Source organism: Bos taurus, chromosome 13, assembly GCF_002263795.3.
Source record: "Bos taurus isolate L1 Dominette 01449 registration number 42190680 breed Hereford chromosome 13, ARS-UCD2.0, whole genome shotgun sequence".
NCBI classification, from domain to species: domain Eukaryota; kingdom Metazoa; phylum Chordata; class Mammalia; order Artiodactyla; family Bovidae; genus Bos; species Bos taurus.
Genome location: NC_037340.1, coordinates 39310034 through 40454212, shown reverse-complemented (window position 1 = coordinate 40454212; position 1144179 = coordinate 39310034). Strand labels below are relative to the sequence as shown.

The 1144179-nt window shown below is 45.3% G+C and overlaps 8 protein-coding genes, 2 long non-coding RNA genes, 6 other non-coding genes and 2 pseudogenes across 36 annotated transcripts in view; 7 read left to right on the top strand and 11 right to left on the bottom strand.

Moving 5' to 3' along the window:
* The first annotated feature begins 7982 nt into the window (after window positions 1-7982).
* On the top strand, window positions 7983-8117 carry LOC112449451 (small nucleolar RNA SNORA70). Its single transcript, XR_003038016.1, has one exon. It is a non-coding gene; the product is annotated as a small nucleolar RNA SNORA70 (small nucleolar RNA).
* A 94836-nt stretch (window positions 8118-102953) lies between these two features.
* On the bottom strand, window positions 102954-103027 carry TRNAE-CUC (transfer RNA glutamic acid (anticodon CUC)). Its single transcript has one exon. It is a non-coding gene; the product is annotated as a tRNA-Glu (tRNA).
* Window positions 103028-245113: 142086 nt separating this feature from the next.
* LOC104973781 (amyloid-beta A4 precursor protein-binding family A member 1) lies at window positions 245114-248481 on the top strand. Of its 2 annotated transcripts, none has more exons than XM_025001046.2 (2): window positions 245114-245541; window positions 248031-248481. In XM_025001046.2, exon 1 carries the CDS (start codon window positions 245261-245263, stop codon window positions 245504-245506), a length of 246 nt encoding a protein of 81 aa, XP_024856814.1. In that variant the 5' UTR covers window positions 245114-245260; the 3' UTR covers window positions 245507-245541; window positions 248031-248481. The 2 variants fall into 2 exon arrangements, with proteins under 2 accessions (XP_024856814.1, XP_010809576.1); XM_010811274.4 differs by having other exon boundaries at window positions 245117-245541; window positions 248028-248481.
* A 16775-nt stretch (window positions 248482-265256) lies between these two features.
* TRNAG-UCC (transfer RNA glycine (anticodon UCC)) lies at window positions 265257-265329 on the bottom strand. The gene has a single exon. It is a non-coding gene; the product is annotated as a tRNA-Gly (tRNA).
* Window positions 265330-275637: 10308 nt separating this feature from the next.
* On the top strand, window positions 275638-553672 carry RALGAPA2 (Ral GTPase activating protein catalytic subunit alpha 2). Of its 3 annotated transcripts, XM_025001040.2 has the most exons (42): window positions 275638-275856; window positions 302009-302119; window positions 304544-304596; window positions 322474-322531; window positions 327891-327934; window positions 330770-330947; window positions 333607-333722; window positions 337376-337514; window positions 338193-338392; window positions 349420-349650; window positions 354035-354202; window positions 355428-355565; window positions 360320-360468; window positions 365247-365358; window positions 367487-367724; window positions 371104-371274; window positions 375169-375309; window positions 384229-384357; window positions 386047-386144; window positions 391389-391479; window positions 392708-392884; window positions 403831-404024; window positions 405127-405225; window positions 405457-405612; window positions 427002-427130; window positions 432670-432798; window positions 433867-433925; window positions 440035-440143; window positions 442225-442335; window positions 443806-443874; window positions 444133-444270; window positions 447698-447881; window positions 451160-451934; window positions 453049-453120; window positions 457924-458047; window positions 460061-460216; window positions 466472-466630; window positions 478176-478303; window positions 531896-532017; window positions 540774-545101; window positions 547274-547313; window positions 547421-553672. In XM_025001040.2, the coding sequence occupies exons 1-40, from the start codon at window positions 275751-275753 to the stop codon at window positions 540830-540832; spliced, it is 5820 nt and encodes a 1939-aa protein (XP_024856808.1). In that variant the 5' UTR covers window positions 275638-275750; the 3' UTR covers window positions 540833-545101; window positions 547274-547313; window positions 547421-553672. The 3 variants fall into 3 exon arrangements, with proteins under 3 accessions (XP_024856808.1, XP_024856812.1, XP_024856811.1); XM_025001044.2 differs by lacking the exon at window positions 375169-375309 and having other exon boundaries at window positions 451163-451934; XM_025001043.2 differs by lacking the exon at window positions 375169-375309.
* Window positions 553673-569209: 15537 nt separating this feature from the next.
* INSM1 (INSM transcriptional repressor 1) lies at window positions 569210-571502 on the bottom strand. Its single transcript, NM_001101230.1, is given in 2 exon segments — window positions 569210-571183; window positions 571186-571502. Coding segments are annotated over 2 exon segments (1566 nt in total). The 5' UTR covers window positions 571326-571502; the 3' UTR covers window positions 569210-569757.
* Window positions 571503-578710: 7208 nt separating this feature from the next.
* CFAP61 (cilia and flagella associated protein 61) lies at window positions 578711-825237 on the bottom strand. Its single transcript, XM_059892834.1, is given in 27 exon segments — window positions 578711-579171; window positions 583674-583764; window positions 621345-621550; window positions 628397-628488; window positions 629742-630069; window positions 636992-637284; window positions 650611-650785; window positions 658006-658198; window positions 663564-663662; window positions 686221-686348; window positions 723053-723187; window positions 725758-725964; window positions 728596-728673; window positions 734465-734591; window positions 743573-743712; window positions 747687-747726; window positions 749375-749553; window positions 750418-750489; window positions 756159-756250; window positions 777653-777812; window positions 791985-792117; window positions 806946-807072; window positions 807692-807759; window positions 809388-809464; window positions 813145-813295; window positions 818702-818852; window positions 825147-825237. Coding segments are annotated over 26 exon segments (3735 nt in total). The 5' UTR covers window positions 818845-818852; window positions 825147-825237; the 3' UTR covers window positions 578711-578970.
* Window positions 660859-660918, bottom strand: MIR2285AX-1 (microRNA mir-2285ax-1). The gene has a single exon (NR_162244.1). It is a non-coding gene; the product is annotated as a microRNA mir-2285ax-1 (primary transcript).
* A 35-nt stretch (window positions 825238-825272) lies between the features above and the next one.
* On the top strand, window positions 825273-849684 carry CRNKL1 (crooked neck pre-mRNA splicing factor 1). Its single transcript, NM_001206522.2, has 14 exons — window positions 825273-825422; window positions 830197-830349; window positions 831157-831248; window positions 832056-832214; window positions 832929-833095; window positions 837862-838040; window positions 839172-839342; window positions 840941-841132; window positions 844309-844368; window positions 845049-845129; window positions 845868-846107; window positions 847209-847310; window positions 847756-848004; window positions 848905-849684. The coding sequence occupies exons 1-14, from the start codon at window positions 825372-825374 to the stop codon at window positions 849088-849090; spliced, it is 2082 nt and encodes a 693-aa protein (NP_001193451.2). The 5' UTR covers window positions 825273-825371; the 3' UTR covers window positions 849091-849684.
* A 1651-nt stretch (window positions 849685-851335) lies between these two features.
* NAA20 (N-alpha-acetyltransferase 20, NatB catalytic subunit) lies at window positions 851336-869906 on the bottom strand. The gene is made up of 6 exons (NM_001206829.1): window positions 869768-869906; window positions 864441-864465; window positions 856477-856567; window positions 855698-855833; window positions 852336-852481; window positions 851336-851857 (listed from the first exon to the last, which is right to left on the bottom strand). The coding sequence occupies exons 1-6, from the start codon at window positions 869818-869820 to the stop codon at window positions 851772-851774; spliced, it is 537 nt and encodes a 178-aa protein (NP_001193758.1). The 5' UTR covers window positions 869821-869906; the 3' UTR covers window positions 851336-851771.
* A 10786-nt stretch (window positions 869907-880692) lies between these two features.
* Window positions 880693-1088857, bottom strand: RIN2 (Ras and Rab interactor 2). 16 transcript variants are annotated; one of them, XM_025000742.2, is made up of 15 exons: window positions 1088426-1088600; window positions 1056015-1056124; window positions 1046348-1046484; window positions 987411-987504; window positions 944012-944112; window positions 928434-928514; window positions 924116-924308; window positions 920591-920702; window positions 916893-917013; window positions 908778-908869; window positions 904120-905295; window positions 892823-893128; window positions 890327-890458; window positions 885627-885790; window positions 880693-882536 (listed from the first exon to the last, which is right to left on the bottom strand). In XM_025000742.2, the coding sequence occupies exons 4-15, from the start codon at window positions 987465-987467 to the stop codon at window positions 882213-882215; spliced, it is 2859 nt and encodes a 952-aa protein (XP_024856510.1). In that variant the 5' UTR covers window positions 987468-987504; window positions 1046348-1046484; window positions 1056015-1056124; window positions 1088426-1088600; the 3' UTR covers window positions 880693-882212.
* On the top strand, window positions 904765-906938 carry LOC101905046 (uncharacterized). Of its 2 annotated transcripts, XR_001501642.3 has the most exons (3): window positions 904765-904847; window positions 905472-905590; window positions 906219-906938. It is a non-coding gene; the product is annotated as an uncharacterized lncRNA (long non-coding RNA). The 2 variants fall into 2 exon arrangements; XR_009496812.1 differs by lacking the exon at window positions 904765-904847 and having other exon boundaries at window positions 905289-905590.
* On the bottom strand, window positions 915528-915593 carry MIR2305 (microRNA mir-2305). Its single transcript, NR_031117.1, has one exon. It is a non-coding gene; the product is annotated as a microRNA mir-2305 (primary transcript).
* Window positions 1046071-1046143, top strand: TRNAG-UCC (transfer RNA glycine (anticodon UCC)). Its single transcript has one exon. It is a non-coding gene; the product is annotated as a tRNA-Gly (tRNA).
* Window positions 1088858-1089709: 852 nt separating the features above from the next.
* LOC101905154 (uncharacterized) lies at window positions 1089710-1115343 on the top strand. 2 transcript variants are annotated; one of them, XR_001501641.3, is made up of 4 exons: window positions 1089710-1091402; window positions 1098120-1098228; window positions 1108345-1108502; window positions 1114922-1115343. It is a non-coding gene; the product is annotated as an uncharacterized lncRNA (long non-coding RNA). The 2 variants fall into 2 exon arrangements; XR_009496813.1 differs by lacking the exon at window positions 1114922-1115343 and adding an exon at window positions 1110760-1112391.
* LOC530211 (spermatogenesis-associated serine-rich protein 2-like) lies at window positions 1093095-1095565 on the bottom strand (annotated as a pseudogene).
* LOC112449413 (uncharacterized) lies at window positions 1100420-1100505 on the bottom strand (annotated as a pseudogene).
* Window positions 1115344-1117374: 2031 nt separating the features above from the next.
* SLC24A3 (solute carrier family 24 member 3) overlaps window positions 1117375-1144179 on the bottom strand; it is a 445825-nt gene continuing 419020 nt past the window's right edge. The window contains exons 10-18 of the mRNA XM_025001037.2: window positions 1143561-1143694; window positions 1141445-1141605; window positions 1140414-1140678; window positions 1135167-1135333; window positions 1131871-1131985; window positions 1130553-1130669; window positions 1120853-1120866; window positions 1120621-1120668; window positions 1117375-1119152 (exon numbers count right to left, since the gene is read on the bottom strand). Coding sequence (XP_024856805.1) covers window positions 1119003-1119152; window positions 1120621-1120668; window positions 1120853-1120866; window positions 1130553-1130669; window positions 1131871-1131985; window positions 1135167-1135333; window positions 1140414-1140678; window positions 1141445-1141605; window positions 1143561-1143694 — 1171 coding nt within the window. The 3' untranslated portion in view covers window positions 1117375-1119002. The remainder of the gene's footprint in view (window positions 1119153-1120620; window positions 1120669-1120852; window positions 1120867-1130552; window positions 1130670-1131870; window positions 1131986-1135166; window positions 1135334-1140413; window positions 1140679-1141444; window positions 1141606-1143560; window positions 1143695-1144179) is intronic.

The following is a 1144179-nucleotide window of genomic DNA, read 5'->3' as shown; positions in this document are numbered from 1 at the left end:
CATTAAGATTTAAATGTTCTGGCGATAATAGAAGAGCTGGCCTCCCCGGTTCACAAATAGCACTTATGTAAATGTCTTTCAACACCCAGATCTACATTTAATCCACGCCCAGGAAGATAACTGTGTCGGAAAGCGGAACCAAATGCAAGCCTTAGTCTATAAATATCATTCATAAGGAGAGAGAGGAAAACAGTCAAATTGTTTGCCAACATGTCACATCGCATCGCCTGTCAACGCTGGCGAAACGGCACCTCCCTGTTCAAACAATGAAAGGATGCTCGGAAGTCTGCCATAAAACACTCAGAAACCACACTTTTCCTGGTTATTTCTGCTCTGATGTATTTCTTTCCAAATAACATACTATGCTAGCCTTTTATGCGGAAATGACATGAACATTCCCCACCTGAAAGGCAGAATCTCTGCTTGGAGAGTGATTCTGTGTACTTAATGTTGCCACAGAAGCTCAAATCTGGACCTGCTCATGTGTAATATTTAAAAGAAGTTCTTTCGTCCAGTGTTTGTTTCACCTTCTTTTAACATGACTAGATTGTCACAGAGGCTTGGACCAAACGTGACATACTGTGCTGGCGTCCTCGTCCCCAGTCTGCTGAGATAATCTGGACCCTGAGTAGTTGTGGCTGTTTGTGAGAAGAAGGGTTCGTAACCTACACACAGACTTCTGTGGTTTAAGATGCTTTAAAAACTGTGTTTATTAGACATGCCTCCCCCCAGCCCTGCCACCGCAGCCCAATTCTTCCTGTGCAGGTGAAACACCTTCAGGAGAAAATTACAAGCCTGCAGGAGAGGAGAACAAGGCCAGTGGTATTTATCATGGCAGGCCTGAGTGATTCATGAATAACCATCGCTTTGCCCTTTTCTCGTTTCTCTCCACCACCAGAAGTGAGAATTCGCGATTTCGGGCCTTTTTCAATTTAATGGTGACATGCAGGATTCTCGCAAGCAGTCCCTGGTTTGTTAGCAGCATCAAGGATATCAGCACAGCTCAAGAGAAACTGAAGACGGCTGGGGTGTTATTGTCACTTCAGTTTAAAGGTAGCAAACCTATCTTGCAAAGGATCAACACTGAATTACTTCAGCATTTCAAAAATATAGATAAGCAATGCATTTCTAATAGCGTACTTGTGGATCCGGGATAGATCAATGAATATTCAGCAATCCTTTGCATGAAATGTATGAAACAAGAAAAAGGATAAATCTTCAACACACACAGACACACACATGCGCACATGCATGCAGGCACACCCACCCCTCATTGTGACAATGTCACCCCCATTCTGTCATTATGTCTGTGTCTCATGGGGTCTCCCTTGGCATAATGGCTAAAAGAGAGGGAGAAAATTGGGGTTACTACTATGCAATGATGATAACTGCAAAGCTGTCTGTGCTTGGTGCACACATGTGCTGGGAATCCAATGTTTATACAGTTATTTCTGTGTCCAGAGAAGCATTTTTTTGAAAAGCTTTTATGTGTACTTCTTCACTGGACTCTTAACACAAGCCTATGGCACTAAAGTCCATTTTATTAACATGTAAGAAAAGGGAAGAGAGAAATGATGTGATTTTTCTAAGGTCACATAGCAAATCCACTAGTGAAGCCAGAATTGGAACTTTCCATTTCAAACACTTGCTTCATTCTTTTCTAGAAATCTGTGCTCCCCTGTGTAGGTATTCTCAATAAAGAAGGTGATGCAGTGTTAGGCTATTTCTGCTTCTATCCTCACAAGCGCCACATCTTCGGTTGGTGCTATGAGACTGAAATTGTGACTTGGAAGCAGGATGGGCAACTCTGATTGCTCCGAGGAAGAAGAACAAGGGCAAGATTTTTTCAGTCTTTTCTGGTCACTGGTGGTGGCTACTACAGCAAGAGCATCCCTTTCGAGTGGATAAGGAGTGATTCAACATTGTTCGAGGATCAAGAACATAGGTTTGGCTTTGGTTCAAATCCTGGCTCCATCAAGGTCTCAGTAACTGCAGAAAAGCAATGGGACATCTTTTGCTCATGGAACGGGAACTGCAGAAGTGGGTAGTCTAGGGTGGAAGAAAATGGGCTCAGTGATGCTATCAATGTCCCAGGTTCATTTTGTCTTCCTACATCACCTATTTTAGAATGTCATTTCCTTCTCCAGGATGCCTCATGCTCACATTATGACTGCACAGATGCAGCCCTCTCATCTGAAGGAGGAGGAAAGGAAGAGGGCCAGGCAAAGAGCCGGATCAGTATGTCCTTCCAAGGAGCTTTACGGAGGCAGTTCCACCCCCGACTTGCGTTTGTAGCTCTTTGGTAAGAACTTTCACCAGGCTATTTCTACCTACAAAGAAGGTTGGATGGTGCAGTTTTGAAGCTGACATTTCACTGCTCCCTCTATAGCTGGAGTCCTCTTACTTGGGAAGAAGTGAACAGAGATCATGTAATGACTGAAGGAAGACTTTGCTGCCACAAACACTTAGGAGCCATGTGAATTCAAGCTAGTTACTGAACTTCTTTAAGTCTCAGTTTCCTCATCTTGTCACTTGGGAAGAAATAGTGAACTTTTCTTATTAGCGCACCATGAATGGGTTGTGAGACTAAAATGAAATGGTTCACATACGGTGCTGTCCCAGCACAAAAATGTGAGATATGATGACCTAGGAAATGAGGTGTGAAAACATGCTCACCTTACTAGTGATTGGGGAAGTACAACTGAATACTACAACAGGAGGGTGTTGGCACCTTCAGAAACTACCTAGCAGGTAACTGGGACCATGTTTCTGGAGGGCAATCTGGCAATAAGAATCCTTCTTCTTGGAATGCATGCTAGAGAAATACTTGCACAAATGTATAAAGAGACCTTAAGACTGACTGGTTTGATCTCCTTGCTGTCCAAACCTGGGCTCCGCAGGTGGCTCTAAGTGGTAAAGACCCTGCCTGCCCAAGCAGGAGATATGAGAGATGTGGGTTCAATACCTGGGGCAAGAAGGTCCCCTGGAGGAGGGCACAGCAACCCCCTCCAGTGTTCTTGCCTGGAGAATCCTGTAGGCAGAGGAGCCTGGCAGGCTAAAGTCCACAGGGTCGCAAAGAGTCGGACATGGCTGAAGTAACTTAGCACTCACACATGCGTAATGAGATCTGTCTGAAAATGGTCACTGAAGCACTATTTGTAATAGCCAAACAACAATACCAAGAAAACCCCAAACCAAAAGACTTCAAACATAAAATACAACAGAAACTGAACAGTCAAAAGAAGAATGTCTAACTGAACTGTAGACCATCTGTGCCATGGATGGCTATGCAGAAGATTATAAGGAAGAAGATTCATATGTCTGCACTGACAAGAAAGAAGGGGGGGGGACTTCCCTGGTGGTCCAGCAGCTGAGATCCTTACACTCCCAATGCAGAGGGCCCAGGATTGATCCTTGGTCAGGGAACTAGTTCCCATATGCCACAGCTAAAAGATCCCATGTGCCTCAACAGAGACTGAAGATCCTGGGTGCCCCACCTAAGACTGGGACACAGCCAAATAAATACATATTTTTTTAAAAAGAAAGAAGGGGAGATGTATCAAACATTTCTTAAGTGAAAACAGCAAGTTGAAGAATGAGACATAGGCTATGATGTACATGCTGGTGGTGGTGGTTTAGTCACTCAGCTGTGTCGGACTCTTTGCAACCCCATGGACTGTAGCCCAACAGGCTCCTCTGTCCATGGAATTCTTCAGACAAGAATACTAGAGTGGGTTGCCATTCCCTTCTCCAGGGGATCTTCCCAACCCAAGGACTGAACCTACATCTCCTGCATTAGCAGGCAGTTCTTTACCACTGAGCCACCTAGGAAGCCCATGATATCGTACACGTCACTCATAGAGTATTCTTGCTGTTCCCTTCAATCAATACCTTCCCAAAGGTAACACACTTCTATCCTACAGCATGGACTCTTAGTTTTGCCCATATTCTTTTTATGTGCACATGGGACATTCTCTAGGATAGATTATATGTTAGATTACAAAAGAAGTTTCAGCAAGTTTAAGATTAAAAAGATACCGAGTATCTTTTCTGATCACAATGGCATGAAATTAGAGATCAATAACAGGAGGAAAACTGTAAAATTCTCAAATATGTGGATACTAAACAACATACTCTTGAATAACCAATAGGTCAAAGATTTTAAAACAATTTTCTGTCTTCTAGTAATTGCCTTCTGCTTTTGAACTGTGGTGTTGGAGAAGACTCTTGAGAGTCCCTTGGACTGCAAGGAGATCCACCAGTCCATTCTGAAGGAGATCAGCCCTGGGATTTCTTTGGAAGGAATGATGCTAAAGCTGAAACTCCAGTACTTTGGCCACCGCATGCAAAGAGTTGACTCATTGGAAAAGACTCTGATGCTGGGAGGGATTGGGGGCAGGAGGACAAGGAGACAACAGAGGATGAGATGGCTGGATGGCATTACCGACTCGATGGACCTGAGTTTGAGTGAACTCTGGGAGTTGGTGATGGAAAGGGAGGCCTGGTATGCTACAATTCATGGGGTCTCAAAGAGTCGGACACGACTGAGCAACTGAACTGAACTGAGTAATTGCCTTCATAACTAATTAACTTGGCCTCCCAGAGTTCTTGATTTCTTAATCTTCCTACATTTTCTACTGAACTTCTATGTCATATGAGGATTTGATTCATGTATATCCTTTCCTATTTTCCCCTCCTCAGTTTTGGTAGGTTGATTTTTTGTATTTTTCTGCTGATTGTCTTTACCAATTTTTCTTTCCCTTGTGCTTTTTAATTTAAGCCACTATGCTATGCATTGCTTTTCCTACATACGTGAAAAAATGTTTCTTGAGGTACATGAGGCCAGACACTTGTATGTTACTTTTCTGGGTGTAAATATTTTCTCCCTTTTGTATCTGAATGTATTTTTATCTTTGATTCAATCTGCATCACTTCAATTAAAAGACAAAAAATAAAACTCACATGGCAACCCTTGTGTCCATGAAATGGAAGCTTCATCAAATATTAAACCACACACACACACAAAACCAAATTCAGCACCTGCTTCTTCCTTTTATCTGAGTAACAAGGATGGGAAACTCTTTAAATCCTCTTTGAGATCTATGTAAATGACCAAGACAGTTAGGTAGCAAGTGATCTTCAAAGTAGACATCCTTCCAACAAATGATTTCATTATTTCTAAAGGCAGATTGATGCCAAGAAGAAAAAAAAGATAAAGCAAAACCCATCTCTTTTATTACCCCTTGTCCTGTATTTCAGGATGAGGATGTGACATTGGATGGATTCTGTGATCATTTAGCAAATTTTAGACGGTTTTTATTGGGTGTGAGGCATGCAGTGATTGGAGTAAGAAGAAATTGAACCATGGAGTCAGATGTCCAGAAGTTCTGCCTAGAACTTGTTAGTTGTTTTTGACATTTGGTAATTATGTTGCTTAAAATGGGTTCGAGACAACCAACCCAGTTATGTTGACCTCCTATCAAACATTTATTTTGTTTGAATTTTTAGCTTGTAGTTCTTTAACTTTTAATGCTGTGAGATGCAGTGTGTCTCTCCCATACTTCAGATGAAGAAATGAGACTAAGTTTTCAGCTCATGTTAGGCAGAAATAAAGAAAGAATATCAGATGTCTTATCCAAGAATTTCCAGGTAACTGAGGGAGGAGGAGAGAAAAAAAGAGTGAGAGCAATCGGGGGACAAATGAGGTCAAGATGTCCTGGGAAAAAGCCAGAGGCGCCAGGAGAGCAGGACGACCTCACAAGGAAGCATCTTTTCATTATGAAGAAAAGTATTCCTGACTCCTAAATGTAGGTACGATTTAATAGGATTTTAATGTTGAAAATACTATTGAAAGAACTTACAAATATGGCTAGTAATGGGAGATTTAATAATATATTATACAGGAAGAAATGATTGGTTTTGCTTATCTTAATCTTAGTAAAAGAAGACACAAGGGACCTGGAACTTTAATAATTTTGGAAGAAGGAATTAATCTTTTTGTTTACCCAGTGTCTTGTCTTTGGTGAGCAATGAGATTTTGGAGGATGAAAATTTTAACCTGCCTGATAGAAATATAGTGCAAACCAGACACATAATTTAAGATTTTCTTGTGCCCACATTATAAAAAGTAGAAAAGAAACAGGTAAAATTAATTTTTAAAGTTTTAATTTAAACTTTTTCTTCCAGTTTTATTGAAGTATAACTGACATATATGTAAATACATACATATATATATATATATATATATATATCTGAATAGTTTAAGGTGTATAGCATAATGATTAGACTTACATACATCATGAAATTATTATTGCAATAGTTTAATAAACATCCATTGTCTCACATGCATAGAAAATTAAGGAAATAGAAAAAAAATACTTTTCCTTGTGATGAGAACTCTCAGGTTTTATTCTCTTAACGACTTTCATATATGGCATAGAGCAGTGTTAATTATATGTGTCATATTGTACATTATATCCCTAGAACTCATTTATCTTATAACTGGAAATTTGTAACTTTTGACCCCTTTCTTCTGATTCGCCACCCTATACCCACCTTCACTGACCACAAATCTGATCTCTTATTCTGTTTGTTTCTGAAGTATAGTTGACCTTCAACGCTGTTAGTTCCCATTACACAAGACAGGGATTTGATATTTCTATACATTTCAAATGCTTATTTAATTTATATGCAGAGTACATCATGAGAAACGCTGAACTGGAAGAAGCACAAGCTGGAATCAAGATTGCCGGGAGAAATATCAATAACCTCAGATATACAGATGACACCACCCTTAGGGCAGAAAGTGAAGAGGAACTAAAAAGCCTCTTGATGAAAGTGAAAATGGAGAGCGAAAAAGTTGGCTTAAAGCTCAACATTCAGAAAATGAAGATCATGGCATCCGGTCCCACCACTTCATGGCAAATAGATGGGGAAACAGTGGAAACAATGTCAGACTTTATTTTTTCTGGGCTCCAAAATCACTGCAGATGGTGACTGCAGCCATGAAATTAAAAGACGCTTACTCCTTGGAAGGAAAGTTATGACTAACCTAGATAGCATATTCAAAAGCAGAGACATTACTTTGCTAACAAAGGTTCGTCTAGTCAAGGCTGTGATTTTTCCTGTGGTCATGTATGGATGTGAGAGTTGGACTGTGAAGAAGGCTGAGTGCCGAAGAATTGATGCTTTTGAACTGTGGTGTTGGAGAAGACTCCTGAGAGTCCCTTGGACTGCAAGGAGATCCCACCAGTCCATTCTGAAGATCAGCCCTGGGATTTCTTTGGAAGGAATGATACTAAAGTTGAAACTTCAGTACTTTGGCCACCTCATGCGAAGAGTTGACTCATTGGAAAAGACTCTGATGCTGGGAGGGATTGGGGGCACGAGGAGAAGGGGACGACAGAGGATGAGATGGCTGGATGGCATCACTGACTCGATGGATGTGAGTCTGGGTGAACTCTGGGAGTTGGTGATGGACAGGGAGGCCTGGTGTGCTGCGATTCATGGGGTCACAAAGAGTCAGACACGACTGAGCGACTGAACTGAACTGAACTGATAAATTTCAAAATGATCACCAGGGTAAAACTAGTTACAATATGTCAATGTAAAGACATTACCTATTTATTGACTGTATTCCCCACACTGGACAGGTCACCCCCATGATTCATTTATTTTGCAGCTGGAAGTTTGTAGCTCTTAATCTCTCTCACCTATTTCTTTGTTCTCCCAACCTTTCCCCTCTGGCAATGATCTGTTTGTTCTCTGTATCTATACTTGTTTCTGAAACAGGTAAATTAATTTTAATCATGTATTTCATTTAATCCAACATATTGAAAATGTTCATTTCAAACATAATCAACATAAAAATTATTAATGAGATAGTGTACATGTTTTTCATTCTAACTTTTGAATGTCAGTGTATTTTCCTTATTGATTGGGCATCATAATTGAGACACACCATTTTTAATAGTTTAAGTAATTTGCAGGCAATTAAACCGACTGTGCTCTCTTCCCCGTGGGAGCCTGGTGTGCAGTGGCTACAGAAAGCAACCTCCTTGACAATGTATTCAGCCTGTTGCCTGTATGGGTTGCCCTAAGGGACCTTGGAGACAGCCCTTTCCAGTGGACATTCATGACTGGCATGCTGCCCCCAGTCTAGCTCCAGACAGATATGTGTGGTGCTTTTGGAAAGCCCCAGGGCACAGTGGCCAGGGTCCACACTGGCCAAGTCATAATGTCCAAGCTGCAGAACAAAGAGCATGTGATTGAAGCCCTCAATAGGGGGGCCTGGCCTCCAGAAAACCCACATCTCCAAGGAGTGGGTATTTACTAAGTTTAAAGCAGATGAATTTGAAGATATGGTGGCATTTGGCAAAACTAATACAATTATGTAAAGCTTAAAAATAAAATAAAATAAAATAAAAAAATGAAGATATGGTGGCAGAAAAGCAGCTTACCCTGGATGGCTGTGGGGCCAAATACATCCCTAATCATGTTCCCCTGGACGGATGGCGGGTCTTTTGCTCACAAGAGCCTTGACGCCAGCCTCCTTACTCACGACCACCAATAAGTCCTATTTTCTTGTGTTCCCCCAAAATAGTTAAAGTAAAATGGATATCTATCAAAACTATAAAATTGCATTTCACAGGAAAACATGTTTTACACTTCAGTTTGAAGACAAATGATTTAAAATGAAATAAAATGAAGAATTCAGTTCCTCAGTGACATTAGCCCTATTTCAAGCACTGAGCAATCACATGACCACGGGCAGCTGTTCTGGACAGGACAGCTGTCATTAAGGGTTAGCCTCTCACCTAAGGCCAACACAGAGAGGGTTAAAAAATCAGAGAAGTGTATCACCATTTCAGAGGTGCCCTTCCTACTTTGTCACAGGCTTCATGCTTGAATGTCCCACAGACCCTCAGAGTTTGAATCTCTGGAGGGCCTGTCGTTAAGACTTGCCTTCCAATGTAGGGTTCAGGCAATCCGAGCCTGGTGCCCATCTTTCAGCAAGAATTTCTTGGGTTAGCATAGACTTAGTTCATGCACATACTGGCTTCATTGGCTGAATTGTGTGCCCCTGCATTTCTGTGTTGAAACCCTTACTCCGCAGCAACTCAGCATCTGATTGTACATGGAGGCAGGGCCTTTAAAGAGGTAATGATGTTACAGTGAGGTCACTAAAGTGGGCCCTAATCCAGCATGACCCGTGTCCTTATAAGTGAATAAATGTGGGCACAAGGAGAGACCTGAGACCAGCATGCACACAGAGGAAAGGCCGTGTGAGGACTCAGTGAGAAGGTGTTTTCTGTTAACAAGGGAGATGGGCTTCAGAAAAACTACCCCTACAGACAGACTGATCTTGGACTTCCAGATTCCAGAAATATGAGAGAAGAAAACTCTGCTGTTCAAGCAACCCGGGCTGTGCTATTTTGTTATGGGGGCTCGAGCAGCTAATAACGCCTGACATAGACAGGGTTAAAAAAAATCAGAGCAGTTCATCACCATTTCAGAGGTGCTCTTCCCACTGTGTCACAGGCTTCATGCCTGAATGATCCTCGGAGCTTGGATCTCTGGAGGTCCAGTGGTTTAGACTTAAGACTTTGCCTTTCAAGGCAAGGGGTGCAGGTTTGATCCATGGTAGGGGAACTAAGATCTCACATGCCTTGCGGGTGGCCACAAAACCAGAACATAAAACAGAAGCAGTGTTGTGACAAATTCAATAAAAGCCTTTAAAAGTGGTCCATGTAAAAAGAGTCTTTAAAAAAAAAAGAAAAATAAACACGCAAGTGTGTGTGTGTGTGTGTGTGTGTGTGTGTGTTTCTTTAGCTGGCTTTGTTTGCAAGTGTTTTATCAGCTGTTTGGCCAGAATGTTGTGTGTCTTTTCCATTTGGAAGGTGGGGAGTGAATGAGTCACAGTGACAAACCACAAACATGCAGCTTTGAGGTTCAGTATGAAGTGTCGATGGCCATCAAGCCCTCCTCGTGCCTTTGTCCATCACAGCGCAGAAGTGGTGCCTCTTCACCGTCACCCACGTTCATTAACAGCGTCTGTGTCTATGCTAATACAATCAGGAAACGAGGCAGTCCATCTCTCCCTTCCCACAGAGAACAGGGTGATCATCCATTAGTGATTCACACTGATGAGCTGCCACTAATTGCACAGAATGTAATTAGTGATTATATAATATTTGAGCTCTTGCAACTGTCATTAATGTCCACGACTCACCAGAGATGAGCCCTACTGAATGGAGTGTGATTGCCTGGGCTAAATCTAGTTAATCTGGGGTATCTTAATCAACACGGGATGCACTTTAGGCAGCGATTAAAAGCTCTGGTGACCTCAGAAAAAACCCTGCCATCCACCAAAGTCTGAATTGCTTACAATAGAGATCCCTTTCCAAAGAGGAATTTAATAATTAAATGGCCTGGAAAACTTGAGGGCAGAGTTATTGGATGATGTTAACACATTTAGATTTTTCTGTAACAGATATGGTGACCGAAATGTTGTACTGGTGCTGGTATTAATTTATGACACATCTGATATTGACTCGGGGTGTATTATCTGCTGAAGTTACAATGGTTTTTTTGTCATGTGGCTAAGGAGAACAGGATTAAGAAATTGTTCTTTGCAAGAGGAAAAATGACTATTCATAATGGCCTTCTTAGAGCATACTTCTGAAGCATTGTTTCATGGAATAAAATTTTAGAAGTGACAACGTTAGAGTGATATTTTGCTTCCTATAATGAGTAAAAGTTGGGTTCATGAGATATTACATTTCTCTGGGTCCTGAAGTCATGATAGGTTTTCAAGGCATTTGTAGCAGGAGCTCTGGGTATCCGACCCCATGTTCCCTCAATCCATGAGTTCACCTGCAGCCGCATTGGACAGGTCCTGTGTATACTGTGAACTTCCCACCTCAGGCATCTTTATCTCCCTGCTTTTCTTCTCAGAGGCCTTCTTCAGCACCCCATGAGCTTGGTCAACCCACTTGTACGGCAAACTGTGAGTGTCAAGGATTCAACAACTCTGGGGTAAGTCTCAACAAAAGGAGGCTGGGAGCTGGTGAATCAATACCCCAGCTTCCCTCTCTGAAGATGTGTTCTCCAAGGTTTCTTAGAGGGTCTTCCTTAGCCTGCTCATTAATACTATTCCCCTTCTCTCTCTCACTTCCTGACTCCCTTCCTTGTGTTTCCTGCGGTCATCTCCCGTGATGGTTAATTTTATATGTCAGCTTGACTGGCCATGTGGTACCCAGATTAAACATTACTTCTGGGTGATCTGTGAGGGTGGTTCCAGAGACGATTAGCATTTGAACAGATAGACTCAGTAGGCTGCCTTTCCTAGAGTGGGTGGGCATCATCCAATCCAGAGAGGGCCTGGAGAGAACAAAATGCAGAAGAAATGTGCCACCCCCTTTTTTTTTCCTGCCTCACTGTTGAGCTTGGACACTGTCTCATCCTCTCCTGCCTACGTCTCCTGAATCACACCACTGGCCTTCCTGGTCTCCAGGAAGGAGACAGGATCATGGGAATTCTCAGACTCCACAATGGTGGGAACCAGTTCCTCATTATATGTAATTTCCTATTGATACATTTCTCTGGAGATCCTTGAGTAAACCACCTCCCAGATAAACTACATGCACTCAAGTCCTTGCCCAGGATCTGCTTTGTTTGCTTGTTTGAATATTTATTTATTTGACTGCCTTGGGTCTGGCCTGCGGGATCCTTGTTGCATTACTTGGGGTCTTTGGTTGCACCTTGGAGACTCTCTAATTGTGGCACATGGGCTTAGTTGCTCTGTGGCATGTGGGATCTTAGTTCCTGACTAGGGATCAAACCTGTGTCCCCTGTATTGCAAGGTGGATTCCTAATCACTGGACCACAGGGAAATCCCTTGGGTCTGCTTTTGAAGAAACCCAACTAAACTAAATTAAAGGATTCTTACCCCTTGGAAGAAAAGTTATGACCAACCTAGACAGCATATTAAAAAGCAGAGACATTACTTTGCCAACAAAGGTCCATCTAGTCAAGGCTATGGTTTTTTGAGTAGTCATGTCTGGATGTGAGATCTGGACTATAAAGAAAGCTGAGCACCGAGGAATTGATGCTTTTGAACTGTGGTATTGGAGAAGACTCTTGAGAGTCCCTTGGACTGCAAGGAGATCAAACCGGTCCATCCTAGAGGAAATCAATCCTGAATATTCATTGGAAGGGCTGATGCTGAAGCTGAAACTCCAGTACTTTGGCCACTTGATGTGAAAAACTGACTCATTTGAAAAGACCCTGATGCTGGGAAAGATTGAAGGTGGGAGGAGAAGGGGATGACAGAGAATGAGATGGTTGGATGGCATCACAGACTCAATGGACATGAGTTTGAGTAAACTCTAGGAATTGGTGATGGACAGAGGAGCCTGGTGTGCTGCAGTCCATGGGGTTGCAAAGAGTCAGACATGACTGAGTGACTGAACTGAACTGAACTGAACTACTCTTCTCTTCTTACCTTCCTCCCTGGAGAAGGGAATGGCAATCCACTCCTTGCCTGGAGAATTCCATGGACAGAGGAGCTTGATGGGCTACAGTCCTTGGGGTCACAAAGATTCAGACACGACTGAGCAACTAACACTCACCTTCCACTCAGTCCTAATACTTCATCACCCTAAGAAGATGTAACCACCTGGAATAACTTCCAGTGGCCTCACTGTGGGTGTGCAAATCCTCTTGGTGTGAGGATTTTACCAGTGAATTTATGTGAATTAAAATCTTTTTTACCAACCATAATTTGTGATTTAAGTGACAGTACACATAAAGGGCTGTTTCCAAAGTGAAATTTGTACAGATTTACAAATTTCAGAGACCCGAGCAGTTTAATATGGTCCAGTGTTTCATAAAAGAATATGACTATTGTATAGAGGCCGAGGAAAACAGCAACTCATGATTTATGAGACTTTTCTCCCATTTAGGTGTTTTATAAAAATAATAAATACACTGGCGTCTTTGTTTTGTAAGGTGCTTTCTGGTGGTTGCTTAAGGAGCTCAAAGTCTTTCAAATTTTGTTTTAGAAAAGTTCTGCTGAGTCATATATAAGGACAGGAACTTGGAGTGCCACTTACTCTGTGCCAGTCACTGTGCTAAGATTTCTGCTGTAAGAACTATTACTATTATCCCCGGTTACAGGTGAGGAAAAACGTGACTTAAGAAGATTAACTGGGTACTTCCCTAGGAGTCCAGGGGTTAAGAATCCACACTTATACTGTAGAGGGCACGGGTTCAGTCCCTGGTCGGGGAGGTAAGTTTCCATATGACAAAAAAAAAAGAGAGAGAGAGAGAGAGAGAAGAAAGGTTAAGTGATGTCTTGCCTAAAGCCACATGACTTATATATGGTGCAGGCAAGAGCTGGCATAGACTCTCCTTACCTTAGAGCTTCCCAGGTGGTACTCGTCATAAAGAACCTGCCTTCCAATGCAGGAGACATAAGAGATGGAGGTTCAATCCCTGGGTTGGGAAGATCTCCTGGAGGAGGGAAAAGCAACCCTCTCCAATATTCTTGCCTGGAGAATCCCATGGACAGAGACGCCTGGCAGGCTACAGTCCATGGGGCTGCAGAGTTGAACATGACTAAAGAGACTTAACATGTGTGCAAGCCCTGCTTACCTTAAAGCCCATCATTTGTTTTCAGGCTGAAAATCAAAGAGGTTAGAAAGCTCCCTCAGGGTTCCTCTACTCTGATGGTCAGCAGAGGTGGCTGGGACTTCTGACTCCTTGGGAAGAGACGTTATAGATTTATGTCTCCTTGGGTGGCCCATGCAGTGTTAGATGGGAGCAGCATCTTGCCCTCATCAGGACATGTAGAGGAGGTTCTGTACTGTCCCCAACAGCTCCCCTGTGGGACAACAGCAAGGTCCTTTCCCAGGTGATTTGCTAGATGCTGCACCTGGCCTGGCCTCCTTTCCTGTCTGGCTCTCACACTGGTTTTTCCTGGGCTCAGGGCTTAGAAAGCCACGTTCACAGGAATGCTCATCTCAGGGACCACATTTGGAGAACAGAGGCTAAGACAGAACTTATGAAAGAGTCTATCAGTTCTTGAAGCCAACATCATCCAGAAAGGTAAACCTGCAAGACAAATTTGAATTGTGAAGTACGAACAAGGTTTCTCATTATATAAAATAAAATATGATCGGATACAGTTGGAAAAGACTCGAATGTCTATCGATAATGGATGAATTGAATAAATTACAGAATATTCATACAATGGAATAATAGGCAACCATAAAAAAGAATGAAGGGACTTCATTTTAAATAGGAGTTAATTTAGTCTATTGAAAAGAAGGGAAAAAAAGAAAAGAAAATGGACCAAACAGGAAATATAAAATAAGAAGGTAGATGAACTGCTAGTACACCGCATGTGTGTGCTGAGCTGCTAAGTCATGTCCGACTCTTCTGTAGCCACATGGACTGTAGCCTACCTGGCTCCTCTATCCATGGGATTTCCCAGGCAAGAATACTGGATTGGGTTGCTATTCCCTTCTGCAGGGGATCTTCTTGATCCAGGGATTGAACCTGAGTCTCCTGCTTGGCAGGCAGGTTCAGTAGCAGTTTCCCAATAGGTGATCAGAATGCCAGCTGAAATACCAGCTTGGCATCCTGGATAGATTAAATCTTAGCTTTGGGATATGTATTCAAACCACAGACTTGAGAAAATGGTTAACTACTGAGAAACTTGAACATGTTTCTAAGGATATTTATTTAGGATTTTAAATGGACCTTCAAGTATGTTTCTGAGAGGATCTGCAAAACATCCTCCACCTTTTCTACATGGGTACTTGGCTTAGTTTCCTTTCCTCATGCAAAAAAACAGGGGCCATTAGCTCATTCCTAGTTTTCCTGCCTCTCAGATGAGAGACTGTTGATCTCAGCATCTCTGCATGATTTTCTGAGCCAAACTGAATTGGCTCAGCTCATTGACACTCAGGAAGTTTTTTTTGATAAGGACCATTTTTGAAGTTTTTATTGAAGTTGTGACAATATTGCTTCTGTTGTTTATGTTTTGGCTTTTTTGGCCTTGGGTTTTGTAGGATCTTAGCTCCCCAACCAGGGATTGAACTCGCACCCCCTGCATTGGAAGATGAAGTCTTAACCACTGGATGACCAAGGAAGTCACCCATGAGAATTCAGATGCTGTTGGTACCCTGCCCACGCTTGCTCAGCCTACCCTAGAGGTGGCCTGCAGGCTGCTTCTGCATGCACTAAACTTCCTTCCATGCGCAGATCACCAGTGCCAGTGAGTTAACACACCAGGAGCCACCATCGACCAATGAGCAGTAGGAACTAGGGAAAAAACCTTCCAGTGTCTTGGCCCCACTGAAGGCCTTGGGGCGATGGAGGCCTGGGTGATACCTTCCCTGAAGCCTGATTGTCATCACTTCCTCACAGGGCTGATCAGTTCCCAAAACAAACAGTCAGAACCCAAGTCCTTGTTTCAGGCTCTGGAGGGGAACTGCAAACTAAGGCAGATGGCCTGGACCACTGGCCACAGGTCAAGGGCAGGCCTGAGAAGCAGTGGGTAGGAGAGGCAACCTTGTCTGTTACAGCTGCCCAGCTTCTGGGGGTTGTTTACCAGGTCCCGTCCCATTTTAAGATGATTCTTGCCCTTCATTGACACACACCCTGGTCTGAGCAGAACAGTGTCCAGAGGGGTCCCTGAGTGTTGTGGGGCACAGGGCTCCCACTCAGGAGAGGGGCCAGTGGAAGCTGAGTTCTGGGCCTGCCTGGTCTGTTTCCCAACCCTGAGCATTGGCAGGGGGCTGAAGCAGCAGAGAAGGGGGGCCTTTTGCTAATGGGGGCTCCCAGAAGGGACTCCAGTCATCTCCCCATGCGGTGACTTTCCTTATTTGCCCAAAGATGCTCTAAGTCTAGCCACCCTGGCCAACAGAAAATCACCATTTGGGTTGCCAACTGTGGCCTTTCCTCTGGTCCCTGTCTTTTTGTTTTTTTCTTAATTTAAAATTTTGACTTCTTTATCTGTAATTTTAAAAATTTCTATTTCTGATTGCTGATAAAACAGTGTTTTGTTTTATTTATTTTTGGCCACACTCCCCAGCATGCGGGATCATATGTAGTTCCCTGACCAGGGATTGAACCCACACTCCTGCATTGGAAGTCTGGAGTCTTAACTACTGGATTACCAGGGAAGTCCCTCTGCTCCCTGTCTTCTTGAGGAAGATGTTCTGTGCGAACCAGGGAGAGGTCCCAACACAATTGGAGGCCCTGTTCCTGGAGGACCCTGCCTCCCAGAGGTCACTGCCTCCAAGGGAAACACGGACTAAGATCGCCTCCTACCATCCTAACATAAAAACATCCACAGTACTGTACAGCTGCTCACTTGATTTTCACTAAATTGACTGGTATCAACTCATGTTCACAGGTTACTAAAAATTAATAACTTCTGTAAACTATTGGGCAGTTTTTCTATTGAAACTAAACACGTAGATACCAGCAATTTCACTCCCAAGCATAGATTCAAGAGAAGTGATTGGATTGTTTAGAAAACATGTTCAGACTGGCAGTTGTTCATTTCAAAACCATGGAAACCCTTGTTCTTTCAAACATAGAAGTTAAGTCAATGGATCCGGACAACAGGCTCCTCTTTGTTGCCCCTCATGGGGGCTCTCTCGCCTGGTATGTCCCTCACCTTCTCTGAGCCCAGCCTGTAGGTGACATCCATTACATCCCCAGGGCTGGGTGGTGCCAAGTCCTGTACTCACACTGAACACGTGTTTCTGAGCCCCCGTCCACGAGCACTGACTGACCCAAGCCTCATTTGCTCATTTGTGAAATGAAGGAGTCAAGTGTGGCAATTTCTTCTTTTGATATAGCTTTCCTGTTTTGTTTTGTTTTTTTTTGCAAAAAAAATCACATAATTGTTACAAAAAAAAAAGCTAAACAATGCCGGAAGAAAAATAAAATATTTTGCTCTTCAGAGAGGACTGCCAAGAACAATTTGGTAAATCTCCTTTCTCACTCTTCTTTACGTGGGTTGTGCCCTCCTCAAAGCCCATGAGTGATGAACGAGTGATAGTCACTCGGTCGTGCCTGACTCTGTGACCCCATGGACCATAGCCTGTCAGGCTCCTTTGTCTGTGGAATTTTCCAGGCAAGAATACTGGAGTGGGTAGCCATTTCCTTCTCCAGGGGATCTTCCTGACCCAGGATCAAACCTAGGTCTCCTGCATTGCAGGCGGATTCTTTTACCAGCTGGGCCACCAGGGAAGCCTACCATGGCCCACTTTTTAACCCCAGCTGTTGACACTGCCCAGCTGTGCAGGTGTACCCCTTGCAGGTGGAGCCCTCGTGACCATCCTGGTACGGGTGTTCACTGGAGGCAGAAGGGAGTGAAGATCCCACGAGGCAACTCCTGACTGTGCCGTTTGTCCCACCCCAGCCCCCTTGGCGGCTGTGATCCACATCCCACCCCTGGCTCCCGGGGTGCGCACTTCCTAGTCCCCGGGATCTGCTCACCCCCGCCCTCTAGAGGCCGCTCCGCCTGGCGCCCTGGAGTTAGCCTGCTGGTCCTTGGGAAGGATGCTCACAGGTGGTTCTGACCCTGTGTCCCAGATTATCTGCAAAACAGTGAAGGGAGCCTTTGCCTTGCTTTTTCACCTCTGGGCATCCTCGGGTCACTGCTGTTCTCCTCTGACCATCTGCCTACCTGGCCTCGGTTTTCCTCCTACTCCACGCACCCCAGCACATCAGCAGCTCTGAGGGAGTCCCCGGAGAGCCTGTCCCCATCTCCTACCAAGGAGCAGCCTCACCTCCATCCCACCTGTCGGCCTCTCTGAGACAACTGTCTGGTGGGAGGACGGGCAGTGTGCCCACCTCATTCAGCGTTAGGAGACTTCAAGGAGCTGACAGGTGCAAGGTGCCCAGAACACTGCCTGGTCTGTGCAGGGACTTAATATATGCTTGCTCTTACTGGCATAAGGTCACCCAACTGCTTCCCAGATGGGCCCTAGTGGTAAAGAACACGCCTGCAAATGCAGAACAGGTAAGAGAGGTGGGCTCAATCCCTGGGTTGGGAAGATCCTCTGGAGGAGGAAGGCATGGCAGCCCACTCCAGTATTCTTGCCTGGAGAATCCTGTGGAAAGAGGAGCCTGGCAGGCCACAGTCCATAGGGTACCAAAGCATTGGACATGACTGAAGTGACTTATCATACTCATGCGAACCCAATTAGCTTTTCTGTGTCTCATCACATTTCAAAGTAAAGATGGATTTTCTTCATTTGTCCATGTCTGGGTTGAATTAAAAGTGTTTGGCAGCCTTGGTGAGGGCTGGACCAGGTCTGTCTCAGTGCAGATACAGCTGGAAGATAGCAGCTAAGATGCAGCAGAGCTTGAGGCAAAAAGTGGGTTGGGTTTCTGACTAACTTGACTGAAACTTGGCTTTCTCGTAAGTAAAATGGGAAAGCAGTGCCTCCATCACAAGGTCTTTTTGCAGATGAAATGAGGAAGCAGAGCCTGGTGGTTGAGAATGTAGTAGGTTCTAGGGCTAGACTGCTTGGCTGTACATAGTTGTACAATCACCGCCTGTCAGTGTGTAACTGTTTGCAAGCTTCTTCACCTCTTTTTGCCTCATTTTTTTCCATCTATCAGTTCAGTTCAGTCACTCAGTCATGTCTGACTCTTTGTGACCCCATGGACTGCAGCATGCCAGGCTTCCCTGTCCTTCATCAACTCCTGGAGGTTGCTCAAACTCATGTCCATTGAGTTGATGATGTCATCCAACCATCTCATTCTCTGTCATCCCCTTCTCCTCCCGCCTTCAATCTTTCCCAGCATCAGGGTCTTTTCCAAGGAGTCAGTTCTTCACATCAGGTCACCAAAGTACTGGAGTTTCAGCTTCAACATTAGTCCTTCCAATGAATATTCAGGACTGATCTCCTTTAGTATGGACTGGTTGGATCTCTGTGCAGTCCAAGGGACTCTCAAGAATTCTTCGGTGCTCAGCTTTCTCTATGGTCCAACTCACATCCATACATGACTATTGGAAAAACCATAGCTTTGAGTAGATGGACCTTCGGTGGCAAAGTAATGTCTCTGCTTTTTAATATGCTGTCTAGGCTGGTCATAGCTTTTCTTCCAAGGAGCAAGAGCCTTTTAATTTCATGGCTGCAGTCGCCGTCTGCAGTGATTTTGGAGCCCCCCAAAATAAAAGTTTCTCACTGTTTTCATTGTTTCCCCATCTATTTGCCATGAGGTGATGGGAATGATGCCATGATCTTAGTTTTCTGAATGTTGAATATTAAGTCAACTTTTTCACTCACCTCTTTTACTTTCATTAAGAGGCTCTTTAGTTCTTCTTCACTTTCTGCCATAAGGGTGGTGTCATCTGCATATCTGAGGTTATTTATATTTCTCCTGGCAATCTTGATTGCAGCTTGTGCTTCTTCCAGTCTGGTATTTCACATGATGTACTCTGCATACAAGTTTAATAAGCAGGGTGACAATATACAGCCTTGATGTACTCCTTTCTCAATTTGGAAGCAGTCTGTTGTTCCATGTCCAGTTCTAACTGTTGCTTCCTGACCTGCATACAGATTTCTCAAGAGATAGGTCAGGTGGTCTGGTATTCCCATCTCTTGAAGAATTTTCCCACAGTTTGTTGTGATCACACAGTCAGAAGCTTTGGTGTAGTCAATAAAGCAGAAGTAGATGTTTTTCTGGAACTGGCTTTTTTGATGATCCAGTGGAAATTGGTAATTTGATCTCTGGTTCCTCTGCCTTTTCTAAATCCAGCTTGAACTCATGGAAGTTCATGGTTCACGTATTGCTGAAGCCTGGCTTGGAGAATTTTGAGCATTACTTTGCTAATGTGTGAGGTGAGTGCAATTGTATGGTAGTTTGAGCATTCTTTGGCATTACCTTTCTTTGGGATTGGGAGGAAAACTGACTTTTTCCAGTCCTGTGGCCACAGCTGAGTTTTCCAATTTTGCTGACATACTGAGTGCAGCACTTTCACAGCATCATCTTTCAGGATTTGAAATAGCTTAACCGGAATTCTATCACCTCCACCAGCTTTGTTCATAGTGATGCTTCCTAAGGCCCACTTGACTTCGCATTCCAGAATGTCTGGCTCTAGGTGAGTGATCATACCATCGTGGTTATCTGGGTTGTGAAGATCTTTTTTTTATAGTTCTTTTGTGTATTCTTGCCACCTCTTCTTAATATCTTCTGCTTCTGTTAGGTTCATATCATTTCTGTCCTTTATTGTGCCCATCTTTGCATGAAATGTTCCCTTGGTATCTCTAATTTTCTTGAAGAGATCTCTAGTCTTTCCCATTCTACGGTTTTCCTCTATTTCTTTGCATTAGTCACTGAGGATGGCTTTCTTATCTTTCCTGCTGTTCTTTGGAACTCTGCATTCAAATGGGTATATCTTTCCTTTTCTCCTTTGCCTTTCGCTTCTCTTCTTTTCTCAGCTATTTGTAAGGCCTCCCCAGACAGCCATTTGGCCTTTTTGCATTTCTTTTTCTTGGGGATGGTCTTGATCACTGCCTCCTGCACAATGTCACAAACCTTCGTCCATAGTTCTTCAGGCACTCTGTCTATCAGATCTAATCCTTTGACTCTATTTCTCACTTCTACTGTATAATCGTAAGGGATTTGATTTAAGTCATATCTGAACGGTCTACTGTTTTCCCATACTTTCTTCAATTTAAATCTGAATTTTCCAATAAGGAGTTCATGATCTGAGCTACAGTCAGCTCCTGATCTTGTTTTTGCTGACTGTATAGAGCTTCTCCATCTTTGGCTGCAAAGAATATAATCAATCTGATTTCGGTATTTTCCATCTATAAACTGGGATGATAGTAACATCTACTTTGTAGTACGTTAAATGAGTTAACATCTCTGCTAAACACACTATGGTAAACACAATAAATAGGAAGCTCTTTTTAAGTATTATAGAAGAATTATATTACTATTTAAAAAATTTTAGTGGCATATAGTTGATTAACAAAGTTGTGTTAGTTTCAGGTGTTCAGCAAAGTGAATCAGTTATACATATATCCACTCTTTTTAAAAAAAAGATTCTTTTCCCATGTAGATCATTACAAAGTATTGTGCTATACAGCAGGCTATTTATTAGTTGACTATTTTATATATAGTTGTATGCATATGTCAGTCCCAATCTCCCACTTTATCCCTTTCATCCTTCTCCTCTGGCAACCATAAATTTGTTTTCTATATTTCTATTAATATAAATTAGTTATTAGCATAAAATGAAGAGGATGACAACTACTGAGAACACATTTTTATGAGTTTAACTTAGAATATAAAATATTAGTTGTTTTGTATATTTACCCCCAGTTTGAAATAAGGCAAGTCTCCCTGAAATAAAAATTAATCAGAATGGTGTCATTTCAAAGCTGATGGGTTTGGCGGATTGTAGGCTGGTTTAGACTGTTGCCATGTAACTAGTAATCAGAAACACCTCTGTCTTGGGATTAGCATTGAATTATGCAGCTTTGCATCATGCAGTTGCATAATTCATTCATTCATGCATGCTTCATCAGGTGCTAGCACCTTGCAGATACAAAGTCCTTGAAGGCTGTCTGACGTGGAGGAGGCACTTGAATGGAAATTACTGTGGAGGTGTGGTCTTCAGTCAGCTACTGAGTAAAGCACTTGGGCTCCCATGAGCTTAGCTGTGCCCAGTTCCTCTTTCCACCAGCCTGCAGGGACTCCCCGGGAATAGAAGGGTGAGTGATATCACTGCACTGATGTCATTGCCTGGTGTGGAGTTTCCTTCCCCTCCATGCACAATGCCTGCGTTTTTGCTGTGGATTCTTGTCACATGTCTGGCCATATTCCAAGTGCTGTGACTTTGGGGGTGATTTTTCTTTTGCCAGTATTGCATTGGTTGTCAGAGCACTGGGCATACAGTTAATATGCCATACCTTTTAACGACTTAAACATTTCCAAATTTCGATCGGAAAGTGTAAAATCTGTTTTTGATAAAATTGCACACTCAGGACACACGTCTTATTTGTAAATTTGTGTGGATGTTCACATGCACATCTATTGGCTATCTGATATGGAGCGTGAATGTGGACGATCTATTTCCCTTCCTGATCTACTCTCGGAAGGAGCACAGGCACCTCAGGGCTTCATTGGATCTGAAGCAGCAGCTGAAGAGCTGGGGTCTCAGTTGACACCACCCCCTGCAGCCCTTCAGCCTGATTCCCCATCGTCTTTGGCTGGGTTCCCACAGAAGCTGACTCTGAGGTGAGGATTTGTGGGCAAGTGTTTGGTGTGATCCTGTGAAGCACCCGTAGGTGGGGGGGCAGGGGAGTGAGGCAGGTGGGGAAAGGTAGCCTGAAGAGTGATGTCAAGTCCACGGCCACTGTGAGCACCTGGGAGGCTGGGGTAGTATGTGCTTTGGAGTGTTCCCCATCTGAAGGGCAAAGAGTTGGGCCATTTTCCCAGATAACTTCCATTTTCCATTCCTTAGGGCTTCCTTGGAGGTAATTGGGGTTCCCTGGTGGCTCAGACGGTAAAGAATCCACCTGCAATGCAGCAGACCCGGGTTTGATACTTGGGTTGGGAAGATCCCCTGGAGAAGGGAATGGCAACCCACTCTAGTATTCTTGCCTGGAGAATTCCATGGACAGAGTAGGCTACAGATCATAGGGTCACAGAGTCGGACATGACTGAGTGACTAACAGTAGAGAGATAATTCCTTCCTAGTACTTCCCGGTCTGCTCCTTACTGGCCACTGCAGCCAGGAAAGTCCCCAGGCAGAGAGTGATGGTGGCTTTTAATAAGAAGTCGACAGCTGGTGTGGACAGAGTGCCAGTACCGTCTGCTCTGTCCATTCAGGAGAGGAGTGTATATGCAGCAATGTTCTAACTACACTCACAGTCTCAGGATGCCCAGCTCTGGTTGCACACTGCTGGGTAATATGCCAAAATGACTGGCTTAATCTCCAAGTACTGTTTTGTTACCACTCGTAGTTTCTGTGGTCAAGAGTTCAGGAAGGCTTTGCTGGACACATTTTTCATGCAGTTGCCATCAATGGGTGGCTGGAGCAGGCAGAGCTGATAGATGTCTGACGCGGCTGGAAATGGATCAAATCTCCTTTTCTTTCCTGGTGTTCTGTCTGCATGGGCTTGTTGGGGCTTCCCCACAGCATGGCGGCCCCTGAAGGTAAAGGTATGTTACAAGACAGCTCATGATCAAGGGCCAGTGGAGGGACTTTCCCAATGGTCCAGTGGTTAAGACATCATCTTCCAGTGCAAGGGGTGATGCAGGTTCAATCCCTGATTGGGGAGCTAAGATCCTACATGTCTTGCAGCCAAAAAACCAAAACATAATACAGCAGCACTATTGTAACAAATTCAATAGAGACTTTAAAAAATGATCCACATCAAAAAAATCTTTTTTAAAAAACGGAAGGGCCAGTGGATTAGATCCGACTTCCTGATGAGGGAGTGGCAAGGTTCTAGAAGAGCATGTAGGACAGGTAATAGCGAAGTGGCCATTTAGAGAATACAGCTTGCTGTGTGCATGTGTGTGCATGAGTAAATTTCAACATCTATGAAATAAATAGTACCTGTGTGTGCATGCTAAGTCACTTTAGTAGTGTCCAAGCCTCTGTGACCTTGTGGACTGTTAGCCGCCAGGCTCCTCTGTCCTTGGGATTCTCCAGGCAAGAATATTGGAGTGGGTTGCCACGCCCTTCTCTAGGGGATCCTCCCATCCCAGGGATTGAACCCAGGTCTCTTACATGCATTGGCAGGCATGTTCTTTACTACTAGCACCACCAGTACCCAGAGAATAGCAAATGAGCCTGAATCAGCACAAGTGCCTTGACGAATGATCTATGCAGAACCGTCCAAGTTTGGTGTCTGTCTGCAGCAGTACACTCACAGAAGTGTCCTGAGCTGTCAGTGGAGCTGTTACGTTTCGCAGCCAACTGGAGCATGTCTGTTTGTGTGTGTGTGCGTGCGTGCATTCTTAGATGAGACAGTATTGGCTAATGATTATCAGCAACTGTGGAAATGAAGGAAATCGGTGACACAATAAAAACTCTAATTGCTTGGCAACAGCATTTAGGCTTCATTAGATAGATTTGTAACAGCTTCAAGAGAAATAAACTCCTGTGTCATTAGATAACAAGGCAAGAAATAAGTTATTTCCTTTTTGAAAGGTATGAAAGCTTCCAGTTGCCTGATATGTTCACTTAGTAGATTATTTTCTGTCATCTCAGTTAATTGAATTTTATCCCTTGCTCTTAAAATGCTTTCCTTCAAATAAGGTTACAAAGTTCAGAAAAGTCATATTTCAAATCATAGTCATAGAAAGCGGAAATCAACCATATCTAGACTAAGTGCTCCAGGAGGAAATAAAAAACCCCAAACCTTTAGAAGATCATCTTTCCCCCATCTTCCTGGGTGACTTGGCAATCAAATATTACTTTATAGAACACATCTTTGCAATATAACGCCCAATTTAGATTTTAAAAGAAAATCAAGAATTATATATGGTTTCATATATGTTCTTTCTATGGAAATTCCATTAAAGCTTTCCTTGTTGAAAAGTTTTAATTTCAGATAAAAGGGCCAAAAATCAGAACTCAAATTTGGCTCCAAAGTCAATTTGGCTTTCAACAAGTTTGGTAGCAAATGTCACACTTTCAACCTGTCTGTGGGATATTTCAAGCCTGTCTCTTTGTTCTTTGTAAGCTCTCGAATCTTTCTAGATTATATGCACTACACACTTACATACGTATGCACAAATACCCCTTCACACACATGGTCAGGTATAATATGGTACATTAACAGCGTCAGTCATCTTTGCCTTTTCAACCCTCAAAATTGGACCAAATCAATGTAGCAAAAATATTCACAGTGTCTCATGTCTGATTTCTAAGGCTTTACTGTTCTTGACTATACTGTTACCACTTTTATTCTTTCACTCCTGATTTTAAAATCCATTCTCTCTTAGGCAAGAGGCATACAAGAGTTTAACAGTGTCCCTGGTTTGTTTTACTCAAAGCCCCAGCCCTTTAGGCCAAGAAGCAGGCAGAAGTTGGTGTCTTGGAAATTCTCTAGCCCATTCTTTGTGCCAAATAATGTCTCATACAGGGACAGAGGAGGTCTAATATCCTCCCTCTCACGGTGAAAACCTGGAAGGGTCTAGGAGACGAATGTTCTATCCTCAGTGGTCATAATTCCAAGCCCCCCTGGGCCAGAACAATTTTCTTAGCATGGTGCTCCCATAAGAAGAAGCGATTGTCAAGCTTCAGCCAAGATTATCCTTGACTGGAGACACATGTATGAAGCAAACACTGTCATGGTCACCCACGTCCCTTTTCCTTGGCCCTCTGCACTCTGTCTGGGCCTGGGTCAGGTTGAGAGCCTGCACAACCCAGGTGAAACACGAGCCAAACTGCCCAGAAAAGGATGCTACCAGAGGAGCCTTCCACCATGGACAGTTGGGAGTTGGTGGACACAGAGTTCAGCCTCCTTGGTCCCCGGTGGGACAAGTCTGGAGCATGTTCCACACGGCCACTCAGATGTCGCCAGTGCAACTGGGTCCCAGTTGCCCACCGTGATGACTTGCTCAGCTCGGATTGGCTTCCCTGTCTTACTTCCCCATCCCCCCACTATCCTTTCTGGAATCTCTGCCCACATAAGCTACTCACCCCTAGATTCCTGTCTTGGGGTCTGTTTGGGGTACCGCAGCCTAATTCCATCAGCGAGGGCAGTGAAGTCTAACATGAATTCGGTGCTTACAAGGAACACAGGTGAGGCCGGTCCACAAGGCACTGACTGGGGTTGACCACGAGTTTCCTGGTCTTTCACTCCCCATGGTGCACGGAACCCACCTACTTCCTCTGTGTCCGAGAGTCCAGACTCTGAAGGGTGTGTGCTAGCCCCAGCTACCTATTGCCGAGTAACTCATCCTCTCTGGTTCCAGCTTCCTTGTCTAGGACTGGAGATCAAACTAATTCTCATATCAGAGGGTTGTTGTACGGAATGAATGAAGAACATCATCAAGGGTTTGGGGTAGTACCCAGTACACAGAAAATGCTGTGTAACATTTAAAAGAAAATGTTAACTATCAGAGGACTATTCTTGCCGCTACTACTGTTTTTGTTACTATTAGCACATTATTGACCAGGGGATTTTTGCACAAACGTGTGTCTGTGGCCGGCAATCTGTTATGTAACTGATTATTGAAACACTTCCATAATGTTTGGGTAATAAAGGATGTATTAACATATCTCTGGTCAATAAGTTGTTAGGTCTAGTTCACTTTGTAGAGTGTACTTCTGCACGTAGTTTAGAAGTTTATCATCTATGTCTCTGCCTCTGTGTTAAGGTAGAATCCACATGAACCATGACTTTTGATTCAGGATACCTCTGTGACACAGGATGAGATGGTTGGATGGCATCACTGACTCAATGGACATGAGTTTGAGCAAGCTCTGGGAGTTGGTAATGCACAGGGAAGCCTGGCAAGCTGCAGTCCATGGGGTCATAAAGAGTCAGACACGACTAAGCGACTGAACTGAACTGTGGCATAAAATGCCTGAATTCTGGAGCTTGGCATATGCCAATGCTGAGTTGTAGAGTGACAGGCTGTTTAGTGTACCTTAAGAGGAAAAAGCTTTGTCTGATCATCTGTTAGAATTTCTCTCCCTAGTTGCAAGTTCATCTTCTGAAATGTTTCTAACTGTGTTTACAATTTGGTGGGAGCATAATTTGGAAAAATTACCCATTGGAAAGGTGTTCTAACTTAAAAATCTTCTCCAACTACAAGTTTTCTCTTGGCCCATTCCTGTGCTGGTTCTGTAGAAGGAGGAAGCACAGAGAGAGAGAGAGAGAGAGGGATAGAGAGAGAGATGGAATGAGAGACAGACCAGCAAAAGGAAGCAAGAGGATCGGGATCCGCCTTGTGAATGCGGGCTTAGGCCAGTTTCTGGCTGAAAGGGGACCACACAAATAAACATGTCGTAACTGATGTCTTGGAAACTGACCAAGCTTAGTGGGATCCCTCCTTTGTGGGGAGGAAGGGAAGGTGTAAAGCCAGGAGGGATTGGGGTGAAAAATCCCCATCTTTAGAGAGTTCAGTGAATGTAAATTCATGAATTCCCTTTCCCAAGATCATTTGTATTTCTAAGCCTCTGTTAAAGAAATTTCAAGCACCACTGCAGAAGGGAGGAGGAGGAGGAATTTGGGCCCCTTTGGTGGAGACCTTGACTTGGTCCTGGGTATGCAATCCAGCTTGAGTCAGTAAAGGCCGTTTTGGGCTTCCTGAGGGTAAAGCTTGGTTCAGACGGTAAAGAATCTACCTGCAATGCAGGAGGCCTGAGTTCGATCCCTGGGTTGGGAAGATTCCTTGGAGAAGGGGATGGCAACCCACTCCAGTATTCCTGCTTGGGAAATTCTGTGGGCAGAGGAGCCTGGTGGGCTACAGCCGTCGGGGTCACAAAGAGTCAGACACGACTAAAAGAGTTAGAGCGAGTAACATTTTAGCAACTCACGAAGTGGCTGAGACTGGTGTCAGCCTGGAAGTGTCTGGGAGGCTGGAGAGATTAGTGCCTCTTATCTCAGCCTTGAATTGAAGGTCAATACCTTGGATTCTCCTGCAGTAAGCCGGTGTCTAGAGTATAGATTTTCTGCTCTGTGAGCTCAGCTCTCCTTATTGTTGGCCTGTATCAGGCCAATTTCAAACCCATCAAAACATATGATGGAGAAGCCAGCCTTTAACAAAGCCTGCATGAGACATTTCTGGAATTCAGTGCTGGTGTTGGGTGCCACCCACCCTCTCCTCCAGCTCTTGCCCCCTACCTCCTTGTTTATGGAGGAGAGTGGACCCTGATTAGCAGCCACAGGGCAAAGATGCCACACTCTAGAGCAGTTCATGCTGATGGTTTTGTGTTTACCCATTGCGACTTAACAGCAGCAGCAGCATTGCCAAGGCTGTCCTGGAAAATGATGGTTGGTGAATGAGTAATCTCTGTCCTGGGGATTCATCACATGAAATGAGCACTTTAAGAGCACATTGATGGGCATAAAACCAATGTAGGGGCTTCCCTGGTGGTCTCACCCAATGGTTAAAAATCCACCTTGCAATACACCAGTTCAATCTCTGGTTTGGGAGGTTCCCACATGCTGTGAGACAACTAAGGCCATGAGTTGCAACTATTGAGCCAATGTGCTGCAACCACTGAAGCCCTTGTGCCTAGAACCCGTGCTCTGCAACAAGAGAAGTCATTGCTACGAGAAGCCCAGGCACCACAAGGACGAGTAGTCCCCACTCACCAGAGCTAGAGAAAGCCATTGTGCAACAACAAAGACCCAGAACAGCCAAAAATAAATTTTAAAAAGATGTGCTAGTGTTATGTGCCGACTTGACTGGGCCACAGGTATTTGGTAAAAAATTGATCTAAATGTTTCTGTGAGAGTGTTACTTTGGATGAGCTTAACATGGAAGTCGGTAGATTGCATTAAGCAGATGGCCCTTCTCAGGGTGCGTGGGCTTATCCAATCCGTTGAAGGCTTAAATAAAACAAAAAGGCTGACCCTCCTCCGATTAAGAGAGAATTCTTCCTGCCCAACGGCCTTTGAACTGGGACATTAGCTTTTCCTGCCTTTGGACTGAAACGGAAAGCATTGGCTTTTCATGAGTCTCAAGACTTGGGGCCTTTGGGCTGGAACTACACTGCTGAGGTTCCTGGTTCTTAGGACTTTGGACTCAGACTGGAACTAGACCATCGGCTGCCCTGGGCCTCGAGCTTCCTGACTCACCTGCAAGATTTGGGACTTGCCAGCCTCTGTAATTGTATGAGCCAGTTCCTAATTATAAACTTCTTTATACAGACATACCCCAGAGATATTGTGGGTTTAGTTCCAGACTACTGGAAAAAAGCAAATATCATAATAAAGTGAGTCCCGTGATTTTTTTGGTTCCCGAGGCATTTAAAGTTATGGTTATGCTATACTGCAGTCTATTAATTGTGCAACAGCATTCTGTCTGAAAAACCAATATGCATGAAAGTGAAAAGAAGTGAAAGTCGCTCAGTCGTGCTGACTCTTTGCAACCCCATGGACTATACAGTCCATGGAATTCTCCAGGCCAGAATACTGGAGTAGGTAGCCTTTCCCTTTTCCAGGGAATCTTCCCAACCTGGAGATCAAACCCAGGTCTCCCACATTGCAGGCAGATTCTTAACCAGTGGAGCCATACGTTAACCATACCTTAACCAAAAAATACTTTATTGTTGGTACAAATGGAGTTAGTCACAAAACAAAAATAGAGTCAAAGATGTAGGAAGCAAACTTATGGTCATCGGGGGTGGGGGGGTGGGGAGAGGGGTAGACTGGGAGATTGGGATTGACATAGACATACTACTGTGTATAAAACAGATAGCCGAGAAGGACCTATTGTATAATACAGGGAACTCAATACACTGTAATGACCTATATAGGGAAAAAAATCTAGAAAAAGAGTGGATATTGGTATATGTATAACTGATTCATTTTGCTGTGTACCTGAAATTAATACAACATTGTCAATCAACTATACTCTGATAAAAATTATCTTTAAAAGTACCTTATTGCTAAAAATAAGTATTAAAGGCTCAGATGATGTTAACGATTGTCTGAGCCTTTAGCAAGTCCCAGTAGTAGCAACAAAGATCTCTGATTACAGATCATCATAACAAGTGTAATAATAATGGGAAAGTTTCAAATATTGTGAGAATTACCAAAAATACGATACAGAGACATGAAACAAGTGAGAGCTGTTGGAAAACCGGCACTGGTATATTTGCTCAATGCAGGATTGCTACAAACCTTCAATTTGTAAAAGACACAGTTTCTGCAAAGTGCAATAAAATGAGCTATTCCTGTGTATACCGTTGCTTTTCCCTACCTGTAGGTTCTGCATCTGCAGAAACAAAAATATTTGAGAAGAAATCCCAGAAATTTACAAGAAGCAAAATTTGAATTTGCTGTGCATACATAGCATTTGGACATGAGTTTGAGTAAACTCCGGGAGTTAGTGATGGACAGGGAGGCCTGGCATGCTGCAATCCATGGGGTCGCAAAGAGCCGGACATGACTGAGTGACTGAACTGAATGAACTGAAAATAGCATTTACATTATATTTACAATTTACATTGTATTAGTTGTTGTAAGAAATCTAGAGATGATTTAATGTATGTGGAAGGATGTGGGGAATTCCCGGGTAGTCCAGTGGTTAAAACTCTGCTCTTCCACCACAAGGCGCATGGGTTTGACCCTTGCTTGGGGAACTCAGATCCCATAGGCTGCCTGGAACACCCCCCTCCCCATTACCACTCCGCCAAAGTATATGGGAGGATGTGCCTAGCTTACATGCAAATGTTTCACTATTTTAAATGAGATTTGAGCTTCTGGGGATTTTGGTGTCCTCAGGGGTTCCTGGAGCCAATCCCCTACAGATACCAAGGGATTTGTGTATGAAGGGTCTATAGGTTTTGTTTCTCTGGGGAGCTCTGACTAATACAACCAGCCACTGAAAATAGGCATTACATGCTATCTCTTCCAGTGTTTTCATTTGGTTGTCATGCATCCACTCATTTATTTATTTTTCTATTCACTCAACAATTGCTCATTAAGCATTATTAATCACCCACTGTGTAGCCCAGGCTAAGAACCGCAGCTTCCATCCTTCGATGCTCAACGGCTTCTCACCCCCACCGTGCCAGGCCCACCATCTCCTGCCCCAGCCTTGTCTGCTAGGCAGGCGGAGGCCCCTCCGCCTCAGCCCCACCAGCAGCATTTTTGCCTGCTTCCTTTCTTTCTCTAACCCATTCCCACCTGTTCCTGCCTCCTGGAAACGTGTTGAAATCTCACTGGCTGAAAATGCCTCCTTTATCCCATTTGTTTTGCTTTTACTGGGTTTTATATTTTTAAATCCCTTATTACGGTTTCAACAAAATCTCAGAAGGGTGTAGAGATAAAAAGTATGTGCTCAATTCACTATCTTGAACTTCAAAAGCCCAAGATATTTAAAAATATTTTTAATAGATTCTATTTTGTTTTTGTTTTTTAAACTGTCTACATGATAGTAATGAACAGCCATGAGCACGCTTGTACCCATGAGGGAACAATGGATACAATTAATTTTTTTAAACCCCAATTATATTGAGGTATATTTGACATATCAATAACCTTGGATATGCAGATGACACCACCCTCATGGCAGAAAGTGAAGAGAAACTAAAGAGCCTCTTGATGAAGGTGAAAGAGGAGAGTGAAAAAGCTGGCATAAAACTCAACATTCAAAAAACGAATATAATGGCATCCGGTCCCATCACTTCCGGGCAAATAGATGGGGAAACAATGGAAACAGTGACAGACTTTATTTTCCTGGGCTCCAAAATCACTGCAGATGGTGACTGCAGCCATGAAATTAAAAGACACTTGTTCCTTGGAAGAAAAACGATGACAAACCTGGATAGCATATTAAAATGCAGAGACATTACTTTGTCAAAGACATTACATATAGTCAAAGCTATGGTGTTTCTATGGGCTTTCCTGGTGGCTCAGCTGGTAAAAAGAATCCGCTTGCAATGTGGGAGACCTGGGTTCGATCCCTGGGTTGGGAAGATCCCTTGGAGAAGGGAAAGGCTACCCACTCCAGGATTTTGGCCTGGAGAATTCCATGGACTGTACTGGTCCATGGGGTCACAGAGTCGGACACAACTAAGTGACTTTCCCCTTCACTATGGTGTTTCTAGTAGTCATGTATGGATGTGAGAGCTGGACCATGAGGAAGGTTGAGCACCGAAGAATTGATCCTTTTGATCAAGTTGATCAATTGATCAATTTGATCAAGTTGGAGAAGACTTGTGAGAGTCCCTTGGACTGCAAGGAGATCAAACCAGTCAATTCTAAAAGAAACCAATCCTGAATATTCATTCAAAGGACCAGTGCTGAAGCTGAAGCTCCAAGACTCTGGCCATCTGATGTGAAGAGCTGACTCATTAGAGAAGACCTTGATGCTGGCAAAGATTGAAGGCAAGAGGAGAAGGGGATGACAGAGGATGAGATGGTTAGATAGCATCACTGACTCAATGGACATGAGTTTGAGCAAGCTCTGCCAGATGGTGAGGGACAGGGAAGCCTGGGGTGCTACAGTCCACAGGGTCACAAAAAGTTGGACATGACTGAGTGACTGAATAAAAACAATATTTAACATAAACACTGTGTAAGTTTAAGGTGTACAACTTATCTAACTGGCTTCCTTGGTAGCTCAGATGGTAAAGAATCCACCTGCCAATTCAGGAGACACAAGAGATGTAGGTTTGACTCCTGGGTCAGGAAGATTCCCTGGAGACAGGAATGGCTACCTACATCAGTATTCTTGCCTGGAGAATCCCATGGACAGAGGAGCCTGGCAGGCTACGGTCCATAGTGTCACAAAAATTTGGACACTACTGAGCAACTAATACTTCACTTCAAGGTGTATAACACACAGATTTGATATTTGTACATATTGCAAAGTGAGCACCACAATAAGTTAATATCCATCACCTCTCATGGTTACAAATTTTTTTTCTTGTGGTGAGAACTTTCAGGATCTACTCAGCAACTTTCAGATCTACAACACAGGATTGTTAACTCTAGTCATCATGCTGTATATTACATTCCCAGGGCTTAACTACAAGTTTGAGCCTTTTGGTCACATTTACTCTATTCATCCACCTTCTATTCCCTCCTTCTGGCAACTGCCAATCTTACAATGGATTTCTTGAAAAATTTGCTGATGGTACCTGCTATCTACCCAATGGATTAAGTGGTTATTTAATCACAGGGTGCAGTAGTAAGTTAGACTATGGTCTTGGAATCACATAGATGTGGATTCCTTATCTAGTTTTTCCAAGGTTCACTTGCATCCTCTCTAAACTAGAGATAATTACACTTGCCTTGCAGGGCTGGTGTGAGAATTTAATTTTATCTCCCATGTGGATATTCCTGGTACAGTGCCTGATGCAGGTTATTTTCCTTCCTACATTGAAACTGCCCCTGGGATTGTACAAGGGGATCTAGACTTTCTGCTTAAGTCAGATGTCTCCCTATTTTATTCTGTGATGATGCTAGGTATACCATGCAGGAAGCCGTCTGCATCTTTCAAAGGCCTTTAATGGGCAGATGCAAATGTAAGAAGAAGTTGTTATTTCTTCATGGGAGGATCCAAACAGCCCTCTCCTGTTTTAAGGTATGCTTGGTCATGCACCAATTTTGTTAGCAATGTGATTTCTTTCCTTCACGGGCAAACCTGAGCAGATGTTTTTTACCTTCTTGGTTATCTGCGGCATATGTGGCTTCTTCTATTATTTGGTTTTCAGCTATTCTAAAGCATTCTCTCTCCGATCACACATTATTACAAAGAAAAGGCTCGAAGCAAACTTCAGGGGATTTCTAACTGACTTCCATATTGCATGAGGACTCGGCTGCTGCCCCTTGGTGATACATTGATGAGAACAGTGACAGTTTCATGGGAAAAATTAAGGCTGAGATTTCAACCTTAGCAATTTGGCATCTGTCTATTCTTGTAGCAAGGGCTGTCTAGCGGGGACAGTGAGGCAGGGGTCAGGGCTTATGCAGACAGCCCAAACTTTACTTTTCCTACTTTGGTCCCCTCCTTCCTCTTTTTGCTGCCTGGTACCACTGCATAGTGTTTGGGCCCCAAACCTTGGGAGAAACAAATGTTGGTTTTAGTCCGGGCAGGCCCCTCTGGGCTGTGTGCACCTGTGTAGTGTGGTTAATCCCAAACTCCTATTTTATCCCTACCCCCCACATTTCCCCTTTGGTAACCATCATCCTTCTTCTTCTCCTTCTTCTTTTTAAAAATCTATTTATTAACTGAAAAATAATAAAATGAGAAAAAGTAGAAAGCACCCCAGCCACAACCCACAAGGTTAGAAGCTACCTTATGGGTCATACAGGATGAATTAAATGCAGATGTTGTAATAATTGTAACAGGATGCATTTCTCAAACACTCACCGTGTTCCAGGTCTGTGGCTATGGTTTCCCACGGCCTCTCCCCTTTAACCCTCACAATGATCCCACGAAGAAGGCATGATACTGGTGCTTGTTTCGGTTCAGTTCAGTTCAGTCACTTGGTCGTGTCCGACTCGCTGCGACCCCATGGACTATAGTACGCCAGGCCTCCCTGTCCATCACCAACTCCCAGAGTTTACTCAAACAAGCAAAGCGAAGTTCAGAGGTAAGAGCCCCAAGGTGTCACAGTGAGGCAGACACTGCTATGGGGTCACCAACGCCGCCCCCGCCTTTCTCCCTCCTTCGTGTCTAACTAGAATAGATTTCTCAATTGTCCCTGTAGATGGGTGTGGCCATGTGAGTGAGTTCTGACCAATAGATTGCATGTGGACGAGGCCATAAAAATGTACACGATCCTGTGCTGTCTCCTCCCCTATCTGGCAGCTGAGCCCTGAGGACCCAACAGAGGACTCTGAGACCCTGGGTGATGGTGGAGCACAAGCTGGGAGGAAACTGGATTCCTGAATGATCATGTGGGAAGCACCTCCTGACTAGAGCCATGCACTTGGGATTTTGTGTGAGCAAGAAACCAACTCTTACCGTATGAAGATGTGGATCTGTAATAGCAGCACACACTCCCTCACTCCCAAAGACAGCAAGCATCCATGCGGTGGAGCCAGGATGCCCTGTGCAGAGTCTGTGAACTGGCTGCATTGCTGAGCCACCCATACACAGTGAGACACAAGGCAGAACATGACCAAGGTCTTTCTTAAATCTTCTTACTCTCATTCTTGGCACACTTCAGAGATTCACCTGATCTTTATTTTGGTGGAAGAACCATCAGCTGTGGGCATGAACAGATGCAGAAATGGGAAGGGGCATTGGGAATTTGGAGAGAGAAAAGGGGAGCAGACAGGGAACTGAGGTGGACTGTGTGGTCAGGAAAGAAGGAAGGAGCTAAGTGCTGGGGCCATTTGCAGCTCAGCTGGACACCTGGTGGGTCACAGAGCTGAAATGGCTTTATAAAAATAGCTTCCATCTCTTTACTGAGATTTCCCATCTGCTCCTAATTATGGTGAGTTTCCTTTAGATGTCTAAACAGATTTGAAATAGCTGCTTTAAAGTCCTTGCCTGTCGATTCCAACAGTGCTGTCAGCTCTGGGTCTATTTCTTTTGATTGGTTTTTCTTCTGGCGATGGGTCATATTTTCCTACTTTTTTGATCATGTGCTGTTGAGTTCTGGGTTCTATTGAGTGCCAGGTGTTTGGGAGGCAGTCAGCTGACTTGCAGATCTGGTTGGTCCCTTGGAAGCTTATTTGTCAGCTTGGGTAGGTAGATCTAGAGTAGCCTTTATTTTAGAGCCTGCTTGGCTCTACTCACAAGGGTTGGTTTTGCAGGGGTCTTGACCCCTTGCCTGGAACATTCAATTATGATTTTCCACTCTGACTCTTAGAACTCCAATGCCTCCTCATCCTATGCAAACTCCAGAATTCCCACTTAGTTCACAGCCCCCCAGGTCCTGCATGCTCCCAGACCTCGTACGTTCTTGCTCTGCACATGTGCAGCTTAGTATTTGGCCCAAGGCTCAAGGGGAATTTTATGTAGCTTTCTGGACCTCTTTCTCTGCGCAAGCCAGTCTTCTTTGCATCCCGCCTCTATGCTCCAGCCACCTCAGTAGACGCAAACTCTGATCTCTGACCCCTCACCTCTATGGCCTGTTTGGTCTCCAGTTCTCTGTAGTGTGGTCTGGACAGTGCTCCCCAGGAAGACGGCTAGCGCCATCATGGGTCTTCCTTTGCGCATGTTTTCCTTTCTTCCAGAGCCACAGTCTTGTGCCGAATTCCAATGTCTGAAAACAGTTCTTGGCAGTTTCACAGTGATTTATAGGAGGAGGGTTAGTCTGGATCTTAGTACTCCATCGTGATAGGAAGCAGAAGTTATTTTCCTGTCTTTCTGATGCTCTGGGACTCGGAAAGAGTCACCTCTTCACCATCACTCAGCGTTTGTTGTGAAGGCAACAGGGATTCTCAGGGGAGATGCCGTCAGTGGGATCAGGACCTCAGAGAGGCAATGAGGTCATGATGAGATGCTGTGCCCTGACAGCCAGGACAGGGGCTGGCTGCCCAAGACCATTCACTGGGCAGGATGCAGGCTGTCTTAAGTTGGGAGCAGGATGGAGCCAGGAAGAGGAGGAGGAGGTCTGGACAAGCACACCTGTGGACCAGACTACATTCCACCACGTAGAAGCGGTGGATGTTTGACAAACCACGTGGACCCTCTGATTTCCAGTCTCTCATCCGTGAGAGAGAGAAATGGGCACGCTGTCGACAGCACGGGTGAGTTCATGGATGTGAATGTATCGTATAAACAAGGACGCCTCTTACACACCTGAGAAGCTTTTCCCTCTTCAGGAAGGAAGGAGCTGAGGGATGGAGGTGATTTGCCCAGGGCCCCAGCATCCCTTCAGAGAAACCCCAGATTGCTGAAAGAAGCAACGAAGAGAAGGAATCAGGGAAGGACTCTTTTCCCCTCCCTCCCTCCCCCAGTCTACATGGTCCATTTGTCTCTCAGGCAGTGGTAAATGAAGCCTGTCTTCTTGGGGATTGTGGCTGGGGGTTCTGGGTCCAGAAAATCAACAGGAAACGGGAGGGAGGCCTGCAGCTGCCCTGGGGGCCTGCGGGGCTGTCGCCACACTGCAGGACAGCTGATCACCTGGAGCCCCGGCTAGCTGGCTTTGGGGACCCACAGAGGCAGCCCGCCTTGCTCCCTGCAAAGGTCTGACTTCTTCCCCATCGGCCTACTGTGCCCCACACAAGATCAGACACACCAGTACCTGAGAGTCAGGGCTTGATAATCTCCCTGCCCTGGGGCTACACAACAGGGATCACCAGGGAGACGGGCAGTCCTGGCCTCCAGGGCTGACCCCAAAGGCCTTCTTAGCAGGATCAGGCCACATGTCCTTGTTAATCCAACATTTGGGTCACAGGGTGGAGAAGCATGTGGAGCCTGGCAAACCCCAAGGCATCTCTCCCCTCCCAAATTCTAATTCTCAGATCTAGTGGCAGAGGAAATTTAGTTATTGAGAGATGGCTGCAGGGAAGGCAGAAAACAGAGCCGATTTAGGAAAACAAACACATTTCATTTGCACATGGAGTTCTAGAGAGCACAATGAGTTAATTTTTAACACCCTATACCCCTGCCCTCCGCCTTCCAAAGATTAAATTGAAAATAGTGAAGGGGAGTGGGTGGGCAGAGAGAGGAGAAAGTTCTTTAGGGAACTTTAGACTGTGAGGTGGGATTTTGCCACTTTCTCATTAACCTTTCTTAAACCCAAACTCCACATACACCCCACTCCCAGCTGTATTTTTTTTCTTGTTTCAAAAGTGAAACCTCAATTTGTCATCATTAAACATCCTTTCTGATGTTCACAGCACCGCTCTGGGCAGCGGGCACATTCAAGTGATTCTAAAAACATTTATCTGTGCAAATTTAAAAATATCATCAGGAGGACAAATAAAAGGACAAATAAATGAGTGAGAGTTTTCAGATCTCGTCATTTTAATCATGTAGTCACTCTCCACTGTGACATCTTCAAGTTCATCTTGGACTGGGTAAAATTTCTCCTTCCTAGAAAAAGGTACTTTCTTCCCTTGATTTAACAGATACAGGTGAACTGGCCCAAAGCAGTTAGTGTTTTTTACTCCTGGGCACCACTGAGGCATGCAAATACCTGAGTGTAAACACAAGCTGTGTCCTGTATCTGCACTGAAATCACAGGGAAACAAACTTCGAGCTACTTGGGCATCTACCTCTGTTTAAACCCCAGGATTTCCACTTAATTATAACAAACACCCTTCCATTGTGAGAAAGGCAGCATCTCCTTTGTGGCCCAGGAGGCTGTTTTGTGGTCCCCGTAGGCTCCTGCTGGGCCATCAGAGACTCCAGATGGCAGGGGAGCTTCCCTGCTTTTGAAAAGACAAGCTTGATTTTCCGCTTTGGTGACTAAGGATTGTCCACCAGGCACACTGGAATAAGTGGTACAGCAGGTACGACACTGTTACAAAGTTTCCAACAATTGCAGAATAGTATCTTCCCGGGTACTTCTCCCACCCGCATCCGCATCCGGTGGGTGTGGAAAGATGGGGTAGAAAATCCCCCAAAATGCTGCTCGGGCAGTCTGCTGGCTTCACGCTCCCCACAGTGGCTCAAGTTTGTGAGGATAACTTCAGGGCCTGCGTTTCAAGGATGAAAAAGAAAAAGTATTCAGAGGCAGTTGGAGACACCACCACACTGCATGCCAGGTTAGTGGCTGAACAGCAGGAAAAGACAGTTTGACCCTGCATAAGGTTCGCCCAATTAGCGGGGGAAAATGTTAGCCGGTTGCACTGTTAAAACATCATCTCTAAGAACATGTTGGATGCTGGTTCTTCTGTATCTGAAATGTCGGATGGGTGGCTTCCGGTCCTTATTAAAAAATTCTGAGTCACAAAGAAGCTCACAAGCTGGTGTGAACAAACGCCTCAGTTCAAAGAATCATTAGTGGAGCATCCTTAGAACTAAGCTAATGTGCCAAGCATTTCATGAAATAGGATAAGGTGACTTGAGAGGAAGATTTAATTGGAGAAAAACCTGGCTGCCCACCAAACTAGCGTGGGGTGCAGGAGAGGGTCTGTCTCCCTCTGCCCGAGGGTGAACACTGCTTGCCTTCAGACACAAAATGGTCGTTGAAAAAGTTGTGGCATGAAATACAATTTAATTTATTATTTTCTTGCTTTTCTGAGGGTTTACCACGTGGCATAAGGTATCATGGGATACCCAGATTAAGAGCATGGCTTTGGTGATCTGGGCTCATAAGTAAGAATAGAAAATTAATCATTGTCATCACGTATGTGAGCATACTCGGTCGTGTCTGATTCTTTGTGGCGACCCCATGGACAGTAGCCAGCTAGGCTCCTCTGTGCATGGGATTTTCCAGGCAAGGATATTTGAGTGGGTTGCCATTTCCTTCTCCAGGGGATCTTCCCAACTCAGGGATTGAACTTGCGTCTCCTGCGTCTCCTGCACTGGCAGGCAGATTCTTTATCGCTGTGCCACTTCGTCATCACATAGAACAATTATTGATCATTCATAAATGGAGTGTGTTTGAACCACTTCATATGTTTTACTTCAGCTGATTCTCACAGCAAGCCTCTGAGGCAGACACTGTTGCTGATTCCATTTCTGAGATGGGGAAAATGAGGCCTAGAGTGGTGCCTTGCCCAAGGGTACAGAGTAAGCAGGCAGCAGAATTGGAGATGTAAACGCGCGTCCACAAATGCTAGGCAGGCTGTGGCAGAGACTGCTGGATACACATGCATTGAGTACACTGCTGGTTGAGAAGGGAGGTCACACTTGGTGAAGTATCCAGTCAGGCTTCAAGGAAGAGGTGGTGGTTCAGTGAGACTTGGAAAGGTAAGAGGGATTTCATCAGGTGGAGGCCAGGGGCTGGAAAAGGGAGGGCATTCGCTGGAGGGAGACAATTGCTGGGGTGAACATTCAGGCCGGGAGCTGCCTCCTGTAACTGAGGATGTGTCACAACGCTCAGGACTGGAGTTTTGTACTGTATGGCCTTAAGTTACCAAACAGGGATCACCTGACCCAAAAAAGTGGGTTTCTTTTTAAGTATTTATCTATTTGTTTGGCTGTGCTGAGTTGCAGCACTCGGGATCTTTGATCTTACTTTTGGCATGTGGGATCCAGTTCCCTGACCAGGGATGGAACCCAGACCCCTTGCATTGGGAGCTTGGAGTCTTAACTATTGAACCACTAGGAAGGTCCCCAAAGTGGATTTCTGTACCTTAAAAAATGTTCATCAGACAAAGTCTACACAGATGCAATGGTGAGCAGATGTTTCCAGGGATGGCAGGGTTGGGGAAAGGGGAACATATGTTCCCTGTGGGTGAAGAGCTGGCAGTATGGATGGAAAACGAAGAGGGAATGAACCATGCTGGGGCCTGTGGGGCAGACCTACTGTGTGCCAAGAATCTTGACACACCTTACCTCATTTCATCCTAAAATCACCTACAAGATGGATATGAGTATCACCACTTTCCTGGTGAGCACTCTACTATGCTGTGCTTAGTCACTCAGTTGTGTCTGACTCTTTGTGACCCCATGGACTGCGGCCCACCAGGCTCCTCTGTCCATGGGATTCTCCAAGCAAGAATACTGGAGTGGGTTGCCATGCCCTCCTCCAGAGAATCTTCCTGACCCAGGGATCAAACTCAGGTCTCCCACATTTCAGGCAGATTCTTTACTGACTGAGCCACCAGGGAAGCCCACTGGTGAGAACGACCAGTGCCTAAAGAGGAGGTAGCTGACTCCAGACTACATGGTGGGTTCAGTGTGGGCACCAGAACATTTGATATCAAAGCCTGAATTCAGGACTTCCCTGATACTCCACTGGTTAAGATTCTATGCTTCCAGTGCAGGGGATATATGGGTTTGATCCCTGGTCAGGACACTAAGATACTGAATACTGCATAGCATGGCCAAAAAACCCCAAAAAACAGCCTGAACACATTTTGTTGCACCAGAGAAGGCTACAGCCACTCATAGAGGATTTCAAGTGCTTGATAACTCTTATTTTTAGGTGGAACAGTAGTTGCTTTAGAATCTGGCAAAGATGGTGGGACAGACTGAGGAGGTGGGGGAGAGGGGAGTCAGGTGAGACAGGTGGGGGTCAGATGGCAGGAGAAAGAAAAGAAGAGGTCTAACTCTAGACAGAGTTTAAAGAGTAGAACGATAGGTCAGTGGTCTCCAAAGAGTGTTTCCAGGCCAGCGAGCGACATGAGCATCTCCTGGGAACCTGGCCGAAGTATAAATCTACCTACTGAATTAGAAATCCTAGTGGTAGGGCCAAGAAATCTGTGTTAACAAGAACCCTGGGGAATTCTCATGCTCCTTCATGTTTGAAAGACTGTAACAGATCAGCTTGATGGATTGGATCTGAGTGGTTAGGAGGGGAGTCCTGGACACAGACTAGGGGTAGATATATAATCTCTAAATCAGTTATTTTCCTATGGCATTTCCCCCTCCCCGTAGCCCCTGGCACTCACCATCTACTTTCTGTCTCTATGAATCAGACTACTCTAGGGAAAGATTGAAGGTGGGAGGAAAAGGGGACAACAGAGAATGAGATGGTTGGATGGTATCACTCAACGGACATGAGTTTGAGCAAGCTCCGGGAGTTGGTGATGGACAGGGAAGCCTGGCATATTGCAGTCCATGGGGTCACAAAGAGTCGGACATGACTGAGCGATTGAACTGAGGGACCTCATATAAGAAGCATTTCCTTTCTGTCTTCCTTGCCTAGTGACGTGTGAAACAATCACCTTTCAGAGCTTTGCTCATTGTAGTGGCAAATCCGAGTTCTTCTGTCAATGAGGGAACCTACAGGCTGCAAAACAAAATCTTTCGGTATAAGATCATCAGCATTTGGGTGTGGTACGTCACTTACTTGGGTGCCCCCTATATTTACCCTAAAATTGTTTTGATTAAAAAATAACGTATACATTTCAACAAATGTGTGACCAGCAACTTTCAAGAGAAAAGTGTGTGTGTGTGTGCGAAGTTGCTTCAGTCGTGTCCGACTCTGGGTGACCCTATGGACTGCTCACCATGCACCTCTGTCCATGAGATTCTCCAGGCAAAAATACTGGAGTGGGTTGCCATTTCCCTCCTCCAGGGATCCTCCCGACCTAGGAACTGAACCCACATCTCTGTGTTGGCAGGCAGGTTCTTTACTAGTAGAGCCACCTGGGAAGCCCCATTAGAAAAGTGATGCTCCCCAAAGCTCTTTGTGATGCCAGATGCAGAGCCCCAGTGATAACCATCTTTCTTTCATCTCCCTTATTAAGCATGGATATTTTTCAAGTCTCCTCTTGAGGCCTAGCAAGGTTCTGGCAGTTTCTTCATGCTGGGAGCAATCATTTCTAGCTAGTTCCCCTTGTTCCCCCACCCCCAAACCTCAGAATCTCCCTTTTTCCATTTTCTTTCTCTGTGTTGAGCCTAGTCACGTGCCAGCAGTGGAACCTGTGCCCAGGAAGGGTTGACACCCCGCGGGGATCCTCAGCCAACCTCTGTCAGAACCAATTCTGGTGGCCCAGCCTCAGCAGTTAGAAAAATTGGGGGGGGGCGCGTCCAGGCCACCTGCGCCCAGGGATATGGTTACCCCAGTTTTTCTCTGCCTGGAGCAGGACTCCACCTGGTTCTGGAAAGATCACCTGATGTGGGAGCTCTGTCTGTACTGAAGGCCTCACTTGAAAGTCAGCAAAAGCCTTGAAGCCATGAGGCCTCGAGGAACGTGGACAGGATCGCCCTCAGCTGTCCTAGCCGAGCTGCTGGTGGAGACTGCAGCCGTGACAGACAGCTCCTTATTTGTAAGTAGTTAATGTTTCTTAGCAAGCACTTCTGAAAGAAATTGGTATGTAATGACAGCACTCACTGGAAAACAGGCCGATTAGAAAATGCACTAACTTATCTAGTATTCATTTGAAAAGTAAATGGCTGCTCGGCAAGGTGAGAGTTCACTATCAATTCAAATATTTTCCCCGTAACAGGCTCTCGCACTCCTGCTTTAATTCAAGCAGAAACACAAGTATGAATAATCAAACTAGATGACGCTCATCAAGAACCTCTGTGCCTTGCACCATTTCAAATGGTCATTGAAGCTTAATGGCAAAAAATTTACATTCTTCCTTTAATTTGTATTCTATTCCTTCCTTCTGACTGATGCGACTGTGGCTGGCTGCCGCCCGGCGGATTATTTTGATGCAAATGTCTGTTGTGTGCGCTGGGGTCCAATTTCCTGGCTTTTGCCAGGAAGAGGAGTGCCTGCGAGAACAGTTCAAAATCAGGGTGGTTTAAAGAGTTTATAACTACTGCGCCTAATGAGTGAGACAAGACCACTGATGAGCCAGTGTCTGGAAACATCTTGATGGCCCCAGGTGCCTAAATGCCCACAAAGGGAAATAAAAACAGGAAAATCACTGTGTCCTTGTCTCCCTTTCCTCGGCCCGAAAAATGACTTGATTCTGGTTGCCATCTACAAAAGAATTTAAAAAAAAAAATGTAATTCGAGCAAGACTCCCCTTTCTGCGCCAAGCTCGCTGGGGAGGAAGGCTTTAAGGAGACTCAGGGCGTTGCCGGCCAAACCCTGCAAACGTCGGGGGCCCCCGGGGCCGTCCTGGAATGTAATGTATGCACAGACTAATTTATGATGCGATGACTAATTTCCATGTCTTGTGCTTAGAGTAGCCTGGCTAATTACAGGGAAACGTTTTTCTTAACTTTGGTAATTACGTTCTGTGCCTGCGCCCGGCGCTCAGCGAATGAGCGAGGGCGCATCGCGGTCCCGGGAGCCAGCCGAGCCCCGGCGAGCGGGGAGCTGGCGCCCGCGCTGCGGGGCTGGCATCCCTGATCAGAAGCCTCGGCAGCTTTGACCAGCGCCCACAGGCTGCATCGGAAGCATCTGGAGAGATATTTGTTGGAACGCCCCGTAATTAGATGGACTGGCTTAATTAGGAGAACTTTGCGAGCAGAGGGAAGCCGGAGGGTCTGCGCGGGGATCTGAAGGTTGGCAGCCTCCCCCTGGGAGGCCGTAGCACAAAGCTCTGCCCGCTGTGAGCGCCCTCGGGGGGCGTCGGGGCTTCCAAAGCGGCCCTGTGGGCTCTGCGCATTCAGGGCGGTAGTACAGAGACCCGCCCCCACCCCGCTGCAGCAGCCTCGCCTGAACCACCGCAGTCACGCTCGTCTGGTCCCCTCCAGCCCCGCTCCAGCTCTGATAAAGCACACAGGAGGAAAACCTCAGACGTGGTCACCCGGTGGAAACTGGCGCTGGGAGGCATTTCTGGAGACCGGGAGGAGGCTGGGGACGGTGGACCACGCACGGTGTTGCTCTCATTCGAGGGCCCCTCCCCCAGCACATAATTCAAGCATCCCGAGCAAGCACTGAGCTCTGTAGGAACCAAGGTCTTCATTGTTCAATCCTATCAGTCAGAGCTTTCAAGTGAACTTGGAAGCACTGGCCCTGTTCACTAGAATTAGGCTGCCCGGGATGGCAGAGGGATGACAGGAGGCTGGGTCTTGGGACCACACACATCTGGGAGGCACCTCCCCAGCACCAGAGGGAACCTTTCCATCCTCAGGACCACAGAGGGCAGAGGAGAAAGGAGGGGTAACGGTCACCAGGGCGGCACGTGTTTGCTCACTGTCCTCCCCGTTGGGAGACATCTCACCTTTCTCCCACACAGAGGATAAGATGTATGCGAGTGTGTGTGTGTGTGTGTGTGTGTGTGTGTAGTAGCTCAGTGATGTTTGCTTTCTGGGACATTAAGGCTATTTATTTTTTGACATATGATCAGAAAACATGAGAAGATTCCAATAATCTGTTTCCACTTGAAAAAATTAAAAAGGTTCTCTCTGCTTTATAGAGAGAGGAGGTGATTCAAGCATCCAACCATTCAAGATATCGAAAATGATATCTTGAATATATCTAAATATCTCATTAGATATAAACATTTGGTGAAATGTGCCTCACGTCACTCATGATATCAATTTTAAATCCAGCCAAGCAGGTAACTTGACTCAAGACAGGCCAGGCTGAGGGTGTGCAGCTGCTGAATTGTTAATGGACCTTTGAAAAGCTTTAAGGGACTTTATTTTGAAATTCTAAAAATGGATTTCAAAAGCCTTGGAAAAGACCTCCTTGCTGAATGGTGAAATCCACACGGGAGCTACTACTAAATTGCCTTGTAAAGTTTCAGTTCAGTTGTGTCCGACTCTTTTCAACCCCGTGGACTCTTTGCGACCCCATGGACTGCAGCACGCCAGGCTTCCCTGTCCATCACCAACTCCAGCTCCCAGTTAAATAATTAACATTGCAGTGGACATCACCTTTGGTTACATAAAAAGAAATGAGTAAAGAGAACGGTGGAGGTATCACGCTCTTCAGCATAAAATAAGACATTTGGAGACTTCCCTGATGGTCCAGTGGCTAAGACTCCATGCTCCCAATGTATGGGGCCAGGGTCGATCCCTGATCAGGAAACTAGATCCCACACACCGCAACTAAGACTCAGCACAGCCAAATAAATTCTAAAACTAGGACATTTGTGTAGTTAATATTCCTGCCAGTAAGGTTCCCTATCCACTGAGAAAGAAGAGGCACAAACAGATCCCAAACACTGCATAGAATCAGCTCATGCTGAGTTAGGAGGAAGGATCCCTTGCTTGGGTGTGTTTTGCTCTCAGAACAGCCCTCCCAGGGAAGAAAAAAAAAAGTCCTCCTTTCATCCATTCAAGTGAGGCTAATGTACTTGTCCATGTGATGTGGAAGAAAGGAAAGCAACAAGAAATGTAATTATTTTGACACATTCTTTTTAAAAAGGTTATTATTCCTACTTAATGCAAAGTGGTTTATACCACCATTATGAAAGGGAGCCCACGTCCTTGGTCTCTAAACTGTGAACACTTGGAGGATTCAATACCAGGCACAGAGGCCACCATTGACGGTTGCATGACACACCGCAGCGAGGGATCAGCTTGGAGCTGGGAGAAGGCAGACCTTCCCCTCTTCTTTTCAGCATTTCCTCTGAATGCTGAAATCCCTACATTTCATTCCCTTTTACAAGGAAAACCTCATTTTTACCTTATGAGAAGGCGAAAACGATTTTTTGGGGGAGGGCTGTCTCTCATTCATCCATCGTTTTCTCTCCTAAATAATTTAGATTTGTTCTGAAATCCCATGTCTGTGCACATGACCTGGCCTGTATCACCTCTCCACAATGAGTTCTGGAAAATTCTACCTTCGAGTCATCGTCACACCACCCAGCCCCTGGGCGCCTGTTCATCGTTGCTGTGAACAGTTCCTGGTGAGGGGGGGAAGTGTGCCCATGTCTGTCCCTGCTCCATTGTGCCTTAAAGATGGTCTAATGCCAGGAGATGGCAGAACCCCAAACCCTGCTCCCTTTGCATCCCCGCCGCAGTGATGGAGGGGGCCCAGATGTTCCAGCACAAAGTGTCATTTTCTGGAAGATCAAAGCCCCTCTGCCAACTCACGGGCCTTATCATGCTCCTTGTGGCACCCAGGGGAAGGAAAGGATCAAAGTTGTAAATAGAGGCCATATCACTGGAGGAATAATTCACATGCACAGTGGGTGGGAGTGAGTTAATACGTAAAGGTTCCTTTGAAGGGAGAAAACTTGCTGCCTTTCTAGCAAACATTGACTTTGGGAGCAGCCCCTGAGAGGAAACCTTTCCACGGGAGGGCCCAGCTTTGCTTTGACCCTGACCAGGATGCTCTGACAGTCACACGTGTGCACAAGGGCAGACCTTAAAGGCTGCAGAGGTTTTGCAAACACACGTTTTTTCATTCACTGCCTAAGAGGCACAAGGGCTCAAACTTCGCATCGGAGTTAATAACTCCAGCCAGAAGCCTGCCTTGAAAGAATTTCAGCCTGCCCTACCTTTTCTTAACTTGAGAACTGCGTTTCCCTACTGCGTGTGCTCTCATCTCTGATAAAATTATTTGAAATTAAAGACAGACTTAAAACTCCACCAAATCAAGAGACTTGTACCAGGTGTTTTTGTGGAGTAATACTTATATTTGAAAGAAAAGTACTTTTAGGTGTGCGTGTGTATCTGGATTAAATGAGGTGCTGATATTCTACAGATAGAAATGTCCTCTCTCCCTCCAGAATGTAGGCATAAGCATTGGCTTTTGAACAGGGTCAGATTTATGTTTGTGAAAAGAAAGAAATCACAGAAAAAAGAGAGTGCATTTAGCCTTTTATTTAATACCAAGCGTGTGGTTCTCCTAGTCTGTCTGAATTTTAGACGCTGTCGTCCATTCCTATGTTTTAAATGCTTAGCTTAATTGTCATTTCCTTAAAATAATTTTGGCACTCAGCTACAAATAAGACATATTTCTTTCAGAGACCCCCTTCCTTAAATGTGCTCAGTGTACTTTCTGTATCACGCGGGTCAATTTAATTCAGCTCTGCTATATCTGCCCAGCTAAACAATTTTTTTTCAGTGTCTGAAGAGTGTGGTGAATGCAGCCAAGAATACCCATCTAGAGATAGAGAAGGCCTTGGACACTTTTGCTCAGAAAAAGTCTTGACATCTGAAGTCTCACTCTTTATTAATCTCTCGTCAAAGAGTTAGTCAAGATTTTGGAGAAAAGTCAATGTGGTAGAAATCATTATTAATGAGTCAATAATGAGAGAGGTTAAAAATGGAAAAATGAAACATTGAAGGATGGTGACAGGGCATCCAGGTTGTAAGTAGCCCGTTTCCTGATGGTTGTGCCTCTCCACCTGTAGCCTGCTTGTCTCTGCGGCTCTGGACCTGGCGAGCCACCTTTGTAGTTGATGGTTTGAGTGATCCCACACCCCGGTCTGGAGGTCAGTATCTCTCTGTCCACACCTTGATTTCAGGCTTCTCTCTTATGAATGTGGGCCCACCACTTGTTTTCTTTGAAAGGCATGTTTGTTTTCAGTTCCCCAGAAGCAGACCCTCAGAGGAATTATAAGTGCAAGTGGTTCATTTGAGGGGTGACTCCAGGAAGTGCAGGAGGAAAAGGATACAGGTGACATCAGCCTGTTGGCATTAATGAGCAGGTCATGGGTGTGGGCAACAGGGCTTCAGTCCTGCCGGTGACCTCTAGAAGGTGATATGGAGTGCAGCTCAGAGTTGTCCTACCCAAGGGGCAGGGGAGCTGGAGTGTGTATCTGCCAGCTCAGGTTTGGCATTGGTTGAGGAGCCAAGGATACCCATTTGCCTGGTAAAGATCCCCGTGAAGTCACTGACTTGCACGGGAATGGTGATTGCCCAGAAGAGATGGACTGAACACTAGCTGTTTTTTGCTACAAAAGGAGGCTGAAGTCATATGCCATGGTGCTAGTCCAGAGGCTTGGCTCTAAGTCTGATTCTGTCATTAACAGGCTGTGCCTGAAGCCTGAAGCATAAAGCCTCCTGAATTGGGTGAAACTGACCACAGGACTCCTTAGGGACAGCAAAATCCAGTAGGGGCCCATGGTGGTCTCCCTCATCCTTTGTATTGCCCTAAGGACTCCTACCAGAGCTGCCCACCACAGTGATGGTCCCAGGGCTGACTAGTGGGGCAATGTCCTGGACTTCATGTCCATCTTCTACTCTAAAGTATAATTGATTGGGTTAGAGTGGCCACCTGGTCCTAGGCAACCAATCAGAAAACTGCTTAGAAACATTTTGTGGCTTGAATTAAAAAGACAAGCTGGGCCAATAAAAATGCTTCTTTTAAGGATCTGAGCCAAGAAGCGGGGGAAATGTGCTCCTGCCAATGCAGGAGGTGCAGGAGGGTCCCCTGGAGAAGAAAATGGCAACCCGCTCCAGTATTCTTGCCTGGGAAATCCCATGGACAGAGGAGCTTGGCCAGCTTCAGTCCATGGGATTGCAAAGAGTCAGACATGACTGAGGGATGGAGCACACACTAATATGCAGTCCCCGCAACCTTCTTCCATGTGTTTGCCTGTGGTCTGTCCCTGACCGTGTGGGTACCATCCCCAGATGTCTGAGGGCATTTGCTTGATGTATTCTGAAACAGTCACCAGGAACACAGTTACTTATTGACTCTCACCAGAGTCAACTGGTTACTGTAGCTGGTTACTTTCTGCTACAAATCACACTATTGCAAGTCTTAGTGACTCCAAAGAGTGATGATATTTGTTTTGCTTGAAAATCTGCATTTTGAACAGATGTGGCAGGTCTTGTGGGCTGAATGGTGTCTCCCCCAAGTAAATTCATGTTGAAGTCTTACCTCCAGTCCTTCAAATTGGGACTGTATTTGGAGATAGGTTCTTTTCAGTGATGATTAAGTCAAAACAAGGTCATTAGGGTGGGCCCTTGTCTCATATGACTGGTGTTGTTATAAGAAGAGGAAATTTAGATGCAGATATGGACAGAGGAGGGATGATGGGGAGGCCCAGCAGAGAAAACATCATCTTAGGCCATGGGGGGAGGCCTTTCCCTCCAGCCCTCAGAGAGAACCAACCCTGCTGTTGCCTTGATCATGGACCTCCATTCTCCAGAACTAAGAGAAAATGAATCTGTTATTTAAGCTGCCTGGCCTGGGGTACCTTGTTCTGACCACAAAGCAGACAAATAGGGGAGGAGTCACCCATCCATGCTCTAGGTGGTGTTGACTGGTATCTTGAAGCCTGGGGGCTGGATTCACCCAAGGCTCCTCACCCTTACGGCTGATGATTGATGCTGGTTGTTGGCCGGTCAGCTGTGGCTGTGGCTGTGACACTCTCACGCGGCTTCCCTGCCTCCCCAGGCTTTTTCACAACCTGGTGTCTCAGTTCTGAGAGTGCAACCAGCCAGGTGGAGGCTCCACCTTTCATGACCTAGCTCAGATGTCACTCACAGACATGTCTGCTGCATTCTTTCATTAGAAGTGAGTCATGAACCCCAGCTCATATCCACGGAAGAAGATCTAGACTCCCTACCTTTTGGGGAGATGAGAGTCAAAACATTTGCAGACGTATTTTAGATCACATCAGACAAACCTTGTCTGAACATCCTTGTTCAGAAAAGCAACATCCTTGTCTGAACAGGGGCCTCAGCAGACCGAGTCCCCCCAGCTTGGGCTCTGAATTTGTCCTGTTGCATTCACATGAGAACAGTTTGCAGAAATGACACAGTCAAATTGTGTGCGTTGGGGTGTCACTGTATGTGGTCAACAGAATTCATTGAATTGGACATTGCCAGACATTTAAAGCACATACCAACTGCAGAAAACACAAAAACCTCAGCACTGTCCACTCATTGAATAGAAGCTACCCCACCCTGTCCTGTTGTAAGTGTGCATTCCTATGAACTGTGGTGTTGGAGAAGACTCTTGAGAGTCCCTTGGACTGCACAGAGATCCAACCAGTCAATCCTAAAGGAAATCAGTCCTGAATATTCATTGGAAGAACTGATGCTGAAGCTGAAACTCCAATACTTTGGCCACCTGATGCGAAGAACTGACTCATTTGAAAAGACCCTAATGCTGGGAAAGATTGAAGGTGGGAGGAGAAGGGGATGACAAAGGATGAGATGGTTGGATGGCATCACCAACTTGATGGACATGCGTTTGAGCAAGCTCTGGGAGTTGGTGACAGACAGGGAAGCCTGGCGTGCTGCAGTCCATGGGGTCACAGAGATATGGACACGACTGAGCGACTGAACTGAACTTGAACTTAAGGATCATGGGAAATGTAGCCAGAAATTGGCAGTACCCTCACCCCACCCTAGGGGACTGGTTGTTTATTTCTGCTGTCATAGCTTGATAACTAAGTTAGATAGTAGATAATAAGTAGATGTGGCATTTTATATTCAAAATGGATGACTCAGGATATTTTTACTAAGGTTCTATGCACTGAAGAAAAGTTTATGAGTAGGAGACATGTCAGGGGCAGAAGAATGGAAACTGGTTGGGCAAGGAGGCCAACTGAAAATGCCTGGGGTTTGTACAACATGCCACTGGAAGGATATCTGTTTCTGATTTCACAGCAATAGGGAAGCTTCCAGCTGCAGAAGGAAATGGGAGCTCTCTTCTCCCTCACTGGGAGTACGAGCTACGTTCCCATCATTTCTTTAGTTTTGCCCACAAGAATAGCCCAAGTTAGCCACTTGGGCTAATAGTTGAAGATTTCCCTGGGAAGGCTGTGGCTGTTTCCCTCACCAACCCAAATTCTTCTTTTCTGCAACAGGAAGACTAAAAGCTGCTGTTTCCCAAGAGAGGTCTCCTACTTAGTCATCCATCTGGGGCACCTGCTCATGCCTGCAAATCACTGGGACATCCCACTACTCTCAGCTCAGTTTAGTCGCTCAGTTGTGTCCGACTCTTTGCGACCCCATGGCCTGCAGCATGCCAGGCTTCCACTACTCTCAGGAAGCTTAAATATTAACAGGTGTGTGGTCCAGGCACTGAGGGCCACGTGGCACCTACTGTAACAGGGAGGAGACGGTAGCATGACCAGGGAAAGCATCATTAGTGGGGCACATGGTGTGTGCATGAAGCAGCCTCTTCACCATAGAGACAGGTGATTGGAAGGCCAACCTAGAGAGCCAAGAGCATCATAGGCATTCAGCTGGCTTTAGACCCATGATTTGCAGTTGCAGAAATCTCTTTCACCTGGTCCATCTGTGACCCCTCTGATCAACCTGGTACTGCTGTAGAACTGGTAGCATCTTTGTTCTCTCCCTTGTTTCAACTCCATCTAAACTAGCAAAGGGGAAAATAGAAGGAACACAATCCTTTGTCAGTGAAATAGGAAACTGTCACAGCATCACACTGCAAACTATGAAATATTCCTGACTAATGTTAGGAAATCTAGATTGAGATCAGGAAGTGAGCCAGCCGTGGACACTTGCAGCCTCCACCTCTCATAACAGTTTGTGTTTCTTTAAAAGTATCTGTTAACACCAAGAAGAGTACACTCAAGGATTCTTAGAGAGTTGAGATCCATGGGCAGCCCAGGTTGGAAATGCCTTTATTTCTACCGGAAGTTATCCACTGCTTACAGCAAGGTCGGGGTGAAGGGGTAGCTGAAAGATAAATTGATATTCTGGTAGTCTATTTCTGTTGCCTGTGATCTGGAAACCTGATTATATCCAAGGAAAACCCCCAAAGAGAAAGCTGGGGAGGGATGGGGATCGGACAGCCAGAATCTTATCACAACCCGGAGAGCAGATGCCCTAAAGAGCTTGCCTGAGCAATGCCAGCCCAACAACACAGACTTAAGGAAAGATGTGCCTTTAAAGTAAGGAAAGTAAATGTACAGGGAAATATACTAGAAAATAAACAGATAGTATGCTTGACATCACTGCACAAAATGAAATGGAAAAATGAATTCTAAATAATGATTACAAATAAGATGATAGACATGGAGACAAAGGAGACCCACATACTCACAATCACTGTTTCTGAAGAAGAAAATAGGAAAATGAAACAATAGACTCAAGGATATAATAGAAAAAAAAACTTTATTAAGATAAGAAAATGTTAATAGAACAAAATGTCCCAGAATAAAGGATGTGCAGTGATCAACCCAAGATATACCCTGGGGAAGCCACTGACCTCCAAGGTAAAAGAATCATGAAGACATCCAACAATATTGAAATATGTCAATATTCAACATATATTTTGAGAACCCACCATGTGTCAGACACTGTGTTTTGAGGATTCCATGGTGAAAAAGATAATCAAATTTCCCATCCTCATGGATCTTTCCAATCTAGGCTACAGGGTGGGAGGGTTAGAAAATGGAAAATAAATAGGTAAACAAGTAGGATAGTTCATATAATCTTTTCCCCCAAATAAGACCACCTCTCCTATTTTGAATGTTTGAGCTGCATATATGTTTGAAGAGATGTCCAGGATGGTGCATACCGAATGTTGAAAATAGTGATTTCTTGGTAGAAAGGTTTGCTTTTTCTTTCTTTCTTTTTATTATTATAGATGACATGAAAATGAACATGTGCTTAAAAAGTCTAAGTGAAAACCTTATTCTGAAATTAATAAGCAGAAACAGAGTGATGAAGTCAGTTGACCTTCCACTCCCAACCTGCTTTTCCTCCTCTGCTCGTCAAGGTGGCTTGGTGTGGATGGTGGGTAATTTACACGTCTACAGACAGACTGGACTGAACTAGAGGCCAGGAGATGAGACAGGTCATCCAGTGATGTTGTAAGGATGCTGAGAAGAATATGCTTTCTTGACTGCTCTCCCAACTTTTAATTCTTTGGGAAAAAGATCTTTGGGACCCAGTTCTCTGTGCCAAGGATGTGGCTAGCATTCAGGGGTTAAGAATCACAATCCAGTGATATCTCTGAGATCAGAAAACAAGTACTACCTACTTCACACCAGTCAGTAAGAAGGGCTTGAAGAAGACTTTTAATAGTTCCTTAAAAATACCATCATCTTAAATGTGCTAGGAAAACACCAAGTGTCTTGGCTTTGGAACTTGGTTTAAGGAGCCAATTTGTTGAGTGCCTGCTCTGTGACAGGTACGTTATTTCATTTAATTCTCATCAGGAACCTATTGCCTGGGTATACTATTTTATTTGAGGAAATGGAAGTTCAGAGAAGACAAGTAAGTTGCCCAAGATCACACAGCTATTGAGTGGCAGGATCAAGAACCTAAACCGGTCTGTCTGGGAAACTAAAATCTCTTCACTGAAGGGCTTCCAGATAAGAAAGACTCCTGCACACAGAGGTAAGAGTTTGCTAGGCATTCAAGTCCTGCTTTTATGAGTCCAAACAATTTAAGAGCTACAGGAGAGGAAAGGACAAGGACTTTGTTTGGTGTTTCCAGCATCGCTTATAACATCAGAGGACATATCTTGTGACACAGGAGCCAATGATTGAGAGATTTCATCATGGCTTGAATCAGTTTGCTGGGAGCCAGAGGACCATGAGATAGGAAGACAGGGGCTGGCATGGTGTATCCCCAACTGTCTTTCTGCAGATTTCCAGATTCAGATGCTGAGTGGATATCCAGGTAGCATTTGTAATAATAAAAACTAGAAGCAAGACTAAGTGTGCCTTGGAGAGGGAATGGTGAAATAAGCTACAGCCATACCTATGCTGTCAGGGAAAAGAGTGATAGCAGGCCCTAGGTTCTGATGTAGAATGAGCTCTAGGGCATGCGGCTGAGTTGCTCAGTCATGTCTGACTCTTTGTGACCCTGTGGACTGTAGCCTGCCAGGCTCCTATGTCCAAGGGATTCTCCAGACAAGAATACTGGAGTGGGTTGCCTTGCTCTCCTCCAGGGGATTTTCCCGACTCAGGGATCGAACCGGAGTTTCTCATGTCTCCTGCATTGCAGGCAGATTCTTTACCACGAGTACCACCTAGGAAGCCTGATCTCCAGGACACAGGTAAATAAAAAACACCAGGTTTAAGTGGGAGGGGACATGGGTAAACCTATGGCTGATTCATGCTGATATTTGGTAGAAACCAACATAATACTGCAAAGCTATTATCCTTTGATTAAAAATAGATAAATTAAAATAAATACATAAACACACCTAAAAAAACCCAAGATGCAGACCAGTATGTTTTTTATGTTCTCATTTATGTGAAAAAGATGTATTAGATTCAATGATATGATAATTCAATTTTTTGTAGGGGCCTTGTGCTGCTTCTGAGCTCTAGCTGAGCTTCCGTGTTGAATCTGCCCTAAATTGAGAGACCGCATGGGCCCAAGATGACCACTCCCAGCTGAGCCACCTCCCGCCAGGTGGACCCCAGCAGACCCAGCAGTGGACAGCAGACACAGGGCCATGCCCAGACAGTGTTGAGTGCATCCAGTCCGAAGAGGCAGTCATCCGGCTGAACCCAGGCCCTACCACCATTCTTTAGAATAAGAACTAAATAAATGCGTGGTGGTTGTTTTAAGCCACCATATTCTGGGATAGTTTATGGTATAGCAAGTTCCACTAAGAAAAATATTTGATACAAAACATACTAAAAAATTGACTTCTTTTTGTCTTCCCAGAAGTGACGTTTTACTTAATCTAGCCAACTCTTGAATGTCCAAATTGGTAGTAAAGAATCTGTCTGCAAAGCAGGAGACCTGGGTTCAATTTCTGGGTCAGGAAGAGCCCCTGGAGAAGGGAATGGCTACCCACTCCAGTACTCTTGCCTGGAGAATCCCATGGACAGAGGAGCCTGGTAGGTTACAGTCCATGGGGTCGCACAGAGTTGGCCATGACAGAGCAACTAACAGCAACATGATGGAAAAGCCCAACTCACAGACAGCCCCAAGTCCTATTATGTGCTGATGAGGTTCTGCAGACGGTGGTGGGGATGGTTGCACAACCATGTGAATGTACTCAGTGCCACTGAGCTGTACACTTACAAGTGGCTGAAGTGGCAAAGTTTATGTTCTGTGTATTTTACCGCATTTAAAAAACAATGAAAAGAAATGATAGCATCTGTTACTGGTTTCAACTTTGTTCTTCATCCTGGCCAGAATCAAGGGGAAAAAAAAGGGGGCCTCCTGTGGTTCTGATCTCACCCACAGCTCGTCTGCAGCCAGACGCTAATGAGCCCTGAAAGGTAACCAGGCAGGCAGCTGGGGGTGGGGGAGAGACGGGGATCTGGGTAATCAGCTTCTGGTAATGAGTCCGCCGCCCCAGGGGTCTGCGTAGGTGAGCACTTTTCTCTCTGTGCTCTTTTGATCAGCGAGAATCCTAATCAGCAGGGCCTCGCCAAGGCTCCTCAGTGATGCGCTGTCCCCACACTCAAGAGTAATAGGTGACCGACCCTGATGCATGAATCTCTTGTTTGAAAAATAATGCACACTCGGCCTCCTTCTAAAAGAGAATTTGATGTGGTGAAAAGTCTGCTGTGTTTGTATCAGGAGCTGGTAGTTGGGCTGCTGGGAGGCTGCGGTTCTCCTGGCCTGCTGTGGAGGGCTCCTGGTCACAATGCCTGGACCGACCTGTGGCTTCCTGTGGCTCCACAGGGTGGGCAGCTCACAAGTGAGACCCCCCAGGAGTCACCTCCAACCCTGGAGGGGCAGGAGATGGGGGACAAAGACCCAAGTTCCTCGGCCCTTAGTGGGGCAGCTGGTCAAGATTCTACAAGTTCCCTTGGTGGCCCCCAGCTGCCCTTGGTGATAACCAATCCCATTGCCATACTTTCTGTTGGCTTTTCTCCCTTCCCTGTCTCCCTTACGGGGCCTCCTAGGGTCACAAATAAGGCACTGCACCCAATTTGTTGGGCTTCCTGGGTGGTACTAGTGGTTAAAGAACCCATCTGCCAATGCAGGAGACATACAGATGCGGGTTCGACCCCTGAGTTGGGAAGATCCCTTAGAAAAGGGCATGGCAACCCACTCCAGTATTTTTGCCTGGAGAATCCCCATGGACAGAGGAGCCTGGTGGGCTACCGTCCACGGGGTCGCACAGAGTTGGACATGACTGAAGCGACTTAGCACACATGCACCCAGTTCCTTGTTTCAGTATCTGCTTTCTGGAGTGGGAACCCGAATGCAACAGAGTCACCACAGCTAGTATTTGTGAATGAAAAACATGTGTGCCATTAGTAAAAAAAAAAAAAAAAAAAAAAGGATGCTGCAGCCATCAAGCCATCATGTTATAGCCATCCCTGTGGTAAGCCCTGAGGAAACTCAGGATGAGAAAACTCAGGATACTGGCCCCAAGTAGCCGAGGTGCCTATCAAAGGGATAATTTCAGTAAGCCCAGACTCTTGCATCTTCTCATACATAGAAATGTGCTAAATTCCTTAACTTGATATGTTTGATTTTCCTTAATTAACAGTAATCTTTTGATGCCTTGACTAATCCTCTTTGTTGTAAAAACTCCCAGGTATCCTGACTCCTCCCTTGCCTCTTTGGAGAAGTCCCTCAGAGTGATCTGACAGTCCTGTCTCCAGGATTTGAAGTCCTCAGAATGTCTGCTAAATAAAACATAACTCTCAACTTCTGTTGTTGCTGTTCAGTTGCCAAGTCATGTCCGACTCTTTGTGACCCCATGGACTGCAGCGTGCTAGCCTTCCCTGTCCTTTACTATCTTCTGGAGTTTGCTTAAATTCATGTCTGCCCTGCAGTCATCTCACATCTCAACTTTAAGGTTGTACATTTCTTTAGTCAACATAGTCAATACAAATTTTAGCTTCTTAGCGAGTAAGGTTAAGAAAAACAGAAAGCCTACTCCATAACAGAACCAAGTTATCATCACAAGGTATTATAGAGACTGCCTTTTCATCATGTTGATATTGTAGGAACTGCCCACCGCTCCTCCAGGTGACTGTCTGGGAAGCCCTACCTTTCTTCCTGGAGTGAGTCACCCCAGCATTGGCCCCGTCTTGGCTCTGGAGGAGCTTAATAATGGGCATTAAGAATAGAACGGTTGATAAGGGCTCTGAGGGACCAGGTTTCCTAACAAGGATGGTGGGAGAAGTCTTGGGAGGCTCCCTCCCTGGTGGTTCCATAGGGGGATGAACAGAGATACTGTATTTCTTTCGAGTTGTCAGTGGAGCCTGCATGTACCAGGGAGGGTGTTTTAGGCAGTTTGAAAGCATATCTGAAAGTTATTTGAAGCTCTTCCTATCAGAAGGTGGCATCTGTGTCTCCTCCCCTTGAATTAAGGAACCACCTTTGTGACAAAGTAGTGAGTAGAATGTGAGACTGTGTGAGCTACGAGGCTGCATTAGAAAAGGTTTTATTTTTCTCTTAGTTTTTCTTGGAAAATTCTCTATGGGCCTTAGCTTACCATGTAAGAGATTTGACCTGACAACCCTGAGGCCACCAGAGAGAGAGAGATGGAGGGAGAGGGAGGGAGAGAGAAGGGGGGTGATGCTTGGGGAGCCTCAGCTCTGCTAACCCCTAGCTGTTGAGTCTTTGAGCTGAGGGGCCAGATACAGAAGCAAAAATACCTTCAAAATGACCCCAGCCCCAGCCACCATCTGACTGCAGTGTATGAAAGATCACCTCCTCCTTTTCCCAGAACCACCCAGCTGAACCAACAAAACCATCAGATCCGTGAGCCAAATAAATGCTTATTTTTCTTTTAAGTCACAATTTGTGGATGTCTTTGCTATACAACAACAGATCGATGTAGGGGCAAGTAGAAGAATATCCAACTAAAATATGGAACCTCTGGTTCTCACTGACAAGAGGTGTACAGGCAGGTGATTCTGGGGTTCATTCATTCAGGTGCCTGGTGAGGTCAGGGACCAGAGTGAGTTTCTCCGTGAACACTTTGACTTTCTCTGGAGGACAGCAATACTGTGGCTGCAGATCCAGGTAATAGATTCTCACACAAGATCTAAAGGTGGGCAGGAAGGGCATTTTGCCTTCTGTCTTTCTTTTTATTGAAGACCTCTAAAAATTCCTTCTGCAGAATGCCCTTGGGCACCATGTTTGGGACCCAGCTGCCAGGGAGGCTGGGAAAGTCAATTTATCATCCTCGTAGCCTCTAGAGTAGGGAGTGGGCTCCACCACCATGGAAAAGAGGGTTGGGGTGGTCACTGACTAGATTTTTTAATTGTTAAAAGTGTTCTCTAAAAATGAGTTTCCATAGAACTGAAGTTCCTTGCTGGGTAGAAAAGTTTTATTTTAATCATGATGAAAATCGTTCTAAAATATTCCTTATACATTTCCTTCTGGCTTTGTTAACTATGTGGAACTTGCTACATCCTCATTCAGTTTTGGAGCAGTGATTTGTCACCAGCATGGGAAACGCTCCTTGTCCCCCCAAAGCTGTTCTGTGGTCACTGCCATCCATGGGGACCCCTGCTTTTTACCCTGGCCTGGTTCTGGACTCTCCTCTTGGTTTGGTTTGCAATTGTTTGCATTTGGTACCCACCCAAGGGCACAGAACATGCTTTGAATATATGCCTTACGTGTTAGTTGTCTAATGCTGTAACAAATTACTCCCAGACGTAGCAGTTTAAAACAGCAAACACTTACTATCTTGTGCAGTTTCTGAGGGCCAGGGACTCTGGAATGGCTGAGCTGGGTGGTTCTGGCTCAAGGCCTGAGACTGCAGTCCAGATGTTGGCAGGAGCTGCAGCCACGTGACGGCTTGACGGGGATGGGATGTCCTTCCAACAGTTTCCTCACATGGCTTCCCCACAGGGCTACCTGAGTTCTTCAGCATGGCTGCTGGCTTCCCCCAGAGCAGGTGGCCGGAGAGAGAACTCGTGTGTCTTGGGTCACCCAGAGAATCCAGAGGGTCAGAGAGCCTGATGCTCTGTGCTAAAGACATGAGCTGTAGGACAGGAGCTTTTGAAGGGCACGTGCAGAACCCACTCTGCAGAAAGGAGCTATCAAGCTCACTTCAAACCTTTCTCTAGGAGCCTCTTGGCTGCTCCCAAGTCTCTGGAAATGTGATGAGGTCAAAACCACTGCCTCCGAGAATGGCCATGTGTTTGGTTGACGATGGAGGAGACTTGGTTATCTGGCACCTGTTGATATTAAGATTCCAGCTTGTCATCTGAGGCACAAGGTAAGGCTCAGAAGACACACTCCTTAACTCAGAAATGGAGTAGAACCGAGTGCTTTTCCCTCTTCAGATACCTGCAAGTTCTGGCGTTTCTATCGTGACCCTGAGTCATTTGTGAGCTGTGTTAGGAGCAGAGACGTCGTACACGCTGGTCACCAGCCTGACCTGCTGACCCGGCCCCCCGGTTGGTTTACAGCCATTTCTAGTCTTTGAAGATTCGAGTCCTGTGGACTCTGTGGACTTTGTTGCATGTATCTCTTAAGCTTGAGGTTTGTCCTGGGAGTCATATTTTCTCCACTGGACTCTCTAGAACCCCTTTTGGGACCCATTTACAACCCCAAATTGGGGAACATCCCCCAGAAATGAGGTTGCCTGGACCGCATGTCTGGAGGAACAGTCGCCCAGGACCTTGGCATCATTATTTCCAGGGCAGCTCTACTCTGCAAAAGTATTGAGAAGCCTGGAAGCAACAGGCTTGTAGGTAGCCCTGCTGGGGAAACCCCTTTATGCAAACCTACGTACTTTTCTCCTCCCTCAGAACTGACCCTGAACTGTTCTCCCCTCTCTCTTGAATCCCGTTTCCCAGCTTTCACAGTAAATGTCAGGATGCAAGCAATCCTCACGAATGCTTATTTCTTCTGTTTTGATGCTTGGTGACATCTGGAAATTTATTAAGTTCCCAGGCCCAGCATCCATTTACATTGGTTCCATCTCTTTTTTCCCCTAAGATACTGATTATTGCTTAGTATCTTGTTCAAATAGAATCTCTTTGAATTTCACCAAATTAAAGCCTTGTTTTCTTTAGGAGATTCTTAGACCAAGATTTTGCCTGGATCCACAGTTTGTCCATAAAATAAATAAGTTTACAGTCAATTCAGTCAAACCAAGGCATTTTCTGTTCTAATTTTCATTTTTGCCTTTGTCAAGTAAGACAGAATGATCAGACTAGAGTAGGGCTTTCTGAAGATGCTGAAACATTCTCCCTGGATTATTTTGAAATTTAAATGAAAGGCTACCTATCATTGTAGGTATTTTATGATAAATAGGCCAGTAGTTGTGGGCTATAAAGAACAGATTTAAATAAAACAAGTGTCTCTGATGTTGTAGGAATTTCCCTCTCTATGAATCATCTGCATAAGGAGGTGGTAGCTCCATGGCCCCAGCATCAGGGCGCCAGGATGCTATGGGCTTGGCTCTGCTAGAAATCCATCATTTCTACCCATTTAACCAAGATACATATTGATTCAGTAACGAAGGAAATTACACACACACACAAACACACACACACACACACTCACACACACATACACAGTTATTCCAAGGAGGGCTGCAAATTTCAAAAAATCGCACCACAATTTGCCTATTTACATTCACAAACATAAATCATTGTCCTTGGTGACTTACAGCTCAATCAGTGAAGCTGGGGACAGTCTCTGACGAGGAGGAGTAGATGGGCACCTGGTGGAATTGTGATAGTGCATCATAGCCCAAGGGCTTCCCTGGTGGCTCAGACAGTAAAGACTTGGCCTGCAATGCAGGAGACCTGAGTTCAATCCCTGGGTGGGGAAGATCCCCTGGAATAGGAAATGGCAACCCACTCCAGAATTCTTGCCTGGAAAATTCCATGGACAGAGGAGCCTGGGGAACAACAGTCCGTGGGGTCACAGAAAGTCAGACATGACTGAGAGACTAACACTTGCACAGCCAAATGGCTTCGTGCTCTCTTAGTGGGGTATCCTTTTATTGAAAAGGAAGGTGTTCCTCAAGTGGGAGAATGATCATTCACTACTATGGTTCGGGAAAAATGTTCTCACTTAAAGCTGCACCTTGACCCATTTGGACCCTTCTTAATTCAGAAATAAAAGGGAAGCATGATTAATTCAACAAATATCTCTGAATGTCTTCTATGTTCCAGCACCTGGTAGGGGCCATAGGAAAGTCAAAGATGAAGCTGACTTGACCTCTGAATTCTAGGAGGGCACTGCCTTCCAGGAAGAAAGTGCACACATGTACTCATGTACAGAAAACACACACAGAGTACCATACAATGCCTGTTAAGATACAGTTCTGAGGGTCTGAGTGCACACAGAAGGAAGACACAGTAGCAAACCCCTTAGGCTGTTCAGCGGTTCACATGACAAAGGTCTGGATATCCCATCCTGGGTCCTGGTGGGCAGGGCTGTCATCACTCATCAGGGGCCAGGCTGATGGAAGCATGGCGGTTCTGTATCTGCCTTCGCTGGGTCACGTGGCTCCTGAGGCTGCCATGATGGGTGGAGGGGAGGGTTCAAGGGCTGACCTCTTCCTGGGAATGTCCACATCACTCGTGTTCCCACTTCATTATCAGAACAGGTACGTTGCAAGGGAGGCTGAGGAGTGACAAGGATCATGTGGGTGACAGCAGAGTGACAACTGTTGTACCTCCAGACTAAAACCCATGAGGTGCTGCTGTGTGTCTGCCCCCGGGTCCCAGCAAAGTACCTAAGGTTCTACCTAAGGGAGCAAAAGATTAATGAAGGAAAGTGCTTCTTGTCTGTGCCCTGAAAAAATAGTAGGTTCTAAATTGGAAGAAATAAATAAAGAAAAGGGAAGAAATAAATAAAGAAAAGGGAAGAAATAAATAAAGAGAAGGGAAGAAACTCTATCACAGATGCCTGTGATGGAAGGACTGGAAAGAAAGAAAGAACAGAGCAGCAAAAAGTGCAGACGTCCCAGTGATAAGACAGGGCAGTCCTGGGAATGGCTGTACAACATGTGACTATCATTAACTCTACTATATACTGGAGAATTGAAATTTTCTCACAGTACATCTTTATTTTTTCAGTAGATAATAGTAAATACAAAATATAAAATGATCAATGTATTAGACCAAGGTATTTTTCAGTTCCATTATTACGTTTCTTTCCAAATATTTAATCTGTAACAAAAGACAGTTCTGTGGGTGAATATTATGTCTGAAATTATTTATAACAAGATTTGCACAGTATATACATTTTTTATACATTCTTTTTTAAAAGTATTATTTTCCTCAATTAAAAATATTCTTTTTTTATTATGGTTTATCATAGGATATTGAGTATAGTTCCCTGTATTTTCCAGTAGGACTTTGTTGTTTATCCAGTCTAAATTTAATAGTTTGCTCATGGCATATCTTAAAAGTCCTCATCACGAGAAAAAAATTATTTTAACTGTGTGTGGTGATGGATGTGAACTAGATTTATTGTGGTGATCTTTTTGAAAAATATACATAAATATTGAATTATTATGTTATACACCTGAGACAAGAAGGCTGAGCACTGAAGAACTGATGTTTTCGAACTGTGGTGCTGGAGAAGACTCTTGAGAGTCCCTTGGACAGCAAGGAGATCAAACCAGTCAATCCTTCAGGTAATCAACCCTGAATATTCATTGGAAGGACTGATGCTGAAGCTGAAACTTCAATACTTTGGCCACCTGATGTGAAGAACTGACTCATTGGAAAAGACCCTATTGCAGAAAAATTAAGGGCAAGAGGAGAAAGGGGGGCAGCAGAGGATGAGATGGTTAGATAACAATCACTGACTCAATGGACATGAGGTTGAGCAAACTCCTGGAGATAGTGAAGAATAGGGAAGCCTGGCATGCTGCCATCCATGGGGTCACAAAGAGTCGCGCATGACTTAGAGACTGAACAACACCACCACCTGAGACTAATAATGTTATATGTCAATTCAGTTCAGTTCAGTCGCTCAGTCAGGTCCAACTCTGTGACCCCATGGGCTGCAGCACACCAGGCTTCCCTGTCCATCACCAACTCCCAGAGCTTGCTCAAACTCAGTCCATTGAGTCAGTGATGCCATCCAACCATCTTATCCTCCTGCCTTCAATCTTTCCCAGTATCAGGGTCTTTCCCAATGAGTCAGTTATTCTTATCAGGTGGCCAAAGTATTGGAGCTTCAGCTTTAGCATCAGTCCTTCCAGTGAATATTCAGGACTGATTTCCTTTAGGATGGACTGGTTGGATCTCCTTGCAGTCCAAGGGACTCTCAAGAGTCTTCTCCAACACCACAGTTCAAAAGCATCAGTTCTTCGGTGCTCAGCTTTCTTTATAGTCCAACTCTCACATCCATACATGACTACTGGAAAAACCATAGCTTTGATTAGATGGACCTTTGTCAGCCAAGTAATGTCTCTGCTTTTTAATATGCTGTCTAGTTTGGTCATAGCTTTCCTTCCAAGGAGCAAGTGTCTTTTAATTTCATGGCTGCAGTCACCATCTGCAGTGATTTTGGAGCCCCCAACATAAAGTCTGTCACTGTTTCCACTGTTTCCCCATCTATTTGCCATGAAGTGATGGGACCAGATGCCATGATCTTAATTTTTAGAATGTTGAGTTTTAAGCAAACTTATTCAATAAGCCAACTTATTCACTTATGTCTCAGTTAAAGAAAAAATAAAAGAGGCACATAGCCAGTTTTGGAAATGGAGAGGGATTCAATCTATAGAGACATCAGGGCTGAGTAGCAGGTTGGAGTCGGGTTGCAAAGGGCTTCTGATGAGTCAACTGTAGATTTTGTTTTCCAGCAATGGAAGCTTGTTGATCAGCTTTGCTCAAGGAAATAGCATCCTAATCATGGTTGTTATGGGGCATAACACTATCCAGAGTGTGCAATATACTGGGCACCATGTCGAGTGTGTGATCTACATGCACCATCTACATGCATTATCTCATTTGATCCTCATCATAACCTTGCGGAGCAGGTGCTTTTCTGATCCCATATACAAGTGAGGAAAAAGACTTTTCCCAAGGTATCACACTGCAGGTGTTGATCCTTTCTGTGGACCAATGCCGGCTGCAGGTGTCGCAGTTTTCAGTGCATCTCATCAATTTGCTGAGCATACTTCTCAGATGTAATGGTTTTGCTGGGATTCAGAAAGCTGTGGTGGATCAGACAGGCAGCAGACCACCAAGCAGTGACCATGACCTGTTTTTGGTGCAAATTTGGCTTGGAGAAGTGCTTTGGAGCTTCTTCTCAGTCCACTAAGCTAGTTATTGCCTGTTGTGATCTAAAATCCACTTTTAATTTCACACCACAAGCTGATTGAGAAAGGTTTGTTGTGTAAAGTAAGAGAAGATGACACTTTAAAAGGATTTTTTTTTGATTTGCCATCAGCTCACGAGGCACCCACTTATTGGGCTTTTTTACCTTTCCAGTTTGCTTCAAATGCTGAACAACCACAGAATGGTTGATGTTAAGTTCCTTGGCACTTCTCATGTAGTTGTAAGAGGAAGAGTTTTGATGATCCTCTCACTTGGTCATTGTCAACTTTCAATGGCCAGCTACGGCACTTCTCATCTTCAAGGCTCTCCCTTGCACACCTTCTTAAACCACCATTGCACCGTACATTCATTAGCAGTTCCTGGGCCAAATGTGTTGTTAATGCTGTGAATTGTCTCCACTGCTTTACGACCCATTTTGAACTCAAATAAGAAAATTGTTTTTGTCTAACATCATTTCCCTAGTCTAAAAGAAATATAAAATAAACAGCAAGTAATGTCTTTAGAAAAAAACATAAAGTGAGAAATGTTCATTAAAATGAGGTATAACATAACCACATTTATTTAGGAATGTATTCCAGTATCAAATCGCAAAACTCAACAATGCAAAACAGCAATTACTTTTGCACCAACCTAATACTGACCCTTTAAAGTTTTGCTTTCTTTCATTCAGTGTCATGGTTGTGAGATTTATCCATGTAGTTGTAGTTCAGTTGTTGTGATGGCTATGTACTATTCCACTGTAAACCAATTTCCAGCCAGTTTAATCCATTCTACTGTTGATGGGCATTTGATGGTTTTCACCTGGGTACCATTCAGAACGGATGATGTTATGAATGAATGTTCTAGTTCCACATCTTTTGTTAAACACATACCTGTACATCTGTTAAGTATCTACCTAGGGGTAAAATTGCTGGTTTGTATATGTCTGGTCTTCCAAAGTGGTTTTAGAAATTTACACCAGCAGTGATTAAGGATACTGGTTACTTTAGATTTCATTAACACCTGGTATTTTGCAAATTATATCTTTTGGCCCTACAGCAGAATTACTTTCAAAGAGTAAGGCTGTTTGTTCTCTAAGAACAAGGCCTGGGGTAAGAATAATTTGATTTGGCTAATATCCCCAAATGGCATAGTGGTAAAGAATCCACCTGCCAATGCAGGAGATGCTGGAGACATGGGTTCAATCCCTGGGTCAGGAAGATCCCCTGGAGTAGGAAATGGCAACCTGCTCCAGTATTCTTGCCTGGTAAATTTCATGGACAGAGGAGCCTGATAGTCCATGGGGTCGCAAAAAGTCAGACATGACTGAGTGTACACACACACAAGTGTCCTGGAGAAATACTCTACAGCCCATCTTGGCTGCACTGCCCCAGCCCGGCCAGTGATGCTGGCAGTGTGACAATCTTGATTTCTAAGCCCCAGCCATCCTTGCTTCCTTGAACAACACAGAGGGTCTGGGAAATCCTTCTAGAGGCAAATGTGTGCAGATAACTGAGAGATTAGCCAATGGCTATGTTTCTGCCAGAGTGGTCCCACCTCTTCCCCTCCCCACCCTTCTGTCTTGCAAGGCCAGCCCAGAAGGCTCTCAAGGAAGCCGTGACTACTCCTCTCTCCCAGTAACTCAGCATCTCCACTACCTGCCCGACAGCCAGAGCCACTCTCCTGGTGGGCTCTGCACCCTGACTCGCTTGCCAAGGTGGAACACAGCGAAGAGTCCACATAATCATTTCCAAACATTAAAATGGCCCCATTGTCATTACGGCAAGGAGATTGAATTCGTCTCATCAAAGCGGAGTGTGACAGGTGACTCAATAGGACAGTGCCAAGCGCAGAGGCAAGAAGATTAGCAGGGCACTGATATCATTATTTCCGCCTATCACAGATTCGGCAGGGAGGCAATTGTAATTTCTGGGCTTATTAGTCTACATTCGGAGGGAAAAACCAAGTGATAAAACTCACGGTGACAGCCAGGCATTTGTGCGGCAAGTGCTGTCATTGTGACACTTAGAAAATGCCAGTGTGCCCACATCCAAGTAATCCTCACTAATAGAGGTTAAAGCCAGCCACAGAGGCACCTTTATCAGCCATCAGTCCACTAATAACATTTGCATTTTTAAGTTCAATATAGTAAGTAAAGGAGTAAGTCATTCTTTGCCGTTGGGACAATTAATTTCACACTGGAATTAGAAAGCAAAGCCGAAAAATTTCCAGCAGCTTCTATCTCTTCCATCGCTTGCAGGAATCCTCCAAGGAAAGAGACCGTGCTGAGAACAATGTTACTGGCGGTGTCTGTTGCCTATGAAACGATGGATATGTGTGCATCATCAGACTCCTGAAATTAGATATCTGCCCCCTCTTCCAGTCAACAGACAATGCAGCTCAAGGGCTGAGAAACTAACAAATGCAGCGGAAGATATCTTCTCATGCTCAACATTCTCCTGTCTTAATGCTCCCGATTTTGTCATCCGGAGCTATATTAAGTCATTAAGGAGGCTCCAAAGAGCTGGGCAGGTAGACAGTATAACTACTGGTGACTGTGCAGTATCGCCTGTTCTGAGGCTCACTTTCCAGAAAAGTCTTCCTGGTGGTTTAGTTGCTAAGTTGTGTCCAACTCACGCGACCCCATGGACTATGGGGTCAGAGGCTCCTCTGTTCGTGGGATTCTCCAGGCAAGAATACTGGAGTGGGTTGCCATTTCCTTCTCCAGATCCAGGTCTCCTGTACTATAGGCAGATTCTTTACCCACTGAGCTATGAGGGAAGCCCCTAAAGTCCATAAATCTCCTCTAATTAACTCTTTTATGTATCAGCATTTTTCAGGCCTTTGGCAGTGAAAGAGAAAATTAACAGATTCTTTTTGTTGATGAAACCAGAACTTGAGTTTCATGGCTAGTATGTGTTCATGGCTGGAGGATTGAAAACATCTAGCTCGGAGGAAAATATTTGAATTCTAATTTTATTCTGTTGGAAAAAAAATATTACAGGTGGCAAGCCATTCCTTTTTCATATTTAAATAAGTAAGAGACCAATTAAGAAGACTATGTAATTCAATTCTTGAGTGAGTGCCACCGAATTCAATTTGTTTCAGGTCAATGAATATAACGCAAAGGTTATTAACAAAAAGGTCAGGGGCTGCATAGAAAGCGTATACACATGATACGTCAGGGATAATTAGTACACATTTCCAGCGTGCTGTTGTGCTGGCATATGGTGGAGAAAATCTTAACAGGATTAGATGTTAATAAATTTTCAAGTCTGTTTTTCCTCCCTTGCCCTCCTTTAATAAAAAAGTTGTAAATCACTCTGTCTAGCCATCTCTGTCTCTGTTTCTTCATCGAGTCCTGGAGATGAACCATATAGAAGATGGTTTAGGTACCCATCCGTATCAGTGGACAGGGCTAAGTGCCCACTCTGAGAATCCCTCCTTCTCAGAGCGGCATCAAACTCTAAAAATGCAAGTGACCACCTGCTTCCATCCTGAGTTATGGAATCTGATCTCCCAAGTTCACCAGAGGAGGCAAAAGGGAAGACTAGGCTGGGTATCTTTCCTATCTTGTTTTTCTGTAGGAGGAAGGAGAAATGTGGGGAGGAAGAGTTGTAGCCCCAGACTTTCTGGATATGGTTTAAACATCTCTGAGAGGAGAATGCATCTTGCTTTCCCTCCAACATAACTTGGGGGCCACGCAGGAGCCTCCAAGCCTGGCTGTGCTCTCTTGTGCTTCTGGAATCTCCTGTGGCTTTGCAGGCAGATATGGCCAAGTTCTCACAAGTCCTCACCTTGGCCAAAAGCTATCCTGCTTGGCTCTCCACAGGCAGGAAGTTGGAAGCAAGGAAAAAACAGCAGTGATGTAGCTGGTACTTCTAAGAAGTACTACTGTACTTCTCAAGGTACTGTTCAGTTCAGTTCAGTCGCTCAGTCGTGTCCGACTCTGTGACGCCATGAACTGCAGCATGCCAGGCCTCCCTGTCCATCACCAACTCCCGGAGTTCACTCAAACTCACGTGCATTGAATCCGTGATGCCATCAGCCATCTCATCCTCTGTCATCCCCTTTTCCTCCTGCCCCCAATCCCTCCTAGCATCAGAGTCTTTTCCAGTGAGTCAACTCTTCGCATGAGGTAGCCAAAGTACTGGAGTTTCAGCTTTAGCATCATTGCTTCCAAAGAATACCCAGGGCTGATCTCCTTTAGAATAGACTGGTTGTATCTCCTTGCAGTCCAAGGGACTCTCAAGAGTCTTCTCCAACACCACTGTTAAGATTAAAAATGTTTTCTTTATTTTTGTTTGTTTTTTTTTTTAATGTGTTATTTGTGTGAGAAGTATTATAAACCTATTACAGTACTATGTAGTCAATTGTGTTAGTTGAGTACCTAGGCTAACTTTGTAGGTCAAATTGGTCTTGGAATGTGCTCTCATAATGGAACTCGTTCGTAGGTAGGTGACTTACTGTAGTTGGGAATGGCTGCCCAGGAAGGGACTACATTCCCCAACTTTCCTTGCAAACAGATGTGAACAGGTGACTAAGCTCTCACCAATGGGATGTGAGTGGATGTGACACGTGCAACTTCCCCACTAAGGCTGTTAAAGAGACTTTAGCCAAGCCTGGTGGGCCTACCGTGGGCAGGTGGTATCCAGTAGAATCTGATGTTCAGTTTCCCAAGTCACAAATCAACTTCTTCAGGAATAAGGTAACAGAGGAAGCTTCAGAGTCCACCACCACCATCCAGTATGGTGCCTGCCCAGAAAGGGATGAGAAGGTTGACATCACCTTCCATGTCAGGCCAGGTGGACTGAACACACCTGAGATCACCCACAGGCCTCACTTCCTTCGTCCCCCCACAGCCCTGCCTGGCATCAACTCCCACATAATCTCTGGTGCTTGCCTTGTCTTGGGGTTTACTTCTGGGGGAAGCCAAACTGAGTACTGCTGCTGACACATGGCTGAGACATCACTTTAGACAAAAGACTTGCTTTTCATGCTTTTAGAGAATATTGAAGATATCATACAGCTCAAGATCACTTTAAAATTGCTAACTTCTTTATTTTAAAATTTATTTAAAAAATGCATATTTGAAAGTAAATGAAATTGCCTTCTTAAATATTTTTAAGCAGGAAACTTAAAGGTTTGCACAGTGGAAACTAACACAATGTTGTAAATGAATTATATTGCAATTAAAAATAAATATTTTTTTTAAAGTTTGACCTCTTTTTTCCTTCTCTCTGTTTTCAGTCCTTATTGTGGCTTGTTGATGTGTCGTAGTTTAAAGGGTATGTATGTTTTATAGGAGCTTTCCTGGTGGCTCAGATAGTAAAGAATCTGCCTGCAAAGCAGGAGACCTGGGTACAATCACTGGGTCGGGGAGATCCCCTAGGAAAAGAAATGGCTACTCACTCCAGTATTCTTGCCTGGAGAATTTCATGGACAGAAGACCCTGGTGGGCTACAGTCCTTGGGATTGCAAAGAGTCAGACACGACTGAGCAAGTAGCACTGTGTTTATATGTGGTTTATATCCTTTGTAAGTGTGGCAGAGGTAGACCAAAATCATTACTTTCTGCCCATAAGATATTGTTCTAGTTGGGAAGTGGCTGCCCAGGAAGGGACTACATTTCCCAGCTTTCCTTTCGAACAAATGTGAGCAGGTGACTGGCTCTCACCAATGGGGATGTGAGTGGAGGGATATGGGCAAGTTCCTCCACTAAGGCTGTTCAGACAGGGGAATGCTTCCACTATGCTCTCTCTCTCTCTCTCCTGCTGTTGTCTGAGTAAACACAGATGAGGACTCAGGAGATGGTGGGGCCACTGGTGGAAGGAATCTGAGGCTCTAACATATGGCATGGAGTCGAGGTCTCAGTCAATCTTCTCGTGAATGAGAAATAGTCTCCTATTGCATTTCAGTCCTGACATGTTTTTGGAGTGTGTGTGTGCTATAGCAGTTTGGTGTACCCCAACTAAAACAGTAAGGGAAGTTGCTAGGGTAATTAAAATCTGACAGGAGACATGCATGATTACCTGTGGCAGGATTCCTCACCAGGCAACTCATTCGATGTTGTCCTTGGTGTGGTGCCTCTGCCTTTCCCTTCTCCAGGGGATCTTCCCAACCCAGGGGTTGAACCCAGGTCTCCTGCACCGTGGACAGATTCTTTACCATGAGCCACCAGGGAAGCCCTCTGCTTTTTAGAAAACCCCTTTAATAGGATCTGTTTGGGTATATCTCTTCTTCTGTGTTACCCAAGAAACTCCTTATTCCTATAGAACTGTTTCAAGAATCATTTCCCTTAGGAATTTTTTTTTCTGAAACTTCTCCTCCCTTATTTTCAGTATAGTTAACAATTCTCTTCTTCTTTTTTTTTTTTTGCTGATCACTCTATTTTTACATCTTTAATATACTATTACATATAAGTATCAATACTAGCCTACACCTGTTTCTCTAATGACGAGCCATATGTGTATTCCCAACATGTATATATTAAAACTCTAATACCCAGTGTGATGGTATTTGTGGAAGGGGCCCTTGGGAGGTAACTTGGTCATGAAGGTGGATCCCATGTGATGGGATTAGTGTTTTTTTAAGAAGAAACATGAGATTTCTCTCTCTCTCTCTCTCTCGCTCTCCCCAACCCTGCCCTCTTTCCCATGAGAAGGAAGAGGGCTCTAGCGAGAACTTAACTCCTAACTATGCTGGCACCCTCATCTCAAACTTTTAGCCTCCAGAAACTCTGAGAAATAAACATTCATTAGGTAAGGCCCCAAGTCTAGGATATTTTGTCACAACAGCCTGAATTGACTGAGACAAAATGTAAAGAACTGAGGTCCATGAATGTAGAAATGACATAGTATTCAGTTTTATACCACTTCCGTCTGCATGGTGCTGGAGAAGACTCTTGAGAGTCCCTTGGACAGCAACGAGATCAAGCCAGTCAATCCTAAAAGAAGTCAGTCCTGAATATTCATTGGAAGGACTGATGTTGAAGCTGAAACTCCAATACTTTGGCCATCTGATGTGAAGAACTGACTCCTTGGAAAATACCCTGATGCTGGGAAAGATTGAAGGCAGGAGGAGAAGGGGATGACAGAGGATGAGATGGTTGGATGGCAACATCAACTCAATGGACATGAGTTTGAGCAAGCTTCAGGAGTTGGTGATGGACAGGGAGGCCTGGCGTGCTGCAGTCCATGGGGTCACAAAGATTCGGACGTGACTGAGTGACTGAACTGAAATGAACTGAGTCTACATGGTGTCTTGCCCATAGTAGGGTTGTAATAAAGACTTTCAGAATGAATAAATAAATGGATCCAGTGTTTGCTAAAGATTTGTTGATTTTATGATAAAGAGGATAATCCTGCAGTAGTGACCTGGAATTTTAAATACTCTTAATCCCCATGGTTCCCTTCTTGGGAGTACTGGTTTCTGACTCAGAACAGAAGTGACTACAGCTGGCAGGATATTCAGTTGTATCTCAGTGTGCCCAAGTCAAGATATGGAAGGGCTCACAGAACAGAAGGCCCAGGGACAGAGGGGATCTGGCAAGATAGGTAACTGGGGATGCTTCCATCTCCATGACAGCAGGTTCAGCCCATGGCTGGAGCAGATTTCTACCTTTGTTTGGGTAGAATCAATGGGCTCCCTTGAACTGAGAGTCTGTGTAAGTCAAGTAGAGAATGCAAAGTGGGTTACTAATGCTGGAAGGTCCCTTAAGAATCTCTGGGTCCCAGTCCTTGGTAAGAGGCAATTTTTGGTATGGCAACCTTTTATCTTCTTTTTTCTGAAGTCTTTCCGTATACTCACCATGATTATAGAGGGATCTGCCATGTTACTCTGTGATTGGAATCCTAACTACTGATGATTGGTGCAAAGTGAGCCAATCAGAGCCTTTCTCTGGGAATTTTGGCACTGAACAATGTGTTTTCCTCTTGGTGGCTGAGTTTTATGACCTACTGCTTACCGCTTGGACCACAGAACCAGAAGTAACTGTATCTATAGAGAAGAATACTGTGGATGTAGACAGAGGGACATATCTAGGAGATGGAGAGTCTCCTAGGGATGGAGCTATCGCTCCTGAAGCCAGGAGTGTTTCACTCACAGCTCTAGACGAGACCCTTGTTCCTGTAAAATAGACCAGGACCCTTAGGACAGAGGTCCCTCTCTGTTTAAGCTAGTTCAAATTGGATTTTTGTCCCTTGCAAATGAAAAATTTCTAGCAAACAGGCTCCAAGTTTTAAAAAGGAAGAAGATGAGCTGAGGCAGAAGGATACATTTGATCATGTGACGTTGGCTGTAGATTCCATCATGAGAAAGAGAGCATCCTCTAAATTACAAAAGTCTGTACCAGACCATGGTTCATAACATTAATGGCTTCTTCAGAAGGGCTTTACAATAGAAACATTTCCGTCTCTTTTCTTTTTTTGAGGGAGCAGGTGATCATGGGAAACCTGGGCTCACATGGAGGCTTCAACCTCCTTTCTGTCTGCAAATCCTCTGTGGTCATCCCATGGATATAAGAGGAAGTGGTGTGGACCCGTGGCATTGTGTCCACCTCTGTAGAGTCACCAGAAAGCTGACTGATATCCCATGATACATCCATTACTTCCCGAGGTGTGAGCCCAAGTTAGAAAGTGATTATAATTCTCTTCAACATCTTTTGGAAGAAAGCTGTTTCTACTGCATATGGGCCCAAAACGGGAAATGGGGAAAGTTCTTAGGTAGAGCCGAGTGGATTTTCATGTAAGCTTTGAAGTACATTTTATGGCTTTTCCAGTAGTCATGTATGGATGTGAGAGTTGGATCATAAAGAAGGCTGAGTGCCAAAGAATTTGATGCTTTCAAACTGTGATGCTGGAGAAGACTCCTGAAAGTCCCTTGGACAGCAAGGAGATCCAATCAGTCAATCCTAAAGGAAATCAACCCTGAATATTCACTGGAAGAACTGATGCTGAAGCTGAAACTCCAATACTTTGGCCATCTGATGCAAAGAGCCAACTCATTGGAAAAGACCCTGATGTTGGGAAATATTGAGGGCAGGGGAAAAGGGGGTGACAGAGGATGAGACGGTTGGATGACATCACCAACTCAATGGACATGAGTTTGAGCAAACTTCGAGAGATGGTGAAGGACAACAAGCCTGGTGTGCTGCAGTCCATGGGGGTGCAAAGAGTGAAACGACTTAGAGACTGAACAACAATATACAATGCAAGGTGGCTTCTTACCAGCTACAGGAAAGTAGGTACATCCCCTTTTAATATAAAGAGAAATTTGTGGACACGGATTACAGCAGCCTAAGATGCCAAAACACTATGTTTGTAAAATCCAAGTCCTTTAGACACTCTTACAAATCCAAGAACGATGTTCTTGCTTCTGATACCTGTGTTGGACCTGTTAGGGAATGGTTAACATTCCCTAACCCACTCTAGTATTCTTGCCTGGAGAATCCCATAGACAGAGGAGCCATGGGCTACAGTCCATGGGGCCGCAAAGAGTCGGACACAACTGAGCAACTAACACACACATACAGTGACTGTGCATCAGGAAAGGTCATAATGTTAAACGACGTTTGAGGAATTTTTTTCTATCCTTTTACTTCTGAGGTCAGCATCCTCAGAAATAAACAACATGTAACACAGGCAAAATCATTATGGTCTTCTATGAGACCACTGCAGATGGGTAAACTGAAGTTAATGAAAAACAAAACAGAACATTCTTTGGCTTAGCCAAAGAATAATAGAGCACCCTGAAGCTGTAGCATGCTTGAGCCTCTTTTTTTCTTTTTCTGTCCTGAACCACATGCCCTAAGCCTGCCTCTCACTGTAGCTGAATAGGTTTCTCTTACACACATTTCAATGTCCTGCCTCAAGGACCCATCACTTGGCTCTACGTGTCTTGTTGGGTTCTTGGAGCCATGGAAGCTGGCTCAGCCATGGGCACCCCCAAGCAGGCCACAACCAATGCCTCCAAGGGTGACCATCTAACAGTGACTGATAGGAGTTAAAAGATAAATTTCTCAAGTTCTAGTCTTGAGAAAAAGGCAATACAGAGGTACAGTCTGCAGTAACTGAGCCTCAGGTGCCCATAGCAGTAATAATCTTAACACACATTTCACTGGATTTTTCTCTCCTGTGAGACTCCCTCGTATGTATGGCTGATTCAGTTTCCTGTGCAGTAGAAGCTAACGCAACATTGTAAAGCAACTATACTCCAATAAAAATTATTTAATAAAAAAGACTCTCTCCTTTCCCTTCTTGAAATCACCTCTCAAATAAACTCCCAGCACTCAAATCCCTAACTCAGGCTCTGCTTTTGCAGGATCCAAACTAAGGCAATGCATAAGTCTATCTCCTTGTTTTCAATACCATAATGTCTCAGACTAATATCCTGCTCCTTGGTAAAATCTAGCTGCCCCAAAGACAAGGGGTCTTCATTATATGTTGGTGCTCACTGTTCTTCATCATATGCTAGTGCTCACTGTTCTGTCCCAGAGTTTCAGGTGAAAGTGTTCCATTCTCATAAAACTCTCAAAATCCAAGTTGCTAAGATTGTGCCATAAGGATATTCATGGACCCTATGAACCATGAACCACGGCCAATGGGACTTCCCACTGACAACATTAATATTGATAAAAACAGTGACTTATTTAATGACAGCTTGCTCTGTGTCATTCCCTTATGCTCTGTGTATTTCTTTGGAATATTCTCGCAAGGTAGATGTTAACAATCCCACCCCACAGATGGTGTTGAGCCTTACCCAACCCAGAGATGGGTGGATCCAAAGTCCATATCCTTTCTATGCATCTGTAATTTGTTAGTTCCTCCACATTCTTCTGCCAGGTTTTCCTATGCCCTATTTGGTTTTCAGTCAGTTAGACCATATTGGCCACTTGGCATAATAATGTGTGCTAGAGAAAAGGAAATATCCAGAACTTTAGAGAGCTGATTGATAGAGCTATGAGCCAACATGAACATCAAGGGACCTAAAACAGCACTGTGCCCCCAATTGGAGATACAGATCAGGTGATGAATTGAATTTTGCCCCACATCCATCTCACGATGTTTCCAACCAGTCCTCATACCCATCTTAAGGTTACTTTCCCAGCACTTGCATGCATAATCAGGATGGAGGTCCTTAACAGCTGGCAGAATCCTTACACTGAGTCTCTATTTTGTGGATGGAGATATTATGAATGGCTGGACTAAGCCCTGAAATCATACCTCTCTTGTCCTGGCCAGGATAGTGAATCAAAACACACCCTAGAGGAATTACATCAACTCTCAAAGACTTAAGAATGTGGGGGTGGTGGTCCCTCCCCACGAAATCTTTGTCTAATTTACCAGTTAGAGCTTCTGCAAAGACCAGATGGATTATGGAAGATGATAATGAATACGGTGAACTTAACCAAATAATGGCTCTAATCACAGTTGCAGTGCTGAATGTAGTATCTATGGGAACATATAAACATGGCCTTTGGTACTTGGTATGCATTGATTGCACTTGTGAATGTGTTATTTTCAATCCCCATCAAGAAGGGGCTTCAAAAACTGTTCACTTTTACATGGGAAGGACAACAGCACACATTTCCTTGTATCCATCTTACAAACTTACTACCACTGGGACTGGATAAATGTCTTTTGAGAGAATGAATGGAAATACTGAACCAAGGAAATATCCAAACTTCTAAAACTCAGATCAGTGGGCCTGCTCTTATTCTTAGGATCTATTTCCTGGTTCACTAGCACACTTAAAGAGAAACATAGGACTTCTCCCCAGAGTCCTTTCATTACTGAGAAATTATGGTACAGAACATTTTTCTTTCAATTTATTTTGATGTGATTTCAGACTTATAGGAAAGTTTTAAGATTAATGCAAAGAAGCAAAACTGCAATGAGCTACCACGTCACATCTGCCAGGATGGCTGAGATAAAAAGGGTAGAAAATAACTAGTGTTGGTAAGGATGAGGAGAAGTTGGAAGCCTCATACACTATTGGTGGGAATAGGAAATGGTGCAGCCATTTCAGAAGACGGGTCAATAGCACCTCAAAAGGTTAAACACAGAGTTAGCATATGACCCAGCAATTCCACTCCTAGGTAGATATCCAGGAGGAATGAAAGCTTTGTGCATGCCAAAACTTGTGTATGAATGTTCATAGCAGTCATATTAAGTCATAATAGCCAAAAAGTGGAAATAATCCAAATGCCCATCAAATGATGAATGGCTAAACAAAGCATGATCTGTTCATGCAACAGGATAGTGTTTGGCAATAAAAAGAAATGAAGAACTAGTATGTGTTTTAACTCTTGAAAACATGGTGCTAAGGACAGAGGCCAGTCCCAATAGACTACATATTGTGTGATTCCATTTATATCAAATATCCAGAATCAGCAGAGACAAAACTCTACAGAGACAAAAAGCAGATTTATCTTTTATGATAGTAATATTTTTGAAGGATGCAGATGAGCTATTTTGCAAGAAGTCCCTTGCCCATTTTAGGAAATAACACAAACACTTATGCACACCCAGAATAGGGACCCGAAGTTTGACTCCAGCAGAAAGAAAGTTGTTGTCACTGCAATTAAATGCTTCTCGTCTACACTGACCATTATTCAAGGCTTGGATGGTTCTTTAGTCTCTGCGGTTTTCTCACCTTCCCCAGCCCTTTCCCTTTCCCTGGTGAATTCCTCCACTTCCCTCAGCCCTGGCTTAAACGTCATTTCTTTCAGGGTTGACTTACTGGATATTGGGCCCCACTCCAGCTGGATCAGCTCTCGCTGCCCCATCACCTGACTCCTGAATTGTTCCTTTCTCGGTCACGCCCCAACAGTAATAAACTACCATTCAGAGTGATCATTCTGTGGATGGTGAGCTCACTCTCGAGATCTTAGGCTCCAACAGTGAGCCTGGTCTTGCCCACGCTGCAGCCCTTGTGCACAGCACGGTGCCCACGATTCAAGATTGGCCAATGGACAAACATGTGAACAGATGAGTGATTGACAAGCACTTTGCCAGACTGTTCTGCATGTTGTGGAAGCTGAATCACTGCTCCTCTGCTGACGCCTGAGTCTTAATCCCCAAAACCTGTCAGTGTTACTTTCTATGACAAAAGGGACTTTTTTAGATGGGATCAAGTTAAGGATCTTGAGATGGGGAGATTGCATGGATTGCCTGGGTGGGTCCTGTGTATTCCCAAGGATCTTTGTAAGAGGGAGAGAAGGGGACGTAAGGACAGAATCAGAGTGAGGGGAGTGACACAGTCAGGAGCCAAGGATGCCATGGTCACTAAGAAACCTCAAGAGGCACAAGCTGGCTTCTCCCCTGGAGCCTCCAGAAGGAGCCAGCTCAATTCATCCCTTGATTTTATCCCTGAAAAGATTCATTTTGGACTTCTGACCTCTAGAACTGCAAAAAGAAAAATGAATTTGTATCATTTTAAGCCACTAAGTTTGTGGCCATCAGTTATGGCAGCAATAGGAAGCTGATCCACATGTCAAATATAACTGGGCATCTCCCAGGGGTTCACAGATATTGCGATAGATGCTGAAGTTAATGACCCTCACTTGTTTCTTAGAGATGCTCTTAATGGAGGTAAAAAAAATATGTTTGGCATCGTGATGACATATCACATTATTAGAGAAACAATGAGCCCGATAGAATTGCTGGAAAGAGATGACTATCTATTAGTGAGTAATATAGAATTCAAAGAAATATTTTTTTAAAAAAAGAATCCGTTGCAGCTTTAACTCTGCTATTCATGGGGGAGGTAGTTCTAATTTACTAAAAGATAATATCAGGAACTCATAGCTGTATGTTTATTAATACTTCCACACAGGTACAGTGGTCCTGTGACATGAAGTGACACAAAGACTCCTGTGTAGCTGCCAGATCCCTCAGGAGAAGGAAGGGACCCGATGATTCTGCCATGGGCTGGAGTTCCGGAGGAGGACAGCTGTGGGTCCGCAGCCAATATGGTGTGAGCTGTACTCTGTGATTGGATCCATCTGCTCCTTCTGGAATGATTCAGGAGACACAGTTCATCTCGGGGACCCAGAGGAACAGGGGCAGAGAAGTCAGTTCACGAGAACTGTCTGACCTCCAGATATTTTTCAGGGACCTGACTCCTGGGGGGTGACCCTTACGGGACTCGAGGCTCAAGGGTTGCAGTGGCTCGAGAGGCCTGAAGGAGGATTGGATGATAGAAATTTCCATCCCTCCATCCATGAAGAGCTGCTGTGAGGACAGAGTGGATCATGCTGTTGAAAAACACTAGGTAAGTGGGCTGTGAGCTGAGGAGGCACACAGCACATCTGTCTCGTTGTGGGCTTTTTGGGAGGGCCGGGAGGAGATCAATCATCCCATGGAAAGAAGGACTTGAGGAATGAGGCTCTAGTCGGAACTTAGGCAAGGAGATGTGTGTGAGGCCACATTTCAGGAGACATTGCACTGGTCGGTTGTCTGCCTTGGGCCTGAACTCTGGGGCCTAGTGGTGATGCAGAAGGTGAAGAGGCTGGGCTCTGAAGCTGCAGTCTGAGAGACCTCAGGCAAGCTCTTGCTCTTAGGCTTGCCCCTGAGAGCAAGCCATATCAGGGGATCTGGGGAAAGTGAAATGTTAGGAGCTTTAGAACAATATCTGGGGTGTAGCACTGCTCACATCCAGTGAGCTGCAATGACTTGGATGATCATGATCATTCAGAGTTGTTTGAGAGTGTTTTAGACATCAAACCTTTGCCACCAATGAGAGGCAACTAAAACAGGAGAAGACGGCCCCCTCCTCCTCCACCCCACCCGCACATTGTCACTCATGGAGTGTCCTGGGAAAGCGGAGGAGGAAGGCCCTGGGAACCTGGGTGGAAAGAAAGGTCTATCTTTCCATCCTTTTGTTCTACCATTTCCCACGTTTGAAACCGGCTCCCTAACACCTTGTGATTTGCTGGGTTTCCTCCTTGGCCACTGAGGGTTCTCCTTGGCTCTCCTGTCCCGTGTCGTTAGACCTTTCAAAGGCTTTGACTCTAGCCAGTGCTCTAGCCTCCAAGAAGCCAAGTCTCCCGCCAACAGTGGCCACGAAGCCTACGCTTGCGGAGAAGCAGCCAAGAGCTCACAGGCGAACCAGGATGCCAACTCTGCAGGCTCAACAAGTCCTCCCTGTGGACTATTAGGGCCAAAGGATAAATATTGACACATTAGACTATTTCCTCGTTTATTTTCTGTTGATTGTCTGGGCTATCTGATGGGGAAAAATTCCACTTTTCTGATAACTGATTCTTGGCTGATAGAAACAAATAAAGTAAAGGCTTCTGTCCACAGTGGGGCTGGGCAGGCCCATTGTGCAGAACCGCTAATCGGATTAAAGGGACTCTGCTTCCAGCCACCAAACTCCTTGGAATGTCTGCCTGCACCTCTCAAGCCTACCTATGGCGGCTGTCTTGCCTTTGAGATCAAATGTAGAGGATGAAGCAAAGACTCCAAATGGCAGCAGAGCCCGTCTCTAGGCAAATAAAGTGCTGAGCTGAGGAAATATACTTACTTAGGCCATGCAACTGAGAGAGTGGGTCTGGCCAATGAGCAGAAATCACTTTCATTCTCATTAAAAAAACATTGTTTTTCTAATTTTCTTTAAAAAAAAACAAAAAACCAACAGGAAGGAGAGGAGGGAATACAGTCTGTGCATCTACAAGAAAAGAAAAGTCTTGCAAGAGTTGTTCTGATCCCGCCTTCTAGGGGGCAATGCATCTTTCTGATTTTGCCAATTTATCTAGAAAATATTACAATTTAATCTGTGTTAATAAAAGACCAACGGAGTAACAACGCCTGGAGTTTTATGTGTCTGGCTGGCTTCTATTAGCATTTAAATCTGCATCCGTTATGTTAGTCCCTTAAAATAAACACAAACATTTATGCGAGTGACAATTCAAGTTAGCCTTCGTCAGTCTTAAATAATGTCACTCAACACGGCAATTGGACCGAAGCCCGTGAATCATGAGGTATATTTTTGCCTACAGTCTGATAATTTTCAAAGCTATTGGCAACCTGGGAATTTTCCTTCCTTATCACCAGGGCTCAGCTAACTTCACTAAGACTAATCAGGCCAGGAATCATTCATTCAAGGATTGCGTGATCATGTTTTTCTTTAGCTGTGACAGCTGCCTCAGTCGTATTAGCAATGCAGATTAGGCGGTCTAATAGGTTAATGCAGAGCACGCGAAAATTAGGTTTAATCCCCAGTGAAATAATCTAACATTTTCACATTTCTTGATGTTGGGATAGACACATTGCTGGTGACTCAATTAGGTGTAATGTAGATCAAAGCAAATTTACCTTCTGGCTGAACCTTCCCAATAGTTTAGACAGAAGAATGTAGCAAGAGTCCTTTACTAATTGGTGAATAGCCGTAGGGAAAAGTGCACCGGGAACGTGGAGGATGTGAGCTGAAAGCTTCCGGCCTGGGACAGACAACCTGACGTATTTTGCAAGCATCCCGGCACTTATCCCTTTGCCAAGCCTCCGAAGGATGCTGCAGCTCAGTGAAGATGCCAGCTTGGACCAACCAGTCTTCCTTCAGGCATCACTGCTGTACTCGGGACCATGGGCTGTCTCTTAATCTGCACCTTTTTCATGCCTGTCCAGGAATATCACGATTGTATTCTGAATGAGTCTGCATTGTGAGGGGAACAGAAGAGAAGGAGTGTGTCTAATGTTTTCATTCTGGCGCATAGCATATCAAATGCTCATCTCTTTCCATCATAAAGGGAAGGAAACAAAAAATTACATGCCCTCAGTTGCCAAATTATTTTTTTGCCTTGACATCTTAATTCCTAATCCTTGTGTGTGGTCAAATCAGTCTACTATAGGCAACCAATCAAGCAATTATTTCTAAATTATATTTGCCCAACTCACATTGATTGGCCATTCTTTTCTTATTGGGTTAGCTCATTAATTCTGAGCAGCTTGCTTATTATGCCTTCCACATCATTTTCCTCCCGAGCCTATCTGCTCCAACCAGCCCGCTGATGTTTCAAGATGCCATACAGGGGGGAGAAAAAAACCCCAACCAGTGATCTATGCATTGTCTCCTCTAGCAATTACAATTCACATTGCTGATTAACTTTGATGTGAGAACTAATGAGATAAGACAAGTTATCAAGGCGGACCTGATCGTCATTCCATTTACGCGGCATTTGCCACCGGTGAGTGACAAAAAACTAATGAAGACGTTTCTGACAGCAGGCCGAGCCCAGGCAGATTTCAGCTCCCCATCAGCACGAGCTGTGTTCCCTTCTTCTGGTCTATCTGAGACACGTCGGAATTAACTTAATAATGAAAACACTTCATCTACATAGACACATGTTTACATTAAAATAACTCCATGATAAATAGATGGCAGAGATTTTATGCCTTCTTGAGTCTAAACAACAAAGTAAAAATGTGTCCTAGTATTCACTAAATCATTTGGAGGGAAGTTCCATTTCAGTGAGTGAGTGTCCCCCATCTACGGGTAACAAATGTTGCTTTTCAGAGGGTGTTGGGGGGGTTGGCGGGGAGGGATGCGATCTGGGCAGAATCGGATTGATTTACTTTTGTTAAGATGGTAATGGGCCAATAAACAGAAGCACAATATTGGTAAAGCTAATGGACAATGTTCACACAGTAATCGCTAGGTTGAGGAGATCCCACGAATGACATTTCCAGCTGGACATTTTTATACTTTGTCTTCATTTTTCTGAACTGAGACTCCAGAAGTCTCTTCTTTCTGTTTGCATGTAAACAAAGTCCTGATGCTCTCTACATGTAACATGGATGACTTTTAGGAGAATAAATCCAAAGTATTTCTCTGGGTAGGTTTATGTGTTTTTTTCCTAACAGATACAAGAAAAGGCAGATATTCAGCCGGAACTGTTTTTTCTTTGGACAAGGTTTTTTTGGGGGACTGAGCGTTAAGTAGTAAGAAAAAACACACACTTTATTAAATTGGTTAAATAAAGTGGTTATATACCAGCTTCACTCAAATTCAGAAGTATTCATATGGTTAAAAGGATTCTAGTGAATTTTTTTGTCTCTGTAATATTTTGCCTTCTAAGTATGAAAGGAAGTAAAACACGGTTTTTACAGATGATGCAGCTTTTCCAATGAAGGAAAATTTTCATTTTATTATCTTGATAAACCAATTCTAAGACATAGTTTTGTTATGTTTTCAGGAAAATATTCATTTTCTTAAAAAAAAGGCTTCTTCCATATAACATACACCAGTGTATTCTGGTTTTCACACTTAAACACCATGGCACAAGATTCCACACAAATATCATGGGAAAAGCCAGAATAAAAAAACCGAAAATCAAGTGTCATAAATTAACGCGTATTTTTCAAGTATTCTCTTCTAAAAAAATTGGTAGTTTTTTTCTTTAGTCAAATATGATTCAAAATATTTTCAGGTAACTGTTCAAAAATATCTTTTCCAGTTATAATTTTTGGCCTTAAAAAAAGAAGAAACACATTAATGATATTGGCATCTATAATCTAAATTTCTCCCCCCTCCTCAGCCACCATCTCCACCCCCAGTCATCACCACCTCCAGCAACAGCCACAAACAAAACACGACATGAACACAAACCTACATTTCTTGAGGTGCTGTACTAAAAAAAAACCCTACTGAATCTGATGAAAATTAATCGCGAGTACTGTTTTAAGGGCGAAGAAACAAATTAGTGCTCCAGTGAGGGATTAAGTGTAAAAGCTCTTCTCAGAACTGCAGATAAATCCTATATATTAGAAGACACTATAAAAGTACTTTCATAAGAGCTAAAGGCACAAGTGGAAAGTTGACCCCCAAGATGGTTTGATGATGGTGTGCTCAGTTTATAAAATTCACTCGCAATAAAAGCAGCCTATAAGTACAGTGCCCACTAAACACAGAGGCAATTGTCCTAGAAAACGGGTTTCCAATTTTGACTCAAGTGACAAAATTAAACGCATCTGAACAAGGGCTGGCTGGTTTCTTCGCTGGAACCTGCCTCGCTGCCCTCCCCCATACACACTCGCTTCTCTCGTAGCCCCTCTCTGTTCCTCCAATCCTCCCCTGGTTGTGTTTACCACTCGATTCTAATGTTAATTAGAGAGACACACATCCGTATTAGTAACCCTGTTTTCAGCAGCACAGCCCACCCTGCAGAATGAAAGCCTGGGAGTGTGTCTTCGTGGGAGCCAACAATGCGGGGCTGGCTGTATTCTTGAACACGCATATCTGACATTCTTTCTTCCCTGGTGTTAATTTTCCCTTTCTATGTACTCTTATTATGCGATGTCTAACATGGGTGGCGGATTCCTTTTTACCCTATTTCTTTAATCTATTTTAATAAATAATTACAGGCAGCAACAGAATTTATTCATTCCAGAAGGCCACCCCCTTCACATTTTTTTTCACCCCGGAGGTTCAGCTCAAGGAGACGTGGTGATAATCAGGGGGCCCTGGAATCCCTTCTATACAATGTCGCTGGGAGCTCCCATTTAAAACGAAAAATGTATATTACACTTAAAAGCCACACAAGGTAAGCGCCTCTTTCCCGGAGATGCTTAATGACAAGGGACCCTCTGGTTCGGTCCTCAGGAAAGGAACTGAAGGGAAAAAAAAATGAAAGAAATTCAGAAATCACTACAAAATATTTTAAAGCTATGACATAGGCCCCTTCTTGAGGGAAAGAAAAAGACTCACACCCTTTGTTTTTCTTACATTTGGGAATTTTTCACTGGGTCATTTGGGTATGTTGTTCTTAATCTACTTTGTTAGTGTAATGTCTGGGACTTTATTTTTTTCTTTTATTCAAAATAAAAAGAGATATCTCTCTCTTTTTTTTTTTCATAGTTCCTTCCATGTTCCCTAGGATGTATTGATTTAAATGCTCACAAAATAGGATTTCCATCCCAGGGCTGGAGTCCCAGTCATCAGACCCTCATACTATAAACTGGGTTTTATGGTGCTGAGCCCAGAGCTGAAAGCTTTTCTTTATTTCTTCAAACTCTTCCCACAGATGAACACACTGGGTGCCTGTCTCTGATCAACTTCACTTCTTCAAAATCAAGCTTTCCCCCTGTCTTATTCATGAAAACTTAGGAGTGTCTGAAATAGAAAATGAACTTCATCGTTTTGCTACTTAAGTGTCGAGTGGATTTGTAATATTTATCTTCGGAGGACTGAAAATAAAGTCCTTTATTAAGTGCTTATTTCAAGTGTGTGCCTAAATGGTTCCTCCAATATGTATCCTAAAATTTGCTAACTGGACTCCCTGTCCATAAATGATTTGATAATGGGGGAAAGAAAAAAAGACCTGCTTTGAATTTATATATATTTCAGTCCTGACTAATATTTTATTGAAAATTGTTATAGTGCACCTTTTGATTTGCAGTTTAAAGTAAATAATATTTGTACATCTGAAAAATACTCAAGACAAATGAAAAGCCTCGAGATGCTTTTGTGTGAGGTGTTGAAGGGGCTCTACAGACTTAAAAGCACAACCTCAATTAAGCTCATCTTCATTGGGGAAAAAGTCGAAACTGAAAGCTGAATATATTAGATAATACACACTTGCCGAAGAGCATTCTCTTCACGATTAAAAAAATTTTTTTTAAGGAAAAAAAAGAAAAGGAAGAAAGGAGAGAGAGAAATATTCTTGATAACCAACCCAAAGCTGGCCCGAGGGTCGCTACATGCTAATTTTGTTTGAAACTGTTCAACTCACTCTGAATAGAGATCCATATTCAACAAAGACATAATTAATGGCAACGTTTCCTTCAGTCCGAAGACATCATAACAAGCTGCAAAGTAGGAAAAGATTTTTATGGGAACTAATTTAAGGACAAAGGGTTGACCTCTCCCATTTCATTAACTGACTGAGAGAGGAAGGGAGAAAGCAGTGTTCATTTCAAGCAGTCAATTTCAAAATGCAAATCGCAATCTGCAGATGTTGGAGGCTGATATAGATATTTTAAAATATCATTTGTTCAATTTAAGGACATCAGACGTTTGAATTTTAAATAAAAATCAAAACCAATTTTAGGATTCATTTTTAGCTGGGGAATGAATGTATTCATGGTGCATTCAGGGTCTTTAGGTTAGCTATGTTTTCAAGTGTCTAAAACTATTCTTGTAAACCATTAATTTCCTATATTATTTCCAAAACCTTTTAATGGAGAAGTTCCATTAAGCTACACATTATTTCTGATTATTGTACCAAGTGAGAAGTAGTGTATTTTGAGTACAGAGTTGAGAAGGATAAAAGCTGCCGTCCAAATCAGACACTTAATTCATGGATGTATTTAAAAATAAAACCCCCACAACTTTGTGGTCTGGACTGTACAGTTTGGTTTAGGTGGGACCTAAAATAAAATCTGAGGCGTTAGCCTTTATGGGACATTCATTGGACATGAAAAAATGTTAAGTGAGTTACTCTTTTTAGAATTCTGACCTTTCTTAACTGCATTTTGGCTTTAATTTTTTTTTTTTCTACAGCACTTTTCACTATCTGACTTACTATGGGTTTTGCTTGTTTATCTTTTTGTCCATTTTCACTCCACTCACTAGAGTATAAGCATCAAGAAAGCAAGGACTTTGCACTATCCTGTCCATTGCTGACTCTTCAGTGTCTGGACTTGCCTTGTCCAATACAATAGTTACTGGTCACATGCTGCCATTTTTCTTCCAGTCTTATTGAGATATTGATATCACTGACATCCAGCACTGTATAAGTTTAAGGTGTATAACATAATGATTTGACTTATATACATCGTAAATGATGACCACGCTAAGTTTAATGAACATCTATCATCTCATATAGATACAGCATTAAAAATTTTTTTCTTCTGATAGCTCTTAAGATTTACTTAACAATTTTCATATATAATATACATCAGTGTTAATTATACTTATTGTACATTACATCCCCAGCGCCTATAACTGGGAGTTTGTACTTTTTGACCAACTTCATCCATTTCCCCCTTGGTCATTTAAATTTAGTGTGAAATTCACTAGTATTAAACAAAATTAAAATTCAGTTCTCAGTCACACTAGCCACGTTTAACGCACTCAACATTTAATGCATGTTTAACGCAGATATAGAGCATGCCCATTGTTCACAATTCTATTGGACTGTGCTGGTCTAACAGTGCTTGGCATATTGCAGGCACTTATTACATATTTGGTGAAATTGAATCTAAGGTCTAGAAAAGGCTATTTCCAGGGGTAAGGGATGTCTGATACCTTCCCTCCATGGTCATGTGCTTATAATGAGTGAGGAAATTGTCAGCAAGCTCTTCCCATGTTGTCCTGTATAATTCCATATATTCCATCAGTGAAGGGAGATGCCTGCTTCATGACCTCGCTTTGTTTTTTTTAGATTAGGAAGGACCACTCAATTTCCTTTTCCATTTCTTCTTGTAGGGTTTTTAGGGTCAGATTCCATTTTTAGGTGGGATCAAGGGTTCCATGTTAACATCACCCCCTCTGCCCACCAGGAGAAGGTGAGCTTTGTGGGGCCCATGCTTCCTCCAGAGCATCCTTAATTACTGCAGCCTCCACGGAAGTTTGGGGAAGGCCTTTAATGCATGTTTCATGAGTTGAATGAAGCAATAGCATCATAAAAAAAATTAAAATTTGTTTTCCACTGATTCATTATCATCATCACCTCCACCACGTATTAAATTTGACTGTGTGGTGAGCACCATGTGGGGATTTACACATGTTTTTGCATTAATCCTGACAATAGTCCAGTCATATAGATAACGTTTTCCCAGATTTACCCCTGAGGAAGTGGAGACTGTAAGGAGAGAGGAGTGAGATGCAAGGAAGCACCTAGAAGGGCACAGGGACTTGGACCAGGAGGAGTGCCAAGGGTCTGCAGTCAGATTCACTCCAGTTGAGATTTTTCAATCCTCTCACCTTCGGATAATGTCTTGTCTTCCTTTCCGCTCACAGACAGGTCTATGTTAGGGTGTCACCAGTCCTCCTGATGTTGGGTGTGTGGACAGACAAAATAGTCCTTCTGGTGTCAAGATTGGGTGGAGATTTTTAATTCCTTTAAATACAACCTGCCCCAAACCCTCAGTGGACTCACTGTGGCTTGTTTGTCCTGAATGACAGTTCCTCCACTATTGCTGAATAAATTCATTGAAAAAAAAAAAAGAGAAGAGAATGCGTTTTCATCGGGACTCTTCAAGGTCATGAGGGTGGTGTGTGCAGAGTGAGGCTCAGAGCACAGGATTGGGGGGAGGCGGGTAGATGGGAAAGACTGCATCCTCTGGTTTGACCCTGAGTGGGGAGAGCGGCCCTGGCAAAGGGAGGAACGCCTTTGGTTTATACAACCCTGGGCAAAATGTGTTCCCTTTGAGCCAGGCTCAAGCTGCCCACACTGCCTCCTGCAGAAAGGCATTCTTGCAAACTGGATTCCGGCGAGTCTCTGTTTTCTGCACCTTGTCCTCGGTACCCTGCAAGGCAATGGTTATAGGATTCGGGGGCGGGGGAGGTTGCAAAATAGGGTAGGAACCCATGTAGAATTAGGATTCTGAAGTCTTGAGCATCTCAACCCACAATCTTGACCAATGAGCTGGCCTTTTGGAGAGATGTGAACTAAATATATAGCTATGGATAGGTTGTGGAATGAATTGTAGTAGAAGTTACCAAGGATTGCTTTCTATTTGTACTCAAAGGGAAGATTCTATCAGCAAAGGACAAGGGCTTGCAGGAATTCATGATTCTGGGGACTGAGTCTCAGCTCCTGGGGATATTAACCTTTGGGACTGTTTTCAAGTAAGGGAAGTAGGAGCTGGAATATTCTTAAAGACTTGTAAAGAGGACAAGGTATAAATGGACAAGCATATCTCTCTATGGCCACATGTTTTAAGTCCCAAATTAGGACACCTGGTCACACCTGGTCAGCAACCAATTTCTAGGCTGCTTGAGTGACAAGCCGGGAGATGAAGTTTGAATTTCTAGGTTGTGGTAATGTTGTTGGGAGCATAATTTTTAAATCAAGGTGATCCCAAAAATTGTGGATTCATGGATTTTGTAGATCCCATCCATTTGGAGATTTATTTATGCCCTGCTTTAATTCTAATGAACTTGTGACTCATAAATAGAATGATTGACACAGATTTTGGCAAGAAAAAAATATTCAGAAGCAGTATGTATCTGTGCTAAGTTGCTTTAGTCGTTTCAGACTCTTTGCGACCCCATGGACTGTAGCCCATCAGGCTCTTCTGTCCAGGCAAGAATACTGGAGTGGGTTGCCACGCCCCACTCCAGGGGATCTTCCCGACCCAGGGATCGAACCTGCATCTCTTGTATCTCCTGCATCGGCAGGCATGTTCTTTACCACTAGCACCACTTGCGAAGCCCCATAAGCAGTATAGTTAATACAAAGTGTGTAATGACCCAATGGTCAAAATGAAATAATCCTGAAAAAAGAAAAATAAAATTAAAAAGGTGTCACAAGGGGTAGAGTGGAGTCTTGAAGACAGGCGGCCATAAAATGTAACCCAATCAGTGAGAAATAGAAACAAAAGACCCCAGAGTGCAAAGACTCCTTTGGGGATTGACTTGGGTGACGTTCTGAAGTGGAAGGATTCCGCTTTGGTTGAGGGTCCCACCCTTGTCCTTGTCACCTTGTCATACGCTTCTCGATCTCATTCTGCTTTGATCACCATCAGGGCTTCCTCAGCTACACTCTGGCTGAGTGCTGGGTTCTCTGAGGGGGTGGCTTTCACAAAATGGGTCCTAGAGGGTTGAAGAGAGTGGAGGGCACACAGGCAAGTTTCACTCCAAAGTAGATGTGAGGAACTTCTTTGGTGATCCAGTGGTTAAGATGCCGCCTTCCAATGTAGGCATTGCAGGTTCTATCCCTGGCTGGGGAGCTAAGATCCCACATGCTTCGAGGCTAAAAACCCAAACATAAAAGAAGCAATGTTGTAACAAATTCAACAAAGACTTTTAAAAAGTCCACACACAAAAAATCTTTTTTTTTTTTTTTTAATAAAAAGCAAAACAGGGCATCTGTGATGGTCCAGGGGTTAAAAATCTACTTGCCAACGCAGGGAACACAAGTTCAATCCCTGCTCTGGGTAGATTCCACCTGTCATGGGCAACTAAGTCCATGTGGCACAACTACTGAGCCCGTGCTCTGCAACGAGAGAAGCCACGGCAAGGAGAACGCCCTGCACCGCAACTAGAGAAAGCCTGCACAGCAGTGAAGACCCAGCACAGCCTAAACACATAAACAAATCGTAAACAAACAAAGTAGGCCATGGATGCCTGTCTGCTAGAAACAGGGGCATCACTGGACAGCAGTGAAGAGCCACAAAGGCCACGCCTGGCCTATCCCCCAGCTCTTTCATGTGAGGTCCCCTGCCACCGTGTCAAACATGACTCCCCAACCCACTCCTGATCCATTCACTCCTTCTACTTTTCTTTTATTCTTGGCATGTCTTACCCTCTAAGGGACTATGTGGTTTATTTATTTTTGTTTATTGTTTACAGTCTGTCTTCCCTGCTGGGATGGAAGCTCTATGGGGGCAGAGATTGTTTTCTGTTTGGTTCATAGAGACATGCTAAGTGCCTAGAACAGTAGCTGGTGTATCTTAGGCTCTCAGTCACTATCTGTGGAATGAATGGATGAATGGATTCCTTGTAACTCCCTGGTGCGGCTGTGGACAACGGGTCTGTTCCAGAGTTCTCTCTCCACTTCTGGGCTTCACCATTTCTCATCCTGTGGCTTGTCCTTCTCTTCCTTGTGTGATCAGATCAGGGCAACTTTCACCTTCTCTCCCAGAACACAAAAACTCTCGATCTATGCCTCTGAACCATTCTACTGCAGCTCTTCTCTCTCCCTTCCTTCCTCTTACTCAGGAGGTAATATTTATAGACCTAGTTTCTGACTTGGAAAGACATGAGGCTTATCAGAAGCTGGAAAATACCCCTGGGTTTCAAGTAAAAGATTTCATCTATTGATGTTATGGACAGTGCTTGCTTGATAAGTCACTTCAGTCATGTCCAACTCTTAAATCCCATGGACTATAGTCCACCAGGCTCTTCTGTCCATAGAATTCTCCAGGCAAGAATACTAGAGTGGGTAGCCATTCCCTTCTCCAGGGGATCTTCCTGACCCAAGGATTGAACCCAGGTCTCCTGCACTGCAGGCAGATTCTTTACCTTCTTAGCCACCAGGGAAGCCCATAGAAAAAGAACAGTATGGTGGTTCAAGGAGCAAACCTCATGTTCCAGAAAACACTGTTACCTGGAGCTGATTTGCACGACTGCTAAGTCACTTCAGTTGTGTTTGACTCCATGCAACCCCACGGATTGTAGCCCATGATGCTACTCTGTTCATGGGATTCTCTGTGGATTATGATTTCATTGCAGTAGCTTTAGGTCAAGACCTGCTCTTTGCTGTGCAGACCAGGCTCAGAGTCTCGTGCATTGGCCCGCTCAGGCTGCTGCCTTCTCCTGGTTGGTCTCCCTTTATCCCCATTATAATCCTCCTCCACCCACCATCATAATTGCATCCCTACTGCATATTTCAACAGGCCGGTTTCCTGTTCGCCCCCACCCGCCCACCTTGAGCATTCTCGGTAAAAGCCTGAACGGACCTGGCTCTGTTGGGAATGATTTCCAGGCCACACTCTGGTTCTTCCTCCTCAGCCATGCAGACACCTTCCCTGGAACCTCTTCCGGATGGCCTCTGTTGCTATTACACAGGAGGCCGCCCCAGGCTTTGCAATTCTCTTCCCAAGATCCAGCCCTAAGTGACATTCCCACCCTCTGTATTCCTTCCTTCCTTCCTATCAAGCTACTGTCCTGACTAGAGATGACCTCTGAACTCTTAGCAACTCCATCCATTTGGATGCTCAGTAAGACTGCTGGGAAAAGTGCTTTGCTCACACCACCCCCATAAAGTTCTTTAAAAAAATTTTTTTTTTAATTAATTTATTTTGTCTGTGCTGAGTCTTCATCACTATACTGGGCTTTCTCTAGTAGCAGCGAGCAGGTTGTTCTACTCTAAGTTGTGGTGTTCGAGCTTCTCATTGCAGTGGATTCTCTTGTTTCAGAGCGCAGGCTCTAGGGTTCATGGGTTTCAGTTAGTTGCTGTGCGTGGGCTCAGTAGTTGCGACTTGAGGACTCTAGAGCTCGGGCTCAGTAGTTGTGGTGTTGTAGCCACGCGTTCCAGGAAACAAACTCACTCAGAAGGACAATGCCCATAGTGGAGTGCAGTTTATTACACCGGCAGGCCTAAGGCAGAGTCTCCTCTTAGCCACAGATCCCAACCAGTTTTTGTGAAAACTTTATATACCTTAAGTGTACATGCCCAGACCCACCTCCCCAAATTCCCTGAAACTAGTCTGAACAAAGGAAAAGAAAGATACAATCAAAGTTAACCCGTGATTCATATGCCTTAGGCCTAGGTGGAAAATCAGTGGAAAATCAATAAGCCTGTGGTCATACCCCAATAAGCATAATAGAATAGAATGTATGATTCTATTCGGTTACACAGATAATTAGGGTATTCTTTTAGGTGACTAGAGTCTAGGTAGGAGCCATGGGGCTCTTCCTTCCGGGGACCTGGTTTTCCAGTTGGTATGTCGTTTCCATAGATACTGGGCATATAGCTCAAATTCTATAGTCCAGCCCAAGATAGAGTCCTGCTTTCAAGATGGAGCCTGTTCTGTCTGTTTCCTCCTTCAGTGGTTCAGGGGGTTAGTTGCTCGGCAGCAAGAGGATTCTTCCTGGACCTGGGATCAAAACTGTGTCCCCTGCATGAGCAGGTGGATTCTTCATCACTGGACCGCTGGGGAAGTCCCAGCCCCGTAAAGTTCTAAATGGCATCCCAGGTGGTGGGATGCTGCTGGGGGCAGGGGAACTTTCTTGCATCCTTCATTCTGTATTTGGAGCCTCGGTGTCCACTCTCAGAGGAAGAAGCTCCTCTGTTGAAGAAGTTGGCATCACTTACAGCCGCTCTTTGCTTCCCCAAAGCACCTTGCTCCACACTCCTGATCCAATCCCCAGAAGGTGTGCTGGAGGTGGATTCCCAAGGACTTCCGCTGACCAGTGAGTACAAAGGGGTGAGCAGCCTTCACATGGGGTCCATTTAAAACAATACATTTGTCAGGATCTGTACCATATCTACATCCTCGCCTACAAAAGGGCATTGTGTGCTCAGGCCCATTAGGAAGAAATCCCACAGAGAGCTGAGCCAGGCGTTTTCCTTTTAGGTCTCAAAAGGAAGGATTCATTTTAGCAACATAAATTCCTTTTTCCCCCATGAAGGCATTTTAAGACTATTCGACTGGCTCCTTAATTGGTCAACTTGCGCTCAACACCCAGTAAGAAAGCGGGTTCTGCTCTTGCCTCCGACAAAGCCAGGACGTATCTCCCTAGGCTCGCCAGCGCCCCTGCCTCCATCGTATGTCGGCAGCCCCTGCAGCTGTCTGGGGGCAAAATAAATGACTTCCAGATGTGAAGAAAAGAACTAGAAGCATTCATGCAGAAGTGAATGGGGCATTGTGTTGCCCATGTTGGGGTCTCTTGGAAGGTATCAATGAACAACCAATTCATTCTTAATATATCACAGGAAATCTAAAATGGAATGCGTTACCCAGGAAATAAGTTCCTATTTTCCATGCTGAGAAACCCAAACCTAATTTCTTGTGAAGTACTAAGACTTACATTCTCCCGGAAAGCATCTCACTACTTACCCACTAGTCTGATTTAACAGCTCATTATTCCAATTTAAATTTCAAAACAAATGCAAAGGTTGGTGGGAATGGCTTTATATGAATTTCATAAACTCATATCCCGTTTTAGGTCTGCTCTCTTCACAAAGCAAGGTCTGTCACCCTCTTGAAAATACTTTCAAAGTGGAAGCTCAGATACACACCATCTGCTGGTGTCATAAATAGATAATGTAATTTTCAGTGTTTGGGAGAAAAGGAATGACATTTTTTTTCTCCCAGAGTGCTACCATCTCTAAGTTTTCATTTGGAGATGTGTGTGTGTGTGATGATGATCATGGATGTGTATTTTTACAGTAGAAATCAGGAGAGCAACAGTGAGGATGAAACCAGGCCCAAGACAAGGTACCATGACTTTGTACCCAAAACTGTCAGTCCTAAAGGAAATCAATCCTGAATATTCATTGGAAGGACTGATGCTGAAACTGCAGCTTCAATATGTTGGCCACCTGATGTGAAGAGCTGACTCATCGGAAAAGACCCTGATGCTGAGAAAGATGGAGGGGAAGAGGAGAAGGGGGTGACAGAGGATGAGATGGTTGGATGGCATCACCGACTCCATGGACTTGAGTTTGAGTAACTCTGGGAGATAGTGAAGGACAGGGAAGCCTGGCGTGTTGCCGTCCTTGGGGTGAAAAAGAGTCGGACACGACTGAATAGCAACTTAGCTTGGGATCAATTTTCTCCATTGAGAGCAGGATAGCACCAGACTCTCTTACACACACTTCCTCAGGGTGGGGTGATAATTAGATCCTGAAGGGTTTGAATTTCCTGTCTCTAAACCAGGCACCTGAACTTGGCCTTATCTGGGGTCCCCTCCAAAGTCAGAGGTGGTTTGTGTGCCTGTGGGCAGCACTGCTGGATCCTGTCTTCCTCCAGAAAAAGGGCGGGAGGACAGGAAGCGAAGTGAAATAGTGGCTGGAGCACAGCCCTCTCTGTGGTCCTCACCACCAGCTCCTGTTCTGAAATGACCTTGTTCAGCGCTTCTTTATTCTGTGTCCCCACCTTCCATGGGATTAGAAACTGGGGACAGCAAGGTCTTATTTTTCTTAGCTGGAGTGGTTTCTGGCCCACTGCAGGCACTTTTATACCTTTGCAGAATAAATGGATGGGGGCGGGTCTGACCCCTTCCTTGTGGACATCTGGAAAACCCAGCATCGGCTAGTGACTACTTGCTTGGCACAAATGCAACCAAATATTTGGGAATAGTCGCCATAATATATTGGTATGGATGTAGTGCTTTCACTCATATCTATTTAATGGACTGGATAAGAAATTAATGTCTTCTTGCAAAGGACATCCTCAAAAGATAAAGCGGCAGGACCCTAGCATTTGCCAGGTTATTAATATTGGAACACTCACACAAATAATTGTTCTTTAAAACCAACTGGGCCCTTTACAGACAACAACCTCTAACTATGTTCTGCAAATTAATTCCGATCACATCTTGAGGTCCATTTACAGCCCAGCTCAGAGTCCTTCCCTTCCGTCAGCTGTTGACTTTCTAAGTGTCCCAGGCAGCTGCGTGTCTGTCTAGGGCTCCCTGTGATGACTGGCAAACCTCGCTTTCTTGAGTCTGCTGGCTTCTACGGGACACCCTGACAAAGCCTCAGCTCTGTGGACGCCTCCAGACCCCAGTGTCCAGCCAGCCAGCCGCAGGGGTTCGGGGAGTTGCAGAGGCCTCTTTGAAACCACGTCACGCTCGTGTGATCACTGCTCCTCTGTGCTTATTTGAACTGTCCCTCCCAATTAGCAGTAATAAGTGACTCTGTAAAGATGAGCCAACACAGCGGCTTCATTAGTCCGTCCGAGCTCCGAGTGCCCCTCCCAAGCCCACATTCCCTGCCCCATAAAAATCCCCAGAGCATCCCTCCAATAGTGTCTGGAGAAAGCTAAACGCATCTTTCTCTGAGTGATACAAGGACCGGCAAAAGGCAAATTAATGACAACCCATTTGAAGAGTTTGCTTGCAATTATTGTACTCTGCCCATCCACCGAAAAATTGATTACTCCCAGGGTAGGGGGAAGAAATCCAAATCAATAGACTTCAGCAAAATGGTCAAAAGGCATGCGCCAAGCCCATTTATTTTATCTAGTTACCCTTCCTCTCTGCCCCCCTTTCCTGGTCTCCTCCTGGGCATCTGTCTGCTCTGTTTCCATCCACACACATTTTTTAAAGAAATGAGATACAATTTTCGGGGCAGGAGCTGTTTGGCGTTTCCAATACAGCACTAATGGCAATCGAGGGAGAGTTGCGTGGTTGTACATTTCCTGATGGACCGGGGCGTCCCTGAGCTCCCCAGTCCCGACTCTGTAGGGACGAGGGTGTGGGTGATGTGGTCACTTCTTTCAGAGCCAGCCAGAGAGAAGCACGAAAGAGCCTTGGTCTTGGGATTCTGGCAGTATGTGGTGCTGGGTCCTCTCTTCCCCAGCAACCCACCCATCAGGAACAGAGGAGAGGTCCCTTCGTGCCCAAGGGGGTCGGAAGCAGGGACGGCTCCTCCACACTGGTTTTCAAGTGCCCTGTGGTCTTGGGTGTCACTGCTGTCTCTGAATTTCCCCTTCCTTAATGGGAAAACAAGAACCATGGTAATAAATTTGGACTTTGCCCTCCCCCTTCCCCTCTCCTTAAAGAGCAGAGGGTAGATCCCACTCTGCATCAGAATAAAACCCCACCTCCCTGATCATATGTACCCACTGCTATATTTAAATGGATAACCAACAAGGACCTACTGTACCACACAGGGAACCCTGCTCAGTGTTAAGTGGCAGCCTGGATGGGAGGGGAGTTTTGGGGGAGAATGGGTACATGTGATTGCACGGCTGAGCCCCTTTGCTGTCTACCTGAAACCATCACAACATTGTTAATCGGCTATACTCCAATACAAAATAAAAAGTTAAAAAAAGAATGAAACCCCAGCTCCCTTCCCTAGGATTCAAGGCCTTGTCGTGATCCGGTGGCTACAGTCTTCCGCACACTTTCCCCCTTGCTCCAGCATTGCAGGCTGGCCATTCCCTCACCTGGGCTTCTGCTGTGCCCTTGACCTGGCAGGCCCTCACTCCTGTTCCATCTCTCTTAAGATCACCCTAATCTTTTAAGGCCCAACTCGAATACCTCGTCCTTCCTCTTCTCTGATGGGTCCTTGTCATTTTCCTCTGTCCCCGAGTACATGTGTACCTATGTGGAACCAATATAGATGGAAGATGAATCAGCAGCCACTTTTGGAAATGTTGTAGCCAAGCGTTCCAGGAAACAAACTCACTCAGAAGGACAATGCAGATAGTGGAGTGCAGTTTATTACACTGGCAGGCCCAAGGCAGAGTCTCCTCTTAGCCAAGGATCCCGACCAGTTTTTGTGAAAACCTTATATACTCTAAGTGTAAGTGCACAAACCTGCCTCCCCAAATTCCCTGAAACTAGTCTGAACAAAGGAAAAGAAAGATACAATCAAAGTTAACCCGTGATTAATATGCCTTAAGCCTAGGTAGTTAACAGTGGACAATTATCAATAGGCCTGTGGTCATACCCCAATAAGCATAATAGAATATATGATTCTATTCGGTTACACAGATAATTAGGATAGTCTTTTAGGATGGAGAGTCTAGGTATGAGCCCTGGAGCTTTTCCTCCCAGAGACCTGGTTTTCCAGTTGGTATGTCGTTTCCATAGATACTGGGCATATAGCTCAAAGTCCACAGTTCGGATAGAGTTCTGCTTTCAAGATAGAGCCTGTTCTCTTTTCTCCTTCAGAAACACCAAGAGTGCCATTTAATAGTGTCAGATGTATCTCCGCCTGTCCTTGAATCATCCATCAGCACCATCACCTGCTTGCCCCCACGTCTTTGTTATACCTTCCAACCTGCTCCAGCTCTGGACACAACCAAAACGTGTGGTGGTATTTCTGCCCCATCTCCCACCCTCGTCTTGTAGGCTTGGGGACAGTGGGGTCAGGACTACTGCATACCCTGGCCAGAAGCCAGATCACATCTTCCTTTTCATCACTTGGAGTAATGCATAAATCTATTTTATTTAAAATGCTTTTTAAAAAAATCTGGACCATTTAAAAAGTCTTTATTGAATTTGTTACAATATTGTTCCTATTTTACATTTTCGGTTTTTGACTGCGAGGCTTGTGGGATCTTAGCTTCCCAACCTGGGATCGAATCCATACCCCCTGCACTGGAAGGTGAAGTCTTAACCACTGGACTACCAGGAAAGCCCCTGCTTGAACCCATTTTAAAGGGAAACATATCTTGAGGACCCTCAGAATTAGCTTATTGTCATTGCAATAAAACTGCTACTTAAGTATGCACAGATACATATTAATTAACCTTCTTAGATTATAGCTCTTGTGAAACTATTAAATATTTCACAAATTCAAAGCAAAAGAAACCCTGCAAAGCCAAGAACATTCAAACTGTCAAGGCTAATTTCACATCAAGGACTGTTCTGCAGAAATCAAAATTTCCACTCACAGTGTGAGTGGTGTCCTGGTGGCTAGAACATTCCTTCTTCCATTTCCAGCATGGCTGCAATTTCTCCTCCACCCTACACTCTTTCTCAGTGGAACTACTCTCAGGCCTTCATCAGTCCCACATCTTGGTGTCACTTAGGGCAGCAAGGAAGAAGGAAACATTGGAAAATGAAGAATGCAAAGGGACTGTGAAGGAAGCCAGTGATATAGATCAGGTTTCTCAGCTCCATGCTGGTCCTTTCCATCCTGCTCTGATGCTGCGGGCTGGGAATTGCAAATCTAATTTCTCCTGCTCCTGGACTCTGACAATTTAGGGTGCTTGGAGGAGCCTGGAAGGCAAAGAGAAAGTACTTGCTTCTTCCAGGTCCTCACAAGAATAGCATCCTTGCCATACTTGCTGTCTTTCATGCCTGATTACTTCCTGTCCTTTTTCTTTTTTAATTGAAATAGAGTTGATATACAATTTTTTATTAATTTCTGCTGTACAGCAAAATGACTCAGTTATACAAATACACATTCTTTTCTATCTTCTCCCAGGATATTGAATAGAGTTCCCTGGGTAGAAACTTATTTGATTACTTCCTGTTCTTGATAGCATCTCCCAGTCTTGAATCATCCCAGCAGTGATTGCTCACCTTCCACTTGAGCAATTTGCAGCTGATGATGTGACATTTGCAGAGGCAGCTCATTGCTTCTGCTGGGAGACACCAGCTCATGCTGCCCCATGGAGTCCCTTCTCCAAATTCCTAAGTCCAGTAGTTCCAACCTCTTCTCTTGCATCCCTCAGCCCTACAATGGTAGTGATTTCCTGCAGCTTCTACTTCAGAGACATCTTAAAGTGTATTTTTTATCATTTCAGTTAAAGGATTTATAAATATTTCATTTCATTTCTATTAAAATGTTAAGTGAAATTCCTGTCTTCTAATTGTGACTGAAGTCACAGGGGTGGCCTGGGCAGGAGATAGAATTAGCAATGGAAATGGAGGAAAGTGGATAGATTGGAAAGATAAGTAGGGTGCCAATGAATAAAAAGCTCATGGAACTGACTCAAACTCATTCCTTTTTATGGCTGAGTAATATTCCACTGTATATACATACCACATCTTTATCCAGTCATCTGTTGATGAACTTAGAGCCTTTTATATAGAGTGATTAGAGGGCAAAGGAACCAGAGATCAAATTGCCAACATCCGCTGGATCATCGAAAAAGCAAGAGAGTTTCAGAAAAACATCTATTTCTGCTTTCTTGACTATGCCAATGCCTTTGACTGTGTGGATCACAATAAACTGTGGAAAATTCTGAAAGAGATGGGAATACCAGACCACCTGACCTACCTCTTGGGAAACCTATATGCAGGACAGGAAGCAACAGTTAGAACTGGACATGAAACAACAGACTGGTTCCAAATAGTAAAAGGAGTACGTCAAGGCTGTATATTGTCACCCTGCTGATTTAACTTCTATGCAGAGCACATCATGAGAAATGCTGGGCTGGAAGAAACACAAGCTAGAATCAAGATTGCCGGGAGAAATATCAATAACCTCAGATATACAGATGACACCACCCTTATGGCAGAAAGTGAAGAGGAACTAAAAAGCCTCTTGATGAAAGTGAAAGAGGAGAGTGAAAAAGTTGGCTTAAAGCTCAACATTCAGTAAATGAAGATCATGGCATCTGGTTCCATCACTTCATGGGAAATAGATGGGGAAACAGTGGAAACAGTGTCAGACTTAATTTTGGGGGGCTCCAAAATCACTGCAGATGGTGATTGCAGCCATGAAATTAAAAGACGTTTACTCCTTGGAAGGAAAGTTATTACCAACCTAGTTAGCATATTAATAAGCAGAGATATTACTTTGCCAACAAAGGTTCGTCTAGTCAAGGCTATGGTTTTTCCAGTGGTCACGTATGGATGTGAGAGTTGGACTGTGTAGAAAGCTGAGCGCCGAAGAATTGATGCTTTTGAACTGTGGTGTTGGAAAAGACTCTTGAGAGTCCCTTGGACTGCAAGGAGATCCAACCAGTCCATTCTGAAGGAGATCAGCCCTGGAATTTCTTTGGAAGGAATGATACTAAAGCTGAAACTCCAGTACTTTTGGCACCTCATGCGAAGAGTTGACTCATTGGAAAAGACTCTGATGCTGGGAGGGATTGGGGGCAGGAGGAGAAGGGGACGACAGAGGATGAGATGGCTGGATGGCATCACCAACTCGATGGACATGAGTTTGAGTGAACTCTGGGAGTTGGTGATGGACAGGAAGGCCTGGCGTGCTGCGATTCATGGGGTCACAAAGAATCAAAGATACAAAGACTGCAACGTCCCCACTCTTGTGGGTTGACCAGGCTGCTTTGTTTTCAAACAATGGAAACACATCTGAATATAGCAACAAACAGGGATATGCTGGAAGGCCATGGGGCAGCTCCCAGGACCCACACAGGGAAGCACATAGCTCAGTCTTGGAAGGAGGGCGATCCAGGTACTGAGGGAGCTGGGAGGTAAACGCATGTGGACAACACCCTTACACATCCTTGCGTAAATTATTGACTTGAATTTCTCTGTCCTTTCACTTAGTTCAAGAATCAAATTCCCAGGAGAAATGGCCTGATTGACCAAATGTGGGTCACACGCTGACCCCAAGGCATGGTCAAGACACATGGATGTTCTTACGGGGACCACAAGGACGGGGAGGGTGATATTGCTCAGCCCTCTCCCCGATTCAGCCCCCAGTGTGTGCCAGGCACATAGACTCAGTCACTTCACACGCAGCAGCAGACAGGTTCTCTCATTATCCTTATCTCATAGATAAGGCAATCCCAGCTCAGAGAGGGTAAGCAGCTTTGCCAAGACCACTCAGCTGGGAGGTGGTATCATCAGGGCTCAAACACAGAAACTTCATCTCCTAGACTCACAGCCTCTCCCAGTCCTTGTAGCTATAATGTTGCTTGTAGCTTCAATTCCCCAAAGGAAAGTCCAGGGAGGTCCTCACAGCAAAAAGAGAAATGGGTGCTGAGCCGAGAAAAGGGGCCCTGTGGACCCTCACTGCCCACTGAGGAGGAGGAGGAGGAGGAGTTTTGGAGCCAAAGGCTTTGACTGTGCAGTCCATGAGTGTGTTTATTTCACATAAATTTCGTGGGCAATTCCTCATTAAGGGATGCCTGCTCATCTCCGGGCCATCGGCACAAGAACTCTGGCTGGGTTGGTACCCACGGCTGCCTGGAATGCCTCCGGCCTGACTCCCACACCCAGCTGGACGCATCCAGTCCTCCACGCATGTTGCTCGGTCCACATGCCTTTCTTCTTCAGATTCGCACGTCCTAGGCAGCTCAACTACCATTCTCTCAATGGCCTTGAAAACCACTTATTGGTAAATTCCTCCTTCATAGACATTAAAAGCCACGTCCAGCACGCAATTCAGTGAGACACATAACACACGCTCGATGCCTGTTTGTTGTTGGTGATAAAAAGACAAGACGTTGGGGAAAGTCATATTGTGATGGGGGTGTCTCACACCCTCCCCCCAGTCTATACAGTGATTTCATCAAGAAGGGTCCTTCCAGTAGAACTTGCTGCTTGAAGCTAAACCTGTGCCATTCAGCTTAATCACAGTGGGATTCAAGAATTTGTTTCATTTCAAGAATGAAAGAGAATTTTGTTTAAAAAATGATAGCTCACCTCTCTCTGTGCTGGTGGTTCCCCTAACACTGCACACCACCTGCCTGTCCTTGTTCTGAGAGGACCAGACTTGGGACATCCCCATATCTGATGGGTATAAAGCAGCTGTGAGTGATTTTCTGATATTTCAGACAGGGATCTTTTTACCAAACATAAATGAAAACACTCTTAAAACACATTTTTAATTTAATAAGAGGAAAGTTTTAAAGCATTTTAAGTGTATTAAAAAATTCAGTCAACAATGGCTAATGATTGAATCAATTAGAGTTATGGAATGAATCCTCCATAAACCCCCAAAGTTCTGGGTTGATGAACATGTGCTGTTCTGGGAACAGGTGTGCTCAGGGAAGCATGAAATATTCATGCCCTTTCCCCACACCATGCCCCATGCATCTCCTCCATCCAGCTGTTTCTAAGTTTTATCCTTTCATAATAAACAGATCATCTAGTCAGTAAAGTATTATCTCTGAGTTCTGTGAACCACTCTAGTAAATTAATAGAACCCAGGGAGGGGTCATTGGTACTTCCAGTACACAGCCAGTTGGTGGAAGTACAAGTGACCCCCTGGACTTGTGAATGATGTCTGAGGCGGTGGGTTGGGAAGTCTTATAGCCCCGAGACCCCAACCACAGAGATCCGACATCATCTCCAGGTAGACATGGTCAGAATAGAGTTTGATGGAAGGACACCCAGTTAATTTCCCCTCCCAACACACATACATACATATATAGCTCCCCACATACACACATACATATACACACAATACACACCCACATCCACACACACACATATACATACATCCACATCCACACACATATGCACCCACATGCACACACATATATACATACACCCACATCCACACACATATGCATGCACACATGCACACACACACACCACACACGCATACACACACATACATATATATACAGTACACATATACACCCACCCACTCCCACACATACATACACACATACACACACATACATACAAATATACACACACACAGTTTGGAACTGGGCGCAAAATTTCAGGCCCATTTCTAGGTACTCCCTAAGTGAGGCTCCAGTAACCTGAGGGCAGTTCTCTGAAAAGGAGACAAGGGTACAGGCTCTTGTAAGTAAAGGCACATCAAAGCCAGGGACTATCTCCCACCAAATGGTAAAAAGGGATCTGAGGGGGCCTGGGGGATGCACCAGGGTTGCCACCATCCACCCGTTCTCATTGGAGAGTGAGAAGATCATGTGAGGATGTGGGGGGAGATCACCAAAGTGGGGAGTCTTCAGGAAGAGTGTAGGGTGCAGGGGAATCTCCAGGTCTTTGGGTGTTTTCCAGATATCTCATCTCCTGGCAAATTCTCAGTCTCTACCAATCAGATACTTAACCTAGGTCATAGAAAATGTTAATACTGGGAATTTGACCCATGCTGTAGTTCAGAAATGCATACGACATTTTCAGACTTACTCTTCAATGGACCCATCATTGTGTCAGCTCCAGGAGAGAAGGACATTGTTCAGAAGGGTCGCATCATGTTCCCGAACATCTGCCTCCAGCTGCACAACCTGGATACAGAACTCACTCTTCAGTGACTGGCAATACCTCACTGTTGTTTTGAGCACTCCTCTGACAGCTGCAACTCCCTATAGCCTATCCCCAAACCCCAAAAGCCTCACCTGCAAGATAGTCTGAGTCATAAGAAACCGCAAACAGTAGCCTGACGTACCACTGCACGAATAAGTGGCATCTTCCCCTTTCACCCAGCCCCAATTGCCTGTTTCAAACACCCTGCATTTCCTATGAGTGTCTGGCACTAATTCTTTTTTTTTAATCCATTTATTTGGCTGTGCCAGTTCTTGCAGCATGCAAGATCTTTAGTTGCGGCATGTGAAATTTAGTTGAGGCATGTGGGATCTAGTTCCCCAACCAGGGATTGAACCTGGGCCCTCGGCATTGAGAGCACAGAGTCTTAGCCACTGGACCATCAGGGGAAGTCCCAAGGCACTAATTCTTGTCCTAGCAAGTCTCTTTGGTTACAGGGAACAGAGCTTCTCTTGAATGAATTAGGATTAAGGGAATTTACCATAATTGATTATAAAGTTGAACTTGGAATGATACTGAAAGCTGTCAGGGATTCTTGAACTCGCTTGGAATCCCAGCTCCTTTCTTTATCTCTCCTCTGATTTTCTTCTGGTGGTTGTTGCTACTTGTTTATTTTCTCTATATTTTTCTCAATCTCAGTGGTTTCTGTCTGTTCATATTCCACCCAGGTGGAAATAGCTGGAGAGCCACATGGCTGAGCTCAGCTCAGAGCCCCAACCCACAGAGCCAAGAGCTGATACGTGACTCCTGTCTTAAGCCACAAGAATTTGGAGTTACTTGTTAAGCTGCAGGAACAAACTGATATACTAATCAAGTTAATGGATCAAGCCTAGTGTCAGTGGATATAATCCCATTCCAGAAAGGGGAAACTTGTAGTGAAGTGTGTGTCTTTCTTATTTAATAGTCTCATTGCTCTGCCCATCTAGTGTGTGTGATCCCCTAGAGGAGGGCATGGCAGCCCATTCCAGTATTCTTACCTGGAGAATCCATAGACAGAGGAGCCTAGTGGGCTCTAGTCCATAGGGTTGCACAGAGTTAGACGCGACTGAAGCGACTGGGCATACATGCTGGCAGTGTGTGTGAGCAAATGTTGGCAAGTAAATGTCCGACACCTTGAAAAAAAGGACATTCCCTGCCCTCCTGTTTCTTATTGTCTAGAGGAGATAAGACACATTCAAATAACGATCTCAGAGAGCTGAGTATCGATGGTGCTGTGGAAATGCTGCAGGAGACTCGTCATGCCCTCTCACCTCTCTGGAGGGGGCACCCAGCTCTTTCTCCGCTGTGGAAATGCAGGACTCAGAGCAGCAATGACTCTTCGAAATTTCCCTCCTTCCTTCTTAAGAGCCTCCAACTCTTTTATTCCACTTAAACGATTAAGTGAACAATTAAGAGTCACATAACCAGTTCTGACCACTTCTTTTGCAAAACCTACATCACGGTCTTGCAACTCACCTGTAATGCTCACCAACTGTTTTGAGCTGAGACCCACCTGAGTATCTTGGGAGACCCCCATGCTAAAGCTGAGGAGCCAGTGGCAGAGAAGGGTAAGGTAGTTTGTTGAAGATAAGTGGTAGAAGTGGAATTCCAATCTGGAAAGTCTGGTGTCAGAATACAGATGCTAAATTCCTGGGTTGAACTGTCCCGTACACATGGGCAGGGAAAGGACTATTCTAGGCATAAACTCACCAAGATGTTTTAACCAGATCCCCACAAAACCTTGTAACAAGAAGACTAAAAACAGTTTCAAATTACTTGAGTGAGAGAATCAGGGAGTAGCCAAGAATGAAGATTGTTTTTTAAATGCGTGTTCAACAGTTAAATGCAGTAGGCCAAAAATTTGACCTGAGTTTTGTGCTGGCCAATGCAAAGAAAGCATCTGACTTTCAAGGAAAGCATGATTCATGATGTAATACAAACTCATTTTCAGGAGGTTCCAATTGTCCCAGATATTGAAACTTGAAATGATTCCTCACCCCTGGCATTTCATACAGCGCCCCCAACCATGTCCTTACAGCAGATCCAAGCACATCTATCACAAAACTTTAACATGTAATGTCTTCCAAGATGCGTTGGTGGGAGTAATGTCAAAGCACCACTTTGTAGCAACTGCCCTGGGAGAATGAGAACAATTCAGTCTCAGGGCACAGCTTTGCCACCTGGGATAAAAGCAGAGGTAACTTAGAGAACTCCAGCAATGGATGGGTGGCCTAACTTTCTCTGTAAATATTGTCTCTTTTAATCAAGCCTTTGTTAAATATTGAGTGGAGGGAGTTCAAGGTTGCCCGAAATAGTGAGAAGGCAGCTTCTCACTAGCTTGGCTCGATGCAGACTTTAGTAGTAAGTTTAGCTGCGAGTGGGACAGCTATGCTTCTGGCTAGTTTGATGAACTTCACAAGGACACCCGTCTCTAAAGTGGCAACTGATGATCGTTGTCATGGTAGTGCCATGGAAACCGGCATCCCCCAATCCAGTGGCCTAAAGTGGCACTCATTTATCCTCCAAATGTCCCGGGTGGCTGGTTCCCACTGTGGCCAGCTCTGAAAGCAGTTTGGGTCTCACTCTCTCCCCTCCTGAATACATCAGTGGGTCAGCCAAGACATGTTCTTCTGTTGGCAGAAGTGCTTGGAAGGCAAGGCTCAGGGCACAAGGACATTACACACTTTAGCTTCTGTTACATTCATTAACCTCCATTCGTCCATCCAGTTCGCCTGGTGGATGGGCAGGAGTATGTAGTATGGACACTGGGGGAGGGGGGAGTAAGCAATGGTCATCCCAGGCAATAATCCAAACCATCCTCTTCTCCTTGAAAAGCAATTTGTTCACCCTGATGAGAGTGGCCGAAATGACAAAGGCTGATAAAACCACATACTGGCAAGTAAGTAGACATTGGCAAGGTGGTTTATCTGGGAGGTGTGCCCAGGGAGAGTGAGTCGGGGCAGAAGGCCCCCCTGCCCAGAGAGACCACGCTGGAGGTGGCCAGGCCGGATTGCCTCAGGAGCTCTCAGGACACAGAGTTCCTACCAGAACTGTCCAGAAAGGGAGAGCACCTGGGGGTCTCTCCCCAACTCCTGTCTGCGCTGGTTGGAGGGCTCCTCCAGGCTGCACTCATGGATTTGGGCTGAGCTTTTGTGCTGCTTTAGGATCCAAGACCCAAACCAGACCATTAGGGAGCATGTTCTTGGAGGTGAGATGCTGTCGGTTCAAGATGACTCGGAGCTCACACGGGGACAGTCCAGCTTGGCTGCAGCTGACACGGAGGAAGATTGAGTGGATGGGATGTGAGTCACCCAGAGTGTCTGCCACAGTCAGATACTGTGGGGGCTGATTTGCTGCCGGTAAACTTGGGGGCACCCTCTGGTGTATTCGCTTTGTAAAAATTTGCTGAGCCATAAAACTGTAATGTGTACACTTTTCTCCTTATCTGTGAAATCAATTAAAAGTTTCCCTGAAAAGCAAGTGGAATTTCTTTATCTGACTTTTGAACACGCACACATCTTTATATAGCTGTAAAACATGCTGGAAATCATTAAAAAGAATAAAGACTGTAAGTTAATATCTTCTAACCTCATATCTTTCACAATAGAATTACAAATGTGTTATGAAATACACCTGTATTCAAGATTCATCTGTTACATTACACTCTGATTCAGTACCAAGCCTCAGAATAATCTGGTTGACTTTTTTCTCCCAGTAGATGACCTTTGTCTCACTTAAAAATTACTTCCAAAACAGAAGCAGCAGAAAAATCTCCGCCTTTATCATTTAAGAATATTTAGAAAAACTGAACCAGAGTGGAATCACAGATTGACTTTCTTAAGAGTTTGGTATTATCTGATATTATCCTGGAGGTGTATAGAGCAGTACCATAAAATTACCATAAAAGCAAAAGGGAGTTTTATACTCATTCTTTTGATGAGGATTGTGATAGCTGGTGAAGCTGGTGGTGGTGCCAAACTTCTTAATGGGATGTTTGATCCAAAGGGCATTTTTCCTCCCTGTGTTCTTTGGTGTCGTCATGGTCAGAGCTCCTCCCCCAGGGAGCTGACCTTAGCAGAACTTCTAAACCACCTGCACTGATCTCATTCAGCCAGGTGACCTGCCCAGCCAGGACCACGCAGGTAGCTGGCAGCTCAGCAGAGCGTGGAGTGACGTCTAAGGAATGTTCCTTTCACCCTCCTCTGTCACCTTCCACTGTCAATGTCCTTCAACGAGTGGCCCTAAGTTGGTCCCTGGTGAGGAATTGGATTTCTCTTACAAATGGTGCTTGGCCATCCATTCTGAGAGTTTAATCAGACACTTTCTTTGATCACGGTTTCAAAAAATCTTTTTTCTTAGTCAAGGAGAACCTACCTACAGAAAAGAGCACACAGCCCTGTACGGATCTGATGAATCTGTACAAAACGAAGGCTGCCATGAAGGCAGCTTCCAGCTCAAGAAATAAAACCACCCTCTTGTGCCCCCTCGCAGTCATCAGCCCCTGCCCAGGGGAGCCACTGTCCTGAGTTCTGACACCAAAGACAGCACTCCTGTTCTTGACCTTCTGGTGGACAGGTGCAGCACGCACGCTCCCTTCTATCGGCCATCCTTCTCTCCACATCTGATGTGTGGTTCACCCCGGACATGAGTCCAGTTAATCGAGTCTCCTACTGTTGAATATGCCTCTACCTGTTTACTTCCCAGTTGATATGCATGTGGGTGAGTTCCGGTTTGGGACTTATGGAACAGCACTGCTGTTACTGACCATCTGGGGTACGGCTTGCTTCTTTCTGAAAAGCGGGTCCTGAATGTTCCAATCTTGGCTGGCCTGAAATCAAGACTCCTGGGAGACTGAGTTTGGAGTGGTCAAGGATGTAATTTCTGAGCCCAGCTGGTTTCGCTGGACTCCTGATGTGCTGTCTGCTGCCCGAGTGATACTGGCCATTTCACATACCCATCCCATGCCTCCATCTGCATGTCTGTAAGAGGGCATAATAACAACAGCAGCTCATAGGGTTTTGGTGAGTATGGGGTGTCAGTACCAGAGAAAGCTGGACACGTCGTAAGCACCAATTGAGAGTTTTCTAATATTATCCTCATGCTTGAGGATAATACAACTTGACCTCTAATATACCAATGTGGGATTGGCCTGGGCAGGAAGTCATATGAAGTAAGAGGATTGGAAAGGACCCCAGTAGCAAACTTCATCTCAGAACTGGGCCGGGCACCACAGGAGTTCGCCATGTGGGCGCCAGCCTGTGGAAGTCATCCAAGCTCCCTGCTCGCCGCCTGCCTGGGGTTGCATCTGGGACCCTGCAACCTCCCGCTCCCCTCCGCTGCCTGCTGCTGCTGCCTGGTACCCTTCTAATGTTCTCCTAATTCCTTACCCACTGGGGATGTTTCCACTCTGCCTAGAATACAGATTCTTTCCGGCATGACGCCATTAGCAGAAAGCAAGCCAGACCTGTAATAACTGACTGATTAAACCAGCCCAGCTGCCTCCATCAGGGGTCACCACACAGACCAGAGAACAAGGCAGCCGTCTTCTAATATATACTTTTATTTGAATAAGACCAGTCCACATGGGATTAATTAAATACATCCACAGCGAGTGAATGGACTCATGTTGGTGGATTTACTTGTCCGCCTTTCCTATCACGACTCTGGACGGTTTAGCTTCTATTGCTTTTGTCTGCATGGGATTAAGAAGGAAGAGGTTGGACAGGGTTATTAACAGAAAAAAGAGGATGCCTAGTGACCTAATTCCCTTCTGCATCTTTATCGTACCAGGATGTGCAAATCCCCATATGGGACAACAATGCAAATGAGCTTTCCTGGAGAATAAAACATTTGAGACAAAAGAGAAACATGAGTTTGTCATACAATATCACTGCAACTCATAATGCTTAGACTTTTAAAAAATGACATTCTATTATGGAGTTTTATTTCCTGTCCCAGTGGGCAGCCGACCAGGCAGAGTGATTCAGAATTCAAATACTGTACAAGGATATACAGTAACTACGGTTCTCTGAGGATTTGAGCAAATGTCAGAAAACCAAGCCCCAAAGCAAATTTATTAGTTGGTACTGATACCTAACAATTTGACGTAGACGCCGATAAGGCCATCTGGGAATCCTTTTCACTGTTAAATGATTTAGGGGCCTCTACAGAAATTTCCTTGTCTGCTACATTTCATGAAGCCACACAGCCCTCCTCCTGCACTGGCAAACTGAGCTAAGTCAGCAGCTCTAGCTATTGACTCTTTCCAGTGACATATTTTCCTTCTTGTTGTTTGGCAACCTTTATATTAAAGTATGCAACAAACACCTTTTATTACCTTTTTTATAAAATTATTTTTTTAAAAAAGAATAGTGATTGATAGTGCTGATATAAATGAAGATTTCAGAATTATCTATGGGCTTCCCTGGTAGCTCACTTGGTAAAGAATCTCCTTGCAATGCAGGAGACCCAGGTTCGAGTCCTAGGTTGTGCAAATCCCCTGGAGAAGGGAATGGTTACCCACTCCAGTATTGTTACCTGGAGAATTCCATGGACAGAGGAGCCTTGCAAGCTATAGTCCGTGGGGTCGGAAAGAGTCAGACACGACTGAGTGACTAACACTTTCACTTTCATGTTTTATTTATTTGAACTATTTATAAGTACAGAAAATTAGAAGTCAAATACATTTTCTTTTTTGTGATATAGTTTATTCAGGGAAAATGACATTTTTGTATCCCTATTTGAAAATTCATATTATTTTCATTAGTTCCATGCTGTCTTAGTTTGAACACATTTTTCTTTAAATGCTTATTTCTTTAAGACCTACAGATGGAGGGATTTCTCATGAAATCTGTCAGACCCACAGTGAATATAATTTTTAACAGGGCTGAAAAAGAATGGCTTTGTTTCAGACTTACTTTTCTCTCCAGCTCAGGTTTTCTTTGGTCTCTAAGGTTCTTTGGTCTCTAAAGTTCTGGCCAAAAACAAGTTGTTATTAATGGGTGGAGGTTTCTGGTTTCATTTGGACTAAGCTTATCTCTTGAAGGCAGCTTGAAGAAAGGATGAAGGAGAACTGGGTGTTGTTGATCAGGGCTCTAACCTGGATGGACCACTGATAGGTGGATGCACTCGGGCCAGGAACCAATCAGTGCAGGCTTTTCAAGTTCTCAACGTGCAATTAACACCTGGACCAACTGAGCTGTGACATCTCCTTCTGGATTCAAAACAGGATTCCCAACCTGAGGTCCACAGTCCTACCCTACACTCTTGATTTCTCTTCTGCCTCCAGCTGTCATCCCCACCACACCCCTCTTGCTGTCCCCCACCCCAACATAACTGCCAAAGCCTCAAAGCACCCCAGTCATGTCAAGTAAATGACAAGTTGTGAGGTTTTTTCCCTGCTCTACCTGTCTTGTTTACTTCCTGAACTTGGAAATGATCTCAGAACTTAGGAATCACTTTGCAAAGTTGGTTCAACAACCTTTTAATTGACAGGAGGGACAGAGTAGGTTCTGGAATATAAAGCAGACATCTCTGCTTTCAGGAAAGAAGATGGTTGGAGAGAGGGATCAGGAAGTGGGTAGTTTTATGAATCGTGGAGAAAAGCCCCTGAGGAAGGTTCTGCAGCCTCCTTAGGGGTCCCAAGGTGCCTTCTTATCCAAGTTAAGTCTTCAAGGACCAATAGGAACTGATCAAGCGAATGCAAGGAAGGACTGGGCAGGCATGAGTAAAAGAGAAGGATCTTTCATGGAGCTGTAAGTAGGCAGGCACTGCTGGGGTGAACATCACAAGGCCAAGAGTAGTGGGAGAGAATGAACCATCACGGGGGTCTTGGGACTTCCCTAGCAGTTCAGTGGCTGGTCTTCACCTTCTAGTGCAGGGGATGTGAATTTGATTCCTGAGAGGGGAGCTAAGATTCCACATGCCTCACTGCCAAAACACCAAAGTATAAAACAGAAGCAATACTGTAACAAATTGAATAAAGACTTTAAAATGGTCCACATTAAAAAAAAAAGTCTTAAAAAAACAGTCATGGGGATCTCTTATGATGCCAGGGAACTTGACCTTTATTCTGTACTTAACAGGACGTGGGATGGATCAAGAGGTTTAAAGAGCAAAGGAGGTGCCCAATTGGGCTTGCACATCTGTTAGGTGACTATGTTTGGCTGAACAGATTGGTGAGGGATCTGGAGGGATAGAGACCAGGTCAGGAGCTAAAGCCATAATAGCAGAGGTGAGCCCCACAGGATCTGTGTAACAGTCAAGGGCCCACTGGCAGTCATGGCAAACAATCCCCCAAGTTCCAGTGGGTTTTGAACCATGACGGCGTCCTTCTTACTCATGTCACAGCTCAATGGAGGGTGTTTGCATCAGTTAGAAGGTGTTCCAGGTCCTTTCCCTCCTGGAGCTCCATAGACCCGAGAACCTCAGGGAAACAGGAGTTACCTGTCTCAGAGGCATTTCAGAAAGACAAGGACCAAAATTAAATCTGGACTTCAGGAACCTGTTCCCTATTTTGGCAAGAATAGATTTCCTTTCATTCTGCCCAACTCCTCCTGTTCTTTTACTTAAAAAAACAAAACAAAACTTTTTTTTACATAACTTTGTATTTTATTTGGCAGTGAATATCGACTTCATTGTGAGTTTGTAGGAAAATACCCTAAGGGAAGGGTTGAATGAATATTTTGGCTTATTATTAATTCCCAAAGGAACTCACTCTCTCTCACACCTAAGATATTTTATCATCCTGCAAGATAAGGGCTCCTCATTTCAATTAGTGGAAAGCTTACCATTAGCTAACTAATTAATGCTCTTCCCTTACATCTATTTTCTAATTACAGTCTCCACCGAGATTTTTTCACCCAAGTGGCCAGTGATGCTGTGGATTTATTTTACATTTAGTTAGACAATAACAAATACCTAATTAATGTTTATAAATATAATACAATCCCTCCTGACGAGTTGTGGGTATTGCATACACTAGCAACCAGTTTATTAAAACATTAATTGCAGTTGGATTTGTTTTGGGATTCATGCATAATCCATTTAGTACATAGCAGGACTAACTCATTTTGAAGGGATTATGAATGAAATCCTCCACAAACTCTATCGTTTAATTCACATTGTAGCCAAGGAAGGGGAAAGTTTGCCTTCAGCAAATTCCGTGGCTCTTCTGGGACCTTCAGTGTGGTCCTTCTTTCCTACCTCCTTCCCTTCTTCCTTTCTTTTCTTTCCTTCCTACCTACCTTCCTTCCTTCCTCCACTTAGTATTTATCAAGCATCTATTGTGCACATAGCTCTGGTAATGTATCCAATATATGTCCATGCAGTGTACAGATGGAAACCAAAAAGCTCAATCAGTCAAACTTACACTTCTGGCTGCATTAGTGAAGTCATGTACGACTCTTTGCGACTCCATGGACTGTAGCCTACCAGGTTCCTCCGTCCATGGGATTTTCCAGTCAAGATTACTGGAGTGGGTTGCCATTGCCTTCTCCAGGAGATCTTCCCGACCCAGGGATTGAGCCTGGGTCTCCCGCATTGTAGGCAGACGCTTTACCGTCTGAGTCTGGCTGCACTGGAAATTGGCAAACCCATTTTGGAAAACTGAAATCTTTCTCTAAAGCTGAATACACTCCTACCTTATGACAGCATTTTTACTGCTAAGTATACACAGAAACATGCACACATGTTCACCCACAAGACACTTATTAGCATGCTGGTTGCAGCACTATTTGTAATAGCTCCAAACTGGAAACTACCAAAATACCCACCACTGGTAGAATGGGAAAATAAATGATGGCATATTCCCATAAAGGAAGAGTGTACCATATAGCAAGGAGAAGGAGCCATCTACAAAGCTCAGAGACAAGCAGAACTAATGCATGGTACTGGAAGTCAGGAGAGCAGCTGTCCTTGGAGTGGGGAGTAAACGGAGATTTGGGGGTCTGGTAATGTTTCCATCTGGTTCTGGTTAAGTAAGTGTGAAAATCCAGTTTGTGAAAATTCATTGATTATGATGGATGAAGTTTTACACATGTTATGTTTTAATACAATTTATAAAACAAATGAAAAGTCAACTCATTAGCTAGAGACTGGCCTTTGTTTTCTTGTGTTTGTGCTTGTCTCATATAAGTGACTACGTGGTATTTTAAGTCTGATTATTCACTCATTCATTCCACAAGTACTGATGAAATAATTAGTTTGTACTGCTGGTGGGATTACGTGTGAAGAAATAAAAACACATCAATCATGGTCTCTCTCCTCAAGGTTTTTTACAAGGCACTGATGGACAGAATCACCCAATCAAGTATCACAGCACAACATGGTAATGCTAAGGTCACAGGGGAAGGGCGTTTAGTTCAAGCTAGGTAGCTGTAGGTGAGATGTCTCAGAAAGGAGTAGAGGATGTTTCTGCCTTCATCCCCTCACTCTCTTTAGGCAGCAACTGTGAGTTTTATTGTGAACCAATCTATCACCCATTGGTTCAAATGAAGCCAAAGCCCCTGGCTCCAGGGCCAGGGTATAAGACCCAGGCAAAAGGCAACAGCATATTCCTTCTGGCTACATTGACTGGTTCAGAGATGAGCATGTAACCTAAGCTGGTCTGCTAAGACCGAGAATACTGAAGAGAGTATCCTGTCCCTTCTCCAGTGGATCTTCCCAACCCAGGAATCAAACTGGGGTCTCCTGCACTGCAGATGGATTCTTTACCAGCTGAGCTACCAGGGAAGCCCTAGCAAATTGCAGGAACTGTATAAGGGCTGCAGTAAAAAATAAATCTTTCTTCTCTCTTGAAGCTGAAAGAGGGTAGATTAGAGCAGCAGCAGCCACTGTGGCATTATCTGGGGTCTGAGAATGAAGTCACTACATGGAGATAAGCAGGGCTGAATCCAGGGCTGAAGAAGTAATGTTCTGGTGATATCAACTGAGTCTTGATCAAGCTGAGCCTGAAGCCCAAAACTATAGGACTTTGCAGTTTACTTAGTCAAAATTTTCTCTCTTCAAGCCCATTTGAGTTGAGTCTTGTGTGTGTGTGTGTGTGCATGTGTTTTATTACATAACTGAAAAGGGTTTATTAGTAACTGATACCAACAGTTTCCAGTAAGAGGTAATGTTCAAGCTGAAGTTAGAAGGTAATATAGGACTTAGAATGCTGAAAGGAGAAGTCATGTCCCAAGAAAATGCAACACTATGCCTGGAGAAAAGGGAAAAGCCAAGAAATCTGATATGGCTTTGACTGGAGAGAAGCATTAAGAACTGCACACCAGGGCTGGATCACACAGCCTGTGGCTCTCACTGCCCTGCTCAGAGCCCGGGGTGCCTCCGTTGCTGTGCTGGTGACAGCTTCCTCTGACAAGCACCTGCCTCCAGCGTGGTGGGGGCAGCACTGCTTTCACGCAGATGGAGTTCACACCCCGGGGAGCTGCCTTCCACCCAGGACGATGGCTGTGAGTGAATAAACACCTCTCTAGTCAGACCACTCCTGGGCAAGTTCTACCACCTCCCAGAAGCCACCATCTGACTGAGCCCAGGTGCCCAAACAGAATCTGCCCTTCTGTGTACTGGGCACTGAATCCTTCAGCCAGCAACTCCCCGCCCCCAAAACGCCAGGCTTCCGATGACACTAAGGCACCGTGTCTCCCGATTCTGAGCTCAGGAATGTGTGGACTCAGCCGCTGTTTCTGCAGCCCGGTGGGGTTGACCAGGGTCATCACAACTGTGCTCTGCTGGGTGAGAAGGTCCAGGCGGCTTTGTTCCTGCCCTGCTCCTTGAGGCAGCAGCCCCCCGAGTCCTCTCGTCCCTGCAATGCTGCATCGTCAGTGGTCCAACCTGAGCAGTCTTAGAGCTGGGGGGTGAGACTCCCTGGGTGGAGGCAGACGCTGCCAGCCCCCTACACCCTGGGCTTGGAGGGGGGGCATCCCAGGATGGCATTCCTGCCACAGCCAGTGGCCAGTTACAGACCCTGCCAGGTCCAAGTCAGGGGCACAGATCCCACTAGTGAATGGAGCAGTGTGCTGCCCAGGGCAGGGAGCATGGAGGTGGCCATCCTTGGAGATGACACAAAGGCCCCACCACCCCCACTCCTCCACTGGCACTTCTTGAGGCTGCCTCCCCAGTCCACTAAAAACCTTGTCTTGGAGTCTGCTTCTAGGGAGCCCAACCGAAGGCAGCCCAGTATTGGTTTTTGATCTTGTCTTTGTTTTGCATCTTTAACCGCAGCCTTAGAAGTATGCACTTGTATTAAGAACTGATTCTCGCATGATGTCAGATCGCTAATGTGGAGAATTTGCTAGGAACAGTCATACGACTCTACCCACCAGGAGGCTGGCTGGATAACAGGTCACCTCTGGACTCTTGACTATTGACCTACCTGGAATGTCTCTCGAAGGCAGCTCACCTTCCAAGAGCATTTAACAGAGTGAGTCTAACTTCCTGATGGTGGCAATTCATCCTTACTTCTCTTTTTCTTGATTACTTTTGCTAGAGGTTAATGAATTTTATTAGTCTTCAAACAGCCCACTTTTGGCTTTATGGATTTTCTCTACTGTACATTTATTTTCTGTCTCATTCTGTCTCTACTCTTTTATGTCTTTTTCTCTACTTTGTGGTTCTTCTGGCTTCCAGACATGATAGCTTTAAATCATTGACTTTCAAACGCCTTTCTTCTTGTTTAATACATGAATTAAAAGCTTCACCTGCATCCTACAAGTTTGATATTTCTTGGTTTATCTTCAGTTCAGTTCAGTTTAGTCACTCAGTCGTGTCCGACTCTGCAACCCTATGAAATGCAGTACGCCAGGCCTCCCTGTCCATACCAACTCCTGGAGTCCACCCAAACCCATGTCCATTGAGTCGGTGATGCCATCCAACCATCTTATCCTCTGTCGACCCCTTCTCCTCCTGCCCTCAATCTTTCCCAGCATCAGGGTCTTTTCAAATGAGTCAGCTCTTTGCATCAGGTGGCCAAAGTATTGGAGTTTCAGCTTCAACATCAGTCCTTCCAATGAACACCCAGAACTGATCTCCTTTAGGATGGACTGGTTGGATCTCCTTGCAGTCCAAGGGACTCTCAAGAGTCTTCTCCAATACCACAGTTCAAAAGCATCAATTCTTTGGTGCTCAGCTTTCTTTATAGTCCAACTCTCACAGCCATACATGACCACTGGAAAAACCATAGCCTTGACTGGATGGACCTTTGTTGACAAAGTAATGTCTCTGCTTTTTAATATGCTGTCTAGGTTGGTCATAGCTTTCCTTTCAAGGAGTAAGCGTCTTTTAATTTCATGGCTGCAGTCACCATCTGCAGTGATTTTGGAGCCCAGAAAAATAAAGTCGGCCACTGTTTCCACTGTTTCCCCATCTATTTGCCATGAAGTGATGGGACCAGATGCCATGATCTTAGTTTTCTGAATGTTGAGTTTTAAGACAACTTTTTCACTCCCCTCTTTCACTTTCCTCAAGAGGCTCTGGGTCGTGGCCTCATCTCCACCTAGAACTCTTGACTTCCTACCCTGGCAACAATCCAGGTGAAGATACTTGATATGACTGCTCCCTCCGACCACCTTTTCAATATCCTGCCTGGCCTTGCTAGCCCCCCCACAGCCCAGACACTGCAAAGATTCCTATGCTTACAGCAAGACTCAGTTTAACCTGGTCTCGCTAGTTGGTCTCAAAGAATGGCAACCCTATAAAACCAACAGACCAGGAAGGAAAACTCTTTTAAACTTTGTCTTCTAGAGGTAGAGCCTGGGACAGGGTCCCTGGTGCACCTGAGCTGTTGAGGGAGGGCTCTCCGTAAGGGAGGGGGTGAAGCAGAAGAGGAAGGAGGCCCCAGTAATATGGTTCCTTTGTTGTTGTTGTTCAGGAGCTAAGTCATGTCTGATTCTTTTTGACCTCATGAACTGTAGCACACCAGGCTTCTCTTTCTTCTACTATCTCCTGGAGTTTGCTCAAATTCACCTCCATTGAGACAGTGATGCTATCTAACCATGTCTTCCTCTGTCATCCCCTTCTCCTCCTGCCTTCAATCTTTCCCAGCATCAGGGTCTTTGCCAATGAGTTGGCTTTTCACATCAGGTGGCCAAAGTATTGGAGATTCAGGTTTTCCAATGAATATTTGGGGTTGATTTCCTTTAGAATGACTGGTTTGATCTCTTTGATGTGTTCCCAGCTGTGGCCTAATCCATAGGGAGCTTTGAACACTGAGCTAGGCTTTAGAGTTACCTGCCTGCTGAGAAATCAGTATGCAGGTCAAGAAGCAACAGTTAGAACCAGACATGAAACAACAGACTGGTTCCAAATTGGGAAAGGAGTACATCAAGGCTGTATATTGTCACCCTGCTTATTTAACTTATATGCAGAATATTTCATGAGAAATGCCAGACTGGATGAAGCACAGGCTGAAATCAAGATTGCTGGGAGAAATATCAATAACCTCAGATATGCAGATGACACCACCCTTACAGCAGAAAACAAAGAGAAACTGAAGAGCCTCCTGATGAAAATGAAAGAGGAGAGTGAAAAAGCTGGCTTAAAACTCAACATTCAAAAAACTAAGATCATGGCATTTGGTTCCATCACTTCATGGCTAATAGAGGGGGAAGCAATGGAAACAGTGACAGACTATTTTCTTGGGCTCCAAAGTCACTGTAGATGGTGACTCCAGCCATAAAATTAAAAGATGTTTGCTCCTTGAAAGAAAAGCTATGACCAACCTAGACAGCATATTAAAAATCAGAGACATTACTTTGCCAACAAAGGTCCATCTAGTCAAAGCTATGGTTTTTCCAGTAGTCATGTAAGGATGTGAGAGTTGGACCATAAAGAAAGCTGAATGCTGAAGAATTGATACTTTTGAGCTGTGGTGTTGGAGAAGACTCTTGAGAGTCCCTTGGACTGCAAGGAGATCCAACCAGTCCACCCTAAATGAAATCAGTCCTGAATATTCACTGGAAGGACTGATGCTGAAGCTGAAGCCACCTGATGCAAAGAACTGACTCATGGGAAAAGACCCTGATGCTGGGAAAGATTGAAGGTGGGAGGAAAAGGGAACGACAGAAGATGGTTGGATGGCATCACTGACTCAACGGACATGAGTTTGAGTAAGCTCCGGGAGTTGGTGATGGACAGGGAGGCATGGCATGCTGCAGTTCATGGGGTCAAAAAGAATTGGACACAACTGAGCAACTGAACTGAACCGAACTGAATCCCACCTTGGGGGAAATCTAGCCTTTTCTGTGGTGGTCTGCCGTTAGCTGCAGCTGCCTGGGGTGGGCAAAGGGGGCTGTATCTGCCAGGTGAGGCAGACCCATAGCCGAAGGAAGGTCCCAAGAAAAGCAGCAGTTGTGCAATCAGCAGTCCCCACTTCCAATAGCTCTGAGGGTTGCTGGTACTGGAATTTCATCTACCACACAAGCCTGTTTAGCTGACGACAAATCAAAAGCAAGGACTGTTTCGATGGCAAGGTTAGTAACTCCCAGAGTCTGAGACAGGAGCCCTGGCTTCAGATTCATGCTGCATTATGCTGCTCTTCCCACAAGAGCACCACCAGGCTGTGGATCTGTCAGCTGGCCTCACTCATTCTGAAAACACAGCCTCATCCTTCTGCTCGTATGCATTGCCAAGCTAGTTTGGTATTTGTGATGCAAAATGTCACCCTCCATCCATCATTAACTGTAACCCAATGTCCCTGGGTCTCACTGGGCTGAAGGTACAAATGAGATCACACTGACATTAACAGCCAATTAAGGCAGCTTGTTAGGCCCGAGTCTTTAACGGCACTCCTCACCCCTCTCTGCCAGGCTCAGTTGTTTCTGGGGACTCCCAGAGGGGGTCTTACATGTGCTTGTTAAAAACTCCAGCTGTCTCTGTTCACTCTGACTTACGGCCAGTGCCTGACACCACCGCCTTTGGTACCACCATCCACTGTTGTGGATGAAAGTGTTGATAGTTGGGGATAAGCCAAGATGAAAGTGAAGCCACAGAAAGGTGTGCTGGGACTTTGCTCATTCATCAGTGACGTGAGCAACTTCTCTCTGAATCAGACACTAGTTTTTTTGTTTTTGAGGGTTTTTTTGGTGTGGACCACTTTTAAAAAGTATTTATTGAGTTTGTTACAATATTGCTTCTGTTGTTTATGTTTTGGTTTTTTTGATCCTGAGGCATGTGGGATCTCAGCTCCATGACCAGCCAGGGATCAAATTCACACCCCCTGCATTGGAAAGAGAAGTCCTAACCACCGCACCACCAGGGAAGTCCCCAGACACTAGTTTTTGAATGATGGACGAATACAGCCTCAATTTTTTATACAATGTCATGGCCACAGACACAAAACTTTCATCTGTATTATTCACATTTTTTCCACTATTTTTTTAAGTTTAAACTCCGATATGAGCTGCAATTTTTTTTTCCTTTTGACTTGTTTTGTCACACATATGTTTTTCATTTTATCTTTTCCTTTAAAGCGTCTGGATTTTGAGTTGCTATTAGAAACATCTCACCTCTTCCAAGGTTATAAAAAATCCTTCTTTTTTTAAAGTTAAATCCTTAATTTTTTTGAAATTAAAAGATTTTTAAAAAACATTTAAATCTTTGACCCATTTGGAATGGATTCTGTGGTATGCAGGGTAAGGGATGGATCAAGATTTATTTATTTTCAGGTGGCTGATTGAATATCCCAGTTTTTGAATAATCCATTCCTGACTGATCTGAAGTACCTCCCTTATCTGGACTTCCCTGGTGGCTCAGATGATAAAGAATCTGCCTGCAAATAGGAGATCTGGGTTGCATCCTTGGGGTCAGGAAGATCCCCTAGAGAAGGGAATGGCAACCTACTTCAGTATTCTTGCCTGGAGAATCCCATGGACAGAAGAGCCTGGTGGACAACAGTCCATGGGGTCACAAGAGTCAGACTCGATGAGTGACTAAGCATACACACAAGAGACTTATTATATACTGCTCTCTTTTACATTTTTGGGTCGACTACTGGATTTTATATTAGGTTCTATTGGTCTATTGCCAGTGTCACACAACTTTAATTATTGAGGCTTCCTAAAATAGCAGACACATTTGGCTCTAATCCCCCACTAATACAGTACTTTTTAAGACTCTTCCTATTTTGAAACAGTCTTTCCATGTAGACTTAACAATTCACTGGATAATCCAGATTCTAAAACCTGAACATTTTGATTTGTTTTGGGTTAAATTTCTAAATTAATTTCAACAGAAGCAATGTCTTTATAATACTGACATGTTCTGCCCAATAATACAGTGTGTCTTTCTTTAAGTTTTCTACAGTGATATTTTAGAGTTTTCTTCATATGGGCCTTGTACAACTCCTGTGTAAGTGCTTCATCTGTTATAATGTTTTCACAAGCAGCACCTGTTGCTATATCTTCCCTCTGGTTATTGTTTGTATTTATGAAAGTTGCTTTTTCCTATGTATCAATTTTGTATCAGCACTCCTTTGCTGAATTTTTGCATTGTTTATTTTAGTTTTTCAAGTGGTTCTCTTAAGTCCTTTCAGTTCAGTTTAGTCACTCATTTGTGTCCGACTTTTTGCGACCCCATGGACTGCAGCACGCCAGGCCTCCCTGTCCATCCCCAACTCCTGGAGCTTGCTCAGACTCATGTTCATCAAGTTGGTGATGCCATCCAACCATCTTATTCTCTGTCATCCCCTTCTCCTCCTGCCCTCAATCTTTCCCAACATCAGGGTCTTTTCCAATGAGTCAGTTCTTCTCATCAGCTGGCCAAAGTATTGGAGTTTCAGTTTCAGCATCAGTCCTTCCAATGAATATTCAGGACTGATTTTCTTTAGGATTGACTGGTTTGATCTCCTTACGCCCTTTAGGGAAATGGTAATATCATCTGCTAAAGAGTTCTACATAAGAGTAAAAACAAAGCCATCTGGAAGTGGCAGCAGAGAGCTGGGTAAAGCCCAAGCCACCTCCCAGGTCCCAGCCTGGGTATGTGGGGAGAAAACTTGGTGGCAGGTGTTATCTTTGGAAGAGTAGCAATTACCTGTTTAGGCGGGAGGTGGGGGTGGGCTTGGATTGGGAGGCAGAGTTTCTCTGGGAAAGGCTGAAGTTATGGGATAGTTTCCTTAAACCTGAAGGGACACATTAAGTGGTCCAGGGAAGTTGTCAGTGGGCTTAGAAAGCCCAGAGCATCATGGGAATGAGAAATGGGCATTTAGAGAGCTTGTCTTGACTGAGGACACTGTGGATGAAACACCATGATTTAGCTGGCCCATGGTATTGAACAAAATGTTGGCTTGGTGGAATCCTCAGCCTTTTCTTACCTTTTTTGGTTAGTCTATTGTTTGTTTCCACTGTTATCCATCACCCCAGTCAGTTGTGATGTTAGAACATTTGGGAAATACTACCCTTCTCTGCTTTTATCTCAGAGGCCTTTCATCACTGGGAACTCAAGGGAGGTCAAACAAAGACCAGTCTTTGGAGCAGAGCCTTCCAGGGAAACACCAGGACAAATGATGACAGTTATTTGGAACTGAAGCCCATTCTGCTCCTTCTGGTGCCAGGACTACAGACTGGTTTTTCAAGGCTACCACTGAGCTGGAGAGCAGGGAATGGGTCTAAAGTAGATCAAAATGCCACAAGATTTCTGTTCTTACCAAGATTCAGTCATATTTCTAAATGCACCCCAGAATGCTAGAAGCATTTGGTTAAGTTTCAGAGTTCTGAAACAAGTTGATTCTGACTGTTCTGGCCATTTTCCACTGCTTTTATGAAGGGCTGCACTTTCAGAGGTCCTTACTCCCATTTTCACTGATGTCATTCTTCTTCTTCTTTTAATCCATCTTATTTTATCTGGCCAGAATTGCCTTGATAACAAATCCAGCCGAAAACCATACCAGAAGGAAGAGAGGGAGGGAGAGTATAGACCAGTATTCCTCATAAATGCAGATGCAATATTCTCAGCAACATATTATCAACTCATACACCCAGAACTGTACCACTGATGTCATCTTTGTCTCCGCTTCTCATTATACATCTGTCTGCCTTCCTAGTCTATGTACCCACATTACGGTAATAATTTTCTAATTCTTGGGCCAATAGTTCCTTAACTGGACTCTCTGAGTCTCTTAGTTCAATTTCCAATGAGGGAAAATATGATTGGATCCAACGGCCAGCAGAATGATGCTCCCTGCACCAGCCATCTGGGTCTGGACTGGAAGACCAGGTGGCTTAGACATGGCCATGGTTCTTCCCTGAGGTTGTCTTGATCTTTGGGAGCTGTTACACCTTCACTCCCATCTGCTTTGTGTCTTGCCTTGCTCTTTGATTCAGGAGGTCTCCCGACTCTCCAAACGGTTGGTGATTCCTCACGACTTGGCATTATGTCCTAGCTTTTCTAGATATTCTGTCCTGAGAGTAACATCCACTGCTGTTTTCAGGGCCTAAGTCTATCGCTTGACTCATCCAATCTTTCACAATCAAACTGTTATCAGAAGGGCCACATGAGAGGCAAAGTGAACGATTTATCTCAGCATTGGCCATTGGTCTGTGTAGCATGTAACGTCACATCCCCCTGGGCCCACAACTGAAGTCACCTGAATCTTGAATAAATTCTTCCTGTCCAGGCTGAAGGCTCTACCTCAAACATTAGTTTCTGTCTTCCTGAGGACTCTGTCTGGTCATAGGATATTCTTGGCTACCAGACAGATGGTCATCTGGAAGTGCTGGGGAGTGAATCCTCCCGGGAGCAGCCTTCACCAGTGATAGATGGAGGGAGATGAATAAGTGTCCCGGCTTCCTCTGATGGGACCCCTCTGAAGTATGTGTTGGAGACAGTCTCCCAGCAGGACTGAACCCCCATTGTTCACAGCATTAGCCTTCTCATAAACATCCTGAATTGGGGCTTTCCCGCCCCTTCCTTTCTTGATGGTTCACAGTATTTCTTGTCTCAGGGCTGCCTTTTGGAAGAACGCAAACCAAGACAGTTGGACAAATGGCTTCACTCAGAGTCACTGAAGAACTGACGCCTGGTGAGAGAGCCATGGTGGATAAAAGGAGGCTGTGGTTACTCCTTTGTCCAGATACACCTCTGCCAGGGATGTCCCACATTCTAGTAGGAGACTGAGTTGGGGAGACACCATGAAGTTTGGAGAGAACTCAGGGGACCAAGGTTGAACTCTAACTGCCTCCTGATGTCACTAAGATCTTACCAGGAGAGAACTGCATCTCATCAGAGCTTGTCAGGAAGTTTCCACAAGGCATGAACTACAGGCATGTCAGTGTCATGCAAAGACTCTACTGTACAAAGGAAAAATATGTATGTCCTTTTAGGGCAACAGAAGGGACACTGATGTGATCCAACAACCCCTGAGCCAATTATTATTGCAGTCAAGTCAACAGCCACTGAAGAGTCCTCATGTTTTTGTAAGAACTTGAAGTTTGGAAGATGATGATGAGAACAACTCCTACCATCTTGATGAATTGTAAGGCTGGTGGAGGGTGCCCCCTTGAACACAATGGCTGATTATGTAGTTGAAGAGGAAAGAGTATTGTGGGTGTCCATCCAGGTAGTTAATGGGGTTATAACGAGCACCAGCTGCTACAGAGTTAGAGACACTTTGGAGAAAATGATCCAGGTCCTCAGATACAATCTTGGAAGGGCAAATGGGAAGTTACTGATTCGATTATGTACTCAGATCTTTTATATGGTCTTCAAAGGAGAGGTTCTGCAAGTGCCTGCTGGTGTTTATAGAGAAGAAACCATGGGTAGGATTGAAGAGAGGAAAGGCACTGAAGTGCTACCACTCCTGTCCAAGAAATAGAGAAATACATTTGTTGTTGTTCAGTCACTCAGTCATGTCCAATTCTTTGCAACCCCATAGACTGCAGCATGCAAGTCATCCCTGTCTATCACCAATTCCTGGAGTCTACTCAAACTCATGTCTATTGAGTCAGTGATGCCATCCAACCATCTCATCCTCTGTCTTCCCCTTATCCTCCTGCCTTCAATCTTTCCTAGCATCAGGGTGTTTTCAAATGAGTCAGTTCTTCACATCAAGTGGCCAAAGTATTGGAGTATCAGCTTCGGCATCAGTCCTTCCAATGAATATTCAAGACTGATTGATCTCCTTGCTTTCCAAGGGACTCTCAAGAGTCTTCTTCAACACCACAGTTCAAAAGCATCAATTCTTCAGCACCCAGCTTTCTGAGTACAACTCTAACATCTATACATGACTACTGGAAAAACCATAGCTTTGACTAGACAGACCTTTGTTGGCAAAGTAATGTCTCTGCTTTTTAATATGCTGTCTAGGTTGGTCATAACTTTCCTTCCAAGGAGTAAGCGTCTTTTAATTTCATGGCTGCAGTCACCATCTGCAGTGATTTTGGAGCCCCCCAAAATAAAGTCTGTCATTGTTTCCTTTGTTTCCCTATCTATTTGCCATGAAGTGATGGGACCAAATGCCATGATCTTAGTTTTCTTTTTCTTTTTTTTAATTTATTTTATTTTTAAACTTTACATAATTGTATTAGTTTTGCCAAATATCAAAATGAATCCACCACAGGTATACATGTGTTCCCCATCCTGAACCCTCCTCCCTCCCCATACCATCCCTCTGGGTCATCCCAGTGCACTAGCCCCAAGCATCCAGTATTGTGCATCGAACCTGGACTTGTTGAATTTTAAGCCAACCCTTTTATTCTCCTCTTTCACTTTCATCAGGAGGTTCTTCAATTCCTCTTCAGTTTCTGCCATAAGGATAGTGTTATCTGCATTTCTGAGGTTATTGATATTTCTCCCAGCAATCTTGAGTCCAGCTTGTGCTTCTTCCAGCCCGGCATTTCTCATGATGTACTCTGAATATAAGTTAAATAAGAGGATGACAATATACAGCCTTGATGGACTCCTTTCCCAGTTTGGAACCAGTCTGTTGTTCCATGTCCGGTTCTAACTGGTGCTTCTTGACCTGCATACAGGTTTCTCAGGAGGCAGGTCAGGTGGTCTGGGATTCCCATCTCTTTCAGAATTTTCCACAGTTTATTGTGATCCACACAGTCAAAGGCTTTGGCATAGTCAATAAAGCAGAAATAGAAGTTTTTCTGGAACTCTCTTGCTTTTTCAGTGATCCAGCGGATGTTGGCAATTTGATCTCTGGTTCCTCTGCCTTTTGTAAAACCAGCTTGAACATCTGAAAGTTCACGGTTCACATATTGCTGAAGCCTGGCTTGAAGAATTTTGAGCATTACTTTACTAGCGTGTGAGATGAGTGCAATTGTGTGGTAGTTTGAGCATTCTTTGGCATTGCCTTTCTTTGGGATTGGAATGAAAACTGACCTTTTCCAGTCCTGTGGCCACTGCTGAGTGTTCCAAATTTGCTGGCATATTGAGTGCAGCACTTTCACAGCATCATCTTTCAGGATTTGAAATAGCTCAACTGGAATTCCATCACCCCCACTAGCTTTGTTCGTAGTGATGCTAAGGCCCACTTGACTTCACATTCCAGGATGTCTAGGCTCTAGCTGAGTGATCACACCGTCGTGATTATCTGGGTCATGAAGATCTTTTTTGTACAGTTCTTCTGTGTATTCTTGCCACCTCTTCTTAATATCTTCTGCTTCTGTTAGGTCCATACAATTTCTGTCCTTTATCGAGCCCATCTTTGCATGAAATGTTCCCTTGGTATCTCTAATTTTCTTGAAGAGATCTCTAGTCTCTCCCAATCTGTTGTTTTCCTCTGTTTCTTTGCATTGATCACTGAGAAAGGCTTTCTTGTTCCTTGCTATTCTTTGAAACTCTGCATTCAAATAGGTATATCTTTCTTTTTCTCATTGCTTTTAGCTTCTCTTCCTTTCGTGCCTATTTTTAAGGCCTCCTCAGACAACCATTTTGCCATTTTGCATTTCTTATTCTTGGGGGTGGTCTTTATCACTGCCTCCTGTACCATGTCAAGAACCTCTGTCCATAGTTCTTCAGGTACTGATCAGGTCTATCAGATCTAATCCCTTGAATCTATTTGTCACTTCCACTGTATAATCTTAAGGGATTTGATTTAGGTCACATTCAGTCCTTAAGGTGGACTATTATTCCCCAGAGCTTGAAATTTCCTAACACAGCAAGAAGACACGGGCCTGTTAGGGAGAGAGTGACTTCACAGGTGTGCTGCTGCTGCTGGAGGCCAGCCCTGCTCTGCCCTCTCCGGCGCTGAGTCCTTCTGTCAGTTGGGGCTCCTGGTCTCCTTTACAGCTCAACCATCTCACCCAGTTCTGGTTCTGCCTGTGTTCTCAGAACGAAGATTGACCTTCATGCCCTGTTTTACTGCCATCTCCTCTAAAATGATAATTTGGTTATTTTCTAAAGGAGATTTAGAACAAATGGTTTCAATTTGTAGATATGAAAATGGAAAACCTGAATTAATCTTGGTCTTCCTCCCACCTCCGGAGGAGAAGGAACTCCCTTCCTCCAGGTTTTTTGGGGTGTTTTGCCACTATATTTATTTATTTATTTTTAATTAATTTATTTTTTAATTGAAGAATAATTGCCTTACAGAGTTTTGTTGTTTTCTGTCAAACATCAACAAGAATCAGCCATAAGTATACTGGTGTTCCCTCCCTCCCGAACCTCCCTCCCATCTCCCTCCCCATTACCCCTCTAGATTGTCACAGGGACCCTGTTTGAGTTCCCTGGGTCATACAACAGATTCCCATTGGCTGTCTATTTTACATATGGTAAGTAAGTTTCCATGTTATTCTTCCCACCTTCTCCTCCACTCTCCCCATGTCCATAGGTCTGTTCTCTATGTGTGTTTCTCCATTGCTGCCCTGAAAATCATTTCATCACTACCATCTTTCTGGATTCCATACATATGCATTAGTACATGATATTTATATTTCTCTTTCTGACTTACTTCACTGTGTAATAGGCTCTAGGTTCACCCAACTCATTAGAACTGACTCAAATGTGTTCCTTTTATGGCTGAGTAATATTCCATTGTATATATGTACCACATCTTCTTTATCCATTCATCTGTTGATGGGCATCTAGGTTGCTTCCATGTTCTAGCTATTGTAAATAGTACTGCAATGAACACTGGGGTACATGTACCTTTTTCAATTTTGGTTTCCTCAGGGTATATGCCTAGGAGGGGGATTACTGGCTCATATGGTGGTTTTATTCCTGTTTTTTTTTAGGGAATTTCCATACCACCTTCCATAGTGGCTGAATCAACTTACCTTTTCTACCAGCAGTGAAAGAGGGTTCCCTTTTCTCCACACCCTCTCCAGCATTTATTGTTTATAGACTTTTTATAATGGTCATCCTGACTGGTGTGAGATGGTATGTCACCTCAGCCTCAGAAATGAGGTGCATTTCTCTAATACTGAGCTATGTTGAGCATCTTTTCGAGTGTTGTTAGCCATCTGGATGTCTTCTTTGGAGAAATGTCTGTTTAGGTCTTTTCCCCACTTTTTGATTGGGTTGTCTGTTTTTCTGGTTGTATGAGCTGCTTGTGTATTTTGGAAATTAATCCTTTGTCACTTGTTTCCTTTGCTGTTATTTTCTCCCATTCTGAGGGTTGTCTTTTCACCTTGTTTGTAGTTTCCTTTGCTGTGCAAAAGCTTTTAAGTTTAATTAGGTCCCACTTGTTTATTTTTGCTTTTATTTCCATTACTCTAGGAGGTAGGTCATAGAAGATCTTGCTTTGAGTTATGTCATCGAGTGTTCTGCCTGTGTTTTCCTCTAAGAGTCCTCCAGGTTTTTGACTAATTCTGCAACCCACCTTCCACTGTATTATAGAACTGCAAGTATAGAGACTAGACTCCCTAGCTTCCCCAGGCGCCCTTGCAGCTAGGATCCTGGATTCAGGTATTACCAGTCAGATATGTTCATGCAGAATTTGGAGGATGGAAGGGAAGTATAGATCGCCTTTCTGCACAGGCACAGGCAGCCTCCGGTTGGCCCCTGTGTTTGCAGTGATGGGTCTGAGGGCACTGTGCTGGTGGCACTGGTGAGGTCAGAGCTGAAAAGACTCCCTGATCTGCTGCTGCAGTGGTGTCGTCCAGCAGTGGCCCCTGACTCCCATACCTCCAGCTCCTCCTTAGATTTTCTGAGCACCAGGGTCCCTGATTAAATGTACCTGGAGTATTGTCCAGCACAGAAAGTGGCCTAGGGAAGGAGGCAGGGGGTCACAGAATAGTAGATTCCTAATCTCTGTTTGGGTGCTCTTCAGCTCCCCATGGAGTTAATTAGCTTGCTGGTATGATCCAGCCAGTCCATTCTGAAGGAGATCAGCCCTGGGATTTCTTTGGAAGGACTGATGCTAAAGCTGAAACTCCAGTACTTTGGCCACCTCATGCGAAGAGTTGACTCATTGGAAAAGACTCTGATGCTGGGAGGGATTGGGGGCAGGAGGAGAAGGGGACGACAGAGGATGAGATGGCTGGATGGCATCACTGACTCGATGAACGTGAGTCTGGGTGAGCTCCGGGAGTTGGTGATGGACAGGGAGGCCTGGCATGCTGCGATTCATGGGGTCGCAAAGAGTCGGACACGACTGAGCGACTGAACTGAACTGACTGATACCCTCCCCATCCCTCTCCACCCCAGGCTCAGCCCCACCCCTCTCAGCACTTTTAGGAATATCTATTTACTACTCTTCCTGCTGGCCCATTATCCTGGTTGCTATTTCTGTATAACAAACCACCCCCAAACTTAGTGTCATGAAATAATTCAATGATGCCCAGGGTCAAGGCCTAGAGGATGTGTCTTGTCTTTGCTCCACAGTGTTTGGAGTTCCACCTGCGAAGACCTAATGACCAAGGGTGACCTAATAACAGCTGGGGAGGAAATCCCCTCGAGCCTGGTTACCTACAAGTTTGAGAGCTTATGCCGGGTTGGAACGTCAGCTGGAACTATTGATGAACAGTATTTAGGAGACAGGGCAAGAGTCGATAGGCATATCATCTATAAAGCATGGCCGAAGTGAGAGAAGTGGCAGAAATTTGCAAGTGAGAAAGGAATTCAGAATCACCGAGATTGGTGAAGATTCAAAGCGGAGGCCAGCTCCCTAGGTGAGGCTGGAAATAAGTCACAGAACTGTATCCAGAACTCTTGCCAGAGCTGCACTCCAAGTCATCAGGAATTGCTTGTATTGTGATCACTGTACTTTCTTTGAGGAGGAGGAATTTGTGAAATCCATACAGGAAAGTGTTCCCTCAAAAATGTTTTTTTTTTTTTTAATTCAAAAAGTTGGCTCTTTAAGCAGATGGTGAGCTTCTATTATTGTGGAAAAACTCACCCGTGTGGCCCGGCTCCTTTCTGGACAATGGCAGATAAATGAGCCGGAATTGTTTCAGCACCTGCATGATGTATGTCTAGTCTAGGACGCTGTGAGGAGGCATCATTGATGAAGTGGGCGCCTCATTATCTTGGCTGCTGTTCCAGGAATCAAAGCTATTCTCAGCGCCCATGCCTCATCCTGCATAACTCAGCCACAATAAGGGGACAAGTGAGAAAATAGGTGATGGAGTGAATAACACATTGTCAGGATCGCATTTCCTGTGAACCACTGTATTTCTCAGCTGACTCTTTTTATTTTGATATTTTCATTACCAAGGTAATACTTAATCATCTTATTACTGTCAACAGTGAGAAATGTATCAGGTGACAGACCCTCTCCCGTCTCCAGCCCCACTTCTGGGATGAGCCACAATCTCATGGTGTGGAACAGCGGGAGAGATGTACCCAGGTACACTCACGTGTGTAAAGATGAGACGTGTGCATTTGGTTTTGCCTTTGCTACCCTCCCATCTACCCCTGCCCTCTCCCTGTCATCAACATTCTATTCTTTGGATGGTCGCACAGAATTCCATTGTGTGGATGTCTTGTATGTGATCCATTCCCCTTTTGGAGAGTTAGCTTGTACAAATATTTAAACAGTGGACATCTGTGTACATAAGTGTGCATTTATGAGACAATCTCGGCTAGAATGAATTGCTAGAATCAGGATGACCAGGTTCAAGGGCATGCATATTTTTACCTGCCCTCTGAATCAAGCCGAAAAAATGTATTTCATTGTTGTTTTCATTTGCATTTCTTTTAGAATTAATTACAGTTATGGAGAAGGAAATGGCAACCCACTCCAGTATTCTTGCCTGGAGAGTCCCAGGGACGGAGGAGCCTGGTGGGCTGCCGTCTATGGGGTCACACAGAATTGGACATGACTGAAGCGACTTGGCAGCAGCAGTTATAGTTAAGCTCCCCTTACCACCACATCTATTGATCATTTGCATTTTCTCTGTGAATTATGTGGAAATAAACAAAGACTAGCTGAATGAGAACAAGTAAAGGCGACTTATTCAGAGCTTTCAATAGCAAGGGCATCAGCCATCATTATTTGTATTTGGCGGAGACTTGAAGGCAGATAGGTGGGCCGGAAAGCTTTACAGCAGAGAAAAGAGGCAGCTTCAGGTCAGGTGTGCCAAGACCAGGGCTTCTGAACTGGGGAGGCTAGAGGCAGCTGACCAGCCATGAGCATCCCCTGTGGCTGGTCCCAGAGTGTGGCTTCTCTGCTTGGTCCCAAGTTGATTCAGGGGCCTAAGTCAGGGAAGCTGTCAGTGATTGAATACATCTTGGTTTTGGGAAGTGATTGCCACAGAGGGTGTTATTTGGCTCCCTGGACCAGCTGCTGCAGACTGTGGGAGATAGTTGTATTTTTATGGATGGTCGAGCCATAATCCATTAGTATATCCAGTCTCTCAACTGCTTTTTCCTTTTCTTTTGGGCTGTTGATCTTTCTTCCTGGCAGTTTGAGGGTTTGGAGGAGGCACCCTAGTGTGGCTTTTTAGCAATTTCCTGGTGTAATTCACATGAAACTCATTTCTGTTGGGCTTGAGGGAGACATTTCAGGAGGAGGCAGCATGTGTGTACATGTCTCTCCTTCAATGCAGTTTTCCATTACTCAGGAGGAAAAGGCGAATTTCAGTTCTGCAAGATGAAATGCTCTGCAGAAACCAAGCAAAGCTGCCTGGTTCTTGTAGGAGGCATGTATAAGGTTGGGATGGGGTGTGCTGTTCAGGACGGTTTATGGGGGCATCACAAAGTGGGACAGGATGGAATCTCCAGGACACTGTGCATTGTGGTACCTTTGGGGGGAAGATGCCACTCGGCCTTTCTTATCACTGGTGCTGCTGTGCACAAGGCCCACAGTTGGAGGTCTGGGAACCCTCATCCTGCTCTCAGGCTAGAGATGAACATAAATATTTCACATCCATCAATCTTCCATCTTGGGAGAGAGAGCATTGAGTCACTCACTGAAAAGTCTACATGCATCTCTTTCGGGGTGGGGGGGGCATCAGCATGAGGTGAAGAAAGGTTAGATCCATGACATCATCTGCCTTCCACCTGGTGGCCTAGAAAGGCCCCTTTGATGGGCATCTGCAGTTCCCCATCCCTTTAGAGGTGAAGGATATGCAGATATGCAAACCACTGAGCTGCTCCAGGGAACTCTGCCTGACCTCATCCTCTGCCCCTCCACCAGCCTTTGATCTCCCCTGAGGGTCTGCTTCTAGGGAAGCATTGTGTTAGTTGCTCTGCTATGTCCAGTTCCATAGACTATAGCCCACCAGACTCCTCTGTCTATGGAATTCTCCAGGCAAGAGTACTGGAGTGGGTTGCCATTCCCTTCTCCAGGGGATCTTCCTGACCCAGGGACTGAACCTGGGTCTCCTGCATTGCAGGCAGATTCTTTACCATCTGAACCACTGGGGAAGCCCTGAGGAAGTGGGCCTCATATAGCATCCAGATCCCTATATCCATTACAAATTTATTGCCTGGTTTCAGCAAGTCATACACTCTCTCCTGACCTCTGCCCACATCTAGAAAATGAGAGTAAGGATTAAGTTATTTCTAAGGACCTTTAAAGAATTAAAACACCATGATTTCCTTTAAATTGTGTTTCTGTATGATATTTCCTCTAGGGAAAGTCTTAATTCGGGACTCATGCATGACATTCAGGTGGTCAGTGAACCCTTGGAAGTTGTATGCGAAATTGTGGATGTGATTTTTTTTCCCCCCTGGGGAAAGAGTTCACAGTTTTTATTAAATTTCTGAAGACTTGATGCATGTGTGCTCAGTAGCTCAGTCATGTCTGACTTTTTATAACCCCATGAACTGTACCCCATCGGGCTCCTCTGTCCGTGGAATTTTCCAGGCAAGAATACTGAAGTGGGTTGCAATTTCTTCCAGGGGATCTTCCCGACCCAGGGATCAAACCCTTGTGTCTTGCATCTTCTGCACTGGCAGATAGATTCTTTACCACTGAGCCACATGGGAAGCCCAAGGACTTCACACCCCCCCCATCAAAAGTTAGTGACCACGCTCTACAGCTTGTTGTTTATAAACATCAGAGGGGCTGTGGAAAGCGCATGGTCATATTCCCCTAAATATGAATCTGGTGAGATGAATGATTTCAATAAAACCATTTAATACTTATTTTAAAAGGATAGAAAGACATATGTGCTAATTATAGTTTTACAGCTGAGTAAATCCATCTCCTTGCTCAGTCTTCAACAGATTTGTCTCCCAAGCCTAGTCTTTTGTAGGTTCAGGCTCTTTTGACTTTGCAGTCGGGATTTAATATAGACTATTTTTTTTTTTTCAGACAGTGTTGAATCAGCCAGCTGGGCTTTGCTAGAGAAGAAAATATGTTTTGTTTGTGATGAATAAAGACTATGAAGTGCACTTACTTGAGTTTCTCCCCACGTTCCTCTCCTTTCCTCTCTTTTCATTCACAGACAGGTACACATACAATGGTGAGTGTCCAAAAATCTTCCCAGAAGCCTTTCCCAAGTGCAAGATTCAATATCTGGTATCAACAAAAATAGCCTGGGCTGATCACAGCTCAGTCCCACTTGTTACGCACACAGTAGGTCAATAAATTATGAGCCAAACAGCTGCTTCTATTTTCAGAGCCATTAGGTCCCCCGGGTGAAGCACACGGTGGAGGGAGGTGTTGGCAGGCACAGAAGGCTCTTCTTGAGAAATGAAACATTTCCTCTTGTGCATCTGGGTCAGCCATGGACACATCCTCTCATAAAGGATATTTTATGAACCTGAATAATAAGAATTTATATAAATATACATACACAAACTCACACAATGCATATGGAGGTCATAAAGAACTAGTAAGTAATGGGGAATTAAATGCAGTGAAGGGTTCAGCCAGACTTATAAACCAAGAGAGAGGAAGGCTTGAGTATTTGTGATGTCACCTTGATATTGAAGGCTATTTATGTCTTTCAACAAGCTTCTGTGGACATAACGGTTGAAAGCTTTGGAGGGAGGTTGGACCCCCAAACTCTGATGCAGCCCAACTGTGTATGCACCTTCATGGTGTCACTCTCATGAGTTTGTTCATTAATTTACTAAATATGTATTCACTGGATGCCAAGGCTTAACACCTACCGCTGATTCAAGCAGACTTCCCTGGTGGCCCAGTGGTTAAGACTTCAACTTCCAATGCAGGGGGTGCAGGTTCAATCCCTGGTCAGGGAGATAAGATCCCAGAATCCTCATGGCCAAAAAACCGAAATATAAGACAGAAACAATATTGCAACGAATTCAATAAAGACTTTAAAAATGGGGGAAAATGCTGATTCAAATGTTGATTTCTGCCTCATGGGACTTACAGTTTGGAAATGGGGACTGACATAAACTAGTAAACAAACACATGAATATCTAATTACTGATTGTGAAGAGAGTGATTTGTGAGGGGGGTGGTTTCTGAAGAAATCAGGAAAGATGAAAGGAGCAGAGGAGGGAGGTTGAGGGAGCTGCCCCCAGGGCCATCAAAGTCTCGGGGAGGATGGCTGTGTCCAATCCTGCTGGGAACTCTGGAATCAGTTGTGGCTGGGGTTTGTGTTGCCCGAGGAGAGGGGCTGGGCTTTCACAGGCACCTATGGTGATATCAACTCCAGGCATGCTGGCTCTCAGGGGACAAAGTAGCTCCAGTAGTTTGATGGTTATCCTCTGAAGAAGAGTCCAAGGTGTGAGCCGTGGGAGGTAGAGGTCACCCAAGCTGGGGAGGGACAGGGCTGAAGTGGATCTGTTCTGAGTGCTGACTGCATCCACCCCGGGATCTGAAGGTGACGGGAATCAACCAGATGAGGCGATGCTGGAGGCTGGGGGTGGGGGTGGGGTGAGGGCATTTGAGGCTGAGAATAAATCCTGTGAGAGTCCTTGAGGCAGAAGGAGACTCAAGCAACCCAGGAATGGGCAACTGGATGAAGAACAGGCACCGATGGAGGTGAAGAGAGGTTGACAATGCAGGTGAAGCTTCTGCTCAAGTTAGGCACGGATTCCTGGCTTCAGTGATCCCTGCTCTTGGATGTACATGGTGGTGAGGCACAAAGGAGGAAGAAACAAGCCATTGACCAGGCTCAGAAAGGGACCGTCAGAAACAGAAAATAGCACAAGTAGACATCGAGCCTTCAGCTTACTGGACTGCTGCCCCAACAAAGGCAGTGGCGGCTGGGACTCCAGCTACAAGTGGCCCCTGAAAGACCCAGACCTGATGCAGGCTCACTGCTTGAATCAGAGGATTCTATATGCCGAGAAACAAGGGCAGGAACCAAATAAGACAAAACCTGAGTGGTCATGTTGTATACTATGCAGAAATCTACATTACAAACATCTGGCCTCCAAAATGGCAAGTGTTTTGGACAACAGGAAAAGGAAGTTGCTGTTGTCGGTGAGCCTGTGCTACAGGCAGGCACTTTCATTGTTTAATTGTTGCAGAGACCATGTGAAGCAGATTTACATATAAAATCACTGAGCCTTGGAGAATTGAAGTAACTTTCCAGAGGTCAGAAGTCACAGTTAGAATCAGACCTATTGATATTTCCAGAACCCATGATGTTAGTCCCTTTGTGATCTTCAAGCATCCAGACAAGGAGCAAAAGAAGAAGACACAGCACTAACCTCACTGCCTGACCATGCCATGTACCAGGGAGGTTCTACCAAAGGTTGAGGGAATAAGCTGAGATTCAGTCTCATCTTCCTTTATAGGGGAAGTCAAAGAAAAGGACTGTCCATCACATGTGGAAAGATAAGTCCAATGTCCTCTTCTCCAAAGACTGCTTGATAAAAAATGTGTTCTTGGAAACCAAGAGAGAAAAGGAAAGAAGGGAGGGAAGCTGGTGGGTTTGAGCTTTACCTGTGACTATATTCTCAGATTGAAGCAGCTTTCTCCACCAGGTCAATATCAATTACTTACCAACTTTCTTTCTTTCTAGACAACTATCACTTGAGCATGTAAACCGTGACTCAAGAAACCAAATTCTGGTGCTTGGTATCATCTGTGACCCTATTCTCTCTACTGAAACCATCTATTCATTTAACAGATATGTATTTTTTCTGTGGATTATATTGTTAATTTCAGGAATATTATTGAGTACCTTCTCCACTGTGGGTGTTGTGCTAGGTGCTGGAATTTCACCTCTAAGAAGACAAAGTCCCTTAACCTCATAGAAATCACACGCTCATGGGGATGGGTTGACAATAGACACACAAGTACATCAGTCACAAGATTCTTGTTGGTTTCAACAACTTGGTGGCTGGCAGCACCATTTACTAAGACTAAAAAGACCTGGAAATTATCAAATTAAGGAAGTCAGAGATTAAAGTTTCTTGCTGGACATGTTGAGTGGGTAAGGATAGATGTATTTAGAGCTCCAGGAAGAAGGGTCTGTTTGAGCTGGAAACAAAACAGGGGGAGCATCAGCATGTACTTGGTTTTGGGATTCGTGGGTGCTATTCTACTAAAGCTATATTATGTGTCACCATTGACGGAAACAGGGTTAAGAGTCTATGGGATTTGCAACTGATTTTGCAACTGCCTGTGACTCTATAATTATTTCAAAATTAAAAGTTAAAAAAAAAAAATCCACGGGGCCAGATAAGATTCCTTAGGGATAAATAAAGAAGGGATCATGTGATAAAAGACTTCAAATTTACTTCATCCTGGAAAACCCAGAAATGTAGATTCATACTAACTCTGGTCTGTGTGAGCTCAGGCCCTTCAAAAAGTGGATGTCAAGAGGAGATGAGATGGGCAGAGCATTTGGGGAGAACACCTGTGAATGGTGAAGGGAGCCCAGAACGTAGAGAGCGTATTCAGATCCCTAAACAGACTTGACTGGTGAATGAAGGCAAGGGAGGGAGATGATCAAACTGCAAGCAAGCGGCTCAGGAAATGTCAGCCAGGCCCACAGAAAGGCCTTGAGTCAACATTACCCCTTGAACCACTTACCCCTGAAAGGAGCCCCATCTCCACTGGAATGAGCCTGATCAATCAGTCTTTAGGAGTAGCCCTGAGAAGCATGGTGTTTTGGGGACATACCTGAAGCCTTCCTCCCGCACCATGCTCAGGACAACAGGATCCCAGAATTTGCTGTCCATGCAGCCCTGAGTCTGCTTCCAAGGTCTGCACAGGCCCACTGCCCAGGTCTGCCCTGCTGAGGGGACACTGGGCTGTGATATACAACCCAGGCTCCAGAGGTCACCAAAGAACTGCTGTTTGCAGGAGGTGTTGGGAGGGGTTGGGCTGGGGGTGTTTCTAGGTCCACATCTGGGTATTTCTCAGTAAAGAGGGAGCTGGAGGCAGCGGGAAGAGGTGATGGGCCCTGTGCAGGGGATTAGCCCCCCTGCATCCCAGTGTGCCCTGGGGACTCAGAGGGCCCAGGATCCCACAGGAAAACCTGGCCTTTCAGGCCATTTCACAAAGAATATTTTCAGGTAGGAGGATAAACACGTTTCATCAAAAGCTTGATGGATGTTTTAAGTATTTAGACAATGACATGGGGGCCTTCATCTATACCTTGAACTTGGCCATGCCTGTTAGAACCACATAAGGGAAGCCTTGGCTATATTTCCCTGAAAAATCCATATATTGACAGAAGATGACATTCAAAAGACAAAAGAATTTTAAGAACTGGCAAGTAATATAAGTTTATATATACATACATATAATACATATACATCTTTTTAAACTTCTAGATAAGATATATATGCTGTGCTGTGCTTAATTGCTCAATCATGCCTTATCCCATGGACTGTAGCCCCCCAGGTTTCTCTGTCCATGGGGATTCTTCTGGCAAGAATACTGGAGTGGGTTGCCATGCCCTTCTTCAGGGCATCTTCCCAATCCAGAAACTGAACCCAGGTCTCTTGCACTGCAGGCAGATTCTTTACCAGCTAAGCTATCAGTTCAATCAGTTCAGTTCAGTCGCTCAGTCGTGTCCAGCTCTCTGCGACCCCATGAATCACAGCACGCCAGCCCTCCCTGTCCATCACCAACTCCTGGAGTTCACTCAGACTCACGTTCATCGAGTCAGTGATGCCATCCAGCCATCTCATCCTCTGTCGTCCCCTTCTCCTCCTGCCCCCAATCCCTCCCAGCATCAGAGTCTTTTCCAATGAGTCAACTCTTCGCATGAGGTGGCCAAAGTACTGGAGTTTCAGCTTTAGCATCATTCCTTCCAAAGAAATCCCAGGGCTGATCTCCTTCAGAATGGACTGGTTGGATCTCCTTGCAGTCCAAGGGACTCTCAAGAGCCTTCTCCAACACCACAGTTCAAAAGCATCAATTCTTCGGCGCTCAGCCTTCTTCACAGTCCAACACTCACATCCATACATGACCACAGGAAAAACCATAGCTTTGACTAGACGGACTTTTGTTGGCAAAGTAATGTCTCTGCTTTTGAATATGCTATCTAGGTTGGTCATTACTTTCCTTCCAAGGAGCAAGCGTCTTTTAATTTCATGGCTGCAGTCACCATCTGCAGTGATTTTGGAGCCCAGAAAAATAAAGTCTGACACTGTTTCCACTGTTTCCTCATCTATTTGCCATGAAGTGATGGGACCGGATGCCATGATCTTCATTTTTTGAATGTTGAGCTTTAAGCCAACTTTTTCACTCTCCACTTTCACTTTCATCAAGAGGCTTTTGAGTTCCTCTTCACTTTCTGCCATAAGGGTGGTGTCATCTGCATATCTGAGGTTATTGATATTTCTCCCGGCAATCTTGATTCCAGCTTGTGTTTCTTCCAGTCCAGCGTTTCTCATGATGTACTCTGCATAGAAGTTAAATAAGCAGGGTGACAATATACAGCCTTGACAAACTCCTTTTCCTATTTGGAACCAGTCTGTTGTTCCATGTCCAGTTCTAAATGTTGCTTCCTGACCTGCATACAGATTTCTCAAGAGGCAGGTCAGGTAGTCTGGTATTCCCATCTCTTTCAGAATTTTCTACAGTTTATTGTGATCCACACAGTCAAAGGCTTTGGCATAGTCAATAAAGCAGAAATAGATGTTTTTCTGGAACTCTCTTGCTTTCAGGGAAGTCCAAATAAGATACATATATATACACCTTATGTATGAGATATGATTGTATAATATAGTCTATATCTTATAATAAAATTGCTCACCAAGTAATATAATTGTAGTTAATCAAGTCATTCTAATAATTTTTGAATAATTTTGGAAATTGTTAATTTAACTCAGCTGTCACTAACTAAATGATGCCTTGACTTCATGATTTAACACAGAAAGCTCATCAAACTCTCCCTTACTAAGTTGGAAGGTCATTAGGTTCCCAGCTCCTGGGTTGTTTTTTCAGCTACAAGGAACCTTGCATTGTAGCCTACGTATGCATCGTGGCCTACATATGCATCGTGGCCAGGACCTGGAGCCTCAGCTCCTGACGACAAGGCCACGTGTGTGCCTGTCCTGCAGCCTGCTCTGTGGTCCCCTCCATGCTGACCTGCCCCACGGTGATTGACGGGACTGCCTAGGCCCTGTCGCCCCGAAGCTACCTCACCTTGGTCTGGACAGAGCTGGCCGGGACCACCTACTTCTACAACGACCCTGTTCTCAGACCTTACTACCTCTCTCCATGCCCAAGTCTAGCTATGCTTATTTCCAAAACATATTTGGAAATATTTCAGGAGCTGTTAGTCCAGGCAGTGCAGTGCTTAGACAATCTCATCTTGCATTCACACCTGGACTTCACATGATGCCAGATGGTTACTGACCTCTGACTTTCCTAGGATAAAAATCCCAGTAGAAAGAGTCAGGATGGACCTCATTTGTTGAGTTGCCCTGATTCCCACTGCCTGGCATGGGGCTGGTGTTCAACAGGTCTTGACTGATTGACACAACTCTCACCCCATCAATTCAATGGAATCACAAGGATGATTTAGCTACGGGTCTGCCACACCCTCAAGATCATCCGGCTCTGGGAATATAAACAAAAGGCCTTCATACACGAGGCTGCCAATCCTCAGTGGTTTGGATTATACTTCTTTTTTCCCCTTTTGAATCTCTATCCTCCTCTTTAAAAAAAAAAAAAAATCTTGTGTTTGATGGATTAAAACTTTCAAGTTTCAATGAGGGCTCCAGAGATGCAGACTAAAAGAAAGTAATACAGCTCACAATTGTAAGCTCACAATTCAGAAAGGAATGGAGCTGAGATATGGATTTGATACAAATATTTCCTCCCCCTCTCCCCATCAGAGAGCATAATCTTAGAGAACTGCAGGTTAGGAGGGTCTGGGTCTTAGATCATCTCAAATGTAGCCAGTAGCTCCATGAGCTGAATGTTTTTGGTAATTGATCCTACTCACAAATTAGATGCAATAATTTTAAGGTTGGTGGATCAACTAATCAAGCATGAGAATCAGTTCTTAGTTGGACATAAAAAGAGAAAGAGAGTTCATAAGGATGTTTGGAAAGCTCAGGGACAATGAATTCTCAGTGGAGATGTCGAAAGTGTATCTGACATTGGAACTCAAGGAGCCCAAAGCTGGGAGGGGTGGGAGAGCTGAGCGTCCACAATAACAAAGCCCAGAGACCTGTTCCAAATCAAGGCAGACAGATCAGATAGTGCATGGAGGGGGAGAGGAAAGCAGACGACCCTTTCTATTGTCCACATGCTCAGCCTGCATTATTCAAAGACAGACTTAATATGTATCAGCATTCCAGTAAACAGGGTAAGCTTGCTAATAACAGTGCAATTCAGCAATCGCTACCCCAAATAAATACATTAGAAATGTCATTACTCTAATCAGATTAACTGCTGTCCTTCATGTTATGCTTTGAATAATCATTACCGCTATTCTTAGTGAATTTGGTGTGTCTTACCTCGTCTAGAAATGAACTGAAGAAATGCTGTTTCTCTAGTATTTTTGCTCTCTAAATACATTTCTTAAGCATTTTTAAAGGCATTGTTTTTTCTTCCCATGTAGGCGACTTCATTTGGTAAGACCAACAGTGTTCATTTTCACAATTTCTAGCACCAGGATGTAATTTTTATGCTGAATTTTATTATTCATTACAGTGGTTCATGTCTTTTATGAGAACAATTGCTATGATAGGTTAAATGTCATTATTTTCGAAACTACCCTCAGAGATTAGCTGCTACATCACCTTCTGGACACTTGCACTTGAATATCTGAACCATAGCCCATAATTGTATTATTCACTAGGCTGATTCTTCCTGCTAATAATGCCTGTAAATGCTTTTGTCAATAGCCAGGGATCCGCTCCCAGGAAGCAAAATGTCTCTACCCATTTCGGCTTTGGGTGACAGCTGGGATCTTTTGTAAGTAAATTGGGATCTAGTGATGAGTTTATTTTCTATTGTAGTTAATTCATGATGTAAAGGCTATTAAAATTCAGACTTGTGCTATTTGATGTTCAACATTTTTTTTAATTCATGGGATTTAAGAGGGAGAAATACTGCAATCATTTATTAAAGTAGTTTTCCTACCAAAAAGAAAGTGCTCTTTTATGCTAAGAAAATGTTCGGGAGCATTGATATTTAATAAATAGTTATATTGAATTAAGTTCAACAAACATCTAATGAACACATGGATACCCTCTTACAGAGTGGAGGCTGGCATTTGCATGCATATGCTAACAGTCTAAGAGGAGGGCCATGAGTTCTAACTTGATTTTTAATTATCTCGCTTTGTTTCTTTTATTTTATCACTTGAACTTTCTTCCATCACTCTTTTCTAACTTTCTAACATTATTCTTTCTAACTAATATCAAAAGTCATCATCTATCTATATATATGGGGGAAATGGAAGGATATAGTTGGATGTTCAGCCAATGGCAGTTGCCTCAAAGTAGCAGCAGCAGCAGCAGTGATGGAGAAGGCGATGGCACCCCACTCTAGTACTCTTGTCTGGAAAATCCATGGATGGGGGAGTCTGCAGTCCATGGGGTCGAAAAGAGTCGGACATGACTGAGCAACTTCACTTTCACTTTCCACTTTCATGCATTGGAGAAGGAAATGGCAACCCACTCCAGTACTCTTGCCTGGAGAATCCCAGGGATGGGAGAGCCTGGTGGGCTGCCGTCTATGGAGTCACACAGAGTCGGACACGACTGAAGCGACTTAGCAGCAGCAGCAGCAGCAGCAGCGATAGAGACAAATCACCAGTCCTGCTTGTGTCGCCTCTGCCAAGTTCACCTCTCCCCTCTCCCAGGCACTGTCTATTCCTCAGCTTCAGTGGTGCCACGTCTTTGTAACTGGCTTTCTCAGGTACCCTTGCCTCTGATGGTCACACCTGTACCCAATAGGAATCCTTGTTGTACTACAATGTCATGAAGTGCATTGGCTTTTCCAGGATAGGCTTCTCTTTCAAGAGACATTGGTCTGGATTTAGAACCAAAGCCCTTGCCAGATTTCCAAAGTGAGTTGTGAGGAGTGGACCTTGGTCCCCGGAATGAGCTTCTGGCTGTGGAAACGTGCAGAAGTCTTTTCATGAGAATAGACCCGTGTCTTACCTTTCAGCTTGTGTGTATGTGCATGCTTGGTTGCTCAGTTGTGTCTAACTCTTTGCGGCCCCTTGGACTGTAGCCTTCCAGGCTCCTCTGTCCCAGGGATTTCCTACGCAAGACTACTAGAGCCGGTTGCCATTTCCTACTTCAGGGGATCTTTGCTACCCAGGAATAGAACACTTCTCTTGCGTTTCCTGCATTGACAGGCAGATTCTTTACCCCTGTGCTGCCTGGGAAAAACCCCTTTTCCACTTACAGCATTGTAAAAAAGAAACTTCAGAATATTTAAGATTTCTTTGAGTGGATTATCCATGCTTCCAGATTTGCTAAAATAAAAAATTTATAAGTGGGAAGGGAATCTTTAGCTCATCCTGTTCCTTAATTTTGCACACAAAAAAGTGCCAAATGGTTCAGCATTGGGTTCAACCCACATGAAGATATCCGTGAATGCAGTTCCATACGCTTCATGCCGATATCATCTGAGATTTTCTGTTATATGGCCTCCCCTAGTCTCTCTTCCCCTTGAAGTCTGCAAAAGTGTATCCTCATCAAAACCTAATTAATCTAAGTGCTCATCCCACTCGGGTTTCCTATGTGGCTGTGAGCCGCACACAGAGGGCCTGAGCTCCCAGCAGTCCGAGCCACGAGGCTCAAATGGAATTAAAATGGAGGCGAGGGCCACATGGCCACATCTGTGCTTCTCTGGCCCCCTCACAATGAGAGGGTGACAGATCTCTCTCCTCTTCTTCTTCCCCTGCTGAGCCAATCACGTTTTGTTGCTTCTTTTCCTAATTGGAGAGAAGCGGCAGCGTTCGTAGCTTCCCCAAGCTTGTTCTTGGAATGTGGATCTTTCCTTTTCTGGATTGTCTAGTCCAGTGGATTCTTGTAGCTGCCAAAAGCAACTTCTTGGAAAGACTGGCTTCAGGCAACATGTATCTTCAAGGCTAGTATTTCCTGCTCCCAGGTGGTAGCCTCTCACTTTCTCCAAAGCTTCGAGATCTCCCCTTGTCCCCAAGGGGAGCTGATTGATTCTTTCAGGCTCTAAAGCCAGGCTTTGTGCAACTAATCCTCATTCCATGACCTGAGAGCAAAGATGAATCATTGAACCAGAATAGCAACTCTGTCAAACCAGGATGCTCAACTGAATCTTTACTATGTCTGACATATGTTGCTTAAAGATATACTCCACAGGTGAGCTGAACTAGCATATATATGTGTCATTTATACACACACACACACACACACCAAAGTAAAATGGAAAGAGTCCTCTGGTTGAAGTATTCTTATATTCAATGGCAATTTATAGACCATCAATTACTTGGGGCTCTGAGCCACAAGCTAGGGCTGAAGCAGAGAAGACCATGGTCTCTGGCCTCCCAGAGCTCACAGTCTAACAGAAAAGTGGGTATAAACCTCAAGAATCCTGTTGAGTGGAAACTATCCATCCAGAAAAAAAAATTGAAGTTAAAAGTACTTCATTGGTCAAAATGTCAACTGCTCTGAATTCAACGGAAGCCACTCAAAGATGGACTTTCTTGAAGTGTGTTATATTGTCATGAAGAAAATAGAATTAGCATGGGATTCATTTTATTGCTTTGTGTTGAGTTCAAAGACTGCTTATGGGGGGAGTCCAGTGACAAAGTGACAAACAGAACTGTATTTCATCTAAGAGAACAAAGTGGACTCAACATATACAGGAAAACAAAACAGACTTAACATTTATTTGCAACTAATGTTGGGAGATTCTGAGAGCCATCAGAATTACCTACAAGGATCACCTTGCAGGTTTTAACCTTGGACTTTAGTACATGCATTTTGCTGAGGACCCAATATGAGTGTTGCCCTGATGTGCTGTCACCACTGATGTGGCTCTGAAGTCAGTTTGTAATAAATGACATCATGTCACACTTGTGAAAGGCCATCCTGGTGTGATTCCTCTTACGAAGCACAGGGTCCTTTTTGAAAGTAGACCCATAGCCCTGTCTCAGTTAGGGGAGTCTCTCTGCTGCAACAAACCATCCTCGTATTTCAGCAGCTTAATCCAGTGGAGCTTCCAATACCAACCAAAGTAGTAAAATAAGGAACAACTTATATGCCCACGTCCCTCAGCTCCCCAAAGGGGACTCCCTGGTGGCTCAGACGGTGAAGAATTTGCCTGCAGTGTAGGAGCCCTGGGTTCAATCCCTGAGTTGGGAAGATCCCCTGGAGAAGAGAATGACTACTCACTCCAGTATTTTTGCCTGGAGAATTCCATGGACAGAGGAGCCTGGCAGGCTACAGTCCAGAGGGGTCACAAAGAGTCAGACTTGACCAAGTGACTAACACTTTCACTTTTCGATTTCTCAGTTCCCCGAAGCTGGCTAGGAAACACCTTAGATGATCAGGGCCTCATCGTGAAGACTGTCTTCCTAGACGCTTACTGTCTCCTCTAGTTATTTTCCTAGTGTCTATTTTAAAGTTTGAAGTCCTTTTTGCCAACTGTTGTGCCCTTTGGAAATTTGTGTCCTGACGATGCTCTGCTGCTTATTCAGTTTCACCTCTGGTCTTAACCAATGGTTTGCTGAAAAGAACATGGGCATGCAGGTAATGCAACCCTTGAGTGTCTTTCTTTCTGTAGCTCAAAAATAGCCTATAAAGTAGGAGTGCAGTTTTCCTACATTGTAAACCTGATCACTCTTAAGAAACAAGGATTTTTAACAACTCTGCCCTAAAAAACCCGTGGTGGTGGTTTAGTCGCTCAGTCGTGTTCTACTCTTTGTGATCCCATGGACCGTAGCCCCCCAGGCTCCTCTGTCCATGGGATTTGCCAGGCAAGAATACTGGAGTGGGTTGCCATTTCCTTCTCCAGGGGACCTTCCTGACCCAGAGATTGCACCTGGGTCTCTTGCACTGCAGAGAGTGCTGAGCCAACTGAGCCACCTGTGAAGACCAACCCAGTAAATGAGTATGTGATAGGAGGAGGATGGGTGCCCTGTGTCTGAGGATACCAGTCGAGAAGCGCATCTGAGTCAGCTTTTCGTCTCCATCACATATGATGGGAGATGGGCTCCAAGGATCAGAAGTGCTCACCTGGGTCAGCCTTGCTCGTAGATGCTGATAGGAGTAGGAAAGCCCCATCACCAGCGAACTCACAAAACATCAGGAGATCGTGAGGATGACAATCAAGGAAAGGGAAGGAGTCAACAAAAGGGAGGGGCTTTAATGAGCAGGTCCCCATGGTGGCAATGGGACTTCATCCCCCAGGGCCCTGGGGGACAGAGCAGAGCACACAGAACCCCTGACTGGAGGACAGGTAGTTGGCATCCCTCCACCAACATCTCTCAGCCATTACTTGAGGGCTGCTCCCAGAGAAAGGGCACTGGCTCCCCAGTTCTTCTGTTTGTCCCTCACTGTGGGTCAGAGAAAGCCCCAGCAAAGAGGAGAGGTCACAGGGTGGGCAGGTGAGGCATGGAGAATGTGAGGGGTGGGGGAAGATTACGGGCAGTTCAGAATGGTGTGCACCATACTTGTGGATACAAATTCCAAAAAATGCTCCACCTGGGCTGCAGTTCAACCCCATGCTCTTTGTTTCTTTGCTTTTATTTTTTAATGAATGAACTTTTTAATTTTTGGCATCGCTGTGTAACATGCAGGATCTTAGTTCCCCAACCAGGGACTGAACCTGTGCCCCTTCCAATGGAAATTCAGTCTTAACCAATGGCCCATTAGGTCCAGTGCTTTTAAATTAATAGGTTTATTTTTAGGGGCTTCCCTGGTGGCTCAGTGGTAAAGAATCCGCCTGTTAATGCTGGAGACATGGGTTCCATCCCTGATCAGGGAAGATTCCATATGCCAGAAGGCAACTGCTGAAGCCTGAGAGCCTGGAGCCTGTGCTCCGAAACAAGAGAAGCCTGAACAATGCAATATGAGAGTAGTTCTCTGCTCAGTGCAACTAAAAGAAAAACCCACACAGCAATGAAGACTCAGCACAGCCATAAATAAATAAATAAAATTATTCTTAAAATTAATAGATTTAATTTTAAAGAGACTTTTACAGACAGGTTTACAGAATCTTTACAGAAATTTAGCAAGCTTACAGAAAAAAAAAAAAAAATATATATATATATACATATATATACTTCTGAAAGCACAGAGTTCCAGTAGTCCTCTCCCTTCCATCATTTCTCCTATTATTATAACTTGTGTGATGATCCAATGAAAAGTGAAAGTGAAGTTGCTCAGTCGTGTCTGAGTATTTGCAATCCAATGGAGGGCAGACTGTAGCCTACCAGGCTCCTCCGTCCATGGGATTTTCCAGGCAAGAGTACTGGAGTGGGTTGCCATTTCCTTCTCCAATACTATTAACTAAAGTCTGTATTTGCATTAGGGCTCACTCTTTGGGTTGTACATCCTGTGGATTTTAACAAATGTAGAAAAATCCACACCCATCATGACTGTCCCTACAGAGTCCCCAGTGCTTTTCAAAAACCTGCCATTTTTAGCAGTTCATGCAGCAATATCCCCAGCAAATTTGAAAGCCTTATTATACATTCAATTCTGATTTGTCAAAGCAGAAACCAATGAGGCAATTATTTTGATTGAAGAAGAGGAAACTACCCTTAATTCTTCCAGAATTGCCAGGGTATGCCTGCTCCAAACCTATGTTGAAGAAGGTCTGTTACACATGGAACTGTGTCTGTCCCCTCACCCCCACCCTCGGCCCAGATGTATGTATTGAAGCCCTTCCCAGGTGGCGCTAGTGGTAAAGAAACCTCCTGCTAGTGCAGGAGACATAAGAGACACAGGTTCGATCCCTGGGTCAGGGAGATCTCCTGGAGAAGGGTATAGCAACGCTCCAGTATTCTTGCCTGAAGAATCCCATGGACAGAGGAGCCCAGAGGGCTACAGATTAAAGACTCACAAAGCGTTGGACACATCTGAGCTGCCAACCTTGCTGATACTTTGATCTTGGACATCCAGCCTCCAGAGCTGTGAGAAGATTCATTTCTGTTGTTTCACCAGCCCGAGCTTTGGGAAAAAAGAACTCGAAGCAAAACTAGAAGAGATCATCAGTACCATCTTTCTAGATTCCATCAAATCAGATCAGATCAGATCAGTCGCTCAGTTGTGTCTGAATCTTTGCGACCCCATGAATCCCAGCATGCCAGGCCTCCCTGTCCATCACCAACTCCCAGAGTTCACTCAGACTCACGTTCATCGAGTCAGTGATGCCATCCAGCCATCTCATCCTCTGTCGTCCCCTTCTCCTCTTGCCCCCAATCCCTCCCAGCATCAGAGTCTTTTCCAATGAGTCAACTCTTCGCGTGAGGTGGCCAAAGTACTGGAGTTTCAGCTTTAGCATCATTCCTTCCAAAGAAATCCCAGGGCTGATCTCCTTCAGAATGGACTGGTTGGATCTCCTTGCAGTCCAAGGGACTCTCAAGAGCCTTCTCCAACACCACAGTTCAAAAGCATCAATTCTTCAGCACTCAGCCTTCTTCACAGTCCAACACTCACATCCATACATGACCACAGGAAAAACCATAGCCTTGACTAGACGAACCTTTGTTGGCAAAGTAATGTCTCTGCTTTTGAATATGCTATCTAGGTTGGTCATAATTTTCCTTCCAAGGAGTAAGCATCTTTTAATTTCATGGCTGCAGTCACCATCTGCAGTGATTTTGGAGCCCCCCAAAATTAAGTCTGACACTGTTTCCACTGTTTCCCCATCTATTTCCCATGAAGTGATGGGACCGGATGCCATGATTCGTTTTCTGAATGTTGAGCTTTAAGCCAACTTTTTCACTCTCCACTTTCACTTTCATCAAGAGGCTTTTGAGTTCCTCTTCACTTTCTGCCATAAGGGTGGTGTCACCTGCATATCTGAGGTTATTGATATTTCTCCTGGCAATCTTGATTCCAGCTTGTGTTTCTTCCAGCCCAGCGTTTCTCATGATGTACTCCGCATAGAAGTTAAATAAGCAGGGTGACAATATACAGCCTTGATGTACGCCTTTTCCTATTTGGAACCAGTCTGTTGTTCCATGTCCAGTTCTAACTGGTGCTTCCTGACCTACATACGAATTTCTCAAGAGGCAGATCAGGTGGTCTGGTATTCCCATCTCTTTCAGAATTTTCCACAGTTTATTGTGATCCACACAGTCAAAGGCTTTGGCGTAGTCAATAAGGCAGAAATAGATGCTTTTCTGGAACTCTCTTGCTTTTTCCATGATCCAGCGAATGTTGGCAATTTGATCTCTGGTTCCTCTGCCTTTTCTAAAACCAGCTTGAACATCTGGAAGTTCACGGTTCACATATTGCTGAAGCCTGGCTTGGAGAATTTTGAGCATTACTTTACTAGCGTGTGAGATGAGTGCAATTGTGTGGTAGTTTGAGCATTCTTTGGCATTGCCTTTCTTTGGGATTGGAATGAAAACTGACCTTTTCCAGTCCTGTGGCCACTGCTGAGTTTTCCAAATTTGCTGGCATATTGAGTGCAGCACTTTCACAGCATCATCTTTCAGGATTTGGAATAGCTCAACTGGAATTCCATCACCTCCACTACTTTGTTCGTAGTGATGCTTTCTAAGGCCCACTTGACTTCACATTCCAGGATGTCTGGCTCTAGGTGAGTGATCACATCATCGTGATTATCTGGGTCATGAAGATCTTTTTTGTACAGTTCTTCTGTGTATTCTTGCCATCTTTTCTTAATATCTTCTGCTTCTGTTAGGTCCATACCATTTCTGTCCTTTATCAAGCCCATCTTTGCATGAAATGTTCCTTTGGTATCTCTGATTTTCTTGAAGAGATCTAGATTCCATACGCATGCATTAATATACAATACTTGTTTTTCTCTTTCTGACTTACTTCACTTTGTGTAGCAAGCTCTGGGTTCAGACACAAAGAACAGACCAGTGGACACGGGTGGAGAGAGTGGGATGAATTGAGAGAATAGCATGGAAATATATACATTACTATATGCAAAACAGACAGCAAGCGAGAATTTGCTGTGTAAAACAGGGAGCTCAACCCAGTGCTCTGTGATGACCTGGAGGGGCAGGATGGGGTAGGAGATGGGAGGGGTGTTCAGGAGGGAGGGGTCACATGTATACCTGCAGCTGATTCATGCTGATGTGTGGCAGAGGCCAACACAATATTGTAGAGCAACTGTCCTCCAATAATTGTAATCTGTTCTATACTTCTCTGTATTGTACAATTTTAATCTTTGATAAATAATAAAAAAAAAAAACTAGGGGAGAGGGGTGACCCTGCACATTCTGTTTTTCTTTTTGAACCAGAATTCTTGGGGACCCAAAGTAAGACCTGGAGCTAGGTGTTTCTGAAGTGACATGGTGACACTCAGAGCACCGTGGGGCCCCTGGGCTCCTGGCAGCTGCCAGTCTTGGAGGGGGACCATCCACTGTCTGTCAGGACAAATCCCCAGCCGCCATATGAATCACAGAATAAGGCTGTCAGTCATCCTGACTGGATGACATGTGGCCCCGAAAGTACAACATTGGAGACATGTCACTGCATCACGGCCGATAACTCCAGCCAAGCCCCTGCCAAGCCCCCACGCCCCCTCAGGCTCCCCCGTCACCAGCACCGCTCTGGTCTCTGCCAAGGTGTGGGTGCCATTCTTTTAAAGACACATCACATAAGGAACAGTGTGCTTGATAATTGCTCTCTGACCCGCATCTCCTTATCAGAACACGCCCCCCACCTTGCCCAGAGCAGGTCCCTCCCTCTCCACAGTTTCACTGCATACATGCTCTATGAACTCCACACCCATTTTGCAGACTCCTGGGAGGAAATTTGCGGGGCTCTAGGGCTTCCCTGGTAGCTCAGCTGGGAAAGTATCTTCCTGCAATGCAAGAGACCCTGGTTTGATTCCTGGGTTGGGAATTCCCCTGGAGAAGGGATAAGCTACCCACTCCAGTATTCTTGGGCTTCTGAGGTGGCTCAGACAGTAAAGAATTCCCCTACTATGTGGGAGACCTGGTTTTGATCCCTGGGTTGGGAAGACCCCCTGGAGGAGGGCATGGCAACCCACTCCAGTATTCTTGCCTGGAGAATCCCATGGACAGAGAAGCCTGGCGGGTTACAGTCCACGGGGTCGCAAAGGGTCAGACATAACTAAGCACAGCATTTGTAAAGTGGTAAAGACATTTGCCAGAGGAAATTCTGTGGGCTGTCTGGGTCGGAAGCAGCACTACTGATTGTCGCAGTAGTGAAGGGAGGGGTGCTGGGAAGGGGTGTTGAGATTTCTAAACTGATTCAATCGGGGCAAAATTGGCATCGGCTAAACAACAGCTGCACTAGGAGAGGCAGATTCAGAAACACAGCTTACAAGTGGCTGGGAATGCATCCCACCCAGGCAATTCTTGATTTATCTCGTCCTTTCCTTGGGTCTTAGTAAGTCATTAAGTTTGTCCAAATCAAACAAGTCTACCCATTATGATGGCCCCATAGAGCCAACTTCCTGTTGCTCTGAGAATGGTGGACAATGGCCCCATAAAAGGAAGTCTGAATACACGCTGATAAAAATCAGAGTTTCCGAATGCGATGGATATTAAAAATACTAAACTTTTATGATGTTTGAATGTTAAACAGCGTCCACGGAACCAAGGTGACCCTGAGGTATGTGATACAGTGAGAAGAAATACAGGGCAGACGGCCTCACGTCTCTGATATCGAATAATTTCCCCATTCAGCCTCCAACCGCAGTGGTCTCTGAATACAGAGGCCATGGCTGTTTTTCGTAGACATTCCTGAAAGCTGCAGTTTTCCTGGGGCCTCAAGGAACCCAATCAATTCACTGTCTCTGAGCATCCCTAAACACATGGCCAGACCATCTTCCATTTTGGTTTCCTGCCTGATACCATATTAATCTAAATTCCAGAACAAAAGCCTTCATATTTGTTCTGGTACATCAAGGATTACCACCCCTGAAAGGGTTTTCTGTGATCAGCTTGTCACTTTCTTTGCTACTTAATCTCTTTCTTTCTGTAGCTCAATGGCATCTTCTTACTTTCTCTCCTACTGAAGAAATAGGAGGGCTTTTTATTTTTTTTTAATCTCTCTCTTCCCTTTTAAAAACCTAGGAAGTTAAAAGGCCAGCTCATCCTGACCACCTGGCTGGGTGGGAGGTGCCAGCAGCCAGCTGTGATATTGTGGCCGGCCAGCTGTGTGAGGGCCCTGCCTGTGGGTTGTCCTGGCTCTATTGGCGACCAGCTCCCCCCAGCCACATCCATTCCCATGGTCCAGAGAGGCCTGTGTTTAATGTTGTTTTGTGTCTTGTGGGCACTGATGTCTGCTTATCAAGTTCACGGCCCGTGTAAGGCCACACACAGGAGGCTGGGCTTGGGGGACATCACCTGGTAGGGCTGAATGTCTTGGCTATGGTCCTTTCACACACCTAACGGGATCATTGCCCATCACTACATACAAGCCCAGCCTCGTGACCCTCTGCAGAATGACACCCGTGCAGGATACCAGTATCGGCCCTCAGCCCTGCTCCGCTGCCCTCCCACCCCAGAAGCAGGTGGTCAAAGGCCTCTAAACCTGCTTGGCCTCCCTGTCCCCAAGCCTCAGACACCTGAGTCAGAACCCTTCTGCAGCCTCAATTGCTTGGGAAGCTGCTGGGCAGCAGGTTAGGGAACCTGACGGCCACCCATCCATCTCACCTTCTCGCCCTCTGTGAACTTAATCCCACGTCCTTTGAGCATCTCAGGGCCCACACAGGTTCTGATCGTAAGAAAGAGAAGACGTCGGAATTAACCCTGGGGTCTGATAGCTCTGGTCCAGCCTCAAGGAGGAGAACAGCAGAGGGCCCAGCCCTCCCACCTGGGGCATCGGATGGTGGTGGATGGGACCGAGCTCGTCCCCACCCTGCCCAGTCACACTGTCCTCATTTGGATGATCCACCTGGACAGAACCTAAAAGTGAAACCCTTCCGCCCCTGAACTTGTGCAAAAGAGCCTCACTCTCCCAGGTTAGGACAGGGTCTTCTCAGTGGCTCAGACCATGAAATTGGCCTGTTGCCTGGACCTCTTCGCTCTGCTGTGTGGGGTCGCAGGAAGCTTCTCCCAGCAGAGAGCCACCTGTGCTTTACATCATTATTTCATAAGGAAATGTTGAGATTTTCATGAACCAGGAGCAGCCTTCCTGTGACTCAGCAAAGCCACATCCCCCTTCACAGAGCCCTGGTGACTTTAGAACATTAGGTTCGCTTCCCCTTCTTGCCTGACAACTCTGAGGACTCAGCTAAACCCTGACAGATAAGGAGAGGAGTAAAGTTTTTCATTAAATCTCTTTCAACCTTTATCTTAGGAGCAGGAATTTTCTTGAAACACCATTTTCAGGTCCAGGGAGCTGGAATATAATTTGGTTATCTCTGAAGAGCGCGGCTTCACTGTTTGGTGATGATGTACCTGCTCAGTGCTCACTCCTCCGTGTTCATTTTGCTCTGGCCGCACAGCCCTCCTTCCGGTTCTTAAACCCTCCAGGCCTGGTCCTGCCCCAGGACCCTTGTACAGGCTGCTTCCTCAGCCGGCTCTTTTCCTCCCTTCATTGCATGGTGCCTCCTCCTCTGCTAGCTCAGATCTCAACTCAAATGCCTTTTCTTTGAAGAGGACTTCTGACTGTCTTGGTACAAGTAGTTAGTTCCTAACCCACTTTGTGGTCCTAGAGGCATCTTTTCCTCTTTGGATTTATATTATCTGATTGGCTTCTGATTCACTGTCTGCCTGTAGGTGGGTCTTGTCCCTTGTTCTTCTAAAACAAAATGCCTGGTACACAGGAGGCACTCAATACATGTCTGTGGGAGGAATTCTGCTCAGAAGATAAGGGAAAGCCACATGATACTCTAGTGCCCGTTTGGATATTTTTTGCTTCTCTTATGTATTTTTTTTATTTAAACAATTTATTTATTCATTTAATTGAAGTATAGTTGATTTACAATGTTTTAGGGGTATAGCAAAGGGATTCTGCTATACAAATAGATATGCATTCTTTTTCAGATTCTTTTCCATTACAGGTTATTACAAGAAATTGAATATAGTTTCCTGTGTTATATAGTAGGTGCTTGTTATTTATCTATTTCACATGTAGTAGTGTGTATCTGCTAGTCTCCAAGGCCATGCTTGTGCTCAGTCCTGTCTGACCCTTTGTTACCCCATGGACTATAGCCCACCAGGCTCCTCTGTCCATGGAATTCTTCAGGCTAGAATACTGGAGTGGGTAGTCATTCCCTTCTCCAAAGGATCTTCCCAAACCAGAGATAGAACCCAGGTCTCCTGCACTGCAGATAGATTCTTTACCATCTGAGCCACCAGGGATATCATTCACCTTTAGCCACCAAATATCGGCTGTGATCTTTACCCTCATGGTCATTATCCATAAAACTAAATTCATTTCAGATTGCTCCTACATGGAGAACCCACGAAAACATGTGCTACAAGAGCTTTGAAGGATCACTTCAAACATCCATTCTACTGTGTCCCCTCCTCTCCACCAGAGCTCTTTCTACACAGAAGCATCTCCTGGGCTGTGGAGGCTTCTCGAAAAGAATGCAATTCAGGCCACGAGAGGTTTGGACCAACACTTTCCTCCTTCACTGTGGTTACGCTGCTCATGAAATACTGTTAAGTTCACTCATTTCTGTTTATATTTTGATGGGGTCCAGGGCAGGCCACATTGGCATGTTGATTACTTTGAATTAAAGTTACTTATGAAGCAGCTGGTGCGGGAAGGACACACTGAGCCTCCTCTGTCCCTTGAAAGTGGGAAACAGCTCTCCCAGGTGACAGGTTTCCTCCCTGCAGCAGGAGGTGGAGAGACATGCTTATCGCCGGAGATGGGAATGCAGGGGCCAGAGGGCTACAGAAACTAACCTTGATACTGCTTCACTAATTTACTACTCGAACCTGCGCGTCTCTGCCTGGTCAGTTCCTCACAAATGTATTGTTTCTATGTCTGCAAGATATAAAAGCTGCCTTCATGGATCACTTCTTTGAGTCTCTTATTTCTATGGATGCCTGTACATGTGAAATTAACATGACTTTTCTTTGCCTGTTACTCTGTCTTGTGTCAACTTAATCATTAGGCCAAAGAACCTAGAAGGAATGAAGAAACATTTTCCTCCCCTACAATTTCATTTTACAGTTTTTCCATATTGTTCACTTAATTTTTTTTTTTCGAAGTGTGAAAATTAACATGATTCAAGACTTTTGGTTGTCAAGGGGGCCAGGGGTTAGGAGAGGGAAGGAGTAGGAGTTTGGGGTTAGCAGATGCAAACCATTATATACAGGATGGGTAAACAAGGCCCTACTGAAGAGCACAGGGAACCATATTCAATATCCTGGGATAAATCATAATGGAAGAGAATATGAAAACAAATGCATGTATATACACAAACCTGAACACTTTAATGTATAGCAGAAATGCACACATTATAAATCAACTACACTTCAACAAAAATAAATTTTTTTAAAAAGAAAATCCACATGGTTCAAAAGTCAAATCTACACCCAAAGGTGTTCTAGGAAACGTGGTTCTCCCCCCGCCCTGCCCCCATCCTCACCTGTCCAATCTCATCCTACTGTCTCTCCACCCTATTCTAACCTGTTCCCTCTAGTAATTAATCTTGTTAGTTTCTGGTTTACCCTCCCTATGTTTCCTTTTTGTGGGAAAAAAAAGGGGGGGGGCATTTATTTGCCCATAAATGCACATTTTCTTATTTTCTGCTCTTTCTTACACTGAAGGAGTGAGGCTGCAGGCACTCAGGCGCTTTCGTTCCTCATTTCTTCACTTGACAGCATATCCTGGAAATCCCTCCTTGGCAGGTCACAGGCTTCTTCCTCCACATTTTTTATAGCTGCTCCACTGTGCACTCCATGTACATCCTGTATTCAAATACTCTCGTGTGACGGGGGCCCCCAGGAAGGTTTCAGCACTTTGCAATGACAGACAAAGCTGCAATGAATAATCTCATGCACGTGCGTTTTTCCATTGTTCACAGTGTACCTGTAGTGGAAGTCCCTTGAACTGGCGTTGCTGGGTCCAAGGCAGGTGCCTGTGTAGTTCTGTTTGCTGTGGCCACGTTCCCTTTCTCCACAGTGGCAGCGATTTGGATTCTCCCTGGTGTGTCTAAGAGCATCGATTTCCCCCACAGTCTCATTAACAAAGCATGCCATGGAGCTTTTTAATGCTTTCCAATTTCATAGATGAGAAACAGGGTCAGCGTCATTTTAACTTGCGTTTCTCTTTGTATGAATAATGTTGAGCATCTCCTCTCACATTTAAGGGCTGTTTTTATATCCTCTTGTTGTGAGTTGTCTGTTCATGTCTTTTGTCCATTTTTCTATTCAATTTCTGCTCTTTTTCCCTCCATGTGTGAAGAAGCCTCCCTCTATTAGAGATATCAGCCCTTCGTCTGTGATACACGTTGAAAATATTTTCTCCCGGTTTATCACGTGGCTTTTGATTTTGCTTCTGGGGCATTCTGTCAGGCAGAAGGTAAACGTAAGCATTTCCTTTACGCAGTCACACTTGTCAGTCTTTTCCTTTATCACCTTTGGATTATGACCCACAATTAGCCTTTTTAAAATTGCAGGTTAATAGACAGCTAGTGGGAAGCTGCTGTATAGCACAGGGAGTTCAGTTCGGTGCTCTGCGATGACCTGGAGGAATGCAGTGGCAGGGGTGGGCGGTGGAAAGTGGTTCCCTTTGTTGTACAGCAGAAACTAACACAGCATTGTAACGCAATTATACTCCAATAACAAAAGAAATAAAATTGCAGATTATACAGGAATTCACCGAATTTTCTCTGAATGCTTGTATAGCTTTTTTTTTTTTTTTTTACATTCAGATCTCTAATGCTTTGGGATATTTTTCTTGTGCATAGTGCGAAGTATGAATCTAATTTTAATTTTTCCCCAAACTATTCAGTTTTCGGAGCATCACTGATTAAAAGTTTCATCTTGAGAAGGACTCTTTGGAGCCAGGATGGGTAAGAGAAAGGAAGGCAGCGAGGTACAGGGAGACAAAACTTGGCAGCTTTCCTCTGCACCTTCCTCATCGCACACAAACCCAGTGTCCAGCACACCCAGCAAGGCTGTGTCCAATTTCCAAGGGACCTGTGGGCTTGGCCCTCACCACTACGCTGTTCCTACTCAGGCCTGAGCTTAAATCCAGGACCTGGTGGCTAAAAGCCAAGTTCAAGTGTCTAGTTGTTTGTGGGGAGGGGAGGCCTGGCGTGTGGCTCAGAAATGACAGAGTTTCCTGCAGACTCTGTTACGTCCGGTCTGTCAGAGCCTGTACGTCTGATCTGCTGGCCACAGCTGGTCACCACTTTTCCCAACACAGTTGGAAGTGTCAGAAAAGGCCCACTGGCTCCCAGGTTCTGAGGTGGAAGCCTGGGGATGATGACACGGAGCCAGCAAAGAGGTGGTAACAGGCACTGGGCCTCTTGTTATTTCTGGTGTCTCCTCTCTTTTTCTGATCCATTTTGGCGGAGAAGTCTCTGAAAGTCTCTGACAGCGAAGGTTTCCTGAGATGTTATGGTTATCTAGCTTCCCGTTCCAAACTGAACCATCCCCCAGAACAATACAGGCTGAGAGCATCCCCTTGTCCTGAAGACTTGCCCTGGCCTCATTTTTAGATACCACCTCCTAGGTCTTCCCACAAACCTCCAAGGTTAGAGTTATTATTATACCCATGCTGCAGAGGGAGAAACTGAGGCTCGGACAGGTTGCCTTCTTGCTGAGGTCATTCAGTGGCTGGTAAAATTGACAGGGAAGCAGGATTTGAATCTAGCTCCCACCTTTGCAAAGCCCAAGCCTAGTCCCAGGGAGACCAGTTTCTCATCGTCATCGTGTTTAATAAGCACAAAAAATCTCAGGAGTTTAAGATGCTGAATTTTCACTTGCTCATTTCACTATGTGGAAGAAGTCAATTGTGTCCTTTTTAATTTGCATTCCAGTTCTGGGTTGTTACAACCAACCCCAGGGCCCAGCCAGCAGGATAGTCTAAAAGAAATTGACAGGTCGAACTGTCTGAATGACATCTTCAAAATCACTAAGTGTTTTCCAAAGGTGATACAATATTAAGTAGAAAGAATGATTTTCTGGGGACACCAGGTGCCAGTTATAAATTTTAAATGCAAATGATCTGCGCTAGCTACACTTAAAAGTCCTGGGGTATGACCAACTAATGTCAAATACAGAATGTCCTCCCATCCTGGGCATTCATCTGCCGGTCATATTGTCGGTTAAAAGTAGTCATTTTGAAAGCAGTAATTCACTCTCTACGGTCCTTCCTTAACACAATTTCAGCCTGCAATTTAGATGATAGGAAAATTACAACCTCTGTGCACTATATTATGTGGTATAAATGTTATTACAATTAAGCCTGCTATGAACACACACACACACAGACCCCAAAACAACTGGTCCTTGATTTAGTCTATTATAAATAACCATTTCCTATAAGCCAAGGAGTTCCTGTTAGTTCAGTGGGAAATGGGACCCAAACATGTCTCATACCAGTGACCAAATGTACTGGACAAAAGCTAGACTGGAAAGGGACCAAGTGGAAGATGATTTGAGAAGGTCTGAGTTTTGCCTTTATTGGTCAGGAAATGAGTATTGATCTGACCTGACATTGTGAGGTTACCAGCCAGCATGAATGCCAGAACCTTAGGGTGATGCAAGAGCCCTCTCCTTCAGCTTCAAAGCTACTCAGGATTTGGGACTTGAACCTCCCAGATCCCCTGATTCTGCCCTGTCATTTACACCCCAGTCACTTTCTTAGATCAGCACATCACATTGTGTGCTAGGTTATCATGGTTTCTCCCTAACTGTCCTCTTTGCCAATAATATATTTGCTCCTCAGTTTATCCTTAAGATGGTTGTTCAGGGACTTCCCTGGTGGTCCAGCAGTTAAGAATCTGTCTTGCAATGCAGCAGATGCAGGTTCAATCCCTGGTCGGGAACTACGATTCCACATGTCATACTGCTACTGCTAAGTCACTTCAGTCGTGTCTGATTCTGTGTGACCCCATAGACAGCAGCCCAACAGGCTCCCCTGTCCATGGGATTCTCCAGGCAAGAACACTGGAGTGGGTTGCCATTTCCTTCTCCAAGTCATAAGGAGTGGCCAAAAAACAAACAAAACAAAAAAGAACTAGGAAAAAAAAAATCCTCAAAAAAAAAAAAAAAGAATGGCTAAGAGAAGATGATGTAGAATGGCTTCAAATTCTCAGGCTCCTTGATTACATTTTTTCTAGTAAGAGACACCCAGAGCCTCTGTTTTCCAAACAGAATGAGCTTGGATTTCCTTGTTTGGGTTTTGGAAGCAGACCAATCTTGACCTACCAAGGAACATGGCAGCTTGTTTCTCTGGGACATTGTCAGTTTCCTATGCCTAGAGGGCAGAGAACAGGACTTTTCCATACTCAGCTGCTTCTTACCATGGACCCTCAACCCTCCACCAAAACACAGGATGTAAAATACTTAATAAAGGTGATCGAGTTTGAGAGGAGGGACTAGAGACACCAGTGCTGAGCCCCAGGTGACCCAGAACTTCCAGCATAAATACAAGTCTCTAAATTTTTCCAGCATCTCTATATCCAGAGATGTATACATCTTATTCTTGGATACAGATGACATGGTCTCTTCCTACCCCAATTTGCTTATCATATAGTCAGATCTTCGTCGTCGTGTTTGCAAAAATAACAGGTAGCTTGGACGATCTTTTTCTAACTCTTTGAGCTTTACTAATTTCTCTGCCAGATCTTTTAAGGAACACCTTTTTACTGTGACCAAATGTGAAAGTTCAATTCATTTCACTGTATATTCTATATATTACAAAGTAGAACATATTTAAATAGGAAAATGGCAACCAAGGAAAAAATCGTGGCGCTGGAGAAGATTCTACTTTGTGTCTTGTCTTTATTTTCTCCTCCCTACCCAAGAGGCACTTCTGACCTGACTTGAATTTAAGGAGATTTCCAAAGCTGTAAGAAAGGCTATTAATTCAGAAAATCAGTCCTGACTTCCCTGGTTTTTCAATCAGTCCGTAGGAACTGAGCTAATTTGGATTCTGTTCAGACTTGTAAACCTTTTCGCTGCAAACAGAGCCCCAGAGCACCGCTGGAATGACAACCGGGCTGAGGTTCGTTCATCAGCTTGGAGAGGTTTTCTAAGCGAGCATAGGGTGTGAAAAGGCCCAATTTGATAATGGATGTGCCTTTCTGAGCTCTTAATTACGTGTTTAATTGGGCACAAAATTCAGGCTCTCAGATTGAGCACGGGGGCTGGCCAGAATAATCAAAATAGTGGTCAGACGAATGGCATGGCAAAGAACTCCCACCTTTGGTTCAGCAGCACCAAGGAAGCCCTCAAGTGAAGTCTGTGACGTTAAAGTCTGTTTCCAAGGACCAGAAAACCGTGCGAGATTGTCTTGATCGGACTGAGTGCCTCGCTGGCATGAAGAATGTTGGGTGATGAACAAGGAACTTTCCGATGCTGACGCTGGTGATGGCTGTCACATCCCAGGCCACCAAATACGGCTACTAGGGCTTTCCCGGCTGGACCCAGATGAGTAAAACTGCCCAGTGAGCCTCCCTCCCTCTGCCTTTATCTGAGATCCTGACATCATGATAGGTGAGAGGCGGTGTGCCTACAGTGTGGGCTCAGCACAACTTATTTCTGATTGAACAAACTGAAATGCTGTCCATTTGGCAAAAACACACCATTAGTGGTTTGAACATATGTGGGTTTTTTTTTTTTTACTGTAGTATAATTGCTTTTCAACATTGTGTTACTTTCCACTGTACAACGAAGTGAACCAGCTATATGTATATATATACCTGCTTCCTCTTGCACCTCCCCCACCAGCCCACGCCGTCCCAGCCCTCTGGGCCATCACAGAGCACCAAGCTGCACGCCCTGTGCATACAGCAGCTTCCCTGTTTACACAGGGTAGTGTGTATATGTCAATCCAAATCTCCCAGTTCATCCCACCCAACACCCCTTCCCCCGCTGTGCCCACATATCCAGTCTCTATGTCTGCATCTCTGTTCTTGCCCTGGACCTAGGTTCATCTGTACCATTTTCCTAGATCCCACATACAGGCCTGATAGGTGATGTATGTATAGAGTCTGTCATACAGAGTGAAGTAAGTCAGAAAGGGGATATGTGCTTTTAAATAATAATCATTGTAAACCATTGGTCAGAAACCAAAGTTCCCATAGAAAGATGAGTCGTTTTCTGTTTTCTTCTGTTTTATTAACTGTTTCTCCTGAGACTCTTTTCCTTCATGCTGTTCTTTCTCGTACGACTTACGGCTTCCTTCCCCCCACCCCTACTTCCCTTCTTTCCTCCCTTTCATCCCCCTTCCCTCCCTCCTTGCCTTCCTTCCTTCCTTCTTAGCCTATAAACAACCATTTTCTTTCTCACAGTTCTGGAGGCTGGGAAGTCCAAGAGCCAGGCGTCAGCACAGCCGTGCTCTGCTAAGAGCCCTTTACCCAGCGCAGCTGATGGCTTCTGCTGTGTCCTCCCGTGCTTGCACTAACTTCCTCATTTCCCAATCACTGCATTGAAGATTAAAATCTTCTCCTCTGCATAACTTAGCTCTGTCACACATATGTTGATCTATAGTGTTTCAGTCATTTGGCTCTAAATATTTTGGGGCAACTTCCACTGTTGTTCTTTAACCCATGAATTTTTCAGGTGGGTGTTTTCAGTTTCCAAAAAGTAGAAGGGGCTTTGGCTGTCTTTTTAGTTTTTGTTTTTTTTTTTTTTTTTTTAAGAAAAGCAAGTTCTTTATTTAATTTTTTGGCTGCACCCTGCAGCATGTGAGGTCTTGGTTCCCCAGTCAGGGATCAAACCTACACCCCCTGCAAGGGAAGGCAGAGTCTTAACCACAGGACCTCAGGAGAAGTCCCTAATTTCTAATTAAGGTCCATTTTAGTCAGAGAACAAGCTTCTAACCTCTCAATTCTTTGAGGTTTGTTAAGAATTTCTTCATTTAAATATTATGTGTTTTAAACAAGAAAACATATTCCCTGTAAGGTCAAGACTTCTAAGCACATGTCTTAGATTGAGTGGATTGGCACTGTTTGTTTGCATTAATTTTCAGTCTGCTTTAATTTCTCTGCTTCTGAATCTTGGGTTACACTCTCCCATTAAATTTGTAACTTTATTTACCCATGCTTCTTGGTCAGCCTCTGCTTTATACACTTCGAGGTGAAATAGTTAGGTTTATGAATGCTTTATCTTACTTAAGGATATTTCCTTTAAAAAACCTGTCCTGTCTCTTTTCCCGTATTAACACTTTTTACCCTAAATTCTACTATTGTCTGCTCTGAATACAGCTACCAGCTCTCTTTGGCTTAGTACTTATCCGGAATATCTTTTCCAGCCCTTTATTTTCAATCTTTCTGTGTCATTTTGGAGCAATTTGTAAGTACTCTTGGACTTACTTTGTTTTTCAAAAAACACAAAGAGCTTTAAGATCACTCAGTGATAAATCTAGCTTAAGGCTTGGAGATAAAAAGAACTGTCCTCACAATGAGGTTCTTCAAATACTTAAAAACAACTTGAAAATCTATAGGAATTACAGAAACAAAATTAGTTCCCTTCTTTATTTGCCCATCTGGACTCGGGAGTTTTTGAAACCTGAGGCTGCAGGCTTTTTTTTTCTTCTTCTTCTTATCTTTCAGGGAAATCTTGGACAACAGCTCTGGGATGCTGAATCCTAGAGATCATTTCCCCACTAGGAAGGCAATAATGGTGTAACAGCTCTCCACGCCCTTCAGGGAGTGTTCTGTTTAGAAGAGAAAAACATCCCTAAAAGCATTTGTGAGAGATGACTGAGTGTTTTTATCATCAGCGATACGGACTTTTCCCCCATAAATATATGGCATTCAATAACACAATCTCCTTCCCCAGCTCTATGCACTCGTCCTTCAAAGCCACTCTTTCTTCAACCATGTGACCATTCAGCAGAGAAAAATCAGCCCGTTTACATAACAGCTGTTAGTGCGAGAGTTGACATATTACTTCAGGGCCTTCTGCCTATAATGGGTTTTTCAAATGTGTTGCCATGTTCAGTTGATTAGTTGTGGGTGATCTGAAATGTCAAACTATTAGCCTTGACAACTACTGCCAAGGTTACTATCTTCGGAAAATATCTTTTTAATAATATAACTGTTTGTAAGTGGAAAAGGTGATGCTCAAAATACAAAGTCACAATAAGTGTGGATTACCGAACCACTGAAGGCTTCAGTTTTTTCATTCTCCTTGGTGATACATGGTCTGGGGGCTTCTTTTTAATGAGAAAGCACCCCCAATCCAGCCCTGGGTTTCCCAGAGCTGCACAAATGTGGATGGCAGGATGAGAAACCGAACACAGGGAAGAGAGGGAGGGTGGACAGAAGTGAAAATTCTGGATTGAAGAGTTCCACCATCTCCTGCAGGAGTAATGTCTTTTTTTTTTTTTTTTTTTAAACTTTACATAATTGTATTAGTTTTGCCAAATATCAAAATGAATCCATCACAGGTATACATGTGCTCCCCATCCTGAACCCTCCTCCCTCCTCCCTCCCCATACCATCCCTCTGGGTCGTCCCCGTGCACTAACCCCAAGCATCCAGTATCGTGCATTGAACCTGGACTGGCATCTCGTTTCATACATGATATTTTACATGTTTCAATGCCATTCTCCCAAATCTTCCCACCCTCTCCCTCTCCCACAGAGTCCATAAGATTGTTCCATACATCAGTGTCTCTTTTGCTGTCTCGTACACAGGGTTATTGTTATCATCTTTCTAAATTCCATCTATATGCGTTAGTATACTGTATTGGTGTTTTTCCTTCTGGCTTACTTCACTCTGTATGATAGGCTCCAGTTTCATCCACCTCATTAGAACTGATTCAAATGAATTCTTTTTAATGGCTGAGTAATACTCCATTGTGTATATGTACCACAGCTTTCTTATCCATTCATCTGTTGATGGACATCTAGGTTGCTTCCATGTCCTGGCTATTATAAACAGTGCTGCGATGAACATTGGGGTACACGTGTCTCTTTCCCTTCTGGTTTCCTCAGTGTGTATGCCCAGCGGTGGGATTGCTGGATCATAAGGCAGTTCTATTTCCAGTTTTTTAAGGAATCTCCACACTGTTCTCCATAGTGGCTGTACTAGTTTGCATTCCCACCAACAGTGTAAGAGGGTTCCCTTTTCTCCACATCCTCTCTAACATTTATTATTTGTAGACTTTTGGATCACAGCCATTCTGACTGGTGTGAAATGGTACCTCATAGTGGTCTTGATTTGCATTTCTCTGATAATGAGTGATGTTGAGCATCTTTTCATGTGTTTGTTAGCCATCTGTATGTCTTCTTTGGAGAAATGTCTATTTAGTTCTTTGGCCCATTTTTTGATTGGGTCATTTATTTTTCTGGAGTTGAGCTGTAGGAGTTGCTTGTATATTTTTGAGATTAGTTGTTTGTCAGTTGCTTCATTTGCTATTATTTTCTCCCATTCTGAAGGCTGTCTTTTCACCTTGCTGATAGTTTCCTTTGATGTGCAGAAGCTTTTAAGGTTAATTAGGTCCCATTTGTTTATTTTTGCTTTTATTTCCGATATTCTGGGAGGTGGGTCATAGAGGATCCTGCTGTGATGTATGTCAGAGAGTGTTTTGCCTCACTTCCAAGCCTGCTCACAGAAGAAGCTTTGCAAATCTGACTCCAGTATGGAGGGCATCTTAAAATCTGAATTTGTATATTTCAATCATCAAGATGGTCTGGGCTGTCAAGGAACCTGGAAGGGGCTCCAGTTAGTCTTGGCCCCTCCTTTTTGTTTTTTTGTTCTCTGTTCTCAACTGTAGGGCCCCTATCCGAGGGCACCCTGTGTTTTTATCAAGTGTCTTCTAATCAGTGATATTTCTAATTGCAGTCAAGTCTTTCCTGCCCTTTTCTCTGTGTACTCTAAATTTCCATCATTGTCTCCACCTCTTCTTCCCACGCCTAAACTGGCTTGTATGAAGATTATTACCAAGAACTGAACATGACATAGGGACATCAAGGTGGGCTGTGACTGCCAGTCATCCTATCAGTAAGGGGTCAACAAGTGTCCATATAACTGCCCCTCTCAGGAGAGATATTTCCATTATAACCCAGCCCTCCATGTTAGTCCAGGAATCTCTGCTGGGCTAAGAAATGCTGGTAGGAGAAACCAACAGACATCTTCCTTTTATGATCAGAGTGACATCAACGCTCACCCAATAAAAAAGTGGAAATCTGCAAGAAGACTGACAACCACCACCAGGAGTTCATCAGCTGGGCCCTGGATAGACCCACAGGATCAGGGTTTCTGCAAAGGAGGGAAAAAAAAAAAAAAAAACAAACAAACCACACACACATCACAACATCTTCACCTGAAGAAGCACAGAGAAGCTGTGATATTTTCTTTTTCTTGCTCTTCATAACAAGACCAATTGAACTCTTCCACAGGACTATGTCTTACTCAGTGGGTGAAATGGGGAAGGAAGAGAGAAGGGTTGAAGAGGCATTTTATAATCTATGAAAATACGAGAAAGTGCATCTTTCCTGCATCGTTTTTTTTAGAGCAGAGACTCTAAAACCACAATACCCAAACCCACATCCGATTGATAGTGAGGTTTCAGGCACTGTGTCAGTCTGGTGGGGAGGCTACTCAGGGGCAGGGGGTCATTTGCTATTAGTTTAAAGGACTCTAAAGAAGGCTGCTAGGGGACCTCCCTGGCTATCCTGTGGTTAAGAACTGCCTTCGAATGCAGGGGACATGGGTTTGATCCCTAGTCTGGGAACTAAGATCTCACATGTCTCAGGGCAACTAAGCCCACACACTGTAGCTAAGAAATGACACTGCTAAATAAATAAAAATAAAGTAAAATTTAAAAAAAAAATCTTTCCTTAAAAAAAATAAAGAAGACTGCTGGCTCTCCAGGAAGGCAATCACTTGAAGACCAGCACCGGGCAATTCTGCTTAAGCATAGCTCTGTCTTTCACACGTTCCTCCCACCCCAGTTCCCTACTCAGAAGACCTGGAGATGTGGAAAGCTCACCGCGATAAAAGCCTTTTTCTATAAGTTAGATGCAAATGTCAAATGTAGTTTATTTAATCATCACACTACAAAATAGTGGTTAATAAAAATAATAGATACAGATTCTAAAATTTGTTAGAGACGTTAGTTAAAACAGGTACATGGGTAGAACTTGAAGAAATACTGAGTTAAAGTGAAGGAAGTTCAAAGATCACCAAACAAACTGTGTCAAGGGAGTTTTCATTTTGTTTTTATTGTTTACTCTCTACATCATGTCTGACTCTTGCGGTGCCATGGACTGTAGCCCCGCAGGCTCCCCTGTCCATGGCATTCCCCTGACAAGAGTACTGGAGTAGGTTGTCATTTCCTTCTCCAGGGGATCTTCCCGACCCAGGGACTGAACTCATGTCTCCCACATTGCAGGCAGATTCTTTACCACTGAGGCACCTAGGAAGCCCCTGTTATCATTTTAAATGTGTTATTTTTGTTATTAGTTTCTAAAGCTGAGGTCTCGATTGCTTTCTATTGAAAATCATCTCAGAATAACATTTTACATGTATAAAATAAAATTTAGAGGAATACAAAAGGGATCCAATACTTTGAAATACATTTATTAAAATATTAAAACACTAATGTGTGATATGAGCATGCATGAACTTGTTAGTTCATTGCTTCACAGAATCTGGGGTGAGTTGTTATCCCTCTAACTTTAAGGTAGTGATGAGCATACATGGTGGTTTGTTATCTCTGCAACAACTGCAATGTGAGGTGAAAATATCTGATTTCTACTGATGACCAAGTCACAGGTACTGTTAATACTAGAGTGGTTTTTTGACCATATTGATAATGAAAGGAAATGCCAAAGTTCAGCCAGAGATTTGAGAAAATGATAGAATTTTTTTTTTTCTCATTTCTCATTCAGGTTCCCAGATACTCTAAACACCAACCATGGACTTCATGGGGGTCCACAGACTCCAGTGGAGAACCGACATAGTTCACAGAAGTTACATCACATACTGTGTTCAGGGTCTGGTTTTTTATTTACTTATTTGGATCTTAGTTCCCCAACCAAAGATCAAACCTCCACCCCTCTACACTGTGAGCTTATCCACTGGACCTCCAAGGAAGTCCCAGAGGTCTGGCTTTTTTAAGGAAGGCCCCGCCCCTCTCCTGATCCAGCACAAGCCCAAGCCGTGCCCTCGAATACCTGTGGACGTCATTATGGAAACATCACCCTTCCTCATCACGGGCCCGCAGTGTCTGATCTCAGACCCTGAGACTCTTCTTCAGGTCACAGCTGTCTTACCAACTGGAAATCTCAAATGTTTCATCATTTCACTGTAGCTGTGAAGTGAATCCTTGTTCACATCCATAATTCCTTCCGGAATAACTGTTGAACCTGGAAATTCCACAGTTTCCCCACTGTTGATCAGAAAAGACTTCTTGGCTGCTGAGCTTCTGAAAAAAGAAAGGAAGGAATATTTTCTTCCTCAAAATGTCTTTGATTTAAAAATGTTATAGTTAGTAGCATTAATTAAACCATCTAATAACATCCAGCAAATAGCCAATTAAACCCAAGTCAGACTATTCTGAGAGGCAGTGTAACATGGTGATGTGTCTCCAGAGTCAAACTGATCTGGGTTCAAACTCCAGCCAGATGTTTAATAAATATGACCCTGAGTATTTAATCTCCCCCAGCTTCAGTTTCCATAGATGTAAACTGTAGAGAGCCGCACACATCCCAGAGAAGCAGTGGGAGCACGAAAGGAGGTAGTGAGATATGTGCGGGCGCTTAGGACAGAGCCCGAAACCCCGAGGTCCGTAAAGCAAATGTGGTCCCTGCTCTCTGGAAACACAGTCACTCCTTCCACTCCCCTTTCTGTTGCGTGGCTCCTTCTAGGAACGGTATAGATGTCAGTTTCCTCATCAGAAACATGAGGTACTCTACTCTCGAGACTTCTTATGAAAAGGTTAATTGGAGAAACACATTTTTATAGAACATGCCATCTCCCCTATCAGGAATACTTGCTAAGTTTCTGGCACAGAGAAATAATTGCAAATAGAGGGGTGGGAGAGGAATCAGAGCAAGAAATTGTCAAAAAACAGAAGTATCATATGAATAGTCCAACAACAAAACTGCAAGGAGGTAAATTAGGTTCATCATTTGAAAAGACCCTGATGCTGGGAAAGATTGAAGGCGGGAGGAGAAGGGGATGACAGAGGACGAGATGGTTGGATGGCATCACCAACTCAATGGACATGAGTTTGAGTAAACTCTGGGAGTTGGTGATGGACAGGGCGGCCTGGTGTGCTTCAGTCCATGGCGTCACAAAGAGTCAGACACAACTGAGCGACTGAACTGAACTGAACTGAAATTAGGTTCCAAACTTCAGACTAAAAGGTAATGATTCAGTTTTTCATGGGAACAGTGCCATTGATTCAAATCAATAACAAGGATCTTTTTGATTTTTAATCTGGCAAAATCGATTCCTTTAAACATTGCCTCAAATCCATGGGAGGAGTCAATTTGAATGCAATCAGCTATTTTAAGCTCTCTGAGCTCTCTGAATTTTTTAAAATTCGTTTTTTGGTACCTATTTGAGCACATGATTGAAATATAACTTGGGCTTCCCAGATGGCACTAGTGGTTAAAGAACTTCCCTGCGGATGCAGGAGACATGAGACACGGGTTTGATCCCCGGGATGGGACGATCCCCTGAAGGAGGGCATGGCAACCCACTCCAGTATTCTTGCCTGGAGAATCCCATGGATGGAGGAGCCTGGCAGGCTACAGTCCATAGAGTCGCAGAGTCGGACGTGACTGAAGCAAGTGAGTATGCACACACACAAAATATAACCTAAAAGGACTGATGTTGGTTAGAGACAGAAAGAGTCTCACGTCACGTGTTGCTCTTGCTATTTCACAGGTCCATTTAGGAAATTTAGGTTAGACGAATGAGAACTGAAACGTAAGGTGATCATCTATAAAGTAAGCAACAAAAAGCAACCTCCATCGAAGAAGATACTTCTTTCCTCCAACTGTCATTCAGTCTCATACACCTTTAAATCAGTAATAATGACAACAACCAGCATTTCTTGAGCATTCACTAACTACATGCTGGTCACATGAACGACCTCATTTTTCCTCCACACAAAACCCTAGCAGGTAGGTCTCATTAGCATCCCGTTTTACAGATCTGAAGCTGGTTTACGGAGGTGCAGCTAGCGCAGAAGGGAAAGCTAATGTATCCATGCAGGGTGTCCGTGGGCAAGACCATTCAAGACATGCTTATTCTTGCACCGCCAAGTCAGTGTATCACAGCTCTTCTTTAAAGAAACTGCTGCTGCTGCTGCTGCTAAGTCGCTTCAGTGGTGTCTGACTCTGTGTGACCCCATAGATGGCAGCCCACCAGGCTCCCCTGTCCCTGGGATTCTCCAGGCAAGAACACTGGAGTGAGTTGCCATTTTCTTCTCCAATGCATGAAAGTGAAAAGTGAAAGTGAAGCCATTCAGTCGTATCCGACTCTTAGCAACCCCATGGGCTGCAGCCCACCAGCCTCCTCCATCCATGGGATTTTCCAGGCAAGAGTACAGACTCCCTCAAAATGGAGTGATCCATCAGCTGACAATTAGCTGACAATCTTTGCGTGGGAAACTTCAGTCCAAGAACTGGAAGTTCTGCCATCGGAATTTGCCAAACAAACCCAGAAGATGAAGGCTCCATGCTATCCCTGCCCTTCTGAGGTCAGTGGCTACCTAGGGACCAGGGCATGGGGTGGAGGGAAAACCCCAGTGTTAATATTGGACACCTACTCTCTTCCTTAGGAACACTGCTGCTTGGAATTTTCCAGGCGAGAGTACTGGAGTAGGCTGCCATTGCTTTCTCCTAGGAACACTGAGAGGAGGCTAAATCATCTTACTCTTCAAAATGTTTGCTGTGAGTGGTGTGAGCACTGCCACAGAGACTTTTGGAAAAGACACAAAGTAACCAGCATTGTCAGAGAGTTGACTTGAATGGAGTGAGAGTATTTTTTCCAGAGAAGCTGAGTTTCTGGAGCTCTTTACTCTGCCTGCCAGACCACCCCTACCCCGCCCCCGCCCCCCGCCAGCCCCACCCTGACATGTGATCTGGTTCGCAGCTTTCCTTGTAGAAATGCTAGTCTCAAATGAAAAATATAGCTTTGAAATCCTGGCATTCTCAGCATGAGGCAAGGTGCTTGCCCTACAATGCTACCAAATAGAGGTTTCTCCTCTAGATTATTGAGAGTAAGAGTTTTATTGTAAAAATCGTCTCTATTTGCTGAGATGAAGCTTTCAGGACATTTCTTACTGCCCCCACCCCCCTTTGGATTTAATCAGGCTTTGTTTTGTAAGTCAATGAAACTGAAGAGTTTTAAATCAACACTCCACCCCCATTGCCTTCTTTTTCCACTTGGTGATGTTAACCATGAAGAGGGCAAAGTTTAATATTTAATTTACCAAGAATCTTTCCAACCCATCAGGGAAAACTACACATTTTTATTCTACACAGAGTTTCAACCACCTTACTTTACAGAAATGGGCATAAGAATCAATGAAGGAAAGTTGAAGATGGTTAACACCATGAAAGGACCAGTCTATTCAAATGGCTCAGCATGGCTGGCTACCTTCCAAGTTCCTAATGTTTCTACAGGCAGTGAAGAATGAATGAGAAAGGAAATTCCTAGTTACCATTCACTGAGTACTTACTACATGCCAGGCACTGTACTGCTCACCTTGTTTTGCACAGATATTTATTTTATTCTCACCCCTCCTTGGGAAGATAAGCGTAATAATTTCCATTTGAGACATGAGGAAACTTTGCATCAGAGAAGTGAGTGAATTTCCAAGTTTCCACAGCCTGTAAGTGGTTTGAATCCACGCCCTTGACCTCTGGGCCTCCCGTAACTTCTGCCCTGAAGACATATATACGCAGCCTAGGAATAAAACTCACGTGTCCAGACTCAGGCAGAGGTCTGGAGGAAAAGGCGGTCAGCTGACTACAAAATAGGCAGACCTGTTACATGGTTTGCCTTCCAGAACTATCTCAGTAGTATTGTAAACCCCAGTGTCTCACATTCTGCCAAGTCCCCATCAGCGGCAACTTGACATTCACATTAGAAATACACTAATTTATTGGGATGGCTTTTCCCATTTAGATCATAACACATAGGCTGTAAAAAACTCCCAAAGTAATGGTTCTCCTTTTATATTCAGATTGACTTTGAACAATATTCTGGGGTATTAGTAATAACTCTTACAGCATCTTGATGAAAAGATAACAGTATATCCATTGTCTATTTGTGGTGGGGGGGGGGTGGGGATGAAAAATTAAGGTATCTAAGGGATGGCGTCCCACTCCAGTACTCTTGCCTGGAAAATACTATGGACGGGGGAGCCTGGTGGGCTGTAGTCCATGGGGTCGCTACAAGTCGGACACGACTGAGTGACTTCACTTTCACTGTTCATTTTCATGCATTGGAGAAGGAAATGGCAACCCACTCCAGTGTTCTTGCCTGGAGAATCCCAGGGATGGGGGAACCTGGTGGGCTGCTGTCTATGGGGTCGCACAGAGTCGGACACGACTGAAGTGACTTAGCAGCAGCAGCAGCAAGGGGTAATCACATAATCTGAGGTTTAACAGCAAATCAAGTGAAATGACATAGGTGTGAAAGTGTCTGTTGGATGGAGTTGTTGAGTCGCTCAGTCATGTCTGACTCTTTGCGACCCCATGGACTGCAGCATGCCAGGCTTCCCTGTTCTTCACTATCTTCTGGAGTTTGCTCAAACTCATGTCCGTGGATGGAGAACACTGCCAACTATAAGGCGAATATGAAGAAGGCCAGTACTCCCTAATGTGTGGACTGCCACACTCCAGGTGCGTTTTGCTGGCTATAATCTGGGACATCTCCCTGAGTAAGTGAGATTTTCTAACTCATTCACTCCTTGAACACACACTCAAATGCCAGATACCACGCTGGCACGAGGTACCACATTCCTGAACTAGGAACCAGCAGACACCTTGGGGAAAGGAGAGAAGCAGAGACGAGCTTTTTGAAGCACGAGGAAGAATCAGCGTTCAGGCAATTGGAGATTTTATACCAATGATATCCTGAGCTGAGAAATATTGGTTCTATTTGGTATCTCCTGGGCACTCAGTAAAGGGGAACTGATGAACTACGAAGCTGAACCAGAGTCCACAAGGCAAACTGAAAGAGCTAGCTCATTTAAACAGAGGTCAGAGGAAGTTTTGGCCTTAAAATCACTCGTGACATTCTAAATGCAATGCATCAGGAGGTGTAAATGGTTTATTACATAGATTTTTGCCAAATAGTTTCCTCACAACTCTTCCCCCCAGAGCAATGTCAACATCACTGTGGAATCCAGTTTATCCATTCTAGGAATTTGAATGAGTACTCAAAAAAAAAAAGTGATCTTAACAAAAAAGTGATACCCATCATTATCTCATGATACAGCCAACAACACAGGGCCCTTCTATCTTTACTTGGAGACTGAATTTATGGAAAGGCGGGGCTTCTCCTGCTCACAGCCACTGAGCCCATCCAAGCTCCAACATCTCCACCTTCAGGAGACAATGTAAAACTCACCTCAGTACCCAGTTCTTTTTGGATATAGGATCAAGCTGTACACCCTACAGCAACATCATCTGCATTTCTTTTTTTCCTCTTTTCTAATCCCAACCCTCCACCTCTCTCCTCATAAAACACCCTGATTCTTAAGGCTGATCTCAGACATCTGCTTCCCCCTTCCCTCTCATGAGAAGACGGTGGGTGAAACGGAATGTCCCTCCTTCTCCTCGTCTGTACAGCAGGCCTCTTCAAGGGTCCTTTCTGACAACTCAGCAGGCAGTCAATGCCCAAATCAGAGACATTCCTCCAACCATGGTTCTGGAGAAAAAGCAGAACAGAAAAAAAGATCCAAAGATTACACTAGAAAAATGGTACAGATGATCTTATTTGCAAACTGGAAATAGAGACATAAGAACAAACGTGGACACCAATGGGGGACGGGGGGGTGGGATGAACTGGGAGATTAAGATCGATATTTATATATTGTTGATACTATGTTTAAAATAGATAGCTAAGGAGAACATACTGTATCGCTCAGGGAACTCCACTCAATGCTCTGTAGTGACCTAAATGGGAAGGAAATCCAAAAAAGCGAAATACATGTATACATACAGCTGATTCACTTTGCTGGACAGTAGAAACTAACATGACATTGTAAAGTAACTATACTCCAATAAAATAGAAAAAAAGAAAAGATTCAAAGATTCCAGACATTTCTCTGATGGTATAGAAAGTATTGGCTACAGTTTCCAAGAGTTGGGAGGTTACCCACAGAACAATGGAAGAGTGCAGGCCAGCAGAGGTGGTCCAATGACTCATGTTTCTTTCTGTCCCTTAATCAAGGGCTGTTAGCTTCAGCTGGGCCCAGAGGGTGAGTCTCCCCTGACACTAAGGCCCCCCAAGATCAGGAACAACCATCACTTCAGAGATGTCACACTGCTCAAGGGGTCCTGTTCTTCCTCCCAGCAGTTACATCTAGGCCAGTCAGCGCCATCCAAAAGACCTTCCTGCCGTGGTGAAGATGTCCTTTCTTCCTGCTCTGTCCACTTCAGTAGCCATGGATGACGTGGCTCTGGGCACTCTTCAAATGTGGTGAGTGGGACTGAGCAGCCAAATGTGTATGTTTCCTATCATTTTAATTAATTTTAATTTCAATAGCCACCTGTGACCAGCTGTTAGCATCTGGGTTAAAATACTCTATGCCAAGTCTAGAGTTTGTCAGCGTGAAGCTGGAGATGGTTTCTACCAGCTGTGTCTCGAACCCACGCTTTCTCTCTGCTTCCATACATGGGTCCCTTTCTGATTTTCATTTTCCCACATGGCCACATAGCCATCCTTTAAAACCATTCCCTTGCTAATAAAAAAAAAAAGGTCTCAAGCAGAAAAGTGGGCAAACATCCCAGGCAGAATCTTTGGCTTTTCAATTAAAGTTTTGTTTTTATTTTTTTTCTCAGAAGTTACACTTGTTTCCATGCCTTCCAGAGTCTCTAACTAGAGTCAAGCTAGATAAGTACTCTGTGATGTAATTTGTCACGTGGGCCTCTACTTCCAGGCAGAAGGACTTCCAGAGCTGCAGATGCTCCATCCACAGTTGCAGCCCAGAGTCCTTTGGGGGGTGATGTGGTAACAACCTCTTCCTGTGGCTTCCAAACAGCCTGATGGTAGAATTCCCCATAAGCTCCTCCTGGGAATTTTCCAGGGCCCCTCTCAAACCCGAAGAGTCAGACTAGGCAGAGGTGGATCCCCCGCCTTTCAATTTGATGAGCTCTCCAGCACAGAGTAAGCAGACACTAGTACCTGGGCAGCTCTGGGGACGTCATGGCCTGTCCACTCTGGGGAGGAAAGCTTCAATGGCAATGTCCTTTCCATTCCATCCCCCAGTGAGTCCAGTCATGGGAAGAGCAGAAGGGAATTTCAATGGTGTTACACTGAAAATGTTGTGACTTCAGGGAAGAAAACCATGTTCAGCCTAAACTCTTATCAGGAAGCTCTTTCACCCGTAAGGGTATGAGAATTGGAATATAAAGAAAGCTGAGCACTGAAGAATTGATGCTTTTGAACTGTGGTGTTGGAGAAGACGCTTGAGAGTCCCTTGGACTGCAAGGAGATCCAATCAGTCCATCCTAAAGGAAATCAGTACTGAATATTCATTGGAAGCACTGATGCTGAAGCTGAAACTCCAATACTTTGGCCACCTGACGCAAAGAACTGACTCACTAGAAATGACGCTGATGCTGGGAAAGATTGAAGGTGGGAGGAGGAGACAACAGAGGATGAGATGCTTGGATGGCACCACCGACTCAATGGATATGAGTTTGAGTAAACTCTGGGAGTTGGTGATGGACAGGGAGGCCTGTTGCGCTGCAGTCCATGGGATCGAAAAGAGTTGGACATGACTGAGTGACTGAACTGAAGGATTTTGAAATGCTTCTTCTGTGGAAGGGTGGCAACAAATGCTGCAGAGACCACCAGGGAGCACAAGCAGATTCTCACCTGGGGTGGAAGGTGCTGGAAAGCCAGCTGCCACACTGGTCGCCATTCCTAGGGATTTGAATGGAGCAGGGAGCCAGCTGTGCAGAGGAGGCCAAGAACACTGTGGGACAGAAGAGAATCACACAGGCCCATGGAAGACATCAGGGGAAGAAGAATTCCTCCAAGCCTCTACAATCCCTCCAGTCCTCTTATGAGGAGGAAAAAGCTGTATATCAGCATCTTTGAGTTGCTTATATTTGCAGTTTAAGTTCCACGTGGTAAAATGCACATGGCTCAAACATGCTGGGTGTGGATCCAGTGAAGTAGGAGTCCATTTGTCAACTTCACAGAGACTCCAAGCTAATCAGTCTTGCAGAAGCGGGCTAGGTGTGGCCGCCAAGACTGAATGGACCCCGCCCAGGTATTCCAGTCAGGATTCTGGGGTGCAAAAACCTGCCCACACAGACTGGTACCCTCACTGAAGTTTGTTTCTGTGATGAGATTTGCAGACAATATCTTAACATTTTGAGAACTAGATGTTTTCAAAACCTGATGTTTTCGTTTTTCTATTGCCTTTCCCCGCTTCCTTCCTATTCTATTTCTATATCCCAAACTAAAATATCTGGTCAAATTATTGGCTGGCTTCTTCTTCCCCTTCCTCTTGAAGAACTCTCTGGAGGGAGGGGTAAGCTGGGTTTTCCAGCATTTTCTCTCACAGGTGTGGAGAGGGAAGAATGTATGACCCCAACCACATCAGCGGAGGGGGAAGGGCACACACGCTTTGTGGATGAGGTGTTGCTGTAAGCCACACCTATGTGTTGTAGATTTTCTTTGGTCTCTAGGGCTTTCCTTGTGGTTCAGCTGGTAAAGAATCTGCCTGTATTGCAGGAGACCTGGGTTTGAGACCTGGGTTCAATCCCTGGGTTGGGAAAGATCCCCTGGAGAAGGGAAGGGCTACCCACTCCAGTGTTCTGGCCTGGAGAATTCCATGGACTGTATAGTCCATGAAGTCACAAAAAGTTGGACATGACTGAGCAACTTTCACTAGGAATTGAGGCTGCAATTGATAAATGGGTCACTTCCCTTGAACGTGGGTGGATTCTAGGGCCTCAATCTCCACTAAACCTCCCGTTTAGTGCCCTAGAATTCAAAGACATTCTCTTTATGCCTCCACTAGAAATTCCTTGGTTTTTTTCTGGAAGTGGACACTTGAGACCCAAGAGGGTTTATCTCTCACTGGTTGGAACTCTGACCTTTGGAAGTGTTGGCTCCATCGGATATGGAGATGTGGTCAGCCCAGTGCATCCTTTCCCTGCGTGACCACATGCCAACTGCTCATCAAGATGCCCTGGGCTCCTGTTTTCTGCTGCTTAACGTTTCTGTTCTTGCCTGTTACACTTCCATACTTCTGTCATTAGCTGCATCTGCTCAGACTAGCTTGCTTCCATTTATCTTATTTACAGTAATGTCGAGTGCACCATTAGTATTGCTGAGAATTACCCTGGCTCCATGAAGATGCCTTCATTGTTTTGAAGGAAAGCCACCCAAATTACAGTGTGTAGGGGGGAGAGTTCACACCAGTCTATAAATGTGAAGATCTTCAAGCATTGTGCTGCATTTTTTTTGGTTTGTTTTCCCTGGAGTGGGTTAAACCTCTTGAATTAAGATCCATGCTCAGATGCCAACAGGGAATGGAGTGTGTATGGAACCAGATACATCAACTTGAATGTGTTTATTGCTTAAAGTGTCATTTCTGCCTTCATCTCTTACATAGCCTTTTCCAGTGTTCAGAAGGGAATCTGGTGTTTACGATGATTTTTATCATTTCTCCCAAATGTGTGCTCTTTGAGTCTGCTGGGAACCATAGCAAGTTTTTTCATTCATTCTTTTTTTTCCTCCTTTTCTAAGGTTATTGCCCTGTTCAATTTGTAAAACAATCGTTCGGGAAGTTTTAGCTGAACTCTGATTTTTTAAAAAAAACAATTAAGTGGTACTACAGTACTGCCTTCAGTTCCAACAGGAAAAAGAATTTGTATTGCTTTTTAAGATTCTGCTCATCTCTCTAAGTCCAGGTAGAACCTAAGCCCACTATTCTCCTGAATTTGTATCTCGAAGAGATGGGAGAGAATTGTGGCCAAAGGTGGAATTGCAAGGGGAAGGTTTACCTCCACGATGACTGCACTTGTGCGCTCTCTGCTGGCCTAGTTTATGGCAACAGCTGTCGGGGAAACTGGTCTTTGGAAACAGGTGTTTAGGAAGACTGCTTCCCCAGTGGCTCTGCAGTAAAGAATCTGCCTGCCTTGCAGGAGACCCGGGAGACAAGGGCTTGATCCCTGAGTTGGGAAGATCCCATGGAGAAGGAAATGGCAACTCCCCTGAGTATTCTTGCTGGGAAAATCCATGAACAGTGGAGCCTGGCAGGCCCCTGTTTATGGGGTCACAAAGACTTGGACATGACTGAGCACTCACGCATGTTTAGGTAGAAAAGTAGAAGAAAATGAAGATGATTAAAATGTCTTCTACAGACCCTCCCTCAAATGGATAAGAATATTCTTAGAAACTTGCAATGAACTGTCCCTGGAAGTTAACTTCCCATGCTTTTAAAGCAACAGTCCAGAATGATATATTAACGTTTATCATGGTAGGGTCCCAAGCAGGATGCTTGGGGGAGGAAGGTGGTCCAGCTCCAGCATTTCCATAAGCTTCTCCATTAAAAAAAAAAAAAATATATATATATATGTAAATGGGCAGCTGGCATTTCCTCAAACTTATTCATAAGGTGTTACACAAATGTACCTTCAAAGTCCCCCCTTCACTGCTTCCAGGTCCAGCCAGATAACTGCTTCTAGAGACAAAATGCAGGCCGCCACCTTATCTGTCATGTACTGCAATGCATCTGGCAGCTCAACCGGTAAGGAATCCGCCTGCAATGCAGGAGACCCGGTTCATTTTCTGGGTCGGGAAGATCCCCTGGAGAAGGGATAGGCTATCCACTCCTGTATTCAGGCCTGGAGAATCCCATGGACAGAGAAGCCCAGCAGGCTACAGTCCATGGGGTTGCAAAGAGTTAGATACGACTGAGCAATTGAGTGTACACACACAGACACACACACACACACACACACACAATGTATCTGCTCAACTGTCCAGTTATACGTAGTGGAGATTTACCAGATGGTGATTCTGAACTTCTCTTGTGCCCCTGAAACATGGCTTGCTTTCCTTCCCAGTCATTCTTGGGCGACCAACCAAATCCTTGGGTATGGAGGGGCTGTAGTCATGTCTGGATTCCAACTTCCTGGGCACCTCCGGAGGGTGGAGGACTGACCTGGAAGGCACGTGCTGAGATGAGATGCTAGCAGTGGTGCTCGGTGCTCCTTTGGGGCTGAGGCCTCAGGCAACAAAAGCCTAACAACATTATGAAGACAGAAGTTCCTTGGATTGGGACAGAACCAGTGTGGCTTCTGATACATGGCGAACACAGGCTCCAGTGAAGTGCCCACTGCCCCAGCAGGACAGGCCAGGGCTGTGGCGGCCTTCCACCTCTCCACCACGCTCACTCCCCAGTCCCTGCCACCACTGTGTCCGCTGCGCCCTGACAATAGCCTCCCTACTGCTCTTTCCACTTCCACTTGTCTCTCTTGTAACCTGCCACTCCACTCTGAGTCAGAATGCCATTTAAATGTCATGCCAGAGAGTTCATCCCCAAATCCCAAAGTGATCCTTGCACCCTCTGGATTAAAACTTTCCAAAAATTTCCACAGCTTTTTAGGATAAAGACTAAAATCCCAGCTTATGGGACCCCTTATCTAACTTTCCCATCAATCCTGAGTCCAAAAAGCCTCCTTTGTTTGCGTTGTATATTGTAGGAGTACGTCTAATATCAGAGCCTAAGCTCCGTAAGGGTGAGGTGAGAGCCAGGGTTCCAATCAGTCACCGTATCCCAGTGCCCTGCACACGGAGTCTGGTATTCAGCAAGTCATCCGTGATTATAACTATTTGCTGAATAAACCAATGAATACACAATGTACGCGATGGCCTGGGTAGCTTCTTCAGTGCCAAGAATGAGAGTACCAGCCCCTTTGGGAAGAGCTCCCTTGGCAGGAATATTGGTGACAGCCGCCATCCTTCCCACTCTCATGGCTTCACTGGCCACACAGTAATCAACTCCAGACATCGCCAAGAGGGGTCAGAGCAGACAGGAAGGATGATGGCGGGCCCCACACCTTCATGGGGAGAATCTGATGGGGCCCAGAGCTGAGGCACCTTCTGGCCAAGTGCTGGCAAATAAATGTTACAAGGACCAGGGTTCCAGAAACTTCCCCGGCAAGGGCCTGAGCTCTAAGAAATACGCCTTTTCTTCTCATATCACTTGCCAAGATTTCAGGAGTAGGAACATCAAGTTACCCAGCAACAGGTATCTTTCTAGTTCTGGGACCGAAGGAGAGGCATAGAGCCCATTCAAAGAAAGAGCAACCCAGACTCAATGAACTTCAAGGGTTTCAGCCAACCCTGACCCACAGGATTCCACCCCAGAAGCCCATTTTGATCACTGAGATGTTGTCTCATTGATTGCACTTCCTCTGACCATGTATCAGGGACATAAGAAGGCTTACAATTTCAAAATATGATCTAAATGTGTCTCAGCGCGCTTTACAAACTTCTGTTTGTGGCATATGACAGGGTCTTTTAAATGCGTTTTCCTAGAGATCTTGTGTTACTTTACAGTCACGTCGACCCTGGAGGGTGGGGAGGCCTCTGAATTCACTTCACATGTATCGTGGCAGCAACAAGACACTCGTGCCCCTTAGGAACCTTGTGAAAGTCGCGTGTCCACCGTCAAATCCCATGAATCTCACTCAGATTCCCTGGGCTTACTGAGATTCTCTGTGACTCTCTCCCAGATGGTAAAGAGTCTGCCTGCAATGCAGGAGACCTGGGTTCGATCCCTGGGTTGGGAAGATCCCCTAGAGAAGGGAAGGGCTACCCACTCCAGTATTCTTGCCTGGGAAATCCCATGGATAGAGGAGCCTGTTGGGCTACAGTCCACAGGGCTGCAAATACTAGGGACATAACTGAGCGACTAACACACAGGATAGCAACTGTTAGTGGGAGCATGGATACAAAGGAACTTCCAAGCACTGCTGTGCCTGTGTAAGCTAGCTGGTGGTGACACAGTCAGAGACAACAGAAGGAAGGTGATCTGGATTTCTCCAACTGGTTTGCTCCTAACACCACCAGTGCAGACAATGGACCATACCTGGTCTTTGCTCCTAAAACATCCCTGGGTGAACCCCTGGGAACAGGGCCCATTGGGCCCTCATCATCCCCTCCTAGAGACAGTAGCCATCCCTCTTACTCTGCCTCCAACTCCAGACATCTTCTAAATTAGCCCAAGTGTGGTCTGGGCGCCAAAGGTCCAGTTACCTGCCCCTGGAGAAAACTTGAGATGATCATGACAGTCTGGTCTTTTGCAGCAATCCAACTAAACTAAGAAAAACAGAAAGAGAAACAAAAGAGGAACAATTTGAAGGCCCCTCCAGTAGCTGAGGCAGGTACATAAACACATATGTACTTGAAAAGTGAAGAAAGTGTTAGTCGCTCAGTCGTGTGTGACTCTTTGGAATCCCATGGACCACAGCCCACCAGACTCCTCTGTCTGACTTTCTGATCCCCACCCGCTAAACAAGTCTCATACTTCCCATCTGTATCCCCTTCCTCTGCAGTCTCGTCTGCTCTGATGGTGGACATCACAGTATAACTGCAGGCACTATTCTTGAGCACCTCTGTGTACTCCTGCCCAGGAAGTTCTTTCAACTCAGAGAAAGTCATCATTCCTCCGAGTAACCACGTCTCAGCGTGAATTATTCTCTTTGGTTTCCCCCCAACTCCTCCACAGTGCTTTCTGATGGTCTTTGTGTACCTGCCTTAGAGAGGCACCACCTTCAAGCTCGTGTGTGTGTGCTGAGTTGTTCAATCATGTCCGACTCTTTGTGACCCTTTGGACTGTAGCCCACCGGGCTGTTCTGTCCATGGGATTCTCCAGGCAAGATTCCTGGAGTGGACTGCCATTTCCTCCTCCGGGAGATCTTCCCGGCCCAGGGGTCAAACTCACATCTCCTATGTATCCTCCACTGCAGGCAGTTTCTTTACCCACTGAGCCATCATGGAAGCTTTTTAAGATTAGGGGCCACGTTTTCATATATTCCCATGCCTCCCCTGTAGCATCTTACTTGGGAGTCACTCACTGTCTCAATGATCTTTTGCTGAAAGGAAGAATAGTCAGTCAGTGATGCTCTCTGGTTTGAGTGTTCTTCTTTCACCCCTAAAGCAGACACTTCCAAACGGCAATGCCTTCTGCACAAAGGCAGGGAAACAGTTTAATTCACAAATGCCCTCCTGCACTGAACAACAGTTATCTGACCGGAAAATTGAAAAGACATGTTTCTTTTCTTATTTTTTCTCCCATCCAGGAAACTAAGTGACAAAGGCCAAGGATGAGAACAAGTAGTTTTCTAAGCTCCTGAAGAAGAGGTATAGTTTGCCTTGCTCTGAGCCAACAGGAAGCGCAGGTGGGAAGAACACTGACTACCTTCATGTAATAATTATTCCTCCTATTTCAGAAAGTTCTTATTCAAATCCCTTTTGTGGACATTACCTGCTTTTACTTCAGGCAAATACTTGACTTTTATTCTTTTGAGTTAAAAAAAAAATGATGCTAACAAACAACCAGAAACTAGAATTCAGAGCAGATATTTTTGCAGCAGGAAATCTTTTTTCCTGACATAGTTTTCTGGGGAAAATAAAAAAAAAAACCCTCTGTATATATGAGAGCTGTTGCCTTGACTCTCAGTTCCCATTTTTGTTGCCATTAACACTGATTTTCATGAATCCTTTCATCAGTTGGAGACAACTAGCTAGGGTTCAACAGAACTCAATTTTAAATGTGGTGCTTGAATCAACAGCTACTCTTTCTACAGAAAGGCGACTATTCTACCATTATGTCCTACAGGGTTTTAAATACACACCTATGTCAAGAGCCCACTTGGAGGGGGTTCTGATGTGGAAGTCAACCTCCCAGACTCTCCTGATCTGAAGGTTGATGGACATTCAGTTTAAACACAAGGAAATGAATTTTTGTTTTCTCGCCATCCCTTACTTCCTCCTTGGTTTTCCTGCACCAGAAATTTCAACTAAGATTTCCACTAATTTAAAAACTCCTGGGCAAGACGAAAACTCAGGGATTTCTTAGTTCACTCCTTGCCCCTTGGTCCAACCCTCTCAATCCGTCCCACAGCGGTTTCTGTGGGCAGCTTTGAAAGGTCTCCATAGACACCAACTTCGACTTTCCCCTATGGTTTGCTTTGTCTGATTTCTACAGCCTGTTTTGTCCTATTTCTGATCTGAGGCCTTGTGAAACCTTGGTACTTGCTTGTTGGACGTCTTCATCTTCTAGCACTTAAACTCCATGAAAGCAGGACTCTGTTTCAGCCACTGCGCCTAGAAGAATGCCTGGCACACAGCAGGTGCCCGATAAATACTTGCCGGTTGATGGTGGTCAAAGTAAGAAAGCACTCATTTTTTTCCCCCTGATATTTTTATACAAGATGTGGAGCTGAGCAAAATGGTTGAATTAAATTTAAAAGAATAGAGAGGAAGGAGGAAGAAGAATATGAGGGAAGTTGAGACTTACAAATCTGTGCAGCTATGGTGTTAAGCAAAGTTAGTCAGTGTCAAAGAAACCCACCCATCCAGACAAAGCCAGTATTTCTCAAACCAGAATCCCCTGGAACCCTTGCTTGAATGCAGATTCGGACTCAGGAGGTGCCCAGGGGAAGTGCCCCCTATCTGCATTTCCAACAAGGTTGGGGATGCTGTTACTGCTGGTCTGTGGACCACATGTGGACTGGTGATGTAGTAAATAACCAAAGAAAATAAGCGAACTCTATTTTGTCTTGAGGACAGAACACTGACCAGATAAAGGGTTTTTTTTTTTTCTTTTTGTTTTTGTTCTTTTTGCCAGAGACCCTAACTCTAGAAAGTACACACATATATTATCACAACAGAAATTATTCCAAATAGGGAAATAAGCAGCTTGGCAGTTGGCAGGCTACTTAATACACTGGGGAAGAAAAATCAGATTTGAAAAATTACATGGAAGTAGTTTCATTCCCATTAGATATTTTAACTGATTTCTTTATGACCACTGATGTAAAACAAATATACTCAGATGGATCTGGGAGGAATCTTGCTTCTTCACACATGTTATTTCATTGCTATACAGATGATAAAAGAGGAGGAGGAGGAAAGTGATCCATAGACCAAGGGTGACTCTCCAGCAGATCCACTCTGCACAGAGACACTCCAGGTCCTCTGAGGGTGCAGCCCTGGCACCATCATGCCTCTTTGTGGGGATATATAAGACGCCTTCTTCCTTCAAGCTCTCTACTATGGCTCGGATGCTATAAAGCCTTCCAGATGTTTATGAAACAGAGCGCTAAAGAGAGACAGACAAAAGAAGGGTGGACAGAGATGTCAAGGGCTCCATTCATTGGAATAGACCTGCTGCCATCCTGTCCAGCCCAGCGATTTGTGCTAAAGCTCCCTGGCTGCTAGAGGCTGTTTTCCCACTGCTGGGGTGAGGGTACCAGGTAGAAGACATAAGAACTGGAGGGTGTACCCTCCTCTGGTACCCACTGTGGATTCATCTCTCTAGGATGCAGAAACCATACTCCTGAGTCTGCAGTCACTCCAAGCTCTGGCTTGATTCTTGAGGCTGACCCCTTGATGGTCGTGGCCCTGTTTCCTTCCACTGCACAGCCTTGCTTCCTGAAGGATGGGGACCCTCGCTCTCCGAGGGCCTTGAAAACTCGGAAGCCCCAGAAGGATGAAAACAAACACAAAACCTCTTCCGGTTTCCCTCTCTGGAGCATCCTGTTCAGGACGAAGAAAGTTATTTTTGTCAAAGCTCACCTATCAGTTTGCCATCTGGCAGGTGGAAATTAAAGATGGGCAGCGTCTTCTGAGAAAATGAAAGTGGCTTCCAATCCCTCGCTGATAAGCACAGGCCACGGCTACGTGTCACACATGGGGTTATTGCTCCAAAGAGGGACATCCAAGCCGCTCACACACACCTGCAGCCCTGCACACACACCTCCTTTACACTTTTACACACACACTGTGGAATAAGAACCACTTCATGCTTTCAAATCCAATAACGTCCAACTTGGGACCCCAGCACAAAAATGCCCCATCTGGTTCTTCTCGTCTAGGGTCTGCCATTTTCATATTTAGAACCACGCGCTAGGCCCTCCTAGGATGGAAACTTAAGAGGCCCAAGAAAACTCTGAAACAACTCCACAGTTCTGCAACCCTTAAGCTACTCTGGCTTCTGTTTGTCCTCAAGAGTCTTGCGCCCCCTGTAGCCCAAGTTCAGGCCCCAGTTCGCACCCTTGCACCTATACTGCTTCCCCTGTGTCTGCTTCCTTCATGATAACTGTTGAGTCCCAGGGACGCTTCTCATTCTTGCTCTGCCATGGCGCCTGGTCTCTGCAGCTGGCGGAGGCCCCAGTGCCGAACCCTCGCCCCGCCCTGCATCGGGGTCTGAATAGAGCCTGCTGGCCTGGCCTGCCTCGTGTGCATATCAGTCTCGCTCTCAGTCACCCCTAGGTGGATGTCCCCCACCCCCACCAGTTGCCTGGGTGACCCCTGGTTGCCTAGCATTGTATTTTATCAGTCAGATGGGCTTTCTGTCACTGGGGATCTGGGTCTATTACTACCCTTCCACACGTGGTCCACCAGGCTCCGTCTCCCAGACACCTCTACCCCCATTCCAGCATCCATCCAAGTTAGCAGATTAAATTCTTAAAGAGCAATAAAACAATCCATTGTAACAACTGGCTCAGCTATGGATAAAAAACACTGCCATATTATTTGAACCAAGTGACACCACCACTGAGAAATGGGTCACAGAAGGAGCCTCTCGATCTCCTTTTGCAAATTTGTGTTCTTGTCCCTACGTCCACCTACATCAGAGCTCACAGGCCTCAGCCCACCAAGTGGATGTGACACAGGGAGTTTCCTAGGAAATAAAAAGGATTCTGACATGTTAGCTAAGCCAATGAAGAGCATATTTTAACATCAGTCTAGACACTTCCCTGGTGGTCCAATAGTTAAGACTGCGCATGCCAGTCAATGCAGGGGGTACAGGTTCGATCCCTGACTGTGGAGTTAATATTCCATGTGCCTTGTGGCCAAAAAAAAAAACCCCATAAAACAGAAACAGTATAGTAACAGATTTAATAAGGACGTTAAAAATGGTCCACACATACACAAAAAAGTTTTTTAAAAATACAAAATCAAAGAGTGTTCAAGGAAATAACCCTCAGTACCAAAATTATCTCACATCACAAAACAGAAACTAGCCACTAAAAATGAACTTTGACTGGAGGAAAAGCATATGCAAAATAGGTACTTACAAAATAGAAAAACAAAGCTTTCAATAGCTTCTATCAGAAAACACCTGGTTTGTGAGTCTGTGTCTGTGAATTTGAGCTGTTTCCTGAAGTTGATGGTTTGAGGTTTCTACAGAATCCTGGAAATCCACACTTTATCTTCACTATGAAAAGGAGCAGTTTGGGTCCCCAACAAAGATGCATGATTGGGTCACTTGCCTCAGAAAGAAGTGACTTCTTTGGGGAGGAGAAAGGAAGCCAGGTGATGTCGACAGCTGAAGACCTGGAGGAGAGGGAAGAACTGCAGTGGGAAACGGAGAGGAGGAGCCTCTGCCCGTCAGGACACGGGGTGGGGGGGGGGGGTCTCCTGCCTCCACCCGAGGACAGGAGGCCACGGAATACAATGGCCATGAACCAAGGATGTCACCCCCACCAGGGCAGGAGGCTCGAGCTGTCAAGGTATTTTACATTTAAAAAACTATAAATGTACATTCTTATACTGCGCTGAAAGTCATTCAAACTAAAACCTCTGAGTACCTGGGCCCTGGCTGGCAGCTGTTGTCATTCAGTTGCTCAGTTGTGTCTGACTCTGCGAGACCGTGGACTGCAGCAAACCAGGCTTCCCCATCCTTTACTATCTCCCGGCGCTTGCTCAAACTCATGCCCATTGAGTCAGTGATGCCATCCAACTGTCTTTTCCTCTGTTGCCCACTTCTCCTCCAGGCTTCAATCTTTCCCAGCATCAGGGTCTTTTCCAATGAGTCAGCTCTTCACATTCAGTGGCCAAAGTATTGGAGTTTCAGCTTCAGCATCAGTCCTTCCAATAAATAGTCAGGGCTGATTTCCTTGAGGATTGACTGGTTTGATCTCCTTGTAGTCCAAGGGACTCTCAAGAATCTTCTCCAGCAACACAGTTCTAAAGCATCAATTCTTCCTGATCCCCTGATATCAATCATCTTTTACTTACATCTAAGTCAGCAGTTTGCCAAGAACAAGGAGTCAAAGATGAATATTTTTAAAAAACAGTATGACTTTTTTTTTTTTAACCATCCTGGGAAACAAGATTTAGAAACAAATGTTTAAAGAAAAATTATGTAAACTGCTTTTAAATTGAAGAACTTTCCCCCATGGGGTTACAATAAAATTGCCAAAAATCTTTCAGTTGAAACAAAGTATAGCAAAGTTGTCAGGAGGGAGAAGCAGAACCCAGAACAAATTACCTAAGTCCAGTGAAGTTAAGGGCGCTTCACAGGTGGCTCTGTGGTAAAGAACCTGCCTGCCAATGCAGGAGACACAAGAGACTAGGGTTCGATCCCTGCGTCAGGAAGATCCCCTGGGGGAGGAAATGGCAACCAACTCTAGTATTCTTGCCTGGAAAAATCCTACAGACAGAGGAACCTAGCCGACTACAGCCTATGGGGTCGCGAAGAGTTGGATACGACTGAGTGACTGAGCACACACAGTGAAGTTAAGGAACTTGGGGAAACCACTCTGGTGACTCTAGGCCTTCTGGGCAGAGTATTTATTCCCTTGGAGCTGCCGGGCTGGGGAGTCTTTCCAGACGGAAGAGCCTCACATACAACGTGACTCTCTTGGGTCAGAGGCATTCTTCAAGGAGGACTGGAAGATGTTTTACCGCTGTCGGACTCTTTGTAACCCCGTGGACTGCAGCACGCCAGGCCTCCCTGTCCGTCACCAACTCCTGGAGCTTGCTCAAACTCATGTCCATCAAGTCATTGATGCCATCCAACCATCTCATCCTCTGTCATCCCCTTCTCCTCCTGCTCTCAATCTTTCCCAGCATTAGGATCTTTTCCAGTGAGTCAGTTCTTTGCATCAGGTGGCCAAAGTATTGGAGCTTCAGCTTCAGCATCAGTTCTTCCAATTAGTATTCAGGAGTGATTTCCTTTAGGATTGACAGTAGAAGCCTGCTCTGAAAAGACACATTTATTTTCTGGTCCACACTGCCACCTGCTGGTCTAACCATCTCACTATATTAAGCATTTGCTGTTTCCAGTAGATTCAGTATTAATATTTTATTCTAAGATTCATAACATGACTGAGCGACTGAACTGAACTGAACTAAGATTCATATATTTGTGACTTCCCTGGTGGTCCAGTGGCTAAGACTCAGAGCTCCCAATGCTGGGGCCCAGGTTATATCCTTGGTCAGGGATCTAGCTCCCACAAGCCACAACTAAGAGCTCACGTGCTGCAGCTAAGACCTGGCGAAGCCAGACAAATAAAAATAAATAAATATTTTAAAAATTCACATACTTGACATGTGACTTCACTCTATTTCCAACACACTTTAGGGAAACAGTTAATAAACCAACTCATCAAACACAAGTCAACTCATGTTGACTACTACGTGAAGGGAAAGAAGTCAAGAAGCTAAAAGTAACTCAGTGTCTCTGAGCATTCCTGTCTCATTTGGATAATTAGTACCTACGCATGTCAGTGGTTAGATTGCCTGGTAATTACAGCCTATGTTAAACAGGTAAATCTGATAGCCCCACAAAGGCTGTTGATGAAATATCTTGGTATGCAGTTGGAGCCCCATGGCAATTAGTGGGCTGTTATGGGGTTTTTATATATGCAAATAAATATTTAACAGGAAAATGTCTCTAGAAGACAGACAGCAGGTTCAGGGGAAGCGGTGATTTGTTACCAGTGTGGACTACTTTGGAGACTTCAGTGATGCAGTAGGCAGAAAACTGTCAACGTGTATTTTGAACACCATATCAGAGGGGCCTTCGGAACCGGGATGTTCATTTATTAATAGCTGTCACACACATAACAGATTTGCAGACCTTCAAAGGTTAATCACTTTTGTCCTCCCCTATAAGCCTGAATTTTCTTCTCCTCTCATCACCTCTTGTGCATGCTGAGTCACTTCAGTCTTGTCTAACTCTTTTGAGACCCCATGGACTGTAGCCCACCTCTGTCCATGGAGATTCTCCAGGCAAGAACACTGGAGTGGGATCCTCCCGACCCAAGGATGGAACCCACATCTCTTATGACCCCTGCATTGGCAGGCAGGTTCTTTACCACTGGTGCCACCTGGGAGCATCACCTCTCACTGACACATAAATAAAAGGAAAGGAAAATGAGGAAGAAGAGAGAAAAGGGGAGGAAGAAAAACACAAAGAAAGTTCCCAGGGAACTGTTATACATCTGATACATGTAGGTAAAACTGCTACTCCCGCTATAAAAAATTCCAAGACAAAAGGAGAAGCCTGTGTTTGCTCTTCTAACCAAAAGAAAAGCCATAGGAAATAAATAAACAGACAATAAATAGACAGCTGTTTGCAATAAATAGACAGCTTCTGATGTTTTCTTTTTCTAACTTTTAAACATTTTTTCTATTTGGACCATTTCATTTTTAAAGTCTTTATTGAATTTGTTATAATATTGCTTCTGTTCTTTTTATGTTGGAGAGTGGAGACTCTGTTAATATGGGAACACATATGCGAGGCACTGGGAGACTTGGTACTCACAGTTTTGGCCCCGAGGCACATGGGCTACTCACTCCCAGACCAGGGATTGAACCTGCACGCCCTGCATTCGAAGGAAAAATCTTAACTGTTGGATGGCCAAGGAAGTCCCTGGAGCTTCTGATATTTTCTGGTGAATAACATATGTAAAATGAAATGGGGGGTTTTCTAAAGAAGAGATGGGATGGAGATTTGACTGAGTCACAGGCTCTGAAATAGTCAGAAAACAGATCTTAAGGGAGAAAGCTGGTTCTATATGGACTGCCCCAAATGTGATTGCTTCTGGAACTGGAGCCTCCTTTACTTCTATTAAGATGATCAACAGGCCACCCTGAAGTTCTGAAATAAGAGTGACTTCCTCAGTGTAAAACCATCCCCACCTGAAGAAAAACAGGTCAGCAACATGGTATCGCTCTGCTTTTCCCACAGATCAATGAAGTAGACCTCTCTGTATAATCTGAGGGTCCTGAGACTTTTCTCTGTAAATAGAATTCTTGTAAATCCAGTACTTTTCCTAGAGGTTTTTGAAAGGACTCCTTCGTGGCAAATTCTGACAAGCAAGTGGCCCTGCCAGTTTTTCTGGGAGGATATCTGGGTTTCTCCTAGAGACACAGGCATCCTATTTAAGTAAAAGTCCATGAATTTAAAAGAATGGTGGATACGGAACACAGTGTGTGTTCCCGGAGGTTCAAGGGAGCAGGCTTCAGAGAGGAGGCACACAGCATGTGATGGACAGGGTGTGTGCAGGGGACACAGCATGGAGTGTGCATCCCTGGCTGAGACAAAGGTCCTCCCGGCTCAAGGCAGACTGTGACTCAGCTGTCCACTCACTGGGCCCCAGTTCCCATTTCCATACCCCCACTTCCGCAGCACCTAGGATGGGCTGAGTGCCCCACTTTGGGGCATTTCCTGGGGCCCCTCCACTGTGCCCCACTGGGTCACAGCTCTCCAGGGTTTTCTCAAGTCCAGGCTCTCCTCTGTAGGACTCAATCTTCCCTAACAGTCATCCACATTTGTTCTTTACAGGAGGATGTGTAAACCACTTTTACTAGAGGGAAATGCCCATGAACAAGACCACACTCCACGGACCTCCCCTTATCTTGGCACCTGCTGCTTGGAGGGCCTGGACTCATACATTTGGGAGGAGGAATTTGTTAGAAGAACATGCGGCAGCCCACAAGCTGTAAGGAAAACCCCAGTCAGTGTCCAGTAATCTAAGCACTGAAAACTAGTGGATGGTCAGTCAAGGCCCCATCATCAGCATGAACCTGTCCCAGTCTCTTTCTGCCTCAGAACGGGAACTGACTGACCTCACATACGTATGACCTGACGTAGGTCACGAAACCACACTTGTCTGGTTTGCCAGGCCCTCCAAGACTGCCTGTAACAGGAAAGCATAGCCCCCTAAGGAGAAGTGGAAAAGAAGGAACGGCAGTGGGATGAACAAGGATGACCATGCATAGTCCAGGATGTTCTCTGCTGAGTCCTAAAGTGTCACCATAGAGCCGAACTCCACATGTCTGCCGCAGAGTCTGGCAGCGCCCTGCCCAAGTTCCCTCACCGCTCCCCTGCTCTTCTTTGTCTCAAAGCTTTCTCTGGCACACAATTACCTGTCCCTCTGCGGGCCAGGAGAGCCTGGGAACGACCAGCAGCCAATGACTAAAGAGACCCTGGGTCCCTCATCCTTCCTGGGGAATCTCTCCACTGGCTCCCATAGGTACCAGTGGATTTGATTGCCAGTGGCCTATGGTGATAACCTGCTTGATAACACACCCATCACTGGCTACCTGCCTTTCCTGGGCTCATTTGCTCATTCACCCCTCATCTCCCAAATATGTTACTTATACTCAAATCCTTGATTAGGGCCCATGCTGGGAGACTGAATCGTGGTGCACTGATACCATGAGACACCATGTTGCATTGAATCGCGGTGCACTGATACCATGAGACACCATGTTGCATTGATACCATGAGCGGTGCACTGATACCATGAGACACCATGTTGCATTGATACCATGAGACATCATGTTGCAATGAGAATGAATGGTCCACAACTGCATGCCACCATTGGGTGGATCACACACATGTGATACAGAGAGAGTGAGGCCAGATGCAAAGGGACCCTCCCACGGAAGGAAGACCCACTGACAAAAGGAGGAGGCAGAAACGTAAATACATAATAATTCTAAAACAATCAAAACACACACAGAACACAATGAAAGATTCCACTTTCAGCACAAAAGGCCAGTGAAACCATGCTGTCAGTGGTCAGCTTTAGGGGCAGGTAGTGACTCCTGGAGGTACAAGAAAGGCATCTGGAAATGTTCTGCTTGTAGATCTGGGTGCTGTTTACAAAGGTGGGTTTAATTTGAGAAAATCCATCAAGCCTGTGAGTGGGTGCTCAGTCATATCCAACTCTTTGTAACCCGATGGATTGTAGCTCACCATACTTCCCTGTCCATGGAATTTTCACGGCCAGAATAATGGAGTGGGTTGCCATTTCCTTCTCCAGGGGATCATCCCGACCCAGGGATCAAACCCGCATCTTTGGCGTCTTCTGCATTGGCAGGCAGATTCTTCTACCATTAGCGCCCCCTGGGAAGCCCCAATGGTTACTTTTTCACATTTCTGTAGATGAAGACTTAAAATATTTTCAAAAGATACAGTGCGGGGTGGAGGGTGGGGGATATTGTATCATTGGTTTGTTTATCTGTCTATCCTTTCATCCATCAAATAATTAAATCTGAGTTCCCAGGAGGCATGAGTCTCCCTCCCTACCTCAAGAAAATTACTGTCTTGTGAGTGAGAAAGGAAAGTAAAAACTGTAGCAGGGTTCTGTTTTAATGTGGAAATATTTTGTTCAGGGGAAAAGTTTCCATATGTGTAATAATGAGTGAAGATGCTGGAGAATAACACTTCTTTGTCACTTGAGAAGCGAAGTATAAAAATAAATTCTGCATTTGATGGAACATTCTTAACCCCTTCAACTGCAAGAATAAATGTCTTTACCACGCCTTCAGAAAGATTCGACTGGAGAGGCAGATACCCCAAGCAGTGGCAGGAGCTGTAATTGGTGACTAATTTATCATCTGTGACAACTCAACCCTCCAGGCAGGCAGAGCCCAGCACCTGGCTTCCCTTTGCTCTCTTGTCAGTCTGGGTGATTCTTATCTTGTGCCTTTCCTGACTCTACACTGGAGACAGAGTTCCCCTCCCCGACAGATGTCTCCTGACAGCTCACAGCCTGCTTCTTGGGAGGACATGCTGGGCTTTGGAGAGATACCTATAGATTCACTACCAGTTCATTTCAGTTGCTCAGTTGGGTCCGATTCTTTGCAGCCCCATTGACTGCAGCATGCCAGGCTTCCCTGTCCTTCACCATCTCCTGGAGCTTGCTCAAACTCATGTCCATCGAGTCAGTGATGCCATCCAGCCATCTCATCCTCTGTAATCTCCTACTCCTCGTGCCTTACATCTTTCCCAATGTCAGGGTCTTTTCTAAGGAGTCAGTTCTTGGCATCAGGTGGCCAAAGTATTAGGGTTTCAGCTTCAGCATCAGTCCTTCCAATGAACACTCAGGACTGATTTCCTTTAGGATGGACTAGTTGGATCTCCTTGCAGTCCAAGGGAGTCTCAAGAGTCTTCTCTAACACCACAGTTCAGAAGCATCAATTCTTTGGTGCTCAGCTTTCTTTACGGTCCCACTCTCACATCCATACATGACCACGGGAAAAACCATGGCTTTGACTAGACAGACCTTTGTTGGCAAAGTAATGTCTCTGCTTTTTACTACACCGTCTAGGTTGGTCATAGCGTTTCTTCCAAGGAGAACCCCATGAACAGTATGAAAAGATTCACTACCAGGAAAGACCAAAAACTGAAAACTTCCCTGGTAGCTCAGAGCTTAAAGCGTCTGCCTCCAGTGTGGGAGACCTGGGTTCGATCCCTGGGTCTGGAAGATCCCCTGGAGAAGGAAATGGCAACCCACTCCAGTATTCTTGCCTGGAGAATCCCATGGACAGAGGAGCCTGGTAGGCTACAGTCCACGGGGTCACAAAGAGTCGGACACGACTAAGCGACTTCAGTTCTTCACTTATGACATAGCTTCAATAACCAGTTCTATTTATTATCCAGCAGAGGGCACTAGAGAGGAGCTGGCCAAGCCTGAGGAACACTGACCACAGTCACATTTAACAAACAGCCAGTTCAGGAGTTTGGGATTGACATACATGCACTGCTGCTGCTGCTGCTGCTGCTAAGTTGCTTCAGTCGTGTCCGACTCTGTGCGACTCCATAGAGGGCAGCCCACCAGGCTCCCCCATCCCTGGGATTCTCCAGGCAAGAACACTGGAGTGGGTTGCCATTCCCTTCTCCAATGCATGAAAGTGATAAGTGAAAGTGAAGTCGCTCAGTCGTGTCTGACTCTTAGCAACCCCATGGACCGCAGCCTATCAGGCTCCTCCATCCATGGGATTTTCCAGGCAAGAGTACTGGAGTGGGGTGCCATTGCCTTCTCCATATATGCACTACTATATATAAAATAGATAATCCACAAGGACCTACTGTAGAGCACAAGGAACTCCACTCTGTATTCCGTAATATTTGGGAAAAGAATGGATATGTGTATAACTGAATCACTTTGCCATGCGCCTGAAACTAACACAACATTGTAAATCAACTATACTGCAGTATAAAATAAAAATTAACGAAAAAATAGCCCTTCAGTCTGGCCTCCTTAAGGATTCTCTCCACCCACTCACCCCCATTCCCAACTTCCTCTTCAGAATACAGCCACCACCCGGCTCTCAAGCACTTCTGCTGACAGAGCAGGAAACAGACCTTGGGACGTCTTCCTAATCAGAAAAGTGAGAGTTGTTTGCAAGTGATGGTCATTGTCTTGTGGGTAAGATGTCAGGATGCTTGGTGATCCCTGGGGGCACACATTTCTCTGCAGATTTCAGAGGGAGCCTCCTCCTTTACCAATTCAGCCTTTTTTTCTCCTTTGAGGAGAAATAGGGGGTCAAGGAGAGGGTGGTTGTGCAGCACAACCCAAAAGGCAAACACTAGGAGGATTACTCGGACCTTCACTTAATAAACTGAGTTGTTTTGACATCTCCTGCTGCTACTGCTAAGTCACTTCAGTCGTGTCCGACTCTGTGCGACCCCATAGACGGCAGCCCACCAGGCTCCCCCGTCCCTGGGATTCTCCAGGCAAGAACACTGGAGTGGGTTGCCATTTCCTTCTCCAATGCATGAAAGTGAAAAGAGAAAGTGAAGTTGCTCAGTCGTGACCGACTCTTTGCGACCCCATGGACTGCAGCCTACCAGGCTCCTCCGTCCATGGGATTTTCCAGGCAAGAGTACTGGAGTGGGGAGCCATTGCCTTCTCCGCTGACGTCTCCAGATAGCCATTATTACTATTATCTCAAGAAGTCTTATTCTTTGAATGCATTTCTTAACCTAAATGCATTAATATCTGATTGCATAATATCTAAACTTATTGACATCTAAATGATTTAGCAAACATTTACAAAAAGTAGGAATTTTAAAGAAATTAACCACTGTTTTCTAATTTTATTTTTTCTGACCTGTCTTTTTCTCTCTGGAGGCCTGTGGAATCTTCTCTCTGTCCTTGGTGGTTGGAGGGAATATGGGGTGGGGGGGTGCATCACCCAGATCCCCTTTGGGAGCGAAGCACTGGGAGAGTTGGTACTTGCAGGTGAGACCTTCTCTGGAATTGACTTTAACCAAACGGAGTGATCTTGCAGCCATGTGCATCCAACGTCTGGGCAATATGGAGGTACAAGGCTGAGTCCCCTTGGCTCAGTTGAAGACTATGTTAAAGGGACATTCTGGCTCCAGAGCTACCTAGAAGATTAGCTGAGACTCTGGTTTGCCAGACAACACTTGCCCCCCTGCTTCCTGCCTGGCCTCTAGAACAAGAACTAAGGTCGTCACAATATACCCCAGTGAGGGAAGGGCTGGGTCTGCCAGATGAGGACGAGGGCCATCTGGTGATGGAGCTGCAGGGCCCAGCCATCATGTACAATAGGAGCCAGGAGGCTGGTTTCAGGGCTGTGCCCTGAGGGTGCTGGACCAAAGCGTAGAACAAGAAGTTGGATAGTGGAGACGCTATTAATATGGGAACACTCACTCATGATAGGCTTCCCTGGTGGCTCAGACGGTAAAGAATCTGCCTGCAATGCAGGAGACCCAGGTTTGATCTCTGGGTCAGGAAGATCTCCTGGAGAAGGGAATGGCTACCCATTCCAGTATTCTTGCCTGCACAATTCCATGGACAGAGGAGCCTGGTGGGTTACAGTCCACGGGGTCACAAAGAGTAGGACCTGACTGAGTGACTAACACAGTCACTCATGATGGGGGAATTTAGCAAGGATCTCAAAAGGAGGTGCTATCCCCTGGTAGGGTGATTTGGAAGCCTATAAAAAGTGGTGGCCACATTGTTATTCAGTCACTATGTCGTGTCCAATTCTTTGCGACATGGACTGTAGCACACCAGGCTCTCCTGTCCTTCACCATCTTCTGGAGTTTGTTCAAACTCATGTCCATCGAGTTGGTGATGCCATTCCACCATCTCATCCTCTGTCATCCCCTTCTCCTCTTACCCTCAATTTTTCCCAGCAGCAGGGTCTTTTCCAGTGAGTCAGATCTTCATAGCAGGTGGCCAAAGTATTGGTGCTTCTGCTTCAGCATCAGTCCTTCCAATGAATATTCAGAACTGATTTCCTTCAGGATGGACTGGTTTGATCTCCTCACTGTCCAAGGGACTCTCAAGAGTCTTGTGGCCACACTGAGAGCTGTAGAAATGCTGGAACAGGATCAAAGGTTCAAGGTCAAATCATGCTCAATTGTATGTACTATGTAAAGGCAAAAAACCCACTACGTGACTTGGGGCCATGGATCATCCCAGAAGACACTTCGTTGACCAAAGCAAGGAGGAGTGTACAGAGAAGAGAAGGACCCACTGTCTTCGAGAAGTTTAGTGTTGGCTCTTCCCTGTAGGACAGCGCTGGTGGTAGGAAATAGTGTTATAGAGCTGGGATCCTTGCAGCAAAGAGGGTGAAAGGAGCCAGAACTCAGATGGGAGCCCTTGTTAGAAGCCAGGTGGGCACAATTGTTATAATAAGTGGCATGGCTGGAAGGGCAGCCAGTGTCCCCTGACCAATAGAGAGATAAAAGGGTGACCAGTAAAATATGTTGCTCTGAGGGCCAAATGGGTGGTCAGTTGTATCATGGTACACAAACAACCCTTGGTGATTCACTAGGACTTGCAGAACGCGGAAGAGCTGTTGTTCTCATGGTTACAATTTATTGCAGGAAAAAGATACAGCTTAAAATCAGCAAAGGCAAAAGGCACCTGGAAAGAGGGCGGGAGAAACTAGGTGTGAGTGTCCAGCTGTCCTCTCCCAGGGGAGTCACGGGAGGTGCTTCAGTCTCCCAGCAACGGTGTGTGACCACAGGTGGCGTTTTGACAACCAGAGAAGCTTAGCTGAGCCTTCTAGTCTAAGCTTGGGGTTGGTCATATAGACACGAAGTTCTCATATGCCTGACCTTTGTGGCTCAGTCCCCAGCCCCTTCAGGTTTCAAACTGACACAGTGTGGCATAAAGCTCCCCCCATAAGTGACAGTGATAGTGTTACCTATCTGTGTTCCAAGGCCCCAGATACAAAGACACTCTGATCAGTCAGGATATTCTGAGGGCTTAGAGGTTATCTCCTACTAGCCAGTAGAGAGCCAGTTTCTTTGGACCATGCATGGTTTGAACACCCCATCCAATACTGCACATCAGCCAACAGGAATCTTGCTTTTTTTTGTAAAGAAAAGAAATCAAGGATGGATGATCAGGAGTTTGAATGTTGTTCCCTCCAAAAGGGTCCCAATTCCTTGCCCAGTTACAGGACTTGCAGTTCTGAGTCCTGGAGCACCTGGAGGAAAGGAGAGACCCAGCCCCTGAGAAGGAGGACCCTCCCCGCTGTGGCCAAGTGTATGGTGGACACTGGCCCCCAGACCTTCCACTTAGGTCACTGAGCACTGAGGACAAGAGGACACACAAGCTCTTCAGGGACTTTTAAGCACATGCACTGAGCTGACACTGATCCCTGAGGACAAAACATCCTTCTGGCCCCTGGACAGAGAGGGTGCACACGGGACCAGGCAGCTGAGGGTGTCCTGGGTCAGTCCAGCTCCTAGCGAGCCCACAGGGCCATTGACCCAGGTGGTGCTCATTTTCAAGTCTCTGAAAGTATCATTGGAGCACACATTTGATAGTTGCTGGAGTTCTCACAATCCTTCCTTGACCTGCGGGGCAGGAACTACGCTGGGAAGACCAAAAACGAGCCCTGGAAATGCCCCCTTTCAGGCTGCTAAAATATACTTTTAAAAGTCACATTCAACATGCTGCTATATTTAAAATAGATAACCAACAAGGACCTACTGTACAGCACAGGGAACTCTGCTCAATATTCTATAATAATCTAATTGGGAAAAGAATTTGAAAAAGTGTGCTGATGCTAAGTTGCTTCAGACACGTTCGACTCTGTGAGACCCTGCGGACTGTAGCCCACCAGGCTCCTCTGTCCATGGGATTCTTCTAGCAAGAATACTTGAGTGGATTGCCATGCCTTCTGCAAAATACTGGAGTGGGTTGCCACGCCCTCCTTCAGAGGATCTTCCCAACTAAGGGATCAAACCCAGGTCTCCTGCATTGCAGGCAGATTCTTTACCATCTGAGCTACCAGGGAAAAAGTATAGATACAGATACATGTATATGTATAATTGAATTACTTTTATGTACACCTGAAACTAACACAACATTGTTAACACTATTCTAAAATAAAAAAAAAAATTTTCCTGCTCTCTGAAGAACATGGGAAATCTGGATATTCTGTAGAATATCTCCTTTGGGTATAATATTGATGATATTAATCAGACCAAGTGAGCAAGAATGTCAGAGGTATTGGTAATTATGTCCCTTTTATTTAAAAAAAATTTTATAATCCACTTTTTACCTATCACTTTGTTTATCATTGAATTCTTTCTGGATGGACACAGAGAGCCCAAGTATCACTGCATCCTGATACCAGGAACTAAGGCCTGACCCAGGAAGAGGATGGAATGATGACTCTCCCTGACTTCAGTCAACTAAAACTTGGACTCTGTTGACCTTTGCCCCAATTCTTTGCTGAATTCTCCTCTGCTCAAGGCCCCTTATGAGTATGCACGTACTTCTAGGTTAAAATTTCCCAAGTTTGCTGCTCTGAGAGACCCTGGGAAAAGATTCCCCCATCCCTGTTCTCCTTACTGGCTGCAAGTAATCAGTTCTTTTTTCTCCCCCTTCCACAAAAAAAAAAAAAAAAGTCAATCACTCTATTATAACAGTTGTAACATATAACATTGTACACCAACTATACTTCAATTTTATTTTATTTTTAATATAAATTTATTTATTTTAATTGGAGGCTAATTACTTTACAATACAATATTGTATTGGTTTTGCCATACATCAACATGAATCTGCCATGGCTGTACACATGTTCCCCATCCTGAACCCCCCTCCCTCCTCCCTCCCCATCCCATCCCTCTGGGTCAGCCCAGTGCACCAGCCCCAAGCATCCTGTATCATGCATTGAACCTGGACTGGTGATTCATTTCACATACGATAATATACATGTTTCAATGCCATTCTCCCATATGATCGCACCCTCGCCCTCACCCACAGAGTCCAAAATACTGTTCTATACATCTGTGTCTCTTTTGCTGTCTCGCATACAGGGTTATCATTATCATCTTTCTAAATTCCATATATATGCGTTAGTATACTGTATTGGTGTTTTTCTTTCTGGCTTACTTCACTCTGTATAATAGGTTCCAGTTTCATCCACCTCATTAGAACTGATTCAAATGTATTATTTTTAATGGCTGAGTAATACTCCATTGTGTATATATACCACAGCTTTCTTATCCATTCATCTGTTGATGGACATCTAGGTTGCTTCCATGTCCTGACTACTATAAACAGTGCTGCGATGAACACTGGGGTGTCTCTTTCAATTTTGGTTTCCTCAGTGTGAATGCCCAGCAGTGGGATTGCTGGGTCATATGGCAGTTCTATTTCCAGTTTTTTAAGGAATCTCCACACTGTTCTCCATAGTGGCTGTACTAGTTTGCATTCCCACCAACAGTGTAAGAGGGTTCCCTTTTCTCCACACCCTCTCCAGCATTTATTGCTTGTAGATTTTTGGATAGCAGCCATTCTGACTGGCATGAAATGGTACCTCATTATGGTTTTAATTCGCAGTTCTCTGATAATGAGTGATGTGGAGCATCTTTTCATGTGTTAGCCATCTGTATGTCCTCTTTGGAGAAATGTCTATTTAGTTCTTTGGCCCATGTTTTGATTGGGTCATTTATTTTTCTGGAATTGAGCTGCAGGAGTTGCTTGTATATTTTTGAGATTAACTCTTTGTCAGTTGCTTTGTTTGCTATTATTTTCTCCCATTCTGAAGGCTGTCTTTTCACCTTGCTTATAGTTTCCTTTGTTATGCAAAAGCTTTTAATTTTAATTATGTCCCATTTGTTTATTTTTGCTTTTATTTCCAATATTCTGGGAGATGGGTCATAGAGGATCCTGCTGTGATTTATGTCGAGAGTGTTTTGCCTATGTTTTCCTCTAGGAGTTTTATAGTTTCTGGTCTTACGTTTAGATCTTTAATCCATTTTGAGTTTATTTTGTGTATGATGTTAGAAAGTGTTCTAGTTTCATTCTTTTACAAGTGGTTGACCAGTTTTCCCAGCATCACTTGTTAAAGAGATTGTCTTTTCTCCATTGTATATTCTTGCCTCCTTTGTCAAAGATAAGGCGTCCATAGGTATGTAGATTTATCTCTGGGCTTTCTATTTTGTTCCATTGATCTATATTTCTGTCTTTGTGCCAGTACCATACTGTCCTGATGATTGTGGCTTTGTAGTGGAGCCTAAAGTCAGGCAGGTTGATTCCTCCAGTTCCATTCTTCTTTCTCAAGATTGCTTTGGATATTCAAGGTTTTTTTGTATTTCCATACAAACTGTGAAATTTTTTGTCCTAGTTCAGTGAAAAATACCGTTGGTAGCTTGATAGGGATTGCATTCAATCTGTAGATTGCTTTGTGTAGTATACTCATTTTCACTATATTGATTCTTCCGATCCATGAACACAGTATATTTCTCCATCTATTTGTGTCCTCTTTGATTTCTTTCACCACTGTTTTATAGTTTTCTATATATAGGTCTTTTGTTTCTTTCAGATCAGATCAGATCAGTTGCTCAGTCGTGTCTGACTCTTTGCGACCCCATGAATCGAAGCACGCCAGGCCTCCCTGTCCATCACCAACTCCCGGAGTTCACCCAGACTCATGTCCATCGAGTCAGTGATGCCATCCAGCCATCTCATCCTCTGTCGTCCCCTTCTCCTCCTGCCCCCAATCCCTCCCAGCATCAGAGTCTTTTCCAATGAGTCAACTCTTCGCATGAGGTGGCCAAAGTACTGGAGTTTCAGCTTTAGCATCATTCCTTCCAAAGAAATCCCAGGGCTGATCTCCTTCAGAATGGACTTGTTGGATGTCCTTGCAGTCCAAGGGACTCTCAAGAGTCTTCTCCAACACCACAGTTCAAAAGCATCAATTCTTTGGCGCTCAGCCTTCTTCACAGTCCAACTCTCACATCCATACATGATCACAGGAAAAACCATAGCCTTGACTAGACAAACCTTTGTTGGCAAAGTAATGTCTCTGCTTTTGAATATGCTATCTAGGTTGGTCATAACTTTCCTTCCAAGGAGTAAGCGTCTTTTAATTTTATGGCTGCAGTCACCATCTGCAGTGATTTTGGAGCCCAGAAAAGGTAGATATATTCCTAAGTATTTTATTCTTTTCGTTGCAATGGTGAATGGAATTGTTTCCATAATTTATCTTTCTGTTTTCTCATTGTTAGTGTATAGGAATGCAAGGGATTTCTGTGTGTTGATTTTATATCCTGGAACTTTACTATATTCATTGATTAGCTCTAATAATTTTCTGGTAGAGTCTTTAGGGTTTCCTATATAGAGGATCATGTCATCTGCAAACAGTGAGAGTTTTACTTCTTCTTTTCCAATCTGGATTCCTTTTATTTCTTTTTCTGCTGATTGCTGTGGCCAAAACTTCCAAAACTATGTTGAATAGTAGTGGTGAGAGTGGGCACCCTTACTTCAATTTTAGAATGTGACATTAAGGGATAATGGCAGAGACTCATGCCATTCTTAGAGATTAAAAAAGATGCAAAGTTGATGGTCCCAATGACATTCCCATTTAATTCCTTGGTCTGTCCCTTACAAAAGACGACAGGTCTTAGAGGATGACTGTGGAATAACATTGTTGTTGTTCAGTCGCCCAGCCGTGTCTGACTCTTTGCGACCCCTTGGACTGCAGCACACCAGGTCTGCAGGAATAATGTAAAACTAACCAAATAGAGTTCTGTGCCATGTGTAGTACCTTCCTAGAGCAGATTAATCCAGCCTAAGGTGGGAGGTATCCACCTTTGATCTGGGGCATGTTCTTCTTCACTCCTGTTCTTAGAAGGGTCAGAAACTCATTGTATTCCCAGGGGACCCACAATCCTAAACAGTTAACAACCTTGCCCTGGAGCGTTGTATTAATTCTCCTGCTCTACGTCATGACTGTCTTCTGAAGGACATGGGAAATCCAGACAATCTGCAGAATATCCCCTTTGGGTATAATATTGATGATATGAATCAGACCAGTTAAGCAAGAATGTCAGAGGTATTGGTAAGGCAGGCGCACTCCAGGGGGTGGTAGACAAACCATGTGAAGAGTCAGGATCCTAGCACATCAGTAAAACTGTTCACGGCCAGTGGTCTGGGACATGCCTGGACAACCCTCCAAAACAAAAGACGAACTATTACCTCTTACAGCCCCCACCACTAAGATAAAAATCACAATACCCCGTAGGCTTCTTTGGATCCTGGAGGCAGTATATTCCACAACTGGTATCTTTCTCCGATCCGTTTATAGAGGGACATGAAAAGATCCGCCCTTTGCCTGTGACACAGAAGAGGAAGGTCGGTCTGCAAAGCCCACAGCTCTGCAGTGTGGGCCGTACAAACCCACATTGGTGATGAGAAAGATGCTGTGAAATATTCACATGAAAATCCAATAGGATGATCACAATGTAGACCTTAATGTTCTGGAGCAAGGCCGTTTCACCTGCAACAGAGACCCACACACCGTTCAAGTAGAGATCTTTGGTGATCGATGGCCCTGGTTGAAACCTGGGTGACAGGTAGCCTTAGCTCCTTGGTGTGAGCTGGAGTCTGTGGAACCCACTGAATCACAAGGTAGGGTGATTGTGAGGTGGGACCCTCCTATGAGTAGGATGGGGTCATTGCAAACTGTCAAGTGTGGTGCACCAAGCCCACGTCACCCACTGCTGCCACACCAGCCCCTCTCCACCAGCTCATCCTGGATAGAAGAATCCTGGCGGGTTGGTCGGGGGCTAGAGGAGGAAGGTGGGCACAGAAAGATCTGGGGAAGAGACCTGGAGGTAGAGTGCCTCCAAGTGTGAAGATCTTTGCATCACATGTTAACACCCACCAGAGCCCTTCTGGCCCCTCAGTTGTTTGGCATCTTTTCCATGTCAGATGCTGTCTGGAGGAGATGGGTTTTCTCAGTAGACAGGAGCACAGAGAGACCAAGAGGAGGTGGAAGAGCCTCACTCCTAGGTGATTCCTAGAGGAATCACTCTGATCACTGCAGTGTTTGGGGAAGGTCTTCCTCTTTCTGGGAGCTGAGGTCATATCATTAAGTTATCCTGTCTGTAAAATAAAGTTCCTATGTCTAGAAGGAAGCAGACATGTCCACCTCATCCAAGGGCTCCATTACCTAGGCTCAGAGCCTTGGAGTGACTTGCGGGCATCCAGCGGCAGCTGAGGCAAGACCTGGTCTCCCATCTTGGCTCAGTGCCTGTCCACCCTCCACCACCTGGGGTCTGGACTTTGCAGAGTGTTTGAAAAGCCAGCAAATGAAAATCTATTGTTGCTCTCTTGTTTATCTGCTCTTATTTTATGGCAAATTGAGACCTTGAATCTGGGTATTCCAAAGGGCAATCAATTAGCCAGATGCTGGCATTGGACACAAAGGTAGAGTTACTCTTTCCATCCAGGCAGGAGGGAGCCAGCTATTCATTTTAACAGGAAAATTATAGGCTAGCATCTATGACAACATCTGAGTTTATGTTCGCTTAGTTCCTGGATGGTTTTCAGTGCATTCATCACCATATACGCTGTTGGGCTGAAACAAACATTTCTAATGATTAAAATGCTCTTTTTTTCCTCTCCCATCATTCCCAAATCTTAATAAACCACAGCTCACTGCTTTGTGGAAAGGAAACCCCCAGAGGAGAAATGGAGTGTGTCTCCTAAAACTTTTAAACAGAGTCACATTTGTGGAAATGAGGTCATTTTGAGCCTGAATTACTCAGCCCAGACCACTGTCTACCCTCCACATCAGGGTCATGGGATTTCTTTCTTCGCAGTCAGTTTGATAGTTTCATTGCCCAGGATGTCTCAGGTAGTGAGAGGTAGAACCAGACACCGGGACTCCTGAACCTACATCCTTAACTATGCTGACAGCTTGGAAAAGCAATCATTCCTCAATGGCAAATCATCTCTAGGAGTGATATTTTTTGATATTTGTCTTTGTCTGACTTGCTTCACTTACTTTGATCATCTCTAGGTCTGCCCATGTTGTTGCAAACGGCATTGTCATCTTTTCTTTATATGTTAATCCTTTTATTTAACAAATCAATTTACTTTCATTTTTAAAGAGAAATTAGACATTTATTTCTTAAAAAAAAGAGAGAGAGACCCCATCAGGGAATCTATATGTATGAGGGTAATTCTTTGATTTTGAAGTGAATAAATGTTTAGGCCATAAACTTTTTGGGGATACTAACAAGTGCTCTTGATGGTATAGGTAGGTGACTACGTCAGGAAGCATTGTCACCTTTTAATGACCATCGCTTCCTTTAATGATATCAGCGTTGTAAGTCCTAAGTGAAAATGGATCCTGGGTAGTCATAGTGGGTGAGTGGCCATCACAAACCTCAGCAGGTGATTGACTTAGTCCTTGGGCATCATCGGAGGAGTCTGAGGAGTGAGGTGATTGGATTGAGGAGATGAACTCGGCAGAACTGTGGGAGAAACAGAGGGGGTGAGCAGAGGCTTGTGCTGGTGGCGTTTCCCTCAAGGGAAGAGGACACCCCCAAGGACATGTCTGGACATCCCGAGAAACTCAGGCAGCAGTACTGAGCTGCTTTCACACGTGCGGCTCGGGCAACCCTTTAAGGAACCGGCCTGATGGTCCTAAAACTGAATGATGAGAAGTAGAGTCAACTGTCACGTGATTAGTGACTTTATCTCATCTCAAACTGGATGTCACACCTCTCTTTTACTTTTAGAAAGCCACTCCCCAAACATTTTCAATCTATCTTTTGAGCTCATTCTGACATGAATGCCGTGTTTCATGATTGAATAACATTTCAAACCCTGTTCCTTTAGAACTAGGTTCAACTGCCCTTAGAATTTTTGTCCTTGGGAATTTTTATCATCACCTTAGCACCTACTCATCAACTATGTAGTCACAGTTGAATAGGCATTTATATCAGGGGGAGGTTCAAGAGCTTTATGATTCCAAAAACAAAGCACAGATACACAAAACAAACAACAGCAGTTGTAAATACAGAGTCTGGTCTGGTGTGCACAGGTTTTATAATAAATTGTAGTAGAATCCACTATCAATCTGAGGGGACTTTGAATTCAGTCATCGCCATGCTTATGGCCTTCTTTCAATAGTGTACCACCTGAATTGCGAATATTGGGATTACTGAGATTTTCCATGATTTATGGGGACAGAGGGATGAGGTATTCGAAGTTGGAATTGTTCTGTATGTAGCCTTGGCTTCCTGCCTTGGTCTTCCACATGGTGCCTCTTCAAAACAGTAGGGCTTAGGTTTGAACTGCATTTTCTTTGCTAAAGGAACACATGGCAAAACCAATACAATATTGTAAAGTTAAAAAATAAAATAAATAAATAAATAAAATGTAAAAAAAAAAAAAGGAACACATGAATGGCAGGATGTAGTTCACTGTCGTCAGCACTGAAAGTCAAAAGACTGGCGCCAGTGCAAGGAATGGTGTGAAACGCCCAGTTTTCAGGCCACAAAGTTCTTTGAGGACTTTCTGGGACTGAGCTGTGTTAAAAACAAGCATCTCCAGGTCAGCTGCTGGCTGACCGGCAAAAAACAAATCAATCCACTGGGTTTGCTCCAGACTCATTCCCTCACCTTAGTAAGACCTACATGCTTTGAACTTCATAAAGGTACATTTACATTTGTGTTTTAAAACCTAGGTCTCTTGTGAATGAACATGGCGCTGTTTCCAAAATGCAGATGCAGAAGTAGAAATAATTCCATTCGTTACGTCACCAAATTGAGTTCATTGTGCAGGAAAGAGTTCTGGTTTGAGCTGGGCACTTTGACCTCGTGTTTTGGCTAATCAGCAGCATTCAATGTTTATCTTTGATAATGGATTTCTGGCAAAACTTCTGTTTTCATTCAGTGAACTACTGAGAATTATAAATTCCAAAATCTGGGCAGATTGGTCAACGATGTGATAAACACAGCTTCACAACTACACAGATGGAGGCAGGGCCTGCCTCACAGGGTGCAGACCATGGAATTTATCAAAAGTTATTACAGTCAAACAGCATATCTTCAGCTGAGTTCAAGAGTGAGCTATTCTTTCTAACAGAGCTATAACCTGATTTGCCTACAAAAACACATGTATTAATAAGAGCAAAAAAAAAAAGAGCAAAACTAGCAGAGGCCAGGTGAGCTTTTGGTGGCTGAAGGTCCAGGTCTCCTTCTCTGGTTTGCTGCCACTCTCTCATCATGTTCCTGCCGTATGCTACCTGTGGGGTAACCTTGTTCATATAGAACCCGGGACCAACAGATGGTGCCCTTTAGTTCCTAATACCTACCAATCCCTCCACAAAGGCATCCCAAACGCACATAGACGTGGTGTCGAGGTACTTTTGCCACACTGCAGTAGCTCTAATGCAAGCACCCTAACCCCTCTTCCAACCAGACAGCTGCTCCTAAGCCCTGCTGGTATGGACATTTTGGATCAGTCTCTGCTTAGAGGATTTAGCTTATCCCAAGCTGACAAAAGAGGCTTCTCTCTACATCACTGCAAAGCTGGTGAATGAACCTACCTGAGGACCAGCCACCAGCCAGACATCTGTACAGTAGTGAGTCCGCTCATCTTTGGAAACCCAGAGAGATCCAGCCAGCCTTTGAGACCTTCACGATGGGAAGATCAAGAGAGCTGTTGTCTGGAGCGTGAGGCCCTTGCTAACTCTGACACCTGAACTGAAGGATTGTTTCCCCTCCAGGAGTGGGCACAGAGCAGAGGGTTGCCCAACCCAGCCTCTGGACCTCCTTCATCAGCATCCAGAGAGGGACCTAGGCATGCTTGCCATGGGTACCACTGGCCAACCTCCTTTGCCCCCAAGGTCAGCTATTGTCTTGCCTTTGGAGAACGATGGACGTAAAGCCTACAGGGAGAACCTGAATGAGGATGGTGGGATCTGCTCACCTAGTAAATTCCAACTGCACGTCCATCTGGCCCAGGCATCAAGCGAGACGCTGGGGACCCAGCCAGGAGTGGGAACAGTGCCTCTCCCCAGGGAGCACCTCAGCATTTTCTGAAGAAATGAAGAAGAGAGGAGGGTTGACAGAAATGAGCCCGGGTCTTGTGGGAGTCTTAGTGGGGCTCTAAGATGACACCGTAGACCACATCCTTGTGCTTATCTGCAGCTGCGGGCAGTTTCCCAGATCACCGACTTAATCCCACCTCCAGCACACGCCTGCCTCTCTCTCTTCTCTACCTGGGGCTGAGGGCAGTCAGGAGGTGTCACCCCCCTGATGTCCCTAGGGTGACAACAATCAGCTGGGATCCTGGTTTCTCTTCCAAGCCTCCTCCATGGACCTAGGGCAAGGCTGAGACAGACCTCACCCCTCACCCAGGGACCTGCCTCAGAGGGAGCCCCGGTCACCCACAGCTCAGCCCGCACACTGACACAGAACTTTGTCAACTTCCCTGCCTGGACTTCCCCCTCCCTTACAGAGCCTTCTAGGCTACCTCCCAGTTAGCCCCTTGGCTCAAATCTTTGCCTCAGACTCTGCCTTTATGGGGGATACAGGCTAAGGATCTGAAATAACACCTGATACCATTGTGACTCTCCTGTGGAGGAGGGAGGAGGCAGTCAGCCCCAGGTTCACACTCGGTCGGGCAGAGTGGCCCACCTTGAATAAAGTCCCACCTGTTCTTATGACCAAGCAACTTTGTGTGTACACAGTCTGACCAGTTTTATGCAGCCATCCTCCTGAGGTGACTCCAAGAGGGTTTATAAAGGATTTGGAAAGTTAGCACATCTGAAACACTTAAGATGGCTCATCTCTTCCCAGTTCCCCATGTGATGGATACTTTTCAAGTGATGCCCATGAGGTCATGTGTCACCCCTCCCCTTCCCAATGTCCAGGCCTCAGAAAATACAGGCCCTCCTTTTCCTGAGACAGGAAGCACAGGTGCACTGTCTCTCAGGAAAATTTCTCTCAGGAAAAAATGCTTGTTTTAGCATTTGAATGGTTCAGATGCTGGAAGGATAAAACACTACTTATACCATATATGACATCTTACCTCTGGGAGTCTGAGACCACATCTCCTGATCAAACAGTTTAAAATTTCTGCATCTCTGTGTTGAATATGAGTTTACCCCAACCCTACAGAAACTTTTGATTCTCAGAACATTTCAGATTTCAAATTCCAAGCATGAGACGGTGAGGCTGTTTCATATCCTACTCACCCAAGTTCTGTCACCTTGGGGCCTGCCACCTGTCCCTCCTCTTCTGTGACCCCTTCTCTGACTTCTGAAGGACTCTGAGGACCCATAGTCTATAGCATAAAATATAGCTCTTGATACTACCTTAGCTTATATTGTTCTCTCATGGTTTTCATGCATGAATCTTTCATTTCAATTTTAAAAATCCTTGAAGGCAGCAATCATATTTTATGTACCACACTGCATTTAACAGGACTTTTTCGGCTACAGGAAAAATGGATTCATATTCAACTTTTAAAAATTGAATTTGGGGTCTTCTAACTGAAAAGTGCAGGAACAAACCCTGATTCAGGACCAGCTGGATCCAGGGGCTCCATCAGTGCATCAAGGTTCTATGTTAGAGCTCTCTGTGTCTCTGGGTGCTGCTCCTTCTTGACCAGGCTTTCTCTATATGGCAACCCCTAGAGGTTTGAGGTTTATAACTAACTGAGCAGTTTTCAGGGAGGACAGCTTCTCTGTCCTGACGCTTTCACAAAAACTCTCACCAATCACATCCATCGGCCAGCTTGGTCCTGAACCAATCTCTGCAGTCAAGGGCAGCTCTGTTTTTCTTCACCAACATGGGCACTTGTTTCCCCATGAAACAAGTGCTTCCACACATTACTGGTAGAAGATGAAATGGTACAGCTCCCCAGGAGGGGCAATTACATGTACACTGACCCTTTGACCCAGAAATCCCATCTCCAGGAAGCTGTCCCACCAACGCAGTTGGCAAACAAATGTAATATGTGCACACAAACTTATTAACCACAGAGCTATTTGTAATGACAAAAGATCGGAAATAATCAAATGTCCATCAGCAAGAGACTGATTGAATAAAACTAAGGCTCACCCATACAATGGAGCTGTTAAAAGGTGTGAGGAATATTGTGATGGTTCATTTTATGGGTTGACGTTATTGAGCTCTAGGGTGCCTGGATAGTTGGTCAGACACTATTGTGGGTATGTCTGGGAGGATGTTTCTGGGTGAGATTAATGTTTAAATTGGTAGACTGAGCGCTGAAGGAAGCAGATGGTCCTTTCCACTGTGTGTGGGCCACATCCAATCAGTTGAAGGCTTGAAGAGAACAAAAAAGCTGACCCTCATCCGAGTAAGAGAGATGCCTTCCTGTCTGATAGCCTTCGAGTTGGGACATCAGTCTTTTCCTGCCTTTGGACTGGAGTGTTTGACATCACACAGTGCAAGTAAACATCACTTCATGGTTGCTGAACCTCCTGATACTGGTCCCACAGATACACTCAGCAACGCTTCCTGAATAAATGAATATGTCAATCAATTAACCCACACATGAAGGTTGACACTGCAGAGGTTATTCAGTCTGTAAAAACAAGAAAATACACAGGCTGGTATGAAGTTACACAATGGTTATTCAGAGTCTTTTGTGTCTCCATACACATTTATAATTTTTTTCATTCTATTTCTGTGAAAAATGTCATTGATAATCTGATACTGATTCCTTTGAATTTGTAGTTTATCTGGGGTAGTGTAGTCATTTTGACAAGATTGACTTTTAAATCCAAGAATGTGGTCTATCTTTCTGTTTGTGTCTTCTTTGATTTCTTTCATCACCATGTTATAGTTTTCAGAGTACAGGTCTTTTGCCTCCTCAGGTGGGTTTATCCCTAGGTATTTTATTCTTTTTGATGAGATGGTAAATGAATAGTTGAAAATGAAATGAAAAATGAAAAATTGGGAGTTTGGGGTTGACATATACATACTACTGTACTTAAATAACCAACAATGACCTATGGTATAGCACAGGGAACTCTGCTCAATATTCTTTAATGACCTAAATGGGAAAAGAACTTGAAAAAGATTAGATATGTGTGTATGTATGACTAAATCACTTTGCTGTATGCCTGAAACTAACACAACATTGTAAATCAACTATAGTCTAGTATAAAATAAAATTTAAAAAATAAATAATTCTATACATGGATCACAAGCATTGCTGGTTATAGACAGGCGGGGAAACAAAGCAGGAGAAAAGTGGTCTGACTCAACCTTGCCAGATGGTGAAAATATGAAGAGCAGAAAAACATGCAGGTCCAGAATCACTCAGCCAGGGTCAAGGGAAGAATCTGAGGATCTGAAACAAAGACTTGTCACAAAGCACACTTCACTTCCGGAGCAGAACAAGCCCAACAGCCACTATGTGAAAGGTTTGATATCTTCTGAGAAATCGGACCACTGAAAGCTCTTCCTACTGTTAAGCTAGCTTGCCTCCAACTGCTTACATTCCTTTGTGGACTTTCAAATCATGAGCCTGCAAGGGATTACTCTAATGTTCTGCGGTAATCCGTCATTCCATGTAACAAAACATTTCATGATAAATCACTAAAAATATCTGCTGCAGCTTGAAAAGCAGATCTGTTTGGTGATGCAAACACGGGCTGAAGAGGAGGTGGTTTGGGCTGGGCATCCCCCCCTCCCCCACTGACCCACAACAAAGCTGAAACAGGTGCAGCCGCAGCCCTGATTGGCATGACTGAGCCCTTCAGTGCAAGATCCCAGCTCCCTCGGCCCCTCAAAAGTGGCTTCAGGGGATGAAGCCCCTGGGAGAAATGCCCGGGGGATGATGATGATCTTTAGGGGATGATGCCCTGGGAGAAAACAGATAAGACTGACTTCTGGTACTGTCTGAGTCCATCTGTAGTCTGTGCGGGTCCCCGATATGGTGAACAGCGCTTACTTGTTGTGGACTTGAAAAGGGTAAATGGGAACCTAGATGACTGGACTAAACCTAACCTGGGGTTAGCAGTCCCTCTGCAGCGAAGCCTGGAGGTAGAAACCCCAGAGCAAAGACCTTATGTGGGAGGAAGGGGTCTCACCCAGAAGTCACCCAGGGGACCCTTGTATTAGCAAAGGTTCCACTCTTTGTCCCTTGGATGGGGCAACATGAGGTTCGTCCCCAGGTGGACTGTGCCGTTTCCCGTAATGGTGGCCTCATCATAAACACAACCTGTGTTGGCTGCCTCTCTGTCCTTCCCCACTTCTCAACTCCCTGGGATGAGCTGCTAATACAGCAATGTTTTCCTCAAAGCCTGCCTCCTGGGAAACCAAATCAGGACAGCCCCAGAGGCCCACAGACCCCTCTGAGCTCAGCAGAATGTGGAAGAGAATCCAGACTCTTACCAGAGTTGTGTCATAGGCAGTGTTACTGCTGCGAGGAGTTGATCGAGAACCATGGAGATGGAGCAGCAGGGCCAGTGGGAACACAAGGGCCGAATTCTGTAGAGACGACGCAGGCAGAAACTGGGATTCCTTCCCTGTGATATGGGTCTGAGGGTGAGCCCAGCCAAGCTTGGTTTGCATCAGCAGAACTGTCTGCTTCTGAGTAAGATCAAATAGGGATTTTTTTAAATCCTTAATGTTTGGGGTACTTTGTTATGCAGCAATGGTAACTGCTACATGACGTTGAAGTATATAATTGATAAATACATTGTATGTATTTAAAGGGTACAATGTGATTATCTGATATGCAAAGGAAAAAATTGTTCCTGCTGTTACCAAGTAAGGAAGAAAATTACAGGGGATTACCTCCAATGTATTTCCTCCAATGAGGTAGAGAGTAGGGTTGGAGACCATAGCTACTCTGCAATTTTTAACAAGTGACACCACATACTTCCTTCCTTTAAGGTGTTGTTGGTCATACTGGCAGAGACTGAACTATAGGTGTCTCCTCTGTCATCCACCCCAAATATTTGTTCTAGGGGCTGGGGCTCTTCGGATAACTGACACCTACTTTTATGGAGAGGATGAGAAAGTGTGTATAGTAGCCAGGTGATGCTTGGCACTGCATGGTGTGACATATAAAGGCCCTAAGACCCGGGCAGTGAGACTCCACTGAGATGTTTCCATCTCATTGGAGTGGGAAAGAGCCCAAGGCAGGTCAGGAAGGAGAAGCGGCTCCTGAAACACCAGGGATTTCAGAATGAAAGACTCCAGCCTAGGAGCACCCCCTGCCCTTCTCAGCTGTAACCTCTCAGTTCTCAAAATACCTCCACAGAGTGTAAAAATGGGAGAAAATATTTGCAAAACATATATTCAAAAAGGACTTGTGTCTAGAATATATAAACAATTCTTGCAAGTCAATATTAAGACAACTCATTTTTTTTTTTAATGGGCAAAAGATTTAAACAAGTACTTCCACCAAAGGAGATTTTAAAATGTCAAATATATTCATGCAAAGGTGTTTCATGTCATTAGGGAAATGCAAGTTAAAATCTTACTGAGACACCACTACAAATCTACTACAACAGCTAAAATTTAAAACTGACTGGACTTACCTGGTGGTCCAGTGGTTAAGAACCCACCTGTCAATGCAGGGGACATGGGTTCAATCCCTGGTCCTAGAACTAAGATCCCACATGCTGTGGCAAACAAAACCCATGTGCCATAACTACTGGGCCCATGCTCTAGAGCCTGGGAGTTCCAACTTCTAAGCCCACTGCTGAAGCCCCAGCAACCAAGAGGTCATCCTTTGTAACAAGAGAAACCACTGAAATAAGAAGCCAGAGCAGGCAACAAAGAATAGCCCCCTCTCACCACAACTAGAGAAAGCCCACTTGCAGGACAACAAAAAATAAATAAATAAAATTTAAAAATAAATAAAAAACTGACCATACCATGTGTTGAAAAGGATGTGAAGCAATTAGAACCACTCTGCTGACGGATAATAAAATGCTGCACCCTCTTTGGAAAATGACTTGGCAGTTTCTTTAAAAAGTTATGTATATTTCTGACATGAACTAGGTGTTCCATTCCTGGAGAAACGAAAGCAGTTGTCCTGGTAAAGACATGAACATGAATGATCATAGAATCTTTATGTGGAAGAACTGTAAGTTGGGCAAAGCCCAAATGTTCATCAACAAGGGAATATGGACAGAGAGCAGTGCATCCATACAGTGGAGCACTACTCTGCAATCAAAAGGAGCAAACTACTGATCACACAACAGGAATGAATCTGACAATCACTGTGGTGAGTGAAAGAGGCCATACTCTATAGAGTGTGTATTCTGTTTCCACATATATAAAATTCTAGGGGGATACAAAATTAATCTGAAGTCACAGAAGACAGGGGATTTGCTTGGTGGTCCAGTGGCTAAGACTTCCTGATACCAATGCATGGGGCCTGGGTTCCATCCCTGGTCAGGGAACTAGATCCCACAACCCACAGCTAAGACCTGGCACAGTCAAATAAATAAATACATATTTTTAAAAAATAAATAAAGTCACAGAAGGCAGATCTTACCTGGTGTTTGGAGGATTGAGGGGAGAGAGGGACTATAAAGTCTTAAAGGAACTTTTGGGAACAATGTCTGTCCATTGTCATAAGTGTGATATTTTTGAGGGTGTATGCCTATGTCAGAGCTCATTAAATTGTATATGTTAAAAAACATCGAGAAGAAATCTTAAGGCAGACAAAGGCACGTAACACCTGGCACATGTGGTGCTCCCTGCCTGAAAAATGAATAGGCAAAATGGAACAGGGCGTGGTGTCTGCCACATTCTGCAGGGGGCCTGGTCACTTCCGAGCTCAGTCTTCACTTCGCTCTGTCCTCAGCAGACAAGGAATGTGAAACCTGTGTGACTGGTCCAAGGTCATTTATCAAGTCACAGCCAAGCCAGCGGTCTGTCCCCCCACATCCCAGCTGTGAACCTGAGCTCAGGTCACCGGGTCAGCCAGCTTCCCAAGCCCTTGGCAGCCACCCTTTGTGTCTCTGGTCTATGTTTTCTCTCTGAGTGGTGGACCGAGAGCATTTTTCTCCGAAGTTCAGAGTTTTTAAGGGCGCTCTTGGAAACCAGTCTCGGTCTTCAAGCAAAATGACATTTCTCAATCCATTGTGTCCCCAGGTCACAGATAAACAGCTCTTTAGTCCCCCTGGGTGGCTTTGATCATCAGGGCCTTTATCCCTGATCTGCACCCGGCCGGCCTCACCCCTCCAGACCCCGCATGGGCCCAGCCTCCGCCAGGGTAATCTGTGGCCCAGTGCGACATACATATGCTTAGCCAGAGTCATAAATGCCTTCATTATCCGGACCACCCAGCTCATATTTTATCTTCAATATGAATGCCCTGCCCCACAATGGCCCTGTTGTTCCTCACACTCAGGCTGCAGCCAGGCCCCGCCGTAATCTCCCTGTTCAGAAAGGACCCCCCAGGGTTCAGGCTAGCCTTTCTACTTTTGTGAGCACTTGCAAAATCCTTTGGGAAACCAGTGTGGTTGACAGCCGCGTCTCCTGCCACTCGTCTCCCAAGCTCCTCCTGGCCATTCAGGGGGGATTTCCAAGGGCCCCGGGCACCACACACAGAGTGGCCGCCCACCCGCCCTCGCCCACGTGCCAAGACCACTCGGGCTCCACCCAGGGCTGCGTGCCGGCCGGAGAAGGCCTCCTGGTCCCCTCCACCAGGCTCCGGCATTCCCCTTTCAGCCTCTGCCATCACTCCTGAAAGAAGGTTGTGCTCCGTACACACAACAGAGATGCAGGAGGGCACAAGAAAGAAATGCCAGTGGGCAAACAAAACTCATCTCGTCCTACGTCTGTACACCCTGGAGGAGGTGCCTATCCGTGTGGACAAAAACACTTCCTGAGGACTTATTCCAGTGGTAAAAATGACTCTTGGCTGCTTCCAAATGGCGGCTAGAAATCTTTGATTTTAGGTGTTGAGAAAGACTCCCTTTTCCAGGATTGTCTGCTGACACCTGGACTCTCAGCGTGGTCCGTGGACCAGCAGAGCCAGCATCTCCAGGGAACTGTGGGAAATGCTGACTTTCTTCCAGTTTTACTGAATCAGAACCTATACTTTCATGAGATCCCCAGGTCATCAGAATGGAGGAGACCTTCTCCAAAAACCACGGGTGAATGAACATTCTAAAGAGAAAGTTCGTCAGCCCCCTCGATAAAAGATGGAGAAAAGGTGCTTGTTTCCCAGGTCTTTGGGGCAATTTCTAGCAATCGTGAATTCCCCAAAATGTTGATTCCCCAGAGGTGCTGGTGGGAATACTTTTGGAAGAAAATCAAGAACACGGCCCAGGATGGGACATAAAGTATGTATTTGGGGTGAGGTAGTAGGCACAGGGGGCTTCTCTGGTGGCTCAGACAGTAAAGAATCTGCCTGCAATGCAGGAGACCCGGGTTCAATCCCTGAGCTGGCTCAGGAAGAGAATAGCTATGCACTCTAGTATTCATGCTTGGGAAATCCCATGGACAGAGGAGTTTGACAGGCCATAGTCCACGGGGTCTCAAAGAGTCAGACACGACGGAGCGACTTACACACACACATACACACACATATACACACACACACACACACGGGGCACAGAGAAAGCCATGGGAGACATAATCCCACCAGGGCCTTACTTAGCAGCCACTCTGGGTTCACCAGTTCATACAACCCCCACAGGTGACAGCTATTTTTACCAGTCTTCAGAAACCTCCATCACATGCCATGAAAGCGTTTCTATTTCAGTGCTGCCCTTTTGTGGAGGTAATGTCAGTTCCTTCTCTTTTTAGATCCATTTTCCATAACACACACCACACTTGTATCCAAATAAATATGTTTAACCACTGGAAAAATAGAAGGGCAAAAGGTGTCTTTGCTGAACTCAATTGCTGTCCAGGAAAAGTCAAGTTATTGCCACTGCCCTGCAGTTTTCTTTCCTCTGCATCAGCTTGTTTCCTCTGGACTAGGGTTTCTCAGCTGATGGGGATTTTGTCCCCCAGCAGACATTTGGCGATGGTGGGGGACATTTCAGGTTGTCACAGCTAGGGAAGAAGAGGTGCTGTTGGCATCTGGTGGGCAGAGGCCAGGCTCCCAAACATCTCACAGTGGAAGGAACAATCCCATGGTAGAGATGGGCCCGGCCCAAGGTGTTGCCTGCTTCTTGGATAAACCTTGCTCAGGCAGCTCCTGGTCCAACCACATTCCATGGCCACTCTGTGTTGATCCCACCAAGAGTTGTTTCCCTCTGCTCTGCCCAGACAGAGCCATCTTTCTCCTTCCTTATGGAAGACACAAAGGATTTCATAAGAATCTCCCATTATGTTTATTAAATGCTGAATCCATCCCAGGCATCGCTCTAGGTGCTTTCCATCTTCTTTGCAGCAACTCATGCACTTTTTCCAAAAGATTTGAGGGCTACTATTATCATGATGGGCTTCCCTGTTGGCTCAGATGGTAAAGAATCTGCCTGTAGTGCAAGAGACATGGGTTTGATCCCCAGATCAGGAAGATCCCCTGGAGAAGGGAATGGCTACCCAGTTAAGTATTCTTGCCTGGAGAATTCCATGGACAGAGGATCCTGGTGGGCTGCAGCCCATGGGGTCGCAAAGAGTCGGACACAACTGAGCAGCTAATACTTTCACTTTCACTATCATTAAATCATTACCATTATCATCCCCCAGTCAACAGAGGCGGAAGCTGAGACTTGGAGAGGAACACTTTGCCTGAGGCCACCCAGGTGGTCAGTGGCAGAGCCAGCATCTTTACATGAGTGGATTGCTTCCAGAACCTACCTTCTTAACCAGAACACAATTTCTCTGTCAAAGAGCTGAGGGTGATGAACAGAGAACTGTTTCATGCCGGCTGGGACTTCAGAAGACCCAGCCTTTCTCAGAGGAACTTTTTAAATATTTATTTTTGTTTATTTGGCTGTGCCACGTCTTAGTTGAGACATGTGGGATCTTTGATCTTTATAGCAGCATGAGGGATCTTTAGTTATGGCATGCGAACTCTTAGTTGTGGCATGCAAGATCCAGTTCCCTGACTCAGGACTAAACCTGGGCGCCTGACTTAGTGCCACTGGACCACCAGAGAGGTCCCAACATGCTTTCACCTCGGAGCCAGGCTGGAGGGAAAACAGCAGCGCTCATTATGGGAAACCCCAGAAGTGAGGACTTTTACAGTGTCTCTGATGCTAGTAGCCATTATGAAACTTCATCTTGTTTGACACAAAGCCTCAGGACATGAGTCCTGACCTAACTGCTGACCCTATGGATGAAGCAACACAGAGAACAATGAACCATCCTTTCTTGCAAGGTGACTTCCTTGCCTACCACCTAGTTTCTCTAAATGCCTCTTCCTGACAAGCATGTGAGTTCAGCTTTGGGGGGAATGAGAAAGCTGCAGATGGTCTCACATGGAACTCAGTCTGGAGGCCGAGGAGAGTGTCAGGTGGAGGCTGAAGGGTAGAGGAGGTACTGAAGGGAGCTTTGAAGCCTATAGTCACATTGCCCTTGTCCAGAGGCTAGTCACAGAGGTCTTCAACAGAGGCTTGAGTGGTTAGTGCAGGACCTAGACTTCAGATTCTGGGATACAAACTCAGGTGTCTCCAGAAGCAGGCAGGTAATCTCACATGTTAGTAAAGTAATGCTCAAAATTCTCCAAGCCAGGCTTCAGCAATATGTGAACCGTGAACTTCCTGATGTTCAAGCTGGTTTTAGACAAGGCAGAGGATCCAGAGATCAAATTGCCAACATCCGCTGCATCATCGAAAAAGCAAGAGAGTTCCAGAAAAACATGTATTTCTGCTTTATTGACTATGCCAAAGCCTTTGACTGTGTGCATCACAATAAACTGTGGACAATTCTGAAAGAGATGGGAATACCAGACCACCTGACCTGCCTCTTGAGAAATCTGTATGCAGGTCAGGAAGCAACAGTTAGAACTGGACATGGAACAACAGACTGGTTCCAAATAGGAAAAGGAGTTCGTCAAGGCTGTATATCGTCACCCTGATTATTTAACTTATATGCAGAGTACATCATGAGAAACGCTGGACTGGAAGAGACACAAGCTGGAATCAAGATTGCCGGGAGAAATATCAATAACCTCAGATATGCAGATGACACCACCCTTATGGCAGAAAGTGAAGAGGAACTAAAAAGCCTCTTGATGAAAGTGAGACAGTGAAAAAGTTGGCTTAAAACTCAACATTCAGAAAACGAAGATCATGGCATCTGGTCCCATCACTTCATGGGAAATAGATGGGGAAACAGTGGAAACAGTGTCAGACTTTATTTTTCTGGGCTCCAAAATCACTGCAGATGGTGACTGCAGCCATGAAATTAAAAGATGCTTACTCCTTGGAAGGAAAGTTATGACCAACCTAGATAGCATATTGAAAAACAGAGACATTACTTTGCCAACAAAGGTCTGTCTAGTCAAGGCTATGGTTTTTCCTATGGTCATGTATGGATGTGAGAGTTGGACTGTGAAGAAGGCTGAGCGCCAAAGAATTGATGCTTTTGAACTGTGGTGTTGGAGAAGACTCTTGAGAGTCCCTTGGACTGCAAGGAGATCCAACCAGTCCATTCTGAAGGAGATCAGCCCTGGGATTTCTTTGGAAGGAATGATGCTAAAGCTGAAACTCCAATATTTTGGCCACCTCATGAGAAGAGTTGACTCATTGGAAAAGACTCTGATGCTGGGAGGGATTGGGGGCAGGAGGAGAAGGGGATGACAGAGGATGAGATGGCTGGATGGCATCACTGACTCGATGAACATGAGTCTGAGTGAACTCCGGGAGTTGGTGATGGATGGGGAGGCCTGGCGTGCTGTGATTCATGGGGTTGCAAAGAGTCGGACACGACTGAGCTACTGAACTGAACTAAATATCTGGCAGTAAGTGGCCAGATCCATGTATGTCATATTAATTAGGCATGGCCTTTTAATTCTAAAACATTCTTCTAAAAGAATCATGCATTCTTCCATTTTTCTTGAACCACAAGGCTTTCTGTTATCTATCATTTTCCCTCTCTGGGAGAGACATGGGTATAAAAATGATTTTATTTCCCTCTTCCCTGCTTGTGAAATACCAAAGCAAGTCAGCTGATCATTGACTATGTATGTATATTCAGCTTAGATGCACGGGAAGGGGTGAAATTGGGTAGGGGCTGAGATAAAGTGGGGACAGTTTACTACATCTTATCAAAGATAAACACAGCGGGCCGCTGGTTAAAGTGATAAGGACAATTTCTAATCAGTAATAACTACTGTTTCAGGGAAGAGTCCAGTGTGAACTGTGTCCAGCTTTGAATTGAACAGAGGTGACTAGGGGTTTTAAAGGGAGAATGAGGGAATTACGAGAGGGGATGATCAGGGTCCTGGGAGAGCGAGAGGAGTGAAAAGTTATAAAGCAGAGAAAGGAGTGTTGGTCCCTGTGAGATCCATCTGGGTCTGCTCACTGGCACTTATGCAAGTGAGGCTCCTGACCTTCTACAGAGGCTAGGAGATGAGGTAGCCTCAGGCATGGACTGCAACAAGCAGGGAATTCTCCTGGCAGCCTGAGCTTTCTCAGGCAGGCAATTGAAGGGGGTCTTGGGTCATCCTAGGGATGTGGCCTTGAGCTGGTAGGGACTGTTGGTATTTGTTCAAGCCTTTCAAGGTCAAGGTTCAGGCCTAGTAGAGAAGAGGCTCAGAGGAGCCCAGCCAGGATCTGGTAAAGGACAGAGTCTCCATCAGTCTCCACGATGTTTTCACAGCTGTTTCCATGGGTTACAGCCATCTGAGACCCAACATTGCTAAGACTTCCAGTTGCCAAAGAAAAGCCAGCAATGTAGATGTTAGCATGAAATCTCCCAACTTTTAAATTTTGTCACTTTATTCCAATTCATGTATTTTTTAACATAGTGTAGCACAAGCTAACAAAACCTGCCCATGACTGGGCTCTGGCTTACTGGCCAGCAGGGTGTGGCTTCTGGCAGGAGCTCATGGTGGGTAAGTTGACCCTTGACCTTCTTTCTTGCCTCTTAAAAATGTCACTCTTTGGCAAGAGCACTTTCCCAATTCTTCACTTTGTGTTCACTTTGATAAAAATGCTTCTGGACAGATGACCTTTCACTTCCCAGGAAGATAGATAGGAACATTTTTCTTATTTTGTTGCTGATTCTTAGGCTGATGAATCCTTTTCCTTTAAGAACATCCCTTGATTTTGTTCCTTCAGGCAACATGCTACTTTGCTGAGAAAACTTGGCAGGAGATTATATTTTAAAAATTGTAGAGCCAAGCACATTTTCCTATCAGCTGCTCCAAAACCCATGACCCTGAAGGAGCAGGGTCTGCAATCCGCTCTGTCTGCCTGTTCCCCAGAGTACTTGTTGTTAAACACAGAATTGGGTACCTCTGGCTCATATGCCTGAGAGAAGTTTATAATAAGCACAGATTTTAAAGGGTTAACTACTTCCTTCCAATCAGTGGAATTGCCCTGATGTTATTGTTACCTGAAATGCCAGTATTTTAAAAAGAAAGGTTCTTGAGAAGGAAGAGTTCACCACCCGCCCCCTCCTCCACCTCCCCCATCAGGCCAAGAGTTCACTTCTGAAGTCCTTTGCCTGCCTTCACCTCCTTGGGAGCAGACAGCAGGTTTTACAGTTCAACACACTTTATACTTCTAGCTTCAAGGAGAAACTACTTAGATGGGTTAATCTCAAGGAACAGGGGTTGACTCCAAAGAGAGGTGAGAAGCCAGGCCACGGGGATCTTTCTGGAATTCACAGACAATTTTGCAGAGCTGGGGACTCACAGGGACTGAAATTCAGGCTTGTATCAGAAGCCTAGAGGGGTTCCTGATCCCAGGGCTTCAGCTCCATAGATAGGGCACTTGAGCCCCAGCCCATAGGAGGAGTCTGCCAATCCCTCCCCTTTATGGGGTATTACGGATGAAATTGGGTCCCTCCCCAGATTCATATGTGGCAGTCCTATCCCTGAGTACCTCAGAACATGACCTTGTTTAGACAAAGGACTTTAAAGAGGTGAACTAAGTGAACATGAGGTCGTTAGGGTGGGCCTTGATCCAGTAGGACTGATGTCTTTATTAGAACAGGGAGTAGGACATTGACACCCACAAAGGACACAGCCACCTGCAAGCCAAGGAAAGAGCCTTAGAAGAAACCAGCCCACTGACACCTTGATCCTGTTGGTCTTCCAGCTTCCAGAGTGGTGAGGAAACACATTTCTGTTGTTGAAGGCTCCATCCTGTAGTCCACTGTCGTGGACCCATCTGCAGGGGTTGGCTGCTCCGGCCCCTGGGTGCCGTGGCCGCCATCTTACCCCTGAATATCCGAGGCAGTGGCCTGCACTGACCCAAAGCTTCTGCTTCCGGAGCGCTGCTGTGTCCTCGTGGCTCCTCCTCTTGGACACAGCACTTAGACCAGTCCTGCTCTCAGCCTGCTGGGTCACGTTTGCTGCCCACTTCCAACTCTGTGGCTAGGAGATCACTGGTATGCTTGGAAGAGACCTAAGGCTGTCTGCCTTGGTGTGAGGCTGTGGGAAGAGACTGCCCTTAGAAAGGAGTGTGTGTGCATGTGTATATACACGTGTGCATGTGTGTGCCTGTATGTATGTGTATGAAGCATGCTTAGATTTGACCTATGGCTGTGCTCATTTGTTCAAAAGCCAGTTTACTCTAGAAAATGCAATTGAGTCTGCTGTGGCAATGAGATGGGGGCGGGGGCAGGGGCATGGGAGGAATGGGCAGCAGTGAACGAGGAGGAAGAAAATATTTTGATGGTGGTTGTGATGTCGTGAGCACACTTATCTTTCAAAAACTCATTAAATCCTTTGCAATATGGATGCTATTTATTGTATTAAATCAAAACTAAATAATAACTTCCAAAAAAAAAAGTGGTTGTTTTTAAAAGCCATTTTATGAAGTCAGTTTCCAGATATTTGACGCCTTGGAGGGTAACAATGAAGCCTGAAGGCTTAGGCCACGCTTTAGTGACGGCTCTGTGGACACTTCCTTGTGTGACCTGAAAGTGCGAGTCCCACCTTCTCGGACTGGCGGACTGTGAAGCCAGTCGGGAAGGGCTGGGTGCACTGAGAAATGCGTGACTGACTTGCTGATGACAGGAGTTCAGCTTTCACGGTGTTCCCCAAACTTCTGACTCAGGAAGTGCAAGAAAAGACCCTCTGGTCTGAGTCCTGCATTTGTTCACACACCCATTTTGTTCCAGAACCAAGTTTCCTCAGAATTCTAAGTTTCCGCCTTGGCATGCAGCTTTGATATCTGCCCCATCAATATGGATTTATGAGGTGGTGTTGATTTCAGCATAACCTGGAATGAATCCTGTTAGCATCCAGAAGGGATGAGCCCAGATGGTGCCCAGGGCCTGGCTTCATTCACAGTGGCTTCATTTTAAATGATGAGGTCAGCAAGGGTAGATGAAACCAATATATTGCTGCTAAATCAGAAGAGAAGAGTTCAAAGACACAGTCAAAGTTGGAAAAAAAAACATGATTAAAAAGCAGAGAAAGAGATTTTCACCAGCTGCTCCTTCTTACAAACCTTGGATTGAGATCCAGCCCACAAAGTGCACCAATAATAAAGGAACAGCTCCAGGAATTATCACAAATGGCAAATGCCTGGGTTGGCACTGGATCGAGACAGAGAAAATCACCCTCAAATGGAAGGCCCCTCATGCCACCTCCCTGTCTCCTCCTCCCTGTCCCCCAAAGATAACCTCTACCAGGCTTCTAGCAGCATCAAATAGCTTTACCTCATCTTGACTTCATATAAATTGACTCTTATGAGATGAATTCCTTTGTGTTTAGCTATTTGGCTCAAAATTGTGTTTGCAAAACTTACCTGCATTTTTACTCACTGTCATAGATGTTGACTCCCATTTTTGTATATTACTTGTCTCTATGACTACAGCATAATTTATTTATCCATCTATTTTTGTCTGGGCATTTGGATTGTTCCAAATTTGGGGCTAATATGAGTAGTCCTACTATGAATATTTTAGTATATTTCTTTAGATGAGTACATGTTTGGAATTCTGCTGAGTATATATCTAGAAGCTGAATTGTTGCTCTGATGATCAGTTTTAGTAGATGCTACCAAATAATTTTCTTAAACGGCTTCAGTAATGTTTACTTTCACCCTCAGTGTCTGTGGAACAGTTCCTGCGGGTCTTTGTCAACATTGCTTTTTTAAAGTCATCTTTTTCACTATTTCCTTGCCTCCAGAATATACACAAAAACTTCCACAACTCAACAATAAAAAACCAAATAGCCCAATTTTAAAAATGAGCAAGGAGTTTGAATAGATATTTCTCCAAAGAAAATATACAAGTAGCCAATAAATATATGAAAAGATGCTTAACACCTTTAATAATAGAGATAGGCAAATCAAAACCACACTGAGATGCCACTTCATACCCACTAGGATGGCTACACTCAAAAGACCAACAATAGAAAGTGTTCATGAGGGTATGAAAAAATTGGAACCCTCATATTTAGTTGATGGGACTGTACAATGGTGAGCTCACTTTGGAAAGCAGTTTGACAGTTCATTTAAAAGTTAAATAGAGTTACCAGTAATTCTACTCCCAGGAACAATCCCAAGAAAACTTAAACAATAGGTCCACACAAAAACTTGTACATAAATGTTGAGAGCAGCATTATTCATAATAGCCAAAAAGTGGAGACAATCCAAGTGTCTATCAACGGATGAGTGGATAAACAAAATGTGGCACATAGATACAATGGAATATTATTCAGCCAAGTACTGATACGTGCTACAGCTTGAATGAACCTTAAAAACACTATGCTAAGTAAAAGAAGCCAGACACAAAGGTCACGTATTATACAATTCCATTTATATGAAATGACCAGACTAGGCAAATCCACTGAAATATAGGGAAGTGTAGTGAAGTGAGGTGAAGTGAAAGTCGCTCAGTCATGTCCAACTCTTTACGACCCCAAGGACTATACAATCCATAGGATTCTCTAGGCCAGAATACTGGAGTGGGTAGCCTTTTCCCTTCTCCAGGGGATCTTCCCAACCCAGAGATCAAACCCAGGTCTCCCGCATTGCGGGCAGATTCTTTACCAGCTGAGCCACAAGGGAAGCCCAAGAATACTGCACTGTGTAGCCTATCCCTTCTCCAGGGAATCTTCCCGACCCAGGAGTCAAACTGGGTCAATGTCTCCTATCAGTGTCTCAAATCAGTGTCTCCTACATTGCAGGTGGATTCCTTAACAACTGAGGTATGAGGGAAGACCACTGAAACATAAGTAGATTGTGTTTTCCAGGTTTTGGAGACATACAGTGGAGGAGCAAGGACTGATTCATACAGGGTTTCTTTATGGGGTGATAGGAATGTTCTGGAACTAGGTACTGGTGATAGTTGCACAACTTTGTGAATATACTACAAAGCACTGAATCATACATTTCAAAAAGGGTGCCTTTTATGGTATGTGAATTATGTCAATTTAAAAAATATATTTCAACATTGCATCAGGTATGCATGCAAAGTCAGGTTGTGTTGATTAACCATCCCAATGACACTTTCTTTCTCTTTATAAATTCTGGAAAATTCCCATTCTTTCACCTTCTACTTAATCACAGCACTTTAGCTTTGGCACAAAGACATTATTCTATTGGAAGCTGTTTTGTAGCTTAAGAACAAAATAAATTACTGTCACTGTGACTCAGTTTGAATTCACATAAACTGAATTTTTTGCTAAGTAAAATTCTGAGAGATAATTCCTCTTCATCTGTGGTTAATCAAACTTATTAGATATCAAAAGTACCACCTTGGCTGACTGTTCAAACTATGCCACTGGAAAAGGGAATGGCAACCCACTCTGATATTCGTGCCTGGAGAATCCCATGGACAGAGGAGCCTGGTGGGCTATAGTCCATGGGGTTGCAGAGTCAGACACAACTGAGTGACTAACACTACTACTTGATTTAGAAAATACAAATTTGTACGTTTTCTTCAGCATCATTTCCAGTATCCTCTATCGTGCCATGCTCACCATTAGTGAACAAATACAGCCTGCATTCACAAATAGGAGTTTTTCAATAAATCGTTTATTTCTCATTCATGAAAAATATTTTTAAGTTGAAAATTTGGTGAAAGATTGTGTTTTATAGCTTAACCAGACATTTTTAAAAAAAGGAAATGAAAGCAATTATTCCAATCCAGTTTTTATGAAAGTTTTGTCAAACAGTTTCCTGTTTCCAAATGTTTCTCAAACTATGTTATGAGCTGAGCTGCCCACCAGTGCAGCAACTCAAAAGTTATGTTAGAACCTTGACCCTCTGTACCTGAAAATGTCTCCTTATTTGCCAATAGGATCTTTACAGAGGTAATCAAATTAGGATGAGGTCATTAGGGCGGACCCTACTCTATCTGACTGGTGTCCTTGCAGAAGAGGAAAAATCTGGACATGTGGATAGACATTCCCGGAGGGGGTACGGTGTGAAGAGACCCAGGAGAACCCCACATGGAGGCAGAGGCATGATGTGCCTAAAGACAAGCAGAAACGAAACATTCTATAATTTGTTTCATCATCAGACTTTCACTTGTTCACGTGATTTCAGTGTTAACAGAGATTTCTGGGGTTTGTGTCTGACTCTCTGCTCCCCCAGAAGAGACTCTAAGATAATGACGAGGGTGCTGATGTTTATTTTTGAGGTGACTAAAGGAAGTTCTGGTGGGGAGAGGGGGCGGAAGACACGGAGGGGAACCAGACAGCAAGGCCGTGTGGTCGATAGTTTACCAGAGGCTTCCCAGGGGCGCTCCTGCCAGGTAACTTTGGGGCACTTCAGGGGGCCCACCTCAGAGGGATTTGCAAGGTTGCTAGGACCTTTAAAAAATTTTTTTTATGCTTATAACTTTTATGGTTTCTTTTTTTAAAATTAATTCATTTTAATTTGAGGCTAATTACTTTACAATATTGTAGTGGGTTTTTTTTGCCATACATTGACATTAAATTTTTATTTTATATTCACTTACAGTCGATCTACAATGCTGTGTTAGTTTCAGGTGTCCAGCAAAGTGAATTAGTTATGCATACACATATATCCACCCTTTTTCAGATTTTTTCCCATATAGTTATTACACAATACTGAGTAGAGCTCCCTGGGCTGTACCCTAGGTCCTTATTGATTATCTATTTTATATATAGTCCTGTGTATATGTTAACCCCAAACTCCTAATTTATGCCTCCCACCTTTCCCCCTTGGTAACCGTAAATTTTTTTTTTTTTTTTTAAGTCTATGAGTCTATTTCTGCTTTGTAAGCTAAGTTCATTGGTATCTTTTTTTTTAGATTCCACATATAAGTGATATCATCTGATATTCATCTTTATTCAGCAATTCCCACCAGCCATGGGTGGGACCGTTACTCCCGAGGACCAAGGGGCTCCTGAGTCCCAGGAGGTCCTGAGAGCTCATAGCTGGAAGCCGATGGGTGGCATGCTCTCAAATGGGGGATATGGTAGGATGGGGGGTATTGGCTATTGCTTTAGAGACCATCCAACATCTATAAACTGTTGTCTTTAGAAACAGTTTATAAAATCAACATGCGTGTGTGCCTGCATACATGCTAAGTTGCTCCAGCCGTGTCTGACTCTTTGTGACCCCATAGACTATAGTCCCCCAGGCTCCTCTGTCCATAGGATTCTCTAGACGAAAATACTGGAGTGGGTTGCCAGGCCCTCCTCCAGGGGATCTTCCCAACTCAGGGATCAAACCTTTGTCTCTTGCATTTCCTGCATTGGTGGGCAGATTCATTATCACTAGCACCACCTGGGAAGCCCATGAACTCAAAATGCTGCTGCTGCTGCTGCTGCTGCGTCGCTTCAGTCATGTCCGACTCTGTGCGACCCCATGGACTGCAGCCCACCAAGCTCCCCCGTCCCTGGGATTCTCCAGGCAAGAACACTGGAGTGGGTTGCCATTTCCTTCTCCAATGCAAGAAAGTGAAAAGTGAAAGTGAAGTTGCTCAGTCGTGTCCAACTTAGCGACCCCATGGACTGCAGCCTACCAGGTTCCTCCGTCCATGGGGTTTTACAGGCAAGAGTACTGGAGTGGGGTGCCATTGCCTTCTCCATGAACTCCACATATGAAAGATCAAATCCTCGCTTTTGACAAATACCATCACCTTCCAAGAATTTCTTTCCATTGATTTCCATCCTTCCCAACTCTGAGTCTCAGAAAACACAAATGACCAAAGTGGCTGTAACAGCAAAGCCCTGCAGGCAGTGAACGGAAGCCGAGATAGGTTTGCTTTAGGCTGAAATGACTTCATTCTTGATCGATAATACAGAGTTCTATTGGACAGAGGAGCACGGAAGGCTGCAGTCCATGGGGTCGCTAAGAGTTGGACACGAATGAGCAACTTCACTTTCACTTTCACTTTCATGCATTGGAGAAGGAAATGGCAACCCACTCCAGTGTTCTTGCCTGAAGAATCCCAGCGGGAGAGCCTGGTGGGCCGCCGTCTATGGGGTCGCACACAGCCTCCTGTTTTAGTGTCAAACTTTCTAGTTGGGCAATCCTAGTTTCTTGGGCACTAGCTGAAAACTGAAGCCCCCAGAGCAAGGATCACCTGGATCAAAGACAACGTACAGAGGGTGGTTACTCCGTCAGTGGAGGGGTCTGGTCCTGTGTTCACGGGCTTTCTAACTGAGCCCCGTGTGCTCTGCCTTCCCAAGACCATCCATGTGCCTGAAAGGCAGTTGTGCTGTTTCCGGAGGCCACTCTGCCTGGTTCTTAGTGAGCTGAGTCTTCTGCAGACAAGGAGATCACATTTTACTTGTCTGACCCTGTTAATAATGTCTGGATGCTTCCAAGGCCTCTGGATGGCCTGGGATGCCCTCCAGTAAAAATAATCCCCAGCAGTAACATGGGGATTGTGATCACCTTGCTGAGCTGTCATCTCAGAACATGAAAGAGACAGGCGAGGGAAGTAGAGGGGAGAAGAGTGTGGGGATTTAAAGAGCTGGAGAGAAGAAAGAAAATGGAGACAGAGAAAGAAAGAAGCAGATTGAAAGAAAGGAACAAGGACTTCCCTGACGTTCCAGTGGTTAAGACTTTGCCTTCCAATGCAGGGGGTGTGGGTTCAGTCCCTGATTAGGTAGAGCTAAGAGCCCACACGCCTCGTGGCCACAAAACCAAACCATAAAACAGAAACGATATTGTAACAAATTCAATACAGAGTTTATGAATGGTCCCTATTAAAAAAAATTTTTTAAATCTTAAAAAGGAAATAAGTAAAATTAAAGAAGGGTACTGGAGGAGTGAGACATCAGGGAAGGGAACCTGGGCAGAGGCTGCCCATCAATACTGTGATCAAGCCAGCATCTGTGATAAGCCCCAGTGTGGAAGACACCCCCCAAGAGACACCGCAAAGGGAGGAGTTATCACATGTGTACATCAGACTATGGAAGCCATGGTTTGAGGGCTGCTCCCGAGGGATCTCGATTCTCTGGATCTTCCAGCTGGTCACAGGAAGTGCTCGGTGACGACGCAGTGGGTGAGACACCCATGGGCGCAGCAGGAAGGATGAGAGGACAGAGGGCCAGGCAGCCAATGCGGGCCACAGCTTTTTGCCCAGTTTCTGGAAACTTCTCTTATAAACCTCTGTCATTGACATTTCAAAGGAACACAGTGATATTATCTCTGCTTGACTTGAATTTGACTCCAACACTTTGTTTGAATATCCCAGATGGAGGGGACCTGGAGAATCCTCCCCCAGGGACGCTATACCCCCGCCCCCAACCCGCCTCGGGAGAGCAGAGGTGGGAGGGACAACTGCGGACGTCTCCTGACTTCTGGGAAATTAGTCTGCTTCCAATTCTAGAGAAAAGGAAAAACAAAGACATGGACTTTATATATAAAAGTCTTACAGGAAAATTTCTCATTGCTTGAGGTGACTCACAGCAGGCAGTCACAGGTGTCTTAAGCAAATAAGAGAAGAACAGAGAATGAGAGCTTTAGAAAAGTCCTTTTGGATCACAGCCAACAAACTTCCTTTAGTAAAATAATCAGAGTATCTTGTATGGTGTTTTCACTTAAAAGAGGTTTGATGGTGTGGATTTCAAGGGCAGTGTGTTTACTGTGTCTCTAAGTAACACCTGGCTCAATGGGGGTCTCAAAATGATGACCCAAATACTTGTTTAAAATACTTGCTTAACAAATACTTGTTGAGAATCCAGTAAGAGCTGGACTCTGCTCTCTGTGCTGGGAGAACAGTGGTGAACCACACTCACAAAGACCCCTTCCCAGGGGAACTTCTTGCACAAAACAGTCAATGAACAAGTAAACAAAACACAGAGGATGTCAGATGGTGATAAACGCAATGGAAAAGGACAAAGCAAGGCAAAGAGTGTGAGGTGGGGGGAAAGTTGAGAGCTGCAGCCTTAAACAGAGTAGGTGGGCAATACCTGAGCTCAGGGAGGAGGGAGGGAGCCACTGGCACCTCTGGGGAAGGGCCTCCAGGCAGAGGGAACCTCAGGTGTGAAGCCCTGAGCTGGGAGCCTGCCTGATGGGTTAGAGGTGCAGTTAGAAGCTGGGGTGGCCGGGACAGGCCACTGAGGGACAGGGAGTGGTATAGCATGATTCGCTTGGGCAGCTGAAGAGAGAACAAGTAGTAGATGCCGGGAGGGTGGAGGGCGAGGTCAAAGTGGGAACAACTTAAAATCTCCATCCTTGGTGTCAGTGTTTGACCGTGCTCAGTGCTCAGTTTAAGGGTGATACGAAAGGAACTTCTGACAGCTGGCAGAGGAGCAATTTGGAAAGATTCAAGGGCTCCTTTATGCCAGAAACATTTCCCACAAAAAACTCATTTACACTTGGTGATTCTAGTCCACACACGCGGCCAGAGAAAGACACTAACTTTAAAAGGCAGGCTGAACCTGGTTTAAAAATGACTCGAAGACCTTGACAGACAACTTGCCAAAGAAAAGGTATAAATGGCAAATAAGTGTATGAAAAGATGTGCATGCACAGTGGCTTAGTCATGTCGGATTCTTTGCAACCCCATGGATTGCAGCATGCCAGGCTTCCCTGTCCACGATTTCCCGGAGTTTGCTCAAACTCACGTCTGTTAAGTTGATGATGCCATCCAACCATCTCATCCTTTGCATTTGTGTACCTTCTGCTCATCTTTATTGTGACCTTACAACTGCTCTAAATGTGAAAGTCTATAAAATAAATGAATAAAGTGGGCTGATATAAAGTAGTTGCATATAAATTGTTCTCATTAATTAGCATTTGAAGACCTGCCCTGGGGCTGGGCACACATCTGCTGTTTCATTGTCACCAAAGCCCTTCAGGGTGGGATGTAAACCTTAAGATCCTCTATAATTCATTTCTACCAACCCCACCTAGCACTCTCCAGTCCTTGGAGAGTATGGGGCAAGGGGATGTAATTCCAGCTGGTTCCAATGGGAACTTTTCTGTGGACTTTAATTCCAAGAGTTTGGCTGTCTTGAGCCAAGTTCTCTGCTGGAGACCTAGGTAGATAGAAATATATGCCCAAAATGCAGCATGCTGGTATCCACTCAATGGAGGTTTTCACAGCTGTTTAAGATAATGACTCTGAGAACTTTGCGACAATATAAGAAACCTTTGGGGGAAAAGTAAAACAAAATACAAAACTGAATTTGCATCAACATTGCCAGTATACATTTTAAGGAAATTGACAAAAAAAGGGGGGGAACAGGAGGACCATGGATGTGAGCGAAGTCCCACAAGGTCACATGACTAAAACCTCAGAGGCTGTCATCCTTAAGGGTGCAATTTTTTTTTGAAACTGTTTTGAACTCCTTGCTCCCTGATTTTTCCTTTGCTCCCAGAGAAAGTTTGATTTCTGTGAACTGACAGTTTTAAAGAGCCAACTACAGTTTGAATGTCAGACTGTGGACAGCCAACTGGGCCGGGTCTCTCCTCTTCCTGTATCTGGAAACTTAGAGTCAATGTTATCCCAAAGGCTTCTGTGCCCACTTGGGAGGCCAACCTTTTAATCACTCTATATCCCTTTCAGGGTTCGGGAACAATATAACAATTTCCTGGCAGTAATCACTAGTCGTCAGCAAATTAAACGAACAAGGAGACCTGATACTGTCTTTCCTCCTTCCTTCTTTCTTTTCAGAAATTTAGTCCAGCAGGAATTTCCCAGGTCACCTTTCTTGCCATGTGACTTTAAAATCCTTCCAACAACCTCAGACACTTTGCTGCAGTGTTAATGAATGAACAAGCCCTGTTAACAAATGTCAAAGGAGGAAATTCAACTTTGAGCTTTAACTAGAAAGGGGGGCAAACATAGGATTTACAAAGAAGTCTGTTCAGACTAAAATGTTCAGAATAAAAGCTTGAAGATATTAAGTCCACATGTTAATGCCATAGGAAGGCTGCCATTTACTTTTATCAATGTATATTGTGTCTGTGTAAAGCAATTTATAGAATTGCTCAGGAGCTTAATTCTTCCTTATATGGGAAGTTTTTGAAACTTGCTGTCCAAAAGCCCACTGGTTGTACTACATTGATAATCATTGAGTATTTATACAAACCAAGGACTTTTGATCTACAAAACAAGTTGCCACACTGTCCCAAATGCATTTAAAAAGCATTCAATTTATGAAATCTCTACTTTGTAGATTAACATCTAGTATATTGTCACCCTGCTTATTTAACTTATATGCAGAGTACATCATGAGAAACGCTGGACTAGAAGAAACACAAGCTAGAATCAAGATTGCCGGGAGAAATATCAATAACCTCAGATATGCAGATGACACCACCCTTATGGCAGAAAGTGAAGAGGAACTAAAAAGCCTCTTGATGAAAGTGAAAGTGGAGAGTGAAAAAGTTGGCTTAAAGCTCAACATTCATATATATGCGTTAGTATACTGTATTGGTGTTTTTCCTTCTGGCTTACTTCACTCTGTATAATAGGCTCCAGTTTCATCCACCTCATTAGAACTGATTCAAATATATTCTTTTTAATGGCTGAGTAATACTCCATTGTGTATATGTACCACAGCTTTCTTATCCATTCATCTGCTGATGGACATCTAGGTTGCTTCCATGTCCCGGCTATTATAAACAGCACGATACTGGATGCTTGGGGCTAGTGCACTGGGACGACCCAGAGGGATGGTATGGGGAGGGAGGAGGGAGGAGGGTTCAGGATGGGGAACACATGTATACCTGTGGTGGATTCATTTTGATATTTGGCAAAACCAATACAATTATGTAAAGTTTAAAAATAAAATAAAATTTAAAAAAAAAAGAGGAAAAAAAAAAAAAGCTCAACATTCAGAAAATGAAGATCATGGCATCTGGTCCCATCACTTCATGGGAAATAGATGGGGAAACAGTGGAAACAGTGCCAGACTTTATTTTTTGGGGCTCCAAAATCACTGCAGATGGTGATTGCAGCCATGAAATTAAAAGACGCTTACTCCTTGGAAGTTATGTCCAACCTAGATAGCGTATTCAAAAGCAGAGACATCACTTTGCTAACAAAGGTCCGTCTAGTCAAGGCTATGGTTTTTCCTGTGGTCATGTATGGATGTAAGAGTTGGACTGTGAAGAAAGCTGAGTGCCAAAGAACTGATGCTTTTGAACTGTGGTGTTGGAGAAGACTCTTGAGAGTCCCTTGGACTGCAAGGAGATCCAACCAGTCCATTCTGAAGGACATCAGCATCAGCCCTGGATTTCTTTGGAAGGAACCATGCTGAAGCTGAAACTCCAGTACTTTGGCCACCTCATGTGAAGAACTGACTCATTGGAAAAGACTCTGATGCTGGGAGGGATTGGGGGCAGGAGGAGAAGGGGACGACAGAAGATGAGATGGCTGGATGGCATCACCGACTCGACGGACGTGAGTCTGGGTGAACTCCAGGAGTTGGTGATGGACAGGGAGGCCTGGCGTTCATGACCCCCTGCAGTTCATGGGGTCGCAAAGAGTCGGACATGACTGAGCGACTGAACTGAACTGAAGACGCTCCCATGTAACAGTCGTGTATTTTTATAGCTATTTCTTTTTCTTCCCTGCACCCACCCCCTCACCTTTCTTTCCTCCCTCCTCTCCTTTTTGTCACTTGTGCTCCAATGGCTGTATTTCTCATAACCCTTAAATTATTAAGTGTATTTAACTGGTAAACTTTAAAAAAAGTTTTTAGTAGATGAAAATGCAATTAGTGACCCTTGCCGCTGTATTTCCTCATACACTCCTCTCCTGCCTTGCTTTTCTTACTTTGCCTTTGTCCTCTTGCAAATGGGAATGTGAGAAAGCCACATCAAGATTTGGGGGGAAATGTAATGAGGCTCCATCGCTGGTCCATGTGCTAATTAAAGTGGGAGTTGGCAGGGCTCGGCTAATAAACCTCTGCATCGCAACTCCTCAGCTGTGACCTTACTCTTTGATGTAGCCATTGCATGGCTCTGCTTCCAATCTCAGCTGTAAAAAGCAGACCCCAGCATCAGTTGGCACATGTGTGCAGTTGCAATCATCTTCTGGCCTTCCACCAGAAGCTGCATGGTTCCCGTTCTTCTCTGAGCCAAGCTGGCTTGTCTTCCCTCTTTGTTTCCTGGTTCTGTGGTTGGACGTGGCTGGCTTGTAGATGACTGTGATTTGGAGTAAACGTTTCTAAGAGCTGTCTTGGGCAAGTTGTGTCTCAGTGGCTACCCCAGCACCCTGGCTTCCCTGCCTTTTCTCTCAGCTCCAACACTGCTCTCGGACTTCCTCCTGTTAAAGCAATGACTCAGATCTGCTGAAGAAAGTCCAGATATTTACACCCGAACTCTTAACACTTCTTCTAAAAATAGCTCTCTGGGTCCACTTTATATCCAGTAACACAAGTGTGTGTTCAGTCGTGTCTGACTCTTTGCAACCCCATAGACTGTAGCCTACCAGACTTCTCGGTCTATGGGATTTCTAGGCAAGAATACAGGAGTGGGTGGCCATTTCCTCCTCCATTATACATTACTGTGTATACAGTAAGCACAGCAGGAATTCTATAGGCCCAACTAATGACTCCATTGATTCTTGTGGTCAACATTCAGAATTTACACATACTGCACACACGCTATACCTGGATTTGCTCCCAATAGCATACAGGTTCCAGTATAGTCACTTATCTGCAGCAGCGTCTACTACAGGATTTGAAATACCCAGATATTTGTGAGAGAAACAATCTGGTGCCTCTGGTTTTGGGTAGTTTGCCAGCACAGAGAAGTTGCTAGGTCATAGAGTTTGTACATGTCAACCCTATTAGGTGGAGAAGGCAATGGCTCTCCACTCCAGTACTCTTGCCTGGAAAATCCCATGGATGGAGGAGCCTGGTGGGCTGCAGTCCATGGGGTCATGAAGAGTTGGACACAACTGAGCGACTTCACTTTCACTTTTCACTTTCATGCATTGGAGAAGGAAATGGCAACCCACTCCAATGTTCTTGCCTGGAGAATCCCAGGGACGGGGGAGCCTGGTGGGCTGCTATCTATGTGGTCACACAGAGTCGGACATGACTGAAGTGACTTAGCAGCAGCAGCAGCAGCAGCAACCTTCTTAGGGTCCCCAGCTGGGTCTGAGGACTAGATTGACAAAGATGAACAGGAGAAAAGTAGACATGCTTATTTAACATAGGTTTTACATGACATGGAAAACTTCATAAGGAAATGAAGCTCCAAAGAAACAGAGCTCTATATTTTTTTGTGTTTTTAAATATATCTTGGCCCAATTTATTTATTTTTTTTACTTTATGGCCATGCAGCGTGTGAGATCTTATTTCCCTGACCAGTGGACCCATGCACCCTGAAATGAAAGCATGGAGTCTTAATCACTCAACCACCATGGAAGTCCCAGATCTATGTACTTTTGTGCTGGGTTGGATGAAGAATGGACATGCATGGAGGAATATGACAGGTTAAAGTATGTGAGGAATGGTGGAAAATGCAGGAAATTAGCAAGTCCTGTTTGCTAAGGATTCTTTTCAGTGTCCCTTTATTTGTGGAGAAAAAGATGTTGCTTTCCTTTGAATATGGGGGTTCCTCTCACAGGAAGGTTTTGTGTGGGGAGAAGGTCAGAGTGACTTTCTTGGTTTTGCCATTTTCTCAAACTCCTACATCTCAAAATATTCAGTATGTCAAGGTGCCCTATTGTGGAAGGCCTGTCCCAAACCCCATCAAAGCACAGCAATGATTTTTAAAATATCAGTTTTTGACTTGGCATGTTGCTTAAAACTATTTAAGGTGACATCTGCAGGAGCCAAGCAGCATCTCCAGTTAGAACTTGCATGTTAGGTTGATCTAGGTGGTTGCCAGAGTATAGATTTGAAGTGGAAAGAGGGCTTTATTGAAGTATGTGAAAAAGATATGCATATCAAGAGTATATCCTTCAAACTGAACACTCCCCTGTAACCAGGACCCAGATACCCTCCCAGTCCCCAGACCTGACTGTCCAGCCAGGGTAGCCATACCCTGACTTCTAACAGCATAGGTGAATTTTTCTATTTTTGTACTTCTTGAGCATGGCTTCTTTCAGTCCACATCATATGTGTGATATTTCCGTGGTTGCATGTAGTTGTAATTCATTCATTTTTCTTGCATTTCCATGATGTGGGTAAACCACAGTTCATTCCACTGCTGCTGGGCATTTGGTTGTCCAGTTACAGCCATTACAAAGAGCTCTGCTGTAAATGAACATCCTGACATATGTTTTGTGGTGCACTCAGGAGCTCATTTCTAACGAGTACACCAAAGTGACATTGCTGGATCACAGAGCATGGACATGGCAGCTTTATTGGACACTGTCTTCCAGGGTGGTGGTGTGTCAGTTCACACTTTCATCAACAGTATGAGAATGTTCGAGTTATTCCATTCCTCACCCACACTTGCCATTATCTGTGTTCTTCATTTTAGCCACTCTGAGGGTGGCTGTAATTTGCATTTCCCTAATGGCTAATTAAACTGGGCACATCATTGACCGTCCAGATATACCCTGGGGAATAGACTTCTGCTATTTCCAAAGAGGGTTTGCTTGTGCCATACAAAATGAAGTTGAGGAAAAAATAAAAACGCAAAACTAACTTTTCACCCTCACTTAGCCTGTCATCCAGGAATGCAAACACAAGTGGACATCACTTTCCTGGCTGGAAACCATTTAACTTAGATGGGTCACTGAAGAGACTTCCACAGTGGTACAGGCAGGATTCACAGGAGAGCAAAATGCAACCAGGAGCCCACAGAAATGGGAGCCATCAGCACCCCAGACCTAAAGGTGCAAAGGGAAGATCTCAGGAGCATGATGAGAACTGCTCCAGGGAGGAGGATCTCCTGGCAGAAGCCATAGTTGTGAAGGGGCACAGACAGTGCCAGGAAACACTGCCCGGAACAGAGGGGACTAGGGGAAGACATACCTTCATCCATTTTCCCCCTGCTTTCCACTCCCTGGCTCATGCCAACCATTGGTCAAATCCAACTGATGTCCAAGGAACAAGGGAGCCTGGAAGAGGTACCTCAGGGCTCAGAGCAGGGGAACAGGAAGGTGAAACGGCCCTGCAAGGGATGGTAGTGAAGCATAGAGATTAACCAGCACCCGCAGGCGCAGCGGTATAGTAGAAAGACCTCAGTACCTGAAGCTCTGGACTCTTGGAACTCACTGCTGGGTCACTGAGAAAATACACAGTCTTTCAGAGCCTCACTATCCTCAACTGTAAAAGAAAGTTTTATCCAAACAGTTTGTGAAGTTCCTTTATGTCCCCTGATTTTGGTTTTCAAAAATTGGTGAGTCACACTGAGTAGCTATTGCCATCTTCATCAGGATGGACTAGCCAAGTTCCCGAGGTCTCTATCCTTTCCTATGGGCCTATACAGCCCCCACTGGCTTCTGGGTTTACAAACTATGGCCTAAAGTTTCCAGGTGGAATAAGATCTCAGTTAAAATCTGTTCCTGGGAGACTTCTCTGGTGATCCGGTGGTTAAGACTCTGTGTTGCCAATGCAGGAAGTATGGGTTTGATCCCTGGTCAGGGAAATAAGATCCAATATGCCATGTGATGTTGTTAAAGAAAAAAATCAGCTCCTGCATAAATCTTATATTGCCACCTATAAACATTTACCTGCTACATAAGAAATGATCAACTCATCTGGGTATCAGATACTCCATCCTTCTCCAGCAGAGAGGAGCCTAGATGCAGGGCAGTCCCACTGGGGAGGATGACGTGGCATAAAGCACAGGGTGGTGCTAAAGTTACCAGCATAGGGTAAAATAGAGTTGTTGCTGTTCAGTAGCTCAGTTGTATCTGACTCCTTCCAACCCCATGCACTGCAGCATGCCAGGCTTCCCTGTCCTTTACCATCCCCTGGAGCTTGCTCAGACTCATGTCCATCGAGTCAGTGATGCCATCCAACCATCTCATCCTCTGTCATCCCCTTCTCCTTTTGCTTTCTATCTTCCCCAGCATCAGTGTCTCTTCCAGAGTCAGCTTTTCACATCAGGTGGCCAAAGTAGTGGTGCTTCAAGCTTCAGCATCAGTCCTTCCAATGAATATTCAGGATTGATTTCCTTTAGGATTGACTAGTTTGAGCAAACAGGCCCCACGCCATATGCTAACCACACATGAAAGGAGGGAGAACAGAAGCTATCAAAAGCATCCCTGCAAAAGGTACCAATATCTCTTAAAATCTAAAAAATCAAACTCCTTATGTTCCAGCAATTTCACTTCTGGATATCTCCCCTTAGGGCTTCCCTAATAGCTCAGTTGGTAAAGAATCCACCTGCAATGCTGGAGACTCCGGTTTGATTCCTGAGTCCAGAAGATCTGCTGGAAAAGGAATGGGCTACCCACTCCAGTGTTCTTGGGCTTCCCTTGTGGCTCAGCTGGTAAAGAATCCGCCTGCAACACTGGAGACCTGGGCTCAATCCCTGGGCTGGGAAGATCCCCTGGAGAAGGGAAAGGCTACCCCCTCTAGTATTCTGGCCTGGAGAATTCCATGGACTTATATAGTTCATGGGGAGGCAAAGAGTCGGACATGACTGAGCAACTTTGACTTCACTTCACTTATCTCTCCTAAAGACATCTCAAGCATGGTTTAGGCTTCATGTTAATGAACTAACTTGAATTGGGGTTCTATCCCCAAGTCTATATGATCAGAGTGTATTAACTGACTAATAATTTACCTTGACATTGTGTTTGTGGAGGCTGTTCTTTGAACTTCAGTTATAGGCTTGGTTTCTGCCATCTGTGGGAGTGTTTTCATTAAAAGTCATGCCATCCAGAGAAATTCAATGCCAGGAAGTGCTGCCCAACAGATAGAGGGCTGAGGGGAAAGCCAGAGGTCAGCAGCCCCTGCCAGGTGCTCTGCAATTGCTGACTGACCTTGGGTGACCTTGCTCATGGTTCTTCTTCCCTTTATCTGCCCCAACAGGTCTTTGCCTCAGATCTTGAGTTCACTTTCCTTAATCAAGCATCTCATGAAAACTTCAAGTCTTTCTCTGCTTCACAACAAAGAATACCTCTGCCACCGTCTAAGGTAGATGCTTGTCTTTTTTGTCTGTTTGTTTCTTCCTTTTCTGCTGTGCCTCACAGCTTGTGGGATCTTAGTTCCCTGATCAGGGATTGAACCTGGACCCTCAGCACTGAGACCCCTGGACCACCAGGGAATTTCCAGATGCCTGTCAGTTTATCAGGTTTCCCTCGTGGCTCAGTGTTGAAGAATCCACCTGCAATGCAAGAGATACAGAAGACTCAAGTTCGATCCCTGAGTTGGGAAGATCCCCTGGAGGAGGGCATGGCTACCCACTTCAGTATTCTTGCCTGGAGAATTCCATGAACAGAGGAGTCAGGGGGGCTACAGTTCATAGGGTTGCAAAGAGTGAGACACGACTGAAGTGACTGAGCACATCCTTTTATCATCTGCATTTGAGTTGTTGATGTAAAAAATAGCTATTCAGACATCAAGCTGTGGACATCATTTATTAAATGAGACTAAATTTAAATTGGCATTTACAGCCTCAAGAAGTCAGTGAACTTATTCAATGAAAATTTTATCAGCCAGGTTAAATTCATCTGTCTTCTAGTTTAGAAGTAGACATGCCACTGAATTTATTAGTCAATGAATAAAGAACCCTATTGATATTATGAGTCGAATTACTCAAAATTTACGTGGTATTGCAAATCTTTACGTTTCCTCTGATGATGTGAGATGGTGGGATTTTTTGGGTCAATGAAGGTATGGCATTTTAGATTAGTTTCGACTCTTCAGCTTTGTCTGCTACAGAAGATGAGCCTTAATGATCAAGATTTTTTGAGTTAAGAGGAAATTGTATAGTTAAAAAATAAGGAATACAACAATATGGATTTCATGGAAATATTGTTGGGCCAAAGAAATCAAACATAGAAGGCAATATACTATAGGTTTCCACATGTGTGAAGCTCACAAGCAGACCAAACTGGTCCATACTGTCAGAGTCGTGGTTACTTCTGGGACATGAGACTGTCTTCTGAGTGCTCGAAATAGTCTGTATTTTGGTGGTTTCACTGTTATTGACATATGTAAAATTTATCAAGCTGTATCCTTGCTATTTTTGTCCTTTGTTATATATAACTAAAAGATAAATTAATTAAAATAGTTTTTAAAGAACTGAGCAAAAAAAAAAAAAACACATGGAACACAGTGGTAGCTTAAGATGAGTATTTTGCAAATTGTCTGTCTATAGTCTGGGATTATTCTGGTACTATTTTAAGAAACTATGAAAACGAATAAAGACAATCCACCTTTGATCTATATTTAGAAAACAATTGATATAGGTAATTAATAAATCAATTTGTTTTACATGAATCTCTCAGAATGAAGAGGCATCATCTTTACTAAGCCTGATTAATTTCTCAGCAATGTCATGCCCAAGTCATCTGATGCCAACGCACTGGGTCACATAGAATGTTCTATGATATAATATATTTTAGTTCCTTATTGTCCATAATGTTCATATCTAATTACAATGGATTTTCCTATAATACTTGCTTTTATGTATTTGCTCAGATAATATCTTGTGAGGAGCAGGGTGACGAACATTTTTCCTTTAATATGTTTTCAGATTTTTACAGTTTTCTGCAAAACATCAGTTGTGTGGCTAAAAATGAATCTCTCTGTTGTGTTCTGCTGCTAGTTGTTGGATGGAAAATAGTGTTGACAAATTATTAATCTTGAAGTTGTAATTGTTGTCATTTCTTTCACAGTGATCTGTCTGAAAGAAAAGAAGTATCAAGCCCCCAAATTACTAGTGAGCCAAGAACACTTGTTAATCAATCCTGTACACAGAGTGTGCTGGACAGTTTTATGTTTATTTTCAATTGCACAAGGATTGTTTCCAGGTTATTTTTTTAAACTTCTGCCCTAGAGACCTGGCACTCGATAAAGCTCAGACATACAAAAAAAAAAAAAAAAACAAGGAAGTGACTGATAAAAATCATAACATGGAGTCTAGAACTAAACAGTTTATTCTGTCCATAGAGATCATAAAAATTCTTACTTGTGGTCATTTTTGGACGAATTCCACCACAGGAGTTGGAAGTCCCATGTTACTAAGCCACAAAGTTGGGCTCCCAGGGGCTGAAATGACTTATTGCAAACGGACACTGCTGGCACTGCCCATATTTCTTGGCATGCTTCTCACTGTGTTTACATGCAACCTTTCCCAGTCCTCACTGACCCCTTAGACTTCAGTATATTTTTTCTTCTAACAACCTGAGGCATATTCTCTAGCTACCATGTTGCCCAAATGTGCAGATGGCCAGGAGAGCTCGGAAGTTACAGGACTTTGAAAACCCAGCTCCCTTGTCTCAGGTTAGGTCAAATTCTCAGATATAACTTTCCGTCCAGCATTCCTCATGGGGTCAAGTTGAAGTCTGCTTCTACAAGACTCTGCCAGAACTTGCATCCCTGTTTGATGTCCTTCCTTCCTCCTCTGCTCCCCTGACTATGTCCCCACTTCCTTAGCAACTCCCCTTGGGGGTACTTCCTTAATCAGTCACTCTCACATAAATCTTCATCTTAAGGTTTGCTTCTAGGGCACCTGAACTAAGTCATGACCCAGACCCTCATCTGTCATCAGCAACTTGGGTTTCACAAATGCTGCATCATTACTGAGACTGGAAGGGGTTCAGGAGGTGAAGACTGCTCACCATGACTATTTTTTTTCCTCTGCTCTCTTTTTACTCTTGTAAGAATTCAGTTCTCACTCACTTTTTTTGAGCTTCCCAGATGGCACAGTGGTAAAAGAATCTGTCTGCCAGCGTAGGAGACCCAGGAGATGTGGGGTCCATCCCTGGGTCAGGAAGATCCCCTGGAGTAGGAAATGGCAACCCACTCCAGGATTCTTTCTTGAAGAATTCCGTGGATAGAGATACCTGGTGGGCTACAGCCCATGGAATCACAAAGAGCTGGACATGATTGAGCAGCTGAGCACGCACATACCATTCCCTTTTATACATTCAGCACCTTTGGGATGTCAACTCAACGTTACCACCAAACTCTATGCAATGGCAGGGTTGATTGTACATAACTTCTAAACTGCCTTGAGTGCAAAGTTGGAACTATCAGCTACTTTCCTAAATTACCTCTGGTAGATTGGGGGCAAAAACAGAAATCCTTCCAATCAAGGTCTTACAAGTCCAGTGTTATTATGAAGCATTGTTATTACAAAGCAGCATACATAGTTGAAATGTAAGACAAATCCTCATGATTCATGCATGTAAAATATATGGAGGGACTTACCTGGTGTCCAGCAGTTAAGACTCTGTGCTCCCAATGCAGGAGGTCAGGGTTCGATCCTCAGTCAGGGAACTAGATCTTGCATGCTGCAAGGAAAACTTCCCATATGGTAGTGAAGACCCCAGGTGGCACAGCTAAGACCCAACACAGCCAAATAAATAAATAGAAATATTAAGACATATGCAGTAAAGAAATGAACAAGATTGGCTACCCATTTTCCACTCCATATTCATGATTGTAAATGTAATAGTGAAAAATACTTCAACTCTTTGGAAGAACCACAAACAAGAGAGTCAAACATTCTCTCATAAGGACTGATCATGAGTTCCCACATTTCTTACTGGAATACTGACTACCAATTTGTACTTTAGGAAACCCAGGAGACCTTATTCAGTAATCTTGTTTGTGATTTCTAACATCAAATAGAATTCTTCCTTTTCTAGCTACTTTTAAAATCTCCCTGGAATATTAATAATAGAGGGGAGTAATTGGATGTGTTAGTGTAAATAACTCAGTGTCTATTTTTGTCAATATGTTTTAAAATAATCAACCAATCAAGTAATTGTTAAGTCTCTGAAGTGGCAGCAGATGTAGCCTGCCTAAAAATAGGACACAAGAACAGAGCCACTCTTCTTAATATAATACTTTTTTCTCACAACTCAAGGATTAAAATAGCTAGTTAGTTGGGTTATTAATCACTGTTACAAACTTTTTCTGAAGAGTGAGTTCTGAATAATTTAGGGGATAGTTCTTGTCCCCTATTCCCCAACACTGGCCATGAAAAGTAGGGCCACAGTGATGTCAAAGCATGAAAATGATTGACCCAATTTAAGTGGCACCTGGTTCTTAGTCTTTATGGAACTGGGTCTTTACCCAAGACCCTTGGACTCAGGAATTTGGGAACAGCTGTCAGAGCCCCACTGTGGATCTCAAGTTCTTTTTCTTTGTTGTACATGCCTTTTGTGGGAGAGTTTGTGGCTTCTACCAGATTCTTAAATGGGTTCATGTTCATCATGAAATCTGAAAAACCCCTGCAACAGAATGTCCCAGTGTTGCTCACACAGTATACAACTTTGATCTCCCGCCCTGATCTAGCCTCTAGCCACACCAGCCTAAAGATATGAGATGAGGCATGCTATCATTCACCTTGCCACAAGGCATCAGAGGCAGCTTAGGGCCTGGAAAGGTGAGGAAAAACAAGGCAACTGGAACAGTTTTGAAACATATACCACACCATCACGCTTTCCAAGTTGTTCTCGACTAGAAATTTTGGCAGAATGCACATCAGTAACAAAGAGAGAGTTCTAGCATCAAGACAAAGTATTTGCAACAGTGAGAATGGGTGACTTGAAAGAGGAGAGTAGAAGTAAGATTAGAAAGTGGTTAGATCTTGAATGTGTTTTTGAAAGCAAAGCCAACAGAGTCTGCTAATGAGTTAGAGGCTGGTATTACAGAAGAAGGGATGTCAAAAATTGGGTTGAGCGTGATCGTCTGGCAGGATGGAGCTTCTATTGATGGGGGGAATCTACTGGAGGAGCATTGGGTGGAGCAACCTGGGGTTCTGTCTTTGATACATTAGATTTGAGAGGCCAATGAGCCATCTAAGAAGAGTTATCGAGTAGGCAGTTCATGGGCGATGTCCAATCTGGACATACACATTTGAGTCATTAGAATATAGATGACAAGCTTCACTTAGTGTGACAATCTCTAGGTCCATCCATGTTGTTGCAAGTGAAAAGGATTACTTCTTTCCTTTTTATGGCTGAGTGATATTCCATTGTATATATGTACCATACTTTCTTTATCCATTTATCTGTCAATGGCCATCCACGTTGCTTCCATGCCCTGGCTATTGTAAATAGTGCTGCAATGAACATTGGGGTGCATGTACGCATGTATCTTTTTGGATTGTGGTTGTCTCCAGTTATATGCCCAGGAGTGGGATTGCTAAAGCTAGCGCAACATTGTAAATCAACTATACTCCAATAAAAAAAATTTTTTTTAATCTTCATGAATAATAACAACAAAAAGAATATAGGTGACATGGAAAGCCATGAAATGCTTTGAGATCACCAAGAAAGAGAAGAAAATAAAAAATAGAAGAAGTCCAAGGACAGAGTCCTGGGGACCTGAAGTTTGAGGAGTGGAGAAGAGGAATACGTGAAACAGGGGGAGGAAGAGCTGCTGCTGAGACAGGAGAAAGTCCAGGAGAATGTAGGATTCCAGAAGCCAAGTGCGGCAGATTATCATTTCCAAAGATGGTGTCAGCCATAAAGGAGACCACTCAATGGCACTCCACCACTCTCTTCCCCCACTCAGTGGCAGCTCCATCCTGCCAGGTGACCATGCTCAACCCAATCTTTGATGTCGCTTCTCTCATACCCACTTCCAATTCATTAGCCTACTCTGTTGGATTTTATCAAGCCACTCACTCTCTCCCTTGACCACGTGCTGCTAACACTGCTAGGTCAGGAGGTGGGACCTGGGAAACTGACTTCCAGTCTCTTTCTCTCTCTCTCAACACTTGTGAGGCCCAAGGATGTAAGCCATCTGGCTACTCTGATGCAGATGCCACCACGCTGGGGAGATCAGATAGAGGAATAGAAACAAAGAGACGCCCCAGAAGCCCAAGGGCACCAGCCCCTTGTGTCTGAGTCTTTGCAGCCCAGGCATCAGGCATGTGAGTGAACAAATTCCAGCCCTTGGCCTTCAAGTATCGCCAAATGTCCTTGGCTTTCAAGTGTCCACTCTGATACAGAATGAAGCAGAAATGAGTTGCCCCCACCAAGCCCTGTCCAGTTTGCAGATCTCTGAGCAAAATAATTGTGTTCATTGTTTTAAGTTATTAAATTTGGAGATAAATTTTTTATGCTGTCCTAGCAACAGGTACACCAAGTGAAGACAGAGTTTCCGAGAGAAGCAAGTTCTCCCTCGTGTCAAAGGCTGCTGGTGGCAAAATAAGACGATGGCTGAAGGGGACTTCCCTGGTGGTCCAGTGGCTAAGACTCCATGCTCCCCATGCAAAGGGCTTGGGTTTGATCCCCCGTCAGGGAACTAGATCCCACAGGCTGCAACTGAGAGTTTTCCTGCCACAACTAAAGATCCCACATGTTGCAACTAAGACCTGGTGCAGCCAAATAAATAAAAATAAGCCAAAAAAAAAAAAGTGATGCCTGAGAGCTGACCACTGGGTTGATTGTGTAAAAGGCACCGGGAACATGGGGTGGGAGAGGCGGGTAAGGGCAGAGCTGGAATGGAGTGGGTTTAAGAAAGAATTGGAATGAAATTGTAAACAGCTGGTGATGGCAACATTCAAGGGAGTTTTGCTACAAAGTAGATTTGGAGAAGGCAATGGCACCCCACTCCAGTACTCTTGCTTGGAGAATCCCATGGAGGGAGGAGCCTGGTAGGCTGCAGTCCATGGGGTCACAAAGAGTCGGACACGACTGAGCGACTTCACTTTCACTTTTCACTCTCATGCATTGGAGAAGGAAATGGCAACCCACTCCAGTGTTCTTGCCTGGAGAATCCCAGGGATGGGGGAGCCTGGTGGGCTGCCGTCTATGGGGTCGCACAGAGTCGGACACGACTGAAGTGACTTAGCAGCAGCAGCAGCAGCAGATTTGAAAAATGGGGCAGTGGCTGGAGAAAAACATGGGGTGAGGAGAGAGGCTTTGTATAGGAGATACACTGGTACAGTGGGAATCACCCAGTAAAAGGGGGGAAATGAACACTGTAAAAGCAAAAGGAGAACATGGCTGGAGACCATTCCACAAGAGACAAGAAGTCTGGGGGTCAATGATTCTGTGACATAGCTGCAGACGGTGGCATTAACTCGACTGTGGGCAGTTTATTCCTAGTCGCAGAAGGCAAGGATGGAAACATCACTGAGGGAAAGATGAGTCAGTACTTGTCTGCTTACTTCCACTTTCTTAGCGGGAGAGTCAGAGGGCCGAGACAGTGCCTGGGCCCATAGAGCAGCACGATGAGACCCCTCATCGTGAACTGAAAGGGAGGACAGTTAGTGTGGCCGTGATCTTGTCCAGCCACATTCAGTGGCCTGGGTACAAACACAGAGAAGGGGCATCAGACTTAGACAAAACCAGTGAGAAAGGAACAAGGAAGCCAAGGGTCTCTGCAAGGGAGAGATGATATAGACTGGCTGCGGGATTCAAGCTGCGTAAAGAGGAAAGGAGAGCTGCGTGGGGTTGAGGGGCAGCAAAAACGCGGTAGCATCCGTGGACGGCAGGTCGCAGTGGAGTTCAAGGACTGCTTGAACCCAGACATTTTAATTACCCCCGTTCTGAGGATGAAGAGCTTCTTCTTAGAGGGGTGAAATTACCTCACATGTGAAGTGGCCAGAAAGTGGCCAAGCTGGCTTCAAACCCAGACTGTCCGGCTCCTGCGATAGTGAGAACATTTTTCAAACCCCAACTGCTGGTCACAAAGAAAGGAGAGAAAAAAAAGAGCAACCAGTGTTGATGGTCACCAAGGGCTCCAAACACCAGATCTGAAACAGTTTCTGGGAGAGGTCCCTGGGATCCTGGAAGCTTGGCTTTAAGTCCTGAGTGAAATCATGTTATGTGCTTTTGAAAAGATCTGTGCTTTAGGAAACTGCTCAATGTCATGTGCCAGCCTGGATGGGAGGAGACTTTGGGGGAGAATGGATACATGTATACATATGGCTGAGTCCCTTTGTTGTCCACCTGAAACTATCACAGCATTGTTAAATGGCTATAGGAAGTGAAAGTGAAGTCGCTCAGTCGTGTCAGACTCTTGGCAACCCCACGGACTGCAGCCTACCAGGCTCCTCCGTCTGTGGGATTTTCCAGGCAAGAGTACTGGAGTGGGGTGCCATTGACAAAACAGGAACGGCTTCAATGCAGAAACCAAGGGGTTTCCAATGCCCATTGGATAAAGATTTGCCCAAGCAAATTCTAGAGGACATGTACGTAATTTCAAGAAGTGAGCTGCAAATGCAAGAGAGTTTGGGTCCCGTTAATGTGCACCTTAAAAACAGAAGTTTCATAAACATTCTTGAAAAACATCTGACTCGGCTTCTCCCTACAGTCTGAACCACGTAATAGCCCCTCCCCCTTCTTGTTTTTCCAGCCGGGTGGAGCAAAATGAGAGCGCAGTGAGCCGGCCCAGCCTCTCTCCCAGCCGTCCCCGACGCCCACCATGAACCACTTGGAGGGGGCAGCGGAGGTGGAGGTGACGGACGAGGCGGCAGGCGGGGAGGTGAACGAGTCGGTGGAGGCCGACCTGGAGCACCCCGAAGTGGAGGAGGAGCAGCAGCAGCAGCAGCACTATGCGGGTCGCCCCCGGCGCCGCCGCGCCGTCGAGGACCCTCGCGCCCAGCCTGGGCAGCAGCAGCAGCAGCAGGAAGAAGATGAGCATGGGGAGTGCCTGGCGCGCTCGGATTAAAAAAAAAAAGAAAAACATCTGCTTCTCTTTTCCAGGTACTTGCAACCTCAAATAAAGCAGCACAGAAACACAGCACAGGAAGAGTTGGCAGGCAGCTGAGTTTTCTCTGAAAGGATACCTGGACCAGAAAGTCTTGGTTCTACCCTATCAGACAGGGGTCTATAAAACAAAACGTTCGCAATTAAAAAAGATTTGTGCTTATTTTTCATGGAAATCAGTTGTTAATTCCCTTTAGAATGGGAATGCAGCAGAAAAAGTTGGCATGGGGTGTAGAAACTACAAACTCGTCATTTCGGTCTATCTTGTGTGACTGGTGCATGCATCCTTCCCCACTGAGGTATTTCCTGCAGCCCAGGGAAGATTTCATCAGAGGAAGCCTGTGTTGGAATTGCATCACGATCCCGATTGTTTCAAGTCTGTCTTACAACCAATTAATTATAATGAGAACAGGGGGCTCTCCATCTTGTCCCTTGTCCTTTGGCGAGTGGTTATCACACCACGGTTATAAGAGGATGTTTGCAAGAGGAAGTTTTGTAAGAGGAATTTGACAAGGCTCTCATGTGTATTCTGCCCGCCATTGTATTTGCAATAGCATTTCCTATAGTTGATTGTCCTGTAATTCTGGTCTTGCAGCAACTTTGGCGCGGGTAATGTGTTTATTTCCAGAGCGGGTGGTTTGGGTGGGGATCACGAGATGGCAGACAGGTTGTCCTTGTGTGTTTAAAAAGGGCAGGTCAGCCCCAAGGTAATTATCTTCTCTTTCTTTTTGCCTGTAGGGAGAGAGAGAGAGGAAAAAAACAAAATAAAACATGGCTAAGTTCTATGATTTAAAAGATGAGCATATTAAAATAGTTGGAAGAAAATTAGGTCATTTAAAACATGAAGTTTGTAGGGAGGGAAGAATTTTCTCTGCCCATTGCTTGGACCACATTTTTCTCACTTCACCCCAACACCCTTCTCCAATCTTACCCACACTGGGACTTTTGGGACCTCCTGTTACTTTGTAAATAATGACACAAGGCACAGGGGAAAAAAACCCAACACATTAAGTTTTAGCCTTAGAAATACCTGAGTTTTTATCTAAACTCCATCTGTGAATGAGTAGCCTTGAGTTAGATAAAGCTTTTTGAGCCTCAGTTCTGTCCTCTGTAAAGCGGGGATGATAATGTTACTTTGTAAGGTGGTTTGTGAGGCTTAAATGAGACAAAGTATGAAAAAGAAACAAAAAACAAAACAAAAATAACAGGAAGTATGAAAACATTTGGTTGCTCATGACTGGCATGTCTCCTGTCTTCTTCTCCTCGGGCTGTCCTTCAATTCTTCCCGTCATCTAGTCCTGACCAAGGTATACAGAGCTTGAAATGTCGCCTACATCCCAGCAAATATGGTGTTCCCCCTTTCCTTCTTTCACCCGCTCATCCTTCCTTCCTTCCTTTGAGGCCGCCACATTCCAGTTGTCCGATAAAGCCTTTCCAAGTATGAGAAGCCATAGTTTACATATCATGTTTCCCTTGCCCCCGCATGAAAATATCCACGACTCATGTGGCTCACCATGGTATCAGTCGTGTTCATTCATCCCATCATCTGATTTGCAAGCTGGGTCAATGCTTCCTTTCTTGTTTATGCCTCCCGTGTTGATATCATATCTGACATCTTATATTTTTATAGTGTTTCATTCTTTGTTTCCAGCATGTTTTTTCATATATTATCTCAGTTGAGCTTTATAACATCCTGTGAGGCAAGCAAGACAGATATCAATATTATCGATTTTTATGTTGATGAGTTTAGAAACAGGCTGAGCAGAGAAGGTAGCTTGTCTACCACCACCCCCCAAGAGCGGAACTATAGTTTCCAGAAGCTCATTGTTGTTATCTTGATTCAAGGCAGTCACATGACCTTCACAAGCCACCTCCTGCTTGTATGTGTAATCTACAGCATGTGAAATCTTCCCACACCAGGGATCGAACCAATGTCTCTTACGCTGTATGTGACCCTAACTCCATCAGTGGAATTCTCTGGCTGCAGAGCCTCAGGAATAGGGGTGTTTGTGTACTCCAGTCATTTTTTCCAGGTTGCAAAAGTCCTATTTGAAGTGCCTTTAATATTACATATGATCTGGCTTTTTCTTTAATCTGAGATTTTCTTAAGTGCTGAGATAGACTTTGGTTTTGATTTTCTAACAGTTTAGGACCATCAGAAGCAATATCTTCATCCTGATGGTAAGGAGAGAAGATTCCCAACAAAGTATCAGGCTTCAAGATTTGTCACGTATTTGACCAAACAGGTTTAGCCATTCCTAACTATAATTCATAAGTTCAAAAGTATGCTGAGTTTTATTGTTGCAGAACCTGTTTATCGCTTATCTCATAAGCAGTTGCCGTGTGTTTAGATTAAGTCGATGATTGCTCTTTATGTCTCAGTCCTTAGGCTGCCTAGTCGCCATATACATTCCCATAAACCAAAAATCCGAACACGCCCATATTGACAATAGAATAACCTTCTAATTTTATTTTGATTCCAGAAGACGCTGTGTTCCAGGGGACTTGACTTGTGGAATCTCGCTCACCTCATTTGTGTTGTGTTCGGCCCCATTTCAGACTTGAACCCTACCATGAGGCATGTGAGCCAAGGATTTAAACACAATGCTGGGAAATACATTCAATGTTTGGAGTTTTTAAAATGAACGTGCTGGCATTATAAAATGTTTCTGATTCCTTTCTGATCCAGCTTTGGACCCAAATGTCACTGGCAATTACCCATTTTTTACTTTATTTTCTTTCAAATTTATCTTGGCAAATTTTTATTATTTTGAGTATATATCTGTGGTTTTCTGTTTTCCAAGGAAGCTTTATATGATTAAACCATTACACATAAGATGTGAATTAAGGTGGATATTATTTCTTGGTCTCTTGAGCTAGACTTAAAAGGGAATCCTATAGGAATAAAGGAATATTTGGAAATGAATTTTCAATTCAGCAATGTGTATTGTGTGTTTACTTTGCAATAAGCAACAGGGAAGGAAAGAAAAGATTTAAATACGGGTTTGGTTTTGGAGTACATGAGATTAGTCAGTACAAATAATTGGAGAGGACTCCTTAGTGGTCCAGTGGCAAAGCATCCACCTGCCAATGCAGGGGACAAAGGTTTGATTCCTGGTCTGGGAAGACTCCACATGCTGAGGGGCAAATAATCCTGTGTGCCGCAATTTCTAAAGCTGGTGCGCAGCAACGAAGACCCAGCACAGCCAAAAACAAATAAATAAGTTTTTTAAAAATCGGAGAAATAATACAAATAACTTAAAATAAAATGCTAAAATGGAATCTAAACAAAAGATAGATGAGATTATCTGTGCTACACCTGGAAGAAAAGAGAATTATCAAGACGGACCCAAGTCATTAATGAATTGGTTCCCCCAGGCATGCCAGGCACCTTGCCTTCTGGATTCTCAGCGTGTCATGAATGATGGCATGAATGTCATGAATGATGGCTAAGGAAAGTACCCATTAGAAGCCAAGACATTCATTGAGTCTGTTTTGGCTTTATATTGCAGAAAAACACTCCCAAACTTAGAAGCTTAGAAACAGCAATCATTTTTATTATCTTTCCAATTCTGTGGTTTGACTTGGGCCCTATTGGATGTTTTTCTGTTCTGTGTGGTGTCTCCAGTCGACAATGTGGGGGCTTTTCTGAACCAGACATCCCAATGGAGAACTCACGTGGCTGGTTGACTCTGGCTGTTGGCTGGGAGCTGAGCTGGGGCTGAACACTGAGTGTCCGGTTCTCCTCCATGTCCCTTGGGCTCCTTCCAGCATGGCAACTGTGTTCCAAGGAGTGGAAGCTGCCAGGCTTCTTAAGGTTCAGGACAGAAGTTCCATAACATCACATGCCATATAGTCTACTGACCAAAGTAGTCACGAGACCAACCCAGAAGCAAGGAGAGGTGAAATAAATGCCCCTTGTCAATGGCAGAATGACTTCTACGTAAAGGTGAAGGAAAGAATTTCCTTGGAGACTACGCACTATAGAGCTCAAGCAAGCACACAAGATGTTCACGGTGAAGGCCAGAACTTTTCATTGGTCAGCCTGCCAGAATCATCCACTGCCACCAATTCCACCACCAGCCTCCTGCCTTCCTCTTCTTTACACCTTTCTTCCCTTGAGTGAACTGAGTCTGTGACTTCTGAGTGCATTCCAAACGCAGATGCCTGCCCTTTTCTGCGAATTGAAAGTCTTCTTTCATACTTCTGTCATAGACTCACGTCCCAGGATTGACACCACCTCCTGCACCCACAGAACTATCCTTAGTGTGATGGGTTCTCTCTCAGACCTCTGCTTATGGCCCTAATGCCTGATTGTCACCTAGTGGGAGTTCCGTAAACTCTTAGTCTCAGCTTGCCTTGGTCAAATCTGATCTCTTGCTCCCAACATTCTGGTTTTAGTATTGATAGAACATGAGATGTGGATGAAAGGCCATGAAAGATCCCATAGATGTTAACAAGTTAAACAGGTTTTGATTGAACAGAGAATGGAAAGTCTGAGCAAATCTCTATGCTTAGGACTAAGCATAGAGTGTTTACAGAACAGACAGGGTGGAGGAAACTTAGTTTGGAATGGGAAAAAATGTGGGGTGGGTGGGAAAATTGGGGTGTAGGGCCAAATGATGACAGTCAGGAAGAGAAGTTTAAATTTGACATAATAAAGAGCAGTAAGCCACTGTTCATTCTTGAGCAAAGGTGTGGTCTAGGGAAATGATGCTGAAGATTAGTCCAGTGGTGGTATGTAGGGGAGGGTGGAGAAACTGAAGTCAAGAAGGCCAATGGTTACTGGGTTCTTGGGTGATGAGTTATAGAACTAGGAGGCTGCAATGGAAATGATGAAAAAAGATGAATATGAGACAATTTGAAGGAAACAATGTATAGGGCAGTGACTTCTTGGACATGGGAAATTAAACTAAAGATGACCAGGAAGTGACTAAAGAAATGGACAATGGGAGGCTGCTGTGGGGTGGGGGAGGGATTGGAATGATTGACAGCAGCGTGAAGAAAGCAATGAACAGGGAGAGATCAGAGTGAAAGAAAGATTGGTTAAACAGGAATGACTCCTCATCGGGGCTGATGAACACGGGAATGAAGAAGGAATGAGTCAGGAAATGTCAAAGGCAGAAGAGATGTTCTTCAGGCAAAGTTTTAATTGAGAAGAAAAGGAAAAAGGACAGGGTGAGAGTGACCTGTCTGGATGCTGAAAATTTTGGAGCCACTGGCAGAAAGAGGGACATGGTAAAGGAAGTTTAGTTGGGAAGGAAGGTGAATATCCCAAGAGGTTAAGTGGAAGGTAGCACTTGGTACTCTAGTAGCAGTATCTAGAAAGGCCAAGAGGTGGGGTGAGAAGTTAGGTGACATTGAAGAGTAAGTCCCTTGTCTGAAGTTGAGATCCAGTACCAGTGCGGCTGTGGCACCCACCTATATTTCTGGACCACCTTGGGTTTGCCCTTCACCATCATAAGTCAAGGCTAAGATGGCACATAGGAAGGCAGGTGGTACAGGGATGGGACAGGAGCCCCGAGATTCCAGCTCTCGCCTTTAGTTCTCCATTGGGCTCCCCTGCTGCACAACTGACCTCCATCACCCGACATCAGCTGTTCAGCTCACCAGGTCTGAGGAGAGATGCGTGTGTCACCGAGGTGTCCCCCAAGTACTGTTCACGATCCTCAGCAGCAAATGAATTTGAAGCCATGGATCCCGGCCCTAGTAACACGTGGAGGACCAGGCTGACAAACCTCACAACTCCTTATGCAAACACGCTCTGATCGCCCTGGACCTGAGCCCTGAGGTGCCTGTTCATCCTCCTGCTTCCTCTCATCTCACATCTGCCTCCCAAGATGCCTGGGAAGAGTGCGCCCTTTCCCCACCTTCTCTTTTCTGCTTTTGACTTGGAAGGTAGACGCTTCCCCCAGCTTGTCTCTTTCCCTACTTGATGAAATTCCTTTCCTCTTCAGCTGATATCAGGAATTTCCTATATCTTCTCTTTCTCTTCTGCAGGTGAGTTGAATACATCATAGCTTTTCCTCCTAAAGACTCCATTGTATATTATCTAAGAACAGAGGTGTTCTCTCAATGACCAGGGCAATTATCAGCTTCATCTACTGCCTTTGTAAACATAATTTTCAAGTACACATGTCAAGACAGAAATCCACTGATTTCTTTTCAGTGATAGCATTACCAATAAAGTCAAATCTTTAATGCTCTCCATCTCCAACCCTGGCTCCCTCCATCCTCCCAGAGTTCACCATTGTTGTGAGTTTGGTTTCTATCAGCCTGATAAAAAGGCAACACATTTGAACAATATAAAGGAACTACTGATGGACAAATCTCAAATGTATTACACTCAGTGAAAGAACCCAGTCTCAAAAGATTGCATATGGTTTGGTTTCATTCATAAAACATTTTGGAAAAGGCAAAACTATTGGGATAGAAAAGTTACCAGTGCTTGCTAGCTGCTTTTTTTCCCCAACTATTTTAGATCTATCCAGATTGATATGTGAGTGAGTGACTGCGTGAAGTCGCTCAGTCGTGTCCAACTCTGTGCGACCCCATGGACTGTAGCCTACCAGGCTCCTCCCTCCATGGGATTCTCCAGGCAAGAGTACTGGAGTGGGTTGCCATTTCCTTCTCCAGGGGATCTTCCCGACCCAGAGTTCTCATTCATTTCTTTTTAACTGCCATAGAGTTATTCTATCATATAAATACATCATTTTTCATTTATCTATGGACATTTAACAATATGTGGCTAATATAACTAATAGGAATGAATTCCACTGCACACATTTGAATGAGTTTCTCTAGGATGGATATGCAAAAAGTAGCCTTATTGGGTGGTAAAAAGTATGTATTTTTAGTTTCAACAATTACTGTTAAGATGCCCTCTGAGAAAGCCATATAAAGTTGGACTCCCAGCAAAGTGGTATGAAAAGACCCATCTCCCCCAAAACCTTACAACATTTCACATCATCAAACAAACATTCACTCGGCTGCTTTTACTACACCTTCTAACACACTGGCAATGACAAGGCAATGACAAGGGACTGCTGCAGTCCCTTCACTGGAGTAAGACAGAATGGAGACCCAGGCGGGTCTCTATGGATCAGTGTTTGCAGGGAATTGACGATTTTTTTCCCATTAACTTTGGGTGTGGATGAAGTCATTCAGCAGGAAGACAGTGGAAAACTCAGACTGGACCTTGGGAAATACATGCTTCAGTTCAGGGAGTGAAAATAAAAGAGGGCGAGGATCAGAAAGAAGAGATCAAAGACATCCTAAAAAACCAACAGCTGAAAAAGCCCTGGCAAGAGCTGGCCAGCAGCAGTTGGGGCCTGAGCGCTGGTGGCGAAGCAGCCTGTGTTCAGGTCTACTGAGCCTTTATCAAGTGCTGGGTGCTGCACTGCCTTGCATGCATATTCTGTGTCATCTTCACAGTTCGCTTTATGAATTATTAACTCTGAGGCTTGTTCTGCCCTGTTTCTCAGCTTCCCTGGGGGAATTAAACCCCAGTTGTCCACAGTGGCAATGTGCTTAATAATGCAACCTTGGGACTTCCCTGGTGGTCCAGTGTCTAAGACTCCATGCTTCCAATGCAGGGGACCCAGGTCCAATCCCCAGTCAGGGAACCAGATCCCACATGCCACATCTAACAGTTCACATGCCATAACTAAGACCCGGCACAGTCAAATAAAGAAACAAATATATTTTTTAAAATGATGCACGCTTTCTTGGTTTCTCTTTTTCCTGTTTACTTCCTTTCCTCCCTACCAGTGTTTCCCAGTGTCATCTCCCGAATGAGCTATTTGCGCTCACATGCTTATGTCAGGGCTCGGCTGAGTCGCTGTGGGTAACAGGCCTGAGATGAAGCTTTCCCAGGCCTTCGTGGGCTGATGCACTGAGAGCTCTGAGTGCATTCGCTGGGGACCAGTTATGGGGGGGAAGTAACGGGTCTGCAGAAGCCAGGTGGGTGCTCAGCAGCTGGGGGCCTCCGCATGGTTTGAGCATCTGAGTCAGGGACCACGAAGATGATGCTAACCAGCCAGAGGACGATGGCTGTGGGCCTGGGATAGACCCGGAGACCCCCAGTCACACATTTTGTGCCCCAAAGGCCAGTCAGGTGTTCAAGAACCAGGGACACAAATGCCATCCCTCCTGGGAAGGAGCCAGAAGACACCATCCCCCAGGACCCTAAACCTTCCTCCCAAACATCCAAAAAGCCATTTTGCAAAAGACTCTGTGAAAGAAGCAGAAGAGACAGAAATCGGCAAGGCCGAGCTTCGCTTCAGAGGACAGTGAACGGATCAAATGGTCAGAATTAAGAGTCAGCTGTTTTCTCTCCCTCTTTGGTAGGGGAGGATCAGGACCAAGGGCAGACCACAGGAGGAGATCCCTTTTCTCTGCACATCTGAGCAGTGCAGTGTGTTCAAGTGTGTGAGTCCCCTGGTGCAGCTGGTGGGTCCCTGGGGCTGAGCTGGGGGCATCCATGTTGGGAGCCAGTCCCCTCAGGGTTCAAATATCTTGGAGAAATGTCATGTGCCCCCAGTGATGGGCCGTAAGAGCACAGAGTCTCAACCACGGAACCACCAGGAAGTTCCCTTCATCATCTCTTCTGAGCATGTACAGGTATGAATCTGTCCCTTTCAGGGGCCCTTTTTATTAACATTAGAGCCCCTCTCCACCGGGAGTTCTGACCCTCCGGGACGAGGATGTTGTGCAATTAGGCTCCCTTTCCAGAAGGGCATCTCAATGCCCTTCTGGAAAGGCATTGGAAAGGCATGCCCTTCTGGCACTTGTTGGCCCTCTGTTTCGTATTCCATATCCATTGAAGTCGCACCTTCTACTGAGATGGGAGCTGGTCTCCCTTAGCTGTGGGGGACCCACTCCAGCCCCTTCCAGCGAGGGCTAAGGGGGACCATGGACTTCCTGGCGAGACAGACCCTGAACTGCTCCTAACAAAGTGCCCATGAGGGCAAGAGAAACATTGAAGCCTTAAAATTTCTGGCTAAATCACAACACAGATGTGATTATCTCTGGGGGCCGGGAGGCCATGCCCTTTAGAAAAAAACAAGGAGGCTGCTCCGAGGTGTGTACAGGGCGCTTTGTGTTGGCAGGAGTTTAATTATTCCTTCCCAGGCAGCCGATCATAAGCACTCAGCTGACAAAGCTTCCCTGGGACCATTTGAGGAAGCAGTTTGAACCCTCTGGCTTGAGTAAACACACTGTGAGCACTGGTTCCTCTGCCCTGGACAGTATCTGAGAATAGGGCTCCAGGCCATTTCCTTTACTGGCAGAACAGTGACTTTTCAGGAGGACAAACTCCAAATGTAAGGGCCAGAGGCCTGTCTGCAGCTAACATGGGGGGCGGGGCAGGGCGGGGTAACCATAGCAACAGCAAGAGCCACCAATAGGAGCAATTCTGTCTTGAGCCCCTCTGCATCTCAACCACCGGAGGCATCCTCTCTGCTCCAGAGCTACCCTTCTTGGTCACTGTCTCCATGTTACACTTGAGGAAACTGGGGCTCCGAGAAGGAATCTGTCTCAGATTTTAACCCTACAACTGCTAAGTGATGAAGCAACATTGCAATCCAGGTCTAGTCACTAAACTGCCTTTTGCCCGTATGTCATTTTCAGTCTTTGTCTCTATCTCTCTCATCCTTTTTCTTTCTATGAAACTATCTTCAAACCCTTTGGTTTTACAAATCAAACAATGAGATGTATTGTTGGAAATTTTCCCCCTCAAAGGTCAAAAATCAAGTAACTTCACTCAGGACTTTAAAGATAGAAGAGTATTTCAAAATTCTGTGCTGGCTTAGAAAACTGGGAGTTGATCACCTGCCCTGGGTTTGGTTTCCTGCTGGATGCAAGGTAAGCGGGGTGGGTGGCTGAAAGTTTTCACCTTTATGTATGTGACTTTTTTGGTAGAACCTATGCACAGTCCCATGTTCCCCTTGCACTGGCAGAGGAGCACACAACCTTTCCTTGAGGTCTCTGAGAGTCTGAATCTTCCTTCCTAGAACGTTTTGTCTTACCTCTCAGGTCCACACACTGCTGAGAAATGAGGTCGTGAAGGAGTTCTGTTGAGTGCACCTTCTCCTCCACATCCCATCCAAGTTTAGCGAACACTCAATTGTCTGCATCCATTTTAAAACTGTTTAAATTAGCCAGTTCAGATTATACTTCAAACACTACAGATGGTACCTGCCATTTGGGTTCTATCATATCAATTTGTCTCACAGGGCAATCATACTGCAAAGATACACACAGTCTATACCAAGGAGTGAAAAAAATACAAATGACTGCAGCAAGGTTACCCCGTGAGGATGTTTTTCTGAGTCCACCATTCACAAAGGTGACCCACAGCTTGTCTGTGTCACTCCCGTGGCTATAGGACCAGCTCCCCAGACTGGTTCTGGGATGCCAAGTTGATCTTGCGATCATGCAAGGTATGACTTATGTGTTGTGTATTCGGGGGAGCAGAAGGCACAACCTCGTGAGTTTCTGCTGGATTTCTAGCGTAAAAAGACAAAATCACTGTTAGCTGTCTCATAAAAGGTGAAGTTTTAATGATCTCAGTTGGGCTTCTCTTGGTACATTGTGTTGTATCCTATCACTGAGAACCAGAAAAGAAAAAAAAATCTGCAAATGTTCTTTACTTCTTGGAACTGTAGATTCAAATGTTGGGAAATGAATGACCAGAGAAGTGTTTTGGAAGGCTTAAACATTTCTAAAAAACTATGAGGGGGAGATGGAAAGGCTTGTTTGCGTATCAGGAAAGCAGAGCCAATCCAAGCAAAGCTTTGGATTTTCTGAATGAGGGAAAACACTCAGGCAGGCATTCAAATGCTGCTTCTTCAGCTTCCTTTCCGTACAAAGGTCATGTTCAGTTATAATTCTGCCAGCAGGTTAGGGACTGGAGGAAGCCCCTTGTTACCTGACAATTGTCTAATATAGAGGTGTTTGCCCTTCATGGAGTGAAGTGATGATAGATTTGTGTGAACGAGGAAGCACCAGGCACAGTGATCTCATATTTGCTACCTGCAGGTTTTAGATTTAGTTTCAGCAAGAAAATAAAATGAAAAACATTCCTCACACATGCAAGTCCCCACCCACCAAGTTGGAGGTCATTAGCTGTAGCCGGTACGTTTGTCTTCTTGGCATATTGCTGAGTGAGGGGTGACGTTTAGATTATTCATGGATTGCTGGACTCTCCCCATCATTTGTACTAATGCGGTAGTGGCCTCTGTTGGGAGTTTGACTCCCCTTCTACGGCCATTCACCATATGTCACGTGACAATTCCCCATTTTCTCTGGGGAGCTTTCCTCCCTCATTCTCTCCCAGGTAACTTGGCTTTTCCTCCATCCTCCAGCCTCAGTGATAGGCAGGGGGCCCAGGGAGGGCCAATCCAGCCCCCATTCTGCAGCGGCCATCCTGTTATCAGGGAGTGGGGTGGAAAGGAGCCAGACAAAGGGGATGACAGACAGAGCCCCAGTTCCTTGTGAACCTTGAACCCTGAAGCCAACTCCGTGTCTGACATCTCACTTGCATGAAACAACAAATACCCTTGTCTTTCTTCTCTCAGCTTGAGTTGGGCTTCCTCAGAGTTATATCAGAGAAGTCTTCTCTTATATTGTTTCACCATTTTACTCCATATTCTGGCAGTTTTAATTTCTCCTTACAGTTAATCACACAGCTTTTATCTCCCTGTTTCACCTTGGGATGGTCGAGAGAGGGATTTTTTCAGTAACATTTTCTTTTTTTTACATATGACAAAATACAGTTTTGAAATGTCCAGTTCGATAATTCTTGACAAAGGTACCCAACTGTGTAATAACTGTCCCAAACAAAATGAACGCTTTTTCCCGTCTCACCTCAAAGTTCTCTCATTGTCTTTCTAGTCAGTCTCTACATGAAGAAGCCATGTTCTGATTTCTATAACTAGACAATAACTTTGCCTGTTCTAGAATTTTATGTGAGTGGAATAGATGTGTTCTTTTGTGTCTGCATCTGTCACTCATCATGTTTTAGAGATTCACGAATACTGTTGCCTGAACGGGGCTTCCCTTATAGCTCAGGTGGTAAAGAATCTGCCTGCAATGCAGGAGACCCCAGTTCAATTCCTGGGTCAGGAAGACCCTCTGGAGAAGGGATAGGCTACCCACTCCAGTATTCTTGGGCTTCCCTGGTGGCTCAGCTGGTAAAGAATCTGCCTGTAATGCGAGAGACCTGGGTTCAATCCCTGGTTTTGGGAAGATCCCCTGGAGAAGGTAAAGGCTACCCACTCCAACATTCTGGCCTGGAGAATTTCACGGACTATACAGTCCATGGGGTCCCAAAGAGTTGGACACAACTGGTTGCCTGAATCACTGATTCTTTCCTCTTTATTGTTGGGTCATGTTCTGCAGTATCGACAGGTAATTTGTCTAGTTTTTTTTCCCTTTGGATATTTGCATTGTTTCAGAGATCAGTTGTTGTTTCATATTCATGTGATACAAAACTCAGGAGCCCAGTATGGCCTCCAGAATATTACAGACATGAAAACTCACTTGCCAAGATCTGGTTTCTCAACTTGATGTATATCAGAGAGGGTGGATGGGAGAAATATAGGAATTGTCAAGATAATGGCCTTCTCTGCCTGAAACAGGCAGACAGAGTTCATCCACTCAACATACATTTATCAAGTGCTTGTTGTACGCCAGGCACTCCTTTAAAAAAAAATTAAAGTATAGCTCATTAGTGTGTTAGTTACTGGTGTACGGCAGAGTAACTCAGTTTTATATCCATATGTATAACACACATATGTATATAAAAAATATATATATAGAAGAACATATATATTCCTCTATACATACAGAAGAATATGAAAAAGAATACTCATTTTCATATTCTTCTCCATTATGGTTTATCATAGGATATTGAATATAGAACCTGCCTGTAATGTGGGAGACCTGGGTTTTATCCCTAGGTTAGGAAGATTCCCTTGAGAGGGGAATGGCAACCCACTCCAGTATTCTTGCCTGAAGAATCCCATGGACAGAGGAACTGGGTGGGCTAAAGTCCATGGCATCACAAAGAGTCAGACAACCGAGTGACTGAACAGCAACAAATGTATCTGTTGGTCCCAAACTCCTAATTTATTCTTTCCTGACCTCCTTCTCCTTTGGAAACCATAACTTTGATTTTTATGTCTGTGAGTCTCTTTCTGTTTTTTAAATAAATTTGTCTGTATTGTTATTTTAGATTCCACATATAAGTGATACCATATGGTATTTGTATTTGTCTGTCAGGCACTCTTAGGGGCAGTAATAGCAGAATCCTGGCTGGCATGGAGCTCCCATTATAGAGGAAGCTTTCACCATACAGAGCTGTCTGCACACACTTGATCAAGATGATTTCGGATTATGAAAAGTGTCCTGGGGAAAATCAAACCGGTTGATGTCAAGGGTGTGCAGGAGGGATGAGCCTTGCTTTCATCTGGGGTCAGAACAGTAAAGGCCCCCCTGGGGGTGATGTTGGGGTGAGGCCTGGTCAACCGGGCACCATGAGCAGAGATAAAGTCAGTTTCCATCCAAAGCAGACAGCAAGTGTAAAACCAAGAGATGGGAACAGACGAGGGAAAGAGAACCAGAGTGACTGAGAGGGATCATGAAGGAGAGAGCAGGGGAACGGGGGTCTGGGCAGTTAGGGCAGGCCAGATGGGTGAGGCTGTGCAGGCCCACTTGTGGTGCTGCTTGCTTAGAAGCTGGTCATGAGCAGAACACACTGGAGATGTGCAGCCCACTGCTGGTCCCCTCCACTTCCCCTCCTCCCCCTAAGGCATCTTCCATGCAGGCCGATTTGGGGTGAACAGAAGATGCTGGTAAGCCTTGTACTGACGCCCTCACTGGGCATTCAGCTTCTCTCCATTTCCCTTCTCTTTGCTCCTGCTGACCCCAGGCTGAGTACTCAGGGAAACTGCCCTTAGCCTGAACTCAAAGCTCAGACTTGGAACAATTATGCAACCTGGGTTCTGTGCAGGCCAGCACTGCACATCCCTGAGAATGAGGGCCCTGGAATCTCATGGCCCAAGCGTCTCATCCCCAGGCCAGTTTCTTGTTTGTTGCCCCACATTGGATTTTGCCCAGGACTCATCCTTTGCTCTGAATCACACTGGGTCATGTTCAAGAGAGCTGGTGATATTTTTAGAGAAGAAAGAAAATTTGAAAATTTGCGCTTTTATAGCATCTTATTTACAGTATCCTCTCCAGAGCTCCTCACGGAGCTTTTTTTGGGTGTTTGGCTTCCATGGTGGCTCAGTGGTAAAGAATCGCCTGCCAATGCAGGAGACTCAGGTTCGACCCCTGGGTCAGGAAGATCCCCTGGAGAAGGAAATGGCAACCCACTCCAGTATTCTTGCCTGGGAAATCCTATGGACAGAGGAGCCTGGTGGGCTACAGTCCTTGGGGTTGCAAAGAGTCAGACATGACTGAGGGACTAAACAGCAACAACCTCAGCCCCTGCATCTGTACAATGAGGATAGTAGTAATCTCTATCTCATAAAGATACTGTGTGGATAAAGATAGTGTGTGAAGAAAAAACCTGTTACAGAGAACCTACTGTATAGCTTAGGGAACTCTACTCAATGCTCTATGGTGACCTAAATGGGAAGGAAATCCAAAAAAGAGGGGATATATGTGTACGTATAGCTGATTCACTTTGCTGTATAGCAGAGATTAACACAACACTGTAAAACAACTATACTCCAATAAAAACTGATCAAAAACAAAAAAGTTACAGTGTCTCACATGTATCAGGAGCTTTATGAATTTTAGTTACTAATATTTTGAAGTATTATTTCTATTGACTAGTTAAGGTAAGTTCTTGATAGCCTGATCTGCTAACACAGAAGGGCCTTGGAGTCTCATTAATATTTTAAAACACTCCACCCTCTGTAAACTAAAGGGAACACTCAAAATGAGAAAGATTTCATGATCCAGGGTGTCACCTCTAAATAGCAGCAGAGTCGTTGCTGCCTTGATTAGGTAATCAGTGTCTGCAAAACAGCTGAATCACAGCTTCCCTCCCTCCTGATGGAAACTCACATGGTCATAGTACTCATGTTCTATTTCTGAACTATACCTTCATGGATGGAATTTTTGGTGAGGAAGTTAGGGAAAACCTGGGCTATCTAATTTAGAAATCTTGTGGGCAATCACATCAATGTGGTGAAAATAATTTTTTGATTAACTAACTGGAGATGGGGAAGGAAGAATGACCATTTTATCTCATTTCTAGCAAGAATAAAGCGGTGAAGAGGAATGAAAACAGCCAAATCAACCTGCCATTATCTTAATCAAGTAAGCCAGAGCACGCAACTCCTGAGTCACCTTCCTGGCCAACTATTTTTATTGACTTGAAATAACAAAGGCTGAAAGCCTGAAATGACCTACATGGCTTTTATCACTGAGCTGCCCCGCTTCAGAGCCTGATGGATAAAGCTATCCTGGAATTCTCTGAGAGGTGAGGACTGTTTACATAAGTCAATACTCTGAAAATAGATTTTTATAAAGTTGGGGGAAGAAGTTAAGAGTCAGAGAAACGTTTTCTATTAAACACTGATTGAAAAATTCCTTTTCTACATGAGTGTTTTACTAACTTTGCACAGACCTGGTTCTGTTTCTTGAGCACAGGCTTCTTGGAGACATCAGAGCTTGAGAGGAAGTTTTAACAAGGAAAGATAACAAGTTAAAGCCAGAAAAGAGTTGTCTCTGGGTCAGTTCAAAACCAGAGTAACTGTGTATTTTTAAATCATGAGCCCTGTATTTCAGTCAGGAATGATGAGACCAACGCCCATCAAACAATCACATTCCTTCCAAGGGCCACTCTTGCTAAACTCACCACCAGAGGCGACCACTGCTGCAGATTCAGTGTTTTCCACCCGTGTATATAACCTAGCAACCTTGCACGCACCTATACACACATACACACACATAGAGGCACACGTGCACTGGAACATAGACAGGAGTGTTTGTCACAGCACGGGCTGCAATCGTGAAATTTTAGAACAATCTCAATATCCATCTACAGGAGAATGAAGCAATGCATTGTACAGGATTCACGCCCTCAGACTATGATGAAGCAATTAAAATAATAGGATATATATCAGAACTGATAAAAAAAATCTCAGAAATATAATATTGTGCGAGCTGAACAAGTTGCAGGAGGAGCCACAAAGAATGATGCTGTCTTTCTATCAGGCTTCGTGGAGTTTCTGAGTTGGGTGAGAAAGGGTGGAGATGTTTTACAGTTCACCTTACTTTGCCCCAGGCTAAGGTCTAGACTGATCGGTCACGTAGATGGCTGGAGCCATCCTTTCTCTGTCTTGTCTGTCATCCACCTAGAAGCCCTGAGGTTTGTCTTGGTGGACTTTTCATCAACTTAATTCACTTTGATTTAACTTACAACATCAGTTCCTTGTTTGCTGAACTCAATGCTGGCAAAGAAACACTGAAAATCTTATGTACTATTCTGTTAACAACCTCTGCTTATTATTTTGACTGTATTCTCTTGTAAGACTAAGCGCTCTCTAGGGTTGAAACAGATTTGAGAGCAAGTAGTTGATTTGAGAGAGGATCCCAGGAAACACTGGGGCCACGGTGGTGAAGAAGGGAGACAGAGAGGGGAGGGTTCACGATCGAGCAGGTAAGTACGGCATTCCTGAGTTATTCCACTACCAAGATGAAGGAGCTGGGCTCCTTATCCATCACCTGCCTGTCTGGCGTTGGTGAGGGCAGCTTCTGAGAGCAGTGATTCCGATGTATTCACCATGCCCTGTGCATGGACCAAGTATGCTCCCACAAGGAGGAAAAAACCTTTGGACAAGAGTCACAAGTTTTCTTGGCACGTGGCCTCCAGGCCGAGGTGAGGACAGATGACACTGGGTGGAACACCAAGAATGTCTGTTCATTCTTGGACCTTGACCTCAATGGCATTGTGATAAGTGAAGTAAGTCCAGACAGAAAAAGACAAATGTTGTATGATCTCTCTTATATGTGGAACCTAAAGAAGCAAAGAACTCCCATAAAACAAACTTGTAGGAAAAGAGATCCGATTTGTGGTTACCAGAGATGGGACAAATGGGGGGGTGAGCAGGAAGAATTGGATGAAGGTGGTCAAAAAGAACAAACTTCTAGCTATCAGATAAATAAATATCAGAGATATAATATACAATATGACGGCTATAATAAACACTATAGTAAACGTTGCTGTAGGGATATAATACATAACACAATGGCTATAGTATACACTGCTATAGGGATATGATATACAACACGATGGCTATAGTAAATAAATTGCTGTAAGGTATATTTGAAAGTTATGAGAGTATAAGAATTCTCACTACAAAGGGAAAACTGTTTTTCTCTTTCATTCTTTTGTATCTATATGAGATGATGGATATTAACCAAATTTATTGTGATAGTTACTTTACCCTTTAAGTCAATCAATACGCTGTACATCTTAAACTTACATTTGGTGTGTTAATTCAGTTCAGTTCAGTTCAGTCGCTCAGTCGTGTCTGACTCTTTGCGATCCCATGAATCACGGCATACCAGGCCCCCCTGTCCATCACCAACTCCCGGAGTTCACCCAGACTCACGTCCATCAAGTCAGTGATGCCATCCAGCCATTTCATCCTCTGTCGTCCCCTTCTCCTCCTGCCCCCAATCCCTCCCAGCATCAGAGTCTTTTCCAACGAGTCAACTCTTCGCATGAGGTGGCCAAAGTACTGGAGTTTCGGACCTTACATCTCAGTAAAATTGGAAAATATCTGAAAAAAAAAAAAAAAGAATTTCTGCTCAGCTTCTTGGGTGAATGTCAGCAGGGTAAGTTTTACATCTGCCAGTGTTTTCCAATCAAGTTCAACTTATCTTGTGATATACCAGACCCAGTTAAATACGAATTGTTCTTTGCTAGGATTTCACTTTCCAAAGTAAGAGACATATAAACCATATAAACAGTGTATTGAATGCCACACTTTAAAACAAATTCCTTTGTGTCAAGACTCTGAATATACTTCCAAGGGTCAGGGCTTCTAGAAGATGGGGATCTATCATTACAGACTTGCAGGACCTCATGTAGGTCCTGTAGTTAGAGAATTGTCAGCGGGAGGAGAGTGAGTGCTCTCAAGGGCCCCACAAGCTCTGGAGGTCTCGGTAGCATCACCATGAATCCGTGCCTGAAGTCTGGTGATCCAGGTTCAGAAGCTCAGTGTTGTAATACCTGCTCGTGGCTTTTAAGCTCTGAGTGACTAGTCCAGGCCAAACAAGCCAATCCGTAAAAGATTTTATCAAGTCAGGCAGAGTCAAAGCCCTGGTGGGCCGGCAGTTCTTGAACAATACTTCCCGCCTTCCAGCAGTTTCCACTAAAGTTAGCACTGTCTCTCCCCTGGGAGTTCTTGGTAAACACTGGCAAGGTCTTATGACCTAAACTGCCTTCTAATCAATCATCCAAGTCACCTTTCCTGTGTCATCACAAGAGTATAACAATCTGTTGTGTCCTTCTCATTTTAGCAGTTCCTTCCTGAGATTACACCTGGGGCTCTTAACAGACACTGGGAAAGCCCACTAGTATCACAGTGAATGCAGTTCTTGTATTACTGAACCAAACTCAGGTCCACTTGCCCACTTGCAGTAAAGGTAACCTACTGACACTGGGTTGTGGTGAAGGAAAGTTTAGTGTTTACTCTAAGGCGCCATACAAAGAACCTGGGACTTCGAGTGCTCCAAACATGCGAGCTCCCCAGTGGGTTTCAGCAAAGCATTTTTAAAGGCCAGGTGAGGGAGGGGCATCTTGCTCATGCACAATTTCCTGATTGGTTGATGGTGAGGTCACAGGGGTTAACACTATCCATCCTTAGGCTCCAGTAAGCTGGGGCAAGGTGTTCAGGGAAATCTTCCATCCGGCGGTGGTATTAGCATTTGTAAATCAACTCAAGAAGTGTGCATCAGATACTGTTATCTAGGTGCTTCACCGAGGAGCTCAAGCAGGCGATTCGGGGAGGAGTTTGTCCGAGGAAGACCCCATGGACTCCAGCTCCTTTCTATCAGGAGAGCCTCCTTCTCTGGCTCCAAAGTCCAGCAGTCTGTCTGGTGGGGGGTTTTGAAGAACCAAACACAAAAAGATAGTGACACGAATGGCCAGGCAGAAATATGAGCTCCTTCAGCGTGGATAAAAGACTGTGTGTTCCTAGCAGACACAGGATGAAGGGGGAAGTTTCCTTTGTTTCAAGTCTCCAGGGCTAGGAATGTCACCTAACAAACAAAAGGTCCTGGTATATCGGTCCGAAATCTCCCTTTGTCCATTTTCAAGGTTGATTTTTACGAGATCACTTCCCTAACAAATTGATGAATGATCATAATTCTTTTCTTTTTTAGTACTTTAATACTTTATTGCTAAAAGATGCTGGCTATCTGACAACCCAGGGTTGCCACAAACCTTCAATTTGCAAAAATCGCAGTATCTGTGAAACATAATGAAGTAAGATGTTTGCCTGTATGATGTGTGCATGTTAGTGAAAAAGTAACCTAAAGCAAGTGGAATATGGTTCTAGGGGCATTACAACTACCTTTATGTTACTGTTATTCCCCACATAGGTCACAGTATATGGAAGAACTGATCACACTGAAAAATCCTACTATTTTTTTTGGCCGGGCCACAACAGTATATGGGATCCTGGTTCCCTGACCAGGGATGGAATCTGGGCCCCCTGCATTGGAAGTGCAGAGTCTTCACCACTGGACCACCAGGGAGGTCCCTGCTTCTGGTCATTCAGAACCTAAAGTTCACTGTCATTCTTCATTTTCTGTAATATATCTCCAGATGTATATTAGAAATATGTAGACAAACATGAATTGTTTAACAGCAAGCTTAGTGCTCATTAGCTGCACTCTTGCTTCCTCCTCAGTTTAACCTCAGGCCACAGGGATCCTAGGATTCTAGGATCTGGGATTCTAGGGAAATTTGGATTGAGCCCAGCTTCTTCAATTGGGAATGGTCATAATTCTTAATTCCTCTCTCTCTCCATTCATTCCCTTTGCCCTCCTCCCCTGATGCTCAGTTCACCCATGTAAGTTGCTTTAGCCAATAGGATAACAGCAAATATGTCACAATTAGAGGCTCATAAATGCTGTGCAATTGGGCTTGCTCATGCCTGCCCTTGGTCATTATCATGAGAAGCACACTCCCAAGCTGCTCCACTGGTCCCAAGGGGATGAAATATGGACCAGAGCCAGGGTACCCCAGTCCTCCCAACCAAGGCCACTCTGGATCAACCAGTGGCTAGTGGACTGCCAGATATGGAAGCAGTCTCAGCCAAGATGAGCCAAGTTCAACCCAGATCAGGTGAGTCCCACACACCCTGGAGCTGGACAAACACCAGTGTAGCTGCTGAAGTTTGTGGTTGGTCTCTATACAGCATTTTAATGGCAAAGATAATTGATATACCCTTTTCCCAACTCTTCTGGAAATTTCATCTATGTTCTTGTCTGCCCATCCATCTACTTCAAGGAACTAGTTACAAAGCCAGCACATTTTTAAATACTTCCTGTAACACTGGAAGGATCAAGTCAATTTCTATTCCCCTGCTTCTTTCAGGTATGCCTCACGCTTTTCCTATGAATATTCTACTAATTATTTTGCAAATACCCTAATATCCTCTTTGGAGACAAACTTTGGGTTTTTTCCTTGCTGCCAGCACCTAAATTCGTTTTTCTTTTTTGGTGGGTGGGGGTTGGGGGAGGGCATGCTATGCATTATGCAAGATCTTAGTTCCCTCACCGGGGGTTGAACTTGTGCCGCCTGCGTTGGGAGCAAGGGGTCTTATCCACTGGATTGCCAGGGAAGTACCAGCGCTCAAATTCTTGAAGCTGTTTCTTATGTCTGTCTCTCCCTCTGGAAGACTTTTCTTCCTACCTTCTTGCCCCTACATTACTGCTTTCTTTTTGGGAAAAGTAATCCCAGTCAAGTCAGTCACTTTCTGGGAACAAAAATCTAAATTATCATGTGGACACCAGACTAGTCTGAGGTCATGAGATGAGTCAAGCAGAGAGTCATAGACTCTCAAAGAATTTGCAAAACAAGAAGGATACTGGAGATAAGCCATTGGAGATGGTGTCTGGCTTTGTCCAGCAGAGAAGACCAGTCTTTGAGATTTGTAGTTTCAGATCCTTGAGGCCACAACAGATACCCTCTCTGGTTTTTGCTCCATAACAACAATCTCCAAACTCAGTGGCTGAATGCAACCAGCATTTTATTTGCTTATAACCCTGTAGTTTGGGATAGGCTTGACTGGGACAATTCATCTCAGCTCTGATGGAGAGAAGTATCTCTTGGCATCTTTAGGATAAATTATTCAAGTCGAACTTTTTAGTATCAGAGGTGTTACTTTGTCATCTTTATGACTGGTACAGTTTAAGTTATTAATCTCACTTATAATAACCTGAATTATTACTTTAATTTTGTAAAGACCTATAAACCACACTTGGGTTTGGTTTTGTGGCACGCCAGAGAAGTAAATATACCTGGAACAAACTGCTGGGTCACAAATTTAGGTCCATGAGCTTTTGACCAGCATTCTTGATCCAGCATCATTTAAGGTCCAAAAAGATACAGCTATTTCACCTAGTGTGATGGGGGCAGCAATGAAAACATCCCTACTTGCCAAGGGGTACACGTTACAAAAGTGGGTATAAAAGATTTTAGGACATTGCTTGACCTATTGTGACAGTGCTCAGTGTACACTTATGGAAAACTATGGAAAACTACAGCTGTGCGTTCTGCTCTGCTTAATTACTCAGTTGTGTCAGATTCTTTGCGACTCCGTGGACTGTAGTCCACCAGGTTCCTCTGTCACACAGAGTTGGACGTGACTGACGCAACTTAGCAGCAGCAGCAGCAGGCTATAGCCCACCAGGCTTCTCTGTCCATGGGGATTCTCCAGGCAAGAATACTGGAGTGGATTGCCATGCCCTCCTCCAGGGGATCTTCCCAACCCAGGGGTCAAATCCAGGTCTCCCCATTGCAGGCGGATTCTTTATGGTCTGAGCCACCAGGGAGGTCCATATAGCTGTGTAAACTCCTCCTATTAAACACATTTAGAAATCAAGTGTGTACACAAATTGACAGTCTGAGCAAACAAAATTTCCTTGTTTGCATTTTCTAGGAGTGGGAGAGGTGGGAGAAACAAAGTTACATTTATTGAACATTTTGGTACCAGGCATTGTACTCATTCTTTCCATGCTGATTTACTCTTTAGAATAGGGTTTCTCAGGTGATGCTAGCAGTAAAGAACCCACCTGCCAATGCAGGAGACATAATGAGACACAGGTTCAATCTCTGGGTTGGGAAGATCCCCTGAAGGAGGGCATGACAACCCACTCCAGGAATCTTGCCTGGAGAATCCCCATGAACAGAGAAGCCTGGTGGGCTATAGCCTGCTGCTGCTGCTGCTAAGTTGCGTCAGTCACGTCCAACTCTGTGTGACCCCGTAAATGGCAGCCCAACAGGCTCCTCTGTCCCTGGGATTCTCCAGGCAAGAATACTGGAGTGGTCCTCTGCAAAGAGTAGGGCATGACTGGAGCAACTTAGCATCCACCCACTCTTTAGAATAAAGAGCCCAGTGTAAGTTTGTCTCCATTTTCTAGATGTGGAAAACTGAAGCTTGGAGAATTGTCACCCACTTAAGATTACAAAGCTAGTAAGTGGGGAGGACTGAAAGTCAGGGCATTTGCCTTTGCTGTCATCTCAGCCAGCCTCCCACAGATCCATAGGAAGTCCATTTGTCTCCTCTCACTTTGGCATCACCACCCTCACTCTCATTAGGCCCTGCTGTTTTCACAAGGCTACAAGAATACACACTCATTTCTGCAACCCCAGTGGTATGCCAAATACTATCACAGCACAAAGTTCAGGTGCTCAGTCTGAGCTGAGCTCAGTCCAACTCTTTGTGATCCCAGGGAAGAACACCAGGCTTCCTTGTCTATCACCAACTTCCAGAGCTTGTTCAAACTCATGTCCATGGAAGCGGTGATGCCATCCAGTCATCTCATCCTCTGTTGTCCCCTTCTCCTCCCACCTTCAATCTCTCCCATCATGATGGACCTTCAATCTCTCCCAGCATGATGGTCTTTTCCAGTGAGTCAGTTCTTTGCATCAGGTGGCCAAACTATTGGAGTTTCAGCTTCAGCATCAGTCCTTCCAATATTCAGAACTGATTTCACAGCACAAAGCTGGGTAGAACCACACAAAATCAAACTGCTTCTGATATTCTTCACACAGCCCTTTGCATAGCCTTTGCCTCCTAGCCTTGCCTTGGGCGTGTTCATCCTTTCCCAGTTCCAGGTATCACCTCCTCAAGGAAGCCCTTCTCTGAATCCTCTTTTCATTGCCATTCTACAATCTTCCCTGCCATCTTGCGTAATGCGTTGCAGGTATCACTGCTGGGAATTACTACTGCCTAGTTAGGTAGGTGTCTGTCTCCTCCATTAGATGGTGACTTCTAAGGGGGTTGAAGCTTCATCCTCATTGTAACTCTCAGCTGCATCAGCACCTATTTTCGTAATTATTTTCTAAGCCTGTTTTTCCAGTCTCCCATTGATTTTGACAGCCAACATTCTTTAAATCAATTATCTTTTGCTTAAGCAGCCAATGTCTGTTGCTTGCAACTAAGAATCCTATCTGAAATACCAAGTAAAAACTCTATAAACTTAAGACATAGGTCTATGTGTAGATCAGGAAAAAAATTTAAACTGTTGTGTTGTTTTTCCCAAGAAAGGTTATGTTCTCCAATAATTATTTTGAGATTCATTTTTTTCCCTAGAAAATTGCAGGAATCTGCAAGGAAAACAAGCTGTATGATGGTGTTCTCCATTTTGAGTAAATACACTCTGTTGACATTTCATACTCTGCATTCATTTTAAAAAAATTTAACACCCAGTTGAAAATTAAAGTGTGTATCTGATCTAATAGTAAATCTAATGATGACACTTTGTTTATTGGGGACAGAGGTGAAGGTGACGATCAAATTTTTGCAGACGTCTTGTCTTATGTAAATCTGTCTCTCTGGTCTTCATACGTCATCTTTTATTCAATTTTTATTTCCTATTGACATAGTTTTCACTATTCTTGATTTTTTTAAGCATTATCATGCAAAGACTTTTTTTTTTTTACTATATACATTCTCATGTGCTTACTTCTGTGCTTATTTTTTCCACTGTTGATCTAAACCCATGATTTAATACCGAAATGTTATTAATGTTTTGATGATAAAAAAAAGAAAATATGCCCCCAGAAGATGACATCGTGGTTGAAATGCACAGCTGTGAAAACATCTGCTTGAATACATTTAGAAAAACGATTAGGTTTCTTTCCCTTTGGGCATTACTCTGTTATCAGGCATCCATCAGACATATCAAAATGAATAGAACATTTTCAAAAATTTTTTGAGCCTTTTCTGAATTGAAATTCTCATATAAAATGATTTATAGTCAAGTTTAAAGTTAAGTATTAAATCTCCTTTCTTGACAGAGATTTGGAAAGAAAATAAACTAATAGGAAATATTTTTGGAGGAGAAAATAATATATGTTTTTAGGGTATACAGTAATATATCATCTGGAAAACAGAGATTGGGTTTCTTGTTTCTTAAGCATTGGGCATTGCATTTCATTCTTATGAAGGGTTGTCAGCCGTTCTTTTTGGGGAATTTTAGGTGTAGATTCTCAGGAGCACAAGATACGTATTAAATGATATTAAGTCAGCATTTTAGGGTGAAAGCTGATGCAAGAAAAAAAACTTGAATTTAATACGCTGTATCTTTTTTAAGAAGATAAGAGTGCAAGGAGTCCCATGATCAACAAAAAACAGACAACTGGGGGAGGCTCTTTGAAGATCCAGTATGTCTGACCCACTGAATTGTAATCCAGAGGAAAGGTACAATGAATTTATCTGACAGGAATATTTGTGGATAAAAGTTGAATTTTTCCTGATATTAAAATTAACATAACAGTCATGACAATCAGGATTAACATTCAGGCTTGAGGTATTTTAGTCAATCTAAAAAAAAAATTCTTCCAATCTGAAAAATTCTGATGAAAGAAAAATTTGGAAATAAAATACATTAACAAGTTGGTTACCTGGAAACCACAGAGCTGGCAAGTCTAAGTACCTGGAATGATCCCAACTGTGGAAGTTAAGAAGATGAACACAAATTGTCTCTGATAGCCATGAGTCAGTTTAGGGGCAAGATGTGGTCAAAATTAGATACAGAAAGTCTATGGGGGTGTTTCTCCTTTGTTGCTAGTAGCAATGCCAATTTAGGAGGAGATGCAGGGGGCCACAGAGGTGGGGGGGAAATAAATTATGGTTTCAGAAACAATGAATAGTCTGTTTAAGAAGATGGGGATTAATGTACAGCATAGAGAATACAGCCAGTAATACTAGGAATACTATGTCTGATGACAGATGGTGACTAGACTTATTGTGGTGATCATTTTGTAATACATAAAAATATTGACTCACTATGTTGTACACCTGAAACTAATATAATATTGTGTGCTAATTATAACTCAATAACATGGAAGATGGGGAAGCCTGAGGTATATTTTAGAAAGACTTCTGAGAAAAGAAGCCTACAATTTTAAAATATGGGTACATGTTCATTAAAGCAAAACCATCCTACTGAACAACATTCCCTAATTATGCTGAGATATTAACGAATGCGTGAGTGAATGAAAGAAGCAAAGTGAGAACACAGGAAATTTTTTCATTACTTCTTATGGTTGCACGGCACTGCCGTATGTGGATGGACTGGGTTCAGGTGTGTGTGCATGTACAGAAATTAATTTTCACCCAATTCTGGAATCCAGAAATCTGGAATCAAGGTCAGGGTCAGGCTCCTTTCGGAAGACCCCCAGGGAGACTCCTTCCTGGATCCTGGCTTCTGGTGACTGCAGGGGTCACTTGGCTTGTGGTCTCATAACACCAATCTGCCTGTTTCACCTTCTTCTTTGTTTGTGTACTTAACAAAGTCTCCCATGTCTTACAAGGACACTCACCAGACTCAGGGACCACCTATGTAATCCAAGATGATTTTACCTTGAGATCCTTAACCTGACTACCATATGCAGGGATTCTTTTTCCAAAAAGTCACAACCACAGGTTCTGGGGAATTAAGACATGGACATATCTTTTCAATCTACTATATTGATTATTGCAAATAATGCCAAAGGAGTAAACGTCCACAAATGGTTTTATATGTGTGCAGGTATAGACTCTACTTCATAGTAGACTCTTAGAAGTACGATTTTGGTGTCAATGGACAAATTTCTGTAATTTAGCCAAATTCTCCCCTATAGGAATGGTATCATTTTGCACTCCTATCAGTTATGCTTCTCTACAGCTCTGCTGAGCTTCCCCTGTGGCTCAGTGGTAAAGAATCCACCTGCAATGCAGGAGCCCCAGGTTCTATCCCTGCGTCAGGAAGATCCCCTGGAGGAGGACATGGCAACCCACTCCAGTATTCTTGCCTGGAGAGTCTCATGGACAGAGGAACTTGTGGGCTACAGTCTATAGGGTCACAAAGAGTCGGACATGACTGATGGGAATTAGCACTCATGCACGCACAGCTCTACTACCAGAGTATGTTGTCAAATCATGTTTCTATTTTGCTAATCAAAATGGCATTTCAAGGTAGTCTAGTCTTAATTTGCATTGTAAGTGTTTAACTCTTGATTTCATTATCTGTATTTATTGGTGTCAGCAGGCTACTTCTTCAACAGCATTCAAGGGTCTACAAAATACTTGGCACTCTGAATCTCCAGGGATAAACATTAATTGCAAAGCAGGTGATTTGCTCAAGTCTAGCAGGAATTATTTTTCAGTGCAACAGAAAATAAGAAGAATATTTTTATTTATTTGTATTTCACTTGGAATATTCATGGTGGGTGGGTGAAAAGCCCAAAATAATAACTTAATAATTGGCTTTTTAGAGACGACTCAGAGTTCTATATTTTCATCAGTAAGTAAAGGCTAGATATGATGGATCAGATGAACCTACACGCACATGAATGTCTGTTTCTGGTACCACCAAGTTTGAACCTTGTCACGTGTGCGCAGAACACTGTTGTTTGTCTCCTCAGTTTTCTAGTTGCTCTGTCCCTCAACTAAATTGGAAGCTTTCGAGGTCAGGAGGCTGCATCTTATGCAGCTTTTTATCCCCAAGGTTTACACTCATGCCTTGCACACAGCAGGTGCTCAACAACAGTTTGATTTTGATAACAGGTTGCTTTGCGACAGAAAAATTGAATTCCCTAAGGCAAGAGCATCCTATTTTTTCCATCAGTACAATGAAAGGTATCTTCTTAAAGGAATACTGTGGTGAATATTGTGACTTACAATGTGTAGCCAGGGTCAGGCTAAATTTCTGTAGCAAAAGCACCCAGAATGTCTTCACTCAAGAGGGAAGGTTATTTGTCTCTTGTGACAGTCATGGAAGGTTTGTGGTCCTGATGGAGATGACACCGGGGGATCCACTCTGTCATCATCCTGAGTGTGGGGCCTCCATCTCTGAGTCTGAGATTCGTGCTATTGGGTTTATTGGTTGTCTATTTCTTTTTATTCCTAAGTAATATTCCTTTGTATGAAAATATCCCAGTTCTATCAGTGCTATTTGACAACTTGAAAAATAGAGGTTCTAACAACTAGGAGATATTTTTGGCATACCTTGATTAAACATGCAAGACTATTTTAGTTTTTTATCCCATTTTCCTTAATAAGCTTTTATTGAGTACTTTCAGGATCAAATACTGTGTTCAGGAATGAGGATACAAGGCTGTGTAAATCGTTGGCTCTTCCCCCCGGTTAGTTTAGCTGACTGAGGAAAAGACAGTTGTGTTATCCCAACCTGATGGAAACCACGTGATTTTAAACAGCTTAAGTTTGAACAGCTTATGCCTGCTAAAATATTGTCAAAATTTGAAGCATCAAAGGATCCAGATGGCAGTAAATATCCCTACAGATCTGCTAAAAGAAATCTCCAGACCATCTTGCATCTCAAAGTCTTGCCCCAGGTTACAGGCACCTGGCTTTAAAAAGCATCTCAGCCTGAGAGTCAGGTCCCTCAGGTTCTATTTCTGGTTCTGCTACTGTTTTGCTAGGCAGCCTTGCACAACACAGAGAACATGCACTTCCTACAAAGCAAGAGGCGAGAAGTTGAGGAGCCCTCCTGGTGAAGCACTCTCATATTCCAAGTGAGGATGGGTCCCAGGAACCAAAGGCCTCCTCTCCCAGAGTCTAAGCATTCCTTTCCCTACTGCCAAAGCTGTTCATTTTAGTGCATAATTGGAGCTCTGATTTTGATATGGCCAAAGGGTTTGCCACTCCTTCCCTCACTGTGTGTTAGTCACACAGGCAGGTCCAACTCTTTGGGACCCCGTGGACTGTAGCCCACTAGGTTTCTCTGACCATGAGATTCTCCAAGCAAGAATACTGGATTGGATCGCCATGCCCTCCTCCAGGGGATCTTTCCGACCCAGGGACAGAACCCAGGTCTCCTGCATTGCAGGCAGATTTTTTATACTACTGAGCCACAAGTGAAATCTCACTGCTGCTGCTAAGTCGCTTCAGCCGTGTCCGACTCTGTGCGACCCCATAGACGGCAGCCCACCAGGCTCCCCTGTCCCTGGGATTCTGCAGGCAAGAACACTGGAGTGGGTTGCCATTTCTTTCTCCAATGCATGAAAGTGAAAAGTGAAAGTGAAGTTGCTCAGTCGTGTCCGACTCTTAGGGACCCCATGGACTGCAGCCCACTAGGCTCCTCCGCCCATGGGATTTTCCAGGCGAGAGTACTGGAGTGGGTTGCCATGAAATCTCACTACCTGGTGTGAATTCAGAAGTCAAAACTTAGATGGTTTACATTGTAAAAGCTTTGAAAGTTGTCCTACTGTAATGTTTCTGCAGCCATGAAATTAAAAGACGCTTACTCCTTGGAAGGAAAGTTATGACTAACCTAAATAGCATATTCAAAAGCAGAGACATTATTTTGCCAACAAAGGTCCATCTAGTCAAGGCTATGGTTTTTCTAGTGGTCATGTATGGATGTGAGAGTTGCACTGTGAAGAAAGCTGAGCGCCAAAGAATTGATGCTTTTGAACTGTGGTGTTGGAGAAGACTCTTGAGAGTCCCTTGGACTGCAAGGAGATCCAACCAGTCCATTCTAAAGGAGATCAGTCCTGGGTGTTCTTTGGAAGGACTGATGCTAAAACTGAAACTCCAGTACTTTGGCCACCTCATGCGAAGAGCTGACTCATTGGAAAAGACTATGATGCTGGGAGGGATTGGGGGCCGGAGGAGAAGGGGACGACAAAGGATGAGATGGCTGGATGGCATCACCGACTCGATGGACATGAGTCTGAGTGAACTTCGGGCGTTGGTGATGGACAGGGAGGCCTGGCGTGCTGCGATTCATGGGGTCGCAAAGAATCGGACACGACTGAGCGACTGAACTGAACTGAATGTTTCTTGATTCACGTTGCAGTAGAGAGAACTGGGGTGGGCGCACAGGCCGGACTGTAGGTACAGAAACCTGGGCCTCCAGGGGTAGGTAGGGGGTCGGGCAGATGCTGCACCCATCTGGAGAGGCGGTCTCAGGGGCTGGCCTCCTGGAGAACTACATTTCCCAGGAGCACTGGTGGCCTGGCGAGCGAGGCACGTGCCCTGAGCGGGCGCACTGACTCCAATCGCGCGGAAAACACGCCAGCCTGATTGGAGGTCGCTGTCACGGAGCATCCCGGGGCTCGGAGGACAGCGTGCTCGCGGAGGCCACCTTCTTTGTCAGTCGCGGCGCCGCTGGGGCCCGTCCCCCGCCGGACCGCGCGCCCGTGCGCCCCGCCCGTGGCGGGGGCGGGGGGTGGTGGTGGCGGCCAGCACCTCCCGCGGGGGCGGGGCGGCGGGATTCGCGTCGACACCGCCTTCCTGCCCCGCCCCGCGCCGGCCCGGCCCCCGCCCCTCCTTCCTGGAGCAGAGGCTGGAGAGGCGGCGGCGGCGCTGGCGGCTGCTGCCGGGCAGGGGGGGGCGGCGAGCGGCCCGCGCGACACGCGCCGGCCCGACCCTCTGCTGTGACCCGCGCGGCGCAGGCGCCTCCTGCCCCGCCGGCGGGGTCTGGCTCCCCGCGGCGGGATGTTCTCCCGGAGGAGCCACGGGGATGTGAAGAAGTCCACCCAGAAGGTGCTGGACCCCAAGAAGGACGTGCTGACCCGCCTGAAGCACCTGCGGGCGCTGCTGGGTGAGGCGCGGCGCGGCCGAGGGCGCGCTCCTGCGGGGATCGGGCGGGGATCGTCGGGCTGCGATGCCGGGCTGGGGACGCAGACCCTCCGCGTGTTGCCCGGAGGCCCCCTGAGTTGTAAACTTACCCCCTCCCCCGGGTGGCCTCGGAGCCGGACTGCGGCGGGACGGTCCCCTCCCCAGCAAACCCTGGGGGTCGTCGCACGCACCCATCGAACTGTCATCTCCCCTCCTAGTTCTTAATTTTAATGTTTGAGTCCGAGACCCTAAGTGGGGTCCCATCGCAGACTGAATTGAACTGTCATCTCCCCCCACCCCCAGCCCCGCCCCGCCACTTTTAATTTTACTTTATTTTGAGTCTGATCCCCCAGTAGACTGAGCCTCCGAATGGCCTCGGGATACATTTAAGTGTCACTTCTCTTCCCATGGATCTGGCTGACTCGGTTTCTTTGTGTCCGTGGTGTGAGGGGGGCTCCTCGTGTTTGCTGGGAGGGAGGGGTGACTTTCCTGGGTTCCAGGAGGCTGCTTATGCTTTATTGTCAAGATGACTGACAGTTTTGTGGCTTCTTGCGTCTTTGTGAGCCCATTGTGTGGAGGAACTGCAGACCCCAGGTGGGCCTGCACTTGACCTGGGATGAAGCTCACTCCCGTGGGTGTCAAGTGTTCCCAAGGCCTCCGTTTACCTGCCACCTGTGATCTGCAGCCAGTTTGCTCTGCTATTTGTTTTCTCTTCCTACCTCCTTGAGTCTTAATTTTTGTTTAGAATGTAAACACCTTTACTGTCAATATACAGACTTGTCTTTGTGTATTTGGGGGCTATGAAAAAGATACTTTATGTGTCTTCTAGATGTCTTTTTTTCTTCTTGAAAGGAGCAAAATTGCCTGATTTAGGGCACAAAGTCTGCATGTGTCTGTCACTTGAGGAAAGAGGGCATAACAGAATTCATTGTACGTGTGAGAATTTTAAATAAAGCTCTTGTTCATGAGGTTAAAATTTGCAAATGATTTCTATTTATACTGTGAAATACCTCTAAGGAAGAAAAATCCACACACCTAGTTTTGCCAAGTGACGTTTTTCACATTCTCGGATTCCTTGAGATGCCACTGCCGGCTTGGTCAGTTTGGAATGAAATGTAAATTAGGTACTGTTAGAGGGATTAGCTTTCAAGACTTTTGAAAGTGAAATGCAGTCTTCTTGGTAAACTGAGCTTTCTACTTCCTGTACTGAAATACCAGGCTCACACAGGTTGTATTGTGTGGGGCTCTTTAGTGACTGATTAACACCTACTGTAGGGACATTTTTGATAATGGAGGGCAGAGCAGAGAGGTTTTTTAAAGTAGTTGATGCTTGGGGACTTACTCTGTGGTAGAGAACTTGAACTTGTGTTCAGTCCAAGCCTACAGGATTAAGTTGGCTACATTTTGCAAAGGCAGAATCCATTAAACCTAGATGTTGGGTTTCTTAGAGACACATAGTACTTTGTTACCGTTCTGAGCAGTTCTGAGAAAGTAATTAATTTTCAAGGCCCTGTGGTTTACTTGAAAGTGTTTGTCTCATTTTGAGGAACTTTGTTTTGTCCTTTCATTAACACATCTGACCTCAGTTTTGTAGCCTGGAGGGGCTCTTTCATATTCCTTATGTATAGTGTTTTTGTTGTTGTTGTTGTGGATTGGCTCGGTTTACTTCGTTTATTATTGTAGTCTTTATCTGTAGGGACTAGATTTTTGTAAACATGTCTGAGGCATTCTGATTCATACTGTTTAGTGTAAACTCTTGCTTACAACTGTGGGTTTAAAGGCTTTAAAGACAAATAGTACAGCAATGTAGTGGTCCCACCACATCACATACCCTATTGATTTGCTACTTTATGGAAAAGTCTACTTAGAAAAAAAGACCTTCTGATCTAAAAGCTAGGACTTAGCCAAGATCAAGAAACTATTTGAATCAGGATTGACATACACACACCCAGGTGGCTCAGTGGTAAAGAATCTGCCTGCCAATGCCGGAGACACAAGAGATGCAGGTTTGATCCCTGGGTTGTGAAGATCCTCTGGAGCAGGAAATGGCAACCCACTCCAGTATTCTTGCCTGGAAAATCCCATGGATAGAGGACCCTGGCGAGGTACAGTCCGTGGGTTTGCAAAGAGTCAGACACAACTGAGCAGACATGCACGCATGTGTAAGATAGATTAACTAATAAGGACCTACTGTATAGCCCAGGCAACTCTACTCAGTACACAGTAATGTCCTATATGGGAAAAGAATTTTAAAGAGAGTGGATATATGTATATGTATAGCTGATTCAGTTTGCTGTATAGCAGAAACTAACACAACACTGTAAATCAACTATATTCCAATAAAAATTAAAAATTAAAAAAAAAAAATAGAAAAAGAGAAAGAGACCAGATGTGTAGTTACCAGAGGCAGGATGTGGGGGGGTGGGGGGAGATAATTGAATGAATGCAGTCAGAAAGTATGAACTTCCAGTAATAAAATAAATAAATACTAGGAATGTAACATACAATGTGGTAAATGTCGTTAACACTGGTGTATGTTATATATGAAAGTTGTTAAAAGAGTAAGTCTTAAGAATTCTCATCAGAAGAAAGAACATTTTTCCTATTTCATTACTTTTTATCTCTCTGAGATGATGGGTGTTCACTGAACTTTCTGTGATAATCATTTCGTGGTATATGTAAGTCGAATCATTATGTTGTACACTTTAAACTTACACAGTGCTATATGTCAGTTGCTGCTGCTGCTAAGTTGCTTCAGTTGTGTCTGACTCTCTGCGACCCCATAGACAGCAGCCCACCAGGCTCCCCCATCCCTGGGATTCTCTAGGCAGGAATACTGGAGTGAGTCAAAGTGAAGTCGCTCAGTCATGTCCAACTGTTAGTGACCCCATGGACTGTAGCCTACCAGGCTCCTCCGTCAATGGGATTTTCCAGGCAAGAGTACTGGAGTGGGGTGCCATTGCCTTCTCCAGTATGTCAGTTATGTCTCAATAAACTAGCAGGAAACAAAATAGATATATTTGCAAAGAAAAAATCATTAGAAGGAAATGAATCGAAATTATTGTTGTATTTTTATCTGTATATTTAGATAATTCTCTTGCTTTTCACATATTTTCAAGTTATAAGACCACATTAGTTGTTAAATACCAAGTTGATACTGCTGATCTGGATCTGTAGCCTGCGGCTGCACGACCTTGGGCCAGTTTCCCAGCCCATCTGTGAACCTCAGTTTCTTCACTCTGTGAAATGGGTGTGGTAATGTCTGCCTCGTAAAGGTTATTGTGAGTGTACTGTATGAGCTACTTCAGCTCCGAATAGACATTTTACAGTTTCCTCTCTCATCACTTCTTTCCTGTCATTAATAGGCTAGGACGAGCCTTTTGATAGGCTGTCCCTTTTCCTTTCTTGTTTCAGTAATTGTGATCGATCCTTTCCCTCTTCATAAAAAGTAGTCCGTGTTTAAGACGACTGGCTGAGAAAGATACAGTTAGCTGTGAAGAGGAGAGTATTTCTTCGTATCACGGTAATGACTCCAGTTAGAACTTAATGTAGCTACTTTGACTTGGCTGTATATTGTAGATTGGCCTGATATTATTAACTTTATATTAAAGGATGGGGGAGAACTGAGGCCAGGCGGGGCTTGTTGGGGGCCAAACCAGGCACTAAATGTTGTGAATATATTATCTAAGTTGGAGGAAGAACAAAGAGCTCTTCGATTCCCGACTCCCAGGTCTCCTTACGTTGTTGAAATCATCCTCAGGAAAGAAAATAAGTAAACAAAACAAAACTAAAATACTGTGTATTGCTCTATTGCTGCTGCAGAGATTCCATGCCTAATAACAAGTTGAGTGCCTACTATTAAATAGGGTTTAGACATGGCATTGATGTGGCAAGAATAATAGATATAAAATATTTACTAGTAAGCATATAATGTGTTATGTAATTAGATAGTGGCTTATATGGTGGACTCCATTATAGGATTTCAAGGTGCAGAAAAGATCATTAATAACAAAGATAGGGGGACTTCCCTGGTGGTCTAGTGGTGAAGACTCCACATCTCCAATGCAGAGTGTTTGGGTTCGATTCCTGGATGGGGAACTAAGGTCCCATGTGCTGAGTAATGTGGCAAAAAAACCCTCCAAAACGCTAGAAAGACCAAAGATAGGGCGTCTTGAAAGAGGTTTTACTCATACCAGGACCTAAAGAATGACTAAAGATTAGACTCACTTTGTCCAGTAGAAATATATGTGAGCCATAGCTGTAATTTAAACTGCTCTGGTAGCCACATCTAAAAAGGTAAAAAAAGAAAGGTAAGGAACCTCCCTTGTGGTCCAGTGGCTAAGACTCCACACACCCTGTGCAGGGACCCTGGGTTTGATCCCCGGTCAGGGAACTAGATCCCACATGCTGTAACCAAAGACCCAGTGCAGTCAAATAAATAAATGAATAAAATAAATATTAAAAAATAAAAATATTACAGAAAGAAACAGGTGACATTAATTTTAGTAATACCTTTTATTTAACCCGATACATCTGTTTTGTCGACAGGTAGTCCAAGTAAAATCTTCAGTTTTTCCGTTATCTTCACATAGCACGTCTTGGAAGTCGTGCATGTACTGTTCATGTCCAGCATGTCTCCAATCAGACCAGCCACATTTCCAGTGCTGGGGAGCCACTCATGGCCAGCACGGCCTGCTGGGCAGAGCAGGGTTAGATTTGGAGAAAGTCAGGGGTCGAGGAGAAGGCAATCGCAACCTACTCCAGTACTCTCGTCTGGAGAATCCCATGGGCGGAGGACCCTGGTAGGCTGCAGTCCATGGGGACGCTAAGAGTCGGACACGACTGAAGCGACTTAGCAGCAGCAGCAGCAGCAGCAGCAAGGGTGGGGAGGGCTTTTCCAGCCGAGAAGGGGAGGAGCTGGTGGTGGAGATGCACCTGGGAGATGATGCGTGAGAGCAAAGAACCTCGGGCGTGGAGGACTGGGTGCTGAAACCCTGGCCCTGAGGGCGTCTGCAGTGTCAGAGCAGTGGCTGGAGTGGCGTATAGGCCAGGGGTGAGGCAGGATGGGGAGGTGGACTATGAGGTCTTGGAGGAGACGAGGAGGGGTAGCCTGACCGGGTAGAAGCTGAGGCAGTTGGGGCCAGATCTCAAGGGGTTGGAAGCTTTGATTTTATCCTGCAGGTGAGAGGGTGCCCTTGGAGAATTCTTAGCAGGTCAAATGATAAGATTTGAGAACTGCCTCCCTGCCAGCAGGGCCAGGATAGAACTAGGCTGGTGGGAGGGCGGGGAGACCTTGGGAAGGTAGGCAATGGAGGAGCTGACAGGTGACAACTGGAGAGGAGGGTGGAGTCATGAAGGACCAGAAACTAGTGATTCTAGATTCAAGTGTGGTTTGCAGAAGCTGGACGAGGAGTGATGAATCTGAAGGAGAAGAGGTTTGGGGTCAGGGGCCACAGCCCAGTCAACTCTAGTGACCCCAAGATTCAGACCAAATAATTTGGAACCAGAGAGGAGAGAATAGCTGTTCACTGATGCTCTTAATGCCCATAGAACAGAATTGAATATTTTGATGTTTCCTTCTGTGCATCTGTTGCTTTAAGTAGGGACAAGTTCACTTATTCACAAGTTGTAAATATTGCCTTTTAAACTTCCTGTTAGCTTTTACCTATGTTACTTTTATTTTTATTAACGACAGGTATTCGTTGAGACTATCCTCTGGTGATTAAATAGTTTCCTTTCTTCATCGATCCTTTTTTCCTCTTTTTTTTTTTTTAACTCTTTCTTTCTTTATCGGGTGTAAATACTACTACTCTAAACATCTTGGGAAATGGCATTTTGCATTCTTCATTTTGCATTGTTTCCTTAGAATAGATTCACTGAAGTCAGGTTGCTGGGTTGAGTGTGTCTATGCCTTGATTCACTATGCTCTCCTCAGTGGTGTTCATGTGCTCTCTGGCAGCAAGGTGAAACAGTCAAATCCTTTGTAATCTGACCAGCAGTAAACACCTTGTTGGAAGAAGGAAATGGAAACCCACTCCAGTATTCTTGCCTGGAGAATCCGGTGGACAGAGGAGCCTGGCGGGCTGCTGTCCCTAGGGTCGCACAGAGTCGAACTTGACTGAAGTGACTTAGCAGCAGCAGCAGCAGCAGCGAACACCTTGTTAGAATTTGATCATTGATGTTAGGTATATGGGAGAGTGGGGGTGCCATGGATAGAGCCAGAAGGGTTGGGAGGAGACCCGAGCTAATAACAGAGCAAGGTGAGTTTGGTGTGATGTGTGTTGAGTTTGAGATGAGAGGAGGAGATGGTTGGATGGCCTCACTGACACGATGGACATGAGTTTGAGCAAGCTCCGGGAGTTGGTGTGGACAGGGAAGCCTGGCATGTTGCAGTCCATGGGGTCGCAAAGAGTTGGACACGACTGAGTGACTGAACTGAACTGTACTGAGTTTGAGAAAAAGGCGACATCCAAATGGGACCATTGGGGAAATTGTTAGATGTGGGGTCTGGAGCTTAATGAGGGATTAGGAGGCTGTGACATGGTTGTTTATCAGTGTCATGATCTCACTGGGTTGTCCCCCAATTTCTGATGATGGTGGTGTCCCCACACCCAACCTGAAAATGGGGAAACTGAGGCTCCCAGAGGTGGACTCCTGCCCATAAGGAGTAGGGCTGGGAGTCATAGGATTGTTCAGCTCATGTCGTGCTTTTGCTAGTTATCCTGACTCAAAAGCATATTTACATACCAGAGAATATATTTCCCCACAAGAATGAATGTTAACATGTAAACCAAAGGCCCTCAGTTTTCGCATGTCTCCTAGACATGCTGCTTTGAGTTTTGATGCCCTCTTCCTAGTCTGTTTTTACTGTATTGTTCTAGGCAGACCTTGAGGCTGTATTTGATATGAACATGACAGAAGATAAAAAGACTCCTCCTGTGTTTTCGTGTTCGCTGGCCTCTCCGTGTCCTTGGCAGCCATCACAGGTGGTAAAATATTTCTTTGGACATTAGTGCCACACGGACACTCTGCAGCCAGCACGAAGCCGGGGCGTATAACTCCAGGCCCTTCAGGCAGTCTTGGGATGGCTTCTCTCCGGTGACCTCGTTTGAAGCCAAGTGATTTTGCCCTAATGCTCCCTTCCTTCATTTTTCATCAGTTGCTCATATACCTGTAACTTCTGGAGTATAAAGTGAACTTTGAACACAAATATGTCACACAGATACCCCACCCCTGCTCCTCAGGCTGGAGATTCTCTGATGTGAGAAAGATGGACCTAGGATGAAAGTCTGAGAGCTCAGATGTTTTCTTTGAGATAACTGAGAAAGGCTGCCTTTGACCTTTTATTCTGGGAAGAGGGGTAATTGGTAGGTCCAGAGTATTTTGGATAAAACCTTTTATAATTTTTATTTTGCCTTTGACCTTTTATTCTGGGAAGAAGGGTAATTGGTAGGTCCAGAGTATTTTAATGAAAACTTTTATAATTTTTATTTTGCTTGTAAATGCTTTATTTGCTGATGGACATGCATAACTTCTACTAGTTGTTTTAGCGTACTAATCTTTAGTCTCCAAACTAAGTACCAGAGATAAAACTGTAGAGAACTGCTTATTGTCTTTAAAAAATTGACTTTCAAAATAGCAAATCGATTCAATTCAAACTTTAAAATTATCTTTAAAAGAAGCAATATGTTACTTTACTGTAAAATTAAGCATAATTAAAGTATAAATGTAGTAAGCCACTATCTTGTTTTTGGGTTTTTTAAAAAAACTTGGTTTCCCATACTTTTTTTGGGTTTGTGTGTGTGTGTATGTGTGTGTGTGTGTGTGTGTGCGTGTGGATGTGTGTGTGTGTGTGTCTGCTTGGCAGGGCTGTGTCTTCAGAGATTAATAAGGCATAAGCACGGAATTTGCAGTTTGCTAGGGGAGACAGACAAGTAAATGGCTGCATTTCCACGAGGGTGTTGGTGCCTGGGTGGGGTGCATGGAAATGTATGGGGGGCTGCAGGTGGAGAGGAGGCACTTCAGAAAGCCCCTTGGAGAGCCCAGCAGTGCTTCCTGAGGGCAGGCGGGGCTGAGGTGGGTCTGGACTTGTGAATGCAGAAGTTTCCCAGGTGGGCGTGTTGGGGGTGAGGAGACTGCAGAAAAGAGGAGCTGGTGCGGAGGTGACGGCATGGCCACCCTGTGGCTGAGTGCACGGTTTTTCACCCTGTGCTGTGGGTGGATGTTGGGAATCCAGGCAAGAGTTTTAAACAGAGGAGGAGCCAAATCCAGTGTCTTCCCCCGTGAATGGTCCAGGAGCCCCAGTCTCCCTGAGGTTTGAAACATGGATGCCTGGAGGGTGAGAGCTCCTCTCCTTTGAGATTACAATCCAAGAGGATGTAGCCTGTGCTGCCTTGCCCTTAATGGGGGGAGCACCTGCCTTGAATCGAATTCACCGTGAGAAGGAAGCAGAGCGGAGAGATGGAGAGTGAAGAGGGTCCATGGATCCTGTGTGAACCGAGGAGCTCAGCCCCATCTGCACCATCCCCACCCCGAGCTTCTCAGCTGTAGGAGCACAGAACACCCTGGTTTTTCGCTCTAGACAGCTTGAGTCCTATTTCTGGGTTTTGCCATGGGGAGAGCACACATTCATATGCCAGGAAGAGACTGGGAAATCCCAGATCAAGGATGGATGGGTCAGTGTGTGTGTGTAGATATAGTTTTTACATTTTTTAAGACCTGGGAGAATTTGAGTTTCTGTACATGTAGGAGAAGGAAATAATAAAAGAGCAAAATTGAAGAAATAGTAGAGAGAAAGGGGCTAAAATGATGAAAGTTGTGATCTGCTGTGGGATCCAGAGGGTGGGTCAGAACAGGTTTGACACAGGGGCTCCTCTCTGTCTGAAGCCGCTCGGAAGAAGCAGGAACCGGTTGCGGGGTGACAGGGTGGTGCAGGGACCTCTCGGACCATGGCTTCTGCTTTTTCTGTGAAGGTACGGGGGCAAGTCAACTGCTGACTAGTTTTCTCGCTTGTGTAGTGACAGGAACTGAAGGTGTCTTACTCCTTTTTCTCTGCCATGTATCTTCACAAAATAAACACTGTAATCGGAGAGGCTTTGTTTTTGTTCATTGCGGGGGATGGGGATGATCTCATAAATGCAGTTTAACTTATGTAATTAAATGCTTGGCCAGAAGGGGGAAATGTATATGTATGGGTCAGTTCAGTTCAGTCGCTCAGTTGTGTCTGATCCTTTGCGACCCCATGGACCGCAGCATACCAGGCCTCCCCATCCATCACCAACTCCCAGAGTTTACCCAAACTCATGTCCATTGAGTCAGTGATGCCATCCAACCATCTCATCTTCTGTTGTCCCCTTTTCCTCCCGCCTTTAATCTTTCCCAGCATCGGGGTCTTTTCAAATGAGTCAGTTCTTCACATCAGGTGGCCAAAGTCTTGGAGTTTCAGCTTCAACATCAGTCCTTCCAATGAATATTCAGGACTGATTTCCTTTAGGATGGACTATATATATAAATGTATATGTGTAAATATGTATAAATATGATGTGTGTATATATATGTATATATATATAAATAAATAAAATGGGGACAGTTTAAGTGGTACGGATGTTGCCTGCCCTTCCCGAGAGGTGGCGTGAGGAGGATATGGCTGTGTCCCCAGAGGTCCTCTTTCCTTCATGTCCCTCACTGTGGGAGCACCTTCCCTGAGGGGTGTGGCTCCTGTGTTTCAGGGTAATCGGGATTTTTTCCATTTTTATTTTTCAGGTGACTTCACACCACCTGAGACGTCACTTGACTGTATTGATATCTCATATTCGTGTAGCTCTTCACACTTCTGCAAACTATTTTCTCATTTGATCAAATTGCGGCCTCAAGCAACTGGTTTATAAAGGAATTTTCCTTCTAGATCCTTAGTAGAGCCTTTTTTCTTTGTTCTGAATCTTGCTCTGAGGGCTTCAACTTTGATTTTTAGAAAAGAGATGTTTCACAACCACTTTACGTCTTGTATGTTTGTTTCAGAAACTGAGACCACATCTGAAAGACACAGAATGCTATTTTAAAAGTAATTGTCATCTGTACAGTAAATATGTACTTTGATTTTGCTTTTGCAGTTGCAGTTTAGTTAAAAAAAAAAACCCTTTTGAAAAAGATAAGGATATTGTCTTGTGTTTGACTTTCAGCGATGGCACGTATTTGCTGAGGCTCAACCATACTTTCAAGGACACAGGAGGTACCAGGACCTCGGCTTGTGCCAGCCGTGGGAGCCGTGAGAGGCTGTGCTCAGATCAGCTCCACTGCAGGGCCCACTGACTGATGCTTCTGGTGCTGCCCTTGGACCCACCTCCACTGGGTAGCCAGAGCCAGGCTCCTCCTGGGCTTCCTCCAACCAGTTACTGAGCACGTGGGCTGCTCACGTGGTCATTCCTTGGAGACCCAGATGCCTGGGCCAGCAGCTCCTTAGACCCTTGCTGCCTCTCAGCCCCCCCTCCCTCCCCTCCTCTGTGCAGGGCTCAGTCCGCCCTTCTCAGGTCCTCCTCTTCGTCCTTCACAGCATCTCCCTCAATAAACCTCCTGCGTGAACAGTCCTGTTTTAATATCCATTTCCCAGAGAACCCAAACGAATACCCAGTCCCTTCTAGAAGGTGTAGCCCATCCCGCACCGCAGAATTCTTCCAGGAGCCGACAGAGTCACGTCACATTTTCACACAAAGTGCCTTCACCCCTCTTCCCTGAAATGCTCTTTCCTCAGAATTCCCACAGCTCTGTGTGTCTTCCATTGGCATTTGTAGCCTTTGGTTTTATATTCTGCTCCTCTGTGTTCTGCCTGATCTCGCTCACTAAATGATACTGATGCTAAATGACACCAAGAACACCAACAGCTTTTTGTACATCTTGATTCCTTTTGGTGACTTGCTTCCATATTTGTAATAACAAGTAGCATTTAATCGGCATTTTCCCTGTGCCAAGGACCACCAGAAATACTTTACATGTACTTTTAATCCTCTCCCCTGTGCGGTGGGGAATATCATTATCTCTGTCTTCCTGATAAAACCCAGAGAAATTAAGAACATTGCCTAACATTGCCCAGCTAGTGAGTGGTAGCATCAGGATTGAACCCAGGCAGCTGGCTCCAGAATCCCATGTTATTTTTTATCCAGCACCAACCACGTGCCAGGCATTATACTCAGCCCTGGGCATGTCTGAGCTTGCATTCAGAAAAACCAAAAATGCGATTTCCACGTACCTGGATCTGAGTCTGTGGGAGAGGATCAGCCATCTATACGGATGTTCAGAAACATTTCTAAGAGCCTTCCTGCCCCAGACAGAGATTGTTTTCACTAGCCAGAAGTCCCCATCAATAAAGTAATAATTCAAGGGACTGCCCTGGCAGGTGGGTGGTAAAGACTCCATGCTTCCGCTGCAGGGGGCACGGGTTCAGTCCCTGGCCGTGGAACTAAGATCCAGCATACTGTGTGGCATGGCCAAAAAGTGAGTCAAGACCATGAGTAAAGTTCTCCTGAAAGAAACCTCTCTCCTCGTGTGTGTGTGAACAGACCCACTCCTGGGGCCCCAGGGGAGTGTTATTGTTGTTCAGTTGCTCAGTCATGTCTGACTCTGTGGCCCCGTGGATTGTAGCCCACCAGGCTCCTCTGTTCATGGAATTTCCCAGGCAAGAAGACTGGAATAGGTTCCTATTTCCTTCTTCAGGGGATCTTCCCAACCCAGGGATCGACCCACGTCTCCTGCACTGCAGGCAGATTCTTTACCTGGAGGGAGCCATGTCCAGCACATGTGGCCGGTCTTTCTTGCTGTTGCAGTGGGTCATGATGAGGAGACAGGCTGGGACCACCGTGGCCAGTGAGGCAGGAATGCTCGACTGCCCTGGGCCGTGAGATTGGACTACGCATCAGCCCGAGCTTGTGACAGCGTGGAGTGCACTTGCTATATCACCCTGAATTCTTGTAAGAGTCAGAGAGTAGGTACCTTAGGAAGTGCCCCGATGTGGACAAGAAATGGAGACTAGCCAGTGGCTGGAAATGAATGAACACAGGAAAACATCGATGGGTCCATGCAGTGTTAATTTATTCCATGAATGGTAGTGAAAGGCAGCAGATGGACTGGGTTTCATGTACCTGCTAAATTAGGACCCTGTTTGTGCTCTAGATTGTGTTACTTTTTTTATTTAAAGAACTTGAGCCATTAAAAGAAGTTTTGTTTTGGCTATGCTGCATAGCTTGCAGCTATGCAAGGGATGCTAGTTCCCTGAGCAGGGGTCGAACCCAGGCCCACGGGAGCGGAAGCCCACATCTTAACCACTAGGCCACCAGGGAACTCCCTCTAGGTTGTGTTTCTTAGTGGAAAGGCCTGAGGGAGTCTTGGTCTTCAGCTCAGTGATAATTGAAGAGATATGTGGTTTCTACGACCCGGTGTTGCTGCTGAATCGAAGGGGAATTCGGCTCCACAGTTGGTGATGAGCCCTGGATTGACCAAAACTTAACATGTGCTGAGGCTGTCCCATCCAAGTGAATCTGACCGTGATTGGCAATTTCATCACCTTTTTGCATTCAGGGGTGTCACACCATTGTTTGTTCCTGTGCAGTACAAGCTACCAAATGGCTGGACAGAGATCATTTCTTCCTGCCCGACTGTATCATTTTTCTACCCTTTGCGGTGAATGACGATTAGAGAAGCAGCTTTCCCTAAAGACAGCAGAAAAGTCCTCTAGACCTGAATCATCACAAGGCATTTATGTACAAAAAATTTCTCTGTTATTACAGAAGAGGTCTACTCACAATGTTGGGCAGAGCAAGTTTAAATTATTTTCTGTTTTTAGGGCATTTTCGTCCTGGTAAAGATACTACTTTTCTGTATTGCTTGGGTCTTGAATGTTCTTCAAGCTTGAAGAGTCAGACCCATTTGGAGGAAATTATGGTCAATGTCATGTCTGCTGTGCTTTTCTTTTTTACGATAAATAATCAGACATTGAAAGAAAATCTCTGAAACACTCTGGCAGCTTTTTTTTGTTTGTTTCTGAAATGAGTAATAGTTTTGTGGTTTTTTCTGGTTGTAAAATTTTACATACTCATTATAAACACTTGACTTATATGAATGAGCAAAAAATCATTTAAGTGTGAAAAAGCTCTTCACATTCTTCAGTCCCCAGATAACCAGTGTTAAAATTTTGGTAGGCGTGTTTCTGTGCTTGCTGTTGCTGATATGTGATCTCTATGTGTTGTGCATGCACACAGAAACGCAGTTTTACACGAGTAGTCATTATGCACGGCTGACACTCTGTTTCTGATCTGACCTGCCTTGGACGTTTTTCACATCAGTAAGTGAAGACTTACCTGATACTTAAATGGCCCTGTTGTGTCCCATGGGACTCACACAGAAAATTATCCACCACCCATTTCAGGTTGGGAGTCCAGGCGCTCTGCGCTGTCAGCAGACCCAGGCTGGCGGGAGAAGGGTGGCTGCCTTTGGTTTCTTATATGAGGGACGAGACAGTTCGGACAGTGTCCTGGCTGATGATGGGGCAGGGGACGGCGGGGCGAGTTTCTGGAAGTAAAGAGAATCCCTTGCGAAAGGCTGTCTCAGTCTCTGCTGAATTAATTTCACAGAAAGGCCACCCTTTTAACCTGTCTTGGAGTGAAGGTCATTCCCCTTGCAAGCTGGCTCTGGTGTCCTAAATATACCAACTTCTGGGTTCTCTTTGGAGTTTAGTAACGGTTTACTTCCAGGCTTTCTACCAACTCTCTCTTATGTACTTCAAAAAAACGGTGTTTCCAGATGTACTTCCCTGCACTTCCTCCATCATTTTCTGTTAATGTTAGGCTCACTCAGGTAAGCAGTGAGGGAGAGCCGGACTGCTGCCTGGGTTCCAGTCCTGGTGGGCACCTGACCCCGCTGACCCTCCCCTGCCTACTTCCTAGGGCTGTTGGAGGTTTGAGTTAATACATACAAATCCCTTTTGTAAGCCGTTATTATGCTTATTAATAATGATTGTTTGACATAAGTAAGATGCCTCTCTCTGCCCTCAGCACCTCTCTTCTGCTCCTTAGTTGTTAGAAGTGAGAGAGCTGGAGCCGTTCCCATTTAGCTCCTGTTTTATTTATTTTTATCTCTAACTCTTTCCCTCCTGAGTGAATCTGACTGTAATATCAGATCAGATCAGATCAGATCAGATCAGTTGCTCAGTCGTGTCTGACTCTTTGCAACCCCATGAATCGAAGCACGCCAGGCCTCCCCGTCCAGCACCAACTCCCGGAGTTCACTCAGACTCACGTTCATCGAGTCAGTGATGCCATTCAGCCATCTCATCCTCTGTCGTCCCCTTCTCCTCTTGCCCCCAATCCCTCCCAGCATCAGAGTCTTTTCCAATGAGTCAGCTCTTCTCATGAGGTGGCCAAAGTGCTGGAGTTTCAGCTTTAGCATCATTCCTTCCAAAGAAATCCCAGGGCTGATCTCCTTCAGAATGGACTGGTTGGATCTCCTTGCAGTCCAAGGGACTTGCAGGAGTCTTCTCCAACACCACAGTTCAAAAGCATCAATTCTTTGACGCTCAGCCTTCTTCACAGTCCAACTCTCACATCCATACATGACCACAGGAAAAACCATAGCCTTGACTAGACGGATCTTTGTTGGCAAAGTAATGTCTCTGCTTTTGAATATGCTATCTAGGTTGGTCATAACTTTCCTTCCAAGGAGTAAGCGTCTTTTAATTTCATGGCTGCAGTCACCATCTGTAGTGATTTTGGAGCCCAGAAAAATAAAGTCTGACACTGTTTCCACTGTTTCCCCATCTATTTGCCATGAAGTGATGGGACCGGATACCATGATCTTCATTTTCTAAATGTTGAAGTTTAAGCCAACTTTTTCACTCTCCACTTTCACTTTCATCAAAAGGCTTTTTAGTTCCTCTTCACTTTCTGCCATAAGGGTGGTGTCGTCTGCATATCTGAGGTTATTGATATTTCTCCCAGCAATCTTGATTCTAGCTTGTTTCTCTTCCAGTCTAGCATTTCTCACGATGTACTCTGCATATAAGTTAAATAAACAGGGTGACAATGTACAGCCTTGACGTACTCCTTTTCCTATTTGGAAGCAGTCTGTTGTTCCATGTCCAGTTCTAACTGTTGCTTCCTGACCTGCATACAGATTTCTCAAGAGGCAGATCGGGTGGTCTGGTATTCCCATCTCTTGAAGAATTTTCCACAGTTTATTGTGATGCACACAGTCAAAGGCTTTGGCATAGTCAATAAAGCAGAAATACATGTTTTTCTGGAACTCTCTTGCTTTTTCGATGATGCAGCGGATGTTGGCAATTTGTTCTCTGGTTCTTCTGCCTTTTCTAAAACCAGCTTGAACATCAGGAAGTTCACGGTTCACATATTGCTGAAGCCTGGCTTGGAGAATTTTGAGCATTACTTTACTAGCGTGTGAGATGAGTGCAATTGTGTGGTAGTTTGAGCATTCTTTGGCATTGCCTTTCTTTGGGACTGGAATGAAAATTGACCTTTTCCAGTCCTGTGGCCACTGCTGAGTGTTCCAAATTTGCTGGCATATTGAGTGCAGCACTTTCACAGCATCATCTTTCAGGATTTGGAATAGCTCAACTGGAATTCTATCACCTCCACTAGCTTTGCTCGTAGTGATGCTTTCTAAGGCCCACTTGACTTCACATTCCAGGATGTCTGGCTCTAGCTGAGTGATCACACCATCGTGATTATCTGGGTCGTGAAGATCTTTTTTGTACAGTTCTTCTGTGTATTCTTGCCATCTCTTCTTAATATCTTCTGCTTCTGTTAGGTCTGTACCATTTCTGTCCTTTATCGAGCCCATCTTTGCATGAAATGTTCCTTTGGTATCTCTGATTTTCTTGATAGGCCAATTCAGATCAAGAAAAGTGTAGTACATTATTATGTATAAAATAGATAACTAATGAGAACCTACTATATAGTCAGGGAACTCTATTGAATACTCTGTGGTGACCTAAATGGGAAGGAAATGCGAGAAAAAGGGGTTGTATATGTACATATAGCTGATAACACTTTGCTGTACAGCAGAAGTTAACACAACATTGTAAAGAAACTATATTCTGATTTTAAAGAAAGAGAAAGAAAAGTAGAAACAGTTATGCATTGCCTTAAAAAAATCAGATGAAACTTGCTGCCTACAAAAGAAGAGATATATGAAAATGTATAAACTATTATGTATAAATTAAACTAGAAGGATATATTGTACAACATTATACCAATATTTTATACCAAAATATTGGTATAAATATTGGAATGTACCAATATTTTATAATAAACATGAAGTATAATCTTTAAAAATTGTGAATCATTATATTGTACACCTGTAACTTATTGTATATCAACTATACTTCATAAAAAGTGAATGTATATAAAACACATTAGATTTAAACATTATATTTCATTGGTGTATATATTTTGTTTTATTGTGTTGGCACTTGATACCTGTTAATAATAAAGTTTTAGAAGCCTGCATTTGAGAGAGGTGTGTCAGAAATGTTTAAAAATAACTCTACTTTTAAAAACTTTAGCTCTAGGTACATGGAGTATATCTTTATCAGAATCACCTTTACATGGGGACTATCAATCTAGAGTAACAGAGTTTTAACATCTTTTCGACCTCTAGACTTTTACTTTCTTCACCTATCTTACCATATAGGTATAAAGAAATGAAAATAAGACACCTTAGGAAATGAAGTGGGGTGAATATAGTTTTTGCAACCTTTCAGTTGTACTAGGATTTGTTTCTACTGTCAGAATCTGCAAAGATGTTTTTGGATACAGGTAACAGAAAACCCAAGTGTAAGCATAAACAAAGAAGAATTTTTTTTCTCCTTTAAAAATCGGTCCCAAAGCATGTGACCGCAAGCCAGCTGGCACGGCAGCTTAGCGATGTGACCGTCCACAGGCTCCCCCTCCCTGCTCTGCCCTCCCTAGTGTCCTCCTCCATGTGGCAGGTCTGTCCTCTGAGTGGCAAAATGCAGCTCGGGCATCGCGCCCGGACAGAACGTCCAGAGAAGCACTTGCGCTTTGTGCCCCTTTATGAACCGTGACCCTTTCCCAGCATCTCCACCAGAATTCTTCCCAGTGCTCGTAGGGTCACAGTCTTGAGCCTAAACTCATGGTTGTGGGGGGCGGGGGGCTGTTCCCACTGTAATTGATTCCGCAGCATCGGGTCACCCACCCCTGCCCCAAGAGCACACAGTTTTGTGGGGTGGATGGTCCCTGAACAAATGGGTCTGTTAGGAAGACAAGGGTCTGCCATGGGCCTGACTGGGCCCAGAGGGAAAACCAGAGTACCTGCTCCAGGCCACTCTCGCTTTCAGTTTAAATTCTACAGAGAACACCTATGGAAATAGTCCATTATGATACAAATTTGAATATATGTCTGTTTTCAGGGGAAATTTCTTAAAAATTTAAAACAGCCCAACATAGCTATAATAATGTGTAATAATAACAAAACCATCAGCAGAGCGAAAGTGAGGGTTTGAGTTTTCATTTCAATTCCTGCAAACAGGAATATGTAGTTTAGGTCCCTGCATGCTTCCAGAAGTATCAATGTTATGTCAGTGTTCTAGGCTCTTCCTTCTGCTGGGCTTGGCTCGTGGTGCTTGGGCACTGGGTTACTAGCACAACAGCTGTTGGCCCTGAGACATCTGAGAATTGGGTGAGTGGTGTGGAGCCCCTTGCGGGGGGTGCTTGAGTGGGTGCGTGTAAAGTACTCGTTTTGTTATACATGTACAAAGCATTCTTTCACGTATATGCATGTGTGCTAAGTTGCTTCAGTTGTGTCTGACTCTTAGCGACCCCGTGGACTGTAGCCCGCCAGGCGCCTCTGTCCATAGGAGTCTCTAGGCAAGAATACTGGAGTGGGTTGCCATGCCCCTCCTCCAGGGAGGGGGGTTGCCATGCCCCTCCCGACCCAGGGATCAAACCTGAGTATCCTGCCTTGGCAGGTGGATTCTTTACCACTGAGCCACCTGGGAAGCCTTCTTTCACATATGCTGCTGCTGCTGCTGCTAAGTCGTTTCAGTCGTGTCCCACTCTGTGCGATCCCATAGACGGCAGCCCACCAGGCTCCGCCATCCCTGGGATTCTCCAGGCAAGAACACTGGAGTGGGTTGCCATTTCCTTCTCCAGTGCATGAAAGTGAAAAGTGAAAGTGAAGTCGCTCAGTCGTGTCCGACCCTCAGCGATCCCATGGACTGCAGCCCACCAGGCTCCTCTGTCCATGGGATTTTCCAGGCAAGAGTACTAGAGTGAAGTGCCATTGCCTTCTCCGTCTTTCACATATACTCGGCACTTTAAAAAGTATTTGGTATCTGTCACATGGCTGTGCACAAATAAATACTTTCAGTTGAATTAAGGGTGAAACTGAGACTGGGGTTTTATTGAGTGAGTATGATCAGGGAGGGGGGGTGATTAAAAAGATGGACCGTGGATGTTCTGTGATGACCTACATGGGGAGGAAATCTTAAAAAAAAAAAGGGGGGGATATTTGCATACATAGAGCCAACACACTTTGCTGTACAGTGGAAACTAACACAACATTGCAAAGCAACTATACTCCAATTAAAATTTAAAAAGATGGACTGTGGAAGCCAAATTAGATAAACAAAGAAGTGAAGACTTCAGAGGGATTATTGATCAGGGTGGTAGGGTCATTAGCTTCAAGGGCCCAGGAAGGTTGAAGAGTTGTCGGAGTTGGGTTTCCAGAAGGAGTGAGCAGGAGAGGTAAGCAGTGGAGGTTGGAAGGATGCCTGGGTGGCAGAGGGAGTGGAGGACAACCTCCGTGGAGACATGCAAGTGGGGCATCACCTGTGTGTGTGTGGAGATCAGTGCTGAGTGTGGGGGCAAAGACTGAGCCAGACCCTAAAATCTTCCGGAGAGTGTGCGGGGTGGGGGGCGGGCGGTGGAGGGTGGCTTGTGCAGCCCCTGGGACTGGAGCCCTCCACCTGAGTGTCTCTGTGCATACAAAGGTTTTGTATTTGCATATAATCAGTCCAAGGACATTTTTTTAGGTCTGCATATACATAGATGCATTTTCAGATGTGAATTTCTCTTTGATGGTAATGATGATGGGAAAAGTGTTGAGTTACCACTGAAGCACAGTCAGCATGCCTGCTGTCTTATAACTGATTCCCTCTTGAGTCTTGAAAAGGCTTTGTTATGAAGACTTTGCGTCCTCCCCAGATGAGTTCCAGGTTGGTTACCTGCCCTTGGCGTGGTCCTGCACACTCAGGGGGTTCTAAACCCTCCTAGCTGGTGTCAGGAGAGGGCATCCCTGCCTGCCTAGACTGTCCCGACATTCTGGCTAGTGTTGCTGAAACTTCTGTGGAAGATGGTTTGTATCATGGGGGAACCCCTGCTATCTGGACCCATTTTTTCTGCTTTTCCTTACTGGACAAGGAGACGATGTGTTGTCCTTGGAGGCAGCTCTTCATGGGCTCGCCATGGCCTGTGACGCTTCTTGGTGGTGAGTTTCTTTTTCTTTCCCCATCAACATTTCTATAACAAGTAAGACAACCCATCCCAAATCTCAGGTTTACAGAGACCTTACGGCAGCAAGCATCTGTTTTATTCCCTTACCTGTCTGCATTGCTGCATGGTTCTGCCCTGGCTGCAGGTGGCTCTGCTCCATGAGTTTTCTCATTTCTTGTTTAAATATTAATTGGAGTATAGTTGATTTACAATGTGTTAGTTTTGGGTGTACAGCAAAGTGAATCAGTTATACATATATGTCCACTCTTTTTAGATTCTTCCCATGTAGGTCATTAACAGAATATTAAGTAGAGTTCCCCATGCTGTACAGTAGGTCCTTCTTAGTTATCCATTTTATCTATGTGTATATGTTTACCCCAACTTCCCTGGACCAGACACTACCTGAGGCTCTGCAGCCACTGCTGAATCAGGCTCCTAGGAGATGATTGGTGGTTCACAGCAGGTCGGGAGCTCAGTCCAGATCAGTGTGGGTGGGCATTTTCTAAAGGTGTGGATGGAGGGTGGGAATAATTTGTGGCATTTTTTACGGGGAGAGGGAGAGAAGGCAGACACCTAGGCAGCTGTGAAAAGGTTGAAATCAGTAGGCTCTCATTAGCCCTTATGTAAGGGCACATTACTCATGATGTTCATCCCGGTCGGTGTTTCCTGTCTCGTGTCTGACTTAATTTTCCTTGTTCTCATTGTTCCTGAATTATGTTTTATGAAGTCGCCACATCCACCCTGAGTTTTTTTCAACATCCACTCAGTCCCCTTCCCTCTCACCAGCGTGTGATGTTGAGCATCGTATTTGGGTGCCAGCATCTAGGGAATGTGAGTGAATGACACCGTCTGCATCCACACGCTGCCTTGTGGGCAGCTCTGAAGTGGCTCTGAGCCCTGGGGCAGGTGGGGGAGGGAGGGCTGGAGGATCGGGGGTCACTCCCTACTTGGGAGGAGCTGTTCTGAGCCCATCCTTCCTCTTTGACAGTGTCCACCAGGGCCCCTGAGTCTGAGAAGAGTGTTCCCTCTTCCCTTGGTGCTTCTGGGTGTGCTGAAGCTGGTTTTAGTGATCTGGGTTATAGTGATCAGATCCTAAAAGGAGTAAGATTGCTACTGAAAAGGACCATATGTAGGAGGAAGTGGAGGGATAATCCCCCTGGCTTTGGAGCATCTGCTGCTGAACTGGGATGAAGTGCTGTCCCTTACCAAAGTTCTCATTAAGTGGTTGAGTTTCACGAGTCATTGAGTTTTATGACTTCATAGGTGAAGCTGGGTTGTTCTTGGCTGGTTAGGTGGCCTTTGCCTGGAGCTAGGCAATTGTAAGACAACTAACATTTATTTAAATAATGCTGACTCTGCGTTTAGAGGCACCTTACCTGTGTTCATTTTATCACACAGGAACTATTGTTGGCCCCCATTTCTCAGGTGAGGAATTTGAGGAACAGCGTGTTTAAGTAACTTGCCCAGGTCCTGTGGCTTTTGTACTTGAAACCAGGTGGCCTGCCTGCTCCAAAGGTTTTTGCGCTCTAGCTTTGCTACTGTCTTCCAACTAAATATGGGGAAATAATTGTAAGCAGGAGGCTTAGCTGGACAGGGGAGGGTAGCTTTGGTGTGGAATTTAGATTATTTTTCAGATATAATGGGAATATAATAGACACAGTTAATTGGCTGTTGGATGATGGTCAAGGAGAATGAGAAATTAAAGGAGGTTTCTTTACGAATCCCGGAATGACCCCCAGCTCTGTGAAGCTGTCCGCTGGTTGCTCCTCTGTGGTCAGTGTGAATGCACTTGCCTGGGCTTTGTGAGGCCAACAAGGCCACATGCTAGCGTTCGTGTCAGACATACCGGGTCTTCTCCTCTTTCCCGCTTCCTTACTGGCTCCACAAGGCGGTGGGGAGGTTGCTGAGGTCCCTCCCGGGGAGCCAAGCAGTGCCCATTCTCAGGGCCACGCTCTCCCCCCATGTCTTAGGGTCTTCTCTCCCTCCTGCTTCTCTCCATCTGCTCTCCTGTCTATCCCTTCCCCAAGGAGATGACATTTCTCTATGTTCCTGATGCGATTTCTGGGTTTGACTTATTCCCACGTGTCTCCAAGGCCTTTGTGCAGCTCACGTTCCGTCTGGAGCCCCAGAGGGGAGTCTTCCCCACGTTTCTGACTGGCCTGGTACCTTGGGCAGGTTACGGGTGATCCAGAATCTGAAGGTTTTCTTTTTTTTTTTTTTTACTTGACCACGCCTCCCTCATCTCCCTCATGGGGTTGTTGTTGTTCAGTCACTAAGTTGTGTCCCACCCTTTGTGACCCCATGGACTGCAGCATGCCAGGCTTCCCTATCCTTTACCATCTCCTAGGGTTTGCTCAAACTCATGTCCCTTGAGTTGATGATGCCATCCTACCATCTCATCCTGTGTCTCCCTCTTTTCCTCCTGCCCTCAATCTTTCTCAGCATCAGGGCTTTTTTCCAGTGAGTCAATTCTTTGTATCAGGTGGCCAGAGTATTGGAGCTTCAGCTTCAGGATCAGTCCTTCCAATGAATATTCAGGGTTGATTTCCTTTAGGATTGGCTGGTTTGATCTCCTTGCTGTCCAGGGGACTCTCAAGAGTCTTCTCCAGCACCTGCAGTTCAAAAGCATCAATTCTTCGGTGCTCAGCCTTCTTTATGATCTAACTCTTACATCCATATATGACTACTAGAAAAGCCATAGCTTTGATTATATGGACTTTTGTTGGCAAAGTGATGTCTTTGATTTTTATTACGCTGACTAGGTTTGTTGTAGCTTTTCTTCCAAGGAGCAAGTACAGGGTTGTGGTTAGGGTCAAATATAGTAAATCCATGAAAGTGTATTTTAAAGAGTGAATATACAGTATTATTAGTAGTTCCAACCTTCCCAGTTGGCCTTCACTCCCTGCTTTGAGGCCCGGCCTGGACTTTGATCCCGGTGTCATTTCTGCTACTTGATTGTGTCCCTGGCTCTGGGGGGCCCCTGCCCCTTATTCTGTTCAAATTTTCTAGCACTTGACACAGGCCTAGTTTGCAGGGGGAGGGGCCCAGTCGTGTGTGAACAAGCAGGTGAAGAGCATCTTTCTAAAGGAAGTCTATGGTCATTTTTTTTCCCCTGAACAGTCCTCTTATTATAATATCTATGCATCTTGAAGTTAAAAAGCAGACTGTCCTGGTGGTCCAGTGGCTAAGAGTCTGCTCTCCCAGTGCAGGGGACCCGGATTCACTCCCTGGTCATGGAACTGGATCCCATGTGCCACAACTGAGGGTCCTGTGTGCCCCAACTAAGACCTGGTGCAGCCAAATAAATTTTAAAAATTATTAAAAAAAAAAAAAGGCAGCTCTGTGATCTTATCTGTGTGCCCTGCCACCGGGCACTAACTCCCCATACCTGAGGCCACCTTCTCCAAGATCTGTGCTTTCTAAATAGTCATCTCATGAGTCTTGTGTTTTATAAAAAGAATAAGACAGCTAAGGGAATCGTTCTGAATTTTGAAGACTAGAGATTAAAAAAAAATGTGGCATTAATTTTTTTGTTCATTTGACAAATATGTGTTGAGTGCCTGTCGGGCACCCCGCTCTGTTCCTGGGTCTGGGAATACAGTGGTAACCAAATCCCAGGCGGATGGCATTCCTGCCTGTCTGAGGCTTCCATTCTAGTGGAGTGGAATAAGGGTAGAAAGGAATGAATCAGTCTTGACTGATGAGGTGTACCATGGTGAGGGATCATGTGAGGGGGACTCCCAGACCTCCAAGGAGTCCTCACCGGGGTAAAAAAAAGCGCGTAGTTACTGATGTTATGCTCTTGGTTTCGCTGTGTGTGGAGTGACCTTGAGGGCATCACAGTGTCTTGTGAGGACGTCAAGCTCCATCTGGCCGCCCCTCATCAACAGAACAGGCAGGGAGTGGTGGGGAGGAGGTGGCTGGGCTCTGGCTTCTGGAGGGTGTTCCTGTCTGTGTGAGGCCCTCAGCTTTGACAAGGAGCCGCTGTGCTCAGGTCGGTGACCCTGGCGTGTTTCTGAGGGACCAGGGGAACCCAGGGAAGATGGACTCTTGGTGGCCCACAACCTCTCTGTGCGTCTTGCAGCTTCAGTCCACTCATGGCTGGCTGCCCACCAGACTCCATGCTGGAGAAGGCAGGTGACCTGTGGCCCACAGGGACCCCTGAGGTTTCCCTGCAGAGGTTGAGCACGGCCTTAGCGCTGAAGGATAGGAAGGAATGAGCTGGATGAAGATTGGGGGTGGGGAACACGTGTGGGAAGCTCGGGAGATGGAAAGAAGCTGTGGCGGCCAGAGTGCAGGGCAACATGGAGAGTGTGGCGTCGGGTGGACTTGCCCTTGAGCAGAGGAAAGGCTGTGGAGTAGTGGTAAAGGGTTGGGTTTTATTTTCAGTGCTACTGATTTGGTTTATTCTGTTATCCTATTGACTGCAGCATGGAGAGGGGACCACGGAGAGGAAGCAGGGAAGCAGGGACTCCTGGGTGGGGATAGGGGCTCAATGCCTGGCAGGGTGGTGGAGGACCCAACACCCTAGAGGCGGGCTGGGAAGCAGCTGGGAGGACTCAGGATGGGGATTGGGGTTCAGCTCGAGCAGCTGCGGGAAGAGCAGAAGGTGAGGGGAGAAGCCTCCGGACTCTCCCTGGAGCCGGCAGCGGACCATGAGATCTGAGACTGCAGAGCAGGAGGGACCCCCTCCGCAGAGGGGTGACGTTTCATTCCTGATAACCCAAGGGTCAGGCTGCCTCTTTCGTGTCCGCATGAGATTTGATGGCTTACACGTTGTGGTCACTGCCCCGTGATTGTGTATTAGAGGCTGTTTGTCTCATTTAGTGCATTCAAGAAAATATTGAGCTAAATATTTGTGCTCCCTGCAGGGCACATAATGGTGCTGAGACCACCTAGGGGTCTGTGAGGTGGGCAGTGTCTCTAATGGAGGAGATCATTCCATCAGAATTGAGCCCGGGGTTGCACCAGGAAATCGAGCGCAGTGTGACACAGTCTGTGACCAGGAGGAAGAGGATGGTGGGCTGCAGAGCGGAGGCCCTGACCTGGCCTGGGGGCTGGGGAGGTTTCAGAGGCCCTCTGAGCAGTTGTTGTTGGAGTAAATGTTTAACAAAGCCCTTGGAACTGGCACACTCGAGGAAGGCACTGGAGAACTCCACAGCAAGGCTGTGTCACTCATGAGAACGGTAGTGCTTGTGTGGATTAAGGATCCTGGTGTCGTTACCTGCTGGCACGCAGGTAAACTTGTGAGTTATCGGGAACTTGCACTGCTCTGTGCTCCCTGTGATTTTCAGACAAGAAAGGGAATGTGAACTTGGCCGTTCCTATGATCTTTCCAACATCTTAGGGACATTGTTTCAAAGAACCAGTGCAGATTTTTCCATGAAAGGGGCTATGTAGTTACCAGAGGAAAACAGCTCTTTAGATTCATCGGTGTGAATGTTAACTTTATAGAATGCAGACATGGCAGTGGGTATATGTTCTCACATATTCATAGACTTAGGACCCCAAAGCTGATAGGACTCTGTTATAGATTGAATAGCAACATGTTTTTTTTTTTTTCCCCCTTGAGTAATCTTGTCGAATTATAAGAATGCCCAAAGAGCTGACACCTTGTCAGGACACTGCTGGAAGGGCACAAACAACCTTGTTTCCTGAGGAACCTGTGCAGAGGTGTGTTGACAGTGGGTGACTTTTCTGACCTGAGCCGAAAGGGATGCTGGCTGTATTGTTGGCTTGGCCCCTGCAGGGGCCAGGGTGGGGTGGGGGCAACATATTCCTGGGCTGAATTCTCTGCACGTTAAGTCAATCTACCTGCAGCCCTGGTTTATCAACACTAAACACATGGGAGACACACAGCTGGAATGATGCTAGGAACACAGGACCTACTGTGTCCATGCGGGGGCCGGATGGGTCAAGTAGAAACGGAGGGATGCGGTGACCAGTGGCCTGGGTGGATATGGGCAGGTTGGGAGGGCCTGATGTGGTAGCTGGAGGGAGGGAGGAGAGACTGGGCCGTGGGGCACTCCTGGCAGAGTTAGACTCATCCTTCTTTATGTGTGCTAAGTCACTCGGTTGTGTCTGACTCTGCGACCCCATGGACTGTGTAGCCTGCCAGGCTCCTCTGCCCATGGGATTCTCCAGGCAAGAATGCTGGGGTGGGTTGCCATTTCCTACTCTAGGGGATCTTCCTGACCCAAGGATTGACCTGAGTCTCTTAATGTCTCCTGCATTGGCAGGTGGGTTCTTTACCTCTAGTGCCACCTGGAAGCCTCCTGGTCTGGGTCTAAACCATCTCACCTTTTACTTCCCCACCCCAACTGGAAATCATCTTGTCCCTCCCAGGACCCTCACTAACCCTGGCCTTCCAGCTGCTGTATAGCAGTTGTGACCTTGGCTGTGACCTTGAGGTCTGGGGGTTGGGGAGGGGACACGCCCCAGGTCACCTCAGAGCTCCCCTTAAGTGGAGAAAGAAGTGGACGGAAATGTACTTTACTGCGTTGTTTTGTCTTATAAGGAGACATGACTGGTTTTTGCATTCCTTTGTTTCTGAAAAGATTGTTCATGAATGCTGATGATCATGTAAGTTTATGGTTGTAAATGGGAACTTTTTCTTTTCAGACAATGTGGATGCCAGTGATCTTAAGCAGTTTTTTGAGACCAACTATTCTCAGATATATTTCATCTTCTATGAAAATTTTATAACACTGGAAAATAGTTTGAAATTAAAAGGTAAGAATTTCTACAAATTTTTTTTTTGATATACAAAGTTCTGTTTTTTTTTTTAATAAAAATACAGGAAGTTCTTGGAGGTTGTGTGTGTCACGTGCTACAAGTTACATGCCTTTAAGCTTCCTCTCTTTCCAAACACTTAGCAGAGCTGTGAACTCACAGCGGTTGCGTCTTTCCCTTGAACTTTCTCTCGTACAGACGTTAACTGAACAACAAACAGCCAAGGGGAAAATAGAAAGACAAGAGATCCACGGAAGGGGACTTCCCCTGGTTGCCCCAGTGGCTAAGACTCTGCACTCCCAATGCTGGGGGCCTGGATTTGATCCCTGCTCGGGAAGCGACTTAGCAGCAGCAGCAGGGAACCAGAACGCACATGCTGCAACTAAGACTCTGCACATACACACAAATATATATCTATAAAAATAGAAGGAAAACCACAGAAAGTGTGAGTTCCATTCCAGAGGTTGGTGGGGGGCGTTGCGGTGGGCTGAGACAGGGTCACATGGAAAGAAGAGGCCATAGAGAGGAGCATGGAGGCCACACAGCTGCCACTTAGGCCCTTCAGGGGATACTGCTCCAGCCTCTGTTACGTCAGGGCACACGTGGACCTGGGCCCAGAATGCCAGCACCTATTCTTTTTAAATGAATTTCTTAGCTTTTCCCCCTCGTGATTTATAAATTGGTACACATCTTGAACTTAAATTTTTTTTCTGCCAAATTGGTAGATATCTCAAATATGGAATGATGTGATTTTTATCTTGCCCCTAGCTCTGTTCCACTTCATAGTAGTGTGATAATATATTCAATTAAAATAACAAAGAAAAAAAATTAAAACCTGGTATCTAAGAAAACAACATTACAATCTACAAACCTCATTTTTTAATAGGCCCTTCCTCCATCCCTGTTCTCCTTTTCTTCCCTCTATCCTGTAGGAAAATTTGGTGGTTCAAGACTATCAGTCAGTTTGTGCTGCGTAACAAATTGCACAACAAACCATCCCAACACTGAGTGCCGTCAAATAACCACTAGTCATTTAATTTGTGATTTTTCTGAATCTGTTGGGCAGTTCCTCTGGTTTGGGTTGGCTCCTGCCTCTGACTGGCTAGTGGCGAGTAGCCTCATTCACACATGTCCTGATTGTGAAGCTGCTGCCCAGGGCGCCTTAATCGTCCTTCACGTGGGCCCTCTTGCCCAGCTGGCAGGGTTCCTTGGGCTCCTGCACTTGTGGCCTCAGGGCTCCATGACCTGCTGGCGAGTACGGCGTTTTGAGCTCACCTCACGTCTGCTATCGTCACCATGGTTGGAGCAGGTCACGTGACCTCTCGGATTCTGGGGCTGGAGAGAAATAGACCCTTCTTGATGGGGAGAAGACTCGGCCACTCTGTTGCCTTGTATCTCCTGCAGAGTCACGACGAAGGACCGATGAAAAGAGGGAGAGGCTTTACAGTTTCTTGCTTTTAGTACAGTCTGTGTGTTGACTGGAGCCCAGGGGAGGAAGTTACCAAAACAAAAGAAGAAAGGAAAATGCTTGCTAGGAATAACAAAATCATCTTGTGATCCCTTCAGCCCTCCAGTTATTCAGCCAAACCTGCGTTGTTGGTTCTGCCTTCAAAACGTATCCAGAATCGCCAGCCTCTCCCCCCGGCTTCTCCTCCTGACCTCTCCTCCTGGCCTCCTCCCGTTGTCCTCACCTGGGTTACCACAGCCACCTCAGAACTGGCCTCCCTGCCACACCGTCCACGCGACCCCACCCCACCCCCGCCAAAGTCTCTGGGAAAGACCAGCTGGAGGGTTGCTTTGGTACCCTCTGTGTCTGTCGGTCATGAGCTCCACGCTGCAGACCCTCCAGTGGCCTCACGCCCTGCCTGCCCACCCGCCTCATCCCCATGACTCTTCCCCTCGCTCCAGACACAAGGACCTCCTCGTTGTATCCTCCCCATGCAGACCTGCTCCCCAACGGGGACCCTGCACTGTCCAGTCCCTCCACCTGAAACATAGCCACCCCCCCATTTCCATACCCCGGGTCTCCCTGTGGCTGCTCCCTCACCTCTTTGAGGTCTTTGCTCAGGTATCCCCTTATCAGCAGGGTATCCCCAACTTCCCTAGTCAACCCCAAACTGCCCTTTGGGGCATTCCCATCTACTTCTTGGTTTCCTCACTCATTTCTGGAGAGCCTTCTCCTGCCGGCATGTAAGCCTCCCCAGGGCAGGGGTATACACCTGTGAACTCATGGGCCCTCAGATCCCAGAAGAATCCCTGACACGGAGGCCATCCTCGGAGTTTGTTGAGTGAATGAGTGACAGCCGCTTCACAGAGCTGTGGGGGTTCAGATCCAGGGTCAGCAATGTAATTTTAACCTAATTTTTAATATCTTAAAATTGGCACATTGTCATAATAATGAATTCTTTTTTTTATCTATTCCAGGGAATAATAAGTCACAAAGGGAGGAGCTGGACTCCATTCTCTTTCTTTTTGAAGTAAGTTTTTATTAATTCATTTAGCTTTTAAGATTCTCCTCAAAAACAAGGTATTTTAGATCTTTAATGTTACTTGAAGACAAGTAAAAATGATGGGCATGTGTATCCTTTTACAAACAAGATGCTAAGAATGTTCTTGTGATTTTTTTTTTTTCCCTTGTGGGAGAATTTTTCCTCTGTGGGGATCTAGATGGGAAGTTATTAGATGGAAATGTTTGTACATTTTAAACATCGATATTGCCAAATTGCTCTTCAAAAAGGTCGTATAAATCTATATGTAAACTTCCACGTAAGTCTTCTGTAAATTTCCCCAACCAATTTCTGCAGATAATTTTTTTCTTTTTAATATATACGAATTGACATGTAAAAACTCGCAGTTTTTCACATATATTTCCCTGACTGCTTTTGAGGTTGCCACCTATGTGTCTCTGTGTTCACGAGTGTTGATCATATGTTCTCTCCAAAGGTGGAACAATGGCTGTGGCTTTTGATCTATTAAGAGTAAAGTCTTTCTTGTCTAGATGTATTAGACAAGTGATCAGATTACTGATGCCTTGAGAACTACACTGGAACCAGATTATAGGTTCTGAACGTTAATTGTTGGTTGTCTAGAAATGATTCATGCTTTGAAAAGACGTGTGCTGAGCTTGGTGGGAGACCAGCTTCGTGACTGTTGAGGAAAGTCGTATATGTGTTTGCTGCAGAGCTGGCTGAAGGGGTGGCTGGGGGGGAAGGCTGTCTGGGTTCGTGAAATAAAACAGATGCAGAAACCTCCAGCCTGGTACGGGTTCGCGGCTGGCAATCCGTCACTGGTCACCCATCTCTTCTGAGGGCCATGCTCCTTCCTCAGAGTCCCAGACATTGATTCAGGGCATGTTTTGTGGTGTTTCTCTGTGTTTCTTGTGGTTACCCTGCTGTGAATGAAGCTGGCGCAGAGGAGCTGTTTTTAACAGGAGCTTTAATTATGTCTGTCATTTAAACAGGTTTCTACTGACCATTGCCGGTTGAACTCTTCTGTTAGTTTATATTATTTATGTAGAAGGTTAATGCATTTGCTAAAGAACCCACCACACATAGGTAAAGCATGAGGATAAAGCTCACAGGCTTGCCACACCCACCATCGCCACCTGCCCCCGCACCCGCACCCTGCCACTAAGTTTAAGGTCCAGAAACTGCAGTGTACCTCCTCCCTGACCGCATCCCCGCTCTGGTTTGATCTCCTTGCAGATTACTTTATGATTATTCAGATTTTTTGTAAAAAAATTCTGATTTGGTTAATTGCTTATTTTTCTAAGAATTCAAAAAATTTGGTCCTATCCCCAGTTTTAAAACTTATGGCCCAGTCCTTCCTTTAAGGTTCATAATCCCTTCAGTTTTATCTGCTTTGGATTAATCTTCATTATCTCCAAACTGTTGCTTATTATTAGGGGAAGTAGTTGTAGTGTTAAGGTTGGTGCAAAAATAATTGCGGTTTTGAACCCAGAGTTTTAAATCATTATAACTAGGTTCAAACACATCCTTATTAATCAAAATAGGAACCATTACAGTCAACACATTTTTGCCAACAAGCGATAAGTTTGTTTATTCTTGTAGCATAAAAATCTGTGCTTCAGGATTCAACACGCTCTTGGGAAGCATTTTCTGCATCCTGCTGGTTATGGAAGTGTTGTCCCCGCAAAAAATTGTTGAGATGCTTGAAGAAGTGGTGGTTGGTTGGTGAGAGGTCAGGTGAATATGGCAAAACTTTGTAGCCCAATTCGTTCAACTTCTGAAGCGTTGGGCGTTGTCGTGGTGAAGAATTTGGCCCTTTCTGTGGACCGTTGCCCATTACAGGCCTTGCGGTTTTCAGCACATCGGATCGATTTGCTGAGTATACTTCTCAGATGTAATGGTTTCACCGGGATTCAGAAAGCTGTAGTGGATCAGACCATCCAACAGTGACCGTGACCCCTTTTTTGGTGCAATTTTGGCTTTGGGGAGAGCCTTGGAGCTTCTTTTCCATCCAGCTGCTGAGGTGGTTATCAGTTGTTGTTGTATAAAATTCACTGTCACAATCTGACTGAGAAATTGTTCATTGCTGTTGCACAGAATGAGAGATGATGATGCTTCAAAATGACAGTTTTTTTGGATTTGTGGTCAGCTCATGCGCTTTTTCACCGTTTCAGTTTGCTTCAAATACCAAGTGACCATAGAGCAGTCGATGTTGAGTTCCTGGGCATCTCCTCGTATAGTTGTACCAGGATCAGCTTCCATGATGGCTTTCAGTTGGTCCTTGTCAACTTCCAATGGCTGGCCACTATGTTCTTCATCTTCAAGGCTCTTGTCTCCTTTGCAAAACCTCTTGAATCAGCACTGTCCTGTACATCCATTAGCAGTTCCTGGGCCAGTTACGTTGTTGATGTTGCCAGTTGTCTCCATAGCTTTACCAGTTTTGAACTCACTGCACCGTATCCTGGAACTTAACCCAGAGATCAAACCCACGCTGCCTGCATTGGAAGCTCGGAGTCTTAACCAGTGGACCACCAGAGAAGTCCCTCTGTGTGTTTTTGCTTTTTTTTTTCCTTTTCATGTTTTAACTTCTTTTGGTTTGGTATTCCTATGTGGCTGGTTTCATTTGATTGTCTCTTGATCCTTGTTCATTATTAGACATCTTTTACTTTCTGAAACAGAAGATTTGACACTGTATCTGATCATTCTCCTATCTGAAGTCTGTCTTTGGTTGTCAAAAGCTATTGGTTATTTCTTCAAACTCTCAGAGTAGCTTCTTCTCTTGTACATTTTGTGATACCACTTTGAGATCAAAACTCATGGGATGCATATTTAATTTGTTTGAATCCTTTTTTTTTTCCTCAAAGGGTTTGTTTTTGCTTTTGCTTGGGGTCTGAGAGTGTGCTTGTTTGGGGTCCCTTTGGCTCCACTTGAGGGTCCTGGTTCCTTACTGGCATCCTAGGCTCAGTTTCTCACACCCACATTGGAGTGGACTTGAGATCTAGAACTTGAAGATGTCCTTGGGTCCTCCTTGGATTTGGCATTTGCTCCCCTCCTGCTTCCTCTCTGGCTGTGTTTTCAGTCCTTGCTGGTTTCTCTGTGTCCCTGAAGTGTGGAAATGACCTGTCCCACAACAGGAAAGCCCATCAGAGCCTGTAGCCTTGTACCCCTTTGGGGTGGGGGGCTGGTTTCAACACTTCCTCCTTGTGCTCAGAAAGTTTAGATTAAGGAGGGTGTTACTCCCCATACATTACCATCTGTAGGGGGTTTGTTGCTCATGTAAGAGAACAAATATATCTTATTCACAGCTTCATAAAACCTTCATCTGGTGCCATAAACATGAGTGAAAAATGAACCTGCACCACTTCTGTTTTTGTTTATGTTGTCTCTGTCTCCATCCTCAGAAGGTGGGTTATAATTTGCATGGTTTGTTCTGAGGGTTGTGTAACTTCGTCGCCACCGTCTACAAGTTAGTGCCACTTAAAAAGAGGTGGTTTATGAGGATTTGAAGGTAAATACTTATCAAGGTGTAAATAATTGGGAAAGGCTTCCTTCAGAAGAAGTGGAATTATTAAGACGTGTTAAATTGCAGAAGGGCTACTGTGTAAAGATTGTCAATAAATAAGAAATAGGTTGGAAAAAAGCACGGCGGTAAGGGAGTTAAGAAGGCAAGAAAGAGGAGCCTGTTAGGGGAGCTACTGCTTGCTCTGTAAGTCAGGGCTGTCTAGACGGAAACCTTTGAGGAAGGAAGCAGTCATTTTTTTCAATGTAGTGAACCACCAACCACATCACCCTGCTTGATGAAGCAATGGTGTCAGTCCAGGCTGAGTCTCCTTTAGGCAGCCGGCGGACTGTTACATCTGCCTTTATGTTCAGTGGAGGACGGTACCCCTCAGAAGCTGACCTCAGCCACCCTTGCCCTTAGTTTCAAACTTCTGTACCACTTGGAGTTTCTCTTGTTGCTGGTTCACAGGGACGTTTTTCACAACTAATTGAGGTTATGACTCCTTAGTTTTACTCTTCTTCTAAAAACATATTTCATGGCACTTCCCTGGTAGTCCAGTGTTTAGGAATCTGCCTGCCAAGGCAGGGGACACAGGTTCAATTCCTGGTCTGAGGGGGTCTCACATGTGGTGGAGTAACTAAGCCCATGGCCATGAATATTGAAGCCTGAATGCCTAGAGCCAGTGCTCTGCAACAACAGAGGTCACAGCAATGCAAAGCCCAAGCACTGCAACCAGAGTAGCCCACGTGCAGCAACACAGACCCAGTGCAGCCAAAAAAAAAAATCATCTATCATTGCTGTGTGTTTCAAACGGGCGTGTGGAGTTGATGGTGTGGGGCCCCATGCCATGAGTCTCCATTGTGCCTCCTGTTTAATCCTTTCAGGAAATTGGAGGTAGATACAGTCTTTTCAGTTTTTTATGGATGGAAGGATGAGGGCTTCATTGTGTCAGGTGACTTGCCCAAGGTTGCATATCTGTCCAGTGGTAGATAGAGGCTGAACCTCTGGTCTCACTCTGGAACCCATTCCTGAACTCAGCACCGGGCTGTGCACCACTTAGGAGTCTCAATGATCAAGCTGTGCTCCAAGGGCTGTGATACCAGCATACGCCTATTCTTGTGCAGGCCATTCATTCATTAGATGTGTTTATCACATATCTACTATGTGTCAGGCGCCCTTCTAGATGCTGGAGGTACAGCAGTGAGATGGACAGAATCCCTGCCCTTATGGAGCATGTGTTACATTTCGTGGTAAACTGAAGAGTCCCTGGTGAGAACGGGTACGTCAGAGCGCCAGTAACCACCTTCTGAGTCAGGAAATTCTGAACGGCCCTTCTCAGAAGTGACGGTGGCCCTTGAGGTGGCTACCTACATAGGTCAAAGGAGGGTTGATGTGGGAATGTCAGGCACCTGGTGAATGGCTTTCAAGGTCAAATAACTGACTTGACTTTGAGATCCTTCTGGATTCAGCAGTTGAGGTTTTTATCCTGGAATTTGTTTTAATCAGGTGTGGGAAGACTCACAGACCTGAAGATGATTGGCATGAAGGCAGAGGTTGTTACAGTACATACAGTGCCAGAAGCAGGAGGTGTGGGACATCAGGTGGGCCCTGAAGAGAAGCTCCAAGGTGACGAGAGCAGGAGAGAGAGGAATGGAGGTGGCTTCTGTGGGAAGGAAAGGGCCAGGCAAGGTCATGAGCAGGCAGAGCAGATTTAGGGTCAGATAATTTGAATCCTGTCAATGGGCTGTGGGCCATGGGGGTGGTCCCTGGCTGTCCAGGACCTGGTCCCCAGGTGATCTGGGCAGGAGATTGTGTCCCAGGCAGTGAGAACCCAGTAACGGAGGTGGCCGTGTGCGGATTTGGGCTTGACTGGTTTGCATATCGAAGGTGTGCTGGCAGGTACTATCCAGGAATCCGCTAACCCTGGGGAGGGTAGTCTCTGCCAGCCCAGTAGGGCTCCAGGCGTCAGAGCACCAGGAATCGAGAAAACGAGAAGCCACAGTTGTTAAAGAGATGCGTTTCTAGCTATCTGCCACGCTATACATTATCCTTCCTTTAGCAGAGAGACAGGGTGTCTGGATTGTTTGACAGCAAGGTGTTTCCCCAGCCTCCCACTCCCCAATTAAAATGCACATCTGCAGAAGAGGTTTCATATCAAACTTACCTGTATTTTGGCCTCAGATGCTACTTATTCATCTATTTTTCCAATATCACACAGTTAGCAATCACAGATCTACAGGACATTTGATTCCTGGATCTGTTAGTTTTGAATTTATCCAGCTTACCCCAGGAGACTAAATAAACCCTGTGTTTGTCCTCCCCAGAGACTGAATGGGGTCTTTACCTCCTGTGAAGTGTTGTCGGAGCTGGTCTCACACTCGGGATCCCTGGGTCTCCTGTGTAGGCTCCCGTCTGGCTTGGCTGTCGGGGCCACTCTGTGAAAGTGCTGTCACCCCCCTGGGCTTGTCACCTGCCACCCTGCTTCCCACCACCTGCCCCTTCCCCCCGCCACGCCTCCCCACCCAGGCCTCTTTCTGCACAGCTTCCCTCCTGCCTCTTGGTTTACAGAGTTCTCTTTTCAGGGCCTGTCCATTATGCGTCTCTTCATCTGGCCCATTTTTCAGGCTCTGTTCAGACCCCCCCGTTTCTCCTGGCATCTGCAGCTGAAGGTGCCCACTGTCCTCTGTGAGCTCCTAGAATGCACTCCGGCTTGTCCCAGCTGGTTGTTCCTAGTTTTCCCTGCAGGTGGCCCTCTCTTAGCTTCCTAACCAGACAGGAAGCTCCTGGGCTGGCCCTGCTGCCGTGAGAGAGCATCCTTTGGGCCCCCACAGCGCCTCGCACTTGATAATATTTGTTGTTGGATTAAAGCCTCTTAAATTCTCCATTTATCTCCCATGGGATCATGTGGTATTTTTATGCTAAAAAAGTATTTTCTTTCCTCACTTGAAACTCCCTGGACAAAAGAGATAGGAGAAAGGTAGCAGAAGGGCTGGCGAGGTTTGGATCCGGCTTTGGTACAGCGAGCCGCGTGGCCTTGACCAAGGCCCTGAGCCTTCCTTTGTCTTAGAGCCTATGCCTCTGCGGCAGGGGTGGGACCAGCTGAGTTCTGGGGGCACCTCAGTTCTACCAGCTGAGGGTCGCATAAAGTAGTTCTGACCGAAGTCTCCAAACGAGACATCTTCAAAATAAGAAGTTTGCAGAGAAGTCTTTTTTTAGCCTGAAATTTAGCTTCATGCTTCTATTTAGTTTTAATATTTAATCCGTTTACCTCTGGTTAGCCTTTGAGTCTCTAAACATCCCTGTTGCTTTCTTCTCTGGAGCAGCCCTGTTCACCAGAACTTTCTGGGATGATGGGACTGTTCCATATGCAGTTAGGCCACCACTGGGCCACTTTGTGCTTGGAACGTGGCTAGCGTGACTGAGCAACGTAAATTTTAATTGTATGTCGTTTTATTTGATGTAAGTTTTAAACTTAGGTGGCCACACGGGTGTTAGTGGCTGCCATTTGGACTGTGAGGCTATGGCGTGTTCCCGTACAGCCTGGCTGCCTCGTCTGGGAGACTCGTTTCTTCTTCCTCAGGCACCTGGTCAAGTCCTCAGCCTGTGACCCTTCCCTTTCCTCGTGGGGAGCAGACTTCACCACAGGTTTAGGGTTTTGCTGGAAGGAGGCTTTGGCTGAAGGGAACATGCCCCTGCCTCTTGATTGGGGAAGTGGCCTTCTGCAGTGCAGAGTTGAAAAGTCAGAAAACAATTTCATTCTTCTCTTTTCGTGCTTATGTTAAGATGAAATGAACATTCTAAATCAGGGGCTGTCAAACGAGGTCAGATTTCATCTGCCCCCTTCCGTCCATCCCCCTGATAAAGAAAACAGCGTCAGTGTCCTTCCTCCCAGGGTGCTGCCTGGTGTCCTCCCCACCCCTATGTTGGTGGGGGGTTCTGGTGGGAGAAGCCTGGACCTCAGAGCCAGTGGTGAGTCGCCTGGAGAGCACGGATGACCAGAGGCTTCTTCAGGGGCTGACAGAAGAGCAGGGTGTTACTGGGGCCCGTAGGTTTTGTTTTTCCTTCGCTAACGAGGATGACTTTGATGTGGACATCAGCCTCCTCCTTGGCATCTGTGGGGGTGATGCTGGCTCGAAGGGGCCCTTCCTGGGCAGCCTTGCTGGGCACACTGGTGTCTGGGAGTCATAATGACCAGCTGGGAGTCCAGGACCCTAGTGGGCTTTCTCTCTTTACTCTAATGGAATTCAGTCTGGGCTCTCTTGTTTTTCAGTGTTCCATGGGAGCTTATATCGATAGTGGGTTTAGCCTCAAATTCTTTCCTCAAAATAGGGGGAAAGGACTTTCAGTAGGCTTCCAGATGATAATAAGTCAGCTGGACCAATGCAGAGCCCCAGGCTGTGCGGGAGAAGAGGAGACGATGGGCTGGTTTTCGCTCTGTCCAGTTGCTTTCCCTGTGCCGGTTCAGTATTGACTGTATTTACCATACATGCATTTATTTATATATTTTCACACTTAATAGTCCCGTTCTACCTCAGATATTAATAATGAAGACTTGCCTGAAGTGAAACTAGAATCATGGCTATAATAGGATTATAAGCCATTCTGACACGTTTGCCTCCTCTCCACCTCTCTCCCTCACCCCCACCATTCTTCTTTTGGTGGATCTGTGTATCCTTTATAACTCTTTGAAAATGAAGACCAGTTTGAAGCTCCTGCAGAGGTTCAGGGGAAGTGCTTGGGCTGAATCACGACCAGGTCTGTGCATTCAGGGCAGGTGATCGGTAGGATTAAGTCACGGGCCATTGTCTGTTCTGAACAGAAAACACAGAGCAAGGCCACAGAATTGTATTTTCACAGTTAACGAATTTCCACAGCCCCTGGTCTCCTCCGCTTTATTTGTCATTATTTATTCCAGACTGTCCACCATACAGCAGCCCTCCTGGGCGGCTCCCCACTCCACACCGAGGGTATCTCACACTGTTAGTGCTTTTTATTTCTTTTTCCTGTAAGGACCAGTTTCCTGCTATTGAGTGGAGAACGGACAAGAAGAAATAAAATGAACACGAAAAGCAGATTCTTCTTAATTCCTTGAAATCTAAGTTCTTGTTGAGGATTTCAAATATTTGGATGCTTCTATGGATTTTTTTTTGCTTTTTTTTTTCTCTTAAAAGACTGATTCCCACTTTGAGTGTAGCTCCTTGGTCACTGCCATAATTCTAAATGACTGATTGCAGTTGAGAAAAGTCAGGGTCCCCACAGAACAGAGCCAGCAGAAATTCCTCTCCACCCTGCAACCCATCCTGAGTTCTAGTCGGCCAGTGGAGTCAATGCCCCGGATTATCATGACCAGGGTACTGGGTCATTGTTATGACACTGGTGTTTATTGTAACACCAGTTACAATGGTATGTATATTCACTTATTTATTTATTTCAGACTTTAAACTTTTTATTTTGTATCGGGGTATAGCTGATTGACAATGTTGTGGTAGTTTCAGGTGAATAGCGAAGGTACTCAGCCATACATATGCATGTCCACTCTCCTCTAAACCCACTCCCAGCCAGGCTGGCATATAACATTGAGTTGAGTTCTATGTGCTATACAATAGGTCCTTGGTGGTCATCCATCCTGATTATAGCAGTGTGTGCATGACCTTCCCAAACTCTCCAACCATCCCTTCCCCTCAGCAACCATAAGGGTATTATGTATATTTAAAGTAATCATCAGTTCAGTTCAGTTCAGTCGCTCAGTCGTGTCCGACTCTTTGCGACCCCATGAATCGCAACACGCCAGGCCTCCCTGTCCATCACCAACTCCCAGAGTTAACTCAGACTCACGTCCATCGAGTCAGTGATGCCACCCAGCCATCTCATCCTCTGTAATCATAGAGACGTAGAATTGACCTGGTTTTCTTCATAACGTTAGTCATGCTTGCTGTTTTTATTAATGTTGGGCCCTTGTTTGGGGGCAACTGCAGGTGGGCACATGCGTGTCACAACCATGTGTGAGCTGCTCCCCAACACCACTGAGACTTCCTCAAGCGGGGTTACAGGGGAGGCTGGGGTCCAGCTGTGCCCTTTCTCCGTGGTCTCAAGTGTCGGCAGGGGTCGTGAGTCAGCTCAGTGATCGCTCCCTAGCACCGGGCCCTGCACAAGAGGTTGGGGAGATAACGCAACCCGGGGCCGGGTCTTCTGTTTCTGGAGCACGTATCTGCTTCTGATCATGAAATCTTTATGATCTCTGCAGACGGGAAGATGGAAGCAGGGTAAACATCTAATCGCTTCTAGAATTCTAATTGTGGTTATAATTCAGCAATCTTTTTACATATTACTAATAACAATTTGACTTAGATGACAGTGTCTGAGTTGAAAGGAGCCATTTTCACTGGACATTTTAACTTCTAAATTTAATACCAAGACTACAGTTTTCCTTATGCCTTGTGACTTCTAGGTGAGAAACTTGGGACTGACCCAACAGAATATACTAAATTACTCAGTTTACCTGGGAGGAAGGGGATACTGAAGCTGTTAGAGAAGCCTGCGGCCGTGTGAAATTACACTCCAGTGGCCCTCTGCCACAGCTGGGGTGCCGCGGCCCTCTCCCGTGGTGTGCACCATGGCCCTGGGTGGCTGACACCTCCAGGAGTGGGTCCACCGGAGGTAGCACCCACAGATGCTCCCAGGAACCCCGCAAGGGCAGAGGGTAGAGTCTGCGTCAGGACCACATATAAGGAAACGTCACACTAAAACTTGAGCACGTTGTAGTCACTGTTAGAACAGCAGGAGATACACAAAGACCCTTTTCTCTCCCTTTAAACTGATTGGAATGCATAGGTGACCACAGTTTGAACGAGTTGGTTTCTTCATGTATCAGTTTAGGAGACAGTTGTACGTGCGTTTGCTGTCATCCGATGGTCATTTTTCTGTGGCGTGTTTTGCTTGGATGCAGTGTGGTGGCTGCTACACTGACACCCAGTGTGTGAGATGCTCGCCATGCAGGACAGGCTGAAAAGCCTGCTGGCATCAGCTGCTCCTGCAGACCTGGTGTTCCCTGGGTGAACTTGGCAGAGGAGCTCGCCGTGAGCTGACTGCGGTTCTGTGACACGTTCTAACTGTGTGGAAGCGGGTGTTTAAATGCGTTTAAATCCTTGTAGGTTCTAGGGGTACAGGAACCAGGTGCTAGCATCTCCTGGGGGAGTGGTTATTTCTCTGCCTGGAAACTCTCTGGATGTAAAAAATTTTTTTTCTTCTTGTTCTGTGAAAAATGGCACAGAAAAAACAAACAGCTGGTTGTGTTGGTATCAAACTTGAAGAGATCTGAAAAATGCAGTTTCTAGCCAGGAAATAGAAGCTTGAATTGAAGAAGGGGTGGCAAGTTTGGTTGTGACTGAGGTTTCCTGCGTCAGAACCTCGGGTGTAAAGAAGACTCCTCTTGGGGGTGTTCCAGCCAGTGGGTTACTCAGAGCAAAACCACATCTTGTGGGTCGAATTATGTGCTACTATGTCACTTTCTGTATTTCTTGTTGTTTGTCTTTGTGTGTTTGGAAACCAGTTCTGAGTGACTTGGTCTTTGGTAGAGGAATTTAACTTATTTATATTTATTATTTTTGTGTGTAATAATTAGCATTAACTTTTTTTCTTCTACTCTTGTTTTTTTGGGGAGAGGTTACTGACTCTTTATGCTTTGGGATTTGGGAGATATACTTTCGATTTTCTATCATTTCTATCATTGTTTAAAATTAAAAATTGCTATTAAAAATTTCTTTTTATTATCCCTGGTGGCTCAGACGGTAAGGAATCTGTCTGAGGTTCAGGAGGCCCAGGTTTGATCCCTGGATCAGGAAGGTCCCCTGGAGGAGGGCCTGGCAACCCACTCCAGTATTCTTACCTGGAGAATCCCATGGAGAGGTGCCTGGTGGATTGCAGTCCATGGGGTCGCAAAGAGTTGGACACAATTGGGCGACTGAGATAACTGACAACTGATCAAGAATAAAGCAGTGTTTGGCGTTACTTTTACTTTACCCCCATATATCTTTTGTCCATCTTACTTTTTAGCTATTTTAAGCACTTTTTATCCAGATTATTTTATTGTAATATTTTTAACATTTATTTCTCTTATGTTAATGGTTTTGAGGATTTGCTCTATTTTTATGCCCGTATTAATTCCAGTTATATAAATACAGATTGTTGTTCATGCTGTTTATGCACCTGCACCCTTGTTTTTGGATTATTTAAAACTAATTAATCTCTGTATTTGCTGGAATATGAATCATTTAGTATGTTGAGGAGGGTGAGGTATGGGGCTGAAAAATTCCCAGCTCTAGAATACCTTTTTTTAGAAAAACAACAAGAACTTCAGACAAATATAGCTGGCTCTATGCTTTTCAAATAATCTCTTTTTCTCAATACTCTGAATTTTGTTTGCTTTGCAAAAGAGCTGTATTGTACTCTGTGTGTGTGTGTGTGTGTGTGTGTGTGTGTGTGTGTGTGCGTGTGCGTGTGTGTGTGTAGGAGTGCTAAGTCAATTCAGTCATGTTTGACTCTTTGTAACCCCATGGACTGTAGCCTGCCAAGCTCCTCTGTCCATGGGATTCTCCAGGCCAGAATACTGGAGTGGGTTGCCGAGCTCTCTCCTAGGGGTTCTTCCTGATCCAGGGGTCAAACCTGCATCTCTTATGTCTTCTGCATTGGTGGCAGGTTCTTTACCACTAGTGCCACCTTCTCTAGCCATCTGTGTTACACGCCAGATTCACATGCAAGACCTGGCTTGCTGTGGGACATCTGTTCTTCTGTATGTCTCTGTTCTGCTGCCCCTTCTCAGAGTGGCCTGCTGTGAGCAGCTGACCATGCTGCCTTCTGGAGCTTAATATTGCAGAAAGACCGAGGTCAACCTGAGTTTTGTTCCTTTGTGGATAATCCATTTGTTCTTCTCAGATTTTCTGTAGGACTTTTAACTGTATGTTGAATTTGCAGCTTTGAATGTGCTACGTCTGGACCCTTATCTCTCTGTTCAGCTTGATTAGTGCTAGGGAGGTCTCGGGATGCATGAGGTTATGTGGGAAGCTCTGTGGTGACTCTAGATTCATGCTTTCTGGGTTTTCATCTCCATGCAGTATTTTCTGATTTCAAACATTACCTGTGCATCTACTGTTTTTATTTATGCAGATCTTAAAAAAGACTCAGTGTCCTCGTGGGTCTCTTAAGACTGTGAGTGAAAATTGCTTTAAAAAGTACCCTATTCTTTCAGCAAATCTATTTCAGAAGGAAGAATCCATTTCTTTTGAGGATGGTCCCTCCTTTGCTGCATATTCTATGGATATCCTGCTTTCTCAGGAGGGGGCCACAACCCCTACTCCTCTTCACAGGTTCGTCTGTGCTTTAAGCAGTGATTCCTCTGAGTGTTTTGCTCGTAGATGGGATCCTTTACCCTTTCTGAGTTTTCATTGCTTAAAGAGATTTTCCCACATTTTTATATTGATCAGTTTCTAAAATACAGGAGGGAGAAATCAGATTCCATCCTCTTTTTTTTATGCATTCCCTATTTCCTTTAGATGTTTTTGCCTTGTGTTTTAAGTGTTTGGCAATATTTTTTTCTTTTTCTCATTAGCCAAGAAAAGTATTGCCTTTTGAGTGATAATCTAATCAAGTATTAAGATTTACTATAACACTGGGCAGGGGCTTCCCAGGCAGCCCTAGTGGTAAAGAACCCGACTGCCAATGCAGGAGATGTAAGAGAAGCGGGTTCTATTCCTGGGTCAGGAAGATCCCCTGGAGGAGGGCATAGCAACCCACTCCAGTATTCTTGCCTGGAGAATCCCATGGACAGAGGAACCCGGCAGGCTACAGTCCATGGGGTCGCACAGAGTGGGACACGACTGAAGTAACTTAGCATGCATGTACACACATAACGTTGGGAAAGCCAGTTCTATTCTCTTTGTCAAACGCCTGCTGTCAGGGTTCTGAGTTTCTGCGATGTCTGCGTATCAGCACCTACCTTAAACTTGGGCATTTCTTTGTATCTGTTGTATGTGCCTGCGTGCGTGCTAAGTCACTCATAGGGGTCCCTAAGATGGCTCATAGGAGGTCTTCTCTCTAGGAATGCAGCAGCTGCTGGAGGAGTGGCTGGTGCCTGTCATGTTGGGGAGGGATGTGGTGGAGAGGTGGTTGAGGTGAGCCCTTCTCAAGAGGTGATGTTTGAGTTGGGTCTTAAAGACGGAAAAGGCTGTTAGAAGACGGAGCTGTGCTTTCCTGGCTCAGTTAACAGCAGGGTGAGTGACTAGCTAGAAGGGTACACGGATAAGAAGAAAAGCATGACTTTTTAAACTCAAAATATAGGTACCTTATTTTTAAGATTCTGTTGTTCCTAATTTTAGCTCCATTTCTCTTAAATTTCAAAGTCCCAAATGTTGACACCCAAAATTCAATGAGACTATTTTGTCTGCACTGGATAGTCATTTTTAGTGAGAGATGAGCGGTGACCAGGCCCTGAGTGGTTGAACACGGCACTGTCTCCGTAGATCACCCTGGGACTCTCCAGGCCATCTGGCTCCTGCCCATGGGGTCCTGTTGAGACCAAAGCACGTGTGGCGTTCACAGGATATGTCCTATAAAGCCACCTGCTCTGTCTCTTCCTAAGTTTTCTGAACTCAAAAGGCCACGTGACTAAATAAGACTTCTGTTCCTCCACACTGAACTTTGTGTTTTCTGGTCAGTGTTTTCTTCACCTTGCACCCTGGGCCTCGTGGCTGGTTTCAGGGAGAGTGGTTCCCATGTTCTGTTTGTGTGCACAGAGCAGGTTTCACTGGTCATTGTTGACCAGTTAACTGGTCACGTTATTGCATCGGTGATTATGTGACATTTCCTCCTTCTTCACTGACCTCCTTTTCTAAGTGGAATCAAAATTGGGTGTGAATCTACTGGGATACATTGCAATCATCTAGGAATGATTTGAAAGAAAAAAAGGAGTTTCCCATACAAATTAAACGAAGATCAGCAGTTTTAAAGTACACGATAGCATCTTGTATAAACTGCAGCTTCCATTTCACATTATTCCTGGTCATGCAGTAGGTTCTGAAGAAAAAAGAGACTGTGGATAATCACTTAAAAGAATGACAGATTCCCTGAGGTGCCGATCAGTAGTAAGACCTAATTTCTATTTCGAGTGTGCTGTGTTGGATTACCATACAGATGCAGCTGAGCACCAAGCATTAACTACAGCCATGTGCCTTTCAGAAAAGTAATATTTATTCACGCTGTGTGGCTTTCCTGCATTTTTTAAAATTTTACTCTCCAGTGAAACTGCAAACAAGATGTCAATAGCTTCTGTGGCATCCACAGTCGTGGAGCTTAGAATATTGGCTGCAGCAGCAATGCCATGTTGTATTGGCCTCCACAGAGGTAGGCTTCATCTGGGGCTTTCAGAGGGACAGGCTTAGCCTTTAGGCACAGATAGTTGTGTGGGGCTTTGTTTTTATTGACCTTGTAGGCGTCAATGTATAAAAAATGACTCTTGCTATATTTGAGTGCAAAAAGCATCTCTGTGGGTGAGTTCAGCTTTGAGTTGTGTAATATTATGTCTGTTTGGGAATATTCTTAGTAGCTCAGATATTTGGCATGGTATTTCTTATCCAAACCTTACTGAGTTGATTTTTGAGTATCTTTAAAGTCCATCCATTTTGGAAATCTGAAAACTTTTGTCTGGAAGTGGTGACGATGTCAGGCCTGACCTCGGAACAAGTTGGAGGCTACTTGTGGCCCACCAGCAGCATCCTAGCAGTCCTCGCCCACCGTTTTGCTGTAGTCGCTGTCTTTCTTTATATTTTGATGTATGGCAGAAGCCAACACAATATTGAAAGCAATTATCCTCCAATTAAAATTTAAAAACATAAAGGGGAAAAAATAAAGTTAACAGCAGCAGCAAAAATAAAGACATTTTTTTTCTTTGTTGCCTACTAAGAAAGGAAATCTAAATCAAGAAGAGCGATCTATCTGTATTTTGAAAGGTTGAAAAGCACAATTCAGTGCCAGATGGTTTCCCGACAACAGAGAGATCTGAGGAGCCCGTGGGCATGCCACGCATTCGTCTTGTCTGAGATAAGCTCTACCCTGACTCTTGAGACTAATTTTCTCAGCATCTGCTGTATGAAATTTTTAGATTAAGTGGCAAGATGGGACCAGAAGAGAATCCTGGAGGGACTTCCCTGGTGGTCTAGTGGCTAAGACTCGGCACTTCCGGTGAAAGGAGCACGGGTTGGATCCCTGGTCAGGAATGTAGGTGGGATGCCAAATGCCCTTGGAGGAGAAAGCCTGACCCAAGAGGACACCCAGTTGCTGCTGTTCCCTCAGCTGGGGAGAGAGGACTAGATGGGAGGAGGAGACAATGCTGGGCTCCACTGCCTGTGAAGCCTCAGCCAGCTGATGAGAAACAAAGCCAGCAGAAGTAGTAGGGTCATTTCTGTTAGGCCTTCAGCCTCTCGATACGATGAGAATATTCCAAGTAGTCACTGGAAGATGGCTGTAGCAGACAGACAGATGCACAGCTCATGTCCACTCCAGCCTGGCTGCAAGGCTGCCATCCTCAGCTTCCAGCCACCACCACGCTCTTCCCATCATGTCCCCAGCCAGTGACCCACTGAGGTTGCAGTGAGGGGGCCTGGCCGTCCTCAGGCACCCGGGCTCCTCCAACAGGCCATCTGCTCCCGGACTCCTGTGGGGCCATACACTCTGAGTAGGGGTCTGGGGCTCCTCTGTTTCCTCATTTCTCTTTCACAGAGGCTGCTCCCCAGTAAACCACTGGCACTCCTAACTGCATGCAGGGTCTGTTCCCCAGAGAACTCAGCCTACAAGGATCATTATTCATTTGTTATCAAACACATTGAACCTCGCCTCTGTAGATGGAATAGGAAGTGGCAGCCCACTCCAGTGTTCTTGCCTGGAGAATTCCACGGACAGAGGGACCTGGCAGGCTATGGTCCTTGGGGTCGCAAAAAGTCAGACATGACTGAGCACACGTACTGTAGTAAATTTTTCAGTAAAAGAGAAAGTATGAGTTAAAGAATCACAAAAGGCAACAGCACTATTTATAATTCCCAATGTATGGAAGCAACCTAAATGTCCACTGACAGATGGTGGGTAAAGAAGGTATATACACACACACACACACACACACACACACACACACACACACACACCCTCCCATCAAACACAGTGGAATACTACTCAGCCATAAAAAGAATGAACTTGGGGAACATTATGCTAAGTGAAATAAGTCAGACAAGGCACATACTGTGTGACATCACTTATATGTGAAATCTAAAAAATATAATAAGCTAGTGAATGAAAAAAGAAGCAGACTCGTAGATATATTGAACAAATTAGTGGTTGCCAGTGGGGAAAGGGAAGAGGGGAGGTTGCAATATGGGAGTTGAGGTGAGGGGGAAGAGTTATTATGGGATTATGTGAAATCCTGTGTGTGAAACTTTTGAAAATTGTGGGGTACTATAGAATTTAATTAAATCAGAATCAGAAGAAGTAAAGGTTCTTTGTTATATCTACCAGGGATGGTGGGAGGAGAGAGGGTCATAACTACTATCCTAAAACTAATTTTTAGCTCTTAATTTCAAGAAATCCTTGCTGCCAGTTTAATTTCCTTATTCCACGGAGTAAGGTCTCACCCTCTTTGTTCATCTTTCTTCCCAGTTCTGTTTCTTGTCTGGAGACAGGTGATGCTTTTAATGGAAATGGGAAGTAGAAGGGGAAAAAGAGAAAACCTAGAGAATCTGGCATTTGACAGGTTATTTTTGTTCTATTTAAGCAATGGCTGTGATATAATTACAGTGATCCCTTCTGTTATTTTTTTCCCTTTTCTTTCTTTTAGGGAGAATTAAAGTTGGGCTAGTAATCTCTTTAAAACATTCAGGGGAGGAAGCTTGCTTGGGGCAAGTGAAAGAGACTGTTTCATAGGGGTCCAAGATAAAGTGAAATTTATGCTATTGCAAAGTGTTTTTTTTTTTTTCCTTTTCTGAAATACATCTGTATAGAGATGCTGCATGCTTGCCTGCTCAGTCATGTCTGACTCTTTGCAACCCCAGGGACTGTAGCCCGCCAGGCTCCTCTGTCCAAGGCATTTCCCAGGCAAGAATATTGGAGCAGGTTGCCATTTCCTTCTCCAGGGGATCTTTCCGACCCAGAGATCCAACCGACATCACTTGCATCTCCTGCATCACAGATGGATTCTTTACCACTTGAGCTATCAGGGAAGCCCTCTATGTAGAGATATATAGATCTATAGCATGTACTATGGGCTGTCATGAAAATGTGTAACTTCATTCATTTGTTGTTTATTTTCTTTTTGCATCTTATTAATTTTTGTTGTTTTTTTTTAATAGAAAATATTGCAGTTTCTACCTGAACGAATTTTCTTTCGATGGCATTACCAGAGTATAGGTAAGAACAATTACAAAAAATTTTAATTAATGTATATTTCTTCTAGTAAAATCGCCAATAAGTGATTGTGGATTTGTAATTCTACATATATATATATATATATATATGTAGCATATTTTTACACCTCTCTGTACCTCTTGCCCACCATAATGAAGGCCTAGCACAGCCAAAAATAAATAAATATTAAAAAAAATACACTTTGGGCTTTAAAGGTATAGGCTCAATCAGTGAATGTTCACACATGGCCAAAATTTGTGCGGGGATTTTATATATGAGTCGTTAAATCTAGTTTGTTCAACTAGATTTTTCTTGTAGATAGTATAAAAACCAGGTACATAAATAAACTGCAAATCGGCTGATGACTTTTTAAGAGTATCCATGTTGGTCATGCCCCTAGGCTACCCAGTGGCCCCACATTTGCCTGGGATTGGGAACACACCCTCTGAGACTCATCTCTCATAGTTTCTATGGCTCACTCCTCAGGAGTCTGAGTCTGACAAGCCCTCCTGGTTCCCCCAACCCCAGTCAGGTCACCCAGAGCCCACTCTTCCCGAGGGATCAGTAGCTCCCCGTGGACTTCACACCAGGACCCTCTCAGGGTGCATCGCGGCCAGGCTGAGCCAACTCCAGGGACCTGTGTGCGGCCTGCCCGCCAAGGGCTGGCTGGGCCTGATGCCATGTCAGCTCACGCTGTGCCCTCCCAGTGTCTTTCGCCCATCACCCCTCTGTTGTCTGGAAGCCCTCTTCTTGGGTTAAGGAACAGCCCTGCAGTCTCCTACACTGCTGAAACCCAGGTTTTCTCTGACTATTCTCTGTCTCCCTCAGAGGATGGGGATGAGATTGTGGCCTTTTTATTTTCCTGCAAGACCAAGTCCTGACCAAGACCACCACCCCCTCTATGGAAACCTCTGTCTCTTGACGATGCTGTGTTGTCCCTCCTTGTTGCCGGCGTGTCCTCTATCTTTTGCCCACTTGCTTTCTTTTAAATGGCTTCACTCTCTCCCAGTCCTTTTCCTTCCTGGCAAGTTACCCATCAGCCCCATGACCCCTCACCCTCCGTGGCTTCCTGATTCTCCTCCGACCCTTGTCATGACACACATCTCTGTTTAACCACAACCTCCGTCCCGCTGATCTGTCATTCAATCATTTCCAGGCTACCTGCTGGGTTTTATTTTTACTTTTTTAAAGAAAACCTTTTTTTGGACTATCATTGACATACAACAAATTGTACATGCTTAATATATATTATTTGATAAGTTTAATCACAGGTCTACACCTGTGCAGCCATGGATACCATCATGATGATGAATATAGCCATCACTCCCAAGAATTTCCTCCTGACCACCCCTGCCCCCTTCCCCAGCTCACCCCTTAGTCCCCTGATCTGCAAACACCAGTCTGCTTTTTGGCCTTATAGCTTGATTTTTTAGAGTCTTATGGAAATAGAATCATGCAGTATATTCCCGTTTTGTTTGGCTTCTTTCACTCAGTATAATTATTTTGAGGTGCATCTGTGCTGGTGCAGATATTAACAGTTCGTTCTTTTTAACTTCTGAGTTGTACTGTATTCCATTGCATGGAGATACCATAGTTCATCATTTGATGATGGGCCTTTGGGTTGTTTCTATTAATAGTATTTGGCTACAAATAAAGCTACTGTAAACATTTGCATGCAAGTCTTTGTGTGGACACGTGTTTTCCAATCTTTGAGAATGAAGTGGCTGCATCATATAAAGACATATGTTTAACAAAGTGTTTGTACCATTTTACATTCCTGCTAGCAGTGTGAGAGTTCCGGTTACACCACATTCTCATCAACACTTCGTATGATCTGAGTTTTAATTTTAGTGGTAGTGGTATCTCATTGTGGTTGTAATTTGCATTTCTCTAATGACTACGTGATCTTTAGCGTCTTTTCATGTGCCATTTGCCACCTGTATGTCTTGGTGAAGTGTATCTATGAATCTGTTGCCTGTTTTTCAAGTTGAGGATGTTTTTTCATCCTAATACTGAATTCTAAGAGCTCTTCACATATTTTGGTTGTAAGTGTTTTAATCAAACATATGATTTGGAAATATTTTCTTCCCATCTCTGGTTTGTCTTTTCAGTCATAATAGTTTACTTCAGGGAGTAGATGTTATTAATTTTGATGAAGTCCAGGGTATCAATCTTACTTTTATGAATTTTGCTTTTGGTGTCTTGTCTGATGAATCTTTGCCTAACCCAAGATCGCAAAAGATCTGTGTTTTCTCCTAGAGATTGTGTAGTTGTATGTTTCACATTTAGGCCCTTGATTCATTCTGAGAAAATTGTTAATGTCAGTTTCCTCCAGTGGACTGCTGCTCCCCTGTTCTCCGATGTTTCGGTGCCGGGAGGTCCTGTGCCCTTGCTCCACTGGCACTTTCAGCAGAGCTTGTGCACCACCCTTTTGGCATTTCTCCACGTTCTTATCGCTCCTCTGGTGTCATACTGCCATTGCTTATTCATTGGTTTGAGGCATGATGCACACACACACACAGGGAGGGTTTTTTTTTTTTTTTTAATTAAAAATAAAGAAGAATTTTATAATGTCAATGTTAGATTCAAAATGTCTTTGTTATCTTTTAAATATCTTTTAAAGACCTTTAAAGGATTCCATTTCATTGGAAGAGATTTTGAAGTATTGAAAGTCTTGCAGTCGAAAATGAGATAAGCCAAGAAGTAGATTTTTGAAAGCAGTGATTAATTTGCTTCCATTAAAGTCAGGAAAGTAAAATTACAATACATTCTGTGTGATAAACATTTAAGCTAACGTGAGTTTTAATACTTTTTCATCTTTCAATATTGAGCTTTCTAATTTTTAAGTATTTTTCAACTACTTTAGTGTACTTATTTGTTGTTTTTACACGTGTGTCAATCTAGTGGCAATCATTAGGGTTGAAAAGACACATGCAGTGATGGGGTTGGGGATAATTATAGTTTGAATGAGGAGTTTAAACATCCAAATAGGAATGATATGTAGACAGAAACTTTTTGAAGTTAGAATGAAATGGATTTCGTAATGGTAAAGTAAAAGTAGAAATATCTCTGTGAACTTAGGGCCTTTAAGAAATACATAATGTGGGAACTTCCCTGGTAGTCCAGTGGCTGAGACTCTGAACTCCCACTGCAGGGGGCCCAGATTCAATCCCTGGGCAGGGAACTATCCCACAAGCTGCAACTAAGACTTCTAATGATTCAACTATAGTTCCTGCATGCCACAGCTAAGACTGGTGCAGCCAAATAAATAACAAACAAAGAAGTACCTAATGTGGCCAGGGAAGGATCTTGGATCCTCTTCCCCAGTTCTCATGTTGAAACCCTCTGATATGTGCCTGCATTGCACACATTTTTCTTTATAATATTCTTATTTTAAAAGTGTTCTGAGAGTTTCTGAATACAACAGGATGGAATAGATCAAATATATATTAGTTTTCTTTTGGGCTATAACAAATTAACAGGAGGATTTTAAAAAGCAGGGGACTATTGACAGATAATGGAGCAGATTCCCTGCGTCTGTTTGTCAAGTCTGTCCTTTTTATATGTATTTACTCCTCCCTGTGCAGGGAAGAGTGGATACAGGCAATTATGGGTAGGCTGAAAGTTTAAAATAAAAACGCTGGGCTCATTTCAAGATGGGGAAGGACTGACAATCCCTGGTGGTCACACACAGTGACTGGAGAAAGTGTTTTCGAGGATGTGTTGTAAGACGGGGGATTTTTCAGATGTCTTGGAAGAGAGCTGTCTGTGCAGACTACATCTCCAGTCTCCTGGGAGGTGAGGTGTCTGCTGGACCTGGCAAGCATCACCAGGTCCCCCAAGGCATCATGAAACAAAAACTAAACGGGGGCAGAATGGACTTTGTCCAAAAACGGATGAACAGGGAGGCGAGGGATGAGGACCAGTTGGTGGGTGGGTGTGGGAGAGATAGTCCGTTAGCATAGGCACTTGAGCCTCAGCTCTAAGAGCCCCGCCCAGGCAGTGCTGACCCTGAACCCCAAATCACTGGACATGCTTTGGTGATAGGAGTAGAGGGAAGCAGGCACTTCCTCATTTAATCACAAACCATTGGTAATCCAGTGCTGCAGCCTAGTCATGATAGTGGTGAGTTTCCTCTGAGCCCAGCATTAGGTGTAACAGCAGTCATACAAAGTTCCTTCAGAAAACTAGCTGGCTAATGAATTCCTAAAGTGCATGCATTTAGCTGATATTTGTGTATCTGTCCACATAGATGGGGCTTCCCAGGTGGTGCTAGTGATGAAAAACCCACCTGCCAATGCAGGAGATGTAAGAGACGCAGGTTCGATCCCTGGGTCGGGAAGATCTCCCAGAGGACAGCATGGCAACCGACTCCAGTATTCTTTCCTGGAGAATCTCATGGATGGGGGAGCCTGGTGGGCTACAATCCATGGGGTTGCAAAGAGTTGGATACGACCAAAGTGACTTAGTGCACATGCATGTCCACATAGATACAACCTGCAGCAATTGTCAAGGCACTGACTCTGTTTCTTCAAACTACGTTGGTGTTGGAAAGTGATATCCAGTTTTAAAACATTGCACAAAACTCTCCATCAGGAAATCTAAATAATATTTTTTTCTCAAAAAATTGGAAGAAAAGCTTAAGACTTCCAGTATATTCTCATTTTTAAAGATTATATCCTTTGTGAGGTTGAGACCTCATTTAGGGGCCACATGTGATACTGAGGTGGGGTTGCCAAGCCGTCTCCATGCTAAAGGCATGGACACATCCAGAGGGTCACAGGTACACGTCTCCATCCTCCTGAGGAGCCTTCTCACCCCATAGGCTGTACTCCGTGGTTTTGCTCTTGGCTGAAGTAGTTCTGACCAAACTTTTGAGTCCCTCTCCTCGACAGTGACCCAAGTGCTCTGCAAGGTGATTTATAGATGGACTGAAACCATAAATGTGGTTGTCATTGCAAGCAGAGTGGCATGCTGTCCTGAATATTCGTAAAACATTCTTGTAAAAAATGTTTTGTGAGCGGTAGTTTTATATTATGTTTTCCTTTAGAGATTTAAAAAAGTCATTCATTTTGTGCCTGACAGAAACATTTTCGCATAATCAATCCACTGTGGGCATTTAGGTTACCTTACTATAAATCATTTTGACTCTTTTAAAAGAATTTGTAGAAGTTCATACTTAGAATGCTTTTATACTGAAAACATCTCTCCTTCTGTGACATTGCTTTGCTTCTGAAGGTCAGCCTTCTTCCTTTTATGTTTGAAAAGTGGTATAAGCACATTTTTTCTTTCTAAAACTAAAAATAGATCTTAAATATGCATTCATATATTCCATTTCTAATTCATTTTTTTAAACTTTCAGGCTCAACTTTAAAGAAGCTTCTACACACTGGAAATTCTATTAAGGTATTTATTTTAGATGCAAATGTAATGGCTTTTTTCATTACTTTTAAACTTATTCATACCATAAAATGGCAGCATTAAGCCGTTAAAAAAAATTCTTTAAAATCCATTTAACTTAGTTTTAGTTTTTTATTGAGAAATGATATGACAAATACTGTTGGAGTTTTTGTTCTTACATCATAATTTACTGTGATAGACATTTTCAACTTTCTCAGGAGAAAGTGGCTTGGGACTGGGAGTTTGGAATCCTGCGTTCTGATTTTGATTCTGCTATTCAGCTGAGGTGCTGACTGCTTCAGCTTCATTGTTGGAAAGAGAAGGGGTTGACCCAGGTCCTGCCTAAGCCTCAGAGCTAATGTTTCTGATTCTGTACACCCCAGTAATCTTGTTAAAAACTATAGTTGTCTCAGAATCATTTTTTGCTATTTTTGAGAATGCTTGTGGAGAAAAAGGGCAGCAGAACCTTACTCTCGAATGTTTATTATTCTTTTTTTTTTTTTTTGCAGCAGCAGATTGATCTTATAAGTTAGGTTAAAATTGGCTAATTTTAAATGACTGTGCCTTTTAAAATGACAGTCTACTGTTTAATACCGGAATAATACTTATGACCCTGAAACATAAGTAGCAAGAGAAAGCAGGATGTATATTTTATGGAAGATAATTCACTCATAGCTGTTTAATTTACGTGTGTGCCTTTAATAAGCTAATATATTTTGGTGTTTATATTAGCTTAAACAGCCCCTAACCACTCAAACTGTATAGGTTCATGCTCTCTTACTTGTTGGGAAAAAAAAAAGAGACGAACTGTCTATAGTTTCACGATTTTTCTGTATTTTCTCCTTTCTATTTTAATTAATGGTCTTATAGCTAAAACTTACCAGGTTGTTATCTTCTGTTTATTATTGACCTTATTTATATTTAATTATCTTAATAGCTCAGTTGGTAAATAATCCAGCTGCAATGCAGGAGACCCCAGTTCAATTCCTGGATCGGGAAGATCCCCTGGAGAAGGGATAGGCTACCCACTCCAATATTCTTGGGCTTCCCTTGTGGCTTAGCTGGTAAAGAATCCGCCTGCAATGTGGGAGACCTGGATTTGAACCCTGGGTTGGGAAGATCCCCTGGAGGAGGGAATGGCTACCCACTCTGGTATTCTGGCCTGGAGAATTCCATGGACTGTATAGTCCACGGAGTTGCAAAGAGTCAGACACGACTGAGCGACTTTGACTTCACTTCACTTTACTTTAAATACAGTTAACCTAAAAAATTGGAGACTTTATCAAAGTGTCTAGAAACTTTGCTGTTGTTAAATTTGATATAATTTGGTTAGATATACATAGAAAGTGAAAATGAAGTAGCTCAGTCGTGTCTGACTCTTTGCGACCCCATGGACTGTAGCCTATCAGGCTCCTCCGTCCATGGGATTTTCCAGGCAAGAGTCCAGGAGTGGAGTGCCATTTCCTTCTCCAGGGGATCTAGCCCTGATATATATATATATTTTTTGTCTGGCGGTGAATCGCATTATGTATTCAGCAAAGTCACCACTTATCTGCTGGGCAGGTGTGAGCAGGGTAGGGCAGTGGTGAGTCCAGGGCTTGTCTAGAGGGGCTCCCGGGGATCACAGTTGATGGGGTGTCTGTCTTGGTGTATTTGACTTCTCTGGGGAGTCAACCAAGCTTCCCTCCCTCCCCTCCCTCCATCTTCCCCCCCCATCTTCCCCCTCTCTCTTTCTTCCTTCCTCCTTCTGTCCTTCCCACCTTCCTTTCATTCCATCCATCCCCTTTCCCCCTTCCTTCCCTCCTCTCCTTCCCTTCCTCCCTTCTTTCCTTTCTTCCCTCCTCTCCTTCCTTCCCTCCATCTCTCCTCCCCTCTTACTTTCCTGCAGACCCTGGGCCTGGTTTGAACCCTGGCTCTTTAGAAATTAGCACTATTTTGGTGTCACTGAAGAGGCACCAGGCAGCCCCTCAGTTGCCTGCTTTCGGAGCTCACTACATCTTTCAGCTGCGTCTGATTTTTTTTCCCATCTCTTTTGCTTATTTAATCTCTTTTATTGACATCACCTTTCCAGCCATTTAGGGATATAAAAATGGAGTTACCTGTGTTTATGAATTCTAGGAATGGGATGAAGCTGAAAGTTTTAAGTGCAGAGAAGGAAAAAGGTCACATCTACCTGTATTGATGTTTTTCTATGGGTGATGCCGACTATTTGGAGCCAGGGGAGGGCATCAGGAGAACAGGATAGGGAAGCCAGAGGCTGCCTGTCCCCCTCAGCCAGGTCCGTGGGGCCCTTTTAGGTCTAAGTGTTGTGATTTTCAAGAACATGGTACCTGTGTATAATGCAGTGACCTGACAGGTTCTATCCAAAGCACGGTGTAAATCCGGAGCAAGATTCTCTTTGCGTGGTTTTCATGAGTAATCGAGCGTTGATGACACCATTGCTGTAAGGAATAAAATGCAACTACTAGGAAATGCTTAGGTAGCAGTTACTGTGAGCCAGGCAGTTCCAGTCCACTTCACCGTATACGAGCACTTGGTGATAAACTTTGTTATCACCCCTGCTTCACTGCTGGGGAGGTGAGGCACGGAGAAGTTAAGTGGTCCTCCACACTCACAGCTCAGCTAGAAAGTGGCTGAGGCTGCACTGGAGCCCAGCTCCTCCGGCCCTTGTGCTGGGCTGCAGTGTCCTTGCTTCCTGGTCACACAGGGGAGGACTTGGTGCAGGACTTCAGTGATGCTTTGAGCTTCTAGATCTGTCCCTCAGAACCAATGCTGCACTGTAGTACACTCATACAAGTATGACTGCCTGTTTCATTTTGCTGCCTTTCGTTTTGTTTTTAGATAAGATGTGAAGGAATCCGGCTGTTTCTTCTGTGGCTTCAAGCACTTCAGACGAACTGTGCAGAAGAGCAGGTGCTGATTTTTGCTAGCCTGGTGCCAGGATTCCCTGCCATCATGTCGTCCAGGGGGCCCTGTACACTGGACACGCTCATCAACCCTGGCCCCAACATGGCTGATGGTGAGTGATACTGGCCCATCCAACAGGCAGAAACTACCCTCCACGTTGCGATAAGGAATCCCTCATTCTGTCCTTTTCCTAACAGAAACCTCGGTTTCATGGATGGATTCTGAAGAGGAATTGTTGTTGTTCAGTCTCTAAGTCCTGTCCAACTCTTTGCAACCCCAAGGACTACAGCACGCCAGGCTTCCCTGTCCTTCACTATCTCCCTGAGTTTGCCCAAACTCATGTCTGTTGAGTCTATGATGCCATCCAACCGTCTCATCCTCTGTCACCCTCTTTTCTTTCTTCCCTCAATCTTTCCCAGCATCAGGGTCTTTTCCAGTGAGTCAGCTTTTTGAAGTAGGTGGCCAAAGTATTGGAGCTTCAGCTTCAGCATCAGGCCTTCCAGTGAATATTCAGGGTTGATTTCCTTTAGGACTGACTGGTTTGATCTCCTTGATGTCCAAGGGACCCTCAAGTCTTCTCTAGCACCACAGTTCAAAAGCATCAGTTCTTCAGTGCTCACCCTTCTATATGGTCCAACTCTCACAGCCATACATGACCACTGGAAAAACCATAGCTTTAACTATACAGACCTTTGTCAGCGAAGTGATGTCTCTCCTTTTTAATATGCCACCTAGGTTTGTCATAGCTTTTCTTCCAAGGAGCAAGCGTCTTTAATTTTGTGGCGGCAGCCACTCTTCACAGTGATTTTGGAGCCCAAGAAGATAAGCTCTGCCACTGTTTCCATTTTTTCCCCATCTATTTGCCATGAAGTGGTGGGACCGGATTCCAGGATCTTAGTATTTTGAATGTTGAGCTTTAAGCCAGCCTTTTCACTCTCCCTGTTCACCCTCATTAAGAGGCTCTTTAGTTCTTATTCGCTTTCTGCCGTTAGAGTGGTGTCATCTGCATACTCCTGTTTTACAGACATTTGAACTGACAGAACTGGAGCCTGTTTTATATGAAATGATGACAGGAGAGATTTACTGGAGTGGAGGAAACTGGAGGGGAAGGAAGGGGACAGCTGTTGGCAGGAGCAGAGACACATGGTGTGTCTGGCTGGAGCAAGTGCTTTTGTTGCTGCTCATGAGATTTAAATCTGCATCCAAACTGCTGCCTGTTTTCCGTACAGCGATTGTTTTATAAGTGGGTGTTCATTTGTTCCCCTGGCTCTTTTTAAAAAAATATTTATTTATTTGGCTTGTTATTGTTGTTCAATTGATGAAGTCGTGCTCGACTCTGCGACCCCATGGACTGCAGCACGCCAGGCTTCCCTGTCCTTCACTGCCTCCTGGAGTTTGCTCAGACTCATGTCCATCGAGTCAGTGACGCCAGTCAACCGTCTCATCCTCTGTCATCCCCTTCTCCTGCCTTCAATCTTTCCCAGCATCAGGGTCTTTTCCAATGAGTTAGCTCTTCACATCAAGTGGCCAAAGTAATGGGGCTTCAGCTTCAGCATCAGTCCTTCCAATGTGTTCAGGGTTGATTTCCTTTAGGATTGACTGGTTTGATCTCCTTGCAGTCCAAGGGACTCTCAAGAGTCTTCTCCAACACCACAGTTCAAAAGCATCAGTTCCTCAGTGCTTAGCTTTCTTTATGGTCCAGCTGCATAGGATCTTACTTGTGGCGCACGGAATCTCCGTTTTGGCATGCCCTCTCTTCATTGCAGCACTTGGGCTCAGTAGTTGCATTGCTTGGGCTTAGTTGCCTCGTGGCATGTGTGATCTTACCTCCCCAACCAGGGGCTGAACCCATGTTCCCTGCATTGGAAGGCAGATTCTTAACTACCAGACCACCAGGGAAATCCCTGATGCTCCAGGCTCTTTATCACCAGATGTGTATTTTCATGCAGTTTTCATGAAGAGCAGTGGTGGCCTCATGGGACTAGTAATGCCATCTTTTGAGCCCAGGGAGTTTTCAAGGAACTTGCCTAATGGGCAAGTTTTGTCACTGCGGATCACTGTATTGCCCAGTGACAGGTATTTGACCTTGGGCTGGTCAGAGCAGAAGGTGCAAGGGTGAGGAATGGTCCAGTGAGGGAGGTGGCTTTGTGGGCATCTGTCCCCTGGTCATGTGGCCTGACCTGCGGTGTGAGCAGTTCCAGTGCTTGGTACCTGTATTGTATTTGGTTATTTTATGTTGCTTTACCTTTTAAAATTTTTATCAGAGTATAGTTGATTTACAGTGTTGTCCTAGTTTCTGCTATACAGTGAAGTGAGGCACTTTAAAAAAATTATTTAATTGGAGGATAATTGCTTTACAACGTTGTATTGGTTTCTGCCATACAACAATGTGCATCAGCTACAAGTATACATATATCCCCTCCCTTTTGAGCCTCTCTCCCACTCCACCCACCATCCCACCCCTCTTGGTCATGTCAGAGCACCGAGCTGACTCCCTGTGCTTTACAGCAGCATCCCACTACCTGTCTATTTTACACAAGGTAGCATAAATGCGTCAGTCCTGCTCTCTCAGTTGGTCCCACCTTCTCCTTCCCCACGTGTCCACCTGTCCCTTCTCTACATCTGCATCTATTCGGGCCTTGCAAATAGGTTAATCAGTACCATTTGTCTGCAGTCCATATAGGCACATGTATTTTAATAGAGGCCATTTTTAAAGCCCTATTTGAAATTTAACTTTGGTGAAGGAGCTTTCCTTGTTTCCCACTCTGCAGCGAAGATCCATCCGGAAGAAATCACTCCACTGCTGCCAGCCGTATCAGGGGAGAAGATCGCCGAGGACCAAACGTGCTTTTTTCTTCAAGTGCTGTTGAAATACATGGTTACTCAGGTATGAGCGGAACCACGGATGATTCAGTAGTGTTCACATCCTCACTAGGGAAGAGAAAACACGGCCTCTTCTCTTCCTGTTTGTCCGTATTTTTTACTTTTGTTTTTTCTTGGTGATTTTATGTGATATTTCACTAAATGTAGAACGTATGCTAGGATGCTTCAGCAAAGACCAGGCCTGCATGCTACTGTGTGTGTGTGTGTGTGTGTGTGTGTAAAGGAAGCAGTTCCGTCCTCCATCTGCCTCCTTTACTTTCATACAATCTCATATTATTCAGTTCATATATGACACTTCTCACCAAATGCGTGGGCATCTGAATCACCAAGTCATTCTCTGCAATACCAGTGCCACAGTTTCACTCACTTCCAACCCTGCCTCCCCGAGGTGGTCTCAGATCTCACAGGAAAGTTCTCTGGCCTGTATCCCTCCCGCCCCCACTCAGTGCCAGTCACAGGTAGCCGGTCCCCAGGTTGCCCACAGCTTCCATCCAGTTTGGCTACAAATCAAAGGGTCCCATGACTCCCTCCTCAGGTTCAGTGAATTTTAGAGTAGCTCACAGAACTGGGGGAAGCATTGGTTCAGTTGCCCATTTAGGAAAGGGTGTGGCAAAGGACACAGGTGACAGCTGGATGAAGACACACACGGGGTGAGGTCTGTGGTGAGGGGGGTTCTGAGTGCGGGGGCTTCTGTCGCTGTGGATGGGGGTGCGTCACCCTCCCGGAGTGTCCATGTGTTCAACCCGGACACTGCCTGAAACCCGGGGCTGTTGGAATTTTTATGATGGCTTTTTTGCAGGAGAGATGATCAGTTATCAACTCCATTTCCAGCCCCTCTCTCCTCTTGGAACAGTGGTGTAGGCGGCAGGGAGAGAACTGAAAATTCTGAACTTCCAACCATGGCTTGGTCCTGCTGGTGACCAGCCCCATCTGGGAGCCCCTTCAGAGTTGCCCAGAGCTCTGGTCACAAAGAAGTAAGCAGGGAGCTAGGGCCTCTGTGCCAGGAGCTGGGGGCAGAGACCAGTGTAGCAGTTTCTGTTATCTCCCTGTGTCTCTCTTTTTGCCTATTTGCTCTTCCGCTGCCCCATTCTCTGTTCTGAGGAGAATGGATGGGGGAGGAGCAGGCCCCGGGGCTGACAGGGCGGGTCCTGAGTGATGGGCAAAGGGCAGGGGCCTGAAGGAAATCTGTGGAATATCTCTTCCTGTTACTACCACAGCCTCCTTTATGTCAGATGATCCTTTCTCTTAACAAATCTTTCACTTCTGATTTCACCAGGGAATTTGTGTCTCTCGGTCAGTATTTCTGGACGTTGATGTGGCTTGGGAAATGCTACTGTTTCTTTCCTCTCAGTGAACACATCCCTGGTCCCTGAGCTTCTCCAGGGCATATGTTCAGGCTTTGTCCTTCCTCTCACAACCTGGTGTGTTGTTGTTCAGTCACCAAGTTGTGTCCGATTCTTTGTGACCCCATGGACTGCAGCACACCAGGCCTCCCTGTCCATCACCAACTCCCGGAATTTACTCAAACTCACGTCCGTTGAGTTGGTGATGCCATGCAACCATCTCATCCTCTGTCGCCCCCTTCTCTCTAGCCCTCAGTCTTTCCCAGCGTCAGGGTCTTTTCCAGTGAGTCAACTCTTTGCAGCACGTGGCCCAAGTATTGGAGCTTCAGCTTCAGTTGATGTGTAACCTCTGCCCATCCAGTTCCTCACCCACTGGGCCCATGACATCACTGTCACCTGCCTTTTTTTGTCCTGTCACTGTGAAATCGGGGCCCAGGGTGACCAGGGTCTGGTGTGTCAGGTCCAGAGAAGGACACGAGTGTTGGCCATCCTGGACCTCTGGACAACACAGGGACCCCTCCTTCCTCAGGGTCTCTCCTCCTGGGATGACCCCCCACTCCTCCTCTTTTCCAGTTTTCTCTAAAGGCTGTGTTTCCTCTGCCCCCTCTGCCCACCGTGTCCCTCAGGGTGACCCCGTCTGCTCTTCTCTCCCCGGTTCCTCTAGCAGCACCACAAGTTCAGGACTCCTGCATCCTGGGTGCCAACCTGGGTCCTCTCACCTCTGGGAAGCCCTGGGTCTTGGCCGTGTGGGCCCCTGCTGCCCACATCTCAGCCCCATCTGTCCAGGAGTGGTCGGGTCCGGCCTTCTATCCGTTGCAGAAAAACAGCAGAGTAGCCAGAACCCGGGTGGGCTGGGGGACTTGGGTTTCATTCCAGACGTGTCACTAACGAGCTGTGTGACACGCTGATCCCATAACACCCCGGATCCCAGCAGAGGAGGACTGGTAGAGGGTGGTGGTGAGCCCTCTCTGCTGTGTGCAGGGTTGTATGCGGTTTCCACTTGCCCCTCCTTCCCCGGTCTGTCGGGCAGGTGGGTCCTCCGAGCAGAGCTTCCTCCTTGCCTTACCTGGAGGGATTCTGACAGGTGATGGACACTGGGCCCCTCGTCCCTGGACTGCAGGTGCTCCAGGTGGGCTGGTCAGGAGGATGTTGGGATGCTTTGCTCTGGAGCTCGGTGGTCTCACAAGCATGACAGCCACCAGTAGGCACTCTCGAAGGGCCTGTTCACACCGCGTTTCCCTGGGTGGTAGGAGATGGCTCCTACCTGTTTGGATTCCTGACCTGTGCGGGTCGCTCCCTGCAGAGGAAGTGTTTGCAACGTTCCTGCCGGGCCTACACAGAGCTGGCTATTTGACAGGGAAGCAGTGTCTTCACACACGGGAGTTTTAAACTTAATGGCTTATCCCAGCCTGCAGATTGTGTTGTTTTTTTTTAATTGAAAAATAGTTGATTTACAATGTCATGTCAGTTTCCGGTGCATAGAGCAGTGATTCAGTTACACATGTAGCCTTTGGATTGCTTTTTTGTGTGCTTTGCAAGATTCTGTAGCTTTGCCTTTTGATAATGATTTTTTTTTTTTTCATGTAGGTAACATGGTATGAAATTCTTGCAAGAGATTGTTTCTTTAATTCTTGTGTATTATAAATGGCCTCTTTTGCACTGCTGCTGCTGCTGCTGCTAAGTCACTTCAGTCGTGTCCAACTCTGTGCAACCCCATAGACAGCAGCCCAGCAGGCTCCCTTGTCCCTGGGATTCTCCAGGCAAGAACACTGGAGTGGGTTGCCATTTCCTTCTCCAATGCATGAAAGTGAAAAGTGAAAGTGAAGTCACTCAGTCGTGTCCGACTCTTAGCGACCCCATGGACTTCAGCCTTCCAGGCTCCTCTGTCCATGGGATTTTCCAGGCAAGAGTACTGGAGTGGGGTGCCATTGTCTTCTGCATCTTTTGCACTACTTCTGGATAAACATTTTAAGGGCACAAAGAGTGTTAAATCATCATAAGGAACATGGAGAAAGAAATACAGGAATGATGTAGTGGGGCAAGTTTAAAAGATACCATCAGCTTTGATTGTTTTCTTTCTTGAATATCCAGTAAAAATGCTGTTTTTTATGTAGTTACTGTTTTGTTTTGAAGTATTTATTCTTGGAATCATTTGAGTATTAAGATGTTATTACATGATGGTCAATGCTATTTGTCAAGTGTTTCATTTAGGATGGGGGTTTTAACAGTGTATCAGCATTTCAGCTGATATTCATTAATGTGAAGTGTAACTATATGTATGTTCTCCCCCGCCCCCCATGACTATTATCTGAAGGCCGCAAGCTTGGAGTGGAAGCATAAGGAGAATCAGGAGACTGGGTTTAAATTTCTGTTTACGTTGTTTCGAAAGTATTACCTTCCTCATCTGTTTCCCTCGTTTACCAAGTCAACCAACATCTACAAGCCTGTGCTGGGTGAGTACTGATAGCTGTGTGTGCAGTCTCTTACAATGATTAAGTAAAATAATTTTTTTTTCATATTTAATAGTCACTTTGTTGTAAGGGTTTTCCAGTTTCTTAATAAATGATTTGAACTATTTGTACAGACTGAGATTTGCCTGAGTCCTGAGCAATAAAGGCCATCTGTGGGTCCTGTAACTCAGGAGTAATTTGATACGGATCATGGTATATTGATCCCTGAGGTCGGGAAGATCCCCTGGAGGAGGGCATGGCAACCCACTCCAGTATTCTTGCCTGGAGAATCCCCGCAGACAGAGAAGCCTAGTGGACTACAGTCTGTGGGGTCACAAAAGAGGCAGACACGACTCAGCAACTAAATAGCAGCATTTAAGCAACCAGATGTATGTCTATTTAATTAGAAATGGAAACATTCTTAGGGGTTATATGATGTTAAGAGTCATGAACCTGGGGACTTCCCTGTGGTCCAGTGGTTAGGATCTCACCTTCCAAAGCGGAGGGTGCAGGTTCATTCCCTGGTTGGGGAACTGAGATCCCACATGCCTCATGGCTAAAAAACCGAAACATAGAGCAGAAGCAATATTGTAACAGATTCCATAAAGACTTTAGAAATGGTCCACATTTAAAAAAAAAAAAAGATTCGCTAACCTGATCATGTGTTCTCTTGTCCTGCAGACATCCCCCACCTGAGACCAAAGCCTGTGTATGTCACTACCACTCGAGACAATGAGAGCATTTACAGCACAAAGATCCCATACATGGCAGCTCGTGTCGTCTTCATTAAGTGGATGGTGACTTTCTTTTTGGAAAAAAAGTATCTAACTGCAACACAGAACACTAAGAATGGAGTTGATGTATTGCCTAAAATCATTCAGGTATGTCATTCGTCACTTTTTTACCTTTTAATTCTGGTGTCTTAAGCCCTACTAACCCCAAAGTAATGGACTGTCAAGGCTGTTGGCTCTCAGAGGTTGTTGGCTATGGGAACTCGGTTTCACTGGCTCCACCCTCTGTGATGCTGAGGTTTCAGAGGAAGTGTAAGTTAGCACTTGCTGGGTTCTCTTGGCCTTGCCATGACGAGGCAACCTTGTGGCCTTTTGAGCAGGTGGCTGACGTGTGTGCTCCTGGCTCCCTCTTACCTCCCCTCCTTCACTCAGCCCCCAGTGACCTCTGAGCACGAGACAGAGGGCCTCCCTGGCCTTGCTCACTCCAGTCCAGGGAAGGTCCCCAGCAATCATGAGGTGGTCACGGACAGGTCACCTGAGCCTGCCAGGTGCCCCCTGGGCTCTTGGGGAAGGGGTGGGTCAGCACCTCTGGATTTCAGGTGGTCGTTGAGCCATGATGGGGTCCCCGGAACAGAAGGCAGCGCTTTCTGAGGCCTGGGTGAAGCCCTCTTCTCACGTGGGGCCTATGGGGCCTCACTCTCTCCCTGGCCTTGGTCAGATGCATGGGGCTTTCCCGGCAGGTGACGTGTCTTCAGGCTTTTGTGCAGGCAGAGCAGGACACCAGTCAGAGTGGCCGTTGCTTGGAGGAGTCACAGTTTTGTGTGCTCTTATTTATTGGCTCCAAGGACAGAGCCAGGAAGTGTGGTCCACTTAGTGCAGGCTGGCCGATGCCCTGCAGTTCCTAGATGTGTGATGTCCGTCCCAGGCTGGAGGGTGCACCACCCCTGCCCTTGCCGAGGGGTCCTCAGTCCCCTCATGGTGGAGCACCCAGCAGGTCCAGAACACAGGGTCCATAATAAGAGCAACAAAAGACTTGCTAAAAGTTAAAAAAAAAAACAAAACTTTAATTTCTGAATTTACAAATTTAGTAGGTAAACTCAAAATGGTAATAGTCACTGCTGAGGACAAACTTGGTTTTCTGAAGAACTGTCGCACAGCACTGATTAAAAAAAAAAATCAGAGATGGAACTCAGGAACTAATATTAATAGATAAGACCATAGGTGCAGACCTACTTTGCAGACATTGTGAGGGCAGAAGGAAAAAAGAACAGGACATAACTGTTGTAGGAAGGGGGAGGGCCCCCTACAGGGCCCCAAGAGTGGGCTCTTGTCTAACACTCGGAAAAGAATTGTCAGAGGAGACACGTGCTGACAAAGCAAGAGATTTTATTGGGAAGGGCACCCGGGTGGAGAGCAGTAGGGTAAGGGAACTCAGGAGAGCTGCTCTGCCGAGTGGCTCTCAACGTGGTGTTTTATGGTGATAGGATTAGTTTCCAGGTGGTCTTTGGCCAATCGTTCTAATTCAGAGTCTTTCTTGGTGGTGCATGCATTGCTCAGCCAAGATGGATGCTAGCGAGAGGGATTCTGGGAAGTGGATGGACATGCGGTGTCTCCTTTCAACCTTTCCCAAACTCTTCTGGTTGGTGGTGGCTTATTAGTTCCTCCTTATCAGGATCTCCTGTCATAAAACAACTCATGCAAATGGTTACTATGGTGCCTGGCCAGGGTGGATGGTTTCAGTGTGCTTCCCCTAACAACTCGTCCCTGAGAGACTTCATACTAAAGATACTTCTTGGGAATTGGGGCAGAGGTCTCTTTCTTCTGTAACTTCTTCCTGCTCTGCATGGGCATAGGCCTGTCTAGCAGAGCAGAGGTCTCTCTCTACCTGATCTAAGTTGGGATGTTGCACATCTGAAACCAGCTTCCACCCTTGTAGTAACATCAGTTTGGCTTGGAACTGCTGGAGTCTGCTGGAAATAAACTTTGTAAGGAGCTGGAGTATACAGGGGCCAAATAGGAGGCCTAATAAGACAGTTATCACTGGACCCATGAACGGTAGGAGCCAAGAAGGGAGAGAAAGAGAACTGCATGCACTTGTTGAACTCAAATCCTGGATCTTTGTGGCCTGTTCCAAAAGCCCCTTGATATCTTCTTGGACCTGCCCAGACTGGTTGTAATAAAAACAGCATTCTTCCTTTAGATAGAGACAAGTGCCCCCCTGTCCTGCAGTCAGTAAATCTAGGGCCTGACGATTTTGTAGGACCATTGCGGCTAGGGAGTCTAACTGGGATTGTAGGCGTTGGAGGTCCTCGCCGTTTTTTCTATGGATACAGCAGTGTTGGTAGAAAGCTGCTGAAATTTATGTAAAGAAGTTCCCCCCATGGCAACTCCTGTCAAACCAGCAGTCAGTACTAATGCCAGGAAAAGAGGGGTAAGTATTACTGCATGACATATCCTCTGGTTGGTATATACTGGTAAAGGCAAGGAAGTATTACTCCAGGCCAGATCTGTGTGGGGTGTAACATGCCCTAGGGAGCAAGTTCCTGACCAAAAAGGTGGTAGGGATAAATAAGCTTTATCCCCACATATGAAATAGACACCATGACTGGGTTTAAGCTGGGCAGCAAAACGGGTTTACCAAAGAGGAAAAGGATTTCCATCTGCCTTACAACTGGAGCATGGCATAATGGAACAGAAGCAGTCTCTTAGTAGCTGGGAGGAGACCGTCACTCCACTTGCTGCAAAACCAGCAGCAGTGAGGGCATTTAGGAAGGGATGTAAGTGTTGTGAGGCATCCTGGGTTTTGTCCTCGAGGTAGAGAGTATTTTGTTTAGGCTCCCACCATAGGGTTAGGTTTTCAGGGGTGGGTACCCAAGGCAATGGCACCCCACTCCAGTACTCTTGCTTGGAAAATCCCATGGATGGAGGAGCCTTTTAGGCTGCAATCCAGGGGGTCGCTAAGAGTCGGACATGACTGAGTGACTTCACTTTCACTTTTCACTTTCATGCATTGGAGAAGGAAACGGCAGCCCACTCCAGTGTTCTTGCCTGGAGAATCCCAGGGACGGGGGAGCCTGGTGGGCTGCCGTCTATGGGGTTGCACAGAGTCAGACACCACTGAAGCGACTTAGCAGCAGCAGCAGCAGCAGTTTCTTTAAAGAAGAGCTGTGATACACTGACTTGGCGGTGCAAGAATAAGCATGTCTTGAATGGTCTTGCCCACGGACACCCTGCATGGATACATTAGCTTTCCCAGGGTATCAGTGGCCCACCCTTCCAACCGAGCTACATGCTGTTACCCAGTGCACTCCATCTGGTCACAGTATGGCCTTTTGGGAAAAAGGGGAAAAAAACTTCATGCCTCAGTATCAGCAACAACTGTCTATATTTACCCCCTCAATAACATCTGCAATCCCACCTGAGCCCTTATTTTCTCTCTTGACTAACATTCCCCAAGTGACCTTCCCTATCTGTCTAAAAAGCGACTCCCTGACAGGGGTGTCAGTGGGAAATCTAGGCAACTCACAATGTGCAGTGACCTTCACGGTTGAAACTGATGGGAAAAACTGGGACCTAGAAATTTCACTAGGGTATTACGATTTAGCCCAACGTCTAGGAACTAGAGGTTCTGGCAGAACTAATACACTATACCTATCCCCAAACATGAGGCTCTCCTCGGATGCTATTAACCAGTCTCGAAAATCCATGTTCTGTTCTGGACGGCCAAAGAGCCACACCCATTCATCCTGGTTTCTAAATTGGGCAGGCAACTCTGACCCGTTATTCCCTGTAGGGGTATGCTAAGTCACTTCAATCGTTTCCGACTCTGTGCGACCCCATAGACGGCAGCCCACCAGGCTCCCCTGTCCCTGGGATTCTCCAGGCAAGAACACTGGAGTGGGCTGCCATTAATGCAGATCCAGCAGGGACTGGTTAGGTTGAGTCGAGAAGCAGTGTGGTTTGCAGGCATATATGCCTCGTTTAGGGAGAGATTAATAGCCACACAGGGAGACATGATTAGAATGAGGAAGAACATCATAGGATGATTGACTTATTTGATGGGGTTCCGCCTGAACAAGAGTCTGAGATCTTCAGCAGGTTCACAGGAATAGTCGTCCTCTGGTTTTGGAGTCTTAGTCCCTGTCCCCCCCTCCTGTAGGCCATACGGTTTTATTCTAGAATTGTGGACCCAGGCAGATAGACCCCTCACTTTAATAGCAGTTGAAGTTACTAGGACAGCCTGATATGGTCCTGTCCATTTCTTGGACAGCTGGCTTGGACTCCCTTTTTCTTGCCAGGTCTTTACTAGGTCCCCCGGCTCTACCTGGGGATTTTTCAAGTTTTCCTGTGGTCTAGGGAGGATCTGTTCTCCATATCGTTGGAGTTCTTGTTGAAACCTTCCCAGGTCAATTATATGTTTTAAGAGAGTATTGGTGTCCTCATAAGAAAACAAATCCGAAGTTAAGAATGGACATCCATACCTCATTTCATAAGGACTTAATAATAGTGGCTGTTTGGGGGCTGTCCATACCCTCATGAGGGCTATGGGTAACGTATGGATCCACTTATTATGTGTTTCTTGATATAGCTTGGCCAGAGCCCTTTTAAGAGTCTGGTTGGCTCTCTCTACCTTTCCCAAAGCTTGAGACCTCCAGGATGAGTGGAGGCGGTATTTTATGCCTAAGCATGCGGCCAGGTTCTGGGATATCGTGGCTGTAAATGAGGGCCCACCGTCACTCTGAAGTGATCGAGGCAACCCAAACCTAGGTACTATCTCCTTCAGCAGAGCTTTACAGACTTCTGTGGCTCTCTCTATCTTAGTAGGGAATGCTTCAATCCATCCTGTGAACGTGTCGATAAAGTCAATAAAGACTAGCAAATAAGAAAACCGTTGGTCTTTGGCATGGCTGTAAAATCCACCTGCCAGTCCTCTCCTGGGTATGATCCCCGATGTTGGACAGGTTTAATTAGAGATGACAAGGGTCTGGTTTTTGAATTATTTCTTAGACAGGTACCACAATTCTGTGTGACCTAACAACCTTAGCCAACTGGGGATGGTAGAGAATAGGCTTGAGCAAGATTTCCAGATTATCTCTTCCAAAATGGGTACTTTTATGTAAGGAGTTAATAATTTTCCAAACCTGAGAGTCAGGGAGTATTACTTGGGCCTGATCAGTCTGAAACCACCCATGTGACCCAGTCTTCCAGCCCCGCTTAGCATATCGGGAATGTTCCTCTGGGGTATAATCTGGAGACAGGGTTTCCTTGGGGAAAAGGAGGCAGATATCAGTGACAGGGGTAGCCTCCCTAGCAGCTCGTTTTGCCTCCTGATCAGCTTTTCTATTTCCCTGGGCCTCCTCTTCTTGCCCCTTTTGGTGACCTTTACAGTGGATGACAGCTAATTTTGCAGGAAGTTTGACTGCCTCCAGGAGCCTGAGAAAGAGCTCTTTGTGTTTAATAGGAGAGCTTCAAGCACTGAGCATCCCTCTTTCTTTCCAAATTCCGGCATGAATTTACAAATTTAGTAGGTAAACTCAAAATGGTAATAGTCACTGCTGAGGACAAAATTGGTTTCCTGAGGATCTGTTGCACAACACTGATTAAAAAAAAAATCAGAGATGGAACTCAGAAACTAATATTAATAGATAAGACCATAGGTGCAGACCTACTTTGCAGACATTGTGAGGGCAGAAGGAAAAAAGAACAGGACATACAATTAAACCAAGAGTAAGGAAAGCTTACCTGAGCTAAAAAAAAAGTCATGCCTCAGACTGAAAGGGCCTGTGAGCCCCAGGAAGAATTAGCAAAACAGACACCAAACTAAACAGACATTTCACCTTCAGGGGTTAAAGGGAAAATGATACAGACTTCCAAACAGAAACCACAGCTATGTCAAAGGAATGACGCTGAGATTAGCACCGAATACCTAATCTAATCTACAGCCCTGGAAGCCAGAGCAACCTGTCTGTTTGTCCCTTTCTCAAAATCTCACTTCATATCACGTACATCAGCACACAGTCACATTGGTTTAAGGCCTAAGTTGATTTAAAGTCTTAAGTATACAAACAAAGTGATCAAGAATTTAGGAAAAAATCTAGGGGAGACGTATAAACTTGGGAAGTGGTAGACCACCTTCAGAAGAGATGAAACCCACAAACCAAAGACTAAATGAGGTTCGACTTTATTTTGAAAAACAGGAAAAAGATTTATTTATACAGTTGTTAAAGTGTTCATATCTCTGCTGTATGAAGAGCACCTATGAATAGACATGAAGACAAACAAGCTGATTGAAAAATGAACGAAGGAGGTGAAAGACAGGTCAGAGAAGAGGAAATAAGCATGGCCCTGGACCTCCCCAGCAGTCAGGGAAACAGTTCTGAGCAGCTATGAGAGCCCTCTTTTCACCTATCAGGTAGATAATATCAGAAAATTGCAAGTAGACAAAAATTTGTAGGAAACATAAGAAATTCAGTGACACTCTGATAAACTTTTCGTTCATGGCATCTAAAGCAGTTGTTCAGGCAATTCAAAACCAATACAATATTGTAAAGTTAAAAAAAAACAAAAACAAAATACTATCAGAGAAAGGATGTAACCTTTCTCCCCCACCCAGTTTCAAAGTTTCAGAAAACTATCACCTGTGCTTATTGAAAATAAGTTGCTCCTTCTTAAAAAAATACATTTGGATTATGAGAAGTCGCACAACTAGCATATTAACCACCACTTCCAGGTTCTAATTTTTTCCCTGTTGACTCTTCACACTTGTGAGTCATTTCCTTTTACTCTGTAGCTAAAGTGTCACAAGGTTCTGACCTCCAGAATCCGTTAGGAGGGTTTTATCACCCTAACAGAAAAAAAGGTGCCAGAGTTCAAATTGTCTTATCCATAAGAGAAATGTTTCACTCTCCTACAAGAGCAGCTGGAGATGAGGCTGTTACAGCCATGGCTGTGGCCACATGTGCCCTGTTTCTCTCCTCCGCCCTTTCCCTCTGGTTTCTCCCTGATGTTAGCGGCAGCAGCTGGGGCCCTCCTTCCTAGTTCACGTATAGAGACAAGCCAGAAACACAGAGCCCTTCCCTTTTGTGTGAGCGGAACTATTTAGGTTACCTGTGTGCTCTTAGGAAAGAGCAAGGCGCTGACTCAGGTCTGGAGCTGTGAATAGGTCTGGGTGGGGGTGGTAGTGACCAGCTTCCAGGAAGCGGAAGGCTCCCCTGGTGTTAGGGGTGGGTCAGCTTCCTCTGAGGCACGTGCGGCTGCAGACCAGAGTGGAGTGGGGGTGGGGGCAGAGATCTAGAGGTTCCATGAGGGGGAAAGGGATACAGAGCAGGCACCATGCAGGTGTACGGCTCCTGTGCCCTGCACATGGCCATGCCCAGACATGGCCACTGCCGTGGTCCAGGCTGCTCATACACTTCACAGTCAGTTGTTATATCAGTTTCCTGTTGCCGCTGTAGCTAATTTCTACAAATGCATTTTCTTACAACTCAGGAAGTCAGAGGGCCCAAATCGGTCTCAGTGGCTAAAGTCAGGGTGTCGGATGCTCTAGGGGAGGGTCAGTGTCTTCCCTATCTGGCCTCCACAGGCTGCCTGTGTCCCCTGGCCTGTGGCTCCTCATCACATCATTTCTCCATCTATTTCCATCTGTGCATCATCTTCTCTGTGTCTGCTCCTCCTGCCTCCTTGTGGGTCCTGTGGTTACCTTGGGTCTACCCAGGTAATCCAGGGTACCCTCCCCATCTCAACATCCCGAATTTAATCAATCTGCTCAGTCCCTTTTGCCATGGACAGCAGCACAGTCCTGGGTTCCAGGAACTCGGGTGTGGACTTCTTGGGGAGGGTGGTCATTCAGCTTACCTGTCTCCTGTGTCCTCGTCTCTGCCTTACTGCTGTGCTTCCATCTCATCTCTTGTGCGTCTACGATGTGTTCCGCTCCCCATTTACATTATACAGGAGAGAAAGCAGTTTAAACAACCAAACATTAAATTCTGGAAATGGAGTTGAAGGAATAAAAGCACCTATAATTGTATTTATCTCCTAAAAATATTTGTTTGGAATTTCAAATTTCATGTAATTTTACCTATGTAAAGTGAACATCACTGTCTCAGTGAGCTGATCCAGAACCTCTTTTCAAAGAATATACTGCTCTTATCAAATCCCTTTAAAACAGTATTTTAAATTCTGCTTCCAAATAGGGCTCACACTTTCCACTACTACTACATTAAAAGTCATGTATGAGATGTTTTTGTGTGTGTGTGTGTGTGTTTTTCCCCAAAGTGAATTTACTTCCTTTTGATCAGAAACTAATATCCTTGACAGTATTTTTCACTGGAGAGGGAAGAGACTAACTCACTTACCCCTCGGAGAATCTGGTTTGACCAGTGTTCTTGTTTGGTGGCATCATTCATGGGAGAGAGAGAATATGGTTGCCTGGAAGTCCCATGCCACACTGGCAGCCATGACCACTGATCCCCCTTTCAAATTTCAATGTCTTGCTGTGTCACCTCAGCCAGAAGTGTTTCCAGTGAACTATTATTTATTCCTTGGTGTATCATGTTAGTGTGAGATAGAAGTGCTTCAACCTTCTGTCATTAGAGAAAGCAGAGTAGTAATTTTAAAATTACTTAGCACATTAATTAAACATCAAAACATTAAAAGGAGGATTTCCTTGGTGGTACAGTGGATAGAAATCTGCCTGCCAATGCGAGGGACATGGGTTCGATCCCTGGCCCGGGAAGATTCCACATGTCTCGGAGTAATTAAGCCTGTGCACCACCACTACTGAGCCCAGGCTCTAAGTCCAGAAGCCACAGCTACTGAGCCCTCAATTGTTGAACCTCACAGGCCCTAGAGCCCATGCTCTGCAACAAGAGAAGCCCCCACAATGAGAAGCCTGCCTGCCACAACAAAGAGTAGCTCCTGGTCGCCACAACTAGAGAAAGCCAGTGCGTAGCAACAAAGATCTGACACAATCAAAATTAATTAATTAATTAAAATAAACCCAAAGAAGTTTATGAGGGAATGAAGAAAAAAAAAAGTTTGAGATGCTAAGACAGTTGATCATACTTATTTGTATGCTAATTCTTTATCTTTAGTTACACTGTTAAAGTGCCACTTGAATTCTGACCTGGGCCTTCCATAATGATTCATGGGCTGTGGGTTTCCTGAAACTTGTATCTCATGGGGTGAACAGTTAAAAAAATGAATCACACAAATCAACACCCCTGTGGGAGTCCGTGTACCATGCAGACCCAAATGTCTGTTGACGGCCACACGCTGGTGCTCTGTGTTCTTGTTTCTACCAAGGCAGGAGTGGGCTTCCCTCAGCCAGGTGGGCCGACTGTGATGGGGAATTGAGTGGCATCAGTTTTCACCAGCAGGATGGCAGGTGCATCCTCATTTCATACCTGCATTGTGGGTGTCCTCATCTAGTCTGACCCTGAGGGTGAGCAACTCTCAGAATGAACTGTGGGTTGAGAGGAAACTAGGGTGGGGAGGGGAAAGATCGAGTGGCAGCCTGTATCATGCATTTTCCTGAACCCTGGCCGAACAGGCCTGGTCCAGGCAGACCATATGCCTGTTTCACTGGTTAAGCCTTCCATCATATGCCAAAGAAGCAAAAATCATCTTTGCATTTACCACTGGAATCAACTAATATTAAATAATAGCTGAGAATTCCAGCTGGAATTCCAGTGGGCAGAAAATGGACCTCTCTCTCTAGTTAATTTTTATTCATGCTCTTACTGTTGATCTTCATGAAAGAGTCAAGAAATGAATAGCCTTGAAATTACTAGTTTGTTTTCACTCTCATCACTTACTATCATTATAAATGTCTTAACAACATGCAGATTTTGGAAAGCAGCATTTTGCTGGTGTGGGCTAAAGGAGGCTGGGAAAAGCATTGTTTTATCAAGAGAAGTAGTTTTCAGTTAATGGCATAATGGGAAATTCATCTGTGTTATCATTATGTTTTATTTGGATCACGGAGCTCAGTTTTCAAAAACAATTTGGTGCCTTTGAACATAATTCTTTAGTACACTATTTTGTTCTCTAATTGTCATAGAATCTGTTATCTAATGACCTCAAAACGTGTGGCTTCAAAGAACCCTTTCACCATATTATTTATTTCCCTTTTTGGGTCAGGAATTTGGGTGAGATTTGCTTGGACAATTTTGGGGATTCATGTGGCGTTAGCTGAAGTCAGTGGGTGGTGGTCTTCAGCTGGTGGCTGGTTGGTCAGGAGGCTCCAGAATGACTTCAGAGCCTGCTACTCTGGTGGGTGCAGGGGGCAGGTTGGGCTCCGCTGGGTCTCCCTTTCTATATAACCCTTCTTGCAAGGCAGTCGGACTTCTTTCCTGGCCGCTCAGGGCTCTGAGAGCAAATGTTCTCGGAGATGCTACATGGAAGCCCTCAGCCTCCTGGGTCCCCTCCACCCTTCCCCTCTGCTGGCTGACTTAGTCCTCCAGCCCATGGGGATCGAGGGGACACAGCCTTCCCATCTCTGCAGAGGGTGTGTCAGAGAAATTTGTAGCCTGTGGGGGAAATGAAAGTTATTGACCAAAAAGTCACAGGTTATTGATCCATAAGAGACATTAGACTTAATCCAGCCACTATGCTTTACAGATCAAAAATATATGTATATCAGTAAAAATGAGGAAATTTTTATTTTTCTCTGCAAATTTTTATTTTCTATGGGTTGACCCATAAAAAAGATGAAATAATTTCTATAGAGTTGCTTGTTGCACAGTGTGGTAGGGCCTTTGATAAACCACACAAGCTTATTAATAGCCCAGGCATGAAGAGAAAAATTGCTATCAATATAATTATCTACTCATTTTCTCTAGAGATTACTATTTAAATATCCTCTTTGTTTTTAAACTCTCCTTGGTAGTTGCTGAAATAATAATTTTGCACTACTTGTTTTTTGTCACTTCTTGTAAAAAATATTCACAGTTGGTAGAATTTTAGTGGTATTTGGGTTACATATTTTTGACATAAAAGAATAATAGTGTAATTTACTAAAATGAAGCAAAATTTCACGTATGTTGTGTTCGGAGGAGATCTTTAATTCTGGGGAAAATGAGCGCACCATACCCGGAGTTCGCCGAAAACAAGGTGAGTCTTCAGCCTGGCCGGGTGTCTTGGAGGATCGCTCAGGAGAGGGGGGCGTTTTCTTGCAGACCGTCGGGGGAGGCACTGCAGTGCCCGAGCGGGTGCCGGAGCCAGACGCTGGCGGGGCGGCAGAGCAGGACCGAGGCCTCACGGATGGGAGCACCCTGTGCGAGCGCCGGCTCAGCGGCTGCAGCCTGTGCGGCATTGAGGAGGAGCACCGTGCGGTTTACGACATGGTCCAGCGCATCCTGCTGTCCACCCGCGGCTATGTCAACTTCGTGAACGAGGTGTTCCGCCAGGTGAGAGCGTGCGCATGCGTGTGTGTGTGTGTGTATGCGTGCGTTTGTGTGTTTGGGGGAGGGGGTGGGAGTGGGAGGAGTTGTGCAGGGGCAGGTCGCAAAGCTGAAGAGGTTTCTGTCTTTGTTCTGCTACTCATAATACTCCAAGGAATACAATCGCCAAGTTGGGCTGAGTTACACAACTCCATAATGATTTCTTTCATCCCACTTTTAAGGTCTCACATGGAGGGTTGGAATTTGAGCATTTTGTTCATTTTTAATGTTTCCAAGATTTCCAGGAGAAATACCAATAACCTCAGATATGCAGATGACACCACCCTAATGGCAGAAAGTGAAAAGGAACTAAAGAGCCTCTTGATGAAGGTGAAAGATAAGAGTGGAAAAGCTGGCTTAAAGCTCCACATTCAAAAAACTAAGATCCTGGAATCCGGTCCCATCACTTCATGGCAAATAGATGGGGAAACAATGGAAACAGTGACAGATTTTGGGCTCCAAAATCACTGCAGTTGGTGACTGCAGTCATGAAATTAAAAGACACTTGTTCCTTGGAAGAAAAGCTATGACAAACCTAGATCGCATATTATTAGAAGCAGAGACATCACTTTGCCAACAAAGGTCTGTATAGTCGAAGCTATGATTTCTCCAATAGTCACGTACGGATGTGACAGTTGGATCATAAAGAAGGCTGAGTGATGAAGATTAAATGCTTTCAAATTGTGGTGCTGGAGAAGACTCTTGAGAATCCCTTGGACTGCAAGGAGATCCAACCAGTCAATCCTAAAGGAAATCAACCCTGAATTTTCATTGGAAGGACTGATGCTGAATCTCCAATACTTTGCCCACCTGATGTGAAGAGCCGACTCACTGGAAAAGACCCTGATGCTGGGAAAGATTGAAGGCGGGAGGAGAAAGGGATGACAGAGGATGAGATGGTTGGATGGTATCATGGATTCAATGGACATGAGTTTGAGCAAACTCCGAGAGATAGTGAAGGACAGGGAGGCTTGGCGTGGTGCACTCCATGGGGTCACAAAGAGTTGGACACGACTGAACAACAACAATGTTGTTTTCATGATTTGATTTTGGAAAATTCCTACACGGGGTGGAACAATTCTATATTTGAACAAAATCATCGCCTCAAATACCCTGTGTTTCCATAGCAAATTTTAAGCCCAGAGGGAGGCAGCAGGAAAATTGCTTCTGAACCCCTGGCAGCATGTGAGCATACAAGAATTGTTGGGTGGCTGGAGGCACTCAGGCTGCAAGCTCCTGCAGACAGTTGGACTTTGACTGCAAAGGCCTCTTTCAGCACCTCTGATGGGAGTGTTTATGTCGTAAGAGGAAAAAGGAGACTAGGGAGGGGATTAAGAGGAAAGAAAGGAGCAGAGGTCGAGATGTTGAAATAACAGAACTTTGGGGCAAGCTGAATTGACGTGGTTAGTCCCAGAAGGCATATGATTGAGAGCAGAGGTCAGCACATTTTAATAGAGTAAAGGACCAAATAGTAAGCATCTTCGCCTTTGTTGATCACAGCAGCTCTGCTTTGTAGTGAGAAAGCAGCCAGGGATAGCACGGAACAAGCTCGTAGAAGAACAAGCCCGTGTTCCTGTAAAACCTTATTCACAAAAATCAAGTGGCAGAGGGGACTTAGGTAGTGTATCATAGTTCCACAGCTGATCGTGATCTGTAGCAGTGTTTGAAACCCTTGGGTGCAAATACATAATATCAGATATCATCGACAAAGCTTTTAAATATTGCACTAGAGATAAGAGCTAAATTGATGTGGTTTTACCTGTATTGTGTATTTACTTATTTACCATACACATAGTTTCATCCACATCCATTATTGGCATTCCACCCCTGGAAATAGTGTGTTCTAAGTTCTCAATTTAATACAAATCCCAAATTCAGTCTAAATTCACTTTTGAAGTAGCTTGAGTCATTGAGGTTAACTGCAGACTACTTACGGAGAAGGCAATGGCACCCCACTCCAGTACTCTTGCCTGGAAAATCCCATGGACAGAGGAGCCTGGTGGGCTGCAGTCCATGGGATCGCTAAGAGTCGGACATGACTGAGCGACTTCACTTTCACTTTTCACTTTCATGCACTGGAGAAGGAAATGGCAACCCACTCCAGTGTTCTTGCCTGGAGAACCCCAGGGATGGCAGAGCCTGGTGGGCTGCCGTCTATGTGGTCGCACAGAGTCGGACACGACTGAAGCGACTTAGCAGCAGCAGAAGCAGCAGATTACTATGACTAAAATAATGAGACATCTTTGTGTCATGAAACTTAAAAATATTTACATTTTATAATTGTTCTTAAATTTAATTTGGAAACTTCTATGTGAAATTTCAAGTATGGTTATTATGCATTGTTAAAATACTGAAATAGAGACATTTGGGAAAAGGGGCCTGGGTTTTCACTTTGCATTCTGTTGCCCTCTCTTGGTCAGTGATGATTTTTTTTGATTTTTTTTTTTTACACAAGACAAAATGTGACTTCTTTCATAATAATTCCTTTTTCAATTTTAAATTATTTAGAGACTAAGCCTAAACTATTTTAAACTATTAAAGTTTAAAAATGTACATTCATTCAAGAAGTGCACATTCTCAGTATGGAGTTAATATGTATGTGTGTATGTGTGTGTGTTTAACAGAGAACAGTGCAAGGGGTAGGTCAGATGTCCAGACACATGATGTGGAACAGACACCCATGAGGACCACTGTGGGCTGGGTGACTCTTACCTGAAAATGCCTTTGTTTTGCTTTTATTTCTGAAGTACATTTTTATGGGTGTCAAATTCTACTTTAGCAGCTGTTTTCTTTCTGCACATTAAATATTTTGTTCCATTGTTTCTTGGCTTTCATTGTTTCTTTGAGAAGTTATGTCAAGTCATGTGGTTATTCTTTTGGCGGAAATGTGTCTTTTCCCCTCTGGCTCCTTTTAAGATTTTCAGGTTGTCTTTGGTTCTCAGCAGTCTTAGTGCAATATACTTTGAAAGTATCCTGCTTGTGTTTCTTTGTGATTCTTGAATCTGTGAATTGATACGTTTTATCAGTTTTGGCAAAATTCTTAGTAATTCTTTCTTCAAATATTGTTTCTGCCACTTTGTACTACTTCTTTCCTTCTGTATCTCTGGGCATGGAAAAGAACCTTTTCCTTGCGTTTTCTGTCTTACATGTCTTACAGTGGAACCAGTGTGTTTCTTGTCTCAGTGTGCTTCATTCTGGATATTTTCATCTGATTTTTCTTCCAGTTTTCTCTTCAGCTACATCCAGCCTATTGTCAGCCATTTTCACTGGATTTTTAATTTTGCTTATTTTATTTTTCAGTTTCACGTGGATCTTTTTCTGATGCTTTAGCTCTCCTATATGTTTAAATTATTATTTATTTTTATTGTGGTTTTGCTAATGTTGACTTCTTTTTGCATGCTTCTGACTTTTTAATTAATATGCTGCATATCGTATTAACTAGACCATGTGAATAATTTTGGTGGTACTATGATCTATAATTTTGTTTTCCTCCAGAAAGAATTTATATTAATACTTGCTTTCTGGGAGAAAGGTAATGTTGTATAACTTGATATTGAATTTTAGTTACATAGTTGTCTACATTTGGATTCTGATCGCATTAAATCAGGATTCTTATATGCAAATGTGTAAGGGGATTCTTTAATGTTGTTAAGTTCACAGAGGGAATTCCCTGGCCATCCAGTGGTCAGGACTCTACTCTTCCGCTGTAGGGGGCATGGGTTTGATCTTTGGTTGGGGAAATAAAATCCCACAAGTTGTGCCCTGCAGCCAAAAAGAAAAAGTTTGCAAAAGTGTGTACAGTGCTACAGCCAGCCAGTTGGACAACTGACTCTCAAAAAAGGAAGAGAGGGAGAGAGGAAGGAGGGAAGGAAGGAAAAGGGAAAAAGAAAAAGGAAAGAGAAAGCAAAAAAACAAAACAAAACACACAAAGAAAAAAAAAGCCCTGGTTAAAGTTAAATTTGCCAACTTCTGTGGTGTCACTGCTCCCACTGTGGTGGACTCAAGTCACCAAGATGATGTCATTGAATGTGAACTCGGGAAGAGACGTGACAACTGGCTATACTATTATGTGTATTATTGCATCATCTGTTGCTGATTCATTGGTATGCATTTTAGTTATTTTATGCAATAATTGTTCAGAATATAGAAGTTATTTTAACATTGCACTATGTTTTCTGGCCCAGTTATACATTGTCTATTTTCCTCCCCAGTTTGGTGTGCACAAAAACATGTGGCCCTGTGTAATCTGTTTCAGAAGAAAGTCTGAGATTGGTGATAGCCCATGGAAATGTCTGTTGGACTCATTGTTGACCCAAACTTGTGCTAAAGGGAGTTTCTCTTATCATTTTAGGCATTTTTGTTGCCTTCGTGCGACATAGCCGTAACCAGAAAAGTAGTTCAAGTGTACAGAAAGTGGATCCTGCAGGATAAACCTGTGTTCATGGAGGAACCAGACATAAAAGAAGCTGCCCAAGAAGATGCTGAAAAATTAGGATTTTCAGAGACTGATAACAAGCAGGTAATATTTCATCACTTGTGGTCTGAGTTGGCAGCATCTTATTTTAGCAAAATCTTTCTGCTCAGTCAGGGGCCATAGTCAGTGTGACACAGGCAGACTGTTTCTTTGTTGTCAACTCTGATGCGCTCAGGGAGGCTGCTTCCGTGCTGTCTCCAGGGTCCTCTGCCACCACCTAACCTCAGGCTCGGCCACATATCACAGAAGAGTCTTTGAAAAAGCCAGTATACTTTGCATGTCTCTATTGAAGACTAAAAGTGTCACTGCCTTACTACTGACATGCTTAAATAAATAGTATTCACTAAACTGGGCTTCCCAAGTGGTGCTAGTGGTAAAGAACCTACCGGCCAATGGAGGAAGCGTAAGAGACTCGGGTTCGATCCCTGCATTGGGGAGATCCCCTGGAGAAGGGCACGGCAACCCACTCCAGTATTCTTGCCTGGTGAATCCCATGGACAGAGGAGCCTGGAGGGTTACAGTCCATGGGGTTGCAAAGAATCAGACACGACTGAAGTGACTGAGCACTCATGCAGGCATTTGTTAAACTAAATTTAGAACGTTTGGGCAGACTTTCCTTGTGCGGCAGTCCGTACCAGCAGCAGTCTAACACGACACATTTGAAAGGACGAACCCAATGTGCAGCCTCCACCGGGAGCCTTGTTGCAGGGCTAGGTGGTGTCCTTGGACCGGGGTGCTGGCAAGGTGGACCTTTCATTCCACGTTAGATAAAGATACAGATGGGATAAGTCCAAAACGACAGGGTGGGCCCCTGCTTGACGCATGGAAGAAACTTAGGTTGTACATAGATTTCTGGCGTGTTATTTTGACATCCAGTCTGAGATTTATTTCTAAAAGTGAATGTTGTCATGGCAATTGACACCAAACATTAAAAAAATACTTATAACCAAAGGTATATCACTTTTCAATATCTATATTAATTCCACAATTTGATTTTTTTCAATATTGGTGAAATCATTTTAACAACTAGTCATGAGGTCAAAGCAAATCAACAGTCCTGTTCATTGAGTCACTGGACAAGCAGTATCTATTTCTTTAGCACGTACTGAGCACTCAGTACTATTTTAGGTGATGGATGTACAATGGTGAACACAGTGGAAAAGAGGCATGGATGTAAAACCTGTAATCTCATGAATTCTCATGAGCGTAAGGAATTAAATACGTGACCTGTCCTTCTCCCACTCTGCTGACTGACTGTTGTCTTCCAAAGACCTCTTCTGAAGGTTCCAGTCACAAGCGGTCTTCCAGTTGGGGACGGTCTTACTCCTTCACCAGTGCCATGAGCAGAGGGTGTGTGATGGAAGAGGAGAATAAGAACGTGAAGGCTGGGGCCCAGGCAATGCTGCAGGTACACGCAGGCCGCAGATGGGAGGGCCCCCAGCAGATTTCAGTTTGAATGTTTTGTTTATTGGGGTAATGTCATTATAAAGCTTGGTGATCTTCTTAGCTATGCATGAGTAAACAGCCCTTAAATTCTCATCCTTAATTTACTTCCTGATTACCCACCTTCAATTTGTAAAGTTTTTGTTTTTTTTTTAGTCAAAGGAGACATCTGAACTGGTTACAGTTTTCTGAAAGGGGTTGTTATACAGTGAATGCAAAATGACTGAGATTTAAGCTCAATGACAGATTAAAAAAAAAAATGACTGAGATAAAAAAGTAGAGTTACCAGCTGAGCCACAAGGGAAGCCCTACCTTAGAGAAGGGAATGGCGACCCACTCCAGTATTCTTGCCTGGAGAATCCCATGGACAGAGGAGCCTGGCAGGCTATGGTCCATGGGGTTGCAAGGAGTTAGACACAACTGAGCACAGAGTTTCCTGGATTCTAATTTGTAAGAGAAGCTTGGTGATTATGTAATAAGTTATATGCATCTTAAAAATTGCCTGTTTATGAAGAATACTGATTAATGCAGTGATTTTTAAACATTTATCTGAATAAATATATGAAGTAGCACCAATGCTATTTGGGAACATTGGAAAGAGCAACTTTGCCTATCACTCAGTCTCCCCAGACTTGGAGACTTTATCTCAAAAATAGGGATTGGGGCTTTATCTCTCGGGTCCCATCCAGTTTGAAGGTTGTCAGAAGTATAAGTGAAAACACAGGGTCACTCTCTTTCCCCTGCTCCCTGGCCTTCCACCCTCCTTCCCATATCTACATTCAGCTGTCCAGTTAAGCCTCCCACGCAAAGGCCAGGCTTAGGGTCTGGGGAAGGCACTCATGGGTGTGGCGTGCATGGTACCCAGTTTTCAGTGATGCTGTGTTTATCATCTGTCTCTTGAGAGGATTCCTTATCATGGGATCCTTTTGGTTTTCAAGTTAATTAGCAGTTTCATATACTGTAATTATGGGCCTTCCCTGGTAGCTCAGCTGGTAAAGAATCTGCCTGCAGTGCAGTAGACCTGGTTCAGTTCCTGGGTCTGGAAGATCCCCCACAGAAGGGATAAGCTACCTACACCAGTATTCTTGGGCTTCCCTGGTGGCTCAGATGGTAAAGAATCCATCTGCAATGCAGGAGACCTGGGTTCGATCCCTGGGTTGGGAAGATCCCCTGGAGGAGGGCATGGCAACCCACTCCAGTGTTCTTGCCTGGAGAATCCTGTGGACAGAGGAGCCTGGCAGCCTACAGTCCGTGGGGTCACAAAGAGCTGGACACGACTGAGTGACTAAGCACAGCATACAGCACATACTGTAACTAATGAATTTTCTCCTTTTTCATTGAAATTTGGCAAATAATCTGAAATTCGCTTTTAAAAAATCAAGATGATTTTACTTGAATAGCTTCAGAGAACGTTGGCTCAGCTCATCAGCGTCATCTGTGCACCCATTAGAGGACGCTCTCAGGAGTCCCTGTCCTGCCCCTTCCTTCCAGCTCACTGCCCAGTTGCCATGGTTAGCCATCCTGCAGTCAGCCCATAGGGTTGCAAGTGCCTATTTTTACCCTGAGTTCAGGTGAGTTATTTGTTTTCTAGAAGAAGTTATATCTATTTATATGAACCAGGAAAAATATTTCGACTTGATTATATAGCTCTACAGCTTTAAAATTTTTTTCAGTTTGGATTTAAACAGCTGTTTTTGTTCTCATTTCATCAAGTACTTTGGTCCTTGACTTGGTTAATTAGCAAAAAGCAGCCAAATGGAGGTTTGATAAGATGAGACTGTTTTATAGTTGCTTTGACAAGTACAATTTGGATATATTAGTTTTGTTGATTTTTTTTTTTCTAACTGATGCTAACATGGTAATAAATACTCAAGGAGCTGGCATTTTTTTAAAAGACTTTTTTTATGTGGACCATTTTTTAAAAAGTCTTTATTGAATTTGTTATAATATTGCCTCTTTTTAAATATATTTTGTTTTTTTTTACCTCAAGGCATGTGGGATCTTAGCTCCCCAACCAGGGATTGAACCCATACCCCCTGCATTAGAAAGCGAAGTCTTAACTAGTAGACTACCATGGAAGTCCCTAGCTTGCATTTTTTATATTTTTTTAAAAAATAAAATGAAAGAAGTATACTATATGAAGACACCTCACTTTGGAATTTGCAAAGGTTTAAAATTCAATCAAGAAGCCAAGTACATGAATTAAAAAGGATCTGTATTGCAATATACCATCTATGGTACACTTAAAAAAAAAAAAACATTGTCACTCAAACTGCTATAGTTTGTTAGTCTAAAGGTTCTTTGCTTTCTTTTTTCTTAACTTGAAGGCTAGTAAATTCTTCACAATTGCTGCTATCATCTGTTATCAGCTGTTATAGTGCTTATTTTGTGATTCTTCCTAGAAGATTGAGACATGATACATTTTTAATCTCACATAAAATAGTCACAGAGGCTGCCAACATTTTAGTTTGCCCTCTTGACTTTTGAGTGTGTTCATTTCCCCTGGTTAGTTTGTGCATCTGTTTTGAGATGTCGTATTAAATGGATTTCATCCAAAGTGAGCCAGCTCTGCTTGTCCCCAGATCCTTGGTGTTTGTGCTGTTGAACAGAAAGAATCAAGAGGGACTGTAGCTCTAGAAGGGAGAGAGGATCCATCCTCGTCACCGAGTTGACAGCTCAGAATGTCCTGACTCGAGGGTTCAGGGTGTCATCCACGTAAACGATAGCACATTGCTCTGTTGCAGCAGAGCAGTGGCTCCCTACAGGGCAGCCTGGACCCCTGCTTCTCCCAGTTCTCTACTGATGGTTCAGTTCAGTTGCTCAGTTGTGTCTGACTCTTTGAAACCCCACAGACCGCAGTATGCCAAGCCTCCCTGTCCATCACCAACTCCTGGAGCTTGCTCAAACTCATGTCCATTGAGTTGGTGATGCCATTCAACCATCTCATCCTCTGTCATTCCCTTCTCCTCCTGCCTTCAATCTTTCCCAGCATCAGGGTCTTTTCAAATGAGTCAGCTCTTCGCATCACTGTTGGTATAGGACAGGAAACTTGTTTCCTAAAGGTATGAGGCAGAGCACAGGGCGCTTGGTGGACTACCTATATTTTTTTGATGTCTCAGTTTTTATCCTAAGATTCCCTTGAGTTTTGTATTCTGCGGCATTACGTTTTTCTCATATTGGAAATACATGTTTCTGGAAGATGGGCAGTGTTGGCCATGTGCTTTTGCCCACTTGCTGGCTGCCCCTTGGGTGGCACTGGCTGCCTCCTGTCAGCAAGGCCTTCAAGTCAGCAAAGGTGGAGACTCAGCGAGAATCAGGTCATTTTTTCCAGCCACTGTCTGACCACTGTGCCCCTGCCTTCCCTGCCCACCCGCCCCCCTACCCACCCATACTCCACCAGGAATACTTACCCACAGATGATGTTCCTGTCTTCAGTTCAGTTCAGTCGCTCAGTTGTGTCCGACTCTTTGCGACCCCATGAATCGCAGCACGCCAGGCCTCCCTGTCCATCACCAACTCTCAGAGTTCACTCAGACTCACGTCCATCGAGTCAGTGATGCTATCCAGCCATCTCATCCTCTGTCATCCCCTTCTCCTCCTGCCCCCAATCCCTCCCAGCATCAGGGTCTTTTCCAATGAGTCAACTCTTCGCATAAGGTGGCCAAAGTAGTGGAGTTTCAGCTTTAGCATCATTCCTTCCAAAGAAATCCCAGGGCTGATCTTCTTCAGAATGGACTGGTTGGATCTCCTTGCAGTCCGAGGGACTCTCAAGAGTCTTCTCCAACGCCACAGTTCAAAAGCATCAATTCTTCAGTGCTCGGCTTTCTTCACAGTCCAACTCTCACATCCATACATGACCACTGGAAAAACCATAGCCTTGACTAGATGGACCTTTGTTGGCAAAGTAATGTCTCTGCTTTTGAATATGCTATCTAGGTTGGTCATAACTTTCCTTCCAAGGAGTAAGCATCTTTTAGTTTCATGGCTGCAGTCACCATCTGCAGTGATTTTGGAGCCCAAAAAAATAAAGTCTGACACTGTTTCCACTGTTTCCCCATCTATTTCCCATGAAGTGATGGGACCTGTCTTAGAGGATGTCAAAAAGAAATCTCCAGAAGCCTTTCTACCTCAAATGTTTGCAAAGTTGCAATATTAATGTGTGTGTGTGCTTAGTTGTGTACAACTCTTTGTGACCCATGGACTGTAGCCCACCAGGCTCCTCTATCCATGGGATTTCCCAGGCACGAATACTGGAGTGGGTAGCCATTCTCTTCTTCAGGGGAAATTCCACACCCAAGGATCAAACCTGTGTCTCCTGCATTGGCAGGTGGATTCTCTACTGCTGAGCCACCTGGGAAGGCCCTAAGTGATAGCTGTTATTTTTCTGGTCTTTCAGATGTCAGTATTAAATCGATTCTAAGGGGTGAACTGTGTGTTCTAAGGGGTGAACTGAGGCTTTCCGGGTGGCACAGTGGTAAAGAATCCATCCACCTGCCAATGCACTAGATACAAGAGACGTGAGTTTGATCCCTGGGTCAGTAAGATCCCTTAGAGAAAGAAATGACAACCCACGCCAGTGTTCTTACCTGGGAAATTCCATGGACAGAGGAGCCTGGGGGGTTACAGTCCATGGAGTTGCAAGAGTCAGACACTACTGAGCACACACACACCAAAATCTGTTTACTTGTATTTTCTCACATAACGCTTGTTGGTTTTAAGGTATTTCTGACAAATGCTGCAAACGTCTTTTTGCTGGAGCCTTGTGTGGAGGTTCCCATGCTCTTGAAGGAGCAAGTTGATGCCTGCAAAGCTGTTCTGATTATCTTTAGGCGCATGATAATGGAGCTGACAATGAATAAAACGACCTGGTGAGTGTATTTTCAATTAATTAATATCGTAAAACAGATGTTTCTGTTTTCAACGTAATGATTAAAAATGTGAAAGCCTCCACTTATTAAATAGGTTTACAAAGTGAACCATGAGATGATAATCAGTCTTCTGTAACATTTCAGTGAATTATGAAGGTAAGTATCCAGTACTTTGGTTGTTCATTTGTTTTCATTATTGGTTTTTTTTTTAATCTCAAATTAAGAGTAAGCAATCCTATGACATAATAGTAGATTCTTGCATTTTAACCTGTCATCAAGCAAGTTTTGTCCAAAAGCGGTAACTGGTGGTTAATGATATCATAATCCATAATCCCGGGAGCGTTGGCTAATCACTCCAAAACGCTTTTAAGCTGATTTTATTGCTGTAAAGTTGAAGTTCTAAATTCATTTTGGGAAAATGATTGTTTTAAGTGATCCATCGTCAGAGGGCACTGAAATGCAGTGGTGTCGTGAAATGTGCTCACGTGAAGTGTTTCCTTCCTGCTTGCTGGTTTTTTGTTTGGTGTCTTTGTGTTGATGATACCCCAGAGGTAAGCAGTGCATGAGAGTTTCCTGTGATGGGCGTCTGTGCATCCCTCCAGCCCATGGGGTGCTCCCAGGGTTCTCAGTTCAGACAATAGCCTCGGAGCCCATCACCCCTTCCTCTTCCCTCCTGTGTGAGGAGGGTAGCCTCGTAGTAATACTTCTGCTTCTCCAGTCCAGTCCTTGCAAGTCCCTCCCACCCAAGCAGTGCCCCCCCCCCACCTGCCTGGCCGCTGTCAGCATCCTCCCTACAGTCAGACCCTCGGGGGCACCTGCCCCCGAGAAGTGCTCGGGGTCCCCATTTCCAGCCTATGGTCTGGATGGTGGAGCCGGCGCTCAGGGAGCCATGGGAGGGTCTGTCTGGGGAAATCACAGGGATGCAGCAGGACTGAGCCAGCGGGACCTCCGGGGTATCAGGTCTGGCCCTTCTCTTTCTCAGGTGAGGAGGGGGTGGGCCCGGAGGAAGCAGACTGGGCAGAACATTCACAAATTCAGGAACCCCCAGCATCAAAAAAGGATCATTCGAAGCTGTACCTTCTGGGGTCATCTTTCCCAGACTTTTAAACCGAGAAGCCATCATTAAAACATTACAGGGGTGAGCAAGGCGATTTTAACAAGAGTTCACAGCTGTGTCAGTGATGAACGTATGAGCGACGCTGACAGCTTTTGGCTGAAATGCCTGCCCCTTCCACCAACTGTATCAAGTGTTTCTGATGCCTTTCTTTCCTTTGAAAACTCTTATGAGTTCTGTGTACCAGTGTCAGTAATATTTTGGTATTTTTGACCATCTTTTTGAGGGTGAAAATTCTAGAAAATGAAACAACTCTCTGTTTGTTTAATAATTCAGAGATTTCCAGGTAAAAGTATTTAAAAAATCAAAATATTGGTATAGATTAAAATACTCACCAAGAAAAAAGTCCTCAGAGCATAGCCTGGAACGTGATTGATTCCCCCAGCAGCAGACCCTCCTGTGTGTTGAAGCACCAGACAAGCCCTGAATTCCCTCCCTCCCTTCTTTCATCTGATAAATAACTTGGGTGCTTTCTCCTCTGAGGATGGAGGGTGAACTCGACGAACCGGGTCCCTGCCCTTTGAGGGGCCTCGGTCCTCATGGGCCTGAGAGGTGTGAGGAACCCAGGGGCCAGGTCAGGCAGGTCCAGCAGTGGAGCTGGGGTGGGCAGCCTGGAGGCTGGGGAGGCCTCTCTGAGTGGGGCCGGGAAGGAAGAGCATCCCCACGGGGAGGAATTGCAGGTCGCAGGCCTGGTGGATCCGGGCAGGATGAGACGGCAGCCAGTGTGGTGAGGTGGATGCTGGGCAGTGGGTGGGTGGGAGGGAGCAGCCAGTGGCCAGGGCCCTCAGGCTGCAGGGAGGCTCCTGCCACCTCCGCTTGTATGTGAGAATGTGACGCCACCCGATGTACGTGTGTGCCACGGGAAGGAGAGACAGCGCGGGGAGCCCAGCCTCTGTGGCCCAGACCAGGCTGTAGCCTGGGAGGTGCTGAGAAGTGACTCCGAAAGAGGGGACAGCTTGTATGGGGCTGGGCAGGTGTGCAAAGAGATGAGGATGAAGTAGAAAACGAAGAGACAGGAAGAGCTGTCCCCCCACCGCCACCCTCCCCAGCCCACTTCTGCCAGTGTTTCACAAAACACAGAGGAGCAAGCGAAAGTCAGAGCTGTGACCAAAGAATTTGCCAAACCAGAGGTCGTTTTGCACCCGCATTCTCTTCCAGGAGACTCTGTGTGGGAATGTGGTTCCCAAGTTTTCTCAGGTTCAGAGGTTAAACCTGTCCCCTTGTCCGTGTCCCCCTAAGCCTCCGTCAGGACTCTGTTGTTGATAGCAGTGACTGGGACTGGGGTTTTATTGGAAAGTTACCATTTTTCTTGTTCTCAGTTTGCCGGATGGTATGGATGGGGCTCTTTTTCTTTCACTTGAGCATCACAGAAGGCACACAGCCCTCCGGCTGTGACAAGGCCGTGGGGACCCTGGACAGGGTGGGCCACCGGCTGTCCCCAGCCCTGCAGCGTTTCTTCCCTCGTCCTCCTCAAAGTTGCCAGCTGTTCCAGGCATGTGTGCATAGGCCCGCCTGACCCCAGAGCTCTTCTCCCGAGCTTGCAAGATCCCTGGATTAGGGGCCTGGTGGGCAGGCTCAGTGGGGGTGCCTACAGAGACTGGGATGGGAGTCAGACAGGGTCACCCACAGGAGGGCAGGAGACCCTAGAGTAGCAGAATGGGATCCAGCACGGTGTTCATAGAAAACACTGTTTCGACATGCAGGAACGTGAGAGCGGTCTAAAGGAACCGAGATTTGAGATCTCATTATCCGACCTGGACCGATTCTTGGTTTTATTGCTGATGAGCACAAACTTCCAAGGATGAACAAGTGATTCATGCACAAGACCTTGAACAAGTAGTTAAAGGGACCTGGTGATTTCTGTCCCTTATGCAGAAGATAACCTGTTCTCTGTTTCCATGGCATCTGGGGAAACACATGAAGGATGTAACTCAGCTGTAAGAGAAAAACGCCCTCTGGCTGTTGCGAGAGAATTTGTCACCATATCACAGAGTTGAGCCATAAAGAAAGCTGAGTGCCAAAGAATTGATGCTTTTGAACTCTGGTGCTGGAGAAGACTCTTGAGAGTCCCTTGGACTGCAAGGAGATCCAACCAGTAAATCCTGAAGAAAATCAACCCTGAATATTCATTGGAAGGACTGATGCTGAAGCTGAAGCTCCAATACTTTGGCAACCTGATGCGAAGAATTGACTCGTTGGAAAAGACCCTGATGCTGGGAAAGATTGAGGGCAGGAGGAGAAGGGGACGGCAAAGGATGAGATGGTTGGATGGCATCACGGACTCAATGGACGTGAGTTTGAGCAAACTCTGGGAGTTGGTGAAGGACCGGCAAGCCTGGTGTGCTGCAGTCCATGGGGTCGTGAAGACACAAATGAGTGACTGAACAACAACAAAGGGCTCAGGATAAATGACTCCATGATATAGAAAGGAAATATATGGGCTTTCTTCCCTGAAGACTGCTGCCTATGCAGAGTTCTATCTTGGGAAGCCTGGCAGGCTGTAGTCCATGGGATCAGGAAAACACGACTTAGTGACTGAACAACAGCAATCACAATGGGAGGTGTTATTTCCTGTCCCTAGTGTTTTATACTCTTTAAAGACCTTTCACATAAAACCCCTTCTCCATAGAGCGCTGTGATGGAGGTGTGGTGACCTTCAGCAGTAGAGGGGGGCAGCGCTGTGCACAGAGTTGGGGTCTTCGAGGCAGAAAGCTCCATGGCCTGAGCACCTAGTGATGACCCTTCCCAGCCCTCCTTCCTACCTGTGGGAGTGCTGTGGGGCTTGGCCACCTGACACTGCCAGCTGCAGACCTCCCCAGAAAGTCCACATTATTTTCCATCACAATAGTCAGACTTCTCAGGTTAGGTAAAATCATGGATGTGAAAATGTAAGAGTGCTGCTTAAGTTCACCTAAGCACAGCTCTCCGCTGAATGCCTTCAAGGGGCCGATACAGCTGGAGAAACAGCCTCACCCCCGTTTTTACAAGGGGAGGGAGTCAGGCTGGGGTGAGACCCTTGTGGTCCTGTCTGTTGATTTGGGCATAGGAGATATACTTGTTGAACCATGGTAACATAAAGTAGTTTATTTTGATAAGTATGGTGTTCATTCTGTAATTGGCATTCAGATACTTTTGAATTCACTTCAGTTGAGTTCAGTCTCTCAGTCATGTCCAATTCTTTGCGACCCCATGGACTGCATCACGCCAGGCTTCCCTGTCCATCACCAACTCCTGGAGCCTATTCAGACTCATGTCCATTGTGTTGGTGATGCTATCCAACCATCTCATCCTCTGTCATCCCCTTTTCCTCCTGCCTTTAACCTTTCCCAGAATCAGGGTCTTTTCCAATGAGTTGGTTCTTTGCATCAAGTGGCCGAAGTATTGGAGTTTCAGCTTCAGCATCAGTCCTTCCAATGAATATTCAGGACTGATATCATTTAGGATGGACTGGTTGGATCTCCTTGCAGTCCAAGGGACTCTCAAGAGTCTTCTCCAACACCACAATTCAAAAGCATCAATTCTTCAGTGCTCAGCGTTTTTTATACTTTTGAATAACACGTGATTATCCATTTTGCTGAATTCTTACAAGAATTTCTTGTACCTATATGTGTAAGTGCTTTGGAGGTGTGATTAATAACATGAGTTTTTATTTTGGGTGCTCCAGGGAACAGATGTTGCAAATACTGCTCAGGATAACAGAAGCTGTCATGCAGAAGCCAAAGGATAAACAAATCAAGGACTTGTTTGCCCAGAGCTTGGCAGGGTTACTGTTTAGGGTAAGTCTTTTTGTTTTTTTAATTAAAACACTGCAAATGTAAGAAATGAATCGGATTTTTTCAGCAAATCAGTTTTAATCATTGAGAGTTTCAAGAGTAAAATTGGACTGCCTTTAAAAAGTTTCTAGAAATTTAACTAGAAAATTTCCTTCTTGAATGTTCTCTTGAGGGTTGTAATCAGTCTTTATGGTTAGTGCTGGGCCTTTAGGCCTTCCCACCTCTCTGCCATCTGCTTCCTCTTTTGATTTCCTTAAGGTTACTAGAAGTTAGGAAGACAACAAGTGCTGATGGTCTTGGTCTCAGGCCAGGTAGATTTGAAGAGGTGCAGGATGGACAGAGCACGGGTGTGTGGATAGGATGGGAGATGTTAAGATAGGAATGCAGTTGTGAGGGCTGTCGGTGTGCTTAGCGATTGTGTTTAAAGCCTCAGGACTGAGTGGGATCACCTGGGAAGAGGGGATGTGTCAGAGAAAGAAGGCCATCTCCCTGATGGTGGAGATGAAGGATGGTGCCCACAGGACGTGCACGTGGGCCGCCAGGGAGCAGATAGAAAGGTCTGGAAGCCAGCAGAGATGTCTGGGCTAAACAGTGAGCAGATGGCCCTGGAGCCACGAGAATGGGGACCAAGACCCAGGTGGAAGGTGGGCTGGCAGAGGGTGGAGTGAGTGTGGAACATGGATGAGTGTGGAAGATAGATGAGTGCAGACAGTTCTTTTAATAAATTTGCTTCAAAAGGGGAAGAAAGGGCTGTAGCTCAAGGGGGCATCAGGGTTCACAGGATTCAAGGTAACTTTGTGAGGTTTTTGTTTTTTTTTTTTGCGATAAGTAAGGATTGGATCATGTTTCCATGCTTATGGGTAGGAGCTGGGGAAGTTGGATGGGCAGGGGGTCAAGGTAACGTGGGGTTAACAGAAGTACAGAGGTTGAGGAGGAGGCTGGGAGCAGGGTGGGGGGCATGCCTGGTAGAGCAAGGCCCCCTTGGTGCCCGTCCAGCATCCAGGGGAGGAGCTGAGAAGACTGGGGCCTGGTGGGCAGAGGGTCTGCATGAGTCATCTGCTGCAAGTCAGGCAGGAGCTGGGGCAGGTGGAGGTTTACCTGTGGGAGAGGTCCCTGCAGAGATGGGGGCAAGAGTGTCTCAGAAGACAGAACAGGCTCCCCAGGTCCCGCCAGGACCAGCCTCAGATACTAGCATCGTTTTGAATCAGTATCTTTGTTCAAAATGATAACTGATTTCACAGTAGCTCAAGTCTTGATTGCCATTGACCAGATGCATTTTCAGAAATTAAACTCAATACCCAAAACACTTTTTACTTTAAGATTCTACTTCAGTTCAGTTTAGTCGCTCAGTCGTGTCTGACTCTTTGTGACCCCATGAATCGCAGCACGCCAGGCCTCCCTGTCCATCACCAACTCCTGGAGTTTACTCAAACTCATGTCTATCGAGTCGGTGATGCCATCTCATCCTCTGCTGTCCCCTTCTCCTTCTGCCCCCAATCCCTCCCAGCATCAGAGTCTTTTCCAATGAGTCAACTCTTCGCATGAGGTGGCCAAAGTACTGGAGTTTCAGCTTTAGCACTAGTCCTTCCAATGAACACCCAGGACTGATCTCCTTTAGAATGGACTGATTGGATCTCCTTGCAGTCCAAGGGACTCTCAAGAGTCTTCTCCAACACCACAGTTCAAAAGCATCAATTCTTTGGCGCTCGGCTTTCTTCACAGTCCAACTCTCACATCCATACATGACCACTGGAAAAACCATAGCCTTGACTAGATGGACCTTTGTTGGCAAAGTAATGTCTCTGCTTTTTAATATGCTGTCTAGGTTGGTCATAACTTTCCTTCCAAGGAGTAAGCGTCTTTTAATTTCATGGCTGCAGTCACCATCTGCAGTGATTTTGGAACCCAAAATAATAAAGTCTGCCACTGTTTCCACTGTTTCCCCATCTATTTGCCATGAAGTGATGGGACCGGATGCCATGATCTTTGTTTTCTGAATGTTGAGCTTTAAGCCAACTTTTTCACTCTCCTCTTTCACTTTCACCATACTAATAGTAATTTTAAGTATTTTGTCAAAAGCACACTTCTTCCAAGTGACAATTGAATTCTTTCATCGATCCATCGTTTTCAGACGCTCATAGTGGCCTGGATCCGAGCAAACCTCTGTGTGTACGTCTCCCGGGAGCTCTGGGACGACTTTCTCGGGGTGCTCTCCTCCCTCACGGACTGGGAGGAGCTGATCCACGAATGGGCCAGCATCATGGACTCCTTGACGGCTGTGCTGGCCAGGACCGTGTATGGAGTTGAGATGACCAATCTACCTCTGGACAAGTTAAGTGAACAGAAGGAAAAGAAACAGCGAGGCAAAGGTATTCCATCTCTGGCCCCTCTGGTGACCCCAGGTGTCTGAGCTGAGTGTATGCATGCATGCTAAGTCGCTCCAGTCGTGTCCTACTCTTTCCGACCCTATAGACTGTAGCCTGCCAGGCCCCTCTGTCCAAGGGATTCCCCAGGCAAGAATACTGATGTGGGTTGCCATGCCCTCCTCCAGGGGATCTTCCTGACCAAGGGATCGAACCCACGTCTCCATGTCTCCTGCATTGCCAGGCGGGTTCTTTACCACTAGCACCACCTGGGAAGTCTGAGGCTGAGTAGGAGTGTATATTAAACTCCAGGCAGTCATTGCATGGAATTGCATCAGCTGAACCAATGGTGTCTTTTTAACAGTGGCATTCAGTCACATATCCTAGCTCTGTGTCCCCTTCCTAAGGATGATGGATGGATGCAGGGGCTGTGGGGGAAGGAAGAGGGAGGAGGAGGACTGAGAGCTGTAGTGATAGCAGTGGAGGCGGGGACACCTTCTCTGCTGTCACCCTCACAGGAGGCTGTGAAATGCATGCCACTCTCCCCACATCACAGATCAGACACTCAAGAACAGAGTCCATAGTGATCGGCCTGTTTGAGGGATCACACAGCTAAGAAGTGGTAAAGCTGAAAATCAAAGCCAGACAAGTCCCGCTCAAGACACGCCAATATTTGTCATCTTTCTGCTACCTTCATGGGGAAGGTGGAGGATTCAGTGCTTCCCATGGAGTTGTTTAGCTTTGTTCTGTTTCAGGGTGAGAACTATAGTGAGACCTGGAGTCAGATCCAGCTGGGAACATCAGTGATGGTGTCTGTTGAGATGACACTTTGGAAGTCCATCCTTGTTAATGTTTTTTAAGGCTGTGACACAGTCCTTGGGTTAATTCCCTGTCCTCCAGCTTATTATGTAACCATTTTGAGTCTGCTCATAGAAATACACGTAATGCAGTAGATAAAGTATGTAAGGATACTGGGACAGAATGAACAGTGTTGGAGCTGCAGCAGGTGGATAAAATGCAAGGATGCAGGTGAAGAGCCTCGGGGCTGCACGGGGAGGCAGGGAGGGGGCAGATTTGACTCTGATCATCAACAGGGTAGCATCAGAGCATCACTGAGGGCAGAAGGTGTGAACAGCCTACCTGCCTGGCTTTTCCAGGTCCCAGGATCTGAGAGGAGTTTTTCCTCCAAAGACTCCCAAAGGGTATGATATCTGGCGTGGTCAACTGCAACCTCCACAATGGTCTTAGCGCAGGTTGTGTCAGTTAGCTTTGCCATGTGACAAAGAACCCCAAAATATAATGGCTTCAAATAGCGCTGTTTATTTAAATTATGATTTTATGGATTGGCAGTCGGGGTTGGCCTCCCTGGGATGGATCTGCTGGCCTCACAGCTGCACCTGCCATCAGCCGGGCTGTGACCTGCTCACAGCTCTGCTGTCGGGCTGGCCAGCTGTCAACTGCAGTAGTGGAGGTGAAGGGGCTGAACACGCTTCCTCACCCCTGCAGGCTTGCTCAAGCTGTTCACCTAATGGCTTAGGGGTCCAGGAGCAGCGGGAGGGCAAGCCCATTCTCAAGTGCATTTCAGATCTCTGCTTGGCCAGTGTTTGCTGCCAAAGTATGTAATGTGTTGAAGCTCAGAGTCAGTGGGGTAGAGGATGACAGAGGATGTGGGATACAGGAAGTGCGAACCAATTATAATGATTCGTTAGCCGCAGAGACATGTAATTAACATGACTGGTTCCTAGAATGTCTCCACTGCCGTCTGTGAGTAGCTCCCCGGGGCATCAATTAGTAAGAGCAAGTCAGTGAGAAACCAAAACTAGCTAGTTGAGGTCTGGGGCATTCCAGTGAAACTGTCCAATCCCAGTTTAGGTTTAGACTGTCTACTGCAATGATGTCTTTACCTACTTTAGGCAGAAGATCCCTTTTTGTTCCTCCCTCATTGAAGTTATACAGAGCCCCTTCCTTAAAAAAAATATACAAGAGTGGAGATATGGGATGAAGTCAGGGCAGGGAGCCCAGAGCCTGGGCCCTGGGCCTCTGTAGTGACCTCTGTAGCAGCTCTGAGGGTCTCTGTGTAAACCCAGAGTCCAGGAGGGTCAGGATGCTTCCATCCAAGAACTTGGTTTCCTAAGACTGTGGGTCTCAGCCCAGCAGAGTCTACCTGACGAGGATGCCTTTCAGGATAGAGGGAGTGGCTGAGACAAAGTAAGGATCTTCTCAAAACTCAGCACATTCCCCAACTCCTCAAATTCTTATAATCCTCCCTCCCTTTGAACCCCCAGAATATTCTCTTCCCTTCCACCATGTGAACACAGATTCCTAGGCTTGTCAGAGATAAGCTTGTCTTGGGAAAGTAAACAACTTAAAAAAAAATGCTATTTATGGACAGATACAGAACAAATTTGGTTATTTAATGACCATGACAAATATTTCTGATTTATTCATGTTGCTTTATTCCAGAAATGGATATAAATATTTACTGTAGAAATCCTTGCTGTATAAGCAGTAGACTTACGGAAACAAAGTACACTCTCAGAAGAATCTGGGTGTGCAAATGAGCCACAGGTGGCATCCGCCAGCCATGTGCCCAGAACCCTCTAAGTGTCTCTTTCTCTTTTCTTCTGTATCCGTTTGATCCCTGACCACTCACTTGATATATTTGTCTAGAGCAGTATGAGAGGAGAAAAGATGAATCCCAGATCTTCAACATTTTACTGTTTCGGAGCTTCACTTAAAAAGGATTTTTGTATTGTTTGTAGCATTTCATTGACTTTGCTCACTTGACTATAATTAGAGTTTATGGGCGTGCATTTCTCTCAGGGATTTGTGGAGAGGTTTGCGTCTGCAGGACAGAATACTGCTCTAAAATCAGTGATCTCTCGTTTTCTGGTTTATAGAAGCATTTTTTGGAGTGTCCCAGGAGCAGTAGTTGGAGAAGGAAATGGCAACCCACTCCAGTATTCTTGCCTGAAAAATTCCATGGACAGAGAAGCCTGGTGGGCTATAGTCCACGGGATTGAAAAGAGTCAGACACGCCTGAGCGACTAACACACACAGGGAGCAGTGGTATAGTTCATTTGACATTGTTCTTACATTGAGAAAGATGTATTCATGTTTTTGTACACTGGAATGAGTGCTGTGAAGATAGGAGAATTTTCTTGAGGCCACTGAAGGGGCTTGAAAAATACTTTGGCAACAGGAATTTTCAGTTGCCTGATGGATGACTCACCTCCTAAATTGCAGCGTAGGAAGTGGTACCCAGTCTGCTGCAGGAGAACCTGCTGATTATACGTCACTCTATGTAGGGGGTTTGCTGAGCGGCACGGGCTAGGGGAGGAATCATGAAGAAACCAGCCCCTGGATTGTGTTTCTCGTCTCATAGGCTGTGTTCCAGATTCTCAGAAAGGAAGCACCGTGGGGAGGTCCTTTTCTCTGAGCTGGCGGAGCCACCCCGACGTGGCCGTGGCCGAGCCCATGAGATTCAGGAGCGCCACCACGTCCGGGGCGCCAGGGGTCGAGAAAGCCAGAAACGTTGTCCGCCAGAAGGCAACCGGTAAGCGCAAGTCCTAGTATTTCTCCATGGAATGGATGTATAGGAATTATAGGATTTTAATGGATTTATAAGGATTTTTTTTACAGCTTTAAAATTCCACTCAGAACTTAAAGTACGAGGCCTTTTACTGACTGAGATGTCACTACATCTTTTCAGCTTTCTGTCTACTTTTCCAAATCGTGGTTTTTACTATTTATTTCTAAATTCTGCATCATGATAAAGAACTTGAGATGTGAATATTAAGTGAGATGTTTGGTGCAAAAGAGAGAAAATTGGCGTTTTGTTTGAACCTTGAGGAAGATGGATTCTTGGTAATTGCACAGCCGGCTGCGTTGTTGTTCAGTGTTCATCTTAAGACAGCGTGGAAACTTAGTCCACCAAAGAAAAGGAGATTAAGGCTTTAGTTTTCAGGACTGGAGGAAGAATCTACGTTTTCTGCTTCTTAGGAAAATGGCACCTTACATGTTTGTTTACACGACCATACAGTCAGTTAGAATGAATAAGCACTTGAATGGGAACCTCCCGTTAATCACACCGTTGCTACACTTTATTCTTAAAAGAGAGAACTCTTTAGTATGAGCTTGTATACAGTATTTAATAAGAACAAGTAAAGCTGCAAGCCCTCCCAGTGACAGATTCCTGTCTGGGACTTACGTGGCAGTCCAGTGGTTAAGACGTCACCTTCCAGGGCGAGGGATGCAGGTTCAGTCCCTGTGCTAAAGATCCCACGTGCTTCACAGCCAAGAAAAACCAAAATATGAAACAGAAGCAATATTGAAACAAATTCAGTAAAGACTTTAAGAATGGTCCACATCAAAAACAAAGCCAAAGTTAAGACAGATTCATGTAGGTTTGCTTTTCACATCAATAATGCCATGCAATTGAAATTGATATTCAGCATGTTGACTACAGAGAGAAAGTCACAATTTCCTCTGATCATAAACCAAAGATTCATTGACACTCTGCATAATTTCCAGTGCTCAGTCAAGGCTTCCAACAGATGCCTTAGAATCCTGTTGTTTTTATGAAAATATATTACACGTTAACCCTAACTGCCTCATTGTTTTTCCGATAATATTTGTGGGTCATTATCCCTCATTTACTGCTTCCTTTATCCTCTCCCTGAGGAGAGACCCAGTTCCCGGAAACAGGCAGCTTTGGGAAGGCTCACTCACCTATTTCCTTTCTCATCCAAGAGTTTCTTCTCTCTCTTCCACCACTGGGTCCTTGAAAGGGATCAGAATAGGAGTTCATGCCATGCTTGAGCCTCCCACACTGCCTGTTGCCCCTCTCAACCCCTGAATTACAGAGGGGACAAAAGTGCTCATTCAAAGCACTTTTTAAAACACGGGTTGCCATTCCTTCTCCAGGGCATCTTCCCGACCCAGGGGTTGAACCCAGGTCTCCCGAATCGCAGGCAGATTCTTTACTGTCTGAGCCACCAGGGAAGTCCAAGAATACTAGAGTGGGTAAGCCATTCCCTTCTCCCAGGGATTGAACTGGGGTCTCCTGCCTTGCAGGTGGATTCTTTACCGGCTGAGCGTCCAGGGAAACCCTCTCACATGTTAACATAGACAAATGATTCTATGTTGCACGTTCTATATGCCACTACTTGGCCAAAGCACAGCCGTAGGAGAGATTGCACCTTCGTTTTTCAACAGGTATTCTAGACCAACCATACAGTAGAGGTGCTGGTAGGTTTTAGAAAATCCTCTGTGCCTGTTTGGCAGTGTTCTCAATTGCCTGAGAAGCCATGCAAAAACAAGTAAAACCAAGTAAAGGCGCTTGTAGAGTGTGTCACTTCAAAACCATAAACCTGACCTTTGTAGGAGTCATTCAGTCAAAAACACTTAGAACCCTAACCTTTAACAGATAGTGAAGATGAGAGCTATTGAGTTGGACAGATCTATTATCTTCTTGTATCGGGTTGGCCAAAAAGGTTGTTTGGATTTTCCATTGAATCTTACAGAAAAGCACAAATGAACTTTTTTGCCAACCCAATATTTTATACACATGGCAGCCCACTCCAGTATTCTTGCCTGGAAAATCCCATGGACAGAGGAACCTGATGGGCTATATAGCCCATAGGGTAGCAAAGAGTCAGACACAACTAAAGTGACTGAACAACAACAATGAATATATGTGTATTTCCTATTTTATATTTTTAAAATTTTAAAATATTATGACTTTTTTTGTTGCCTGTGAAGACAATGATTTTTGAAGATTTTACTATATCATACTGTTTTATAAAAGTAATCTATCTAGACTACATATTAGAATTTTTACTCACTTCAATTTTTTTTTTACTTATCTTTAGTCTTCTGAGGAGGCCCAGAATATTCTCACGGTAGATTTTGGTTGTGTAGAGGCCCCCTTTTAATGAGGGAACAGCAGCTCATGACATTAGGTTTTGCACTGTTAGCATGAAGATGTTTATTATGGAAGACCTATTTGAAAGTGTCTTTTTTTCTAATCCCAGTAAGAGAATATTATAAGATTATTCTAGTTTGCCCCACAGACTATACTTAGACTGAGAAAATGTCAGTGATAGTGGCGAGAGGGAAATATAAAATCAGCAATTGTGGAGTGAGGAAATGATGATTAATTTAACAGAGAATTAACTCTTTTGCACCTTAAAAGGACAGGCAGGGAGAATCTTAGAGAATTAAAAAGTTGACCTTGTTTTCCTGAGTGTGAATGATGCTAAAACCTTACATGTCTAAAGTGAATGGTTAAAGCAGATTTTCACACAAAATAACCTATATTTTATTATTTCTAAAATATCTAGTGATCAATTTTGGGAAAATGCACAATTATTTGATTTATAAAAGGAAAACTTTTTAAATGAAGCATCCCTGACATTGAGACATGGACACATCTTTCAGGAAATTTGAAGTCAAGTTAGTTTGATGTTTACACAGAAGTTGTCTTCACCTAAATAGTATCTAACATGTTTATGATTATGCATTGCAGACAGTTCTCTAGAGCTGGGAATTCTGGTAGTCAGAGAGTGGGGAAAAGACAGGAAAAGTAAGAAGTTTGCTTTTTGCAAAAGCCTCACTACCATTTGTAGGTCTATTTCATTAATGTTAAATAAAATCATGTGGAAATAATATAATAAGTGAACCTTCCTAGTTGTGTTTTAAAGACTAAACTGGTTTTCCTGATGATGGTTTCATATGTATGAGGCGTATTCTCTCCTTACGTCCATTCATTTCCTCAAATGGTTTTCAGTAGCAATATATAGTATATAGAAAAGTTAAGAACATCCTAAAGTTTGTAGTAAGAAATTATGGACTTAATCAGCATAAAGTGTGATTTCAAAGGCTGTGTTTCATGAAGATTTTAACTTTTTTTCCCAAATGTCAGATCCTTGAGTCTGCAAGTTGACTTTTATGTGTTCTTGAGCTATTAGAATAATTGAAGTGATTTGCTTTTAAATGCAGTCGTCTCTCAGTAAGCCTGATTATTTATGAAACAGTTTTCATCTTAAGTTAGATTCTTCCCTCCCTCACCATGGTCTTTTCGTTTGGGTCCTTTTAGAAGAGAAAACTGGTTATAACGTCTGCCCAAGTAAACAGACGACCCAAACGCAAATCTGATACACAGCAGAAAAAAAAAGGAAAGGCTCAACACAAAAGGCATTCCAAAACGGAGATCGATCATTTGTGAATGGCCCGTTCTCCTCGCCATCAGCATGACTGAAAGTTGGCTGTATTTAGAGACTTATCATTAAATCCTGTGCGTTGTGCCAACTTCCTTTAAAGTCTGAAGTGACCTCCTTTGAATATTTAAAGCGAGCCCAGAAAAATAATAATAATAAGGAAAAGGAAGAAGTGAAAGATCTTGATGTTCTTCTGACACTTGACTCTGTTGCTTTGTCTCTCCTGGAAGCTAAGCGAAGCCAGTCTATCAGCAACTGTGCCCACCTCTCTGAGGCTTTGCCCGCTACTAAAAGCGTCCCACTCCTCCTCCACACCGTGAGCGCTCTCTTCCCTGGTCTCTCTTACTCTTCTTGCTCCCACAGGCTGTCAGGTACTGTAATACTGTCTCTTCTGTCCCACTGTGTCCCTGGGCTGCTCCCGCTTGCTTGCTCGCTCGCCCCTGGGTCTGCCTTCCTTTGTTAATATCCCCGCCTCACGCATGTGTGCCTGGCCATTGCACTTGGCGTTTATTTTCAAAGAATGTCAATTGTTTCTAGGTAGTTAGATGCTCAGTAGCAATTAAATAGTCAAGCAGAATCTCTGCATCTGGGCTTTGCATTCTGAGCTGAGAACCATACTTTTTTTCTTTTTTTATTGGAATATAATTGATTTACAATGTTGTGTTAGTTTCTGCTGTACAATGAAGTGAATCGGCTCTGTATATACATATATCCCCTCCCTATTGGACTTCCTCCTGCCCCCCCATCCCACTGCTCTATGTCATCACAGAGCACCAAGCTGAGTTCCTTATTTTATACAGCAGGTTCCCACTAGCTGTTTTACACACAGTGGTATATATATGTCAATGCTACTCTCTCAATTCATCCCACCCTCCCCTTCTCCCCTTGTGTCCACATGTCCAGAGAACCATAGTTTTAAGAGGGGAAAACAGTGATGCCAGCCTTGTGTGCCTTGTATATGGAGCCTATAGTGGAAGGGAATCTTCGTAAAATTCTACAGTGGTTCTGAGCCTGCCAATGTTAGTGTGTTTGCTGGGCCTCCCTCAGAATGAATGAACTGGAAAAGTTATGCAGGCTAGAGTTCCTTGGAGTGAATAAATCATATTCATGTATAAAATAATGATCAGTTTACACAGATTCATACTGATTATTGAGTATGAAAAATAACAATGAGTAGTAAAAACAATTTGAGTAAAAAAAATAACAATGGTGAAAATTGCTAATTTTCAAAAGAAATGTTATTCCCGGCCTTTAGCCAGTTAAAATTGAGTTCAGCTACATATTGTTTATATAGTTGCCCTTTCTGGTTTATTAAGATGTTGTCGCATCAAAAGTAATTATTAGCATGGACACCTCAACAAAAGGATTTATAGTGAATAATTAGGTCTGTGTCTACTTATTTCTCTGTGATCCCAAAATGAATCTTCTTACTGAAGAGGGAAGTGTTTTCATGTCCTTTTGGTCTCAGAAAGATAGTATTATAGATTAGTATCTATTTAATATTGGAGATAGCTTAATTGTGGCTTTGAGTGGCAATAAATCATGTCATACTCTGGTTTAGCACAGCAACATACCCTTGATGAATACATAAAATGTCATGTTACTTACTTCTAGAATATGATAGAAGAATAAGAACTGCATTTCTTAGAAAGCTCTTTTTGTCTAGTAAATATTGAAGGTGGAAAATAGTAAGAATGGTACATGAGAAGATGGTCACCAGTCAGTTAAATCACTGATGAACATTTAACTGCTTCACAATTTGGTTTAAAAAAAAAAATACTCCAACCTGGAGATGATTAAAAAAGTATTTTAATTAGTTTTGCTTTCTATGTGGCTGATATATGCCCATAAGGTGAAAAGTGTTCCTTTTTCACATCCCATTTTTTCCCCCACTCCATTTTGTTTAAGTTTTTTAAAATAGTTTGCCCAGAATATGTTCTCACAAGAAATCTCTTCCTGTTAGTAATCTCATTTTGGAGGTTTTTTTCCTCAATCATTATTATATGTTAGTTGACTCAGGTTCTCAATTCCCATATGTATGTACACAGTTCCAACAGAAGTTGAATAAGATTTCAAGCAGGGATTCTCACCTGGGGACGATTTGCCCCCCAAGAACATTTAGCAGTGTCTGGTGACTTTGGTAGTCATCAAGCCAGGGTCCTGCTCCCTGTGTCCAGGAAATGGATGCCGCTAACCATCTTACAATGGACAAGGCTGCTGCAGAGAGCCGTCTGACCCAAAATATCAATGGTACTGAGGCTTGAGAGATCTCGATTTAGGGTGGAATGAAGCAGGCCGTGCTTGGTCTATGTTTCTGTGCCTTCACCATCCTCCTCCTGGTTTTAGGGCGAAAAGGACCTAGCGGTACAGTGACTTTGAGGATGATTTGCTGATGTTTCATCTGCAAACCACAGTTTGCAAGCTCTTCCCTCGTCTGATGCCATGTCTGCTGTACTAGTAAAGTGATCCACGGTCCTGGGTGACTGTTGTATTAAAGGCCTGGGCCCAGAAACGACGTGTTTCAGTCCTCAGTAGGAGATTTTATGTCCCCCGTGGGTTGGCCCACGAGAGGATTAAATGTGTGCTCCATTTTAAACTCTGGTGCTGGCTTATCTTGCTAACCTGTTGCTAAATACAGATATAGTCGGCTAGGCATACATCCGTGTGTGCATAATACACAGACACTTTTTTTATGTTTGGCTGTGCTGGGTCTTCATTGCTGTACTCAGGCTTTCTCCTGCAGCGAGCAGGGGCTCCTCTTCACTTGCAGTGTGAGGGCTTCTCATTGGGAGGGCTTCCCTTGTTGTTCCTGTGTTCCCTGCACTGGCAGGCAGATTCCCAACCACTGGACCACCGGGGAAGTCCTACAGACACTTTTAAAGTTGCCCCTCTTTACTATAGATGACAATCGGCTAACTTTGTGTTCTTTTAGGTTAACGTTTCTTGGTTTTGTTTCTTGTCTCACCAACATGTGTTTTAATAATATAACCAGTAGACAATTTCTTACCTTCATCCACTCTGATGTCTTATTCTGATCCCTTTGGGATGCCTTATTTGATCACAGCAGAATTCTGGGACAGTCACGACCACCTGTATCCTGTTAATTCGTATGAATAGCTGCATAAAAGAACACGTTGAGGGTGAAACTGGCAGTTTCATTGACTTCCTTTTTTTATTCTCTTCGATGGAAACAGTTCTTTCCAGCTGTTTTGCACTTTTAACTGCTTTTATGTTCAGACATTTATCAATCTGTAGCACAGGCCATGCAGATGGTAGGCTTTATGTTTCTTTGGAGAATATTATAATGGTTGTAATTAGAGGGTCATGATCTTCTTTTGTTCCAAAGGAGGCTTAATGGGGCCTGATTGAAAGCCTCACTTTGCTGCCCCTGCATCTGGCTTGATGGCTTCCAGGTAGCACCGGGTTGTCGGGACGTGCTTATGAACAGGGTCCCCAGCGTCCTTGTGGGACACGTCAAGATGTTGAATTGATTTATGTCTCTTGTGCTTTTTATAGGGTCAAGTTGTTTTGTGGCCAGTGTTTTAAAAGTTAGGAAACTACATGATTAATTTTGCTTGTGCAACCTCGTATGAGGAGTAAACAGAACCCGAAATTTTGGTAATTGAAGAATGAGTCTCAGTCTGTTTAGTAAGATGGATTAAGGAAGCCTCAAATTAGAGAGTGAATGAAATGTCTTTGAAAAGTAGTCAGACGTTTGGGATAAATTGAAGTTTCTGAAGAGTTTGCACACTTAATTTAATCACACTAACTCTTCTTTCAGTGGGGAAAAATGAAATCAGCCTTTATTTGGTCATTTTTTAGTGCTTTGAATGAGCTTTAGAAAGCAGTGATTTAGTAATGGGCGTTGCGTAATGTAGCCTCTCAAGAAGCTAAAAAGTTGGTGCTTTTAGAGTTTGGGTTACTAGGTTAGCCCTGCTTGAGAGAATGTGCGTAATCTGGTGATTCTGAGATAGGATTCAGTGCTTTGAAGTGATTTGAATGGTGTAATATTCAAAACAGAGACTGCATTAGACCTCCCAGCATTTATAATGTCCTTTTTATGTAACTTAGACTGTCCTATTTCTGTTTTGCACATCAGATAATCCTCTACCTTGATATTTGCCTATCAGTGTTGTTATTTAATGACTAAGTCATGTCCAACTCTTTGCAATCCCATGGACTACAGCTCACCAGGCTTCCTTGTCCTTCACTATCTCTCAAAGTTTGCTCAAACTTCGTATCCATTGAGTCAGTGATGCTGTTTAACCATCTTATCCTCTCCCGCCCCCTTCTCCTCCTATCCTCAATCTTTCCCAGCATCAGGGTTTTTCTAGTGAGTCAGCTCTTCACATCAGGTGGCCAAAGTATTGGAGTTTCAGCTTCAGCATCAGTCCTTCCAGTGAGTATTCAGGGTTGATTTCCTTTAGGATGGACTGGTTTGATATCCTTGCAGTCCAAAGGACTCTCATCTCAAACACCACAGTTCAAAAGCATCAATTCCTCAGTGCTCAGCATACTTTATGGTCCACCTCTCACATCCATACATGACTACTGGGAAAACCATAGCTTTGACTATATGGACCTTTGCTGGCAAAGTGATGTTTCTGCTTTTAAATATGCTGTCTAGATTTGTCATAGCTTTTCTTCTAAGGAGCAAGCATCTTTTACTTTCATGGCTGCAGTCACCATCCACAGTGATTTTGAAGCCCAAGATAATACAATCTGCCACTGTTTCCATTTTTTCTCCTTCTACTTGCCATGAAGTGATGGGATCCGATGCCATGATATTCGTTTTATGAATGTTGAGTTTCAGCAGTAGTAGTAGTGTTAGTTACTCAATCATGTCTGACACTTTGTGACCCCATGGTATCAATGTTCAGTTCAGTTCAGTCACTCAGTCGTGTCCGACTCTTTGCGATCCCATGAATCGCAGCACACCAGGCCTCCTTGTCCATCACCAACTCCTGGAGTTCACTCAAACTCATGTGCATCGAGTTGGTGATGCCATCCAGCCATCTCATCCTCTGTTGTCCCCTCCTCCTCCTGCCCCCAGTCCCTCCCAGTGTCAGGGTCTTTTCCAATGAGTCAACTCTTCACATGAGGTGGCCAGAGTATTGGAGTTTCAGCATCAGTCCTTCCAATGAACACCCAGGACTGATCTCCTTTAGGATGGACTGGTTGGACCTCCTTGCAGTCCAAGGGACTCTCAAGAGTCTTCTCCAACACCACAGTTCAAAAGCATCAATTCTTTGGCACTCAGCTTTCTTCATAGTCCAACTCTCACATCCAAACATGACCACTGGAAAAACCATAGCCTTGACTAGATGGACCTTTGTTGGCAAAGTAATGTCTCTGCTTTTTAATTATGCTGTCTAGGTTGGTCATAACTTTCCTTCCAAGGAGTAAGCGTCTTTTAATTTCATGGCTGCAATCACCATCTGCAGTGATTTTGGAGCCCCCAAAAATAAAGTCTGACACTGTTTCCACTGTTTCCCCATCTATTTGCCGTGAAGTGATGGGACCAGATGCCATGATCTTAGTTTTCGGTATCAATGTTAAATGGTTTTAGTTTGTTAGAAAAGAGCAGTTGCTACATCTGACCCTGGAGAAGAGCGACAGCCTTAACCGAAATAAAAAGCCAGCAGGGGGAGCTCAAGAACTGTTTTAAAAAGAAAGAAAAAAAGTACCAAGAAAATGTTTCTGGTAGTCATTTGTTCATCTGTACAGAACAAATATTAAGTATAGACAATGGCACCCCACTCCAGCACTCTTGCCTGGAAAATCCCATGGACAGAGAAGCCTGGTAGGCTGCAGTCCATGGGGTCGCTAGGAGTAGGACACGACTGAGCGACTTCACTTTCACTGTTCACTTTCATGCATTGGAGAAGGAAATGGCAACCCACTCCAGTGTTCTTGCCTGGAGGATCCCAGAGATGGCGGAGCCTGGTGGGCTGCCGTCTATGGGGTCCCACAGAGTCGGACACGACTGAAGCGACTTAGCTTAGCTTAGCATAGCATAGAACAAAATATGAGAAAAGCCCCGAAAATGTACAGTTCCAAATCGGGAAATTGGGTTTAACTTGCGAGATAAAGAGAATTTGCGTGCTTTTTTTTCCCCTTCACCCTCTTTCATGTGACAGCCGAGTCCAGGAGTCGCTCAGGGCACCCACCCCACAGCCTGGCAGTTCCTGTGACCGGGATTCGCCCTCCACCCTCCCCCTCTTCACAGGTCTCCTATCCCACCTGTTCCCGTGGTTTCTGTATGCTTGGCTGTCCTTCACCTAAGAAGGCTTGATCAGCCTTTTACAAAAGCAGAGCCTTAAAGCCACATCAGGCCAGCCTGTTGGGAAGGCAGAACAGCTGGCCCTGTAGGCTCTTTATCCGTCTGTTGTCTGAGGACCGGTGGGGACACTCGTGTTTGGAAGCTGTAGTCAAGGCTGGGCTTCATCCCACCAGATGGCGATATTCTGTATCCTGAAAAAGATGCTGCCAGCGTTGGCCCAGTCCTTATTTGTTTCTGCTCAGAGCCCAGAAACCAACATCTACCAGCTCTTGGCATCACGTTCAAGGGAATAAAGCCCACTCTTCCCACTGTCTATAAAGACTGGCATGTGCCAATTGTTTCTGATAGAAGCAGGCAGCTCTTGGGCTCCCTCTGCTGACACTGGATTTACAAGTAGGTTCATTAACAAATAGAAGCCCTTCTCAGAAGGTGTCAGTGTCTTGCATAATTAGAACGAACAAGGAAAGAAAACAGTGGGAAGGACAGCTGGTGGTGTCATCTGGCTTCCTCTGCCTGATACTGAGGAGTCTGAGAGCAGAGCTGTAGGGGGCCTGGTCTGTCTCTGGGATGCTGGATGGAGCATGGTGTTTATGGATGTCTCATGTTTCTTGTAGGGAAGTGAACAGCTCTTGGCTCTTCAGGATCAGAGAAGGGCAGAGACAACGTGGAAAGACGAGGCTGTGGTGGATCTGTCTGCTCTTTCTACCCTGCCTTCCTTTGCTTGTTTCCCTGAGTCCAGCTTCTTGACAGTATCTGGATTTAGACCATGGCCCTGCTTCCCTGGTAGCTCAGACAGTAAAGAATCTGCCTGCAGTGCAGGAGACCCGGGTTTAATCCCTGGGTTGGAAAGATTCCCAGAAGAAGGGAATGGCAACCCACTCCAGTTTTCTTGCCTGGAGAATTCCATTGACAGACCATGGGATCGAAAAGTGAGCGACTCACACTTTTACTTTCACACCTGGACTTTGGCTTTGAGGTCTGGTAACTTGTATCCATGTACTTAAAAATAGAGTTTTTGTGTGGATAGTAAAAATAAAGCGACAGCCCTTCAGTGAAATCCTCTATTATATTTAGAATTTGCCTACATACAGCTCTTGGTTGGGGTGAACCAGTCCTTTGGCTTGTGGCTCTGGTTGAAGGTTACACAGAAGAGGACACCTTGGCTGCATTTCAGGGGATGAATCAGGTGACACGTCCAGGGAGGACAGTACAGGCTGAGTTTTGATCACTCCCTTCTTAGAAGGACTGATTGTTGTTGTTCAGTCGCTCAGTCATGTCCAACTCTGTGACCCCGTGGACTGCAGCACACCAGGCTTCCCTGTCCTTCACTGTCTCCCAAAGTTTGCTCAGACTCATGTCCATTGAGTCACCATCTCATCCTCTGCTGCCCTCTTCTCCTCCTGCCCTCAATCTTTCCCAGCATCAGGGGCTTTAACAATGAGTCTTCTCTTCACATCAGGTGGAAGTATTGGAGCTTCAGCTTCAGTATCAGTGCTTCCAATGAACAGTCAGGCTTGATTTCCGTTAGGATACTGGTTTGATCTCCTTGCTGTCCAAGAGACTCTCAAGAGTCTTCTCCGACACCACAGTTTAAAAGCATCAATTCTTTGGCGCTCAGCCTTCTTTATGGTCCAATTCACATCTGTCCATGACTACTGGAAAAACATAGATTTGACTAGTTAGACTTTTGTTGGCAAAGTGATGTCTTTGCTGTCTGGGTTCGTCATAGTTTGTCAGAAGGACTGAAACTGTGACTAATGAAAATTTGGAGAAAACATGATCCTAGGGTTATGGATGTAGAGTTCCGAGGCTGCACAAAGGAGGATGAAGTCTGGAGGGGAAGCAGCGGTGGGGTCACAGGCTGGACCACATGGCAAGTCCTGCAGGAGGGGAGCCTGGGCAGCATGGTGGGGGGTGGAGGTCAACCCAGGGGTGGGGGGAGCAGCAGGATCAGGTGGGCTGGGTCTGCTCGAGACTGAAGAGCACAAGGACTCCTAGTGGGGGTCAAGCCTCTGGGGTGATATCAAGGGGCCCTTGTTCACCGTGAGGAGCGTGAGCTTGAGTGGACAGTGATAGGGGCCTCGGATGTCCACAGCAGGGGTGGTACTGTTAGATCTCAGTTGTAGGGGGGCTTCCTGAGGCCATGGGGAGGAGGGCAGGGAGGAGGCTGATAAGGATAAAGCCGGAGGTCAGGGATTATGTCACCTTGGAGCCTCCATGCTGCAGACAGGAGGTGGGGTGACCCTTCCAGCGCCTTGCGTTGTCTTGGGAGATTAAAATGAACCATGACATTTAGAAATGAGCTAGGAGGGACTTCTCTAGGGGAACATGGTTTATCTTGATCCTAGCTGGGATCACCCAGTGGTCAGTACTCAGCTGTGGTTTTCTATTTTATGATGTACATTTATCGATTCTCTAAAAATACCAGTGGATCGTTTTTGTACCTGAGTGATAAATTCACGCTTGCATTTGGTGATGTCATTAAATAATTGCAGTATTTTACGTTGGACCGTTGTACAGTTATCTGTTAAAAGAAATGATAAAGTTAAAATTCCTGCTTTCTTTCATCTTCCTTCCGGGTGTGGTGTGTGTGTGCGAGTGCGTGCATGTGTGTGTGTATGTGATATTCTGCTCTCTCAAGTGGAAATGCCCTGTCCCTGCATCTCCTGGCTCCCCCTCCCCTGGGCATGCCTGTCCCTAAAGCTCCTATGACTTACAGTTGTCAACCATTCTGCTTGCGCTTTCTGTTTTTTTGTTTTTTGTTTTTTTTTACTTCTTCACTTTGAATTAAAACACTTTGTAGAACTTAGAAGGCAAATGTACCCTTGGAGTGAAGTAGAACTTCTAACAAGCATAGAAAACTTTATTGTGAAAGCCACTAATCCTACTGCACAATTTTTGTGGGGAAAAAGTATCTAAAACGACATTTTGTAGAGTCAGTGAAGTAGTGAATTATTTTAAAATGTTTTGAAATCCATCCCTGTGTGTTCTGTGTTAATGCCCACAGAAGTGGAAGAATACCTGCAGCCAGAAAACACACCTGCCACCGAATCTGGGCCCCTGGGGCAGCAGCCGATGGTTCGGAGCGGCAGCAGCCCTGAGGTCACCGAGCCGCTGTGTCCTGAGCCCCCCCCAGGTATCAGCATTTTACGCACGCGAGACCCTAGCTTCTGGCTGGGGAGAGGCTGCGTGTCGTGGGGCTTTCTACTTTAATCCTAGTTCTGTTTATTTCAAGGGAATTTACTTTAGAGTTTGATTGCAAGGATGTGATTTCTTGAATCACATGAAATATTTTCACTACTTATTTTTATCTAATTATCTGAATTGTGTGTGTGTGTGTGTGTCCTTTTTTCAAGTGTAGCGTGTTTGAGGACTAAAAAGAAATCCAGAGTGGCTGGAGGAGGTGGGAGGAAGAGGATGTTCACCCCAGGCAAGGAACGGCAGCAGGTTAGGGCAGAGGCCAGGAGGAGAGGGGTCATGGGGTGAGGGATGAGAGGTGGATGGCTGACCAGACTTGTGAAGCTTATTAGCAGCATGTAGATCTGCCGAGGTTGAAAAATGATAACTTGTATTATTAGCGTTATGGGCTTCCCTGGTGGCTAAGCGGTAAAGAATCTGCCTGCAATGCAGGAGACCCAGGTTCAATCCCTGGGTGGGGAAGATCCCTTGGAGGAGGAAATGGTGACCCACTCCAGTATTCTTGCCTGGGAAATCCCATGGACAGAGGAGCCTTGCGGGCTACAGTCCATAGGGTTGCAGAGTCGGACACAACTGAGCGACTGAGCAGGCATGCACACCAACTAGCATTAATCCACACAGTTTCTCCAGCAGCTTTCAGCAGCAACCAGGGTGAAAGGTGGCAAGGCAGGTGGTTAGACCTGTGAGCTTTGACAAATGTGTTTTACAGTGAAAATGCATGTTTAAGTGTGTCTGGTGACAGTGAGCATACGTACTTAGTTTCATGAGTTAGGTAATCAACCAAGCCGTCCTGTAGGCCTGTGTCAGGGTCATGCCATCCTCGTCAAATGAGCAGGGTATAGCCCCTCTTAGAAATTCTCTCGGAAGAAAAATAATAAATATAAAATAAAGACAACTTGAGAAATGTGTTACCTGGAAGATTTTCTGTTCTCCTCAAGTCTTTGTGTAAGATTGTTGTGATCTTTTTCCCTTGAATATTTGGTGGAATCCATCAGTTGCCTCGAGTTTTCTTGTCGGAAGATTTTAAAGTACTATTCAGATTTTTAAATCATTCTAAGACTTCATATTTTCCTTTTCTTGTTTTAATTTGCATAAATTTTGTGGTTTTTTTTCCCTAGGAATTTGTTCATTTATTTTTTAAAGAAGATTTATTGGCCCCAGACTACACATAGAATCTGATCTTTTTAATTAACGGTGGCAGGCTCGGTGGAGATATCCCATTCTCTGTTACAGACAGTGGTTGTCAGTTACTTCTTTCACTAGCAATGCTGAGCCACCTCATGCTCCCTTCCCCATTCCCTTCCTCCCTTCCCCAGCCTGGCTGACTCAGGCAGCTCTTGGCTGAGACCCCTTCTCCAAGGCCCCCAGACAGGCCTTATTGCTCCCCCTCCCCTCACCATGTGTAACATTAACACTCGACAGTAAAGTTCTCTGTTCATCAGAGACCAGGTCTGTGGGGCAGTCGTGATCCATAGGCTGCTCACGTGCTGGGCCCTGCACTCTTGTTTTTACATGTCTTAAAATATCTAAATTTAATCATTGCTTGTGTATAAAAATCTTTTCCCAGTTTTACCATCTGAAATATTTCTTTTGTTGATTTCCCCCTTTCCCACCCCCAACTCTCTAGGCCAAAAGCTAGAAAATGCACAGAACGTGAGTTCTTCAGAGCCCAGACTTGCTCAGGAGAGCAAAGGACATGAGAAGAAAGAGCATGAAGGAATAACAGTAAGATCTTTTCAGAATACACACGTGTGTCATTAAAAATAAACGTACTGACCACTGGCACGATACGCACATTTACTAGTGGCCGTGACACTATCTTTTAAAGTTTTTTTCCACTTAGATGTGTTTTAGGGCCAGGTGACCTTGAGACGTTTGAAAGACTTGCTCACTTTCTATGTAAAATTATAGTCACATTACAAAAATAGAACGCAGTAAGCATGAAAACAGAATTTCGCACCTGGTCTGTATGTGCACTTTCTCTTTTTAAGGACATCCTTGCCTGTCAAGCAGATGCTCAGACTCCCTATTCCTGGTATCACTGTAGGTTGTAGCCTTCATCTGACCCGAGTTCACAGATAAATGAGATGTTATGGTTTCTTTCTTTTTAAAAAAACGTAAAATGGCATTTATAGGTTTCTTAAAACACAAATAAAAAGTTTAAAGAAGAAAATTAAAAAGTAGCCCTAACTCATTCATGCAGATAATTCCTATTTATTCATTAAAAAAAAAAAACAAAACGTAGTATCTATGAATAGAACACTCAGACATCCCAGAAAAGTACAAAATACACACAGAAAGTCACTCCCTACTCTTCCCTGCCTGGAAGATATGAGTGTTCCTCGGTTCTTTTTTAACGGGCATATACCAGCTTTATACGTACATTCCATTTGTATGTATATTCTGAGTGTGTATTTCAACAGTCAGATAAACACCCGGAGACTCACCGCCGGCACAGAAACCAGAGCATCTTCATAGCTGTTGCTGTGCCTTGTGGGCGTCGTCTTGGTCCCTCAGAGAACAGCTCTGTGCTGGCTCTGTGTCGATTGTGTCTTTGCTTTCCTTTGTAGTTTTGCTTGAAATGTATGTCCCTCTAAACAATGCATCCTTTAGTTTCCCTCATTTTTAAGCTTTATAAAGGCGGTGTGATTACTTTGTTCACTCATTACCCTGTATTTACATGGTGGCACGCTGCCCTAGCTCATTGCTTTCTCTGCTGTTTGATATTCCACCGTGAGTACACCACAGTTCACTTTTCCACTCTCTTGTTAACGTTTAGCTTGTCCCCCCCCTCTTTTTTTTTTAATGAGAAATGAAGCTGTGCACATTCTTGTATGTGTTTCAAGATCTACCTGTAAGATTTTCTCAACGGTGTTGTCTTAGAGTGGAACTGATGAGTCCCAGGGAAAAAGGACGCTCTTTTTTACAAGAGAATGTGTCTTTCTCCAGAGTGGTTGTACCACTTCTGTTTTGGCCAGCAGTGTGTAAAAAGTTTCTGTTCATCCACATTCCTGCCAACACTTACTGCTGTCAGATTTAAACTCTTGGGAGTCGAGTGGGTGAAATGGGATCTTATTTTGTTTTGCATTTCTCAAGTTGCCGATAAAGTCTTTGCTTATGTTGATTGGCCATATGTGTTTCATCTGTGGAGTGCCTACTGATGTCTTTTCCATTTTCCTGTTGATGTGTCTTTGTTATTTGTACCGATTCTTAATGTAGTCTGAATACGGATCCTGTATTGGTTACATTTCTGGTGAATTTCTTCCAATGTGTGTCTTACATTTTCACATTCTCTATGTTGTCTTTTGATGAATAGAAGCTCTTAATTTTGATATTCTTGATTATCGTTTTTTGTTATTAATTTTATGAAAATTAAAAAAAATTCATTTCTGTGTTTGCTTTTGGCTGTGCTGGATCTTTGTTGTTGTGTAGGCTTTTATCTAGTTATGGTGGGGGGTGGGGGCTACTCTGTACTTGCAGTGCACAGGCTTCTCACTGCGGTGGCTCCTCTTATTCCAGAGGACCGGTTCTAGGGCACATGGACTTAGTAATTATGGTCCATGGGCTTAGTTGCTCTGCAGCATGTTGGATCTTCCTGGTTCAGGGGTCCAACCCATTTCTTCTGCATTAGCAGGCAGATTCTTCATGACTGAGCCACCAGGGAAGCCCTGAAAAATTTAAAATATCAACTTGAAAGGGATAAGAATATTTGCCTTATGTTTATAAATGTTTCAGTTTTGTGCTCTATACATTTAACTCTTTCATCTGCCTGGAGCTGATGTTTATGGGATGGCAGTAGGGATCCAATTTCATTTTTTTCCCTACATGGATAGCCACTTATCCTGGGTCCCCTATACTGAATTCATTTTCCTTTATTGATCTGAAAATGCTACCTATCTCTCATACTCATAGATACTGCATCCCAGATGTTTGAGGCTTTGTTTTGGTGCTTCTTAAGTCATTGGTTACTTTGTCTGTCTTAATTCAGTAGTTCCACTACTTCCTCCTCACCCCCATCTAATGGAAGCTTTTTTTCCTACTATCTTCTGTCTTTTGTTGTTGCTGTTGAGAGGTCTTCTGTCCGTCCTGTTTGTTGTTCCTCACTGTTCTTAATCCTTGTCCTCCAGTTTCACTACAGAATATTTAGGCGCATTTTCTCTTGGTCTGTACAATTTGTCCTATTTTGGATATGCTATATGTGTCAGGCATCTGTGAATAATTGTTCTTCCATTGCTTCTGGAAAATTCTTGGTAATCCGTTCATCAAATATTGCCCGTTCTTTGTTCTCTCACCCTTTCCTTCTGGAGTTATGGGTAGAAATATATTTAGACTTTCTTATTCTGTGTTCTGTATCTCTTAAGCCCTCTTTCATATTTTCCATTCTCCTTGGCTATGTGGGTGCGTTCTGGGTGATTCATCAGATCTTTCATTCAGTTCAATAATTCTCTTCTTATGCATTTATAGTCTGCTGTTTAATGGTCCCATTGAGTTTTTTTGGTTCAACAATTTTATGTTTTGCTTCTGAAAGTTCAGGTTAACATTTTTCAAGTATATCTTGTAATCTCTCATGATCTCTTATAGTTTGTGCATTTTTTTGTGATTCCCACCTTTTATTCCTTTAAACTAGTCACAGATTACAGTTCTGAATTCTTTATCTGATTATCTGAAATCCTTGAGGGGTGGGTGGGGAATCTAAATCTGATGTTTGTTGTTTCTAAGATTTGTGTTTGGTGGGTTTTTAATTTCCTTTGGTGTTTGGTAACTTTTGATTGTGAGTTCCTAGCTGGCTAATCTGAATCTGCAGAAAACCTGGATTTCTGACGTGATGAAGTTTCACAAAACAGGGAGTGCTACTTTAATTTGGGACTCTGGTTCCTTTTGCCACTGGCAGTGGTAATATTAGATTAATGCCCAAGGTAGCCCCATTTCACTGCCCTGATTTCCGTGTGCTTTGGGTGGGAGTGGGAAGAGGGGCTGGGTCCCTTGAAGGTTTGTTTTACTTCCTGTGAGCCCCAGATTTTTATGTAGGTTCTATAGTTGGAGGATATTTCATCTTCCAGAGAGTCAGAAGCAGAAGAGCCTATAATCTGCTTTTCAATTAAGGAGATAGCCTGTGTATATTCCATTATCATATTAGAAATATATGCTTCCCAGGTGGCTCAGTGATAAAGAATCTGCCTACAATGCAGTAGACACAGATTCAGTTCCTGGGTCAGGAAGATCCCTGGAGAAGGGTATGGCAACCCTCTCCAGTATTCTCGCCTGGGAAATCCTATGGATAGAGGAGCCTGGTGGGCAACAGTCCATGGGGTTACAAAAGAGTCAGACACAACTGAGCAACTAAACAACAACAACAATATTAGGTACATATCATCCTTCTTTAAAGCTGAGTAGCATTTTTTTACATACTGTTAATCTTCTAAATATTTCATTCATGACCTACTTATGTGTTTTAGCTTAATGATTATTCTGTCCTTTAATTTTACATCTTAGTCCCTCCTTTTCATGTGTTTGCTTATTTAGTATTCATTCCTTTAGTTGGCTTATTGAATCCTGTGATTTTTGTACACTCTAAGCTGGAGAGCCTTAAATATACTATCTTCATTTCTGGCTCTATTCTCCATCTTGCCAGTCATGGATTTTTGTTGCACACTTATGGTACATTCTCTTTAGATATTCAGCCCAAAAATGGATATTAAAATATCAGAAACTTTCTCAAATTCCTCCGTCCATTGTCCATCCATCTGCCTTTCCTCCCTACCTCCCTTCCTTCTTTTGTCACCGTCTTTCTCATGGTCCCCTAGATTCATATCCTTATGTAATTTAAGTTCCATTCCCATGGACAACACTTATATAAGCTCTTATCTGTCATTCTGCAGCATTTTTAAAATTTGTCTTTTCTTCTCCTTTTCTATCATCAAAAGCCTTATTTGCTCATTCCTGAATTACCATCATAATTCCATAGCAACTTTCTTCTTAACTCTATTCCACAGATAGTAAGTCAACTTAACCATTTTGATTATGTTTTTAATCACAATCAGCTACTGTCTGGAACATATGGTTGCTCATTTTGTCAATACTGGGTTGAAATTCCTAAGCCTGATGTTGGAGGCGCCCTGGCAGGTGTGCTGCTTGTAGAAGGTGGTCATGTTTCCTTCTTAGCGTTTCCCTCTCCACCTGACTGCCCTGCATGGCCTGCTGTAATCGGCTTCTTTTCCTGCACGTAGAACTTGCTGATTTCTCAGTGCTTCCTGCCCTGAGCCCCTTCCTGCCTACTCTCTACCACCTCATGTCTGTAGCCTTGTTGAGCAGCTCTCCTGTCACTGTGAGCCGATCAAGGTAACACTTTCTTCTGCATACCTTTTAGAGAGAGTTGACTTGCATATTTTGCTAATGTACATTGTGATCATTTTGTGTAATTTGTGTATGTTTTGTCTTCCCACACCGGTTATGTAAAATGTAGGGTGCAGATTGCCTCCCAGTGTTCTAGTCCCATATTTAACCCATGGTCCAGTGCTGAGCAGTGCTCAGGGAAGCCTGCTGCACCTGTAACAAGGGAGGCATTGAATGGGTCTGGGTGGGGTTTACGCCCTCCCTGCCAACATGCTGGTGACTTATACCTCCTGGAGGATGATATCCATTATGCATGTGTACCCTAGCAGAGGTACAAATAGAACCTCAACATAAATGATTTCCATGTAACTTAGCATCCCTCCTCCATAGACCATGTTAATTGGATGCCAACTGATAAAGCAGAAGCCTTAAATTTCAGATCTTGGGTAATTTATAACTTGGTCACAGTAATTAGTGAACCCATATCCTTCCAGTGAAGAACGTCATTCAGTTTTTTGTTACTATTCTTACTGTTTGTTTGTTTCTTTTTCTTTAGACATATGGACTAGAAACTTAACAGTCTTGTAAAAATTAAAACTTTTCTGTAACCAGCGCAATCTTTCTTTCTATCTGAAGATCTTAGTTCGAAGAAGCAGCAGCCCCATTGAACTGGATTTGAAAGATGACTCACAGCAGATGCAAGGAAAACGTAGGGAGAGACAGAAGAGTAAGTACCAGGAGATGTGGTCTGTGTTCCTCCAGCATCAACATGGATAGACTTTGTTTCCTTTTGACCTTCTAACTCAAATGATATCATCTGAAGACACGATGTTGCGATACAGAACATTTTTATTCCTGGAATCCCAGGATAGATGGGTGGTTAATACCAGTCAAACATTAAACATTACCCAGTTACCTTCGAGAATTGTCTTTCCAGCCCTGGGTCTCCAGGTGAAAAGCACAATGAAGGCTGATGGCTGGTGAGGAGACAGGCCCAGAAGGAAGAATGGTCTTCCTTTTGGACGTTCCCCCAGGTTCGGAACACAAAGCTTCTGCAGTACCTTAACATCAGTGGTATAAGTATTTAAAATTTGACTGGGATGCTGAGATGTACCATTAGGTACTGTAATATGCAGCCCTAATACTCTGCTTCCCTGAGGTCCTCTGTCATGCCCCCTCCTTCTTGGTCGTTCCTGGTGGAGGGCAGAGCAGGAACTCTCAGGCTCCACCTTCTGGAGTCCCGGGACAGGCGAAGTGAGGGACCTCGCAGGTGACTGGGGCAGTTGTCAGTTCTCTGCATGTGAATACCTGATGGTAGATTACAAGCAGCAGGGCTGGGGGACTGTCAGCGGCTGACACAAAGGGCAGCCAGGAGGGCTACAGGCAGAGAGGGTGGGCACCCCGAGTCTGTGTGCGCCAGACAGGGGACTTAAGGGGCAGGCCGATAGAAGCGGTTCTGTGTCAGACTGAATAGCCAGGTGGGGCTTCATAGCCTTTGACAGCATCACGGTACCATGACATCGGAGCATTTCAGTGCTTAGTGGAGGAGATTCTCTATTGGTGGGATGCCTCATCCCCCAGTGATCCTAGGTGACTCGCCTAGGTTCATGTCTAGACATAGATTCTTCAGCCTGGAAGCATGAACCTGCCTTTGTAGTGGGATCAATTCCCATCCACCTCCTCCAGCCACCTCTGTTTTGTAGTTGAGTAAGTCAGGGTACAAGGTGTGAGGATGTGCTCTTGTGGGTACCAGGGGAACTCAGTTAAGACCTGTGAAGAGTCGGAGCCCATAAAGAGAACTCACATCCACACATGGGAGCTGTGTGTCGTTGACCAGGGGCCCCACGCAGGCCCCTGTCCCCAGGGGCAGCTGCTTAGGTCCTTGTGTGCCAGGACCATGGACATGCTCGTGCCCTGCCCTTGGCCATCTTGGGCTGTGTCTTCCGTCATTCCAGGTGACAGTGTGAGCAGTGACCCCACTCTGGGCTGCAGCACTGAGGCAGAGCTGTCCCTGAGCCACTGGCAGACCTGCGAGGAAGACCCAGATCTGAGCCCGCCTGCAGATACTGTGACCGACGCTGACGCCCGCCACTGGTTACAGCTCCGGCCCACGGATGCTTCAAACCTAACAGGTAAGCACATCCTTAAGACGAGGCAGCGGCATTCACAGGGTTTCCCAGGTGTGAGGACGCTAGGGCATCCTTTGGCACAGTGATGATGGGGGCTGCCCCCTCCCACATGGGCGTGCCCACCCCAGTCCCCCCACCCCCACTGGTCATAATCAGCGGCGGAGTCTCGGTGTCCTGTGTGCAGAGGGTTCTGAAACAGTGGAAGAACGGGGAGGAAGCCCATTATGCCCACACTCGCTGTCCAACACGGGAGGAGGTGGCTGATATTTAGGCCAATGCTTTGCCATTCCTGACCAGATTTGCTTTACTCTGAAAACAGAGAAAAGTGATTTCTCCAACTTACATGTGCCACAAATCCAGGAGAAGTTAAAGAATTTGAATACTTACCTATTGCTGCTTTCTTTAACTTTGGTGTGGAATCTTTGATGCATGCAAGATAAGTTGTGATACATGTTATGGACCGGTGAGCCTGCCCCGAGCGTAAGAAGTAGAATAGCTCCCCCACCAGTGAGACCCCCCAACAGGGGGGCCCCCTTCTCAAGTCCTTTCCTTCTCTTGTCATCTCATGTGAATACTGTGACCCTGTCCACAGTGGTTTTTTTTAAATTAAATTATTTTTTGCAATTATTTAAGTTTTCTTGGGGTTTTTAATAACCATTCCCACTTCTTTATAAAGTGTTAACCACAGTATCTGTCTATTCAAACAACATATCATTTAATTTTGGTTTTAAGCTTTTTAAAAATGTCGTCATATTCTGTATTTTTTTTTTTTTTTTGCAACATTTTTCCCTTGAGTATTTGTAGTTCTAAGATTCATGAATAGGTTACAGAGCCGAACTTTCTGGGATGGCATCCAGGCTCTGCCAAGGAGTTGCTGGGTGGCTTTGAGCCAGGTGGCTTTGACAGAGAGCTGGCTTTGGGCTCTCTGTCCTTCAGTTTCTCTTTACAGTAAAGTGGGGATACTAATAGTCCATGTTATAGAGTTGTTGGAGGAATCAGTGAGTGAGCCTCTACGTCAAGCGCATAGAGCAGATTTAGCTCTTCATATGCACGCACACACGCATGCACGCCCACGCATACACGCATATCATGTGACCCTGGGAAAGTGAGCCTCTTTCACTTCAGGTTCAGTTCCCTGGCCTGTCACACAGAGGGCACCAAGAGAAGCTGGGTTTTTGTTTTGCTTGGTTTTGGTGAGAAATTGCTGGGAGAGGCCAGTGTTCTGAGGAGCTCAGCATGGGAGGTGCCCACCACGGCCACATCCCTCCTGGCCCACCACGTTCCCAGGTCCATAGACATCCTTGATGAGAACCGCAACAGCAAACCACAAAGCGCGTGTTGAGTAAAAAGTGGTATTAAACCACTAAAAATCATTTTAAAATTAGAAGTAAAGGCTAAACTTTTAACTTAGCCTTTTTTTTTTTTAACTAAGCAAATTGGTTTTCATAAATTACAGTATACATTTTAACCAGTCTCTGTGTTTTGGGAAATTTCTAATAAAGTAGCATAACACCTTCATAAAATTTACATAGAAAAATGGTGTTAGATAAAAATCTTTTATCTATGAGATAGAGAAGACCAAGAAGAATGATCTTAATGTGCACTTAATGTTTATCTTTATTAAGACTGGAAAAACAAACCAGTTAACTGTAACAACTGTGAACAATGCATTGCCTTATAATGCTGTATGTGCCATTCTCAACAGATAGTGGACATTTTTGGTCTAAATGTTCACCTCTGCCCATGAAAGAAGCCTTGTAAAGTCAATGAGAAAACAGTTGGCAAAACCAATGTGCTTACTTTTATAACTTATTGGGTAGTAATTGGTGCTTCTCAAATTTGTGATTCTTTCATTATAGAAATGATGAAAATCATTTCTATAATATATATAATGATAATTTCTATAATACATATAATACAAAATCATTATATATAGAAAATAAATATAATAATTGTGAATAATAATATCATAAATTTTCAAAGGTTTTAACAGTTTACAAAGAACTTTCAGACATCCTCTTTGATTTTTATGGTAAGCAGGTCAGGTTATACAAATTCTGTTTGAGGGGTGGAGAAGCTGAGACCCAGAGAAATCATGTCATCTCACTGGAAAGTAGGCCCCAGCATTGGAACTGGCTTCCAGAATGTTTTGACTCCATTTGCAAAGTTAGGCCCACTCCTTTCTTCTACGCTGCTGTTCAAATTACAACTGCCAACCCCATTCAAACTATTTGAGAATTATCGATACACTTATGGAATCAGTGGTTTCTTTGGGTCCAATATTCAGATTATCCAAGGGGAATCATCATCATGGTACTGCCGAAGACTTTAGTACATTTTCAGTAAGCTGAATTTGCCTAAACAAGGACCAGCTTTAATTACTTTTATTGAAGAGAGAGAAAATTGGGTGATTACCTCTTTTGTCTGCCTTCTGGAAGGCTTAGCTCTGATCCCATCTCAGAGTGTGCCTGGTATGCTCGGTCTAATACACTTGTGTGAGGTAATTTCATATGATGCTCTCTCTGCTGTGATTAACTCCTCCAGATACTCAGCTCTTCTTTGAAATCCTAATATTGAGAATCAGTACACTCAGTTCAATAGTTCATCTTGTCATGTGTGAAAAGGACAAACCGTAATATGATAAGGTTTATGGATTATCACCGTTCTGAATTTAACTTTCTGTTCTTAGGAGAAAAACTTCTTTGTTAAATGAACAAAGCAAACTCATGTTACCCTGATCTCTAGGACATGCAAAGCGAGCAATCCAACAATTTGAATGTATCTCCATTTCTCACTGAATAATCCTACCAGTTATTAAATGCTTGGAATAATAAACTGCCTCTAAAATCTTAAATTCCTTTATCATTGGCCAGCTAGCAGTTTAGTTTTGTATTTGTTTTCTTATTTAAATCATTTCATGCTTTCTGGAAATGACAGTTAAATTTATAGTGGACTGCTTCAAAACGTGTCTGGGATTTGTATGGCAAGATATGGAGACATGGAGGTGACTGTCATGAGGAAGAAGATTTTAGAAATAGGCACGGGGACTTCCCTGGTGGTCCAGGGTTTAAGAGTCTGCCTTGCAATGCGGGGGACACAGGTTCGATCCTTGACCTGGGATGATCCCACATGTTGCAGGGCAACTAAGTCTGTGTGCCACAACTACTGAGCCTGTGCTCTGCAACAGTGAAAAGCCGCTGCGATGAGAAGTCTTGTGCACCACAACTAGAGAGGAGCCCCCACTGTGGCTTAACTAGAAAATTTTCATTGTTCCCAATGAAGATCCAGCGCAGCCAAAAATAAATAAGAAATTTTTGAAAAAAGAAATATGGACACAGCATGCCCCATAGGAGGGCACATGGGGGTCGGTCGCCTAGGTTGGTGGGTAAGTAGGAAGAGAGGAAAACATGGGCAACGTCCTTTATCGCCATTTGCACAGGGAAGGGAGGGCAGGGCGGACTAAGCAGACTGGGGGTCAGCTGGTTCAGATCATTTCAGCCGAGTCTGAAGCACAGACACTGGCCCAGGCTGCCAGGTGCCAGACCCTGGAGTGATGAGGGCACCGGGGCATCCCCTTGTTGGTGAGAGCTAGACAGAGGAAGGTGGTCAGGATGCTTGGGTTGGGATTGTGAGGTTTACAGGTGAACGACATACTCCCTGGTGAGTTGTTTGTCATCTCTAGGAATTGTCAACCCTGGAAGTGGCAGCCCCTCCTGGCCAGGGAAGCCCCAGATGCCAGAGTATCAAGAATCCAAAAATAAGAAAGTAGAATTGACTCACATGTAAGTTTTGTTCAGTTGAGCTTATGATTTTCAAGAAGTGGGTATTTATAACTCTATAGAAAAGCTATGACAAACCTAGACAGCGTATTAAAAAGCAGAGATATTACTTTGCCGACAAAGGTCAGTATAATCAAAGCTATGGTTTTTCCAGTGGTCATGTATAAATGTGAGAGTTGGACCATAAAGAAGGCTGAGTGCCGAAGAATTGATGCTTTTGAACTGTGGTCTTGGAGAAGACTCTTGAGAGTCCCTTGGACAGCATGGAGATTTAACCAGTCCATCCTAAAGGAAATCAGTCCTGAATATTCATTGGAAGGACTGATATTGAAGCTGAAGCTCCAATACTTTGGCCATTTGATGTGAAGAGCCAACTCATTGGAAAAGACCCTGATGTTGGGAAAGATTGAGGGCAGGAGGAGAAGGGGACGACAGAGGATGAGATGGTTGGATGGCATCACCAACTCAATGGACATGAGTTTGAACAAACTCCAGGACCTGGTGAAGGACAGGGAGGCCTGGCATGCTGTAGTCCATGGGGTCGCAGAGTCAGACACGACTGAATGAGTGAACAACAATAGCTAAGTATTGATATTGCTGCTGACCTCATCTCTTATTTAGCAAATAAGCTTATAGTCTAGAAATACTGCTTTTGATGCTATAAGAAATAAAAAGATTACTAAGCCATAGGCACAACCAACTGAAGAACTTACTGAGAGGACAGAAAAAATAAGACATTTATCCTGATAAGGACAAATAATGGGATAAGTGTGATGAGACTTATTTAAAGAGAGTTTTAATCACAGAGATAGACATACGGACTAAAAGAATGGAATATAAAACATATACTGGATACATAAGGACATGGAGTCATGGTACATGAAAGAGGTAGCCTTCCAGATCTGACAAGAGAAGGATGGGCTGCCCAGTCAAGCACGCAGAACATTTAGCCAGTGGGCAGAAAAGGGGGCAGGATCCCTACCTCACACCCTGCCTGCAGCTGAGTTCCAATGGATAAATAACTCAAATGTAAAAAGGAAAATTTAAAACTTCTGAAAGAAAATATTTTCTAAAAATCTAAGACCTTGGGGGAGGGAAGACTTTCTTAAAATGAGATGAAACAAATGACTGATCATAAGAAGGTGCTGTCATTAATTCAACTCCAGCATAAATAAAACTTTCTTTTCGTTGTCAGAGAGACTTTTAAGAACTGAGAGTTAGCAGAACCTTGAAGGTTAAGGGCCAGCTTCGGTGCCTCTTCTTTTCCAGGTACCTATTAGATTGAAGATACATTTTTTTTTTTTTTAACATTTTTGGCTGCTCTGGGTCTTCATTGCTGCTCTCAGGCATTCTCTAGTTGCAGCGAGTGAGGGCTACTCTTCGTTGGAGTGTGCAGGTTTCTCATTGCAGTGGCTTCTCTCGTTCTGGAGCACAGGGTCTAGAGTGCAGGCTCAGTAGTTATGGCCCACAGGCTTAGTTGTCCTTGCACACCTGGGATCCTCCCAGACCAGGAATTGAACCTGTGTCTCCTGCATTAGCAGGAGGATTCTCAAGCACTGGAAGTCTAGTGCTACATCTTAAGATTCAGTTAGAAGTTTTCAACACTTCACTTTAGTGGAGGAAGGGTCAGTCGTGTTGCCCCGCTTCAGGGATGGGATTGCCATTGGCGATTGGTTGTTCACAGCTGGTTTTTGACTCCAGGACAGTGCATGACAGGAGAGGATCAGTCAGTAAGTACTTCAGTTAGGGGAAGAATCAGCTTTCAGCTGCAGGCTCTTGTTTGATTTAGCTAAAAACAACACATTTTAACCTTTTTTTGATAGTAAAAAATATGTATGGTTGAGTTTCAAAATCTCTGTTAGTATATTTATCCCAACCCTGCCTCTCAATGTTGTTACTGAAATCCTTTGACCACTTCTGCTTTGAATTATAGCTTCTGCTTTTAATTATCCCTGTTACCTGCCACCAAAACTGTTTTTGCATGAATGGTTTGTCAGCATCTGTCACTGCACACATTTTTGGAATCTCCACCAGGCTTTGATCTGTTTTGAAAGTGTCAAATGTTCTAAAGAAAAATCATGATGATAAGTACCAAGAGATTGGTTGCTCACCTTGGAGATCTTTAAGTGAATGTTACATGTCTGGGAAGCAGATGAGAAAGGCCACAGTGATGGTCAACAGAGTGCCAACCTGCTGTTTCTCCACTTAAAAAAAATTATTTATGTATTTGGCTGTGCCAGGTCTTAGTTGTGGCATGCGGGGTCTAGTTCCCTGACTAGGGATTGAACCTGGGCTCCCTGCATTGGGAGCATGGAGTCCTAGCCACTGGACCACCAGGAAAGTCCCCTGTTTCTCCACTTTTTAATCATCAAAGTCTAGGCCTAATTTTTCTGGTCCCAGAATTAAGGTGTTTCAATTGAGCTTTTGGCTTTGTGCCTTTTCAACTCAAATGGGAAAATCATTTCCAAAGCACTGGCCATGCTTCATCTATACTCCACCAAACCTACACAAAATTGCTGCCATGTGAAGTCGCCATTTGGTTGGCTGCCTTATTTTACCAATCACCGAGACTTATTTCATGACTAAAATCCTTTGTACATTTGCTAAGTTCTAAACTTCAGGTTGCTCCTGTATGTGAGCATTGTGTATTGTGCCTGTATGTGTTTGGGGAAAGATGATATAATTTTGTTTGCAAGACTTCCTACTTTAATAAAAAGTATTTAATGTCTCTGAAACATTTAGTAAGTATGAAATAAAAAGGTGCTCTTAGGCTAGCATACTGGAGAAGGCAATGGGGCACCCAACTCCAGTACTCTTGCCTGGAAAATCCCATGGATGGAGGAGCCTGGTAGGCTGCAGTCCATGGGGTCACTAAGAGTCGGACATGACTGAGCGACTTAACTTTCACTTTTCACTTTCATGCACTGGAGAAGGAAATGGCAACCCACTCCAGTGTTCTTGCCTGGAGAATCCCAGGGACAGAGGAGCCTGGTGGGCTGCCGTCTATGGAGTCCCACAGAGTTGGACATGACTGAAGCGACTTAGCAGCAGCAGCAGCAGGCTAGCATACTAGCTTGCTCATGAAAAAGAAAATGAACTGTTTGGTATTTTTAAGGTGAACGTGAAATTTTCAGAAATCTCTCAAATCCCAATTTTTAATTAAGTGCCGCTTCACTGAGGAACCATCTACATGTGAAATGTCAGCATCTGTTCTGTTGCTTATGCCACAAGTGGAATCATTTTGGGCAAAAACATTTCAACTCATTAAAAATTTTTTTTCACGGTAATGTTGAACATGCAGTCATTTCAAATACCTCGAAAAGACTCCCTGTATTTTTATAATGTGATGGAGGATGTTACCTAGAATTTTATCACTGAGGAATAAATTTTTGGTGCAGAAGGGGGATCTTTCCACAAGAGAGAATAATCGTTGGCAGGTTGCAGGGAGATGCAGGTGGTAAGGTATCTGACCTCTGTTTACTTGGAGCCATCACTCAAGGGAAATCCTGTCATGACTGGAAGGCTGAAGGCTGATCTCCACCTCAGATGGCTGCATTGTGGGGGTGATGCTTGGGGATGGAGCAAAAGTCTAAGTCGTCAAATCTCCTGACTCTTTTTTAACCCCTTAGGGGGTTAAAGACTCATCGCTTTCTTCATGAGAAAACTATATGCCATATGATGCTGTTTGTTCACTTGGGAGCTTAGGTTTATTTGTAAGGTTCGTTGAAGCTTCACCAGACCTTCTCAGACCGACAGATGCTTGATACCGTGCTCATTTGACAGACTAAACATCAGGAGGATGAGCCTGAGGTTTTGTAAAAGTCAACCTGAGAGTCCAGAAGGTCCACAATTTGGCTTTTGCTATCTATACAGGCGCAGTGTGTGGGATTCAAGCACGGATTATATGTGTCTCTTCAGTTCAGTTCAGTCGCTCAGTCGTGTCCAACTCTTTGCGACCCCATGAACCACAGCACGCCAGGCCTCCCTTTCCATCACCAACTCCCGGAGTCCAGCCAAACCCATGTCCATCAAGTCAGTGATGCCATCCAACCATCTCATCTTCTGTTGTCCCCTTCTCCTCCTGCCCTCAATCTTTCCCAGCATCAGGGTCTTTTCCAATGACTCAGCTCTTCGCATCAGGTGGCCAAAGTATTGGAGTTTCAGCTTCAACATCAGTCCTTCCAGTGAACACCCAGGGCTGATCTCCTTTAGGATGGACTGGTTGAATCTCCTTGCTGTCCAAGGGACTCTCAAGAGTCTTCTCCAACACCACAGTTCAAAAGCATCAATTCTTTGGCACTCAGCTTTCTTCACAGTCCAACTCTCACATCCATACATGACCACTGGAAAAACCATAGTCTTGACTAGACGGACCTTTGTTGGCAAAGTAATGTCTCTGCTTTTGAATATGCTGTCTAGGTTGGTCATAACTTTCCTTCCAAGGAGTAAGCGTCTTTTAATTTCATGGCTGCAATCACCATCTGCAGTGATTTTGGAGCCCAGAAAAATAAAGTCAGCCACTGTTTCTACTGTTTCCCCATCTATTTCCCATGAAGTGATGGGATTGGATGCCATGATCTTCGTTTTCTGAATGTTGAGTTTTAAGCCAACTTTTTCACTCTCCTCTTTCACTTTCATCAAGAGGCTCTTTAGTTCTTCTTCACTTTATGCCATAAGGGTGGTATCATCTGCATATCTGAGGTTATTGATATTTCTCCCAGCAATCTTGATTCCAGCTTATGCTTCTTCCAGCCCAGCATTTCTCATGATATACTCTGCATAGAAGTTAAATAAGCAGGGTGACAATATACAGCCTTGATGTACTCCTTTTCCTATTTGGGACCAGTCTGTTGTTCCATGTCCAGTTCTAACTGTTGCTTCCTGACCTGCATACAGGTTTCTCAAGAGGCAGGTCAGGTGGTCTGGTTTTCCCATCTCTTGAAGAATTTTCCACAGTTTATTGTGATCCATACAATCAAAGGCTTTGGCATAGTCAATAAGGCAGAAATAGATGTTTTTCTGGAACTCTCTTGCTTTTTCCATGATCCAGCAAATGTTGGCAATTTGATCTCTGGTTCCTCTGTCTTTTCTAAAACCAGCTTGAACATCTGGAAGTTCACGGTTCATGTATTGCTGAAGCCTGGCTTGGAGTATTTTAAGCATTACTTTACTAGCGTGTGAGATGAGTGCAATTGTGCCATAGTTTGAGCATTCTTTGGCATTGCCTTTCTTAGGGATTGGGATGAAAACTGACCTTTTCCAGTCCTGTGGCCACTGCTGAGTTTTCCAAATTTGCTGGCATATTGAGTGCAGCACTTTCACAGCATCATCTTTCAGGATTTGAAATAGCTCAACTGGAATTCCATCACCTCTACTAGCTTTGTTCGTAGTGATGCTTCCTAAGGCCCACTTGATTTCACATTCCAGGATGTCTGAGTATATTTATGATACTGATGTGGGAAATACTGATGTTTTGCTCTAAGAAGAAACAGTGCTCCTGGTTTTGGGAAGGCCTTTCCATGACACACATACCATCCTTATGAAATCTTGTGCCTCAGGGTCTTGTGCTCTTTGCATAATAAAGATAATAAGCTGTTAGCGGCTCTCTCGGGCACAGTGCAGGAAGCATCTAGAGCTGGCCGCGGATTTGCCCGGGCCTTCCTCCCCTTGAATTCCTCGCATCCGTAGACTGTGCTTCCGTTTCTGTGGTTAGACCTGAAACACCCCAACAGCACATGCACCTGGAATGATGCTCTACGGTGGTGGATGTTTGTTAGTATCTTTTTTTAAATCCGCTTCTGTACATGTACTACAAAGCAATAGAAAAAGCAAAGAGCACTCTTTAAAGACACTAATAAAATAGGCAAATAGGCAAGATTGATCGAGGAAGAAATACTGGGAGTGAAAAAGGGAATGAAGCAATAAAAACAACATAAAAATTAAAAACAATTCAACAGGTTAATTCTAATAGATTTATAAAAGTAGAGGACAATTCCTAGCTTTACTAAAGCTTCAAATAAAAGAGAAGCTGTCTTTTTCAACCTGTTCCAGATATGTTGAAGCTCTCCAGAGTCAATAATTTTTCACACGAATGTTTCAATTATCAGAATTATTTTTGAATCTAAGATTATAAAGGGAACTGTAGGAAAATAAGCAAAGCTTTTCCAACACAGAATTCTATACCCAGCCAAGCTATGAATTTACCAGTCAGGGAACCAAGACTTTCAGACATATGAGGACACACTCCTTTCTCAGGCATTGAGGAACATGCAGTCCACTTAAAGGAGAAGAAATATCACATACCATTTTGTGATTCAGGTGAGAAGGATAAATATATGTTCACACAAAAGCCTGTACACATTTGTAGCTTTAGGCCTAATCAAACCAAAACCAGAAACTATCCAGTGTCCTTCATCAGGTGAATGGATAAACTATGACACCTATGGATACACAACCCCATGGATGAATCTCTCAAATAAATGCCTTATGCTAAGTGAAAGATACCAGATGGAAAAGTTACTTGCTAAAGGACTCCATTTATCTGACATTCTGGAAAAGGCAATGCTGTAAGGATAGGAAATGGCAGTGGTTGTCTGGAACAGAGGTTCGGGGAGGGGACCAACTGCACAGGGGCCCTGGTGGAATGAAGAGCAAGTTTCATGTCAGTTATGGAGGTGGTGTATGTGACAGCTATATGATCGTACACATTTCTTACAGCTCCTTGAATCCAAGAAGGATAAAACTTGTTATAAGCAAATTATACGTCCCACACACCTGAGTTAACAGTGACAAACACCACAGATGTCACTCCTGCCTCGAGGCAGTCCTGGCCACTTTTTCTCATGACCATGCTCCCGCCGCATCCTACTCAAGTTCTCCTTCCTCTCCACTGCTTATGAAGACCTTCTCAGGGTCTCCAGGAACTGTCTCGTCATCTCTGGGTTGTCACCCTTTTAGTTGGAAGAATCAGAGTCATCTGACATTTCCTCATCAATCTCACTTTCCTGTCCTTCCAAGTTGTCAGCCATTTCACACCTCGTCTCAATTCTTTTATTCCGAATTGTTTTACTCTGAATTTGCATACATGTTCAAGCATAGGTCATTTGCATTAAAGATAAAAGGCTGTAACAATGAAAGAAAAATTGTGTTAACACACGTTTTACCTCACAGACAGCAGCGAATGCCTTGCTGATGACTGCAGTATAATTGCTGGGGGGACCCTCACTGGTTGGCACCCAGACTCAGCCGCTGTGTTGTGGCGAAGAATCTTGGGAATCCTTGGAGATGTGAATAATATCCAGTCACCCAAAATCCATGCCAGGGTGTTTGGCTATCTCTATGAACTCTGGTACAAGCTAGCAAAGGTATGTCCTGCTACTGTTACCTTTCATTCTAGTATGGTAACATTGATTTGTCACTTAACCTAAAAACTGTGTTGCATGTAACTTTTGAACACATTCTGGACCAAGAATTTAGATACTGAGACAAAGTATGTTTGGTGATCAAAAAATAAAAAATACTTATAGTTTGGTCATTTTATATATGTCTAAAAGCTATTTAATGCATAAATAAACTATTACTATAGGATATCAAAGAATGGGATATTATACAATAGTTGTAGTTACTCTCTTTATAAAAGCAGTACTGGTCTTATTGTACAGAATTTGAATGTAGAGAAATGCTAAGAAATTTAACCTCACCGTCCACATGGAAAGCCATTATTAGTATATAATCTTATTTCTGAGGATAATTTTTGTAACAGTACAATCTCTTGTCCTTTGTTTGTAAAAGAATACATACAATTTTCATTCTAGGGTTGGTTTTTGTTTACAATATACGTTTTCCCCATGTTAGTACTTTTTTTCTTTTTTCAAAAATGTGATTTGTGTTTATAGAGTATAACTCATGAAACCATTCCTTATCACTTGAAGTTCAGGATGACCTCTGCAAGCATTAAGATTGAAGGAATAACAATGCCCTATGCTAAGTCACTTCAGTCGTGTCCGACTCTGTGTGACCCCAGAGATGGCAGCCCATCAGGCTTCCCTGTCCCTGGGATTCTGCAGGCAAGAACACTGGAGTGGGTTGCCATTTCCTTCTCCAATGCATGAAAGTGAAAAGAGAAAGTGAAGTCGCTCAGTCGTGTCCGACTCTCAGCGACCCCATGGACTGCAGCCCACCAGGCTCCTCCGTCCATGGGATTTTCCAGGCAAGAGTACTGGAGTGGGGTGCCATTGCCTTCTCCGAACAATGCCCTAGTTTTGTATTAGATCTAAAGCCAGCACACAATTCAAAAAGACAGTAGATCTCATGATAAAAGAAATACTTGTAAATGCTGTAGCTTTTCACTCAACTTACAGAAATTTAATTGACAGCAGCTGTTTGACCGTGGAGCATGATATTGACGTGTCATTGGGATAAACCATGTATTATCTTGCCTAAAATTCTCCTCGTTTCGAATCATAGATACGGGATAACCTGGCAATAAGCCTGGATAACCAGTCTTCTCCATCTCCTCCTGCCTTGATCCCACCGCTCAGAATGTTTGCATCATGGCTATTTAAGGCAAGTGAATATGTGTTTATTCCTTTATTGTAATTTCCCCTTCCTTTCTGAAATTGAGTTTAAAAAATGTAATTGCCCAAGACTGCATGTTTTGAAGACAGGCTGGGTCTTACTCAAGCCAGCGCTTCCCACATCTCCATAAACAACTTTGTGGACAACGGAGAAGTAAATGAAAGGACAAAATGCATCTGCATCTGGGGTTGATTAAATCTCTGAACGTCTCCTTGGCAGGCGACGACGATGCCTGACGATTATAAGGAAGGCAAACTGCAAGCCTATAAGCTGATCTGCTCCATGATGACCCGGCGCCAGGACGTCCTGCCCAACTCAGACTTCCTGGTGCATTTTTACCTCGTCATGCACCTGGGACTGACCAGCGAGGACCAGGTATCTGTGAGGCCTCCATTGTACGTGCTGTGTTTCTGCAGGTGAAACTGGGGTTTGTCAGAGTACCCCTGAGGGTTGAAATTCTCCGTAGCTTCGAGTCTTTCACATGCAGCAGCACCAGTGGCCTTTCAGGAATGAGTCCGACATGTCTCATCCAGGCTGCTGCTTCTCCCCACTGACTCTGTATTTCACCAGCCGAATTTGAACTCTGTGGCCTGTCCAGTTCTGTGTGATCTAATCTCTGCCTGTTGTCAGCCTCAGAAATACTCATCTCACTCATCTTTTTGCTGGGGTTCTACATTAGATATTGTTATGAAGAAAATGACTTTGGTCATTTAGAAATGTTTGAAAGCTACTGTTTTAGGAGTTAGGATGTTCTCGAGAATGACCTCACTTTAAATTATGGTTTCTGACATCTCTTGAAGGGGAAGTAATTCCTCTTAAAGAAATGTGATTGGTGGTTAAGTTGAAACAGAAGGGCCAAAGGAGCCACCAGTCACCAGGCTGTAGCCTCTGGCCTTCCTCCTTTTAGAAGCCCCCTGCTTGTGGGCGGAGGACAGGGAAGGGGGTGGGACCACTGACTCTCGACCTACTATCTGAATATCAAGCAGGCAGGTGACGTGATTGATGTGTGAAGCTTGAGATTGTCCTGGACTTTACTTGGAGGATGGGTTTAGAAATGTGACAGTGCTAAGACAGAGTAGGACATTGGGCCTGGCGATTAATGAGGAAGTGATTAAACAAATATAGCTTTGTTTTTGTTTTTTTTTTTAATGGCAAGAACTAAGATGGTAGCATTGGAGGTGGCGAAAAGGAAAGGGAATAGTTTAAGAAATGTGAAGGCATTTAATTTTAGCACCAGGTCCTCTTGACTGATAGCTTGACTGGGCTTTCCTGATGACTCAGTTGATAAAGAATCTGCCTGCAGTGCAGGAGACCCTGGTTCAAGTCCTGGGTCAGGAAGATCTGCTGGAGAAGGGATAGGCTACCCACTCCAGTATTCTGGCCTAGAGAATTCCATGGACTGTATCGTCCATGGGGTTGCAAACAGTCAGACATAACTGAGCGACTTTTACTTCACTTCCTCTTGACTGATTATAGGTTTGGGAATGTTTCAGAATTTACCCTTTAAACTGATAATACTTATCAGTGAACTAGAGTCATTTGTGAACTACCGAGTAGCCATCCTTTCTGTCTTTATGTGATGCTTTGAATATATGATGCAGACACACAAACCTTTTGATACATGTAAGAGGTCCTTCTCCAAATTTGCCAGCCTTGCCTTGGGCCCTGTTTAAAACCCTTGTGAAACATTCCCTGCTAAACTCTTCGAGCTTTAGTCACTAAGCTTCTCCCCCCAAAGTAATAAACAGCCATACTGTCCTACTGTGTTGTCTCTGTCATATTCACTACATTTCCAGCAGCGTGCACTGGACATCTGTAGAGCAGGTTGGACTTAGGTGCACGTAGAAATAGGGATGTGTAAGTAGACTTGTTTGTACTCCTTGCTCAGATATGTTGCAGCCATCATTGCGGATGAAAGCATGTTTTATAGAATGATGCAACTCAGGGCATGTGGAAGATAAAGGGTAAAAATAGGAAAGAAAATTAACTCACAGATATTAATGAGATCCCTCAGTGACAGAACCAAGAGAGCAAGGTGCAGTTAACAACCCTGTACCTTAAAGCCGTATTTTGCTAAGCTTTGCAGGAAAAACATCTACTTGGAAATGATAATCAGCTGTACAATCTCTGTAGAATTCTTTGTAGAATTTAATACAAATAACTTTGAAGTCAGCTGTAAACACTTAGTATTTCTAGAATGAGTTTTCCAGAAAGTCATGTAAATAGGTGTGTTTAGAATCCTTTCTATTTTAAAGCGTGTTGGAGTAAAAATGAAACAGTAAAATGAGATGAGATCTGTATAACATTTGAGAACCCCTAACATTATTTCAAAAATGGGATTTTGCAGGGTAGAAAAAAGAGTTTTCAAAGTTTATATGTAAAATTTTAACACTTTAATATATGCCTTATTTTTGGTCAAGTTTGATCTTTTGTAGTTCATTTTAAAATACATAAATCTTAAATGATGGCCCACTGCTAGTAGTAATCCCACCATCCAGACTTCTAAGAGAGAACAGGGATATCGTAAATCTCTATTTTATAATCAGCCTTTTGTTTCCACCGTTAGAAGCTCATGTTTTTATGTTTCATAGAATTGACTATTTTGCTGTAACCTTAACAATTATTGGTATATGTTTGAGAAGTGATGACTGTCTGCCAAACAGAATTACTCTAAATAAACTTTATTCCTTTGCCAGAAGTACGTTATGCAGAAGGCTTTCTAATGAAGGAAACTTTTCTCATTTAAGTAAGAAATGTCTCTGGTAATTAGTTTAACTTTTGGTCCACATGTCTAAATAGGTCATGGTGGTTGCTCCAGAACTTCTATGACTTCTGGAAACACATGTTATATTAATTATAAAAAGCAAATAAAGCATGTACTATAAAGAATACAGTTAAATTCAATTTCTTAATTGACAAACTGTGCACCTGTGACTTGGACTTTCTGTCTTGTAAGAGTTTTCAAAGTGCTGTGCTTTTATGTAGCCTGGCGCTAGACAGCTTCTTTCTTGCAGAGAGAACCTTGTAAAAAAATATTCCTTAGTTTTTAATGAAATAAGTACTAGCTAATCATTTTTAGATTTTTAGCAGGTTAGTTTTGTCTTCCAAATAAAATCCAAGGTGAATTTCTTCCTCTCACCTCTGGGTGGCACTCTTGTCTGCACGATAGTGGCCAACCAGAGCCTTGGAAGTTTCCTGGGAGACCCAGTTCCCTGGGGAGCTTGGTGCTATGGCCTGGCCCAAGTTACAGATGCTTTCCCATATCGGAGAGTAGCAAAACCATGTCAGTAGTGACAGAAAGTGTGGAATTAGAAATAAGGTCTAAAATGTTAAAAAATCTTTTTTTGTTTCCAAACATAAGAGCACTTACAGAAATGGAAGATTTCTTTTGTTAAAAAAAATTGTAAAATATCTCTCTGATGATGTGCTGTGTTACAGCCATATAAAATAGCAGTTTCATGTAATGTAATAGCAAATTAGTTACATAAACAAATACAGTCATTTCTGTATTCTAAAAAAGTAATTGGAATACATATACCAAACAGCCAGAATTCAAAATGTAGCACATTCCAAACCAACTGCTTTTAATATTGTTTGGACCAGTTACTCAACAGTTACGTAGATAAAACCATGGCCTTGTTGAGTGACATGTCCCACAGTAAGATGTGTGTAGCTGGAGTTTATGGTTTATTGGTGTGATGGAGAAAATGCTTTGAAATAGCTTTGTTTTTCCTTGACTATGAATTTTTTAAGAAAAAATGGATCCTGTTGCTGATTTAGAAAATAATTAAGATGGTAAAGACTTTCAAAAATGACTATACATTAAGAGTAAGATTCAGGGAGGCTCTGGGACTGCCTGGACTGGTTGTGCAGGGGGTCTTCTCGCTGGCTTCCCTCTGGCCTGCTGCTCTGGGCTGAGGGAGGTGGAGGGTCGCCATCTCCGCACCACTGCAGTGCCAGACCCGGGACTGGGAACTCGTGATGTTGTCCATCGATTCTTCTCTGCAGTTCAGTTAGACAAATATCATGACCCACTGTATAAATAGCTAAGGCTCAAAAGATATTGAGGGCATTTGCCCAACGCCACACATAAGAAGGGCTGTGAGAGCTCTCGGGAAGCCTGGCTTATTCAGCAGGGTCTGTCTCTCCCATGGATTCAACGCCGCACACGCTGGGCAAACAAACGGGCCTCGACCACGTCCCTCCTCCTGTCTTGTTTCACCTGGGCTTTGCCCTCAGTCCTGCCTGCCACTCAGAGTCCTCCTCCCTGGGACCCCTACTCCCATCCCTGCCTGCAATACCCTCCCTTGCTCCCACCCGGTCCCTCACCAGCTTCTCTTCCAAAGCTGTTCCCGGTTCTGCTTCGTCTGTCCTAATACTTAAGCAGCTTTTTCACCTCAGTCTCCCCCTCTGAATATGTGGACATGAAAGGAGCTAGGGTTTGGATTTATTAAAAACAGTTCCTATTAATTTCATCATTATTTAAAACAGATGGACAGATCAATATGTGTGAAATGAAAAAGGACAGTTGAGGAAAGGAATGTTATTTTTATGTTTCTAAGAACATATATCAAAGACTGGAAAGTTTTCTTTGCTTAAAATTTAAGTAAACTATTTTTTAACAATGACTTACAGATTGAAGGTCTTAATGCAATTTGTCTGTTAAATACATCAAAGTTAAATTCGCCTTTAAATGTGGAGCTTACATCAGTGCAATTATGGTTGCAAATTTGCATATAGAAATTTTGGGAAATGAGGGTCTTTGTCGTTTTCATCTATGATATTGCGTTACTGTGCATGTGTGCTCAGTCGCTCAGTCGTGTCCGACTCTTTGCAACCCCATGGACTATAGCCCACCAGGCTCCTTTGTCTGTGGGGTTCTCCAGGCAAGAATACTAGAATGGGCCTCCATGCCCTCCTCCAGGGGATATTCCTGAGCCAGGGATCAAACCTGCATTTGCAGGCAGATTCTTTACCACTGAGCCACCAGGGAAGTCGTGTTATCATATTTGGTAACAAACCAAAAAGCACGAGGCCACTCCCAGGTGGGGAAATAGATTTAGCAAAGTCTGCTGCAGCTCTGGGCCCTCGCTATGTGAAGTCAGGATGCAGTATAAGGGGTGACAGTTAGGAGCCTGGGCTCCCAGCCTGTGCTCCAGGCTTGGTGTCCCTCTGAGTAGATAAGTGATCCGACCTCCTTGCACCTTGGCCCCCTAACCTGCATATGATTGTAGCGCCGCCCTGAGGGGGCCCCTGGGAGACTTTGAGGGGGTAGACTGAGGAAGGCACTCAGTTCGAGGCCGCCACTGCACTTGGTGAGCACAGACCCTCGCGGTGACACTAAGGATACCGAGGAGGGCAGGGCAGCCCCTCGGCCAGATGAGCCCATTTTATTTTTCTGATGTGTTAGGGTATTGGGTTGTTTTTTGTTTTTTTTTTTCCCCTTCATCCATATATTCTCTTACTTTGGGACATAACCATTTGACTAAAACCTGTCACTAGGCATCCTGGAATTTCAGAATGTAGTATGGATGTGAGAGTTGGACTATAAATAAAGCTGAGTGCCAAAGAATTGATGCTCTTGAACTGTGGTGTTGGAGAAGACTCTTGCAAGTCACTTGGACTGCAAGGAGATCCAACCAGTCAATCCTAAAGGAAATAAGTCCGGAATATTCATTGGAAGGACTGATGTTGAAGCTGAAACTCCAATACTTTGGCCACCTGATGCGAAGAACTGACTCATTAGAAAAGACCCTGGTGCTGGGAAAGATTGAAGGCAGGAGGAGAAGGGGACAACAGAGAATGAGATGGTTGGATGGCATCACCAACTCAATGGACATGCGTTTGAGTAAGCTCTAGGAGTTATTGATGGACAAGGAGGCCTGGCGTGCTGCAGTCCATGAAGTCGCAAAGATTCGGACATGACTGAGCGACTGAACTGAGAAACAATCACTTCCCCTGCTGTGGGTCAGATATGAGAAATGACGTGTCCACTGACCTTTGTGACCTGGATGTTTCTCATGTGTCCTGGCCATTGGCTCCCTTTCCAGGCACTTCTCACCCCAGGCAGCACGTGCCCGCTGTGGGATCGCTGCTAGAGGGCTGGACACCCTGGCGGCCAGTTGACATCCAGCCATGTTCCAGCCCAGCAGGGGCCCCGTGTGGCTCTAGATGGCAGGTGGGGCAGCCTGCATCGCTCCGGCCCCTCCATCGCTGGCAGCCAGACCCTGCTGGGGCCGCACCCCAGTGGCTGGGTGCCTGGCTGGGCAGAGTTGCCCCCTGGGTCCTCTAGCCAGTCTGTGAGCCCGCTAATGCCCTGATAGAAACCCCTGTTGTCTCAGACTCAGCATAGGAAATCTTTCGTTTGTAAGAACCTGGATCCCCCGGTGAGGTCCTGGGAGGCACCAGTGGTGTGGGATCCACGTGGCTCGGTGTTTCAGGTGCTAAAAGCACTGGAAGCATTTCCTTCTCCCCCACCTTGCCCCCCGCTAATTTGTTTTGTAGCCAAGAGTATTTAACTTGTTTTAGGAACGTTTTTGCTTTCACTCTGCTGTACGTTTTAGTGCATGTTTTCCTTACCAGTGCTAAAGAAAACATAGTTTTAAACATCACGCACAAAGGAATATTCTATCATGGAAGTCACAACAGTTCCTGATTTTCTTAACGGATGTTACAGCCTCCTCTCATGAGATACATGATGGAATAATATAATAATAAACAGTCATTTGTAAGGAGATCCCAAAGGGCCCCTCGGTGAGCATGAGGCTCAGCAGTGAGCCCTGAAAGCAAGGTGCAGGGGTGATATTTGTAAATTGGCCATACCTGCTTCTTCTAATAACCCCAGACAGCCTGTATCATGCAGCGATACGTAATGATTGCATCACCTTTTCTCAGACAAAGAACCGTTCTTCGCTGGAAATTTAGACATAACTAGAACTGTGTATGTGAGCTATACATAAATTTATAAATATATTTACAGCAAAACATCAGTGAATGTTCAGTTTTAGAAAAAGTGAAGAATTAACATGTCAGATTGGAGACCTAACTTATCTCCTATCCAAGGAAATAGTTCTAATACATCTCTAAAGTTCTTATTCTGTACAGGGAGTGATTGTTACCCAGGTTTGAATTTATGGGATTTTAACTTGGTGCCAGCAGGATAAAGTGCATATTTATAAAGTTAAAGGTCCAGCTAATGTTGGGAAGGTTAAATAATAACCTTGATGTGTGTCAGTAGAGGAACTTTAGAAGGCTATCTTAAAAGCTTCATCAAAAGACAATTTTTTTTAAATTGTAGGTTTGTTACAATGAGTGAAATAAGATGAATTGGAGGCCTTCTTCCTAAGGTTTTTAAGAATGGGAAAATGTATATTCCAAGACTCCAGGATTTCAGATGGCTTTAGATTATATTCAGCATTTGACTTTAATGGATACCAAGCCTCATACTGGGAACTCCCAGACCTGGGCTCTAGATTGAGCTCTGTCCCCCACCGGCCATGGGGACCTTGCCCACCACAGGCAGTCAAGTGGATGAGGGGGCCCCAGGACTTCAGAGGCCCTTCCTTGAGCATTACTGGGTCCTCTGATTTATAATTGGGCAGTTTATTATTAGGGCCATGTCGTCCTTTCCTCAATACAGTAAAAGCTTCAATGACCTTTTCCCGTTGAGCACTTTTCCCCACCATAGTAAAGACCAGCGTGGTTCTGAGGGTGTATCTGGTGGTACGAGACCCACAGACAATGAGTGTCTGTAACATCCATCCTCTTATGCAAAGGGCTGCCTGAGCTATGCCCACACTGCAGAGATGGGACCGTGCTGAACACCCCTAGACATCGGCTGGTTTGGAAACAGCTCACGGGGAATGGGCATCCATCAGGACTTCCAAGGATGGTGGGAGGACAAGCAGGATGGGATTTCTCAGGGCATGTTGAAGGAGCAACAGCCAAGGTGGTTTTGATCTAGTGCCCGATGTGTGCGTGGACATGACATGTGGACGTGGCTCCAGGCAGCACTGGAGAGAGCCTTGTTCCAAGCTGAGTTCATCCAACGGATAATGGGGAGCTGAGCACAAGCGTGTTAGGAAGCTTAGGGTTCAGTGGTTGTGTGGGGTGGACCATGGCCAGGAGGGCTGATGACAAGAGGCACAGAAACAGGCGAGGGGATGAGGACCTGGTCAGGATTTATGTGTGTGTGTGAGTTTATTTATATGTGTGTATACATGTATGTGTGTGTATTTATATTGTTTGTTGTTGCTGTTTTAATCACTAAATCATGTCCATCTCTTTTGCAACCCCATGGACCATAGCCTACCAGACTCCTCTGTCCATGGGATTATCCCTATAAGAATACTGACGTGCGTTACCATTTCCTCTCCAGGGGATCTTCCCTTCACAGGGATTGAACCTGTGTCTCCTGCATTGGCAGGCAGATTCTTTACCACTGAGCCACCAGGGGAAGCCCTGTGTATTTATATACTTGTGTGCATGTATGTTCTGTGTTTTGTGTATGGAATATCGCAGCCCAGTGGGGTGTAGGGCTGAATGCTAAGTGCCCCGAGAAGGCAGGATCTCCTGGCACTGTGTTCATTTTTTTTCTCAAAGCAAGCATTGGTTCAGGAAAACAAGGTGATGGATTGAGAAAAAGTGGGAGCAGGGCAGGATGGGACCCCCTCCTCACCATGCACACTGCAGCACCAGGACAGACTCAGCAAATGTGTCAGAGGGTACACCCAGGGGTGTCCCCAAAGAATTCTCACCTGTTGGGAAGTAGAAATGTACGGGAAAGGCTTCCAGGCACATTTTCTCTCCACGTGAGAGAAGGTGTTCTCTAATCCTGTCGGAATTCAAGCAAATTGTAGATTTATTTACAGTTATTAAGCTAGAACTTCTAAAAGTCTCAGTTATTTTATGTTGCCTTAGCCCATTTTGTTAGTGTTTGTTTTTGGAAAGTAATTAGATGCTTAAAAGCAAACTTCTACTTTCCTAAAAATATAATTCCTGTTAGTTTGAATTTACATTAGTCAAATTGAGTGGTATTTTACTGGAAAAAGGGTTTGCTGTAGCAATAAACAAAACCTTCAAGTTGTAGGTTTGACAGAAGAGTAAATATTTACAAGGATAGTTGGTGTGTGTCCGTCGTCTCCTGACGTATATCCTTAAGTTAATAATAATTCCTACTGTGTGTTTGTTGTCCAGACCCCAAATGATGAAATGTCTGTATCACAGAGTCAGTCTTGTATTAGGTGGCATCCACTGGTTCCTGAGTGTTTCCCATAGGGTTTCGTGAGAGTGGACAAGCCATAGATTAGTCAAGTTTCATCAAAGAACATTCTGTTATAACTTGGTTCAGCTTCTCAATGGCCATGGAGACTTAAGATAGATAACTGTACCAAAACAACAGACTGCGGGGCTTTTTCCTTCTCTTTTCAGCTGTAAAAACCAGTAATTATTTTCATTAAGCTGCAGTCCAAGCCCCTTGACACCTAAGGAAAGTAGAGCTATGTGAAAGGTAGCAGATGGTGGAGGCTTCAGTGATGAGGGTGACAAGTGGGCTGCCAATTTGTTCCACGGCTTCAAAAGGTGTAAGGTGATCGCCTAGGGGGTGGTCCTGAGAGGAACGGTCCACCTGAGAGGCCAGCGTTACGCTTTCGTCGGACTTCCCTTCCTGAGCTGAAAATGTCAAGACTTTCAAGTACATGCTACCAGTGAAGGATACTAACTACATCTGTTTAGCCATCAGGGTCTAATAAGCATCTGCATGACATACATTAAATAAAAATGCAATATAGCAACTCAATATATGTGGAAAATTGAAAGCTTGTATTCCTACTGAATATGCTCACCATGCAGTGTATGAGCTGGCCTACAGTTTGCAGCAGAGAAAATGTTCTTTTACCCCGTGGCCTCTCTCTGGAAGGTCCATGGTCTCTGGAAGCCCAGGTCTCCAGAATCTTCTTTAGCAGGCTCTCAGGGGGAGTCGACACTCCCATCAATGTGTCAATTGATAGATTATCAAAGGAATCACAGGAGAGCTCCCTGAACCCACGTGCATCCTGGAGAGGAGCAGGTGACCGTGGCCTCTGAGCTGGACCTTCTGGTTGAGCTTTTGGCTTCGTCAGTTTCAGAGCAGGCATTGACCTTCTTCGGTGGCAAGCTCACCCCCTTTGACGGGAGAACAGGGATTCCTGGGCCGTGGGGGAGCTCCAGGGATGTTGGGCGTGTCTGGAGACGTTCTGGTTGTCACAGTGGGGAGTGGGGCATGCTGGCATCTAGTGAGTAGAGGCCAGGCATGTCACACCCTACAGTGCCTAGGACTCCAGCAAAGACTACAACCCGGAGAGTCAGCAAAGAGAAGCTGTGCAGGGACGCCGGGGCAGGGGAAGGGCCAGGCCCTGTGAATTAATCCATGCATTTTGGCAGCCATCAGAGGATGAAAGGAAGCTCCCAGCTTAACCAAGAACAGGAAAACACGTGAAGGTTTAACCAGGGAGATTGAAGCAGGGGAGGCAGGTGTTTTAGGTGAACTGCATGGAAATTGCCAACATGGGACTGGTTTTCCAAAAAAAGAGGAGGGAGGTACAGTTCCTATGGTTCAGCTTGTAAAGTGAGGGCTTCCCTGGTGGCTCAGTGGTAAAGAATCTGCCTGCCAACAGTTTAATCCCTGGTCCAGGAAGATCCCACCTGCCTTGGAGCAACTATGCCTGTGTGCCACAGCTCCTGAACCTGTGCTCCAGAGCCTGGGAGCCCCAAGTACTGAAGACTGTGCACCTAGAGCCCACGCTCTGCAATAAGAGAAGCCATCACAATGAGAAGCCCTTGTACCACAACCAGAGAGTAGCCCACACAGCCACGAAGACCCAGCACAGCCAATAAATTAAAAAAAAAAAAAATCAATTGAAGAAGTAACACATGAAGTGAACTGATTGATTCAGAATCAACATGAAAAATATCCGAGATGTATCTTGTCTGGAGCCCAATCTGTCTGTGAGGATGCGGCTGTAGGTGTGAGTACAGCGGGGAGGGGCTCAGGGGGGCTCTGTTCCCCCATGCAGGCCACCAGGGGAGCTGACAGGGAGAAGGTGAGCAGAGCACAGCCTGTGTGGTGGCAGGTCAGCCCATGGGCACAGATGGTGGCTTTCATCAGAGGTCCAGAGCCCTGTCTGGTGAGAGATCAGGCTGGGGGACTTCCCAGCCCGGTGTCTGGTTCACACCAGTGTCTGGTTCACACCAGTGTCCAGTTCACACCGGGCACGTGACCAATTTGGGATGTGCAGCCTCTCACACTCTGGGGGTATCTGTCCTAGGCCACCTGGCCTGGCCCCCACACAAGCAGACTAAGGAAAGGGGCATCCACTGTGGGGCTTGAGCCCTGACCTTGCATGTGGATGACCATACGGGCTTGTCTGGCTTCAGGTTCTTGTCCCAAGAAGTAGGGTCCTAGCGGCTGTCTTGGGGGCCTTGGAAAGGTGAGCACAGTGAAACCCCAGTGCCAGATAGCAGAAGGGATTCCCTGTGACCAGAATATCGCCTGTTGACCTATGAGATCCTCTTTAACCATTTAGAACTCGATGAAGATTCTTGGGAAAATTCATGTTTCATTTAGGCAGAGAAGAAATGAGATGGCTTCTCCTGTTTCAAGTCCTAAACAGTTACTTGGGGGAGGAGGCTGCTTCAACTACATTTGGAAGGGAGGGATTTTTTTTTTAATATAAGAGATTTTTAAATCATGATTGTGAGTTATGGTCCATCAAGATTGGCCTTGGATACAGGGAAACAATGTCAAGAAGAGCATTGAAAATGGAAGTTTTGTTTCTAGGAGGAAGTGCTCTCCTTGTGGGGATTAATCTCTTTTTGTGCATTGATTTCTTTTTAACGTGTAACAATAAGTGGCAGGGTGGTAATTGCAGATTGTTCAGCTATTAATGCTATTTACTGGAACACAGTTCAGAGTGAACATTTTCTAAAGAAAGAATAAACAACAGTTTTCTTTTGTTCTTCCTTGGAAAAATATCCTTTGGTAGGTATTTGTGGGCTTGAGAGATGTTAGCAAAAGAGGACCTTTTAGTAACAAGATGTTAAAATAAAATACCTTTTTTTTTTAAACTCTTGGGTGAGCATGTGCAGAATGGTGCTTCTGTGAAGACCCATCACCTGTTGCTTCCTTCCCTGGGTCGCCCTGGAGGGCTGGCTGGTCCCCAGTGGGTCCCTACGCTCTGGGCCTCACTCTCAACTGTATGGAGCTGCCCCCTGCCCCTTAGAGGTCACTGCTTAGAGGAGCCTCCCTCCTGCGATCGCACCTTCATGGGCATCAGGGCTGCATGTCTAGTGTATACATTCCGGAAGCACATTTTTAAGCCACAGCAGCCACTTGTTGACTTCACTTGAAAGTATAGCTTTAAAAATATATTTGCGTTCTTAAGCAGAGTGATCAAGGTGAAAGAATACTTTGCCCTTGAAAGCTAAATGTCGCCCTCAGCGTGGTGTCATATGTTCAAGGCTGTCTGCTCACAGATGTCCAGGGAGTCCCTGTTGATGGTTTCTCTTCTGATGCTCGGATTTGTGTCCACACCTTGGTCTCTTTCTGGCCTTGATTGACCTCTTACTCCCTGTGTATAAAATGGAAAGGTCAAATGATGACCTTTCAGATCTTCCTTCTCTAAGGTTTTGTGGTCCCAAGGAACACTAAATACACTGTCACGCAGACTTAGTGAATCTTCCCCGCAGTGGATTTCGGTACTTCTTTCTGAGACTTAGTGAATCTTCCCCGCAGTGGATTTCGGTACTTTTTTCTGAGACTTAGTGAATCTTCCCCGCAGTGGATTTCGGTACTTTTTTCTGAGACTTAGTGAATCTTCCCCGCAGTGGATTTCGGTACTTCTTTCTGAGACTTAGTGAATCTTCCCCGCAGTGGATTTCGGTACTTCTTTCTGAGACTTAGTGAATCTTCCCCGCAGTGGATTTCGGTACTTCTTTCTGAGACTTAGTGAATCTTCCCCGCAGTGGATTTCGGTACTTCTTTCTGAGAGAACAGGCGTGTGTGTTGGAGCCTAATCTGGGTCTTTGCGTGAGGGTGAGGAACTGTTCTGCTTGGCATCAGTAGTGATGACAGTTATACCTGCCCTGCACATTGGCCATGGCCTTGGGCGGCACCTGAGTGTGTTCAGCTTATGGTTTTCTCTAAGAATTTCTTTTCAGTATCATGTTCAGTTCAGTCACTCAGTTGTGTCCCGCTCTTTGTGACCCCATGGACGGCAGCACGCCAGGCCTCCCTGTCCATCAACAACTCCCAGAGTTTACTCAAACTTATGTCCATTGAGTCAGTGATGCCATCCAACCATCTCATCCTCTGTTGTTCCTTTCTCCTCCCGCCTTCAATCTTCCCCAGCATCAGGGTCTTTTCAAGTGAGTCAGTTCTTTTCATCAAGTGACCAAAGTATTGGAGTTTCAGCTTCAGCATCAGTCCTTCCAATGAATATTCAGACTAATTTCCTTTAGGATGGACTGGTTGGACTGGTTCACTGTCATGAAGAGCGTCTGTTTCTAGCTGAGGTATTGCTGAGACAGGACAAACAGTGAACCTGCAGACAGTGTGACTGGCTGGCTGGTACCTACATATGCGTGCGTGCTTCACTCCCTGGGGCTTCCCTGGCATCTTCAGGCAATAAAGGAGATCCGCCTTCCAATGCAGGAGATACAGGTTCCATCCCTGAGTTGGGAAGATACTCTGGAGAAGGAAATGGCAACCCACTCCAGGATTCCTGCCTACGAAATCCCATAGACAGAAGAGCCCAGTGGGCTACAGGCTGTGGGGTCACAAAGAGTCAGACACAACTGAGTGACTGAACGGAACTGAACTGAACTGAGTGTGTTTCTGATCAGCCTGTTCTCAGTGAGGCTGTGACTCCCCGCTTCTGCTGCAGAACACAGTCAAAGGATGGGGTGGAGGAGAGCATAGAGAGACTTGACTCAGTTCAGCCTCTTCTGCAACAAGCAAGTGGTAGCCGCAGAGAAAGCAGAATTTAGCATCCTCCGACCTACTCCCCCACTCCCTAGGCCCTGGTAGATTCTAGGGATGCACAGATGCCTTTGTGCACAGATCTGACTACCAGGGCAGTCCTCTTCCAGAACGAGGTGTCTGTGACCAGTGAGCTGAGTGCTCAATCTGTACATGCAAGACTGGCGTCAGCCTCCAAGTGAAAGTGAAAGTCGCCTCAATCATGTCCAACTCTTTGCAACTGCATAGACTCTAGCCTACCAGGCTCCTCTGTCCATGGAACCCTCCAGGCAAGGATACTGGAGTGGATTGTCATGCCTTCCTGACCCAGGGATCGAACCTGGGTCTCCCGCATTGCAAGCAGATTCTTTACCATCTGAGCCACTAGGGAAGCCCGACACAGCCTCCGTGCTCCCCTCCCCCCATTTACCAGCAGCAGCTCCTTGAAGCCCTCACTTGCTAAAGTCTCGTCACGAGGGGTTAATCACCGCTCCAAAGCACCTGCATCACCCTCATTAGGCCAGCCTGTTGTGCAAACTGTCATGTTGTGGATTTGAGGCTTATCAGGGTCACGGCTAAGACAGTCCTTACAGAGGCAGACCAAGGCATCTCCAGGGCCAGGGGGCGGGGGTGGGGGCAGCTGGCAAGTCCCTTCTCTCTGTGACTCTCGACAGCGTCCCTCATCTTCTGAAGTCGTAAATGTGCCAGGACTTCCTGGTGGGTTTGCAGCCTCCCTTCTCAGCCTCGCAAGTTAGTGGTGACAGTGCACGATTCCATGAATATATTAAAAACCACTGAGTTGTACTCTCCAAAGCATGAACTTTTATTCTGGGTAAATTATATTTAAAGCTTTTATAGACAACAAACAGAAAAAGAGGCAGGTAAGACAGGCTGGTGACATTGTCAACTCCAGTATCAGAATTCATATAGTGTTTCTTAAAATCAGTTAACCAATCAGTCTCTCCCTTTTCCTGGAGCAATCATCCTATCTTCATCAGTTTAAAGGCGAGCTGAGTGTTTCTTCTCAGATGAGGGATTCATTGTTAAGCAATCATTAAAAAAAAAAAAAAAAAAATCTGAGTCTCTCCTGTAGGGCTTGTGGTTTGCAGTGGCTTTCTCTGCCATCTGCCTTCTAATTCTGTCCCTGGTCCTATGCATATGGTTCAAGCAGCAATGCCTGTGACCCTTAGAAGTTTGTTTTGTGTTTGTAACTCTCTCCTTTGCTGTGTCTTCTCCAAAGCACTTTTCACGGTGAGAAGTAGGAGGTGATTTTATTTCTCCAGTGGCAGAACCCAATTACTCTATCCTGTCATATTTCTCCTGGCCTTGGTAACATAGTTACACCTGGAGAAGTCACATTTGTCCAGCACGCATAAAAATCTCTGCCTTTCCTCCAAACAGATTACACCACACTTGGCCTTTTGAGCAGAGAACGAATTGCTTGTACTGCGTATTCCTTGGCCCAGATCTTGAAAGTAATTTTTAAGCTTTGTCCTCTGTGTTTATTTCCAGTGACTTTCTGTAAGGGCAGTGCTTATGACATGATCTGTTACAACTTTCTTTTTCTTAATATATATTTTTATTCATTTATTTGACTGCACTGGCTCTTAGTTGAGGCATGTAGGATCTAGTTCCCCTACGGGGGACCGAACCCCTGCATTGGGAACTCCGAGTCTTAGCCACTGGGCCACCAGAAGTCCCTGTTATGTTTTCTTTCCTTCTTTTTTTTTTTAGATTAATGAATTTATTTTAATTGGAGGATAATTACTTTACAATATTGTGATGGTTTTTGCCATATATCAACATAAATCGACTTACAGGCCATAGTCATAAAGCCTTCTTAGCAGCAAAAGCCCTTCCTGAACCAGTGTAGAGCCTGGTGGGGCCAGGTCGCAGTTTGTGGTGTGTAGAGGAGTAGAGACTCTGCAGCAGTAGTGAGGGGACCTAGGGATTGAACTTTGGTGGGGGCGGTTCTTCAGAAGCCAAGACTTTTCTGTCACTCAGCATATCAGCCTCACCAATAAGGTGATCATTGATACTTAGAAATTTGTTGTCGAGGCACTTAAGGATTGTGCCTGCCTCTTTAATTGTTAAAGAAAGCTTATATTATGTCCAGGGGTAGTGTTCCAAGTAACCCTCTGCATTCACTTCTTCTGCTAATTAGTAATTCCACGGACGGGATCTGTTAACCAGATTAATGGGATAACCTGGATCCCAACAGTCCACATCTTCCCAAACAGAAGAACTTTCCATAGACTATTATAGAGAAAAGGTGTCTTCTGAAAACTAGTGAGGAAATCATTCAGTGGTTTAGCATTTTCCCTCAGATGTGAAAGGAGGACTCCAGCGACTTCGCACACATGGATTCTATTTCTGAACAATTCCGTTTGGCCTCCTGGAAGGTCTGAGTGACTTTCGGGGGAATAACCGGATCTATTTGCTCCGAGAAGCGGGCGCGAGGCCGCCGAGGAAGCAGGGAGACAGATGGCCAGCTATTGTGTTACCACCATCATCTGCTGGGCCGTGAGCAAATATTAAGTGAATAATATATATGTAATTGGTGTGAAAGTACAGTTGCAACATTTCTAATTCCATGTGAAGGATGGCTGCTTCTTGAATACTTGTATTTCATCGAATGTTATATTGAAATGTTTCTGTTTTCAGGGTTAATCCATTTTAAACTGCTTTATAGTGAACATTTTTCCCCCATTTTTTGACACCACTGTGCAATATTTTGAATTGAAATGGCCTATAATAGCCCTTTTTTATTTTCCATAACAACACGAGCACTAAATTATAGCTGTGCAATTATGTAAACAATAGAAATGCTTCCAGAATGAATCCTTCCTTTTAAATTTTCATTTTGTGTAATTGTTGGAAGGTTTGGAGCCATAATAAACAAAATTATTTTACACATTTATCGTTCTAAAGGTCAATTATAAGAGAACTAAAGAAACAGCACTATGCAAAATGAATAAACCAATTTCTGTTGCTATCACCATATGTTTTTCTTATCACTTATGGTTTTTCCAGTTGCTGTGTACATAGCATTCAATTAAAGCGATTCATTTACTAGGCTGAATGCGGTTCGTGTTTATAGAACTGTGCTTTGGAGGGGAGGAAGCAACACGCCTCTGTTTGAATTACCTGATTTTTTGTAAGATCAGCGATAAGAGACAGATGCTCCTACCAGCTCCTTTCCCATAAACCCGAATCTGTGGATAAGCTGTACATCCATAATTATCATCTTACAATCTAGTTTTCATACTCAGTGTAGCATGTGTGTGGACTTTTAACCAAAAACGAGAGGAAAATACTAGTTTAGGGGTCTGTTCTTCCTCCTACAGCTTTTCGCAGATTGAATTTGATTTCCCTTGAACAAAAGCACATGAAAGAGTTTCATGCTGGTCAGTTTTCAAGAATAATCTTCATTCCTATTTTAGAGTCCATTTTTCATTCAGCTTATTGTTTTGCTTATTATTTTCAGTCCATTTAAAATGTGGAAAAGAAACTAATTTTTGCTATCAGACTCACTTGATTGGGGTAAACTCTAGAACTCCTTAGAAGAGCAGGCTCTAGCAAATCTAAAAAAGAGCTTTTCCCATTTTTATTTCATCATTTGCCCTGTGAATTATATACACTTTGGCTGGTTGCTGTAACGCTTTGCTAAGGATATTATTTAAGAGCATTCATTTGTATTTGTTTTAACTTCTGGGAGAATGTAATCTAAGAGGCTTTGGGGGCCACCTTTGAAATGTTTTAAAAAGCTCTTTCTGAGCATCAGCAAAATAGTAATTCACTGAATTCTACAAAGTAAATTACAGAAAGTCAAAAATCCTTCATAGTCCTTCCCTTATGTTTTTATTCCACTTACTTCTGTGTGACCCTTTCCAGTTTACAAAGGCGTGTGTTCACATCTTTCCTGATACATTCAAGTCCAGGGGAAATCAGCCCCTGCTTGGAAGAGAAACCAGAAGTTCTCAGCACAGTGTGATCTGTCCACGACCACGTGCAGGGGGCCTTGACCCCCAGACCTGGGACTCTTTTTACACTGCCAGAGTCTGACTGCAGAACAGGGCCATTTCCCACAAAGGAGGAGGCACGGAATAGCCCTGAGTTGTACCCTAGGAGCTGTTGTCCCGGCTTTGCCAGCTCTGTGACTGTGATCCAGCAGGCGGCTGGATCAGGGACAGAATTCTCTCTCCACCCAGGATGCAAACTACGCTTTTAACAGGGAGAGCCTACATCTGACTGGAACCTTTAGCAAAAATTCAGTGTCCTTGGTTCACTATAATTGTACTGATTTAAGGATTATTTCCTATCTATGACATAGGCTGGGGTTTCCCATGGATGGCGCAGTGGTAAAGAATCTGCCTGCCAATGCAGGAGTCGCAGGAGACACGGGTTTGATTCCTGGGTCGGGAATATACCTTGGAGTAGGAAATGGCAACCCACTCCACTATTTTGGCCTGGGAAATCCCATGGACAGAGGAGGCTGGTGAGCTCCATGGGGTCTTAAAGAGTCAGACACAACTGAGCAGCTGAGCATGCACACACACACATGCATGACACAGAATACTGGTTTTCCAGAACATTCTTATTTACATGGGGAAAAAAAAGTGAGTTACTTTTTAAAAAATGACAGAGTGTTCCCTTTGGACTTGAATATGACAAAAAAAAACATGAGGGTTGTATGTGTATAATTGGTTTTTGAGAAGCACTGTCCTGTCTGGTCTCTGCAAGGGCCTGCTGACTGAGCGGAAAGTTTCAGTCTCAGGATTTCCATCTTTGCCAAGGCTGCAGCCATGACTGTGCTCGGGATGTGTGGAGAGGAAGGCAAGAGAGGGCTCCTCCCGGAAATGGCCAAGCACTGGGTGGACCCCACTCTTCTGGGAAGGTACAGCTGCTGTCCTTCCAGCACCCCAGTTGTTCCTGATTCCAAAAAATGTCGTCACTAAGATGTAGTCTTCAGGCTGTTCCATTTCAGTGTGGGTAAGCGGAATAAGCCAGCATATGGCCCTAAGTTGGCCAACTGGCCACACAGTCCCCCCCCTTTAACCCCCACGTTAACCCCAGCCCAGCGCTGCTGTATCTGGCGGCTCCGCTTCTCCTGGGGGCCGCCTTCCGTGGGTGGCAGGCAGGCCAGGCCAGCCATCTGTCATCTTGCCCTCTCTTTCCAATCTTCTTGCCCATAGAAACAGGTTCCGTTGAAGAGCCTGGCTGCAGTCCAGGGGGTGGGGAGCCTGGGACTTGATCTTGCTGCCCGCACTTCTGCTGTCTTCAGCACTGGTGGCAACTTAGTTTTTGGAACGCCCCATTTGCAGCTCGTTGCCCTGACACGTGTGAAACTTGTGAAGCAAAAATGGATTTCATGTATAAATTCTGGCTTTAGCTTGTTAAAGGATTTTGTTCCTAATTCCCATAAACTCATCCCAGAAAACCCTTTTTTAAAATTAAACCTCTCAATTCCAGTGATTTTAAAAAAAAATCTGTGATTTAAGTATGTGCTAAAGATGTTAAAAATCCACAGGGATCAAGGCTCAGTTCCTCTTCTCAACAGATGGAATGAAGGCAAACCTAACCAAGTTAACATCATGGTTGTTTGCATTATTAATCTTCCCATGCATGGCATTCTGCTACCTTGCAAGCCAGGTTTGCACGAATCCTTTCGTGGCAGCAGATGTCAACAGAAGAGCACTTCCATCTGCTGCCTGAGACCTTGATGCCTGATACCCCTCGATGAGGCCCAGCGCAGAGTGTACCTCTGTGAGTAATTACAGGTGTGTGGTGAGGAGCCCAGGGCATTAATCAGAGGCTTCATTATGAAAAAGGTGGATCTTTTGTTCCGCTCCTGGAGCGAGAGTTGACCACACACTTTCTAAACTGCAGTGTCCATCTGCTCAGCTCCTAGAATGTTTGCCTTGGCTGATGTGGACACTGAAATGTATCAAAGGACGTGATTACAGCAGGTTTAAACATTAACCCTGGAGAAGCGTGGTTCGGGTTTTTCTTTCCTTTCCTCCTTCCTTCTTCCCTTTTATCTGCTTATTTATCTATTTGATCTCTCTATTTTTCAGTATCGGAAAATGTCTGCTGAAATGCTAAAACCTTGCATTAGTAGTTGTGAAGTAATTTGCCATATAAGAGTTTTAATAGAGTAGGCACTGCGCAGTCATTTTTTAAGGACATAAACATAATGATTTGTAGACACTGAGTGAACCGACTGTGTAAGGAAGAAACCATAGAAAAATGTTTTGTGAACACAGGAAAATTTTCTTTTACAAGTTTTTCACTGAGGTTATTTTTATTATAAAGGACTTAACCTGTTAGGATGTAGCACATTACTACTCCTTTACTCTAATCGAGTTAAATCGGGATTATCTTAAGGATTTTCAAATGGCCACCCTGAAATTTGAGTAAGGTTTGGGGGATGTTTTTTGGTGTGTTTTTCTTCTTACTCCTACTTTTGGGGACTAATTCTAGGTTATGTAACTGCAAGTCACATACCTGTAGCACTTCAGTACATTTGATGAATGCACTTGGCCTAGAACAACATGAAAACAGTTTGTGGTTTTCTTACTAATCCTCTTTGCACACAAACACTCACACAGATGGCTTCAGAGATGTGGCCCAGCCATGGATGGCAGGAATGCCATCCAGAAGGGGAGCGGCGGTCTGCCATGGGCTGGAATGGGGTGTCAGTCTTAGAACAGAGCTGGCAGGCAGGGGCCAGCTGGCCACCCACCAGTGAGAAGCCTGGTGTCCGGGGGAGATCGTCCACTCGCTGTACCGGGCACAGCTGTCTCACCATCCACTTCTACCCAGAGCACTGCCCACCATGTGATCCATCCCAGCAGGCCCTCATACCCGCTCCACTCCCACTGTTTCACTCTTGCAGTCACCCAAGGAGTGAAGTTTCCACCTCTGTCGACTTGAGGAGTTTGTCATAGAATAGTGTGCTTTGACTTTCATGAACTGAAGAAGTTGAGAATTGACAGCTGCTTGCAGGTTTCATATATTTATCTACTTCCACACTCCTCAGATGGTAAAGAGTCCGCCTGCAATGCAGGAGACCCGGGTTCAATCCCTGGGTCAGGAAGATCCCCTGGAGGAGGGCATGGCAATCCACTCTAGTATTCTTGCCTGGTGAATCCCATGGACAGAGAAGACTGGGGGGCTACAGTCCATGGGGTCGCATAGAGTCAGACACGACTGAGCAACTAACACACAGCACACACAAAGACTCCTGTAGCTCGTCCACGGAGCTTGCCTCTGCATGAAAAAGGCAGAAGCGTCTGGTCCTAATGCCACGATTTAGATCTTAGACAAGTCATCCTACGAATGGTTTAGCATCTCCATTCTCTTACCCATAAAGTGAATATAGTAGCTCTGGACTAACTCATCTCCTAGAACCTTTCTCACTGAAAAAGTCCCATGAGTCTGTGTTCTCTTAGATAATCACACAGTAGCCTTATGTACCAGGCTTCCCTTGTGGCTCAGCCGTAAAGACTCCACCTGCAATGCAGAAGTCACAGGAGACACAGATTAAGTCCCTGGGTCACGGAGATCCCCTGGTGGAGGGCAAGGTAGCCCACTCCAGTATTCTTGCTGGAAAAATGCCATGGACAGAGTGGCCTGGCGGGCTGCAGTCCGTAGTGTTGTAAAGGGTCAGACACAACTGAAACTGAGCTGTCATATGTACAGATGAACTGATGACTTTGGAACTGTGGTCTTGAAAGTTACAGTGGTGTTTTCTTCTCTCCCCTTCTAGGATATCCTGAATACCATCATAAGGCACTGCCCGCCCCGCTTCTTCTCCCTGGGCTTGCCTGGCTTCTCCATGCTGGTGGGGGACTTCATCATGGCTGCTGGCAGGGTCCTCAGTGCAGACACGCTGGCGGTGAGTGTGACAATGCTCAACACCCGGCTCCCAGGAGGCTTCCTGGTGGCTAACAAGGTTCAGATTTCTCCACTCCTAACAGGTGTTGACTCATTAGTGCAACGTGAAACCGGGCTCTCGGGTAGATGCCCTGGCAGCTGATGTGTGAAATTGTAGGATAAGATGACACGCTGGTGGTGCAAAGGCGTTTCATCAAAAGGCCAGAGTGTGAGAAATCATATCCTCACTAATATCTCAGCACATTTGCGCGGTGAGAAGCAGGACTCGCCTCCTAGAATCTCATTAGCATTTTTCAGTAAATGGTGGCACCGACATGGACGTCTGTGGTCAAGGGAGAATCTTGAGTATACACACTCAATGAAGCTTTTTTCTGTTATTAAGTCTTAGTTATTATAAATCTAATAGAAAATATGTTCTTAAAATATAAACTTAGAACTGTAAAATATTTAAGCAAAAAAATTGATATTTATCTTTTTATTCATATGGCTTAAAACTTGGGCAGAATTCTTATACTAAAAAATTAGAAGCTAGTGGACTAAATGAGCATTAAGGGCTACAGAAAGAATTTATTTGTAACCTCAATGTTTACCTCCTAATACTGTTATTATTAGGGCAAGGTATTAATGCCTTTGAGTGAACACTCTTATCTGTTTTAAAGGCTTTCACATCTGTACTCTGTACACATCTGTGTTCTGTACGGTTGTTACCTGTCCAGACCCATTTTTCCCCTCTTCAAATGGCTTTCCTGATGGCTCAGGTGGTCAAGTGTCTGCCTGCAATGCGGGAGACCTGAGTTCGATCCCTAGGTCAGGAAGATCCCCTGGAGAAGGAAATGGCAACCCACTCCAGTACCCTTGCCTGGAAAATCCAATGGACAGAGGAGCCCTCTAGGCTACAATCCATGGGGTTGCAGAGTTGGACATGAATTCAGTTCAGATGGTGTAAATAAATTAGTTTTAATGTTTGTCATGAACTGGTATTAAATTCAATGTGAGTATCCAGCTACCTAAGTTTTTTTTTTTTTTTTTTAACACATTGTTACTTTTTCATTCTCCTTATTTCTTTTTCTCAGGGCAAATTCAAACTCCAGCCCTGGATTTTAAATTAAATTGTTTCTTAATACTTTGTATCACTGGTGTTTCATGCTGGCACTTTCATGCAATTTTTCTTATAAGGATAAATTAAAAAGCAAAGGGAAGGGAAGAGAGATGAGAGCAAAAGGGAAGGATGAGTGGAAAATGGAAGGAAAATGTTGAATTTAACTTTTTTTGTAAAGATTCTGACAACTTTTCATACTTATTTCTGAAAAAGATTATAGGGTAATCATTCGCTAAGAATCTCCTAATTTATTTTTAATCATTCAAATCAGCATTGAAAAATCTTTGGAAAAAAATGGAAAAACTTCAGGGAAAAAAAAGCATTGGAAAAAGAGGATAGAGGAAGGAAAATCATACATTACTGAAATTTTATTTACTTGCTCTGAGAGTTTCCTGTGAAAATGCAGGTGCCCTTTCTAGTGATAATTTCATGCATGACGGTCATTCTCAGTGAAAATTTATCTTTTGGCTAGATGAGTTATTAAAGTAGCCTTCCAAAACATTTTTTAATGAGAAAGAGAGAAAATAGGAGAATGTGAATGTAAGAGTTGCATTGCATAAAGAGACAGTACCTCTTCAAATTGCTTTGAATCACTGCAGCTTATTAATAACAGCTAAGATGGTGACTCAGTCGGTAAAGAATCCACATGCAATGCAGGAAACCTCCTGCAATTCAGGAGACGCAAGTTTGATCCCTGGCTTGGGAAGGTGCCCTGAAGAAGGAAATGGCACCCCACTCCAGTATTCTTGCCTGTAAAATCTCATGGACAGAGGAGCCTGGTGGGCTACAGTCCATGGGATAGCAAAGAATTGAACATGACTTAACAGCTAAACCACCACCACCACAGCCTTAGTTTAAACTTGAGGTTTAAAATCATAAGGGAACCAGTGAGAGGGTGTTTGGATGGGGCCACAGCTTCTCAGTCAAAATTTTGAGTTAACACAAGTCAGCTGTTCCCTCTGGAGGGCACAGAGGTGGAATGACACAGTGTCTTGAATTTGCTTTATTGAAAGTAGAACCTTCTTTTAAAGTTTTTTTTTTTATTTTTAAAATGGGCCATTTTTTAAGCCTTTATTGAATTTGTTACAATATTGCTTCTGTTTTGGTATTTTGGGCCACAAGGCATGTGGGGTCTTAGCTCCCTGACCAGGGATCGAACCTGCACCCCCTGATTTGGAAGGCAGATTCCTTCTTTATAATTAATTTATTTATTTCAATGGAGGCTAATTACTTTACAGTATTGTGGTGATTTTTGCCATACATTGACATGAATCAGCCATGGGTGTACATGTGTCCCCTGGTCCCAAACCCCTCTCCCTATCCCATCCCTCTGGGTTGTCCAGTGCACTGGCTTTGAGTGCCCTGTTTCATGCATCGAACTTGGACTGGTCATCTGTTTCACATATGGTAATATACTTGTTTCAATGCTATTCTCTCAAATCATCCCACCGTCACCTTCTCCTACAGAGTCCAAAAGTCTGTTCTTTATATCTGTGTCTCTTTTGCTGTCCCGAATATAGGGTCGTTGTTACCATCTTTCTAAATTCCATATACATGTGTTAATATACTGTATTGGTTTTTTTTCTTTCTGACTTACTTCACTCTGCATAATAGGCTCCAGTTTCATCCACTTAATTAAAACTGACTCAAATGTGTTCTTCTTAATAGCTGAGTAATATTCCATTGTTTATATGTACCACAACTTTCTTATCCATTTGTCTGCCGATGGACATCTAGGTTGTTTCCATGCTCTAGCTATTGTAAACAGTATTGTGATGAACACTGGGGTACATGGGTCTCTTTCAATTCTGGTTTCCTCAGTGTGTATGCCCAGCAGTGGGATTGCTAAGTCATATGGAAGTTCTATTTCCAGTCTTTTAAGGAATCTCCACACTGTTCTCCATAGAGGCTGTACTAGTTTGCATTCCTACCAACAGTGTAAGAGGGTTCCCTTTTCTCCACACCCTCTCCATCATTTATTGTTTGTAGACTTTTGGATCGCAGCCATTCTGACTGCGTGAGATGGTACCTCATTGTGGTTTTGATTTGCATTTCTCTGATAATGAGTGATGTTGAGCATCTTTTCATGTGTTTGTTAGCCATCTGTATGTCTTCTTTGGAGAAATGTCTGTTTAGTTCTTTGGCCCATTTTTTGATTGGGTCGTTTATTTTTCTGATATTAAGCTGCATGAGCTGCTTGTATATTTTTGAGGTTAATTGTTTGTCAGTTGCTTCGTTTGCTATTATTTTCTCCCATTCTGAAGGCTTTCTTTTCACCTTGCTTATAGTTTCCTTCATTGTATCAAAGTTTTTAATTTTAATTGGGTCCCATTTGTTTATTTTTGCTTTTATTTCCATTACTCTGGGAGGTTGGTCATAGAGGATCTTGCTCTGATTTATGTCAGAGTGTTCTGCCTGTGTTTTCCTCTAGGAGTTTTATAGTTTCTGGTCTTACATTTAGATCTTTAATCCATTTTGAGTTTATTTTTGTGTATGGTGTTAGAAAGTGTTCTAGTCTCATTCTTTTACAAGTGGTTGACCAGTTTTCCCAGCACCACTTGTTAAAGAGATTGTCTTTTCTCCATTGTATATTTTTGCCCCCTTTGTCAAAGATAAGGTGTCCATAGGTGCGTGGATTTATCTCTGGGCTTTCTATTTTCTTCCATTGATCCATATTTTTGTCTTTGTGTCAGTACTGTACTATCTTGATGACTGTAGCTTTGTAGTATAGTCTGAGGTCAGGCAGGTTGATTCCTCCAGTTCCATTCTTCTTTCTCAAGATTGTTTTGGCTATTCGAGGTTTTTTTGTGTTTCCATACAAACTGTGAAATTATTTGTTCTAGTTCTATAAAAAATACCATTGGTAGCTTGATAGGGATTGCATTCAATCTATAGATTGCTTTGGGTAGTATACTCATTTTCACTATATTGAATTCTTCTGATACATGAACATGGTATATTTTTCCTTCTATTTGTGTCATCTTTGATATTTTTCATCAATGTTTTATAGTTTTCTATATATAGGTCTTTTGTTTCTTTAGGTAAATTTATTCCTAAGTATTTTATTCTTTTAATTGCAATGGTGGATGGGATTGTCTCCTTAATTTCTCTTTCTGTTTTCTCATTGTTAGTGTATAGGAATGCAAGGGATATCTGTGTATTAATTTTATAACCTGTAACTTTACTATGTTCATTGATTAGCTTTAGTAATTTTCTGGTGGTTTCTTTCAGGTTTTCTATGTAAAGGATCATGTCATCTGCAAACAGTGAGAGTTTTACTTCTTCTTTTCCATCTGGATTCCTTTTATTTCTTTTTCTTCTCTGATTGCTGTGGCTAAAAATTCCAAAATTATGTTGAATAGTAGTGGGGAGAGTGGGCACCCTTGTCTTGTTCCTGACTTTAGGGGAAATGCTTTCCATTTTTCACCATTGAGGATAGTGCTTTCTTTGGATTTATCATAATTTTGGCTTTTATTATGTTGAGGTATGTTCCTTCTATGTGGAAGGCAGATTCTTTACCACTGGACAGCTAGGGAAGTCCCAAAAGTGGAAAGTTTTAAACAAATTTTAAATATTGAAATGGAAAAATGAAAAAGAAATGAATGAGACAAGAGTAGTAACATCTTGAGTCTAGGTGTTGGGTCCATGGATATCACATTTTTTTCCACTTTTGCATTTAGAAATTTTGTTAACATGAAAAAAGAGAAAAGTAAGAGCAGCAGAGGAGAGGGCAGTACTGGAGGCAGGTGGCGTCATGCAGTCACAGGACCCCATGGCGAGGCCGAGCCTGTTGGGGTGAGGTGCCTTCTGGACCCCGAGCAGAGACGGCAGACACGTCGTCGGGTGTACAGATGTGGACTCAGGAAGGAAGCCTGGGCTACAGAGAGGTGGTGGTGGAGAGTTAGCCACATGGAGGAGGCATTTAAAGCCTCAGGTCTGTATGTCCTGGAGAAGTGAGTGTAGATCTAGGAAGGGAGACGGCCAAGAACTGGGCTCAGCACTCCGGAGTCCAGATCCTGAGAAATGAGGGGTTCGAGCACAGGGACTGTCAGGCCCCCTCTGCAATCCACTAAGGTGTCTGAGTGATGGAAGGGCTCTCCGGAGCACGGGAGCTGTTGGCCACATCCCCTGCTGTGAGGGGTCAGGTGACACCAGGCCTGGATGGTGACTGGTGTGGGTCTTGCCTTCTGGAGGTCATGTAACAAGAAGCTGTGAGCTCCCTGACCGACTTCAGCAAATCTGAACATTTTGCTGGTAGTCGTTTAAAATCTTTGTATTTAAAACATGCAGTAAAACAGTAAACATATAGTGACTTCATCCCTGAGACCATTGCCCCAGCAGAGCTGTCTGTAAGTTGTGGAAAAGTAAAACATGTTGTCGCTTATCTAACGTTTCTAACAAAAAGGTCAGTGTGTGTCTCATTCCCCTTTCCTGTGTGCAGGCACCTCGTTCGGAAGCCCTCACCATTCTCGGGTCTCTGGTCTGCTTTCCGAACACCTACCGCGAGATTCCCCTACGGCAGCCGGTACCTGAAGTTGCTGAAGTCGCCATGGGAGCAGAAGATGTCAAGGTACGTGATGCCGTGACGGAATCTCAGGTTAGCGTCTTCTCACTCGAGCTGTGTGGTTCTGTGGTTCCCTCTTCCACTATTAAGCTCTTGCTGCTTATCCCTGAAAGTTTTGTCAGTCCTTTATATGTATCAATAGTTGTTTTTTTTTTTAGAATACTAGTTTTGTGAGATTAAATGAGCTAGATGCAGAGTGTGCTACAGTTGTAACTGAGAGTTAGGTTCTGTGGGTATTTTTTCTTAGATCTGTTTATCATCCCTGTGGATCATAATTTTGTAATGAACCATTCTTTCTAATAATTTTATTAGTTTAATTAGGCTGTATTTGTGCATCAAATGAATTTATAAGAAATAATTGAAATATTCAATCCCATTATTGGCCTGATTAAATACTACTAATATTTGAAGTTCTAAATTATTCCTTGGAGAATAAAGCTGATTTTTTTCCTCAGCTGACTTTGGGGCAATCAAAGATGGCTTTCAAATCAATCAATTTATGTATCTATAGTACACATGAATAATATGTAGTTCAGTGTACAGTATATAATCCAGGTAAAAAGAAAACTGAGATTTTTTTTTTTCCTATGCGTGTGTGCGTGCTCAGTCACTTTAGCCATGTCCAACCTTTTGCGACCCCATGGACTACAGCCCTCGGGGCTCCTCTGTCCATGGGACTCTCCAGGCAAGAATGCTGGAGTGGGTTGCCATGTCCTCCTCCAGGGGATCTTCCTGACCTAGGGATCAAACCTGGATCTCTTGCATTCCAGGCAGAATCTTTACCTCTGAGCCACTGGGGAAGCCCAGAAAGAATCATTTGCTCTGCTCAGTTTTTGTTGTGCACACAGAAACGCTCTTCTTTAGTGGGCTTTAGATCCCGGGGAGCCCCTCCCCGATCTAAGACCACCATGCCGCTTCCCCAGGCCCTCTGTGTCCTTCCCCAGGTTTCCTTGACTGGGGGCTCTGCCCCCCTCAGTCCTTTAATGGCCCCAGACTGCCTTAAAATATGGGCAGAACATGTGGGAAGTCAACTACTAAGCAAGGTTTTTACTTTCCTTCATTTTGTGTTTTTAGCACTGCCTCATAAGTATCTTACTGAAGAATGCCACAGAGGAACCGAGTGAGTGTGCAAGGTAAATGTTGCGGAAAAGACACATTCACGCAAACTCAGTGTTAAAAAATACTATCTTTCCATTTTACTGTTAGACTAAGAAGTACAGTACGAATTATGTGGGGGGATCATTTATTACTTTTTTTAAGAGGTGCCATTATTAAGTGAAAAGTGTAAAGTACAGAAGATTATGCCACCTGCTGTGTAATAAAAAGCAAGATTGTGAATATGTGGGTATATTCCCAGATATTTTTAACATGGAAGAAAATGGTAAAATAAAACCAAAGCTTATAAAAACAATGTATGTATAGGGTAGTGATTCTTACTTGGCAGTGGTTTTGTGTCCCAGGAGACGTTCAGCAACATCATTCACCAACATCATTCACCATCTGCTTGCCGATGATACTGAATTCATTTTCCTGGCTCCTTCTTCTAGCCTCTTATATATTCAGGTTTATGTATGAAACTGCCTGCTTGAACCTCAACTTGGGTGTCCCAATACATCTAAATTGAACACAACCATAACTGAAGCCTTGAGTCTGCTGTCTTCACCAGAGCCTCACTGTCTCAGGCTTCATCTCAGCATTTGTCACCATCATCTGCCCAGAAGCTTGGGAAAATCCTTGATTTCTCCTTTACCTGCTACATTCAAACCTTCAGCAAGTCTTGACAATACCATCTTTCCCTTTTTCCCTTTAGTATAGAAAGGCAAATTTCTGTCAAGCTAAATGTGGAAGAGAAATGTGAATAATATGGTCAGTCTTTCTTCAGTTCAGTTCAGTTGCTCAGTCGTGTCCTACTCTTTGCAACCCCATGGACTACAGCATGCCAGGCTTCCCTGTCCATCACCAACTACCAGAGCTTACTCAAACTCATGTCCATCAAATTGGTAATGCCATCCAACCATCTCATCTTCTATAGTCCTCTTCTCCTCCCGTCTTCAATCTTTCCCAGCATCAGGGTCTTTTCAAATGAGTCAGTTCTTCACATCAGGTGGCCAAAGTATTGGAGCCTTAGCTTCAGCATCAGTCCTTCCAATGAATATTCAGGACTGATTTCCTTTAGGATTGACTGGCTGGATCTCCTTGCAATCCAAGGAACTCTCAAGAGTCTTCTCCAACACCACAGTTCAAAAGCATCAATTCTTCGGCGCGCAGCTTTCTTTATAGTCCAACTCTCACATCCATCCATAACTACTGGAAAAACCATAGCTTTGATTAGATGAACCTTTGTCAGCAAAGTAATGTCTCTGCTTTTTAACATGCTGTATAGGTTGGTCATAGCTTGTCTTCCAAGGAGTAAGCATCTTTTAATTTCATGGCTGCAGTCACCATCTGCAGTGTTTTGGGAGCCCCTAAAAATAAAGTCTCTCACTGTTTCCATTTTTTCCCCATCTATTTGGCATGAAGTGATGGGACTGGCTGACTTCCCTGATGGCTCAGACAGTAAAGCATCTGTCTACAATGTGGGAGACCTGGGTCTGGATGCTGTGATCTTCGTTTTCTGAATGTTGAGTTTTAAGCCAACTTTTTCACTCTCCTCATTCACTTTCATCAAGAGGCTCTTTAGTTCTTCTTCGCTTTCTGCCATGAGGGTATTGTCATCTGCATATCTGAGATTATTGATATTTCTCCTGGCAATCTTGATTCCAGGTTGTGCTTCATCCAGCCCGGCATTTCAATTAATCTACTCTGCATGTAAGTTAAATGAGCAAGATGATAATATACAGCCTTGACGTATGCCTTTCCCAATTTGGAACCAGTCTGTTGTTCCATATCCAGTTCTAACTGTTGCTTCCTGACCTGCATACAGATTTCTCAGGAGGCAGGTCAGGTGGTCTGGTATTCCCATCTCTTGAAGAATTTTCCACAATTTGTTGTGATTCACACATCCAAAGGTTTTGGCTTAGTCAATAAAGCAGAAGTAGATGTTTTTCTGTAACTCTCTTGCTTTTTCGATGATCTGACGGATGTTGGCAATTTGAACTCTGGTTCCTCTGCCTTTTCTAAATCAAGCTTGAACATCTGGAAGTTCACGGTTCTTATACTGCTGAAGCTGGCTTGGAGAATTTTGAACATTGCTTTCTAGCATGTGAGATGAGTGCAATTATGCAGTAGTTTAAACATTCTTTGGCATTGCTTTTCTTTGGGATTGAAATGAAAACTGACCTTTTCCAGTCCTGTGGCCACTGCTGAGTTTTTTCAAATTTGCTGACATATTGAGTGCAGCACTTTCACAGCATCAGCTTTTAGGATTTGAAATAGCTCAACTGGAATTCCTTCACCTCCACTAGCTTTGTTCGTAGTAATGCTTCCTAAGGCCCACTTGACTTCACATTCCAGGATGTCTGGCTCTAGGTGACTGATAACACCATCATGGTTATCTGGGTCATGAAGGTCTTTTTTGTATAGTTCTTCTGTGTATTCTTGCCTCCTCTTCTTAATATCTTCTGCTTCTGTTAGGTCCATATCATTTCTGTGCTTTATTGTGCCCATCTTTGCATGAAATGTTTCCCTGGTATCTCTAATTTTCTTGAAGAGCTCCCTAGTCTTTCCCATTCTGTTGTTTTCCTCTATTTCTTTCACTGAAGAAGGCTTTCTTATCTCTCCTTGCTATTCTCTGGAACTCTGCATTCAAATGGGTATATCTTTCCTTTTCTCCTTTGCCTTTTGCTTCTCTTCTTTTCTCAGCTATTTGTAAGGCCTTCTCAGACAACCATTTTGCCTTTTTGCATTTGTTTTTCTTGGGGATGGTCTTGATTACTGCCTCCTGTACAATGTCATGAATCTCTGTCCATAGTTCTTCAGGCACTCTATCAGATCTCATCCCTTGAATCTATTTCTCACTTCCAGTGTATAATCATAAGGGATTTGATTTAGGTCAAACCTGAATGGTCTAATGGTTTTTCTCTACTTTCTTCAATTTAAGTATGAATTTGGCAATAGGAGTTCATGATCTGAGCCACAGTTGGCTCCCAGTCTTATTTTTGCTGACTGTATAGAGCTTCTCCATCTTTGGCTGCAAAGAATATAATCAATCAATCTGATTTTGGTATTGGCCATCTGGTGATATCCATGTGTAGAGTCTTCTCTTGTGTTGTTGGAAAAGGGTGTTTGCTATGACCAGTGCGTTCTCTTGGCAAAACTCTGTTAGCCTTTGCCCTGCTTCATTTTGTACTCCAGGGCCAAATTTGCCTGTTACTCCAGGTGTTTCTTGACTTACTACTTTTGCATTGTGCTGCTGCTGCTGCTAAGTCGCTTCAGTCGTGTCCAACTCTGTGCGACCGCATAGACGGCAGCCCACCAGGCTCCCCTGTCCCTAGGATTCTCTAGGCAAGAACACTGGAGTGGGTTGCCATTTCCTTCTCCAATGCATGAAAGTGAAAAGTGAAAGTGAAGTCTCTCAGTCATGTCCTACTCTTAGCAACCCCATGGACTGCAGCCTACCAGGCTCCTCTGTCCATGGGATTTTCCAGGCAAGAGTACTGGAGTGGGGTGCTATTGCCTTGTCCAGTTGCATTGTAGTCCCCTATAATGAAAAGGACATCTTTTTTGGGTGTTAGTTCTAGAAGATCTTGTAGGTCTTTATAGAACTATTCAACTTCAGCTTCTTCAGCATTACTGGTTGGGGCATAGACTTGGATTACTCTGATGTTGAACGGTTTACCTTGGAAACGAACAGAGATCATTCTGTCGTTTTTGACATTGCATCCGAGTACTGCATTTTGGACCATTTTGTTGACTATTATGGCTACTCCATTTCTTCTAAGGGATTCTTGCCCACAGTAGTAGATATAATGGTCATCTGAGTTAAATTCACCCATTCCAATCCATTTTAGTTCACTGATTCCTAAAATGTTGATATTCACTCTTGCCATCTCCAGTCTTTCTTAGTTGTGTGTAAAAGGAGTTAGGCAGTGAAATTAGAGCCATATAAGTGTAGAGAAGGAAGCAGACTAAAAATATGAGCAAGATTTCAAATAAATGGAGGAGAATTAAGAGAAAATACAGTTGTAATTGTGGGTGATAGTAATTCAGAAAAGTTAAGAAAAATAGTAAGTTTCATTATATAAATCGGAGTGGGATGAGATGGCATGATAGCAAACAGTATTAAGAGAGTATATTGGAATACAGATTGTGAGTAAGATGATAATGCCGTTAGCTTAAAAAAAGTCTCGGTAGACAAATCTTCACAATCACAAAGGACATCCTCAGGATACAGAGAACATGTGGAGTCACTACGAGTGTAAAAGAACAGGAAGATGCTAAATGGGGATGCTAAATGATGGATCTCAAAGCAAGAAAAGATCAGAAAGAGCTGTTAAAAATGAGTGTGGCTTAAAACTCAAGGCAGGTGAGTGTTGCTTAGGTTATAAAACCATTTTACGGGTCACTATGTTCTCCATGGTGCAAGGCTAATAGTTACAGAGAAATGCAGGTGTTCCTAGAAATGAGAGATCTCTGCTCTTAGCAAATTACATTTAACAAGTAGGTTAATGGGTCATTAAAAAAAAGAATACACACACACACACATATATATGTACACACATGCATGCAAAGGAAAAACAGCTCTTAAAAGGGTAAAAATATGATGTGGGGCATAATTCCAAGTTGTATAGATTGTAGGGAGTTGAACAATCAGAGTCTGAGTTAGGCCAAGGGAAGATAAAGAGGCTTGGGGTAGAATGTAGAATACCTGGGGAAGGCTGCAAAGTGAGATGCAAAGTACAGTTTCCAGACTGAGAATAGGTGTAGGAATTAGGCAGGAGGAGAAAGAGATGTAGACAGTTCTAGATCATCAGGAAAGCATGGAGCTCCTGTCTAATGCTGGCACCTGAGAACCAAGAAAGGCCCAGCACACACCTTGTAACCAACGGAAAAGCACAGCTGTTACGCAGCGGCAGAAGGTGACATGTTTGTCAAGGGATATTTTAATTCATTTGTTCTGAAGCACTTAGTCATTCTGATCGGAAGAGGTGAGAAGCTAGTGAAGTGCAGTGGTTTTAAAACATCAAAATAGATGGATTTTAATTGCTGAATTATTTTGAGCACTCAAGAGCACTCAGTATGCAGGGCCAGGCACTGTGTCGGATTTGATTGGCACTGGGTGTGGCCTCTTACTGCAGAGAGCAGCATACACGCATTCCAGCAAGCTTCTGGTTCCAAGTAGAGGTTTGGAGCCCCTTTTTGTTCAGAAAGTGAGCAGGTTGGGCGGGGGGCGGGGGGCAGGTGTTGGCTCAAGCATTTAAATTTCATATATGTGCCTTCAGGAAACATTAAGAGAAATATGACTTTTTGATCATTGTAAAAGATAGTGAAAATGAAGTCGTGTCCGACTCTGTGACCCCATGACTGTAGCCCACCAGGCTCCTCCGCCCATGGGATTCTCCAGGCAAGAATACTGGAGTGGATTGCCATTTCCTTCTCCAGAACATCTTCCCGACTCAGGGATCGAACCCAGGTCTCCCGCATTGCAGGCAGATGCTTTAACCTCTGAGCCACCAGGGAAGCCCCAAAAGAGTTGTCGGCCTCCTGGGCACCCAAGAGAGTGGCCCATATCAATTCCAAAGAGAATTATTGCCCAGTCTTGTTTATAATTGAGAAAGGTAATTTTTAAAGGACTATGCAACTTAAAGAATATAGTGTCTTAATACATTGTTTAAGAGAAGTAACAGTGAAACTTAACTTTGAAAGTTGTGCTCAGGTATTCTTTACGATGAAATACAGGATTTGTCTCCTGTTTGTGGTAGGTGTTGTGTATTTTATTGTATGGAAAGTAATTATAAACTCAATTTCCAACAGTTTTCTAAGATTCATGTTTTTGATTCTTCCTCAAAAATATTCTGAAACAATAAAATGTGATACAAAAATTAGTTTCAGCAAAAATAAGTGGTAATGTGCTGTGACAATTCAAAGAAAATACACCGTGTATTTCATTAAGTATTTAATTACTAACTGGAAAACCAGTCTGTTGAGGGTACCTTATCTTTTTTTCTCAAGAAGACCTTTTGTTAATGTAGCTACAACTTTTGTGACTTTGTAAACAAGGTTTAAAATATCTTGTCATTGACAAATACCAAGAAAATGCATCTCTTCACAAGGGTTTTCTTCCTTTTTCATCTTTTCCAAAAGGTGCATTGCCATCTGCTCCCTCGGGATCTGGATCTGTGAGGAGCTGGCACAAGGCACTGGCCACCCTCAGCTGCAAGAGGCCGTCAACGTCATTGGTGTCACGTTGAAGGTACTGCCAGTTCATCGTGTGTATTTGACATCGAGTGCCTCAGATAGTCAACCTGTTGTAGGTTGAATTAGCACCATCCCTATTTCCCTCTATGATACAGAGAGTTTTGATGCAAAAATTCTTTCTCTGAAAGCCACGTGGAACATTCTGTGAGGGTCCTGGGCGGGGCTGCCAATGGCTGCTTCCCTCAGGTGGCTGCCTTCTGGCCATCCACCGCCTGAGCTTCGGGTAAACTGGCCCAGGGCTGGGCACCCGTGACCACGTGCTGATGAGAGGGTCAGGGATGCATTTCATCCCCATGTCCCGCCGCCCTCCGCCTACTGGCAATACCATCCCCCTCGAAGGCCCCCATAACCTTAGTGCCTGGCATCCTGGGCCTGCCGCCTGGAAGGAATCTGTCCCGCTTATCCCTGCTCAGCTCAGCAGAGCACCCCTCAGCGGCTTCTCTCTGTTGTCCACCCCCCGTCTCTCACACTTCTTTGCACTCGTAGCTTGTCTTGTCTGCTATGTCCCTCACTTCGCCATCGTCACCTTATCTGTCTCTGGCTGAGATGACAGCCATGCCTGCGTTGTGTTTCTACCGTGTGACTTGCCCAGTGGGAGGCAACAGGGCCGCCCCAGGGCCTACTCTCCCCATGTTCCACTGCGCCCTCAGACCCCGCATGGGGCTGTGTGGCGCATTAGGAATATGATGGAGACCAAGATGCAGGACGATAGACACACAGAAGAACTAGCAAACACACAGAAAGGATTGGCTCTTAGCCCTTAAGGCTGTATAGAAGTTTCTGTGGGGGAGGAAGAGGAAACAGAAGAGCTGGAAGGGGTGGGCTTGGTGGCCTCGTGGGGAGATGACATCTCTGGCTGTGACCTGCAAGACATGGCAGCACCTGCCAAATGCAGACCTGGGGGCCCAGTGTCCTGGACAGAGCAAGGAGCAGGTGCAAAGGCCCTGGGGCAGAAATAAGCCAGAGTATCTGAGGAGTGGACAGAGGCCGTGAGGGTCAGGTGGCGGGAGGCCTGGGTGGCCAGAGGAGGCCATGGAGCCACTTGGGGCCAGGTGCTCTCAACCAAGTTTTCTTGTGCCTGTCAGGAGAGGGCAGTCAGTACCTGTTGTGCAGAAGCTGAGCCGGTCACCTTTCCCTTCTCATCCTGTGCTTTGTCACTGAGGTGCTTGACTTCTCTGGTTATTTCTGTGGCCCTCTGGTCAGCTGATGTCTGCTTTGTGCAGCCGGGCACTCCTGGCCTGGAAGTAGCTGAGAGGCAAATCCAAAGGTCTCTCTGGACAGGACACAGATTTAGTGACGAATCTTTCTGCCCTGGCTCATGGGGTGTGGCTACCGTGCAGCCCAGGGTCTGACCAGGGAAGGAGCAATAGGGGTCCTCATACCTCCCATGCACCCCCAGTCCATGGGCCCTGCGGGAATTGCCCCTTCACTCTGCCATCTCCTGAGAGACTGAGATATCTAGAGAACTGTGAACACCTGCCAGACACAGAAAACAGACTCAATAATTGAATTTGCCATAACTTTGGATTACGTCCTCCTACTTCCACATTTTTCACATTTCTTAGAATGCTATCTGTGCAGGTTAAGCTTAATTTCATAGGACAGAAAGTCTTTTGATCAATCCTTGTTTCTCCAAGTGTAAAATGAAGATAACATCCACCTTACGGAGTTGTTAATGAAGAGTTATCAAGGTGAAAATGAGAAAAATTCTTGTAAGAGGTTCAGCACACCGGGGCTACTCAATAACGTACTACATTTCAATTTCCTCCAGTCGTCAAAACTATCGTTTGTGTGATCTGGATAAGGCAGTTGAATTTATGGTTTTAATTTCCAAATGATTAAACGTTTCTGCAGAGTGTTATGTAGATTAACACAACTCGTGTAGACAGAAGGCAGTTAACAGGGTGGTGACCATGTACAAACTGGTGATAAGATACACTTTTCAGATATTTAATGCAGAACAAGGACATGGATCCCCAGAGGGAACTGAAAAGAAATCCTCGTCGTGTCCTCCTTTAGGAATGCTGCACATGTGAAGTGAGGTTATTTAGTGTGGGGTTTTGTTTCCTTTTCTAGTTTCCTAACAAAATTGTGGCCCAGGTAGCCTGTGACGTGCTTCAGCTGCTAGTCTCCTACTGGGAAAAGCTTCAGATGTTTGAAACCTCCTTGCCTCGGAAAATTGCAGAAGTAAGTCTTTTCTTCCGCCATAATGCTCAAACATCAGCGTTTCCTCTTTTTATTATATTTGATATTTAATGAATTCTAGATACTCCAATAATTGTTGGAGCACCGACTGTTAAACTGCCATGTGAGTCACCCATTTTCAGAGTAAATTACGCTGGCCCTTCTCAGCTGCGATTTCAGGCACCGAGTAAGAAGCCACCAGTGTTCCAGGGCAGGCTCACACTTGGGGAGTTTGAAAGGCAGACACGACCACAACAAAGAGACCTTTTGTCGACTGGGCTTCATTCATCCAGAGTAATTTGGATGGTGCCAACAAGGAGTAGGCAGCTGGTCGTGATGCCCTGTGTGCGGGGGCTGGGGGAGGGGGGCTTTCCCAGAGTGAAGGCCTGGGCTGTGCGTTCTGCCACCAGTGTGATTGCCCAGCTGTAATGAGCTTACCACTGTCGTACCCTTGGGGTGGGATGGGGGGAGTGGGTCACTGGTGGAGGAGAGGGGCAGAAGGAACAGGAAGAATGCCTTCAACAATGTGACCCTGGAGGTCAGTGGCATGAGAGGGTGCTATCTTGCAGGAAGTAGGTACCCTCACCCTGCACGAGCTGGGTGCTAAGGCTCATCCCTTCTTTAAACAAGCCCTTGTTCCATACACACCCGGTGGAGAGAAAGGAAGTAAGGTGATTTACTTTTTCTTAATCCTGAACAAATGTCACCCATGAGGTCACTTTGTTCTCTCAGATACATCAGAAATCAAAGGTGATCTTTGACCTCAGGGGACCCAGAGTGAAACAGAGCTTTGGATTTTAGGAATGTGAGATGCTGCCATATGTAAAGTTGGGCTTTAGAACAACCGTGTAATTTATCACCTAAATGGGGATGCCTTTGAAAATGAAATAGGTGCTACTACCGTGGCTCAGCTGATAAAGAATCTGCCTGCAAGGTGAAAGACCTAGGTTCGATCCCTGGGTTGGGAAGATCCCCTGGAGAAGGGAAGGGCTACCCACTCCAGTATTCTGGCCTGGAGAATCCCATAGACTATACAGTCCATGGGATCACAAAAAGTTGGACACAACTGAGCGACTTTCACTCACTCACCCCAGCAGCGCAGGTCGGTGGAAATCTGGGGTATGTTATAAGAAAAGTAAATGGGCGGATGTTCATAATTACCTTTGGAAGTATTTATTGCTTTCATCACGAGAAGGGTGGAGGCTGATGCTGGAAATCATGTGACCACAGACAGAACCACTCCTTCCTCTGGGCCCTGATCTCCCCGCCAGCAGAGGGGAGACAATTGCAGCCATCACCCTCTCCGGTCTTCAGGTCATGCAGGTCACTGAGGTGACTCTTGACCTGTGTCATCTTCCTCCAGGAGCTGGCCCCTTGGCTGGGTGTGGTGGCAAGGCCATCCCGGACCTCTTACCTGGCGGCTCCCAGGGCCGTACCATGGTCTGTCTGATTGGGAATTTGTCTTCTCTGCAGATCCTTGTGGCCACAATTGCTTTTCTGTTACCAAATGCAGAGTACTCCTCGGTGGAGACAGACAAGAAGGTAAGTGGCCCATCTGCTAGGTTCTCCCCAGAATTTGTTTTTTTAAAGACGTGGCTCAGGTGGCAGATGCTGTCACACGCAGGGCTTTATAACCTCCCCTGTTCGGACTGGCCCTGGCCTCTCTGTGTGAAAGCCTCCTTCACCCCTATGTCCCTGAAGAACGGCCGTGGTGCTGGAAGGTTCTGTTTCCTGTAACGACACACAGTGGTGGAATCTGTGAGGCTGCAGGGTGAGGCTCTGGTTTGCTTCCTCCTCCAGTTCCTCGTGTCCTTGTTGCTCTGCCTCCTGGACTGGTGCATGGCGCTGCCGGCAGGAACCCTCCTCCACCCCGTGTCCACGGCGGCCCTGGACGAACAGGCCCCGGCCCGGGCCCCCTTACTGGATTACATCTACAGGGTGAGTCCCCCCGCCACCCTGGGCCTTGGGGTACAGGGTCTGGACTGGAGACTCAGACAGTCCTCCAAACAGGTTGCTGTTGTTCAGTTGCTCAGTTGTGTCTGACTCTTTGCGACCCCATGGACTGCAGCATGCCAGGCTTCCCTGTCCTTCACCAGCTCCTGGAGTTTGCTCAAACTCGTGTCCATCAAGTTGGTGATGCCATCCTACCATCTCTTCCTCTGTTGTCCCCTTCTCCTCCTGCCTTCAGTCTTTCCCAGCATCAGGGTCTTTTCTAATGAGTTGGCTCTTCTTAGGCATTCCTGTACTTATTTGTGCCCTTTGGACAAGGATTTATGGGGGTTCAACATTTTAAAAGAAATGAATGACTTCAGGAATGTTCACAGAATAATTGTAATTACAGAGAAGCTGTGATTACCTGGGCTTCCCTGGTGGCTCAGACAGTAAAGAATCCGCCTGCAGTGCGGGAGACCTGGATTCGATCCCTGGGTCAGGAAGATCCCCTGGAGGAGGGCATGGCTACTCGCTCTAGTATTCTTGCCTGGAGAATCACATGGACAGAGGAGCCTGGCCAGCTACAGTCCATAGGGTCACAAAGAGTCAGACACGACTGAAACGTCTTGGCAGACAGGCAGTGATTATCCCAGGCACAATGCAGGCATTTTACCTGATTGTCAGCGTTAAACAACTGCAGTTTGCTCAGGCTCCCCCAGTGTTTATGGAACATGGTCCATACCTGCTTCGTTTTGAAAAGAATCTTTATTGTAGGAATATCTACAGCCTTAGTTGGCCAAAATCTATTTATCAGGGGAAGAAAAAGTACAAGGATACCAGTCTTCTCTTTGCTTTCAAAGATCTTCAGAAATAAATTAAGGCAATACAATATATTACATCAAATTAATCAGCATCATCATTTTTATAATACCTAAGACATTGGAATTTCACCCCCTACCACTGACTAGGTGTGGTATTTACTCTGGACCCTTGGTACTCTCCTTCCAAACAGGCCTTACAGCTCTCCCTATGGAAGCCTTATCTATCCATCTGTCTATTATATCCATCCATCTATTACTTGTGTGTCCATTGAATAGGGCTCCGCAGGTGGCGCTAATGGTAAAGAACTCGCCTGCCAGTGCAGGGGACCTAAGAGATACAGGTTCAATCCCTGGGTCAAGAAGATCCCCTGGAGGAGGATATGGCAACCCACTCCAGTATTCTTTGTCTGGAGAATCCCATGGACAGAGGAGCCTGGTGGGCCACAGTCCATGGAATCACAAAGAGCTAGACACGACTGAAATGACTTAGCACACACACACACAATTGAATGATTACTGTGAGGTAGGGGCAATTCCTTTGCTTATTTTTGTAGTAATTAAACTTAAAAATAATTTTAAAAAAATTTCTAGGCATTTCCCTGGCAGTCCAGTGGTTAAGACTTTGCCTCTCAATGCAGAGGGTGCAGGTTCAATCCCTGTTCTGGGCAGCTAAGATGCCTCCTGTCTTAGGGGCCAAAGAAACATACCAACCCATAAAACAGCAATATAACAAATTCAGTAAAGACTTTTTTTAAAAAAGGCCCACATCAAAAAATGAAGAAGATTTCTTAAGTCATTAACAGATTGCTTTGTTGCCTTATTTTAAAATGCATTCAGTTAAAACCAAAAAAGCCACTTAACCATAGTTGAAATTCTGCTAAAAAAGTATTTTGTACTTTTAAATGGTTTCTTGAATGGTCAAAGATTTTAGTAACTATGTTCAGATGAAGTAGATATTTCTGTCATCACTATGACTTATAAACCTAGACGAGGCTTGGCTTAAGGCACTAAAGTAGCTGCAGTCATTTAAATTCATGTTTAGCATTCCTTTTCTTAAACCATCTCTCTCAAAATTGCTTCACCAACATAAAAATCACTTTATAGTTAACGTGATACATACATTTACTGGATAATCCTTTATTTTTTTTTTTAAAGGAAACTTTTTCTGCTAAAGTATCCTATGCATCCAAAAAACTGCATCCATCAATCCTAAGTGAATTTTGGAGTTTCACCAAGTGGGCACACCGGTGAAATGGGCTCCCGATTCTAGAAACGGAACATCCTGGCATTCCAGGAGCCCCCGTGCGTGTAGCCCCCACACAGACCCGGGGGTGACCACTGTCTTGTCACAGCAGACACTTGTTTTTGGCTGTTGGACTTTATAGTGTACAGAATTGCCTAGCGTGTCCTTCTGGTTCTCATATGTATGCCGTTCTGTTGGATGTACACCTAGTGATGGAGTTGCTGGAACGCGTGTGTTGTGCTTAGGAGTGAACACGCAGTAATTTTCCAGGGTGACTGTGCTGAGAACTGCAGCTGCTCTACACCCTGGCTGACACTTTGTCTCTGCTAGGTAGGCAATGGTATCATGTTGTGGTTTTATTAATCATTTGTATTTCATACATTTATGGCATCTGACTAATAGAAATTAGCTCTTCGAATGATAGAAGCTCAAATTTTTTATATTAACGAGGGAGCTACCCTCATTTTCCTGTACTGCTCTTTCGCTAGGAAGAGGGCGTATTCGGATGGGCCTCCCCTGCTGTTCTTGATCCTTTGTAGCCATGGATGAAAGTTGCAGTTACCGCCAGCCTCCTCCAGTCCCCAGGAGGCAACACAGTTGGAAGGAACTGAATCGAGACACATCCAGCCTGACCTCAGAGCTCATCATCTAAAAGCAATCCTTCCTTAGTTTTTAAAAGTATCACCTTCATTTTCTTCAAACTCAGTTTTTTACATTTATGATCTGAAAGGAAACTTTAGTATAGCGATTAGCTCACCTGTACACATTGACATCCTCAAGACGGTTGTGGGCACAGCGTCAGCTTCAGTCAATGGCAGTTTGTAAACAGCCAGTGAGCTTTCAGGAAACTCATCTTAAGAAAGTAAGGATACTTTTAGAATTTGTGTTAGATTTACTTCATCAGTTATACCTTTTAAAAAGCATATCAGATTGGCCCTTCCAAGTCCTCATTCGTGTCATGAGTTACATGAATTCAAATCTGTGAACGTTTATGCACTAGGTCAGCGGTTTCTGCTGATGGCTTTCATTCTGATTGCCACTGTGGGTGGTGGGGCACCCGTGGCCCATCGCGTGCCTCGTCGTCACCTCTCTCGTGCCTTCGTGGATGGGAGCAGCATCAGGCGAGTGCAACCACATAGAGTGCCAAAAAGCCCGCTTGCTGACTTTTGCTTTCCTTTTGCCATCGATACAACAGGAGCGAGATAAGCATGTTCATAGCAAGAAGGTGTTTTAGGACGGAAAGGATTTGATGTTCTCAGGAATTATCAAGCAGGAATCCTGCCTCCCAGGGGCTGCTGTCGTTTGACAGCCCGTCAGGGGGCAGGCGGTGGGTGGCATTCCCAGCACACGCTCCCTCCTGTGCACGCAGGTTCTGCACTGCTGCATCTGTGGCTCAAGCACGTACAGCCAGCAGAGCCGCTACACCTTGACCCTGGCGGACCTGTCGTCCTCGGATTACGACCCCTTCCTGCCGCTGGCGAACGTGAAGAATTCTGAGCCGGTCCAATTTCATTCATCAGCAGAACTGGGCAACCTGCTCACTGTTGAAGAGGGTAAGGCTCTTCAGGCTATTCATTGCTGTGGGCAGCAGAAGGGAAAATGGTAGCCGTTTGTGAGTACTCGCTGTGTTATTTTCTAAGAAGCTAGTGGTTGCAATCTGGGTTTCTGCAGTGCTCTGTGATATCAAGTCCTTCCTTCCTCGTTTCCTCTTTCTCTGTCCTCCCCTTTCTTCTCCCATCGGAGTTGAGTTTTGTATGCTCGAGGACCTGAGAGAGGCACAAATCCCCACACACAGTCCACTTTCTGTCCCCAAGGAGTTTTTCATCACATGCAGAGATAGGAATCAGGCAGAAGGATTCATTGTGTGTGGCCTGGGAGCCCTGTACAAATTTCCCATGGAGAAGTGCCTAAGTCAGACTTGGGAGGAAGGGCAGCCTTTGTGAGGAGCTGGTAGAGAGGGACCAGATGGGAGTCACCAAGACAGATGGAGGCAGGATAGTTCTACTCCCAGCAGAGGGCTTGTCATAGATGTGGGTGAGGTCAAAACGTAGGCTGTGCATGTCCTCCTCTACCACGCTTCTCCCCCAAATGACGGGAGCCCATCTCTATGCTTTGGAATATAGTCAGAATATGGGGGAGTGTCATCTGTATGTGTGATAACATTGCATAGAATCACGTGCGTGCACACATACACACACACAATTGAGTGCCTGTGAAACTAGTAAACTCTGAACAGTGATGCACGGTCTTGGTGACCATGCTGATATTGTCCTGTTGCCGCTCAAGATGTTTACCATTCAGGTGAAGGATGTTTGGAATTTCTCCGTGTTATTTCTTACAAGTAAAGGTGTATCTTCAGTTGTCTCAAAAAGTAAAAGTTAAAAAAAAATGTGGATGTAGAGCGTTAGATCATCCATGATAATTTTATGGACCTTGCAAGTTAAAAACCTAGGGCTGAGAACGAACCTGGAAGGAAAAAACATCCTCCAAGAAAAAAGAGTGAGGGCAGAGTGAGGGAAATGGACGAAGAACCATTCAGTGTCATTAATTCATCATTTATAACCAAACTGTTTCCAGTTAGAAAATGTTTCTGATAAGCAATGTTATATTTTTGTCTATCATTTTAAAATGATTCTTTCATAGACCATTTGATGTAATGACTACTTTCAAACAGAGTTACAAGTGAGAGATCCAGCCACCTTATAGCCTAAGTGGCTGTTGGCTCGGCTCGAAGAGGAGCCATCAGTGGTACAATACCTGCTCACTCTTCTCATCTTTAATACCTAATTGCTTAAAAAGAAGAGACGGGAGGAGCTTTAAAAAAAAAGAAAGAAAGTTAAAGGACAATCTAAAATTACTGCTTTTATATTTCCTCTCTAAGTTTAGAAAAATGAAATAAATATATGGAATATGATTTTACATAGCCTGCAGAAGTCACAAGCTTGTTTCTTCATTAATGGGGTCTAGATTTCCTCTTGATTTTTCAGGGCAGCCCTGGGCAGTTGATGCAGGTGAAGTCTGCCAGGGAGAAACAGTTCTTATTCCACAAATATTCTCTTTCCTTACTTTTCGGTACCAAAAATATTTGGGGTGCATCATTGTTTATGACGAGTAATGTGACTCCAGGTTAATTTCCCCTTGCAGAATTCAAGCATGTTCATTAAAATACAGATCCGTATTTATCTCAGATTATAAGTACAACCTACGTAAGTAAAAGTAGAGAGGGTTGCTTTTCCAGTTGTTTTCTGCTGTGGGCCTGCTTCCAGTCAGACTTTTCTTGTTAGTGTCGAAGCCTGTGCCTCCGTGTCATCGTCATGCAGTGTCTTACATTATGGACTCCTGAGCCCCCAGCTGGCCGCAGCTCTGCTGTAGAGGCATTAACATTTCTGATGGGTTGTGTATTCATATGGGATGATAAGCATGAATAAAAAGCATCTGTAACTTTTGAAAAAGTTAATATGTACACAAAAACAGAGGCATTCATCACTGTGATTCTGAGGGAATGAGTCGAGGTGTTTTAAATTTCTCAGCTGTATGGAAATTGTCCACACGTCAGAGGGTCCGGAAGAAACATTTCATCTCAGGGACACATGCAGATGACCTCCTCTGCTTCTAAGAAACCTGAGGTTTTAAATGAAATTTTATTTTGCATTGTCGGATACAGATAATTTCTTGTCCACCCACCCCCTCTAAAATATTAAGAAGTTCTAAAGAAGTTAGGACGATTTCAGTCATCATGTACAATTTCCTAGATGCTAGGATTTGATTGTTTCTAGAATTTTTACATCATAAAATTGATGTTTTATAAATAAGTCAGTTAGATTTCTAAAGTCTAAGGGGGAGGATGTTTAGCACACAAAAGCATATTTATACTTAGTGATAACTTTTAATATTTGTTTTTTCATGTCGTGAATTTAAAAACCAAGTATTTCTTAAGTATGTATTAAGCCTTTAAGCCCAAATTAGAAAACTTAGTTTATTTAAATATCTAGTAGATTTTTTTTTAATTAAAAGTTTTCATTTTGACCTGTTCTTAGGTTAACACACAGTTCTTTTGTAAACGTGGTGGATTAAGATTTCTGTAACTGCTTTGAGGCTTCAGTAATTGTTTCAGCCCTTACTTGTGGATTTTGCCTGCTTCCCCATCATATCGCAAGCATTTCACACAGCCCCCTTGATTGCTATTGTCAAAGTCCTTCTATACATCTGAAGTCTTAAACATTTTATAAATTAGTTGCTCCTGGGCATTTAATCAACTACAAATTCAGTGAAAGCTTTCTAAGTAATTCCATGAATTATTAATATATCAGATTCTGTTAAATATTTAAAATGCCCTAACAACAAAACATAGTCACAATAATCCTAAAGCAAATTGCTTCAAATATATGTAAGCCATCCCAGACTTGATTCATCCCCTTATCGGTGTCTCCCTTTACCCAACAAAGGGAGCGAGGCCACCTCCCCAGCCCTGGTCCCCAGCCCTCCAAGCTGCCCTGCTCTCCAAGGGCAGATGTCTACCTCCCTGAGCTCTTAGAGCCGTCAGTGCTAAAGGATCTGTCTCTGGTTTATAGCTGTACTGGAACATTTTTAAATGTCCCTTTCAGAATGAGACCTTCCTGTAAATTGGTTCTTTTAGTCATCTATTTAAATTGTGCTTGTAAATTCAAATAGAATCAATGTCCAAAGAAGAAAAACAGGTGGAAAAAAAAAAATCCCCAGACTCAAAAAAAAAAAATAGCTTCCTTCTTGCTGGGGATGGGTCGTGGTCTGGTGGTGGCTGCTTCTCACCTTCCTTCTCCAATGTGTCTCCGTGTCCCCATCTCACTGTCAGCAGAGAGGAGGAGAAGGAGCCTGGGGCTGATCCCGCTGACAGCGCGCATGGTGATGGCGCACCTGGTCAACCACCTGGGCCACTTCCCGCTCTGCGGGGGCCCCGCCGTGCTGCACAGCCTGGTGGGCGAGCACCACGACAACGTGCACGCCGACGCCGCCGAGCTCTCCCCAGACGTGTTCAGGAGCCCCAGCCTGCAGCTGTTTGTGTTCAACGACAGCACCCTCATCTCCTACCTGCAGACGCCTGCGACCGGTCCTGCCAGTGGGTCGCCAGCGGGCGCCCCCTCGGACGTGAGAGTGATCGTGAGGGACATCTCAGGGAAGTACTCGTGGGACGGGAAGGTGCTCTACGGACCCCTGGAAGGCCACTTAGCCCCCAAGGGCAGAAGGCCCTCGTTCCTCATCTCGAGCTGTCAACCCCCAACCCCTGGACCTCAGAGGGCTCCTTCTCAGACTGAGGAGGGAGAGGATGTCCTCGACAAATTACTTGAAAACCTTGGCCACACGAGTCCTGAATGCCTTTTGCCATCCCAGCTCCGTCTGAATGAGCCTTCCCCACCCCCTTGTGGCATGAATTGGGACCAGGAGAAGGAGATCACCAAGGTCCTGCTGCGCCAGAGCACGCAAGAAGACGAGTATGTCCAGAGGTGCAACTCGGATGTGGCCATGAGGGTCGCCAGCCAGGAGCCGCCGTCCCCAGTGGAGCCCCGGGGTGCCTTCTACTTCTGTAGGCTGCTGCTCGATGACTTGGGAATGAATTCTTGGGACAGAAGGTAACAACCCTCTCTAGACCGTCAGTTGTCTTGTTTTGTGTGTGTGCAACTGTTCTTCTCAGTTTGGGGTTTGGGAAAAAGAGAACAGAAAATGGAGATTTTTCTCTGTTTCAGCGTCAATAGCTAGAGGAGGGCATGCCTACCCACTCCAGTATTCTCGCCTGGAGAATCCCATGGACAGAGGAGCCTAGTGGGTTACAGGCCATTGGGTTACAAAGAGTCAGGTATGACTGAAGCAACTTAGCACACACACGTAGCTTATTTTCTGCTGCTAAAAGTGAAAGTCACTCAGTCGTGTCCGACGCTTTGCAACCCCATGGACTGTACTGTCCATGGAATTCTCCAGGCCAGAATACTGCAGTGGGTAGCCTATCCTTTCTCCAGCAGATATTCGCAGCCCAGGAATTGAACCAGGGTCCCCCAAGTTGCAGGCACATTCTTTACCAGCTGAGCTACCAGGGAAGACCCTAAATTAAAACTAAAAACAAAACTAATTTTACTCTACTGATGCACAGATTGAATTCCAAACATCTGTTGTGTATTTTAAGGAGTATCAAGCATTTACTCTGTGTGTGTGTTTTAATTACTGCTCTGCCCATTGTTGCTTCTGCCTTCATGAAAGATGCCAGTGGACTACAGAGACGAGTAAGCCACAGTTTCTCCCTAGGTCTGGTGAGGGAGGAAGACTTGTTATGGCTCTGATAAAAGACAGTGTGCCTCAGGACCTCAGGAAGGACAGCGGGTCCATCGGGAGGTGAGGGGCAGTGGAGGAGACTGCAGATGGGGGGGTTTGAGCTGCAGAGGTGAGAAAAGAGTCTCATGACAGAGGTGACAGTGGTACCAGCAGGATGTGCACACACATCAGTCACACACTCAGTGACCAGCCAGCGTCCCCAGACAGTCACGGGAGGCAAGTGCAATTGTGACGCCTTTGAACATCTTCAGAATGAAGTTCCTTCTCTAGGCTTCAGCTGCAAATCTTTGGTGAATGGAGTGGCTGTGGAGGGGTGGATGGATGGATGGGTGAATGAATCGGTAGGTTTGTGCATTGATTGGGAAGGGCAAAATTGATCTGTGATTACATGACTTTTCTCTTAACCCTTTTTCTGCATAGGAAGAACTTCCATCTGTTGAAGAAAAATTCAAAATTATTGAGAGAGCTAAAAAATCTGGACTCCCGGCAGTGGTAAGTGAAAGTCTCTCAAACCTCCTTGTTCCTGTCTGTCTTTTGTGTGCTGGCGGGGAGGGGTGCCAGATAAGGTGGCAGGAGTGACACCCCTGCAGGGGCCTGGCAGTTTATACCTTTGGTAGTTTGATCCTGAGGAGTAAACTTACATGTTTACTACATGAAGAAGTCCTCTAATCTCTGCCCTTGATTAAGAACCTTTCAGCCAGTGGACGCTGGTTCTCGTCATCTTTCTGCCAAGCCTCTGGTTCTGCTGAGGGGCAGGCGCCAGTCCACATCATGCGGCAGCGTGGTTTGGATCCCATGGGCTAGGTTGAGACCTGGGTGCTGTAATCAGGGGCTCCCTGACCCTGAGCTTCGTTCTCCAAAGCAGGTCAGATCTCAGATGGACCTCTCTTCTGAATGATTTTAGAAGCAGTTCTGAAGATGAGCTCTAACCCGTGTTTAATCTGGGGAAACAAGGGCTTCCAAAAACATCTCAGCCTGGGGCAAGTGTCATGCTGGGCACATAACAGGTGCTTGGAAGTCGTCAATAAACTGCTTCCTTAATCTTGAGTTTTTTAAAACTCACTTAAAAACAGCTTTCTGTTCCTATTGTATTCCCTTCAGAAGCATCACTGGGCATCTCCTTAGAGAGAAAAACCTGCATTTGTTATTCCTCAGACTATCCTTCCCCACATCGTTTCCCAGTTGTCGTTGTGCTGCTTTTTCTCCAGAGGAAGGAAATTCGGGGGCGGGGGCGGAGGGTGGGGTGTTTCCTGAAGGGGCTTGTGGATTCACTGCCCCCTCCCTCCCACTGTCTAGTAGGAAATGAGCAGTCACTTGGGTTCCAGACTCATCTTTTCCAGTGTAGGTTGAGTTATTCCATGCTCCTTCCTATTGAGTGACAACATTGGTGTCTTGTGATTGTGGCCAGTTTGTTGAGTGTTCAGTTCAGTTCAGTCGCTCAGTCGTGTCTGACTCTTTGCAACCCCATGAATCGCAGCACACCAGGCCTCCCTGTCCATCACCAACTCCAGAGTTCACTCAAACTCATGTCCATCGAGTCGGTGATGCCATCCCGCCATCTCATCCTCTGTTGTCCCCTTCTCCTCTTGCCCTCAATCCTTCCCAGCATCAGGGTCTTTTCCAATGAGTCTTTTGCTTTGGGTCTACCCCTTCATTCTTTCTGGAGTTGTTTCTGCACTGATCTCCAGTAGCATATTGGGTACCTACTGACCTGGGGAGTTCTTTCAGTATCCTTTTCATACTGTTCATGGGGTTCTCAAGGCAAGAATACTGAAGTGGTTTGCCATTCCCTTCTCCAGTGGACCCCATTAAATTAATGTACTTTAACTGCATGAGGTACAGTGGAAATAGCTCCCTGGGGAACTGTTCTTGACATCTAAAAAGGTATCCACTTATTTTACAGTAAGGATGTTTTCAGGGTTCTTTAAAAGAACAGAAATAAGCTGGGGGGTTCTTTAGCTTTGAGATCCTGTTATCAATCAGTTAGCAAATAAGAACATATCTTGTCCCTCAACTTCTTATCAGGATGTTTCTATTAATTTCTGGTATCAATTTATCTCCCTGCTATCAAGTCAGGGTTTCTGCTTAACCCGTTCCTAGGAAAAGTATGGCTTCCCAGATGGCGCTAGTGGTAAAGAACCCACCCGCCAATGCAAGAGACATGAGACATGGATTTGATCCCTGGGTCAGAAAGATCCCCTGGAGGAGGGCATGGCAGCCCACTCCAGTGTTGTTGCCTGGAGAATCCCATGGTCAGAGGAGCCTGGTGGGCTACAGTCCTTGGCGTCTCGAAGAGTTGGACACAACTGAGCATACACGCAAGAAAAGTAGAGACCATCTCACAACTAGGATCTATATGCTGTGAAGCTAGCAAAGATGTAAATAGTATAATGAACATATGTACACATTAAAGAAAGCTCCCCCTTTCAATATTAATGCCTCTCCCCACCAAAAGATAAAGTAAAAGTGACAGTCATGTTTCTTTGGCTTTTTAATGTGACAACACAAGGAAACCAAGCTATTCTGGTCTAGTCCTAATAAGGAAAAAAAAACAAAAACAAATTCTAGTGCTGTCCATGTGCTCTGGACTACCTGCTCCTCTGTACACTGGGCCTGCCGCTCCTGGACATGAAGTGCTGTTGATGTTGCTAATTATCATTTCAGAAGCCTGGCTCTAATAAGGCCAGACACAACGTCTGCATCCTCCCAGGCTCTCTGCGGTGCTAACATTTTGGAAGCTGTGAAATTTGATGAGTGTTTACAGCTAAAGGTCACCTGGGCTCACACCTCCATCCGTCATGCAGTCACCCAGCATCTCTCTGCTCCACAAGGAGCTGATGAGGACCCATGACCCTTAAGCAACTACAAAGTAAAAAGCTTGGACTTTAAGGAGAACAAACAAAAACATTTCAGATAAACCTGAGATTGTTTTTTGTACGTCCAGTATATAGAATAGAGAAAAATTAAATGCTGAGGACTTATCAGTATGTAGATGGAGCTGCAGAGAAATGGACTGACTCTCCTTTGCTCTCCATTTGTTGAAAGAGACTGTCTTTTAGTTCGTGGCTTATGACCTCCCTTACCATCCAAGCCCCTACATGATTACAGATCTTAGAATCAACTTGTCTGAGTCCAGACTGCTGGCCAACCCTGCCTGTAGTTCAGGAGGAAATGATGTCACAATTTTGGGCCCCATGTGCTTGAGGACAAGCTTTCCAAGGTCTCTGCTGGAGCACCGCCCACTAGCATTCATCAGCACAGAATCCCCTCTCCACCCCCCACATCCATTCTCTGGAGAGTGGCACCCCCACGAACATGACAGAGCAAGGCTCTATCAGGGTCTTCAGGACACCCACCTCCCCCGCTGGCAGCATGACAGTTCACTTCAAAAGCCTTAAAGTAGGCAATGATCATAGTTCCACATCTATGAATTTATTTTAAGGACTATCAAAGATGATGTGAAAACACCTTTCAAATGGATGTGACCCAGATGTCCAGTAGCAAGGATTTGGGATATGGAATAGTAACATAATGGAATGGAATATTCCACAATCATTATTAATAACTTTGTTACACAAGCATATGGTGTAAAAGTGTTCACACTCCGAGACGGTGTAAATAATGATTTTTATGTTAAGCATATTTTACACAATTTTTTTTAAAGTGTTCACAAATATTTTAAGTGAAAAAAAAAACAGTGGCAAAACACAAATTGATGGCGTCTCATTTTGTAGGCAGAAACGCATCCTGAGATAGTAACCGTTGTGATTTCAACATATATGCAGAGAACATGAGTGGGTTTTTTTTAATTCTTCTCTTTCCTTTCTATATTTTCTAATTTTTCCTCTGAGTATGGTCATTAAATGTAAACTATGGGGGAAGCAGGAGGAGTAAGCTATCAAGACAAATCCCTGGGTCAGGAAGATCCCTCGGAGGAGGGCATGGCAACCCACTTTGGTATTCTTGCCTGGAGAATCCCATGGACAGAGGAGTTTGATGGGCTACAGTCCATCAGAGTCTGATGGGTCGCAAAAAGTCGGACACAACTGAAGTGACTTAGCACACATACAGAAGATCTTGAAGAATGTGTTAAAATACAGAGCCCAGATTCTATCACTATTGAGTCTAATCAGATTATAATTTTGAGGTGTTAAATGATTAGACAACAGAAACATTTCCATGTTGCTTAAATGCTCAGTAGTTTTTCCAACAGATTTTTCCAGAGTATATGGTAGAAATCGGGAGAAAAGTGGAACTTCTTTGGAAATGGTAATCCAAAATCTAAAACATAGGGACTGGAATCCAAGTCTTGGGTGATGGAGCTGTGGTTCTTGGTTAAAGCTCTATTCCAGTGAGAGTGATGTCATCACCTGTCTAAACTGTGCACATATCACTTGTTGTAGATCTAGTGACCTTGACACGTACTCCAGTGTATAATTTATATTAATAGAAATGGCTATCGACATATTCCAGTATATCATTGTTTCTCAGGTCAATTCAACAGAGATTTAGCTGAGCAAATTCTACATGCCAAAGACCATATCAGACGCACAAAAGTTGACCCAGAACTCCTTTCTTCAGAGTGTTGCGTTTACCTGATTCAACAGCAGAGTGCCCCAAATCCATCATGGAGGAAGTGGACAAACAGTTTATACTTCCAAAGAAGTTTCCCTGGACAGCTGTCCAACTTCTCAGGCACCCTCAGATCAGTCAGAGCCCAGGCTGGGTACAGCCCCTCACAAAGATGGTACCTAAATGTGTCCTGCTTCGAAGAAGTAGTTTTCATTTCTCAAGTAGTCTTGGCCTATGTTACAGTCCCAATTAGGGAGCTCCCCAGTTTCCTTATCTAAAGGTGTGGGAAGTGAAATATACATGGTCACATGGATCTGTCCACCACTGATATCTATCTGAAAGGCTCAGTATTTTTTTTTTTTTTTTACCAAAGCTAGAGAGAGTTTGTCAAACTGTGCACTCTTACATGCTGTTCACACACCACACATCTAAGAGGTGGTCTCAGGAGCCAGACTGCCCTGCCTCAGCTCCTGACCTCCCGTTTGCGGTGTCACGTGCTGTGCCTCCTTTCAACCGTCTCTACCAGGAGGTGGTGACAAGACCTGTCTTCTTAGGGCGCCTGCAAGGATAGATGAGATTGTGTGCTGAGCCTTCTTGGAACAGTGCCTGATCCCTTGTAAGTTCTTGGTAAACGTCAGCTGTATAGCAGACATATATGTGGCAGCAATAAAACCAAACTTTATACATAAGAATTCTAACTCCTTCCAACCTAAAAATTCGCAGCCGTGAAACGCACAAAATCGCAGTGTTTTACATTGCCGAAGGTCAAGAAGACAAGTGTTCGATCCTTTCCAATGAAAGGGGAAGCCAAGCGTATGAAGACTTTGTTGCTGGACTTGGATGGGAGGTAATTAATTTCATCTAGGAGGTGTTTGCCCATCAGCACTGTCTAAGGATGTATGTAAGCTAGATGTTGATGGTATGCGTTTTTACATTCATATATAGTGTGGGTAGAGTTCTGGAGTTGAAGGGTGTATAGAATTTGACCTCTTGTGGTAGTCTTTTTTCATACTTTATACATAAACTTTTGTTCCCCCTTAACTTTCCTCTTAATATTGTTTCATTTGCTTTTTATGTCAATTGAATAGTCAGATTGGCTCTCCCAACTGTAGACAGTATGTAGTAAGAGAAGACAGACATGGGCAGGGAAGCAATGACTTTGGTCCCCGTATGGAAATTGGAGAAGAAATCAATGACTTATGGGTGAAAAATGAAGAGTTGGATGGAGTCAAAAGTTGACTTGACAGTAGCTGTGATGGTTTTGCTACCAACTTGTTTCCTTCAGGTAGACCCCAGGGTGGTTGATATTTTAAAATTTTGTTTCTTCTTGGCTAAATGATTTTCTGACGGAAAGATATCCATACATTTATACACACACACACACATACACATATACATCTCCAGAACATATTCTAAAAGAATCCAGAATAGTTAAAATAGAAATTAACATATCTGAAATAATTTTCTTACTTTTCATTACTTTTGTTTTGGTTTCTTGATCGTCTGTGCTGTGGGAAGCTCTCTGGGTACCTAAGTGAGACTTACCTCTGAGAGCTGAGCATTTAGCAAAGGGGCTGATAAGGAGATGAAGACAGGACAAGAGCATATCAAGGTCAAGACCATGTACTTTCTTGTCAAGAAGATTTTAGTCTGAAATAGTTATTACACTTTCAGTAAATTGTTCGTCTTACTAATAAAATGATTTCTGATTTGTCATGGAATATATGTAGTATGTAACTCACATTTCTAAACTAAGCATTTCTTAACTATCATTTTAAGAAAAGACTATAAGATTAATTCAGTGCATATGTTGATTGTCTTTGGCACAGAAGAAATTCTTCTGTTTATTTTTTTTTCAGTTGTGTTACCACAGGTGCTTTTCTGAAGGAATAGAGGTTTATGAAAAGTAAAAACAAAATATTGAAAGATAATCTAAGTACTAAGAAGAGAATATTCATACCTTAGCCTGAAAAAGAATTATGAGTCAGAGACTTTGGGCAGCTGTATAAATTGAACAACCCTTTTTAAAGGCAGTTTAGGAGTGGCTATTAAGTTTGGGAGCATTTGTACCCTTTGACCTGAAAGACTGCTTTGAATGCTCCTTCTAGTTTGACCACACCAGGACTGTTGGAGAAAGCAGAAATGCCACAAATCCATCAACAAGGGAGCTCTGTGCATGTCTCTACATACAGATATATTTATGTGTTGGGGGAATAAAGTTGAAGGAATATGCATCAAACCTTTGCTAGTGGTTTTTTTAAAGTAGGTAGGATTTTGGAGCCCTTTCATCATTAATTTTTTTATCTTTTAAAAGAGAATTGTATTGACGTATACTTGATTTATAACGTTGCGTTAGCTTATATAATGTGTATATATTATATATGTTAGCTTGTATAATGTGTGTACAGCACAGTGAACTAGTGGCTTCTCAAGTGCCGCTGTGCAGGAGACAAGAGACGCGAGTTCGATTCCTGGGTTGGGAAGATCTCTTGGAAAAGGACATGGCAACCCACTCCAGTATTGTTGCCTGGAGAATCCCATGGTCAGAGGAGCCTGGAGGGCTACAGTCCATGGGGTCGCAAAGAGTTGAACATGACTGAAGTGACTTAGCATGCACACATGCACATACACATATCCACTCTTTTTAGATTCTTTTCCCATATAGGTCATTACAGACTATTGAGTTAATGTTTATTTAATCTTTAATTTCATCTAACTTTGTATTACAATTGTTTATGAGCAGAAAGTTATAAAAATGAAAATACTTAGATTAAAAAAAAATTCACAAGCACATTCCCGCTTAGTGAATAAGAACAGCTCCTGTTCGGTCCTCACTCTTTTCCCTTGTGACCTGCATCAGGTGGACCTGTCAACCCACTGTGGGTTCATGGGCGGGCTTCAGCGCAATGGCAGCACGGGCCAGACCGCCCCCTACTACGCTACCTCGACCGTGGAAGTCATCTTCCACGTCTCAACTCGGATGCCGTCAGACTCAGACGACTCGCTCACCAAAAAGGTAAGGAGCCTCCTTGGGGACCACGCTTGGCTGTCCTGGGACAGAGCAAAGTCTGTGATGTGTCACTTGGCTTCCTCTGGACACAGCCCTGGGGTCACTCTCCTCAAGCTACCATTGTCATTAATCTGAAATATCCTGCTTGGCACAAACTAGACAAAGATAACAGGAAAATCGGTCAGTCATATAAGTCTTAAATCCTGGGATGAAGATGAAGGAAGCATCTTCGATGTTGTTAACTTTGGATCTTCTCTCCCGTGACTATTAACTGAGAGAAAGTTATGCTGTTGACCTCTCGGGCTGGCCAAGCTCATCTTACATAAGGACCCTCTACGGCTGGGGTTGGAGAAGGCTGGTGCCCCCCAGGGCTGCCAGAGGGGGTCATTTGGCAGACCATCTGCAAAACGGCTAGTGCAGGTGGGCTACTGCCCACGGCCCCAACTCCTGTTCTCCATCAGCATGGGGCCTGCGGGCAGTTTTCTCTCGAGTTCAGAGGAGACCTCCATCCTCCAGCTGGGAGTCAGCATTCCAGGGCCCCCCCTGCGTTCTAACCTGCAGGCTGAACACCTCAGCTGACCAGCAGGAAGTGAGGGGGCCCCTAAAAGAAGAGGACATTTTACTCTGGGGAGGAAGCCTAGAAATCTAACCCATGTCTGTGTTTCCAGATTAGAACAACTGGGCCTCACATGCTGGTGCCAGGGGCTGAGCCCAGAACCCCCTCTTGACAACCCTCTCTTCCAACAAGGATCCCAGGAACTGAGGCAGCCCCTGGAGGGTGGAAAGCAGACCATTCTGATGCTAAGACTGGCAGTTTGGTGTTGTGTCAGGTGGCAGGGAAGTGTCTATAGCCAGGGTTCCAAGTGTGTAGTCATTCCCTTCGTCAGCCAGTTCCCTCGTTTTTCCCATCTATTAAATGGGATTAAAAACACAGTTCATGTCCCAGGGTTGCTGGGCAGTGGGTGGGCAACGCCTGCAAAATTGCTGAGCACCAAGCTGGTACCCAGCAGCCCTCATCCTTGCCCACTGGTTGGATGGACTCTTCTTCCTGGCCCCTTAGGTGGGTGATTGATACTGGCCTGCGGGCTTCCCTCTACCTGCCTCTTTTCTCTTCTCTGTGGTTTTGCTCTTTCATCACTGCAGCCATGGCCATCCGGACCACATACACAGTAGGTGGCCGTACTCATGGAACCTCAGTGGTAAGGTTAGGGCATGATCGGACTCCTCCCACAGTGACCAGGGGACCTCAGTGGTCAGATCAGGGTATGATCAGACTCCTCCCACAGTGACCAGGGGTCTTGGATGTGCAGAGCATGACTGACTTTCCTTCAGTGGCCACATACTGGCTCCTCAGGGCCTATGGAGCTGCCTCCACATCTTAGGTTTTGGTGGTGGTGGTGTTCTTAGTGGAGGGGACCCTGCCCACAGAGACATGATCTCAGATTACCCAGACCCTAGGCAAGATTCTCAGGCATGCTCAGTCACTAAGTCCAGTCCGACTCTGCAACCCCATGGACTGTAGCCCACCAGGCTTCTCTGTCCATGGGATTCTCTAGGCAGGAATATTGGAATGGGTTGCCATACCCTCCTCCGGGGGATCTTCCTGACCCAGGGATTGAACCCACATCCCCTGCTTGGCAGGCAGATTCTTTACCACTGAGCCACCTGGGAAGCCTCAGGCAAGACCCACACATCATTTTTTTTATTACCATGTAAATTGCTGCTACTCTGCAAGTGCGTCACCATAGTCTATGATTTTCTTATTTATGACTGAAAACTGTTTTGTTACAAGATTGCTTTATATTTTAAACTTTTAAAAGAATTATTTCCTAAGTAGGATTGCCTTTTTTTTTTTTTTTTTTTGAGAAAACACTGTTTTCTTGATAAAAACACCCTGTTATAAATCCTGTTCCGAGGCTTGGCTGGGCTGTAAGGTTCCCTACTGTAATCAGGCAAACACAGCTGATCCCTTTTGCTGCTCCAAGATTTAGCATCGTTAGTGACAAACTCTCTCTATCAGGACGTCTCACAGCTCAACCAGAAATCAGTCACAAGAACAGCGGCCCCACAGTTCCTCGTCTCATTCCGACTGAATTGTCCCTAACAGCTTAAAAATGAGCTGCAGAATTCTAAAGTGATTCATGCTCTCCTCTGCCCCCGTCACGGGGCCACTTTTTCAACCCTGCAATCTGGTGGCAACCCCATACTGAACTCTTGATCCTTCACCGCAGAAATTCGTTAGCTCCAGCCCGATTAGATTTTTCACAGCTAATCTAACTGCTGTAGGGGTTTGCAGAGTGGGGACAGAGCTGTGCTATTGGATTTGTCCAATTCATTTGACTCCAGGACTATAATTGCACTTATGTCTTACAAGGCTTTTATAGCCCGAGGCTGGCCAGCGCATAAAAAACAAATTGGCAGTGATACAGGACGAGTGGAGGGGATGAAAGGCCCACATTATCAGTCTCCAGGCAGCACTGCTCTGGCAGGAAGTTTCCTGGTTAATTTACAAATAAAACTTAGATTTTAGGATGGGCATACTGTCGGCCGAACAATGGGGATGTCAGGGCTGCCTGTTACTTAGTAAAAGTAGCAGCCGGGCCCACTGAGGAGCAGGAATTCTTCAATCAAACAGACGACTCCTTCTGGAGCCAGCTGGCGACGTAATGCAATTAGTCGGAAAAGGAGGTCAGCCCATTAGGTGTGTACCAGGGCCAGTGTCAGCAGTGGGCGCCGCCTGGCAGCAGCGGGCAGAGGGGCCCCGGCAGAGGGTTTGCACAGCCCTGTCAGGGTGAGAAGTGGCAGGACAGGCACTGATTTCTGAAGGCTCAAGCCCCGAGCGTTTGTCGAGCCTCTTGTGCAGTTGAAGCAGTAGCTGGCGTGAAGGATGGCTCGTGCAGACGACACACCACTCCCATCAGCTTGACCCGTGGGCTCGAGTTTCTCCCTGGAGGGCCCGTCATTGGAATTCTCCAAAACTCACATAGTGACGTCTCTGTAATGAAACCCCCTTTAGACGGAGTCGCGCTTTGAAGCTTTTGGGGTACTCCTGGGTGTTCTGACGTGGTTGACAGTCTGGCCGGGTGACTCCTACTTGCACTTCCTTCCCATGTTCTCGTCATGGACGGAAGAGGGTGCGTCCTTGCTCTTCACGCCTGATGTATCTGCAACTGGTTCCATGGCCTCAGCTCTAAATTCTGCGCATTGGCGAATTAACCTATGACTTGTGCAGAGGTCTGAGGCAAGTGACAATGAAGGCAGCTTTCAGGCGGTGAACCTTGTGTCATGACCACTTGCAGTGTCACCACGCCAGAAGTGTGGACCTGGTCCTGTGATCTCATCCTTCTTGGTCCGTCCTGAGGATACAGTTGTAAACAGAATTGGGAGAAAAAAAATCTTTTTTTGATGTGGACCATTTTTAAAGTCTTTATTTGTTACAATATTGCATCTGCTTTTGGTTTGTTTTTTTGGCCGTGGGGTATGTGGGATCTTAGTTCCCCAACCAGGGATCGAACCTGCACCTCCTGCCCTGGAAAGGGGGCGGCTTCACCACTGGACTGTCAGGGAAGTTCCAGGAGACTTCCGTGGGTTATGTGATCAAGTTACCTAATTTAGAAAAGGGAGGCTAACTGCAAAAATCTCAGTCCTCACTGTATTTCCTCACTGTATTACCTCAGAGCTGATGCCTTGTGACTCACGAGTCTGGACAGGGAGCAGCTTCACCACTGGACTGTCAGGGAAGTTCCAGGAGACTTCTGTGGGTTATGTGATCAAGTTACCTAATTTAGAAAAGGGAGGCTAACTGCAAAAATCTCAGTCCTCACTGTATTACCTCAGAGCTGATGCCTTGCGACTCACGAGTCTGGACAGGGAGCTGTTGCAGGTTCTGGGGTGCCGACCTTTGGTGGGACGGCCATGCAGGAAGGCTGTTCAGTGGGTGTGTTGGTCCTGTTCAGAAGCATGTGCCAACCCTGCAGCGAGGGGCACAGAACTACCCAGAAAGTTGTCTCTCTCTATGGGGCGAGCAGGGCAGATGTGTGCCCCCGGGCAGCCCCTGCCCTCAGTTACCTTCTCCTGCTCTAAATTCCTCCCAAAGTTTCCATCTGAAACCACTCCGATTTCCCTCAAAAACATGCCTTTATTGTGCCGCTGGTGAGCACTGCTGCGTTTTGACTCCAAAAGAGTAAATTTTACGAGTGCGTCATGAACTCCTTGCATGTTTTATTGAAAGGGAAAAAGAAAGGAAAATGGATATCTAGAAGTAGAGAGATGCCTAATGTTACTGTGAAAACCCAGGGTCTTTTTTTAAAACTATTTACATAAGGGATCAGCCTCAACTTTTGCCTGCTACCCTTCTAGTCTTTATATGTAAGAGAGGAGGAGAAGGAAAAACTTATGTGCTGGGTTATTTTACATTTAGAAAGTTGTGGATGTCATTGAATTTTTCCACACCCATCACACCTCGTGTTCAGCACTCGCAGTAAAGTGTGTCCCAGAGCCCAGGTTCAGACGCAGCTGAATCAAGTGCCTCACGTGGGGGCCGCCCGAGCTGGAACCTCACCTCACTGTAGGTGCAAAGGTACAGTGGTCCCCAGAGGTATGACAGAGGAAGGAAGAAGCAGGCACTGCAGGAAACCAGCCTCCCTTACGACCTCGTGAAGAGAAGGGAGGCCTGCTGGGATGACCTCGGGTTTTCCCCTTGTGGTCAGAGAGTCTATAAAGAAATTGCATTTATATTAGTGTGTTTTAAATACACGGTATTTGAGAACATCCTTTTTTATACTGTAAGACAAAATGCTTGATTTGATACGACATCTCTATTTTATTAAGAACCTCTAAATTTAGTTCTTCTCAGGGCTCACCTGTTAAATAAGTTCGCAAGCAAGACAGGCTATGTCACGGGCATAGGCGGGTGTGCGGGGGCAAGGATTCACATTCTCAGTAGGCATCCTAGGGTCTCACCAGCCAGTCCCTATGGGTTTAGGACTTCAATTTCAGCCAGCATTTTAGCTTTTATAATGGAGTTTGCTTGACTCACAGCCAGGCCTGTCCCCAAGAACTCACTTGCACTCCTCCAGCCCCAGATGCACAGTCACTGTGCAGGAACTCCGGGGAGGGTGTTCTTGCATTGGACCAAGCTGTTCCCTGATGGATGCGCAGAGGGTCCCTTCCGTGAAGGCACCGGAAGCCCTCCCCAGAAAGGCCAGGAGTCTCTGACTCGTCAGCTTTGGACTGCATGGCCTCTTGTGTATAAATGGGAGGGCTAGGGGAGTTGCGCTGTCACAGAGCTGTTGCCCTGGGGCGCAGCCTAGATGGCCATGGGCAATGGAGGTGCATGGATTACAAGCCCCCGCCCAGCTTCCACGCTGCTTCTGCACCTGTGGTGGGGGGTGGGGCGCTTGCCTTCCTGAGCCCCTCGCCTCCTTGTTAGACTACATAAAGGTGATCTCAGAGCATTAGTGGAAAGATAGAACAAAATGTACGTGTGAACAGACTTTTCTCTGCAGTAAGGCACTCTTTCAAAGCTAGGTACTAGTGCTTCATATTAGTTTCTTATTAAATTTAAGTAACCCTAGTTATTGGAGAAGGAAATGGCAACCCACTCTAGTGTTCTTGCCTGGAGAATCCCAGGGATGGGGGAGCCTGGTGGGCTGCCGTCTATGGGGTCTCACAGAGTCGAACACAGCTGAAGCGACTTAGCAGCAGCAGCAACCCTAGTTTCTTAGACAAAGGTAATATTATATATACTTTTTCTTAAAGGTTTGTCCTAAATCTGGTTTTTATACATTTGGTAATGATTGTGTTATAATGGCTTCTATTCTCTTATATGCATCTTATTTTCTTAATCAGTATCGAATTAAGAGCCTTATGAAGCTCTTTTGTAATATGGAATAAAAGACTCATACTGTCCATTGTGTAGAAACACACTCAGCCACATAAAGCATCAGGCTTTGCTGCAGGAATCAAATTAAATTTTTAACAAATCCTGGAAAAGGTCCTGTCCCCACGCAGCCACATGTACCTGTGATGCTCACATGCCTCTCTTGGTTCCAGTGTGTTTCGTGGAAGGCGAGCTGTGTGTTTTTTTTGTTCATGCATTTGTGCTTTTTTAAAAATCCTCATAGAAGGCATCAGTGTTGTAGCCTTTTTTGGTGGTGAATTATTTTTGCCTCTGAGTATAAGAATTCAATTTGTAAGCCGCGACCCTTCATAAAGTGCTGTGATCACTCTGATTAATAAGGAGCCAATTTGCCCTTGCAGCTCCGTCACTTGGGGAATGACGAAGTCCACATCGTCTGGTCCGAGCACTCCAGGGACTACCGCAGCGGGATCATCCCCACCGCCTTCGGAGACGTTTCAATCATCATCTACCCCATGAAGAATCACATGTTCTTTATCGCGATAACCAAGAAACCCGAGGTATGTTTTCAGCACACTCTCCTTGTGACTTGTACAGTGGTTTGCCATATGATTCCCTGTTACTGAAAAACAGTGTTAATCGATATGTTAAAGGGGCCACTTGACACTTACATGAATTACACGTGCTGTATAGGAATTAAATATGAATTGGGGTTTTTCAAACATTCTTTCATCAGGAGCACAGAATTCTGTATTTTATTGCTGAGATTCTTTGAAAATTATATTGTAAAGACAGTATGGATTTTTAAATGTTTTTCATGTTTAAGACTTTGTAATATAAAGAAATGATTGAAAGTCTGGGGCATCTTGATTAATAATAATAATATCTGAATGAGCCCCATGTCACATCCAGCATTTTATGGGTGACTGTGGGTAGAGGATCCAGCCTTGCCTCTGCCGCTGCTAACGGGGGTCAGTCCTAAAGGATCTTGGAAAAGTCCTAAAAAGCTGGGCCCCCCTGAGGCTCAGTCTATGTCGGGGCTCTAAAGATGGATGCGTCTTCCCACCCGATCGGTTCAGCTGGGTATCCATCATGGGAACGGCCAGAACCGTTCGGTGTCCTGAGCGCAGGACCTAGATTGGCTTCTGTTTCCGCCCTTGTCCTGCCTTTAGTGGTGATTTAACAGCTCTGTGTACAGTGACTTGATTTTGTTTGGGAATTGTTAATCCAAGGTGGGCTTTGTAGTCTTTTCAGTAAACCTCTAGTGTATTGTCTCTCCTCAAGGGAATGACACGTGCCTTGGCTTGATACTAAGTACAACCTTCATTTCCATTCCAAATTGTCCTCCTGCAGGAGCTATAAGTTACTCTTCTAAATATACTCTTTTTCAGCTTTAAAAATAAGAGGCAAAACTTTCCTGGGATTTATAACCTAAAAGTGTTCAAGTTGTGAAGATTAAATGAGCTAAGAAATGAAAGGTGTTTAAATCAGTGCCTGGTCCAGAGGAAAAAGCTACTTAAGAGTTGATAATGATGATAATAATAATAGCTTTTATTATTATTGCTATTATTGTTTTTTGTTATAGTTACTACCATGAAAATAGAATAAATAATGACTGCGGGACAACTCCTAAACTCAGAAAAGTCCCCACTCTGGCTGGTGAGGAGCCTGACATAAAGAGAACCCTCTTTTCTTTTCAAGGAGTGGAGATGCCAAAAGTTTTTCATATTAAATATTTGTGTGATCTTTGGTCCAAGTCTGTGTGTGTGAAGTGTTCAGTTTTGTATAAGAAAATGGTTCTTACTGCTAATAACATTTGCGTGTGTCCAAGGACATTAATTTAAAAAATTAAACTGAAAATTTTTAATATTAGACAACTGATAAATTTAGTATCCTGTGGCTTCCAAACTGGCAAATGTGTTTCTTTAATATTTAGTATGGATTAACTGGCTCTATTAGTTCATTTTCAACATGGCCCTCTAAAATGTCATTTAATGTCTTAAAAATGTCACCTTTATTTTTAGAGCAAATTAAGAATATAAAAGGTATTTCAGTTCACTTTATAGTGTCAAAGTGATTTTTAAAAAGTATGATAGTGCATGAAAACAAATATTATCATACCTTTTAAAATTTCTTTTAAAAAATATGTAAGTTTTATGAATTTGGCCATAAATTCTGACAAGATGAATCGAGCAAATCGCTTTCTTAATATTTCAGTTCAAAAGGCCTAAAGGAAAGAAGAGAATAATGGCCAACTGGAAATTTAGTGCTATCCCCACATTTAAAGGACAAACCATTACAATGTAATAAAATTAATCCAGACATTTCCAGGGCAAGTGTGGCTGACCTTTTGTTCGCCAACCACTGACCTCAGGGTGAATGCGAGAGGCTTGTGGAGGGAAAGTCTGTTTGTTTGGCTTCGGTCCCTGGTATTTAAATTGCATTCCCTAATCAAATGAAAAGGCTGTCCTCTCTATCAGGTTACAGAATCCATGGCAACATTTGGCCTTTTATATCCATAATGTTAGCCTTTTTGTTTGCATCTAAGTAGAGACACCTGGAGCAATGTTAACATTAACCGATTTAGCATTAATAGCTTCATTATATAAGAATTTCTGATCAGATAGCTGTTACTTTTGTTATATTGCTTCAGCTTGTATTGTTGTCATTTTTTATCTCCCTGCTTGGCAACCGGGCAATGATTTGCAAATTTTTTTTGTCTTGATTAATTAAGCAATATAATTATCAGTAACCACGATGCAGTCTTTGCTCAACAAAGCTTCTGAGAGAAAACAATGGTAAGTCTGTTAGTATGAATGCATTCCACGTGTCCCAGATGCATGAGGATATTACGGACAATGAGGGGAAAGGCCGCCTGGGAGCGGGGACAAAGGGTGTCAGGCAGGCCCGACACACTACACATACCGCCAGGGACGCTCTGCGGGCTCCCGGGGACACAGACGCCTCGTTAGATTACAGCTAGTCAGCAGAGATTAATTCTCAGCCATTTGGTGCAATAATTTACCCATTCCTCAGTCTTTTAACCAGCATGCCTTACCACGGAAGGGGAGGCTTTGTGCTCGAAAGGTTTATTTAACCTTGCCCACTTTTAGGGATTGCCACCAAAATCAATATTTTTGCTAAGAAATTGTCATGACGCAGCTGCTCAAAGTTAAGAACAATCCTTCTCTGAAGGACAAGGACGTGTACAACTTTCCACAATGACCACATCGGAGCATCTGTGGAGGACTTGTATCTTTCATCTGAACTTGGTGTGACTGTGTTCTGAGTACGCTATACTGGCCTCCGGGTAGCCATACTTCCCTAAGAATAATTTTAATCCTTTTTGTTTTTTTTAGGAGGGAAAAAGAAAAAAGGAAAAAAAAATCTCATCAGTACACAAAAGTCCTGCTCACTGGACAGAGTCATGCATATTCAAATTGTACTTTCATTCACTGGGCCTCATTAGCGGCCTGTGTAATAACGCGGGGCTGTTTGTAATACAAGCTCACAGACAGCGCTGCTTCCAAGGCCTTTGAAATTGAACATATTTCGCTTTTTCATCCATACACCTCCCTTAAATATACAAATTATGTGCCTGGCAGAACCCGCCTTGCCTTCATAATACAGCCTCTACAAAACAGTAGGTTGCAGGAGCGTAGCTGTGCTCACGGGAGGCAGGGATCTGAGAGGGTCTATTCCCTTCTCGAGCTTTTCATCCAACTTTAAAACTATAAATTTACTGAAAAATCAGTGTGCTTACCAACATATTGGGTTGGCCAAATAGTTCGCTCAGGTTTTCCCATACTGTGGACATCGCCTCTTTAGTCACGGAAAAGAAATACGCTATTGCCAGACTTGTGGTGGTGTTTTTTTTTTTTCTAAGTTGGTGGTCAGGGAAGACGTACACCCAGGGCAGAATGTGAGATTTACAGGGTTTGTTAAAACACTCAATTTGTCCCGCAGGAGAGTGGTTCATAAAACCTCCTGCAGCAGGGGGATACCATGCTACTTTGTTTCTTCAAGTGACTGGAAAAAACAGGGGAACTCAGAACACTGTGGGTGCTCATTTGCTTGTATGAATTTGTGAAGGTACATTTTAGCATTTTTGCTGTTTCTCTCCAGGGACCTTAGTGATTGGCTGGTGACTCTCTGACCAAAGGCTAGATGAGCCAAAGCAGCCTTGACCAGGAGTAGTTTAGGACAAGAGGAGGCTTTGAGGAAGGGTCCTTTTTGTCACCCCAAGCAGATTGTCCATTTTGTAAATGCAAACCACGTTGGTGTTCTCTAGGATCTCCTTACTTGGCCCTGGTAGATACGGGGTTGGGACGAAAATATGACGATTCCATTGTTTCTGAGAAGCACAGGCAGGGGTGGGTAACAGGATAGGAGCTGGGACCCCAAAGTTCCAGTCCTTGTGCTTCCGCCGCAAGGGTGTCCTGGGCAAGTCTCTCAACATCTTTGGACCTTAGCTTCCTCAGTTGTAACACTGAGGTTGGGGAGCATCCATCTTCCATGGATTCTAAGCACCCCTTTAAGAGGAGAGGCCCTTGTTGGAACCTCCTGTTCCTAGATGCCCATCCTTTCCCTAAGTTGCCCTGAGGCTGCTGTTGTAGTTTGTGGCTCTCCTGCAGGCTCAGCAGCTATTGTGTGTGCGTGTGTGTGTGTGTGTGTGTGTGTGTGTGTGTGTTTGTCTCCAGGAAGACAGCTAACCCAGGACCTTCACTGAGAGCAAGTTACGTACTCGGGATGCTGGTTAGGGTCCAGGCACCAGAAGCCACAGGAACATTTGCACATGTGGGATCCTGAGTAACCAGTGCTGGCACCCGTTTTTGGAAGGAAATATTTTCCTAGGGTGACTTTATTGTAAAGGGGATGTGTTTGACTACAACATGGTTGTGTAAATTTCTTCTTGTTTCAAATGTGCAGTTTGAATATTTCAAATATTTCTTAAACATTTCTCTCAACCCCAGCCAAATGTCCTTTTTGAGATTAAGTCATACATTTTCAAATAATTTGGGGACATTCTCAAGGAAGGTGAGTTGCTTATTTTTGAATATGTAAAGAATTATTTGTTTTGAAAAGATAATTAAAGACACTGAACAACTAGAATTCACTAAATATGTTATTAAATGGATAACTGCAATATGTTCTGGTTTGGTAATTTATTATTATTGTTGTTGGGAGGTTTTTAGGTGGAGGAATGACACTGGGAACTTTGTGAAAAGGCAGCTGTCATTTGCAGATGTTACATCAAAATCAGATTTCTTCTCTAGTTCATTGCCACTCCTAATTAGAGGAATTCCCTGGATAGAAGGATCTATATTATTCCTTTTGTCCAGTTTTGAAAGACTGTCTGAGTCACCCAAAAAGTGCTGCCAAAGAATAATAACGAACATTTATTTATTTATAACATAAGCTTCAGTACAGATGGAAAAAAAATCTATGGCCTATTATTAACTCCTAGCTCCTGTTTTATCTTTCACAACAATTTAGCTATTAAGAATTCCCTCTCAATTGATCTTCCCCAAAAGTTGCATTGTTTTCCCTTTTTTCAGCTGGTCTTTGATATTTACATCTTCCCACCTTTGTCTTCTCCTCCTCCTTTGGCGAGAGTCAGCCTGTGTAAATGTGCGAGCAGCCACTGGAAGAGCCTGCTGCGTGTCAGAAAGTGGGCAGTTTTCATCCTCTGCCCCAGCTGACCTCAGCAGGAAGGGCCTTCCTCTCTGACCGCTCAGCATGCACCCAAGTGCCTGCTGAAGCTCCTGCGTGTGGTTGCATGTGCCCTCAGCTAAATCTGGGCAAGGCAGGCCGGGACGCTAGGAGCATAGAGAACATCTCCATGGTCAGGACACAGGCCCACTGCTCCCAGGACTAGACGTGCACTTTCTGTGCTGTACTTGAAGTTCATTAGTTGATTGTTTGTTGTGGTTGGATTTTTATTGTTTAGTTAGCTTCATGATTTTTTTTTTCAATCACGGCTCCATCTCACTGATTACTGGATTCTTTTTAAGGTTAGGGCTGGGACCTTATGACAGATCCGTAGAACACTTCTCCCCCGCACCTCATCACAACATCAGCTGGGCTTTTGTATAGTAATGGGAAGCATCCAAAAGAGCCGCACATCTGAGACCTTATCCGCAAAATCCCTGGGGAAGCCCAGACACAATAGGGAAGTCGGAAACAGAGGCATCCGAGCAAGTTTTAGAGTCTGATGCCTTCATCTATGGCTTCAGCAAACCATAAACACAGCAGTCATCAACACTGGCTAACTACTAGCCAGACAAACATCAAGTCTTACACTAATCATCTATTTATTTCAGTTTCTTTTATCTGGCATATCATGTAAATCAATCTCAACAACAACAAAAAAATCACAAGGCATCCTAAAAGGCAAAAAAAAACCCACCAAAAAACCCGCAGTTTGAAGAGACAGAGCAAGCATCAAAAGCAGATTCAGATATGGCAAAGATTTTGAAATGATCAGATCAGGAATTTAAAAGAATATGCTAAAGGCTCTAAAGATGGACAACATGCAAAAAGAGATGAGTAATGGAAGCAGAGAGATGCAAACTCCAGGAAAGAATTAAAAGGAAATGCTAGAAATCAAAAGCACGGTTGCAGAAATGAAGAATGTCTTTAATGGCTTTATCAGTAAATGGAATTAGTGAAGAAAGGAACGGAGAGCTTGAAAATATGTTAAGTAGAAATATCAAAACTGAAATGCCAAGGGGGAAAAGGATTACAAAAACTGAACAGGGTTCAAGATCTGCAGGATAATTAAAAAGAGTGTGTGCATGCCTAGTTGCTCAGTCGTGTCCAACTCTGCGACTCCCTGGACTGTAGCCCACCAGGCTCCTCTGTCCATGGAATTTTCTAGGCAAGAATACTGGAGTGAGTTGCCATTTCCTATTCCAGGGGATCTTCCCAATCTAGGGATCAATCCCGCATCTCTTGTGTCTCCTGCATTGGCAGGCAGATTCTTTACCGCTGAGCCACCTGGAAAGCCCCAGTTACAAAGGGTAATATACACCTAGTGTGGGAATACCAGAAGAGAAAGAGAAAGGACAGAAGAAATATTTGAAATGATAACATAAATACATTTTTATATTACATGTATTTTAGTGGCTTAGTTAGTAAAGACTCTGTCTGCAATGCAGAAGTCCTGGGTTTGATCCCTGGGTTGGGAAGATCCCCTGGAGAAGGGAATGGCAACCCACTCCAGTATTCTTGCTTAGAGAATTCCATGGGACAGAGAAGCCTGGTGGGCTACAGTCCTGGGGATCACAGAGAATCGAACACGACTGAGTGACTTTCCCTTCACTTACAATATGTGAAAAATTTCCAAATTGAAGACAGATACCAAACCACAGATCCAGGAAGCACAGATAGCACCACGGAGAATAAGTACAAAAGCATCTACACCCAGATGTGTCACATTCAGACTACACGTTGTAGACAGAATGTTTGTGTCCCTCACACCCCAGAATTCATGTTTTGAAATCTAACCACTAGTGTAATGGTATTTAGGGGTAGGGGTAAAGGTGATTAGGTCATAAGAGTGGGGCCCTTGGGAGTGGTATTGGTGGCCTTTTGGAAGAGGACCCGAGAGCTTCCTTACCACGTCTTGCATGTGAGGACACAGAGACAAGACAGCCATCCATTTATTAGCCATCCGATTCAGACTTTCCAGCCTCCAGAATTGTGAGAGTTTATAGGCCACCCAGTCTACGGTTGGAGAAGGAAATGGCAACCCACTCCAGTGTTCTTGCCTGGAGAATCCCTGTCTATGGGGTCACACAGAATCGGACACGACTAAAGCGACTTAGCAGCAGCAGTCTATGGTACTTTGTTAAAGCAGCCCAAACAGACAAAAATTAAAAATAACAGGAAGATCTTAAAAGAAGCCAGAGGACAAAAATAAGTCTAAAGGCTCCAGCCTAGGAATTACATTGAACTTCTAGCCAGAAATCATGCAAGTTAGAAGCAAGTGGAGTAAAATATTTCAAGTGTTGAAAGAAAAAAAAACACCCACCAACATAAAATTCTGTATTCTTCAGAAATGAAAGAAGAAATACTTTCTCAGACAAGTAGATCAGATCAGTCGCTCAGTTGTGTCCGACTCTTTGCGACCCCATGAATCGAAGCACGCCAGGCCTCCCTGTCCAGCACCAACTCCCAGAGTTCACTCAGACTCACGTCCATCGAGTCAGTGATGCCAACCAGCCATCTCATCCTCTGTCGTCCCCTTCTCCTCTTGCCCCCAGTCCCTCCCAGCATCAGGGTCTTTTCCAATGAGTCAACTCTTCCCATGAGGTGGCCAAAGTACTGGAGTTTCAGCTTTAGCATCATTCCTTCCAAAGAAATCCCAGGGCTGATCTCCTTCAGAATGGACTGGTTGGATCTCCTTGCAATCCAAGGGACTCTCAAGAGTCTTCTCCAACACCACAGTTCAAAAGCATCAATTCTTCGGCACTCAGCCTTCTTCACAGTCCGACTCTCACATCCATACATGACCACAGGAAAAATCATAGCCTTGACTAGACGAACCTTTGTTGGCAAAGTAACGTCTCTGCTTTTGAATATGCTATCTAAGTTGGTCATAACTTTCCTTCCAAGGAGTAAGCGTCTTTTAATTTCATGGCTGCAGTCACCATCTGTAGTGATTTTGGAGCCCAGAAAAATAAAGTCTGCCACTGTTTCCACTGTTTCCCCATCTATTTCCCATGAAGTGATGGGACCGGATGCCATGATCTTCGTTTTCTGAATGTTGAGCTTTAAGCCAACTTTTTCACTCTCCTCTTTCACTTTCATCAAGAGGCTTTTGAGTTCCTCTTCACTTTCTGCCATAAGGGTGGTGTCATCTGCATATCTGAGGTTATTGATATTTCTCCCAGCAATCTTGATTCCAGCTTGTGTTTCTTCCAGTCCAGCGTTTCTCATGATGTACTCTGCATAAACGTTAAGTAAGCAAGGTGACAATATACAGCCTTGACGTACTCCTTTTCCTATTTGGAACCAGTCTGTTGTTCCATGTCCAGTTCTAACTGTTGCTTCCTGACCTGCATACAGATTTCTCAAGAGGCAGATCAGGTGGTCTGGTATTCCCATCTCTTTCAGAATTTTCCACAGTTTATTGTGATCCACACAGTCAAAGGCTTTGGCATAGTCAATAAAGCAGAAATAGATGCTTTTCTGGAACTCTCTTGCTTTTTCCATGATCCAGCGGATGTTGGCAATTTGATCTCTGGTTCCTCTGCCTTTTCTAAAACTAGCTTGAACATCAGGAAGTTCACCATTCACATATTGCTGAAGCCTGGCTTGGAGAATTTTGAGCATTACTTTACTAGCGTGTGAGATGAGTGCAATCATGCAGTAGTTTGAGCATTCTTTGGTATAGAAGTCAGGCAATTTGTAACCAGTAGACCTGCCTTATAAGAAATGTTGCAATAAATTCATCAAAAAAGAAGGAAAATTATATGGATCAGAAACACAGATCTAGTTTAGAAAGAAAGAGCTTTAGAGAGGAACAAATGAAATCTTTTATTTTTTATATTTATTGATTGATTGCACTGGGTCTTAGTTACTGCAAACGGGCTTTGTCTAGTTGCAGTGAGTGAGGCATATCCTCTAATAATGGTATTTGGACCTCTGATTGCAGTGGTTTCTCTTGTTGTGGAGCACAGGCTCTAGAGCTCTTTCTCAGTAGTTGTGGCAAACCGGTTTAGTAAGGGAAGCCCTTGCTCATGTGCAGAAGCCCCCGAGAGGGCCCGGCCTGTCTGTGCACCAGCATCCCTGGAGCCTACAGTCCTATGAATAACCACAGAGGTCCCTGCTTTCCCTTTTGACCTCTCGTTTTGGCCCTTGCTTATTTCCAGTCTGGCACTTGATCCTCTCATTGTTCATGATAACTTTTCTTGATAGTTTTAATTGGGGGATGGGTATTCATGAAATGCCCTCAAATACGTCTGTTCTCCTGTTTGTAGGCAGGATTCAGGGTGAAGCCAGTGGTGTTCATCCTGTCCATCAGTGCCGAGGCAGTTCTGACCTCAGGGTAACGAGCCAGCTTCTCGGGGGGAATGTCACGGAAAACCAACTCTCGCTGGTCCCCGATCCCTGATGTCTCCCCACATGCCCTTTCCACCATGCATAGAGGCTTTCTGCTCCTGTCTGTTCTTCCTGATGTCTTGCTGCTGCTGCTGCTAAGTTGCTTCAGTCATGTCCGACTCTGTGTGACCCTAGACATGGCAGCCCACCAGGCTCCCCCGTCCCTGGGATTCTCCAGGCAAGAACACTGGAGTGGGTTGCCATTTCCTTCTCCAATGCATGAAAGTGAAAAGTGAAAGTGAAGTCTCTCAGTCATGTCCGACTCTTCATAACCCCATGGACTGCAGCCTACCAGGCTCCTCCATCCATGGGATTTTCCAGGCAAGAGTACTGGAGTGGGTTGCCATTACCTTCTCCATCCTGACATCTTACTCTAACATTATTTTGTAACTTGACAAAGTTCCTTTCACAGAGACTGTGATCATGGTTGCCATTACTCTTCACAGGCGCCCCCTTTACCCCCATCTTTTTGCAATGCTCTATCCCTGCCCCCACCCCAAGTATACAAACATGCATCCTACCCTGTCTGACTTGGACATTTAGGTTCCTGATCACTTCATTTGCAAAGATCATCTCCAAGTTAGGTCAGCTCCAACCAGACTGAAGCTTCCTCACTGTTGCTGAAACACACTGATTCCGCCCCCCACCCAGGGCATCGTGTGTGCTGCTGCTCTGCCTGGAATGCTCTCGTATCAGCCGTCCTCATACACGGGAAGTCAGCCTGCCCTCCCTCGTCCCTCTGGCCGTGTGACCTCTAACTGAAGGACTCTCCCCTAGAGAGTCCTATTGCTCTTCCCTGCCTTCTGCTTCACCTTAGCACTTTACTACCTGTGTGTGCGTGCTAAGTTGCTTCAGTCATGTGTGACTCTTTGCAACCCCATGGACAGTAGCCCTCCAGGCTCCTCTGTCCATGGGATTCTGCAGGCAAGAATATTGGAGTGGGTTGCCATACCCTCCAGGGGATCTTCCTGACCCGGAATCGAACTCGTGTCTCTTACATCTCCTGCATTGGCAGGTGGGTTCTTTTCCACTAGTGCCACCTGGGAAGCCCACTTTAATGCTTAACATATTACATATTTGATGTCTTTATACTGTTCTTTTCTCCAAAACCTCCAATAAGTTCTAAGCTCAATGAAATCAGGAATTTTTTTCTTTATATTCACTGCTGTGTCCCAAGTCAATAGGACAGTATCTGTCAGATAATAAATATTTTTTGAACAAATAAGTAAGTAAGTGATAAGAATAAATACAGGAGTTATAAGGAAGACCCTATTCTTGACTTCATGGAGCTGACAGTCTCCATAGTAGTGAATTGAGTTGATGAAATTCAAATACGGGAAAAAAAAAAAAGTGAAAGAGAGAAAAAGAAATCCAAAAAAAGACAGGCACCCAAACCCTGGGTGGCACAGGTGTGAAGGAAAGCCAAGTCTCTGTTAAAGAATTAGAAGGAAATGTGAATGATGTGATGTCTCTGAAATAGAGGGAAGAAGGTTCAAGAAGGAGGACCTTGTGGTTGTTAGCCGAGACAGTGTCATCTCCTTTAAGAGTCAACACACATCGGGATCCATGTGAAAATATTGCTAATTCTAAAATCAGTTTCAGAAGGTTGCCAGCCTGGGGGTGTACCCTGAGGCCCGGCTGTGTGCTCTGGAGTGTATCCACACGGTGGAAACGCTCAGAAAGAGTAATATCGCTTCCATAAATGACAGCTCAAGAAAGAAAAGAAGAACATGGTCACAGTCTGTCATGAGAAGTTTAGCTGATAAGTTTGCAGGAGAGGAGCATCGTGGCCCAACCCGGCTTGGCTTGATTCGAAAGCCCTGGACCTGGGTCCCCTACATCCAGCGCCCAGTCTGTGGGTGGCAGTGTGCGTGGTCCTGACAGACTTGAGGTGTATAAGCAGCTGTCCTCATGTCTTTGGTTCACCTTTTACTGTTTGTTTGTTTGTTTTTAACATACTAAGTGTTCTTCTGGTTTTGTTCTGTTTTGCATTGACAGGTTCCATTTTTTGGGCCTCTGTTTGATGGAGCAATCGTGAGTGGGAAGCTACTGCCAAGCCTTATCTGTGCCACCTGCATCAACGCCAGCCGGGCCGTCAAGTGCCTCATCCCCCTCTACCAGAGCTTGTATCTTTTTTAAGTTAAGTGTGTAACGTGTTAACCTGCCCAGCATCCAACTTCAGGCAAAGAGGTAAGTCTTAACAGCTGGGCACAAGAAGGGAGAAAGGATGTTTTTCAGTCTGGGTTGAAGTAAAACATCATACTTTTATATAATATAATTTTGTGCCACATCTAACTTAGGAAGAGTTGATTTTCATCATCAAGCCCCATACGTCTGTGCTGAGAACAGCACCCGTGATGAGATGCTCATTCTCCTGGGGTGTTTCTCCCCAGGTTCATTCTCCTCCCCCCTCCTCCTCGTCTCTGTTTGCTGCAGTCTGTTGCATGTAAGTTGGGGTGCTGAAAAGATGCAGTGGCGTCAGTCCAAGCACCTGCCAGAAGCAACCACGAAGGAAATGATGCTGATAAATCAGAGAACGTGACAGGTGCCACTGGAGAAGCACAAATGGTGTCCCAGGAGGTCAAGGGAAGGGGACATTGTGTCTGGTTGGGAGGATAGGAAGGGCACCCTCAACAGAGTTGTGCTTGAACTCACCAGTGACAGTGGCTAGAAATCCTTTAGTCATTTTCCCAAATCCTGAATACCTCCTTCTCTCATTTCTGATCTTCTTTCTAAAGGCAGAAGAAATTTCATTAGTGTGATCCTTTTTTTTTTCTCCAACATTCGTTGGCCTGCTGTAATCTTCAAATTTAAATCTTAAATCTTTTGGAGCCAAGAACCATGAAAAGCAGCCATTTGATCAGGTTGGTGTTGGAGGTACCGCATATTTAAAGCTTCATTTTACCCTGATGATAAGAAAATTAAGGCGACTTCATAAAATTGCTTCGAAACACATCTGACCTAACACAACTCAGGATCTCTCTGTTTCTAATTAGTATTGATAATGATTATAAGCATATTGTGTTTGACCTCTGTCTCTCTGCTTCTCCCAACCTTGCCATCAGAGACACGCTGCTGGAGGGTGGGGGCGAGGGGTGGGTGAGAAATACCACATGTGAATAGATACAGTTCATGAAAAATACCTTTCATTAAAATCCTGGTCACTTCATTGACTGATATTCTGTCTTTAGATTAAGAAAAAAATACATATGCCATGTGGCAACTCAGAATTATCATAGAAATTAGTAGTAGAAAAGAGCTATTAGATCCCATCTGGTCCCTCCCCGGGGGGCTGGGGGGCATTGTCCCCCTTGGCCTGCCCCCTCCCGATTTGTCCGGCCCGGGGTGGTGTTTCAGAGCAGGCGTTCTGTAACAGGGACCTCCACTGCACTCTGGACTTAATCTCATGGCTGGTGCCGATTCAGCCTTCTGCGGTGGAGTTTTTATTTCACAGGCTGTTAGAGAAAGGTTCTTGGCAGAAATGAGAAGGATCTTTTTAGCAATTGGCTGGTCGGGTTTGCATGATGAGCTGGACACTCATCAGTCAAGGATGTTGGGCCAAGGCAAGAAAAAGTCATTTGCAAACAGGAAGATTCCGTTTGCTAGAGGTCCATTGTGATTTTTGTCACGTCACCTTCTCCACTTATGGAGCTGCTCATTACAAAAGCCACACTTTGTTGTGTTGTTGGACACTGCTTTCTCCAGTCGGAGTTAATGCGGCTTCAGAATAATCAGGTTTAAGGGGAAACACTATTTTTAAAAGTTCAAAGGATAGGATTCAGCATCATTTTAAAAATTCTTCAAGCAGCCACACTGAACTGAAGTGGATGTGGGCTTAGGGCCACTGATGCTCACATGAGTGAGGAAGTGCTCTTTCCCCAAATTGCTCATAAAATAGGTAGGTGGACATCTCAGAGGATGGCTTAGTATGGAAGTTAGCAAAGAGAAAGTAATAAACTTATTATGTTGATCATTATAAAATGTTAAACATTTTTCTTTTGCCTTACACCTTGAGAAGATTTAATTAGTGCAATTCAAATAAATTATTTAAAACACTATCAGTAATCTTTATAGAGATATAATCAACAGGGAAAGCTTTGCAATCACTTAACTACTCTATTCTCTAATTTCTGCCTGCAAAAAAGCTAGTATTCAGGTCAAAAACCAAAGGTATAAGAAGAAGAAAAGTTAAGAAAAGTGGGGGTGTTTGTATTTTTGTTCTTTAAAAAATGACTAATTTTTAGATTTTTTAAATATTTATAGATATCTGCCTAGGCTATTAATAGTGAACTGCTCCTTTAACACTATGTTAAAGCATCCTGGCACTCTCATTCACATGCTTTAACAAAAATCTAACCTAGTTGCTGTCGCCGCTAGTCTGGAATCCACTGCTTCACTGACATAAGCCTTAGGTTTGAAGTTTAAAAAACACCAAATAACCAAACACATCCTAATCGTGGGTGTCTCCTTGCATGGGTGTCTCCAGTCAGTCCCTGTGGGCTCGGAATCTGCCCAGCCCAGAGCTGGGGTTTGGGGTCCAGGGGGGAGCAGGCAGGTGTAGCCCTTGCCCCGTGCTGCCTGGAGGAGACAGGCAAACTAACCAAGTTCGAAGGCAGCCAGGGAGTGGGGCTCAGATGCCAAGGAGAGAGCCGTAGGCTGAGCTGGAGGGTTGTGAGGGGCACTGTCCCCAGGTGGCAGGACCGGGTCCTGGGACAGAGGACACCGGAGCAAACGGAGGGACTCACAGTGTTCTTGAGTGGTCATCTAGGGCTCTTTAGGACTGTATGCATGGTCAAGTCCAGTGGGGTCCTGGTGACAGATACAGGAGTGAGCTTCCAGCAGAGATGGTCTTCTGAGTAGGACCAAGGAGCTGAGGGGATCCTAACTCTCTCACTTCATGGCCACCTTGGAGATTCAGATCCTAGTACAGCATCGGGGTCGCCCGATGCCAGGGCAAGAGGTAGGGGGGAGTTTGTAGGGTCCACCATCCCAGCCCCTCAAACCCTTCCAAGGGCTGAGAAGGTCCTTAATGCCTTGGATATCTCTGAAACCTGGGCTTACTATGTAACCCAGGTCCCAGTGCAGAATGAAAATGTGGGCCCCTTACTTAAAAAGCAGAGTCAGTGCCTTCAAAGAGGCTAAAATATAAAGCATTTTCCATTCTCTGGCAGTTTTTCTCTAACTTGTCATGGTGTTTTTTAATTTGCTATTTAACATCATTTTAGGTAAAGGAATATTAAAAATTTAGATGATTAGCATTACTTTTTCATTCTTTATATTGTGTAATATCAGTTTAGTATGCAAAACATAAAAGCATCTAACTCAGGTATGGAACCACTGGAATTACCCAGTTCATATTTCATAACTTGTACGTAGATGCCAGGACTGGAAACACTGCGCAAAAGAAACTTATCTGGTTTTATTTCACTCTCCCTATGTACTAAACTTAACTTCAGTTTACAGACGAGTCGGGACTGACTAGAAAAGGAACCATGGGCACCATTTTCCCCTTTCCCTCTGTGTCATCATTTTTAGAGGAAATTGTTGCCTAACACAAGGAAGTAACACAACTCAGGACACATAGGGTTCCTTGGTGGTTTGTGTTTGTTAGGACACCATAGGCTTGTTTCTCTCAGAGTGAGTTCTGGTTCAGATGGGGAGCCTGTTTTCCCCAGGGAGTCAGCCCCCACCCCAGCTAGTGACCAGTGCTCAACTCAAATATGTCCACTGGGATTCAGTTCTGGGTGATATTTAACCAGAAGTAGAAATATGGGCAGTTCTGTATCAATTTTGTTCAGTAATATCCGAGAAAAAGGGATTCCCTGGTAGCTTAGCTAGTAAAGAATCCACCTGCAATGCAGGAGACCCCGATTCGATTCTTGGATCAGGAAGATTCCCTGGAGAAGGGATAGGCTACCCACTCCAGTACTCTTGGGCTTCCCTGATGGCTCAGACAGTAAAGAATCCATCTGCAATGCAGAAAACCTGGGTTTGTTCCCTGGGTTGGGAAGATTCCCTGAAGGAGGGCATGTCAACCCACTCCAGTGTTCTTGCCTGGAAAAAGAGAGGAGCCTGGAGGGCTGCGGTCCCTCAGGTCATAAAGAGTCTGACACAACTGAGTGACTAAGCACAGCACAGCATTCAAAAAGACATAACAGTTGTTACTAAACTGAGGACTGGGAGCATTGTTGGAATGAATGTGCCTTTTGGAGATCTTTTCTGAGCAATAAACCCAGCTTAGACTCAACATTAGAGGAGTTCCTGTCTGGGGTACCCTGTTATACGCTAAGCAATCAAACAGTCGCAACTGTGTTGAAGGCTCATAGGAGACTGAAAAATAGCACTGTCTTACAGGATTCCCCCAAAGAATGTGAATTCGTCAGGGATGTGTTTGGCAAAGCACCTTCAGTGATGTCTCATCCTGGCCCCCCCGCCTCCCGGGTTTCTGGTCACTTCCTCCGTGGGCCTTTGTCCTGCAGCCACTGTCCTGCTGAGAGATGTGGGCCAGCTCACCAGTCTTCTGCTTTTCCCATCCCTTGTGGGCCATCAGGGGGCCCAGATCTGTGCCTGGAGGGCTGTGTACAGGACCTGCCACGTGTCTTATTTACAGGTTCTGGGCCAGCTCGAGGTTCCCAAACCAGACTGCAGTTAACTCAGGTTTCTGGAAGCATCAGGCCAGGGCGTCTCTGCTCCTGCTCAGAGAACTCATGTTAGGAGAGGCTGCACACAGCAGGCAGTGAGCCTGCTAGGAGGGGGTCTCCCTGAACCACACAGACTGTGGCCTCTTAAAGTACACATCCCCCTCTGGGAGCATGGTCTCAGTGGCATCCCCCGCTCTCCCCCATGGCTCTGTCAGTGTTGATGGGGACACCTATAATGTTGGCCCTCCTTCACCAGTGAAGTTTAGCATCATTTTCCATCAGCAGGGAGACTTGATGATTTCAGAGCATCTCTTTTTAGACTGCTAACTTCTTCCTATCATTGCTCAGTCGTGTTCTCAATTTATGCACTTTCAGAAATGGGCCCCCTTCCTAAAGCTGTAACCATTCTGTTTCCTTCCCTCACCCTCGGGACCTCTGTTCTCTCCCTCAGAAGACCTTTACCTCCCTCCATTTGTCTTCACACACTTGAGAGTAGCGTAGGAAGAGGAGGCAGACGGTGCCAGGTGGTGCGGGGCCAGTGACACATTTGTCAACATGGTCTGGGTTCTGCCATGCGCCAGGCACTGTCCTAGCTGCTGAGAACAGGAATACGAACAAATATTCCAAGTGAGGGCACAGCATCTGCTTTGGACTGCGCTCCGAGAGAATGCATCGCTTTTGAGGCCCACAGATGCTTCCGTCCAGCAGAGTGCAGGACAGACGGACACACACACGCGCATTCACTTGCACGCACATGCATGCACACACACGTCTGGAAGGACAGAGGTGATAAAGGCATTGCAGGGGTAACAGGAGGGGCTCTGAAAAGACCTGAGGGTCTGGTCTGCGGCAGGGGAAGACGGGGCGCCTCCCGCAGGCAGGTGGCCTGCTAGATGTGAGGGGTGTGGAGGGTGACGGGAAGAGGATCAAGGCCAGACTGCTTGGAGCATCCCTTTGAAGAGTAGATTTGGGAGGAATGGGGGACTGAGAGAGATGGGTGGAGGAAATGGAGAGAGCAGTTTCCCAGGAGAGCAAGGAGGAGGGGAATGAAGGGTCACCTCGGCAGGCGGGCAAGCAGAATCCATATCCCTGAGGGGTTCAGCCTCAGCACCAAGGCCCCAGCCTTCACCTGGAGAACTGGGAGAAACAGGAACCTAGGGCTGAACCGCTTCAGGGAAGAGAAACACATGCCAGATAATACCAGCAGCGCTAGGAGAGGAGACGCTCCTGGCTGGGGTCAGAGTGCCCAGGATGGAGAATGCTTGGGGTGAGGGGTCACAGTCCATCGGTGCGGGGTGGGGGCGAGGAGGTGAGGCATGCACAGTGTTTTTCTAGTCCACCTGCTGAGCTGCCTGAAGGCAAAGTAGAGCTGCAATAGGGACTTCAGCTGCTTGACATCCACTCCAGAGTACATTCTACTAAGGGCAGCAAGCATCTGATAAATTTATTTATGTTTGACCTCACTGGGTCTTCGTGGCTACACAGGCTTTGTCTGGCTGTGGTGCGCTGGCTTCTCATGGCAGTGGCTTCTCTTGTTGCAGAGCATGAGCTCTAGGATGTGTGGGCTTAAAAATAGTTGGGACACATGGGCTTAGCTGCTCAATGGCAGTTGGAATCTTCTCAGACTAGGGATCAAACCCGAGTCCCCTGCATTGGCAGGTGGATTCTTAACCACTGGACTACCAGGGAAGTCCGCATTTGACAAATTGCTGGCCAGCACACCCTCTTTCAGAAGACAGAGGAAGCAGACACTGGGAGCTATATCTTGATGCATTCATTTGCTCAGCATCAGTGAAAGGCTGACTTGGATGTTATAGAAAGTAACGGTTTGTCCCAGAGTTTGTGTAAGAATAACAGAATAAACCACAAGCAAATCTGTGCTCTGATACCCCGGAAGCACATTTCAAAAGGTAGAGATCGGGTGAGGAAATGGCATGTTTCCAGAGATGGCTTGATGCTGTGGAGGGGAAAAGAAATGAGATTTGGTATTTTATTAGAAAATGAAAACTTTCTCTGAGAAAGAAAAAGGGGAGGTGCGGTAGAGGGAGCCCCCATTGTAGCCACATGGCGTGGGGTCTGCAGGGCCTCTGTTCTGAGGGTCGCTCTCCACGGTGCTCATGGGTGGTCTTCACCGTGAACCCCATCCCACCTTCCACCAGCTTTTTCATCTAGGAGCTGGCAAAAGTGTCTTAGTGTATGAATGAAGACTCAAAGCACTGAGAACACAATAAGAAAAAAGAAAGAATTGGCCCCTGCCAGTAAGATCCATCCTCCAAGGCCACATACATCGGGTTGTGGAACAAATTTACAACAGTGATCTCAGAACCAGGAGAATTGTTTTTTCAGAAGTCATGTAAATTGAGGATGCACCCCGAACTGAAAATAGGAAACTATTTTCATTTTCAGATAGGATTAAAGGATGAATTGGGGCATAATGCAGAGTCCCTTGTGCGTGTAAGCCTCCAGAAAAGGATGAGTCCACATAGAATGAAGTAGCCCAAACACATGCATGATATTTGATAAGATTACTCATTTCAGAAGTTAGAGAACGCTTGTAAATATACATCTTAATTTTGGTTAAACACAAGATAAAGAATCATAGCCATCTAGCCAATGGGAGAGGGTTCAGGCCTACAGAAGCTGGGTGACTTTACTGTGGCTAAATATAAATGCAGTCATTTGTGGCCACTGACCAACCAGGGCCTTAGTGTCTGGTCCCATGTGGGCCGAGGCTTTGCTCAAGTCCGCTTCCATCCAGCAATTTTCACAAAGGTCTAGAACACCTGTTTATCAAAGTAAATACCATTTTTAAGGGAAACTGAGAGGGCGGACTAACTTGATCCAAGGCAACATCAGAAATGAGGATCATCTCAACAGATGAGTCTACCAAACTGAAACCATCCAGATGAGACCAAAAGGGGAACCCAAAAAGCCACACCCATGGGCTTAGCCGGGTTCCTAGAGGCCAAGGGTGACTCCGCGTGGCCAAAGGTGGTGTCTGCAACCCGAGTATCGTGACTGAGCACAGATTTAAGATCCAGGACATGAGGGTGAGACCGCATCAGGAGGAACAGGCATGGTCCCTGCGCCCTTACACTCTTGGGTCACATGGCAAATAGGGGTGTCACTCTGGGATCACATCATAAGAGCCCAACCAACCCAGAGCAGGTCCAGAGAAGCCGGTCCATACAGCTCAGGGAGCAAAACCAAGGAGGAATGGTCTCAGGAGCCTGGGGCGTCAAAGAGGAGCAAGGGCTGCAGAACAGGGAGCAGTGAACAGAGGCATCCAGGAAGCGGGTTTTAGATCAATGTTGGAGCAAACATGCAAAACCCAAGAGCCTGAAAACCAGCCACCTGCAACTGAATCCAGCCCCTCAGATGGACTTCGTTTGAACTGTAGTGGCCTCCAGCGTCATGTAAAAATTAAGTTTGTCAGGCAGGTTGAGAAGTTGGGAGATTGTGCATTTTACAAAATCTAGATTTCTGATTTTTGTTGAAGAATCAAAACCTCTGACCCCACAGGGCCTTCTCTGTTATTGGCAGCAATCAGCCTCTTAACCAGCTGCCTGCCTATCCCCCTGTTCACTGCAGACCCCTGGGCCACATCTCCCTGACACTGAGACCCAGAGCCCCATTTGTACCCCTCCTAGGGGAGATGAGATGGTCAGAAGGCCACACAGGTAAAACAGAGCCTGGTCCTAAGTGAGAGCCCAGTAAGTGTCACCATGGTCTTTATCACACTGCGAGCCTGTTTGTTCAGTCACTCAGTCGTGTCTGACTCTGTCACCCCATGGACTGCAGCACGCCAGGCCTCCTTGTCCTTCACCATCTCCCAGGGTTTGCTTAAACTCATGTCCATTGAGTTGATGATGCCATCCAACCACCTCACCCTCTGTTGTCCCCTTCTCCTCCTGCCTTCAGTCTTTCCCAGCATCAGGGTCTTTTCCAATGAGTCAGTTCTTCACATCAAGTGGCCAAAGTATTGGAGCTTTAGCTTCAGCATCAGTCTTTCCAGTGAATATCCAGGGTTGATTTCCTTTAGGATTAACTGGTTTGATCTCTTAGCAGTCCAAGGGACTTAAGAGTCTTCTTCAGCACCACAGTTCAAAAGCATCAATTCTTGGGAACTCAACCTTCCTTATGGTTCAATTCTCACATCAGTACGTGACTGCTGGGAAAACTAGCTTTGACAAGACAGATCTTTGTTGGCAAAGTGATATCTCTGCGTTTTAATACACAGTCTAGGTTTGACATAGCTTTTCTACCAAGGAGCAAGTGTCTTTGAATTTCATGACTGCAGTCACCATCCTCAGTGTGAGCCTGGCCCCATAAATACCAGTGTTTCAGATCTCTGTTGTGAATTGTGGAAGCTCCTGTCCATGGAATCAGGTCTCAGAAGTACTTTTCACCATCGGAGATGCTCAGATGAAGGCTGGAGACCACTCCTCCCTTCTGTGTAGAAGGTCCACCTCCTCTCACCCCCTGTGAAAGCTTGGTACCCAAGAAGGGGGCAGAGACTACCTCCATCCCTGCATACCAACCAGGAACCAAGCCTGTGGGAGGCACATGGTGGTGGCAAGGGGAACCTTCAAGGAGGGAGAAGAAGACACCACTTTGCTGGTTTTGCTGAAGATTCATGACCCATCACGGTTAGACAGAAGCACATCCCTCCACAAAAGGCTAGTGTGACTCTAACAATGTGCACAGAAGCCAGGCTGGCACCTTGCTTCGTGAAATAGCACTAGCAGCGCCCCTTCTCCTCACTTCCCACTTGGATCCATGGCTGGGCCACCCTGTCTCATCCCAACCTTCACAGGGGGTGTTCCTCCTCACTGGGGGTGTGTGGACCCCCACAGGATTCCTCCCAGGTCACGCCCATTCCCCCCACCAGTGGTTGGCTGTCTGCTGTGACCCAGGGGCCTCCCATTCCACAGCTGTCCATGCTACCTGCCAGATCTGCCATCTCTAGCCTCTTCTGTCTCCTAATTGACTAGACACTGTCCATTCCTCCTAGGACTTTATAAACATGCATATGTGTGAAGGGAGAGCCAGAGAGAAGAGATTCATTCAGTTTTTTTAAGAAAACGTTTTGGAAAACAAGACAAAAATGACTCATATTTTATAAAACAGCATTTCTTTTTCAAAATTGAAAATCTTCATTTTCCAAGAAATAGAGCTCTACGAATAGAGTATATATCTCTGTACAGAAAGACACACTTTAAGTCCTTTCCCCATTTTTGAGTGTTTACCTTGCAGCTGAATCCCCCAACATAGTGTTTTGTGCATATTGCTTTTCTGTTGCTTTGTAAATAATAACGCCTGCATCACCACCGCAAAAAGTTATTGAAGGACATTTAGGTGGAAATCTCAACAATTGGAATGGTGACTTTATATCTGATTTTTTTTAATTTTTTAATTTATTTATGTTTTTATGTATTTACTTATTTTTGGCTTTGCTGGGTCTCTGTTGCTGCACATGGGCTTTCTCTAGCTGCTGCAAGTAGGGGCTATTCTTCCTCGCATCACCTGGGCTTCTCATGGTGGTGGCTTCTCTTATTGAGGAGCACAGGCTCTAGGGCATACAGGCTTCGGAAGCTGCAGCTCAAGGGCTCTAAAACATGGGCATAGTAGCATGTCCAATGGGTTTAGTTGCTCCGAGACTTGTGGGATCTTTCCCGATCAGGCATCGTTGAACCCATGTCCCCTGCACTGGCAGACGGATTCTTATCCACTGGTTTTAATTAATAGAAGTGTATCGAGAGCCATGAAAAGTAAGTGATGGCTGTTTAGTCATCCTGTATTCTTAGAGCTGTTAATAGTTAGAGAGATGGATTCGAATGGTGTTCAGGTTACAGAAGAGCAGCCAGTAAGGAGGTAGGGAGGTGAAGCAGTGAAAGCCAGGATCCACAGGAGTGGTGTGGTCCTTCAGTCTGAGACCTCAAGTGACACTGGCCTCAGAGTCTGTTTCTGAGTCCTAGGGATACGGTCGTATAGGGTTGTCATTTTCATTCATAACTGTATGTAAATTTCCTACTGCCAGTAACTCGCCATAGGGAAGTCCTGGCTGCCCAGCTCCTGCCACCGGCCAGTCTGCACGGGCAAGGCTGTCAGCTGAAGTCACTTGTTGGGGAGTTCACAAACTCTGGTTACAGCTGCGCGTGTTGGTAGCCTTAAGGGAAGTGTAATCAGCCGGAGAGATTAATTTGCATCTCAATTAGAAGAGAGTTGAGAGGAAGCTCTGGAGTCTGGTGCTGGAAGGTTGTGGAAGAAATCTCCCCAGGCACAAAAGCCTTCGCCGCCTCCTCCAGCCCAGTGGAGGACACTGTCTGAGGTTGTGTTTCCATAGGGACCAGCAGCCTGCTGGGCCCCGAAAGAATCTCGGTTTGCACTGTAATCGTTTGGTCATGATGACACAAATTCCATTGTTGTTCCCCAATACAGATTGCTGTTAGAAAGATGCTGAAAAAAGTGGAGATGGTCATCCTGTCAAGAGCAGGCAAGAGGGTATTGGCTGACCCTTCCCACCTTTCTCCATAGCGCTGCTAGGATTTCTAGGCATTTAACATCTATGAATGTCGGAATATTCAAAGAGTGAAAGGTCATTCCATAAATGACGCATTTCTTTCTAGTTCAGGTGGTTACTTTGGGAATGGCACAGCTTCACAGGGAGCCATTATTCCTGATTCTACCACACTCTTCAGCAGTAGGCAAACAAGAGTATGAATTTTAAGATGCAGGCAAGGAAGAAATATGGACTCCTGGCCATGGAGCATGGAAAAATTTCTGGCCATTACACACCTTTTTATAATCCTAGCGAAACTATAAAGAGGCATCCCTAACCTTAAGTCTGAAGATCACAAAGTGGTATTGATTTAAAATTTAGTGGTCGTTTTTGCAGGCTTTATACCTTTCAGAGAGCTTCCCAGGTGGTGCTACTGGTAAAGAACACGCCTGCCAATGCAGGAGACATAAGAGATGTGGGTTCAATCCCTGGCTCAGGAAGATCCCCTGGAGGAGGACATGGCAACCCACTCCAGAATTCTTGCCTGGGAAATCCCATGGACAGAGGAGCCTGGCAGGCTATGGTCCATAGGATCTCAAAGAGTTGGACACGACTGAAGTGACGTAGCACGCACACACACACGCATACCTTTCAGAGGAGATCTTCATGGTCTTGGAATTCTGCAGTTGAGCTTGGTGAGAGGCCTGAGCCATCTAACACCCCAGGTCCCTCTGTTAGAACCAGGGGGCTCACCCATAGCGTTTTTGGAGGAGAACTTTTATTTCTAGTTTATTTTGTCCTCTCTCAAATAATTAATTCATTGGCTCTAGCTTCAAAGTGAGAAAACAAAAAAGAGTGAGGAAAAAAACTGAATCCTACATTATGAACTGTTGCACACCAACTGAACTCTCTTTTTAAAAAAAAAAATCAGGCTTTTAAATTTATCCTCTCATCTTGGAGAGGGGAAGACATGAGTTTCCTACGGCTGATCTCTCCCAGTACACACATTGCAGCGAGACATCAGAACCTCTTAATCCAACGTTAATCAAATTTCAGTTTACTAATTATCGGTCCCATTTTAAAAGGAACATGATACCATAAACAGCATCCCAGAGCATTTAGCAGTCTCTGCAATTAGAGTCAATATATTAGAAGGTGAGACTTTCTGTTATTCAGATCTCCAAAAGGGTAATACATGCCTTATGATAATAAGAGATTGGGCAAGGCCGAAGAGGGACAAAGCAGACCAATCCACATGGTGATCCCCTTTGGGCCCGTCCACTTCAGTGTCTGCAGTGGACTCCCAGCGGGTTTTGTACCCGAGTAATCTGCAACACCCCACTCCAGTGTTCTTGCCTGGAGAATCCCAGGGATGGCGTAGCCTGGCGGGCTGCCGTGTATGGGGTCGCACAGAGTCGGACACGACTGAAGCGACTTAGCTGCAGCAGCAATCTGCAACACACACAAGTAAATTTTTTTTTTTTTTTATCAAAGTGGAATGCTTCCTTGGTCATCTGCAGGTGAGAACAATCCACATGCCATCATGTTGGCCTTGAAAGGGTATCCTCTCTAGTTTACTCAGATGCATTTTACCAAACTCTAAAATGAGTACTTTGAAAGTTGTACTTCTAATATGTTTCTGGGTTCTGTGCTTTGAAGGGTCTTCCCTGCTGGCTCAGATGGTAAAGGATCAGCCTGCAGTGCAGGAGACGTGGATGAAAGCATTTGACTTTATACCCTGGGACTTGACAGAGACCCCTGGGGCTGGGGTGGGGGGTGCTGGAAGCTCTGAGGATCAGTGCCAGGGCCCCCATCTACCCTCCCAAGATGCGATCATGTGTCCTGCATGGGAGCCATTCAGGAGTCATGTGGACTTCATGTTGTATTGTGCACATGCCTTTAACTTGAGAAGTACAAGCTGCCTCAGTTTCCAACAGAGCAGCATGTTTCCAAAATGCACACTATTTTAACCTGATGACTCCTGGGACGTTGCTCATTATGACTTAGAAAGCCATGTCTGGTATCACAGGTGTCCAAATGATCTTCTCATTATTTTCATCAGAATCATAAAAAAATGAAACGATACAGTATACAGTGGTTTATGATATTAATAGTTCTCTTCAGTTTATTTCTTCTAATGCTTCTTCATTCCCGTCTCCAACCTTCCTAATTCAGTCCTGGGACATTAAAGAGCACTGAATATGTGTCCCTCCGCTGTGTCCACCCATTTAAACGCTCCACCACAAAGCTTTCGTCCTTAATCCATCAGTGATCCATGAAGGAACTGCCTCCTAAAAAAAAAAAAAATGGGCCCTGCTAGTCATCTTAAGCCAGCCCTTAAGATGCCAAGTCCCTTTGGTCCTGCCTTCATTTGCCTATGAAGTGGGATGTGGGTCTGTGGGCGCATCCCGGCGTGGAGGCAGATGTGAGCCTGGAAGCGCAGGCTCATACCTCCACAAAGGCGAGCAGGCACGCTGATGGGATTCTGAATTTATAAGTAGAGTTCCAGAACTCCCCCAGGGCCTACTTTTCAAAGGCAAATTAGTATGTTTGCAACTTGATCCCTGGGCAACTTTTGACAGTTGTTCTAAGAATAATAAAACAGATGGACAGAATAGATTTTGGGGTCTCCATCCAAACTGCCGTCCTTGGTGGAATTTAAAGAAGGCGCAGCCTCGCAGGGGGGCCTCTATGGCTCACCCCTGTGCTCTGCCCTCAATGCCCCGAGAACCAGAACTTTCTCCCCAAAGATGAAAATTGCCATCACACTGTGTCCTCCCAAGGAGAGGTTAGCTTGGTGGTGAAAAGGAAGTAGGATGTGTGTTTTCTTTACATTTGTAAAATGATATGAACTGAACTGAGATACTTTGAACACTCTCAAGAACTCAATTTTAATACAAGGAAGAGAAGGAAATTAGTTTTACGTTTAAGGAATATTTTCAGAGGATTTTTGACCTGTTTAAATCAAATCTTTTTAATGTCCTGGAAATACTGTCTACTCATTAATTTGGGAAAGCAGAATTGATATCCTCTCTGACAGGATGAAAAACTAAGATCATGGCATCTGGTCCCATCACTTCATGGCAGATAGATGGGGAAACAGTGTCAGACTTTATTTTTCTGGGCTCCAAAATCACTGCAAATGGTGATTGCAGCCATGAAATTAAAAGATGCTTACTCCTTGGAAAGTTATGACCAACCTAGATAGCATATTAAAAAGCAGAGATATTACTTTTCCAACAAAGGTCCATCTAGTCAAGGCTATGGTTTTTCCAGTGGTCATGTATGGATGTGAGAGTTGGACTGTGAAGAAAGCTGAGCACTGAAGAATTGATGCTTTTGAACTGTGGTGTTGGAGAAGACTCTTGAGAGTCCCTTGGACTGCAAGGAGATCCAACCAGTCCATTCTAAAGGAGATCAGTCCTGGGTGTTCTTTGGAAGGAATGATGCTAAAGCTGAAACTCCAGTACTTTGGCCACCTCATGCAGAGTTGACTCATTGGAAAAGACCCTGATGCTGGGAGGGATTGGGGGCAGAAGGAGAAAGGGACGACAGAGGATTAAATGGCTGGATGGCATCACCGACTCGATGGATGTGAGTTTGAGTGAACTCCCGGAGTTGGTGCTGGACAGGGAGGCCTGGCATGCTGCGATTCATGGGGTCGCAAAGAGTCAGACACGGCGGAGCGACTGAACTCAACAGGATGAATGTTCTCTGCACATAACCACCTATGTGCACATTAGAAGTCGTCTTCATCAGAAAACAGCACTTAGGGGCTTCCCTGGGGGTCTACTGGTTAAGACTTCACCTTCCAATGCAGGGAGTGTGGGTTCGATCCCTGGTCAAGGAGCTATCGCACATGGCTTGCAACCAAAAAAACAAAACAAAAAATAGAAGCAGCGTTGTAACAAATTCAATAAAGACGTTAAAAAAATGGTTCACAATTTTTAAATACTTAAAAAAGAAAACAGCATTTAAATGATCTCAGTGAGGAAAACCAATTATTTCTGTGTTTATGTGCTATAAATTCTCCCTCCCAATGCGTATGCATTTGTGCATAAACACCTCACATAAACTGGGCTTCCCAGGTGGCACTAGTGGTAGCAAACCTGCCTGCCAGTGCAGGAGACATAAGAGACGCAGGTTTGATCCTGGAGTCAGGAAGATCCCCTGGAGGAGGGTATGGCAACCCACTGAAATATTCTTGCCTGGAGAAGCCCATGAACAGAGGAGCCTGGCGTGCCACAGTGTGCAGGGTCTCACAGAGTCAGAAATGACCGCAGTGCCTTAGCAGGCGCGCACACCTCACATACACTACCTTCTGTGGAATCTCAGGCTTCTTTAGTTGTTGTTCGATCGCTAAGTCGTGTCCGACTGTTTTTAACCCCATGGACTGCAGCCCGCCAGGTTCCTCTGTCCTCCACTGTCTCCCAGAGTTTGCTCAAATTCCTGTCTGTTGAGTTGGTGATGCTATTCAACCATCTCATCCTCTGTCATCTCCTTCTCCTGCCTTCAATCTTTTCCAGCATCAGCGTCTTTTTCCAGTGAGTCGGCTCTTTACATCAGGTGGCCGAAGTATTGGAGCTGCATCAACAGTCATATTCCAGTGAATATTCGGGGTTGATTTCCTGAGCTAAATGTTGGTTTAAACTCAGGTCAGAATGAGATGTGCTCTCCTTTTAATTTACTGGCTTTCTCTGAGATAAATGTCCATCCTGTTCAAACACTCCTTTTCCTAGATTCATGTGCCCCAATTATCACACTTTGGGCTGTAAAGAGTACACACGTAGGTGGCAGACAAGCTGTGCTTCAGGCTCCCCAAGTTCCCTGAGTGATTGTGAGGTACACGCACTGGGGTCCCTGGTTTCCTTAATGGGTTTATCATTCAACCAGTTATTTAACCAGAGTTCCACTGATGACAACTCAATAGGAAAGCAGATCTTTTTTTTTTTTTTTTTTTTTTTTAGCATAAAAGCAGTTTAAAACCTGTCTCTAGCTCTCATGTTGGGCAATGTCACTGACAGTCACAGTGGACTCTTCTGGTCAAGGCTTGATTCTGTCTAAGAAGCTTCCACCGTCTTCCATCCTTAGCAGCAGTTTTCCTACCAGGGCTGCATGAATTGTCAGATGCGTCACTCTGATGTGGTCCTCAAACTAGCAGGTGATGCCCAAGGGCTGGCCTCACACAGACCTGGGGTTTCAGTTTCCATAAAAAGTTCCTTGGCTTTTATTTTTACGATTTATTTATTTGGCCGTGTCGGGTCTTAGTTGCAGTGCATAGACTTTGTAGTTGTGGCTTGCAGGCTCGGTAGTTGTGGCACATGGGCTTCATGGCCCCATGCATGTGGGATCTTAGTTCTCTGGCCAAGGATCGAACCTACATCCCCTTAATTGCAAGGTGGATTCTTAGCCACTGGACCACCAGGGATCCCTCCTTAGCTTTTTAAAAATATATATGTATATTATTTTATTTATTTATTTATGGCTGTGCTGGGTCTTCGTTGCTTTGCTCTAGTTGTGGCAATCGGGGGCTACTCTCTAGTTGCCGTGCATGGGCTTCTCATTGTGGTGTGCTCTTGTTGTGGAGCACGGGCTCCAGGGCCTGCGGACTTTAGCAGTTGTGGCACATGGACTTAATAGTTGCAGCTCCCAGGCTCTAGAGTCCTGGCTCAGTAGTTGTGGCACACGAGCTTAGTTGCTCTGCAGCATGAGATCTTCCTGGATTGGGGATCGAACCCATGTCTCCTGCATTGGCAGCGAGATTCCTTACCCCGGAGCCACCAGGAAGGCTCCTTCCTTGGTTTTCAACAAGCATCTTTACCTCTATCTGTTTCCTTACCTGTACGATGAGGGTAATAATTCCTCACAGACAGATCATTGTAAGGATGTATGGGAGGAAGAACATATAAAAGGAATCAATCCACAAAACATAACCCACATCCAGCTGCTTCTCACCACCCATCACCCCCGCTCTGGGCTGGATGCCCCATCACTCATCACTCCCTGAGCCTGTCTCCCTGGAAAACTCACCAGCAACCAGAGTTTCTCCTCTAAAGTAGAAATGAGAGCTTGTCCCAGTTCAGAAGCCTCCAGTTACCTCCCCACTCCCTGATGTGACAACTAAGACTGTACAGCTGACCATGGCCTCCCGACTCTGTTTCTGGCTCCTGCCCCATGTCCAGCCCAGTCTACACTCGCTGTAGCAGCCAGAGCCAGCCTGCTAAAATGTGGGTCAGACTTCAGGGCTTACCCAGCCCACCCTCTCCAGAGGGCTCCCCCTCACTGAGAATCAATGCCAGAGTCCTCCTGGGAGGCCTGAGTGCCCGGTGCTCTCAGCCTAAAGCTCTGTTCTCCAGATGTCCACTGGCTCAGCCTCTCAGCACGCCCCCACCAAGCTCCCACACCTGCACACACACCTCTGCCATCTCCTTGCTCACCTGCACTCTATTTACGGTGTAAATTTACCACCTAGTTCATTCACTTGACTCACATCATGCCCCCCGCCCCAGGGCAGGGGTTTCGTCTGTGGGGTTCACTGATGCCTCCAAGAGCAAGAGTTGAAATCGCCAACCTCAGGGATCTCGAGGGCACTAGTGGGGTGCTGGCCAGGGTGCCGCCCACGCTGGCACTCCCCAGGTGAATACCAGCCCTGGGTGTGGCTTCCACACCTGCCACAGAGTCAACACTTTGTTTGGTAAATAGTTGTTGAGCAAATGCATAAATTCAGCCCCTTGTCATCACAGAAAAGGTCATCAAATTGAGAGCATCTGTCTTCCTATTAAAAAAAAAAAAAGAAAGATGAGTCATTTCATCTTTATGTCCACAAGCTTTTATAAGAACTTTCTTGGGAGAGCAAGATCAAGCCCTCACATGGTGCAAAAGCTTTGTGTGTCCTGACCTGCCTCATCCAGTAGACAAGAGGAACAATACTCTATAAGAATAAAATTCAAGATTTCAGCATAGAGCGTCAGGTGGCCCTCGAGACATCCCCATGAGGTGAATGAGAGAGCCAGGCTCAGCCCCACCCCGTCTCATCCTCAGGACTGGTTCTGATCTGGCCAATAGCAGGTGACAAGGCAGAAAGGGTGTCCCACTCAGGCGAGCCTAATTTCCTTCTCAATGGCGTTTGTCTGTTTGGCCGCACCAAGTCTTCGTTGTGGCACGAGGGATCTTTTTGGTAGGGGCATGCAAGCTCTCAGTTGCAGCACGTGGGATCTAGTTCTCTGACCAGAGATCGAACCCGGGCCCCCTGCATTGGAGTGTGGCATCTTAGCCATTGGACCGCCAGGGAAGTCCCTGCTTCTCAATTTTAGATCAAAGTTATTTTAATTTTAACAGAATTTTAGAATCTTACTACAAGTCCTGGCCTTGTCCTCTCACTGCGGGAGGCCTGCGGGTGAGAGTCAAGCCCTCTGCAAAGGCTTGAGAAGGTGGTGGTGGAAGGGGACCTCGTGCGTCCTCAGGGCTGGCAGGGCTCAGCTGGGTGGTTCACATGCAGGTCTGGTGCCTGCCCTGGTGCAGTTGGACCAGCCACGGGCTGGCTAGGCATCCTCACTCCCTGACAACCTTCTCACTTGGAGAGCTGGGGTCCCCTCATAGCAGAATGACCTCCCAGCGACCAGACTGAACACATGGCTGCCTGGAGCTCACATAAACCCAGGCCAAAGGCTCGAGGTTTTTCACTGTCTAACCTTGGAAGTCCTAGAGCTGTTAGCCTAGGCAGGTCCCCAGGCTGGCACACACTCAACCTGCTGAGGACAGCGGCAGCCTGCTGTGAGTGAGGGAAGGTGGGTGACCAGCAGGCACCCCTGCCCGGCTTCCACAGACCATGTGGTCTGACCCCCTGAGCCAGGGCACGTCCTGATGCACCTGCCCACCCCCCACCCCCAGCTGGACAAAGACCACGTCTTCCTTGGCTTCCTCATCTTTTAGTCTCCAGCATCTGACCTGCTAAGAACTCAGGAGGTGTTAGTTCAGTTAAAATCCAAAATGCAAACACTTTAAGGAATTTCCAAGAGCAGAAAGCAGACTCTAGTACCATCTTTTTAATGACACAAGATGTTTTTATGCTGACAAGGAGGAAATGACTTATAATGGGTACCAAAGAGAAATAGATGATTATAAATGATTTCTTAATCCAAAGAATTTAATCATAAAAGCAGTAAAACTGAGTTCACTTGCTTCTGTGTCTACAGAAGCACATATTTAAAGGGTGCATGTTGTCCTCATCTTAATTTCTTTGGGTTTCTTATTTTCATTTTAGTCTGTTCTCTTTAATACTGTAATTTAATTTTATATTGCCTCTGAGAATCATGAATTGTGCACTACTTCATAATTTTACTTGGCTTTTTTAGATGATCTTATGTGTTTATGCCTGTGGATGTTTGTCTTCACAAAAATCTTTTGAAAGCCTTTTATATCATTGAGATGCCCTTAAGGAGGATGTCAGTTAGGGCCAGTTTTTAAATGCTCTGCTTTGAGTGGAGGGAAGGATCAAGTTGGAGTGGGAAATAGTTTTTGTGTTTTCTAATAAGAGCCGTCCTTTTGGCTGGCGAACCCCTCAAATGCTGGAGGGACTTTCTGGAGCAGCATTCTCCACACGCACATGGCTCTCTGGCAGTTCACTGTGTCGCGGTCTGTCTGCCTCAAAGGAATGCACGAATGCACCTTCTAGGCTTCCGTTGCCCTGTTTTTTTGTTTGTTTTTTTTTTGTTTTTTTTTCATATAAAAGCCCAAGGTTTCACTTGGCACCCTTGGCTTCTCTGAGAGGTCCTGTAACCGCCCACACGAAAGGAGATGGTCCCCAGGCTCTGGCATTTGGCCTTGCTCCCCCGCTTCACCATCCCTGGATGCACACATCTCCCCCACTTCCCCCAGGCCCTGCTGTACATGGCACAGGAACCCTTCCAGGTGGCGTGAAGGAGCGCTGACCCTTGTCTGGAAGGTGAGCATCACCCCCCACACCAACCGCAACCAATCAATACTGGAGCTCTCTGCTCTGCCGCTCACCTTCCTTGAGCCCAGGGAGACCCTTCTGCAGGAGCGATCGATAGCTCTAATCAGAGGCGGCCTGCAGCAGGTCATGCGAGGAGGGTGCTCAGGTGACAGTCCTGGGACCACGTAGGCCACAGCTTGCGGCTCAGATTCACAGCCTCCTTCCTAAGGATCACACTCCACGTGGCATGGAAGCTCCTTATCATCTCCCCTGTGGATCTCTGTTTTCCTGAAACTTAACAGGATCGTGGGCTTCTGGGGACCTGTGCTTGTGAATCTCAGATGCATGTTATGCCTCTGGGCATCCTCTGTAAGCAGCAGGGAGTCAGAAAGTACCCCTTTCAACTCTCACTTCCATATCTCTTTATCTTGATTTTGTCTGGAGTTCTGGAAGCTACAGAAATTAAGGACTGGATATAAAGACAGCAGATACACAGGAGATAAATTCAGAGCGCGGTCAGCACCGACCACGATGCCAGCCCGACCTTCAAGGAGCAGCCTCCGCAGCTGGCAGAGCCCAGAGTCCATTGCCACCACCACTCAGGAGAACAGAGCCTTCCTCCACGATCACAGCTTTCCAAAGGAAAACATGCTTGAATTTGTTGATCAACACCTCGCTGTATTTTACACAAAGTTCCTTATCATTGTACTTATGTAAATTCGAGTTTTTAACTCTCTTGGGATATAATCTTTGCATCAGTCTTGACAGCCTCTGACTCTGCAGCAGGTGTTCTCACTGATGTCCACGCCACAGGCAAAGTACCTTTCAGAAAGTACAGACGTCACCTTGGGAGACCCCTGGCCTGTTTGGCTGGTTGAGCTTGCAGGAAGACTCAGGGGAGACCAGGTTTGGCCCGAGTACCAGGCAGTCCCTTCATTGCCTTTACACACCCACAACATGGACAGAAGAGCCTGGAGGGCTACAGTCTATGGAGGTGGTAAGAGTCAGACACGACTGAGCGACTTAGCACACACAGCACAACCACCCTAGGACACAGAGATGAAGTGCACTTCTGGAGCTGGTCTTTCTATCAAATTTTTCCTTCAGTTCAGTTCAGTTCAGTCACTCAGTCGTGTCCGACTCCTTGCGACCCCATGAACAGCAGCACGCCAGGCCTCCCTGTCCAGCACCAACTCCCAGAGTTCACTCAGACTCACGTCCATCGAGTCAGTGATGCCATCCAGCCATCTCATCCTCTGTCATCCCCTTCTCCTCCTGCCCCCAATCCCTCCCAGCATCAGAGTCTTTTCCAATGAGTCAACTCTTCCCATGAGGTGGCCAAAGTACTGGAGTTTCTGCTTTTGCATCATTCCTTCCAAAGAAATCCCAGGGCTGATCTCCTTCAGAATGGACTGGTTGGATCTCCTTGCCATCCAAGTGACTCTCAAGAGTCTTCTCCAACACCACAGTTCAAAAGCATCAATTCTTCGGCGCTCAGCCTTCTTCACAGTCCAACTCTCACATCCATACATGACCATAGGAAAAACCATAGCCTTGACTAGACAGATCTTTGTTGGCAAAGTAATATCTCTGCTTTTGAATATGCTATCTAGGTTGGTCATAACTTTCTTTCCAAGGAGTAAGTGTCTTTTAATTTCATGGCTGCAGTCACCATCTGCAGTGATTTTGGAGCCCAAAAAAATAAAGTCTGGCACTGTTTCTACTGTTTCCCCATCTATTTCCCATGAAGTAATGGGACCAGATGCCATGATCTTCATTTTCTGAATGTTGAGTTTTAAGCCAACTTTTTCACTCTCCTCTTTCACCTTCATCAAGAGGCTTTTGAGTTCCTCTTCACTTTCTGCCATAAGGGTGGTGTCATCTGCATATCTGAGGTTATTGATATTTCTCCCGGCAGTCTTGATTCCAGCTTGTGCTTCTTCCAGTCCAGCGTTTCTCATGATGTACTCTGCATATAAGTTAAATAAGCAGGGTGACAGTATACAGACTTGATGTACTCCTTTTCCTATTTGGAACCAGTCTGTTGTTCCATGTCCAGTTCTAACTGTTGCATCCTGACCTGTGTACAAATTTTTCAAGAGGCAGGTAGGTGGTCTGGTATTCCCATCTCTTTCAGAATTTTCTACAGTTTATTGTGATCCACACAGTCAAAGCCTTTGGCATAGTCAATAAAGCAGAATAGATGTTTTTCTGGAACTCTCTGAGCTTAAAAAAAAAAGAATCTTGCTGAAAAAGTGATCAACAGATTCTAGTTATCTCATTCGCACTTCCAGTCCCCAAGTCTGAGAAGGACAAGTCTAAAAAGCAGTTGTTTTCACTAATTTACTCATTCAACAAAGTATCCACTGGCCATGTCTTATGTGCCAGGAACTATGTGCTTCCTGAAGGTTCCGAGTGGAAAGCAGGGTACCGATAACCATTCTGCCGGCTCTTCGACGAGTGTGGAAAACATCAAGGAAAAGAGGGGTCCACAGAGCTTCTTAGTGGCTGTGACGGAGTTCCAGCCCAGGGAAGGAAGGCGTCTCTAGGAGGGGCTCTGCCCTGGCTGTTGGTAGGTGACTGGGAGTCAGAGGATTTGACCAAAGGAAGGATTAAACTGAGCCTTCAGTAAACCTGGGACCTTCATGGAACTTCATGGTCTGGGGACTCAGATGCCACTGGGAACATACCAGACCAGTCATACCCATCACCGGTCATCACGCCTGGGTCCTCCAGTCTCCATCCCACTGGCCTCATCAAGGCCAACGCAACTTGCCCCGTCCGCCAGTCTCCTTCCCACCCCTTATAATGGAATGTGCAGCTGCGTTAGGCTTCAGGAAAAGCCAGGCCAGAGGGTGAAGCAACTTGCTGCCTTGGGTTCAGGGAGAGCTCCCGCCCACCCTGCTCCGTCCCAGACACTCTGAACATCACATGTACATGCAACCATCTGATGCTTACAGCATACTGTGTGGAAGGTACAGTTATCATCCTGCCTTTATATATTATGCAAACTTAGTCCAGTGTCCCCTATAACACAATCTACCGTGTATCTCATCTTCCCTGAAAACAGAGTAGAGGGCACCATGGTCCAGAGAGATTAAATAACTTGCCTGAGGCCACACAGTTGTCTGAGGGGTGAGCCAGGACCTAGCCCCACTCTCCCATCCCAAGGTCCCTTCTAAAGATGCAGACATTTCAGGGCAACTTTGTAAATAAAGGACGTCGGGCGTGTTGGGTTGGGTTTCTAAGTTGTGACTTAACAACCAATTTTGATCAACTGCAAACAGAGGATTCTGTTTGAAGGAGACTGAAGGCACGAGGGAGCAGCTCGGCTCTGGAGGCAGTTGTGGGGACCTGGGCCACCCCCCTGCCCCTCTCAAGGCCGGCATTGTGGCCGGCTCATTAGCATGTGCGCGCGGCCGGCCGTTGAGCTGGCTAGCTTACCAGCTGTTCCTGCTGCTCTGCACAATGTCGAATGTGTTCAACCCACTGGGTTCCTGTCCCCGCCGCCGGGAGGAGACCGTCCTTCCTCTGGGGATACCCACGTGGCTGCCTGTCAGCGGTGGCACCGAATAAAGTAATAGGCCTTCGCATGGCATATGGTGTCTGGATTCGTACAAGATGCAAAACTCCTCCGCCGTTAATGCATGATGACTCATAGCATTGCTAATTTTTCAGACAAAAGCTGACTTCCACACCCACGCTTTTAACCCCTGCAGCTGAAAAGTCTTCAGTTGCAGAGCTCCAGAAAAGTGGCCTCCGGACCACTATGTAAAATGTGTTACACTTACCGAAAGCATCCAAAGGCTTTGGGTTGAGGTTAATTTTAAATTTCTGAACCTTTTTTTTTTCCCCTTTCCTCCAGAAAAATGGAATTTTGAAGTTTGAACTCTGTTCCTCTCTCACAGTGGAAGAGTCTTAAAGGTTTGGGCAACTGATTTTTTTGTTTGTTTGCTTGTTTATTAGAAAACCATTCAGAGGCTCTATATTTGTTGAAGACTAGAAACTGTTTATAAACTAACTTTCTCATTTAAAAGATCCATAGAAACTACTGTTGATGCTGTATCAGCTCTACATAGAGCATTCCATGTTTAGAATATCTCTAAGTTACAAGAGAATGTTGGTTCTTTTGTCTCTAGCATACTAAATGCATAGCTTATTTAAATCATTGAATTCTACCAAAACAAACTTAGATTATAAATTTACATTGAAATGAACATTTTTTGAAACTATAAATACATGGGGATCTTCTAAAAAATGTCCCTACTAAATTATTTAGGACCAGTTGTGCTAATAGATGTCTAAATGTCATCTGAGATCTTATGCACTGAAATAAGGCAGTTATTTGCATTTATACAATCAGGCCTCCTTTTGAATTGATGATCAAAATATTGGTTCTTTTACAAATAATCCTTTATGGAACATTTTATTTAAACATTTCAGAGTCAAGAATAGCCAACAGGAATGATTAGACAGTTTCTAATTATGGACTGAATCACCGAGTGTTTTGTAGTCAGTCTGGCACATGAGAGCCTTTGCAATCAGAATTTGGCGAATGCATGAATTTTTAAAGCAACTTCACCCTAGGAGGATGATACAGATTTTTTTTTTAATTGATTACTTTTTGCAACCCCCAAAGATTTCTTTGGGGGGAGGGAAATGGAGACTTACTCACCAAATTGATATTTTCTTCTGGTTATATTGTCAAATCCAAAGTTTTTGCTTGCTTTTCTACAGATAGGAATTCAAATGTGCATCTGATTTCTTCTAAGAGGCATTCTGTCTTCAGAAAATTAAACAGAATGTATAAACTTCCTAAATGTGCCTCACTTCCTAGATCTTGGCATTTGATGTTGCTTTTCTAGCATTCTTGCCCTCACCATTGAAAATGAGTCGGTGTGTATTCTGTAAGCCCCAAAATTCGTTAAACACTAAAATTCACCATAACAGTGAAATGAAAACTAAACAGGCACTGAAGTTTTAAAAATATCTTACCTGAGTTTACCATGTTACAGATTTCCAGTTTTGCTTCCGCTCCATGGAATTTGAGAGCTATATTTCTTGTTAGTATGTCCAGCAGTTTAGTATTTTTTCCGATTTCTACTCATGTTTATGAAATGTGGGTAGGTGCAATGTATTGGAATATCCAGAGAATTGCGCAAGGATGGAAGCAGGGACACAGCTGAGACTGAACTCTTGGTTGGTAGTTTGTGTCTGCAAGTGACTAATAAAATGTTCTCCTGTCAGCTGAGGGACCAGGTCTACATGCAGAACCAAAAAGCAGTTTGGGGAGGAGGATATGCAAAAGCTCAGCCCGCTCAAAGGCACGGAGCACGAGGACCCCTGGTCCACGGTTACCGCACTTGGTGACAACCCAGCAAAGTAGGGCCTGTTCTTCCAGCACCACAGATGGAGGGAGTGAGGCTGGAAGATGCAGGGGTCTTGGCCAAGGCCCCACATCCCGGGTAGGGCCAGGATGGGAGCCCAGGCCAGCCTGACTCTCAGGCCTCCCTGTTGTTTCTCAGCGGCCCACACTTTTGAGCTAAGAACAAGAGGCCATCAAAATTACGTAGCTTTGATGCTCAAAAAATTAAAAATAGAGACTCACCCGGCGGTCCAGTTGTTAAGACTCCATGCTTCCACTGCAGGGGGCACGCCTTCGATCCCTGGTTGGGGAACAAATATTGCATATGCTGCTCGGCTAAAAAATTAATATTTTTAATTGTATATTAAAAAAATTAAAGCTAAGACTACTATATCATCTAGCAGTTTCACTTCTGGGAATACATCCAAAGGAAATAAAAACAGTAACTCAAAAAGATACATGCCCTCCTCCTGTTTATTTACAAAAGCTGAGACATGGAAAGATACATGCCCTCCCCCTGTTTATTTACAAAAGCTGAGACATGGAAACAACTAATGTGTCTCTCTCTATATATATTTATATACATACAATGGAATGTTAGCCCTTTAGAAATGAGGAAATCCTGCCATTTATGACAACATGGATGGATTTTGAAAGCATTATGTTGAGTGAAATGGCAGGTAGAGAAAGATAAATACTGTATGAGCCCACTTTCAGATGGAATCTAAAAAAGAAAAAAACTCCTACAGAAAAAAAGGAAATCAGGCTTATTAGCAGAGACAGAGGGTGGGGGAGGGGGGGATTGGAGGAAAATGGTCAAAAGGAACAAACTTCCAGTTTAAGATAAATAAGTGCTGGGGTTGTCACGTACGTGGCTCTGCTAGTAAAGAATCCACCTGCAATGCAGGAGACCTGAGTTCGATCCCTGGGTTGGGAAGATCTCCTGGAGAAAGGAAAGACTACCCACTCCAGTATTCTGGCCTGGAGAATTCCATGGACTGTTTAGTCCATGGGGTCGAAAAGAACTGGACACGACTGAGGGACTTTATCTTCATTTGTCATGTACAGCATGGTGCTGATAGTTAACACCATTGTACAGTATACGAGAAAGTTGTTCAGAGAGTAGCAGTTCTCATCACAAGAAGTAAACTTTTTCCTTTCTTCTTTCTTCTTTTTATCGTATCTGTATGGAAAGATGGATAGTAGCTGTACCTTTGTGGCAGTCATTTCACAAGTACATGTAAATCAAACTGTCACACTGTATGGTTTTAACTTACACAGTGATGTGTACCAATAATTTCTCAGTAAAATGGGGGTAAAGTATATAGCTGTCAAAAAGCAAAGCAATCGCGCTCAGTTTTAGTCTGTTTTATCCTTATTGTTAACAGGAGGATCTTAGCCCTTTAAACCTTGATTTTATGGAATGAAGATGCCAAGAAAATTGTCATAAATTTGAAGAAACCCATTCTGATACCAATATGTGCATCTCTTATACCTAAGTACACGTGGCTTCCAAATTAAAAGGCAAAGAAAACTCTAAGTGTAAATATCCTTAACGACCTATTTCACAACAGAGTCTAGCTCAAAACGGGCACCTGATTGGCATGACTCGTTGTGCTTTTTGCCTTGATGAATGATTGAGAAGACAGTTCTCCCGTGGTGACACTGGGTCTTGCAAGCAAGTCATCTATTTGTACGTGTTGACTCTATGTATATTCTACCTCTTTCAAAAGTAGGTTTTAACTTGCAGGTTGGGAAGATCCCCTGGAGAAGGGAACAGCTCCCCACTCCAGTATTCTGACCTGGAGAATTCCGTGAGCTATACAGTCCATGGGGTGGCAAAGAGTTGGACTCGACTGAACGACTTTCACTTTCTTCCAAAGGTTATGAGTACTGAGAAAGAAAATCAAAGGAAGTCAGGGCTGGCATCAGACACGGGGCATCCCAGTGGGTCCGTGGCAACAGAGCAGTGGTCCCTGTTAACTGCTATGACCTCCACAGCTGCACTACAATGTATAGCTACCCAAGTGTCCTCCGAATACCCTTGTTTCAGAGTTTGCAGTTTCTGTCCTTGAGATTAGATTGTCTACATTGGAAAACATAATGATCATTCTAAAGAAGTATATTCTGAGTTTCAGAATCTTATGTTCCAGACAGTAACATATATTTAGAGCAAATTTTCCACATGAAAATAATTTCTGTTCTACCCGCGTCCAAAAAATATCTTTTGAGTTTATACACAAGTCCATGTGCAGCAAAGGCTAATTAAGACCCGAAAAAAAAAAATAGTTGAGGGTTTGACATAGCAGAAGAAGTAAAGAATTAATTAGTGATATGGGAAAACGTATCATTAAAAAACCATCTTAAGGGCCACATTTTCTGTATGGCGGCTCTTGCTAAGCCTTTTAGTTTAAAAAGCCCAAGCACCTGACATTTTGCATCTCTGTTTTTCTATAAAGATAAAAGGAAACTTGAGTGTCTCATTCTCAATAATGCACTTAATATGTGACAAAAAGGGTTCTGTTCCCTTCATTTCCACAGCCAGGCATTTTCGTATTATTGCCCCCAGTAACTGTCGTTTCGTGCTTAACCCTTTGTGGAGTGGAACGCTTTCCTCAGCCTCCAGGGAGGGACAAGCTGGGCTCCAACGACCTCAGAGGTTTTGTGTGTCAGATACTTGCACTCAGGCTGGTCCTGTCGTTACCATGTTGCAGAACTTGTTGCCTGATATCTAGCGCCTGGGCAGGCTTGTTTACTTGTGATCACTATGTAATCATTCATTTTATGGAGCCTCATTAAGGACGGACCAACCTCTGTCCCAATTTAGCGTCGCTGGAGCGTAGGTAGCATCCATCTGCTCCACCCGCACTGTTTAATTAATGAACTTGGTCATGTGCTCGTTCCCTGTGAAAAGCTCCGTCTTCTCGGGTTGTTGAATGGGACCCACGTTCCAGATTTCTCTGTCAAGATCCTAGAAAGCCCACGTGCTCAGCACTAGCTGTGGACTCACTAACTTCTGTTAGTCTGGACTTGAAAGCACATTTACTTTTTCTTTCATTATTTATTCATAAACCCAAAGTCAGTCGCTTTTTGAGTAAGTAAATTATTAATCATTTTTTATAACTTCTTGCTCTTCGGTGAGAGTGAAAAAATAACCCACATAAAAGCTATAGTTCCTTTCAGTGCAGTGAAAATATACTTGTTATTTTGAGATTTTTCCCTTCTGAGATTAAAGTTACAGAAATGCCCAAATGCCAAAAATATTACTATTTTCCAGTATCTCTGTTTTAGAGAATTACCGAAGAAACTCTGTAGCATAGAGTTAAAAGTAACAATAAAAGTAACAATAAAAATTAAAAGTAACAATAAAAACTGAATCCATTTCTTTTGGGAAAATATTTTTAAAACTTCATTACCTTTTACTTTTAGTGTTTTATAACATTCTGTTTGGATTTAGAGGTGTTTTGTTAGCATCTATTTAAAGACCTGATAAATTTGATACTCTATAACAAAAGGTGTCAGAAACTAATCATGTTCATTTAAAACATCTATTACAAACTAAGGCCTGGGGTTTAATACTGATAAGCCATACCTATGATTCCCGTGCCTTCTCTGTAAGTCTATTTAATATAGAAATTAAACTCTTCTCTACCCTGTCAAGAGCTCTCAGATCCTAGCATTTCTTTCTACCCTGAAATATGGTAAGAGTCCCACATTCATACTGTATTCAGTTTTCTTTATAGGATGAGCTCTTATTCCTGTAATGGCAAAAAACATGTCTGAAAAGTCATTTCTTCAAAAAACATTTTTAGCTGCCTCCATCAGAATTAGAGGGAAAAACTACAGTTGTATTTTTGCTTAGTTGGTGTAAAGCTAATACACTTGAAAATCAACTTTAACGTTGTTTCAAACTAAATACCCATGTGGTGGTATTGCTAAGTCACTTTGTCATGTCTGACTCTCTGCGACCCCATGGAGTACAGCACGCCAGGCTTCCCTGTCCTTCACCATCTCCCAGAGTTTGCTCAAACTCGTGTCCATCGAGTTGGTGATGCCATCCAACCATCTCATTCTCTGCTGTCCCCTTCTCCTGCCTTCAATCTTTCCCAGCATCAGGGTCTTTTCCAATGAGTCGGCTCTTCGCATCAGGTGGCTGATGAGAAGATCCATGAAGTATTGGAGCTTCAGTACATGAGCATAAAAACCAAAGGAATCAAAAGCTGGAAGAGTAAGTGGCGCGATGCTAGGAGATGCTCGAGGGTGAACGAGTGGGATTATCACCTAGAAGGAGGCCCGCCTATTTTTCATTCTGTAACGTTTGTCAAGTGGAATGTGATCAGGGACGTGGCACCCTCAGTGGAGACGTCCTTGATAACGGGTAGGGAATCCCAAGGCCCCATCCAGAACTGTCCCATCTTGTCCCTTCTGAAGGTGCTCAGAAAAATACTTCATGATGAGACAAAGTTAGAGGCAGGTTGCAAGATGAGGCTCCATGCCTTGTTTTTTGTGTGTTTTGTTTGTTTATTGCACCTGGTCTTTGTTTCAGCATGCAGGATCTTTTAATTGCAGCATGTGGGAGCTAGTTCCCTGACCAGGGATTGAACCTGGGCCGCCTGCATTGGGAGGGCAGAGTCTTAGCCACTGTACCACCAGGAAAGTCTCTCCATGCCTGTTTTAAATTGGGTTGGCATTCATGAAATTGCTGACATTTGACAGTGTTTGAACTAGTTAAAAAAAAAAAAGGCATTTTCATATAGTTCAACCTAGTTTTTTGGATTCCCATAATGTGTATTATATATGAACATCAACTCCATAAACTGTGCAGAGAAATCTGTGTGCACGGGGGGAGGGGACTGTGAGGAGGATTGGACCACCTGCCGGGACACCTCCCAGATGGAGCCTAGGGCTGTGTCCGAGAGGCTGCTGGTCCTGGACCCCCTGGCTGTTGAGGTCACTACATCTTGAACCATCTTAGTCTCTCTCTGGGATCCTCTTTTTCCTTTAACCTTCTATTTGTGTGGCTGGTTTCTCTGGGCCCTGTGCCCAACGATTGGCATTTCATTATTGCTTTTGCATGCAGTGCCTCCAGCCCTGTTTTGTGATAAGGGCTTGAAAAATCAGTTAACAAATGAAATACGTCTTTACCTGGGAAAATTTTGCATGGCCTGCTGGGTTAGCAAACTCTTGACACAGACCCCAGCAGCTGACCCCCTTCTGGTGCTGGCCAGTGAATAGTCCTCCTTTACTTACCAACCCATGAAAAGGGAGCTCATACCACTTGTATATTATTGCAATAAAAATTGTAAATGGAAAAAAAAAGTCTCTTTGTTAAAAATATTAAAAATCTACAAGTGAGACCATAGAGTTGCTGCCAGTCGGTTGGGAGAGCAGTTTGGGTGGGTTTTGAATCATGACAAATGGGCCATCGAACCAAAGTCCAGCGGAGCCATGGCAGCCAGAGGACTGCAGGGCAAGATTCGGCCCTGGAGTGTGCATTCAGGCACAACCAGCCCAGCAGATTGGTGACTTGTTCCCACCTTGCCCTGGCCCAAACATTTTCAAGTCACAGGACTTGTAAGTCCAGTCCAATAAGAGATGCTAATGAGTGCAGGTTTCCTTTAGAATTGTTTTTTATTTCCCTAAATAATTTTCACTTCTTTTTAAGTGAAAATGGAGAAATTGAGAGGGGGAAAACAATCCCAAATTTCTATCTTATAACTTTCAGTTTTTAAGTGTGCATTCTTACTAACTGAAAGCGTTATACATTCACTCGACAATCCAGAGTGGTCACAGGTTTGATTTCTGTAAAAAACAGGTAGTTCAGAAAGAATATAAAATGTTGCTGACCACAGCTTCTGTTAGAGTAAGGAGAGAAGGTTATCCAACAGGGGAGGTGATGCTTCTAAGAAGAAAATAGACTATATTTGTAGATTCAGTCATTAGTCTGGTTTTTCAAAACAGGTGGGTATTATTCCATGCTAATGACTATGTTAGCTTTGGCTAGGTCGTGATTTCAGCTTTTCGGGAAAATGCTTACAAGTTTAGATCTTAGAGTGCTTTCTGAGCAATTGCTGGATTTCATCAGTTTTCTTATTAAGAGTATACTTCTTTATAGGCAGGTTCTGAGAAGGGTAAACACACTGGACAATCTGATAAAATCTATTTATAATAAAGATTACATTGAAAGGTGAGTCTTAAGGCCTGCTTGACAGTTCAAGGTAATGTGAGTATTTGGTGCTGGGCAGGGGAGGTACGTTTGAGAGGATCCAGCCAGGTAGCCCTGAGGAAGATGGCCTTGTCTGGGGGGTTTGGGGAAGAGGCAACTGGGCTTTTCTGCTTTTGGTTTGTTTTTAAAACAAGACTTTGCAGGAGCAGTCCTTTCCAGGAGATGCTGGCCATTCAAGGCCCCATGCTGACCCAAAGCCAGGATAAAGATAAAGTTTCCCCCAAGCTTCTGAGCCCAGTGGCTCAGCGAACCTCACTCAGTGGCCCTCATACGCAGAGCCCACCTCAGCCCCATGTATTTGTCCTGACATCTGCCTTCCCCCCCACCCCCCACCCCACCATCTGGACTTCTGCCCTGCAGGTGTAACAGACTTCTCTACCTTTAGGGATCTGATTTCCAGACTCACACACTCCTGGGATGGCCCCATGGTGAGCGAGTCTGGATAGACGCCTAACCTTCCTTTGCAGATCAGCAGGACTAGGTGGTTAATCATTCACAACATCTTTTATTAAAGTAAACATGAGCCATGAATTTGCATTATTTTTAAGATAAGCAGCTTTGCCTGCAGGCCTCTCAGGCCCAGCTTCCAGGCCCCTGGAGGTCCCACCCTCCAGTCTGTGCCCCTTTGCCAGGGGATGACTCAGGAAACCCTTGTGTGTATTGCCTTCAGCCAGGGTTCTCAACCCTACAACCACCTGGGGAACTATCACAGACACTGAGGCCCAGGACCCACTTCCCAGGTTCTGGTTCCCTGGGTTTGGAGTGGGGCATGCTGTGCATGTTAAGCCTCTTCAGGCATGTCCGACTCTTTGCAACCCCATGGACTGTAGTCCACCAGGCTCCTCTGTCCATGAGATTCTCCAGGCAAGAACACTTGAGTGAGTTGCCATGCCCTCCTCCACGGGATCTTCCCACCTCAGGGATCGAACCCGTGTCTCCTGTGTCTCCCGCTTTGCAGGTGGATTAAGGCTTGTGCTGCCCGTGGAAGATGGAGTCAGGAAGCTCCCCGGTTTCTTTCAGAGCTGGGAGTGGTGGCCTGGAGCTCCCATCTCTCTGGGACTCGGGGCTCAGTTTGTGCTGTGTGATATACTCAGCACCTCCTGTGGGACCGCTGCGTTCACTGCTCCCCCACGAGGAGACAGGCCGTCCTCGAGGGCACACAGCTGGAGGAATGGCAAGGGTGGGCCCAGGGCACGTGCAGTGTGACCACAGAGACCCCCATCACGAGAGGATGTCCCACGTAAGACTAGAACTAGCAGCCTAGCTGGAAGACGAAGGTGGGGCCACCAGCATGTTGGCTGAAAACTCTGAAAGGCAAACAGCTCCAGCTGCAGAACTTGGGCCCCTCTTCTGGGGCACCTAGGGCTGAAGAGGGACCCAAATATACAAGGAGAGGAAGGTGGAGGGTGGGAGCCATCCATAGTCCCCCCCTCCCCAAAAATAACAGCCTGGTTGACCTCAGGTCCAATCCAAGGTGTCTGCTCGCTGGAGAACTGCCTCCCATCCCTGCCTGGAGAGGTGCTCTTCTGCAGTCTTCCTCATCCAGGAGCAGCTGCATCTGATCCCCTTCAGATCACATCCCTGGACCACTGTACTTGTGTAAGCCCTTGTGTTATTAGCATCTTACCATCTCAGACCTTTGTTAATTGATCAAAGGGTTAAAGTATAAAAACTATGCAGCTTTAAGGAAAATGTCGATCTTAATGCGTTTCTTTAATCTATAACAATGACTGGTTTTAGTCAGGGAGCTTCAAATGCAGCTTTTGTGGAGTCCCTGCCCTTGTATCAGTGGTTAAGTGTCCCGGCCCATTGAAATAGCTTTAGAAAGTGCAAAGGCTACGCTAGCACGTCTTTGTCTCCTCGTCTTTTAACTGTAAAGAAAAAAATGTCCTTGTATCAAGCCTCAGCATTTATGTGAAAAATGAAATCGGGTTCAGCGTGTGCATAGATTTTTCAGAGAGATTAAAGTGGGCATCACGCAATTTTTCTCTACAAAAGGCCGCCTTTGATGTGCTTTCTGTCTATTCACGCAGAAGTGTCAGCCTTTGTTTCTGAGCCGCAAAAGAGCGTCCGCTTGTCACCAGCGCATCCTCATACCTTTGTGTGGGGGCCTTGTTCCAGGTGGGTCTCGTAATTCAGAGATAATGTCACGAGAGCGTGTACACTGTGACCAGACGGCAGGCTGCCTCGGCAAGATAAATGCCAAGGCAAAGCCCAGAGCGCTTATCAAAAATGATCAGGAAACAAAACTAAAACATTTATTTCTGAGCGTCTGATTGTAATCCCGGGCTCTCGGCATTTCATCAGCCACATAACAGAAAGTTGCTGCTTGGCGCCGGCTTTGTTCTGAGCCTGGGTTCCAGTTGATTCTGCCTTTGAGGTTTTACTGCAGCAGAAACCTGTGAAGTGGTTGCATAACGGGGCCTGGGGGCTGAAGCACATGCTCGCAGCCCAGGTCAGGCCAGGACTGAGGGAGTAAAGTGGAGATGATGGGAGCTGGGCAGTTCCTATAAAGCATCTTCTGGGCACTCACCCTGGGGATAAGGGTCCTAGGGTTGGTGCCTATTCTACTCCAAGGGGATCTCAAGCACAGAGGGAATCCGGGGCACCTGGCTGAGCCTCCGGGCTCTCGGCAGAGAGGAATCTACACTCTTAACCCCTGAGCTCGCCCGCATCTTCAACTTCCTAGCTGCATCATTGCCAGCTGCTAAAAATACTCTCACAAAGGACCCTGAGTTTGTCTTATCAACTAAAACTACGCCTGTCTTTCTAAGTTTGTTCAGACCATCTTCATCTCTGAAAAAAAAAAAGGCAGGGTTTTTCTCCTTAAATGAAAGTGAAATCCAACAGAATTTTTTTTTCTTGGCTTGGCTTTTTGTTCTTTTTGATGGCAAATCGGTGTTTTAGGAGAATCGAACATTTTATTAATGCTACCTCCAAATGCAAAATACATATATATCTTATTTTAAAATGGCCTCCCAAACAGCGAAGACTGCATCCCTAGGACAGCATCATTTAAACGATGGTTTGATCTCTATGCCCCTTGGTTTCCCTTATATTTCCTCCACTTCAATCTTTCTCTGCACATTCAGTCCATGAGGCCAGCCTGGACATCTAACTGTGGGATACCAAGCATTCTCAGGAGGGGAAGAGAGGGCCCCATCGGGGACCCCATGTCAACCCCTGAAGGGGGTAAGTGGAGGAGGAGGAGGGAAGGTGTCTACTTTCTACCGCAGTCCTGCCGTGACCCACCGCCGCCCACTGAGGCCTCTGTGAGCATCTCTGCATTGAGCCGGAGGGGATGTCTAAGTCACCATCAAATTCTGCCCACACTCAGCTCCTCAGAACCACCTCCCACCCAAGCCCTTCCCCAGTTTAGAGATTCTTGACCCTTCACAAGCCCTACTCTTATTTCCTTCTCTTCATTTTCTATCATGAAAGCGGTGGTCCTATGAGACATACCAAAAACAAAAGAAAAGAAAGAAACAGCCTCTGGTGTAAATTCATGCCAATATATTTGAAAGTGCTCCCGCAAAAGAAAATTGGAATGTGAATTCTCAGTTAAAATGAGACTTCATTCTCCGGCCACTCAATTACGTTCTGCTTTTGTTTGTTTTTCATTTGCGTGTGAGCCTTAACCCACATGAAAATGAAGGCAAGGCTATGCTGTTCTGTCCCAAAGAAGCATTTGGCCACTCAGTGAAAAAGAGCCAGGATCCCATGTATAAATTATTCAGAAATTTGGTAAATAAATGGGCAAACTTCTCACTGGGGCTATCGCTATTGCATTATTCAGTCCAATAAAGAGAATTTAATTTAATGGGTTTTCAGCAACATTGTTCAGTGAGCAACAAAAGGCGTAGTGTCCTTTATGAATAACTGATTTTCCCGGGGCGTTCTGAAGAAAGTGAGTCCTTGTTAACCCTAGAATGGCTAGCTCATGTCATTGAAGCTCGACCACCTGGCTGGGAGGTTGCCCGTCAGCTGCCAAGGAAGGGCCGGCCGGGAGGACCAGGTGCTCTGCCCGCTCCGTCTGATTGTTACAGGGGAATAAACAGCGTGATTGCACAGTGTGGCCGGGGGCGAGGGTCCAAGACTGCTGCCAGCCAGGGAGCCTGCTTTCTTCCCGGCTCGGCAACCAGGGCCCCAAGAGCGCCTTTATTGAGAGCAGGTAACGCTGACAAAGCTGCGATTCTGTCTGCTGTAATTAGGACGGGGAAAAAAAAGATCAGACCATTGAGAACGAGGCAGCAGTGAGCCTCAAGTACCTGTCTCTGCATCGTAGGGAGCCTCAGGCTTTCAACGCAGGCTGGCAAGTTTCAGCATCGATGTGTGGGAGAAATTCTAGAAAGAAACCTTCATCCTGAGTGACCCCTGCTTCTTGTCTCACGTTTGGCTTGATGATGCTGCCTGTTTGCAAGCCTCACACCCAGCCGTCACCACACGAGAAGTTTTACTGAGGCCTGAATTCCATGGCAACCCCAAATTCCTGCCTCGTTGATCATCCTTCATAAACTGCTGGCCATTTCTCTTTATCTTCCTTCATAACGCTCCGCAAGTATCAGTGTTTAACCACCTGAAGTCGTCTTCACTCTGTGCTGTCGTTTATTCTCAGTCATTTCTCTAAAGCACTGCTCCCCTGTGCGGAGGTATAAAAGAAAATTAGCCTTATTGGACTTCAAAAAATTTAATTAAGAAATAGGCATTACGACCTTTCTAAGGGGTTTTGAATGTGAAACGGTTCATTAAGTTCATGTTAATAGAAAAGTAAAGAGCGCTTCCCCCAAATGGCAGGGAGAAAAAAAAAAAAAAATCGCTCTCTTAACACATTGATTTATTTCATTCACTAAAGCACAGGAACCATGAAATGGTTCATCCCCGGCAGCACATTAAATATGTGCAGAAGTCAAATTACAGCCTGACAGTGCCTTGTACTTTGTACTCGTGGCGTGCACATTTCAATAGGCTGGGAGGAAAAAAGCAAACTCTGGAAAGATCCTTTTATGAAATTAAATTACCTGTGTTGTATGGCTCTGTGCGGCTGTTGATTCAGAGGGATTTTAACTGTTGCCTGTAGCTTTTCTGTGGGTTAATCCCCCGCCCAGGTCAGTCTCCATCATTAGAAAATAGAAGAAAAATGTTTCCAGTCAGGCATCTAGGCTGTCCAGGGGCACCTAATCATACAGAGTCATCAGGACTGCCTAGAAGGACAGCTGTCAGCTCTTCAGTGTTTTCTGTGTTTTGTAATCCAGGGGAAGTCAGGCCTCTGAGTTATGAACCAGGAGAGGGGCTTGAACCACATCAGGTCACGTGTCCTGGCCTCAGTTGCCACATCTGTGAAAAAGAATGGTCAGTGCAATGGTCGTACAAGCTACCATTGCGGGTCTGCAGTGGACGCTAGCTTCGTAAAAGTAATCCCGTTTCTCCTGCCCACTCATGGGGTGTTTTCTGATGGAAAATGACTCCGTATCATACCTTTCTTCTCAAAGGATGTATTCTCCAGGCCTCACTTTACATAAGTACCCTGCAGGGACAAAGGAAACAGGTATGGATCCAGTTGTTGGAGAATAGCCTTTGTTTAGCAAACATTTCATCAGACCTATTATATTTAACACATGAACTAATGGATGGGTTCTGTTATATACCCATTTCACAGGGAGGACAGGAACTTGCCGTGGTCTGGCACACAACATCAGATCTCGGAGCCCCCCACCCTCACCCCATCAATCAGCCCTTACCTGGGGGTCTGGTACCTGCAGGGCCCTGCCCAGCTCCAGCTGATGCACAGGCTCTGAGGCCGCGGGCTCCTGGCAAGATGGAGGAGGGGCAGAGCCGTCAAGACGGAACTCTGCCCCCTGCCCTCCCAGTACTTGAGCTCAGCATCTCCTCCCCTAGGACCCAATGGCCCTGACGAGGCCAGGGCTTTCTTCCTTCTATTTAGATGGTGGTTCTGCCTCCAGTTTTATGGCAGCAAAGTCCACAATGTCATCCCGTTGTCGCCTTGCAGAGCTATCCCTGTGTCTGCCTCCCTGCCCACACTGTTGTTTCCGTACCTCTTTGCTGGGCTTGACCCTGGCTGCCCAGCAGGGACATGTGCCTCATCGTTCTTTGATTGCTGCAGCATCTTTGTCTACCTCGTCCCTCAGCCACCAGGCTGTTCTTCCATCCTGTTTGGAACTGCTTTGGAAGAAGGAATAAACGACACCTTCTAGCAAGGAAAATGTGGGTCTTATTCAGTCGTTTGGCTTAGCAGGAGGAGTATCTACAAATACACTGACATCTTCTGGGAAAACTCACGTAAATCCTGCCTGTAAAGGCCTTGAATTGAGAGGGCCGAACGGGAAGGCACCACGGGGTTCCAGTGGTTCTGTGGTTCTTTGTAGGGGTCTGTTTGAAGGGCTCTGAGAGCGGTATGTGCTAGAGGCCACCACGGTCCCTAGTGATCGAGTGGCCTGTGGCCTGAAAATGAAGCGGTGGCCACGGATGGGGCCGTGGCCAGGCCGGCTGAGAGGGAGCGTCGAAGGCTGTGGGCTTCCCAAAGTGCTCAGATTCTGAATCAGATTGGACCACAGGGAACTGCCACTTTTGTGGGTCAGAAGCCAGCAGTTTTGCATGATTCAACCCAATGCATTACTCACCCCGTTTTCAGCAGCTACAACATTTCTGGGATCGTTCAATGGAATTTGGAGCAAGGAATCTCCAAAAACGTTCACTGATCCTGTCCAGTCTCAGTCTCGGTCAAGCTAGAACAGTCTTGGAAAGGGAATGGAACACAGCTTCGCTTGGTCCCCACACTGGGTCCCCCATTCCCTAATGGAGAGAACAGGGTCCTCGCATTTCCCCACCTGCATTCCAGGATCATCTCCCACAAGCCCATCACTGGCCCAACTCCTTGGCTGAGAACCATGCCCACCCCTCACCTCCCTGCCCTCCCCATCCCTGCTCTGAGTTGGGGGGCATCCTTGGCCCTGCCCCAGTGACCTTTACAGTCAGAAGACAGCCCTGATTCCCTCTCCTCTCAGATATCATTTAGTGAGCTTGCACTTGACTGCAGAGTATTCTTCACCCTCTTTTTTTGGCTCCTCGTCAGCTGCATCTGTGTGTATTTTATGCTGTGGGAGCCACTGTGAGCCCCTCTTTCCCCTCCACAGCTCAGGGATGACAGAATCTGATAAATTGACAGTCATTCCGACGCCTCTCCATCGTGGAATTAAGTTTCCTATCTCTGCTTGTTTCCTCTCTCCCTCCCACTGCCTCCCCTGGCCGTGCCCTCACCCGGGGCTGAGCTGAGAACTGGGCAAGTCCACCAGCAGGGAGAGCATCTCACAGGTGTGCGGCAGCTGGCGTAGGCAGGCAAGGTGCTGGGCAGGGCCACCTGCATGGACGGGGCCTCGGTGTCTGCTGCTCCTGGTATCAAGTGAGCCCCTTACACCTGGAGTGTTGGGGCACTTTGGATCCTGGGTCCAGTAGGTGGAGACTCCCCAGGGGAGCCACCTCCCTGAGACATCCTGTTGGTTTCAGAGCGTCAGAGTGGAACACCTAAGGATACCTTGTGTAGTTGTTCCTAAGTTCACCTTGTTTTTTTCTTAATTTTTAAAATTGAAGTATAGTTGATTTACAGTGTTTCAAGTGTACAGTAAAGTGATTCAGTTACACATACATGTTTTTCAGATTCTTTTCCATTGTAGGTTATTGTAAAATATTTAATACATTCAATAGGACAGACACACACTACTATGTATACCGACAACTTCCCGTGCTATACCGCAGGTCCTTGTTGTTTATGTTTTATAGACAGTCCTGTGTGTCTGTCCTGAGTTCACTCTGAGTGCCTCTCTCTAGAGGGAATTTAGATACAGTTCTCTTGACTCAAAGGGATGAAAGGTGCTGATGCTTCACTTGAAAATGAGCGTGCCCCAGCGGGGAGAGGTCCTTCCCTTCCCTTGTCTTCACTTCTGAGCATTTGGCAAGAAGCATCCCTTTGTTCCAGCGTTGGGGCATCCTCCACTTGCCCTCTCCAGTTTCAGGGTGCCCCTGGAGCAGAGCCTGCAGAGCTTAGAGGGGCAGAGAGCATCTGTGCTCATGTCAAAGATGCTCTTACCCTTCCCCATCTACTCTGGCTTTGAACCTGCTGCTTTCAGAGCCCAGGTGCCTTAGCTGTCAGTCTCAACACAGCAGCTTCCCCAAAAGCATCACTAAGAGCGGCTGCAGATGCTTCTCCCCCTCAAAGCCCTGGGAAAGGCCAGTGTGCGGGGAAGGAGTGCATGTGTGTGTGTGGTGCGGGGGGAGTGGCTAATCGTGTTGCTATAATTTGCTTTACCTTTTGCTTTTCTTGTGATTATGTACACCTCACTCTTCATTGCCTGATGTGCCAAATGCCTAAGGCTCAGTTCTTCAGGGCTTTCCTTGGACACCAAGTCACAGCCATCCCATGTGTCCCTACTCCTCAGATTCCTCCTCACTTCCTCCCACTGCGGATGCTCCGCGGCTATGTCTCAGATGCTATGGTTAAAACCGAGGGCTTAGGATGGTGCAAAAATGTCATCAAAATCTTTATCTACTTTTCTCTTCGGCTTTTCTTCACTACATGAAATACGCATTACGGAATATTGTATTTCTTGTTTGATCTACATTCTGTTCTGTTCTCGAAAGCGTGAGAATTCCATCACTGGGAACTGCATTTCTAAGCCATCTTAGCCCTTATCAGTGATGCTCTGAAGCCAAGGTTCCCAGCCTGAGGGGGCATGGCAACCCACTCCAGTATTCTTACCTGGAGAATCCTCTTGGACAGAGGAGCCTGGCGGACTACAGTCCATGGGGGTCGCAAAGAGTCGGACATGACTGAGCGACTCTATGAATGTGGTCTGCGTTCTCAAGAAAACATCCCAGGCTGGGAAACCTGACAGGCGACTTCAGTGGTCCTTTAAGTGCGTGATTCCAGCCAGACTGAAGTAAGGACACATTAATGATTAGATTAATTAGGAGAGCTTGCTTTAAAGGAGCTTAGTGGGCTGATGCATGAGTATTCACAATTGAATTCAGTCGCCTGAGTTCCAGCAGGCAGTAAGTGGATCGGCCCACAGGCCCTGAAGCCTGTCCTACCTGGAACTCCTGGCTCTGAGACAGTGGGCTCCACACACCCCAGTCCTGCTTTGCTGGACATCCTGGTAGATTCCACTCGTGAATGTTGCAGGAGCTGAGTGGCCTCGTGGGCAGGTACTCTGCCCACCCCGACTCCATGCACATGGCATGTACTCCTGCAGGTCACCATGAGGCCCCCTCTTCCAGATGAGGGACTGAGATTCCAGGAGGCAGGCTACTTCCTAGGCGACGAGGCCACACTCAGCGGAGCTGCATCCCAGGCAGGGCTGACCTTGACCGTGCTGGCCACCAGGGTGCGGAACACCAGGCTGGCATTTCTCATCTCTCTCTCCCTCAGAGTCATTGCACAGAGGCTTTTACCCTCTGCAGTGTTTTTTTGAGTGACACCAAGTGGGCACATAATTAAAAATAAGGATTTTCCAAGAAGCTTTATGACCCTTGGAAAACAGCAGTTGAAGAAGAGCCATCCATCCTCATTGCCGTTCAGTGTTTTTTTGTTTTTTAATATTTATGTATTTGGTTGTGCCAGTCAATCTCAGCATGCAGGATCTTTAGTTGCGTCAGGAGACCTCCTGGTTGCAGGATGTGAGATCTAGTTCCCTGACCTGGGATCAAACCTGGGGCCACCTGCACTGGGAGCACGGGGTCTTGGCCACTGGACCACCAGGGAAGTCCCTGCTCAGTGTTTCAATTGTGAAGCACCCAGTGGTCAGCTCTGCTGTGTCCAGCACCCTGACCTCATCATCCCTGCCCGACAGTGCTCAGCCATCCTCTCCACAAAAATGTCCACTCCAAATAGTTAATAAAACTTTAGAGTGTTCTATTGTTCAAAATGTGAACAGAAATAAGCACAGTATGATCAATCTGGCTTAAACAGGCTCACTTAAATTTCCCAACCTCTGACACTTAAATGAGAGGATAAATTCATATAGTTTATCACTCTGTATCCTGGCTTCCTAAATCAGTCGTACAGATAATAATTCAGCTAGGAGTCTCCTCTTATGCCAGATTAGCTGTAATACTTGCCAGTTTATTTTGTGCCATTCTTGGTTCTGGAGACAGAGAGAAGGCTCTGATTTGTCTCTTCTCACCTTCCTGTCAGCAGCAAACAACAGTATTTGTGAGTTGACTTAGCATGAGCATTGCAAACTCTTGACTAATATTCATACTAAACTGAAACAATATAAGAGAGAAGCAGAGACCAACACTGGGAATCAGACTGGCCTGGACTTGAGTTCGAGCCATGCTCACTTCTAGCTGGATGGACACAGAAGAAGCATGTCTGCTCTCTGCCTTACCATCTGTGGCTGGAAGTTTCCAGAAGGTCCAGTGGGCTCATGGCTGCAAAAAGGGCAGTGCTATACCAATGCTGGGTAGGCTGTTCTTGTTATGTAAAGATTGTATCTTTTCTTCTGAGAGAGCTGTTATCCCAACAGAACTCAAGCTAATGATGATGTAACCTCACCACGATGTGTTTCAGAATCCCCCCAGAATACTGGAACACTCAGTGTGATGGTCAGGTATTGTTGAAGCCAAGACTTAGAGTTGAGTAGCAAGGAAGTGTTTTTCTTATAGCTGAAGGAAGAATAATGGATACAGAGGAGGCACTCAGTAAATATCAGGTGGATGGACAGACAAATGGGTGGGTGGATGGATAGATGGGTGGATGTATGGGGGGTTGTATGGGTGCATGGGTGGATGAGTGGATGGATGGATGAGTGGGTGGATGGATGGATGGGTGGATGATGCATGAATGGATGGGTTGGTGAGTGGAAGGCATGATAATTGGAAGAAATAAGAAATTGAAGGAAGACAGACCCAGACTCTGTGCTCTGCATGACTGCCTCACAGGGGTTGTGTTGGCCTCCTGGTCCAGGGACCTGAGATACAATCTGCTTCACCTCTGAATTCTGAGGGACAGCTCCTTCTCTCTTTAAATAAAGTATAAAATGGCTCCAAAGGACATTTTCCTCATCTGGGCCATGTCTAATGCCATTAATATAAAACTGCTGGCTTAATGGAGTTGCTTTTGATCTATCAAGAAAAAGACACACCTAATTCAATTTTGTTATTTTTCCAAGAGTAAGTGTCTTAATTTGCAAGAGAATGATTTGATTATAATTTTAAGTGATACTGCAGTTTTATTTTTAGTCACGAAGATGATATTGAGTGACTCTATGAGGCTCAAATGTGGAAAGTCCCAGAGAATTGTGTGAGTTGGGAATTTTATCTTTAACGGCGTTCTGGGGTTGTTTCTGCATGTAACGTGTCGAATGTATTTTAGTCAGAATGAACAGACTCCCTGACAGGGAGTTTTGTGCGTAAAAGTATGAAAGCCGACAGTTTTCGTTTAAAGTATAAAGTGGAATAATCCTAGTGTGTAAAACCACATAACATCAAGATGTAAATACCCATCATTTTTCATCTGCACATCTTTTTAAAGCACGTGTTATTGTTGAGAGATCTGTCTTATTCTGATGTTTGTTCCCACCGGGACAGTCTTGTTTCTTTATTTCCTCCTGCATTACTCTTCAAAAATGGGAAGTTTCTAGGTACTCAAAGGGATCTACTTACATGTAGTGTAGATGTTGACTCTGTTGTCCTTCAGGTCTCTATAAAAACATCACTGAATAGATCGAACCAGGCCTTCTGTTAGCTGTGGCTACTCCAGTCCTTTCCCTTCAGGGGAGAATTCTGATGTGAAGAGGCAGGGCCATGGCTGGAGCTGGGGCCCTAAGTCAGGCTGCTAGGGTTGGGATCCAGACGCTGGGATTAGGGTGAGGTCCTGGCATTTACCATCTCAGGGTCTGGAGCCAGACACTCCCCTCCCTCTGCCAGGTTGCTCCTGTGTGTAAAGAGAGAAACAGTACAGACCATACGTAGAGTCGTGAGGGTGAGTGAGATAGATACAGCTTCTGAAAGGCCTCGCACAGTGCCCAATTCCACAAAGCACTCGATCGTTTCCGCGGTCTCACTGTCTACACAGAGCCTGTTTTGGGGGAACTCACGCTTTCCTTGTGGGGAAATGCCTTTTCCTCCTTTTGTTGGAGGACGCGGTCCACTTCCAGACAAATTGCTTGTAACAGAACTGTGTGTAGGTATTTTTTGTTTATCTGCACAGCCTAGAACTAAGATGAGCAGAGGGCATAGAACCGCATGTCGAGTCCCTGTGAAACCAGAGTCATTCTAGCAGGCCCTGGGAATTCTGTGATCAACCTTGAAAGCAAAACATATCCATTTCCCACTACATTGACTCCATATGCTTCTTGATCATCACTTTGTTTTTAACCTGACGCTGATCCTAATTCTGCTGCTACTGCTGCTAAGTCGCTTCAGTCGTGTCCGACTCTGTGCGACGCCATAGACAGCAGCCCACCAGGCTCCCCTGTCCCTGGGATTCTCCAGGCAAGAACACTGGAGTGGGTTGCCATTTCCTTCTCCAATGCAGGAAAGTGAAAAGTGAAAGTGAAGTCGCTCAGTCGTGTCCTACTCTTAGCGATCCCACGGACTGCAGCCTACCAGGCTCCTCCATCCATGGGATTTTCGAGACAAGAGTAACTGGAGTGGGGTGCCATTGCCTTCTCCAGATCCTAATTCTGAGACAGGTGTAAAAAGAGTAAAGGAGATGCTTTTTGCCCACCAGTTGCTCAAAATCCCTTTCCTGGTCACAGCGCAAAAGACGCTGGAGTTCTCTGGGCTTCTCTGGCCTCTCTGGTTAGCACGGGACCCAGATCTACTGACAGGCCCAGCCGTACCCACAGATGAATCAGGTCTTCAGAGGGCTGTCTGTACCCAGCCTGCCTGGACCCATCGCAGGACAGCTCAACCCTCATGCCCACTCAGTGTGGCCTCTGTGAGCCGTTGGCATCATGCACTGTCTCTAATTGCTGGAACTCAGTCGCTTAAACATTGTGAGGCAAACACAGTTTTGCTGCCTCTGATCACTCATGGAGGAGCTTTGTGTTAGCAGAATTCCCCCAAATTTCCAGTTAGGTTTCGATCACTGGGGCGGTATTTTTTTCACTGACTGATTAGTCTGTGGCTGTCTCAAGTTTCAAGCGCAGGTCAGCAGCCGTGGTCATCAGGTGTGCTCTGAATGACACCCTATCTTACCCCCTAGAACCGGGTCTGGATGGGCCCTGGGGGCCATTTAGTCCCCCTCATAGGGGCAGCTGTCCTAGTCTCCAGGTCACTTGCATCTGGTAAACCCCTAACTTTTCTTGGAGTTTCTTCTTGTCATTTGATAATTTGGTGTTAAGATGAGTATCTTTCTGGAAAACTCAGATGCCATTAAGCTATAATTATTTTATAAAAATTATAGAAATACTATTTTTTGTTTGCAGATACAGTCTTTATTTATCATTTTGAAATACAGCTCAAAGTTTTTAAACATCATAAAAAGGAGTATTTCCCCCAAAATTGTTTTCAGAAATGGAGGGGAAAAGTCAAGAAAATCTGTACAGAGTTTGGTGCAAATACTTAGGACAAATCCTTTTAATTAAAAAAAATATATTAATTTATTTGTGACTGCTCTGGCTCTTCATTGCTCTTTCCATTGCAGGCTTCCTCTGGTTGTGGCAAGCAAGGGCTGCTCTCTAGTTGCGGTGTGCTGGCCTCTCACTTCATTGGCTTCTGTTACTGTGGGGCGTGTCTTGTTGTACAGGCACTCGGGCTTCAGTAGTTGCCGCTCCTGGGGTCCAGAGCACAGGCTCAGTAGCTGTGGCCCACGAGCTTAGTTGTTCCATGGAATGTGGGATCTTCCCCGACCAGGGATCGAACACGTGTCCCCTACATTGGCAGCCATATTCTTAACCACTGGACCACAAGGAAGCGCTAGGACTGGAAAATTTAATTCTTTCTAAGCCCATCCTGACTTCATCTGGGCCCAATGGGTTGGTGAGGAGCAACAGTTGAGAATATTTCAGGAAACTTATAATCAGAACTTCTGCCAAAGAAGACTTTTTTGTCCTTTTTGATTTTGTTCTTTTATCTATCATGTATCATCACAAATCTATTTTATTTTTAGAAGCAACCTGGATAAAAAACTAATCCATAAGTCACATGAATTGCTTTCTTCTCCAAAGCGAGAGTGGTTGGGGACTAAGTATTGGAGGGTTCAGTTCAAATCACGTTGCACTAAAACCTGTCACGTATGTTATTTAATAATAATTTGCCTCTTACAGTCAGCATTTAAAATCCAGGTGCACTGCTATTTAATGGTCGACCCTTTTTTATTCCTTGCCACAAAGAGAATTCAAGACCTTTAGAGACAGTTCCACATTTCTGTGTTTCGTTCAGTTGTAACTTCGTCGATGTTAAACGCCAACAAATTGTCAGCAGTGGTCGTTTCTATAACTGACATTGAGAGCATACTTGTCAGCTCTCTGGAATGAATGAAAACCTGAAAGAGAGACAGTGCTGGTGACCTTGACTCCCTTCCTCCCAGAAACCGAGTTACTGGCAGTCTGTGGTCCACATTGATCCATCACTTCTTGGATTGTTGCATCAGCAAAGTAGCCAGTGGGGTCTCAGCTCACTCACTGGATGTTGTAGCCTCTAGATATGATTTTCTCATCACTTAGGTTTTTACTGATGTGAGGCTCGGAGGGACAGTGTTACGGGGCCCTTTCTTGCCTGGTGATTTACAGAAGGTGAGACGAGGGAGCTGGGGAGGATGGAAATGGAAAGCCCATGATTGAGGGTGTGCTCCTCACACATCAATCCCTGTGAAGAGCCGACGTGAACATTTCCAATCAAACTGTAGATCAGTCCTCAAACCCTCGGAGCGCCTCGGACCCTGAGAGTGAGACTTTCTACTGATGAGAACAGACCTTCTCCTAAAGTCTATAATTTAATAGCCTGAAAAAGAAATCTGTTTTTCCCCCATTTCTATTTACTCTGGTCATTTCCTGTGAATTATTCTCAAACTTGGTTACATGGGTCTTTTCTCCTTTCTTAGCAGTGGTGCACTGGTTCCTCCTCTCCAGGAGTGTACCATTACAGTCTGAAAACTAATCTAATATCTTATATAGTGTTTAATTTCCTTTTCCCAAACATCTATCTCTTTGGTTACATTGTTCAGTGAAGTTGTCCTCTTTATCCGTTTCCAGGCGGTGACATTTACTTTGAATGATTCATTTATTTGGAGTCTTAAACAGTCCTAGAATTTAAATTTGCATTATATTTGAAAGACAAACAAAATCTTTGTAAAAGTGATGCATGGCTTTAGGCTGTTACGAGCATCTGCTCCTGTCTTGATTTATTATGGAATTACATCCATTTATTACGGATTATCAAATGCCAGCCCAGCCCACCTATGGAGCATCCCTCTGGCCCCAGCGGCAGGTACCAACCAGAGAAGAGGTTAAGGAAGCGGACCTGAGACATGAACGGAGGCCCCGCCCTCTAGAAACACATGGTCCAGGGCTTGTCCTGCCCTCTGGCTTCTGCTCTCCCCCTAAAGTGGAGAGGGGGTTGTTCCCAGTGTGCATCCCTTCCAGGTCTCCTCCAGGACCATGTCTCAGCTGGAAACTCAGAGCTGTTCTTCATCTCCCCCCAGAGCTCTGCTGAGTGACAACAGCCGCCTCCTCCCCAGCGCTGCTCCCCTGAGCCCACGCAGGCCCCTCAGGCTCCCTTCGCTTCTCCATCCTCTGCATCAGCTTCTGCAATGCCCTCCAGGCCACCTAAGGCATGACCCTGGGGCCTGACCAGAGCGTGTGCCCCCATGTCCCCCAGGCATCCTGCCCTCCGCAGTCCACTTTCCTGCCCTCCACCTCTGCTCTCTGGAGGCCCGCATCTCCTCCCACTTTCTGACCAGTTTCCCTTCCTTGGGGCCCTTCCACACAGGCCCCTCCTGCCCCCCAACCATGATCTCAGGAGTACAGTGTAGACCTGGCTGTTTTCTGTTTCAGAACCCCCAGTGTAGACCTGGCTGTTTTCTGTTTCAGAACCCCCAGCAGTGGTTCTCCCAGGGGCTGGAGAGACCTTGGGCTCCTCCCACCACCACAGGCCCAAAGATAGCCCCTCTTCCCGCTGGGTCCCTGTGACCTGAATAAGCAAAAAGAGCCTGAATAAGCAAAAAGAATGAAGTCATTGTTATATTTAAGGAATTTATAAAGTCATCAGGGCTTCCCTGGTGACTCAGTGGTAAAGAATCCTCCTGCAAGGAAGGAGACCCGGATTCGATTCTCTGGGCCAGGAATATCCCCTGGAGAAGGAAATGGCAACCCACTCCAGTATTCTTGCCTGGGAAATCCCATGGACAGAGAAGACTGGTGGGCTACAGTCCATGAGGCACAAGAGTTCAGCACAACTTAGCAACTAAACCACCACCATCATAAAGTCATCAAAGTCTGCAGCTTAAACCTGTGTATTCAAATTTCCATTGTAGGTTGACTTTTTATACCCATATATGTTTAAGTCTCATTTAGAGAATAAATAAATCCCAACCTTGCACAAGATCATGAACTTAACCCCATATGTTTCAGAATTTATGATATTAGCTGAAAGTAGTAAAGTTAGAAGACCAGGGTTCTAGTTCCAATTGCACCCCTGAGTAACTGTGACCCAAGAAAACTCCCCTGAACTCTGAGCATCTGTTTCCCTATTAGTAACATGGAAACCACAGGACTCGTCCTAGCTCAGGCGGGTCCAGCATAGAGGAGACTGTTGCCTAAAGCTGGATGCAGAGCACCCCACCGCCTTAGATTATCCACTAGGTTCTTTCTGGAAGACAAGGCCTTACGCCCACAGTGGGGATGAGGAGGGACAGGGAATCCACATTCGTGGTGCTTCTCTTGTGCGCTGGAACCCTGGTCAGTGCTTCCTCCTAGGATTCTGTCTGATCTTCCCACAGCCCCGAGAGCTGACATCACCATCCCCACCGGGCACAGAAGGCAGCCTAGGTTGGGGCCCAGACCGAGGGGAAGAGGGGTGGCTGGAATTCAAATGCAGGCCAGTCTTCCTGAGAAGAGCAAGCTCCTTTCTGATTGTCATGCTGCTTCTGTCACTGCTAAACATCAAATAGTAATCAGAGTAAACCTGGAGGTTTGGGTTTGAATTCTGAAGCTCTTGCAACCCAGCAGAGTTTATCTTGAGGGTTTCAGAAAGTTCTCTTCGAGGTTTTGTTTGTTATTGTTGTTGTTATGAACCATTTTTAAAGTCTTGATTAAATTTGTTACAGTACTGCTTCTATTCTGTGTTTTAGTTTTTTGGCCCCTAGGCATGCGGGACCCTAGCTCCCAGACCAGGGATCGGACCCATGTCTCCCTGCATTCTAAGTTGAAGTCTTAACCGCTGGACTGCCAGGGAAGTCCCTCTTGGAGTTTTTTGAGAAAATGTAACCAGTGAAGACATATATAACCAGTAAACACCCAAGTTTACTCTGATTACTTCTTTATGCAGGTGAAGGAATACTGAGTAGACAGAGTAGTAGGTCAACTAAATGACTCAAAACTAGGCAGAAACCAAGATGAGTTGCTAGTTAGTAATTGAATGTTCTTTGAATTGGGTACTCAAGGGGAAATTTTTTCTTTAAAAACTGCTTTGCCATGTGTGGTATTTAATGAGATAGTAATTCAGGACAGAATGTCAATGTCACGTCAGTGGACTTATTGAGAGCCAGAGGGCAACAGCTGGCATTGAAACAGGTAATGGCTGTGTGACCAGGTGTCTCCGTAGCCACCTGCTTCCTCTGGTCAAAGGTTATTGATCACCCACTGCCTGGAATTACTTCAGCCTTCAGTTCATATCTTAACATGGCTTACACTCTTTGATGTCTAAATTATAAATGCCTTTTTGAATAGAAAGCAGCCAGCATTGAAGTCCTAAGGATGTTAGGTATGAAAATGTCTCAAGACACTGCTCTTAGTTAGTGGCCCTGGCTAGTACTTCTTAACAAATTCAGCAAAGATTCCACAGCTACATTTTCTAAAGCTACTTAAAAAATTAAAAAAGAAGATTCTTGACACATGTGAGCTCCTTCAGTTCAGTTCAGTTCAGTCGCTCAGTCGTGTCCGACTCTTTGTGACCCCATGAACCGCAGCATACCAGGCCTCCCTGTCCATCACCAACTCCTGGAGTTCACCCAAACTCAGTCCATTGAGTTGGTGGTGCCATCCAACCATCTCATCCTCTGTCGTCCCCTTCTCCTCCTGCCCCCAATCCCTCCCAGCATCAGAGTCTTTTCCAATGAGTCAGCTCTTGGCATCAGGTAGCCAAAGTTTTGGAGTTTTAGCTTCAACATCAGTCCTTCCAATGAACATCCAGGACCCATCTCCTTTAGGATGGACTGGTTGGATCTCCTTGCAGTCCAAGGGACTCTCAAGTCTTCTCCACACCACAATTCAAAAGCATCAATTCTTTGGCACTCAGCCTTCTTCACAGTCCAACTCTCACATCCATACCTGACCACTGGAAAAACCATAGCTTTGACTAGATGGACCTTCATTGGCAAAGTAATGTCTCTGCTTTTTAATATGCTGTCTAGGTTGGTCATAACTTTCCTTCCAAGGAGTAAACATCTTTTAATTTCATGGCTCCACTCACCATCTGCAGTGATTCTGGAGCCCCTATTTCCACTGTTTCTCCATCTATTTGCCATGAAGTGATGGGACCAGATGCCATGATCTTCATTTTCTTAATGTTGAGTTTTAAGCCAACTTTTTCACTCTCCTCTTTCACTTTCATCGAGAGGCTCTTTAGTTCTTCTTCACTTTTTGCCATAAGGGTGGTGTCATCTGCATATCTGAGGTTATTGATATTTCTCCCAGCAATCTTGATTCCAGCCTGTGCTTCTTCCAGCCCAGCGTTTCTCATGATGTACTCTGCATAGAAGTTAAATAAGCAGGGTGACAATATACAGCCTTGATGTACTCCTTTTCCTATTTGGAACCAGTCTGTTGTTCCATGTCCAGTTTTAACTGTTGCTTCCTGACCTGCATACAGGTTTCTCAGGAGGCAAGTCAGGTGGTCTGGTATTCCGCTGTTTCTAAACGGTGCCAGGGTTGGGGTGGTGTCTGTCTTCTCTTTGTCATGGTGTGTACATGTCCTGGCTTGGACCTGAAGTGAAAATGTACTTGACAATCTTCTGGTCTCACCACATCCCTGGTAGGTGTTTGTCTGAATGACGGCACCCAGTTCAGCACAGTGTAGCCCAGCCTGGCGTGGGGAGTGTCTACTCTCGTGATAGCAGAGAACCTTCTAGGAAGCAAACCTTCCTGCTCCAGGGCCCCGTGCTGGATGCACCTTTGCGCCCCATCTACTAGAGTGCCTCTGTTGAGGCCTTTGGCATCCCTAGTGGCTCAGATGTGAAGAATCTGCCTGCAGTACAGGAGACCCAGGTTCCATCCCTGGGTCAGGAAGATCCCCTGGAGAAGGGAGTGGTTACCCACTCTGGTATTCTTGCCTGGAGAATCCTATGGACAGAAGAGCCTAGTGGGTCACAGTCCGTGGAGTCACAAAGAGTCGGATATGATTGAGTGACTGTGTTCTATTTATATTATATTTACATTTACTCCATTGTGTTTACTGTACCCAAGAACCTCAAAGCTGGATTATTTCGCTCTGGGAGTCCAGTGTTAGATGGAGGTGCTCTTAGGAGCCCAGATCACTCAGCCTTGACAGAGACAAGCTCATGACAGCGGGAGAGCATCACTCACTCAGGACAAGGCTGCCGGCCACCCGGCGGGTAACCATAGCGGGTGGCATATGCGGCAGCCCTCTGCAGTGACCGGTAAGCTCGCTCAGCATCCGGGCCGCCCCTCTAGGCATGTGGCCTCCACCGTGTCTCTAGCACGGCGTGTCCTCACATCCAAGCCCCGTGTGCAGGGGGTCCGGACGCAGCCCGGGCCTCAGGACCCAGCAGGATGGGCCTGCAGAGGCCGCAAGCAGGGAATGGGCGCCGACGGGGCCCAGGCTCAGGTGGTCGTCAGCCGCAAGTGGAGCTCAGCCCTTTGAGTCATTTGTCACGCCTCGCTCGGCCCCTGCTGGGCCCGCACGTGCCAGCTCAGTGTCACAGTGCCTGTCCGCCAGCCGGCCGCCCAGGCCCAGCATCCTGCTGTTCGCGGCCCAGCGGCTCAGAGGGCCGCGCTCGGTAACAGCCGAGCGCTGTGCCGAAGACGCATGTTCATAATGAGACGTGAACAGCATTAGTGGGTCCCCCAGGCCACAGGGCCTGCACCGCAACGCTTGGCAGCCTGTCCAGGAAGGCAAGTCACCCGGAGTTCAGCCGGAGTGCAGGTTCAGCCGGAGTGCAGACTCACGCGGCCCAGGCCTCAGGCTGCTGCGACGACCGTCCCTGCAAACCGTCATCCGTCATTGTCTTGAAACTCCTGTTCCTTTTGAAAAGTTGCCCAGAGCCAGCCTGAAGGGCGATTCTGGAATGGGCCAGCCCAGGAGAGATTTCCCTGGTGATGGTCCTGTCCCCTGCGTCTGCACAGTCCAGGCTGTGTGTGCTTGAAACACGGCACGTGGGACGCAAGAACCCTTTTTCTTATTTATTCATTTTTTATTTATTTAAACTTCAGTGCAGCTAGGCACTGAGAGTCCATGGTTCTGTGTTGCACAGCCAGCCCCAAAAAGCCTCTGGGCTCCTCGTGGGCTGAAAACCTTTCCCTGAATGTAATTAAAGGAGTAGCAGGACCCCTTGCAGGAAAACTCGTGAGCATCCTTTGCCAGAAGAGAGTAGAAAAAAACTCTTCCTCTTTCAAAACACATGCCTATTGAACAGCTATTTGGAAGGGTATAATTTTCCCCCAACTTGCATTATTAAAAGAGCCCATTTTGAAAAGATAGTTTTAAAATTCAGTGAGAAATGCTAGAATTACTCTGGCCTTTCTGGAGCTGCAGATAATAAACGGGTGGTAACCCACATTCCCCATGTTCCTGAAGAATTAGCACGGTTTTCAAAATGACTGAACCACGTCCCTTAACTTCTGCGTTGATCACGGGGAAGCAGGGGGAAGAGCAAGCATGCCGAGTCCCCCGAGTGCTAACTCATAGAGTCCTCCGTGCGTCGCCTCCATCCGCTGCCGAATTGTCTTGACGTTATCCTGTTATTGGATGGCGTGATTCACCTTCCGAGGAAACAGAAGCCACACACAAAAGGGAAGATTTGCTTTCTGCCCCATGAAAGGCTGCCGCACGCGGGGGTCCTATTGAGACAGCTGGAAAGTTGCTTCAACGTGTTACGCTTGTAAGTTTTATTGGTGACTGGCTTTTGATTACGCATTTGAATGCGTGTGTTCCAGGGCTCCAGTTTTAATTAAAAGCCAATAGTCTTTTTTTTTTAAATATTGTGTTGTGTGCTCCCTGTCTCCCAGTTATTAGTTCTTTCTAATAACTAGTATTATTTAGTTATTTAGAACTAATAACTAATAACTTTCTAATGCTCATGGCCTATTTTAGCCTGAGACTCAGGAGCCCTTCAGAGCAGACCTTTCTAGCCTTCCCTCTTCCCAATGGTCTTACTGAAATTTTCAAGTGTGTATCACCGGTTCTCACTTGGAGTATTGGAGTATCAATTCACGTTATCAGTAGGCTAAGAAAAACATCTCATCCAGGGAGCTTGGAAAGGGCGATCCAGCGTTGTCCCACAGTCATGGATGGGAAGGGATGTGGCCATCATCCACATCTCTCTTTTTGTTTGTTCCTATCAAGTTGATGGCCTTTTGCTCTGATTCTGTGACTATCAGTTTACATATTTTTTCAGCGATACTGGTTTGGGTGCAGTTGAAGTCTAAGAAACGCAGGCCTCTGAAATTGGAATGTTCTCATGAATTATGACTCCTATTTTAATTCTCCGATAGGATGCTTATGCACTTGCAAGGTACCCATTCCCCATCCGAGTGTAAAAGGTGTGTGATTGTGTTTAAAACAAACTCACTGCTCTGTCACTGCTCTGCATTTCGTCCTGCATGGACACTTGTTTCCTTAACTGACGCCTGCAGCTACGAGGAGAGAGCTCTCTATCTGGAAGCAATAATTCAGAACCACCGTGAAGTCATGACATTTGAGGATTTCACAGCCCAGGTCTTCTGTCCATCTCCCAGCTACTCGGTCAGCGGAACTGGTGAGTGGCCACGTTATCCCCCTCAGCTCTGCCCAAGACCCTTCAAATTTTCGAGCCGCAGATGTACACCTGTTTTTCACAGATAAATGCCCGCAAATTTAAGAAGCGCATTCTCCCCCCTGAATGCACTAATGAATAACAAAAGGAGTGATGACATTCATTTTAATTTGTTTTGTATCCGAGCTGTTCGCCTGGTCCTTTCCTCCCACCATCCCGTTAACCTCCGCCTCCAGCGAGGTTAATGAACTTGTTCTCAGCCCTATGCTCTGGTTCATTCGGAAGGGTGAGTTTCTTGCTGAGCTGGGAATACGTTGTTTTAAGAGTGGTACCCGCATCAGGGCCTACTTATCAAGAAAGAGTTCCAGTCGAAGCCGTTGCTGCTAATGCTAAATGGGGATTATGCCGCCGGGATGCTTGGGTCAGGGATTAATGCGGGAGCAACGGGAGGACCGTGTCCCCTGGCCCATGGTGACAGCAGTGTGGCGGGCTGGCTTTCTCTCTGGAGTGGCCCGCGTCCTGGGGACCAGCCGCCGAGAGCAGCACCTGGTGTGGATCTGCTCAGACACTGGCTTCTAAGCACTTCCACTTATGAGGCCAGTGGGAAATCTCAAAAACATTGTTTTTAGGTTTTATTCTTTTTATATTTCCAATTTAGAAAAAAAAAAAAGTGTGCTGGCACTTACCATGATGATACGGTTACTGTGGGGGTTTTCTTCCCCAAAGAATAGAATGATTTGGTAAATTTCTGTATGTAATTACAGATTAATTGCCTTTCAGAAAGCAAGTGGGATATTGAGTCGATGCATGTTGAAATCCTCCATGAGAGGCTTCCTCTTCCTCCGCTGGGGTGGGCACAACTGTTAGGGGGGCCTAATAGATTTCTACCCTGTGTCAGTTGCCTCTGATCACCGCCTGGCTTCTCCCATCCTGACTTGTTAACAAATATCTTACACACAAAGTGAAAAAAATTAAATTCGGTGAAATAAATCACTTACAAATAAAACCAGCCATGCATCACTGTTGAACATCGCTGGCTGCCGGCCTGGCCTCCCTGAGCTTTGTCAGGAGATAAGAGGGAGAGGCTGGCCCCGCACTGGGAGCCAGGAGCAGCAGGCAGAAGGCCTGGGAGATAAGCAGGCCGCCGAGGTGCGGGGAGCTGCGAAATTTACATAATCGCGCCTCTGCTTCCCTGCGAGGCGTCCAGAAATACAGGGATGGCCTCTATTGATCTTTGTTGAACTGGAATACTAAGCAACATGAGAAAAGCTTATAACTTAAAGCTTTGATTAATGTTTCTTACATTAAAAAAGTAGAACAGCTGTGAATTGAATTCTTTTATACACTCTGCCAACATTCAATCTAAAGCCCCCGCGCCCCCAGCCCTACCCCACCACCCTCCCCCCAATCCCCGCAAAAAAAAAATCAGTTTCAAGGGAAATGAAGATTTCAAACCCAGTCTGGCTAGAGATTGAAAATCACCTCTAATTTTTAGGTGAGAGAACACGAAAGATTTATGGCAAAGCTAGTTTTGTAAAGATTTCATTCAGCTTTTTCCCACCCTCATAAAGTCCTGGGATTGAATTTTTTAGTGCAAGGTTTTTTTTTTGTTTGTTAATCTTGAGAAAGCTTTTTGTTTTCTAAAATTAAAAGGAATTAAATCAGAGCTAGATGCTTCCATTTCTTTTTTTTTTTTTCCATTTCTTAACTGTTATGTTCTAAAGGCTCTTAAGATGATACTGAAATAAGTATTGATAAACTTTATTTTCTATGTATATTTTAGCCTCTATGTAAATTAATTTGATCTTTCCCAAAAGTTCCTAATTATTTACACCAGTTCATGTGTAGGTAACTTCTTAAGTGAGCTGCCATGAGTGATGTAGATTTTTTAAGACCCACCATTTGGAGACTGGCTGCTTTAAGAGTGTCACATTGGCCAAAGTCACTGAATTGATAAAGGCTCTGACTGCTCGATAAGACCTGGTATTGGAACGTGCACAAAAAGATGGAGAAACCAAAGATGAGATACCAAGCCAAATGCAGGTCCTTCCTCTTTTCAGTTTATTAACATCAGCATCACGTGCCATAACCCGTAGGCTTCAGGGTGTTCCATGTGGACTGAGAACATTTTTCTACACTCATCACACCAATCCATGGATGTGATTTTAAGTCCAGGCATAATGTTCTCTTTCAATGTTTTGCATATCTGCCCACGACAATCATCAGGAAGAAGCTTGAAATCAACTTGGTTTGCCCGGGAATCTGGGGGTACAGTTCCATCCCATACACAGGCCCTCTGTCAGAACCACATCCTCCTCTCGTTCACAGACCAGTTTTGCTTCTGAGGAATCCCTGTTCCCGTCTGTTAACCACTTTGACGGATGAAAACATTTTTCATCTATCCACAGTGTTTTTTTTGTTTGTTTGTTTTATCCTAGGACAAGTACAGTCAAACCCAGACGAGCCAGGCAGCTTAAACTGAGAAATCGAGGTGAGGGCTGCTCTTCGCAGCGACAAGCCAGCTGGAAAAATTGACCCTGAGCGGCTTAAGCTCCCACAGCGCTCTTAGGATTCGCTCAGACCATCTCTGCAGCGGTGTCGTCAGAGCAGGGCCTCAGGCCCCCTCCCACAGGCTTGCTCGCAGTCCAAGGAACCTGGGGCTCCAATCTCCTTTGTGTTCTTGCCACAGGGCCTTATGGTCAAGCACAGGGACAGTGGCCTGAACCCCACATTAGCCCCACAATGCATTATGCAGCAGGCAGCCCCATCTCTAGAGGGAAGGCCTCCAAGGTCAGCCTTTAAGTCCTAAGTCCTAGGTGTAAGTAAGAGATGTGCCCAGTGGTGGGGGCCTATGCCTAAGGAGGCCGCCCTGGGAAACACTCCCTCCTTGAGGCTCCCAGGCTCCCTGTCCCAGCACTTGTCACCCAGGGCAGCACAGGGGGGCATTTGGACTCACTTTCCAGGACCACAGGTAAAGACATAGTCTTCTGTTATTAGGCTCATAAGTGAGTCCTCAGTTTATTAAAAGAGGTTTAAAACAACTACTTTCTGAGTCAGAAAAAAAATGTTATTTTAAGCCACCCCCTCCCATATCTATTCCACACATTACTCACGTTGCTAATGTCCAGAGCGTGAAAGGTATCTGAGCTGGCCTTCCACTGAGCTCTGTAGTCTACTTCCCTTTAGATTCCTTCTTTACTGACCAGCAAGTTCTATAGGGTGGCCAGGGATTAAATACTGGCTGCAGTGAACACACACGCACATGTTCATATATATGTTTTATGCATGTATTTATATGCGCATTTCACATGTGCGTGTGTGTGCATGCACACACTGGGGTGAGGGACTAATTTTGTGTGTTCAAGACTGTCTCCAGGAAAGGGGGTGTGTGTAGCAGAGAGGCCTTTAAAGGGTTAACTGGAAGGGGAGGGACTGATGTAATCACTGCAGCTCACAGCCAAGTGCATCTGTTCGCCATGAGGTCATTCTTCTGCATGCTAATGATTTGGAAAATCAAGTCTAATGCTTGACATTATCAGAAAGGCTATAAATAGTACAAATCTTTACTTTTTGGAAGCTGTTCTTATTACCTAAGGGAGAGAGAAAGAAAAAAAAAAAACTTTAGCTTGGACTTCAGATTGTTTTTTTTTTTCCAGAACTGCTTTAAAGGTCATGTCTGGACCTTAAAATCTTGGAGGAATCCACTTGTGTCTGTTGATAAATGAATCCCAAAATCATGGTTGCAGTCACAGCTAGCCATCTGAGAGTGGAGGACTGTTGGTATGTGTACTTTGATATCTGACGGGAAGCATTTCCAAGTGCTTTGTTCAGAAGTTGACAAAGGTGGGTTGTTTTCTGAAAGAACACCTCCAACCAGGTTAAACGAGGGGTCCTTGTCCAGAAACGTGAATGGACCAGAGTTTGGAGAAGAAGCCTTTCTGCTTTAATGCTGCCGTCTGGAGCCAGCAGAGGGAGCACGGATCTCTGTCTCTCCTGTTAGCCCTGAATGGACACATCTGATTTCTCCAAGGTCTGTCCAGGAGCGCTTCCTCCTTCATGACAGGCCAGAGGGGAGAGGCTCGGGATTTAGAGCAAGTGGAAGGGAATTCCTTGCCAGGCCCCATCAGACTCCACCGCGTCTCATGTAGGTCATATTTGGAGCTTAAAGCAGATTAATCTGAGTCTGTCTGAGGATGCTTCTGCCACCGCCGCTGCAGCTACCGGCAAAATGGCGAACTTTTATCTGCTTGCCTGGAACAGCATGGGTGCCCTCTCGGAAAGGCTTATGAGGCTCACCTACCTAATAAAAAAATTCGTGTCGTTCTTTTTTACCACAAAATCACTGTTTCAAGTTTGCAGAAGCTATCAGAAGACCCAGCCTGGAGGTCCCTGGGTCATTCTGGCCCTACTGAGACTGCAAGTGTGCTATATTACACCTTGGTCCTTCGCCTGGAGCAGGAAGCTGCCCCCAGCTCTCACTTGCTAAGACCCCTGAGCCCCACTCGGGGTTGCACATACCAGGACACGGCAGCTAATATTCCGCAGTGACCCTGCCACGGACGTTCGCTGGGTGGTTAGCCACTGAGTCAATCCCAGAAACAGCACAAGGTGGAAGTGACTCTAACCGCTCCCCCGCCAGTCCAAAGATGAAAGGTTTTCCCCATTCAATCAGAGTGGTCACTTTAGGGATTCATTCAGTTATGCCTCCGTCTTTCTCACCCTCCCTCCCTATAAATGTGGTCTGAATAAGGTTTTGCTAAACAGCACTTCTTATGTATTCACCTTCCTCATACATTTGCTGAAACCAGCCTAGAGCACTGTAGACCATGGAGGCAGAAGGGGCTTCAGGAGGCCCCCACGTCCAGGTTCTCACATCATCCTGATAAGCTGTGGACCAGCCATGAGGGACACCCCAGGGTGCCAGCCTCAGCCACTCCACCCCCTTCTCCTTGTCACAGTGGGATCAGCTGGACAGCATCCCAGGCTCAGAGTGTGACTGCTGTCCTCTCAGGTAGGCTGTCACCTAACCCTGATTGTTGGTGACCTTGGTCACAGAGCTCCTGATGAGCCAATGAGAAGGGAGTTGTTCTAAACAAACCATCTAGACTCTCTGTCTCAAAGTGTCTCTTTGAACCGAGCCTGCTTGGGAAAACTTGCCCCCCTCACTGTGGTCCTTCAAGAAGTCTTCATGAGATGCCAACTCAGTTGGGGAACAGACCTTGACATGACCAGAAACCCAGACCGAAGGAACCAGGGTTCCTAGCACGGCTGTGTGATGCTGGGGGTTCTACTACCTCCTGTCACGGCAGCAGTCAGTGCATTCGTTGGCCACTACACTCATGGGACTGTGACAGTCTGTGGGGTCATCTGGCAGTTGTAACTGCAGACCCTCCTAGCCAACCATGTGGAACAGATCAGAGAATGAAGCCCAGAGGATGCGCTGGGTCAACAGACAAGCCTCAGATGCTCCCAGGTGCCTGTGTGGGTCAGGCTCCAGGGCTCCATGTGGCCGTGGGGCTCGAGGGGCTTTTAACATTTTCAGGGTGCTAGGAGTACAGCAGGAACCAGGCCCAGAGCCTTAGTGTGGAGGCAGAAGGTGGAGCCGTCACCAAACTTTGGGCCACCCTTCCTGTCCGGGACTTTGTACATTTTCCTCTCTCGGCGCTGAAGACGGATTGGACTGACCTGCCGGGCTCCATCCTCAGATCCTGCTGTCTTCCTGTCCCCCCTCAACCCTGTGCTCAGCACTGGCCAGGACCTTCCAACCAGAGCCGGCCTCCCCAACTGCAGGGGGGACATGTCCCATCAGAGGGCGAGGCTCTGGTGTCCTTTTTGTCTAGCCTGTGGCCTCAGTCAAGTTAGTACCACTCTGCCACCCAGAGTCCAGTTCTGTAAAATGAGTCTAACAGCAGTACCTTCTGAGTTCAGTTCAGTTCAGTCACTCAGTTGTGTCCAACTCTTTGCAACCCCATGGACTGTAGCACACCAGGCCTCCCTGTCCATCACCAACTCCCAGAGCTCACTCAAACTCCTGTCCATAGAGTCGGTGATGCCATCCAACCATCTCATCCTCTGTATCCCCTTCTCCTGCCTTCAATCTTTCCCAGCATCAGGGTCTTTCCCAATGAGTCAGCTCTTCGCATCAGGTGGCCAAAGTATTGGAGTTTCAGCTTCAGCATCAGTCCTTCCAATGAATATTGAGGACTGATTTCCTTCAGGATAGACTGGTTGGATCTCCTTGCAGTCCAAGGAAGTCTCAAGAGTCTTCTCCAACACCACAGTTCAAAAGCATCAATTCTTTGGCGCTCAACTTTCTTTATAGTCCAACTCTCACATCCATACATGACTACTGGAAAAACCATAGCTTTGACTAGATGGACCTTCATTGGCAAAGTAATGTCTCTGCTTTTTAATATGCTGTCTAGGCTGGTCATCACTTTTCCTCCAAGGAGCAAGTGCCTTTTTAATTTCATGGCTGCAGTCACCATCTGCAGTGATTTTGGAGCCCAAGAGAATAAAGTCTGTCACTGTGGCCATTGTTTTCCCATCTATTTGCCATGAAGTGATGGGACTGGATGCCATGATCTTAGTTTTCTGAATGTTGAGCTTTAAGCCAACTTTTTCACTCTCCTCTCTCACTTTCATCAAGAGGCTTTTTAGTTCTTTGCTTTCTGCCATATGGGTGGTGTCATCTGCATATCTGAGGTTATTGATATTTCTCCTGGCAATCTTGATTCCAGCTTGTGCTTCATCCAGCCCAGCATTTTGGCATACCTTCTCAGTAGAGCCCCGATAGTTCCCACTAAAGGGCACTGGTAAAGGCCCAATGAGTCAGTATGTATATGGGGCTGAGGACACTTCTGGAGACCTCCGCAAGTGTTCCTGAGTGCTCTGCTCACCACCCTGCCCGTCTGGGTTTTTTCTCACTTTGCCCTGTGCCTCCCAGTTTCTCCTCTCCTCCTGGAGTCCCTTCTGCATGTGTTGGCCCGTCTCGTGGAAGAGGGGCTGCAAACTGGTCTGCCACCCGTGGGATGCTGGCCGGTTGCCCCGCCTATGAGGACGGTCCCACTCTGCAGGCCAGGATGACAGCCCAGAACTCTGCTCAGGTCATCCACAGTGGCCCCCAAATACAAGTTATCTGAGGTCACCATCCATTCAAGGGCTTGGAGGCACCCACTCTGCCCGCACATGCTCTGGGCTGCATCTGGGTGTCATTGGCAACCGGCCTGAGAACCACTGATCGCCCTGCACCAGCTGTCACCACCCCCCAACCCATACCCAATTCCACCCTCCCTCTAATGTCACCGGTTCAGCCTAACCCCTGTGCATATGACATTTCTTTTAAAAACTCAAAATGTATCCTCTTGGAAGGGCTTCCCAGGTGGTTGAGTGGTAAAGAACCCGCCTGCCAATGCAGGAAACTCAGGTTTCATCCATAGGTCAGGAAGATCCCCTGGAGAAGGAAATGGCAACCCACTCCAGATCCTTGCCTGGGAAATCCCATGGACAGAGGAGCCTGGCAGGCTATAGTCCATGGGGTCATAAAAGAGTAGGACACAACTGAGCAACTAAAGAACAACCACCCACACAACAAACATTTGGAAGGCATCAAAATATAAGCCATATCTAGGGTGTGAAGGGTCGAACACAACTGAGCACGCACACCTCCTCTTGGAAATATGTTAAAGCATTCATAGGAGGTTTTTTGACCCATAATCCATTTGCCAGAACTTGGTGGTGCTGGCTCGGCTGTGCCCTGGGTCACTCCCCAGATGCTGCAAGTCCCTCCACCAAAGACTTGGGGGTTTTTGTCTGTGGTGTGGCCTGGAGATGGGGACTGCCTTTCAAAAAGTAGGCAGTTGCTGAGAACCACTGTGTCTCACAAAGGCGACCTGGTCCAGCTTCCTCTAACTTACCTCCCTTACTCCTTGATTTTTCTCAGCCTATGGAGGGAAAGCTTTGTCCTGTGTGTGTGAGTTTCTTGTACCTATATTTGGCCGTAATTTCTTTAAAGAATGACATAGCACTTTCTTTCTTATACACAACAGGAGTACAATAGCAGTGCAGGCAGGAAGAAGGCTGACTGTTGTTTAAGGGGTCCAGGTGTGTCTCCAGGTCACAGATGTGTGTGGGGCCCGAGGCAAGAGCCAGAACAAACGCCATAATTGGGTCTCATCCTCCCCGGCCCCTCCTGTCCTCCCAGTGAAAGTGGAGCCATGAAGAGCAGCAGGACCCCGGCCAGGTGTAGGGGAGGCGAGGCCGCCGGAGCCCAGTGACAATGCAGGCGGGGAAACTGAGACTTGGTCGGGGGCTTTCCTGAGTGGTATGGAGGGTTTTAAAGAGAATTTTCTGTCACCCTGTTTTGCGCCACCTTTTGTCCCTTGGACTGCAAGGAGATCCAACCAGTCCATCCTAAAGGAAATCAGTCCTGAATATTCATTAGAAGGACTGATGCTGAAGCTGAAACTCCCAATCCTTTGGCCACCTGATGCGAAGAACTGACTCACTGGAAAAGACCCTGATGCTAGGAAAGATTGAAGGCAGGAGGAGAAGGGGACGACAGAGGATAAGATGGTTGGATGGCATCACCGACTCGATGGACATGAGTTTGAGCAAGCTCGGGGAGTTGGTGATGGACAGGGAGGCCTGGCGTGCTGCAGTCCATGGGGTTGCAAAGAGTTGGACACGACTGAGCAACTGAACTGAACTTGCCTCATGTTTATTCACCCCTTTTCCCTCTAAAACTCTTACTCTCACAGTGTCAGCTCTGGAAGAGGGAAGGGATGGATGTGATGAACATCTGCTCCACCTGATCTGATGGAAAATGATGGTGCCGCCTGTCAGATGTCCCATCGCTGCTCCAGCCCCGCCTTCCCTGGGGAGCTGTCCCCGAGCAGGATGTACTGGGGATTTCAGGGGAGGACGAGGGGCTCTGACACCTTGCGTTCTGTCTCTCCTTGTCCCTCTCAGAGCTTCATGTCTCCTTGGGGAGCAGATACTCAGGAATCACCAACGTTGTCTTATTTTTCATAAACCCAGATTAGTCAGCTCCAAACCACAACTACCTGTGAAAAAAGATTTATCAAGGGGCAAAAAAGACATTTAGCCAGCGGTTTGGGTCAGTTGGGTTGTGATTTCCTTGAGCCAGGCCATACCGTTTGCTTCGTGAGCCGGGAAAGGACAGAAACTTGGCCTGATGTGTGGTAGCTGTCCCACTAAGTGTCCTGCCCATCAGTCTGTAATTCTCCCAAGCTGGCTGAGATGGGGACTCTCAGAGGCGTGGATGAGAGGAGATGCAGAGAGGAAGACCCCACACCTCAGAGCCGCCAGCATGGGGACCCTCCTGCCCCAGGCAAATGTGGAGGCTGGTCCCACGTTCCTCAGAAAAGACAGGACCTGAGACTGTACAAAATATTGACATGATGTTTAATCGGTTCCTTTGGAAGAACTCGAAGCTTCTGCTTTTTCTGTGAAATGCTGCTTTAGGTTTGCCCTGGGTTCTCAGTCCTGCAGGGTTTTAAGTGTGAGTGGCATCCTGCCCCTGCCTCCGTGTTAATTATGGCCCCAGGGACACACAGCAGTTGCCAAGACATGGCCCGAAAATACCAAGAATTTTTCTCCCAGACAGTTTTTGGAAGTGACTCTTGAAGCTTATTCAAAATAACCTTGAGAAGTTGTTTTGGGAGAATCCAGAGCCCCTGACTCTTCAGGTTCACATGCTTTGTGAGCTGTGAGTGGAGCCTCATGTCCAGAAGGCTCTAGAAGGTGACACATGGACAGTTTCAGCCACCAGGGTAGGCTCCTGGAAGCCTTGATGGTTTTGCCTGAATTTCTGTTAAGCAGCAACCAAAGCAGAGGCCAAACGGGACCTCTCTTAGTAGCACTGAAGTCTGCGGATGGTGAAAAGAAAGAATATTTTATATTCTCCTTTTCCAGAAGAATATATGAATGATAACCAGGAAATAAACTTCTAAAAAGCTCAGCCACTCAATGGTGCCCAATTCTTTACATCCCTATGGACTGTAGCCCACCAGGCTCCTGTGTCCATGGAATTTTCCAGGGAAGAATACTAGAGTAGGTTGACATTTCCTATATTTGCAAAGCTATGCACCCATCACCACAATCTAATTTTAGAGACTTTTTAAAAATCCCTCCTGAAAAACAAAAACCTAAATTCCACTAGCAGTCCATCCTCTTCCTACCTTCCAGCCCTAAGCAATCACCAATCTCTTCCTGTCTCTCTGGACCTGCCTGTTCTGAACGTTTCGTATAAATGGAGTCAGATGATACGTGATCTTTGCTGACTGGCTTAATGCACTTAGCACTTCTTCAGGGGTCATCTGTATTGTAATCTGTATCTGTATTTCACTTGTTTTTATCGCCAAATAACATTCCATTGTAAGGGCAGACCACGCTTTGTTTCCATTCATCAGGTGGTGGACATTTGGGACTGTTTCTGTCTTTCAGCTATTATGAATATGGCTGCTATAAACATTTCTGTACTGATTTTCTATTTGGAGACATGAATCATTCAGACTGGTAAAATGAACACTCTCTCCATGGCTGGGATATAACTGAGATCGCTGTGTTCATGTCCTGTGAGACAGTAAGCAGGTCTGGAAGCATCTTTCTCCACCACAGCCTAACAAGACATTAATGTTCAATGTTCAGTTTAGCTAAATTCAGTCATAGATCCTTAAGAATACATTATAGTCATGCAAGGGGAAGAGAAAAGTGCTGGACAAGTTGTTTTCGAAACGTTCCACCTGCTGGCCGAGTCCCTGCACAGGTGAATGGACTTACCGGGCATGCCCTCTCTCTGCCCGCCCGTCTTTCAGTCCGGCTGTCCTAGTTTTATGCTTCAGAACCGAAGCTGATGGGCAAGACCAATGACTGAAAAGAGGAAGCCCAGTCCAGAGCCAGGGCTGGGGCCAGGACCCAGCCCCTGCGGCCGGATGGGAAATTCTGGACGCCTTCCTCGGGCCATTTGGAGATGGTAATTAGGCTGGCTAGTGCCCACTGGTCTGGGGTTGCCAGTGTTGAGAGTGTAGGCTCACCCCATCCACTGCTGCACCTGTTCGCATCCTCAGAGCCATTCCAAGGGGTCTGAATAGCCCAGACAGCCCTCCGATCTCCCACTCAGCCCGCCTTCCTGCCTCAAGGATATTTAGCTCTCACCCGAAGCCAGAACGCCAGCCCACTGCTTTCTGTCCCTCAGCATGCCAGCTCTCAGAACCATTCCCTTCCCTAATTATCCTGAACCAGCTAATCGTCTCCCATGCTGACTGCTCAGTAACTAGGACCCAGGGAGAGCAGCCACTCTTCTTGTCCGACCCTGCCCAGCGCATGTCCCAGGGGGCAGTCCTGGACAGCAGCCTTGCCTTGGAGATAAGACGCTCGGTGCAAATCTTTGCTCTTCTGCTCTGCCAGTGAGCGCAGCCAGAGAAAACAGGCCATGGAAAGGCCCACCAGCTCTTGAAAAGCCTCCACGAGGCGCTAACCAAGTTGGTGATCTCCTCATCCCTGGAAGTCCTGGTGGATATTATCCAGGTGTCAGAGGAGTCATACGAGAACTGAGAAGTAGGATGTCCTTCTCTAAAAGCCACCTTGGGGGTGTCTGAGCCACTGAGTGGCCGCACGTTGCCCACTGGTGTTCCGCGTTACCCCCGTGTCCCCTCCAGTTCTCCCCACGGGGGTCTCGCTCAGCTGCTCTCAGGCGTAGTGGGGCCAACTCCCCACTGCCAACACCATTCACCTGTAAGGAAACTCCATACTTAACATGCATATTAACCATACAATCAGTGCTTCTCAACCTTTTATCCTTCTTGCCCCACATTTTTATTTCCTAATTTGTCCTCTCCCCCAAAACACCACAGATACATGGTCTACCTGTATATTTTCCATGCTGACATCGGGGCTTTGTACAAATAGAGAATAAGACACCTTTGTCCCCCAACAGCACACCATTAACTCCTCCCCCAAAACCTCCGAAAGCAGGGGTTTCATCTGTCACCCAGAGCCTAGAACATGTCCTGGGACACACCAGGTGCCCAGCCAGTGAGATAATGACATGGTTAGACTTCATGTCTCCCGTGTCCCTGGGCATCACACAGCTTCGAGCACCGTGGTCTCCTGGTGCTTCCAATATTGCCCAGGTTAGTCGGAATCTCATGCTGACCCCCCCTGGGGAGGCATCAGGAAGCTGACAGCCTGCTGCTCTGCTCCATGCAGGGGGTCCCCGCCCTCCAGGAGCACTGTCTGTGTGTCAGGGCGAGTGACATTTGAGCCCCATCAAATAATTATGGCAGCCCCCAACTGCCGCTGTCTCTGCATCTCCTTAACTCGCCAGTGGATTGGCAGTCCCTGAGACTTTCTGTCCGGTCCAGCACAGCACACCCGGCTGCATGTGGGGACGCACCGGGAGAAGGGCCGCCTGTCCTCATCAGCAATTACAAACAAGCCCTCCATTGTCAGCCGCGCCATCTGTTTGCTCAGTCCCACCAATCGGGTGCCTGTACACCCAGCATTGCCAGCGCCTAGGGGCTACAGGGGAGGGGGCCATGGAGCCCTTCGTGGGGAGACCCTTTGCTCACAGTGGAGAGGATCGACAGCATGGAAGCTGAGCCCCTTGGCTGGAGGAAGACTCATGGAGATGTTCCACAACTGCCACCTTCTGGGAGCTCACAGTGCCTTGCGAGGAAGAGGGGCAGTCTTGATCGTTGCAGTGTTTAGAGGTCCCACAGAAAGCAGAACAGTCCAGCGCCAAGAGTCAACACTGCCCGAGAACTCGCTGTGCCGCTAGAGCTCACTTTCCATGTAAAGACAGCCGTTCACAGTGTCTGGAAATCAAGGAAGACAGACAAGTCTAGTGCATCGTCACTATTGTTCTCTGTCCTGGAGTTCCCAACCCCACGTAACTTTAGGGGGTCTGGGGGAGTGAAATTTCATCGACAGATTAGAAAATACGGCTTCAGAGAAACCCACATTCCTTCCCAAAAGCCCCACCTAAGACCTGGCGCTGGTCCCTCCTCCGGCGGCATCCGTCTTCGAAATTGGCCGTGGTCACTGCACCAGCCTTGCAGGCAAGGTCAGCAGACTGTCCAGATTCACCACAGTGGTCAGGCAGACAGCAGTCCATGTCACTGATAGAAAAGTCCTTTGTCCACATTTGATGGTGGCATGGTTGTTTTTCAATTGATCAGTCGTGTCCAAGTCTTTGCAACCCCATGGACTGCAGCACGCCAGGCTTCCCTGTCCTTCACCATCTCCCAGAGTTTGCTCAAATTCATGTCCATTGAGTTAGTGATATCATCCAACCATCTCATCCTCCGTCACCCCCTTTTTCTCCTGCCTTCAATCTTTCCCAGCATCAGGGTCTTTTCCAATGAGTCGGCTCCTCGCATCAGGGGGCCAAAGTATTGGAGATTCATCTTCAGCATCAGTTCTTCCAGTGAATCTTCAGGTTTGATTTTCTTTAGGATTGACTGGTTTGATCTCCTTGCTGTCCAAGGGACTCTCAAGAGTCTTCTGCAGCACCACAATTTGAAAGCATCAATTCTTTGGCACTTGGCCTTCTTTATGGTCCAAAAAGCCTCTTGATGAAAGTGAAAGAGGAGGGTGAAAAAGTTGGCTTAAAGCTCAACATTCAGAAAACGAAGATCATGGCATCTGGTCCCATCACTTCATGGGAAATAGAGGGGGAAACAGTGGCAGACTTTATTTTTCTGGGCTCCAAAATCACTGTAGATGGTGACTGCAGCCATGAAATTAAAAGACGCTTACTCCTTGGAAGGAAAGTTATGACCAACCTAGATAGCATATTCAAAAGCAGAGACATTACTTTGCCAACAAAGGTTCGTCTAGTCAAGGCTATGGTTTTTCCTGTGGTCATGTATGGATGTGAGAGTTGGACTGTGAAGAAGGCTGAGCGCCGAAGAATTGATGCTTTTGAACTGTGGTGTTGGAGAAGGCTCTTGAGAGTCCCTTGGACTGCAAGGAGATCCAACCAGTCCATTCTGAAGGAGATCAGCCCTGGGATTTCTTTGGAAGGCATGATGCTAAAGCTGAAACTCCAGTACTTTGGCCACCTCATGCGAAGAGTTGACTCATTGGAAAAGACTCTGATGCTGGGAGGGATTGGGGGCAGGAGGAGAAGGGGACGACAGAGGATGAGATGGCTGGATGGCATCACTGACTTGATAGATGTGAGTCTGAGTGAACTCCGGGAGTTGGTGATGGACAGGGAGGCCTGGCGTGCTGCGATTCATGGGGTCGCAAAGAGTCGGACACGACTGAGCGACTGATCTGATCTGATCTGATCTGATGGTCCAACTCTCACATCTGCACGTGACTACTAGAAAAACCATAGCTCAGACTAGACAGACCTTAGTTGGCACAGTGATGGTGGTCTAGTGACACTGAACTAGGAGTGTTGTGGGAGTCGGGGTGAGGAGCTGTCGCCTGACTCAGAAAGAAGTCGTTGCATTTGCAACGTGGCAAACCACGTGGGAAATAGGACGGCCGTGGAGGAGTGAGTGGTTGAGAAAAACCGTCCGTGTGGTGGAGCTCAGAGCGTCTCTGGGTCCGACAGTACTGCTGGGGTCCTGCTGCTCTGTGAGTGAGTGTCCAGTTTTGCCTCTGAAGGGTCCCCTTTGAAGCTGCCCTCTGCACAGTACACCTCACTCTTCCTCCCTGGCAAACGTGACATAGAAGGTGACGCCCGTACCACATTAGCACACTGCGTGCCCCTCAAAAACCTGTAAAATGAAACTTAGAGATGTGTGAACTTATACAGTTAGTGGGTATCAGTTATTTTTTCAGGGCCTCCAGAGAATTCCAAATGCTTGTCGTGAAAACTCTTAGCTTTGACTATACCTAAGACAAAACATTAGGAACCCTCGTGCAGCAGGAACGGGACACTGAGACCCCCCCAAGGCCCCATTAAGGCCAGCAGTCAAAGGCCGACCCGCACGCGCTGGGTCAGAGCTCCCAGCGTCTGCAGGGCTCCCACAGCAACTGTCACACGTCCTGGGAAAGCTAATGTCGCCTTCGTTTCACACCTGTACAGGTGATGACAGCCAGAATTTTGTCCTGCCAAGTGGAATTTCAGGTGAATTTTCAGTTGGTGATGATCTCGGAAGCTGCAGGAACACTCAGGCAGCCCAGGAACAGATGTGTTTTTAGCACCGTGTTCATTATCGAGTTGGGCTGTGCGTGTGCAGGGCCTGTATTCACTCCATTTTATGTTCTTTCCCTTCAGATTAAAATGCATCAAGGTCTCACTGCAGTGTTTGAACAAGGTAAGTTCAAAGAACAAGTGTTTGAACTGACACGTCAGTGGAGTTGCCCAGCGCCCTGCTCTTGGGGGAGTGGGGGAGAGTTCACTCACTGACTCGCCTCCCTCCAGGGCTAGGGGTTCCTGCCGCCTCCCCCTCAGCCCTGAGGGGCTCTGTCCTGCGTGTCTGCACTGCCCGCCTGCCCAGGAAACCCACCCCAGCCTTTCTCCAGCTCCCCGTGCTCCGGGTGGAATCCGACACCAACACCTGCCATCCCAGAAAATGTCTTTGTCGCCCGCCCTTTTGTGTGCGGGGGGGCCTCAGGGAGCCAGTAGGCCCGGGGCCGCCCCCTTTTTTTTGTTGCTACGCCTGGAGGAGTGGGGGTCTTGAGATGGGCCGATAAGATGCAGCACGTTCGGGCCGGCCTTTGACCGCTGGCCTTAATGGGGCCTTGGGGGCCTGGGCTGGGGAGGGCAGGTCGTCCTGGGGCTGCTGAATGGGACAGCTGGGAGAGGAAGAGCAGACAAAAGCTGCGGGGCGCAGAGGGCAGGGAACCCTGGCATCGCTGTGGTTTAGGACCCAGAGGGCAGGCTGGCCACGGCAGGTGTGACCTCCGTGGGCCTCTTTCGGCCTGGGTCTGGGGCCTGGACCCTGCCCAGTACCCTGATGGACAGCGGACACCTCGCAGCAGAGCCTCTCGGGGTGGCCCAGGCTGTACCTCCTCGTGGAGTCATGGGTAGAAGGGAGACCCGATGCTAAGGGTGACCAGGAACCTGAGGGTGATGAGGATTCGGACAGGCGGATCAGGGAGCGAGCTGTCATTTATCAACCACATCACCCAGTGGAGCCGGGGTAACAGACACCCTCCCTTCTGGATCTATGTGAACAGGGAGGTGAGGGTCTGGATTTTTGGGTTTATCCCATGCGCTGCCCTCCTCCCCCCGGCAGGCCTACAGCACAGGGAGCTGACCCTCCAACCCAGCTGCTTTTTCTTGACCCCCAGCCACAGAATTGTCCCAACCTGGGCTCACTGGTGCCAGCCCCCAAGGTGACACGAGCCACAAAGCCCATGTCGGCCAGGCAGAACAGTATACACTCTTCCCTGGTCGTGGGGATTCACACAAAAGCCTTTTTTTTTTTTTTTTTTTGCTGTGACCCTGTATCTCCTAAGGTGGCCAAGTGGGGCTCCAGTGTCCTTTGAACACTGGCTTCTAGCACGAGGAAAGGCCGGGTGGAGGCAGCGGCTGTCAGCGGCCAGGAAAGGGATCACCCCCCTTTGTGGCCAGCCTGCTCTGTCCGTGGTGGCCACCTCCCCATCAGTCATGGGGGGCACAGTGGGAGCCAGCGCAGGCCAGGGACATGCCAAAGGCAAGGTGGGGACTGGAGGTATGCAGGGGACTTGTGGTGCGGTCTCCTGCTCTGGCATGACCTTGCTGGAGCGCCAGTGGTGGGGTCACTGCCCTGAGATGCCTGAAGGCCACTTTGCACTGAGAGTTTCACGCTGGTCCAAGTTGGCATTGCCCTACCCACCTGCCATGCTGCAGTGCAGGACTGTGAGGGCCAGCCCCCTGGGCCTTCCTGGCTGGAGTAGGGGAGTAAATATTTCCCTTCTGATCCAGCAATACTCACACCTGATATCACATCTTTGAGCATCACTTTATCTCCTGCATTTTTACTTGCTTTTTTTTCCCCCATGCTTCCCTCTCCCAATGGATCTGAAATCAGTGTGGGTGGGGTTGGTTCCTAGTTGGTGGTGGTTTAGTCACTAAGGTGTGTCCAACTCCCGTGACCCCATGGACTGTAACCCACCAGGCTTCTCTGTCCATGGGGATTCTCCAGGCAAGAATACTGGAGTGGGTTGCCATTTTCTTCTCCAGGGGGATCTTCCCAACCCAGGGATCGAACCTGGGTCTCTTGCATTGCAGACAGATTCTTTACCGACTGGGCTATGAGGGAAGCCCTGGTTCCTAATTAATGATGTGAAATTTTATACAATTTAAAGTGAAGGTGTTCAAGCTGGAATCGTATCTGGGATTGAGTCAGGGGTGTTCTCCCTGCTGCCCGCCCTGATGAACCACACGCCGACGTCCTCCAGGGGCCTGGGGTGATGTCCGTAACCAGTGCCATCTCCACCTTGGATGACAGTATAGCTATGCTGCTTTTACCAAAAATCAGCCTGTTTTCAAAGACAAAAACAGCAGAAGAGAGACTCACAACTCTCTCTGCCCGACCTTCCTGGGTCTGGAAGGAGGCGACAGAAGAGGCCGGGCTTGGGACATCTTAAGGAGCCATTTGGGGAACAAGCCTGGGGTAGGCAGTCTCCTTGGGTCCAAGCGTGTTCACAGGTGTTGATTCCAGAGGCTTTCCCTAGAAACAAGAAGGTCAGGTCCAAAAATGAAAGGAGATGCTGTCTGTGAATAAGGCCACTTACGTAAATTAATTTCAAAGGCCGGTAATGAGAGAAATGTCAGGCCAAAGCCCGGAAGTGAAGCATGCTGGGAGAAGGCTAGAGAGCCTGCTTTTGAGGAAGCTGGGGCGAAACCCAGCAGGGTTTAAAAATAGGTTATTAGAAGGGTGATGAAATGGTCCTCCCTCGAAGCTGGGCCCAGGGGGACCCACCTCAGCAACAACGGCCGTGTGTTGCAGCAGCGGGCGCCTGGGTTCCTGGAGCAGCCCTGGGGATGGGGCGTGCGCAGGCTTCAGCTTCGTTCCTTTTTCTCTCTGGGACCCAACAGCTGTAGGCACTTCTGGACTCGTTCAATTAGTCCTGACCTTCCGTCTCAGACCCCTTGGGGAATAATCGAGCTGTAAGCCTGGTGTAAAGTATCAACATGTAAATCCATGTAAATAATAACACGATGGAGCCACAAGCCGCCCCTGACTTTTTGTCTTGTTCTTTCACTGATTCTGGGGCAGCTCTGCTCTGTCGCCCTTGCCCCACACCCACAGTGTTAATGGTGCCTTTTCTCTTCCTTCTTTACTTGAGGATTGGATGTAAGGCCCAATAAATTTCAAAAAGATTCACAGCTCCTTTTGCGCTGCAGGAAGGTCTAGAGTAAAGGCTGGGAGGTCTGTGGGTTCATCCAGCAAACGTCCCTGCACACATGTGGGACCAGGCAGGGGTCCAGCCCTCTTCCTGGGGACATGACACATCCTCCCTCCCCTTCCACCCTGTGCCCACAAGGGCCTCCCTCTGCTTCCTTCCAGGGCCCTGGCTGCCGGGCTGAGCTCCCCTCTATGGTGCCTCTTGGGGAGGAGGAGATGGAGGAGACTCCCCCACTTCCCCATCCGAACCCCCAAACCCAGACTCCGGGAACCTCGCTGCTCTGCCTGTGTCCTCGGCAAGTCTCCGTGCTCACGGGCTTCTGAACTTGAGGAGGAATCCCACCAAAATGCTGCGGATCAGACTCTCAAACTAGGCGGTAGCATCTCAGGAACCTTGGACTGTGAAAGAAGAAAAGTCGCCAACAACCAGAGATGCACCCGCCGGTGGGGCTCCCCCAGCAGAGGGAACAGGAGGAGGTTCGGGGCTCCCCGGGAGGGCGGGGGGCAGCTGGCTCTGTCCCCCAGGAGTCTCCTTTGCTTTGTAAACTGTCCGATGTTTCCCTGTCCCGCTCTTGGAGGAAGGCTTCCTGCATTGGTTTTGCTTCTCCTTCTGTTAGGATTCACGGCTAGCCCAAAATTTCATCATCATGGAAATTGGCTTTCCCCTGGGCCTCGAGCCCGGTAGAAGTTGTGCCTCCGTTGCTGTGTTTTCCACCTGGTCCCCAATGCCCGCTAACCAGGGAGAGCGTTCCTGACCCCGACCCTGACCCTATCCTTGCTGGAGGCCCTCTACGTGATGATGGTGAAGCTCCTATCTCAGGGCGCTCGGGTGATTCTAGAAACACAGAGTCTTGTCCCTGCAAAAGCTCCTTCCTGGCCTCACCCTGTGGTAGGCACCCCTGCCTCCTGCTGGGAGGGGCCTTCCACACTTTTCCCGACACACAGAGCTTTAGGGGGACTGAACTCGAGCGAAGGGTGTGATCCCTACTTTGTATCCATTTGGCTGCCCAAGAGGGGCCTCTTGTGTCTTTTTTTTTTTTTTCTTCAGAAAGGGAAGAAGGACAGCCCCTTTCCATTTGTGCTTGCCAGGTGCCCTTGCTGGGGTTGGGGTGTTGGGGGCTGGCCCTCTGCTAGTCACCGAGGCCCTCGGACCATCTCCAGAGTGAGCCCTGAGCCTGGAACAGGGGAGCCACCAGCTAAGGGCCCAGAAAGTTCTCCATGCAGGTGCTTCCCGCCCAGCCTGCTGTCGCCTCTCCACTCCTGCACCCACCCGCGGGTGCCCCAAGCCTACCCCTTGCCCACCTTCCAGCTGGGCCCTCCGAGCCCCTTGCCCAGCAGAGTCACCATCTTCCCTGACCACCCACCGCCCAGTGGGCTGGTGCCTAACAATGGCAGGGGGAGCAGGCAGACCCTGGAGACTGTGAGATGGGATTCAGAAGGGCTTTCCTGTTAGAAAGAGGGGACTTCTGATTCTCCAGGGAGCTTGTTTCTCTGCTTTACAGAGAATGGCGGGTAGGACTTGAGGCCAGGCTCACAGGCAGGGGCGGCTCAAGCACTGCTGGGACCTGAGAGAACCCAGTTCGTCCCAACAGAAGCAGCTCTCCCGGCTGGTCTGTCAATGGTTTGTCCACCGATTGCAGGCTTGATAGCAACGTCAAGGGTGACCGGAAGTGACCGCCTTCTCTGTTGTATCAGCAAATGTCACAACTCTTGTCCTCCCGGGCACTCCCCCCACCGCCCCCCAACCCCAGCTTTGAGTGACTTTGGGTTTCTGCTCGGTGTGGTTTGGCCCACATGGCCCCAGAGTCAGGTTCTGCTCCTTGTGGGTTCCTCGATCCTACAGGCGGGACATCACGTGCTCCTGAGTCCCACATAAGCTCTAGCTTCTGGGAGACCATGTCACCTTCAGGCTCCAGACAACCCCTGTATCAGAATTCTTAAACTTGGTTTCAGGACTCATATTGAAGCCCCCCTCCCTGGACTCCCGCCCCATGATTCCAGCCCTCCTGACCCGGAGTGGGAAAGGTGGTTGTAGGTAGCAAATACATAGACTTTCCTATAATCCCAAAAGATTCTGACCACCCTACGACCCCAGAGGACAGCTAGCAGTGTGATGGCTCTTCTCAGTAACAGCTTTGGTTTAGAAACACAGGGACTCTAGTGACCAGGTTTTTTGCTTGCAATCACGTGCACTTGAATCACTTTTGTTATTTGGGGTGGAAAATTGAAATGATCAAGTTTTTTTCTTTTTTTTTCACTTAGAAAAGCAAATATTGAGCTTCTGTAATAAATGCCTTTCAGCAAAATTTCCAAGGGTCACTTATCTGGTGGGCACCCACCTGAGTCACCGTGCTGACTCATGACATTAGTAAGTAGGTCAGCCATCTGTAAACACAAGTGGCCCTTGCTGGCCCCAAATGGAGAAGACTCGAGGGCTTCCAGGCAGGCCCAGGTCTTCCGCCCACCTCTCTGCACATTGATTTCCATCTGAAGCAAAGATGGTGATCCCTAGTCTCACTGAGTAGGTGTTTGTACTTAAAAAAAAAAAATAGTAATTCCACAAAATGATGACATTTTAAGTAGTAAAACCTTAATTAGACAGCAGTGAGGACTTGTAGCGTGAAGAAGGGACTGTCACGGTGTCTTCCTGTGGTTAAGGAAAGGGCTTCCCAGCTGCCACAGGGAAGGAAGGGGGCTTCAGCCTTGACTCTCAGAGAGGCTGGCTGGTGGGACCCTCATCCTTACCACGAGATCCTTCGGATCCTTAGACAGTGCAGGTCACATGTTCCTGACCTTCCTTGGGAGTGACCACCCACACTTTATCTACTGTCATATCTGCAGATGGGAGGGGTGCTTTTATGATGACTGTGACATCTTAGATGTAACTGTGTAACCCTTATAGCGACTGAAGGGGAATGTCCACACCCAGTGGAAAATTCCACAGGAAACAACCATGTCTTCATTGCACTCAGTACCTATGTATGACATACACGTTAAGTGAATGTTTTCTTGGGTTTTCCAGGTCTACAATATTTAGTCCATGTAAATGATAGAATTTGATAAATATGGTAAATTAAGTTATAAGGTGTCATTTGATTTCTCTTTTGCTGTCTCACGTTATTTAATGTTCCTGATGCTCCATACCTGGTTTGTGCCTACGTTGGTGTAGACCGTGCCTGTGAGCCACTTGGCTGGCACAGTGCCCCTCGGTGAGGGGCGCCCCGCCCCCAAGGAGCACAGGGCTCAGCAATGGCCACTACCTGACTCCCCAGTTTGCCCTCCCTCCTTAATTCTGATTTACTGTGACGACTCAATAAAGTAGAAACACAGCACTCACATGCCATATGTTCCTCGTGTTTTCATTATAGTTGAAAGGAAAATAAAGTTTATCCTGGCATCTAACAAAAGATGGTTTACATTTTTATCAGATGAAGTTGTTCAAAAGCATGTTTTTAAACCAAAATCTTAATAAGTATCCAAAATAGTAGCCAGGATGGATACAGGGAGGTTTGCTGATGTGTTGTGTAAAAAAATGACTTCTTGGTTCATAACCTGGAAGCCAAGATCAAGCGTCATCGCTCTCCTATGTCCCAATGCCCCCCTGCTCCTCCCTTCTGCATCAAGGCCCACAGTGAGCCCTGGCTTTGGAGCCCATCTCTCCAGAGCAGCCCTCTGTACCAGTTACTCTTCCAGGGGTCTGGAGCCCCTGACCCTAATGAGCAAGGGTCCAGCTTGGAGGCTTTGTCTTGTGAAGAAGTGATAGATAGGGTGTAATGATACCCCCTGTGGTGCAGCTGAAGCCCACCTGTGGCCTCACCTCAGGACTCCAGCCATCAACCGTCACATTCAGACAACCTGGCCAGGTGGCCCCTACCAGCATCCTGGGCTACTTCCATACCTTGGACAGCAGGGAACTTCCAGGACATTAGACAATCAAGGTTTGCAAAAAGCATCCATTCGTCCATCTGCAAATATTTGCCGAGTCCCTGTTACTTACAAGACATTTAGTGACCTCCATGGGGAGCTGCTGTCCTGGGAACCAAGTAGAGCCTGAATCCTTTTGGCTTTTTTTTTTTTTTTTTGACTTTTGCTTTTGACTATTAGCAGGATCTCACTTTGAAGGTATACTTCACCTTTAATGCTTGATTCCTCATAAGAGGGAGCTGGGTGATTTTATTTGTTAGGGAGCCTTCATAAGATTCTGAGTCCTACCCAGCCCCCCACCACCTAGATTCTTACCAGTAGGTGTGGTGGGAGCCCATCATCTGTTTTTTTCAACCTCCCCCCTAAGAATTCTTCTCCTTATAGAACAAAGGAGAAATTAGGAATTCTCAGTGGTTAGGACCTCACAGTTTCACTGCCAAGGGTGTGGATTTGATCTATGGCTGGGGAACTAAGATCCCACAAGCCATGCAGCACAGCCAAAAAAAAAATATATATATATAGGAATTCTTAGTAACCTCCCTTCTGGACCATGTCAGACATGAAAAACACTGACTGGATTCATTCAAGCAAACATATTGCTATCACAAATATCAGATGACATTATGTGATCAAAATTCTCTTTAAACATTTTAAAATTTTTATTTATTTTTAGCTATGCTGTGGAGGCTGTAGGATCTTAGTTACTTGACCAGGGATCAAACAAGCACCTCCTGCAGTGGAAGCACAGACTAACCACTGAACCACCAGGGAAGTCTCCCAAATTCTGCCTAAAACGCTAACTTAAGAAATGAAGAATAAATGAATAAATTCTCTCGGGGACAAGAATACGGTTCCCTGTGTGTCTTAGTATAATTTCAGTCTTCCACTTACATATCCCACCTCACCCTCCAGCAAGACGTGTGTCGGGTTGGACAGAGCATCTTTTCTATAAATAGGTCATGCTCTCCAGCTTCCAGATCAACACGGGGTCCTGAGGGCCTGAAAATTGGAGTGTGGCTCTCAGGCGGGCGTGAAGTGGGCAGGGGTTTGCTATTAGAGCTTCTGAAAGGATCTTTCTGACTTCAGAAAATAGTCTGGTGAAGAAAAGCTTTTTTCCGTAAATACTCGCGGACTGCATTCTGCTGTTACAATGGCAGAGGTTAGCACTTTTGATCAATATTCTTCAGAAAAGTCTACCAGGCTAAGTGCAGGCAAAGGGCTGGATGCCTCCCTCCCTCCAAGAGGGCACAGCGCACCCACAACAAAGCTCTTCCTCACCCCACCCCGCCCCCCGCACTTGGAACCAGCGAGGATGGCATGTGAATGGTATCACCTCCCTCTCCCTTTAAAAAGTATCACCTTGTCTTGTCCTCCATGTTGATGGCTGATTATGGGACACTGGAAACAGCTACCAGCATCACTTTCCTGCAGGGAAATCTCAGCATCCTCATTTTCGGTACGGGGAGAAGGAAGGCTTGGCACTGTCCACTCGAAGGGGACGGCAGGGGCCAGGAAGAAAATGCAAAACAGTGGCCTCTTAGGACTTCCCTGGGGGTCCAGTGGTGAAGACCCCACATTTCCACTGCAGGGGGCATGAGTTCGACCCCTGGTCGGGGAACTAAGATTCCACATGTTGAGTGGTAAGGCCAAAACAAAAAAAAACAGTGGCCTCTCTTAAGGAAGATGCTTACCGATCAGCATTGAGACTTTAATGAAATAGCCAAAGTATAGATTTGTACTTTACACTGTGTGTTCTGTACTTTTTCCCTTCTAAAACTAATTATCTGCCCCCCACGTCACACCCCTGATCAATAAACAGATTCTCTGCAGATTAATGCAAACTCATACAAAGACACGAGCTTTCCTTTTCTATAGAAATAGCATCCAACAACACACATCATTCAGTAACTTCCAAAGTTTTGAAAGATGTCATGGGCACCCCTCCCTTAATTAATCCTTCTAATAGGTGCGTATTATTCCTTCATGTAGCCGCAGTTTATTTACTCAACCATCTGTGAACACGCAGCTGGTCTCCAATGTTTGTTATAACAAACGCACCAGTGGTCAACACCATCTCATCTTACAGATTGATATATAGCTCTGCTTTTATATCTGTAAGGTAAATTCCCAAATGTGAAACTACCAAGGCAGAGTATAGATATAATTTCTTTGTGAATTTTATAAAAGTCTTTTACCTTTAGCTTCCTATTCATTTTTAGTGGAGCTCAATCTTTTCTCATGTTTCTTTACTAACTATAGATCTATATTTGTGAATTGTGTGTTTATCTCCTCTGTTAACGATCTTCATATTTTTCTTCTTAATTTTTATGTAATTAAGTTTACAGTGAAACACATCTTTCATAACTCTTAAGGTTCACTATTGTTTTCAAGTAAAAAATGTAAAGTATGCCAAAAATTAAAGAAAGCAGATGTAATTTTAGCCCTAATAGACTATTAGAAATCTATAACATCAGCTTTGGGGGTCTTTAAAAAAACCAAAACTAAGACCAATGTCTTCCTATATTACCCACCGACTTAAGGAAAGGAAGCCTTGGTGTTTTCTCTTTGTCTTTTTTTTTAAAACTGAACTATAGTTGCTATGCCCAATCCAGTATTCTTGCCTGGAGAATCCCCATGAACAGAGAAGCCTGGTGGGCTACAAAGAGTCAGACACAACTGAGCGCCTAAGCACAGCACATAGCTACTATGTAGCATTATATAAGTTACAGGTGTACAGTATAGTGATTCACAATTTTTAAAGATTATATTCCACATATGGTTATTATAAAATATTGGCTATGTTCCCCATTTTGTAGAATACATCCTTGTAGCTTATTTATGTATGTATTGGGATATAATGTATACCTGAAACTAACACGCCATTGTTAATCCATTATACCCCAATAAAATTTTTTAGAAAGGAAACATGGTTTTAAAGGCAGGCACCCAGGTAAAAGGCAGAATTTCAGCCCCAATAAAGTGAGGCCTTTATTAACTGAAGAAAGTAAAGGCCTCCACTTGGCTTACGCACCCAATATTTCCTTCCATGATGGTGCTCCAAGGAACTTCCTAACTTTGAAGGTGTTTCTGAAAATCCTAATATATGCATCAAAATACACCATGAACCACCTTTAATGTAGGTGGAGAGGAACATGAGCTTGGGAGTCAGACAGCACTGCCTTCAGTCTGCAGGCTCCCTGCTCGGCCTCCAGCCCTCGAGTCCCAACCTCTCTGAGTCTTTTTGCCTCACCTGTGAATTAGGGTAACAGTACTGACCATGGTGGCTACCCTTGAAGATGGCCCCAGGGGCCCATCACTCTGGAGCTCACACCTGGTGTGATCCCTCTTGCACTGACTCAGAGAGCACCAGTGGGACCAAGAAAACAGCACAAGTGATGGTGTGAGTCTCTAAGATAGGTCATAAAATACTGAATCTTCCACCTTGGCCCCTTGGATGGCTTACTCTGAAGAAAGGCATAGTGAGATGAGAAAGGCACAGTGCTGGGGAGATCGACAGCTGTGGGACGGAGCCATTCTGGAAATGAACTCTCCAGTCCATCACCCCCTCACTTGACTACAGCCCCAGGTGACACCTAATGGTAACTTTATGAGTGATCCTAAGCCAGAACCACCCAGTCGGGCCACTTCTGAATTCCTGACCCACCAAAAGAATGAAATATAATGAAGGACTATTGTTGTTCTAAGCCACTAGGCTTTGGGGGTGGTCTGTTGTTCCACAGTTGTAGTCAGTGGGACATGAACCCGGTGTTTGGAAGATGCTAAGGTACAGAAGGCATGTACACAGGACACATCCTGATGGTGTTTTAAATAGTTCAGTGGGTGAGATGATGCTAAACACTGTTCCTCTGGGCCCTGACCACATCACTTCATGGGAAGAGCACTGGGTCCTGGAGCCAGACATCCCTCGGGTTCTGGTCTCTCTACATCTCAGGCAACGAGCCTTGTGATGTTGGGCAAGGCATTCAACATTCATAGGCATTTCCCTCATGTCCAGATTAATGAATTTGAATACCTTCCATACAGAGTTGATGTGGAGACAAAATAGAAAAAATCACATTCAAGCATCTAGAAACCAGACGATGCTCTAAAAACGAAAAATGTACACCAGTTATCTGCTCAGTTCAGTTGCTCAGTCATGTCCGACTCTTTGCGACCCCATGGACTGCAGCACATCAAGCCTCCCTGTCCATCAGCAGCTCCCAGAGTTTACTCAAACTCATGTCCATTGAGTCAGTGATGCCATCCATACATCTCACCCTCTGTCGTCCCCTTCTCCTCCTGCCTTCAATCTTTCCTAGCACCAGGGTCTTTTCCAATGAGTCAGTTCTTCGCATCAGGTGGCCGAAGGATTGGAGTTTCAGTTATCTGCTACTAGACAACAAATGTCCCCAAAACTTAGTGACTTAAAACAACCGCCACTTTATTACTCTCTCATGGTTCTGGGGTGATGGGGTCCAGCTGGGGTCTCTCGTGCAAGTATTCCAAGATGGTGGAAGGGCCAGAGTCAGGGGTTACCTCCTTCCTGTGCATCTGGGGTTGATCCTGGCTGTTGGCTGGGATCTCATCTCAGGCCGTCAGCCAAGCACCAATATGTGGCCTCCGTGTGCAGCTTGGGCTTCCCCACAGCATGGCATCTGCGAGTCCCAAGTGAGCCCCAGGGAGAAACTGCTGGCCTTTCCCCATCCTGGTCTCAGAAGTCATGCAGAGTCACTCCCACTCACTTGATTCCAGGAAGCAGTCACAGAGGTTTCAAGGGAGGGGCCCAGAGGCCACCTCTCAGTGGAAAGTGCATCAAAGAGTTTGAAGAAATAGCTTTAAAACCTATATCACTGGGTATGAAAAGTAAATAAAAGTGTAAACCGGTATTCTCTCCCATTCAGTGGATGGAGCTGATGATCAAAGGACTTCAAATAACAATGATCATGAGCGAGTTCTTCCTAGCACTTGACCTGAATAACTCAATCTCCACAGAAGCGTGGGCGGTACTTGGCTGCAGATGGCCGGTTGCACCCTGGCCAGCTGAAGGAAATAAATGATTTTCTCGGGGCTCTTGGCTACCCCCCCAGACTGTGCCAGGGGGCTGCACGATCAGACTTTGGGGCTAAAAGAGCCAGGAACAACACCCAAATCACCCTGCCAGCCAAGTCCCACTGCAGCTCACACCAGGGCACTGGGCCTTCCCTGCGGCCACCCCCAGGAGACAAGGATCAAGGCAGGGGCCTGCCGGGGGGAGTGGACTCTGAGTCTCAGATTTGGGGTTGGAACAGCCCCCCACCCCCAGCCCCGCTTTCCCCAGCCTGGACATCACCCTTGCTTGAGTCTGAGCAGGGATGCCCAGCGGCCTGGGCTCTGAAATTTCTCCTTCTCACACTCTTGCCAGTTGCCATGGTTCTGGGCTGGCCTGTTAACTCGCCTGCAGGTGTGAAACAATAAGTGGTTTCCACAGCCAAGTGCTTTGAGAGCCAGAGTGGAGGCAGAGAGCCGACAGAAGGTGGCGGGGACGTGCCGGCGCTGGGTGCTGTCTTTGATGCGGTGCTGCTTCAAGCTTCATCTTTCACAAGGAGCTCGTCCGTTTCTCCCTCTTACCATCTGCACCTGGAGCACGTGAAAGCAAAGTGAAAATGGTTCAGAATCTGTGGATTCGGTGCTGCGATCATGCCAGCGTGAGAGCCTTCGCTACAGGGCTGCATTAACCTGTTTCTCAGGAATATCAGTTATTGGAGTTTGGAGGTTGGGCAGTGTAGAGTGAAGAAGTTTTCTCCAGTGGACGAGATAGGAGATGACGTGAAATGATGACATGCTTGGCTCCTCTCTCTCTGGCTCACCCGGGTGAAATTTTCAGGCTGTTATTTTGGGGTCAAATTGGCAGAACACAAATCAGTTGTTTTCACGATTTGGAATTAGAAGCATGTGATCTCCTTCTGCTGTCACATCAAACTCCGTGACAAGGTCCCCTCAATAAGGGGACGCAGTCAAGACTCTGCATTTTACTTTCCATTTGAACTCTCCCATACAGACACATCTGCCCACTCCCAACAGTTTAATCTCTATGAACCAATGACCTTCTTGCTCTCAGCTAAATTTCCCCACTTCCTGGTCATGCAACCTCTTCAGGCTCTTCCATTTCCCATCGATACAACCTCACAGAGTTATGTGAGAAATCAGTGAGTAATTTATATCAATAATAAGGGTTTGATGGATTTTCCCTGGTAGCATTGTTCCAAACAAGTCAGTCCATCATTAGTCAGAGTTAGTAGTCTCTGTTAAAACTTCAAGCCATCAAGTCTTCCCAGGCCAAACTTCCTGCCGGGGGCAGCAACTGGTAACACTCTCTGTGTGATGGAGACCCCAAATTCCACCAGCACATGTTAAACACAAGCAGGCCCACAGCCTCACCCCAACCCACCTCCTGGGGATCTTGTGCAAATGCGGATTCTGATCTGGCAGGTCTACAGTGGACCCTGCAGCTCTGCATTTCTAAGCAGCTCCCAGGAATGCAGGTGGTACAGGTCGGTGGCCTACACTTTGAGTGACAAGGCTCTGAAAAATACATGCTAGCAAAGTACAAGTTCTCCACTGTCGTTGCTATAACTGATACCCGTATGACACTGTGTTGGAAGTCTGACCTAGAAAAAATTTCAAGAAGATGTTGGGAACTTCTTTTCCTGATTGTTTTTTAATTGAAGTATAGTTGATTTAGTGTTGTGTTAATTTCTGCTGTACAGCAACGTGAGTCAGTTATATACACATTTTTTAAAAATATTCTTTTCCATTGTGGTTTATCATAGGATATTTAATATCGTGTACATGTGTGCTAAGTTGCTTCAGTTGTGTCCAACTCTTTGCAACCCTATGGACTGTAGCCTGCCAGACTCCTCTATCCTTGGGATTTTCCAGGCAAGAATACTAGAGTGGGTTGCCATTTTCTACTGTAGGGGATCTTCCTGACCCAGGGATGGAACCCGTGTCTCTTATGTCTCCTGCATTGGCAGGTGGGTTCTTTACCACCAGCACCACCTGGGAAGCCCATTTAATATAGATCCCTGTGCTATACACAGTAGGGTCTCTGTTTATACATTCTGTATATAAAAGCCTACCTCTGCTAATCTCAGCCTCCCACTCCATCCTTCCCCCAGCCCCTCCTTTTGGCAAGCACAAGACTCTATGTCCATGAGTCTGTTTCTGTTTCCTACACAGGTTCATCTGTGTCATATTTTAGATTCTACATATAAGTGATGTCATGATATTTGTCTCTCTCTTTATGACTTATTTCACGTAGTGTGATCATGTCTAGGTCGATCCATGTTGCTGCAAGTGGCGTTGTTTTGTCCTTTCTAATGGCTGAGTAACATCCCATTGCATCGCTGGACATGCACACACCTTCTTTATCCACTTATCTGTCGATGGACATCTAGGTTGTTTTCATGTCCTAGCTGTTGTGAATAGTGCTGCTATGAGTATCGGGGTGCATGTATCTTTTCGAATTACAGGGTTTTTTCCCAAATATATGCCCAGGAGTGGGACTGCTGGATCTTATGGTAATTTTATTTTTAGTTTTCTGAGTAACTGCCATACTGTTTTCCACAAGTCACATTTTAGGTTGGAAACTTCTAAACAGAGCTGACTTCTTCCTGTTGGACATTGATCTACATGCCCCCAATGCTCAAATATTTGTACAATTAAGTGAGGTCAGCAATTGTCAGAAAGGTCCTTGTTGCTTTGAATTCACGTTATTTTAAAACTGATCAATGCTGAATTAAAATTATCTTCTTTAATTAAGTTGTTAAGCTAATAGTTACCAGAAGTCCACAAATGGTTGGGTTGAACCATGCAAACTTGTTGATATTAAACTTTTCATTTTACCTATGAAAACAGCAATCTTTTTACTATTCAACTGAAAGGTTGTGATGTCACTTGGTAAATGGCAGCCACTGTTGCAGTGAAGAAAATTATTTTCTGAGTTCCCTTCCCAGGCGGCCCTAGCGGCAAAGAATCCACCTGCCAGTGCAGGAGACAGAAGAGACAGGGGTTCAATCCCTGGGTTGGGAAGATCCCCCAGAGAAGTGGCAACACGCTCAGTATTCTTGCCTGAAGAATCCCATGGACAGAGGAGCCTGCTGGACTACAGTCCATGGGGTCACAAAAGAATTGGACACAACTGAGTGACTGAACATGCATGCATGAGTTATCAATATATTCATGTGAAAACCTTCAAGAAGATATCAAGGAAAATAATACTGTTCAAAGAATCAATAAAGGTCTTCTTTTCTAGAGATGAGTGAAGAAAGTGTGTTCCTTTGTGGTATACAATATTTGATCCGCTCTGACATGATTCTGTTCAGGTTTGGACACCCTGGGATGGTGATTCGTCCATCTCCCTTTATCCCTGGCAGTCCTCAATCACATCATTTTCATGTACCTTGTCCCTATCAGTTTCTGCCCATCCTCTAACAATGACCTCTTTGTAGCTGTATTCTAGAAGACTCATCTTACATAATAGAGCAGGACAGACAGAAGTAGAAAAGGACCTCTAGCCATTGGTGTTACTAAGCTTTTCAACGACACGTGTTTAAGTCCAAGTTCCCCACGCTTTTCTGTTCTTTGTGCTCAGAGGAAATTCTAGCCTATTTTTTTTTTCTTACGTAGAAAGAGCCTCCTGTGAAGCCTTCCATGCCTAAACACCTCTGCCTCCTATCAGATCCCACAGACAAGAGCCTCTTGGCTCACTTTGTACATCCTGTCACCGTCAGGGGTGGCCGTCACCTGGCAGCGGCGTTTGGGAAGGAGCATTGCATCGGGGCTACAGTCCTGGACAACAGAAATGGAGCAGCTGTTGCCTTTACATACAAAGACCTTCTTTGATGAGTGAGGGAGGAGAGGAGTGGATTCAGGCTGATGTTCCCATCATTACTGTTTCCCTGGAGCAGTGCTCAGTCTACTGGTTCAAGCCAAGTAGAGGGGAGACAACACCTGGATTCTGGATGGAGAGAAGGAAGTACAGGTGACTCAGGAAAGCAAACGGTGTGGATGAGCTTTTTATAAATGTTGGTGACACTGCACAGCGTGTGCATGGCACAGGTGAAACACCGTCTGTCAATGATCATGCCCTTGCGGACTTCCCTGGCGGTTAAGAATCCACCTTGCAATGCAGGGGACTTGGTTGGATCCCTTGTTGGGGAACTAAGCTCGCACATATGGAAGAGCAACTAAGCCCACGAACTGCAATCACTGAGCCCTCATGCTCCAGAGCCCTCGTGCCACAACAAAGGATCCTGCGTTTCGCAGCTAAGACCCAAGGCAGCCAAATAAATAAACAATCGAGCTCTTGAATGTGCTCTGGCAGTAAACGTTCTATATGTATCACTTCAAAATGGAGAATATTCCAAGACCAGCTTGTCCCAGTGGTGTGGGCTTTTGTGAAGGGCTAAAGAAAAAGCATCAGTATTGATGCTTTGTGTGGAAATGCCACCAGAAGACCACACAGTCTAGAAATCTTCAAACAAGATGAATATGAACACGTTTACCCTTACAACCCATCTGCTCACCATACATGCTGCCAGAGGAAGCCTGCCTGCGCTCAACGTTCCACTCTCCAGATGCAACAGAACAAGCCCACAATAAAAGTGCCTGGTAGACAATGATGACAGCTGGGGTTTAAGAGATGAAGGAGTGTGTATTTGGGTCAGTGAAAATATGGTAACTGACTTTGAATCAGATACACAAAAATGTGCCGTGATTCTAAGAAGCGTATGAGGCCTCAATGATGCCCCCAAACTATCTAGGAGTGGTTGACATGGAAGCCGAGGCGTCCCTCTAACCCAGCCCTGAGAAATCAGTTCCTCTTCACCAGGAAAGTCCAAAATACCTCCCTCTGGGCTCTGTCACTCCCGAGACCCAGCCTAATTCGTCATAACTTCCCCCACGGTTCCTCCTAACCGACCAGAGAAACAGGACACGTTTGTGTTCACAAAATCCTCTTGACTGGGAAATTGCCTTGATGACACCAAAGCCTGTAGCTGGTTGTTTGTACAAGACAAGGAGATGCTGATGAATCTGTTGGAAATTAGTTGTTTCCTTAGCAACCTCAGAAGGAGGCAGGAGTTCCCTGTTTCTCCTGGTGAGAGAAAGATGTCCCCTTCCTGGAAATCCTTGGGCAGGTAGGTCCTCTCTTCTCTGACCCCTTCCTTCTGTGGACTGAAGGTAGCCGGCCTTGCCACGGAGCCTTGGTTGACCAAGGTGTGAGCAAATGGGAGGAAACACCAGGACTAGGAGCAGGCCTCCAGAGGATGGCCTTATCCTCTGGGTATCTGGGACTAGTTCTTTCTCCAAGGGCCACCAGGCAGGGACATTCTTGGGAACCTGTGACCAGGCCTCACATCTGAACTGCTCTCTGTGATGCTGACAGGCCTGACAGAGCCGGTCACCATGTTACAACACTCACGTTACAATAAGTGTTCCAGCCTTTCCCCATGAGCACGAGTCATCTGATGCTGCAGGTTGCCCGTAAAATCACACCAAGTTTCTTCACTGGGGCTTTCCAGTTGGCGCTAGTGGTCAAGAACCCGCTTGCTAATGCAGGAGATGCAAGAGACCTGGGTTCAATCCCTGGGTCGGAAAGACCCCCTGAAATAGGAAATGGCACCCCACTCCAGTATTCTTGCCTGGAGAATCCCATGGATAGAGGAACCTGGTGGGCTACAGTCCATGGGGCTGCAAAGAGTTCGATACAACTGAGCAAGTTTCTTCACTATGTGAGATATTTATAATTTGAAGATGCATTTGTCTGCTCTCTCTCTCTCCCCAGTGAGATCCTGGGGCTCTTCCTTTCAGGTTATATTGCCACAACATGATTCGGATGTTTCCAGAATTTAGGATCAGAATCGTAAGTGTCTTTGGACCGCCATATTGTACTCCAAGCCCTGGTACCACCTTGGGAGTTAAACGGAACCAACATCCTAGTGAGGTGCTGCTCAGCTGACCCTCTTGCTCTAGAGTGTTCTGCCACCTTTCAGGTCTCTCTCTACAACTTGGTTTCCTGATTGGTCTTCTCTAAACCCCGCAACATGGGCTTTTAACAGGCAAACACACAACTTTCTCTAGCCTAGCCACTAAAAGACTGTTAACTTAACCTGAAACAGGCTATCTGGGTGGTGCACGCGCGCACACGCACACACACACACACTGTGTGTGTAGGTGACCATCTAAGTGGCCCCATACACTAGGGTCGATTTGCCAGAAAAATTTTCCCATAAGACAAAACATCCTTTCTGCAGAAAGACAGCAAGTTTGGGTCAAAGCCTGCTACCACAGGCCAGCAGATTCATAACTAGTCCTAAGGTCACAAGACACACTCCCCGGGCGGAGCTTTTCTCCCGCCTGCTCCCCCTAGGGCCCTTACTGGCCTTCACCTTTCAGCCCACGAAGTCCTCCCCAGTATCTCACTGGGTCTCCCAAAGTCCATTCCCTCCAGTTTAGAGATGAGGACACGGGTCTGTTGGATGCCCTGGAGCCCAAGCCACTTCTCAACCTTTCACATTCACAAGATATTGGGTAGGTGAGGAATTTCTAGGATGTTATAGAGGACTGTCAAAAGATTCTTCTGCTTCCTGTGTCTCAAAGACATGGTGGACAGCTGTGGAATGAAGTCTAAAGGGATGGAGGGGTGGCGGGTTCGGAGTACGGGCTACCCCGGCGAGCCTGCAGCAAAACAATGGTGGTTCACAGAGGACACCTGGCCAGCCGCCTCTGGGTGCTGACACTCTGGTCCACAGGTGCCCAGTGACTATGGGTGCTGGCCCAACCTTGTGCCCCCAGGTGTCTGCAAGGGACCCCACTCTACCCCTAGGTGCCACTGAGGGCCCAGAGTCCACCCGGCCTCCAGCCTTGTACTGCTCTGCGCCATGACGCTGTCATAGGGCGCACCTGTGGAGCCTCTGGCCTGGCTCCACGCGCTTCCAAGTTACCCTGCAGCAGCTGCCTCCGCGAGTGGTATCCAGAGTGAAGCCAGAGGGCCTGGGCATCACCTTCAGGCCAAGGCGCTACAGGGAAGGAACAGCGCCCCCAGCGGCGGCCCGCCTCCTAACCGCCGGCCCCCGCCCGCCTCCCCAGGCTGAACTGTCTTGAGTTCCTTCGCAGCCGGTTTCCACTGGTGGGCGTACAGGCTGGAGCAGACTTCCACACAGAGGATGCCCTCCGGATCCTTTGCACACTTATAAGGAAGATGGGTGCATTTCCACTTGGCATTTTATAATAGGAGCCCTTGGGAACTTATTATCCAGGGAGGAATGAAGAGACAGACAATCTGATTTCCTGCCTGTGGAACATTCTACTAACTCACGTAGCATTACTGTGAAACAAAGTGACCACAGTTTTCTCTCTCTCTGCGCTGTTTAGTCACCTTCAGTGTACTCCCTTTAGTATGCAATTTCACAGAATATCTCACAGAGATGAAATTCACTGTGCGATTTCCTAGCATATTTCAAGGAGATGAAATTTTGGTTTCTGTTTTAGAAAAGGTCTCCTTGATCAGTCAAAATGAATTTCCACAAGGGATGAAGGAGCACATTTGCAAACCACCAAATCAAATTTTTCTGAAGATGGGCCTTAGGGTTTATGCTTTTATGATTATGGACAAGAAAAGCAAGCCAAACAGATGCCAAGATGTCATACCTGCAGGCCAACCACCAGGTTTTTAAGGAAAATTTGTATTGGCATGGAACGTACACTGACCCTCAAGATGCTGGGTCTTTTATTGTGAGGTGTAAATTCAGAGGGAACATTTAAAAAATCTCATATTGTTGCTTCAAGGGAGCAATTATCAGGCCACAAATTTGAAGGTTTCTTTGTTTCATTCCAAATTTTCAGGAGGTTATTAACACAGCTTTGCCCCTATGCTTTCCTGTTGGGCTGCACAGAGCTTTGGTCTTCCAGTATTTTCCAAACTGGTAAAGAATAAAAAGAGGGGCAGTTTGTCCCCGAGGCAACTTACCTGTGCTGGCTGCTCCTTCATTGTTCCTGAGTCTGTTTTAAGACCCTCCCAAAAAGAGGAGTACTCGACGGTCCTGACAGCTGAGACTTTCAGTAAACCTTTCCCTACAAAAAAACTTTAGGCTCAAAATCTGAAAATCGTCTCTTTTGTCACATTTTCCTTCCAAGTTTCTCATGTGTTGCCCTTCCCACCATCATGCCAGCTACACCTTTTGGAAATGGAGCTTCAACTGTATGGATTTCTAAAATCCCTTTGCTGGGCAAAATCTTAGATTTAGTGGGCCACAGGGAATACACAACTGTGATGGCTAGCACAGCTCCATAATCGAGCGTTTCAAAGGTGGAGAAAAACAACTCCAAATATTCACTGGTGAACGTCAGGATTGTTCTTCGAGGGCTTTGTGACACATAATGGAAAACACTGTAATTACCGTTATTAAATTTAATACCCCAAACAGATGGTGCTCCAGTTTTTTTCCCCCCCAAAATGGACTGCTCACCTGATTGGAAAATTATTTCTGAGTCCTTACTTTCAACTCAGTTGCTTAACTTCTGGTACACCCAAACAAGAGTTGGTCTGTGTCCCTTACTTTGGAAATCTAACCATAAAATCATTCCTACTTTCTCCTGATTGATACTTAAGGATCAAAAATTACCCGTCTTTACTTGAGGAATTACTGTTACACTGAGCCCCAAATTGTCAGGAAATGCTGCTGCTGCTATGTCGCTTCAATCATGTCCAACTCTGTGCAACCCCATAGACGGCAGCCCACCAGGCTCCCCAGTCCCTGGGACTCTCCAGGGAAGAACACTGGAGTGGGTTGCCATTTCCTTCTCCAATGCATGAAAGTGAAAAGTGAAAGTGAAGTTGCTTATTCGTGTCTGACTCTTAGCGACCCCATGGACTGCAGCCTACCAGGCTCCTCCATCCATGGGATTTTCCAGGCAAAAGTACTGGACTGGGGTGCCATTGTCAGGAAATGAGGATCTGCTAAATTAAGGTGGTGTTCTAATATCCCCTTGGTTAAAAGGATGGATTCTTGTGGACATTTATCTAGATTTCTCTGAAAAAGATTTGCACAGCCTCCCACCTAACTCTACCTTCCAGTACATTCCTAAGGACCCCTAAAAAGCTTCTGGCTCCAGTCTGTTTTGAGCCTACACCCCAGAACTGCCAGAAGGGCAGAATTCAGCAGCTCAGGTTCAGCTCTAAAAATCCATGATTCCAGTGATGGTAGTGGGATTTTTTTTCTTAATAAACAACAGGCATACATTGAAGAAATCATTGGAAGCTCTGTTTTAAATCCTTGTTGAAACCACATGATGCAGAAATAAGTCCACCTTACTTTGACTTTGAAAATATTTTATTTGAATAGTAAATAGTTATACAGTTGAAACAGTTCTATTGAAGCTTTCTATAAATAGCTAACAATTAAGAAAATAATGTATGTAGAAAAGAGATTGCATTTAAAAGTAAGAGCTGTCGGTTGTACGAGGGCCCCAGGGGGGAGGGGCTCCAAGCAGAATAAAATGGTAGGTTGTCTGTAATTCGCTCAGATAGGTATAAAAGTTAAAACTTTTAACAGATCCCTTTAGAAAAAGGCTCTCTTCTAAAATGCACAGTGAAATGTCAAGAGTGGCAGGGGGAGGGGGGAAGCGCACCAAAAAATATGCAATCAAATAATATCATAATCTTCATAATTAATATAAATAAATAAAGAATAAATAACAATTACTCATAAATCAACATATACATTTAGAGGGAACTCATATAGTCCTACCTCAACAAAGATGATCAAACTGAAAAGACTTTTGTGAAACACTGAGGCAGTTTCTACAGCATCTTCTGAAAATTCCCAACCCTCCCCCCTAAAAACAATCCCAAACAGACAACGTTCAAGGCATTTGTGGCTAGACTAAAGAAAACTCTTTTTTTTTTTTTAAGCAATTCGATTTGTTCACATACAAAAAGGTAAAGCCAGACTCCAGCAGTTCACAAGCCATAATAAAGCTAATCATGTGGGGAGTTCAATTTACAGCCTGTGAAATATAAAGGCATTTATTCCTCAAGATTCACCCAAAACAACCCGTAGGCTACATACATAGAGAGCAGAGATTGGTAGGCGAGAGCAAACCGCATTTCTAGACCATGAACACAGCGAATACTAGCAAGAAAAACATTTCCCCTCCAAGGGGAGGCTTCCAACCACGAGACAAACGCGTACAGCTTTTCTCCCTTGTACAAAAAGAGATTGGCTCCTGTTGCGCCATGGTGCGGGGAAGAAGGGGACACAACGCAAAGTGGGGGGGGGGTGTCCAAAAGGAGTCACAACGAGAGGATGGGGTTACCGTCACGCCACACCGAGAGAAGCGGAGACCACACTTTCACCGGGGGTGGGCGTCCCCGGCGCGGGCGCGGTGTCTGAGCGCGCTCTTTCCGTGGGTCTCCAAGCGAAGGCACGGTTCGGGGGCCCGGGGTGGAGGGCGCGCTCTAGCAGGCCGGACGCACGGGCACCTGCAGGAGGATCACCTGTCTGTTCTCGGACGGGTGGCACTTGTTGATGTGCCTCGTGAGGCCGGGCGAGCTGTAGAAGGTGGCCGGGCAGTACTTGCAGGGGAACACCTGGGCGGCGTGCAGCAGGCGCAGGTGGCGCTCCTGGGCGCCTTTGCTGGGGAACGTCTCCCCGCACACCGGGCACAGGTGGCACTCGGCGGACGCACTCAGGCCCAGCACGCCGGCCGCCTCGCCGTCGCCGGCCGCCTCCTGGGGCACCTTCTCGTCGGGCCCGGGGTACAAGGCCAGTAGGTCCTCGGCCGGGGGCGCCGGCGGCGGCGCGCCCTTGGCCTGCAGCGCCTGGTGGTGCGCCAGCAGGTGCTTGCGCAGATAGGCCTGGCGGCGGAACTTCTTGGCGCAGTGGTGGCACTCGTAGAGCCCGTCCTCGGAGCCCGATTCGGACACGCCGCCCGGGCTCGGCGTGTCGCGGTCGCTGCCACCGCCGCCTGTCGCCTCCCGCGCCTCCGCCCGGGCAGGAGTTTCGGGCTCGCACGCGCGGGCGGCGGCGGGCGCAGGCCGCGGTTTGTGCCAGCGGCGATGCGAGGCCAGGTTGGCCGGGCAGCTGAAGACCTTGGCGCACTCGGGGCAGCGGTACTCCACGCGCACGATCCGCGAGCACTTGTGCTGTGCCAGCGCGAAGGGGTCGGCGTACTCCTCTTTGCAGAGCTGGCAGATGAACTCGCCCAGCGGCCGCGCCGCACCCCCCGCGCGGCCTCGCGGCGCCTCCACCGGACCCTCCTTGATCTTGAGCCCCAGCACGGGCGACGTGGTCACCTCGTCCTCGAAGTGCAGCTTGCGGATGGCTTTGGGCTTCTTGGAACCCGGGGCCTTGGCTACCTTGGCGGGCGGCTCTGCGGCAGCCGCGGCGGAGGCTGGGGGCGAAGGCCGCTTGCCCGGGGGCCGCAAGGCGGCGGCGGGGGGCAGTGGGGGACCAGGCCCCGGGCCGCGGGCCGCCTCGGCTGCCGCCGAGAAAGCCGTGCCCATCTTGAGCTCGGCGGGCGCGAAGAGCAGCGGGTCGCCGCTGCAGGTGCCACCACCTCCGGCGCCGTTGGCCCCGCCGCCGCCGCCGCCGCCGCCGCCACCCACGAGCAGCGCGGCGGGCGTGGGGAAGGACTCGGCCGAGACCGGCGAGCCGAGGTTGAAGCTGCGCTCGAAGTACTTGTGCTTTTCGTGCTCGCGGCTCACGGGCCGCGTGGGGCTGTAGAGCGGCGCCGGGTGCGCGGCCTCAGGGTTGCCGAAGTGCGCGGCCCGCAGCCCTGGCGGGGGTGGCGGCGGGCCCGGCGCGCAGGCGAGCGCGGCGGCGAGCGCCGCATGGGCGCGCTCGGTCGGCGGCGGCGGCTGCAGCGGGCCCGGCCCCGGCCCCGGCCGGGCGCCGGGGGAGAGGCGCGGGCGCCCCCGCAGCCCGGCAAGAGTAGCAGCGCCCGATCGCCGTCCTCGCCGCCGCGGATCCGGTAGGATACCGGCGTGGACTTCTTGCTGCGCTTCACCAGGAAGCCGCGGGGCATGTTGGCGCGGCGCGAGGGTGAGGGCGAGGGGCTGGCTCGGTCCCACCTCCGCGCTCGGCCCCGGCGGCCCTCAGTGTCCCCGGCGCATGGCCCGGGCGCGGCGGCGGCGGCGGCGGGACTCGCGTGGCGCCGGCGGCAGCTCGGCCCGCCTCTGCGTCCTGCACGCGCGTCCCTGTCCCCGGGCCCGGGAGCCGCTCCCTTTTAACTGGGGGAGGGGGCCATTGTTCTCGCCTCCCGCTTCCCCCGGAGCCAATCAGCGCGCCCGCAGCTCCTCCACCCGGTCGGGTGGGAGGGCGACGCGGCGGCCAAAAGGGGCCCGGGACTCGGGGGTCGCCCGGTAGGTGCGGCAGATGTACCTGAGGGCGCAAGGCCCCCGCGCGCGCCTCTCGGCCGCCCCGCCAGGCGCCACAGCCCCGCCCGGCCCCGGCACACGCCCGGCCCCGCCTCCCTTCACGGTCTGCTGCTCCTCTATGCGGAGGCGCACGTGCCTGGGCTTTGTGTCTCTCCTCCGGGGGGCTCGGAGCCGCCAAATGGGCCCGTCCATCAGCACGACAATGCTCGCCCCCCACCCCCGCTTCCCGAGCGGGGATTACCCGCGGGTCGCGAGCAAAATAGCAACAAAGGAGAAGAATGGCCCCAAATATGTCAGGAGGGTTCAATCCGCGAGCCGGAGCGGAGGGGGAAGTTGTGCGCGCTGATTGGGTAGGGGCGGCGGTTGGCAGGGGCGGGGGAGATCCGAGCGCGGCTGCTGGGGCGGGAGAGGGGTTGGGGGAGGCGCTGGAACTCCTCCTGGTATTGGGAAATAATAGGGAATCAAAAATAGCTGCCAAGCAGGAGTCTCCCAGAACCCCGCCCGGGCCTGGGGCTGATGGGCCGCGGGGACCCAGGATCTAAGCGGAAACGGGACCCTGGAGTTTCAAGTTTGGGTGGAGGGTCTGGCCTGCTAGCTGCAGCCGAGGGCGATGTCCGCAGCCGCCTCGCGCCCAAGGGCCTCAGGAAGGTTTCTCTCGAGTTTGAGAAACAGTTGGCACTGCACTTCTTGAATTGCCTGCAGACACAGCGCTGGATGGGGGAAGGAACAGGCTGGGTTCCAAGAAAACCTTGAATTTCTGAACTTTTTTGTTGTTGTTTTAAGTTCCCGGAGGCTCCGGGATTGGCATCGTTGGAATGGTCCAGTCCAGGCCACTCGGAACCTCCGCGTCGCCCAGGGCTGGGTCGATTCGAGTGGCGCTGGCCACAGCCCGAAACGCGCGGCCAGCCGCGTGCGCCCTAGTGAAGTTGGTTTCCGCTCTTCTTGCGCGGCCTCATGCATTTTCATTCGGAGCGGGCATTTTGTCTGCTGGTTGACATCAGATGCTAAATCAAGGGCTCCAATCAAGGCGCAGCGGAATAAAGGGGCCGCCTGTCTGGGCGCGGGGCCCCCCGGAGCCGTGCCCCCTTCACCTTTGTGAAGGAAATTAACCTCCCGCTATTGAGCGCCGGTCTCGGCCAATCTGGACTCAAAAGAGGCGCGTGCTGCCGGCCGGGGGGGAGAGGGGGGCAATCTGTCCTCTGAGGCAGGCTGTGGCCTCGGAGAGGACCGACCGCCTCCGCCCCCCAACAGCCCCCCACCGCCCCCCACCCTTCCAGCCTCCCCCCCCCACCTCCCCCACCCTTCCAACCGAGCCACCAGGAAAAAACAACAGTGAAAATCTACCCCCCACCCCCACCACGCCGTTCCTCCAAGCTCTTCCCAGCCCCAGCCCTAACCCAGCCCCAAGGAAACACAAAAGCAGAAACTCCGGGAGTGGAGGGGTCAGAACCCCAAGAGTGGGTACTGGCCCTGATCGCCCATCACTAGGGAACAAATTGCCAAGCCACATAAAATGTCATATGTTGTGAAGAAAATATCACTTTATTGAAAGAAAAGGAAATGGGCACTTTTCTGCAAAGCTCTGTACACTCAGATTTTGCTGAATTTTGCTTACGTTTGATTCCACTGAAGGTATTTAATTGTTTTGGATTTTCCCTCTGAAAATACCCTGGCGTGGAAATGAAAGATTTTTTTTTTGAGTCCACATGAGTAATAGTTGTAATGGGGACAGTTGTTAGATTTCGTTAATCAAGGGGTTAATCAAGTTGATTAATCAAGGGGAAAATATTTGGTGATTTTGTTTGTGATTTAAAAAAAACTTATACACTGAAAATAGAATATAATGCAATATATTTTGAAAGCTTTCACCCTCATTTTACAAAATGCTAACTACGATGAAAGTAGTCCTGAAAAAAGTTAGAAATTCTAAAATGATTATTTAAAATGTATGTGTTTCAGTCTAAAAGTAACTGATGTTATTTCTTTGCTCTTTTGAGTGCTGATTAATACTGCTGATGAAATTAGAAGTGGGAAAGGGATTCCGGGACAGCTCTGGCCAATTTTATTTTCTAATCACGAATCCCATCTGGATTGTCCAATAATAGGGCGGGGGCCCTGTCCGCCGGCATCCCCTACTGATGGCCGCAGTATTTGGTCTTGCATGTGTAACCCTCCTTTCATTCAACAGATAACAGGGAGAGTTAGTCACCTTGAGAATCCTTTAAAAAATAACAACACCCATAATTGTGAGGAGGGCGGGGGTGTGCGTGTGTGCAAAAACAAAACAAAACCCCTGTCTGAATGCAGCGAATTCAACAGGGCTCTGAATTAAGCTAAGAGAATCTATTGAACACTATTGAAATACTGAGATTCAATGGATCCGTTTCTTTTTCTTTATTTGTGGTTTCTAGTCTTGCCAGAGAAAATGAAATCTGCTTTCAGACAGGTATAGTCAAAACAAATGTAAACTTGAAAGGTCCGAGTATTAGAAACTAATTTCACAACCCAGGGCTGGGAAAGAACCAGGTTTCGCTCACGGCACACACCAGCACCATCCAAGGACATGCACCTCGCACCCGGTCTTGGGTTTCTGTCTTCTTCTGCGTGATTTCATTTCTCAGAATCTGCACGCCCGCGGGCAGGTGGCCAGTGAGGCGAGATATTTGCCTTCCTTTTGGAAGAGGAAAGCTCCACCACGCTGCGCTGAGACGGTGGGCCTCTGCGTACTGCGATTCCGGATAGGGGCTGTGTGGAGCTGAGTTGGGGACCCACTGAGTGCTGACCTGCCCCTTCCAGGGGAGTTCCACGGGGGAAGGCAAGAAGAGGGATCCCAGGCAGGGTACTGTCCTTCCTAAGCCCCAATCGACTCCCTTCCTGTGGGGTCCTGGCCAGTGCTGAGGAAAAACCCCGAGGCCTCTTCGCCTCTCTTCTTGAGGGGGTGAGTGCTTCCTCTGACCGCTGCAGAGCTGGAGGCCACGGCTGCTCCGACTCTCCTGTCCTGGAGCCCTAGGTTGCCGTCGGGGAAGGCGCTGGGATTCACTGTGACCAGGAGTTAGCCCCAGGGAGTTGCTAGAAGCCCAAAGCTTGGAGCCAAGCGCTAAAGCGGGGAATTTCGGCCCAGGAATGGCCCCTTGGGATGTTTCTGGGTTCATGCAGCCCCTAAGAGGCCAGAAAGGAAGTCTGTCTCCGGGGTGTGTTTGGAGACGCCCCGGAGGCGTGAAAGGGAAGCGATCAGCGCCCCCAGCGCCATCCCGGGTCGGCTGCGGACACCTCTGCCTGATTCGCAGAGCCCTCCAGGTCCGCGAGCCACGGCCCGACCTGGATCGCGCCTTCCCGCTGCAGAGCCAGCCGTCAAGTCCCGGAGGGACCAGCGCACCCCCAGTGCGCCGCGCTCGCCGCCCGGAGCCGGAGACTCTTTGTATTTGCAGGAATGAGGGGCAGGCGTGTTGGGCCCCCGGGGCACGCGAGAGCCACGCGCAGCCCGCCGCCGCCCAGCCCAGCCCGCTCCGGCCTCCGGGCACCTTCCGGGGGCCCCCCGCCCGCCGGCCGTCGCCTTTGTTCGGCACATTAGCATAAAGCTGCCACGGATCTCCCGTTTAAATAATTCCACACAAAAGGAGAGCGCATGAAAGAGGGCGGACGAGGGCGAAGCCGCGAGGCTGCGCCGTCCGCCGGGCTCGGGGAGGGACCGCGCTCCAGCAGTTCCCTCCCCTCGAGTTTCAAGTGCCCCCGGCAATCTGCTGCGCGCCCATTATTCGCCCGGGGCCCACGGGGTGGTGGTCGGCCTCCCCTTTCATCCTGCCGAGTGTGCCGTCGGGCCACCGCACGCTCCCTTGAAGTGCCCTCGGGGGCTGTTTGTTTTCGCCTCGGGTGGGACTGTCGCGGCCGGAAGGGAGGGGGGCGGCGGGCCGGACGGGCCCCGGGCTGGGCGACTTGGAAGGGTGATGGTACCCAAGGCGGGCGCAGCGACGCCCAGAAGTGTGGGAAAGTCAGACGGAGAGGATGAGGCCGGGGAGAGCTGGGAGGGCAGCGAGTGCGGGGCGCTCAGGGGCGGCTTCCCCCACCCTCCCCGATGAAGGGCAGCCCGGCTCCCCTGACTCGGACAAGGCGGCGACAAAGCTCCAGCAAAACCGACCAGAAAGGCCTGGCGACTCCGACAGTCCCCTGTCCTCGCCCGCCCCGGGGTGGGGACGAAGGGACAGCCAGGCGCCTGGGGGCTGCAGGGGCGCACCGTCCGTATGGGCTTCGGGGCCCCTGTTTCTGCTTCGGCTCTTGGGTTGGGGGTCCGCGTTCCTCCTCTGCCCTCCTCGGGCCTCCTCCTCTGCCCTCCTCGGGCCTCCTCCTCGCCCCCGCCTCCTTTCCTGGCGCCACCTTCTCTTTCTCCCCAGCCCCTCTCTGCCCACCCCGTCCCACCCCGTCCCACCTCGTCCCACCTCTCCCCTCTTCGCATCTTTCACTCCACCCCACGCCACGCCACCCCATCTCTCTGCTCCGCGGAGTCTCGCCCACCTCTGACCCTCTCCCCCTCGGACAGTCCCTGTCTTTCCTCTTCCTGGTCTCCCTCCCGGCCTCCCCTCCCCTCTCTCTCGGTCCACCCCTCTCTTCGGTGCCCCCCTCTCTCCCCCTCCCTTCCTCTCCTCCAGCTCCTCACCCCCTCTGGCTCTCCACCCCCCACCCCTCCCCGCAGGCCAACGTGTGTTATTTTATTTGTCTAGAGAGAGCCTATTTGTTCAGTGATGTGTGGCCTCCTGGCCGCCTGCTTTAATGGGGGACGCGGAGGCTGGTTTCTGCGAGTATTAGCATACAGCTGCCGCTCCGCCGGGCCGGCGCGCACTGTATCCCAGCCTTATCATCACCTCTTCTCTCAACCAGAAAACAATCAACAGCTCCTCGCACACGGCGACTTTCGAGGCCCTCGCCCTGCTCCTTGGCTAACACTCAGCCGGTGCACCCGTGCTGGCGCGCGTGCACACACACACACACACACACACATCCTTCTTCTGAGGGTAAATATTGATTGCCTGGCTTCACATTTTCTCCTCCGTACAAGGTTCCCTTTCCTCCCCCACATCATCTTCTATTTTTCTTTCTCCTTGGGATATTTGGGTAGCATCTCAGGAGCCACTTTGGGGAAGGAGGTGGCCGCGAGCTAGTAGAAACTGACACGTGTCACAAAATTATTAAAGGCATCGTGAGGCATGGTTGTTCCTTGCGATATGGGGAGAATACAACGTAGGAAGTGTAACTTTGGTGTTTTCTTGTCCATATTCTTTGTCCAAAACTAGAATTACGAGATTGGGTAGGCTTAGAGCTCAAGACAAGCAGCACAAGCTGAACCGTATGGAGACTTCTCGGACAGAATCTCTATGGAAGCTCTGCCAGGGTTAGATTTAGATTTAGAGAATTCTAAAGATTTAGAGAAGTCCAAATACTTGGTGTATCTGGAACCCTTTCTTTTGCCAGGATTTATCATCATTTAAGAATAAATATCTTTATTCTCCTGAAATCCTTAGAGCAGCCAGTTTCAAGTTAAGATCAACAAGTCTTGGGTTCATCTCCTATTCTTAAACAAGCTGTTCCTTAGTCATAAAAATGCTTGTCTGCACACACATGCTAACATTCCTACCTCGATTCAGGAAATTACTTTCTGAATATAGGACAGTGATTAGTAATTTCATCCCATATACTTTGTAGACTAAATTATATTCATTTTCAGACCTGCCATGATACTTATAGGGGCCCAAGATTACTTTTTAAAAGGCAGCAGAGAAAAACTTAACCATAAAATTATGCACGGTTTGACATTAAGGTTGCCACTGTCGTATAGGGTCACTTTTATGTGACTAGAAGCTTTTTAATGGTAATACTTGGTCACAGAAATCATCACCAGTTATCCTCTACTGTTCTGTTCATCTCCACCCAAGGTCCCAGGGCCTGTTACAGAAACTCACTCCAATTTGCTGATGTCTTTGATCCAGGGCCTCTCAGAGGAAGGGGAAGGGGGGGAAAGAGAGAGTTTCTTGAGCTAACTCATTCACAGGCCCTGAAACATGGTTCCATGCGTGTTGGGCTTGCGGTTTGAAGAGGGGACTAGTATTGACTGTTCCCCATATGAATAGCACAGTTTATACCATATGGTGGGCACTGGGCCCCCCACCCCTGCCCTTGTGTAAAACATATTTGTGCAGGAATTAATGGAGTTTGTTGCTTGCTTTTGCCTGCTTTAGAAAAATCAGAGCCTGGTGTTCCACAACCATTTTATTTTTTAAGAGGTATTAGTTTATTAATGGGGGATAATTCTGTAATGACTTACCCTCCAAGTGGCTGTGCCCTCCAAGTAGCTGTGTAGTCATTACAATTGCTCCAACTTTTGCTAAATGTTAACATAAATACAAAAAAAAAAAAAAGAATGAAAACTGAAAGCCAGTTTTAACCTCTGCTGGTCAAAAATTCAGACACAAATGATATCACACTATCTGCTTAAAAGATATCCAAATAAACGAAATGTCTTACCTGTTGTTCCTGAATCCATGTGTTTTCTGGAAGGCATTTAATGTGCTTTATTTACGAGAAAGTGGGCTACTGACCCACATTACAGGTGACGGGTACCAGAGGGCCCCAGTGCCAAGCAACAGCACTGAGAGTCAAAGGAAATGACCCAGATTAACTTCCCACTACCGTTTTTTAATCTAAAACGTGCCCGTGAACCTGGGTTGATCTGCCAGTTTTTTTGGTGCATTTATGCACCTAATCTGCAACAGGAAGTAGAAATGTAATATACAGGTCGTAAGAGCAGGCCCCTCGTTTCAAAACCCCCTGTAAGCTTGTCTATGCAACCAGTCCTGATGTTGGATTATAGAGATAATTTTGCCGCGTCTGTATTCCTAATTTTCCGTCCTGGGTATACAATTTTCTTTTATCACCCACGTGACCAGGAAAACATGTAAAGGACTAACAGCGTTGGTGGCAGGGCTTTTCAGGAAATCAAACAGAAACATGCCCAAGGTTTTATTAAAAAAAAAAAAAAAACAAGTTTTGCACACTAACGGTCTCATTTTATTGCTAATCTGGGTTATTCTGGCCAGGAACACGCCTGGTGTGGGTAAAGCCTCTCCGTGCTCCAGAATCGAGTCGCACCACCGTGCGCCACCTACTGGGACGATAGGGAACTACAGGCATCTGGTGGCGGCAGAAAAGGATGGTGCCCGGCGGTCCAGCCAGGTTTCCTGCTTCTATGGAGCACTTCCCGAAACGACACGCATGGAAACGATCACGTGGAGGCGGTGGCCGCAGCTAAATGATGCCCGGCCACGCGTACATGGGCAGGTGGTAATGATTGTAGTGCAGGTAGTCAAGGATGCTCTTCTCCACCAGAGGCCTGTAGATGGTTTCCTGGAAAACTCTTTTGAGGTAATTCCTGGGCTTCTCTGGCAGGTTGATTTCCTCATCTTCGATCTGACGGGCTAACTCTTCCATAGAAGGAAGGTTTTCGTCCTGGAAAATAGAGTGAGATGGCAGATACTGATATTACTTGGGCTGAGTGCCACAATATTGTTTTTTTTTTTCCCTAGATTAAAAAAAAATTAAACTGTGGCAAAACACACATAGCATAAAATTTACCACTTTATTTTTAAGTGTCCAACTCAGAGGTAAACGGACCTTCATGTCGTCATGCAGCCATCAGCACCGTCCATCTCGGCGTGGTATGTGCGTGTGAAGTGGCTTCAGTTGTGTCCGACTCTGTGTGACCCCATGGCCTGTAGCCCACCAGGCTCCTCTGTCCGTGGGATTCTCCAGGCAAGAATACTGGAGTGGGTTGCCATGCCCTCCTCCAGGGGATATTCCCCGGCTAGAGACTGAACCCATGTCTCATAGTTCCTGCATTGGCAGGCAGGTTTTTTTTGTTTTTGTTTTTTACCACTAGCGCCACCTGGGAAGCCCTAGAATAATCAAGTTAGCTCTAATTTACCAGAGTGGGTAGCCATTCCCTTCTCATTCTCCCCAGTTGTCACTACTAACCATTTACTGCCCATCCCAGGGTCTTTTGTTGAGGCATGCAAACTCTTAGCTGTGGCATGTGGGATCTAGATCCCTGACCAGGGATCAAACCCAGGCCCCCTATGTTGTGAACACGGAGTCTTAGCCACCGGACCACCAAGGAAGTCTCCGCCCTTCTGCTTTCTCTATGATTTGACTTTAGACATTTCATGTAAATGGAATCAAACACTAGTTCTCTTTTTGTGACTGGCTTAGTTCGCATACCATAATGTCTTAGAGTTCAGCAAGCATAGTAATTTTAAGCTCTTAATTTCCAGATAAAAATAATATGTAGATCAGGCTTGTTTTAAAAATAAGAAAGGTGGTGATTAAACATTTTTAGTTGAAGACTCCTAGATGGTTTACTTTACAGCCCCCAACCAATGGGATTTTTAAAACCTATACTAAATTCTTAGTAAAGGCAAATTTCATTGCTATCTTTAAAGGTGTGGGGCTCAGAGAGAATAAAGTTATTTGCACTTGAGAATCACACACTGTGCACATTTATAACATAGAGATTTCCCCAACATTTTATTATAAAAGGATTCAGACATAGAGGCAAGTTGACAGAGTGATGAACTTGGCACTCGGATACACACTATCTGGTTTCTATGGTTACCTTACTTGCTTCATCACCTATCTGCCTATCTATTGTTGAATAAAGCACTTCATTCATAAAATAAAAATAACTTTAAAAGGGACTTCTCTGGCAATTCAGTGGTTAAGACTCAGGGCTTCCAATGCAGGGGGCATGGGTTCGATCCCTGGTGGGGGACTAAGATCCCACATACTGTGTGGGCAGTAAAGCCAAAATAAAAAGCACTTCACTGAGATTTGAGCTGTGTGCTTTCTGAACACTCCAGTAATTGAAAATTACCCTAAAAGAAGATGGACTTTGATGATGTGTTTATTTGACCTTCCAATAATTCTTTTTTATTTTTAACAGCAAAAAAAAAAGTGGATAACTTGCAGAGTTCTATTGGATCATTAATTTATCAATAGTAAGAACTTATAGGTAGAAAAATAGATTCAAACTATACGGAGAAATACAGTAATTATCACTTAGTTATATAAGTGAGACACTGCCAGGTGTGGGGATTATACATATATCACTTGAAAGAACCATCTGTGGGAGGCCAGGACCCCAAATCAGATCAACAAAGATGGGAGAGAGAAAGAATGGCAAGTGACGCCCAGAAGTAAATATTAGAGGCACTGAGACATTTGAGTGCCCAAGCACGTAGAGCTGAGGTTGGCTCTTTTTTCCTTAATTTTCCAGATAGATTGTATCAAATATAACGAATATACAAAAATTAGAGGAGACTTGGGGTGGGGTGAAAAAGTGAAGTCAAGTGAAAGTTGCTCAGTCATGTCCGACTCTTTGCGACCCCATGGACTATAAAGTCCATGGAATTCTCCAGGCCAGAATACTGGAGTGGGTAGCCTTTCCCTTCTCCAGGGCATCTTCCCAACCCAGGAATCGAATGAAGGTCTCCTGAATTGCAGGTGGATTCTTTACCAACTGAGCTACCAGGGAAGCCCAACATTGGGGTAATGGTGTAAAGTCACAAAATAGAACTCTGAAATTTATGGAGGACAAATACTGCTCTAGATTGTAAACTCATTTTTTGTGCATTTGCCTCTCCTGTGTGCCCTGTCTCAGGGTGACTACCTACCCCCCCACCAACATGTTCATCTGTGAGCAGCTCACCTCACAGTGCCCCCCAGACAACACATGATCTCCTGTGTCTGGCTCCTTTCAGTTAACTCAGTGTTTTGAGGTTTATCCACTTGTTAGAATGTATCAGCACTTCATTTCTTTTATGGCAGAGTACGTTCCCTGGTACTGTGAGACCACGTTTGTTTATCCACAGGTCCCGTGATGGACATCTGGGTTCTTTCTTCCATCTTGTAATTCTGAATAGTGATGCCATGAACATTCATATATAAGTATTCATTTGAATACTGATTTTCAGTTCTTTGGGGGTATATACCTAGGAGTGCAATGGCTAGATCATATAGTAATTCTGTTTATAAGTTTTTAGGAGCCATCAAACCATTTTTTTCACAGTAATTGCATAATATTTTTACATTCCCACTAGCAATGTGTGAGAGTTTCAATTTTTCCACATCCTTGCCAACACTCATTATTTCCTCTTTTTTTTTTTTTAAAAGTGTAGCCATCCTAGTAGATGTGAAGTGATATCTCATTGTGACCCTGGTTTTTGTATTTCCCTAATGATTAACAATGTTAACATCTTTTCATGTAAATGGGTTTACTTTGGCTCTTAATTTTACTCCGTTGATCTCTATGTCTATTCTTATATAAGTACCATACTGTCTTGGTTACCACTGATTTATATTAAGTTTTGAAATTGCAAAGTGTGTGTCCATCAACTTTTTAAAAGTTTCTCAAATTTAATTTGGAGTCTTTTGCATTTCCATATGAACTTTAGGATTGGCCTTTCCATTTCTAAAAAAAGAAATGGGGATTTTTATAGGCTTGTACACAATCTGTAGGTTGCTTTGCATACTAGTCCTATCTTAACAATCTTTTTAAACTTTTAAACTTGGCACTTTGGTGTTTAAAATTTTTACTTTATATTGGAGTGTAGTTGATTTACAATGCTGTGTTAGTTTCAGGTGTACAGTAAAGTGAATCAGTTTGAGATATATATTCTTTTTCAGATTCTTTTCTCATTTTGGTTTTTGTTGTTTAGTCGCTAAGTCACGTCCGACTCTTTTGTGACCCCATGGGCTGTAGCCTGCCAGGCTCCTCTGTCCATGGGATTTTCCAGGCAAGAATACTGGAGTGGGTTGCCATTTCCTTCTCCAGGGAGTCTTCCTGACCCAGGGACAGAACTACCGTCTCCTGCATTGGCAGCCTACACCCTGGGGACCCACGAAGAGGTGACACAGAGACACAGGACCTGCTCATTTAGGCAGTCAGACCACTCAGCCAAGCCCCAGCCCTTGTCTGAGTAAACCAACGAAGCATCTAGAATGGATACTTGACCGAACATGTAAATTCCCCACAACTCTGGTAAGGACTACAGGTGTTGAAAAAAAATAAAGTTTCATAAATATTTTACTATTTACATGGCAGAGTCAAATTTCTTGCCAAGTACAGAGTCTGTGCAGTGTGCAGCCTCACCTGCAGTTAATTGTGAATTGCTTGGAGAAAGAAGTTTCAGTTTTAAAAGAAGAGTGTTTAGGGACTTCCCTGACTCTCTTCTGCTGCTGCTGCTGCTGCTGCTAAGTCGCTTCAGTCGTGTCCGACTCTGTGTGACCCCAAGGACTGCAGCCCACCAGGCTTCTCCGTCCCTGGGATTCTCCAGGCAAGAACACTGGAGTGGGTTGCCATTTCCTTCTCCAATGCATGAAAGTGGAAAGTGGTTAAGAGTCTCTGCTTCCACTGCAGAGCGCATGGGTTTGATCCCTGGTCAGGAAACTAACATCCCATAACCACACAACACGGCCAAAGTGAATTTTAAAAAAAGACACCAACATTTGCAAAAAACTAAGTAAGTAAATAAAAAATAAGAGGAGTGCATCTGGACACCTGTTGACTTTCCTTGACACCTTCAGAACAACATGTGCACACAAATAGTTAACAGTCAGCTGGCAGATGTGGACAGAAACCATACGAGCATAGACTTCATGCTCGGGGACCAGGAGGCACAGCCCACTACCTGCTTTCAGCCCTCACTGTCAGCTGATAATGAAAGTACAGGTACTTGTAAAAGAGGAAAAGAAATCTGCCTCGTATCAGAGATTTGAATAACCCACTTTCCCTGAAATATCACCATCTATGTTTACGACTCCATAGTTTAAGTGAAGGACAGTTGGTTTTCAAAGTGAAACCATAAAGTGAGAATGTAGGGAAAAGTCTAAATGATCAACAGCTTGTAACTCCTAATTTGCAAGGAATAACTCACATATCCGTTAATCACACTTACCTCCTTGGAGGATAAGATTTGGTGTAACGCTTTCCGGAGATCAATAAAACGATCGTGAAAGAGGGCCATGCACCACGGCTCCGTGAAGTAGCTGGCGAGGGAAGAAAAAGGTGCAGTTAGTTGGAAACCCTCTCATTACCACTAATAAAGTATTTATCTGCTTTTTTTTTGCCTTTATAAATTACAGTTCTGGCTCTTTTGTAATCGTTTGCTCACGAAATGCCTCGCGGAACAGCATGGCCAATCAATTTTGTAAATGGATGTCCCTGATGTAAGGCCAGCTTCCATAATTACATTTAAAGTTGTTTAGTTCAGAGCTGGGGCAAGACCCAGTGAAGAATCCTGATTTTATCAGAATTTAAAAGCCTGAAGACTTGTAAAGAACGGTGTCTCCATTATCTGCCCCCGTTTGAGAAAAACAGATTGCAGGATTAACTGAACTGCTGCATAAACAAATTAAATTTGGGGAGACAATAACACAAATGTTGTTCATCATTAAGGTTTCTGGATTAATAATGACCAGAAAAACAGGCCACCTCGGTGTTGCGACACGGCCTTCGTGCAACTGCACAGACGCCTAATTGAATCTCTCTTCTGAGAGTGGTTCCGCTGGCGGCCCTCTTTTGCTAACTTGGCCCTGAAAAACTATCTGAACAAATGCTTTCTTGCGTGGGGGACAGCATGGCCATCCTTTATTCACAGGGGATTGTCGCAGGTTTGCTGCGTTCTTTGGAAGAACCAAGAACCTCTATTGGTATTTGAACTCTTCCTCTTCACACTCAGTGTCTCGGAATAGGAAACATCTTCAGTGTCAGGCAGGCCCACTGGGGTGACCTGGGCTCCCCTGGCATTCCTGGGACAGTGAGTGGACGTCAGGTGTGTGCCCAGGGGAAGAGAAACTGGTGCCCACATGCAGATGAGCACTTTCTGTTTTTTTCTGATATTTTAAAAAAAATGTTTATTTGGCTGCATCAGGACTTGGCTGCTGCGTGGGAGAGCTGCATTGCAACACTCGAGAGCTGCATTGCATCATGTGGGATCTTTTGTTGCAGCGCATGGACTCTCACTCTCTAGTTGAGTTTGCCCCACAGCATGTGGGATCTTAGTTCCCCAACCATGGATCGCACCAGCACCCCCTACATTGCAAGGCGGATTTTAAACCATGGAACCATCAGGGTAGTCCCTGTTATCTGCAACTTGACAATAATTCTTGAGAAGGACATAATGAGCCCAGGGACACCATGGCACTAAAGGACCAGGGCAGTGTCAAGCCCGTGTAGGACCAGCCTGGCTCTCAGCTACACTGCTTGGCACCTATCAGCTGTTAGCTTGTCCAGAATATGACCTAATTTCATGCTAACCCACCTACTTTGTGGTTCAGGTCATATATTCATCCCACTATTAATTCCACTAATATTGACTCCATGCCCATTCTGTGCCCAGCACTGTTCTGGGTACTTGGGAAACAGCAGGGACCAACACAAACATCCCTGCCACTGAGGAGCTTACATCCAACCGATAAGTAGGTCCATGTTCAACATGTGAGGGAGAACGGCTTAGGAGGAAACATAAATCAAGTGAGGATGGGAGACGTCAGAGCAAGGCTCGCTCCTAAGACAGTGACTTAGCCAGCAAAGTCCGAGGGATGGGGAGTGAGCCACCTGCGACTCAGGGGAAAGAACCTTCCGGGACCAGCAGGCGCAAAGGCCAGGAGGCAGGTATGTGCCCAGCCCTCAAGGAGGTGGGTGGAGATAAGCAGAATGGGAGGGGGGCAGGAGCTGAGCTTAGGGAGGTGATGGGCAGGAAGGATGCTCCTGGAGGCAGGGGTCCACTCAGCTGTGCTATGTAATTGGTCCACGGCCATCTAGCTCAGTACCTGTGTGCAACAGGCATCTCACAGATGTTCACGGAACAAAGGAAGGAACGATGAATGCAGCCCTGGTGGTTAAGAACCCACCTGCCAATGCAGGTTAGACGTAAGAGATGCAGGTTTGATCCCTGAGTCAGGAAGATCACCTGGAGGACAGCACAGCAACCCACTGCAGTACTCTTGCCGAAAGAATCCCACGGACAGAAGAGCCTGGCAAGCTGGTGGCACAGAGTCCGACATGACTGAAGCAACTTGGCACGCAAGCACGAATTGCACACAGCATGGTATACACTCCACACTGCCTGGCCCTGATGGCTCTTTAATTAATATAAAGTTCTACTCAATAAGTAGGTGGCAAAACTCTGCAAAGTGTCCCAAGATGGGCAGTCGTGCAAAGAAGCGAGCCTCACAGGGACAGGGGGAGAGCTGTGGGTGAGCCCAGGCTCAAAGGGCGGTCAGCCTGAGCCCTGGGGTGTAGAGGGAGGGCCGGGGGTTCCAGAGGGCGCTCGTGCAAACCTGTCAGTGCTGTGACTGACTCAAGACTGCTGAATCCTGAATGAATGGAGTCGATGGAGGTTCTGCCTGGAGTTCTGGACCCCCACAAACTCAGGCCGACATCCAACACCCGTCTGATTCCTGGAACAAAGGCACTGATGTGGAGCCGGCCGCCTGGGCAGGTATCAGCTTAGCCAGGTGATGCTTTGACACATCTCGGATGGTTGCATCATGGACCAAAGCATCAGTGACACCCAAGTGCGTACACTCAAGCACAGCTTTGCCAAGATGGTCCCTCCCTCTTAGGTCTCAGTAGCTTCTAGAAAAGCTTCAGGGAATCGTAAACTTGCAAATCTCAAAACTACTATGCGTGTGTGCTAAGTCATTTCAATTGCGTCTGACTCTGTGACCCCCATGGACTGTAACCCACCAGGCTCCTCTGTCCGTGAGGTTCTGCAGGCAAGAATACTGGAGTGGGTCGCCATGCTCACCTCCAGGGGATCTTCCTGACCCAGGGATCGAGCCCAGGTCTCTTGTGTCTCTTGCATTGGCAGGTGGATTCTTGACCACTGAGCCATCAGGGAAGCCCCTAAAATGCCTGGGTGAGAATTGAATGGGTGCTTTTAAGTTTGTTGCCACCTTTATTGCACAGCTGAGATGCCACCTCCTCACCCCGTATGCGTTTCCATGGCAGCATCAGAGTTCCTAGCCACTTGGTTTCAGGGTTTGCAGCCACAGCCTTCTGCTGCACAGAAGAAGCTACCTTCCTGGTGTCAGCACAGCTCTATTCCAACTGCCCAGGTGCCGCTCAGGTGCGTCCCTATTCAGCACCCTCACCGCCCCAGCCTCTGTGTTACCTCTTGGACTCCTTGTCATTTGCTTCCAAGAGTGGACTCTGGGGAAACCCACTTCTCTTAGAATGAATGCCCCACCCAGGGGCCCATCATCTAACACCCAGGTCTCTATCACTTCCATCCGTGAGGCTGAGCACAGAGGCCTGGGGAGCCTTAACCCTCTGAAAGGGATCAAGCTGGTCTGCATGGAGACTCGGGGGTGGAAGAGGAAGCTGAGGTTCCTGCAGGTTTCCTGCTGCTGCTTTGGAGCTCATGGCCCCTCCAATGGCCTCCAGCAGCAGTGGCACCTGGCAATTCAACGACCGCTATGCTCCTGACAGCCCGGCCAGCGGTTTGCAGACTCAGGAGACCGGAAGTTGCTGTCCTTTCAGTCTCGCACCACTGCCTCCTGGGGTCAAGCACTTGAGGATCTTGTCCAGAAGGTGATAATCTCTGCAACCAGCTGTTGGCCACCCATGTTCCCAGAGTTCGTCTAGTTTAAAACTAAACCAACCAGCTGTCATCGACAGCTCCTTCTCAGTTTGACTGCAGCTTCAGTGGTGCCACTTACAAGGAGGTGACAGAGTGCTAGCGCCCACAATGGGGAGCTGGGCGTCACCACGGAGCGTGTGGGCATGTTGTCTTAACCGTCATGGCAGGCGGCACCCGTCACAGTCACAGGGGAACTAGAGTTCTGGAAAAGCCGCAACGCACTGCCTTTCCCAGCGAACTGTGGGCTGTGGGGCTCCCGGGTATCCTCCCTTCGCCCGGGGTGGGGGCTGCAGCTGTGGGCTGAGGGGTGCTGACCGGAGGTGGCACAGTCAGGGCACCTCCTGGGGGGCCGTGTCCAGTTCAGACTTCTCCCAGCTTCAAAGCTGCGCTCACACTGCCTGCTGCTCCGTCTGCTGTCTTCTCCCTGCGGGGAGGGTCTCAGGCTCCCTCAAGACACTTCCCACCCCGGCCCTCCTGCCTGTGGGCAGCCCCAAGGACCCATATCCACGTCTTCACCTCCTCTGGTGCCATCCACGCTCAAGTCCACACAGACCTCCTCTGTGGAGCTGACTCAGGGCTTGAGGTTTCCACCCACTTCAGTGCATGGAGCACTCCTGACGGTGCAGGGAAGTGCCCCAGGGTGTGTCTTGACCTCTAATGCAATGTGGGCAGTGTGCCCCATGGTGTCCAGCACAGGCTGGCCCTCGGGGGCACTGAAGGAGCAGGTGAGGACACCTGGGACTGCTTCTCCCTTCACCCCCTCCGTGGAGCGCTTCTGCACTAGAGCAGTGACCCTGTTTAGGGTGGGTGAGAGCCGGGCTTTAGAGAGGCACAGACCCCTGTGGAGTCCTCAAAACCAGCCTAGAAATATGGAAGCAGCCTTCGCTCTAAAAATCAGAAAAACTTTGAATTTAACCTCGAAGGATGAGGACATTGAGTCAAACAAAGATCATCTCCTTTTGATATCAGGATGTTAGAAAGAAGTTTTATTTTATGAACTTGTAAATCTAGTTTTCCTACCCAACTGAATGACTTCTGTGCTTCAGTTTCTTTCCTTCTCTGTAGAAAGGAGAGGGGCTTCTGGAATCCTTGCCAAGGCTGGCTGGAGTCGGGGTACCGTCTGCATTAATGACCCCAAGAGCTATGGATGATTGGCATAATTCTAGGCTTTGGGGAAATGTATACTTCCATGAACAATGTGAATTTAAAAAAAATAGAGGGACTTCCCTGATGGTCCACTGGCTAAGACTCCAAGCTCCCAGTGCAGACGGCCCAGGTTTGATTGCTGGTCAGGGAACCAGATGCCACATGCCACAAGTTAACGCTCTCACCTGCCACAACTAAGACCCGGCGCGGCCAAATAAAAGAAACCAGTTTTAAAATTTAAAGAAATAAAATATAGCAACTTCTTTCCCAATTTACAATCAAAAAGGGAAGACTAACAGGACTACTGAGTCACCTTCATAGTTGGTGGCCTCAAAGTCTTCAGGAGACCCAGCTGGGTAAGAGCAGGGCTATACCACGGCTTCTAATTGGCTATGCAGATTGGGGTTCCCACATCACTAAATGCATTTTTAAACATCTGTGAAAAAAAGGTTACACAAATTCTCCAGGGCCCAAACAGAGGACATGACAGTCTCTGTTCATTTTGCAAATGGTTGTCCTGGTTTATTGGGGGGAGACTTAAATTCTCCATTACTTTTGCAAATGATCCACTTTTTCCCAGAAGGCCTAGGAAAGGTCAGCCCGTGGAACTGAATTAACCATTCTGGTCGATGTGGTCCAATCATTAAGGAATTGATCAGACTTCTCCAGAGCTCAACCTCATCTGGTCATTCAACCTCATGGATCGACACAGTCACATCAATGGGGTTGGAACCTGGTAACCAGCCCCGCCACTGGCAAGGGGAAAAGACGGACTCAGCGGACTCAGCCCCAAGGCCAGGGCCCTTCACCAGCAGTAGGGAAGGAGAGTTGCAGAAGAGCAAGGCCCACCTGGAAATGCCAAACTACATACCACTGCGAAAAGGGAGGGAGTGGGCAGAGAAGAAATACACCTCTCTCTCCAAGATCTCCCCCCCCCCTTTTTTTTAATGAAAAGCATTCTAATTTTATCTTAGTGTGATAATAGTCAATTTTTGCTTTGGGACCTGATAAGAGGGTTCCCAGCTGCTACTCACTCACATCCAGAAGTTTATTTGAGCCAGAAACTCGCTTAAGCATTGCCTTTTCTCCTGGGGGGTGGGGGCGCCCGCAGGCCTTCCCGGGAGTGTGATGTTCTCACAGAACATCGCCTGATGTTCTCTAAGGTGCTGTCCCTTTCCTGTGTGGGCAGCACCTTAGACTCAGGGTGGGGACAGATATTCTCCTTCTACAAGGAGGCTGGGGGCGCTGTGGGGAGGGCCTTGGCCCTCTCATAGACACTCCACACACAGAAGGAAGAAAGTGCAGACACCCCGGGGGCCAGGTGTGACCTGGAGAAGGGAAGCAGTGGTCCCTGGCCCCAAAGGGCACACACTGAGGTGGATGTGTGGGGGTGTGGGGGCAGGGGACCGGGGTTGAGGCGGAAGGCCAAGTGAGTCTGCATCCTTCTGGTCACTGCATTTCCACATCCCCTCCTCTTAGGCAAGTGTTTGCCAAACTTCAGCCTCTAGGGAACCCATCAGTTTTCATACAGTCTGAATTATTCATTTTTTCAAAAATGACCCTTGGATTGATTTGCTTTTTTTTTAAAACAGAAAGAATGTCCACTGTCTTGTTCTAAGCAATCACACCTGTGAAAGCGTGGGTCTGATATGAACCTTGCACTTCTTGTCTTATTCTTACTGAAATGATGCCATCTTTAGTCACGTGTGCCTCTACTGCCTAAAGCACCTCGCCTGCTACCGGGGACGATGTTTTTTTCTTACTCGATGGTGGAGGCACCTCATTTGGGGACACAAACTCAAAGACACTGTGCTGAACAGTTCCTGTGCATTATCTCACGTCATTGTGAATCCAGTCCTCTAAAGTGGGGCTTGCTGGCCCATTTTACAGGTGAGAAGATAGATTTGGAGAGGTTAAGTGACCTACTGTCACACAGCTAACAAGTGGCCAAACTGCATCTTAATCATTATTCTGCTTGATCTGACAGTTCCAGCTCTGAACAACTGCACAATCAAACGTCATTTCCTGAGTCTTTCTAGCAACTTTCTGAATCACCCCAGTTTCCCTAGTACCCCCTGCATTAGGCAGATTAAGTTTGTTTGCAGTTATAAAAATATTCAAATTAATCCTGGCTTTAAAAAGGCATAACTGTAATTTTCTCATATAAAGAAAGTCCAGGTGAGGTGTTAGGGGCTGACATGATGTTTCCTTAGAAATCAGATCACAGCAGAAACCATAGGGTCCTTGACCTCATGGAGCAAAATGGCTGCTGAGTTCCAGTCATCACAGACATGTTCTTGGATGGAAAAAAGGAAAACTGAGGGTCCTTTTTCTTTATTTTAGAAAGCATTCCTAGAAATCTCACATAATACTTCTATTTATATCTTACTGCCCAAAGCTTGGTCAAATGGCTTCCTTGGCTGCAGGAGAGCCTGGGAATCATTGTCATCTATTTTAGGTACAATAACACCCTATAAATCAGGATTCTGAAGAGCAAAGAGAGAAAGGATGTCATCTGCTATGATACCCAATAAACTCCATAGCATCTACTTAAAAACCTTGTCTTAACGTTAAATCTATGAAAATTGGGAAAGTGTGTTAAATTGAAGTTCCCAGAATGAGAACATGTCTTTCACTAGATTCAAATCTGTCCCCAAATTAACATTCTGGAAACACACACACACACAAACACAATTTTCTGTATACGACAGTCACCTCCAAGCCCATGGGAGACCCTGGTGTCTTCCACGTCCCCATCTGGCCCAAGTTGGCTTAAATGCAGAGGAGAGAAGAGAACAATTTGTGTTCCCATTGTGAGGGTGCATTCTGGTCGTTTTTATTCTGCCCATAAAAGAAACTGGATTCGTTCATTTCAATACAATTTTCAAAAAAATAAGAATAGGAACAAATAAGCATTTCCAGTTAGCCGTAGGTTTGCTTGGAAATTAAATTCCACGTTTCTGGGGCGGTGGATTTACTCAGGGATACCATGTATTATAGGAGCAGATGCAGCCCATGACACGCTGCGACTAAAACCCCAAACACTGAAATGGAAGTTTGACGTGACTATTTCCTGTGCGACTTGAGTTTGCCAGAATCACTATCAATAGTTCATCTATTGCTTTGAGGCATATTTAGAAAGATAAGATGAAGGATTTTGAAAGCAAAATAAACTAGTTATTTAACGTGTTAGTTGCTCAGTCATGTCCGACTCTTTGTGACTCTGTGGACTATAGCCCACCAGGCTCCTCTGTCCATGGAATTCTCCCGGCATGAAAACTGGAGTGAGTTGCCATTCCCTTCTCCAGGGGATCTTCCCAACCCAGGGATCAAACCCAGGTCTTCTGCATTGCAGGCAGATTCTTTACCGTCTGAGCCACCAGGGAAGCCCAGTTATTTGATAATCAGTTCTGTCAACCTGCCTAAGATCTGTATAACAGAAAACCAAGCTTCCCCTGAATATAGTTTGGTTATTGTCAAAATCTGGAACTGGTATCACCAGGTAATGGATGTTTACTCCTCTAAGGAAATATGCCTCTCAGTGCCCTGGCAGTAAAAGCAAAATTCTGTTCTTCTGAATAGCTGGTAAGCAACCTGTCTCTCCCTGCTGATTGGCTCATGGCTCCACAAAGCGGGTGTTCATCTGGTCACCCAGGTATGCCAGGAACCGGAAGCTGACACTGCCTTTGCCGGGCACCCTGAGAGCTGGGCACGCCAGGCACACCTAGTGGCAGAGGCTCTGGGAGAGAGGCTGCTGTTTGCTGGAGGTGCCGGCACCTGTGTGATGTGTCTCCTGTGAATGGACACACGTTTGGTCCTGAGCCACGCTGCCAGGAGGCCGTGTTCTCTCTCTCAAGCATGAGTCCAAGAGAATGGAGCCCCAGACACACTGGTCCTGGGTCAGGGTGGGTGCCCGGATGGTGCTGAGGATGGAGTGCCGCCTGCTTGCCCCCTCCCCCTATCCCCGCCCCCCAACCATGCCGCCCCCGCCCCGCCTCCGGAGTCTTGGTTTCCAGAAATACTATTCCTACTTGATTCTCTGAAAGACCTGTCTGCTGGCAGTTTGCTCTTTCTGAATCCTGGACACTTAGCCCAGGAAAAACGGCTTCATCTTAGAAAACGGAAAATGTTTCTCTTGGGCATCTTGGCCCTCTCACCACCGATAAACATTTCCCTTCTTGCTTTGTCCTGGAAGAAAGCCCAAGCCAAGTGTGCGCGTTCACTGCTGACACATCTGTGCTGTGGAGGGCGCCGTCTCTCCACCTGGACTCAGCTTTGCATTGCTGACCTGCCTGTACTCACCCATTTACTGCCGACCTTTCTCTTTGTCCCCGCTCTGCCACTTGTTAGCTGATGTCCTCTTGAGCTGGGTTGCTTTAACCTCCCAGCCTCAGTCTTCATAGCTGTAAAATGGGGATACTGATGGTCCTTACTGCAAAGAATGACTATCAGAATTCTCGGAGACCCTGCAGGAAAGAGGTCTGGCTGTGTGCCTGGCTCAGTGTGGGGAGGGCCCCGTGTGTATTGTGTTCTTCTTTTTTAAAATTTTCATTGGAATATAGTTGTTTAATGTTGTGTCAGTTTCTGCTGTACAGCAAAGTGAATCTGCTATACATATACATAAATCCCCTCTTCTTTGAATTTCCTTCTCATTTAGGCCACCACAGACCACTGTGTAACGTGTTCTTCTTGTTGTTATTATTGTTGCGGCTGCTGTTGTTCTTAATTATCCTACTGTATATATTTGTGTAAACAGCCTCAGATCCTTTCTGGTGTGAGTTAGAGACCAAATAAATGATTAAACACTCTTTGTTTGCCGTTCTATTGAAAGTCTGTCTTCGGCGTAACTCTGCAGTTCTTCTTCGGGACTGCTTTTGCTCCACTCCAGGGTTGTCTGCGTGAATTCATTCAGCTGCAGGGTTTTTTTTTTTTTTTTTTTTCAACGATGAGTTTTTATTTTATATTTATTTTTTTACTTATGGTTGGGCTGAGTCTTCGTTGCTGCGTGTGGGCTTTCTCTCTGCGTGACGAGCAGGGGCCACTCTCTAGTCGCGGTGTGCAGGCTTCTCATTTTGGTGGCTCCCCTTGTTGGGAGCACAGGCTGCATAGCACACAGGCTCAGTAGTTGTGCACAGGCTCAGCTCCCCGAGGTATGTGGAATCTTCCCCGACCGGGGATCAAACCCACACCCCCCCACATTGGCAGGTGGACTCTTCGTAACCACTGGGCCACCAGGGAAGTAACTGGCTGCAGTTTTAGAGCAGCAATTCATTTTAGCTGCGATCAAGTTAAAATGGACTTTATGACGAGACTGTGAAGTTGTGTGTGCCCTGGAGAGTCAGGTGGGGATAAATAAACTGTGACCTCGACTGCTTATTTTGGTCTGAGTTGATGGAAGTTCAATCAAAAGTGTTTTGCATGGCATTCCTTTTTTTTTTTTCTGTTTATTATGAAGAGTGAGCCAGTCAGTCCAAACGGTTAACCCAGCTGTTGGTTGGATATGTGCAGAGGCAGAGAGGAAGCCCCGGGGGATAATGATACTGGCCCCCCAGCAAGACTAGGTTTTATTCTGACCTGCTTTTTGTGTCTGACTTGCCAGAGCAAACAGTCTTCTCGTGGAAGCAGCATGATTTTTATATAGCTAAGAATTTTGTTCCTATTTAAGTTGACCTTTATATTCCCACTGAAACTTGGACAGTGCCTGCCCAGACCTTTGGCGGTTGTGGGGAGGGGCCGGGGTGAGAGCCCAGGGAGCTGGCTGACTTGGGGCTCCACGTACCTGCCCTCTAGGTCCATCTGCGGTGTTTCCTACACGTTGCTGGTTGCTTAGGGGCTGCATTAACTGAATCTGGACGAGAAGTCTAGTGCCCTGGAAGCTGTCCAGCTATGTACATTGATTTGTTATATAAATTCAGGACTCGGAGAAGGAGGCGAGGTTAGCATTTAATTCGGCGGAGAAAGGCAGGCTCTTAGCGCTCAGCTCCCCTTCCTGTGCCCCCTCCTCTCATTCTGCATCTCTCTTCATAGAAAGCACAACCATTTTCCTTTAATTAGGCTGCAGAGAGCACAGGCTAGCATTAGGCCACTCAGCCACTCAGCCACGCTCACAGCCATGGCCATTTCCTATCTATTTTCTGTAGGGAAAGGAAAAAAAAGTGTATATATGTACACATACCCCCCAACAAGCCCGAGGAGGGTGGAACAAAGGAACCAGTGGAATCACGCTTTGTGAGACTGAGGCCACAGGAGCCAGGAAACCCCGGAAACAAGGTATTTTGCTGGCTCATGAGTCTTTTGGTTTAACTGCTCTTTAAACTTTAAAGGACTGCTTAGGATAAATATCACTCTCTGGTGCAGAATATATCCAACACATTTAGTCTCGGTTTGCAATAATTGTGATCTGTACATGTTTAAAATGATTCCCTTTCATAACAAAAAAATGTTTTGTAGTGAATACGTTTTTTTAAACTAAAGCTTTTATTGAGATGATGACAAATGACATGCTGTTTCTTCCCTTTCTTTGTCACTTTTATGCTTTCAGGTTTATAGTTCCCAAAAACAAAGAACTAAAATTCAGCTAACATATTCCTAGTTCTTATCTCCCTGTTGTGGTTCGGTCACTAAGTCGCATCTGACTCTTTGCCACCTCATGAACTACAGTATGCCTGGCTGCCCTGTCCTTCACTATCTCCCAGAGTTTGCTCAAACTCATACCCACTGTGTCGATGATGCCATCCAATCATCTTATCTCCCTAAAAGACATTAATGAGAGGAACAGATATGACCATGTTTTGAGAATCCACAAGTGCACACTGAGATAGATAAGTGAATAAATAGAGGAGAAGCGATAACCTTTCCTTAGAGTCGATGGCCAAGTAATACATACAGAATGAATGATGGAGTTGGACAAAAATCAACCTTTGGCAAATAAGACAGTAACAATCCTTTTCAGGCAAGAATTGTTTATGAATGCTAAAGTAACTGGAAAGGAGGATGTTTATGGTCTTAAAGTGTCACTGATCGATGATGAGGGTAAAAATAGAGAAGCCTGCACATTTGTCACTTGACCAGGGACCACAGTTAACACAGGTGAGGACAGATCCTCCTCACGCCCGTCCTGCTGAGATCCCATCCGGTCCCATCACCTCACGGCAGATAGATGGGGAAACAATGGAAACAGTGAGAGACTCTATTTTCTCAGGCTCCAAATCACTGCAGATGGTGACTGCAGCCATGAAATTAAAAGATACTTGCTCCTTGGAAGAAAAGCTATGCCCAACCTAGACAGTATATTAGAAAGCAGAGACATTACTTTGCCAACAAAGGTCTGTCTAGTCAAGGTTATGGTCTTTCCAGTGGTCATGTATGGATGTGAGAGCTGGACTATGAAGAAAGGTGAGTGCCAAAGAATTGATGCTTTTGAATTGTGGTGTTGGAGAGGACTCTTGAGAGTCCCTTGGACTGCAAGGAGATCCAACCAGTCCATCCTAAAGGAAATCAGTCCTGGGTGTTCATTGGAAGGACTGATGCTGAAGCAGAAGCTCCAATACTTTGGCCACCTGATGCGAAGAACCAATTCAGTTGAAAAGACCCTGATGCTGGGAAAGATTGAGGGCAGGAGGAGAAGGGGATGACAGAGGATGAGATGATTGGATGGTATCACTGACTCAATGGACACGAGTTTGAGTAAGCTCCAGGAGTTGGTGACGGACAAGGAAGCCTGGCTTGCTGCAAACCATGGGGTCGCAAAGAGTCAGACATGACTGAGCAACTGAACTGAACAGTGAGAACTCACATGAGTGAGAGAACAAATCTGCCTTGTGTCCCTCCTGCTGAGATGCTTGGAGAGGGATGCAGTATCACCCCTGACATTCCTGCAAGAAGGCATAGCCTGCAGTGAATCAAGAGCCATCAGACAGACCCAAAGGGGCAGGCATTCTACAAAATACCAGTCTGTGTGTTTGATGAGAGAAGGCTCATGACAGCAAAGGGGTGAGGAGCCGTCCCAGGTTGGAAGCGATGATGGAGACACGAGGAAGGGATGGTGAGAGGGTTGATGAGAAGCTGGGGAAACACCAGCATCTCGTGGGGGCTGGCGGGGTAGGGACGTGGAGGGAGGAGGGGGGCAAAGCAGTATCACCAGTGACCCCAAATACAGTAGAGTGAATTGTGGCCTACCAGGCACAGGTCCCGGGGCCCAGGCGGAAAGCAGAGGGCGACTGTGCTGCTGCTGCGGGTGGGGGGTGGGAGGTGTGAAAGCGGGGAGCAGGGCGCCCCGGGGGATCGAGATAAGAGGAGCTGGGAGGGGCTGAGTACCAACCAGCACGTGGGCCTGGGTGGGTGGTTCCGCAAAGGATAGAGGTGAAGGGCAGAGGGCAGAGGTGAAGTGTGGCAGGTCCCCTGTTAGTGGCAGGCAGTTGGACGACAAGATAGTTTCCATCCAGGAGGAGGGAGGATTAACACAGGGCCAGAAGCATCCCGGGGCTTTCTCGGGGTAAAGATCCCCTGGAGAAGGGCGTGGCAACCCACTCCAGGATTCTTACCCGGGAAATCCCATGGACAGAGGAGCCTGGTGGGCTACGGTCCATGGGGTCGCAAAGAGTCAGACACAACTGAAGCAACTGAGCGTGCACGCAGAGCCATCCCTGGTCACTCGTGTCTGTAGCGGAGGGCTGTCCCGTGGTCCTTGTCATGTGTCCCCTCCCTGTCCTGTCTTCGGCCAGGTCACAGGGGGTCCTGCTCTGATCACAGCTGTATCCTGTGAACGCTGGGCATCACGGCCTCGCTGCTGACTTCTGGGACCATTCCATTTTTCACTTTCTCAGAATGGACCCAGGTCACTGGGACGGGGAAGGAGGCTACAGAGGCCATCCCTAGGGAGGAAGCTGTAGGACCCTCCTCTGGAAACACCCTCAGCTGCCTCATCCTCTCAGCCTCCATGCCACCCAGCTCTCTGCCTGCTTCCCTCCTGCACCCGAGGAGCAGAACATAGATGGAAAGAACCCACATGACCTTGCTGCCAGATCGGCTCTCACGCCTGTTCATCCTCAGGATGGAATCTAACGGGCACTCAGTGTTGCCTGGCAATCCAGACACCATGCAAGCGAATTCATGTTTCTGGTCTCTGAGATGACTCTGTCTCTTTCCTTAAACATCCAGTGCCCCTTCCTGCTTTTCTTTGATCTCAGCTGATGACCTCGCTGTATTGAGAAAACAGGAGCAATCAAGAGCTGCCTTGTCCTCTCACCCAAGTCCTGCTTTTCTCCCAGGACCCTGCCCCTGTGGCTGTTAGGATAGAAAGCTGTCCAGCTCTGTCCCTGGCCTCTCTCTTCTGCATCTTGTATTCGCTACAGATAAGACTCACATCCTCCCCTCTTCGACAAACCCCTCCACACTCTGCCTGCTAAGTATTCCCCAGTTCTCTCTCCACTTACAGAAGACTTCTCCAAACTGGTCTCTGTGGCGTCTGCAGTTCTCAGGTCAGAACCTCCCTCCTGAGCTATTTTCACTTCCCATCTGCTCTGAAGCAGCTCTGATCAAAGCCCAATTCAGCCACCAGCTCACCACAGCCCCTCTGTGGAATCAACACAGCTGACCACTGCTCCATTCTGCAAGCACGATCAAACTCCCTTCTGAACCACATCTTCTGGACATGGAAACGTGAAGACTCTCTTGGCCCTTTTCTCTGGGAGCTGAGTGGGAAGAGATCTGAACTGGAGTCTGGGCCTAGTGGGGGCCCTGGGTGTGAAGTGTGGCCCAGGGTTGGCTAGACCTTGAGGCAGGGCTTCAGGAGGCGGTGGGTTCCCCAGGACCAGGCAGAGGGGGAGCTCCTGGGCAAGGTGGCTCCCTGCCATTACCTCAAGGGGGCAGCTTTGAGTCGTTGTTGTTCAGTCGCCAAGCCTGACTCTTTGTGACCCCACGGACGGAAGGTGGTACGCCAGGCTTCCCTGTCCTTCACTATCTCCCATAGCTTGCTCAGACTCATGTCCATTGAGTTGGTGATGTCATTCAACCATCCCATCCTCTGTTGCCTCCTTCTCCCGCACTCAGTCTTTCCCAGCATTGGGGTCTTTTCCAATGAGTGGGCTCTTTGCATTAGGGGGCCAAAGTATTGGAACTTCAGCTTCAGTGTCAGTCCTTCCAATGAATATTCAGGGCTGATTTCCTTTAGGATTGACCTCTTTGTAGCTGTGAGTTCCAAGGCCACATTTACACGGCAGGGGTCGGGGGTGGGGGCGGATGGTGTTAGATAGGGACCCTGGACTGGTAGTGTTGGGGTGGGAGAAGGGGGAAGGGGGGGGCTCCAGCCATGCCCACAACAGAGGTGGGAGATCATAAGTTCTGGTGAGGTAAGTCTGAGAGTTAAGTGGGCAGTTGGGTGTTTCACTGGAGCTTAGAGCACATCTTGCACACCCTGATGCTAAAACATCCCAAATCCAACCACTTGACTCGGCACCCATCTGTCCAACCCACCGTCTCTTGCATGGGAAAACTGGAGGAGCCTCTTCATAGCTGCTACTATCCATTCTCCATGGCAGCTGCAGTAAGCTTTCAAAGCACAATTTGGCAGGTCACTGCCTTTGCTTTGTGGAAAGAGCCACCTCAGCCCAGGCCCAGAGAGAGCCACGTGATGCAGTGGCCCTGACCTCCGCTCACTCTGCTGCAGCTTTGGTTCCTGGACATTCCAAGACGTCTCCGCGTCGAGGACCTCTGTGCCCACTGTGCCCTCCGGCTGGACTCTTCTCCCCCTGCATCTGGCAGGCCTGGCTGTGTCTCAGTGTCGGCCCCGGCCACCTCAACTCCTCTCTGGAGCTGCTTTATCACACTTTGCTCCTTGAAGTTGTTTCCTAGCCCTTCGCACCATTGGAAATGGTCTTATTTCCATATTTATGCAGCCTTACATGCAGCCTGCCCTCCTCTGGAATATAAAATCCAGAAAGGCTGGCTTTTTTCAGTCTTATTCATAACTCTATCTATAGAACACAGCACACAGCAGGCACTTAATACATGTTTATTGAATGAATGCATGCATGTGTGTGTGCTTAGTCACGTCCAACTCTTCATGACCCTGTCTGTGAACTGTAGCCTGTCAGGCTCCTCTGTCCATGGGATTCTCCAGGCAAGAACACTGGAGTAGGTTGCCATTTCCTTCTCCATGGGGATCTTCCCAACCCAGGGATCAAACCCACATCTCCTATGTCTCCTGCATTGGCAGGTGGATTCTTTACCACTGAGCCACCTGGGAAGCCCTTTACTGAATGAAAGAGTAAATGAAAAGCATAGACCAAAACCATGATGGATTTGGCAACTAATTCTAAATCATTAGAATCTTAACTGGGAGGAACTGCAGAGGAAATGAGCTGAGTGTAGTTTACTACTTCAGAAACAGACAGACGGACAGTCACATGTCCATCTGATGTCCGTCCCTACGTGCCAAGCACCATGCCAGGTGCTGAGGATCCACAGGGAAAGATGTGTCTTGTTCAGAGGTGCTCAGACACCAGGAAGACACAGTGGTGTGTGAGCTGGAACACAGCCAGCTCAGGGCCCCAAGGTCAGGGTCACTTCGCCTCCCCTCATGACCACTGTCACCAGATGGCCGTCTTTCAGGCATGGTCAATTTGGAATATTCTTTTGTAACATGGGTTCTATCAACATAAGCCAACTGGCTTTGATTATTCAGCAGGTTTAACCCAGCAAGTTAAAATATCAAGTGACTCTTTAAAGATCAGGTTTTTTAATGGGCTTGCTTGCTTTTCAAAGTGAAGAAGCAGTGAAACCAGTTGGGTCTGCTCGTGAGCCCTGTCTCAGGACAGGTGAGACCTGACCTCACCCCAACGGCTGCTCAGCGACTCATGCTACACAGAGATGTGATCTACCACGAAGAAAGATGGGGAAACCCCAAAGAAGAGGGGGCTGCAGGGGATTCAAACGCTCCTGAATCATCTGCCTTCATCTGAGGATGGAATTTAGTGATTCATTCTTCTAAAAGATATTTGGTCATTTTTCTTCTTCCATTAAATTACCTTCCTATGAAATATTACTCAGCTGAAAAAGGAACAAGACTGGGTCATTTGTAGTGATGTGGATGGACTTAGAGTCTGTCATTCAGAGTGAAGTAAGTCAGCAAGAGAAAAATAAATATCATACATTAACACATAGATGTGGAATCTAGAAAAAAAAGTGGTACAGAAGAACCTATTTGCAGGGCAGGAATAGAGACATAGACCAAGAGAATGAACGTGTGGACACAGTCGGGGGAAGGGGAGGTTGGGATGAACTGGGAGCGGCACTGCCATATAAGCACTGCCATGTGTGAAATAGGCAGCTGGTGGGGAGCTGCTGTTAGCACAGGGAGCCTGGCTTGCTCTGTGTTGACCTCGAGGGGTGAGAGGGAGGCTCAAGAAAGAGGGGATATATACATAGCTGATTCACGTTATTGTACAGCAGAAACCAACACAACACTATAAAGCGATTACACTCCAATTAAAAAAAAAAGTTACCTTCCTAAGCTGGGAGACATAACCCATTTCCTCTTAATGGAAGGTCTTGGTTATAACATAAACTAAAAATGCTTTTTTTTTAACCCAAAGTTTAAGATAATGGCAGTCCAAAGATATAAACGCATGATGTTAGCCATGGGAGAGTCTGCTACAATCAAGATGAGCCCCCACGCCAACCATTTCGGAGACATGTCATTATGTAAAGTGGGGCATATCTATATTCACTGGGGACACTTCAGTTTTATTTTTCTGAGGGAATAGAAATTATAATGAGAAGGTACATCAATGGTATTTGACTCCAGTCTATGGAATATTGAACTAGCCTTCAAAGTCCTTGCTTAGTTTCTCTTGAAAAAAATCACTTGTTCATCATCTCTTCTTCATGAATGTCAAGAGCAGGATAATAGTGACAACTGTCTCCACTATGATTTAATATTATACCAGTGATTCTAGGAAATTCAATAAAACAAGAAAAATAAATAGGAAGTGTAACTACTGGAAAGGAAAGAAAAAAGCAGTTGTTATTTGCAGCTGATAACCATCTGCCTAGAAATATGAGAATAACCTACTAAAATACATTTAAACAAAAAGAATTCAGGATAACAACTTACAAAACCCACTATTTTCCCTATCTACAAATATTTTTAAAATAAGAAAATATAACAAAAGGATACTACTTGCAATAGCAACAAAATGATAAACAATACTAAAATAAGCCTAAAAGTAAATGTGCAAGCTCTGTGAAGAGACCTACCAGAAAAAAACCACTGAACTGAAGACAGCACACAGAGATATAAGTGGTAATGTTCAATTTTATAAATGTTTGAAACTTACCTAAAAGTTCAATTCAAAAATTCAGTTAAACTCCCTAAATGATTTTTTTAATGGAATTAGACATGGTAATTCATTTGGAAAAGTAAAAGAATAGCCAAGAAAAGACAAACTCTAACACCATAGTAATTAAAAGAGTGTGGCAGAATCCGGAAACAGAAAAAAAAAAAAAAAAAAAGGATCAAATAACAGGGTAGCAAGTACAGAAGTGGATTCATCTGTATGAAAGAATTTAGCTTAATATATAATAATGGTAGCATTTCAATGAAATAGCAGAAAAAAAGACTTTTAAAAGTTATTAAGAAAGTTTTTTCTACACTTAGAAAAAGTAAAATTAGTGTCTTTAAAGAATAAACAAGCATGAAAAAAATTCAGGAAGAATTAAAGATGTCAATGTGAAAAAAGCTACAAAAGTGAAATAATAGAGCAGAATATAACTTTCAGTTGAAGGAGATTTTCCTAAAGAGGAGACAAATTTCAGAAGCTCTAAAGAAGATTTGATTAGGTAAAAATTAAAATGTTTATAAGAAAAAAAATTGTAAACAAATGATATAGGAGAAGGAAAAGACTACTCACAGACTTGGAAGAAAATCTTTTCAAAACACAAATCTGATAGAAGACTAATGTCCCAAAAATTCAAAAATCTTAAGACTCAACAGAAAAAGAACAAACAACCCAATTTAAAAAACGGACAAAAGATCTGAACAGACATGTCATCAAAGAAGATATACAGAGAGCAAATAAACATATAAAAAGATGCTCCCAGTCATTTTTCATCAGGGAAATGCAATTTACAACAACAATATGATGCCGCAGCACCCCTATTAGAAAAGCTAAAGTCCCAAACACTGACGCCTAATGGTGGCGAGTATGTGGGGCCACAGTAACTGTCATTCATCGCTGGTGGGAATGCAAAACGGTGTAGTCACTCTGGAAAACAGTTTGGCAGTTTCTTACAGAATTAAACACATTCTTACCAGAGGATTCCAAATTGCACCCTTTGCTTTATACTCAAATGCGTCGAAAACTTGTGCCTACAGAAAAGAAAAAACTGCACACAAATGTTTACAGCAGCTTTACTCTTAATTGCCAGAACATAGAAGCAACGAAGATGTCCTTTAACAGGTGAATGGTCCATCCAGACCACGGAATATCATCAATAAAAAGGAATGAGCTATCAAGATATGAAAGATATAGAGGAACCTACAAGAACTTTGCTAAAGTGAAAGAGCCCAACCCCAAAGGTTTAAATACCGTGTGAGTCCCAGTATATGACACATCTGGAAAAGGCAAAACTATTGAGACAGTAAACTTGTGGGTGGTCTGGAAAGTACACTGGCTCAAACCAGAATCCTCTCCTAGCTGAGGTTTCAACAGTAAGAAGTTGGGTGGCAGACAGTCAACTGGTTTGAGGGGCTGGGCCTTTGGGGGAGGGGCCTCAGTCTGAGACCGTGATCACAGCAGTTACAGGGGCATAATCACATCATTAACTGCCATCTGATACAATCGAAAACAAAATCATTATCATGATCCTTTTAACAATCTCAAGCTTAAAACCACTCATGGTCTAATTCAATAAGTAAGATACTTAAGTACAGAAAGTCACAAGCAAGAACAGATTTTGTGTCATATTAGCAAATCTGATTTTCATTAATGCAAGATGAATGTCTTCTATGAAACACTTTCATATCATATTAATGACATGATAGCAAGCAGCGTTCACCGGTTGCTAGGCAACATGAGGGCCCTCTAATGATGTCCTCAGTACTGAAGATGGAGCGAAAGAAGATGCCAGAGTTCTGAGACTCTTCCCGACTTCTTGGCAACGGTTTCTGCTGGAAAACCACTATGGGGCTGAGAGGGGAGGGAACGAATGATGTCATTTTCTATGTCACCATGTCATATACACCTCTTCACCCTTTCCTCCTTTTCATGGCCTCACTAGTGAGAGAGCAAGAACTGAGAAGCAGGTTCAAAAGGGGCCACTCCGGGTGCTTTCCCTCTCCTAGGTCGGCAACAGACTCCTGGGAGACCAGGACAGGCAACAGAGTGGATGCCTTGAGGGGTGTCTGTCAAGCCATATTTTGTTGGACTCTTCTCTGCTCCTTGCATTACTACCTCTTTGCATGGCACGGGGTGGAGGGTGGGGGTTAGGTCCCCAGCAGTCATGCTGCAACTTCATGGTTCCACGAAGCCAATACAGCATCTGATCCAAGTCTTCTAGTTACAAACTGATATGCAACAACCAGCCCCAAACTTAGTGGCACAGAGTGAAATCCATTGTAATATGCTCACAATGACTCGCTTCTGTTACATGACTGCAGGGGCTTCAGATGGGAAGACAAACGCCTCGGGGCCACTCTGATGTTCAGGGCTAGAATCATCTGAAGTCTTCTCCACCCACATATCTGGCCACCTGTGCTAGGATGACTTGAAAGCTGGGACTCTTGCTCGAGTGTCTACTTGGTCTTTCCAAACAACTTGGGCTTCTTTGCAGCATGGCAGCCTCAGGGTGCCTGGACTTCTTGGCTAACAGGTCTGGACTCTAAGAGCAAATGTTTCAGCAAAGAAGCTGGAACTACATGCGTGGGCTTCTATAACTCAGCCTCAGAAGTCACATGGCCCCACTTCTGCCACAGTCCATTGGTCAAAGCCATCGCAAGCCGGCCCAGATTCAAGGGAAGGGGCACAGACCCCATTTCTCTATGGGAACAGTGCCAAGTGGTTTGAAACTGCTGCCCTAGGCCATGCCAGCCACTCTCCAGGAAATCTGGAACTGGGACTGAGATGTGCCCAGTTATTCTCTGTGGGTTTTGGGGATTGTGACATGGAGGCATGGGGGCTGTGGAGCAACTGAAGAAACAGACCCGCAGAGAGAAAGCAGCGGCCAGGACTCGGCTTCTCCCTGTCCTGAGGCCCAGCCATTTGTATGCCCTGTGTTCCTTTGAAATACAACCATGAATTCTCAGCATGAATTCTCCTTTTTAGCTTAAATCTAGCTTTGGTTAGCGTCTGCTACTTGCAACCAAAGAGTCCTAAGTAGCTCACAGACCGTCAGCTGATTTTTCTAATGATTACTGATGTAAATGTGATAGCTTATATGCATGATACCAATTCTTATTAATTTCAAATATACCTATCAATTCCTTGTTATGGAAAATGAGGGTTTATCTTTTTAATAGTTTTTTAAAAAAATTGATGTCTATTTGTTTTCATTTATTTATTTTTGACTGTGCCATGCAGCATGTAGGATCTTAGTTCCCTTTAACAGGAAATGAACCCAGGCCCCCTGCAATGGGAGTGCAGAGTCTTAACCACTGGACCACGAGGGAAGTCCAGAGGTTTACCTTTTTAAAACAAACCCCTACTGCTCCCTATCCCAAACTTTCCAAACAGTATGACAATTTTTGATAAAATTAGTATCTTTGATTATATTATTTTAACAGTGCAAATACTAACCACATTTCTTTATTATATAACTTTTTTTGCTTTCCTTAGAAATAATAATTGCTCTTTTTTTCCTCTTCGTTTTCAATGCATCTAGCACAGTTCAGTTCAGTTCAGTCACTCAGTCGTGTCCGACTCTTCGCGACCCCACGAATCGCAGTACGCCAAGGCCTCCCTGTCCATCACCAACTCCTGGAGTTCACTCAGACTCACGTCCATCGACTCAGTGATGCCATCCAGCCATCTCATCCTCTGTCCTCCCCTTCTCGTCCTGCCCCCAATCCCTCCCAGCATCACAGTCTTTTCCAATGAGTCAACTCTTCCCATGAGGTGGCCAAAGTACTGGAGTTTCAGCTTTAGCATCATTCCTTCCAAAGAAATCCCAGGGCTGATCTCCTTCAGAATGGACTGGTTGGATCTCCTTGCTGTCCAAGGGACTCTCAAGAGTCTTCTCCAACACCACAATTCAAAAGCATCAATTCTTCGGCGCTCAGCCTTCTTCACAGTCCAACTCTCACATCCATACATGACCACAGGAAAAACCATAGCCTTGACTAGATGGACCTTTGTTGGCAAAGTAATGTCTCTGCTTTTGAATATGCTATCTAGGTTGGTCATAACTGTCCTTCCAAGGAGTAAGCATCTTTTAATTTCATGGCTGCAGTCACCATCTGCAGTGATTTTGGAGCCCCAAAAAATAGTCTGACACTGTTTCCACTGTTTCCCCATCTATTTCCCATGAAGTGATGGGACTGGATGCCATGATCTTCGTTTTCTGAATGTTGAGCTTTAAGCCAACTTTTTCACTCTCCACTTTCACTTTCATCAAGAGGCTTTTTAGTTCAAGTCTTTCCTTTTAATGCTCCAGGAGGTCTGTAAAATCTCCTTCAATATTATTTTCAACATAAACATGTGAAATAATCAAAATAATAATTTTCCTAGGATTCCTCCCTCTTAACGCCCCTGTGCTCCTGTCTGGTCTGACCTGGTTGTCCCCTGGGCTCATGGGGTCTTCTCCACACTGTTCTCCAGTCTTAGATCTCTCAGCTTACAACTGTGGTTGTTTCCCATTTTTTTTTAATGGTTATGTTCTTTTTACATTTCTTTTTAAAAATTTTTATTGAACTATAGTTGATTACAATGTTAGTTTCAGCAAAGTGATTCAGTTATATATATATCCACATACATACATACCTATATGGGCTTCCCTGGTGGCTCAGTCGGTAAAGAATCTGCCTGTAATGTGGGAGATCTGGGTTTGATCCCTGGGTCAGAAAGATCCCCTGGAGAAGGAAATCGCAACCTAGTCCAGTATTCTTGCCTGGGAAATTCCATGAACAGAGATTGGCAGGCTATAGTCCATGGGGTTACAAGAGTCGGACATGACTGAACAACTAAACCATCACCACACACACACACACACACATTCTTTTTTAGATTCTTTTCCATTATAGGTTATTACAAGATACTAAGTATAGTTCCCTGTGCTAAAAGGAAGGTTCTTGGGTTACTTCTTAAAAATAACTCATATTGAGAACAAAATAGTGGTTACCAGTGGGGAGAGGGAAGGAGGGAGAGGTAATATAGGAGCAGGGACATAAGAGGTACAAACTATTAGGTATAAAATAAGCTACAAGGATCTACTGTACGGCACGGGGAATATAGTCAATATTTTATAATAACTATAAATGGAGTATATATTAAAAAATTAAATCTTTATAATACTTTCCTGGTGGTTCAGCTTCCTTGGTGGCTCAGACAGTAAAAAAATCTGCCTGCAATGTGGGAGACATGGGTTTGATCCCTGGGTTGGGACGATCCCCTGGATGAGATCTCAAAATATATGTAACTCCAATACCATTTTCATACTTAAAAATTAATAATTCCTTCACACCATCAAATATCCAGTGTTCAAATTTCCAATAATGTCATAAAGGGCCTTAAGTTTTTTACAGCCCATTTGAATCAGGATTCACATAAGCTGATATGCTTATAAAAATCTATCTTAATCAACAGCCTTCCAATTGCAGTTTATTAGTGGGAGGAGTCAGGCTGTTTTTCTGTAGAGTCTCCCAGGGTCTGGGATGTGTGGACGAAAGCTCTGTGGTTTTAGGGAACGTGCTCCTCTCTCTCCTCTATTTCCCATAAACTGGTGGTAGACCTAAGATCCTGGGCAGATTCAGATCCAGTTTTTATTTCAAGGTGGTGTGTTTTCCTGCCAAGAAGTACAGAGTGTGTGGCTGTGTCTTCTTCTGTGTCAGCAGCCACACCCCCGAGCCCTTTCAATCAGGAGAGTTTCCAAAACGGTGACATTCTAACCGTGCTGTTCCTCCCTCCCGTGTGGGCTGGAACGGTCCTTGGTACCTCCGTCCTTGGCACCTCCTTGGAGGATGGTCATAGAATTACTGCCAGAAATTGCCTCCTTTCAGAAAGTGAGGATGTTACCCATTGTCTGTTTGGTTCTGCGGTTGCTGTTGAGAACCTGGTGCTATTCTGACCCTAGTTCTTTTCTCAGCGACATGCTTTACCCTCCGGACATTTGTAGAAGCTTCTCATTGTCCCTGATGTCTGGAATTTCATCACAGACTCTTGGGCTGTTTGTCACTTATTGTGCATCTTTCTGGAGAAGGCAATGGCACCCCACTCCAGTACTCTTGCCTGGAAAATCCCATGGACAGAGGAGCCTGGTGGGCTGCAGTCTATGGGGTCGCTAAGAGTCGGACACGACTGAGTGACTTCACTCTCACTTTTCACTTTGCTGCATTGGAGAAGGAAATGGCAACCCACTCCAGTGTTCTTGCCTGGAGAATCCCAGGGACGGGGGAGCCTTGTGGGCTGACGTCTATGGGGTCACACAGAGTCGGACACGACTGAAGTGACTTAGCAGCAGCAGCAACAGTCCATCTTTCAATCTGGAGATTGATATCTTCCAGTTCTGGGCTTTTTTTTTTTTTAATCTTCGGCCTGTAAGAGGAGTCTCCCAACCCTGCTCCACTGCATTTTCTTTGCTCTCTCTGGAATCCCTCTTAGACAAAAGGTCTTGTTCTCTTTTTCATGATGCTTTGTCGACTTCATCATCTGATCTCTCTGCTCTGACTATTGCCATGCTGGAAACAGGGCAGCAAAGGGGACCAGGGGCCAGGACCAGCAGAGGGGATCAGCATCGGGACCTTCACCTCACCCCTTCTCCCTTCACACTTTTCCTCTCCTGGGTCTGGTGTCCTCATGTCTGGAGTTCTTTCAGAGAACAAGGCTCCGTCTCTTACAAGGAGGGGAGAAGCAGTTGGGGGGCTGCTTGGCTGTTGCCAGAATGAGAGAGATCAGGTTGGGGGGTTCCGGTGAGTGACATTACAGTCTATTCTGGCGTTTTAGTTCTGTCACTTGCAGAAAGAAGTTCCCGACTAATAGTTATGACCAGGAAGAATATTAACAACAACAAAAATTCCAATCTTTACCCAGAACAACCTGAAATGATCTGTTTTTAAAGAAAACCTGGAAATTAGAAATGATTCCCTGCCCTTGGGTATCCTCCTACTTGGTATGCTGCGGGCTGACCTGGGGCCGTAAAGCCCGGGGGTTAGCACTTTGGTCCAGTGCATAATTGGAGAAATCAGGGTAGGATTATATAAGTTCATATATGTAATCCTTACCAGGTCCCCTGCCTGCGACCTGCATCCAGGAAGATCCACTGCAGGTCAGTCCAGAGGGCAACAACTGACCTGATGGACACCCTTCGGGGTTCCCTGGAGAGGCTTCGATTCGGGGACCCGACAAACCAAGCAGATCCTTTGGTGGCAAGTTGGTGTTAACATCTTGAAGGCGGTGTAGCTTTGTTCAATTATCACGTGAAGAAAGCCTGCGGCTTGCAAGTGCCGCTTGTCAGCTGGGGCTGTTGGTGGCCAGAAGCTGATCGTTAAGCCTGCCGTGGAGCAGCGAGGCCACCTCCCAGCAGCCTTGCGGCCTCCAGCGTGGGGTATATTTTCCTATTTCACTTGGATTTGCTCCTAATGATTGAACTATAGATTATTAATGCTGCGAGCCTCTGGGAGCCCAGCGTGACCGTGCTGGGCTCTATTCTGCCCTCGGAGCCTTCGGCACGTATCCTGGCCTGGCAGACGGTGCTCCGGCAGCTGTCGGAGCTGCTGGGGCCAAGACAGGACCGTGGGATGCAAACAGCGGCTCCTATTAGCAGCTGCGGGCACATCGCTGGTGGCATTTGGTACTCTCTTCTCCCCAGATGACCAGATAGAGGGAATAGTAAGTCACAAAGCCCAGCTCGGAGTTTGCTGGGTGGCTGACAAAAAGAGTCTTTGGAGAGGAGAAGCTTGGGGCTATGCATCTGTCACTCTGCAAGGGGGCCTGGGCAGGTGCCAGTTTGGGGGATGTGCAGGGCCTGCGGCAAAGTGGCCCCAAGGTTGCCACCTGCCCCGCCTGGATCAGAAGGTCAGCAAAGCCCGGGGTTGTGGAATTGGTTCTTCCAGGACAGGCTCTGAGCAAGTGTTCCCTGTAGGTCGTCTCATTTAGTCTTCCCCTAGAAGCTGGGATAAGCCCCTTTTATGGGTAAGAGAAATGAAGCTTACAGGAAGCTTGCCTAAGACAAGCTGCCAGGTGAGGTCCAAGGGACCCCCCTGGGGGTGTGTTCTGAGATGTGCTTGCTCCTTTCCACACCTTATCACCACCGAGGAAGAACCAAGTTCCCAGTGAGGAATAATGTCAGAAGCTGGGGTCAAACCCGGGACTAACTGACATGGAGGTCATTCCCATGGTGGCTGCATACAGAGGGGCCTGGGGAGTACCACATGCCTTTGGCTGCATGGCCAGCAGCTGTTGGAAGCAGCAGGCAGCCTAGGGCATTGTGGGACACAGAGCATCACCAAAATGGGATGTAAATCTGTCCTAGCTCAGACTGACTGGGTGACTTAAATAGTAGGCATCTATTTCTCAAAGTTCTGGAGGCTGCAAGTCCAAGGTCAGGGTGCCAGGATGGTGGGTTTCTGGTGAGGGCTCTCTTCCTGGGGCTGTCTTCTCACTGTGTCCTTAGATTGAGGAGAGAAACAGCGATTCCCCCCTAATCCTATGGGATTAGGGTCCCACCTTTGTGACCTCATTTTATCTTAATTACCTCCTAAAGACTCTATCTCCAGATAGAGACACACTGGGGATTAGTGATTCAACATACAGAATTCTGAGGTCATGGTGGGGTTATCCATAGAGAGAGTAAACCAATAGAGGAATTAAACAGGGCAATGGGATAGAAAATACTCAGAGATGTTTTGGCATAGGGAGAATATGTAATATGAGGGGATGCTATGCCATGTATTAGGCTTGAGATGCTACTTTGAAATATAATATGTAATAAATGTGTTCTCAACTTGAAAAAAAATTCTGTGTTTTAAAGATGTTGTTGTCCAACTGACTTCTCACTTGCATTGTTTCTGATGAGGAATATGTTGTCACCTTTATCTTCATTCCTCTGAAAATAATCTGTTTTCTCTTGTTCCTTCTTCATTTATTCTTTATCACTGGTCAAACTGAGCAATTTGATTATGATATGCCTTGGTGTGATTTTTTTGAAAAAACTGTAGTTTTACAACATTATATGTTACAGATACAATATAGTGGTTCACAATTTTTAAAGGTTAAAATATTGGCTATATCCCTCATGTTGTACAGTTGATCCTTGCAGTGTATTTTATACCTAATAGTTTGTTCCTCTTCCTTCCCCCACCCTCTAGCTTGTCCCTCTTCCTTTCCTCTCCCCAGTGGTAACCACTAGTTTGTTCTCTGTATCTGTGCGTCAGCTTCTTTTTGCTACATTCACTCGTTGGTTGTATTGTTTAGATTCCACATATAAATGATATCAAACAGTATTTTTCTTTCTCTGTCTGACTTATTTCACTTAGCATAATGCCCTCAAAGTCCATCCACCTTGTTATAAACGGCAATATGTAATAAACTTGTTTTTATGGCTGAGTAGTATTCCGTTGTATATATCTATATATCACATCTTCTTTATCCATTCACCTCTTGATGGATTCTCAGTCTGCTTCCATACCTTTGCAATTGTAAATGATATTGCTATGAACATTGGGGTGCCTATATTTTTTGAATTAGTGTTTTTGTTTCTTTCAGATGTACACCCAGGAGTGGAACTGCTGGGTCATATGGTAGTTCTATTTTTAATTTTTTGAGAAACCTCAATACTAATTTCCTCTTCATGTTTTTCATGCTTGACATTCATTCAGCTTCTTGGACTTGTGGGTTTATTTTTATATAAACTTTGGGAAAAAAATTGGTCATTATTTCTTTAGTCCATTTGAAGCTACCCTGTAGCTCACCAAGTCTCTGTTCATTGTTGTAAATTCTTTGTTTCTCTTTGCGCTTCATTTTGGGTGGTTTCAACTGCTGCTGCTGCTAAGTCGCTTCAGTCGTGTCCGACTCTGTGTGACCCCATAGACCGCAGCCCACCAGGCTCCCCCGTCCCTGGGATTCTCCAGGCAAGAACACTAGAGTGGGTTGCCATTTCCTTCTCCAATGCAGGAAAGTGAAAAGTGAAAGGGAAGTCGCTCAGTTGTGTCCGACTCTTTGCGACCCCATAGACTGCAGCCTACCAGGCTCCTCCATCCATGGGATTTTCCAGGCAAGAGTACTGGAGTGGGGTGCCATCGCCTTCTCCGGTTTCAACTGGCATGTCTTCAAATTCACTAATCTTTTCTTCAGCAAGGTCTAATCTTCGATTAATCCCATCCAATGTATTTTTTCATCTCAGACATTGTAGTTTTCATCTCTTACAGTTTTATCTGGGTCTTTCATACATTAATACTTTCTATATGTCTACTCAACTTTTCATTGTGTGGAATACAGTTATAATAACACTTTCAATATGTCAATCTGCTAAGTCTATAACTGTGTCAGCTCTAGGTTTGTTTTGATTGACTGATTTTACTTCACTGTATGGGTTGAATTTTCTTGCTTTTTTGGATGCCTGCTCATTCTTCTCACCACTTTGGGGAGACCACTGTGTCTACTCTGCCCACTGATGAATCTTGAGGTTTTCTAGGTTGCCTGGTAGAAATACACACTGTTCCCAGCCCTGTGTGAGCTCCAGGAACTGTAGCTTCTAGTCCTCGGAGCGATTCTTTCCCAGCCTTGGGTGGTTTCCTCCCTTACATGCACTGATCAGTACTTGACTGAATTTTCAAGGGGAACCTTTGGATAATTTCCAAGCCCCTCTCTCTGGGTGATGGGATTAGGAATGGACTTTGTATTCTACTTGGCTTTAGAAATATTTTTCTAAATTTTCTATAACAATCATGTATTGCTTTCATAATGGAAAATACTAAAGAGTGAAAAAAAAAGTACACAATAATCTTCAAAAGGAAACATACAAAGATCCAGGACTAGTAGGGAGAGAGGACACGGTTGCATGATGCTACTCCCTGCTGCCCAGGTGGCTTCAGAGCATCTTTTTGTTATTTGGCTATAAAAAATGTAAGCAGGAGGCATTTTTTTTTCACAATTCAGTGGACTGAAAACAGGATTTCTGAAATGTATTTCTGTTGACAATTCCAATAACAACAGAACAATCCAGTTTTTTCTTGGAGCTTTGTAAAGAGGTATTTATATTAAAGTAATGTGGTAGCCTTGGAGATAACCATTGGCTCATCAGCTATTATTTTAGACTCATCAATAATACCTTTGACCCATATGCTGCCAGGTGAAAAGGAGGCAGACAATCTATAAAGGGCTTTAGCTCCTGCAGCAAAAGCTTAAAAACATCCTCAGAGGGACAGAAGTCAGTTCTGAACATACCAGTCAGATCTGCTGAGCCCCTGGGGTCTGACAAGGGCTGGAATGTTAGTAACTGGTGAGGAAGTATAGGCTGGTTGGGATGGGGTCAGCTGAATGGTATATGAGCATAAGTGGACAGGAAACCCACAGTGTGACCATGGGCCTCCAAGAGCTTGTCTGCCTCCCCTTCTCCCATGCTGTTCTTGTTCCCCATCTGTCCATCCTGGCGTGTGATCTGAGGAGAATTTCCTTTCCAGGTGACCCCACAAAAGCAGGTACAGAGAGAAGTCACATCCTCCTCCCCTGGGGCCTTCACTGCACATCCATCTCTGATCTACCACATCTAAACGTTGGGGAACTCAACCAATCAGGACTGGGTTAGGGGAGTTGAACTTTCTGTGACAGTGGCCGCCATCCATTCTGTACTGGCTGATATGGCGGCCACTAGCCACACGTGGCTGTTGGGTATGCAACATGTGGTTAGTGTGAGTAAGGAACCGAGCTTTTATTATTTTTTCTTTAAATCCTAATTAAAACTTAAAAGTCACACCTGGCAACTGGCTGTCAGGTTGGACAGTGCAGATCTAAGGTGTCGATGACTCTTTGCAACGCCTGAAGCAATTTTTAAAACTATTCATGATACTAGACTCTAGTGGGAGGGAGGTTCTAGAGGGAGAGGACATATGTATACCTGTGACTGATTCATGTTGACGTATGGCAGATACCAGCACAATATTGTAAAGTGGTTATCCTCCAATAAAATTTTTTTAAAACTATATGATATGAGATTCTAGACATACCCTATAACTCAAACAGCTCATCCATTCTGTGCTATCCAGTATGGTAGCCACTAGCCACATGTGGCTGTGGAGTATGTGAGATGTGGCAAAAAACAAACCTCAATGCAGACCTTTCTGATAAATGCTGAGATAATATGCCAAGCTATAATTTCATGATGAATGAGGCAAATTATTGGAACACACTGGAGAAGCGATGAAAGAGAAAAGCCCTGCAGTGGAAGCAGTGCTCCAGGTTCATTACCTGAACATTCTGCCCGGACCATGTGAACATCTGCGTTTGTTTTTCCTGTACATTATCATCTTGGGATGAGTGTCTGAAGGGACACTCACTGGCTATGAGTTCAAGATGGCTCAAAACAACCTTGTCCTTCATCCCAGGGGAGGTTAATTCCACACAAATGTTACTGAAGGAAAGAGGGAGGTGACATATAAAAAAAAAAAATTGGTCTTTTTTTTTTGACTGTTCTGGGTCATCACTGCTGCATGGGCTTTTCTCTAGTTGCAGGGAGCTGTGTCTACTCTAGTTTTGGTACATGGGCTTCTCATTGCAGTGGTTTCCCCTGATGGGGAGAGCAGGGGCTGTAGGGCATGTGGGCTTCAGTACTTTTGGCTTCTGGGCTCGAAAGCACAGGCTCGATAGTTGTGGCACACGGCCTTAGCGGCTCCACAGCATGTGGGATCTTCCTGAATCCGCGTCTCCTGCATTGGCAGGTGGATTCTTTACCACTGAGCCATCAGGCAAGCCCAACCCTGGTCTTAGCAGAGCAGTATTACAAATAAAAATGGACATAGGTTGTGTTAGATGGAATTTTGCTCCCACACTGATCTATACTCAGAGACCTGAGGTTGACTGCCTCAGTAATTAGGGATGTTCCAAAATATGGGTTCAGCCTCAAAGGCAACGTGGTTGCATGAGAAACACCAGTGGGCAAGGAGATGTTCTTAGAGCAAGGAGGCCAAGGGATGACCAGTGAGGAGCCCAGGTAAAGTGTGCAAATACAGACAAGGGCAGGAAAATAGAGCTAAATGATGGGGAAGGAAAATGAAGAGAGTGGATTTTGATTTTAGCAAATCATTTAACCAGCTTTCTTTATCAGGCTATGGAATGGGATTGGCACTATCCGAAATCAAAGATTGGCAGGAACACTGACCTAAAGGTCTCCAGAAAGGCAAGTATGTGGCCAACACAGAAATTTGCATCTTGGGAGAACTATTACCCAATAAGTAAATTCTTTTTTTATTTTTAAACATTTATTTTTTTTGTTTGGCTGAGATGGGTCTTCGCTGTGGCATGTGAGATCTTTGAACTTTGTTGCAGCATGTGGAGTCTAGTTCCCTGACGATTGAACCTGGGCCCCCTGCATTGGGAGGATGGAGTCTTAGCCACTGGACCACCAGGGAAGTCCACTCAAACAAATTTTAGGTATGCAAAAAATAATTGATGAGGTGGAGTGAGCAGTCATGGTTCACTCAAATTTTGATAGGTCTAGAAAAACGGGCACCTGGAATTTAGTGAAAGTCGCTCAGTCGTGTCCAACTCTTTGTGATCCCACGGACTATACAGTCCATGGAATTCTCCAGGCCAGAATACTAGAGTGAGTAGCCTTTCCCTTCTCCAGGGAATCCTCCCAACCCAGGGATCAAACCCACGTCTCCTGCATTGCAGGCAATTCTTTACCAGCTGAGCCACAGCGTGTGATTTTCTACTGGACACAGCACAAGGTCACCGACCACAGACGAACCAAAAGACACTTAAGTTATGATTAAATTATTCCAGTTGAGTCTAATAGGTGAATGAATTGGGAGGCAACATGGGCTGGCAGCCTCCTGCTTGGCTGCTCTGAAGAGATGGCACACGGCAGCTTTCCTAAGGGAGTCACTCCTTGGGTTTTGCAGATCAAAAATGTAATGGCAGCCTTTTAAAGGGTCTGCTCCTGTCCCATTTATAATATTGTGCCCAGCAGCACTTACTCACTAAAAATAGGCCGTCCGAGCACTTGGGAAGTGCAGAGGGGGACGCGGCACTCACAGGAGGAGAGGGCCGGGCGAGGGCAGCCTTTGAGAGCTGAGCATGTGAAGATGTGAAAAGAGGTGATTTAATCAAGGTTCATGAGTATCTGATGGGCTCACACAAAGAGGCCGGGGCAAGACCTATTCACGCCGTGAGGATAAAGGATGCTACAGACTGTTAATTAAGGCTAAGGGGAAGGGATTCAGGAGGCAAGAGCTTTTCTTCACAGGGCCAACCGCTAAGAGGAGTAAATGAAGATGAGGACAGTTGAAAATGTGGGGAAGGCACAGGATGGGACAGGCCTTACTGGAGCCCCGTGATGGGGACTTTGCAGGGGCCCGCCTCAGCCTCCCTCTCCTCTTCACCCACGGTTCCCATCTCTGCTTCCCTGGTACCCCGAGGAAGCTGCCTCTGCCCTAGTATCTGAGGGCAAAGCAGCACCAGCAGGTGGAGGGAAGGGGCTGCTGTCAAAGTGGGTAGGGGCTGGGGGTATGGAGGTCACGACAGGTGTGTGTAGGTGTGCGTGGGCCACTGCAGGACACAGGCGCTCCTAGGGGAAGATCAGGGAAAAGTTCATTTTCTAGCATATTTGTTACGTGATTTTCAATGCTGGATGGTTCAGAAAGGAACAAATGATTACTTGGACTCCTTTCTTTTCTCAAAGTGATAAATCAGTCAACCCATCAATTTATTTCTCTCTCTTCCACACACATCAGCAGACATACTCCAGCAGACACACTCGCACAGACACACGCAATCACAGGTGCACACACGTGGTCACCAGGGGGGAATTTGTTCTCTTCATCACTGGCAGTTTGCATGGGCGCGCCAAGGGGAAGACAAAAGATAAACCAGAGGTAGATTCCAAGCCAGCCTGGCTCCAGACCCTCAGCTGCACTGCAGTCCTGTGACAGCTGTCGGCTTGGGTATCACTGCTGACTGCTCGGCCACCACCATGTGCCCCAAATGGCTCCAAGCGAGCCTGTGCTCGGGCAGCCAGACCCCCGGCTGGCGAGGCCTTGGCTGCTATGGCGTCTGCCTGCGTGGCTGCCACCATTCCCGCTGTGGCCACCAGCACTGCCTCTGTCCTGGCCCGTGATGGCGTGAGACTAGCCTGAGGGAAGTGGAGAGAAAGGATCCAGAGGGTTTTGCTGAACTCATAGAGGAACTTGACCTTGAGGTCATGTCTGCCTTGCTGGAGACAGAGTGGCTAGTTAATGGTCAGCCCTTGCAGCCTGAAGGAAGGTGCCCCCAGATGCAGCAGATGGAATCATGCCAAAATTTGAACAAGAGAGGTTGCTGGTGCTGCCCAGGTCAGGGAAACAATTGGTAATCATATCTCGGCCAAAATCAGCTAAACCATTCACCCTGCCTGCCGGGAAAGAGCTTTGCCAGCGGGTCTGACAGCAGACAGGGCAAGCAGACAGGGCCAAGAATCAGCACGGGACCTGGCAGCATTTCGTGGCACTTGAAAAGAACGTGGCCACAGCTGTTCGTGCACGCTAACATGCGTCCGGGAGGGATGGGCGGGGCCTGGGGGCATCCTGGGTACCACACTAGGACCTGATCAGCAGTCCCTTCTGCAGTTAACCACTATTCCCCCTGAAACTTTCTTACAGATGTCAATTGGCATGTCCCAATAGCCAGTGCTGTCCCATCTTCAATCCCAAGTATTCACGCCTAGCAAACCAAATTAACTGTTTAAATTATTTCTACCATCAGTTAATAGCTGTGCCCCAACCAGTGGTCTCAAACTCACAAAGTCTGTCTCTTTCAACATACCTTCTTCTCAGGGAAAAAAACCTGACAATGGCTTTTGAATTTGGTCAAATTTTCTTTTCAGAGAAGACTCTTAATACATAGCTCCCACAAAAATCTTCTTTGACAAAGAACTGATACCCCACCAGCTCAAATATTTTGGGTAAAACTGACAGCAATAATAAATCCCTACTTAGATGATAAGGAACAAATGAATTCACTTTCTAAATACTTGAAGTGTTTTATTTTCAGTAAATAATGGAGTCAAGTCTACAGAGATTTAAGGAGAGAAAGTCTATGATTAAAAAGTTTGATACTTAAAGTATAATTTATAATGGGAAACATATAGGAAGACATCCTCATACATAAAATGTTTCAAAAGTTAAGTACTCTTCCTGGAAAAAAAATCCATACATGCTAAAAATGCTTAGCAAGACAGTAATAAAAATAAACTTTCTTATTATGAAAAAATGTATCTACAAAATTATGTATGGCAAATGTCACACGCTTAATATTGAAAGCATTCCCTTTAAAATTAAGAATGAGGCAAGGGTGCCATCCATCACTACTTCTATCCCAACTTCTATCATACATCTTAGCCAGTGCAGTAAGACAAGAAAAAGAAAAAGAGCTACAAAGATTGAAAAAGAAGAAACAAACAAAACAGTCACTATTTGCAGATGATATAATTTTTTGTGTGGACAGTCTAAAAGAATTTACAGGTAAATTATTTGAATGGATGAAGGAGCTTAGCAAATTTGCAGATTACAAGACCATACAAAAAGTTAGCACATTTCCATAAACCATATAGCAGCGATCAGTAAGAAAATGATACTTACAACAGTAATAAAAACATAAGGAACTTTGGATCATGTGCTGTGCTTAGTCACTCAGTCATGTCTGATTCTTTGAGATTCCATGGATTGCAGCTGCCAGGCTTCTTTGTCCGTGGGAATTCTCTAGGCAAGAATACTGGAGTGGGTTGCCATGCCCTCCTCCAGGGGATCTTCCCAACCCAGTGATCGAACTCAGGTCTCCGGGATTGCATGGGGACTCTTTATCAACTGAGCCATCAGGGAAGCCCAAGAATATGGGAGGAGGTAGCCTATCCCTTCTCCAGGGGGATCTTCCTGACCCAGGTATTGAACTGGGGTCTGCTGCATTGCAGGTAGATTCTTTACCAGCTGAGCAGGGAAGCCCACTTTGGATCATATCAAATGAAAATAACACAAGCCATTGATGGAGAAAATAATAAACCTTTATTGAGCTATTTAAAGAGACCCACATAAATCAAGATCTACAGAGCTGACCCTTGAACAGTACTGTGTGGACCCACTTACATGCATATTTTTTCAATAGTAAATGCTATGGTATTACCTAATCCATGCTTGGTTGACCAGAATGCTTGGTTGAATCCACTTTCTTCATAAAAGAAGTGAAAAGACAAGCCTCAAAATAGAAGAAGACGAAGGAAGGAAACAAAACAAACCAAGTTTGTATCCAGAACATATAAATGAATACTGGGAGTTAGTAAGAGATGATATCTTGCCCAAAATGGACAAATGTCATAGACAAGCACTTCCTAGAAACTACCATGAATGGTGACACAAACAAATGAAAACCACTAAACTGCATTAGAAACCAGGGACGAGAACACTACAACGTGGGTCAGACAGCTTCCCACACCACCAGGATGGCCAAATGTTCAAGTTGAATGGTGCAGGGGCCTGCCAGGGTTGTGGAGGGCTCTCACAGCCGGGTGAGCAAGTGGAGCAGGCACCACTACCTTGGGCAGCATCTGGGCATCACCTAGTACACCTGAGAGAAATTCCTGCAAAGAGGTGTGCCCAGGACACCAACTGCGCCAAACTAGAACCATCTGAACACCCATCGACCTGAAAATGGACAGATGAGCTGCAAGACGATTTTGTTATCTTGGGAATATCACACAGCAGGGAAAGCACATGAACTCCAGCTACACACATGGCCACGGACAAGCTCGCAAACAAGAGCCCCAAATGGAGCGTTGACTTTCTTCAGCAGCCACAGAATTGATTCAAAACAGGTAAAATGGATCAGTACATCATTTAGGAAACCAGATACATGGTACACCTTTAAAACAAGGCTTGGCCTGCTGCCTGTTTCAGTACGCAGGTTTACTGGGACACAGCCACGTTCACTGGTTTACGGACACTCCGTGGCGGATTTCACGGCATGGACGCTGACTTGAGTTCTTGGAACAGAAGTCATGTGACCCCTGAAGCCGAAAGTATTTACCACCCTGACCTTTATAGGGAAAGCCGGCTGATCCCTGCTTTCCAAGAAAGAGAGGGAATGATTAACCCAAATCACAGGACAGTGGTGACCACCAAGGAGATGGAGGTGGATGTGATCAGACTGGTGCTTTGAAGTAAGGTTGCATGTGTGCGTGCGTGTTATGTCCTTCAGTCGTGTCTGACTCTTTGTGACCCTATGAACTGTAGCCTGCCAGGCTCCTCTGTCCATGGGATTCTCCAGGCAGGAATACTGGAGTGGGTTGCCATGCCTTTCTCCAGGGGATCTTCCTGACCCAGGGATCGAACCCACATCTCTTATATCTCCTGCACTGGCAGGTAGGTTCTTTACCACTAGCGCCACCCGAGAAGCCTCTAAGTAAGGTTATTATCCTATAAAGTACATACATGCTTTATATACTTTTTGTTTGTTTGTTTCTATGATTATTCTACAACTTAAAAACATTCTTATAAGAGGGAAGAGGGATTGCTTCTGATGTTTCAGACTCCCCCATGGCTACTGAGGACCCCAGAATTCTACATCTCTGTTTGTTGTCATCTTGTTTTGTGGACACACAGAAATTCTCCTAACCTTTCTAAGCAGCAGATTGAGAGTTCTACTCTAAAATTCTAGCCTTCCTAGAGTTATAGGATAAGTTCTCTGAATTGAAAAGATGGGTCTAGATCACCCAGTCTGAGTAACCTGCCAGAGCAGAACTCAACGCCTTAGGCAAATGGTCACCCTCCTCTGTTAGAGCATGTGCCCTGAGAAGGTGGCTGGAGTCACAGACACCCTGCCTGCGTTGGTGGGATTCCCACCAGGACCAGGTGCCTCTGCATCCTGCCTTCAAATTGACTTCTTACGTTTCTGATCACTACTCTTAGCAGCCTGTGTCTCAAGAGAGACTTGAATATCATCTGTGGCATGGAAGCCATGCGGGGATATGTCTGGAACCCAGCCTGCACATGGCCACAGGGCCACATGTGGACACACCAAGAGTCCATGCTCTTCTCCTCTGTGGGCTTCTCCATTCTCTGGCTGATGCTGGTGGTCTCACACCCTTCACTGTTGAGAAGCTCTAACTTCTCCCAGGTTTTCTCTGGTGGCTCAGATGATAAAGAATCCATCTGCAATGCAGGAGACCTGGGTTCGATCCCTGGATTGGGAAGATCCCCTGGAGGAGGGCATGGCAACCACTCGAGTATTCTTGCCTGGAGAATCTGCAGGGACAGATGAGCCTGGTGGGCTATAGTCCATAGGGTTGCAAAGAGTCGGACATGACTGAGCAACTGAGCACAGCATAGCTCTCCCTGGGGTTCCCATCAACTTGCTGGCACATCACAAAATACCTCTCTCATTCACAAGACACTGACTGCCTGTGTTTGCATTTCCAATCAGGAGAGGGCAATGCCCAGCTTACCTGTAGAGATCTGGGACCAGCCCATCTTCATACCGAGCGCACAGGTTGTTGAGGGCCTGCTCGTGCTGACCAAACAAGCGGATGTAGTTGGAGGCGGGGAAAGGCACTTTGGAAAGGCACGTGATGGTTTCCACCATCCTGTACTTGTTGATGTGGATGCGGAAGTAATTCCCATTCTTCACGTTACCCGTTACTATTTCTGAACCCTGGTGGGGGCGGGCATCAGAAAAACCCCATTAGAAACATGTCTGGACTTTGGCAACTTTGTCACAGCAATTTATTTTTCAAATATAACAGGGTATATGTTATTGCTTGTTGCAAATCACAGTGGTAGGTATTGACCAAGATCAACTGAAGGTAAGTGCGTGTCAGAAACCACGCATGTGGTTTAATGACTAAACGCATGTGGACTTAATGACTAAAAGTTCCTAGGGATAGTTCACACTGTGACTACATCACTCCACATTTCTAAATTGGTTGCTAGGTTATGGCCAATTCTCCTTTCTTCAATACCTCACTCAGCTGGTCCGTGGAACTGGGTCTTTTCTCTCCTGTGAGGTGTCCTAAGACTGTTAACTTTCTTAATTTTTCACAGTACCACTTTGAGAAAAGCTCCTAGTCAAAGGTGGTCAAAAGGAACGACAGGTTTTAAAGTTTTACTTGAACAAAGGAAGCAAGGTAGAGGTAAACCTCTGACAGCTGGGTTTGGGGAGGTTTGACTGGGAGGGTGTGTTTCCATGAAGAAGGTTCCAGCTCACGGGAAACAAGCACACACACGATGTGTGGGCTACTTGTTAGCTTATAAATTAGGAGAGGCGGAGGTTCCTGGCTTTATGTCTTCTAGAAACGGACTGAAACCACCACGTGAACCCAGGTGACGAGGAAAGACGCCTCTCTGCTCCAGTCACGACTACTTTTTCTATTTCAGCCCCTGGTGGCCACCAACCAAACAGCTGGAGACATGCTTCCCACTGGCTCCGGCAATGAGCAGAACCTCTGTTTGTCTGTGGACAAACCTGGGTTTGGCTGGTGGTGGCTGAACCTGCACTTTGGCCCTGGACTCTGAACCCAGGACACAATAATGTTCAGTGAATCTCTCTTGAGAGCATATTGATTGAAGCTTTTGCCCTGAACTTGACTGTGACATTTAGAAATCCACCACAAGGTGAACTGCAAGGATCCCAAACATTTACTGAGTCTCGGACATCCCCTGGAGACACTGTCTAAACAAGAACACATGGTTTACCTGGATTTTTAAGTAAATTGAAGCAACTGGTGGGTGTTTGGGTATCTTGTGGCTAAGCTCTGAGGAGGAACCAGTCACTCACAAAGGCACAAGGTGAGACAGAGGGGAGGGTTGACAGGTAAGTCCTGGCCCAGCCCCAAGGATGTGCGTGACAGTAGGGGACAGAACAAACTCAGTTTAGGAAAGAGGTGGAGGATGGCACCCCAAGCGAGGTGCACCAAGTCCATCATCATAGAGATGGATGGATACAGAGAGGGAATCTACCTCCATAGCAAAGGGCTGAAAACAACAGGCAGTGAGGTGTTATCTAACAAAACAATGGTACATCTGCACAATGGGATACAGTGTATCCAATAGAAATTATTGGTAAACTGTATTTCATAACGGAAATATGTTTCCAGTACATTTTATACTGCAGAAGTACAGTCTATCAATTTGTAATTTTTATAACTTGCACAGATTCATTCTATTTTCATAAAAATACATGGGATCATTTATTTGCTTTTGTGTCAACATTTTAACAAAATGTTAATGGGGGGGTTGCTAAGACTAAAACTGCTGGTATCAAACTCATATAGTCTTTAAAGTCTTGTGTTTATCCTTAGAGATGCACATAACAGGAACATTCATCATGCTCTATCTCCGTGTGTATTTAATTCAGAAATAGCTTTGCTATGATGAGCCAGCAAGTAAAGTTGACCCCTGGAGGCCCCTTTGCAGTCAGGGGTGTCTTGGTGAAGGGCATGAACAGCTGGGGGTGGGGCTGCCCCCTGACCTCGCAGGTAGGGTGACTGGGGTCCCGGGAGAGGGGGCACTGGCCATAGCTTGCAATAGTTTTGGTGCCAGGTTTCCCCAGGGCTCAGTGGAGAGCGGATCCCACAAGGCCTTGGACCCTCCTCTTCATCTTTGAAACTTATTTATGCTGAGTGATTACAGAAAAGCACTTGGGTATCCAAGGGGTACGTCTTGAGATCCACCTACATGGCTACTAATATTTTGGGCTCGGCAAAGACTTTCACTGAATATCCCACTCTCACAATGGCTCACAAGCACCAGTACGTGGGGGCTGATTCGGGGGATACGGAGCACCTCGGAGCGAGGTTCACGGTGACCTCATGGGTGGTGTCTTGCCATGTTTCCGTGGGGTCCTGGCAGGTTGCTGGTGGAGAATCTGAGCATCATGGGCCCTCCCTCTGAGGTCATCCCATGCAGGAGGGCTAATGAGTCATCAGCATCATCGTTGGTCTGCTTATTTGGGGTTGAGGCGAGTTGGTCTTATTTTTTAAATAATTTTTATTCCTTTATTTGACTTTTGGCTGTGCTGGGTCTTCTCTGCTGCTCAGGTGTCTCTAGGTGCGGCGAGCAGGGGCCGCTCTTCATTGCGGTGTGCAGGCTTCTCATTGCAGTGGCTTCTCTTGTCGCTGCACACAGGCCCTAGACAGCAGGTTCAGTACTTGCTTACAGGCTCAGTTGCCCCCAAGGCATGTGGAAGCTTCCCAGACCAGAGATAGATCCCTTGTCCCCTGTACTGGCAGGTGGATTCTTCACCACTTGGGCCATCAGGGAGGTCCTTTTTTTTTTTTTTTTAAATTTAAAAGTCGAATTACAATCCGTGGGTTGCCTCTGTGTGTCTCAGCCCTTAAAGAGCTCAGAGAGCAGCCGTGTGGAGGAAGGAAAGGCCCAGTGGTGCAGAGATAGCTTAGCTTAACTCTGGAAGTGACCATGACTATTGTTAATAAGACTTGGCACCGTGATCACATAACTAGGGGGCCATTCTGGGCCTGTGGCATGGAAACAGTTTGCATTGACACGAAAGACAAGTCGCTTACGAGTGGGTTTTTCAGACACAAGTTACCCCATGGGGCTGGGCAGACTGATCTAAATTTCTTAGGTCATTTCTAGTCACAGCAGATGGGAAAATCTGGTGAAGTCCAGAACACTTTCTGCTTATCCTTAAACAAGGACTTTAGGCAGCTTCTAGCCCGGCCACCCCATGAGGGATTCTGGGGTAACAGTGATGATTTCACATGCTTTCCAGTTCTTAGGGATGTAGTGAGTTTCTTCCTTTAAATACATGAGTTAATTGTTAGGATATTCAGGTCTTGAATTTAAAATTTTGACAGAGTAACTGGTTCTGATGTGGGTCTTTTTTTTTTTTTTTTGTCTTCCCATCTTTTCCTGAATATAATTATTCTTTTGAGCTCCTTTATGATTTTGACAAAGATTGGAACATGCCTCTGGAATTCACGCCAAGTGGAAGACCCAGGGGTAATCAGACTCGGCGTGCTAGAAACCCAGGTTTCAGCCCCCACGATGAACACACAGTTTTAAATTTAGTGGTATCCAAGGCAGGGTTTGTTGTGACACATTTCTTTATTCCATGGAGGATAAGCCAACAAAGCATGTGGACTGGAATCTGTAGATCAGTTTATTATGTAGACAACTTGGGGACCCTTTCTTCCTTTTGTCGGGCTACCGAGTGAATTACTCAAGCATCTCTTACTTAAATATCCTAAGGATAGAGTGTTAAAAGACTCTGATGAGGTTCATCTGTACTACAATCATTGTGAGAATAGTAATTTGGTTTCTCGAGTGAAATATTGCTCCAAGGGTTCCATTCTCCACCCACTGGTGATATTTAGGCAACTGCCTGGCCATTTTGGCAACAATTTTACTTAATCAAATTAGTTCCAACCCCCAAAGATTGCCATGGAACCATCCTACATTTTTTTTCTTGGTGAATAAAATGGGGGAAAAATCTGTTTAGATCTTTTATACTAATTAAAAAGGAGGCCCGCCTGGCAAAATGGTTAATTACAGTCAGGGTTCCTGCTCAAATACTGTCACAGTACCAGCCAAAGAAGCTATTCAAGTTCTAGTCTTTTTAAAACTGTCATTAACTAAAACTTCCTTTGGCGCATCCTCTGACTTTATTCCCAGAGAGAGCTGTGGTTCATAAACAAATGATATTGCATGTCAGAAATCACACACTGTCCTTGAAGAATCTTGTTCTGTCCAAAATCAAGTCCAGTATTTCCTAGTTTTTGAAACTACTTGGTTCCAGGTATTTATCTACAAAGACCAAAGTGTCCGTTGGTCACACTCCAAACTCATCATCCGAGTTGCCTCCTGTTTACATGATTGGTGGCAAACTATACTTTCCAAAGATGGCCCCAGTGGTACCCCATCCCACATGCTCTTCTACACTTGACCTTGACTATCTTCCCATTGAGAGATGAACTCTCTGTCCTTTCTCCTTGAATCCCACTGGGCTGTGACTGCTCCAGCAGAGGATGTGGGGGTAGTGACTGCTATTTGACTTTCAAGGCTGAGTCATAAAAGGCAGCGCAGTGTCCAGCTGGCTGGTGGGGACCCTTGCACTTGGGAGTCCTGAGCTTCCACGCAGGCAGTCTCACCACTCAGAGGCCACCAGGCTGTGAGGAAGCCCAGGTGACATGGGCAGCCCAGGTGTGATGCTCTGGCCAGCAATCTCTGTGGCTGAGCTGTGCCAGCCCAGGTCAGTGACAAGCTTTCGGTTAGAGGACCCAATCACTGGGCTACCCCTAGTCTACTAAGTCTTCCCAGCTGAGCAGAGACAAGCTGCTCCCACTGTGTCCTGTCCAAACTCCTAACCAACAGAATCTGAGCACAGTCCAAGGGCTGCTTCATGTTGCTAAGCTTTGTTATAGAGCAATAGAGACTGGAGACCATTGACTATGGTCCTTACTTTAAGCATTTTGCATCAGACCATGGATATGGGACATGCCTAAAAGAATCTTGGAAGGCCCAAGGGAAATAAGTTTTAAACACATGGCATCTGACCTTTCCTCAGCAGAACCAGGTCTCAGTACTTATCTGTAACTATGATTAACAACATTCACCACTGATGGGGCACCTGTTTTATTCCCTGAAGGGAGTGTTACTTTATATGTGATCCCTAATGATCCCAGAAAAGCAGTGGAGTTGATAACTTGCCCAAAGTCCACGGTAAGACAACTGGAACACTGGGATTCTGACTTCCCAAAGTGGGGCCAGAAGCCTGGGAGGTCTGGAGTCTGTTCTCCTGATGGAAATTTCCATCAGTTTCTACTACATCTCACTGGCCAGGACCTGCCATGTGGCTGACCTCATTCTCAAGGAAATCTGGGAAATGTGCTTATTTTAAGTTAGATTGCTAATCTTCCAAAGGAAAAAAAAAAATCAGGATGTGAAAATGGGAATGGAAGCAGGCAACCTCCAGTGGTTGCCTCACTGATGAAACACAAACATGACACAGGGAAGGAAAGCCTCCGCTACAACAGATGCCACTCTGGGGCCAGCTGCCAGACAGTCCTACCTGGGGAGCTCCCAACTGGCCAGCCACCCTGTGTCCTTGCTTCCTCTCTAGCTACCTTGAAGCCAGGGGAACACCGCCCTCCCCGCAATCCCCAAGCACGCACAGCTTCTGCTTCACCTCCACGGTCTTTCCAGTGTCATTCAGAGGAGCAGGAGCACCAGGGGGTCCAGACGGACATCAGACCCTCAGCAATTTGCCTGTTGTCACCACAGAGGTGACATCGAGAATTTTAATTATTGATGGATACATCACGGGCTACCTCAGAACTTTGTGGCTTAATGGCCTTCAGGAGGCAGTTTGATATATAAACTGGTGGTGCATCCAGACAGCAGAATATATATATATATATAAAATTCAGGGCTAAAAGGAAATGGACTCTCAAGCCATGAAAAGACATGGAGGAAACTTAAACGCAAATTGTTAAGTGAAAGAAGCTGATTTGAAAAGGTGACAGACTGCTTCCCACTCTATGATATTCTGAAAAAGGCAAAACTATGAAGACAGTGAAAAAAAAAGGTCACTGGTTGCCAGGAGTTGCAGGGGTGGGCGGGAGGGAAGAACAGGTGGAACCAAAGGGATTTTTTGGGTAGGGACCCTGGTCTGTAGAACACCACTATGGTGGACCCATGTTATCATACATTTGTCCAAACCTGCAGCATGTACAATACCAAGAGTGAATCATCATGTAAATTGTGGGATTCTGGTGATGATGCACCAGTGTTGGTTCATCAGTTGTGACAAACATACCCTGTGGTGGGGATGTTGATAACAGGGGCAGCTATGCGTGAGAGGCTCAGGGGATGTATGGGAAATCTCTGTACCCTTTTCTCAATTTTGCTGTGGACCTAAAACTGCTCTAAAAAAATAAATGGCTTAAAATGACAATCAACTTTTACAACCTTAGTCTTTGGGAGTCACAGAAGTTGGGACTAGCTTAGCTAGGGGATTCTGGCTCATGGTCTCCTGCAAAATTTGTAGTCAAGATATCAGCCAGGGCTGCATCATAAGGTTGGACTGGGGCTGGAGGACCACTCACACAGATGGCTCCTCACATGACTAGCAAATTGTGGAATGTCTGGGGCAGGAATCCTCAATCCCTTTCCATGCGGACCCCACCAAAGGGCCAACCGGGTGACCTGAGGATATGGTAGCAGTGACCCAGGAGGGTGCAAGTTGGAAGCTGTAGGATCTTTCAGGACCTGGCCTCAGAAGGCACACATTATCATTTATGCAATATCCTGCTGGCTACACACCTCAGCCCTGGTCGGTGTGGGTGGGGACCATTCATGGACATGGATACCAAGGGGCAGGAATGAGTAGGGGCCATTTCAGGGGCCAGCTGGCCCATGGCTTTCTGATGCAAGAACCAATACATGACACTAAAAACTGTGGATTAAGAATTTCACCCCCTACTCCCGGAAACAAAGTGCTATATTTGAAAGTAAAATGAAATTCAGGAAGAATACTTACAAAATCAGACTGGGCCCTCTGTACCTCCAAAGGGGTTGGAATGGCGGGCTTGGAGACATGCAAGTAATGGTAAGACCCAGGGAGGATGCCTCCTAGTGAAGAAGGCCAGTTTTAGACATTTTATTTCAGTTGGGTGAACAAATGGGTAGCAAGGCTGACATCTACACCACAAGACCACCAGAGACACCTGCTGTGGTGTGTGCCACTCACTTTCCCACCAAAGTGCCTCTGTTGGCAAGGGACACCCTGGGGCTGATAACATTTAATACAACCAAGGTGAATGTGCCATAATAGCACACAATACAGACACCAATGCTCTAAGAGGTCCAGGCTGACCCTGTGCATCCTGACTTCCCATAACTCACGGCCCTCTAATCCCCACCTACCAAGGCTTTGTAAACATGGCCAAGATGTTCCCTTTCTCTGTCCTCCTCCACTGTGTAACCAACATACTAAAGAAAGTAAATGTTATAAGGAAAGTCAACAAAGTCCTTGTTCAAGGCTTTAGAAAATGTGGATTATGAAATGGTTACTATTTCTAGCTGGCCCCAGAAGCCCAAGCCAGGTCCCACTCAGAGCATCTTCTGACAACCGGGACTTGTCCTTTTCCATGGCCACCGCCCTCCCTAAGGTCTTGTCCAGAGTGAAGAGGCGATCATGACCTCTCGCTGGGCAGACAAACACAAAGACTGGGATGTTGGGTTTCTGCCCCTTTAGACTGATGTTCTGTCTACTGGATTAGGGTTCACAGACCCTCCCCCCAGGAGTCCATGGATGATTATGGGTGTTGGCCCATCAACTCTCTGGAAGTACACATACACAATTCTATAAATATGTGCATTTTTCTGACAGAAGGTCCATCTCCCCAATATAAGGAAATTCTGTGTTACTCATGTGATGACCTCCTTAGGAGCCAATAAAACAGAGGGGATTAGAGTAGACCCATTTTACAGCTGCTACAAGTTGTGCTTATTATTTCAGACAGCAGACTGAAGCATGGGAGGCTCGGAAGCTCCCCTGATCTCTCAACTTTCAGTGAGAATAAAAGTTTGGCAAGATGTCAGGGCATCACACCACACACCAGTGGTGAGGAGCCTCTGGGCAAGTTACTGACCATCCCCTAGTCTCAGTGGCCTTATACATAGAGTGACCATCACAGAACTGACATGGTAGAATCAGGTCCATCATAAACAGTTAAACATGAGAGAGCCCCCCTCCCCACATCTCTTTGCAAAGCCACTGACACACAGCAATGCCTCCTCACCAAGCCTATGGGAAATGGGGCTGGCTGGTCCAGACCCAACCAGCGGCTACAGCAGTGGGATGAGGGTGGCCCCCTACACACCTTTGATCTTGGCTCCCTTGTACATGGGGATGAGTCGGTCAAGGTCGGCCGGTGGTTCGGTCACAGGCTCCAGAGTCGGATCGAAGAGCTTGAGCATTGCTGCTGCCAGTTGGAAGCCGATTTCTTTGGAATTGAAGTTGCTGTGAGTCCACTCATTCGAGTAGTACCTATTGGAGAACTTGGTGAGGGGGCCGGCAGCTCTGATGGCTATGTCGTTGGTGTGAAAGTTGCTGTCGATCACAAGTCGGCCGTCGTAGACCAGGCATGCATCATTGAAGGCTTTGAACGTTTCATAATCCACGTTCTTCTCGAGGAAGCTGAAGAACATCTACAAAGTGAACAGACACATTATCCTTAGTTATCATTCTTCACTGTACCTTCCCAAGAGGTTGGGAATCCTCCATTTTAAATCCATTTTAAATCCTCCAATAAAATCTCCATTTTATTATTTGGGGCACACTAGAAAACCTAAATCTACTAAGAGTATGTCCTAATGGTGTGTGTATCTTTCAGATGAAGAACAAATTAATATCACTCAATGTCACTCTTTTTTTTTAATCGCTTATCTAGGTATCCAGCAATGGATGCCACATAGTGGAACGTCTCCCACGAGAGCACGTTCTCCCCTGTAAGGAGGTTTATGTTCATAGATACCACTTGCCCCTCATTCCAGGACACTCTAAATCACTCCTTCTCAGTCTCCTTCCATTTTCCTCTCTGGTGTCTGACACTCATGTTTCTCCAGGTTCCTTCTTGGGGTCACCTTGTCCACTCTTGAGTCTTCAGACTGCCCCATTTCTGGCCCTTTAAGCCCAGAAAGCCTGTCCTTGCAGGATACCCCGTTCACCTCCATACCCTCCAGGTCTGGGCTCCTGACCTGGGAGGGCAGGTACTGATTCAGTGAATATAGACAGGGTACCTGCATGCCCCACCCCCATATTCTCTGCCCAGATTTTAATACTTTCTCACACTCATCTGGAAATCATCTTCTGTATTGATGTTTCATTAAAGCATCTAGTGAAAGTGAAGGGAAAGTTGTTTAGTCGTGTCCAGATCTTTGTGACCCTTGGACTATACAGTCCATGCAATTCTCCAGGCCAGAATACTGGAGTAGGTAGTCATTCCCTTCTCCAGGGGATCTTCCTGACCCAGAAATCAAACCAGGGTCTCCTGCATTGCAGGCGGATTCTTTACCAGCTGAGCTACCAGGGAAGCCAGGCTAAGTTATTTGTTTTTAGGGCTTCAGTTGTTGTGGAAGAGGCTAAATTGACTCATTTTTATCTTAGTTGTTGCTATTCAGTCACTAAGTCATGTCCCACTCTTGGCAACCCCATGGACTGTAGCACGCCAGGCTCCCCTGTCCCTCACCATGTCCCAGACTTTGCTCAAATTTATGTCCATTGAGCCAGTGATGCTATCTAACTATCTCGTCCTCTGTTGCTCCCTTCTCTTGCTCTTTCCCAGCATCAGGTTCTTCTCCAGTGAGTTGGCTTTTTGCATCAGGTGCCAAAGTATTGAAGTTTCAGCTTCAGCATCAATCCTTTCAATGAATATTCAGGGTTAATTTCCTTTAAGATGGACTGGTTTGATCTCCTTGCAGTCCAAGGAACTCTTAAGTGTCTCCAGCACCACAATTCAAAAGCATCAGTTCTTTAGCACTTGGCCTTCTTTATGGTCCAACTCTCAAATTCATACGTGACTACTGGAAAAACCATAGCTTTAACTATAGGGATGTTTATAGACAAAGTGATGCTTCTGCTTTTTAATACACTATTTAGGTCTGTGATAGTTTTTCTTCCAAGGAGCAAATGTCTTCTAATTTCATGGCTATAGTCACCATCTGCAGTGATTTTGGAGCCTAAGAAAAGAAAATATGTCACTGCTTCCACTTTTCCCCCTTCTTTTTGCCATGAATATTAGGTGTTTTTTTTTGTTTTTTTTTTTTAATGTTGAGTTTCAAGCTAGCTTTTTCACTCTCCTCTTTCACTGTTCTCAAGAGGATCTTTAGTTCCTCTTTACTTTCTGCCATTAAAGTGGTATCATCTACATATCTGAGGCTGTTGATATTTCTCCTGGCAATCTTGATTCCAGTTTGTGATTCATCCAGCTGGGCATGTCACATGATGTACTCTGCATAGAAGTTAAATGAGCAGAGCCATTCCACACCCCTTCTCCACCCAAGAATGGTGCGTGAATGAGAAGTGAGGCAGGAATGAGCCTACAACAGCCACTAATCACAGGTGACTACATACATTTAAATCAAAATTAGTTAGGTACTTCCCTAGTGGTCCAGTTTCCCTGTTGGCTCAGCTGGTAAAGGATCTGCCTGCAATGTGGGAGATTCAGGTTCGATCCCTGGGTAGGGAAGATCCCCTGGAGAAGGGAATGGCAACCCACTTCACTGGGTTCCACTTGCCTGGAAAATTCCATGGACAAAGGAGCCTGGGTCATGGGGTCACAAGGAGTCCATGGGGTCACAGAGAGTCAGACATGACTGAGCGACTAACACTTTCACTTTCCCTGGTGGTCCCGTGGCTACGACTCTGAGCTCCCATTGCTGGCAGACCCAGTTTGATCCCTGGTCAGGGAAACTAGATCCTGCGTGCCACAAATAAAGATCCCACAAGCTGCAAATAAGACCCGGCACAGCCAAATAAATAAATATTTTTAAAATAAATAAATCTAAATTAATTAAAAGTAAGTAAAATTGAAAATCCAGACCCTCAATTGTGGCCTATTTCAAACGCCCCAAAGCTACAGGTGGCAGCGGCTGCCATACTGACTGAACAAGTAAGGACCATTTCTACCATCACGGGAAGTTCCACTCGACAGCACTTGACTCGAGTCCACCATCCCTGTGATATCCTTTCTTCTTCCTGAGGGAACCAGCAAGGACTTTTCCCCTTTACCTGTCTCTGTTCACTTGGACGTCTAATCCTCTCCCAGTTACTCCCATTCAGGTAGCCTCTTTCTCTCTAATCTGTTATAAATTCTTTCTGCTTTTAACCTTACTCAGTGACCACAGGAAAATATATTTCTCTGAGTCCCTCACTCTGAGTCTGTCTCTCTACTCCTCTTTCCTTTTTTGCCTCTATTCCTTTCCCATCTATATAGAAATAGACTTCTCATCCATAGAAAAACACGTAGAAATATTTGAATTGAAATTATATGTGCAAAACAGGACCATTAATGCTCAGAATTCTCCTTCAACATCCCCACAAAGTTCTTCTACCTGCTCAGTTTATCTCCTAGGTAAACCTACCTTTTATTAAAGTGAAAGTGAAAGTGAAGTCGTTCAGTCGTGTCCCACTCTTTGCGACCCCATGGACTGTAGCCCTCCAGGCTCCTCCATCCATTTTCCAGGGAAGAGTACTGGAGTGGGTTGCCATTTCCTTCTTCAGGGGATCTTCCCAACCCAGGGATCGAACCTGGGTCTCCAGCATTGCAGGCAGAGGGTTTTACCATCTGAGACACCAAGGAAGCCTCCACTTTTTATTAAGGGGCACATTAAATATACTAGCCCTTGTTTTCCTGGGTTTGGAAGATTACCAGCACTTCTACTGAAATCGTGTTATTTTATACCATTTTGGCATAGGCATTCAGAACATGGTTACATTGGAGACATACGAGTTGGTGGAATGGACCGATTGCTGAAACAGCAAATCCAGCACTGTCCCCGGGAACACAAGTTATGAGTCACGGATCTCTCATATCTCTCAAACACAATTCATGTGCTCCTATAAGGCCAACTGAATACTACATATTGGCTGAAAATATGGAGTATTAGAAGAAACATCTGCTTTAAATGCCTCTATAAATAATGCCCTAAGGTTCTACCTTAAGGAACTAGGAAAAGAAAGGCATGGTAAAGCCAAAGCAAGCAGAAAAAAAGAAAATAATTGTTAAGAGCAGAAATCAATGAGAGAGAAAACTGACAGACAACAGAGACAATTAACAAACTCAAAAGCTGGTGCTTTGGGTGAAAAAAATCAATACAATCGACAAACATCTAGCTAGACAGAGAACTTTAGACAGGTCTTCGCCTCGTCTTCATTTCTGGCGGTTGCTGCCTATTTGTGCTATTCAGGATCTGATGGCGGCTGCCATCAATCCATCTCTACTTCCGTCAGCACACAGGCTTCTTCCTGTGGGCTTCCTCTCTGCCATCACATCTTTCTCTCCGTATAAGGGCACCAATCATCAGACTTAGGACCCACCCCAATCCAGGAGGACCTTCTCTTTGCTTGACAGCAACCACTAAGATCCTATTTCCAAGTAAGGTCACATTCAGGTCCTGAGGCTTAGGACCATAGCTCTCCAGGGGACATAATTCAAACCATGACCCCACAACCACAGTGGAGATGTGAAGATACTTGTCCCCATCAAAGTCTTGGAGAAGGGAATGGCAACTGACTCCAATATTCTTAGAAAACCCCATGGACAGAAGAGCCTGGAGGGCTATGGTCCACGGGGTTGCATAGAGTCAGACACGACTGAGTGACTCACTTTCACTTTTGTTAAAAGTCTCCTAGTGCCCTGACAGAGACGCTACTCAAAGCTGATCATCAGAGGGATACATACCCTGATCTCTCCCTTCTTTAGGCTTCTAATCCCCAGCTGGTACCTGTGCTATGCTAAGTCACTCAGTCGTGTCTGAGTCTTTGTGACCCCATGGAGCATAGCCCGCCAGGCTCCTCTGTCTATGGGATTCTCCAGGCAAGAAGACTGGAGTGGGCTGCCATGCCCTCCTCCAGGGGATTTTCCTGACCCAGTGATAGAACCTACATCTTTTACATCTCCTGCATTGGTAGGTGGGTTTTTTACCACTAATGCCAACTGGGAATCTCCAGCTGGTACTTACTGTTGGCCAAACACAGATGAGAGTTTCAGGGTGGGGTGGGGTGGGGAGAAACACAGCAGGGGAGCAGGAGACAGGACCCAAGGACAGTGGACCACGGTCTGACTCATTACTTTAGGGGGAAGTCTGGGCAGGAAGGCATGCTGGATCAAGGGGGTTGAAAGTATCTGCAAGGTGTCTTTGCCTTGATTCTAGTTCTGACCTAATAGGAGAGTGAAGGCCTGTGGGGGCTGCTACAGACCCTGTATTCAGTCAGATACTTGGGGAAGGTTTTCTTGTACCTGTGCTCCCTAGGCAGGGTTTGTACTCACCCCCAGAATTCCCCCAGGGTACACTTGGCACACATCTTCTAGGATCATCATTTTCGGAGGAAACTTCCAATGAGAAGATCTTTATTTTTCCTCCTTAAATAGGTATTGTGACATACATATGTAGATATGTAGAAAAGTACATACACTTTTCTATTAAAATACTATGAACTTTTTCTTTTGCACTGCTATATCCCTCATACTTAGGACCGAGCTTGAGACCTAGTAGGCTTTCAATAAATCTCTGCAGAGTGAAGGAAGGAATGAATGTTCTTGAGGAGCAGAATGTAGAATCCCCTGGGTTATCAGAATGAAATGAGAGGTGGTAGGGAAGCTCCTCTGGCATGCAGTCTGCCTTGAGCTCCTCCTGTCTAGGTTCTGGGGGACGAGGGTCATGGCACCCACCTGTAAGAGCACTGGGGCGAGAAGCCCTGACTTAGGCTGACTGGCCCATACTGCCAGGTAATGGACCCCCATGAGCCCTCAGAGGCCTCCTCCAGGTGGTCTTCCCACCACAGGCTGCTGGTATCCTTCATCCCAACCCAAGGGTCAACACACCCTTGACCCCCATAAGTCCAGCCCTCACGCTGACTGCAGCCCCCTCCCTGAGGGGTCTCCTGCTTCTCTGGCACATCAACTGGCCCCTTCCCCTCTTCCTCCTGGCTTCTGCTCGTCTCCTGAACAGGCTGTGAGCTGAGCTATTCTAAGTCCCTGTTCCACAGGGAAAGACCCACTGTAGCTGTTTCCAGAATCTTAGGAGGTCAACACGGTGTACACTTTGAGGCCCTGTTAGCCTGGGTTAGATCTTAAGCTGATGGGGAGTCACCGTGTTCTGTCTGTAAAGTGGGGGTGCTTCCTGTGACAGAGCTGTTGTGAGGAGGGGACAGAATGCACTGCAAGAGGGTAGCACGGCGCCTGGGACTTGCTCACAGTGGGGCTGGTTGTTGTTCAGTCGCTCAGTCGTGTCTGACTCTTTGCAACCCCATGGACTGCAGCATGCCAGGCTTTCCTGTTCATCACCAACTCCCAGAGTTTGCTCAAACTCATGTCCACTGAGTCAGTGATGCCATCCAACCATCTCATTCTCTGTCATCCCCTTCTCCTCCTGCCTTCAATCCTTCCCAGCATCAGGGTCTTTTCTAATAAGTCAGTTCTTCGCATCAGGTGGCCGAAGTATGGGAGCTGGCAGTCCTCAAATCCTGACACTCCATCCACAAATAGAAGGTGGGGGGGTCCAGTTCCCCTTCCTTTGCATGTGGGCTGCCTCGGTGACCTGCCTCCAGGACTCCGAAGGATGCTGCTTGATGTATGAGGTTAGGTCACAGGAGGAGGGATGCTGTCGCTGTCTCTATCATCTCTCGGTCTGTCTCTATCTCTGGCTCTCTGCGTCTGTCTCTATCTCTGTTTCTATCTCTCTGTGTGTATCTCTGGCTCTCTGTTTGTCTGTTTCTGTCTCCATCTGTCTGTTTCTATCTCTGGCTCTCTGGCTCTCTCTGTCTCTATCTCTGTTTCTCTCTGGCTCTATCTCTCTGTTTCTCTCTCTCTCTGTCTCTCTCTATTACTCTGTCTCTTTCCATCTCTCTGTCTCTCTCCATCTCTCTGTCTCTCTCCATCTCTCTTGATCCTCTCTGTCTCTGTCCCAGTGCTTTTGGAACCAGTCACCACGCTGAGGAGAAGCTCAGTCCCATGGAGGGGCCGTCTGTGATTGTTCTGATCAGCATCTCACCTGAGCCTGATCTGACACCAGCAGCCCGACAAGCGGGGGGACACACCTTTTCTATGGCTCCAGCCCCACCCAGTCCCCTTTCATCCTCAGGAAAGACCTCTAGGGATTCCTGCCCAATGAGCTGGCTCCCACGCTAGGACCACAAGAGAGACGCAAGGATGACTACTGTTGGTTTAGGTCACTCGGTTTGGGTGGCTCTTTATGTAGCTACAGAAACTCTGAAAGTTTGCAGGGGCTGGAGAGGGGTGGCAGGGAAACTGCGACTGTAAGCTCATCACCCATCACCTTTCAGACCCCAAGTCCCCCAAAGCTGGTAGCTCTCCCAAGGTGGTGAGTGAGGTTCCGGGGACCTACTTACGGAGCAGGGGAGCTGGAAGGGCTTGGTGGGCGTGGTGAAGCTGGCAGTGTGGATGGGGTCAGGGTACAGCCCATTGTTCCACTGAGCCAGCAGTGCGTCCCGGTACACATTCACCCCTGCAGCCTGGAGTGCGTCCTCTATCGCGCCCTCCACGGCGCAGTCGTTGATGCAGGTGATGATGGATGTGGGTGGGTGCTGTACCAGGTGGATGCAGGAGCCCCTGACCCCCAGGCTCAAGAGGGTCTCCACAGTGGTGTATGTGTCAATTGAGTTCCCATAGATGATGATGTTCCCTAGAAAAGGGGGCAAATTGCTAAGATACATAGCTTAAAAAAAAAAAAAACCCAATAACCTTATTAGTCAAGTGCTAATGATGCTGAATTACTCCCTCCAACCCTCTCATTTTTTTTCAGCTGTGGGAAGCCAGCGGTGTTACCTAGCAACGGCAACCAAGATAATTTAGCAAAGAATGGACACACAACATCCCACAAAGTAGTCAAGTACTTTTAACACACAAGTAGGATATTCGTTTATGTACCTATAATTTGAAAGTTGAAATTATGCTAAATGAAACGGTCAAAAATAAAACCTTTTATCTTGCTTTTGTCCCCTACTTGCTATACTTATTAAGGGGGAAAAATGGCGAAAGTTTGCAATAAATGCAAGTTCTTCTTGAGTCATGAAAAGGACAATGGTTAAAAAAAATAGTCATGTGCATGATGGTAAGGACATTTTAATACTTAATTGTTGAATTGTGTTGATTTCAAGAAAACTTTTTTTTTGAAAACTAAAGACTAGAACATTCTGCTTTGCAACAGATAATTTTATAAAGATTCAAATCCTGAGTTTTACAATTTAATGTGTTAAGACCTAGCGAGAGATTGATGGGTATTCTTTTGGTGAGGAAAAATAAAATCATAAAATAATCTCGAAAGATTTCTACTGTGTGAGAGCACTTTGATGATACAATTTATTTATATTTCTTAAAAATATTACAGAAGTAATTACATATGCTCTTCTGATGATGATATAAATTTTAAGATCAATGATCCTATTATATGAGTGAAATGTATTATGTGCTATTCATATGTTATTTTTGACATGGAATTGGCATTATTACCTCTTCACAAAGAAAGAAACTGCTGTGGACTCACATTTCAGGCAAGCTGTAACAATTTTACCACAAAACTTTACCTCTCTTTTTCCTTCTGTTTGTGAAATGATATGAAGAGGAATTTTAAGAGACAAAATAAATGGCAAGTGTATTTACTCAATTTTGTGGAATAAATTATGCAAAAATCAAACTGAAAGGAGGTATAATGGCTATCTTACTTGCCTAGAAGAAAAGGAACTGGAATCGCTTTCAGGCATTTTTCAGAGCTCCTAGGAAGTCCTCGCCTACTTCCTCTTCTCGAACACGGATGGCCAAGGGGGACAGAAGCCAGGGGCAGGGCCCCTCCTCCCCGCCTTCCCTAGGACATTCTGATCTGGGGGCTCTGATCGCCTCCCCGTTCAGACTCACTAGTGTGACATTCCTGAATAAGCTGCATTTCCCTTGGCTGAAAGAGCCAACATTTTGTTTAAATTATTGAGGTACCCACCTGCTGCAAAACGTGACTCCTGGAGGTTTGACACGACAAAGGAGTAGCCCGCCAGGAGAGCCAAAACTTGAACCTCACATTGTCCAAATTTGAGGTCCTCTGTCCCTTCTTTCAAATATGCATGTGAAAACAGCATTCACTTTCCGTGAAACAGGTTAAGCGTTTAGGCCCCATGCAACTCAGAGTTTCATTATTTTTGCAGTTTCTCCTTCATGTGGGCTTTTAGCAACTATTCTGCTTTTTCATTATAGGCTCACAGGCTATATATAGCAATGCCAGGCTGCTGGGGTCATTAGAGAGCTGTATGTTTAGCCAGGGTTGCCCACAGATTGTAGGCAGTTGGAGAGTCTGAGGACTTCAAAAGATAATACTTTTCATAAAACCTCTCATACTTAAATTAGATGTCTCTCTCTCTCTCTCTCTCTCTCTGTGTATATATATATATATATATATATATATATGCTAACTTCTAAATAGTTATCTTTTGGTTTGTCTTTTAATGTAATTCGAAACACCTCCCCAAACATGAGACTTTGGTTATTGTAACTGTCAGCTATTGTCACAATAATACTGTGTAACAAGCTACCCTCAAACTCAATGCCAGAAAACCAATAAGCTTGTGGTAGGTCAGCTCACAGGTCTGCAGGCTGACAAATGCTGGCTGCTACGGCTCCAAGCTATGGTTGGTGTCAAGTCGGTACCACCATGCCTCTCTCAGCCTCTTTGGACCAACAGCAACCTGAGGCATATTCTCTTTTGGGAGCTGTGCAGGAGGGCAGGCATGACTGCTCAGGCACTTTCCAAGGCTCTCCTGGCAACAGCCACTAACGTTCTCTTGACCAAAGCAAGTCAAGTGGCCACACCCTCGCCCAAGGGGGTGAAGCACGCTCTGTCCACAGCAGGGATGTGTGTGTGTGTGTATTCATTGAATAACATTCCAAAATCATTGTTACTCTGGGCACAGTACTCTGTGTGCCTATGCCTACGTGAGGCCTATGTGATGTCATCCAGAATTTTCATCTAAACATGTTTTACTGATCATTTACTTACATTGTCCCATCCCACAAAACAGTAGAATCCCATTAGAATTTTCTGCTACCTAAATAACAAGTCACAGGTCAAATCACATCCCTCCATGAATATCACAAAACCCGATGTTATGAAGTCAGCCTATTATTCTTTGCCAGTTCAGTCCTTCAGCTTTTAAGCATTCCTACTCCAGGGTGGGAGGCGGGGAGGGGATTATTCTTTCCATTATCTTCGTGCAGTTGTGACTTAGTTCTGCATCATTTCCAACTTTTACTTTGCAAAAAATTTTTAGATTCAATTCCTGTTTATCTCACGACTCTGATATATCAGGCCCAAGGTAGGCATTTTTAATACACAAGCCCTTATTATTATTACTGTCAGTAACAATAACAGAATTGTTATCAATAACATTGGCTTCAGGCAAATGCCTGTAACTTTTTCATAAGCTAAAAGTAAAAATATAAGTATGAAGACAATTCATAGGAGAAGCAAAGTCTTATATTTTGGGGCATCCCCAGGAAAAAAACCCAGAAGATAAAGAGTTTGATTGTTAATGTATTCATTTCAGGACAAATCAGTTTAGGTAAAAAATATGACTGCTTGTATTTATCAGCATAATTTTACTTGCATGGATGAGGTGGAACTAGAACTTTTTTAAAACTACTTATTTCTTTTTCCTTTTTTGGCCATGCCACATGGCATGTAGGCTCTTAGTTCCTGGACAAAGGATTGAACCTATACTCCTTGCAGTGGAAAACTAGGAGTCCCAACACAGGACCACCAGAGAAGTCCTGGAACTAGAGCTCTTAAAGCCCCCCTGGGCTGGGCTGTGGCTGTGATCGTGTCTGGGCCCCAGTAGAGGATCCAGCCTCCAGCCAGGTGAGGCTTCCAAGGATCAAAGATTGTCTCTACCTGCCTTCCTTGCCATCACTTCCCCAGTGATGGGTAAGTGATGGGTGGACTTCAGGCTCACCCTGCCCACCCTGGGGCTTCACACAGAGCCTCTCTACAACAGGTAGGACAATATGCTTCCTAGACAGATGTATGGAAGAATGTTTAGGCTTTATCAGCTTGCTGACCCGAGACTAACTAAGCGTTCCTTTTGGGTCCTCTCAATGTTTACTGCGGGACACCCTCACTCTGGCCAGGTTTTCCTACTATGCGCTTCTACTTGCTGTTCACTACGAAGTTGGCACCACAAGAAAGACTGAACCAGCCAGAAGATGGATTGTACACTTGAGATCTGTAAGACAGAAACATGTTAGATCTGGCTACTGGGTTTCTCTTCCAGCCCACAAAATCCTACCCAGTTCTAAATGTAACCCAAATTGTGTGTGCCTCCAGCACAACAGTATAGGGTAACTCTCCTAGTGTGCTGGTTCTCATTGAAACCCAGGACCAAGGATATTTTCCAGGGAGGTGAGCCCCTCATGTGACTACCGTGCTGCGGACTGTTGGGTGGATCTGGGGCTGAATCAGGGAGGGAAGATGGAGGGGGAAACAACTGGAGAAAGAAAGGGAGGGGGTGGAGTGAAATAGATTGTATCATCTCTGGCTGAGTTAGAAGGAAGAAAGGGTTTAAAAGTAGGTGAATGAGGGACTTGCCTGGAAGTTCAGTGGTTAAGACTCTGCTTATATAGCAGGGAGTGCGGGTTCTATGCCTGGTAGAGGAAATTATGCTGCATGCATGCGTGTGTGCTAAGTCTCTTCTGTCGTGTTCGACTCTTTGTGACCCCGTGGACTCCTCTGTCCATGGGATTCTCCAAGCAAGAATACTGGAGTGGGTTGCCATGCCACCCTCCAGGGGATCTTGTCTTTTACGCCTCCTGCATTGGCAGGCAGGTCCTTTACCACTAGCGCCACCTGGGAAGCCCTCATGCCTCATGGCTCGGCCAAATAAACAAATAAATGTAGGTGAAAGAAAGTGGTTGTGGGGTGGGAGAGGGGCTGGGGAAACTGGGCCATAAATAATAGCAGTGAAAACGACTTTGTAAGGGCTACACTGAGTCTGCCAGTGTGTCCGAGCCTGAGGGGGCCAGGTGGGGTGGCTGGGGTCCCCCTGGTGCAGAACACCCTGATGGCTGTTGGGGTGGTGTGGGAAGCAGCCCCAGGGTATGTGGTACCCGCAGCATCTGTCATCTACAGTGGGCTTCAGAGGTCAGACAACTCCAGGTCATTAAAGATTCATCCAGCTCATGAAGTTCTACCACTTCAGTGCTGTGTAACTCACAGAGTGTTTGCAAATATTTAGAAGGAGATGCATTCGTGTATGTTCTTTGGAAGTGCCCCTGCAGGTACGGAAGAAACAGAGTGGAAAAGCTTAGGATGTCCCCCTGGATATCAGTTGTATGCTAAGAGATCCGTTCATTGTCTTCTTTGCAGCTCAGTTTATTTAATAGATAAGAAACAACCAGTCTCTGCACTTCATTTGATGGCTGACAGAGGAGAAATGGCAGGCGGTCCTACTTGGAAACGGCAAATGGTAACCGACAGTTAGAACAGACTGGGTTGATTTTCAAGGAAGGGTGATGGAATAGAACTGCAGCGGTTTTCATGGGAAGCTGATCTCTGTTGTCCCATTTAGGGGATAAATTATGCATTAGGGAGATTACAGAGCTGAATCAGGAGGCGGGGTAAGGGGGACAGAGGGGTAGTAAAAAAAGAAAAAAAAAGAAGACAACCCTGGAAAGCCCCTGTAATTAAAGTTGGCTGGAAACAGCACCGTCTCTCTCTCATGCCCACCTGCAGTGACCTTTGGGACTGAATGTGCAAGGGAGCTCCCAAAGGTAAGGGGGGCTTCCCGCGGCGGTGACAGCCCAGCTGGGGGGAGGAGGGGACATGGTGACTCCAGCGGCGGTGACAGCCCAGCTGGGGGGAGGAGGGGACATGGTGACTCCAGTCACCACTCCAGTGAGCTGTCACTTCTCCATCTGAGGCTGAAAAAGCACTAAGACCTGCTGTTTGAAATGTTGCCATGAATGGAGAGGTGATGTTTTTGCTACTCTCTTGTTTGACGCTGTAAATGAACACATGAGCAACTCTTATTGTGTGACCAGCAAAACAAGCTAAATACACCCAAGATACAGAGATGGGAGGAAGAAAATCATCCCTTGGAAAGAAGAACAGGGAAGGAATTTCTGATCTGACGTTCTGGCCAGGAAATCACCTCTCAAGAGGACAGGAAATAAATTTAGGAATTATGCACACAAATATTAATAAGAATTTTTCTTTGTAGTAATTGTATTTTTAAGACCAGAGGAAACAAGAGTTACACATTAATTTCTGTACTTGAAATGACTTCTATCCATGTATATTTACATATTCCATTGTATTTTGATGAAGAATTATAGTTCCTTTTCCACATCAAAAGAAACAGAATGATTACGACCAGAACAGACCCAGGAGAAAAGTTTACGCTCTCTAGAAAACTGAGCACAGAGAGGTTAAGTGACAGGCTCCAGGTCACACAGTCGTAGATGGTTCAGCAGGATTCAGACCTGCCAGGTCTGATTTGAGAACCAGGAGGGCATGGCAACCCACTCCAGCATTCTTGCCTGGAGAATCCCATGGACAGAGAAGTCTGGTGGGTTATAGTCTGTGGGGTCGCAAAGAGTCAGCCACAACTGAAGCAAATGAGCACGCATGCATGCTCATACCACTACACTGTATTTGCAGATGGATATAACATTTGAATCAGTTCTAATGAGGTGGATGAAACTGGAGCCTATTATACAGAGTGAAGTAAGCCAGAAGGAAAAACATAAATACAGTATACTAACGCATATATATGGAATTTAGAAAGATGGTAACCATAACCCAGTGTACGAGACAGCAAAAGAGACACTGATGTATAGAACAGTCTTATGGACTCTGTGGGAGAGGGAGAGGGTGGGAAGATTTGGGAGAGTGGCATTGAAACATGTAAAATATCATGTAGGAAACGAGTTGCCAGTCCAGATTCGATGCACGATGCTGGATGCTTGGGGCTGGTGCACTGGGACGGCCCAGAGGGATGGTATGGGGAGGGAGGAGGGAGGAGGGTTCGGGATGGGGAACACATGTATACCTGTGGCGGATTCATTTTGATATTTGGCAAAACTAATACAATTATGTAAAGTTTAAAAATAAAATAAAATTAGAAAAAAAAACTTGTTCTAAATACCTATATTTTAAATATATATATATATATATATATATATATATATATATATATATATATATATATTTGACTACTGTCGTGTTGGAGAAGACTCTTGAGGGTCCCTTGGACTGCAAGGAGATCAAATCAGTCCATCCTGAAAGAAATCAGTCCTGAATATTCACTGGAAGGACTGATGCTGAAGCTGAAACTCCAATACTTTGGCCACCTGATGTGAAGAACTGACTCATTGGAAAAGACCTTGATGCTAGGAAAGACTGAAGATGGGAGGAGAAGGAGACGACAGAAGATGAGATGGTTGGATGGCATCACTAACTCGATGGATATGAGTTTGAGCAAGCTCCTGGAGTTGGTGATGGACAGGGAAACCTGGCATGCTACAGTCCATGGGGTCACAAAGAGTCAGACATGACTGAGCTACTGAACTGAACTGATATAACACATTCCTAAAAAAATCCCTCTAACTGGCATTTTATCTGTATAATTAACTTCTGGAAATAACTAGATAATGAAAGAATTTTCATAGATATCAAAGAATATTTATAAATTATGAAAAAAACACTCACTTAAAAAAACATTTTATATCTGTGAATAGACCAGAGAATACGCTTTTTATTTTTCATAAGTTAAAGCATAAGATTTCCATGACCCAAGCCTGACCTGTCCCATGTTGCTCTGCCAAATGAAAAAGGAAGAATATATTAGATATAGCATAACAAGGGCTTTGTTCGGTGATTCATGCACTGGAATTTTAATGTTATACTTTTCTTACAAACATGCTTTTAATAAGGCAGTAAACTGTATTTAGCTAAAGATGAAAATAATTGATCCATTTCGGGCCATTAAGGCAGTGGATTTTTTTGTACTTTACTTTCATCCTACTTTTCATTTTCATGGAAAGTACAGAGGTAATAGCAGTTGAATTTCAATTAGTTTCAATTAATGCCATAAACTGTTATAATGTATTAGGCTGCTGGGTTCTATCTGAACCCCCGCCCCGCCAGCTAAACCCTCCAGGTTTTGTTTGCTGTTGAAAGCCAGTGATGTCAGCTCTTCGTCAGGATGCTGGAGCAGTTCTAATAGTTTAGGATAATTTACATCTATAAACCCATCCAACTCCAGAGCCCCCAAAACAATTTCCTTCAGACTGGACTCATTCCATCACAGAACAACTGTTTCTCCTTTGGAAGCAGAGGGAGGTATGATAAAACAGAACGGGGGTTGGAGGGGGGAGACTGGTGATACTTTAGGGGAGATGTTTGTGCATTTCCAAAGAGCAGAAATTCAGAGGAAAGTTAACTTCCTCTTAGTTAAAAAAAAAAAAATTCATTGTTTCTGCTACCTAGAATCCATCTGTCCTTCTAGAACAATCTCTCCACCATCCTCAGAACAAGCCCCTCTTCTTGAGTCCCTGGGCTTCAAGTTGGTCCTGGACTGTCCCAGGATTCAGGCTATGATTCTTGGGTGGACATTTGACTCAATCCCCACCCATGAGACACAGGAGATTTTTTTCTCACGGTCTTGGCCGAAGCGCCCTATCCTCGGTGCCCGCCTCCCTCCAACCCCACCCAGAATTACCGAGAAAAAGGAGAATTAGCACGAGGGAGCAAAAGCTAACTCTGATGAAAAACGTCCACATTCTTTCTGGCGTAATTAGGGACCAAGAGCTGACAGGCGGAGTGACGGTAATGGATGCGGGAACAAAACTCTGCTCCTCCATTTCATGGAGTGCCAACTTCTAGTTTCCTGCTTCAAATGCCATCAGCCCATTACTCATGTGGAAATAAGCTAGATGCGGTCTTGTGCCAACAGGACCACCAAATGGATCAAAGGTGGCTGCTTCCAGCCCTTCCCCGCCAGCATGGTGGCCCCCACCTCCAACCCCAATTCACCCTGCCGTGAACACCAGAGATGAGGGTTCTGCAGTGCTGTTGCATGCACAGCATCACCCTTGGGACCCCAACCTCTAAAAAGCAACCAGTTAAACCTGGACCGAGCTGGACACTTAAGTTCCCCCCTCACCCCTCCACTTGCCCATCTCATTGCTGCCCTTCACAGAGTCTGCCCGACCCCAGTTGTTGGGCCATGGGTTTTGGATACAAGTCAGACGTCCCCAGCCTCTCTCTTCCTTTGCTTATCCTGCCCTCCTTTAAGGCTGAGCCAAATCCTCCCTCCTTGGGGAAGCTGTCTCCAAACTTCACATTCTCCTGGGCTCCCATGAAGGCCATGGTGCCCCTCTACAACCAGACAGTTGCCTGGTGTACACGGATCCCTATCTTTTGTGTAGAGACCGTGCTAGACTGCACTATCGGTAGGACGGCAGGGGCTGAGATGTACACCCGGGGAACCTTCGTGCACAGCAACAACCCCATCGCACAGCAGTAGTGGTGGTTATATGACTGAACTCTTACCATGTAAGAGACATGACCCTGAGTTGGACGTGAAATAGCTTATTAATCTCGTTTGCTCCTCACAGCAGCCCATGTGAGGAAGATATCTGGAATGGGACTAATTGAATTCATCTGAATAGGGCTCTAATTATGGAAAAACAACAAAGAGAAAGAGCTTCCTCAAGGCAGGGGGTTAACGTTTTTCTTCCCAACTTCTCTTAGAGTCCTCTGAAAAGGCTCACTAGCCTAAGTTGAATGAACTTGGCTGGATCGGTTTCTCAGATGCCTTCCAGAGCCTGGGCCGGGCCTCTGACTGTTTAGACGACCCACTTGGGAGATGCCCCAGGAGTATTGTTAAGCAATGGACCTGGAAAGCAGCCTACTTTTAAGATAGGAAGCTAATGTCTACCAACTTCCTAACCTGTTCATTCGCAGACAAAAACAGGTATGAATGGGTTTTATGCAATGGCTAATAGGAGACATTCTTAAATCTTGCAAACCCATTTATTTCCCTCTAAGTGGGTACCAGAATGTCACCATCTTTGACCACTAGTTAAGGCAATGCGATAGCATGGATGCTCCTCCCCCATTTGAAAGCTAAGAACTTTTTGCTTTGGAATTTCTAAGTACTCTGCCATAAGCATTCGGAGTTAAGAACTTGCATTATAGAATATTGTACACATTGTACACTCATGAACACAGGCATAGAAATTCTTCTAAATATGTTAGCATTCTGATTCCAGGAATAAGGATATATGAATTTTCATCTCGACCCAGTAAGAATTATTCCAAGATGCAAAGTTAGTTCAGCATTCAAAAATCAATTAAGTTATGGACTCTGTGGGAGAGGGAGAGGGTGGGAAGATTTGGGAGAATGGCATTGAAACATGTAAAATATCATGTATGAAACGAGATGCCAGTCCAGGTTCAGTGCACGATACTGGATGCTTGGGGCTAGTGCACTGGGACGACCCAGAGGGATGGTATGGGGAGGGAGGAGGGAGGAGGGTTCAGGATGGGGAGCACATGTATACCTGTGATGGATTCATTTTGATATTTGGCAAAGCTAATACAATTATGTAAAGTTTAAAAATAAAATAAAATTTAAAAAAAGATACTTTTAAGTGGAAAAAAAATCAATTAAGGTAACTCAGCAAATTAACAGAGAAAGGAGAAAAAATTATTTATCACCTCAATAAATGCAGAAAAAAGCATTTAATAAAATTCAGCATTTATTTGTTGGACTGCAAGGAGATCCAACCAGTCCATTCTGAAGGAGATCAGCCCTGGGATTTCTTTGGAAGGAATGATGCTAAAGCTGAAACTCCAGTACTTTGGCCACCTCATGCAAAGAGTTGACTCATTGGAAAAGACTCTGATGCTGGGAGGGATTGTGGGCAGGAGGAGAAGGGGACGACAGAGGATGAGATGGCTGGATGTCATCACTGACTCGATGGATGTGAGTCTGAGTGAACTCCAGGAATTGGTGATGGACAGGGAGGCCTGGCGTGCTGTGATTCATAGGGTGGCAAAGAGTTGGACACAACTGAGTGACTAAACTGAACTAAAAACTAGAAACATCTAAAAGGCATACTTATAGATGAAAGTGATGTGGAAACTTTTCCACCTAAAATAGGAATGAGACAAGAAAGTCCACAATCACCATTCTTGTTCAACTGGTGGTCACTGACAGGGCAATATGGCCAAAAAGAAGGCTTAATAGGTCTACAGAGTAGAAAGAAACTAAAAAAAACAAAAATAACTTGCATTGCCACATGCAAAGGCCATTTTCTTGGTCAAAAGATTCCTGAATCCTAAACTCTCAAAACAGCCAACAGTTGATTAAAATATTACATTGTAATAGGACTGAGCACATTCCTAAGACATAATCATATTTTGTATTGAACCACTGGTTTTTGTGTTTTCAGCAAGTTTAAGTTACATTTTGAGGTCTGGACTTGATGAAATGGGTCCCTGGTGGCTCAGCTGTTGAAGAATCTGACTGCAGTGCAGGAAACCTGGGTTGATCCCTGGGTCGGAAGATCCCCGGAGAAGGGAATGGCTACCCACTCCAGTATTCTTGCCTAGAGAATCCCCATGGACAGAGGAGCCTGGCAGGCTATAGTCCATGTTGTCGCAAAGAGTTGAATGTGACTGAGCGACTAAACAACAAAGACAACGATGTCACAGATCGTATGGATAAAGGAAGGGTTCTGAAAACTCTGATTCACCTATTTTTGTAAATAAAGTTTTATTGGAACATGACTGTGTTCCAATAAACAGTGTTCCAAAACAGTCATGCTCATTCACTGACACATTGTCAGTGGCTGCTATCTCGCTACAGCAGCAGAGTTGGGTAGTTCGAACAGAGACCATATGCCCTGCAAAGTCTAAAATTTTTACTGTCTGGCCCTTTATGGTAAAAGTCACTGATTCCCTAAGTGTACTTAGGTCATAGGGCAGTGATTAAAGAACAACTAAAATATTGAAACAGGTTTAAATACATACAGATCCAAACTGAAAATAATACCAAGTGTTAATGCAAATATTAAAATACTTCATCAAGTTTTAATCTGGGTTCCCAGTATACAGCTATATATATGTAATTACATATATGTGTGTTGGAGAAGGTGATGGCACCCCACTCCAGTACTCTTGCCTGGAAAATCCCATGAACGGAGGAGCCTGGTGGGCTGCAGTCCATGGGGTTGCTAAGAGTCGGATATGACTGAGCGACTTCACTTTCACTTTTCACTTTCATGCACTGGAGAAGGAAATGGCACTCCACTCCAGTGTTCTTGCCTGGAGAATCCCAGGGATGAGGGAGCCTGGTGGGCTGCCATCTATGGGGTCGCATAGAGTCAGACATGACTGAAGTGACTTAGCAGCATATGTGTGTATATATATGTATCTCCCACACCTGCCCAAAGGTTCCAGACCCCCAGTTGGTTTTATGGGTTATTCCTGTCTAATTTTTAGATGCAAAGTATTTCTGACCCCAGAAAAATGTGGAAAGCTTCCCCAAAACATTTTGTGAGACTGGCATACCCTCAATTCCAAAACTTGACAAGTCGAGCATAAAAGAGAAAACAGGCCAATCTCACGTATAAATTTTGATTCAAATAACCTATAAGTATTAAAAAATTGAATTCAGTAATGTATTGAATGTTCTTTGATATCTATTTCTTTATTTGTAATGAAATAAGTGTAGGAACTTGAGAGTTAACCAAAAAGTTCCACTAAAAATTAGAAGAAAGTATATAATTTAATATATTAATTATAATAACTAACATTGATTATAACAACTAACATTAATTACAATGTGCTGTGCTAAGGTGTTCAGTCGTGTCTGACTCTTTGCGACCCCCATGGACTGTAGCCCATCAGGCTCCTCTGCCCATGGGATTTTCCAGGCAAGAATACTGGAGTGGGTTGCCATGCCCTCCTCCAGGGGATCTTACCGACCCAGGGATCAAACCTGCATCACTTACATCTCCTGCACTGGCAGGTGGGTTCTAATTAGTCATAATAACTAACATTAATTATAATACTAACAAGATGAAATTATATTTAAATAAATACATTACATAGATTAATATATTTGATTGGATATATACTGATTCCCCATACTCCTGTCACTTAGTGATCCTTCTATCCCTGGACTGAGTTGAAGGCTGGATTAGAAGACCAGCCCATTGCAGGTAGTTTATAACCTGACCAAGGCCCTGATCCTCTCTGTGCTTTCAGTAAAATGAGGAGGCTGCAGAAAGTCACCTCTAAAAGTGGACTCCCGGGTTTCAAGACAAACCGGCAGCGAGGCCCTGTTCTGGTTATTCTATTAGTCGAACAATTTCCATGAACCCAAGTGGGAGAGAGGAAGACACTTAAGACGACGCTTCTGAGTGGCAGAGGCATTTGTACAAATGCTTTCCCCTCTCTTTTGGATGCAAAAAGTGGCAGGCGACTCGACTGTGAGCGTCTGTGGGAACGACTGTGCGGGCAACCACGATGGAGAACAATGGGTGGTGAGAGAAAAGAGCCCTTACGACTCAGACCTTTCTTTTTCTTCCGAGGTCTTTTCAGCCTCACAAAAGGAGACATATTTTCCATATAATTGCTAAACATGTTTGCTTATTAAATTATTCTTTAATTAGTTAATGATTTTAGCCATGCTTTGCTCTTCGGATATTCATTTCGTGTAATAAAATAATTATAGATAATTAAACTATCTCCAGCCCTTTTCTTTCCCCCGGCAAACATGCTGGGTATCCAAAAATGACAACAAGTTGTAAATTAATCTGGAAAACAAAGCATGACAGATGAATGATTTGGTTGGAATTAATTAGGCACTAATTATACACTGGAACTAGATGAAGAATAAGACTCATTATGGAAAGAAAACGCTGTTCTGAAAAGATGCACGGGAACCAGCATCCTTACCTTCGGCCGTGATGGAGTTGTTCTTGATCCAGGCCAGGGCCCTCAGGCAATCCTCCTCATCGTTGAGGGTGAAATGATTGCAGGGAATTGGGCCGGTGTACCGCCGCAGGCAGCTGTTTGAAACCTCTCTGTTGGTCGGATGGAGGCTAATATCCACCTCCGTCGGGCATGGGACCTGAGGTGCATTACAGAAAGATGCTTATTTCGGTGGTAACAGGTGAAGCGTTCAAACAGTAATTAATTCATTGACTCACATAAAGAAAGCAATGCCCAGTACAGGTGTGCCTTTTTCCATCTCCAGATAGAATCAGGTTGTAATTTAAAAAACAACAAAACAAAACAAAAACCAGATGGGTGAAGTGGCCACTTGGAGCTAATTCTCAAAAGGAACTGCCCTGGTCATCTTGATGCTGCATAACAAATTATTCCGAAGCTCGGTCATGAGAAACCGTTAGGAGGCTCCCAGGTTCTGGAGGTCAGCCATGCAGACAGGGCCAAGGTGGGGGACAGTAGGTCTTTTCGGAGAGCTCAGCTGGGAAGACCTGAATGCTGAGGGTACAGACTTGACGGCCAGGGGCTGGAATCACCTGGAGATGAATTCAAGCCTTTTTCTTTCCCCAAGAAGATAGGGTGGGTGTTTAAACAGATGACAAATCATTATCAGCCTGTGTCTAGAGGTTGGTCCCAGCTGGGGCAGGGGACATGATGCCACATGAACACCGTGTGGCTTGAGGTCCCTCACGACTGGGTGGCTGGGTTCCAGGGCACACGTCCTGGGAGAGGTCAGCAGTCCAGAGGGCTCACAGTCTTCTTTAACCTGGTCCTGAGGAGTCCAGCAGGGGCTCTCCTGCCAGGTTCAGTCACGGAGCTCATCATGAACAAATCATGGCTCATCATGAAGCTCTGGCCAGGGTCAAGGGAAGGGAAACCAGGATCCACCTGCTCCCATAGGCGGGACGGGGCCATGGAAGAGTCTGTAGAACTGCATTTGATGTGGCCATTTTTGGTAAAAAAACAAAAAACAAACAAAAAAAACCTGCATAGAAGCAACTGTATCAGGGATTGAAAGTCAAGTGCACAGAGGGTTGAGGCGCTAAATGAGGGAAGTGGGCTACCACTTACTTGTGAAAATTATTGGCTTCTCTCTCACTTTTTCAAAGAAGTATTCCTCCCCAGCCTTGCCCCCTCTCTCTCTCCCACTCAGTGCAGAGCCCTTCCAGTATAATTCCTGTTCCCTGACTTTTGACACAGACACGAGTGAAGACGGGTGCTTTCCTCTGCCATAGGGAAAGGAACAGCACCACATGATCACAGATGCTGGCTGGCTCTGGTCCTCATTGTCCAGGATGCTGTGATGAGCTGGATGGCCCGGACCCCAGCCACAGTGTTCAACCTTGACTCAGCTCCATCCAGTCATTGCCAGGGTAGTCGTGGGGTTCTGGTTGGCCAGATACCATCTCTCAAGAAATGCCAGATACTTGGGTCTTTTTTTATGTGGACTCTTGATTTGTTCATTATTTTGGTTCAAATGAAAATCAGACAGGCGCTGTCATGGAAGCCAAGTTAAAGGGCAGAGTGAGATGAGTGTGCCTGGTGGCCCCCTTGCTGCCCTGCTGGGTAGCATTTGGCGGCCAGGTGGAGATTATGGGAGATGATGAGGCTGGAACCCATGGCGAAACACCCAGGCAGCCTGGCTTTTATCAGAGAAGCCAGTGTCCTGCGCGCTTGTGGCCTGAGGCCTAAGGGTATGAGACCAGACTCCTACGGCTACAGAGGGCAAAGTGTTCACTGGCTGCAGAGACCAACATGGGCTTCAAAGAGTCTCTTCATCCCCTGAGGACCACCGGCAACCCCTGGCCATGAGGGGGATGTGAATGCCGGATGGTTGCCTGAGCATGTGGGGCTTCACTAAACCCCAGATGACATCTGGAGAACTTGCTGGTATATCCTTCCTCAAGAGAAATAGTAAAGTCTGACTACACGACTGTGATGTATGTAATTCAATTTCAAGTGGGACTAAAGAACAAAAAAACAGAATCAATTTTTAAACCTGGATGTCTTTTCTCTGTGAGGAGGCTGGCCAGAAACTATGGTCATTTATCACAACTAAAGGGCTTCCCAGGCAATGCTAGTGGTAAAGAACCTACCTGCCAGTGAAGATGTAAGAGATGTGGGTTTGATCCCTGGGTTGGGAAGATCCTCTGGAGAAGGGCATGGCAACCCACTCCGGTATTCTTGCGTGGAGAATCCCCACCGACAGAGGAGTCTGGCGGGCTGCAGTCCACAGTGCCGCAAAGAATCAGACACGACTGAGGCAATTTAGCATGTGCGTATGGAAATGGCAACCCACTCCAGTGTTCTTGCCTGGAGAATCCCAGGGACGGCGGAGCCTGTTGGGCTGCCGTCTATGGGTCACACAGAGTCGGACACGACTGAAGCGACTTAGCAGCATGCATCACAACTAAACTTGTGGTGGCAATCTCTTATTAGCAATATAATTTATTTAGCAATATGACGGTAAAATTCTGGTATTAATCACACTCGCGGCCGGTATAAAGCAATCCACCGGGGGCTTTGGTGAGTGACTTAAAGTGCACAGTGTGGAATACTGTGCCTTAGAGGTTTTAAACTTTATCAGAACTACAACAAGGATTGTATTGATAGTTAAGATAAAATGAAATTGGGGTAGCATATCAGTTTAGTAAATCATGCTTTAACAAATCAGGAAAAATCCTTGGCAGAAAAAGGCAAAGCTGAAGCGCAAACTGAGAGCTGTTCAATTTATAAAAGAACTTATCATTCCAGATAGTGTGTGCTCAGATGAAAGAGAAAAAAAAAACACACACAGAAAAGAGGGGAAAAAGGAATAAGGTCAAAAATGAAAATCAGTTTGCTGCAATCCTGTGATGTAACTGTTGCCTAAAGATTCGTATAATTCTTCTGTGCACGAAGCAGGTGGAGTTGTTTTTGCACATTTCTAAACTATAAAGAATTAGAAATTAAAGGGATAACGTATTTTCATATTTGCACAGTGGCATGTCACAAAACAGGCAAAACTCAAGCTAAGTTTTTTAAGCTTGGAATTTTTAAGTTCCCAAACTAGTTAAGTTGCCCACACAGAGTTTAGCAGAACTCGATACATCAGAAAGGATATATGGGGGAAAATCATATGATGTCGTCAGTGAAAGGAGGGAGTAAAGTTCAATAGGAGGCCATTCAATGTAGAAGCCCATCCGTACCAGCTCCCCAAAGCAGAGGTTCTCTGCCACCACTAACCTGGCACTGAACTGTGACTGGAGAGAAGCAGGGGACTTCCCAACCACTCCAGTGATTCGGGACTGAGCATCACCTGCTGGTGGGAGCCTGTTGGCCACCCTGATCCCAGCAAGTTAATTAACATGGCAGCAGAGGATGCTGCTGGCCTACCCATTATTCTATCTCCCTTTCTTTCTTAGGAATGGATTCCTGGGACATATGCCCAGTTGGAACATTTCCCCACTTATGACCTAAGAAGTCAAGAGAGATAAGCAGGCATCCTTGATGAGGGATGGGGTAGAAGCAGGAGGGAAGAGGGCAGTGGGAAAAGTCATTTTGCCCTAGTCCTTCCTTCTTCCTGCCTCTTGCACATGAAATGGCCGGAACCACAGCAGCCACAACAAGATGCTGAGGATAGAAAAACATTCTAAAGGCAGAATAACAAAAGACAGAGGGTCTGGGTTCCTGATGACACCTGGAAGCCACTTTATCAGAACTGAGTTGCTTTTCTCCAGATATTTTTAATGAAAGAAAAAAACTTTAAACAACAACAACAACAACCTATTTATCTGACTCTAGCTATAAATATTGGAGAAGGCAATGACACCCCACTCCAGTACTCTTGCCTGGAAAATCCCATGGACAGAGGAGCCTGGAAGGCTGCAGTCCATGGTGTCGCTGAGGGTTGGACACGACTGAGCGACTTCACTTTCACTTTTCACTCTCATGCACTGGAGAAGGAAATGGCAACCCACTCCAGTGTTCTTGCCTGGAGAATCCCAGGGATGGGGAGCCTGGTGGGCTGCCGTCCATGGGGTCGCACAGAGTCGGACACGACTGAAGTGACTTAGCAGCAGTAGCAGCTATAAATATTAAGTTCCAGAATTTGTGTGTTGTGAAAACTTTTAAAAGCCATCAAGGGTAACCTCTGCACCACAGCTTTGGGAGAGAGCAGGAAGGAAAGGGGAAGGAGGAAGGAAGGGGAAGGAGACACGGAAAGAGGGAGAGAGGAGAGAGAGAGGCAAGGACAAAGAACTGGAGCCAGACTACCTGGGCTCTAACCTTAGCCCCTAATCTGCCACCCTGCTGTGACTGTGGACAATCTGTCTTGTCTGACCTTGGGCCTCAGCCTCACGGCACCTCAGTTGCCTCATCTGTGAAACGGGGATTCTTGCATTTCTCCAGTTAGTTCTGCTTTGCTGGATGTGACTGCTCCTAACAGCTGTATGAATTTGCCTGACACCTTTTGCTGTTGCCCCTTGTATCTATTTTTTCGCTCTTACCCTCTGGCTGCCCATCTTTGCCCCACCTCCTGGCTTCCCCAGAGTACTGCCTCGTGGGGAGTCCCAGCCACGGTTTTCCCATGGCCACGCTGACTCATCTGACTTCAGGCTGACACTTTTGTCCTTCCTCTTTTTGAGACGACCCACAGCCCGGTGCGGGGGCAGGCCTCTCTTGGTCTGCATGATGTGCCAAGAGCCGTGGAGGGGGCCCGGGGACCCCAGTTGTAAGCTCTTGCACACAGTTTTTTCAGCACCAGTGTGCGCTCAGCAATCAAAATAACCAATCCATACATGGGCTTTGGGGGAGGGGTTAGAGGGGGCTGAATGTGAACCAGAAAAATCTTCATCTTCCAAAATAGAAAGGCCATAGCTCATATGAGAAGTCGACCAATCAAGGGAAAACTACAAACACATTTTTGTGAGTTCTGGGGAGCAACCCATGAAGACTGAATAATGGAAATGCCTTGGAATGGTTGACCCTGGAGACAGGGCTTGAAAGTAGAGACTAGCCCTCCTCATGTGAAACACTGCAGCACAGTGTAGCCTGAGCATGGATTTTCTCATTAAAAGAAAAAAAGTGTGGTGGATCTGGATATCAAAAATATTGCACGATATTTTAGACTGATCCATGCCATTTACAAGTCAGATTAGAGGTTAAGGTTTGCAATTATATTTTATAACAGATATAACATATAGTCTTTTTGCTTACTTTCACCAGTTTGTTAGTATTTTTTTTTAAATCACAGCATTGGGACAAAACCATGAGAGATTGGAAGAGAAGTAAATAGGGAGAGAAATAAGAGCTGGAAGTGCCCAATGAATTCAGCTGCCTTTAAAAAATATCAGCTTATGTACCTTTAATTTTCATGTCCTTCTGGAAAAATTAATTTGGAACACTCTTGATCACGTCTTCATTTCATGTTGCCCGGTGTAAAAAGGGCAAGAGCTTAATGTGCCACAGACGAAAGCCATGGGGCAGCTGGGCACACATGGACAGGCGCCCCAGACTCTGGACAGCTGGCCGGGCCTCCTCTCACATTTTCCCAAGTCCACGGTCACAGGGAGCAGCTGGAGCTCTGAGGTGAGGCGGGGGACAGAGGAGTGCTTGGTGTTTTCTTCTGATTTCATGTTCAAAAAAGAGGAATATTTAAGGACCTCATTTATTTTTATAAATAAAAATCCAGAAAAAAAAAATCCTTTTCTACACTTTGAGAACTGGATTTCTTTAAAAGAAGAAGGAGAAGCAGAAGGGGAGGAGGAGGTAGGAAGAAAAGATATCACTCAGAGGTTGATCCAAGCTGGACCATCAGGGGTTCCCTTGATGGCCTTGGCCTCACCTGGAAACAAGTCAGAACTGAGGTTTCTCAGCCACACCCGTCCCCACCCCACCACCTGCTGGCATCTGCATTTTAACGAGATGCACAGGGGATTTTTGTGCATATGACAGCTGGAGAAGTGCTGCTCTAGAGTAAGATGAGGTTCTAGAATGTTCGAGTCCATAGTTCTCCAACCTAGCCTTAAATCAGTGTAAGTTCAATGCATGAAGCAGGGCACCCAAAGCCGGTGCTCTGGGACAACCCAGAGGGTGGGGAGGGAGGTGGGAGGGGGCTTCAGGGTGGGGGGATACACGTATACCTGTGGCTGACTCATGTTGATGTATGGCAAAAACCATCACATGTTGTAAAGTAATTATCCTCCAATTAAGTTTATTAATTTTTAAAAAAAAGAATCAACTGGGAGCTTCAAAAAAAAAAAAAATACTGATGACTGGGTCCCACTCACCCCAGAATAATTAAAACAAAGCCCCTGGGAGCAGGGCCCAGCCAGGGTTTATTTCAAAAGTGCCCCAGGTGTACTCAACCGGTAACTGCGGCTCAGTGATCGAAGTAAGTGATGCTCAGCATTGCCGGGCTGTCTGTCCTCACCATGACCACCAGCTCAAGCATGAATGAATCCCCATGGTAGCCTGGGACAGGACCAGGAAAATATGACCAGTGTTTGCGTGGGACATGGTGGAGGGGGTGGATAACTCCATATAAACCCAACTTGGAGCCTATCCAGTTCCTCGGGGGAAATGTAGCAAAAAGACTCCATCATCTAAATCTCTTTCCATCAAAGAGATGACCTATTTCTGCACAAAATGCTGCTGCATTGCAGTGAGAACGTTCAAACTCAGCTTCAGTCACATCCTGGAGCATTTTCCTCGAGTAGGGTTTGAGAATTAAACCCAGATGGAGAGCATGGTCACCAGGAAAGCCACCAGCCACACTCCCTAGAGCTTTGTAACCAAGACACACAATAGCACAAGGGTGACAGAAGGTGTGCATGTCTGAAATACTTTCTTGCAAGCCTGGCACCATCACCAAATGTTAAGCTCTTGAAAATGTTAGTTGCTCAGTCGTGTCTGACTCTTTGCAACCCCATGACTGCAGCCCACCCGGCTCCTCTGTCCATGAGATTTTCCAGGCAAGGATACTGGAGTGGGTTGACATTCCCTCCTCCAGGGAATCTTCTGGACCCAGGGATTGGACCCACGTCTCCCGCATTGCAGGTGGATTCTTTACCATCTGAGCCATCAGGGAAACCGTAGGCTGTTGAGGCAAAGTTAATTTCCTGTAGATGCATGACAGGCTGCTTCTGGATTCCGCTCTGGTGAGTGGCAAGTGTTCGACTTTGGGACCACAGCTTCAAGGATGGCATTTCTCCAGTTTGCTGTGGTTTTCACCCTTGGGAAGAATGCTTTCTTGGAATGGGGTTTCCAGGAGGACTCAGTTCTGGTCACGCGTGCAGATGGGAGGCACACTCTTGGCCCTGGGATGTGGGCCCAGCCACCCCGTGACCCATACCCCCGCCCCACTTCCCTCAGCCCTCAAGAGCTTCCCTGGTACTGCCGTCCGGTGCAGAGGATGAGGTGGTCATAGAGCACGACTTTCTCTCTCGAAACGACGACCTGCTTGGCTGCTCGGTCTATGGCGGTCATCTTAGCAACCACCACGTTGACCCAGGAGCACAGCGACATCAATTCATGATCTCTGTCATTATAGCAGTGGCTGCGGAGAGAGAGGCTCCAACAGTGACATTTGAGCAGCTGACAGCAGGCGTTAATTAGACATCTGGCGAGCTGGTTCAGGGCCCCTGGTGGGCCAAGCCCATGCTCTTGCTGAGAACTTACCAGGATCTGGGCAGGCTAGGAGATTTGTCCTTGTGGAACATTTAGTCGCCAATTGACATCTTCCTATTAAAGCTAAATTGTTTTGCTTGGGGTAGGCCGGTCCACGCCAGGGAGGGTGCACGCACACCTGTGTGTGTGTGTGTAATCATTTCTAATACTCTTCCTTCCAATGCATGGCTGGTGTAAATTTACTTTAGCTGTTGAACTGTCACATTGACAACTGTCATCTTGTCATATTGACCACAGACTCGGAGTGAATGAGGATGAAGAAAGTGACACCTGAGGATCCCCAAAGGCAGGGGTTGAGGCCCCACAAGTCTGCGAAGGCTTTTTGATAAATGACTCATATCCAGAATAAGCATATGGATTCATGCCCAAACAACAAAACACATTTTATTTAAAGAAGGTGTCAATTGGGGAATTATGTTTGCATCCAGTACAATCCCTGGGGACTTTGGGGAGTCCCTCCTAATGACTAAGGTGATTTATAGGGAACCTCTGCTTCCATAAGAGCAGGTCCAGGATGGACAGGTTTGCTTCTCTGGGTTCTGTTTGAGGATGAACACAACACTGTAGTGGGAGAAAAGTAGATTTCCTGTGGCTTTGGGTTTATTTAGATTTCTGTAAGGGCTGTTTCCAGAATCTTCTGGATGGTGTGACCCTCAGGTACAGGATGTTTTAATAACCCTGTTCTGAAGACCGAGAGTGCAGAAGAGCAGAACACTGAGAGTTTGTTTAAACCCAGGCTTCCCCGAGCCAGGGTCTGTGTCCCTGCTCTGTTGCCAAGGAGACTGGGTCCCGGGGACTCTGCACCCCTTCTCAGAACCTCACCATCTCCACCTCCGAGCAGGAGGTGATGACCTCTCCTCACCCACCTCAAGGGTTGTGAGGGATGGGCATGAGAATGTAAGAGATGCTGTCCGGTCAAGTGGGATGCATATGTGAGGAGTTATTAGTCCAGATAATGTTAACGATACACAACCCTGTTTACTCTGCTTAGAGGCAAACAGGATTCTGAAGTGGTAATGGGAGAACATTTTTTCTTTTTGATCCATGCGTAGAGTCTGCTCGCACCACACAAAAAGAACCCTGGTAATGGATACACATTAGACCCTGTTACGGGGCCTGTGAAAGAGAAGCGAGTCTGGGCTTTGTATCTCTCCATGCAACAACACTTAAAAAACAAGAAAATTTCTTCTTAATAAGAAAAGAAAATAGGGGGCTGACCTGTCACGGGAAAATAACAGATAGTGAGATGAAATTCTTTTTTAAAAAGCCATGTTGGTAGCTTTATAGGAAAACAGGATGTTTCATTGATTTCGTACATTCACGAAGAGACCCATGAAGGGCTGTTCCTACTTGGGACATCATCCATTCCTAATAGAGTGGTACTGTCAGCCATCCAAGATGGGAAAAAAATTAAATTTCCTTAACGCACAGGGATTTGTCACATGAGGATCTGCTCAAAGATGCAAGTTCTCAGGGGAAATTTGAGAAAGGCTAAGATGAATGTTATTTGTAATGACAGTCGGTCAGCAGTGTTGATAATTTCAGAATTCAGATCTGAAGCTCTGTCCAACAGGCTGGCACTCAGAAACACTGGGGCTTTAGGAAACCTCAAGAAGCATGGAAAATGTGGGATGCTTCCTTTTACAGCCTGTGACCACACAGAATGACATTTCTCAGTTTAGGACATCACTGGGCAGGCGATGCCCATCCGTTTTGGATATTATAAACCATTCTGGATCTCCTTTAATTTACCTATCAGGTAGGTGAAGCTAGATACTGGAGCCTGTAAGTGTTCTGCCTGTAAAATTATTTCCTAAGCAGAGTAAACAAATATTAAGATTCTCACATGGCAGGGACTGTCTCAAGGCTTGGAGACCAGAGAAATATCTCCACTAGGGTTCTCTGGGAGACAGAGAAGAAACCAAAGAAGGGAGGTCAATGAAACTTCATGTTTCTCAAATGAGCTTGACCCTGACACAGAAATAATGTGAAAATTTGTCTTCGTAGAACATTCTGGAGACAGGTAATAAGGAGGAGGGGGAAAAAAAAGTAGAAATGCAGAGTGGCCAGCTGGCTTAAAGTTGCAGTGACCTCAAACCTAGAGATCGGAAGTCTTAGCCTAAGGTCCCAGGTGCAAAATTAGGAGTGAACTCCAGTGGAATATTAATAAATGTAAGTGTGGTGAAGACCTGCATTTCAAGGAATTGGAACCCTACAGGATCGGAAAGGACCTCAGAGGCTTTCAGGAGGGTTTACTGTGACACTCCCGGAAGAAGGAGCATCGAATTACCCTTCAGTGGTTCAGAGCGGATCGTCTAGTTAGCAGCTTTCTCCCTCTGCCTGTTCCCCCTCCCTCCCAGTGCCCTCCTTTCTGTTGCATCCCCGGGTAAGTCATTAGCACTTCCACCAGAGGCTGGACGGTGTGGGAACACGGGCAAGGGAACAAAACATGGCTCTTCAAAAAATAGTAATGGCAATAATAAATCCAAACACTGGTTATGGAAAAGTTCAGAATTTGTATTAGGTTGGCCAAAAGGTTCATTCAAGTTTTTCCAGGAGCTAGTATGGAAAAACCCGATTGAACTTCTTGGCCAACCCAATATTTAGCATGAGGAATTTGAATAATTAGATTTACAGATGTCAGCGCACTTGCTATTTTTTAACTCCATGATCAGAAAGTTTCCTATATTGTGATCTGAGGACCATTTGAAAGGCAGCATCCTGTTGTTTCTGTGTTGTAGCTTCTGTGGGTTAGGACATGCTGGTCCCCATCCAGAAGCATCTTATATGGCTATGTTATCTAGTCCCTATCTACACCCTGGTGGAGGGGACTTTGCTAGGTACTTTTTGAAGGTAACCATTATCCATTTGACATAATTTACTGAGCACCTGCTAAGTGTCGAACATTGTCCCAGACACTGGGACCAATCAGCGAACAAAAAGGCAAAAAATTCTGGCCCTTGCAGAGTTTGCAATATAGCTGAAGGATTCGGAATCAACCATTTTAAAGGCAAATTGTATATTTACAAGGATTTCAGTAATAAGGAAGAGAGCAGAGGAAGAGGACTGGAGTGTCCTGGAGAATTGGTTGCAGACAATTGGGTGGTCAGAATGGGTCTCGTGGAAAAATATAAGTTGCTCAGTGGTGTCCAACTCTGCAACCCCATGGACTGTAGCCCACCAGGCTCCTCTGTCCACAGAATTCTCCAGATAAGAATACTGGAGTGGGTTGCCATGCCCTTCTCTGGGGTTCCTCCCAATCTAGGGATCAAACCTGGGTCTCCTGTAATGCAGGCAGATTCTTTACCATTTGAGCCACCAGGGAGCAAAGACCTCCAAGGTGGGGACTTGCCTCTTGTGTTCAAGAATCATCAAGGAGACTGGTGAGGCTACAGTGGAGAGAACAAGGGCAAACGTAGTGAAAAAGGGGGTTAGAGGTGTCAGCAGAAAAGGACAGGCTTCAGACTGGATGGAGCATCTGGAACTTTCTGTGATGACAGAATCCTTCTGCAGCTGGCCTGTCTGATAGGAGAGCTACGAGTTACACGTGGCTAGTCGGCCACTTGAAAAGTGGCTCAAGTAATTGAAGGGCTGAACTTTAATCCCCCTGAACTGTAATTAATTGAAACTTAAGCAGCCACATGCGGCATGCAGTTGCCACGCTGGACAGAGCAGCTCCTGGCTGCTGAGAGTTGACATGATCTGATTCATGTTTTTGCAGCCTTTTTCTGGCGACTGGGCCGATAGCATGGATGGGGGAGGGCGGGGGGAAGAACAGGGGCTGAGGCACCAGGTGACTGAGTGCTAGCCACACGCAGGTTCCTGCAGAACCAGGCTGGCAGAGTGTCACTATCTATCTCTTCTCTTCTGAAACACACCTGGCCTGGAGACTGACAGAAAACCTTGGACAGGCAGACTGAATTACATTCCTCGTGAGACAATGATTGGGAACACCAGTATTTCCTGGGAATTGTGTCATTTGGAAAAGACAGAAAGTGAGGAAGGGGTGTGCATGGATCGACTGTCCTCGCTCAGCCAGAATTTGGCGTTAGACTGATTTTAACCCAAAACTCCAGTGAGCCTGGTTTAGCCAAGCACAATCCACAGTCAAATCCCTCAAAGCACAGATGAAGTCCCCTTTGTGGTGGGGGCAGAATCTGAACCCCATCGACTTGGCTCCAAACCCAGACCCTTCTGATGGTGCTCTGATGATGTCCTTACCAAAACTCTGAAGTTTATAGTCTGGTTTTAAAAGTACTGGGTCAAAATGAGCCTGGTTCTGCTGGCAAGGTGGCTGCTGTTTTTGTCACTGTTTGACAGCAAAATCAGCCTTTTTAACAGAGGAAAGATGATCTTCACGGATCTAAAATTAACATCCACCCCCGCCCCGCCCCAACTCCCATTGAGAACAATTTCCTCCCTCCTTCCTGGAGAAACAGGCACATTGTTTCTAGAGGTAGGGAGCCTAATCATGCCTGTACCCACGCTTTGCTCAGGAAATTAAAATGAGTGGAAGCTGAGTGATAATGAAATGGCATTTTCTAGAAAGGATGTTGTCAAAGACTGATTCTGCAGGGACAGAAACATTGACGCTTGCCTTGATCGGTTCCAAAGACCTTTGCTTCATCAACCTCGAGTGGTAGAGGGCTGGGTGGGTCTGAGACCCTCACCCCAGGGAGGCACCCAGCCTTTAGCTCCCTCCAGCGGGTTGTCTGTTCTGATACAAATACGGTCACCAAGCTCCCCTGCCCTGGAGAGTCACTCAGAACCTGAGTATAGGTGGTATCTGGGTCAGCAGACTCGTCCCAGATGTCTGGAACAGGCCAGGACCCTCCCAACCCTGCCATTCACTCTGAACTTGCGTTTGCATCTCCTAAAGAGCATCTGAACCCACAAGAAAAGCCCACCACTTCCCTTTTCTACTGTTAGCAGAAAAAGGACAGCACATAAATGAGGGCATTTAGGCTTCAGTATGAAAAAGCAGGGGAAGGATAAACTGGGAGTTTGGGATTAACAGGTACACACTACGATATACAAAATAGATAATCAACAAGGACCTACTGTACAACACAGGGGACTCTACTCAATATTCTGTAGTAACTGTGGGAAAAGAATCTAAAAAAGAATGGATATATGTATAAATGAATCACTGTGCTGTACACCTGAAACTAACGCAACATTGTAAATCATCTTTACGCTCATATAAAATGAATTTTTAAAAATGAAATTCATACTCATTTGCTAAAAACTTCCTTTGTTCATTGCCCAGAAGTTTTTTTCCTGGGAGTCCGTAGGTTGAAATCAAGGTGAGATTACTGAACTTCAGATGAGAGCTAAGGAGAAAGAAGAAAAAAAAAAAAAAGTAAAGCACAATTCTGTGAGAGTTCATTGTAATTCAATTGAACCTTATTTCACATGTCTTCTAATTGTCGCTGCTTTCTTTGACTGTAGCAACTCTTTTTACAAAAACCTTTCAAGAGAACCAACCATTTAAAGGAGAAAGAGGGCATTGGAACAGCTATTGACAGGAACTTCCCAAACTGCCGGCCAGTGAAGGCAGAACATTAATTTTTAAAAATTTGCTTTTCAGAGTAAAACAAAATCAAACTCCAAATTAGGAGGAAGCAGGTGGATTTAGTGTAAGTCACAGTTGGGAAGATCTCCTGGAGAAGGGATAGGCTACCCACTCCAGTATGCTTCCCTCATGGTTCAGATGGTAAAGAATCCACATGTAATGTGGGAGACCTGGGTTCAATCTCTGGGTTGGGAAGATCCCCTGGAGGAGGGCATGGAAACTCACTCCAGTACACTTGCCTGGAGAATCCCCATGAACAGAGGAGCCTGGTGGGCTACAGTCCGTGGGGTTGCAAAGAGTCGGACATGACTGAGCAACTAAGCATGCGCGCGCGCGCGCGCGCACACACACACACACACACACACACACACACACAAGCAAAGTTTGAGTTTCAGATGACTTCTGAGAAATGGCATGGAACCCTAACCACTACAGTGAAAACTTGCTGAGTGCCTACACTCAGGGGTTCTGCGAGGCCCTCCCCAAGTCCTTGAAGCAGTACTATTACTACCCTGACTTTATTGTGTGAAATGGAGGCAAAGTGATTTGCCCAAGACAGTACACCCAGGAAGTCTGGAGGTAGGACGTGAACCACGTTGTTTGGCTCTAGCATCTTCTCATCTGACCTTGGTCTCCACTGCCCTGTAAGACCCCAAACTGTGGACAGGGATGCAAAGGTCATCTAATTCCCACAGTCAACAATAGATTTATGACTTTCAGATGTTTGTAACTACTCAAATCAAGAGGCCACAGCATCACAGAGGAGAGAATGCTGGAGGATTCCTTTCAAGAGCAAAGCTGCCTTATATTTATTCGCATCAGGCTTTCCAGGGCTCAAGGTGCGCTTATGGGTATCGTCATAGAGATTAATCTTCAAAACAATTTCTGCCAGGGGCAGGAGGCAGGTTTGCATTTATCCGTATTTCAGACTGAAGAAAATCAAGGTTGGAAATGGTAGATAATTTCTTCATGGTCAGGAAGGTCAGAAGCAGCTGGACCAGAAATGAAAGCCTTGCCTTCTGACCCCAGGTAGCACCTGTTGGATTCACCCAGGTTTCCCGGAGACCAGCGCCCAGGGGGGTGGTGAGCAGTCCACTCAGCACACACGTTAAGTGGGCACTTCTCTGCGCTCCTTCCCTCTAGGTCTCCCTGAAATATTTACAGCTCTCCTGCTGGGCAGATCTACTCTCCAGCTAGAGTCAGCAACATTTTCTGGGTGAGCTGATCTTCTCCTGGCCTTCAGCAGGACAAGGAAGGTATTTTTTTTTTTCCCTAAAAATCTCTTCTTGGTTCACCCCTCCCCTTACACCAACCACTGCCAAAAAAGAAACCATCTCCAAGTTAGAGAAGAACACCCGCCGTCCTTACCCAGGAGGGAACTGGAAAATTTCCAAACGTGGAAATGCTATCAATTTGCTGACAATCTGTTAAGTACCATTAAAAGCCGGAGCCTTTTGGTGAGGGCACACACGGCCAGCAATGGAATAAACTCAACTGCACCTGACATTTAAAAGTAGCTAAATATTATGAAAGGGTCTGCTCTAAAGTCTCTAGGGATGTGTGTCATTTAAAGGCCGAATATTCTTATTTGATACAAAGAAAACAAAGAACATCTATCCTCTAACAATAATAATTTTGAATCCTTTCAAATAACATAAAGGTTACAATTAACCCCAACTACTTAGGGCTGCCAGTCTGCAAACACACCAATCGTAGGCCTTTGATTTCTTACCATTTAATGGAAAATGCAAATAATAATATGTGTTTATACTCACGTGTAGTCAAAATTTATCTGGGCTTTGGAGGCTAAGTGATCAAAATGTGGTTTATGTTATATAAATAACATCTATATGCAGGCCTCTTTCACATCTCTGTGTGAATAGGAGGCGTAGTGATTATTCAGTGATATCTTTTACAACAAAAACAATCTCTTTGGCACTGAATAATTTGAACTAACAACACGGACCACTTGTAGAATGACTTTAATTTGCCAAATTACTGCCCTGCATTAACTGTATAACTATATTATACAGTTAAAAGTTTCAACAAAAGATTAGAGGAGGGGCATTTTCTTAATTTTTATCTATTCATTCATTTTTATCTATTTTTATTTACTCCTCAGCTTCAGCCTCAGCCAAATTCCTTCTGCATTCTTCCTCGTGGCTTCTATGATTCTTCATCCACTCTTCAGGGTTGCCATTTCACCCTTTCTCATTCTCCTTACTATGCCTTTGCTCATTTTCAACTGAGAACACCTCTCGTGTCATAAAGGAAAACAGAAAAGAGCCCCCCCAGCAGGAGCCCTCCCCCATTTTCCTTTTTGCCACCTCCACATTCTCCAACAACAGCAATCTTCCTTCCCCCTCCGATTCAGAAGACAGAGGTCTCCCATTAATCCTGTCTCCTCTGCAAGCTCCCCTCCTGCCTCTTCCAGCAAACTCCTCTTTTAACTGTACTTAAGAAACCTGAAAGTGACCTGTCTCGTACTGATAAGGTGGAGCCATGCCATCAGCAGACCCCGCTTCTCTGCTTCTCAGTGTGTGCCTTCCGTTCCTAAGGTCACCTCAGGTCCAAGGCGGCTCCTGGAGCTCCTGCCATCACATGCCCCCTACATCCACATTATAGGCGGAAGGGAGGAGGAATGGGTAGAAACGGCTGCTCTTTAAGGAGCTTCCCTGAAAGTCTCACGTGATGTGTCTGCTAACATAGCAGAACTTAGTGACGTGGCCGTATGTAGCAGCAAGGGAGGCTGGGAAATATGGTTTTTCAAAGAGAAACACACTGGGTTTTCCAAGAACCACACTACCCAGGGTTCTGTTATCAAGACAAAGTACAGAATAAATACTGGGCGGCAGCTAGAAGTCTCTATGCACTGACTTAAGGAACAGTGGGTGGGAATGAGGGAAGATCCTCATAGTATCCAGGGTCCAGGCAGGAAGTGGACAGTCGACTCCACAGGGGGTTTGACTGAAGAAAGGCAGAGATGTGTGCAGGCTTCTGGGGCTCACCCATGGACTAGCAATGGTGGGTAAGGTGCCACTGTTGATGGTAATCCTGAGGAGGGAGGGCTGGAGGACACAGGGACGGGTGGGGCCATGGAGGAGGCCCTGTCCAGGAGCTAACATATAGAACTCTCAATCTGAGATGGCACTGCCTTGAGATTCTCCTTGAAGACTGCTTTCTTCACCATCTCCTCCTCCATGGCCCATCTACCCTTTGCCAAGCTTCCCAGGCTCCATGCTCAGCCTGGGATTGACCAGGTGATGGAATTGACCACCATGACTTCATCTTACATCTTTATACTTTTTTTTTTTCTGAGCTGGAAACCTAATTTCCAGACACCCATCAGTCCTAATGTGGCCACTCCACAGGCATACCAAATTCATTATGTGTCCAAACAACGGATCTGTGGCCCCTCCCACTTCTCTTTCAACTTCATCAAAGACATGGTCAACTGACCACCTCTTAAGTTAGGAACCTGGGGCTCCTACCCTCCCTCTCCTTCCCCACAACTGGTCACCATGTCCAGTTATGTTTGTGTTGTCCACGTCTCTTGAACACCCGACACCTGCCATTCCCAGGACACACTGCCTTAGCTCACCTTCTTGCCTAGAGAAAACAGTACCAGGGTTAGTCTCTCTGGCACAAGTATCTCTCCTGTCTATCTTCCTGGGAACTCTTTTTAAATTAAATCCAAGCTCAATTGTTCCTGGCTTAAAGTCCCCATGTCTGCTCAACACTTTGGTGAATGCAGAGCAGGGTGGCTAAGACCATAGGGTCAGGGGTCAGAGGTCAGATTGCCTTACTGGACCCCTGGCTGGAGCACTTTCTAGTTCTTTGGCCTCAGGCTAGTTATTCAGCCTTTCTGTGGCTCAGTTTCTGCCTGTGAAATGAAAATAATAAAGTCTCACTCCTCATATGAGTGATGTGAGGATGAGATTAAATAGCACGTATAAAACGCTGAGAATATTTCCTGCTACACTGAACATTTTCAATGCATGTTAATTATTTTTATGACCAAAACATTAAGTTCAAATTCATGAGCATGGTATCTCAGTTCCTATGTTTGGGGCATACCCTTGCCTCCCCACTCTTCTTTGAAAGTCAATCTTCTTGCTGTTCCATGAAGTTCCTGCCTCTTTCGTGCCTTTATATGAAATTACCACCAGCATTTCCATTTTATCTCCAACCTCATATCTTTCTGTGATAGCTATCTCTGTCAACCTGATTTAGAAACATCCAAATATTTAATTTCTTAAATTTATAACTGAGTATCAGATAATCTTCCAGTCCAGCATTTCTCATGATGTACTCTGCATATAAGTTAAATAAACAGGGTGGCAATATACAACCTCGACGAACTCCTTTTCCTATTTGGAACCAGTCTGTTGTTCCATGTCCAGTTCTAACTGTTGCTTCCTGACCTGCATACAAATTTCTCAAGAGGCAGATCAGGTGGTCTGGTATTCCCATCTCTTTCAGAATTTCCCACAGTTTATTGTGATGCACACAGTCAAAGGCTTTGGCATAGTCAATAAAGCAGAAATAGATGTTTTTCTGGAACTCGCTTGCTTTTTCCATGATCCAGTGGATGTTGGCAATTTGGTCTCTGGTTCCTCTGCCTTTTCTAAAACCAGCTTGAACATCAGGAAGTTCACAGTTCACATATTGCTGAAGCCTGGCTTGGAGAATTTTGAGCATTACTTTACTAGCGTGTGAGATGAGTGCAATTGTGTGGTAGTTTGAGCATTCTTTGGCATTGCCTTTCTTTGAGATTGGAATGAAAACTGACCTTTTCCAGTCCTGTGGCCACTGCTGAGTTTTCCAAATTTGCTGACATATTGACTGCAGCACTTTGACAGCATCATCTTTCAGGATTTGGAACAGCTCAACTGGAATTCCATCACCTCCACTAGCTTTGTTCGTAGTGATGCTTTCTAAGGCCCACTTGACTTCACATTCCAGGATGTCTGGCTCTAGGTCAGTGATCACACCATCGTGATTATCTGGGTCATGAAGATCTTTTTTGTACAGTTGTTCTGTGTATTCTTGCCACCTCTTCTTAATATCTTCTGCTTCTGTTAAGTCCATACCATTTCTGTCCTTTATCGAGCCCATCTTTGCATGAAATGTTCCTTTGGTATCTCTGATTTTCTTGAAGAGATCCCTAGTCTTTCCCATTCTGTTGTTTTCCTCTATTTCTTTGCATTGATCACTGAAGAAGGCTTTCTTATCTCTTCTTGCTATTCTTTGGAACTCTGCATTCAGATGTTTATATCTTTCCTTTTCTCCTTTGCTTTTTGCTTCTCTTCTTTTCACAGCTATTTGTAAGGCCTCCCCAGACAGCCATTTTGCTTTTTTGCATTTCTTTTCCATGGGGATGGTCTAACCTCAGATATGCAGATGACACTACCCTTATGGCAAAGAGTGAAGAGGAACTAAAAAGCCTCTTGATGAAAGTGAAAGTGGAGAGTGAAAAAGTTGGCTTAAAGCTCAACATTCAGAAAACGAAGATCATGACATCAGGTCCCACCACTTCATGGGAAATAGATGGGGAAACAGTGGAAACAGTGTCAGACTTTATTTTTCTGGGCTCCAAAATCACTACAAATGGTGACTGCAGCCATGATATTAAAAGACGCTTACTCCTTGGAAGGAAAGTTATGACCAACCTAGACAGCATATTCAAAAGCAGAGACATTACTTTGCCAACAAAGGTTTGTCTAGTCAAGGCTATGGTTTTTCCTATGGTCATGTATGGATGTGAGAGTTGGACTGTGAAGAAGGCTGAGCGCTGAAGAATTGATGCTTTTGAACTGTGGTGTTGGAGAAGACTCTTGAGAGTCCCTTGGACTGCAAGGAGATCCAACCAGTCCATTCTGAAGGAGATCAGCCCTGGGATTTCTTTGGAAAGAATGATGCTAAAGCTGAAACTCCACTACTTTGGCCACCTCATGCGAAGAGTTGACTCATTGGAAGAGACTCTGATGCTGGGAGGGATTGGGGGCAGGAGGAGAAGGGGATGACAGAGGATGAGATGGCTGGATGGCATCACTGAGTCGATGGACGTGAGTCTGAGTGAACTCCAGGAGTTGGTGATGGACAGGGAGGCCTGGCATGCTTCGATTCATGGGGTCGCAAAGAGTCGGACATGACTGAGCGACTGATCTGATCTGATCTGATCTGATAATCTTATTAGTCATAATACTCTTAGTTATAGTACTCTTAGGTACTCTTAGAATACGCTGAGAGAGTTATAAAATACTCTTAGATATAATATTCTTAGCTAGTTATGGTGGCTCAGGCGGTAAAGAATCCACCAGCAATGTGGGAGACCGGGGTTCGATTCCCATGTTGGGAAGATCCCTTGGAGAAGGAAATGGCAACCCACTCCAGTATTCTTGCCTGAAGAATCCCATGGACAGAAGAGCCTGGCAGGCTACAGTCCCTGGGGTCGCCAAGAGTCAGACACAACTGAGCGACTTTCACAAGAGTATCAGTCCACAATCATTATACTGTTTATCATGTACATATAGACCTTAGCTTTTCTTCAGATGAAATATGGAGGTACCATTTCACACCAGTCAGAATGGCTGCGATCCAAAAGTCTACAAATAATAAATGTTGGAGAGGGTGTGGAGAAAAGGGAACCCTCTTACACTGTTGGTGGGAATGCAAACTAGTACAGCCACTATGGAGAACAGTGTGGAGATTCCTTAAAAAACTGGAAATAGTATTCCCATACGACTCAGCAATCCCACTACTGGGCATACACACCGAGGAAACCAGAATTGAAAGAGACACGTGTACCCCAAGGTTCATACAGCACTGTTTATAATAGCCAGGACATGGAAGCAACCTAGATGTCCATCAGCAGATAAATGGATAAGAAAGCTGTGGTACATATACACAATGGAGTATTACTCAGCCATTAAAAAGAATACATTTGAATCAGTTCTAATGAGGTGGATTAAACTGGAGCCTATTATACAGAGTGAAGTAAGCCAGAAAGAAAAACACCAATACAGTATACTAACGCATATATATGGAATTTAGAAAGATGGTAATGATAACCCTGTATGCGAGACAGCAAAAGAGACACAGATGCACAGAACAGTCTTCTGGACTCTGTGGGAGAGGGAGGGGGGGAATGATTTGGGAGAATGGCATTGAAACATGTGTAATATCATATAAGAAATGAATTGCCAGTCCAGGTTCGATGTAGGATACAGGATGCTTGGGGCTGGTGCACTGGGATGACCCAGAGGGATGGTACAGGAAGGGAGGTGGGAGGGGGGTTCAGGATGGGGAACACGTGTACACCTGTGGCGGATTCATGTTGATGTATGGCAAAAACAATACAATGTTGTAAAGTAATTAACCTCCAATTAAAATAAATAAATTTAAATTAAAAAAAGAAATATGGAGATAAAACATTTAAGGCTTTTATTCTTTCAATATTCAAAATTCAGTATTATTTCAATATTCAATATTCAAAAAGTTCCTGCACACAGAAGAGGGGATCACGGGGGCATTTGGGTATGGACATGCATTAGACGAGATGGCAGAAGCAGTGGCACCTCGGAAAAGGCACTATCTTGGGTCTCACACTATTGGCTTTATGCGTGAAAACAAAATCTAGCATCCCCGTAAGCCCTCCACTCTGAAATCAAAGGTCATCATGTCGTGGAACCAAAAAAAAAAAAGTTCAAGTGAAGTGCTCAGGCCAATGAAAGATTAAACAAGTGCACCTGCATTTTCACAGCAGATAATTCCAGTGGGATTTCATGTTGCTGTGGATACAGAGGGAGGAATGGCTCAAAGACACTTGTGAGGCAGGGAGGGATTAGAGTATCCAGGGAAATAAGTAAAAGGTATTGCGTTTCGTTCCATGCTTTGGAAGGACAGCGACAGAATTAGGTCTAAACGTTCTTATCCTTCACATAAAGAGGGTCACATTGCCAAGTTATGGTGAACACGATAAAAGAAACACAATGCTTCTCAGGTTGCTTACCCTTCTGGGCAGTAGAAACCTGTCAATCTGCCAGTGAATACATATTATTTTTTATTTTTATGTTTTTGCTGATTTCCTTGGGGGGGCACATAATTAGGACAACCAAAGCAAGTAATTTAATTAACTGTTTCCATTAATGGTTTTATTCAAACAAACAGATAATGTGGAGGGAAACCAATTATCCTATATCAACCTAAATGCTACAATTTAATTTACTAAAATCTCTGCTTTCTGAATTGCTCAGGACAATGACAAAAATATTTGCCAACTGAACGGTGAATGTCAGCTCGAGATGGATATTTAACCTAACTGCACATTTGACTAGTCCAAGAACAACTCAGACTTAATCTGGTCTTAATGATACCACGTAATTTCACAAAATGAATAAAATGATGGAATTTCAAAGATAGGAGTTATGTGGACTTCCAATATGAGAGGAAAAATACAGGGAGAAAGCAAATCAACACAAAACCTTTCTTATGAGTAGAGAACCTATTAAGAGAATCTACCTTTTCCTTTGGAAAATGTTTAACTTCCTTCTGCAATATTTTTTTCTGCTTAGATCACAAAAGAGACTTTTGGACAACGTTCTTGGCCACTGACTTCATTTTTGTTGTGTGAGTGAAAATGACACACAGCAGCTGCCTGTGTGGCCACAAAGCTGTTGGTAACGGCACACTCTGACCTCCGGGGAAAACTGGATGGGTAGAAGCCTGTGATCAAGGATCCTGAGCCCTTTGAGAAGGGACGCAGTCAGCCTTCACCGAGTGGATGCCGTCCTGCATGTCTCCCCTGCTCCTGAAAGCCCCTGGAGGAACCAGGAAGGAGCCCAGAGGAAAGGGCCAAGGAAGAAGTGGCTTAAACCTGCCTGCGTCCAGGCTTGTGTGTGGGGTCAAGGATCTCTTATCAACACTGGATCCACAATTAGGCACAACGGCTTGCCTGGCATGACCTTGGTGCTCTGTGGATTCTCCAGGGACCTGGCAGTGGAGGGAGGCTGGTGGTTAGGATAAGGGGAGTTGGGCAGGGGAGATTTAGGGAGCACGATCTCAGAGGAAAAGCTTATGTATCTGTGCATGAAGGTTAAAACATAATCCTTACCAAAAAAAAAAAAAGAAAACGAATGTAATGCTTGAAATGTCCATGGAACAAATGAGAACAAAATTTGGGAGTTCCAACAAAAAGAACAAAATAAAATTGAGTTTTGCTTTATGATTTAGAGTAAATGATTTAAGATGTTTTCCTCTCTACAAACATGAAGTAAAAATGTCATTCCCTTCTCCAGTGGACCATATTTTGTCAGAACTCTCCACCATGACCCGTCCATCTTGGGTGGCCCTACAAGGCATGGCTCATAGTTAGACAAGGCTGTGGTCCATGTAATCAGACTGGTTAGTTTTCTATGATTGTGGTTTTCATTCTGTCTGCCCTCTGATGGAGAAGGATAAGAGGCAAACAAAACATGGTCCACTGGAGAAGGGAATGGCAAACCACGTCAGTATTCTTGTCTTTAGAACCCCATGAACACTATGAAAACGCAAAAAGATAGGACACTGAAAGACGAATTCCCCAGGTCAGCAGGTGCCCAATAAGCTACTGGAGATCAGTGGAGAAATAACTCCAGAAAGAATGAAGAGATGGAGCCAAAGCAAAAACAACACCCAACTGTGGATGTGACTGGTGATGGAAGTAAAGTCTAATGCTGTAAAGAGCAATATCGCATCAGATCAGATCAGTCGCTCAGTCGTGTCCGACTCTTTGCAACCCCATGAACTGCAGCACGCCATGCCTCCCTGTCCATCACCAACTCCCGGAGTTCACTCAGACTCACGTCCATCGAGACAGTGGTGCCATCCAGCCATCTCATCCTCTGTCGTCCCCTTCTCCTCCTGCCCCCAATCCCTCCCAGCATCAGAGTCTTTTCCAATGAGTCAACTCTTCACATGAGGTGGCCAAAGTACTGGAGTTTCAGCTTTAGCATCATTCCTTCCAAAGAAATCCCAGGGCTGATCTCCTTCAGAATGGACTGGTTGGATCTCCTTGCAGTCCAAGGGACTCTCAAGAGTCTTCTCCAACACCACAGTTCAAAAGCATCAATTCTTCGGCGCTCAGCCTTCTTCACAGCCCAACTCTCACATCCATACATGACCACAGGAGAAACCATAGCCTTGACTAGACAGATCTTTGTTGGCAAAATAATGTCTCTGCTTTTGAATATGCTGTCTAGGTTGGTCATAACTTTGCTTCCAAGGAGTAAGCGTCTTTTAATTTCATGGCTGCAGTCACCATCTGTAGTGATTTTGGAGCCCAGAAAAATAAAGTCTGACACTGTTTCCACTGTTTCCCCACCTGTAATGTTAGGTCCATGAATCAAGGCAAATTGGAAGTGGTCAAACAGGAGATGGCAAGAGTGAACATCAACATTTTAGGACTCAGTGAACTAAAATGGACTGGAATGGGTGAATTTAACTCAGAGGACCATTATATTTACTACTGTGGGCAAGAATCCCTTAGAAGAAATGGAGTAGTCATCATAATCAACAAAAGAGTCTGAAATGCAGTACTTGGATACAATCTCAAAAACGAATGATCTCTGTTTGTTTCCAAGGCAAACCGTTCAATATCATGCTAATCCAAGTCTATGCCCTGACCAGTAATGCTGAAGAAGCTGAAGTTGAATGGTTCTATGAAGACCTACAAGACCTTTTAGAACTAATCCCCCCAAAAGATGTCCTTTTCCTCATAGGGGACTGAAATGCAAAAGTAGGAAGTCAAGAAATACCTGGAGTAATAGGCAAATTTGGCCTTGGTGTGCAGAATAAATCAGGGCAAAGGCTAATAGAGGTTTGCCAAGAGAATGTACTGGTCATAGCAAACACCCTCTTCCAACAACACAAGAGAAGACTCTACACATGGACATCACCAGATGGTCAACACTGAAATCAGATTGATTATATTCTTTGCAGCCAAAGATGGAAAAGCTCTATACAGTCAGCAAAAACAAGAATGAGAGCTGACTGTGGCTCAGATCATGAACTCCTTATTGCCCAAGTCAGACTTAAATTGAAGAAAGTAGGGAAAACCACTAGAACATTCAGGTATGACCTAAATCAAATCCCTTATGATTAGACAGTGGAAGTAAGAAATAAATTCAAGGGGTTAAATCTGATAGAGTGCCTGAAGAACTATGGAATGAGGTTTGTGACATTGTACGGGAGGCAGTGATCAAGACCATCCCCAAGAAAAGAAAGGCAAAATGGTTGTCTGAGGAGGCCTTCCAAATAGCTGTGAAAAGAAGAGAAGTGAAAAGCAAAGGGGAAAAGGATATATACATCCACTTGAATGTAGAGTTCCAAAGAATAGCAAGGAGAGATAAGAAAGCCTTCCTCAGCGATCAATGCAAAGAAATAGAGAAAATCAATAGAATGGGAAAGACTAGAGATCTCTTCAAGAAAATTAGAGATACCAAAGGAACATTTCATGCAAAGATGTGCTCAATAAAGGACAGAAATGGTATGGACCTAACAGAAGCAGAAGATATTGAGAAGAGGTGGCAACAATACACAGAAGAACTAAACAAAAAAGATCTTCATGACCCAGATAACCATGATGGTGTGATCACTCACCTAGAGCCAGACATCCTAGAATGTGAAGTCAAGTGGGCCTTAGGAAGCATCACTATGAACAAAGCTAGTGGAAGTGGTGGAATTTCAGTTGAGCTATTTCAAATCCTAAAAGATGATGCTGTGAAAGTACTGTACTCAATATGCCAGCAAATTTGGAAAACTCAGCAGTGGCCACAGGACTGGAAAAGGTCAGTTTTCATTCCAATCCCAAAGAAAGGCAATGCCAAAGAATGCTCAAACTACCGCACAATTGCACTCGTCTCACACGCTAGTAAAGTAATGCTCAAAATGCTCCAAGCCAGGCTTCAGCAGTACATGAACTGTGAACTTCCAGATGTTCAAACTGGATTTAGAAAAGGCAGAGCAAACAGAGATCAAATTGCCAACATCCATTAGATCAAAGAAAAAGCAAGAGAGTTCCAGAAAAACATCTATGTCTGCTTTACTGACTATGCCAAAGCCTTTGACTTTGTGGATCACAACAAACTGCAGAAAATTCTTCAAGAGATGGGAGTACCAGACCACATGACCTGCCTCCTGAGAAATCTGTATGCAGGTCAAGAAGCAACAGTTAGAACTGGACATGGAACAACAGACTGGTTCCAAATCAGGAAAGGAATACACCAAAGCTGTATTTTGTCACCCTGCTTATTTAACTTATATGCAGAGTACATCATGAGAAATGCTGGGCTGGATGAAACACAAGCTGGAATCAAGATTGCTGGGAGAAATATTAATAACCTCAGATATGCAGATGACACCACCCTTATGGTAGAAAGCGAAGAACTAAAGAGCCACTTGATGAAAGTCAATGAGGAGTGAGAAAAAGTTGGCTTAAAACTCAACATTCAGAAAACTAAGATCATGGCATCCAGTCCTATCACGTCATGGCAAACAGATGGGAAAACAATGGAAACAGTGAGAGACTTTATTTTGGGGGGCTCCAAAATCACTGCAGATGGTGACTGCAGCCATTAAATTAAAAGATGCTTGCTCCCTGGAAGAAAAGTTATGACCAACCTAGATGGCATATTAAAAAGCAGAGACATTACTTTGCCACAAAGGTCTGTCTAGTTAAAGCTATGGTTTTTCCAGTAGTCATGTATGGATGTGAGAGCTGGACTATAAAGAAAGCTGAGTGCTGAAGAATTGATGCTTTTCAACTGTGGTGTTGGAGAAGACTCTTGAGAGTCCCTAGGACTGCAAGGACATCCAACCAGTCCATCCTAAAGGAAATCAGTCCTGAATATTCATTGGAAGGAACTGATGCTGAAGCTGAAACTCCAATACTTTGGCCACCTGATGCAAAGAACTGACTCATTGGAAAACACCCTGATGCTGGGAAAGACTGAAGGCAGTAAGAGAATGAGGATGAGATGGTTGGATCCATCACTGACTCAATGGATATGAGTTTGAGCAAGCTCTGGGAGTTAGTGATGGACAGGGAACCCTGGCATGCTTCCTGGGGGTCGCAAAGTCCATGGGGTCGCAAATAGTCAGACACAACTGAGTGACGGAACGGAACTGAAAAATGCCATACATTTATCCTTTGAGCATGTGCAAGGTGTAAATACCAAGATGGCACCTGTAAAAGGCAAACTGGAAATCCTTCACACACGAGAGGTAGCAAAGTACAAGACAGAATCAGAATCATCCCTCAAGACTGGAAAAAACAAGCATTGTGGGAATTCAATAGCAAATGAGAGTTGCCTTCCCTGGTGGTCAAGTGGCTAAGAATCCACCTGCCAATGTAGGAGACACAGGTTCAGTCCCTGGTCTGGGAGGATTCCACATGCCACGGAGCAACTAAAGCTGTGGGCCACAAATACTGAATCCCATGCACCCTAGATAGAGCCTGTGCTCTGCAACAAGAAGCCACCACAGTGAGAAGCCATGTACCGCAACAAAGAGTAACCCCCATTCGCTGCAACTAGAGAAAGACCATGTAGCAACAAAGACCCAGTGCAGCCAAAAATAAAATAAAAAGAAGTAAATAAAAAGACCTGGATAGTTTTAAAAAGCAGGTGAGATCACTTCCGGGCGGGGAGGGTGAGGAGGGTGCTATGCTTTGGGCACATACTGGAGGTTAGGAAAGCTTTATTGACACAGTCAGGGCAGGTTTCCTCATGCTTGGCAGGTATCTTCTTGGGCCTTCATTCTTCATGGTGAATAGCTGAAGCATGAAGCTTTGTGAAATGCTTTCTACTGGGTCCAATTCAACACGTAAATACTATGAACCTGGGGCAATGGCTTCAGCTAGACAATGTTTAATGATATGTTAATAATTATGCCTGGTAAGCCCCAAAGTAACAATGTGACTTAGAAGTTATATGATTTGTTGAGAATCAGAAAATGTGGTTTGGAAGACACAGCCCATAAAAACAGCTCAATTACAATGAGCAATCAGAGGGGGCAAAATAGGTTTCCTTATGGCTAAGACTGCCAAGTTTGAGGAAAAGTCTCCATAAATGGTGATTAAACCTGGCTGTGTGTAAAAATTACCTGGAGAGTCTTAAAAATACACATTCTTTGTGTGCACTGCAACTCTGCTGGATTGTTACCACAGGAACAGGGTCTCAGGAAGTTGTCTTTTTGTAACTACCACCTAGTCACCCTTACCCAGAAAAGTAGCTTTGATTATAGAATTGTAGAGTTTGGAATTTTCGCAAACTGTTGCTTTTATAAAAAGTTGTTGTTTTAGTCACTAAGTTATGTCTGACTCTTTTGCTACCCCATGAACTGTAGCTCACCGGGCTCCTCTGTCCATGGGATTTCCCAGGCAAGAGTACTGGAGTGGGTTGCCATTTCCTTCTCCAGGGGATCTTCCCGACCCAGGAAGCTTCTTGCCCACTTTGTTCCCACTGAGGTTTTGGAGGAGCAGAACGCCTGGGTTCTCTCTAGAGCCTCCAGGATGCCTGGGGACAGAGGTGGCAGATCAGGACAGCCTCCTGACACGGTTTTCTCTTCTTGCCTCTCTTCCCTCTGCCTTTGTCTAGACCCGCCCACTTTGTTAAAGGGCTGCTGCTGCTGTTGCTAAGTCGCTTCGGTCGTGTCTGACTCTGTGTGACCCCGTAGACGGCAGCCCACCAGGCTCCCCCGTCCCTGGGATTCTCCAGGCAAGAACACCGGAGTGGGTTGCCATTTCCTTCTCCAATGCATGAGAGTGAAAAGTGAAAGTGAAGTCGCTCAGTCGTGTCCGACTCCTAGCGACCCCATGGACTGCAGCCCACCAGGCTCCCCCGTCCCTGGGATTCTCCAGGCAAGAGTACTGGAGTAGGGTGCCATCGCCTTCTCCATCGTTAAAGGGCAATGGTGTAAATATTAAGAAAAGAGAATATAGACTTCCCTGGTGGTCCAGTGGCTAAGACTACACGCTCCCAGTGCAGAGGACTGGGTTCCACCCTTGGTCAGGGAACTAGATCCTGCTCGCCACAACTAAGGCTGGGCGCAGCCAAATAAGTATTTTTAAAAACCAAAAGAAAGGAGACCAAACAAAAGAAACCAGGTTAGGAGGGGACCCCCCCTCACACACACACATCTCCTGTAAATGATCCTCCTGCCTCAGTGCTTTCCTGCCTTCTCTGCCCAGGGTCACCCCCTGACTGTGGCAGCTTGAAGAACAGGATGGAAGCATAGCCCAAGAGTGACCAGATGGACAAGAATTGGTGGGTAAATACCTGCTTCCTTGAGCACAGAGGGACAGCTCCCAGATGTGACCCTGCAGGTCCTGGCAGCACTGAGCCTCAGTGTCTACAATGACCCAAAGGCACATGATCTGGGGGATTTGCTGGCTTTCCTGCCTGTCCCATCTCACCTGCTTACTCAGGTAGTTCTCAGAGATCACCTCCAAATAAACTTCTGCTGCTGCTGCTAAGTCACTTCAGTTGTGTCCGACTCTGTGCGACCCCATAGACAGCAGCCCACCAGGCTTTCCGGTCCCTGGGATTCTCCAGGCAAGAACACTGGAGTGGGTTGCCATTTCCTTCTCCAATGCATGAAAGTGAAAAGTGAAAGTGAAGTCGCTCAGTCGTGTCCAAATCTATGCAACCCCTGGACTGCCGCCTACCAGGCTCCTCCGTCCATGGGATTTTCCAGACAAGAGTACTGAAGTGGGGTGCTATTGTCTTCTCCCCAAATAAACTACTGGCACCAAATTCTTTGTTTTCAGCATTTGCATGAATGCAAACCAAGATAGGGGCCAATGTCATCATTTGAAAATGAGCTGATTGCAGGGGCTGGAGGCTGAGCAGGTGACTGTCACTGGTCCACATGTGTGGTTTATGTTTCGTGCCATCATGGAGAAAGTGCTTCCTATTTAACATCTTTCACCCCAGGGGCTCAGAGAACCCACAAAACACGGCAGTTAGCTGATCCCCAAAAAGGCCTGACATTGCTCAGAGAGGCTGCTTTCCTTTATTTCTGGGAGCCTCTAAAATGAGCCACTGGAAATGAGAAAAGATCTCCTGAAGAGAGCAGGAAGGAATGCTGTCAGTAAACGAAGATACTTTCATTTAACCTTAGTCACAGGCCACCTCAGAGATACTGTGGATTTGGTTCCAGACCCACAATAAAGCCAATATCCCTATAAAGTGAGTCACCTGTTTGTTTGTTTGTTTGTTTTGGTTTCCCAGTGCACACAAAAGTTATGTTTGCAAAACACTATAGTCTATTCAGTGCACAATAACATGTGTCTACAAAAACAACATACTAACTAAAAAATAAGTTTTTCCTATAAAATGGTAACCATCATCTGACAACGCAGGGCTTCCACAAACCTTCAATTTGTAAAAACAATGCAGTATCTGCAAAATGCAGGAAAACCCAGGGATGCCTGTGCGCTTCAATACTAGGATCAGGTTCGGAAAGCTGATGGTGATGAGGACGGCTCTGGATCAGTCTTTTCTGGATGCGGGATGCCAGCTCCTTCTGCCTGGGGAGGCACTGTCCCCGCCCCTCACCTTCCATCTCCCCAGGCCATCAGAGGGGCCTCTGTACCAGCCTTCCTCCCCCCGCCGCCCCGCCACCACAGGCCCCATCGTGATGCCAACGCAACAAGATGTGATATGTGACTTGCCCCAGGGATCTCTTGCCTGCTCCACAGCAGGTGCCACGGCCCGGCCGCCACCTCACATTTCCGGGGTACCCAGAGGGCGATCGGAGCCAGCACAGGGCCCTCAATCCCTGGGGCAGAGGCCAGCAGTACACAACAGGACAGCCAGCAACCTGTTCGCTGGGGTTCAGCTCCGAGATCAGCACGTAAGCACTACTTAATGAATCACCTAATTAGTGACAGGCCACACTGACGACCTCAGCTGTCCTCAGACAAAGGTGGAGATAAGAAGCCTCATTAAGTTGTGAGCGCTTGGCTGCAGCCGCCAGATCCACAGTTACGCTGGCACGGCATGGTCCTGTGCCACCTGATAGCGCGTGTTCCGGGCACCTGGCACAACCGCGGCTTCACAAACGTGCCCTGTAGTTCCAGGCTGTTCTTAGTTACCTTGACATGCCCACGGGGATGTGGGATCAGGGGCCGATGAAAACCAGAAATTCCACCCTGGGGTGAGATGACACGGTGGGAATTTTGACACCTCTTCCTGGGGGCAGGAGTGGAAGACGAGGCAGTGGGGGGCCTGGCGCCCACTGGAGCTCCCCGAGAACCAAAGGGCATCTTCCTCCAACCACCCAGAGTTGTGGGGACACCACCCGGGGCTGCTTTCAGTCACTGTCATCTCAGGGTTCATTCATGCGTTTCTCTAGGGCCATTAGAGGCTCCTCGAGAGATTCTTTACATCAGAATTGAATTAGGAAAGATTTTAAAGTAATGGATTAAAAGGGGCTGCTCCATAATTGGGAGTAAATAATATAATACACAAGGCATAGAGACACATGAGCTGAAACAGAATCAAACAGTAACTGCTTCAGCTCAGTGGCTTGATGACAAAGACAGAAGGAAGAAGCTGTTGTGTACAATTCTGGAAGATAAAATGTCTATCTAGGATACTGACGGTGGCAGGGCCTGAGGCTCTGTGTTTCTAATAAGCTCCCAGGTGATGCTTATCTCGCTGGAATACAGACCGAACTTTCGAGTAAAAAGGACATAAGACATAAAATGAGTTCATGGACCTGGTTCTTATCCCACCCCCCTTTTTTGGTAGAGCATGTCCATAATTCTTTTTTAAAGCTGATTTTGGAGTACCGTTGTGGAAAGCCCAACACTGTGAAAGCATTGCATTTGGAGAGTTCTGCAGGAACAAGGAGCTGGTAAAAATATGACTGGCTATGAGGAAAGAGGTCCCTTGCTTTTTGGAAAGAGCTCTCTGACTTCCTTGCAAAGCTCTCCTTTAGGACACAGCATCTCCCTGACAGGTGATGGAAGCTCCCCTCTGGACCTGGCTCTTGATCTGAGAACGGGGACTTAGACTAAACTCTGACAGAGTTGGTGGAGCTCCTGGTGTGACAGCACCTCAGGGTTGGCAGGACTGGGGGTCCCCTGCCATGTCCCTCCCTTAGCAGGGGAACTGATGGCTGAGGCCAAGAGCTTTCTGCCAAAAACCAGTGTTTGGGGTTTTAAGCAGAAGGACCAGGAAGGATAAGACCAAACAACTACAATGCCTAAGACAACACCTTTCTGTCCCAACGGGCCAGGCAGCCAAACAAACACCACCTATCAATCATGAAAACTACAGTTTTAATATAGCTCATGTCCATCACCTGAATGTCTTGGGCACGATGAAAAACACAGCAAAGAGTCTTAAAAATTCCCTTTTCCCTCCACTTTACTGCCCTCTATTCCACAGATGAGTGGGGGTTTTCTACTCTATGCCCCCCACCTCAAGAAAGCTCCCTGGCATGCCTGCTGTCCTCCCCCTGCCCAGCCCCTGGTCCCCACCATGGGGGCACATGTCCCGGCAAGGTGGGTGATGGGGAAGGAGGCCAGGATGTGCCCTCCAGGTGGGGCCTGGGGTTCTGAACACGTTCCCTCCTCTGCCCCTTGCAGAGTTGCTTGGGCACAGTGCCCTCAGAAGACAGATGCACAAGACCTGGGTGTGGGAGATGGGGGACCAGTTAGCTGAGCCTCCCCTCCACCCTGAGTCACCCTCCCCTTTCCCCTTTGTATCAGCCAGGCAGGGCTGGCTCAGGAGGGTTGACAGAGACCGTAGAAAGTCTAAGGCCACTCAACTCAGCACCAGAGGATTCACCAGAACCAGGAGGACATGGACGCACGTGGCAAGTGGTGTGTGTCTCTAGAAATGCCTGCCAGTCATGTCACCGGGCACTGGAAGGCCCAGGAGGCCTTGCCCTCATAAGGACAAGAAGAAGTCACCGAGCAATCCACTAGCCTGATGACCAGACAGGAAGGGTGTCCTCTGAGCAGGCGTGCCTGTGGGTGGGTAGCAGCTGAGGACCAGACAATGTTGTACTAAAATCCAAAACCCCAAACATCCCCTCAACACTCCCTCCCCACGTGGAGCTCACACCCGGGTATCTGTGTTAGTTGGTGAAAGTGAAAGTTGCTCAGCTGTGTCTGACTCTTTGTGATCTTCTTTGCGATTCTCCAGGACAGAATACTGGAGTGGGTAGCCTTTCCCTTCTCCAGGGGATCTTCCCAACCCAGGGATAGAACCCAGGTTTCCCGCATTGCAGGCGGATTCTTTACCAGCTGAGCCATCAGAGAAGCCCAAGAATACTGAAGTGGGTAGCCTATCCCTTCTCCAGTGGAGCTTCCCGACCCAGGAATCGAACTGGGGTCTCCTAGTTGCAGGCAAGCTATGAGGGAAGCCCCCTGATGCGTTAGTTGGTGACTGTGGACAAATCACATCAACATCCTAGTAGCGTCATGGCGCTTGGGGAAAGAAGAACATGACAAGGCCAAGAACTTCTGCAAGGGCTGCTTTTGGTGTCTGAAGAGGAGACCCAAGGTGCTTTGCAGTTTTTCTGCATGTAAACAATGAAAGAACAAAGAGTTGTGTTTGCTTTGTCACCAGATGACAGGGTGACCAGATTTTCTGGAAAAAGAGGTTGTTGTACTGGGCCTCAGATGGATTTTCTGGAAACTACAGGGCCCCACCTGGGTTTAATAACACAGAGCAGGAGCACAGGAAGGCGACTCCTAAATCTTGCCTCCAAAATGTGGATTTAATCCTCACTGGAGGTCAGTGCTTGGTGAAAACTGTGTTTCTTCCATTTCATTCCAACTCGAATCATTTATAAAATCCATTTCAAATGGCAGTTAAACTGTTAAGTAAAATCTACAGCAGGTTACTATGGTGATTGCTGATTTGAAATAATTAGAGAACATAATGAGAGAACTATTTCCTCTCTTCGGGATTAGATATCCGTAAACTGATACTGGTCTATTTTTAGTGGACGTAATCTGTGCAACGATGATAGAGAAGCACGAGTGCTTTAAAATGCTTTAAAAAGGTCTGTCTGATTGAGGAATTTAATCAACCAAGTACTTATATCAAAATTTATACCTGTCTTTATTAAATCTAAGTTGATTCCATAAAAAGAAAATTATATGTGTATGTATCAATGTAATCATTTTTAACAAGACATAATGACTGGATATATAGCTAAATTAAAATTTAAGATCTGTTTATGATAACTTCTTCTCTACTATAATTTCACAACTCCACCCAGATCATTCATCATTCAAAAATGGCTGCACACAACTGCTGTTCAGAATCTTAGGTGAGGCGTCCTGTAAGAACAGGGAAGACTTCAGACTACAGAATGGCACAGGCAGTGAACAGGAAGTTTCCTGAGTGCATCTCATGATTCCTTTCTTGCAATGCAAGAAGATTGCAGTAAACTGACCACAGTATTTAAAGCCTGTGAACTTTGTTCTAATTTCAATAAAGACAGGAGACCTATGGGACTTCCCTGGCTGTCCAGCAGCTAAGACTCCGTGCTCCCAATGCAGGGGGCCCAGGTTCAACCCCTGCTCAGAGAACTAGATCCTGCATGCTGCATCTTACAGTTGGCATGAATGTTGCAACGAAGGTGGAAGATTCTGCGTGCCGCGACCAAGACTCAGCACTACCAAATATATATATTTATTATTATTATTTTTTTAATTAGGACTTTGCTGGTGGTACAGTGGATCTGAATCTGCCTGCCAACGCAGATGACATGGGGTCAATCCCTGGTCCAGGAAGATTCCACGTGCCTCAGAGCAACTAAACCCGCACGCCACAACTACTGAGCCGGCACCCAGAGCCTGTGCTCTTCAGAAGAGAAGCCAGCACACCACAGCAAAGAGTAGCCCCCGCTCGCCACAACTAGAGAAAGCCCATGCCCAGCAATGGTGACCCAGCACAACCAAAAATTAATTAATTAAAAAAAATTAAAGACAGGTGACTTAAATCTGGTTAACTAAGGGTGTGTTCTGAATAACTGAACAAACTGGCTAGGAAGTGAAAAAATCTTCCATTAAATGTGAGGTCAGATGAGTAAACTAATCACCTGGGGTTAGCTCATCCCCCTGTCCACCAGGAACAAATACCTTCTAGGGTTCCTTGCCTCTGCCCCTTTCCTTGTTTAGCCCTCACCACTCAGTTGTGGGGATATCTTTCCCCCTTTGCCCAATCCCCTCTTAGCACCTACAGTTTTGAACGGTAGCCAAAGTTTTCTCATGTGATCCTGAGCAAAAGATTTTGGGAAAGAAATATTCTCTAACTTAGGAGTCTGCATTTCCTCCAAACCAGGGTCTTTGAAAACACGTGGAGACTTTTTATAAAAGTAACCTGGATCTGAGAGAAGTCAGGAACACACTGGCAGTTCCGTGCCGGTGGTGGAGATACCAGGCCACAAACACAAGTTCTTGGACAATAACCTGGGGCTCTTCCTGTTAAAGAGGAACTGAAATTTGGTGAGCAAATAGAAAGCTAGTGGGGGGGAGCTGAGAAGACTCAGGAATCACCTATCAGGACAATGGGCAGAAATTATGCATTGCTTCAAGGATAATAGAAAACAGCTCAAACAGATGCATGAACCTCAATTGTCCTGGGGGAATTGAGGTATTGAGGACAGGTACTCTGTCCCCTGGCACCCAAAATGCAGGGGTCGAAAGAAACATCTTGGCCTGCCTGCCACCTCTGAAGCCTGTTCTTGATGCATAAAGTCAAAACTGGTCCATCCCCACACCTGCTTGATCACATAGAACATCTGTTAAAATACAAGTTCCCAGGGCCCCCCATGGGAACTTTCTCCTTCCATATGTCTACAAGGTCTGGGAATCTACATCTCCAACAAATGCTCTAGGTGATTCTTATAATTCAGCCAAAAAGCGAGCACTAGTACAGAACCGGGCTGAAAAACACCTCGAAAGGGTCAGAGTGACATATACTAGTCACTGCGGGCCACATGGTCCCTGTCACGGCTACTCAAAGTTGCCACTGTAGTGACAAAAGAGAGACGAAGCATAAATAGGTGAGCATTACTGTGTTCCTGTAAAGCTTTATTTTCAAAAGCAGGTGGATCTGCTTTGACCTGAGAGGCTAGAGCTTGCCAACCTCTGGTCTAGAATATTCCTCTGATTCATTCTTTTTATTAATCTACATAGGCAAGGTATGTGAGGTGTTGAAAAAAAATCTTTTCAAGGGACTCTCTCAGGTGTGGGAAGAAAAAGGCCCCTTTAAAAACAAACTAATAAATAAAGTAAAACAACTTACCAAAACACCAACGTTTCTAGGAAGGAAATTCCAACGTTGGATGCGCCAACGACAACAATCTTGGCATTGACAGTTATTTTAGGTTCCAACGATAGTTTTCTGTTTGTATGGTTCAAGGCATAACTCAACTGGAAAAAAGCACAAAGAGGAAATGGACTTGAGGAAAACATAGCTGAGTCTGCATTCCCAAATTGGCAATTGCTTAACCAGAATATTACCAGCACAGCAAACTGAAAAATGCCCCTGCACAGCCCTGAGGAGTTTTACAGGAAGGAATGTCAAATAAATGAATGTAAGAATATGGGAATATATGTAATACCTAGGCTGGTGCACATCAAAATGCTTAATCTAGATCACTTTTTGTCTTATTATTAACAGATGTTTTATATTGAACTGAGGCCATCTATGACTAGATATGATAAGGTGAATAATCCCACAGGAAGACAGGCAAGCTGCACCCTGAGAAATTGTAGTTTCATCAAAGACCTAAATCTTCCCTTCTGTCTAGGGTTTTCTTGAAACTGTGAATGACTGGATTACAGTAGCCGGGTTTTTGATGAAAAGTATTCAGTTCAGTTCAGTTCATCTCAGTCGCTCAGTCGTGTCTGACTCTTTGCAATCCTATGAATCGCAGCATGCCAGGCCTCCCTGTCCATCACCAACTCCCAGAGTTCACTTCGACTCACATCCATCGAGTCGATGATGCCATCCAGCCATCTCATCCTCTGTCGTCCCCTTCTCCTCCTGCCCCCAATCCCTCCCAGCATCACAGTCTTTTCCAATGAGTCAACTCTTCGCATGAGGTGGCCAAAGTACTGGAGTTTCAGCTTTAGCATCATTCCTTCCAAAGAACACCCAGGACCGATCTCCTTTAGAATGGACTGGTTGGATCTCCTTGCTGTCCAAGGGACTCTCAAGAGTCTTCTCCAACACCACAGTTCAAAAGCATCAATTCTTCAGCGCTCAGCTTTCTTCACAGTCCAACTCTCACATCCATACATGACCACAGGAAAAACCATAGCCTTGACTAGATGGACCTTTGTTGGCAAAGTAATGTCTCTGCTTTTCAATATGCTATCTAGGTTGGTCATAACTTTTCTTCAAAGGAATAAGCATCTTTTAATTTCATGGCTGCAGTCACATCTGCAGTGATTTTGGAGCCCAGAAAAATAAAGTCTGACACTGTTTTCACTGTTTCCCCATCTATTTCCCATGAAGTAATGGGACCAGATGCCATGATCTTCGTTTTCAGAATGTTGAGCTTTAAGCCAACTTTTTCACTCTCCTCTTTCACTTTCATCAAGAGGCTTTTTAGTTCCTCTTCACTTTCTGCCATAAGGGTGGAGTCATCTGCATATCTGAGGTTATTGATATTTCTCCCGGCAATCTCGATACCAGCTTGTGCTTCTTCCAGCCCAGTGTTTCTCATGATGTACTCTGCCTATAAGGTAAATAAGCAGGGTGACAATATACAGCCTTGACGTACTCCTTTTCCTCTTTGGAACCAGTCTGTTGTTCCATGTCCAGTTCTAACTGTTGCTTCCTGACCTGCATATAGGTTTCTCAAGAGGTAGGTCAGGTGGTCTGCTATTCCCATCTCTTTCAGAATTTTCCACAGTTTATTGTGATCCACACAGTCAAAGGCTTTGGCATAGTCAATAAAGCAGAAATAGATGTTTTTCTGGAACTCGCTTGCTTTTTCCATGATCCAGCTGATGTTGACAATTTGATCTCTGGTTCCTCTGCCTTTTCTAAAACCAGCTTGAACATCTGGAAGTTCACGGTCCACGTACTGCTGAAGCCTGGCTTGGAGAATTTTGAGCATTCCTTTACTAGTGTGTGAGATGAGTACAATTGTGCAGTAGTTTGAGCATTCTTTGGCATTGCCTTTCTTTGGGATTGGGATGAAAACTGCCCTTTTCCAGTCCTGTGGCCACTGCTGAGTTTTTCAGATTTGCTGGCATATTGAGCGCAGCACTTTCACAGCATCATCTTTCAGGATTTGAAATAGCTCAACTGGAATTCCATCACCTCCACTAGCTTTGTTCGTAGTGATGCTTTCTAAGGCCCACTTGACTTCACATTCCAGGATGTCTGGCTCTAGGTGAGTGGTCATACTATTGTGATTATCTGGGTCATGAAGATCTTTTTTGTACAGTTGTTCTGTGTATTCTTGCCACCTCTTCTTAATATCTTCTGCTTCTGTTAGGTCCATACCATTTCTGTCATTTATCGAGCCCATCTTTGCATGAAATGTTCCTTTGGTATCTCTAATTTTCTTGAAGAGATCTCTAGTCTTTCCCATTCTGTTGTTTTCCTCTATTTCTTTGCATTGGTCACTGAGGAAGGCTTTCTTATCTCTTCTTGCTATTCTTTAGAACTCTGCATTCAGGTGCTTATAGCTTTCCTTTTCTCCTTTGCTTTTCTCTTCTCTTCTTTTCACAGCTATTTGTAAGGCCTCCTCAGACAGCCATTTTGCTTTTTTGCATTTCTTTTCCATGGGGATAGTCTTGATCTCTGTCTCCTGTACAATGTCACGAACCTCATTCCATAGTTCATCAGCCACTCTATCTATCAGATATAGGCCCTTAAATCTATTTCTCACTTCCACTGTATAATCATAAGGGATTTGATTTAGGTCATACTTGAATGGTCTAGTGGTTTTCCCTACTTTTTTCAATTTAAGTCTGAATTTGGCAATAAGGAATTCATGATCTGAGCCACAGTCAGCTCCTGGTCTTGTTTTTCTTGACTGTATAGAGCTTCTCCATCTTCGGCTGCAAAGAATATAATCAATCTGATTTCAGTGTTGACCATCTTGTGATGTCCATGTGTACAGTCTTCTCTTGTGTTGTTGGAAGAGGGTGTTTGCTATGACCAGTGCATTTTCTTGGCAAAATCTATTAGTATTTGCCCTGCTTCATTCTGTATTCCTAGGCCAAATTTGTCTGTTACTCCAGGTGTTTCTTGACTTCCTACTTTGGCATTCCAGTCCCCTATAATGAAAAGGACATCTTTTTGGGGTATTAGTTCTAAAAGGTCTTGTAGGCCTTCATAGAACCATTCAACTTCAGCTTCTTCAGCGTTACTGGTTGGGGCATAGACTTGGATTCTGTGATATTGAATGGTTTGCCTTGGAAACAAACAAAGATCATTCTCTCATTTTTGAGATTGCATCCAAGTACTGCATTTCAGAGTCTTTTGTTGACCATGATGGCTACTCCATTTCTTCTAAGGGATTCCTGCCTGCAGTAGTAGATATAATGGTCATCTGAGTTAAATTCACCCATTCCAGTCCATTTTAGTTTGCTGATTCCTAGAATGTTGACGTTCACTCTTGCCATCTCCTGTTTGACCACTTGCAATTTGCCTTGATTTATGGACCTGACATTCCAGGTTCCTACGCAATATTGCTCTTTATAGCATCGGATCTTGCTTCTATCACCAGTCAGATCCACAACTTCGTATTGTTTTTGCTTTGGCTCTATCCCTTCATTCTTTCTGGAGTTATTTCTCCACTGATCTCCAGTAGCATATTGGGCACCTACTAACCTGGGGAGTTCCTTTTCAGTATCCTACCATTTTGCCTTTTCATACTGTTCGTGGGGTTCTCAAGGTAAGAATACTGAAGTGGTTTGCCATTCCCTTCTCCAGTGGACCACATTCTGTCAGCCCTGTCCCCCATGACCTGCCTGTCTTAGGTGGCCCCACAGGCATGGCTTAGTTTCATTGAGTAAGACAAGGCTGTGGTCCTAGTGTGATTAGATTGACTCGTTTTCTGTGATTATAATTTCAGTGTATCTGGCCTCTGATGCCCTTTTGAAAAGGGGGGAAGTTTATGAAAGTTAATGAAAAAGTATTAACTCTATTCAATTCTGCATCCCTCATAGCATCTGGAGCACAGTAGGTGTTCAGTGATATTTACAGAATGACAAACGTGTTGAATAACTAAAGCATATTGGATAATAAGGCTTGTTCAGTCTTTCAAATAACTGAGGGTCAGGGAGGACTCTTAGAAACACAGAGAGTCACAGATGATTGTTTTAATGCCTGTGTTTGAAAAAATGACCTGGATTGATTTGTTTGGTTCACTTTCCTGCAGAAGCTTCAGTGGGAGCATGAAATGAACAAGGGAAGGTTTTACTAGAAAGAAGCGACGGGATACTCTTGAAAGAATGTCAGACTAGAAAAATCAGAAGACCTTGCTTCCCGTTTTTAATTCATAAATTCAACAAACATTTTAATCTGATGCTTCCTGTGTGTCCAGACAATAACAGGGTTTGCAGCTGACTTCTCATCAGAAGCAATGGAGGCCAAGAGTCGGTGGAGTGATGTCCACAACAAAGCATGTCTCTTGTTCAAGTTCTTATTACATTAGCATTAACTCATCCTCTAGGTTAGAGACCTTCAAATCTAGTAGACCAAACCAGTTTTTAATTTTCCCAAAATCCTGAGACATCACGAGTTGGAAGTTTAACAGTGAAACCCTGTGGAAAGCTAAGCTCCCACTTACTTTTTAGTGCCTAAGGCAGCATGGGGGCGTGGGTTGCATGCTTTGCAATTCACCCAGGAACATATGTGATCTAGAGGATAAATCCTCTCTCTCCAGCTCAAGCTAGCCCAGCAATACGAGGTAGGAAAATGTCTTGAGAAAAATAAAGTATTAATAGAAATCCAAAACAATGTTCCAAGATTTTAGACTCTCCCCATAATTAACATTGATGGTGTCTCCCAGCATCTATTTCACTCTCTCCCACATCTAATGAGGCAAACCATGGATTATGGGAAAAGACAATCCACTCCCATCTGGTTGATACAAACCAGGTTGTATAATCCCACCCTCCTTGCTCAACAATGACCCGGAATAGACATGTGACCTCTGCTGGCATAATCAGAGTGAAGCTCAGGACTTCTGTGTGATGATTTAAGAAGAAAAGCCTCTTGCCTTCCAGATGGCTTGGGGTATGTAAAGCCTGAAACAGTACAGTCATCATGTCACCAAAAGGGAAATGATTCTGGGATGAAGCTCCAAGTGAATAACAAAGAAATAGAACAAGAATTCCTTTCAAATCCTACCTGAACCCCATGCTATCTTTGGGCTCTTCAGTTACAGGAGCAGTAAGTATTAGTCAGCTATTGCCAAACAGTGTTACATAACAAACTGCCCCAAAGTGCAGTGGTTTAAAACACCGCCATCTATTTTGACTCAGGTAACTCTGAGTCATCAGGAAGAAGGTTGATGTCAGTGGGATTCATCAGGGTTTGGCTTCACTCTGCAGTTTTCAGTTTGGCCTCACATGGCTCTCCTTTTTTAATTTATCTATTATTGAGGTAGAGTTAATGTAAAATATAAGTTTCAGGCGTACAACTGAGTGAATCATGATTTTTAAAGGTTACACTCCATTTATAGTTATTATAAAATATTGGCTATATTCCCTGTGCTGTACAATATATTCTCATAGATTATTTTACTTTTTTTTTTTTTACTAAAATTCTTATTTCATATTGGAGTATAGCCAATTAATAATGTTTTGATAATTTCAGGTGGACAGCAAAGAGACTCAGCCACACATATATATGTGTCCATTCTCCTACCTATCTTATCTTTTTTGGTGACAGAGAGCTGGGTCTGTCCTTCTCATGGCAACACGAAAGTGCAAGAAGGGTGAGTGAAAATAAGAAATATCTTTGCAACCCCATGGACTGTAGCCCATCAGGCTCCTCTGTCCATGGAATTTATCAGGCAAGAATACTGGAGTGGGTTGCCATTTCCTCCTCCAGGGCATCTTCTCAACCCAAGGACTGAACCCGCATTTCCTGTTTCTTCTGCATTGCAGGCAGATTCTTCACCTGCTGAACCATCAAGGATGCCCACTTATTTCTCAATAAGGTATTAAAAAAATATTGTGCATGGCCAAAGCAAGCCACAAGGCTGAGCCCAACACCCAAGAGATGGGGAAGCAGACTCCCCTGGAGTGGGAAGAATGTCAAACTCACACACAAGGGTGCAGCCCAGGGAAGGAGGAAGTGCTGGGGAGAAAGATGCAACCCGTCCTGTTTCCTTGATGGTTAGGCCAGTTTGTTTCTTTTACATGCAACTAAAAACCTCCTAATGGAGAAGGCAATGGCACCCCACTCCAGTACTCTTGCCTGGAAAATCCCATGGACAGAGGAGCCTGGTGGGCTGCAGTCCATGGGGTCGCTAGGAGTCGGACACGACTGAGCAACTTCACTTTCACTTTTCACTTTCATGCATTGGAGAAGGAAATGGCAACCCACTCCAGTGTTCTTGCCTGGAGAATCCCAGGGACAGGAGAGCCTGGTGGGCTGCCGTCTCTGGGGTCGCACAGAGTTGGACACGACTGAAGTGACTTAGCAGCAACAGCAGCAAAAACCTCCTAAACTAGATAGACTTTCTGAATGACAATAATGAATATACCATTTAGGTGAAAGAGTATCTAGTTAACCCTGGTACATCTGGCTGCCAAAGTGGACTGTGTTCTGATTAACTTGCAGGACAAGCCTTGGCAGCAGCAGAGTCTGGTAGTTAGAGGGAAGAAAACAGAAAGCATAGCCCGTGGTATGATGGCATCTAATCGAAGATCCAATTAACAGACTTAAGATGCAAGCATCTTCACAGAGGTCAGAACCCAAGATTCCTTCCATAGGAGGTGTGTTCAGACATTCCCCTCTGCTGTCAGGAAGTGTACGCGGACACTGCAACACGGGCAGTCATGAAATTCCCTGGTAAAGAATGATACCTCATTTATGAAACAGCTCCTGAATCAAAGATACAAAGGCGTCTAGGGAACAGAGCAGAATGGCTTTTGTTTCCCTCACAATAGCTTTAACACCAACAGCTGCCAGGCCTCAGAAATCACCTTTCTAACCGCTGAATACACACAGTGGCCTCAGGTGTCAGCAGTTAGCATCAGTACCCACAAGGGTGGGTGTCTCGGGAGAGCAATCAGGCCTCACAATGGTTCTCGGGAAACCCAATTTTGTGCCCAGGCTTTAATTAAAAACATATTCATCATTGGGTATGAAGAAGTAACCTGAAGAAGCTACATTTTCCTTTTGTTAGGATAGGCGATTTTTAAATACCTTGAAAAATAAAACATTCTTTCCAGCCTGGAAATGTCTTTCAGTGACAACTGCAAATGAAGACGGCTTTCAAAGGGTTTGTTTTGCCTGTAAGCTGGAAGCTCGAGGCATTTTTGGAAGAAAGCACAATGTGTCCTTCCTTTATGTTCCTTCAAACTACAGATTTTCACAGCGAAGAAAAACAGGTATGTAAGACCCTCTGAGCCAAGCCAGGTTTTCCTTTTCTTGGTCTGAACATCTACTAAAGATGTGCTGTGCCCTGGAGATCCTGCTTTAGATGCTTGTTTCTGTTTTTATTTCCTTAATAGCAAAGTAAAAACACAAGCTCTATCTATTGACTCATACCTTATAGACAGAAATTAAATGTATTTTGGAATAGTAACGTATCAAAGATGAAACAGAGGAGTGTCTATAGGCCGTCCCACTATGTACTGTACCAGTCATAATATGGGTGAGAGGTCAGAATCTTACCTCCATGTTCTTTTGAGACATTTATGATTCTGTTTTCCTAATGGCATTAAATGAGCATTTTTAGACAAAGGGATGATTTTAAATAGAGAGATGAATAGGTGCCCCAGCAAGATGGGCTTCCCTGATAGCTTGGTGGGTAAAGAATCCGCCTGCAATGCAGGAGACCCGGGTTCGATTCCTGGGTCAGGAAGATCTGCTGGAGAAGGGATAGGCTACCCACTCCAGTATTCTTGGGCTTCCCTTGTGACTCAGGTGGTAAAGAATCCACCTGCAATGCGGGAGGACCTGGGTTCAACCCCTGCATTGGGAAGATCCCCTGGAGAAGGGGAAAGGTTACCTACTCCAGTATTCTGGCCTGGAGAATTCCATGGACTATACAATCCATGGGTCACGAAGACTTGGGCACGACTGAGTGAGTTTCACTTTCAGCAAGAAAGAATAAACCATACAGCATGTATAAGTTGAACTTTTAAGGCTAAAAGACAAGTCCCTTAAAATAGATTAGGACTCTCGTAATGAGTTTAAAACACAAGCCTTAAGTTCCATCCCTGAGAAGGGAGAAGAAAGAATGGATAATATGGGAAATTCTCTCGGTTTGGAAATTCTAGAGCCGGGGTGAGGTGGGGAGGGGAGAGAGTATGAAGGTTTCTGAGAGAAGTGATGATAAAGGTCATGTGGCGGGCTGTTGAGATGAGAAAATAGGGAATAGAAATGAGCATGTGCTTAAATTTTAAGCTATTTATCTGCAATCGCCTATAAACTTCTGAATCAGAACACCTTGTACAAGTGAGAGCGTGACTCATAGAGGGCTTTCGTCCTTCTATTAATTCATCTGGTTGGTCTGCTGCCCTAGATTATTTGCTTCCTGGAGTCAGAAGCTACATCTTTGTTTTCTGAGGCCTTGTTCAGTTTTAGTTTAGCTTTTGTTTTATCTGAACAATTCCTGCCACATATATTTGGACATTTGATCAATGATGAAAGGACGGATAGGCTGATTTTTCATGAGCCCTTCTTAAAGGGTGTTGATATAATTTCCACTGATTCAAAATATTTCCTTTGGTGTTTTCCAGCTGCTTAAATGGCCAAACCAATGATTTAGATATAATTAGAGCTTTGCTGTTGTTTAGTCACTAAATCGTGTCTGATTCTTTTGCGACCCCATGGACAGTATGTAGCCTGCCAGGCTTCTCTGTCCATGGGATTTCCCAGGCAAGAACACTGGAGTGCGCTGCCATTTCCTTCTCCAGGGAATCTTCTGGACCCAGAGGTTGAATTCACATCTCCTGCACTGGCAGGCAGATTCTTTACCAGTGAGCCACCAGGGATGCCCCATAATAAGAACTACTCAGGATAAAATTTGTCTGTTTAGTAAAAACGATACTGATATACAAGCTCAAGTGCGTTTATGCCATGATTCACATACATTTGTCAAGAGATCTTAAAGACATGGTTTTGAATTGTATGCATATGCATTAATTGTTCTGTGTGTTCAAAAAAACTAGTCAAAATATAACTTAGTCTGTTATATACAGACCTGAGTTCTGTGTTTTCATAACTGGTTAAGTTTCTCTTTTGCACTTAGAATGAGTTAGAATCACAACAAAATCATGACTGAAACTCAATTTCAATAACAGATCCAAAATCAGAAGTTAATAAAATTATAAACAGGCCATTAAACTAGAAAGCAGTGACAATAAATACAAATGGTCCTATAAAATAAACCAAATTCTTACTAAAATGCGACATGACAACATCTATGGTGAATTTTTTCCGATGACACCATTTCATTTGGGGGTGACGTTCAAACTCCAGGATCACTGGACTAGGCATCATTAGCCTGGAGGCAAGGTTTGGGCTTGTTTTCTTAACTCTGCTACTGGTTGAAATTCTGAGCCTCTTTTCCTTAAAAATCAGTTTCCTCAGGTGTAAAATGGAAGTAAATTACACAAGCCTCTGCCTTCCTCAGCAGGCAAACATGGAAACTATTCATTAAAAAACATCGACAAATACTTGGAGCTTTTCAGGCAAAGATGTTACACAAGGTAAAATTGCATATCCTCTCTTCCATCTGCAATATGAAAGGCAAATCTTCGAAAACACATTTTAAAAGGGCGAAACAAGGAGCTCCATTTTCAGCTCCACACCCATGTGTATCTATTTTTTCTTACAGAAAGCGTCCAAAGACTTCAAAGGGAGCTCTGTCCAGGCAAGAAAATGGAAGATGGAGAGATTCAAAGCCATTAGAAATAGAGTTTCTGAAATTCTTAATAAGCCTATTTTTGCCTTACAAATGTAATTTTTTTCCTCCTTACACTTTTCCATTCTCTCTCTTCTTTTTGAGAACGCCCCCCAACTTTCCCCCAATTTGATCAAGACGAATAATGACAGGTTGACAGTGCTATAAATATCGGTGTCTGTTTCAGAGTTCAAAGTTCACAAACTGGCCTCTTGGGGGCAAAGTATTGCAACATTTACCAAATAAACAAAGAGTAAGGAGATTCAATGAATGAATGAACAAGATTCAATAAGTGGGACATCTCTTCCACAGATTAACAATGTGATTTTGAAAAGTCATTAAAAGGCTCAGAAGCAAGGTAGGAATGCCATCACCTGTCCCAGCACAGCCTGAGGGGGCTGTCAGGACAACGCCATGGTTTTCAGCCTTGTTTTCTGAAGGATTCCCTAACCTTCCTTTCTCTTAGAAAATGGGCACCTCTACCACTTCCTGCAGCTCCAGCACTTAGGGAGAATGCACACTGTTATGTCTCTGGCGTGTGCTGAGAGGGATGACTCTGGGACCCCTTCTGACTTGCTTTCCTAACACGGGGATGAGTGTACTCAGAACCGTGCAAAGTGGGGCAAGGGGTGAGCTGGGGTTCCTACAGGATCCCCACTGTTGCCCCAGGTACACGGTAAAGTCAGCAAAGTGAATGAGGCCCTAATTTGGCCTTTCAAAATTATTCATAACTCTACCCATGATCCCAATATCCATTGGAAGGACTAATGCTGAAGCTGAAACTCCAATACTTTGGCCACCTGATGTGAAGAACTGACTCATTAGAAAAGACCCTGATGCTGGGAAAGATTGAAGGCATGAGGAGAAGGGGACGACAAAGGATGAGATGGTTGGATGGCATCACTGACTCAATGGACATGAGTTTGAGTAAACTCTGGGAGTTGGTGATAGAGAAGCCTGGTATGCTGGAGTCCAAGGGGTTGCAAAGAGTCAGACACGACTGAACAACTGAACTGAACTGAACTACCCATGAAGAATTCTTATTTCTTTAAAGAATAATCATGCCTTTAACTCCTTTACATTCTTCACATTATCCTAGGCAAACAGTGGAAGCTTGAGCCCTAGCTAAAGAAGAGGGTTCCTGGACTTCCCTGGTGGTCCAGAGGTTAAGAATTCTGCCAATGCAGGGGACACCATTTGATCCCTGGCCCAGAAAGATCCCACACGATTCAGGGCAACTAAACCCATGCACCACAACTACTGAGCCCACCTGCCCTACAGCCCGTGCTCTACAACAAGAGAAGCCACTGCAATAATAAGCCCACAAACCACAGTTAGCCCTCACTAGCCTCAACTCGAGAAAATCCAAGCACAGCATGGAAGACTCAGTAAGGGATAAACAAATAAATTTTGTAAAAATTAGTAAAAAACAAAATTTTTTTTAAAAGAAGAGGGTTTCTGTCTCAGTTAGGGTTGGACTTGGCTGCATACAACAGAAAATGCAGCTTAAACACAAAACAGTACCTTTAATAGGATAGAAAATAATTTCTCTCTTTATGAAGAAGAAATCTGGAAACACATAGTCCAAGGCTATTGAGGCAGAGTCAGACTTCTACCTGCCTAATTCCCCATCCTAGTGCATGGCTTCTATCCTCAAGGATGGCCCAGCATGGCTGCCAGAGATCCAGACAGCATGTCCTCATTCCAGGAAGCAGGAAGGAGAAGGGAGGGAAAAAGGGCCTTCCTTCCAGTAAGCCACAGCCTTTAACCAACCTTTTCAGACACCTTTTCAGCAGTTCCAACTACTACTTCTATCCCAGTGGCCAAAACTAAGTCATATGGTCATGCCTAATGCAGGGGCTCTAAGAAACACATTCTCTTTGTTGGGGCATTGCTGCCTGTAACAAAATTGAGATCTTATTACTAAGGCAAAGCGGGAGAAAGGATAGTGGGGCTGACTTGTAGTCTTTGCTGTAATTCTTTGCCACCGTGTGTGCTCACTCAGTCGTGTCCCACTCTTTGCGGCTCCATGAACTATAGTCTGCCAGGTTCCTCTGTCCATGGGATTCTCTAGGCAAGAATACTGGACTGGGTTGCCATTTCCTACTCCAGGGGATCTTCCCAACCCAGGGATCAAACCCACGTCTCTTGTGTGTCTGCACTGGCAAGCAGCTTCTTTACCATTAGCGCCACCTGGGAAGCCTGGCTATAATTTAGTAAGCTTCTATTCAATGGGTGAGTTTCTTTAACTTGCATTTTTAAAATACTTTATCCATATTACACCTGGAATATTTAAAATATTCCATCTCTCCTACAGTCATACCCTCCACCTGTTCATTATCACTATTTGCAAACGTTTTAAAAATTCAAATTATTGCCACCCCATGACATTCACTGGCAACCATTCTTACACATTTATATCTGGGGTGTGGGGAAAGTGTTTTGGAAGTTGAGTGACTTTAATGGATTTCACCAGTTCTAGGGTGCACATTTTTTCCACATTAGCATCCCTGAAAACAGCATCATGGTCAAGGTCATCTTAGCTGTTGAGGTCAGCCAGGTAGCTGCAGTGACACAGTGTGCAGTGCTGGGCACAGGTGACTTGATCAAGGCTATTCACTGTCGTCATTTCCAGAGAGTCATATGCATTATGTGACAACATGGGATGAGTTTAACTGCTGCTGACAACACCTTCAAAAAGATTACAGCATGATTTGGCATCGAAATGAACACTTATTATGTTCCCATGAAGGCCTGGAAACCACACAGCAGGGTGCAAATTTGATATTAGTGAAGCAAATATTAGTCATTGGAGAGAATGGCTATAATTCCATATTTTCTTGCAATGCAACAATCGAGTGCTTTATGGGAGCAAATCAGGGATGATAGATGCCTACAAGTAGACAACACTGTGTCATATTTTCTTACTGAGACACATGCAAAAGTTTTTTTCTTTTCGCATCCCACAGCAAACAATGCAATTGAAGGGAACATAAATTGGCTCTCCTCTCTGAATAGATGAAAGAAATTTCAAAGCAATAAGACTTGTATGATCGATTTGTATGCTGTTCAGGGCTCTCATTAAGACACTGTGTCATAGTTTGGCCATGTTTTTTTCTTAATAGTACATAAAGTAAGAGTTTATCTTATAATAATGACATCTCATGTATATGCTAAGTTGTTTCAGTCATGTCCGACTCTTTGCGACCCTGTGGACTGTAGCCCACCAGGATCCTCTTGTCAGTGGGATTCTCCAGGCAAGAATACTGGAGTGGGCTGCCGTGTCCTTCTCCAGGGGATCTTCATGACCCAGGAATCAAACCCGTGTATCTTATGTCACCTGCATTGGCAGGCAGGTTCTTTACCACTAGCACCATGTGGGAGGCCCATAATAATGGCATCTTAGATTTGATAAAGGTGATTAAATTGACTTGTTTTTAATTAAATAACATCTTGAACCAGTAGCTCATATTATAACCACGGAAAATATGGTTGCTTTGATGCAATACTCCAACAGAGGCAAAGGGAGACCCACATTTGGCTTTTCAGAGACCCAGAGACTCACTGATTCCCCAACTTGAGGATGCACATCCTCAAGGGAGGGATGCACATCCCTCCCTTCCCATCTGAAGAGGTGCTGAGTGTTTAGAAATGTCTTCTGCACTCCTCATCACACCCAGCAACTCCTGTCTGTTAAGGTTCAGCCACTTGACACTAGAGTTATCATCATACAATGTCAGCCAGAAACTGGAGAAATGACATCTCTGGGGTGAACAGACAGCAAAAGGTAGGCCAAAAGCAAATCCATGTCAGAGAAATGGTTTGTAGAATCAATGACCTGACCTGTATTGCTCTAAAAGCACAAATCACTATTATATCCATGTCTCTTGAAAAAAACTCATTGACTTAATGTCTTAGCTGCCTAACCACTCTCCACCTCTAGAGCCACATGAGAGACCCATTTGTCATGGAATAAAATGAAGGCTTGGCCTCAAAGGTTTTGAAAATACTCAAATTCAAAAGCAATGAAAGGCATTGTTCCTGTCAAAGAATGCCCTTCTGAAAATTATGACATTTTACTACAAGTATCCAAGGATAAAAATGGTCCTCTCCATTTTTGAATGGGCTCCCCACGTGGTGCTAGTGGTAAAGAACCCACTTGCCAATGCAGGACATATAAGAGACACAGGTTTGATCGCTGTGTTAGGAAGATTTCCCTGGAGGAGGCCATGGCAACTCACTCTAGTATTCTTGCCTGGAAAACTCCATGGACATAGGAGCCTGGTGGGCTACAACCCATATGGTTGCAAAGAGTTGGACATGACTGAAGTGATTCAGCATGTATGCATACATATACTGAACACAAATGAATATATGTATGTTTATAACATAGAATTTGAATGTCTTAATAATTAGGTGAGGAATCAGAGAAATATATGAGTGATAAGTTTATTCTCTTGGGGTTCTCAATGCAAGAATACTGAAGAGGTTTGCCATTCCCTGGAGATCAGTGGAAAAATAACTCCAGAAAGAATGAAGGGATGGAGCCAAAGCAAAAACAATACCCAGCTGTGGATGTGACTGGTGATAGAAGCAAGGTCTGATGCTGTAAAGAGCAATATTGCCTAGGAACCTGGAATGTTAGGTCCATGAATCAAGGCAAATTGGAAGTGGTCAAACAGGAGATGGCAAGAGTGAATGTTGACATTCTAGGAATCAGCGAACTAAAATGGACTGGAATGGGTGAATTTAACTCAGATGACTATTATATCTACTACTGCAGGCAGGAATCCCTTAGAAGAAATGGAGTAGCCATCATGGTCAACAAAAGAGTCTGAAATGCAGTACTTGGATGCAATCTCAAAAACGACAGAATGATCTCTGTTCGTTTCCAAGGCAAACCATTCACTATCATAGTAATCCAAGTCTATGCCCCAACCAGTAATGCTGAAGAAGCTGAAGTTGAACAGTTTTATGAAGACCTACAAGACCTTTTAGAACTAATACCCCAAAAAGATGTCCTTTTCATTATAGGGGACTGAAATGCAAAAGTAGGAAGTCAAGAAACACCTGGAGTAACAGGCAAATTTGGCCTAGGAATACAGAATGAAGCAGGGCAAAGACTAATAGAGTTTTGCCAAGAGAACACACTGGTCATAGCAAACACCCTCTTCCAACAACACAAGAGAAGACTCTACACATGGACATCACCAGATGGTCAACACTGAAATCAGATTGATTATATTCTTTGCAGCCAAAGATGGAGAAGCTCTATACAGTCAGCAAAAACAAGACTGGGAGCTGACTGTAGCTCAGATCATGAATTCCTTATTGCCAAATTCAGACTTAAATTGAAGAAAGTAGGGAAGACCACTAGACCATTAGGGTATGACTTAAATCAAATCCCTTATGATTATACAGAAATAGATTTAAGGGATTAGATCTGATAGACAGAGTGCCAGATGAACTATGGACAGAGGTTCGTGACATTGTACAGGAGACAGGGATCAAGACCATCCCCATGGAAAAGAAATGCAAAAAAGCAAAATGGCTGTCTGAGGAGGCCTTACAAATAGCTGTGAAAAGAAGAGAAGCAAAAAGCAAAGGAGAAAAGGAAAGATATTCCATTTGAATGTAGAGTTCCAAAGAATAGCAAGAAGAGATAAGAAAGCCTTCCTCAGTGACCAATGCAAAGAAATAGAGGAAAACAACAGAATGGGAAAGACTTAGAGATCTCTTCAAAAAAATTCGAGATACCAAGGGAACATTTCATGCAAAGATGGGCTCGATAAAGGACAGAAATGGTATGGACCTAACAGAAGCAGAAGATATTAAGAAGAGGTGGCAAGAATACACAGAACAACTGTACAAAAAAGATCTTCATGACCCAGATAACCACGATGGTGTGATCACTGACCTAGAGCCAGACATCCTGGAATGTGAAGTCAAGTGGGCCTTAGAAAGCATCACTACGAACAAAGCTAGTGGAGGTGATGGAATTCCAGTTGAGCTATTTCAAATCCTGAAAGATGATGCTGTGAAAGTGCTGCACTCAATATGCCAGCAAATTTGGAAAACTCAGCAGTGGCCTCAGGACTGGAAAAGGTCAGTTTTCGTTCTGATCCCAAAGAAAGGCAATGCCAAAGAATGCTCAAACTACCACACAATTGCACTCATCTCACATGCTAGTAAAGTAATGCTCAAAATTCTCCAAGCCAGGCTTCAGCAGTACGTGGACCGTGAACTTCCTGATGTTCAAGCTGGTTTTAGAAAAGGCAGAGGAACCAGAGATCAAATTGCCAACATCTGCTGGATCATCGAAAAAGCAAGAGGATTCCAGAAAAACATCTATTTCTGCTTCATTGACAATGCCAAAGCCTTTGACTGTGTGGATCACAATAAACGTGGAAAATTCTGAAAGAGATGGGAATACCAGACCACCTGACCTACCTCTTGAGAAACCTATATGCAGGTCAGGAAGCAACAGTTAGAACTGGACATGGAACAACAGACTGGGTCCAAATAGGAAAAGGAGTACATCAAGGCTGTATATTGTCACCCTGCTTATTTAACTTATATGCAGAGTACATCATGAGAAACGCTGGGCTGAAGGAAGCACAAGCTGGAATGGAGACTGCCGGGAGAAATATCAATAACCTCAGATATGCAGATGACTCCACCCTTATGGCAGAAAGTGAAGAGGAACTAAAAAGCCTCTTGATGAAAGTGAAAGTGGAGAGTGAAAAAGTTGGCTTAAAGCTCAACATTCAGAAAACAAAGATCATGGCATCTGGTCCCATCACTTCATGGGAAATAAACGGGGAAACAATGGAAACAGTGTCAGACTTTATTTTTTTGGGCTCCAAAATCACTGCACATGTGATTGCAGCCATGAAATTAAAATACACTTACTCCTTGGAAGAAAAGTTATGACCAACCTAGATAGCATATTGAAAAGCAGAGACATTACTTTGCCAACAAAGGTCCATCTAGTCAAGGCTATGGTTTTTCCTGTGGTCATGTATGGATGTGAGAGTTGGACTGTGAAGAAAGTTGAGCGCTGAAGAATTGACGCTTTTGAACTGTGGTGTTGGAGAAGACTCTTGAGAGTCCCTTGGACTGCAAGGAGATCCAACCAGTCCATTCTAAAGGAGATCAGTCCTGGGTGTTCTTTGGAAGGAATGATGCTAAAGCTGAAACTCCAGTACTTTGGCCACCTCATGCGAAGAGTTGACTCATTGGAAAAGACTCCGATGCTGGGAGGGATTGGGGGCAGGAGGAGAAGAGGGCGACAGAGGATGAGATGGCTGGATGGGATCACCAACTCGATGGACATGGGTTTGAGTGAACTTCGGGAGTTGGTGATGGACAGGGAGGCCTGGTGTGCTGCAATTCATGGAGTTGTAAAGAGTCGGACACAACTGAGCGACTAAACTGAAGTTTATTCTCTTGAGAATTTTGTTAAATGAAAAAGTTGTATAGTTATTTGTTTGCACTTCCTAAAAAAATGATTTATAGAAAATATGTCAGGTATCATCTGTCTGAATGTTATTTGATTAAAGAAAGAGGACTTCAGGCTTAAAAACATTTGGTTTAAAACATTAGGTTTAAAAACATTTGCATTTAATATCCCAGAAGCAGACTGGAATCTACCCTTATTCTCATAGAAGCAACTTACAAATATTCAGCAAAGAGTTTCTATGACATAGAGTAATTTCCCCAGTGAGGAAAGCAACTCTGGGAAAAAACTGTCTGTATGAAGTCAATGTTCTAGCAAGAAGGCAAGTCTGACTTGTTGGTGGAGAAGGCAGTTGGATTCATGGAGTGATTCTGGGGATAGCAGGATAATCCATCCAGAATCCTGATGCCTGAAATTCTGCCATCAAAAATTTGATATAGACCTTAAGTCAACAATTTCAATCCAACAGACACATATTGAGCATCTCCCATGTGCCAAGCACTGGCCCCAGTGCTGGGGTAAGAGTGAGGCACGGCTCCTGTCATGAAGGAATTCTCATTAAGTCAGGAGACATGAGTAAACTAAGAAAACGCGGCATGTGTGATTAAAGGCAGTGTACCAGGAAGCTATGGCTGTGTAACAAACCAGTCCAAGATTGAGAGGATTAAAACAAGTGTTCATTGAACTCATGATAGGAGGGAAGTCAGGATGGTCTTCTTCGAGGAAATGACACTGAGCTTGATTTAGAAGGATCTTTCCCAGGTGATAGGCAAGAGAAAAAACAACTTTCCAGATGGGATGGCAGGGGGAGCCAGTGCAAGAATCTGGAAGAGTGAGGTATCCCACTGAAAAACAGATTAGGCTCTACAGATGCATTTGCAGATGACGTCCTGAGAAGGGAGAGTGGACAAGGTAGGCAGACGCAGAGGGGACACACAGGGAGGAGCAGGGTCAGGAGAGCCTTTGGGCATTTCTGGGCACAGAGCACAAAGGGAAATTTCTGTTTCCCTGGGAATAAGCTATTTGCTTAGGTCAGGTCCCTGGCTATTTGCACTGCTGGTTCAGGTCTCCGGTTCATTTGCCAGGAAAATGGCAGCAGTGGGGAAAGCACTCATTTTCCTGAGAACTCCTGTCCAAGCGAGGGCTATTCTACAGATACAACTTTTCAATCTAGCTGTGTCCCCGCCATTTCTTTATTTTCATTCCTGGGTCTTTTCACACACTCCTGAAAGCAAACTAAAACTCAGGGCTCTGCTGTGCATGTCTGAGGTGTGCCTTCATGCACACATGTAGCCTTTCAATCAGGCTCTGTACTTCGAATACTGACATTCGACAGTATTCCAGAGCTGCTCTGAAGAAATTAAGAACATTCTCTTTCATCTCGATGCAGACAATGGTGTGTATTCTTTTGCACGACTTGACATTTCTGTGCACTGAAATGAAAGGTTCACTCAACTTCTGAGAGCAACAAACAAGGGCTGTTGTGAAAAAATAAGCCTTTCTGAAAATTCCTATGGAGAACGCTAAGGCTAAAAATAAAGTTCAAAGGACCTTGATCAGAATCTATGGGCCAGCTTTTTGGTTCCAGGGAAGGATGTACAGTGGGGAATAAAACAAACTCTTTTTTTTTTTTTTTTTTTTGGACTACACTGTGAGGCATGTAGAATCTTAGTTTCCCCATCAGGGATTGAACCCGCACCCTTGGCAGTGCAAGTGTGGAGTCCTAATCACTGAATCACCAGGGAAGTCTCAAACCCAGCTTATTTTTAAATTGAAATTAAAAGAGATCTGGATAGAGAGTGAAGCAGAAACTGCAACAGCAGGGAAGCTGGGCCACCATTAATGGGAATGGCCGGTGCTGAACAAAGATGCGAACACGTTAATAAAACGCGGAGGCTAACGTCAGTCATGCAGACATTTCACATCCGATCAGGGAAAGCAACAATGTTTGCTGTTCATTCCTGTGAAAAGAAGAGCTCACTGCACAGAAGACACTGGTACGGGAGATTTCTACTTCTTTGTTTCTCCTCACTCTTTGAATCCATGCCTGATGGTTTTGACAGTACTTTTGAGAGACACTAATTCCATGCTCTCGATGGAAATTTGTCCATCATAGTAAGATAGTAAGTATTCAAAATATCTGATGACAATACATACATACACAGACACACAGTAATAACAATCCTGCTGTAATTAATTAGCACAAAAGGCCAGGCCAGGCCTGGAGGGCTTAGAAGGGGAGCTGGCTTGCCACTCCTGTGGGAACCACCCTTGGGAAGGCAGGTGTCCCTGGCAGCACGTTTGAAGCTCCACAGATCAAATCAAGCAGGAGTCCTGGGGAAAATGTCCCCTTTTTCTCACTCTGCTGTGTATTCAGACACAAACTATAACCACCACCACCACCACAGCTAAAATTTCTCTTGGTGGGGTAGAGGGCAGAGGCCAGGGGATGCCGCTGTCATTACACCTGTGTGTGGCTCACATCACGCTTCAGTGCAGAGACAGGCCCAGAACTTTTCATCTGTCACGTGCACGTCAGCGGTAAACAGCCCCGGCGTTCGTGTTAATGACACCATCTGGCGGCTCCCATAACTGTGGAGCATTCAGCTTCCAAACAAGATGTAATGGCAGCAACACATGAAACCCACTGACATTTACAGTAAGGAAATTTATTATCCGCCGTCGGTTTGTATAAATGTGTTTGCATGACTGCTGGGGCTATAAAATCATCACCTTTGCCAGGCAAGGGAAGGTGCAATAAATAATGGATTGTAAGCCATGCATGTACTACCAAATCATGAAACATTTATCACTCAGGCACAATAGCGTCTTAAGCAACAGTTACCACTTGAAAAATTAATGCCACTTTGGCGGGTTAAATGAAAACCATTTAGTCTAAGCTTTCATGATTTTTAATATGGTTTGTTATAGGATACAGGGATTTTTTTCTTAATTTTTATTTTTTAGTTGAGTATGATATATGCATGTAAATAACTCTTTTATAATAATTTTCTCTTGAGAAACAATCTGTCTAGGCTCTTTTGTTAAAAAAAATGCTTAAATATATAAACTGAAATGTTTTCTTGAAAAAGAAATTATTGTTAAAACCTTTTCAAAACTAGAAACAACAAAAGAGAGGTTCAGATGGCATTCTTCCCTTTCAAATCCTTAATGGATTGGACAGTTATGGCTGCAATTAAATCATTTTAACTTTGAATTAAGGAAACAAGTAAATATAAAGTCAAAACCAGCCAAATCCCACGAGGAGTCGAGCCACATTTGTCCCCATTACTTAGCCCTTTAAAATACTCTCCCCACAGGGTGCCCCGTAATTTTCTCCTTTTTGCTTATTCTAAGGGTATCCACAGCTTTAAAAAAAAAAATCCATGGAAATAACAATTCAAAATACAGATAGACTGGGCGATGGTGACTGGCTTTATGGAGGATTCATCAAAGACTACCATTGAATTCAAAGGAACAAAGAGAGACGTAGGTGGGACAAGTTACTTGTTTTCTTCCTGGACATGGGGTGGTGAGTGTGGGGAGCCCATGCCTGCCCTGACACAAGCCTCAGGCTGGGATGGAGGGCGGGAAATCTAGCCTGGACCAAGGCTCTGTCACGGGATGCTCCTAGGAAGATGGATTCTTGAAACATCATCATCTTGACATGTAAAAAGGAACACTTATCAGGAGGAAACAGAGAAAGTGCTGTTTTAAAAAAAAAAAAATTTAGGCAGATGTCAAGAAATGATGGAAGTAGAGATTTCTAGCTCAGTTTGTGAGTCAGGTTTAACTCCCTGGTGAGAGCTGTTGAGTAGTTTTAGGGTCTCAGATCCTCAGATTTGTCCTTCATTCTCCCCTGCCCCTCCAGGCACAGTGCCTGCCCAGGCAGGGGGAACATTTTGGTGGGGTTGGGGGTGGATGGAGGGTTCTCTGGAAGGCTCATCCCTGTAGGGGAGATGATGGGCTGCAAAGAGTCAGGAGGCACCGGGGGAGTGCCCCATCACTGGATCAGTGGAAGGACAAGGATTTTCACACCTTCATCCCCAGGCTGACTGTCACCTCAATGGCTCCCGGAGCTGCCCCTCTGTGTGGCTTAGGACCAAAATCCCAGGTTTTGTCAAGATGAGTCATTGAGGATGGTTCCATCGACTGCCTGGGAGAACCACCCGCCCTTTGGAGGACTTCAGAGCCCGGCCTGGGCAGACAGAGGGGGAGGGGGGCGGGGGACCGCTCGCCGTCCACTGCTGTCCTACGTGTCAGGAGAGGTGACTGTGTGTGTGAGGAAGCTGTCCACGTCCATCCACATGCCCGCGAGTCTCCACCGCACGACGGAACCTCTGCAGTTCGAGCCTATGGACACGAACCCCAGCCCCCCGGGACTGTATCCTACTATGACGTAACATGTATTGCTTGAATCTTGGCATTCAGACAAAAGCACCAAGTCGGGGGTTCTTCTCGAGTGGAATCTGTATGCAGTAACCTGTGTGAACACCACATGCTCACCTGTCCTTCCATCTGTCAGTTGTTAATGTAAATATTTCCCAGAGTTCTGACTCTTACAGGATGTGTTCTGGAAAGAACTCTCCGGGCTCTCCCAGAGGCAGAGGATGGAGGGTCAAGGCCAACACGGCCTTGCTCTTTCCTTTCAAAGTGGTATCAGTGCCTCTAGGACCTGACTAATCGCTCTGCCTCTGCACACGTGTGTGTACATGCATGTGTGTGCATGTACATGTGTGTGTGTGAGGCAGTGTGTAGCATGGCAGAAACAGCTCTCCTGAGGGTATGACACAGGCTGACAGCCTGAATGCAACTGTGAAATGAAGGGAAAAAAAAACAGCTAACAATAAAGAAAGAGAAACAAAAAGGAATTCAACAGATGCATGTCATTTTTCCTCTTCAGTGAGGATCAGTTTTTCTTGTTAATTATATCACCTATTCTTTCCTTATATTGATAATTACATAATTACATGAAACAGATGGGTGACAGAATGCTCCCAGATGGTGAGAACGTAAACAGGCTTACCAATCGCTTATTCTTGAGCATATTATAAAGAATTATTTAATAATACATAGATTTCTATACACATCTGTTAAATAGAGCCTTCAAAATAGCAGTGACTTTGTCATTCTTTTCTTACCCAGATAACAACACCCTCCAAGGAAGTTCAGGGGAGGCCAACTGCCATCCAGGTAAAATATTTAACCTTTTCCAAACATTTGGGCACATGAAATCCTGAATTCTTATCTGAGTCTATGGGTTTCCCCTGCCCCTTTTAAAAACACAAATAATCGTTTGAAGGGGAATTGCAATCCCATATAGCTCTAGTTCTGCTTTGAGCAAGCCGTGGAAGATTGCAAAGAAATGGGAGGGGAGGGGTTGTGTTTTAAGAATATAATTGGAAACATTTCCATTGTATCTGATGGACTTCTCGAATGAAATTCTTTTAAAATAACCATGAACTAGAAGTCAAAGCAACCCACTCCAGTACTCTTGCCTGGAAAATCCCATGGGCAGAGGAGCCTGGTAGGCTGCAGTCCATAGGGTCACTAAGAGTCAGACACAACTGAGCTACTTCACTTTCACTTTGCACTTTCATGCATTGGAGAAGGAAATGGCAACCCGCTCCAGTGCTCTTGCCTGGAGAATCCCAGGGACAGGGGAGCCTGGTGGTCTGCTGTCTATGGGGTCGCACAGAGTCGGACACGACTGAAGTGACTTAGCAGCAGTAGCAGAAGTCAAAGCATCAGTGCTGTGTCATCAGGAGTGTGTGCCCATGGGAAGGCTGGTTCTCACGGGGCCAAGGGCAGGCTCAGTGCCGTGTTGCATTCTGGTGGGTGAAAAGGAAGAAGGGAAACCTTCCGGACCCTCACACCACCGCTCTGGCCCATCAGATAAGGCGTGCATAGGATCCTGTCCACAAAGGGGCAGGGCTGACTCTGGGAAAGGTGTGTCCACATTGTGGTGTGCATCAGATTCAGGACGAAAAACACACCACCGCAGCATGTGATGGGTACAGAAGTGGGCTCAGGGTCTGTGCAGCTCCTGGGGAGAACCTGGACAGGGGAGGCGGGTGAAGAACAGAACTCAGAATCGAGCTGCAGTCACAAACTGTGCTGCTGGAGTTGACAGGGTGTAGACATGCTTGGAATTTGTGCACTTCTCTAGGGATGGTGATTGTAGCATGTGTTTGTGTGCGTGTGAGAGAGAGAGAGATGGGGGATGGCAGAGGGATTGGTTGGTTCCTAAGCAGAATCCGAGAAAACGAGTTTGAAAGCGAACTATATGCTTCACCAATAAGAAGAGTTTCTAGACCATGGGTGTGTGTAGGGATTAATGTACTAATTCTTACAAGGAATTTAGAACAGTACCTTTCATACATAAAGTGTGACAAATGTTAACTATTATCACATTTCTCCTGACTTTACTTGGTTGTTCTTACTTTTAGCATATTCTTTGTTTTGAAAAGAAATAGAATGAGACTAATTGAAAAGTCTCATTCAATTACACAGGGCTTTGTTAAGTTTTCTTTTGCAAAGACAATAATATCCAGAAAAAAAATTTTCATCCCCTCTCCCACTAGCACTAAACACAACTAGTTTTGTTTGTATATATTTCCTGTTTTTGTCCTATGTATACACATTTCTTTAAAGTTGAAATAAACCCATAAATAACGCAGACACACACACACACACACACGCGCACACACACACACACACGCACAAAGATGCATTTGATTACTCAGGGCCTGGAGATTCTTTTGGAATCTGGGCTTGGCAGGAGGTATTCCCCATCTGCTCTCCAGTGGGGGCAAGTCCCCAGAGGGAAGGCCAGCTGGGAGAGAGAAGCCAGGCCATCTCTCCTGGAGCTCCAGGGAACTGGGTCTCAGCGTGGCTGCCCTGAGCACAGCCAAGAGCTCTGGGGCTCCAGGCAGCAAGCCGCAGAGCAGACAGCCCTCAGGGAGCAGGACATAGTGAGAGGGGAGGCGGTGGGGCACCCCCACCAGCAGTAAGGCACCTCCACCTGAGAGGGCAAGGGGGTGGAGCACCAAGGACAGGGGCAGGTTCAAGCCCCGCCACCCAAACTCCTTCCACCTCTGGCACTTGCTCCCACCTTTGGGGTGAGTCAGATCACTGGGGGTGTGAATTTGTCTGTGTGTCTGTCTGTAGCCTCCGACCTACCAACCCAGAGTGACCAGTGGGTGGGGAAGGAGGTTGTCTAGTACCAGGTTGTCAACAGTACATAATTCCATGGGACACTCTCAGACCATCTCTGTGACCTGCTCACAAACTGTCACTTGTGAAAGATAATAATACCTGGCTCACTTTTTAAAATCAGCCATCATCTTGGGTTTCACAGAGGTACCACCCCAAGGTGATATCGAAGTGCTTTCGGCCAGCAGAGCTTCACTATGGTGACCAGAAAGTGTTGCCTGAGGCTGGCACCTTTCGATTAAATACAAAAACTACCATAAAACCCTCAATTATAACAACTGCCATGGTGATCGTTTCAATGCACTGAACTATATTTTAAAACAAAACAAAACAAACAGAACCTGGGACATGATTGAAGAGTGCCAGGCAGGACAAGGGGGTGGCGTGCAATTCTTGGTTGCCGCCTTGGGTCCCCAGCGCCTGGATGGCGGGAGCCAGCAACACACTGGCTGAGACGTGTTTGATATCTGCAACAAGACCGCCATAAAAAACCTTTATGGCTCCTACACTTCTACCATACCTTATTTATTCTTTTATTTTCCTGTTTTTCAGGCATGCTTTCTGTTTTCTTCTTGCCTGTTAAGTTGGTTTCTATGGAGATCATGACATCAGTAATCCTGACTACGCTTAGTGGTCTTGGGGCAACATACGGAGTAAAGGTTTTTATTCTTCCTGAAAGAGGGTCAGCCCCAGACGACAGCAGCAGCCTGAGGTCTGAGGACTCCAAGCTGCTTCTCTGACGGGGTGGGGGGCGGGGGGAGGAGAGCACATGGTGGGGATGGCAGACCAGCCCCCCCCAACCCCCCACTCCACCCCCAGGCCACCAGAGCCAGGCCTCCAGACACAGGCACTTCAGTTTCCAAGGCTCATTTAATCCTTTGCCTCCGTGCACACAAATGCCATTTTCCCCTCAGATTCAGTGAGTGTGTAAATAATGATGAATAAACTCAGAAGGCTTTATGAAAATCACTAAAATGTGGAAGACTTTTAATCCACCTGAGCTCAGTTTGAATGTAAAACCTCTCTAGGTCCTCAGTCTGTTTGTTTTTTTTTCCCCCTAGCCTCTCACATCTTCAAGAGAGCATATCCTACTTTTTTATCAACCAGAATTGATTAACAAGATGTACCATCCCAAAGCTCTCACATAAGACTAAAAGTTAGACTTCTGATACTTTCTAGTACCGACATCTATTGACATAAAATGACTTCATAACAAATGGTGTTGTGTTTTTATCATTACTCCGGGGGCCAGAGGGAGCGGCCAGCCCCGCGAGGCCTGCTGGGTCTGCAGGCCAAGTGCACATCACTGTCATCGTCGTAGTCGGCACTGTTTTATATTAACAGATGCGATTCATTCCTGCCAAGTCCCCGTTGACTCCTGGCCCTCCCGACCCCTCAGGCAGCAGCCAGGGACACCAGCCGTTGGGCAGACATGCCTTTTCATTTCCAGGCAGAGAGCAGGTAGAGAGGCTTTTGAGTCTCACAAGAGCCTGACTTTTGAGTCCCCCCAAAATCAGAGTTGATGTTTCAAACAACAGATTTCAGAAGAACACGTCGTGATGGCAGTCTGCTGTCTCAGAGAAGGTAAGTTGGAGGGACAGAGGGAGAGAAACGCAGCCCAGCCTCTCCTCCCCCCGGGTAGGGCCATAAAGCCGAGGGACCAAGCAGGATTCATCCCCACAGGGTTCTGGAAAGCATAGGGGTAGGCAGGCCTGTGCCTCACAGGGTTGCCCAGCCCCCTGGGCTGAGAAGGTGGAGTGGTTGAGGGTGGCACCAGGGCAGGAAAGAGGATGAGGCTGTCCAGGAGCTTCCCAAAGCACAGGATGGCGAGGGGGAGGGACTGTCAGAGATAAAACATGAGAGAGGGCAGAGAGAGAGGGCTCATGTTCCAGCAAACTTGAGGCCTGATCCGAAGAGATCTTGAGGCTGTGAAGAGGGCCCCCACCTTGAGCCCTGAGGGCTGCTTGGGAGCCTGGGTACCAAAAGAGGGATGGCTGAAGGAAGGCTGAATCTCTGAAAAATGAGCAGATGCCTGTGAGGATGGAACATTTCACAATGGGCTCCATTTAAATGTTAAATGGCTAAATGTGCCTGGAGTTGGTGGAGGTTCCTTGTCCTCCTAGCAGGTGGAATGAAGGCTCCAAGCAGAGATTCAGCTGAGTTAGAGGCTAATGGGGAAATGGAAGGCTGCTGGCTATTTGCAGACCTGATTATCTGCTTAAGAATCTACATCTCACTGCGGTACATATATATAACAGAATATTACTCAGCCATAAAAAAGAATAAAATAATGCCATACGCAGCTATGTGGATGGACTCAAGAGACTGTCATACTAAGCAAAGTCAGTCAGACAGAGAAAGACAAATCAGTTCAGTTCAGTGGCTCAGTCGTGTCCAACTCTTTGTGACCCCATGGAATGCAGCATGCCGGGCTTCCCTGTCCATCACCAACTCTCGGAGCTTGCTCAAACTCATGTCCATCAAGTCAGTGATGCCATCCAACCATCTCATCCTCTGTTGCCCTCTTGTCCGTCTGCCTTCAGTCTTTCCCAGCATCTGCATCTTTTCCAATGAGTTGGCTCTTCACATTAGGTGGTCAAAGTATTGGAGCTTCAGTTTCAGCATCAGTCCTTCCAATGAATATTCAGGACTGATTTCTTTCAGGATTGACTGGTTTGATCTCCTTGCTGTCCAAGGAACTCTCAAGAGTCTTCTCCAACACCACAGTTCAAAAGCATAAATTCTTTGGCACTTAGCTTTCTTTATAGTCCAACTCTCGTCCATACATGACTACTGGAAAAACCATAGCTTTGACTAGATGGACCTTTGTCAGTAAAGTCAGAGGAAGACAGATAACATATGACATCACCTATGTGTGGAAATGAAAATATGGGAAAAATGAACCTACCTATGAAACAGAAACAGACGCACATGCACGGAGAACAGCCGAGAGGGAAGGGTTGGGGAGGGATGAAGTAGGAGTTTGGGATTAGCAGCTAACAAACAATTATGTGGAGAATGGATAAACAACAAGGGCCTACTGTACAGCACAGGGAACTATACTCACTATCCTGTGATAAACCATAATGGAAAAGAAAAAAATTTTAAAATCTACATCTTACAATAAAAGAGAGAGTCCCTCACGCCAGCAGTTTACACACTGCAAGGAGAAATCATCTTTTAAAGTAGGGAATCGCAAGCTTGCTTTCTCAGATCCTAAATCGGCTTGCTTTTTGTTCAAAGACATAGTAGCTTTACCTTTGACCTAGAGAATCATTGCTAGGAATTTATGGAAATAAAATCACGATGAATGTACTCAGAAATAACAAGGATGGGCGTGGTGGCCTTGTTTATAATGACAGACATTTGGAGAGGACATTAGGGACCTAGCTATACGCAGCAGTGCTGGCTCCCGGGTCTGGCATCCCTGCGTCCCAGCACCTAACCTGGCAGCTGCCCGGCCTGGAGAAGTGGATGTCACAAAGGACACGTGAGGCGGGAAGACAAAGGCTGCTGCGTTCCACCGGAGCTGCACTCGTGGAAATGTGGAAGCAGGTGGGCAAGCACTGGTTAAGTGACTTTTAAACCCCTCATTCACAACCAAGACACAAAAGCATCGGAAGAATGGAGAGAAGGGGATTTTTCTGGAAATTTCCTCAATGAGAACTGTTGATGTGCTCTGGGGCGCACGCCACTCCAGCCCCAGGAGGAGGGGCAGGGGTGCCTCATCCTTTAAGTTACAAGACAAGGGTTTGGGAGCCTCAGGCTCTCGAGTGAGTCCCCACGGCTAGTGGACATGGTGCAGTGGTGTGTGGTTCCCACCCAAGGATGCTGATGACATCAACAGGCCGGCCAGTGACTGGGCGACCGAGAGGGAAGGTGCTGGCCACATGTGCTGACCAGACAGCCTGAGCTCTTATCAGAGGTCCTTGCCGTAGGACCATCTCCAGGGCAACCCCGACTCGGGCTGCAGAGTTGGAGGGTGTGTCCCTGAATTATGGGATGCAGTCCCGAGCAGAGGGACAGGGATCTCTGAAGAATTGGACCCTTGAGAAGAGGTGTCAGGCACACAGGGCAGGAGTTACCTTCTGACACACACCTATTGCCCTAACTGTTCCTCCCCACCTTGGTCCCCATTCCAGAAGGACTGGAAACATAGCTAAATAAGAATAAGAAATGAATAGGCTTTTTTTCCCCCCCAAAAAGCTAAATACTAATAAACTAAATAGATGCTCAGTCACTGGAGGGCATGGTGACTTAGAAGGAGCGAGGAGGCTCCCAACCCTCCTTCACCAGTTACAGGTTTCAGTGGAGGGGTGGAGTGGGAGGACGCAGAGGAAGGAAGGAATAAACTCTAATCTTTGGATGAAAATGGAATTTGAGTTTTGATTATTACCTAACCCTAACCCTAACCCTAACCCTAACCCTAACCCTGAAGCTTAGATTGGCAGCATACCACCAAGCACATGTATGGCACTTTCCCAAAGCAGTGGGGACACTCCGCTCCTGCAACTGAAGGAACAGTCAAGGTCATGGCCTATCCATGGCCTTGAGCTGGCCAGCAGCTCACCACTTATGAGTAGGGGTGCTGGGTCTGATCTAAGAATGAGAGAACAGGGACTTCCCTGATGGTCCAATGGCTAAGACTCTGCACTCCTAATGTGGGGACCCGTGTTTGATCCCTGGTTAGGGAACTAGATCCCACATGCTGCAACTAAGACCGAGTGCTAAATAAATAAAAATAAATATTTTTTTAAAAATCTAAAAAAAAAAAAAGAATGAGAGTGCAAAATGGTGCCATTACTTGGGAAAACAGTTTGGAAGTTCCTCAAAATGTTAATGGCAACCCACTCCAATACTCTTGCCTGGCAAATCCCATGGACAGAGGAGCCTGGTAGGCTTCAGTCCATGGGGTCACTAGGTGTCGGACACGACTGAGCGACTTCACTTTCACTTTTCACTTTCATGCATTGGAGAAGGAAATGGCAACCCACTCCAGTGTTCTTGCTTGGAGAATCCCAGGGACGGGGGAGCCTGGTGGGCTGCCGTCTATGGGGTCACACAGAGTCGGACACGACTGAAGTGACTTAGCAGCAGCAGCAGCAGCAAAATGTTAAATCTAGGGTTACCATGTGACCAAGCAATTCTAATCCTAGGTGCAACACCCAAGAGAAATGAAACACACATCCACATAGAAACCTGTGTGCAAATGTTCATAGTGTCATTACTCATAGTAGCCAAACAGTGGCGATGACTCAAATGTCCATCATTTGGTGAATGGACAGACAAAACGGAGTATGTCCACGTAACAGAATATTACTCAGCTATAAAAATGATTTGAATATCGATACATACTGCAAAACCATTGAACCTTGAGAAGATGCTCAATGAAAAAAAGACAGACACAAATGCCACATATTGTGTAATTCTGTTAAATGAAGTGCCCAGAAAAGGCAGATTCATAGAAACAAGAAAGTAAAATAGTAGCTGCCGAGGGCTGGGGGGTGGGGATATAGGGAGTGACTACTAATGGGTTACTTTTTGCAGGGGGAGGTGAAAAAAATATTCTAAAATTAGATGGTGATGGTTGCCCAACTCTGTCAATGTACCAAGAACCAATAACTTGCTGTTTTAATGGACGAATTGTATGGCAGGTGATTCATATCTCGATAAAGCTATTAGAAAGACGGGAGAGGGGGAAAGAGGAGAGGAAGGGAGAGAGAGGTCGACTCTCTTACAATATCTATCCTAGAAAATGATAAGATATACTCCCTGACAATACTGAGAGATGGAGAAGTAACTTTACTTTTCACCTTTTCTCATCACACTGTGAAGCCTCCTTCTGCTTCTACTGCAGCCCAGTTTCTACAGGCAGGCCCATCAGTGCTCACCCTGTCCAAGCCCCACCTCCCGAGGGAACCTCCAGTGCTCATCCTGGGCATTACCTGAGCACTTTCTAATGAAGCCAAACACAGAAAGGAAGTGAATCTTGAAAAATGGATACTGTGACCCATGTACAGGATTATTTTTTTTTCACCTTTCCTGTGGCTGCCACTATAATTTTGAAAGGTTTATAACAACAAATTGGACACAACAGAGAGAGATGTGCAGATAGCCAGGATCAGCTGCTGTCCAAAAACTGACCCCTGGGCTCTAACCTGGACCCCTGCATCTGCTCCCAGCCCAGCCAGGGTCTGGCTGGCACAGGATCAAACGTGAGGCTGGATGGCTCAGCCAAGAGGAAAATCCAGCTGTTCTGGGGAAAGCCAATTATCTGTGAGTCACCTTTTGATTACAAGACTAGTGCCAAAGATCTGGGAGACTCCAAAAGGTTTCTTATCAAGCCATCTTCCTTTTCTGTGGTTTGCTTTTCCGACAATAAACCATGACATCAGTACTTTAATGTTTAGCTAAGAGAGAATACATAATGGTCTGAGTTTTTGGTATCTAACTGCCTGGGCATGAAGCCCTGTCAATGAATTAGCCTTTGGACAAGTCACTAGCTCTCTGTTCTGCGGGCCTGTTTTTCTTTAAATACCTTGAGAATGACAGTAGCAATAACTATTCACAAGTGCTGCTCATATGAGGATTCAATGAGAAAATTCATGGGAAGTCTCAGAAACAGCATGCTAGTAATGGCAGTAGGAGCTGTAGTTTATTACTCTGTAACCTTTCTAACAGGGAGGAATTTGATAACAAGGAGAATAAACCACTGATTTATGTCATTTTGATAGATACATACATACTATGCACAATCCTAAAGTAGATAGTGTTTAGAGAATTGGAAAGAAATGACCACAGAACTTGTATTCTTTGTTCAGGAGGGGAAAAAAAGAGCCCATGAAGGCATTTATGTAAATTATTCTAAGAATGTCGGAGAAAAGAGTTTGCCATAAATAAAAGGAAATGCATTTCCCACAGGTTGGGTAACTGTAGGAAATGGCTGGGAAGTGGCTTGAAAAAGCAAACTGGATTCACAGCGATAATTTAAAGTGGGTTAATTTCATTTCAGGAGAATATCACAACGGTACCATTAATAATGATCAGTGCATGTATGATGCTGAAAAATATGGGTTTGCGTTTTTAGAAACAAGGAGATACTAAAGGGTCAATTTAAACACACACACACAGGCACACACGTACAACCAAAAGAAGCCTAATGCAGGCAGTGAAAGTTTCCAAGTTTAAGGAAGGGTTGGGGAAACAATTAAGCTGGGAAAATCTAGCAGGTGCTGGGAGAATAATGCAATTTCCTAGGGCAGCAGATGCGCAAAGGAAACAGTATCCAGCAGCAGTCCATCAGATGGTAATTACAGCTGAACTGGGGAAGAGCAGCCAGATGAAAGGGCGATTCAAAGGGTAACCGAATGCCAGAGCGGACATCTTCCTGAGAGCTCACACACCAGGAAAGGCGGGCCAGCACTTTGCTCTGAGAAGGGGGGTTAAACAAACCGTCGTACTTACTTTGTAGAAGGACAAAGGGAAAACGGGGGCTTCAAAGAATTCATTAGTCCAGATTTAAACAGACCGTCACGAATAAACAACCACACACACACACACACACACACACACACACAAACAAGCATTGATTAGTCTAAACGTCTGATTCCTGAGATGGTTCTTTTATATGAAAGATGATGGATTGATCTGGTCCAAAAAGTTTTGGGGAAGAAAAAAAAAAGGAGATGGATTGACACTCTCATTCATTTAGAATACTCTAAATCAACACAGAGAACCAAAGTGATTGAAGTGAATGACAGGGAGCATCTCTTGGTACCGAAGCAAAGGGAGGAGCTTTTTAAGTTCAAAGCAGATTTTCTGGTGTTTATTATCACAAGTAAGAGTCATTTAAAACCCCGGTCTTTGAAAGGAAAGCATGCCTCGGACACATCTGCCCCTCCCGAGGGATTCCACAGAACAGGTCCAACCCCAGCAGGGCTGTTCTTCTCTTGCTCCCTGGGGCTGGTGCCCCCTCCCCCATCCCTGGTTTAACTAACCCCAAGAAGATCCCCTGGAGGAGGGCATGGCAACCCACTCCAGTATTTTTGCCTGGAGAATCCCCCTGGACAGAGGAGCCTGGCAGGCTACAGTTCATGGGGTTGCAAAGAGTTGGACACGACTGACTGAGCACAAACACGAAGCAGTCCCACGAAGCGTCCCAATACTGACGCTGGACTGTAAGCTCCCTGAGGGCAGGGACCCTGTCATGGTCATCTCTGAATCCCTAAGGGGGAGGCCGGAAGGAAAGCAAGTCAGCTTGCACAGAGAACCACCCCAGAGTAAGTCAAATTGCTCCATAGTTTGTAATTAATATAGTTATTCATTCAACCAAATTTTGAGTATTTCCCTGATCACGGTTCTCATGCAAGTGGGCTACACTGATTCATTTCATTAACAATTTCCATCAGAACAATTCTCAGAATGCAAATGCACAGGCCAAGACAGCCAATTCAAGATGAGAAGCGAGCTTCTCAGTCCGCGCCATGTGGATTACGGTCAGGAAAAAGCCTTCCCTTATCCACGAATCTACTGGTTGACTGGCAACATGATGAATCTTCCGGGCCCAGCCCTGTGATGTGTGATGCAAATCATTCACGAGTTTTCCAGGTCCCTTCCTGTGACCTGACATGGGTGGGCTGTCAATTGATACGAACCACAGGGCAGGTCTGGTGGCAGGGACACGATTCATCTAGACCAGGCCGCAGCAACCTGGCCTCGGGGTGGGAGGGGGCGTGTTTCTCTGCCATGCAATGATGAATTTCAATCACTGCTGGCTTGTGCCAGCGTCAAATTGGCAACCCACCGAGATGAAACGCTTTCTATCCCATTACTCATGCCTGGGGTGATCTGTTCCCTTGAAGACTGGCTTCCCAGGTGAAAGCTAGGGAACGGATGGTCAGTCTGAGATGGCTTAAATGGGATAAAATGTATGAGAGGCCAGTGCCCAGAGAGAGAAACCTCTGTGAGGAAGCTGAGTCCCCAATGAAGCTCCAGGTGCACAGGGGAGCATAGATCTTAAAGGGACAGAAAGGACTTGATTTAGTAAGGCCATCTGTCAGCTTCAGCAGCTGCAATACTATTTGCTCTGCTAAGAAATCAGTGTGCTTAGGACCCTGTAAGACATTCCTTCTAGGGGCTTCCTTCTGGCAGTTCAATGGTAAAGAATCTGCCTGCCAGTGCAGGAGACACGGGCTTGATCCCTGGTCTGGGAAGATCCCACATGCCGCGAAGCAACTAGCTCCGTGAGCCACAACTACTGAGCCTGTGCTCTAGAGCCTATGCTCTGCAGCAAGAGAAGCCACCACAAAGAGAAGCCCATGTGCAGCAACAAAGACCCAGCACAGCCAAAAATAAACAAATAAAACCATCTTATAAAAGAAATTCCTCCCAAAAAACTTCCATCTGGCTCACCTTGTCTCAGATAAACAGCCTAAAACATTAAACCCACCTACAATCTTTTTTAAATTTAATTTAACATAATAGCATTTTAATGTTTGAGCATCCAAGCTCATTCCATGTGGATGATGCTCTCAATAATCCCTTGGTCATACTTCAAGATTTCTACATTTTGACTAAATCTAGGTCTTTACTAAAGCCTTCTTGAGAATGAGTACAGCAGCAAGCAGCAGTAAAGTACTTCTTAAAAAAAAATCAGAATTCACTGTATACCTATGGCTGATTCATCTTGATGTTTGACAGAAACCACAACAATACTGTAAAGCCATTATCTTTCAATTAAAGATAAATAATTTTTTTTTTAAAAAGGAAAAAAATCAGAATTCATTAACACAATAAACCACACAGCACAAAGCAGCAGATACCGAGCACCAGCCACACCATGGCTGACTTTCTGGAGTAGGGATTCAACAATCCATCCTGTGCTATTTCTTGAACTAAGCCAAGGGTCTAGGGCAGGGCAGGGGGGTGGTGCACAGCACACACAAAGATAACCACAGAAAAGCTTATTAAATGTGAGCAAGGATTTCAACTCGTAGAAACCTGGAAAGTTATGATAGGGTTGTTGTTAATGAAACAGAATGTGTTCTTTGGCTTTTTTTTCCCCACCTGGAGTCTAGCTCATCTCAAAGTCATCCAGTTCTGGAGATTCCTAGGGGTGGGAGACGCTGGAGGTTCAGGAACGCTGCCCTCGACACCAAGTCAGCAGCCCTGAACTGTTCCCTGTCCCTCCAGCCACACACTCGTGCCCCCCAGGGACCAGCTGAAACTCCTGGCCTGGCCGTGTAGTCTACCCAAACTCGAGTGCATCTCAGCAGTGGGTGCATATGTGCAGCACCTCTCACACAGAAGCATCTCTGTACCTTGCGCCTGTGGATCCTTCTCCTGGGATCACACGACGTCAGACAAGCCGTGATTCAGTGATGGGTAGAGATGGAGCCACTCTCCCTGACCCCAACACACTCTCTTGGATCTCATTATGAAAGTCCTTTCCCCCTGTCTCCCCACCCTACAGGCCACCTGGTGGCCGAGCCAGTGGTCCTGCAGATGGGCTTAGGCCCTTTCCTCTCTAGCGTGTGATGCTGGGGCCCTGCTACCTAAAGACACACCTGTGGTCCTGGGTGAAGTGCTATGTACCTGCTACAAAATGATAAAGGAGGAAGGGGAATTGGGTGGGGATGCAGTAAGTTCAAAACTGGCCAAGAGTTGAAACTTGTTGCAGCTGAGGGCAGAGGATCCGGGACTTTCAGTGAAGCTCATAGAGTGGGCTGAGACAGGGGCCCCTCTGCCTTCAGAAGCTTTTAGAGCAAGGTTGCCTGTGTGCTCACTCATGTCCGACTCTTTCTGACCCCATGGACTGTAGCCCGCCAGGCTCCTCTGTCCACGGAATTTCCCAGTTAAGAATACTGGAGTGAATGACCATTTCCTCCTCCAGGGGGTCTTCCCGACCCAGGGAGCGATCCCACGTCTCCAGCGTTGGCAGATGGATTCTTTACCACTGTGCCACCTGGGAAGCCCTTTAGAGCAAGAGGACAGAGTAATTCAGGGTCTGTGGAATCTAGTAACAAAATAATAAGACTTGAATCTGGCCTCTGTCTTTCACCTCGTTCTTTCAGGAAACCATGCTTCATAAAACTACCAGCCTATGAGGGATTGTACACTAAAAAAAAAGGAGACCAGGTCTCTTGGTTTAGTCCGGAGAATCTCTTCTCTGTCACAGGATTCGCTCTGCTCCTTGTGGATGCTTCCTGTTTTCCGTGATGAACACTGGGAGAGGGCAAAAGGATTGCTATTTGTTTTCAGTCTCTGCTCAAAAACAAATTTAGAACTTATCAGAAAATGAATAAAAATTTTCTGTTTAATTTTACAATTTAGAGATAAATGTAGGACTTACAGCAGCCTGGGTCACAGTCGGCAGTTGCCTCTAAGATGGTCTTGGTGGAGTGGCCCCCTCACCCCCAGAAAGTAAAGCAGGAGCTGGGGACAGTGTGGTGATGCACTCTGGGCAGCACCAGGCTTCTCTCCAGTTGGTTTGAGCACCACATGCAGCTCTGATGAGCAGCTCCTTGGCTAAAGGTTTGGAGAATTTCAGCTTTGCACTTTTTTTCTCTCCCACGGAGGACAAACGTCATTTACGTTCTGCGTAAATGTCTTTCTCATTTACGCAGAAGTGGGGTGGAGAAGCCCGGGGACGGGGGAGCCTGGTGGGCTGCCGTCTATGGGGTCGCACAGAGTCGGACACGACTGAAGCGACTTAGCAGCAGCAGCAGCAGCAGTGCACAAACAGAACAGGCTCACACGTGAGTCAGCCTAAGTCACAGCCAAGTTCCTGAACATGGGTGGCCCTGTGTGTATGGCTGTTTACACGTACACTTCCACTGAAAGCGAAATCTAGGCTCTGTGTGGTTCCTTCTCTTGTTCTGCTAGTAAGGGCGGCCCAGGGCTGTCATTTTAACGTTCCCCCCCCTCCCCCATCCCCCACACCGCGGCCCCCCAGGGCAGCGCTGACTCCCCGCAAAAGAGTGAACAAAACCCAGCTCGGACTCAGCCCCGAAGTCCTAATGCAGCAAGATACCGGGTCTCAAATCGTGCAACGAAAGCATGAGGGAAGGGGCGTTTGCTTTGCAGCAAGGCGGCTATGCCCACAACGATTCTGGGAGGCTGACGCCAGACCCACTGGTCCTGAGATGCAGGGGGCGCGTCACAAGGACCCCTCGGCGCCCTGCTCCGGGCTCTCCGCGGACGCACCACCCGAGGGCAGGGGCCGCGGGCAGCCCGGGCTCGGGGATGAAGGAGCCGCCACCGGCCCCCTTTTCGCGCGCAGCGCCGCCCCATCTGCCACGCCCCGCCGCGCTGGCACCGCGCCCCGCCTGCTGCCGCCGGCTACCCACCGCGTCCTTGGAGACCTCTTTTGATGGAGCGTTGATGCCAAGCTTTTCCAGGGGATAGACAATCTGTCGTCGGGGCCGCACGGGAACCAAGTAGTGGAGGGCGGATGTCAGCGAGTGGGCCCTGGGGCTCTGGACCTGGGAGACAGCAACCTCTATTTTAGCGGGGAGGGCGTGGGAGCCCGAGCGCACAGATGCCAGACTTGACAACCAGAGGGCAGGTGGGGGGAAGAGGGGGAGACCGGCAAATAAACAAACGTACTCTTAGAGCAGAGGAATGAATTGTAGATAATGCCTGACACTAATGAAGATAATTATGGGAGTAATTGCATTACTATCTCTGTGGGAATGACAGATAAACAAGTGGTTTGGTTTATGGGATTTTTCAGCACAAGTATTTTCCCCAGGAGGATATTCTTCTCCACAGTGATCATGAATCAGCTTGATTTGACCCCATTAATAAGCTGTGTTATCTGCATCCTGGTAACCTTTGTGTCTTTGGCACAAGCTGCTTTAAGAAGGCATGTAGATATGTTATCTGAGGGGCAACAGGGCAGGGATGCGAACACCCTCATGTTTGTGAAAGTCACTGCTACTTCAACTGGACCTTTCTGGATCAAATGAGTGCTTTAAAATCAAAGGATGAAACTGGAGAGGTGAGGGCGAGGTAGGGGCTGGATTAGATTATTTTGATTTATATTCATCCTAAATTGTGAGCTGGATTTACGCTTACTGAAATGGGCTACAGTAAATCATGCTTTAGGTGGTTGCTTTAGATAGTAATGTTACCCAACTTAGGAGCTTCTAGAAGGGATTTTTAAATCCTTCACCATTGAACTTCACCGCCTGATATTACACACAGAAAAGAAGAACCTTGGGGTCTCCAGCCAAAGCTCTGTTTTTAAGCCTGGACAAGCTTTCAGTGCATGTTCTGGCAGGAGGTTGTGGAGAAAACTGTCTTCGCTGTGTCAGTCAAGAGTTCACTTATATTGCTGTCAACTGGGGATTTATAGCAGAATTTGGAGAGTCTCATTTGCACTATTTGGAATTGCTTCTTGCACTTGTTTAAATGGATGTGTATAAATCAACCAGAGGTGTAGACAGAGAGGAAATCTCTTTCCAAGTGTGTTTCTACATTATATACACAATGGTGCATAACATGGTGCTAATTCTACACCATGAGGGGAATATGTGAACATCCATCGAGTTCAGTTCAAGGTACCGTTTTTTTTTTAGCATGGACGCAAAAAGACTCTACCAACCTGGCACATGCAGGCACCACTATGAATAAAAACTGAGAATTTAATGTCACATCCTGAAGGTCACCAAGCTGGCACTTGGCCAAATGGGAAGTGTAAAGCAATTGCGCAGGGCCATGCCTCTCAGGCAAAGCTGTTACACTTTCCATTTCGTGAGTTCAAATCTGGGGCATTCATGTTACTGTTGTGCTGTGTTTTCATCAGAAAAAAAAAAATCATCTTTCAAGCGTATTCTCCATTCGCTACCAATCTTTCCCATGTTTTTCCTTCTTTCTCCCCCATTTCTTCTGTTCTTCCAAAAGGCATTTGTCAAATAAGATACGTTGGTAAAATTACTGTTATGTGCATGTACCCATATACCTTAGATTGTTTTCGGTTGAATAATTCAGAACATTAAAAAAAATCTGTTAGCTCACCGTGATAACTAAAAGGAAAAGTGACATGTGTCAGACCCCAGGCAGAGCCACAAACGGATTATGGGGCAATTTCAACCTAGTCTGGGGGTTCGCCTCGCAACGGCCCTCAAGTCTGCCTCGACATTCTCAGTGGCAGAGGGACCATCTCGCAGGAAAGAATGGCTTGGGAGTCCAGCTCTGAGAAGCCCTTGCCTGCGAGCAAGCAGGACAGTGAGTGTGTGTGAGCACAGGTGGGACTCGTCTAGGCATTGGAGGTCGAGCTCTGAACAGGAAAAAAGCTCCAGCTTCACGGCACAAGACAGAATGTGAGCTAGTGAGAAGTGCAATGATGGAGACCGAAGCAGGAAGAACAGAAGCAAGAGCTTCTGTGTGTACACATAACAAGTGCTATGCAGACATAGAGGTGCTTCACCACATAAAGGCTGCATCAGTATCACTTATCTCCACTTTTTGTCCATCACTTTTATGGGATGTTATAGTGCTAATTTGGAATGTCATGATAGCACACCAGTATTCAGGATTGAACTGATTTATCCTATGAGTTCACTACTGGAATATTCTTTGCCTGAAGAACATGGTGGGACGTTTCGGCATTCACTAATGTATGTGACAGATAATTTGATTCTCACGTCCCTTAGGACACTTTTCCATAGCTTGCAGTCTTTGGTTGATATGGAAAAGCAAACAAATTGTTCTATTAATTGTGTGGGTTGTGACGGTTTCAGAAATTCAAAGTCTTCTGGGTTTTCCCTAGAGTGTGTGAAAAGGACCAAACTCAGTATGGCCATTTGAAATTCAGAGTCAAAATCCATATATAGTCAAACATATATATCACATATATGTATCATATATGTATAGTATATGTATATATGCATACACATGTGTATATATATGATGCATATATCATATATATATATACACACATATATAATCAAAATCCATGGAATGAGGAAGAAATAAAATATTGGCATGCAACACGAATGACACCGTGGACGCTGGTCTGCAGGAGAGGTGGCTGAGGACACGCTCTTACCTTGCCTTCCTTGACTTGTGGGTAAACAGGGTAGTAGAGACAAGATTTGTATCCTAAACGGAGGATCTCCTTGAGAAAAAACTTGGTGTAGTGCCGGAAAATGGGATTCAGGACAAAGTGATACAGGTGTCCGTGCTCTTCGCGCTGGTGGTGATTGAAGTAGATGAAATCTTCAATGTTGTAGTGGGATCGGATATACTCTATATCCTAAAAAAAAAAAAAAGGTGAGAAAGGACATCTAAGAGGGTTTTAAACAAATGGCATGCATCTTCTGAGAAACATCATTTAAAAATAACTTTAAGGGCATGCCTTTCCCTTCTCTTCCTAAGGAGCCAGGGTAGAGACTGAGCTACGCCTGGTGGGGACTAAGAAGAGATCTACCCCAGTGTCTGCTCTCAATGGCATTCATCCTCGGGGAGAAAAGTTGAATACACACGCCCAGAGATACACACACAAGGATGTTTACCACAGTGAGGTTTCGAGTTGTGAAAACGGGGACTCAGTCCTGTGCTGGATGCTGCCCGGACGCCCTTTATCAGTGACTAACAGCTCACAACGGCCACCTCGGCAGAGAACTGCTCTGATGATGGTCATGCTTAGGTCAGTCTTCAAGAAGTTTCCCTGGAGGGACCTGGAGCCTGAGCTAATGATTCTCTCCTGCATTATCATGTTCCAGCATGTGGCCAGAGGAGTGGCTATGTAGCTGATCCCCTCTGGATGGACATCTAACTTGTTTCTAGGGCTTTGCTATGAGGAAACACATTGCCCTGTGCACCAGATCCAGGGCTTCTCTGAGAAAAATGCCCAGTGAAAGAAAAGAGACTTTAGGTACAGTAATGAGAGATGAGTTATTTTCTCCTATTACTTACTAATCTCATTTTCATGGTTAATTTTTGAAAAGCTAAAAGCTTGTTTCCCCAAAGCCACTTGCTTTGATGGCTTACTTCTGGAGGGTGGCTCAGAGCTTTGGAATTTGTTTCTCACAACTGTGCTAACAACCCAGACAGCCTTGTGTCCCAGCTTGTAGGCAGCCTCCCAGTGGCCAGAGCAATGTCATGGAGAAGCGGATAAACACACTGTCAAGGAGACCATGCCAGCCATTCGCATTGGTCATTTAATCTCTCATTCATGACATTGACAGACTTTTGAGGAAAACTGAGAAATGCAAAAGATCAGATAGAGAAACATACCACTCACTCCAAAGGAAACAGAGGTTATCTAGCAAACAGAAGATAATTAAAAAAAAAATTCTACAAAATGTCCTCAGAGATACCAAAAAGGATCTCACATAAAACATAACAAGCTGCTACAAAAAATAAAGAACAATAAGAGAACAAGGAAGGGACTTGGAAGTTAAATACATGAACTCTGAAATTAAAATTCCAGTAGAAGGTCTGAATAGACATGGATGAACAGTGCATTAGGGATCTGGAAGACAAAAATCAAGGAAATCTCCTAGAATGAAGAGTAAGAAGTACAATGGATTAAAAAGTACAGGAAGAAAGATATGAGACAGCAAAGGGTCAATTCCATTTAAAAAGGAATTTAAGACAAGGAGAATACAGAAAATGAAAGAGAAGAAATAATGAAATCATGGAAGAAAGAGGTTCACAAGCTCAAAAGAGGCATAAGGTACTTAATAAGAATTTCAGGAATAAAAAGGAAAAGGGAATTCTCAAGAGAGAAAGCAAACAAACATACACTTATTTACATCAGATTGTGTTTTATCTGTGACATTGGCTACTGGAAGATGATGAGAATAAATACAACACTCTGATGAGGAATCATTTGCATAGGAACTCTATACACAGCTGAATTCAGGTGTATGGACAGATGAAAACTTGTATGTGTGTGGACTCAGAGACCTGACCCTCTTCCACCCTCTCTCCAAAAATTCTTAAAGATATATTGAATCAAAAGAATCTAAGAACAAGGATAGTTTGAATACATTGAAGAAATAAAGTCACATGAGCATATCAATAAATGCCAAAACACATTTAATAAAATTCAATATGCATGCACAATAAAAGCTTTTAGTGAACTAGAAATAGGAGAGAAGTTCCTTGATATCTTCCAGAAGCTATGTTCCCAGCTGCGAAGTCTCAATATTACATTTATCAGTTCTGCCTAAATTGTTGTGTAAAATCTACATAGGCACAAATAAATTCATAGTAAGTGTTACAAGGTTTATCCAGAAAGGAAAACACTCAAGTAAAACCAAGAAATTTTAGGCAAAGGAAACAAACAAGAGAAGACTTCCATACCAGATACCAAAACACATGATAATGCAATAGCTATCAACAAATAAATCTATGGAATGGAATAGAGAGTAAAAATAGACACAGACACATGGAAATTTAATAACGCAAAGGCAGCATTTTAAATCAGCAGGGAAAGAATGGACTGCTCAGTAATAAATACTTTGGAATAATTGGCTGTGCATTGGGACAAAATAAAATTAGATGTCCACTTAACAACAAACACACACGATGCATGTTATTAAGTGCAAGAAAGGATGTTGGAAGGGATAAATGCATAACTCTCAATAGAGTAATTCTTTAGGGAAAGAGCTGGGACTTTTTTTGGTGTTGGGAGGTTATTTGAATTTTTAGAATGTGAATGTTTTCATGTATTCTTTGTAACATTTTAAACATTTTGAACTGAAAAAAAAAAAGTGTCTGCCAAGTAGGATGCAAGCAGATCTATAGCCTTCGGGAAAAGGAGACATTCGTATTAAATAAGAGTTTAAATTAATTAAACTTAGAAAGAGACATCATGCGTTGATTCAGGAGAGGAAAAGGCGCAGTCAAGGGAAGTCATATCCACTTCCCAGCTTACCATTTCATTTCTGATCACTGCAATGCCGACTACCTGTTCTGCAACTTCAGCTACAAATACCTGAAGTGGTGTTCCATCCTGGAAAGAGAAGAAGATGCCTTAGGACCTTTCAAAATATTGCTATTAATGTTTCTGCAAGCTGTCCTTAAAGGGTTTCAACCGTGATCATAGAACAACAATGATGAAGCCACCATCCTATCACCTTCTGGGCCAGGTAATAAGTTCAATGCCCTCCTTGACTGCATTTAACCCTCACTCCAACCCTATGAGGTAAATATTACCATTATGTCTCTACTTTATTTATGAGAAAACAAAGCTTGAGAGTCCACCTTGACAAGATCTCCAACTACTGTGGAATGGGTCTATTGATTCCAACCAATTGCTTTTGACTGGGAATCTGTATTCCTGCCAGGATAATCTCATGGACAGAGGAGCTTGGCAGGCTACAGTCCCTGGGGTCGCAGAAAGTCAGACATGACTTAGCGACTGAACAGCAACTGTTTTCTTTAGCACATCAGTGATTGTCACTGTCAGCCCAGGAGCCCTGTGTCCTGAGGATGCCAAAGAGCTTTGGTTCATGTCTGCTACTACTTTCTGTATTAGAAATTAAAATTGAGAAAAGTTTGGATTCTTCTATGAATTTTTGTTGAATTTACTCATTAAAGCAAATTTTTTAATTTGACAAAAATATTTAGAGAAATATTTAGATGACACCACCTTTATGGCAGAAAGCGAAGAAGAACTAAAGAGCCTCTTGATGAAAGTGAAAGAGGAGAGTAAAAAATCTGGCTTAAAACTCAACTAAGATCATGGCATCTGGTCCCATCACTTCATGGCAAATAGATGGGGAAACAGTGGAAACAGTGAGAGACTTTATTTTTTTAGGCTCCAAAATCATTACAGATGGTGACTGCAGCCATGAAATTAAAAGACACTTGCTCCTTGGAAGAAAAGCTATGACTGACCTAGACATCATATTAAAAAGCAGAGACATTACTTTGCTGACAAAGGTCCATCTAGTAAAAGCTATGGTTTTTCCAGTAGTCATGTATGGATGTGAGAGTTGGACTATAAAGAAAGCTGAGCGCTGAAGAATTGATGCTTTTTAACTGTGGTGTTGGAGAAGACTCTTGAGAGTCCCTTGGACTACAAGGAGATCCAACCAGTCCATCCTAAAGGAAATCATTCCTGAATATTCATTGGAAGGACTGATGCTGAAGCTGAAACTCCAATACTTTGGCCACCTGATGAGAAGAACTGACTAATTGGAAAAGACCCTGATGCTGGGGAAGATTGAAGGCAGGAGGAGAAGGGGATGGCAGAGGATGAGGTGGTTGGATGGCATCACTGACTTGATGGACATGAGTTCAAGTAAGCTCTGGGCATTGGTGACGGACAGGGAAGCCTGGTGTGCTGCAGTCCATGGGGTTGCAAAGAGTCGGACGTGACCGAGTGAGTGAACTGAACTGATGGATTTAGAGAAAAGAGTAGCATTGTTTCAGATTTTTGCAGATCTCAAATGTGTGGCTTAATGGAAGACAGCTAGATTCTCACATCTGCTTCTGTATTCAATCTGTTGTAATATATTAGTTTGGTTGAAATGAATGCAAAAAAAAATCTGTCTTCATAAGGATAGTAGTTGGAAAAAGGAGATGTATTTAAATAATTTTTTCAGATAATTATGGATATTCTTCTTTGATGCTCCACCAAAAAGTAACATGTCGTACATACTGTATTAAAGATTTGTTGCAATGTGGATCTGAAATCTATCAGTGAATGACCTACTACATTGAAATTCACTGGTCTCTTCTTCACTTTGAATCTTTTACCTCTGCACGATTTTGTAATATCATGGCTTGTCTATCTGGAAAATATTGGTTCACCAAGCTTATGCAGATTTTCCAAATGTTGACCTATTTTTAATCGCAAAATATCAAAACACTGCATTTGGTAATATCACCACCAGCTTCATCAGAAAACCTGTTTTTAAGTTTTTGGGGAGCTGTCAAGCTTATGATGGCAGATACTGATTTTCTAAAAGTCTAAGTTTTTCTTTAAAGCTTGGTCTTCATCATAGAGGATACATGCTGTCAGTTGTCTTCGTGGAGTGACCCTCTCACCTCGTTCACTTTTAAGAAAAAGTCTGCGGGCTCCCCAGGACTAAATAACCATATTTTGTCTGCCAGCTGCTCTGTGACAGCAGTGCTGCAATTCAAACAACCGCAGAAACGTTTTCCTTCAAACCACCACCACGTTTCAGTCTGCAGCCCAAGAGTGGTATGGCCGTATCTCGTTTTGCTACACAGAATATGGCAAATACATATACTCAAGGACTGAGGCTTAGTAAGTGAATAATGTTTACGGCTTCAAGGGAAACTGGCTCGCCTCTTTTTTTTTTTTTTTTTTTGGAATTTTAATTAAAATGTCTATGGAGATAGCTGCAGATGCACCAGCAGTTGTAAAAAACAATACAGAGAGATTCCTTGTACATTTTGTCCAGTATCCTATAATGGTCACTTTCTGCAGAACACTAGTATGATATGACAAGCAGGGAAAGCACACTGATGTGATTGTGTGTGTGTGTGTGTGTATGTGTGTGTGTATTCAGGTCTGTGCGACTTTAGCCCCTGTGTGGGCTCATGTGCCCACCATTGCAGTCAAGATACTAGACAGTCCACCACAAGGATCTCTTGGCTTGCCTATTGTACCACACCTGTCTTCCCTCTGCCCCGCTCCCATCCTTAACCATGGCAACAAGTGATCTGTTCTCCAGCTCTAAAGTGTTATCATTTACAAAATGTCATACAAGCAAAATCATACAATATATAACCTCTAGGGATTGGCTTATTTTTCCATTTAGCATAATTCTCTGAATATTTTCTAGTGGTAAAGAATCCGCCTGCCAATGCAGGAGATGCAAGAGACGTGGGTTAGATCCCTGGGTCAGGAGGATCCCCTGGAATAGGAAATGGCACCCTACTCTAATATTCTTGCCTGGAAAACTCCATGGGCAGAGGAGCCTGGTGGGTGACAGTCCATGGGGCCGCAAAGAGTTGCACATGACTGAGCAACCGATCACACACACACACACACACACACACTGGACATTCACCCAAGTTGATGCATGATATCAACAGTGCATCCCTTAACAGTACAGGGGTCCTTATAAAGCTAAAAATAGAACAACCATATGATCCAGCAATTCCACTTCTGAGCATATACCTGGAAAAGATGAAAACCCTAATTTGAAGAGAGACATGCACCCCAATGATCACTGCAACATTACTGACAATAGCCATGACATGGAAGCAACATAAATATCCATCAACAGAGGAATGGAGAAATAAGATGTGACACTTATATACAATGGAATGTTACTCATCTGTAAAGAACAATGAAATTTGCCATTTGCAGCAACATGGATGGACCCAGAGATGATCTTATTAACTGAAGTAAATCAGACGGAAAAAATAAATAAATAAATCTCAGGTAATATCACTTATTTGTGGAATCTAACAAAAAATGATACAAATGAGCTTATTTACAAAACAGAAATAGACTCACAGACATGGAAAACAATCACAGTTACCAAAGGAGAAAGGGATGATGGGAGAGATAAATTGGGAGCTTGAAATTAACTGATATACTGACTGGCCGGCTCAGTCACTCAGTCGTGTCCGATTCTTTGCAATCCTAAGGACGGTAGCCCACCAGGTTCCACTGTCCGTGGGATTTTTTTCAGGCAGGCATACTGGAGTGGGTTGCCATTTCCTCCTCCAGGGGATCTTCGTGACCTAGTGAATGAACCCACATCTCCTTCGGCTCCTGCATTGCAGGAGAATTCTTTACCACTGAGCTACTCGGGAAGCCCAACTGATATACATTACTATATATAAAACAGATAAATAACAAGGACTTACTGTATAGATATACATATATTTACCTGAATCACTCTGTGGTACACCTGAAACTAATACAACATTATAACTCAACTATGCTTAAACAAACAAAAAAACAGTACATCGTTTGCTACTGCTGAGCACTATTCAATGGCATGGAGGTAACATAGCTTATCCACCTATTGAAGGACACCTGGTCTGACTCCAGCTGCTATGAACACTTGTATTCAAATCTTCCTTTTTCTGGGATAAATGGTCAGGAGTGTAATCACCAGGTCACATGACTGTTGTATTTATTTGTCTGTTTTTTTAAGGGATAGCCAAAATGTTCTCCAGAGGGGGGGATAGCATTTCACATCCCACCAGCAACAGAGGAGTGACCCAATTTCCCAGCATCCTTGCCAGCACCGAGGAGCATCCCTCTTTTTAGTTTTGGCCATTCTGCTGGTGCACAGTGATCTGCTGTCATGGGCTTTCTGCTCCTGTCGCTCCTGTGAGAGCAGAGCAGCAAACTCAGTGACCACTGGCAAGTTTGCTGCCCCACCCCCGATCCACACCGAGGTCCCTGAGGTTTTTCCCACCATTGCTTTTGCACCATCAGTGCGAATATCAATTTGGCAGAAAAGAAAAATAATTTCTTACTCTTCTTAGGAGGATAGTTTTAATCTCACAGACTCCCTGAATGTCTTGGGGACCCCTAGAGTTCCTTAGAACCCGCTTTAAGAACTGGGCCACTACATCATACTGTGTCAGCCAGCCACGAGGGAAGGAACAAAAAAAATATATAAACCAAGACCAAAAGAGATCAAGACAAACCAAAACAGAAAAACATGTGCGGAAGGGAAGTTTTCTTTTCATTCAATGCCTTTATATTTATTAAAACTCTCACCATGTTTGTGTTTGTTGGCTCCCTCTTGATGAGTTTTAGATTGACTGAAAGGGTTATTCAAAAGAGCCCATAACTGGGAACTCGCCAGATGGCCTGAGAGGTGGAATGAATAAACTGGGGTATGTTCAAGCAATGAAGTACTTTGTACACCACACTGTGGCTGAATCTCACAGTTGTCGCTGAGCAAAAGATGCTTGGTGTCAGAAAACATAGTGTCTGATCCCTTTAAATAAAGCTCAAAAGCCAGGTATTTATGATCTTAGAAGGTAGTACTAACCCGGGCGGAGGGAGGAGTCACTAAATGAGAACTTGAAAGGGACTTCCAGTGGGCTGGGATTAGTCTGTTTCCTGTTTATTCCATGGTGTATTCAAATTGTGAAATCTATCAAACATTTTTTATTGGTTATGCTTCAGTGAAATTTTTTTAAATAAAATTCATCAAAACAGTAATGAAGCATTTTCCTAACCGCATGCATTCTTCCACATCTGGAGGAAGGTAACTGGCATGGTCCTTAAGAAGGCAGCAATGACATAAGGACCACTGCTAGCTTGCCCTTTGTTATGCCAAATGTATCATATACTTACTGTACTAGAAAGAGAGCCCCAAATTTGTCACACAGGATCTTCCCAGCCAATCTGATCTTTGAGGATGCAGCCAGGTCACCAAAAGGGTATGGACCAACCCATCATCCAGAGGGTGAGATGGGTGCTGCTGGGGTAGGCACCAGGGACCCAAGGATCCTCTAACCTGACTCAGATGTGCCTATTCCAAGCACTGGGGTCTCATTTTCTTACATGTTGCCTAGATTAAGTTCAAATTTTCTATGCCCGAGATAAGGATTTAGGGCATATCTGATCAACCCCCATGGGGTCACTAGTGAGAAAACAGCCCCAAACTTCTTTAAACCTCAGTTTCCTTTTTCTTTTTTTCTCCCTCCCCTCTCCCAACCCCACCTCTGTTGCTCCCCACCACCCAATTGTCCAACAAGGTCCAAGAAAACTTCAGGATAGAACCTACCCGGTACTCATAAGTACCAAAGCATGGGGAAAGGAAGCCAGTCTGGAAGTGGCAGGTACTTACAGGGTCCCTGCGAGCCTCGTTGTACTGCTTCAAATCCTCCAATATGCTTTTACACGGCATGAGGGTGCTGACGAGCTTTTCAACACCAGGAGTGTCCAAGAGGGTAGCTAATCTTATTTTAATGGTCCTGGGAAAGAAGAGACACATTTTCTTTTTCCGCTTAAAGTACTAAAATACATATTCTCCCTGTCCCCCAAATGGAGACAAGATTGTAACAGATCACACTTATGTAAAATAATATCCAGCAAAATATTTTTATATAACATTGGGATTTAATTAAAAAGTAACTCTTCATTCTAGAAAACATGGAAAACATTCATTTAAAAAGTGAGAACAATAAGGTTAGAAGAAAAAGAAAACAGCAACACTGATTGTAACCATTAACCAAACAATATAAAGTCAAATTTTAAACTTATTTCATTTAAAATGTTCAGCACTATGCTTTATGTCACATTGCTTCATACATAAAGCCAAACTCTGTCAAATTTATAAAGTATGTTAAGAGGTTAAAAACTTACACTGAACCCAGGCTGGCTTCACGAGTCTTAAATTTCTTAATAATTTTATCTCTGATTTCGTGATTTTACGTGAAGTCTAGGAGGACAATGGAGCACGTCCGGGGCTTGATGCCTTGGCTCACAGGTGGTACCCACCTCATCCAGCTCCCATGATGGTTTCTCCCCGATCTGTGCCCTTCCTTTGGCACCTCCCCAATCTCTGCCCTGTGATGGCTTCCATCCTCTGCCAGGGTGACAACTGGGTGCATCAGTGGGGGAGCCCCACTTTGAGCAATCCTGCCCCACCCTCGCTGGGGTCCTGGACATGGACCTGGGGAGGATCGGCATCAAACTGTGCCCCTGGAGTCTCTAATCAGAGCAAGGTGGTGGCTGTCCGCACCCAGGGCAGGCAGTGCCACAGTGTGTTAGGCTGGCAACTCAGTGTAGAGCGCCAGCCCACCCCATACCTAGGTATGCAGGGCATCTGAGTGCCTGTTTGCCACGGGATGGAGCTGTGGACCCATGCGAAGGGGAAGTGATGATGTCTCCACCTTAGCCTGGAGGCTGGGCCCTGCATACGATGTAGAGTTCATACAAGGCACACTCTCCAGTCATTATAGGGTTATTAGTGTTATTATCAAATAGGACAAGGCTACTCCTCCTACTATTAATAAAGTGAAATACTCTAACCTACTTTGCTTCCAACTGTAGTGAATATTTGTGCTTATGTTTTAATGTCCGCTTCCGTTCTATGTGCAAAGCAGCACATTTGTAAAGAGCAATCTACATATATAGTTAAGTGATATAAAAATGATCAATTACTTTGTCTCTTAGTCACGTCCAACTCTTTGTGACCCCAGGGACTGTAGCCCACCAGCCTCTTCTGTCCATGGAGTTTTCCAGGCAAGAACACTAGAGTGGGTTGCCATTTCTTTCTCCAGGGGATCTTCCTGACCCAAGGATCAAACCCACATCCCCTGCATCTCCTGCACTGGCAGGCAGATTCTTTACTGCTGAGCCACCAGGGAAGCCCCAATCAATTGCTATCACCTGAATAACAGAATAATAATAAAATTGGAAAAAGAGTACATCAAGGCTGTATATTGTCACCCTGCTTATTTAACTGATACGCAGAGCACATCATGAAAAATGCTGGGCTGGATGAAGCACAAGCTGGAATCAAGATTACCAGGAGAAATATCAATAACCTCAGATATGCAGATGACACCCTTATGGCAGAAAGTGAAGAAGAACTAAAGAGCCTCTTGATGAAAGTGAAAGAGGAGAGTGAAAAAGTTGGCTTAAAACTCAACATTCAGAAAACGAAGATCATGGCATCTGGTCCCATCACTTCATGGCAAATAGATGGGAAAACAATGGAAACAGTGACAAACTTTATTTTCTTGGGCTCCAAAATCACTGCAGATGGTGACGGCAGCCCTAAAATTAAAAGACACTTGCTCCTTGGAAGAAAAGTTATGACTGACCTAGACAGCATATTAAAAAGTAGAGCCATTACTTTGCCACCAAAGTCTATCTAGCCAAAGCTATGGTTTTTCCAGTAGTCATGTATGGATGTAAGAGTTGAACCATAAAGAAAGCTGAGTGCAAAGAATTGATGCTTTTGAACTGTGGTGTTGGAGAAGACTTTTGAGAGTCCCTTGGACTACAAAGAGATCCAACCAGTCCATCCTAAAGGAAATCAGTCCTGAATATGAATTGGAAGGACTGATGCTGAAGCTGAAACTCCAATACTTTGGCCACCTGATGTGAAGAACTGACTCATTGGAAAAGACCCTGATGCTGGGAAAGAATGAAGGTGGGGGGAGAAGGGGATGACAGAGGATGAGATGGTTGGATGGCATCACTGATTCGATGGACATGAGTTTGAGTAAGCTCCAGGAGTTGGTGATGGACAGAGAAGCCTGGTGTGCTACAGCTCATGAGGTTGCAAAGAGTCAGACACAACTGAGCAACAGAACTGAACTGAACTGAACTGAATAATAGAAACAGCATGAGCAATTTTTAAGTGAAAGATAAGAACATGGTTCTGACATGGCCACCTTGTGCCAAAATCTAGTTCAGATGTTCCTACTTGTATCTCTCCACAAGTTTGGAATGAGGAGTTTTGGATCATCATTCTTTCATTATCAGCTCTGTGCTGGGTCCCTTCCTCTTCCCCACAACCAGGTACAGAGCCGGGAAAGAGACCATGCCCACCAGCTCTTCTGCCGGTTACCGTGCACAACCTTCCCAGAAGTGAACACATGCTCAGGCCAAGACGGTTTAGGCATTTTCTCCTCAAGGGCTCACACGTGGTTCTAGGGCTGCTTTGAATCAGAGGAGCTTAGCCATGGTTGTCCACCCATCCATGGGGCTTCCTCCAGCCATAGAAGAAGCAAGTTCTCCCAAGGGGGTCCTACATGGGCCCCCCTGGTTTCCTAACCCTTCCCCGTGGCCCTTCACCTCCCCAGGTCACTCCACCTTCACATGTCCCTCCTTTGCTGAACTTGGATGTTCAGGAAATGTCACCTCTCCACGAAGAAGTGATGTCATCCTCGCCCACTGGTCCCTTCTTGGATCTGGAAAGTTTTGTTTCACAAGAGATTTTGTTCTCCTGCTTTTGGCGGATTCTGGCCTCAAAGGTCAGATTTTATAGCATTTAATCAGACTGCATACATAACAAAATAGAAAATCATACATAAAAGTAGAACGAAAACGATTTAACAGTTAATTTTTCAACTTCAGGTTGAATGAATGAATGGTTATAGACACCTAGCAGTCAATGTGTATGTCATCACTCAGTCCTGCAGAATATAGGGTGGTTTTTTGATGCCAGTGAATTAAAACTAAATGATGGAAAGAAGAAAAAGTAATTTGAATCTTTCTGCATTTCAAAGGAGTGATCTATGTAATAGAAACATAAAATAATTCGACAGCTTTGGCATTTCAGTTTAAACCAAAACAAAATGATAACCACAAAATAAAGTTTCTCTTGGCTTCTATTCAAGGAAGCTGGTTAAAAGCACCAGAAAGACTGATAGCCCTAAACCACTCTCAGTGACAACATGGGCCTGAAACAGGTAGAATGGCGCCATGCTAGAAAAAGATGACTACCAGGCATCAGTGAGCCACCCATGGAGAAGCATATAAAGCAAAAACACTGAGGGAAGGAGCCATTTAAAAGCCAACTCCTAAGGGCATTTTTATTTGCTGAGCAAAGTTGACAATAAGTAGTATGATTCAACTTAGAGGTCAATGTTTATTCATAGAAAATCATTTCTGGCACCAAAAAAAAATATATATATATATATATATCAGCTGGATGAGTAAGTTTGAAACCTAATCTCCCAAATTAAAAAAAAAAAATGCCAAATTTCAGAAAAATATGCTTTGGAAGGGCAGGAAGATGGAATGACCAGTTGGTTCATCCAAACGTGTCCTCTGGTCATGAATAAAGAATAAAAGCCCATGGAATGGTGGCTCAGATGGTAAAAAATCCACCTGCAATACGGGAGACCTGGGTTCGATCCCTGGGTCTGGGATGCCCTGGAGAATGGAACGGCTGGCTACCCACTCCAGAATTCTCCAATTCTCTGGCCTGGAGAATTCCATGGACAGAGAAGCCTGGCGGGCTACAGTCCATGGGGTTGCAAAGTCAGACACGACTGAGAGACTTTCACACACATAACGGTGAAGGACAGGCAGGCGGAGGAAAGGAACAGGGGTCCTCATACCACACACCCCCCTCAGGTTATATAAGCAGGCACCCCTGAGATCACTCGGTGAAGGAGAGTGTTAAAAAGCGTTCAGTTATGCACATTCCAAATGAAAGCTAACATAAATGCTGGAAAATGTCCTCTCAAAGACCAGTAGCCACAAATGAAATGAGAGGGGCCCCCTCGTGGAATCTGTTGACAGAGAGGTAACACCGCTAACAACCAAGCAATTTGTCCCTGTGCTCAGCAGCATGGCCAGAGGGCAGGTGACAGACATAAATATAATTTCCCAAGGGAAGAGGAAGGCGATCCAGTGGGAGCCGAGGACAGGAGGTCATGAAATTTAGAGTAACCAAACTTAAGGGCAAGAACAATCCATCCCAGATGTCAAGAGAAGTGAAGCAAAAAATGGAAGAACACGGATGTATTTAAAGCCACAGCTCAAAAAGCGGGGCAGCGGAGGGCTGTGCCCACATGGCTGCTCCACTGCCTCCTGCCCTCTGCCCCCACGTGTCTCATGCCCTCACATTCGCCCTCATCACTACCTGGTCTGTATCTTCTCACTCCCCTTCCTTTGCATCTTTCTCCTCTACCTGGAATGCAGGTAGAATTTAAAGAATTAAAGATCTAGGTTTGCTCTAGAGAAAAATGACCCATTGCCATGGCCACAAGAGAGATATCCCCTGTTGGTGACACACACATGGGTTTTGAGGGACATCCCCCCCTACACGCAAGCAGATTCCAAGCAGCAAGGCGTCAGGAACAAGAGTAAAAGTGCAAAGGAGCCACAAGACTGGACACACTGAGAACTCGGTGAGCGGTGGTGGGATGGGTTGTCAATGAAACTCAGAGCAACAAAGGAAAGCTCCCAAAGAGGGCTCAGAGGGGAACAGTGACAAAGACCATGACTTTCTAAGGACCCAGAAACTATTTCTGCTTGAGAGTTTAACTTTTCAGAAAAGAACCCAGGTGCACACAATCTGCACCTTTATATGTAAGTGATTAGAACAAAGCAAACATGAAGCTGACATTGCAAATGGTTACAAAGAATAGCGAGGGCCCTGCTGCCACCAGGATTAATTTCCAGATGCATGTTGAAAGTCTCATTGTTTTGAAAAATTAAACTTAATTTTTAATAAAAGAAATATGTGTTCATAGTAAGAAAAGGAAGTGTACAAGAAAGGAACATGACTATGAATTAAATAATTAAGCAACTAAGAGCAAGGTCATGACCACAGGCAGACCCGGGGCCCAGTCCTGACCGAATGTCATCTGGCTGCTGTCGTCAGTGTGTTTATTCATGAGTAGCATTGGAAGTCATGAGAAAATGTCACCAATATGCTCTATTCAAGAATGCAGAGAGTGTAAAGAGCACCTAATAAAAGTTTTACTTGAGTCATAGTAAAATTTAAACTCTCAGTGATACAAAATTAACTTCATTTTCTGTTATGGACATAATGCATGCCTATAATTAAAAAAAAAATCACACAGAAATAAACAACCCACTCTTAAAAAGGGCAGAAGATATGAACAGACATCTCACCAAAGTAGATACACAGATTGCAGACAGCAAATGAAAAGATGCTCAACATCATAAATCAGTATGGAAATGCAAATTAAAGCAAGATACCACAATACAACTATTAGAATGGAAAAAATTCAGAACACTGACAAATGCCGGTGAGGATGTGAAGAAGCCTTCATTGCCGGCAGGAACGCAAAATGGTGGAGGACTTTGGAAGACAAGGGGGTAGTTTCTTACAAAACTCAATATTCTTACCATACAATCTATGGTTGTGCTCCTTGGTTTATACCCAAATGAGTCAAAAACTTACGTCCACACAAAAACCTGCACACGAATGTTTGTATTTGCCTTTGTAGTCTGCCTTATTCATAGTTGCCAAAACTTGGAAGCAACCAAGCGGTCTTTCAGTAGGTGAGAGGATAAATAAACTGCGGTCCATCCAGACAAAGGAATACCATTCAGGGTTAAAATGAATTCAGCCATCAAGCCTTGAAAATACTAATTACTAAATGAAAGAGGCTAATCTGTAAAGGCCAGACACTGTATGATTCCAGCTATGACATTCTGTGTGTGTGTTAGTTGCTCAGTCGTGTCCAACTCTTTGTGACCCCACAAACTGTAGCCCGCCAGGCTTCTCTGTCCATGGAATTCTCCAGGCAAGAATACTGGAGTGGATTGCCATTCCCTTCTCTAGGGGATCTTCCCGACCCAGGGATCAAACCCTGGTCTCCTGCATTGCAGGCAGATTCTTTACAGTTTGAACTATAGGGAACAAAACTACGGAAATGGTGATAAGGCCAGTGGCTGAAAGAGATGGTGGGGAAGGAGAGAGAGATGAACAGGTGGAGTACACAGGAGTTTTAGAAACTACTATATGGCAAAACCAATACAATATTGTAAAAAAAAAAAAGAAAAGAAACTACTCTATATGAAATTATAATGGAGGACACATCATTACACATTTGACCAGACCCATCAGCAGTGGCTACAGGACTGGAAAAGGTCATTTTTCATTTCAAGCCCAAAGAATGTTCAAACTACCACACAACTGCACTCATCTCACATGCTAGCAACGTAATGCTCAAAATTCTCCAACCAGGCTTCAACAGTATGTGAACTGCGAACTTCCAGATGTTCAAGCTGGATTTAGAAAAGGCAGAGGAACCAGAGATCAGATTTCCAACATCTGTTGGATCAAAGAAAAAGCAAGAGAATTTCAGAAAAATATCTACTTTTGTTTCATTGACTATGCTAAAGTCTTTCACTGTGTGGATCAAAATAAACTGAAAAATTATTAAAAAGATGGGAATACCAGACCACCTTACCTGTCTCCTGAGAAATCTGTATGAAGGTCAAGAAGCAACAGCTAGAACTGGACATGGAAAATGGACTGGTTCCAAATTGGGAAAGGAGTATGTCAAGGCTGTATATTGTCACCCTGCTTATTTAACTTATGTGCAGAGTACATCATGTGAAATGCTGGGCTGGATGAAGCACAAGCTGGAATCAAGATTGCCAGGAGAAATATTAATAACCTTAGATATGCAGATGACACCACCCTTATGGAAGAAATCGAAGAGGAACTGAAGAGCCTCTTGATGAAAGTGAAAAGCTGGCTTGAAACCCAACATTCAGAAAACAAAGATCATGGCATCTGGTACCATCACTTCATGGCAAATAGATGGGAAAACAATGGAAACAGTGAGACTTTATTCTTCTGGGCTCCAAAATCACTGCAGATGGTGACTGCAGCCATGAAATTAAAAGATGCTTGCTCCTTGGAAGGAAAGCTATGACCAACCTAGACTGCATATTAAAAAGCAGAGACATTACTTTGCCAACAAAGGTCTGTCTAGTCAAAGCTATGGTTTTTCCAATAGTTATGTATGGATATGAGAGTTGGACCATAAAGAAAGCTGAGTGCCAAAGAACTGATGCTTTTGAACTGTGGTGTTGGAGAAGACTCTTAAGAGTCCCTAGGACTGCAAGGAGATCCAATCAGTCCATTCTAAAAGAAATCAGTCCTGAATATTCATTGGAAGGGCTGATGCTAAAGCTGAAGCTCCAATAATTTGGCCGCTTAATGCAAAGGACTTGGGAAATACTCTAATGTCAGGAAAGACTGAAGGCAGGAGAAGAAGGGGACGACAGGATGAGGTGGTTGGACGGCATCACCGACTTGATGGACATGAGTTTGAGCAAACTCTGGGAGTTGGTGATGGACAGAGAAACCTGGAGTGCTGCAGTCCATGAGGTCACAAAGAGTTAGGCATGACAGAGTGACTGAACTGAATTGAACTGATAGAAGGTGTAACCGATGAGCAAGCCTTCATGTAAACTGTGGACTCTGGTTGATGATGGTGCATCCCTATAGGTTCATCGATGGTACAAATGGTGCTGTGAGCCTAAAACTGCTCTAGAAAATAAAATTTATTAATGAAAAAAATTAAACAGAGCCCACAGATATAAAGCAAAGAATACATTGCCATGTACACCCCCACATCTTTATCTTGCTTCCCAAAGGCACATAAGGTTAATAAAGTCCTATGGACTTTTCTAGAATGTCTCTTATGTATATAAGATTAAAAACAAATCTTGATTTTTTTTCTTGCATGTTCTAAAAAGACCGTCTCCGTCCTGAGAGATGGTAAGGATCAGTCTGCACTCACACTCCCCATGGGCTTCCTCTGACTGGGTTTATTTTTGCAGTGACACGTCTCCGTGGTCCCACAGACCCACGGCTGGTATCCCCATCACAGCTGCAGGTTACTTTTACTTGAGTGTTTATGAGCTTTGAAAGGACCGGGGAAACATCAGTAGGTTGCTCACTGCTGTATTCTCAGAACCTTGCCTGGAACTAGCACTGTAGACACAGTTTCTAATTTGGACCTATTGCAATATTTACACTGAACTCTTCGATCATGTGGGAATTTATTTTACTGGAGAATATGAAGAATATTTCTGTTCTTGTTTTTACCCCATCACTTACAGAATAATTCTTTCTTTTCCCATCATTGTGACACAAATGCCATCACATAATTCATCTATATGCCTTTAAACACACACACATTCAATTTTTACTCTCTTGGGGTCTTTCTTGTGTTACCTTGCTCTACCCATAGAAATGGTCAAATGACATTGTTTTGATTATCTTAGAGTTGGATTATGCTTTAATATCGGACTGGACTAGTAATTTGTCACTGTGATTCTTTCCCTAAATAGATTGGTAAAAATCACTTAATGAAGCCCTCCACCAAGAAGATGATTTTAAAAATAAGTTATTAAATTAAAATGGCAGGGAGTTCCTTTTCCGTTCTCCTTTTGTAACTTCATGGATTGTCTTTTCGCCCTCCGAGCATCTGCTTACTTGAGCAACCCTGCCCGATGGAAGACGTACAGGTCCTGCTCTAGGGTGCAGTTGTTGAACGGAACCACCTTCACGAAGCTCTGGATGAGGACAAACTCAGGGGTGAGATGCGGCACAGAAACGATGCAGAAGTCCTTGTCCTGATGTGATTGGAAACCAGAAATCATTAATCACCAAACAAATTTCTGCTGTAAAACACTAAAGAGGAGTAAAATGTGTGAAGGAGACGGTACTCAAGTTAAACATTCCTATCATTTGGAAAATAATCAGAAAATTCAGGGAGATAAACAACTGTAAGAATATGGGGAAAATGTCTGGTCTTTGACTGAAACCTACATAAAAGAATACTGTGAACAATGGAAGCCATTTGGCACAGCTGTGTTTTTGGAAGTAGAGTTTTAAAGTAAGGACGTTTCCATTTGCAAACTCACTTGTATCCAGGAGTGAATGAAGCAGTGCACTGCCATGGCAAAGGCCTGGGTTTACCCAGTGCTGCTGTGCCAGTCGTGGTCCCTGCCTCCGTGAGGAGAGAGGGTGGTGCTTCAGGCCTTTTCAGCTCCAAAGTCCTGTGATTACTCAGGCATGGATGTCTGTGTATTTTGTCACGATGTGATCTTCCCTGGGTGATGAGATCTAAGGGCAGGTTAACCTGGGCAGTGATATTTGCGTGTCCTGACCTGAAACATGCTAGCCAGGAGCTGCTTCTGGCCACCAAGCGTTTGGAACCTGGCTAGTGTGACAGGGGAATCCAATTGTTACTTTTATTTCATTTTGATTAATCTAAATTTAAATTTCAAAACTGATACTTGGGAACCCTCCTACATTGTTGGTGGGAATATACACTGAGGCAGCCACTATGGAGAGCAGGATGAAGGTTCCTCAAAAAATTAAAAACAGAACTACCATATGACCCAGCAATCCCACTCCTGGAGAAAACTACACCTCAAAAAGGTACACGCACCCAGGACATGGAAGCAACCTAAATGTCCATCGACAGATGAATGGAAAAGATGTGTGTATATATGTATACACACACATACACACATGATGGAATATTACTCGGCCATAAAAAAAGAATGAAATAATGCCATTTGCAGCTACATGGATGGACCTAGATATTATCATACTAAGTGAAGTAATTCAGACAGAGAAAGGCAAATACCATATAATCACATACATGTGGAATCTAAAAAAAAAATACAAATGAACTTATTTATAAAAAGAAACAGACTCACAGACATAGAAAACAAGCTTATGGTTGCAAAGAGGAGGGGGAGTAGGGGAGGTGTGGAGTAGGAGCTCCGGGTCAGTAGACACAAACTGCTGCTGCTGCTGCTAAGTCGCGTCAGTCGTGTCCGACTCTGTGCGACCCCATAGACGGCAGCCCACCAGGCTCCCCCGTCCCTGGGATTCTCCAGGCAAGAACACTGGAGTGGGTTGCCATTTCCTTCTCCAGTGCATGAAAGTGAAAAGTGAAAGTGAAGTCTCTCAGTCATGTCCGACTCTTAGCAACCTCATGGACTGCAGCCCACCAGGCTCCTCTGTCCATGGGATTTTCCAGGCAAGAGTACTGGAGTGGGGTGCCATTGCCTTCTCTGAAACACAAACTATTACGTATCAAATAGATAAGCAACAAGGTCTCACAGTATAGCAGAGGGAACTACATTCCATATCCTTCAGTAAATCATAATGGTAAAGAAAAAATAATAAAATAAAAACTCAGTTGTTATTGGAAAAGTTGCATGTCTGTTTAGAACAAGTGGGTATATGAATCTATTCATTCAACTACAACTCGTAGGAAATCTAAAAGCAGATCAAGGAGTTCTGATGACAAGTATAAATTTTAGGAAATCTAAAACCAGATCAAGGATTTCAGATGACAAGTTAGCGCTTGTTCTACAATGTACCCTAAGTGTAAAATACACACCGGATTTTAAAAACTGAGACAAGGGGTATTCAAGATCTCCTTAATAATCTTTCATACTTTTGGACATAGTACATTGAGTAAAATTCATTATTAAAGTTGATGTCACCTGTGTCTCTTTAGTTTTTTTTTTTCTTAATAATGTGTCTGCTGTACATAGAGGTCAGACTTGAGGACACAGCAAGGGAAGGAGAGGGTGGGATGAATTGAGAGACTAGTGTTGAAACATATACATTACTGTATGTAAAATTAGATAGCCAGTGGAAATTTGTTGTATGACTCAGGGAGCTCAAATCCGGTGCTCTGTGACAACGCAGAGCAGGGGGCTGGAGTGGGAGGGGGTAGGGAGGTTCATGAGGGAGGGGCATACATATAGCCATTGCTGATTCATGTGGATGTATGGCAGAAACCAACACAATACGGTAAAGCAATTATCCTCCAATCAAAAATAAATAAATTTAAATTAAAAAAAAAAATGTATCTGCTGGAACATTTGGAACTTGGTGTCTGTGGGACAGTGCTGCTGTGGACTGTCTCTGCTCCGCACGTCCCCCAAGAACCTCTGCCAGGCGCCTGCAGAGCAGCTTGCTCTTCCCAGAGCTAATTTGTCCCTGTGGGATCTCGCCTCCTGCTGAACCCTGTGAAGGCATTGCCTGAGCTAATCCAAAACCCTGGGGACACTCGTGCAACTCAAAGGAGTGAGTCACTCTCTGACCTTATCCTCCTTCTAGCAAAATAACAGCTCCTTCTGGGGAACTTGTGAGTCAAGTTGTCGAAATACTCTAGCTGAAAAAAAGGACTGAGTGCCACGTCCCAGGGGCTTCCTCTGGGAGGAGGAGACATTAATGAATTGCTTTATGGTGGATGGGAAGGATTAAGGATGAAGTAATGATGATATTTTGCTCCTGTCTCCCAGATCCTGAAATAATTAAAAAGTAAACACGTCAGAGTTCTCTGGCTATCCAGTGGTCAAGATCCCATAGGGGTCCACTGTAGTGGGTGTGGGTTTGATTCCTGGCGAGGGAACTAAGATCCCATATGCCACCTGGAAGAGCCAAAAAATAAATAAATAAAAAGTAAACATGTCTTTTATGGTTTTAAAGCCATTTTGTCATAATACCGAAGACCTGTCTTTGCATGGACTTTAAAATAGCAATGAAGTGAACTTAGTGAATTTACTTTGGGGCATCTCTGAGGGAAGCCAGCTTTGCAAATCCTCTCTCAGGGTCACTACAGAGGTTTCCGAGTTTCAAAATGCCTTAAAATTAATTTAAAAAAAATTATGATGGAGAACATCAGCACCAAGGCTTCATGATCTTAACAAAATGAGGAGATACAATCTATGATCACATAGCTTTCATGCAACAGAATTAAAGCCTCTTTGGTTTTTTAGCCTCAGTATAAAGAGCATCAAGGAAAAATAAAACAATAGACATCTTGCCTATATTAGCTGACTGAAGAAGTGTGGTTGTTGACCTGACTTAACTGACAGGCCAGCCTCGAAAAAAGCCATAAAAATCCAGTGGAGGAAACTAAATTGTCTTCCTTCCCTACTCTCTTCCCTCCAATAAGGTAACAAGAGGTTGGTCAGAATTTCTATCCCTTGACAACCGTGAAGCAAAAATGGAAGTGGCAGCCCAGACACCCTGAGACAGAGAATCTTGTTTGCACTTGGGCGTCTGCTTGGGGTCATCACCAACCAACAGTAGAGGGTCAAGTGACTCCCACGTGTCAGGTGATGCCAACCAGAAGCCCGACCTCAAGTTCCCACCTTCTTACCCTCAGAAACGCAGTATACTGGTGTCGGAAATCTTTTAGCCAACACACACTATACAGAAATACAAAAGACTAACTTCACTGTAACTCCTGACATTTTCAGATGCTACCAGCATTCTGTCCATGATTTGGTTCTATTGATAGTAAAATACCAGCGAAATACTCTCTAAAAGAAGTTATGCATTGAAAGAATGTTAAAACAGCATGACTGAAAAATTATTGAGAATGACAATTTTTCCTACTTTGAAAAGTTCATGATGTATTATTCGCCCTTTTTTTTTCAGAACAGAGAAGCGGTCCCACCTCAATATTCATATCAGATATGTTTGGATAATGAGTATGGTATCTTACTTCTCTATAACTTTTCTAGCTTATAAAACCAATTATATTACTCAAAATTCAACATGTACTTACATGGAAAAGATGGAAAACAAAATTCATAAAGTCCAGTGACCTGTAAACAGACAATAAGAACTGTCACTGACCTCCAAGCAAATGCAGCATCCGTGTACCTTCCAAGAGATGTATGGCTCTCACCCCCTTAGGCAAGGATTAGCCAGTCACTACTCAGAATGTGTGTCGAGCTGACAGTAATCAACTGCAGAAGTCAGAAGCTTCAAATGTCAGTAATAAAGCATTTGCCTATATTCAAGATACTATTATGGCAATTAATAGTCTCTACACATTCAAAAAGCAAGACAGTCCTTTTGTGAACAGGATCCCTCCCTTCCTTTCTGGAGGAGCTGTGGGGAGACATGGGTATATTCTAAGCTACTCTGATCTTTTTCTTTTTTATATGCAAAAGATTTTCTGACCAGCGGCAGATGCCTATTTGTAGGCGAACCATAATGGGTCATCGAATTTCTGTTTGAAAATTCAAAAAGCATATTTCTTATCTTATCATGAGCAAGGGAAAATAAATATACGCAACAGATCTAGAAGGGTTTTTTACAGGCTTTTTAGATGTCTGTAATATAATTAGAATAAAAAGGTTTCCCCTTTTAATCTTTCAGTTGAATTGCAATTTCAAAGAAATTGAAAACCCAAGAGGAAAAAAAGTCCAAGTTAAAGCACGGTTCTAAGCAAGGCTGGGAGAATGGGATGTAATTAAACACACCCTCTAAGAAGGGAGTAGCCAGTGGCAATCTTGGTCATCTCAAAGATACTCCAGAACCTTCCAGTCTATGAAAATGTGCTAATCGTTCCTTCTTCAACACTGTTCTATGGACAGAATGTGGAGTGGGCGGGCACCCCAAAGGGGCTATGGACTCTCAGGAATGGAAGGCAGGGGTCCACATCCAGACTTCAGGGGGCAGCAAGCAGTGGACACGGGATTGTCTGCCCAGCACCGGGCCTCCTCCTTCCAGCAGCCAGCCTGGATTGTTGTTTGGTGTCCCATTAACCCCATCTCAGATTGAGACTCCAGCCCCGAGTCAGTGGGGAGCATGAGGAAAGTGACAAAGCTGTCCTCACGTATTGGCCCCAGCCATCAGCTTAGGAAAGAGCACACAGTCCAACCAGGCCCAATGGAGCTTCGAGAGGGGGCCCAAACCACACTGTCCTCCTCACTGGCTGTAGTGCAACGCTGAGGCCACGTCTTGTGGCCCCAGGTGGGGACACTCCTCTGAAGATGGGACTGGCAGAGCCAAAGGGTAGAGAGAAGCTTGGTCTGTGACTGAGTTATCCAAATCCCAGGTCAAGCCACACCGAAAATCAGTCCCTCCAATGGATTATGCTTTCTTCTATGTGGCAGTTTTTGTTCATGTTTCCAAAGCCAGTTTCAGTTGGATTTTCTGTCACTTGCAACTAAAAGATTCTAGACAAACTAAACCCGAAGTCTCCCCAGAATGCAAACTCTAGAGAATGAGGAGTAGCACGTGGCTTGGGAAGGTATGATCTCACAGAGCCTGGGCAGCCTGGAATTTCACGGGCTGGAGTCCGGAAATGGGGACTAGGAATCTGTAGTTTTAAAAAAAAACTCCCCAGAAATGAGGACGGGAAGCCAGGCTTGGAAACCCCTGACTCTGTGAGATGAAAGTATTGGGCGAGCAAGGCCAGAAGAAGCTCTCTCCACGGCAGACAAGCTGGGGACCGGGACTTGCCTTGCTTCGTACTTCTCGTCTATAAAAAACAGCTGGATGCAGAAGGCAGTGGAGGCGCCCTTGTAGATGGGGCGGAAACTGCTGGTGTCCTCAGGCAGAGAGACGGACAATGAGCTCCTATGGCTGATGTAGTAACCCATGTAAACCATACTGCTCACTTGACTGAGTTTTTCTGAGTCCTGCAACAAGGAGAGAGGACAAACCCAACTGGGAAACCCATTCATTCTCTGCAACTTAATGGCTAGTGGTTGCCTTGTCTGTACATGACACTGTTCCTGGGACAGATGTGACTGCCTCACCTGAGATGAACCATCCCGAGCCAGGCCTGGCTTTAAGGAGATGTTCATAATGAGATTTCAAAACTCGTAAGGCTGGGAACCAGTTTTCCTGGGAAGGTCAGAAAATGAATGGTCTCGGCTGGCCTTTGATACAGGCTCCATGTTTTAACTGCATCATTGAGGAAATGTTGAAAGTGAAAGTGTCAGTCACTAAGTCACATCCAACTCTTTGTGACCCTATGGACTGTAGTCCACCTGGATTCATGGAATTCTTCAGGAATTCTCCATTCCTTTCTCCAGGGGATCTTCCCAACCCAGGGACTGAACCTGGGTCTCCTGTGTGGCAGGCAGATTCTTTTAACATCTGAGCTACCAGCGAAGCCCCTTGTGTGTATAGTATAATAAAAGTTAAAATCATTATTAGCACTAAAAACTTATAAAGAAAATCAGGAGCCTCTTCTCTAGACAATGGGAAGAGGAAAAAGATTCTATCTACTGAAATGGTTGCAAATTATCAAAGTAGAAAGTATAACTTCTAGGACCAAGCTGTTTGAGGGAGACAGAATAAGAGGCCTAATCTCAGTGGAATAAGGGTCATCAAGGGTGACCTGCAGAGCAGGTCCTAAGGAAGGAGGCAGCTCTGAACTGGGAGAGGGAGGTGGGAGGCCGGGGGAAGGACAGGGCATAGGGGTGCAGGTGGAGAAGAGTGAGCTGCATGGGGGTGGGGGGTAGCACAAACCACTCCAGTGGCCTCGAAAGCCTTACCTCCACTTCACCAGTGTTCTCACTTGTGACTGGTGACAAAGCTTCCTCCACTGCAGCTTCTGTGCCTTTTCTCTGCAAATGACAAAGGCAAGACATGAGAATTAATCAATACCTGCAGTGGTTCAGAGCCTGAGTTCTGGTCAAATCCTGGCCTCGCTGCTTACCAGCCATGTGACTTTCACAAAGTAAGCCTCATCTGATTGTCTGAGGATACAGTCAGGACACGTGGATGGAGAGATGCTCAGTTACCTCCCAACTCTCTGCAGATGTTATTAATATTTATCCTTCCTTCACTCTCATTTTTCTATATAATTTGAAAGCTGCACTAGGGTTTTTAACTGCTCTGTATGCTCAGTCACTTCAGTCGTGTCTGACTTTGCAACACTATGGACTGTAGCCTGCCAGGCTCCTCTGTCCATGGGATGTTTCAGGCAAGAATACTGGAATGGGTTGCCATTTCCTCCTCCAGGGGATTTTCCCAAAGCAGGCATTGAACCCGTGTTTCCTGTGTATCCTGCATTGCAGGCGGATTTCTTTACCCACTGAGCCACTGGGGAAGCCTATATAGGTGCCCATAAAAATATCGTCACAGTAAAAAGTGGTATGTTTCCACATGCCTCTCCCCACAACCCGGGGCCACTCTGCCAACCATAGGAAAACAATGATCTGCTTCGTCAGTGTAGATCGTATGCTGAGTCTACTTCTGGATTATCTGTTCTGTTTGATCCATCTATTATTAACCTTGACATCATTACCACACTAACTCAGTTACAAGAACCTTATAATAAATCTTGAAATCAGCAGCATTAGTCCTACAGCTTGTTCCCTTCCCATAGTTGCTTTGGCTGTGCTAGGTCCTTCTCAATTTCATCTGAATTTTGAAATTAGTTTTCATTTCACTTGGGCTTCAAAATCAAAGGCATTGACTGCAACCATGAAATTAAAAGATGCTTGCTCCTTTGAAGGAAAGCTATGACAAACCTAGATAGCATATTAAAAAGCAGAGACATCACTTTGCCAACAAAGATCCATACAGTCAAAGCTATGGTTTTTCCAACAGTCATGTATGGATGTAAGAGTTGGACCACAAAGAAGGCTGAGTGCTAAAGAATTGATGCTTTCGAATTGTGCTGAAGAAGACTCTTCAGAGTCCCTTGGACTGCAAGGAGATCAAACTAGTCAATCCTAAAGGAATTGACTAGTTTGAATATTCACTAGAAGGACTGATGCTGAAGCACCAATACTTTGGCCACCTGATGCAAACTACCAACTCATTGGAAAAGACCCTGAGGCTGGGAAAGATTGAGGGCAAGAGGAGAAAGGGACAACAGAGGATGAGATGGTTGGGTGGCATTACCGACTCAATGGACATGAATCTGAACAAACTCTAGGAGATAGTGAAGGACAGGGAAGCCTGGTGTGCTACAGTACATGGGGTCACAAAGAGTCAAACACAACTTAGTGACTGAACAACAACAACAACAAAAATTAGTTTTGGCTTGAGATTTCATTGATCAACTGACATCTTGAAAATACCGAGTCCTCAAAATTATGTATGGGAGATATTTCTCCACCTATTTAGGTCTTATTTCATTTCTCTCATAAATGTTTTGTAGTTTTTAGTATACAGGTTTTAAACATCTTTTGTCAGATTCATGTGTTTTGTGTATTTGTACTACTGTAAGGGCTTCCAGGTAGTGCAGTGGCAATGAATTTGCCTGCGGATGCAGGAGACCCAAGAGGCACAGGTCCAATCCCTGGGTCAGGAAGATCTCCTGGAGAAGGAAATAGCAACCCACTCCAGTATTCTTGCCTAGAAAATTCCATGGACAGAGGAGCTTGGCCGGGTACAGTCCATGGGGCTACAAAGAGTCAGATGCGACTGAGCATGCTATATTATAAATAGTATTTATTTAAATTCCTCATTGTTCATTACTCTTATGCATAGATAAAACTGAACTTTGCCTATTAGTTTTGTATATATTTAGCAGTTTATTAAATTACTTATTAGTTCTACAGCTGTTTTATAGATTCTAGATGACAATGCTGCTGCTGCTGCTGCTAAGTTGCTCCAGTCATGTTCAACTCTGTGCGACTCCATAGACGGCAGCCCACCAGGCTCCCCTGTCCCTGGGATTCTCCAGGCAAGAACACTGGAGTGGGTTGCCATTTCCTTCTCCAATGCATGAAAGTGAAAAAAGTGAAGTCGCTCAGTCGTGTTTGACTCTTAGCGACCCCATGGACTGCAGCCCACCAGGCTCCTCCATCTGTGGGATTTTCCAGGCAAGAGTCCTGGGGTGGGGTGCCATCACCTTCTCCGCTAGATGACTATGTTATCCGCAAATTGAAGACAGTTTTAATCCTTCCTTTCCAATCTAGATGCTTTTAAAGTATTTTCTTGTCTTTTTTCACCAGCTTGAACCTCCAGAATAATTATGAATAGAAGTGGTGAGAACACACATTCTTGTTCCTGACCTTGGTGGAAAAGGTCATCCTTTTACCATTAAGGATGATGCTAGCCACATGCTTTTCAAAAATAACCTCTATCAAATTGAAGAACTTCTATTCCTAGTTTTCTGAGAGTTTTATGAGGAATGAATGTGAATTTTCAAATACCTTTCCAATATTTAAGAGATAATCATACAGGTAATCCTTTTTAGAATGTTAATATGGTGAATTACTTTCATTGATCTTCTTATAATTGTATTTCTAACCTTGTAACCCAGAATAAACCCTGCTTGGTCATGATGTATTGTCCTTTTAATACACAGATTCAATACAAGATTTCTATTTGAATTTTTCCATCAATGTTCATGAGAGCTATTGATCTGGTTTTATTTTCCTGTAATGTTGTCTGTTGAGAAAGATCATACTTTAGATGACTTGAATCCTTTAATTATCTTGAGACTTATTTTCTAGCTTGGAATATGATCTAACTTGGGAAATATTCCACATGTATGTGGGAAGATGTATCTACTGGGTCGTGTGCTCTATTAAGTGCGAATTGGGTCAAATTGGGTAGAGTGTTCTATTAAGTGCAAATCAGGTCTTATTGTCAATAGCGCTCTTAAAATCTTCCACACTCCTATCAATTTTCTGTCTACTTGTTCTATCTGTGATCAAGGGAGGGACGCTGAGGTCATCAAATATAGTTGCTTATTTATTCATTTGTCTTTGCAGTTCTATCAGTTTGTGTTTTGTGAAGTTCTACAATTAGGTACATAAATATTTGACTGTTATGTCCTCTTGACTTTCGTTGTCCCTGGTAATATTCCCTCCTCTGAAATCCACTTGGTCTGAAATGAATGAAGCTTCTCTAGCTTTCTTTTGATCAGTGTTACCATGGTGTGTCTACATGCATGCTTTTCATTTGAACCTATTCTGTCCACTCAAAGTGCATGTTTGTGACCCACATATAACTGTCTTGCTTTTTAATTGAATCTATATCTGCTTTACGTGTTCTTTAATTGGGATATGTACAACAACACAAAGACCATTTTACATTTCATGCAATTATTAATGTGTGTAGGATTAAGTCCGTCATCTTGCTGTTTGTTTTCTATTTGTCCTATCTGTTCTTTATTCCCTCTTTCCTTTTTTAAAAAAATTTCTTTGCTGTCTCTTGGATTAATTGTATATTTTTATAATTCCACTTTACCTCTTTGTAGGCTTATTAGATATAACTTTCTGAATTTGATTTGTAACTTTTTTTTTTAATTTAGAGAAGCCTGGCAGGCTGCAGTCCATAGGGTCACAAAGAGTTGGACACGGCTGAAGTGACTCAGCACGCACGCACACCTACGTTCCTCCTGCCCTGTGCTATGGCCAGGAACTCTCTCAAGGCAGGAGGCCAGCACAGTCAGAGGGCTCAACAGAGTTGTTTCCCACCTCTTAAGCATCACTCTCCTTTGTTATCTGATGAGCAGAGTCTTAAAACTTACTTCATATACGTTGGCAATGTTTTTCAGGCAGGGAAGTAAATCTAGTCTCTATCTCCATCTTTGCCGGAAGCAGAAATACCTCTTACTGAGTTCTTTTTATCACTTCCATTCATCAGCTTCCTCTCCCACACTCTAGTCCATGGCATACAACCTTCTTTAAAAGCTTCAGAGGTCCTTCAGGGCCCTCTCCTGCATGGTTTTCCACCCTCATTTCCATATCCTGAACTAGTAGGCCTTCCTCTTCCCATGGAGTACCATCTCCCGAAGGCTGAGGTTGTGTTTTAGCCCCATGAGCACCCTTAGTCCCTAACAGAGAGTTCAGCAGTTATGTGTGTTCAACCTCTGTGCAGAGACAAAATCAGTCTTCAAAACACAACACCACCCAGCTACAGGTTGGGTCCTATTGTGGTCTGTGGTACAGGAAGGCACTCTTCATAGAGGCAATGAAGGCAGGGTGAGCCAGGTGGCCCAGCAGTGAGATAAAGGTCCTCCCTACCTCCTTTTCTTCCCATGATCTTCTTCGCATGAGCTGATGGGCAGGGGGAACGTTATTTTGTACAAGACTGGAAAGGAGAAAAAAGTGGGGGTAAGGGGGCGGTTGGGGGCTGGAGGCCGGGAAGCAATGACACTGCCCCAGCCCCTATTCTGGTTTCACATAGATGGAAGAGTCAGGAGGACCAGAAGCAGAAGGGCCCAGGCCATGAAACACGTGCTGGGACCCTGGCCACACGCAGTGCTGATGCAGGGCTGGGCTGCTCATGGTAGCCAGAGGTAAGCCTGTTCATTCTCCCCACCTCTTTGGTGAGGCTTGTTTCAGAGGACACAGGGACTTGCCCCGAGGTCTTGCAGGAGTAGATGAGGACCCAGAGCCCAATCTATATGGGCGTTTCTATTTCTAGGAATAATCAGTGGTCAGAGGGTGGCAGAGCTAGAATGATGGCTGGATCCCCAGCCCATCCCCCCAAATCCTATGTCCTGTATGATAGGGCTGATTGTGCCTCCTTCAGTGTGGGGTTTGCTTCCCTGTAGACTCTAGAGAGTCCCTTGGACTGCAAGGAGATCAAGCCAGTCAATCTTAAAGGAAATCAAGCCTGAATACTCATTGGAAGGACTGATGTGGAAACTGAAGCTCCAAAACTTTGGCCACCTGATGCAAAGAGCTGACTCATTGGAAAAGACCCTGATGCTGGGAAGGGGCAGAAGGAGAAGAGGGTGACAGAGGATGAAATGGTTGGATGGCATCACCGATGCAATGGACATGAACTTGGGCAAACTCCAGGAGATGGTGAGGGACAGGGAAGTCTGGCATGCTGCAGTCCATGGAGCCACGAGGAGTCAGACAGGACTTTGCGACTGAACAAATGGTCAGGGCAGCAGCACTAGCAGAGCAGGAGGTGAGGGTGGGGTGGAGAGGGATCCTGCTGAAGGCAGGCCAGGGAGCTGTGGCAGGTGCTTCTACAGCCTGAGGGGCCCAGTCAGGCAGGGAGAAGACGCTGCCTCACTGGAGTCTGTGGACAAGGTGTGTTTTCTACTGGCTTTATCCATATCAGCCTCCTGAAACCAGGAAAGAGTGAGGAGGCAGGGGGAGAAGGGGTGGAATTCCACCCTGAGCTGAACTCTTGAAGGTGTTGCAATATTCTGATGTCCTACGAACATACAGCCGAATCGCCCCTGCCCTGGTCCCCAGCTCTGAGTGCCAGGGAGGCCTTTCCCCGCTCAGGAGTCACTCCAGCACCAGGAGCATGCCTGACCTGACGGTGCAGCAGCCCCAGGCCCGGCTGGGCGGATCATCTCCTTTACCTGGATGCTCTCCCTGGTCTCCAGTGACACAGCTTCCTGCGGCTCCTTGACTATTTTCTGGGATTCCTCGCTGCTGTTCTCGAGCTGGGAGTCTTTGGGAGAAAAAGTGACACAAGGACAGAAAAGATATGATCGACGTCCACAGAGCACAGGACACTGGTGGCAGCGTGGTCGTGTGTTTCTAAACTGCAGCATATCTGAAGGATCCAATCACTGGGGGCAGCACTGCGAGGAGGTGGGGAGGAACAGGTCTGTGCAGCCCACCTGGACTCTGAGTTCTCTGTGCCACGTTCACACGATGGGATCCAGTGGTAACCAGCCCTGCAGGAGCTTCGGGGATAAACTGAGGCCAGGGTGGGCCTGGTGGGCTGCCAGTGACTAAGCTCTGAGACTCTTTCATGGGAGCCCCTTTGAGGTTTGTAAGCAACTGGTTATCACCCTCTTGGATGGCAGGCTTTCAAGTGATTTTAAGATGGAATGGGGAATTAGACCGCAGTCGGCTGTGTCTGTGCCCTCAGGACACAAATGAGCCCAGGGCTGCTTTCTCTCTACGTGGAAATACTGTGAACAGGCATCTGAAAGCAGCCATGAAACTCACATTTATACTTTCTAAGCAAGAACCAGAGCTGAGCTTACATTATCACTTTAATATGTTGTGGAAAGTCAATAATCAGGGTGGTGTTCATATATGCAGTGTTCACCAAAAAATAGAGCAGAAAAGAAGTTTTCCCATGTGTCTAAAAAGCTATTCCCCTCCTTTCCTTCCTCTTCCTTCTGCTCTTTCCTTTATTCCTGTCTCTCTTCCTGTCTTTCTCTCCCCAACCCCAGCCCTTCACCCCCTGCATCTCTCCTCTTCCACCATCTCTCCCCCTTTCCCCGCTCCCCACCCCATCCTCTCTTGCTCCCTCTGTGTCTGCTCCACGGAGGCACTCAGCCCTAACCCCTGCTCGCAGCCTCTGGGCCTCAGCTCCTTCCAGCCTGGGGGCTGCCCCTCCCAAGAACTGTCCACACAGACACAGGAGGGACCTTAGGCCTGCAGGAGGCCCCAGACACTGGGCTGCCGGTGTGCCCTGCTGCCCCATCTTCCCGTTTCTAAGCATCACAGCAGACGGGATGGGGCCAGAGGCTGCGACCCTCTCTGTGCCCCCCTCTCACACTGCATCTGGTTCCTCCAGCAGCAGCCAGCGTCAACGGGTCCTGCAGATTACCTCTAGACCCCGCATACGCACTGGCTCACACCCTACACACTGCTTCGGGCAAAGACGCAGACGAATGAAATAGAATGAAATTCTAAGTAAGAGAAAAGTCAGATGCCCAGAGAGGTGGAAGGGGAGAGATGAAGAGGTACATGATGTTGAAGTTACCAAGAGAGAATGTCACCCCAGCAGAGTGAGAAGCTCTTCTACGTGGAGAGCAAGTGACAGGAGAGAGGACAAGGGACTCAGAATCCCTGCTGTGAAGAAAGATGCTTTGGGGACAATGAACCCTAGCGTGTCCCTAGCACCTGGAAACACCCTGCTCCTTGCAGAACTTTCCAGTCATCTGTACAGCATTTCCAGTGTTCTCAGGCTGGCAAGAATAGAGGGCTATTTAGGTGAATTTAGCTTGTTGGGGTGATACAACTTGTGTGCAGTAGAGTCCACATGAATCTCTATATGTATCGATTCCCATGTAACAATCACTTAAATGAATACTAAGATTTCCAGAGCCCAGAGATTTCCCTCACCTGCTGCCCAGCCAATACACCCCTTAAAAGTAGCGGCTGGAGCTACCCACTCCAGTATTCTTGCCTAGAGAATTCCATGGACTATACGGTCCATGGGGTTGCAAAGAATCAGACATGACTGAGCAACTTTCACTTTCACTTCACACACACACACACACACACACACACACACATATATATTGTTTGTTGTTGTTTAGTCACTCGGTTGTGTCTGACTCTTTGCAACCTGATGGACTGTAGCCCACCAAGCTCCCCTGTCATGGGATTCTCCAGGCAAAAATACTGGAGTGGGCTGCCATTCCCTTCTCCAGGGTATCTTCCCCACCCACAAATCGAACCTGGATCTCCTGCATTGCGGGAGGACTCTTTACTACCTGAGCCACCAAGGAAGCCCATTTTAATTAGGACAAAATTACTAAAAAGCCAGAAATTTCAGGGACTGGATTAGATCTGCAGTCAACAATTAATCCTGGAGCTCTCACTGTCTGACAGGCTAATGCTCACAAGACAATTGCCAATGACAACGACTAATTGTCTGGGCTCAAGTGTCATGGGTGCTGCCGCTTTTTCCGAAGCAGCTGCCGTGCTCGTCCCCAGAGGTGGCTGCATTTTAGAACTGGGCGAGGTGAGGCCACGTCTCTCCTTCCCGTGTCTCTGGGGTTTTGTGGGGTTTAATTAGTTAATGTGCTTAATGTGCCCTGAGATCCTCAGACGTGAGGTGCTGTCCCGGGGAAAGTCAGGCAGTGGTTTTATATGACACGCAGCTAGAAACACAACTGAGGCTGCAAATTTAATTGTTATTCTATTTGCTTACATCACCTAAGTAGCTTGGAAGTCACGAACCAGGGCTTTATTCTAGGGGGAGGGAAGGTACCGTTTGCTGGCACTTTCTCTCTGAGTGGGACTGAGAAGGGGCTATCTGAAGAGGGCTTACCATGATATGAATAAAACATCACATTATCATCCCGAGGGACAGTACCCACTATTGCATTCCTAACTTTGTATTCTTTTTCTTAAAGAGACTTCCCAAACTGTATAAACCCGAGGTCCCACCAGACCTGGTTCTGCCCTGCTCTTTAACTAACAGGAAAAATACGTGAAAGTAACTCCATTGTGTCCGACTCTTTGCGACCCCATGGATTATACAGTCCATAGAATTCTCCAGGCCAGAATACTAGAGTGGGTAGCCTTTCCCTTCTCCAGGGTATCTTCCCAACCCAGGGATTGAACCCAGGCCTCCTGCACTGCAGGTGGAGTCTTTACCAGCTGAGCCCCAAGGGAAGCCCAAGAATACTGGAGTGGATAGCCTATCACTTCTCCAGTGGATCTTCCTGACTCAGGAATCGAATTGGGGTCTCCTGAATTGTAGGTGGATTCTTTACCAACTGAGCTATCAGGGAAGTCCTTTATTTAACAGGAAAAATACATAGGGAAAGTTAAATAATACATTTTGAAGGCTTTGGGAAAAAGTAACAGTATACAATTTGGTGGTTTTTAACTTAAAAAAAAATAATAATCAAAAATCCTACAAGATTTTTCTCTTTGTGAAATGAAATAAAGTGATTCTAAAAGAGTAATGGAAGAGAGTTAGTCAACAAAATTTTAAGGAATAAGAAAAAAGAGTTGAAATTTTCTAACGAATATTAAGACATATTATAAAGCCATAGTTATTAAAACAGCAGGTTATTGGGTGCAGGAACAGAACAGAACGGAATCCAAAAAAGAGCCTAAACGTTCATACACAGTAAAGGTAGCATTGGTGGGGAAGAATAAACAATACAATAAACAGTGCTAATCAAATGGGAAAAGAATTAATTTGGGTCCCTATTTCATATAATACACAAAGATCGTTCACAGATACATTAACAGCTTAAAGTTTTTTGTAATACTTTTAAATTATGAGAAGAAAATATAAGAGAATCTATTATTTTAGGGATGGACAAATCTTTCCTTTTAAATGTAGAAGTCAGAAGTCATAAAAGAAAAATATTGACATACTTGACCCCATCACAATTTAAAAGTTTTATCAAAAGAACCCTAAAGTGTTTCTTAAATAAGTAGATACACAGAGTAAATATTTGCAACACACATAATACACCAAGAACTGAAGTCTAGGGGAAGAGAAAAAACCAATAGGCAAAGAAAATGAATGGACAGGAGATGCAAATGACCAATAAACACATAAAACGTGTCCAACCTCAATAACAGTCAGAGAAATGAAGTTTAAACAATGATATCTCCTTTCACAGCTATCATACTGGCAAAAGTTAAACGTGCCAACAAATCCTGGAGAACTAGGAGAGGCTCGGGAGGAAGGCCACTGTTGTGGCCATGCTTGGTATATTTCCAAGCCGGCGAGAGCAATTCTGGGAACACAGCCTGTAAAAACGCTCGCAAGGGGCCCAAGACGACGTGTGCGAGAATACTTACTGCAGCATGGTTTGCAATATGAAATAGTGGAAACAATTTGCGTCCATCTGAGGACAAGTGTGGCACATTTCATAGAGTGAAATCCTATTCAAAAGATAAAAGGAGCGTCCCAGACCTAAGCTTATCGACATTATTAGATCTCAAAGAGCTGAGTGAAGAAGCAAATTTCAGAACTTCGCAAACCCAAAAGGTGCCATTTATGTAAAAAAAACACTGCCACGAAATGGTAGAATTTTTTCCGATGAACACAAGGACTTCATATGAAAGTATAAAAAGAAGTCTGGATGGATGCCTACTAACGTTATAACAATGGCCATTTCTGGGAATTGAGAGGGAGAACCAGGCTGGGACATTGATCCAAGGGAATTCAACTCTAACTGCATTATCCTAACTTTTTAAAGGAGGAGAGTTTCATGCATTAACTCAATTAAGATCTTCCCAAAAATGTCTAATTATAAGGGTAATTTCATTTCAGAATATTACAAAACGGTTATTTTGTTTAGTATTTTAATATTATGGCTGATTTCAGAAAAGACTGACAAATGAATTTAAGCCCTCACCTTTAAGAAGAGGAAAACTTAAAGGTTCAAGTTAAAACATTCATTCAACTGAAGTTGAGTGGAGAACGAAGAGTTGCAGTCACATGAGGTACCCAGCAGTACGCAAAATCCAGACAGAGGTAGTCCTCACTCTAAGAGGCTCACAAGTGATCAGGTAGGTGGGTGTGCGTGCACACACTCATAACCCCCCCACATACACTCCCAACTACCTTGCAGTATGCAAGTTGCTAAAGCAGAGGTATGAACAAAGCATATTGTTCACTTATTTATTCATTCATTCATTTAAAATTTTATATTTTATACCTACCACCTGGTGCACATTAACAAACTAGGCGTTGAAGATTCAGCAGCGAATGAGACTAACTTGCCCTTCCAAATAAAGTCAGTAAGAGAAGAAGAAATACTAAGATGTGCTAGATGGTGTGTAGAAAACAAGGGCCTGGGAGCTGCTTCAGTTTGAGCAATGTCCTATTGTGTACGTAAAGTGAAAGAGAAAGTGTTAGTGTCTCAGCTGTGTCCGACTTTTTGTGACCCCATGGACTGGTAGTCCACCACGCTCCTCTATCCGTGGGATTCTCCAGGCAAGAATACTGGAGTGGGTTGCAATTCCCTTCTCCGGGGGATCTTCCCAATCCAGGAATCGAACCCAGGTCTCCTGCATTGCAGGTGGACTCTTTACTATCTGAGCCATCAGGGAAGCCCATTGGACGTGTAAACTGAGATCTAAAGGATAATAAGCAGCCTCAAGACAGTAAGAAGATGGAGACGAGCAGACAATGCGTTCGCGGACTGCTGAAGAATGAGGGTGTCCTTACTTCCTGACCTGTTTCCTTCCTTGCTTTGCTTCCAGCCCTTTGGTCTTCTTTATAATTGTGTTAGTTTCCTGTGGCTACTGTGACAAATGTCCACTCACATGGTGGCTTAAAACAACAGAAATGTATTCTTCCAGAGTTCTGGAAGCCAGAAATCCAAAATCAGTATCTCTGGGCAGAAGTCAAGGTGTTAGCAGGGCCAGGCTCCCTCTTTCAGGATAAATCTCATCTCCAGATCCTTCATCACATTGAGGAAGACCTTTTGCCAAAATGAAGGTAGCATTTACTCATTCCAGGGGTTAGGGTGAGAACGTCCTTTGGGAGGTCACCTTTCCATCCAACCTCAGAAGCACCTGTTGCTGCCTGGATGCTCTGTATCCACTCAAGGGCTTTCCAGGAAGGTCAGACTGAACTTGTCCAAATCAGAATTCACAGCGTCTCCAGCAAATGATTCATTCACGCTTTTTATTTCTATCTGGCAAGATGGTTCCACCATCCACCTGGATTCTGAACACACCCTTGAGGCTTCCCTCTTCCACAACCCTCCTTCCCCATATGCAGTAAAATATCAGGTTCCATTAATTCTCCAAAATATCTCCCAAGTTCATTTGCAGTCAACGGCTCTGGTTCAGCCCTTCTCATCTCTTTGCTGCACACTCTAGTGGCCCCTGGGGAACGCTTCCTGATAACTAGAAGTTGATGGTGTGTCCCTTTCTAGTTCAACATTCCCAGGCTGCTCATCAGATATGCCATGATTAAGAAGAATCTAGATTCTTTGCTTCACCTCCCTCTGTCTCCTGTCCTACTTCCTCCGTCCTGCTGCCCCCTCCCTTCCTGCTCCAACAGCACTGAGCAGGTGCTCTTCCCCTCACATGCCCTGGTCTCTAACACCTCCTTGTTTTTGCCCATACACAATGTCTTTCCTCCATCGAAAATCTTTCTGCTTCTTCATCTACAAAGCTCCAATTTGTTTTTGAAGTTCTGATTCAAAAGCTTTCTTTCTATGAAGTCCTATATTGATGTTCCCAAGATGACTTAGGTGTAATTCTGCTGGGATCTCAACACAATTTTCTCTCCTTCAAAACAATTCTCTGGTTGTAAATTCATTTGTCTTGCATGTTTATCCTACCATTAGGCCATGTGGGGCTCACCACATACTGGATCCGGCTCCCAAAGACTAGTATATGGGATATACTCCGTATTGGCTGAGTGACTGGCAGGAAGCTGAGGATAGAGTCCATACAAAGGAAAACACTCGGCAAACCACATGAGAGCAGGACAAAGAGCTTTTCCATATTTTTCAAGGACACTCTTCCTTTCTGGACTGCAGGGCAGCCTCCAAGCCATATAGCATGATGAACTTGAGCTCACTGTCTTGATATGAGACTATAGGTTTTAGCCTCACACAGGCTAAATTGGAGTTTGTGTCTCTGGAGGACAGGAGAAAGAAGGTCATGACAAAAATCACCAGCCTTATCTTCTTCTGTGAGCATGGGCTGTAGTCATGATGCTCATTTTTCATCCTTACTCTGTTCAGGCCCTTTGTCATGTAGTGTCCTCCACTCTGATTCTGAGCTCAGCCTGGGATCTGCTTTGGATAAGTGACATGTGTTAGTGCAATGCCCAGACCTCAAGAGGCTTTGTGTGTTTCCACTTGATCTCTGGTGCCTCTGCCATTACCATGATAACATGTCCTATCCAGCCTGCGAGAGGCACACGGAGTGGACCCAAGGCCAGCCTAGATCTGCCAACAGGCAACCAACCCCAAGACAGGTGGGAAGACCCAGCCACAGTCAGTAGAGCTGTGTAGCTGACCCCAGCTGTGTGAGTGTAGGACACTGCTGTGCTTCTGTAGTTGTTTGTTAGGAGCATTCTTGTGGTAATGGCCTATTGATAACAGTCATAAAACATAATACAGAGAATCAACTCAATCTTGAACCTGGTTCTTTGAAAAATAAAATTGACACTGGTGAGATTAAGAAAGGAAAAGACATACAAGAAAAATACCAGGAATAAAACATAGAAACATGGGGAACATCTATAAAGTACGACAGTAGATATAAACGCATAAGAAAATAAAGTGAACTAAATACTAAAACTAAAAGACAGCAGCTGTTACACTAGATAAAAACAACAACCAAATTTATGCTGTTTACAAAAGACACACCTAACATGTAAGAAAACAGGAAGAATGAAGATAAAATAATGCAAAGAGATATGGCATGCCTATATGAGCTAAAGAAAGCAAGCGTGGCCACATTAAAATCAGAAAAAGTAGACTTTAAGGCAAAAACCTTTCACCAGAGATAAAGAAGGACACTTCATAACTGATGTTTTTAAGTTCAAGGAAGACATGACTTAAAAATCATGTACCTAATAGCATAGACTCAAAATACACAGTGAAACAATGATCAGATCAGATCAGTCACTCAGTCGTGGCTGACTCTTTGAGACCTCATGAATCGCAGCAGGCCAGGCCTCCCTATACATCACCAACTCCCAGAGTTTACTGAGACTCACGTCCATCGAGTCAGTGATGCCATCCAGCCATCTCATCCTCTGTCGTCCCCTTCTCCTCCTGCCCCCAATCCCTCCCAGCATCAGAGTGTTTTCCAATGAGTCAACTCTTCGCATGAGGTGGCCAAAGTACTGGAGTTTCAACTTTAGCATCATTCCTTCCAAAGAAATCCCAGGGCTGATCTCCTTCAGAATGGACTGGTTGGATCTCCTTGCAGTCCAAGGGACTCTCAAGAGTCTTCTCCAACACCACAGTTCAAAAGCATCAATTCTTCGGCACTCAGCCTTCTTCACAGTCCAACTCTCACATCCATACATGACCACAGGAAAAACCATAGCCTTGACTAGACAAACCTTTGTTGGCAAAGTAATGTCTCTGCTTTTGAATATGCTGTCTAGGTTGGTCATAACTTTCCTTCCAAGGAGTAAGCGTCTTTTAATTTCATGGCTACAGTCACCATCGGCAGTGATTTTGGAGCCCAGAAAAATAAAGTCTGACACTGTTTCCCCTGTTTCCCCATCTATTTCCCATGAAGTGGTGGGACCGGATGCCATGATCTTCGTTTTCTGAATGTTAAGCTTTAAGCCAACTTTTTCACTCTCTACTTTCACCTTCATCAAGAGGCTTTTGAGTTCCTCTTCACTTTCTGCCATAAGGGTGGTGTCATCTGCATATCTGAGGTTATTTTTTTTTTTTGAGGTTATTGATATTTCTCCCGGCAATCTTGATTCCTGTTTCTGTTTCTTCCAGTCCAGCATTTCTCATGATGTACTCTGCATATAAGTTAAATAAACAGGGTGACAATATACAGCCTTGACGAACTCCTTTTCCTATTTGGAACCAGTCTGTTGTTCCATGTCCAGTTCTAACTGTTGCTTCCTGACCTGCATACAAATTTCTCAGGAGGCAGATCAGGTGGTCTGGTATTCTCATCTCTTTCAGAATTTTCCACAGTTTATTGTGATCCACACAGTCAAAGGCTTTGGCATAGTCAGTAAAGCAGAAATAGATGTTTTTCTGGAACTCTCTTGCTTTTTCGATGATCCAGCAGATGTTGGCAATTTGATCTCTGGTTCCTCTGCCTTTTCTAAAACCAGCTTGAACATCAGGAAGTTCATGGTTCACATATTGCTGAAGCCTGGCTTGGAGAATTTTGAACATTACTTTACTAGCGTGTGAGATGAGTGCAATTGTGCGGTAGTTTGAGCATTCTTTGGCATTGCCTTTCTTTGGGATTGGAATGAAAACTGACCTTTTCCAGCCCTGTGGCCACTGCTGAGTTTTCCAAATTTGCTGGTATATTGACTGCAGCACTTTGACAGCATCATCTTTCAAGATTTGGAATAGCTCAACTGGAATTCCATCACCTCCACTAGCTTTGTTCGTAGTGATGCTTTCTAAGGCCCACTTGACTTCACATTCCAGGATGTCTGGCTCTAGGTCAGTTATCACACCATCATGATTATCTGGGTCATGAAGATCTTTTTTGTACAGTTTTTCTGTGTATTCTTGCCATCTCTTCTTAATATCTTCTGCTTCTGTTAGGTCCATACCATTTCTGTCCTTTATCGAGCTCATCTTTGCATGAAATGTTCCTTTGGTATCTCTGATTTTCTTGAAGAGATCCCTAGTCTTTCCCATTCTGTTGTTTTCCTCTATTTCTTTGCATTGATCGCTGAAGGAGGCTTTTTTATCTCTTCTTGCTATTCTTTGAAACAATGATAGATAGATAGGAGTAAAAACCTATATATCTACAATCAAAGCAGAAGATTTTAACAGGCCTCACATGAATTGATCAAACAATTGATGAGGTCAAATGGATAAAATATTTGACATTATTATCAAACATAATCCTAAATATAGAGAACCCTGTACCTAACAACTACAGATTATACACTTTTTTCATGGACTCAAGGAATATTTACCAAAATTGACCATAAGCTCAACAAAATTTAAAGGATTAAAATCACACAGGGGAGGTTCTCTGACTAATAAATAACTTTCTAGGGCCAAGATGGAGCTGCTCCTGCCTGCTGGGGGGCAGGTCAGAAAACTGAAACTTGGGTAACTTTCATGTTCCTATAAATGCTACACTCAACCAGAAATGTAGTCGATCCTGTCAGCCAATCCTCAAATGCCAACTCAACCCTGGGCCTTCTTACCGCAAACCAGGGTGACTGTGAGACCTGGCCAACCAGATATTTTCTCTTTTTCTCTTCCTTATTCTTTATCCTATAAAAGCCCCATGCCTTTCTGTCACTTTGCAGTTCTCTGAAAACAGACCACCCACTTCATGAAGTATTAAAGTTTATTTATATCACCTAAATTGTCTTCTTTAATCATTTTGTGTGCGTGTTAGTCGCTCAGTCGTGTCCAACTCTTTGCCACCCCATGGGTTGTAGCCTGCCAGGCTCCTCTGTTCATGGAATTCTCCAGGCAAGAATACTGGGGTGGGTTGCCATTCCCTTCTCCAGGGGATTTTCCAGTATATGTGTGTGTTTGTGTGTGTGTGTGTGTGTGTGTGTGTATACACACTGGAGCTATATATATCTATATATGTATATATACCAGCAATTGTACTCTAATCATTTTTAAACCTTCATATACTAAACAATGTTTTTCTAGAAAAATCTAATTTCCTAAAGTTGATTTGAAAGAAACAGAAAATCTGAATATGTTAATAACCTTGAGGGGAAAAAGAACATTGTCAGTCATGCACCTGGAGTCAGAAGCAGGCTTCCAAGGAGACTGTCCCTGGTCTTCCACCGGGCGAGCCCATGTGTTCCTGAAAGTCTGAAAATGCCCAGAGCCAGAGCCACGTGCAGTGAAGAACAGGCTTGCAACCTGCAGCAAAATAACTGGCTTCGTGTTGGGCTTAGAATGAATACATCTTCCTTTGCTTGCTTCCATGAGCAAAGACTGTGATTTTTAGCAACTGCCTCCTTAGCTGCTTGCTCGCTCGGATTAAATTTGCTCTGTGATATTTTAAGAGTTGTCGAAAGCCCTGTGTAAACAGACACGGAACTCTTGGTGACCCCCGTGCAATGGGTGCAGCCCACCGCCAGCCAATTCAATCAAGGGAGAATTCAGAGTATTCATCGTAAGCAATTGATTTTCAAGAGAAAAGTCAGCAGGATCAAACAGCCTGTTGGGATGAAAACCTTCTGAATCACCCCTATCACCGTGTTTTCTAGCAACTACCTCCTGACTCCATATAGCGTAATGGCCAAATTACTATAATTATCCCGCAACACAAGTGCCATATCAACATTATTTTAAACATGGATTTTTTGCATAATCTTTCATTATTATCATTCAGCCTCCCATTTGGAAATGGAAAACAACAACAAACTGTGATCTACCCCCAAAAGAAGAAAGGTCACCGGAGAGAACAAATAAAAGGGCTATTTACATGTGAATGTGGTAAGAGAGATGTGTTTTACAGTCAAACACACTCTTGAAATTCATTAAATGCCTTCTCCCCTGCTTCATAAATATGGGCAAAAGACATGTTGCCTACTGAGAAAATAATCCCAGTACATAATGATCATAACGAATATAAATAAAACCGCTTTTCTTTCAAAGACCTCAAGGCCCTATGTACAAATACATTTGTATTTCAACCACTGAGAAACGGATCTGACTGGTGAATGCAGCGGAGTCATCACTTAGCTAGTGGCTCCCAGAGCTGATTAGGGGGGTAGGACCCTTCCTCCCAGCCATCCAGCTCCCTGAAGAATTGGGGAGACTTCAGAGGATGCCCTCATTTGTCGCTGCTGTTTTTAAAGGCATCCAAAAGGGCTTAGAAACCAGCAGCTGAATGAAGACAGATAAGTAATCAAAAGACTTTCTGGGGCAATGACTGTAACAATACTGGTTTCCAGGCATGACTGCCTCCTTCCTGGTATGTTACCAGCCCAAGCCTGGAAAACCCATGCAAGCATTTATAGTGTTAATGAAGTTAAAATCTGTATTCTAAGGCAAGTCAAGGAAAATCTAAACATAAACATTTTTCTATGTCCCTTGTTATCCTCTCTCTCCTCTTCTGTGTTATACATGGACCAAACTCCTCATTAGTAGAAACACCTGGTCAACTATATAGAGCAACATTCTCTCAGTATCCACAGAACAACTCCTTATGGTACATATACACAATGGAGTATTACTCAGCCATTAAAAAGAATACAGTTCTAATGAGGTGGATGAAACTGGAGCCTATTATACAGAGTGAAGTAAGCCAGAAAGAAAAACACCAATATAGTATACTAACACATATATATGGAATTTAGAAAGATGGTAACAATAACCCTGTATACGAGACAGCAAAAGAGACACTGATGTATAGAATAGTATTTTGGACTCTGTGGGAGAGGGAGAGGGTGGGATGATTTGGGAGAATGGCATTGAAATATGTATAATATCATATATGAAATGAGTTGCCAGTCCAGGTTCAATGCATGATACTGGATGCTTGGGGCTGGTGCAATGGGACGACCCAGAGGGATGGTGTGGAGAGGGAGGAGGGAGGAGGGTTCAGGATGGGGAACACATGTGTACCTGTGGCAGATTCATTTCGATATATGGCAAAACCAATACAATATTGTAAAGTTAAAAAATTAAAAAAATAAAAACAAAAAACAAACAAAAAATATTTCTGGGATTCCCTTGTGGCCCACTGGTTAGGACTCCACACTTCCAATGTGGGGGGCTCACATTCAATCCTTGGTTGAGGAACTAAGATCCTTCAAGGCATGCGATACTACCAGAAAAATAAAGATAATATTCATTCTTGATCTGGTAAGGGTTTATGATGAGTCACCACTTTGTACTATGATACTGAATGGTTTGCCTTGGAAACAGAGATCATTCCATCATTTTTGAGATTGCATCCAAGTACTGCATTTTGGACTCTTTTGTTGACTATGATGGCTACTCCATTTCTTCTAAGGGATTACTGCCCACAGTAGTAGATATTGGTCATCTGAGTTAAATTCACCCATTCCAGTCCATTTTAATTTGCCGATTCCTAAAATGTCGATGTTCACTCTTGCCATCTCCTGTTTGGCCACTTCTAATTTGCCTTGATTCGTGACCTAACATTCCAGGTTCCTATGCCATACTGCTCTTTACAGCATCAGACTTTACTTCCATCACCAGTCATATCCACAACTCAGTGTTGTTTTTGCTGGAAAGGGTCAGTTTTTATTCAGATCCGAAAGAAAGGCAAAGCCAAAGAATGCTCAAACTACCGTACAATTGTACTCATCTCACACACTAGCAAAGGAATGCTCAAAATTCTCCAAGCCAGGCTTCAATAGGCTTCAACAGGCTTCAAATGAACCATGAACTTCCAGATGTTCAAGGTGGATTTCAAAAAGGCAGTGGAAACAGAGATCAAATTGTCAACATCCGCTGGATCATTGAAAAAGCAAGAGAGTTTCAGAAAAACATCTACTTCTGCTTTATTGACTATGCCAAAGCTTTTGACTGTGTGGATCACAACAAACTGTGGAAAATTATTCAAGAAATGGGGATACCAGACCACCAGACTGGACTCCTGAGAAATCTGTATGTAGGTCAAGAAGCAACAGTTAGAACGGGACATGGAACAACAAGACTGGTTCCAAATAGGGAAAGGAGTACATCAAGGCTGTGTATTGTCACCCTGTTTATTTAACTTATATGCAGAGTACATCATAAGAAATGCTGGACTGGATGAAGCACAAGCTGGAATCAAGATTGCTGGGAGAAATATCAATAACTTCAGATATGCAGATAACACCACCCTTATGGCAGAAAGCAAAGAAGAACTAAAAAGCCTCTTGATGAAAGTGAAAGAGGAGAGTGAAAAAGTTGGCTTAAAGCTCAACATTCAGAAAACTAAGATCATGGCATCTGGTCCCATCACTTCATGGTAAGTAGATGGGGAAACAGTGGAAACTGTGAGAGACTTTATTTTGGGGGGCTCCAAAATCACTGCAGATGGTGACTGCAGCCATGAAATTAAAAGATGCTTGCTCCTTGGAAGAAAAGTTATAATCAATCTAGACAGCTTATTAAAAAGCAGAGACCTTACTTTGCCAACAAAGGTCTGTCTAGTCAAAGGTATGGTTTTTCCAGTAGTCATGTATGGATGTGAGAGTTGGACTATAAAGAAAGTTGAGCGCCAAAGAATTGATGCTTTTGAACTGTGGTGTTGGAGAAGACTCTTGAGAGTCCCTAGGATTGCAAGGAGATCCAACCAGTCCATCCTAAAGGAAATCAGTCCTGAATATTCATTGGAAGGACTGATGCTGAAGCTGAAACTCCAATACTTTGGCCACCTGATACGAAGAACTGACTTATCTGAAAAGACCCTGATGCTGGGAAAGACTGAAGGCGGGGGGAGAAGGGGACGACAGAGGATGAGGTGGTTGGATGGCATCATCGACTTGATGGACATGAGTTTGAGTAAATTCTGGGAGTTGGTGATGGACAGGGAGGCCTGGCGTGCTGCAGTCCACGGGGTCGCAGAGTTGGACACGACTGAGCAACTGAACTGAACTGAACCACTTTGTACTTAATCTGGATTGTGAAAACTATCTACATCATTGACCGTACAGCCCTCTGCCTCAAAAACCTATGCAACTGTGCTTTGACCTCTAACGGGTACAACCATTTTCGGAGCTGTCTGAGAGGTTGTTCCTGGGTTAAAAACCTCAATCAGGCTCGAATAAAATTTCCCATTTCTTTCTTAGATTGACCAATTAATTTTTCATCAACACTGTCACTGTGGAGATAATCATGTCAGCCTGGGCATAAGCCTGGAAGTATTTATTTGTTTTGTCAACTTCTTTAACACATCATTAGAACTCACATAGTTCTGGAAAACTAGAGCTGGCAAGAGTGGCTAAAGTTTCAGAAGAATACAATTTTCTTACCTCTGTATACCAAAAAGACATTTGTTGTTTTTTTAAAAAAAAAAAAGATGAAATTCAAGTTGTGACAAATACGAGTCAGTATATTAGACTTTGAGCATCAGGCAGAGGGGACATTACTGCCATGTCTTGCAGCCTTGGCAACAGGGCTCCAGAGAACCACTGACACAGGATCCTAGGTGTCACTGAATGTTGAGTCATGTTCCCATAAACTTCATGCTTTAAGTCCTAACCCCTTAATACCTCAGAATGTGACCATCTGGAGAAAGGGCCTTTAGTTTATTTTTCAGATTTTTTAATGTCAACCACTTAAAAAGTCCTTATTGAATGTGTCACAATATTGCATCTGTTTTATGTTTTGGTTTTTTGGCCACAAGGCATGTGGGGTCTTAGCTCCCCATCCAGGAAGGAACCTGCACCCCCTGCATTGGAAAACAAAGTCTTAACCACTAGACCACCAGGGAAGTCCCAAGAAAGGGCCTTGAAAGAGACAGAGTAATATGAGGTCAGATGGGTGGGCCCTTGAGCCACTGTGTGTCCTCATAAGAAAAGGGGATTAGGACACAGACAGGAACAGAAGGGAGAACCACATGAAGACACAAGGAAAAGACGGTCATCCACAAGCCAAAGAGGGAGGCCTCAGAAGAAACCACCCTGCCGACACCTTGACCTCAGACTTCTCATCTCCAGAACTGTGAGAAAATGATTTTCTGTTGTTTAAGCCCCGTGTTCTGTGGGACCCTTCTATGACAGCCCAAACAAATCCATACAGAGCCCAAGAGGGTCACTACTTCAGCAGTTGTAGACCATCCTAGCTGGTATTAATAAATACATGGTCTGAGATGCAATATCCAAATATCTTGGTGGAAATATTGCTAGGCTCTGTAGATGAGTGCTCCATCCACATTTGGAATCCACGCTAAAAGAAGAATAAAGTATAAAACAGAAAGCAACACAGACATATAAAATAGAACCTTAGGAAGAGAGGCTAGACGACCTGGACTACTTGATTAAATAAGACTTGATTTAGCTGCTGTTTCTTAACCCTCCATATTCCTTCTCCCTGCAGAGGAGAGACTGAGGGTAAGAAGCAAATGTAAGTGCAATAAAAGAATTTAAATAAGACATAAAGGAACATTTCCTGACAATGAGCGATTTTCTTTCATTTAAAAGGCAACATTGCTATGTGGAGATGTTGTGAAAATTATATTTTGAAGGGCCTTTTAAATGTAGAGTAAGCAGTACTTTTCCTGGGTGGGCTGGTTATAAGAGGCTGCGTTGGTTATTCTAAGGGACACCCACGATTCTGTTGTGTGAAATTGTATCTCTCCCGGCCAAGGGCACATCAAGGTCCTTGGAGCCTATGTGTGCTAGCCCCTGGGCATGTATTGAGATTCACTTCGCAGGACTCTTTCAAAACCAAGATGCTCACTCCCCAGGTCACACCAGCCTGCATGACAAACAAAAGTTTCGTCTTTCGCTTGTTTTTATTTTAACTGGTAAATGTGTTGATGCCAGGGCAGCTGTGGAAATGCAGGCTGTGCCCTATTTTGCCTTATGCATCATCAAGAAAATTGCCAGCTCACTTCTGGTTCCAAAGTCTTCACTGTAATGATGCAGGGAACAAAAGACACAGCTTGATTTGCAATCGCTGGGCCAGGCCAGCGGTGGAGCCAACTGGAAAAAATACATATTGTTTTGAGCCATTTCATTGTCACTGAAGGAAAATATTCATAAACTGCCAGCATATGGAGGGAGCATCCTGATGCTTGTTCCCTCAGCTTTCAGGCTCCTGGCATTTGAGGGATCTTGGGTCTCATTCAGTATAACCTCCCATACAAGTAGAAAGCCCTTTCCTGAGACTTATGACTATTCATGAATTTTTCCAATGTCTGGGGAACTTGGCCACTTCTAAACGAGGTACTCCACTTAATAAAAAATAAACTTTTACTAGATTTTCCTTAAACTGGGACAAAATCTGCATCCTCAGACTTTGTTCCCATTGGTCCTAATTTAGTCTCAAGGTTTAGTAGCTATAAACTCAAATTTACAAGTGTGTGTAATAATTTATAAATGAAGAACCTGTGGCTAAAAGAATGGGATCATACACAAATTATCCAAGTCAAATGCAAAGTGAATGTGCATGGTTACACTTTTCAGATCCAAAGGAAACTTCGGACACAGCTGAAATGATGAGATGGCAGCTGATCACAATATTTACAGTAGCTAAAGAATGAGGAACTTGATAACTAAATTCCATATAGGTTAAATGGATTCTGTATTCAGAAATACAGTTAATCATGTAACTTTGATATTGTTAAATCATTAGAAATAATCAGCATCATATTAGAAAGATTTAAATATTTTAAGATCTTTACCTAAAGAAGCTAGCAAACTGCATTTTTGTTTCTTTGCTTAATTAATCATTTGGTTGGAAAAAATAAAGAATGGGGACCACTGTACAAGCTCTGGAATGTTGAGTCATGATGTTGTCACTCTGCTTGGAGGGGTGAAAGTTTGCATGAAATTGTGAGTTTCACAGCTGGTGGGAACAGACCCTACCTTGATCAAGGACCTGAGAACAAGTAGTTTATTTGGGAGGTGATTCAGGAAGCATGGTAGGGAGGTTAGGAAGAGAGAAGGGAAAGGAAGGCAGCTAATGAAACATATGTCATCACGCGGATCACTAGCTGTAACTTCATCTCCTGGAGGAGTTCTGAAAAACAACGCAAAACTCAAGTCTCAAAGCTATCCCACCGAGGGGTGAGGGAGCTGAGGTATTTATATCTCAACTCCTTTCAGCTGTAGTAAGTAAATGTTTTCACAGCTGGTGGGGAAAGACTAGGCCAGCAGTGTGTTGGGGTGGGTTCTCTCAGAAGCAGACCCTGAGTCAAGGATTCGAGCACAATTGTCTACCTGGGAGCTGATGGAGAAGATACCAGCAGGGGAGCAGGGACAAGGAACAGGGAAGCTGGGGCACTTTCCTAGCGGTCCAGTGGTTAAGAACACACCTTCCAGTGCAGGGTACTCAGGTTCAATCCCTGGTCAAGGTACGAAGATCCCACATGCTATAGGGCAACTAAGCAATGAAAGATTCCACGTGCTACAACTAAGACCCTGACATAGCCAAATAAATAAATCAATATTTTTTAAAGAAGAAATGGAGAATCAGAGGCTGCTCCTGGGGTCTCAGTGTCCTGGTACTTCCTGCCCACCTCTGGCACAGGACAGATTGGCTGTGCACAGTCCTGGCAAATCCCACAGACACAAGAGGTGAAGAGTCCAGAAGATGGGAGTTGTCCAAAGCACAAACACACACACACACACGCAGACACACACACACACGTCACTGAGAGCTCCTAAAAGTGGTAACTCATTCAATAATTCATTGAAGTGAAAACAATTGATCATGTATTTGTATAGTAGACACACCACTGGAGTTTTTGATCACAGCCACCCTAGACAAAAAGTCAAGTGGAAGGATAAGCTGGGTGCTGGGTCAGTCCCTGCTGAGCTGTAACACCTTTTGTGAATTTGGGCAGCAGGGGTCACCTTTCCCAGGCAGTGCTAGTGGTGAAGAACCCACCTGCCAAGGCAGGAGACCCAGGAGATGTGGTTTCAATCTCTGAGTTAGAAAGATTCCCCTGGAGGAGGGCGTGGCAACCCACTCCAGTATTCTTGCCTGGAGAATCCTATGGACAGAGGAGCCTGGCAGGCTGCAGTCCCTGGGGTCGCAAACAGCCAGACATGACTGAAGCAACATAGCACACACACAGGCACCTTTCTTAGCTCTCGTACATCAAATCATGAGGATAAAATGAGACAATATATATGAAAATCCTTTGAAAGGTAAAAAGCATAAACAGAATTGAAAGCATAAGGCACAATGGTGTGTGCCCACTGAAACAAGAATTTTGGCTCGTATTTTAGGGAAATTATATTTCCTTTAACTTGAGACTTTCGTTAGATAAAAAAGGACAGGATCATAACACATTTCCAGTTTTCTCTGGAGCCTCATTCTTTGTCGCTGTTGATGTGAAGGGGAAAGCAAAACGTGCCAATGACTCTTTTCTGGAATATAATGGGCTGTAGATTCGTGAATCCATCCCTGAGTTATTTGGAAGTCTACAATAGTGTTTCCCGGTAACGAAACTTCATAATCACCATTTTATTAGTGGAGCTGGATTTTCAAAAATAAATAAGACACAAAAAATGACAAGAGAAATTTTCCTATTTCCTTTAGCTACCATCCTGTCCTAGATCAACTAATTTTAGGTAAAAATATTAAAAGTGGGAGACAGAATAGTAAGACTTCTTCCAGTTTCCATATCTCTGGGGCTTTTGCTAAACAGACACACTTTGGCTAAACAGATTATGTGTTTTTAAGTCCAGGATTTGATCTAAATTTTGAATTGTGTTCCTGCCCATGAAGTTTCTAAGATAGGAACATCCCAGTCATTCTATGTAATTCAGAGCTACTCAGAAACACCCTGAAAGGGAACCATATCTTTTCAACATTTTTCTAAAGATTTATTTTTATGTGGACCATTTTAAAAGTCTTTATTGAATATTTTACAGTACTGCTTTCGTATGTTATAGTTTTTTGGCTGAGAGGTATGTGGGATCTTAGTTCCCTGATCAGAGATCAAACCCATACCCCCTGCTCCGGGAGGTGAAGTCTTAACCACTGGACTACCAGGGAAGTCCCTCAACTTGTTTTTAATAACGACAACAATCAAGGGGAGAGGAAAAACAACCTTAATTTTTTCAGAACTTACTCCATACTTGGCAAAAAGCTAAGGTCGTCATGTAGATTCTAACATTTAACCATCCCAACAACTTTCTGGTTTTGATACTATTTTTATCTCCATTTTAGGCATGAGAAAACTAAGCCATAAAACCTATTGACTTCTGCCTTCAAGAAGAATTTATACATTCAAAAGTGACAATGATAACATATTATTCAAGACTGTCTCATGCTGAAGGTTCCTTCAGAACACTCCTGTATGTCTTAGCTGAGAAGCAAGGGCAAGCCAGCCTTCACCATGAAACAATAAAGACCTCAAAGCTCTTATTAATACAGAAGGGATATCCCTCTCCAGCTACAGCTCCAAAAGGTCTTTGCGACCTGTGTGAACGTTCCGACCAGCTCCATGCGCTTGGTTTCCTGTCCAGCCAATAAGATCTGCCAAACCAACACCTGCTGTTGTTTAGATTAACAAGTCCTCTGCTTGTCAGTCTTGCTTCCAACATGCTCCTCTTCCTACTTTTGAGCAATCTTTTTTTTGACATCTAGAAGCATTTATTTTATGCAAAAAACTTAAATATGAATATATGTACGCAGAAAGTGCACACATTACCTACGCTGAACAATGCCAAGTAACAGTATATTGATGCAACAGCTGTCTTCAAAAATAAACATAAAAATGGAGCCCAGACTGGCAGACAAGAGCAAAATTGTGATATAGTCTTTCAGACACGAGAAAGCAGAGCAATTCAAGATGCCCTGATGTTAACCTGGGAAGACTCATGTAAGTGAAAGACCAACGACAAAGTGATGGATAATGACCGCTCAAAATGAGGATCCATGCTGATGGCGCACTAAGTTTGATGTAGATGCTGAATAAAGCCCTGGACCTGAGTGATCTCAGTCAGACCCCACGACGCCCCTTTGTGGGAGGTGTTACTACTCTTCCTATTTCACAAATGAGGAAACCTAGGTTTGGAGAACTAGATTTACACACCCTGCTGCATCTCCCTGATTTAAGAAACAAAACACTTAACCTCAAAGATGCTCATGGATGCAGGGAGACTTTGTTAAATTAAGATACCAAATTTGAGATGACCCAATTTCACTTGGTGAAAATCCTAATACAGACATGATTTTAAAATCAGTTCTAATATTGTAGATGGCTAAAAATAAGCAAGTTTAAAATGACTACTTGCAATAGACCTGTATTACATAATAAGTTGTCGATGACATAAACACAGAAGCGCTAATTGTTGGGGTTAAAACTTAAAGGCATATATACATATATCTGAATATATTTGTATAAATGAATCACTTTATACCTGAAACTAACATAACATTATAAATCAACTATACTTCAATTAAAAAAAAATAAAAAACTTAAGGACATACAGAATTTCTCTAGTTCTTGACTTAAAAGACTCACTTATCATATTCAGGTTCTGGGTTCTATGTGTGTGCACAAATAAAATCCTGAAACACTATCAATTATTTCACCACAACTTACCTCGACTCTAACAATGAACTTCTGAAGGTAGACATTCTGAATTCAGGAGACCTTTGGCAACAAGGCTGTGGTGTCTACCCAGGGCCGTGCCCCTTGACCCTCTGTGCTCACAGATACAAGCACAAGGTTGCGAGGCACCAGGAACCACCCCTGAAAGGGGACTGGGTACAGAGCTGCCCAGCAGCTGCCACCACCCAGCTCCAGCACAGAGTCAATAGCACAGCATAGCGCACAAAGCTCCATCCCCAGCATGCTCCTACGACAGCCACTGTACCTGAACTTTCGTGGATGCTGAACTCCTGGGGTGGTTCTAGGATGTCGTCCTGATGCGGGATGCAGAGTCCATGGAAGGGTGCCAGGTCAAAGCACTTGTGCAGGAGCTCCAGGTTCACTTGTGAGCACACGCTCATGAACCCGACAGCCACACCTTCCACCTGAAATGTCCAAGACATCTCATGACCATCCAACCTCAGGTGAATGGGCACCATGAAAGCCCCTGCCCGTGGGCACCTGGAGCTGTATGAGGGAGGGAGCACCCTATGGTCAGGCGCAGTGCACAGCACACATGACAGGCTCAAAAAATGATGTCACAGATGACCACCTTGGATGGACAACAAAATTATCATGAATGACAATCCTAGAGATGGGTCTGGAACTTAGGGAGGCTGTCATGGTGTTCTTGAGGGGAAATTTTGCCCAAACAATACCCCTGCCTGCCCTAAATCCTTTCATTTCCCTACTGCAAGCCCAACTCTCCTGTCTACTTTCCTCCCCTCCACCATGCAGTTCCAAGGAGGACCATTATTTCCAGTGGCCATCTGGTTGACCCCAATTTAGAACAAGATAATAATTTGCTCCTCATCAGGTAGGTACTCTTCAATTTGTGTGTGTGTGTGTGTTGTGTGTGTGTGCATGTGCTCAATTGTGCCCAACTCTTTGTGACTCCATGGACTGTAGACTGCCAGATTCCTCTGTCCACAGGATTTCCCAGACAAGAATACTGGAGTGGGTCACCATTTCCTTCTCCAGGGGATCTTCCCAATGCTGGGATAGAACCTGTGTCTCTTGAGGCTTCTCCATTGGCAGGTAGATTCTTTACAACTAGTGCCACGTGGGAAGACTTATTTCTTTCATTTTCTTGAACATATATTTGACTAGATGGTCTCATGGGGAGGAGATGAGAGGAAGGAGGTTCAGTGGAAAGTTCTGAGGAAATAAACTCACTGCACCTGTTCACAGGTGAGTCTGATCTACAACATAACCACCTCCCAGCATCCTGTGCTGTGCTGTGTCGCTAAGTCGTGTCTGACTCTTTGCAACCCCACAGACTGTAGCCTGCCAGGCTCCTCTATCCATGGGGATTCTCCAGGCAAGAATACTGGAGTGGGTTGCTATGTCCTCCTCCAGGGGGGTCTTCCCAACCCAGGGATCAAACCCAGGTCTCCCACATTGCAGGCAGATTCTTTACCGTCTGAGCCACCAGAGAAGCCCTCTCAGCATCCCACCTGATTCTAAACCTCCTACAATGGCCCTCATCATTTTAGGCCTTTGATGAGGAATACATCAGTGGGAAGACGAGGGTGACAGTGAGATATAATAAAAAATATTTGGTCTTCATCCCTCATTCCTGGCTCAAAGTTCATAAAACACTTATAATCTCCTGAGAGTCTTTTATTGTTCATAATAAGCCCCTTTCAATGGTACGTGAGTTTATGCTAATAAGGCCACTTTCAGAGGATGGGAACTGGTTACCAGAGGAATCAGCCATGTGATTAGAGGGTTGGAGCTTTCAGCCATGTTCCCTCGGCCTCAGGGGCTTCCCTGGTGGCTCAGACAGTAAAGAATCGGCCTGAAATGTGAGAGGCATGGGTTCAATCCCTGGGTCAGGAAGATTCCCTGGAGGAGGAAATGGCATCCCACTCCAGTATTCTTGCCTGGAGAATCCCCATGGACAGAGCCTGGTGGGCTGCAGTTCATGGGGTTGCTAAGACTTGGACACAACTGAGCGACTAAGCACACAGCACCTCGACCTCTGAGAAGGGGAGAGGAGCTGGAGAGTGAGTGCAGCCACCACAGCCCAAGATTTAATCAACTGTTAATGGAAAACCAGAAAAACACCTAAACAATGGGGTTCCCAAGCCTCCCTGCTGGTGAACACACGAAATGCCAGGCAGTCGGGGGCCCAGAGAGGGCATGAAGCTCCCCCCGCCCTCCCTACCTCACCCAATGCGTCTGTTCCGTTTCCTGTTCCTGAGCTGTATCCTTTACAGTGAACCCATGATGGCAAGTAAAGAGTCGCCTGAGCTCTGTGACCCTTCCAGCAGGTTCTCAAACATGACCGAGGGGGTCATGGGAACCCGTGAGTTATCGCTGGTCAGTTAAAAGCACAGGGGACAATCTGGGGCTTGTGAATGGCACCTGATGTGGGCAATTTTGTGGGCCTGAGCTCTAAATCTGTGGGGTCTGCACTAAGGCTGAGCAGTATCAGAAAGTGAATTAGACTGCAGGACACCCAGCTGGTGACTAGAAGCTGGAGAGCTGGCTGGTGTGGGAAAGATGCAACACATTTGGGATCATAAGTGTTCTGAGTAGAGGAAACAACATATCTTTTCATGAGTGACTAGCTGATCTAGGCCTATTACTGGTACTGACATATTATAAATTAACGACAATTTTTAATTCTATCAAAGTTTAATGCCCTATTGACTGATGACTGTGATTGAAATTCTTTACTATGCTCCTTTAGTAATTCTGGATTTCACTCTTCTCTGCAAGGAAAGCATTTAAAATTTTAAAAGAGGCAAGAAGGAATACAGCATTCTTGGGTTAACTATTCTCACTCATGGTGATTATGTTACAATATGCACATACATCAAAATATTAGGTTGGACACCTTAAACTTATACAATGTTACATATCAATTCTAGCTCAATAAAATTGGAAAGAAGAAAAATAAACACATTTTGCATAAATAATTCCTTTGATCTTTATGTGGGTTCTAAGCAAATTCTGGTAACTGATTTGACTCTGACAGCTCTTATAAGAAAACAGCATTTACTGGGTGGGTTCTAGCCCTCCAGAGTTCAGATTTTATTTCTTGAGACAACCATTCAGCCAGAAGAGCTCAACAATTGTCAGAATTCCCAGATCCTAAGAATGCGACATCATCCCATAAATACCAAGTTGGATAAAATGGTTAATACTCCCTAGAGTGGAGCAAGAACCTACAACACTCTTTTAAACATCAGAGGGAAAAAAAGTTAGCTATTAAGCTATTCGTTCTCAAATGTATCTTCTGGCTTAAAACTGTTCATCCTCCAAGATGTGTTTGAAAAGTAAATACGAGATTCCCTGTAATTCTTCTAAATGCTAGGATACAAGAGGAATTTTTTTTAATGAATTTTTTTCCCATGCATATTCTTTTCTTTACAGGCGCCCCCCCACCAATTACTAGCTGCAAAAGGCTGGATTCACACAGCTGTTTTACAAATCCATCGACACTTCAATAAAAGTCCAAAATAAACATTTTAATTTTTTTCCCAAATAACAAGTGATTGTTTGTCTTGTTTGCACGCGTGAACAAAGGCTGCGTAGCCGCAGTTGCCTGGCTTCTCTGTGATTTTAGGCCTGAGACTCAGCAGACGCTGATTAACCAATCCATCTGCCATATGTGTGGGGAGAGATGGCCAGCCTCCCTCTCGGCAGGGAAAATTGGCATCCATCTTGGTTCACATGGAGATGTCCTTCTCATCTACAGCCACGCTGGCGCAGTGCAACTTCCATGGCCTGAAATACCTTTTGCTGGCTTCGCGGCGAGCTGCGTGTGCACGATAAGAATGTATTATTTATAAGACCGCTGTTAGTAATGAGCTATTACACTAATGGCTCGTCGTGTTTGGAATTTGATTTCAAATGGCATGGATCACACATTCTGATGAAAATGAGAAAAACATGTTGTGCCATTAGGAACAAAAGATTTCACGTTCTCCAATTCTGCAACCTGTTATATTCTCGTCATTCATGCTGCGGCTGTGACAATTCACAAAGTTAAGGATGATGGACCCAACACAGCGAGGATATATTGTGGACGTGCCTGCTTTTTTCCTTTGGGTTCCTTTGTGATTACCGTTCTGACGTGAAAAACACTGCTCTTAAATATGAATTTGTGGGAGTATTCAAATGCATCTTTGTGTGAGTATGTGTTTTCCAGAAAAAAAAAAAAAAAGTTGATTTGATGGATGTTTTCTTTTTTACTTGTACAGTGAAAAGGTAATGATTGCAGGCTCCTGTCTGTCTTCCAGGTAACAAGTACTTTCCACTCCAAGGGTGGCTTTCATTATTTCACAGTGAGCAAAACTGAGTTTGCTGCTGTGCTTGTTTTTCCTATGAGGATCCATACGACAATGCATAAGGCTAAGATCATCATAACCACACATTCGGTAGCCAAGTCTTCATAAGCAGGTCCATCAATAGGCCCGTGTGCAACGTGTCATTCACACTTCCATCTAAAAAGCCCTGTATCACCCACCTTTCTGGGTGACCATACTCCACAGTGAGGTTGCCCTCATTGTAACAACTGTCAGCTCTGATCCTTCCTGCCTGATGCCAGAGGCACGGCTGGGCAGGCAGGCTCTGCCCACCCGCAGGTCAGTGGTGCCTCCTTGGACTGCTGCTGCCCATGCTGTGGATGCTGCCAAGGCAGACACTCTGTCCATCTGTCTCCAGGAGCTGCCCTTGGCCTCCAACCGCCCTGCCCTGAAATCTCAGTTTGTGTAAACACCAGATGTCAAGGTAAGCCAGGATGAAGTTATAAAAAGGAACTTTGCTAACTCAGAACTCCTCCAAAGTGTCGATGAAGTCAAAGAAAGCACTCTCAGTTAAAACCCTTTACTCCACAGCTTGCACAGTGCAGATACAGTTCTCAGGCCTTCCACACATGTGGCCTGTGACTGCCGTGGATGGGTCTGGAAGGGGCAGGCTTGCTGGACTGTGCCCTGTTCTCTCTGCTCACCCAAAAGTGCAGTGTAACTCCTAAGCGGCAGTTACAAATATGCGGGAAAAGCTTATTCCTAACTGTTGCCAATTTCTGTGGTGTAAATACTCCTGTTGCAGCCTTTCGTGAGTTCCTGGTATGATGTCACTGAGAGGAAAACTGGGAAAAGATGCCCAGTAGCCATAATTACAGTAATTCTTCTGCACAGAGACTACAAATATAAGTGACTTCAAGAGGGCAGATAATAGTAAAATAATGACAAAGTTATGGTCTTTGAGCCCATCTTTGCATGGGCTCAATAAAAGACAGAAATGGTATGGACCTAACAGAAGTAGAAGATATTAAGAAGAGGTGGCAACAATACACAGAAGAACTGTACAAAAAAAGATCTTCACGACCCAGATGATCACAATGGTGTGATCACTCACCTAGAGCCAGACATCCTGGAATGTGAAGTCAAGTAGGCCTTAGGAAGCATCACTACAAACAAAGCTAATGGAGGTGATGGAATTCCAGTTGAGCTATTTCAAATCCTGAAAGATGATGCTGTGAAAGTGCTGCACCCAATATGTCAGCAAATTTGGAAAACTCAGCAGTGACCACAGGACTGGAAAAAGTCAGTTTTCATTCCAATCCCAAAGAAAGCCAATGCCAAAGAATGTTCAAACTACCGCACAATTGCACCCATCTCACACGCTAGTAAAGTAATGCTCAAAATTCTCCAACCCAGGCTTCAGTAGAATGTGAACCATGAACTTCCAGATATTCAAGCTGGTTTTAGAAAAGGCAAAGGAACCAGAGATCAAATTGCCAACATCCGCTGGATCATCAAAAAAGCATAGAGTTCCAGAAAAACATTTATTTCTGCTTTATTGACTGTGCCAACACCTTTGACTATGTGGATCATAACAAACTGTGGAAAATTCTGAAAGAGATGGGAATACCAGACCACCTGACCTGCCTCTTGAGAAATCTGTATGCAGGTCAGGAAGCAACAGTTAGAACTGGACATGGAACAACAGACTTGTTCCAAATAGGAAAAGGAGTACATCAAGGCTGTATATTGTCACCCTGCTTATTTAACTTATATGCAGAGTACATCATGAGAAACGCTAGGCTGGATGAAGGACAAGCTGGAATTAAGAAGTGGCAGACTTTATTTTTTTGAGCTCCAAAATCACTGCAGATGGTGACTGAAGCCATGAAATTAAAAGACACTTACTCCTTGGAAGGAAAGTTATGACCAACCTAGACAGCATATTAAAAAGCAGAAAGCTTGCCAACAAAGGTCCGCCTAGTTAAGGCTAATAGTTTTTCCAGTAGTCAAGTATGGATGTGAGAATTGGACTATAAAGAAAGCTGAGCACCAAAGAACTGATGCTTTTTAACTATGGTGTTGGAGAAGACTCTTGAGAGCCCCTTGGACTGCAAGGAGATCCAACCAGTCCATTGTACAGGAGGTCAGTCCTGAGTGTTCACTGGAAGGACTGATGTTGAAGCTGAAACTCCAATACTTTGGCCACCTGATGTGAAGAACTGACTCATCTGAAAAGACCCTGATGCTGGAAAAGATGGAAGGTGGGATGAGAAGGGGACAACAGAGGATGAGGTGATTGGATGGCATCATCAACTCAATGGACATGAGTTTGGGTAGACTCCAGGAGTTGGTGATGGATAGGCAGGCCTGGCGTGCTGCAGTCCATGGGGGTCACAAAGAGTCGGACATGACTGAGCAACTGAACTGAACTGAACTGATTTTTGAGGATTTATTGATTTTGCTTTTAGTATAATTTATTATACTGTTAGTTGATATCACTTAATTTTTGACAATGGCTATGCTTAACAATCAGTTTGCCAAGTTCCTGAAGATTTAACAACTGGCTCCCATGAGCCAGGGCGAGTGCACCCCCCTCCCCCTCACCCCAGAACACTTCTGCCGAACGGCCAGCCTGAGTAAGCCTACAGGGGTTGGAAAGAGGGTCCTGGGAGGTCAGTGGGAGGGTGGTGACTGCACTGCTCTTGAACCCAAAACAGGCTGAGATACCTAATATGGCTTGGTGAAGACCAGAGACTCACTCCCAGATCCTAGGTCAGCTTGCTCGCCATGGACACGTCCTGTTCTCGACCGTCCACGTAAGACTGAGGCCTGTGGTAACATCTCCACCGAACACACAGAGATCACACTGGACTCCGTTTGTGTCTTTAGAGATACCAAAGGATCCCTGCAGGGATGGGACTGCAGTTCTCAGCCGGAGATGTTGCTTTGATGTTCTCACACACTGAAAGCTTGTAACACGTGACAGGAGAGGGAAGGAAATGAGTGAGGAGGCTGCTATAGCTGCTTCTCACAAGCACTAAAACTCAAGAGACTTGGGTTCTAACTTGCATCATGAAACCAAATAATTAAAGGCCTTCTCCAGAGTGATATCAGTATCATAGTGATAAGACATCCCTTGGTTTTGTCTCCTGCTCAGCAGCAGATATTTGGCTTCCATGCACGAACAAAAGTGCATGTGAGGGAGCTGTGGGATCCAGCACCATCCACCAAGGGGCCTGGGGGGAGTCTCACCTGCCTGTGAACTGGGAAATAGGCAGACAGACCTCAGTCGTGGTTGTGGACCCTGCAGAGGCCCATGAAGTGACTCTAGCGCCTCTGAGCCTCGGTCCAGGAGCTCCTGAGAACAGTGCCTGAGACAATCACTCATGGATGCGACAGCCTTTGATCAAGTTCAGACTTCCAGAGGAGAAGATTCTGATCCATTTGGAGCAAAATACAAAAACAAAAACCAGTTTGGATATCCTAGACTGGGGTAAGACAGTCTGCCTTTCCCCACAACATCCATCCTCCAAGGCAGTACAGCTTAGGCCAAGATTTATTCCCATAATTTGTCCCATGGGGGTAAGGGAGTGCCTGGCTTCCCTAGCTATGCAGGATGCTGCCAGAGGGACTCATTTCTCTCTTGCCAGGCTTAGAGTACTAAATTAGGAGCTCATGACTGGGTTGGAGGGTCGGGGAGGAAGGAATCTGAGACAGCAGCAGGTAGGGCGCTCAGAGGACATTAACAGGCATCACGGATTCCATCAAGAAGCCCACCCATGAGCTGCTGGGAATATCCCACCCATGGATCCTACCAACTGGCCCAGGAATGTCCCACATGCCTTATCCCCACACCCGCCCACCTTGTGGCAGCTCTCATGTACACTCCTAGGAGTGGTGTGAGCAGACCTGGCAGATGGCTAAGGAGCATAATGAGAAAATCGGCCTAATCTGTGGTCCAGGAAGATTCTACAAACTTGAGCTTTAGTGCCATCTTTGGGAAGACAAAACACTCAACCTGGTGCTTTGGAGGGCCCATAGAAAATAAACAACTTAAAAATTCTGCCAAAAGAGAGAGCAAGAGGCACAGAGGAGGTGTACCCATAAAAGGACACCTCAGAATCTCTAGCAGGGCTGAGAGAAGGTATTTCTCACCCAAAGACCAGAGGAAATGATTGCTATTCAAACGTGAAGTCAGCAATGCAAAACTCCAGGACCGTGAAATATCAAGGAAATATGACACCACCAAAAGGTCACAATAGTCTTCTGATAACTGAACCCAAAGACAAGGACAAATGGTTAACTCTCCAATGCACTAGACAAATAATTCAAAAAAGCTGTTTTCAGGAGACAGTGAACTACAAGAAAACACAGACAGTTCAACAAAATCAGGAAAACAATACACAAATAAAATAAGAAGTTTAGCAAAAGAGAATCCATAAGAATCAACCATATATTCTGGAGCCAAAGAATCAATGAATGACATGAAAATACAACACAAAGCATCTAACAGTGGACCTGATCAATCAGAAGAAAGAATAGTGAGACTGAAGACAGGAACTTTGAAAATATCAAGTCAAAGGAGAACAAAGTAAAAAGAATGAAAAGGTTGAAGAAAGTCTATGTGATCTATAAGATACGATCCTAAGGACCAATTTGTGAATCACCAGAGTTCCAAGACAAGCAGAGAGGGAAAAGGGGGCAGAGAGCTTATTTAAAGAAATAATGGCCAAGAACATCCCAAAGCTGGGGAGAGATATAGATACCCAAGTTCATGAAACCCATAGGTCACCAAACAAAATCAACTTAAAAGATCCTTCCCAAGACACATTATAATAAAACTCAAAAATCAAAGGTAAGAGGAGAATCTTAAAAGCAGCAGAAGAAAAAAATCTTGTGACTTCCAAGGGAACCCCCCCAATAAGACTGTCAGCAGATTTCTCAGCAGAAACCCTCCAGGCCAGGAATTAGCAGGATAATATACTCAAAGTGCTGAAAGATAAAAACTGCCAATAAAGAATACTTCACTCAGCAAAGCTGTCCTTAAAAAATGAAAGACTTTCCTAGACAAAAAAAAGCTAATAAAATTCTTCACCACTAGACCTGCCCTATAAGAAATGCTGAAAGGAGTTCTTCAAGATGAAATGAAAGGATGCTAATAACACAAAAATATATAAAAATATACAACACAATAGTAAAACCAAGTATACAGTCAAGTTCAGGATACTATAAAACTTTAATATGGCAAAGCATTAACCACTTAACTCTAGTGTAAAGATTAAAGGATGACAATTTAATATTTAAATAGCTATAGGTACAATAATTTGTTAGTAAATATGGGATATAAAAAGGGGTAAATTGTGATATTAAAAACACAGGGAAGTAAAAGGGTAAACCTTTTGTGTGCAATTGAATTAAGTCTTTAGTGTAAAATAGACTGTTATGTCTGTAAGCTGTTTTATGTAAGTTTCATGGTAACCATGCAATAAAGATCTACAGTAGATTCACAAAAGATAAAGAAAAAGGAATCAAACCATTTCACAGCAGAAAATCATCAACTCATAAAGGAAGGCAGGAAGAAAGGAACAAGGTACTACAAACAGCCAGAAAATAGTAAGATGGCATTTGTAAGTCCTTACCTGTAATTACTCTAAGTGTAAATGAATTGTATTCTCCAAACAAAAGACACAGAGTGGCTAGATGGATAAAAAAACAAGACCTACCAATTTGCTGCCTATAAGAAATTCACTTCCTTTAAGGATACACATCATTTTCAAGTGAAGAGATGGAAGAATATATTCCATGATGGTGAAAACCAAAAGAGAGCATGGGTAGCTATGCTTATACCAGACAAAACAGACTGTAAGCCCCCCAGAAAGAGACAAGGAAGGTTATTAAATAATGATAAAGGGGTCAATTCATCGAGAAGATATCATAGGACTTCACGGGTGGTGCAGTGGGTAAGACTCCGACTGCCAATACACAGGACATAGGTTCATTGCCTGGTGCGGGGAGATCCCACGTGCCACAGAGCAACCAAGCCCATGTGCTACAACCACTGAGTCCAAGTGCTGCAACCACTGACGCCTGTGCGCCTAGCTCCTGTGCTCCGAGCCAAGTGAGGGCACCACAGTGAGAAGCTTGTGCACTGCAAGAAGGAGTAGCCCCCACTCACTGCCGTAAAGAAAGCCCACGCAAAGCAATGAAGACCCAGCACAGCCAAAAATAAATGAATAAATCATTTTTTTAAAAAAGAAAATAAACGACCCAATCAAAAAATGGGCCAAAGAACTAAACAGACATTTCTCCAAAGAAGACATACAGACGGCTAACAAACACATGAAAAGATGCTCAGCATCACTCTTTATCAGAGAAATGCAAATCAAAACCACTATGAGGTACCATTTCACGCCAGTCAGAATGGCTGTGATCTAAGTCTACAAGCAATAAATGCTGGAGAGGGTGTGGAGAAAAGGGAACCCTCTTACACTGTTGGTGGGAATGCAAACTAGTACAGCCACTATGGAGAACAGTGTGGAGATTCCTTTAAAAAACTGGAAATAGAACTGCCTTATGACCCAGCAATCCCACTGCTGGGCATACACACTGAGGAAACCAGAATTGAAAGAGACACATGTACCCCAATGTTCATCGCAGCACTGTTTATAATAGCCAGGACATGGAAGCAACCTAGATGTCCATCAGCAGACAAATAGATAAGAAAGCCATGGTACATATACACAATGGAGTATCACTCAGCCATTAAAAAGAATACATTTGAATCAGTTCTAATGAGGTGGATGAAACTAGAGCCTATTATACAGAGTGAAGTAAGCCAGAAAGAAAAACACCAATATAGTATACTAATGCATATATATGGAATTTAGAAAGATGGTAACGATAACCCTGTATGCAAGACAGCCAAAGAGACACAGATGTATAGAACAGTCTTTTGGACTCTGTGGGAGAGGGAGAGGGCGGGATGATTCGGGAGAATGGCATTGAAACACGTATAATATCATATATGAAACGAATCGCCAGTCCAGGTTCGATGCAGGATACAGGATGCTTGGGGCTGGTGCACTGGGATGACCCAGAGGGATGGTACGGGGAGGGAGGTGGGAGGGGGGTTCAGGATGGGGAACACGTGTATACCCATGGCGGATTCATGTTGATGTATGGCAAAACCAATACAATATTGTAAAGTAATTAGCCTCCAATTAAAATAAATAAATGTATATTTAAAAAATAAAATAAAAATATAAAAAAAGAAGATATAACAATCACAAATATATTAATATATATCCTCAACATCAGAGCACCTAACTATGATAAGCAAATACTAACAGATCTGAAGGGAGAGATAGACAACAATACAATACTAGCAGGGGACTTCAATAGCTAACTTTCGACAATGGATAGACATCCAGAGAGGAAATCAACCAGGAAACATTAGGCTCGATGCACACGTTAGATAAAACTGACCTAACAAATGTGTACAGAACATCCCATCCAACAGCAGTAGAATACACATCATTCTCAAGAACACATGGAACATTGTCCATGATACAGAATATGATAGATCACAAAATGAGTCTTAGCACATTCAGTCAGTTCAGTTTAGTCGCTCAGTCGTGTCCGACTCTTTGCGATCCCATGAACTGCAGCGTGCCAGGCCTCCCCGTCCATCACCAACTCCTGGAGTTCACTCAGACTCACGTCCATCGAGTCAGTGATGCCATCCAGCCATCTCATCCTCTGTTGTCCCCTTCTCCTCCTGCCCCCAATCCCTCCCAGCATCAGAGCCTTTTCCAATGAGTCAACTCTTTGCATGAGGTGGCCAAAGTACTGGAGTTTCAGCTTCAGCATCATTCCTTCCAAAGAACACCCAGGACTGATCTCGTTTAGAATGGACTGGTTGGATCTCCTTGCAGTCCAAGGGACTCTCAAGAGTCTTCATTAAAAAGATTTAAATCACACCTAGTATCTTTCCCAACTACAGTGGTATTACCCTAGAAATTAATAGGAGGAAAGCTGAAAATTCACAAGTATATGAAAATTTAATATACTCCTGAACAACTAAGAGGTCAAAGAAGAAATCAAAAGGGAAATTAAAAAAAACCTTGAAACAAACAAAAGTGGAAATACAATAAACCAAAATTTACAGGATACTGCAAAAAGCAGTTCTAAGAAGTAAGTTTATAGTAGTAAATGCCTACATTAACAAAAAAAAAGGAAGATTTCAAATAAACAACCTAACTTTACAACCTTTAGAAAAAGACCAAATTAAGAAGCCCAAAATTAGCAGAAGGAAGAAATTAACAAAGAGCAGAGCAGAAATAAATGAAATAGAGACCAGAAAAGTAATCAAAAAGATCTGCAAAACTTAGAGCTGTATTTTTAGACAATAAACAAAATTGACAACCTGTTAGCTAGACTAAGAAAAAGAGAGAACACTCAAAATCTGAAATGGAAGAGTAGGTGTTAAAACTGATTTCATGGATACAAAGGATAAGAGATTACTATGATTAATTATACACCAACAAATTGGATAACCTAAAAGAAACAGACAAATTCCCAGAAACAGATAAGCTACCCAGACTGAATCAGGAGTTGTTAATCAAGGGATACAAATTTCAGGTATAAGATGAATAAGTTCTGGGCATCTACTGTACAGCATGATGATTACAGCTAATAACACTGTATTATATACCTAGGAGTGGTTAAGAGGTAGATCTTAAATGTTTTCACCACAAAAGAAAACGGTATTAATAATTTTGTAACATAATGGAGGTGCTGGCTCACGCTAAGGTGGTGATCATTTTGCAAGATAAGTACATCAGACTAACACACTGTATACCTTAATCTTACACAATGTCATATGTCAATTACATCTCAATAAAGCTGGAAAAATAAATACATAAATAAATGCCTTCTCTAAAAAACAAAGAACTGACTTAACTGGATGGGTACAGTGGGATCATTAAAAGCTTATTTGGGTCTGTATGAATCATTTTAACTATCAGGGCTTCTCAGGTGGTAAATGTCTTGAGTCTTCTCAGGAGACTCAAGAGATGGGGGTTCGATCCCAGGGCTGGGAAGATCCCCTGGAGTAGGAAACGGCAACCCACTCTCTTATTCTTGCCTGGAAAATTCCACGGCCAGAGGAACCTGGAGGGCTACAGTCCGTGTGGCTGCAGAGTCGGACGCGACTCAGCACATACGCACACACACACACACACACACACACAGAGTTTTTGACTCATCGTGTAAGACGTGGTTTTTCAAAATGGTGCTGCTGGGCCCAAATGCTTCCTGATCCTTCCTTCTGTCACTAGCCCGGAGCCAAAGGTCAAATGACAATATTTGAACAAACGTCCTTAAAAGACAACACATAAACCTAAATATGACAAAAAAAAAAAAAATGAAGTCTTTCAATGCAGAAGAAACAACTATCATGCACTAGTACATCTGAATCTAATTTTTAAGGCTGGTTCTCACCTGAAACTAAACCTCTATGAACATCTAAACTCATCTTATTCTTTTTTTTAAGATGTTAATTTTTTTTTTTTAAATGTGGACCATTTTTAGTCTTTATTGAATTTGTTACAATACTGCTTGTTTTATGTTTTGGTTTTTTGGCCACAAGACATATGGGATCTTAAGTCCCCAACTAGGGATTGAATCTGCATCTCCTGTACTGGAAGGTGAAGCCTTAACCACTGGACCACCAGGGAAAGCCCCCATCCTGGCCTTCTTCCGATGTGTCTTCTTCCATCATATAGATCAATGTTTCACCACCTGGACTGCATAAGGGAAGTATACGGGGAGCGTTTTCAAGATACTGACGTGCTCTACCCCCAAAAGATTGATTTCATTGTTCTGACTGCAACCTGGAATCAGGAATTTTTTCTGAGATAGAATTCACGTTCTGAAACTGAGGGTAATAATCCATTAAATCCATCACACCCGGGGCGTGGCATCACTGATTAAGCTTGCCTTAACTGTTGCTATCTATACAAATGACTTGCACATCCGCCAAGAGGCACATAGCCCAAATGATAAGATGTTTGCCCAAGTTGTTTTCCAGGAACTTGGAGTCAGCTGTGTCTAGTTCAGGCTTGAACCTGTTAAGACTGAGCATCTGGGAGGGCCTCGTAAAACCTGAAAAACCTAGAGCGGGAACCCTGGGGAAGCGGGTGACGTCATGGCTCCAAGGATGTTCCTCGAACCAGGACCAGGGCTGCCCTCCTCTCACCCCTCTCCCGGGTGGGCCCCAGGTGAGTTATCATGCACCTCACACACGACAGCGTGATTCTCCTCGTCTTGGGCCTCGATGAGCTCAGCCAGGAAGTACTCGCCATATGTCTCCTTCAGGATGGTGTCATGGTGTAGGAATATTGGCATGAGGTCATCGTGATCTTCCACCCTGTCAAAGGAAAGGCCTAAATCAGTGTTGGTTCCTCCATCTGCTCCTTTGACCCTGTCTTAAATGCCAGGGATAGAGCAACACACCCAAGAAATGGACTTACATCATAATGGGGGGAATAGACAAGAATGTAACAAACAAGTCTCCTGGAACATTTCAAAGTGCGACCAATTGCTTTGGGATGGAGAGTGAGGGGGCCAAGGGGTCAGGGATAGGACACCTGAGTGAGACCCGAATGGAGAGATGGGGAGGAAGCTATGTCGAGACCTGGAGGTGGACTGTACCAGGCAGAAGGGACACGCTCACTGGCTGGGTGCAGACTGCAGGCGCAGCATCACTCGTGAGCCAAAGGACAGGAAGATGGGCGCAGCACCTCCCATGTGTGTTTCAAGGAGTACCGTTTCTACAACAATGCTCCCAGCACCCCCTTCCTCCCTTAGAAGAAAACCATAATCTAAAAACACTTTTCTGCCATAGGGTCCCTCATGGATTATCACAGGTAAGACGTAAAGGTTCTGGGAATGACTATGATAAAGACTATTTCCTTCAAGGGGCCCATGGTGCCCTTTGCTCCTGAGATGCCTACTTCCATGGAGGAGGAGATGCTGGTTTGCAGGTAACGAAGCTCTGCTCCCTACCCTGGGCACAACTACCTCAAGCCTCCTTCCCACGACTGCCTGTCATGACCTTGACCCGCAGTGTGGGCAGGGATGGGAGATCCAAGAACCAAGTTTATGGCAGCACAGTGGTGCTGGCCCTTGGCTTTCATTTTGCTGCCATATTACATGTTTGTTTCTTCTTTGTAGCAGATTCTTGATTATGCTATTATATATATATATATATATATATAGAAGAGAGAGAGAGAGAGAGAGGAGATTAACGCTATTCTAGTTTTCCTGTCTAGGGTGTTCTTATACATTTTCCTGGTCCTTTTCTTTTAAAAATGTTCCATATTTGTATTGCTTTTCTCATATAACTGATTTGGCTACCAGCCTTTATCCCCCCTCTTCTTTCATTACTCTGCCATCTCATGGGGCTTCTCAGGTGACACTAGTGGTAAAGAATCCACCTGCCAATGTAAGAGACATAAGAGATGCAGGTTTGATCCCTGGGTTGGGATGATATCCCACTCTAACTTCTAGTATGTTCTTTTTGATGTTACTAGCAGCTCCATCTAATGAATGGCAAAGACTCTCCCCTTGACCAGACTCTGACCCGGGACACTTGAAGTCTCTTCTTGACTAATTCTGAGCCCTGGCCTGAATATCTGAACAAATACTAGCAGTTACTTAGGACAGCTCAAGGCCACATCCCTAGGATGATGTGAGACTGCCTTAAAGTGCCTGCCTGAGCAAGCTCAGGTTGCCAGGAGAATTTCCAGCTTGTTCCAGCCCACACCTGTGGTTACCCTGTCTCCCAACATCTGCAGGAGGGCAGGAGCCTGGCTTCTACACTCAGACGAGTCTCATAGAGGCTCTCTCATTTTCACTCTCTCATTTTCTCTTTTTTAAAAATTTTTGATAAAGCCCACTTTATTTCATTAAACTACAGATTGATATTAATGAGCATATATCCTTTTGCCTGGAATGACTTCTATTTGCTTCTATAGGTTAATTGATGTTCATTAGATATGATCACAAGCATACTACACAGTATTTTATGTTTCAACAGATTTTAAATTACATTGTAGCTAATATATATCTATTATTGTATGTAACGTATTATTTCTACTACCTTAAAGTTCATAGCATATAATTGCTTTGTTTTAGTCAAATATCTAATACAGCAGAATAGTTCACTTGCTGACAACACCAGATAATAATTTTCTCAGTCATAATTGCTATTCCCATGGACGGAGGAGCCTGGTAGGCTGCAGTTCATGGGGTCGATAGAGTCCGACACGACTGAGCAACTTCACTTTCACTTTTCACTTTCATGAATTACAGAAGGAAATGGCAACCCACTCCAGTGTTCTTGCCTGGAGAATCCCAGGGAGGGGAAGCCTGGTTGGCTGCCGTCTATGGGGTCGCACAGAGTCGGACACAACTGAAGCGACGCAGCAGCAGCAGCAGCAGCATTACAAGAAAATACCAATATATTGATTCTAAATAAGAACTTAAAGAATAAGATCACTGCCTGAATTTAAATTTCAGTCTTTTTTCCTTTGGGTCTTCTATGCAGTTTCTTCTTCTCTTAGATACTGCATAATTTGTCATTATAAAAAAATCTTTTTAAAATAAAAACATTTCTATGAGAAACAATCATCATAACATTAAGTTGCTTTTTTTTACTCCAACTATTAGCTATAATGCAATTTTAAAATATAATTTTTCTTGATCTGTATCTCTATGAAGTATCTCTACAATACCCTCAGAATTCAAATTATTACAGTTTGAATTTAAAAGATGATGCAGATTTCAGTTTTCTTGTGAGATTTTGATAATGTTACTTGATTCTTTCTTTTATTCTCCATTGTTGATATCAGCAGACTGTCTGCCCGTTCTGTAGATCACAATATATAATCGAAAGAATAACTCTTGGATCCAATGCTTTAAATTCCTGCAGGATAAACTAATCACATAAATTCCAGATTTTTTTCTCCCTCCCTTCCTTCCCTCTTTTCCTCCCTTCCTTCGTGTAGTATTTTCACTTCAGAAGGCCCAGTCACCTCTGTACAAATGAAAGCTGAGTTTGGTCCACCCTGGACCACACTCCCAATGGAGTTCCCTCCCAGTGGTTATTTAGGATTAAAATCTGTCCTTACCAGAGTCCTGCTTTGTTTGACCTTTGATGTCTGCACACCCTGGAGCCCATAGCCCAGGGGCAACAGTGACAGCCAACGTGGAAGGGACTCCCCCCACCACAGGCACTGACTGCCCCGGGGGTGCCATCGCTAGGCCTGTTTGCCAGGAGTGGCTATGTGGTCCGACGGGGGCCCTCTGGGGAGTGAACCCGCCCCAGCCCTCCAGCCTGCCTCTGACTCCTCTGCTGAGACTACTGCCCAGATCTCCTCACTGTGTGGCCTTGGGGGTCTCACCTACAAGACGGTAGAGACGAGGAGAATCAGGGGGTACAGTGTCCAGACACAGGGAAGCCCTCAAGGTTACTCTCTCGCAGGCATTCAGCCCCCGGCAGCATCTGCTATGGTGCTATTCACATGCCATCCACCACCACCCCCTACCATCCGACACACTCTGAAACCCCTGCCGGCAACCTCCATCTGAGTGCCCAAGCCCTCTGCTGGGAGAGCCAAGAAGGCCCCACTGCATTCAGGACACCCCTCCCTTCCCCACACCACAGCCTGCAGAAGGGCGCTGCTAACAGAGGTGGCTTTTCTCTGTAAACAGAGTCCTCAGTGATAGTACTTAAAAAAAAAGATTCTAGGCTAGAATAGACAACCAATCCATTTTCAAATATCTTGCCAAAAATTAAAGCCCCCACCAATATTTTTTTAAGAATTTAAAAAATATTGATTTATTATTTAGACTGTGCCGGGTCTTAGTTGCAGCATGTGAACTCTTAGTTGCGGCATGTGGGATCTAGTTCCCTGACCAGGGATTGAACCCGGGTCCCCCCGCACTGGAACTGCAAAATCTTTAATGCCTGGACCACCAGGGAAGTCCCAATATTAGTTCAGTTCAATTCAGTCACTCAGTTGTGTCTGACTCTTTGTGACCCCATGGACTGCAAGATGCCAGGCTTCCCTGTCCATCACCATCTCCTGGAGCTTGCTCAAACTCATGTCCATTAAGTCAGTGATGCCATCCAACCATCTCATCCTCTGTCATCCCCTTCTACTCCTGCCTTCCACTTTCCCAGCATCAAGGTCTTTTCCAATGAGTCAGTTCTTCGCATAAGATGGCCCAAGTATTGGAGTTTCAGCTTCAACATCAGTCCTTCCAATGAATGTTCAGGATTGATTTCCTTTAGGATGGACTGGTTGGATCTCCTTGAAGTCCAAGGGACTCTCAAGAGTCTTCTCCAACACCACAGTTCAAAAGTATCAATTCTTCAGTGCTCAGCTTTCTTTATAGTCCAACTCTCACATCCATACATGACTATTGGAAAAACCATAGCTTTGACTAGATGGACTTTTGTCAGCAAAGTAATGTCTCTGCTTTTTAATATGCTGTCTAGGTTGGTCATAGCTTTTCTTCAAGAGGTAATTATTTTAAATTATGTGAAAGTAATTCAATATCCTAATCATTTTAAGAGAACAGAGACAGCTATCACTCAGAGAACTCCAAAATCAACTGTGTACCATGGGTTTTTATCCATATGATGGACACAAAAACACTACTTCGTGGTATAAAAATCAAGGATAAAGGCTCAGAGAGACCCAGGGCCGAATGCCTAATCATGAGCCCTCGGCAGCCTGTGAACAAAGTGATTCATAATCACACCTCAGTACTTATTCTTCTGGGAAAAAGAAGAAAAAAAATCCAAGCTGTGGAGCTCCGAAGAGTCTCTCCCTTAAGCCCGTCCCCAAAATGTATAAAGAGGAACCTGCTCTGCAAGCATGTTCCTTGGGGTAATCGATGGTTTATGCTCTTGCATCAGCCCCGGTGCTAATGATAAGGTATGACATCAGCCTCTCGTAGTCTCAAATGGCATGTGACAAAGACTAACCCCTTGGAAATAAGACACCCCAGCTACCGAAAACAACTCATTCAGGAAAGTGTTTCAATTTGTGCACTGCCTGCTCAGAAGGTAAAGACTCTGCCTGCAATGCAGGAGACCAGAGTTCGATCCCTGTGTTGAGAAGATCCTCTGGAGAAAGAAATGGTAACCTACTCCAGCAGTCTTGCCTGGAGAATTCCATGGACAGAGGAGCCTGGGAGGTTACAGTCCATGGGGTTGCAAAGAGTCAGACACAACTGAGCAACTTTCACTTTCACTTTGCCACTCAGATAGGAGGAAAGCCACTTCTCCTGGAGCCGTTGGGCACAGCAGGGCCACGTGGCCAGCACCTCCATGACCCCCAGTGTTTAGGTGGTGATGACTCAGAAGGTTACAGTTGATCAACACAAAGTATTGACACACGGGGAAGACGCTGCTGAGTAAGCAGTAACCTTCCTTTACATCTTGCAGCCGTTATGAGGCTTGGAGTGGACGACAACCCCCATGCTATGGAACTAGTTACAGACTATTTTATTTTAACCTGTTTGGAGGAAACAAAAGGCCCTTCCCATAGAAACTGGTTTGATCCCTCAGGCCCCTAAATGCCCATCAGACTCTGAGAACCATGCCAGATGAAAGCAGGCTGGAATCCAAAGCTGAAGAAAATCAACAGCCTCTCAGGACACCTGGCTTGGGGTCCGGTGTCCCGGAAGCCCTGGAGAAGGCAAGGTGAAGGAGGACAGGGACCTGTGGGCTCTTGCTGGCTTCCTGGGAGGTGGGGAGGAGGAAGAACAGGTTCACTCCCCACCTCCTCCGTGTTAGCGAGGAGGGCTTTCAAGGAACAGCGTGATGCCAGACCCCAGGGCACTTGCCCAGCTGCTGGCATGGTCCCTTGGTGGCAGGTGGCTCCCTCATCATCCTGACCCCTCTTCTGCAGCATCAAGTGTGGAAGAGAGCCCTCAGGAGGCTTCCCTGGACAGGGAGGTGCACGTTGTTTCCTTGCCAGCAAAGAAGCCGTTGCAAACGCACAGATGGAAAGCTCATGCTCACGGGCTGTAAACGACGGCTGCAGCCCACCTTTGTGTTCGGGATACTGGCACAGCTTCCTCTCTGCTGCCTGAAGGCATCTGCCACAGCCGGAGAGGATCTGCATGATTAGCGAGACTTGAGAATGTGCCATTGGAAAAGGGATTCTGATGTCACTTTAAACGCCATAAATATTGTATTTCTTCAAGTCTGAGAGTGCGTGCATATATGTGTGTATGCGGAGGGGGTGTCCCTGGTGGCTCAGCGGGAAAGAACCCACCTGACAATGCAGGAGATGCACTTTTGATCCCCTGGAGGAGGAAATTGCAACCCACTCCAGTATTCTTGCCTGGAAATGCCATTCTTGCCGGGAAATCCCATGGACAGAGGAGCCTGGAGGGCTACAGTCCGTGGGGTCACAAACATTTGGACAAGACTGAGTGACCAAACAATATTCTTTAAGAAATCAGTGAAGACAGAAAAATTCAGAGAATCCAGTTTAGTGGTCGTGCTAAAGAATGCCGCGTATTTGCTTAAACCAACCCCTAACACAACTGGTTTTAATTTGGAGTTGGAGAACCTACAGTAGCTGCCAACTTGGCACCCAGATTTTTCTTTTTATTCAGACGTGTGAAACAAAGCACCTTTTTCTTTCCAAGATCTCTTGTGACCTCTAGTGGTCTTCTCTCGGAGAATCATATCCATCATTTCTAAACTGTATGTTCCATTCAAAACTTTAAAATGGGTTTTGGAACCCTTTAGCCTCTGCTCATTGGAAAATGTCATGATTTTAACAAGTTGTGGAGGACTTCGGGATAACTTCAAAGCACATTAGGGCCAGCTAGAGGCTCCTGAACTTCCACCACTGCGATCTGATCTACATTGGCACATCTCTGCTCCAGTTGGACTGTGAACCAAATTCTATCTGCTGGGTCACTTATCAGGACCCAGGAAGACCAGTGGGGAAATTCCGAACTGCCCCACATATTCTTTTTGAATCCTTTAGTATATTTATCACTCAAACATCAGAATGTTTATTTACATGAAATTGCTTAGAAGTCAAGCTTAAGTGGATTCCTAAAAAATCATGAGACTATCAAACGCTTAATAAAAATAACTGCTTTAAAAGGTGAAAAGTTAGCATTTTAAAAACACCAATCTTAAAAGTCCTAATTTTTTCATCTATTTTAAATAGCAATAATGCTGACCTAACTTAATTTCTGTTATTAGCAAAAAAAGCAGTATTATATTAAGGAAACTTTAAGTTACTTTCAGTTCAGTTCAATTCAGTCACTCAGTCATGTCCGACTCTTTGCGACCCCATGAATCGCAGCACGCCAGGCCTCCCTGTCCATCACCAACTCCTGGAGTTCACCCAAACTCATGTCCATCAAGTCGGTGATGCCATCCAGCCATCTCATCCTCTGTTGCCCCCTTCTCCTCCTGCCCCCAATCCCTCCCAGTAGTGATTTCATGTAGCATATTTGGCATCTATCGACCTGGGGAGTTCCTCTTTCAGTATCCTATCATTTTGCCTTTTCATACTGTTCATGGGGTTCTCAAGGCAAGAATACTGAAGTGGTTTGCCATTCCCTTCTCCGGTGGACCACATTCTGTCAGACCTCTCCACCATGACCTATCCGTCTTGGGTGTAAGTTTCTTTACAACCCTGATTGACGGCACGATTATAATCCTTACCTTGGTAAGTACTCTCCCAACCCCGTGAGGACTTGAAAAAGGTAGGTTTCTTCCCAGAAAGCCCATTTCAATAGTTTCTACATCTGAGAACATCTCAAATCCACCAGCAGTGATGAATCAAGTCCATGATAGGTAATAAAGGTGTGTCTAGAAGCAGCTGTGCTTTCCTTCATATTTCATACAAAATACAGAACAGTAACTGTGATCATTAGTTTCTAAGTAGAAGGGGACACTACAGCACAATACAGATGAGTCAAAGAAATGGGACTGGGGATGATCACATCAGTATGCTGGCTCTGAATATGTTGCTAGGTAAACAGCAGAAGTATAATCATATCCCCAAACCCTTCACTGGTTTGTTGTCTTAAGGATTGTGTTCTTCACTATTAATTATCAGTGCAAGTAACAACAGATGATACAGATGTCAGAAAATAAATGTAGGGGAAACGAGAAATGAGGCAGCCTAAGTGGATGCATGGCCGCACCCATCTAACTCCAAAATGGTTTTTTCCTGCATCATTAAGGAGGGAGCTTGTCCACATGAGTGCTGTTTCCATATATCTGAAGAACTACGCCTGCAGGTGTCAAAACTCGAATTGGGACACTGTGGAGGGAGGACCTCCTAAGCTGTGCCACCACCCCCACCTGCAAGCAAAAACACTAATTCTAACGACACCATAACTGCCTCTACATTTCAGTGCTACCCCCCAAATTCTCTTCTTATAAGCATCCCTCCCTCTCTACAAAGAACCCCCTGTCATCTCTTGGCCACCAGGACCACGTTCCTCTCGTGAACTACTTTTGGCAGATTTTCTGGACAGCTCACTCTCAGAGGGAGGCTAAATAAGCAAGACCTCAGGGAAAAGGGGAAATGGGAGGTTTAGTTCAGGCTGAGGGGAAGGTTGGCGTTCGTAACATTCAAGTTTGCAAGAGTAAAAGGAAGAAAGGAAGGAGGAGGTGGGAAGACGAGAACTGGGGAGACCAGCTCCTGACCCCCAGTTCCCGTGTGCTCCTAGGAGCCAGCGCTGGGCGGGGCACACCCTACAGTGGGCTTCTCGAGCCACCTGCGTCCTGAAGTGGCAGAAGCCGCATCACTGAGTTAGCCAAGATGCCACTTACTTTTTACACAATGGAAGAAACAGGTGATTTTTCTCCCCCATAATTCATTTATTTTGTAACTGGATGTTTTTACCTCTTAATCTCCCTCGCTTACTCCACTCATTCCCCACCCCCCCAAACAAACACCAGAAACAGGGGATTTTGAGATAGGCAGCTTCCGTACATGTCAACGTCAGCATTAGATTTATCTATAATTTTCCATTATAATAACGTCTTGATGAATATCTATGTCAAAAAAACATAAGCTTTAAAATTCCCCAAGGAAATAACAATTTGCACAATCCAAATTCCATATACTTTTCGTATACATTTTAAGAGAATTCAGAGTGTGGAGGTTTGGGGAGACTGGAAGAGGCATGGAAGCCCTGAGCCCTTCCCCATATCCTGCCTTGTGCATTTCGTCCATCAGCTGACATTTCTTTAATGGATATAGAATTATTCAATTATTACCATCTTTACAATGAGTGTAGGTAGTTTGTGTTTTTCAGGGAATAGGAAACATTTTAGATGATTATATTTATCTAAACAATTCAGATAAGCATTTTATCTAAATTGTTGAATTTATAGAATTGAATCTTTTCAGTGTCTGTAAAATGAAGTTTACAGTGAAAAGTTAAAGTTACTCAGTTGTGTCTGACTCTTTGCTACCCCACGGACTCTACAGTCCATGGAATTCTCTAGGCCAGAATACTGGTGTGGGTGGCCTCTCCCTTCTCCAGGGGATCTTCCCAACCCAGGGATCGAACCCAGGTCTCCTGCATTGCAGGCAGATTCTTTACCAACTGAGCTATCAGGGAAGCCCCTCAATGTCTGTAGGATCTGTACTAATATCACTTCTTTCAATCCTGCTATTGGTAGTAAGTCTACTCTCCTTTTCTTTTTGCTTGATAAGTTTGGCTAGGAGTTCATCAGTTTTATTCATCTCATCTGTGTCTTTTAAAATGCCAAATCCAACGGTCTCTTTTTTGTAATCAAATTATTTGATCTCCCTACAAATTATTTGATTTGCCACTTTAAGAGTCTTTGACTTCTGTGACTCTCTTCCAATTTTCTTTATTATTGTTAAGAGTTTCATCTTTCAAAATTCTGCTCTAATTCTCTGCTTTTTACTTTAAAATACCCCCCTAAACTAGACCATCTCTTTTGTTCTCACGATCTCCTCAAACTCTCTCCTCTACATATAGCACTGTTATTTTTACCTTTGGTTAATGAATCCACCATTCCCCAGTTCAGATCAGTTGCTCAGTCGAGTCTGACTCTTTGAAAACCCATGGACTGCAGCACACTAGGCCTCCCTGTCCATCACCAACTCCCAGAGTATACTCAAACTAACGTCCATTGAATCGGTGATGCCATCCAACCATCTCATTCTCTGTCGTCCCCTTCTCCTCCTGCCTTCAATCTTTCCCAGCATCAGGGTCTTCTAAAATGAGTCAGTTCTTCACATCAGGTGGCCAAAGTATTGGTTTCAGCTTCAACATCAGTCCTTTCAATGAATATTCAGGACTGATTTTCTTTAGGATGGACTGGTTGGATCTCCTTGCAGTCCAAGGGACTCACAAGAGTCTTTTCCAACGCCACAGTTCAAAAGTACCAATTCTTCAGTGCTCAGCTTTGTTTATGGTCCAACTCTCACATCCATACATGACTACTGGAAAAACCAAAGCTTTGACTAGATGGACCTTCGTTGCAAATAATGTCTCTGCTTTTTAATATGCTGTCTAGGTTGGTCATAACTTTTCTTCCAAGGAGCAAGTGACTTTTAATTTCATGGCTGCAGTCACCATCTGCAGTGATTTTGGAGCCCCCCAAAATAAAGTCTGTCACTGTTTCCATTGTTTTCCCATCTATTTGCCATGAAGTGATGGGACCAGATGCCATGATCTTAGTTTTCTGAATGTTGAGTTTTAAGCCAACTTTTTCACTCTCCTCTTTCACTTTCATCAAGAGGCTCTTTAGTTCTTCGCTTTCTGCCATAAGGGTGGTTTCATCTGCATATTGAGGTTATTGATATTTCTCCTGGCAATCTTGATTCCAGCTTGTGCTTCTTCCAGCCCAGCATTTCTCATGATGTACTCTGCATATAAGTTAAATAAGCAGGGTGACAATACCAGTCTGTTGTTCCATGTCCAGTTCTAAGTGTTGCTTCCTGACCTGCATACAGATTTCTCAGGAGGCAGGTAAGGTGGTCTGGTAGTCCCATCTCTTTCAGAATTTCCCACAGTTTGTTGTGATCCACACAGTCAAAGGCTTTAGCATAGTCAATAAAGCAGAAATAGATGTTTTTCTGGAACTCTCTTGCTTTTTCGATGATCCAGTGGATGTTGGCAGTTTGATCTCTGTTTCTACTGCCTTTTCTAAATTCAGCTTGAACATCTGTAAGTTCATGGTTCACGTACTGTTGAAGCCTGGCTTGGAGAATTTTGAGCACTACTTTGCTAGCACGTGAGATGAGTGCAATTGTGTGGTAGTTTGAGCATTCTGTGGCATTGCCTTTCTTTGAGATTGGAATGAAAACTGACCTTTCCAGTCCTGTGGTCACTGCTAAGTTTTCCAAATTTGCTGGCATATTGAGTGCAGCACTTTCACAGCATCATCTTTTAGGATTTGGAATAGTTCAACTGGAATTCCATCACCTCCACTAGCTTTGTTAGTAGTGAAGCTTCCCAAGGCCTACTTAACTTTGAATTCCAGGATGTCTGGCTCTAGGTAAGTGATCACACCATCGTGATTATCTGGGTCATGAAGATCTTTTTTGTATAGTTCTTCTGTGTATTCTTGCCACCTCTTCTTAATATCTTCTGCTTCTGTTAGGTCCATAACATTTCTGTCTGGTCATAGCAAACACCCTCTTCCAACAATACAAGAGAAGACTCTATACATGGACATCACCAGATGGTCAATACCAAAATCAGATTGATTATATTCTTTGCATGCAAAGATGGAGAAGCTCTATACAGTCAGCAAAAACAAGACTAGGAGCTGACTGTGGCTCAGATCATGAACTCCTCATTGCCAAATTCCTACTTAAATCGATGAAATTAGGGAAAACCACTAGACCATTCAGGTATAACCTAAATCAAATCCTGTAGGATTATACAGTGGAAGTGACAAATAGATTCAAGGGATTCGATCTGATAGAGTGCCTGAAGAACTATGGACAGAGGTTCATGACATCGTATAGGAGGCAGGGATCAAGACCATCCCCAAGAAAAGGAAATGCAAAAAGGCAAAATGATTGTCTGAGGAGGCCTTACAAATAGCTGTGAAAAGAAGAGAAATGAAAGGCAAAGGAGAAAAGGAAAGATATACCTATCTGAATGGAGAGTTCCAAAGAATATAAAGGAGAGTTAAGAAAGCCTTCCTCGGTGACCAATGCAAAGAAATTGAGGAAAACAGTAGAATGGGGAAGACCAGAGGTCTCCTCAAGAAAATTAGAGATATCAAGGGAACATTTCATGCAAAGATGGGGACAATAAAGGACAGAAATGGTATGGACCTAACAGAAGCAAAAGATATTAAGAAAAGGTGGCAAGAATACACCAGCCCCCACTAACCTTGAAAATCCTGCATCACCATCAACTCGTTCTCATTCTTCAACTTCTCTATACAACTGGCAACCAAACTGCACCCTCCATCTCAATCATTTCTTTGCATCTATGCAACTGCCTTGGTCCATTCCGCGACCTGGACCTCTGACTGGTCACTGCCTGAATTCTAGCCGGCATCACTCTTGGCCAGACTGTTCTGTGCTACTCCCCTGCAAGTCACTGACCACAGGAAAACCAGTTATTCTTTGACATACAGTCCACACCACGTCTTTCTTCAGTGCTCCCTGCTGGTTCCGAGTTGAAGTCTGCGCATTTCGGTTGCGTGCTTCCTCATAACTGCCCACCTGCCTAATGCTCTCTTGCCTTCATGCCTTTGCCCATCCTGTCCATCTGGCTGAACTCTGACTCATCTCCCCTGACTAGAGTCAGAGGCCACCTTCTCTGTGAAGCCTTTTTTTCATTTACATTTCCCCCACTGAGGTATAATAACATAGTGTAAAATGCACAGGTATTAAAAGTTGATGACTTCTGTCAGCCGCATGCACCCTAATCAATCCACAGAGCATGGTCTCCCCATCCTGTCCCTCCACCATACTCTTGTCTCTGCCAGAGGCATCTGTTGATCTGGCTTCTGCCATTTTGTACATCATACAAACAGCATACAGTCTTTGTTTCCATGTCTGTATTCTTTCACTCAGCATAAACTTTCTGAGCCTGGTCCATGCTACTGTGTATGCGTATGTGCTCAGTCACTTCAGTCCTGTCTGCCTCTTTGTGACCCCAAGAACTGTGCTCCACCAGGCCCCTCTGTCCATGGAATTCTCCAGGCAAGAATACTGGAGTGGGTTGCCATACCCTCCTCCAGAGGATCTTCCCAACCAAGGGATTGAACCTACATCACCTGTGTCTCTTGCATTGCAGGTGGATTCTTTACACACTGACCCACCAACCCACCTGGGAAGCCCACTACTGTGTATATCTGTAGTTTATTCCATTTCATTGCTGAGTAGTATCCATTGCACAGAGGGACTGCAGTTTGGTGGACATTTAGATTTCGGAGAGTCTAGGGGTGGTATGAAGCTGTCTTGATCCCTCTCTGTCCTTCCCTCCTCCAAGCTATGAAGCATTACAGCTTGTAAGTGGATTTGTCTCCCCCACTTAACTCTAACAATATTAGTAACAATGTTTAATTTCCTTGGGCACCTACATGTGATGGGCAGTGTGCTGAGTGCTTGATTTCTGTCAGTTCATCCCATCACTACAACAGTCCCATGTTGCATACAATATCTTCACATCCACTGACAGAGATGAAATCAAGGCCTGCAGAGGCCCGGTTCCTTGTTTAAGTTAACTCATCTGGAGAGGAGTAAAACCAAGATCAAGATCTACCTCTACCTGATGTCATTATTACAAATTCATGATACTACAAGCCTGGTAAATAGTAGGCTCTCCCTGAATGTTCAGCGCTGATTTTCTTTAGGATTGACTGGTTTGATCTCCTTGTAGTCCAAGAGACTCTTGCTTTTTAAAAATTGAGATTTTATACTTTCTAAAGAAACCGAGTACTTATCCAATATGGCAATGATGGGAATTCTCTAGCAATATAGTAGTTAGGACTCTATCCATCCACTGCAAGGGGCATGGACTCAATTCCTGGTTGGGGAACTGAGAGCCCGCAAGCTACATGGTGTGGCCAAACCCCACCCCCCCAAAAAAAACAGGAACTTTCCTGGTAAGTGGTTAGGACTTCATGCTTCCAATGCAGGGGGTGAGGGTTTGATCCTTGAAGCCTCTTTGTGGCTCAGACGGTAAAGAGTCTGCCTGCAATTCAGGAGACCCGGGTTCAATCCCTGGGTTGGGAAGATCCCCTGGAGAAGGGAATGGCAACCCACTCCAGTAATCTTGCCTGGAAAATCCCATGGATGGAGGAGCCTGGAAGGTACAGTCCATGGGGTCGCAAAGAGTCAGACATGACTGAGCGACTTCACTTTCACTTTATTTCTGGGGAACTAAGATCCCATATACAGTTGGGCAACACCAGAAACAAACAAAGCACATGAAAAAACACAACGAACAAACACAACCCATGAATATGGTGGGATTCCCCTAGCAGTCCTGTGGATGGGACTTGGCCTTCCAATGCAGGGGGCGCAGGTTTGATCCCTGGTCGGGGATCTAAGATCCCACATGCCTCCAGGCCAAAAGACCAAAACAAAAAGCAGAAGCAATATTGCAACAAATTCAATAAAAACTTTTAAAAAGCTCCACATCAAAACAAAAAGTCAAATATGGGGTCTGTCTTTAGAAACCTTTAAGAAGTAAAATCACAGCTTTGCTGACCACATGGCACCAAATGACTCTCAATCATGCATGCAATGACTCTCAAACATGCAATCCTATTATGTCATCAAGGGGAACTATAATCACCTCCAAATGAATGCAAGTTCCTGGGTATTCTAAAGCAATTTCATTCGAGCTATAATTACTTACAGTAAGAACTGGCGATTTTTAAACTCTCTGTAAGGTAACTGTTGGGCTTCCCAGCTGGCACTAGTGGTAAAGAACTCACCTGCCAATTCGGGAGACATAAGAGACTCGGGTTCAATTATTGGGTCAGGAAGATACCCTGGAGGAGGGCATGGCAACCCACTCCAGTATTCTTGCCTGGAGAATCCCATGAACAATGGAGTCTGACAGGCTACGGTCCATGAGGTCGCACAGAGTTGGACATGACTGAAGCTACTGAGCACGCATGCGTGAAGGTAACTGTCAGGGTAAAGGCTTAGGTAACAGGGGGCCTGGCACCAGTCTTACCTGGCTTTGCGGACGTGCAGCTGAGGGTAGTGGTTGTGCCTGTGACACACGTGCACGGCAAAGTCCTCATCATTCGTCAGGCTGGGGACATACCCCACTTGGCTGAACACGGTTATGAGAGTGGAGCCTGAATCCCAGAGACAAAGAAATGAGGCCTGGATTTACCAAGAAGTAACTTCACTTCTTGAGTGAAGTTTAAAACTTAGAGTGAAGTTTTCACTCTAAATGTGTTATTTTTTTTTTTATTGAAGAATAATTGCTTTACAGAATTTTGTTGTTTTCTGTCAAACCTCAATATGAATCCGCCATAGGTATACATATGTCCCCTTCCTTTTGAACCTCCCTCCTGTCTCCCTCCCCATCCCACTCCTCTAGGTTGATACAGAGCCCCTGTTTGAGTTTCCTGAGCCACACAGCAAATTCCCGTTGGCTATCTATTTTACATGTGATAATGTAAGTTTCCAGGTTACTCTTTCCATACATCTCACCCTCTCCTCCCCTTTCCCCACGTCCATAAGTTGATTCTCTATGTCTGTTTCTCCACTGCTGCCCTGTAAAAAAGGTCTTCAGTACCATTTTTCTAGATTCTGTATATATGTAACATGTTTTAATTGTCACAATCAGATGGGCATGTTATGTCTCAAGGACCTGGAGACCATTCTTATGTCCCATCCTCGATGCCCCATTTTAAGCATGAAATTCCTGCCTCAGCTCCTGGAGCTAGGACGTGGTGGAGGAGGCCTTACCGAGGCTCATGCAGGATGGCACGATGAGGAAGACAAAGTGCAGGTCCAGCACCGCCTTGAATACGGTCCTAATGAGGGTAAGAGAGGGTCGGGGTGTCAGCAAGGTGACCTCGTGAGCCACTGAGGTAGGAGACAGATGGGCCTTGGGGCCAGACAGCTGGTGTTTGTCAAGGGGAGTAAAATTCAAGCTGTGTCCCCACCCAGAACTCCAAGGACAAAGTTAGTGGCAGAATTCTGAGCTCTGCTCAAGTAGAGAGATAAGATGACCACTCCCGAGGTCAAGGAAAACTTCCCTGTTCCCACATGTGCAGGAAGCCTTCTAAAAGGGGGTCAAAAAGGGAACATGCACCCCAGGCCTCTACAGTGGAAGCTATTTTAGAAAAAAGCTGCACAGGCATCTTGGGGAGGGTCCTAGGACCAATCAGGAATGAGGAAAGAAACAAGGTAATTGGCCAATTGTAAACAAAGATCTGGAAGGACTGCCCATTACAAGTGCTTCAAAGCACCTCTTTACTGCTCTCATTTAGGACACCTCTCCGGGTACACCCCTGCCTTGTTTCTGCCTTCAATAAACCAACTGTTTCTCTGTGTGCTCTCCCACATGCTATGCTGCCCTCTTTAGTAACAAACTTTGTGCCTGTCTTTACAGCTTTTGCCTCCTTGAAACATTCCTGCTTTCACACGGGGTAAGAGCCCGGGTGACTTTGATTCTTAGCCTCCAGCCCCTGGGGGTCTGGCGGCTAGGATTCCTGGTTTTCATCCAGGCTATCCAGGTTCAGTTCCTGGGCAGAGAATGAAGTAAGATCTCTCCTCAGGACCACTGACTGCTGTGTCTCTGAGATCAGCACCTGAGTGAGGTACACGCCTTCACTACAAAAATGAGACATTCATAGATGCACCCGGGTGCCCTGCTCCCCACCAGCAAAGGGAGCCTACAATTCCTTTCTCTTCTCTGCTTTCCTCTGGATTCCAAAAGGCCCACTTTTGTATCTGTTCCATGGAGGTGGCAAGAACCAAGGCACCACGTCCATGCAGTATGCCAGATTTCTGCTGAGATTAACCTTTGCCCTGGCATCTGGAGGTTCTGGTGTGACATTACAGAGGCCACCACCCCCAAATGTCATGGATCCACCTCGGGAACTCAGCGGGTCATGTTTCCCCATGACCTGTTACTGACGATGTTCTGCCGGTTGTCCTGTTAATAACGTGTCTCAGGATAAGACTGGGGACAGCTATTTTTACAAACATCCAAGCCTGTGACCTTTTTCTTTCCTTTCTTCCCCCAAATCCATGTTTTCCCAAAGGACGGTCCAACCTGTTTGCCTCCAGTGGCAGCAGTTAAAGGCATCCATTTAAAGGAAGGATTGTTTTCTTTCAGAAATTACACTGCTCTTCAGAGGAAATGCTTTACTAGAGCCGGAAAGCAAACTGAACACCCACAAAGAATTAGGACCTTTAAAAATATTTTTAAACTATCTATCATGTATGTGTATGGCAAGTCTGCCACAACATTGTTTATCGGCTATACCCCCAACACAAAATAAAAAGTTTTTTAAAAAGCAACCTAAACTTTAGTTCAAAAAAATATCTCTGAACTATCCAGATACTTAAAGACATGATAGAGACAGGAGCAAGTCTTGTCTGTGATCTGCTACCAGCGCTCCACGTCACTGTCTGCCATGCTATGGCCACTCACCGAATAATCTCTTTGCAACAGCCGACAGAATACTCATCCACAGCCACAAAGAGGTGCATGAACAGTGTGTTCAGAGGCTGCAGAAGGAAACAGGACACGGTTAGAGGCTGAGTCAGAGCAAGGGGAAGGTGGGAGGTAGGGTGGGGGGAGGGTCTGGAGGTGGGCACAGCCCAGAGCTGCCAGGTGCTGGTGGATGGAACTTTGTGTCTAAAATGAGGAGACACCCAGGCAGGGTTCAAGCCACTTTCTGTCCTCCTAGCTTGGACTTGTTCACGGACATGGAGAGCCTCCGTTCGGCCCTTCCTCCTGCCTCATTGCCAGCTATGTGGCAGGGGCGCGCCTACAGGGGCGTGAAACCGACTGAGAACTGAGAACTCCGTGGTCTTGTCCTGGGCACCACTGCCTAGTGAAAGACAATGCTGGGGCTCCCGGGTCAGCAGCTGCTGCTCTATTCAAGTGACACCCGAGGGAAAGAGTCTCTCCCGAATTTCCAGGGTGGAAGGCAAATGCCCCAGTTATGAATCCGATGGCTTGTTTCGTTCCACATTCCCAGAGTCAGAATCTAACCCTACTCTCAGGATCCAGAGAACCTGAGAGGGAAAACAAAGCAGCAAAGATTCTTCTATGACTCTCAGGATAAGATTTTAGGGTTTTTAAAGAGCTCTGCCCCATAGCTTAAAAAAAAAAATTCTATCAAAGTGTATGGTTCGTTTGGGGGCATCCCTCATGGCTCAATGGTAAAGAATCCGACAGCAATGCAGGGGACACAGGACACTCAGGTTCAATCCATGGGTTGGGAAGATCCCCTGGAGGAAGAAATGGCAACACACTCCAGTATTCGTGCTTGGAAAATACCGTGGACAGAGGAGCCTGGTGGGTTACAGTCCACACAGAGTCAGACACAACTGAGCCACTGAGCATGTAGTTGATTTACAATGCTGCATCAATTTCTCCTGTACAGCACAGTTGTATTGAAGGCTTCTGAACTGTTCTGTGCATCCCCACACTGGCCTGTTCGACTCTGTACCCCTGTGCTTACTGGCAAACCCTCAAATTCTGGAGATGATGCAAATGGGAGGTAGCTGAGTGGTGAAGGGAAGGCAGTGCCTGCACCTCAGTCCAGACACAGCAGCACTTCTGTGTCTCCTGTTTCCTGAGCAATTTCATAGGTGGGCCTTGGGTGGCCGCCGGCATGTCTGTGCCTTGGTCTCCCCTCCTGTTGGGTGGCACGTGCCCTCAGAACACTCGGAAGGAGCTTATCAGGCATAAAATGGTGAGAGAAGAATCATGAGTTTAGTTCATGAGCTTGAAAATTCCCCAAAGGTAAACAACACAAACTCCAGAATTCAGATATCACCAGGGACAGTGAGTGACAACGTAACGTCACAATGCGAGCACTTTCCGTGCACAGACTGGCCTAACCCCATGGCATCTTTTATATTCTGAACAGGACTTGGCTTATGGTACATGGCTTATCACTTGGCTGGTGTATTTCCCAAATTCTTTCTTCCATCAAGAATATTACAGTTCAATATTTATTCCTCAGCTTTAAGATAAAAATCATTATTTCATTTGCAGATACCCCTGGGGTAGATAATACATTAAGCCATAAGGGTCTATACCTATGCTAAACAATAGGAAGATAATTCAAGCCACAAATGCTAGGTACATAAGTAATTTTCAATTTTCTATTAAATATATTTTTAAAAAAGGAGTAAACAGGTTAAACTAATTTTAATATGTTTTATTCAATCTATTTAAATTATTACCCTTTTAAGAAGCAGTCAGTATAAAACTTCTCAACAAGATATTTTACACTCTTCTTTTTCCTACTGAGAGTGCTGATGCCCAGAGTATGTTTTATACACATCAGTTCAGTTCAGTTCAGTTGCTCAGTTGTGCCTGACTCTTTGCGACCCCATGGACTGCAGCATGCCAGGCCTCCCTGTCCATCACCATCTCCTGGAGTTTGCTCAAACTCATGTCCATTGAGTCGGTGATACCATCCAACCATCTCATTCTCTGTCGTCCCCTTCTCCTGCCTTCAATCTTTCCCAGCATCAGGGTCTTTTCTAATGAGTCAGTTCTTCACATCAGGTGGCCAAAGTATTGGAGTTTCAGCTTCAGCATCAGTCCTTCCAATGAATATTCAGGACTGATTTCCTTTAGGATGGATTGGTTGGATCTCCTTGCAGTACAAGGGACTCTCAAGAGTCTTCTCCAACACCACAGTTCAAAAGCATCAATTCTTCAGTGCTCAGCTTTCTTTATAGTCCAACTCTCACATCCATACATAACTACTGGAAAAACCATAGCCTTGACTAGATGGACCTTTGGCATCTAGTTGGCAAAGTAATGTCTCTGCTTTTTAATATGCTGTTTATACACATAGCTCATCTCAATTCAAACTAGCCACATTTCAGGTTCCCAGTAGCTGCACGTGGCTAGTGTACCATACAGGAAAACTCAGCTCCGACACTATTGAAGGAAGTAGTTGAAAAAGAAAACAATCTTAAAAGAACAAGAAGAGGAATAGAAGGGGAAAGAATTTATGAAGAATCGTGCTAATTTATAATTTTTGAGAAGGTAAAATCATGACCCTAATGCAAAGACAAAGTGCAAGTGTCAGAGATTGATTCAATGCATCAATTCAGGAGGCAACCAGCGAGATGGTTAAAAACAAAAACAACAACAACAAAAAATGATTCATTGCACTTGAGAAGCTGTCTTCTGGCAGTTTAATGAGGAAATTGTTAGAAGATTGCCTGGCTAGATACAAAGAGTTCCTGTCCTGCAGGGTCAGAAATGGTGACCTTTGAGGTTATCTCTTCCACCAGACAGAAGTGACTTACATCTCAAATGGACCCAAATCTACAAGCTAATCACTGCTCCTGCAGAACTGGAAAACAGCTCAGTCAATAGAAAATCAATCAAAGGTACAATCCCTGACCGAGCAGATCTTTTTGGCCTATTTCCAAGTTTGAGATCACTTTCCTGACAGTGGGGACCAGGACAGCACAGGGTGGTGGGCAGAGGGGACCACAGGGGATGAGGCGGAGGTGGACTCTGGATGGACAGATGCTGGGTAGCCAACGTGCTGGCTGGGTGTGTTTGTGTGTATGCTCCAATCCACCCCTGCACGCGACTGCCGTTCCCCAGGGCTCTGGGGACACACTCTTGAACTCCATGGTCGCAGCTTCTGACTCTCCCCAGCAGCTGGGACCGGACGTGGGCCTGGCTCTGGAAGCCGAGGCAGGGTCAACTCAGGCTGGGCACCCCTCCCAAAGCCCCACTTTCCTGGGACCCCCCGACCGGGCTCCCGTGGGTTCACAGGGTGTCCTGCATCTGCAACTGAAAGACATCAAATGAGCTAGAGCCCACAAGGGCGCTTTAAAAATTAAAGAGCATGACTTGAACCTGAGACTCTGTTGCCAGTATTTCAGGAGCAGATGGAGTAAATGGCAGGTGCCTATCAGGCAGGTCCGAGACTTGGGAGCAGAGCGTGGAGACATGGGAAGCAGAGTTCTGCTGCTCCGCTAATTCCTTGCTCCCCCAGGTCCTCCTCAGAGGCCTTTTGCTCCCAGACTCCCCTTCCCTCTCCACCACCTATGTTTATGTCTGTCTATCATGATGTCACATACATTCTGTCATGACCTTTAAACTGCTCAGTCTGAAAACTGAGGCGATCCACAGGGAAACACAGGACTTCCCTCGGAAATTCAGGCTGTTCTCACAAATGACATGCGTGGTCACTCACTGTGCATGGTATGTCACTGTCCAGCTCCCGGAACACGGACACCCAATCATCCTGCGTGGCAATATTCCAGTTGGGGTAATCCAGGAAGGTGGCCTGGGCCATGATCTCCTCTTGGTCATTGTGGAGGGTGATGGCAAGGTTTGCTTTCTCCCTGTGGAAATGGTTTGAATTGCACACATGAAGAAGGTACCAACCGTGAAAGGAAGAGGTGTCATTTTCTCCTACCTTGGGCTCCTGGAGTTCAGCACCCGCTGAGTCAGGTGTGACCACCTTTCCAAGAGGTGGCAGCAATGAGGCAGCATCTGCGGAACATCTTTCAGGACACCTGGCGCTATCAACCACATCTCTACAGAAAGTTACACTGCCTGAGAAAGGTGCTACATCTATGATATGAGATGCCCAGGATCTCCCTTGGAGACGGGTGGGGGAAACATCAACTGCAGACTTCTGCACACTCTCCATGTTGCCAGCTTCATCGTGCTGGCCAAAACACACGTTTAGGATGGTCAACTGACCCCTGTGAGTCTCTCACTCACATGCACCTCCTACACATCATTATTATCTTTAAGCCAGTTAATTTTTGGCTACAATGAGTCTATTTCAATAACAAGTTTTACATTACTATCATAAAAGGAAAACCAGTATCCCTTCCTATAAGTAGAAGCTATCTATAAAAATGAAGATAGAACATTTAACACAAAAATTGCTCTACATAATTGGAGTCAAATCACTTGAGTCAAATCTGGTACCACCAGAGCTGTGGGCACCTTAAGTAGCCACTGCACTTGGGACATCAATCTCAGCACCTCTAGCCACCATCCCCTCTCACAGGAAGTCACAACATTTAGCCACAGGGGACTCCCAGCAGGGTGCCCTTGGCCCAAGCTCTGCAGCTGGCTGCCCTCAGGTATTGAGAACACGGGATCCACACAGGACGTTCATTAGCAGGAGGGGCAGCCCCCTAGATTCTCTCATCTAATTCACTGAAGCCTCTGCCCCTCATTCTACTTCTGCAGGTCTCCCTCCAGCTCCTGTCCTCTGGGCTCCCCTGCTCCGGGTTCCCAGAGCCATGACCTATGACTTCATACTGAGTCTCGTCCTCACTCTAACCAGGATGAGAATGGTCAAAGGTGCAGGACCATTGACCTTGACCTTGATCAGGACCTTGATCACTGAGCATCAGTGATGGCAGTGATGAAGGTGGTAGAGGAGGAAGTGGGCAAGACCTGGAGCCGGGCAGCTACCATCCCTTCAGTGAAGGAAAGGAAAGGTGTTCCTGGAATCCCAATTAGAACCTGAAATTCACTTATCCATGGGAACCTAGGGTGGTGGTGGTGCTCTGCAGCACAATTAGCACAGTGCTATACCGCACACACAGTATAGATTAAATAGGCTTTTCTGGGATGGCCTGGGAAGCCAGCCACCAATAACTTTATTTCAATGGGAAAATGCACTGCAGTTTCCAAAGAGCCTGTTTGCAAAAAGTAACTTTGGCAGCAAATCATTTTATATATACAATTTCCACTTATTACTGCTTAGCGAATAGGTCCTCTATAGGACAGATAAAAATCATTGTGGGAGTGAAAGCAGGAAAGGAGGGATAAGGTAGAGGGAGGTGTGTGCCTTTAAAGCTCGTTTAAAATTATCCTTTGTAATAAGCCAAATCCAAGCCAAAGGAGCCCTTAAAAAATACACAGACACACACACACACACACACATGTGTGCACACTTATGTATTTCATCAAAACATATTAAAGTTCAAAGATGTTACCAGCAATAGAAATCAGAGTTCTTTCCATTAGAGCAGTGCTTCATTTATTCAATAGGTTTCAGGAATTTAAGTTCAGCCAGTACTCGTTTTACTTAACTGTATTTGGTGAAAATCTGGTTGGAAAAGGGTTCCCATTTTCTGCCTCGTTAAGTAGTGAAACAAGGCTTCATGTCCCTTTGTCCCCCCAATACTTCAACTTTAAATCCCTCTGTGATTTTTTATATCTTAGGTATGTCTCATATGTAAAACATGACTGCTCTTCGTTTCATTCTGTTTTCAGCCAATCTACTCATCTTTATATTTTAACTGAAGAATTTTGTTCAGATACATTTATTTTGATTACCGATATACAGAATTTTTTTCAATCTTCCTATTATTTGTGATTTTAATGTGTTCTATGCTTTCTGTTTCTTTTTTCTTCCTCTTTTCTTGCTTTTAGATTCTGGTTTCTTATTAATTTCCTGTTCAATTTTCCCCTCTATAGATCAGCAGTTATAATCTCTACGCCTATCCTTTAATGATTATACTAGCCCAAGTTAACATGTATTTCTAACAAAGTCTTTACCCTCTGTTCCAGTTATCAACTGACATGTACCAAACCAGCCCTAGGCTCCAAACAGCGATTTTATATCATCTCTCATGGTTCTGTGGGCTAGCTGGTTTTGACTGAGCAGTTTTTGGTGGAGGTCTCTCAGGTGATGGCAGTCAAGTGGTGCTAATAGCTGGAGTCCGCTGAATATCCAACGTCTAGAACGGTTCCACTCACACTGTTAGCAGTTGGTGCTGGTTATTGGCTAAGAGCTCAGCCAAGGCTGTCAGGAGAGACACCTGCATGTAGCCCTGTGACTTGAGCCTTTAACAGTGTGGCATCTGGGTTCCAAGAGGGAGCATTTCAGAGAGCAGGGGGAGCTGTAGACTTCTTACAGTCTAGACTTGAAGTCATAGAGCATCCTGTTGCTGATTTCTATACACAGGGCCAGCCCTTACTCAGGACAAGAAGAGACTTGAAAAGGACTTGATGGGAGGGTGTGTGGTTAGTGGGAGGGAGGGGGAACACCTCTGAATACTAGCTACCACACCCTCCTCCTCAACAAATCCTTAAAACTACTTTCTATTTAATCACATGACGCCCAATTTATCAGCTATTTTTGTCCTGCATTTTATCTCATTATTTATATTTTATAATTTACCATTTATAGTTAGTATCTATATTAGATTAGTCATTGTTAATGTTACTGTTTCATACAAGCTAGATTTTTAAAAATATTTATACATATTTTTGTTTACTTTCCTTCTTTTATATTGGGTTTTTCCAGCAGAGATATTTTTCCTTCTGCTTAGAGTATGTTCTGAGGAATTTCCTTAATTCAGAGTCTACCAGTAAAGTAACTGATAAACTAGTTTTTGTTTATCTAAAAAATTCATTCATTTTTTCCCCTAAGTATTGAAACATTGTTTTACTAGGTATAAATTCTAGTTTGATGTTATTTGCTCTCCAACATTTCACTGTCTTCTGGGTACCATTGTTGCTAGTAAGAATTATCATTAGACTAATTTTTAGTTGTTTGCAGGCAACTTCTTTTTTCTCTACAGGTATTTTTCAGATCTTCTCTTTAGCTTTGGTGTTTTGCTGTTTCATTATGATGTGGTTAGTTGTAGAATTCTCTGTGCATTTTTCCTATTTGGAATTCATTGAGTTTTCTGTAAGAATGTGTGCTTTTCAACAATTCTGGAAAGTTCTCAGCCATTATCTCTTCAAATACTGACTCTTCCACTTTCTATTATGTCCTTCTAGATGTCTGATCATACCTAATTGTTAAGTATCCCATTTTTATGTTTTGTCTCTGTCTCTTTGTACTGAATTCCAGGTAATCTATTTTTATTGATCTTCCAGTTCACTACATCTGTCTTTACCTGTGTCTATTATGATGCTTAATTCATCTACCGAGCTTTTAATTTTAACTCTATTTCTTTCTAGATGGTCTACTAGACTTTTTCAATACTCATTTTTCATTTTATGGTCTTTTAAAACATACCTTTTCACTTTAGACATAGTATAGTTATTTTATATTCTGTGACTTAATATCTGAAGTCTTTGAGTCTGATTCTTCTGTATAGTTTTTGTCTTTGATTTTCACTAATGGTGACTGTCTCCTTGTGTATTTGTGTTGTGATTTTTAGCTGCGAGTTTATGTTCCTTGGAACCTTATCTGTGAGTATTATTTGAAGTCTAAGCTGAAGCTCCACCCTTTCAGACCTGATCTGCATTTATTTTAGCAGTCTCCTAGATACAGTACTAACCTGTAACCACTTTTAATCAAATTTTCCACTGCCTTTACTTTATTCAGTCTATGGGCAAATTAACTTAGTTTTGTTTGTCTGAAAATGCATCCATTAATTAGGAAGTTTTGAAGCTTTTGCAGGGGAGCTTTATCCCTCCCCCCAACCCTTTCATTCATGCTGAGGTTGAAATGGCCAAGTTTCCTTACTTTTATGCAGTGGGTTTATATCTCCTTCATCCCTACAAATAATATAATTTTATACAAAGAAGTCTAACACTTCCCTCCTTAAGTGTAGGGAGTATTTAACTTCTGTTCCTTGCAAACCTGTCAAAACAGAAGTGTGAGGTTTCTAGAATGTAGCAAAAAATTCTCAAGGAGAAAGTGGCATGGGTTCCTGCTATTGTCCTAAAGTTTCTGATTTCATTCTGACAACTTGTGTGTGCGTGTGTGTGTGTGTGTGTGTGTGTGTGCATATCAACATGTTTCCATCCAGAGGACATCATTAAGGTGTTTAATCCACAACAAGGCCCAAAAAAAGAAATAATTTCATTGGTATACGTATTTTTAAAGCTTTTATATATATTGCCCTACTACTCTCCAACAAAACTATGCCAAATTTACATTACATTCGTCAGTGTGGTGATCAGAAACTGTAAATTTTAATGTCTTAGGCTGGCCTAGTTTAAACTCTTCAATTACATTTAATCTGAAGCTTTATGAGATCCAAAATACTGAGCTATCTCTTAACATGCTCAATCAAAATAACAAGGAGCTGATTATAGGATATTTGTATGTGTTAGTCACTCAGTCGTGTCCAACTCTTTGCAACCCGATGAACTGTACCCCACTAGGCTCCTCTGTCCACTGATTTTCCAGGCAAGAACACTGAAGTGGGTAGCCATTCCCTTCTCAACCCAGGGATCAAACCCGGGTCTCCTGAATTGCAAGTGGATTCTTTATCATCTGAGCCACCAGGAAAGCCCTATATTCATATTATAGTGCCCCAAAACAAAACAAAACAGGGAGAAAAAAAGACATTTTCTTAAAAAAAAAAACTATGCCTAATTCAAAGTTTAGAAGAACAGATCAACAGAAGTGGCTGAGAGCACATTCAGGCTTTGTCACTTACTAATTGCTGGACCTTGAGTGGGCCTCCACTTTCTCATTTGTAAAAATGGGCATGATGGTGGCTACCTCAGAATTAAACAAGACAATGTTGGCAAAGCATGGAGTCTGAAGGAAAATAAATTCTCAATATTTGTAGCTAATATTATTAACTTGCTTTCAAGAGACTCTACTGGTAGGTGAGGCAGCCGAGATTTGAACACAAGTTTGCCTGAATCCAAAAGCTGTGAGAAATCTTTCCAGTTTTTATGTTTGTTATAGGACTTAGTGATGGTTGTTCCCAGAGACCTGCTCAGGAGGGCAGACTTTCCTGCTGTCTGTTTCCTTGCCATAAGCCCCGTGAGGACAAAGGAGTGGAGCCCCTTGGCTACATACTTACAGAAGATAGATGATATTAAGATTTCCAAAGAGCTTCTGGGTAAATTTTCTAATGAGGTTTTTGATACAATAAATATCCTGTGTCTCTGTTCTTCGGCAATGTACCACTTCAACTTTTCCTCTTGGAGAAGTAAGTACTGACATTTTTGATCCTGTCCCCAAAAGAGAGAAAAACAGCCCACTGTTAACCTGAGATGATGAGCCAGTCTAGCTACGTATTTACAAAAATGGGACATTCCTTCAGTCTTCGTGTGGTCAGGGTGAGCACAGTTGGTGGGATACATCTCCCCTGGGAATAGGCTATGACAACTGTCCCCCAAAACTAGCTGACACGTGTCTCTCCAGGAAAATGAGATTTCTGAGAACTGGCCTGGTTAGAAGTGACTGCAACGATATTTTTTGTTTTCCACAAAGCTGCTTTAAAAATATTCAAGCAATAGGACTGAAGAACATTGAAAGGAATTTACTGATTCAGGGTCCTCATATTTGATCAGTCACTGTGGTCAAGAGTTAGAGGGGAAATACAGACACCGCCCCCTGTACAAACAGAGCTCCCCCAAACCAGAGCCCAAAGGGCGGCAGTCCTGGGGGATATTTTGAGGTTGAAAGAGTTGCTGTTAGTCAGTTAAGTTGGACTCTTTGCAACTCCATAGACTGTAGCCCACCAGGCTCCTCTGTCTATGGGATTTCCCAGGCAAGAATACTGAGCCACTTCCTTTTCCAGGGGATTTTTCCAACCCAGGGATCAAACCCACATCTCCTGCTTGGCAGGCAGATTCTTTACCACTGAGCCACCTGGGAAGTCCTAAGGTGAGAAGAGGTCTGTGGCCAAATAAGTGTAAGAGATGTGGCTGGCAAGGAGCTTCCGCCCACGAAAGTCTCTGGGAAGCTCCAGGATAAAGTTGCAGCTTTCTCTGTAGACCGAGCCTTCCCCACAGCCATTCTGAGAAGAATCTCTAATGACAGCAATGGCGGAGAGTCTCACGTTGGGAAAGACACGCGGGAGATGCTACTGACAGAACAGCAGGCCCAAGACGAGCTCCATCTGTCTCGATGTCTAGGGGCCTCAATGTGTATGTGTCTCTTCCTCCCTCTCTTTCCTTTCCTCCCTCCTTCCTTCCCTTCCTTTTTCTTTTTTTCCTGTTTCCTAAGGGGAAATACCTTATTATGGTCTAAGCCAGTAAGCTGGAAAACAGGGAAGTTAATTTTCACCATCGCATTGACTCTAAGAGCAGTGCGGAGCATTCCCAGCACCCCGGAAGGTGGCCCCATCCACAGGTAGTCACCATTCTGACTTCTATCTCATAGTGCCCTTGGCCATTTTTTGAACACTATATAAATGGAATTACACAGTGTGCACTGCATTCTTTCAAAACACAGATTGTATCATTTGACTTTTTGCTGTTGGCACCCCACTCCAGTACTTTTGCCTAGAAAATCCCATGGATGGAGGAGCCTGGTAGGCTGCAGTCCATGAGGTTGCGAAGAGTCGGACACGACTGAGCAACTTCACTTTCACTTTTCACTTTCATGCACTTGAGAAGGAAATGGCAACCCACTCCAGTGTTCTTGCCTGGAGAATCCCAGGGACGGGGGAGCCTGGTGGGCTGCCATCTATGGGGTTGCACAGAGTCGGACATGACTGAAGTGACTTAGCAGCAGCAGGAGATATATTCTTGCACAAATTACATGATGACTGTATTCCAATAAAATTTTACTTATGAACACTGATGTTTGACTTTCACATAGTTGAGTGTATCCTGAAATGTTCTTTTGGTCTTTTATTCAGTTGTTTAAACATGTTTTTGTTTTTTTTTTAATTCTTAGCTTGTGGGCCACATAGAAAATAGTTAATGTGTTGAATGTGGCCTGTAGACTACTGTTTCCCAACTACCATAACAAGTATTTCAAAAATACAGAGGCAAAAATAATCACTAAGTGAGAGTTCTATATCTAGCTGAATAATTGTTTAAAAATCAAGGTGATATAAGACAATTTATTACAAAGAAATTACCATTCAAAGAACCCTGTTGAAAGAACTAGGACAAGATGTATATCAGGAAGAAGAAAATTAAAATCAGAAAGGAATAGAATACAGGATGAAATGTTGAGGAGAGAAAAGTAAATGAGAAGATATATCTATATAGGCATTGACGGTCAGGAAAAAAAGTAATAATGATGATAAATCTTGTTTTAGAAACAACAGCTGGATTGAATTACCACACAATAAAAACTTGTGAGATGGAAGGATGACAATCAGAAATGAAACATTCTAAGGTTTGAGAGGCAGCTATAAATGATTAAACTTTGTCAAATCAATTGCATATAGTTACAGATTTAAGGGAATTCACCTAAGGTAAATATCTTTTTTTATTTTAATAGCTATTTATTTATTTCCATAGGTGACTTCTCTTTATGGCGGTTATATAAAATCTCATTCATCTAGAATTTGAAAAGTAAAGTAAAATAAATAAATGAAAGAAAAAAAAAGAAAAGTGAGACAACTTTTAAATGTTTAAATAATAAAATGGTGATACAGAACTATGGCAACTGTTTTTATATTGGTTACGAATGACTTCCATTTGAGAAATCAGCATAAAAAGCTTTTTGAAAAAACTATCTGCAGAGGTAGATGTGATAGTTCTACATACTGCTGCTGCTGCTGCTAAGTCGCTTCAGTCATGTCTGACTCTGTGCGACCCCATAGACGGCAGTGTTTTGAATGAAAGAGACATATATGTGAGCCACATACACAATTTACAAGATTTTTCTACTTTTTGAAGTAGTGTTTTTAGTTCAGAAAAAGTAAAATATGATATTGCTTATATGCGGAATCTTAAAAAACGGTACTGCTGCTGCTAAGTCACTTCAGTTGTGTCCGACTCTGTGCGACCCCAGAGACGGCAGCCCACCAGGCTCCCCCGTCCCTGGGATTCTCCAGGCAAGAATACTGGAGTGGGTTGCCATTTCCTTCTCCAATGCATGAAAGTGAAAAGTGGAAGTGAAGTCGCTCAGTGTCCCACCCTCAGCGACCCCATGGACTGCAGCCTTCCAGGCTCCTCCGTCCATGGGGTTTTCCAGGCAAGAGTACTGGAGTGGGGTGCCATGGCCTTCTCCGAGTTCTACATACATAAATACATAAACAAGAGACTTGGCAGCTGTCAAAAATCTCTTAACCAATGAACTAACAAGCCATGTAAAGACATGGAGAAATCTTAAATGCATGTTACTAAGTGAAAGAAGCCAGTCTTCAAAGGCTATACACTGTATCATTCTAATGATATGATATTCTGAAAAAGACTGCTGATAGTCTGAAAAAAAAAAAGTAAGTGGCTTCCAGAAGAAAATGGGTAGGGAAGGATGAACAGGTGAAGCAGAGAGGATTTTTAGGGCAGTTAAACTGTTCTTTCCCCTGGAGGAGGGCATGGCAACCCACTCCAGTATTGTTGCATGGAGAATCCCACGGACAGGGGAGCCCGGCAGGCTACGGTCCTTAGGGTCACAAAGTGTCAGACATGACTGACACAACTTAGCACCAACTGTTCTTTACCATTCTGTAATGATGGATACATGACATTGTATTTTTTGTCAAATCCTATACACTGTACAACATCACAAATAAACTCTTACATTGGATGATAATGACGTGTGATGTGACAATGTAGGTTCATGGACTGTAACAAATGCAGTACTCTGGTGGTGGATATTAATCATGGGGCAGCAAGGGGTGGACGGGGCAGCAGAAATAGAAATTTTTTGTACCTTTCATTCAATTTTCCTGTGAATCTAAAACTGCTCTAAAAAATCAAGTTTATTTTTAAAATTTCTCTTAACCATTTGTGTGCACATAATTTTTCTGCTTCTGAAGACAGATTAGGTATTTACGGAGCACTTTACATAGATTATTTAACTTATATGCAGAGTACATCATGAGAAACACTGGGCTGGAAGAAGCACAAGCTGGAATCAAGATTGCTGGGAGAAATATCAATAACCTCAGATATGCAGATGACACCGCCCTTATGGCAGAAAGTGAAGAGGAACTAAAAAGCCTCTTGATGAAAGTGAAAGTGGAGAGTGAAAAAGTTGGCTTAAAGCTCAACATTCAGAAAATGAAGATCATGGCATCCGGTCCCATCACTTCATGGGAAATAGATGGGGAAACAGTGTCAGACTTTATTTTGGGGGGCTCCAAAATCACTGCAGATGGTGACTGCAGCCATGAAATTAAAAGACACTTACTCCTTGGAAGAAAAGTTATGACCAACCTAGATAGCATATTGAAAAGCAGAGACATTACTTTGCCAACAAAGGTCTGTCTAGTCAAGGCTATGGTTTTTCCTGTGGTCATGTATGGATGTGAGAGTTGGACTGTGAAGAAAGCCGAGCACCGAAGAATTGATGCTTTTGAACTGTGGTGTTGGAGAAGACTCTTGAGAGTCCCTTGGACTGCAAGGAGATCCAACCAGTCCATTCTGAAGGAGATCAGCCCTGGGATTTCTTTGGAAGGAATGAAATAGTTGGGCTGAAATAGTTTCAGCTAAAGCTGAAACTCCAGTACTTTGGCCACCTCATGGGAAGAGTCGACTCATTTGAAAAGACTCTGATGCTGGGAGGGATTGGGGGAAGGAGGAAAAGGGGACGACAGAGGATGAGATGGCTGGATGGCATCACCGACTTGATGGACGTGAGTTTGAGTGAACTCCGGGAGATGGTGATGGACAGGGAGGCCTGTCGTGCTGCAATTCATGGGGTCGCAAAGAGTCGGACATGACTGAGCAACTGAAATGAACTTAAATAGATTTTTTCTTTAATCCTGGTGAAATAGATATTATTTGTCATATAGTTAAGGACTAAAGACTTTGATTGTGTGGATCACAACAGATTGTGGAAAATTCTTAAAGAGATGGGAGTATCAGCCCACTGTACCTGTCTCCTGAGAAACCTGTATGTGGGTCAAGAAGCTTACTGGACATGAAACAACTAACTGGTTCAAAATTGGGAAAGGAGTATGATAACACTGTGTATTTTCACTCTGCTTATTTAACTTCTATGCAGAGCATATCATGTGAAATTCTGGGCTGGATGAATCACAAGCTGAAATTAAGATTTCCAGGAGAAATATCAGTACCCTCAGATAAACAAATGATACCACTCTAATGGCAGAAAGTGAAGATGAACTAAAGAGCCTCTTGATGAGGATGAATGAGGAGAGTGAAAAAGCTGGCTTGAATCTCAACATTAAAAAAACATGGCATCCAGTCCCATCACTGTGTGGCAAATAGAAGGGGAAAACGTGGAGGCAGTGACAGATTTTTTTTTTCCCCTTGGGCTCCAAAATCACTGCAGGATGATAACTGCAGCCATGAAATTAAAAGATTCTTGCTCCTTGAAAGGAAAGCTATGACAAACCTAGACAGTATATTAAAAAGCAGAGGTATCACTTTACCAATAAATGTCTGTATGGTCAAAGCTATGGTTTTCTCCATAGTCATGCACAGATTTGAGAGCTGGACCATAAGGAAGGTTGAGCACCGGAGAATTTATGCTTTCTAGTTGTGGTGCTGGACAAGCCTCTTGAGAGTCACTTGGACTGCATGGAGATCAAACCAGTCAATCCTAAAGGAAATCAACCCTGAATGTTCATTGGAAGGACTGAAGCTGAAGCTCCAATACTTTGGCCACTAGATGCAAAGAGCCAAGTCAGTGGAAAAGACCTGATGCTGAGAAAGACTGAAGGCAAAAGGAAAAGGGGGTGGCAGAGGGTGAGATGGTTAAATGGAATCACTGACTCAATGGACATAACTTTCAGCAAATTACAGGAGATAGTGGAGGGCAGAGAAGCCTGGGGTGCTACAGTCCATGAGGTCGCAAAGAGTGGGACCTGAATTCGCGACTTAATAACAACAAAAGTTAGGCGCACTGGCGCTAAGAAAATTGACATTAAGACACAATGACAGAAAATTCTAAATATCTGTTTATCTGATACTATTTAAGATTGATATATTGTTTATCTGATATTATAAGGCTGGATTATTTGCTAGTACTCTGATTATTTATTTTCACTTTTTTCTGTGTATCTGGCTTTAAAATTCCCTCAGTTACTTTCAGTTATAAGCCATAGAATTATTTGGTCACACTGTCCAGAAACCAAGGGGCAGTTGACCATTCTGGACTACACAGCCCAGAACGCACCCCAGCTCAGGGCGGCCGAGCAGCTCAGCAGCTTGCCGCTAGGCATGCCAGGAATGGTAGTTTTCTACCCGACCCCCGGCCTCGAGCATCCGCACGGGAGCCGGGTTCCTGTCCCCTTGCGGGATACCCCGGCTTCACGGATCCACCCGTCCTCGCACGGTCATCCCAATCCCAGAGGCGACCTGATGATGAGCCCCTGACGCCCCGGATTCTGCCCGCCTTAGGCCGGCAGCCAGCACTCCTCACCTCACCTGCAACTCCAGAGAGTCCCGGGCTCCGAAGAGGACGCGCAGCCCGGTTACCACAGAAACGACGTTGACTCCGTCACGGCGCGGGAGAGAGGTCAAAAGTCGCTCCAGCCAGTTCCGCTTCCGGTTCCGGGATCCCGCTTGTTGTCAGAAAGTTGCGCGGTGTGGGCGAGCCCTTGGGGAAGGTGTTCTGTGGTCCCGGGCTCGCCCGCTGTCGCCGCTGCAGCCATGGCGGCCTCCACCGCGGCCGGGAAGCAGAGGATCCCCAAAGTGGCCAAGGTGAGCGGCTCGGGGCCTTGTGGGAGGAGGCCGGGGACGGGGTTGGCCCGGCCTCGGTGGTGCCCGGGGCGGGAGGCGTGTGGTCCCGGGGAGCTGGTCGTCCCTCCCTGAGTGGGGGCCGCGGGCGGGAAGGGCCAGCCGGGCGTGGGGGGCTCTCCCGCGTCCGTGTGGTCGTCGTGTTAGAAGGTGTTTATCTGGGGGAGGAGAGACGTCCTTCAGCACAGACCCGCTGAACCAAACACTCGTTAGGCGCTTGGTCTCCGGGTAGAGCGGGCTAAGAGCTGCCCTCCGTAAGGGTAGAATTGCAGCCTTGCAAAGACTCCTGAGTCCCAGAGGAATATGCCGTGGCTTCCTGGGCTCGTGTGAGGGGTCTCCAGCGCAAACTTTGCCGAGGAAGTGATGGTTAAACTGTGCTGAAGGCGGTAATAGGAGTCAACCCCGGGTGAGAGTGGAAGGAGTGAAAAGAGATGACAAGGGCTGTGTTTTGGCTGATCTGACTTTTTTCGTCGGCGGTTAATACTTAGCGAATGCTTAATATGTGACAGCATTTGTCCTAAACGTTTGCACATACTCTTCCCTCCCGTCTTTCTCCAGCTCAGATGACTTTCTAGAGCCTGTCTTTTAGGTACCCGTTTGGATAAGTCCGGGAGAGAGTGCATAGAAAGCACTCAACACAGTTTCTGGCACTTAATGTTCATTAGATAGGCACCCTCAGCATCCTCACTGCACACATGGCATTAAATACTTAGTATTTCTTATAGTTCAGTTCCATAAACTTTTATTGGGCTCCACAGGCCCCATAAAAATTTAATGTGAGCCACATAGATAATTTTAAGTTTTCTCATAGCTACAGTAAAAACAAAAAGTCAAAGCAGGTGACATGAATTTTAATTATACATTTTATTTAACCAGTGTATCCAAGATAGTGTCATTCCATTATGTCATGAATACAAAAAGTTTGATTGGATAATTTATTCTTTTTTTTCCCCCCCATACTAAGTCTTCAAAACCCCTTGTGTGTTTTACACTTGCAGCCCGATTTGGACTCACCAAATGTGATTCAAGGCCGCTGTGTTGGACAGCACAGCTCTAAGACCTCAAGAAGCTTACAGTCTAATGATAGGAACTTACTGAATATGTCTTTGACTTGAAATGCCATGAAAGATCAAAGACGGTTATCCACCTGGGGCCAAGGCAGAAATTGAAGGATTCTGTAAATAGAGGTTGAAATGCCAGTTAAGGCATGGCGCACATCTAGATAAGACCTCTAGTTATAGAGTTTTACCTCAGTTCAGTTCAGTCACTCAGTTGTGGCCGACTCTTTGCGACCCCATGAATCGCAGCACGCCAGGCCTCCCTGTCCATCACCAACTCCCGGAGCTCACTCAGACTCACATCCATCGAGTCAGTGATGCCATCCAGCCATCTCATCCTCTGTCGTTCCCTTCTCCTCCTGCCCCCAATCCCTTCCAGCATCGGAGTCTTTTCCAATGAGTCAACTCTTCCCATGAGGTGACCAAAATACTGGTTCATTCCTTCCAAAGAAATCCCAGGGCTGATCTTCAGAATGGACTGGTTGGATCTCCTTGCAGTCCAAGGGACTCTCAAGAGTTTTATCCAACACCACAGTTCAAAAGCATCAATTCTTTGGTGCTCGGCTTTCTTCACAGTCCAACTCTCACATCCATACATGACCACAGGAAAAACCATAGCCTTGACTAGACGGACCTTTGTTGGCAAAGTAATGTCTCTGCTTTTCAATATGCTATCTAGGTTGGTCATAACTTTCCTTCCAAGGAGTAAGTGTCTTTTAATTTCATGGCTGCAGTCACCATCTGCAGTGATTTTGGAGCCCCCAAAAATAAATTCTGACATTGTTTCCACTGTTTCCCCATCTATTTCCCATGAAGTGATGGGACCAGATGCCATAATCTTCATATTCTGAATGTTGAGCTTTAAGCCAACTTTTTCACTCTCCACTTTCACTTTTCATCAAGAGGTTTTTAGTTCCTCTTCACTTTCTGCCATAAGGGTGGTGTCATCTGCATATCTGAGGTTATTGATATTTCTCCCGGCAATCTTGATTCCAGCCTGTGTTTCTTCCAGCCCAGCGTTTCTCATGATGTACTCTGCATAGAAGTTAAATAAGCAGGGTGACAATATACAGCCTCGACGTACTCCTTTTCCTATTTGGAACCCGTCTGTTGTTCCATGTCCAGTTCTAACTGTTGCTTCCTGACCTGCATATAGGTTTCTCAAGAGGCAGATCAGGTGGTCTGGTATTCCCATCTCTTTCAGAATTTTCCAGTTTCTTGTGATCCACACAGTCAAAGGCTTTGGCATAGTCAATAAAGCAGAAATAGATGTTTTTCTGGAACTCTCTTGCTTTTTCGATGATGCAGTAGATGTTGGCAATTTGATCTCTGGTTCCTCTGCCTTTTCTAAAACCAGCTTGAACATCAGGAAGTTCACGGTTCACATATTGCTGAAGCCTGGCTTGGAGAATTTTGAGCATTACTTTACTAGCGTGTGAGATGAGTGCAATTGTGCAGTAGTTTGAGCATTCTTTGGCATTGCCTTTCTTTGGGATTGGAATGAAACTGACCTTTTCCAGTCCTGTGGCCACTGCTGAGTTTTCCAAATTTGCTGGCATATTGAGTGCAGCACTTTCACAGCATCATCTTTCAGGATTTGGAATAGTTCAACTGGAATTCCATCCCCTTCACTAGCTTTGTTCGTAGTGGTCTTCCTAAGGCCCACTTGACTTCACATTCCAGGATGTCTGGCTCTAGGTGAGTGATCACACCATCGTGATTATCTTGGTCGTGAAGATCTTTTTTGTACAGTTCTTCTGTGTATTCCTGCCATCTCTTCTTAATATCTTCTGCTTCTGTTAGGTCCATACCATTTCTGTCCTTTATCGAGCCCATCTTTGCATGAAATGTTCCTTTGGTATCTCTCATTTTCTTGAAGAGATCTCTAGTCTTTCCCATTCTGTTGTTTTCCTCTATTTCTTTGCATTGGTCGCTGAGGAAGGCTTTCTTATCTCTTCTTGCTATTCTTTGGAACTCTGCATTCACATGTTTATATCTTTCCTTTTCTCCTTTGCTTTTCGCTTCTCTTCTTTTCACAGCTATTTGTAAGGCCTCCTCAGACAGCCATTTTGCTTTTTTGCATTTCTTTTCCATGGGGATGGTCTTGATCCCTGTCTCCTGTACAATGTCACGAACCTCTGTCCATAGTTCATCAGGCACTCTTATCTATCAGATCTAGGCCCTTAAATCTATTTCTACTTCCACTGTATAATCATAAGGGATTTGATTTAGGTCATACCTGAACAGTCTAGTGGTTTTCCCTACTTTCTTCAATTTAAGTCTGAATTTGACAATAAGGAGTTCATGATCTGAGCCACAGTTAGCTCCTGGTCTTGTTTTTGTTGACTTTATAGAGCTTCTCCATCTTTGGCTGCAAAGAATATAATCAGTCTGATTCTGATGTTGACCATCTAGTGATGTCCATGTGTAGAGTCTTCTCTTGTGTTGTTGGAAAAGAGTGTTTGCTACGACCTGTGCATTCTCTTGGCAAAACTCTATTAGTCTTTGCCCTGCTCCATTCTGTATTCCCAGGCCAAATTTGCCTGTTACTCCAGGTGTTTCTTGACTTCCTACTTTTGCATTCCAGTCCCCTATAATGAAAAGGACATCTTTTTTGGGTATTAGTTCTAAAAGGTCTTGTAGGTCTTCATAGAACCGTACAACTTCAGGTTCTCCCGCGTTACTGGTCGGGGCATAGACTTGGATTACTATTGAATGGTTTGCCTTGGAAATGAACAGAGATCATTCTGTCGTTTTTGAGATTGCATCCAAGTACTGCATTTCAGACTCTTTTGTTGACCATGATGGCTACTCCATTTCTTCTAAGGGATTCCTGCCCACAGTAGTAGATATAATTGTCATCTGAGTTAAATTCACCCATTCCAGTCCATTTTAGTTCACTGATTCCTAGAATGTTGACATTCACTCTTGCCATCTCCTGTTTGACCACTTCGAATTTGCCTTGATTCGTGGACCTGACATTCCAGGTTCCTATGCAATATTGCTCTTTACAGCATCAGACCTTGCTTCTATCACCAGTCACATCCACAACTGGGTATTGTTTTTGCTTTGACTTCATCCCTTCATTCTTTCTGGAGTTATTTCTCTACTGATCTCCAGTAACATATTGGGCACCTACTGACCTGGGGAGTTCCTCTTTCAGTATCCTATCATTTTGCCTTTTCATACTGTTCTTGGGGTTCTCAAGGCAAGAATACTGAAGTGGTTTGCCATTCCCTTCTCCAGTGGACCACATTCTGTCAGACCTCTCCACCGTGACCCGCCTGTCTTGGGTGGCCCCACAGGCATGGCTTAGTTTCATTGAGTTAGACAAGGCTGTGGTCCTAGTGTGATTAGATTGACTAGTTTTCTGTGATTATGGTTTCAGTTTTACCTAGGCATCCTCAAAATTTATTATACTATTCTAAAAGAGAAATGTTGTTTTTGCTACCTTTCCTCTTGAGACTTTTATCAATGGCTTTGTGATAAATACCTTGCATGAAATTAAAAAGTTTGTGGGGTTTTTTTTTTAGTTTCATAGAGAAATGCGAGCAGGTCATGCAAAGGGGGCATCTTGTAATAGTGTTTATAAAGTTCACATTCTAAAAAAAGTTCATTTGTTTCTTATACTTTGTGTGAAAAGCATCTGCTAAAAATGGAAATGTCTCCTGTGTTAAAAGGTGAAAAACAAAGCCCCAGCTGAAGTTCAGATCACTGCGGAGCAACTGCTAAGAGAAGCTAAGGAGAGAGAACTTGAGCTTCTTCCACCTCCCCCTCAACAGAAGATCACAGATGAAGAAGAGTTAAATGATTACAAACTACGGAAGAGGAAGGTTGGTCTGTGTGGTCTGGTTTAGTCTGTCAATATCATTAAGAATTTATAGGTCAGAGTTTGAAAAGTTGCTCACTGATTAGAGAGACTATAAACTAAGAAGAGTTTAGTGTTTCTGGCCACCTGCGTAATGTGACTTCTGCTCACCAAGCGGTTGCATTATCGCTAAACTTCATAAAATACACCACGAGTTGTCTGTCTTACGTTAAATCCACCACGGACAGAATTTTTAGTGCTGAATCAAACTCAGGTGGGAGTTTACCAGGCAGAACAACTGACAGCTGAGGAGGGGTGGGAGTAGTGAGTTTGCGCCATGGTCTTCTGTCTGTAGCGCCTTCTGTGCTGAGAGGTAAGACCTGGGGATCTGATCCGACCTGCCCCACCCCAGGATGTGGGATTATTATTTTTTTTAAATCCTGTTGCTCATCCTGTTGTATCTACATATTTAGTTATCCTCAGTAATGTCTGAGACGTTACTGAGAGGACTTAAACAGTCAGAAACGCTTTCTCATTAGTAACACGTGTAGAGTATATTAAAGTACCAGTTGTTAACGGGCAATAAGAGAAAATGTCAGCAATTCTACTAATAGTTTTTATCTAAAGTTTTCTCTTTGTTTGCCTGTAAGATTTTAAAGAAACACTTGTGACTTTAACCTTCTTCAGTGGGTTTCTTATCTCTCAAGGATTCCAGGATGTAATTTATCTTAAATAAGAGCAAAATGAATAAATTTCTTAGTACAAGGGTTAATAGACAAATGTCATCTTTAGTTACTTTCCCTTTAATTTGACCCTTTTTGCCTTTTGCCAGACTTTCGAAGATAACATAAGAAAAAACAGGACTGTGATTAGTAACTGGATAAAATATGCACAATGGGAAGAGAGTCTAAAGGAGATTCAGAGGTAAAGTCACTGAGCATGTAACTCTGTAAATAGAAATTCTTAAGTTACCAGATACAAAAACATAGAAGTTAAAGCACGTGTAAAACTGTGTGCCTCTGATAATAATAAAATAAAAATTTTCAGAGTTTGTTCCCTTGGGACCCTAGGCTTCCTTTGAGGGGCCTCAGGAATGCTGTGGTGGGCTGGTCCAAGGGAGGAACAGTGGAGGAGGCTCTCCAGGTGATTCTCGTCACCAGCACACACTCTGCAGCCAGAGAAATGCAGTTCTATCCATTTTCTCCATATTGGGAAATTTTTTTTTTTTTTTTAAGAATTATTGTTCCGCTCAAAACCAGTGGCCAACAAAATGAAATCATGACCTGACCCTTCCTGTTGTCCCACCTTCCTGTGTTCTCCCAGTATTCCCCCTGCTCTGGCCAGGCCCAGAACCTACCGCATCTCCTCATCCCTGAGGAGTGGCAGGGACCCCCACCCCTCCCCCAGCCCCCTGCCACTCACCTCAGTCTTGGGAACTTTTCCCAAGTTCTCACCTACCGCTTAACTAACTTTTCCACTTGACATTTTTCTTTCTTTCCCCTCTGCTTCCTTGTGCAGACCTTCACTGTAACATCATATTGCATTGCAGTTACACGCATGTCAGTCTTTCTCTACAACTTGTAAGGCTCCTGAGGACATGGTATCTTGTCACCTTTTTATGCCCGGAACCTTGCTCACAGTAAACACCTGACAGAATAGCGAGCCGTGGAGGTGGTTGCCGGGTGTGTTGCATGTGCTGTAACTGATACCTTCCAAATCTGGCTTCTCAAGGGCTCGATCCATATACGAACGTGCCTTGGATGTGGACTACCGAAATATTACGCTATGGCTGAAATATGCCGAGATGGAAATGAAGAATCGCCAGGTCAACCACGCCCGGAATATCTGGGACCGAGCCATAACGACTTTGCCTCGAGTCAACCAGTTCTGGTAAGTTCCTGATCTGATGAAATGGCTTTTTGTAGACTAAATTTCCACATTTTTGTGTGTACATGTGTTTATTTTATATTCGTTTGTTTATTTGGCTGCGTCGACTCTTAGTTGCAGTATGTGGGGTCTTTGTTATGATGTGTGGGCTATTCTCTAGTTGTGGTTCCTGGGCTCCAGAGCGCACAGGCTCAGTAGTTGTGGCTCATGGGCTTAGTTGCCCAAGCAGGGATCAAACCCGTGTCTCCTACATTGGAAGGTGTTCTTAACCACTGGACCATAAGGGAATCCCTGTGTAATTATTTTATTTATAGTTGTAATCATATGTATTAAGTCTTGCATCCTACTTTTTCTTTAAACGTACACTCATTACTGTTTAATGTCCTCTGGTCTATTAAGTCATAATCCCAATATATAATAGCTGTGTAATCAAAACTGAAGTTTTGGTTACAGTCTTTTATACAAAAGAATCTTTTTGTTGAACTAAGCAACATTTGAGGAGAAAAATCCTTTTTTTCCAATGTCTGATCCTTTTCAGAATGTCTGATCCTTTTCAGATTTCTATTTTAATAGGAAAACATGTTTGACTTCACCTTTTGGGAAGATAAAGCCCTGACTCTCATGTGTTAACAAAGTTAGAGCCAGAGATTGCCAAAGACCGTTTTTTTCTGAAGTCATTTTGACCGTGACTGATAAGTTCAGATGGTTCTATTGAAGGTACAAGTACACGTACATGGAGGAGATGCTCGGGAACATCGCTGGTGCCCGGCAGGTGTTCGAGCGCTGGATGGAGTGGCGGCCGGAGGAGCAGGCCTGGCATTCGTACATCAACTTCGAGCTGAGATACAAGGAGGTGGACCGGGCCCGCACCATCTATGAGCGCTATATCCTTTGGACGGGTCTGCCTGCTGCACTGCCAGGGCGCTGTGGTCTGGCTGGGCCACGTAGTCACTGATGTTGGCCCAGAAGTCAACTTCTGCTTCATAAGTTGCGTTTATATTTTCTAGGGACATAGTATTCAGAACAAAAGTTTGTGGTCTGGATAATTGTGTCTTTTCCAAGGAGACTTGGGTTTGTTTATACTTTGGCATTAACACTGGTTCCTTGTGGAAGTTAATACCGTAAGGCCCTGTTTGCTCTGGGGTGTATGTTGGTCATGGGCACCGGTACTGGAGTTGGTCCAGAGGTTTATTGTTTACTAGCCGTGTGATCTCAATGCGTCAGATCACTCCTTGGAGCCTAGGTGTCCTCATCTTTATTTTTTCAATTATTTACTTATTATTTTTGGCTCTGCGGGCTTTTCTCTCGTTGTAGCGGGTGGGGGTTACTCTAGTTGAGATGTGCAGGCTTCTCTCATTGCAGAGCACCGGCTCTAGGCACGCAGGCCTCAATAGGTGCGGCTCCTGGGCTCTAGAGCACAAGCTCAGCAGTCGTGCCCCATGGCCTTAGTTGCTCCATGGCGTGTGGGATCTTTCTGGACCAGGGATCAAACCGGTGTCTGCTATGTTGGCAGGCAGATTCCTTACCACTGAGCCACCAGGGAAGCTCCCTCATCTTTAGAAGGGAGGTAAAAGTCCCTGCTGTGGGCAGATTGTGAGGAGGAAGGAGATGGTGACGGGAAAGCACCCTCAGCAGTGCTTGATTCGTGTTTCACTGTTCTTGTGCTGGTTTATCTCCTACTTGCTAGCGTTTATTCATAAATCCACAATCAGTATTTGTGGCACTTTGGCAGTCGTTTGCAGATAAGCCCCAGAGTGATGAAAAATGTGCATCACCCGAGGCACTTGGTCCCAGTGGAGGACAAACAAAACGGCCGTCTGCCTTCCTGTCTCTGCTCTCCTGCAGGGTTGACCGGGGCAGGGAGCGGGAGGGGCAGTGCAGGGGAGGGAGACACCCGGCTCTGGGCCAGCTGAACAGGACAGAAATCCTTCTCTGGCACCGGTTAGTGGGCAGCTTTAGGCATGTCACTTAACACTTCTGAGACTTGTTTTCTCTTTTCTAAAATAAAAGAATTTGCCAATGATAGTTATTTTTAGGATTGAAAATCACAGTCTATGTGAGATACGTGTGTGTATTCATATGTATAGATATAGTATATATGTGTGCGTGTATCATGCGTACATATTTCCTCTGGGAGTAGCGATTTGGTATTCTCCAAGCAGAGTGACTTCATAGAGCATAAGTACCGTGAGATACAAGACTCAACTGTATTATGTAATTTTAGCATCTTAACTGTGACTACTCATTTTGGTATCACTAGTTTAACCAAAGCATGTATCGCACCTGCTCTGTGCCATGCATTATTCTAAGCGCCTTACAGATACTGTTGTTTAATCCCTGTGACAGCCCTCGATTCAGGAGCTGCTTCCTTCTGCAGATGAGGAATCTGAGGCAGGATAGCACCTTTCAGGTGCTGGTGAGGCTGGGATTTGAGCCAGTCAGCTTCAGAGCTGGTGCTCTTTAATCATTGCCCTAACGGAACGTGTTCAGTTCATTCGCCAGTCATGTCCGACTCTTTGCGGCCCCATGGACTGCGTACTCTTTAATCATTGCCCATTGGAATGTGTTACTACTTTGAAATTTAATTGATTTCTTCAAGGAAAGTAGATGAAAAACACATCCTATGAAAAAATAAAATTGTAATCAAAAATGTCTCTGTTGGCTCTGATTAGTAGTTTTCTTTTCATGACATGTTTTTTCTTTCTTCCTTTTTTTTTTTGATTTTCTGGCCATGCCACACACCTGGTAGGATATTTGTTCTCCCAACCAGGGATTAAATCTGGGCCATGGTAGTGAAAGCACTGAGTCCTAACCACTGGACCACCAGGAACTTCTTTTTTTCCCTTAAATCTTGATTGGAGTACAGTTGATTTACAATGTTGTGTTATATAGCAAACTAAGTCAGTTTTATATATATATGTATGTATATACATATATGCATTCTTTTTCAGAATCTTTTCCAATATAATTGACCACGGAAGTGTTTCCTGTGCTGTACAGTAGGTCCCTGTTATCTATCTTATATTTAGCAGTGTGTGTGTTAGTCACTCAGTTGTGTCCGACTCTTTGTGGCCCCATGGACTGCAGTCCACCAGGCTCCTCTGTCTATGACATTCTCCAGGCGAGAGCACTGGAGTGGACTGCCATTCCCTCCTCCAGGGGATCTTCCTGAGCCAGGGATCGGACCCAGGTGTCCTGCAGTGCAGCTGGCTGCTTTACTGCCTGGGCCACCAGGGAAGCCCAGTAGTGCATGTATGTTAATTCCTGTGTCCCAGTCCATCACTCCCCCACGTTTCCCCTTCCGCAACCATAAATTTGATTTTGGGATCTGTGAGTCTGTTTCTCTCTGCCACACAGTTCATTTGTGCCATTTTTGTTGTTGTTGTTAAATTTCACCTGTAAGTGATAAATGGTATTTGTCTTCCTCTGACTTACTTCAGTTAGTATGACTGACTTCATTTCTTCTTTGGAGAAAAGTCTACTTAGATCTTTTGTCCATTTTTTGATTGGGTGGTTTGTTTTTTTTTGATACTCTAGGTTTATTCATGTTGATGCAAATGACATTATTTTGTTCATTCTTATGGCTGAGTAATATTCCATTGTATGTGTGCACCACATCATCTTTATCCATTCTTCTGTTGATGGACATTTAGGTTGCTTCCATGTCTTGGCTATTGTAAATAGTGCTGCAAATTAAAATAGTGAACACTGGGGTGCATATGTCTTTTTGAATTAGGGTTTTCTCCAGATATATGCCTAGGAGTTGGATTGCTGGATCATATGGTAATTCTGTTTCTAGTTTTTTAAAGAACTTCCATAATGTTCTCCATAATTATATTCAAATATACCAAATGTACCAAATTATATCCCCATCAACAGAGTAGGAGGGTTCTCTTTTCTCTGTGTCTGCTCCAACATTTATTATTCACAGTTTTGATGATGGCCATTCTGACCAGTGTGAGGTGGTATTTATAGTTTTGATGTGCATTTCTCTAATAATTAGTTATGCTGAGCATCTTTTCCTATGATTTTTCCCCATCTGTCTGTCTTTGGAGAAATGTCTATTTAGATCTTCTGTCCATTTTTTGTTTTTTTTTTTTTTTATAGAGAGCTGCATGAACTGTTGGTGTATTTTGGAAATTAATCCTTTGTTGGTTGCTTTATTTGCAAGTATTTTCTCCCATTCTATGGGTTGCCTTTGCATTTTCTTAATGGTTTCCTTTGATGTGCAAAAGCTGTTATGTTTAATTAAGTCCTGTTTGTTTGTTTTTTGTTTTTATTTTTGTTACTCTAAGAGGGGGATTCAAAAAGATACTGCTGTGATTTATGTCAGAGAGTGTTCTGTTTTCTTCTAAGAGTATCTGGCCTTACATTTAGGTCTTTAGTAATCTATTTTGAGTTTATTTTTGTGTATGGTATTAGGTAGTATTCTAATTTCATTCCTTCACATGTAGCTGTCCAGTTTTCCCAGCACCGCTTATTGAAGAGACTCTCTTCTCCATTGCCTATTCTTGCTTCGTCATAGGTCAGTGTGTGGGTTTGTACCTGGGCTTTCTGTCCTGTTCCATTGATCTGTATTTCTGTTTTTGTACCAGTACCATACTGTTTTGATGACTGTAGCTTTGTAGTATAGTCTGAAGTCAGAGAGCCTAATTCCTCCAGCTCTGTTTTTGATTCTCAAGATTGCCCTGGCTACTTGGGGTCTTCTGTGTTTCCATACAAATTAAAAATTTTTTTCTCTCAGTTCTGTGGAAAATGCCATTAATAGGGATTGCATTAAATCGGTAGGTTGCCTTGGGCAATATCGTAATTTTTGACACTATTGATTCTTCCAGCCGACGAACATGGTATGTGTTTCCACCTGTTTATGTCATCTTTGATTGTGTTAACCAGCTGATCTCTCCAGCTGTAAGGGGGTTTCCCCAGGTGCGGGAATCTCTCCTCTCCTCTAGTCCCCCACCAGGGGTGCAGGTCCTATCCCGCTCACTGTTGGCTATTGCTTTTCTTTCTTTCATCCTGCCTGGATACGTGGGCATCTTCTTGTTCTTTCAGGTGTCTGAGGTCCTCTGCTGGTGTTCAGCAGGTGCTCCGTGAGAACTGTTCCCTGTCTAGCTGTACTCTTGGTGTACTTGTAGGGAGAGGTGAGCGCCACATCCTCCTCTGCCATCCAGAGTCCTCTCAGGAGTTTTTTCCTTAATCAGTAATTCAGATATTATTACTAAGTAGATACCACAACAGGTGCCATTTGTTGAGCACATTCTTTTGACCTGAAATTGCAAAGACTTTTCTACACATTTTTTCTAATTTATAGTTGACAATCATTAAATGAGGTTGGTTGTTACTATTTTCTTATCATTTATAGATGATAAACTGAGGCTTAGGTAAGGTAAGAACTTGCCCAGATCACATGGCTAGTCACGGGGTTCAGCTTTTCATGACTCCAAACTCCTCTTTGTACTACTCCTAAAATATGAAGACGCACTGGAGGAGGCCAGAGAAACAAGACACTGCCCCCTGGGGAGTCACAGGCTAGTGTGTCTCCAGTCACCCCCATAGCCATAGTGGGTGTTGTTGAGGTTCTGGGTTTGGGCTTGGGTTTTTGTTCTCTAAGCCACATTGTGCTACCTGGTTTTTCCTTCATTCCACTCACTTGTTCTCGTGCACCCTGATGTGAAGAACTGGATTAAGTATGCCCGCTTTGAAGAAAAGCATGGTTACTTTGCCCACGCACGGAAAGTGTATGAGAGGGCTGTTGAATTCTTCGGGGACGAACATATGGACGAGCACCTTTATGTTGCCTTTGCCAAATTTGAGGAAAATCAGAAAGAAGTAGGTAAACTTAAAGGAAATCAATTATGTTGCAAAAGAGCTTAGAAAGGATGACTTTTTGTGCACGTTGAGTTCATTTACAGTTTCTTACTTATCCTTGGAGAAAATAATTTCAAAATACGAAAACATGATTTCTCAAGGAAAAAGTGCACGTCACTAACCTGCAGGTTGGGAGTGGTTATAGATTGTATTACAGCGGTCTTGATTTTGTGTGCTCTACTTGAAAACAGATCTTTAAATCTAGAATGAGAATATTATCTACAAACTAAGAGTCATTTGATACTCTGATTAAAAGGCTTCTCAAGTAATGAGCCTGGGAAACAAAAGGCCTAGAGCCTTCAGTACTGAGAACAGAATTTGAAATGAAAACAATGATGGCCCCACAAATAAGTCAGTTGTGTTCTCCCGTAGTATATGTGGAAAACAATCCCTTCTCGTAGTTCAGATAATCCGGGATGGGGAGGGCCATGTGCTGGGGTCTGAGTGTGGGGTCTTGCAGAGGTCCCAGGGGTGAGTTCAGGTTCTGTCCTCAGGCTGGTGGGAGGTGTGGAGGGTCTTAAGCAGGAAGTGGTCAGATGTCGTCTGTGTGACATGTGGTGGGCCTGTGGCTGCTTCAAGCGCAGCGTATGGGGAGAGAGCGGCAGAAGTGGGATGGGGGCTTTTCACATGGTCCACAGAGAGATGGAGGTGGGTCGGCAGGGACCTGGGGGGGAGTGGAGGGCTGAGTTGAGGAGGTAGAAGGGGCGGACTGTGGAAGCAGGGAGTGTGGGGGTGCAGGGGAGAGAGGAGTCGGGGTGGGGGGCAGGGGGAGGGCCCTGGCTGAGCAGGTGCGTGATCAAGACCGGAATGAGGAGTCTGACAACGACCCAGCTGGGCGGGACTCAGGTGAGTCCGAGATGCAAGGACGATGTCCAGCTGGCAGGTTAGGTAGACTTAAATGTGGGGCTCAGAGTGTCTGTCCATCCTGACAAAAGTACCTCAACAAAAGGGAGAGGGAAAACCGTACTTTGGACACTTTGAGGCCTCACAGTCTAACCTACAGGTCATGTTTTATGTCAGAGTTGCTCCCCGTGCTGTGGCTAGAACAAGAGTGCTGTGTTCTGGAAGAGTAACCATCCTGTCTGCTTTCAGTTTGAGAGGGTGCGAGTGATCTACAAGTATGCCCTGGATAGAATTTCGAAGCAGGAGGCCCAGGAACTCTTTAAAAATTATACCATCTTTGAGAAGAAGTTTGGTGACAGGCGGGGCATCGAAGACATCATCGTGAGCAAGCGGAGGTTCCAGTACGAGGAGGAGGTGAAGGTGAGAGTCACAGGGCGGCACCAACGGGCCTGCCAGCCAGGCCTCTCCCCACCCTGTGTCTGCAGTAAACCGGCAAACAGGACAGGGAACAGGCAGGCAGACAGCACTTGGACTTGTTCTGCCGCGCGAGTGTTGGAAGTCACAGTGTTGGCTGCTAACTGCACACAAAGAACTTGAGCAAAGGGAATTTGGAGCCCATTTGAGCTCATTATTTAAAGAAGATGGAAGAGTCAGAGATTGACCTAAAAGAACCATATTTATACATTACCCTTTAGTTTAGCTGCCTGAGCAAGACTATTGTAGTTACAGTTCCACCCTCATCTCTCTCTGTAACATACTGTTTTGATTTGAATTCAAAGGTAGTAGTGTTTGCCTTTATTGCTCTGCTATGTATTTTAAAATATTTCTGCCTGGTCAAATTAATTAAGGTATCTCCAAACAAAGGACCAAGTGGTGGTAGATGAGGTCAGCGAAATATGTTCAAGATATATTATTATTAAATGAGAAGGCAGGTTCTGCAGTTGTGAGAGTGGTACAATCCCATTATAATATTAAATTTAGACATAGAGTCACATACATAAACAGACACCTAGGAGAACAGACATCTGTTTTCATGGCTGTAGATACTGGGAGCTTTGCAGAAGCAGTAGGAAGCTGGGGGAGGAGGCTTGGAAAGTGGGCAGGAATCAGGCCAGTTGCAGAGAGTCCTGAAGAAGAAGGTGGGACAGTCACATTTCATTCCAGCTGGGAATGATCAACCCACCAACGGAAAGCGCTTCCACAAGCCAGTTCCCGCTGTCCTTCATCTCTGTGTCACCCACCAGCATGAGCCAGACTCTCAGACAGGGGTCCTTAGGTTGCCAAGTGCAGTGGCTTCCAGGGGCCAGGAAGGGTGGGCCCCTGGCTCCCTTCACTTCTGTGGAGGAGAGGTGTGCAGGGCATCACCCAGCACAGAGCTGTGTGTAATTTGACCAGCAAATTACCAATTGCTGCTTCATTTAAAACAAACAGAAAACCAGTTGTTAATTAATTTTTATGCATTTGCCTCTAAGTCATTTTTCCATTTATACCTTCTTTTAAAAAACTTAAAAATTGTGTGTTAAGTCGCTTCAGTTGTGTCTAACTCCGTGACCCCATAGCCTGCCAGGCTTCTCTGTCCATGGGATTCTCCAGGCAAGAGTACTGGAGTGGATTTCCATGCCCTCCTCCAGGGGATCTTCCCAACCCAGGGTTTGAACCCATGTCCCGAATTGGCAGGGAGGTTCTTTACCACTTATGTCCTACATTGGCAGGAGGTTCTTTACCATTAGCGCCACCTTGGAAACCCAACTTAAAAACTGGGATGCTCCCCCCAAAAAAAGGCTGTTGTAGGTGAAAGGAGCTTTGCTGGGGAACCTGGTAACAGTCTGTCTTCTCTCTCCTTTTCCCTTTCTATTTATAAAATCTCAAGAATGGTATTTTTCAATAAAATAGTGTAAAGTCTAGAAAAAAGGCTGCTGGAGTATAGAAAGTCAGTCTGGTGCCTTCCGTCAGCTTGCCTAATCCAGCAGGTGCAGCTCTGGGTTTGGTTTCTGTTTAATCCAGCCTGGTGTTTCCAGGCTAACCCGCACAACTACGACGCGTGGTTCGATTACCTGCGCTTGGTGGAGAGCGATGCGGAGGCCGAGACGGTGCGGGAAGTGTACGAGCGCGCCATCGCCAACGTGCCGCCCGTGCAGGAGAAGAGGCACTGGAAGCGCTACATCTACTTGTGGATCAACTACGCCCTCTATGAGGAGCTGGAGGCCAAGGTGCAGAGTGGGTCCTGGCCGCGGGGGGCTGCTCCCCTGGGCAGCCGGCTGGCGTGGGTGGGAACTGATAACCGCGGAGCCTTGACCACACAGGAATTTCTCTGTACATTCTTACAGGCCTCCTTGCAGCCATTTACATTCTTTCTGCCACGTTTTAAACTCTCTATACCTGCTGTGGGCACAGGCGAGGTGGTTTTTAGTTTTGATTTTTTTTTTTGCACCTTGAGGCGCTTGAAAGAATAGCTTCATTATTTATAGTTGCCAGGGTTTTCTCATAACTAGGGATCACAGCTGGATTGCACATTCTTGCTCTTAAGTAGAATTTTCAGAAATTGGTTGTAAGTTAATAGGAAAAGACGAATCCTGTTGGTTGAAGACTGCAGAACATCTTTGTTCCTGCTGTCACACACCCCACTGAGAAGCTCTCACTTGGTGGCTCAGTGCTGTGGGCAGGTCTTTGACCAAAGCTTGATGCCCAAAGTTAGTTCGCTTTTGATGATAAATAGAATAACAGCTTGTGGAAACATATTCAGTGTTCAGATCAGATCAGATCAGATCAGTTGCTCAGTCGTGTCCGACTCTTTGCAACCCCATGAATCGCAGCACACCAGGCCTCAATGTCCATCACCAACTCGCGGAGTTTACTGAGACTTACGTCCATCGAGTCAGCGATACCATCCAGCCATCTCATCCTCTGTTGTCCCCTTCTCCTCCTGCCCCCAATCCGTCCCAGCATCAGAGTCTTTTCCAGTGAATCAACTCTTCACATGAGGTGGCCAAAGTACTGGAGTTTCAGCTTTAGCATCATTCCTTCCAAAGAAATCCCAGGGCTGATCTCCTTCAGAATGGACTGGTTGGATCTCCTTGCAGTCCAAGGGACTCTCAAGAGTCTTCTCCAACACCACAGTTCAAAAGCATCAATTCTTCGGTACTCAGCCTTCTTCACAGTCCAACTCTCACATCCATACGTGACCACAGGAAAAACCATAGCCTTGACTAGACGGACCTTTGTTGGCAAAGTAATGTTTCTGCTTTTCAATATGCTATCTAGGTTGGTCATAACTTTCCTTCTAAAGAGTAAGCATCTTTTAATTTCATGGCTGCAGTCACCATCTGCAGTGATTTTGGAGCCCAGAAAAATAAAGTCTGACACTGTTTCCATTGTTTCCCCATCTATTTGCCATGAAGTGGTGGAACCAGATGCCATGATCTTCGTTTTCTGAATGTTGAGCTTTAAGCTAACTTTTTCACTCTCCACTTTCACTTTCATCAAGAGGTTTTTAGTTCCTCTTCACTTTCTGCCATAAGGGTGGTGTCATCTGCATATCTGAGGTTATTGATATTTCTCCCAGCAATCTTGATTCCAGTTTGTGTTTCTTCCAGTCCAGCATTTCTCATGATGTACTCTGCATATAAGTTAAATAAACAGGGTGACAATATACAGCCTTGACGAACTCCTTTTCCTATTTGGAACCAGTCTGTTGTTCCATGTCCAGTTCTAACTGTTGCTTCCTGACCTGCATACACATTTCTCAAGAGGCAGATCAGGTAGTCTGGTATTCCCATCTCTTTCAGAATTTTCCACAGTTTCTTGTGATCCACACAGTCAAAGGCTTTGGCATAGTCAATAAAGCAGAAATAGATGTTTTTCTGGAACTCTCTTGCTTTTTCTGTGATCCACCGGATGTTGGCAATTTGATCTCTGGTTCCTCTGCCTTTTCTAAAACCAGCTTAAACATCAGGAAGTTCACGGTTCACATATTGCTGAAGCCTGGCTTGGAGAATTTTGAGCATTACTTTACTAGCGTGTGAGATGAGTGCAATTGTGCGGTAGTTTGAGCATTCTTTGGCATTGCCTTTCTTTGGGATTGGAATGAAAACTGACCTTTTCCAGTCCTGTGGCCACTGCTGAGTTTTCCAAATTTGCTGGCATATTGAGTGCAGCACTTTCACAGCATCATCTTTCAGGATTTGGAATAGTTTAACTGGAATTCCATCCCCTCCACTAGCTTTGTTCGTAGTGATGCTTCCTAAGGTCCACTTGACTTCACATTCCAGGATGTCTGGCTCTAGGTCAGTGATCACATCATTGTGATTATCTGGGTCGTGAAGATCTTTTTTTACAGTTCTTCTGTGTATTCCTGCCATCTATTCTTAATATCTTCTGCTTCTGTTAGGTCCATACCATTTCTGTCCTTTATTGAGCTCCTCTTTGCATGAAATGTTCCTTTGGTATCTCTGATTTTCTTGAAGAGATCCCTAGTCTTTCCCATTCTGTTGTTTTCCTCTGTTTCTTTGCATTGATCGCTGAAGAAGGCTTTCTTATCTCTTCTTGCTATTCTTTGGAACTCTGCATTCAGATACTTCTATCTTTCCTTTTCTCCTTTGCTTTTCGCTTCTCTTCTTTTCACAGCTGTTTTAAGGCGTCCCCAGACAGCCATTTTGCTTTTTTGCATTTCTTTTCTATGGGAATGGTCTTGATCCCTGTCTCCTGTACAATGTCACGAACCTCATTCCATAGTTCATCAGGCACTCTGTCTATCAGATCTAGGCCCTTAAATCTATTTCTCACTTCCACTGTATAATCATAAGGGATTTGATTTAGGTCATACCTGAATGGTCTAGTGGTTTTTCCTACTTTCTTCAAGTTAAGTCTAAATTTGGCAATAAGGAGTTCATGGTCTGAGCCACAGTCAGCTCCTGGTCTTGTTTTTGCTGACTGTATAGAGCTTCTCCATCTTTGGCTGCAAAGAATATAATCAGTCTGATTTCGGTGTTGACCATCTGGTGATGTCCATGTATAGAGTCTTCTCTTGTGTTGTTGGAAGAAGGTGTTTGTTATGACCAGTGCATTTTCTTGGCAAAACTCTACTAGTCTTTGCCCTGCTTCATTCCATATTCCAAGGCCAAATTTGCCTGTTACTCTAGGTGTTTCTTGACTTCCTACTTTTGCATTCCAGTCCCCTATAATGAGAAGGACATCTTTTTTGGGTGTTAGTTCTAAAAGGTCTTGTAGGTCTTCATAGAACTGTTCAACTTCAGCTTCTTCAGCGTTACTGGTTGGGGCATAGACTTGGATTACTGATATTCAGTGTTAGGGGTATACATTTTTGTTAGTAATGGTAAAATTAGTATTGGACATGAATATTTTGTGCAAATTTTTTATCCTAATGTAGGATCCCGAGAGGACAAGACAGGTTTACCAAGCCTCTTTGGAACTCATTCCTCATAAAAAGGTATGTTTGCTGTAAGCATTCTGTTCTAAACACATGAAAATCCTGTGTCTGTTACTTGTGAAATAATCCCGAGGAATCCTATTTGTTGATGAGCTCTTTCCCTGTGCTAGGCACCCTAGGAAAACATAAATAAGAACTAGGTATGCTCTTTGCCTCTGAAAACAGCTTCCAGTCTAGTTGAATGGACAGCCTTTAAGTGACCAATGACTGATAGAGATAATGGAGAAATTCCGAGAGGATCATAATGGGAACAGACTGAGCGGAGTGCACTCAGCTTGCACAGGGACAGCCAGCTGCTGGCACCTGCGTGGATGTCCATAGGCACAGGAACACGGGTGTTCTGGGAGCAGTTGACACGTGGTCTCTGCCCACTGTGGGCAGTTGGCTTTATTTCCTGACACCAGAGATAGCGAGCGATGTTGACCAAATTACTGTCTGGAACAGAGGGGCGTGTTCTGCCTGCTAACCGCACACCCACAAAGCTGCCCCTCAGTGGGGGCTGGAGAGCCCTGCGTCACAGTGAAGTGTCCAGATTACTCTTGGTGATTTCTGTCAGATATTGTTAGCTTAGCTTATAAACGAGAAAATACATCTGCCCTAGCTGTGAAGCTTTAGGGAAATTCACTTGTGGCCTTGTGTTAATTTAAGTTTAAGTGAATTTTTGTGCTTTTGTTTTCTAGTTCACATTTGCCAAAATGTGGTTACTATATGCACAGTTTGAAATAAGACAGAAAAATTTACCATTTGCCAGAAGAGCTTTGGTGAGTAAATAAAGGATCATGATGCATCATTAAGTCCTTTGAGAAGGAAATTTACATCTTAGTGTTTACAGGTTGTCCAGTCCCCCACTAAGAAGGCAGGAGAAATACTGTGCCTTTATAACCTGAGACATGTTTTCAAAAGCTGGGCCTTAGAGGGAAGATTGGGCGATAATGCTTAAATTATTCTGTTGTCAACAATGGACAGTTACAGCTACCTGTTAACCAGATCTTTCCTGCGGCTAGGGAGATTTGATCTTAAATTGTTAGTAGTCTGATCCTCTGCAAGATTTTTGGTATATTAAATGCACCTCCGTCTTGACAGGTATTCTAAAGTTTCTCAATAGGATCAGATGCAGCTGTCCTTCTGATAAGCCCCTGGCTGTGGGCAGCAGGGTTCGTTCATTGATAACCCCTTTATCATGGGAAGTGTTCTCCTTTGACATCTGGATTCCATAAGAGATCCTGAGAATCTAGGTGAGATTAAAAATAGTTTTCCAAACACTTCAGCAACCCTGCCTCTTACTGAACAGGCCCAGTTGATGGCTGAGTGAGCTGGAGGGTTTCTTTGGGCCTCTGTCAGGAGCAGTAGAGCAGTGTGGTACTGCAGAGGGAGTGGGTGGTTCACCGGATCAATGCACCAAGGCTCTTGCTCAGTGGAGTAACGGCTTCTCAGCCAGGTCAAGGATGTCTGCACAAGTCAGACCCACTCAGGCATCACCTCGGTGTCTTCTTTTCCAGGGAACGTCCATAGGCAAATGTCCAAAGAACAAATTATTTAAAGGTTACATAGAACTGGAGCTACAGCTTCGAGAATTTGACAGATGCCGGAAGCTTTATGAAAAGTTCCTGGAATTTGGGCCAGAAAACTGTACCTCTTGGATTAAATTTGCAGAATTAGAGACAATCCTTGGCGATATTGAGCGAGCCCGGGCGATCTACGAGTTAGCCATTAGTCAGCCACGCTTGGACATGCCAGAGGTGAGGCGCTTGCATTGACTGGCTTTATTTCAGACACTGGCCCAGCTTTACCTTAGATAACCATCTAAGTCTGTGTGCCTTTTGGAGCATAGGGACAATATCACCTGTAGTCTTTCACTAAGATCAGGGCTTCTGTTTTAGAGACAGAAAGGCAGGGGGAGAAGCCCTCTCTAGCGGGTAGCTCAGCCCTGCCCCAGTGACACCAGGATGAATTGGAATTTTACAGGTGGGCTCTTCCTGCCTTTCTGTAACAGAAGGCTAAAGGGGGCGGCCAGGGCAGTGCAGTCTAGGCCACGTGAAGTACAGGGGAGGGGTTCTTCTGGCACAGATTTGCCTGGATTAGGCCCTCACCAAATCAGGATGTTCCTGGAGGCACAAGTGCCCTGGCCTGGCCAGCTATGGGGTAAGCTCGAGCCTCCAGGTGGTGCCAAACTGCAGCCTGGACAACGTGAACCTCAGGAACCTCCAGGCTTGCGCAGGTGTTCTGTGAATCTTGCTCTGGGGTGACTGCACTCAGTGGTTTACCAGGCCCCACTGACTGCACTGGGCAGGGCTTTCTCGGTCACTGGTCCCATGAGTTGGCCTCAGCTTTTCCACAGACTGCAGTCTCAGGTGACCAGGCTACATCTTTCTTGTCCTTGTGCCCTGACAGGCTGTACCAGGCGAGTGGGCAGCTGGTCCCTGGATGCTTGTTGAGTTGAATTCAGACGCATCAGGGAACTTACAGTGATGGCAAAAACAGTGTACACTGACTGACCGAGGCCTGTTTTCTCCGCACAATTTCCTCATATGTGGCAGGCTTATGATAGTGCTGGGTGGTTTGTTAAGTTTCTCTGCTCTTCTTGTTAAGTCCAACATTTGGGAAATTTCAAAAGAGAATCTGGAAATAGATCCAAGGTCTTTTTTCTCATAATGTAGACTCTTAGCCAAATCTTGGCCAGCTTGTAAATACTAGCATTAGTCGTAATATCCCCTGTGTGTTCCTTAGAAAGTTCTAGGTTCCTGGATGTTCTAGGTTGAGATGCTAGTTAGGCTGTGCTTCAAACAAGAGCATGTTGCTTTTTAAATGTCAAGACTGACCTATGAATTTGTCTTTCTCAGGTGCTTTGGAAATCATATATTGATTTTGAAATTGAGCAGGAAGAAACTGAGAGAACACGAAATCTTTACCGAAGATTGCTTCAGCGGACACAGCACGTCAAGGTATTCTGTGATTTGTGTGTTTGCTCGAATCAGCAGTCTGGAAGAAATAGTGTATTTATATATATATATTTTTTTTTTCTTTTTTTTAATATATTTTAAGTGGCTTCCTTTTACAGAGAGCTTGTGAGTCTCAAGACTTTGGAATGTTAAGCTTATACCAGGCCAATATTTATACTGCATGTGAGCAACTTGGATATTGTAGGTTGAATAAAAATTAAAACTTTTTTCAGTATATTAAGATTACTTCAGACACCTAATTAGATATAAAAGCAGACTTCTTCACCATTACTGTATAGAAGCAGCTAGTCAATAGGTTACATTCTTTAGAATACTCGAGATGAATACAGTAGGTATGTTCAGATGTTGTCAACAAGAAATTAGCTTATTACATTATTGTTTCCTGGGTGACATGGTTAATTTGGTTTGGTAATAATTTCTTTCTAAGGTATGGATCAGTTTTGCACAGTTTGAGTTGTCTTCAGGGAAAGAAGGAAGTTTGGCCAAGTGCAGACAAATTTATGAAGAGGCTAACAAAACCATGCGAAACTGTGAGGAAAAGGAAGAGAGGCTCATGCTGCTGGAGTCGTGGCGAAACTTTGAGGATGAATTTGGAACAGCGTCAGATAAGGAGAGAGTGGACAAGCTCATGCCCGAGAAGGTCAAGAAAAGGAGAAAGGTCCAGGCTGACGACGGGGTAAGGACTGAGCTTGTGCTGGTCCTCCATGCCAGCCGAGCAGAAGCGCCCCAGACTTTGAAATGTGTGTGCAATGCATGGCACGTGTACAGCCTGAGGACGGGGTCAGCAGCTGGGGAAGGAGTCGGTCACAGTCTGGCTGCTGTGGGAACACGGCAGGGTGTGCGGTCCACCCAGGGTGGAGCCCCAAGGAGGGCTTGCAGAGGGTCTTCCTGGCACTGCTGGTTCTGGGAACTGTCTGAAGTGTGTTGTTTCTGGAGCATTAGACAGGAGGTGGAGGGCAGGGTAGCTCCGCCTCTAGGTGGGAACTAATGCAGGGGAGGCTCTGTCGGCTGTAGGAAAGCCCCCAGAGCTCTGATGCAGTTGGCGTCTCCTGTGGGTGGATTGCAGGGGCTTGGTTGCAGAGGGTCTCTTGGGAGGCTGTTGTATCAGAGAGGCGGTGCTGGAATCTGGGACAGTGCACCCATGGGGAGTGCAGCCAGTGGCCGACTGGACGTGGGAGGGGCAGGCAGGGAGCCAGGAGTCCCAGGTCTGTGGCTTCACTGTGAGGTGAAAGTCAAGTAAATCTTTAGAAGTTCAAAATCTCACACACAGGACTGCAAGGTGGGGTGGAGGACACTGCGTATCTTCTGGTTGACTGTGGAGCACTTTTCCCACCACGCTGTTGCTTTCAGTGAGCAGCAGCTGCAACACCCCCCATCCAGCAGTACGCACTCACTCCCGGTCTCCAGGGCCTGCCCTTGAAAGTAGAACTTTGAAAGTAGGCCTTGATGTTGTTTTGCACAGTAACAGTAAGTTGAATACGAACCCTGGGCTCCACAGTGACGATTCTCTGCTGTAACTGGAAAATGCATTTCAGCCACAGGTTAGCTTATCTTCTGTTTTTCTTTGTCCCTGTAGTCAGATGCAGGGTGGGAAGAATACTATGATTACATCTTTCCCGAAGATGCAGCCAACCAACCCAACCTCAAGCTCCTGGCCATGGCCAAACTGTGGAAGAAGCAGCAGCAGGAGAAGGAGGCTGGAGAGCAGGACCCAGACACAGACACTGCCGAGCGGGAAGCTGGGCCCTCCTGTTCGTATTGACAGATGTTATATTATTTTTATAAATGTATAGTTTGGAATTCTTGAAACTCCTGTTAAGTTTTTGGGTATTCCACCAGTAATGAATTGATGGGGATCTTTTGACAACTACTTTTGAATTATTTTTAAAATGCTCTTGGGTTAGTTGGGGGTGGGATTTGTAAGTAAAGGAATTTTTCTTTAGCTGCTGGGTTTTCTTGATCTGAGTCTAAAACATTTTGTGCCTCCATCATTCATTAGGAAATCTAATTCATCTGTTTTAGATGGAACTGCAGAATTCTGAAAGTCTTTTATAAAAAGTTCTCAGTTACATTCCATAGTAACTTTTTTCTCATGGTTGTCTTCATAAAGATATTTTATGCATTCATCTGAAACCTATAACTTACTCACGTCTCGAGTCACTGACTTGAGTTCCATCCCCAGCTCTGTCACTTAGTGATACATAACCTTTCAGTTTATGGACTTTTGCCGGGTCATTTTGAAGATTAAATTAGAAAAGGAGTATGCCTGGCAGAGGGAGTGCTCAGATGTCCATGCCTTGTGGAATTGGGCATGCTTGGATTAATTTTAACATGAATAACTGTACCTTCTTAATGGCCATTTATACTGAATGTTTATGAAAACACCAGTTGGGAAATAATTTACAGTTGCTACATTTCTGCACAAGGTGTATTTTTTAAAAACCAAGAACATTTTAGTAAAATTTCAGTTATACCATAATCAGTTGCCCAAACTGGCCGAGTTCTGCAGTGGCTTGCTTCAACAACAGTAATTCAGGAGCTGTGAAGAACAATGTCCCATGCTCCAGTGAGTGTGGGAAACCCTAGGTTAAGCCTTGCAGACAAGTCTCTTTATACTTAGGCTTCTTAGGGCTCTTGACACGTTCCTATATGTTATGAATCCTCAGCAGCAAGGCCTCGCTGTGTTCCCCAAAATACAGTGAAAAGGAAACCATTTCTACCAAGAGCACCAATAAACACTGCCCAGCATGCTGCAGCAGACTGTCTACCCATAAACTTGACTCATTCAACCTGGCCTCGATTTAGAATGTGAAAAACACCTGCGGGAACTTATATGACACTTAGCAACGCAAAGATGATGGTGTATTTGCTGGCTGATACATTGCGTATATTCTCAAGCAAAAAAGCATTTGCCTTAGTTAACCAATCTGAGAAATTGTTTCCTTTAATCTAGCCCATATTCTCAAGCCTGTTTTTTTGTTGTTCACTGCCAAGGTTATTTGACTGGAAGCATAGCTGTCTTGTTTCTTCACCTGTAGGGACAATTAGCAAATTTACTTGGGCAAATGTATTATTACATTGTCAAGTATGTTAGTCACCCAAGGGAGTAAAAGCTAGTTGTTACGGTGTTAAAATTCTACCTTGAAAATAGGAGCGTTTGAGAGCAGAAAGAAATAGGACCAGCAGGTAAAAGCAACCTGTTCTCCACCTCACTCCTTCGGTCACCAGACTGGCATTGGCTGCTGGAGTCACAGGCTCTGAGTCCCGAGGTCTGAGCAGGGGCTTCAGAGGAGCACTGTGTTCTGAACTGGCTAAGTTGCACAGCCCCATGGGTGAGATGAAAACGGGCCAGATGCTACTGTAAGTGATTAATCATAATCATGTTTGTGTTGCACATGTGTGAAAGGAAAAAAAACCAGCCAAGTTCTTGTGTAAACTCCTTCCGCTGTTTGCAGGCACATACCATGCCTGTGTAAAATGCATGAAGAAAAAGTTACTCTTTGGGGAGACTATCACTTCTCTCTCACCTCCACCAAAATAAGTCCTTTCAAAAGTAAAGGGTTTTAACAGTCATTTGTGATTCTTTTCATTTTCTTTAGCTACTTCTTTTATGCACTGGTATTACAAGTGAAAACTAAACATGAAAATAAGTGGTTAGCCTGTGAACTAATCGTTTGGCCTTTTTTTTTTTTTTTTTTTTTAAAGAAATTTGGTTCTGTTCTCCTTTTATCATCTTTTTGTACTTTGAAAGGCAGGAATACAGTATTGTGAAACTACACAGAGGAAAGACCTGAGACCAGCAGTGTGGAAACAAGTATCTTGGAAGAATTTCATCTGCAATAAGCAGGAAGCTCAAGTGTTCAGGGCAGGGGCTGTTCACGTAAGCATTTAAACAATGCTTTGTATGTAAGTGAAAAATGTGACAAACCAACCCTAAGTGATGACCTTTCTCAATCCTGCTAGCTATAGGTTTACAAATGACCATCAAAACTTCCAGAAAACATTCATAGAGTCAACAGTGCATTTTATTATACATCTTAGATTTATACATTTCATATATGCTTTTAAAGCTTAAGTTCAATACAAAATAAAAACTGTATATGCAGCAGTGGTTCTCAGGCACAGAATTTAGGGGGAGACTGGAGCAATCATTTTCCCTAGCACACTGTGAATAGTGTGTTATGAGCCATGACAGGGGAATGTTTCCTTCTCACCTAGCTGCCTTTTTTGGTTGGATTTTATTACAGTGAACAGCTTTAGAAGGTATGATATTGCTAACAGGAAACAAGATGACTTAAAGTTTGATAACCTATATTTTCTTGAAGTCTTTAAGAGCTAAATGATCCCCTTTTCTCCTAATAGAGCTCCAAGGTCACCTAATGAAAATAATATTGTCCATAATTCTATTTGGAGCATCATCAGCCTAAGAACCACTGCTCATGGTTATTCAATGTCTTCTGGCCTCACAGGATGAGGTAATGGTATGATGGACTTCTTCTCAGTATCCCTGGATAGAGCTTTCCTCATATCTGTTAAGAAGCAAAGTTTAATGTAAGTACCCAAATGTCAGAGTATGATTTTATATCAGATTTAAAGTGTACAGATGTTTTAAAAAACACCAAAGCCATAAGTGGTTTTGTCCCCTACTCTCCCACTTTTACCAGATTCTAAGAGAAACGTATTTATAAGTGAGACTCCCAAGCAGGAGTACACAAAACACTAACCGAACCCTAGCTGGGATTCAGCTCTTCCTACAAATGTTCTTTTAACAAAGTCTAAGTAACATGTCTGTAACAGCAAAACAACCACCGATGGTAATTAACCATTGGTTAGTTAATATAAGTTAGTTAGTGGTAGGTTCATGAAGGTAGCTTACAGGATATTTAAATACTATAGCTCAAATTTAAATATGGTTTTTTTAAGTGTATTGAAAGAGCCGAGTATTTTGGTCTATAGGATGCATGTAAACGTCCCTTCTTCCGGGACGCTGCCCCAGCGGGGACTCACCGTAAGCGTCCTCGTCGGGTTCCCCATTGCTCGCCGAATAGTACTCTATGACTGTCCTGTACACGCTGTAGCCCAGCTGCTTGTACATGTTGACAGCAACTTGGTTAGACACTCTTACAAAGAGATCAACAAAAAATCCACCCTTTCTGTAATTAAAAAAAAAAAAAAAACGAATGGGAGAAGTCCTAGAAAACAATACTGGCATGAATAGTTCCTCTCTTCATTTACAAAGGCCATCTTTACTGTCTCTGGATAAAGCTGTATGAACTTCAGAGAGGTCTTGCACAGCTTTTGTTAGATTTTTCCTAAAGGCTTAGTGGACTGATGCCAATGCAGATCTCATCCTCTTCTAAATGTTACTGTTTGTATAGAAACGCAACTGAATTTAGACTCACTTTATACACTTTCACTTTATATCCAACAGACTAGATTCTTACAGGTTTTTCATGTGTACACTCTTCTCTGTCCAAGTAACAGTTATGTTTTCTCTCAGTCCTCATACCTTCTTTTTAGTTGCTTCACTGTACAGTCAAGGATTTCCAATAATTACTAAGAGAAGCTGGCTTTAGGCATCCTGTCCCGGAAAGCATTCCGTGCATCACCTCTAATATTTACTAAAGGTTTTCAGTAAATACTTTTTGCAGGTTAAAGTTTTCCCTTTCTGTATCCTAGATTGCTTAATCAAGAGTGAATACTGCATTTTATCAAAGCATTTTCTACATTTAGTGAGATAAAAAAATGTTCTTCAGTCTATTAATTGCTAGAATACATTCTTAGGTCCGTTTGCTAAGTTTTTCTAGGACTTCTGCATCTGTTCTTTCTCATATCGCTTGTCAGGTTTTTGTTAAGATTATCTTAGCCTTAAAAAATAAGTTCCCTTTTTGTGTGTAAGATTGAACTTAGAATCCTTTTTTTTTTTTTTTACAATTTTCAAGGGACAACCCTTAAATATTTAGAAATATATTTTAATGTTTTGCCTATGTTGTCTTAAGTTTTATGGAGTATGGTGACATTTATACAATGAAAACATGAAACCCACTAAACTGTATTTTAAAAGGAACTATATTTTAACATTACAGAATACATCAGTTATAATGTGCAACAGAGACCTCAGGTCGCCTTGTGAACCCTTTCTGGTGGCCCAAGAAAAAGTACGTTGACTCCTGTTATATACAATTAAATCAATTTCTGATTGTTCTAATTAGGAAGAGGCCTGTTCATACCTCTAATTATGATGATCTATTTCTTCCTATGGTTTAGTCAGTTGTTGCATTTTTACTTTAAGTTTGACTCTTACCAATATGCAGTGACTGTTTTTTATTCTAGTAATAACTATAATGTGACTTAATTACACTCTTAATTGCTTTTCACTTTTTGCTTTGGAATTTGCATAATTTAAAAAGTGAAGTGAGCGTAAGTCACTCAGTCATGTCCGACTCTTTGTGACCCCATGGACTATACAGTCCATGGAATTCTCCAGGTGATCTATCCAACCCAGGGATCGAACCCAGGTCTCCCGCACTGCAGGCAGATTCTTTATCAGCTGAGCCACCAGGGAAGCCCAATTTAGAAAATTTCTTTCCTTTTAGTCTTTCTGTATCTTTACATGTATTTCCTGTAAATAGCGTACAGCTGACAATATCATTTTTTTAATCTTACTGTCCTAAGAACACTAAACATGAGGTTCACCCTATTGGTAAATTGTAAATGTAATAACTTCCCATTCCCCCTCCCTGCTACCACCATTCCACTCGTTATGAATCTTACCACCTTCGGTCTCTGAGTGCTATCATGTAGTATTTGTCTTTCTGTGACTGGCCTATTTCACTTGGCATAATATCTGTCTTTAAACTGGAGTTATTAGTTCCTTAACATTCACTGTTGTACTTACCTAATTACACTGGGATTCATGACTACCACCTCATTTCATGCTTTTTGTTTTGCCACCTTCGTTTTTCTTTTGATTTTTTATTAGTCAATTTTTTCTTTGGAAATATAGTTTGTATTTTTAGTGTACACTAATATATACATGTATATATGTATGTATATGCATAGGTACACACACACTCCTGTACAAATACAGGTCACTTAAATCTTAGTAACTACTGTAATGAAGATTTAGGAACTGGAAGGGGAAGGAGAGTAGTTTTCTACTCTAAAAGATAGTCTGTCCTATACATTTTATGTGTAAGGTCATGGCTATTAGAACACATGTCCGAACTCCTTGTCCACTATAATAATAATGTCATAACTTTTTCAACAAGATGTGCATGCCATCAATTCTTGTGTGTAAACTACAATATTCTCCTCTTCCCTGTTCAGTCTAAGAGAACCTGATTCTGCAGAACCACCTGCATTTTTGTTTTATATTGATTTTCGTGTGGTCCTGGGGCTTTTTAATGACAGGAATTTTAAAATTCTTAAGGACTAAACTTCTTTTACAGCTTAAACAAGAATGAGCTCAAGTTCCCTCTTGCTCTCAACTTGCCTCAAGTCGACTTTTGAGGCCATGGTTACTTCTGTAAAACGCTCCACTTTAATGGAGCACATAACAAGTAACACATAACAAGTGTCTGATATATAAAACAGGTCTTTAAAAAAAAAAAAAGCCACAATGTTGGCTGTTCGAACTGTGCTCCCAGGTGGTCCAAACTCATGGATGTGCTGTAGAATATTTCAAACACTTGGGGAAAACACAGGCAAACCACTGGCTTTGTATAGTTCACAAAAACACATCACATTATATTTCTTTTGATGACAATGTCTTTATGAAGCCAGGCTTTTAGCAATTCCTGTCATTATAAAGCCCCAGGACCACATGAAAATTAATGTGGAACAAGAGTGCAGGTGGTTCTGCAGAATCAGATTCCAAGGTTTGAGAAGCCATGTGATGCCCAGCAGGCACATCTCATTAGGAGATAACCACAGTGACTAAAATGAAATGAAAATATTTCTTTCAGTTTTACTGCTTAAAAGTATAAACTTTTCTTTAGCCTAGGACACTATGAAAAAAATAACCGGGATGCAAAGGGCAATGCAAAGAATTAGGGAATATCTGCCAGTGACAAGAACAGTAACAGAGACCTTGAGGGCTAGATTCTGATTCCACCTATGACCCAGCTCAAGAGTCTGCAGAGCATCACTCAGCCTGCTTTAATCTTCCTCAGTGGCGAAACAGGGGCAGTAACACCACTATGGATATGTGACAGGACTGCTGTAAGGACTTGTAGAGGCTGAACATGAAATTCCTATGGAACTGCATCATGACAACATTCATCCTGAAGTAAACAACTGATCAACATTCACCAAGAGAAAAACCAAATGGTTAGAGTTCAAGAATTATTTGAAAAACAGGCTCCTACCTTTCTGAAATTTCCTCTAATAGCTCCATAAGTTTAGCAGCCAAACCAAGGCGCCGAAACTCCGGGGCAACAGACAGAGCTGTGACATGCCCGTGCCATTCTTCCCTTGCCACTGAGCCTTCTGCTTTGCCCATGACTGCCAATGAAAGACCACATCCAGTGACTAAACACGGCAACTCACACGTGGAGAAATACTGTGTGGTGCACACTTTTATCATAAAGGAAACGACCAAGCTCTGATGTTGAAGTAACACTTAAAGCCGGGGTCCCCAACCTCTGGGGACCTGATGATCTGAGGTGGAGCTGACGTAGTAATAATAGAAATAAAGTGCATAATAAATGTAATGTGCTGGAATTGTCCAAAAACCATCCTCACCCTCACCAGAAAATTTATCTTCCATGAAACCGGTCCCTGATGCCAGAAAGTTTGGGGACTGCTGCTTAAAGCCATCTAGCTAATTGTTACTCTTACTTGATATGTATTTTTTAAACGATCTACCATTTCATGTGGGTATGTATGTGTGTATGTACACACAACAGACAGTCCACAGCTCAAACTTGGCCAGCAACATGACCAGTTCTGTTTGGGTCACTGCTGTATCCCCTGGGCCTAGCACAGTACCCAAGACAGAGGGATCAGTAAGCTGTCAAAGAGTTGAAAAGAAAAGAAAATTAGAGGCATCATGATTATATTTCCAGTTCTGTGATCAGTCTAAGAGTTAAAAACTATTTTTATCTTAATTGTTTACCCAGAAAAGCACTAGTAGTGTTATACTTACTATAACCCATTAACTCGCCTCCAGGGGCCTCTGCGACGATGAAGTACTCTGGCCAGTGGGCAAGGTACTGTAGGTAAAACGGAATCCCATACTAGAGACTCATTAAGGAGGATGCAAAGTAAGGACAATCAGAGTTCTTCACAAAACGTGTTCTGAAGTTTCCTTTAAAAAGCATATTGTTCATCCCTAGCCAAATGTATGATTTCTGCAATCAGTTCATTACATGAAATGTTTAGGTTAGCACTAAGTTTCAAGAAAACTGCCTGAATATGTAACCTCAGATGTGAATGGAGACATACCATCCAAGAGTGGAGAACCAGGACCCCCAAGTTCTACAGCCTGTCTCCCCGGCTCATACTTTGTCTAGACCCCCCCTCCCCCGCACAGCACTTCCCCATCACCTGCCATTCCTGTCTACTGTCCCCTTACAGTGTGAGTGTCACCTGCCCTCTCTCCCTGGTGCTGGGCACACAGTGCAACCTCAGTATGTTTACTTCTCCCTTTCTGCACTAGGAAATGAATGACGAGTGCCTTCATTAGCTTCAGGCATGGGACAGTGAAAATAACTGTAATTTACTTCCAAAGGCTACTTAAACCCAGTTCGTCCAGTCCACTGATTCAGATTCTGCATTTTTAGTAATGCAAAAAATAAAAACCTGATGTTAAAGTGAATGCCTGAGTACTTGGCTCATTACTTAGCTCTTCAGCCCTGCTGTCCTGCTGAGTTGTACTCATTTCTGTACTTCTCAGTATTAACTTGGAGGTGCAGTTCTATAAGGGGACACCATCAGGCTTTTTTTAACTTTCTGGAAAATCTTTTTGTAAATTCTTCAAACTCCCCTCTGAAGGACAGCCTTTATTCTGTCTCTTAAAACATAACCATTAACATGGAAGCACAAGTCTTTCTGCCATCCAGCCACTGACACCATAACCATCTCTTCTCTGGCTATTGAAGCAGCCCCAGGCACTAGCTTATGGACCATGAAGCCCTGGCAGGCACCTCACCCGGTTTATGGGACTTTTGCCAAAAACTACACATAACAGGAAGCACACCCTGTAGGCTGATTCGCACTGTGATGCTTTGCCTAATACACAGTGAAAATTTTGTCATTAAAAATTCTCCAAAATCCTTTCACTTTTTTAAACAGCAGTCTTTAACAGGTCATAATCTTTTCAATACAAATGAAAATTGAGGCTTTTTTGTTTTTGCTTTTTTCACTCAACTTTGTTTCTGATATTCAGCCCTACTGTCACCTGTTATAGTTGATTTTTACTGCTGATAGTATTCCACCGACATAACTCAGCGACAAACATTTCCTGTAAAGAGCCAGACAGTAAATATTCAAGGCTGTGTGACCCATATGGTCTCTGTTGCAACTACTATGAAAGCCACAATAAATCCTAAAGGAACTTCCCTGTGTGGAAAAGGCCACAAACAGGATCAAGAAAATTATGAATGGGAAAGCTCACAGGTACAGGCAAAAGAGGTAAAGGTAGGAAACCCTCCACACACAGATACAGTATCAAAACCAACACACGTGAGAAGAGTACAGGATATTGGAAATGCATCAGAAATTGAGACCAGCAACTTAAAACAATCCTGTAGGTATACAGACAGACTGCTGTATCAAAACCTCATGGAAACCACAAACCAAAAATCTACAATAAAGACACACACAAAAAAAGCAATCCAAACACAACACTAAACAGAGACATCAAACCACAAGAGAACAAAAAAGGAAGGTAATACCTACAAAAACAAACCCAAAACAAGAAAGTGGCAGAAAGAATATGTGTCAATAATTACCTTAAATGTAAATGGATTAAACGCTCAAAAGACACAGACTTGCTGAATGGATACAAAACAAGACCCATATATATGCTGTCTCCAAGAGACCCACTTCCAATCTAGGGACACACAAAGACTGAAAGTGAAGGGACAGAAAAAGGTATTACATGCAAATGAAACATCAAAAGAAAGCTAGAGTAGCAATACTCGTATCAGACAAAATGGACTTTAAAGACTGTTACGAGAGACATAATGATCAATCCAAAAAGACGTATACATGCACCCAACATAGAAGCACCTCACTATATCCTGCAAATGATAACAGAGAAAGAGAAATCAACAAAACGACAGTGGGTGACTTTAACAAGCTGCTTTCATCAATGGACAGAGACAAAACCAATGAGGAAACACAGGCCTGAAATGGCACATTATACTAGACGGATTTAACTGATATTTATAGAACATTCCATCCCAAAGCAGAATACACTTTCTTCTCAAGTGCTCATGGAACATTCTCCAGGATAGATCACATACTGGGCCACAAATCAAACCTTGGTAAATTTAAGAAAGTTCAATCAAGCATCTTTTCTGACTATAACACTATGAGATAAGAAATCAAATACAGAAAAAATAAAAAATACAAACACATGGAGGCTGAAAAAATATTTACTAAACAACCAATGGATCACTAAAGAAATCAAGAGGAAATCAAATACCTAGAGACAAATGACTGTAAGAACATGACAGTCCAAAACCTATGCTGCTGCTAAGTCACTTCAGTCGTGTCCCACTCTGTGCGACCCCATAGACGGCAGCCCACCAGGCTCCCCCGTCCCTGGGATTCTCCAGGCAAGAACACTGGAGTGGGTTGCCATTTCCTTCTCCAATGCAGGAAAGTGAAAAGTGAAGTTGCTCAGTTGTGTCCTCCTCTCAGCAACCCCATGGACGGCAGCCTACCAGGTTCCTCTGTTCCTGGGATTTTCCAGGCAGGAGTACTGAAGTGGGGTGCCATTGCCTTCTCCACCAAAACCTATGGAATGTATCAAAAGCAGTTCTAAAAGAGAAGTTTATAGCAATATAGTCTTACCTTAGAAAACAAGAAAAATCTCAAGTAAACAATCTAAACAAGTAAACTATCAAGTAAAGCAACTAGAGAAAGAAAAACAAAACCTCAAAGTTAGTAGAAGGAAAGAAATCATAAAGATCAGAAAAGAAATAAATGAAAAGATCGATGAAACTAAAAGCTAGTTATTTGAGACAAAATAGATAAACCTTTAGCCCAAACTCATCAAGAAAAAAGAAAGCTCAAATAAATTAGAAATGAAATAGAAGTTACAACTGACACCACAGAAATACAAAGGATCATAAAAAACTTACAACTATATGCTAATAAAATGGACAAATTCTTAGAAAGATACAATCTTCCAAGACTGAAGAAATTGAAAATATGAACAGACCAATCAAAAGTACTTAAACTGAAACAGTGATTTTAAAATGTCCAACAAACAAAAATCCAGGACCAAATGGCTTCACAGGTGAATTCTATCAAACACCTAAAGAAGAGTTAACACCTATCCATCTGAAACTTTCCCAAAAATTGCAGAAAAAGGAACACTTCAAGCTCATTCTATGAGGCCACTATCACCCTGATATCAAAATCAAAGATACCACAAAAAAATAATTACAGACCAACATCACTGATGAACACAGACACAAAAATCCTCAACAAAATACTAGTAAACCAAACCCAACAATACATTAAAAGGATCATACACCATGATCAAGTGGATTTATCCCAGGGATGCAAAGATTCTTTAATAGCTTCAATCAATGTGATATACAGCACATTAACAAACTGAAGAAAAACCAAAGGATCATCTCAATAGAAGCAGAAAAAGGTTTTCACGAAACCTGACACCAATTTATGATAAAAAACTGTCCAGAAAGTTGGCATAGAGGGAACTTAACCTAAACCTAATAAAGGCCATATAGGATAAACCCACCGGAGAAGGCAATGGCACCCCACTCCAGTACTCTCGCCTGGAAAATCCCATGGACAGAGGAGCCTGGTAGGCTTCAGTCCATGGGGTCGCTACGAGTCGGACACGACTGAGCAACTTCACTTTCACTTTTCACTTTCATGCACTGCAGAAAGAAATAGCAACCCACTCCAGTGTTCTTGCCTGGAGAATCCCAGGGACAGGGGAGCCTGGTAGGCTGCCATCTCTGGGGTCGCATAGAGTCGGACATGACTGAAGCAACTTAGCAGCAGCAGGATAAATCCACAGGTAACATCATTCTCAATGGTGAAAAGCCAAAAGCATTCCCTCTGAGATCAGGAACAAGGCAAGAATGTCCACTATCACCACTTTTATTCAACATAGTTTTGGAAGTCCTAGCCACAGCACAGAAGAAAAAGAAAGAAAAGGAATCCAAACTGAAAAACAAGTAAAACTGTCACTACAGATGACATGATACTACACAGAGAAAATCCTGAAGATGCTACCAGAAAACTACTAGAGACCGTCAGTGATTCTGGTTAAAACTGCAGGATACAAAATACACAGAAATCGCTTACATTCCATACACTAATGATGAAAGATCAGAAAGAGAAATTCAGGAAACAATGCCATTTACCATTTACATCAAAAAGAAAAAAAAAAATCACCTGTGTATAAGCCTACACAGGGGACAAAAGACCTGGACTCTGAAAACTGTAAGATGCTGATGAAAGGAATCAATGACAGATGGAAAGATACACCAAGCTCTTGGACTGGAAGAATCGATACTGTCAAAATGACTCTACTACCCAAGGCAATCAGGTTCAACTGCAACCCCTATCAAATTAGCAATGGCATTTTTCACAGAAGATTTTTTTTTTTAATTTGTATGTAAACACGAAAGACCTCAAAGACCCAAAGCAATCCTAGGAACAATGAACAGAGGTGGAGGAATCAGGCCCCCTGACTTCAGACTATACTACAAAGCTGCAGTCATCAAAACAGCATGGTACTGGCACACACACACACAAAACACCATGGAGAAATGACAGTCTCTTCATAAGTGGTGCCAGGGAAACTGGACAGCTACATGTAAAAGAATGAAATCAGAAGATTCTCTAACACTATACACAAAAATAAACTCAAAATGGATCGAAGACCTAAATGTAAGATACTATAAAACTCTTAGAAGAAAACACAGGTAAAATGTTTTTTTTTTACATAATCATGTCAGTATCCTTTACAGTAATCAAAATAAATGGGACCTAATTAAACTTAAAAGCTTTTGCACAGCAAAGGAAACCATAAAAAAAAAAAAAAATGAAAAGATGATGCACAGAATGGGGGGAAACTATCTGCAAATGAAGTGACTGAGGTGGTTAATTTCCAAAATATACAAACAGCTCATGCAACTTTGTGTCAAAGAAATAATCCAACAAAAAATGGGCAGATATAAATAGAATTTCTCCAAAGAAGGCATACAGATGGCTAAAAAGCACATGAAAAGATACTCAATATCCCTAATTATCAGAGAAAAGCAAATCAAAACTACAATGAGGTATCACCTCACAGTGGTCAGAATGGCCATCTTCAAAAAGTATACAACAATAAAATGCTGGAGAGGGTGTGGAGAAAAGGGACCCCTCCTAGGGAATATAAACTGGTAGGGAGAACAGTATGGAGGTTCCTTAAAAAACTAAAAATAGAACTACCATATGATCAAGCAGTCCCACTCCTCTGTATGTATCAGGAGAAAACTGTTCGCTGCAGCACTGTTTATAAGAGCCAAGATATGGAAGCAACCTAAATGTCCATTGACAGATGAATGGATAAAGATGTGGTAAACACATACAATGGCATATCACTCAGCCATAAAAAAATGAAATAATGCCATTTGCAGCGACCTGGATGGACCCAGAGATTATCATACTAAGTGAAATAAGGTAAAGACAAGTGTCATATGCTATCACTTTTATGTGGAATCTAATTTAAAAACTGATACAAAGAAACTTACTTATAAAACAGACTTATAGGTATCAAAAATAAACATGGTTACCAAAGGGAAAACATGGGGTGAGAGAGAAATCAGGGGTCAGGTATTAACATACACACTACTATATATAAAATGTGTATGTGTGTAAATAACCAATAGGGACCTACTGTATAGCACATGGACTTCAACTCAATAATTTTCTGTGATAACCTATATGGGAGAAGACTCTGATAAAAGAATGGTTTTATATATATAACTAATCACTCTGCTGTACACCTAAAACTAACACAATAATGTATATCAATTACACTCGCGTTTTTTAAAAGGTCATAAAACAAGAGGGATTATTATAAATATATATTACAGATATGGTCAGTTTTAGATATTTAAAAAACCTGCTTCCATTCTTCTATGATGTTCTTTAAGTAAATATACATGTTTTAAATATTCAATTATTTTCTTGTGCTGAACTGACCTAAAGGTTCAGAAAATTGTAACAAGAATTTTATTTTTTGATTTCAAAGTTTTAATAAAGTTTTTACTACAAAAAAAAAGTACACACACGAACACACACCCACATATTCTTGATTTCTACTGCTGGTGTACACATGCTACTGATTTTTTAAAACTTGATCCTGGTTCTAACATTGGTGAATGTTCTTAAGTTGTTCTTTTTTCGATCGTACTATCAATTGTAAATGATGATAGTTTTATTTCTACCTTTCTCGTCCTTATACTTCTTCCTTCTGGAAGTTTGGTCAGTTCCTCCAGAACTATGTTAAAGGGTAGTAGTGACAGTAGGCATTATCTTATGCCCAATCTTGAAAGGAATGTACCTTAATTTCTCACTCAAGTATATAATGCTTGCTGAAAGTTTTAAAATATAAAACCTTTACCAAATTAATAAAAGTCCTTCCAGTTCTAGCTTGTTACACATTCTTACCATAAAAAAGCACTACACTGTAAGTCAGCTATATTTCAACTAAAAAAAGAACTGTGAAAGTCAAGGACTAGACACAGTGTATAAATTATTCCCCAGTAAAGCGTTATTTACAAAAACAGGCCCCTGCATATTAGCGTGCCCACCCCTGACATAAATGCCTCTATTGTTATTTTCAGGTTCCAGGAAACGCAATTACCAGGTATTCATGAGTAAAGTCCTTCAAGAGACTAGCTTTTGAACATTCTCATAAACTGCTCTGTCACTAGCAATTTATGAGAATACTCCCCTCACCTCACCTCCATCAACCTTGAGCTTCATCACTGCTTGAAATCCTTGATAGTTTGATAGATAAAACATGGTACATCATTTTGGTTTTAATTATCATGTCTTTTAATTGGTGAGACTGAAGTCTTGAAATTTTCATAGCCTCCTATATGCCCTCTTGGTTAAATGATCAATTAACACTACCCCACAGTGGACATAGCACATAACCCAGAAATCCAACTCTGTGTTTCAAGCTGTTGAGAATGTAGGAGTTCTCTATTCAGGTCAGAGGACCCTAACTTCGCACATCCTTGCCCATGTTTCTACTGGGGATCATGACAGATACTGCTAATTGTTACCTAAAATCGTTTTTTTCCCCTTTAGCAACCAGCCTGAATGTAAACCCCGGCTCATCCCAGACTGTTCTAGATAGGTGTATCTCGAGGCAGGTGCTGGTCTACAGGGCAGAGGGCTGTGTCACACCTCCCAGTGGTCCCCTTGGCTTCCCCTCTGCTGATCGATGCTCCTGCCAGGAATGCGGATGAGATGCCATAGACTCTGGAAGCCAGGGTCCCCTGGGTGACACAGTGGTCCCAGGGCAGAGCCCGGTGTCATAGGATGTCATGGAATCGCCCGGGTCTGATCATCCTCTTGAGGCTTTGTTCTTATCAGACAAAAACAGCCCCTCCTGCTGAAGTCACAGCTTTCTGCTGCTCACAGTTATGCTTACTACTGAGGGGCAGGGGATTGTACTGTTCTTGATTTATGAGGTCATTATATTAGCAGCTTGTCAGCAGATGTAAGATAACTCTTGTTCCCAGTTTTTAGTTTCTTTTTAATTGCCTTTAATGTTGTTGATGATGTTTCCTGACCTCCAAGTCTTAAACATTTTCAGTGTTCAAGTCTATTTTTTTTTCTTTTCTCTATTTTGCTTACTTTTGGAAGCCTTTATTTAAACTTTTTAAAAAAGGATACAGTTTCTGTAAGTGGATCCAAGTTACTAAAAGAAACAAGAGAAATGTCAACAGTAAGCAGTGTTTACAAAATCAGTTTAAATAGGCCAGTTACAACTAAAAATAACATGCATAGGGAAAACAGACATGTTAAGTTCACAACTTTAACCAACTTTTCAACTAAGAAAGACGGTTTAACCTGCCTAATGACCATATTGAGCCATCATCACAGTCACTATAAAGACACCCGTACATTTTCATTTAACTGCTTCTTTACAAATTACTTTACAGTTAATACATCATCAAAACATTCTATCTTCTTTTTTTTTGGCCACGCCTCACCATGGCTTGGAGAATGTTAGTTCTGCAACCTGGGATTGAACCCATGCCCTAATGCACTGGGAGCACTACGTCAACCACAGGATCACCAGGGAATTCCCTACAATTTTCCATTTTCTAACAGTAAACTGCAAGTGGAACTGGTGACCAACCTGGGGTGTCAATCACAGACAGGGCTACACCAGCCTTGCAGCATGTGCCAAGGGCCGGCCCTGCCTTACCCCACCCTCTCAATGTGGGCGCTCTCACTCCGGGGCTTCTGCTCCCCACTGCCCCTGTTCTCATACCTTTAATTTTGCTCTCAGAGGAATACTCCTTACCCGGCTCTGGAGCTGCTGAGCAGCTGCCTCACCAGCGTGTCTGGCCACAACACTCCCAAATCTGCATTTCTACACCTGCCCCCCTCCAGAGAGCTCTGCCCCTCACTTTCCTATTCAGTCAGTGGAAGCACAATCCTGGCGGAGCCCGGAACAGCGCCCTCAACCCCTCACACATGCAGTCAAGCTCGTCCTCAGGACCCTTAGGGACAGCAACGGTCACACTGCGTTTCTGGAGACCAGCAAACCTTAGTGCCCCTTTCCCCTCCAAAATTACTAAAGACCCCAAGACTTAAATCTATTGGTATTTAAAAGTGTAAGATATTTGTTCATTTTAAAAAAAATCAGTTAAATATTAATGTGAATGACTTTTTTAAACCAAAAGTCACTGTTTTCAAAAACAAAAGAAAATTTAGTAACAAGAATGTCATTATTTGAACAATTTTACGTATCTTTTTACTGTCTGGCTTAATAGAAAACAGTTGATTTTTCATTTCTGTGTCTGCTATGCTTTCTGTTAGATGATCACACATCTATAAGACTCCACTTGTGCACTAGTGAGAAAATGAGAGTAAAAAAAAGCAATAAAAAACAAAAAACCGGACTTCTCTGGTGGTCCAGTGGTTAAGACTCTGTGCTGATAATGCAGGGGGCCAGGGTTCAATCACTGGTTGGGGAATTAAGATCCCACATGCTGCGCGGCATGGCCAAAATGTTTTAAAAAAACCAAAAACCTTAGTTTTATCATGAAAATGGCTCTGATCCTGCAGAACCCCCCAAGCAATCTTGAGGCGCCCTTGCCCACACCCAGAGGATCACTGCTCTAATCGAGTACAGGACTCACTCTCCGCCCTTCTCAAGACTACTTTATACCCTCTCCTGTCTCCTCAATGCTCCCTCTTCCAGCTCAGCTGCTTCTGATTTCAGGAAGAAAACACAACACTAAGAAGAAGCTTCACCAAGGTTCCAGCATCCGCCCCACCTGCTCTCTACCTGCTGCCTTGGACCCAGGCCTGGAGTGCAGGTGGGCAGGTCCCACCACCTCTCAGGACCCAGCAGCCTGCTCCCCTGAATGAAATGGACAAACCTGCTGCACACTAGGCCATAGAACACATGACACAGTCCACAGCTCCGCCCCCCTGACATGCTGTCCCTTCTCAGCCTCCAGACCCAGCAGCAGGGTTTCCTCCTGCTTCACTGGACCACTGTGTCTCCTTTACCACATGATGCCCTGGGAGCCATCCTGGAGCCTTTTTTCCTGTCCACACTCATCAATGAAGTCACCGAGCCACCTGGGTTTAACACCATCCATGCAGTGTTGACCCCCAAGTTTCTATTTTTAGCCCAGACCTAAACTTGAAATTCCCATGTCCAGATGCCTGGCTGACTTCTCTACCTGGGGGTCTGAGCACCCTCTGCAGAGCCCATGTCCAGCGCTGGCCTCTCCAAGGTCGAGCCCTGTGACTCCGACCTGGTGTTCTCACACTCCCACTTGCTGCTTGGGCCACACTGGCAGCCGCCTCCACCTCCCTGACTTTGTGTCTGAAACAGGAACCAGTACCCATACTACTCTGCCCATAATACCCATGCCCCCAAAGCCTACACACTCCCCCATCCCCATCTTCCTGCAGTGACACCTTCCCTGAAACACCTCACCCAAAGCCGAATCCACATGTACTTCCTATTTCCCTTTCCTGCTCTCATTTTTCCTTGTTTACTGAACACTTAAGTTCTATCTTACTTTCCCCTCTAAAATGTAAATTCTGGGAATTCCCTGGCAATCCAATGCAATGGTTACGTACAACTACAGCGACTTCAGCTTTCAATGACTTTGGTTTTCATTGCTGAGGGTCCGAGTTCAACCCTTGGACTTGGGGAACCAAGAACCGACAAGCTGTGTGGTGTGGCCAATTTAAACAAATAAATTGTAAATTCCATAAAGATAACATTTTTTGTCTGTTAACTACTGTCTCTTCAGTACTGGCAGGCATAAAATATTTTTCCAAGGATAAAATATTTGCTGTTGACGGCAATGTTTCCACATCCATTGCTTCTTTCAGTTACTACTGCAACACCCTACCCCAGTGATTCTCCATGTTCTTGACAGAACCGCCCTAATCAAGGTGAGAAACAAGGAAGAGAGGAGGGAGAGGAGTCCCCCTACTGGCATAGACTGAAGAGGCCTTGACAAGTTAGATGACTCTGACTATTGTTGTTTAGTCGCTAAAGTGAAAGTGAAGTCGCTCAGTCGTGTCCAACTGTTTGCGACCCCATGGACTGTAGTCTATCAGGCTCCTTCATTCACGGTATTTTCCAGGCAAGAGTACTGGAGAGGGTTGCCATTTCCTTCTCCGGGGATGTTCCCAACCCAGGGATCAAACCCAGGTCTCTCGAATTGCAGGCAGATGGTTTACCGTCTGAGCTACCAAGGAAATTAATACATTTAAAATAAGGGGGCCTAAATGTCCTACTTGAGTAGTGGGAGAGTAACCATGGAAACCAGTCCTGCCTCCCTCCGCATCCTACAAACAAAAACATCGGCAGTAGTTGTTGATCCCCAGGATAAAACCAAAATGTAAAGAAAAGGACTAGAACCTCTGGTGAGTGAGCGAGTGAAAGTCGCTCAGTCGTGTCCGACTTTTTGCTAAGTTTAGTCACTAAGGCGTGTTCCACTCTTTGTGACCATGGACTGTGACCCACCAGTCTCCTGTATCCATGGGATTCTCCAGGCAAGAGTACTGGAGTGTTTGCCGTTTCCTTCTCCAGGGGGTCTTCCCAGCCCAGGAATAGAACTGGCATCTCCTGCACTAGCAGGTGGACTTCTCACCACTGAGCCACCACGGAAGTCCTCATAATTAATCTTTAATTAACAGTAATTTTGAATATATACCTTTTTTGTTATACAAAGGCATGATGACTTACACAATGTGGAGATTAAATAAATATGTGTCGATTTTCTCTGCCTGTTGACAGGATGTTTTGTTGTACGTAAATGGTCAGGCTTATTCTCCTTCTGTTCTATTCATTTTCATATAAAAGTGTGGGCCCTTCCTCAGTCTTTGGTTAAAAATGACTTTCTAGGCAGCTTTGCCTCATCCATTCTTGAAATGTCAAAGCACACTGTCACTTCCCGGGTCTGTGCTTCTGAAACCCAAGCCTTCATCAAGTTATCATCTCTGGGCCATTGCCAAGACCTCCTAAATGGCTCACCTGCCTGGTACACCTTCTCCAGTCACCCCGAGACACACGGCCCTGCAGCGGACAGCTTAGGGGTCCTGCGCGGCCAGGAATGAAGAACCACCAGACCAGACCCAATCTCCTTAAGGAGTCTCCTTGCTCAGCCCACTCCCACACAGGGCTCTTCCACCTGAGCCATTCCTCTGAGCTCTCAGCTCCTTAGCTGACTCACGCCAAAAAATGGGAATGAGAAGGGCAACTACTTCACAGAGGTGTGAGAAGGAAAGGGGTTACTCCGATCTTCCCTGTAGCTCAAATGGTAGAGAGTTTGCCTACAATGCAAGAGAGTGGGGCTCGATCCCTAGGTCGGAAAGATCCCCTGGAGAAGGGATAGGCTACCACTCCAGTATTCTTGCCTGGAGAATCCCATGGACAGAGGAGCCCAACTGGCCAGTCCATGGTGTCGCCAGTAGTCGGACACGACTAAGCTGCTACTACTACTATAGCTACTAAGGAGTCACTCCGGGGCCAGGCACAACGAGACTGAACGCAGTCGCCTCAGTTAATCTGCTCCGACTGAGAGAGGCCCCCAGAAACCACCTCCGCCCCCCAAAATGGGGCACAGGTCCAGTCTCACAAGTTGCTCTGACCTCGGAGTTACAGAATCCGGCTCCTACAGTTAATCCCCGCCCGAGCGTCGGCCGCCCTGCAAGGCAGCGGCTTCCTCCTCCAGCACCCGCTTCCTCACCACTGTCAACAGTTACCCATTTTCTGAGACTCAGTCCCTCTGTGAACGTTTCTAGCGAACTCTTCTCAGGTTCTTTCCATCCTCCTGACACTTGGACCTGAACTACCTGGTCCTTTTTCAAATAATTGCCTCGGGATCTTTAAAAGTGGATCTGGGATTGGTGAGGTGGGTGGATAAGATGGGCTGAAATGTGATGAAGCCAAAGGAGTGAAATGGTAAAAAAGTGGGAGTCCAGCTGGTAGCCTACAGGTGTTCACGGTAAAATTCTATCAAGCTTTTAAGCGCTCAGAAATTTTCATAATAAAACTTAGGAAAAAAATAATGAAACCTGCAAGTCACAGAGCCTGACTTAAGTCGGACGAAGGACCAGGAACCCCGAGGACCGCCCCTCGCCCCATCCCGCAGCAAGTGGTACCCCCGCCGTGACGAGCAGCAACAGTAACGAGGAGCGCAAAGGCGCCGCGCCGGGCGGCGGCCAGTGTTACCCTGCGCGGATACAAGGTAACCGCGCCGCCGCCGCCGGGCTCCGGCTGCCGCGCAGGGCGGGGGACGCCAGCAGGAAGCGGCGGGGAGCTCGGCTCGGCACCCCCCGACCCTCGCCCGCCGTCCCCTCAGGCCCCGAGAGGCGCCCGCACTGCAGTCAGGGCTGCGGGGACACGGCCACCCGGCCAAGGTCAGCGGGGCCGTCCGGACGTCCCGCCCGGCTCCCTCCCAGGGCTGCCCCGGGGACGCGCCGGCCGCCGCCGGGCCCGAGCGTGCCTCACTCACATGTTGTTGAAGCGAAACAGGTCGTCGCACGTAAAGGCCCGGAGCGTGGTCATCACGTCGCCGCGGCCGCGGGAACCGGTTAGCGGAACCACCACACTCGCCCCGCCGGAAGTTGTCCGGCGCGGATGCCCCAAGGCGGCACGGGGGGAGGGGGCGGTGCAGAGAACTACTTCCGGGCCACGAGTTGCTCGGCAACGGCGGTCGCGACTTTGCGCCCTCTGGAGGCCGCAGCCGGGAACGCTTGTAACGTCTGGGGTTTTCCGAGGATCTTCACGGTGAGCCCCGGAGAGAAGGAAACAAGAGGCTGCCGGGGGTTAGGAACCCAAGGCAGAAAAGCAGGGTTCAGGATCACTTTGTGCCCCTGGCATGTGAGGAAGGAAGCCCAGAGGGATGGGAGAACTCATGGTCCAGAGCGGCCTGTCCCAGTGATGCCAGCCGTGCATTCGACTGCAAATTTTCTAACATATTTCACAACATAAGAGAAAGGTGGAATTAGCAGCATTATTATTTTACCCAGTATATAAACAATATTGTTTCACATGTAATCAACTTTTAAAAATTCTAATAGAATGCTTTAATTTTTTTCTTTTTTTTTCTTTATGATACTAAGCCTTAGAAATATATTTGCAGCATATTTCAACTCGGGACCTAAATTGTCATAGGCAATTCTTGTCCTGTATTTAGAGTTCATAAAATGTATGATTAAAAAGTGGATTGATATACCCACATTGTTCCAACCATGCTAAGTTTTCAAGTAGCCTTTTAAAAAAGATAAAATTGTGATTCTCATACAAACATAAAATGCACACGTTAAAAAAACATTTTAACTCATTCATTATGAAAGAACCACTAAGATGTTACCATGGGTTAAAAGGAGAATTTAAACTGCAGAAGGCAATCAGGAAAGCTGAAATGTGTTTCTAAATACATGTACAGCATATCTATTTACTGTATCTCCTGGCCATGTACCATGCATTTGTGTTTCTGTGGACAGAAATCCTTTTTATTACTGTCCATTTTCTGCAGCTTACAGAGTTAACCTGGATGCGTGTACCTGGCAGAAAGCCGAATCTTTTTTTTTTTTTTTGGTAATTTCCAAATGAACTGAATTAAAACTAAATAGATTACTGAGCGCCAAAGAAATAAGAGTACCCAAAGATGTCCTTTACGCTTAAGATATATATTATATTACGTCATATACGGGAAGATCCCCTGGAAGAGGAAATGGCAACCCACTCTAGTATTCTTGCTTGGAAAATTCTATAAACAGAGAAGCCTGGCAGGCTACAGTCCATGGGGTTGCAAAGAGTTGGACATGGCTGAAGCAACTTAGCACACACACACATCATATATAGTAAATATGTTTTCAACATCTTAATGAAAATCATCGAAAAGTATTTTTTATTATAAGCTTCCATTTAGGGCACTACTGTCTCTTTGTAATGAAAGATATAATGATCTTTGTCATGGTCTTTGTCCCTTCTGCCCTAGTCTCCTGATTATGTTGCTTGTAATATTGTTACTTTTCCGAACTTTCATATATACAGCTGTGTTACATCTATGCATCTCCCAGTTGCTTGATTTCTTCAGTCTGTAATTGAGTGGATATCATGCTCATTGCCACTTTTTGTTACAATTTCCTCATTCCATTCTTCATTTTGATTCATTTATGGCTTGGCTGGGTTTCATTACAGTATTTCCTTTTCCCTCTTTGCTTTGTTTTCCAGGGGCCCTGTGGGGTTGGTCCTCTACTCCCAGACCTCTTTAGTCTGTGAGACGCCTGATTAGAATATTGGCTGGATATTCATGGATTCCCGTGTTCTCTCCCCGCCAAGAACTTTGTACACATCATTATTCCGTTGTTTTCGGGTGTTGAAAGTTTCTAGGGGAAAAGAGTAAGGCCAGCAGGGTTTCTGTTTTCCCTTTTGCGGGTGACTTAGTTTTTGTACTGAAGTGGGATTAGTCAAGACACTTCCAGAAAGAAAACATTCTTAAAAGTGCATACATTTTAAACCAACTAAATCTTTGACAATTTCAGCAGTTTTAACACACACACAAACAATAGTCAAAGTTGAATCACTCCCACATAACCAGAGACAGCCTCTCTGGAAAAGTTTGGTAGGTTTCTTTAAAAACTAATGAGTTGGTCAAAAAGTTTGTTTGGGTTCTCCTTTAAGATGAAAAACCCAAAAGGACTTTTCAGCCAACCCAAAAAATATGCAATTACTATATAGTCCAGCAGTTGCACTCCTGGGGATTTATCCCAGAGAAGTGAAAATGTATATATACACAAAAACCTGTACACAAATACTTAGATCAGTTCAGTTTAATCACTCAGTCGTGTCTGTTTGCGACCCCATGGACTGCAGCACGCCAGGCCTCCCTGTCCATCGCCGTCTCCTGGAGCTCACTCAACCTCATGTCCACTGAGTCAGTGATATCATCCAACCATCTCATCCTCTGACATCCCCTTCTCCTCCCGCCTTCAATCTTTCCCAGCATCAGGATCTTTTCAAATGAGTCAGTTCTTCGCATCAGGTGGCCAAAGTATTAAGAGTTTCAGCTTCAGCATCAGTCCTTCCAATGAATATTCAGGACTTATTTCCTTTAGGATAGACTGGTTGGATCTCCTTGCTGTCCAAGAGAATTGTCATGGTTTGCATCGTTACATCAATGTCCCCACCATCACAGTAACTCTATTTGATAAGTACAAAGTACATTAAATGCCTTGGAGCCCCACACTGACTTAGGCTTCTAGGATGTGCTATTATGGCTTTCCATTTCAGTGCATCCAATCTTATTTTTAACCTGCAGAAAAACACCATTCCTGTCCTGGCTGCACATTTTCCTATGTTACAGATGACTCAGAACTTCTCATTGATCATTTCACACTGTGTACTTCCTTTCTTAGCTTAGTTGGAAAAAAACAAGTTTTTACCACATTTTATCACAAAACATCTTCCTGCTCATTGAGATGAAACACCATGTGCTCTTCTGTAAATACTGCTGACCCAAGCTCTCATCACCATGGCAATGTTTCACTGACATTTAAGCAAGCAAACAGCCTGGCGATTCAGCCACCGTTGCTTTTTTTTTTTTTTCCTTCAGATCATGTGGAAAAGACGAAGTGCCCAGGAAATATGTATTTTGAGAAATCCTCGCCAATATGCTTGACAAAGAAACAGCTTGGCAGTTGCCTTCAGATAATTTTTTTTTTTTTTATAAAATAACTGGGTTGGATAGATGCTTTCATTCCAGCCCTCCATGGAATCAATTACTTTTAGTTTTGCTAACTAGCTTGTACAAAAGCACTGTCTATTCATATGAAAAGCTGACAACAGGTTTCAATAAAATAAGGTGAGCAGCACACATGGGCTCCCTACCAGCGCCTCACTTAAAATGAGAAGAAAAGAGCTTTAAAATAAATAAATAAACTTTTAAAAGACATAAATCCATATGAGGGGCTTCCCCCGGTGGCTCGGGGGTAAAGAATCCGCCTGCAATGCTGGAGACGATGGATATGTGAGTTCCAACTCTAGGTCTGGGAAGATCCCCTGGAGGAGGAAATGGCCATCCACTCCAGTATTCTTGTCCAATCCCATAGGCAGAGGAGCCTGTGGGTTCACAGAGAGTTGGACACACAGAGCGATTGAGCACCCACTGCACCAAAACCATAAGAATGAAGGAAATGGAGGAGGAGACAACAGCCAGTGATAACGGGCAGCACAGTTATGGAAGCTGGTAAACTCATTCAGCAACCGGAGACAAGCTGAGAATTTAGCCACTGCTGGACAAAAAGCCAAGGGGCAGGCAGTGGGTTCCCAGTGCAGAATCTGCCGAGGCCCAGGATTTGGACAAGGCTGGGATGCCTGCAGGGAGAGGAATGCAGCTTTATCCCCAGAGCGGCACAGGAGCTGTGCTCCTGAGTTCTCAGCACACAGACAGCACAGGGTGAGGGTGAGACAGGGCTAAGGAAGAGCAGTCATCCTGACCCTGCCCTCTGGAGGTCCCAGGGTGCTGGCAAGACTTAATCCCACCCTGCACCCTCCAGGAGGACACTGGAGAACTTTTCCTGGGGAAGTTGCCTGACCCAAAAAGAAAAGTCCCACAACTATTCACATTTTTCATCCCTCCAATGAAATGACCAGGTTGTGACATGGTCACTGGGAGGGTCACCAGTTCACAAACTCTGCCCGGTATCTGCAGCTCCCAACAAGCTTTGTGATGCTTTCCATTTAATTATGAATAGCCAGCCAAAAGCCACGGAACATTTCAGTACAGCCTGTAACCCCAAAAACAATAAAACAGAAAAAGAGAACTAGGATAAACAGAGATTCAAAAAAAAAAAAAGATACTGAGGGCTTCCCTGGGGGCTCAGTGGTAACTAATCTGGCTCCTATGCAGGAGACATAGGTTCAACTCCTGATCCAGGAAGATCCCACATGCCACAGAGCAACTAAGCCCGTGAGCCACAACTACTGAGCCTGTGCTTTTGAGCCTGGGAGGCACAACTAGTGAGCCCAACTACTGAAGCCTGAGTGCCTAGAGCCTGTGCTCTGCAAGGAGAAGCCTGCATATAGAAACGAAGAGTAGCCCCTGCTCAGCACAACTAGAGAAAAGCTGGCTCAGAAACGGAGGCCCAGCACAGCCAAAAATAAATAAATCTTTAAAAAAATAGGTGTCCAATCTACTAGGTCTGTTACAGAGGCAGGTTTATTTCCTCTATATGAAGCAAGCCAAATGCTGGGAGATGGAGATTTGTCACAAAGGTTTATTTACAAGGCAGCCCCCATAAAACTCTCCCCCAATTCCCTTCTGGCCCCTCAACTCCAGCCCCTGGGATTGGGGGAGGGGACTGGAACCACTGCTTCCTTATACAGCTGCAATTATTTGATGTTTTACACAATTCACTTGTTAATCACCAAATACATTTTAATTACATCTCTCTTCCCTGTGTTTCAAAACTGATGAGTAAAATGGCCCCGTTGGTAACAGATTTTCAGAGAATGAAATGCCTTTAAAAGAAAGTTGGCTGTCCTTTCAGAAAATGAAAAAGCCCATAAACTTCCAACATCACGTGGAGACAGCGTGACTAATTATCCAGAGTACGTGATGATGTCCCTGCGCGCACACACACACGTGCACACAAGTGAGAGCAGCTGGCCCAGACAGAAAGAACCTTCTGACTCAGCTTCTGCTGCCCTCACATAGTCGGAGGTAAAAGACGATGCAAGAGTACTGAATTTGTCTTTCCCCCTACCTTTCAGGTGTTTTTTTCCCCCTATAAAAGCAAGAAGAATATATAAATAACCAGGAGGGTAATACTCATTTCCTGACATCTGCCTTTTAAACCTTTTGTGATCATGCAGTTGATGTGAAGTGAGGTTATGCCTTTTTTTTTTTTTCCCCATAAGCGTCACCAGCTCCTTTCCTCCAGAGTTTTTTTTAATAACAAGGCTTTCCAGGTGGCACAGTGATAAAAAAAATCCGCCTGCCAATGCATGAGATTAGGGTTCAATCCCAGGACTGGGAAGATCCCATGGGGTAAGAAATGGTAACCCACTCCAGTGTTCTTGCCTGGAGAATCCCGTGGACAGAGGAGCCCGGTGGGCTACAGTCCATGGGGTCGCAAAGAGTCGGACATGACTGAGCAACCTAGCACACACACCAGCCCTTTCCTCCAGACTTGTAACAGCAGCAGCCTACATCTGTTTAATCATATCAGCTGCACAAATGTCCTCAATTCAAATATGCCTTGAACTAATACTTTTCAAACTGTAACATGCATTTGGTCATCTGGAATTTTGTTAAAATGTGTGTTCAGCTTCAGTAGGTCTGGGAAGGGTCTGAGACTCTGACCAGCACCTAGGAGATGCTGGGCTTGATCCTTCGATTGCATTTTCTACAGCAAAAACTTCAACTATCTGTGAAATGAGATTCTGCACTCTGCCAAGTATGGTATTTCCATGTGCTTATAAAAAGCAGATGCTTTCCAATGTCCTAGCAAGTTCACATGTGTTTATTTTTAATTACTTAAAGAGACTTGGGCAGTTTCTTGCAATTTTTCATTCTTTCATTTCACTATTGATGCATTTCTGTTCTGCTCTTGATTGTGTATCAATAGACTAGAGAAACAGAGAGCAAAAAAGATAAAATTGACTAACACTACAATCTGAGTCCACTCTCTCATAATCTGTAGAATTGGCAGCAAGTAGGAAGCAAATGGCACCCCACTCCAGTACTCTTGCCTGGAGAATCCCATGGATGGAGGAGCCTGGAAGGCTGCAGTCCATGGGGTCACTGAGGGTCAGACATGACTGAGCGACTTCACTTTCACTTTTCACTTTCGTGCATTGGAGAAGGAAATGGCAACCCATTCCAGTGTTCTTGCCTGTAGAGTCCCAGGGATGGGGGAGCCTGGTGGGCTGCCGTCTATGGGGTTGCACAGAGTCGGACACGACTGAAGCGACATAGCAGCAGCAGCAGCAGGAAGCAAGGACACTAGAGATAAGGAAAATCACATCAAATGACACCTGATTCTTCTTTCAAAAGCCTAATGTATTTCAGAGTAATCCAGTTAAATAATAGACACACATATATAAATATCTAAATGAATAAGTGAATATAAAAAATACAATTAAAAGAGGAAAAGCTATGGAGATAATCCCCGACAGTAGCTGCACTTTTCCTTATGTCATTCCTTTCTGGGAAGCGCTGCTGCAGGCAACCTCAGGGGCAGACCCGCTTCCTCCTGGGAGGTCACTCTGGCTGCCCCTGCAATCTCCCTTCCTCTCTTTGCCCCTCTTGGCAATAGTCACCACTGACCATGAGCCCTGCTGATGCTCTTAGCCAGGAGGGAATGCTGGGAAAATCCTTCCAGTTCACACGTGTGTCCGCCATCACTGCCATCATCACCTCCATCATAAACAACAAGGCTAACGGAAGGCATCCACTTTAATTCTCCCACACTGGGCATCCCACATACACGTGCTCAGTGCTCAGTCGTATCCAGCTCTCTGTGACCCCATGGACTGGAGCCCGTCAGGTTCCTCTGTCCATGGGATTTCCCAGGCAAGATTACTGGAGTTGGTTACCATTTCCCAGCGGATCTTCCTGACTCAGGGATTGAATCCGCATCTCTTGTGTCTCTTACATTGTAGGCGGATTCTTTACGCCTGCGCCACCTGGGAACATGAACACTCTATATATATGTGTGTGTGTATGTGTGTGTATGCTGTGCTTAGTTGTTCAGTCGTGTCTGACTCTTTGCAACCCTCTGGACTCTAGCCCGCCAGCCTCCTCTGTCCATGGAGATTCACCAGGCAAGAAAACTGGAGTCGGTTGCCATTTCCTCCTCCAGGGGATCTTCCCAACCCAGAGAATGAACCCATGTCTCCTGGGTCTCCTGCATTGAAAGTGGATTCTTTACCATTTGAGCCACCAGGGAAGCCCTACACACACATACACACACACACACACACACACACACACACACACACACATATAAATATTAAACCTTTGGTACCTGTTACTGCCTTTCTTTTTTTCATAAGAAAAATTGCCAGCAAATAGTAACAGGGATGAGGAAGTAGAAATAACCATTGGCAGTGGAAAATTTTCAAAGTTGATTATCTCATGATAATAGTAACTAATATTCAACGTGCTGGTGGAGAACTGGGTACTAAGACCTCACATGGATTAATTCAGTGCCGTATGGCTCTCAGAGGAGTTAAGAGGAAGATGCTCTTAGTTCCTCGGCTGGTAAGAAGTGCCTGTTTGACAGTGGGCATGTTTGTGTGTTTTGTGGATAGATGCTCTGGGCGTGATTTTATTTTATATGCATCTATAGCTACATTTTTCAGCTTCTTAAATCGTTCCTAGTGAATTTGGTAGAACTGCGCTCTCCAATATTGTAACCACGAGCCAATTTTGGCTCTTAAACATTTGACATCTGGCTAATAAGATGTGACATATGTGCCCAGTACACACAAGATTTTGAAGACAATGAAAAAAAATGAATGTAAAATATCTCTAAGATTTTAGATTAATTGTTGAACTATTATATTTGGGATATCATGGGTTAAATATAATAGATTACTAAAGTCAAATAAATTATTAGTAATACTGCAATATAGTGCTATTGATTTCACCCATTTGTTTTTCTTCTCTCCTTAACGTGGCTACTAGAAAACTGAAACTCACTTATGTGGCTTGCTTCCTATTTGCTGGAACAGCACCGTGTTACGAGCACATTTTCTATGGTCTTTTGCTGAAATCAGGCAGATGAGATGAAGAACTTGTACTTGATTAGTTGTTGGGGGCTGTAGACAAGGTCTTACCTCTCCCAGGTGCGTGTCTCTCCTAAGACCTGTGTCTTGCTCTAGCCTGGTATTTCTCAGCCCCAGTGGAATCACCTTGGAAATTTCAGTAAAAGCTGCCGCCTGGATCCTGCGTGCAGAGATTCTGATGGTCTGGACAGCTTGGCCATCGGGGGTTTTTTAAAGGCCTGCAGGTGAGCTGAAGAAGCAGTGGAAGTTGAGAACCTGATGGGAAAAAAGAACCTGCAGAACTGAGCCCTGGGGACTGAGGTAGTGGGAGGGAGCGGAGGGGGCGGGGTGTTGGCAGAGGGGCTTGGCTCACTCTGCATCTCTCGTACAACTAGATAAGCATGGTGTGGAAAGGCCCAGGAGAATGGTCAGAGCCTGCACAGCTCATTAAAAACTAAACTCCTCTCCCCTTCAGGGTCCTGCGGTGGGGAGGGGAGGAATGGAGCTCAGTTGGGGTGGGGGTGGTGAGAATGCTTTCAGCTGTGTGAGGTGACACTTCCCCAGGGACCCCAGGGAGGGCTGGCTGCAGAGGTGTATGCCTCTCTCACCTCCAGGGGCCACAGGGCCGAGAGATGCTGCCCTGGAGGAAACCACAGCACTGAGCTGAGACTGGCCTTACCCCCCACCACACCCCCAGCCCCCAGCCTTTGTCCACAGGCTCTGAGTATCCTCCCATCCAGGCCGAGAGCCAGAGTCCAGGAGACGCTATAGCAGTTCTGTGTTTGGTCAAAGGAAATACTCAAATCCATTCATATGATATTCTAAATGTCTACCTACTACGTACAGAATTTCAGAATTCAGGCAACTTTCAACTCTTGAAGGTTAGATTATTAGCATCGAGACAAGAAACTGCCCCCTCAAACCCCCGCTGACTTCAATCAAAGCTGCCCCCACCCCCCCCCACCCCCGCCTGCAGACTTGCCTGTTGAGCAGGGGTCTGGCTACCACTTTATTAAACATATTGGCCCAGATCTTTCTGAATAATTTTTTATAAAACTTCCCCTGCATACCTTCCTGACAAAGTCACTGTTCCAAGGGGGCAGATGGTCCCACCTGCCACCCATCCTTCCATGCTGGAGCGAGACATCTTTTTCGAAGCACATGTTCTCTGAGACCAACCATCAGATCTTCCTCCGTCTATCTCTTCTATTTTTCTACGATCCGTTTAGGATTCTGCCATGTTTTGTGAACTTACCCTATGTCCAAGTTGATCAGGGCTCACTAAATGAACAACTTTTGCTCTCAAATTCACCATCATCAACACAACTTGGAAAATGATTACTTTTTAGGATTTTTACCATCAGATACTGCCAGGCGATGAAAACAGCTGTGTCCATGTACGTAACCTTTCCTTCTCAGATCTTTGGGGGAGTAAGTGGGCAGTGCTGAAGACTGTCAGAGCACTCTCTCATTTCCAGACTCTTAAAGATGAAAGGAAGAGCTGCCCAGCGGACGAGAAGCCGCATTTATGAATGAACGCATTCATGGCTGGGTTTCCTGCCTTCTGTGTTTCCTTACAGATCTAAAGTTGTAACTTCCACACAGTACTGAACTACATGAACAGTTTCTATTTCTATTCTCTGTCCCGCGAGGAGAGAATACTTGGCAGCGCATGTAACGTTAAAAAAAAAAAAAAAATTCCTTTCCTCTGGCTGGCATTCAACTTTTATATTTTTAGATTTGGAAATACGTTTTCCTCTCCCTCCACCCAGCATGTATATTTTTATTCTCCTCTGACTCCTTCCAAACTGCAGCAAAATCTGTTTCCTGGCAATTTGAGAAGTGAGAACTGTCAGAGTTGGGGGAAAAAAAGTGAGGAGACATGTGATGCTGTCATGTTAGCATGGAAACATTGCCCAAGGACAAAAGCAGGGGCTGTCTTGTGATGTTTTCTTCCGCTCACACCAGCATCCTATTTTGATCTCACCGAAGTTTACTCCAGCTGTCCCCCATTCAGACATTGTGACCCTCGTGAAATCAGCAGTGTACCGACTTTGGAAGATAAGGAGAGCTGACGACTTCGGGAGATAAGGAGAGCTGACGCTCTCACAACCATCAGGACCAAACTGCATTTGCAATTCATTGTAAATATACAAAGCAGGCAGCCCGCTCAGCTATAGCTCTGATCTTAAAGTGCCCATCCTACTGCTGGGTTAGAAAGTTCGTTCCTTCAGCAAGGACTTATCGTGCCATTGCTCTCTGCCAGGCTTGGCTCCAAGCAGTAGGAACAGGGCAGCTTCTGCAACGTTGGTTTTGCAACAACCCTAAACTCTCAGCCTGGGCACTTTAGAGGTTACATAAGACCTGGGCAGCAGGGGTTGGGGAGAGAGGGAGCGGAGTGGGGAGAGGAGTGTCTGCAGAGCTCCCAGAAATGCCAAATCCTTTCAGGTTAGAAGACCATCTTTTCCTTCTGCTGCTGGATTTTTGCCTCCTATCAGAATACGAGCTGACTTAAAAAAAAAAAAAAAAAAAAAACATCAACTTTTCTGTTTCCTGTCTGAGGATTATCTAACCACAAACACCAGCACGGATTCCAGTTTTACATAACACTCTGTGGTACATCATTACACTCCGCTTCCCAAAGAAAAAGAGACAACGTGAGGATATTGCAAGAATTATTTTCACACATGAATTATCGTACAGTATTACAAAGAGTTATGTGCAAAACTCCATTAAAAATCATTTACAAAAGGAAGTACAACACAGTATGTGTTGAGGGTTCCAGATGTATAGCAAAAGCTTGAAAAGGTACAAAGTAGAAAGCCAAACAAATCAGATGACTGGGCATCTTTACACAGTACAATAACATATTTCCATAACTACCTGTGTGACACGAATACAAGAACTCATTCTCTGTGCAACCCCCAGACCCCCACCCAAACAGGTTTCATAAAACAGAAATTGAACTTCACCACACATTCCTACAACACAGACAGGCTTTTTTGGTGCATCGGCAAACTCCTTTCCAAAAGGTATTTATTTAACTCAATGAAACTCACATTATGTGGTTTCTGCCCCATAGAATTTGATGCTGTTAGTTTTGATTTATGTGGAAAAAGGGGGGGGGGGGGAAACTGTTGCTCTAATTTTTTTTTTTTCCTCGTGGGGTTTTCAAAATTGCTTCCAAAAGCAAATAACATGGGACAGATTTTGCAAACCTCACTGCATATTTACAGTATTTTCGGCATAGGTGGTTCCTTCTACCTCCTTTTCCCACTTCCTGTACGGAGCCTGAACCAGCAGGCTCCACTCCTTAGTCTTCTGTTAAGAGTCTGTATTTCCCTCTCAGTCTCTCTCTACATTCATTTCTCTCCTGATCGTCAGCATCACTTGGTGAAAACACAAAACAACACGATAGCACTGAGCGTGAACAAGGTAAAAACAGTACATCAGATCCCCAAAGGCATCCTGTGGCCAGTGTCAGAAATACACCGCTGTAAGAAACCCAGCCGTCTCTCCCCACAGAGTGGCCGAAACATCCAGTTACGGGAGAGAGACTTTTAAAATGCAATACTCTCAAATCCAGCAAGAGATTTCTTTTTTTGCATCAATGTTAAAATCACATGCATAATTATAGAATATCTTAAAAGTTACAAAAATATTTTAAAAACCAATCCTGACAGTTTACCTGCAACTGCTATAAAATCTTCTATGAAATATATAAAAACACAAAGGCTCTTCGTAAAAAAAAAAAAAAAGGAAGGAAGGGTGGATGAAGGCATCCACAGAACTGAGAGGTCCTTGATGCACTGCATCGGACAGTCTTGTCAAACGCCTGCTGCTGAACTCGAGAGGAGCTGGTTCTTAAATGTTTATTCAGTACATATACACACACGTGAGCCAACCTGAAACCTGGCTGAGGGGTAGGCAGCAAGCTATCCAGGGACACTTGAACCACTGGATGCAACTCTCCACCTCTGAAGGACAGGTCCTCCTCTTTGCTGAACCTCAGCGAGCTCGCTGGGGAGTCGTGGTTAAAGATGCCCTTGGCCAATTGGGCCTGTGGATGGCTCGGTCACGGGTCCTCAAGGAGGTGACTGCACAAGCCCGTGGACGCCAGAGGCCAGGTTCCTAAGTCTTCCTCTTTGGATGCACCACTGGGAAGCCTTGTGAGTCCCCTAGGAGGTGCTGAGGTCTTCCTCCCCGTTCTGGAAGATGATGCCATAAGGATCCTTCTTGATGCGCTTGTAGACGAAGTGGAAGACGTGGGGCTGTGGCCGGCTGTGCAGCTCGGCCTTGATCTTCTGTGGGTATGTGTCCTCTGCGAGCTGCTGCCACGTTTCGTCCACAAAGAGGAAGAGGCTGTACTCCTGGGGCTCGGCCACCTTGAACTTCTCTGCACAAAGCTGACACACATCTTCAGTGGTGACGTACGGCCTTACGAGGAGGGTCTTTCCAGTGCAGCCACTGTTGACCTCCTGGAATGCAACCCGGAGGTAATTCTGCAGGGGGGATGGGAAAGAGATTCGGGGGTACAGAGTCAGAAGAGGAAGAGAGACGGCACAGGTGAACCCATGGGATGCCAAGGAGAGGCTGGCAGGTGAGCCTCACCGGGACATCCGGTGTCAGAACACGAGGCCCCAGGTAGGGAAGGGGGCTGATCCCAGGCGGGACAGTGGCGAGCACGCTGTGTGGTCTGGGTTGCTGTACTGTTGTTGTCGTTTAGTCGCTCAGTCGTGTCCGACTCTTTGCAACCCCACGGACTGTAGCCCGCCAGGCTCCTCTGTCCATGGGATTCTCCAGGCCAGAATACTGGAGTGGGTTGCCAGATCCAGGGGATTTTTCCAACCCAGGGATCATACCCGCGTTTCCTGCATTGGCAGGCGGATTCTTTACCAACGAGCCACCAGGGAAGTCCTGTAATTCATCTCAAATGTCAGAAGCAGGAAGTCTGTTCAGACCTGCTCTTTCAGTCCCTTTTATAAAGCTGGGCTGAGAAATTCCTGGTAAACAGTGTCAACTTACTGCTACCCCGATCTTGTCCCTCTAGCCTCCAAAATTGTGAGAAATAAATTTCTGTTGTGCACAAGCCAAAAAAAGAGTGTCAACTAGAACTGATGCCGGGTTTATTCCCAGTTTGAAAATTAAACCAAAGGGCAGAAGAACCTGAACCAGAATAGCAGGGCGAGACACATAACGTGAGGACACAGGCCCTGTTGGTTTGGACTGCCTTTCACAAAGCCTAGGCAGGGGCTCTGGTGTTACTGCAGACAGCTGACCATCCTTCCCCTCCCCTAAGGGCAATTTCACACCACTGAAGCCAATGCAAGGCTCCAGGCGGCTCTGAACGCCCTGTGGAAAAGTTGGTGGTGGTGGTGGGCGGGGGACACATGGATTCTGTGGAAAGACTTGGGAGATGCGCTGACTGGGTGCAGGGTGCTGCCATGTGGAAATGGGAGGTGTCGGGGGGGTGGGGAGTGTTGGCAGGCCCCGTGTCATAAGCAGTGCCAGGCGAGCGGCATCACAGGACAGACTGGGGTCCTGACCAGGGGCAGGGTGTCCCAGCCTCCTGCCCAGTTCTCCCAGAGTCTGTGGCCCCGAATTATTCTTCAGTTCCACTTCTTCAGGAGTGGGGGTTATAGGGGAGGCCCTGTTATATCGGATTTTCAGAAAGAAAATAAATACATCTTCCTTTTCAAAACATGGCCGCCCTACTCAGGCATGAAGGGGAGTGAAGCCCTCTGCCTGGGTCCCATGAGGTTCCCCTGAGGGTTTCCTGGGCTGATGGAAAAAAGAGCTCTCTAGGGAAGGACAGTGCACTCTGCACATGAATGATAAAGTCGAGGCTCTGAACCAGAACGTTTCAGGGCACCTCTGAGTACACACCTGCCCTGTTTTACTTACCCCTCCTCTCTCCTCCCGCGCCCCACCCCCAGCACACGTGGTCCACACGCCTGGTGTGCATTCACTCACTGACTCCTGGAGAGGACTTTGTGGAGGAGGCCTACACTATCCCCATTTGACCAGGGAAGAAACTGAAGTACAGAGAGGCTAGGTAACTTGCCCAAGGCCATACAGCAGGCGAGTGGCAGGGCCAGCGTTCTAGCCTCTTGCCCATGAGGTGAGGTGCTGCCACTCCAGCGTGAGCAGACGCGTCTGTGAGCCTGACTTAGCTGTTCCGAGTGCAGCCTCACTTCCTGGCTTTGCTCCTACAGCCAAGCTGAGTGCCGACAATCCCCGTCTTGGGCCTGTTCTAAGAAGATGTCCGTCTGCAAGGTGAGTGAGGCCAGTGGGGAGGGGTGTGCGTGAGACAAGGGCTCCGTGGACTCCGGGGGGCATCTCTGGTCGAGAAGCTCCAGATAGAGACAGGGGACTGGGGGAAGGTGGGAATTGGAAGGACATGCATTTTCCTTTTCTCCTGCCCTCTTTCCATGATTCTCCTTAGAGGCTGGGCAGCCTCAGGAACCACTGCCTAGATGGCTGACAATCACTGCATCCCAAGGGCCCGTGAATGCTAAATCCCTTAACACCTGGATGTTCTTCAACCATCCCAGGGGTGGGAGGTGCACAGGATGCCTTCTTGCCCTTTAGATTTATGTGCTTGGGAAGGAAGTTTCTGGGAGCACGGCTATCCTCAAGAACACCTTGCTGACCCTGCCTTTCCACAACAGGCTCCTTTAAACCAAATGTACCTTTTGAGTGTTTTCAGAGCATTAAAAAGGCAAAAAGGGCAAGGAAAGTGAATTGGGACACAGAGACAAATCTGGCCTGCTTGGGAATTTACCACATGGACTCAGTCCGGGTTCACAGTTCTGCTGGAAGCTTTTGAAATTGTATTCGAAGACCTATGCAGACTCACTCATCATTTCATAGACTGTAAGCCCATGAAGTGATCCTGTGTTGGGTCCAGATTTCTACAGCCTCAACCAGCCTCTCCTCTCCAGGAAGCATGCACCATAGGAACCCCACCTTTCCAAGCACCTGTCCATGCACAGAGAAAATTCTGGATGAGGAATTCAGAAGACTGGGCTCAGATGCTCATGCTTCAGCTCTGGCCCTACCAGGCTGCCAGAGCTGACACTGCCGGTGAGACCCTAGGGTCTTCTGTTTTGGGGGTAGGGGACAGGGAAAGGAAAAAAGGAATGGGGTCACTGCACCCCTCCGTCTTCTCAGAGAGGCCAGGTCAAGTGCAGGGCCTCACAGGGCTGTTTCCATATGGCAGGTCACCTGTTTGCCACCTGTGCCAAAAGCATCCTTCCTGTAGGCTTCCTGAGTGCCCAGGTGCTCAGTATCCACGCTGAACCTTCAGGAGGAAATCCTGCCCTCATCTGACTATTTCCTTAAGGGCAGCAAAACTTGGGCCAACTCCACACACACACACACACATACACACACACTCTCTCTCTCTCTCTTCCTCTCTCTCTTTTAAGGAAAAGAGAGAAGTGAAACAACAAGGTCAGAAGGTGGTTTAAAATATCCCTTTTCCACTGGATGATCGGACAAAGTGGGGCGGGAGGGGGAGTGGGGGGCGTCCCTGAGCCGCATGGGCCGTGAGGAAGCAGCTGGGCCCACCCAGGCTGCTGGCCACGCACCTGAAAGTCATCCACCGAGGGGACGGTCCGGGTGGTGGTCCTGCGCTTGTGCCACTGCCTCAGGGTGTCCCTGGCCTCAGAGCTGAGTAGCCGCGCCGCCTGCTCTTCCTGGAAGTTCTTTATCAGGGAGAGGGCCCCGTAGGCGCTCGTCAGGTAATAGCCTCCTGGAAAGGGTAGACAGAGTGAGTTCTCCAGGGGTTCACCTCTGGGGACCACAGGAGGGTGACCACAGAGTTGGAGGTCAGGCTCCACCTTGCCCCTTCTCTTCCACATGCATTTTTTATTTATTTTTCTTTTTGAGCAAAAGAATCCTCTTCCATCCATTCCTGCATTCCTCCCCACGGATGTGCAGCTAACCCAGACCTGAGCCACTGCCTGGGGACTGAGGACCAGGCCATGCTTTCATTGATGGAATTTCCATTCCAAAGCTGAGACTCACAGAATCAACCGAAGTGCAACTGTGAAAATGCTTTTCCAGAAAAGGTTAGAGCTCTGGAGCCTGACCTATTGAGGGGGAGGGGGTGGTGGCTTATGAGGGCGGTGGGGTCCACTGCTGAGGTCAGAACACCTTCCGGTAGGAACACAAGTCCACACACCTCCTAGCAACACCTGCTTTGAAGCTTCTCATTTAAGAATTCATATGTTCTAAATTTTAAGTGAACTATACACTTTGAAAGAAATACAGAACATACAAGTGTGCTTACAATAATATGGGTTTTTCAAAAGAACCTCTCCCTCATGCTTCCCTTTCCTACCCTTACATAGGGACTCACAGAACAGGACATTTAAGAAAAGGTTAATTTACAAGGAAAAGGAAGTGACGCCCCTTTTGCCGGAGCATTTGGGAATGATTTCCTATGTTTGTGCTGTGCTGAGGTGCTCAGTTGTGTATAACTGTTTGCGACCCCATGGACTGTAGCCCACCAGGCTCCTCTGTCCACGAGGATTCTCCAGGCAAGAATACTGGAGTGAGTAGACTTTCCCTTCTCCAGGGGATCTTCCCGACCCAGTAATTGAACCCGGGGTCTCCTACATTGCTGGCAGATACTTTACCGGCTGAGCCACCAGGGAAGTCCTCTTATGTCTGAGGGAGTGTTAAAAACACTTACAATACTCTGAAAGGCATGTAAATGTGTTCACAGGTTGGTCCTAAACTATAGGGTTGTCCAATAAGTTCATTCTGGTTTTCCTATAAGATATTACAGGAAAACCGGAAAGAACTTTTTGGCTAACCCAATACGATGGAGGTGCCTTTCTGGAACTTGTAAAGCTCTTCGCTGGAGAAACACTAGAGGGCGCACTAGATGTTTATTACAAACTCCACAACGGGAGCCTGGTAAGCTACAGTCCATGGGGTTGCAGAGTCGGACACGACTGAGCGACTGCACTTTTCTTTCCGCAACTGGACACTGCATGTTGTGGACTGAGAGACATTCTTGGTCCAAATACCTGTTGAATCTCCACCTTGAGCCAGGTACAGAGCCCGGCTGGGTTTGTAAAAATTAGAATCTGAGTCCCTGCTCCATAAATACATTAAAAGAAAACGGATATTGGCCTGTTATTCATGCAGGGACCAGAAGTTAGCTGCGGTTAAATGAGCTTTGTCTGCCAAGTGTCACTTCCACCGCCAAAGTACTGAGTGTTAACACAAGACCCTAAGTTAACACAAGAACTTTCTCTCTGGTCAACACTCAAGATGGGAGGTGGTCCACCATCTAGGAAACCAGATGAACGCCACCCTAAGTCATACTGGACGTGGAATCTGAGAAACAGTTTTGTGGTTTTCAGGTCACCGGCAGAGATTTGGGGGTCTTTTTTTTTTTTTTAAGGTTTTTTGATGTGGACCATTTTAAAAGTCTTTTCTGAGTTTGTTACAATACTGTTTCTATTTTATGATTTGGTTTTTTGGCAGGGAGGCGTGTAGGAGCTTAGCTCCCCGACCAGGGATTGAACTTGCATCCCCTGCATTGGAAGCTGAAGTCCTAACCACTGGACCACCAGGGACGTCCCTGGAGGTTATCACTTACTGTAGCATCCTCTCGCCCACTCTGAGCAGCACACCTTCTGTGTATCCATTGTAGGTCAGCCTTTTTGTTCAAAGTCATCTTAATTTAGCAGATTTACCACTCAGCTATAAGCTTTCTAAGGCAGCCCCCACGGTACACAGTAGAGAGTTTCGAGTGGCTGAGTTTTACTAAATATTTTATCCATGAACAAATCACATGATTGAGTGAGAAACTCAGTAGTATGGAATTTAAATGTGACACAGAGGATTTCAGAAAAAACCAATGTGGACCTAAGGACTCAAGAGAGGCTTGTGGAGGTGTCAGAATTGGAGCTTGGACTTGGAGGGACCATGACTGTTGAGTTGGGGAGGGGTTGGTTTCCTTTGAATGTCAAATTTTTCACTCCATGGCTCAAAGTTCAGGCCACTAAGGAGAAAACTCCAAATGCTGGAAGCACAAAACTGACCACACTTGGAAACATGTGGATGCAATTAAAGTTAAGGTTTAAATTTCAGCAAAACTAACCCTGCCACTAGGGCTGTGCACGTCAAAGGGATTCTATGATGTCTTTTGCGTAAATGAAATTACCTGCTTAAATGGCAGAAAACTGGTGTGGGCTGTGCTTTGGGCAGTGGGGCAGGATGCAGGGCAGGACCAGCCATGTGTCTCCTCCTGGTCTGCCAGCCTGACAGGGCCGCCTGGTCCTCCCAGCCAGGAGCCCAAGAAGCCAGGACATGGCTGAGTGAAGGCAGGCTCCAGTGAAACCGTGACTTGACTGACTGCTCTGTGTGTTTTTTAGCTGTGTCCTTGTCTTTCTCTGTGATTCCCGGAGGTGAGGACCCGCCCACCTGTCAATGACACAGTACCCTGGGCAGTGCCTCACTCTGGAGAAATGCTGGGAAAGGTGACAGGAAGTGGCTGTCTCCATCCTCAGGTCACAGGATGTAAGCACGTGTTTGTCCCAAGTGCACACTGACAGCAACAGAATGGTAATTTTCTGAGGGAGGCTGGCATGCCCTTTCCCCGAAGCCCCAAGAGTTCAGCACACTTATCACTAGAATTAAACATGACTGAGGCTCAAAAAAATCCTCGATGCATATTCAATTATAATAATAATGCCGTGGAAGAAAGAAAAGAAGGGCACGGAGATGAATGTATGTCTCCTCCTGGTCCCTGGACAAAGCCACGTGCTCCCTCCCTCCTGGGAACCCCAGGGCAGAGCCGGGGAGGAAGGCTCCGGACAGGGTCTGGGCAGTTTATCCTAGAGGGTCCGGCCTCAGCATCAGTTTATATTAATGAGGGGAGATAAACCGGGAAGAGGTAAAGGGATGGGTGAAGATACTCATCACTGGTCCTGAGTCAGCGGGTCCCTGCGGGGCTAGAGGGGGACCACAGGGCTCCCTGGAGGTCAGACCCTCTGACCCAGAGCCAGGTCCTGGGGACCAAGGGAATTAATGCACACGTTTGGGGGGTGACTGCACTGCTGTCTCCTCCAGGGAAAATCCCGGGATGATACATTCCCTGGGGAATCCCATCGGCATGTGGATGGACCTTTTTACTCAAGCCCAGACTAAAACTCACTAGAGGAAAAAATGTTAGGTGCCAATTCATCACTCAGAGTCCATCTGGGCTGAGACACATGAAATGAACTGTCAGGATACACAGGCTGAACAAGCTCCGATCTGATCCCCTTTAAGACAAGCTCATACAAGAGTCCTTGTTATTTCAGGCCTGTGCACCACGGTGACAAACACCCTAATTATTTCCATGATAAAATACCTAACCCTTGTGTAAGGAGAGGGATTCCTGTGAAGACGTGTTGCAATGAGGCAGACAGGAGGAGGATGACTGAACTGACAAAGTAAGTTGAAAGCAAATCGCCTGGATTTTTTTACTCCACTGTGGTTTTATGTTAACGATAAGCAGGTGCTATCTTTTTTTTTTTTTTTAAGAAAAGGAAATCACTGATGCTATTATCATCTTGAAAATCAAATTTAAAAAATAAAGATGAAAACAAAAGATAGGCCTTTGTCCGATTCACAGACACACAGTGGGCAGTTGTTCTGGCAGTGGAAATATTCTGCAGCAAAACTTTACAGCTTCCCTGTGAAATCAAAGAAACCATTTCTTTTAAAAAATGGCCCTGATTCTACTGAATGGTATATATATATATTTTTTTACTGCAACTAAGCAATCTCGGTGAAGTATAATTATGGCAGGGTTGCGTTGTTTTGTGTGTTTTTCCGACTTCTCCAAATTTTCTGCGACCAACACTATGACCTCTGTAATCTGGAAAAAAGTCAGTACCTTCTCATACATGAGCAAAACTAAAACAGCCATTAACCCTGAATATGTCAAGAAGCACCCATGTAAGTGCCAGGTGGATCTGAGGTTTTATTTGGAGGGATGAAAATGTTTTGGAGCTGAAAAGAGTTGGAGGATTGCCCCAAATTGCAACTGGACTAAACGCTACAAAATTGTCACTTTACAATAGTTAATTTTAGTTTAACCACAAATGTACTAAGGGCTATTGCATTGCTCATTTTCTTAACCACTGGACTGCCAGGGCATTTGCATTGCTCATTTTCAAATGGTTATCTCATGTTCCGCGAACTCTGCTTCAATTTACAAAGAAAAGAAAATAAAACTGAAGGAAAGCACCCAGTTCCTCCCACTTCTCCAAAAGCCTGCTACCTTCTCCATGTAGCAGGGACGGATCCAGAAGCTCCATCATGTATTCGACCTCCGTGTCTAGCTCCAGCATGTCACATTGTGCTATGACATAGGTCAGGACTGGCAAAAAGTCATCTGCTCCGTACATCCTCCCTGGAGTAGGAAGAAAGGGGGGGACAGACAGGGTATTTTTAGCCACATTTCTCCCTTTCATGTCCTACTTGCTGCTTTTATTAGCAAACAGCCATGCAGGGGAAGTGAGGTGGGTGTTTCTGGAATTCTACGGTGGGAGGGCTCCTCCCCACTGCCCTCATCAGAGGCCGACCCTAACTCACAATTTCAGGATGAATGTCCGAGTCAGCGAACACAGGGGAGATTGTTTTCCCACTTCCATGAGATGCCTCAATGCAAGCAATAAAATGGGGCTTCCCTGGTGGCTCAGCGGTAAAGAACCCGCCTCAGTGCAGGAAAGGCAGGTAGACGCAGGCTTGATCCCTGGGTCGGGAAGATCCCCTGGATCTACTGGAGTGGGCAACCCACTCCAGCATTCTTGCCAGGGGAATCCCATGGACAGAGGAGCCTACTGGACTACAGTCCATAGGATCGCAAAGAGTCGGACATGACTGAGCATGCACACACGTGCAATAAAACAGTCTTTTTATTTTTAAAGGGTTTAACTTTTCAGCAAGTGACAGAATAAAACATTTGCGTAAAAGTGTCTACTTATGATGTTTCTCCTTTGTGTCTTCCTTCCTATTGCTTTCTGTGCAAATTAACCAAAACATAGTGACCAAAACCAACTGGAGCAAGGAACAACTTGTCCTTCTCCATCTTCAGTGTGACTTAAATGTGCTCAATCGCTGTACACTGAATAAATACATCTAATTAATATCTGACCAAAAAAATGGTCAGTCTGTACTGTTTTATTATGACAGAGATTCTCAACTAGCGGTGACTCTGCCTCCTAGGGAAGTCTGGCACTGTCTGGAGACATCTTTCAAGCTCATGACTGGAGGGTGGGCGTGCAAATAGCATGCATCCGGATGCCAATAAACTTCCTAGAGGAAGTGGGATGTTTCCACAGCAAAGGACTAGCCAGCTGTAATGCTATTAGTGCTAAGGTTGAGAAACTGCCTGAGAACAGAATCCTGTGCAGATATAATGTGGGGGACTTCTTATAAATAATTTGACAGACTACAGAAAATACACTTTTTGGGACTTCCCTGGATATCCAGGGGTTAAGACTCTACATTTCCAAGGCAGAGGGCGCAAGTTCAATTCCTGGTTGGGGAACTAAGACCCACATGCTGCTTGGCTCAGCCAAAAAATAAAAGAAAACACATTTCTTGCATGTGAAGTATGTTTCAGAGGCGGTGTTCATCCGCCAGCATCACCACCCGGGCGTTCACATGTTAACGTTTCTGCTCAACAATCTGCAAAGTGCATGCGCATGGTGACCTCCTCCAGCCGTGAGAAACAGAGCCTGTGTTTTCTCTCTGCTGTCTCTCCAGGAAGCAATTTCGCTCCTGGAAACACTGTGACCATCCAGGAAATTAAAAAGGCTCACCCAAGACCTGGGGTACCACAGGACTCATCACTACCCATAAATCAGGGTCACTCTCACATCTACATGGAGGAGCCCTGGGGAAACCTGAGGGCTGACATGTGTGAATTCCTATTGCACTGCATCAGCTCAGGGCAAAGAAGGGATGGCCGATAAATGACTATAACGAGAGCTGAATGCTCCAAGTTTCTGACAGATGCTATCATGGACACAGGCTCTCACGGGCCAGAATGCAGTAACAATAGGAATAATTGGAACTATCTCCACCACGCTTGGGGCTGTGCAAACATTGACCTGTCTAATGCCCACCTTAGGAGGAAGGCTAAGGTCATATCCAGGACAAGAACAGAACTGCAGCTTGGAAGGTTGATTACGGAGGCCGAAGCCCCACAGTTAATGAACCCATTCCCAGAGCCAGGTCTCAACTCAAACCCCAAGACTGAGTCTGTATCCACTGCCCTGAATTAAATCTTTTTTTTTTTTTTTTTATCTTAACATAACTTCTTTAAAGGTTTTTTTTTTTTTTCTTTTTTTTTCTTTTTTGTATATGGACCAATTTTTAAAGTCTTTATTGAATTTGTCACAATACTGCTTCTATTTGTTTTGATGTTTTGGCCACAAGGCATGTGGGATCTTAGATCCCTGACCAGGTATCTAACTCTTGCTCTCTGTGTTGGAAATGCAGTCTTAACCACTGGATTGCCAGGGAAGTTTCTGAACTAAAGCTTTTATAAACTGGCATTGTACAAAACTCTTGTTGCCCTGTCCTGGATTTTTGGTGCTGTAGTTTGTTGCATGTGGACTAATTTGCCAGAACCAGAGTAACACCTGCATTTTTATGAGGCCCTTGGTGAGGTCAAGAAGCTGAAAGGAAGAGCAGTTGGGGACTGGAAAGCCCAACACGTCCCAGCCCCATCGGAGGGCCAAGAGCCTGGATGGGGTGGTAGCCTCACCTGAGTTGTTCTCCATGACGGTATAGATGAGCTTGCAGACTCTGAGCAGCAGCATGACCTTCTTTTCTGGCGAATACATCTTCTGCATGGTCATGAACTTGACCTTGATTTTCTCCACGTCCACAAAGTCAGGGGTGGGGGCAAAGACGCCTAGCTCCTGGGGATTCCTCTGCCGCACGAGCTGCAGGTTCTCCTTGAGTTGTTTCCATGAGCCATCGGCCACGTGGAAGTGCTTCAGCATGGCCTCGATGTGGCCCTTCAGGGGCTTCAGGATGCACTTGTGCATGGCTTTCTCCAGTACCACGTCTGCCAAAGAAAGCACAGCTACTGTGACCATTGTCTAAAGAAAGAAGAAACGTAGGGCCTGCTTTCTGGAAATGGACACCCGCAACTCCGTGCATTGGTTATCGGGCAGACATGTCCCAACTGCACAGCCAATCAACCAAAATTTAGCCCCACATCAGGCTTCCCTGGTGGCTTGGACAGTAAACAATCTGCCTGTGGTGTGGGAGACCTGGGTTCGATCCCTGGGTTGGGAGGATCCCCTGGAGAAGGAAATGGCAACCCACTCCAGTGTTCTTGCCTGGAGAATCCCCATGGACAGAGGAACTGGCAGGCTACAGTCCATGGGATTGCAAAGAGTTGGACACTGAGCGACTAAGCACAGCACACATGCATTCACACACCACACTTTTTTTTCTTCAGTAAAGCCAAGAAGAGTGAATCTCCCCTAACATTTTTACAGTCTCTTTTGCATGCAGTCAATACAACTGAATATATTTGTTTTAACTACTTTTATACCTTCTCACCCATAAGCACAGGTGAATATTCTAGAAGGTATGCTTTTGACCCAGTCTTTCCACTGAAGAGTCAGTGAACAGCTAAGCAAATGTGTTATGTTAAAAGAAGGATTTGCTAATAGCAAGGGTACCAGCTCCCTCAAAATATTTCCTGAGGGAAAAATTCAACTAAATGCACATGGTATCTTGGATTGGATTCTGGACCAAAAAAGTCTTTCTGTCATTTACTATAAAGGACATAGTGCGGCATTAGATGAGATCTGAATAAAGTCTGCAGATTAGATAATATTGTTAACAGTGAATCTGGCTTCTTTCACACAGACTGTATCTTGGAGACTCGGCCAGCTGTGTCTGGAGCAACAGTGTGCTCTTTTTCAAAGAATGACTCTTCCGTGAAAGTTAATGAAAGTTAATGTTACTGCAGTTTTGTAACACAATGTCCCTATTTTTAGATAAATACCCACTAAGTATTTAGGGAAAAAGGGATACAATGCCTGCAACTAGCTCTCATGATTTAGATAAAAGGAGGGGATGTGTGCATGTGTATATGTGTGTGTGAGCGTGTGTGTGCACATGAGTGCGTGTGTGTGTGTCAACAGAAAAGCACTAACACCAGGAATCCGGGTGAAGGGCAGACATGATTTCTTCATTGACTTTTTGCAACTTTTTTGAATGTCTGAGCTGATTTCAAAGTGAAAATTTAAAAATTCTTGAAGTGCGTTTCTGTTCAGAATTAGGAAATACCCTTAGGTGTGGGAGGCATTATTTCCCCCTCTTTCTTGGAATGGTTTGCCCAATGGAGCCGACGGTACAGTAACCAGGACCACGAAGCTGGAGCTCTGGTCTGAAGAGGGTCTGTGCCGTGAGAAGCTCTCTCTGCTTCTTCCACATCAGTTTTTCCATCTCAAATGTTTCACGTTCTCATCAAAGCTGCCTGGGTAGCAACCACCCCTAGGATACGACACTTGGGGATACGATTTCATCTTGGAAGCCCAGGAACCCACAGAAATAGCCAAGTTATCTCTCTGGCCCTTGGCATTCCCGAGAGACATCAGATGACACAGACTGTAAATGATCACCTATTATTAGAAGATCAGAGGCAAAGAGAAATCTAAGCAGGACATACCTGTAGAAACCAAGGTTGAAGCAAAAGAGGTTATACAGTAAGAAGAAAAACAGAACAACATTTCTTCACATCTGGCATTAAAACAAATTACTGTTTTAAAACAAATTAAAACCAAGTTTGCATTGGTTATGCTGTGTCAATAAACTTCTAGAAAGTCATATAGCATCTCTGACTTCACTTCCAATGGCCACTAGGATGAAAAGTCAACAATAGGAATTAACATTGAGTGCCCAGTTGGGCTAGGCCTTATTTCATTATCTCATCTAATTCTATAGTATCGCTATTATTTTTGCACAATATGACTATTCATATTCTTTTTATAGAATAAGGAAACAGATATAGGGCTTTTTATAGATAAGGAAACAGAGACTTGGAGATGTCTAATGGTTTGTTTGAGCCCATAAAACTGAACACCCTGCTTTTCAAAGTCAATGATTTCTTAGTTCTAAAGTTCATGGTGTTTCATAAACATTCACCAGTTTACTGCTCTATCTAAAGATTCTGCAGCCACATTCCTGGTGACCCCTCCCTCTGCTGGAAGGAGGTCACCAAGGGGGGAGAAAGCCACGTCAATCATTAATTAGGACGCACATGAATGTTGGGAGCAGTGTTACTCATAACAGGCCCAATCTGGAAAGCACCCAAGGCCCAACCCAATGGCATAGATGCCAGGAGATATACACACAATGGAATTCAGAAAATGGAATGCAGACAATGGAAGATTCATTCCATGAAAAAGAGCATGCTGCTGCTCCGGACACAACTGGCTGAGTCTCCAAGATACAATCTGTATAAAAAAAGCCAGACACACAAGAGTTGTCTCCTTTAGCACGATGCTTACACAAAGCTCAAGGACAGGCAAAACCAATTTATGATGACAGGTCGGGATGGCAGTCGTCCTGAGAAATAAACGGGGCTTCGGGGGACACTCTCAGGAGGTGGAGATGGTAGATGCCTGTGGTTGATACATGGATAAAGAATTGTCAAGCTAAGCACTTGAAATTTATACACTTCATGGATACACGTTAAACCTCAATAGCCATGTGTATAAATCAAGCCAACCGAAAACACCTAGAGACCAGCCTGGGCTTTTCACCTTGAACCCCAAGGGCAACTTTTAAATTCCGAGCAAGTCTGATCATCTCAGGGCCAGAGTGTACACACAAACCATCTCCAAAAGGTTCTATGCTGTTCCTGGGGCTGACAGCAGACAGCTCGTCACCAGCCAGCTGAGTGAGTCTCTTGAGCAACTCATCCTTGTCCCCAGGGAAGGGGTGCTGATACTGACCTTTGAGCCACAAACTCTACTCTCAGTAGGAAATGCAACAGTGGAAATTTGCTAGGAGGGTTGACATCCAGGACCCATTGCCTTAAAATCCCCAAAGAAACAAATTTTTAGAACATTTTTAAAAGGCTATAATTTAGAAATAAGAAAAACTGGTCTCTCTGCTTTCTTTTTCATGTCTTCACTCCTAATCACCCCTCCCCATCCTCACAAATCTTTAATAAATACAATGAATAAGAAAAAAAGTCCAAATGACAAGGACCCAGTACCTGAGTCTCTCCAAAAGGAAAAGAAGGTCGTGCTTATGAAGCAAGAGGGAAAAATGATTTTAGGAAACAAAAGGAACAGAAAATCTTTCAGAATGTGGACTAGCTCAGAACAAAAGATCAGATCAGTCATATGGCTTATAAATTACTACTATCCGTTTTCCCCTACCATCTCTGGTTGCTTTACATCCAAGAATGATGCTATTCTAGGCACTTTACATGCACTGACTCTTCAGCTCCTCCACCAAACCCCTGGTGGGAGGACTGTGATTTCTTTATTTTATCGCTGAGGAAACCCAGAGACATGGATGCCACACAGCTGCCAAGGGGAGCCAGGACTCAAGCCCAAGAAACTCTGGTTATGTCAACTGTGTTTATCTACAAAGAAACAAAACGATGCCGGAGAACTGTCTGCACTACAACACTGTGAGTGTTAGAAACCGATTGCTAACTGGATAACCCACTGGAAACACAGTTTCTGAAAATATTTATAGAGATCCTATCAACTGGTTCTAAAGTTCATCCACTCAGAGACGTAGTCAGGGGCATCGGCCTAGAGCTCCCTGCCTTAGTGAGACCTGTAAATGCAGTGATTTACAAGAAGCGCTAAACGTGTCGGCCTCTAGAGCCGTGAGATGATTGCCCCGTCTTAGGAATGAGGACAGAAGCCTAAGGTCTGTCACTTCCCTCTGATCAGAGGCATGGATTCCAGAGAAAGTCAGGCACGAGACAGGGACCCATCACAGGACAGGCTCACTCATCAGCTCGTCTGGACACTTTCTGCTCCCCCACTGCTGCTGAAGAGGAAGCGAGAGTCCAGAAGCTGAAGTTCAGCGAAGGCGTGTGTCTTAGAAAGAGTGAGAGGAGGTGGCCTGGCAGCTGGCCCAGCTGTGTCTTTCTAAGTGACTCTGGCCTCTTCACTTCACCTCTCTAACTGTCACTGCCTGCAACTTCTGAACTGCCATCTACTCCTCGCCCAGGGCAGGGAAGACAGAAGGAGCACTCTGAACCTGGTTAAAACAAAATAATTCCCGGTATTCGCCAGGAATTCTAACAGAACCCAAAGTCTAAACAACATGATGTCCAAAAGGGGTAGGTTGCAACCTACATGACAAAGATCAAAGATGAAGTGAGGTCACACAGCCTCTTGGCTTATTCAAGTTCTAGCATTCTTTCAAGAAAGTAAAGTAGAAGCAATAGAAGTTAACATTTGATGACAAGAGGCAGACCTCTTTTGTGGGGAACTCAAACTGCGAAGTGCAAACGTGCACCACCACGAATACCAATGGGCACATCTGTTTGCGCAGTTCCTGGGACAAGGGGCAGGACGGAAGCCTGTGCTCTGTGCTGGCCCTCACTTCAGCCCTGTCACAATGAATGGGGGCCCTCTCCCCGAGGCACAGAAGTTAAATGACCTTCCCTGGACGGTGGGGAACCTGGTTGTCCCTACCTCAAAGAAGTCAGGAAATAGCATAGTGGCCCTCGCTCTGTACGAGAAGGGCAAAAGGAGCTGCTTCTGTCTTTCGGTGCTAACATGGTCACCTCTGGCTGCACAGCTGGATTAAAAATCAGGGCTGAACTGGACGGGGTACTAAGTGCTTTCCAAGCATTCCAAACACTTTTATGTACTTTACATGTATTTAAACTACCCTTTGACTGACATGAATACATAACTCCTATGTGTTTTCCCTTGGGTCTTCTGAGCTATAGTCAGGAAAAGAGGGGCAGTCTTCTGTCTATTTAAACTAACTCTCAAAAATAGTATAGACGTGCTTTTCCTAGGCTGCAAGAGGTCGATCTTTCTCCTGCTCTGTACCTTTTGATAATGTACTAAGAGATCCTCTCCTTCCAGGTGACATGGACACAAGGACTAGCTCAGAGGTCAGAATCAAGGTGGTTTAACTCTTAACTCTGCACCACTGTGTCTCTCGGCCTCCTTTCAGAATGACTCTGTCTAAAACACAGCAGGTAACACAATAACTCAAGGGATTAAACCAAACTCTGAATTCAAAATTAAAAGCAAATCACACTAGATATTGAAGCTTGAGTTAGACTTATGCGTGCATGCTCAGTCGTATCCAGCTCTTTGAGACCTCATGGACTCTATGTAGCCAGCCAGGCTCCTCAGTCCATGAGATTTCCCAGGCAAGAATACTGGAGTGTGTTGCCATTTCATCCTCTAGGGGATCTTCCCAACCCAGGGGATTGAACCCACTCTCCTGCATTGGCAGGCAGATTCTTTATGAGTGTACCACTGGGGAATCCCCAGGTTTGAATGTTCATTAAAAAAAAATGACATGAAGCAAGGCAGTTTTAATTGTTTAAAACCCAAGGAATGACTTCAGACTTCTTTCTTACGCACACTATGCTCTCTGGTGTTTAACCACATTTCAGTATCATTTCTCTATAAAGAAAATAAAACACTCATGTAAGTAAATTGATGTTCTCTTTGAAATATGTGGGAATTGAATTTTAAGGCTACTTTTTCTTCAAATAATGGTAATACTCTTCAGAAAAAATACACATTTTGACAGCCACTAAAGAAGGCAAAACCGTATCTTGTTTTTTATTACTGACTTTTATAAATACAGTTGGCTTATCTGTATCTTTGTTGAGTGTTTGTGTGCAATTTGAATGAAGTAGAAAGTTGAGGATTACTAACATTTTGGGAGTTGGAAAATTTTGTTTTTCTTGAAACAAGACTTGAAAACAGAGGGATTTCCTTAAGATTAATATCAAATCAGAAGTAAAAATTCTTTTGCTTTAAGAAAATCAAAACAGTATCCACAAAAATGCAACAAGTTCTGCAAAGTGTAGATTTCACTACCAGAAAGTTGGGACTAAGAGAATACCAGTTGAGAGCACCAGCTGGGTTTCTCTTCTTCTTCAAAAAAATCTAGTCCTGTCCTCCTTTCCCACAGCTTCTGGGGGAGAGAGTGCTGAATGAGGAGGTGGGAATGTAAAGCCTAGATCTACAGAATTCCATCCTGAAATTAAGGAAGTTGGAGGAGGTATTTCAGTGCTGTAACCCACTTTGGGACTATTCTCTCGTTGGTTGAAAGAGACTGAGGCGGAAGTGGTATGATGTGAAAACCCACCAATAAGGAGCATGTGTTGGGATAACAAATGATGTCACAGGGTCTATATCTTACTGGACGGGGCACTCAGGAGTGAGTACACTTCACTGTGTCCATGAAGTTACCGATCCTGGGCTTTTGAGGAGGATGCCAAATGGTATACATGCTTTTGTTAAAGCAGTTGCTTGTCCCTCCACGTACCACTTTTGCAGTGTGAAGGGTAGAGAGCTTGTCAAAAGGGAAACAGGATATGTGGCCCTGGAATCAAGAGGGAGCTGGGTCAAATGGGAACTTATCTTATCCTCCCATCAGGAGAGCAAAGCTGATGTCAATCAACCAACATCTGCTCAAGAACCTCTACATGGCAAGGTTTTGTGTGGCAGTGCTTTAAAGAGCAGTCTAAACAGAAGTCAAATTCTCTATGATAGGGCACCACCATTTAGGCTGGCAATTTTACAGCTTTGAGACTGTTTTTATCGTGTCATTCTCACCTGGAAAGTGCTGCCCTACAGGGCTATATGACAGGAGCAAATGGACAAAGTTGCAGTTGGGTGAGAGCTATTTAGTTTTTTCACTGGCTTTTCTCTGTGCAACTGAAGAACTCCTTTGTGAAGAAGATTAGCACTGTATCCAAACACTAAATGCACATGTGTTCATATGGTTCTTTTTTACATATGAGGGATGGAATTCTACGTGGGTTACAGCACTGAGATACCTCCTCCAACTTCCTGAATTTAAGGATGGAATTCTGTAGATCTAGGCTTTATATTCCCACCTCCTCATTCAGCACTCTCTCCCCCAGAAGCTGTGGGAAAGGAGGACAGAACTAGATTTTTTGAAGAAGAAGAAGAGAAATCCAACTGGTATTCTTGAAAAGCCTTACAAGCATCAGTTGACACCGGTTCTGAAGAAATTTGAGGTTTGGAATCCTGGGGGTGGCATTTAAAGTGAATCCATTCAAAGTGAATTATAACCTCCCAGGAAGTGAGATTGGTGAAAATAAACAGATAAACCAGAGGAGACCAGGGCTGAATCCAATCTCCCCTACCCACCAGCAGCATAACCCTCCACAAGTCACTTTATACATCTTGACCTCCATTCCTGAATTTGCAAAACAGAACAAAATCTACACAAAGGTACCACCCGTGAGTTGATCACACAGTTCAAAGGAATCACTGTGTTAACAAGGTCTTAGTAAACTAGTGAGCCCTTCATTTAGGAATATGTAAAAAGATCATTTAGACTCCATTTTCTTGCCAGAGTCCGAATCTAAACTGGCACATTTAAGGGGATTGGTTTTCTAATCATTAGGATCACATCTTTCCTCACAACTGGGCACGTGATGAGTTTCTTAGGTCACCTTCTGCTTTGGCTCGCCTTCCTCTTAATTTCAAAAGCCCAGCACATTCTCTGCACCTTTCAAAACAGAATAATGGTTTCATTGATGAAGCAACAGATAAGATGAAGCATCTGCTTTAATGCAAAAGCTTAAACAAAACAAACCAATAAAAAAGTGTGGCAGTGTGTCCCACATCCGCGTCCGCAGACAGTAGCACTCTGAGCTTCCTCTACCAATGGTGAGCCTACTATCCTAATTCCCTTGAATTTACAAATTAAATGTTTAAGTTAATTTTCATTGAGATATAATTGACAAATATCATATTCCTATTAGGTGCATAACACAATTAAACAATGTTTTCCAATCTCCTAAGTTTCTTATGAGAAAATATGAACATAGGCACCAGCAAGGGATAGGCTGCTGCTGCTGCTCAGTCGCTCAGTCGTGTCCGACTCTTCACAACCCCATGGACTGCAGCCCACCAGGCTCCTCCGTCCATGGGATTTTCTAGGCAAGAGTACTGGAGTGGGGTGCCATTGCCTTCTCTGGCAGGGGACAGGGGTAAGGTTCAAAACACAGGGTTTAAAAAAAATAAATTGGGTTGGGGGGCTTCCTTGGTGGCTCAGTGGTTAAGAATCTGCCTGCCAATGCAGGAGACACGGGTTTGATCCCTGGTCCGGGAAGATCTCATGTGCTGCTGGACAACTAAATCCGTGTGCTACAACTACTGAGCCAGCACACTAGAGCCTGTGCTCTGCAACAAAAGAAGCTGCCACAATGAGAAGCCGTGCACCGAAACTAGAGAGCAGCCCGTGATTGCCACAACTAGAGAAGAACCTGTGCAGCAACAAAGACCCAGCACAGCCAAATAAACAAAGTAAAAAAAATTTTTTTAATTTATAAGATTTTTTAATGTGGACCATTTTAAAAGTCTTTATTAAATTTGTTGCAATATTGGTTCTGTTTTATGTTTTGTGTTTCTGGCCACGAGGCACATGAGATCTTAGCTCCCCGACCAAAGGTTGAACCCACGTTCCCCGGTGGTCCAGTGGAAGGCAACCACTGGGCCACCAGGGAAGTCCCCTCAAAAAAACAGGCTCTGAATCCAAAGAAGAAAGTTCAGAAGCTTCACAGGCTAGGCCGGGATAGCCCTGGACACCTGGCTCCAGCTGGCAGAACCCAGCCTTGCCAGGGCACAGGATGCCTGCTTCACAGGGCTGAGGCCAAGACCTACTGCCATCGCTGGGACAGGCAGCCTGGATGTCAGCTTCCCTCCTCCTCAGGACCTTAGATTTTTAGATGGAAAGCTCTATCTTTCCAGAGCAGCAAAGCGTTTGTGTCAAAGACTGCTGGCCACATTCAAATCTGTTTTTGGGGAAGATGAGATCCGGGGCTCCAACCAACAGCAATACCCTATCTGAACTGGCACCTTCCGAGAAGCTAGGAGGAGAGCGTCCCCCGCACCCGCCGGAAGGACCGGCAGCTTCGGTCGGTGCTCACAGCATCGGCGGGGAAGGAAGGAAAGGCCTGGCTCCCCAGGGAGGAGCCTCGTCTCCGTGGGCTGGCTGGCACTGCGGCCACATAGCCCAGCGCTGACATCAGCGCCCGCCTGGCCCTCCCGCCGGTGCGGGGTCTGAGCCGGTCTCCCCTGAGAGGCAGGCTCTGGGGGTGGGGGCGGGACCGAGAGGGCCCGGGCCGCTCTTCCGTTGTCTCGAAGGCAAGCGTTTCCATCCCCAAGGCACATCCTGGGGCACATTCCTTCCAGCTTTCTCTCCAGCAGCCGGGCTCTAACCACGCCCCACCCACCCAGGCGCAAGCCACAGGAAAACAAACAAGGCTTTGATTCCTTTGTGAGAAAATAAAAAAGCTGCTGAAACTCACTTCAAGGAGAGGGGGAGAGAGAGAGAGGCGGGGAGACCCCACCGGCAAACCACACGCTGTTTACTACTTTCCACAAACAGACCCAATCAGAAAGAAGCCGATTCCAGCTTTGCTTTATGAACGGCCTAGAAATGTCAGGTAGCTCTTTTTGATTGCTGCTGCCCAGTGAATGAGGTCTCTGAAATTTGTCCTTCAGAGTCAATCTTCTGAAGTTAAAAAAAAAAAAAAAATCTCTTAAGACTCTAGCCCTGGAAAAAGAGAGGTCTTGCCAAATTCAATCTTCCCTTGGCCAAAGTAACTATTAGCAATTCAGCTCTCCAATGAAGTTAGAAGGAAAGTTATTTCCCCTTGACTTTGGAGAAAACACCTTTCATGTGACGTCCAAAATTTGATACTTATTTTTAAAGATACACAAAACAAACTTGTCCATTTGACTTTTTTGTTTTTGCTTACTCCCAAACTTACTGAATTCTGTGATTAGAAGCCAGCAGGGCAGTTTCCCTTTGGGAAGAAGGGGGACAGGGAGGGGTTCCCTGGGGGCTTTGATGCTGTCACGTTCTGCTGCACTGGTGCTTGCTCCCTGTGGCAACTCACCCAGCTGCACACCGTGGCCTCTGCCCTCCTGAGGGTAAAAAAGGGCACTTTCCAACCAATACAGCACAAACCCCCATGGCTTGCTGAGACACACATTCAGGAGACCCTCAAAGCCCACACAGAGCACAAAATCAGGCAGGCAACCAGAATGGTCCAGCCCTGAACAGACCTGTCTGCGGCTCCCATTAGTCGCTCCCCAAAACGTGTCTGAGCCTGATGCTCAGCCCCCAAACCAGGTATATAACATGAAGTCAACTTCAAGAAGCTGTGTTTCTAGTTCAGATGAGCCCAGGCGGTGGAGTGTGTTGCTGTTTTGAACTCTGGAGAAAATGTCACCCAAGAGAACTAACACAGGATACACTGTCCTGCCAGGCCACAGTATATATATATACTATATATATATATATATATTTGTCGTTTATTGAACGTTGATTTACAAAGTCCTATTAGTTTCAGGTGTATATTAACTGATTCAGATATATGTACACAAACACATCCTGGAGGAGGAAATGGCAACCCACTCCGGTATTCTTGCCTGGAGAATCCCATGGACAGAGGAGCCTGGTGCGCTACAGTCTGTGGGGTTGCACAGAGTTGGACACAACTGAGCGACTGAGCACATATATACACACATATATAGATACACACATATGTATTCTTTTTCAGACTCCTCTCATATAGGTTATTACAAACTATTAAGTATATAGGTCCTTGTGCTCTACAGTAGGTCCTTGTTGCTTACCTATTTTACCTACAGTGGGGTGTATCTGTTAATCCCAAACTCCCCATCTCTCCCTCCCTCCCCTTCCCCCTTTGATAACCCTGTTTCTTTCTACGGCTGTGAATTTCTGTTTTTAAATAATTCCACTGGTATGTATAAGCAATTCTATACACACACACATGTATTTTAAAGGCAAGGTGGCACCCACCTATCTGGTCTTCGGGGATCAGCGATTCGATGGGGGGGTCCAGCTCGGAGCTCTGGGACAGGTAGTTCTTCACCTGGGTCATGAACTGCCGGATGGTCTGCAGGAGGTCGGTGCTGGACACGTGGCACTCCTTGTTCTCCTGCAGAAAACTCACGTAGTCCTGCACCAGGCAGCCGAAGTAGGTGCGCTTGTCACGGGCCAGCTCGGCGATCCGGCGCACCATGCGCTTCTCCGGGGTCAGGAACGAGCTGAAGACGCCGCTCATCTTGCGGAGCTGGGACTTGACGAGCTTAGGCAGCACGAAGGAGCTGTTCCGCTTCTTCTTGGACTTGATTGGGGGGGCCATGGTCTCCTGGTCGCTCTCGCCGTCGTAGTCCTCCAGGCTGCTGTTGGTGTCCGCCTCGTAGCCAAACAGGGGCATGCTGCGGTCCAGGTCCAGCGAGTCGGAGGAGGAAGTGGAAAGGCTCATGTCACTCAGCCGCTGGCGGCCCGCGCGCCACGGGGCCCGGGATGCCGAGGCCGAGGCGGCGGCGCGCCGGGCCCTTGCGCAATCCCCCGAGGCCAGGACCGCCTCCGCCTCCGTCTCCGCCGGGGCAGAGCCCCCCCCTGCGCCGCCCGCCGGGCCCGCCGCGGGCTCCGGGCGAGGCCGGCCGCCGGTCAAGGTCTTGGCGCCGCCCTCCGCCTCGAGGAAAGACGCCTGCTTCTTGAGCCGGGGTGGAGGCACGGGGGTGGGTTTCGTTCCAAGGCGCGCCGCGTCCCCGGGCTGGTGCAGGGCGACGGTTTCCGGCATGCCGGCCGGGGGCGCCACGGGCCCGGCCAGCTGGGGGCCGGCGGGCTGACTATGAATAGCGGGCGGCGGGGGCCGGGGCGGCGGGGACCGAGGCCTCTCGGTGCCATCCGCGTCGGGAGTCCGAGTGCAGGGCCGCCGGGGGCCCCCGCCGAGGTCCTGGCTGTGCACTTTGAAGAACAGGGGATTAATAAAGCACAGGGCCCCGTTGGTCTGGCTGCACTCCAGTTCCGAGGGCGTCCTGGTTTTTATAGAATGCACTCCATTTATCAGGCAGAGCTGACGCGAGGAGGCCGGACTCACACCGTCGTCGCCGCCGTCGGAGGAGGGAGGCCTATGGGGAGGTGGAGGGTTTGGGGGTTTGTTGTCAGCTGGAGAGCTCCAAAAATCTGAAAGTCATTATCGTGAACACAAGAATGTAAATACAGTGCACTCGGCCTGTCCATCACAAACAGCACACTTGCCTGGCAATGCATGGCTTTGGAGGGGAGGTGCTATGCTGGAGTGTGGTGTTTTCCTTTCTCTCTCTCTCTTTTTGCTTTTAACTGCATTCCTTTACTGGAAGGGCTGGAAATGCTGCCAGGCCCAGCTGCGGGCTCCCAGGAAGGTTCGTGAGGCTTTGGGCTTCAAGGCTCTTGAGAAATGGCTTGGCTGTTGCCCACAGAGGGCCCAGCCCTTCCCCAGGTGAGGAAAAAGGAACAGTGGGAGCTGGGAGAAGGCTGTGGGGTGGGGGGGTCCCCGGGGAGGGGTGGGAGGCGGCTTCCCACTTGCTCCACCAAGAGGGAGTTTGCCCGCCCGGTGGCAGCACCCTTTCTGATGGATCCCCTTATCCTGGGGTGCCCTCCTCCACCCCCTAGGGCCTGCAGTTCCCCTTTAATGGGCAGGACGAGCAGCTGGGTCTGTGGACATTACACAATCTGCCTGGGGTTTTACACATTCAGCATTAAAACCCAAAAGCAGGAAAAATGCACTCGCAGGGCCCATCAGCAAAAAAAAAAAACAAAAAAACAGGACAGCCGGGCTCAGGCCAAGGATAAGTGCAAGTTCGACTGTCTTTGTGGTTTGCTGCCCAGTCTTCCCAAATCTCCAGCCTTCTAGCCGTGGCCACTGCAGCTCAGCACACTCTGGAGTGGGGCACATCGCTGTGACTGTAGGCACCCTGCCTGTGCGTCCTTGGACGGACAGGTCGGCCTTCCATGCAAATCAAGGGAGGCTGATAAATAAATACCTGGTGTCATTTCCATCTGGAATAGGTTGCTCTCTCTACCGCTTTGCCTTGCTGTGTTTGCTGAAACTGTGTTTCTTTCCTAAGGGCCCAGAATGGCTGGTCACCGGGATCCTGGAGAGAGGGTGAGGCCAGGAGCCCTGGGCCTGCCTTGTCCTTGCCATGCACACCCCTGACCTTGGCTCCTGTTGCCCGCTTTCTGTCGTCCTTCCTTCCCTCTAGGTCTGTGCTGTCCAACAGGGAAGCCAACAGCCACCTGTGGCCAGTGAGCGCTTGAAATCCAGCTTGTGCAACCAGGGACTCAATTTTCCATCTTATTTCATGTAAACCCATTTAAATGTAAAACTGAACAATTGCATTACTGGGAAACTCAAGTAGGTCTGGAACTGGGGTATGTGAAACTACTTCTTCAGTTGTAAATTTAATGGAATCTAAATACTGATCCATGTATTTTTGCTGAAAATTTAGTGCCTGAATAGAAGTGTGCTGTAAGGATATAATATATACTGGATTTCAAACACTTAGCAAGAAAAAAAGAAGGTAAAATATTTCATTACTATTTTAAAAAATAGGGATGATATATTGAAATAGCATTTCACATAGTAAAGAAATTATAAAAATTAACTGCACCTTTAATCCTCTTTCATGTGGCCACTAGGAAATGTTAAAAGTGCGCGCTGACTAGCCTTACATATTTTTATAGTGGCCAGGATAGGGCTGCTCTAGCTCGAAATTTAACCCTCCTTAAATTCCCACTGTCAACCGTTGTTGAGATTTTGCAAATATAGAACGTGTAGTTCTTGTGTATGTGTTGTTCCCATACAGACTATAGAGCTGGGGAGTGGGCAAGGGGGAGAGACCCTATGGATCCTTAAACCCTTGCTGTGGCTGCCACATAGCAGACCCTCCAGAAACACTTGTTAGATGAACAAATACATGAGATACAGGGTTTTAAAAAGGGATGTCTCTTCACAAAATGAAGTACACAGTAAATATCACACGTTCAATATCTATGGGCTTCTCTGGTGGCTCAGACGGTAAGGAATCTGCCTGCAATGCAGGAGACCTGGGTTTGAGCCCTGGGTGGGGAAGATCCCCAGGAGAAGGGAAATGTTACCCACTTCAGTATTCTTGCCTGAAGACTTGTATGGATAGAGGAGCCCAGGAGCCTGGTGGGCTACAGTCCACAGGATCACAGAGACTGGGACATGATTGAGCAATTAATACTTTGGCTTTTTAAAAAATTTTGCTTCTGGTGAGTGGCCACCAGAACAGATTTTTTTTTTTGCCTTAGCCTTTTCAGGGCACAAGGGCTGCCCCCAGATACTCTAGTCCTTGAGTCCTGGCACGAAGCACACATAGCAGGTGGACCACCCACCTGGGAGACCCAGGGACAGAGGTCACCAGAGGAAACAGAGACCTGGAACACGTCCTCAGCAGGGCTAGAATCTAGGTGGTGATGTGACCTTAAACTCAGGAAATGCTTTGAACTCTTTCCAAGGGGTATAAAGCTCAGTGGCAGAGATGGCATGACTTTTCAGCAGGGACTCTTACGTGGCCCTGGTATTTTTACCAGGACTCTGCCTCCTTGTCCTGCAACGCAGCTGCCCATCAGGCAGGCCTTGGTTGCATGTGGCAATTCTTCTGAGGCAATCTAGGTTTCAGAGAGGAACATGACTCTTAACTCCAGGCTTCTCTGTGAATTCTGCAGGCTCCCCTGGCAATGGCACCCCCTTCAGAACAGATTCTTTAGAGTAAGGGGAAAATGTGCCCAAGGAAGGACATTTCTTATTTGCTGGGTCAAGTATCACAGTTTCTTAGGTTCTAAGAATCCTGGGACTTGCACTTCTGAATCCCAAACTCTCACTCAAATACCATGGCCTTGTTGCTCATCTACCTGAAGACTGGAGCCCTGAAATCTTAAGAGAATTCCCCTTTCCCATCAAGGAGGAAAACTGTGTGTGTGTGTATGTGTGTGTGTGTGAAAGTCAAATGCACACAGATTCCCTAGGGCAACAGGACCCAGAAGTGATACTGGGGCAGTGGTGTGTCCTGAGCCCCTACCATCCACTGCCCAGCACGGGGCTGGGTTGAGAGGCACGAGGGGAAGCAAACATCTGGCTGGCCGGAGTGGGGATGCTCCGCGGGGTGAGGGGTGTGGCCGAGAACACCAGGGCCAGAACTGAGGCAGAGAGGAACTGAGACAGATGTTCCCTGGAAGCCTGTGCAGTCAGATTGCTCAAAGCACAGAAGTGCCATCTACGCCGTGCATTCTAGAATAAAACTCAAGCAGGGGAGGTGCCTGCGCCGGACTTCCCTGTCCATCAGGCATGGCCATTCCCCAGCAAGATGCCATAGAAAGGCAGGACCTATGACAGACACCTGCTGGACATTTGGGGGAGCACAAACTCATCAACAGGAGGTGCTGGGGAGAATTGTGGGAGCTCCCCAGGCAAACCTAGCACCTGCCTCTGAGAGCTGGTTCAATGCTTGACTTAGAAAAAGACTCTCAAAAGGTGTGACTCAGGGCCTCCTGAAGTTCTGCCATGGAGGTGAGGGTTACATTCTGATGCAACAATGTTTCAGGGGCCACTGGCTCTGCTCCACACGTGCATGACAAGAGACTGGGCAAGGGCACCCACTTACTTAGTCCCAGCTGGGCAAGTTCTTCAAGCTGAGCCTCGGTCTTGGCTGTTGAAATGGCATAAGGCAACTTCAAGGTAAATGGCAGGACGTCCCTGATTTTTCAAAAGAGAGAATACACATGATTACACATCTCATTTCTGTCTCTTGCTTTCATTTCCATCCTAGAAAGGTTTCAGCTGAAAGTATTTTATTTTCTTCTAAGTCTAGTTGATTTACAGTGTTTCCGATATACAGCAAAGTGATTCAGTTTACCTTGCCAACAAAGGTCCATCTAGTCAAGGCTATGGTTTTTCCAGTGGTCATGTATGGATGTGAGAGTTGGACTGTGAAGAAAGCTGAGCATTGAATAATTGATGCTTTTGAACTGTGGTGTTGGAGAAGAGAGTCCCTTGGACTGCAAGGAGATCCAACCAGTTCATTCTAAAGGATATCAGCCCTGGGTGTTCTTTGGAAGGAATGATGCTAAAGCTGAAACTCCAGTACATTGGTCACCTCATGTGAAGAGTTGACTCATTGGAAAAGACTCTGATGCTGGGAGGGATTGGGGGCAGGAGGAGAAGGGGACGACAGAGGATGAGATGGCTGGATGGCATCACTGACTCGATGGACGTGAGTCTGAGTGAACTCCGGGAGTTGGTGATGGACAGGGAGGCCTGGCGTGCTGCAATTCATGGGGTCGCAAAGAGTCGGACACGACTGAGTGACTGGACTGAACTGAACTGATAGTCTTTTACCAGATTCTTTTCCATTATAGGTTATTACAAGATATTGAATACAGTGCCCTGTGCTGTGCAGTAGATCCCTGTTATTTAACTACAGCTTGAACTATTTCAACATCGCATCATATCCAACCTGACTTGTCTTGACTGGTGACTGGACTGGGGGGTCATGACTTCTGCCCATGCAGGACAGACTGAGTTCCTGGTTACAGATCAGCAGTGAAGACTGAGTTGCATTCTCAGGCAGCTAAACTGTATCTAGAGTTAATATTGGACTCACTGACTATGATGGTTGATCCATCATGCAAATAATACATTAGGTATCAATTTGCTACTTGCTCTGGATTTTGGGGCTTCTCTCATAGCTCAGTGGTAAAGAATCTGCCTGCAATGCAGGAGACCCAGGTTCGACCTCTTCCAACAACACAAGAGAAGACTCTACACATGGACATCACCAGATGGTCAACACTAAAATCAGATTGATTATATTCTTTGCTGCCAAAGATAGAGAAGCTCTATACAGTCAGCAAAAACAAGACCAGGAGCTGACTGTGGCTCAGATCATGAGCTCCGTATTGCCAAATTCAGACTTAAATTGAAGAAAGTAGGGAAAACCACTAGACCACTCAGGTATGACCTAAATAAAATCCCTTATAATTATACAGTGGAAGTGAGAAATAGATTTAAGGGCCTAGATCTGATAGACAGAGTGCCTGATGAACTATGGAATGAGGTTCGTGACATTGTACAGGAGACAGGGATCAAGACCATCCCCATGGAAAAGAAATGCAAAAAAGCAAAATGGCTATCTGGGGAGGCCTTACAAATAGCTGTGAAAAGAAGAGAAGTGAAAAGCAAAGGAGAAAAGGAAAGATATAAGCATCTGAATGCAGAGTTCCAAAGAATAGCAAGAAGAGATAAGAAAGCCTTCTTCAGCGATCAATGCAAAGAAATAGAGGAAAACAACAGAATGGGAAAGACTAGAGATCTCTTCAAGAAAATTCGAGATACCAAGGGAACATTTCATGCAAAGATGGGCTCGATAAATGCTATGGACCTAACAGAAGCAGAAATGGTATGGACCTAACAGAAGCAGAAGATATTAAGAAGAGATGGCAAGAATACACAGAAGAACTGTACAAAAAATATCTTCATGACCCAGATAATCATGATGCTGTGATCACTCACTTAGAGCCAGGCATCCTGGAATGTGAAGTCAAGTGGGCCTTAGAAAGCATCACTACGAACAAAGCTAGTGGAGGGGATGGAATTCCAGTTGAGCTATTTCAAATCCTGAAAGATGATGCTGTGAAAGTGCTGCACTCAATCTGCCAGCAAATTTGGAAAACTCAGCAGTGGCCACAGGACTGGAAAAGGTCAGTTTTCATTCCAATCCCAAAGAAAGGCAATGCCAAAGAATGCTCAAACTACTGCACAATTGCACTCATCTCACACGCTAGTAAAGTAATGCTCAAAATTCTCCAAGCCAGGCTTCAGCAATACGTGAACTGTGAACTTCCAGATGTTCAAACTAGTTTTAGAAGAGGCAGAGGAACCAGAGACCAAACTGCCAACATTCGCTAGATCATCGAAAAACAGAGTTCCAGAAAAACATTTATTTCTGCTTTATTGACTATGCCAAAGCCTTTGACTGTGTGGATCACAATAAACTGTGGAAAATTCTGAAAGAGATGGGAATACCAGACCACCTGGCCTGCCTCTTGAGAAACCTGTATGCAGGTCAGGAAGCAACAGTTAGAACTGGACATGGAAAAACAGACTGGTTCCAAATAGGAAAAGGAGTATGTCAAGGCTGTATATTGTCACCCTGCTTATTTAACTTATATGCAGAGTACATCATGAGAAACACTGGAGTGGAAGAAGCACAAGCTGGAATCAAGATTGCCGGGAGAAATATCAATAACCTCAGATATGCAGATGATACCACTCTTATGGCAAAAAGTGAAGAGGAACTAAAAAGCCTCTTGATGAAAGTGAAAGAGGAGAGTGAAAAAGTTAGCTTAAAGCTCAACATTCAGAAAACAAAGATCATGGCATCTGGTCCCATCACTTCATGGCAAATAGATGGGGAAACAGTGGCAGACTTTATTTTTGGGGGCTCCAAAATCACTGCAGATGGTGACTGCAGCCATGAAATTAAAAGACGCTTACTCCTTGGAAGAAAAGTTATGACCAACCTAGATAGCATATTGAAAAGCAGAGACATTACTTTGCCAACAAAGGTCCGTCTAGTCAAGGCTATGGTTTTTCCAGTGATCATGTATGGATGTGAGAGTTGGACTGTGAAGAAAGCTGAGCACTGAAGAATTGATGCTTTTGAACTGTGGTGCTGGAGAAGACTCTTGCAAGTCCCTTGGACTGCAAGGAGATTCAACCAGTCCATCCTAAAGGAGACCAGTCCTGGGTGTTCATTTGAAGGACTGATGCTGAGGCTGAAACTCCAATACTTTGGCCACCTCATGCGAAGAGTTGACTCATTGGAAAAAAACCTGATGCTGGGAGGGACTGGGGGCAGGAGGAGAAGGGGACGACAGAGAATGAAATGGCTGGATGGTGTCACCAACTCGAAGGACATGGGTTTGTGTGAACTCTGGGAGTTGGTGATGGACAGGGAGGGCTGGCGTGCTTCGATTCATGGGGTTGCAAAGAGTCGGACACGACTGAGCGACTGAACTGAACTGAACTGGATGTTGGGCCCCGACTCCCTGGGTGGGAATGTGTGGTCCTAAACTGAGATGTGTTATCCACTCCCTTTTCCACGGTAGGTTCTCAGTGAATGTCTGTTGATTTTACTTGTGAGGGGTTCCAGCTGGAGCCCACACACTGTCCTTTGTGTGCTGGTGGCAGACCTTCCTCTTGAGTCTTCAGGTAGTGTTTGTCTAACTGTGATGTGTGCCTGAATCCCTGAGGGTCTTGTGAGGCTGCGCTTTGATTCAACAGGTCTAGGGGAGGCTGAGGTTTGGCATTTCTGCCAAGCTCCCTGCCCCTGGATCACACTTTGAGCAGAAAAGTGAAACTAAAGGACCTCATGAGACAACCCTGCCCCTAAACAGTCTGATGCCATGTATGGACCGGGAAACACATGCACTGCAGCACTGCAGACCAGCAGGCCCAAGAGGAAGGAGCTGGGCTTGCAAAAGGATCCTGCCATGGCCAGAGCATAGAGTCACCACCGAGACCTCCTGCTTTATGATCTCCTGCTTTCTCCAAAAGGGCAAAGGCAGACTTGAGAAACATTTGCTCATCTTCATACACAAGGATCTGGACTTCCCTGGTGGCTCAGATGGTAAAGATTCCGCCTGCAATGCTAGGAGACCTGGGTTCGATCCCTGGGTTGGGAAGATCCCCTGAAGAAGGAAATGGCAACCCACTCGAGTATTCTTGCCTGGAGAATCCCATGGACAGAGGAGCCTGGTGGGCTACAGTCCATGGGGTCACAGAATCGGACGCGACTGAGAGACTAACACTTAGACACAAGGATTAGGGTCACGCTCTCAGCACTGGTGAAATCTAAACAGGATTCAGCACACAGCCTGGCCTGATACAGATGGGAGAGAGTGTGCTTCAAATAAATAGATGAACGAACGTGCAATGACAATAATGACTTCTTAGGAAAGGACTTTTTTTTTTTTTTCCCATTGATGGTATTGATCTCACAAAGAAAGCATTCATTCATTCATCCAGCAAAGTCTATGGTCATCCACAATGTGCCAGACGCTCTTCTAGGTGCTTCAAACAAAACAAAGTCCACACCTGCGTGAAGCGTCACTCCAGTGGATGCCAGCAGACAGAGAACAAGAACGCAATTCATAGAATCTATGAGAAGCGAATGTGCTCCATGGATAAAAATAAAGCACAAAAGCGGAAAAATAAAGGGGGTTCACGTGTGAGAGTTGGCCTCACATTCCAGGCAGAGGGAACAGCAGGTGCAAAGGCCCTGGGGTGGGAGAGTGTCTGGCGTGTATGAAGAACAGCCAGGAGACACCTCCCCACCCATGCCTGTGGTGAAGTGTGTGAGGGCAACGCCTGGAGTGTTTGTCTGCACAAGATGCTCTGGATATTTCCACTGAAGAAAGTAACTACACCAAACAACTTGTCGTTTACAGTAAGACTGGGCAACACTCTGGGCTATAGCAGGTTAAATCTGGACGAGCAGAGAATCTTGGGGCCCTTGAGGCTGTTGACAATGAACAACAAATTAGTAAGATCGATGAAAACAGCAAAACAAGAATAGAGTGTAACAGGGTCAGGAAGGGCTCACATAAAAATATTAGGAACTGGCAGTCAAGAGGCTCCTCTTTCCAGGGTGTCAAGCCAGGGTCACATCCTGCTTCCAGGAGACCCTTCTTCCCCTAGATGCTGTGATCACCTCCCTCTATTTGTCCCCGTGCATCTGTTCTGGATGAAGCAAGTGGAGTGTCAGGGGACACAGCATTTGTGTAAGAGCTGCTGCCTGACCCAGGAGAGGTCATGGACCTGATGATAATCTTAAATGAAGGCTAACGAGAACCAGAACTTTGTAATGCCAAAGCATCATGCAAATATGTTTCCATGGCTTGCCCACTTCATGAAAACCTACTTTCTTTAGACGATCTGGGAGGAAAACCACGTATTGTCTGACTCAGGAGGGTTCTTTACCACTGAGTCACCTGGGAAGCCCCAAACAAAAACCAACCTACGTTTATTTTAAGATTTTACTTTGCCCAGCACAGTACCTAGAGCCTAAAACATCGCGTGCTTGGTTTTGGTTTTCCTTGATGACAGAGATGGCAGGAAACCACACCTGTCATTCACTCACGGGTGGTTTTAGGCTTTGATCTACTAGAAAATTAGATGTTGTTTGTGAGTCCTCTCCTGCCGTGTTGGGCAAGGGCACAATCCAGCCCCTCCTCACGTACACCCACAAAAGAGGGTGCCTCCTTCTCACCTACACCCTGGCTCTAAAACTCTCATGATAGACAAAATAAATCCATCTTTGTTAAAAATGTTTCACTCAAGAGTGTTCGTACCTGCGTACTCATTTTATTTTTTAATTTTGTTTTTACTCCATGTGTACATTTTCTTAAGAGGAGGAGACTGGCTATTAATCACAAAATGTCAACAGAGGGGTCTGCCTGTGAGCACCTATCTTGGCATCATGTGGGTAGGTCACCAAGGCTTCTATGGACTCTGTCCCCTCTAGTCATCCAGTGGCCCCGGACAGCGGTCCCCAGTCTACCATGACCACCGATGGCAGAGATGATATCTTTCTCAGGCTGCCAAACCCTGTATTCTGGGTGGGACGATCTTTTTTTCTTTTTTTAAACTTATTTAGTTTTAATTGAAGAATAATTGCTTTACAATATTGTGTTATTTCCGCTATACATCAACATGAATCAGCCATAGGGACACGTATGTCCCCTCCCTCTTGGACCTCCTTCCCACCTCCTACCCCATCCCACCCCTCTAGGTTGTCACAGAGCCTAGGTGGGACTATTTTTCGTAACAACAGCAGGCCCATCAAGACATGAACTATGGCGTGTGAATGCTGGCCAACCTCGCCTCTGGCCCACATGCCAGGTTGATCGTCGCTATCAGGGGCTTGTGCCACAGCAAGTGTGCATGTCTGGGGATGTGGGGGTTCTGCACTGCCCTCCTCAATTGAGTGGATTCCCTCACACCCGGGCAGGTGGTGTGGAGTTCCGGTCAATCCCATTTAGGGGCGTAAAAGCCCTGTCTCTTCCCCCTCTGAAAGTGCCTCCCTCATCAGGCTGCTGATCGTGGCTTCAGCTGGCCTGGTCTGGGGACCTCCGGGAGTGGACAGCTTGGTGCCTCCTCTACCATCCCCCACCAAGGGTCTAGGCCAACAGGTGCAACAAACACCTGACTCAGTTTTTGAGAAACAGCCCATATATTAAATTAACATAAAATAACCCCATTCCAAACAGACTTCTCAGCCACGGGTGGGATGGGGATGAGAAGTATCTTTTGCAAAATACCCCAGGAACACATGCCCATCTCTGCTCTGTCAGCTGCAACAGATGTGCAGAAAAACCCAGGGAACCGTGCCCCGCCCCCCTCCCCGCCACCCCCGAGCCAGGCTACCTGAGAGGAGGCAATGTCAGCCTCTGCAGACAATGCGTTTCGATCCTGATTCACAGAAAGAATCCTTGATTTGAGAAACCGGGGTGGCTCACAAGAAAAGAAAGAAAGAAAGGCTTTCCCAATTTGCGCCCTCCTGACACTTGTTAACATCGGGGTTTGGGGCTTAGCTTCATGTAGACTGAAACAGTTCCTTTAGTTACAAAAAAGACAGGGGTACCCAGCAGGCCTGAAGGAGAGGGACACAAGATTTAGGGGCTGAAGGCACCCACAATTCTAGATGAACTGCATCCACTGGGGAGTTTTCAGAGACATTAGGACCTTGATTTATTTTGAAGTAGAAAAGGATATATTGCTTTGCCAGGCAAAGGGGGACAGGGAAGGCCTCTGCCTTGAAAACCTATATGTTCCAATCCCAGAGGAGTTTTTTTTTTTTTTTTTTTGATTGGAGTATAGCCAGTTAACAATCCTGTGATAGTTTCAGGTGAACAGCGAAGGGACTCAGCAACACACATACATGTATCCATTCTCACCCAAACTCCCCTCCCATCCAGCCTGCCACAAAACATTGTGCAGAGTTGCCTGTGCTATACAGAAGGTCCTTGTTGGTTATCCAGTTTATTCTTTTTTAAAAAAATTATTTATTTGGCTGTACTGGGTCTTTATTGCAGCATGTGGGATCTTGTTCCCCAGCCAGGGATTGAACCCAGGCCCCCTGCATTGGGAGCACAGAGTCTTAGCCACTGGACCACCAGAGAAGTTTCCTATTCAGTTTAAATATAACACTGTGTACATGCCCAACCTAAACTCACTAACTATCCCTTCCACTCCCCCCTCCCCCCGGCAACCATAGGTTCCTTCTCTAAGTCTGTGAGTCTGTGAGTCTCTTTCTATTTTGTAAGTTCATTTGTATCATTTCTGTTTAGCTTCTACATATAAGGGTTGTCATACCATGTTTCTCCTTCTGTGTCTGACTTCATTCAGTGTGACACTCTTAGTTCGATCCATGAGTAATATTAGGATCTTTAAACATTACAGGTTTGCATCACAGGTCCCTTTCTACGTGAGTGTGTGATTTTACATTTACAGGGGCCAGGGCAGTCATTTTGATCTTAAGCCTGGCACAGGGGGGCCTGGGGACCCTTTTACCTCAGGGGCCAATCCTTCCAGGGACATCCAATAGCTGACAAGCCCTCCAGAGCCCCCTGCCCGGGGTTAATCAAGAAACCTGGGGGCTGTTGACAGCACAGTCACCAAGCAGCGGCTTGACATCAGGAGACAAAGGGAGCCTTACCTGCTGATGCAGTAGAAAGCAATGAGCCGGAATAAATCCGCAAAGCTGATTCCTGAGCCTTCCAGGGAAAAGGCTGGAAAAGAGAGAGTTCGGAAACCAGCTGAGTGTCCCCGAGTGCATCCTGGGAAAGGAAAGGCCCTCGATATTGCTGGCTGGGAGGGCAGGAGCATCTCTGGGCTCCCCGACCAACTCCCGCGCCTGATGGGAACCAGATGTACGGAGGATGCATGGTGGTGGGAGATAGGCCAGGGGAGGGTGGGCGGCCTACAGTAAGTCCAGCCCCTGACTCATCAGAGCACGTGCTCCAGTGCTTGGTAAACAGAGCAGCCCAGACTCAAATTACACAACTATCTTTTTTTTTTAAGTTCAGGATACAAAACTGGGCGGAGTCAAGGAGTCAGACAGGCTGGAGCCAGAGGCCAGCAGAAGGCAGGGCTTGGGGGGACACCAAGGCCCCCCCAGCCCTTGACCCTCCCAGGCCAGACCTCCTGGATCACAAATGTGCCATTTGTGGTTAAGACAAAAGGCAGAAGGAGGGTGAAGCCTGGAGGATAACACAGGTTCCCATACATCAGCTTGAGCTCGACTTCGCAGGAAAGATGCTAAAATTGATTTACTTCGAGAGCCCCCGCCCCACCCCACTGCTGCCACTAAGTGTGCAACCTTCCAAGAAAGAAGTATTCTGGCAAGACGGTGTGCCATTTTGTAAATCTTCCAAATGATAGAACAGAGAGAGTGGCTTGACTTCAAAAATTCATGTATTTGCCAATCACTCCTTATGCTGTCTTGGCTGAAATACCACCCCGGCAGCCCTTCTTCCAGAAATTCTCCAAAGAGCTTCAGTTCTGTGACAATTCCCTAACTTCAGATGAGTTTCTCTCCCTTCCACATCCTCATTCATTTTGCTTATTACTTGCTTATGTTGTATTATTTCACTTACTTACTATTTCTTTAGTACCCCTACAGATATACCCTGACTGACAAACACAGAAAGAGAAACACGCCCACATGTACCACAATTTTGTGAGTGGAGTAAAAGGGAACGAACTTGGGTAGCTTAACATCTCTGGCCTTGGTTTTCTCATCTGTAAAATGGACAATAATTATACTTCCCTTGTCTCCCAGAAGGAGAGTAGTGGGTAGTGGAAATTTTTAAAAAATGGAGTAACTTCTGTGAAAGCAGTTCTATGCAGATATGAGTTGGTACTTATTATGCAAAACACTGCTCAGATGTTACGATGAAAGAGCTATGGGGTTTTGGGTTTTTGGTTTTGCTTTTTATGTTTATTTATTGGGCTGTGCTGGGTCTTAGCTGTGGGTGCACAGGAGCTTTAGCTGAGGCATGTGACCTTTCAGTTGCAGCATGTGGGTTCTAGTTCCCTGACCAGGGATCACACCTGGGCCCCCTGCATTGGGAGCATGGAGTCTAAGCCACTAGACCGCCAGCAAAGTCCAAAAATATCTATGTTTTTAAGGCCAGCCCTTCCTCGCAAAGAAGGCAGACCCTGCCTGGGAAGGGGTCATCATGGGAGGCCTGGGGTAACCAGTTATAGGCAGGTTCATGTTTTGCTCAGACTAGGCAGACTAGTTCTTTCAGCTACTTTAAAACCAGAGAAGTGATAAAGATCTTTGCAAAATAGGGAGGAAAATCATGCAGCCAGGGAGGGATCTCAGACAAACAACGAGAGAAGTTTAAAATACAAAACACTAACTGTACTTATTGTAGGAAGGGAAGGTGGGTGGGATTTGCAAGGTGACTTATCACGGTAAACTGTGGAAATTGTTGTTCATTTGTTAAGTTGTCCGACTCTTTGTGACCCCATGGACTGCAGCACACCAGGCTTCCCTGTCCTTCACTATCTCCTGGAATTTGCTCAAATTTATGTCCATTGAGTTGCTTATGCCATCCAACCATCTTGTCCTTTCACCCTCAATCTTTCCCAGCATCAGGGTCTTTTCCAATGAGTTGGTTCTTTGCATCAGGTGGCCAGAGTATTGGAGCTTCAGCTTCAGCATCAGTCCTCCCAGTGAATATTCAAGGTTGATTTCCTTTAAGATTGATTGGTTGGATCTCCTTTCAAGTCCAAGGGACTCTCAAGAGACTTCTCTAGCACCACAGTTCAAAAGCATCAATTCTTTGGCACTCAGCTTTCTTTACGGTCCAACTCTCACATCCATACATGACTACTGGAAAAATCATAACTTTGACTAGACGGACCTTTGTCAGCAAAGTGATGTCTCTGCTTTTTAATACACTGTCTAGGTTTGAAATGGCTTTCCTTCCAAGAAGCAAGAGTTTTTAAATTTCATGGCTGCAATCACCATCTGCAGTGATTTTGGAGTCCAAGAAAATAAAATCTGTCACTGTTTCCACTTTTCCCCCATCTATTTGCCATGAAGTGATGGGACTGGTTGCCATGATCTTAGTTTTTTGAATGTTGAGTTTTATGCCAGCTTTTTCAACTGTGGATGTTAGAAGGGATTTAAAAACCTCTTAGATTTATCACCTCTTGTCTAGCTGACTTTAAAAAGCCAACTCAGCATCGCCCTTTCTCACTTAATATTTAATTCATTGTCTTTCAGAGGGCGGGTTTGAAATCTACCTTTTGACTCCCTCCTAATGTAAATAAACCCGCAGATCATTAGCCAAGCTTAGTAACTGCTCAGATGACTCTGCACGTGGGAGCTTTTCCCTGACGTCAGCGACCTTGAAGAGGTCTGGGGGTAAACATCACAGGACCCCGTCTACAGCTGACCTGAGGCCAGTCGTAGATCACACAGAGGCTGGCAAGTTCCGCTGGGGCCAGAAACATCTCCTCCAGATCCAGTTAATAGATATTTGGCTCAGCAAGACTCTGAACTCCAGGCTGAGTGGAAGCCTGTACCTGCCCTCAAATCAGTCTGGGGATCTTTGGCTCCTTCCAAGACTGAGGCTGCTCAGCTTATAAATAGAATCTGGCCTACATCAGTATACAAACTGGCCTTCACACCTGGGCTTGCTCACCTGTGGCTGAGAGAGGCCTCCCCCTTGGGGCTGTAGGTCCACCTTCTGATTGTCGCTGGGAGGCTCACAGGGCATCAGGATTGTATGTTCCCCTTTTCCTTGAACACTTGACCTCCCAAAGACTTCACGTTTCCAGGGACCACAAATCAGCAGAAAGAAACCAACACTCCTGATTCTCTCCTTCCAAAACTTCAGCCAATCCATTTCTCCAAAGAGCTCTGGATTCAGCCTATGACCAGTTGCCCCTTTAGAACACTGTAGAAGGATGGCCTAGAGGGGACAATCCCCTCTAGGGCTATTCAAGGGCTGTGCAGACACGCACTTTGGAATGAGATCCCCAAAAAAAGACTGTTGTGCAGCCTGTCCTTCAGCTTAGCCATCAGCAAACCTGGGGACCACACCCAGTGTAACTGGGAAACTAGCCTCTGTGAGGCCCTGTCATTTGCCAGGCAACAGACTGTGAACCTTGCACACAGGCTGTTTAACCGAACTGTCAACAGCTCTCTGAGGTCACCACCATCCCATTATACAGATAAGAAAACTGAGGCTCCTGTGCTAGGTTATCTACAGAGGATAAGTGACAGCTCTGGGACTCAGACCCACGTCTGTCCATCTTCAAGTTGCAGGCCCTCTCCCCCTCCACTTACTTAAAGACCTCACTTCACCAGGACCTCACCACCTGACGACCACTTACTGTATGTGCTTTCCTTTATGGCAAATTCCTTGAGTGGGACTCCAAATTCACAGGGCAGGCGAAGGCAGAGGACCTTCTTCTGCATTTTGGTGGATTTACGAACCAGGAAGATCTAGAGGAGGGAAAAGAAATACAAGCTTAGGAGACATCTAGAAGGCTGGGACCTGGGTGTGTCCCTGGGAAGCTATACACGTAGCTTCCATGCATGGAACCCCTCTTGTAGCCAAACTTCAGGGCTTCAGGTGCACACTGCTGCCATGGAAACTGATGAGCCAGCAGGCCACGGATGCCCACCTTTGGTAACCAGTCTGAGGAGGATCCCACTTTCTCTTTGATGGGAACTTCTCCACAAGACTGAGAACCTCCCCAATCTGTGAAACATTTTCAGTTTGGTGACTATTTTACAGCTCATGATACATACTCTCCAGCCTATGTCTGATAAGGCGTCCTGGCTGATGAACCCTAAATTCTAGACACAGGTAACACGGCTCAGCCATTGGTGGAGAATTGGAAGTTCATTGGCTAGTCTGGCTCATGGGTGTATTTAAGATAGAAATCTGAATTTGTTGCCAACAGTGGAAGAGCACAAGGTCTTTCACTTTACACATGAAAATCTGAATGGCCAGTGTCTCTTGGAAAACGGGATAATAAGGCAAGACCTGGCTTGGCCACATCTACTGGAGCTGAAAATGGGAAGTGCTCTGAGGTTCGCTCCAGCCAAGATGCAGGCTGGTGGTCCCTTTACTCCTGATTCACTTTGCTTTACAACAACTCCCTCCAATTCTAAATGGTGTCTTTAGATGTAAGTTTAAACCAGCCCAAGCCCAGTGCTGATCTCAGGAGACCATCCAAGCATATGTTACTACGGAGCTGGGTAAGCCACATACAGCTGTGCACTGCACAAACCTGGGGGCATCATCTACCCAGGGTGTCATCTACCTGATGGGCGTCATGACAAACGAAGTGGTACTCCCTGGAGTTTGTGGTGTGGTGGCCTGGCTGCAGGCCGGTTTCCTTCTGTGACTCACGACCCTTCTCCAAGGAGACCATCCTGTCCTTTTTCTTCATTCCCCTTTGCTCTGTGTTTGGATATCTGCTCCTAAGGTTCTGTAGTCTTTCACTTTTCCCACCTAATTGTCATCTCTTTCTTGATGTCCGGTCAATAGCTCCTAAGATACTTTTATGAGGGGAGAAGGGGCAATGGGAACTGGGTGTCTGTGGAAGACAGGAAGGTCATCTTCAGGGCTCTCTTTTTCCGCAGTGACCATAGAGAGGTGGCCACAGAATGTGCCAGTTGTGGGAGTCAATAGTTCTGGGTCATCCTGAGGCAGAAGCAGGTGTTCCCACAATGCTTTTGTGATGAGGAAAAGCCTCAAAGTACTGCTAGGAGGCAGCTGCTGGTTGGTGGAAAGAAGTATCTCTCCCTTTGGGAGGTGGGGGTCTCCTTGAGTCTTGACACTCAGGGAGGGTACAATCTCTGAGCCTTATCTCCTGAACATCCAAAACCTTAGGTCAGCAGTTGGCAGCGCATGGCCTACAGACCAAACCTATCCTGCCACTTGCTTTCATAAATAAAGTTTTATTGACATACAGCCTGCTGCTTGGTCTACATACTTAAACAGCTGCGGCTGCCCTATGATGGCAGAGTTGAGTGGCTGTGACAGAGGCTCTATGGCCACAAAGCCCCAGATACTGTCATTCTGACTCTTCACAGAAAGAGTTTGCCGATCCTTGTCTTAGGGCTATAGATGAATTAGGGATGGTGGCACCCTAAGGACCAGATGCCACTAAGGTTGGTCTTTCAAACCTTTCTCTTTCATACACCCGCTCCTCCTTCTGTTCAGGATCCTTGCTTCTCCTGGTGAACTGTGGCCTCTCTTCTCCTTACCCTGCCCTCAGCCCCATCCCATCAGGCAGATCCTGCAGAGGGATCCAGTAGGTGGAGAACCTCCTGCCTGACTTGCTCCCCACCAGTTTCCAGCAGGAATGGACATGCCTGACTCCAGGTGCTGGGGTGAGTTGCTAGGAGGTTGCCTAGCAACACAGCAACCTCCCTCTTTAGAATTTTTTTTGCAGAAATACAAAAGCAGACAACTCAACTTGCAAAAAGTGGGGGCCTCACAGAACGGATCCTGATCATACAGACCTAAACCAGAGGAAACAACCTGGTGTGACGGCCAAGGAATTCTCCACAAGGATGATTCAATACTGTGCCTGTCCTCCCAAACGTGTTCCAGCAGAGGACTTAGTCCTGTCTGCTTCCCTCGGATGAGGAACAAAGACTCACTTGTGAGTCAAAAAGTAACAACCGACAAGCTCTGGCTGATAGGAAACTGGAAAGTTTATTTTTGTGTCCAGCTGTTACAACATTCCTCAGCCAGCTACTGAAGGAATTTTCTCCCGGCCTCTCCATCTATTTCTTAGTTTCTATCTCTTGTGGTGTGTTGTTTCCAGTCTTATTTTATCTGTGCTTTATTGTATTTACCCTTGTTTTAGAAGTCTACATTGTACACAATCGCTGTCCCCAAGAACTTTCTATAATGGTGGAAATGTTCTATACTTTGCATTGTCCATTCAATATGGTAGCCACCAGACACTGGGGATAGTGAGATCTTAAAATATGGCTAGTGCCACTGAGGAACCAAATGTTTTATTCTATTTTATTAATGTAACTTATATAGCTACATGAGGCCAGTGGCCACCATGTCAGATAGCACAGAATATATCTACCTATCACTGAATAACATTTTCTAAGAAACTTCTATAGCATCATGGAGTGGGCTTGAGTTAGATGAGACTAGCCTTGGGTGAAAGTGAAAGTTGCTCAATAGTGTCTGATTCTTTGCAACTCCATGGATTATACAGTCCATGGAATTCTCAGGCCAGAATACTGGAGTGGGTAGCCTTTCCCTTCTCCAGGGGATCTTCAACCCAGGGATTGAACCCAGGTTTCCTGCATTGCAGGCAGATTCTTTACCAGCTGAGCCACACGGGAAGCCCTTGTGTAGCCTTGGGTAGGGGGGTGCTGAAGAAACCAAACTGGGCCTTGATTTGTCACTGAGACCACACAAGGGAAAGAGGATGACACTGGCAGCCAGAGTAGACAAGATTACAGATGTGGAATTTTTGAAGGTTGGGTCCTGAATTGGATGGCTGGACCCAGGCCAGGGCTCCCAGGCTCATAATGGAAGGAAAACCACAGACTGAGGACCCCACAACCAGGCTCATCCTCCATGCCACATCTCAAGAAGTCAGGCCCGGGGCCCGTGGCCAGCGGTCCCTCCTCAGTACCCAGTTGCCCTATTATCCCTCAGAGTCTTGAGGTCCCAAGGTCACTGAGCATATGAAGGGCTCTATTTTGGGAGCTGCTCAAAGTTTCCAGAATTTCTCTGCATTGTAACGAGACACACAAACTGGGAACCGTGCTCCCTAGGGGCTGGGAAGAACTCTCTGGAACTCGCCGTCTTTCTCTTTAGGGAAGTGACGGCCCTGCCCACCTCCCCAGTTGCCCACTTAGGGTCTTACCCCCGGAGGCTGCGCTTGCAGGACTCCCGCCGCCTCCTCCTCGCTCAGGCTCAGCTGCAGCCATATGGGGTGGGTATGCAGGAGTCGGTCCAAGATGCTGAGCCTGTTGGAGAGGCTGTCGTAGCCCGAGTCCCGGGGGCAGGTCTTGGCGTCCGTTTCCTCGGAGTAGTGATCGTCCTTGTGCCTTACCATGCTAGGAGAGAGAGTTGACAGGGGTCAGACGGCTGCAGCGAGGTCTCCCTCATGAGGACAGCACCCTGTGCTCTTCTTGGCTGGACCTACCCTGGCCCGAGGCCCCGTCCTTCATCACCACTTCTTCTGTCTTCCCCTCCAGACTGAAAGCTTTCCAGGGGCAGACACTGGGTTCTATGTCACTCTATATGTCTAACATTGTAGCGAGTCCTCAACACCCCTCAACACACTCAACCTTCCCCTTCTAACCCAGTTTTCACAGGGTTCTAAATATCCTAAATGCTGTTTACTCTGTTTTCTGCAATTAGGGCATGTCTTCACCTTGAGCAAAAAGAAACTCTAAGTGCTAAATTCCATACAATAACCATGAGGCCAAGAGTATGACTAGGCAAGCTCCGAAAACACAGACAAACATTCCTCAGGCACTCATTTCATACCCATATAAACTGGATTTCATTTCCTTTCAGGCACTTTCACTATTAATATTATTTCTAACAGAATCCCACAGTGGAATGGTATTACACTATTCATAAAACCATATTAATATTATTCATAGTTGCCCTAAAGTGAAAACAGTCCAAATCTCCATCAACTAAAGAAAGGATAAATAAAATGTGGTATATCCAGAAAATGGAATTTTATTCAGCCGTAATGGTCATTGATTCTTTTTATTACTGAGCCATTGATCAATGCTACAAAATGGAAGACTTTGAAGACTCCATGGAATGGAATGAAACCTTGAGAATCCCACACAAAGTGAAAGAAACCAGGCACAATAGCGTACTGATCCCATTTATGCAAAATATCTGGGTTAGATAAAAACACAGAGACAGAAAGATTAGTGATTGCCAAGGACTGGGAAGGGGTTGGGGTAGGTCATGACCACTAAAGGGTTTGGAGGTTCTTTCCAGGTAACAAAAATGTTTTGGAATGAGATGAGCTGATGGCTGTACAACTTTGTGAAGTACTAAAAAAACCCACTGAACTTTATGGTATGTGAATGAAATCTCAGTACAAAAATATCACCTTGACGTATATCATCTCCTCTGCCTCCCAACCCTAACCCTATTTCTGAGTACTTAATCCCGATTTTACAAGTGAGGAAACTGAAGTTCAACAAGCTCCAGAGTAATAAACAGCCGTGAAATGGCAAAGCCGGAAATCCCAGAAGTTTGGTGTTTCTCCAGCTTTGCAGCTAACAGGTGAGATCACAAACACCATATGGCTGTAACCTGGTGCTGTCTACTGTTGGCCAAATCTTCAGAAATACTCTCTTATCTGCTCCTCACAGTAGCCCTGAAAGGAGGTGCCAGGATCTTAGCTTTCAAAAAGAGGGCCTGGAGGCTCAGGCCGAGAAACAGCGCTCTGCTGAGAGAGGGTGGAGGTCCCCGTCTAAGGCTGCCTAAGCTCTGGGGTATCTTCCCTCTGCCACATTCAGAGTTCTCCATGCTGGTCATCCCTGTGGTCCCCCGTGGTCATCCCCACTGGCCCCAACAGCCAGTGGGACCACCAGGCCTGACCACCCATGTCTGCACGGCGGAGTTCAGGTGGGATACACACCATCTTCAAACGTGTGCACTCCAAGAGACCCATACATGTGGTCTGAAGGAAGCCTTCAACAGTGAGGAAGAAAGGTGACAGGGCCTGAATGTAAGGGGAGAGGGGAGAAGGGGTATGCCACCCTACCGTGGGTCACTCTGCTCTAAGAGATCACGTGGGGGCATGCAGACCTAGGAACCACACACCCCCCGCCACCCCATGACAGCACATGGGCCACTAGAGACCACACCCCACCTTCTCCCCTGCCATCTTTAGACCTGCTCCAGATCTAAAGACTCTCCAGATCTAAAGAATCTAGGGCTTCCATTCAATATTTACATTTCATCTGTTCTCAAGTAAGGAGTGTTTTCCTTTACTGCTGCTACAAGTTTCCATATGGGGCCATCTGTGCCCAGAAAGGGTAGTTCCTCATTCTGGAAATGCCATTCCAGGGCCTCCAGGTGTTTTGAAGAGAATCTCTGCAGTGCTCAGGACAAACTCTTCACAATGAAGCTGGCATAAACATTCCTTTCCCATGAGGTAAAGAAGGCAACTTTACAGCACTGGTTTCCACCCTCGGCTGCACATGAAAATTGCCTGGGGAGGATAAATTTTTGTGATGGCTAGACAGCACCCCCAGAACAAATAAATCAGACACTCTGGGGGCAGAATGCAGACATCAGAATGGTTCAGCTTCCCCAGGCAGCCCCAGCCTGCACCCAAGTTTATAACCATTGCTTTGCATCAGCGCTTGAGCCTGGGGGAGCAATCCCCTGGGGATGTGACCACATGCGCTTCCTGGTTTCAGCCCCAAAGGTTTTGATTCTGCAGGTCTGGGGTGGGCCCAGGACTCTGCATTTCTACCAAGCTCTGGGGGAATTCTGATGCTGCCAGCCCCAGAGCTCGAGGAGCACAGGCTTGAGGCCTAAGAGTAAAATATGCACTTGAACCCAGACCCAATTAGGTGGTTGGCGTTTGTGTTTTGTTTGGGGCTGAGAGGACACAGGTAACATGCCATTGAAAGAGCTCTTAGGGGATTTCCCTGGTGGCCCAGTGGCAGACTCCATGCTCTCAATTCAGAGGTCCTGGGTTCGATACCTGGTCAGGGAACTAGTTCCCACATGCTGCAGTTAAGACCCGGCAGAGCCAAATAAATAATAATTATAGGAAACCAAATAAAGACACATGTCAGCCCTGCCATCTCAAGTTGGTGATATTTTGGAAGTGTGAAAGTGAAAGTGTTAGTTGCTCAGTTGTGTCCGATTCCTTGCGACCCCATGGACTGTAGACCACCAGGCTTCTCCGTCCATGGAATTCTCCAGGCAAGAATACTGGAGTGGATTGCCATGCCCTCCTCCAGGGGTTCTTCCCAACCCAGGGATCAAACCCAGGTCTCCTGCATTGCAGGCAGATTCTTTCTTTACCATCTGAGCCACCAGGAAAGCTAAGAGATGTTTTATCAAAACCAAATTCTCCTTCCCCCAACATGGCAGTCTGGACACTTGTGTACTGAGAGTGAATAGGTTGATACCTCTTCCTTAGAAGGGCCCAGCCTGTGCGGTTAAGCAGCCTTGGTTGTTAAGCAGCTACAAAGCCTTTGTTCTGACAACTGACCTCACCTACAAAAGCCAGGGCCCAGACAGGAAGGCGGTAAATATGATTCATGGGACCTCATAAAGGAGCAACCATAAATTAGACCTTGTCTTTGCAAATGACTAAGCTCACGCCTTTATGCAGCCAGCTGTCTGAGGTTTATAGCCTACGATTACAGGACAGATTGGCTTTTATGGGGACAAGGCTCAGGAAAGAACTAATGAGGGAAACACTGAAGCTGTAGTGGATGCTGTTGGCACCCTGCCTGCCAAGATCCCCTCGATCAACTAGGCACCCGTGCCCCTGTTACTATGAGTGCTGGCTGCCAAAAGCCCACAGCTGCTTCCTTCCCTGGGCAACCCAGGAAGCTAGCCACCCCCACCCACCGGGAGCAGATGCATGGCTCAGGACTTGGTGACACAAGTGGAGAAGAGGCTTTCTGGCTTCAAGGTGGGACAGGTCCAAGGTGGGTACCAGTCAAACTTCAGGGCTCCCTGCAGGGTCAGGCGGAGGCCACACCCCAGCTGATCCCCCATCTCTGTCTGGTTTCCTCCCATCACATCCTATTAGCCCTGTCTCAGGCTCTGCGTCTAGGGAATCCAATCCGAGAAAGAACCCGATGAGATTCGATGCCATGATTTCTAAGACAGATGTGAGGAAGGACAAAGGAGGAGAGGCTTATAAAAGACAAACCACTGAGCAGGAGACACAGGACATGGTCACAGTGGGGAGGCTGGCACCTGCGATCCGGCCAGCTCCCTTTTTAAGCTTTGTCTGAAGGTGGCAATTAATATCTCCGCCACCGTGCAGAACTGATGAGCGGCAGACTCACGTATGGATGCTGACATCAGTAGGTGAAAGATTTAGGGAACAGAACATTTACAGCCTTAAAATACCACCCCAAGTGTTCCTTATTCTGAAGAAGGAAATGTGCCCTGACAAGGGAGAAGCCACTTTGACCGAGTGACCGGGATTGACATCTCCACCACCTCACCTGCTGCCTCTGATGCGATGCTCTGAAAAGGTTATAGCATCACCGGGTCTTCCTGCCCCCAAACGCCTATAACCTGAATCCCTATGGGAGGAAACAGAAAGACCCACATTCAGGGACTTCTGCAAAGCCACTGGCCTGAACTCTTCAAAAATGTCAGTGTGGTAAAAAATTAAAAACAAAAAAGGGCTTCCCTAGTGGCTCCATGGTAAAGAATCCACCTGTCAGGGCAGGGGACCTGGCAGGGCTGGGAAGATCCCACCTGCCGCAGGGCAACTACCCATGCGTCACAACTACTGAAGCCCATGTGCACTAGAGCCCACACTCTTAATGAGAGAAACCACCACAATAAGAAGACCGCACACGGAAATTACAGAGCAGGCCTTGCTCACCACAACTGGAAGAGGTCCTTGCACAGCAACGAAGACTCAGTGCAGCCATAAATAAATAAATAAATCTCACACACACACACACACACACACAAACAGTGAGTTATTGTAGAGAAAAGGAGACTAAACAGATGTGATAATCTCACTGAGCGCACAGAACCAATCACATACGGCCTCAGAATAAAATGCAGCTAGAAGGAACAATATCTGAATGAGGAATACATATGAGATACTACTGTGTTGATATTTAATCTCCTGACTGTGATAATGTTATTACGATTCTGCAGGAAAATGTTCTTGGTCTTAAGAGAAGCATACTCAAAAATTCAGGGGCCAAGTGTGAAAATGTTAGAAATTAAGTACCAAGTAGTTAACTCCTCCTCACCTCTCACCTCCTCAAAAAAAGGGAAGAATACAGAGGGAAGGAAAAGGAGGTGAAATCCCGACAACTGGTGAGCAGTTATAAATAGTACTCTTCTTGCAACTTTTCTGGAGCTTGAAATTTCTCAAGTATTAGGTTGGGAAATGAGACGGGAAAATACATGGCACCTCACTGTTGTTTTTGTTTTGACTGTGCTACATGGCATGTGGAATCTTAGTTCCCGTACCCACTGCGTTGGAAGGGCAAAGTCTTAATTAACCACTGGACCACCAAGGAAGTCCCTTACTGGGTTTTATGAGCAGAGGATCCATTTATTTATTCAACTATTAACTAGTATTTCCAAATATCTAGGCTACTTTCAGGGAGGGGGGAGATGAAGCTCAATTATGGATTCAGTGAGCCCCCTACCTGCACGTGAAAATCCTGGGCAAATCAAAAAATGCCCTACAGCCCTAAGATGGCTTTAGAGGCAGAGAATAAACACTGAAAAACTCGGACCCTGTCTGCTCTCATTCCAACTGGGCTCCAGGGCCCGGCAGCAGATGGCTGATGACCACACCTAGCCTGGGGGGCAGGGCTCTCCAACATTCTGGTCACATTCAATGCCAGGCTGTTCAGAGTGTGGGACAAGAGTGGCCTTTCCACTTGGCTGTATTCCTGTCATTCCTGGGACCAGGCGTTGGTAGCCTAGGCAGGTGCAAGAAGAAGCAACGGCAGGCAGTGCATTCTAATTCAGGACCAAGGCCTGCTTCTTCTATCACACATCACAGAATCAGACTCATCTCAGAGGAACCATGAACTTGCAGCAGTGTTCCCAAAGGATGCTTTCTGATCCTCATCCAGAACCCCAGAGTACGGCACAATCCATCCAGGCAGCTATTAAGGTCCAGTGTTTAGACCAAGCGTGTTCAGTAAGGCTCCCGTGTCTTTCCAATACATCACTCCCTCCCAAGCTCCTATCCAAAACAACACATTACTTTACACTTCAGTCTTTCTTAATGATGGGCAAATAAGAAAGCAATATTAATACAAAGGTGCTTCCCTGGTGGTCCAGGGGTTAAGAATCCACCTGCCAGTGCAGGGGACACAGGTTCAATCCCTGGTCTGAGAAGATCCCACATGCCGCAGAGCAACTAAGCCCGTGTGCCACAACTACTGAAGTCCGAGTACTTGGGACCTGTGCTCAGCAGAAGCCACCGCAATGAGAAGCCCAAGCACTGCAACAAAGAGTAGCCCTGGATCACCGCAACTAGAGAAAACCGGCCCACAGCGATGAGAACCCAGCGTGACCAAAAATAAATAAATCTGTTTTATTTTAAAAAGAAAGCAATACATAATAGACATGAAACTTTGATGTGAAGTTGTTTCAGTGCAGCGATACAGTCGGCAACGTTCTGTGTATAAGAATCTTAATTCAGCTGTTGAATAGCAAAAATGCAGTTTAAAGGAACGAGATACAAGCAAATACCAAACTGTCATGCTCAACAAGGGCACACAAGTCTGTTTGGCAAATGGGTCTCAGAAAGAGTTCGGTGGTCCAAAGGGCTCTGTCCTCAGTCAGGACATGGGGACAGAAGTATAAACCTCAAAGAGAAAGTTCTCCAAACCTATCCTATGTGCATTAGAAACACATCATTAAGGGACTTCCCTGGTGGTCCAGTTGCTAAGATTCTGTGCTCCCAAAGCAGTGGGCCGGGATTCAATCCCTGGTCAGGGAACTAGATACCACATACTGTACCTAAAGACCCTGCATGACACAACCAAGATCAAAGATCCTGAGTGCTGCAAATAAGACCTGGTGCCGCTAAATAAATAAAATATTAAAACTTCCTTTCCATTAAAAAAATCATTAGGCCAAACAATTATACTTTTTAAATGGACAATTTATATCAACATCTATGATAAGCTGTACTTGATTATTGTTCAAGGGCAAACGCTATTTCAACTAAATCGTTTAAATGTGTGCTAAGACTGTTCCTTTCTAGAGCAGAGTGTTAGATCATAGTTCAAAGGAAAAAGGGATTGGTTTAGTTCATTAACGACTTTAGAAAACCTCTCTTAGAATGAATGGCAAGTGCTCTGAAGACTTATATCTATATAATGATATATATAAGGTGGGCTCCCAAACCAGATTCTACGGCTCCCTTCTGGGTGTTTGCATGGAGGAGGAACAGGCATCTTTGCACAAACCCATCCCTTCTGCCTGGGAATTTGGTACCTTTGTGATCTCCTTCACGGAAAACCCAACCTTACACTTTAACCAAGTTTTTTGTCTTGCCTCTACTCAAAGAACTCTGTGAGTTGAATCATCTGAGGACACTGGATGACTGAGTCTGCAGGCATTTGGAGGAAGGGTTATTGCAACTCCTTAAAATGCACCTTGGCTTTTGGCCTTTGTCCCTTTTCTTCCCTACATCCCAGCTCTCTGGCCCTACACACCACCTTTGGTCTCCTCTATCAGGTAGTTAGTTCTCTTCTTCAAAGGGGAGTCTGCCCACTGTGCCTGCTCCTTCCTGGCCAATCCCAGGTGTGGGCTGTAGGACTGAGTAACTCACAAGGGCACTGGATTTAGGATCTGAAGGGGTAAGAGGCAGGCTCCACCCAGGTTTCACCTTCCAGGCCCTCCCTGGATTTCCAGCAAATATAACTCAACTCTCAAGGAAGACTCAGAGTTCTTCCTGCAACCTAAGGGCTGGCCTTCCACACCCTTAAGAAAACTAAGAGTTTGTCTTTGTTTACACTGTAAAGGCCTATTACACAAAGAATGAATCAAGAGAAATGGATGGGGCTGGTAATTACCAATATGTTGCTAGTGTTGTCAATAAAACAAAATGAAAACAAACAAACAAAAACAATAAGAGCAGAGTCCCGGATTTCAAGTTGCTTTTGCTGAGGACTTAATTATGACTTAAGATTCATCTCCTTGCCTCTTTCCCTGACATAAAGAGCTGAGTCTGGCTACAAAGCAAAGAACTCAAAACCAAACCCCCCCTGGTAGGACAGAATAGATTACTTTTCATATTTTATAACTTTTCAGTGGTTTACAAAAATTGAGAGTAATTCCCAGAGAGTGCTGGATATACTAAGATAGTATATGGAAGCATGGTTTTCATTTTAATGTCCAGCATTTAATAGCCATATGGATTTAGTGTAATTCGCCATTATGGTGGAGGTATTAATTGACTTTTCCCCCCATTTTTTATTGTGGAAAAACACACATAATATAAAAGTTACTATCCTAACCATTTTTAAGTGGTGTTGAATACATATGCATATTGTTGCACAACCATCACTACTGATAAAAAAGAAATGACAGGCTCCAAATGGAGTTATTTGTGCTGAGCCCACTAAAACTTCCTAACTAAGCTAAGTATGGTTTCAACCTTCCTCAAGAATGTGACCTGTAAGCAGCCAACTTGAAATTTCCTGGTTAACACTAATAAGACATACTGTCTAATAGGCCCCTCCTTTTCCTTAGGAGGGTGACCTTGCTATAAACGATGAATTCTTTGCTAATAATTTCATTTTCCCATTTCCTCTCTACCTTAAAAAACCTTTCCTTTCCTGCAGCCCAAGGGAGCGCCTTTTTCCTCCGTAGATGGAATGCTGCCTGATTTGTGAAGTATAAATTCATGAAGCCATTCACGTCCAGACTTCTTTTCCTTTTGCAAATCTAAAACTACCTTTTATTTATTTTTTTAATTTAATTTTATTTTTTAACTTTACAGTATTGTATTGGTTTTGCCATATATCAAAATGAATCCGCCACAGGTATACATGTGTTCCCCATCCTGAACCCTCCTCCCTTCTCCCTCCCCATACCATCCCTCTGGGTCATCCCAGTGCACCAGCCCCAAGCATCCAGCATCATGCATCGAACCTGGACTGGCGACTCGTTTCATATATGATATTATACATGTTACAATGCCATTCTCCCAAATCAGTGCACCCTCTCCCTCTCCCACAGAGTCCAAAAAACTACCTTTTAAACAGTAATTCCCATTCTTCCCTTCTCCCTAGTGCCTGGAAACCACCATCTACTTTCTGTCTCTATGAATCTGACGACTCTAAATCCCTCATATAAGCAGAGTCATGTAGCACTTGTCTTTTCATGGCTGGCTTATTAAATTTATCTTAAATGTAACACGCAGCCAACTTAAAGAAAAATATCAGGCAAATGAATAGCAAAGATGGCACATGAATAAGTGAAAAACTGGGCACAACAGATGATGGGCTAAGATGATTCGAGTAAGAAGACTATTTTTCCTGTATTAATCTTCACAAACCTTCTCTTAGTTTCAGCAGGGAAGACCACCCTGAGAAGAGCATCTATCGCCTCTTCTCAGCCCCTCCTTGCGACATTCACACTTTTCCCCCCATTTCATTTCCTTTTATTTCCATTTTTTAAAAATTGGCGTATAATTGCTTAACAACGTTGCGTGAGTTTCTGCTGTACAACGATCTGAATCACCTATACGTATACGTCAAAACTGCTCTTGAGTGTCTATAACTGGCTGCAACCCACCTGTCAAAACCCAGCACAGGGAGTCCCCTGCTGGTCCAGTAGCTAAGACTTTGTGCTCCCAATGCAGGGGGCCTGGGTTCCACCCCTGGTCAGGGAACTAGATCCCACACGCTGCCACTAAGACCCAGAGTGGCCAAATGAATAAACAAATAAATAAACAAATGCTTAATTTAAAAAAAAGAAAAAGCCTCTTAGGTAGAGAGACAGAAAAGACCAGCTCATCCCAAAAAGATACATCTAATAAAAATTTCTGGCAAAGGGACCAATTCCAAATGTTGCTAAACACACATACACATATACATAGCAAACACAAATTTCCCAGAAAACCTTTCATTTCAGAGATGCCTGGTAGCTGATGTACAATGATTTCCTAACACTCTCAGTCATGCAAACACTTCTTTAGAATGTGTGAAGCCAAATAAAACCCACTGTGTAGTGGTCCAGTCTGGAGGAGGGGGCCCCAGTTCATTCTGGCTGTATGTGGCTCCTTTCTCCGTTTATAACAGAGAATTTGCCAGGTGAGCTGAGAAGACTCTGACCTACCACTTGGGATGGAAATGTGATGGGCAGAGGCCTGGGAGGTGGCATGTTCTCATAAGGAGCGTGGCAGGTCTACCTTCATTGAAGGGAAATTAGAGGCCATCTAGAGGAAACTAGAGGCCATCTCCTTCTTTGAGGTCAAATGCTAGAAATTGGTAGAACTGGGCCCAGTCCTGAATTGTGCAGTTTCCCTACACTACAAAAATGGGTATTTTCATTCCCCATGGACTTTTTGTCCCCTTGAACTCCGCAAGGACAAAGATGAACAGATTTGAGGTGACGGGCTTTATCCCCCCTGGCCAAGGGTTGCTACTTGCTGGGGGAGGAGGGGAGGCCTTGACTTCCTCAAGAAGATTTCTAAAAGCAGTGACAGGAGGATTTTTATGAAAAAGCTCCATCAACTGAGGACCAGTTGGAGAGAACAGCACAGGAAAGGGAACATCAGGGGATGCGGCCCTGCCACTTGCAGGAGAGGAGAAGGATTCAGTGACTTTTTTACTTATGAACTTCCTGCCAATGACTTACCAGTGAGAGATGGAAAGGGCAGATAGGAGCCCGTGCTGGCAGGGTCTCCCCTCATTCCTGTAAAACTAAGAAAGGAACAAAGGACCTGTTGTCCTGGGCACCCTTGAAGCTGAAAACAGGAGCAGGAGCCAGGCGGGCTGTGTCTCACCCGCTGATCCCGGAGCCCAGCCATTGGCCAGCGTGGAGCTTCATGGAAAAGCAATTCTCCTTAGGGTCACACCACGGGTGTCTCAGAGCCAGATTCAGTCAGACCCTGCATCTAACTGACCCGATGTTCTGCAGCAAAGTCAACTACCAATCCAGCGGCCAGCCAAGGTCTGTAAAGGCCGCAAGAGATCTGGGCCACCAGCCCCACAACAAAACTGGAATCTACTTCCAGGACACACTGTGCCTTTCCAGAATTCTCCAAAAACGTCCTTGTAAGTCAGCGAAAATCATAATCTACCACTCAGATGCCCAGGAAACACTGGTAGGACATGTACCCAGGCAAAGAACGAAAATAACCAACGAGCAATCAGAAGGGACTATATCTCAGGGGGTGGGTTCGTGGTAATACTGATTTTTATTTTTTGCATTATGCTTTTTCTACAGTGTGCAGGTTTTGCTTTTGCTGATCAAAAAAGAAATCTTATATGTTCTTTTTAAAAGCCTTCCCTGGGACTTTGCTGGTGGTCCAGTGGCTAAGACTCTGAGCTCCCAATGCAGGGCGCCTGGGTTCCATCCCAGGTTGAGGAACTGGATCCCACATGCTACAGCTAAAACTTGGCGCAGCCAAATAAATAAACAAAAATAAATGTTAAAAAAAAAAAAAAAAAAACCTTCCCCAATATCACCAGTCAAAATGGGCAAAACAATTGTTTCGGGAACTGTTGATTTAGAGGATGTCTTTACACCTGCTCACCTCATTCTTTAAGGCTGAGTCGCATCTTTGCTAAAACCGCCTCCCACCTGGAATTACCCACATCCTCGCTAAGGTCCCCAGGACATCTGGCACAGTCCACTATTATGTCCTCTTCCCATTATATGATATTTGTTGACCATTCTTTCTTCCTTAAGTTGTGTAACACTTTAGGCTCCTGTCTAGGTATGTTAGCAAATAGCACCCGCTCGAAACACATTTTATGTAAATTGAACTTAATTGTTGCCACTTTGGTAACAGTGTGAGAAAAGAGTTGGTCAGTCCAGGTAGAATTCCTTGATACCATAATCCAAACACCTGCATAGTGGTTGGAAATCAGGAAACATCTTAAGGAACTGGGAGAAAACTGGTCAGGCAAGTCATGGCAGAATATCCTCACTGGCATGATGGGTCACTGTCTTACTGCAAAACTATTTCTGCTTCTGATGAACCGAGCTCTGTCCCCCCAAAAGCACCCCATTGTCCTGCTTCCACTGAAGGAAAGAGCAGCTGTGTCTATGGTGTCACTTGAGTGTTTCAGACAAATGGGTCTTCAACTCAAGTCAAAGAGCTTCTCTATCCTGTTTGCCATCAGATAGTCTTCGAGAAAGAAGGTGAACAGGTGAGGGCTGACAAATCAGAATTAATGGAAATATGCGTGGGGCTTCCCTGGCGGCTCAGTGGTGAACAATACACCTGCCAATACAGGAGATGTGGGTTTGGTCCCTGGGTCAGGAAGATCCTTGGGAGAAGGAAATGTCAACCCATTCCAGTTTTCTTGTCTAGGAAATCCCATGGACAGAGGTGGCTGGTGGGCTACAGGCCATGGGGGTCTCAAAGAGTCAGACACAACTTAGTGACTAAAACAACAATAGTGTTAATAATTCTTAGAAATAGATCATGTGTAAGATGAACATAAACTTTGATAACAGTAAGCATTTTTTTTTAAAGAAAGAATCTAAGATGCTACAAGATATAGCTAAGATTCTGTAGCAAGTGATTATTGTGAGCTTCCTAGGAGACAAACCAACTTTTCTGACAGGTGTGGTTGGTTCTGGGCATGGTCTGCTCTCAGATGCTGTGGGACCTAAGGATGAGCCCCAAATTCTGAGGGGCAGACGGGTTTCCAAATATGGCAAAAGAGCAAAATATTGCTTTGCACATGACACAGACACTATGTCAGGAGACAGAACACAAAGCGATTTTGCCTTTGACGACTTGAACTTGTTCCAAAAGACCTCATGAAAAGATCCTCCAAGACTTTCAGAAGACCAAAAGTGGCTATAATCAGTGGAGAATAGTCACTCTGCATGTACTATTTCAAGAGGAAAAGATGGAAAGGAATAATACAAAGTGACATTAAATTCTGTACTTAAAGTCACCGATATTGAGGACATGTATTTATTAACTATGGGAAACTGTATTGGAGGCTAAAATGTATTCTGAGTTTAAATGAAGAATTTGAGCCCCCCAAATAGCCAAAATGGCTCTACCAGATTTGGGTGCATACGTTTCTTAGTTAGGGATTCTCAGGTGGCACCAGTGGTAAAGAACCCATCTGCCAATGCAGGAGACATAAGAGATGCAAGTTTGATCCCTGGATCGGGAAGATGCCCTGGAGAAGGGTATGGCAATCCACTTCAGTATTCTTGCCTGGAGAATCCCATGGGCGGAGGAGCCGGGTGGGCTACAGTTCATAGGGTCGCAAAGAGTTGGACACGACCTAAGTGATATAGGACACACATACTCACTGCAACTAAGAGTGTGCATGCCAGAACTAAAGATCCTGCTTGCCACAACTAAGACCCAACACAGCCAAATAAATAAGTAAATAAATTTAAAAAGGTAGATGACAGCAAGTGTAGATAAGAACAGAGCATTCAGAACTCTCACACACTGTGGGTGGAAGTGCAAATTGACATAATGACTTTGGAAAACTGTTGGGCACCATTTACTAATGTTGACTATATAAGTATCCTACAACCCATCAATTCATTCCTATGTCCCAAACTGAAGCTTGTCACACATGTTCCCCCCAAAGACACAAGAATGTTTAGTTCAGTTCAGTCACTCAGTTGTGTCCAACTCTTTGCAACCCCATGAATTGCAGCACGCCAGGCCTCCCTGTCCATCACCAACTCCCGGAGTTCACTGAGACTCACGTCCATCGAGTCAGTGATGCCATCCAACCATTTCATCCTCTGTCGTCCCCTTCTCCTCCTGCCTTCAATCTTTCCCAGCATCAGGGTCTTTTCAAATGAGTCAGCTCTTCACATCAGGTGGCCAAAGTATTGGAGTTTCAGCTTTAGCGTCAGTCCTTCCAATGAATATTCAGGACTGATTTCCTTTAGGATGGACTAGTTCGATCTCCTTGCAGTCCAAGGGACTCTCAAGAGTCTTCTCCAACACCACAGTTCAAAAGCATTAATTCTTCAGTGCTCAGCTTTCTTCACAGTCCAACTCTCACATCCATATATGACCACTGGAAAAACCATAGCCTTGACTAGACGGACCTTTGTTGGCAAAGTAATGTCTCTGCTTTTCAATATGCTATCTAGGTTGGTCATAGCTTTTCTTCCAAGGAGCAAGCGTCCTTTAATTTCATGGCTGCAGTCACCATCTGCAGTTATTTTGAAGCCCAGAAAAATAAAGTCTGACACTGTTTCCACTGTTTCCCCATCTATTTCCCATGAAGTGATGGGACCAGATGCCATGATCTTCATTTTCTGAATGTTGAGTTTTAAGCCAACTTTTTCACTCTCCTCTTTCACCTTCATCAAGAGGCTTTTAGTTCCTCTTCACTTTCTGCCATAAGGGTGGTGTCATCTGCATATCTGAGGTTACTGATATTTCTCCTGACAATCTTGATTCCAGCTTGTGCTTCTTCCAGCCCAGCGTTCACAGCAGCATTATTCAAAATAGCTCCACACTGGAAACAATGCCAATATCCATCAACAGGAGAATACAACTTGTGCTGTATTCATAGAATGGAATACACACTGTATGATTCCAGTTGTATTAAGGCCCCAAACAGGCAAATCTGACTGATGGCAACAGAAGCCAGGAAAGTGTTTACTCCTGGGGTATGGAGATCAGAAGGGAGTACACTGGGGGGCCCTTCCTATGCTCTGGAGGAAGCTTAAAGCCTATCCCACATCTTCAACATTTTATTTCTTTACGCACCAGACTATTTTCTTGGGCTCCAAAATCACTGCAGATGGTGACTGCAGCCATGAAATTAAAGGATGCTTGCTCCTTGGAAGAAAAGCTATGACCAACCTAGACAGCATATTAAAAACCAGAGACATTACTTCACCAACAAAGGTCCATCTAGTCAAGGCTATGGTTTTTCCAGTAGTCATATATGGATGTGAGAGTTGGACCATAAAGAAAGCTGAGCACTGAAGAATTGATACCTTTGAACTGTGGTGTTGGAGAAGACTCTTGAGAGTCCTTGGACTGCAAGGAGATGGAACTAGTCCATCCTAAAGGAAATCAGTCCTGAATATTCATTAGAAGGACTGACGCTAAAGCTGAAACTCCAATACTTTGGCCACCTGATGTGAAGAGCTGACTCATTTGAAAAGACCCTGATGCTGGGAAAGATTGAAGGCAGGAGGAGAAGGGGACGACAGAGGATGAGATGGTTGGATGGCATCACTGACTCAATGGACATGAGTTTGAGCAAGCTCTGGGAGTTGGTGAAGGACAGGGAAGCCTGGCGTGCTGCAGTCCATGGGTTCGTGAAGAGTTGGACACAACTGAGCAATTGAACTGAACTGAACTGAGGTCCCCTAATTGCTTTATGAGCCTGGCGTCTTGCTCTTCCAAGAGGCTTGAATATGTTTAGAATCTCAAAGGGGCTGGCGACTGTCATTTGTCCATTCACTGAATATTTACTAAGTGTATGCTACCTGCCAGACACCATCCTGCGTGTTGAAAAAAAACAGCATTGGGCACAGATGAAGTCTCTGGTCTCACACAGCATAGTTTTTAGTGTCGGGGGCAGAAAACACAAACGTAAGCCAGTGAGTCCATTTCAGGTCTGTACAAATTCTACAACTTTGAATAAAGCCAGAGACTTCCCTGGTGGTCCAGGGGTTAAGAATCTGCCTTGCAACACAGGGGACACAGGTTCAATCCCTGGTTGGGAAACTAAGAGCCCCTACTCCACAACTAGAGAGTCCATGAGCCTCAAATGAAGGTCCCTGCAAGATGCAAAGAAGATCCCACATGTGGCTGCAATGAAGACCCAATGCAGCCAAAGAAATAAATTAATATTAAAAAAATAATAATAACAGCCAGCTGCGGGGACAGGAGAAAGGAGAGTCCATGGGTGACTGCTTCCTGCAGAAAGGGCATTCTAGGCAAAAGGAACGGTAGGATAAAGTCTGGGAGGTGGGAGCTTGCTTGGCCAGGAGCCCAGGGGCTGGAGTAGACAGATGGAGTAGGTGACACTGTCAGAAGAGATTTGCGGGGCAGGGGTGGGGGTTGGATCCCCGAAGGACTGAAGGCTACGGTGAAGATTTTGGTTTTAAATGGAAAACTACTAAAGGACTTTGAACGGGAGGGACATGACTTGGATTCAGATGAACTAAAGTCAGACCATCCTCTGACTTAGATAACAGTTCAGAGGGACTTCTCTGGCAATCCAGTGTTTAATACTCCACCTTCCAATGCAGAGAGTATGGATTTGATCCCTGGTCCAGGAACTAAAGTCCCACATGCTGCGGGAGCTGTGCCAAAAATTAAAAACAAAACAAAACAAAACAAAAAAAAACCAGCTCAGAGGTGGTGAATCGGTGAAGATAAAGCAGGGGCAGCAGGCAGGGTCTACTGCAGTGCTGGTGAGGAGTGGTCCCACCCTGGATCTATCTTATTGGCAGAGCTGCTAGAGTTTGGAGATAGAGGGGAAGGCAGTTATGAGACAAGAGGTGTCAGGGTTGAAGCGTTTGTGAAGGGAAACCAAGGGCTCAGTCCTGGTCTTTGTAAGTTTGAAATGCCAAGGGTCAGGCTGTGGGCAGCTGGATGCAAACATGTGGATCCAACAGAGGACCAGCCTAGGGATGGATACAAGCTGGGAACCTGGGAATGTTCTGGAGGTGGGAATGCTCATAATGACGGATGGATGAGATGGAGAGAGGTAAGAGGAAGTGGAACCAAAAAGATTCCATTTAACCTATGGTTGGATCATAAGCCACAAGCCTGGATGGGATCACACAGGAAGTGGCTCTAGAGATGTCTCTGTAAACAAGATACTGTGCTTACCACGTGCTAACACCGGGCCAAGTGCTTCACAGCTGTTAACTCCATCTTCCTAACAACTCAGAGGTAAAGCTCCGTTATTGTCCCTATTTTACTGATATGGACACTGAGGGTCCTATTCAGAAAAGAAAGGGGATGGTGCAGAGGCCGCTGGGAGTCCCAGGGTCAGGTGGGCAGGGGGACAAGGAGGAAGCAGCCAGTGGCAGGCGAGGTGAGAGGAGACCAGGGAGCCTGGTGTCCCTGATGCCCACGAGTGTCCCTGCAGGGGACAGAAGGTGGGAGCTGACCATGGATAGAAAAAAGGGACATCTTTACTTCCACTAACCTGCTTCCTTCTGCAATTAACTTCCTCCCAGTTTGAATGTAGGCATCACATCTCAGTAGTGCTCTCAGCCCCTGAGACCCTGTCACCACCAGCAGCCCCAGATGCTCTCAGGGTCAGTGCAGGCCTGCCTGTCCGCCTCCAGATGAGAGCGGCTCCTCAACCCACAGCCTGACCTGGCCTTTAACATGTCAGTAAAGGAGCACCTACGCTATGGAATCACACGTTAACAATTCTGATCCTTGTATCTCAGTTGTTCCCGCTGTCGCGCTACATATTTTATTTTATGCATGTAAAGTATTATCCCGAGGAGAGGCTCCATGACACCTGAAAAGGCTAAAGACCTCCAGCTCATCTCAATATTAACCACAGAGCAGCCACCGCAGGCAGGAAACCGCATCCTAACCTGGGGAGTCAGCGGGTACTTCACTTCGCATCCACCCAGATGCTTCCTGGTGACTGCCTGGGGCAGGTGACGGTAGCCCACAGCGCCCAGGCACCCTCACCATGGGTGACGTCACAAAGGAAGGTGACTGGGATGCCTTCCTGCAGCCACCAGAAGGTGCCCTGCCCACGTCTGGGGATGGGGGTAGGAGATGAGGGTGGGATGGGGTTGGGGTGTGTCTTCTGTCTACAAGGCTCTCATTTGACTGGGTTCTGCTCCCCTCACTCCCACTGCTTCCCGGTCATCTGCCCTTCAGGGTGCTCTGTGCCAGGCTGACCCACTGTCTCCCTGTAACCACAGTCCTGCTCTGCCCTCATTTGCAAACAGCTCAGAGTCCTCCTCACAGTGCCTCTCCATCATCTGCCTCTCTTGACTTCTCCACTGGGCAAAATGGAGGGATTAAAACTGAGTCCCTGTTCCATGCTCCAAACAGTCAGTGAGAGATCCCAGCACAGAATCCAGAGGCTTCTCAGGTGGGCTTTTTCCATGTCACATGGGTCCCAGATCAGCAGAACTAGGGTCACGATAGAGTTTCCTTCAAGGGTCGTTAGGAGATTCAATGAGCTGGCAGATGTAATGTACTTAAAACAGTGGTCCACACGTGGTGAACACCGTACACATTGTTAAAGATAATCTTGGAAACAGACATTACCGTATGTAAAATAGATAGCCAAGGGGAATTTGCTGAATGACTCAGGGAACTCAAACCTGGGCTCTGTAACAACCTAGAGGGGTGGGATGCGGAGGGAGGTGCCACGGCTGTTCAAGTGGGAGGGGACATGGGTAAACCTATGGCTGAGTCATGTTGATGTTTGGTAGAAACCAACACAACATTGTAAAACAACTACCCTTCAATTAAAAAACAAACTAAAAAAAGATAATCTCAACTTTCCTATTTCCCTTCTAAAAGCCTTTAAAATTCATAAATTCCGTATCAACCAGTATAGCATTCAAGAATAACTGACACTAACGTGAAAAAGAAAAAGGTTTCGTGGGATGTTTATAGTCATTCTTAAATTTAAAAACCTTAAAGGAAATGTTAAGGGTGAAGAGAAAAAACCTGGAACTACATTGAACACGGGGCAGAAAATCTCTGATCAAAAATCACTGTGTATTTGTCTAGTTTCTGGGGAAAAAATGACCCCATTAAAACTGTTCATACCAAAGTCAAGGGGAAGTCACAGAATGCCAAGTGGAGGACCATCTAGTCTACCTCCAACATTTTTGTACAAAAGCAGAGGAAACAGCACAGAGTATTTGCACAGCTAAGGGGGGACTTATTCCTCCAGAGACCCAGGGTATGGACGCACAGACTCTCAGCTGCAGGGTGGCAGCTGCAGGGTGGCAGGGTGCCGCCCTGGGTCGGCTGGTTCTCCTTCCTCTATAGCAGGAACAGGTCGGGCTGGTTTGAAACTTGCCCTGACAACCAGATTCACCTGGTTTGCCTGCCTCTGCAGGACTCCTCCTGCCCAGCTCATGACTTGCAAGCAAAACCAACTCCAAAAATCTCACCCTCACACTGCACCAGGCAGCCTCAACCCCATTTCCTGAGAAAAAGGGGAAACTACTAATAAATCTGGCCTCCGAGGCACCAAGTGTCCATGGCATTTTCTACTGACTATGCCCTCCTGTCCTTGCAAAGAACTAGAGCTTCCAAGAACTAGAAGAGGTTTGGGGACTCTCCTCCAGCCTGCCCGCTCCCCACCTCTGTATCCTCATTCTGCAGAAAATGCCAGTCCTTAACTACCTACTTAGACCTTGTGTGTTGTGAACACAGCGTAACACAGGTAGCCAGTGCCTTTCTTCATCGCTTACAACCACATCCAATTTCCAATACGCTGGGTCACATTTTGGGCTAAGGGCCATGGAAGGTGCTGGGGTTGTTTCTGACCTGAGAATGCAAAACGAGTCCATCCTCTTTAGTGCTCCCTTCAAACCTTCTGGAGACAGACACGGGCTACACTGAATTCTGTTTTGCACACGGAGGCTCCCGCTGAGTTACTGTTTCCATCACTGTGAGAAGGTGGAGGTGGCAGACAGAACTTTAGGTTTCCGGGTTCTGATGCCAAGAGGAATGGAGAAGGTGTAAAGTTCAAGTGCCTTCAGATGGATTAATGTGAACCCAGACAACTGGTTCCTAGGCCACTCCCACCTCCTACAGAAGATTCTTCTGGAGTGGCCACCACACCCCCAGTTCCCAAACCTGCCAGGCGACCGGAACAGCTATCCTGGTGGCTACCAGGGTCACATCGCCCCCATCGTGTCCCCGATGCCTAATCGCCTCGGTCACCTGTGGGCTTCGGTGGGTCCCAGGCCATTTTCCAGGCTGACATCTGTCTGCACCATCTCCTGTTTCAGTTCGCCGATCTCCGAGGCAATTGTGTCAATGAGCTATTCAAAGACAAAAATAGTGTGACGTCAGGAAGTGGAAGAGGCGTGCCCAGAGCTGGGCAGCTTCAGCCACTTCAATAGGAGCACAGAGGTGACCACTTTTCTTTTCTTTTTTTTTAAATCCTGGCTTTGTGAATTTCCTTTACCCAGAGGAGGGGGGAAATAGGGAGGGAGCAGCTTCTGAGAAAGAGGAAGAACTTAGGTTTCGGTATCACCCTAAAATATGACATAAATAAAACAAAAAAATATGACACCCAGTTTGCTTTCTCAACATGAACTACAAAGAGGAATAAACAAATCTTGGCAAAACCAGGCTTCAACATTCCTACTGTCAAAGTGAACAGTCAAAATGGATGCCCTGGATTAAACTTTATACCATCCTTATTCTGGTTACAGAAAGATGTCTATTTCAAAGATACATACAGTTGGCAAATCAACTTCCAATGACTTGTTAGGGGAAAGGGAAGAGAGAGGATTGTGTGGGGGTAGGAGTGGGTGAGCAGGCAGTCAGGGAGCTGCAGGGGAAGAGATGGGGAAACGTGTCTTCTTCTCGGAGAAGACTTGTGTAGTCTTGCATGCCTTGCTTACATGCTTGGGAAGAAGCTACATCTGACCCTGAAGTGTGGTCTGAATTCTTGAGCCCCCCTTCCTCCCCACATCCACTCATTCAAAAGAATCTTCATGATGCTAATCAGGATCTGTGGAACAGCTACTCAAAGTGTCACTGCTCATTCATTTTTTAAAAAATGTAGTACTTTTGCCTAGAAAATCCCATGGACAGAGGAGCCTGGTAGGCTGCAGTCCATGGGGTCGCTAGAGTCGGACACGACTGAATGATTTCACTTTCACTTTTCAGTTTCATACACTGGAGAAGGAAATGGCGGCCCACTCCAGTGTTCTTGCCTGGAAAATCCCATGGATGGAGGACCCTGGTGGGCCGCAGTCCATGGGGTCGCTAAGAGTTGGACATGACTGAGCAACTTCACTTTCACTTTTCACTTTTATGCACTGGAGAAGGAAATGGCAACCCACTCCAGTGCTCTTGCCTGGAGAATCCCAGGGACGGGGGAGCCTGGTGGGCTGCCGTCTATGGGGTCGCATAGAGTCGGACACGACTGAATTGACTTAGCAGCAGCAGTTATTTTTTCATATGGGGCTTCCCAGGTGGCTCGTGGTAAAGAATCCACCTGCCCTGCAAGAGACACAGGTTCAGTCTTTGAATTGGGAAGATCCCTTGGAAAAGGTAATGGTAACCCACTCCAGTATTCTTGCCTGGGAAGTCCCATGGACAGAGGAGCCTGGCAGACTACAGTTGATAGGGTCACAAAAGAGCTGGACACACCTTAGCGGCTAAATTAACAGATGTTTTCATATAAATGTTACTTATGTCAACAAGAAACCAATTAATATTTTAAAATAAACATTTAAATTATTTCTTTCCTAATATAGCAGATATCTGTAGGTGTAACCCACACGTCAAGCCCTCCATAATTTTTCACAGTGTAAAGGGGTCCTGGGGATAAAATGCTTGAGAATCATTGTTCTAGCTTAAAGATGTTGTCGTCTTGCCTCAAGCAGCTTTTATTCCACCCAGACTCTGGAAGAAATTTCATTTTGAGTCTATAGGCTGTACCAAAATGTACCCTTATCTATTCATTCATTCAGATTTTTATGTCTACTCACTTCATGCTAAGCACTCCATGACATTTCTCATGGAGATAATACTGTATTTGGGACACAGACCACAGCACTGAGCATCGAGAAGTTACAGAATGAAAAGAGAATTGAGTGATGCTGTAGGCGGTAGCTAAAGGGTCACCCTAGCTATGGTGGGTGGTGAGGACAGGTCTTTTGAGGAAGTGATGAAGCCCTGAATGACAAGGGAGCCAAGAAAAGATCAGGGGAGGAGCCCTCCACACAGCGAGTCCCAGAGGCGAGGGAGGTTTGTGGAAAACTGTGGTCTGCCTGCCACCAGCCTTTGTCCACCTTCTAGATTACAGTACCCTTGGATTTGAATTTTCAGCTGAGAACCATTGGAGGGCTTTAGTAGGGGAATGGCCATTTTACTTGTTTTATGTTCTAAAAAGATCTCCTTGGCTGCTGGCTACACATGGTTTGTAAGGAAAAGCAGCAAAAGTAGTTACGAGGCAACTGCAATGGTCCAGGCAAGAGACAACGGTGGTATGGACCAGAGTGGTATCAGAGAGAAGGGGGCAAATCCAGGAATCACTGGACATGGAAACTGAGAGATGGATTGAATGTGAGAGAAGTCTCAAGGCCACTCCTAAGTTGTTGGCTTGAGCTATTAGATAGACGATAGTGCCTTTCACTGAGGAAAACATGGGGAAGGATCAGATTTGAGGAAGTAACCCAGTGGACACTGCACAGGTTAAGTTCTAACTGAGTTGCTGGTTAGTCATCAATTCAATGTATTAAGTGACTTCTAATACTAAGGGTGGAACAACTTATACATTTGGAAGTCACTGGAATAGGTCACTGTGACAAGGAGAGACTATCTATGGGGGGTGGGGGGGATGGATAAGGGGCCCCAGCAAACAGCTGTGTGCACTCTCAGCACTTAGAGGTCAGGGGATAGGGGGCCAGCCAAGTCCATCCCCTTTGTGTGTGACCGGGGTGCAGGCTGTACGTGGAGCTTCTGGAAGCACTGGGGCCTTAGAAGAGGAGATAAGGGGATTTCCTTTGAGACACATTCCAGAGGCAAAAATTAAAAGTCTGACAATGTCAAATCCTTGAGGATGTGGGAAAACAGGAGCACTTACATGTTGCCGGAGCCATGTTTGGCAAGCACATTGGAAAGCCGTGTGTGGTACCTTATAGAGACACAGACTCCCGTGCACATGCTTGAGAGAAACCCACGCCCCTGGGTGAGATGAGAATATTGGCCGCACTGCTGTTTGTAAGAAAACCAAATTATAAGCATCTAAATGTCCACCAACTGGAGACACTGGATAAATGGAGGTATAGAATACTCCACAGCGGTTAAAATGAATGAACTAGGACTTCCCTGGTGGTCTAGTGGTTAAGACTCTGCATTTCCACCGCAAAGGGCATGGGTTCAATCCTGGATTAGAGAAATAAAATCCCATAAGCCTGCCCAGCGTAGCCAAAAAAAAAAAAAAAACGAAAGAAAAAGAAGCAGATTATATACATCAACACACAGGCAAAAGCTCAAACAAGTTTTCATAAAAGCAAAAAAAGAAAAGTGAAACAGATTACACTCAGTATATGAAGTTTAAAACTAAGCAAAATTGTACTGTTGAGTGTTTGTAGATACATATATGAAAACAGATGACTCCAAGATGCAGTATAGGGTTAATCATCCTAGTTCTCAGGAAGAGAAGTGGATGCAGGTGTGTACAGATGGATAGAGGTGTGCACAGGTGGGTGGAAGTGTGCACAGGTGGACAGAGGTGTGCACAGGTGGACAGAGGTGTGCACAGGTGGACAGAGGTGTGTGCACAGGTAGATGGAGGTGTGCACAGGTAGAGCATCTCAGCCACTTGCAGCACTTCATTTCTTAAAGTGGCAAAATGATGATACTAGATGGAGCTAGTGATGAGTGTAATATCATGCGATTTTCTGTATGTTTAATTGACTTCGTCATCAAACTTATTTAGTTCAGTTCAGTCACTCAGTTGTGTCCGACTCTTTGCGACCCCATGAATCGCAGCACGCCAGGCCTCCCTGTCCATCACCAACTCCCAGAGTTCACCCAGACTCCAATATGTAGGAAAATCGAAAAAGGAAGGACTAAAAAGGTGGGAGTGAGTAGGGTGAGCTGGGGGTGTCTGAGTGTCTGTGCAGGGGTCCCCCCCTCCACTTTCTAGGGCAGGAAGGTCACACATGGCCCATGAGGGAGCAAGCAGGCGTGCCCTGGGGAGGCCCAAACTCGACCTCCAGCAAATCTCAAAGGAAAGATTCCCAACCCAGCACATTCATCCTTTCTGCCCTCAGTCCCCTTCACGGCCATCATCACGAACTGAATGGCTTTCCCCGAGAGAAGCAGCTGACCCCTCCAGCCAGCTTTCTTTGTCCCAAACACACACTACAATCTGTGGTTGTCACTCAATACACCCAGATGGCAAACCACAGGTGGCACCCCTTATCTGTAAAGCAGAAGGGAAGGGCCAGGACCCCAAGGCATGAAGGTGGCTGACCACAGAGGCTGCCCTGGCTGGATGACTCTGGGACGCTCTGGATGGATTGAGGGCGTTTTCACCCCTTTCATCTCCCCTCTCCACCCCTTTTGACCCCAACTCATCCATCAGATGGCACAGATTTACCTGACAGATGGACCAGAGGCTAGGGTTCCAGAGCCAGGCCGCCAGAAACAAGAGTCACCCTAAAATGTCTGCTGCTCCCTGAGGTCAGCCCAGAGGTCCCTGATGGGATGTAAGCTGCTCCCCACCACTGTTCCCAGATACAGGTGTGTTTGATTGGTTTTAATTCTGGCAGATGTTTGACCTCACCCCTTATGCTCTCATGTTCTTCCAGATTTCATTCTTTGAGGGCAAACAGGGATAACTTAGCACCCACCGAAGGGGAAGCAGTGTGAACCGAAGTTTTAGCCTTTTCCTGTGTTAAAGCCAACAGCAGTCAGTTTCCGTGTAAGCTGCTTCATTCAAGTTTCTCCAAATCCACTTACACAACCTGATACCCCAGCACATCCGGGTCTCTGTTAGAACTCCTCCAGCGGGGAAGGGGCTGCCTACGCATGTGCCAAGCTGGAAGCCAGTGTGGCTTTCCGCAACCCTGTATGGCTGCCCTAGACATGTGTGGATGCCCGAGGGGGTGGCAACACAGCCAAACGGCTGTTACTCAGTGAACTGGCACCAGAGATGGGCCTCAGGTTTCAGGGCACAGAGCCAGTGAGATAGTAGTACTTGTTCAAAACACAGTAGCTATGTTCTCTCCAGAAAACCCCACAAGCAGCAACATAGTCAGGGCACAGACAGCCTGCCCGGAGAAAGTCAAGGCATGGCCTGTGTTCTGTATACCCCACAGGGCTGGGGTGCAGAGCAGGGAGAAGGCTGCTGGTAGGATCAGCTGTTTCTGCATCCGCCACAGGGAGAACAAGCCTGGGGCTGGGTCTCTGCGTCCCTCCTTCATTCTGCTCAGAAAGCCAGTGCCCCCGCCCTGGGCTCCAGAACAAAGTACAGGTAGTACTCCTTGGGATGAGTTTCACCCTACCCTGCAGCCAGGCCAAGGGCAGGAGAATTCGGGAAGCCCCAGGTTCTTTCCCGAGATCACACCCAGGGCTCGACAACATGGAACCTGTGCAGCTCCAGCCAGGCCCATGAGTCTACACTGATATGGACCAATCTGTAATTATTCTGTGTGGGTCATGTGCCTGTCAGGGGAACCTCACCAATGGGGCCACACTTCCAGCAGCAGGGGGTACAGTGTGTGAGGCAGCCCGCTTTGCAGCCCCTACCTGACAGAGAAATGAAGTGCTTCCTACCATATCAGTAAACAATGATGTCACAGTCGTCAGCGATTTCAGCCCTCCAGGGCATTCAGGAAGGAGGAAAAATACCTGAGATCTAACAGCCATCAGATTGCAACCACTCCCTTCAGAGAGCCCAAGGGAGCTCAGTTTAGTTCAGTGGCTCAGTTGTGTCCGATTCTTTGTGACCCCTTGGACTGTAGCACACCAGGCCTCCTTGTCCATCATCAACTCCCAGAGTTTACTCAAACTCATGTCCATCAAGTCGGTGATGCCATCCAACCATCTCATCATCTGTCGTCCCCTTCTCCTCCTGCCTTCAATCTTTCCCAGCATCAGGGTCTTCTCCAATGAGTCAGTTCTTTGCATCAGGTGGCCGAAGTATTGGAGTTTCAGCTTCAGCATCAGTCCTTCCAATGAACATTTAGGACTGATTTCCTTTAAGATGGACTGGTTGGAGCTCAGGATGTGAAAACAAAAAACACCCAGGACACTGGCCCCAAATAGTTGAGATGCATATGAAAGGGATGATTTCAGTGAGCCCAGACTCCTGCATCTTCCCATATACAGAAAAGCGCTAAATTCCTTGTGATATCTGGTTCTCTTTAATTCACAAAAATACTTTTGATGTTCAGACTACCTACCCTTTGTTGCAAAACTTCTATATAACCTGGCTCCTCACCGATCCCCTCACCCCCCTCCCCTGGAGCAATTCTCTCAAGACTACTTGAGGTGCTACCTCCTGGGCTTAAGTCCTAAAAATTTCCGTTGAATAAAACATAACTCTCATCTTTTACGTTGCAACTATTTTTTGTTTTTTAAGTCGAAAGAGCGGTGGTGAGGACCCCAGCTGTGGCTCAGAAAGACCTACCTTCCAATCCCAGCCCGACCCCTGTCAGCTGAGTCCTGAATCCCTCGGTACCGACTTATTCCTGAACCCCTGATATTAGGGCTTGGGTTTGGATGAGTTCATAGGATGATGAGATGAAAACACCTTGGAGCCTGCCCCTAAATGCTCTCACATTTTCTTCCTAGTTCAGTCCTCTCTTTATATGAATGGTGACCCGCTAGGAAGCAGAGAGCTGATAAAGCTGACACTTAAAAACAGACTCATTCACCTCCCTGCCTGCAAAGAGGTTGTTTCATCTCCGCTACAAAAGATTAGTGTTCCTGGACTCCAACCCTCCTTCTGCCTGTCTGCCCCAAAGTCTCTAAGCTTGAGATGTGCACACTAGATAACAATTTTCCCCAATGGACTGATGGACCAGGAGAGAAGTTGTCTGACACCCTTGCTTGCAGGGCAGGCTGGAGGGAGGGGAAAGGAGGGACTCAATCTTGCTTTGTTTATTTTAGAGTTAGATAAGAGGAGAGAGATTCTCTTGAAGGTCAAGTTAAAAAGAAAGTGTTTTTAGAGCAAGTTCTGATACAGGAATTCCAGGACTAACTCAGGAATGTTATCAGCGGTTCTTGAAAGGATGTGTCACTGACAGATGAAGACTTGAATCCTAGGATGTGGGAAAAGTCTGACTCCCAGCCATGGAATTTCTATTCCCCAAGTGCATTGAGTTGGCCTTGGGATATGATGGGCCTTGACAATCTTATCAGCTCTGTGGGCTTAGACCCACCTCCAGGTCACAAACAACCACTGACCCTCACAACTGCCTTTCCTGTTTCCGCTGAGCTGGCGGAGCCTCTAGGTCTAGTGGGCATACCCCATGCTGGAGTTTTCCTAAAGCAATCTGGAAAATAATTGGCTTGTTACAAACTTTCAGAAGATTCTTGCCCCAGGAACTGTCACCATGGAAACAAAGAAGTAATGAAGGCTGCTTGCCTTCACTTGTAGAGGAGTGTCTGGGGACTGACACTGGAGCATCTTGGAATCTGGCCCTTTTTTTGTTTTTATGTGTTAGTTGCTCAGTCATATCTGACTCTGCCACCCCATGGACTATAGTCCCCCAGGCTCCTCTGTCCTTGGGATTCTCCAGGCAAGAATATTGGAGTGGGTTGCCATTTTCTCCTCCAGGGGATCTTCCCAACCCAGTGGTTGAACCTGACCTCGGATTGAATCCTCCCTGCTCTGCATTTGAGTCTTAAAGTCCAGAGTCTTAACCACTGGACCGATAGGAAAGTCCCACCCTTGGTTAATTCGTTTCAAGTGGGAATGGTTTTCCACCAAAGGGACAAACCATGTAGGGATATACTTAGGAATACCCCATGTATCCATTCTATTTTGATAAATGCTTAGTTCGTTTCTAATATGTTGCTGTCACAATCATGATTGTGATGAGCAGCCTTGTGTACCGTGTGAAAACTCAAGAGAAAATGCCAAATTGTAGGCACATAGGAGGTTATGAGGAGGTACCATGTGGCTCTCCAGGGGTCTGTGCCCAGCTGCAGGGCCTCCACCTTCTTTGAAAACATCCACCTCACTTGTCAGTATTTACTGCGTGTTAGTCGCTCAGTCCTGTCTCTTTGCGATCCCATGGACTATATAGCTCGCCAGTCTTCTCTGTCCATGGGATTCTCCAGCCAAGAATACTGGAGTGGGTTGCCATGCCCTCCTTCAGGGGATCTTCCCAACCCAGAGATTGAACCTGAGTCTCCTGCATTGCAGGTGGATTCTTTACCATCTGAGCCACCAGGAAAGTATCAATTTTTTTAAGCTTTGGCTAATCTGATACATGGCTTTTTATTATCTTAGTGCTTTTCAAAGATTATTTTTGTTGGGAAGGAAGAAATTTTTCTCTGCCCTTCTACACTCTTCTGGCTGGTCAAAGAATTAAGAATTAAAAAAAAAAAGTGGGAACGTCCTTGGATGTCCAGTGGTTAACACTCTGAGTTTCCACTGGAAGGGGCGAGGACTCCATCTCTGTGGGGAACTAAGATTCCACATGCTGTGTGGCAGGGCCAAAATAACTAAAATAAATTAAATTAGGATGAAACAGGTTAACAGCAGAAAGTCAAACAAAGTGTAATAACATGTACACATAGGGGGGAGCCAAAAGAACCAAAATGGCCAAAACCTTTAAATATCACCTTCAGCTAAAGACAAAAGAGGGCTTCAAAGGGAAGGAAGGTAGTTCTTAGGAGATGGACCAGCAGCTGTTTGGAAAACAAAGGTTTGCTGGCCCCTGCAGATACAATGGGCCATGACTTCCCATCCACTGCCTCATGTGAGTTAGAGGCTTCTAGGCAACGGCTCCCTTCCTGGTACAGGTCCTCTATCTGTGTTTTTTTTAGGCAGTTTAAGGGCAAGGTCAAAGGTTCTTCCTGAGTCTTCAGAGCTATTGTCTCCAGCTTCAAATAATCTGCATGCCAAAGAGATATTTTGGGGTGGCAAGTTTTTCTTCCCTTCATATTTTGGTCATCTATTTGTATTTCTTCCCAGAGGGATGATCTGTTCGTTTATTTGTTGCCTGTTTAGGGGTTTGCTGATTTTTCTTAAGTTGTGAATATGAATCCCTTGTCTCAAATACTGAAGATTCCCCCTCATCCTGCTTCTCTGCCTTTTAAATTTCCTTAAATTAAAAAAAAAACAAACATATTTATTTTGCCTGTGCTAGGTCTTAGTTGCTCTTCATTGCAGCAGGCAAATTCTTAGTTCTGGCATCTAGTTCCCTGACCAGGGGTGGAACCCGGGCCCCCTGCTTTGGGAGCAAGAAGTCTTAACCACTGGACCACCCAGGAAGTCCCAACTTCCCTTAAACTTTGAATGTTGATAGAATCAAAAGTTACTTAAGGCTCTTGCTGACTCTCCGCTGTCTAGGAAGACACTCCTTATCTGGAAGTAAGAAAGTCTCCTTGGTTTTCTCTAAGACACATGTCATTTTGCCTCTTCACGTATGACGTATTTGTTTCTTTGTAGGCCTGTCATCGTCTGGATTTAATCCTGAGTGTGATGTGAAGTTGGGACAAGGAGGTGAGGGGTGACTGTGATAAGACCAGGGCTAGTTCTACATTACCCTCTCTCCTGGCCTAAACCCTGCCCCGAGGTACCTTCTGCAGGCCAAGGAATGTGCCCAGAAGGCTGCCTTTTCCCAGTTTGCCCAAAGGCTGGGCGTGGCTCAGGACAGGTGAACCCTGCACTGGCTTTTCACCCCGTATGGAGAGTCAGAGACACCACAGTATTTATGCCACAGTCCTTACTGATCCAAAACAGCCCTTCAGCCACAATCAGAACTTTGAAAGAAAGTGAAAGTGTTAGTCCCTCAGTCCTGTCCAACTCTTTAAGACCCCATGGACTGTAGCCCGCCAGGCTCCTCTACCCACAGAATTCTCCAGGCAAGAATACTGGAATGGGTTGCGATTCCCTTCTCCAGGGGATCTTCCTGACCCAGGGATTGAACTTGGCTCTCCTGCATTGCAGGCAGATTCTTTACCATCTGAGTCACCAGGGAAGCCAATCAGAACCTTCCTAGTTACCAAAAAACAACACCCACTACCTTCTTATTCCACTTTCTTCTTTGGAGTTAAAAAAATACAGCGCACCTCCAACACACGTAGAGGAAAACTTAATAAGCAACCCACCCCTTCCCATCCTCTGTGTGAAGTCAATGGTTTGCCATGAGTAATTTTCTGTTTTTAGCACAAAGTAGTAAATAGCAGTATTTAGAAGAAACAAATACGAGTGAATAATTGAATTATTTAAAAGCAGAATTTTGGCTAAAGGCCCGGCTTCAAATTCCTTTGGCTCTGTTGATTCAAGCCGTGCATTCCCTGAGGAAATCATTTGACCCCCTTACATTTTCTCATACGTGAACGGATGATGTGTTGAGGGTTGTTTCTCAGGGCCATTTAAGGGTCCAAGGAGGTGTTGCAGGCCATGTCCACAATAGATAGGCCCCTTTATTGTTTGCTGGAGGGTGGGGGGTGGGGGCGGCGGGGAGGCGGGTGTGGAGAGAGGCTTTCAATTGATACCACCCTCCTCAGAGGACAGCAAGGTCAGAAGTGTGGTTTAAGGTGTGCCACCAGAAGCTCCAGGTGGGGTTAAGGATGCTGGATGTGATGGCTGATTGTATATGCTGGGGACGCAGGTCCTGCTGCAATGCCCACAAGGGAGAGGGAGGCCTCCATGTGCTATTTCCCCCAAGCACTTGAATTCCATGGGGCTTGCTGGGGGCCTGAGAAGCATGGAGATTCTTTGAATGGGTCTCTTGGACTACAAGAAGATCAAACCAGTCCATCCTAAAGGAAATCAACCCTGAATATTCCTTGGAAGGACTGATGCTGAAGCTGAAGCGCCAATACTTTAGCCACCTGATGCGAAGAGCTGATTCATTAGAAAAGACCCTGATGCTGGGAACGATTGAGGGCAGGAGGAAAAGGGGACGACAGAGGATGAAATGGTTGGCTGGCTTCACTGACTCCATAGACATGAGTTTGAGCAAGCTCCAGGAGTTGGTGATGGACAGGAAAGGTGGTGTGCTGCAGTCCATGGGGTCGCAAAGAGTCGGACATGACTGAGCGACTGAACAACAACTTAGAATGGGTAGAAATATTTGAAAGGCAAAAGCCCCCATCAGTACTTGGTGCACCTTAGGTGTGATGGTACCCGCTGCAGGACTCACCCAGGGACCAGGCTTATGGACTTTTAGCCTCTTGTTAGACCTTCCTGGTATCTGCAAAGCCCTGCAAACATCAGGTTGCACAGCGGTCTCGCTGACACTAGTGCTTCTGCCAGACATGCTGGGTGCTTCCCCAAGGCCGTCAGGGGGAGGGAACTTGGCCCTCCACGGCCAGCCCCAGGTCCCTGTCAGAGGACAGAAACTGCATGATCTTGTGCACAGAGACCCAGAAGGACCCTCAGAGTCAGTTCTGGACCACTGACTGATGGGCGCTGACTGTAAACGCTCCTGCTCCCTCACCTCTGGTCCTTGAAGACAGAGCCAGAGTTACCCTCAAGGGACTTCCTTGAACTTGGACCCTTGCTCACCCTCTCTGCCCCACTCTGCTATGGGGTTTTCTTGGGAGCACTTTCTGATAAGCCACTTTCGTGAAAAATTTTAGCTCTGGGCTTGTTTCTGGAGACACTGACCCAAGGTGCCCCCAACCTCCCCTGTTTCCTCCCTTCCCTCCATTCACCACTTGAGGTTGATGGTCCTGTGTCTGAGACCATCCTGAAGCCAGGGGCTCTCCCCAATGGCCCCCACCTGGACGCAAATTCCGCAGAGCAGGAATGGTGTCCTTGTGTTCTGTGGAGACCTCCAAGCTCAGGACAGTTCGGGGCACTTCCCTCTCCTGCCTTCCTCTTGGTAACTTCCCTGTCCATTTCTGTCTAGACCAGGGATAAATCAGGACACGGGGTGGGTGGGGCTCCAGCCTGACCTCAGCTGGACACCACGGGGAAGTGGCTGACACTGTGGCAGCTGCTGCAAAGGCACAGCTCCAGAGTTTTCAGCTGTTCACCAGCGATCACACCAAGGGAGCTGTACATGCAGAATTCAGAGCTCTGAACCACTGTTCAGGTCTCACTGAGCAGAAGCCATTGGTTGGAAACCCTGGCCCCAGACTTCCCTGGCGATCCAGTGGTTAAGAATCTGCTTGCCAATGCAGGGGGCATGGGTCTGATTCCTGATCCGTTCCAGAAGGATCCCACATGCGGAGGAGCAACTAAGCCTGTATGCCACAACTACTGAGTTTGCACACCTAGAGCCTGTGCTCTGCAACAAGAGAAGCTACCGCTATGAGAAGCCCATGAGCACTGCAACTAGAGATAGCCCTCGAGCAGCAATGAAGACCCAGCGCAGCCAACATTAATAAAGACATACGAAAACAATAATGCAAAGAACTGACTCATTGGAAAAGACCCCGATTCTGGGAAAGACTGAGAGCAGGAGGAGAAGGGGGTGACAGAGGATAAGATGATTGGATGGCATTATCAACTCAATGGACATGAGTTTGAGCAAACTCCAGGAGAGAGTAAAGGACAGGGAAGCCTGGCATGCTGCAGTCCGTGGGTTCGAAAACATTCGGACTCAACTTAGCAACTGAACAACAACCTCTAATGACTAAATTGTAAGCTGCTTCTATCCAAGGGTAAGAGATCTCCACATTGGCTCTACCCTGCCAGACACTCACCTCCAAATATGGGGAGGCTGTGGAGGGCAGAGAGGTCCTCTGCCATCAAACACACCAAAGGCTCAGTACAACTTGAAGAGGCCCAGCCCAGAGCTGTTAGTTTAATTATATTTGAAATGATCCTCCACAACAAACACTAATATAACTTTAAACTTAGTGCATCTTTGGGGAAAAATTATTTTTTAATGTATTTATTTACTAATTTAAGGGGAAAATTTTTTTCCTATATTTATTTATTTTTATTTATTTATATTTGGCTGTGCCCGGACTGTGCTGCTGGATGTGGACTTTCTCTAGCTGCGGTGAGTAGGGGCTACTCTCTAGTTGGGTGCCTGGGCTTCTCACTGCAGTGGCTTCTCTTGTTGAGGAGAACAGGCTCTAGGCACACAGATTTCAGTAGTTGTGGCACACAGGCTTAGTCACTCTATGGAATGTGGAATCTTCCTGGACCAGGTATCAAACTCATGTCCCCTGCACTGACAAGTGGATTCTTACCCACTGCACCACAAGGGAAGTCCCAGAAAAAAAATTTTTTTTTAATGACACACAGAGTGTCCATATAAAATAAGGAAGCAGCCGGTGTGATGTGCCTTGAAATAGTCATTCTGCTGAGGTCCCGGTTTACTCTGTCAGTTGTCCGAGGTCGGTGTTGCATTGGATTCTTCAATGAGTTCAGAAGTTACAGATACCTCTCTATCGCTGCTTGTGGCTTTGAGTCGTAAGGTGAAATAACAAGATAACCAACAAACACCAGGAAGAGCAAAGCTCTTTCTAAGGCTCTGGAACTAATGTTTCTACAGCCCTGGTTTTAGCATCTGTGTCTGAAGTTTTAATGTCATATGTTTTAAAAAGATTTTTAGAAATGGGTACAGTGGTAATCATCTTGCAATGCAGAGAAATTTTAAGTCAATATATGGTGCACCAGAAATTAACTCAGTCTTACAGACCAACTGTTCTTCCAGTAGTCATGTAGATATGAAAACTGGACTAAAAGAAAGCTGAGTGCAGAACAATTGATGCTTTTGAACTATGGTGTTGGAGAAGACTCTTGAGAGTCCCTTCCAATCCCCAGTCCATCCTAAAGGAAGTCAGTCCTGAATATCCATTGGAAGGACTGATGCTGAAGCTGAAACTCCAAAACTTTGGCCACCTGATGCAAAGAACTGACTCACCAGAAAAGACCCTGATGCTGGGAAAGATTGAAGGCAGGAGGAGAAGAGGACAACAGAGGATGATATGGTTGGATGGCATCACTGACTCAATGGACATGAGTTTCAGCAAGCTCTGGGAGTTGGTGATGGACAGGGAAACCTGGTGTGCTGCAGTCCATGGGGTCGCAGAGAGTCAGACACAACTGAGTGACTGAACTGAACTGAACAGACCAATTATACTTCAAAAACAAACACATAAAAAAAGAGATCAGATTTGTGGTTATCAGAGGTGGGACATGAGGGTGCAGGGGAGAGGAAATTGGAGGAAGGTGGTCAAAATGTACAGACTTGTAATTATAAGATAAAGAAGCACTAGGAATGTAATGCACAACAGGATTAATACAATTAACATTGTATGATATATATGAAAATGGTTAAGAGAGTAAATCCTAAGAGTTCTCATTACAAGGAAAGAAAATCTTTTTTCACTTCCATCAATTTTGTATCTACTGGGTTGTCCAAAAAGTTAACTTTCTGGCCAACCTGCTATATGAAATTATGGATGTTCACTAAACTTATGGTGGACATCATTTCATGATGTATGCAAGTCAAATCAGTATGCTGTACGTAGCTGCATGTCAATTATATCTCAGTCAAGCCAGGGAAAAATAAGAAAAGAAAAAAGAAGCATGTACAGAGTACTTTAAAAACCTCAGACTCTAGGTCAACAACAGGAAAGATGCACAATCTGCTCCATCAAATTGAAGATACTATCATCGAAAGACATGGTGTTACTTTGTATACCACCAAGAAAAAAAAAAGCTGCCAGTAATAATTATAACATATCATTGATCACTGAAGTTGTTGTTCGGTTGCTAAGTCATGTCCAGCTCTTTGTGACTCCATGGACTGTGGCATACCAGGTTCCTCTGTCCCGCTAACTCCCAGAGTTTGCTCAAATTCATGTCCATTTATTCAGTTCAGTTCAGTTCAGTCGCTCTGTCGTGTCCGACTCTTTGCGACCCCATGAATCACAACATGCCAGGCCTCCTTGTCCATCACCAACTCCCAGAGTTCACTCAGACTCACGTCCATCAAGTCAGTGATGCCATCCAGCCATCTCATCCTCTGTCCTCCCCTTCTCCTCCTGCCCCCAATCCTTCCCAGCATCAGAGTCTTTTGCAATGAGTCAACTCTTCGCATGAGGTGGCCAAAGTACTGGAGTTTCAGCTTCAGCATCATTCCTTCCAAAGAAATCCCAGGGCTGATCTCCTTCAGAATGGACTGGTTGGATCTCCTTGCAGTCCAAGGGACTCTCAAGAGTCTTCTCCAACACCACAGTTCAAAAGCATTAATTCTTCGGCGCTCAGCCCTCTTCACAGTCCAACTCTCACATCCATACATGACCACAGGAAAAACCATAGCCTTGACTAGATGGATCTTTGTTGGCAAAGTAATGTCTCTGCTTTTGAATATGCTATCTAGGTTGGTCATAACTTTCCTTCCAAGGAGTAAGCGTCTTTTAATTTCATGGCTGCAGTCACCATCTGCAGTGATTTTGGAGCCCAGAAAAATAAAGTCTGACACTATTTCCACTGTTTCCCCATCTATTTCCCATGAAGTGATGGGACCGGATGCCATGATCTTCGTTTTCTGAATGTTGAGCTTTAAGCCAACTTTTTCCACTCTCCACTTTCACTTTCATCAAGAGGCTTTGTAGTTCCTCTTCACTTTCTGGCATAAGGGTGGTGTCATCTGCATATCTGAGGTTATTGATATTTCTCCTGGCAATCTTGATTCCATCTTGTGTTTCTTCCAGTCCAGCGTTTCTCATGATGTACTCTGCATGTAAGTTAAATAACAGGGTGACAATATACAGCCTTGACATACTCCTTTTCCTATTTGGAACCAGTCTGTTTTTCCATGTCCAGTTCTAACTGTTGCTTCCTGACCTGCATACAGGTTTCTCAAGAGGCAGGTCAGGTGGTCTGGTATTCCCATCTCTTTCAGAATTTTCAACAGTTTATTGTGATCCACACAGTCAAAGGCTTTGGCATTGTCCATAAAGCAGAAATAGATGTTTTTCTGGAATCCTCTTGCTTTTTCCATGATCCAACAGATGTTGGCAATTTGATCTCTGGTTCCTCTGCCTTTTCTAAAACCAGCTTGAACATCAGGAAGTTCATGGTTCACGTATTGCTGAAGCCTGGCTTGGAGAATTTTGAGCATTACTTTACTAGCGTGTGAGATGAGTGCAATTGTGCGGTAGTTTGAACATTCTTTAGCATGGCTTTTCTTTGGGATTGGAATGAAAACTGACCTTTTCCAGTCCTGTGGCCACTGCTGAGTTTTCCAAATTTGCTGGCATATTGAGTGCAGCACTTTCACAGCATCATCTTTCAGGATTTGAAGTAGCTCAACTGGAATTCCATCACCTCCACTAGTAATCCAAGTCTATGCCCTAGCCAGTAATGCTGAAGAAGCTGAAGTTGAATGGTTCTATGAAGACTTACAAGAATTTTTAGAACTAACACCCAAAAAAGATGTCCTTATCATTATAGGGGACTGGAATGCAAAAGTAGGAAGTCAAGAAACACCTGGAGGAACAGGCAAATTTGGCCTTGGAATACGGAATGGAGCAGGGCAAAGACTAATAGAATTTTGCCAAGAAAATGCACTGGTCATAGCAAACACCCTCTTCCAACAACACAAGAGAAGACTCTACACATGGACATCACCAGATGGTCAACACCAAAATCAGACTGATTATATTCTTTGCAGCCAAAGATGGAGAAGCTCTATAAGGTCAGCAAAAACAAGACCAGGAGCTGACTGTGTCTCAGACCATGAACACCTTATTGCCAAATTCAGACTTAAATTGAAGAAAGTAGGGAAAACCACTAGACCATTCAGGTATGACCTAAATCAAATCCCATATGATTATACAGTGGAAGTGAGAAATAGATTTAAGGGCCTAGATCTGATAGATAGAGTGCCTGATGAACTATGGAATGAGGTTCGTGACATTGTACGGGAGACAGGGATCAAGACAGAAAAGAATGCTAAAAAGCAAAATGGCTGTCTGGGGAAGCCTTACAAATAGCTGTGAAAAGAAGAGAAGTGAAAAGCAAAGGAGAAAAGGAAAGATATAAGCATCTGAAAGTGGAGTTCCAAAGAATAGCAAGAAGAGATAAGAAAGCCTTCCTCAGTGATCAATGCAAAGAAATAGAGGAAAACAACAGAATAGGGAAGACTAGAGATCTCTTCAAGAAAATTCGCGATACCAAGGGAACATTTCATGCAAAGATGGGCTCGATAAAGAACAGAAATGGTATGGACCTAACAAAAGCAGAAGATATTAAGAAAAGGTGGCAAGAATACACAGAAGAACTGTACAAAAAAGATCTTCACGACCCAGACAATCACGATGGTGTGATCACTGACCTAGAGCCAGATATCCTGGAATGTGAAGTCCATTGATTATAGGATACAAATAACTTCAGAGATGGTGGTGACTTTCGAAGCAGTAAGTCTTAGAATTGAAATGCACTATCTTTGTCTTCATGCGGATCAAGGGGAAGGGCCTGAGGCTGTTTTGGTTGATTGTTAGCAGCTCGTTTTGTTGTTTTGATAACAACAAACATGCTGTGTGGGACCAGCATCCTGGAACTTACAAAACAGTGGTGGGCAGATGACCAGCCAGCCTTCCAGCCTCCTGGGCTCCACCTGGCACTCCCTCCAGGTGTGACAGGCCTCGAGAGGGTGTTCCAACAAGCTGGAGGCTGGAAGCCTGGCCAGAACATATTCCTGCACACCAAGCAGGCTTCTCTGCCCAGGAACTGCAGTGTGGCTAAGTTAACCACTACAATCAACCTTGTCCACCCACTCATCGGTTCTGTCACAGAAACTATTCCTAACAAAACCATACAAAAAAGTTCCCTCCAAAGTCAGAGCTGGGCACTGTCTAACAAGCCTGCCTAAGCATCACCTGGGATCTCATTTTGTTTGATTCTTTTTTTTTTTTTGGCCACATCGTGAGGCTTTCAGGATCTTAGTTCCCCAACCAGGGATTGAATCCAGGCTCCCAGCAGTCAAAGCTCCGAGTTCTAACCACGGCAGGGCCAGGGAAGTCCCCAACTCTTTTCTTTTACAGAAGGCTCAGACTCTGTAAAGTCAGATGCAGAACTTGTGGGAGAGTGATACGTCACAAATTATGTTTGTTTGGCAGAATAGATATCCCCAAAGGCTTTGGCTTTTTTGCCCTGTCCATCTTGAGCCAGTTTTGTGTTGCTGCTGCTACTGCTGCTAAGTCACTTTAGTTGTGTCCGACCCTGTGCGACTCCAGAGACGCAGCCCACCAGGCTCCCCCGTCCCTGGGAATCTCCAGGCAAGAACACTGGAGTGGGTTGCCATTTCCTTCTTCAATGCATGAAAGTGAAAAGTGAAAATGAAGTCGCTCAGTCGTGTCCGACTCGTAGCGACCCCATGGACTGCAGCCCACCAGGCTCCTCTGTCCATGGGATTCTCCAGGCAAGAGTACTGGAGTGGGTTGCCATTGACTGTGCTATATAAAAGTGCAGTATTGGAAGGTCAAAAAGTGGTTGCATATCAGTTATCATCAAGCCCATATCTAACCTTGCAAAACTAGATTCACAAAGCTGGCTGATGGTAGATGGTAAAGCTTGTTCAAGATAAACTTCTTCGGCACATTCTTTATTTACTGCTGCTGCTGCTGCTAAGCCACTTCAGTCGTGTCCGACTCTGTGCGACCCCATAGACAGAAGCCCACCAGGCTCCCCCATCCCTGGGATTCTCCAGGCAAGAACACTGGAGTGGGTTGCCATTTCCTTCTCCCTTTATTTAGTAGCCTCTGCCATCTGTGACTGGCTCCAATAGCCTACTGATTTTCTCCTTAATGAGGTAAACAAATCTGTGATGCACATTCACTGTGTATTTGTTTGAGAATTAAGTTTTTTACTTCTATTCATTCTAAGAGACTTGACAGCTGTGTATGTATGCGGTGGGGTGGGGGTGAGGACTGCTTAACCTCTCTGGACTTCAGTTTCCTGAAGCATTAAATACATCATTGGACTTCTGACACCTCTTCTGGCTCAGACTCCTGATGACAACCAGCTGCCCCGCTTAGCCTTTCCGGAATGCAGTGGCATAAGTGTCTGTCACATTCACTTCCCTTTTATCACCTCCAGCTTCCTACCAAGCAGCTGCCTGCACTGGGCTTTCTACCAGCCCTGGAGAAGAAATAATGACTCACCCTTTCTGGAAGTTGATCTGAATGTATACATCCACAGCTCAGTATGCAAACTATCAAATTTGGCATTTCCAATTCTAGGAGATTCAAATAAACACTCAGGTATACGTAAAGAAAGGGTCTTGTGAGCATCATTTACAATAGTAAACAATGGAAAAAGGAGTAAGTGTCTAATAACAGTGACCTCATTAAAAGTATGGTACAGCAAGATGCTGGAATATTATACAGCCCTTAAAATGGTGATTCTATGTTTATTCCGATGGCACCCCACTCCAGTACTCTTGCCTGGAAAATCCCATGGATGGAGGAGCCTGGTAGGCTGCAGTCCATAGGGTCGCTAAGAGTCAGACAGGACTGAGCGACTTCACTTTCACTTTTCACTCTCATGCATTGGAGAAGGAAATGGCATCCCACTCCAGTGTTCTTGCCTGGAGAATCCCAGGGTCAGGGGAGCCTAGTGGGCTGCCATCTATGGGGTCACACAGAGTCGGACACGACTGAAGTGACTTAGCAATATATCAGTACAGAAATTTGTTACTCAGTGGAAAAAACTTGCATATATTGCCTAAGCCCATTTAGGCAATATATTTATTATGGATTACCGTAATGCAGTATAATTATAGACAGAAAGCAAAATTCTGGACTCAGGGACATCCCTAGTGGTGCAGTGGTTAAGACTTCACCTTCCAATGCAGGGGGTGCAGATTTGATCCATGGTTGGGAAGCTAAGATCCCACATGCCTCGAGGCCAGTAAAACCAAAACATGAAACAGAAGCAATATTGTAACAAATTCAATAAAGACTTTAAAAAGTGGTTCACATTTTAAAAAAGTATTTAAAAAAAATTCTGGATTCATCAGCATCAAGATTCTCACAGGGCTCCTTTCCACGTAGAGCAATAAAAGATGGTAAAATATAGGTAACATTCTCTTTCTTCTTTACATTAAAATTTTTTCTACAATAGCTTTTATTTTTCCCATAGAAAAAATAGCTATTTTCTTTGGGAAAAACAGAAGTAATAGAATAGTTCAGCAGGTGGAATTTATACAGAGCCTAGAGTTAACATCATGGCAGTTAGACAAGTCTTCAGAGCTCCTAGGTTTGGCAATATAATGCTCCAGTTTGGGCAATACATATATATGTGTGTGTGTGTGTGTGTGTGATCAGCTGCTCAGTCACGTTCAATTTTCTGCGACCCCAGGCTCCTGTTTCCAGGCAATAATACTGGAGCAGGTTGCCATTTCCTACTCTAGGGGATATTCCAGATTCAGGGATTGAACCTGTGTCTCCTGCATTGGCTGGCTGATTCCTTACCACTGTGCTACCTGGCATAGCAGGTGCTTAAGTCGTCAAATGGAAGGGCCAGTAAGAAACCACTTGGTCAGTGGAGGCCTCAATAAAACAAAGAAATGGGCTGTTCTGCTAATTATCATGGTCTGAGCTACTGAATTAAATTCCTTCTCTTGAGGCCAGACTGACACTCAAAAGGGTTATACCTTACCCACCCAGCCTACCTTTTTTTGGACAAATCTACTCAATTACACATCAGGGGTTGACTTCAATATCAAATCAGGGTTGCTTCTCATTCCAAAACATCAGTTACACATAAGGAAGTTTTCTCTCTCTTTCTTCTTTCTTCAAGTTACAAAAACCAGGGCAAACTCTGAGCTGCACTTTTCCTGTGCCCACTGTCTCTACTCAGCCCCTAGTGCCCCCCTCCCACAACGCTACCAGTTTTAGATGCAGTGAGAGAGAGGGTGTTTCTTGTGGCATTTCCTCAGATGGTTTTCACTCAACACTAGCGGTGTGGGATGTAAACAGGCATGATTTCAAAAAAAAGTTACTGCTCCAATAACACTGGAAATATCCAAGGAAACCGGGTTAAACATTCAATTAAACAAGGTCACGTGGACTCCTCAAAAATGTTTAAAACGCAGGTGTGAGTGAGGTTTCCGAGAAGAGAATGGAGTGTCCAAGATTCCACTGTTCTCCTGATCTGGTCTTCTTGTTTGTTTGGTTGTTCTTTAGCTTTTATTTTATATTGGAGTTGTTGTTTAACCACTAAGTTGTGTCCAACTCTTTGCAACCACAGGGACTGTAGCCCACCAGGCTCCTCTGTCCCCAGGATTTCCCAGGCAAGAATACTGGAGTGGGTTGCCATTTCCTTCTTTAGGAGCTCTTTCCGGATACAGGGATTGAACCTGAGCCTCCTGTATTGCAGGCAGATTCTTTACTACTTAGCCACCTAGGAAGCCCATATTGGAGTATAGTTGATTAAAAACATTGTGTTAGTTTCAGGTATAGAACAAAGTGATTCATACTATATAAATACATGTATCCATTTTTTTTCTAACTCTTTTCTCATTTAGGTTATTATAGAATATTGAGCAGAGTTCCCTGTGCTATACAGTAGGTCCTTGCTGGTTATCTATTTTAAACAGAGAAGCGTGTACATGTCGATCCCAAACTCCCAATCTACCCTTTCCCCCCACCCTCTGCCTCAGTAACTATAAGTTCATTCTCTAAGCCTGAGAGTCTGTTTCTGTTTTATAAATAAGTTCATGTCTTAGTGTGACTGCTGTTTTTTTATATTCTGCATATAAGCCGCCCCCGCCCCCCAACCCCTTCGATCTTTAAGACTCTGTTGAGGACAATTTTCAGGTTCTACAGAAACTCTTAAGGAAGTGATGGCCTAAGGAGATGCTGACATGGTCCCTAGGAATAGCAATTGCCATATATGGGATTTCAATTTTATTTTATTTAATGATAAGAAATATTTTTAATCTCATTTTGTTCACATATTCTTTGCCTGAATTGGATTGTTTATCTGTGTTCAATTTTTTTTTTTTTTTTAAAGAGAAATACAGGAGTAAGGAGTCAAAGGGAAAGTAATAGGAGAAGAGCCATGAATCTACAACTTGCAACATTAAGGTGAAATTTTTGAAATTAATCATTAAAAATGTTTTTTCTGTAAATTGAGGATGACAACATCCTCTGAGAACATATACTTAATTTAGGGAAGGAAGAAGGCAGAGGGATTCTGAAAAGGGAATTTGGACTGTAAGAAAATGTAGAGTCTGGTCATTTTCAGTCTTGTGAAGATGATTAACAACTTGGAGGTGATGAATCACAGAAGCACTGAAACTTACTAAAATGCAAAGGCTTAGTTCCTCATCAGGAACTGAAGCACCGATGTGGATGTTGGCGAGGCACCCAGCTCAGAACATCAGATGTACATGCAGCAAGTACAGGCAGTGCCCACCCCTGCCTCCTGGGGTTGCCGCTCCCTCAGGTTCCACTGCAGACACCTGGACCCCCCTGCCTAAGGCTGTGGATACTCTGAAGACATGTGCAGCGGGGGTGTGGGGGTGTGGTAGGGCTCTGTGCACAGGTACCCTAGCTTCCTCCCACCCTGGAGGGACAACTCTGACCAAAAAACAGTTTTGCAATGACAGCCACAGTCAACTCACATTTACAGAAGACCGGCCACCTTTGGGGCACCAGGCTAAATGGGCACCAGAAGAAGGGTAAGACATTGTCCCCATCTCTAAACCTGTCACTAAAAAGCCTTACAATGTGACTAGAAGGTTAAGACAGAAAAGTAACAAGAAATATACACCTGGTGAGTGGCCACGGCCGGTGATAACTGGGACACCTCTGATTTACCCCAAAGTCATAGTCATGCCCCCCTGCTCACCGAGTAGACTGCAGGGCCTTCGCTCCGGCCAGCAGACACCAGGAGCCACATTTTGCAAGAGACTCAGGCTTAACTTCAGTTCTAGCGCACATCTCTCACCCTCTGACACATGCTTGTGTACCTTGTGGGTGATGTGCCTTTAATCAGAGAAGTTTTAACGTTCTTACTCAGGGCAAGAGAACTAAGACCTTTAGAAACAGAAGCCATGCCATGTTCACAGCAGCATTACTCACGACAGCTAAAAGGTGGAAGCAGCCCAAATGCTCATTATGGATGAATGGATAAACAAAATGTAGATTACACATATAATTATTATTCCTCCTTAAAAAGGAAAGACATTCTGACACACGCTCCATCACAGATGAACCTTGAGGACATTATGCTGAGTGAAATAAGCCCATCACAAAAGGACACTGTATGATTCCACTGATACGAAGTTCCTGGAATGTAGTCAAGTTCATAGAGACCGACAGTAGCACGGTGGCTGTCAGGGGCTGGGGGAGGAAGGACCGGGAAGTCAGTGTTTAATGGGGATGGAGTTTCAGTTGGGGAAGGTATAAGAGTTCCGAAACTGGTTGGCAGGAATTGTTACACAATAATGCGAGCACATGTAATGCCATGGAAATGTACACTTAAAATGGTAAATTTTGTGTATGGTTCACCACAATTAAAACCCCAAATCCATAAAAATCAGAAAGCAGGGTATCAAAGTTTTTTGTTTTGTATTTTTTTTTTTTTTTTTACAGATCTGTGCTATAGGGACCATCTTTGGAGAAAATAAGCTACAATAATCCAATTCCAGCTTTTAAGCCCTGGGCTCCCCTAAGAAGGTAATGGTCATCTGAAGCAAAGCCCCAGAGGCTCCAAGATGTGAAAAGGTGTGACCTCTGGACAGCACGTCCATGAATTCCACACCCGTGGACCCAGGGCCAACCCAGCTGGCACTCTGCAGGTGGTGCCTCTTGGCGCCGGGATAAAGTACAGTTCCCGCAGCCAGGGGTCCCCACACCTCTGCATCTTAAACACTACATATAGAGAACAGACGGATGCTCCACAACCAAGATAGTCAGGAGTGACCAGTCCAGCCTAGGAGGCCTGGAATCTTCCCAGTGCTGGACAGACTACTGGAACCAGGGGGCCAAACCAAGATCCCCTAGGAGGGAAGAGCTGGCCTTATGACGAGCATCCACCGGCGGGCCCGAGGCTGAGGCCAGAGCTGGACAGCTGGGTCCTAGCCCACACGCCTTCCTTTTGTGCCCCTGAAAAATGCCCCAAAGCTCTCGCCTGGTTTGGGGTCTGAGCATTTTGGTTCAGATGAGACACCTGCTTATGGCCAGATGACTTCTGTGGGTACACAGAAGTCTCTTGAACTCTTCTTGCAACTTTCTAAGGAAATGTGAAATTGTATCATATGAATACGTGATGTTATATAACATGCACATATATGTCAGTACACGAGGAATCCTTTGTGCCATCCTTACAACTCTGCTGTAAATTTGAAATGATATCAGTCAAACCCCTCACTCCCGACTCCTGGGTGGGGTTGGGGTGGGGGGCAGGAAATTAATACAACATACTTAAGAATGAAAACCAGACTGCCAGCAGTCACTTCCCTCTTTCTCCCAGCTCATCTCCAGAGCTTACTCTGCACATTCTTCTTGTTGGGAAATCTCTGCTTTGGAAAGTGCAGGCCACTCTGTTCCTTGTCCTCAAAATCTTTGTCCAGGCACCCTCGGCCTAGTCAGAGGAAGGGTGGCCCACACACCTCTTCCTGCACAGCAGCTGGGCTCCAAGGCCTGGTTGTGCCTCGTTTCTGTGTGCCCGACCACACCCAGCCCCCGGGGCTAACACTTTGCCCCCTGGGGAGCCAAGGCTCAGGGGTCACCAGGAAGACCTGCCAAGCTCCCTGATAAGCCCCAGGACCACACAGCCCTGGTTGGAAGGCCAGTTTGAACTCCTGCCCCCTGGGTGGCCTGTGAGGGAGACCATAGATAAGCTCCCTGAGCCTCAGTCTTCTCATCTGTAAAAGGGGCAATAATCAGTTAGTCGGGGGGACGAATGGGAACTGGCTTAGGGGAGGTGCCCAGCCCCTCTGTGGCCAATAAGAGCCCTGGCTGGTTCTGGGTGGGGCTGTGGAGCTCAGCATTGAGTTGTGAAAGTTTCTAGGAGGGAAGCATTTTAATTTCATCATTAAATTTAATTCCATCATCAATTTAATTTCATCATTCAAAGTTAACTTCTGTGTCACAGAGGAAAAATAAAAAATTATTTAAAATTACACACAAATGGTGGTGGGGCACAATTCTTTAGGCTTTGCCCACATACTGTGACTACTAAGCCCATGCATTGACAACACTGCAATGAACAGGTGTGGCCATGTCCCCGCCACAAACACAGGTGCCAGCCGGCTCTGACTTGAAGGTGACAGCTGGCTAACTCTGCCCAGAGTGACTGTCTGGGTCCCTGGGTGGCCCCCCTCCAACCTACTTTGCATATTTCAGGTAGAGGAGCCATTTCAAAGACTCTGGGGCAGGCCTGAGCAAAAAACACACACCAAGACCTCACAACCTTCCTAAAGTGGCAGTGGGCAGCTGGCTGTAGCCCAGCGTTTTCAAGACTGATTCCAAGAAGGTGCAGAGGTGGAAAACACAAAGTCCATGGCTCCAGACGGGCTAAGATGATATGCACAATAAAGATGAGAAGGTGGAGGGCAAGACAGAGGGAACGAGAAGTGATGGGAAGACTTGGGAGTGTTTTGAGAGCAAGGAGAGGGGGCATTTCTGGAGGGGCAGCTGGGCACAGAGACATGGGTAGGTTGACCAGCAAGCCAAGCTGTGCGGGGATGGAGGTCTGCTCTGCATCCTTTGAAGTTCCCACCCCTAGAGTCTGATTGGAGATCTGCACTGGAATCCAAGAACCTGCATTTCTAAGACATCTCCAGGTGAAGCTGAGACCAGAGCCAGGACCACACATTGAGAACCACTGATAGAGGCTGCCTTGGTAACAAACTCCGGCCAATGAGAACGTTGCCCTTCCATCAGAAGACCACATTTCATGTGTCAATTACTTCCTACTGCTGCTGCTACTGCTGCTGCTGCTAAGTCACTTCAGTCATATCTGACTCTGTGGGACCCCATAAACGGCAGCCCACCAGGCTCCCCCGTCCCTGGGATTCTCCAGGCAAGAACAATGCAGTGGGTTGCCATTTCCTTCTCCACGATTATTTCCTAACACGCAGGTAAATGCAAAGACACATACTCAGGCATCTCACCTTGAGAGGCCTACCTAGTTCATCAGTGTCTTCTGGTCTCTCCAAAAACAAGAATCACCAGGGCCCTTGTTAAGGCAAAGGGTTCCGTTTCCTCCCTTGGTGGTTCTGATTTAGTGGATATGAGAATCTGCATGTTAACAAGAACCTACTGGAATTCTTATCTGTGACTGTTCAGGGAAGGAAATCCTCCTCATAGGAGACCCTTACTTAACAGCCAAGAGAACGGAACCAAGAAGGCAACACCTTCCCCCAGGGGGATGTCCTAAGATTCAATTCAGTTCCAACACCACCCAAAGTCAGCACACTTCACCTGCCCAAAGGAGAGGCCAGTCTCTACAAAAAAACCTGTGCCCCAAACAAAGCAGTCAAGTTCACAGCAGGATGCAGGGTTAGGCCAGGTGTGGCGCCTGGCGCTCAGGGACCCTGCAACCGCTGAACCTTAATGTGTTGCAGGTGCTTGGGGGTAATATCACTGAATTTGTGTAACAGCAGCCTTAGGAGGGAGGGAGCCTTAATCGTCAATTTCCAGATGAGGCAACAGGTCCAGAGAGTTGAGGTAAGTTGCTCAAAGTCACATGGGAAGTAGGTAACAAAACTGGGATGAGACCAGGTTTATCTGCCTCCAGAGACCGACTCTCAACACGCCTGTCCTACCTGCACTATTGTAACATCATAAGGATACTGTGTGATGTCACAGTATATGGTGTTAGAATATGCGCCATCATAAGGGATATTTGACTCATTTGAAAAGACTCTGAAGCTGGGAAAGATTGAAGGCAGAAGGAGAAGGGGATAACAGAGGATGAGATGGTTGGATGGCATCACCAACTCAATGGACATGAATTTGAGTCAACTCTGGGAGTTGGTGATGGACAGGGAAGCCTGGCGTGCTGCAGTCCATGGGTTCACAAAGAGTCGGACATGACTGAGCAACTAAACTGAACTGAACTGAACTGATAAGGAATATTTGGTCTTTGATCCAAACTCTCAGGATCTCCTGAGAGGTAGAGGGAATGGGAGTGTCTTTAGTTACTCACTGCAAACCTTCTTCTATTGGGCCTGAGTTTAAGTCATAGATGCCTGATGGCTAGAAGCCCCTGGAAGGCTTCAGGATGCAGGCTGGTTGCCAGGGGGACCAGGCATATAATTAGAGGGTTGGTATTTTCAGCCCCACCCCTACCCCACCACCAAGAACAGGGGCTGGGGGTTGAGCCAGTCACCAATGGTCAATGATTTAATCAACATGCCAACAAAACATGGCTTCCCCAATGGCTCAGTGGGTAAAGAATCTGCCTGCAATATAGGAGACACAGGAGACTCGGGTTCAATCCTTGGTTCAGGAAGATCCTCTGGAGAAGGAAATGACAAACCACTCTATTGTATTCTTGCCTGAAAAAATCCCATGGACAGAGGAGCCTGGGGGCTACAGTCCATGGGGTCGCAAAGAGTCGGATACTACTGAGCAACTAAGCACGCGTGCACATGCACACACACACAGCACAGTAACCTCCGTAAAAGCTCTATGTGGAGGGGTTTGGAGAGCTGCTGGTGCGAGAGGCTAGAGGGTGACACACCCAAACTCCCAGGGACAGATGCTCCTCTGCGTTGGTCCCTTCAGCAGCTTGCCCTGGCTGTTCAACTGCATCCTTCATAACACACTGCTAACAGTAAACAAAGTGTTTCCTGGAGCTCTGTGACCACTGTAGCAAATTACAGCAAGATAAACACTTGCTTTATGGCACTCTGCTCACCAGATACTGCATTTTTTACAAATTGAAAGTCTGTGGCAAACCCACATCAAACAAGGCTGTGGGCCATTTTTCTAATAGCATTTGCTCACTTCGTGTCTCTGGGTCACATTTTGATAATTCTCACAAAATTTCATACTTTTTCACTATTATGGTATTTGTGATGGTGATCTGTGATAGGGGATCTTCGATGTTACTATAACCAAATGATAATGACTTGCTGAAGGTTCAGATGATAGCAAAATTTAGCAATAAAGTATTTTAAATTAAAATGTGTACATTTTTTTTTAGTCATAATGTTATTGCATAATTAACAGACTATGTTGCTGTTCAGGCACTAAGTGGTGTCTGACTCTTTCGCAACCCCATGGACTGTAGCCCACCAGGCTCCTGTGTCTGGGGGATTTTGCAGGCAAGAATATTGGAGTAGGTTGCCATTTCCTTCTCCAGGGTATCCTCCCCACCCAGGATTGAACCCACATCTCCTGCATTGACAGGCAGATTCTTTACCACTAAGCCACCAGGAAAGCCCCTTAATAAGATTATAGGATATCGTAAACATGGCTTTTACATGCATTGGGAAACCAAAATATTGGTGTGGTATCTGCTTTACTGTTGTATTCTGGAATGGAACCCACAATATCTCCGAAGTCCCCTGTACTGAACTTAAGTACAAGCTGCAAAGAGTGTGGGTGACCAGGAAACCCCCCTACTTGTGATGGCATTGGAAGCGGGGGGCAGTCCTGTGGGACTGAGTCCCTAACCTGGCAGGTCTGTGTAGTGTTAGACTCTGGGTAGTATTAGAATTGAGTTAATCCATAGGTCATCTGCTGGTGTTCACAGAGAACTGAAGTGGTCAGTGTAGGAAAAGCCCACACATTTGGTGTCAGAAGAGCTGTGAGGAGAGAAATGGTTTTCTCTGAGCAGTGAAAGAAGATGTGGAACCACACGGCCTCGTCACTGACTACTTCCTGAGGCCCTCCCCACTCTGGGTGACTGGTGTCCTGCTTGCTCAGCCCACCGACCGTGGGTCCCTGAGTCCTGTCCTTCCCTCGGAGATCCTAAGTTGCCTTTTTCCATCCCTTCTCCTCAACATTCATAAACTCAAGTTTCTTCTCTGGGCTGATCTCAGCTAACAGTTCAGAAAGTCCTCATTTATACTAAGTTGTGAATGATGGATGACGTCATTCGACATTCTGTCAGGACGTGCTAACTCAGGGGAACCTCCAGCTGGTGTTACAGGAAGGTGGGGGAGGTATTTTTGGACAGGCCATGCTCCTTTTTAGATGGTAAGGCAAAGGAGAAAGGAGACTCCATCCTACACTAGTTCCTCCCTGGGCAGCTTTCTATCTGGGACAGTGGACTCCTGGTACCCCATAAGTTAATGGCAAGAAGCTATTCCTAAAATTCTAGTTTATAATTCCTCTGTCACCCAAGGGTTGTTTATTAGAAAGTGTTGAGGTTTCCAGGTGGAAGACTCCTTTGCTTGGAGTACACCCTCTCATTGTCATGCTCTGGCACTGTTTCACTAGGTCAACTGAAATACTAGTTACCTAAGGGTTGCATCTGTATTTGACTTTGCTCTGTGCTGTTAATGAAGGGCTCAGGCACTGTGAAGTTGCATATCTGCCTGGAGATTTCTGTTCAGAGAAGAGAAAAGATTATCCCAAAGGTTACAGTTGTATTGCCCTGTAGGACTATCACTCATTTTGACTTTAACTTAGCAAACTTTTTACAAAATGACTCTTTTTTTTTTTTTTTGGCCACACTAGGTGGCATGTGGGATCTTAGTTCCCCAACCAGGGATCAAACTGGTGCCCCCTGCAGTGGAAGCACAGAGTCCAGGGCACTGAACTGCCAGGGAATTAATTCCCAGAGTGACTTTTTAAGTCAACTACAAATATATCATTTGTCCAGGTATTCTATGAACCAGCTTTATTTATATTGGCCTCCTAGATTCATGCTTGGTTTGAAGAAAGCTTCAAAAGATGTTCATTTTATATTGCATGATTTAGCTTTTTGAAAATCATACAATGAAACAACAGTCCTTCAAACCTACACCTTCCTCCTGGGTACCCCCCCTAGTTATGAAAACTCAGAGTTACAAGTAAGCCTGCAGAGATGATATGGTTGAGGGGGACTGGGAGAATCTTTTTCCTTCCTGATGTTCAAAAGGCAAAGTTCCCTGGAGCAAGTGAGAATGTGCTGAGGCCCAACCAGGCTACATTTAATGTCAGAAAGGGATGGCCAAAGTGTGCTGGGAAAGCGATGCTATAAAACCATGAAGTCCACTGTGTTCTGAAAACATGAACAGGAAATGCTATCGAAAATGTTTGGGGTATTCCTAGAAAGTCATGCCTGGGGAGGGAGAGGACGCTGATCTGTGTCCTAGAGGCATTTGGAGCAGATGGTGAAAGATATGCTTGTGTATCCAAAAAAAGCCATAGGTCTTCCAGAGAGAGGACACTGTCCCCACGACCTCTCCAGATGGAGTTTCCTGGGGAATCTCAGTGGAGAAGGGGGAAGGGACCAGAGCAGAAGCCTCAGGAGGTCTACACAGGGTGGGGGTGGGGCGGGGGGGGGCACATGAGAAACTCAGGCTGAGTCCCATTCCCACCCCTGCTGTGGACCAACAACCAGCCCCTGGGGCTTCAGCCTCCCTGGACCTCAGTTTTCTCCTCTGTGAAAGGAGGAGGTTTACACTAGACAAAATGCAAGCCTTCACTCTCCAATACTTAGCCACCAGCCACATGGGCTCCACAGCCCTTTATAATGCTGATAGTCTGTATCAAGACACACTCGGTGTAAAATACACACTGGGCTTCAAAGGCATGGTACCAGTAAAAATGTAAAATATCTGATTAATAACTTTATTTTGATGACATGCTGACAATATTTTAGATATACCGTTAGATAAAAATATTAAAATCAATTTTACTCTTTTTTAATGTGGCTGCTTGAACATTTAAAATGACATCTGCAGTTTATTATGTATTTCTATGGAGACAGCACTGCTCTAAGGTCTCTCCAGATGAGCATCTAGAAGCAAAGAAAAGACACATCGAATGCTGATGTCAGGTTTGCTTTGCGATATTATGAAGAATAATTAGCCATGTGTCAATTGCTCTGACCAAATCTCTAATCACTATTTTGTTTCTACTGCAAGGCACTTAGTCCTCTCCTGGTCAGAGTCAGTGGACAGAAGTCCGCCATCCAGGGGACACGCTGAGAAACGAATGCTCACGTCTCTGGCTTTTAAGCACCCACATATTCATGTAGGGATTTGATCCATGAAACTACTAAAATGTGATTTGGGATTCCATCCATTCCTTTTTTTTGAAATTTTATTTTTAATTGGAGGATAATTACTTTACAGTATTGTGATGGTTTCTGCCATACATCAACATAAGCCTGTTATACAAAGGGAATTAAATCTGAAAGGAAAGATAAGTATTGTATATGAATACATATGGGCTTCCCTGGTAGCTCAGCTGGTAAAGAATTCACCTGCAATGCAAGAGACCAAGTTCAACTCCTGAGTCAGGGATCTTCCCGAGAAGGGATAGGCTACCCATTCCAGTATTCTTGGGCTTCCCTGGTGGCTCAGATGGTAAAGAATCCACCTGAAATGCGACCCAGGGAGACCTGGGTTCGATCCCTGGGTTGGGAGTATCCCCTGGAGAAGGGATAGGCTACCCACTCCAGTATTCTTGCCTGGAGAATTAAATGGACAGAAGAGCCTGGAGGGCTACAGTCCATGGGGTTCACGACGAGTTGGATACGACTGTGTGACTAACACACATTAATGTGTATACATGGAATCTAGAAAGATGGTACTGATGAATCTATCTACAGGCTATCTGTTACTTTTTGCAGCCCCGCCATCTCTGACCACTGTTACACAGCCCTGACTTCTTGTCCTAGGCGGTGCGTTCGGAGACATGACTTTCCATAAAGGATCATCTTAAAACTCAAATACTGGGAATCCCTGAGACCTGAGATGGGCAGGGGTGCCAGTTCTGGATGATCGAAAATGTGCCTATAGTTTTCAAAACAGAGTAACTTTTCAAATGCCAAGGAGAGACCAGTCATTAAGGAAAGTCGGTTGGGGTGATGCAAACCATCACCCCCAGTTTATCTACTTTGCCGAGCCGGATTTTAGTAATTAGGTTTCTTCAAAGCCAGTCACACCTTTGCTCTTCATGGGGCCAGAGAGCACTTCCAAGCCTTGTCTGAACTCCAACCCCAGGCTTTGTTTCTGAAAGACAAGCGTCATGCACCTGCTATTCCAATTGTGCAAAATGACCAAAACGGGATTTCTCAAATGGAGCCTCTGCTGCTGAACTGGGCCCTTGAACATCCCAATGGTTTGTAAGTCCAGGCTCTGGGCATCTCCCTACAGGATGAACGAGGGCTTGAAGGCACAGGACAGCAGGGGCCCTGTGGTCAAACACATTTTCTTCCTGATCAGTTAAGACCAGTCGTTCCCCTGTCCCAGGAGTAAAGGAAGGAGAGGGATCAGCCATGCAGCAACAGGGAACCCTACCAACATGTGGGTGGCCGAGGGCAGGCAGGCCTGGAAGCAAGTAGAAATGCCTGGCAGCAGTCACACTGGTCCTCTTCCAGCATCTTCACTGCTCTAAGAAGATCCTCCTCAGGGTCAGAAACACAGTAGCACAAGACAGAACAAGTCCCTCGTGGCAGAGCTCAAGCTATGTATGGAGGGGGATGTCCTGGCACTAGGCTGTAGCCCATGGCTAGGTCTATGTCACATCTCTACTACCGGGTGGACACCAGCTCAGCCCCTGTTTTCAATGGAGAAAGGGGGTGGACGCCAGCCTGGAAGGGCAGCTGGGAACCTGATGGGGAGAAAGCAGAGGATGGGGAAGAGGAAGGACATAGCAGGTTTGGGCTATGGGAGCAGACCCAAGGGGACACAGGGGTAGGATGGGTGAAGGACAAGCTGGGAGGAAGTCTGAAAGTCCTTAAATGTCAACCTGAAGAGTGCAGACCTGGTCCTGGATGTAGCACAGAGCCGGGGTCTGCCAGCAGGCAACACGGATGGATGGAATCATTGGGAAGAACCAACCAACCAACCATCTGCATTCAGAGGTGGTACAGACGGATTCTGAGTATCACCTGTAGTGCCCACAAGGAAAGAACCAGACCCTAGGTAGGGTGGAGGATGCAGGGAAGGGGAGGAGGGGTGGAGCTTGAAGACCTGAGGGGGATCTGCCAGCACTGGCTGCCTGGATGCGGAAGGGGAGGGGTGGCTTGGGAAAGCTAGGGATCCAGCAAAAGGAAGGATCCGAGATGATGAGGAGCTGCTCAGCCCTGGGCCAGGACTGCTGATAACTCTCCCAGCTCACATGATATCTTCCTTATACAGTCTTCCACACCACACGGCCGTGCAAGGTCACAGCTATTGGTGTCCATGTTGGTGTAGATGCAAATAACTTTGCTGCCTCCCCCAGGTAAGACCTTTCAGGGCAGGAAGATACTATTCTCACAGGTGGTTGAGGAACATTAGCAATGATGCTGGGAGGGGCCGTGGACCATGCGTTTGTTCAGCACAGGATTTCTGTGTCCAGGATTCCATGATGAGATTTCACGAGCACCATAACCCCAGGGTGTTCTCAATTACCCCAGAATGTTCAGACCATCCGCCTTACCCAGGACCTCATGTCCAGCAACTTAGCTGAGTCACTTCCAGGAGCCGGGACAGAGGCAAAGCCACAAATCGAGGCTTGTTGCCAGTGGTTAGCAACTCTAGCTTAAAAGCACCAACTGGGTAGGGAAGATGAGGCTGAAAAAGAGGTCTGGTGATTGCCTTTCAAGGATTCACACTTTGCACAAAATCAGACGAGCCCTAATAACCAAGAAAGGGATAATGACTGTGTGGAATTCAGCTCTGAGTCAAGAATGTAACCATGAACTCTCACATTTATGAAGTGGTCCTACCCGGATGTAGGGCATCACGAGTCTGTGTGGAGGGTGGAAGGACAGTGGCACAAGAAAGTCACTCTGATACCTAGATTCAACCTCAGCTCTAGGTCAGACACCACTTTCTAGGAAAGACTGTTCTGGGACCCATGTCGAGTTATCTGTCCTCAGAGTCCCTTTTACTTCTCTCACGAAGCAGTGTTTTCTCCTATGATTATTATTATGGGTTTACTATTATATTGGATTAATATCCTGCTTTGGTACCAGACTGAAAGCTCCATGATCTGGAATGCCTTCTGGTTTTTCTCTTCCTGGTGCCTAGGACAGAGCCTGGCTGTTCACAAGTGCTTGGTCAATGTGAGTCAAAATGAAGCTTGAGGAATAAAGGAAGAGCTAGGGGGTTCAGACAGCCCATTTCAGCAGCTGAACACTACCTGGCATTTTCAAAACAAACCTCCAAGGGGTCAATATTAAAGGTTCAAAGGGCAGCTGACTCCATCTTTGCAGGTAACCACATGGAAAAATTATGGAATAATTAAGAAAGCCTTCCTCAGTGATCAATGCAAAGAAATAGAGGAAAACAACAGAATGGGAAAGACTAGAGATCTCTTCAGGAAAATTAGAGATACCAAGGGAATATTTCATGCAAAGATGGGCTCAATAAAGGACAGAAATGGTATGGACCTAACAGAAGCAGAAGATAATTAAGAAGAGGTGGCAAGAATACATGGAAGAAATGTACAATAAAGATCTTCATGACCAAGATAATCACGATGGTGTGATCGTTCACCTGGAGGCAGACATCCTGGAATGTGAAGTCAAGTGGGCCTTAGAAAGCATCACTACAAACAAAGCTAGTGGAGGTGATGGAATTCCAATTGAGCCATTTCAAATCCTGAAAGATGATGCTGTGAAAGTGCTGCACTCAATATGCCAGCAAATTTGGAAAACTCAGCAGTGGCCACAGGACCGGAAAAGGTCAGTTTTCATTCCAATCCCAAAGAAAGGCAATGCCAAAGAATGCTCAAACTACCACACAATTGCACTCATCTCACACGCTAGTAAAGTAATGCTCAAAATTCTCCAAGTCAGGCTTCAGCAATACATGAACCGTGAACTTACAGATGTTCAAGCTGGTTTTAGAAAAGGCAGAGGAACGAGACATCAAATTGCCAACATCCTCTGGATCATGGAAAAAGCAAGAGAGTTCCAGAAAAACATCTATTTCTGCTTTATTGACTATGCCAAAGCCTTTGACTGTGTGGATCACAATAAACTGTGGAAAATTCTGAAAGAGATGGGGATACCAGACCACCTGATCTGCCTCTTGAGAAACCTATACGCAGGTCACGAAGCAACAGTTAGAACCGAACATGGAAAACAGACTGGTTCCAAATAGGAAAAGGAGTACATCAAGGCTGTATATTGTCACCCTGTTATTTAACTTATATGCAGAGTACATCATGAGAAACGTTGGGCTGGAAGAAGCACAAGCTGGAATCAAGATTGCCCGAGGAAATATCAATAACCTCAGATATGCAGATGACACCACCCTTATGCCAGAAAGTGAAGAGGAACTAAAAAGCCTCTTGATGAAAGTGAAACTGGAGAGTGAAAAAGTTGGCTTAAAACTCAACATTCAGAAAATGAAGATCATGGCATCTGGTCCCATCACTTCATGGCAAATAGATGAGGAAACAATGGAAACAGTGTCAGACTTTATTGTTTTGGGCTCCAAAATCACTGCAGATGGTGACTGCAGCCATGAAATTAAAAGATGCTTACTCCATGGAAGGAAAGTTATGACCAACCAAGATAGCATATTGAAAAGCAGAGACATTACTTTGCCAACAAAGGTCCATCTAGTCAAGGCTATGGTTTTTCCAGTAGTCATGTATGGATGTGAAAGCTGACTGTGAAGAAAGCTGAGTGCTGAAGAATTGATGCTTTTAAAGTGTGGTGTTGGAGAAGACTCTTGAGAGTCCCTTGGACTGCAAGGAGATCCAACCAGTCCATTCTAAAGGATATCAGTCCTGGGTGTTCTTTGGAAGGAATGATGCTAATGCTCAATCTCCAGTACTTTGGCTACCTCATGTTAAGAGTTGACTGATTGGAAAACACTCTGATGCTGGGAGGGATTGGGGGCAGGAGGAGAAGGGGACGACAGAGGATGAGATGGCTGGATGGCATCACTGACTTGATGGACATGAGTTTGAGTGAACTCTGGGAGTTGGTGATGGACAGGGAGGCCTGGCGTGCTGCAACTCATGGGGTCGCAAAGAGTCGGACATGATTGAGCGACTGAACTGAACTGAACTGAACTGAATAATGTTATTTATCTAATAAAGAATCTGCCTGCAATGCAGGAGACCCAGGTTCAATCCCTGGGTCAGGAAGATCTCCTGGAGAAGGGAATGTACTCCAGTATTCTTGCCTGGAGAATCCCATGGACAGAGGGGCCTGGCGGGCTACAGTCCATGGGGTTGCAAAGAGCTGGACACGACTGACTGACAAACACTTTCACTTTCAATATTATAATAACAAATGATATTATTATTCCATGATAACTAATTATAAATAACTATAGTAAAGAATAACAATGTCTATAAAAAAGAGGAGAGAAAGAAATATAACGTAACTATCAACTTGGAGCATCTAACAAACAAACGAAACAATTTTTAAGCTTTGTGGTGGGGAAGGGGAGACAATACCAAGTTATATAGTTCAGGCCACTTGTCACATTTTCCTCAAGGGCATTTGACTCAGGAGAGAAGTAGACCTGCCCTCAGTCTCTCACTTCTTGTCTGATGGATTCTTTCATAGGACATAACAAGTTAACTACTTTACCTGTTATTAAACTGAAAACACTAAAACAAAAAGATTTTCCCCAGGAACCGGGAGCCCCCACGGGAGATCCCACCCATGACAAAGGTCATGCGGAGAAGACCTGACAGGTAAAGGCAGAACAGGACTCGAGGGACTCCCTGGACCTGCTCGATCATCTGCCCCAAAACCAAAATCTGTCTGTCTACTGTTTACTATATTATGCCTTTTACCAACTCTTCTCACATTAACAGGGGGCTGTCCCCGACCACCTTTCTCTGAAGAAAATCAAGTTAAGGCTCTAGTTAATAAGTCTCCTGGGCTTGAAAGGAGCATTTTAATTCTAACCCCTCTGTTACTATTTTAGCTTGCTTGGCAGGTTTATCCACGTTCTTGCAACTAATGCACATGATTGTGCACAACACCCCAAGCATAACCTTTGAGCGATAAAAAAGCTTTATTAGAATAATACTGCATTGTTGAGCCAATGTTTGCTACCGAGTTTCCTTATCCCTTACCCAATGTGCGCCTGGGAGTGCATTAGTTAATATAGTTGGTATGCAAGAAAGGAGCCATGGTTGCACGGGCGCAGGAGGGCCTAGAGGAGCTATCCCACGTTGAAGGTCAGGAAGGGCGGCAGTGAGGAGATACCCCTCGTCCAAGGTAAGCAGCAATGGCTGCGCTTTGCTGGAGCAGCCGTGAAGAGATACCCCATGCCCAAGGTAAGAGAAACCCAAGTAAGACGGTAGGTGTTGCAAGAGGGCATCAGAGGGCAGACACACTGAAACCATACTCACATAAAACTAGTCAATCTAATCACACTAGGACCACAGCCTTGTCTAACTCAATGAAACTAAGCCATGCCCATGGGGCAACCCAAGATGGGCGGATCACGGTGGAGAGATCTGACAGAATGTGGTCCACTGGAGAAGGGAATGGCAAACCACTTCAGTATTCTTGCCTTGAGAACCCCATGAACAGTATGAAAAGGCAAAATGATAGCGTACTGAAAGAGAAACTCCCTAGGTCAGTAGGGGCCCAATATGCTACTGGACATCAGTGGAGAAATAACTCCAGAAAGAATGAAGGGATGGAGCCAAAGCAAAAAGAATACCCAGTTGTGGATGTGACTGGTGATAGAAGCAAGGTCCAATGCTGTAAAGAGCAATATTGCATAGGAACGTGGAATGTCAGGTCCATGAATCAAGGCAAATTGGAAGTGGTCAAACAAGAGATGGCAAGAGTGAATGTCGACATTCTAGGAATCAGCAAACTGAAATGGACTGGAATGGGTGAATTTTACTCAGATGACCATTATATCTACTACTGAGGGCAGGAATCCCTCAGAAGAAATGGAGTAGCCATCATGGTCAACAAAAGAGTCTGAAATGCAGTACTTGGATGCAATCTCAAAAATGACAGAATGATCTCTGTTCATTTCCAAGGCAAACCATTCAATATCACAGTAATCCAAGTCTATACCCCGACCAGTAACGCTGAAGAGGCTGAAGTTGAATGGTTCTATGAAGACCTACAAGACCTTTTAGAACTAACACCCAAAAAAGATGTCCTTTTCATTATAGGGGACTGGAATGCAAAAGTAGGAAGTCAAGAAACACCTGGAGTAACAGGTAAATTTGGCCTTGGAATATGGAATGAAGCAGGGCAAAGACTAATAGAGTTTTGCCAAGAAAATGCACTGGTCATAACAAACACCCTCTTCCAACAACACAAGAGAAGACTCTATACATGGACATCACCAGATGGTCAACATCAAAATCAGACTGATTATATTCTTTGCAGCCAAAGATGGAGAAGCTCTATACAGTCAGCAAAAACAAGACCAGGAGTTGACTGTGGCTCAGATCATGAAATCCTTATTGCCAAATTCAGACTTAAATTGAAGAAAGTAGGGAAAACCACTAGACCATTCAGGTATGACCTAAATCAAATCCCTTATGATTATACAGTGGAACTGAGAAATAGATTTAAGGACCTAGATCTGATAGACAGAGTGCCTGATGAACTATGGAATGAGGTTCGTGACATTGTACAGGAGACAGGGATCAAGACTATCCCCATGGAAAAGAAATGCAAAAAACCAAAATGGCTGTCTGGGGAGGCCTTACAAATAGGTGTGAAAAGAAGAGAAGTGAAAAGCAAAGGAGAAAAGGAAAGATATAAACATCTGAATGCAGAGTTCCAAAGAATAGCAAGAAGAGATAAGAAAGCCTTCTTCAGTGATCAATGCAAAGAAATAGAGGAAAACAACAGAATGGGAAAGACTAGGGATCTCTTCAAGAAAATCAGAGATACCAAAGGAACATTTCATGCAAAGATGGGCTCGATAAAGGACAGAAACGGTATGGACCTAACAGAAGCAGAAGATATTAAGAAGAGATGGCAAGAGTACACAGAAGAACTGTACAAAAAAGATCTTCATGACCCAGATAATCACGATGGTGTGATCACTGACCTAGAGCCAGACATCCTGGAATGTGAAGTCAAGTGGGCCTTAGAAAGCATCACTACGAACAAAGCTAGTGGAGGTGATGGAATTCCAGTTGAGCTATTTCAAATCCTGAGAGATGATGCTGTGAAAATGCTGCACTCAATATGCCAGCAAATTTGGAAAACTCAGCAGTGGCCACAGGACTGGAAAAGGTCAGTTTTCATTCCAATCCCAAAGAAAGGCCATGCTAAAGAATGTTCAAACTACCGCACAATTGCACTCATCTCACATGCTAATGCTCAAAATTCTCCAAGCCAGGATTCAGCAATATGTGAACCATGAACTTCCTGATGTTCAAGCTGGTTTTAGAAAAGGCAGAGGAACCAGACATCAAATTGCCAACAACCGCTGGATCATCAAAAAAGCAAGAGAGTTCCAGAAAACATCTATTTCTGCTTTATTGACTATGCCAAAGCCTTTGACTGTGTGGATCACAATAAACCGTGGAAAATTCTTCAAGAGATGGGAATACCAGACCACCTGATCTGCCTCTTGAGAAATTTGTATGCAGGTCAGGAAGCAACAGTTAGAACTGGACATGGAACAACAGACTGGTTCCAAATAGGAAAAGGAGTACGTCAAGGCTGTATATTGTCACCCTGTTATTTAACTTATATGCAGAGTACATCTGCATATAAGTACATATGAGAAACGCTGGACTGGAAGAAACACAAGCTGGAATCAAGATTGCCGGGAGAAGTATCAATAACCTCAGATATGCAGATGACACCACCCTTATGGCAGAAAGTGAAGAGACACTAAAAAGCCTCTTGATGAAAGTGAAAGTGGAGAGTGAAAAAGTTGGCTTAAAGCTCAACATTCAGAAAATGAAGATCATGGCATCCGGTCCCATCACTTCATGGGAAATAGATGGGGAAACAGTGGAAACAGTGTCAGACTTTATTTTTCTGGGCTCCAATATCACTGCAGATGGTGACTGCAGCCATGAAATTAAAAGACGCTTACTCCTTGGAAGGAAAGTTATGACCAACCTAGATAGCATATTCAAAAGCAGAGACGTTACTTTGCCAACAAAGGTTCGTCTAGTCAAGGCTATGGTTTTTCCTGTGGTCATGTATGGATGTGAGAGTTGGACTGTGAAGAAGGCTGAGCGCCGAAGAATTGATGGTTTTGAACTGTGGTGTTGGAGAAGACTCTTGAGAGTCCCTTGGACTGCAAGGAGATGCAACCAGTCCATTCTGAAGGAGATCAGCCCTGGGATTTCTTTGGAAGGAATGATGCTAAAGCTGAAACTCCAGTACTTTGGCCACCTCATGCCAAGAGTTGACGCATTAGAAAAGACTCTGATGCTGGGAAGGATTGGGGGCAAGAGGAGAAGGGGATGACAGAGGATGAGATGGCTGGATGGCATCACTGACTCGATGGATGTGAGTCTCAGTGAACTCCGGGAGTTGGTGATGGACAGGGAGGCCTGGCGTGCTGCGATTCATGGGGTCACAAAGAGTCAGACACGACTGAGCAACTGATCTGATCTGATCTGATCTGATGCAAGAAACACAAGCAGTAGCCTTGGCATTAGCAACACAACACCCTTGAGTTAATAAGTTCTTCCTTTGTTGTAACCCACTGCACCTTTGCTCCATGTAGCTTTGTTTCCTGAGGGGGACTGCAGTTCGGAAAGATAAAGGGAAAACAAGTCTTCTGGTTGACCAATCTTTATCGGGAAAGAGTCACAAAATGTTAACAGGCCACAGGGCCAGAAGATAATGTACATAACGTAAGACCCTTATTTATGAAAAGCTATGCAGAAAATGTCCTGGTTCGATAAAGGTAAAACTGATGTAATGTTGAGCTGACTCTGCATGACTTTGTGTCTTTCACTTCTGGAAATGTGTAACTCAGGGTATAAAAGCCCCTTTTGAAAATAAAGCTGCGGATCCCACTTCTCCAGAGCTCTGGTCTCTGTCTTTCTTTCTCTTTCTCTCTCTCTCTCTCTTCCTTTTTCAGGCTGACTCCTTGGAGCACAGAGGCTGAGTTCACTTTTTTGCCCAGGCTTCTAAGACCCAATCGGGAAGGCACCCCACGTCTTCACCCAGGGGAGGTGTCCTGTGTCTTCACCCCACCAAGAGGGCGCCTGTGGCCTCCGTGATCAGAGCAAGTCCCATGTCAGGGGCTTTATTGGCTTTCTGTGTAAACCAAGAAATATCAGCCTCTTTCTCTCTCCCTTATTCTTTCTCTTTATTTTTATTTTGACCCCGGACCACCAGGTCCCAATCCATTAAAAGACCCATGTCATCTCTCTTGCTGATGCCGTCCATCCTGAGGGTACCCTAGGATCCTGCTGGGCCTGGACCCCGACACCAAGGACTGCAGGAAAAACTGATTATGTTGAACTTAACAGTAGGTAGTATTAGGTCCAATAAACTCCTTAGGAATTTTTAAAGGCAATTTGGACTCTGTTTTCTCCTTTTACCTGGACTTTAACTACTATGTGAGATTCAGCCCTCTCTGCTTCCTGAGGCTAGGGTGGTGATTACGGACAAGCCGACATTTAGGCTGATGTAGGAGAAGGAAATGGCAACCCACTCCAGTACTCTTGCCTGGAAAATTCCATGGATGGAGGATCCTGGTAGGCTATAATCCATGGGGTTGCATAGAGTCGGACACGACTGAGCAACTTCACTTAATCACTTAAGCAATGCCTTTGGGGAGGGGGACTTGGGTTCCCCCCTTCCAGCAAGATGAAATGAATATCTCAGCATGAGACAGAATCCAAGAACTGGAGATGAGTCAGGAGCCTGGTGGGTTAGCGTCTGGTCCACGGGACACTTGGGGGGGCCCCTCCTGTGCCTCTGCTGGTGGATTTTACACAGTTTTGATTCAAATTGACTAAATGGTTTGTGAACTAAGACAGCTACGTTGACAAAGCTCAACTCTCAGGACTGAGAATCATGGCCATCTGTGTCAACATGACTTGACTAGTTCTTCCAGGAAGTTATTGTAAACCAATAAATAAATCTGCTGTTCACGGCAGGATATTCCTACAAAACAATCTGTCCTGGCACACTAGTTTGCTCACCTGGGAAAACAGCTTTGCTGATCAATGGTTTACTCTCGAAGACTCCCTTTAAGACTCTTGACATGCTGAATCCACCCACCCTGAACTGTATTATGTACTAAGTGACCACAAACTTTGCTGAAACCCAGCCAATTCTCGGCCTGAAAAAGCACAACTTAAAGAGCCTGGGCATGGACCTCTAAACCCTGTAAAGACACCTCCTAACCCTCTTTGCCTAGACACTGACAGGCCCAGGCCCTGGCCATGTCTTCTTTTGACAGTCACTTGAATGAACTTGGCTTTGCTTTACCAATAAGCTTTTGTGATGAAAATTTTGGAGCCCAGAACTGACACAGGAAATCAGGTTTGAAACAGGAAGCATCTAAGTGTGAGTTACTCTATATCTACAACCCACCAGGGTGGGGTAATCAGTAAATATATAGTCAGTTTTCCTCCAAAACATGAAGGCTTCTATTTCATTCCCTTTTTGAGGAAAAGACCTGGTATTTGAACACCTGCTTGTGACACAGTGCAAATGCACGATTTACCTCTGTGTCCCTCTGATTTTACATTTTCTGCATTTCCCAAATTTTCTACAATGAGTTTGCATTATTTGGAGGGTGAGTGAGAGGAAGCAAAGCAAACACCATAAAAAGAAAAGTAATTCCCTCGTGTATATTAGAAACAATTGTCAGGTCTTAATTTAAAACACACACTCAAGAGTATATAAAATACCCACTGAGAAGCTCATCTCATTAACCTAGCAAGGTCCCCCACTGGCATCAACAGGCATGTAGAAAAGTGGTCCAGCTTTCATCATGCTGCCTGGGTTCTCTCTTAAGAGGCCTCTGGCGGTGTTTGATAAAATATACCAGCAAAAGCATTCAGTCAGTCTAAGGTAAGGCCCAGGGATCTGTGTGTCCTTCTCTTCTTTTAATGAGCACTTAAATGATTCTCAAAATCAAGCCAAGGGTAAAGCACACTCAGATGCTGAGCCCAGCTTCCATCAAACACCATCCAGATGAAAAAGGAGCAGGTGAGCAGTTGACAGGGAAGGTTGCCTCACCTGTCTCATACAGGTGGCATCGCCCCGTGTCTGGGTGCTGAGCCTGTCTGGAAGCACAGACTCACGAAAGCCCCCATCTCCCACCAAAGCCAGGAGGAGCTTGCAGCTGGGCTCAGGCGAGCTCCCCAGCCAGAGCTGGCTCAGGGAGCAGGCTTCCCCTGCCCCTCTCCACAGTCCTGCAGCTCCCCGTGCAGCCCGGCACTGGCACCGGGAGCAAGACACCCGTCAGCAACCCCGATCGAGGCTCCCTTTTACCTTAAAGAAACTTCCTCGCTTGTCCAGACCGCGGGTGCCCATGGTCTGAGCTGACATGGCCCCCCGACGAGGCTCTCCTGCACGCCGGGGACTCCTGAAGGTAGAGACATGTGTGATGGTTAGTCCAGCCTGTAGGAAATTCCTTTCTAAGCCACAGAACACTCACAACAACCCTCCTGCCAAGATCTTTTTCCATCAACAACAAGAGTGCCGTTTTATTTCCCACCAAAGCCCTTCCATCTCCTTTCAGGCTGATTTCCTGCCGCCCATGGCTCAGACTCGGCCCCACCTTCGCCGCCCCCCTCCCGCTCCTCCAGCTGACGGCCCAGGCTCCCGGGGACTGCGGATAGCATAATGATTGCTCTGTGTGTTTGCTTGACCTCACGCTCAAGTCCTAGAGGGACAATGCTAGATGTCACTATAATCTGCTCCAAAGCTCACGGACTTAATGCGGCCGATCACAGAGGCCAGCGGAAGAGTGAGGCCTTGCGTGTCCCAGAAAATCCTGCAGGAATGGGATGAGGTCATTAACAGCTCTGCCAGCCCTCTCCCCCCAGGCAAGGTCAACACAAGGGCACCGGGAAGAAATCCCTCTCTTTTCTCCTAAGAAATCAAAGCTTCGGATGAAATTCTGTGTGCCTACTGACAGAGATTAGTTTGTGTTAAGAAACAGCATGTAAACAGCTCCAGGATAACCCGAGGGGAGGCGGGGTGGACACTGGAACGCAGAGAGGAGTTTAAGGGCATGATCGGGTTCTGAATCATAACTGCAGCTATTTGAGCTTGGAACTGCCCTCACTGGAGCATCAAAACCCAATAATCTTGTCTCCCGGCTCCAACGCCTTCCACATCCACTTATAAATAAAACACACATGCACACAGGCAGCTGGCCCCGCCCCGGCCAGTGCGTGCTGAGGAAGCATCTCTGATCCGGTCTAGTGCACCAGGGACGATGATCAAACTGCCCTCTGGCTCTCAGAGGTAGCTGACCCTAACCTCGACCAGCCCGGTAGAAGGACTGTAAAGGAAACATTAAATGAAAACGTGTCCGGGGGATCTTAGAGGGTTCAGCGGCAGGGGTGGGGTGGGAAGGCCCCAAAGACACATGAGCTGCTGCCAGTTTGCTGAGGCTCTTTCATCATGAACTTGGGGGGACAGAGGCAGCAGCAGCCCACAAACATGTCAACAAACGGAAGAGTAGTAGAGAATTGCTCGCGTTAGGAAGCGATGACCTCTGGAGACAGGCACGTTTCCGCCCTAAGACCTGCCACTCCTTCACATCCGCAGGGGGCTGCAATGACCGGTGGTTTCCATCTCAGAAAATGAGAACACAACATGGACCCGCCCTTCCTTCTGGAGCTGTCACCTATTTCAGTTATGTCTCTGTGGCTCCGTCCCTTTAAAGGTTCAGAGCTGTCTTCCCTCCGATTCTTTCCACTCGGAATCCCAATGGGATGAAGGTCAACCTTCCAAAAGCCTCCTGAGAAGACTGGTGAGTTTTCCATGGCAATTCTGTTGACTCTGAGATTCACGTTCACAAGCTCAGCTGCTGCACGGAGCCCCAGTTCCAGGCCCTTTGAAGTTCATCACTTAATTAGCAAAGTCCAGGGGCTGGAGTGCTCCCAAAAGGAAAACACAGTGCTGTCTTCAGAGCACGGAGCAGAACCACAACCACAGTGGAACCTTGAGGGGCAAATGATTAACTGTTTCAACCAAGAAGCACACAAATTAAAAAGTACACTTGAATCCAAGCCTAATGCCTGTAATTCTTTTCCTTCCAGATGCTTTCTCGGCAAGAAATTTGACATTGCACAGCAGTGAAGGAATGGCACGTTGAGAGCCAAGACTTCATTCCTCATCCAGACCTAAGTCTCTTTGTTCTGTTCAGAAGTTTTCCGTATACAAACCCTTTCTGATGAGCCAGGACAGGCAGGGGATACTGCCTATAACCACTGAGAAGTCTGGATTCCTCAAGTTTACTAGCTTACTTAGCTTCCTGAAAACTGAACGTGAACACGTCTACCTCAAGTGGTTCTCAAGGAAACGGCCAGCCTGGATTCTGTGTGGAATTGGCAGATGCATCACATTTCTTCCAAAGGATGCAGATTCCATCTCTGCTTCTTCAAAAGGCTATGAGAGCAGGTGACAAAGACAGGCTGCCAAGGGCCACAGCAGGTCCTTTGCAGAGAATGAAATCCACATTATTCGAATTCTTAAATAAAGCTCTCATGGGTCGGGAAGAAGTTTGGGTGTCAGGTCTTTCCTATTGGAGCAGTAGTTTCCTTCCCAAACCATAGCCTCTGACACCCCAACTCAACATGGACAGAAATCTAATACAATTGATAAGGAGACTTTCTTTCCACTTGTGGTTCTCACCTGATCCCTCACCTACCCTGGAGTTACACCAACAATCTCATCCTAAAACCACCCCAGTACACAAACAGACTGAACCAACAAACAGAAAAGGAACGGTAGTTAGAGAGGCTGTCAGATTCCTCCAGACTTACACGGTGGAAGCTTGCTCCTTTCCTGGTTTCCCTGAACAGTGGAGCAGAGTCTCCAAAAAGGAGCCCAGAGTGTCCAGTGGATCTTTCCAGATGCTAGCTGAACGCCAGCAAAAAAGAGAGAGAGAGAGAGAAACCCGAATGGGACCGAAGGACACTGCGAACACTTTGGAAGGACACGGCCAAGCCCTTTCAGTAACAGCACTGAAAGAATGTAAACAGAGCCGGCGCTGTGGTCCAACTACAGGACAAAGGCAGGAAGCGAGTATTCCCAACTCTTCCCCTATGCCAGGCTCAGCCACTTTGGAGGAAGCCTGGCGATGGCTTCCATGTGGCCCCAAGAGCGAGTGCCGAGGTGAAGTCTGTCCTGGGATTTCAGTGTCCAGGACTCACTGCGCCGTCCGACCGGGCTCCAGGTGGTGTGGACCGTGCTGAGCAGGACCGCTCCCGGCTGGCCTTCCAGCCCCTTCCACTGGGAGCCGCTGAGGACGGCGCTGGGCTACCACCACCTGACCTTGGGCTGCAGGGCTGGCCGACAGGGCTAGAACACCCGGCACTTGGGCTCCAGTTCACCAAGCCACGGAGCCAAGTCACTGGCAAGTTTCCAGCTGTTGCTTAAAATTCCAGCTTGCCAGATCTTGGCAAGAGAGGCTGCATCTGAGACGGACCCCAGCCACCCCCTCCCCCCACCCTGATTTATTTAGCCAGCCTCTACCATTCTATTCTGTTCGCTTCAGGTACAAGTTTGAACCCCAAAAGCGGCAGCAGTAATACAGACTCTGGAGACCTCCACTCACAAGTCTGGTTTAAAAGACTCAGCTTCTTGGAGTCATGGGTTTCTCATCTCCTGCTGCTGTGCAAGTCGGCTCTGAAAGCTTTCTAATCACTCCTGTCTTCCTTCTTCCTTCTAACAGCTGAATGAAGCGAGGCAAAGTGGACTTCGGCTCTTGGTAAACAAGCTCTCATTATTATAATCATTTTACAGCCAAACGAACTGAAGTAGAAGAAAGTGACTCACCCCCCGGGGGACCTGTCAGGTCGAGGCCAGTCCTGGGACAGGCATGTCACCTTTCTGCCTGGTTCCTTGCTTGAGTGGCTCCAATGACGGCAGGTCCTCCCTCTTGTGAATATTTTTTGTCTTTACTAAGAGGTAAGAGCCAGTGGGGCGGGTCTGCGTCTGAGTCCAGGGAAGGTCTCTGAATATTTCCATAATTATCTTTGTATGACCAAGGATTTTACAAGTTGGATAGAAAAATCTCTATTCCAGCCCCTGGCTGGACGATTCAAGTTATTTAAATTTAAAATTCGTTCTTTGAACATCTTGTCTCCCTGCCCAGCACTGATTTTTTTCCTCTTAGTCGTCAAACTCTTTAAAGCATTTTGAAGATCATAAACATCTTTTGTTGAAAAGAGAAACTAATTTACAGGAAGTAAGAAACCAGAAGAGAAGAACTGTATTCCCAGGCTCTTGGTAACTGTTTTTAAAGAGAATTAGAAACAATGCTCTGTGTCTTGACATTCACAAGAGTAACAGAGGAGAATAAAAATAATCTTTCTTCTTTTTTTAGGAAGGTGTTCACAGTGAGACTGTGCATTTCAGCCACTCACAAGGTTGTCCTGTAACCAATTCCAGGGGAGGTCCTTCCTCTTGGAAAACAGCGGGTCTCACCGAGACCCTGCAGAAGCTTTGTTGATGCCTACAAAGCAGGCGTGGATACCTCCACCAAGGGCAGTGAATGTGCCCTGCACACAGGCGGGCAGCTTGGCTGTTACAAACTCCTCCTCCCCACTGATGGGAAACTGCCCCCTCTCCCCCCACCCACTGCCCTCATCTGACCCCTTGGGCCATCCAAGAGTTACTGCCCGCCTCCTTCTCCCTGTCCCTTCTGAGTGACACTCCTCGGGCCTTGGGGCTGCTGCCTGGAATAGGGCTAGGAAGGGAGAGGGGTAGCCCCTAAGGTCATTCTCAGAAGCATGTGTCTTTTAAGCTCCTCACTTGAAAAGTGCCACGTAGTTGGTGGTCACAGACGACACACGTGTGCAATGACCACATGTAAGTGAAGAAGCCCCATAAGCTGCATCGGCCCTGAGCCCAGAGGACACCATGGAAGGAAGTCACACAGGTTTACCGTCTACATGTGAGCACCTGAGTTTAGAGCTCTCCTTCCCGAAGTGCTCTGGCCACAATGGTGCGCGCGCGCGCGTGTGTGTGTGTGTGTGTGCGCGCATGCGTGCGCACGTGTGTCCAGCCGTGTCTGACTCTTTGTGACCCCATGGACTGTGGCCCGCCAGGCTCCTCTATCCGTGGGATTTCCCAGGGGAGAACACTGGAGTGGGTTGCCATTTCCTTCTCCAGGGGATCTTCCTGAGCCAGGGATGGAAACCATGTCTCTTGCACCATCTTCTGCACTAGCAGGCATGTTCTTTACCACTTTGCCACCTAGGAAGCCCCCAAAGGGTCTACGCTGGTGGTTCATTTTAACTGAAGGTTTATAACCTGGCGGCACCTAGATGGAGTCCACACTGAAGATACAATAGATGACGTAACACACTTTTTTTTAACACACTGAGTAAACTGTCTCCAGAGACCCTCAGTCAAGAATTCATGTCCAAGTGGTTTATTAGAGGTGACTTCATGAATCACTGGTCAAGGAGAGGGTGTGACACAGGGGAGAAAGGGCAGCCAGTACAAAGTGCAGCATCAAGCAAGCAGCCAGGGGCGAGTGGACTGCAGCCCTCCAGGGTTGGAAGCCCTAAAGCTGGCGTAGACTGGCCTTGGGTCCCAACTGAGGGGCCAGGGAGCTGGGATATTTGTTCAACTCCCCCCAGGTAACTGTGGGAAGCTGCCCCTAAGGGGCCTTGGGTCACCAGCTGCTCCCATATACCCCTGTTGTGGGTAGAGTGGACTGTCAAAGCCAAAGAGAGCCCTTGGGCAAAGCTGGCAGTTGGAAATCAGGCCAGTGTGCATGGAAACACTCAGTACCCAAAGGAGACGGGAAGGACTGAACAATGTCCCCTACACCTGGTAACTCAAACCAGGACATTTTGCCTAAAGTGTGGGTGTCTTGCTTCTCTGTCACAGCGAGCTGTCATCCTCCTACACTGCTGGTGGGAATAAGCTATAGATATTAATACAATGGAATACTGCTGCTGCTGCTAAGTCACTGCAGTCGCCATAGACAGCAGCCTACCAGGCTCCTCCGTCCCTGGAATTCTCCAGGCAAGAACACTGGAGTGGGTTGCCATTTCCTTCTCCAATGCATGAAAGTGAAAAGTGAAAGTGAAGTCGCTCAGTCGTGTCCGACTCCTAGCGACCCCATGGACTGCAGCCCACCAGGCTCCTCTGTCCATGGGCTTTTCCAGGCAAGAGTACTGGAGTGGGGTGCCATTGCCTGCTCCCAATGGAATACTACTCAGCCACAAAAAAGAATGAAATAATGCCACTTGCAGTAACATGGATGTTGATCATCTTACATCATCAGATCTTCACACTAAGTGAAGTAAGCCAGAGAAAGACAAATATCATATGATATCCTTTATACATAAAATCTAAAATATGATACAATGAACTTATTTATAAAACAAACAGACTCACAAACATAGAAAACAAGCTTATGGTTATCAAAGAGGAAGTGGGGGAGGAATAAATTCACAAATTATCTGTGGGTTGACAATTATACCCTCCTGTATGGAGAAGGCGATGGCACCCCACTCCAGTACTCTTGCCAGGAAAATCCCATGGACTCCCAGCGACCCCATGGACTGCAGCCTACCAGGCTCCTCCGTCCATGGGATTTTCCAGGCAAGAGTACTGGAGTGGGCTGCCATTAAACTGGGGCCAGGGGTCTCGCTATGACAAAGCTACTATTGGAACAGGGCCCTAACCTGTCTGTGGTATTTTTATTGACAAAGAATTTGACCCACATATCCTCATCTCACCTACCTGCTAGGGCATCAGGGGCTCCATCTATATACACAAGGCTCCCCCGCAGCCCAAAGCTACTGTTTTAACCAAGGCTTCATCACGGACTCTGTTCTCAGAGCTCTAGTGCTTCCTTTTCCTTCCTACTCCCTGATTTTGATTATTTTCAATTCCTCTATGTTTCCACTAAGGTGCACAAAAGGAGCGGACAGAAGTCAAATCATTCAGCTGGCAGGCTCGTGTGTGATTTCTGGATCACAGCTCTTTGTTTTCTCTGCTTCCAATTTAGGGGGAACAAAACCAAATCAAAATCAAACCACAAAGTGTTTGTGGGGTCCTATTCCCCTACCTCCCCACTCCCTTTGCTGAACTCAGAAAGATCTGTCTACAAAAAAGTACAGAAAGAAGCACTCCTTTTTGCTCTCTGTCTCTGAAATGCTGTCTTTCCACTCAACATTCCTTTCCCCTGAAGTCCAGGCTCCCCTCTCTTAATGACAGCACCAGGCTTGAATCTCTGTTTCACTCTGCCCATCAATCACTCCCAGTGCTGCAGGGTCTTTCATCCAAACCTCTGTCATCTTCCCCCCCGTCCTCCGTGTGCACTCAGACCTGGACTGCAGCACCCTTAATGGTTTCAGCATCTCGCTGCTGTCTGTGGTCCCCACTGTCTGTCTGCTCCCCTCCATTCTCAGAGGGATTGGTCCTTTCCAGCCTCCCGCTTCCTGTTGCTGCGCTGCACAGGCAGAAACCTGCTTTTAGGAATCTAACGTCCACAGTCCCTGGATGAGTACTCAGGGCTCTTTTCCCATCTGTTTTCAGTAGTGATGTGTGTGCAGACTGGCCCTGTCCCTTCTGGAATGGAGCTCCCACAATACTAGACACTGAGAACATTGCTGATCGGCAGCCCCCTCGTCATGGTGTTTTCACACCTGACATTTGCACACTGTCACCTCCGGTCACACAGCAAACCTGGGCCAGCAAGTTGATGAGTCCAAGGCTGGTAGCCGTGGGCAGGTGAGATACTGAAGGTACGTGACTCCCGGCTCCCTGACCACCCAGGTGGGAAAACTCTCAGGTGCTGTCCTGTGCTGTCTCCCAAGGTCCTCGTGAGATGAGGCTCCAGTCGCCCCCAGGGAGCTGGCTTGATCACACAGCCTTTTCCCTCCCCCTCCTCACGACGGGCTCAGAGCTGGTGCAGAGATGTCAGCCGGGGTCTGGGTCGCTGCCTTAGCGACCTCGCTGCCTAAGCTTCAGCTCTCCCTTCTTGCTCAACCTCCTGGTGACAAGTGACCAAAGATTCTCTTTGCTGTGAATTTCCACTGCAGCCATGGGAGATCTGAACTTTGGTTTCCTCTGACCAGTTGTAATAATAATCACCCCAAACTCATGCCTGAGCCTCTCTGACTCTGGACCTTCCCTGCCCTCCTGCTAGGACATTTGGCCACTGCCTGTTTCCGCTCTGTTCAGTGGCTCCTTATTTGTACTCTGTGACATGCTGCAATATGCTGCTTTTATGTATCCAGAGAGGTCATTGCTATAACTTTCAGAGTTATAACTCTGGTGGCATGGACAGAAGCGTTTGTGACACCCACAGTAACGCATTGGGATGTCTCTGAGATATTAAAGTTTGGTCCTTATAAAACCCTTCCTTGCAATCTGCACCTGAATCCTTATCTTAGGGTCTGCTTTTGGGGGCAGCCAAACCAAGACAATCACAGTCACACACACACACACACACACACACACACACACACACACACTTTAATGGCTGCTCCCCCTTCCCTGTGTCCAGCCCCACTTTCCTGAGATCACCTCCCAGACAACAACTTCTACAAGAATCCTTGTCTCAGAGTCTGGTTCCCTATTTCTCCTAGGAATGCTGCTCACTTGGTACTGAATTCACAATTAATGGAAACACCTTTACCAACATAAAATCCACAAACATATTTTGAATAAAATTTCTCTGACCCTGTAAATAACCACTACTCTTTGTGAGCATAATTTACACTCTCCAGGTAAAAATGGAAACAACAGACCTCTACTGCAAACTGTTGCAAAAATTTGACTTACTTGAAAATGAGTTAAAATGTTACATTACTCAATGCAACAAATGATCAATCTATTTTGAACTGAGGATATAATTTTTCCTACCAGAGAATCTTTTTTTTTGGGGGGGTCCTTCACTTGCAAAATAAATTCAAAGATTAAGAAGCACACTGGATGATAAGTCCTCTCAGGATACCCACATACTGTGGTCCAGCTCTGCTCCCATGTGACCACAATTAGAGCTTTTAAGAAACTCCTCTGATTTTTCTCATCATAATCACTTGCTTGTTTCCCCCACGGTAATGAGCAATTAATCCCACATTATAAATAGGCCCTTGGATCAGTGAGGGGCTTTTATGTTGTAAGTAACAGAAAACCCAATTCTAATTGGCTTAAGAAGAAACAGTCATGTCTCCTTATAGACGGCTGATTAATTGCAAGAGGAATGATAGTAATCAAACAGTGGAAAAACCAGACAATGCCAGGACCAGGTGAGTGAGATGAATACCTCACTGAGGCCAGAGAGATGCCATGTTCCTCCAGGCCCGAGATGAACACAACATCAGTTAAAGTGCTTCCCAACAGAAGGCGGGGGATCTGAAACTTGTCATAAGGACCACATATGCTCCACCTAAGGGACAGTCAACAAAAAAACTTGCCTGGATTTTGCAAAAATATTGATGTCATGAAAGACAAGGAAAAACAGGAATCGTTCCAGATTAAAAGAGATTAAAGAGATCCAACGCTCCCAAAACTCACAATACTGGACTCAGAGAAAGAAACATGCTACAGAGGGTCCTGGGCTTACCAGGGGGCTCAGAGGCAGAAGAATCCGGTTGTCAATGCAGGAGACACAGATTTGATCCCTAGGTTGGGAAGATCCCCTGGAGGAGGAAATGGCAACCCATTCCAGTATTCTTGCCTGGGAAATCCCATGGACAGATGATCCTGGCAGGCTACAGTCCATCGGGTCTCAGAGAGTCAGACACAACTGAGCATGCATGCACGTGCACACACACACACACACACACACACACACACACACTTAGGGGGTGTTACTGGGAAAACTGATTAAAATTGGTATCTGTGGCTTAAACTACTATATCATACCTGTAAATCAAAGAGGACATGTCTTACATTTGCTCATTCTAGTTTATTTTCATTTAAAATCTTTTAGGTTAATTTTAAGCTTTTTAAAAGTTAGTTTTGAAAATTGAGACACATTACTAATACTGTAGGAACTGGTGAGGCCTTGTCTTACCACTTTCTTTGTACTGTGACTTCTTTTTGGATGTATTTTGCTAAGTGAAACTTGTTAAAATCTTTTGTTATAGTATGTGTGCTGTGTTCGGTCATGTCTGATTCTTTGTGATCCTATGGTCTGTAGCCCACCAGGCTCCTCTGTCCATGGGATTTTCCAGGCAAGAGTACTTGAGTGGGTTGCCATTTTCTAATTCAGGGGATTTTACTGATTCAAGGATTGAACTTGCATCTCCTGCTTTGGCAGGTGGATCCTTTACCACAGCACCACCTTTGTTAACTAAGACTTTTTCTTAAAAAGACTTCCTCACAATGAAAAAAAAAAAAAGATTAAGCTGCAGTCCTGGATGACAGGACTGTGGGGATGTGAGAGAAGGTCCCTGTTCTGAAGAACATTTGGAAAAGCACATGCTCAAGGGGTGTGATGTCCACTGCTCTCACCGGGCCCAGAGAGGATCCAACCGCAGGGGACAAAGTGGAACAAATTGGCAAATCAGCATAAATGGAAAATAAGGGTTCTCTGAACTACTCTTGCAAATTTCTGGAAGTTTGGAAGTATTTCAAAATCAGAACTTAAAAAACAACTGAGCAATGAAAGTGATTAGGTGACCTGGAGGGCCAAGCCAGTGGCTCCATGATTTTAGCAGGGCCCCACTTCCCTGGCTTTCTTCTGTCTCCTGATTCTACCCTTCTGGGGTCAGCACACCTGTCCTCAGAGTGACAGGTGGTGGACTGGCTGCGGGACCTCAGGCTTCACACCCTCTCAGAAGGGGAAGTGAGGGCCTTCTTTCCCGAAACTCTTCCTTCACGTTTGGAAACCCTGCTCCATCACAGAGAATCTAATCAGGCCTCCCTGGCACTTAGGACATGAAGTCCCCTTACCCACCCACTATAGCAGACACCCCAGGTCTCCTCCAGTTTCACGAAAACTTTCATTCCCATTTCCAGCTCCCCCACGAGCCCACCCTCATCTGCCACAACCCTGAATCTCTGCAACAGACCCTCTCTCTAAACCTGCCCCCTTCACCACCTGGCAAACACTTTCTGTTCCTCCAGACTTGATTCTCGAAGCACCTCTTTTGTGTGACCTTCCAGGGTCCCCCAGTGCAGGGCCTCCTCTTTCCTGGGGGTCTCGACCCTCCAACAGCCTCTCGTGACATTATGAGGCCATGTTTCTACTTATTGCCCACAGGCCCTGAGTTTCTGAAGGGCAAAGCTGGGCTATAGTCCAAGGTTCAGAAAGTGCCCACACCCCCACCACACGTGGACCCAGCATCACGCCTGCCCCGCCGACACCACGTGCTTCCTGCCCAGTAGAAACCTGTGGAATGAGTTTCATGAGTGAATCTGTGAAACTGCTTACAGCAGGGCTGGACCTGAAATAATTCACTGAAATAAAATGTTCTCCAGTAAAATACATGTTAATTAGGTTGGGTATTTTACTCTGGGAAGGAAAATTACCCTGTTATTCAAGCCACATGGAACCACTGAGAAAGGCATCATTTAGCCCATACGTGGCAAGTGCATAAGTTCTAATTTCCTGTTTTTCTCCGAGAGGCCGCCGTCCCAGCCTGGGTCGGGCAGTGCTTGATCACGGCCCAGCCTTGGCTCAAGAGAAAGACTGTCTTCAAAATATGGGGAAAAGGGAATCTCAGAAAAGCCACAAATCACAAATACCACATCATCAAACAGGAGGGACGGCCACGGTCGGCGGCCATTCTGACAGCCTTCACGCCCGGCATTAGGCCACGCCAGACACGTGGACTTGATGGTTTTGCAGCCCCTGCTACCCAGGGGAGGCCCTTTCCTGGGGCACAGAAGTGCATCACAGCTGAAAAAGCAGACCAGCTCATCAGCTAGATGACTTTTTCAGAGCAACTAGGGACTCATCCCTCTGAAAAGTCTAAACAATCCCTGCGCTTCATTCATCCTTCATTTTTAGTCAAATCATGCCTCTTAAAAACCTCCCACCGGAGGACATGGCCACAGTCACCTGCGCATCCAGAGACTGGACACCAAGGAGGACATAGCATCCTTTAGGGGGCCAAGAGCATGTGACCCGAATCTCCCTGTCAGGCGCACCAGACACAGCAAACTGAGGGGACCTTGCAAAAACCAGCCTGAGCCCCTCAGAAATGTCAGGGTCTTAAAGAGAAAGGCTGAAGACCCATTTCAGGTCGAGGGAGAAAGTACAGATTTAAATGCAATGCATGGTCCTGGACTGGATCTGAATCTAAAGAATAAAAAAGAAAATGGCTCTAAGTAGCATTCCAGGGTTAACTGGTGAAACCAGAATATGGGCTAGAGGTTAAAGTACTGGATCAACATTAGGTGTCCTGCATTTGACAACTGCACTGTGGTGACATGAGAACGACCTTGTTCTCAAGTACACACTGACATGTTAAGTAGCACACTGACTCTCAAATCACCTAGAAAAAGAAGTGCAAGTGTGTGTGTGTGTATGTGAGTGTGCATAAGACAGACAGAATGAAAACTGATGTGGGAATATGTTAAAAATGTATTAATCTGGGTAAATAAATGGCATACAAATATTCTTTGTACTACACCTGCAATGTGTATCAAGTTTGAAATCTTTTTAAAATGTGGAAGTGCGTTCCATTGCCTCATTTTGTAAAATAAAATAAATGAGATTCTTAGTGACAATGGTTTGGAACAGCTCACCATGAAACACTGGAAAACAGTTAATTAAGCAGAGAGGGTGGGAAAGCTTTATTCTATCACTTATACAAAGAGAGAAGGCAATGGCACCCCACTCCAGTACTCTTGCCTGGAAAATCCTGTGGACGGAGGAACCTGGTAGGCTGCAGTCCATGGGGTCGATAAGAGTCGGACACGACTGAGTGACTTCACTTTCACTTTTCACTTTCATTCATTGGAGAAGGAAATGGCAACCCACTCCAGTATTCTTGCCTGGAAAATCCCAGGGACGGGGGAGCCTAGTGGGCTGCTGTCTATGTGGTCACACAGAGTTGGACACGAATGAAGCCACTTAGCAGCAGCAGCAGCAGCATACAAAATAAGTTAGTCTGGCAGTACAATTTGATTGGTGAGTGGTTTTTAAACATTTGACACTTGATATAAAGTTGTATTTGTGGGTGTGTTTTATTATTCATTGTGCAATTTGACTATGCCAAACTTTTGTGTGGATCACAATAAACTGTGGAAAATTCTGAAAGAGATGGAAATACCAGACTACCTTACCTGCCTCCTGAGAAATCTGTATGCAGGTCAGGAAGAAACAGTTAGAACTGGACATGGAACAACAGACTGGTTCCAAATCCGGAAAGGAGTACATCAAGGCTGTATATTGTCACCCTGCTTAGTTAGGCTTTTGAAAGAAGAATCAGGCGTCATTTGATGTGATTTTCCTTATCTCTAGTGTCCTTGCTTCCTGCTGCTGGAAAAACAATTGGTCTGTATGCAGGTCAGGAAGCAACAGTTAGAACTGGACATGGAACAACAGACTGGTTCCAAATAGGAAAAGGAGTACGTCAAGGCTGTATATTGTCACCCTGCTTATTTAACTTATATGCAGAGTACATCATGAGAAACGCTGGGCTGGAAGAAGTACAAGCTGGAATCAAGATTGCCAGGAGAAATATCAATAACCTCAGATATGCAGATGACACCACCCTTATGGTAGAAAGTGAAGAGGAACTACAAAGCCTCTTGATGAAAATGAAAGAGGAGAGTGAAAAAGTTGGCTTAAAGCTCAACATTCAGAAAACGAAGATCATAGCATCCGGTCCCATCACTTCATGGGAAATAGATTGGGAAACAGTGGAAACAGTGGCTGATGTTATTTTTGGGGGGCTCCAAAATAACTGCAGATGGTGACTGCAGCCATGAAACTGAAAGATGCTTACTCTTTGGGAGGAAAGTTATGAACAACCTGCTGCTGCTAAGTCACTTCAGTCATGTCTGACTCTGTGCGACCCCAGAGACGGCAGCCAACCAGGCTCCCCCGTCCCTGGGATTCTCCAGGCAAGAACACTGGAGTGGGTTGCCATTTCCTTCTCCAATGCATGAAAGTGAAAAGTGAAAGTGAAGTCGCTCAGTCGTGTCCGACTCTTAGCGACCCCATGGACTGCAGCCTACTAGGCTCCTCCATCTGTGGAAATTTCTAGGCAAGAGTACTGGAGTGGAGTGCCATTGCCTTCTCCAACCTAGACAGCAATTAAAAAGCAGAGACATTACTTTGCCAACAAAGGTCTACCTAGTCAAGGCTATGGTTTTTCCAGTAGTCATGCACGGATGTGGGAGTTGGACTATAAAGAAAGCTGAGCACAGAAGAATTGATGCTTTTGAACTGTGGTGTTGGAGAAGACTCTTGAGAGTCCTTTGGCCTGCAAGGCGATCCAACCAGTCCATCGTAAAGGAGATCAGTCCTGAGTGTTCATTGGAAGGACTGATGTTGAAGCTGAAATTCCAATACTTTGGCCACCTCATGCAAAGAGCTGACTCATTGGAAAAGACCCTGATGCTGAGAAAGACTGAAGGCAGGAGGAGAAGGGGACAACAGAGGATGAGATGGTTCGATGGCATCACTGACTCAATGGACATGAGTTTGGGTAAACTGCAGGAGCTGGTGATGGACAGGCAGGCCCGGCATGCTGCAGTTCATGGGGTCGCAAAGAGTCGGACACGACTGAGTGACTGAATTGAACTGAATATTTAAGTGATGCTAACAGCTTTAAGATGGGACCATACACCTCACTGCCTGCTAGCATTCCTTCCATCACGTCCTCGTCTCCTTTTCAGAAGTTAACAGAATCCTGCTGTGATTGCACAAGTTTATATTCTCACCAACAATGTACAAGATGAAGGGTCTTCAAAAAGCTAAAATTAGAACTACCATATGACCCAGCAGTTCCACTCCTGGATATATATTGCCCCAAATCCTCACTAATTCAAAAATATATATGCACTCCAATGTTCATAGCAGCATTATTTACAATTGCCAAGATATGGAAGCAACCAGTGTGTCTATCAACAGATGAATGGATAAAAAAGATATGATACACACACACACACATAATGGAATATTACTCACTCATTTCAAAAAAGAATGAAAATTTTCCACCTGCACCAACATGGAAAGATGAAGACAGATGAACTTAGAGGGCATTGTGCTTAGTGAAGTAAGTTAGACAGAGAAAGACAAATACTATATGATATTACTTATATGTAGAACCTAAAACATACAACAAACTAGTGAATATAACAAAAAGAAACAGACTCACAGATATAAAGAATAAGGTAGTGGTCACCAAGAAGAAAGCAATGGCACCCCACTCCAGTACTCTTGCCTGGAGAATCCCATGGACGGAGGAACTTGGTAGGCTGCAGTCCATGGGGTCCCTGAGAGTCAGACACGACTGAGCGACTTCACTTTCACTTTTCACTTTTCACTTTCATGCATTGGAGAAGGAAATGGCAACTCACTCCAGTGTTCTTGCCTGAAGAATCCTAGGGACGGGGGAGGCTGGTGGGCTGCTGTCTATAGGGTAGCACAGAGTCGGACATGACTGAAGCGACTTAGCAGCAGCAGCAGCAGTGGTTACCAATGGGGAAAGGGAAGAAGGGAGGGGCAACATAGGGATACAGAGGCACAAACTATTAGGTATAAATAAGCTACAAAGAGAAGGCAATGGCACCCCACTCCAGTACTCTTGCCTGGAAAATCCCATGGACGGAGGAGCCTGGTGGGCTATAGTCCATGGGGTCGCTAAGAGTCGGGCACGACTGAGTGACTTCACTTCCACTTTTCACTTTTCACTTTCATGCATTGGAGAAGGAAATGGCAACCCACTCCAGCGTTCTTGCCTGGAGAATCCCAGGGATGGGGGAGCCTGGTGGGCTGCCATCTATGGGGTCACACAGAGTCGGACATGACTGAAGCGACTTAGCAGCAGCAGCAGCAAGCTACAAAGATACATTGCACAACATGGGAATATAGCCAATATGTCTTAATAACTATAATGGATTAAAATCTTTAAAATAGTGAATCATTATACCGTATACCTGTGACATATAATATTGTATCTCAACTGTACTTCCAAAAACAAAAACAAAATAAAAAAAGAAGTTACAAGAATTCTAAACTTAGTGTTCATCAGTCCCCTATATTTCTTTACATGTCTGCTACATTTATGTGCATGTGTACATTTTGTCATATTTTTTTTAAATACAACTTTTAAAAAGAAAGTTGAATTCAGTTTGTGTAACCCCTGAGGGACCGTCAAGGAATATTACAGTTTCAGGTATTTTAATCTTAGAACCATTGGATGGGCTAATCTCTTAGGCTCTTTAGAGATAGTTACCTAGTGACCATGATTTCACACTTCTCGCAAATAACTTGAACACCATGAAATAGTCCATAAAACATGGATCATACCTACAACAACGTCCTGGAACCAGAAAATACCAGTGAGCAGTAGTGACTTAGCAATCTCTTCCTCACTTTGTCTTCAGTGCCTGCAACCACACCATGTTATTAGATTGAAATTCACCGTGGCTGGAGCATTTATACCACAGAAATAGGCAAGAACTGCAGGCAGGGGTGTTGTAAACACAGCAAAACACTGAAGGCACTCAGATCTAAGGCATCTTGGATGTAAAGCAACAAAGTTTTTCAGCTAACCTTTCAGATATTCAAAAGGGGGGAAAAAAAGGAAAAATGAAGAACTAAACTTTGTTAAAGATTAAGATTTCACAGCCCAGACAGACTAGTATAGAAAATGTCAAAGTGAATTCAGATGATAATTTAAGAAAATACTGTGCAAAACATCTGGATATAATCATCCAAAGTAATTTACAAATTACATTTTGTCCAGTAGAGAACAAGATTATCTCTTTAACAATTCTTGCCCTGAGGAAATACCTCCTCCTATAAAGAAAGATATAAGCATCTGAATGCAGAGTTCCAAAGGATAGCAAGAAGAGATAAGAAAGCCTTCTTCAGCAATCAATGCAAAGAAATAGAGAAAAACAACAGAATGGGAAAGACTAGGGATCTCTTCAAGAAAATCAGAGATACCAAAGGAACATTTCATGCAAAGAGGAGCTCGATAAAGGACAGAAATGGTATGGACCTAACAGAAGCAGAAGATATTAACAAGAGATGGCAAGAATACACAGAAGAACTGTACAAAAAAGATCTTCACGACCCAGATAATCACGATGGTGTGATCACTGACCTAGAGCCAGACATCCTGGAATGTGAAGTCAAGTGGGCCTTAGAAAGCATCACTACGAACAAAGCTAGTGGAGGTGATGGAATTCCAGTGGAGCTATTCCAAATCCTGAAAGATGATGCTGTGAAAGTGCTGCACTCAATATGCCAGCAAATTTGGAAAACTCAGCAGTGGCCACAGGACTGGAAAAGGTCAGTTTCATTCCAATCCCTAAGAAAGGCAATGCCAAAGAATGCTCAAACTACCACACAATTGCACACATCTCACACGCTAGTAAAGTAATGCTCAAAATTCTCCAAGCCAGGCTTCACCAATATGTGAACCGTGAACTTCCTGATGTTCAAGCTGGTTTTAGAAAAGGCAGAGGAACCAAAGATCAAATTGCCAACATCCACTGGATCATCGAAAAAGCAAGAGGATTCCAGAAAAACATCTATTTCTGCTTTATTGACTATGCCAAAGCCTTTGACTGTGTGGATCACAATAAACTGTGGAAAATTCTGAAGAGATGGGAATACCAGACCACCTGATCTGCCTCTTGAGAAATCTGTATGCAGGTCAGGAAGCAACAGTTAGAACTGGACATGGAACAACAGACTGGTTCCAAATAGGAAAAGGAGTACGTCAAGGCTGTATATTGTCACCCTGCTTATTTAACTTATATGCAGAGTACATCATGAGAAATGCTGGACTGGAAGAAACACAAGCTGGAATCAAGATTGCCGGGAGAAATATCAATAACCTCAGATATGCAGATGACACCACCCTTATGCCAGAAAGTGAAGAGGAACTAAAAAGCCTCTTGATGAAAATGAAAGAGGAGAGTGAAAAGGTTGGCTTAAAGCTCAACATTCAGAAAACAAAGATCATGGCATCCGGTCCCATCACTTCATGGGAAATAGATGAGGAAACAGTGGAAACAGTGTCAGACTTTATTTTTCTGGGCTCCAAAATCACTGCCGATGGTGACTGCAGCCATGAAATTAAAAGACGCTTACTCCTTGGAAGGAAAGTTATGACCAACCTAGATAGCATATTCAAAAGCAGAGACATTACTTTGCCAACAAAGATCCGTCTAGTCAAGGCTATGGTTTTTCCTGTGGTCATGTATGGATGTGAGAGTTGGACTGTGAAGAAAGCTGAGCACTGAAGAACTGATGCTTTTGAACTGTGGTGTTGGAGAAGACTCTTGAGAGTCCCTTGGACTGCAAGGAGATCCAACCAGTCCATTCTGAAGGAGATCAGCCCTGGGATTTCTTTGGAAGGCATGATGCTAAAGCTGAAACTCCAGTACTTTGGCCATCTCATGCAAAGAGTTGACTCATTGGAAAAGACTCTGATGCTGGGAAGGATTGGGGGCAGGAGGAGAAGGGGACGACAGAGGATGAGATGGCTGGGTGGCATCACTGACTCGATGGACGTGAGTCTGAGTGAACTCTGGGAGTTGGTGATGGACAGGGAGGCCTGGCGTGCTGGGATTCATGGGGTCGCAAAGAGTCGGACATGACTGAGCGACTGATCTGATCTGATACCTTTAGACCCGGAGAAGGCAATGGCACCCCAGTCCAGTACTCTTGCCTGGAAAATCCATGGACAGAGGAGCCTGGTAGGCTGCAGTCCATGGGGTCGCTAAGAGTCGGACACGACTGAGTGACTTCACTTTCACTTTTCACTTTCATGCATTGGAGTAGGAAATGGCATCCCACTCCAGTGTTCTTGCCTGGAGAATCCCAGGGATGGGGGAGCCTGGTGGGCTGCCGTCTATGGGGTCGCACAGAGTCAGACACAACTGAAGCGACTTAGCAGCAGCAGCAGCATACCTTTAGACCAGAGCTCTCTGGATCACTTATCTAGACCATCTCTAATTCCTGAAACCAAAACAAAAGGGAAGGAAGACTTAAAAAAATTTTTTTTCCAACTGTTATTTACAATTAGAGTTTTATATTGTGATATCCGATTCATAAGTTTGGAAAACAAAACTATAACATCTTTTGGGTCTATTTGGATATATGTATGTCTCAGTGTGTGTCTTTGTTTTTGGATATTGTTGGGATTGGTTTGTAAATGAGCTCTAATCTAATTGGCCTAAAGAAAAATAAGCACTTACAAATCAAATAATTCTAAATACAAGAGAAATTAACCTAAATGAATTTCAGGTTCACGTGAATTGGGAAATAATCAGTATTAAATACCTGGTTTTAATGTTTGTTTGTTGATCTAATATAGACATGTCTAAGAGTCATTAACATTAAGCATAAAATTTCCATTGGCCTAGGTTTAATATAAGTTACATATTGTTATTTTGGGCTTTCTTGGTAGTTTAGACAGGAAGGAATTCACCTGCAATGTGGGAGACTTGGGTTCGATCCTTGGGTTGGGAAGATGTCCTAGGGGAGGGCATGGCAACCCACACCAGTTATTTTTGCCTGGAGAATCCCATGGACAGAGGAGCCTGGTGGGCTACAGTTAATGGGGTCACAAAGAGTCAGACACGACTGAGTGACTAAGCACAGCACACAGTAGGGAACAACTCCCAGAGGCATGGAGACTGATTGCCCTGCAGGACAGTAACTACTTTGGTCTCTAAAATTGTGAGCCTATTTTAGCAGCTTTGCTTTTAATTGATTATATATACATCAGTCTCCACTTTTTTATAGGTAAGAAGTAGGTTTATTTAGAGAGAAACTCATTCCACAGACAGAGTGTGGGACATCTCAAAAGGCTAGAGTGGTGTCCTGTGAATTACCTTGGCCATCTTGCTGATGCTTTCTAAACCAGTGAAGTAAATCTTTAGGTCATGCATCTTCAATGTCTGCAAAAGCGCTATATTTTAAAAACTCTTTAACGATCACACTTTGACAAAGGAGATACGGGCTGAAATTAAAGACTTCGGTCACTTTTCCTTCTTGTCAAATTCATGGCTGTCAGCCTTGAGGAGGAGAGACTTTGGACACACGAGGAAGGAAAGATTCAAAAGGCACCGAGTTGGATAGCTGGTCGCCTTATTCATCAGAGCCAAGCCTCATAGTTCTCGAAACGTAACCGAGTCTGGTTATAATAAGAACCAAAAAAAATCTTAACCACAGACAGATAGATGTTTTGCCAAAAGCCTGGTGCCTCTCTGGGCAAATTTCACCAAACAACTTTAGGGAAGTTCAGCTTTTCACTCCCCGATCCAGAAGAGGACACGAACCCTGTAAACTAAACAGTGACACCAAGATGGTCCATAGGCAGCGTGATGTCAATAGGAACAGTTCCTGCTTGTTAGGAGCTGGCGGGGTTCTGTTATTGTTGTTATTATCTGGCCCCCTCTTCTAGGAACCTTTAGATGTTTTCCTATTGACTTCACTCATTTTTTTCCCCTTTTTCCCCTTTTCTGGCCATACCATATGTCAGGCAGGATCTTAGTTCCCAACCCAGGGATGGAACTCATGGCCCCTGCGGTGGAAGCCTGGTGTCCTAACCACTGGACATCCAAGGAATTCCCTCATTAAATGTTAACACCACAGATATACTGTATATTTATTTATATGTCAGATGTGAAAAAGCAAGTGAGTTCCAGAAAAACATCTATTTCTGCTTTATTGACTATGCCAAAGCCTTTGACTGTGTGGATCACAATAAACTGTGGAAAATTCTTCAAGAGATGGGAATACCAGACCACCTGATCTGCCTCTTGAGAAATTTGTATGCAGGTCAGGAAGCAACAGTTAGAACTGGACATGGAACAACAGACTGGTTCCAAATAGGAAAAGGAGTACGTCAAGGCTGTATATTGTCACCCTGCTTATTTAACTTATATGCAGAGTACATCATGAGAAATGCTGGACTGGAAGAAACACAAGCTGGAATCAAGATTGCCGGGAGAAATATCAATAACCTCAGATATGCAGATGACACCACCCTTATGCCAGAAAGTGAAGAGGAACTAAAAAGCCTCTTGATGAAAGTGAAAGAGGAGAGTGAAAAAGTTGGCTTAAAGCTCAACATTCAGAAAACAAAGATCATGGCATCCGGTCCCATCACTTCATGGGAAATAGATGAGGAAACAGTGGAAACAGTGTCAGACTTTATTTTTCTGGGCTCCAAAATCACTGCCGATGGTGACTGCAGCCATGAAATTAAAAGACGCTTACTCCTTGGAAGGAAAGTTATGACCAACCTAGATAGCATATTCAAAAGCAGAGACATTACTTTGCCAACAAAGATCCGTCTAGTCAAGGCTATGGTTTTTCCTGTGGTCACGAATGGATGTGAGAGTTGGACTGTGAAGAAGGCTGAGCACTGAAGAATTGATGCTTTTGAACTGTGGTGTTGGAGAAGACTCTTGAGAGTCCCTTGGACTGCAAGGAGATCCAACCAGTCCATTCTGAAGGAGATCAGCCCTGGGATTTCTTTGAAAGGAATGATGCTAAAGCTGAAACTCCAGTACTTTGGCCATCTCATGCAAAGAGTTGACTCATTGGAAAAGACTCTGATGCTGGGAGGGATTGGGGGCAGGAGGAGAAAGGGACGACAGAGGATGAGATGGCTGGATGGCATCACTGACTTGATGGACGTGAGTCTGAGTGAACTCCAGGAGTTGGTGATGGACAGGGAGGCCTGGCGTGCTGGGATTCATGGGGTCGCAAAGAGTCGGACATGACTGAGCGACTGATCTGATCTGATCTGATCTGATGTATTTCTGTGATTTATACACAAAAACAGTAGGATTTTGAGACTTCCCTGGTGGTCTGGTGGTTAAGACCCCACATTTCCAAGGCAGGGAACTTGGGTTTGAGTGCAGCCAGCAAGAAAAAAAATTTTAAGTAGGATTTTAAAATTCACCGCCCCTCCCCCAATATCCCATTTACTGTGAAATGGGCTTCGTGAACTTGACAGCTGCTGAGTTTGAGCTGTCAGTAGGGAAGTTCAGGAGTCAGGTGCTTCAACTGACCTGGCATTTCATGGGTGGATACACGTGGGAGTGGTCAGCATATACACATGCTATGGATTGAATTTTGCCCCTTGAATCCATATGCTGAAGCCCTAATCCCATGTATGTCAGAAGGTGGCTGTATTTGGAGACAGACATTTACAGAGGTAACTGGGTTAAAGTGAGGTTGTTAGGTCAGCCCCAAGGCAATATGTCTGGTGCCATTATAAGAGACCGTTAGGATACATAGAGATACCAGGGATGCACACACAGAAAAGACCATGTGAAGCAGCAGGGGGAGGGTGACCGTGTGCACACACCAAGGAGAGACGTCTTGGAGGAATCCAATCCCACCAGTACCTTGACTCTGAACATCCAGCCCCCAGAACTGCAAGAAAAGTAATGCATGTTGCTTAAACCACTCAGTCCGTCTATGGCAGCCCTCACTACCACAACATGGTAGCTGTCGTCATGGACCAGAAAGATCTACCTGGGAGCCGAGCAATCTCAAGACTTTGAGACTGTTCTGTGGAGCCAATGCTGCCAAGTGGGCAGAAAGGACAAGGCCTAGAAGCTTCCTGTTGGGTGTAGCAACATGAAGGAGGAGCTAAAAAATGGGAGGGAAATGGAAACGTCAGCCTTTTACACATATTATTTTCCTCGACCTTCTTGTCCATCTTGGGATGGAGGTACCATCTACAATTAATGACTGCTACAGCTATGACTGGGCTTCCCAGGTGGTGCTAGTCGTAAAGAACACACTTGCCAATGCAGAAGATGTAAGAGACATGGGTTCAATCCCTGGATCAGGAAGATCCCCTGGAGGAGGGCATGGCAACCCACATCAGTATTCTTGCCTGGAGAATCGCACAGACAGAGGAGCCTGGAGGGCTACTGTCCATTGGGTCGCAAAGAGTTGAACACAACTGAAGCAACTTAGTATGCAAGCACAGAGCTATGATGGAAACCAGGTGTGTTTGACTCCTAAGAGGCCCCTCCCTCTATGGCACCTTCTATTCTGTTCCTGAGGGTGAAGGCCCAAGGCTGTCAGTGTCTCTGCAGCCTCTGTCAGCTCAGCCCCCTGGAAAGTGAGTGGCTCCTTCATTTCCTGTCCCTACCAGTTACTGTCCCCTAGGAGACTCAGCTCCATTCCAGTTGTCCCAACATTCTAAGGATGAAAGCCCTGGGAGCGCCTTGTGTGTGGCTGGACCACACTGACTCCCTCCTAAGCCTGCAGTCGCACCCTCTCCCAGCTCCTGGTGACTGCGTTTCAGCCTCCTCACCAGCAATGCACCCAAGCCAGTTGAGCTCCCTGTCCACCTGCACCCCTGTCTCCATCTGATATGCCAACTGGAAGAGTGCCTTTTGCTGGACACAGATGGTGAAGGGCCATGAGACACCCGGGTGGCGGAAAACCCCTGGCTGCAGTCGATGCGGTCACGTTTCTCACTCAACAGTCAACATTCAGTTTTCCCCTTTGGCCCCTTTGGTCCTACTGTCCCCTCTTGGCTGCCAGGAGGGCAGCTTCGAAGGCCTCTGGAGTGTATGTCCACTCAATCCTGCCTGCCTGTATGTAAGTTCCCCAGGACAAGCTTCACAGCTGTATTTTATGGAGCTGCCTGCTCCACTTCTCAGTCTCAGAAGTCCCTCTCAGTTCAGAGTGTATTATTCCACATCTCCATCTCCCAGCACCTGGCATGGTGGGGTGCTCCCACGTCTCCCCAAGATAGTCCTGCAGCTGCCACAGCCTCCAGGGACCCTCTCCCAGCTCTGGGGTCTGAACTCAGCAGCTTCGACCTGCTCTTGATCCACTTTGAGACACAGAGTCGACAGCAGTGGTCCCGCCTTCTTCCTGCATGGCCTGTGGCTTCTGCCAACTTCCTCCTGGCTCTGCCCACAGCCTGGGCAGCTCCACCCCAGTTTTGCCAGGGTCTAATTATGAGAAGCAGACCTAAACATTCATCCTGGTCTGTAGGAAAACAGATGAGATCATGGAACTATTGACATTGATCTTTTTTTAGGAAAACTTATGAAGAATAGGGGAGGAGTCAGAAGATTAGGATTGGGAAAATGTTATTTCAAGGGGAGATTTTATTTCCCAAATATGGTCAAGAAAGAAATATTAAGCTAGTGGGTTGTGCAGAACAGTGATGCCCTGGAGACACGAGCATGCTGCCCCTAAAACACGAAGCTCTTGACGTTTTAGTATTTCTCAGCAATAGGGCAGGGGCTATGTTTGACTTCATGAAGGAGTCTGACAAGCCTCTCAAAATATTCTAAGAGATGCAATGTGGGTGGGATGGCAATACAGTCTGCTAACCTAACCACAAAGCCTCTAGAATACATCTATTCTTCATGTCCTTGGACCAAAACCTAACAGTGTTGGGTCTCTTTCTGCTTCATTTCTGCCAATCAGCTGGATTCATCTTCGCAACTTAACCTCTGGAATACTTCCAGCCTCATGTAGATTCAGCTTGACCCAACTTTCATTCTCCCCTTGGAAGAAAATACATTGAACTCGGCATGCAACTGAAGTGTTGAGAGAAATCAGAGAATGGCAATGACAGGCAGGCAAAGATTTTTTAATAGGATACAAAGAGCAAGTGCATGCAACCATCTCCATAGAACATTTAAAAGGGGCAACCATTCAAAAAGGGATAAAGTAGACTTCATTAAAATGAAAAACTTTGAAAATTAAAAAAATTAAAAATTGGTCTAACGAAACACATTATTAAAAAGCAAATATACAAAGAACTTATACTCAGAATATGTTTTTTAAAAACCCTGAAAACCAGTAAGAAAAAAGACAAAATGAATTTTTTAAAGGAGCAAAAGGTTTTAACATAATCCTTCACGAAAGAGACTATGCAAATCTAAAGCACATGAAAAGGTGTTCAATGCTATTACTCCTAAGGAAAATCAGAATTAAAACCAAAACAAGATACATCCATGTAAGCAGTTGAACAGATAAAATTTAAAATCATATCAAGTCTTCCAACAATAAGGAGCAACTGGAAGTCTCCTGCATTGTTGGAAGGAGTAAAATTTGGTTCAATCACGCTGGGAACCTGGAATATCTACTAATATTTATGCTCACTCTGTAACAAGGAGTTCTAGGTCTAGGTATACCTCTAGGAAGGGGCTTCCTAGGTGGCACTAGTGGTAAAGAATCTGCCTGCCAATGCAGGAGACATAGAGACTCAGGTTCAATCCCTAGGTTGGAAAGATCCCCTGGAGGAGGGCATGGCAACTCACTCCAGTATGGACAGAGGAATCTGGCGGGCTATGGTCCATAGGATTGCAAAGAGTCGGACTTGGCATGCATCTAGGATAAATGAGTGTACACGCCGACAAAAAGACGAGAATATCCATGGCAGCCTGATTCACAGTAGCGCAAACTTCTAACAACTTAAATATCCACAAACAGGAAAATGGATAAACAAATGATGTTATTCATACTAAGAATAAGTGTTCAGGGATTAAAAGGAATAGATTGTTGATACAGAGCAAAAGAAGCCAGTCAGAAAAGTGTATATACTTTATGCCACAAATCAGGCAAAACCAAACTATGGTGACAGCTATCAGAGTATCGGCTACTCTTATTTGGGAATAATATTGACAAAAACCATCTGATATGATGGAGACATAAGAGATGTGGGTTCTCTTACAGCTGTTGGTTCTCTCATGTCTCCCACGTCTCCACAGTGCTTTGTGGACTGAAACGTTGAGGCTACAGGTGTGTGAGAGAAAAGTTCACTAAGCTGCATATATAAGATTTTTCTTTTATTGTACGAAATTATGTCTCAATAAATATAATTGTTTTTTTTAATGAGGGCAGATAGAGGCTAAGATACTCCAGGAAAGGCCTTAAAAATACAAAAGCAGTCTCTCTTCCTATTTCTTCTTTACTAGCCATCCTGCAGAGTCTAGAATCACTCCATTTGGGGTCCTAGACCCACTTCTTTTTTTTTTCTCATATCACTGCCAACTATGAATCTTTTATTCTAGCTCTAATAAATTTCTTGCCACTATACAAAATGTGAAAATACCATGAGTCCACCTTTTTTTTATTCTTACTGAGATTGCCTATATCTTTTTAAAATTTATTTTTAATTTTATATTGGAGTATAGTTGATTTACAATGTTGTGTTAGTTTCAGGTGTGCAGCAAAGTGGTTCAGTTATACATTCTTTTTCATATTATTATATCCATTCTTTTTCATATTCTTTTCCCATTTAGATTATTACAGAATATTGAGTAGTGTTCCCTATTTCTGTTGACCAATAACTGGAATGCTTCAGTGGAGAAATGCTAAATGTGACAGCCTCTAAGCCACCGGCGATCGCAGACGGTCCATGGTTTCACACACTACCCAGTACACTGAACGCTGCCAGTTAAATCATCCCATCACACTTTCTTATCCTTTAGAATTCATTTCAATTTTATTGAAGGAGGTCTCAAACCAGAAGGCTTATCTAGACATATGATGCTATTATATATTATTTTTCTGTATACATTAAAAAAATAAGGAAAATAATTGGTTGATATAGTCCTAAAACTCCTTCATAGACCGAATCTGGTCTTTCAAGAGCATCACTGTGCAGGACCTTTTAAAAGAGTGCTCCCCACTCTACTCTGTGGGAATTTCTCCCCAGCCTTTGCCACCAACAGCGCATGTCTGATGCTGGTATTTTCTTTATCTCACAGGAGGAATCAATGAAAGGTTTTCATATGACAATCTAAATTCTTATTACTTCCTCGAATGGTCCTGAAATGCTATCTGGACTGAAATGCTGAGGCTCCAGGTGTCCACTTAGACCCCCAAGAATAACAAGCAGGTTTGCCCACAACCAGGAAAGGATGACCACTCCACGTTCACGTGGCCTGCAGGGACTACAAGATGCCCCCAACCTGTGATACTCACAATTTCAGAGACATAAATGAATATATAAAGTATCTCATTCTAAGTCATGGTCAGTGACTGACTGACTGGAGGGTTTTGCAAACACCTTAATTCTCAACAGGATGATCAGCCTGAGGTCACAGAAGAGTCATTTCATTTGTATCTCTAAAACTACCATCCAGTTGTACCTAAAGAAAAAGTGGAGATTGAGAGTGACCTGAGCAGGGGTTTCAAAAGGGTAGGACAAAAAATAAGTTGACCACACTACTCCCACCTAAAGGGAGGTGGCCTCCTGGTACCTGTCATGGGTATTTTCCTGTAGAGGAGGTGGACACCTCCAGGAACCAGACCTGTATCCTTCAAGCCATTCAGATCATCCCACCGTGCCCCTTGCCCAGTCTCCACGCTCATAAGCACAATTTGAATTATGACTTGGTGCTGTAAGTAGGTTTCCTAGAAGAAAAGGACACACTGAGTGGATGGTGAGAATTACTGATCCACAGCATATCCCTCTTTCTCATTGCAAATCCATCTGCTGGCACCTTGGTTCATGTGACAACTGTGAGTTAGGTCAGTTAGCAGGAGTCCATGTGAGCTGCAATCACCACCTGGACATGCTGGCAGAAAGCAACTGGATCCAGCTATCCACCGCCCCTCCCCGCCTCCCCCCCCCAGTCTTCATGCCTTTCTTCATCTGTACCCTCTGCTACGTGACCTTGCAGGTCCCCCCAGGAGAGGCAGAGCATACTTCCCTGCCCCCATGACACTGGGCTTGGCTGTGTGACATGCTTTGTCCAACAGGATCAGTGACGTGGGCAGCAGCTTCACAAGTACTTGGGCAGCAGGATTTGCGCCCTGTCTCTGTCACCACAGGAGGACCCATCTCAGACAGCCCAGGAGGCTGAGACACATGTGCACCTGAACCAGCCCAGGCCTGGGATCCAGACACAGACGAGCTCCAGCCAACTCACAGACGTAAGCATGAGAAGGAAATGCTTGTGGTCATGAGCCTCGAGTTTGGGGCGCTTTGTTAAGCAGCACCATTGAAGATGACAGCTGACTGATGCACATTTCCAGCCAGTCTCACTGTAGCTGTCACAGTGCCATCAATGACGTGCAGTTATCCCATCTGGAGCTCTTGGGAGCCCAGGGCTCCTGTCCCTCTGGGTCTAGGGCAGCTGGGTAGGCCTCCCTGGGGCTGGGACTTCTTCCAACCCTCTTCAACTGTCCTTGTCTCCAAGCTTCACCTGTGTCTGGGAACCCAAAACTGCAAATCCTTCTTCCCTCCCTTGAACTGAACCTCCCTTGGCCCAGTATCACCTTTGCAGCATCTAGACCTCTTCCCCCAAACCCACCTTGTCTGCTTCAAGGCTTTCTATCTGACCCCCTTGCTCCACAATCTTCTGCCCCTGCCCTGGTCCCCAGCTGGCTTGGAGGTCACTGTCAGAGTGCAGTGCCAATGGGATATACATATAATGCTGTATAATGGGATATACGGCACCAGGGGCGAGCATCAGGTGAGAAAAGTGCAGGGAGTATCTTTGCTGAATTCAGGTCCCCCCACCCGACCTCCTAGTAGCCTGTGCTGCACTTTTAGCCACATCTAGGACTATGTTGCTGCAAACAGAAGGCAAGATGACACAGGGGCCAAATGGCCTGTGAGAACCGTAGACTACATCACCGATGACCATGTGTGCTACGTCCCCCGTCCGGAATCCAGCCAGAGTCCACACTGACGAAGAGATGTACAACATTTCTCCTTACAAACCATCACCCTTAGGAGAAACGACAGCTTCCCCGGAGCCAGACGGATATTTGGAGACAGAGAACAGCCCCGACCTCCTCGGGGGCCTCACTCGATTCTGTGCTGGGCAAAAAGGAGGGCTGGGGGATGGGGCTAGACCTGCTCAGAAAAAGACATGGGGAAGGTCCTCGCAATGTTAGTTTATGGGGAAGGTCATCAATGATGTAGGGTTAAAGCAAAGGTCAACAGCCTCTGTCCTTGGGCTCATTTTCCCAAGGGGCCAGGCTCACAGCTCTCCAGGGATGCCGTGTCCACAGCATGGCCACTTTCAGAGAACGCTGAAATTTACTTTAATGAGAACAGTCACTTGTATAAAATCCAACACAGAGGCAGGAGGAGATGCAGGAAAAAGGGACTTGTTCCTTTCCGATAAATCACAAGGAACAAAGAGGGAAAACTTGGATCTCTAAAAAACTGTTTTGTTTTGTTTTTTTTTTTCCCTAGCCTCATAGATGAAACTTCACATTTTCTGGAGGTTGCTGTTTTGCGGCATTAAGAGACTTGTATTTTAATATAAAAACCACACAACCCTTGCTTTTTCTGTGCTGTGCCATTATCTGACTCTTGGCAGACTTCAAATTCTTCCTTTTAAAATGATTTCCTTTTGGAGGTCAGCTGAAAGGCCGGCTCAAGCACCACATTGATAGAACTGAGCTCTTAAAAGCAGCCATTATGGGTCCCAGTAGAAAAACACTCCGTGGTGCCAGCCTTCCGAGACATCAGGCCTCAAACGTGGCTTTGTGTCAACGCAGCTGGATCCACAGGCGAAAAGTTAAAAGACTGATTTAAAAATGTTTCCACTTCTGGAGAGGGAGGCCCCTCTCCCTGCAACTGTGATGCCGAACACAAGCAAAGAGCTGGGCTAGAAGGCTGTTCCACCAGGGCAGCCGTGGACCGAACTTCCATGCCCAGAGCTTGACTTGTCTTCCAGCCTCTCTCCTTATATCCTGGTGGGCAGGCGGCACCCACAAGTGCCCTGAGAGCTGGTGAGCATCACAGTCCAGAAGGAAAAGTCACACTTTTCTGATTGTTAATATTTCATTGACAAAATCTTAAAACCGTTTATTCTGCAGGCAGGACAAGCTCATCGGGAACCAGAATTTTTTTTTTTTTTTTTTTTAACTGGCAGGCAGCTTTAATACAGCCTAAGATTTTAATACCTGCTGAATTCTCTTAAAACTTCTCCCAGGAGCTTGACTTTTCTCTCTGCACGGTACTCCCTAAGGTAAGGACCGTCGTACAGACTGAATGAACAATAAGACAGGAGTCACAGATACCTAGGGCAAAAGCCAAATTATTTGGATGATTTAAATGGTTGACCACTGGTGAAGAACTGAAAAATTGGTTTCACTCTTGTTAATAGAGAAACGGAGGCATGTCAACGTGAGTAGGAGTTTACTGGAGCAAAAAGAGATTCAAATTGAGCAGCACTCAGTCTGAAAGGTAGAAGGAGCTCCCAGGAGCTGCACAAAATGAAAGACTTCCCCAGGCAGAGGGAGTGGGATCCAGGAAGTTATACCAGGTAAAAAGGTGGGATGGTTACGGCAAAGTCATTTCCTTTGGGGGACAGCAGTGGTCTATCAGGCAGGCGACCTCACTGCCCCTGATCACATGATTCCTGAGTGTGACTGGTTTAAGATTCCATTTCTGGGAGAGCTGAAACTGTCATGAACTCGGTTTGGTGAAGTAGGGCTTAGCATCAGCAACTGCACTTGGGGGCCGGTTGTCTTATTTTTAATACTCAACGTGGGAAGAGGATTGTCACTGATTGGTAGGGACAGACCACTCATCTTTGACTCTTTTTAAGTTAGCTCTTTAATATATGTATGCAAAAGTATGCCAATTATACACAAACAGCCTGAGGAATTTTCAGAAAGTTAGCACACCTGTAAGCCAGCACGCAAATCAAGAAACAGAATGCCACCAGTCCCCTCAGAGGCACCTTCATCCTCTCCTTCCCCCTGGCTTTTATCTTCTCAGGCAGGCATCAGCAAATCCATCCCTGACTGTCTGTGTAAAAAAAGTTTTACTGGAATACAACCACACCCATTCACTTACATATCATCTATATCACCATGAAAGACATGGTGAGTAGTTGCCAGCAAAGACCTATGGCCTGAGGAGCCTAAAATATTTACTATCTGGACCTAGAAAAAGTTCAAAGACCATTGTTGTAGGGTGGCACTGTCCAGTAGAATATGTAATTTTAAGTTTTCTAATAGCCAGATCAAAAAGTAAAAGTGGCCAGAAGATCTCAGTTGACATTTCTCCAAAGAAGACATACAGATGACCAATGGGCCCATGAAAAGATGATCAACATCACTAATTATTAGAGAAATGCAAATCAAAACTATCAACCAATACAAGGAGGTATCACCTCACACTGGTCAGAATGGTCATCACCAAAAAGTCCACAAGTAACAAAAGCTGCAGCACGTGTGGAGAAAAGGGAATCCTCCTACACTGCTGGTAGGAATGTAAAACGGTGCAGCCACTGTGAAGTTTCCTTTTGTGTTTGTTTTTGGGCATACCATGCAGTCTGTGGGATTTTAGCTCACTGAGGAGGGACTGGGCCCCTGGCAGTGAAAGCACAGAGTCCTAAACACTGGACCACCAGGGAATCCCCTGGAGGTTCCTTTAGAAAGTAAAAATAGAGCTACCATATGACCCAGCAATCCCATTCCTGGGCATCTACCTACCTGGAAAAGGTGAAAACTCTAAAAGACGTGCCTCAGTGTTCAGTACTAGCACCAGCACAATCACAACAGCCAAGACATGGAAGCACCCTAAATGTCCATCAGCAGATGAATGGACAAAGAAGATGTGGTAAATATATACAATGGAATATTACTCAGCTATAAAAAAGAATGAAATAATGCCATTTGTAACTACGTGGATGGACCTAGAGATTATCATAATGAATGAAGAAATAAGCTAGAGAAAGACAAATATTATATGATACTGTTTATATGCAGAGTCTAAAAAAATGATACAAACAAACTTATTTACAAAATAGAAACAGACTCACAGACAGAAAACAAACTTACGATTACCAAAGTGGAAGAGGAGGAATAAATTGGGAGTCTGGGATTAACAGATACACACTACCATATGTAAACTAGATATACCACAAGGATTTACTGTATAGTATAGGGAACTATATTCAATATCTTGTAATAACTTATAATGGAAAAGAATCTGAAAAAATATATATGCATAAGTGAATCACCTTGCTTTACCCTTGAAAGGAACACAATATGGTAGATCAACTATAGTTTAGTAAACAAAAAAAAAGTAAAAAGAAATATGTAAAATTAATCTCCATTTATCCAACACATCTAAAATATTATCACTGTAGCATACAGTCAATATGAACAACTGAGATATTTTCTCTCTTTCATACTGTTTCCAAGCCTATGTATGTTTCACAGATCAATTCACTGCAGCTACACTTAAGTGCTGGACAGTCCTATACGGCCAGGGCCCACTCCAGTGGACAGCACAGTTCTGGAACACCTTCTGCTCTTGGAACCAGAGCTCCAGGACTTATTCCCGCCCTCCCCTCGACCCCGGCTCACCCTACTGCCAGCCAGGTTCCTCCCCTTCAACTAACTGCATGCGCCATTCTGTATAAGCTTCCTTCCTTCTTGAAAATATGAATGGAAGACAAACATTCAAAAATCCTACAACTCTTAGTTGTAACACGTCCCTAGAGCAAAGAAAGGTGAGAGAACTGCTTACAGTCTTTAGAGAAAGACTGAGTTGAAAGAGAAAGAATGAGTTGGTGAGGAGAATCAGACTTCATCAGACCTTGTTGGAGGAAATGAGGCTAATAAACAAGCTAAAACAAACCAACACTAAAGCTGTCAGAAGAAGAACAGAAGGAAAAGAGGACCTGATGAGCATCCCTTCAGGTATCTTTGGCAATTCAGCCATGTGATTATTCTACTGAGCCATGAAAGAATGTTGACTGCAGGACGAAACACGAATTTAATTTTGGTCTGCCTGATGTTACAGAAGCAAACGAGCAAAAGAAAAACTAACTAGCTGCCAATATTTAGAAATTAAGACACACCACTTACCAATGAATTTCTGGCATCTTTGGAAAAATGACAAGGGCTGGGAACAAAGTTTGGATGACAACAGTTGGTGGGATGGACTGGCAGGTGCCCCCCACCCCAGAAGGCGCGTGTGCTTTCTAACCAGCCACAGTCACCTTCTTCCAAGTCATCAAATAGCAGTTATGCACCTGTTGACATGGCTCCCTGGCTTTTAGTTTGTACTTTTGCAGTAGACATAACTTTGAGACAACAAGATAACTTTTTGAAATTATGACAGGGTAATGTTGAAAGCAAAGAAGTTACATCTACTGGCAATGGGGAAATTTTTAGCCAGGGTAAAAACTACTATTTATCAGGTTTATAGTCTAGTGTGGTTTCAATCTGGAGGGGCTTTGATCCTTTAGCTTATACTGGTAGAATAGTTGGTCCCAAATTCAGAGGCTGGCAATTTTTCTTATCCTTTAATTATCTGAGCAGCTCCCAAGAGCACACAACTGTGATCACAAACTCTTTGCAATCACACCAGCCAAACTGGAAAAACAGTCTGCCGACATCATTTCTAGAGTTATTGCCTCTTAAATCATTATGGCTTTGGACCTGACACACTCAGGGGTTTAAGTATGACAATCAGGAAATGAACAGTTTCGTCTTTGGCATCCCCACTTCAGCTGCTTGTACCTTGATTTTGTTCATTGACCTATGTCATGCTGTATTAAGTTACAAAGAGTTTATGAGCCATAGCACTGCATGTTTTATAGACCTATGAAATGTATTCTTTATAAAGTCAACATCTTTTATTTGAAAACATTTTGCGGACCAAAATTTACTTGGTCAGAAGAATTTTCTACTTCTAACAAGAAGTTCCTCTCAAAAGAAACTCAAAGAAAGTGACTCTATTCTTCCATGTGGCTTGCCATTTTGTTTTGGAACATCCTGGTAGCCTAAATCTGTCTTTATCAAGCTGGACAGTTTGCAAAGGAGCAGCCTCACTGCTCTGAGCCTCAGTTTCCCTGTATTTAGCATGGGGTAGAGACTGGAGTAGCCAATGTTAACATTACTTATTTACACCAGAATCCCTTTCTTCAATTTGTTTTTCTATGGCTGCACCACGCACGGCATGTGGGACCTTAGTTCGACCAGGGATCGAACTCCTATCCCCTGCCCTGGAAGCGCAAAGTCTTAACCACTGGATCACCAGGGACGTTAAAATGGCCCAGGGCAATGGGGAAGCCTCACAAAGAGTTCCCACACCTTTATCAGATGCCTCAACAACCCTGGACCGTCCTGTGATCCCCTGTCCCCCACACCCTTCTGCTCTCTAACCCCCACCCATCTACAAGCCCCACCTCCCTCCAGAAAGCTCTATCAAACACCGGGGGTGTCCTGCCCCCATCTTGTTCTCCCCGGTCCCTTCTCCAGCACGGAGCACTTCCATCGCAGGGACCTTAGTGCAGCATCACAAACACCTCAACAGGACGGCTGCACAGAGGAGGGACTTGCCGAGGGCCACGCGTCCCCATCACTGGTCTGCTCTTCTCCACGGTGAGTCCAGAGCCTCCCCCCTGATTTCTGACTATGGTAGAGTCTCAAAGGTTTTGACCTTTGAGGAGGTCACCTTCATCACACAATACACCCCTTTACAATGAGGGTACATCACTGTATTACCAGATCATCTTCCACAATAATAATTTTCAGAATAATTTTCTACTTCTAACAAGACGCACCTCTCAAAAGAAACTTAAAGAAAGTGACTCTAGTCTTCCCCTTGGCTTGCCATTTTGTTCTGGAATGTGCTGGTGGGGTGTGGTAGCTGAAATCTGAATGAGAATAGAGAAAGGGAAGGCCCTGCCTCTATGGGTTAGTTGCTCATTTCAACAGGGGCCTTTTCATTCCATTGGTTGGCAAACCCTGTGAGGCTGCAATGGTTACTCCCAGCTCTGAGTGAACCTATAGATTTACTTCACTTCAATTGAACTGAAAGAACAAAGGCCAACCCATATTCAAGGCAGCAATGCCAAACAATCCTAGTAAAGTCCTTTTTTGAAAAAGTTGTTATATGGTATATACAAAGGACTGAATATAACCCATATGATCAAATGCATCCCAAAGCACAGACATCTTTTAGGGAATGAGAGGAGCCAAAGCAGAATGGAGAAAGTGGGGTTTAAGCCCCATGTTGGAGATGATGGAAACATTTCTGAATCTCATTTATGTTTCAACAAAATACTTGCAGCAAATTTTAAGATTTTTAACCTGTGAGTTCCCAGAAAAATAAGGCATCTTGCTGCTTGACTGCTGTGGAGTAAGTCCAGGCACAAGGAGGTGCCAGGACAGGACCTCTGGAAATGTGCATGGAGAAGGCCAGTGGGGCTCCAGGATCCTAGGGATTGGAAGCTTGGTCCCTTTCTGCGCATCCCAGACTAGACACTCTCGCAGCAATTCAGGGCTTGATTGGATGTGTAAAGACACTTCTGTAATGATCAGAAGTATTTCTGGGTTGGACTCAAGGGTGTGGAGACAACATTCCTGAAAACTGTGGGGAGGGGATTGCTGTGCAAAGTGAATGATGATGAGTGTTTGTATATTAAAAACAAAACTGCAGTGACCTGAATGGGAAGGAAACCCGAACAAGAGGGGATATATGTATACACATGGCCGATTCCTTTTGCCGTACAGTAAAAACCCACACAAACTGTGAAGTCACTATCAGTTCAGTTCAGTTCAGTCACTCAGTCGTGTCCGATTCTTTGCGACCCCATGAATCACAGCACGCCAGGCCTCCCTGTCCATCACCAACTCCCAGAGTTCACTCAGACTCACGTCCATCGAGTCAGTGATGCCATCCAGCCATCTCATCCTCTGTCGTCCCCTTCTCCTCTTGCCCCCAATCCCTCCCAGCATCAGAGTCTTTTCCAATGAGTCAACTCTTGGCATGAGGTGGCCAAAGTACTGGAGTTTCAGCTTTAGCATCATTCCTTCCAAAGAAACCCCAGGGCTGATCTCCTTCAGAATGCACTGGTTGGATCTCCTTGCAGTCCAAGGGACTCTCAAGAGTCTTCTCCAACACCACAGTTCAAAAGCATCAATTCTTCGGTGCTCAGCTTTCTTCACAGTCCAACTTTCACATCCATACATGACTACTGGAAAAACCATAGCCTTGACTAGACAGACCTTTGTTGGCAAAGGAATGTCTCTGCTTTTGAATATGCTATCTAGGTTGGTCATAACTTTCCTTCCAAGGAGTAAGTGTCTTTTAATTTCATGGCTGCAGTCACCATCTGCAGTGATTTTGGAGCCCCCCAAAAATAAAGTCAGCTACTGTTTCCACTATTTCCTATGAAGTGATGGGACCAGATGCCATGAGGGAAGTCACTATACTCCAATAAAAATTAATTTAAAAAGCTAAATATCGAACCTGGACTGGCGACTCGATACTGGATGCCTGGGGCTGGTGCACTGGGACGACCCAGAGGGATGGTATGGGGAGGGAGGAGGGAGGAGGGTTCAGGATGGGGAACACATGTATACCTGTGGCGGATTCATTTCAATTAAAAAAAAAAAAAGTTTAAAAATAAATAAATAAATAAAAAGCTAAATAAAATCAGCAACTTAAAACCAGGAGTGTCTCCTTATTTTAATTTGTGTCTTTCTAGATGCCGCCTGCTCCAAGTCACATAAGGGGAATCCAGGCACCTGATGGAGAACAGACAAGCAACAACCCCCAGACTCCCGCCCTAGTTAAGTGCTGAGAAACCTGACCACTCTCTCCCAGGCATGGCACCAGAGGCGAGCCATGGGGACGGGAGCCGTGACACCTGGATTCAGCCAGTTCCATCATGTGACCTTGGACCAGGTGTGTTCTCTAAGAGTTTTGGTCTCTTTGTTCATAAAATTTGAGGTTGAAATTTTGAGTCCTGAAAAAACTAGCTTTTAGTACTTTTAATCCCTTGACTATAGGAAAAATAAGTGCTCAGTGTAATAATACATGGCCCATTCAGAGGATCAGTGAAAAAAGAAGACCCTGGGGACCACATGGCACCAGAAGTGGGGAGGGCAGGCACCCGGGGAAGCAGAGGTGCAAGAATGGAGACCAGGAGAGCAGCCAGGGCTGAGGGGCTTGAAGGGAGCAAAGGGACCAGGGCTTTCTCACCTCCGACAACAGTCATGGCACAGCAAAGGAAAAGCATTGGGCCAGGAGCCAAGGGACACGTCTGGCTCCGTCATGGAACTGGTTTTGTGACTTTGGGTGGGTGACTGAGCCTCCCTGAGTTTCCATTTCCTCATCTGTAAACTGTAGGCAATGGTTCCTATTTCAAAGGGATCTGCTCATGAAAGCTGCAGGCAAGTGCGGAGCATCTACACAGCAGGTCATTCCCACCCAGACCTTTCCCTGCCTTGGTCTTCGTGTTCTTTCCTTCACAAGGATTTGGGCAGCTACAGACCCACAGAAGGGCCTGTCTGCACGGAGCTTGTCTCCCGGGGTCCTGTGTTCCTCCCGGGGGACCCGCTTGGTGGTGGAGCCAAGGTTGCATAGAGCCAGTCCAGGTGAGAACAAACCCCGGGCATATCAACGGGGCAGTGAGCAGAGGCCAGCGCAGGGTCGGACCCGGGCCCTCTGCCCACAGTTCCTGCTGGAATCCTGCTAATAGACAGGTGGGTCCACCTACATACAGATTCAAAAGGACTGCAGAGGCCTGCCGAGCTGAGCGGCTCATGCTGTCAGGCCACCGGCAGGTGTTCCACGGACCGGTGGAGGCTTGAGTGAGGTCCCCAGGGATCCGTGTAAGGGGTAGGGTGGTATCCTGGTGTCACCCTACACCCAGAGCCACCGCCAACACTGGAGAAACAGGCGCTGGCCGGTGGGTGTGCCAAGGTCTGCACGTCACCCAGTCCACTGTGGCCATGGACAGTCCCACACTTCCTCAACAGGCTTACCCAGGCCTTGGGGTCAGAGCTGACCACATCTGAGATGCGGATTTCCCCAGACAAGAAAGAGCTGTGAAAGGCCAGCCAGCAGCAAGGCCCAAGGTGATGCCCAGTGGGGAAGGGTGTGGCGATAGCCACCATCTGCTCCAGGTGCCCCCTGCAACCACCCAGAGTCCCGAAGGCCCCACTCCATCTCCATTTCCTGCCAGTGCTAAATTAAACAAAACCCCTCCACCACTTAATTGTCCAAGTTTTGCTCAAAAAATCTTTTTTCTCCTGTTTTAAAAGATAATTGCATAAAATTATAATCATAAAACTGTGTTCACGGCCTTACAGTATATAAAGAGGTAATTGGCATGACAAAATTAGCACAAAGGAGAGGACCCAGAACGAGACAGAAGGGGGACTTCCCTGGTGGTCCACGATCCCAAAGCAGGGGGCACAGGTTCCATCCCCGATCAGGGAACTAGACCCCACATGCTGCAACTAAGACCGGGCACAACCAAATAAATGGATAAGTATATGTATATTTTGAAAATAATTACACAGAAGCAAAGTTGTTGTTTTTGTTGTTGTTGTGTGTGTGTGTTTCTTTTTCTGTCAAGCCACATGGCATGTAGGATCTGAGTTCCCCGATTAGGGATCAAATCCACACCCCTTGCAGTGCATCATCCTAACTGCTAGACTGCCAGGGAAGTCCCAACATTATAATATGTTACCTAAATAATGCTGGGATTAATCCAAACTTAATTGTTAGAAATTAACATGTTAATTGCAATCTTCAGAGCAACACTAAGAAAGTAACTAAAAAAGAAACAGGAAAAAGGGATTAAAATGGTACACCAAAAAGTATCTATTTAATATAAAAGAAGTCAACATTGGAGGAACAGAGATGCAAAAAGGCATAAGACATACAGAAAATACACATCAAAGTGGCAGATGTAAAGCATATATTACCAGTAATTACATTAAATGTCAATGGATTAAACACTCTAGTAAAACAGACTTGGGCAGAATAAAAGAATTTCTGATGATCTAACCATATGCTGTCTGTGATGGTTAATTTTATATGTAACTTGATTGGACTAAGGCATGCCCTGAAACCTGGTAAAATATTTCTGGGTCTGTCTGTACAGAGGTCTGCAGAAGAGATCAGCATTAGGATATGTAGACTGAGATAAGCCTGAGTGCTGAAGAACTGATGTTTTCCAACTGTGGGCCTGGAGAAGACTCTTGAGCGTCCCTCAGACAGCAAGGAGATCAAACCAGTCAATCCTAAAGGAAATCAATCCTGACTATTCACTGGAAGGACTGATGCTGAAGCTGAAGCTCTAATACTTTGGCCACTTGATGTGAAGAGCAGACTCACTGGAAAAGACCCTGATGCTGGAAGAGATTGAGGGCAGGAGGAGAAGGGGACGACAGAGGATGAGATGATTGGATGGCATCACTGATTCAATCGACATGAATTTAAGCAAATTCCAGGAGATAGGGGAGGACTGGGGAGCCTGGCATGCTGCGCCAGTTCATGGGGTTGCAAAGAGTTGGACATGACTTAGCGATTGAATAACAACAGCAGTGTAGACTGAATAAACAGCTTCACATGTGTGAGTAAACACCATCCAACCTGCTAAAGTCTTGAACAGAACAAAAAGGTAGAGAAAGGGCAACTTTGCTCTCTCTGTGTCGAGATATTCATCTTCTCCTGCACTCAAGACACTGCTTCTCCTGGTTCCTGGGACTTCAGACTCACACTAGTACTTCCACCCCCGCCCCACAGCCTCCTGATTATAGGGTCTTTGGATTTGGACTCAACATCACCAACTCCCCACACTCTCCAAGTTTTGGATCTGGACTGAACTGAACCCCTTGCTTTCCTGGTTCCCCAGCTTAGAATGCAGATTGTGAGACTCCTTGGTCTCCAAAATCACGTAAGCCAATTCCTACAATAAATCTCTTCACATATCTAGACCTATATTTATATCTATGTCTTACTGGTTCTATTTCTCTGGAGGTACGCTATCTATAAGAGATTCATTTTCTCTTCAAGGACACACAGATTGAAAATAAAAGAATGGAAAAGGTTATGAAAATAGTATCCAAAAGAGAGCTGGTAGGGCTACCCCAAAGTCAGACAAAGTGGACTTTAAGACAAGTTACTAGACAAAGAACATTTATCATGATCACAGGACCAATCCATTTAACAACAGAGCCTCCAAATACATGTCACAAAACCTGACAGAATTAAGGGAGAAATAGAAATGCAACAAAAACAGTTGCAGATTTCAATGCTCACTTTCAGTAACGAACAGAAGAATTAGAAGATGAACAAGGAAATAGAAGACTGACTGACACTAGGAACCAACAAGACCGGACAGATACCACAGAACACGCCACCCAACAGCTGCAGAATACATTCTTCTTGAATGCACGTGAATATTTTCTGAGAAAGATCATATCTTAGGTCATAAAACAAGTCTCAACACATTCAAAAGGATTAAAAGCACAACAACAGATGAAATTAGAAATCAGCTGTAAGAGAATTAGGAAATTCTATATATGTGGAAATTAAACAATATACTCAAGTAACCAATTAATCAAAGAAGAAATTATAAAGGAAATTAGAAAATAGTTTGAGATGAATGAAAACAAAAACACAACATGTCAAAATTTATGGGATGCAGCTAAGGCAGTGCTTAGAGGGAAATCTGTATTTGTAAAATGGCTATATTTAAAATACATGAGGTTTCAAATCAAAAGCCTAACCTTTCACCATTAGAAATTTTAAAAACAGCAAACTAAACCTAAATCAAGCAGAAGAAAGGAAATAAGATCACAGGGGAAATAAATAAATTAAAGAAGAGAAAATTGAGGAAGTTGTTTCTTTGAAAACATAAACAAAATTGATAAACCTTTAGTTAAACTGAATTATAAAAAGAAGACTCAAATTACTAAAATCAGGAATGAAAGAGAAGACATGACGACCCACTTTACATAATTTAAAGAATAAAAAGAACTATGAGAATTTATATCAACAAACTTATTGTTGATATATAGAGAATACTACAAACAACTACATATCAACAAATTAAACAACTTAGATGAAAGGACAAATTCCTAGAAAGACACAAACTACTGAAACGGACTCAAAAAGAAATAGGAAATCTGAATAGATCTATAATGAAAAGGCAGAATTACTTTTAAAATACCGCCCTAAAGTTCCTAACATGAGGAGTCCACAACTAGATGACTTCACTCGTGAATCTCCCCCAGTGTTAAAAAGTTAACCAATACTTCACAAACTCTTGCAAAACATAGGAGAGATTGCTCGTGGCTGGGAGGAAGGAGGAGTTGGGGTGACTGCTAATGTTTTCTTTCTGGGGTGACAGAAATGTTCTGAAATTAGATGGTGGGTTATGGTTGCAACCAGAGAAGGCGATGGCACCCCACTCCAGTACTCTTGCCTGGAAAATCCCATAGATGGAGGAGCCTGGTAGGCTGCAGTCCATGGGGTCGCTAAGAGTCGGACACGACTGAGCGACTTCACTTTCACTTTTCACGTTCATGCATTGCAGGAGGAAATGGCAACCCACTCCAGTGTTCTTGCTTGGAGAATCCCAGGGACGGGGGTGCCTCGTGGGCTGCCGTCAATGGGGTCGCACAGAGTCGGACACAACTGAAGCGACTTAGCAGCAGCAGCAGCAGCAGCAGCATGGTCGCAACACTGTATATACTGAAGACCACGTATGCTTTGAAAGGGTGAATTTTCAGTCATGTGAATCATATCTCAATTTTTAAAAAGTAAAAGTCTTATTAAAGTTAGGGACACTATTAAATTTAGTTGATTAAAGGAGTTAGCTAACCACAGCATCCAGTCTGTTTGTCCAGAGCAGACCTTCGCTCCTCAAGACACACAGCAGATGCCAGCTCATCTCACAATGTCGAGCCCTGTGTCGTAAGAGAAGACCTGTCTTAGGCTGACGGCGCAGAATCTGTTTAAAAATAAGTTAGAGGTAACAACTAAAGTAACTTCATGTTGAAAGAACAAAATAGCCTCTCAAATGAGAAAAGATGTGCTTTTATTTTCAAGCTAAAAATCTCTGAAGATCTTTTTTTTTTTTTTTTAACATATAGAGAAATCACCAGGATCAAGCAGGTATCCTTCCAAGAATTTGGAAGACCATTAGAAACTATGAAAATACTAGACTGTTTTCCATAATGTCTAATGTGTGGTATCAATGAACACTACTTCATGGGAGGATGAACTGCTATGGCATCCAACCATAAAACAGGCTTCCCATACGGCACCAATGATAAAAGAACCCGCCTGCCAATGCAGGAGATGTAAGAGATGCAGGTTAGATTCCTGGGTCAGGAAGATCCCCTGGAAAAGGGCATGGCAACCCATTCCAGTATTCTTGTCTGGAGAATCCCATAGATGGAGGAGCCTGGCGGGCTACTGGTTGCAAAGAATCAGATACAACTGAAGCAGCTTAGCATGCATGCATGCACCAACCTCTGAAGATCTTTTGAATAAAAAAGAAAAGAAAAAAAAAAAGACCTGATTATTATGAAGTGACTGTATTACCCAGCTAAGTAAAGTAGTTTCTTTTTCTTGTCCCTCAACTCAAAATGCATTTCAGGTGCATTACAGAATTGAAAAAAAAATGAGTAGTAAGACTAGATGAAAGAACAGGCATTCATCTATTTCATCTCTGCATGGGAAAGGTCATTTTCAGCATACACCCCAATCCAAACAAAAAAAGAATCAAAAAGGAAAAGACTGATAAATGTAATTATATTTAAAAGTAATCAAAGTATTTGTATATTAACCACATTATACACACAATTAAAAGGCAAAGCAAAGGGGTGGTTTAATATTTGCTAGGGATTTGACAAGAAATAATATAAATACTTATATAATTAATTCAAATAAGTCAGTTAAAAAAAACCTACTTAAATTTCCCAATGGTGAAATTAGCAGAAGTTATGAATGGAAAAATAAAAACCCATGAGAAAACAGGATAGAAAAGATATGTGTTTAATCTGAAAATGTTGAAACTTCTTAGGAATAAAAATGCAAATAAAACTGACAATTAAAGGCCATTTCTCCCTTGAGAAATCAACCCAAATTATGAAGGAGACAAAGCTCAAAGGTGTTGATTCCTCAGAGCCTTTATTTTCCTTTAAGGTGTTTTCATTTTCTTTGAACAATTCCCATGTTTACTGAGTTAAATTCATTCCCAATTATCTCCTTTTCTGCTATTAAATGTAAAGGCTTTCGACTCAGCCAGAGCTAGATCAAAACCCAGCACTGTAACTTGCGGTGTGAATATGTGTGTGTGTTCTCTGTTCTGTGTTACTTCACCTCTCTGAGACTCAGTTTCCACATCCATAAAATGGGGACAAATAAGGCTTTAAGGGAAATACCTGTACATGACAGGTGATAAGTGACAATAATAACAATGGTGAGACAGCCATGACGACCCTGTCTTGAAACCCTCTAGTTCCTCTAAAATGAGCATCTATTGCTTCCACAATTATGAGTCTGTTTTTATACTGGTGCTTTTGTTTTATACTGATATGATTTATATACCTTCAGTTCAGTTCAGTTCAGTTCAGTCACTCAGTCGTGTCCGACTCTTTGCATCACCATGAACCACAGCACGCCAGCCTTCCCTGTCCATCACCAACTCCCGGAGTCCACCCAAACCCATGTCCATTGAGTCAGTGATGCCATCCAACCATCTCATCCTCTGTCGTCCCCTTCTCCTCCTGCCCTCAATCTTTCCCAGCATCAGGGTCTTTTCGAATGAATCAGATCTTCGCATCAGGTGGCCAAAGTATTGCAATTTCAGCTTCAACAACAGTCCTACCAATGAACACCCAGGACTGATCTCCTTTAGGATGGACTGGTTGGATCTCCTTGCAGTCCAAGGGACTCTCAAGAGTCTCCTCAAACACCACAGTTCAAAAGCATCAATTCTTCGGCGCTCAGCTTTCTGTATAGTCCAACTCTCACATCCATACATGACTACTGGAAAAACTATAGTTTTGACTAGCATCTTTGTTGGCAAAGTAATGTCTTTGCTTTTTAATATGCTGTCTAGATTGGTCATAACTTTTCTTCCAAGGAGCAAGTGTCTTCTAATTTCATGGCTTCAGTCACTATTTGCAGTGATTTTGGAGCCGAAAAAAATAAAGTCTGACACTGTTTCCCCATCTATTTCCCATGAAGTGATGGGACTGGATACCAGGATCTTAGTTTTCTGAACGTTGAACTTCAAGCCAACTTTTTTACTCTCCTCTTTCACTTTCATCAAGAGGCTCTTTAGTTCCTCTTCACTTTCTGCCATAAGGGTGGTGTCATCTGCATATCTGAGGTTATTGATATTTCTCCTGGCAATCTTGATTCTAGCTTGTGCTTCCTCCAGCCCAGCGTTTTTCATGATGTACTCTGCATATAAGTTAAATAAGCATGGTGACAATATACAGCCTTGACGAACTCCTTTTCCTATTTGGAACCAGTCTGATGTTCCATGTCCAGTTTTAACTGTTGCTTCCTGACCTGCATACAGGTTTCTCAAGAGGCAGGTCAGGTGGTCTGGTATTCCCATCTCTTCAGAATTTTCCACAGTTTATTGTGATCCACACAGTCAAAGGCTTTGGCATAGTCAATAAAGCAGAAATAGATGTTTTTCTGGAACTCTCTTGCTTTTTCCACGATCCAGCGGATGTTGGCAATTTGATCTCTGGTTCCTCGGCCTTTTCTAAAACCAGCTTGAACATCTGGAAGTTCACAGTTCACGTATTGCTAAAGCCTGGCTTGGAGAATTTTAAACATTACTTTACTAACTTGTGAGATGAGTGCAATTGTGCGATAGTTTGAGCATTCTTTGGCATTGCCTTAAAGTTGCACAAAAATCAACAAAAAATTTTTTTTGAGGGAAGGGGTTCAGGAAAATTACAGGATCTTACCTATAAATGAAAAATCAACTGCAGTGTCAATTTTAGTAACAGAAGAGAAACTCACTATCTTGTCCAATCATAATAGCTATAAAAATTAAATAGAAAAGAATCATTTGATTCAATAAATATAAGAACCATTTAAGATTAGGTAACCTTAATGGAAAAATGAAGAAAGATCTAAATCATGGGGAGAGATATCACAGTCTCCTTGTTGGCAGTCCAGAAATACTCCAGATGACAACATTCTTTAATTTAGTAGAGATTTAATGTAATTCCAATTAAAATACCAACACAACACTTAGGAATGAGGCTGAACTGAATCAGCTGTTTTTCCAAAGAATGAGCTGGTGATACACAATGAGAATTAAAAATCTCTTCATAGTGCAATTTTTAATTTGCTGATTTGAGTGTTGAGGATAAATCCTGCTAGCTTTGGTGTGATACTATAAGAAAACTGTCAGTTACAAATTCACTCTCATTTTCTTTAACTGAAACTAGAATTTACCTGGAAGAAATGGGGAAGGAGAAAATTAAATCTATTATGTTCAGCAGTATCATGGTGAGGCATTAAATACATTTATTCTTTTTTTTAAAAATACCTATGGTTGAATTTATTGTGATTTTTAAATTAGGTCTAATTGACATACGATGATAGTTTTAGTGGCTCAGACGGTAAAGAATCTGCCTGCAATGTGGGAGACTTGGGTTCGATCCTTGGGTTAGGAAGATCCCCTGGAGGAGGGCATGGCAACCCACTCCAGTATTCTGGCCTGGAAAATTCCATGGACAGAAGAGCCTGGTGGGCTATAGTCCATGGGGTCGCAAAGAGTCGGACACAACTGAGCAACTAACACTCATGGATTCACTATTCACTTATATTGCAAAATGATCACAATAAGTCTAGTTAACATCCACCACCATACACAGTCACAGAATTCTTTTCTTGTGATGAGAACTTTTAAGACTTACTCTCTTGGCATCTTTCAAACCTGCAGTACAGTATTACTAATTACAGTCACTGTGCAGTACAGCATCCCATAACTTATTTTATAACTGGACGTTCGTACATTTTGACTCCTTTCACCCACTTCCCACACCCCACACCCCACCTCCAGCCTCTAGGAACCACCCAAAGGTGGCTTCTGAGCTTGGTTTTTTGTTTTAATTTCTCTATGTCAGACAGTATAGCACTTGTCTTTCTCCCTCTGACTTATTTTACTCAGCACAATATCCTCAAGTTCCATCCATGTGGTTGGGAAGGCATTCGCATTCATTCTTTAATCCACTTTGCCCAGTAGAGCACAGGACGGAGTGGGAGTGTGCAAAACGATGGCATCATGGGATGACATCACACGAATAGGGAGTGGCCATGTTTCAACCCATGGTCTGTCCTGAACACGCTTGGTACAGAGCTCACATCTCCCTCTGGGTGTGCAGGGTAAGGGGGCGTGTCTGTCACCCCAGACAGCCATACAACCCAACCCAGGCCTGCTGGTTCCCGGCACGGTGCTCAGGCAGTGACCAGGGGATTGGCAAGGGGTGCCCTCAGCTTCCATCACTGTGGGGACCACATGGTGGGCCAGGCACTAGGCCAGTCAGGAGGCAGAGGGAGACGGGAAACCACCGTTTCTAGAGTCTTGCCTGTGGTTTCCATGGGGAGATACAGGTGAGGAGGGTAGGTAGGCTGAGAATTGGCTACCTTGAGTAATTTCAGTGGGCTCTGGGAATAGCAGCTGTCCTTAGTGGTCCATCTACTTCCTGGCCCTGGGGTGGTCAGGACTGGGAGAACAGTGGTCCAGAGTGGGAGAGGCCCATAGAGGAGGTGGTGGAGTTGTGGGCTCCGGATGGGTCAGTCTGCATTTCAAAGATGCTCTCACTGGGTGAATGGTTTACTGTTTCTGGGATGTTACTCAATTCAGAGTCAGCAGGACCCCAGATGTTAACACATCAGAATGCAGAAAATACAGGACATGGCTGATGCACAACCAAGCTTGACCATCCATGGCACTCTGAGCAGCCCAGGCAGCTTATTATCAGGAGGGTCCTGATCAATCCCCAGTCATGCTTCTGCTGCCCACCTGCCTTTCCCCACATCCCCGGGGCCCTAGGCACCAGGTTTCTTACTTCAGTTAAGCAGGACTCCCAGGAAAGCCCAGCCATGCCCTCAAACACGATACAGTACACTGGGATCTTTCCATAAGATCTGGCCCCATCCAACCCAACCACACATCCCTTCCAGCACTGCTCTTCTCCGTGCCTTCTGTCTTCAAGGAAAGTGAAAGTGAAGTCACTCAGTCTTGTCCGACTGTTTGCAATCCCATGGACTGTAGCCTATCAGGCTCCTCTGTCCATGGGATTTTTTAGGCAAGGGTGCTGGAGTGGATTGCCATTTCCTTCTCCAGGGGACCTTCCCGACCCAGGAATTGAACCCAGGTCTCCCACATTGCAGGCAGACGCTTTACCGTCTGAGCCACCAGGGAAGCCAAGGGGCAGGTCCTAAATACCAGAGCTCTCTATAGTAGTGTGGCAGCACAGCAGGTCAAGTGTAAGACCCCAAAGGGGAGCCACAGGGGAGGAGCCAGCTCTGCCTTTTAGCAGGTGTGCGATGTGGGTGGAAGTAATAATAGCAACCTACAAGGTTGTTGTGTGAATTAAACCGGATGAAGAGCGCCTGCACCACTGAGTTGTCGTCATCATCAGTTATAACCCCTAGATGCTGCCTTTCCCAACTTATAACATTCCAGACCCAACCAGGAGCATCATCTTCTTAGAAATAGGATGTTGCCAGAGACACCAGTCAGAATTCCAGTTCAGCTCTGTGACCTTTGCAAGTTACAACCCTCGGTTTCCTCACCTGTAAAACGAAGATAAAAACAGTTCTGCTCACAGGACAAAGGTGTTAGTCCAGGTCCTCTGAGATGAAGATATGCACACAGGATCCACTGTGCAAAGACTGTCTTAGAGTGGGAGGGAATGTCTTAGAGGGAGCTCCCCACTGTGTGGGGAGAGGAGGAAGAAGCAGGAGGAGGGGAGGGTCACCCAGCCGGGATGCAGGTCTCATCCGGTGAAGCAGAGAGGGATGGAAGGGAGCAGAGAGGTATACCCTAGGATGCTGTGCAGCCTGAGGAAGGCTGGGGAGGCCCCAAGGGCTGATGGAAGCAGTAATGACTATCACCAGGGGTTCCTTGTCTCTCAGCAATGGGCCTGACACAGTATCCCTGCTGGGTCAGTCACTGGCTGGGAGACTTGGCGACAGATTACAGAGCGCAGTGGTTGGCGCTATGGTCAATCATGTCCCCTTTAGCTGGAAATCTGCCTTCTCATGGCCGCAAAAGTGTAAGGATGAAATGGATCAAAACAAGTTGTAGAGAAGGATAAATGTGATAAAATAAGTATTGTAGAACGTTCATGGTAGAATCTGGGCTTCCCAGATGGTGCAGTGCTAAAGAACCTTCTGCCAATGAAGAAGACGCAATAGACACAGGTTCAATCCCTGGGTTGGGAAGATCCCCTGGAGGAGGAAATAGCAAACTGCTCTAGTATTCTTGTGGGTTGGAAAATCCCACGGACAGAGGATCCTGGTGGGCTACAACTGAGAACCAAGCACACATACAATGATAGAATCTAGGCAGTGTGTATACGGGGGTTCACTGAAAAATTCTTTTGACTTTGTTTGATTTTTTATTATGAAATAGTGGAAAAATAAGTATGCATAACCTTTCTAGGAAAGGCAGACTGGGAACCTTTTGTGAATTTATTTCAAAGCTAAGGTCAAGCCCATCTGGTACTGAAGATCATATCAGTATAATTTCTCTGATGTTTTGAATTCGTTGTTTATTCAGCAAACATTTAGGTTCACTGAAAAATTCTTTTGACTTTGTTTGATTTTTCATTATGAAATAGTGGAAAAATAAGTATGCATAACTTTTCTAGGAAAGGCAGACTGGGAACCTTTTATGAATTTATTTCAAAGATAAGGTCAAGCCCATCTGGTACTGAAGATCATATCAGTATAATTTCTCTGATGTTTTGAATTCGTTGTTCATTCAGCAAACATTTATTGAACATGTACTGTGAGCTTGTATATACAGAAGATGTTCTAGGGAGGATAAAGAAATAGAAGAGCTTTATCCTGCAGATGTTACAGTAGATAAAACAAATACATAAAGAAAGTTAAATGACAACATTTTATGTCATATCTTCCAGGGCATACATTTTTAAATGTGTTTATTGGTTCTACTGTACAAACACTATGCCTGACAGTTGATAATAATAATAGTAGCAGTCACTTCGGAGAAGGCAATGGCACCCCACTCCAGTACTCTTGCCTGGAAAATCCCATGGAAGGAGGAGCCTGGAAGGCTGCAGGCCATGGGGTCGCTAAGAGTCGGACACGACTGAGCGACTTCACTTTCACTTTCCACTTTCATGCATTGGAGAAGGAAATGGCAACCCACTCCAGTGTTCTTGCCTGGAGAATCCCAGGGACGGGGCAGCCTGGTGGACTGCCGTCTCTGGGATCGCACAGAGTCGGACACGACTGAAGTGATTTAGCAGCAGCAGCAGCAGCAACAGTCACTTAACACAAAGCTCCCCACATGCCAGGACTTGTTCCAAAGGCTCCAATATCTGAATGTCTGTCTCAAGACTCATGCTGAAAATTTAATGCCCAAGGTGGTAGAGTTAGGAGGTGGAGCCCTTGGGAGGTGATCAGGTCATAAAAGCAGAGACCCCATGAGTGGAATTAGTACCCTTTGCAAAGAAGGCCTCATAGAGCCCTCTAGTCCCTCCCACCACATGAGGACGGGACAGAAACCAGCAACCAGGAAGACCCTCATCCGTCCAAGCTGCCCTGATCTGAGACTGCCAGCCTCTACAGTTGTGAGCAGTAAATTCCTGTTGTTTGTCGCCCACCCAGTTCCTGGTGTTTGGATGCGGCAGCTTAAAGGGAATGACATCTCACTACACTCCATCCTTTAAGAAATAAGTTCCCTCCTGAAGTGGACACCTGTCCTCCATGGATGCCCCAGAACTCTAACCATACTCCTCGCATCAGTAACATCTTACAGAGTAAAGGCAGTTTTTCCAACAGAGAATGAAAAAAATTAAACATTCAAACCCTTATTTCCTGGCTTCCGTGCTCCTGGGCCACAGTCGTTTGACTTGGGTTCTGCCAAGCAGACCGGCTCCTGCAAGGCTTTGCCGGGAACGGAGGGATATGGAGAAAGAGGCAGGATCCAGAACGGGGCAGAGCAGGTGTGGCCTGAGTGTCAGTGGGGGAAGGGTCCCCTGAGTCACCAGCTTCCTGACCCTTGGCGGGCTGATTATGATGTGTTCTTCAGGGAGTCACCTGGGAAGCCCAACCCACTCCTGAATCCATCCTAGGTTTCCGAGAACTCTGCTCCTCAACATGGCTTCCTGCATCAACCAGCTAGGGGTGATGCAGTGCAAGCATCTGAAAACCTGACCGCTACATTTCCTGATGCCCACACCAGTGGAAAGAGAACTATGACCTCTTTTGGACCCAATCTATTTTGTTCCACCTCGTCTAGCATGCCTTTTGTTCTGCAGTCCTACCCAACAAATCCCCATCTCGCGCCCTACAACTCCAGGTCTCCAGACCCGTTTACCTTTCTTCTTCCTAGTGTGTCCGGCACGATGTTGTCTGCCTATGTGCTCTTCCTAACCCTCTCTCCAGCGCTGCTTCTCAGCCTCTGATGGGTAATTTCAATAGCCCTTAGCACTCATGGACCTCCCATTTGCAGATGTAACTATTCTGCATTGGAAGGACTAATGCTGAAGCTGAAGCTCCAATACTTAGGCCATCTGATGCAAAGAGCTCACTCATTGGAAAAGATCCTGATGCTGGGAAAGACTGAAGGCAGCAGGAGAAGGGACGGTAGAGAATGAGATGGTTGGATGGCATCACTGACTGAACAGACATTAAGTTTGAGCAAACTGCAGGAGATAATGCAGGACAGGGAAGCCTGGTCTGCTGCAGTCTATGGGGTCACAAAGAGTCTGACATGACTAAAGGACTGAACAACAAACCCAGGTAATCTGAAATTTTGCAGAGGCACAAATCTAAATCACTAATGCACCAAGGTTGATCAATTGCCTTGGTTTTTCTCTTCCTTCCACTCTAATACCCATCAGTGCTCACACTGGCCAAACCCAGCACAGACCCAGTTAGCAAAGGGAGCCTGAGGCAATGTAGCTGGTTGGGCCAGTCTGGTTGCCAACACAGTAGAATTTGGGAAAAGCAAAACTGGATCTGGGGCCATGGAGGATATGACAATTCAGCAAAAGCTCACGGAAGGCAGGGGGACCACAGGAACCAGGCTCTGGTTAGATTTCGACAAAGGGAGATGCCATGCACCATGGTCTGTTCATAAGGAGTAGGCTTTTGTTTGGTTGGTTTGGAGAGTCAGTAAGCTGTCGCCGTAAGTCAATAACAAATAACTCTATATGCATGTCTGCCCCAGTTCTCATGTGGGGAAAAAAACGGGGATGAACAGAGAAAAGTGATACAGTAACAGCAGGACATCACAGCCACTGCCAAATGTGGGAAATGAATGCGTAGCGCTGCTACAGGAATCAGGAAGAAACATCGAAGACATAACTGGTGGGGATTCCACCGTGCCCACACGTTCTCATCGTGTCACTATGATCGAAACTGTGCATGACACACCCTTGGCCTAACTGGCTGACAGATCCAGGCCTCAGAAGGTTGAGAAAGCAGCGGGAGCGGCTGCTAGTCTTGACTTATTTCCAATTAATGAGGAGGAAGTGATTCGAGAAGTGGAAGTGATGGGTATGGAGAGAAGACGTTCACATCATCTTTATGCTCATGGCAGCCGGGAATGAGAAACCCAGTCCAGCTGAGAATCTGTAGTTCATGAGCAGAGACCTCAAAATGCTGAAAGGTGAGCTGACATCTAAAAAAAAAAATATATGTCCTCCTTCTCAACTAAGGTGAGCCATTCTTGAAAATGGGGTCTGACACTACAAACACAACTAAATAATTAGCAGAGATGTAGAAGAATCACAGTAAGCTGACGTGACTGCACAGACAACTCTGAAGTGAACTCAGAGCTAGAAGGGACAAGCTATGAGGAAAGCTTTGAGGCAGAGACAGATGTAAGTGAGTAGCGTCTATAAACCTAAACCCCAAGAAAGGGTGTCTTGCAAACAGAGCTAAAGAAAATCATCAAATAATTTTTTAGAGGTTCTTTTTTGAAACAAGAGAAGGTTGACCAGCAGCAGAACAAAAGCAAAACACACCTACTCAACTCCTCTCCACTGGAGTGTTTAATACCCATGATGTGTGCTTAGCTGCTCAGTCGTGTCTGACTCTTCGTGACCCCATAGACTGTAGCCCTCGGGGCACCTCTGTCCATGGGGATTCTCCAGGCAAGAATACTGGGGTGGGTTGCCACGCCCTCCTCCAGGGGATCTTCCAAACCCAGGGTTTGAACCCAGGTCTCCTGCACTGCAAGAGGATTCTTTAGCAGCTGAGCTACCAGAGAAACCCTAATACCCATGATACCAACAAATAAAGAAGTAAGACTTTGGGACTCGGAGAAGGAGACCAGCATTAACAAGGAGCACGGGATCCTCAAGGTCACAGAGCAGCTGTAAGAGGGTGTCTGGGTGTTCCACTGGCACATCCATTTCCCAGCCTGGAGGGAGCAGGTGCCAGGCTGTGATTAAAACTAAACTGCACATGAGATTATTTGTGGTCATCGTCCAGCATTCACAGAGAACTGAAGAGGTGCTGGGGCAAGGCTGGTAGGTAACATGGACCCTGGTTTCAAGACCAGAGAAGGAAGCTGACTCTTGCCTCTAAGGTGTGAGCTTGGGGGCCATCTTGTACATGACTTTAACTGCGGTTACTAGCAAAATGGTCTATCTTTGGGCAAAAGTGCTCACCCCCAGGGTCAGCTTGATTTCCAAAGACAAGGTCTGTCACTCAGTGACACTATGTTTTTGGTAGGGCTATTAGACTAGGAAATCAGTAAAATAAATAAATAAAATAAAAAATGAACCTGTTAGCCATGGATCTGAATTGCAAAAAAGGAGCTGACAAATAATGACACCTTTTTAGTAAGATGGAACATTGTGTGTAAGAGGATGACAAAACAGTAGTCACATGTCCACACGCCCAGAGCCCCCGTTGATAAATCACGATCACACAGGAGCAGGCCCCACATTTCTTTCCATGGCCATTCTGTTTAGGGTATTTACTCAAAAGGTAAACTAGAAAAAGGATTGCATCAAGGTTAAGTTTAAAGCAGAGAGAAGTGGTAAATCTTCTAAGCCAGTGTTTTCTAAATCTCAGTCTTGAGAGAAATGCCTTCGTAATTCTTATCACTGTGTACACACGGGTTTTTCTTTGATTAATTTTAAACTGTTTTTTTTTTTAAAAAGAAGCTATGTATTTGATGTGTTAATTATATTTTATACTATAAATTAGGTTCGTAAGAATTAAACAATGAAGTGAAAGTATAAAAATGCTCATCTGAGAACCACTGAAAAATCTTCTGGGCTGTCTCTACTGGTGTCTGTAACATGCTTTGGAAAAAATGGAACCAGATGACATCACTGAGATACAAAAAACCACTCAACTGGCTGAGACCACAGGCTCACAAAATGATGTTTGGGAAAAATCAATGTGAACTCCTTCGAGCAGGGGGACAGAATGCATCACTGGGGAGCGTGCTAGAGAAGACAACCGAGTGCACACGTGGAAGGGACTCCGGTTGAACTGACTGTGCAAGATGACGAAAGTGCCTGAGTCCCCATTGCACACGGGCTCAGGTAAGCCATTTCTAGGGCTATCCAGGTGGTGCTGCTGGTAAAGAACACGCCTGCCAATGCAGGAGACCTAAGAGACACGAGTTTGATCCCTAGGTTGGGAAGACCCCTTGGAGGAGGGCATGGCAACCCACTCCAGTATTCTTGCCTGGAGAACCCCATGGACAGAGGAGTCTGGTGGGTTACAGTCCATGGGGTCGCAAAGAGTCAGATATGACTTAGTGTGCACACACGCAGAAGCCATTTCTTTGTTGCAGCAAGTCCTGTTCCATGAGTCCCTGGCTCTCACAGAGAACATGGGGCTCAGTTCAGTGGGCACCTATGCAGGGATTCTGCCACATCAGACGAGGTGAGGAGAGAAACCAGGAGGTGAGAGAACAGAAGCCTGGCCACACAAGGATGAGCTGACTGCCTGAGAAGGGTTTCCCAGGGAAGACTGGGAAGCGGGGAAGGATGGGGCAGGTGGGTCATCTCGTTACAAATAGGTTCAACCTACTGGGCTCAGCCTAGGTAAGACCATCAGATGATCCGAGCTGTCCTGGAAGGCCCAGAGCCACTGCTAGAAGGTCAAGCACAGGCTGCTCAAGCATTTGGAGATGAAAACAGCTTAGTCCTCAACCAGATTCCCCAGAAGTAGAGCCCAGGATGGGGATTCAGGTGCACACGGCTTGCTGGGAGTGTCTTGGGGGTGAGGAAGGCAGAGGGGGAAGGATAAAGAGCCCAGCAAGCCTGTGCCCGCGGTTAAATCTGGCCTTGGCCTGACCCCACAGGCAGCTCTATAACATGAATGGAACCATATTTATCCCACTGGAGGCAGGACCTGTCTTCTATACCCACATCTGCCAGTCGATGACTGGCCTTTCCTGCAGGGTCTGTCCTTCTAAGTGTCACCAAGAACAGGTCTCTGGAGAAGGGGGCCACAGAGAGGCCATCAGAACCCGAGGCCCACCCCAGACTGTGGGGAGACCTTGGTGGTTTAGGAGGATGGTCACTACATGGTTGTTTGCACTTTGGAAATGATTGATGGGACCTGAGTTTTTGTAACTGATGTCTGAGTTCATTTTTTAAAAACTGTAAAAGGCCATTTTTTCTTCTACTTGGCTCCTGCTGTGTCCCTGACAGCCAGAACTTGCAAAAATCTCTCTTCCTGAGATCCTAAGAGGCTCCTGTAATTGTTACTAAGTCCAGCAGGGACAGATCCAGGTTTTAGGGAGCCTGAGGCTTATTCTATTTGGGAAGCCTCTGTTATGGGAAAGAATACAAAATTACTAATGCAGGGAATTCCTGGTGGTCCAGTGGTTAGGACTCACTGTTTTCACTGCCATGGACTGGAGTTCAATCTCTGGTCGGGGAACTAAGATCCTGCAATTCTGAAAATTGGCCCCATAGGATGGACAAAAAAAAAAAAGCTACCCTCTGCCCCCAGACATTCACATGATTACTGTTAAAATTGGGATCTGTGAGCAGCACAATGGTGACAGAAGATAAAATGTGTGAAGTCTTCTGAGAAAGACCAGGATGGTTCTACAAAGACGGCAACCTCAGAGTTGAGTCTCGAAGGATGAGTAGACAGTGGAAGGGGTTCCTGTCAGAGAGAAGAGCATGAGAAATGCCCTTCAGAAGCAAGGGATGAGCAAGTGCTTTGGGGAGACCATAAATCCAATTTTTTTTAAAAATTGGAATATAGTTGCTTTACAGTGTGTTAGTTTCTGCCATACAGCAAAGTGAATCAGTTATACATATACATATATATCCTCTTCAGAGTCTTCTCTTTTTTTTTTGGCCATGCTATGCAGCATGTGGGATCTTAGTTCTCTAAGTGGGGACTGAACCCAGGCCCCCTCCAGGGAATGCAGAGTTTTAACCACTGGACCACCAGGGAAGTCCCTATAAATTCAATCTTGCTCACTATTGCTAGGGCACCAAGGGTTCTGTGGAAGGGGAACTGGCTTTGCACAGAACAGACCATCTTGTAGGCCATGCCAGCTAATGAGGATTTGACCATCTGGGTGATGATGAGATACCACTGAATACCTCTGAGCAGTAGGTGACACTTCAGGGGGCCACCCAGGGTGGGAGGTGGAAGGCTGATCCATGCAAAGGGTGGAGCATATGGGTGAGATCCTATTTAAAGGGTCAAGACTTGATACCTGTGGGAGGTGGGTAGAGGAAAGGGAGTCCCAGGGAAGTTTCAGGTTCAATGTGCAAGAAACTTGGATAGAAGGTGGTACAATTCACCAATATACAGCACCCAGAAGAACAGCAGGTATAGTGGGAGAAATGAAACAGATGAATTTTGGCGCAGTTAAATTGGAAGAGGCTGTGGGTGGAGGTGACCAAGAGAGTTGGATGTGACTCTGGAGCTTGGGCGCATGGTCAAGGCTGGAGAGACAGTGTTGGCATAGGCAGGATGACCCACAGATGGCAAGGATGAAATCTGAACTTAAGCCTGAGGATTCCGCTCAAGCATCTGCAGCCATGTCCTGGGACCAGCTCACAGCAGGTCCAATTAGATCTCTAAATTAAGTCCTGCAAAACAGCTAAAATACGGACTAAAGAAAAGGCTAAAGAGAACAAACATTATGGAAATCACATTGACACCAACTGCTCTTCTTTCCTGTCCGAAGCACGAGTGACAAGATCATCACAGCTGAACATTCACGCCTACACTATTAGTGGAATTGTAAGTTCACTATGGAGAACAGTAAGGGGGTTCCTTAAAACACTAAAAATAGAGCTACCATATGATCCAGCAATTCCATTACTGGGCACATATCTGGAGAAAACTCTAACTTGAAAAGACACTGGTACCTCTATGTTCATAGCAGCAATATTCATAGCAGTCAAGACATGGAAGGAATCTAAGTGTCCGCTGACAGAGCAGTGGATAAAGAAGACACAGTACATATATACAATGGAATATTACTCAGCCATAAAAAAGAATGAAACAACACCATTGCAGCAACATGGATGGAACTAAAGATTATCATACTAAGGGAAGTAAGTCAGACAGAGCAAGACTGAAGAGTCATGCCTAAATCACTTTCTGGCCAGGGCTCAGGCTAGCTAGTGATTTATGATGTTAATAACAAGTAGGGCTTCTAGACTTGTCACAAGTCACACCTGAGGGAGCTGCTGGCCAAGGGGAGCTGAGAGCTCGCTGAACATGTGGACGGCAGGTATTGGCCGCCTCCTCTCTCCCTGATACTGCAGACACTGACACCAGCTGTGGTGCTTTTTCCCAGTGGGGTCCCCAGCACCCTCTTCCACACAGCATCCTGCCCACCAGGTAGAGCAGCCCTACTCTGATTCCACCAGTGAAGAAGGGGAGACCCAGAGGTTGCTACCTATCCACCAGCATCAGAGTCAGTGTAGCACATGACTCTCCTGAATGCCTCACCCACACGCTAACACTTAATTTCTAACTGAGCAGGAGGGTTACCGTGTTCTGGATTCCCCAGGCTCCAGATCATCAACAGGACAGACAAAAGCCGAACCTCCAGACGAGAGCTCCGTCATCCCGGGGAAACAGGGCTGGTGATCCTTCTCACTGCGAAGGTTAAGGACTTGTACTTCCTGTACATTCATCTAATATTTGCTCAGGCTTTGTTTGTGTGACCCAGTTCTGACCACAGGGCCACCACACCCAGCCCTCACCTGGGAGCAGTGTTAGGGGTTGGCCTTTCTACCTCCTGCCACGAATGCTAATAGACTGACAGAAACAATCAGGTGCAAACACAGCTCCCCAAAGCCACCTGGGGCTCAGACCAGAACATGATCTTCTGTTACCTTGTTCAGTTTATCAAACTGCTTAACCATGGGTCCCTGCTCTTCAGTTGCTCCAGTCTCTTAAACTTGAAGAGGCTTCACTCAGAACAGAAAAATTAAAGAATTCTCCCAATTGTAGATGTCACAGCCATAACACCCTTAGGTCAGGCTGTATTAAGTGGGGACTGGTGGTCAAGGCTGTCAATCAATGTTGCTAAATGTAAGTTGAAACCTAGCAACAATTACTGATATAATTAAGGCATGATCTTGGGAATGTCTTTATAAGTCTGGCCTATGAAGAAAAATCCCTGGCCTTAAAATGTTCTGAAATTAGACTCAAGTGAATTTGATAAAAACATGTTGGACATAAATAAATCTGTTCCAAATTTTTCAAAATTGCATCCATATATTAAGATTCAGCCTATTCACAAACACTACACATGTGCCCCAGGGATGGGGCCCTGATCAAATCTGATGTCTGTTTCCTCAGGGCGCCTGAAAAGCTTCTGAACCAAATGAGACCTCTGTCTTTCTAACCTGCCTGTGTGCTGTATTGTAGAGATGAAGCCAAGGAGTGTGACAGGCCATACAGACCCCCCCTAAACTAAGGCCTTATTCCTTCCCCAAAGGAAGATGGTGCAGCAGTTTTTACCTTTTCCTCCTAAACGCATGACTGTTGGAGCTAATACCGACCATGGCACGCAAGGTGCCTGGCTGGGCTGTGACTAATCCATTTCCCAGAGGACCTGGTGGTTTGCTGAGCTTGGGAGGAAGTGGATGGCTATGAATCAGTGTCCAGGAGTGGAAAATACAATGTGATTCACATTAACTAGAGGAAAAGGTTGAGGGAGAAAAAACAACCAGAAATTAAAACCACACGCACTCTTATACATCAGCAAATGCCACACTGAGCATGTCACTGTGACTTCTGCTTTTAAAAGTCCAAGGAAGGAAAAAAAAAAAAAAAGGCAAATTTCAAAACAAAGCCTAATTAAATTAGTTACAGCAAAGCTGAACCAGTACAGTGCATAATGTAGTTATATAAAAACAAATGAGTTCTTTTTAGTGAAGCTGGTACTTGTTACAAAAAAATAAGAAGCCAATACAATATTTGTCCATCTCAAACAGTCCTTTATATACCTTCATTAACTTTTGTTGAATAGTAGAAAACTTTTAATGTTAACTTTCGCTCAAACTGCACTTTTTCTCTGTAGTGAGAATTCTGGCCTCATTTAAGCCTTCTCTCAAGTAGCATCATTTAATTTTCCAATAATGAGGGATCTAGAAATGTAAAATGAAGGAGTGACGTGGGGCTCCGTAGGCATCATTTAATTTTCCAATAATGAGGGATCTAGAAATGTAAAATGAAGGAGTGACGTGGGGCTCCGTAGAATCCAATCAACAAGGAAATAAAAAACAAACAAGAAACCTCAAAGCCACTGGGATCAATCCACCGGGAATCACTGGAAACACTGAAATCACTGGTTCTGAAGAGAGACACAGAACTCAGACTCAAAGTAAGAGCAATTAAGTATCCACATGAGGACTTCCCTGGTGGTCCTGTGGTTAGGACTCTGCACTTCCACTGCAGAGGGCATGGGTTCAATCCCTGGTCAGGGAACTAAGATCCTGCATGCCGTAAGGGATGACCAAAAAAAAAAAAAAAAAAAAACCCTCCCAAAACAAAACACTGAAATTGTAAAAACAGAATCATGACTAGAAAATATGTATTAAAAATATATATAAGAATCTATGTGGGCACAGATTATGAGTTTCTTTATTGGTGCTACATGGATAATTACGAATTCAAATTAATTAAGAAAACCTGAACAAGCTTGTGCCGGCAGGCTCAGTTGTGTCCAACTCTTTGCAACCTCATGGACCTCGCCAGGCTCCTCTGTCCACAGGGTTCTCCAGGCAAGAACGAGAGTGAGTTGCCATGTCCTTTTCCAGTGACCAAGCCTGCAAGCCATCAAATGAAGTTACTATTTGGATAGGATTTGATTTATTCCCAAGTGGATTTTAAAGTCAGGCTAGACCGGAAATGGAGTGAATGACGACTGTGTGGGGCGGAAGGTTTTGGGTGGATGTTTTGGGTGGGAGTGTTGTGTGACCTAATGAGTTTCTTGAACAGCTGTAATAATCAGTGGAGACGTTAGGAAATAAAGTGTCACTGATTTTGGAAAGTGGCACCAATCAGTGAAAAGGCAAAGTCAGTTGTGTGGAAGCAGTGGGGAAGAAAAGAGGAGGGAAGGAGAGAGGGTGGCACGGTCACCACCCCACTCCCATCATACATGTCTGCGTGTTCCAGGGATCTGAGCCCCAGGCAAAGAGTCTGGGTGAGGGCTGAAAATGTTTTATTTTTGTCTAACTTTCCCAAGTCTGGGAGTCTTCTTGGGTCGAGCTAACCCAATAACTGAAATCTGCACTGTATGATACGTTGTGTGAGCTCCTAAACACACATCTGCAGCTCCCTTTGCCAGTGAAAACAAAGCAATATTAGAACCAGCATTTGGGGCTCAGATGGTTCAGTCTCTGCATCCTGCATTTAATGCTACTATTTTCTATTCTGACCAACTTAGCAAAATGTGTAATTTACCAAGACTTGAAGAGATCACTCATCATTCCAAGTTACCCATCAGAAAGGCATTTTATAAACAAGTCTGGTTTTCCATAATTTATTGATCATATATTTCCAAACATCAAACTTTCTAAAACATGCAGAACCACATCACAGATAATAAAGACTAGGTATTATTTTCCAGTTGATTTTTCTTGCTGTATTTTTGGTTATAAAATTATGATACAATGAACCATATGGACATTCAAATTTAATGCTTTTGGTAAGTTTGGAAAAACTTTTTTTGCCAAAAAGAGCAATACAAATTTGTTATAGAAAAATTAGAAAACAAATTACTAAAATAAATTCCTTAAAACTATCATTCTATTTGTTAATCCTCTGTAGTGCATCCTTCCAGAAGCTTTATGAATGCATCTGTCTCTACTTCCTTACTGGGTTTTATTTCATTTTGTAATGCTTATTATAACCTGCTATCTACAGTGTATTTATTTCTTCAATTATTTATTGTCTCTTTCTCCCACTTCTATGCATCTGTTCCTTCCTTTTAAGAGAATAGACAACTTCTTGGGGGAAAGCACTTTGCCCCTTTTGTTCACTACTAATTGCTCCCCCACCCCCAGACTCAAATAGTGCTTGATGCCTATTAGGAGTTATAAAGGCCTCGTGAATGAATGAAACAATGAACAGTTGATGCTCACTAACTATTTGGAAAATTGAAAGCTGGTAAGTACAACCTGGCTGACGTCAAGGTGATGGCAAGTAGGTGAGAAGGTCTTCTCCTCATCATCCTGATTCCTTCTGCTGTTGACTAAATCAGCCCATTAATTCTTGTCTGAATTCAGTATATGTAGCTACAGGCATGAATTTGGTTCATGTTCACAATGTGAGAAGTTACAGAAAGAAGAGAGCCTTGAAGCAGAGGCGAGTCTACAATCAGGGTCAGTGTCAGGGGGCAAGAGCAGGGGTCTGCTGGACACAGGTGAGTCTGTGCTCTCAGTGCCACAATGGGGACCACCCAGCCCTCCCAACCCTTTAGATCTGCCATGTGACCGGCACACCAGGGGCCTCCTGACCGTACCCAGCATGGAAGGCTGAAGGAGTGGAGAAACTTGTGCCTTAACTTAAGCAAGAGAGATACTAATAAGCTCTTTCATGCTTTTGTTTATGCAACATCTGGACACATTTTAATCACCAATTTCCCATTAACAGAGAAAAAGCGGCCAAGGAAGTATGCCTTCATTTAATAAAGAGCCACTGTGTCGTGACCAGACGACTTTTTCTGGCAAAAAAATTAAAGTTTGATCTTGCCCTTCCCTTTGATTCTTTTAGCAAGCACATCCATGCTGTGAGACAATTTCTGGGTGCACCATCCTGATGGGGTGTGGGGGCTAGCCTTTTTTTAACTTTTTATTTGGACATAATTTCAAACTTCCAGAAAACATGGCAGGAGTCCAGAACCCTTACTAATTAATAAGGAGACAAAAGGACCCAAAATAAACATAAGAAAAGATCGGAAGAGACACACTGCCAAGAAGATAAGCCAATAGCTAATAAGCACATGAAAAGATGCTCGACATCCTTAGTTACGAGGAAATGCTAAATCCACAGTAAGATGAGACTACACACACACACACACACACACACACACAAAAGATGAGACTACACGTCTATCAGAATGGCAAACAACAAAAAAGCTGACCACATCAACTGTGAGAATGGAAATTAGTCTCCCATTGTTGGTGGGAATGCAGTAAAATGGAGCAGCCTCTCTGGAAACAGGTTTGCAGTTTCTTAAAGAACCAAACAAATACTCATCCTATGACCCATAAACTTCATTTAAGTACCTACCCAAGGAAAATAAAAATCTATGTCCACATAAAGGATTGTATGTGGAATGGAACTGAAACCAATCCAAATGTCTATCAACTGTAGAATTGATAAAAAAAGTGCTATGTCCAATCAATGAAACACTATTCCACAGTAAAAAGGAAACAAACGATGGGCATGCTGCAGTCAGGGATGACCGAGAGCAGCCAGACGCCGTGTTCGATTCCATTTGCATAACATTTCTAGCAAACTTTCAAAGTTTACTAAAACGCCCATACCTGTACACTTAAAGTGGGTTATCTTTATGATACATAAATTAGATCCCAATAAACTAATTTTGGCCTTTCCTGGTGGCTCAGTGGTAAAGAATCCATCTGCAATGCAGGAGACCCAGGTTTGATCCCCGGGGTTGAGAAGATCTCCTGGAGAAGGAAATGGCAACCCACTCCAGTTTTCTTGCCTGGAGAATTCCATGGACAGAGGAGCCTGGCGGGCTACAGTCCATGAGGTTGCGAACAGTCAGACACAATTGAGCGACTAAACAACATCAAAGCTATTTTGACAAAGGGGAACATATTCTAAAGATAGCTCTGTATTGTGCTTTTTCTCTACTCAGAACTATAACTTGAAGACAGTTTCCTATCATCACCATAGTTCTACCTTTTTTGAAAAAGTGAAAATGTTAGTCGCTCAGTCATGTCTGACTCTATGTGATCCCATGGACTGTAGCCCACCAGGCTCCCCTGTCCCTGGAATTCTCCAGGCAAGAATACTGGAGTGGGTAGCCATTCTTCAGGGGATCTTTCAAACCCGGGCCTCTTGCACTGCAGGCAAATTCTTTACTGTTTGAGCCACCAAGGATGCTCTCTATCTTTATAAGTGGCTGTCTAACGTTTCACTGTATGACTGTGACCAAATTTAAATAAATAAATTGCCATGGGCACACACACACACACACAAAAATGCTCTCCTTTCCGCATTCTGTCCTAAGGTCTCAGAAGGATTTCGCTTCCATTGTGCTCAAATTTAAAAGCTACAAGACCCCCTCCTTCCATTCCCCAAACTGCCCGGCACCCCGATATCAGATGCAAAGATACCTCACCCACGTCCCCTTATCACTTGCCCTCCCATACATGCCACTTTTTGACTTAAAAAAAAAAAATCAACATTACTTTTGTTTTGATTTTCTTTTTTAAATCACAAATTACCTACTCCAAAATATCCATCCTCTGGTACCCGTGGCTTTCTTTGATCTGAGGACAGACAGCCGGAGCATGTCTGGGTAGGCCAGAAGACCAAGGAGCTATTGCCTTGCGATGATCCGTGGCAATGATGAGTGGGAGTTGGTGGATGAATGCTCTGTGTCCTCACTCCCGAGGAGAAGTAATTCCAAGGGGAGATCAATGCCACCTCCCAGAACTCCTGGGCAGGCTGGACCCCAGCTGCCCACAGTGGTCAGGGGCTTGTGAACACAACTGCTCCCCTGCTGCATCTCACCTCTCCTCTCCCCCTGCATCCTTCCCACCCAGAAGGATGGTAGTGGTACTTTCTGGCTGGTCCTTGCGCATTCACGAAGATGGAAATCAGCCATAAAGTCCACAGGCATGTCAGCAGCATTCATAACGCGCATGCTGGCATGGATGAGTTAATTAGAAAGCTCTGTTGGGCCAAATAGGGTACCATCACAAAGACCCTAGAGCACAGTCTTGTTTGAAATAGGGTACCACCGTGAAGACACTACAGTACCGTCTTGCTTGGTTGGCCAAGATGCAAACACAGTATAAATAACTTATGAGTGTTTGGAAACACATTTAATCATTTGAGGCTTAGGTTTCTGCCGCAGACCTCCAAGAACACAACTGTCAAGCCACCGTTAGCAGATGCTTTATGACTTAGAACTCACAAAAAGCATCAGATGGCAAGTCTTTTCCATGCTCACTTGGAAAAAGCCCTGTAAATTTATGGCTGCTAATTCCAACCAACATAAAAGTGTCGCCTCCTCTCCTTCCAGCTTCAACTGTATTCGTGCCAGATGGGAGAGCCAAGGTACCAAGAGGCAAAGAAATGACATTTTCACCAAACTCAGAGCACTCTCCCCAATTGTAGGAAACTATACACTTCAGTGTAATTGACAATTTAGTCATCCCACTGGCTGCTCTTATTTCATTCTGACGCACTTGAGCAACTGGTATGTGCTGATGCCAAGTAAAACCATTTCAGGCCGCTGCTGGGGAGGTAGTGGTTGTCACTGAGGGAGCCCAACAACCCTAGACGCCTCCTGAGTCCAGGAGAAGCAAAGCTGTGATACCAGAAGGGGCAGAATCGCCTGCAAAGGGCTGAGCCCCCAGAGGTTTCCAGAACCCGGGGCTGTGTAGCTTCTAATAACCACATCATATGGCTTCCTTGGTGGCTCAGTGATAAAGAATCCACCTGCCAATACAGAAGATGAAGGTTTGCTCCCTGGGTGGGGGAAGATCCCCTGGAGAAGGAAATGGCAACCCACTCCAGAATTCTTGCCTGGAGAATCCCATGGACAGAGGAGCCTGGTGGGCTACAGTCCATGGGGTCACAAAGAGGCAGACACGACTTAGGGACTGAGCGTGAGCACACAGAAATATCACTGAAGACTTGGGGTTTTGCCCAGAGTTAGAACCAAAACTGCCACTGGAAAAAGCCTTTAAATTTCAGCTTGTCTTTGCCCAATTTGACAGAAGCAGAGGCCGCATAAGAGAGGGACTTCTGGGTTCTGACCAAGGCCAAGGCCAACAGCAGACACCCCACACCCAAGACAGGTGGACTTCACCACTCAGCCTCTTGACTCGGGCATGGCCATGTGACTCGCATTATCAATATGATCACACGGGAGCACCAGTGAAGAAGTCTCTGCATTTCCGCCTGCACCCCCGCCTCTCTCATGGTCATGAGAAGAGCTGCTCTTGGGCTGCCACTGCCCTCAAGCCTAGATTTAGAATGCAGTCAGGCGGAACAGGCTTGAGCCCAGACCTGAGCGAGAGGCCTTGCTGGATCAGGTTGGAAGCAGTGGTCCAGTCGAGCCCAGCCTGGATCAGCCTCACCCCTCAACCCTCCCTTCGAGGTCAGCAGAGTCACCCAGCTGAGTCCACCCTCGATCAGACCAGCTGTGGCCAACCTCTACAGAGTGTGCTGCATAAACCCTTATTATGGGCTTCCTTGGTGGCTCAGATGGTAAAGAATCTGCCTGCAATACAGGAGACCTGGGTTCGATCCCTGGGTGGAGAAGATCCTCTGGAGGAGGGCACAACCCACTCCAGTGTTCTTTCCTGGAGAATCCCATGAACAGAGAAGCCTGGCAGGCTACAGTCCAGTTCAGTTCAGTTGCTCAGTCATGTCTGACTCTTTGCGACCCCATGGACTATAGCACGCCAGGCCTCCCTGTCCATCAGCACTCCCAGAGTCAAGGGGCTACTCCATGAGCCTACTCAAGGGGTTGCAAAGATTAGACACGACTGAAGGACTAAGCACACAGCCTTGTTTCCACTGTGTCCGAGGGCAATTTGCTGCACAAGATGAACTAATGCAGAGAACAAAGGGAAGTCTAGGAAGCCAGGAGTCCTGCTTCATACATTCTCCTTCCTAACTTCCCTGGACAAATGGGGTAATTTACAGGATATAATTGTGATGATCATACTTGCTTCAAAAGGTTCCCATGATTTCTCTAGGAACCCCCCAACTTCTGTGTCCCTTACTGGGACAATTCCTAGATGCTCCCTACACGGTCTGTCACAGGTTCCCAGCAAGACTGAGCCCTGGTTACCCACAGCAGTCCCCTGCTCAGGGTCCCACCTTGAACAGCCTCCCACTTCCCCGCCATACCCCTTACTCCCGCACTCTGCCCCCATGCATCACTGCCCATAGAAACACTTGCACTGACTGTTCCGTGGTTAAGACTCCAAGCTCCCAAGGCAGGAGACACGGGTTTGACCCCTGGTCAGGGAACTGGATCCCACATATCTCAACCAAGAGTTCGCATGCTGTAACTAAGACCCAGCACAGCCAAATAAATAAAATAAATGCTTTTAAAAAGATCACTCCTGAAGAACTGAGATTTTGAATTTTTTAAAAAAGAAACACTTGCACATGAATGCTCGACTCAAACTAACACATGGCTCGCTTTACAAATAACAAGAAGCACTTGAATGTGCCAGGCATCATGACACAGAGGTGACTTCACCTCTCTGTGCCTCAGCTTCCTCATCTGTAAAATGGGCTCAAACCACTGCCCACCAGGGCTGCTGTGAGAAAAGAATGTGTAATGCACCTCAAACAAGACCTGGCTCATGGAAAACCTTCAATAAATGCTACTATTTTGAAGCAAGAATTGCTTCTCCTTGGGCTTTCCTTGTGGCTCAGACAGTAAAGAATCTGCCTGCAATGCAGGAGACCTGGGTTCGACCCCTGGGTTGGGAAGATCCCTTGGAGAAGGGAAAGGCTACCCACTCCAGTATTTTGGCCTGGACTATACAGTCCATGGGTTTGCAAAGAGTCGGACAGGACTGAGCAACTTTCACTTTTCTTCTCCTTATTACCAACAGGCTTCCAAGCTGCATCCTCCTACTGGAAGGAATGGGTAGAATGGAGAAAAAGAAAGCCAGAAAAAAGAGGATGAAGAACAAGGAATATCTTCCATCCTCAAGAAGGTGAAAATGTTAGCTGCTCAGTCATGATCGATTCTTTGGGACCGCATGGACTATAGCCCCGCCAGGTTCCTCTGTCCATGGGATTTTCCAGACAAGAACACTGGAGTGGGTTGCCATTTCCTTCTCTAGGGGATCTTCCTGACCCAGGAATCAAACCCAGGTCTCCTGCACTGCAGGCAGATTCTTTACTGTGTGAGCCACTTAGGGGCTAGATGAGATCCTCCCCATGAACCCACTTTAAATTCCTCCACCAGCTGATGGCAGCACTTGCCTTTAACTAAACGTGAGCTGGGCCAGCAACAGGCATCTTCCATGGATTATATTTGGTTCAGGACATTCTGCTTACTGAGAACCAGAGGCGGTACAAGAGGGGTGTCTAGGTGAAGACACAAGCCACCGATCCCATGCGCAAAGGCTGACGGTGATGAGAGCGCACGACAGGTCACATTTCAACATTCATACCAAAGTCAGTTCTCCCGCGTTGCACATCTGAAAATACTTTCCAGTTGAATAACCCACAGAGAAAAGCAACGCAGAGCCCCGCTGGTTCCTGTTATTGTTTAGCTTACTGTTGCATCTTGTGGAAGCCGTTTATTTATAAAAGTGAGACCCAAAGATGTTTCATCTCACAGGAAAAACAAAGGAAGTGACAAAGAAACCTTGACCTCAAAAGACAACCCCTTAGCCCCATGATAAGACTTTAGTGCTTATACCTGGAATTTTGCACTTCCTTATGTTAACCCTCTTCCTTCTCAAGAAAATTCATACTTCCTGCTCTTTGCTGTTGATTTAGCTCACATTTATCCACTGTCTGCTACAGATTAGAGCCTGTGCTAAAAAAAAAAAAAAAAAAACCAGGAGACACGGATCAGGCTCTGGCCTCATGGAGCCTGAAGTCAAACATGGGCAACCCAGAAACATGAACATTACTCCACATGCTATGAATCTCATGTAACATGAGCAGAGACCATGAATCTAAGCTCTTGGTGGGGTGGTGGTGGGGGAAGCAGGCAGCCTCATGAGAGGACTGTAAGGCAGGACCCCAGGGCCCAGCTAAGGGCTTCCCAGGTGCTGCAGTGGTAAAGAATCTGCTTGCCAGTGCAGGAGATGCAAGAGACACAGGTTTGATCCCTGGGTGGAGAAGATCCCCCAAAGGAGGAAATGGCAACCCACTTCCGTATTCTTGCCCGGAAAATGCCATGGACAGAGGAGCCTGGTGGGCTACAGTCCATGGTGTTTCAGAGAGTCAGACATGACTCAGCAATTGAGCATGAGCAACGAGTTTAGCTAGGATTCAGATTAAGAAAACAGAGTCACAGCAAACTATACGCACGTAAATCTAGTTCTCCAAAGCTGTGTTTGCTGGTCTGCCTGCTTCAAACGGTCTGCCTTCTCTGAGCAGAGCTGTGTTTGAAGGGCAGCTCCTGGTCCAGAAGGAATGGGCACTGGGGTCAGAGTTCATCTCACAAGCCTGGCATCAGAGAGCCCTGGGGGTTCACATCCAAGCTTGTCATCTGGCCTTGGGTGAGTCACTTTGTCCCAGTTCCACCCGGCAGCTCAAGACTGGAGGCTGGAGCCACCTGAAGTCTCCCTCACATATCAGTGGGGCCTGGCACACACACACACACACACACACACACACACACACACACGCACGCACGTGGGGCCTCGGCCGCCTCACAGCGTGGCGGCTGGTCTCATCGGCAAGCCTGCCCCGAGCCTGAGAGCCAGCCGGGAGCCACGTTGGTTTTGCTGCTCTCAGCTTCAGAGTAACTCAGCGTCGCCTCTGCTGCCTTCTCTGTGAAGGTGGTCACCGAGTCCCCACCCAGATTCCAGAAAGGAGAAAGCAGACTTCCCAAATTGAGGGGACCCAGGGAAACTGTGATCCCCCACAGTGACCTACACAGATGTCCCTCTGACGTTCAATCCCTTTTGTACAGAGATCTATGATTGCATGAAAAAAAAAAAAAAAAAAGATGAAAAGTGGGGATGGGAAGAGAGGCAAGTGGGGAATGTACCTGAAAGAGGAAAAAGGCTTTTAGGTTGGGACGGGGCCACCATCAGGACCATCTACTCTCGGTAACCAGCCAGCTTCGGTGTTCTCATTTCTGAGATGAGAATGAAATGAGTTAACCCATTGAAGGGCCGAGTCTGCCACATAGTCAGAGCTCTGTTACTCTGAGCACTTACAGTGAGCTGTCCTGACCTTGGTTTGGCCCCGCTGCTTACTGCATCATGACAGGATCCCTTAGGTATCTGAAAATAGGTAAGCATCCTCCCTGACCCTTTCGGAGAGAGGTACCATCCATAGCAGCACACCACAATAGAGCACACAGGTCCCCACGCACAGAAGAATTTGGAAAAGAGGATCCAGGGCCTCAGGGCATGAGGCTTTAGTTGTCACTTACCCTTCACGCCAGCATCTCTCAGTCCAGACTCCACCTGCTCACCATCCTGAAAGGGCTTAACGGGTATCTTCCCCAGTGGAAGGTCAGAAGTCCGCAGGTCCTTTCTTCATCTGCAATACACGGAGTTGGCCGTTTAGTGTCTTGTATGCATTTTTTAAATGCCACAGGGCTTCCCTGGTGGCTCTTTGGTAAAGAATCCGCCTGCCAATGCAGGAGACACGGGTTCAACTCCTGGTCTGGGAAGGTCCCATGTGCTGCTGCGCAAATAAGGCCATGAGCCGCAACTATTGAGCCTGTGCTCTGGAGCCCGGGAGCTGCAATTAACTGAAGCCCATGAGCTCTGGAGCCCTAGCTCAGCAACAAGAGAAGCCATGGCAATGAGAAGCTTCCAAATGAAAACCAGAAAAAAGCCCGAACAGCAACGAAGACCTAGTGGAGCCAAAAACAAACATAAAAATTTTTTTAAATGCCACAAAAACCACCCAGGGACTTGCCCATCACTTGGCTGGGAGGGGTTGCTGAAAGCTAAGGCACAGTCATCCTCGGTGTCTGGCGGGGGCAGGGTGGATCCAGGAGCTGCAGATACCAAAACTCACCGTGCCTAAGTCCCTTATTAAAAGGGTGCAGTAGTAGGTGAATGAAAGTGGCCCCATATTGGTGGTTCTGTGTCCACAGATTCAACTACTGTAGACCCAAATTTTGCAAAACTGAATCCAAGGACGCAGAGGGCAGGCTTACAGGATGGAGGGCAGACTGTACAGCTAAGAGCCTTTCCTTCCTGTTTTGATCCCTTTTCCCACCTCCTGGTCAGGTTATGAACAGGGGACTTGCCTTACCAGAATGTTGTTTATATCCCTATGCTGATGCTCAGATTTCTAAAATTCCAAATAGTCTTCTGTGGTAAAAAATAAAAGTAACTATAAACAAGGATTCTGTCTTCTCCATCAATCAAGTGACAATTTGTTCCTTTACCCCTTGCATTACATCTGTTGCAACAATTTAGAGTCCTGCAATCTGCAAGTGTAGGATTTGGAGATGAAACTAAGTGCAATATGAAATTCTCAAATGACCCCGTATCTTTTTTGTCCTGTCAACACCCTAGCCTTTACAGAATTACGTAAGTCCATGAATGCAGTCATCTTGCTTACAAACAAACAGAAAACAAAACACAAACACTAAATCAAGGCTCAAGTTTCCTTTAGCAACCTAAATATCCAGACAAACAAATGGATAAAGAAGATGTGGACTGTAGCCCACCAGGCTCCTCTGTCCATGGAATTTTCCAGGCAGGAATACTGGAGTGGGTCGCCATTGCCTTCTCCAGGGGATCTTCCCGACCCAGAGATCAAAGCCTGGTCTCCTGCACTTCAGGCAGATCCTTTACCATTTGAGCTACCAGGGAAGTCAAGGATGTGGTACATACAATGGAATATTATTCAGCCACAAAAAAAGAATGAAAAACCTGCAGCAGCATGGACGGACCTAGAGATTATCATACTAAGTGAAGTAAGTCAGACAGAGAGCCGCCATCTGATACCACTTGTATGTGAAGTCTAAAAACATAATATAAGTGAACTTACTCACAAAAGAGAAACAGATTCACAAATATAGAGGACAAACTAATAGTTACTAAAGGGGAAAGGAGGGGAAAGGGATAAATTAGGAATTTGGGATTAGCAGGTACCCACTACTACATATAAAAATAGATAAACCACAAGAACCTACTGCACAGCAGAGGGTATTCTATTCAATACCTTGTAATAACCTATACTAGAAAAGAATCTGAAAAGGAATATGTATAACTGAATCACTTTGCTGTATACCTGAAACTAACACAACATTGTAAATCACCTACACTTCAAAAAAAAAAAAAGAGTATGTTACTTGAATCTTAAAAAAAAAAAAAAAGGTTGAAAAGAACAGGCTGCCAATGGATTGTGCCAACAGTAGTTAAGTGTCAAAAGAAAACATTGTTCCATAATCCTAGTAAATTGGGAAATGAGGAGTTACACAGAGTAAAACAGGTTACTTTGTTGCAAGATTTCTAGGGTCTCTCTCTAAATACGACCTGGAAGAGTTTTAAGTATGTTCCAGCTCCTATCTTCCAAATTTTTCTGCCCAAAGAGCTTTTGTTGTGAACACCTCAGGGTCACTGGCATATTTTTTCTCCCTCTCTTTTTCTTTCCTTTCTTCCTCTCCTTTTCTTTAATTGTCTTAGGAAAAGGTGTTGCCATCTCTCTCTCTCTAGAGGAAAGGCTAGAGAGGATGCTACAAAGCAAACTGTGCCACAGCCATCAGAGGAAGACCCCTGATAGCTGGGCCATCCAGTAGAGCAGCCTCCAGCCCTGCGTGGCTATGGGTCACCCGAGCCGTGCAGAGTCCGAGTTGAGATGTATAGAAAATAGACACCAAGTTTTGAAGACTTAGTACAAAAAAGTAAATTACCTCATTAACAATTTTTTACACAGACCTCATGTTGAAATATTTGATACACTGAATTAATTAAATAAAATATATTATTTAAATTCATTTAACCTGTTTAACATTTTTTTTAATATAACCACTAGAAAATTTAGAATGACATGTGGCTCCCACTACATTTCTATTGGACAGCATTTCCCTATGGAATAGCCCTCAAGGCCTTCCTGGCTCCTGGCACACCAGAATACAGTTGGTGTACTTGGTGTCTTTTGAATACACACATACACAAAGACACACACACACACAGAGAAACACACAAAGACACACACATGGAGGATGCTTAGCCTAAAACCCCTTGTTCTTTGATGCCAGTTCCTGCTACAATCCAAGCTTTCTCTTAAGCTCTATCTCAAAACAGAGCAGGTCACGGCTGGCATGTATGAAGAATTGATGACACTCCAGGCACTACAGCATGTACTATCCCCCTGATGCTCTTAAGCCATCCCAGCAGCTGCATGAAGAGACTAGCAACAGATTCTCAATTTACAGCAGGACAAAGTGAAATGACCTGGTTTTGTCGGATTGGGCTTCCCTCATAGCTCAGCTAGTAAAGAATCCACCTGCAATGCAGGAGATCCTGGTTAGATTCCTGGGTCAGGAAGATCCGCTGGAGAAGGGATAGGCTACCCACTCTAGTATTCTTGGGTTTCCCTGTGGCTCAGCTGGTAAAGAATCTGCCTGCAAAGCGGGAGACCTAGGTTCAATCCCTGGGCTGGGAAGATCCTCTGGAGAAGGGAAAGGCTACCCACTCCAGAATTTTGGCCTGGAGAATTCCACGGACTGTAAAATCCATGGGGTTGCCAAGAGTCGGATATGACTGATCAACTTTCACTTTCACTTTAGCACCATGAGCTGCTCATGGCAAAACCCAGACTTGTCATCACTGTCCCCACCTTTAACCCCCTTGGCGGTCCTCACCCCCTCCCCACGTCTGCTCTGGGGTCCCGGGTATCACGCTGCCTCACTCCTTTGAAGCCTCGCTGCACTTGGTTAATACATCTGAGTTTACATACATTTCCACAGCATGAATTACTACGTTGTACTATTACAATCTCAATTTTGTCTGATCCACACAGTTTTCTCTGAAGACCAGGATGAACTCTGCTCTTGCTTGAGTCTTCACAGAAAATGGCACTTTGGGGCCTCTGTGACTGTTTGACTAATATACAGAGTATTATATATTATACTTGAATGTCCTCCTCTCACAACCTTTTACAAATTATAGACTTTTGCTGGTGAAAGGGGAATAAGGGAAATTGATGTGGACGCCCACTGCTGACAAGCAGAATAAAATTAGGGGCAGGGCTTCCCTGGTGGTCCAGTGGTTAAGAATCCACCTGCCAATGCAAGGGACACGTGGGTTCGATCCCTGGTCAGAGACGATCCCATGGGCAGCAGAACAACAAAGCTCACACACCTTGACTACTGAGCCGGAGCTACCTAGAGCCTGTGCTCTGCAGCAAGGGAAGCCGCTGTGATGAGAAGCCTGCGCACTGCAGTTAGAGAGTAGCCCTTGCTTGCTGAAACTAGAGACAGCCCATGTGCATCCGTGAGGACCCGGCACAGCCAAAAATAAATAAGAATCACGACCTGAAGTACCTCAAATCACTAAAAATTAGAAAGAAACTGGGGGCCAAAGAGAGCAGCTGAGTGTCTGTGGTTCCCTCCGGCAGGACCACCTCTAAATACCTTCGCAGTTTCTCTCTTTCAGCTCACACTGTCAGTTTGACCCTATCCTTAACCTTGTCCCCAGAAGGCATCCTGTCCCCTACTTCCCTGACCACAGAAAATTGCCTGAGAAGAAACTGATGGGGGAGGGAAGGAAAAAAATGCAAGGAATTAGGAGAGTAATTACGGGTATTTCCAAAGCAAGAACATTTCTGGTAAGTTTAGAAGACTCTCATCCTTTAGCTACTTTGTTGTCAGAAATGGGCACCCCCAAAAAAAGTCAGAATGAAGATCCCCTAGAAGTTACAGTATCTATGAAAAATAAGGATTCAAATTTGTTATTTTCTATTCCCTTTCCAAAGACTTTTGTGTAATGGAGAAATTTTAGATGTTTCCAATTGCTTTAAAACAGACTTACTGCTTAACTTTCCTTATGCAATGATCTCAGTTTTTCCCTCAGAAGCCAGCTTGCCATGACTTCATGAAATTTTTCTCACTTCCGTGGAAAAACATCCAAAGACAGGGCACACCTTCTCTTCTGTGGATCATTTTATTCTAATACGTATTCTTGCAAAGGATGAGCCAAGAATCCTGTTGCCCTTTGATGATCTAAACCTTCCCACTGTACTAACTCACTAAATTAGATTCTTTGATCTTTGCTTAAATATGTAAGATTAAATTAAATAAGATCAACAAGATTGTTTTGAATAATCTTCTCAAATAGGTTCATTGTTTTGGAAACATTCTCTCATCTTCAGAAATGACCAGCAGGTCTAGGAATGCATATATATCCATGATAATTCTCTAAGCATTTCTATTTCTGTCCTGCCAGTTAAGGAAAGGGGCCAGTAAGAACATTTGTTTATTCATTTTAATGAACATTTGCTGGATTTTGCTCAGGGTCTCAGCTGGACACTGCAGGGACACAAACAGGGTCCTGTTTTGAAATGTGGGGATCTCAAAGGGATGCAGAAGATGAGGGTAGTTTCAATCAGGGGGCAGGAAGAGAGGCATTTTAGAGAAAACCACTTGGTCAAAAGCAGATGTGCCAAGGTCAAAGGATTAGGATCGTCGTTGGCCGTGGGAGGACTGGGGAAGGAAGCAGATAGGCAGCCCAGGAAAGGGCCTGGACCAAGGGGAGGGGGCTTCCACTGTACAATGTAAACACAGCAAAGCTACTGAAACCTGTTGCAGGGTGGGCTGCTGGAGGTGGAAGGGCCTCTTAAGGCAAATAATGAAGGCCTGAACTATGGACTACGACCTTGAACTAGGCAAGGTGGTACCTGACACGAGAGCTGTTACGGAAGACTGCTGCTGTATATGAGGAAGCTCTAAACAGGCCCCCAGAGAGGACAATGAAGCCTTGAAAAGCAGCTGGTGTGGGCGGGTAGAGGATTAGTACATCTTTCGATAAGCTGAGTCTAAGTTGAAAAGTCCAGCGCTAGTTGAAAAATTAAGAGTAAATGTGTATTTCTGTTTCAGGACAGAAAGTCCCCTCCCCGCAAACCCACAGACATACAAATCTGTGTATATCTCTACACACAGATAGAGCGCAAAGGAAGAGTAGTCACAGCCGCCCTTGTGATCAACAAAGCCAGGGGTCAAGTTTCCTGTGTGGGAAGCAGGCATCCTGACCACTGGCCTTACTAAGACGAGAGGAATTGCCGGTGTGAGTGGGTGTTGGATTTTTTTTTTTAATATAAGTTTTTTTATTAGAGTATCAGTTCAGTTCAGTTCAGTCACTCAGTCATGTCCAACTCTTTGTGAGCCCATGGACTGCAGCACGCCAGGCCTCCCTATCCATCACCAACTCCCAGAGTTTACTCAAACTCATGTCCATTGAGTCGGTGATGCCATCCAACAATCTCATCTTCTGTCATCCCTGTCTCCTCCTGCCTTCAATCTTCCCCAGCATCAGGGTCTTTTCAAATGAGTCAGTTCTTCGCACCAGGTGGCCAAAGTATTGGAGTTTCAGCTTCAGCATCAGTCCTTCCAATGAATATCCAGGACTTATTTCCTTTCAGACTGACTGGTTTGCCCTTCTTGCAGTCCAAGGAACTCTCAAGAGTCTTCTCCAACACAGTACAGTGGGTTCACAAAGTAGTAATAATTTCTGCGTATACATATATCCCTTCTTTTGGGGATTTCCCTACCATTTAGGTCACCACAGAGCACTGAGTTCCCTGTGCTATTCAGTTATCATTAGTTATTTATTTTATACATATTAATGTAATACATCAATATCGCTCTTCCAATTCACCCTACCATACCCCCCTCCCCATTTACCCCTTGGTATCATATATTTATTCTCTATATCTATGTCTCTGTTTCTGCTTTGTAAACAAGATTGTCTGTATTTAATTTTTTCAGATTCTACATAAATGCAGTAATATATTTGCTTTTCTCTTTCTGACTTTTCTCTTTCTCTCTTTCACTCCATATGACAGTCTCTAGGTCCATCCACGTCTCTGCAAATGGAATAATTTTGCTCCCTTTGCCATCTAGTCAAGGCTATGGTTCTTCCAATGGTCATGTATGGATGTGAGAGTTGGACTGTGAAGAAGGCTGAGTGCCAAAGAATTAATGCTTTTGAACTGTGGTGTTGGAGAAGACTCTTGAGGCCCTTGGACTGCAAGGAGATCCAACCAGTCCATTCTAAAGGAGATAGGTCCTGGGTGTTCTTTGGAAGGAATGATGCTAAAGCTGAAATTCCAATACTTGGGCCACCTCATGCGAAGAGTTGACTCATCGGAAAAGATTCTGATGCTGGGAGGGATTGGAGGCAGGAGGAGAAAGGGACGACAGAGGATGAGATGGCTGGATGGCATCACCGACTCAATGGACGTGAGTTTGAGTGAACTCCGGGAGTTGGTGATGGACAGGGAGGCCTGGCGTGCTGCAATTCATGGGGTTGCAAAGAGTCGGACACGACTGAGCGACTGAACTGAACTGAATATTCCACATATATATGCAACACATCTTCTTTATCCATTCGTCTGTTGATGGACCTTTAGGCTGTTTCCATGGGTCTATGATTATTTCGCTTTTGGATGATTTGGTCTGAGGTTCTGGAGGGCAAGGGGTGGACTGCACAATTAGGAATAAAATTCATCCCAACCCTCTCTTTGAAGTCACTTCTCTCTATTGCGACCCAGGATATTAGACAATTTGTTCACCATGCAGCCAATGCAGGAGCCACCCAACCTTGGGCTTCATCAGAAAGCTTAAGACTGGTACCCATGTTCTCAGTTCCTGCATTTATAAGGGTTATTGAATTCAAGGACAAGGTAAACAATTCTCCCAAGAATTCTCGTGTTACTTACTTTTGCAAAAAGCAGTAGACATTTACAAGGTACATTTAGAAAGCAACCTAATTCTTCTTAAAAGAGACATGTTCTGGGCTATTAATGTCCTCTTTAAAAATCTTCCAAAACAAAACTACTGAAAAAGGCGCTAGTAGTAAAGAACCCACCTGCCAATGCAGGAGATGTAAGATATACGGACTCAATCCCTGGGTTGAGAAGATCCCCTGGAGAAGGGAATGACAACCCACTCCAGTATTCTCTCCTGCAAAATTCCATGGACAGAGGAGTCTGGCGGGCTGTAGTCCATAGCACCGCAGAGTCAGACGTGACAGAGCAACAGACACACACCCACCCATACACAAGGGATTAGGCTAGTTACTCCTCCTCTCCTTTCTTCTGACATTCTACTCATTCTGGATATCCATCACTGCATAACAAATCACACAAGACTTGGTGGCTGAAAACAACCAGCATTTTATTATCTGGTTTCCGAGGGTCTGGAATTCAGGTAGGGCTCATCCCCTAAGGTAATACAGTGTTACTTCTGCCACATTCTACTGGTTACAAGTGAGACTCAAACCTGCTGCTGCTGCTGCTAAGTCGCTTCAGTCGTGTCCAACTCTGTGTGAACCCATAGATGGCAGCCAACCAGGCTCCCCTGTCCCTGGGATTCCCCAGGCAAGAACACTGGAGTGGGTTGCCATTTCCTTCTCCAATGGATGAAAGTGAAAAGTGAAAGTGAAGTCGCTCAGTTGTGTCCGACTCCCAGCGACCCCGTGGACTGCAGCCTACCAGGCTCCTCCATCCATGGGATTTTCCAGGCAAGAGTACTGGAGTGGGGTGCCATTGCCTTCTCCAGACTCAAACCTAGCCAGATGCAAAGGGAAGAGAGTAGAGGTCACCCCTGAATGGGGTGGGAGGACAAAGAAAACAGGCACAGTGGTGATGGTGGCGTGTCTGTCTTTAGAGAAATACAGTGTCCCCCAGCCTAAAGTTAGCTTGTACAGCAGATGTCTCATTTAAGGAAGCCATGGACAGTCTTGTTTTCTAGGTAAATCAGACAAAGCATTTCTAAGCTGTTTGTAACACAGAGGAGGGGAAGGAAGCATCAAATCTGTGGTTTGTTTTTTTTTTTTTTAGTCCATATGCAACTTTAATTTAAGCTCCAATACTGTGGTCACCTGATTCGAAGAGCTGACTCATTAGAAAAGACCCTTATGCTGGGAAAGATTGAAGGCAGGAAGAGAAGGGGATGACAGAGGATGAGATGGTTGGATGGCATTACCGACTCAATGGATGTAAGTTTTAGTAAACTCCTGGAGATGGTGAAGGACAGGTAAGTCTGGCGTGCTGCAGTCCATGAGGTCACAAAGAGTCGGACACAACTGAGCAACTGAACAACAACAGCAGCAAATGCAACTTTAAAGAATATAACACTTGGAAAGCACTTTGTGAACTATAAAATACAGCCGAACTTGTGGTCGCTCAAAGCAATTTGGAAACGTCTCTGAAGTTCTATATCTCTGAAATTCTGACATATTATCAACGGAGATGACACTCTCCTTGGCAAGTTTTATCTACTTAACAAATACCACTTGAGCCACCCTAGGAAAGTGTTTGGGTAATTCTTAGAGTCCTTTTTAAATAGAGAACTTGGAAAGTAAAAACCATCACCAAGACTAGCCTTTTAAACTGTTTCTCCTTGGAAGAGGCAGTAAGTACAGCTGTGGGCAAGCAATATTTGCCTTGGGCTGCGATTTAGGAAAGAAAGTACAGCAAAGTAGGAGCCAGGTGACCGGTCACTCTGCTCCCTCTGGAAGGGATGGTCCCATGGACATCCCAACACAAGTCCATTCATGGACGCTGAAGTTTATTTCTTCTAGGTTCAGCCAACTCTCATTTCACATCTTCCTGGGTTTTGTCCATTTTAGCTCTGATTTTTAAAAATATCTTCGATTCAAGGTTGACATATATAAACATATATGTGACAAATCTATATATATGACAGCCTTGAGTCAAGAATTTATAAAAAGAAAATGCTTATCTCAGGATATTTAATAATGTTGGAAGGCTGTTTGCTATTATCTTCTGTTTTGGGGTTTGTAGATGTGTTTATGGAGAAGGAAATGGCAACCCACTCCAGTATTCTTGCCTGGAGAAGCCCGTGGACAGAGGAGCCTGGCAGGCTACGGTCTAAGGGGTCGCAAGAGTCGAACACAACTTGGCGACTAAACCACCACCACCAGGTGTGTTTAGAGAGGGGTGAACATTTATCCCCTGAAGTGTTTTGATTCCCAAACTGTTTTCTTCTGATTGCAGCTCTGCGCCTGCATTGCCTGCCACGTTCTGTTCTTTTTGTAATGGATTTTCTTTCCTGGACCAGCAGTGAGCAGATACAGACAAGGGCCTCGGGTGGCTAACGAGGTTTCTCGAGTCCCATGCGCCCTCTGCTGTTGACTTGGTGAAGTGCCCTTTCTTTACTGCAGAGAGCGCTTCTGGGCGAGGGGGATTCTGCTATTACAATAGTCTTCTTTTTTTTTAAATCTCTGCAGGACTCCTCCAATTTTACCCCATTCGTTGTACTTGCTACACATTATCTACAAGAGGCAATGACCTTTCAGGGTTCCCTTCCTTCTGTTTTGAAGCCTTGGGTCCCACATGCATTCCAATATTTCCACCCAGGACAGGTCTAGGGGTGATGTTGTCTGGTTTGGGTCACCCCACACTCCCTAGAGTCCTGTCCTTTGCTCCAGATTTTCTCTGCTGTCTCTGCCCAGTGCTCCTGACAGGGATGGGCTCAGAGACGCCTGGCTGGACTTGGGTGTTTATCTCATTACTCACAGGAAGTCCTCCCCCGGTTTCAAACCCCACTTACTAACTCTGTGACTTGGGACAAGCTCTCTTAACTTCTCAGAGCCTGTGTTTACTTGCCTGTAAAATGGAATCAAGGCACTGCTCTCACAACACTGTTCAGGGTCCCTGAATGGAGTCATGTCCATAAAGTTTCCAGCACGGTGGGACCTGTTTTTCTTTTAATCACAGCCTTTTCAAAAATTCTCATCAGAAAAACTCTATTCAACTCAGACTTTTTTTTTTTTTTTTTTAAATCATAACCACCCTTGGAAAAAAACAAAAAATGACATCTAGGAGCAAAACTATTTCTTTTCATTCCCTGAATCCAGCTCCTCTGGGATCACTGTTATTCTCAGACTTTTTAAATGTAACATTGTCCTCTGTGATTTCAAGAGCAAAAGGAGCAAGATGATGCTGTTTGGTTTTCTGCATTTTTGAAAAAACTAGAAAAAGATCAGTTTGAAATTAAAGTAGCCAACAGACCAGAAGCAACAAACTTTCAAAACAAAATACCAAATGGCCAAAAAAAAGTCAGTCTTAAAAGTACAATTTACAAAATTGCATATCTCATAAAAACAAAAACATGAAATGCCTTTCCTTCTAGATTAGACTGTTTTCTCTCGAGAAAGAGGAGGAAAAAAGCAACCAATGATGTGAGATTAAAATAAAACATAAGTGTTATCCATCCCAGCAACGGGCTTCCCAGGTGGCTCAGTGGTAAAGAATCTGCCTGCCAATGCAGGAGCCTCAAGTTCAAACCCTGGATCCAGAAGATCCTGGGGAGGAGGAAATGGCAACCCACTCCAGTATTCTCACCTGAGAAATTCTGTAGACAGAGGAGCCTGGTGGGCTATAGTCCACGAAGTCACAAGGAATCAGACATGATTGAGCAACTGAGTGCACGCACACACACACACACCAGAAACATCTAAAGAAATGGCCCACAGGGCATCAAATGTGGAGTGTGTGAGTTGTAAAAACTTGGGCACATAAGTTAACTTCTCTAGGACTCAGTTTCCCCTCCTGAAAGTTAGGTGCTATGAGTCAACAATTTGGGGGTCTTTTGTTATCTGAAGTTCTTTGTCTATATAAATGCTCACAAAATTTAATTCACCATCTTGTCTGAATACCAATACTGCACCTGTTTTACAACACCTCTCGGGGAAGCACGTTCATGTAGATAAGCCCCAAATTTGTAAATGCCCGGGGCAGTAATACCCCTTGCATTTCTAAAGCTGTCTCTTTAGGAAATAAAGTCTCAAAGGAGACTTCATTTTTCCTCCCCCCAAAATAAAAATCTACTCAGCAACATCTCAGAGACATGATTTTTTTCTTTTCATTGAAAATATAGCTTCTATAGTATTATTTGCCTTTCTGGGAATTTCATTCGATTTGGAGGAAAATAATACCCCGTAAGACTGGATTGTAGCACATGTCACTTGTAATCAGAGATTCCAAGCCTCCCAATATTCAATTATGTTTTTGTCTGTTTTTAAGGGTGAAATCTGACTTTAAAAAAAAAGTAAAAGCCTAGGGATGTCACAAAGCAAGGCTTTGCTCTCCCTGAGCATTTTCTTTGTTTATTCACAGTAGTCTTAAGTCCATGTGGAATGACAACTGCACCAGAGCCATGAAAGATTTCATGTGAATAGGAAATCCCCCATCACAAAGAAGGTTGATTTTCAGCTGGACACAAATGCAAAGTTAGAGAAAAATATTGGCAAATGTTCCTGCTTAAGTCAAGATGCTGCAGTTTCATATCTGCTGCTGCTGCTGCTAAGTCACTTCAGTCGTGTCCGACTCTGTGCGACCCCATAGACAGCAGCCCACTAGTCTCCCCCGTCCCTGGGATTCTCCAGACAAGAACACTGGAGTGGGTCACCATTTCCTTCTCCAATGCATGAAAGTGAAAAGTGAAAGTGAAGTCGCTCAGTCGTGTTCAACTCTTCGCGACCCCATGGACTGCAGCCTACCAGGCTCCTCCGTCCATGGGATTTTTCCAGGCAAGAGGACTGGAGTGGGGTGCCATCTAGCCGACAATTTATAAAAGCCTCTTTAATCCCTATAGTGTCATTTTAAGGTAACTGGAATGCAGGATTTAAAATTTCATGTGCAGAAGAAAAAAACGTGTGAAGACAGCAGAGCTCAGGTTTCAAACCACCTTTTCCTTGGTGACACTGGGCTACAGCACCCTGGCTCTGCACTGGGGCAGAGACCCAGCAGACAGGCGAGCAGCAAGCCAAGGCAGCAGGCGCCAGGCGAGGTGGGAATGGGGAGGAGTTCCCTGGGCTTCGAAGGGAAGCAGGTGTGTGAACCTGGCCACCAGTGTGGGGGTCAGCCCCACTCCTGCAGTTATAGCTCAGTTAGAGCTCAGTTAGAGCTCCCTTTGTCATCAGTGTCCTTCCCTGACCAGCTTCAACAGGATTTCCACAGCCTCTGCCGGCATCCTCAGTCCTTTTATAGGCTCTGCATGCAAACAGAATGAATAAACAAAAAAACCCCAAACCCTCTGCCATTCATGATGGAGAAATGAGGATTAAAAAGCACTCTCCTCTTGTTTCTAAGATCAGAATTAAAGGTGCCCATTTTCATCACTTCTATTTAACACAGTACTGGAAGCCCTAATCAAAGCAACCAGCCAAGGAAAAAAAAATAAAAGGTATCCACTGGAAAGAAAAGAGTAATCTCTGTTCAGAGATCACATAATCGTATATTAGATAATCCTGAATATTCTACAAACAATTAGAACAAAGAAAGAATCCAGCAAAGTTGCAGTGTACAAAGTCAACACACAAAAATCAGTTGTGTTTCTATACCTTTAAAATGAATACAAAAAGTAAATTAAGAAAATAATTCCACTTACAATCACATTAAAAAGAATATAATATGTAGGAAAAAATTTAAATGTTGCCAAGGGGGCAAAAGACATACTCTAAAAACTAGAAAATGTTGCTGAAAGAAATTAAGACGCAAATAAAGAGGAAGACATCCAGTGTTTATGGACTAGGAGACTTCATATTGTTAAGACAGCAATACTAACCAGATGAAATGCAATCCCTAAGAAAATACCAATGCCAATTTTTTGCAAAAATTGAAAAATTCATCCTAGAATTCATATAGAATCTCCAGAAACCCTGAATAGCCAAAACAACCTTGAAAAAGAAGAACAAAGTTGGAAGACTCACACTTCTTGATTCCAAAACTTACTATAAAGCTACAGAAATGAAAACAATGTGGTACTGGCATAAAGACAGATGTGAAGGACAACAGATTAGGACGGAAAGCACCCAAATAAACCCATGCGTATATGGTGACATACTTTTCAATGTGGGTGCCACGATGGTTCAGTGAGGAGAGGCCTTATAACAAAGATCTTTGACTTTCCTAGCACAAAGACTCAGTGCTAGGAAAACTGGATATCCACACGCCAAAGAATGCAGTTGGCCCCTTAACTGATACCATATACAAAAATTAAAACAGGCCAAAGACTGAAGTGTAAAAGCTAAAATTATGAAACTCTTGGAAGAAAATATAGGAGAAAAACTTCAAGATATTGAGTCTGGCAGTGATTTCTTGGTATGACACCAAAAGCACAGACAACAGGAAAAAAAAAGAGATAAATTGGACTATATCAAAATTAGAAACATGTGTGCCCAAAAGGACACACGCAATTAAGTGAAAAAGCAACCCACAGAAGGGGAGAAAATATTTACACAGCATGTGTCTGATAAAGGATTAATATCCAGAATACAGAGAGAACTTCTACAACTCAATAACAAAAACAAACAACTAGGGTTAAAAATGGCAAAAGGCTTGAGTAAATATTTCTCCAAAGAAGATGTACAAGTGGCTAACAAGCAAATAAAAAGATGCTCCATGTAACTAACCATTAGAGAAAGGCAAATCAAAACCACGAAGAGACACTATGTCATCTATTAGAATGACTATTATCTCCCCTGCCCCCAAAAACCCCACAAAAAACCAAAATAACAAGTGTTAGCAAAGATGTGGAAAAACTGGAACCCTTGTGAACTCTTGGTGGGAATGCAAAATGGTGCAGCTGCTATGGAAAACAGTATGGCAGTTCCTCAAGAAATTAAAGAATTACCATAGAATTACCATATTATCTACGGTAATAGAGTATCTATGGTAATAGAATTACCATATTATCTATGGTAATAGAATATCTATGGTAACAGAATTACCATATTATCTAGCAACTCCACTTCTGGGTATACACCCCTAAAACCTGAAGACAAATATCTCTTTTAAAGAGATATTTGAACATGCATTTTCATAGATGCATTATTTACAACAGTCAAGACGCAGAAGCAACCCAAGTGTCCACTGATAGATGAACGGATAAACAAAATACGGTATTACATACAATGGACTAAATTCAGCCTTTAAAAAGTAGGAAATTCTGACACATGCTACAGTATGGCTGAACTTGGAGGACATCATGCTAAGTGAAATAAGCCAGTATTTCACGTGGTAAGTACACAGTGGCATTCATGCAATATGACGTAGGCTGATAAAACAAATGCTGTAGTATCCCACTTATACGCAGTACCTAGAGTTGTTAAAATCAGAGACAGAAAGTAGAATGGTGAATGCCAGGTGCTGGAGTTACGGTGTATTGGGTTTTTCAGTTTAGAAAGATGTGGAGAGTTCTGTGGATGGATGGTGGTGATGGCTGTACAAAAATCTGAATGTACTTAATGCTGCTGAACCGTGCCCTTAAAATGGTTAGGATGGTAAATTCTGTTATATATACTGGAGTGGGTAGCCTTTCCCTTCTCCAGGGGATCTTCCCAGCCCAGGGATCGAACCCAGGTTTCCCACATTGCAGGTGGAATCTTTACCAGCTGAGCCACCAGGGATACTGGATTGGGTAGCCTATCCTTTCTCCAGCAGATCTTCCTAACCCAGGAATCGAACTGGGGTCTCCTGAATTGAAGGCGGATTCTTTACCAACTGAGCTATAAGGGAAGCCAAAATTCTGTTATATTTCACAACTAAAAGAGAAGGAAAAAGCTATAACCAGTTTGTTAGCTGAAATTCTTTTTGTTAATTAAAGATGAGAATTTGGCGGTCCAGCAACAACCCAGCCTTACAAATAAAAATAGAAGACAGGTAAAGGCAGGGTTGGGCGGGGCTGGAGCAGTGCACCTCGGCCCTCAGCCCACGACTGCCTCCCTTCACTCCCTTTCCTATTTCATCAACTCGCTGCAAAAAAATTAATGATAGCCTTTAGGGCACAGAAAGGATGCAGGCTTGAGGATACCTAGGAAACTGTTTAATGAACAATAAACATCACAAAAATATTTGTGTATTTCTATTTCAGAGGAAATTGTGCAACCAGATTTCCTGGGTATTTTTCTACAGCCATGGGGAGGGGGAGGATCAGACAATGGTGGGGGGGGGGTCAGGGGTCACAGGCTCCTGGAGGCACTGAGTCCCACACCCACCCACACCCTCCATCATGAGACAGAAAGTTCCTCAGCCTGCTGACTCTTGAGAATCAGGCTCTGTCCATGGATGGCACCTGGGGCCATGCTGTCCAGCCCTGATTAGGTTGACCTTGAGCAGGTCAGGTCACTGGTGCTGTCCAAGCCTCCATCTTCCCCATGTCAAACAGGTATAAGAAGACTACCCATCTTTAGGACTGGCAGGAGCAGATCTGATAAGACATCACATGGACTGTGCAGACTCAGTAAAGGTCAGTTCTCACCAGGACTCCCAGGATGGTCAGCCCTCAGGATTCTATCGACAGGCTCCTGCCAAAATCAAGTGGTTTCTTCAGTCTCAATGGAGAAGTCTCCAGCCTTTCTCCATCAGACTCGGAAACCCTGAACCCTGTGTTAGAGGGCGCCACATGTGAAAGTCCTGAGTCCCAACTGCCCAAGGGGCTCTGTCTGCCGGGAAGACAAGCAGCTAAGAGAAATGAACCAGCATCATCCCTTGAGCTGAAACATTTTCAGCCTATGCACATCCTCTCATATACTTTATTTTTTACTGCACTTTGATGCGGCACATGGAGGCTTCTGGGATCTTAGTTCCCTGACCAGGCATCAAACCTGTACCTCCTGCATTGGAAGGCAGATTCCCAACCACTGGACTGCCAAGGAAGTCCCCCGTCCCATATACTTTCAGTCATCTCCAGGCTACTTATGATGGCTAATACAAGGGAAACAGTTGTGAATACAAGGCAAATGCTACAAAACAGTTGCTGTGTGCTAAGTCGCTTCAGTTGTGTCCAGCTCTTTACGATCCCATGGACTGTAGCCTGCCAGGCTCCTCTGTCCATGGGACTTTCCAGGCAAGAATACCAGAGTGGGCTGCCATTTCCTTCTCCAGGGGATCTTTCCCACCCAGAGATTGAACCCAAACCTCTCACGTCTTCTGCGTAAGCACTGGCAGGCAGGTTCTTCCCAGGCGCCACCTGGGAAGCCCAAATAGATGCTGGTACAGCAAATTCAAGTTTTTGTTTGGGGGGAGTTTCTGGAATTTTTTTTTTTTTTTTAATGTTTTCTATCCGCAATTGGTTAAATCCACAAATGCAGAACCAGCAGATAGAGGGCAACAATAACATCCTCCCCCTCACAAGATATGAAGATGACCTGGACTGGGGCGATGGCCAGGAAGACTCAGAGAAACACAAAATGGGTACCACACCGGTTCATTTCAGGGCCTGAGCCATGGGACTCAATAGCACTTTGAAAGAATGCAAGGGTTTCACTCCCATCTAACCTCTTTTCTAGGATAGGAATGCTTTTCTCCGGGCACTTCCAATTCCTTTACACGCCACGGTGGCAGCAGACCCGGGGCGGGGGGGGGGGGGGGGGGGGCGGAGGGGGAGGTGGGTAATGGCTTTTTCCGTCTAAATATTCCTCTCCATCTTCTGCAATCTTGGGCTTCTTGATCTTTTCCCCACTCCTCTACTTGAAAAAATATCGCTTTTATCACATGTTGCTCCAAGAAAAATACAATGTGCCCAGAGCACATTCCTGTCTGACTTCCTCTGGAAACACAAGTCAGGGTTGATTCCACTCACGGTGAGTGTTCTCACCCATCTTCTTGAACAATCCCAAGGCTCTCTCCCAGCTCAGTGCTCTCTTCAGTGCCTGGCTCAGGGGGGCAGGGAGGGAGGGGCAAGGGATGCTGGAGCCTGTTCAGATGCAAGATGAGTTCAGAAACCTGAGTTCTGCCCGCACCAGTCTTCTGGGGGAAAAAAAAGAGTAGAGATCTGCAGAGATCCCCAACTCCTGCCCTGGCAAGACAGTAGTGGTTCCACGGGACAGAACCCCAGGGTTCCAACAAAGGAACTGCCAAGGTCATGGTGTTGATCAGGGGGAAAGCAAGGGCAGGTCCATGAGTTTTGTACAAAGCTAAATTTTTATATTTTTAATAGGCTGTGATCAGCATCACTGCACTATTTAGGGATCTGAAAGTTTTACTACTCATTTCCCCAGTCAAGTCATTTGGTCTCTACCTATCCTGAGTCAGCAGAATGAGAAGCGGGTGGTTCATTAAGGGTCAGCCTCTCCAGGGACCCAGCACCATGGCAATCGCTGAAACCACGGCGGTGGTTTAATGGCCAGCACATCTCCAAACCAGCAGTCAAGACAGCAGTCTGCCTGTCATTTCTTTAACACTTCTCCTCCCATTCTCAGCTTCCATCCACTGCTGGGAGGGTGCTGAGAACTCCCTACCCTAAGAATGAGGCAGGAGGGCAGGAGAGAGCTGATTCCTATCGGGCACTTTGACCACAGAGTAACCACTCACCACTGAGAATACCCGACTCTACTTCTGACCATGTGAGCTGGTCACACTTCCTGCTCATTTGATCAGTTTCCAACTTTACATCCTGCTATGGGTTGAATGATACCCCCGCAGAAAGATCAGTGAGAGACCTGATCCTCAACACCACACTGAACGGGCCCTTTATTTAGAAATAGGGTCCATGCAGATTTCATCAGGTTAAGATGAGGTCTTTGCTGCTGCTGCTAAGTCGCTTCAGTCGTGTCCGACTCTGTGCGACCCCATAGACAGCAGCCCACCAGGCTCCCCCATCCCTGGGATTCTCCAGGCAAGAACATTGGAGTGGGTTGCCATTTCCTTCTCCAATGCATGAAAGTGAAAAGTGAAAGTGAAGTCGCTCAGTCGTGTCCGACTCCTAGCGACCCCATGGACTGCAGCCTACCAGGCTCCTCTGCCCATGGGATTTTCCAGGCGAGAGTACTGGAGTGGGGTGCCATCGCCTTCTCCGATGGTCCCTAATCCAATATGACTGGGGTCCTTATAAAAAAGGGAAATGTGAACACACACATGCAAAGAGAGGGCCATGTGCAGACCCGGAGAAAGGACTCTGTGGGAGGGTGGGAGCGGAGACTGGAGCCCTGTGTCTGCAGGCTGAGAACTGCCCGAGGCCACCCGAAGGCAGGAGAGGAATCCAGACTGTACCGTCCTTGGCACCTTCAGAGGGAGTCACGGCAGCCCCCAGAAATCTAATATATCTCAGTATTTTCACTAAAAGATGCTCTGGAGATGTGATAGGATGCTGCTAAGCGCATAGGTCTTGGCATTTGACAGACCTTTGTATTTTGGCTTCCCCACTTTTGTGCTGTGTGACCACAAACATTACTTAACCTTTCTGTGCCTTGGGTCTATGATCTGAAAAAAGAGGGAAAATAAAACCACTTGCTGTGTCCCACAGGGACAATACATGAAGCAACCATCTCATGCATTGAGATGAAGGCGTTCGGTGACCCTGGCTGGTGTGACCGTCAGTTGGGATCTTGAAGTCCTTGTCAGTGGAAGCTCATATCTCCTGTAGCCCATGGCGTGCTCCATGGTCACACGACCCTGCATTCAGGAAGGCCCCACTCTTGGTTTAATGCTCTGCTGACACCTTCTTGAAATTAATAATTTTCGACCAGGGGCCCCCATTTTCATTTTGCCTAAGTGAAGTCACTCAGTCATGTCCGACTCTTTGCAACCCCATGGACTGTAGCCTACCAGGCTCCTCTGTCCATGGGATTTTTCATTTTGCCATTTTCATTTTGCCTGGAGCCTCGCAAATTATGTACTGGTCCTGCCTGGCCCCTCCAGTCACACACGTGGGTTGAAAGCTTAAAGTCCCTGGTGTGTGCAGGAGAGCGTCTTCTTTAGAAGTGAAGCAACTCTTCGGGGTTGGGAGCCTTTATTAGCTTTAAGCATCTTTATCCCTCAGCCCATTGCTCAAGTCTTTCTGGAGGCTACATTCAAATATCCCAATGTCTTTCAGTTAAGTTCAGTCACTCAGTCATGTCTGACTCTTTGCAGCCCCATGGACTGCAGCATGCCAGGCTTCCCTGTCCATCACCAACTCCTGGATCTTACTAAAACTCATGTCCATCGAGTTGGTGATGCCATCCAACCATCTCACCCTCTGTCATCCCCTTCTCCTGCCTTCAATCTTTCCAAGCATCAGGGTCTTTTGAAATGAGTCAGCTCTTCACATCCGGTGGCCAAAGTATTAGAGTTTCAGCTTCAGCATCCATCCTTCCAATGAATATTCAGGGTTGCTTTCCTTTAGGATGGCCTGGTTGGACCTCCTTGCAGTCCAAGGGACTCTCAAGAGTCTTCTCCAACACCACAGCTCAAAAGCATCAACTGCTTCAGTGTTCAGCTTTCTTTATATTCCAACTCTCACATCCATACGTGACTACTGGAAAAACCATAGCTTTGACTAGATGGACCTTTGTTGGCAAAGTAATGTTTTATAATATGCTGTCTTTTTAATATGCTGTCTAGGTTGGTCATAGCTTTTCTTCCAAGGAGTAAGTGTCTTTTAATTTCATGGCTGCAGTCACCATCTGCAGTGATTTTTGGAGCCCAAGAAAGTCAAGTCTCTCACTGTTTCTATTGTTTCCCCATCTATTTGCCATGAAGTCATGATATTAGTTTTCTGAATGTTGAGTTTTAAGCCAACTTTTTCACTCTCCTCTTTCACTTTCATCAAGAGGCTTTTTAGTTCTTCTTCACTGTCTGCCATAAAGGTGGTATCATCTGCATATCTAAAGTTATTGATCTTTCTCCCGGCAATCTTGATTCCAGCTTGTGCTTCATCCAGCCCAGCATCTGGCATGATGTACTCTGTATATAAGTTAAATAAACAGGGTGATAATATACAGCCTTGACGCACTCCTTTTCCTATTTGGAACCAGCCTGTTGTGCCATGTCCAGTTCTAACTGTTGCTTCTTGATCTGCATACAGATTTCTCAGGAGGCAGGTCAGGTGGTCTGGTATTCCCATCTCTTGAAGAATTTTCCACAGTTTGTTGTGATTCACAAAGTCAAAGGCTTTGGTGTAGTCAATAAAGCAGAAGTAGGTGTTTTCTGGAACTCTCTTGCTTTTTTGATGATCCAATGACTTTAATCTCTAAATCTGAGCACTATATGCACTTAAGAAAAAAAACCTCTCCTGCAGAAACTTGTTCCAGGTTTGAGGAAAAGAATGAAGAGAAAGCGTTTTCATGGCTCATGTTCTTCCTAACTTCATGGCCTGAGCCCCAGCGCCCTGGGCTGGGGCTGCTGAGAGAGGGGTGGCTCCTACAGAAACTGGCAGGCTGCCTCACAACAGGCAAGCTTTTATTTTTAGCTCAAAGGGATATTTGGCCTCTTTAGTCACTGTGCCCAAGCCTTCAAGAATCTTCATGCCTTAACTGTTTAAGTCAACAAAGTTGTATTAAGTACCTGCTAGAGACGATGTCGGAGAAGGCAATGGCGACCCACTCCAGTACTTTTGCCTAGAAAATCCCATGGATGGAGGAGCCTGGTAGGCTGCAGTCCATGGGGTTGCTAGAGTCAGACACGACTGAGCGACTTCACTTTCACTTTTCACTTTCATGCACTGGAGAAGGAAATGGCAACCCACTCCAGTGTTCTTGCCTGGAGAATCCCAGGGATGGGGAAGCCTGGTGGGCTGCCATCTATGGAGTCGCACAGAGTCGGACACGACTGAAGTGACTTAACAGCAGCAGCAGAGACGATGTGGAGAAAAGGGAGCCCTCCTATACTGCTGGTGAGAACGTGAATTGGTGCAAGCCCTATGGAGAACAGTATGGAGATTTCTCAAAAAACTAAAAATAAGAACTATTATTATGTCCCACTCCTGGACATATACTCAGAGAAAAAATGTAATTCAAAAAGACACATGTACCCCAAAGTTCTTTGCAGCATATTTATAATAGCCAGGACATGGAAGCAATCTAAATGTCCACCAACAGATGAATGGATAAAGATGTGGTATATATACACAGTGGAATATTACTCAATCATAAAAAGGAATGAAATTGGGTCATCTGTAGAGATGTAGTTGGACCTAGAGTCTATCATACAGAGTTAAGTAAGTCAGAAAGAGAAAAATAAATATCATGTATTAGCAAATATGTCTGGAATCTAGAAAAAATGGTACAGTTCAGTTCAGTTGCTCAGTCATGTCTGACTCTGAAACCCCATGAACCGCAGCATGCCAGGCCTCCCTGTTCATCGCCAACTCCAAGAGTTTATCTAAACTCATGTCCACTGAGTCGGTGGACATCCAACCATCTCATCCTCTGTCATCTCCTTCTCCTCCTGTCTTCAATCTTTCCCAGCATCGGGGTCTTTTCAAATGAGTCAGCTCTTTGCATCAGGTGGCCAAAGTACTGGAGTTCCAGCTTCAACATCAGTCCTTCTAATTAACACCCAGGACTGATCTCCTTTAGGATGGACTGGTTGGATCTCTTCGCAGTCCAAGGGACTCTCAAGAGTCTTCTCCAACATCACAGGTCAAAAGCATCAATTCTTCGGTGCTCAGCTTTCTTTATAGTCCAACTCTCACATCCATACATGACCACTGGAAAAACCATAGCCTTGACTAGATGGACCTTTGTTGACAAAGTAATGCCTCTGCTTTTTAATAAGCTGTCTAGGCTGGTCATAACTTTCCTTCCAAGGAGTAACTGTCTTCTAATTTCATGGCTACAATCACCATTTGCAGTGATTTTGGAGCCCCCCAAAATAAAGTCAGCCACTGTTTATACTGTTTCCCCATCTATTTGCCATGAAGTGATGGGACCGGATGCCATGATCTTCATTTTCTGAATGTTGAGCTTTAAGCCAACCTTTTCACTCTCCTCTTTCACTTTCATCAAGAGGCTCTTTAGTTCTTCTTCACTTTCTGCCATAAGGGTTGTGTCATCTGCATATCTAAAGTTACTGATATTTCTCACAGAAATCTTGATTCCAGCTTGTGCTTCTTCCAGTTCAGCATTTCTCATGATGTATTCTGCATATAAGTTAAATAAACAGGGTGACAATATACAGCCTTGACGTACTCCTTTTCCTATTTGGAACCAGTCTGTTGTTCCATGTCCAGTTCTAACTGTTGCTTCCTGACCTGCATACAGGTTTCTCAAGAGGCAGGTCAGATGGTTTGGTATTCCCGTCTCTTTCAGAATTTGCCACAGTTTGTTGTGATCCACACAATGAAAGGCTTTGGCATAGTCAATAAAGCAGAAATAGATGTTTTTCTGGAACTCTCTCGCTTTTTCGATGATCCAGAGGATGTTGGCAATTAGATCTCTGGTTCCTCTGCCTTTTCTAAAACCAGCTTGAACATCTGCAAGTTCATAGTTCATAGTATGGCTTGGTGAATTTTAAGCATCACTTTACTAGCGTGTGAGATGAGTGCAATTGTGTGGTAGTTTGAGCATTCTTTGGCATTGCCTTTCTTTGGGATTGGAATGAAAACTGACCTTTTCCAGTCCTGTGGCCACTGCTGAGTTTTCCAAATTTGCTGGCATATTGAGTGCATCACTTTCACAGCATCATCTTTTAGGCTTTGAAATAGCTCAACTGGAATTCCATCACCTCCACTAGCTTTGTTTGTAGTGATGCTTCCTAAGGTCCACTTGACTTCACATTCCAGGATGTCTGGCTCTAGGTGAGTGATCACACCATCGTGATTATCTGGGTGGTGAAGATCTTTCTTGTACAGTTCTTCTGTGTATTCTTGCCACCTCTTCTTAATATCTTCTGCTTCTGTTAGGTCCATACCATTTCTGTCCTTTATTGAGCCCATCTTTGCATGAAATGGTCCCTTGATATCTCTAATTTTCTTGAAGAGATCTCTAGTCTTTCCCATTCTATTGTTTTCCTTTATTTCTTTGCAAGGATCCGAGGATCGCTGAGAAAGGCTTTCTTATCTCTCCTTGCTATTCTTTGGAACTCTGCATTCAAATGGGAATATCTTTCCTTTTCTCATTTGCTTTTCGCTTCTCTTCTTTTCACAGCTATTTGCAAGGCCTCCTCAGACAGCCACTTTGCTTTTTTGCATTTTTTTGGGGGGGGGATGGTCTTGATCCCTGTCTCCTGTACAATATCACAAACCTCTGTCCATAGTTCATCAGGCACTCTATCAGATCTAGTCCCTTAAATCTATCCCTCACTTCCAGTGTATAATCATAAGGGATTTGATTTAGGTCATATATGAATGGTCTAGTGGTTTTCCCCACTTTCTTCAATTAAATCTGAATTTGGCAATAAGGAGTTCATGATCTGAGCCACAGTCAACTCCAGGTCTTGTTTTTGCTGACTGTATAGAGCTTCTCCATCTTTGGCTGCAAAGAATATAATCAATCTGATTTCAGTATTGACCATCTGGTGATGTCCATGTGTAGAGTCTTCTCTTGTGTTGTTGGAAGAGGGTGTTTGCTATGACCAGTGCGTTCTCTAAGCAAAACTCTGTTAGCCTTTGCCCTGCTTCATCCCGTATTCCAAGGCCAAATTTGCCTGTTACTCCAGGTGTTTCTTGACTTCCTACTTTTGCAAAAAATGGTACAGATGATCTTATTTGAGAAACAGAAATGGAGATACAGACATAGAAAACACACCAAGGAGGAAAGGGGTGGGGTGGGTGGGATGAATGGAGAGGTTGGGATCGACGCAGATACACTACTACGTATAAAACACATAATGAATGAGAACCTACAGAGTAGCACAGGGAATGCTACTCAGTGCTCTGTGTTGATCTAAATGGGAAGGAAATTCAAAAAAGGGGGCGTATATAAACATACAGTTGATTCACTTTGCTGTACAGCAGAAATACAACACTGTAAAGCAACTATACTCCAATAATTTTTTTTTAATTATCTGCTGTAGATACGCCAGTGCTACTCTGGCAAAAACCAGACAAGCCCGTAACTTTCCCAGTGCATCTCAGATGCAGACAGGTACTGAGAAGAGAGACTGATAAATGGAGCAGGAGCCCTTGAGATCAACAGCTATGAACCCTTGACATGCTTGTGGTTTTCCAGCCTGTCCACCTCCTGGGGCAGACATAGACCAGGGGATGGGTTCACACAGGGGAGTCCCCTGAGAGAGACGACAACAGAATTCAGATTTATGCCAAAGAAGGGCTATTACCCTAGACCCCAAAATCCAAGCTGGGAAGGAGGCAGGTGAGGATGTGACATGAACGAGGTGCAGGGACCCGACGGCAGGGCCAGTGGATTGTAGAGCAGGGCAGGGGCTGAGCCAAAGCAACTCTACATGAAAAACAAGGCTTCACATCTCATCATCGAGACAGAGGACAAGGTGGTTTGAGTCCCCTCACCAACGGCCACTGGTAAACTCGTCTGTTGAATGTTAAATTCTTCTGAAAATGCTTTACCTGTTACAGTATTTTGCCCCTGCTTCTGTGCTGGGTTTTCATACGGTGTATAAATACGCTTAGATTGTTTTGTATCTTGGTCCATTTTCCCAGCACTCACTAAAAAAAAGTTTCCTCAAAGGTAGTTTTGTTAAATTGAATAACACACAAGTATACAGCTGTATAAGAACCTTTAGTTCAGTCAACCTTCAACAACTACACTGCCGTTTATTGATTTTTGTCTCTGTTTCTAGAATGATGTTTCATTTATAAAAGCATCAGAACCTCTGAGAACACAGTCTTGGTTTTCAAGTGAGGCTCTTTTTCTCTCTCCAGAAGAACTGAGTACAGCTTCCTCTGAAGCATTCCATTTTTTTCCTCAATCATTTTCCATGGTGTGTACAGGGAATTCTTCAGTACAGTAAACACCAACTAAGGCCCAGATGTTTAAATGAACTTATGGAGAAACAATGGTGAAAAATGCTACTTTTTCATACTATTCATTTTCTTTTACCCTTAATGTTGATCATTTTTTTCTCTTGCAATTGTTATTTTAATGATTTCTTGGTACTTACACTAAATGATAAAAATTCCGTAGGAAAGTAAGTCAGAAAGGGAAAAACAAATATCGCATATTAACGCATATATATGGAATCTAGAAGGATGGTACTCATGAACCTATTTGCAGAGCAGTCATGGAGACACAGACATCGAGAACGGACTAATGGACACGGTTTGGGGAGGAGGAAGGAGAGGGTGGGATGTACCCAGAGAGTAATACGGAAGCATACATTACCATATGAAAACTAGATGGGAATTTGCTGTATGACTCAGGAAACTCAACCCGGAGCTGGGTAACAACCTAGAGGAGTGATGGGGAGGGACGTGGGAGGGAGGTCCAAGTGAGAGCGGACATGGGTAAACCTATGGCTGATTCATGTGGATGTCTGGTAGAAACTAACACAATTAGTGAATATCGTAAAGCAATTATCCTTCAATTAAAAGTAAATAAATTTTTAAAATAGGAAAAAAATAAGAAAGAGATCGATTTCCACCTTATGTCAACAGTTAAAATTAGATCTGATGATAGATCTCTTGAGATCTTAAGTCATAATGTTTAAACTCTCATCTCAGAAATATCTGTAAATGACGTGACTGACAAGGCCTTAATCTCCAAAATATACAAACAGCTCATACAACTCAACAACAACAAAAAACAAACCCAATCCAAAAATGGGCAGAAGACTTAAGCAGACATTTCTCCAAAGAAGAAATACAGATGATCAACAGGCACATGAAAAGATGTGCAACATCACTAATCATGAGGGAAATCAAAGTCAGAACCACAGTGAGGTATCACCTCACACCCGTCAGAATGGCCATCATCAAAAACAAGAGAGGTTACAAATGTTGCTGATGTGGAGAAAAGAAAACCCTTTCTGCACTATTGGTGAGAATGTAAATTGGTGCAACCACCACAGAAACCAAAATAGAGATACCTCAAAAAGTTTACACTAGAACTGCCACATGGTCAATTCCAATTCTGGATATTTATCCAAAGAAAATGAAAACAGGAACTTGAAAAGATATCTGCACCTCATGTTCACTGCAGCACTATTTACAATAGCCAAGATATAGAAAAAAAACCTAGCTGTCCATTGATGGATGAACGGATAAAGATGTGGTTCAGTTCAGTTCAGTCACTCAGTCGTGTCTGACTCTTTGCAACCCCCATAAACCGCAGCACGCCAGGCCTCCCTGTCCATCACCAATTCCCAGAGTTCACCCAAACCCAGGTCCATTGAGTCGGTGATGCCATCCAACCATCTCATCCTCTGTCATCTCCTTCTCCTCCTGCCCTCAATCTTTCCCAGCATCAGGGTCTTTTCCATTGAGTCAATGAGTCGCATCAGATGGCCAAAGTATTGGAGTTTCAGCTTCAACATCAGTCCTACCAATGAACACCCTGGACTGATCTCCTTTAGGATGGACTGGTTGGATGTCCTTGAAGTCCAGGGGACTCTCAAGAGTGTGGTACATGTATACAATAGAGCATTATCTAGCCATCATAAAGAGTGAAATCCTGCCATTTGCAAAAACATGAATGTACCTTGAAGGCATCCTACTAAATGAAATAAGTCAGATAAAGAAAGACAAACACCTTATAATCTCATTTATATGTGGAATTTTTAAAACACACACACACAGCCAAGCTCATAGAAAAAGAAGACAGATTGCTGGTTGCCAGAGTTGTAGGTGCAGGGGGTAGGGACAGGGGATGAAATGGGTGAGAGTGGTCAAAAGGTGGGTGAGGGTGGTCAAAAGGTGCAAACCTCCAGGTATAAAATAGGTAAGTCAGAGAATGCAGTGAACAGCATGCTGACTACAGTTAATAATACTGTATTGCATATTTGAAAGTTGCTAAGTGAAAGTCACTCAGTTGTGTCCAACTCTTTGCGACCCCATGAAATTCTCCAGGCCAGAATACTGAAGAGGGTAGCCTTTCCCTTCTCCAGGGGATCTTCCCAACCCAGACATCAAACCCAGGTCTCCCACATTGCAGGTGGATTCTTTACCAGCTGAGCCACAAGGGAAGCCCAAGAATACTGGAGTGGGTTGCCATTCCCTTCTCCAGCGGATCTTTCCGACCCAGGAATCGAACCAGAGTCTCCTGCATTGCAGGTGGATTCTTTACCAATTGAGCTATCAAGGAAGTTGCTAAAATAGATTTTAAAAGTTCTCATCACATACACAAAAATTCTGTAACTGTATAGTGACAGATGTTACCTAGACGTACAGTGATCACTTCACAATATAAATACTGAATCATTAAGCTACACACATGAAACTAATATAAAGTTGTTTGTTAGAAAATAATTCACAAACTAGGGGTAGTCTGGGTCCTGGCCAGTCACAAGTTCTGAATGGTCCGACTCACCATCAATGCAGGCATTTTCTCTTCCCTTCCAGGCCCCTGGACATGGGCCTCTAGGTTCTGCCTTGACCTCATTCTACTTGTCCTGTGGCCTGTCCCTGGGTTAGTTCACTGGCCCACTCTGGTCCCCTCAGTATCCCAGTACCCCAACTCTGGCTCTTCACTGACAATTTCTATCGAGGTAACATGCAGGACTTTTAAACTCAACAGATTAGAAGTCACACTCAGTATTTCTTCCCGACTCTCTCCCTTGGCCACACATGCAGAAGGACACTCACATGCTCACTCAGGAATACCCACCCCATCTGATTGGTCCATTTTTCTCAAAACATTCCTTTCCTTGACCTCTGTGACACCATCCTATTAAATACAGATCTCTAAAGGAGCCCACATATCTTCTAGTCTTTGGAATAACCTATGAAACAAATCTGCAGACACATTTGCTCAGCACTGGAGACCTAGAAATGCCTCCATCCAAATGCAGATGGACGTTAAATTCACCCAGCCTGTCTGATCACAGTATCATCTTTTCCAGGGCTCCTCCTAGCCCACCACTCTCCTCTGAATCCCTGAAATACACACTGGAATCCTCTGTTCAGCTCCTCTCTTAAATGCAATCAAGCCTGAACAGCCAGGGGTACCAATGGGTGAAAAGTACCTAACAGATTGCAGGCAAGCTCTGATTCAAAAACAACCGCCAACAATGGGTGTGTCTGAATTGGGGGCTTCTGAGGCGCTGTCTAGGGAGGCTGGGTGAGCTCTGCCTGCTTACCGCAGCCCAGGGAGCCCACTCACTAGGGCCTGTTTGCACTGCTGACCAAAGAACTCCAGGTCCCTGAGACCCGATCACACCAGGGGGTGGGATGGGGAGAGCACTGATTCATGTTAATCAGATGCATGCGTGTGCAAATGCTAAGTTACTTCAGTCGTGTCTGATTCTTTGAGATACCAGGGACTGTAGCCCGCCTGTCCATGGAATTTTCCAGGTAAGAATACTGGAGTGGGTTGCCATTCCCTCCTCCAGGGGATCCTTCTGACCCCACAGGGATCAAACCCATGTTTCTGATGTCTCCTGCATCGGCAGGTGGGTTCTTTACCCACCTAGCACCGCCTGGGAAGACTAATCAGATGCATAGAAGCTGGCAAGCCAACAATTCACTCTAAATTTACAAGGGGGGATTACTCTGCCTTTTAAATGTCCAGAACATATATTTTTACTCTTCTGCACACTAGTATTCCTTGAACATTGCCTAGACGTTAGGAGGTTTTGCATGAACTAAGCAATTTCCCCAAGTGGACCCCTTAAGAATGGTGGATCCGGAAGACGCTTCCTGGTTCTGGGGCCAAATGAAGTTGGCAAACATTCCATATTATGGAGTCATCCTAAAGAGTCCCGATGCACATAATAATAATGGCACTGAAAAGTCCTGCAGTGGAAAACCTGCTTAACCTTCTTATTTCTCTAAAACATTTTACCCCTGTGACTCTGTAGTAATGTCTCTGGAAAAGTGCCTCTGAACACACCACTGCGTAAATTCTGTTCTGGACATACACTTCATGGTGTGTGTGTATCTGAGTCCAGCCACCTCCAGCAAGTCAGCAGGGGTTCAGCTAAAGGAGTACTGGGCTTGAGGCTCTACTTCCAACTTTGGTGCTTTAACCTGTCCAGGCCTCTGTTTTTCTACCTACCAAACGGAATTATTAGTGTTGTTGTGACAAACAACTGTGATATTATCTGGAAACGCATTTTATAAAGCACTAGAATAATACGATTATCTGCTAAGGATATACTTATTGCTCTGCAACTCCTCCAAATGCTTTTTACAGAAGGAAACTTCTGTTCACTCTTTCAACACCCATTCACGAAGTGTTAGGCAGTAAGAGCTTGGAGCTGGCTTTCACCCTTAGGAAGTTCAAAGACAGAGGTTGAGCAGGGGCCACTGAATACTGCTCAAAAGTAATTGCTTCCCAGGTGACTCAGTGGTAAAGAATCAGCCTGCCAATGCAGGAGACAAAGGATGCGCAGAAGACGAAGGTTAGAACCCTGAGTTGGAAAGAGCCCCTGCAGTAGGAAATGGCAACCGACTCCAGTATTCTTGCCTGGAGAATCCCACGGACAGAGGAGCCTGGCGAGCTACACTCCGTGGGGTTGCAGAGTCAGACAGGACTGAGCAAACATGCATGTACAATACACACCCAAGGACTTGGGGTGCCTGACCAGGGAAAGGCGGCCGGAATTCAGCTGAAACCACTAGGAATCTGGCAGTATCATCAGACCTGGATTGACACGAGGAACAGGACAGAGCCTCGTGGTGGAATGTGGGCAGTGCCTGTGCTAATTGGGCCCAACTGTGGCCGACCTCTCAGGGCTGCATACCCTCGGACAGAGGAGAAATGAGTTCTGTCTCCTCCAAGAGGAAGGGGAGGATTTAGCTCCCCAAAGAGATATTTCTGGAGAAGAATTATGGTGGTGGCCCTTGAATTTGGAGAACTGGGAGGGGGACCTGGGGTGGGTTTGGGGGAGGGCTGCTTGGACGTTCTCTCTAAACAAGCACATACCTGCAGCCCTAGAGGGAGTCAAGCTGCTTGCACCTATTTCTGCATGGGGGGTGGGGGTGGGGGGCGGAGGGGAGGGCTATTTTAGATCTCCTTCTTCCCTCAGAGAACATGTTTGCAGCAGGGAGAGGGTCTCCAGACAAAGGAGGTCATAGTAGCAGGGCGTTCTCCTGTCCCCAGCCTCCAAAGGCTGAGAGCAGAGTCCCCAAACCCCAAAGCTCCTGTCAACCACCAGTGTTCTTTCTGAGGTCCCAAATAGGAGCCCCCCACCGCCCCCCTCGCCCCCCTCAATCCCAGGCCACGATGCTGTAGAGGTGCCAAGGCAGGGACAATGCATGTTTGTTCTAGAGATAGAATTGGAACTGGAGGCCAAAAAGGAAATGCCCACCTCTATGTACACTCATAAAAATACTCTCGCATACTTGAACTGGGTAAAATAGTAGCAGTTCCACAGTCAAAAAACAACTTACAAGGGAAAACAATCCGAAAAAGAATGTATCTCTGTGTACAGCTGAATCACTGTGCTGTATACTTGAAACTAACACAACAGTGTAAATCAATTATATTTCATGGTTTTTTTTAGAGTCACAGTAAAAACAAAAGAACATGACTATTTATTCTGTTTAAAGCCGCACTGCCTAAACTGCAGCATGCCACTCTGCCAAGGCTCAGAAACCCCCAGGTGGGGTCTAGACAAACAGGGCGATTGGAAACACTGTTTCCACCGCACAGTGACGCAAGGTCATAACCACAACCGGTCTTGATGTAAAACGTTGACATTTTGTTCAGGGGATTTTTCACATGAAAGTTGATGGTTTTCAACAGTGCATTAAAATACTATTTTTGTTAATGACCGAGTTCCGCCAGCTGTTTGTTTTTGCTGCAATATTTACAAAGTCCTGTTGGTCGGAAGAGTGCCCTGGGGTTTCCTTACTGAAGACAGCACGTTCCTAAGAAACCCTACTGTGCCTGAAACCCTCAGGGCTGCAAGAAAATACAGCCCCCCAGCTTTCGGGTTTTTGTGGCTTTCTGTCCTGAGTTAGGAAACCCCCCTGCACCCCCCTCCACTAGAGAAGCCAGGCGCCGGTGAGGGCCCGAGGTGGGGGCGGGGTCAGCCTCTCGCCTGTATTTCTTGGCAACACATCACAGGCTTTAAAGCTGAATTCTGCAAACTCTCCGAAGTCCCGCGGCCGTCGGGGGCGAGGGGCGCGGGTGGGTAGACACTGCGCTGGTGGGACCCGAGTCCAAGGGTGGAGACCGAACCCGGAGATGGGGGGACGTGGAAGCCTCAAAGTGTGAGAGTGACCCCCTCCCTTCCGCGCAGGAACCCTGGGCTCCTCCGCCTGCCGCACCGCCATCAATCACGGCGACAGCCCCTTCGTTCCCCGGCCGGCCTCTCCCCCGCAGGAGTGGGTGAGGGGAGGAAATCTCTAGCCCGAGCGTCTGCCCCGCACACTGGCCGAGCGCACCGACCCGGTCTGCCCCGGGCTTGCGACCCCAGCTCCAGGTTGCGCGGCTCAGGGCGCACTAGACACACCGTCTGCATCCCCGCAGGTCCAACTCCATTCAAGTCCCCGCGGCCGTCCGCCGTGCGCGCGCGCACCCCGAGCCCCCGCGCCTGCAGCCGCGGTGTCCCCCTCCCCACTACCCTCCGCGCAGAGGCCCCGGGAGGATTCCCGCTGGGAAAGACCATCCTGGCCCAGTCCCGGCGCCCCTACTCCCTGGTGCCCCCTTCCCCGTGCGTCCCCACGACCCCAGAGCCGCTCGATTGCCAGGCCCCCCAGGTCTCCTCCAGAGGGGAGGAGCGTGCGAGGACTAGCACCCCGCGCCCCGAACCCTGCAAAGCCCCCGCCCGCGTGCGCCCGTTGGGGGGTCTCCAGGCGCTTGGGGTGCAGGCCCAGGGGGTGGGGTCTCCGCTGCCGCCGCCCCTTACCTCGCACAGGCCCTCCCCGCAGGTCTCGGAGAGGGGGGCGACCCGAGCCCCGCGGACCGGCGCCGGGCTGACTTGCCCCGCCCGGGAGGCGCTGTTGGCGGAGGAAGAGGAGGCAGGCGAGGGAAGGGCTTTGTGTTTGCCTCGCGTCCTCCCTCGGCTCCAGCTCGGGCCATCCCCCTCCCCCAGCCGCCCTCCCGAACTCTGGAGCGATGGGGCGGGGGAGCCGAGGGGGCGAGGAAGGCGCCTGCGCGACCCGGGTCCACCCCCGCCCTGCCCCCCCGCCCCCCACCCCCCACCCCGTACCGCCCACCCTGCGCCCCGGGACGCGCAGCCTCTACGCTCACCCCGGCAGCCGGCGCCCCGGCGGCAGGGCGGAGAGCTGCGGCAGAAAGTTGATCTAACCCGGCGCGAACCCCGCTGGCCCGGCTCCCGACCCGCCTCGGCGCCGCCGCCGCGCTTTGCTCGCTCCCCCGGGGAGAGCCAGGCTGTTGTTCCCGGAGACAAGGCCCAGCGTCCCCTTTCGATCTGCTCATCCTCCCGGCTGCATGAACACGTGCACCCCCCCTCCACGGAACGAGCCCCACCGCCCCGCCGCAATCCCCGATCCGCCGCGCGGGCTGGGAGCCCTAGTCCCGGAAGCCCGAGTGGGGCGCGGCGCTTTGTCCCCGCTTTGAACGCGCCGGGTGCCTGCCGCACGATGTTGTGCTCGTCTTCGCTGCATAGGGGGCCGCCTGGGATTGTTTCTGCATGAGCAGCCCAGCCCCCGGCCCGCGAGAGTGCGAGGATGTGGTTCGGCTCCGCGCTGGGAGACCTTTCTCACCCCTGGTGGGGGCGACGCGCACAGGCAGAGAGGCGAGGGGGTGCGGGCGGGTTCACCGCCCCGAACCAGGAGTGGTCTGGCGAGTCCCTGGTGAGGGGAAGTTCTCTCACTTCCCCGCTGGAGAGAAATACCTAAAGGTTACCAAAGTAGCTGGTGTCTCAAAAAAACAAAAACAAAAGAACAACTCAGAGACACCGTTTTTGGACGGAGCAGAAAAAGGAAGCCAACGGACAGAAATCTTATATTTTGTTTCCTTTCTGCCCCAGACCTTCTAAAAATCCCCAAATTTATCCTTTGTATTCAGCTAGACTCCCAGGAAGACGGAACCCACTGTGCTCGTCTTCTGTTCCAAGTCAACCATTCCAAGAATAATTGAGCACCTGCTTTTGTGCCAGGCACTGCTGTAATGTTTGGAGATGAGCTAGAGGACAAAAGACCAAAAGATCTTTGTTATTGATTCCAAACAAAGATCTCCCTGCCCTTGGTGGAACTGACTTACTTGGACACTTGGACGGGGGTGGGGTGGGTGCAGGGGCAGAGGGTGACCCATGAGCATCAGTCAGTTAATTATCTGGGCTGTAGAGGCTGTCAGCAGTGGGAACTGGAGACAAAGTAAGCAGGCTGGGGAGTCCTTGTGTCTGGGGTGCTCCGAGGAGGCCAGCCTGAGCAGGTGGAATTCGGGCAGGTGAGGAAAGGAATAACCTGCAAAGAGGACTAGGGGTAGAGGCTCTGAGCTGCTGGGTAGAAATCACCAGAGTCTACATGGAGGGTAATGTGGTCTGGCTACATTGCTGAAAAATGGGTCTGATGTTGTACCAGAAAGTCCATTGCAAGGGGCAAAGGTGGAAACAAGTTAGGAGACTTGAAATGATCTCAGATTGAGAGAAAGGTGGCCAGCGCAGAGGTGAAGTATGGATTCTTACTGGTTTTGCAGGTAAAAGTGTCAGGACTTCCTCTGCGGTTGGATACACTGGAAGAAGGGCGAAGCAGACAGAGGCAGACCTGGCCCCACATCTCTCCCCCTTCCCTCCCTTCCTCCACCAGGAACGATTGTGTTTTGTAGACAACCCCAGGTAAATACTTGGAGAAGGCAATGGCACCCCACTCCAGTACTTTGCCTGGAAAATCCCGTGGATGGAGGAGTCTGGTAGGCTGCAGTCCATGGGGTGGCTAAGAGTCGGACACGACTGAGAGACTTCACTTTCACTTTTCACTTTCATGCATTGGAGAAGGAAATGGCAACCCACTCCAGTGTTCTTGCCTGGAGAATCCCAGGGATGGGGGAGCCTGGTAGCTGCTGTCTATGGGGTCACACAGAGTCAGACATGACTGAAGTGACTTAGCAGCAGCAGCAGCAGCAGCAGGTAAATACTGAACAGGTATGGCCTCTGCTCCTTTCTTCCTGTTCTTTTCCTTTTCTCCCTTTCTAGCACCCTCTTGAAAACTTCATTCATCTTGTGGACACAGGCTCAATGTATCCTAGAACTTGGGACCCATTAGGCTGTATTCCCCCCAGGTAAACATTCTACTGTAGAGATGGATTTGGGGGTTACTCAACCAAACTGTTTACTGAGTAGCAACTGTGTATGTGCCAAGCTCTGTTGTAGGCTTTGGGGCTACAGCAGGGAACCAAACAGACAAAACATTGTGTTCTCCTGGAACCCTCAGTCTCATGGGGAGAGAGTCAATAAACCAGACAAACAAGGAAGATATGTAACATGGTTGATGAAATGTGCCATGGTTGATGAAACGTGCCATGGAGGAAAAATGAACCTGGGGAAGGAAAGAGAGGGTGCTAGGGAGGCTGCGATTTGAGATAGGTGGTCAGAGAAAACTCCAGGAGGGGGGAAAAAAAAGAATACCTTTTTAAAAATAATGAACCTTGGACCCTCTCAGGGACATTCTCACACTTGGCAGGTTTGGTCTCCCCCTGCCCGGGTCCCTGGAGACTGCAGTGTGCACTCCAGTCAGCCGCAGAGATCACAAGTGCTTTGGGCGCACTGCTGTCAGCTGAGGACCAGCCAGCCAAGAAAATGACATTTCTAATGAAGTTATTTCCCTTCCAGAGTAAACCAAGCAGTCCTGGTCTGGAAGCATTGCCCAGAGCTGGCAACTTGGCAATTTGTTTCTTTCCTCTGTTGAGCAGGGCAAATAGAGGTGAGTGTCCTGAAAAAAGTGGTTTGGTATTCCAGGATCTGAGCTGTACAGTCATCACAAGGATGATGATAGCTTCTCTTTATTTATGCATCTGCAATGGTAAATGGGTAACGTTTCCTTGATCAATCCCCATAGCCACCCTGAAATTATTTGAGGTTTTCTTTGTGACCTAGTATAAGATCTATTTTGAAAAAAAATTCCATATTTATCAGAAAAGGCTTATTAAATGCTCCCCATAATCTAGTTCATACTTAGCGTATAGTAGTTGTTCAAAACTGTTTATTCCTGAACTCAAACACCAACTAATTAAATGTGAATTCATCTTTTGCATTTATTCTAATTGTTTGTGTCATTTATTTTTATAATTTTCTTTGCCAGTCTTCTAATTTATATCCTGCTTTCTCCCCTGTCCCATTCCTGAATAAAATGAACATTTTCCATTTCAACTGGAGTTCTGACATTTTTCTTTGCATTTTCTACCTCTTGTATTCTAACATTGTCATGCTGTTACCCAGTACATAAATATTTATGGGTACTATGCTTTTACAATGGATGGCAGTTATCAGTATAATAAGCCTCCTTTGCCCCATTAAACGGAGAACGCAATGGCACCCCACTGCAGTAATCTTGCCTGGAAAATCCTATGGACGGAGGAGCCTGGTAGGCTGCAGTCCATGGGGTCGCTAAGAGTCAGATATGACTGAGCGACTTCACTTTCACTTTTCACTTTCATGCATTGGAGAAGGAAATGGCAACCCACTCCAGCATTCTTGCCTGGAGAATCCCAGGGATGGTGGAGCCTAGTGGGCTGCCGTCTCTGGGGTCACACAGAGTCGGACACAACTGAAGTGACTTAGCAGCAGCAGCAGCCCCATTAAATGTTTTTGTCCTGATTTATTCTGAAATTCCTACCATGACCCCCACTTTCTTTGTGTTTATGTTCAATACATTTTTTAGTCTATCCTCTATTTTAAATCTTTTTTTTTTTAACATTTATGCAATTGTTTTTATTAATTCAACTCTAAAGATTGACTGCAGCAATTTTTGGATGGTTGACACCTTAGATTAACACTAATTATATTGCTATAAATTTGGTTCAGGGTCAGAATGGGAATCAGGAAAGAGGGAGAACAACAGAAACAAAAATCTTCAAACACTGAAATGAAGAAATACTTTTTTCCCTTGAATTAATGCTACTTTCCCATAGACTTCCCTAGACTGGTTTGCAGCCTAAGGTAATAGAAAACAAGGCTTGGGCATATGGAAGAAACTGCAGGTTAAGCTATGGTGCCAAGCGAGAGACTAAAACCGCGATCTGAGTGTCAGTCTCAGGCACGGCTTAGGAGCACAGGCAGATTATCAAATGTGTCCCAGGGTTCTTCCATTTTCACCTATTCAATTTCCCCTTTTCTGGCCAATTCAGGGTTGTACACAACCCCCTCTCTGCCTCCCCTGGTGTTTACAGGAAACCCGACAGGCATGTGTGGCTTCTGCTTAGACAGAAAGGCAGCAAGACCAGCTGTGATCCGTCTCCTCCAGAACGCCTGGACAGCCGGGTTGGCTGAGGAAGGCTTCCTCAGGCCTCTGGAAGGCCTGGAGCCCCGGGAAAAACACTGCTTACCCTTGGGAAACCTGGCAACAGTTGCCTGTGATTTCTGGTGGGAATGACCAATCAGAATCAATCCATCTCACTGGGAAAGGTCAAGGGGGAAAAAAAAAAAACAGCTTCCCTTCCAAAAATGGTAAAGAGGAAACAAGGAGAGAAGAAACCAAAATATTTAGAATGGCATAAAAAGTGATATGCGTAAACTTCTTTTTGTTATTAAATCTAACTAGAAGTTTCCTAAAGCCCAGTTACCAAGTTGAATTGTGTGGGAAAGAAGAGAGACCGGCTGGAATTTTCCTCAGGAGTTCACAACGTCAGGCTGAGAGGTCCTAGGTTTGCGCTGGGGGAGCCTCTTAATGAATGAGGGCTTGGGTGGGCTGGGCTCCATGCTGGCTCCAGTCCCATTGGTCCCTGCAGAGTGAGCCTGGCGCCATTCACTAGTGTTTCCTGGTGCCTGGGGTGGAGCACTCTGGTACCTGGAAGCAGATGAAGACCATGAGCTATTTCTGTAATGACCCTCGCTGTCATGTTGCCCTTGGTTCGTGGGGTCACTGGACTTTGGGCCTTGTGGCCTGTAGCCTTGTCCTCGTCTGTTTCCTGGCAATACCTCTCGATGAGCCTGGTAGGATCAGCCACAGGAGTTTGCTGTGGTTGTAGGTGTCTCCCCCGGTGCCGAGGTTTTCTTGTTAGCACTTGTAAGGCTGGGAGCAGAGGCATCACATGGGTTACTCAAAGACATAGATGTAACCAAGCTACATTGAGATCGTGTTGACTAGCTATTCTTTGGATGGGATACTTGTCCAAATGAATCAATGTTCTTCTTCAGGGTCTCTACGTCACAGGTGAATCGGGCCACTCGTCCCAGATCCTCATCATATTTACATTCACTAACAAAGTTCTTGATATCAGCTCTGAGCTCGACCAACTGCTCTTCTGACATCTGAACAGCCACATCAGTCATTTTCTTTAGAAGTTCGGCTTTCTTTTGACGACTAAGCAAAATTTCAGTTGCTTCAGATTTTACTTTGTCCATTTCAGCAAGCAACGCCACTTCCCGATCCATTGAACAGCTCTGCAATTCGGCAAAAGCTTGTTTCATTTTCTTAATAGAAGCATCCATCTCTTCTTTAACTAGAACTTGATATCGTGCAAGAGACACTGTGCAGCGCTGGAGGTCTTTCACAGATTTTTCAATATTAGAACCAAGCTTTTTGTTGGTGAAAGAGAGGGGAACATCTTCCATGCCTAGATTTGAAAGCTGAGGTCCTACAGTAGTTCTTGAGAGAGACTTGGCAACGTTCCTATTTTGTTGAGAATTCTGAGTACAGCGCATAGTCAAAGATCTGGCCTCAAAATCAGAGACACCATTCTCCAGCAAGGATCCTGTTCCATCCAGCATTTCTGATGTGTCAGACTCAGGATCCTCCAGTTCTCTGGCTTCTGTTGAAAGTGTTTCCATACCTTCACTGAGTGAGTCCACAGACTCAGTATCATCGATGGCACCGCTGACATGATAACCATTAATACCACCTTTCTCTGAGGAGGGCGCAGGTTGTTTCTCTTGAATGGAAACCGATTTATTGCAATCTGGGATACTGTTATTTGGTTTTGCTGCAGGTTTGGGCTTGCTTTTCTTCTTTTTGTTCTTTTTCTTGCCTGTTACTGTCCATTCTTTGAGTACTTCACTGGCACTACCTTCCATGAATGCTTGTACTGTTTTGTCCACACAATTATCAAAGTGCTGCAAAACCAGGATAATTTCATTGTTATTCTTATTGGGAACTATTATTGCACGCACTGCATTTATCTTTTCTTTCATGTTTTCAAAAGCTCCTCGTTGGGCCAGTACACTATTGGACTGCAAATCAAAAATGAATCCTGTTGAATCCTTCTGGTTTTGTTTGCTAGACATTTCAGGTTTTTTTAATCTCAAAAAATGCAGAAGAAAAGTATTATTTTGCCTTGTCTTGGTTCTGACTGTAGTTATCTTTGATTTAAAAGGAGGCGACCGAAGGCTGTAGTTGGAGGTGATAAATATAAAATCCTGGTTATTTGAAATCCTGTTCACTAGCCATCGATCTCCTTTTCTTCTCTCATATCAAATTTGTGTCAAGAAATATCATTGTAGACATTCATGTCTCTTTTTCCAGGGAGATTCTATCCTGGGCCCCCACAGTCGCCATGTTCCCTAGTTCTGGCTCTGCATTCCGGATGCTCTGGGGTCTGAGAAGAGGAAAGGCTATTTTAAATCTTTTTGCATCTTTTTATTATGATGAGTCTTTTTGAAGCAACATTTATATAATTGAATTTTCTTTTTAAACCCAACTGATGAATTTCTTTCAATTTTTCCATCTTGTTTTATGATATGGGGGTTTTATAATCCCCTGCCACTTCCTGAGTTCTGTGCTTTTTTGGTGAAACTGACTGTACTTTCTCTCTTCATATTTTCTTTGGGCATTTGAAAAGCATAGTTCTTGTTTTAGCCAGAGTGGTTCATTCCATCCTGTATTCAGTTATGATTCTGTACTGAGAGGCAGACACTGTTCTAGGCACTCTGGTTATTTGATGAATATATGAAGGGCTTCCCAGGTGGTGCTAGTGGTAAAAACCCGCTTGCCAATGCAGGAGACATTAGAGATGTGGGTTTGATCCCTGTGTCAGGAAGATTCCCCTGGAGAAGGAAATGGCAACACTCCAGTATCCTTGCCTGGGAAATCCCATGGACAGAGGAGCCTGGCGAGCTACAGTCCATGGGGTGGTACAGAGTCGGACACAACTGAAGTAACTTAGCAGGCATGAAGCCAAGAAGAATCTGTACAAACCTGATGAAAAGAACCCTTATCCTCTCTTTGCTTCCTCATAATTTCAGTTACTTTCCCACAATCACTCTTTGTTCAATGAAATATATAAGCACTTAGGCTTAATCACTTTGGTGATTTTCCTGCAAAGGCCCCTATGCATGTGTAAAAATAGAATTTGTATGCTTTACTTCTGTTGATCTGTTTTGTGGCCGCTTAAGTCTTGGGCACAGCCAGAGACTCTAAGAGAACAGAGGGAAAGTTTGCCTCCCTACACCATGCAGGTAGAGTCCCCAGGGCATGCTTGTTTATATGTCTCTCCTGGGTTATGTTTGGGTGCAATTTAGGTTTATTTATTTATAATTGGTCGCACTCTGCATGGCATGTGGAATCTTAGTTCCCTGGCCAGGGATTGAGTCTCAACCACTGGATTGCCCAGGAAGTCCCTGGATGTAATTTAGGTTACATTGTAGTTGAGTTTAGCCATAAATTCATTAAATCTGGCCTGTGCCTTAAAAGTAGCAAATAATTGTTGACATTAACTGAAAAAAAAGTGTCTCTTTTGAAACAGTTGAGTTACAATGAAACGCTCAGGGTGGCATTTTAGAAATTGTGTGTGGGTGTGCTTACCAGTGCCTGTTTATACCCCACACCTCGTCCAGTGGGAGGACGAGTCCTCAGGGCATGCTGAAGAAGCCCTGTGGAGGAGAGGCGGAAAGAATCCCCCCAGCTGCTTAGGTTTCAGGGGGAGCCCTTCAGTGAACAGTGGTGCTGTTTACTGAGACGGGAGCAGTTTTGGAGGGATGAGAGGTAAAGACTCCTGGCTGTCTTTGGTTTATTTGAAAACTGCCTGCCCTGACTCGGCCCAGGTGCACTGAAGGATTTACCATGCTGTTCTGTTCCCTGCTCACCTCCCAGGCCCCTCATTCTTCCTAGTCTTTGGGCTCTGGACTTCAGAACAGAAACTTTTACATCACTGAATTATTATTTTTCTTCTGTGTGACTCATCTGTTGAGAATTAATTGTATATCTGTATTTGGCCTGATGTCAGGCTGAAACAGCTTTGTCATTCACCACTGCCAGGACATTTCCAATCTCAGTTTTACTCCACACAGGCTAATTTCTCTCCTATAAGTAAACCCCGTTTTCTCTTGGCTTCTGTGCCAACAGCATGTCCTCTGGATCCAGTCTTCCTCCTTCTCCGCTGCCTCCTCCTGCATGACCAGACTCCAGCAAGTGCCCCCCACTTTTGCTTGCCCCCCACCCAGCACCATACCCTTCATGCTCTCTGGGTAATTAAACACATTATCTCTACCACTGATCACAGATCTAAAACCCCAACTCTAACTTCTGGTGTACCTGATAACTCCCTTACATCTTCTACTCCCGGGAGGTAACAGCTACTCAGTGTTTACATTCTGAAGTTAGAGCTCCTAATTTGCTCCCCTAAAACTCTCCCCAAGCTTCCCTATCTCTGCCTTATCCTTAATTTCTTGCTTTTTCTCACCATTTTTTCTTCCAGTTTTACTAAGATATAATTGGCATAGAGCACTGTATACATGTAAAGTATACGGTATGCAGATGACTTACATACGTCATGAATGATCACCACAGTTTATGAACGTCCATAATCTCTGATAGATATGAGGGGACTTCCCTGGTGGTCCAGTGGTTAAGACCTGTGCTTCCAATGCATGGGGGCATAAGTTCAATCTGTGGTTGGGGAACTAAGATCCTGCAGGCCGCACAGCCAAAAAAGAGTACAAATTTTAAAAATCCACCCATGGTGGAGGGAAATAATTTTTTTAAAAAGCCAAAACCTCTTATAAATATGAAATTAAAGAAATAGAAAATATTTTCCTTGTGATGGGAACTCTTGAGATTTACTCTTAACAACTTTTACATATAGCATGCAGCAGTGTTATTTACATTTATCATGTTGTACATTATATCCCTAGGGTTTATTTATTTATCTTATAACTGGAAGTTTGTACCTTCTGATTATTTTCATACAATTTCCCTCCTCCTCCTCCCCTCTGCCTCTGGTAACCAAAAATCTGATCTCTTCTTTTCTAAAGTGTAATTGACCCACAGCTCTATGTTAGTTTCTGTTGCCCAACATAGTGATTTGGTATTTCTATACCTTTCAAACTGATCCCCGCAAAATGTCTGCTTACAGTCTGAAACCCTACGAAGACAAGACTCTTGCTTTTTCTTTCGTTCCAACTACAGACACATCAGTGACACCTTCCTGCTTTCCCCACAACATGTAACCTGAATCTGTCCCCTTCTCTCCGTCTCCCTTCCCACCAGCCTGGGCTGAGCCACCACTCCACAGAAGAAGGAGGCTTCTCCCTGAAACACTGCATCCAGTCTGGCCCTCTGAGGATCTTTGTACACACAGCAGGCAGAAGGACATACAGTAAGTCAACCTTCATGTCGAAAACTTTGAAAGATGTGAACATGTTCCTGTATGCCAGCTATTGCACTGAGCTATGCTATGCTAAGTCACTTCAGTCATGTCCGACTCTGTGCGACCCCATGGACTACAGCCTAACAGGCTCCTCCGTCCATGGGATTTTCCAGGCAAGAGTACTGGAGTGGGGTGCCACTGCCTTCTCCATTGCACTGTACTATTATGCTTTTCAAGGTACTGTAAGATTAAAAATGTTTTTGTTGTTGTTGTTTTTTTAATGTATCATTCATGTGAAAAGTATTATAAACCTATTACAGTACAGTGCTTTATCGCTGATTTGGTACCTGGACTAACTTTGTCAGACTCATGAAGACGCTCTCAGAACAGAACTGATTTGTGTATGGGGACTTGCTATACTGTAGTCAAAACCGAAGTCAGGTCACATTGCTTTCCTGCTCACCATCTGGCTTCTCATAGTGCTTCTGGAAATTCAGAGTCCTTCTTGAGGCCAACAGAAGGACTCTGGCACTGTGCCCCACCTTGAGGCCCACCCTGCACCGGTCCCCATGGTCCCCCAACTCCCCACTCCCTGCCCCTGGACTCTGGTCTTCTCTTTGTTGGACACACTGGGCTTTTTCCAGCCTCAGAGCCTTTGCAGGACCTGTTTTCTCTGTGGTCCTTTGCATGTTTGCACCTTAGGCACAGAGTGCACTTTTGAAGACTTTATAGACCCAAGGATTCTTTTTTTTTTATTATGTCCTTATAGACCAGTGACAGTTTGGTGAGTTCTAAAGTTCTAGGTTCAGAGTTATATTTATTCAAAAAATCGGATTCCCTGTACGCTGTGGAGAAGCCTGAGGTCAACTGCATTCTTGCTTCATTGTAGGTGGTCGGCTTCCGTCATCTGAAAGCTGGGAAACAGCAGCTCTGTCTTCAGTGTGTTTGAATTCCACTGTGATGGGGTCTGAGAATTTTTCTTCATCCACAGTGAGGTGCCTTCTCCAGCTGTAGACTCTCATCCGTCTACATTCTGGGGAACTTATAGACATGCCTTCAGGCCCTTGCCGGTCTCCTTCTGGATCTGCACGTCAGCGTCCATCCTCCGAGCCTTTTAACTTCTCCACCTTCCCTCTCCAGTCTCCTCTGCTGTCCCTTGGAGAGGGCCTGGGTCACATCTCCCTGTTCATTGGTTCTTTGTAGCCTTTTTTTTTTTTTGCTGCACCATGCAGTTCGTAGGATATTAGTTCCCCGGCCAGAGATCGAACCTGTACCCTCAGCAGGAGGAGCACAAAGTCCTGACCACTGAACCAGCAAGCAATTCCCTGTATCCATCTATTCTTTATTCCACTTGTCACTTTCTGTATCAAAATGTTCTTTTCATATTTCCATCCATTTCCCTTTTGCGGGAGGTCTGATTCTTGTATCGTATGTCTGACTTCTCAATATTTGTATCATTGCTTGTTTGAAAATGTTGGTGTAGTTGTGCCGGTAATTCTGCTTCAGGTGGTATTTATTGTTACATTTGCTGCCCTTCTGGCAGTGGTACCTTCTCAGGCATGGTATTTGAGGGCACTGGCTATTCTAACTGGCACAGGTATTAGAAGAGAGTCCAGGCTTGGCTCCAGGCTATATCACTCCTTGCGTATAAGGATCTGTGTACTACTTCCCTGTGGCTGCATGTTACATCACTGCACACGTGGCAGCCCAACATATAGCACACGTGTGTGTCATCTCTCAGTTTCCCTGGGTCAAGTGTCTGGGTGCAGCTTAGCCAGGTTTCTCATCCTCACGAGGCTTCAGTCCAGGTGTTGGTGGGGGCTACGCCCTCAGCTGAGACCCCTGCACCCTCTGCTGGGTTCTCTAAGCTGGTATGTTTGCTGGCAGAATTCACTTCCTTGCAGCTGTGTGGCTGAGGCTCTTGGCTCAGTGGCAATAAATGAAGACCAAATGGGAACAAGGAAAGGCCATTTATTTAGAGCTTTCAATAGCAAGGGAGTCGGCCACCATTATTTGCATTTGGCAGGGACTCAAAGGCAGGTAGAGGGGCGGGAAAGCTTGACAATAGAGCAAAGAGGCAGCTTCAGGTCAGGTGTGCCCAGACTGGGGTCGCTGGACTGGGGAGACTGGATGCAGCTGACCAGCTGTGGCTGGCTCGGGAGCTTGTTGGCCTCTGCTTGGTCCCACATTGGAAATCAGGACAAAATCAGGAGGCTATCAGTTATTAATCAAGTTCTGATTGTTTTGTCAAAGGGAGTTTTAACTTTCTCTCCTTTCGTACAACACAAGTTCTGGGCATTTTGGATCAGTGGTTACAGGGGTCATGGTTTTGCTTCCTGGACCAGTGGCTAGAGGCAATGGTCTGATTTCCTACAGGTCTGACTTGTACATGGCAGCCGACTTCCTGGTTGCTATAGGTGGGTTTACCTGGACTGGTTGCTGCAGACTGTGGGTCAGGGTTCTCTTGCTACCTATGGCCGGGCCACCGTCTGTTTGTTCATTTGGATGTCAGCTCCCAGAGGCAGCCCATGGCCCCCTGGCATGTGGCTGTCTCCTTGGGCTGTTCACAGCGTGGCAGCTGCTTCTTCATGGCCAGCAGAGAGCATCTGTCACTCTAACGCATTTTACTGTTGATAAGAATTCAGTTCACTATCATGAAGAAACAAGAGGGAATTTTATTCTAGCCAAATTGAGGATTATAACCTGGGAAGCAGATTCTTGGAAAGCTTAGAGAACTGTTTCACCTATTAGAAGCGGAAAACACAGACATACACATTTTCAAGACAAAGGATCATATGTCCAAGTGACAGCTTGATATTTTACCTAAAGTTCACGGGACACACAGTTTCGGTAAGCACCTGCAAAGCGAGCAGCAAGTCTCCATGACTCTCTCCAGAGCCGGGAAAACACACTGTTCTTTTAAGAAATTGCGTTGCTGGCATCAGAAGAAAGAAAAAATTGATCTTCACGGTTGAGCAAGCCTTCTTATCTTTGAGGCACTCAAGGTTTGTGTGTAATTCAAATGCACACGGCACACTGGGGAGGAAGGAGGTCCAGACAAATGCAGAGAGGGAATTTTATGTTGAATTTTTCTTGTCCTGCCTTAAAATATAAATTTTATTTCATCACTAGCAAGACAGTTTTTTCTGTGTTATTATGTATTCAAGGGGGTACATGTGCTAAGTTGCTAGGGATTCCTAGGTGGCGCCAGTGGTAAAGAATCTGCCTGTCAATGCAGGAGACTTAAGAGATGAAGGTTCTGTTCCTGAGTGGGGGAAGATCCCCTGGAGGAGGAAATGGCAATCCATTCCAGTATTCTTGCCTGGAGAATCCCATGGACAGAGGAGCCTGTCAGGGCTACAATCTGTGGGGTAGCAGAGTCGGACATGACTGAAGCGACTTAGCACATACATGGGAGTGACAGCCATACCTTTTCCTTGTTCTGTAGGCTAGAAGCAAGTCACAGAAGCAGAGGCTTGTAGGACAGACTCCAGAGTGGGGAGCACGAGGCCCTTTGCCACCTCGTGGGACTCGGCCTACTGCTGAGGGGGAGGGGAGGGGCCCCTGAGCCCTGGGGAAATCTGTGGTCACACCCATTACTGCCTTCCACCAGAATCATCCCCACTCTGGGTTTCATTTGGAAACTCCTAGAAGCAGCAGCACTGGGAGATAACTCCTTGCCCTAATCTCTGTCCACCGCTCCCTGGGGTCCACAGGAAGGGATGCCTAAGGGGCTCAGGTCCTGGAGCCTCTTTCCAGGGCCCCCTCACCGTGGTGGGCACTGGGGCTGCTCTGCTATGCTCTAACACTGCATTCACATCAGGGATGCTGGCAGCTGCCTGGGGAGAAGGGGCCCACGGTGCTGTTGCAGGGCAGTTGGGGGAGACACAAGGTAAGAAATAAGAAGCTTTCTTCTAATTAAAAGTGGGATTTGATCACCTAACCCACTCCCCAGTTCTCTAATGATGTGAGTGAAAAGCTGGGTTCCACTAAATACCATCACATGCCCTGTGGCTTAACTCATCCCCGCTGAGGTTCCCTTCAAGGCGAGACCCTGCGACTCCTGGTATGGGGTCTCTCACCCACTCCTTCCCGCCCCCATCAGTGCTCTGTTATATACTGGTCAAGGCCAGCAAGTCTCAACCTTGGTCGTACATTACACCTGGAGAGTTTGATAAAACCCTGAGGCTCAGGTCACAGCCCTGACCTATTAGAGTCTCCAGGGTGGGGTGCCTGCATCAGCAGCTTTATAGCTCTCAGGTGATGCTAATATGTAGGCAAAGTCCTAGAAAAGTCTGGAAGCTGCAGCCTGTGAATCGGTCCTTAGCCTTGCTGTTTGGGATCACCTGGGAAGCTTTTAAGACACACTGAGGCCCGGGCCTCAGCACCCAAGGTTCTGAGGGAGTTGGTCTGAACGTGGTTGGGATTTTCCAAAGCTTCCCAGGTACTGGCATTCTGCAGCCAAGGGTGGGAACTGCTGGGCCTGCATCCAAGTAGCAAGGTGCTCATGGGGAACTGGCTTGTCCCTCTGCTCTTCTTGGCAAGAAAAGGGGCATGTGCCCTGTTTAAGTGTGATTCATAATGAGCATGGCCAGAACAGAAAGGTCTGTGTTGCTTTTGTTCAGCAAGTTGAAATGATCAAGAATAGGTCAGATTCGAGAACGTAGTTGTCTCTTAGTCGCTCAGTCGTGTCTGTCTGTGACCCCATGAGCTGTAGACAGCCAGGCTCCTCTGTCCAGGGAATTCTCCATGTCCATGGAATTGTCCAGGCAAGGATACTGGAGTGGGTTGTGTGCCCTTCTTTAGGGGATCTTCCCAATCCAGGGATTGAACCCCAGTATCCTGCATTGCAGGCAAATTCTTTACCATCTGAGCTAACAGGGAAGATTCAAGGATAGATCAGATTCCCTGCTGAGATCAGAAAACCTTAGGAGAGTTTTCCGAAGGAGACACTGGAATTTCCCCATGCTAGCATGTTTGGCAGAGAAGGCAATGGCACCCCACTCTAGTACTCCTGCCGGGAAAATCCCATGGACAGAGGAGCCTGGTAGGCTGTGGTCCATGGGGTTGCTAAGAGTCGGACACGATTGAGAGACTTCCCTTTCACTTTCCACTTTCATGCATTGGAGAAGGAAATGGCAACCCACTCCAGTGTTCTTGCCTGGAGAATCCCAGGGACGGGGGAGCCTGGTGGGCTGCCGTCTATGAGGTCGCACAGAGTCGGACACAAGTGAAGTGAGTTAGCAGTAGCCCTAGCAGCATGTTTGGTGCGTGTTTTTGTTTTTTAAGGGGGTATTAAGAGACCATTCCTCATCTCCTCCATCAGGTAGTCAGCTTGAGGAGCCATCTCCAAATGGGCAGTGAGGCCATCATCCAGTGGGGTTGCTGAGGGACACAGGATGGAGGCAGAAGGGTAGATCTGCTCAGCTGAAAGGAGAGAGGGGGAACCACCAGGCCCAGGGTACAGAGCTGCGCCCTGCAAGGTGTGTTGAACAACAGACAAAAGACCCAGCAGATTCAGGAGAGGAGAGGTCGTGTAAAGCAGGGGTCCCCAACCTCTGAGATCTAAAGCCCGATGATCTGAGGCAGAGCTGATGTATAACAATAGAAATAAAGTACACAATAAATGTTATGCACTTAAATCATCCTGAAACTATCCCTTCACCTCCTGGTCCGTGGAAAAATTGTCTTCCATGAAACCGATCCCTGGTGCCCAAAACATTGGGGTTGACTGGGAGGACAAATGTGTGACAGCTTCAGTGACACGGTCATTGTCAGCTGCAGGTTTATTTTCACAGGTACGTCCTGCTCGGAAACAGTAAGTCAGTTTTCTAGACTTGGTTTAGAGATTGATTCTAAAGACTGAACACAAACCACATTAACACACTTATAACTGGTGCTCATTTTGCAGCCTCATCACAAGCTAAGATTAATTTTCCTTCTCTGCGAATCCAACATCACTCTTCCCAGGACATTTAAAGAGAAATGTTTCCAGCATCAAAGCCAAATGAATTCTCTTCTTATTCCCCTTCAATTCCTCAAAATCATGATAATGCTATATGTCGACTCACTTCCTGTTGGAAACCTTATTTTTTCTTAAATGTCCCTTCCCTCTGGAGACTTCTTATTGCCTTTCCCTTTCTCTTCCCTCCCTCCCTTTCCTCTTTCCTTTTTAAAATCATTTCTGTTATCAAAGGAGGACATTTAGCATCCCAGACCTTCAGAAATATCCAGACTTTCAATTCCACACACTGCTGCAGAAATCCACTTTCTCTCTGAAAACATGCTTCCGGAGACCTGGATATGGGGCTTTAACACTTAGTGTCCCCCACTGTCCCCTACAAGGACCGGCGGGCATGCTGGTGTTGTGGGGAGTCACATCTACTGGGCTCTCTGTCTGTTGGTCTCTGAACACAGGGCTTACACGGCAGATGCTCTCGGGGGGGTGGCGTTGCTCTCAGGCTAGCAGCCCCGGAGGGTAGGACATTCAGTGCTCAGCACAGGCAGAAGTAGGCCGTGGTTCACCCCGGGCCCCCGCACGCTCTGTGTTCCTGCTCACCTTCCAGATGTCCAGAGGCTGGGGCTGTGACCCTCCCATCCCCTAGTGAAGTCTTACTCTCCCAGCCTGGCTCCAGCCTCAGCATCTGCTTCTTCCTCGAAGCTGATGTCTCCTGTGGAGAGCCCTCCCTCTTCCTTCTTCCTGCTGCTGGCTGGGCCCTCAGCCTGCCCACCTGCTTATGAGTGAATGGGAGCAGGACTTGCAGAAGCGTGGGTCTCTCTTATGTACCCCAGCACCCCCCGCCCCCTCGCCGTGCCCCCAGACTAAGCTTCATCTCACAAGCCCAGGGTCAAGCCCACCCCTGCAGAATGGCAGCAGGGTCTAGTCCCACCTTGGGGGGCTTTCAGGGGTGTGTGTGTCCAAGTACTGGTCAGGGGCCATGTGGCCCTGGCATCTCCAGGGGCTGCCTGGATGGCTCTCCCACAGAAGCACTGCTGCAGAGGTGGCCAGCTTGGCAAGGCCTATGGCTCTCACCTGGTAAGGGGTGCTGAAGGGTTAAACAGGGTCGTGCCATTTCCCCCATATTCACCAGTGCTTACAATTCTTCCCTGGAAATGACAGCTAAGGTCCCATCAGAGAGACTGGTAAGCTGATAAACTTGGTTCTATTTCAGTGTCGCTCTCTGAAGCATCACAGGACTAGCTTCCTGGAGCTGCCATAGCAAAGTACCACTAACCTGGTGGCTGCAGCAATAGATATATATATTCTCCAACAGTTCTGGAGGCCAGAGGTCTGAAATAAAACAGGGTTGGTTCCTTCTTGGAGGGGCCTGGGGGAGTCTGTCCTGTGCATTTCCTTGAGTTTCTTGGTGCTTGTGGGCAGTCCTTGGCTTGTGACAGAGTAACTCCAGCCTCTGCCTCCATGGTCATGGGGCATTCTCCCTGTGTGTATCCAAATCTTCCTTTTATAAGGACACTAGTCATTGGAGTTGGAGAAGGCAATGGTAACTCACTCCAGTACTCTTGCCTGGAAAATCCCATGGACAGAGGAGCCTGGTAGGCTGCAGTCCATGGGGTTGCTAGGAGTCAGACACGACTGAGCAACTTCATTTTCACTTTCATGCATTACAGAAGGAAATGGCAATCCACTCCAGTGTTCTTGCCTTGAGGATCCCAGGGACAGGGGAGCCTGGTGGGCTGCCGTCTATGGGGTTGCACAGAGTCGGACATGACTGAAGCAACTTAGCGGTAGCAGCAGCAGTCATTGGAGTAGGGTCCCACCCCCTCAACTCCAGTGTGATCTCATCTTTACTTGATTATATCTGCAAAGGCTATTTCCAAGTAGGGTCACATTTACAGGTTGTAGGGTATAGGATTTGAACATATTTGTGTGTGTGTGTGTATGTGTGTGTGAGAGATACAATTCAATCCATAACAATTATCAAAGTAACTTAAAAGATAATTAAAGTCACAAAATGTGACAAATCTTGTTCTTCTTTGAACAATAGTATTGTGAAACTTGCCTAGCTTTACTAACAGCCCTAGCTTTTTCAAATACATAAAGGTTGGTTTATAAATACTTAGATTAATGAAAAATGGAAAAATACATGCTCTCATCTCTATTAAACCCCTAGTTCATGCACACAAATGGAAAAAGAATGATAAACACAAATAGTCCTCTACCATCAATGGCAAAACAAATACACACTTCATAAAAGTATAAAAATGATTGGTGCATTGCAGAGGAAGGAACACTTCCAAACTCATTCTATAAGACCAGCATCACCCTGATACCAAAACCAGACCAGTATCGCTGATGAACACAGATGAAAAAGTCCTCACCAAATTATTAGCAAACTGAATCCAACAATACATTAAAAGGATCATACACCATGATCAAGTAGGATTTATTCCAAGGATGCAAGGATATTTCAACATCTGCAAATCAATCAATGTGATATGCCACATTAACAAATTGAAGAATAAAACCATGTGATCATCTCGATAGATGCAGAAAAAGCTTTTGACAAAATTCAACATCCATTTATGATAAAATCAGTGTATCTCTTTTAAAAAGGTAACCTAAGTTTGTCTCTTGTTTAAGGTTAAAATAATATTTGAGAATGAACTTCTTTCATAATTCTTTTTGTCAAATGCCTCCAAATAGGAATTAACACTTAATCACATGTCTCAATTTTTCAGTTTCCTGCATGTGTTACACTTAGAGCGAGAAGCACCACAGAACTTTTAATTCTATATTGAGCACTTTTTTTTCACAGTCCCTATGAATTTACAAATCCGCAGATCCTCAAAATGCACTTGGATGGTAGATGCTCTAAAGATGGTAACCAGCTTTACCATCTCACCGGTTCCTGTTATTGAGTTAACAATTCTTAGACCTATACTTGTTTTCTTTTACTTTTACATAAAATACACCAAAAAACTTTTTGATTGTGTGCTTTAACATACTTCTGGACTTTTTCTCTATATCCTTGTTTTTGTGGTAGAATGGAAGAAGTTATGGGTCAAAGCTCAGATGCTGTGCTTTCCTGCGACAGGCCTAATAGGTCCCCAGAGGAGGTGACTAACCAGATCCCTCACTGCGTAGGTGGAGTCACATAAAATGCCAGAATTAAACACCACTTTTATTTTCATCTTGTGCTTTTTTGCTAATGATAGTCTATGATTGCTTTTAAAAATAGCTATTGTAGAAGAGGAAGAGAGGAGATGAAAGTTGGTGTGAAATCACTGAATTGCTTTCTGGGGGCGGTATTTCTCTTTTTCTTTAACTTTATATTTTATATTGGAGTATAGCCAATTAACAATGTGATAGTTTCAGGTGGACAGCAAACAGACTCAGCCATATACATACACATGTATCCACTCTCCCCCAAACTCCCCTCCCATCCAGGCTGCCCCATAACACTGAGCAGAGTTCCCTGCGCAGTAGGTCCTCACTGGTTACCCATTTTAAATATAGCCATGTGTACATGTCCATCCCAAGCTCCCTAACTGTCCCTTTCCCCCATTCTTCTGATGGCGGTATTTCAGATGGCCTGAGCAGCTGTGAATGAGACCTCTAAAACCAGTTCCCAGTTGTTTTATGTTTGGATTGGGGTGCTAACTGGGAAAAGGAGTTGGGGGGACAGGAGATCCCTAGGGAAGGGAAATTCAGGGGCGGTCTGGGCTAAACGTCCAGGATTCAGCCTGCAGAGAGCTGTGATTGAATTACTCGCGTGAGCTGCCTGAGGATGGGTTCTCCTCTCACTCACAGCAAGATGGCTGCGCCCAGATGACTGCAGGACACCACCAATGCCAGCATGACAGTTGGTGCTCCCCTGGGTGCGGAAACTACCCAGCTACCCGTGCCCTGGGGGCTGAATCATCTGCTCCTCCACTTCCTGGCTGTGTTTGCTCCTGGCTTTAAACCCTGCCGCCATCCAGCTGTGTCTCAATTATCCTTTCAGAAATGACAGCTTAAATGTCCTCCCAGGGGGACCTGTCCCCACACTTATTACAAAAAATTGCTGTTGCATAAAAACCATTCCCCTCTTTGTTCTATTTTCTGCCTCCTTCTGCTAAATGCAATGACTTTCTTGGTTGAGCTATTTTTTTTTCTCCCCACAGGAAATCTCTCATCTTGCAAATGATGCAAAATCTTATGGAACTTTAGAAGGAAAAAATGTAGAATCAGTCCTGGATTGAATATGGAAAGAAGACAATTCTGTTTATCAGTACCACACAGGAATTTCCAGTATTAGCAATATTCCTGGCAGCGTATCCACGTGAGTCCATGTTTAAAGAGTGGGGTGAATATGAAGATTCACCCTGAGTTAGATCTCGGCCCTTCAATGAAGTTCTCCACAGTTATTCCTTCATCCAATGAAAACAGGGGCTTATTAGAACTAAAAGATGACTCTCTTGCCTTCCAAATTCAGCAATCGGTTCAGTTGAGTTCAACTGAGTCGCTCAGTCGTGTCTGACTCTTTGCAACCCCATGACTGCAGCACTCCAGGCCTCCCTGTCTGTTACCAACTCCTGGAGTTTACCCAAACTCATGTCCATTGAGTTGGTGATGTCATCCAACCATCTCATCATCTGTCATTCCCTTCTCCTGCCTTCAATCTTTCCCAGCATCAGGGTCTTTTCAAATGAGTCAGTTCTTCACATCAGGTGGTCAAAGTATTGGAATTTCGGCTTCAGCATCAGTCCTTCCAATGAATATTCAGGACTGATTTTCTTTAGGATGGACTGGTTGGATCTCCTTGCAGTCCAAGGGACTCTCAAGAGTCCTCTCCAGCACTGAAGTTCAAAAGCATCAATTCTTCAGTGCTCAGCTTTCTTTATAGTCCAGCTCTCACATCCATATATGACTACTGGGAAAACCAATCCATCTCCAATTTCAAGTGTGTTGCTCTCCATGACCTATTCGGGAAACCCACTTGGTACTTCCTGTAATATTCTCAGGTGCCAACAATGTTGAATGACTTTCTAGAAGAGTATGTGTGTAAATGGTCACCTGTCCCCTGAAGAGCAGAGTGACATTTACTGTCAGAGCTTCTCAAACTCGGATGTTCATATCCATCACCTGGGACCTTGTTAAAATGCAGGTTTTAGGACTTCCCAGATGGTCCAATGGCTAAGACTCTGTGCTCCCAATGCAGGGGGCTCTGGTTAAATTTCTGGTCAGGGAACTAGAGCCCATGTGCCAGTTAAGAGTTGCAAACCACAGCTAAAAGATCCCGCATGCTGCAATTAAAACTCAGTGAACCCAAATAAATAAATAAAAATTAAAAAAAAAATTTTAAATGCAGGTTCTGATTCAGGGGGTCTGTGTAGGGTCTGAGATTCTGCTTTTCTAACATGGCCCTGGGTGATGCTGCTGGTCCGAGCACCCTGTGAGCACCGCTTCCCTGAGGCACCTCCTGTTTCCGGCCAACCAGCCTCAGGACCCCTGGGCATCTTCTCAACACCAAGGAAGAAACTTTACCCCGCTTTTTTCTTTCCTCCCTGGTTGTGCTGTGCAGTATGCGCGATCTAGTTCCCTAACCAGGGATAGAACCCACGGCCACTGCACTGGAAGCTCAGAGGCTTAACCACTGGACCCCCAGGAAACCTGACCATCTTTGTGGGTCAGGTCGGCCCCTTAATACTCTACTGGCTCTGCAGCCACTCATCACACGTGGCTTTCCTCATGCAAATTCAAATAGACAAAACAAGATTAAAAAGGTTATTCTTAGTTGCCCAAGCCACCTTTCGAGTGCTCAGCAGTCACGTGCACCTCACGGCTACCATACTGGACAGCAGAGGTGGAGGACAGTCACATTCCTGTGGAAAGTTCCAGCGGACAGTGCCATTTTACAGGGTTCCCCAAGTCTCTCATTCTAGTCAAAGCTGCCCACTGAAGGCCGACCCACACTTTGAGTAGCAAAGACCCACAGCATTTCTGTGTGGTTCTGCACAATCAAATATCCCAGGTGGTCTGATTTTACTCCATGAACTGTGGTTCTGAACCAGGGGCCCAGGAAGAAACATCCAGGCAGCCCAAAGCAGGTAACCAGATCGTCCAGTTCTGAATGATGGTGGGGGAGGGGATGGGTAATCGGAAACACACCCCAGGTGATTCTAATATGGAGCCCAGCCACCACTGCTTTAGGACTGAATTCAGTACCATGACCCGCACGCTGACACGCAGCCAGGAGGCCCTGGAAAAGTTTTCTGGGCTTGTTGTTACAATACACAACTGCTCGTGCCACCTGCACACAGCACAGCCGAGGAGGGTGAGGGAGGCAAAACACCTCCCTCCAGGACACACCTCTACCCTCAGCCTGCATAAGGAACAAGCCTGCCCCCCTCTGGCAGCCAGCAAGGACACCTGCTGTGTGTTCTCAGTTCCCTCTTTGCAACAGCCGGCCCAGGAAAGCTTTGCCTAGGGAAAAAAAAAATACACGACTTTCCAGGGTGGGGGTGGGTCTCTGAAGAGCCAGCGGAAGACTGCTTGGTTTTGTCTACTCACAGCTTTTTTAATGTTTGCATTTTCAGGTGAAGTCTCTGAGACACAAGATTGCGATTTTAACAACTATTATTACCTTAAACGGAGAAGGCAATGGCACCCCACTCCAGCACTCTTGCCTGGAAAATCCCATGGACGGAGGAGCCTGGTGGGCTGCAGTTCATGGGGTTGCTAAGAGTTGGACATGACTGAGCGACTTCACTTTCACTTTTCACGCACTGGAGAAGGAAATGGCAACCCACTCCAGTGTTCTTGCCTGGAGAATCCCAGGGATGGGGTAGCCTGGTGGGCTGCTGTTTCTGGGGCCGCACAGAGTCGGACACGACTGAAGCAACTTAGCAGCAGCAGCAGCATTACCTTAAAAGTCTAATCAAGATGGGAACCTGAGACACCAGTCCTGTGAAGTCTTCATGCAAGACTTTTTTTTTTTTATAATGGTGCCAATTTTAAATACAGTTTTTATTTAAAACATTGCATTCTCCACTTCCAGTCCAGTGCTTGTAAAGTTCAATGTTAACTTCCTTTCCCTGTGTACACATTCCCTGTGTACACATTCAAGTATCAAGAATGCCCAGTTATTTAGGTAAGAAGAGGTGTTTTTGCAGACATTGAGGGTAAAACAGAATACCATTCTGCCATTTCCTTGCTTCAAGGGTCCCCAAATTAAAACCTGCCTCATTTACTGAAGTAAACATTTTTATGGCAACACATTTTCTGACGCTCATAGCCATCAGTATCCCTCTGAAGCTGCTCTGTGTATCTTCTGCCCCTTGAATTCCCTCTCCATGGGAAATAGACACTGTCTGGGCCAAGCAGGCCCATGAAAACCAGGCAAACAGTTACTGCTGAGCGATTTCATCTTTATGGGATCTGTGTCTCCAACTGCCTTTATGTCCAGACCTTTCTGGCTCCTCTGAATTATGCCTTTAGCAAGAAGAAGGATGCTATTATGGCCACCATGTCATTATCTAGAGCTCAAAAGTTGGGTTAGAATTGTTCCATTTTTATTTCCTGTATCACAGAACCTGGGTCTCTTGTTAACCCAGCCCTCCCCGTGTCGGTGCCTGCTGTGTGTTGGCATCACTGCTCTGCTTCGGTAATGAGAATCCTTGGGGAACCCAGCTCTGCACACCTTTAGGGAAGGGGAGGGGAGAAGTCAGGTCAGGCTGTGACACATGACCAAGTGCCAGGTGGGACCGATCACGACGATCGACAGACGTGAAGTGGGGGGAGAAAACAGAGGGACCTGGCAGCGTTTGAGACTGGCCTCCATTGCTTTCCAGACTGCTGACTCACAAGCAGGAACTCCCAGGAAAACTGATACAGGATGCCACCTTCCCAGGGGGGCGTGTGGGGGAACTTACCCCTCACCCTGAAAGGCTGTCTTGTCCCAGATTCACGCGGGGAAACTGTGACGCCTTCCACGCAGCCAGCACGCCTGGGTTAAAATACCACAGGGCCAGAATTCCTTCCTGAAACAAATACCAAAACGGAGTTTAAAATTCGGAATTGGATTCAATTCCTTTTGAGAGTCATAGGTACAACCCTGTTACCTGGTCATCCAGGGCATGCGAAGCACTGACGCCTCCAATGAGTTGATTTGCCTGATTGATAACAAATGAGTGAGTTTTCTTGGCAGGGCTCTCTTTTTTCAGTCTTCAAACATTTTGTTCTTCTTCCTAAGAAGTGCCCTTGGTTAACATCCAGGTGGCAGATTAAATTCTGCCTGGGAGGGTAAAAGACCTGCTTCTGTTACCAAGGGGTCTGGGGAAAAAAATGAAGCAGTACCTTGAATATAATACCTTGCATTCAATTAATAGTAACAAGACACACGTGGGCCTGAGTGGGCATCGCTGCCCCTGGAGCACACATGTTACTTGACTGGCTATGCTGTTGCTTCTCAGTGCAGGGAGAGATCTCATCTTTTTTTTTCTGGGGACCACCCCATACGGGCAGAGACCAAGCATAAAATGTTATATTTCTAGAAGGAAGACTTTGCCTTTCCTCCTTGTCCTCCTCCACCCCAACTGTGCAGAGTCATATCTCAACCCACTTCCTGATTCTTGAGCGCTTTTAGTGGATATAAAAATGTGGCTTTTACCATGTCATCTGGGAGCGCAGTGTGTTCCCTGAGGTTCTTGTGAATAAGCCAGGAGTCCAAGACCAAGTTAAGGTCTGGCTGCAGGCAGCGCCACTCCTGAACCTGTCTCACCTGGGAGTGGCAGTTGTTTCTAGGTGGAAACTGATCTGGGCAGCCTGGGGATGCTGGTTTCTGAGCCCCAGGCAGGATCTCTAGCTGGGGTGTGTTTTGTTGTTGTTGTTTTGGCTGTGCTGCTTGCAGAATCTTCTTTGCCTGACCAGGGATTGAACCCCGGTCATGGCAGAGAGAGTAAGCTGACTCTAGTGCCAGGCTCTTACTTCTTTCTTGGAGTCATGACATCTGTGTTGGATGGATTTACATCAGTGGAACATGTTTAGATTAGAAATGTAGCTAGATACAGTTGTAAGGTGCAACTCGGAGTTTGTGTGTTGAAATTTTCTCCTATATTCATCGTTACTTTCTGTTGTTGGGATTTAGAACAAAATCTTTTTCACCTGGAAGGAAAATGGTGGTAGCCTGCTCACATCTCTCCCAAGCTAATACTTCCCCAGAATCCTGACTCTCCTGCATTTTCATCTTAAACCATTTGCTCTGATCTGCTTTAGTTTTAAGTTTTAGGCTGTCTTTGACTGTGAGTAGATGCTTCCTGCCAGATAATAGAGAATGTGGTTTTGAAGAACTGATCATATTTCTTTGCATACTTTCAGCCATTCTTAGGGCTCAGTGGAAGTAGAAACAAAAAGGAATTTTGAAAGAATGAAAGGAATAATCTATGTCTGCATTGTGTTTTTCTGTAAGCTGTACACCAATGACACTGGTAGATGCTGCTGTAGGAAAAACACGGCTTTATGGGCGAAACACCTTATTTACACCAGTGATTCTCAAAGTGTGGCCCAGACCCAGCAGGGATAGTGGAAATACGAGTTTTAGGGCCTATCCTTAGAACTGCTGAACCAAAAACTCAGGGGCAGGGGCCCCAAATCTGTATTTTAACAAGTCTACAGGTAAGTCTGATGCATAATTAAATTTGGAAAATGCTGATTTAGACCATAAGATGAGTAAATGAATGCAAGTAAATGCATTTTTTCATATATGAAATTGAATAATACTGTATTTAACTTCTAAGCAATGGGAAGGAACAATTCAACCTGACATGAAATGAATTACTAGATATTATGGAATTAATGTTTTACATATCTGAAATCACTGGACACAGATTCTTCTAATAATAAAGCACCAGGCATCTGGGTTCAAACCCAGATTGGTGGTTGGAGTAAAGGTGTCTGACCAGAGCAGAGGGTTATTATCTAGCGTTTTAAGAATGAATCATCTTAATCATGGGTGAAACATTTGACTTATGTGTCAAAAAGAAAGATATGAAACTGAGTGGATACATTTTTTTTTTCTGCAAAAATTGAAAACTACTAGTTTTATGTTGAAAGCACTTTTTCACACATGTGCAGCTCTTTTTAGCAATGACTTGTAGGCATGGCTCAGAAGTAACCAAAAAACAAACTGCCAGGATCCAGAAATTCCTTGTCACATTTCATTGCGGGATTCGTATGCAGCTCTCTGGGATCCGTTACTGGATTAATTGTTCCAACAAACCTAAGATGTGATATCACCAAGTTCAGCTGTTGACAGACAGGATAAGATGGATGTTGTATAAAGAAGAAATGTAATTCACATATATTTGAATACACTTACAAAATAACTTCAATTTATGCCTTGAATGGCATAGATGCTGAAACCCTAATCTTACCTCTTCCCCCTCCTCCCACCCATTGCAACAAGAAAAACAAAAGCCAGGATGAGTATTAACTATGATTATTCACTCTATTTAAAACCTCTACAACTTGGCAAGAATGTGTGCTAAACTGTGGTTCAGTAAAAAGTTAATGGGACGCCTGGGTGTACTTTACTAAGGAAATAAACGTCCTGAGTGCAGCAGTGAGTTATCTGAGAGATTTTGGTGAGGTTTATTATCCTGCCTTGTGTTTTGAAATGAACCACAAAGTTCAATGTGAAATCAATCCTGAGGCATGGCATAATTTATCTCGTGCACATTGCTAATCTCTGCTTGTCCACAGGCTTAGTTCCTGACTTTTCCAACATCTCTGCAGTGCCTGAAACTCTAGATGATGATGCGATGAACACACGGCATTTTATTTATTAGAGAAAACTTGGCTGAATCAACCGGATTCCTGCAGTTGGACTGTAACACACAGCTGGATAATTGGAAGACTTTCAAAGATCCATTGGGTTGTTTTCATACAGAGTTCTGGTGTCAGATAGATGGTGTGTGTGTGTGTGTGTGTGTGTGTTGAGCAGCCACTGAAGAAAATAAAAATAAATGAGATGTATAACTCAGTACAAGATGACACAAAATCCAAGAAGGCAGTGTCCCATTTACTTCAAAATACTTGATCAAAATGGGTCAGAAGAATTGGATAGTTATCTATTAATGGGATAACCATCCTATTTTGAAAAGATGAAAATAAATCTTGGAAAGAGCAACATTACCAACTCTAATTTCCTATTTCTGTCCCCTCTGCCCCAAACCTGACTATCTTCATGAAAAATTAGGTAAAGCTCTAAGGCTACACTTAATTATATTTATTGCAGGTTGAATGTTATTCCTATTTTATATACTACAACTCAAAACTGTCTGGACGTTACAATATTATTACCCTGCCCTCCCCCCTTTTTAAATAAAGACATTTAGGCTTTTTTTTTTTAAACCTGAGTGCTTAAAATAAGTTCACATTTGCTGTTTGAGATACATAGAGTCTCAAACTCTAGCACGTACATTTAGGACTAAGCTACAAATGTCAGAAGCCACAGGTTTAGGAAAACATAATAAGCAGTTCTCCAGGTCTTTTTGGAGGTAAATACAAACCATGTACCTATAAAAGTGCACTCTCCCTTCAAGGGTAGGACCAGCACTTTGCTTTGGGAAGTGGCAAAGCCGTCCGGAAATTTCATGGCCTCTCAGTGTATGCAAGGCCACCTAAGGGCATGTGTGGGGACAGCGACTTTGGTAGGCACTGGCCACGCTGGGAACACACTTCCTAGAAAGAGGGTGTGTGGTGGTACCGCCTGGGGTCATCCAGGCTGTTTAGGAAGAAGTGCAAGCTTCAGGATCTACTCCCCGCCCCCTCACCAGGGCCACTGAATGCCCTGGTGCATGAAATCACAGCCTGGGAGTTTACAGAAATCAACACATCCCAGAAAACTGCTGAGAGGGTTTCTCAGGTGATACCGGCAGGTTTGGGACCCTGTAAGAAGGTTCTTCCCTCTAACTCATCCCAACCTCTCCCAGATAAATCCCAGGACAGGGAAAACAGCTGCATCAGCAGTTGTGCACTGCTGGACAGCCGTCAGAAGCATGTTCTCAGTCAGCAGTTTAAGGCACAATGTGCATGGCTGAGACCTGGCAGAAAGACGCCCGGGGCTCATTTCAGAAAGGAACCCTGCCCAGTTCCTAGGTCAGCAATCATGGTGCATGAAACATGGAAACAACCAGTCCCAGAATTTCCTCTCTGAGACATTTAGCCTGGAACTATGGTTTCTCAAGATTTCACAGCAAATGTGTAAAAAAACAAAAACAAAACAGGCTTTGGATCAAATGTCTTTGCTTAAGACTAAGACTAAAACTAATCAAGACTAGTATGACAGAGTATTTAACATAAAAGCATTTGATGCTTCGTAAGCACCAATCCACATTATGGTAATATCCTGTCCATGTCTGTCATGTATTTATAAAAAGCACCAATATAGGAATAAAACACTTTTAGATGTAAACACTCAAGACAAAGCTAAGTTCCTAGTATTTTCCCACCACCTGGGAAGAGATTTTTAAAAAATAAATTTGGAACTGTGAATTACCAGCTATTTTTCTTCTGATTCCTATAAAACAATTCTATTGAGGTTCAGGTGGAAACTTGGCTTGTTTGCTCCTCTCGGGCTACTTTTAGATCCTTGTAATGATTTTTGTTTGTTTGGCTGCACCTCACGGCATACGGGATCTTAGTTCCCCAACCAGGGATGGAACCCCCAGCCCCAGCAGTAGAAGCATGGAGTCTTAACCACTGGATTGCCGGGGAAGTCCCCTGATAATGATTTCTTGAGAGTCATGCAGAATATGGCTTATTATGTATTACTTTCTTTCCTTCTTAAGGAACCACCTTGGGGAAGTCTTAATTTTCACAACTGAAATCTACTAAAATCAGACAGGAGGGTGACTTGAGCCCTGCTGGACATCACTGTCAACTCTGGAATGCTCTCCCTGTTATGTCCAGCTGCAAGAATTCCTAACACACCATCGCACGTATCCTAAGAATGACAGGCCTAGCAGAGAACCTTCAAGATTCAGAGGGGACCCAAGATTTGTCACTTCATACCTGCAATCTGCCAGACACTGACCAGATTCCCAGAGGCGTCAACCAAGAAACAGTAAACATTCGATGACACCATCTTTTCACCTTCCCTGTGTCCTCCTCACTCCAGGGAGAAAGCAAAGAGGAAACTGCTCAAGGAAAGATACAGAACAGAGAAGTTTATTTTACACTATCCGTCCAAGAAAACAATCTCCATAAAACCAGTGCAAAATGTGTAACAGAATCCGTAAGTGTGTCTCAGCTCAGAAAGCCCAAAGTGGTGATTCCCTCTCCCGCTCCGCTGGCCAGCAGGTACCCCTCGGCCAAGGCCGGCCTCGGTGGGCACCGGCGACAGAAACATTCAACCCATTTGTAGCAGGTTATTTTTACAATTCATACCAGAGTGTGTACAGGGGAAGGGGAAAACCATACCGAATGAATAGGTGATCAGTGCTTAAAGTAAATACATGGGGCAGCACGGGGCGAGAATCCACAGTTTCAATAAATACAAGTGAACAAGCATGGGTGGGTCTCAACTCGGTGGAGTTGTCTGCGGAGTAATTCAGCATCGGACAGAACCTGGCGGAGCTGCTGAGCAGCGATTGACAGCAACATCCACAGTAACACGCCCTTGAGTGAGTCTGCATCCAACACATTCTGCGTTTCCAAGGTGTCAGTTCTGTTCCTCCTTCCTGTGTCCCCTCCCCACCCCCCGGGGAAGGGAGCGGGGCGCTGGGGCAGCTGGGCGTGGCGACTGGGAGGAGACGCTGGCCCTCGAGCCAGCAGTCAGGGTCCAGTGTACTCAGTACGAGGGGCGGTGTCTGTGCAAAGTGCGCTTCTCCACTTCCCGAGAAACCAGTGTCTGCAACTCCTGCCTCCGGGTCACACTCCCTGCCCCGCCAAACACCAAACCAAGAGCAGTCTCAGAGTCTCAGGCGGGAGGCACTGCCGTGCCGGCTGCCTGGTGCTCAGGATGGAGAGGTTAACCCGGGCAGGCAGGCTTCAACTATTGCTTGAGAGGCTAGAAAGAACTGGGGAGAGAGTGATGGTCAGAACGGACAGGCGGTCAGCTGTCCTCTTCCTAGAAAACCCAGGGCCTCAGGGCAGAGCCCCGGGTGTGACGAGAAGGCGCTTGTCCAGGGGCCTCTCCAGCCGCTCCTCAGATGGGCGCTAAATCCACACAAGCTCCGACGCACCTGGGCCTCGACCCCAGAGGACGCAGCTGGGATGCCAGTGGGTCAGTGAGGATCCAGAGCCCGGGGAGAGAAGATGCGAGGCAAAAAGCCAACATCTCTGGAAGGGAAAGAAGAAAAGAGGGGAGCCCCCAACCCAAACCCCCAGACTCAGGAACCTAGAAACCAGCCCCAAACATAAGGAGAATCCCAAACGCTCCCTGTCACGCGTGGACCCTCTCCTCTCTCTTCTCCACAGTCTCGGCTCATACATTAGGCCGGTCTTCCATCCAATAACTTAAAAAAGGAGGAGGGATATATACTAAGTTTGCCTGGCACGGGCCAGTTAGCAGCCAGTTTTTCTAGAATCTCAGTCACTGTTCAAAAATGGGGCTTGAAAATTCACGCGGAGGTCGGGAGTCTTCACGTGGAGGAGGGCAGAGACGGAGTCGGGGTGGGGGTCCGGGATTGGCGGGTCGGGAGGCGGTGGAGGGTAGGGGGGTAGGGGCAGGGCCCAGGAGGAGTCGAGGGGGGCGGAGGGCTGCGGGCAGCGCGGAGGCGGACTCGGGCGCCCGCTTGTATTGCACAGAAGGAGGGGCCGAGCTGGGCGCGGCCGCGGGTCAGTGGTCCCCGCACATGGGCAGGTTCACAAACGTGAACACGTTGAACTCCGTCATGATGGAGAAGCACAGGAACACGCCGTATAGGAAAAGGCACCCGCACCCCAGCTTCCTGTCCAGCTGCCACTTGTTCAGGTGGACGCCGAACACCTGCGAGGCACAGAGCAGGGTCAGAGGGCGTGGGGACCCTCCTGGGTTACGAAGCCCCTCCTCCACCGCGTCCCAGACCCCGCATGCGCACCGGGTTTCCCTCCGGCCGCTCTTCCAGCTCCCTCTGTGTTCCTCTTGCGGCTCCGTCCCCAGCATCCTGAGCTCTGACTGTCGGGGCACCGGGACTCACACTTCGGCCACTCTCTTCCACCTACGCTCACTCCCAGGGGGGTCTCATCCGACTCCTTGGCTCTAAACCCCGTCTACGTCCTGGTGTCTCCAGCGTGGGCTTCCTCCTGAACCAGCTGTTCTGACCTAGCCCCTGGGATGTCAGTTCGGCACTGAAAACTTCAGATATTGGAACTTGCTTCTCCTCCCAGACCTACTTCGTTTCAGTCCTTCAACAGCCCTCCAGGGCAGAGGGGCAGTGGTGAGACCCTGTCCCAGGAATGCCCGGCCACAGCATCCGGCGATGCAGTGCACCGGCAAGCCAGCAGGCACTCGGAGGTCAGACACAAGGTCCCTACAGGCCTCACTTGTCAGTCTCTATAATGCGGCTGATATCAGTGACTACCTATTGGAGTGTGGTGAGCTCCAGATGGGGAAATTCCCGCAGTAAGCACCTGTGTGGCGGTTACAAGCATAATAATCCTAAGTCATACCAACCTGAAGAACCTCCTAAAAAGAATGAATAGATGGGTTTTCACTATTGTGTAAGGCAGTATTTAGTTTGATAAAACCTTGGCATTGGAGTTGCATGCTGGACCTGGAAATGACCTCTCCTGCCCTTGTGAATTCCCATTCTCTACCTATGTATGTTCTCATGACAGGTGTAATTCAACAAATAGTTCCTCAACAATTCAGGAAAAAACACATTGCATTTCCTACGGTGAAAATTCAGTAGCATACATGTACGTCATCAGACACTTAGGGCAGGTGGGTCAGTCCACATGGTGGTGTGAACTCGCTCCCACCAAAGGTGTCAACTGAGTTGGAACAGTACATTATGCAAGTGGATGGATGGCCAAGGCAGTGCAGTGGCATCAGAGTGCATTCACTGTCCAGCAAGTCTGTCCTCAGTCTTTGGGTGTTGGTCACATCCATGGATTTATGGAGATGTTTAGGAACCTGGAATAGTCAATTAATTGGAATATAACCTTCTGTAGCCTCATCTTGCATAAAAAGTGGGATTCCCCCTATTGCTTTTGATAAATGTTTGTGTTTGACATGAGACAGGTTGTGCTTCCGAGAGGAGGCTGGCTCCTTTCAGAAAGGGAGGCTTTCTCGGGGGTTGCCAGGATCCATTTGTGGAGGACACAGCCAGGAGACAGGAGAACCTCAAGGCTGACTGTCCCTATCCACCAGGAGGCCAAGCCTATCTGGTGTCCAAACAGACTCTGTAGCCAGAGAACCCAAGGGAATGGGGGGAGAGGTGGGGACTGGAGAGTGGAGAGAGCTGCAGACCCACCGTGACGAAGACGGAGGCCAGGAGCAAGCCCACGGAGTAGATCAACCCCTGCTGTTCAGCCGAATCTGTAAGAGAGGATGACACAAAGTTAGGCTCCCGAAACATCTGCCAAGTGCGGGGCGGTAAATTCTAGTGAGGCCAAGACCCTCCTCCAGGATGGAGGGCAAATGGCAGCTTTGCAGTGGGTATGGCACTTTCCTTGACACCCAGGGGGCACCCTGGCCTGGTCCACCCTCAGCCCCATCCCTTCCCCTCTCTAGCAGCGGTATTTGCTGACTGCCCTGTGGCCACTTGAATTCTCCATCCGGCATGGCCTGATTCTTATTTACTGGGGGACTTGACTTCCAGGGAGCTTCCGATCTCCCGACACACAACGTTTAGGGTAAATTTAATAACGTGGGTCATGAGAGCAATATTTTGAAAAATATGACTAAACTTTTTAATCTCTTTTGCATTCAAATGTCTGTGACCTTCACCTGAACTTGATGGGAAGTGGTGAGTGAGGGTTGCTATTTTGAACAGGCAAAGAAGAGTTAACATTCAATTCCTGATATTTTGTTTGTTTTCCACAGTAACACAGTGGGGTTAACAGGCAAACTTTGAAGATTAAAAAAAATACAAACAACAATTTCTGGAATTCTTAGGAGCCCTGTCCAGTGCAACTTCCCATGAGGCATACATAGTCTTAGTTCCCTGATCAGAACCTGTGCTTTCAGCAACAGAAGCAGAGTCTTAACCACTGGGTCACCAGGGAAGTTCAAGGGCAGTAAGTCTTATCCCCGTAAAAAACCAGTTTCTTGGGGTCTTGCTAAGCCAGACAATCTCACCAACCCTTCTCACCTCTGGATAAGACTTGGAGCCTCAACTGTGCAGTGTGGACCTAAACCAGCATCCCCTGCTCCTGCCTCACAGATGCGAGGCCCAGGAAGTGCAAAGGCAGACGGTCCCCATGGCAATGCCCTTCTGAGAGCAGGCAACACACTCGGATTGTTCAGCCTTGACATTTAACGTTGTTTTTATTTCTTGCCTTCGAAACTATGAATTTTATCCTCCAATTCCCTCTTGGCAGTTGCTAGAGAGGAAACAGGAGGCTGGCTGGTTCCTGAGTCAACAGGAATTTAGGCTCCACGGATGTGTCTTTTAGTGCAAACGCACACAGAGACTGCATCACCCCCAATTTCCTGCATGCATGTGGCTCATAAAACAGTCCCCTGAATCCTATACTGTTTGTTTAAGGACCTGAACCTGCAGCCTCAAAGACTCTGACTTCCCCCACATTGCAGTTTAAAATCTCTGTATGTTTTGAGGTCAGCTCCACCCGACCAGCAAATTCTTTTAGGAAAAACAAGAAGCCCCTGGATTTTCGCTAATTGGTTTATAACTCGGAACACATGTGGTTGTCACTTTGCATTTTCTAACTTGAGTGGTTTGAACACTTGCTTAGGCTTGGGTTCCAAATGGATACGTCCAGCTGGGACTTTACGCTATATAACATCACAGGGTGGGGGGCTTTCCTTGAACAGTGACATGAGGTCAGAAAGTGAATGAGCCGACCGAAGAGAAGCACTGGAACACAGCTTTCTCCCCGGAGTGCGTGACCACACATGGGCTGCACTGAGTTCTCGTGGCAGCTCCTCAAGGTGTCCTGAGCTGCCTGTAAAGGTGAGACAGCTGAGGCTCCAGGAAGTGAAGCCCCCACTCTCCCTCCATCTCCACGTGTTCCCAGAAGTTCTCTGAACCCTGTCGTTTTGGGGCTTTTACGGAGGCCTCGTTATGGAGGCACAGCTGATTAAATCTACAGCTGCTGCTGACTGAGGGACTTCCAGCCCCTCTCTCTGCCCCAGAGTTCACAGTACTGGGAAGCAAAGTTCCAGCCCTCAAACCACAGGGTTGGTTCTCCTGCCAACCAGCTCCATCCTTAGAAGCTATCCTAAAGTCATCTCATTCACATAAAAAGATAATTCTGAGGCTTTTAGGAGCTCTGTGCTAGAAAAAAAGACCAAACATAAATTTCTTACTACAAATCGCTGTATTACACAAGGTCAGGGAGCTGGTAAGGGGTCACGTCTGCACTTAGAGTCAGGCTTCAGCCTGAAAATTCTAGACTCTTCAATGCACCTTGCAGGGCACAGGAGAAAAGCCAGGGCTTCCTCTACCTGCTAAGAACTCTCTAGGCTCACATCTGGGCCCCTTACCATCTTGGTGGGACCACCTGACTCTCTGGAGCCCACGCTGGCATCTGTGGTCTGTGTTTGAGGCTCCTCCTCAAGCCCTGGAAGAGCCACCACCCACCTCTCTGGTCACACCTGCCCACCGCCTACTGGGTTCCCCCCCCGGACACACACACCCGGAATAAAGTCCTCACCCCATCCTCATCTTCAGAATAGAGTGGTTTTGGGAGGGATCTAAAACTTTGATGGTGAGACTGAATCTACTTCAGGCCTTGGTGACCCAGGAAAGACCCTACCTCCCCCCAAACATCACCTCATTTTTCCTAAAATCTAAAGAGCAAGATTCACCTTAAGGGGATTGGGTGGTGTCATTGCAGCCCCTAGGGCCTTGTTAGAACAGCTTTGAGAAGAACCATTCATTGTGAAGCCCCCAGATGATCCCCAGTTACCCCACTAGGTCTGTGGGAACAGCCTGTGGCCAGGCCCTGGGAATAGTTTCTGCATTTTCCTGGTTTCCATGGTGTCAGTATTCCTGCCAAGGTCAAGTGCAAGCTGCCCATGTGGCCTCACTGAGAGTGGAGTGGGGAAGGGCTACGTGTAGCTGCCCCGGGGTTGGGGCAGGGTTTGCAGAAAAAGAAAAACTGGCCTGGCAACTGGAACAGAAACTGCATACCAGAAGATCGACTCAAGAATGTTTTTCCTCGAGAAGGAAGACGTGGTAGCATTGAGAACTGACTGGTAGGTTCTGGGTGCACTGGCTGAGTCGGACACATCTTTGCTCTCAGAGGGTGAGGGAAGATGACACCCCACCCCCACCATGTGACTGCAGAGGCAGTGGACATGGCTGGGTGGCTTCTCGGAGGAGGTGACAGCTGGAGGACAGCCGGCATTGGAAGGAGGACATTGGGAAGAGCCTTCCTCCATGTGGCCAGTCTTTCTGGAAACATTCTCCTCATCCTTGCCCTTTCTGGCCGACCACCCCCCAGCCTCCTTCCCTGAATGGTTTTCTCACTACCTGACATCAGGGTATGGTCATGGTTCTCTTCTCTGTTTACACTTACTCCCTGTATGAGCTTTATGCTTAAAAACCCATAGCAACTCTCTTGACTGTCAGAGGTCTTGCCTCTGAATTTATCTCACTGTCTGCCTGATGTCTCCACCAGGATGACCCTCAGACACATCACACCTCATCTGGTTCTAAGCACAACCCTGGATCCTGTAGCTTAAATATGCACTCCCACCCTGGCTCCCCTGGGGGCTCTCTCCCCCAGGTCACATATTCTGTTTTTCCTACAAATGCTTCATAACTGGTCTGGCTGCCCTCTGTCATGTCTGGCTCCACGATGGTGTGATCACTCACCTAGAGCCAGACATCCTGGAATGCGAAGTCAACTGGGCCTTAGGAAGCATCACAACGAACAAAGCTAGTGGAGGTGATGGAATTCCAGTTGAGCTATTTCAAATCCTAAATGATGATGTTGTCAAAGTGCTACACTCAATATGCCAGCAAATTTGGAAAACTCAGCAGTGGCCACAGGACTGGAAAAGGTCAGTTTTCATTCCAATCCCAAAGAAAGGCAATGCCAAAGAATGCTCAAACTACCGCACGATTGCACTCATCTCACATGCTAGCCAAGTAATGCTCAAAATTCTCCAAGCCAGGCTTCAACAGTACATGAACTGTGAACTTCCAGATGTTCAAGTTGGATTTAGAAAAGGCAGAGGAACCAGAGATCAAATTGCCAACATCTGTTGGATCATCAAAAAAGGAAGAGAGTTCCAGAAGAACATCTATTTCCACTTTATTGACTATGCCAAAGCTTTTGACTGTGTGGCTCACAACAAACTGTGGAAAATTCTTCAAGAGATGGGAATACCAGACCACCTGACCTGCCTCTTGAGAAATTTGTATGCAGGTCAAGAAGCAACAGTTAGAACTGAACATAGAACATCAGATTGGTTCCAAACTGGGAAAGGAGTACATCAAGGCTGTATATTGTCACCCTGCTTATTTAACTTATATGCAGAGTACATCATGAGAAATGCTGGACTGGATGAAGCACAAGCTGGAATCAAGATTGCCAGGAAAAATATCAAAAACCTCACATATGCAGATGACACCACCCTTATGACAGAAAGTGAAGAACTACAGAGCCTCTTGATGAAAGTGAAAGAGGAGAGTGAAAAAGTCGGCGTAAAGCTCAACATTCAGAAAATTAAGATCATGGCATCTGGTCCCATCACTTCAGGGCAAATAGATGGGGAAATAGTGGAAACAGTGGCAGACTTCATTTTTTGGGGAGCTCCAAAATCACTGCAAATGGTGACTGCAGCCATGAAATTAAAAGACACTTGCTCCCTGGAAGAAAAGTTATGAAAAGTGTATTAAAAAGCAGAGACATTACTTGCCAACAAAGATCTGTCTAGTCGAAGCTATGGTTTTTCCAATAGTCATGTATGGATGTGAGAGTTGGACTATAAAGAAAGCTGAGTGCCGAAGAATTGATGCTTTTGAACTGTGGTGTTGGAGAAGACTCTTGAAAGTCCCTTGGACAGCAAGGAGATCCAACCAGTCCATCCTAAAGGAGATCAGTCCTGAATATTCATTGGAAGGACTGATGCTGTAGCTGAAACTCCAATACTGTGGCTACCTGATGTGAAGAACTGACTCATTTGAAAAGACCCTGATGCTGGGAAAGATTGAAGGCAGGAGGAGAAGGGGACGACAGATGATGAGATGGTTGGATGGCATCACCAACTCGATGGACATGAGTTTGAGTAAGATCCAGGAGTTGGTGATGGACAGGGAAGCCTGGGATGCTGCAATCCATGGGGTCGCAAAGAGTCAGACTTGACTGAGCAACTGAACTGAACTGAACTAACCCTTTCCCCACACTACAGCTAGAATTCTCTTCCTCAAAGGACGGACAGTCATAGCAGCCCCTCCCTTGTCCCCACAAGCATGGCTCTCAGTGTCCTTGCCCACGTGGCCTCTCTGGGCTCCAGTTCACCCCTGCCACTCATCCCTGTCCCTCCCACACCCCCTCCCACACCCCAGGCAGAGGAACTGTCCTTTGGTCCTTCAGTGCCTGGAACATTCTCGTATCTTGGGGCTTCTACTAGCTGTTCCTTTGCTTAGAAAAAGCCTTTCACCTTCACCTGCTTCGCTTCTGATAATCTCAGTTTTTCAGGGTAAGGATCATTTCCTCACACGCATCCAGGTGCCCTGGCCCCTGCAGACAGCGCCACGTGCTGCCCTGAATTCTGCATGGCCAGCTCTCTGGAGGGCAGGGGTCACACTGTGCGGTCATGCCCTCCCAGCGGCTGGGGCCCCAGGAGCACAGGACAGTGTCTGTCTGGCTCACTGAGGCAGCCCCAGTGACGGCTACCAGCTCAGCACAGAGAAGGCAGTCAATTCGTGTCTGAGTAGAAGAGTGACCTGGACAGAGGTGTGGTGGGGAGAACTCCCCCAATCACTTCTTTTTACCTCCATGGATTCTGGAATAAGGTGGACTCTTGCTTGGAGAGAGGGAAAGACAGACTTCCTTGCTGCCCCTGTTCGCTGCTTCTTAGGGTTCTTTTACATTTCTAAGCCCCAGCTCAGAAATCTAGATTTTGCCCTAGCTGCCTGGAGCCTGCCTGGTGACTTTCTTAGTTTGGTGGGAGCAGGTGGGAGAGACTTATCACTGAAATGGAATAAGAAGTACTCATTTTCCAAACCGACTTTTAGAAACAGCTATTACTGGGGGCACTTAAGTAGCTAGCTGGCTTCTGAGCAAGACACAAGTACTGAGAAATGTCAAAATCTGTGCAACTGCCTTCCTTCCTTGCTGTCAGATGCCTGAACCTAATACTTTGCACAAAACAGCTGTCTCACTGGTAATTATCCAGTAATCATGACCTGGAAATCCATCTAGGCGAGATGGAAAAATGGCTTCAGAACTGAAGCAGCTCGCTTGCGAGGGTGGGGAAGCCATTAAATCCACACAAGCCACTGAGTACTGATATCAGAGAGACAGGAAGATGTCATGGGGTCACTGAAATGCTAACAGGTGGAGGCCCCTGACTGTCCTTTCAGAAGGAACACTCTCTCCTAGAAAAAGCTGGAGGTGGAGATGAGGGAAGACTAAACATTCAAGACCAATAAGCCTCTAAATTTGCTTTTCCATGAGCCTGAAATTAGCTTTCCAAGCAACTTCTGCATCTTGGCCTGAAGTTAGACATGCCCCTACAGTGTGGCTAGGTGTGGGGGGCTGGCCCAGAGGGCCCGATGGAAGCTGTGGAGGGACCAGGGCGTGGACAAATGGGTCACGGAAGGATCCAGAGTGGTTCCTCTGACATGCAGATGGAAACTGGGTAGACTCACCTCTTACTGCAGCTGCGGGCAGTGGCTGTTTGAGCTGCACCAATGCCTGTGGGATTTTACTCCTAACTTTTTCTGGATGTCTGAGAATCACCACCATGAATGTACATTATTTAACTGGGCTGAATTACAGCCACACTCTCAGGAGCTACTGATGTATGAGGAATGCTCATCCCTACAATTGAGGAAATAAAATGTATTCACTATTTAAACAAGGTAAATGTCCTGCTGCATGGATGGCAAACGCCAAGTGGACATGGTCTCACACTCACGCTCTAGCAATAGGGAACCAGTGTGGGTTAATGACTGTCGGACAAAGTCGGTCTTGTTCCAGCCACATGTCAAGTGCTTGAATGTCTCATGGGACTAGTGGCTGACTGTATTCCACATTCCATGGCTGGAACATTTCCATCACTGCAGAAAGTTCAACTGGGCAGGCTCTGCTCCAGAGTTTTCCCTGATTAGAATTCTCTAGTTAAAGTTTCTCTAATTTTCTATAACTTGGAAGAAAAGCTATGACACACCTAGACGGCATATTAAAAAGCAGAAACATCACTTTGCTGAGAAAGGTCCATATAGTCAAAGCTATGGTTTTTCCAGTAGTACATATGGATGTGAGAGCTGGACCATAAAGAAGCCTGAGCACTGAAGAACTGATGCTTTTGAACCGTGATGTTGAAGAAGACTCTTGAGAGTCCCTTGGACTGCAAGGAGATCAAACCAGTCAATCCTAAAGGAAATCAACCCTGAGTATTCATTGGAAGGACTGATGTTGAAACTCTGGCCACCTGATGTGAAGAGCCGACTCACTGGAAAAGACCCTGATGCTGAGAAAGATTGAAGACAGGAGGAGAAGGGGGCGACAGAGAATGAGATGGTTGGATGGCATCACTGACTTAAAGGGCATAAGTTTGAACTAGCTCTGGGAGATGGTGAAGGACAGGGAAGCCTGGAGTGCTGCAGTCCATGGGGTTGTGAAGAGTCAGACATGACTGAGTGACTGAATAACAACAACAACAAATTTTCTATGAAGATCATAAGTTACTTTTATAATCAGAAAAAAGGACTAAAAAAAAGGAAAGTTTAATTTGTGGACTGTTGGAAAAACCCAGGAGATTATTCTGGGAATGGCAAAACAGAATCAAGGTGACTTGTATTGAAAGGAACTAGCGAGGCTTAAATGGAAAATACTGTTCTCAGTTGAAGTACAGAAAAGGATGTATACCCAGGGAGGCGGTCCATACGTGACCCAGGAAAAGGCGCTCAGAGGCTGGATGAGAGGGAGTGGAGGGGGCAGCTTGGGACGGCAGAGAGACAGACCCTACAATAGCGGGGCACTCGTGGACCGTGGCCACTCTACAGCCCCAGTAAGAGGTTATCCTGCAGGTCCCTCCTGTCTGGACTCCACTCTCAACCTGGCACCCCGGACCACAGGACTCATTCATGTCTCCTCCCCTTCCTGAGTAGCCAGCTCCATAAATGACCTGGAGCCCCCTTACATGTAGGTGGGAATGTGTGATTTATGGAAAGAATATGAAAAAGAAAATGCATATAGATGTATAACTGAATCACTTTGCTGTACATCAGAAACTAACACTGTAAATCAACTATCATCCAATAAAATAAATTAAAAAAAAAAACCAATATAGGGAAAGATGAAAAAAAAAATCAACTCACACACAAAAAACCATTACCCTCTAATGGAGAATTGGGTAAAGGGCATAAAGAGATAATTATCTGAAGGAAGACTCTAAAAGGCCAATACATATGAAAAAGAATGTTTAGTCTCTCTGGTAATTAAAGTAAGATTGACTGAAACACAGTTAAAAAACACAGTTAAAAAAAAAACTCATGCAGCTGAATTTCATAAAAGCCATCAAAAACATCATTATGTAAATCTATGTATCTCATCAGTTTGAATGTCATCGTTTTTGATTAACTAAGAGCACCCACATGGTCTGCCCTGCATGGCATCTAGGCCGCATGCCCCCAGGCTTGCTCTGCTCCACTTACTTGGGGTCCCTTCCTGTTCTCCAACAGGCCGAGTGCATGTCTGCCTCAGGGCCTTTGCACAGCTGTTCCTTTTGCCTGGAATGCTTTTGCTCTGCCCTGCCCCAGTTTCTCCATGATTGCCTCTTCTCTAGTTATTCAGACTTCGACTCACAGTCACCTCTTGTAAGGAGCTTTCCCAGACCCCTTCTGTCACCACATCACCTCCCAGTTTCGCAGACAGCAGAGAAGAGATCTCAGCTCCTTAGGACACATAATGCTTCCTTCCAATGTCTTGTGCTTATCTTAACTCTCTGGTGAAATCTTCCTGCCAACAGGTAGATTCGCATGAACCAAACACGTATGGCCTTTCTCACCATGTGTTGAGAAATTTCAATGGACACACTCTCCCTACTTCAAACAGCTGCGAGGGAAGCAACTTGGAAACAACCATCATCTGATAAATGAGCCACGATATTTTCTTTGGAAAACACACTTAGCTACAACATATTACACAGATAGACTAAAGCATGCTCAGTGACAGGTTCAGAGAAGCACCAACACTGGGTTGGGTATGAATACCACAGAGGCATCATCCTTTTTTTCCTCCCTGACACAGAGAGAAACCTCTAACTGCAGTTTCTCCCTCCATCTCTGGACAGTGTCTGGGACAGGAGTGCCCCTCAGCAGAGGGGGAACACTTTGGCAGGCTGGGAAAGAGCACTGACATCTAGCTGGAACTCCCAAGTCCCCACCTGCAAATCCACCTGGAGTCAGAGTTGGCTTGGTCTTGAGAAAGAGCGTGGGGCCGTCACTGCAGAGTGTGACGGTCACCAGATCCCTGGCAGAGACAGCATCATGTACTTTGTGTCTGTCCCTTCAGGAATAAAATATTTTGCATGCAAAACAAATCTGCAGAGCAAGGGTTGGCGAATTAGGGCCTGCAGGCCAAACCTGGCCCCTCCGCTGTTTTTGCAGAGCCCATGAGTGAAGAAGGGTTTTTACATTTTTCATTGGTTGAAAAGTTTTGAAAAGAATCATACTGTGTCACGACATGTGAAAGTCATGTGAAATTCAAATTTCAGCTTCTATACATAAAGTCGGACTGTAACCGCTACGTTTATTGACCCGCCATCACCTTCAGGCCACTTCAGGCCAACACGGCAGAGCTGATGACGACTGTGATGGAGACCATCTAGGCCACGGGGCCTAAAGTAGTTACCATCTGACCCTTTCCCGAAGCTTGTAACAGCTCCGTCGGCTCTCGAGTCCTGAATGTCCCCACGTGGGCCTGACCTTGAGAAGACTTGGCCAGGAGAATTTGTTTCCTCTCAATGCGAGTGTTTCCACACCTCCTCTGCCCTGAGACATAGTCCCAGTGGCCGAGGTCACCAGGGAGAAAATTTCACTTACATAGGATCCGTAATCCACAGCCAGGGTTTGCAGTGCCCAGGGGAGACCGAGCCCAATGAGGATGTCAAAAACATTGCTCCCGATGGAGTTGGACACAGCCATGTCCCCCATGCCTGCAAGGACAAGAGGTCACTGGAGTGAGGAAGGTGGTCCCTGGGGGGTGCCCCGGCCCTTGAAGACTCTCTCCAGCCCCTGGTCTGACAGCCAGAGACCTGGTGGGCAGGTGGGCCAGCCCAGGTGCTCGGGTCTGTCCCGGACCATCCATCACTGTAGGATGATTCCAATTATAAAATAGTCATTGAATATGTATTTTCAATAAATAGAATGAAATATACATTCTATTGAACTGCTGAGCTTTACTTCAAATATGATCATTGGTTAAATGTAATTCAAAAAACTAAATCTGGTTGCAAAATTCTGAACCATTCTGTGGAAAGGAATAAACTCAACAGTCTATAAAGGGCTCATGAGCTCACTGACCCGCACAGTTCAGTGTCATTACATTACCCATCTGCTCCACGCCGTATCCAAGTCTTCTAAATAACTGAGCAACATTAAGGAAAATAGTGTAACCAGTAGAATTTTGTGAGGACCAGTGGAGGACATTTTGCCAAGGGTGGCAGCCACACACTGTTTGCTGAAAACCAATCTCTTCCCGCACAAATCAGGTTCATAAACGAGAGTAGGTGCTGGAAGGAACGTGGCCATCTGGGGGGCTTCCACCCAGGGGTGGGTAGACTGTAATCTTGGTTTTGAGGGTGGAAGGGTCTGTCACACACTGAAGAGTAACGTCTGGCACTTAGGCTATGGGGTCCATCCTCTCTAAGCTCAGTTTCCTCATCCATGAAATGGGTATATGACTGCCCCTAATTCATAGAATTGTTAAATTAAGTAAGATCATGTGTACAAATTGCTCTGTTCAGTGTGGGGCTATCATCAGCAGATGTCAGCTATCACTGTATTTCTTACTATTTTTAATAATAGAAGCAATACAACCCTGGAGGGGATGAGGGGACACCCTAGTATACGAAAGGGTATATGGTATACCTATATAGGTATATAGTATATACCTATATAGGTATATAGTATATTTAGTATATAGAAAGGGTCTCTGCCTTGCTCGAGGGTGGATCTTCTGGCTTGTTTCCCTGTTATTCTGATGCCAGGAAGACTTCTGACCAGCCTGGCACTGAGGTGGGCAGTGCTCCTGCACAGCTGGGATGCGGTGCCCTGGTAACTGCCATGCAAACTCCCCCTAACCCCTAAGTAGGGAGGTCTGGCTTCCCTTCCCAGCCTTCCCCATGTGGGCCCCACCTTGTCTGGCCACAATGAGGCTGGCCATGCAGTCGGGCACGCTGGTTCCAGCTGCCAGGAAGGTGATCCCCATGATGACGTCAGGAATCCCCAGCGTGTAGCCGATGATCGTGACCTGGGAGCGGGGTGGGGGTGGGGGGGAAGGGAGGCAGGAAGAGGCAGTGAGCAGAGGGCCGATGCCAGCCCTGCCTGCCTGTCGACCCTGTCAGCAAAGCTGAAGAGTCTGCAATCTGGGCGGTCTAGGGGCAGCGTCTGCGTTCCGTGTCAAAGACAGAGGGCCAGGAATGTCTCAGGGAACAGAGAGGTGGAGTTACAGAGCCCATGCTTTCCAACCAAAGACTAGCCTTTTTCACACGTTCCTTTGGGTGAGGCAGGCGGCCTGAGAGAAGAGAAACAGAGTTGCTGGAAAAAGGCAACAGCGGGACAGTTTTTGAACTCAGGATGTTCCTGGGGACCCAGAATGGATGGCTGCCATGCTGTGCTAGGAAATCCACTGTCCAAGTCTCAGGTTGGCTGCATGACGAGACTTTACAAGAGTTGGGAGGGGGCTGAATAACACCATCCAGTCCAGTAAGAAAAGCTGTCAGCTGCCCATTCCTTTCCTCCCTTCCTGGCAGCTTGGGAACATCATCTGTCCACATCACCCTCTGCTCCACGGTGGCTTGCTGCTGCTAAGTCTCTTCAGTTGTGTCCGACTCTGTGTGACCCCAGAGACGGCAGCCCATCAAGCTCCCCCGTCCCTGGGATTCTCCAGGCAAGAACACTGGAGTGGGTTGCCATTTCCTTCTCCAATGCATCAAAGTGAAAAGTGAAAGTGAAGTCGCTCAGTCGTGTCCAACTCTCAGTGATCCATGGGATTTTCCAGGCAAGAGCACCGGAGTGGGGTGCCACTGCCTTCTCCGCCACGGTGGCTTACCTCTGCCTAGAACTCAGGCACTTTTAGTGTAACTTACTTAACTCTCACTACAACCCCAGGGTACACCTACTGGTGTTATCTCCATTCTCCGAGTGGCCTTGGGGCATCCCCTGCACAGAGAGCAGGCCCGTGGGCATGGGCAGCACCTCTGTGTACACAGGGGGAGGGGTTAAGTCAACACCAGAGGCAGTGCTTCTGTTCTGCAAATGAGCTCATTCTGGCTCCCAGTTTTCAGATGGGCAAACTGGGAGGACAGCAGTGGGTGGGATGGAGTGACCAGGGGCGGGTGGCACAAGTGAGTGAGTGGAAAGAGACCCGTTCCGGGTGCCCTGGCCTCAGAAGAGGACAACATGCAGGAGCTAAACATTAGGTCATTGTGGGATGCGCCCTCCCTCACGTTCTATAAAACTGCAAGAAATGCAGACGACATGTGGCCAGTATCCCACTCCTGCCAGCTCCTCCAGGATCCCTGCATGGGAGTCTGGCCTCCCCTCCAAAGGTTTGGGGGACGTTATTTAAATCTGCTAGGATGCCTGGCTTGGTCTCTTTCAAGCAGAGGCTGTGTGTCTCATTCCGTCCAGTGCTGGACTGGATTTGTGGTGGCCTCAGATTCTCTGCCTTCCATGCTCCAGGGAGGAAAGGGAGACACGGAAACACAGCAGTTTCTTGTGGCTGCTCTGGAGCCTTTTGTGCAATGGAGCGGCAAGCATCCTGCTCACCTGTGTTTTTCTGTTCTCACCCTCAGTAGGGTCCCTGCACGAATTGGTTTGGCTCCATGGGGCTTGAGCTGGGAAGAGGACCCTGTCCCCACTGTGCCTATGGTTACCATGGTTACAGCTGAGGCTGGCGTGCTGGGAAGCGATTCTCCAGGTCTCTGTACCAGGTCTCAAGGGTTTCTCCTGGTCTCCCCTCACTCCCGGCCCTTTCCCAGGGCTTCTCCGAACCTCCCCCAGAGTGGAAGGAGGCAAACAGAAAGAGGGCGAGCCTAAGATCTGTCAGCTACTTTGCATGTTAGTGGACTTCAGAGAAAAACCACTGGACACCTGGAGGTCAGGGATACCAATGCTATTCCCCAAAGTTGGCACCCAATGAAAAGGTCAAACAAAAATAGTAATGGACACAGCATGAGGGAGAAACCCCTGCCTATGCGATTTGGATTGAAAAAAGTATGCCTGTGATGTTGAAGGCAAGGGGTAATTATGAGTTAGTTATGTCAGGTTTCCACATTTGCTATTACCTCCAAAATAATCTTTTCAGAACTTTTTTTAGCTCTTGAGTTTAATTCTCCAGCATTTATATTTCATCTCTACCCGATGCTCAAGCACAATTAGATGTACGTATGTCATGGTTTTTAATTTCTTCCCAATTCCAATTATAATGAATTAGGGCCACTCCCCAGTTAAAAATGAGCATCATGCATGGGCAATGAGTGCACTCTGGGTTTCCTAGGGTGGCTTTAGGGCAGAAACGCTTTTGAGCGAAGGTCCCTCAATCAATGCCAACTCTTGAATCATTGTTTTAGCTTCATAAGGGACCCTTGAGCATTCACTTGGTTCAGTGACTTCATTTTCTGGTTGAAGAAACTGAGCTGAGATGGGGAGTGACTATGATGGATGGAGTGTCACTTCTCATACCTCCCACCTTGCCTCCAGGCTGGCTGCCTGTGACCCTGCAGGCCTTCCCACCAGAGCAGGTCAGGTGTATGTCCCCCACTCCACAAATACTTGGCAGATGGAGGCTGGGTGGAAATCTCAAGCCAAGGCCCCAGAAGGCCCCCATATTTGCCTTTTCCCTCCTGCATTCCTGTGACCCACTGTGAAAAGACATTCCCCAGGTAGCCACAGGTCCAAAGAAAATGGGCAAACACAGAGGAGACACGAACCCCACCTGCTGCCTGAACCAAAGGCAACCGCAATGGAGCTGAAAGCAGACTGATTAGCTGGTGCCCGGTAAGACCAGTCACCCACAGTCTCCCTGCCGACACATGAGCAGGAGGATAAGTTCTTTTGATTCTAAGCCACGGAATCTAGGGCTGGTTGTTACACAGTGTATGGCAGCAACAGCTGACTGATACAGTTACTGGGCTAAAACCTCTGCCCTGGCTCCCCTCTGGAGAGGGGAGTTTCCGCAAATTGAAGGACGATGTTGAGAAATTCCACTAGGTGGCGCTGTCTCCTGACCCCCACCTTAGACTCTGGGAAGACGTAGCTGCCTGTCCATGGGGAGAAGGACTGAGAGAGGGCTGGTGGTCTTTACCGCCCCTTCCCTGCCTCCACCCAGACCCCACACTCTTCCCTGCACCCCATTTGTATCCTGAGAATCCTCTGCATCCTTGAGTTTCTCTCTGAAGGGACCCAGCACCCTGGGGTCCTGGACTCACCATCCACACCATCATGTAGGAGAAGGCTGCGATCCACAGCGTGGACGAAGCGAAGGTCACCATAAACCACTTCTCCCAGCGGGGCTTGTTGCAGTTGGGGACGGTGAAGTACAAGACGAAGCTCAGGGGCCAGGTGAATGCCCACTTCACTGTTTCCAGTTTGCCAGCTGGGAGAACAACAAAGGCAAAACAAACCAATCAGTGAGGCGCATTTTCCCGCTCCATCCTCAGCATGAGCGTCCCCAGACATTAAGCCTGACTGTGGTGCTCCTTACCACAAAGACTCGAGTGCCTTTCCACCCACAAGACCAAGAGGAATATAAAGTGCCCACCTGCCGGTAGGCCTCAAAATGAAGGATGTGTCGCTTCTGAGGAATACAGAGCTGGGGGGGACGGTTTGGCAAATGCAGCCAGGTGGAAAAGGATGCGGAGGATTCTCAGGATACAAATGGGGTGCAGGGAAGAGTGTGGGGTCCGGGTGGAGGCAGGGGAGGGGCGGTAAAGACCACCAATCCCCTTCCAGTCCTTCTTCCCATGGACAGGCAGCGACATCTTCCCGGAGTCTAAGGGGGTCAGCAGACATAGCGCCACCTAGTGGAATTTCTCAACATCGTCCTTCAACTTGCGGAAAATTTGATGGACGATCTGAAAGCTCTCACGGTTGCCAAAGCATTGCTTGAGTGTTTATATCCCAAGCTGCTATGGATTTGCAAATTCATAATTGCTTCCTGGCTTTATCTGCCTGCTTATATGGACAAGATGATGGATCTGTTAGTGATGACCTGTCCTACCATCTCAGCTGCTGAGTGCCAGAGACAATGGTGACTATTTTACCAGGAGTTCTTGTAGCCTCAGATTCGAAAAACCCATTAGCTCTCCTTTGGCCATGACTACCATCCTGCTTAGTGACTAAATAACAACAACAACAAACCATCCTGCATTAAGTACTAACTCACCTCTGAAGAGAAATATCAACCAAGATCTGCAGAAAGGTCTCTGTGCATCCTTTCTGGTCAACTTCCCAGCCCCTACCACCACAGAGTTCTTTCTATTCTCCAACTTCAAATAAATAAAATCATACAGTATTTTGTTTGTTTGTTTCTACCTTCTTTTATTCAACATAATGCTTTCTGAGTTTCATCCCTGGGTTGGTAACTCATTCCTAATTGCTATGTAGTGTTCCAGCCTGTGAATACACTGTGGTGTGACTGCATTCTCCTGTGTCTGGGATTTGGGCTGTTGCCAGTTTTCAGGTATTACAACTAACGAGGCTGTAAGCTTTTCTGTGTGAATCTTTCTGTGGGCATGTTTTCATTTCTCTTGGGCAAAGACCCAGGAGTAGAAATGCTGAGTCACAGGGTGGGTGTTTTTTTTTTAACTTTATGAGAAACTGCTGAACTGTTTTCTAAAAAGGACTGTTCCAATTTGTATTCCCACCAGAGTTGAGGTATTTTTAAAATTACACTGTGAAAAGTGATGACTAAAATCTTTAACACAATTTATAATTGTATACTAGCATCCAGCACTTATTTCATACATCTTTCGCCAGTCTCCAAATATTTTCTTAAAATTGCAGTTAAGTTACATGATATCACTTTTGACTCCTGGTCTCCCTAGACTCACAAGGTGGTCTCTAGCGGGAGGAGAGGGGGCTTTCTTATCAGTCCCCATTCTGTCTGTTCTGTCTGAATCAAGTGCCTCAGTTATTTAAACTCCCTGAGCCTCAGTTTCCTCATCTCTGGAATGTTGACAGAGCAGCAGTCCATGGGGTCACAAAGAGTCAGACACAAGTGAAGCGACTTAGTACTCCCACATACAGACATACAGATACATACATCATGCATGTGCGCTGTGCTCAGTCACTTCAGTTGTGTCCGACTCTTTGCCTTCCTATGGCCTGTAGCCCGCCAGGCTCCTCTTGTAGGTGGAATTCTCCAGGCAAGAATACTGGAGTGGGTAAGCCATTCCTTTCTCCAGGGGATCTTCCTGATCCAGGGATCGAACCTGGGTCTTTGGCATTGCAGGAGGATTCTTTACCATCTGAGCCACTGGGTAAGTCCATTATATAATATACAGCATATTAAATATATATAAATATTTGTGTATTAATATGCAACATATCAGGCCTTCCCACGTGGCTCAGTGATAAAGAATTCGCCTGCTAATGCAGGAGATGTGGGTTTGATTCCTGGGTCGAGAAGATCTCCTGAGGAGGGAATGGCAACCCACTCCAGTATTCTTGTCTGGAGAGTCCATGGACAGAGAAGCCTGGTGGGCTATAGTTCATGGGTATATGAAAAGAGTTGAACATGACTAAAGATGCACACACAGATGCAGTATATTAAATATATACAGTATATAGAAAGCATGTTATATGCATGCATCACATCAATCATACATGTGCACATGCTATATATGTGCACACACACCTATATTCATGTACACACACATATGCATGCATGTCCTGTACTCCTCTATTTGTATACTCCCACACAATTACGTACTTGTTAATGATACACACTCCAGTCAAGCCTTAGTGGCAGAAACATGCAAATCCAGGTCCCTGCAAGATTCCCGTGGGAGGGAAACAGATCTTTACCCAGTGGCCAAAGTATCTTGGCCTGAGAGGACCCTCGAGTGCCCTCTGCTGGCCTGAGGGCCTCTGCTCGCTCATTGCTGTGAGGAGGCAGCCCTACCCAGGGGAGGCCCTGGCTGGACACTCAGTCCCCAGTCCTGGCCTTGAATGGTGTTTCTTAGCAGCTGGTGGAGCAGAACAGGGGCCCACACTCGGGCAAGCCCATTCTCACTTCAGAGGCAGAGCCAGGTGCTGACCTTGCTCCCTGGCGTGGCAGAGGAACCCTGAAGATGGCTGGGGGACCCCAGGCCCCAAGCCCATGCCACCCAGCAGTGGCCCACGGACCAGCAGCATCGGCATCACCTGGGGCCCCACCTGGATCACCCAAGTCAGAGCCCACCCCTGGTCAAGGATGCCCACATGAGAGGGGCTGGTGAGGAGGACTCAGGATCCCACTGACTGTCTCAGCAGCTCAGGGCCCTGTGGTGAAGCTGAGACCCCCAGAAGTGGCAGGACCACACAGAGCATCCGTTCTCCTTGTGAGCCTGTGCTTCCAAAGGATGGAGGGTGCCTGACGTGGGTGCTTGAGCCCACACCTGCAGCCATGGCTCCTAACGTGTGGGGAGACCCTATGGCCTCCACATGTGCACCCTAATCCTGGGGTAAGGGTGGGGAGCAGGAGTTCAGGATACCCTGAAACTTCACACGTAGGCCTGGCACATACTGCGTCCAGGTGAGAAACAGGGAGCTCGTGACCCGAAGGGGGCCCTCGATCCCGCTGAGTGATGTGGTCTGTGCACTCTCACACCTCTGTCTCTGATGTCTTCCTGGAGGAGTGTGTATGGGATCCTGGGCCGTGGGGCCAACAGAGCACCCAGCCACTTAAAAACTCTTTCATCAGGGATGACGTCAGGCGAGTGAGAGTTCTTGGAGCGAGGTTACAGTGCCGACAGTGAGCTCTGCAAACAGGGGCTGGGGAGGGGGTGGAATTCCAGACACAGCCCCCAAGGTCTGTGCCCCGGTTTTCAGAGCCCGTGCAGAGGATGAACCACCGTCCCTGACTGCGCTACAGTGTGAAGCAGAGCTGGCCTCCAGATAGGCAGGTAATCACTGGAGCCCTTGGAAGCAGAGGAGGAGGCTAGAGCCATGAGCAGAGCGGGGAGGACCAGACAACACACACTGTTCGTTTGAAATGAGACGCCACGGGACGAAGAAGACGGGGGCCGTAGGGTAGGGAGCAGCCCCAGCCGACAGCCACGAGGAGCCACCAGGAACCCTGCCAGGAACCTGAGTGTGCCGGGGCTGCTGGGAAGGACCGCAGCCCTGGCCCCCTCATCACTGCCCCGAGAGCCTTGGAACCCCCAGCCAGGCAGTGCCAGACTTCTGACCCTAGAACGTGAGCTAGCCAATGAGTGTAAGCTGCAAGGCTTGTGCTCATTTGTTACAAAGCAAGGGAAAACGAGCATGAGGCCCTAGAGGGAAGAGTGGGGGGCCAGTCATTCCATCCTTAACATGTTTTTGTCCTGGTCGATAGAAAGGTTGCCAAGAAATGTCACCAAATGTGGCAAAATGGATAAAAAGCCAGGATACATTTTTACTAACAAGCCAGGATTTAACTTTGGGTGATTCGGGGTCTGGGAATCTGGGTGGTATTTTCTAGTTACTTTCGGTTGGCAGTTGACCAGGTTGAAATCTGAGGAGCCTTTCAGGGACCCCGTCGCCCCCTGAGCTTTACTGGCTGGACACAAAGAGGGGCCCCGAAGGACACTGCATCCGAAAGGAACACTCGACTGTGACGCTGCGCCCATGTCTCCTTGTTAAACGGCCTTTCAAGTGGATCCAGCACTTCTTCCTCAGAGCTGACAGCCCCCACTACTTCCAACGTTGCAGAGAAGACACACAGGCTAATTAAGCTTCACGTACTTGACAGTGAATACGAACTGGACCAGCGAACACTTTCTTGAAACAGAAACTTCTGGAAGGTCTGGCAGACAGGCAGAATTCTTTCGGTTTGGTCCACCCATTCCATTAATGGTGGGGCTGGAGGACAAGGCCGCTGGCTCAGCTGAGTCTTTACTGGAGGCAGCAGTTGGTGGACAAGGACACTGCCCTTGTGGCTGGGGTCCTGAGCGCTTACCAGCCTCTGCATGCACCCTGAACCGTCAAGAAACGGGGAGACCCTGGGCCAGCCCCTGAGGTGTGATTCGGGAGCTCTCTGCCCTAGTCTGCATCTCCTGAGGTGCCCACTCTGGAGACAGCAGGTCCTGGGACCTGGGCCCCCAAGGGCTGCCTCGTCAGGACAGTGCCCCCACCAACCGCGATGGGGTGGGTAATGGTGGGAAACCCCACCCCACAGCACCAAGCCGCCTGGCTGGCAGGGTCACGAACTTTCCTCTTTGGCACCACAGGGTCCAGAGGAACCACTGACAGGGAGCCTTCCTCCTCCAAAGGCCCACATTTCAACCAGGCCTGAAGGTCACCGTCTTGGTCATCGGATCTGCTGTGAAAGAATCTTACCCACTGTAAAGGTTAACACAATATAAATATTTCTACAGCCATACAGCCAGCCCTTGAATTTGGTATCAGAAAGGTCACGCGGTCAAGGGCATCAAGTCAGTGGCTTCAAAACAGCTCAGGACCGCAGCCCGCCCAGCCCTAGCAGGGGCTCTTACACGGGGGGTCGAAGGGTGTGTATGGCCCCTCCTCCTCCTCCTCGTCCTCCTCCTCCTCGTCGTTCTCGTTATTCTCGTTGTCCTCATTCTCGTTCTCCGTCTCGTCACCGGCCTCCACGACCTCGTCCCTCCGCGTCCCGCTCACGCCTCTGTCTGGGGCGCTGCTGGGCCCCGTCCCGTTCTCCACTGTGTGCTTAATCGGGATCTTGATGGCCACCTCGGATTCTCCGTTGGCATAAGCCCTGCTGTTTATCAGTCTCTGTCTCTGGAGAAGGAAAGGCACGTTCTAACACAGAATCCCTCCCTACCCCCCCCAGAGGAGCTGTAGATCCTCTCACCCAGGACCCCGGCTGTCGGGATTTTCCCAGGCTGCTGGCAGGAGGTGCTTCCAGAAGACTCTGCAGACAGGTTCTAAGGGACTCCTTAAAGTAACAACCAACTCTAATAGACTTTCTGGGAAGAAGGATTACTCTTTCGTGACCCACTGGGACTTACAAATCCCTTTAGAGGAGAGTCCCCATGCCTCAAATGGCCACTGCTTTTCTACCAGGGTTTGACTGCCTGCACACTGGGTTGTTAATGCTCCTCTCCAGATGGTAGCACTTCCCTGGTCCATATGTGAGAAAGCCATAAAATGTATCGGGATTAGGATCAACAAGGCTGCCATTCCAGAGAAAGGCATCCCCAGGAAAATGTGGGTGAGACTCTGAAGTACCCTAAACTAAGGTAACCTTAATTTAACAACTACTTTCCTGCGAGTTCACATCCGGGGGCTTTATTCAGAGGGAAGATAATGAGAAGAAGGGACGGAAGAGTCTTTCTATACAGCTGGGAGCTGGACTACATCTCTGGACACGTGGTGGGAAGAGCAAGGACAAGGATGCATAGCTGAGCAAGAATGTTGGGAAACAGCTGAGGGACATTATTGTGTAAAACACTGAGGCAGGCGCTTTTACCTGCAGACTAGGGAACGTCCTCCCTGCCCAGTTCCCCACCCCAGCCGTGGCAGATGGACTTGTTTTCTCAGATACCTCATTGATTAACATGCGACTGGCCATGGAGAGTCGGGTCTTGGGGGGGAAGTGGCTGGTGATCATGATTCGAAGACCAGCCTCAGAGAAAGAAAGCTGATGTGGGTAGGCTGACAGCAGCTCGTCTACCATGATCACTGATGCTTTGCGGTGGAAATTGGCTAGGAAAGTTAAAAACAAAATAAAGATAGCGTTGAGGCTAGGAGTGGGAAAGAGATATTCATTCATCTTCCTTCCCTCCCTTATCTTTCTTGCTCCCTCCCTTTCTCCTTTCTTCCCTCCTTTCCTTCTTTCCATACATCCATCCGCCAACCCACCAACCCTCCCACCCATCCACTCATCCATCCATCCACCCACCCACCCGTCTGTCCCGGAAAGGTTGTGATTAAACTTTGAAGAAGAGTCAACATCTGCTTTCCATGGGCTCATCTATACTTCCTTTGAAATGACTTAAAACAGTTTGAGTCCTTCTCTGACATAGTAAGAATGAATTATAACATAAGAGAATTTTCCTTTCTCCTCAAAGGATTCTTTTCCTGCCACTAATATCTGGGGCATAGGAAAGACCCCAACTGTCTTTAGTAACCCTTTATGCCCTTTTCAAATGTCAAGAGTGTTCACAGTAGGCTGTTAAAAGCTCCAGGACTGATGCTAGTCCAAGCAGAGGGCACGGTGTGGGATGCAGGGCAGACTGGGGTGGGGGGCGGGCAGCTGGCCAGCTTACAGAGGCTCAAGTCCAGAGGGTGCTTAGGGAAAATCCTGTGAAATGATCTGCTAGCAGGCCTGAAGAATACTTCCTCCATGGCCCAATCTCTTCCGTGTGGATATTGCAATGTGAGGACGCAGCTCACAGGTCACAGCCTCACTCCTGTTCTCCAGGCCACTAAACCATGAAATGATCTCTGGAAATACTGACTAATAGTAGGTAGCTCTCTTTGGTTCTCTAAGAGTATTCCTTTTATTGTTATAAACTACCCTGCAGAGAAGAAATGAAATGAAATCCTTATGTGGGATAGCGCTGAATACTCAAAAGTCTTTCGTTAAACATGAGTATAATTAGTGAGAAATTAGTATAGTATAATTAGTGAGAAAACTACATCAAAAAATTGATTTTCAAATTCTAATAATTACCCACAGATTTCAAACTGAGCTATGTACTTGGAAATAACCTATAGATTTTTCTTTTTCTTTTTTTCCCTTCCCTGAAAAGTAAGGAAATGGGACTGAGAAGAAATAAACCCACACATTTCAATAGGAAAGTTAAAAAAAAAGTTAAATGAAAACTGAAACACATTCTAGGCAAAAGTAAATGATAATTTTCCATGTTCCTTTAAGAAAGAATATTATTAAGAGCATTGTATTATTTCTCTTGGAATAGCAACTGCTTACTAAGCATCTCCTGAATATCAGAATTTGGGGGAGTGATTGAGTGACTAACACTTTCACACTTTTAGGGCTTCCCTGGTGCCCAGATGGTAAAGAATCTGCCTGCAATGCAGGAGACCCAGGTCTGATCTCTGGGTCAAGAAGATCCCTGGGAGGAAGGCATGGCAACCCACTCCAGTATCCTTGCCCAGAGAATTCCATGGACAGAGGAGCCTGGCGGGCTACAGTCCAGGGGGTCACCAAGAATGAGACACGAATGAGTGACTTCACTTTCCCTTTCTTTTCTATGTTATTTTGCAGGTGGGAAACTGAGGTAATATAGCCTGAAAGTGAATTCGGATATAAATATACACTAATAACAACTATCATTAATGGAGTATTTTATATACTTTATCTCCTTAACTTGCTATAAAAATTATCCTCCTTTTACAGAAGAGAAAATTGAGGCTCAGAGAGGTTAAGTAACTTGCTCCAAGGTCACACAGCCAGAATGGGAGACAGTCAGCACCTTGACACCCCTGGCGTCTCCTTTACTATCTTGTTTCTCTGTTATCAACCTCAGCACGTTTGGTCCAAGAACTTCCACAGCTTCCAGAGACCGCCCATCACCAGGATATTCCCGGACACAGCCAATGGGAGGGAGTGGGGGCGGTGCTCCCCGGGCAGGCACGCCCTGTGGGGCCGGTGGCACCCGGCGCAGCCCCGCAGTGGGGCACGGCCCCAGGGTTACCTCTCTTGAGTAGCACCACGGTTGCGTCGCAGTTGCCGCTGTCGTCCATTTCGGCGTTGTTGGCCAAGCCATTGACCATGTTTCCGGCCCCTTTGGTCTTCCTCTCGAAGCACTGGTGTATGCAGGCGTTGTATCTGGACACGGCCGGGAGCAGAAAGAGCCCATCAGCACTGCCGTTCCTCCCTCCTGGGCTCCTGGCTCCCCAAAGCTCCCCAAAGCTCCCTCAGCCTGGACACGGGTGAGAGACCCGGTGCCTCAGGTTAATATGGTTACTGTTTTATCATCCTGTTTTCCCCAGAATATTCAGCCCATTTCCCCATCTTGAGGATATATGGTAAGTGAAAATAAAACCAACTTCAGACAGATAAATAGGGACACACTGCTTTCTCTGCAGTCTTTCATGTCAGTGGGGGAGCTCTGGGATTGAGTTCCCTTACTCATGATCTATGTATGGATGTAAGAGTTGGTCCATAAAGAAAGCTGAGCACTGAAGAATTGATGCTTTTCAATTGTGGTGTTCGGGAAGACTCTTGAGAGTCCCTTGGACAGAAAGGAGATCCAACCAGTCCATCCTAAAGCAAATCAGTCCTGAATATTCATTGGAAGGACTGATGCTGAA

Bases quoted from the DNA above. Each gene is read 5' to 3' on its own strand.
- LOC104973781 (XM_025001046.2), top strand. From the start codon at position 245,261: ATGAACCACTTGGAGGGGGCAGCGGAGGTGGAGGTGACGGACGAGGCG.
- RALGAPA2 (XM_025001040.2), top strand. From the start codon at position 275,751: ATGTTCTCCCGGAGGAGCCACGGGGATGTGAAGAAGTCCACCCAGAAG. The intron at 333,723-337,375 runs GTATGAGCGGAA...TATTATCTGAAG, and splicing joins TGAAATACATGGTTACTCAG to GCCGCAAGCTTGGAGTGGAA. The intron at 532,018-540,773 runs GTGAGTGGCCAC...TTACTCTCACAG, and splicing joins CTACTCGGTCAGCGGAACTG to TGTCAGCTCTGGAAGAGGGA.
- CRNKL1 (NM_001206522.2), top strand. From the start codon at position 825,372: ATGGCGGCCTCCACCGCGGCCGGGAAGCAGAGGATCCCCAAAGTGGCC. The intron at 838,041-839,171 runs GTAGGTAAACTT...GTCTGCTTTCAG, and splicing joins TTGAGGAAAATCAGAAAGAA to TTTGAGAGGGTGCGAGTGAT. The intron at 845,130-845,867 runs GTGAGTAAATAA...CTTCTTTTCCAG, and splicing joins CATTTGCCAGAAGAGCTTTG to GGAACGTCCATAGGCAAATG.
- NAA20 (NM_001206829.1), bottom strand. From the start codon at position 869,820: ATGACCACGCTCCGGGCCTTTACGTGCGACGACCTGTTTCGCTTCAAC. The intron at 852,482-855,697 runs GTAGGAGCCTGT...TTTTAATTACAG, and splicing joins TTAGAGGAAATTTCAGAAAG to AAAGGGTGGATTTTTTGTTG. The intron at 851,858-852,335 runs GTGAGTCCCCGC...GCTTCTTAACAG, and splicing joins ACCCGACGAGGACGCTTACG to ATATGAGGAAAGCTCTATCC.
- RIN2 (XM_059892714.1), bottom strand. From the start codon at position 1,044,342: ATGAATGTACAGGAAGTACAAGTCCTTAACCTTCGCAGTGAGAAGGAT. The intron at 944,113-987,410 runs GTAAAAGGGAGC...GTCTTTGAATAG, and splicing joins AGCGAGGAAGTTTCTTTAAG to CTCATTGACACAATTGCCTC. The intron at 890,459-892,822 runs GTGAGGCTACCA...TTCCTACTCCAG, and splicing joins CGTCATGGAGAACAACTCAG to GGAGGATGTACGGAGCAGAT.